Consider the following 1,153,433-nt stretch of genomic DNA (forward strand, 5'->3'; position numbering starts at 1 on the left):
TGCACCCCTCCCAGACAGGGTTTCGCCAGGCTTGGCACTGAGACTGCTCTCCTTGCAGTGAAATAGGAAGCAAGAAGGATTCTAGATCTAGGGGGCACTGCAGCTATTATCCTTCTTGATCTCAGTGCCGCATTCGACACTGTTAACCATATTACTATGCTCCTCAGACTCAAGAATTTGGGAGTGTCCGGTATGGCAATAGAGTGGTTGCAGTCTTTTCTCAGTGACCGTTCTTTTAGGGTCTTTGATGGCAGATGACACTCAGCTCGTAGTGGCACTCAACCACCCCGAGGGATCATCTAGCACCCTAGGCTGTTGCCTAGAGGAGGTCGCCAAATGGATGGAACTCTCATGCCTTAAACTTAATGGGGACAAGACGGAGCTTATGCTCCTAGGCAACTCCCCTGCCTTCAATCCGGTATCTCTTTGGCCAGACTGCCTAGGCCCGGCACCAGCCCCTAAAGATCAAATCAAGAGCCTTGGCATCTGGATTGATCACTCCTTCACGTTCAGTCATCAGGCAGCAAAGCTTTCTGCAACCTGCTTTGGGCTACTAAGGATGCTTCGTAAGGTTCTTCCCCTTCTTCCTTTCCACGCCAGAAAGATCATGGTCCAAGCTTTGATCCTCTCTCGCCTGGATTATGGAAATGCATTACATCTAGGAGCTCCGCAGTATACCATCAATAAGCTCCAAATCCTTCAGAACTGTGCCGCCCACAGAGTTCTTCAGATTCCTTGTCGGCAATCCACTAAACAAGCACTAAAGAGCTTGCACTGGCTGCCAATCAGGGAAAGGATTCAGTTCAAGGCTATGTGTTTGGTCCATAAAGCCTTCTGGAAGCACGGCCCACCCATTCTTCAATCTCTGATCACTCCCTATCAGCCGAAGAGAGACCTTCGGTCATCTGTCTCTTTTCTTGCCCTTCAACCCAGAATAAGGAAGATCAGATGTGGCGGGCGTTCCTTCACATATAAGGGTGCCATTGGTTGGAATCCTCTTCCACTTCAAATGCGGAAAGAGCCCAATCTTCTATCATTTCGCAAGCTTTTAAAAACTTGCCTGTTTTAGTTCTGCATCTTTTTCTACTATTCTTCCCCTGTACTCATCCGCAGCGCTGGGAGGCCTCCGGTTAGCCATCGCGCTTTATAAATGTCATTCCATTATATTACATTCCAATCCTCAGGTCCCCCCCACGGAGGTGGCCGGTGAGGTGGAGACTGGGTGCGGCTTGTGTAGGTTCGGGGGGCCTTCAGGCCAGTGTTAAGCTCCGTATCGTGAAGCTGATTTGCTGTCCGGCTTCTGCCTTCCAGCCTTCAATCTTCAGGTCCCCCCTCCTGCGGAGGCAGCCCAGTGTGGGGGAGACCAGGTTCAGCTTGCGGAGGCTCGGGGGGGCCATCGGAACAAATGCCAAATCAGTGACTGATTTGCTGACAGTGGCAGCGGCAACATGACGGATGGTGAGGGGTCTTGCCTCGCCCCCGCCCCATTCCGGTTTGGCACCCATCAGGATTCCACATAGCGAACCTGCAGTTTACCCTCTTAGCATGGCCCGGAAAAGGGAGAAGTCACGGGCCAGACTGAGGGAAATAAAATAGCCAAAACTGGGAGGATTTGACATTGAGTAGTGAGGAGGAGGGGGCTGGGGGGTTTTAAATGTGAAGGAGCTTTCCTCATGCCCCCAGCTCTCAGTGTGACCCACCACTCTCCCCTCCCAACCTTTGGAGCCCCCCTCATCCCCTGTACCTGCACCTGTACCTGTGCCTTCCAGGGGATCGGTTTGAACAGTCTGAGGTCAGTGTTGACCTATTTTACCTCATACAAATAGCTGGAAGACCTGCTTAACCAGATCGATTGACTGATTTTGATTTTGATTTTTTTTCAAGCATTTTTGTGAGCCCCGACCCTCTACTATACTATCTGGGGGATCCTAACAACATCTGCAATCCAGCCGAGGATTAAAAGTCACCAGTCAAAAGGTCATTATTTGACCAGCTGGCAAGTCAGTTCTAGCAGTCTAAGAGTCAAGGGAAGGCAAAGCAGACGCCAGAAGACAAAGGGAAAAAAAGTGCACCGTAAGACCTGTGAATACACGGTAAGATAGCCAAGAGGTCTGGCCGTCTGCATGGGACAATGCACCAACTATAAACAAAGCAACAGAAAAAGAGATTGGGCAAAAATGGATCGGAGGCATTATGTAGTGGTCCAAGTACATCAATAGGAGAAAGGGCTAACACCACAACAATACCTCTGAACCCCCCCTCAAATGCCTCTGATGGACAATTCCCAAAATGCCATAATGAGGCCCTTCAACCAACCATCGCAGATTATTTAAATCTTTTGGGAAACTAGAGCAATATAGACCCTGGAGTGCAAATAACAATGGCCAAAGCTATAACAACAATATAAACAAGCTATATAAAATCTGACGCAATAATAACCAACTGCACAATTTTCCCAGAGAAAATATAAGCAGGAAATAAGCCTACAATAGCTGGCAAAAACCATAGAAAACCATTTAAAACCTATCATGTAACCTCTACTCTTGAGATGGGCTTTTGCCCACTGGTTGTAAAAGCCCACAAGAACACCCCCCTTGCACCCCAACAACAGTGACAACAACAACTGTAACCCTCCAAGAGGGGTAACTAGTGGGCTAGTGAATGGGAAAATAATTGCCTCTAATAACAGTGACGGTTCTGTGAAAATGTCAGTAACAGATCCCAATACAACACTGGTAATACCACACGGGTAGGTTACAACGCGGACGTTACATCGTCCGCGTTGTTACCATGCATGGCATTACATCGCAAGTCATTTTGACGATTTGCGCTAGATGGCCTGCAACACCAGGGAATGTGGGGTGCCGCTCGTGTAGCGGGAAGAATTGTGGACAGTGTTTTTGGCCGTTCCAGGGGCACTATCAGCAGCGGAGCCCTTTCCAAGACTTTCTGCGTGGCCTGGGAGCATTTCAGCTCGGTCACCTCGGCTGGGGTAGTGCTTCAGACGCCACCTGCATAGGGAGCGGGACTGCGAGGTCCAGAAGTGCTTGCGCCGTCCACCGCGCGCACCTGGTTCCTCTTCCCGCCCCCTTCTCCCTCGGACCTCCCTGGACCTTCCTGGAAGTGTATTAAACTCCGCACGGCCCCAGCTGGCGCGGGTGCCGCTCGTGTAGCGGGAAGAATTGTGGACAGTGTTTTTGGCCGTTCCAGGGGCACTATCAGCAGCGGAGCCCTTTCCAAGACTTTCTGCGTGGCCTGGGAGCATTTCGGCTCGGTCACCTCTGCTGGGGGAGTGCTTCAGACGCCACCTGCATAGGGAGCGGGACTGCGAGGTCCAGAAGTGCTTGCGCCGTCCACCGCGCGCACCTGGTTCCTCTTCCTGCCCCCTTCTCCCTCGGACCTCCCTGGACCTTCCTGGAAGTGTATTAAACTCCGCACGGCCCCCGCTGGCGCGGGTGCCGCTCGTGTAGCGGCAAGAATTGTGGACAGTGTTTTTGGCCGTTCCAGGGGCACTATCAGCAGCGGAGCCCTTTCCAAGACTTTCTGCGTGGCCTGGGAGCATTTCGGCTCGGTCACCTCGGCTGGGGGAGTGCTTCAGACGCCACCTGCATAGGGAGCGGGACTGCGAGGTCCAGAAGTGCTTGCGCCGTCCACCGCGCGCACCTGGTTCCTCTTCCCGCCCCCTTCTCCCTCGGACCTCCCTGGACCTTCCTGGAAGTGTATTAAACTCCGCACGGCCCCCGCTGGCGCGGGAGCCGCTCGTGTAGCGGGAAGAATTGTGGACAGTGTTTTTGGCCGTTCCAGGGGCACTATCAGCAGCGGAGCCCTTTCCAAGACTTTCTGCGTGGCCTGGGAGCATTTCGGCTCGGTCACCTCGGCTGGGGGAGTGCTTCAGACGCCACCTGCATAGGGAGCGGGACTGCGAGGTCCAGAAGTGCTTGCGCCGTCCACCGCGCGCACCTGGTTCCTCTTCCCGCCCCCTTCTCTCCTCCTCTACTTTAACCCCGCCTTGAACGCGTACGCGGGACGCGGGCGGACGAGGAAGCGGGCGAAGACCGGGCAAAGAGCGGGCCGTTTTAGGCCGTTAGAGGCCGGCAGAGACCGGACCGGGCCCCCCCTCTAACGTTGTCCCTGTCTCAAGGCTCTTCTCCATACTCCACCAGCCTGCGGCTTTGACTGTTCCTCTCGCCATGGCTACTAGAGTATCCAGGAGTAAGGCTGCCCAACAGTGCTCTAGCACACTGGAAAAATTCTTTCCGAAGACCAGTGCTGCGGCTAGCAAAGGTCGCACAGTATCAGACACTCTCCTTGAGGTAAACTTAGAAAACGCGTCAGTTTCAGTGGACCCCTCGGACTCTTCTTCCATCGATGTTAGTACTCCAATACCCCTTGACGTCACCCATCTATCTCTCATGGATAGCATTGACCAGACAATCGAGTCAGTCCTCCAACAACTTAGGACCCCGTCTAATCTACTGAGGGATAGCGAGCCTCTGCGTCCCTCGGGGGTGGTGGAGACCACTCCGTATATGAACTGTGCGGAAATGTCTAAGGCGCAGGATGAAGGGCAAGTTGCAGCGCCAACAGATCCCGTAGGCAGTAGAGTGGACCATCCTCCGAAAAGGAAAAGGTCAAGGAAGCTTAGAGGGGCAAAAAGGGCCAAAGTGGATAAAACCAACCCAACATTAGATGTTAGCTCAGACATTTCGGCTTCTCCCGTGGTTACTTCCCCGGGAATTGGGTCTGATCAACCAGACTCGCCATTAGCCACAGTGGTACCTGGGTGTTCTGGGCCGTTCATATTTGGTGGAAATCCTCCTAATGCGGCAGAGGCTCTATTTGGCTCTTTTAGGGACATCCTTAGGAGCCTGTTGGAGCCCCTGTCTGTAAAATTGGACTCCATAGCTGCTAGACTCAGGGCTATAGAAAACACACATAACAGGAATAGTCCTAGCAGGGGGTTGGGTCCAAGTGCACAGACGGCTCCCCGGGAATCTGTAGGGAATAGACCATCTACTGCTGGAGCAAGCATACAGGCCCCGGCTGGGGCACAACACAGTGTTACAGGTAGTCATGCTCCCCCACTGCCCTCTTCACAAATGTCTAGGCCCCCTGTCCCTGCACCTAGAAGATCTAAGCAACCAACACTACCCCTTCCAAAGAGTGGGGGGCGAGTTAACAATGAACATACTGGTCGCCCCACTAGCCCCAACACTAGGTGCAGGGCGGTTAATCTGCCCCCTGAGGCTGTGCCCCACACAGCGATTATGGTGGGAGTTCCTGAGCTCACTGGCGACACCAGAGAGCCACAGGACTCACTCCGTAATAAGGTAATTAGCTGGCTTAATATTAACAGGCCCCTCCCTTCTAACATCAAAGGTGATGTGTTGATGGTCAGAAGGATCCCATGGATCGGAATCACCCCCAAAAACAGGGTAGGGGACTGTATCATAATTAGTTTTAAAAGCCCACTGGTTGCCCCTTACATTTGTAACTGGCTGGTAAGGCCGGATAAGTCCAACATAGAATTAGTGTCCCTCTCACACTTCTACCCAAATGTTTCCAACTTAGTAGTGGGGAGGGAACAGAGTTGGACCAGAGTGGGCTTCGCCGTAGATGGTTCACGGTACAGACCCAAGCACAACACACTGCCCGCCCATGGCAATTTTGTCCATCAGAATAGATTCTCCTGCCTGGACCAAGTAGATTGACCAATAAGGGGGGACACTCCACAACACCCAGTAAATTCTGCCTATGGGTCTACACTCAGGGGGGAAGGTACATCTGTTCCCGTAAATGAAAAAAGGTCCCTGGCCCCTGCAAATGAGGGGGGGACCGCCCTGGGAAGCATCCAAGTTTTAGATGAGGATTCACCGAACACACCAACTGTTCTTACAACGCAATTGGTGGAGCTTGTTGAATTACCCACCAAGTCGCCCATTACTACTGGTTTGGGTGACCTGGGTAATTTTGCACATGACATCCCGTCTGCACCAAGTGAAGCAGGTCCGCAATTTCAAGGTCCAGGCCTGACTATCCTTTCCTGGAATGTAGCTGGCATCTCAAGTAAGGTGGATACCCCGGAGTGGGAAACTTTGGTCAGTAAAAGTGACATCCTCCTCTTCCAGGAGACATGGGCTAGGGCACCACAGCTTAGGAGGGGATATGACATTTTTGAAATCCCGGCAAAGTCGAATGGGAGGGGGAGACCCTCGGGAGGTTTAGCAATCTGGGTGGCGAGCCACATTGGGTGTCAGGTGGAAAGAATGGATACACTTTCACAGGACATTCAGTGTGTGCTCCTCAGATGGCCTGGTAAAAGTACATGGGCTATTGTTAACGTCTACTCTCGACCAGTCGCTGTGGGCAAGGAATCCCCAACCCTAGTTGATCTTTCATCTTTTCTAGGGCAACTGCCAGGTGACTTGAAAATAGTGATGGGAGGAGATTTCAACTGCCACTTTGAACCCCTGGAAGGTCTAATGGAGGGTGCCTTTACTGCCGAGGATGACCACTGGGGAGTCCCACCTTCCTCCTCACCTCACCCCAAAGCTTGGTCTCCGTTGGCGGTACAACTTACCTCTCTCACTCTGAACTTTGCACTGAGGGCGTGTAACGGACGCACCCCCTCTGACACTCCTTCGGTGTGTACTTTCAACAAAAAGGGCCATGAGTCAAGGTTGGACTACATTTTTATAGATATTTCCCTGTGGCCCAAAGTTCAAGATTTTAGAGTGATCCCGAGGACAGACAGTGACCACAATTCCCTTTTGTTGGAGATCCAGCACCCAGCCCCTGCTATAGGGCTGCTAACTACCGATTCTGGAGTCGACCAGGGAGACATACTACTCACTACAAGCAGGCGCCGGGTGAAATGGGGGAAGCTAGTTGATAAAGAAGAAGCTATAAATAACCTCTATGGCATAGCACTCCCCAGGTTCCAGGAGGTGGATGCTCTCATCAATCAACCAAGATCCTCTGACTACAATGAGAGACTATTTGGCATTCACCAGGCCTTAGTGAGGGACCTTGCAGATGTCTTCAATCCGGCCCTGCCCACTAGAAGGAAAAAGACTCGCGCTCCGACTTGGTACACCTCCACCTGAAGGAAAACTAAGTCTGAGCTTCTTTCCGCAATTAAAGAGGGTAGCGATAAGGTGAAGATTGCAGCCCTTAGGAGGGGGTACAAGTTAGCACTGGCCAACGCAAGGACAGAGTGGGATTGGAACCACTGGCATGAACTGACTGAAGCCCTCAAATCCAAAGACTCTAGAAAATTTTGGGCTCTGGTAAACAATGGAACAGGGGATCTGCTATCCGCAGTAGAACCCAATATTGCCCCCTCTATTTGGGAGGCCCACTTTGGGACACTATATCAAGAAACCACTCTCTGGCCGGAAGGGATGGTGGTGGAGTCCCCCTGCCTTCCAGATGTGGCCTTGGAATTTTCCTTGGGGGAGGTGAAGCTAGCACTGGAGCGCCTAGCGCTGGGGAAGGCACCGGGGTTGGATAAGCTACCCGGTGATCTGTTCAGATACCACCCTGACATCTGGGCCCCGTACTTTCTTGTTCTTTTTAATGCTATTTTGGGAGGTATGGCGGTCCCTTCCTCTTGGCTAGGGGCTGAAATAGTTCCGATTTACAAGAAAGGGTCCCCTTTGAGTCCGGCAAACTACAGGCCTATTAGCCTGATAGATGTTCCCCAAAAGCTTTTTGCGCGCCTTATTTTGAACCATCTATTAGACTGGGTGGAGGAAAATGACATCATGAGTCCCCTGCAGGCTGGCTTCAGGAAAAACACGTCGACCATGGACCAGATCTTCCGCCTCGTTCTCCTCTACTGGAAGACGGTGAGGATCGAGGGGGGGAGATTGTACATGGTCTTCGTGGATCTGAGGTCAGCCTTTGACCTAGTCCCGCGCAGGAAACTTTGGGAGGTGCTGGAAAAGTTAGGAATTCCCCCCCAGCTACTTAACATCTTAGCCAGGCTGCATGAGAACAACTATGCTCAAGTCAGGTGTGGGAAAGATGGCAAACTTTCATCCAGGTTTCCTGTCCGTCGAGGTGTGAGGCAGGGTTGTGTCTTGGCACCGACCCTGTTTTGCTTATTCATTAATAACGTCATCTCACACCTGGAAAACGTCAAGGACAACGACGCCCCCTGTTTGGCAGGTAGGAAGGTATCGGCAATCATGTTTGCCGACGACACCCTCCTCCTTTCAAAATCCCCCATGGGGATCCAGAGGATCCTGGATGGATTTGGTCTTTTCTGTCATCAGCATGGGTTGGAGGTGAACACAGAAAAGACCAAGTTCATGATCTTCAATCCACCAACCAAAACTAGGCCCAATCCCACCCTGGGGACCGCCAGCCTTGAGAGGGTGTCCACCTTCATATATCTGGGGGTAACACTGCAGGAAAATTTAGCATGGGACCGACAGATAGTACGATCTGAGGCCAAATTATCCCAACTGTCGGGTGCAATCCTGAAAGTGGCTAATACTTCTTCCTTCAAGCCCATAAGCCCGGCCCTTGAAACTTACAAGACCCAGGCCAAGGCTGCGGCCATGTATGGCAGTGAGCTATGGGGATACAAAGCGGTGAAGGGCTTATCAACAGTGGAAAATAGTTTTTTAAGGCGCCTTCTAGCCCTTTCAAGTGCCACGCCACTTCAGCCTCTGAGAATGGACATGGGTCTCCCCCCTATTGCAGAGGAGCTTGTGTCAAAGCCAGTGAAGTTCTGGCACAGGCTCTGGTCTACGGACGAACTTCATCATTATAGGGAGGATCTCACCCATGTCATGAGTTTAAACTGCAGCGGCAAAATCCCCTGGCTCACCTTTGTGGAAAATGAACTGTCTGCCATCAATCTCCGTGTCCTGTGGGAGGACCCCGCGCGAGGCTGCCAAACTATCTCGCGCAAAGCCCTGGCACAAATCTACAAAGCCAGGTCCCTTGCTCACTTGATGGACGCTCAAAATAGCGGCACCCTAACTTTGCGATTTTTAGAATCCAAAAATTCTTATGTTTTTGAACCTTTTATGGATTTTATCTTTCCCATCCTGGCGAGGAAACTGTATGTTCAATGGAGGCTTAGCACACTACCTATTAATTCATACACCTCCAAGTGGACAAATGGGGGCGATAAAACATGTCCTTGCTGTAACAACCATGTGGAAGATGACCCCCACATCTTGTTTGTGTGCCCTGCATACCAAAGGCCCAGAAAATACTGGATAGCACCGCTCTGGAAGAACCTGGGGTTCAGAGAGTATGCACAGGCATACAGGATTTTGAAAACTAGCACCCTGGGCCACATTATGTTCGCTGTTTCCAAATTTCTTATGGCCATATGGTTGATCAGAAAGAAAAAATCCTCTGAAGCCCCTTGTACTTTCTAATGCAATTTTAAATCACTCCTCGCTGGGAGAGCGGACTCTACTTAAATGTGTTTTAAAATAATGTTTTAATGTTTGTAATGTTTTCATTGCATCTTTTATGGTCTATATGGCCGAAATAAAGAATTTTTGGATTGGATTGGATTGGAGAAATCCAACACATTCCCTGCTGTTGCACTAACTGGAGTAGGAATAGTAATTTATACTATTCCTAAATCCAGCGCGCCATCTAGTGCAAGTTGTAGAAACGACTTGCGATGTAAAGCCATGCATGGTAACAATGCGGACGATGTAATGTCCGCGTTGTAACCTACTGCGGGGTAATGGATGGCGTAGTAATGTCATACATTCATCCCAATGTAGATATAATTTCAGACAGAGTTGAACTGGATCTCAGCTTAAATATTAACAAGATGGTGATTAATCTATCATCTGGCATCGACTCAAATATAAGTGATGAGGTATTTTTGTCGTCCCCCACACTACCACCTAAGTTAGTACTGGTAAATTTCAAGAGTCCAGCAATACCAAAATATGAGACCTGAAGCTTTTTCAAGCTCAAATGATCTGAAAAACAGAACCGATATAGAATAATTCAGCCTAATATCGGAAAAAGGAAGACATAATCCTGACCTAAAACCGACTCCGATCCCGGAGGTAATTGACATTGAGAGTGCACACACCATAAATGGACAAAGTAAGGTAGAGAATGACGACAAATACCCTTAATTCAGCTGACTTGACCCTTCTAGCTAAATATGATGAAAAAATTTCTGTTGGAGCAAGAATAGAAGAGGATCAAACAGAGCCCCAAACAGGAATTTGGGATAGTCTGCTCATCATCATGGACACTATAACTAACACCATTAATTATCATTCAGATACATTAAATATACAGATGGATTTATTGAATACACTTGCCTTCTAGGTAGCTGGGATTGAGTCCAAGTTACTTAATTTAACAAAGCTAGTAGTAAGGGCACAATCTGATAGAGATAACCAAATGATCACCCGCACTTGTGCCCACATTATAGATAAAATCTCAGATTTACTGAGCATAGTTAGATCCCTAGTAACTGAAGTCAAGACAATGTCGGCGCAGAATAAAAAGGACCTAGCAGATATAATAGACCATAATCACTGTGAGTGCCATGATACTAAAGTGCCAATAGTAGAATCACCCAGGCAATCGACAAATGAAACCAAAATAGATATGGCTGGGATAGGAAATGAGGGAGTAAACAATGGACCTCAAAAGTATAAAGAACTGCAAGAGATGAAAACATGATCTATCAAGGAAGGTGATAGAATAAAAATAGCTTGTAGTAAGAGAGTATATCATGTGGCTTACAAGACTCCCCGGATATTTCCAAACAGAATGCAACCACACAAAGAACACCAGCACAAGCTATTAAAGACAAGCAAGTCACTAATATTACAGACTTATGTTCTAATCCAAAATCAGTAGGACTTACCAAAAGAGCAAGGAAAAGACAGAGAAAAGTGTACAACAGAATAAATATAATTAAAAAAACAATTAATACAAGTGTACTCCATAAACCAAAATAAAAATCTCTGACCTTTAAATCATTGGAAATACCTTCTTGTGAAGCAAAAGTAAGGGATAATGGGCTAACCACAACTTTAAGTAGATTAGATGTGCCACTCTCTTCGGAAGATGCAGCCAATAAGTCAATAATAACTCACTCCAGAAAAGCACCAAATTGCCATGTGATTGGACAAGGCCCTAGTCAAGGTCCTCTACTAGTAAGCAAAGATTTATAGATATCTGTGCAGATAAGGATGTAGGAAGTTGAAGTAATATATCAGTCTTTCAGCATAACAAATCAGCAAATATAAAGCCACCTTCAACCTTATCATCTGGAAAAAGTTCAGCACAAAAAGATACCTCAGAAAAACATTTGATTTAAGTCTAACTGCTCCAGCAAAAAAAAAGATACAAGGCTCAACTTCATTACTTCCCAACCATCGCCACATAAAAATACAACAACAATTGACGACAACTGCTCTGCTTCTTATTCAAAATTACTATTTATTCCACAGTACGTCTCAAGGGATTTATACAATATTTTAAATCGTAGTAATATATTGAAGTTACTAGCTTCAATTCAGGAGCTTAATAATCTAACATCTGATGCTTTACAATCAGTACAATTCAACCAAGACCCAGACAATCCCGCACAAGAAGTAACTTGTACCATTTGGTATAGTGAAGAAACCATCAATAAAATCCTAGAAAATGGTCCACAATTTGAGAAATGGGGGATCGAAATAAGGAAATGCAATGATAGTCGATATCCAACTTTATTTCTTTCCAAGCCAGCAGTAAAGAGAAGTGTTCAGACAAACCCCATGACAAGTGGGACACGTGGAGGGTATACTAATGCTCTAAAAGGAGCAATAGGCCCACTATTCAATTCTGTTTTATCTTTTGGCACCAAAATCATGAGCTGCAACTCGGGCAAAGGAATATGTGAAGAAATCCAGAAAAATACAGTTCTAAGCAATGTCTGGCAATGGCTTCTAAAAATACTTACTTACGGGAAATTTGAAGGGAATGAATGATGGTTGAACAGCTCATCCAATGCAAAAAACTCCATTGATATCTGTTCACGGAATATCCATGGCCTCACAAGACTGCTAGATGATCGTGACATAGTAACTTTTATACAGAACTTTAAAGTTTTCATGTCTCAGGAAACTTGGAAAATGTGTAACAAGGCCATTATTGGTTATCAGGAGTAAACGTATTTTGCAACCTGTTCATCTGCCTATGGCCGGGCAAATGGTGGTTATGTACCTATGTGTCGTTGGGCCTAGATACCAAGCATCATGAAATTGATTTCCAACTAACTTGGCAACTATGCATCAAAATAGATTTTGAACTGCCGATCATATTTCTAAATGTATATTTAAGCACAAAGAGATGAATAAAGATGACTCAGCTAACTGTCCTATGGGAAATAATTAAAACCTTAACTTTTCAACATGTTGCCACTAGCCTAATCATTTCGGGTAATTTCAATATGCATCTGTTATCCAAGAACCCTGCAGATAAACCAAGTAGAGCTTTAAATGTGATGTGTTGTGTTGTTCCCAGTTACAAAAATACGAGCTCATGGTGCTACAGGAGGACACTCAACATAATATTTTAAGCGCTCCAACATTTAAAAATTCACGGCAACACTCTACTATTGATTACACCAGTATCTCAAAGGAACTAGGATCAGGCTTCATTGGGTATCAAGTAGGCCTGGGCAAAAATTTCGTTCCGTTCGCGGAAATTGCGATAATTTGACATTTTTGCATTCCGCGGAGAGCGCGAAAATGTCAAAAATTCCGGTTTCCGCAGCTTGGCGATAATTTGTTTCTTGCTCGCGCTGTAAAATGATACATTCTCGCGCGCGCGCGATCGCCTTACCTGAATCCCTGCGTTCGCCGACAAGTTTTCTTGATCCGGTCGCGTTCTCCATGAGATGTTGTATTGTTTTTAGCCATTTGCGCTGTCTCGCGACAGTTCGCGCCCGCAGTGACGTCATGCGTCGCGCGATCACGTCTTTCTTCTCGCGATCATGCACCGCGAGAACAACTCAAAACAAGATGGCCGCGCCCGCAAGCAACCACATGGGTAAGTTGGCGACCCGCAACCATGCAGAAAATCTCGCGAACATGCCGGAAAAAAACTTCCGCATCTTCGCGATATTTCTGCTTGTTTGCGATAATTTTAAACATTCTCGCGATAATTTGCGAAGGTTAATTCCGCAAATTCCGCCCACCCCTAGTATCAAGTGGTCCCAAGAGTGGAAAGCGACCATAACCCCCAAACAATGACATTGTCATTAAGAGTTGACTATGTACCAAAATCTAGAAACCCTTGAATCTGGGCCAATAACCTATAATTTGAAAAGGCTGGCTTGGCACTCAGCAAAATAAATGGAGATCTTGGCCTTCCTAGAACCCACAATAGAATCAGTACTTAGTGAGTGCCGACAAGGGAAACCTTTGGTCGAAATTTGGATCGCTTCTGTTCCTCATTAGTAGATCACTTTTTGGTTAAAACAACAACCAGGAGAAACCCCCATCAGGCCAGCAACAACCAGGTGGTACTCGCACAGCTTACATCTCCTAATGAAGGCACATAATAAAGCTTCACAGGCTATTTAGAAACAACCAAATAGTGCTTTTAAATTCTGAAAAGTGAGCTCACTACAAACCTTGAGAAGAATATATAAAAATTAGATATGGAAGGAAAAAAGGGTACACCATGAAGAAATATGAGAAAATTGCATTTCGCCATTAAAACCAACAACTTGAAAGCATTCTGGGTAACAATTAATGATCTTGAATATGGCAACAGGAGAGCTAATAGTGCCAATATTTCTGAATCAGGTTGGATGTCCTTTATTATTAAAATGTACAGAGCCTCTTCAGTAAATGATTTAGGTATTAACACCAAACAGTACATGCCAGTCCCGCCAAATAACATAGGCAGTGGGAATAAAGGAAACAAATATTTACAAGGAGAACAACCATTAGTAATTGAGTTCTTCAGGAAGAAATGATAAAAATGTCTATGAGCAGGATAAGTTCAAACGGGGCACCAGGCGCCGGGCCCCAATGGGATCCCCAATGCTGTTTTTAAAGCGAAAATAGATCTGTAGTCAAAAATTCTAATATCATTTTTGAAAGATGCTGTAAAAACCAAATTGGTTCCAGCATCCTGGCAAGGAAGCATAATATAGCCAATTTATAAAAGTGGCCCACCATGTAATCCAGCTAATTATCAGCCTATTGCCCTAACAGACATAGATTCGAAAATCTTTGCTACATGTCTGCTTAAAGACCTGGAAGAATGGGCCAAAACACGAAAAATGATACCAATTTTCCAAACTGGATTTCCTAGGGGACAGTCAACGATCACAAACTTGCTGTCTCTCACTCTGTTGGTGGAGAGAGCAAAACATAAAGACAACGGTTATGTATTTGTTCCGTAGACCTCAAAGATGCCTTTGACTCTGTTCCCCGCAACGTACTTTGAGCAAAGCTATCAGCATGTTGTGTACCCAAACAACTAATAGATATGATCGTATTTTTATACTCAAATACATGCGTCCAGGTAAAATTGGGGGATGGCACATGCACTACTCGCAAGGTTGCGTTTTAGCCCCATGTCTTTTTCATCTTTTCATGGCCGATCTACAGTTCCTTCTGCAAAATGTCAATGCTCCCTCTCCAAACATTGTAGGTTATAAAATAAAAATATTTACAATATGCTGACGATACTATATTGCTTAGCCACACTACCATAGGCCTACAACAATTGATAGAATCATTTAATGATTATACTTTAGCCAATGTTCTCCAAATGACTAAAACAAAATCATGATGATAGGATCGACTTAACCAGATATGAAAGTATGGGAAATGAATGTGGTTAATGATTAAAACTGTAAAACTATAGAAGTATCTAGGGATCACTTTTGATGATAGAGTGTTTTTTTAAACATCATTTTACTAACATAAAGCTCAAAGTCACTGCACTTTCTTTTGCTGTAGGAATGATGTGAGATAAGCTGTTATGTCCTAGTTATGAGCATTTACTTTAAGTAATGAAGACAAAGTTGATTCCCTCTCTAGCCTATGGGTCAGTAATTTTTCGAGGTAAAGACTCCAAAATCCTTGCTAATTTACAAATAAAAGTTTTCAAATCAATCTTTAGGGCACAGAGAAACACCAGGCAGGCAAACATCAGATTGGAATTTGGCTTGAAAAGCCAAACCCTGGTGAGACAATCTGCATTTTTTTAAATGTTGATATTAGTTTTTTTCATCTGACCCCGGCACTCTTGCAAACCAGTGCTTGCAGGAAGTAACGAAATGTGAGTATTGCAGTGCTTGGATTTCTTAACTAACGAACAGTCTAAAACCTTTCAAGTCACTGCCTTTTGAACATATGGATAGAAATTAAGCTGCTTTTAAACAGATATGAAATCATTCGGCAAATTTCTTATCAGCTATATTGGATAAGGAGGAGATTGCAAAAAAAGCATGCTTATTCAGTCATTAATTCATTCAATCAAAATGGAATCACAACCATATTTTATCTCCTATTTAAAACTGTTTTTAAGGGATAAATTTCTCATGCTAAGATGTGGATGCTATCCCACAAGGGACGGAACTTCAAGATGGTTACAAAATTGCCCAACCTATAGTTGTAGATTATGTGGTTTTCATAATGAAACATTATTACATATTGTATGCACTTGCCCCCAATTGCATCAGGAGAAGCAAGCATTGTTAAAACCCATCTTTAACGAAAATAGGGTGAGAAGGTGTCTCCAAGCAATCATATGTTGCCTTTCTGGGAACTCTACCGGCCTATCAATCCAATTTGTAATGTTTATTCTCACAGCAGAAAAAAAGTTTAACTAGGAGTGTCTCCCAGATAACAATGGTAAGCAGTCATTACCATAAAATTGAAAAGAAGCATGTTGACAGTTTATTGATCCATTCAATCTATTTGATTCCCACTAATCAATTTTTATTTTTGTATTTCTCATGAAATATTTCTCTTATAAAAGTAGTACAGTTTGAATGAAAAGCACAATGGAACTTTAATAAACAAAATTGCAAAGTGTATTAGGTAATGACTGTCTGTACGGAAGGTTTTACTACTATATAGGGAAGCTTTGTTTTGATAATGAAATAAAATTAAAAAATATGACCTGAAATGTAAACAGCAGAATGAAATGTTATTTTAGTGATGTGTTTTTGTGATATCAATGATCCAGAACAGCATGTTATCCCTAAACTACCTCAATACTAGTAATATATTTGTTCTGAATGTGATGATGGAAGAAATTTACAGTTACTCCAAGTACTTTTTGAATCTATTCATTTAAGAAATCTAGTGCATTTTATATATTCCATGATTGTACTGTTTTTTTATTAATTGGACAAAAAAGATTGACTTACGTATAAATAAATAAACACAATCACTCTCATGATTACCCTGTTATGTTATAGGCAGTAGCGTAACACAGGCCCCCCGCAGCCCCGCGATGCATGGGGCCCCCTCAGCACAGTGCTCTGGCCATGAGTTCCTGATTGATTCTGGAAGGGGGCCCCTTCGCGTACCTTGCATGGGGGGGGGGGGGGGCTCACGGTTCGTTACGCCAGTGGTAATATAGGTGATCCCATGAGTTGTTTTGGGGACCTCTCATCTGCCAAACCCCCACCCCATAACACATTTGTCAAAATGCCACTGTCCGTTGGCCATTTATCACAGTCCTTTTGACACTATTCGAGGTCAAGTCGAGGTTAACTGGTCGGGGGGATTCCAGTGGATGGCCGCCCTGCGCGTGCGTCTTCAGCCTCAGTGCTGAAAAAGCTGACGTCTTCCTCCTCCCAGCCCCGAGGCGAGGACAGCTCTGACGAAATCAGCACAACTACGCTGCAAATTGCTCATATTCTACGTAAAGTAATTGCCACCGAAGAGACACCTCCCCAAACTGTACCACGCACTGTCCAGCCTAAAAAAAAGTTGGAGTATAAGAATGTGTGTAAGAAGGTCAATCTTTGAAAATTCACCTCACTTTGTTTGAGAGGGAAGCCGTGTGTGGCGTCGGCTATCGCCAGAGACGATGGAAAAGGCTCTGTGGATCCTCCTTCTTGGCTTTACCGTGTGTGAATGCCAGCGGCTAATTGGTAAGTGCTCACAGTGCTGCCAACGCGCTCTCAGATTTCACGGGTAGAGCCAGCCTATCATCTGAGATAGGGGCATATTAACAAGCCAGGCGATAAAATTATCGCCACTTTAGCGGCAGAAATCTGCCGCTAAAACGGCGATAATGGGCTTGATAATATGCCCTATGGAGTTCCAATTGAAGCCCATGTTAGACGCCCTTCATATTTAACATGGGCTTCAATTGGAATTCCATAGAGCATATTATCAAGCCCATTATCGCCGTTTTAGCGGCAGTTTACTGCCGCTAAAGCGGCGATAATTTTATCGCCTGGCTTGTTAATATGCCCCATAGTTTTTTATTCTGGGCAAGACAGATGAAGCGCAGATTGTCCACGTGCAGCGCATGTAGCGACAGGTGTAGCGCAGGTGGTGACTGCAGCGTAGGTAGAGACAGGTGTCGCGCAGGTGGTGACAGTGCAGCACAGGACAGGTAGAGACAGGTGTTGTCGGCTGGTGAGTGAGGTAGTTGGAGACCTTGTCAAATGCAGTAGCAGGTGGTACGTAAATAGGGCAGTGAGACGGATATCGGGCAAGCAGGTGAATCTCTGGCGGACAGGTGCCCCTCTCGGGGAGAAAGACGTGCATTTCAGTTAGAGTCAGAGGCATTTCAGGTTAAGTAAAAGTGCAGCGCAGGTAGAAGACAGATGCATCTCAGGGTAAGGCAAGCGCAGGTCAAATGTTCACTGGGGCTGCACGGTTAGTGACGGGATGGAGGTGTGGTGGAAGACGCCGTTTAAACCGTGATAAAAGCAGTGCTGAACTGGAAAGGTGGAGCCCATCGAAGGCAGTGACAAGTTCACTTCTGGTAGTGGTGAGCAGGGAAGAGAGTGGGTCACATTGAGGCGGGAGTCCGAGGGAAGGACAAGAAGAGGGTACTATCATTTAGCACATTAGAAGATACACTCCTGTCATAATCGGACTGCGTCCTAAACTACAGTTGCACTGACCTTAAACAAATCAATGCGCCCTTTAAACACAGCGCACTATGGGGCGAATATGAGTTTGTTGGTGTGGCGGCGTGAACACCCCGCCACCGCACCGCCAAACCCACGTGGAAACCGCCCGCCTTACAATCACTTTTTTTTAGTATTTGCCAAGTGATTCATTTGCTGTTCCTTCGGTGGTGCCTATGGGCACAACAAGGTCAAAAACAGTTCCAGCATCCATGCCATGCTGGAACCTTTGTGCAGAGAAGAGATAGAACAAGCATTTGCAATGCAATAGGTCTCGCATTTGCAAGAGTTTAACCTATTGGCATTGTTAATGACAATGCCTTTTATTTATGTTTTAAAAACCTACACATAAATAAACGGCATTGCCATTTACAATGCCAATAGATCAAACTCTAACAACTGCGAGACCTATTGCATTGCAAATGCTTGTTTTAAGCAAATCAGAGTGACTGGCAGTCTAAAAAGACACTAGGTCGGGGTTAGATCTGGTGCAGGGGTACACGTCTCTCCTTTAAAATTAAAAGGAGAGGGTTCATAGTAAAAGCAAGCATTTGTTACGGAGTGGGAAAGCGGTAGAAGACAGCATATGGCTTACACAGAAATGGAAATCACAAAGAGTATATGCTGCAGAAAGGACAGTCACTTTAAGGGCCACTGACAGTGGCCCAGCATTTCGCCAAGGTGCTTGAGGTGGGAACGAGGGGTTGAGAGAACGAGAGCGACCGAAGCTCTTCAGGACGAAAGAGCTCTCGAGATGCTAGACATGACTAGGTGAAAGGGCTGTCAAAAACGTCATGCACTCACCAAACCGGAACCAGCCTATGCAGGAAATCTGTGCATGCAGACAGACATACACAATGTGCAAAGTTATTTCACCCCCAAGTGCGCATATGCTTTTAAATAAAAAAAAGTGTGTTGGCTTGTTTTGTGGTTACAGGATTTAAAGCAAAGAGCACACATTTGTGCATGCGCCTAACAGTATCACACACATTTAAAAGACTAGAGTAAAGAAGGGGTATACTTCTCTGCACAGCCTCGATCGTCGCAAACAGCTCGTACATCTAGGGTGCCTCGCACGCATTATGAGTGTTTGACGCCAACTCAACTTGTCAGCCCAGTGCAAACTACGGACTGCCAAACACAACAAACTAACATCTGTAAGTTAAAACAGTCCATGTGCTAACTGTAATACTTTTTTTGTGGGCGTGTGTCTGATTGCTGTAACACACAGAACTTTCTCTGGTTCTTTGTCCCGGAGCGCTGTGAGGGGGTGAATTAAAAAGAATTGGCGCCCGCCATGTTAAAAGATGAAGCGCACTGTGTCAACAACAACCAGATGAGAACAAAAGTGAACAAGTATTAGTTAATGCATTTAAACAGCCAGATTCCGATCCGTATTCACCTGGGAACCGCTGCCTTTTTGATTGATTGCAAAATTGCCCTTCAACTGTGACAAAGTGGTTGCGTGAAAATGGCTTAAGTGGCAACTAAAATTTGAAGGCGCCATACAAAACTGAAATATTCCCAGTATTGTGTTAAGCAGCAGTAGCGGCATCGAAGATTAATAATAACCGTGCAATAATAATAAACTGGGTTACTGCCCAAGAGTTTAATGGAAAGGACTCTCCTCCTATCAGCTATTAATGCTTAATTAACAGCTAAGTGCTGACGGTACATTTTATGTTTGTTTCATCGCTTGTATTAACAGTGAGTGATGATTAGGCTGTAAACCCCTGCAGTTCTTCAGTTGTTGTTTCCTAAAATGCCTACCGTTGTGCGAGAGCACAGCATCACGTCCTGTGCATTGCTAAGGAATCGAGTGTGTCCTGATGGGCAGGGGGTGGTCTCCTCTGCGACTTCACGGTTTCTTCTTTCAGCGATGCCGCTAAAAGCTGTCCTTTCTTGTGTAACCAGGACCATCTGCTTTATACAAGATAAAACAAACAAGATAGGGGTGGGGGGCAGACACGAGCGCGACCGAGCTAGGTTAAGCAGTGATGGGGTGGGTGATTGATTAAAGCTGGGTGCCCGTGTTAAAGTAAAACTGGGCGCCCCTGTTGTTAATGAAAGCCGGTGCCCATGTACTGCCTGCAATGAGAGAAACTCAATAAAGAAAAGATATGCTTACAGATTTAAGAAGACATACCTGTAACAACCAAGACGCTGTGCTCTAATTAACAGAGACCAGGGTTCAGCGAGCAGTTGCGTTTAAAAAGGTCCCGTTTCTTGTAACACAAGATTTTCTTTCTTGGCCTCAGAGTGAAGCTTTGCTTTTCGTGCCAGTGCATTCAGACGACCCCCAGAGAGCAAGAGAGCACAAAAGCAAACTGGTGTGAAATAGCAGCAGGGAAGGGGGCGGACAGGGGCTACGAGGGAGAGCGATGTGAAGCCATATGGCTGCTTTGCGCGCGTGCACGCCTCGTGCACTGTAGCTCTATGCCAGGGGAAGCACTTTCAAAAATCCACTTACAAAATGTCTCAAAGAGACAGCTTTCGCTGTCTCAGCGAGACCTAAAAAAACCACAGGAGTGTAACCCGTAGACCAAGCTGAGAGCAGGGTAATAACAATGTAATTGCAACAATATCTCAGCAGGAATTATTGAATTATTTGCAATCGTATGTACAAGACATTACAAACACACAGAGAGAAAAAGAGGCTGCAAATACTTTGATTAATGCGCCCATAGGCGTCGTATATTTAGAGAAGATTAACGAAAGAGTCAACAAATTATAACAGCACTGTTTGGTCTAAATACCAAAACAACCCTAAGGAAAAAAGTGTACAATGTGCTCGTGACATAAGTGTGACGGCGCAAGTGACAACGTGAAGAAAACCATAGCAAGAGGCGCAATATGGTATATACAGAGTAAGTACAGAGTACAGAGTAAGTACAGAGTACAGAGTAAGGGCGCCAAAAGGATTTGGAGCTGATGCCCATCAGCTCCAAATCCTTTTGGCGCCCTTTTGATCTTTTGGTTCCCTCAGAAAAAAACTCTTTGAAAACTTTCAGATGAACAATTGAAATCGTTGCTTGGAACCTTTAATTTGTACTTACTCTGTATATACCATATTGCGCCTCTTGCTATGGTTTTCTTCACGTTGTCACTTGGGCCGTCACACTTATGTCACGAGCACATTGTACACTTTTTTCCTTAGGGTTGTTTTGGTATTTAAACCAAACAGTGCTGTTATAATTTGTTGACTCTTTCGTTAATCTTCTCTAAATATATGACGCCTATGGGCGCATTAATCAAAGTATTTGCAGCCTCTTTTTCTCTCTGTGTGTTTGTAATGTCTTGTACATACGATTGCAAATAATTCAATAATTCCTGCTGAGATATTGTTGCAATTACAAGGAACCTTTGTGCATGCACACATGAGTGCACATGTGTGCCCCCCTGTGTGTCTCCACAGGGCTTGAGGCACAATGGGGCCCTGTATGGCCCCCTTTGTTCCCTCTCACTCAGGGTTTTCTTGGAGGAAGAACCATCATGAAAACGCTGGCGGAGAGGATACTCGTAATATACTTGGTGGGACCATGGCGGTCCCACCAAGCATATGAATGCCTTTGGACCGTCGCGCACTGCCAAGGAACGGCAGTTCCCTGGTGGAGTCAGGGTCCCAGGGTGGCACGACCACCGTGATCGTAATGTGGCAGATGTAAGGCTGCCCCACCGCGAGTCTGGCGGTCCAAGGACTGCACTACTGATAATTAGCCCTATACATCTTTGTTGTGCAGTGTAGTATGTACACTTTGATGTGGCAGCACAGGGAGTGTCAGGTGAGGGCAGTAGTGAGAAGTGCTGCTCAGTTACCACAGGTGTCAGCCGTTGCGCAGGTAGTCACTTTAGACCACGTGCATTTGCGATTTAACCAACAACAATAGCTATTCAGTTTGTTCCCAATTACAAATCGGACGGTTTTTGGCCCAAATGTAACCACCTCCATCCAATATAACCACCATTGGCAGCATCATTTATATTAATTTTAATGTATTTTAAAAGTTGTTTTATAGTGCGAACATCACCCTTGCGGGTATCAGAACGCTTTACAGAATTATAGACAGAGGATCAGTAGAAAACAGCAGTAATACATTCATTGTAAATTCACTCAAAACTCAAAAAAATAAACATAAGAAAGATAATAGAGACTTTGTTAAGAAAGGCATATAGTCATAGTTCATGCCAGTGAATGTACCAGGCAGAGATGAACAGTCGGGTGGCGAAGTCCGTATTGCGCAGAGGGGAGCATTAGGTAGATAGAATAGTTGATTGTGTGGGTGACTGGGGAGATAGGAGACATGTGATCTAGAGAAGAAATTTGCTCATAAGCAATTCTTTGACTTCCTTCTTGAATGAGATGACCGAGGGATTCGATCTGATTTTAGGAGGTAATGAGCTCCAGATTCTTAAGGCAATTCCAGAGAAGGCACGGTTGTAAGTTTTATTCTTGTGGAATCTCTGAGGTTTCAGAAGAAAGGTGGTGGTGCTTCTGGATCCTCTAAAGCCTCTTGAGAGTTTGAGTTTCTGGGCAATATAGTTAGGGGTATTGAGGTGGAGGGCTTTATGTGTGAAGCAGGCAATTTTTAGTTGGATTCTTGCTTCGTAAGGTAGCAACTTAAGGGATGTGAGATTCGGTGTGACGTGGCAGTATCTTTTTGAGCCAGTGATGAGTCTACCAGAAGAGTTGAGCGATGTCTTTAGAGGAGCAAGTTTGGTTCAAGGCAAACAAGATAGCGTTGTGTTTTCATATTCCAATCTGGGGATGACTAAAGCTTGTACAGCATGTTTGAAATTGTTGGGGAGGAGGAATGGTTTTTGTTTCCTTAGAATACTAATTTGGTGGTTTGCTACTTTTGTGAAGGCGCTGATGTGTTTCTTCATGTTGAGATTCTTGTCAAGAGTCACTCCCAGTTACTTAGCAGATCTATGATTTGTGGGATGCAGTTAAGGGCTGTTAGCTGTTTCAGCCATTCTTCGATGATCAGTGCCTGGTTTGGTGGGGAGATTACAAGGAGTTCAGTTTTTTAAGTACTTAGTTTGAGGTGATTAGTTCTTAGCCACTTTTGAGTATTCTTTAGTGTTGTGTTAAGAGAGCTGATGTCATCTGGGGAGGAGGCTTTTAGGTATAGCTGAGTATCATCATCATACATGTCATATTGGATGTTACTTGAGCTTAGAAGTTCAGCTAGGGGTTCCATGAGTACGTTGAAGAGAGTGGGGGAGAGTGAGGATCATTGTGGTACAGCCAGAGAGATCTGTGTGGACTGAGAAAGGGCGAGATTAAGTTTGCCTGTTTGAGGTCTGTTGTGGAAGTAGGATGAAAACCGTTAAAGGACTAGGCTGGGGAGGCCCATGCGGTGTTCCAGAAGGTCTAGGAGATTTTCAAACTTCACTGTGTTGAATGCCGAAGATAGGTCAAGGAGGACTAGAATACAAGTTTGATTCTGGTCCAGCATTTTTAGTGCATCATCTACAATGTGTGTCAAACCTGATTCAGTGCTATATCGAGAAACCCCTAGATAGATCATTATATTTAAAAGTCAGGTTTGGAATACTTCCTGTAAATGTTTTTACCTTTGGGTGGAACCCTAAAGGTAGTCCAACTAAGGCGTGTCCGTGTTGTGCATCCCCCATTGAGTCTGTGGCGCACCTTATGTTTGCTTGTCCGGCTTACAAGGTGCCTAGGAGGATATGGTTAAAACCCTTATGTAAGGGTCTGGGCCTTCGATGCCATGTAATGGCCCTGCGAGTTCTTTGTACTGATACATCCTCTCCCTCATTGGTATGTGGTGTTGCCAAATTTATTGGAAGTGCTTGGGTGATCCGTATGAGGAGACTTAAGCTCCAACTTACCTCGTAAGCTGGAGCGTCGAAATGAAGGATTGGCCCTAGGGCTGGGTTAGTGGCCCCAGATATTTATTTATATAGCAGGGGGTATGTGTAGTTATGTTGTTAATGTGGAGTAAATTTGATGAATTTTAAACGTACCTTTTGTATTGTGATCTATTTGATGCTTATGTTGAACAAATTTTAATGATTCATATTGTATTTTGTAGTGTGTGTTCACACAGGTCATGATTATTGTATACTTACTTTTATGATGAAAATTTTTTATCGAATAAAGTATATGATTGATTGATTGATTCAGTGCTGTGCCCAGCACAGACGCCTGATTGAAATTGGTCTAATAGGTCGAAATGATCGATGTGGTGGCAGAACTGGGTGTGAACACATTTTTCCAGGAGTTTTGCCAGGGTAGGGATATTGGAAATCGGTCAGTAGTTGTGGAGGTCTGTTTAGTTCGCTTGTGGTTTTTTCAGAATGTGGGTAACTTGACCGGACTTGAGGCTGTCAGGGATGGAACCTTGGAGGAGGGAGGCGTTAACAATCCTGTACCAGAGCAGTACTATTGCAGGTATGAGTTCCTTGTTGAATTTTGTGGGAAGAGGGTAAATAAAATGGTTTGACGGTTTCAGTCCGAGTAAGATTTTATAAATGGTGTCTTCGTCAAAGGTTTTAAAAGAGTTCCATGAAGCATTGTTTTGGGGGGAAAGGCTGAGAGAGACAACTGTGATGCAAGAACTAGGGGGGGATGTGTAGGGTTGGGGGAGGATAGGAGGTTGTTCCATGGCCAGCGGAAGGTTATTTCTCATGGTTTCTGCCTTCTGTTGAAAGAAGGAAGTGAATTTCTCACCATTTGGCATCAAATTGGTTCCCATCAGAGAGTGGATGCGCAGTTTGATTGTGCATTTATGAGATCGAATACATTTTTAGATCGGTTACTGGCTTCATCAAGTTGGTTTCTGAAGAAATTTGCTTCATAGGTTCTGATGTTTTTATAGTAGAAGTTCCTTAAAGATCTCAAGTGCTTGAGGTCTTCAATGGACGGGTTAGATCGCCATTGACATTCGGTTAGTCTTAGGTTATTAGTTTGTAATTTTGGTGGGCATTCATTTTAGTTGTAGTGGAGCTACTGAGTTGATAACGTATTCCATGTAGTCCGTAAGTTCGAAGACATTTGAGAGCTCTTCAGGGGGAGTCAAGATGTTGCGGCAGAGAGAAGACAGCTCTTTACTGTCAATGTTGTGCATGTTCCTTTTCCAGGTTTTGGGCTTGGACCGTTGTGCTGCATTGTTTTTTAAGAGATTTAAAATGTGAAAGGTGATGCAATGGTGAATGGTCCAATCACAGGGTAGGATAGATTCCATTTGAATTGAGTTGGGCTTTGCAATGATGAGATCTAATGTAGATCCTTTGTTGTGAGTGGGTTTGTCGCAGAATTGGGTCAGCTTCAGGTCTGCAAGGAAGGTTTTGAAACTTGATTATTGGATTATTCAGTTCCTTCCAATGTAGATTGAAGTCTTCCAGGAAGATTTGAAGGTACTGCTGATCAGCGTTTGTTCCAATGGTTTCTATTTTTGTACAATGAAATCTATGTTGTCACCTGGAGGGTGGTATATTATGTGTAACTTGCAAAGTGGTCTTTTGTTGCTTGTGATATCAAGGCAGAGGTATTCGCAGGAAGGTAAGATGGGAGATTGTGCATGTATGACTGATAGTTTGAGGATGTGTATGCACACAATGCCTCCAACAGGTCTGTGGGGTCGATCAAGTCTAGTAATACCATGGTTAGGGGGGACTAAAGTGCCCATGATAGGAGTAGAGGAGTCATTTAGCCAGGATGTCAATTTCATGTGGAGTTATCAGGTCAGCAATATCTCCTGCATATTTTGAGGCAGATCTGCAGTCGATTAGCATGCATTTCAGTTGGGTTTTGTGTGTAACTGGGTTAGAGTGTGTGAGGTGTATTTGTATAAGGTTATGGTTGTTGACAACTCTGTGGTTGAGACTAGGAGCTCTGTGAGGGTCAGCTGAGATGATCTGGATAGTTCCCTGATTATCTGAGTTCAGAGGGTGAGAGGAGTTGTATGATAATAGTAAGATGTGGAGCTCGCTGTCGGATAAGGGAGCTTTACATCTGGTTTGACGTGATGGTGCATTGGGGTAGGGTTTCATTCTTAGTGACCAGAGTGGAGTCCAGGTGGAGGGAGAGGTTCGGTTGGTGGGGAGGTGCGATCTGGTTGAGGGTGGATAGTTGGTGGGTTTGTCCTGCATGGGGGTATATGTTGTGAGACTCTTAGTAGGCCCTAGGTGATTGGTCTTCATTGCTGTGAAATGGATGAGCCTGTGTAGGTCCTGTGAGAAGGTGGCCTGGTATATGCTGTCCACTAGTTCTAGTGGGCACCTTGTATCAGTCCAAATAACCCCTTATGGTGATAGGTTAAAGACAACCTTTATTGAAAGCTATCCTAGTGGTAGCTATGGAGAGCAGCCTTCAGGCTAAGTCTTGAAGGAATGTAAAGCAGCTTGTGTTGCCAGTCTATAATCTCTTGAATGATCAAATGAAAGGACAACCACACCAGGTATATATTCAAAATATATGTATTTAAGATAGAACACACCCCTCAAGTCTCTTTATGAGACTGGAGTTCAAAGTACTTAAGTTACAAGTGAACAATCATCAGTAATAGCACAAATAGACATTTGGACCCTAGGGGCGTACCAAACCATATACCAAAAAAGTGGTATAAGAACCACGACTGAACTAGACACAAGGCCTAGAGCCTGTAGAATCGCTGGGACCCAAAGGAACCACCCAAGGTAGTGACACAGGGGACCCACGGGGACTGTATGCAGTGTGTGAACACAACCGCGGGTTCCCGTTATCTTCTATGGGCAATGTCGCGGTTGGAAATATATAGATTAGGGACCCTTAGAATCGAGTCAGGACCAAAGCCTTTTGGACTTAAGAAGTTCTAGGGCTAGCACCCATGGGAGCACCGGAGTACTCGAGTTACCTCACCCAGGAAAGCCGGGTGCATAGGTGTCTTTTGGTGTTGGGTCGCGTCATCGATTTCAATGGAAGCCTGCAAAGAACTGCTGCTGCCGTGAAGAGGAGAAGTGTCCGAAGAGATCCAAGCCTGGATCTAGGATAGAAGGAACCTGAAAACAGAGGGGACAGAGTCTGGGTCACTAGCCAGTGACCGAGGTCAGGATGGACCAACGCCCACAGATGTCGGGTGCTTCAGGTGAGTTGATGGGTGTCTTGACTCTTCAGCCGGGAGGTCGAGGAGGCGTTGATGAAGTCCACGAGCTGGAGTCGAGCTGTCCCACGAAGTCTGTCGAGTGCTGTGGTGCCGGCGACCAGATTGGACCCAACAAGCCTTGGCAACGGCTAGTCACTGGAATTCAGTAAAAGGACTGCGGTGCAGACCAGCAAGGCCTGAGGGACTCACCCAGTGAGGGTAAGTCAGGGCACGTCTGGAGCAACCAGGAAAGCCCAAGCAGAAGAGGAGTTACCTTCGTGGGGACCTGCTAGCCAACGGGCTAGTGATCGCGAAGGAGCCTCAAGCGGTCGCACTGGAAACTGGCCCACGGGTCACTCGTGGAGTGGAGGCCAGCAATCTTTGGTGCAGGAGGTGCGCAAGGCTGGGGCTATTTGGAGCCCAAAGCACAACTTCCAGGAAGCCCAGGAAGATGCTGTTGCTGCAAAAGATCACGGTGTCCATGGGTCACGGTTCCACATCACCCACGATAGCCACAGGCCTCAGCTTTGCTATGGACTCAGGGTAGCCTCGAGGAAGTCTGGAAATCCACCTCTGGTGATGCAAAGACTTTGGCATCCGGCGGGAACTTCAGCGATGCAGACCGGTCAGTGCCTGCTAAGCAGGGGAGTCACTCCTTGACCCCAAGGGAGATTTCTTCAGTCTTCTAGTCAGGATAGAACATCGAAGGTCCAGGATATATGTTGCAGAGTTTTGTCCAGGAAAATCTAAAGTCCTAGGAACTGGATTCCTATACTGATACTAAGTTTAGGGGATGGACTAACTCTAAGGCCCCACCTATGGGTGGACTTGGCAAGAGGGGTGGTTACACCCTTTTCCTTTGTCCAGTTTTGCGCCAGAGCAGGGGCAGGTAGCCCCTGCAACCGGTTTGAGCTGGTCTATGCACAGGGACACCAAATGTGCCCCCAGTGCAGGACTTCAAAACACTCAGAGAGTGCTCCCACCCAGCCCCAATACACATAAGCCTGTCTGAGAGGTGGTTACACCTCCCTGTGACATGAAAGCTATTGTCCAGGCCTCCTCTGCCGCCGGAGTTTCGGTCAGCAGCAGGAGGCCAGACCTGTGTCTGTGGCTGCAGCATCCATTTTGTGATTCCAGGGCTCTATTAAGTTTCTACCAGGTATACCAGTGCTGTCATGTCTCTCCTTCTAGGAGGGTGGGTTCATACTCCTACACCAGTTTAAGGGTATGATTCCAAGGTGTTTGACACCAAACACGACATGTTTCCGTGCAGCCAGTCCAAAGTTAGCGTTTACCATTTGGTTATAATGCTCTGAAGAGTATATGGTCAGGCTGCACTACAAACAGCGTCAGAGAAGGGTCTCCGAACACTGCAGAGGGCCTCTGCTCATGCAGGGGCACCCTCTCACATAAGAACCACTCATAAAGAGACTTGGACGGCGTGTTTTGTAATAAATTGATATATTTTATATATATACCTGGTGTGGATATTTTTCATTTAGTGACTCAAGAGATTATAGACTGGTAAAACAAGCTGCTTTACATTCCTTCAAGACTTAGCCTGAAGGCTGCTCTCCATAGCTACCACAAGGATAGCTTTCAATAAAGGTTGTCTCTAACCTATAACCAATAAGGGGTTGTTTGGACTGATACAAGGTGCCCACTATAACTAGTGGACATAATATATCAGGCCAACTTCTCACATTGGTGTGCAGCATGTGGGATTCCAGCTTGCTATTGTTTTACCAGATAATCTCAATTGAGTAACTAACTGAAAACCACTAAAGGTACCCTAGGTACATATAATACAAGCTTTAGAATACAGTAAGTTCTACTGAACTTAGAGTTGTGTGTTAAGGGATAGCACACCCTTTCTACAACTCAAGAGATTTTAGTAGCCCACACTAGAGTAGGTAGTGCAATACACCACACCACACTAGTAATGTCTTCAAGGCCAGGAACCAGTAGGTCCTTGCCAGAAGCCAATGGGCTTCAAGATTCCCAGTATTATAGACTATGTAAAACTAGGAAACTGAAGACAGGCAAAAGTCCAACCACCCAGCATCTCATAGAGGTACTCAGCATGGGGGGTGACCTTAGCAGATCTTTAGGATCTGAGGGGCTAGGCAGAATGGGTGGGACAGCACTTGAGGAAAGGCTTCGGGGTGTAATTCCCCATGACCTGACCTCTTAGGCTGGCCAGGCAGATGACAATGATCTGGACCTGGAAAATCCAGCTCCCCTCGACAGTGATGGAGAGGACCAAAATGGACCCCTCTTTGTCCCTCCTGGGAGAGTTGGTGGTGGGCAAAGAAGGTCAAGATCTCCCTCATTGGAGTCTAACCATTCTAACTCATCGGTAGGGACCTCAATCTCCTCTCATAGGAGGGAAAGAAGGCAGGAAAGTGGGTCAGAACCAGGGTGAGGCAGAAGGTACAGAACCACGGTGGTGAACCCAAGAAGCAGGATCCTAAAATCTCTGCTAATGGTGGGGAGAAGGGTAAAGACCAGAAGTCTTCACAAGGCCCTCAAAAATCTTCTTCAGGTGGGGTATCACAGTCTAACAAGGGAAAAGGCCAAGAAAAACCTTGGTGCACAATCTGTAAACAGAAAACTCACTGGACCAGTGACTGCACCAAGTCCAAAGAATCTACTCCAGCCACCATTGCCCCTAAGGCAACTGTTCCCCCTAGTACAGCTACAGTAGGTGGTGGGACAGTCCAGAATAAGGGTGTAGTAGGGTTAACCCTGGGTTCTGAGATGGACTCTGGCCTAGTCAGAGTTCCAACTCAGGCTGTGTTGGTCTGTGATGGGGGCATGGATATATCCCCCTTTGTGAGACCCAGTAATCTGGGCAAATACAGACAACAGCCTTTAATAAATGGAGTAGAGGCTTGGGCTTGGGCATTCAGGGACACAGGAGCAAGTGTCACAATGGTGACAAAAGATCTTGTGGATCCTGGGCAGATTATACTTGGTGAAACGTACCGTACCACGTGACCAATGCTAGCATGGTCAGAACAGATCATTCTCTGGCAGTTTTTAACTTCTCCTGGAGAGGGGTAACTGGCCTTAAGAATGTTGTGGTAAGTGCAGACCTACCAGTACAGTGCTTGCTTGGCAATGATCTAGAGACTTCAGCTTGGGCTGAAGTGGAACTCAGGACCGAGGCGGAAGCCGGAGGAGAAAACTCGCAGAATTTTTAAAAATTGTTTATTCTTTTGTTGTGCTTTTAACTCACTCGCACTCTCACCTGTGCTTTCTTCTGGGCTGAAGCGCTGACAGGATTTTACAAACCAGCGGATTTAGCGCTGTTTGGGACATCATTCTGTCAGGGACGCCATCGCTGCTCTTGCGAGGCCACGCCCACCTTATAGGCCACGCCCACACCCCCCGCCTATAACTACAGCGCGGAGCATCAGCGCGTTAGTTGAACTTTGACCTCTGAGGCGGAAGCCGGAGGAGAAAACTCGCAGAATTTTTAAAAATTGTTTATTTTTTTGTTGTGCTTTTAACTCACTCGCACTCTCACCTGTGCTTTCTTCTGGGCTGAAGCGCTGACAGGATTTTACAAACCAGCGGATTTAGCGCTGTTTCGGACATCATTCTGTCAGGGACGCCATCGCTGCTCTTGCGAGGCCACGCCCACCTTATAGGCCACACCCACACCCCCTCACTTCAAATGTGCTTTCCACGCAAGCGCAGCGGACGAGCGCAGCGGGAGTGCCGACTGCGCGCCGAAGTCGCGCACAAGTCAAGCCCGTCTGCGCCCGTCCGCGACCAGCCGGGACCCGGGGCCACAAACCCTGGCTCCCACCCTATCCAGAGTAGGACATACAGCTTGGCGGCCTTATACAGCATAGGCAGGACTGCCACTTCCCAGTGTTCCCATATCTATGCTCCCACAGAGCTACCCGCCCGATGTCCGGGGTGCAAACACTCCTTCCGCAAATCCCCGTCGGCCGCGGCACAAAAGTACAGTATGTACGTGCTAAATTGCCGCTCCTTACCAAAACACAGCACACAGATTGCCATGCTGCTTGAGGAGCAAAAGCCAGACGCGATTTTCCTGACTGAAACGTGGCTCACTGTTCATTCTGAGCCAGATGTAGTTCTAGCCCTACCCGTAGGCTACCATATCCTTAGACTGGATAAACAGGTAGGGAGAGGCGGAGGTCTGGCGATCATATTGAAGAACCAATACCGATGCCGCACTACAGCAGAAACTATCTCTGAGTGCGAGAGTGTAGCATTCTGCATAGAGTTCAACGCAAACAGCTCCTTCTCAGGCACCCTGATCTACCGCCCCCCTGAGCCTGTAAAAATGTTTCATAGGTCTCTTCCTGAAATTATAGCGGAAAGAATCCTCTCTTCCGCCAACTACACGATCCTAGGGGACCTTAATCTCCATTTTAACTCCCCCTCAGACCACGTTGCTCAGGAATTACTAGACGATCTGGAAGCTCTCCAACTGTTCCAACTGGTTGCAGCCCCGACCCATGAAAAAGGCAACCTACTTGACCCTATATTCAGTAACTGCCTGGATATAACTGTTGATCAACCCATTCCTCTTCCATGGACAGACCATTTTTTGGTTCCGTTTACTTGGGTCACACTTAAAACCTCCAATGTACCTCCTCAAGTCACCACTAGGAGGAACTGGCCAAAACTCCCTTTGGAAGCCTGGCTGCACAACCTGGACTCCACTCGCCCGGCACCTTGCCTAGACCCTAATGTGGCAAATGTCAACTATGAAAGTTGGATCAACTACTCGCTAGACTCGATCCTCCCGTTTCATAGATCCTCCTCGAAGAGACTACAGAAATCTGCCCCTTGGTTCTCTGACTCTCTAAGACAGTTAAAACGCCGTTGCAGGCAACGAGAGAGAGCCTGGCGTTTAGACTTCCTCCCAGACAAAAAGGCCTCCTACAAAGAGGCGATTAAAGCCTACAGAGAAGGGATCAGAGCGGCCCAGGCAACCCACTACGCTGAGAAAATTTTAGAAGCGAAATCAAAGCCCAAAGAAATTTTCCAAATTATAAAGCAATGTTCCAGTGCCAATACGGCACCCCCTCCTAAAAAAACCCAGGACCAATGCAACGAGCTTGCAGATTTCTTTTACAATAAAGTTTTAAAAATTTACTCTTCCTTTCCAACTACAGCTACAACCCCGGATGTGATTAATCCACCCCCACCCCAGACCATCTTTTCACCCTGACCAGCCTTCTCTCGATCACTTCCCTCCTCTGGACCTCGACACTTTAAGCAAAGTGGCACGACAGGTCAAGTCGGGCTCTCCCTGTGATCCTGCCCCTCCAGAAGTCCTGATGCAGGCTAGCAAAGCCACCCTGCCTGTAATTCTGGATCTTCTAAACTCGTCCATATCTGCCTGCTCTGTCCCCACAGCTTGGAAGCAAGCCATGGTACGGGCGCTGTTGAAGAAACCCAGTCTAGACCCAGATGACCACTCTAGCTACCGCTCCATCTCACTTCTCCCCTGGGCCAGCAAGGTGCTAGAGAAATATATAAATGCACAGCTGGTCCAGTTTCTGGAGGAGCATTCTCTATTACACACATCCCAGACAGGCTTCAGACCAAAGCATGGTACGGAAACCGCCTTGTTAGCGGTCACCGAAGAAACAAGAAGGATATTGGATCAGGGAGGATCAGTGGCAGTGATCCTCCTTGATCTAAGTGCCGCCTTCGATACGGTCAGCTATACCACCTTGCTGGACCGTCTCCATAACATCGGAGTTTCAGGTGATGCTTTAAGGTGGTTTGACTCCTTTCTGTCTGGGAGGTCGTTTCAGATCTTCGACGGTGAGACAATGTCCTCTACCAAACCCCTGAGCTGCGGAGTACCACAGGGCTCCTCCCTAAGCCCGGTTTTGTTTAACGTGTACATGGGGCCGCTGGCGGGTGTTATCGAACCGTATGGCATTAAAATGGTGTCATACGCCGACGACACCCAGCTTGTGGTCTCGCTGGCAACTGGGAATAACAGGCATTCCCCAGCCAATCTGTTAAAATGCCTAGAGGACGTCAAGGGATGGATGACCAACTCCTCCCTTAAACTAAACGGAGAAAAGACGGAGCTCATGCTCCTAGGTCCAACCTCTCCTGTGCCTTTCACCTCCTTGTGGCCCAGTACTCTGGGACCCCCCCCCCCCCTAAGGAAAGTGTTAAAAGCCTGGGAGTGTGGCTGGACAACAAACTCTCCTTCTCCAGCCAGCCCAAAAAACTGTCCACCTCATGTTTTGGTTTACTTAGAATCTTGAGGAAGGTTCTCCCGTTACTTTCCTTAGAGGCAAAAAAGGTGGCTGTACAAGGTCTCATCCAGTCTCGCCTGGACTCGAATAATGCCTTATATGTGGGGGCTCCTGAGATGACCCTCCGAAAATTGCAGGTTGTGCAAAATTGTGCAGCATGTTCTCTGCTGAAAGTCCCGCGCACCCAGTCGGCTAGACCTGCTCTAAAAAGTCTCCACTGGTTGCCAGTTAGGCAGCGAGTGGCCTTTAAGGCACTGTGCTTGTCGCACCGCGCCTTCTGGAAAACGGGCCCAGCCATTAACAACGACCTTGTCATCCCCTACCACCCTAACAGAAACCTTCGGTCGACGGAGGCGTTCCTCGCCGTTGTTCCCAGAGTGAAGCGAGCCAGGTCTGGGGGCAGGCTGTTTTCTTTGAATGCCGCCAGGCTCTGGAATGCTCTCCCCCTTTCACTCCGTTCCAACCCAGACCTTTTCTCATTTCGTAAAAACTTGAAGACACTGCTGTTCGCCAGATCCTGCATACCTTAGCTCCTCTTCCCTTCACCTCTCTGTTCAACTCAGCGCTTGGACGCCTACGGGCAGCAACCGCGCTTAATAAATATTTTTACAATTACAATTACAATTACACATGCAGAAATGTTAGGGATCCCTGCTCATGTCTTTGCTGTGACTAGGTCAGAGGCCAAAATGTCTAAAGCTGGACAGGACCTGAATTCTGGAATACTGGACCAGGTGCCTCCCAAGAGGAGGAGCAGTAGGGTTAAGGCAGTGCCCTCCCACCTGACTCAGAATGCTGATCAGTCTCCTCAGGGAGATGATCTCGAGCCTGAAGAAGGAACTGTCCCAGAGGAGCTTGAACTTGACCAGGTTGAGTTCTTGGGGACAGGGGGCCCTTCCAGGTCTGATCTGAGCCAGGAGCAGAAAACCTGCCCCTCTCTTGAACCCCTCAGAAAGCAAGCTGCTGATGAGGCTGCTGGGAATGCTAGTGGCACCCATAAAGTTTATTGGGATGATGGACTCCTTTACTCAGAGAGTAGAGACCCCAAGCCTAGTACATCCAGGAGGTTGGTTATACCTCTGAAGTTTAGGGGCTTCCTATTGACACTAGCCCACAATTTTCCCCTAGCAGGAAACCTGGGCCAGAACAAGACTTGGGACAGAATTGTCCCTCACTTTCACTGGCCCCACATGTCTGAAGACACTTAGGAGTTTTGTCGCTCCTGTGTGACCTGCAAGCCAGTGGCAAGGCAGGTGGAACCACAAAGGCCCCCCTGATACCACTACCTGTGGTGGGGGTTCCCTTTGAGAGGGTGGGGATTGACATTGTTGGTCCCATGGATCCTCAGACAGCATCTGGGTACTGATTTATACTGGTGGTGGTGGATCATGCCACCAGGTACCCAGAAGCAATTCCCCTAAGGACCACTACAGCACCTGTGGTGGCAAGAGCTCTCTTGAGTGTATTCTCAAAAGTAGGCTTTCCTAAGGAGGTAGTATCTGACAGAGGTGCAAACTTCATGTCTAGTTACTTAACTGCTATGTGGAAGGAGTGTGGAGTGAACTACATGTTCACCACACCCTACCACCCACAATGCAATGGTTTAGTTGAAAGGTTCAACAAAACCTTAAAGGGCATGATTAAAGGACTTCCAGAAAAGCTTAGGCGAAGATGGGACATACTCTTGCCCTGCCTTTTATTTGCATATAGGGAGGTGCCTCAAAAGGGGGTTGGTTACAGCCCTTTTGAACTTTTGTTTGGTCACCCTGTCAGGGGTCCATTGTGTCTGGTTAAGGAAGGATGGGAGTTACCTCTCAAGCCCCCCAAACAGGACATAGTGGACTATGTACTTGGCCTCCGCTCCAAGATGGCTGAGTATATGAAAATGGCAACCAAAAACCTTGAGGCTAGCCAGGAATTACAAAAAGCCTGGCATGATGAAAAGGCTGTACTGACTGTCTACCAGCCAGCACAGAAAGTGTGGGTGCTGGAGCCTGTGGCCCCAGCAGCCCTCCAGGAAAAATGGAGTGGTCCCCATACAATTGTTGAACAGATAGGGGAGGTCACCTGCTTGGTAGACCTTGGAACCCCTAGGAGTCCCCACAGGGTACTTCATGTCAACAGACTAAAACCGTATGTTGACAGGGCAGACATGGGCTTGCTCATGTCTACTGATGAAGGACAGGAAGAAGAGAGTGACCCACTCCCTGACCTGCTTTCTCAGAACCCTGATGATGGGTCAGTTGATGGTGTAGTCTTGGCAGGCAGCCTCACTGCCCAGCAGAAAACTGACTGCAGAAAACTTCTCAGCCAGTTCAGACATTTGTTTTCTCTGACTCCAAGTCAGACCACCTGATGCACTCATGAAGTGGACACTGGGGACAGTCTGCCTATGAAGAATAAGATCTACAGGCAACCTGACCATGTCAGGCACTATATAAGGACAGAAGTCCAAAGGATGTTGGATTTGGGAGTGATTGAACCCTCAGTTAGCCCTTAGGCTAGACCAGTAGTCCTGGTACCTAAACCTTACACCACAGAATTAACTTTTCCTTTTTTATAATTGTATAACACTCTCTGATCTTAAGAAAAGCATTTCTTTTAATTTAAATGTACAGAAGTTTTATTACCAAGAAATTGCGCTTCTTTTTTGTATGATTACCATATGCAATGATTTTAATTAATTATGCATAATAAAAATTACTTACTTACTTACTTACTTACACAGGTGGCAAGAGAGAGATGGGGTTTTGTGTAGACTACAGGGGTCTCAATGCAGTCACTAGGACTGATGCCCATCCCATCCCCAGGGCAGATGAGCTAATAGATACTTTGGCCTCAGCCAAGTTTCTAAGCACATTTGACCTGGCAGCTGGCTACTGGCAGATCAGACTAGCTGATGATGCAAAGCCAAAGACAGCATTTTCTACCCCTAGTGGGCACTATCAATTTGTGGTAATGCCCTTTGGTTTGAAGAATGCACCTGCCACTTTCCAAAGGTTGGTGAATCAAGTCCTTACAGGCCTGGAAGACTATAGTGCAGCATATCTAGATGATATTGCTGTCTTTAGCTCCACCTGGGAGGATCACCTGGTCCCCCTGAGGAATGATTTAGAGGCCCTGCAAAAAGCAGGCCTAACTATCAAGGCTACTAAGTGCCAGATAGGGCAGAGTCAGGTTGTGTACCTGGGCCACCTTGTAGGTGGAGGCCAGGTTCAACCATTACAGAGCAAAATCCAGACCATAATGGACTGGGTTGCTCCCACTACCCAGACTTAGGTGAGAGCCTTCTTAGGCCTGACTGGGTACAATAGAAGATTTGTCAAGGGGTATGGATAAATAGTGACACCCCTGAATGTCTTAACCTGTAAGAAATTGCCCAACAAGGTTAAGTGGACAGCTAGCTGTCAAAAGGCATTTGATGACCTGAAGCAGGCCATGTGCACTGCTCCCATTCTGCAAAGTCCTGACTACTCCAAAAAGTTAATTGTCCAAACAGATGCATCTGAGTTGGGGGTAGGGGCTGTACTGTCACTATTGAATGGTGAAGGTCAGGATCAACCAGTAGCTTTCATGAGCAGAAGGTTGACCCCCAGAGAGAAACGTTGGTCAGCCATTGAGAGGGAGGCCTTTGCTGTGGTTTGGGCTCTGAAGAAGCTGAGGCCATACTTATTTGGTACTCACTTCATTGTTCAGACAGACAATAAGCCCCTCTTATGGCTAAAACAGATGAAGGGTGAAAATCCCAAATTGCTCAGGTGGTCCATTTCCCTACAGGAGATGGACTATACAGTGGAACATAGAACTGGGAGTAACCATGCCAATGCAGATGGACTCTCCAGATATTTCCATTTAGAACATGAAGACTCAACTGGTCAAGGTTAGTTTAATGTCCCTGCGTTTGGGGGGGGGGGATTGTGTAGGTGAGTAGGATCTGCTTCACATGTTTACCCCCACTTTTTTGCTGGTGTTTCACTGTTTTTCGACTTTAGTCTGGCTGGGACCCCACTATTCAGGGCCCCAGCCTAGCTGCTTCCTCTCTAAAATGATTCCATGTACTTTAAGTACATTACAGATTGGATCTGAGGTTTCCTTGTACGACCCTAGTATATAGTACACAGGGCCTAGGTACCCCAGAGGCCTACCAGGGGCTGAAGCATGTATTATGCCACGCCTTGAAAGCCACCCAAAATGACACCACAGGTCTGCTACTGCAGCCTTGGTAAGATGGTGCATGCACCCCTTACTGTGATATAGGTTACCTATATCACTATATATATATACACACATATAAACCTATAAGACACTCCTATGGCAGGCCTTATCAATCCTGAAGGCAGAGTGCTTGGTTCTTATGTGAGAGGGTACCCCTGCATGAGCAGAGCCCGCCTACAGCATTCGGAGACCCTACTCTGATGCTGTTTGTAGTGCAGCCTGACCATATACTCTTAAGTGCATTATAACCAAACGGTAAATGCTAACTTTGGACTGGCTTCACGGAAACATGTCGTGTTTGATGTCAAACACTTTGGAATCATACCCCGCTATGATCCCACCCTTCTAGAGGGAGAGACATGACAGCACTGGTATACCCGGTAGAAATTTAATAGAGCCGTGGCATCACAAAATGGATGCTGCAGCCACAGACACATGTCTGGCCTCCTGCTGCTGACCGAAATTCCGGCAGGGGAGGCCTGGACAATAGGTTTCTTGTCACAGGGGGGTATAACCACCTCCCAGACAGGCTTATGTGTATTGGGGCTGGGTGGGAGCACCCTCTGAGAGCTTTGAAGTCCTGCACTGGGGGCACATTTGGTGTCCCTGTGCATAGTCCAGCTCAAACCGGTTCAGGGGCTTCCAGCCCCTGCTCTGGCACGAAACTTGAAAAAGGAAATGGGTGTAGCCACCCCTCTTTCCAAACCCTCCCATAGGTAGGTCCCCAGAGTATGTCCAAACTCTGAAGCTGAATCCTGGACCTTCTGCGCTATGCTCAAGACCAGAGCACTGAAGAAATCTCCCTTGGGGTCAAGGAGTGACTCCCCTGCTTGGCAGGCACCAATGAAGCAATTTGCCGGTCTGCATCATCGAAGCTCCCGCCGGACTCCGAAGTATTTGCAGCCCAGGAAGAAGATTTCCTGACATCTCAGAGGCCGACCCGAGTCCCCAGCAAAGCTGAGACCGGCAGCCCTCGTGAGTAGCGTGGAACTGGAACTCCTGGTCACCGTGCATTTCTGCAAGTGCATTGACTTCTCGACGTCTCTTGAAGTCGTGCTTTTGCTAACTTGTAGCCCATACCTCGAGCACAGAATCCACCGAAGATTGTCAGCCTGGTCATTCTGAGTGACCCGTGGGCTGCCATTTTGTGTTTCGTCTCGAGGTCCCTTTGCGATCCCTGGTCCGTTGAATGCTGGGTCCCTTTGCATTTCCTTGGGCTTTCCTGGTTGCTCCAGATGTGCCCTGACTGTCCACCAAGTGGTGAGTCCCACAAACCTTGTTGGTCCACACCGAAGCATCTTTAATCTTCCTGCGTGGGTTGCTGTTGGCAAGGCTTGTTGTGTTCAATCCGGGCACCGACACTGCAGCACTCGACATCCTTTGCGGGACAGCCCGAATCCAGCTCCTGGTTGTCCTCGACACCTCCTGGTCCTCATGGCTGAAGAGTCAAGGTTCACCTACTTCACCTGAAATCACCCGTCATCGGTGGGCATCTGCTCATCGCCTTCCTGGTCACTGGCAAGTGACTCCGACTCTGTCCCCTCTGCTTTCAGGTACTTCTCATCCTCGATCCAGGCTTGGATCTCTTCGGACACTTTGCATATTCACGGCAGCAGCACTTCTTCGCCAGCTCCCATTGAAATCGACAACGCGACCGACACCAAAAGACTCCCTGGGTGAGGTAACACTAGTACTCCAGTGCACCCATGGGTGCTAGCCCTAGAACTTCCTAAGTCCAAAAGGGTTTGGTCCTGACTAATTTCTAAGTGTCCCTAATCTTTAAAAATCTAATGCGACTTTCCCCATAGAAGCTAACCGGAGCTCGCGGCTGTGTTCACACACTGCACACGGCCCCCGTGGGTCCCCTGTGTCACTACCCTGTGTCACTACCTTGGGTGGTTCCTTGGGGTCCCAGCGAATCTACAGGCTCTAGGCCTTGTGTCTAGTTAAGTTGTGGTTCTTATACCACTATTTTAGTATATGGTTTGGCTCGCCCCTAGGTCCTGATGTGTATTTGTGCTATTTTACTGTGATTATTGAAGTGTAACTTATGTGTTTTGACCTCTAGTCTCAGAAAGAGACTAGGAGGGTGTGTTTAGTAATAAATACATATATTTGATATATATACCTGGTGTTAATATGTTTCATTTAGTAACTCAAGAGATTATAGACTGGTAAAACAAGCTGCTTTACATTCCTTCAGGACTTAGCCTGAAAGCTGCTCTCCACAGCTACCACTAGGATAGCTTTCAATAAAGGTTGTCTTTAACCTATAACCAATAAGGGGTTGTTTGGACTGATACAAGGTGACCACTATAACTAGTGGATAGCATATATCAGGCCAACTTCTCACAATGCGGCCATGGGCTGTACTTTGAGTATCACTGGTTTAAGGTTTATAATAAATTCTCACAGCCCGTTCAGCCATTGGTTTCTCAGTTGTGGGGGATAGCATGTAGTATAATGAAGTTTTCAGTTTTCAGAGCTCTCATATTTTCCACACCTTTGCATAAGTAACTCATCCAGTTCAGAGTATTTTCTTTGCATTCTGGTATTGCAGGTATTCTGCACAGGAACAGAACTATACTTTGGACCATAGAATATTTGTATGTATGAACTGAGACACCATACCACCTCAGTATCCATGATCCCTAGTCCGTCTAGCTATAGTTCCTCATTTAGTCTCCTAAATTCAACAGAGAAACAAGTAAATTGGCACCCCAGAACATAACACTCTCGACCTACTCAGAGATCGCTGTAGCAGGGCACACCTGTTAGAACTGGGGGTCTCCAGTTGGCAGAGGTAGGTACCTTTGACCAAATAGGGACCCTTGTTTCTTAGTCAGGGAAAGGGGATTACACTACTGGATAACCCCTGCTCATCCCCTTAGTAGCTTGGCACGAGCAGGCAGGTTTATCTCAGAGTCAGTGTGTTAAGCATTTGTGAACACATACAGTAATACAGTGAAAACACTACAGATGGACACCACACAGGTTTTATAAAAATAAGTATTCTTTATATAGACAAATAACACAAGACCACAAATGACAAAAATCCACAATACAGTACTCAAAATTGACTTAAAGATGGTAGAGGTAACTTAGTTCAAGTTGTTGGTAAACCTGACACAATTCTCACAAACGTACCTGGATGAGTGGGGGGGACAAGGGTAAACAGAGGGAGTTCCAGAAAGGGCCCCAAAATAATTCCAAAGGGAACCAAGGGAAGGGTTCCCAGCCTCCCCCTGAGAAGAAGCAAGAGGCCCCGACAGGTAAACCTGTTCAGAGGGTCCCCTACAAGTGCTTTACATGTGGTCAAGTGGGCCACCGTTGGTTTGACGCACAGTGTACCATGAAGGATTCCAGAGTGCCACCACGTGCACCACCCCGTCAGATGGTGGGTGTAGCCCTGGGAGTGGAGGAGAAGGGTGCCCAAGGTGGGTGGGGTCCCGCAGAAATGTCCCTTGTCTCATTATGAGACTTTGAGATGGTCCCTCAAGCTTAGCTGCCTGATAACACTAAGAAATACAGACAGTGGGTGACCATCAATGGCCATAGAGTGGAGGCTCTTAGAGACACAGGAGCCAGTGTGACAGCTGTCAAGTGTCACCTGGTTTCTCAAGAGCAGGTCGTCCCCAATGCCTTTCCCCAGTTTTTGCTGCTGACAACACAGAGAGCCACTGCAAGGTGGCTCAGGTTCCCTTTGAGTGGGGGGGGGGATGTCTCTGGTACTCTTCAAGTAGCTGTGAGGCCAACGATGCCTGTAGAGTGTCTGTTGGACAATGATTTTGAAAGCTCCCCTTGGGCTAAGGTGGAGAAGAAGGCTCATTTGGAGTTGTTGGGTCTGCCTGAGTGGGCGTGTGTTACCACTCGGTCTATGGCAGTCAGTAAGGGTGTTGAAGAGGTCCTGGAGCCTGAAAGTATGGTCCAGGAGCCTGCCTTAAAGAGAAGAGGTAGGGGGCATGGGAAACCAGCCCCCAGTATTCCCACAGTCAAGGAGGAGGCAGACCTTGAGGGGGATGTCCTGGAACTTACAGGGGAGCAAGTTGCTGAACTTGGGGGTCTGCCTGAGCTGACCCATTGGCAGCAAGAAGGAGGACCCTCCAGGGAGGAATTGTGGGCAGAACAGAAGAAGTGCCCTTCTCTTTTGTGTTTGTGGAACAGGCCACAAACTAGGCAGCAGGTGATCAGTCTGGATCACATTGGATCTACTGGGAGAACGACCTCCTGTATACAGAGCCTAAGGTTGCTGAGCCTGGGTCAGCCCGTGTGCAGGTGGTACCCCAGCGCTTCAGAGCCTTCCTACTGGGGTTGGCTCATAATGTACCTTTAGCTCAACATCTGGGGCAGGGCAAGACATTTGAAAGGCTTGTCACCCACTTTTATTGGCCCCAAATGCGGAAGAGTTCAGATACTCATTGTAGGACCTGTCAAACTTGCCAGGCAAGTGGGAAAAGTGGGAGGAAGCAAAAATCTCCTCTCCAACCTTTCCCTGTAGTCAGTACCCCCTTTGAATGGATGGGAATTGACATTGTTGGGCCACTGGACCCTAAGACAGCCATGGGCAACAGGTTTATCCTGGTCTTGGTGGACCATGCTACCCGGAAGCCATCCCGCTCAGGACAGTGACGGCCCCCATGGTGGGACGTGCACTGATGGGGATTTTCTCCTGTGTGGGGTTCCCCAGAGAAGTGGTGTCAGACCGTGATACCAATTTCATATCCAGTTATATGAAGTCCCTGTGGAAGGAGTGTGTTGTTACATACAAGTTCACCACTCCGTACCACCCACAAGGTAATGGGCTGGTTGTCTCTTTGAACTGTTGTATGGACACCCGGTAAGAGGACCTTTGAGTCTGGTCAAGGAAGGCTGGGAGCAATCTCCCAGGAAACCTCCCCAGGATGTATACAGTTACATGCTGGCATTTAGGAACCAGACTCGGTGATTCAGAGAGCTCGCTCAGGCAAATCTGGAAGCCAGCCAGGAAGAGATGAAGAGAATGCCACTCTGATTGAGCTTCAATCTGGACAGAAAGTTTGGGTCATGGCCCCTGTAGAGCCTTGTGCGCTCCAGGACAGGTGGACAGGTCCATTTGAGGTGGTGGAGCGCAAAAGTGATGTCACCTACTTGGTGAATTTGCGGTCTCCTAGGAACCCTTTGCGGGTCCTACATGTTAACTGCCTGAAGCCCCACTTAGAAAGGTCCGAAGTGGGCATGTTCCTAGCAACGGATGATGGAATGGAGGAGGAGACAGAGCCTCTTCCTGACCTTCTGTCTGCAACAGAGCAAGATGGGTCAGTGGATGGTGTCAGCCTCTCTGCCACACTGATCCCTGATCAGCAGCAAGATTGTCACCAACTGTTGGGACAATTCTCTGATTTGTTTTCCTTGGTTCCTGGTGTCACTGAGTGGTGCGTCCATGATGTGGACACTGGAGACAGCCCACCTGTGAAGCACAAGGCTTACAGAGTGACTGACAAGTTCAGGACTTACATCAAGGAGGAAGTCTCCAAGATGTTTGCCTTAGGGGTAATTGAGTCCTCCAACAGTCCTTGGGCCAGCCCAGTGGTCTTGGTCCCAAAGGCTGCCTCGCCTGATGCCACACCTGAACTCATGTTCTGTGTGGACTACCGAGGGCTCAATTCAGTCACCAGGACTGACGCGCACCCCATCCCCAGAGCTGATAAGCTCACTGATCGGGTAGGGGCTGCACCGTACCTCAGCACGTTTGATTTGACGTCGGGTTACTGGCAGATCGCCTTAACTGATGGAGCCAAAGAGAGGTCAGCATTCTCCACACCAGATGGGCACTACCAATTCCGGGTTATGAACTTTGGGATGAAGAATGCCCCTGCCACCTTTCAGAGGTTGGTCAACCAGGTGTTGACTGGACTGGAAGATTTCAGTGCCGCCTACCTGACTCCTGCTAATCAGGACCCAAGTTTAGCTGCTTTTTCTCTGAACTGTTGTGTTCTGTACTTAGGTACCTCCCAGATTGTATACTGGTGTACCCTTGTCAGTCCCTAGTATATGGTACCTATGTACCCAGGGCATAGGTACCCCAGAGGTCTCTCATGGGCTGCAGCATCTATTATGCCACCAATGAGAGACCATTCAAAATGGAACTTCAGGCCTGCCATTGCAGCCTGTGTAAGTTGGTGCATGCACCACTTAATAAAGATATAGGTTTACTATATCTAAGGGCCACTGCACTTAAAACCTATACATCACCCCTATAGCAGGCCTTTACAATCCTGAGGGCAGGTTGCTTGGTTCCAAGAGTGATGGTGTCCCTGCATGAGCAGGCCACCCCTGCTGCCTATGGAGTCTATTCTCCCGAGGGTCAGTGAAGCAGCCGTATACTATATAGAGGGGCACCTCGTAATCATGCGATGACCATCTTGAAAACGGCCGCAACAAATCCTATCATGTTGGGGAACAAACATGTTGGAATCATAGCACAAAATGGTTGCTGCTGACCTGAGACACAATTCCGCCCTCCTGCTACTGAGCCAAGCTCAAGCAAGGGAAGGCAGAACAATAGGGATCCTGTCACAGGGAGGTGTGACCACCTCCCAGACAGGATTTAGTGTATTAAGGCTGGGTGGCTGCGCTTGCCAGTTCCTCAAAGTCTGCATGATTGGCACATTTGGTGTCCCCGTGCATAGTCCAGTTCAAACCAGTCCTGGGAGCCGCTGGCTCCCTCTTACCAAGTTTGAGGCCAGTAGTCCTTGTTTGGGATGCAATAACTGAATCCCTGTGTATTGCATCCCCTTTGCAGTTGCATAGGTTGCTGACATCTTTGCAAGAAGATCTTTGGGCTCTGAGTAGCCCCAACCTCAAACACCTCCAGTGACCAGAATCTTTGGCCACACCGCATCTTGTGCATCGTGGCATGCCTCTTTTGGTGAGCTGCTTGAGGTCTTATCACAACTCCTGTGCCTTTGTCCTGTGGGTCCAATTGAGGGTCACCTTTATTTTCCTTGTGCTCCCCTGATAGCTCTGGGCCTACCCTGACTCCCCTGCCATTGGTGAGTCTCCTGGACACGCTGGTCCCAACTGTGCACCTTCTTGATGTCCTGCATGGGTTGCATTTGCCAAGGCTTGTTGGTGCTCTTGCCGGACACCGACCCCTCAGCCCTCAACACTGTTTGTGGGACACCTCGTATCCAGGTCCTGGTCATCCTCAGCATTGCCTGGTCCTTGCAGCTGCAGAGTCAAGGTCACTGTCATCTTTCCTAAAGCACTCGAAATCGAAGGGCATCCGTCTTCCAAGTCTCATGGTCACCCCTCTGCTAGACACTGTTCCCTGTTCCCTCTGCTAGACACTGTTCCCTCTGCTTTCAGGTACTCCTCATCAAGAATCCATGTTTAGATTCCTCCGGACGCTTTCTCCTCTTCCAGCAGCAACACTTTTCTGTAGTCCTGTAGTGGGTTCGACAGCGGTTTCTAATGCCACTTCACACCTATGCTCCCGGTTCCCCTGGGATAGGTAATTTAGGTACCACAATATCTACAGATGAGGTGGCTCTCCAACCTTCTGTCTTCCACAGGATTTCTTCAGAGTCCACTGGGAAGGATCCTTAATCTTTAAAAATTCAACCATGACTTGCACATAGACTTGTACGGAGCACGATGTCGTGTTCACACCTCACACGCTCTCTTTGGGATCCCTATCTACTTACCTTGGGTGGTTCTGTAGGTCACTATCAATTCTACATCCTCACGACATTGTCCTGACTTGAGTCATGGTTCTTATACCATTTTCTTAGTATATGGTTTGGTCCCCCCCTCCCCGGGGCCCACTGTGTATTAATGCTATTTACTGTGATTTATTTGCTAAAGTATTGTGTGCTTTATGTCTATCTCCATTTAGGAGATAATGTAACGTACTAGATAGTGTTATACAATAAATACTTATTTTTATAAATGCTTTTTGTGGTTCTTTTTAATTTAATCTATACTATAAGATTACATTCTGGATAACTTTCTAAGGTTGTCTTAGACCTCTTAAATCACCATAAGGGTTGTCTTGACTGGTGCAAGGTGCCCACTTACATTGGTTGACAACATATACCAGGCCAGCTTCTCACACCCCCAATGAGCATTATTTCATATCCTTGTTTAACAGCAATGAAGCCCAGTAATGAAAATGAAATAGCTTGTCCCTGGCCCGAGCAAACCGACTTTGGGTGTTGCAACAAAATATCATGGTTGCAGCAGGTCAGGGTCCAAATACGTCTCTATGTTACAAATGTGCTTTAAAAAAAACTGGCAAGAAATGACTGCTGTTCTTTAGAATTTGGTGCTCAAACTAAAGACGCTTTTTCTGTGAACTTTGCAGCAGATCTCGACAGTCATGTGCCCTAGATTCAGCTGCAAAAACAACAAGGTTGTGCAAATAAAGCTTAAATTACTCTCAGCAACTGGAGATCACTCAAGCCCGCATTCCAGTCTATTGTTTTTCACCTACTAGACAATTCTAGGCAGATATCGGCTACAAGGAAATCAGTCTAGGAACAATCCAGGACAAATTGACAGGGATGGCTCCCCCTATTGGAGCGAAGGAGAGTTGCCCTACTTAAATGACCCCAAGATGAAAAATAAAATGGTAATTCATCATTACCATTTTATATTTTATACTGATATCCTCCCGTCCTGAATGAGCATTAGGATGGCTTTGGGGCCGCTGCTGAATGACAGCAGCAGGGACTGGGGGAGGGTGGGTTGTATGTACATTTTGCAAAGTACACATGTTTGTTTGGCCGGCTGTGTTGCAACGGCCAGCCAGACATACGGACTTTGAAACCTCTAACCAAGCTGTCTTAAGACAGCTGAGTGAGAGAAACTGCAGACCTCCAGAGTGCTGTGGATCACTGAGACAGCCCGCTGCCTCCAATCAGGGCGGTACTCTTATGCTCGTGAGAGCAGCGCCATGATTGGTCAAGGGATTTTCCTGGTGGTTGGGCTGCAGCTCAACGAGGTCTGGAGAAGGAGGTCCTGTTGTCTGGTAAGTGTTTTATAAAAAAATATTTGTTAAGTTTATATTTGCATGTGTGCACCCATTTTTAAATTTTTATTTTATTTTATTTGAGTGTGCGTGCGAATGTCCCCCCTTCCTGTTGATGTCAGCAGCTACTGCAACCTGCTAGACCAAGTCCCCTTTAAACATGGGCATTCAAGCACCCCTAGAGTAGTTGCTTCTGGACAGGGATGATGCTCAATGCATTACTGTGGTTACTTAAGAAGGGAAGCAATTGGAGCTTGAAAGATATAAGAGAGTGGTGATTTTTCCCAAATCCTGGAGTTTGAACCTACATCCACCCACTTCTTCATGCTAGAAACTGAGCATCAATTAAAAGGACAGACGTTCTGCCCTCAGAGGTGACGCAGAGTGAGATTCTTTGCAGTGTGCTGCTGCTCAGCTAAATACACAATGTGACTCAAACATTTAACTAAAAAGATGGAAAGAGATTTTCTTCTCTTGCTCGATGCTTCATGTATCAAAGAACTGCAATGTGAAAAGGAAGTTTGAAAATAAAATGCATCCAAACAAGATGGAAAGTGTGACAGTCAAAATGAAGATCTGAGTATTGCTCCTGCCCGCAGGCGGCAGCATTTTGGTCTGCTCTCTGCTGACGGGAGTAATGCTGGTGCCTGCTGGATGTAGGGAGCAGACTGGGGCCATGGGGGCCTTGATGCCTCCCCTCACGGCCCCCAACAAGGATATGGTGGGTGCCCTGAGTGGGTATCAGGCACCCACTCTTTGCTGGCCGACCCTCAGGAATGGTGTCCCCCATAAATATAATGGTGGGCCCTGGGAAATGGAGTCCCCGGGGCCAAATGCAGCCAGGGTAGAGGGGGACCAATGCCTCCTCCTCTAATAAATTTGCCAAGCCCCAGGGGAAGGGATTGCTGGGACAGAAAGAGGCCTGGGGAAAGGGCCCATGGGGTGGCTGCCTTTGGGGGCTTGGCCACAGGGACTGGCAGTTGTTTGGATTAACATATTGTAATGAAAGTAATTACAAGTTCCCTTGGCTCTTGAAGGTCCTTGGGGGCCAACAACCCCTCCTGTTACCTCCAGTAATTCCCACACAGCGGGATTAGTAAGAGGTGTTTGGAGGACACGCCCCCTTTCTCCACTACTTGGCAAACGCAGCTTGTGGTGCACTACTGATTGGGGGATGAAGTCCACTTTACTCTTCAGGGACCTTGGGGGCCAAGAAGCCCTCCTGGTGCTTCCTCCAAGTCCTACACAGTGGGATTCATAAGAGCTGGATGAAGGCCCAGCCCCCTTTCTCTAACACTCTGCAAATGTGACTACTAGTTAAAAAAACATAGAAAATCAGTGAAAAAAGCAAAGGTTTCAGGTAAGTTATAGTTAGGAATTAGCATTCAAAAAACCTTAGAAATTCACTTAAAAGAAATCAAAGGTTACAGGGACGTTATAGTAAGGAAACAGAATTTAAAAAACCTTAGAAATTCACTGAAAAAACTAAAAGCTACAGGGATGTTATAGTTAGGGTCAGATTTCACTAGTAAAAACAGTTATAGTTACCTAGTTATAGTGGAGAAGTGTGGCTCAATGGTTAGAGCGGCAGACCCTCATGCAGAGGTCTGGCCCGGAACAGGGTTCAATTCCCGCCTCTGCGGATCTTGGGCTCAATTTCTCCGGACCCGATAATTCTCGCCTCGGTGCCTATTCTAATCATGGGTCCCACTCTGGGCAATAGCTTGCTTAATCTCAACAACGGCCCCGAAAGCGCTAGGATGCCTGGCTTCACCTTGGGGGTGCTCAGGAGTGGGCACTTCACAGGGAAAGGCCAGGAAGGGTTCCACAGTGGTATGTGCACAGCGCCTGAGAGACCCTTTCGGGGGTGTGCGGAGCGCTATATAAATGCACTACATTTACCTGAGCTAACTATAACTTATGCCCCTGCAATACACTGCTTATGACCTCACATATTACATCACTCATGACGTGGTCAGTGACATCACTGATGATAGCACTGATGACATCTCAAATGGCATCACTGATTACATCATCCACGGAACCACTCACATACCTATTCAGACCCCATACAATCTCTTGTATGCCCACTCACACACCCATACAACTGACATACCCATTCACAGACAAATACCAGTTCTCACACACCCACTCACTCCACCATAGAGCCACTCACACACCCACTCACCCACTCTTACAATCACTCACACAACCATTCAATCACCCATACAGACACTCACTAATACAGCCGGCCACATAACCACACACTTACCTATAGAGCTGCTCACACACCCACTTATTTATCTACAGTCACATACCCACTCACTCACCAATCAGCCTCTCAATACAACCACTCCCTCACCCATAGAAGCACTCATACATTTAGTCACACAACCATTTACAAAACCAAGTCACACATCCATACAAGCACACATGTTTTTGTACTCACACATACAGCCATTCACACAGACACTCACTGTCCAATACAGTCATTCACACACAAAGTCAATTAACAAAACACCTACTCAAACAGCCACTCATTCACCCATACCTCCACTTACACACCCAGTCACCTACTCATACAGCCATTCAGACATCTACTCACTCATCCATACAGTCACTACACACCCACTTACACACTGATCGAGCCACTTCAGGCCTCAAAATCTACTTGCGCACTCGCATTTATGAGCCAAACTTTATCAGGTCAAACTATTTTTAGCATCTACTATTCCCCTCTGGCAAGTGAACTTAAACTGGAAAGGAACAGGTGTTCTGCACATTCAGAAAGTGAATGAGCAATTAAGATGCCATTACATTTTGTTTTTATCTTGACACATTTGCTGTCTGTTCAAGGAAAGAGGCCAAATGTAAATTTGACTTTTTACTAATTTTTGCTTGGAAAATTGAGTTTATTTTTCCTTTCTCTACTACATTTAGAGGTTTTTGTCAAGTGAGCTGTTTGCAGATGTCATTTTTTTTAACAATAACATTTAAATACATAGCCTGTAAATTAATATAACAAATATGTAAAACTATATCAGGAATTACGAAAGCACATTGTTTTTGTGATTAAGAAGTGTGATGCAAACAAAGATTTAAATAGGAGCAAAACAAGTCAAAACACTTTACTATGTGGTGTGCAAATGACACATATTTGCAGAAATTATTTTCCAAACATTGTTTGTACACTATATAGTTTAACAGTAAAACCGCATGTCAGTGGGACATTTCGTGGTCATTTACATGTGAAATCTGCTGATTGCACATGACAATGTGCTACCACATCAGGCTTTAGTTATGTATTTATTCAAAGTGATAGATTATAAACATGATTTGAGAAAACATTCCTGTCCCTGCCCTGATGACAATGTTGTTAATGAACTTAGAGGCTAGTCAGGGGTCATGTGTATCCTATATGTGGTTAAATTTGTATTATTTATGGAGCAAATGTTTAGTCTACTAAATCACGTTTTTTTGTACAGCAGACATGCTGAACTCCCATATTTGAAGGTACTCCCATATGTGATAATGAAGAAAATGGCAGCTCAATGAATGAAAACATTTTCCCACGATCACATCATTTGAAACCAGTTTTCTGGGCAAGAGCATTACAATTAAGTTGAGTAGATTAAGTCACTAGACCTGCACTTCTAGTAACATGTTTATGATTTTTCAAGGCCTGCACTTACACCATCACTCACCCACCCATACATCCACTTGCACACCTACTCACTCACCAATTCAGCCACTCACCTAGCATCTCACTCACCCACACAGCTACTTACACAACGACTTATACAGCCACTCACACACCCATATGCACAAAGATACATAGAGTCACACAGCCGCTCACATGATATATGTTAAAAGTAGTAACACTTATTAGTAGTACACCTAGTATACTATCTTAAATTTTATAGTACATTAGGATATATGTTTAACAGTCATAAACTCTTACAAAATGCTAAAACTCACTGGATGGTTTCATCAGTGATGCCATCAGTTAGATCATTTGAGATGCTATCAGTGATGTCACTGACCATGTCATGAGTGATGCAATATGTGAGGTTATAAGCAGTGCATTGCAGGGGCGTACAATATAGTTAAGGCGCCCTGTTTTCCGTTTTTACTGATTTTTACAGATAAATACAGACAGAAAACCATTTATTTTCTTGTCTCTATTTTTAAATGTGAATAAAAACGGAAATTGTGTGTATTTTGAGTGATTCTAAATACACTTTGCTATGACTGCCAGGCCAATAACTGTGTGGACTGAAGGGTAAGGGGGTTAAAAAAAGGAATTTCAGTAAAGAGGCTTAAACAGCAGTAGATATGCACAAGGCTGATACTGAAATGTGCATATTTTCATATAAGTGCATTGATTTATCTTCTGCAGGTGTTCATATCAATGAAACCTGGCAGGCATTCAAGCATGACTGCATATTTATTGGTTAAATAAATGTGGAAATATGCGAGTTTCAGCGTTATTTTTTTTCACAAAACTCATTACAAATAAGGATAAATACAGATAAAGTTGACAAAAAATAAATATGGATAAATACAGACATAAACGTCAAAAAAAATAAGTGCCATAAAACCGGGAGCCCTAATTATAGTTAGCTCAGGTAACTATAACTGCTGAATTTTACTGGTTTTGTATGAGTGAAATCTAACCCTAACTATAATGTCCCTGTAACCTTAGTTTTTTTCGGTGAAAAAAAAAATATATATATATATATATATCTCCGATTATTCAAATCACCACAGTGAAAAGATGATGACGCCATGTCTTGCTCGATAACACAATTTTAATCGTCAGCTGCTGGACGCGTTTCGCCTGTCCTGCAGGCTTGTTCACCAACAGTCAACAATAAAGTTCATCACCATTTTGAACACTGAAAGGACATGTCACATGACTAAAACTACCACAATAGTGTAATCGAAGACAGACTCGTAGTCTCCACAAAAATAAACGCCTAAATGCATTATGTAGCCGTCTGAAATACTGCAACTTCAATAACATTGCAAATTCAACATGTTATAAATCATACTTAACTCGTTTATATTAATTGGCTATTCTTGTTTTCAAGTGAACATAACAAGAAAGAACGAGGAGAGAGTAGTTAATGCCTCCAACCATGCGTAAATACTCAAAGTTGTAAACTTTGTTCCGCAAATCTCAAAAGGATTATAGATAACATTTAATGTAAAGCCCATGTGGGCTTAGCAATCAGGGTAGATAATTAGCAAACAGATAATTTGTATGTCCCTTCTAATGTGTTCCACCCTATGTGAAAAAACATTTTATTTTACATGATATTCATGTCATGCAAACGCATGCAAAAATAAAAGCAAAAATGGTTAAAACGATAAAGGGAAGAAGCTGGCATCCTCTAAGAAATCTACAAATGTGTATGGAGATCCTCCTCCATATTCAAACCTGCTGGTGCTTTGCAATTTAGTTTGATTATGTATGAGGATTCCATTTTCCTCAATATTTTCTCCCGGTTCCCACCTCTCATGCTGGGTTTCACAGAATCAATGACAAAATATGACAGCCCAATTATGTTTTTCTGGTGGTATCGCTCAAAATGACGAGCTACTGGATAGGACTTGTCGCCATTTTTAATGGCCCTTAAATGCTGAAGCACTCGCTTGTGTACAGGTAATATATATAGGCAACTATAACTCACGCGACCGCAATCCTCTGCTGATGATGTCAGATATTACATCACTGATGACATATGTGTCTTTATGAAAAATAAATATTTGTAATATATGTATAGCTAAAGATTAATGGAAGAAGACATGGGTAAATAAGTGTCTAAATACAGTGATGTAATATCTGACGTCATCAGCAGAGGATTGCGGTCGTGTGAGTTATAGTTGCCTACACTAACTATAATGGGGGAATTTCATTGGTTTTTTACGAGTGAAATGTCCAGCTAACTATAACATGTGTGAAACCTATGGTTTTTTAAGTGAATTTGCAAGGTTTTTTAAATGCTAATTCGTAACTATAACGTGTGTGAAACCTATGGTTTTTTTAGTGAATATATATATATATATATATATATATATATTCTCGTTTCTCTCCATTTGACTCGCTCCTGTTTGGAAAAACGGGCACGGACCACAGCGTTGTGCAAATGAGTTGTAGTTTATTGCTCCAAGACCTCTACAGCCATGACGCGTTTCAGCCCTCCTTGGGCCTTGATCACATGACACGCTCTGTTAGGTGAGCAGTTTTTTTATAGGCATTTTTTTATTTCTTATTTTTCTTATTTTTTTTTTTTTTATTGCATTATTAACAATAACTTTATTCAGTGTCATTACTTAACCAGTGTTTTGAAGAGAAACATGCAAATCAAAATAGAAAACACATACCCACATAGATGGAGAATGTCATAACAGCAAAAAACATTGGACATTGTATAGAGTAAGAGTTATAATGTCACCTTTACCCTCGAGCTTGCATTGCGGCACTCTCCTTGGATGTAATAAGATGGAATAGAGATACACTATATACAAAAATCCCTCAATGCTTTACAACATTAAAATTTGTTATAAGAAATATGAAGAAAATACATGAATTTAAACATGCCTAAAATCATGTAAAATTCGGACATTTTGGTAAAATACCTAATTATATAGTAATCGTGTCCTTAGACTAATGTGCAAATTTAGAAAGTATTGTGCAAAATTACCAGTGCTGTATGTAAACATTCTGTGTTTTAAAAAAGTGCCAGTGTTGTGCAAAAAAGCAAAGTAAAAAATAGTTTTATCCTCTAAAAATATTAAACCCTAAAAAAACATTAAAATAAATATTTTAATCGAATCACCTTATGGGTCTAAATTGGTATGGGAGGCGGCAGTTACACTATTTTGATTTACTTCTCAAAATGCTGCCTGATGTCCTACCGTTTATCAGTTTTTTTATGATAATCATTAGATTGTTTTGGAACTCCAAAATTGAAAATTGAATATTAAATATTAAACAGCTGGCAGATACAATTTGTTAAAGGCAAGTATAAAGTTCTTCAGTGGCATTTAAACCCTTAGGAAATTTGGTATCGAGGTTAATGATGTAATGTGCCTCGAGTAGCCTGAGAGCTCTTTTCCTGTCACCTCCTTTTTTTTTGGGAGTGACTGTGTCTACAAGAAAATATCTTAGACTACTAGGGTCTGCTTGGTGCACTTCACATGTTTTGTGGCCGCAAAAGAAGAATACGACTCTAGGAAAGAGCACCTGCATCACTGAATGGACATGCGTAAATAACTTGCAAAAACAGTGTGTGATTGTCTGTATAGGTGTATGAGTGCATATGATAGTGTTGTATTTATGAGTGACTGCATGTATGAGTGATTAAATGGATGAATGAGTGGATGTGTGTGTAGACCTAGCAATCAGTGAGTGCATATGTAGTAACTGGTATTGGTGTGTTAACTATTTTGAAAATGGTTGTCTGTATTTTACAGTGGGTGTATTAAAGGTTTTATTAGAGTGTGAGGAGATGCATCAGTTTTTCACGTGGATGATGTCATCAGTGATGTAATTTGAGATGTCATCAGTAATGTCATCAGTGATGTCACTGACCATGTCATGAATGATGTAATATGTGACGCCATGAGCAGAGCATTGCGGGTGCGCGAGTTATAGTTAGCTGAACTAACTATAATGGTGGAATTTCTATGGTTTTGTATGAGTGAAATGTCCAGCTAACTATAACATCCCTGAAACCTATGTTTTTTTTTTTAGTGAATATATATGCTGGAGAGGTGGTTCTTGATATATATATATATATATATATATATTATCTACTGGCGGTCGCCAGTAGATAGTTATAGTTAGGACCGTGTTTCCATAGGAAATCCGCAACATTCTATTTGGAATAACTTTGGCGCCGGTTGACGAATCCTCGCGAAATTTTCAAAATAGGTGGGGCGCTCCGCTCCGCTCCTACCCTGAAAGTCTCGGGGGGATTCGTCAAGCAGGGGCTGAGAAAAAAGGGGGGTCCCAAAACGTGTTTTCCCCATGCAATTTTCCATAGGGACCTTTAGCCCAAGGTACAGCCCGAACGGCTGAACAGAATTACTTGAAATTTGGCAGAGAGGTAGTCCTCAGCTCAGGGATGTACCTTTTGCATATATGGAGTCAATCTGTTCAGTAGTTCCTGAGAAAATCAAAAGTAAAATCATATATATATGTGGACGGAGCCTAACCGCACATCTCATCCTGAGATCTGATTGGCTGTCAGCACTTCATCCAAGAAGTGTTGGCAGCCATCTTGGGACCAATATACATGATAGCACCTCATTAAAAAGCATTGCAGTTAATAGAAGGTTTTAAGACTTTAGTTACATTATAAATCATTTGTTGATGGTACCATACTCATTTTAGGAATTGTGGTATGTTCTAAGGTGATTTCACCATGTGAAAAAGCCTTCTGCCGGGATATCATGATTGAGAGAAAAATATTTTCTCATGCTTTTCCCACAGAGGTTTGGAAGGTGATCTATAAGCTAAACTGAGAGCTTATTTTCTGTAAATTCACATTATCTTTCTCAGTCATGTGAGAATGAAGTCTGACATTCTCAGTAAAACATGTACATCCAACAAGGACAGAGACTGTCAGTTGATTCCTTTGTGTTCTACTGCAGCTTCCCAGAGTGTTCCAAAGAACAACTAGAGCGCTAACAGTCCTTCTTATGATAAACGTATGGCACACCTGAAGCCATCTTGCTTGGATTAAAGTGGTAACTCTTAAAACATTTAATTTAAAAAGGAACAAAATGAGGGGGTTCATTTTTCCATAAAAAGTATGATTAGTGCTGCAGAAAGAAAAATTAGGGCACATTTTGAGTGACTTCTCAAATCCTCTTCTATTTCATTAAAAAATTCTGACATGCAGACTGAAACATGCACTTTCAATACCAGCAGCAGTTTTCCCTGGTGAGCAGTAGCTTTACTACAGTGATCTAATGAGCAAAAAGAGTGCTAACATTCTGAATTTATGGCAAATGTGTGACACATCTGAATGCCTTCTTGATGGAATCAAAGTAAAAAACTGAAAGTATTTCCTACTGAGGTGACTGCAGTAAATGAGGAAATTAGGAAACTTCATAACAAATACATCTCCCAAGATGGCCACCAGAGACAATAGAGCCCAAATGTAGCCCAAATATCACCCAGATGTAGCCCAAGTATAGCCCAATGACAGAATGTCCCAGAGTGTTCTTAAAAACAACTAGAGCGCTTACTGTCTTCATTATGACAAAAGTATGGCACACCTGAAGCCATCTTGATTGGAATAAACTGGTAACACTTAAAACATTTAATTTAAAAAGGAACACAATGAGGGGGTTCATTTTGCCATAGAAATTATGATTAATGCTGAAGAAAGAAAATGAGGGCACATTTTGAGTGACTTCTCAAATCCTCTTCTATTTCATTAAAAAATTCTGACATGCAGACTGAAACATGCACATTTAATACCAGGACCAGACTTCCATGGTGAACAGTAGTTTTACTATAGTGATCTAATGAGCAACTAGAGTGCTAACATTCAGAATTTATGGCAAATGTGTGACATATCTGAATACCTTCATGATGGAATCAAAGTAAAAAACTGAAAGCATTTCCTACTGAGGAGACTGCAGTACATGAGGAAATTAGGAAACTTCATAACAAATCAATCTCCCAAGATAGCCACCGGAGACAAAAGAGCCCAAATGTAGCCCAAAATCACCCAGATGTAGCCCAAATATAGCCCAATGAAAGAAGTGTGCAAAACACTTATTATTTTGTGTTTTTGCAGTGTTATATAGTGCAGACTTGTCAGGTATTGGAGTGCTTTACATGAGCATTGGTTACATCACACAAGAACAAATTCATTTTGGTTGTAGACATGGGGAGACTAAGTGATTTGACCAGAATCACAGAATGTCGAGCTGAAGCAGAAACTCCAACCTGGTTCCCCAGTTGCAAAGTCTGCAGTTCTGGAAGTAACACCACATCCTCTCCCCTAAGTGCAACATTTAATCAAGTGGTCAACTGGATAAAAAAAAAAAAGATAACAAATAATTTAAAAGTGCTTTGTCGCTATTTGAAAACTCAGAAAATATGTCCTTATTTTAGTCTTTTAGAGCACTAACCATAATTTTGATGCCAATAAGACCCTCTCATATATATCATTTCTAAAGGAAATGCTCTAGGTATTACAGTTTTGATTACATCAAGATGACGTCAGGCGTTCCACACTTTTGTAATAAATATAGAATGTTAGCAATCTAGTTGTTCATTAGGATACTGTTGAGAGGCAGAGGCCAGGGGCACGGACTCTGAAAATTGAAGGCAGGTAGGAGGGTGCAAAGGCAACAATTTAACCACACTGAGCAGGCAGGAAGGGCCGTGGCAGCACAACAGACTATGGAGGGCAGTGGAAAGGGGGGCAGGGGCAACAAACCAACAATACAGGACTTGCAAGAGAGGCTGTGGCAATGTAATAGACCATTGTGGGCAGAAGAAAGAGGCAATGGTGGTACAACCATACATGCCAACAGACCCGATTCAGCCAGGAAACGTCCAATGTTTTTAAGCTCAAATGGGCTTTATTTGATCAGTCTACTGTCTACAATCTCCTCTTTTTCATTGTAACTCAAAGGGGAAAATCAATACCCCAGTTTTTTTTCAAAATCTCCCTCTTACCAAGTTCAAAATGTTTGCAAGTATGGTACATTGGATCATGGTAGGCAGGAGGAATTGGGGTAGGAACATGGACTCGGATAACAGAGGACAGGAGGGACATGACCCTACAGGGCAGGCATCAGGGTTTGCAGCAGCACAATACACCACACAGCACATGCGGGACGGGAGTGCAGCACAACAATCCATAGAAAACAATAGGGAGGGGACAGGACCATGCACATGGACAACAGAGAACAGAGGGGCAAGAGGCAATGGTAGCTAGCTGACCATACTGGACAGACAGGAGAGAAAGCTGCAGCATAACAGACCATAAAGGGCAGGAGGGACAGATCAGGGGCATTAAAATGGAACAGCCAAGGCAGGAGGGATGGAGTAGGGTCTGCACATGTAAACAGAGGGCTGGGGGCAAGGGGGCAGGGCAGGAGCAGCAAGATAGCCATGGAGGTCAGGCAGGATGGACACTAGAAGCAAGACACACCATGAAGAGCAACAGTGAGACTGTGATGGCATACACACAGACCATGGAGGGAATGTGGGAGGGGGTCAGGGGCAGCTAACTGACCACACAGGGAAGGTGGGAGGGGCCATGGCAGCACAGAAGACCATGCATGGCAAGTGGGAGGGTTAGTGGCAGCACAATGGCTATGATGGGCAAGAAGGAGGGTGCAGCGGCATGCACAAAGGACGATGGAGGATAGAAGGGAGGGTCAGGACCTCAGCACAGACAAGAAAGTTCAGGGGAAGGGGCCTCACAACAGACTGCAGGGGGCAGGCAGGAGGAGCAGTTGCAGCACAACAGACCAGGGAGGGCAGAAGGGTGTGGCAGTACAATGGACCATGTAGGACACGAGGAAGAGGATAGGGGCATGGCATGTGGACAGGCAGGGTGGAGGTGGCAGGGACAGGTTACAGTCATCTGACAATGCTAGGCAGGTGGGAGGGGAGTGGCAGCTCAACAGAACACTCCGAGTAGATAGGAGTGGCAGGTCCATGGAACATGGTGGGCAAAAAGGATGGAGCAGGGACATGCACAAAGACATCGGAGGGCAGGGGGAAGGAGAATAGGAGCAGCAAGCAAGCACAGAGTTTAAGCAGGAGGTCAATGATGGGGCATAGAATTGGGCAATGGAGGGAGGAGGAGTGGACTGGTACATCATACTAAATTGAGGGCAGTGGCAGCACATCAGACCATGCATGGCAGGAGGGAGGAGGCTAGTCCATGGATTCACACAACAGAGGATAGGGAGGAGGGGGATGGGGCAGCAAGCTAACTGTTCAGAGAAGGCGGTTATTAGGAACTTTATTGTTTTTAAAACGTGTGTCTGTGCGAACCACTTAAAATATGAACAAGTATGCAGCATAATCTCACTTTTATTCAGGAAGAAGAGGACGTTTGTGACTGTGACTCCGGGCTCACTTGGCAGAAACACCCCCTGACCCTCCACCCCCTATCGCAAAATGTAATGCCCGTGAAAAGGGTAGGTGAACACAGTGTTATATAGAACATAGTCCTGAGAGCACGATTGAAATTGAAAACTAGATATAGTGTATGGTATAAACTATGCTCCAAAAAGTGTGATATAAGATGAACCGGGGCGTGAAATATAATATGTAATACATTGTGCGCAATGCCAGATTCATTGCAGAGCGCGAGATAGCACAGGCAGTAGCGCGTGCTATGCGATATGCGCCTTGGAGTGTAATATGCACAGGGCAGTGTTGTGTAACCTAACTAGTCTCTAAAGTTGTAATATAAAATATGTGCTGGGGAGTGTAATGTTGCATATGCACTGTGACAAAGATATGGATCCCAGATTGTAATATGTATGGCATAGCGCAGTGCGTTATAACATAGGCATCGAGGAAGGCACGTTAGATGGGGCAATATAACCCGTGCGAAGGCAAGTGTGGCATGACATATTCACGGGGTGGTGTTACAGTGCACATGGGCTAGAGAGTGTCATAGCATACGCACTATCTGGTGGAATACAACACAGAGGTGTGAGGCACTCGGCGGGCACTGGTGGGTGTAACACAGCATTGGGCTCAGCCCGGAGCACGCTGTGACTCTCAAGTGAGGTTTGTCTCCTTTCCAGAGAGTAAAATAAAAAGTATTACACATCCGGCGGTGGATGTGTATTTTATTAAGTGGGGTTTCTTGCATAGTTTGGTCGAATTTTTGTCGAACCCCCTTTGAATGGCTTGGTGTGCGTGTTTATTAAATGTGCCCGTCATTCTATGCATAGTCGCCTTTTAATGAATATCACGCAAATCGTCAAGGCGATAGGTACGTACGGTGTGTCTAGCATGTCCTAGGTGTTTCTATAAATATATTTAAAAAAGTAAAAATAAAAAACAAAGGCCGGCCCCGGGGGATGGGGTCCCCGGGGCCATAAGTGGCCTGAGGAGGGGGGCAACGCAGCCCCCTCCTAAAGAATTTTTTAAAAAGGCCATGACCCGGGGGTTGGGGTCCCTGGGGCCGATTAAGGCCTTGGGAGGGTCAAATTTATTTTTTTCAACCAAAAAAATTAGGGTGCAGGCCCTGGGGGATGGGGTCCCCAGGGCCAGTAAATTAGAAAAAGAAGGGGGGCCACACAGCCCTCCTTCTTAAAAAAATAAAATAAATAAAAGACCGGCATCGCGCCGGAGGCCACGCCCCCTCCTTGCAGCACTCTGCAAACGCGCCCCCTGGCCAGTTGTAAGTTGGGGAATTAATTCCCCTTCAATACTGAGGGCCCCTGAGGGCCAACTAGCCCAACGGGTATCTCCAGTATGCGCCAGGGAGCTGCGTTGCAGACAGGTATTCTGAGGCCACACACATTTTTACACCTCTATGCAACGCAGCTCTGTGGTGCTTACTGGAGGTATCTAGTGGGATAGTTTGACCCTAGGGACCATTAGGATTCAAGGGGAATTAATCTCTCAACTGAGAACGGTCACAGAGCGTGTTTACACAGTGGTGAAGGGAGGGGACGGGGCCTGAGGTGACGTGTGCAAACACACCCTGTGGCCCGTTTTAAGTTGGGGAAATAATTCCCTTTCAATCCTGAGGGACCCTGGGGGCCAACTAGTCCTCCAGGTGCTTCCAGTAAGCGCCACTGCTCTGCGTTGCAGAGAGGTGGTGCAGGCAATGCCCCTTTTTACACCTCTCTGCAATGGCGCTTACTGGATGTACCTAGTGGGCTATTTTACCCCTAGGCACCCTCAGGATTCAAGGGGACTTATTCTCCCATCTTAAAATGGCCACAGAGCGTATTTACACAGTGGTAAAGGGAGGGGATGGGGCCCGAGGTGACGTTTGCAAACACGCCCTGTGGCGCGTTTTAAGTTGGGGAAATAATTCCCCTTCAATCCTGAGGGCCCCTGGGGGCTAACTAGCCCACCAGGTGCTTCCAGTAAGCGCCACTGAGCTGCATTGCAGAGAGGTGGTCCAGGCCGTGCCACTTTTTACACCTCTCTGCAACGCAGCTCTGTGGCGCTTAATGGAGGTACCTAGTGGGCTAGTTGGACCCTAGGGACCCTCAGGATTCAAATGAACTTAATCTCCCAACTAAAAACAGCCACAGGGCGTGTTTACACAGTGGTGAAGGGAGGGGACGGGGCCTGAGTTAACGTGTGCAAACAAGCCCGGTGGCGCGTTTTAATTTGGGGAAATAATACCCCTTCAATCCTGAGGGACTCTGGGGGCCAACTAGCCCACCAGATGCTTCCAGTAAGTGCCACTGCGCTGCGTTGCAGAGAGGTGGTTTAGGCCGTGCCCCTTTTTACATCTCTCTGCAACGCAGCTCTGTGGCGCTTACTGGAGGTACCTAGTGGTCTAGTTGGACCCTAGGGACCTTCAGGATTCAAGGGGACTTAATCTCCCAACTTAAAACGGCCACAGGGCGTGTTTACACAGTGGGGAAGTGAGGAGACGGGGCCTGAGGTGATGTGTGCAAACACGCCCTGTGGCCTGTTTTGAGAGGTAGTTTTAATCCCCCTGCCCTATTATATACTAGGGGCTTACAGAGGAGGTCAGGCTGATCACAGGGGGACCCCAATGCATAGTGTTCCCTAGTGTATGTAGGTGTTTTCACTGTATTCTAAGTGTCTTTTAACATGGCACTGGCTCTAGGACTGGTTAGTCAGACTCAGTTACCGCCAGTATCCGTCTGAAAAGTTGAGGGTACAGGATGATTTTGCAACAAGGCTGCTTTCTGCTCTTCTGTTTGTTCTTCACGTTATCCCTCTTCCTGCACTTTTCTTCGTCTTTGAGGACTTCTGTTGCTTCTTTCTGCATTTCTTTTCTTTCTTTCTGTGCGTTTTTTCTTCTTTCGTCATATGTCCTATCTCTGTAGGCATAGTTAGAAATTAGCATTTAAAAAACCTTTGAAATTCACTGAAAAAACCATAGGTTTCAGGCACGTTATAGTTAGGAATTAGCATTTAAAAAACCTTAGAAATTCACTGAAAAAACCATAGGTTTCAGGGGCGTTATAGTTAGCTGGACTTTTCACTCATACAAAACCATTGAAATTCCCCCGTTATAGTTAGTTCAGCTAACTATAACTCGCGCACCCGCAGTGCACTCATGTAGCTACTAACCAACCCATGCAGCCACTTATACACAAAGTGAGAGACTGATACAGATATTTACATATTTAAACATTACTCACTAAGCCATGCATTCACTAAGATACACTTAATCAGTCAGTTATACAATCAATTTTTCAAAAACAAATCATCCATTTAGACACTTATATACCCATTTATTCTTCCATCGACCTTGAGATATACATATATAAAACATGTAATTTTCAGAAAAACACACATTCACTGGATGATGTCATCAGTGATGTCATCAGTGATGTCATTTGAGATGTCATCAGTGATGTCATGAGTGATGTCACTGACCATGTCATGAGTGATGTAATATGTGACGTCATCAGCAGTCCATTGCGGGCGCGCGAGTTATAGTTAGCTGAACTAACTATAACGGGGGAATTTCAATGGTTTTGTATGAGTGAATAGTCCAGCTAACTATAACGCACCTGATACCTATGGTTTTTTAAGTGAATTTCTAAGGTTTTTTAAATGCTAATTCCTAACTATAAAGTGCCTGAAACCTATGGTTTTTTCAGTGAATATATATATATATATATATACACACACACAGGTTGCCCCAATGAGAACGTCACACCAGCAGGGGTAAATGCACACAGCAACCGGCAGCAGAATCATCCCGTCAGCCCTCCAAGATTCGTACATGAGTGCCAAACGCGTTTCGAGCAGGTAATGCTCTTGTTTACTGGCTCTCTCCAATTAAGCAAGGAAAGCGGTATTAAAGTGGAAGACATCTTTTATTCAAATTATTAGTCCCGTCCACATGGGCGTCAGCAAAACGAGGCATCATGGTCTTAGTAGTATAGCCCATCATTGCTTAGACCAGTTCCATCAAAACCCGGTTGGGCACCGCAAACCAACACTGAAGAGTTCACCTGAAATGTCAACCCCAGTGGGCACGAAAACTGAAAAGGGCTGCTGGTAATCCTGCCAATATGAATCCGGCAGTTAGTCCCCCTGCTCTCCTCACAGTGCTCGAAATCAAACGGCAAGGACCCGCAGGCAGCGGTGGAACATCCTTGCGGTTATGCTTGCTGCTATACAAAAAAACACACAGGTTGCCCCAATGAGAACGTCACCTCAGCAGGGGTAAATGTACACAGCCACCGGCAGCAGAATCATCCCATCAGCCCTCCAAGATTCGTACGTGAGTGCCAAACGCGCTTCGAGCAGGTAATGCTCTTGTTCACTGGCTCTCTCCAATTAAGCAAGGAAAGCGGTATTAAAGTGGAAGACATCTTTTATTCAAATTATTAGTCCCGCCCACATGGGCGTCAGCAAAATGAGGCATCATGGTCTTAGTAGTATAGCCCATCATTGCTTAGACCAGTTCCATCAAAACCCGGTTGGGCACCGCAAACCAAACTGAAGAGTTCACTTGAAATGTCAACCCCAGTGGGCACGAAATATATATGTATATATATGCTCATTGCCCTCTGTGTTCATACATAACACATAACAATGAGCAATGATTCATTATGTGTATTGACATATCTTGAAAAACAAAAGACCAAAGACGATCACAGTATTCATGAGCTAAGTGAACTATTTATTCTATTTACAAAGTATCTACTTTATTTAGTCTGAAGGAGGATGTTTGTTGTTGTGTCAATAATGTTTTACCCTTATTTTCTAAAATATAAGATCATCAGCAGGTCTGAATAACTATTGGGACACAAGTTTTTAAGTGAGAAAGACACCCGCCCAGAGTAGAGACATGGTTTTAAGTATCTCTCTACCCTGAGGAACATCACTCTGAGGGTTTCGTGAGCAAACTAATGCTTCCACTTGGGAAAAGTTTTGCCTGTAATGTGGATCCTCATGCCGGAATCATCCTATTGGCTTTTATTGGGCATATTTGGTGGCTCTTGTGTATCTCATACATAAGTCATTAGTTGTAGAGTACTCATCCAGTTATTTTATATTGGAAAGCAGGAGAATCTGAGTTATTATATTATGCATGAGGCATATTTTGCCCTTTTATCTGCAAAAACCATGCATACAACCAAGGATTTGTTGCAAACTCACTTTGTGCAGAGACATACACAACAAAGCAATGTGCAGAACAGTGTTGCCAACTAACCCTAACATTGGGCAAGGGTAGGAGGGACACACTGCATCTTGACTGTTTTGTAAAAAGTCACTGTATTTAACAGGTATTGGACACTGGGATGTCCATTTCCAGAGCATCTTTTCCAGGTTGCGTATCCAACATCATGATGCAGCATCAAATATTTCCAGCACAGTCTTGAACCGTGATCACCATTGTTAAAAAAGAATACTATGGGGGGCATGGCCAGACTGGGAATGGAGTGAGACACAGATCGTCTGAACTCTGTGTTCCTGTGGGCACATAATGCATCTACAGACTGATTATACAGGGGCTGCCAGCACCTGGTGCCACCTCTACTGCCACAGAGACGGGTCCACCCCTGAAAGCTACCTAAGCCACTGAGGCTCTAACAAAGATACATTTCGGCCTCGGTGTAGCCCTTGGCCGGAGTGGAGGTGCCATCTTGTCCCCTTAATGTGGCACTGCTGGCCGGTCGAACCGAGAGTGAAGCTTTTCCTGCAGCACGTGCATTAATGGGCACGGCTGCAGACAGGATGAGGTGACCCCTGCGTGGAGGCACTAACCCAGGTGAGTTGCTGGTGGGACCCCTTTCAGAGGTGACTCTCTTTGGTGCCGGCCCGGGGAGCCTCGAGGAGGCCCAGACCTGCCTGCACTCATCGTGTGGACAGGGGTCACTCTATAATTGCCTGATATTCCTTGATGACCACCCGAACCTGAAAGATTTTGGGGCCTGCACGATGGGAGGGAGTGAGCACCTGAAATGCTGGTAGGTAGATAGAGCCTGTTGCTATGCAGAGAAGTCTGCCTGAAGCCCAGGTGTGGCTCATCTGCGGGCCTTGGACTGATTAGGTCTGCAGGGATTGCCCACTGAGCCTCCTGTTGAGCAGGGACCCTTGGGGCTGCTATCTGAGTGGGAGTGCCACCTATCTCGGAAGCTTCTGATGGCCTCTATTGTCCTGCCACCACCTGGGTCTTCTACAAAGTGGTGAGTGCCTACCTTTACTTTTATTGGGGTCCGTGGACTGTGCTGAGATCTTGGGGCTGACGGACTGCCATGATCATCCCCCCCTTGCACTCTGGGGCAGGAAGGTGAACTGCTCAGGTCCCTCCATCCTCCGATACACCTTTCGTACACCGTAGTTGACACAGTCCTGGAGCCTTTGCCACTTACTTGCAACTGGAAGGCCCTGATTGCTGGCCTTTGCATGGAGGCCACACTGGACGCTGTTGATTCTCCTACCTGCTCTCTGCTCACCTCATAAAGCCATCAAATGTGTCAGTAAGCTCTGGATAAATGCCAAGTCTCACTCTGATAGTGGCAGTACAACACTAGGGGCCTCTCTTTTCTGGCTGTATTAGGGATTTGTTCCCCCACTTGACCTTTGGGACATTCAAGGGTCTTACTCAACCCAGTGAGGTTCCCACTGGCAAGCAGCCGGGACGGCACCTCAGTTCCATATTCATCGCCACCAGACCCATGACTGGCTTCTCCAGAGAGCGTCTGCCTCCCTCTGGCAACCATATTCACGCTGTGCCCTGACCTCCCATCGGCAGCGACACCTCTGTTTATCCCTTAATAGGGCAAATTGAACTACCAGCCGGGACTACGAGGGACCGAGATAGGTTTGGCAGCGGAGGGACCACCAGGACAAAATCGGTAACTTGGACGAGCAACCCTGCCTACATAGAGAAAATGTAGAGTGTGCATGACTGGTTTGATCGGCCCCAGAGTAATGACCAAATAGTCAGGGCCCACAACAGTGGGAAAGCCACTCCTCCCTGACCAGCCCACCCCGAACCAGGCATACCCTACCCCAACCTGGCATACCCTGACTTCTGTTTTCTCGCAGCTGCTTTCTCCCTGCTCCCGTTCCCGTTGAAGGTCATCAAAAAGGCCATCAACAAACAACTGACCATCTTCCTCGAAGAAAACAACATCCTGAACCCATCTTAGTCAGGGTTCCGCAGCAACCACAGCACTGAAACTGCCCTCATCGCCACCACCGACGACATCAGGATCATGCTTGACAACGGAGAAACCGCGGCCCTGATCCTCCTAGACCTGTCAGTCGCCTTCGACACAGTCTGCCACCGCACACCAAGAGCACGCCTCCACGATGCCGGAATCCAAGAGAAGGCCCTGGACTGGACCACCTCCTTCCTCTCCGGGAGATCCCAGAGCGTCCGCCTGCCCCCCTTCCGCACCAAAGCCACTGAGATCATCTCCGGCGTACCCCAAGGCTCATCTCTCAGCCCAAAGTTATTCAACGTCTACATGGCACCACTCGCCCGCGTCGCCCGACTGCACGACCTAAACATCATCTCCTACGCCGGCTACACCCAGCTGATCCTCTTGCTCACCAAGGACCCCCACACCGCCAAAACCAACCTCCACGAAGGAATGAAAGCCGTCGCCGACTGGATGAGGAACAGCCGCCTGAAGCTGAACTCGGACAAGACGGAGGTCCTCATCCTCGGCTCCACCCCCTCGGCCTGGGATGACTCCTGGTGGCCGACGGCACTAGGAACACCCCCTACACCCACCAACCACGCACGAAGCCTGTCGTGGTTGTTTGCCCTGTGGTGTTGTGCCACTCTCCTTACCTTCTTCGCAGAGTGGGGTCCTGCCACACTCTTCTCCTTCTTCTGACCAGGTTCGTCACTAGGATGTGGCGTCCTGCCACATGTCTCATGTTAGCACCACATGGACATCTCGCTGGTTGTGTCTGGTTCTTAGGACAACCTCTACCTTGCTGCTGACCTTTTGCAGGTCTGTCCTGTTGGTGGGATGTGCTTCTTGTCCTTAAGGACCTCTTGCAGGGCGCTTCCCCTCCTCAGGGTTTTTTTGCGGTGCTGCTCTGCTCTTCACTCAACAGCGTTGTGCTTGCACCTCGAGGCTGCATCATTGTGGCGCTTGCTTTTGCCTCCACTCTGGCATGCTTGGTGGAGTGAGTCACTTTGTGTGACGTGCTCCTTGCTTGCTGTGCAAATGTGGCATCCGGACACGAGTCACGTGTCGTCAGAGCACACGTTTCAGTGGCAACTTGCCACTCTTCTCCTACCTGTCTTGGGTCACTGGCGACTCTATCCTGAGGCAGTTGGTTGGAAGGACACTTGTGCTGTCTGTGGCCCACTTCAGGGCTTTGTAGGAGCACTGGAGCTGTGGATGTTATCCTTGCTGCCTTTTTTTATTGCTTCTTCTACATGGAGATGTCTCTATCTCCCAGGTGCCTGCCCGTGCTTTCAGGTTTTCGAGTCTGGCTCTCTGGCGCTTGGCGTGCCCGCTCACCACTGAGGGCAAGTGGCACAGTTTCCTCACATGCGGTGGCGTCAGAGAGCCACTGGGGGTTGCATGATCTATACACATTCTTTGCGTACATTATGTTATGGTATTGACATTTATAGCGCGCAGATACTCGAAGAGTGTCCCGGCGCAGAACCTAATGGGGACTGAGATCACGGATCATTAGATAAAAAGCAGAGTTTTCAGCCTTTTTCTGAAGAGCTTCGGTTCCTGGATACCACGAAGGTCAAGAGGAAGTGAATTCCAAGCCAACCCTGCCTTGCAAGCCAGATAACTGCCACCAATTCTCGTAAGGCGAAAGCACAGAATCACCGCCAGAAGCTGGGCTGCTGAGCGCAGCTGTCTCATAGGAACATAGAACTTAAAGCGTTTCCTGCGGTATACAGGGCCAAGTCCGTACAGGGCTGAATGAGCTAGGGTGAGGGCTTTAAATGTTACTCTGTCAGCCTTGCTGCAGCATTCTAGACTACCTTCAGTCTCTTCAACTGCTACCCTGCGAGGCCAATGTATAAGTCATTTGCATAGTCAATGCGCTAGAGGATTAAGGCATGAGTGACCATTTACTTGGCTGCCCTAAGGAGGAGGGGGAGAAATTTCCTGAGTGATTTAAGGATGCCAAAACACTGCCCCGTTAGCTTCTTGATCTGTGTAGAGAACCGAAGATGTTTGTCGAACCAAATTCGGAGGTTTTTGGTGGGCTGACCCAAGGAATTGAGGAATGGATAGTCAGCCAGCCAGAGTGATTCCCTAAACTGAGGAGGAAAGTTCCCAAACAAGAGGATCTCATTGCACTTGAGCTGCGCAGAGAGGAGTCATCGAAAAACGTCCATAAGGCATGCTCTAGTTTGAGCGGGGGATGTATCATTTTTGTTCCATCAGAAGAGGAGCTGGGTATCATCAGCATAAGGGATGATCTTGACGCCCAACTCCTCCGCCAGCTGAATTAGAGGGGTAATATATATATTAAAGAGAAGGGGACTGAAGGTGGAGCCCTGAGGCACTCCTGTAGTCACACTTTGGGGGGCAGATGAAGATGGGGGAAGTCAAACTTGCTGCGATCTGTCTTCAAAGAATGATTTTAGCCAGTTCCATGCAGACCCAGAGATACCGATATCTGGGATGCGGGCCAGTAACAAGGAGTGAGGCACAGTATCCAAAGCCTCAGAGAGGTCTAAGAAAATCAGAGCTGCTCTGCTGCCAGCATCCAAACACTCCCGAATTGCTTCAGAGATTTTGTCAAGGTCCGACTCGGTGCTATATGAGGCTCTGAAGCCCGATTGGGCTGAATTGAGTAGGCCAGAACCTTCAACATAGTTGGTGAGCTGTTTATTAGCAGCTTTCTCACAGACTTTCGCCACGGCCGGAAGGAGAGAAATAGGGCGGTAGCTAGCCGGGATAGATGGATCCAAAGAAGGTTTTTTCTGCAGAGGCAACAGTTTGGCCTGTTTCCAAACTAGATGAACTGTAGCGGCCTGTAAGGACATGTTGATCAGACTATTAACCTTCAGGTTTACTACCTCTGCCACTGAAGCCAACAACCTAGCCAGGCAGGGGTCCGACGGGGAGCCCGACTTCAAGGATTTGAATTGAATTGCGAAGCAATGTGTGGAAAGGCTTCCGGTGAAGGTGTTAGAGAAGAGGTGGTGTTGGCACTCTAGGGAATGAGTATACTGCCATAGAGTTGGTGCCAATATTAAAATATATCTGGAGAGCCTGAATCTTATAGATAAAAAATCTAGAAAGTTTCTCACACCAGGCGACCGAGGTGGGAAGAGTGATGATCTCTGCCCTAGGGGCAAGGAAACTCTGCACAATGGAAAAGATTTCCTTGGCATTATTTTTAGAGAGGGTGATACGCTCAGCATAGTAAAGGCTCTTGGCATGCAATATGGACTCGTAGTATGATTTCTGCACTTTCCTTAATGCCAGTTGGCTAATGGGCAATATGTCAATCTCCAGCAGTGCTCTCATTTTTTGCAGTGATGTTTCTGCACTTTATGTAGTGCCTGGTGTCTTCTTGGGCTTTGCTGCTCATGCCTATTTGATGCTTGTCTGGGCTGGTGCAGCTTTGGGCACCTTGGGGCTCTTGCATTGTCTCTGCACCTTGTCTTTGCCAGGGTGCACCTTGGTGAGCAGGTGCCTTGTATGCCTGTACCTTCGCTTGTGGTAGTGGTTGTTCACCACCAGGGGCATTCAGCTATGTCTTCTTGACTGCCGTGGCAGGTGTTTGCTACTTTGCTGCGCTGTCTTCTCTCACCTGGGACATTACTTGTCCACATGTGACCTCTGCTTCCTGGCCAGTACACATGCAGCGTTCTGTGTGCTGTGAATTCAATGTTCTTTGGGTGCTTGAGGCCGCTGTGGGCTACCTAGGGCACTTCGTCTGCAGGGGTTTACAGTCACTCCCTCCAACCGCTAGACAAGAACCAGTGGAGCACTCTCAGGTAGTCCCTCCTTCCTGTGCCAAAGACAAGTTAGTACTTTTCTCTTGTTTACAGCAGCTAGCTGCTTAGTGGTATGCCCTACAGATATCTTCTCTCCCTGATGAAAGACAGGGCACTTTCAGTGTTATGCTAGGTCTGGTGGGAGCAATAGGTGTTTTTTTTTGTTTTTACTCTAGTAAGCAGCCACCACATACAGTGCAGTTCAGCTTTGGCAGCTTCTTTGACAACACTGTGTGCTGTTGCATGCTCTTTGTCAAGTGTGCACAGCGGGGCCTCTATCTAGTGCAACATCGCAGGGGTGCCACAGGCTTTTCTCCATGCAGGCGGCCGGATTGTAGTGGAGAGGTGTGGTGCAGCGGCCAGGGCAGCTGACCTCGGAGCACAGGGCTCACGCTTCCATTCCTGGCTCCCGCGGCAACTCAGCTCAGCTAAGCACCATGTGACTCTTGGCAATAGTTCACTTAATTTCCACAATGGCCCCCAGCGCCTAGAGACCTGTAAGGGTGAGTAGTTCATGCTTTACAAATACGGATTTACATTTTTTACTGCTTTTCTCCCACTGCAGCATGCAGGCGGCTTGCTGATTTGGTCCTTAATATCAGGCTGCCACTAGGTTATTCACTTGCGGGCTATGCAGCTCTTGTGCGCGCATTGAAGCGCTGGGGCATTCAACACATGCAGCCTCAGTACATTCATTGAAGATGCAGGCTCAGTCCCATTATGAGTGGGTGCCACACTCCAACAGTAGCAGGTTGCATGGATGAGCAAGCCACTTACCAGGTCGCCATTTCTTCTTGGCACCTCGTGACGTTTAAGAGGCAGGTGGGGCAAAGCACTTGCAAAAGGGTCATGCCTCAGTGTGTTTTACTGTTTGTGGGCATTTCTGCTGTGCTGCATGCAGTTATGCTATTGTTAGAGGCCGCTTCACAAAAAGTGATGGGAGGGTGCAAGCATGCAACCGCTAGGTGGCGCCACATCCGTCCTTCATTTTTCTGTCTAGGCAAGTAAGGAAGATGCAGTCACGGAGCTTGAAAATGCAGGTGTGTTTCTGGTCCTGTGCTGGACAGCTCACTGACCTCAGAAGTGTTCCTGTGCACCACGCGGTGTTGTATTGGTGGGTAGCAGCTCCATTGTGATGTGGCCACAATCTGAGGCCTGCAGTGTACAAACGGCGTGTCTCTCTCCTGGGGAACCGCTGACTCCATGGCAGCAGATGGGGGGAAAGGAGGGACAGTGCCGTCTCTCTGCACAGACAGTGGTGTAACTAGGGTGGCATTGGGGGCGCCGTCTGGTCACGCTGCACATTCCTTTCTTGTCGGGATGGATGTCGGCCTGGCTGGGGTCCAGTCGTAATAGGCCAGGTCAGGGGAATTGCTTCTTCGGCCTTCTGCCTATAGTGCTATTCTCCCTTCAGAGAACTCTTACCGGGTGATAGCTCTCCCGGAGAGGAGACGGAGGCGCTGCAGTCTCCTTCCTCCCTTCAAGGTACAAAGAGAGTTCCGTTCATCTTGGGGTGATGTGGCCTCTTTCTCAGAGCAGGTGACACCGGTGGTAGAGTGGGATGGCTATCTTCCCATTCCACAGATGGCACCAGGCAGCATGGCTAGGAATTCTGGCCCCTCATCCCCAATGTGGTGTCTTGGTCCCTAGTGTGGTGCTGGATATATTGCCGTTACGCGGCTACAGGGCCTGCGGTGTCCCACAGGCAGGGGAAATGAACACACTGCATGCTTAGAATTGGTGCCGGAAGTAACCCCCGGACGGGCTCTCCCCATTTATTAATCCCCGCAGGCCATGCCTGGTCTGCGGATGACGTTTGTGTGTGTGTGACTGTATCCGGCACGGAGCCAGAAACACAAGAGCGCTGACCGCTACACCCCTTCCCAACTTGGTCTTTTTGAACAATGAACTTACAAACGACCTGACTCGGTATTTCTGAAAAATCTACTTACAACAATTTGTAGAGCAATCGAATATAGTTCGGGATACTTGCGTGTAGTCCTATGGCACCAGCCTCTGTACTGTCAGCACGCAAAGTCTCTGAGCCGTTGGCTCAGGCGAGGATTGGGTCGCAGACTGTACCTCTGGAAAGGACCTCCTTGGCGTGTATCCTCAGGTAGAGCTTTGGCTGGAGATGGGTGAGGGAGCATCAGGGTGGTAGTGTCGGGCTCTGCTGGGCTGTCCTCACCCGCTGGTTCTCCGTCTGCGGCCTCCTGGGCTGGGGCTGTCTGGATGTCTGTTTGGCCACCAGATGACTCACTCGAGGTGTCCGTGGGAACTTCTTTGAACCAGGATATATATCTAGAGACTTCTTCACTGTCCTTCCTGGCCGTTACCATGGTCCTATTGTTAGCAACTACTTTCAATGTGCCGGGCTCATAGGTCGTCCTGAATTTTCCCCCTGGCTGGCGAACTCTGAGGATAACAGTTGCACCTGGCCTGAGAGTCCGTGGTACTGCGTGGCGTCGGATACTGGCTTGTATGTTTCGCCGTTCTCGACAGTCTTGTACTTCTTGCACTTCCAGCGGGTAAAGTGTTCACCCTGGGCAGGTGGGGATGAGGTCTCTCCTTGTGCCTTGTAGTGACCAGGGGCTTCGCTGCGTGGTGCAGTGTGGGGTAGTCCTGTACTCTCTTAGAAACTCGTGGAGCCGCTTCTCCGGGTCCGCCTGCTCTAGTACAGTGATGTGGAACATCTTGTTCAGAGTTCGCATAAATCTCTCAACATCACCATTTGCCTGTAGCCATTGGGGTGTGACACGCCGTTGGTGTATTCCTCGCTGTTTCAGAAAAGCAGTGAACTCCGACCCTTGAAATGGTGGTCCATTGTCGCTTTAGATTTCGTGAGGAAAATTGAACATGGTGAATACTTTCTCCAGGACGGGTCTCACATTTGGGAACGTGGTTGACATCACTGGTTCCACAACTGGGTACTTCGAGAATGCATCGACGATCACCAAGGTAGGCTTCCCTTCGGGGAAGCTCCCAAAGTCAACGCTCACCTTGGACCACGGGGTCATGCATGCCTCTTCGGTGATTATTGGGGTTGGTCTTTCCAGGGTACTGGTCAGTTGACAGGACGAGCAGCGACGGACAAGATCTTCCACCATTTGTTCTAGTGATCCCTTTAGTAGTATTCCGTCACTGGTGGCGCTGAGCTCATTCCTTATATGCTATATTTTTGTCGGGCTGTCTCTGTCTTCTGTGCTCCAGGTGTTTGCGTGTCGCATGTAGCCTGCCCATGATCCTTCTTGGACCGCTTGGAGGGTCCTGGTGTACACTGTATCAGCGGTGGCAGCTTCTTTAATGTCCTCGAGGGTCATGGCCTGAGTGCACGCTGCTGCGGATATCATGTGAACATACTGTTCAACGTCGTCTTCATCTTCCTGTGTCTACTGTGGTACCGGGTGGTGAGACAGGAAATCCGTGGAATTCTTTGCACCAGGCCGGTACACCAGCTCCATCTCGTAGGACTGTAGCTGCACGGCCCATCGTTCGATTTGGGAGGGGGTGAGGAGCAGTTCCTTTGAAGAGAGGCACGAGGGGCTGATGGTCGGTGACCACTGTGAAGGGTTGTCCGGTTCGGAATAGATGAAAATAATTGCAGGCCCACTTTATAGCAAGCGCTACCCGCTGGATTTGGGCGTATCTTGTTTCTGTGGGGATGAGTGATTTGCTGGCGAATGATAGTGCTGCCCATCTACCTGGTTCTTGTTCTTGAGCCAGTACTGCTCCTAGCCCTACCAGGCTGGCACTGACAAGCAGCTCGGTTCGCTTTGTTGGATCAAAGTACGTGAGCGTGGCTTTTTCTAAGAGTACTTCTTTTATCCCTTGGAATGCTTCTTCCTCTCTCTCTCTCCACTGCCACTTGGCGTCTGTTCTGTTTATGGCTCTGAGCGGTTCAGCACGGGTTGCCAGTCCTGGGATGAATCTCCCACAGTATGTCGCCATCCCCAGGAAGCTTCTTACTTCTGTGGGTGTCGTTGGGGCGGGGCGTTCTTGATGGCATGTGACTTTCTGGGATCGACTTGGATGCCATCTTCATTAAACACGTACCCAAAGAATTCGAGGGATGGCTGGAAGAACTGGCACTTGTCTTTGGGAGTGTTGCTCCATGCTCACTCAGGTGTTGCCTGCAGTCGCTGAGTGGATTAGTGTGTCGTTGCTGACATTTAGCACCCCTGGTAGGACTGACAACAGTACTCTTATTGTGTTCTGGAATACCTTTGCTGCCGAGGATATTCCAAAGTTCAGACGTTTGTACCTTCTTAGTCCCAGATGGGTGCTGAATGTCGTGACGTAGTGACTTTCTTCAGATACCGGTAGTCAGTGGTATCCTGCGTTTAAGTCGATTTTAGAGAACCACTTCAACCCGTTGACGTCTGCGATGATGTCGTCCATCATTGGCGGGATGTGCCGCACCCTTTTGATGGCTTTGCTTAGCAGTCACATATCAATGCAGAGGCGTATTGCCCCAGGATGCTTTGGTTTCTCTATGATGACCATCGGGGACAGCAAGGGTGTTGGACCAGAAACGTTTTTGATTACGCCTTGCTTTTCCAACGTTTCCAATTCCTTCTCCACCAGCGGTCTCAGGTGAAATGGCTCTCTTCTGTGGCGTAGGGCAACTAGAGTGACGGTCTTGTCGATTTGTAGTCAGAAGGGGTCACTCTTGATGCAGCCGAGACCTCAGAAGAGTTCTGGAAATTGGTCGAGCAGCTCTTCTACTTGGTGGGTCTGGACACGCCTGGCGAAAGAGACTACACCCTGCTGTGTGGCTTCTCAGCAGCGTGTCCGCCTCTGTGTCAATTATGTGGATGGTCGCAGTTACTTCTTGGTCATCGGCTTTGATGGGGACGGATATCTTTCCCTTTAATGGCAAAGGGGTATCAGCTCCGTATGCGTATATCCTGGTCCGTGATGGGGTGACAGGTGGGCAGGGTGGCAGATGTCTTTTTTGTGGGGGCCCATTACGTTTACTGACGCTCCTGTGTCGATGACAGCTTTAACTTCAGTTCCTGAAATCTGGACGGTGCAGGTAGGCTGTGGACGTCTATGTTGTTTAAGTGCATTCGCAAAAGATACGAGGTATACTTCCCCTTTGTCCTCCTCTGGAGACAAGTCGACTGGAACTTGGTATTTGGGACCAATTTGTGGTGTCTCTTCTGGTGGAGTGGCTGTGGCTAGGGACAGTTGTCGTACTGCCCGTGACAGTGGTTTTTGGCTTCTAGTGTCTCGGCCTCGGGACCGCTGTCGACACAAGGTGGCATAGTGATTCGGGATCCCGCAGTTTGTGCAAATCTTTCCTTGCGCGGGGCAATCTTTGGCAGCATGTGGTTCATACCTGCAGTAACCGCACCGCGACCTGGGTGTGTCAGGTTTTGCACTTTGGTTTGTGTCGGTGTGCGGTCTTGTCCTGAGGGCATCCACCCGCTCTGTCTTGATAGTGTCGGTACGTCCTTGAGGCTTGGAGAGAGCTTGGTCCATTTCGTTGGCCTTGGCTGCGGACAGGTCATGGGATCTCGCTATTATGAGGATGTCATCCAGCGTGATTTCCGGTTGGCGGAGAATGAGTCCGCGTATTGTCTTGTCCCTGCACCCTTGAATGAGCTGCGCCTGGATTTCCTTCGATTGATCGTCTTCAGTGCACATGCTTGCGAGCTCGCGTAAGCGTGCATAAAAGGTGTCCATTGACTCTCCTTCTCTTTGGCGGGCCAGGTGAAGTTTGAAACGTTCAAAATCCGGGTTGAGTTGGGGGTCGAAATGAGCGTTCAAAGCGGCGACTGCCGGACCATAGTCTGTTGCTGCCCCAGTGTTCGGCAGGTGCTTGAAAAGTTTAAAAATCTCATCACCTGCGTAATGGAGGAGGAGGGACCATTTCACCGCCTCGTCGGTTTCTCTGGTGGCAACAAAGTAGTTGTTAAGGCATTCAATCCATATATTCCATCTGGGGGACGCAGTGGCAGAGTCCTCCAATTCACTGAACGGCATCATCCCCCATGGCGTTCCCAGGCAGGTAAAGCACAGTACCCAAAGCTGGAGGCGTAGCTGGCAGGGGTAGAGGGGTGTGGGTGGCCGGAGGCTGTTGCTGGCGAGTGCCTGGCATGCAGAAAGCAAGTAGAAACAGGAGGTCTGACGGCAGTGTGGAGCAGGGGTGGGCGGAATTTGCGGAATTAACCTTCGCAAATTATCGCGAGAATGTTTAAAATTATCGCAAACAAGCAGAAATATCGCAAAGATGCGGAAGTTTTTTTCCGGCATGTTCGCGAGATTTTCTGCATGGTTGCGGGTCGCCAACTTACCCATGTGGTTGCTTGCGGGCGCGGCCATCTTGTTTTGAGTTGTTCTCGCGGTGCATGATCGCGAGAAGAAAGACGTGATCGCGCGACGCATGACGTCACTGCGGGCGCGAACTGTCGCGAGACAGCGCAAATGGCTAAAAACAATACAACATCTCATGGAGAACGCGACCGGATCAAGAAAACTTGTCGGCGAACGCAGGGATTCAGGTAAGGCGATCGCGCGCGCGCGAGAATGTATCATTTTACAGCGCGAGCAAGAAACAAATTATCGCCAAGCTGCGGAAACCGGAATTTTTGACATTTTCGCGCTCTCCGCGGAACGCAAAAATGTCAAATTATCGCAATTTCCGCGAACGGAACGAAATTTTTGCCCAGGCCTAGTGTGGAGCACAGGACTTTGCCCCTCACCCGCGCTGATGTGGCACGTGTTGGGCCCTCCTAGTAGAGGCAAGTTACAGTTGCAGGTGAGGAGGCAGGTAAGTGTGGTCACGTCTGGGCCAGTGATTTCAGCGAGACAGCGCAGGGGCAATGTAGACGGCGGGTGGGGCAGCAGTAGCATGGAACACACACACCCGTGTGACGATGTGGGGCACAAACGCTGGTCTTTGCGCTGTCCGCGAGGTCATCGTGCGGCAGCGCGCACTCACTTGCAGTTAGATGGCGGGCACGAGCATGGCTCTCAGCGCCTTGTGGAGCCGCGGGACACAGTTCGGCCGCGTCGGGCGAAGCAGTAATGAGGGCGAGGATCGCGGCCCCCACCCTCGTTGCCAATGTGGTGCTGGATATATTGCTGTTACGCGGCTACAGGGCCTGCGGTGTCGCACAGGCACAGACAGGGGAAATTAACAAACTGCACGCTTAGCATCGGTGCTGGAAGTAACCCCCGTGGGGGCTCTCCCCATTTATTAATCCCCGCAGGCCACGCCTGGACTGCGGATGATGTGTGTCTGTGTGTGTGTGTGTTTCCGGCGCAGAGCCAGAAACACAAGAGCGATGACCGCTACACCTAGGCTCACATTCTGGGTAAAGGACCACACACACAGCGTAGTTGGGTACTGGAACTGGCACAGGGCACGCTCGTGAGGCCCCTTATATTTGCAGGCTTACCTGACTGGTGATGCCTGTGATGGGTGGGTGTTAAGTGTAGTACATCACACTTTGCAACACTAGAACTTGTCCCACAGGACACTACACACTAGGCCAAAACTGTTGTACTGGATTTGAAATTAGAGATATGAAGGTTTTTAATTAAAACTTGCAGTTACCATCCTAATTGAAAGCAGCTTCTCGAAAGTGCCACTGCTGCTGTTGGAAACTTGTAAACCACTCCTAGGTCTATAGTGACATCTAGTGGTCATTTTTGTCATACGAGGCTACAATGAATGGGCACACCGCTGAACCAGAAAAATGCTGCTACTGAACACGGACCCACATAGAGAGGAATGGAGGGGATCATGTTATCAACTAGAGGCCCGTTGTTATAAAGAAGTGGAATGCATATGAGAGGTGTTTTAAAGAATGAAGGGGCATATTAACAAGGAACGGGGGAAATTAACGCTAAGGGCAATTAGCGTTAATTTTTTTAACGCCTGCTATCGCTGGATAATATCGCCTGGTTATCGCGTTATTAACAACGCTAACCTCCTAGGCGATAAAAAATCCAGCGATAGCAGTATTTTGTAAGTTTATCGCTGGTAATGGTAATGGAAATGATGGGGATTGATGCAGTACTAGTTAATTTCATCCGTCAACTATACTCCCAAGCCACGGCACTTGTATGATATGGTAAAAATGGGGAGTGTACACACCTGTTTCAGATAGCAAGGGGAGTCAGACAACGGTGCATTCTCTCTCCTTTTCTATTCTCGATTTATACAAATGGGGTTGAGGCAGCACTTGCTGGCTCAACACCACGTGTCCCTGTTTTTTATTCCCTTACCCTTCCGACATTGGCCTACACAGATGATGAGGTTCTAACCGCTAGAATGGGGTGGCTCTTCAACACCTAAAAATGGCGTATGTGAACTTTAGGACAACATTAGACCTGAGGGTAAATGAAACCAAGGGGCACATTTATGTTTCCTGGCGCATCCCTGCAAATCAGCAGGGATGCGCCAGGAAGGATGCATCACGCAAGTTTACCCTTGCGCCACCACAGATGTGCCGCATTTACAATGCAGCGCATCGTGGCGCAAGGATGAACAGATGCGTGACGCATCTGATGGCATAAGGGCAGCGCATTGCTGGAGTCATGTCACAAGCACGACGCAACTCCAGCAATGCTCAGGGGCTGCCCATACCTTACATGCTGCGTCATGCCTTACGCCTGCTTCAAGCAGGCGCAGGGTTTTGACGCAGCAGCGTTGGAAAAGTGACTCAGTGAAATCTTGTAGATTTCACTGCGTCACTTTTCCGAGGCTTTTTCCGACGGAACGCCCACCCTGCATACATTAAACCTAATCCAAGTTTAATGTAGCGCAGGGCTTTACAACGTGACGCATCTCCCTAGATGCGTCACTTTGTAAATAAGGCGCAACATGGCGCATGGTTTACGCCGCCGCTGCGTCACAGAAGTGACGCAACGGCGGTGTAAATGTCTCGCAAGGGGCTTGTAAATCTGCCCCCAAATCTTTTGTGTTAACAACAGGGGTACCTCCCTCTAAAAGACTGCCCTCCTTTTACATAGGATCCCGCAGATTATAAGTGGTGGGTACCTTTCCTTATGTATGGGTCGCGTTTGACAAAAATCAGTCCTAGTCAAACATGGTGGATAACAGGGTCCTAGTGATGGAGATAAGTATGGCAGCCATCTTTAGGTTCGCTAAAAGATTGGAGTCAAAACCAGTTCAAACTAATAACAATAATTTGCAATGCAATCGGTCTCGCATTTGGGACCTTATATGCATGTAGCTATGCAGCATATTAGCCTGGGTGCGTAAACATTTACTGTTCTTGCGTAATTCTGTGTGATCTCACTGAAATTTTTGAGTAAATCGGTGTGATCACGCTACACAGAATTACACGAGTTGTGTCCATCTCTAGTTATAACTTATTTCAGTTACAGTGTTCAAGTCAGTGCCAGCGAGCACAGTCTGTAAAAGAATGAGTGCCGGTGCCTAAAACTCTCTTCAGAAGCTATGGCCAGTGCTATTAAGTGTTGACACACTGAACACCAAGGCGGTATAGTCTTAAATCCACATCATGCCTCTTTAATCCACCACCAGGCGCTCCCTCCCCTTTTATCTCCCTCTTGCAGGTTCCTGCTTTCTCTCCTTGTGCAGTTTTTTCTGTGTTTCTTTCCCTCCGTCTTTCCGCTTTTTGTGTTTTTACCCTCGTGCTCTCTGTAAATGTCTGATGTGAAAAAATAAGTGCCAGCCCCCACCAGCTCAAATTAAGCACTGGTGTGTGCTTCCCCCTGTAGGGTCCTGGTTTTCGGTGACTCCAGCAGTGTCCTGGGAGTGCAGTAGGAGTCCAGTAGTGCCCTGAGAGTGCTGCAGGAGTCCAGTAGTGCTCTGAGAGTGCTGTAGGACCCCAGCAGTGCCCTGGGAGTGCTGTAGGAATCCAGTGCCCTGGGAGTGCTGTAGGACTCGGGTAGTGTCCTGAGAGTGCTGTAGGACTGCAGCAGTGTCTTGGGAGTGGTGTAGGGCCCTAGCAGTGCCCTGGGAGTGCTGTAGGACCCCAGCAGTGCCCTGAGAGTGATGTAGGACTCCGACAGCGTCCTGAGAGGGCTGTAGGACTCTGGCAGCGTCCTGAGAGTGCTGTGGGACTCCGGCAGCGTCCCGAGAGTGCTGTAGGACTCCGGCAGTGTCCTGAGAGTGCTGTAGGACTCCGCAGTGTCATGGGAGTACCTACTATAGGCCTCCGGCAGTGTCCTGGGAGAGCTCTAAGACCCCAGCAGTGTCCTGGGAGTGCTGTAAGAACCCAACAGTGAAAGCTTCTGCTTAGCAGTGCCAGTCAGGAGAGGTGGGTGAGACACTGCCACTCGAGCTTGGCTCACGCTTTTTCCAGGGGGTCTTCTTTCAAGTTCCAACCCCGACGTTGCCAGCACTTGGCATGAGTAAGAGAGGAGAAACTGGAGAGTAGGAGAAATAGGCCAAGGAAGGGGGATAGTGGTTAGGATGAGGAGGGCAGAGAGGGACGCAGATGAAAGCCTGGTGAGGGAGAAAGGAGTGAAAATTGCCATGGGGGGCCAGAGTAAAATGGGAGAGAAGAGAAATTACATTGAAAGAGAGCTAATACTGCAACAGGCTGGTGTGAACGGCCGGTGTGCCATATTATAAAATGTGCCTTAGTGGGACTGCCTGGTAGGCAGTGGGTAATTTGAGCACATACTTGCATCGGGGGGCTCACCAGCAGTTGGTTTTCAGGACCAGAACTTAATTTTAATCATCCGACTTTGACCCAGAAAAGCGAGAAAAACATAAATGGGTGAAAAAGGAGGAAGAGAATGAGGGACAAACAATGAGAAAGGATAAATTAAAAATAATCTGCAAGAGTGAAATAAAGGGGCAGGAAGTGTAGAGTGGTGTACGGAAGAGGTATTAAGTGGGATTAACTAGACAGCTTTGATAGTCTGCAACCCCAATATCCTGCAACGCTGGCCAACGGCGTTTAAGTAAAACCTTGGGCACTGGCCCTTATGATGTTACAAATTAAGCAAAAATTAAGCATTGCATTGTCACAGCTTGTCACAGCTTGTCCACGTCCAGCTATAGGTCAGTCTGCCACTATCCTGTTCACTCACCCCAGTTGCACCCCCTCTAGCTTATCTGAATGACAATATTTTTCTGGCTCGGCTCATGTTTTGGTCCTAGAACCAAGCCATATCCATTGCTCAACTCTGTCTCGGCTCTTCCCTTACGTTTTCTACCTTGCCCAATTCTACTCAGCCACATAATTTTCGTCCTGTTAATCTACTAGAAACTCTGCAGTGTAAGCGATCCCCAGAAGTGCCTGCCAGTGCACTAGTAACCCAGCAGTGTGAGCGTCCTCCAGCAGTGCCCTGTCCGTGCTCTCGCGCCCCAAGAGTGTGTCCTTCATCAGTACCCCCTAAGTGCTCCACGGCTTGAGCCGATCCCTTCAGCAGTGCACTGTCAGCATTCTAGCACCTCGAGAGTGCCTGTGGCCTCTCTAGCACGACAGCAGTTGGAGCTTCCCCAGCCGTGACCTCTCGTCTCGGGATCCTAGCGCCTGGCAGTTTACGCTTTGTTCAGCAGCACTCTCGCCTGTGGGCAGTGTGCGCTCCCTCCAGCAATTCCCTGTAAGTGCTCGAGATCTCAATAGTGCCTTGTCCGTGCTCCGGCACCTCAGCAGTGTGAGTGTCCTCCGGTAGACCCATTCAATGTTCTAGCGACTCCACGGAGTGAGCTCCTTTCAGAAGTGCCTGTCAGAATGAAGGGACTCCAGGTGTGTGCAACAAACTTTAAAATGAGAACTTTAAAATATAAGAGCCGAGCAAGCCTTGGGTGCGAGAGTGTGGTGAGAGCAGTGCCAGCCTGTGAAAGGAACGCTGCTTCAAAGAGAAACACGCACTGTAGACATTAGGGACACATTCGGTAGCACCTGGGGAGGAATTGAATGCAAGGCATTGCGGAGACAGGTGCGAATGACTGGAAGACGTTTGCGTTTCTTGTGACTGATAGCAGCAAGTCGAGAGGGTGAGATCTGGGAGTAGGACATTCCATATGGAGGCTGCGTGGGCCGAAAAAGAACTGCCTGAGATCTAGATTGTTTTACAGTTTGTAAGCCCGCCAGTTTCCCTTTCCCAGCAGGTGTCCTGCACAGGCTGCATGTACCTTCCTTCATTCCCCGGGTCTGCAGGCTTAGGCTCCCGCATGCCCTCAGTAAAGCGTACCGCAGGACACGCATTAGCATTACAGCCGGCATGGTGCTGCTGCTGACATTGACCCTTCTCACAGCCGCGCTTCACCTTCTGGGTAACGGAGCCGTGTGATTCACGACACAAACCAGGAACTGCTGCGTAGGACAGGAGCTACAAACAAGACCGCGAACAAAAATAAATTGAAAATCAGAAGGACACTTACTAAACCATTTCCCACAATACAGAACGTAATGCCTTCGAAAACAAAGCCAACAAAAGCCATTAAAAAACATAAGACGAAAAGCAATGCCTTCCAAAACAAAGCAAACCAAATGCATTGAAAAACTTAGAAAAAAATCAATACCTTTGAAAATGAAGCAAATCAAATCCATGGAAAAAGTCGGAGGTAAACAAAATGCATTAAAAGAAAAAAAAGTAAGACAAAATGCAATGCGAAACCAAACCAAAGTCATAAAAAAAGTCAGAGGAAACCATTGTATATTTAGAACAACGAAGTAATACGAGTAAAGGGGCCAACAGCTATAGGCATGAGCAAATCTCCAAGAGGAGGGACTTTAGAACACATTTCACCAACCACAAGTCAGACAGTTTAAGTGGCACACAAAATAACAAATAAAAACTACGGGGAAAAAAAGAGGTGGTTACAAACATTGTATAGTATATACAGCATCTCTCGATGAGACAGAGCATGCGCTGCCTAAGCGAGACCTAAAAAAGGCATATTGTGTAAAGACCATCCCTGCTCCAGCATATGCAGCAGGTTTGTGGGGTACGGCTCCCATAGATTCTCTCCAACATCTAGAAGATAGATTCTTTATGATGGTTGTGTCACTACCTAGTTGTGCTCCAACTACATCTGCCACCTGGAACTGGGATTAACATACGTGACTGATACCATAAGGCCTGCACAAATATTGTTGTGGCATTCAATATGGCAAAGGGATGCGGTTGATTTCACCTAAACTATAATAAAAAACTGTTTGAAACTGGATACCAGTCATAAAATCAGATGGGGGCAGTATATAAGGTCAACTTTGACTGTAGTAGGATTAGCCGAATTATTCATTAACCCCAGCGCGTGCCTGAAGATCACGAAAAAGGAAGGTATATTTGTATCCAGGGCAGAATATGATAGACAGGACAAAAATCATGAAAAATATCAGTACCATTACATCAATTGACCCCGCCCATATTAGTGGGAGAGTATTCATACCTAGAGAGAATTGGAACCTACAGCATAGTTTTTTTCTGCCGAGGTTTCCTTTGAACCTAATACCTTTGATGTTGGGTTTTCCCGCAAGTAGGTTTAGGTTTACTGAACTGGCAACCTGACCATGTGACAACAGCTCAGAGGAGTCAGATCCTCATCTATTTTTATTCTGTGGCCTTTATAAGGAAGAAAGAGGAAGACTTATTTTACCAATTTTAAGATGTCATCATTTTAGCCAATGTTGACTTGCATTGTACTTTTTTAAAAAAAAACTCAACGATCCATTTATATGTTTTTTGATAGCCACTTTCCTTTGGGCATGTGTACGAAGAAGGAAACAGTTGACTTAAAGATTGATTAATTGGCGTAAGAATTAATTGTGTTGCACATTATGGATTATCTGAAAGGAATCTTGCGGGGGCATGTCTACTAACTAAACAAGGGGCATATTAACAAGGGCTTTATCTCCGCTTTTTTGGCTTTAAAAGCCAAAGAAGCGGAGATAAAAATATCGCCCTATCAACAACAGGGTGCTAACATGCAAAATCTCATGTTAGCACCCTTTTTCACTACGCTTCCCTTTGCATCTCTAATGAGATGCAAAGTGGGCGTTCCAGAGCAAAATAATAGGAGAAATGTCGCTAAGCGACATTTATCCTATTATCAAGCTTCACGCTAACCCTGTTAGAGACAAAAAAAGCAGCGCTAACCACGGTTAACGCTGCTTTTTTACGTCTGCTAATTAACAGACTTAGCCATGGAATCCAATGGGAGGTGGATTACATGGCTGAGTCCACCATGGGCTATTAACAAGGATATCCCTATCCTTGTAGTTTTATCGCTGCATTACTAGCGATAACCTCCCAAAATGCCGCTATCGCTGGATTTTTTTATCGCCTAGGCGGTTAGTGTTGTTAATAACGCGATACCCAGGCGATATTATCCAGCGCCCTTAGCGTTAATTTTCCCTGTTCCTTGTTAATATGCCCCCAAATGTTTTAATGATACACTCAGCATTTACTCACAGGGATTCTAAATATAATGGCTGTGTGGATTACATACTATTTCTAAGATATTTTGGCAGTGAATTTTCCCATAATTGATGTATTTATCCTTGCTCTTTGTGAGGCATATTTGTGTGGGTCTGTATGGGACGGATGAGTTTGTGGCAGCGGAGATCCTTCGACGCTCTAAGAGGCTAATTAATCTGTACATTTCATATCTTTTATCTTTGTACCTGGTAATGTGATCTTTTTGTATTGCTAATATTAACTTGTTTTTTACTTTTATGATCTATGTTTTAATTGGATCGACTAAAGTGAATTGATGATGATGAACCAGTACAGCTTCCTCGACCCCTGATAATCTTCTGTCATTTCATAGTTAGCATGCTCTATGAGAGTGAACGTTGGGCATGCTGCAGTCAGGGACATCACATGAATTAGTGGCCTGCCTGAGGAGGTTCTTAGCAGCATTCTCTATAAATGTGTTTTGTACTGGGGTAAGAGACCACACACTTGAGACCATGGCAGAAAATAATGGGAGAACACACAGCATGTTTCTCTAATGCAACTTGAAGACATTGGCTGAGTAGCACATGACACCTGAAATGACATAAACTATTGGGCTTGTGCATTGCACCAAATCTATCAGCAATTTTATATGGATTTTAAAAACAAATGTAATGGAATGCTTTAACAGAAATGTCCTTGCTGTACCACAGAAATATCATAAATATAACACCAAGTAGCTGATTGCTGTCTCTAAGGCCAGCCAGATGTAGCAGTGCTTCTCCACTGCGCCAAATGAACCTTTTAGTTTCCATGCTGTAGAACTGATCACTCCTGGGTAGATTAACAAAACAACACCTGGTCAATCTAATGCTGAGCTAAACTGACAAGGTCATCTTAAGAATTATGGAGGCCCGGGCTAAACCTATATTGGGGGACCCTGGTCCCAAAAACTTTAAATTCTGATCCATTTTCATCTAAATCTCTCCCATTGATCAGACCTTAAAAGTTAAGAAATAATAAAACAAGGAAGAAAAATGATGGGCTCATTTTAAACCAACATTCATGCCTTTTAACATCCCTCATTTTTTTGAGTTGCTCTTGGACTGCCTTGATACACATAGTGTACATAGACTGGCATGGAAGTGGATCATGGGGCCCTGTACGAGACTGTGGTATATTTTCCAAAATTCCATGACCAAAAGAAGTAGAGGTAGTTAATAAAGCATCACTATTCGTAAAAATTAATGAGAAGCCCTCTCCTGACCAAATAACAAGAGGCCACTTTGAAAAGGTACGGCCCTGGGCCAGAGCCCACTTTACCTATGCCTTAAAATGCCCCAGCAAACAGATAACCAACAAGGGTCAGAACAAATTCCCTCTCTCCATTTTGGTTTTATGAACTTTTTGAGAATTTATTAGAACTAGTAAATCAATCAATCAGAGATTTGTAAAGCAGGTCAAATCACCCATAAGGGTCTCAAGGTGCTCGGTTGCTGTTAGCCTTGTGGTGATCCGTTCATCTGAACAGCCAGGTCTTAAGTCTTTTCCTGAATTGCTGTAACGATGGGGTAGACCTGAGGTGCAGGAGAAGGTCATTCAAAGCTCTAGCTGCCAGGTGTGAGAGGTAGCATCCTGCGTTGTTGCTTTGGTGGATCCAGGGGGTGTCTGAGTGGAAGAGGGAGGCGGATAGTAGGGTCAGGATGGTTGGCGGAAGGTCAAGCATTTGTTGATGCAAGCTGGTCCTTCGTTGTGCAGGGCTTTGTATGCGTGGGTCAATATCTTGAACTGGCATTTCTTCTTGATTGGGAGCCAGAGTTGCTTCTTAAGGAGGGGTGTGTTATGAGTTTGTCTGGGGAGGTAAAGGATGAGTCTGGCTGCTGAGTTTTGTATTGTCTGTAATCTCTTCAAGAGGCGTGTGGTGATTCCTACGTAAAGTGTGTTCCTGTAATCCAGACTGCTGGTGATGAGGGCCTGTGTGACGGTCCTTCTGGCATTGACTGGGAGCCACCTGAAGATCTGTGGCGCATGCATAGGGTGTCAAAGCAGGCAGATTAAACTATGCTTACCTGCCTTTTCATGGAAAGCTTGCTATCCAGGACAAATAAATAATAAATCCGTATTTGTAAAGCGTGAACTACTCACCCTTACGGGTCTCAAGGCACTGGGGGCCGTCGTGGAAATTAAGTGAGCTATTGCCCAGAGTCACATGGTTCTGAGCTGAGCTGCCGCCGGAGCCGGGGATCTAACTGTGAACCCTGTGCTCCGAAGTCAGCTGCCCTAGCCGCTGCACCACACCTCTCCACTCAGAGATGATGCAGAGGTTGCAGGTCTGGGCTTTCAGGCCAGGGTATTTATTTATTTATTTTGAAAGTTTAATATAGCGTGGACATGACCACAGAGGGTATCAGAGCGCTTTACAGATTATGCAAAAAGACGTGTACATGGAACACACAAATAATCATCAAATCGACAGGTACATATATTTAGAGTGTCCCACATTATCAAGAACATAGCATCTAGGGCACAGAGCAGCATCAAAAGGTCCGAGAGTCAAGTGTGGAAAGAGGACTGAGGCAGATATCTTTTCATTAAGAGCTCTTTAACTTCTGATTTGAACAGGGCAGAGGAAGGGATTACCCTAACTTCGGGGGGAAGAGAGTTCCAGATCCTTGGCGCCATACCTGAAAATTATTGATTATAGGTCTTTTTTTTCTTGAATTTTTGTGGTTTGAGTAATAGGGAGCTGGCACTTCTAGAGGTTCTTGAACCACATGAGAGCTCCAGTTTCTGAGCGAGGTACATCGATGTCTTGAGGTGGATGGCTTTGTGAGTCATGCATGCAATTATCAGCTGTGTCCGAGCTTCATAGGGGAGCCATTTCAGACCTAGCAGCTCCAGAGAGATGTGTTTGAATTTTTTTGTGCCCGTAACGAGCCTGGCTGCCGCATTGAGGGTCACACTAAGGGGAGCCGTTATCACTCTGGGCAGGCCACACAGCGTAGCACTGCCATAGTCCAGCTTTGCGCTCACCAATGCTTGCACTCCAACCTTTAGGTCATGAGCAGGAAGATAAGGTTTGAGCTTCCTAAGGATGCTGAGTTGGAAGTTCGCTCCTTTGGTGAGGGAACTGATGTGTTTTTGCATGTTAAAACTCTTGTCTAGTATGATACCAAGCGAGGATGCCGAGTCAACGAGGTGAGGTCTGCAGTTAAGAGCCGTAAGCTGATTTAACCATTGTTCAATGACCGGTGATTGCTTATGGGGTGAGATAAGGAGGAATTCTGTTTTTAGAGCATTTAGTTTCAGGTGGTTACGTGTCAACCAGCTTTGCGTTTCCAGTAGGACTGAGTTAACGTACTGAATGTCCTCAGGGAAGGCGATCTTCAGGTATAGTTGAGTAGCATCCGCATACATGTGATAGTGAATGTTGGATGATTTGAACATTTCTGTTAGAGGCTCCATGAACGGATTAAAGAGCGTGGGAGAGAGTGTTGAACCTTGGGGAACCCCCAGCAAAACTGGTGCAGGATGGGACAGGGATTGGTTCACCTTGAAGCGTTTGGATCTATTCAGGAGGAATAGGGCCGAGTTCAGCAGGCCACCAAACGCCTCTCCATGGAGAGGTGTTGTACCCGAAGATGAGGACTTCCGTCTTGTCCGTGCTAAGCTTGAAACAGTTGTCTTTCATCCAGTCGGTATCATTCATCATACATCTGTGGAAGTATCTATGGTGGTGGATCGGTCTTCTGACAGCGAGTGAAGATCCAAAGCATTCTCTTACTTGGCCTAAAAAAGGAATATGCTCTCCTACACTAAAAGTCTGTTGATTGCTAATGGCAAATAGTCAACATTTCTCAGATTACACATCTCCGGTATGGGATGGGAAACAAATTGTTATGCACAGTGTTGCTCACAGCAGTTTTCAAAATGCATTAGACTTTAGTACAAGTGAACAGTGCAAAAAACAAATGCTGATTAAACATTTCTTGCCAAATTACTCACAACTAGTGACTGTTTTACCCCATCATTGATCTCTTCACCACCTTCCCAATGTATGTGGTCTCCAAATAATAAACATTGTAGAAGGGGAATCAGGTGATAAGGCTATTTGGCTAAAAAAAATGGGTTCTTTCTCTTGGAATGTCTCAGTGGGATCAGGGGCTGTCTCATTTGCATCTTCATTGTAGAGTCACAGTATCTGCAAACTCAATTTTAACTAATGAGAGATGGAGAGCAAAGGATAGACTCAGTGGCCCAGCACAATATGATGCACCTAGCCTCTGAGGGTCCTTAAGATTCTAGAATCTCACCTACATACATAGACTGTATTGGACTTGGCCCTTTCTGCAGGGTCACCCCCAAATGTTTTGCCTTCACTCCTCCATTTTTGCTGAATTTGATGCTGTTGAAAGAACAGATGATGGAAAGAATGCTAAATCAAACAAACATTCACCCCCAGTCAGAGATCTGGGGGAAATCCATTGTTGTTTTGCATGCCACACCATTCCAGTTTAGACACAGCTATTTGCAAATCAGTCTTGCCCCTGCTCCACATATGAACAGTCCAGCCCAAACTGCCAGGCAAGGTCTTCCCTGGACCAGAAACAAGAATCCTGGGACCGGTTTCAGGGTTTCACCCCTCATCAGCCAGGCTAGTTTGAATCTGGTGGCATAGAGAGCATGGAGCCCACACCTGGGCATGCCCTTCCCACTTAGGTTGACAAATGCAAAAAAAAGAACGTTTGGACAGAATGCACCTCCAGTCACAGATCTGGGTTCAATCCATAATTTTTGCACGCAATGCCATTCAAGTACAGCGTAGTAAGTGCAGGTAAAAGCAGTGGGGCGGGGGAGCGTGGTGTGGTGTTTGACATACAGCGACGAGGGAAACGTAAGTAAAAAACAATAACAATGGTTTTCTTTTGAAAAAAAAGGTTTTCTGATCATTGTATGTCGAATCCCCCCATCCCAAGCTCTTACCTGCACAGGCCATGCCTGTTTCAGTGTAAACCCAGCCATATGCAAATCAGTCTTGACCCTGATTCGCATGGGAACAGTCCATCCTGAACTGCCAGGTCAGTTACTCCCTTGACCAGAAACAAGCTTCATGGGACTGGTTTTGGAGTTTCACCCCTCATCAGCCAGCCTACCTTAAATCTGGTGGTGTAGCGAGCACTGGACCCACATCTGGGCATACGCGTCTCACTTAGGGTGACAAATGCGAAAAGGACAGATGATTGACGGAATGCTGAATCAATCAAACATTCACCCACCCCCAGTCACAGATCTAGGTTCAAGCCATAGTTTTCTGCAAGCCATGTCATTCCAGTTTAGATCCAGCCATATGCAAATCAGTCTTGACCCTGCACTCCATGGGAACAGTCCAGCCTGAACTGCAAGGCCAGGTCCTCCCTGGACCAGAAACAAGCATCTTGAGATCAGTTTTTATGGTTTCAGCCCTATCATCCAGGCTAGCTTGAATCTGGTGGTGTTGCGAGCATGGGATCCACATCTGGGCATATCCTTCCCACTTAGGGCGAAAAATGCAAAAAGAACAGAAGATGGACACAATGCTAAATCAATCAAACATTCACCCCCAGGCACAGATCTGGGTAAAATCTATCATTTTTTTGCGCGCCAAGCCATCCTAGTTTAGACCCAGCCATATGCAAATCAGTCTTGATCCTGCTCCTCATGGGAACAGTCCAGCCCGAACTGCCAGCCCAGCTCTTCCCTGGATCAGAACTAAGCATCCTGGGAATGGTTTCGGGGTTTCACCCCTCATCAGCCAGGCTAGCTTGAATCTGGTGGAGGAGAACAATTAATTTAACCCAGATCTCTTGACTGGGGCTCAATGTTTGATTCATTCAGCATTTCATCCATCATTTGAAGCCTCAAAATTATTCATTTGTGTTGGCCTTAGGGCTCTATGAGAATATAAAACATGATGGATGGAATGCTTGAATTAATCTAAACCACTGGCAATTACTCACACCCGCATCCAAATCAATCGTTATTTTGCACACAATGCCATCTCAGATTGGACCCAGCTGTATGCAAATCAGTTTTGACCCTGCTCTAATAGGAACAGTCTAGCCTGAACTGTCAAACCAAGTCCTTCCATAGTGGTTGAGATTAATTCAAGTATTCCATCCATCACTGTTTTGTAAACTTATTGTGTCACTCAAAGAGAGATGAGTATGCCAAGACGTGTTCTGTGCACACTATGTCACTGGAACCAAGCAGTATCTGGCTGATGAGCCCATAACTAGGGCAAAACCTGTCCTGGGTTGTTTGTGTTCCAGTTCAGGAGGAATAACTACTCCATTGTACTGGTGGTGAGGTGTGCCTCCTATAGTAGGGCCAGATCTCTCCAGTGTCTTTCCACATTAATCTCTACTTCCTTGCTTGTCTGTCTTGTCTCTGCTATTATCTGAACACATTTCTCGTGTTAAAGTGTATACATCCTTTAGGTTTGCAGACATATGAGTGATGACTTTGCCTATGATTTTAGCCAGGTAACAATAGTTCCCCAAACTCCCCACTGCCAAAACTAGTCTCTCTAACATGCCAGTGAATATTTCCCCACAGATTTCCCTATTCCTTGTTGTCCCTCAAACGACACTAAGAACTAGTATAGCAGAAACCATGTTAGTACTTATTCTCAAGGATTACCCTGGGAGGAGCTCAAGGAGCCAGCCTATAAACACCCACTATGCAGGGGATGTCTGGCAGGGAAGGCTATCTTGGCCCGAGCATAGTGGTAAACTGTGTAAGTGTAGTGTAAGAAAATGGCCTTTTGCGTGGTCACTGCCCCAATTTTTGCTGGGGCTTAGGCTCCCACTGAGGTTCAGTCAGCTGCCATCGATAATTCCCTCTATGGATTCAGCTGGCACTCGATCCGCACACAACTAGAGGTGGGCTATAAACTCTGCTTTACCGGCAGAGTTTTGCTCAATTTGTGCTCTGCTTGGAGCTCGGAGTTCTGGAAAAACTCCACCAACCACCTCATGGTGTAGTTTTTTTCTCATATGGGGCCTGCCAACATTAATAAAATGGAACGCTAGAACACCTCCTGGTAACATTTCTCAATGCGGGCATTCATGGCAAGTTATTGAGAAAGGTACTGCTTGAGTAGAAAATTTACTGGAAAGAAGCAGCGTACTCTGGCACATGCCCTTTATGCTGATTTTATAGCACAGGACAATCTCCCAGTGCTAAAAATCATAGCACCATGCAAAATTCTCCCACTCATGGAACTCGAGTTCTGCCAACCTCTACACACAACCTCATAAACGAGGACAGTTCTCCAGTTAAATGAGTCAAAAGGTAAACATTTCACCAGAAGAACCTGGTCTCTGTATCTAAAACACACTCCATCGCAGTCCACCTTTATTTTTTACTTTGACCTGGTCTAGGGTATCTAAATAGGTGTGATTTGCTCCTTGATCTTTTTGCTGCTAGAAACAGCTAAAACTTTGAAAAACATGTCTCATGTTACCTTCATCAGAATTTTGTCATTTTGGTGTCTATTTGTGCATTAAACTTTTCTCTATTTTTGTAAATTGTAGCACTATATTTATTATGTTGTGTTTTCAATGTTTTACCTGTTTTGGTACTGATAAATTCTTTACCAACTTATCCCAACCTAAGACTTTCTATAGTAAGCAACAGCTACCAGGCGTTGAGCTCAGATTTAAATTATTGAGACCTAACTGGACCTAGTGAGAAATAGTGTCATTATTATTGAAAAGGACTGCCATCCCTTTCAACTAATAATCCATGTTCTCATGGTAAGCGCTCCACTACAGCTAAGAATCTTCGGGGGTAATCAGTGTAAAGTCCTATTGTGGTAAAATCTGATATTTTTAGACATATTATTTTTCATCTTACATGTGAACGTACATACTGAGTCAGCCAACCAAACAAGGGGGCTGGTCCTCAAACGGCAGACTCTAGAATGCAGAATACCTCCCCTTACAAGTTTGTCTCACCTACACATACAATTCACACAAACTGTCAATCTATATCTCTGAGAGCTTCATCTAAAGTGAACAAGCCCCATGAGGAGCTGCACTTGTTCCTGTTGTTGTTGTGGAGAGTTGACTGTAACACTTTGATTTGATGAGTAATTTTCAATCATGCTGGGTATAGCACAGTGTACTGTATGCCAGCTTGTTGCAGTTTATACTGTCATGTGTTACAGTTATGCCTGGGGCGAAACACTGCCACTTTACATATACACAGGTCTTTCCTAAAGTTACCTTCACTTTTACACAAGGACTTTTTACACTCATTTGCATCCATGTCAGTCTGGATCAGTTTCTTTGAAACTATACTTGATTACAGAATCAACTTTGCAACACTATCATGCTACCTTGACAACATGTACAAGGTTTATACATACGCTGTGCAAATGTGCTTGTTGTTTTCGCACATGTGGTGACACAGATAGCTATAACAGACAAACAATGGCAGCCTGATCAAGATCTAGGGCAAGAATGGCTTTTGTTATAAATGAACGAGTGGGGTTTAGGGCATTTGCACTCCTGCTGATTAAGTAACTGTTACGTTCCGAGTACTAATAGTGGATTGTTGCAGCCAGGTAGCCCCTCCTGAGTGCGAGGGTACTGAATTAGTTTGAGATCCGCGTATTATCCTTTGTCGAGGACAACGTCCCCTGGGTGCACTCTTGAAGTGTTATAAATGAAAATCCGTTTCCGGGTGTTGGCAGAGGGGCACTTTGCAGTCATTTGCAAGGTCTCTATAAGCTGTTGCTTCGGCCCAGCAGTCTACTGATATCTCTATGAGTGGTGTCCAGCTTGTGACCATGATGGGGACCTACATTCTTTTCATTCAGGTAGCGGGGATTGCATCATCTAGTATGGGGATTCTTGGCAGAATACACATACACGTCCTAGACACTTACGTTAGGGGACACGTAGTAGGAGCACACTAGATTTCTATATTTTAATATACTTGCATATATACATTTTTCTGCACGATGGTGGAACTATTATTTCTGTTCACTGTCTCAGTACTTCCAAGAACTTCCATTGCTTCTGTCTATTGATCATTGCAGCACATATATTGTACATAAGAATCACATCAGTTCAATAAATATTGAAAACCCCTTTGTGTATTCCTTGTAAATTTCTCTGGGAGAAGGAGAGCACAAGTGACTGGCAAAAGGGTTCTAGATCTGTTACCATTATTCCTGGGAGATCAGGGTTGTCATGTTCAGTGGTTGGCAGAACTAGTTGTGACTAGCATAGGTTTAGAGGGGCTTATGGTGGCACTGTGAGCTAGCTGGCATATAGAATGACATATTCTGAGGGGGTGAATGGAATCAGTCTGGCATCACCCCAAAGGGTATGCTGTCCACAAACGTGCAGTTACTACCGTAGGGTGGAAACTACACAACATGGCGCCACCAACATTGGTTTCGTTCATATTTTAATGGTTCACTTGAGTAGTTAAATCGTGCCTTACCAGAGACCCTACTTACCTCCTAACTGGAGACGCCCATGGTGGTAGGGAAAGTCCTCCTCAGCTGAATAGGTAACTGGCTGTAGGCTGTTCAAGCTTGAACTCTAAAGGATCTAATTCCCAGTGGGTTTACCCACCCTGCAATTCATTTTTAATTATGTCCGGAGACATAATTGGGCATTAAACATTGCAGAGAACTGCAGACATGTGGTTACTCTGAAACTATTTACACTGATGGTCTCACATCCAGGGGTGGAGATGTAATCTTCATGGTTGAGGCACATGAAGCATTTACGACAGAGGTTTTCTATTCTTGGGTTACATTCCCGGCATCAGACTATGTTACACAACTATTTCACACCTACATTGAGGATGAAATACCAGAGAACTTTACTTCATATGAAGAGACTGAGATTCCTCTCACTTTCCAAGAGCACATAACTTTGTTTAAAGGCGCACTCACACACACAACAGCAAAAGTTACACTCGGTCCTCACAACAATGATGGAGCGACATGGTGAGTCTTAGCTGGATATGATCCACATCCTAATGTTGAGCATTTACCAGCAGTAGAGGTGCAAACACTATACAAAGAGTTAGTAACTTTTTACAGAAGTCTTACACAGTTTGTCATGAGAACATCCACACTTAACCCCGCACTGGCTTCTCAAGATGCACAACCACAATTGGCTACCCTAGGCAATTAGCCCACAAACCTCAAATGCAGTCATGGAAAATGTTCCCGTCAGGTGGGAGGAGATTCCATTCTGGATTGCACAAAAAACAAGCCAGCTTGAAGCGATGTTTCCCCATGTGGGCCCACAGGAAAAACACAGAATACAAACAGTTTGCTTGCCAATGTGGATGGCTCTCAATGTTGAAGACTGGGGTGTAGTGTTTGCGCAACAGGAAGCCACTGAAAATCAAGATAATCTAATGTAACCGTGATAATATTAGACCACCTGACAAGTAACTGGATACTGATACACGTTCATCTTGGTCCTTCCAGAGGTCATCCGATAAATGTTCAGAGAGAGGTGGACGTTCAGAGCGCAGATCGGAGGAGTATGTGAAACTGAAGAAGGACTCACTATGCTCATCTGACTACACAATCAAACAGAACAATAAATAGAAACTTTCCAAACTTCAATTCCAAAGGAAGAAGGTAGCCTGACTTATGGTCAGGATTGCCCTGGATATTGAGGATTCTGCTTCTGAGCAGGGAATGGGCATTGATAAAGGTAGACAGCACAGCAGAAGTCACGATAGTTCGCCAGAGCCTGATGGATTGTCTGATAGGTGTAGCGCTGAGTGAGTATATCACAGTAGAACCACCTGATACCCAGGTGAGTGTCCCATATCGTTTATACGAAATACAACTCCAATTGGAGGGGGACGTACCCAGAAACATCAATGCTTTCTTTTGGGAGGACTTAACCTATGGTCACAACATTCTTTTGGCTGAAAAGGATTGGCCACTTGATTTTGCAATGGAGTGCCCAAACGAGGAAATTATAATTTTACTTGCTTTCTCCGACCCTGTTCCAGATCCAGTAAAACGTTCATATGCCAAGGAGTGGACATTAGCACTAGCCCCTGCATTATACTGCAACTATGTGGGGCGGGATGAATATTCCCCTTACCATAAGATCCCATTGAGGAAGACCCAACAACCTCAGCAATATCCAATTAAACAGGAAGCTTAAAAACATGCTAGGGAAATCCTAGAACAACTTGAATACCAAGGTGTAATATAAAGCTGCCCCTCATCTGTGAATAATCCTTTGTTTCCAGTAATAAAACCAGACCATTCATATTGTCTAGTATTAGACTACAAACACTTAAACACAACTATTCGCACCTTTGAAGTACAGAATGTACACAGTGCCTCACTAATGGACAACATCATGCAGAAGAAATACAAAACAACATTTGATATCTCAAATTGATTTTTCTGCCATATAATGCAGCCTGGAAGCAGACATCTGACTGCATTTTCAGCTTTAGGCTCTCAGAGACAATTCTGTTGGTTGCCCCAAGGGTATAGAATAGCCCAGGCTGTTTTCAGCCAGAGTAACAGAGCTACTTCAAAATTTTGATGACCATGCATTGTCCTGTGTCTGACGTATGATGACTACATGGAACACTTGACAAGAGTAGATCTTATGCTCTTGGATTTGCTTACATAGGGTACAAATTAATTTTTAGAAAATCAAAAATTCCCACGTCAATGTCCTTTTGAGGTCGAGCCTAGGCAGCACATGCGCTGTCTGGAAGACCTGGGTTATTCAATTCATTACTTTTATCCCACCTGCTGCCTTCCCATTGGTTCAGCACAGTATCGCTCTGTTTTGCTACCTCCTAGTTGGTTCATGGAGTGATACCTCACTGCTGTTTTCTGCAGAACAGCACCACTCAACTACAATGTCTTTCCTATTCTATTCCTTATGTGTTCTGGTTAGAACTTTTTTTCTAATGGCTGTACCACCGCACGCCAATTTATGCTTTAAATATGGCAGCAGCTACTATATTTAGTTTTACACAACGCACATCTTGGGGGCTCCATATAGTCCTACTTTACGTGGGTAAGTAATATATATGTTGCCGTTTTGCTGTACCGCCGCACGCCACGCATTAGTCTTTGGATGTGGCAGCCGCTACTTGCTTTTATTTTACATGACGCGTATCTTGAAAGTTGTGCTGGTCACCCCCAGTCAGTGACCTCTTTTCTTTATTGCTTGGAATTAGAACCGCTGGTGACACCTCTCTCTGAGGCTGTCACGGGTCGGTCCCCGGGTCATGTTAGGTCCCCATGGAGTGGATACAGTGTTGAGAAGAAGCTGTGTCTGGTCAGGACATTCTGAAATAGGATGTGTTTTTTCAATTCCTCCCCATCAGCTGGGCCCCCAGGCACCCAGGAATTAATTGCAGTTGTGCCCCGCGCATTGCAAGCCCCGAGTTAAACAGGAGTAAGCCGGGGGTCGAGAATCGACCACTGCTCATGTCCTAGTCCAGACCTCAGGTTGTGCTGCTGCGGTTTCCTGTCCAGGTAGTCAGAGCCTGACTTGGGTCCAGCAGTTGTCACACCAATGTGAGACTCATATTTTACAAAATATTATTTTTTATCTGTGGTAAATTAGCATTTCCCCAGGAGACAGGCATCTCTCTGAAACCAAGCTCTCCCGTAACTCGGGGATCGATCTGTTTGCTTTTAGTGTGAGATTGCCTCCTCTTCCAGGTCAAACATTCCTTCCGGGAGACAGCGTTTACAACGCTGGTAATACCACGCAGGTTGATAACAACACGGACGTTACATCGTCTGTGTTGTTACCAAGCATGGCATTGCATCGCAAGTCATTTTAACGACTTGTGCTAGGTGGGGTGCAACACCAGGGAATGTGTTGGATTTTAAATCCAAAACCTTCCGTGCTGTTGCGCTAACTGGAATAGGAATAGTAATTTATACTATTCCTAAGTCCAGCGTGCCCTCTAGTACAAGTCGTTGAAACGACTTGCGATGTAATACCATGCATGGTAACAACGCGGCCGATGTAACGACCGCGTTGTTACCTACCGCGTGGTAACACCACGCGTTGTAACATCACAAATTCATTCCTTCCATATGCGTCCACAAAGAATGCATACATTTTAAGTAAACATTACCACGCAAGTGGGATTGAAAAACTATAAGACAAGACAATTAATCAGGAATATATTTGTAGCAACTACCAATAACAATTTTCCAAGTATTTTACAGGGAAGATTATTTAAATGAAAACATATTCTCCATATTGTTTTTTGAGTTATAGTTAACAAATTGGTCTTCGGTGGTGAAATAAATTAATGTGAAATGCCTTTCAAAGTTCAACTATTAGCAAAGCTCAGACTTTTATCATGCTAATAAAGGAATGCAGTAGGCTCGTTTTACACCTCCTATCAAATCACTGGTCCTTAATTCTTCATTACTTATTCCGGAGTGAGATTGATTGACTTGAGTAGAAAAATAAGTGCCATCTGCATGTATTTCTTAGGACGCTGTCATGGAAGCCAGTCTGTCATCGCGGGGAAACTATGGCAGACTTAACTATTGAGCATTTCTGTAATCAAAACATGCTGTACCATTCGTTTTGAGTTTCCAGAGTCAAAAAGCATTAATTTAACTGCTAACACTGCAAATGTTTTTCTGCTCTGTGATTTTCCCAAATAGGTATACCCATTAAGATTATTTTTGTTGTGCTGTGGCGATGCAATCTCCTGGATAGTATTTAATGATTTATCTATTTATTCATGTATTTATCTGTTTTATATAGTGTAGGTTTAACCCAGAAGCAAGATTAATGTTCCAGCTGGAAAGAGGTCAGGGTTATGTATACTGCCAATTTTGACTCTCACCATAAAGTAGCACAGAGGGTTAATATACATGCTGCAAAGAAAGTCAACCAGCATTTACAGAACTGCATTTTATGTGCATAGTTCAGTGGGTTGCTGCTTTTGTGACAACTTGTGGGTCAGCTGCACCTGGCGTAGAGGTTAAGGTGGAAGGTGCTCATTATTTAGAAATAGTAGGTTCAAAAGCACCTGCTGCAGAGTTCTGTAGAGTTTTTTAGTAGCGGCTCCTGGAGGGAGTGCTGCGGGGCGGGGTGGAGGGGCAGATTGGGGGGTAGTAAACTCCGGCTTAGTCCGACCAGAGTTAAGTACAGAAATAAATAAATAAAACAAATTACATTGCGCGCGCTGCAATGCTATTGTGTAGGGTGTGATCAATGCCTTCTTCTCTGGGCCGTGTGCCACATACTGTATTGTTGGAGCTGCCGTGTTAAGAGTCCAGGGTTGACTCAAAGCTATCTAGCTCCACAAAACTGCATGCTGAGTGGCACTTTGTCTGAGCTCAGATTGTTTTCTACTAGCCTCTGTTCCCAAATTGTGGTCTGCCATACATAGAATGTAGATGGAGATTGTTCTCACAGCAAGGAGCCTCGCAGACAATCTCTCTAGTGCCCCACCCATGTTATGTAGGCCACCAAATACTGCTTGACAGTCCTTAACTGCTCTCTAAATTTGCAATGTTTTCAGTTATAAACTCAGGGGGAAACATACAAATGGCCTCATTCCTTGTGGCCCTTCTTATTTCTAGGAACTCACATGAACTGAGTTGAATCCTTGTAGGAGGCTGGCTTAGTATAAGGTGCTCACTTATGCAAGTGTAGCATCCTGTACTAATCCAGACAACCCTTGTGGTGACTTTAGTGTCTTCAACAACCTTAGAAAGCTCTCTAAGTGGTAGCTGTGGAGAGCAGCCTTCAGGCTTAGTCCAGAAGGAGTGTAAAGCAGCTTGGTTTTACCAGTAGTTAATCTTATGATGCAGGTTAAGTGAAAAAGAACCACACAGAGTAGTTATAAAATAGGTATTTATTATGAACACTCACTAACACATTGAAATATCTCCTACCCGCAGATATAAACACAATACACACAAATACTGTGCAAATAGAACACTTAAGTAGCACAAATACACAGTGGTCTCCAGTGGGAGACCAAACCATATACTAAAATAGTGGAATGCGACCCATGACTTAAGTTAAGAATGGACCCAGAAGACGTAGAACAGTTGGGGACCCAAGGAACCACACAAGGTGAGTATCTTGGACCCCCATGGAGGCCGTGTGCAATGTGGGAACATGAATGCAAGTCAATGGGTAAGTCGCAGTTGCAGTTTCATGGAAGAAGGACCCTTCCCAGACGACCCTGAAGAAACCCCATGTAAGATGGAAGTTGGGGGAGTCACCTCACCCGTGTATACCCCAGAATTCAGGATAACTACCCCACGGAAATCGGGTGCATAGGTGGGAAGTGATGTCGGAAACAACCGTAGACCACAATGGAGGACTTCAGTGAAGATGGATTCAAGAGGAGAGGTTCCTACAAGCAGAGGGGTTAGAGTCTATGCCACTCAGAAGTGACCAGGATGCATGTAAGATGAATGCCCACTGATGTAGGATGCAGGAGAGTTGATGGTGTCCTTGAAGTTGCAGTTGAGCAGACCAGGCGACGCTGTGGAAGACCAGGAACCGTTTACGAGCTGTCCCACATCGGATGTCAAGAACCTAGGGGTCAATGTCTGGCAGGGGCACGAACAAGCCTTGGCAATGGCAACCAACATAGTTGTAGAAAAAGGTGCAGAGTCGGGACCAGCAAGGTTCAAGTGACTCACCACTGATGTCCACTGGCCTGGTGAAGAACCTGTATGGAGCACAGGCACAGACATTGCAGAAGACTGGCAGGAACATGATGCAATGAGCAGCAGGAGTCTTCCTAGTTGAAGTCTCGGTTCGCAAAGTGAAGGCCAGAGAAATCCAAAGTGCCTAGAGGGTTGAATTTGAAGTGGTTTTGGATCTGAATCTTGTCCCACGATGAATCTAGAGACCCACCCACAGGGAAGCCCTTAAGTACCCACATGAAAGGGCCGGGACGATTCAGGGGTCCCTCCCAGAGGAGGGGCTGGACAGTGGGGAGGATACTCCCATGTCCTTTGTCCAGTTTCACGCCAGAGCAGGAGCCAATGGCTCCCTGAACTGATTTCAACTGGAGTATGCAAGGAAGGCACCAAATGTGCCCTTCAGAGCAGTCTAGTGGCACTGACAAGCACTCCCACCCTGTCCCAATTCCTAAGTCCTGACCACCTCCCTGTGACACAAAACCTATTGTCCTGCCTTCCCCTGCTCAAGGTTGGCTCAGCATCTGGAGGGCAGAATCATGTCTCTGGTCGGTAGGGCTATGGTTTGCTGTCCGGGCCTAAAGACTGGTACCATTAGCAATGAGGGCCTCCCGGAGGAGCTTTACAGTGCATGGAATCATAACTCCCAAGTGTGGGGGTATGATTCTAAAATGTTTGATACCAAACACAACAGGGTTCGTTACAGCCAGGTTAGAGATAGCCATCACGTAATGACACATGGCCACTCTTTGTATTGTACTGGATGATGCACTTAAAACCCGGGAGAATGGACTTTGAGGGTCATAGGGGTGTCCTGCTCCCTGTCTTCAGGATTGAAAGGCCTGCCTTAGGGGTGTCTTATAGGTTTTAAGTGCAGTGACCTCATATATCAGGAAGCATATATCTGTTGTAAGTGGTGCTAGCACCAGCTTACATGGGCTGCAATGGCAGGCATGTAGTCACAATTTGAGTGATCTCTCATGGGTGGAATAATACATGCTTCAGCCCATGGAGAACCCCTTGTGTACTTATGCCCTGAGTACCATATACTAGGGACTTACAAGGGTACCCCAGTAACCAATCTGAATTGTACCTAAGTACTCACCATGTCCAATTTAGGAAAGAAACACAGAGACTGTGGTCCTGATTATCAGAATCCCAGTCAGACTAGTCAGCAAAACATCTTGACACCAGCAAAAAGTGGGGGTGACCATGAAAGCAGATCCTACTTTCCTGCACAATCCTACATTTCAATTCTTGATGATTTGAGATTTGTTGCACTGAGGTATGATTCAGATGATCAGTCTCATTTTTCTATAGCTGATAATTAGCCAAGAGAGCTCTCTCTAGATCTGTCCATAATGTGGTAAACCAGTGCCTGGGCAAGGTAGAGCTTGAAGGTGGCTGTAGAAGCACAAGTCACATATAGACTCCCTTGATTCTCCGTCAATCCCATCTACCATCCTGTATTAGTTCTGTCCTGGTGGACTCTTGAGGCTGGCCATGTATGAAAGTAAGCAGGCCGTGACACACAAACTACACGTATATGAGGCAGATTGAGACATATACCTAAGAAGAAGGAAGGTGAATATTCTATGCATATGTTCATGTTGTGAGGGGATAATTAGTCTGAACTCTAGATACTGAAGCTGTCTGCCGGTGAGGGATATTCATTGTGTAGTAACTTTACTTCTGACTATATTATTTCTAACTTCTACAGCCACAAGTCCACCTGTCACCACCAGCGAGTGCAGCACCTGGGGGAATTATAACTTTCAGACATTTGATGGCTCTAAATTCAGTTTTCCTGGAACCTGCACCTATCTGTTTGCCAAAGAATGCACAACAACTCGCAGTGTTTTCAATATTGTGGTCCAGAGGCTCATCAGGGATGAAGCCAATGTCATCTTCTTCTCAGTCACCTTAGATGATGTACTTATTGAGGTGAAAGAAACCGGCATCACCGCTCAAGGAAAAGAGTGAGTACTAGTCCTTCACTAAACTTCATATTAATGATTGTGTTTCTCTCTCCCTCTCCCTTGATCCTTTTATTTTCGGTCATTTTGTTTCTTTCTATTTTTGTCAATTTATTTCATTTGATGCTCATTTTAATGCTGCATGATTCATTTCTGCTATTAAAGGTTGAACATTAATACTTTCCATTTGGTTATAAAAGTAATATTAAAATATTTTTATTGTAATTAGATTATAATGCGAGGACTCAGTATGGCCATGTAAACTGCCCTTCTGAAATTTGAAAATTTGTGTTATGCAAAACCACTGAAACCATCTGTTATACAATTTAGGGGCCGATTCCGATCCGGGTCGGAAGGGCACCGAAGGCGATCCGGCCGAAAAAACTACGAGCCGTACGCGTGTTCTCTGCCCGAATCGTACAGCTGTACTAGCGAGCAAGTACGATGCGAGCTACATGAAATTGATCGACTGAGTCGTTTCCGGGTCCGAACCGCTCTGTACGTCTCGGTCGTAAGCTAACCGTGGCGTGCAATGGATGCGATTTATGACCGAGCCAGTACGATGCACGCATCGGACAGCCTGTGCGAGCCGGACTGTCCGGCTCACAAAACGTCTGGGTGGTTGCCTATGGGGGTCCGCGTCGGACCCCCTGTCACCTGCAGCCCTACGACTCGGACACAGGTGGACACCCAAGGGTCCCCCAACACAGGCATGTATGGTGCGGATGGCACCAACACGTACCCATTGTAGTGGGCGCCCTTGTGCGAGACGTACCTATTCAGTCAATGGGAGCTAATGTACGCGTCGTACGACTGGCTCCCATTTGGCTTCTATGGGACTGCAGGACTCTGGCTCGGTCGGAAAACACTCCGGATCCGGCTCGGTCGAAGTGCTTTCCGACCCGGATCAGAATCGGCACCTTAGTATCATTTTCAGCCTGAAGGAGACTGATTGAAGAAGCAAATGTGTTCTGAGACCTGCTGGTATCTCGCATGACTTTTTATTGCAAGGACTCACATGAAATTTGATACAAGTCACCAGCAAACTGCATTTAGCACCATCGGCATAATTTGTAGCATGTTTTGCAAAATGACACAGTTCTCACACCTCCAGACCGTACCAATTTGGATTTCAGTGCACTCTCAATATCAACGGTGGATCCAGGTTGAGGTACAGTGAATTGTGAGAAGTTGGCCTGGTATATGCTGTCCTCTAGTTATAGTGGGCACCTTGCACCATTCCAAACAACCCCTTATTGATGATAGGTTTAAGACAACCTTATTTGAAAGCTATCCTAGTGGCAGCTGTGGAGAGCAGCCTTCAGGCTAAGTCTTGAAGGAGTGTGAAGCTGTTTGTTTTACCAGTCTATAATCTCTTGAATGCCTAAATGAAAGGAGACCACACCAGGTATATATATATATGAAATATAGGTATTTATTACTAAACACCCCCCACCCCCAGTCTCTTTATGAGGCTAGAGGCAAAAGTACATAAGTTACACGTCAAATATCACAGTAAATTAGCACAATATACGATAGGCCCTGGGGGCCAACCAAACCATATATTAAAAAAGTGGTACAAGAACCACGACTTGACTAGACACAAGGCCTAGAGCCTGTAGAATCACTGGGACCCCAAGGAACCACCCAAGGTAGTGACACAGGGGACCCACGGGGGACGAATGCAGTGTGAGAACACAGCCGCGAGCTCCCGTTGGCTTCTATGGGGAAGTTGCGGTTAGAATTTTAAAGTTTAAGGACACTTAGGAGTGGACTATGAACAAACCCTTTTGGACTTAGATGGTTCTAGGGCCAACACCCACGGGAGCACAGGAGTGCTTGTGTTACCTCACCCAGGGAAGCCGGGTGCATAGGTGTCAAATGGTGTCGGGTCGCATCGTCGTTTTCAATGGCAGCTTGCTGAATAGTGCTGCTGCCGGGAAGATGAGAGGTGTCAGAAGAGATCCAAGCCTGGATCGAAGATGTAAGAACCTGAAAGCAGAGGGGACAGAGTCTGGGTCACTTGCCTGTGACCAGGGGCACGATAGTCGAATGCCCACCGATGTCGGGTGCTTCAGGTGAGAAGAGTGGAAGTTTGACTCTTCAGCCACGAGGACCAGGAGGCGTCGATGATGACTAGGAGCTGGATTCGAGCTGTCCCACGAAGGATGTTGAGTGCTGCAACGTCGGTGCCCGGAGTGGACACAACAAGCCTTGGCAACAGCAACCCACGCAGGAAGAGTAAAGATGCTTCGGTGTGGACCAGCAAGGTCCTGTGGACTCCCAAGCGATGGAGAGTCAGGGCGCGTCTGGAGCAACCAGGGATGCCCAATTAAAGTAAGAGTTGCCTTCACAGGGACCCAGCAGTCAACAGACCTTGGATCGCGAAGGAGCCATAAGCGAACACACAAAGGGCGGGCTCACGGAACACTCGTGGAGTGTAGGCCAGCAATCTTCAGTGAAAAAGGTGCTCGGGGCCTGGGCTGCAAGTAACCCAATGCATAGCCGCAAAGGACGTTGAGAAGCTGATGCACTTGCAAATGTGCACGGTGTCCAGGGGTTCTGGATCCACGGTACCCACGAGGGCTACGGGTCTCAGCTTTGCTCTGGACTCGGGTCAGCCTCTGGAAAGTCTGGGAACCCACCTCCTGTATTGCAAAGTCTTCGGCGTCTGGCGGGAGCTTCGGAGATGCAGACCGGGCAGATGCGTCTTTAGTGCCTGCCAAGCAGGGAAGTAACTCCTTTACTCCAAGGGAGATTCTTCAGTCATCTAGTCATGTAGATCACCGAAGTTCCGGGATTTCTGTAGCAGAGTTTCGTCCAGGTGTAATCTCAAGTCCTGTAGTCAGGGGTTCCTTCCTTATACCCAAGGAGGGGGTTGGACTAACTCTGGGGACCCACCTATGGGAGCGTTTAGATAGAGGTGTGGCTACACCCATTTCCTTTGTCCAGTTTCGCGCCAGAGCAGGGACTGGTAGCCCCTGCAACTGGTTTGAACTGGACTATGCACAGGGACACCAAATATGCCCCCATTGCAGGACGTCAAAGCACTCTTGGAGTGCTCCCACCCAGCCCCAATCCACTAAGGCCTGTCTGGGAGGTGGTAACACCTCCCTGTGACAGGCAACCTATTGTCCAGGCCTCCCCTGCCAGAGTTTCGGTCAGCAGCAGGAGGCCAGACTTGTGTCTGTGGCTGGCAGCATCCATTTTGTGGTGCCAGGGCTCTGTTAGCTGGTACCAGGTATACCGGTGCTGTCATGTCTCTCCCTCTAGCAGGGTGGGATTATACCCCCACACCAGTTACTGGTGTGGGGGGTATGATTCCAAGGTGTTTGACACCAAACACAACATGTTTCCGTGCAGCCATCACAAATTTAGCATTTTCCGTTTGGTTATAATGCACTTAAGAGTATATGGTCAGGCTGCATCACAGACAACCCCGGAGAATAGATTCCGAAGGCTGCAGAGGAGCTCTGCTCATGCATGGGCACCCTCTCACATAAAACCAAGCACCCCGCCTTCAGGATTGATAAGGCCTGCCATAAGGGTGACTGATAGATTTATATGTGCAGTGATAGGGTGAGATATAGCAAACCTATATCGCAGTAAGGGGTGCATGCACCACCTCACTCAGGCTGCTGTAGCAGTTCCGTGGTGTGATTTTGGAAGGCTTCCCAGGGGTGACATAATACATGCTTCAGCCCCTGGTAGGCCTCTGGGGTACCTATGCCCTGGGTACATAGTATACCATATACTAGGGGCTTATAAGGGCACCCCAGAATCCAATCTGTGCTGTACCTAAGGTACAGGCAATCAATTTAGAGAGGAAGCAGCTAGGCTGGGGTCCTGGATAGCAGGGCCCCAGCCAGGCTAAAGTCGAAAAGCAGTGATACATCAGCAAGAAGTGGGGGTAACCATAAGAAGCAGATCCTACTCTCCTACATCAATGTAATTACATTCATGAACATAAAGAAATGTGTAATCATTTACATTATGATGTATTTCAATATTATGGCTGGAGAGGATGTATTGTGGAGTGCACACTGAAGGACTAAGGTATAGGGGAAACTACAACTGTTTGGTGACTCTCTAAACATCTCTGCATCCCTTTCACTCCTTTATCTATTTATAACCCTCCAATCTCCATTTTTTATATTTCTCCTCTTTATTGAAAGAAAAAGTAATACTGCACCTCTGCCCAGACCTATGAAGGCCTTCTAAATCAGAAACTAATGTACACCACGGAAGCCTAACAATACAGTTTTCTGCCAGTTTCCAAAGGGGCACTAATTCTTTACTACTTCACTCCCTAAAAAAACAATGTACTGAACATTGCAGTCAGATTCTTTTACCCTTACTGTTTATTGTCAAAACAATGTCTATTTTTACATCTACCTAGACTCAAACTCCTTATCATTTCCAAATACAGTGAGATCTATAGAGCATAAGTTGTCCAAAATTCACATAGAGGAGGCTTTGATAATAGAGCCCCCCAAATTAAGATCCATCCTAGTATGGAATGTATGAGTAATTACATTTTCTCACACAGACAAACAATCCCAAAAAGGTTGAAGACATTTAATGGCGCAAAAATACACATTTACAGAAATCATTGGGAGCATGCATTATGAGAAATATGAGGCAACATCAGTACTAGATTCTGATACAAAATACATTGTTCTCCATGTCTTTTTGCCTCCTTCTAGGACTGGACAAAGAGTCCCATATGACCAAAACAGAGGAAATATACTTCAAAAGTTAGTGGGAAGTGTCCCATTTGATTTAATTTGACTTCATGAAGGGATACATCCTATAAAACAACCTTTCGGTCCTGACTAAAGCCATCCACCCACAGGGCACAAAGTTGGCTGAAACATGCCGGCCTGGTTCTTCCAGAGATAGATGTGAGAGATACCTAATCCCTCTCTTTTTACATCTCACATTTTTCATCATACCACTACCTTTGATCTTATTAATAAAATATGTATTTTCAAAAGGTAGGAGGTATCTTTTTTAAATGTCCACACATGGTGGATCTCATACAGTCTTAGACTCAAGAGGCAATCACTCCTGGTGGAGGAAAAGACCCAGTGTAACGATCAGTGGCTAAGTATGTCAACGGGAGAGATGCCTTTGGCAGAACAGCATTGTTGAGGGTCTCACAATTTTGGTTTTGCCCTCCCCCACCCCCCTGTCTCAACACAACTCTTCCACTCCACTTGATTTTACATTTTCATTTAAGGAAAGTTGAGTGGAACTTTAACTTCTCCCTCCCACTTTTGACTCTTGAGGTATTTCAATATTCATCATTATATTTTTTTATAAAACATATAAGTTGGGTTTCCTTTAAGTTGCATCTTAGGATAAATTTTCCCCTTAATTACGCACATTACCATAAAATATATTCATACACTTAGGGGGATATTCACAAGGACTTATCGCCGAGTTAGCGGCATTTCATCGCAGCCAAAGTTGCGATAAAATTATCGCCCTATTCACAAGCTGGTGCTAACAATAGATACCACAAGTTTCCCTAGCAGCCGCAAAAAATATCGCCACAGATGACCCCTGCCATTATCGCTAATGAGATGCAGAGTAGGCGTTCCCGTGCCAAAATCCGCAACAACACCACTCCATAACATTCACAACAACCAGACAGAACTGCGATAAGAACACAAAACAGGCGATAATGCACGTCAGCAGCAGGAAAATAACACCTGCTCCGACCTGGCGCAAAGTCGGACAGCAGCTTGCATCACAAAAGGGAGCACAGCCCACAGCCACACCTGAAGAACAACAGATATACCCAGGCGACTGAACATGCAGCCGGGAGGGCAGAAAGAGCAACAACACCCACCACCCCCAGGACCCACCCTCCCCGGCTCCTCCGCCCCAACCAAAGACATGCCACATCAGCTACACCTAAACATGTCCAAAATAATTCACAACTGGTGCCATGCATGTGTCGTCACATAAATGAGCATCACCCATTCACTTTCGAAGCAACAAATGAAACTTTATTAAAAGGAACACTGAAATGAATTGAAGACACATGGCGGCTCCCCTCGGAACAATCCATAGGTCACAGCCTGCAAGACAAAAATCATGATGAGAAGGTGTGTCTTGCGCACATCAAAGGACAGAGAGAGAGCGAAGGAGAAAGAGAGGGAGAGAGAGGGAAAGACGGACAGAGAGGGGGAATGTTAGAAATGGGATCTCTGGTTGGCTAGGGCTTGCGCCAAAGCCAGGCAGAGACTACCACTCTAAGTCAGGGCTGGGGAGTTACACGGCAAAGATAACCCCTGCTCACCCCCTTGGTAGCTTGGCACGAGCAGTCATGCTTATCCCGGAGGCAATGTGTAAAGCGTTTGCGCACGCACACAGCAACAACACCCTAGGCCCACCACAAAAGAAACTCCACACAAGGTTATATAGAAAATAGCCTTTGTATTATAATAAACACATTAGATGATAATCACATAATTTACACGGTGCCAACTGGTACTGGGCAGAAATTTACAGGGGACTATTTACACAAGACAGGGCCACATGGACCACTGTCAGAATTAGCACAAATCACCAATTGTAAATGTAGAACATATACCAACTGTAACACAAATTATAACTGTAGAGCACAACCAATAACTACTGGTGCAATAATGACATCAGCATTATCACAATAGAATCAGGTATCAAACCTAACCTGTATACATCACAGGGGCATAAACACATTATGCAAGTTCTCATAAGTCTAACGCATTAGACCTTACCTCCTAAGTATAATTACACTAGGGGCGTATATCACACAGGGAATTATAATCTCCCTAACATAAACCTAAACAGGTAAAACAACCTCCTATGCAGAAATCATATCTAGAGGTATAAAACACAGGGTGCGCAAAACATACTACACACGGTACATTCCCTAACACCATAAGCATTAACACAGGGTGCGCAAAACATACTATACACGGTACATTTCCTAACACCATAAGCATTAACCCAGGGTGCGCAAAACATACTATACACGGTACATTTCCTAACACCATAAGCATTAAACCACAGTAGTACTTCAACCGCATTTAGGGTCCAGGTTGCACCAGAACCTAAACGTAGCAGCTGCCCACTACTTGCTGGGTAGCTGGGGACAAGAACAGGACCTAAACGCTGCAGCTGGCACTAAGTGCTGCGCAGCTGTGGAAGTCAAATATGAGGAAATCAATGGGCCCCACGTTGGAGCCATCTGGCTCAGAAAACAACCATGTCCCCATGGAGCGCACGGGCTCCTGAAATCAATATGTGCCAGCGTTGGAGCCACAGAGGGCTCGGAAAATAATGAATACCCCATATTGTGGCAGCGGCCCGCAACTGCGGCGCCGCTGGGAAAACCAACACCATGCTGAGGCAAGGAAAATGCTCACGGGCCCCTCCAGCCCTCTTAAACAACAATGTGCCACACGTTAGAGCCTCATGGGGCTTGGTAACTAAGGAATGTAAGACGTTGGAGCCACATAGGCTTTAGAATAATAATGCCCCCTTCGGTGGTGCAGCCCGCTGACAGACGGGGCCGCTCTGACTCTGTGCCTCGCACCGAAAACAAAACCTGCTCCCTTGAGGAGGGGGAGCGACCGGCCCATGTCCCCTGCTCAGCCCTCGGCTCTGGCGCAGGGATTCCTTGGGTCGGGCGGCTGCCATGCTACACCCGGTCCCCCATCTCGAGACCGGGACTTCAGGGATGGAGCCCTCGCGGCTCCTACCAAGAATCCTCTTCACCCGGGCCCCGGGGCTCTCTGAACATCCGCGGGGCTCCCTCAACTCACGGGAGCTCCGCGAGGCAGGCACAGTCTTCCGGGCAGCCTTCTCCAGGTTGGGGGAAATGACGGCGAGGCCCCGCCCCTGTCCCAGGCAGACGTGCCAGGCTTCCGGTTTTCGCCCGGGCAGCAGAAGTGATGTTGAAGGAGAACGCAGGGTGGGCTCCCGCTAAGGCAGCATAAGGCGGGGTGGGCACCCGCCGTTAAAATAACTAAGACTGTGGCAATACCGCGGGGTAGGCACCCGCTAAGGCACACAAACAGCGGGGTGGGCACCCGCAACCGGACACAATGAGGAGGAATCCCTACGCTGGGGATTCCCTCTAAGGAGATCGCAGCCCAGCGCTGCAGGTGGCAGAGAGAGGCCTCAAAGCTCTTCCTAAAATGAAGGGCCAATTAAGTTAAAGTGCTCCCAGGCGCTAGAAGAAGGCAAAGGTCCTGGGGCAAAGAAAATAAATCCCCAAAGGTCCCAGAAGTCCATCAGGCATCCAGGGCCTGGGCAGGGCCCAGGGAAGCAAGCCTTCCCCTGGGCCCCAGCAGCAGCAGGCCCCTGGCAGATTCGAGTCCAAGAACAAGAACATTTTCATGGGGTCACAGCCCCTCTTTTATACACAGAATCCTTTGCCTCCAAAGCTGCAGGAAAGGGACGAACCAGATGCAACTGGTTTCTGAGCACTTTGTTTTGCTCAGCCCCTCTTCCTATTCACAGGACAGGCCAGGGACATCAGACGCACCACAGGGGGTGGAGCCAGCATTGTGGAGTGAAAGCACAGCCCTATTCAGGTCCCAGGTGTACTCCTCCCTGCCATCAACATGCAGATCTCTCCATTCACCACCGGGGCAGACCCATCCTGACTCCTGGAGCCAGACACACCAGCCAATCACAAGCCAGACAGTCACTGCACATTTATTACACAGACATGCCAGCTTCTAGAAGCGGCACTTCTACACTAGACACAGCAACGGCGCACACATCATTGCACAGCATTCAATCTCACGAGTTCGCACATACCAAACTCGACCCTGCACTCCTCTCACATCAGGACTTAACACGGTCACTCAGATCCCCCATGCATTCCTATGGGAGGGCAGGTCAGTCTCTCTAAACCATACACAGAGCACACGCACTTTCCACTGGGACACAGTGTAAAAGCGCCTAGAGGCCTAAAACCACTAGTACAACATAGGAAAAAGGCTAAGATCAAAGCAGCAAGTTCATGGGGTGAACTTTCCAGAAGGGCAAGTCCAACTGGGAAGAGAAGAAGAGACGGGGAGAGAGAGAGAGAGAGAAGAAGAGAGGGGGAGAGAGAGAGAGAGAGAAGGAGAGAGGGGGAGAGGGAGAGAGAAAAGAGAGGGGGAGAGAGAGAGGGAGAGAGAGAAGAAGAGAGGGGGGAGGGAGAGAGAGAAGAAGAGAGGGGGAGAGAAGATAGAGAAGAAGAGGGAGAGAGAGAGAGAGAGAGAGTAAGAGAGAGAGAGAGAGAGTAGAAGAGAGGGGGAGAGAGAGAGAGAGAAGAGGAGAGGGGAGAGAGAGAGAGAAGAAGAAGAGAGAGAGAGAGAGAGAGTGCCCCCCCTGCTCACCCAGGCCACACTGCTCACCTGCTGCCAACGGTGTGTCTCCAACCACTTGCCGGGACATATAGCAGGACACCAGGTCACACATCTGTGACATAGCCGTCATCTGAAACAGAGTCCAGAAACATGATTGGCACAGTACACACACTTGCACAAGACAACATCACCTGCCCGCCCATGCACACCCAAACAGAGGTACCCCAACCCCACCTGCCGGCCATCAGAGCATGCCTGCCAATGCACACCCAGGCCTCACTGCTCACCTTCCGCCACCGGCGTGTAGACAGAAGGTCCCTCCACGTGCCGCTGCAAGCCACAAGCCATGTCCATGCCATGTCCGGGGCCCACGGACATGGCACCCTCCACACCATGCAGCCGCGCTCAGCAGGCCACCAGGACTCACGTTTGGTGCTGGGTCTTGATTACTCCATGGTATAGGACATGCCAGTGCACCCGGCATCATCACAGGCTGCACACCCGCTCAGCCCAATGGGTGCCACTAACTCTGTGATCCCGGAAGCGACGCCACGTGGCGGTAGGCCCGCGCTGCCCGCTGGCTCTGGCCTACACTGCGGTCCAGCAGGGCACACAAAACCTGAGCTGTCCGGACCGCCGGGACGGGGCATAATTGCAGGCTGCACACCCGCTCAGCAGCTTAAGGTTCCACTTACTGAGCGCACCCAAAGTCACCGTCCCATGGCAGGGTGCCTGTGCCAGCCGAAATTCTCCGGGTGCCACTAACTCTGTGCAACCCCAGTCAGCGCCATGTGGTGGTAGGCCCGTGACGGCCGCAAGGCCTCGGGTGCCACTAACCCTGTGCGCAACAACTCATGGGCCATTTATGATTGGGAAGCGTGGAGCACCCGTTATCCAGTCACCACCGGCAGAGGGGAATGTGACGTCGTCGGCCCCTTATGTTGGCGGAGTCACATAGCCTGTGACGCCTCTGCCGGATGGGTGTGGTATGCGTGCAAACCTTCCCTAAGGGAGTGGCTGTGACATGCTGACAACTAGACCAGTGACCTGCACACCACCAGCCGGTACGCTTGCAACAGGTAGCAATGAGGGACCCCCCTCCGAGTGTTAGCGGAGTGGTCTGGCCTGCCATATGCCGGACCAGCGCAGGGCTTGCAACAATGACTCATGGGCTCGGGGCATGGTTCAGTCCATGTACGGACTTGGACGTGACTGATGCATGTGTCCCTGTTGTAGAGTTCACGGGACCCGGTACACAATATGCAATGTAGCACCGTCTGAATGGCATCCCACAGGATGAGCCTCATTCACGCAATGGAAAATCACTGTGCCTACATTTATCCACACATTCATACATGAATGATGACAGACATGACACAGCAGTGCGTCACTGGATGTTTATTGCACATCCGTGCAGTTCTGCAGCTGGAGCGGTACAGGGCAATGCCGAGCATACTACTCAATATGGGCCAGTGGAGGGCCAGTCAGAGTCCATCCGGGCATGACAATTCCTGCGGAAGAGGAAGGGTACAGTCCGCAGTCTGGTCGCCGTGTCATTGGTCATCAGACAGGATATGGCAGTCCATGTCACTGTCCAAGGTGAGTGCATCAGAGTGTATCGGGGGTCAGTGGAAGGTCAAGAGGCCATGTGCGGCACCAAGCAGAAACAGGCCAGGTGGCGGAGTTGAATGCTAGTGCTTCCTGATCACTAACCCATCCACGTCCTCGCCCCCGGATGTGTGCTCTGCCCCACCTGTGGGTGTTGCAGTACCGGCTGCGGCATTGTGTGCCACTGACACATCAGGGGCTGGAGGAGGATTGTTGGCAGTACTTTGTGGCAGGGACACATCAGGTGCCGGAGTGGATACGCCTGCCGCACTGTGAGGCACTGACACACCAGGGGGCAGAGATGTGGATGGTGTGGGGGCAGCAGCATTCATCTGTGCCACGCCTTGTGGCAGCATTTCCATAATGATGGTCTGCAGGGTATGGTAGATCCCAGCTACATTTCGCTGATGTGCAGCGGTGGCTGCCATCCTTTCCACCTCCATTTGCACCATGTCTTCCTCGAGCCTCCGCATGTGTGCCAGCTCACGGCTGCTATCGCTGGTGCCCCTCTGAGCGGTCAGGTGTTCTTGTCTCCATGTCAGGACACCAGCAATGTCAGTCAGGGCACTTTGGAGGCCATGGAGCGGGCCTAGACAGCCATGGATGGCACCCAGTTTGGTGGCCATGAGGTCGAACCCACCCGCACCTGCTTAGCCTTCTCTCTCTGGGCCTCCAGCACACCGCGTTGGAAGGCTGTGTGTTGTTCCTGGGAGTTTCGGGAGACTGCTGTGGCCATAGATGCCTCCTGCTGGGTGGTTTGGGTGGTGGGTGGTGTCTCCTTGATGCAGCTGGTCAGCCCTGATCCTGGAGGTGAGTCGTGGGTGATGTCAATGATGTCTAGGAGGGCTTGGGAGTCGATGCTGGGGTTGTCCTCCTCATCATCAGTGAAGAGTGTCTGGGACTGCTCTGCAGGGGTGTTGACGGGGGCCCTGCAATGTGAAGGGAGATGGTGTATTGCAATGTGTCCACATGTATGTATCTGCATGGTACATGTTGACATTCAGACAGTATGACATTGTACATTGTGACAGTCTGAGGATCTGGGCCATGACCCAGAGTCATTGAGGGTGTGCACTGTGCTCTGCTTTATTGTGCATGTGTGCTATTGTGGCCATCTCCACCCGTCCCCCCAGTACTTGGTGGTTACTCACCCTGTTTTGGTTATGTTGTGTCCTATCGAGCAGTGTCCGGTCCCACGACTCCGGCCACAGTATCCACACTGATGCCTGTCGACACCAGCTCCTCCATGTCCAGCACGAGCTGTGGCGCTGGGTCCCCACCTCCAGTCTGCATTGCTGCCTTCTGGTTGGCTGCAAGTTTTTCCTTGGTCTTGCGCTTGATGTCATTCCATCGCCTCTTGACCTCATCCATTGTCCTCTTGTGCTCTCTGACGGCATTCATCTTGTCCACGATGTCCCGCCATATTCCAGTTTTGGTGCCCAATGACACGTTGGAGGTGACAAACAGTTGTTCATGGTGTTGCATCACCTCCGTGACTATGATCCTGTTCGCCTGCGGACTGAACTTCATCTTCCTCTTCTTGTCCTTGCCCTTCCTTGTCCCAGAGGTCCCGGGCTGGTCGTCCAGGGTGCTTGTGGGGTTACGCTCGTCCTCTGCACCTGCTCTGGCTGCCTCCATGGTGCTTGGGTGTTGGTCAGTTTGTGTTTGTGTTTTTTTACCTACTTTTGTGGTGATTTTTCCTGCCTGCCAGGTGTGTGTTGCAGGCCTGGTGCTGCTTATCGCTGATTTCCTCAACGCGCTTTGGCCCATCGCAGGTTTTTTGGTGTTGTGGTTTGTGTTTTTATCTCCACTGAGGTGGTTGTATCTGCGGCAATGTCTACGGTTTCGGCAGACTATCGCATGGTACCGCCTTGTTGTGAATTCCACATTGACACGGGGTTCTTTTCCCACTATGGGCTGCGATGTTGAGAGTTGTGTTAAGCTACTCTTGCGGTAGTTATCCCACGTTCTTGTGAATAAACCCCTTAGTGGCATACAAAGGTGGTAGAATTGGATATCCTCCAGGTACTTCACCCTTTTTCAGTTTATAAAAAAAGTCAGCAGAAAACCACTTCCACTTTGAGGATTTTATTTTTTTATTTATGACTTCTATTGACAGGGGACAAAATATTCGCAATTTGCTTAGTGTTGAGTTGTTTCCCTGAAATCGATATGTGTTTCATTAAAAGTGGATGTAGATTATATGGAGGAGGCCATAGAGAGCTGCAATTTTTACCTATGTTTCTGAAATGAGCAGAGAATCATACTGTCTTGCTTATCTCTCCAGAGCACCTGGGAAAGACTTCAAAGTACCAGGACACAATGCAAACACTCTTCAAAATAGGGCTCTACACACTTCAGATTACCAAAATCCAAAGTAGACAAAGCTCAACACTCATTTGCAAAGTAAAGGAGAATATTTATTGCAGCAAGTTCCCATATATGAAACGGCAATAATACACAAGAATAAAGGTATAGATAATTAAGTGTATGTACACAAGTAAATAATTAGAATCTGAAATACTTCAGCGGCTGCCTGTTCAGCATCATCTTGCCAGCATGAAGAGGAACCCGTTGATAGTCTCAGGCAGGGGGTCTCAACTGGGCACAGAAGCTCTGGGCAGTGTGCCTACTCACAGGAGAGTTCCTGTCAAAGTGCCAAGAGGGCTCCATCTTTATGCTCTAGACTAACAATGGAACGCGAGTTCTAGAAACTCTCCCTCCCTTCATCTGCACTGTAGGTGCTGGCTGCACTCTCCGCGTCAAGATCACTCATCGGAGCTGGCCAGGCTCTGATGAGAGCTGAGGCAGAATTGTTTACTTTCTCATCCTTGGACACTTTACGCATCCCACACTGTCTGTTCTAGCAGCTTATTTCTCAGCTCGGTGAAGTGAGAAACATAAACAACTCTTTGTGCACATGTAACCTGGGCCTGCCTGCGTTCGCAGCTGAAAGGCAGGGTCAGACAGACACAAGATGAAACAGTGCCAACAAAATGTAGTTAGAGAGTAAAATGGAGTCAATGGTCAATACACGGTCTCACATAATTGCTTTTAGCATTACACTCCATCCCTTAACCATTGATTAATAATTAGCATAACTCATAGGTGTCAAAGTTATAGCGCTAGGATGAAACAAGGATATAAAGTTAGGCATACATTGAATAGATAACACACAGATATCAAAATACAAGTTATAATGAAAATGACTCTTAAAATATAGTGAAGTTGCCCAAAATCAGGCAACCATCCCAATACCTAATCCCACCACCCCTTGTCCATATCTTGCTTCACTCCCTTGACTAATTCATACAATGAATTAAGATATGTATGGATGGGTGTGGAGTGGTCGGATAAATGGAAACAACACAATTCTTCAAAATCTGCACAGCCATAGTTATGTTTTAAAAGTAAATAGCCCATAGTGGCCCTATTTTGTAAAGCAGCTCTTCTTGCTCCTTGAGCATTCAATAGCAATTCAGCTGAAGCAGTAGAAGTTTCATTTAAAATGTTCACCATTAAACATGCAAGCTTGTTATCTTAGTATTATACACAGTTAACCCAAGGCCGCCTACTATGGACATAGTTAGACTAACATGTTAAGTTTTTTTAGAACAAGGTAATTTCATAATCACAGTCTTTAGACAATTGAAATGCTTTTCTAGCATAGCAAGAACATTAAACTGGATGCAAAGGAAACATCACAAGTCCTAATCGTGTTAAGGTACAGGGTCCACTAGTCAGGTTTGTTGGAATATAGGTATTTGATGTACTGCCACTTAAAAAGTGCCAATCACTTGGGTAATTTAACATGCCTAAAGTAACTAGCAACACACACTATCTGCTTGCAAGACATATTGTTATATGCGATAGTACACATACTATCACTCCATCACTGACACAATGTACATTACTCTTCTGGAAATGTTACTTATAGAACCATCAAGTGTTAGCTGCTGACACTTGTTTTTCCTGTTCCTGTTACCTTAGGACAAAATTTACAACTTCGGTCATAAGACTCGGTCTGCTCAGCATAGGAGGAGCGACATGGCACGTCTTAGCGAATTACACTCCACATCCTGAGATAGACACACTCCAAATAGGGGAAGTGCGTACACTTTACAAAGAAGTACTCAGGCTATGCAGACATATTATCCAGTTCGTCATGCAAACACTCACAGTACAACCTGCGAGAGCTGCTCCACATGGCACAGTTCACACTCATTACACACCAATAATTAGCCCACAGACAATAAAGCAATAATGGGTGCTTTCCCAATCAAAAAGGGATCAAGTACCATTCTGGATAGCTCAAACAATAGCAGAGTGTGAAGCTGTATTTCCACATAAGGGTCCACAGGAACAACACCGAATGTTAACAATTTGCTTGCCAATGGGAATGGTTCCCTCACTTGAGGATTGTACCACATGGGGAACAATCTTTGCTGCAGCATACATTAGAATATTCTGTACCTCAACCATATCAGTTATTCCTGAAGTATTGAAACAGATACAGAATGAGCATGGGGCAGGACCTGCCCTGGACTTGAGGATGAAACTGATGGGTAACTTTGACTAAGTCTAAGCCATTATGCTGAGCAACATTAAGGGGGAAGCAGCAGCTGTGACTATATGCCAGCGCTTAAGGGAAAGAGCTCCTACAAATCAGGATCATGCATTATCAAATATTATCCAGGAAACCTATGCTTCACTAGGTAGAGATAGTTTGGGAGCCAAACCAGGGAAACCACAAGTGGCAAGCACCCATTTCTTCGAAAAATAAATGGGATAATAATCAATCCAAAAACAATAATAATAATAAGGGAAACAATGCACGATTAAGGGGTGGGTCTCCCCAACTGGAATCCTCTGAAAAGAGGTATACCCTTAGGAATCATGATAACAATAGGAAACCTGACAGGGGCCCTTGCCTGTCGCGGGTACTTGGGCCTCCCACACGAGTGAGGCACCATTATGTAAATGTAAATGTACAGATAATTATATAGCGCAAATCACCAACCGGTCTCTAAGCGCTTGCTTAGGGAACCCGTCCTGGTATTCCCCTGTGAGATAACCCAGCAGGGCATCCACAAGGTGAAAGCCAGGCATCCCGCCGCGAGGGGCCATTGTGGAGATTAAGCAAGCTATTGCCCAGAGTCGCAGAGTGTGAACCCATGAATCGAGTATGCACTGGAGCGAGAATTATCGAGTCCTTGGACAATTTATGGACTCAAGCCCCAGCCGAGCCGGGAATTGAACCCTGGTCCCGGGCTGACCTCTGCTTCCAGGTCTGCCTACTCTAACCAGTGAGCCACACTTCTCCATCCTGGATTCCCCTGGGTGTCTTTTATTCAACAATGTATAGGTTTGCTAGGTTTCCCTAGGTGCCTGCAGAGCTAGGGTTTAAAAATTACAGCTAGGCACCTCGCAAAAAAAGGGTAATTTTTCACTCTGAAAATGTGGTGTGTTCACCTTGCGTTTTGGGCTGTTTCCTGTTGCAAGAACTAGGCCCACCCACACAAGTGACGTACCATTTTTCTCGGAAGACTTTGGGGAACGAGGGGTGCATGTAATTTTGTGGATCCACACAGATTCCAGAACTTACCACAACAGAAATTTGAGGAACTTTTTTTTACAATTTTTTAGGTTTACAATGGATTCTGGGTAACAGAACCTGGTAAGAGCCAGTCAAGTCTCCCCATCCTGGATTCCTCTGGGTGTCTAGTTTTAAAAAATGTATAGGTTTGCTAGTTTTCCCTTGGTGCCGGCAGAGCTAGGGTTCAAATACTACAGCTAGGCGCTTTGCAAAAAAAGGGTAATTTTTCACTTTGAAAATGTGATGTGTCCACCTTGCGTTTTGGGCCGTTTTCTCACTAGGGCACTAGGCCTACCCACACAAGTGAGATATAATTTTTCTCGGAAGACGATGGGAAACACAGGGTGGGTGTAATTTTGTGGATCCACGCAGATTCCAGAATTTTCTACCACAGAAATGTGAGGAAAATGTATTTTTTTGTACAACTTGTTAGGTTTGCAAGGGATTCTGGCTAACAGAACCTGGTGAGAGCCAGTCAAGTCAACCCATCCTGGATTCCCCTCGGTGTCTAATTTAAAAAAAATTATAGGTTTGCTAGGTTTCCCTAGGTGTTGGCAAAGCTAGGGTTAAAAAATGACAGCTAGGCACTTTGCAAAAAATGGTCAATTTTCACTGTGAAAATGTGGTGTGTCCACGTTGCGTTTTGGGCCGTTTCCTGTTGGGGGCACTAGGCCTACCCACACAAGTGAGGTACGATTTTTCGCGGAAGACTTTGGGGAATGCGGGGTGGTTGAATTTTGTGGATCCATGCAGATTCCAGAACATTCCACTACATAAATGTGAGGAAAATTTGTTTTTTTTTTTACTTTCTTAGATTTTCAAGGGATTCTGGGTAACAGAACCTGGTGAGAGCCAGTTAAGTCACCCCATCCTGGATTCCCCTGAGTGTCTTTTATTCAACATTGTATAGGTTTGCTAGGGATCCCTAGGTGCCTGCAGAGCTAGGGTTTAAAAACTACAGCTAGGCACCTCGCAAAAAAGGGTCATTTTTCACTCTGAAAATGTGGTGTGTCCACCTTGCATTTTGGGCTGTTTCCTGTCGCAAGCACTAGGCCCACCCACACAAGTGACGTACTATTTTTCTCGGAAGACTCTGGGGAACGAGGGGTGCATGTGATTTTGTGGATCCACACAGATTCCAGAACTTACCACAACAGAAATTTGAGGAACTTTTTTTTTACAATTTTTTAGGTTTACAATGGATTCTGGGTAACAGAACCTGGTAAGAGCCAGTCAAGTCACCCCATCCTGGATTCCTCTGGGTGTCTAGATTTCAAAAATGTATAGGTTTGCTAGTTTTCCCTTGGTGCCGGCAGAGCTAGGGTTCAAATACTACAGCTAGGCGCTTTGCAAAAAAATGGTCATTTTTCACTTTGAAAATGTGGTGTGTCCACCTTGCATTTTGAGCCGTTTCCTGTCTAGGGCACTAGACCTACCCACACAAATGAGGTACCATTGTTCTTGGAAGACTTTGGGTAACACGGGGTAGGTGGAATGTTGTGGATCCACGCAGATTCCAGAACTTTCTACCACAGAAATGTGAGGAAAATGTGTTTTTTTGGGCACATTTTTAGGCTTGCAAGGGATTCTGGGTAACAGAACCTGGTGAGAGCCAGTCAAGTCACCCTATCCTAGATTTCCCTGTGTGTATAGTTTTAAAAAATGTATAGGTTTGCTAGGTTTCGCTAGGTGCCAGCAGATCTAGGTTTCAAAAACTAGATCTAGGCTCTTTGCAAAAAAAGGGTCATTTTTCACTTTGAAAATGTGGTGTGTCCACCTTGCGTTTTGGGCCGTTTTCTGTCTAGGGCACTAGGCCTACCCACACAAGTGAGATATCATTTTTCTCGGAAGACGATGGGAAACACAGAGTGGGTGTAATTTTGTGGATCCACGCAGATTCCCGAACATTCTACCACAGAAATGTGAGGAAAATGTGTTTTTTTGGACACATTTTTAGGCTTGCAAGGGATTCTGGGTAACACAACCTGGTGAGAGCCAGTCAAGTCACCCCATCCTGGATTTCCCTGTGTGTTTAGTTTTAAAAAATGTATAGGTTTGCTAGGTTTCCATAGATGTTGGCAGAGCTAGGGTTCAAAAACTACAGCTATGCACTTTGCAAGAAAAGGGTCAATTTTCACTGTGAAAATGTGGTGTGTCCACCTTTGCGTTTTGGGCCGTTTCCTGTCGCAGGCTCTAGGCCTACCTACAGAAGTGAAGTACCATTTTTCTCGGAAGATTTTGGGGAACGCGTGATGAGTAGAGTTTTGTGGATCCATGCAGATTCCAGAACTTTCCACCACAGAAATGTGAGGACAATGTGGCTTTTTGACAATTTTTCAGGTTTGCTAGGGATCCTGGGTAACAGAACCTGGTAAGAGCCAGTCAAGTCACCCCATCCTGGATTCCTCTGTGTGTCTAGTTTAAAAAAATGTACAGGTTTGCTATTTTTCCCTAGGTGCCGGTAGAGCTAGGGTTCAAAAACTACGGCTAGGCACTTTGAAAAAAAGGGTAATTTTTCACTTTGAAAATGTGGTGTGTCCACCTTGCGTTTTGGGCCATTTCCTGTCGCAGGCACTCGGCCTACCCACAGAAGTGAAGTACCATTTTTCTCGAAAGACTTTGGGGAACGCGGAGTGGGTGGAATTTTGTGGATCAATGCAGAATCCAGATCTTTCCACCACAGAAATGTGAGGAAAATGTGTTTTTTTGATAATTTTTCATGTTTGCAAGGGATCCTGGGTAACAGAACCTGGTGAGAGCCAGTCAAGTTAACCCATCCTTGATTCCCCTGGGTGTCTAGTTTCCAAAAATGTATAGGTTTGCTAGGTTTCGCTAGGTGCCGGCAGATCTAGGGATCAAAAACTAGATCTAGGTGCTTTGCAAAAAAAGGGTCATTTTTCACTTTGAAAATGTGATGTGTCCACCTTGCGTTTTGGGCCGTTTTCTGACTAGGGCACTAGGCCTACCCACACAAGTGAGATATCATTTTTCTCGGAAGACGATGGGAAACACAGGGTGGGTGTAATTTTGTGGATCCACGCAGATTCCAGAATTTTCTACCACAGAAATGTGAGGAAAATGTATTTTTTTGTACAACTTTTTAGGTTTGCAAGGGATTCTGGCTAACAGAACCTGGTGAGAGCCAGTCAAGTCAACCCATCCTGGATTCCCCGCGGTGTCTAATTTAAAAAAATGTATAGGTTTGCTAGGTTTCCCTAGGTGTTGGCAGAGCTAGGGTTAAAAAATGACAGCTAGGCACTTTGCAAAAAATGGTCAATTTTCACTGTGAAAATGTGGTGTGTCCGTGTTGCGTTTTGGGCCGTTTCCTGTTGGGGGCACTAGGCCTACCCGCACAAGTGAGGTACGATTTTTCTCGGAAGACTTTGGGGAATGCGGGGTGGGTGTAATTTTGTGGATCCATGCAGATTCCAGAACATTCCACTACATAAATGTGAGGAAAATTTGTTTTTTTTTTTTGCCACTTTTTTAGATTTTCAAGGGATTCTGGGTAACAGAAACTGGTGAGAGCCAGTTAAGTCACCCCATCCTGGATTCCCCTGGGTGTCTTTTATTCAACAATGTATAGGTTTGCTAGGTTTCCCTAGGTGCCTGCAGAGCTAGGGTTTAAAAACTACAGCTAGGCACCTCGCAAAAAAAGGGTAATTTTTCACTCTGAAAATGTGGTGTGTTCACCTTGCGTTTTGGGCTGTTTCCTGTTGCAAGCACTAGGCCCACCTACACAAGTGACGTACCATTTTTCTCGGAAGACTTTGGGGAACGAGGGGTGCATGTAATTTTGTGGATCCACACAGATTCCAGAACTTACCACAACAGAAATATGAGGAACTTTTTTTTACAATTTTTTAGGTTTACAATGGATTCTGGGTAACAGAACCTGGTAAGAGCCAGTCAAGTCTCCCCATCCTGGATTCCTCTGGGTGTCTAGTTTTCAAAAATGTATATGTTTTCTAGTTTTCCCTTGGTGCCGGCAGAGCTAGGGTTCAAATACTACAGCTAGGCGCTTTGCAAAAAAAGGGTAATTTTTCATTTTGAAAATGTGATGTGTCCACCTTGCGTTTTGGGCCGTTTTCTCACTAGGGCACTAGGCCTACCCACACAAGTGAGATATCATTTTTCTCGGAAGACGATGGGAAACACAGGGTGGGTGTAATTTTGTGGATCCACGCAGATTCCAGAATTTTCTACCACAGAAATGTGAGGAAAATTTATTTTTTTGTACAACTTGTTAGGTTTGCAAGGGATTCTGGCTAACAGAACCTGGTGAGAGCCAGTTAAGTCACCCCATCCTGGATTCCCCTGGGTGTCTTTTATTCAACAATGTATAGGTTTGCTAGGTTTCCCTAGGTGCCTGCAGAGCTAGGGTTTAAAAACTACAGCTAGGCACCTCGCAAAAAAAGGGTAATTTTTCACTCTGAAAATGTGGTGTGTCCACCTTGCGTTTTGGGCTGTTTCCTGTCACAAGCACTAGGCCCACCCACACAAGTGACGTACCATTTTTCTCGGAAGACTTTGGGGAACGAGGGGTGCATGTAATTTTGTGGATCCACACAGATTCCAGAACTTACCACAACAGAAATTTGAGGAACTTTTTTTTTTACAATTTTTTAGATTTACAATGGGTTCTGGGTAACAGAACCTGGTAAGAGCCAGTCAAGTCACCCCATCCTGGATTCCTCTCGGTGTCTAGTTTTAAAAAATGTATAGGTTTGCTAGTTTTCCCTTGGTGCCGGCAGAGCTAGGGTTCAAATACTACAGCTAGGCGCTTTGCAAAAAAAGGGTAATTTTTCACTTTGAAAATGTGGTGTGTCCACCTTGCATTTTGAGCCGTTTCCTGTCTAGGGCACTAGGCCTACCCACACAAATGAGGTACCATTTTTCTTGGAAGACTTTGGGTACCACGGGGTAGGTGGAATTTTGTGGATCCACGCAGATTCCAGAACTTTCTACCACAGAAATGTGAGGAAAATGTGTTTTTTTGGACACATTTTTAGGCTTGCAAGGGATTCTGGGTAACAGAACCTGGTGAGAGCCAGTCAAGTCACCCTATCCTGGATTTCCCTGTGTGTCTAGTTTTAAAAAATGTATAGGTTTGCTAGGTTTCACTAGGTGCCGGCAGATCTAGGTTTCAAAAACTAGATCTAGGCTCTTTGCAAAAAAAAGGGTCATTTTTCACTTTGAAAATGTGGTGTGTCCAACTTGCGTTTTGGGCCGTTTTCTGTCTAGGGCACTAGGCCTACCCACACAAGTGAGATATCATTTTTCTCGGAAGACGATGGGAAACACAGGGTGGGTGTAATTTTGTGGATCCACACAGATTCCAGAACATTCTACCACAGAAATGTGAGGAAAATGTGGTTTTTTAGACACATTTTTAGGCTTGCAAGGAATTCTGGATAACACAACCTGGTGAGAGCCAGTCAAGTCACCCCATCCTGGATTTCCCTGTGTGTTTAGTTTTAAAAAATGTATAGGTTTGCTAGGTTTCCATAGATGTTGGCAGACCTAGGGTTCAAAAACTACAGCTATGCACTTTGCAAGAAAAGGGTCAATTTTCACTGTGAAAATGTGGTGTGTCCACCTTTGTGTTTTGGGCCGTTTCCTATTGCAGGCTCTAGGCCTACCTACAGAAGTGAAGTACCATTTTTCTCGGAAGATTTTGGGGAACGCGTGATGAGTAGAGTTTTGTGGATCCATGCAGATTCCAGAACTTTCCACCACAGAAATGTGAGGACAATGTGGCTTTTTGACAATTTTTCAGGTTTGCAAGGGATCCTGGGTAACAGAACCTGGTAAGAGCCAGTCAAGTCACCCCATCCTGGATTCCTCTGTGTGTCTAGTTTTAAAAAATGTACAGGTTTGCTAGTTTTCCCTAGGTGCCGGTAGAGCTAGGGTTCAAAAACTACGGCTAGGCACTTTGAAAAAAAGGGTAATTTTTCACTTTGAAAATGTGGTGTGTCCACCTTGCGATTTGGGCCGTTTCCTGTCGCAGGCACTCGGCCTACCCACAGAAGTGAAGTACCATTTTTCTCAAAAGACTTTGGGGAACGCGGAGTGGGTGGAATTTTGTGGATCAATGCAGAATCCAGATCTTTCCACCACAGAAATGTGAGGAAAATGTGTTTTTTTGATAATTTTTCACGTTTGCAAGGGATTCTGGGTAACAGAACCTGGTGAGAGCCAGTCAAGTTAACCCATCCTTGATTCCCCTGGGTGTCTAGTTTTCAAAAATTTATAGGTTTGCTAGGTTTCGCTAGGTGCCGGCAGATCTAGGGTTCAAAAACTAGATCTAGGCGCTTTGCAAAAAAAGGGTCATTTTTCACTTTGAAAATGTGATGTGTCCACCTTGCGTTTTGGGCCGTTTTCTGACTAGGGCACTAGGCCTACCCACACAAGTGAGATATCATTTTTCTTGGAAGACAATGGGAAACACAGGGTGGGTGTAATTTTGTGGATCCACGCAGATTCCAGAATTTTCTACCACAGAAATGTGAGGAAAATGTATTTTTTTGTACAACTTTTTAGGTTTGCAAGGGATTCTGGCTAACAGAACCTGGTGAGAGCCAGTCAAGTCAACCCATCCTGGATTCCCCTCGGTGTCTAATTTAAAAAAATGTATAGGTTTGCTAGGTTTCCCTAGGTGTTGGCAGAGCTAGGGTTAAAAAATGACAGCTAGGCACTTTGCAAAAAATGGTCAATTTTCACTGTGAAAATGTGGTGTGTCCGTGTTGCGTTTTGGGCCGTTTCCTGTTGGGGGCACCAGGCCTACCCGCACAAGTGAGGTACGATTTTTCTCGGAAGACTTTGGGGAATGCGGGGTGGGTGTAATTTTGTGGATCCATGCAGATTCCAGAACATTCCACTACATAAATGTGAGGAAAATTTGTTTGTTTTTTTTGCCACTTTTTTAGATTTTCAAGGGATTCTGGGTAACAGAAACTGGTGAGAGCCAGTTAAGTCACCCCATCCTGGATTCCCCTGGGTGTCTTTTATTCAACAATGTATAGGTTTGCTAGGTTTCCCTAGGTGCCTGCAGAGCTAGGGTTTAAAAACTACAGCTAGGCACCTCGCAAAAAAAGGGTAATTTTTCACTCTGAAAATGTGGTGTGTTCACCTTGCGTTTTGGGCTGTTTCCTGTTGCAAGCACTAGGCCCACCTACACAAGTGACATACCATTTTTCTCGGAAGACTTTGGGGAACGAGGGGTGCATGTAATTTTGTGGATCCACACAGATTCCAGAACTTACCACAACAGAAATATGAGGAACTTTTTTTTACAATTTTTTAGGTTTACAATGGATTCTGGGTAACAGAACCTGGTAAGAGCCAGTCAAGTCTACCCATCCTGGATTCCTCTGGGTGTCTAGTTTTCAAAAATGTATATGTTTTCTAGTTTTCCCTTGGTGCCGGCAGAGCTAGGGTTCAAATACTACAGCTAGGCGCTTTGCAAAAAAAGGGTAATTTTTCATTTTGAAAATGTGATGTGTCCACCTTGCGTTTTGGGCCGTTTCTCACTAGGGCACTAGGCCTACCCACACAAGTGAGATATCATTTTTCTCGGAAGACGATGGGAAACACAGGGTGGGTGTAATTTTGTGGATCCACGCAGATTCCAGAATTTTCTACCACAGAAATGTGAGGAAAATTTATTTTTTTGTACAACTTGTTAGGTTTGCAAGGGATTCTGGCTAACAGAACCTGGTGAGAGCCAGTCAAGTCAACCCATCCTGGATTCCCCTCGGTGTCTAATTTAAAAAAAGTTATAGGTTTGCTTGGTTTCCCTATGTGTTGGCAGAGCTAGGGTTAAAAAATGACAGCTAGGCACTTTGCAAAAAATGGTCAATTTTCACTGTGAAAATGTGGTGTGTCCACGTTGCGTTTTGGGCCGTTTCCTGTTTGGGGCACTAGGCCTACCCACACAAGTGAGGTACGATTTTTCTCGGAAGACTTTGGGGAATGCGGGGTGTGTGGAATTTTGTGGATCCATGCAGATTCCAGAACATTCCACTACATAAATGTGAGGAAAATTTGGTTTTTTTACACTTTTTTAGATTTTCAAGGGATTCTGGGTAACAGAATCTGGTGAGAGCCAGTTAAGTCACCCCATCCTGGATTCCCCTGGGTGTCTTTTATTCAACAATGTATAGGTTTGCTAGGTTTCCCTAGGTGCCTGCAGAGCTAGGGTTTAAAAACTACAGCTAGGCACCTCGCAAAAAAAGGGTAATTTTTCACTCTGAAAATGTGGTGTGTCCACCTTGCGTTTTGGGCTGTTTCCTGTCACAAGCACTAGGCCCACCCACACAAGTGACGTACCATTTTTCTCGGAAGACTTTGGGGAGCGAGGGGTGCATGTAATTTTGTGGATCCACACAGATTCCAGAACTTACCACAACAGAAATTTGAGGAACTTTTTTTTTTACAATTTTTTAGATTTACAATGGGTTCTGGGTAACAGAACCTGGTAAGAGCCAGTCAAGTCACCCCATCCTGGATTCCTCTCGGTGTCTAGTTTTCAAAAATGTATAGGTTTGCTAGTTTTCCCTTGGTGCCGGCAGAGCTAGGGTTCAAATACTACAGCTAGGCGCTTTGCAAAAAAAGGGTAATTTTTCACTTTGAAAATGTGGTGTGTCCACCTTGCATTTTGAGCCGTTTCCTGTCTAGGGCACTAGGCCTACCCACACAAATGAGGTACCATTTTTCTTGGAAGACTTTGGGTACCACGGGGTAGGTGGAATTTTGTGGATCCACGCAGATTCCAGAACTTTCTACCACAGAAATGTGAGGAAAATGTGTTTTTTTGGACACATTTTTAGGCTTGCAAGGGATTCTGGGTAACAGAACCTGGTGAGAGCCAGTCAAGTCACCCTATCCTGGATTTCCCTGTGTGTCTAGTTTTAAAAAATGTATAGGTTTGCTAGGTTTCACTAGGTGCCGGCAGATCTAGGTTTCAAAAACTAGATCTAGGCTCTTTGCAAAAAAAGGGTCATTTTTCACTTTGAAAATGTGGTGTGTCCAACTTGCGTTTTGGGCCGTTTTCTGTCTAGGGCACTAGGCCTACCCACACAAGTGAGATATCATTTTTCTCGGAAGACGATGGGAAACACAGGGTGGGTGTAATTTTGTGGATCCACACAGATTCCAGAACATTCTACCACAGAAATGTGAGGAAAATGTGGTTTTTTAGACACATTTTTAGGCTTGCAAGGAATTCTGGATAACACAACCTGGTGAGAGCCAGTCAAGTCACCCCATCCTGGATTTCCCTGTGTGTTTAGTTTTAAAAAATGTATAGGTTTGCTAGGTTTCCATAGATGTTGGCAGACCTAGGGTTCAAAAACTACAGCTATGCACTTTGCAAGAAAAGGGTCAATTTTCACTGTGAAAATGTGGTGTGTCCACCTTTGTGTTTTGGGCCGTTTCCTATTGCAGGCTCTAGGCCTACCTACAGAAGTGAAGTACCATTTTTCTCGGAAGATTTTGGGGAACGCGTGATGAGTAGAGTTTTGTGGATCCATGCAGATTCCAGAACTTTCCACCACAGAAATGTGAGGACAATGTGGCTTTTTGACAATTTTTCAGGTTTGCAAGGGATCCTGGGTAACAGAACCTGGTAAGAGCCAGTCAAGTCACCCCATCCTGGATTCCTCTGTGTGTCTAGTTTTAAAAAATGTACAGGTTTGCTAGTTTTCCCTAGGTGCCGGTAGAGCTAGGGTTCAAAAACTACGGCTAGGCACTTTGAAAAAAAGGGTAATTTTTCACTTTGAAAATGTGGTGTGTCCACCTTGCGATTTGGGCCGTTTCCTGTCGCAGGCACTCGGCCTACCCACAGAAGTGAAGTACCATTTTTCTCAAAAGACTTTGGGGAACGCGGAGTGGGTGGAATTTTGTGGATCAATGCAGAATCCAGATCTTTCCACCACAGAAATGTGAGGAAAATGTGTTTTTTTGATAATTTTTCACGTTTGCAAGGGATTCTGGGTAACAGAACCTGGTGAGAGCCAGTCAAGTTAACCCATCCTTGATTCCCCTGGGTGTCTAGTTTTCAAAAATTTATAGGTTTGCTAGGTTTCGCTAGGTGCCGGCAGATCTAGGGTTCAAAAACTAGATCTAGGCGCTTTGCAAAAAAAGGGTCATTTTTCACTTTGAAAATGTGATGTGTCCACCTTGCGTTTTGGGCCGTTTTCTGACTAGGGCACTAGGCCTACCCACACAAGTGAGATATCATTTTTCTTGGAAGACAATGGGAAACACAGGGTGGGTGTAATTTTGTGGATCCACGCAGATTCCAGAATTTTCTACCACAGAAATGTGAGGAAAATGTATTTTTTTGTACAACTTTTTAGGTTTGCAAGGGATTCTGGCTAACAGAACCTGGTGAGAGCCAGTCAAGTCAACCCATCCTGGATTCCCCTCGGTGTCTAATTTAAAAAAATGTATAGGTTTGCTAGGTTTCCCTAGGTGTTGGCAGAGCTAGGGTTAAAAAATGACAGCTAGGCACTTTGCAAAAAATGGTCAATTTTCACTGTGAAAATGTGGTGTGTCCGTGTTGCGTTTTGGGCCGTTTCCTGTTGGGGGCACTAGGCCTACCCGCACAAGTGAGTTACGATTTTTCTCGGAAAACTTTGGGGAATGCGGGGTGGGTGTAATTTTGTGGATCCATGCAGATTCCAGAACATTCCACTACATAAATGTGAGGAAAATTTGTTTGTTTTTTTTGCCACTTTTTTAGATTTTCAAGGGATTCTGGGTAACAGAAACTGGTGAGAGCCAGTTAAGTCACCCCATCCTGGATTCCCCTGGGTGTCTTTTATTCAACAATGTATAGGTTTGCTAGGTTTCCCTAGGTGCCTGCAGAGCTAGGGTTTAAAAACTACAGCTAGGCACCTCGCAAAAAAAGGGTAATTTTTCACTCTGAAAATGTGGTGTGTTCACCTTGCGTTTTGGGCTGTTTCCTGTTGCAAGCACTAGGCCCACCTACACAAGTGACATACCATTTTTCTCGGAAGACTTTGGGGAACGAGGGGTGCATGTAATTTTGTGGATCCACACAGATTCCAGAACTTACCACAACAGAAATATGAGGAACTTTTTTTTACAATTTTTTAGGTTTACAATGGATTCTGGGTAACAGAACCTGGTAAGAGCCAGTCAAGTCTCCCCATCCTGGATTCCTCTGGGTGTCTAGTTTTCAAAAATGTATATGTTTTCTAGTTTTCCCTTGGTGCCGGCAGAGCTAGGGTTCAAATACTACAGCTAGGCGCTTTGCAAAAAAAGGGTAATTTTTCATTTTGAAAATGTGATGTGTCCACCTTGCGTTTTGGGCCGTTTTCTCACTAGGGCACTAGGCCTACCCACACAAGTGAGATATCATTTTTCTCGGAAGACGATGGGAAACACAGGGTGGGTGTAATTTTGTGGATCCACGCAGATTCCAGAATTTTCTACCACAGAAATGTGAGGAAAATTTATTTTTTTGTACAACTTGTTAGGTTTGCAAGGGATTCTGGCTAACAGAACCTGGTGAGAGCCAGTCAAGTCAACCCATCCTGGATTCCCCTCGGTGTCTAATTTAAAAAAAGTTATAGGTTTGCTTGGTTTCCCTATGTGTTGGCAGAGCTAGGGTTAAAAAATGACAGCTAGGCACTTTGCAAAAAATGGTCAATTTTCACTGTGAAAATGTGGTGTGTCCACGTTGCGTTTTGGGCCGTTTCCTGTTGGGGGCACTAGGCCTACCCACACAAGTGAGGTACGATTTTTCTCGGAAGACTTTGGGGAATGCGGGGTGTGTGGAATTTTGTGGATCCATGCAGATTCCAGAACATTCCACTACATAAATGTGAGGAAAATTTGTTTTTTTTTACACTTTTTTAGATTTTCAAGGGATTCTGGGTAACAGAATCTGGTGAGAGCCAGTTAAGTCACCCCATCCTGGATTCCCCTGGGTGTCTTTTATTCAACAATGTATAGGTTTGCTAGGTTTCCCTAGGTGCCTGCAGAGCTAAGGTTTAAACACTACAGCTAGGCACCTCGCAAAAAAAGGGTAATTTTTCACTCTGAAAATGTGGTGTGTCCACCTTGCGTTTTGGGCTGTTTCCTGTCACAAGCACTAGGCCCACCCACACAAGTGACGTACCATTTTTCTCGGAAGACTTTGGGGAACGAGGGGTGCATGTAATTTTGTGGATCCACACAGATTCCAGAACTTACCACAACAGAAATTTGAGGAACTTTTTTTTTTACAATTTTTTAGATTTACAATGGGTTCTGGGTAACAGAACCTGGTAAGAGCCAGTCAAGTCACCCCATCCTGGATTCCTCTCGGTGTCTAGTTTTCAAAAATGTATAGGTTTGCTAGTTTTCCCTTGGTGCCGGCAGAGCTAGGGTTCAAATACTACAGCTAGGCGCATTGCAAAAAAAGGGTAATTTTTCACTTTGAAAATGTGGTGTGTCCACCTTGCATTTTGAGCCGTTTCCTGTCTAGGGCACTAGGCCTACCCACACAAATGAGGTACCATTTTTCTTGGAAGACTTTGGGTACCACGGGGTAGGTGGAATTTTGTGGATCCACGCAGATTCCAGAACTTTCTACCACAGAAATGTGAGGAAAATGTGTTTTTTTGGACACATTTTTAGGCTTGCAAGGGATTCTGGGTAACAGAACCTGGTGAGAGCCAGTCAAGTCACCCTATCCTGGATTTCCCTGTGTGTCTAGTTTTAAAAAATGTATAGGTTTGCTAGGTTTCACTAGGTGCCGGCAGATCTAGGTTTCAAAAACTAGATCTAGGCTCTTTGCAAAAAAAGGGTCATTTTTCACTTTGAAAATGTGGTGTGTCCAACTTGCGTTTTGGGCCGTTTTCTGTCTAGGGCACTAGGCCTACCCACACAAGTGAGATATCATTTTTCTCGGAAGACGATGGGAAACACAGGGTGGGTGTAATTTTGTGGATCCACACAGATTCCAGAACATTCTACCACAGAAATGTGAGGAAAATGTGGTTTTTTAGACACATTTTTAGGCTTGCAAGGAATTCTGGATAACACAACCTGGTGAGAGCCAGTCAAGTCACCCCATCCTGGATTTCCCTGTGTGTTTAGTTTTAAAAAATGTATAGGTTTGCTAGGTTTCCATAGATGTTGGCAGACCTAGGGTTCAAAAACTACAGCTATGCACTTTGCAAGAAAAGGGTCAATTTTCACTGTGAAAATGTGGTGTGTCCACCTTTGTGTTTTGGGCCGTTTCCTATTGCAGGCTCTAGGCCTACCTACAGAAGTGAAGTACCATTTTTCTCGGAAGATTTTGGGGAACGCGTGATGAGTAGAGTTTTGTGGATCCATGCAGATTCCAGAACTTTCCACCACAGAAATGTGAGGACAATGTGGCTTTTTGACAATTTTTCAGGTTTGCAAGGGATCCTGGGTAACAGAACCTGGTAAGAGCCAGTCAAGTCACCCCATCCTGGATTCCTCTGTGTTTCTAGTTTTAAAAAATGTACAGGTTTGCTATTTTTCCCTAGGTGCCGGTAGAGCTAGGGTTCAAAAACTACGGCTAGGCACTTTGAAAAAAAGGGTAATTTTTCACTTTGAAAATGTGGTGTGTCCACCTTGCGATTTGGGCCGTTTCCTGTCGCAGGCACTCGGCCTACCCACAGAAGTGAAGTACCATTTTTCTCAAAAGACTTTGGGGAACGCGGAGTGGGTGGAATTTTGTGGATCAATGCAGAATCCAGATCTTTCCACCACAGAAATGTGAGGAAAATGTGTTTTTTTGATAATTTTTCATGTTTGCAAGGGATTCTGGGTAACAGAACCTGGTGAGAGCCAGTCAAGTTAACCCATCCTTGATTCCCCTGGGTGTCTAGTTTTCAAAAATTTATAGGTTTGCTAGGTTTCGCTAGGTGCCGGCAGATCTAGGGTTCAAAAACTAGATCTAGGCGCTTTGCAAAAAAAGGGTCATTTTTCACTTTGAAAATGTGATGTGTCCACCTTGCGTTTTGGGCCGTTTTCTGACTAGGGCACTAGGCCTACCCACACAAGTGAGATATCATTTTTCTTGGAAGACAATGGGAAACACAGGGTGGGTGTAATTTTGTGGATCCACGCAGATTCCAGAATTTTCTACCACAGAAATGTGAGGAAAATGTATTTTTTTGTACAACTTTTTAGGTTTGCAAGGGATTCTGGCTAACAGAACCTGGCGAGAGCCAGTCAAGTCAACCCATCCTGGATTCCCCTCGGTGTCTAATTTAAAAAAATGTATAGGTTTGCTAGGTTTCCCTAGGTGTTGGCAGAGCTAGGGTTAAAAAATGACAGCTAGGCACTTTGCAAAAAATGGTCAATTTTCACTGTGAAAATGTGGTGTGTCCGTGTTGCGTTTTGGGCCGTTTCCTGTTGGGGGCACTAGGCCTACCTGCACAAGTGAGGTACGATTTTTCTCGGAAGACTTTGGGGAATGCGGGGTGGGTGTAATTTTGTGGATCCATGCAGATTCCAGAACATTCCACTACATAAATGTGAGGAAAATTTGTTTTTTTTTTTTGCCACTTTTTTAGATTTTCAAGGGATTCTGGGTAACAGAAACTGGTGAGAGCCAGTTAAGTCACCCCATCCTGGATTCCCCTGGGTGTCTTTTATTCAACAATGTATAGGTTTGCTAGGTTTCCCTAGGTGCCTGCAGAGCTAGGGTTTAAAAACTACAGCTAGGCACCTCGCAAAAAAAGGGTAATTTTTCACTCTGAAAATGTGGTGTGTTCACCTTGCGTTTTGGGCTGTTTCCTGTTGCAAGCACTAGGCCCACCTACACAAGTGACGTACCATTTTTCTCGGAAGACTTTGGGGAACGAGGGGTGCATGTAATTTTGTGGATCCACACAGATTCCAGAACTTACCACAACAGAAATATGAGGAACTTTTTTTTACAATTTTTTAGGTTTACAATGGATTCTGGGTAACAGAACCTGGTAAGAGCCAGTCAAGTCTCCCCATCCTGGATTCCTCTGGGTGTCTAGTTTTCAAAAATGTATAGGTTTTCTAGTTTTCCCTTGGTGCCGGCAGAGCTAGGGTTCAAATACTACAGCTAGGCGCTTTGAAAAAAAGGGTAATTTTTCACTTTGAAAATGTGGTGTGTCCACCTTGCGATTTGGGCCGTTTCCTGTCGCAGGCACTCGGCCTACCCACAGAAGTGAAGTACCATTTTTCTCAAAAGACTTTGGGGAACGCGGAGTGGGTGGAATTTTGTGGATCAATGCAGAATCCAGATCTTTCCACCACAGAAATGTGAGGAAAATGTGTTTTTTTGATAATTTTTCATGTTTGCAAGGGATTCTGGGTAACAGAACCTGGTGAGAGCCAGTCAAGTTAACCCATCCTTGATTCCCCTGGGTGTCTAGTTTTCAAAAATTTATAGGTTTGCTAGGTTTCGCTAGGTGCCGGCAGATCTAGGGTTCAAAAACTAGATCTAGGCGCTTTGCAAAAAAAGGGTAATTTTTCACTTTGAAAATGTGATGTGTCCACCTTGCGTTTTGGGCCGTTTTCTGACTAGGGCACTAGGCCTACCCACACAAGTGAGATATCATTTTTCTTGGAAGACAATGGGAAACACAGGGTGGGTGTAATTTTGTGGATCCACGCAGATTCCAGAATTTTCTACCACAGAAATGTGAGGAAAATGTATTTTTTTGTACAACTTTTTAGGTTTGCAAGGGATTCTGGCTAACAGAACCTGGTGAGAGCCAGTCAAGTCAACCCATCCTGGATTCCCCTCGGTGTCTAATTTAAAAAAATGTATAGGTTTGCTAGGTTTCCCTAGGTGTTGGCAGAGCTAGGGTTAAAAAATGACAGCTAGGCACTTTGCAAAAAATGGTCAATTTTCACAGTGAAAATGTGGTGTGTCCGTGTTGCGTTTTGGGCCGTTTCCTGTTGGGGGCACTAGGCCTACCTGCACAAGTGAGGTACGATTTTTCTCGGAAGACTTTGGGGAATGCGGGGTGGGTGTAATTTTGTGGATCCATGCAGATTCCAGAACATTCCACTACATAAATGTGAGGAAAATTTGGTTTTTTTTACACTTTTTTAGATTTTCAAGGGATTCTGGGTAACAGAATCTGGTGAGAGCCAGTTAAGTCACCCCATCCTGGATTCCCCTGGGTGTCTTTTATTCAACAATGTATAGGTTTGCTAGGTTTCCCTAGGTGCCTGCAGAGCTAGGGTTTAAAAACTACAGCTAGGCACCTCGCAAAAAAAGGGTAATTTTTCACTCTGAAAATGTGGTGTGTCCACCTTGCGTTTTGGGCTGTTTCCTGTCACAAGCACTAGGCCCACCCACACAAGTGACGTACCATTTTTCTCGGAAGACTTTGGGGAACGAGGGGTGCATGTAATTTTGTGGATCCACACAGATTCCAGAACTTACCACAACAGAAATTTGAGGAACTTTGTTTTTTACAATTTTTTAGATTTACAATGGGTTCTGGGTAACAGAACCTGGTAAGAGCCAGTCAAGTCACCCCATCCTGGATTCCTCTCGGTGTCTAGTTTTCAAAAATGTATAGGTTTGCTAGTTTTCCCTTGGTGCCGGCAGAGCTAGGGTTCAAATACTACAGCTAGGCGCTTTGCAAAAAAAGGGTAATTTTTCACTTTGAAAATGTGGTGTGTCCACCTTGCATTTTGAGCCGTTTCCTGTCTAGGGCACTAGGCCTACCCACACAAATGAGGTACCATTTTTCTTGGAAGACTTTGGGTACCACGGGGTAGGTGGAATTTTGTGGATCCACGCAGATTCCAGAACTTTCTACCACAGAAATGTGAGGAAAATGTGTTTTTTTGGACACATTTTTAGGCTTGCAAGGGATTCTGGGTAACAGAACCTGGTGAGAGCCAGTCAAGTCACCCTATCCTGGATTTCCCTGTGTGTCTAGTTTTAAAAAATGTATAGGTTTGCTAGGTTTCACTAGGTGCCGGCAGATCTAGGTTTCAAAAACTAGATCTAGGCTCTTTGCAAAAAAAGGGTCATTTTTCACTTTGAAAATGTGGTGTGTCCAACTTGCGTTTTGGGCCGTTTTCTGTCTAGGGCACTAGGCCTACCCACACAAGTGAGATATCATTTTTCTCGGAAGACGATGGGAAACACAGGGTGGGTGTAATTTTGTGGATCCACACAGATTCCAGAACATTCTACCACAGAAATGTGAGGAAAATGTGGTTTTTTGGACACATTTTTTGGCTTGCAAGGAATTCTGGATAACACAACCTGGTGAGAGCCAGTCAAGTCAACCCATCCTGGATTTCCCTGTGTGTTTAGTTTTAAAAAATGTATAGGTTTGCTAGGTTTCCATAGATGTTGGCAGACCTAGGGTTCAAAAACTACAGCTATGCACTTTGCAAGAAAAGGGTCAATTTTCACTGTGAAAATGTGGTGTGTCCACCTTTGTGTTTTGGGCCGTTTCCTATTGCAGGCTCTAGGCCTACCTACAGAAGTGAAGTACCATTTTTCTCGGAAGATTTTGGGGAACGCGTGATGAGTAGAGTTTTGTGGATCCATGCAGATTCCAGAACTTTCCACCACAGAAATGTGAGGACAATGTGGCTTTTTGACAATTTTTCAGGTTTGCAAGGGATCCTGGGTAACAGAACCTGGTAAGAGCCAGTCAAGTCACCCATCCTGGATTCCTCTGTGTGTCTAGTTTTAAAAAATGTACAGGTTTGCTAGTTTTCCCTAGGTGCCGGTAGAGCTAGGGTTCAAAAACTACGGCTAGGCACTTTGAAAAAAAGGGTAATTTTTCACTTTGAAAATGTGGTGTGTCCACCTTGCGTTTTGGGCCGTTTCCTGTCGCAGGCACTCGGCCTACCCACAGAAGTGAAGTACCATTTTTCTCAAACGACTTTGGGGAACGCGGAGTGGGTGGAATTTTGTGGATCAATGCAGAATCCAGATCTTTCCACCACAGAAATGTGAGGAAAATGTGTTTTTTTGATAATTTTTCACGTTTGCAAGGGATTCTGGGTAACAGAACCTGGTGAGAGCCAGTCAAGTTAACCCATCCTTGATTCCCCTGGGTGTCTAGTTTTCAAAAATTTATAGGTTTGCTAGGTTTCGCTAGGTGCCGGCAGATCTAGGGTTCAAAAACTAGATCTAGGCGCTTTGCAAAAAAAGGGTAATTTTTCACTTTGAAAATGTGATGTGTCCACCTTGCGTTTTGGGCCGTTTTCTGACTAGGGCACTAGGCCTACCCACACAAGTGAGATATAATTTTTCTTGGAAGACAGTGGGAAACACAGGGTGGGTGTAATTTTGTGGATCCACGCAGATTCCAGAATTTTCTACCACAGAAATGTGAGGAAAATGTATTTTTTTGTACAACTTTTTAGGTTTGCAAGGGATTCTGGGTAACAGAACCTGGTGAGAACCAGTCAAGTCAACCCATACTGGATTCCCCTCGGTGTCTAATTGTAAAAAAACGTATAGGTTTGCTAGGTTTCCCTAGGTGTTGGCAAAGCTAGGCTTAAAAAACAACAGCTAGGCACTTTGCAAAAAATGGTCAATTTTCACTGTGAAAATGTGGTGTGTCCATGTTGCGTTTTGGGCCGTTTCCTGTTGCGGGCACTAGGCCGACCCACACGAGTGAGGTACCATTTTTCTCGGAAGACTTTGGGGAATGCGGGGTGGGTGGAATTTTGTGGATCCACGCAGATTCCAGAACTTTCCACCACATAAATGTGAGGAAAATGTGTTTTTTTGTACAAATGTTTAGGTTTGCAAGGGATTCTGGGTAACAGAACCTCGTGAGAGCCAGTCAAGTCAACCCATCCTGGATTCCCCTGGGTGTCTAATTTTAGAAAATGTATAGGTTTGCTAGGTTTCCCTAGGTGTTGGCAGAGCTAGGGTTAAAAAATGACAGCTAGGCACTTTGCAAAAAAAGGGTAAATTTTCACTGCGAAAATGTGCTGTGTCCACCTTGCGTTTTGGGCCGTTTCCTGTCGCAAGAACTAGGCCCACCCACACAAGTGAGGTACCATTTTCTCGGAAGACGTTGGGGAACGAGGGGTGCATGTAATTTTGTGGATCCACACAGATTCCAGAACTTACCACAACAGAAATGTGAGGACATTTTTCTTTTGACAATGTTTTAGGTTTACAAGGGATTCTGGGTAACAGAACCTGGTGAGAGCCAGTTAAGTCACCCCATCCTGGATTCCCCTTGGTGTCTAAGTTTAAAAAATGTATAGGTTTGCTAGTTTTCCCTAGGTGCCTGCAGAGCTAGGGTTTAAAAACTACAGCTAGGCACCTTGCAAAAAAAGGGTCATTTTTCACTCTGAAAATGTGGAGTGTCCACCTTGTGATTTGTGCTGTTTCCTGTTGCAAGCACTAGGCCCACCCACACAAGTGAGGTACCATTTTTCTCGGAAGACTTTTGGGAATGAGGGGTGCATGTAATTTTGTGGATCCACACAGATTCCAGAACTTACCACAACAGAAATGTGAGGACATTTTTCTTTTGACAATGTTTTAGGTTTACAAGGGATTCTGGAAAACAGAACCTGGTGAGAGCCAGTTAAGTCACCCCATCCTGGATTCCCCTTGGTGTCTAAGTTTAAAAAATGTATAGGTGTGCTAGTTTTCCCTAGGTGCCTGCAGAGCTAGGGTTTAAAAACTACAACTAGGCACCTTGCAAAAAAAGGGTCATTTTTCACTCTGAAAATGTGGTGTGTCCACCTTGCGATTTGTGCTGTTTCCTGTTGCAAGCACTAGACCCACCCACACAAGTGAGGTACCATTTTTCTCGGAAGACTTTGGGTAACACAGGGTAGATGGAATTTTGTGGATCCACGCAGATTCCAGAACTTTCTACCACAGAAATGTGAGGAAAATGTGTGTTTTTGGACAAATGTTTAGGCTTGCAAGGGATTCTGGGTAACAGAACCTGGTGAAAACCAGTCAAGTCACCCCATCCTTGATTTACCTGTGTGTCTAGTATTAAAAAATGTATAGGTTTGCTACGTTTCCCTAGGTGTTGGCAGAGCTAGGGTTCAAAAACTACAGCTAGTCAATTTGCAAGAAAAGTGTCAATTTTCTCTGTGAAAATGTTGTGTGTCCACCTTGTGTTTTGTGCCGTTTCCTGTTGGAGGCACTAGGCCTACCTACAGAAGTGAAGTACCATTTTTCTCGGAAGACTTTGGGGAATGCGTGTTGGGTGGAATTTTGTGGATCCATGCAGATTCCAGGACTTGCTACCACAGAAATGTGAGGAAAATGTGTTTTTTTTGACAATTTTTCAGGTTTGCAAGGGATCCTGGGTAACAGAACCTGGTAAGAGCCATTCAAGTCACCCCTTCCTGGATTCCTCTGTGTGTCTAGTTTTCAAAAAAGTACAGGTTTGCTAGGTTTCCCTAGGTGTTGGCAGAGCTAGGGTTCAAAAACTACAGCTAGTCAATTTGCAAGAAAAGTGTCATTTTTCACTGTGAAAATGTTGTGTGTCCACCTTGCGTTTTGGGCCGTTTCCTGTCGCAGGCATTCGACCTACCCACAGAAGTGAAGTACCATTTTTCTCGACAGACTTTGGGGAACGTGGGGTGAGTGGAAATTTGTGCATCCATGCAGATTCCAGACCCTTCCACCCCAGAAATGTGAGGAAAATGTGTTTTTTTGAGAATGTTTCTTGTTTGCAAGGGATCCTGGGTAACAGAAACTGGTGAGAGCCAGTCAAGTCAACCCATCGTTGATTCCCCTGGGTGTCTAGTTTAAAAAAATGTATAGGTTTGCTAGGTTTCTCTAGGTGCCGGCAGATTTAGGGTTCGAAAACTACATCTAGGCACTTTGCAAAAAAAGGGTCATTTTTCACTTTGAAAATGTGGTGTGTCCACCTTGCATTTTGGGCCGTTTTCTGTCTAGGTCACTAGGCCTACCCACACAAGTGAGGTATCATTTTTCTCGGAAGATGAAGGGAAACACAGGGTGGGTGTAATTTTGTGGATCCACGCAGATTCCAGAACTTTCTACCAAAGAAATGTGAGGAAAATTAATTTTTTTGTATAACTTTTTAGGTTTGCAAGGGATTCTGGGTAACAGAACCTGGTGATAACCAGTCAAGTCAACCCATCCTGGATTCCCCTCGCTGTCTAATTTAAAAAAATGTATAGGTTTGCTAGGTTTCCCTAGGTGTTGGCAGAGCTAGGCTTAAAAAACTACAGCTAGGCACTTTGCAAAAAAAGGGCCATTTTTCATTGTGATAATGTGGTGTGTCCATGTTGCGTTTTGGGCCGTTTCTTGTCACGGCCACTAGGCCTACCCACACAAGTGAGGTACCATTTTTCTTGGAAAAATTTAGGTAACATGGGGTAGGTGGAATTTTGTGGATCCACGCAGATTCCAGAACTTCCCACCACAGAAATGTGAGGAAAATTTGACAATTTTTCAGATTTGCAAGGGGTCCTGGGTAACAGAACCTGGTAAGAGCCAGTCAAGTCAGCCCATCCTGGATTCCTCTGGATGTGTAGTTTTCATAAATGTACAGGTTTGCTAGTTTTCCCTAGGTGCCGGCAGAGCTAGGGTTAAAAAACTACAGCTAGGCACTTTGTTAAAAAGTGTCATTTTTCACTGTGAAAATGTGGTTTGTCCACCTTGCGTTTTGGGCCGTTTCCTGTCGCAGGCACTAGACCTACCTACAGAAGTGAAGTAACATTTTTCTCGAAGTCTTTGGGGAACGCGGGGTCGGTGGAATTTTGTGGATCCATGCAGATTCCAGAACTTTCCACCACAGAAATGTGAGGAAAATGGGTTTGTTTTGACAGTTTTTTAGGTTTTCAAGGGATTCTGGGTAACAGAACCTGGTGAGAGCCAGTCAAGTCAACCCATCCTTGATTCCCCTGGGTGTCTAGTTTTCAAAAATGTATAGGTTTGCTAGGTTTCCCTAGGTGCAGGCAGATCTAAGGTTAAAAAAGTATAGCTCGTCACTTTGCAAAAAAAGGGTCATTTTTCACTTTGAAAATGTGGTGTGTCCACCTTGCGTTTTGGGCCGTTTTCTGTCTAGGGCACTAGGCCTACCCACACAAGTGAGATATCATTTTTCTCGGAAGACGATGGGAAACACAGAGTGGGTGTAATTTTGTGGATCCACGCAGATTCCCGAACATTCTACCACAGAAATGTGAGGAAAATGTGTTTTTTTGGACACATTTTTAGGTTTGCAAGGGATTCTGGGTAACAGAACCTGGTGACAGCCAGTCAAGTCAACCCATCCTGGATTCCCCTAGGTGTCTAGTTTTAATAAATGGATAGGTTTGCTAGGTTTTCCTAGGCGTTGGCAGAGCTAGTGTTCAAAAATTACAGCTAGGCACATTGCAAAAAAAGGGTCAATTTTCACTGTGAAAATGTGGTGTGTCCACGTTGCATTTTGAGCCGTTTCCTGTTGCGGGCACTAGGCCTACCCACACAAGTGAGATCCCATTTCTCTCAGAAGCCATTGGGGAATGCGGGGTGGTTGAAATTGTGTGGATCCACGCAGATTCCAGAACTTTCCACACCAGAAATGTGAGGCAAATGTGTTTTCTTTGTCAATTGTTTAGGTTTTCAAGGGATTCTGGGTAACAGAACCTGGTGAGAGCAAGTTAAGTCACCCCCTCCTGGATTCCCCTGGGTGTCTAGTTTTCAAAAATGTGTATGTTTGCTACGTTTCCCTTGGTGCAGGCAAAGCTAGGGTTAAAAAACTAAAGCTAGGTACTTGCCAAAAAAAGGCTCATTTTTCATTGTGAAAATGTGGTGTGGCAAGTTGTGTTTTGAGCCGTTTCCTGTCGTGGGCAGAAGGTCTACCCACACAAGTGAGGTACCATTTTTATCGGGACACTTAGGGTAATACAAAATTGTAGAGTAACTGTTATTACCTATTGACTTTCTATGCCTTTCTGCCTTCCAAATGAAAGACAATGTGTAAAAAATAAGTAATTTTGAAAAATGAACTATAATTCTCATGCTAGTATGGGCACTCCCAATTTTGAAAATGTGCAAATACCTACTGTTTCTAAACTCTATATTCTGTTCCCATTTCAGAAATACATAGGTGTCTTTCATACCGATTTTTCCATGTATAAATTTTCCCAAAATAATTGCTATATACCCGGTACATAATATAAAACCATTGCAAGATGCTGCTCAGTTATTGGCTCAGGTTCGTCGGGTTCTTGGTGAACCTACAAGTCCTATATATCCCCACAACCAGAAAGGTCCAGCAAATGTAACGGTATATTGCTTTCAAACAGCTGTCATAATTAGAAGAAGTTACAGGTGAAAACGTTGACACAAATGGCTGTTTTTGTTCAACTAATTTTCAATTTTTCCCATATTTAATTGTTAGTTTATATGAAGAAACCTTGAAGGAACTACACAAATGACCCCTGACTGAATTCAGAATTGTGTCTACTTTTCTAAAATGTTTAGCTTTCCAGGATCCATTATTGCTTTCATACCCATTTCTACCATTAACTGGAAGGAGGTTGAAAGCACAAAAAAGAGCAAAAATAGGCTAGGTCCCAGACAAATGCCAAAACTGTGTAAAAAATGGTGGTTTTCTGACAAAGGTCTTCTTGTCCCTGAAAGCTGGGAAGATGGTGATTTCAGCACCACAACCCCTGTTTTGATAATATTTTGCAGGGAAAAAAAACAGACGATTTTATCTGTAGCCATTTTTTCCCATTTTTCCCAAAAAAAGAATCCCCATGATGTTGGAAAAAAAGTACGCAAATTTGGTGTGGATACCTCATGTGGTCAAAAAGTTACAGGGGCCTAAGCGCGAACTACCCCAAATAGCCCAAAATAGGCTTAGGGCAGGGGGGGGGCTAGCAGCAAAGGGGTTAAAATGTACTCCAACTCCACAGAAACAGTACCCTATTAAAAATTAGGTGAATAAACAAGTCAAAGAAATCTTAGACCAACTTGAATACCAAGGTGTGAAATACAAAACAAAACCAGATATCTCGAATGGATTTTTCTGCCAAAATCTAGCTCCTGAAAGCAGATATTTGACAGTATTTTCTTCCCTCAGGACTCAGCGTCAATGTTGTCATCTGCCCCAAGACTATAAGAACAGCCCTGGGTTATTCTCGGCAAGAGTGTCAGAGCTATTACAAACTTGCGATGAAGAGGCAGTGTCCTATGTAGATGATATTTATCTGATGGACGATGAATTACTTGAACACTTGTGCCGGGTGAACAACATAATTGTTGGTTTTGCCAATTTGGGCTACAAATGTAACTTAAAAAAATTGAAAATTGCCCATCTCAGCGTCCTATTTTTGGGATATGAGCTGTCAATTGAAGGTAAAAGCCTTGCTGCAAACTTTTTAGAACAGTGCACATATATCCAGCCTCCAAAAACTCTGAAGGGTTTACATTCCATTTTAGGATTTCTACATTTCGTCAGAACATACATTCAGGACTACGCTGAAAGAGTCAAACCTTTCTACGATCTAATCAGACCAGATTTCCCAGCAAACAAGTGGTTTTAAAACATACAGACACTCTACGTTCAATTCAAGCTGACATGATAGCTTCAAAACACTTCCAGACACGAGTAAACGTCCGCAACCTGGTAATACGGGTCATCCCCGGGTTATCAGGGTATACTTACATCACGTTCAATGAACGGGAGACAGTTCTACTCGCATACAAATCTCATTTGTACACAAATGCTGAAAATCGATTTGCAGCTACAAAAGAAAAATACTGACTGCAGTACTTACTGCTGTAGGAGGAGAAAGAGCTCTAGCACAGGAGAAACTTATCATCGTTGTAACCCTAATACCGACTTTAAAAACGGTAACCAAAGCCAGCATCAGGAATGCACTGCATCCACGATGGATACAATGGGCTAATTCTCTCACTACAACAGTTGCGGAATATAGATACGATCCCACACTAAGAACTCAAGCATTCCTGCAGTACGAACAAAAATACCCTCTCCTGAATGAAATCTTGCCTCTAGATCAGTATGAATACATCATTTATACTGATAGTCCTGTCCAACCAGCTATTGTAAGTAAACAACAATATAGCGCTGCATGTGCTATAGTGAAGGGTCATATACTGGATGACAAGTTCCATCCCAGCAATACGACTACACAATCTCTGGGAGTTGGAACAGCGCAGCTGGCAGAACTGAAAGCCCTGATACTAGCACTACAGTATGCAGATTGGGAATCCCCCACACTGACTGTGTGCAATTCCTTTTACTATGTGCAATCTTACAATGAATATTTTCACTACTGGGGCCAGAATGGGTTTAAAGATGCCATGGGTTGCACGATAAAACATAAACTGTTACGAGAACAAGTGGCAAAGCTGAACGTTTGCCCGCCACAGGCTCAAGGTATTCACACCTTGAGACATCAGCGTGTTGGCATACATGTTGAAGGGAATTTACTGGCTGATGAAGCTGCCAAGGTGACAGTGCAAACTGCTGCCATTGCCACAATCACTCATTCACACACAAGAATAGACAGAGATATATTAGTAGCTATCAATGCCACAAAGAACGACTCTGCTGTCTGGCCAAAAATGTTTTCCACTCAAGTACACCTACAAGTTAAATGCGCATAACACACCGTATGCTCGAATTCCAGGAGGGGGGGATAGAGTTATAAGGCTTTCCCTTCAAGTACTCTACCAAGTTAGATGCGCATAACACACTGTGTGCTCAAATTCCAGGAGTGCCTCGAGTAATGCCAAACAAAGGTCACAGATTAGGTTTAATACTAGCTGCACATGAGGGTCTGGGCTCTGCACACAGAGGAATCACTGCAACAATGTCATTATTTAAGCAGCATTACTGGTGGTCGGGGCTGACAAAACAAACAAAGAACTATGTCCTAAAGTGCGATACTTGCCAGCAGATGAAGGGTTCCACCATTCACAGGCCACCACGAACACCACTGCTGATTTCAGACAGACCTCTTGCATTTGTCTATTTGGACCACTGCGGTGCCTTAAATTCAGATGGGCTTACAAGTACACCTTGGTGGAAGTGGATTCATGCTCTAGATTCCTATTGGTTTGGCCCCAGCGCTCAGATGACACTCAAACTGTTATAAAGGATTAGCGAGTCTTCATAGGGACATACGAAATTGGCACTTTACATTCCGACCGTGGTCCTGCGTTTAGCTCTAGAGCTTACAAGGAAGCCATGGAAAGTATGGGTGTGGCCTTGCAGTACTCCTCCCCCCACCATCCCAAGGGAAATTCAGTGGTTGAGAGGAAAAACCGGGACCTAAAGCAATCCTTAACAGCTAGGGCACTAGGTGCGGGTTGTAGTTGGGTCAATCACCTATACTGGGTCCAAAGGGCACTCAATAATATGGCAAGAAAATCCTTGGGAGGCCGTACCCCTTATGAAATCCTGTTTGGATCTCGATTGTGCCAGCATAGTGGCGTATGAAAAACCATTTAAACTGAATGACCGTTTGGCTGTTTTACAGGAACTGAATGAATTCCAGGCATTACAAAGCAACATGCAAGTCAAACGCACCGCCACTGGAAGTAAAAGCAGTCCTGGCAAGACCTGCCTGGGTCCCGAAGGTTGGGGACCTGGTCAAGGAAAAGATCGTGGACAGAACAGAGTCTGGGCCATCTTACAGATCACCTGTATCTGTTCTGGTGGTAGTGGGAACAAGAACAGTACTTCTTCCGCCTCTTGCCGGCTAAAGAAAAAAAAAGGCTCCATTGATCTGATCAAACCGCATCATGTGGCCGATTGTCAGCAGTAGGTCCCGTGGGGTCCTGAGTAGCCGCAAATCTCCTCTTGCTACTGTACAGGAAGTTCAGCTGGAAAGACTAATGACCTTTTTAAGACTCCACTACACAATGTGAAGGAGTAAAAAATGATGGAGTCCAAATCACACCAGTTGAAATCAAAATAAATCAAGAATGAAAAACAATGCAAGTTGCAATTTGTCCTAGCAATAATGTCTGCATGAATGTGCCTTCTAACAACAGATCTGCCAATTCTACAAAACCTGTGGAGCTACCAAAGATAGATCGAACTGTGTCTGGCTACTTGATCAACTTCGATGATTTTTCTTCAGAACCAAGTGAACCTGATCAAACGCCACCCATTTCAAAGAAAGACTTACTTAGTGTCACCTTGGTTGCATTTTTGGTTTGCAATAGGGGTAGTATACCTGTTAATTTTGATTGGCAAAGTGACTGTCTTTTTTCTGCTTCTGAACAGACATTACCGTCCAGAGCGCTCTGCAGTACAATCTGTGAACTTGGTCCTGAAACCACGTACATCATCACACCGTAAACAAAGAGACTTGTCCCTAGTGAACATCACAGCACTTCCAATACCTGATGGTAAAGTGTGGGATAAAGTTTCAAATGATGTGTATGGTCCTACTGAACATTTGAAAATTCCACATTTGTTTAAAATTTCCTTAAATTATTTCATTTTCCCCAGTACATCCTCTGATGATTGGGACATTGAGACTGTACATACTATGCTCACAGATTTAGAACAGTCTGCTGCATTTTCTTACAGAGAATTTTATGAAGATACAGCCCATTACGATACCATGTTTTGTTACCAGCATTATGGTCATAGATTTTTGCATAGAGCAAGCGTACCACGCGCTGCTAATGTGTACCATCAATGGGAACATTTTCCGACACCACCAAAGGGTAATTCTGCCACATTTGCACGGAAATTTGCATAATTTTCAGGTTTCATTAAATCAGACCCTGAATCATTTTTCTACAAACTTGCACAGACTAATGCAACTGTGAAGAAAATTATGCTAACAAACACAAAGCTGATATATTCAGCACCTTTTATCTCCCAACTGTCTATACAGGGTTTTGACTACGGGAGAGATGCCGTAGACACAAAATCCATCTGGGGAACAAGAGAGTGGCAGGTTCAGATGATTTTCCTGATGAGAACAGTGCAAAAGACTACCTGTTATGGTTTGCAAAAATTAAAGACCTAAAGACCCCGAGCATCCCTTTACCCACACCTATTAAGGGTATCTCAAATAACACACTAACAAGTGAAGGGACACATGGTACAAGTACATACAATTCATCATCTCCTGATTGGAAGGGTTGGTTGTTTTGGCCTGTAGACACAAATATGTATAATGCAAGATTCAAGGGTACACCCGATGGGTTTAGTATCCACAGGCCTGACCCACGCTATGTACACACAGACGACTCAAAGATAGTGACTTCCTATAGTGTCGGAAAGTTGTGCCTAGATCGGCTAAAGTCCTCAACACTTTCACAAGCGAAACACCACTTCTCCCTTCGGTCAGGCAACATGGATCTGAGGGATTTCTTGTTAGGTCACAAGAAACCACGTCGGAAACGCTTCTTATATATCATCTACAATGAAGTCTGGAAAGTCTCCCAACAGGTAGCTGCTGAGAGACTTTGTGAAAGAGATAGAATTAACCTAGAAAGGCCTTAGCTGTGGTAGACAACGGCATGACCACACTCTTGTCTCGTATTTGTTCACTGGGCAACGTTGTGTCCTCAGCTATCAACATAATGGAACAAGATTTGTCTATTCTACAACATGGGCAATCTCAGCTAAAGTGCTATCATGCTTGTAAGCTGGACGCTTCAGTCATTGCGTTCTGGCCACATTCCATGGCGATACATTAAAGACACAAATCTGTTCTCCCCTACAATCTGACCAACAGACAATTGACCATAGCATACAGAGATGCAAAGTACACCATGCTGCTCATTGAAAAACTAGAGAAGTTACCCTTTACTGTAGCAGAGTCACCATCTACGGAATGGTTAATCCATGGCTATATCACACTACCAATCATGACATTCCAATTCCAATACTGCCTGAAATATTATCCAGTAGGCAGGTATGAAGCATTGGGCGAAGGGGACATACGAGAAACATGTGAGTTGCCATTCACATATAAGTGCAGGAATAAGGAGAAGGACGTTTTCTTTGGTGGTTCGAACTGCGAAAAGGCCTGGAGTGGGTCTTTGGTGTGTAAAGAAGTGTCGCTTCACATGGCGTGTAATGAATCAATACCAAACTTGTCCTGCTACCTTAAGGGTTCCCAGCTGCTGTAATTAATCCAGTTTTTTAGTTACTTTCCAAAGGGAGTTATTTGATGCTGAATGACCAAAGCTGCTGTGGTTTGACACCCAGCATTGCTTATCTAGTGACCGTCAACTCCAGGGTTGTTTGTTGTAAGCAAATATTGTTTCCCCCAGCTCGCACAGTTAGGGAGGCACCACTGTGGCCTTCACTGAATGTTTCCAACATAAGGTTTGATTCTCTGAGCAGACTGATAGCCATGTTTTTTCAGCAAAATGTGGCCTTAACTTCAGCCCGAGAGAACTTTGATCTCCAAGTTGCACGGTCCTCTGCAGAGATACAGGCTCTGGTCCATACCAACTTCCTGCTCCGTTTTGGAGAAATGGTCCATCGTATTTTTAACATGTCTGATACGTCGGGGATATTACACTTATTTAAGAGCATTGGATCAGGTCTGTTAACCACCTTTCAAACCATTTTCGGAGTGATTCCATCATTCATACATTCTGTACTTGGAAGCATTTTTGGAGGGCTTCCTTTGGGCCTGCTTTCAGTGGCGGGCATCCTGATTGTAATCTATTGCTTCACAATGGATGTCAACATCATTCTAGACATGGAGAGAACACTGCTGGAGCGATGTTGTTGTGAGTGATTGGTGTTCTTCCTGGGTATACCTCAGCTTCGAGAACTGAGTGAGCATTGGTTCCTGTCTTTCAGACCGGTCTGGCTTGACTGCATTCTGCCAGTATTCTTGCCTCTTTTGCGGATTCGGAAGCGTGTTGGACCTCTGTCTGACACTTCCATCGGTTGCGCCGCCGGACATAGCCATGCGCCTGGTGCCTTTACGGGCCCATGTGCAGAGTTGTCCACAGAATATTTCCATATTGATGATAGCCTCCACAGGACGCTTAAGCTCCTGTTGGAATGGAGATCAGCTCTAACACGGATGTGCAGGCATCAGTCTCAGGCACACAGGCATATAATTCTTCCCTGACAGCTGCCGTGGGAACAAGTGATGACCAACTTTCCTCACTTGATATCATACTGGAGGTGCTAGAAGGACTGCCTCCTGTGGATGACATCTTCAGTGATGTTGAGTATTCAGCGCAGTACTCTTAAACAATCTGGCCTTTCCTGTGCAGGGAAGCGTTTGGACAATTTTTAAACGTACCAAATTGAAGGTCATACTGACTTTGTTTTTCTTCTCTACTCTCTCTGAACATAGTGGCTTTCAAGGTGCTCAGAAAAACAATTACAATATATATCAGACATATAGAGGACCTTTAATGAATACTTTTTTAGGGAAGAATAATTTTGATATGGAAGTGCTTTTTAGGATGTTTTAATATACATGATTTTATGCCCTTTTTAGCATGATCTATCATTTCCTAGTGGACCTTGTTGACCTTTTGATGAGGAGTGGGTGTCATGTGTCATGTTCTTTAGGATAGTCCCATCATGTGCATCCCAATTACATACATTTTGTCCCATCCACACAACATAACGGTCCTAACACAGGTGACCTTTTACCTATTAACTTACTTCTGGCTCTCTGACATCAGGCTCTTGGGACCCTATCTTAATCCCTATACCTGACGTACATAAACATGTCCCCAGGCAAGGCAGATTTATTCTGTATAGGGGTCACTACTTTTTTCATCCATGGCCAACAGCCAGCTGTGCATGATCATTTTTGTTTAAAAAAGGATTAGCAGAGGATTAGTGGGTGTTTTCAAAACATATCAATTCTAGAAGAAACCCTGGAGTGACCACTTTAGTATAAAAGACCATCACTCCCCCTTATATAAAGAGAGGAGAATTCCTTCCAGGCTGGACCGACACTCTGCAGGCTGATCCTTCGACAGGCAGAGACATGACATCCCTTGAGGGGTGCCATCCTCGATGCAGAGACAGGGTCCTTCATTCAGAACCATCAGGTGAGGGGTTAGTACTTCCCTGGGGGATTCTTGGCTTCATTAGGATATATCCTGGCACTAACATATCCTATATCCTAGCACTAACATATCCATGCTCCACCTACATATCTAGGTTATGTATATTTAGGTAGGCTACGCTCGTAGGAGAACGCCAATGCTATTGTTTTATATAATCTGTTTATATTCATCTGATTAGCAGCCTATTTACAATCTGCAAAATGTAAAATCTACATGATCAAACTAAATACCAAGTAGGTGATTAACTAATGTCCCTAATTTTTTGTCCATATGACTTGCAATCATGAGCTCAAGTATGTTGTTTTGTTTTTACTTTCAGGCTAACAGGCTCCTTCAGCGAAAAAAGTGTTCTGGTTGAGCAAGACTGTGTTTACCTAATTATTTCATCTAAACTTGGTGTGGTGCTGAAATGGAACTATAATGACATCTTGTTGGTAAGTGATATACAATTATTAGGAAAATATGTAAAGACATTGGAATCAAGTCAGAATTTGTTGAATTTTACCACATTTGCCCAATCCTAAGGTTTTACATAATCACTAATTCCCTGTTCCAACCTTCCTGCACAGCATTATGGCACATTTGAACATGGTGGATTGAACTGATCCATAGGAAAAACTTTCCTGAGAGTTTCATCCCCACCCTCAACTGACACACCTGATTGATCCCTTCCCACCAGAACTTCAAAGGGGAGATCATCCTGTGTTAGACTCAAGAGATATGGCCTTCAGCCTTTGTGTGTGGTTGGGCTTACCCAGGCCATGTAGAGTGTGAAGAGTTAATTAGACGTGTGTGCTCAACTAGAAAGAGCTGTAGAAGTGAAGGGTGATGCCCTGTATGACGTGCAGTTGTAGAGAGAGAAGTGAGCCTCCACACTCATGATTCATATCAGGATGGAGGTAGGAACAAGCATATCCTATAGGATGCATATAGTTACTTTAATTAACCATCAGACTAATGTGTGAAATGCAGAGATAGCAATTTTCAAACTATTCTTCACTGAGTCATCTCTGTGCATGTGAGGCATAGAATTTTATAGAGATTATTATTATTGAGGTGCAGCTTATACTTCAGCTAATGTTAACTGTTTAATGCTGTGAGACACTGGAGGAAGCGCTCCTTTTATCCAAGAAGGGACTTTATTCTCTAGTTTTGTTCATTGCTGAGTGCTCCACTCTGATTTCTGCATTTACCGATACTTTCAATATTGTGCGCAATGCTTGCTCACTCAATCAATGAGCATTTTGTAAAGCGCAACTACTTACCCATGAGGGTCTCAAGGTGCTGGGTGGAGGTGGAGAGCTGATCTGTCTAAGTACTTGGGTCACTCGAAGAGCCAAGTCTTGAGGTCCTGCCTGAACTAGGGTAGTGTGGGAGATATTCTGAGGTGGAGGGGTAGGGTGTTCTAGGTCTTCGCAGCGAGGAAGGAGAAGGACTTTCGCCCAATTCTGGTCTTGCGGATCCATGGGACGGTGGCAGAGGCATGCTGGTGGAGCAGAGGTGTATTTTGGGTGCATGGAAGGAGAAGCAGCTGTTCAGATATGCTGGCCGGCGTTGTGGAGGGCTTTGCATGCGTGGGTGAGGAGTTTAAAGGTTATTCTTCCGTCTACTGGGAGCCAGTGGAGTTCGCCGAGGTGTTGAGTGATATGGCTCTGCCGGGAAGGTCGAGGACCAGTCTTGCTGTGGTGTTCTGAACATTTTGGAGCTTTCAGAAGTTTTTCTGCATAATGCCAGTCTAGATTGCGTTGCCGTAGTCGAGTCTGCTGCTGATGAGCACATGAGTGACGGTCTTTCTGGATTTGGTGGGGATCCATCTGCGGGTCGTGTCTAGTACGATGCAAAGGTTTCATGCGTAGTTTATCGCGGTGAGGGGAGTTCCTAGGCAGAGGGCTGCGAGGTATCATTCCATCAATCAATCATTATAATTTATAAAGCGCGCTTCATACCCGTGAGGGTTTCAAGGCGCTGGGGGGGGGCGCTACTGATCGAAGAGCCAGGTCTTGAGGAGTCTTCTGAAGGCCAGCAGGTCCTGAGTCTGTCGTAGGTTGGTTGGGAGAGTGTTCCAGGTCTTGGCGGCGAGGTAGGAGAAGGATCTTCTGCCGGCTGTGGTTTTTCAGATCCGAGGGACTGTGGCGAGGGCGAGGTTGGCTGAGCAGAGGTTTCGGGAGGGGGTGTGGAAGCTGAGTCGGTTGTTGAGGTAGGTGGGTCCGGTGTTGTGTAGTGCTTTGTGTGCGTGGATGAGGAGTTTGAAGATGATTCTCTTGTTGACGGGGAGCCAGTGCAGGCCTCTCAGGTGGGGGGTGATGTGGCTGCGGCGGGGGACGTCGAGGATCAGTTGAGCCAAGGCGTTCTGGATTCGTTGTAGTCAACTAAGGAGCTTGTTTGTGGTTTGTGGTGCAGAGAGAGTGGATCCCAGGATGAAGACTTCTGACTTGTCTGAGTTAAGCTAAAGGCAGCTGTTCTTCACCCAGGTGGCGACAGCTTTCATTCCTTCTTGGAAGATGTGCCTGGTGACATTGGATTCGTTGGTGACTCTGACAGAGTCAGTAAAGCATAGAATGCTGATTCAGCATGCAGCATCCTGCCCATTGAGTGAACAGTTAGTAATGGTGAGGGAAAATATAAACGGTGCTCACTATCCCTGCTCGTGCTCTTCGTAGCATGGTTTGCAAAAACAATTTTGTGGCATTTTTGGCAATAACCTTACTGCATGTAAAGTATATACTGGGTAATCAACACAAATGGCCAGTTTTGGATACAGTATTGGCCGTTATTAGTGGAATTATCCACACATGTTTGGCTCAGTTGTTGCCTGCTTACACACAGCCCGGTACAGTTAGGAGACAAGCTTGTTAAACTAAATACATCTTTCCTGAGATCATTTCGAGCCTGGAAGGGACTGTGTTTAGTGTGGATGAAGGCAGGACTTGGAGTGTCATGTAGTTCCTATAAACCTTAATAGAATCTGCACGTTTAGACAACATACACTATAGAATTGGTGTTGGACTGTGTTCACAGTGCCACTAGAAACTCCTCTTACCAAGAAGGAAATAGTTATTGGCAACTATCGAACATGACAACCCTGATCTCTCAGGACAGTGGAAACAGTGTAATACTTTTCGCTCAGTCACTCATGCTCACTTTGTCTCTGAGAGATACTCAGAATAAACGATATGGACGTTTTTCAATAAACATTTATTGAACAGTCTTGATTCCACTGTAAAATAGGTGTGCTGAAACAACCACAAGACAGAAACAGATATAAATGATTAGAAGCACTAGGAAATTACAAGGATGTTAGATTCCCACCATTGTGCTAAAACCATGAATTCAAGCAGGTATATAAAATACAGGATGATAAAATGCGTACTCCTATGATTCAATCCTAACTAGATGGACCCAAGTGTACCTAGCCTGTGTGTATGTGTTAAGCCATGAATCCCTCTAGGATAAGTGAACCCCATTACCTGAAGTGAGAGACTGTGGGACCCCATATTGGTCTCGGGTTGGACTCTCCGCAAGGGATGTTAGACCACTGCGAGCTGGAGTATCTGCATGCAGGAGCCTTAGCATCTTGCGTCAGTGTGTCAGCATGGAAGTCTTAGTTCTCCTCCCTTTGTCTCAGCAAGATGTGATGTTTATATACCCAAAGGTCTCCCCGGGGGTTCTACCTTGCTGTGCCCCTTGACGGACTTAGGATGACGTCAGGAATGAACTTTACATATAGTTATTATGCAGGAGATGGTAGTCCTGCTGAGTTTCCAAGAATCCTCATGCATGAGGCATTTACCAGGGAAAATCCTGCCTTCTGTGTGCTGTTTCGTATCTAGGTAAAAGGTCAGTCCCCAAGAACCGTTATTTGTGTGATGTAGGGGAGAGTATAGGTGAAAGGTTACAATGTTACTTGAGCCTATATTGGGGTACCTATATGGAAAATAACACTCCTCATCCGACTGGACAACATAATTCAATTCTAACGTACTACTAGGCTATCTAGGCACTGGTATGCAAATAAGTACAGTAAAAACAATAATTTTGCCAAAAAATGTTTTAAAACTTAAAAAAATGTTGAAAAAATGTCACTCAAACAATAGCTCTAATGTGTCCCTATATATAGTTTGAACGACTACAAGCATCGGAAAGCCATGCAGGTCATAAAAAGTGCCAATTGTTTTGAAGCACTTATTTGAGTTGTTTTTGAAAAAGGCTGAATTTTTCCCAGCACACAACGAGCCAAAGGCTTATGTGTCCTAGCTGGTAGATGCAACATTGCTGTTGCCTGCCTTCGCAGACGATGATCCCTGTAACACCTAGCAGATTATGTCAATTGAGCACAGATGATCTTCTGTACTGCTAGCAGCCGATGCTGGGGCAGCCTGTGCACCTTCCAAGGCCTGAGTGTTAGTGGAGAAGCCAGTATCCCTGCCAACAAGAGCAGAGACTTCCTGTGGTGGCTCTAAGAATGCCACCATCAACATGGGAACACGCTGGGGACACTGCAGTACATGGGCCATTAATCGGGTCCAGTAAAGCATTGATGGCCGGTTGTGTCAGACAGAGATCCAACATGCATACTTCTTCGCAGAACAGACATTGGAGAAAAGGTAGGACGCAATCCATCCAGACTGGTCTAAATGACAGGAACCAAGAGGCGCTCAATTCCCGTAGGCAAGGTGTGCCCAGATGTTGTACCATGCGATCACAGTATTTATGCTCTAAGAGTGCTTTTTCCATCTCCTTGGTGACTGGGACATCCATTGCAAAGCAGTAATATTACAATCAGGATACCTGCTATTAGTAACAGGATCAGCGGAAGTCCTGCAAAAATGCTTCAGAATACAGAGTGTAAAAGGTTCGGTATAACTCTGAGGACCGTCTGAAAGGTGCTAAACAGTCCCCAACCTATGGTCTTAAATAGGTGGACTATACCCGTCGTATCCAAAACGTTAAAGATACGATTTACTATTTCTCTGAAAAGGAAGGGGCAGTTCGTACATATCTGTAGCTGTATCTCAGCCGAGGACCTTTCTATTTGGACATCAAAAGTCTCCCGGCGGAGGTTAAGGGCATGATTTTGTGAAGAAGCATGGCTTTCATTCTGCTCAGAGTATCAAACCTTATGAAGGAAACATTCAATGAAGGCCATAGCAGCACCTCCCTGACTATGTGTGTCGGTGGAAACAATACTTGCATGCAGCAAGTAACCCTGGATCACATGGTGACTAGATATGCGATGCCCAGAAGCATCTCACAACAACCTTGATAGTTCAGCATCAAGTAACTCCCAATCAAAAGTTGTTTGAATCAGGGGTAATCATTGCTGCTGGGGTACCTTTCAAGTGACAGGATAGGTTCGCCACTGAACCATTATAGGCCCTCTTGCAGTTTGTACCGCTTAGAAACACTTCTAGATCCCCACTCCTGCATCAAAATCTGTACTGTTTTCCCAAGATTCCTTGATGAATTCCCTACCCATTTCCTCATATCTGCCTGCCTGTTGTTGTTCTAGGCAATACTGAAACTGGAAAGTTGTGACCGGTAGTTTTATATGTCCATGGATTAACCACTCTGAGGATGGCGATTCTGCCTCAGTAAAAGGTAACTTGTCCAATTTTTCAATAAGTAGCATTGTATATTTCGATCCTCTTTGTGCCATTGTTATCTTTTTTTGCATCAGATTGTACGCAGAAAACAAAGACGTACTCTTGATGAAACACCAAGGCACCGAACCAGCGCACAGTGTTTGCAGCGTCCAGTTTAGTAGTATAATTGAACGTAGTTGTGATTGCCCGTGCTGTAATATGGACAAATCGTGTTCTAGGACATCAATAGCAGAAGATACAATGCTGCCTAGTGAATAAATCCTGGAAGTTAACATAGTCATACCATTGTCAACTATGGCTAACACCTTCTCTAGGTTAATTCTATCTGTTTCTCAAAGTCTCTCCGCTGCTTCTTGTTGGGAGATTTTCCAGATTTCATTATTGAGTGCATATAAGAAACGCTTCTGACGTGGCTTTCGGGGACCTAATAAAAAGTCCTGTAGGTCCACATCCTCTGTTAGTAAGGATAAGTGCTGTTTCACCTGTGGTAGTGTTGAGGTTTTTAGCCAATCGAGGCATAACTTCCCAACACTGTATGATGTCACCACCCCCGGAAGTTCTATTTTTACATAGCGTGGGTCTGGCCTATGGATACTGAACCCTTCAGTGGTACCCCTGAATCTTCCTTGACATCTGTTTGTGTCTGTGGGCCAAACCAACCATCCCTTCCAATTGGGGTCTGATCTATTGTATTGTAAAATGTCATCTAATGTAGCCCCTTCTTGTGATGTCAAATTTTCCTCGGCATGTGAGGGTGTTGGATCCGAGGTGTGTTCAACTCCTTTTTCTTGGCTATTTCAAGACAGGAAGTCTGTTGCACAGTATCATTCAGAAATATCATCTGCTGAGGAATGAGCCATGCTCTAAATAGCGCTTCTCTTCCCTGTACTTGCCAGTCTCTAGAAATCCAGACTGATTTTAAGTCTATAGTGTCTTTCCATAAGTCGAAACCCTGTTCAGACAGTTGGGTAATGAATGAAGCAGAATATATCTCTTTGGTGTTAGTAATCATATCTTTTCTGTACGGATGAAGGTGCAACCATTTAGTAATACAAGGTAGGGTCTGAAATGTTAAACCCTGAAAAATATGAAAAGTTCTGTGCAAAAGGTCTTGAACTACTTTTTGGTGGTGTAGGGCAATGTTCCCATTGGTGATATGTGAAAACATTCCTAGTGGTACTGAATGTGTGTAGAAAATGATGACCATAATGTTGATAACAATACATGGTGTTAAAGTCTGATGAGTCTTCTAACATTTCATTGCTAGAAAATGCGGCAGATTGTTCCAAATCAGACAACATATTGTTTACAGTTTCAAAATCCCAATCATCTGAAAATGTACTGGAGGTAATAATATCATTTAAGGAAACTTTAAATAAATTAGGTATTTTTAAACGTTCTGTTGAACCAAATATATCATAATCAACCTTGTCCCATCCTATACCATCAGGTATAGGACAAGACTCTTTGGTCACAATGTGATGAAATATGAGGTTTCAGGATCAAGTTCACTTTTGATGCTGCAGAGCTTTGGCACAGATAAGTTCTATTAATAAGTAAGCAGAGAACAGTTACTAAGCCTATCCAGAAAAGAAGGCACAATATACCAGTTATTATCCAAAGTTCTAGGCACGGTGACACCAGATGTGTATTTTTAAGAAAAGTGAAGAAGTCTTTGAATTGCTGTTGACAAGATATTGGGGCTGGCGTTGTTTCATGTTCACTTGGATCCAATGAAAAGGTATCAAAGTCAATGAAATAGCCAGATGCAGTTCGATCTATTTGTGGTATCTCAGCAGGTTTTGTTGAACTTGTAGATGGCTCTTCTTGAGGCATATTGATGTAGAAATCAGTGTTAGGTCGAATTGGAATTTGTCTTTCATTTTGATTTTGAATTTCTGTTTCAAGAGGAACGAGTTCCATTGCATTGTTGCATAGTTCATCATTCCGTACCGGAGATTCTTCAAATGTGATGAGCGTTTCTGTCTGAACTTCCTGTATGGTAGCGAGAGGAGGGCATCGGCTACCCAGGAGTCCACGAGGCCTACTATTCAGCATCGGCCACAGAGTGTGGTTTAATCAGATCAATGGAGACAAATCTCTTCTCCTTTTCTCCGGCAAGAGACGGTAGAAGTACAGTTCTTGTTCCTTCAACGGCCAGGACAAGTACATGCTTTCTGTAGGATGGCCCAAATTCTTTCTCGTCCACTATCTTTTGTCTGACCAGATCCCCGACTTTTGGGACCCAGACAGGTCTTGCCGTGACTGAATAGAATTCTCTAGTGGCGGTCCTTTTCACCTGCACGTTACTTCAAAGTGCTCTGGATTCATTGAGATCCTGTAAAACAGCCAAATGTTTATTGATGTCAGAAGGTTATTCATCCGCCACTGTGCCTTCACAATCAAGATCAGGTAGCCACATTCTCGTCCCAAATAGAACCTCGTGAGGTGTGACTACTCTTAGAGAACTTCTTGGCATGTTGTTAATGACTCGCTGTACTCCATACAAATGATTGACCCAACTGCCACCTGTACCTAATACTCTTGCTGTTAAAGAATGCTTTAAGTCCCAGTTTTTCCTCTCCACAAACGAATTTCCCCTGGGATGGTAGGGAGAGAGGAGTACTGCAATGCAACACCCAAACTTCCCATGGCTTCCTTGTAATCCCTAGAGCAAAACGTGGGGCCACAGTCAGAATATAAAGTGCCAACTGCGTATGTCCCTATGAAGACTCCCAAATCTTTGATAACAGTTAGAGCATCAGCCGAGCGCTGAGGCCATAGCCAGAGGAACCTCGAGCCGGAATCCACTGCAATCATGATGTACTTGTAAGCCCCATCAGATTGTAAGGGGCTGCAGTGGTCCAAATATACACACGCAAGTGGTCTGTCTGATATTAATTAAGGTGTCTGTGTTGGGCGTGCTGCGGTGGACCCCTTCATCTGCTGATAGATGTCACATTTTAAGACATAATCTTTGGTCTGCTTTGTTAACCATGGCCACCAATAGCGTTGTTTCAATAAATAAACTGTTGCAGTAACTCCTGCATGTGCAGAACCCAGACCCTCGTGTGCAGCTAGTATTAATCTCTTCTATGCCCATGACGAGATAGTCTCGTCATGGAGCGCGGTTGCGCTGTGCCCATGACGAGACTATCTCGTCATGGACCCCGCCCGCTAATACAATGCCCGGCACAGGAGGGGGAAAGGGCGGGGCACTGAAGGGGTTAACCCTAATCTGCGATCCATCTTTGGTATTACTCTATCACCCACTCCTGAAATCTGAACAAATGGAACGTTATTTACATTTAACTTGTAGGAGTACTTGAGTGGAAAACCTTTTAGCAATGCCTTATTGTCTTTGCATGAAGCAATGACAGCTTCCATTATCTGTCCATCTATTATTGTTTTTGAATGAGAGATTGCAGCTACGGGAGCAGTTCGTATTGTCCCCTTCGCTGCTTCTTCAGCCAATGAATTCCCTTCAACGTTTACCCCATCACGTCTTGATGACTCAGCGTGTTTTGCACATGAGTTCTTGGTGTTTATTTTATTTTGAAAGTTTTATATAGCGCGAACAAGACCCTTGCGGGTATCAGAGCGCTTTACAAGGTAAGTATCTTAAGAACATAGGGTATGAGGTAAATAACATAAAGTTCAGTGCTAGTCAATGATAGTGTAAACACTCTATCATAGATACATAGGTAGATGGTACATAGCAAAACGTTCCATGTATATCAAGCATAATATAGATACAATATCTAGGATACCTGGATGGACAGTAGACATTATGTAGTTCTATGTAGAACATACGTTGGGTCGCATAATAACAGTAGTCTCTGCTCAAGTGAATTTAGCCATGAGAAGCGATTTCACTTCTTTTTTGAAAGATGCAGTGGAGGGATTAAGTCTAGTTTCTGGGGATAGTGCATTCCAAATTCTGAGCGCCATCCCTGAAAAGGTTTGGTTGTATGTTTTCTTCTTGTTGAATCTTTGTGGTTTCAGTAAAAGGTTTTTAGCACTTCTTGAAGATCTGACCCCACATGAGGGTGCCAGTTTCTGTGCCAGATAGCTGGGTGCGTTGAGATGAATGGCTTTATGTGTCATACATGCTATTTTCAGATGAACTTTGGCTTCAAAAGGTAGCCAATTAAGGGATTTTAGGTCAGGGATATGTGGGAGCTTCTTTTGGAGCCAGTGATAAGTCTCACTGTGGCGTTGATTGAGGCTCTTAGAATGGCCGCTGCAGCTCTGGGCAGGCTGCAGAGAGAGACATTCCCGTATTCCACTCTTGGGATGACTAGAGCTTGTACTGCCAGCTTGAAGTCCTTTTCAGGCAGTAAAGGTTTCAGTTTTCTCAAAGTATTTATCTAAAAGTTTGCTCCTTTTTGCTGCGTTGCTGATGTGTTTCTGCATATTGAGGTTTCTGTCCAGTTTTATTCCCAGGGATTTCGCTGAGTCAACAATGAGAGGTTGGCAGTTGAGTGCAGTAAGGTGTTTGATTCAGTCTTGCATTATGGGTACTTGGGCGAGAGGAGTGATTAGAAGGAATTCGGTTTTGAGGGCATTCAGTTTTAGATGGTTTTCTGCCAGCCAGGTCTGAGTTTTTCCGAAAGTTGTGTTGAGCGATTTGATGTCTTCTAGGGTATGGATATTAAGGTATAGTTGTGTGTCGTCAGCGTGCATGTGATATTGAACGTTAGACGAGTAGAGAATTTCAGTGAGTGGTTCCATAAATGGATTGAACAGTGTAGGAGATAGAGAAGATCCTTGTGGGACTCCTAAGGTGACTGGGACGGGTTTGGACAGGGAGTGGTTGACCTTGAATCGTTGCGATCTGTTTTGGAAGAACGAAGTAAACCAATTTAGAACTGATCCAAATAACCCATTCTGTGTTGCAGAAGGTCTATCAGGTTATCGTGTTTGACGGTATCAAAGGCTGAGGAAAAGTCTAGCAAGATGAGTAAGCAGGCTCCGTTCTGATCTAGGATTTGTAGAGCATCGTCAATTATATTGGTCATGGCTGATTCAGTGCTGTGACCTGCACGGAAACCTGATTGGTATTTGTTGAGTAGGTTGAAATGGTCTATATGTCTTACCAATTGGGGGGCATATTATCAAGAAACTGCGTTAAAATTATCGCCGCTTTAGCGGCAGAAAACTGCCGCTAAAGCGGCGATGATGGGCTTGATAATATGCCCTTGAAAATTCCCATAGAAGCCCATGTTCTGGTGTCAACATGGGCTTCTATGGGAATTGTGTAAACCATGAGTATGCAGTTCCTGACAGAAAGAAAGATGACAGGTAATAACTGTGGTGTAGACACCAGTCTAATGCAGGAGAGTGATCTCCTTTTGGAAAAAGACCCTCACACACCTGACAACAAGGTGTCTTGCTTCATCATCGGGTCTGCTCCTACTCGGGCCGGCGCTGCAATGCCCGATCAGGTGCCCGTGATGGGGCCTAATTAACGGAGATCTTCATTCCGAAGCCGGCAGGTGAAGTGCGAGTAAGGGTCCTGGTGTAGGTGAACGTGAAGTGTAAAGTGAAGTTAAAATAGGAAAAGTAGTCCAATCAAAATAATTTTAATGAAGTTGGCTATTCCCCTAATTAAAATTAAAGAGTCGCGTATAGTCACTCTATGTTGTGCATGTATACGCTAAAAAAATATAATGTGGTCAACATGTTTCTTGCCCTATTATCAATTTGATGGCAATTCCTCAGGACCTAGTTGAAACTAACTACACATATTTTGGTGGTGGACACCCAGCACTTGAAGTGAAAAGTGACCACCCTTACAGCACCCTAAAAAATGTGGGGGTACCTCTGGTGTCAATAAAGATATAAAGAAGTATATAAAGAAGTATTAACCTGTAAGGATAAAAACAGTTAAAAGCAGTCAAAGATAAAGTAATACAATATCATTTCATTCAGAACCAGTACTGTTGATTCAATTGGTGATAGTGCATCACAAGCATGCAGGTGGCCTAATCGGCAGTGAAATGCTCGATGCAACCAAATTGTCTTTAATCAATCGATGAGCATTCAGGTGATGGAAATAATGTAGTGCGTTGTCACACTGGAGATTGCTATGGAAAGTATGACTATTGTAAACAGCGTAAAACTCAGACCACAAGGAAGTCCTTACCCTTCTTGCTTATGGTCCAGGCCATAACAGTACCGGTCACCGTCGACACTGAGTTCTAGTGTCCTGGTATATGGTAAAAAGTTATTAGTTCATCATTAGTTGTTGTAAAAGAGCGGTGTGGACAAATTGTTTCGGGTTGATCAAGGAACATAAGGCTAGAAAAGTAAAGGTCGTAGCCCCGGGCAATAAGGTAAAGACTGGTGCGAGATCAATCAGGTAGACGCACTGGAGGGAGAGGGAGTATTGGGAGGGAGGAGGAGAGGAATAGGATTAAAGGTCTCTCACCACCCCTACGATTGGTTAGGAAGCGGTGGATATCAAGACGACGCTCTGGCAAGGTCATCCATGTATCGTGGTATAAAGCACACAGCACACGGTGTCAAAATTAAAAGATTAAACAGATGCTTACTTGTATGAGAAGTCTATCGCCCAAAGCTGGTGGGGGAAAACCGCTAAGGCCCGAAAGGCGGCAACGCTGATGCGTCTTATCAAGTTTGAGAAAAACACAGTTTCGTTACTCACGGTTCCCTTAGCAGATCCACAGAGTTAGTCCTACCCATAAATACAGCGAAAAGAATAGCAGATGCTTTATTAATCAGAATCCAAGCGGCAGAGGGTGCTATTAAAGTTACAATTCAGCCAGCAGCCTTCAAGAGTAAGTTGTCATCCAGAAATTCTCGACTGAGAAAGTCTACCCCTATCTTAAAGCAGACTATACGAGTTCCGTGACTGGATACTCCTCAGACGACAGCTCCAACACCTCACGGAGAGGTTCCACATCTAGTAATGATTCTAACACTGGGAATTGGAACAATAGAAAGACACGACCTTACCAACCACCCATGTTTCCTTCATACAACGCTCCACCCTACCAGGGTCCACCTTTCTGGCAATATCCAGTATACCCACAAGGCCCACCACTCTTCTACCAAACTGGACCTGCACCTCCTTTTTTAGACAGAGGTAGGGGCAGAGGATCTCCGTTAAGTAGGCCCCATCACGGGCGCCTGATCGGGCATTGCAGCGCCGGCCCGAGTAGGAGCAGACCCGATGATGAAGCAAGACACCTTCTTGTCAGGTGTGTGAGGGTCTTTTTCCAAAAGGAGATCACTCTCCTGCATTAGACTGGTGTCTACACCACAGTTATTACCTGTCATCTTTCTTTCTGTCAGGAACTGCATACTCATGGTTTACACATAGTCTCTTGGGTACGTATGCTGGACCTCATTATAAAAACCCTTGCTACTTCTCCTTCTCGTTTTGATTGCACTTCTATGGGAATTCTCTGCGGCATATTATCAAGTCCATTATCGCCACTTTAGCTGCAGTTTTCTGCAGCTAAAGCAGCGATAATTTTAACACCGTGCTTGATAATATGTAGGCCTGGGCGAAAATTTCGTTCCGTTCGCGGAAATTGCGATAATTTGACATTTACGCGTTCCGCGGAGAGCGCGAAAATGTCAAAAATTCTGGTTTCCGCAGCTTGGCGATAATTTGTTTCTTGCTCGCGCTATAAAATAATACATTCTCGCGCGCGCGCGATCGCCTTACCTGAATCCCTGCCTTCGCCGACAAGTTTTCTTGATCCGGTCGCGTTCTCCATGAGATGTTGTATTGTTTTTAGCCATTTGCGCTGTCTCGCGACAGTTCGCGCCCGCAGTGACGTCATGCGTCGCGCGATCACGTCTTTCTTCTCGCGATCATGCACCGCGAGAAAACTCAAAACTAGATGGCCGCGCCCACAAGCAACCACATGGGTAAGTTGACGACCTGCAACCATGCAGAAAATCTCGCGAACATGCCGGAAAAAAACTTCCGCATCTTCGCGATATTTCCGCTTGTTTGCGATAATTTGCGAAAGTTAATTTCGCAAATTCCGCCCACCCCTAATAATATGCCCCTGGAGGTTGTGGAGGTTGTACACATTTTTCTAAGAGTTTGGCCAGGGTGGGGATGTTGGATATAGGGCGGTAATTGTTTAAGTCCGCAGGGTCAGCCGTAGGTTTCTTTAGAATGGGGGATACCTGCCCGGCTTTGAGGGTGTCAGGGATGCATCCTTGGTGTAAAGAGTTATTTATGATAATGGTAGTTCGTTTTTCACCTCAGCGTCCTGTTCCCATAGCATTTTATGCTTAATTGTGCCACCTTTCGAGTCCTTAAACCCATTTTGTCCCCAATAGTATAGATATTTATTGTTTGACTGGACACAGTAAAAAGAATCACCCACACTTAGTGTGGTGAATTCTCGATCCATATTTATCAGTGCCAGTAATAGAGCTTTTAATTCTGCCAGCTGAGCTGTGCAGTCTCCTGGAGACTGTGTTTTTGTTCAGCTTGGATGGAACTTGCCGTCCTGCATATGACCTTTTAGAATTGCACATGCAGCGCTGTATTGTTTACTTACAATGGCCGGCTGAGCAGATCCATCAGTGTAAATTATGTATTAATACTTATCTAGAGACATTATTTTATTCGGGAGAGGATATTCTTGTTTATATTGCAGAAATGCTTGTGCTTTCAGACGTGGGTCGTGTCTGTATTCTACATCTGTTGCAGTGAGAGAATTAGCCCATTGTATCCATCTCGGATGTAAGGATTTAGCATTTGGAACGCTTGCCTTTGTAGCAGCCTCTAAGGCTGGTACCGGAGCCACAAAAAATATTTGTTTCCCCTGAGCCAGTCCTCTTTCTCTCACGACAGCAGTCTCTACTGCTGTCAGAATTTGTTCGGTGGATGTGAAACACATCTCAGCATTCTAGTATAAGTGTGATTTGTATGCTATAGTTACTGTTTCACCTTCATTGTATGTTAGGTAGGTGTACCCAGATTGACCTGCAACTATACGGATCACCAGGTTGCGGATATTTACCCGTGTCTGTAAGTGTTTAGACGCTATCATGTCAGCTTGTAGGTAACGAAGGATATCTGTGTGTTCCTGGGTCCATTGCCTAACTAAAAAATCAGGTGTTATGAGGTCATAGAAAGATTTAACCCTCTCTGCGTAATCCAAAATGTATGGTCTACCAAAATTCAGGAATCCCAGTAAGGATTGTACATTTTTCAATGATTTTGGAAGTTGGAGCAGCACACACTTTTCTAAAACGTTGGCTGCCAAGCTTTTCTTTTCACTTGGAAGCTCATATCCTAAAAATAGGACATTGAGGTGGGCTATTTTTGACTTTTAAAAGTTGAATTCGTAGCCCTCAGAAGTGAATCCCAAAATGATGGTGCTCACCCTGGTCAAGTGTTCCTCTAGGTCATCATTCGTCAGAAAAATATAATCTACATAGGACAATGCCTCTTCATCCAGATTCTAAAGCCACTCAGTTACCCTAGCTGAGAATAGCCCCGGGCTGTTCTTATACCCCTCTGGGAGTCGACAAAATTGCTTCTGAGAGCCTAGCGCTTAGAATGCTGTCAAATATCTGCTCTCAGGCACAAAATCCATTTGAGATTTCTAGGGTTGTTTTGTACTTTTCCCGCACAATGTTATTCATCAATGCGGCACTGTGTGCATTCTGTTCTGCAAATATTTTTGTTCATGAGTTCAGATGTCTGTAGTCTAAAACTAGATGATATGTATTGTCAGGTCTCATTACGGGAAACAAAGGATTGTTAATTGAAGAGGTGCAAGTTTCAATCACCCCCTGGTATTCAAGTTGATCTACGATCTTCCTGACCTGTTTTTTAGCTTCTTGTTTTATTTGATACTGTCTCTGGACTTTGCATGCTCTTCTTGTCTGTGTTCTGACCGTCCCTCCCTCTCTGAGGTTTATGATGAACCCTGGCAGGAACTAGAGGAATGTGTATCAGTGTCCTGATACCTGTCAGGTTTTCTAATGTTATCTCTATTCCTAAGGTTATACCTCCTTTCTAAGGTCTCCTGTTGAGGAGATCTACCTCTGGATTGAGATCTATTCTCTTTATTCTTTTGTTGTTTGTTATTGTCCAATTTCTTCTTTGAAGAAGCAGGTATTTGCTTGATGTTATCCTTTTCAGGACCATCCATCAGTTGAGGTTTTACTGTTCTAACTCCCAAACTATCACTACTTAATTCTGCATAAGATGTTTCAATAATTTTGGGTAATTTTTGTTCCTGTTGTAAAGGAGTGAACTCCCTCAAGCGGTGGTGTATTGCCACTGCTGCTGCCTCCCCTTTAATGTTTGCTAATATTATAGCTGTCACCTGGGCAAACTGGACAAAATTATCTAATAATTTCATCCATAAGTTTAGAGCAGGTTCTGCTACATACTGGTTCTGTATGCTAATGACGGGATACCTTGAGTCCTAGTATATATGGCAGCGAAGACTGTACCTCAAGTGGTACAACCTTCTATCTGGGGAGTTATCCCCATGGGCAAGCTGATTGTTAACATTCTGTGTTTTTCTTGTGGGCTGGCGTGTGGAAGTACTGCCTCTAGCTGTGTTATTTTTTAACTACCCAGAATGGAATTTGTTCACATTTAGTGGGCATCTTACCCATGACTGTGTGTAACATTCCGGGCATTATTTTACTTGTGAAAGTTTGAATTGATCATGTTGGTATAGCGTGGCTGGCTGAAGTGTGAGTGTTCTCTTCACAAACTGTGTCATGTTTCTGTAAAGTTCTGTTAGTTCTTTATGAAGTGTTTGTACGTCTCCTACTAGCATTGTGTCAATGCCAGGATGTGGTGTATAGGCCACTAGTACTGGCCATGTTGCTCCGACTCTTCCGAGCAGACTGAGTATTACTTTATCTCTTGTATGGGGAAGGGTGCCTTTAAACCAGTTTATATGCTCCTGGTAGGTGAGCGGAACTTCAATGTCCTCATACGGACAGTATTGGTTCAGTATGTCATCCTCCAAATAATAATGGAATGTGTTTGTTGGTGCATCTGCTTGTGGGACTTTAACCCATGAATAGAATACCTCTGTTCTATATGATTCGTGTGCCCCAATCACAAAGGTTACTGGCCCACCCCTAGCTGATAATCCATATGCTGCTAGTTTTAGGGTTTTGGCATTTCTAACATTCTCAGGAATTTGTATTGCATCTGCATCTTCCTCATCTTGGACTGTCATATGTAGTGCACGCACAACATCTTCCTGCTCAGTCATTGTTTTTAGTAATAAGAGTCTTTCAAGGGAACTAAGATAAGGTGTTATGTACAATCGGAACAATGTGTCCTTTAAGCTTGATTAACCAACAGCTAATATATAGTATTTGTTGACTCAGCTGCAGCAGATTTGTGTTCCCTCCTACTCCAGACGTCTCTGGAGAAATGAGAGTAGTGGTCCCTGAGAATAGCGCAACTTCCCTACTACTCAGATTTGACCATTTAATAAGTACCCAACCAACTTTGGCGGTGCCATGTTGTGTAGTTCCTATAAACCTTTATAGGATCTGCACGTTTAAACAACATACACTATAGGATTGTTGTTAACTGATTATAGACACCCTACCGGGTATGTTAGCCTGTATACCAGCTAGCTCACAGTGCCACTAGAAACTCCTCTTACCAAGTAGGAAATAGTTCTTGGCAACTATCGAACATGACAACCCTGATCTCTCAGGACCGTGGAAACAGTGTAATACTTTTTGCTCCATCACTCGTGCTCATTTTGTCTCAGAGAGCTACACAGAATAAACAATATGGATGTTTTTCAATAAACATTTATTGAACAGTCGTCATTCTACTGTAAAATAGTTGTGCTGAAACAACCACTAGCCAGAAACAGATATAAATGATTAGAAGCTCTAGGAAAGTAAAAGGATGGTAGATTTCTACCATTGTGCTAAAACCATGAATTCAGGCAGGTATATAAAATAAATTACAATAAAATGTGCAATGCAATCCTAACTAGATGAACCTAAGTGAAACTAGCATGTGTGTATGTGCTAAGCCAAGAATCTCTCTAGGATAAAAGTCAACCCCATTACCTGAAGTGAGAGACTGTGGGACCCTGTCTTGGTCTCGGGTTGGACACCCCGCAAGGGATGTTAGATCACTGCGAGCTGGAGTATCTGCATGCAGGAGCCTCAGAGGCTCGTGTCAGTGTGTCAGCATGGAAGTCCTAGTTCTCCTCCCTTTGTCTCAGCAAGATGTGATGTTTATATACTCAAAGGTCTCCCGGGGGTTCTACCTTGCTATGCCACTTGTTGGACTTAGGATGACGTCGGGAATGAACTTTATACATAGTTATGATGCAGGAGATTGTAGTCCTGCTGAGTTTCCAAAAATCCTCATGCATAATATAAGAGGCTTTTACCAGGGAAAATACTGCATTCTGTGTGCAGTGTAGTATCTAGGTATCAAGAGCCGTTCTGTGTGTAATGTAGGGGAGAGTATAGGTGAAAGGTTATGATGTTACCTGAGCCTATATTGGGGTACCTATATGGAATATAGCAGGAGCATGGACAGTTTGTCCAGGTGAGATTTTGTATGCAATTAAATCAAAATATTTCTGCTGTAGTCCCTAGGAGTTAAAATGGGAATAGATTTCCAGAGAGAGAAAAAAGGGTACCGCAATGGCACAAGGATTAACCCTGGGCGTAGGACTATGCTATGCTCACGTAGTTTGCACAACTACGCGCTATGCGAATTGCACGTAGCACAGTGCAAAAATGCATAGCATAGCGGGCATTTTTTGCTTGCTCACGGTCTTCAACGTGAAGTTGGCGACCGCAAGCGAGCAAAATAACATCCCGGCGAAACTTTTTCCTCGTTCTCGATCAGCAACATCAAGTTGCCGAGCGTGGAAAATACACCTCCTGGCGAGATTCTCAACGCGGGAAATTCAGGTTTCTCATTGCGAGTGGTCATATATGTTCGCGACCGCTCATGATGAGAAACTACCAGTCTGCATTGAGAAAGCTGCTGCTCGAGTACAAATCTACTCGAGCGGCAAAAAATGACTGCTTGCACTGTGCAAGATGCGGTTTGCAATGATTGCATAGTGCGGGCATGCATCCGGCACTGTGCAATCAGTGCGAACAGAATTTTGCACAGTGCACTACGCAGTTTGCGTAGCTACGCGTAGCTTGCGTAGTGCGAACTGTACTTCGCGTAGCTACGCGTAGCGCTACTACTCAAACTACACCCAGGGTTAACAAGGATTACATTGTCAAATAAAGGAATTCATGAATGGAACAGTGGTAGTAACTCTAGACATGCAATTAAACTTTGTACCTTTAGATAATGCTATGTTGTATTTATGGAATGTATAACATAACACTTCATATTGGGTGTTGTTTTTCTTTTTTTCCATAAGAAGGAAATGTGTTACAATTTGTTATATATAATTATTCTCTCTTTCTAATGTTATTATTTTACAGCATCACTATTATACCCTTTCACATAATGTGGGCACTCCCATAACTCCTGTACCCTTCTTATCCTCTTAACATGGAATGTTCCAGGTATCACTGACAGTTGAAATGTTTGGTCAGTTGAGCCTGTGAGGTGACACTGGAGGTATTATGCTGAATTTTGAATTAAGTAAACTTTACTTTATGATATGCTACTATTTCTTTTAAACACTATTTTAAACGTGCAGTTCAGAAATGCAGACTTAACTACTTAGTGCCATCTAACCAAGTTATCATGGTTTTGGTGTCATTTTGTTAATTATAATATTCTCAATTTTCATAAATTGGCATTGGATTTTATTGTGTTGTATTTTACACTTATTAACTATTTGGCACTTCTAAGAAATTGGGTTACCGGTTGAGGGGGTGAAACTCTACTGAAGTAGCAGCCAGAATCTTGTCGGGGGGAAGTCACAAGCCAACCCTAAATTAAGTAAAATGTAATAAATGAAATGAGACCAAAAATGATCATAAATGAGCACACCTTTGAGTAATTGTCATTCAGAGTTAGACCAGCATCTAGTAGATTCCAAGTTCTCGGACTACGGACACCTTGGTAAGGCAGTTGATACGTGGGTGTGCTCAAGGGTGTCTAAAATGTCCCACAGGATGATTCCAAGAAAAGGGGTTTAGCCCCCCTGAGAGGAAAGAAGGGAGCAATGTAAGTACAAAGACGGAGTTCTCACAAGGGTCCTAAAAGTCTACTTAAGTGTGTGACTGCCATGCCATATCCAAATCCAATTGGAGAGGTTACAAGGGGAACCGTTTGAATCCCTTGAAGGCTGGGGTGCACCTGGATTTTCACAATACAACACACACAAAAGGAGACTTAGGGCCTCATTGAGATCTGGGCGGATGGGTTTCTCCATCCAACAGTGATGGATAGCCTTTCTGCTAAAATATAAATCTCATAGGGTATATTGGATATATATTTCAGCTGACAGAATATCTGTCACTGTTGTGATGGAGTAACCAGTCCGCCGGGATCCTAATCAGGTCCTCAGTCTGTTCCAAGAAGCGAGGTTGCATGTGTAGGAATTGTGCAGAAATTTGACAAGGGGAAACCAGGGGTGTTTTGAAGTCACCTTACTCTCCATAGTTGGGGTCGATGTGCCAAGACTGTCTTACCTCCCAGCATAGTGAAGTGCAGGCAATGGGATACAAGAGCCAGCATGACCACAGATGTAGACTGGCTGGATTGCCCTGAGAAGGTTATCCTTGATGTTCTCTATAAGATAGTAAACACTGACAATGAGGTGAAATTTCATCCCATAGCAATGATCACATTAGAGCCTTTGAGTGAGGAGTGGGTACCGGCCTTGGAGAGGTGTGTCTTGTGGGAAAAAACCTTGAAATCTTTGCTTGGGTTATGATAAAAAATAATATTCATGCAGAAATGTTGAGTCTACCTGAGCATGTGTGTGTGTGTTGTGCAGCCGCAAGGGTCCAGACAGCCCATCAGGGATTTCAAGGGAGCCTGGAGTTTGGAACAATGACTCAGGTTCCCACAACCAACAGAGAGTGTGAGAGGCCTCTGAAACAAGCCTCCAAACTTCCCATGGCCCAGAAGAAACAGGCTACCAGGGAGGGAATGTAAATCCTAAAGAAGAAGAAGACCACCCCTGAGAGACCTGTCAGAACTCTCTGAGCACAAAAGGCAGGAAGACCCTCCAAAACACAAAAAGAGTGCCCAACTCCCAAAGGCCTTCGGCAACAGGCAACATCCAGGAGCAGTGAATACCAGTAGAACCCAGTGGGTCAACTGGGAATAGGTTGACTTACACAGTGAGGCTACGGACCTAAAACCTGAAGTAACCAGGAGAATGGTGCTCCCGCTGCAGAACAGGGTAATTTTCTTGAACCAGGCCCATGATATTAAATTAGCAGGGCATTTGTGACAGACAGAAACATGGGACTGGTTGAGCCAAACACTTTTTTTTGGCCCCAGATGTCTGAGACAGTGGAGGAGTTTCTCGCTCTTGTCCACCTGTTAAGCCAGTGGCAAGACAGGAGGGCATACCCAAGTCTCCCCCAATCCCATTACCTGTAGTGGGGATGACTTTTGAGAGGATGACTACATTGTCTGGGCCCCTAGACCCTAAAACAGCTTCAGGGAACAGGTTCATCTTGGTGGTAGTGACCATGCATAATGTACCCTGAAGCCATACCTCTGAGGGTGGTAACTGTGCCCATGGTGACCTTGGCCCTGCTTCATATCTTTAATAGGAGTGGGTGGAATTGGTCGAACTTCATTTGGTGGAATCACACTGAATTACATTAAAATTCTGAGAGATTCTGCGGAATTCCACTACATGGTGAAGTGGCACTTGGCGCTATTTTCATAAGAGCTAAATGCACCTTCATTGCCAAAAAGATGCAAGGGTGCATTTTGCACTATGAATATAAAGAACCTTCTGCATACAACTTGCCATCTGCCCCATAATCTGCAGTGATTAAAATGCTTATTAACTGCAGAGCATGAAGGGTGCTGTCGAGTGAGATATGCAGTCGTTTCTACAACTTAGATACCACTGCATATGTCACCCTTACAATACTGTGCAGTGATTAAAGGTTAACTGCTGCTGACTATTCATGGGTGCCCAGAAATGTGCAGTGGTTTCTAAACATTAGAAATTACTTCCTACTTTAATTCAACTGACTGAGTGGCGCAATTTAATTAATCAAGTAATTCCACATTACAAGAGAAAAGCGGAAATAATAAAATTCCGTCAGCTCCGCCGGCAGAATTTAAACCTCCACCTGGGCCTAATCTTTAACAGAGTGGGATTCCTCAAAGAGGTCATCTCAGATAGGGGGACAAATATCATGTCTTCTTACTTGAAGGCCTTGTAGGAGGAATGTGGGATGCCTTAAACATTCCCCATCCCTTATCACCCCCACACCTATGGGCGAGTAGAGAGATTCAAAAAGCCGCTAAAATGTATGACTATGGAGTTATCAGAAAAATTCCATAGGAAGTGAGATGTTCTACTCTTATGCCTTTTATTTGTCTATTTCTCAGTTCAGCAGCGTATAGAATTCAAGGCTTTGTGTTTGGTACACAAAGCACTATACGGAGGGGGCTCAATGGACTTTCAGAAACTCTTTTCATGGCACCATCCGTGGAGAGAGCTTAGATCAGCCAACAAAGGATTAGTGCAGGTTTCACAAATTCGAAGACCAGATGGGGTGAAGAGGCCTCTCCTACCGGGCGGCTAGGCTTTGGAACCTGATGCCAGTCGTAATCAGGCTACAATCTATCAGGAAGACCAGGCTATTTCCATCCAAGCCAATCTAAGTAGCCTATTTCTGCAACAGTTCATGTGACACGCTACACATAGCGCCAAGACGCCTCAGCATTAGTGCGATTTATAAATACTTTTTACCTTACCTTACCTCACCATTTAGGGAGGAAACACATTAGGGTGTGGGCTTCAGCCCCTCTGGGCTTTTGTATGGGCACCCTGTCAGAGGTCCCTTAAGTCTTGTTTGAGAAAGGTGGGGAAACCTCTCAAGGAACCTCATCTAACATTGTGGACTACATGCTGGCCCTATGTTACTACATGGCTGAGTCAGTGAAAAGGCCTCGTACTCCCGGAAATCCCCACAGAGTGATGCATGTCAATCTTCTGAAGCCTCACTTTGATTGAGCAGACATAACCATGCTCATGGTCGCTGATGGAGGAGAGGAGGAGCCGAGTGAGTCTCTTCGAGACCTCCTATTTCACAATGCCAAGAATAGTTCATTGGAATGAGTAGTGCACTCACTTACATTGACAGAGCAGCAGCATAGAGATTGTCACCATTTGTTGGAGCAATTTGATGGATTGTTCTCACTACCACCTGGATTGACACCGTGGTGTGTTCATGGCATTGACACTGGTGACAGTCAACCTGTCAAAAACAAAATATACAGGTGGTCAGAAAAAGTAAGGGACAGCATCAAGGAAGAAGGTTTCCAGAATGTTGTCCTTGGGGGTGATTGAGCCCTCTAGAAGACCCTGTTCCAGCCCAGTGGTACTCGAGACCAAGGCCAACCTGGAAGGCATCACCCCAGAACGCAGGTTCTACATGGACTACAGAGGACTGAATGCTATCAACAAGACTGATTTGCATATGGTTGGGTCCAAACTCGGGTGGCATGGTGAGGAAAAGAACAATGGATTAAACACAGATCCTTGTGACTGGGGGTAGATGCTTGCATTGTTCAGCATTATGTCCATCCTTTGTCCTTTTTAGGTCTCGCGAGCCAAAGGCTCGAAAGAGACATTTTATAACTGGGTTTTCAAAGTGCTGCCGTGGCCTAAAGCTACAGTGCACGTGAACGTGCACGCGCGCAGCCGCCAATCACTGCTGCGCGCGCACCACTCGCGTGCTTGCCACACAGCGCTCCCGTCCAAGCGATCGCGATCACTTTCGCTTTGATCGCGATCGCTATTACTTTCGTTTTCCGCCGCGCGGCCGAATGCTTGTTTTGTTTCCGCTCGCCACATTAGAATGGATATTTCTCAGCGGTTTACGCTACAGTTTCCTCATCATTAAGAGAGGGCCATGTTAATACAAGATCCATGAATACTGTTAGTTTATAATATTTTCCTTGTGGACTCCCTATAGGCAGCATTCTGCTGTGGCATAGTGGGACTTGACTCGACACAGCTGTGCTGCCGAGCTGTAAGCCTTAGCAGACACTGCCTGCCACCCAGGAGTCTCCTCCCCCGGATCTCCGCCGCTATCAAGTATCCAGCTTCAGTGCCACGGATGGCACAGGCTGGACCCCTGGAGTCCCACACGAGAAGCCGGGTCCGTGGAGCCATGAGATAGTACAGTAGGGCTCATGCAAGAGCAAAAGGCCAGAGCGGGGCACGAGCCCACCTGGCAGATTCCGCCGTCTCGAGCGCACACAGCTAACAGCAAGGAGAAGCTGCAGTAGTGTTTCTCCCTGTTCACAGCGTTTACACGTGCAGCGCGGAGACAATGGGGCATTTTATGAAGCAATTTTACTTTGTATTATCTTACTGTGTCATATGCCTTTTTTAGAAGAAAAAAAATCGGCAGGACACGAGTAAAAATTATTACCACCATCACTTTCCCAACTATCAAACATGAATGAGTACCGACAGTACCGCCAGTGCCATACCCACCACCATACCAGCATTTGTGAATGCCATTGTTTGCATGCTAGTGTGCATGAAAGCCAGATGATTTGGCTTTGCAAGTGCTTTTCGATTAGCGAGACAAGCCGGCATTATGCCTAACACATAAACCAGGGCAGATCGCCTGCTTGTCTACCCTCAATGTGCACAGACAGGAAACTGTTCCTCTCAAGCTGTTATTAAGGTTGCCCAGCAGACTGCGTGCTGGCTGCAGAGATATATTTGTTATCTCCGGAACAAGGATTTGAGTCTTGCCAGAGGAGATTAAACCTTAATCCTTCCGAGGGGAATAAAATGAGCACGTTTGCGTTGATTTAGACACACCTTCTGTGCAAGTGCCAGGAGACACTTCTATGCGTGATGAGTGCTTTTGCATAAAAGCTCAGAGAAGCTTTTGTATATGCAGGGGACAAACCACGAGGTGCACAGACGGGAATTACGAGAGATTTGCTAGAGGAGGAATAGATTACATATTTAAACTGGGTTACCTTTTAAACTCCTAGGACTCTTGACATTAAGTGGATATAGTTGGTGTAGTCTAGTTCATTTTTGCAATACTGAGCAACATTAATATACGTCATTTTCACCTTACTTTCCGTATACTTCTTTCTCACTGCCACAGGTTTGACCTTTTACCTCACACCACCGTGAAACAAGCATTGGCATAGCCAATAGGTCCATTAGATGCATGAGTTTTTTGGCTCTCTCCCTTGTTTGCTGCTTCTCCCCTCAAAATCCTGCCCCCGTCCTACTTGTGTGCTCTGTGTTGCTGCCTTCTGCCCCCAGCTCATCTATTGCTTCCCTCAACACGGATTTTTTGTTTTTCATTTTTTTTCTCCACCATCTGCTTCAAGCTTCTGCCAATAGGTCTCGCTTTTGGGACCTTATAAGTATTTAGTTATGCAGCACAATATCCTTGATGCAACAACATCAACTGTTGCATGGCCAAACACTTATAAGGTCCCAAAGGCGAGACCTATTGGCTATGCCAATGCTTGTTACTTTTGTCACCCTAAGTGGAAAGGGTATGACCAAACATGGATCCTGTGCTCACTGCACCACCGGATTCAAGCTGGCCTGCATGATGATGGGTGATGCCTGGTAACAGGTCCCAGGATGCTTGTTTCCGATCCAGGGAGAACCTGGCTTGGCGGTTCGGGCTGTACTATTCCCATGAAGAACAGGGTCAAGACTGATTTGAATATGGCTGGGTCCATCTTGGGGTGGTGTGGTGAGCAAAAGAACTATGGATTAAACCCAAATCCTTGTGACTGGGGATGAATGTTTGTATTGTTCAGCATTCTGTCCATCATTTGTTCTTGTTTATGTCGCCCTTAGTGGGAAGTGTATGCCCAAACATGGGTCCTGTGCTTACTGAGCCACTGGTTTCAAACTAGCCTGCCTAATGAGGGGTGATGCCCTGAAACTAGTCCCAGGATGGTTGTTTCTGGTCCAGGGAGGACCTGGCTTGGCAGTTCGGGCTGTACTGTTCCCATAAGAACAGGGTCAAGACTGATTTGCATATGGCTGGGTCCAAACTGGGGTTGCGTGGTGAGCAAAAGAGCAATGGATTAACGTAGATCCTAGTGACTGGGGGTTAATGTTTGCATTGTTCAGACTTCCGACCATCATTTGTTCCTTTTGCTTTTGCTGCCTCAGGGGACGTGGGTCCCGTTCTCACTTCGCCACTGGACTAAAGCTAGCCAGACTGATTAGGGGTGATGCCCCGCAACCTGTACTAGGATGCTTGTTTACGGTCCAGGGAGGACCTGGCTTGGCAGTTCGAGCTGGACTTTTCCCACGAGGAACAGGATCAAGACTGATTTGCATATGGCAGGGTACAAACTGGGGTGGCGTGGTGAGTAAGAGCATGATGGATTAAACCCAAATCCTTATGACCAGGGGTATGTTTGCTTTGTTCAGCATTAAATCCACCATTTGTTACATTTGATTTTATCACCAAGACTGAGGCACACTCCATTCCCAGAGTTGATTAACACATTGATGGGTTATGGGCTGCCAAGTACCTCAGCACATTTGATCTAACTTTTGGGTAGTGTCAAATTACCATGACTGAAGAAGCAAATGAGAGGTCATAAGTGTCTACAACTACTGAGTGCTTCTTCCAATTTAAAGTAATGCCTTTTGGGTTGAGAAATGCCGGTCCCACCTCCCAAAGGTAGGCGAATGAGATACTCTCTGGGTTGGAGACCTTTAGTGCATTAGATTTAGATGTTCTTGTTGTCCTTAGTTACACATGGCAGGAACACCTGCCCCATCTCAGGGAAGTGCTTAGGGTTCTGCAACATGTAAGATTGGCTACCAAGGCCAAAAAGTGCATGATAGGACAGGACTCTGTAGTGGCAAGGACCACCAAATTGGTGGGAGCCATGTACAACCTTTGTAGCCCAAGATCCAGACAATCATGACTTGGGAGCCTCCCAAAACCCAGACTCATGTCATGGGTTTCCTGGGTCTAACTGGTACCTACATAAGATTAGTCAAGGGGTATGGCACCATTGTAGCCCCCCCAACAGAGCTGGCTTCAAAGAAGCAGCCCAAGATGGTCATATGGATTTATAGGTATAGGTCATATTGGGAAGTATCAGAAGGTCTTTGCCACCCTGAAGGGGACACAGTGCACATCATCTTTACTCAAGGCATCTGATTTCAGCAAGGAGTTTGTTGTCCAAAGAGATGCTTAAGAACATGGGATTGAGCAGTGTTATCAGAGCTAAATGATGAGGGCCAGGATCAACCAGTTTACTTTCTTAGCAGATGACCTAGACAAGGTGCATGGTATGGCATCTAAAACTTATCTTTACAGTAATAAGGACCCAAACATAATTTCAATGTAGACATTTGATCTGTTCCATAGGAAGGCAGTGGGATATAAAACTGAAATTAAACGTAAGTTATCTCTGCCTAGGAACCAGCTAAAAAGTTTGTTTGTGGACTTTTTAAAATATTTATTACAAGGCCAGTTTATTCACCATCTGAGCAGTAACCATGAACTTAAATAACTTGAAAGAGGCTTACCCAATCACAGGCAGATGTAGCTAACATCTGGACCTCCCCCCTTCCTTTGCCCCCTTAGTCAGGCACTAATCGCACTGGGAGAGGAGTTGGCCCCAGCTCCAGCTTTAAGTGACTTAGAGAAGGGTTTGCTCATTCCCTTGGCCACAGTTCTAGGGTGGGCACAGATGCTGTAGAGAGGGGAAGGAAGTTGGATTTCGGTAGAGAGAGACTCTGTGGGACTGATTCCAGTATGGCACACAGGAACTGCTAAAAAAGTGGATAGGGTTATTTCACTCTTGAAAAGGTAGGGGCCAATAGTAACAGTCACCCACAAGCTAGTGTGAGGAATAAATATGGCACCACTGGCGCAACCTCCTCAGAAAACTACTGGACCTGTGCAAGACAGAAGAAGGTCTCCAACTGCTGTTAAATTCTGTGAGGAGAATCCTTAGGGCTGTACCTGCTCCCACTTATTCCCAGGTCAAATAAGTATATTGCAAGGGTCAGTTGGCTGACCTCCTCTTAAGCTACAGGAACACAAAAGCTGAAAGACTACCACTTTCCTGGAAGAGCCCAGCTGATCAGTTTCATCTTGACCTGCCCATGACCCTACTAGTGGCTTCTGTTGGAGTGAGTCCTGGAGTAGGTGCAGTCCTTATGCCTCAACATTACACTAGGGACCTATTGCCTTGAGCACAATTGAGTGACCTGCAAGCCAATCTGCAGAGGATGCATCACATGTGGGCCTGACTTTGCTGCAGCTCCATTTATGGCCGTCTCTGCAGCAGCAAATCAGTTTCAGCAGGCCCAATGCCGACCCGCATATAATGATGCCAGTTTCTTTTCAGCTACAGCTTGCAGCCTTGCCCTGCTGATGAAATCTGACTTCCAGAACGCAGTCCAAGTCCGAAGCTTCACATGGCCAAATGCTGAGTAGCATCTGATCGATGTTGATGTCTTCCTGGACGCAAACTCAGAACTTTTAGAACTCCAAGTATCCCCGTCTTCATTGACAACCTCATCGAGACATCGCAGAGACATCATCCTTCATCAACCCATCATCAGCAAACCCGTCTTTGGCTTCAGCCTGCAGCCTTGCCCTACTCTTTAACCGGGAGGACCTGACTTGGGTATCCAACCCACACTACATTGCAGTCAACCTTTAAACTTCCCCATGCCCCTGTCCAGGGTGATCAGTTGCCTTTGGTTGATGTTGTGTGCCTTTTCGCTCTACTTTTATTAAAAATATAAAAAATCATATCTTTCTTTCCCCTAATTGGATTTTTGTCATGCTGGTGTCATTTTGTTTATTTAAATATTCTCTAATTTTATATATTGGAGTGGGATTTTTATTGTGATGCATATTTGACTTTTTAATCAGTTTGTTACTTCTAGGTGTTTTACACATTTTCTTAAATTAAGATTATCTGCCCCGTGCCATTGTTACCTGGGGTTGTTGAGCTTAGGTTTAAATTACTGAAACCTGGCCATAACAAGACTAGTGACATTATTACTTGTGGTGGACTATCATCCACCCTAACTATGAATCTATTTCCCCACAGGGTGTATAACAGTCTTAGAGCTCATCAGACACGTAGCAGTGCAACATATAATTGTTCAGTCCAGTATTTTTTCCATAAAAAAGAAAAGTACTTAATTACACAATAAGATGAAGTACTACAGATTACCACAAAAATGATCGAATACTCAATGTGTGGAAGCAAGGGTAATACAGTTAGGAAGGCTGTTCCCCCCTCGCTCTACCTCATGTACACAACGGTTTTTCCCTGAAAACAGTGTCGATGCATTCCGTCCCCTGTTCAGTTACATATCCTTTTAGAGTTATATTATCATTCAGTCTCTCAGTAGTTCTTTGTGCTGCCTACGGCCATTAACCGGCATCCTACTGCCAGCCCATGTTCACTGTTCACTGGAGGCTTGTAGCCAAGGTAAAGTCACACTGCTGAACTGCTTGAATTAGGCAGACGAAGGCCACACAGCAGTGTCCTCAAGCAGTGGGAGGGACAGCAATATCAGCTGACTTTGGTCAGTGGCCCTCTCTGAACTTGTCAGCTTTTTAAAGCAGGTTGGTCCCACTCTCTTCAGTGAGTCTTGGTGATAGTCACTGGACCCCCCTGAGGTGAGCAGTGATGCATTCTCCTTCCACCCTCAGGTCCCAGGGAGCTTTGAGGTAATTTTGAAGGTCCAATCTGGTGGAGTGAGAATGAGCAAAACTGACAGTTAGCCAGTGCTTCAGCACATGGGTATGTAGTGCCTTGAAGCAGTAGCTTCTTTTTCTGGATGGCATAGTGCATGAATCACATCATTTGCAAGAGCCAGGCCCATGTTTAGTCTGTTCAAGGCACCTTGGGACTTGTGCCATGGTTTTAAAGTGTTGCTATTCAGTGACGTGAATATCTCAGTACCACATGAGAAGTGTCACAGTCATACCAACAGCAGTCATATTGGGAATACAAACCATTGCTGCAGATCATCACCTATTCCTTCTTTAGCCGTGCAGGCCAATCAAAAACATTGGGGCTATTGCAATGACTATGAAGGCATAGATAATGATGGGAATCACTTAGGCACAGTTCAACAGTGTTGCGAGTCTTTCGCTTGCGTTCAGTAACCAGCTGTACGTTGAGAACATACCAATCACTCTTTCATTGAGTTTCTGGAGGATAGATTGTTTTACTATGCTTGTGAAAGGTATATTCTATTATAGGGTGCTGTGACCTGGGGGGAAAAAGATGGCGGCAGGCTCCCTTCTCCTCTCACCGTACAGGCATTAGTGCTTCCCAGGAAAGACCCACTCAATCAAGGTCTATGGAGCTTCAACAGTTTATCATGAGTCTTCAGGCATTGCTGGACTGTTAATTTTTTAACACTTTGAAACTTTCCTGTTAGTATGTGGCCTTGCGTGCATTTTGACCACCAGGAGATGCCGGTGGCTGCTACCCAGTTGACTGCAGAATCCAGAACTGTAGAGCCACAGAGCAGGATACATAGCTGATGCTCATTTTGCTCATTGGCTCTGCTTGGTGTTGCTATTTGGGCTTCAAGCCCTGGATGCTTCATGGCCTCTATCAGCTCATATTGCTTACACCTCGGCTTTGTGTGCTGTGTGGATGGCTCCTTCAAAGAGGATCTTGAGACACTGAGAATGCAACACACAAGGCCCTCACGTGGGAGTACGGGGGTGGTAACTCAAGTAGGTGATGGGTCAGCTCCAGCATGCCACAGCAGCTGTAGTGATATTCCACTAAAGATTGGAAAACCTGTTCTCAAAATCTTAACTAACTTACCTGCTTCAGCGATCAGGGCACATATTTTGATTGCATGCAAATCAGAATCCTCACCTGCCAGTGATGCACTAGACTTTGCCCTTCAAGTGGCAATTCAGGTAATGGAAGCTGTTAAGGAAAGTGAGGGCCTCGGCCTCTGCTCTTCATTTTTCCCTCTTTACCCGAGTCAAAGATTCTGCCTCTTGGGGATAGCGAGACACAAATGGAGACTGTATCTCAAGGCTCAAACTTTGCTGTGGTCAATGCTTCTGGTGGGGGGCTATTCCCTTGGTTGCTCTTGAATCTGACTTGGCCCTGATATCAGATATATAGGAGCACTGACTGTGCTTTTCCTACTGTTGCACTAACTGGAGTGGTAATAATATATTTGACTCCCCTTAAGTCCTACAATTTCTCTACTGTTGCATAAACTCAAATGAGAATAGTGTATCTATTATTCCCATAATGCGATACATTTTCTTATATTGGTAAATATATATATGTTTCATATTTTTTTATATTTCGAATTTTATAGCATTTGTTTATATGTTTATTTCTTTTAAACAATAGATAGATATAAAGATATACAATGCCTCTTTTATAGTAGTAAATTTAAAGAATTAAACTAAAAAATTGTGATCAATATATATTTTAATAATTGGTTCCACCTATATATCTATATCTATATGTATATAAATATACTATATATATATATATATACAGTCATATATGTATATGTTTTTATAAAGTATTACACATTCAATTTATTTAATGTACATTATATTACATATATTAGTAGGCTTACTACTTTATGTATATTAAGAAACTATATTTGTATATGTTTTTTAACGATATTATTATGAAATGATCCATTATAAGGCTAGGTAACCAATATTTTTGAAAATTATATTTATGACACTATGAAGCCCATTAGGATGTAGGGCGGTGGCCTCCGCCCCCCATGGTGGAGGCGATCCGCCCTACATCCTTCCCCGCCTGCCACCCATTTACCCCCCGCCACATTAGTATGGCGGGGGGTACCGCGGCGGACGGGAAGACCATCCGCTGCTTTTCCACCCGTACGACAAGTCGACCGGGCGGAAAAGGGTTTAATATGGTGGCGGTGTTTGCTACACACCCCCATCCATATTAGCATTGTTGCGGAAACATGCCTTTCTGAAAGGCATGTGGAATTCTCTTCCGGGGGCCCATTGTGGGCCCCTAGGGTGTTGGGGCTTGGGGGTGCACAGGGGGGGTACCTGTGGTACCCCACTGCATTGTCATGGACATGGTGGCAGGCACCTCGCGGTGCCTGTCACCTTGTGCATGACAATGCATGCAGTGCATTCCCAGCATTGTGGCGGGCGGTGCTCACAGCACCGCCCGCCACAATGCTGGGAATGAAGGATGCCACCCCCACGCTGGCGGTGGCATCCTAATTGCCGGTGCGGGATAGCCGCACCACTGGCGGCCGGTCCCAGCACCGCTAGGGTTCCGTCCGCCTGCCATCCTAATGGGCCTCCAAATTTCTGTTACACAATATTGTTGATTCCCATATTATGTCAGTGATCCGGAAAGTAGTCCCAAAGAATTCAAGATACTGACTGAGCTGATTAAATGCCGGGGTAGTCTGGATCATTTACACAGAGAGAAAGCTGCCGCTGTCTATGTCAATAGCAGAGTATGAAAAAAAAGTTGGGAAGATCTTGGCCTATAAAATTGTTGAGAGTACATATCAGAATATGGCCAAGTAAATTAAGGATAACCAAGATAAGAAATACTATGACCCTCAGGAAATTCTTGAGCAGTTTAGGCTTTTCTTTCAAGAATTATATACTGGTGATGAATGTACTACCCTGCTTTCCTTGAGACTGCCAGCTGTCTTTGTAAAAGATAATTGTCTTGCTAATGTATGCATACCAATTGAAGAACACTGAATTAAGTAGAAAGAATATTCTCAATGTTGACCTTTGTGCCTTCACTAACTGTAATGCAACAAACATATGTTATGTGGTGGATAACCTTTTGTTAATAAAAATAAACTATATAAAAATAAAATAAATGTTATATACTGAAACTCAGGACCCCTGCATGAGGGCAGTGGAAGATTATATCCTATCAGCCAAAATATCAAGGCTTAGCTGTATCAAGGCTGAAGCATTAAAAGAAAAATAACTATGGAAGAAATTGAAAGGGCTATTACATCACTTTCTTCTGGCAAGGCTGCAGGTGATGATTTTCTATCTATAGAGTTTTATGAAATATTTACAAATGTCATGGCAACAATGTTACTCTCTGTCACTCAATATGCTGCACAGAAAGGCCATATACCTGATTCTTGGAATCATGCTAATATTGTAGTTTTTCTCAAAAAGGGCAAACCTGCAGAAGAGAGAGGATCTCATCACCACTTATCTTGTAATAATACAGACTCCTAAATTTATGCGAAAGTGTTAGCTTCTCAGCTGACCACCTGCATCCAAGAGTTGGTTTCTCCTCAGCAGCATTGCAAAGATACTAATAGTCATAGTGATGCTGCTATAGCATTATTTGATGCCTCTAATACTTTTGGACACAAGATTGGCATGATCCTATTGGACGCTGAGAAGGCATTCGACAGGGTTTAATGGCCACGTATTTAGCTAACTCTACAAACAAAGGAGATTGGGAGTCTGTTCTTATGAAGGATTCAGAACTTTTATTGGAGCCCAATTGCCTTTACAGTACTAGCTGGACATAGCTCTTCTCCATTTAGGATAACTAGTGGCACCCAAAACGGGTGTCCACTGTCCCCACTTATATTTGTTCTCCATCTAGAACCTTATCTACAACATGTAATTCAGGTTGCTCCGATAGTCCTGGTCTCGTGCATGGAAATGATTTTAAAATAAGTGCCTATGCTGATGATGTGGCAGTATATTCAGCTGAACTGCACTATTAAGCTATTTATTATTCAAGCTGAGATATTTGGGGCCTACTCTGAGTATCGTCTCAATATCCCAAAAACTCGAATAATTGTTCATTTCGCAAAGGCTGCGAGGCAGCTGAGTGTGGTTTCAATTTCAACTTATTTGGGTGTCAAGATTACCTCTTCTGTTATAGTATCATTGAGCTTAATTATGAACAGTTGCTTTGTCAATGTGTAGCTAAGATGCAGGTTTTGAGTAAGCAGAAATAAGTATTATTGATGCTGTAATTTTGTCAAGATTAATATTTTGGCCACATTTCTATATCTTTCCCACTCTGTTGCCTATGGTGGGCTGCTTTATATTGGGATTTAAAAGGGCTAGACAGGATATATGCCTGCTGAAATTGCATCCATTTAAAGGCGGCTGGGCGTTACCAGAATTCTGGGCCTATTTTTGGGCTGTATTTGGATTCCACCTCCAGAGTCTCTTCAGATTTCAAGCTAGATTGTAATGCCTTTGCTTATCAGTTTGTGATGGGGAAAGAGGGGAAGTTCATATTGGCCAAACGAACTGACCCTAGCTACTACAGTAGGCTACGTTTTAAATTAGTTACAGATGTTTGTAGAATCTGGGTCAAAATGTAAGCTCTTTTCAAGATCCTATCACTACATTATTATACACCTCTCTTGGGAAACCATATTTTATCAGTTATATTTCATAACACTGTAGTTAAGACATGGTTTCTTAGTGGACTTAGAACAGCTGGTCAATTATTTGACGTCAAGGGTTTTGGTCCTTCTCTGCATACAAAATTGCATATGATCTGTCACATAAGACTTTTTTCAAGTATTTACAGGTACAAGAATATTTTAATCGTAATGTTTCCCATAGAACTACAAATGATGATTCTGAGCTCTTCTTTTCTATACATTGCAGTGATTGTAATTTAACTTTGTGGAACTCCTTCATATAATGAATGAGCATAGGGAAGATGCCCTAAGTCAACTGGAGCTCCAAAATTGGAGCAGTGGTACAGGAGTCTGACATTAAGGATGCTTTTGAAGTTGTCTATTCTGCAGTGAACTTGGTTGATTTGAAATTGTAACAAGTCAAAACTTTCTGTATGTTATACTACACACTGGAGAAAATAGACAAATGGGATGGAGATCGAAGTAGTAATAGGAATAGCAAATACTGCCCTCGATACGGACTACCTGCCGCAGATATTTTTCATATGTTTGCCAGCTGCCCATATCTTGCACAATTCTGAGAAGACATAGCCCTCTCTCTTTCTCAGCATCTACAATGTTATGTGCAATCAAATCGTGGGGATTTTATGCTGGGCCATAAATGAGAAGTTGATAGGCATATCTCTACGATTGTCTCTATTGCTAATATAACTGCTCGATTATGCATTGCGAGAGATTGGGCAAGCTAACGCCCCCACAGGTTATCATTGGTGGGCATTATGTGGCTAGGTAAATGAGAGAGAGGTGGCAATTCTTCATTTTAGGGGGGAATAGGGAGCCAGAATTATATATAAATCAGATATGGGCTCCATTTTTCCCTTGAGGGCCCATATGCTGCATCCCCCCAGCTCCAAAGACACATCCAGGATTGGACTCTTGTCAAAGGCAGGCCTAGGCCTATGAACACATGCCAGATTAGGGAAGGCTGAGGCCTAAATCCAAAAACCAGGATAGCTGATACTCATAGCTGGGTACACAAGGCAAGGGACCGACTGCGCATCATACAGAGGACATTCTAATTCCAAAAATATTGATTTCAAAATGTATGTTATTTCTGTTCACAAATATGGTTTATGTTGAGACAGTTATTTTGTTTACCTTTTTATGGAGTGTCATAAAAGATACTGATAGAAATGTTAATTTATTTTACACAAAATACAGCTATATGCAACAAGATGGAAGAGGTAAATCTCTTGCATGCATTTCACATTGAGCTAAATGCACCCATTGCCTCCATAAGCTACAAATTCTATATAGCACCGACCGATAGAAAATCTTGGTTTTGTTTATGCGTGCCTTTACAACGTACATATTAAGCAAGTAGGGCATAAAACAATAAAAAATTAAAGAAACTAACATCACAAAATGGCCTGATTCACAAAGGGCCTCAATTCTCATGGTGGAGGCCCCGCAGTCATGAGGGAGACTCCGCATTTGGATGGAATTTCCATATTGAGAATTCTCATTATGAAGATTTCGCCACGACTGCAGGGTCTCCACCATGAGAGCGGAGGCCCTTTGTGAATCAGGCCCTTAATGCTTAGGTAGTTGCTTTCACCATTAACTTTATTTGTATTATTCAGTTTTCTTCAATTTTCTAGGTAAAATGGAGGATTCCTAGATATTTAATAACATTTCAATGTCTGAATTTGTATGTCTTCTCAGTCATCCCTTCAATAATACAGAAGTTTATTTTACTCCGTCTGCTGTGTTTGATTTTGCTGGTGTCACCTTTTAGTTGTACCGCAGACGTGATTCAAGACATTTGTATTTCTGACTGTCTTCTTTCATTAAAATATGACCAGAGCAAACTTGATGCCAGAGCAGCTGACCTGGATCATTGCATTAATACCTGTTGTTTGACCCCTCAGCTGGAGCTGGAAGACACTTTCAAGGACAGAACATGCGGGCTGTGTGGAAACTATGACTCCAACAAGGACAATGACTTGACAGTCAATGGTAGGAATTATTTTATCTTCTTGCATGCAGTGGTACCGGTGGGGAACTTTATGACATTTGTTAGCAATATATTCTCTTCTTCCATTCTAACTTGCTTTCATGAATAAACATCAGTGGTATTACACGGAGTCCACATTTCTGTTCAAGGATAACATGCACCACACAAGTGTGTACTGTGGCAAGAACAACAGATCCAGATGGGGCAGATTCATAGCATCCCGACATTCAGAACTTTCATAATCGTATGCTGCATGGCAAGTAACTACAACGTGTCCCATTTGCATGTTTGTTACATGGCTATGTGTGTTATTAAGTGCATTTATTTACTTTGGGAGCCATCTGATGTGGATCTAAGAAAACTATGTACTAAACTCTTAATGAAATCGGTAAAGAACTTGTAGTGTTGTGTGTGCTAGAAATAGCGGAACCTCTCTTGTCCCTGATGGACTCCGTAGAATAGTGACATAAGTGATTGGGTGTGGTTAAGAAACTTCATGATGTAGTACGAGCAGTAAATGTTGACACTCTGAAAAATAAAGATGTGTAATACCGAGCTGCTTGTCTGGTGTGATCATTTACATGTACCTGGGCTGGGAAAGAGGCTACAACTGGTGACGAGATAGGGAATAACGTTAACCCCACAACCAAAGAACCGAGAGTGCTCTCATGGAGAGTGTGCCGTGGTCTAGCAAACTCCTCGTGCTTGCCATGTGTGCCTCAGTCGAAGTGAACAAATCAATGGTTGACGTATGTGGAGTTTAAGTGGCACTCCAGCCAGTGCAAGGCCTTTGAAGGAAGTGAAGGCCTTACAGAAAGTTTTTTGTCATTGGCTAGAAATTTGCTGGTAAAATAGAAATAGTGGTAAATAGCTATCTGACCGACTTTTTGGAAATGCACAATCTCCTGCACCAGACGCAAATGGACTTTCGTCCTGGGTGTAGTACGGAGACAGGCCACTTAAACGGGGAGAAACAGCTGCACTCATTGTTCTTGATTTGAGCGCAGCCTTTGATACAGTCACCAATTGCATTCTCCGACATTGATTAGAGGCGGTAGGTGTCACAGGGAAGGTGCTAAGATGGCTGACCTCGTTTTCAGACAATAGAAGGTCTCAGGTTAGGGAAGGGCCTTGCCTGTCGGAGGCCCATCAGCTCAGGTGCAGAGTGCCCAAGGGCTTATCGTTGAGCCAAACTCTTTTGAATATCTATGTCCGCCCTTTAGCAGACATAATATGTTCAGCTGGTCTCACTATGGTGTTGTATGCTGAAACCTAGATCATTGTTTCCCTATCACCTAACTCAAGCCTAAACTCAGAGTCACTGTCCACCTGACCGGAGCAGGTGAACAATATGATGACAACCAGTTGCTTTAAATTGAACAGCAAAAAACTGAGGTTATGGTTGTTGGAAACAACCCAGCATTGTGGGACTACATTCTCTGGCCTTTGTCCCTTGGTGACAGCCCTTTCTTAAAACGGAGTTTAAGAGCCTGGGGTTTTAAAAGATAATATTCTAACCATGGCATCCCAGGCAGAGAAAGTGGTCTCCAGAGAGCCCTTAGAAAGACATTACAATAGCTCCCTTTGCACCCTGGAAGAGTTGTGGGACAAGGTCTTATGCTTCCATGCCTAAACTTTAATGTAATTCTCTTCATCTAAGCTGGCCTGCTTATGTAATTCAGAAGTTGCAAGTTATTTGAAATAGTGCTGCCCGAATACTGCTAGCCCTGCCTAACACTCAATCACACGTCTGGCTTTGGCAAGCTTTCATAGGCTGCCGGTGAGCAAAATAATTGCATTCAAAGCACTATGAATAGCAAACAAGATAAAATACTCCTGTGGCCTGCATATTCTTAGTCACCTTATCACACCATACTACAACACAAGAGAGTTAAGATTCAACAATCACTCCCTCCTGGTTACTACCAGAATTAGAAGCGTCAAAGGTGGTGGGAGATCATTTGTATACTAGGTGTCTAAACTTTGGAACTCCTTGCCCCGTTACCTCAGAGCCAAAAGAAACTTGTAAATCTTCAGGAAGCAATTAAAGACCCACCTCTTCACCTAACAAACACATTTCTTCCTTGAAATTCATGTCAGCGCTGGGAAGCCCCGCCCTGGGTGGCTATGCACTTTATAAGATAAGTTAACATAACATAGCATAAAATGAGACAAGAGATACTGCACCACAGCCAAAAATAGAGCCATCATTCATACAGTATGACAATGCTAAAGGCAGAAATAACCAGGTACAGAGAAGCATGATGGCGGAATGAATCCCAGTCCAAATACAGTACAAGCTTTGTCATCCACTTTTTCCCCTCAAGATTTAACTATACTCCTATTCCTTCGTATTGCCATCTACTGTTCAAAGTACATACATGACTTTGCCACTGTGAGTGTCCCATTGAGAGACTTAACGAAAAGCTCAATTTCAAAGGTCATGTGAATGTAAACAAAGCTTCAAGAAAATCAAACATGCGATTCAGAATTCCACTGAAATGGCATACTTTGAGCTGAAACTACAAACAGATTGTTGTTGATACCAGCCCAATAGGGTTAGGTTTAATGCTTGCAAAGCACAATGGACATCCTAATGACCCAAGACACACTGTGGCTTATGCTAGCAGGAGTTTGTCACAGGCGGAACATGTTTATTCACAACCTAAAGTAGAAATCCTGACTGCGATGTTAGCTTGTGAGCATTTTCATGTGTTCCTGTATGGAATGCACTTCACAGTTGTCATCGACCATCAAGCATTGCTCACCGTTTTTGACAATCCTAAAGCTAAGATAATCCCACACATTGGGAGGTGGGGTTGTGACTGCAGAAGTATGATTATACTATTGTGCATCGTCCAGGAAAAGATCAAACCCTGCTGACTGTTTCTCAGGTGCACCAATACCATGTCATGGCACCACTTTTAAGCAGCTGATGTTTATGATAACTTCATAATAAAATCTAGTACCCCTGCTGCCGTATCAGTGGAACAAATTATTGTTTCCACGAGCGCTGAAAGAGATTTGTTAATATTCAAAGACATTATTGCACATCAGTCTTGGAGAAAACATACCTGACCTCTTCATGATGACCTTGCCAGAGATTCAGAATTGCCCAAGACGAACTTTCAGTTACCCCTGGAGGAATTATATTATGAGGGTCAAGAATTGTTATGCCTGAAACAACAAGTCAGGCACATGAGGGACAACATGGGGTTTTTCCTACTAAACAAACCCTACAGGACCGAGTGTGGTTCCCTCATCTTGATGAAAGTGTTCAGAAATAGTTATGGGCATGTCTTTTGTGCAACTGCTTGTCATACAAAAGAACCCCAAATCCATTAAACACATCTGATCTTCCAAAGCATACCAGGGAGAAGATTGCAATTTATTTCTTTGGACCACTTGACAATAGACATCACCTACTAGTAGTTGTTGATGAATGCATCTGTTTTCCCCCTGTGGACTGTTGGTCATCAACCACTCACAACAGAGTCATTGAAGGATTAGAATGTATTTTTGCAACATGGGTTGTTGCTTCAATTTTGAAATCTAACAATGGCCCTCCTTTCAATAGTCGAGAATTTAAAGATTTTCCCACTCACCTAAATGTCAAGCATCAGAAAACGGAACCTCTCTGCCCCCAGGCGAATGGTGTTGTCAAGGGATTTATGAGCACCTTCAAGAAGACCGCCCAGTGCACTATACTGGAAACACTAGAACTCAAATCAAGCCGTCACTCCACACTTTATGCTTACAGTTCAACTCCCTATTCTACCACAGGTGAAAGCCCTGCCACCTTAATAATGTTTGAGAGACCACTGGAAACCAAATTGCCACAACAGACCGCTGAAAAATCAATTGACATTGATCAACTTTCCACTACTGATTTGGCTCACAAACGAAAAATGAAGACCTATGTGGACTGATTCTGCTCTGCTCGGAGTACTGTGTTCAAAAGAGAAGACCAAGCTATTGTCAGGCAGAATCGGAAATGCAAGTCTGGTGCTCCTTTTGATGGTGACCTACTGAGGGTTGTGAGTAGCAAAGGACAGATGGTGACTGCTCATTATCCTGGAAAGTCCATCACAAGAGATTCTTCCTATTTCAAATACATGTCTCGAGGTTCGTTGACACTTCAATCTGGTAGTAAAGAGAGCCCAAAGATTGCACCTGCGTCTGTGTCACCTGTGCCTCTCCTGTGTCTCCTCAAACACCAGTAATGAGATCTGGAAGATTGATTCAAGCACCTCGATGACTCATTGAAGAGTTATGGGGTATATGTGTAATTTTGTGTACTTATTTAACAAGGAGAAATATGCAGTGTTGTGTGTGTTAGCGATAGTGGGACCCCTCTGGTCCCTAATGGATTATGAAGAATAGTGAAGTAAGTGATGGATGTGGTTAAGAAAATTCATGACGTGGTATGAGCAGTTAAGCGAAAAACTCTGAAGAATAAAGATGTGTAATACGGATCTCCTTGTATGCCATGATCATTTACATGTACCTGGGTTAGTGATGACGCTGCGTAATTGAGTCAGAAGTCCACTCAGCAAACGCAGCATGATGCGAAATGATGGGGACCTCTGCAGAATTTGATGAGGGCCCCCCCATTTCTCCCGTATTTCTCAGATATTCATTGACCTAATGTGGAATTGATCTCCATTTGAAGGGGTGAGGACCCTTGGAGGGGTGTGGCCCCCTTGCAGCGCAGAGGCCCCCAGGGGCTTGCAATACAGCCCTGTGCAGAAGATACGAACAACAAAAGTGATAGTTCAATGGAAACTGGAACTAAGACTTTCATTCAGCTCCCATGCAGTGCTTAAGAGCCACTGAAGAATTTCGGCCTTCCACCGTGGATAGTTTGAACTAGATTTGACCAAATTGCTTTTAAGATAATCTAACTCTATATCAGTAAAACCTTAACGATATCCTGGTGTTAAAAAATTAAAACCTACTTCACTGGGTGAACAGCCCAGGTACTGTGCAGATTAAAAGTATAAATGTAAAAGTTTAGGGGAACAACGTTTACAACGCAACTTTTACAACCCACTACCATTACAACAAAACTGTTACAACGCAAATGCATTGACTACGCATGCCATTACAACGCAAGTCTTTACATCGACTTGCACTAGATGGCGTGCTAACATTAAAAATAGTGTGGTTTACTATCCAAACACCTTCCCTACTGTTACGTGGACTGGAGTTAGAATAGTAAATTACACTTTTTTAATGTAAGCACGCCATCTAGTGCAAGTCGATGTAAAGACTTGCGTTGTAAAGACTTGCGTTGTCACTGCATTTGCGTTGTAAAAATTTCGTTGTAACAGCATGCGTTGTAAAAGCATTCGTTGTAACATCATACATCCAAAAGTTTAGTCCAATAGGAGATAAAATGGAATATTAAAGATAGAAGAATGAATACAGCCTTTAATAGCCTTTATAGACCTTATCAGTAGCACAATGATAAGACTAGATGTTCATAACCCATTGTGGTAAACACCCCTAGTACTTCATATCAGAAAATACTGGAGAGTTGTGTTAGACAGAACAGAGAATCGTGAATAAAAGACTACATGATTTGAATCTCCTAAGATAATCAATTGTGGTCTAGGTGCCCATCCTTCACCCTTGCTTTCTATGCTGTCTAAGTCATCTATGTTATCTAAGAATCTCTCCGCCATCAGTGTTCTTTGCACTCTGTAGTTCACCTTTACAAGGCAGCAGTGAAAAAATCAAATTTGGTCAAGTCCTATATCACTGTGAAAACATAGAGCTAAAAGTGTTTTTGGTGTGGCTTGCCTTCTTTTTACTGATTCTTCAGACGCTAACTATAGTGACCTAAATACTTGATCATAATTAACTACCTGTTTAATTTCATCATCACCATAATCAATATTGCTTATTTCGGATTACAAATCCATTTAACATACAGTAAAATATAACAAATAGCTCATGGCAGTAATGGCAAATTGCATACGCCATCATTTGAAAACAGTTAAATAAAATTGATTGTTGAAAAGTGTCCACTCCATGCAAAATTAGAAAAACAATTCCTATATTGCTAAAATTTAATTAGTATGTCTTCAGTACAGAGCAAGGCCAGGCTAATTAGATCCTTATAAAACGTTAGAGATTAGCAACTTTCCAGCAAATTTTATTTTATAGTGGCCTGTGTTCTTAACAATCCCTTTCTGATATCATAGAAAATAAATCATAGTAAAAGTGCTATCCAACTGCACGTATCAGAAAGCACAACCTGCAGTTGCATAATCTAATTGACTTTATATGCCTTTTTTCCTAAAACTCATGCAGGCACATAGTTGATCCTCGTAGTCGCTTGCGAATGAGCCAGGCACCTGAAGAAATTTGGCCATGCCAACCATGATAACTTCCTTTTTTTTCAGACTTCAGGATCCTAAAGACTCTGGGGGTGATTGGGATGGCCCGCCACATCCAGCCGTTCGGTGGCGAGCCCTCCGCCATCAGACAGCAATATGCCCCATGCCAAATTAGGATGGCGAGGCGAATCGGACCGTGACCGTGACGGGCGCAAAGAGATCCGCAACAGGCAATCATTCCAATTGCCTGGCGGAGCAGTCTACAGCTGTAAAATGGTGGCGATGCCTAGCAGGCACCACCGGCCAAATTAGGATGCTGGCCTCAGCCAGCCTTTCCATGGCGGTAAAACCACCATCGTAAGGCTGGCGGGGATTGGTTTCGTGGGCCTGTTGCGGGCCCCCCTTATGTTGGGGGAGGGGTATTGAACATAGCTTCATAGAATGGCATGGTCTTAAGATTGAGAAATTGGTCTGACAGGCTGCCTGACTTGCAAATTGTAATCTTTTCGCCACAGAGCTGATCTCTAAACTGGTCCTTGACCAATTGCTGTGGGAACCGAGCAGCCTCTTCTGGGTTATCCCAGAGTGTTTCAAGTTCTAGAGCATAAAATATGCTCTTTAAGTAGGACAACCAAAGAAATATTAAGTAGCTCATTGTTTTTAAGAGCTTTCTCAGTGACTGCTTATAGGATTCTAGTTCAAAAGTTGATCAGATCAAATATACCGCCACCATCCAGGAAAAATTAGTCACTAAATTAGGTGCCCGGGAATGTTGGTAAAGACATGTGTTAATTGTAGTTATTTAAACTTTACTGAGAGTGTCTGGATTGTCCCGGGTGCACATCCTAGCAAAGCTTGTTTTGATAAATCTGAACCAGACAATATCTAGGTAGTTGTCCAGATACATACAATCTGTCAGTACTGGTTTGCAGAAATGTGCCTCTGGGTTGTTCCAAATTCTTACCCAGCGCAACAAGGGCTGCAATTTTAGGTAATCATCTAATAGGCACAGTCGAACTTACTCATGGTAAAAAGATACAGAGGTAGTTTGAGGCACTGCAAAATGCGATGCAGCGCGCGCTACGAAATTCGTTTTGTTTATTTAATTGTTTACTTACCTGCAATTATCCATATTCCGGTTTATAGAACCCCCCACCCTGCCCCTCCCCCGCCCCGCCTTACCGCCCCACGGAACTCCCTCCACGGGCCGCGGCTGTCCACAGACACCAGCACCAAAGAAGATAACTAACAGAATTTTCTTTTTTTTTTTAAATAGAGCAATTCTTTGGTTGGCTTGTGTCCTAACCTTTTTGAAAATCTTAAAACAGCACCTCAAGCCTTTTGAAATGGCATAGCTCTGACATTTAATAAAAGCTTCCAGTTAAAATCCACACCAAAGGCACTCCCAGACGGTGCAGAGACAGAATATCGAGTACAAAATATCGAGTTGCACAAATATCGATTTGTTAATATCGTGGGTCAGAAATATTGACAGAAAGAATATTATGGTCAAGAATATCGACTTAAGAATAGTAATACTGATTTTAAAAATATTGAAGTGTTTGATATCATTTGCAAAAATATAGATGTTAAAAATATAAAGTATATATTTCATATGTATGTGATGTATGTTTTTTTCCATAAGAATTGTTTGTATTTTTAATATATGTGTTACGTTTTTAGTAGTTATTAAGTTTTTTTATTTAAATGTTGTGCTTTTAGTTCCATAGCGGGTTGTGGGTTTACAGGGGAATACGGTGGGCAGTAAGTTCATTATATTAAATTTCTTCTTTTTTTATTTGAATTTTGCGTTTTTAGTTTCATAGCGGGTAGTGGGTATATAGGGAAATAGGGTGGAAATTGATTTAATTATTTTAAATGTATTGATTAATTCATATTTAATAATATTTGTTTAATGGAGATGTTAAAGTGTTAAATGTGTAAGGCAATGTATTATTAATTAATTAATAATTGGTTGGTAATTATTTTCAATTAATTAATTGGTAATTAATTATGGTAATTGTGTAATAAATTTTAGGTATGTGTTGTTGTGTTAATAGGTGTAAAGGGTGGAAAGTAATTTGTTTTTCATTTATGAATTAATGGTTGTTAATTTTGATAAATTAATTGTTTATTAATTTTAGTAATTTTTTAATTAATTTTAGGTGTGTGTTGTGGTGTGTATAGGTGTAAAGGGTAGGAATTAATTGATTTATGAATTAATAATTGGTTGTAAATTGATTGTAATTATTTAATGTGTAATTAATTTTGGTAATCCTGTAGTTAATTTTAGGTGTGCTTTGTGGTTTTTATAGGTGAAAAGGGTGGGAAGTAGTATATTTTAAAATGATGAATTAATGATTGGTTGTTAATTAATTTTGATAAATTAATTGGTATGTATTATGGTAATTGTGTAATTAATTGTATATAGTTGGTAATTAATGTTAATTATTTATTATTTATTCTTGGTAATTGTTTTGTGTGTTGTTTTTACTTTTAAAGGAGTAAAGGGTGGGCATTAAATACATTTTAATTATTTAATTACTAGTTGTTAATATTAATAGTTTTTGATTTTAAAATAAGTTTTAGTTGTCTTTTATTATTTTACAGTTTAAATTAGGTGTGGGTTGTGGATATTGTCGTGTTAAAGTGCGTATAGTCAATTATTGTAGTTTTTTAATCATTAATAATATTTTGTAATTCATTATTAATTATGTGCATTGTGTAAATAAATGTAATTAAAAATGTGGAAGTGTTTTGTTATTGGTGTGGTGTTATAGGGTAAGAAATAAAATAAATAAATTTATATTTTAAGTAAATTTTTTGTTTGTGAATATTTTCTTGTGTAATTTTATTTATTTTTTATTTATGCATTATTTTATTTGATATAATATTTGTAGACTTATGTTGCATCTAATTAGTATTATAATATGTGTTATTTTTATATGTTTCATATATTTTATTTAAATGTTGTTTATTAATTTTATTTTTTTGTTTAATTTTTAATATGGATATATTTTATCTAAGTGTTTGAGTGTGAATAGTAATTTTTCCCTCCGCTATCCGGCAATTTCCCTACTGATGCATTGTCTGGAGTGGGAATAGTAATTTTTACCTCTCCGCTATCCAGCACTTTCCCTACTGTTGCATACACTGGAGTGGGAATAGTAATTTTTAATCCCCCACTATCCTGCACTTTTCCTACTCTTACAATCACTGGAGTTGGAATGGTAATTTTTACCTCTCTGCTATCCAACATTTTCCCTACTGTTGCACTCTCTGGAGTGGAAATAGTAATTTTTACTCCTCCGCTATCCAACACTTTCTCTACTGTTGTACTCACTGGAGTGGGAATAGATTTTTTAACCCCTCCGCCATCCAACACTTTCCCTACTGTTGCACTCACTGGAGTGGGAATAGTAATTTCTTTCCCTTGCTATCTAACACTTTCCCTACTGTTGCTCTCACTGGAGTGTGAATAGTAATTTTTACCGCTCCGCTATCCAACACTTTCTCTACTGTTGCACTGTTTGGAGTGGGAATAGTAATTTTTACCCATCCACTGTCCAACACTTTCCCTACTGTTGCACTCACTGGAGTTGGAATAGTAAATTTAATTATTTTGCTATCCAACACTTTTCCTACTGTTGCACTGATTGCATTGGGCAATTTAAGTTGAAATATTTATTCATATCTTAATGTTTTAATGTATTCTAGATTTTGTTTTAAAATATATTTTAAATTATTTATATATATTAGATTTTCATATAATTTTAAAGTTTTAAAATAAATGAAAGATAATAGTTTATTATCTATTGTAAAGTAAATATATATGTATCAATATTATGGTTGGGTGTTTATTTTTTTTAATTTAGTTTATTTGTAATATTTTGTAAAACTGTATATTACATTTATTTAATTTTGTTAAAGTTAATAATATTTAATATATTTAATATATATTATGTTATTTTCTATATATATTTAAATCAATATTTTTTACATTTATATTTTTTACATTGATACTTATGAATTAATATTTTTGAACTTACCTGTTTAAGTATAGGAGTCGGTATTTTTGTTGTCTATGTTTTTAACTCAATATTTTTTACAGCAATATTTGTTACATCGATGTTGTGCCAGTGAACCCTCCCAGACAAGTAAAATGAGGGATTTTACTGATTTCTTCACCTCCAAGTAAAATGTTTTAGCTATTTTTGGCCAAATGTCATTATAAACGATTTAGCGTGATTAGTCTTAAGTTCTAAATTAATCATAAAGACATTAAAAACATCAAGCAGAGTTTGGAGGCCATTAGCTGTTCACGCTACGAGAACAACATCATCTTCGTCTAATACCACAGGAATTTGGCATGAGTTTGCCCTTGGTATTTACTTCCCAACACTAGACAGATGTTCGCCTAGCCCATTAATATAAAGTAAAAAGAGGCCTGATGACAAGATACACCCTTGTCTGCCCGCAACATCAGAGGGGAAATCTTCTGTTAGGTCACCGTCCCTGCTATAACGGACTCCTGCTGATGTGCGCTCATGGAGCCTACTGAGCAGTGTGATAATCGCTCTTTCATCCCCTAACTGTGCCATAAGTGACCATAATTTGGGACGGTTCACCGTATCAAAGGCACATGTTAAGTCCATAAAGGCTGGATGGATACAGCCTTAGTGTATTTTTGGACTATTAGGAACAGGTTTAAGGACTGCTCTACTGTGTCAAGGCCTGGATGAAACTCCAATTGCAAGTCAGAAAGCGCTTGGGCCTCAGACACCCAAAGCTCTAATTTGGGAAAGATGACCCAGCCCAGGATTTTTACCATGCTATTGAACAGGGAAATAGGGGGGTAACAATGAGGTTGTCTCTCATCCCCCTTTTTTAAGATCGGGACAATAATGGCTTACTGACAGGTCTTTAATAGGGCTTCCACTATTCTGGCTCTTATTATATTAGTTATCAGCAGAGCCCAAAATAGTGGCATGTTTTTACAAGTTTATTGGAATCCTATAAGTTCCCAAAGCTTTCTCTGAGGGGCTGTTCTCTGTGGCTAAAATGATATCTGCTACCTCAATTGAACTACTCAAGGACTGGGCAGCATTCATATCAAAGGGGGCTTCAGGGTCCGAGACCGAGTAAGCGATCTGGGATTTATGGCAATATATTTTTGGGAAATGGTCCACCCAATCCTTAGCTGGTACAATAGTCTCTAATTTAGGCATTTCGTCCCCCAGAAAAGTTGTGGGATTAACGACCTACCAGAAGGCTCGAGAATCTTTCATTGTACATGCAGGTTTTAGGTCTTCTCAGGCCTTCTCATTCAAGTCAATTTTCCTTTTTCTGATAGTTTTTTTTATAGACTTTTCTAGCCTTTGCTACCCCTTCCTCATTCCTCGGGTGCCTACCTAGTGCAGCTTTACAGATCTATGGGCCACGGAGCAGGCACTATTAAACCATTTAGGAGTATCAGATGTTTTCCGAACATTTTTTGTTAGTTTTGACTGCCATGTGTCTATTTAAGGTTGCATAGGTCTGTATAACCTTATACAGATTAGGATCATTTTATAGGGCTACCTCAATTTGTGCCAGATTGTTAACTATAAGATCTCTTGGAAAATCCTCCATATCAATTTTCTCCTACTTAGGTGCCGATTACGATCCGGTAAAAACCGGGTACGAACCGTCGGTCGGAGAGTTTTCTGCGTCCAACTCGTACCCGGTCGGAAAACTTTACAAACATGGAATTACGATTCGCACGGAAACACCATTTCCGTACGAATCGTAAAAAACACCGACCGACGAAAATATACGTACGAATGTGATCCGGGAATGCTGCGACGTGACGTCGGGACGCTTTCAGGCAGCGTTTCACGACCCAGGAAGTACGATTCGAACCGACAGCAGTCCGGACGGCGATATTTTCACGGCACCCAAAAAGTGCCGGAAAAGCGAAGTACGGCGCGAAACGACCAGAGTAGGTGGCCCGGTACGCGCCGTACCCCCCCCGCCCCTGTACGTATGCGCCGACCCCCCCCCCCAGCCCCCGTACGTACGCGCCGACCCCCCCCAACCCCCGTACGTTCGAGTCGTACCCCCCCAGCCCCCGTACGTTCGAGTCGTACCCCACCCGTGTATGTACGGTGCGTACCCCCAGCGCGTACCCTTGTACGTGTTGAACCCCCCGTGTATGTACACCCGTGTACGTGTCGTACCCCCCTGTGTATGTACACCCGTGTACGTGTCGTACCTCCGTGTATGTACACCCGTGTACGTGTCGTACCCCCCGTGTATGTACACCCATGTACGTGTCGTACCCCCGTGTATGTACACCCGTGTACGTGTCGTACCCCCGTGTATGTACACCCATGTACGTGTCGAACCCCCCCGTGTATGTACACCCATGTACGTGTCGTACCCCCCGTGTATGTACACCCGTGTACGTGTCGTACCCCCGTGTATGTACACCCGTGTACGTGTCATACCCCCGTGTATGTACACCCGTGTACGTGTCGAACCCCCCCGTGTATGTACACCCGTGTACGTGTCGTACCCCCCGTGTATGTACACCCGTGTACGTGTCGTACCCCCGTGTATGTACACCCGTGTACGTGTCGTACCCCCGTGTATGTACACCCGTGTACGTGTCGTACCCCCGTGTATGTACACCCGTGTACGCGTCGAACCCCCCCGTGTATGTACACCCGTGTACGTGTCGTACCCCCCAGTGTATGTACACCCATGTACGTGTCATACCCCCGTGTATGTACACCCGTGTACGTGTCTACCCCCGTGTATGTACACCCATGTACGTTCGAGTCGTACCCCCACCCGTGTATGTACGGTGCGTACCCTCAGCGCTACGCGCTGGGGGTACGCACCGTACATACACGGGTGGGGGTACGACTCGAACATACGGGGGCTGGGGGGGTACGACTCGAACGTACGGGGGCTGGGGGGGTCAGCGCGTATGCGGGCACATGTCTCCATGGTTGCTATGGGAGTTCGGTGCGGACGGTGTTTTTTCCATACGCTTGTAACATCGGACGCACGGGATGGATCGTAATTCCGCGGTCGGGCTTCACTTTTCACATTCGTACGGTAAATTTTCCGACCCCAGGACGTGTGGGGAATAATTCCCAATGCGATTCGTATGGACTTTTTCCCATGCGAATCGTAGTTGGCAGTTTGTAAGGCACTTGTACGATTCGTACGGTAAAAACACCGGATACGAGTCGTACGGGGAATTTTTTTTACCGGATCGTAATCGGCACCTTCATATTTACACCCCTGTTCTTATTATACTATGCCCTATGTTGTAGCTTTTTACCTGACTTTCTTCCCAGATTTAGATTTTGGGTCAGTATTTATGAGTTAAGATCATTTATGGAGTTATTCAGCACTTTACACCCTTTTAAAAACTGAGACGTTCTTTAGCAATTAGCGATGATCAAGTTGGAGCCTGCCTTCCCCCGTATGTTCGAATCTGCGTGGAATTGGACGTATCACACTCTTGAGAAAATATGAGGTTTTTTGTAAAGGCAACTCAGTTCAATGAATACCCATAAGGGGTATGCTTGAAGTGTGTGAGGAGCTTACCCACCTCATCACAAATGCCACATAAGGCCAGTATTCTAGGGTCAAACACTTATATATAAATATTTCCTACCCAAATAATTAGAAGTTCCTTTGCATGATCATGTTGGGCTTTACATTCAGCATCCTCCAGCCCATCTATGATCTTATTCACAGTTGGATCAAAAATGTTTTAATAGACATTAAATAACAACAGATCCAAGGACTTCTGTGGGGTAATTAAAAGCAAATGATAATGTGATGAGCTCTCCGACAGTAATGTCCATCGGTGTCACTGAGATGAAGGTAGCCAATCCTCCTTTTGGCTGGCCACACTTTGGAGGACTAAATAGAACAGAAAAAGTTGCATATCCGTCTAAGTGGGATAAGTCTGATAGCCAGGTCTCTTGACAAGAGATTATTGTGTGTTGTTCTACCAGAATTGTCCAGCCCGGGTTTTTAATTTGAAGTGCCGACCCGCCATGTTGTAAGTGATTGCACTTAACCTCTTCTGTGCTCATGACAGAATGGTTTCGCCATGAACACCAGTGCTCCGGTGCTCATGACGGAACCATTCCGTCATGTGCACAGGTGCAAAAAAAAATCCCTCTGCTGCAGACGGCAGTGGAATTTCCCATTTTTATTTTTGCCTCAGGAGGTGGGGAAGAGCTTCCTCAACCTCCCAAGGCTTTTTTTGCTTTTCAATGCAGTGACAATCACGCGCATGTTTTGGTGATTATGGACCTATCTCAGTCCCCGAGCCATGAAACACATCTCCCCTTTCCAATGGTACCCTTCCCTAGTGGATCCCTGCTTGGGGATCAGCCCAAGAGGGCTATCCCTAAGCAGGGATCCACCCACTAGGCCCCAGGGAGGGGAGAGTGGCCCCTTGGGCAAGTGCCTCTGCTCCCCCCATGAAAAGTGGCATATCCAGTCTTTCTGCCCTCCCTAGGGGGCTTATGGGGGCAGTAGCCCCCAATATTCTCCCAACAGGGGGAAAAAGCACCCTAGAAGACAGGAATTAGCCCCCAATCTGCACCCAACAGGGGGAAAAAAGCACCCTAGATGCCAGGAATTATATCTTTTAGGTCAGGCATGGGGGCTGCCCAATATGGGCATGCCAATGCCCCCACCCTTCCCCCCAAAAACGCAAAAGTCTTTATGCCCCCCCAGGAGGCAGATGTGGGCAATAGCCCCTGATACACCCAGTAGGCACCAGGGATTCGTTTTTTTTATTTATTCATAGGGTTGGGGGCTGCCCAGAATAGGCCTGCCAATACCCCCACCCCAAAAATAATTGCCACAGTATTTCTGCTTCCCTCAGGAGGCAGATGGGGCTAAGTGAGGTATCATTTTTATCGAGAGACTTTGGAGAATGCGAGTTGTGTGGAATTTTGTGGATCCACGCACATTCCAGAACTTTCCATTACAAAAATGTGAGGAAAATGTGTTTTTTTGCGACAAAGTTTGAGGTTTGCAAGGGATTCTGGGTAACAGAACCTGGTCAGAGCCACACAAGTCACCCCCTCCTGGATTTCCCTGGGTGTCTAGTTTTCAAAAAAGGATAGCTTTGCTAGGTTTCCCTAGGTAGCGGCAGAGTTAGGGTTCAAAATCCACAGCTAGGCACTTTGAAAAAAAGAGAGTCAGTTTTCACAGTAAAAATTTGGTGTGTCAATGTTGCGCTTTGGTCTGTTTCCTGTCGCGGTCCCTAGGCTACCCACACAAGTGAGGTACCATTTTTATCAGAAGACTTTTTGGAGATGTGGGATGGGTAGAATTTTTTGGATCTGCGCAGATTACAGAACTTACCATCACTTAAATGTGAGGAAAATGTGGTTGTTTTTACAAAGTTCGAGGTTTGCAAGGGATTTGGGGTAACAGAACCTGGTGAGAGCCACTCAAGTCGCCCCATCCTGGATTCCCCTAGGTGTCTTGTTTGCAAAGATATATAGGGTTAATATGTTTCTCTTGGTGCCGGCTGAGCTAGGGTTCAAAATCCACAGCTAGGCACTTTGCAAAAAAAAGGGTCTGTTTTCACTGTAAAAATGTGCTGTGTCCATGTTGCATTTTGGGCTGTTTCCTGTGCGGGCACTAGGCCTACCCAAACAGGTGAGGTACTACTTTTATCTACTATTACCGATTGACTTTCTATGCATTTCTGCCTTTCGAATGTAAGACAATGTGTAAATAAGAAGTCAATTTGAAAAATATCCTATAATTCACATGCTAATATGGCTACCCACAATTTCCAAAATGTGCAAATAGCTACTGCTTCTAAACTCTATATTTTGTTCCCATTTCGGAAATACATAGGTGTCCTTGATAACTATTTTTCACTCTTTATATTTTACCAAATGAATTGCTATATACCCAGTACACAAAGAAAAACCATTGCAAGATGCAGCTCATTTATTGGCTTTGGGTTCATTGGGTTATTGGTGAAACTACAAGTCCTATATATCCCCACAACCACAAGGGCCCAGCAGATGTAACAGTATATTGCTTCATACTTAGAAGAAGTTACAGGTGAAAACGTTGCCACAAATGGCAGTTTATTTCAACTTATTTTCAATGTTTCTTATTTTCAACTGTTAGTTTCTAAAAAAAAACTTGAAGGATCTACACAAAAGACTCCAGGCTGAATTCAGAATTTTGTCTACTTTTCAGTAATGTATAGCTTTCCAGGAACCATAATTGCTTCTATACCCATTTCTACCACTAACTGGAAGGAGGTTGAAAGCACAAAAAGTAGCAAAAATAGGCTATGTCCCAGTAAAATGCCAAAACTGTGTAAAAAAATGTGTTTTCTGATTAAAGTCTGCCAGACCCTGAAAGCTGGGAAGATGGTGATTTCAGCACCACAAACCCTTTGTTGATGCCATTTGCAGGGGGAAAACAACACTGTTTTGCCATTTTTCAAAAACAAAACAAAATTTAGCTGTATTGTGGCTAATTTCTGGGTCCCCTCCAGGGGAATCAACAAACCCTGGGTAACTTTAAAATCTCCATGATGTTGGAAGATAAGGACACAAATTTGGCATGGATAACTTATCTGGACAAAATGTTACAGGGGCCTAAGCGTGGGCTATCCCAAGTAGTTAAAAAAAGTTTCAGCACGGGGAGGCCTAGCAGTGAAAGGGTTAAGGTCGCTTTCTGGATAAGTCCAACATGAGTCGCACATTGGATGGAGGCAGATGATGAGGGAAGTTTATTAAATTAGGCTGTGCTGTCTGCTATCTGTCGCTGTCAGTGTTCCCGAGATGGCAAGATCTCAAATATGTGGAGCAAGATTGAGCTATGATCTTAAGATGGCTCCCCAGACAATCCAGTCTGCCTGAATAGTTTGGACCAAGTTTTCTTGAGTCACAGTCACCTGTGGGGTTCTTCTTGATGTGCTTTCCCCCCCACATTATTCTTTATACTTGGAATAGATTGAGATTGGGTGGGTTTGGCAGGTACAGCTCTGATCGTCTCTTGTCTACTTTTCTTGCAGGGGGGACTGTCCAACTGAGATATGACTTCAAGCATAGTCAAGTCTTGTGAGTCTTTAATGATGCATGGGTTAAGGAAAGGGGAAAAGGTATGGCCAATATTCATAGAGGAAGAGGGTGGTCCACACTATTTAAACCCTCAGTGGAGTCTGAGTGGTAAGCTGTTTCTGAGTGGATTCAGTTAAGTCCAAAGTATTGGTCATAGGTCCAAAGACTGCAGATTTTTTCACAGCCATGGCTTTACCCCATCAATCTCATTTTAAATGGCACCCATAACAGACGACAGGTAACTTTTAATGGAGTTGGACTGGGCCTCTCTTTTTTTTGTGCTTGTGGTTTAATAATTCCTCTTTTGCTTTCCTTAAGGTTCCCAATACAAATTTTAATGCACGAAGGTTACCTAGGCGTTACTTTAGTAAAGCTGAATAATGTGTTTCCTTCCGTACTTCTTCCAAATTCCAAGTCACACCACTAGAGGTTAAAGAGCTGGAGCCAAGAGACCGGGCTCAGTCCAAACTCTTCCAGGCACGCTCCTGGGCATGTCCTTTCCTGTATACGTCCCATGATGAGGGAAGCCGAGATGTAGTGTCCTGAGGCCCCTACCGTTCACGGAGCACGCTGGGGGAAAAAGTCCTGTCCTGACGCATACAGACAACAAGCTAGTTATTTCAAGAGAATCTACTTGATTTAACAAATTAATAGTGCCGGGGCTACCATACCTGCTGTTTCCTTTCTCAACATTAACTGCAGTACAGCTTCTCAAAGTGTTCTACCCAAGTGTGCCTCCACATAATCCTACTTTAAAGCCTTTGTATTGTTTGATAGGACAATCAGGCAAATCGGCTCTAGTTTCAGGGCATTCTGATCACTTTCTCCCCTTTCAATTACTGTCAAATCTTTCATTGATGACCAAATATGCAAGGATAGAAATATATAATCAATTCTACTCATGCAGTTGAAGTGTTTCAAAGTGGGGGCACCATCTTTGTCCGAGATAGATCTGCCATTGCAGGCTCTTAACCCTACCCCTAATGTGATACTCAATATTTGGCACACTAGATTTGAACTTCCGTTTACCTGGGAAATACTACGTTTAGGGATGAGCCATTATGCATCATCCTCATCAGTTAGGGTTAAATCGCCATTAATCAGAGGTTCAAATGTCACATTAAAATCACCTACAGCTACAATTGGAACTTTGGAAGGTAGAGCACTCAACGCAAGAGTGGATGATTCCCTGTTCACACTCAAAGGCCTATTATAAACATTACAGAGGTAAACACAACTATTGCTTTTACACAGTGAAAGGCCAAGGAGGAAAATCTGGGCAGCCTCTTGATTTTCCAGTCTAAGAATTGTTTTACCCAAATGATTAGGCCTCCGCCAGGCCAATGTCTTGCTTGGGCCAAGGCTGGGCTTAAACAAAGTTGAATACCCATATCTAAAACAAAGTTTGATGCATGATGTTTCCTGGAAAACACAAACTTCATGGTTATCAATAAAAGATCCCCTTGAGGATCAGTGAGTTTAGTTTTTAAACCAGCTAGATTCCATGAAAGAACACTCCACGAGTCCTTAATAGGGGCGCTCAAAAGTACATTTTTACTGGCCTTTTCCTTGCACTGATCAAACATAACCACAATATATACATTAATGGGGTCCCAAGTGTTCTGGGAGTTGTCGGTCAGTCAGGCAATTTCCTTAAGCTGAGATTGAAGAAGGACCTTTGTGGTGGCAATGTTAGATAGGATAAGGTGGGCATGACTTCCCTCTCTGATAGGGCCTGCAAGTGGGCACTGTATACAATTAATGTGGCTTGGTGCAGAGCTATTGCATTACTCCAGCTGGAGCTCAGGGTACCGCTCCCAGGAACTACAGAATTCTTTGCGGCCTTGAATATGAGAGCATCCTTTGCCTTTGCATACATTTCCACCACCACTCATTAGCTCTGAGGCTGGTTTAAATTGCACAAGTGTATCCTGGGAGGGAAATAACTGCGCTTCCAAACCTATGAGACCATTCACTATAACCTGGTCTCTTATGGCAAGGTTGAAATTGTCGTAGGGGCATGATTTGCTTGACATGTGTTGAGAAAAAATTATGCCTGAACAAATAAAAGAAAGACAGTTGCGTTTATAGCGGATCCAATGTGTCACCTTATTGATAGGGTTTCTATTGATTCCTATTTGCCAAGCACCTATTTTGCGTGCCTTTCTCATATAAATTATTCCTCCTTGGTAAGACTTAGATGGGGCTGGGAAATGCCTCATTGGGTTTAAAGGAAGCACATTAAAATTAGGATTCCATCTTTTCTCAGCAATTGATGCTGCCGATAACTATCTAGCTGAACGCAATATTAAGAAGTTTACGGTAAAATCAGCAGGTGTTGGGAAATCCTGCTATTTGGTGGCAAACACTGGAGATTGGAGCATGCAAAGCAGATAGTGAGTGGCTATTGGGGTGGACATATCAACTCCACCAGCTGGCCTACAGCGATCAATGCCAACCAATCCTGTAGGAGAACACTGTGAACTTCGATCACCCAAATATGAATAGAATTGAATGGGATTTGATCTTTTGGGCAGGATGGGGGGCTCTAAGGGTACCCTCCTCCGCAGTCCTTCACCCTTACGGGTCACCTACACAGGTGGTAGCTTGCTTGGCCCAATTGACTCCCACGCTGCGCACCTTCGAGAGCCTTTAGTTTATCAGATATTTCCGAGTTCGACTTTTTAAGCTCTTTTACCATAGTGCACAAAGACTGCATGGTCCCCTCCAAAATGTCATAATCTTTTCTGAGGCTTTCAACCCCTCTAGAGGCAGACTCCTGCTCCATTGCTGTGGCCTCAGCTTTCCTTAAGACTTTCCCTTTGCTGTTATCCTCTTCTAAATTGGCAAAGATGATATACAGATTGGAGCAAGCTATATTATGTAAAGGCTCCACTTCTGCTGTTACTTGGCTGAAAGGAATCAGGGAGGAGACAGTTGCTATGGGGGTAAGTGGAGGGGGGCAAGGTTCTGTAGGATGGGGTGAGAGGCAAGTCCAGTAGCAGAGAGCCTGCAAGGTCTTTCCTTTTTAGTGATGGCTTTCTTGATATTAGCTTTAGAATAATGAGTGATTTTATGCCTAGCTGCGCTCCCTCAATCTGAGTTGATTCTTCACCCAGAATACCTTCCACCTCCTCGATTATCCTATCAATTGCATCTAGCATACAGTTTTCTGCAGAGTGTCTTTTGGCTATCTTGCCCTACTTTCCTATGCCTAGCTGTATTATCTATCATCTTCCTCTTGCCCGTTTCAGAATTAGTCAGTAAAAAAGGAGTAATCAAGTAATTAGAGTTTGAGGTGAGGCGTACTTTTTATGAAAGGATCAAGAGTGGTGGACCTCCCTTGACTCTTCCTGGTGCTGTCATGTGGAGGACTGGCCTGCCCTTGGACAGGGCTGTGCCAGGGTGCAGCCTATGCGTGTCCCACGCTGCGGGATATCAGAGAACTTTTGAGAGCAATGAAAGTAGGCCCCACCCCCTGGGAACAAGAGACTGCACCTTCCCCTCCTGGCACATTGGAAGATGGGGAAATGAGTTACCTGGTCTTTTAAAGGTCTGATGGGGTAGTACTCTCCCACAAAGACCTACAAGGTAAGCTGCGTTGCAGGATAGCAGAGAGCTTTTGAGTGTGATTGAAGGATTCCCAACCCTCTGGGAATGAGAGAATATACCTCTGACTCCTGGCACGTTGGAAGATGAGGGAATCAGCCCCCTAGTTTTTTGAAAGTCCAATGTGGTAGTGCACCCCCAAGAAGGTTTCCAATGTAACCTGTGTTGCGGGATTACCGAGCACTTTAGAGTGCAATGGAAGGAGGCCCCGCCCCCTGGGAACAAGAGACTGCACCTGTGCCTCCTGGCATGTTGGAAGGTGGGGGGAGGAGTCCTCTGTTCATTTGAAGGTCCAATTAGGTAGTGCACCCTCAAGAAGGCTTCCAATATAACCCCTGTTTAAGTTTAGCAATCCGATTCACAATGGAATTCTAGACACCACAAGAGGGTATTAAGTTCAACAAGGTCAAGATGGAATAAGAGGGCAACTAATCGTCCTTCAATCATTCTTAGCATTTGGATTTGACAGACAGAATCTAGACTCATTTAATTGTATTTTCACAACATTATGGGCCTCATGTAAAGTGTGGGGGATGAGATACTTAGTCACAAACATTCTTGATTTAGTCTCCGCCGATTTATAAGTGCAGCAGTCTATAATGCACTAATAATATAGTAGATGGGGTATTCACCATGTTTGTGACAGAAAATCCCATCGGCCAAACTCTAAATAATGCCCTGTATCTATGACACTCAACATCCTTGTTGGGCCTGACAATTTTTGCAGCATTTTGCAGGGATGTTTGCCTTCTATTGCTGGATCCGGTTATGTTAGCATTGAGATTCTGCTCTTGTTTCCTGTGAACCAGTGGTAAAGTGGCTGTGCTCTCCCCAAAACATGGTACAGTTGGCAATTACCTGATTGGAACATTTAATTTACTTGTAAGTCCCTAATAAATGATAGTACATGTACCCAGGGCCTGTAAATTAAATGCTAGTAGAGAGCCTATAGCACTAATCGTGCCACACATTAAAAGTAGCCTCATAAACATGTCACAGGCTAGCCACTGCAGCCTGTAGAGCAGTTTTAAAATTGCCATGTTGACCTGGCAAAATAAACCTTTGCCAGGCCAAAACCTTCCTTTTTCATGCATTTTAGTCACTCTTAAGTTTGGCCCTTAAGGCTCATAGGTCAGAATGCATCGTATTTAAAATGTAGGGCATGTGCACTTAAGGTTTACATGTTCTGGAAGTGAAAAAGTTCTACAGTCATTTTTATTATTGTAAGGCCTATCTCTCCAATTAACTAACACTAAGTTACCTTATTACATTTAATCAGCGATAAATTTGGATTGGGAGCAGATAGAGATGCCATTTACTCTTAAATGAATTGTAATTTAAAACCATTTGTAATGATTAAGAAGAATTTTGAGTCACAATTCTGAGAATGCCACTTTTAGAAAGGACCTGAACTGGCAGTTCAGGCTGCACTGTCCCCTTTGGGAACAGGGTCAAGACTCATTAACATATGGTTGGGTCCAACTTGGGGTGGCAAGGTGAGCAAAACAATGGTGAATTAAACCAGATCTGTGACTTTGGGTGAATGTTTGATTTGTTCAGCATTCCATCCATCGTCTGTACTTTTTCCTTTTAGAAAGTTGGCATTTTTTTGTTTCAATCATTTGTGTAGTCTACCAGTGTCCTAAATCACATGATTGTGAATGGCTCCGCTGTTGGGAATTTTACATATCTCAAAGACAGTAACACAAAGAGGGCTTAGAAGTGGACAGGTTGGACCATAAATGCAGGATGACTGGGAGTGACTCTTCCCAGCCCCACTTACATTTCAAAAGACTCTACATCATCACACACACAGGATTATAGCACCAGGCCTGCCTTCCCTTTGTCACCCACAGACAGTTTGGAACCTTGACACGGGGAATGAGGAAGAACTTTCCAGAACCAGTTGTGAAGGTAGTTTATAGAATCTCCCCACATCAAAGGTTGGCACCAAGTATAAATATTGTACCTCCAGAGCCACTCATCAGAACACTCCTGGACCCATTGGCATTATGGAAAAAGGAGTGTCCTGCTGCCAGAGAACTGCCCTGCTGCTTGAGGAATGAATTGCTATCTGAGATGGAAGATTGAACGTGCTTACCTTCATCTAAATCTAACCTGATTGATTCAAGTGTCAGTTGTCTGAGCACCTTTTTGAGCTACAGGGGCATAACAGGTTCCAGATGTCTCCCTGCCACTTCCCAGCTGTCCTACCGCAACTGGAACTGCAACTGGACCTGTCTGAGCTCTCCTGGCGACTGCTGGAGTGAATTCCAGAAAAGGTAAAATGCTGAAGCTTGGGGTCCTCATGACTGCAAACCAGCCCCTTTGCACTTAGGCTGTGCCACCCCTGATGTCCCCCATCACAAAGCTCCAATGAAGACCTTCTCTTGACCCTATAGCGACCACCAGTGATGCACAGTAATGGAAGATCTGCACCAACACTACAACAAAGAACGACCGGCTGTGACTGCCAATGCAAAGATCCATCAATACCCATTAGTGATGGCCGACCATTTTTTTTGTGCTACAGTGATGACAGCCCGCTCTGCGCAGCCTGTTCTTCACGCTACTGTGATGACCATGCGTGATGCTCTCCGCTCTCCTCATGGCCTCCTTCACCATGAATAGAATACTTTTCCCCAGATTTTGAGAGGGTAACTCTTTCAGTGGGACTAGCCTGGTTCCTGTATCTGACCCACACTCCATGACGGTTGACCTGAACTTGTGACTTTCCCTTAGTCAACCAGATGACTGTGAGTGGCATTTTGTGCTTTTAGGCACTATATTTCCTGAAAATCAAAAAATTGAATATCTCCAGTTCTATTGAGTAGATCTTTGTCATTCTGGTATCATTTTATTTTTAAACATGCACTCTATTATTCCAAATGAGTTTGGGATTTCTCTTTTGTTGAGGTTTCACTTTATTACTGTTTGCATGATGCATAAATACTTCACGCAAAGCATCTAATTTAAGCTTGACGGCTCTGTGTCAAGCTACCAGAGGGTTAAGCACAGGTTCATTTACTGCCTTTTTTTGGTTCACCCTAACAATGATTGAGGTTGTTGCCTGAGTGGTTCTTTCACCCCTATCAACCTATAACCCCAATGTCTTACAATCCCCATGATTAATCTTTCAGCATAACACATTTATCCCTGATTGGCAAAGTAGACTTAAAGTATAATTTAATGTATGCATCACATCTAAAGATCTTCAATAGGCTGCACCTATCCTGCATCACCATATCTCTTAATATACTTATCTCAAAAGAGAGAACATCATCAAGGTGAACTGAGCCTGATTATCTTCCTTATTATTTACTTATTTTGCTATGTCTTGTCTTCTTTCTCTCCTCTCACTCCTTCTGTTCGAGTTTTTACCGCATAATTTAGCACAGAAATGAGCTATCTGAAATAACAAGACACTCGTCTGAAAATGCAGGAACTGAGTCAGGAGTGACACTATTTATTGAAATAATTTTAATGTCAAATTACGTCATTAATCAAAAATAACACCATGCATTCTAGCAAGTAACAAGTGTCAAAGAGACACATCGCAGGTCATGAGCAATAACATACAATCTAGTAAGTTTAAAATCACAGCAATCCAAAGAAAAGAAGAGAGAGATCGAGAGAGAAAATGAACATCAAAGTACAATGAAGCATTACAACCTCAATCAAGAGCTAAATCAATCGGTTAACCGGAAGCATCATTGTCGTGAAAAAATACATTGCCTGGGGTGGTCAACGAATGGGCAGGTAAGTGGGCTTTATATGCACTTTTAATGAGGAACCATTGACAACAAGATCTAACAGTAGCAGGTGTTTGACCGCAGAACATAACAAAAAGTTGCATATTTTTTCAAAAACTATTTGCGTCACTTCCCGGAAGCTTTAAGGCGGAAGCTCCTTACAAGGCTATTGATCATTTTAAGCCCTGTCGCTATCCTAGTTTCCAAAGCTGTGGAAAGTTTAAGTTGGGCCCCACTCCTACTCTTAGCCCATCTTGTTTTTCTAGATGGCAGATGCATTGTGTTATTGCTACATCATCTTTTTGTTCAGAAAGATGTATAAGCAGAGGGCAGGGGCTCGGAGACTTGTTCATCAGACAGAGAGTGACCTGACATTATTGGCCTTCATAGAAGAGATACATATGAGGTTACAGGAGGGCTGGGGCCTACTGCCCCTGTAAACACTCAAGGCAGTGTGGACAATTTTATCACAACCCTGTCTATGGGCTGGCAGGGACAATTGAGACTCTCATGCTTTAGATGTGGAAAGAATGGCCTTGGGGCACTATATGGTAAAACTAGACCTCGCTTCATTACCTCCTCTTGTTCAATCTTGAACAAAGCTCTTACAGCATACTTTGCAGGACCTCTTCCTATTTGGGGTATCAAAATGGTGTCATTCACAATAGAACATTGGTGCATTGGAACATTGGCTCTCCTGTGGCTTCCTTAAATCTATATACTCTCCTTTATGTATGTCAACTATGGATATATCTGGTGTCAGTGTATGTAATGGTGGATCTATATTTAAATCCTATGTCAGTTGGTAACAACTAGTAGTGAATTTGGGGCTATTGACCTGGCTCTTGGTAATGATAGTGGGCTGCAGTAAGTGTTGTTCTGGCGTTGTGAGCTCTCAACTTCTAGCAGTACTAAATTATTCCCATTCATTGTTCTATCCTTCTTGTGTATAGGCTTTCTGAATATTCCCTATTCGTACATAATACATCCCTACTAATTTACTAACAGTATTTTTAGCACAATGACACTGTATGGCACAACAGAGGAGCAAGAGCACACCGAAAACCAGTAAATCATTTTTTAGAATGGCAGACAGCACCAAGGCATCCAGTCAAAGTTCAACCAATCAGGTGTTGTGTCTGCTATGGCTCCTCCTTCAGCAATAATTTTCTTTTCTATGTTGTTCAAGTCCTTGATGACCTTGGTGATGGATCCTTTTTCTTCATCGTTGGCAGGCACTTAATGTGCAGCACGACCCCCCTTTCCGGAGGCATACCCTCCTCTTTGTGTTTCGAAGCCAGGGAGCATTCGCCTTGATCTGGATTATCATAATGATCATAATGATGGTTTTGAAAAAAAGAGCTAGACCTTGTTGAATCAGCGGAACTTCTGGGGAATGTCTTTGAAGGCTGTCCACCCAAAGTATTCAGCATACCGCTGATGTTGGTGGAGCAAGGTGACAGAGTCAGTCATCGGATAGGCAAGGGAGTGGGAGATATTGGCTGTAGGAACGACCAGGGAGAGTTTGTACATTGTTCTAGTGAGCACAGGCTGCTCCATTGAGGAGGCAGTTGGAGATAGAGACGTTCTCCACAAGCCCAGTAGAAATCCATTAGGCTGGAGGTGCCATATTGCATGTCCAAATTATAGAAGTTGCTGTTGCATCCAGAGTTGTGCCCAACAGGTATCGTGCCATTTCCAAGAAAACAGAAAAGAGGTGACTTTAGTTTGAAAGCTTTTTTAGGTTTGGACATTTTCTCCCCACCCCAAGTGTACCTTCCAGTCTATCCCATCTACATGTGTGCAAATAGACATAGAGTAGTTCTGTATTGGCATGGGCAACGTAAAGGTGTGCGGTAAAGAGCCATTAGAGTCTGAGGGTGATCATGTTATCATAAACTCATTCTTCCTAACAAAAGTTGCACTAAAGTCGATATCAAGAACTCCTATCTTAAGCATCTTTGTTACCTCCCACTCTTTTCTGGAATTGACAGTGATAACCTCGTACATTATTGGGGTGTGGTCCTATACTTTTGTATTTACGAACCCTTCAGAGATATTGGCCTCAATAATCTGAACTTGCCCCTGTATTCTGTAGAACAACAGGTGTAGGAGAAATTTTACAGTTTGTTGTTGTCCTTTTCTGGGAAAAATCAGTCTATCTGCGCCTACTGCATGGGGAATGTATGAGCACACATAACAGTATTCATTAGTTTTCTGCCTTCCTACTATTGCCATCTGGCTTTACCACATATTGACCTGGAGAGAATCATGGACACTATGCTGCCGGACCAATGGAGCATCCCTACAAAGATGGCACGACTTAGAGGGACACATAACATAACATTGCTTTATTAAAGGTGTCACCACTACTGCTACAAGTGTCAGCAGCTGAAGGGTAAAAAAAGATATGGGATGCACAGTAGTGTAAACAACTTCAACCTTTTGAGGAATATAAGTCTTCTGAGCCAAGCAATAAGAAAGAAAAGCAAACCAGTTGAAACATTGTTGGTGCCACTCCGACAATAAGATAAAGAGATAAAATAAAGCAACATATCTTGTTCTAAGGATCTTATGTGCTGCTAGTGTCGCGGCTGTATCTGTAGACTACAAAATCAATCACATTCTTCTTCTCGGATAGTCAATGGGAACAAGTTGCCCTCCTCCTGTTCATTGTTCAGTGCTGAGGTGGTGCAGGGTTGGCCCTGATGTCGCTCTGATGTATCCATGTTCTTCAGCTGTTGATGAGGAGTCTGTGACTTTAAATGGTCCTTCAAATTTTAGTTTTTTTTCCACCGATGGAGACCTTCCGGACAAAGATCTGTGTTTCAGGAGGGATGAGTAGGAGTTCAATATCAATGTGTCCCTTCTTCTTCCGCTTTGATATCTGAGTAGAAAGAAACTTTGCAGCACTTGTTAACTTATGCAGATACTCGCAGCTTTCATAATTTCAGAAGAACTTTCAGTAGTTGTGGTACTGATACATTTATTGATTGTTCAGTGACAAGCATATGGGGCTTTAGGTGATGGTCAGAACTTGGAATATTTCTGAGTGAAAACAGGGTAATTGGTAGGCAATTAAGCCATTTTGTTTTCTTAATAAATTTTTTCTCAATTGTGGCACTTATCTTGCTTATTTTATTTTTAAGCAGACATTCAGGCATCGCTGGAATCGGCTGCTGCTTTAGTATCACAGTGGACACATGGTCCAGCTTTGACCCAAACGTGTGGGAAAATTTAGCTGGTCTAATTTTGTTGTACTCCCCTCTTTTTTTTAATGTTTACACCTAACCCGCCCATCATACTAAATATGTTGTATACTCCTCGCCAAACATTCTCTGTCTATGACCCATGGCTAGGTGTGAAACAGTAGTTGTGCAATTGTGCAGGCATAATATTCAGCAATAAAAAATTCAAATGCACTGGTGCAACTCCTAACCAGACATGAGGAGGTGGAAACGTGAACATTGAGCATATGTATGCAAACACCACTGAAACAGGAAACCTAGTACACTGCTTAGAGACGAAGGGAAGAGACCAGAAATAATAATGTCTTCAGTGTGCAAAACTTCGAAACATCAATTAACTACGAAAGCGAAAGAAGAACCAAAACATTGAACTATAATTGCTCCCAAGAGATAGGCACATCTTAAGAGTCTCTGTCTCATTAACACAATTGGGAAACAAAAACTCATAGTGGTCGAACTGCAAAATATTTGCAACCACCCCTAAAATATGCACCTATAATCCAAAAGGTATTCTTAAATCTACACAAATTGTATTCTGAAAATATTGCAATACTGAGCATTGCTACTTAATGCATATTGTCCTTCTACATGGAAATACACATTATATTAGCATGTATTATTTATTCTTTGTATTTCCTAGCACAGGGGTATGTGTGAAGTAAGTCGGTGTGGTTGCTATCTTTGGTAATCTATTCCTACGGATCTCTTGTCGCTGTACCATGTTTCGTATGCTGCACAGGGCTGAACAAATCCCCAAACTATTCCTTCCCTCCTGCCACACAGCTGCACTCATTTTGCCCCTGTGTTAGGAAGGCCTCTAATGTGTCACAATTTAGAACAACAGTAAATTAATAAAGAGATGTCCCCATCACGTCCCTTTGACAAGATCCTGACCTGCCGTATTTTGCCACCCTTTGTGATCATAGACTGCAAAATGTGCCACTGTAGGACATGTGCATATTTATATATCCATGTACACTTAACTGCCTTTATTTTAAGCAGTGGTGATGCCGGTGGTATTTCATGTGGTGGCATCATCTTTTATTTCACTTTCCTGCTTCTGCCAAAAACCCCACAAGTTCCTTCACTACCACATTTATTTCGTACTCTAACCTGTCATTTATTCTGGCACTCGTCGAAGATTGCAGAGTGGACCCTATACCTGAATTGTAGCAAGGTCTAATTCACGCACTTAAGATGAGGGAGGTCTGTAAGTAAAGTCCTGATGTGCTGCGCCAGCAGGCTGAATGCTCTTATTCACAAAACTAGCCCATACAGAATCCAGCACAGTGCTTTGAACTGAAGCCAGGCAAAGAGGTGGTCAGGTAGGAGGGTGTCTGTAGAACAGTGGGCATACGGAAGGAAAGCATATATATATATATAATATATATATATATATATATATATATATATATATATATATATATATATATATATATATATATATATATATATATATATATATATATATACATAAACATTTATTTTATTAATGCGAAAATATGAGAAGCTAGCCAGGTAGCCTTTCACAAAGCTATTTATTTTGTCTATCAGCTTTTAACATGTTTAACTCTAGGTCTGCAGAAGCTGAAGATTTCTAATACTTTCAGCACTGAACCTCCCTGACCAGTCACCAGACGTGAACGGACGAACACTTGCAGGAGTTCTGACCCTTTCAGAACCCGTAAGAGCGGAGAGACACACAACAGGATTCCCCTTTTCCTACTTGTACTAATTAAATAGGAGCATGACTCTTTGCATCAGTAACCAAATAAGATACACTGGCAGGTCCTGGGCACATGAGAGATCTGGCTTTTCCTGCCCAAGCTACTCACATGACATGCCCCACGGATGGACGTGAGACAAGCGATCCCTATCTTGTTAGGCAGGCGATGTGAAGAAAAATACACAATATTAAAACTGTGCAAGGGATTGCCAAAAATCACAATCTCAAACATCGAATTTGTACAACAAATCCTGGCTCAGTGCCTGCTCATGTGGTTTATTTTAAAAGAAAGTGTTTTGTTGTGGCAAGACACTAGTCAGCAAAGAACGGCGGCTTAGGCAGCACTACACCTGCAAGCCCTTAACCAACCACAACCCAGACACTACACTGAGGCAAGGCATAAAGCAAAAAACTCTTTGACTTACCTGTGCGTGTCCGGTGGTTCAGTCAGGAAGAGTCAGCAAGGGGCAAACTCCGGCCGCAGGACACCTTCCTTACAGACTGGAAAATCTTATGCACGTCCTTTCCCTGGTTGCCAAATGTTTGAGTGTGGTTTTTACCACATAATTTAGCAAAGAAATGCAATATCAGAAATAACAAAACTCACATGTGAAAATGCAACAATTGAGTTAGGAGTGACACTTTTATTCAAACAATTAAGACAATAAGGGCCACATGTACCTTTTCCCTAGTGAATAATGGTCTTCTTCTCCCTTGGATTGAGTTGGCCTCGGACTTCGGCCTTTCTGGGTGGACATTAGCATTTCTTTAGCGCGGGGACACACCGTTTTGAGTGTAACCAGGCGCTCTATAAGTGGTTTTATTATTATTATGTATCAAGCCTTTTTCCCGTTTGCAAATTGGCAGATTCTCAAAATCTGCCTTTTTGCAAATGGGGAAAAGCCTTTAGGGATATATCATCCAAAAATGCCATCGCAAAATAGAGAATCCCAAAATTTGGGATTTCTCTATTTTGCGAATGCAATTAAGGAATTGCAAATTGCGATTCCTTAAATGTAATTCTGGAAGCACCAGAAATTTTCTATTTGGCCGTCAGGAATTGCAAATTACCACCAACTTCAAGTTGGTGGTAATTTGCGATTTTCTTTAAAAAAGCACTTTTTTAATTTTTTAAAAGTGCCATATGTTACACATACATGCCCTTTTGGCATGTATGTGCACAAAATGTGCACACATGCATATGTCCGGGGTGCAACAGGGTGTCCTTTTGGCACCCTTGCAACCTCGAAATTGCATTCTCAATTTGCGACTCTCTAATTGGTAATCGCAAATTGATAATGTCTTCCCATTCATTGCTATGGGCCTCCTAGCCCATAGGAATGAATGGGAAGGTATTCCGTATTTGCGAATCTCAGTTTGCGATTTGCAAATAAGGAATATGTAGGATTCGCAATTTTTTTAGCAAATCCGACATACATTGCATTTTGCGATTCTCTAATTGCGATTCGCTAAAAATTCCAATTTGAGAATCGCAAATTTCTTTTTTGATACATATGGCCCTAAATGTCAAAAACACGTAATTAAATAAAAATACCACCATGCAATCTAGCAAGTAACAAGTGTCAAAAACATGCAATCTTGTAAGTTTAAAATCACAGCAATCCAAAAAAAAGGAGAGATAGAAAATGAACATCAAAGTACAATGAAGCATTACAACCTCAATCAAAAGTTAAATCAATCGGTTATCCGGGAGCACCATCATCGTGAAAAAATACACTGCATGAGGTGGTCAATGAATGGGCAGATAGGTTGCCCTTTTTGATAGTTTTAATGAGGAACCGTTGACTGCAAGATCTAACTTTATCAGGTGTTTCACCGCAGAACATAACAAAAAGTTGCATATTTTATCAAAAACAGTTTGAGTCACTTCTCAGAAGCTTTAAGGCGGAAGCTCCTTATAAGGCTATTGTTTGTTTTAAGCCCTGTCGCCATCGGAGTTTCCAAAGCTGCAGAAAGTCCCAGTTGGCCCCCACTCCTTCTCTTAGCCCATCTTGTTCTTCTAGATGACAGATGCATCCTGTTATTGCTACATCATCTTGATGTTCAGAAAGATGTACACACAGAGGGGCCCAGAGACTTGTTCATCAGTGATCTGATTTTATTGGCTTTCATAGGAGAGATACATCTGAGGCACTATTTGGTAAAACTAGACCCTGCTTCACTCCTCATCCAACAAGACATATTATATTACAGGAGATTAATCACATTTGAATTCTCACCATGATTTGCCTCTTCTCATGCTCAAGAATTGGTGAAATGAGGTTGGATGAGAAAGGGTGTCCAATTGCTGGGAATTTTCTCTTTCTCGTTTTATTTGTAATTAGGGCTACCGGTTTTCTGTTTAAATGGTTTGTACATATAAATACAGACGTATTTATATTTAAAAATAGGAAAATACTAGCACATTTTGCAGCGCTGCCCTGCTCCAGCAGAGAGTTTCAAAACAAGATGGTATGGTAATTGCTCAAAGAGTAATTTTCGCCTCTGTTATCAGTATTTATGGGGTGAGAAGAAGCCATTCAAGATAATGAGTCTTTTAGTATAGTCGAGTGCAGCTTCTAATTGATGGATGTTCTCGCAAAAAACCAGACTTAATTTTGCACATTTCCACTTGAAAACACCTATTTTACCTTCAAATATCGTAATAGAAAGCTCATAAGCCACGCTAAAGATAGAGTCATCTTAAACATGAAATAGCCATTTCTCAACTATGTTTTAATAATCAAAAACACATTGCATCACACGTACACACACCCACGTACACACACATATGTTTGGGGATTTTCTGTGTTAAAGAATCAGACAAGCAAATTATTACTAATGGGCTTCAGTCACTACAAAAAAGGCAGAATAAAGTCTGAACCTAAGCGCTTTCAAATATACTTTGTCAGACAGAGAGAGATACTTCTGATTGATGCAGAACAAAGGGGCATATGTATCAAGCGAATTTTTAATTGCAAACGCTGCGATTCGCAAAATACAGCATTTGCGATTAAAAATTCGCAAAACGGGATGTATTTGGCAAATTCCCAACGCAAAATTAAGGAATTGCTAATTTAGCGATTTCTTAATTTTGCATAAGCATTTAAGAAATCGCAAATTGCGATTTCTTAAATGACATGTAAAAAGCACCCAAGTTGTGCGAATTATCCTTAAGAAATCGCAAATTACCACCAACTTCCAGTTGGTGGTAATTTGCGATTTCCTTTCAAAAAGCACTTTTTTTAATTTTACAAAGTGCCACGTGGCGCTCATACATGCCCTTAGGGCATGTATGTGCGCCATATGCACACACATGCTAATTTCAGGGGTGCATCAGGGTGTCATCATGACACCCTTGCACCTTTGAAATTATTCTCAAATAGCGATTAGCAAATTGCGATTCGCTATTTGAGAATTACTTCCCATTCATTCCTATGGGTCTCCTGGCCCTTAGAAATGAATGGGCAGGTATTCCTTAATTGCGATTTCGCAATTTGCTAATCGCAATTGAGGAATTTTAAGAAATCGCAAAAAGTTTGCAATTTTTTAAATACATCCCGTTTTGCAATTCTCAAATAGCGATTCTTTAAAAATCGCTATTTGAGAATCGCAAATGGTGATGTTGATACATATGCCCTAAAGAGGCTAAAATTTTACTTTTGCAAAGCACATGAAATGCCCAAAGGAGAGGCAGATCACTTGAACCTATTTAGTTCCAATTCTAAAAGGTACAATATCATCCAAAAACAGTGTCGTTCAGGCCCAAGCGTTAAGAGATTTGAAAACCATTGAATACCACTATACCAGGCTGATCTGATATTGCTACCAGAGCGGATTCTGGTCAGTTTTGATGGGCAGTTGCCTGATCTTCTGGACTTAGAGGTAAGGAACTGATAAGAAAATATAGTAAGCACAGCTGGACTAATGCAATATTGACATTTTGGGTGCAAAAACTGACTATACTGCTTATAAAGGCAAACACTGCTCACGATATGCACCCTGGATATTTATCCTTCTCTTTGACACCTGCTTTTGTTCCTCCTAAATTATGATGTTGAACTATTCAGCATCTTTGGATTATTTTGCGACCCTGCCTCCCACATCCCAGCTTCTCCTCAAAGACTGTGGAATCTCAAACTGGTAGACAGCATTACAATAAAGGCTTCAAGTGCTTTGCACTTAAAACAAAACGTTCATATTTTAGGAGAGAAACCACTAGTATAGTATAGTTTATTAGACTTAATTTAATTCAAAATGCTAAAACGTTATTTGCCTAAAATAATTAGATGGAAACAGCAGTGATTTCAATAGTGAATCTAAATCACCTCAGAGGATGGCAATACAGCCAAACAGCAAGAGTCCTTATGATTGTGCTGAGATAAGACTTACTGCTAAATTAGATTAGAGTCCCTAGTCCATTTGTACCTAATACTTTGAATTGCTGTTAATGTGGAGGCTTGCTTGAATCCTAAAACAACCTCTCAATCTCTGAGATACCAGTCTAACTAGGATCATTTTCATGTCAAGTAAACAATTGAAAATTACCTGATGTGTTTCTCACTGTTCCTTTTGTTTTGGAATTTTGGGTTCTTATATTCTACTGTGAACAGGGTTCAGTCAAACCTGTACTGTTAAAAATGTGTTTTTTTATTCTCTTAGTGCATCCCTTGTCCCTGTGTGTCTGTCCAGAATTGCTGTCAGGATCTTAAGCTGACAATGGCAAAAACTAAAATATTAATAACCACGGAATTATTAGGAAACAGTAAAGTGCAAGCCACACTCACAGTGCAATCAGTGTCAGGTAGGGAATGGAAAATCCCGATATTTTTCCCAATTCAAAAACGATAACATGCAGTTTAGAAAGCAGTGCTGGGCACAGACAGACATGCTTTTTCAGTCAGCATATTACTCTTGTCTAGTGCATAATTTGAATCGAGGTGCTTCCAGGTGTTTATAGTGGGGCACAATTGGGTTGTTGCTGAAGGCAGTGTAAGTTTCTTTCATTGGGGCAGTATGGTGTTCAGTGTGGTAGAGGATGTGGCACTCTGTGCCGATGACAGAAACTGCAAGGCCCTGAGACAAATGGCTTTTGATAGCACTTTTAGGCGTATTTGGGACATTCTGAGAATGGCAAAGTTTTCAGATTAATGTATTGTGTTGACCATTAACAAATGAGTGTATGTGTGCATTGTTAATTTAATAAATGTGGAAAAATATTAGCTGCAGCGTCGTCTTTTCCATGTGGCAAAAATAAATGTGGATAAATACAGGTAAAATGCCCAAAAAACTAAATATGGTTAAATACAGACGGAAATAGCAAAAGAATAAATACCATAAAACCGGGAGCTCTATTTATAATGAACTCAAGATTACATCTTTCCTTGACTAATTATATTAGGCTAGTAAAATGACCCAGCAGTTGGTCAGATGTGTCTCGACTAGCTTCAAAGAAGAAGCTTTGCAACATTGACGGTGAGGTTACCAAATTGTTTTGATAGAACTACACAAGATATTTAACTATAACTACAAGTGTTTAACCAGTATTCTACTTCTGTAGCCTTTTACATTCTTATTGATTAAAATGGCATTACTAAATGGCTCCTCCCTTACAAAATATTGCTAATAAATTTGATAATAGGTGCTTATTAGCTAATATATCTACATTTGCCCATTCTCTTTTGTCATCTTTTTTGGATATTTCAGGTATCCAGCTATCAGCAAGACAGTTTGCAAACCAACAAAAAATCAGCATGCCAACTGAAAGCTGCCCAGATGTGCCTACAGGTGCAGAAAATGGTTCTCCAGGAGTGGATCAGTGTGTGGCACAGGTGAGAATACCCTAAATATACCTTTAGGGTGGATGATTCCAACAAAATACTATTTTAATAATAACATGCTATTTTTTACTGGGAGAAAGGGTCCCTGATAACATGTCTATTGGGTTTAAATATCAATGGGTTTAATCAAGGTATTGCGTGTTCAGCCAATTCAGGCACTCAGCCAAGAATACAAGGTTTGTATACCAATTCTTGCAGAGAAAAGGGCTTAAACTCACGTTTTGACATATCCAATTATCATTAATCATGGTGATGTTCAGCCATGGATAATATTGTTGCTCATCATTATTTAATACATGACACTAAGCCAATACTGGCGACATGGGAACCCACATAGAAACACCATCCTGCTTTGCCATCAGTAGCTTAACCCTTTCTCCCACACAATAGGTCCATGCCGTATAGTTGATTAGAGTGAGAGCCATGGCATTACAACTTCAAGGGACCAGTCTTTGGTACCCTGCACTATAACTATTGTGACCAGGACATTAATGATCCTGCCAATGCCCAGCTAGCAAAGACTTAGGGGTATATTATCAAGGACGGCATTAAACATTATCGCTGGTTTAGCGGCAGAAAACCGCCGCCGAAGCGGCGATAATGGGTTTGATAATATGCCCTTTAGAATTCCAATAGAAGTCCAGGTTCTGGTGTAAACATGGGCTTCTATTGGAATTCTCCAGGGCATATTATCAAGCCCATTATTGCCGCTTTAGCAGCAGTTTTCTGCCGCTAAACCGGTGATAATTTTAACGCCGTCCTTGATAATATGCCCCTAAGGGCCTAATTACAATGTCAGGCAGACTATTGCGGACTGGGAACCGCCTAACCTTAGTTCAGCGGTTCTGCCGCAGTATTTGGATGCAACCGCCCATAGGGCAGTCGGAAACATCAATTTTTTAATGTAAGCTTGTGTGGTGGGCCAAAAAGACCCGCTGCACAAGCTTCTTTTGAAAAATGGATGTTTTCAAACATCCATGCACCATGTGGCAGGCACCTCATGGTGCCTGCCACATGGGCCACACGGTGCAGGGATGTTTAGAAGTGCACCAGCACCATTGCGGAGACCCCAGTGTCACTTTCCGACAGCCTTTCCATGTCGGAAAGACTGACACGTAAAGGCAGTCGGAAACCAACATAATAATCCCAATGGTGAAGCCGCCGCCATTAAGGGATTATGCAGTCTTTTCAATGCAGCGGCAGACTCACCATATCGGAATCCACCCCGCAGGTCTCACTCTGACCGCCATCATCCTAATCAGCAGTCAGATTGTAAACCTACCTACCATGTTGGGTGGAAAGCCTCTGACCACTGGTCGGAGGCTTTTCCGCCCGACATCATAATTAGGCCCAAAGTCTGACATGTCTGTCACATGTATTAACATGCTTAACACAAGTATGAATCAAGCACTCAGTCGCGATTGGAGGGAGAGAGAAGTTCTCTGCAGTGTAATTGTATATATGTTGTTACATATGATTTTTTTTAAAGTACTAGAGAATATTTTCATGTCTACCCATGGTCACCATTTTTGGAAATATGTTGTTGCTTTATTTCTCTTTTATTTAATGTTGAAGTACTACATGTCCCGGAATGCTTCCTTGTTGGCAGGATGGGCCTGAATGTGTATACATATTGAAAATGCAAAATGACTCACTGGCCATGATAAAGACTCTTCTTGAGTCGAAATGCAGAAGTGTTGGTTTAGACATTAAAATTGTGCTAAAGAATGGAGATAGGTGTGCAGCGGTATCCTTTTCGTGCTGCTGTCGAAAATCGGGCAAAGGGCGCCCCAAAGTGCGTGACTGCATTGGAGTTGATATATATACAGTTCCACAAGTTGCCCAAGGCGGGGCGCACTCTCCTCTCGACAAACCATAGGGTCAGGGAAGAACCAGGCACACTCGACGTCAGCAGAGTCCTGACGCGTTTCGGGAAAAGCTCCCTTCCTCAAAGGCTATCTGCTGCACAATAAAAGCCACCAAGCGGATTTCCCAGCGATCTCCCTTATTTTATTCAAATGCAATCCAACATTAAGATCAGGTGAGTAAATGCACAATTGCTTTCTGGGACTGGGAGTCCATAAACAAAAACCCATATGGGCTGCTGGCAGTCTATTGTACCAAATATTTAAAAATCACAGGTGTGTCATCAAAGTCTTCCCCCAATACTGCCTTGTGCCAAAAGGTCCCGCACGCTGAGACACAGTCCAGCACAGGAACCGCTTGAGTCTGCGGCGGTGCGCCCCTCGACCGAGCCGGCCGAATGTATACAGTTCCACAAGTTGCCCAAGGCGGGGCGCACTCTCCTCTCGACAAACCATAGGGTCAGGAAAGAACCAGGCACACTCGACGTCAGCAGAGTCCTGACGCGTTTCGGGAAAAGCTCCCTTCCACAAAGGCTATCTGCTGCACAATAAAAGCCACCAAGCCGATTTCCCAGTGATCTCCCTTATTTTATTCAAATGCAATCCAACATTAAGATCAGGTGAGTAAATGCACCATTGCTTTCTGGGACTGGGAGTCCATAAACAAAAACCCATGTGGGCTGCTGGCAGTCTATTGTACCAAATATTTAAAATTCACGGGTGTGTCATCAAAGTCTTCCCCCAATACTGCCTTGTGCCAAAAGGTCCCGCACGCTGAGACACAGTCCAGCACAGGAACCGCTTGAGTCTGCGGCGGTGAGCCCCTCGACCGAGCCGGCCGAATGTATACAGTTCCACAAGTTGCCCAAGGCGGGGCGCACTCTCCTCTCGACAAACCATAGGGTCAGGAAAGAACCAGGCACACTCGACGTCAGCAGAGTCCTGATGCATTTCGGGAAAAGCTCCCTTCCTCAAAGGCTATCACTGCCTGAACACCACTGCCCAAAACCCTGAAACACCACCCCCAGCACGACCCCCTACACTGCCCGAACACCACTGCTCTGCCCAAAACCCTGAAACACTAGACCCAGTACGACCCCCTACACTGCCAGAACACCACTGCACTGCCCTAAACCCTGAAACACCAGCCCCATCATGACCCCCTACTCTGCCCGAACACCACTGCACTGCCCTAAACACTGAAACACCAGCCAGCACAACCCCTACACTGCCTGAACACCACTGCACTGCCCTAAACCCTGAAACACCAGCCCCAGCAATACCCCCTACACTGCCCGAACACCACTGCCCAAAACCCTGAAACACCACCCCCCCAAGACCCCCTACACTGCCCGAACAACACTGCACTGCCCTGAACCCTGAAACACCACCCCCAGCACGACACCCTACACTGCCCGAACACCACTGCACTGCCATAAACCCTGAAACACCACCCCCAGCACGACCCCCTACACTGCCCGAACACCACTGCTCTGCCCTAAACCCTGAAACACTAGACCCAGTACGACCCCCTACACTGCCAGAACACCACTGCACTGCCCTAAACCCTGAAACACCAGCCCCATCACGACCCCCTACTCTGCCCGAACACCACTGCACTGCCCTAAACACTGAAACACCAGCCAGCACAACCCCTACACTGCCCGAACACCACTGCCCCAAACCCTGAAACACCACCCCCAGCAAGACCCCCTACACTGCCCGAACAACACTGCACTGCCCTGAACCCTGAAACACCACCACCAGCAAGACACCCTACACTGCCCGAACACCACTGCACTGCCCTAAACCTTGAAACACCACCCCCAGCACGACCCCCTACACTGCCCGAACACCACTGCTCTGCCCTAAACCCTGAAAAACCACCCCTAGCATGACCCCTACTCTGCCTGAACACCACAGCTCTGCCCTAAACCCTGAAACACCACCCCAGCACGCCCCCCTACACTGCCCGAACACCACTGCACTGCCCAAAACCCTGAAACACCAGCCCCAGCCCCAGCACGACCCCCTATACTGCCCAAACACTACTGCACTGCCCTAAACCCTGAAACACTAGCCACCGCACGACCCCTTACACTGCCCGAACACCACTGCACTGCCCTAAACCCTGAAACACCTCCCCCAATACGACCCCCTACACTGTCTGAACACCACTGCACTGCCCTAAACCCTGAAACACCACCCCCAGCACGACACCCTACACCGCCCGAACACCACTGCACTGCCCTAACCCCTGAAACATCACCTCCAGCAAGACCCACACACTGCCGGAACACCACTGCCCTAAACCCTGAAATACCAGCCCCAGCAAAACAGCCTACACTGCCCGAACACCACTGCACTGCCCTAAACCCTGAAACACCACCCCCAGCACAACCCCCTACACTGCCCGAACACCACTGCTCTGCCCAAAAACCTGAAACACTAGACCTAGTACGACCCCCTACACTGCCAGAACACCACTGCACTGCCCTAAACCCTGAAACACCAGCCCCATCACGACCCCCTACACTGCCCGAACACCACTGCACTGCCCTAAACCCTGAAACACCAGCCAGCACGACCCCTACACTGCCTGAACACCACTGCACTGCCCTAAACCCAGAAACACCAGCCAGCACGACCCCTACACTGCCTGAACACCACTGCACTGCCCTAAACCCTGAAACACCAGCCCCAGCAATACCGCCTACACTGCCTGAACACCTCTGCCCAAAACCCTGAAACACCACCCCCAGCAAGACCCCCTACACTGCCCGAACAGCACTGCCCTAAACCCTGAAACACCACCCCCAGCAAGACCCCCTACACGGCCCGAACACCACTGCACTGCCCTAACCCTGAAACACCACCCCCAGCACGACCTCCTACACTGCCCGAACACCACTGTTCTGCCCTAAACCCTGAAACACCACCCCAGCACGTCCCCCTACACTGCCCGAACATCACTGCACTGCCCAAAACCCTGAACCACCAGCCCCAGCACGACCACCTATACTGCCCCAACACTACTGCACTGCCCTAAACCCTGAAACACTAGCCACCGCACGACCCCTTACACTGCCCGAACACCACTGCACTGCCCTGAACCCTGAAAGACCAGCCCCAGCAGGACCCCCTACACTGCCCAAACGCCACTGCACTGCCCTGAACCCTGAAACACCAGCCCCACACAACCCCCTAGACTGCCCAAACAACACTGCACTGCCCTGAACCCTGAAACACCAGCCCCCGCACGACCCCCTACACTGCCCGAACACCACTTCACTACCCTAAACCCTGAAACACCATCCCCAGCAAGACCCCCTACACTGCCCGAATACCACTGTCCTAAACCCTGAAACACCACCCCTGCAAGACTCCCTACACTGCCCAAACACAACTGCACCACTGCCCTAAACCCTGAAACACCAGCCCCAGCAAGACCCTCTACACTGCACGTACACCACTGCCCTAAACCCTGAAACACCACCCCCTGCAAGACCCCCTACACTGCCCGAACACCACTGCACTGCCCTAGAACCTGAAACACCAACCCCAGCAAGACCCCCTACACTGCCCGAACACCACTGCCCTAAACCCTGAAACACCACCCCAGCAAGACCCCCAACACTGCCTGAACACCACTGCTCTGCCCTAAACCTTGAAACACCACCCCCTGCACGACCCCTTACACTGCTTGAACACCACTGCACTGCCCCAAACCCTGAAACACCACCCCCAGCATGACAACCTACACTGCCCGAACACCACTGCCCTGCCCTAAACCCTAAAACACCACCCCGCACATCCCCCTACACTTCCCGAACACCACTGCTCTGCCCTAAACCATAAAACCCCAGCCCCAGCACAACCCCATTCACTGCCTGAACACCGCTGCACTGCCCTAAACCCTGAAACACCATCCCCCCGCATGACCCCCTACACTGCCTGAACACCGTTGCACAGTGGAGAAGTGTAGCTCACTGGTTAGAGGAGGCATACCCTGAAGCAGAGGTCAGACCCGGGACCAGGGTTCGATTCCCGACGCGGCAGGGTCTGGAGCCCAATTGTCCACGGACTCGATAATTCTCGCTTCGGTGCCGACTCTAAGCACGAGTTCACACTATGCAGCTCTGGGCAACAAGCTTGCTTAATCTCCACAACGGCCCCCCGCGGCGGGATGCCTGGCTTTCACCTTGGGGATGCCCAGTATGGGTTATCTCACAGGGAAAAACCAGGACGGGTTCCCAATGCAAGCGCCGAGATGCCCAAGGGTAATTTGAGCGCTATATAAGACCGCACATACATACATACATACATACCTCCCTAAACCCTGAAACACCACCGTCCGCACGACCCCCTACACTGTCCGAACACTGCTGCACTGCCCTAAACCCTGAAACACTACCCCCCCACGACCCCCTACACTGCCCGAACACCGCTGCACCACCCTAAACCCTGAAACACCACCCCCGCACAACCCCCTACACTGTCTGAACACCACTGCACCACCCTAAACCCTGAAACACCACCCCCCCAGCAAGACCCCCTACACTGCCCGAACACCACTATACCGCCCTAAACCCTGAAACACCACCCCCGCACGATCCTCTACACTGCCCGAACACCACTGTACCACCCTAAACCCTGAAACACCACCACCAGCATGACCCCTACACTGCCCGAACACCAGTGCACTGCCCTAAACCCTAAAACACCACCCCCAGCACAACCCCTACACTACCCAAACAGCACTGCACTACCCTAAACCCTAAATATACCCCCAGCACGACCCCCTACACTACCCAAACACCACTGCACTACCCTAAACCCTAAATCTACCCCAGCACGAACCCCTACACTACCCAAACATCACTTCACTACCCTAAACCCTAAAACACTACCCCCAGCACGGCCCCCTGCACTACACAAACACCACTGCACAGCCCTAAACCCTAAATCTACCCCAAGCACGACCCCCTACACTCCACAAACATCACTTCACTACCCTAAACCCTAAAACACTACAACCAGCACGACCCCCTACACTACTCAAACACCACTGTACTACCCTAAACCCTAGGAAAGTAACCACCACCCCATGCCCAATCCCCCTTACCTCTCACTCCTCGTGGTTCCTCTCTCCTCATGGTTTCTGCTTCATGTCGTCTCTGAGGGGTGGTGCACGTCATTGTGAGGAAACGGAACAGCCTCTGTTTCCTTACAACGACGTGGATCATCTACATTTTTTAGAACTCATGGCCATTTCCCATACATACCTTTACAACAAAATTCATTGTAAAGGCATGCGTGGTAAATGACCATGCGTTCTAAAAAAATGCGTAGTAATGACTTCTCGATCTACAACGCATGCGTGGTAATGCAACATTGTAATGGTATCGCGAAGTAAAAAATTTGTTGTAACGGCTGTTTACCAATCGAAGCTGGCCCCTGATCTTCAGTGAGTCGGTTTTTTGATAAATAAGGAGGAAGGAATGTGTTTTTTTTACAGAAAAGTGCATTCCCGGTTGTTGTATTGTGAAAGTGTCCGCGTGGCCTGCTTTCACTTCCGGTGAGAGAGTGGAAGAGTCTGTTTGGATCTAAAGCGGTTCTGCTGTTGGACGGGGCCGACGCGACACGTCATCAGAAAACAGAGCTAATGGAAAACGTTGTCCCCAGAGTGTGGAGCAGTGCCATGAGAGGTCAACGAGTGTGCGTCCCACCACAGTATGACCGTACCGTACCGACCCATGTGCCGCCTCCAGTGTACGGAAGGCAGAAGCGGCATCCATTGCAGGTCCTCTTGAAGACCATTGTAGCACTAATTCTACATTTTGGAACTAGGTAATTTTAACCTTGTTGTTCCTGCCAGATACAAAGAGAAGATCCTGTGTTATTCAGTGCCCTTGGTATCTTTTCTGTGGGTAGTGCTGCTTGCCACTTCGCTGCCCAGCCGGTGCACACGACTGGGCTCCCCACCTCATGTGCCATCTGCAGGGCCACTGCACTCGGATCACTGGTTTCGGTTTCTGGAGTGGTAACATAAACAGTTGCTCCCAAAGGCCTAGCCTGAACACTTAGGTGAATATCCCCTGCGCCAGCATTCTGTGGAAATTCTTTCCTAGCTCTCCCACATCGACGACGATGTCATAATAGCACGGCTCCGCTCGCGACACCGTACGATGTCATAGGAGCCATAGGAGGACCCATTTTTTCCATGCCACCGAGGTAAACAGGTGGACCGACACATCTTCACATGTATACATAGCATACTCTATATATATATATATATATATATATATATATATATATATATATATATATATATATATATATATATATATATATATATATATTACCTACTGGCGGTCGCCAGTAGGTAGTTATAGTTAGGACCACGTTTCCATAGGAAATCCGCAACATTCTATTTTGAATAACTTTGGCGCCGGTTGATGAATCCTCGCAAATTTTTCAAAATAGGTTGAGCGCTACGCTCCGCTCCTACCCTGAAAGTCTCGGGGGGATTCGTCAAGCGGGGGCTGAGATAAAAGGGGGGTCCCAAAACGCGTTTTTCCCATGCATTTTTCCATAGGACCTTTAGACACAGCTACAGCCCGAACGGCTGAACAGAATTACTTGAAATTTGGCAGAGAGGTAGTCCTCAGGTCAAGGAAGTGCCTTTTGTAGGTTTGGTGTAAATCTGTTCAGTAGATTCTGAGAAAATAGCCTTTAAATCAATATATATATCTGAGCCAGCTTACGGTGCGCTTACGGTGCGCTTACCGTACGCGTACGGTGGCGTGCGCGAGCGCGATTCTGATTGGCCCTTAGATCTTAGTAAACATTCGAATCGGTCGAAACCAGGAAGCGGCGGCCGCCATTTTCTCTCTCGCACTCTGACAGGGGGTTGAAAAACCAAGTGCAAAAACATGTAAAGGGGCTGTTTACACAGCTTCCAAGCACCTAGCCATGTCGAGGGAGTCCCCAACGACCCCCCAAGTGAAAAAAGGCAATTTAAATTTTTTCGAAAATTTCGCCGATTACGCTTACCGTACGCGTACGGTAAGAAATATTAAAAAAAATTAAAAAAATATCCACATTCTCCCCACCCCGTGTGCAAAAGGTGCCCGAAGGGAACTTTCTGTGCATGGCTTATGAGAGCTTAATCAAAACATATATTTTACCTGTCACAACGATGCTCATCATATGTCCTCCATGTGCGCACGGTGTGCGAAGCGCATCGTGCGTTCATGGCCCATCTAGCGTAACGTGGGCACGCGGTGCGCAAAGCGCACCGCGTGCTCACTGTGCGCGCACGGTGCGCGAAGCGCACCGTGCGCGCACGGAACGAACTGCGTTAAGTGGGCGCGCACGCCACAAATGGCGTTTAGTAACTTAGCATTTAAAAAACCGTACAAATTCACTGAAAAAACCATAGGTTTCACACACGTTATAGTTAGGAATTAGCATTTAAAAAACCTTGCAAATTCACTGAAAAAACCATAGGTTTCACACATGTTATAGTTAGCTGGACATTTTACTGATAAAAAACCAATGAAATTCCCCCGTTATAGTTACTGTAGGCAACTATAACTCACGCGACCGTAATCCTCTGCTGATGACATATGTGTCTTTATGAAAAAAAAATATTTGTAATATATGTATAGCTAAAATTTAATGGAAGAAGACATGGGCAAATAAGTGTCTAAATACAGTATTAGCATCAGCAGAGGATTACGGTCGCGTGAGTTATAGTTGCCTACAGTAACTATAACGGGGGAATTTCATTGGTTTTTTATCAGTAAAATGTCCAGCTAACTATAACATGTGTGAAACCTATGGTTTTTTCAGTGAATATATATATATATATATACACACACAAATGCATAACCAATAAAGGCATCAAGAAATAGCAACAGATCAAGCATTTCTCACTATTAAAACATAAGCATGATTAAGACATTAAAAACATTCATGCCAAACAGTAAAAGCATCTGTTTGGTAGAAACAGGTGGACAACAGGGAGGCGGGTGGGACAGTGAGGAATCCTCAGGCAGATACTGTATTCACCAGAAAAAGCGTTGCCGAAGGTAATTAACTTACTCCTCTGATGGATACTTCTGCCTGTTGATTCTTCACCTTTTGAATAGAATCCTCAAATCGTACCTCACCCGTAGGAGGTTGCCCACCTGACTAGACCCAAAAATCTTGCAAAACAGATTGAGCAAAATGGCTATCCCTCCTAACCTCTGAATCCAATAATAAATGAATAATTTGTATTCAAAATTATATTGAAAATAATACTTTAAAAATACTTTTAATAATACATTTAGACAAACACTTAAAGGAAAACTTTTATTTATAACTGATTTAAAGATATTTCATACTTTACAAATCACGCCGAAGTTGCGACCCCAGTGTGACTTTTCAAAATGGCTACCGGAATGCACGCAGCCATTGTGTAGGGTGTGCGAAGGGTGCGCCACTTCAGTATAATATATTTTTTTTAAAAAGATTGAATATAGTTTTCCTTACTAAAAATTATTCACACTTTTTTAAAATATATATATATATATATCTCAGTGTGGATATAATCCGAGAAATCTCAGTAAATAATCCAGCGGCACACCCAGGACAAAACAATAAGTTTATTATTGTTTCAAACGAACAGAACTACGCGTTTCGGCGAAGCCTTTGTCAAGTTAGTGACCCGTGCCCAAATTCCCCTAGAAATACAGGTCAAGGTAGATGGATAGTGAAGAAATACTGTCGCGATCAAACATTTCATTTGTTTACATTTTCATCATTTTGAACAATCCATGATAACGCATTCTAATAATAATGATAATACAGTTATTTACAAGTCCATCAGACAACGGAAAATAGTCAATTAACATATTCATATGATGTCTCACTGGTAGCACAAATTCATGTACCCCGAGTGCACTAAATAATAGATAGTGAAGAAATACTATCGAGCTCCACCATTTCAATTGTGTATGTTTGCATGATTCAAAACAATCCATGATAATGTCTAAAATATGCTGATGATTATAATGCTATTCATACAATTATTTTTCCAAATTCATCCGACAATGTGAAATTATAATATTGACAAATAACAAATTGATACGATGTCTCACTGATAGCACAAATTCATACATGCACCTGGTAAAGGTACCCAGTGTACACCAATGACGTATTCCCATAGAGACAATTTCTGATACACTATATGGACGTTCATCATAAATCCTAAACATTTAGATTAGGTCAGGACAGGTCACAGTACAGGTTATCTATATTTCAGTGCAATATCTCCTACATGTGACACAACTTATTAATTGTAGTCCTTATACTTAATGAAACATAAGACGGGAAGTCCTAGGGTGCTTGGGTAAGGTACCCACCTGGTACTATGGTGCTCAAATAAATAACGGGTAATGTACCCCGACAATATTTCAGAGACAATTTCATATAATTGTAATTGTAAATTGTGAATATAAGTTGCGGGTAATGTACCCCAACTCTATTCCAAAGATAGTTTCATGTAGTATACCATAGCCTCAACAGCATGTCGGCATTATCTCATAATCGAAATGATATATTCAGATAACCCATGGAGTAGATAGATAGATTATTACAGCGATAACTTCTTCTACCACTTGCCAAAAAAGGGGGAAGAGAAGGGGATATTACGGGGCAGGGCCATCAACTGTTCGTGATAAGGATCGTGAGAAATAAAATCTATTTCAATACCTACACCCAGTGAAGATAGAAAAAAGAAAATTAATGCGATAAAACTAAATGTCACCGGAGGGTTAGGACAACCTATCATTAAGCTAAACCTAGCTATAAATCAACAATGATATATCAACCTAATATCATCTCAGGTCATTCTTATACTGTGCCCTTTACTCCGGTATTAAAAGAAAGGTGTAAAAATGTTATATGAATGTGGGGACACGCTCGAGGAAGAGGTCTAAATCCCTATGTGAGTGGCCAGTTCTTCACCATAATTCATCCCATTAGGAATCTTAGTGTTGAGTTCGATGATATACTTTGACTCAGTAATTCTCAGAAGTTTCTCGCGATCTCCCCCTCTTTGGAGGGGTAAGATCCTGTCAATGCCATAGAACTTGACCAATTTGGCATTACTCTGATGTTTCTCTTGGTAATGCCTCGCAACGGGGTAATTGAGGTCAGTATTGGTCACAGCTCTCATGTGTTGTAGAATGCGGGTCTTAAGCTGTAGTTTCGTGCTGCCCACATAGTTCAAACCGCAGGGGCATTCCAGGACATAGATGGTATAGTCACTGGTGCAGGTTATAAATTTATTGATCTTTTTTCTCTTTTTTCCTGCGATGTAACTGTCACGGTTTTTGCTGTGCTCACATGCTTTGCACGAGCCACATTTCTTAAAGCCCCTGGTACTTCCTAGCGATGTAGTGTTCTCAGGAGTGTTCTGATAGCTGTGGACAAGTTGGTCTTTAAGTGATTTGGATTTTTTATATGTTATCGCTTTCTGCCAAGTCTGGCGTAATTCTGTCGAGCAGTTCGGTCTGTAGTCATGTTCAAAATCCCCTACAGAAATAAAACATTGGAAAAACACTTTGTTTGACCCCCTTATTTTCGGCCGCAGCTTGAAGAATCACCCCGGAACTTTCCATGTACAACAAGAGTCACTTTGGTGCTGTTTTTTGAAACCTTTATAAAGATTCGTAAAGCGATGAAAAATATATAGGCAACTCAAAAAATGCTTTCCCATTGGAAACATGGTTCTAAGTAGAACTAAATACTGCTGACTGCCAGTAGGTAATATACTCGGGTGGGACAGGTACTGGGGGATGTTTGCTAAAGCAAAATTAAAAGATGGAGGCACAGGGGGCCCCCCTCATCCAGCATTTGTTTGCCCCAGGGACCACCACCTCCCTGGGACTTATGTTGTTTAATAGGGGTTGACGGACCCTTGGGCTCGTGGACAGCCACCTGCTCAGGGCTATTTTCTTTGTAATGGGGGTCCACACAGACCTCCCGTGCCCCCGGGACCACTATCTCCCCAAGGCCAAATTCTATTTTTAAAGTGAGAGGGGTGCATGCGGCCCCCTTCCTTGCCCTTCCTCTGCCTCAGGTTTCGCCCTCTCCCCGGGGCATGCCCTACTAAATCAAAGGAGGAGGGCCATGGAGGTTGCCACCGCCCAGTACTGGTTCCTGCTGTCTCGGGGTGCCTACTACCTTATGACATAGCTGTTTGTGGTGGCTTGGTGGGAGCTTTGACAACTCCTGCCAAGTCCCAGCAAACACTCTACTTCCAGCAATAGAGAGCGGGGAAATGCTCTTGCTTGCTGGAAGCAGAGCTTTCATCTGTTTCCCTGCCTGATGTCAAGCAAGCAGAAAAACAGACAAAAGGATTGCTTTCTCACTAAGGGGGCTGCATATTTAGCAGCTTCCTGTGTGTGAAAGCAATGTCAGCTCCCGCAGGAGGCAAGAATCAATAGGGAACACAGGGGCCTTGAAGCTTCCCCGTGGTCCCATAGCACACTGACTAGGTGGCCAGGGGGCATCTAAGACAAATGGCCAGGCCCCAGGGAATGGGATACCTGGGGCTGAAATAGGCTTGGGGGAGGGGGCCACGCTTCCCCCTCCCCTTCTGGTAATGGCTGGGCCTAAGGGGATGGGGCCCAAGGGCCAACATAATCAGCTGTGGAGGGGGGCCGTTAAGACCCCATCTCTTAAAAAAAAAAGTGCCTGATCCTGTGGGATTGGGTCCCTGGGCCCATAATTGGCCTGGGGAGGGGGGGCCACACCTCACCTTCCTTCATTTGTTAATGGCTGGTCCCCAAAGGATGTGATCCCTGGGGCTGAAATTGGCTTGGGGAGGGTGGCTGCATGACCCCCTCCCTCATTTGCGCCACTGTCGAAGCTCCACTTCAGTAAAGTACTAATCATCCTAACATTGTGCGCATGGCCTAGGCAAGTGTGTTTTCTCTGCATTTCTTGAGCGCAATATCTCACGTAGTGTCTGTGGCGAGGGTGTTCTTTCTTGTCATCTGCTGCTGAGAGCAGGAATGAAACCATTAAAGCTAAGAAGTATGCAAACTTTCCAAGAAATCCGACTTGTTTGGCCACGCGGCAAACACCTAAGAGGTATGCAATATCATCTCACCCCTTTCCCAGGATTATTCACAGGTTACTAAAAGGCCACTGAGCATGTATCCCGCTGATTTTTGCCTAGGAATATGATTGCTTCGCCACCAAAAATCAAAGCACTTACTTCTGTAAAGTACAAGTTATCCAAGTGTGATTTCTTTTCAGTTCCACCTTGCAAAGTTATCTAATGAATACACTTGAGGGACAATCACATTGAAAAAGTTACTGGAGAGATTTCTTCAGAATCCTTTACGCAGCTGTAGTGTAAGAAACAAACTATACATTTACCCAACGAGGTAGCACTTACTAGAAAGTACTCCACTTGGGTAGATGTGTTGCACAAAATGGTGGCCTCTTCTTGGATAAATACACAGGGCAGGATTGATTCTGGCATGATGCTCAGTTCACAGAAATGAAACCTCAACAGTAAGCACTTACAGATATAAACAAAGCAGCTGCCCGAGTTGAAGCTCTTTTTCTCTAAAGTATTAACCATCGTGACTTCATGCGCATGGCCAAGGAAAAGCAAGTGTGTTTACTCTGCATTTCCACACAGAAAAGTTATCTGTAATCCAAAATGGAGGTGATTGCATCCTTGCTTTTTTCAAACGTAATATCTCACATACTGACTGTGATGAGGAGGTTCTTCCTTGTCACCTGCTGCTGAGAGCAGAGTCCATGGTTCTCCCATATAAAGGCCCTCAGTAATGCCTAAAATCCATAGCACCACTCCTGAACCCACTCACAAACAGAAGGCACTTACACACCCACTCAAAGATCCACACAGCCACTCACATGCGCACTGACAGAACAATAGCACCACTCACAGACCGAGCCACAGTCCTACATAGGCACTCACACAACCACTCACAGACCCATGCAGGTGCTCACACACCTACTCACAGACCCACACAGGCACACAGACACCCACTTATACACTCACTCACAGGCCCACTTAAGAACTCTTAGACCCACTCAGACACTCACATGCCCACTAACAGACCCACACAGACACTCACACACCCACTCACTGACCCGCACAGGCACTCACACACCCACTCTCAAAGGTTACAGGTTACAGCTAGGAAATACAATTAAAAAAACCTTAGAAAAAACAAAGGTTGCAGGGACGTTATAGTCAGTAAATAGAACATTAAAAGCAACCTCAAAAATTCACTACAAAAACAGAGGTTACCGAGATGTCACAGTTAGGCTCATATTTCCCTCATAGAAAACCAGTGAATTTCAGCAGTTATAGTGGCCTGAGCTAAGTATATCATTCGCCACACAATGCACTGCTTATGACCTCACATAGTACATCACTCATGACATGGTGAGTAACATCACTCATACATCTCAAATGAAATCACTGATGACATTACCCATAGAAAAGCTCACACACACACACTCATACCCCTATTCAACCTCTCACACCCACTCACACACCCACACAACCACTTACATACCAATGCACAGACCCATGCAAGCACTCACACACCCACTCACTCATCTGTAGAGCCACTCAGGCACCCACTTACTCAATCATACAGGCACTCACACAACTACTCATTCACCCATAAACCTATTCATACAACCCTTACCCATACAGCCAATCACAGAGTTACACATTCACCCAAACAGCTACTTACACACCTACTTACTCACCAATACAGCTTCCCAACACAGCCACTCACTCACCCATACAAGCATCCACACATTCACTTGCACCCCACACAACCACTTATATACCCATTCAGACATTCATACAAGCCCTCACACATCCACTCACTCACCCATACATTCATTCACACACATTTACTTCACAATACAGCCACTCACACACCAACTCCAACCAGTCAATTGAACAGCCACTCACTCACCCATACAGCCACATGCAGCGCTAGTCACTCAATCACACAGCCATTCAGAGATACACTCACTCACCCATCCCATCACTTACACACCCACTCACCCACCCATGCAGCCACTCACTCACACAGCCACTCACTCACTCACCCATACAGCCACTGACACCCACTCACTCAGCAACATAGTCACTCGCATAGCCACTCACTTACCCACACAGCTACTCACATACCTACTTATACATTCACTCACACACCCATTCCCACACCCATACAATCCCTCACACATGGACACATACAGTGACATATCTGCTTACATAATATATGTTAGAAATGTGAGCCTAACTATAAAGCCTCTGTCACCTATATTTTTTCAGTGAATATATATTTATATGTGTACGTGTGAGCGTATGTTATATGTATGTATGTATTATAATAGTTCCCACCAGTATAGTAACTGAAATACATAAATAACGGTACTGAGAAGTCATCAACAACATACAGTAACCATTTTTGTATACTTTATTTGTATCTTTCTTTATTCTTGTGATGAGTCAGTTAATACAGCAATACAGCCAACATGTGTTTCACACATATTTGCACTTCTTCATGGCTGTTAAACATAAAAATCATATATCAATGTTCTAAAAACAATCTATAAATAAAAGTGTGTATTGACATAAACTTAGAAACAAAACCCTTTTTCGTTGTACATTTCAATATAATTTATCATTTGTATTCAATTCAGTGATCTGCAATATGTATGATCTTTTGTATATCCAATTCTACAATTCATACTGCAAAACATTGTTTAAGCAATTTTATATTTACAGCAATACAAAACACAAACAAAAACGAGTTAAAAGAGTACGGGTTTTTTAAAATTGTGAACTGATCCTCCGAAGAAAAAGAACCAAAGAGTCATTAAGATTTAAAGCGCACAAGTAAATCTGTGCATATAAAGTCTTTCTTCACTGCTTGGTCATTTGAATGTATTTAAACTTGCCCACTACAGACCCTCACAATGTACATATGATTAAGACCTGCCTTGGACGAAACGCGTAATGCTGAACTTTGATTACCTGCTGGAATAAAAACCTGTTTTATCTCACTCCCGACTGGAAGGCTTATTTTTCACCTCCTGATGTGTGCGTGAAGTTCTTTTGGATATATATACATATATATATTTATATGTATATATATATTCACTTAAAAAACCATAGGTTTCACACATGTTATAGTTAACTGGACATTTCACTCGTGAAAAACCATTGAAATTCCCCCGTTATAGTTAGTGCAGGCAACTATAACTCACGCGACCGCAATCCTCTGCTGATGACGTCAGATATTACATCACTGTATTTAGACACATATTTACCCATGTCTTCTTCCATTAATTTTTAGCTATACATATATTACAAATATTTTTTTTTCAGAAAAACACATATGTCATCAGTGATGTAATATCTGACGTCATCAGCAGAGGATTGCGGTCGCGTGAGTTATAGTTGCCTGCACTAACTATAACGGGGGAATTTCAATGGTTTTTCACGAGTGAAATGTCCAGCTAACTATAACATGTGTGAAACCTATGGTTTTTTAGGTGAATTTGCAAGGTTTTTTAAATGCTAATTCCTAACTATAACGTGTGTGAAACCTATGGTTTTTTCAGTGAATTTGTACGTTTTTTTAAATGCTAAGTTATGTATTTTTTATTATTTTTTTTTAAGGTTTTTCACTGTGCGCGTACCGTAGGCGCATGCTACGCGTACTCCGCGATTTTTTGCAAAAAATTTAAAGGAAATTTTTGCCCTTGGGGGTCCTTCTGGGACCCCCTGACAAAGGCTAGGGTGTCAGGAACTGTCAAGTAATTCTGTTCAGCCGCTCGGGCTGTAGCTTGGACTAAAGGTCCTATGGAAAAATGCATGGGGAAAACGCGTTTTGGGACTCCCCCTTTTTCTCAGCCCCCGCTTGACGAATCCCCCCGAGACTTTCAGGGAAGGAGCGGAGCGGAGCGCCCCACCTATTTTGAAAATTTCGCGAGGATTCGTCAATCGGTGCCAAAGTTATTCCAAATAGAATGTTGCGGGGAAATTTGGCAGAGAGGTAGTCCTCAGGTCAAGGAAGTGCCTTTTGTAGGTTTGGTGTAAATCTGTTCAGTAGATTCTGAGAAAATAGCCTTTAAATCAATATATATATCTGAGCCAGCTTACGGTGCGCTTACGGTGCGCTTACCGTACGCGTACGGTGGCGTGCGCGAGCGCTTTTCTGATTGGCCCTTAGATCTTAGTAAACATTTGAATCGGTCGAAACCAGGAAGCGGCGGCCGCCATTTTCTCTCTCGCACTCTGACAGGGGGTTGAAAAACCAAGTGCAAAAACATGTAAAGGGGCTGTTTACACAGCTCCCAAGCACCTAGCCATGTCGAGGGAGTCCCCAATGATCCCCCAAGTGAAAAAAGGCAATTTTAATTTTTTCGAAAATTTCGCCGATTACGCTTACCGTACGCGTACGGTAAGAAATAATAATAAAAAAAAAAATATCCACATTCTCCCCACCCCGTGTGCAAAAGGTGCCCGAAGGGCACCATTTGTGCATGGCTTAATAGAGCTAAACAAAACATATATTTTACCTGTCACAACGATGCTCATCATATGTCCTCCATGTGCGCACGGTGCGCGAAGCGCATCGTGCGTTCATGGCCCATCTAGCGTAACGTGGGCACGCGGTGTGCGAAGCGCACCGCGTGCTCACTGTGCGCGCACGGTGCGCGAAGCGCACGGTGCGCGCACGGAACGAACTGCGTTAAGTGGGCGCACACGTCACAAATGGCGTAAAGTAACTTAGCATTTAAAAAAACGTACAAATTCACTGAAAAAACCATAGGTTTCACACACGTTATAGTTAGGAATTAGCATTTAAAAAACCTTGCAAATTCACTGAAAAAACCATAGGTTTCACACATGTTATAGTTAGCTGGACATTTTACCGATAAAAAACCAATGAAATTCCCCCGTTATAGTTACTGTAGGCAACTATAACTCACGCAACCGTAATCCTCTGCTGATGACATATGTGTCTTTATGAAAAAAAAATATTTGTAATATATGTATAGCTAAAATTTAATGGAAGAAGACATGGGCAAATAAGTGTCTAAATACAGTATTAGCATCAGCAGAGGATTACGGTCGCGTAAGTTATAGTTGCCTACAGTAACTATAACGGGGGAATTTCATTGGTTTTTTATCAGTAAAATGTCCAGCTAACTATAACATGTGTGAAACCTATGGTTTTTTCAGTGAATATATATATATATAGATATATATATATATATATATATATATATATATATATATATATTCAATGAAAAAACCAAAGGTTTCACACACGTTATAGTTAGCTGGACATTTTACTCGTAAAAAACCATTGAAATTCCCCCGTTATAGTTAGTTAAGCTAACTATAACTCGCGCGCCCGCAATGCACTGCTGATGACGTCACATATTACATCACTCATGACATGGTCAGTGACATCACTCATGACATCACTGATGACATCACTAATGACATCATCCCGTGAATGTGTGTTTTTCTGAAAATTAAATATGTTTTATATATGTATATCTCAAGGTCGATGGAAGAATAAATGGGTATATAAGTGTCTAAATGGATGATTTGTTTTTTAAAAATTGATTGTGTAACTGACTGATTAGGTGTATCATAGTGAATACATGGCTTAGTGAGTAATGTTTAAATATGTATATATCTGTATCAGTCTTTCACTTTGTGTATAAGTGGCTGCATGGGTTGGTGAGCAGCTACATGAGTGTTTATATAGGTTATTAGTTGGTTTTTTGGGTATCAGTATAAGTGTCTGATGTCTGTATGGTTCGATGGGGGGTATTACGTAGTGCATAGGTGCATGAATGAGTGACTCACTGTTTGTATGTGTTGAAGATAGTATGTGTGCAGGACTGCATGGGTGGATGAGTGTGTGTATGGGTGTGTTAGTGAGTGAATGACTGTCTCTACAGTGTTTTTATGAGTAACTACATATGTTTTAAACTAGTATATGTGACTATTGGTGTATATAAGTGAGTATATGTGAGAGTGAGAGATTGAAAGAGTTCCTGTATGAATAAGTATGTGTTTCTATAAGTGATTGTTTAAAAGACTAAGTATGTGTAAGTTTTTGTAGAAGTAAGTGTGGTGGTGTGTGTATAACTGTATATGCAAGTAAATGGATGTTTGATTCTTTATTAGCATGAGTGACTATGTGTGTGAGTAACTCTACGGATGAGTGGCATTGTGTAACAGGATGTATAGGTGTATGAGTACATATGATGAGTGAGTACATGTATGAGTGACTGTATAGGACTGTTGGTGAATGAGTGGATGTGTATGTGGATCTTAGAATTACTGAAGAGGTTGTTGTAACTGGTATTGGTATGTCCATTGTTTTGAAAAGTTTAGTCTCTATTTATAAATGTGTGTATCAAAGGTTATATTAGGGTGAGAGGAGGTCTGCCACTCTATCACAAGGATGATGTCATTAGTGATGTCATCAGTGATGTCATTTGAGATGTCATCAGTGATGTCATGAGTGATGTCACTGACCATGTCATGAGTGATGTAATATGTGACGTCATCAGCAGTGCATTGCGGGCGCGCGAGTTATAGTTAGCTTAACTAACTATAACGGGGGAATTTCAATGGTTTTTTACGAGTAAAATGTCCAGCTAACTATAACGTGTGTGAAACCTTTGGTTTTTTCATTGAATTTCTAAGGTTTTTTAAATGCTAATTCCTAACTATAACGTGTGTGAAACCTATGGTTTTTTCATTGAATATATATCGGATGCAGCCACAGTATGGTACTATACCCAGTAAAGGCTTTCTTAGCATTTGGTACCGAGTATATACAAGGTAAAGTTTTGCCAAGATCTACATCGAAGAAACTAAGAACTTTGTACATGTGAGAGGCATTCTGGGAATTGCAGTCCTAACTTGTAGGGGTACGAGAATGTAAACTTCATATTTGCATATATGGAACTTTCAATTGCAATTTCCTTAGAGACTGTTCATGAATAAATAACAAGGAAAGTATTTTCCATGCATTTAAAAAACGTAAAATGCAAAAATGAACTGCCTCTTTAACAAACAATTGGACACTGGTCCTTCTTCAATGTTGCAGCCACGTTTTTAAATAAGCCAACGAACCCTCCCCTCAATGTTGCATATGATTAAGAGGTTGCTTACCTCGAAACGCGTAATGCTTTGTCTGCCGAGAATAAAGGACTTTAAACAGCACGACGGAGTGGCCTGTTTCACGCAGCTGAATGTTGCGAGTGTTCTTTGGGATTTATAAGGTGTCTGACACACCTAAACGGGCCCCGACTCGAGAGGCTGTGGCGCCTTTCCCTGTCAGAAAATTTCGTCTGGATTTATATGTATGAGCGCCCGCCGGCCGAGTCAATTTACATGGACAAGGATTGAATGGCAGGGCCACACTGAGGGGCCCGCCTCACCTGGGAAATGAACTTTTGAAGTGGCCAGAGTCTGCTGAGGGAATCTATCCCAGAGCACGCCGTGCTGGTAAATTGTTTTTGTTTAATGGCAAGTTACAACGAACAGAAACCGGGGAGGTCGCAGAGATTTCTTGTGTTACTCGGACCATCGGATGCAGCCACAGTATGGTACTATACCCAGTAAAGGCTTTCTTAGCATTTGGTACCGAGTATATACAAGGTAAAGTTTTGCCAAGATCTACATCGAAGAAACTAAGAACTTTGTACATGTGAGAGGCATTCTGGGAATTGCAGTCCTAACTTGTAGGGGTACGAGAATGTAAACTTCATATTTGCATATATGGAACTTTCAATTGCAATTTCCTTAGAGACTGTTCATGAATAAATAACAAGGAAAGTATTTTCCATGCATTTAAAAAACGTAAAATGCAAAAATGAACTGCCTCTTTAACAAACAATTGGACACTGGTCCTTCTTCAATGTTGCAGCCACGTTTTTAAATAAGCCAACGAACCCTCCCCTCAATGTTGCATATGATTAAGAGGTTGCTTACCTCGAAACGCGTAATGCTTTGTCTGCCGAGAATAAAGGACTTTAAACAGCACGACGGAGTGGCCTGTTTCACGCAGCTGAATGTTGCGAGTGTTCTTTGGGATTTATAAGGTGTCTGACACACCTAAACGGGCCCCGACTCGAGAGGCTGTGGCGCCTTTCCCTGTCAGAAAATTTCGTCTGGATTTATATGTATGAGCGCCCGCCGGCCGAGTCAATTTACATGGACAAGGATTGAATGGCAGGGCCACACTGAGGGGCCCGCCTCACCTGGGAAATGAACTTTTGAAGTGGCCAGAGTCTGCTGAGGGAATCTATCCCAGAGCACGCCGTGCTGGTAAATTGTTTTTGTTTAATGGCAAGTTACAACGAACAGAAACCGGGGAGGTCGCAGAGATTTCTTGTGTTACTCGGACCATCGGATGCAGCCACAGTATGGTACTATACCCAGTAAAGGCTTTCTTAGCATTTGGTACCGAGTATATACAAGGTAAAGTTTTGCCAAGATCTACATCGAAGAAACTAAGAACTTTGTACATGTGAGAGGCATTCTGGGAATTGCAGTCCTAACTTGTAGGGGTACGAGAATGTAAACTTCATATTTGCATATATGGAACTTTCAATTGCAATTTCCTTAGAGACTGTTCATGAATAAATAACAAGGAAAGTATTTTCCATGCATTTAAAAAACGTAAAATGCAAAAATGAACTGCCTCTTTAACAAACAATTGGACACTGGTCCTTCTTCAATGTTGCAGCCACGTTTTTAAATAAGCCAACGAACCCTCCCCTCAATGTTGCATATGATTAAGAGGTTGCTTACCTCGAAACGCGTAATGCTTTGTCTGCCGAGAATAAAGGACTTTAAACAGCACGACGGAGTGGCCTGTTTCACGCAGCTGAATGTTGCGAGTGTTCTTTGGGATTTATAAGGTGTCTGACACACCTAAACGGGCCCCGACTCGAGAGGCTGTGGCGCCTTTCCCTGTCAGAAAATTTCGTCTGGATTTATATGTATGAGCGCCCGCCGGCCGAGTCAATTTACATGGACAAGGATTGAATGGCAGGGCCACACTGAGGGGCCCGCCTCACCTGGGAAATGAACTTTTGAAGTGGCCAGAGTCTGCTGAGGGAATCTATCCCAGAGCACGCCGTGCTGGTAAATTGTTTTTGTTTAATGGCAAGTTACAACGAACAGAAACCGGGGAGGTCGCAGAGATTTCTTGTGTTACTCGGACCATCGGATGCAGCCACAGTATGGTACTATACCCAGTAAAGGCTTTCTTAGCATTTGGTACCGAGTATATACAAGGTAAAGTTTTGCCAAGATCTACATCGAAGAAACTAAGAACTTTGTACATGTGAGAGGCATTCTGGGAATTGCAGTCCTAACTTGTAGGGGTACGAGAATGTAAACTTCATATTTGCATATATGGAACTTTCAATTGCAATTTCCTTAGAGACTGTTCATGAATAAATAACAAGGAAAGTATTTTCCATGCATTTAAAAAACGTAAAATGCAAAAATGAACTGCCTCTTTAACAAACAATTGGACACTGGTCCTTCTTCAATGTTGCAGCCACGTTTTTAAATAAGCCAACGAACCCTCCCCTCAATGTTGCATATGATTAAGAGGTTGCTTACCTCGAAACGCGTAATGCTTTGTCTGCCGAGAATAAAGGACTTTAAACAGCACGACGGAGTGGCCTGTTTCACGCAGCTGAATGTTGCGAGTGTTCTTTGGGATATATATTTATATATGCGCCAAGGTGTATTGAAGAATGAGTGGGTGTATAAGTGTATGAATGGATGATTTAGTAGGTGCGTGACTGACTGATTAAGTGAGGGATTAATTGTGTCCTGCTGAATGCATTAATTAGTGACTAAACTGTGTGAATATCAGTATTAGTCTGTCAGTTGGTGTGTAAGCATCTGCATGTAGCTATATGTGTGTGTATATGGGTTATTGATTGGTTGTCTGACAATCTGTATGGGTGCCTGATTGTCTCTATGGGTGGGTGGGGGTGTGTGACTGTGCATAGATGTGTGAGTAGGTGATTCACTGGGTGTATGGGTTTAAGAGTGCATTTCTGAAGGGCTGTATGTATGGGTGAGTGTATGTATGGGTGTGTTGGTGAGTGAATGGATGTCTCAGTGGTACATGTGTGAGTAACTACATATGTGAAAGGCAGTATATGAGAGTGTTGGAATATATAAATGACTATATGTGAGAGTGAGTGATTTTGAGAGTGGCTCTATGGATCAGTGTGTGCTTGTGTCTGTCATTGTAGAAGAGAGTAAGTATGTGTTAGTATCTGTATAAATGAGTGAAGTGGTGTGTGTATAACTGTATAGGTGAGTAAATGGGAGTGTGATTGATTCTTTGCATGACTGACTAGGTGTGTGAGTAACTCTATGGGTGAGTGGCAGTGTGTGAGTGTCTGTATAGGTGTATGAGTGCATATGATGAGTGACTGCATGTATGAGTAACTGTATGGATGAATGAGTGGACATGTATGTAGACCTAGGAATCAGTGAGTGGGTATGTAGTAACTGGTATTGGTGTGTCTATGGTTTCGAAAATGGTAGTCTGCATTTTAGAGTGGGTGTATCAAAAGTTATTTTAGGGTGTGAGGAGGTGCATCAGATTTGCATGTGGATGATGTCATCAGTGATGTCATTTGAGATGTCATCAGTGATGTCTCTGACCATGTCATGAATGATGTAATATGTGACGTCATCAGCAGTGCATTGCGGGGGCGCGAGTTATAGTTAGCTCAACTAACTATAAAGTCGGAATTTCTATGGTTTTGTATGAGTGAAATGTCCAACTAATTATATCGTTCCTGAAACCTATGTTTTTTTCAGTTAATTTCTATGGTTTTTTAAATGCTAATTTCTAACTATAACGTGCCTGAAACCTATGGTTTTTTCAGTGAATTTCTATGTTTTATTAAATGCTAATTTCTAACTCTATCGTACCTAAAACCTATGGATTTTTCAGTGAATTTCAATTGGTTTTTAAGTGCTAATTTCTAACTATAACTTAGCTGTATCCTTTTGTTTTTTCTGTAATGTTCATAGTTTTAAAAAAATGCTAATATGTAACTATAATATGCAAGAAATGTTTTTTTTTACATTTTTTGTTAATTCAATTTGTTTTCTTTGTATAATTAAATTAACCTTTTTTAAAAAAAAAAAGTAAAATCATTTGCGCACCTATCGTACACCTGTCTCAGTCGCTGCGCAAATTCAAGTAATTTGCCGACATATTGGTTAAGTCGTGCCCGTTCTGCATTACTTTAGCGAGTGGTGTGCGGTTTTGGCCCCGCGCTACATCATGTACGTGAGTTGGGATGTCGCTCTGGGTGCGCGAATCGATCGTAACTTTTTAACCTTTAAAAGTATGTTTATACAAGTTTATTATATATATTACATCAAGAGATGTTTTAAGAGAATTATATAAGTTATATATTTGTAACCGCTTTAAAGATATAATATTTTTAAATGTATTTTTGCAGAACAGCGTTGGGTGCGGGAACGTTCCGCACCACTGCACGCGCCCTTCGCGAAGCCCATGTGACTTGAAAAGTTAGTTTATGATTGGTTTACAGGCTTTTTATTCTAGAAGTTGTAGGACCCCACACATTTTTCTTTCATTCTTCCAGGACCATCTTTAGAGATAGACCTCTTCTCTAGTAGGTGTGTTTACATCTTTTTGGTGTTTATTTTTCTTCATCTTAACCCCTTCCACGCTCATGACGGAGCGGTTCCGTTATGAGCGTCGGTTGCGCTGTGCGCATGACGGAACCGCTCCGTCATGGCCCCGCCCATGCAATAGAACCTTCAGCACAGCGCGAAAATCCGCGCTGCGCTGAAGGGGTTAAAATGGCTGCTGCATCTCCACCTGAGCAACTTCCTCCAGAGGAAGAACAAGATTATGAAGAAGATCAGAAAAAGAAATATGAGAGTGTGGTATGGGCATTTTTTACTTTTCCACCAGGACAACAGAAGGTTAATTCAACGAAAGTCACTTGCTCAATTTGTGAACGAGTGATTTCACGTGGATCACAAAAAAAATATTCATGTGGCACATCATCGATGTTAAAACATCTTCAAACAATTAATTAGGGGTGGGCGGAATTTGCGAAAGCGACTTTCGCAAATTATCGCGAAAATGTTTAAAATCTCCGCAAACACGCGGAAATATCGCGAAGATGCGGAAGTTTTTTTCCCGCCCGTTCGCGGTATTTTCTGCGTGTTCGCGGCTCGCCAACTTACCCATGCGGTTGCTTGCGGGCGCGGCCATCTTGTTTTCACTCTTCTCGCGGTGCATGATCGCGAGAAGAAAGACGTGATCGCGCGACGCATGACGTCACTGCGGGCGCGAACTGTCGCGAGACAGCGCAAATGGCTAAAACAATACAACATCTCATGGAGAACGCGACCGGATCGGGAAAACTTGTCGGCGAACGCGGGGATTCAGGTAAGGCGATCGCGCGGGTGCGAGAATGTATTATTTTACAGCGCGAGCAAGAACCAAATTATCGCAAAGCTGCGGAATGCGGAAATTTTGACATTTCCGCGCTCTCCGCGGAACGCGGAAATGCCAAATTATCGCAAATTCCGCGAACGGAACGGAAATTTTGCCCAGGCCTACAATTAATCCAAAATGACTTGCCTGAGAACAACTAAGACGGCAACAGGAGAAAGAAAGACATGATGGGCCCAGTACTTCTTCAAGTGGCACAAACACTGCCACCATTCATCAAGATTTAGCTTGTGTAGAGCAGGTCTGCATTAAAAGCAGAAAGGCACTTGGCGTTGGAGAGCAGTCGATGGATGCAATCCTGATTGCAATCCAGAATCACCATTGTTATTTTTTTTTATTTTCTTTCATGCATTGCTGTTAAATTGCATATTTTTTGCCATGATTTTGTTGTTGGCTCTGTTTTCTTTCAGTTTTTGAATAAAATTAACACCCAAAAAAAGTAAAAAAAATTGTTAAAAAAATACAAAGAAGAAGAACACAACAAAAGAAGAAAATAAATGGGTTTTTTAGAACCGCCTATTTGGTTTATAGAAGAAAACTATTCTGAGTGTTGTATGAATTGATCCGTGATTGATTGAAGGAATAGATGGATAGAATTTGAGTGATTTTCTAAGTGCTTTATTAATGTATGGGTGCTTGTATTAATGCAAGAATAGTACCTCGGTGATCGAAGGACTGTATGGGTAGTACCTAGATGATGGAAGGAGTAAAAGCATAGTGTATACGTAGTGTCTGGATAATTCCAGGAGTGTATCAGTAGTGCATGGGTGAATAGAGTAGTGTCTGCGTGATTTCATGTGTTCATGCATAGTACCAGGGGATTTGAAGGAGCTAATAAGAAGTGTGTAAGTGGTTAGAATACTGCATGAGTAGTACATAGACGATTGCAGCAGTGCATGTGTTTCTAACTAGGTCTTTGCATAAGTACATGGGTACTGAGTAGATGATTAGAGTACTGCAAGGAGACTGTGTGGCGAATTTATAAGTGTTTGGGTATTGGCAGAGTGTTTAGATCACTACATGGTAGTGGCTGGGTGAGTGGAGGAGTGCATGGGAAGTGAGATGGTGATTGCTGGGCTGTAAGAGTAATACTAGGGGATTTGAAGGAGCGATTGAGAAGTGTGTAATGGTTAGAGGACTGTATGAGTAGTGTATAGACGATTGCAGCAGTGCATGTGTTTATGACTGGGTCTTTGCATGAGTACATGGGTACTGAGTAGATGATTAAAGTACTGCAAGGAGAGTTTGTATTGGCAAAGTGATTATATAAGTACATACTGCTAGATGGGTGATTGGAGAAGTGCATGGGGACTGACAGGGGTATTGCTAGACTGCATGGGTACTAACTGAGTAATTACAAGAGTGTATCAATAATATGTACATGGTTACAGGTCTGCATGGATAGTGCATAGAGGACTGTAGCAGTGCTTGTGTTAGTGCCTGGGCCATTGTATGAGTATGTAACCAGTGACTGGATGACTACAGTGCTGTAAAGAGAGTGCATGGTGTATTAATACGTTTTTGAGTATTGGCGGAGTGATTGGATAAGTAGATAGTGCTCAATGGGTAAAGAACTGCATGCTGAGTGACAGGAGAATTGCTAGACTGCATGGGTACTACCAGGGTATTTAGAGGAGTGAATCAGTAGTATGTAGCTGGTTAGAGGTCTGCATGGATACTGCACAGAGAATTGTAGCACTGCTTGTTAGTGTCTGCACCATAGCATAAGTATGTGACTAGTATCTGGATGATTACAGTGCTGTAAAGAGAGTGCATGATGTATTTATAAGTGCTTCGGTATTAGCGAAATAATTGGATAAGTATATCGTGCTAGATAGGTGATTGGAGAAGTGCATGGGCACTGACAGGATGATTGCTAGAGTGCATGGGTACTACCAGGGTATTTAGAGGAGTGAATTAGTAGTATGTAGCTGGTTAGAGGTCTGTGTGGATAGTGTACAAAGAATTGTAACAGTTTTTTTTGTTAGTGCTTGAGCCATTGTATGAGTATGTGAGCAGTGACTGGGTGAGTACAGTACTGCAAGGAGTGTGTATGGTGAATTTATAAGTGCTTTGGTATTAGCTGAGAGATTGGATTAGTATATGGTACTAGCTGGGTGACTGGAGTTGTGCACGGGTAGTGACAGTGTCTTTGATAGACTGCATGAGTAGTACCTGGGTGAATTAATCTTACCTGTTTTCAAGTAGATATGAAATTAATAGTAACATCTTTTCACTTCTTTTTTTTGTAATGTAAATTTAAAATATTTTAAATTTTAGTAGTAGGGTCTGTAAAAGAGAAGAAAAAAATTCTGTTATTACATACAATTTTATCAAATGACAGCGGGCAAAAAATACAATCAATAAGATTGTTAAAAAAACATATTTCTCTTCAAAATATCTACAACAAACTCAACTTTGTATTTACATTTTCACAAATGAACATCCATAGTAACATAGTATATAATACAAAGATCAAATATATGACCACCTTCTTTCAAACACAATTTTCCAAATGCAATATGAAAGAACAGAATCAATAATTGAAACCGTAATTATCAACATCTTCCCAATTGGCCGAATGATGTTTCTGAAAATATTTCCATTGAGTATATCCAACATAAACTTTTGAATTCATATTCACACCTTCCCAATAGGCTGAATGATGTTTCTGAAAACATTTGCAATAAGGATATCCAAGATAGACTTCTAAAATCATATTCACATGTGGAAATATTCAAAATATACTCAGTAATTTATGTTGATATCCTCTCAGAATTTTGCCATCAAAAATATTAAATATGAATTTGGTAATTCATTAGGCAACCGGAATTTGAACTGTAAATGTGCATCATTACAGTGTCCATCCTTTATTGCATTTTAAATACACAGTATAGTGTCCAGATGTTGAAGTAGGTCCATCGTGGAAAACAATAGCCACTGTTTTAAAAGTTCTTCCTGAAATTGACATGACCTGCCACAACATATTTCATTTTGGTTTCCAATTGTGTTCCATCTGCTTTACAACGTTGCAGCTTTAAAATAATATATTGTCCACATCTTTCTATAAATAATGTTGACAACATTTCCGATTTGCACTGAGTACATTCCATATCTTGAGTTGCTGATTTCACTAGATCGTTGAAAGACACTGTTTTTAAATCTGGTATTGTCAAATATATGAATCGATCAGTGTCTATTTTAGTGGTAGATGAAAATGAACAGCTATCACATCTATGATCCCATCAGATTTTCAATTTGTATACCTTCATCTTCTAATACTGCAAGCATAAACATAAGAAATTCCTGAGCATCTTTCTGTACATTCTGTGTAAATTGTGAAGAACCAGAACATATATCCAGAAGATTCCGCACATCACAAGCAGTATGGATTTTCGTTTTATCAGTTTTCAACTTTTCAAAAATATAATGTAACAAAGAACAAAATCTTTTTTCTCGATTTTCCATAATTGCATGCTGTAGATTTTATAAAAAAAAGACAACGTTCACGATTACATTAGCATAGCAGTTGATACCTGAACTATTTTCTAACTGATATTCTACAATATTAGCAACCGTGTTCCCTTCTATTTTCTTTTCAGACTCATCATTCTTTTCCATTCTTTTTTTCTTTTTTCTTTGCAACCTCACTAAAATGTTTATCATATTTTAGTTTTGGACGTATTAAACGTTTTTCATGAATAGGATTTTCACAGAAGCTAGGATCATAGAGTCTTCTTAAATAATTGTACACAATTTACATCTGCACTAACATTTTGCTCATCAAAATCAATCAAATACAATCCGGATAACGTTCTTTCTCGTGACAATGCAACATATGCTATACCCTCTTTAAACACAGAACTTCCAATTCTTACCAAAGCACTGTCTACACTTAAACCTTGGGATTTATGAATGGTCACTGCATATGCTAAACAAACAGGAAACTGTTTTCTACGAACATATAAATCTTTTACAAGCAAGAAATGAACAGAACAACGTACAATCTGTTTCACCTCTTCAATCTGATCAAATTTGATCTTTAAAAATTCAATTCCATCTCTATTTGGATGACTAACAAAGTCAACAACTTCCCCATTGCTCCATTTACTAAACCTTTCTCAACATCTAAATTACGCCGTTATATTACCCGACAGTTTACAGATACATATAAGATCTTTTCCAAACCAGCAGTTTTAGATATTGATTTTTCCAAAGATTCAAATTTTAACTGTAATTTCTCTGACAAAAGAATAGTTACTCCTCTATCAATAGCTACCATTTTCATTATCGGTTCATTTTCCAGCTTCAACAGTTCTTCATTGAATGTAGAGCATTCTTTCAGTGTTGGCATAAAGCAAATTATAGATTTCTTTTCTGCAATTCTTTGGTAGATTGTTTCAGGTGCAACATTTTCTTTTGGAAACAAGTTTCTTAGTAGCCGACTTTCTAAAGCATTTTTTCCATCCTTTGTTAAGACACCAATTCTAATATTTTGATGAATGTTTCCATAATCTTCATCACTTGCTTGTTGCATGTTCTTAATAAGTTCCTTATATTCAAAATAAGTCCAAATGTTCACATTTCCAATACTTCCCAAAGATTTTTTAGTGGCTTCATGAAGAAGGGTTTTAAAAACTGGTTGGCCTTTCACAGGTGTGAGTTGTAGTAGATCACCAAATACAATTACATGTTTTCCTCCAAATAAAACACCGTAATCTGCTGCATCCTCAAATGTACAAACACAAGCATTAAGTTTGAGACCATGCGTACTTCATCAATTACCAGAAGCTTAATTTTCTTCAGTACTCTTGGAACTTTGAAACAAGCTTCTCCAGATAGCTTGTGATATTCCAACCTATTTTCATGTTCTACTGGTAACATACGTAGACGATGTAATGGAATCCCTTTAATGTTGTGTGCTGCTAATCCAGTTGGAGCAGTTACAACACAAGACAAATGTGAATCCGTTGTTTTATGTAGATAACTTGACAAACAGTTAATCAAAAAACTTTTCCCCTTTCCAGCTTGTCCACTGATGTACATAAGAATAGGTACATTGGCAATCATTCTTTTCATGCAGTAATCCATGTTGTATCTGTTGTGTAACTTGGTGATATATTTCTTTCTGTTCTGTATTCAGACGTTCCTCTACATTTTCCAAATTAATATTCTCCTGTAGTGCTTGCTGCATCACTGTTTCCACTTCACTCATTGCTATTGCCCTTCATTTTCAAGTATGGCTTCTCCTAGTGGATCTTGACTTTGTGGAACAGAACTCTGACTATCTTGAGAACTATCTCTAGCTATTTCAGCTGCAATAGTTCTTTCTTGATTAATCTCTTCATTCAACATTTGGAGATAATTTGGAAAAATTGTACATTCAATGCTATCTTTACATGCATTGAAAGAATCTTCATAGCAGTCACAGTCTCCAAGTAATTCCATTTCAGTCCGCCAAGGTTTGAAGAGTTGCAGAAGAGCTAAATAGAAAAACTCCCTTTTATCTGGAGTATCGCAACTTAGTTTCCTGTGATTAATCAGATTTCCTATGGCATGTTTTTCCAAACATACTTCAGATCCAAATACAGCGTATTTTCCTTCAATTATATTTTCCGGAACATTTTTTTTAAACTATAATGTTGCAGTATTTCATACATACATATATTTTCCAGGTATGGACCTCTATTTGCATAGTACGTATCCAACATATTTGTTTTCAGAATATCTGTACTTTCCGGTTCATTCAGTGCCAAGTATTCAATTTCTTGTACAGATTTCAAAACTCAATTTCGTGTTGCAGCAAGACCCTTCTTATCCAGATGATTCCTGTTGACTTTGAATATAAACTTGCAGATGTCAATCAATCTGAACATTCGTAGGATCCAATTTCTCGATGTGAAAGCATCTTCAAGCTGAAGCTGTACAATTTTTTGCCAAGTGTCTTCTCCTGTGAAATTTCTTCCCATATTTCTTTCAATTCTGTCTTCTTAGATTTGGTAATATATGGCGTGACATAGAGAGCAACAGCAATTGAGTAATCTGCAACATATTGTATGTCCATATTTGCATTCCACATCTTCAAAATCACCAGATTGTAATCATTAATGTACTTCGATTCTTCTGTTTTTTTTATATTATAAGTATTTGTTGGTGATTTTCTAGTGATAGTATGCCTCACTGCTGACATAAAACCGTTCACTCTTCCTTAGGAAATTACCAGACGTGGAAAGCCAAATCGACATTTTTTGTAAAATTTATCCTTTGACTTATATTTCTGTCGGCAATATTTTCCACATCGATGACATTGAAACTGTAAATCTTGCTGTCTTAAGAAATGTTCTCCTCCTGTTTTCGTAATCGCACAGGGAAATTAGTCTTCAATAAAAGATAAAACAGTCTCATCCGAATCAGTTCCAAATTTGGGTGCATCCTTGATCCATAAAAGCAGATGTATATGAGGCGCACCTCTAGCTTGGTATTCCTTTCTGCCAAAAAAATCGATAACTTCGCCAATAGGTGGATTTCTTTTATTACAGATGACAGACATCATAGCTTCAAACCTATGATTAAAATATCTGCAAACATTTACAGGATCCAGGGAACACAGTTCTCCAGCTGTCTTCAATTCAATATATATTTGAATTTGCTTCTCGTAAAATATCCAGTAAATCATCCCATGCGTATTCAGCACAGCTAAGTGTAACAAACCACGTAGGGTTTCCTAAGTTTCTTAACATACATTTTAATTCACCATGACGTCGATACCAATATTCATTAGTGCCACGTTGACATGCCATCAAATTATTTAACTTTGATTCTAAATGTTCATCTCTTTCTTCAACTTTGTCCATAAATTCCTTTGCAGAAACATGTGAAAGATGAATTCCTGTTTTTAATATATGGTTGGCTGCATATGAAAGTGCAGACAGATCACGCTCAAATAAAAGATTAAACAAATATGGAATACACTGGCGAAATCTTGGTTCTTCTGAGTATAGTCGTAAAGTACGATATTCTGAAGCTGGAATCTGAACTGGTCATTCATCATATCATCCACCTTTTCCAGTAAGCAACAGCTGTGGAAAACAATGAGCTTCCAAACTTTTTTCCCACACACTCATGGGAGTTCCTTTTGCTTTTTTCATTTGGAACAATTCAATAGTATCTCCTATCAGTTCTTTTGAATGTAGAGGGTGTATGGTATAATGTTCATAAATGTCTTCTTTTCTTGAGTTCTCCACTTTTTCTTTTTGTCCTAAACTGCATAAGTACTAACTGGGTAATTACAGGAGTGTATCAATAGTATGTAGCTGGTTAGAAGTCGACATGGATAGTGCACAGAATATTGTAGCTGTACTTGTGTTAGTGGCTAGGCCATTCCATACGTACATGACTAGTAACTGGAATGATTACAGTCCTGCAAACAGAGTACATGGTGAATTTGTAAGTGCTTAGATATTGGCGGAGTGATAGGTAAGCCTGGGCAAAGCACTACGCTACGCTCGCGTAGTTTGCGAAGTTTGCGCTACTTCGCACTACGCGAACTGCACGTAGCACAGCGCGAACACGCGTAGCGTAGTGTTGCGTAGTGCTGCGGTCAATTTTTGCTTGCTCGCGGTCCTCAACGTCAAGTTGGCGACCGCGAGCAAGCAAAATGACATCCCGGCGAGACTTTTTCCTTGTTCGCGATCAGCAACTGCAAGTTGGCGATCGCGAGCATGGAAAATAAACCTCCCGGCGAGATTCCCAACGCGAGGAGGTCAGGTTTCTCATTGCGAGTGGTCGCGTATGCTCGCGACCGCTCGCGATGAGAAACTACCAGTTCGCGTTGAGAAAGCTGAAGCTCGAGTAAAAATCTACTCGAGCTGCAGAAAACGACAGCTCGCACTGTGCAAGATGCCATTTTCAATGATTGCACAGTGCCGGTTGCTTGTCCGCACTGTGCAATCATTGAAAACGACATCTGGCACAGTGCGAACAAGGTACTACGCAGTTCGCGAAGTGCTACGCGTAGCTCGCGTAGTGCGAACTTCACTTTGCGTAGCTTCGCGAAGTGCTACTTCGCGAACTACGCCCAGGCCTAGTGATAGGATGAGAAGATCGTGCTGGATAGGTGATTGGAGAAGTGCATGGGACTGACAGGAAGATTCCTAGACTGCATGGATACTAACTGGGTATTTAGAGGAGTGTACCAATAGTATGTAGATGGTTAGAGGTCTGCATGGATAGTGCACAGAATATTATAGCTGTACTTGTCTTAGTGGCTAGGCCATTCCATAAGTACATGACTAGTGACTGGAATGATTACAGTGCTGCAAACAGAGTGCATGGTGAATTTATAAGTGATTTGGTATTGGCGGAGTAATAGGATAAGTAGATAGTGCTGGATGGGTGATTGAAGAAGTGGATGGGACTGACAGCAGGATTCCTAGACTGCATGGGTACTAACTGGGTATTTAAAAGAGTGAATAAATAGTATGTAGCTGGTTAGAGGTCTGCATGAATAGTGCACAGAATATTGTAGCTGTACTTGTGTTAGTGGCTAGGCCATTCCATACGTACATGACTAGTAACTGGAATGATTACAGTCCTGCAAACAGAGTACATGGTGAATTTGTAAGTGCTTAGATATTGGCGGAGTGATAGGATGAGTAGATCGTGCTGGATAGGTGATTGGAGAAGTGCATGGGACTGACAGGAAGATTCCTAGACTGCGTGGGTACTAACTGGGTATTTAAAAGAGTGAATCAATAGTATGTAGCTGGTTAGAGGTCTGCATGAATAGTGCACAGAATATTGTAGCTGTACTTATGTTAGTGGCTAGGCCATTCCATAAGTACATGAATAGTAACTTGAATAATTACAGTGCTGCAAACAGAGTGCCTGGTGAATGTATAAGTGCTTAGGTATTGGTGGAGTGATAGGATAAGTATATAGTGCTGGATGGGTGATTGGAGAAGTGTATGGGGCAGACAGGAGGATTCCGAGACTGCATTGGTACTAATTGGGTATTTAGAGGAGTGTATCAATAGTAGGTAGCTGGTTTGAGATCTGCAAGCATAGTGCCCAGAATATTGTGGCTGTACTAGTGTTAGTGGCTAGGCCATTCCATTAGTACATGACTAGTAACTCGAATGAATACAGTGCTGCAAACAGAGTGCATGGTGAATTTATAAGTGCTTAGGTATTAGCGCACTGAATGGAGGAGTGTATGAGTACTGACAGGGCAATGCCTGTTCTGCAAGGACAGTGCTTATGGGATTTAAGTATGCATGAATCTCTGCTGCTACTTTACCTTTTTACAACTACTTTTAATATTACACCTAGCCAAATACAAAGCAGGAACCATTCACATTTATCTGCTCTAAGTCTCACCAATTTACTCAAAAACATAAATTGATGTCTCTCTACCACAACACTATCTACACCTCATAAATCCACAGAACAAACTTCAATTTTAAACCAAGCAGCAAAATTATGTGCATATTTCAGCTGTACCTCTTTAGAGACTTATAAAAACTAGTCTCCTCCCTAATACCTTAACTCAACATATGCATTACCAATTTCAAATCAACACCTAAAATTATGCGGTGTACTACTAATGTACATATCCACACACTGAAACAAACTGCCATAATCAACAATCCCTATTCCAAAACACACATAATATAGCCTTGTAGCCCGCCGTAGTGGGCTATACCGGTTAGTTAAGGCTCGCTTCCGCGTTAAAGGCCCGAGCCGAAGGAGAGGGACTTTAACAAGGCACGGCACTTTACCCAGCTACGAAGGGCTATAAGGCTATGAGACCATTCTGCCACTAGAGGGCAGAATGTTCTAACAAATAAAACAAAGGCTTCTCGAAGCTCGAGGGGATTAAAACCCACTTGAGCTTCGAAAGGCCTTTGAAAAACATTGGAATGTTGCTCTGCGGGCCTTTACCGGCCCGTGGAGCCGCAATGGAGCTCCCAACATTCTAATGTTCTAATATTATATCGAATTTTTATTAAACAACATTTAAATACATTACAAAAAACTGAAATAAACATTTCTTCATTACAAAATATATCTCAAATTTCAAATTTCATGATTTATATTTTATCTTTAAAACCAAATGAACCACATAGTACACCTCACAAATTGAGAACTCACCTTTCAAATTGATTTGTAGATTATGAAGTATCCAATCTCACACCAGATTTTCTTATGGACACAATCAATAAAATGCACTGCTCTTAGCAAAACCCATAATGGCAAACTTTCCCTCTCATTCTCTACACATATAGATGTAAATAACAAATCACATTGCCTCCCAGATTATTTCAAATTCTAAAACACATTCTATTGGTTACACATATCATCCCTTGCCAACTGACTTCTAACTGACCCCAAAATGCTTCTGGTATTTTCTTGACTCGCACCTTCACCGTAAGCGATGGCACCGCGAATCCATACAGGAGTTTATAAATACATTACAAATAATTTTACCACTTTTTTTTAAAACTCTACTTCTAAAGATTGGGAAATCTTACTGCAATAACATATTACTTTAATATTTATAATAAATTCACATTTTAATGTCACAGTTAACTTTCTAACCTGCCCCCATTCTCCTTAATACCTGTTTCCATAGTAACAGTTCATGGAACACTCAACTGAACTGACAGGTCACAAGTTCAGCACACAATGTTGCAAATACAAACAGCAAGTGTGCTTGACATTCCAAAATATGAGCTTATCCTATGTAATGTACCTTTCAAACATTTTTTGCTAACCAATAAGAAACATGCACCCTATTTTTGACTATATAATGTTCTTAAACGGCCAATCATTTCTCTTCTTTTTTTAAAACTGCATCTTGTCCACCATTTTAGATACCTCTCATTCTACCAACTGTCTACTTCAACTACACACATCTTTTCAGTGCATCCAGACTTCCCTTCAAGATGCTTAGAGTGTGGATTGTGGGACACAGTTATGTTTTTTGGTGCAAAAGGTATGCTGAACACAGAGGTATTGACAAAGATCTAGCTTTGCAAAATGTGGATATTAAATGGATTTGGACACTCTCCACCGCAAACCTACCGAACTAACCTTGAGCATCCACAACTCCATTACTGACCTTAAGAACCTCCTGCACCTCACCAAGCTCTCTCTCTCTAATATCAGGTTCTCGCAGAACTCTGTCCCCCACTTCCTCCTCCGAGCCCCTTCTCCACCCATTTCCGCTATCCCTGAGACACTTGCACCCTCGCAGGCAGCCCTGCCACCTCGTAGAGGAAGAAGTACTGTCCCTTCTCCTAACCTACAAACCTACCCCTGCAACAACTAGCCCTCTGGAGCTCTCGCAGGAAGAAATTGTGGACCTCCTCATTAGCTATGAAACCGCATGCCCCTCTGACCCAAGGGAAGAACAACCTATCCGCACAGTTGCAACCAACCCCAACAGATTAGCTACTCTCCGCATCAGAGGGGTAGTCAACAGTAACCTAGCGCTAGTTCCAACCTCTGCCCCTAGTCACGACATGCATCCCGACCCCCCTTTATCCGGTCTCCTTATCAACTGCCGCTCTGCGGTAAAGCATGCCACTGATATCGCTGATCTTATCCTGAACCTAAACGTGGACTTAGCGATCTTGACTGAATCCTGGCTAAATGAATCCTCATCGCCCTGCCTAGACCTTCTAGTCCCGCCCAACTATTACATCGTAAGGCCGGACAGGCAATCAAAAAAAAAAGAGAGAGGCATTGCCTGCATCTACCGCTCCAACCTCTGTGTCACTGAACTTCTGGCCGAACCTACAGACTCCTGCGAATATCTTGCTCTCTCCATCTGCAGCAACATCACTCTACAGTGCAGACTGCACATCTTTTACCACCCCTCAGGCAAGACTTACACTTTCACAGACTACCTCATGGAAATCATCAAGGCCAAGGCCTCCCATAACTCCAATGACATTTTCATTGGCGACTTCAACTTGCACTGGAACGACCATAAGGACCCGCAGGTCAACGCCATCAGAGACTTCTGGGCCGACCAAGCCCTTACCCAAGCCTGCTCTCTCCCTACTCACTCAAAAGGCACCAAACTAGACTGGATCATCTCTAAGGAATCTGCGGTCAAACTCATCTCCATAGATCCCTGCGATCGGTCTGACCACCACGCTATCACCTTCCTTCTGCCTGGCACTCACAAGACATGTACACCACAACCCGTGGTCCCCAAAAGATGGATTAGAGACACCAAGAACATTGACAACGAGAAATTGGCTGCCCGTTGTGAAACTGACTTCCCCCATCTCACCACGGTCGACAACCTCACTGAACATTATTCCACAACTATATCCAACATTCTTGATGACCTTGCTCTGCTAAAACTTAAAAGAACCCAGTTCAAAGACAGGAACCCCTGGTTCAACGGATCCCTCAACAATGAGAGAAGGTCCCTCCGGCAAACAGAACGGAACTGGAAAAAGCCCCGTCAGCAGCCCATCTTAAACTTCCCCGCCAGGCCAGAAACGCCTGCAACAAGAAAATCCTCAACTCTAAAAAAGAATTCTTCAGAACAGAACTGGAGAACGCTAAGAATAGACCTCGCAAGTTATTCCAGTTGGTCAAACACCAATCCAACAACTGGCTAAAACGTCCAAAGAAACCCCTATATCTCTAATCCCATGCGAGCAAAATAGGAATAGACTTCGCAAGTTATTCGAATTGGTCAAACACCAATCCAACAACTGGCTAAAACGTCCAAAGAAACCCCTATATGTCTAATCCCATGCAAGCAATTCTCCTTCTTCTGCGATAAAATCCCTGCCCTAGGAAAGGAACTCATGTCTGCTACCTATCCCCAAACTCCGCCGGCTCTACCTCCTCACTCCGTGCCGCCCTCCCAGACTTCCATAAAAGCAAGCGCACTGGTCCAACTTTAAAGTCTATGATGAACAATCTTCCTCGAAAATTCTATCCTCTTTAAACCCCAACAATCACTTCAATGACCCTCTCCCTTCAAACTGCTTAACCGCTGCCTCTCAGGTTATCATCCCCTCTTGGACTGCAATAATCAACGCCTCCCTCTTACAGGCATCAATACCTGACTCTCTCAAAGTTGAGAGTCCCCATCTTAAGAAAAACCTACGCTAGATCCTGTTTCACCTGACAACTATAGACCTATCTCTAACATCCTACCCCTAGCTAAAGTGCTGGAAAAATGTGTACCACAGCAGTTGAGCCATCACATCACCAACTTCCTCCTACTAGACAACTTTCAATCCGGGTTCATACCTGGGCACAGCACGGACACCACACTCCTCCACATCCTGGATGATGACCTTCAAGCCCTTGACCAAGGCAAAACCTGTCTCCTAATCCTTCTGGACCTATCCTTGGCCTTCAATACGAAATTCTCCTTAATCGCCTCAAACTTAGGATGGGCCTATATGGCACTGTTCTTGCATGGTTTAGGTCCTTCCTCCAGAATCGCCCACAGGGAGTCCTGATCAATGGCAACCTGTCCGCTCCCTCTCCGATCACGGTTGGAGTCCCTCAAGGATCAACCCTTTCTCCTACCCTCTTCAATCTTTACCTTGAACCGCTCTCAGAGGTACCGCGCACCACCAATATCTCCTACCACATATATGCCGACGACACACAGCTCTATATCAAAATCTCTTCTCCAGAGGACATTCACTCCCTGAAGTTGACTGTTCACTGGCTCACATCTAACCAGCTTAAACTCAATGCAAAAAAAACCTGAGTTCCTCTTAATTTCACCACCTAACGACAATACAGACATTCAAGAATGGATCAAGGCTATCACAGTGCTAAACTGCTCTCCTACTATTGTGGACTCTGCTAAATCCCTTGGAATTACCTTAGATCGCAACGTGAACATGCGTGGCCATATCAACTCGATGGCCAAAACTGCCAGATTTCATTTGAACTACCTAAGAAACCTGAAACCATTCCTCGACACCCCAGATCTAAAATCAACAATTCAGGCTCTAGTCATCTCTAGGGTAGAATATGGTTGCTCCACCCTCGCAGGCCTAACCAAGATCTCTCTGGCACCCTTAAAAGCCTGCCTCAACGCCGCCGCCAGACTTCTAACTGGCTCTAAGAAGTTTGACCATATCTCGCCCTACATTAACCCCTTCGCTGCTAGGCCTTTTCCCCTCCTGTGCTAAGCCTTTTTTGGGCTATTTGGGGTAGTGCGCGCTTAGGCCCCTGTAACTTTTTGACCACATTAGGTATCCACGCCAAATTTGCGTCGTTTTCTTCCAACATCATGGGGATTCTAAAGGTACCCAGGGTTTGTGGATTCTCCTAGAGGGTTCCCAGAAATTAGCCAAAATACAGTAAAATTTTGGTTTTTTTGTGAAAAATGGGGAAAAGTGGCTGCAAATGAAAGCGTCTGGGTTTTTCTCTGCAAATGATATCAAAAAAGGGTTTGTGGGGCTGAAATCACAATTTCTCCAGCTTTTAGGGAATTACAGTTTTTTGTCAGAAATCCAACATTTTTTACACAGTTTTGACATTTTTCTGGGACATACCCTATTTTTGCTATTTTTTGTGCTTTGAACCTCCTTCCAGATAATGGTAGAAATGGGTAGAAAAGCAATAATGGATCCTGGAAAGCTATACATTTTTGAAAAGTAGACAAAATTCTGAATTCAGCAAGGGGTCATTTGTGTAGATCCATCAAGGTTTCTTTATAGAAACTTACAGGTAAATATAGGAAAAATTAAAAATTTGTTGAAAAAAGCAGCCTTTTGAGTCAACGTTTTCACCTGTAACTTCTTTGAATTATGACATCTCTTTGAAAGCAATGTACCGTTACATCCGGGGGACCTTCCTGGTTGTGGGGATATATAGGACTTGTAGGTTCACCAAGAGCCCAACGAACCCAGAGTAAAAAATTGAGCAGCATTTTGTGATGTTTTTTTTTTTGTTCCGGGTATATAGCAATTATTGTGGGAAAATGTATACATGGAAAAATCGGTATGAAAGACACCTATGTATTTCTGAAATGGGAACAAATTACAGAGTTTAGAAACAGTGCATATTTGCACATTTTCGAAATTGGGAATACTCATACTTGCATGACAATTATTGGTCATTTTTCAAAATGACTTTTTTTTTACACAATGTCTTTCATTTGGAAGGGAGAAATGCATCAAAAATCAATAGGTAATAACAGTTGCTTTACAAATCTGAACTACCCTAAGTCTCCCGATAAAAATGGTACCTCACTTGTGTGGGTAGGCATAGTGCCCACGACAGGAAGTGGCTCAAAACCTAAGGTGAACGCACCACATTTTCACACTGAAAATTTACACTTTTTTTGCGAAGAGTCTAGCTGTAGTTTTTGAACCCTAGCCCTGCCGGCACCTAAGGAAACCTAGCAAACCTATACATTTTTGTAAACTAGACACCCAGGGGAATCCAGGAGGGGGTGACTTGACTGCCTCCCACCATGGTCTGCTACCCAGAATCCCTTGCAAATGTAAAAAAATGACAAAAAAAACACATTTTCCCCACATTTCTGGGATGGAAAGTTCTGGAATCTGCGTGGATCCACAAATTTCCACCCACCCCGCGTTCCCCAAAGTCCTACGAGAAAAATGGTACCTCACTTGTGCAGGTCGGCCTAGTGCCCGCGACAGGAAACGGTGCAAAACGCAATGTGGTCACACCTCAATTTTGCAGTGAAAAATGACCCCTTTTTGGCAAAGTGACTAGCTGTAGTTTTTGAACCCTAGCCCTGCCGGCACCTAGGGAAACCTAGCAAACCTATACATTTTTGAAAACTAGACACCCAGGGGAATCCAGGATGGGGGGACTTGACTGCCTCCCACCATGGTCTGTTACCCAGAATCCCTTGCAAACGTAAACAAATCACAAAAAAAACACATTTTCCCCACATTTCTGGGATGGAAAGTTCTGGAATCTGCGTGGATCCACAAATTTCCACCCACCCCGCGTTCCCCAAAGTTCTACGAGAAAAATGGTACCTCACTTGTGAGGGTCGGCCTAGTGCCCGCGACAGGAAACGGCGCAAAACGCAACGTGGTCACACCTCAATTTTGCAGTGAAAAATGACCCTTTTTTGACAAAGTGACTAGCTGTAGTTTTTGAACCCTAGAACTGCCGGCACCTAGGAAAACCTAGCAAACCTATACATTTTTGAAAACTAGACACCCAGGGCAATCCAGGATGGGGTGACTTGACTGCCTCCCACCATGGTCTGTTACCCAGAATCCCTTGCAAACTTAAAAAAATGACAAAAAAAACACATTTTCCCCACATTTCTGGGATGGAAAGTTCTGGAATCTGCGTGGATCCACAAATTTCCACCCACCCCGCGTTCCCCAAAGTCCTATGAGAAAAATGGTACCTGACTTGAGGTATGGCTTGCATGGATCCCCCAACGTTTCCTTACCCAGAATCCCCTGCAAACCTCAATTTTTGCTGAAAAAATCACTTTTTTCACACATTTTGGGGTGGGAAAGTTGTGGCATCACCGGGCTCACACAAATTTACCACCACCCAGCGTTCCCCAAGGTCTCCCGGTAAAAATGGTGCCTCACTTGTGTGGGAGGCCCAAGTACCCGCGGCAGGCAAAGGCCCAAAACGTAGTGAGGCAACATCAACATTGCCTATCCCAAATGTCGCCTCACTACGTTTGGGGCCCTTGCCTGCCGCGGGTATTTGGGCCTCCCACACAAGTGAGGCACCATTTTTACCGGGAGACCTGGGGGAACGCTGGGTGGTGGTAAATTTGTGTGAGCCCGGTGATGCCACAACTTTCCCACCCCAAAATGTGTGAAAAAAGTGATTTTTTCAGCAAAAATTGAGGTTTGCAGGGGATTCTGGGTAAGGAAACGTTGGGGGATCCACGCAAGCCATACCTCCCTGGAGGCCGCCGGGTATCTAGTTTTCAGAAATGCGTGGGTTTGGTAGGTTTCCCTATATGGCCGCCGAGCACCGGGTCAAAAACCAAAGTGACCCCCCTTGCAAAACCAGGTGGTTTTGTGATAGGCCATTTTGATGTCGCCTCACTACGTTTTGGGCCCTTGCCTGCCACGGGTACTTGGGCCTCCCACACAAGTGAGGCACCATTTTTACCGGGAGACCTGGGGGAACGCTGGGTGGTGGTAAATTTGTCTGAGCCCGGTGATGCCACAACTTTCCCACCCCAAAATGTGTGAAAAAGTGATTTTTTCAATAAAAATTTAGGTTTGCAGGGGATTCTGGGTAAGGAAACGTTGGGGGATCCACGCAAGCCATACCTCCCTGGAAGCCGCCGGGTGTCTTGTTTTCAGAAATGCGTGGGTTTGGTAGGTTTCCCTAGATGGCCGCCGAGCACCGGGTCAAAAACCAAAGTGACCCCTCTTGCAAAACCAGGTGGTTTTGCGATAGGCCATTTTGATGTCGCCTCACTACGTTTTGGGCCCTTGCCTGCCGCGGGTACTTGAGCCTCCCACACAAGTGAGGCACCATTTTTACCGGCAGACCTGGGGGAACGCTGGGTGGGGGTAAATTATTGTGTGAGCCCGGTGATGCCACAACTTTCCCACCCCAAAATGTGTGAAAACGGTGATTTTTTTCAGCAAAAATTGAGGTTTGCAGGGGATTCTGGGTAAGGAAACGTTGGGGGATCCATGCAAGCCATACCTCCCTGGAAGCCGCCGGGTGTCTAGTTTTCAGAAATGCGTGGGTTTGGTAGGTTTCCCTAGATGGCCGCCGAGCACCGGGTACAAAACCAAAGTGACCTCCCTTGCAAAACCAGGTGGTTTTGCGATAGGCCATTTTGATGTCGCCTCACTACGTTTTGGGCCCTTGCCTGCCGCGGGTACTTGGGCCTCCCACACAAGTGAGGCACCATTTTTACCGGAAGACCTGGGGGAACGCTGGGTGGTGGTAAATTTGTGTGAGCCTGGTGATGCCACAACTTTCCCACCCCAAAATGTGTGAAAAAAGTGATTTTTTCAATAAAAATTGAGGTTTGCAGGGGATTCTGTGTAAGGAAACGTTGGGGGATCCACGCAAGCCATACCTCCCTGGAAGCCACCGGGTGTCTAGTTTTCAGAAATGCATGGGTTTGGTAGGTTTCCCTAGATGGCCGCCGAGCACCGGGTCAAAAACCAAAGCGACCCCCCTTGCAAAACCAGGTGGTTTTGCGATAGGCCATTTTGATGTCGCCTCACTACGTTTTGGGTCCTTGCCTGCCGCGGGTACTTGGGCCTCCCACACAAGTGAGGAACCATTTTTACCGGGAGACCTGGGGGAACGCTGGGTGGTGGTAAATTTGTGTGAGCCCGGTGATGCCACAACTTTCCCACCCCAAAATGTGTGAAAAACGTGATTTTTTCAGCAAAAATTGAGGTTTGCAGGGGATTCTGGGTAAGGAAACGTTGGGAGATCCACGCAAGCCATACCTCCCTGGAAGCCGCCGGGTGTGTAGTTTTCAGAAATGTGTGGGTTTGGTAGGTTTCCATAGATGGCCGCCGAGCACCGGGTCAAAAACCAAAGTGACCCCCCTTGCAAAACCAATTGGTTTTGCGATAGACCATTTTGATGTCGCCTCACTACGTTTGGGGCCCTTGCCTGCCGCGGGTACTTGGGCCTCCCACACAAGTGAGGCACCATTTTTACCGGGAGACCTGGGGGAATGCTGGGTGGTGGTAAATTTGGGTGAGCCCGGTGATGCCACAACTTTCCCACCCCAAAATGTGTGAAAAAAGTGATTTTTTCAGCAAAAATTGAGGTTTGCCGGGGATTCTGGGTAAGGAAACGTTGGGGGATCCACGCAAGCCATACCTCCCTGGAAGCCGCCGGGTGTCTAGTTTTCAGAAATGCGTGGGTTTGGTAGGTTTCCCTAGATGGCCGCCGAGCACCGGGTCAAAAACCAAAGTGACCCCCCTTGCAAAACCAGGTGGTTTTGCAATAGGCCATTTTGATGTCGCCTCACTACGTTTGGGGCCCTTGCCTGCCGCGGGTACTTGGGCCTCCCACACAAGTGAGGCACCATTTTTACCGGGAGACCTGGGGGAACGCTGGGTGGTGGTAAATTTGTGTGAGCCCGGTGATGCCACAACTTTCCCACCCCAAAATGTGTGAAAAAAGTGATTTTTTCAGCAAAAATTGAGGTGTGCAGGGGATTCTGGGTAAGGAAACGTTGGGGGATCCATGCAAGCCATACCTCCCTGGAAGCCGCCGGGTGTCTAGTTTTCAGAAATGCGTGGGTTTGGTAGGTTTCCCTAGATGGCCGCCGAGCACCGGGTAGAAAACCAAAGTGACCCCCCTTGCAAAACCCGGTGGTTTTGCGATAGGCCATTTTGATGTCGCCTCACTACGTTTTGGGCCCTTGCCTGCCGCGGGTACTTGGGCCTCCCACACAAGTGAGGCACCATTTTTACCGGGAGACCTGGGGGAACGCTGGGTGGTGGTAAATTTGTGTGAGCCCGGTGATGCCACAACTTTCCCACCCCAAAATGTGTGAACAAAGTGATTTTTTCAGCAAAAATTGAGGTTTGCAGGGGATTCTGGGTAAGGAAACGTTGGGAGATCCACGCAAGCCATACCTCCCTGGAAGCCGCCGGGTGTCTAGTTTTCAGAAATGCGTGGGTTTGGTAGGTTTCCCTAGATGGCCGCCGAGCACCGGGTAAAAAACCAAAGTGACCCCCCTTGCAAAACCAGGTGGTTTTGCGATAGGCCATTTTGATGTCGCCTCACTACGTTTGGGGCCCTTGCCTGCCGCGGGTACTTGGGCCTCCCACACAAGTGAGGCACCATTTTTACCGGGAGACCTGGGGGAACGCTGGGTGGTGGTAAATTTGTGTGAGCCCGGTGATGCCACAACTTTCCCACCCCAAAATGTGTGAAAAAAGTGATTTTTTTCAGCAAAAATTGAGGTTTGCCGGGGATTCTGGGTAAGGAAACGTTGGGGGATCCACGCAAGCCATACCTCCCTGGAAGCCGCCGGGTGTCTAGTTTTCAGAAATGCGTCGGTTTGGTAGGTTTCCCTAGATGGCTGCCGAGCACCGGGTCAAAAACCAAAGTGACCCCCCTTGCAAAACCAGGTGGTTTTGCAATAGTCCATTTTGATGTCGCCTCACTACGTTTGGGGCCCTTGCCTGCCGCGGGTACTTGGGCCTCCCACACAAGTGAGGCACCATTTTTACCGGGAGACCTGGGGGAACGCTGGGTGGTGGTAAATTTGTGTGAGCCCGGTGATGCCACAACTTTCCCACCCCAAAATGTGTGAAAAAGGTGATTTTTTCAGCAAAAATTGAGGTTTGCAGGGGACTCTGGGTAAGGAAACGGTGGGGGATCCACGCAAGCCATACCTCCCTGGAAGCCGCCGGGTGTCTAGTTTTCAGAAATGCATGGGTTTGGTAGGTTTCCCAAGATGGCCACCGAGCACCGGGTCAAAAACCAAAGTGACCTCCCTTGCAAAACCAGGAGGTTTTGCGATAGGCCATTTTGATGTCGCCTCACTACGTTTTGGGCCCTTGCCTGCCGCGGGTACTTGGGCCTCCCACACAAGTGAGGCACCATTTTTACCGGGAGACCTGGGGAAACGCTGGGTGGTGGTAAATTTGTGTGAGCCCGGTGATGCCACAACTTTCCCACCCCAAAATGTGTGAAAAAAGTGATTTTTTCAATAAAAATTGAGGTTTGCAGGGGATTCTGGGTAAGGAAACGTTGGGAGATCCACGCAAGCCATACCTCCCTGAAAGCCGCCGGGTGTCTAGTTTTCAGAAATGCGTGGGTTTGGTAGGTTTCCCTAGATGGCCGCCGAGCACCGGGTCAAAAACCAAAGCGACCCCCCTTGCAAAACCAGGTGGTTTTGCGATAGGCCATTTTGATGTCGCCTCACTACGTTTTGGGTCCTTGCCTGCCGCGGGTACTTGGGCCTCCCACACAAGTGAGGAACCATTTTTACCGGGAGACCTGGGGGAACGCTGGGTGGTGGTAAATTTGTGTGAGCCCGGTGATGCCACAACTTTCCCACCCCAAAATGTGTGAAAAACGTGATTTTTTCAGCAAAAATTGAGGTTTGCAGGGGATTCTGGGTAAGGAAACGTTGGGAGATCCACGCAAGCCATACCTCCCTGGAAGCCGCCGGGTGTCTAGTTTTCAGAAATGCGTGGGTTTGGTAGGTTTCCCTAGATGGCGGCCGAGCACCGGGTAAAAAACCAAAGTGACCCCCCTTGCAAAACCAGGTGGTTTTGCGATTGGCCATTTTGATGTCGCCTCACTACGTTTGGGGCCCTTGCCTGCCGCGGGTACTTGGGCCTCCCACACAAGTGAGGCACCATTTTTACCGGGAGACCTGGGGGAACGCTGGGTGGTGGTAAATTTGTGTGAGCCCGGTGATGCCACAACTTTCCCACCCCAAAATGTGTGAAAAAAGTGATTTTTTTCAGCAAAAATTGAGGTTTGCCGGGGATTCTGGGTAAGGAAACGTTGGGGGATCCACGCAAGCCATACCTCCCTGGAAGCCGCCGGGTGTCTAGTTTTCAGAAATGCGTCGGTTTGGTAGGTTTCCCTAGATGGCTGCCGAGCACCGGGTCAAAAACCAAAGTGACCCCCCTTGCAAAACCAGGTGGTTTTGCAATAGTCCATTTTGATGTCGCCTCACTACGTTTGGGGCCCTTGCCTGCCGCGGGTACTTGGGCCTCCCACACAAGTGAGGCACCATTTTTACCGGGAGACCTGGGGGAACGCTGGGTGGTGGTAAATTTGTGTGAGCCCGGTGATGCCACAACTTTCCCACCCCAAAATGTGTGAAAAAGGTGATTTTTTCAGCAAAAATTGAGGTTTGCAGGGGACTCTGGGTAAGGAAACGGTGGGGGATCCACGCAAGCCATACCTCCCTGGAAGCCGCCGGGTGTCTAGTTTTCAGAAATGCGTGGGTTTGGTAGGTTTCCCAAGATGGCCACCGAGCACCGGGTCAAAAACCAAAGTGACCTCCCTTGCAAAACCAGGTGGTTTTGCGATAGGCCATTTTGATGTCGCCTCACTACGTTTTGGGCCCTTGCCTGCCGCGGGTACTTGGGCCTCCCACACAAGTGAGGCACCATTTTTACCGGGAGACCTGGGGAAACGCTGGGTGGTGGTAAATTTGTGTGAGCCCGGTGATGCCACAACTTTCCCACCCCAAAATGTGTGAAAAAAGTGATTTTTTCAATAAAAATTGAGGTTTGCAGGGGATTCTGGGTAAGGAAACGTTGGGGGATCCACGCAAGCCATACCTCCCTGGAAGCCGCCGGGTGTCTAGTTTTCAGAAATGCGTGGGTTTGGTAGGTTTCCCTAGATGGCCGCCGAGCACCGGGTCAAAAACCAAAGCGACCCCCCTTGCAAAACCAGGTGGTTTTGCGATAGGCCATTTTGATGTCGCCTCACTACGTTTTGGGCCCTTGCCTGCCGCGGGTACTTGGGCCTCCCACACAAGTGAGGCACCATTTTTACCGGGAGACCTGGGGGAACGCTGGGTGGTGGTAAATTTGTGTGAGCCCGGTGATGCCACAACTTTCCCACCCCAAAATGTGTGAAAAACGTGATTTTTTCAGCAAAAATTGAGGTTTGCAGGGGATTCTGGGTAAGGAAACGTTGGGAGATCCACGCAAGCCATACCTCCCTGGAAGCCGCCGGGTGTCTAGTTTTCAGAAATGCGTGGGTTTGGTAGGTTTCCCTAGATGGCCGCCGAGCACCGGGTCAAAAACCAAAGTGACCCCCCTTGCAAAACCAGGTGGTTTTGCGATAGGCCATTTTGATGTCGCCTCACTACGTTTGGGGCCCTTGCCTGCCGCGGGTACTTGGGCCTCCCACACAAGTGAGGAACCATTTTTACCGGGAGACCTGGGGGAACGCTGGGTGGTGGTAAATTTGTGTGAGCCCGGTGATGCCACAACTTTCCCACCCCAAAATGTGTGAAAAAAGTGATTTTTTTCAGCAAAAATTGAGGTTTGCAGGGGATTCTGGGTAAGGAAACGTTGGGGGATCCACGCAAGCCATACCTCCCTGGAGGCCGCCGGCTATCTAGTTTTCAGAAATGCGTGGGTTTGGTAGGTTTCCCTATATGGCCGCCGAGCACCGGGTCAAAAACCAAAGTGACCCCCCTTGCAAAACCAGGTGGTTTTGTGATAGGCCATTTTGATGTCGCCTCACTACGTTTTGGGCCCTTGCCTGCCGCGGGTACTTGGGCCTCCCACACAAGTGAGGCACCATTTTTACCGGGAGACCTGGGGGAACGCTGGGTGGTGGTAAATTTGTCTGAGCCCGGTGATGCCACAACTTTCCCACCCCAAAATGTGTGAAAAAGTGATTTTTTCAATAAAAATGTAGGTTTGCAGGGGATTCTGGGTAAGGAAACGTTGGGGGATCCACGCAAGCCATACCTCCCTGGAAGCCGCCGGGTGTCTTGTTTTCAGAAATGTGTGGGTTTGGTAGGTTTCCCTAGATGGCCGCCGAGCACCGGGTCAAAAACCAAAGTGACCCCTCTTGCAAAACCAGGTGGTTTTGCGATAGGCCATTTTGATGTCGCCTCACTACGTTTTGGGCCCTTGCCTGCCGCGGGTACTTGAGCCTCCCACACAAGTGAGGCACCATTTTTACCGGGAGACCTGGGGGAACGCTGGGTGGGGGTAAATTATTGTGTGAGCCCGGTGATGCCACAACTTTCCCACCCCAAAATGTGTGAAAAAGGTGATTTTTTCAGCAAAAATTGAGGTTTGCAGGGGATTCTGGGTAAGGAAACGGTGGGGGATCCACGCAAGCCATACCTCCCTGGAAGCCGCCGGGTGTCTAGTTTTCAGAAATGCGTGGGTTTGGTAGGTTTCCCTAGATGGCCGCCGAGCACCGGGTCAAAAACCAAAGTGACCCCCCTTGCAAAACCAGATTAACTATTGTTACTACAGCGTGAGAATTTTGGAATATTATTGCAAAGAAAATGTGGCAGACAATTCGAGGTTTACAGGACATTGGGGATAAAAAATCTTTTTCATTTCACCAGAGAGACATCACCATGAACTCCCATGGGTTTTCGACAATATCTACAGTTGGTGGGTTATTCTTGCATGGAAAGTGTACCTTGGCAGAGAAACTAAAGACAAAGATTCCTGCACAACCATCTATTCCTCAAACACACACACATACTGGTTGGATTTGGCACGAGGGCGAGTCATGGTTCAGTGTATTAAATTTTATTAACAAGAGATTTCACAAAAATGATATGCACTGTCAATAATTAAATTCACAAAAAACCAAACCAATGACTCGCAGTTCGTGAGCTGTAAAGCCACGTCAAGGCACCAACCACTTTACAGGCCATTCACACACCTTTCATACGTGATACAAACAAGACCATTTGCACCACCAGGCACAAAAGCAACACATTTCATAATTCACCAAAAAGGAACAAGGTACACCCTGCTTCAGAAAGACAAATATTACTGCACAGCCATCTAATCCGCAAGCACACACACATACTGGTTGGATTTGGCACGAGGGTGAGTGATGGTTCAGTAGATACAATTGTATTAGCAAGTGATTTCACAGAAATGAAATGCACTGGCAATAATTGAAAGGGCGAGAAACTGAACCATTGACTCACAGCTCGTGAGCTGTATAGCCACGACAAGGCACCTACCTCTTTACAGGCCATTCATACACCTTTCATACGTGTCATACAAAACCATTCACACCGCCAGCCGCGGGCCCATCACATAACAAAACTCACACCAGCACACAGCGCCATTCAAGGGCCCATCACTTTCACACGCCCACAATCCAGACACAGCAACTACACAGGCTGATGGATTGTGTGGAGTGGCACTCAGCTAGCAGTGTGTGTAGTGACCAGCAGAAAGTCACTACTCACACACAGCCAGCCGAGCACCAGTCCACACACACCGCTAGCCAGGTGCCAGTCCACGCACACCGCTAGCCAAGTGCCAGTCCAGGCACACCGCCAGCCAATCGCCAGTCCAGGCACACCGGCAGCCAATCGCCAATCCACCTACACCGCCAGCCAAGCTCCGGTCCACGGACACCACCAGCCAAGCACCAGTCCGCACACACCACCAGTCCACGCACACCGCCAGCCAAGCTCCAGTCCACGCACATTACCAGCCAAGCTCCAGTCCACGGACACCACCAGCCAAACACCAGTCTGCACACACCACCAGTCCACGCACACCGCCAGCCAAGTACGAGTCCACGCATACCGCCAGCCAAGCACCATTCCACGCACACCGCCAGCCAAGCTCCAGTCCACGCACACCACCAGCCACGCACCAGTCCACGCACACCGCCAGTCCATGCACACCGCCAGTCCACGCACACCGCCAGCCAAGCACCATTCCACGCACACCACCAACCAAGTGCCAGTCCAAACACACCAACAGCCAAGCGCAAGCCTACACACACCGCCATCACATTTAGGATTTTTTTAGAAAAAAATAAAAACACAAACAAATTGCAGATAGATACAAATCTTCTAACAGAAAATCAGCAACTAAATACATTGCACTAACACCAACCTTGAAACAGAATCAAATTTTCCAAAGAATACAGACCAGGCAGTTCACTTTACCACTCATGAATGCTCCCAAAAATTCTTTCGCGTGTGGTACGCTCTGAAACAAGCAGGGAGACACAGTGCAGGATGAGAGGGACAGTCGGGGCAGTACATACGACTCTCCTTCCGCGAACCTCTTCGCCAACAGACTCTACATCTCCTACTGGGAAAATCTTTTGCGGGTGTGGGAGGAATGTGATCTGGAAAGTGGCGTTCTTTCAATCCAGCAACATCCTCCACCACTCCAACTCTAGGAACACTTGCCTGTTCCACTACAACAAGGCTGCCTATTACAGACTCCTGAAACTTAGCAAAAGTCATCTTTGACTCAGGGCAAGAATCCTGGAACACAACAAAAGCATTAAACATTGCCAAGTGGAAAAGATGGATAGCCAACTTCTTGTACCAAATGTAAGCCTTACGAAGAGCAGTGTAAGGTTCCAACCTCTGATCTACTCTGTCAACACCACCCATGTGCCTATTATAGTCTAAAATGCACACAGGTTTGCGCGCTTCAGCGACCTGACCCCAAACAGTCACAGGTGCAGTGCTTTCATCATGGATGGTAGTCAGCATGTAGACATCTCTCCTGTCTGTAAACTTCACAGCAACGCAACGCACTGCACTGTCCCCGCACAAGCTTTTGACAAACAAGTTCTTTCGGGAAACCTTTACGGTTAGAGCGGATTGTGCCACAAGCAACAGTGTCCACTTTAGCCAATTCCCTGAACAACCGCACACCAGTGTAGAAGTTATCTACATATAAATGGTGGCCTTTGTTAAAAAATCCTCTACCAAGTTCCCAAACAATTTTCTCAGTCACTCCAAAAGTGGACGGACAACCAGGGAGGTTAAACCTAGATTCCTTACCGGTGTACACCCTGAAATTAGAGACATATCCAGTCCTACTGTCACATAGCATATACAGCTTTATTCCATAGCGTGCCCTTTTACTAGGAATGTATTGCCTAAAAACCAAGCGGCCCTTGAACAACACCAAAGACTCATCCACTGCAATTCCTCTACCAGGGGCATAAATCTCAGAAAATCGATCAACAAAGTGATCAAGGACAGGCCTAATCTTAAAAAGACGGTCACAGTCAGGGTGATCTCGTGGCAACGCTAAACCATTATCAACAAAGTGCATCATCCGAAGCAGAAGCAAATACCTGTCATGACTCATGACTGCCGGAAAAATAGACGTTGCCATCAAGGGACTGCTAGACCAATATGAAGACATTGATGGCTTCCTTAGCAAGCCCATCAAAAAAGTTAAACCCAAGAACTTCTTCATCTCTTCAACATTTGTGGGAGTCCACCGGGTAGCTCTAGAGTGTGGCTTAAGACTGGCACTGTTGTCCCTCAAAAACTGTTCGGCATACAAATTAGTCTGTTCAACAATCTCTGCCAAAAACACATCGTCCATAAACAACTGAAAAAAATTTACCGGCAAAAAGTTTTCAGTATTCACTCTAGACCCTGGAACACCAGTAAACTCTGGCAATGCCGGCTGCACCATGCCAGGGGCAACCCAGAGGTCATCACTTTCAACGGGAAGCCTTGCAGCCCCAGCCTGCAGCCCAAATGCCTCTTGCCACACTACACCAACGGGAAGCCTTGCAGCCGCAGTCTGCAGCCCAGAAGCCTCTTGCCGCACTACACCAACGGGAAACCTTGCAGTCCCAGGCTGCAGCCCAGATGCCTCTTGCCGCACTATCGGCACATCAGTCTCCTCCTCTAACACAGGCACTTCATCCGCACTAAGAGTATCTTCATCATCCGATGACTCCATACGGAGAGACAACTCACTGCCAGAATCGTCCCCTGCCTCCTCTCCCTCAGATGCAGAGTCAGTCTCTGAACCATGGTCAGAGGAAGACTCAAACAGCAAACCAACAACCTGCTGATCAGTAATCCTGCGGCTAGCCATTATACTTACTAAGATAGAAGACTGCACAAACAAGTCAACAACAACCGACAATGTGCAAACCAAGTAAGTAAAGAAATGTGTACCTTTATCACAAAGATCAATGTCCTCAAAAACTATACAATCCAATTACAAGAGACAGCTGCACTCACCAGAAACCAACTCTGCAGTGACACAGCAAAAACCAACGATATCAAACTAGAAAGAAGAAAAAAAAAAAATTACTCACAAGACAACAAAATACACATCGAGCACCAATGCAAAAAGTTTCTGACACTCAAAAAACAAACATACTGCTATTATTACACCATTTGCAAAAAAAATTCATGCAGAGAAATCAAACACATTTACATTGTACAAAAAAGAGTCTCTTACCAAACTACACAAACAGCAGAACCACCAGTAACAACACGGCAAACTGAAAAGAGCAAAAGCCTTCACCTAGAACAAAAAAGTAAAAAAAAACACATTACTATTGCAATTCACAAAAAATATAACAATAAACATTACAACATGCTATGTAACTACCCAAATGGTCAATCGGGTTATGTGCCAGGTGGGGCAGAAAACAGCAGGAAAAAAAAGGCTACTCTGTCCCGGGGCGGGTGGGCCAAATACATATTATGAAAATTGCCCCCTGGAAGCGACACTTGCAAAAGGGGTCACTTCCATTTTTATTTACACTACTTCCCTGGTGTCTAGTGGGCATTTCTGCCCCCCCGGGGCCAGAAACGGACCGAAAGTGGACCGATCTGCCCCCAGAGGGGGCAGAAAAGTCTGTGCAAAAATTATTCCCCAAGGGAAGCGACCCTTGCCCAAGGGGTCGCTTCCCATATCAATATAACGACATCCCTGGTGTCTAGTGGGCTTTTCTGCCCCCCCCCGGGGGCAGAAACGGACCGAAAGTGGACCGATCCCCCAGCAGAAAAGTCTGTGCAAAAATTATCCCCCAGGGAAGCGACCCTTGCCCAAGGGGTCGCTTCCCATATCACAATAAATATATCCCTGGTGGCTAGTGGGCTTTTCTGCCCCCCCTGGGGGCAGAAACGGACCAAAAGTGGACCGATCTGCCCCCAGGGGGGGCAGAAAAGTCTGAGCAAAAAATATCCCCCAGGGAAGCGACCCTTGCCCAAGGGGTCGCTTCCCATACAACAATAAATAAATCCCTGGTGGCTAGTGGGCTTTTCTGCCCCCCCTGGGGGCAGAAACGGACCGAAAGTGGACCGATCTGCCCCCAGGGGGAGCAGAAAAGTCTGAGCAAAAAATATCCCCCAGGGAAGCGACCCTTGCCCAAGGGGTCGCTTCCCATACAACAATAACTAAATCCCTGGTGGCTAGTGGGCTTTTCTGCCCCCCCCGGGGGCAGAAACGGACCGAAAGTGGACAGATCTGCCCCCAGGGGGGGCAGAAAAGTCTGAGCAAAAAATATCCCCCAGGGAAGCGACCCTTGCCCAAGGGGTCGCTTCCCATACAACAATAAATAAATCCCTGGTGGCTAGTGGGCTTTTCTGCCCCCGTGGGGGCAGAAACGGACCGAAAGTGGGCCGATCTGCCCCCAGGGGGGGCAGAAAAGTCTGTTTAATAAATATCGCCCAGGGAAGCGACCCTTGCCCAAGGGGTCGCTTCCCAAATGCCGAAATACAGATCCCTGGCGTCTAGTGGGGCATCCCTGCTCCACGATCGCGACGCTGTGCGCGATCGTGGGACAGGAATGCCCAGCATTGAGACATCAGGGGAGAGGAAATACTCTTTCCTCTCCCCCGATGCCTCAAGGCATTGGAATTCGGCCAGCCCCTGCAACACCGCAAGAAAACACTCACCCTCCCCGTTGGACGCGCTGGAAGAAATGAATTCCAGCGCGTCCAACGCTTCCTGATGACGCCGGCGCGCGCTGTGCGCGCTGACCTCATCAGGAAGCGTGGGGGGGCTCGGGTGTGGCAGCGGAAACTCTTCCGCTGCCATCCCCCTCTGTGGGGGCACGATCGATGCCCCAGGGGGGGAGCGCCAGCGCTTCCCCCAGGGGTTGTGCTCATGACGGAGCGGTTCCGTCATGAGCACAGCTCAGCCGATGCTCATGATGGAACCGCTCCGTCATGAGCATCGAAGGGGTTAAAGCTCTGAACTGGTTTCCTCTTGAGGCCAGAATCCAATTTAGGCTGGCTTGCATCACCCACAGGGCTCTTTACTCCAAGTCCCCTGCATTTCTCGCACAGAAACTCATGATATCCAGAGTAGCCAGAAACTCCCGGTCTGCCAGAGACCTTTTGCTCCAACCCGCATGCTTCAGAAAAAAAAGAACGTGCAATCGGAACTCACTCCCACTCACCATCAGAAGAATATCGTCTCTAGCACACTTCAAAAAGGAGGCCAAAACTTTCCTAATGGGCAAATTCCTCTCCTAACGCTCACATTACAATCACCTCCGTAATCTGGCTTTACCTATCTCTATGGCACTATCCCAGGGCCTTTTCTCCTTATGATACTCACCCGGCACTTCCGAACAAACTTCCTGGGTGTTAAGACTGCTTTCTCTAGCTTAATGTATCGACTTGTTCTTACCCCAAAATGTGTCCAGGTATTATGATTGTTTGTTTTACCAATATATTGTATATACCCTTCCCTATTCCTTTGGCTCTTTCCCCCTCTATGTATGTCCTTGTATCCCACCTGTTACTACTGTAAAGCGCTCTGATACCCTCACGTGTCTGGTTCGCGCTGTATAAAACACTAAATAAATAAATAAATGGGATTCATAAACATAATGTTTGGGAAATGGACTACTCTACAGGGTATTCTATCGCTAAAAGAAGATCAGTAAGAGGAAACCAGGGTCAGTAAGGATTAATGTGATCCTACCACATCATTCCAAATGAGCCCATAGTTCCTCGTCAATGTTAAGACCTAGAGGGGCCATGGTTGGCAGATCAATGATGTGTTTGGATTCTAGAGCCCTCCATACTATCCCCCCCTCTTTTGTTCTTGGGGACCTGATCAATACATAAAAACTGTAATAGGTTACAGTCACTATTGTGCATTTTCTGGAAATGACGAGCCACCGAGTAAGTCAGAACCTTTTTAGTGATGGCTCGCTTATGTTCCAGTATACTTTTTTTGGCTGGATGGATAGTGCTGCCCAGGTATCTCTTGGGGCAGGGCACTCCAAAACATATAGAGTATATTCAGAAGTGCAGTTCAAAAGTCGATTGATGTTTCTTGTTTTCCCTATCGTTGTACCACTTTCCAGAGTGTTATAATCTAGTACTTTCTGGCTATATTTGCACGCCTTGCAATTCAGGCACGGATAGAACCCTCTCACCTTTGTTGTTTGTTGTGCAGTTGACCTAAAATGGCTTTGCACTAGGTGGTCGTCTATAGATTTTCTGTGTCTGTGTGTTATCAATGGATACACTGGAATCACTTTTTTAAGGATGATATCAGTTTGAAGAATATGCCAGTTTTTTAAAAATATTTGGACCACTTCTGAAGATTTAACATTATAACGCGTGATCATTCTGACTGAAGTAACCGTTGGTTAAATTTCAGGTTTAAGGATCTTGGGTATCAGTAGTTGAAGTCTGTCTATTCTGTCAGTTTTATGAGATGCCTGATGTAAAATGTTAGGGGAATAACCTCTGTTCTTAATCCTCTGAAAGGCCTCTTCTCTTGCCTTTTCATACTCTTTAGAGGTTGTACAGTTTCTTTTTAGAGGGAAGAGTTCCCCATAGGGAATATTGTTAATCATACTCCTCGGGTGGGCACACCTAGCATGAAGCACAGTATTTCCCGGTGTGGGTTTTCTATATAGGCGGGTCAGAATTCTAGAGTTCTCTGTATAGACATCAACATCCAGGTAGTAGACATTGGTGTTGCTGATATGGCCACTGAATTTTTAATTGAGGCTGTTGCGATTAAGGAAAGTTACATACTCCTCAGCAGCAGGACGGGTGCCCTTCCACACAATGACCAGGTCATCGATGTAGAGGGCCCATAATACGATGTGATCCATTTATCGTTCGGGTATATCCCTCCAGGCCACATGCTTCTCCCACCAGCCAATGAAAAGATTTGCATAGCTGGGGGTGAAGCACGTGCTCATCACCGTTCCGCGCAGCTATTTGTAAAGTTGACCTGAAAAAATAAAGATGTTGATTTCAAGGCAAAAAGTCAGCATTGCCAAAAGCATCTCATTGTGTTTCATATATTTCAGGGGTCGCTTGTTGAGAAACCATTTAACAGCCTCTACACCATCCTTGTGATTAATGAAAGTGCAGAGGCTGGTGATGTCTAATGTAATGAGAAGCATGTCTTCCTCCCAGCTTACACCCTCAATGATTCTCAAATAATTGCCAGTGTCCTTAATGTAAGAACTGAGATCTCTGACCCACAGTGCCAAAAAGGAGTCTATATAGGTAGAACAATTCCCTGACAGACTGTTAATAGAAGCAACAATAGGTCTCCCTAGTGGTCTACTAGCATTTTTATGAATTTTGGGGAGGTGATAGAAAGTAGGGATTACATGATATTCACAGAGTAAAAAATTGTATTCGTCTGTGTCAATCATCCCCTCCTCTCTCAATGACATTAATAGTTGATGGAAAGTCTTAATGCAATTTGCACAGACAGTTTTATTTGTTGGCAAATAACATTCTTTGTCTTCGAGTTGGTTTAGGGCTTCTGCAACGTAATGCTCAAGAGAAACAAACAACAATGTTTCCACCCTTATCCGAGGGCTTTATTATTAATATATTTTCTCAATGATTGGATAGCCTGCCATTGTTCAAATAGAATGTTGTAGTCCTTGTTCTTTGTGAAGTTATCATTTCTTAACTTCTTCAAGTCAGCAACAACTGCGTCACTGAAGAAATCAATAGCGTCAAAGACTGTTTGAGGCATCCTTCTTGATTTTCTCCCCAGGCAACTTGTGCCACCCGTCCATATAATACCTGCCATTTCTAGGGGGTTTTCATTAGATGGCTGTTGTTAGATATCAGTATTGGATTCCAGGGTCTCTAGTAGTTGCAAACTCAAAAGTGTGTCTAGATCAGAATCAGCGAATAAATCCATTTAGTTGGAAGTGTCGGTATCTTGATTTAGAGTTGTTTGTGGACGTAACAGATGCATTTTTTGCAGCTTCAATTTGGGTGTGTATTTGAACAGGTCCACTCTAGTTTCAACCAAATCAGCAGTGGGGCAGAAAGTTAGTCCCAGTTGTAGTACTTGCATTTCTGCATCGCTAAGGACTCTATCTGAGAGGTTTTGTTGTTCACATCTGCCTCGCTTTCCCTTGCTGCGAGTGACTCTGGGAGATGGTACCTCTTCCCCTTCTTTTCTTGCCCCTTCTTGTTTTTTGGGTTTTTTTTGCTGCTGAACTGGTGGATGTGTTCATTGTGCCGGTCTGTGGCGGTTTTCCCAGATTAGCCTGTACTCTTGAAAATAAATAGACCCTGTAGTTGGATCTCTCTCCTCTAAAGGCGCAGCTTACTCTTTCTATCCCTGATTTGGAACCAGACAGTAACATCGCTACAAATCAAATCTTGAGCTGGAGAAAGGCTGCCGTTAATGAATTGGTCCCTCAAAAAATAGTTACCTCTAGGAGAAGAACCCCTTCCCAACCTTGGTTCTCAGACTCACTAAAAGCTCAAAAACAATATTGCAGAAGGGCTGAGAGGAAATGGAGGGCTAATTATAATCCACAGCTGAAAAATGAATACAAAACCTCCTTGGCCATGTACAAAAAATTAATACTAGAAGAAAAAAGCAAATATTTTATTAAAAAATAGATGAGGCAAAGAACTCTAGCAAAGAACTCTTTGCTACTGTTAAAAAACTGACAAAAATCGACAGTGATAAACAGGTAGTAATCAGCTCTGACTTCTGTAACACTCTGGGCCAATTTTTTATAGATAAAGTATCCTCAGTCTAAGAATCCTTCAAATTGACCGATAAGGTCTCTCCAATACAGTCACACCCAGAACCCAAGGATGAGTCTCGCCCATTAGAGAAGAATTTCTGTTTCCATTTCGTGCCACCTTCAGTGGAACAAATTCTGCAAACAGTTAAAACGACTAAGTCTGATAGCTTAACGGATTCTTGCCCACCTAAGATTATGCATCTATTTCCCGAGTTGGTGAGCGAACAACTAGGCAGACTATTCTCCCAAATAGTAAATTCCAGCCACTTCCCAGACACATGGAAAATTACCTTTGTACTGCCACTTTTAAAAAAACCGAATCTGGACCCGCAGACACCGGGGAATTACAGACCCATTGAGAGAATTCCTTTCGCCGCAAAGGTTCTCGAGAAACTACTGAATAAACAGCTGTCCCTGTTCCTCTCGGATACAAGTGCCCTAGACCACTCGCAATTTGGCTTCCGAGCGGGACACGGAATGGAAATGGCACTGATCACGGCAGTCGAAGAACTAAGGAGTGTCTTGGACGCCGGAGGGAGGGCCGCCTTGATCCTATTGGATCTTTCGGCGGCCTTCGACACTGTAAACCATGACACTCTTCTAAACCGTCTAGCTGAAGCCGGAGTGCATTCGTCGGCCCGATCATTGTTTCAACAGATCCTTTACAGTGGAGCTGGGAGAAGCAAAATCACAGCCTTTCAGCTCTCCTTGTGGGGTGCCTCAGGGGTCCTCTTTGAGCCCCACTCTTTTTAATCTGTATGTAGAGCCCCTGGTTGCAATCATTAGGAACTGTGGGTTTCTACCAATATCTTATGCTGACGACACCCAAATAGTGGTGTCGATCAAAAATAATGTCAAAGAGACGGCAGAAAAATTTCAAAAATGCATGATACGAGTCAATCACTGGATGCAGAGTAACTGTTTAAAACTGAATGGAGACAAAAGTGAAGTCATGCTGCTAGGCACTGACATGGATATCTGGTCCCCGGAGTGGTGGCCACTCAGCCCAGGCCATCGCCCACTGCCAGTAAATAAAGTGAAAAATCTGGGCGTCCTACTAGACAATAAGTTGACTTTTGACGCCCAGTCCAATAAACTGGCATCAACTATTTGGTATATTCTGAAAATTATTAGGAAGCTCCTGCCATTTATCCCCGTAGATTCTCGCAAAACAGTGGTAACAGCCCTGGCCTTATCAAGGCTAGATTACGGAAATGCTCTATATGCTGGGATACAGGCTCAGCACCTAGCAAAACTACAATGCCTGCAAAATGCAGCGGCTAGATTGATTCTGGACATCCTCAGGTCTGAGCCGATTTCACACCAACTAAGATCCCTACACTGGCTTCCAATGGGAAAAAGAATACAATTTAAGTCTGTATGCTTGGCCTATAAGGCCCTGCATGGGAGCGGCTCTCAGTTTTTAAAAACCCATTTACGACTGAATGAGCCATCCAGGAATCTTCGTTCCAGCCAAGCTAAACTAATCCAGATCCCTAGATACAAACAGGTCAGGTGTGGGGGCAGAAGTTTTCTGCTGCTTGCAGCAAGGACCTGGAACCTCCTCCCAATCACAATCAAAAACAGTCCCTCCATGCTGTCATTCAGAAAAGAGGTAAAAACCTGGCTGTTCTCCACCACTCAGACCAAGCCGTGATGTTCCCCGGGTATCTTTGTCTCTATTTAGCGCCAAGACGCCCATGGGCATACGTGCGCTTTATACATTTTTAATTCAAATCAAATCAAATCAATCAAATCTGCGGCTGTTTGTTCTTCTTCAGAAATTTCTACCTCTGACTCCGAGGTGTCTCTGTTGCTTGTTGCCCCTATTTTCTGTTGATTTAATTTTTTCCTAGGGATGTCATACTTGCGGGCAAACGTCAGAACACGCCCAGAGAGATAGTCCTGTTCATCACGTTGAAACTTTGTTTGTTTACGTTTGCGGATACCGCTTTCATAATCCTTGAGCCTCTTCATCATTGCGGCTTTTAAATCATTGCTTTGTTTTGTGTCCTTGTCTTTGTTTATCATTTCCTCTAGCCTTTCACCTCCTCTAGAAGCTTGGCTTGGTCACTCCAGGCATACTTGATCAGGATCCTGACCATTCCTTTAGCAGACTCAGTTGTATGAGCAGACCACTCCTTAAGCAATTCAGGATCTGGATTTTCGCAAGAGGGGACTATGAAAATGCGTAAAACCCTTGGAATGCGGTCGACTTGCAAATATTTTTCCAGGGATGTAGCCTCCAACCAATTCCGGATTTCTTTTTCGTGTGTCTTTTCGAGACTCTGATATAATATTTTCAAATTGGTAGAAGGAGTGGCAGGAGCGTTAAGTTCCCTAGAGTCCCTTCCAGGTCGTCCAGTTCCCTGTTTAAATATATCCATAACTGCCTCTTCACGTTCCGTTACTGAGGACATGATTAGCCTGGAAGGCACGTTGGTGTCAACTAACTTGACAGAGGGGTTAAGCAATGAAAGTCAATTATGCATAACCTTCGAGGCAGACATTGCAAACATATATAACTTGGAGCTGATTAAGGAGAGCAAGGCACTCACCATGTTAATTACCCTCTATAATTGAATTTCTACAGTGTTTGTTGTATAAACTTATAACCCAGGGTGACTATTGGTAAACCTGAGCGTTTTTTTGGTTGACTATTTATTTGAGTCTCCAAGGTTATTCTTATAATCCTGAATATTGTTATCATGATGTCTTAAATCTAATATATGTCTGTGTGTGTGTATACATATATTTATATATATGTATATGTGTTTGTGTATGTATAGAAATATATGTATATGTATATATATGTATATGTGTGTGTGTGTGTACATACAAATACATATATATGCAGACGAATACAGCTTCCGATCCGACCATGTTATTTCATCAAGAAAGCAAAAGACACACAATTGATGGACGGAATGCTGAACAAATCAAAACATTCACCCCCAGTCAAGAGATCTGGGTTAAATCCATCATTCTTTTGCTCACCATGCCACCCCACTTTAGACCTGGCCATATGCAAATCAGTCTTGACCCTGTGCCCCATGGGAACACTCCAGCCCGAACTGCCAAGCAAAGTCCTCCCTGGACCGGACACAAGCATCTTAGGACCGGTTTCAGGGATTCAACCCTCTTCAGCAAGGATAGCTTGATTCCAGTGGCACAGTGAGCCCAGGACCCACGTCTGGGCATACCTGGCGCATTTAGGGCGAGAAAGCAAGAGACACACAATTGATGGACGGAATGCAGAACAAATCAAAACATTCCCCCCCAGTCAAGAGATCTGGGTTAAATCCATCATTCTTTTGCTCACCATGCCACCCCACTTTAGACCTGGCCATATGCAAATCAGTTTTGACCCTGTGCCTCATGGAAACAGTCTAGCCCGAACTGCCAAGCCAAGTCCTCCCTGGACCAGAAAAAAGCATCCTAGGACCGGTTTCGGGGTTTCACCCCTCTTCAGCCAGGATAGCTTGATTCCAGTGGCACAGTGAGCCCAGGACCCATGTCTGGGCATACCTGGCGCACTTACGGTGAGAAAGCAAAAGACACACAATTGATGGACGGAATGCAGAACAAATCAAAAAATTCAACCCCAGTCAAGAGATCTGGGTTAAATCCATCATACTTTTGCTCACCATGCCACCCCCCTTTAGACCTGGCCATATGCAAATCAGTCTTGACCCTGTGTCTCATGGGAACAGTTCAGCCCGAACTGCCAAGCCAGGTCCTCACTGGACCGGAAACAAGCATTCTAGGACTGGTTTCGGGGTTTCACCCCTCTTCAGCCAGGATAGCTTGATTCCAGTGGCACAGTGAGCCCAGGACCCATGTCTGGGCATACCTGGCGCACTTACGGTGAGAAAGCAAAAGACACACAATTGATGGACGGAATGCAGAACAAATCAAAAAATTCAACCCCAGTCAAGAGATCTGGGTTAAATCCATCATACTTTTGCTCACCATGCCACCCCCTTTAGACCTGGCCATATGCAAATCAGTCTTGACCCTGTGTCTCATGGGAACAGTTCAGCCCGAACTGCCAAGCCAGGTCCTCACTGGACCGGAAACAAGCATTCTAGGACTGGTTTCGGGGTTTCACCCCTCTTCACCCAGGATAGCTTGATTCCAGTGGCACAGTGAGCCCAGGACCCATGTCTGGGCATACCTGGCGCACTTAGGGTGAGAAAGCAAAAGACACACAATTGATGGACGGAATGCAGAACAAATGAAAACATTCACCCCAGTCAAGAGATCTGGGTTAAATCCATCATTCTTTTGCTCACCATGCCACCCCACTTTAGACCTGATCAGTTCTCTGTACTGGGGTGAATGTATGACATTGTTCTGCATTCTCTTCATCAATAGTTCTTTTTGCATTTGTCACCCCGAGTGGGACGGGTATGCTCAGACTTGAGTCCCCTGCTCTCCATGCCACTGGAATCAAGCTATCCTGGCCGAAGAGGGGTGAAACCCCGAAACCGATCCGGTCCTAGGATGCTTGTTTCCAGTCCAGGGAGGACCAGGCCTGGCAGTTCGGGCTGGACTGTTCCCATTGGGCAAGACTGATTTGCATATGGCTGGGTTCAAACTGGAATTGCATGATGAGCAAAAAAACGATGGATTTAGGCCGAGATCTCTGTACTGGGTTGAATTTATGACATTGTTCTGCATTCTGTCCATCAATAGTTCTTTTTGCATTTGTCACCCTGAGAGGGACGGGTATGCTCAGACGTGAGACCAGTTTTTTCCATGCCAATGGAATCAAGCTATCCTGGCTGAAGAGGGGTGAAACCACGAAACCGGTCCTAGGATGCTTGTTTCCAGTCCAGGGAGGGCCTGGCCTGGCAGTTCCGGCTGGATTGTGTCCATTGGGCACAGGGTCAAGACTGATTTGCATATGGCTGGGTCCAAACTGGAATGGCATGGTGAGCAAAATAACGATGGATTTAGGCCCAGATCTCTGTACTGGGGTGAATGTATGATATTGTTCTGCATTCTTTCCATCAATAGTTCTTTGTGCATTTGTCACCCCGAGTGGGACGGGTATGCTCAGACGTGAGTCCCGTGCTCTCCATGCCACTGGAATCAAGCTATCCTGGCTGAAGCGGGGTGAAACCCCGAAACCGGTCCTAGGATGGTTGTTTCCAGTCCAGGGAGGACCTGGCCTGGTAGTTCGGGCTGGAGTGTTCCCAATGGGCACAGGGTCAAGACTGATTTGCATATGGCTGGGTCCAAAATGGAGTGGCATGGTGAGCAAAAAAACAATGGATTTTGGCCCAGATCTCTGTACTGGGGTGAATGTATGACATTGTTCTGCATTCTGTCTATCAATAGATCTTTTTGCATTTGTCAGCCCGAGTGGGACGGGTATGCTCAGACGTGAGTCCAGTGCTCTCCATGCCACTGGAATCAAGCTATCCTGGCCGAAGAGGGGTGGAACCCCGAAACCGGTGCTAGGATGCTTGTTTCCAGTCCAGGGAGGACCTGGCCTGGCAGTTCGGGCTGGACTGTTCCCATTGGGAACAGGGTCAAGACTGATTTGCATATGGCTGGGTCCAAACTGGAATGACATGGTGAGCAAAAAAACTAATGATTTAGACCCAGATCTCTGTACTGGGGTGAATGTATGACATTGTACTGCATTCTGTCCATCAATAGTTCTTTTTGCATTTGTCACACCGAGTGGGATGGGTATGCTCAGACGTGAGTCCTGTGCTCTCCATGCCACAGGAATCAAGCTATCCTGGCTGAAGAGGAGTGAAACCCCCAAACCGGTCCTAGGATGCTTGTTTCCAGTACAGGGAGGACCTGGCCTGGCAGTTCGGGCTGGACTGTTCCCATTGGGAACAAGGTCAAGACTGATTTGCATATGGCTGGGTCCAAACTGGAATGACATGGTGAGCAAAAAAAGGATGGATTTAGGCCCAGATCTCTGTACAGGGGTGAATGTATGACATTGTTCTGCATTCTGTCCGTCAATAGTTCTTTTTGCATTTTATTTCATCATCACAAAAAACAAATGGGCCCCTATGTCACTAGCCCAACCTTTGGTCTTTCACATCTTATAGTGCAGGTGTTCCTTCACTGAGGAATGTGTAATGACTAATGGGCCACTATATTCATCCAGTATTATGGACTCGCAGTTGTGCCGAAAAATAGTCGGGATGGCCTCACATACCCCCTGGGTGTCAGGCATCATCATCAGCCATCCCATGTTCGCCAAAGAATCGTCTAATGGCAAACGAGCCCATTCTAATAGTGAACCCAAACGACGGCCTGTCGCCTAAAAGCTAAACCCTTTCCTACTCCCTTGGACTCGGCATTGGTGGCGTCTAGTTTGATTAATATGTTATTTCATCTACATAGAGAGGGTACAGCAAGGTTATTAATGACAGGATCTTAAATATTTAATTGAAATTCACTTTCTTCTCTACAATAATATATCAATGAAACGTAGCTAACATTTTTAATCCTGTGCTATTGTGTGGAAAGTAGAGAGACTTCGATCCTCAACAAATCACAGTAAAAAGAGGAGGGATTCATTTATAATTGGTATTAGAAGATTGAAATGTTGGGAGCTCCATTGAAGACAATGGAGTTCTCCCTGCTTCTACGGGCCAGTAAAGGCCTGCGGAGCAACATTCCAATGTTTTACAAAGGCCTCTCTGAGCTCGAGGGGATTTAAATCCCCTCAACTTCGAGAGGCCTTTATTGTATTTGTTAGAACATTCTGCCCTCTAGTGGCAGAATGTTCTAATATCCTTATAGCCCTTCGTAGCAGGGCTAGACCGGCTATTAAAGTCCCATTCCCTTGTTGAAGTCCCTCGCCTTCGGCTCGGGCCTTTAACGTGGGAGTGGGCCTTTGATAGCCGGTATTGCCAGCTACGGCGGGCTATAAGGCTATATTATTTGAATTTCAGAAGTGAATGATCAGAGAGAGAGATGATGAGTAAAATGAGAAGTAAAATACTGAAGAATGCAGTTTGGATGGGCTATAACAAGAGCGATGGCTTTGTGTCAATGGCAGAGGAAATAAAGAGATTATCTCTTCCAAAGTAGTGAATATCTTTGGAGTTTTGAAGGACTGCTAACATCCCTTTCAGGAAAGTATTCAGGGGATGGCCTAGGAGCAATCAGGTCTTGTGGCCTATAAGTGAGTGAAGCGGTTAGTTTTAAACTAGGACAAGCCAATAATTTAAGTACGCAAGTAAAACACGTAAAACTCACAAATTTCACAATAGGTCACATTTCTCAAAATCAGACATTATGAAATTTGACATAATGTTTTGCCTGCGGGAGGCAGGTTCATGCAGAAAATGTCTTATGAGGAGATACTTTCATTTCAAACTAGAGTTCTGCAAGTGTCTTTTGTTACTTTTGCTATGCATGTTATGCACTCATGTAAAAAGAAGTTGGTTGGGAGTGTTTATCCAACCCCAAGAAAAGTTTTAAAATGGAGCAAAATGGTGCATCACAACACAATCTTCAAAGCTTTAGCAAAAAATGTACAAGGTTTCAGGTTTTTTATAGAGGATCTTTTAGGAAACAACACAGAAAATCATGATATGCATACTGAGCCAAACCTTTCTCAAAGAGTTTGGGGGATTTCTACCCAAGAAAAAAAGGGCTTTGACAGTTTCCACTCTGAGCTTCTATACAAAGTGTTGACACTAGGATGACTGATATATTCTCTCTTAAATGATAGATAACAGCCTTTATTGGGATTAGCAGTATCCCAACCGAAAACTCAAATCACCACTAATTAGCTGTTCCTTAAGTGGGATGGATAAAACACCCTTTTATCCAGGACTCAGGGTGCTGACAATGGACCCATTAATGGTAACACTTTTTGAGAAGTCAAGATGAGCAGAAGCAGTGAGCTGTAATCTCAGAAGATCAGCAAGGATACAAAATGATGTGTGGAGTCAGTGAAAACCAACACACAGAGTTAAAGAGACAAGTAGTGGAAGGGATCAGAGGTGACAAAGAGTGAGAAGAAAGCAACAGATGGAGTGAAGGAGACAAGGAGTGAGAGTAGCTCGAAGGGAGTGGAATAGCCAATGAGTGAGAGGATAGCTCAAAAGAGTGCAGAGGAGATGAAGGGGAGTATAGTCTAGAGGACAACAAGAAGGCAGACACCCCACAGGGGACACACAAAACCCAGCTGGCTATCTTTGATGAATGCTGCGTTCCCCCTAGCCATGGTCTTGGAAGACTGTGGCTAAATGCATGTCAAAGGAAAGTGGTGGGTTTTGCGCAGGAGAAAGTTGCCATATCGAGCTTGCACTGCATCAGAACTGAGAAAGGAAAGAAGTGCATAGAGAGGGAAAAGGAATGTCACTCTGTCTGAAAAGTAAAGAGATGGCGCTGAATGCTGCAGAGATGCTAGTCACTTGATTTACCCTGGGGAAGCAAGGGTTTTTCTTTCAATTAGTTAAGGTACCTAATACTGTATCCAATTGCTTTTAATGGAATCCTTGTCCCCCTTCTTCTGGCACATAACACATTGATACAGGATAGCAAAGAGGAAAAGACTGCTAATGTGACATACCCATAATCATTGACTAGATGCTGCATATTCTCAATAAAAAACACTAAAGCCCTATGGGGTGTCTCTCCCTCTCCCTTTGCAGGGGCCAAACAATGGTTTTACAGAATAATAACTGTTAGATACTGTCTAAAATTACACCTTCGATTGAAATTTGATGCTACCTTCTGTCTTTTTCTCAGCTCCTGGAGCTAATGGGTACACATTGAAACAGCTCCTAAAAACTAAGCCCAGGTGGGTAACTATGCTTCGCCAGCATAGTTTACGTAGTTTTGCCTACTCCGCGCTACGTTGCAAATGCGGAGTTCAGGCAAAACTACGACTTCATGGCGAAGCATAGTTAGCCGGCCCCTCCACACTCCCAAAGTAATTAAAAGTGATTAAAAAGGCACTTACCTGCCATGGCTGCCTCCTCCTCACCATGGCTGCTCTCCTACCTCCTCCTCGCCATCCTTCACTGAAGAAACCCTACATTGTACATCTTGCGAATGCACATGCGCACATGCAAGACGTACAGTGTAGGGGTTATCAGTAAAGAAGTACGGTGAGGAGGAGGCAGGAGAGTGGCCTTGGCGAGGAGGAGAAAGCCATGGCAGGTAAGTGCCTTTTTAATTACTTTTAATTACTTTGGAAGGGGGGGAGGGCGTGGAGCGAAGTTCCATGGAGTTGTTTCCCAACTCTGTGAAACTTCGCTCCGCCCAGGGTTATTCAGATCAAGCATGATTTTCCCAATTGGCCACAATCTATGCACATACATCTGCATGCATGGTTGATCATCTTGGAAAACTTGAAAACCTTTTAAGATGTCTGTCCACCGATACAAAGGCAGCAAGTGATTTAAGCCCTGGGAGGATATGGGTAAGCAGGCACTGAAGGTAGTCAAAATTTATCAAATAAGAAAGCTGGGTTTGGGAAAGGAGAGGGGAGTATTAAGAGACAGGGTGCGAGATAGAAAATAGTACCTTATCCATTGCAACTCAAGGTCTGGCATCAGCAGTGGAAGGATACAAGTCATCCAATCAAAACTTGCTGAAGTCAAACTAATTATTGGATGGGACAAAAACTAAACTTTTGAGGTAAGCCATAGAAGCAAAGTTAGAGAACTGAGACAGACAAGAAAGCCATTGTATTATGTGCGAGTGGTGGATGCAAAGCCCTGTCTCCATCTTGGATACTATAGTGCCTTTGCTGACATAAAGCTAAGGCTGTCTGTAGGCAAGACCTAGCAGTGATAAAAACATGTTATCCAGTACAAGGAGGACAACATGTCAATATAGACCTTAGAACCCAGAGAGAGTAGCGTACCATCAACTCACACATGCCCTCTGATATCGCTGTGCAAATCATAGCAGCAGCCAGTGCAAGAAAAGGAAAAAGTTAACTTAAGGAAGCCTGTGGCACGGTGAAATAAAGGGGCTTAATGTGGAGCAGAGACATAAGCATTATCTTTTATCAACACAAATTTGTATTCTACTGTTACTTGAGTGAGTTAAGGAATTTGTTGCAGAGAATCTTGAGTATCCTGTAGGGCATAAATTCTGTTAAAATAGCTCAGGAGGAACTGTATTTGATGCAAACATCTTCCTGTTACCGGCATGTCACTAGTTTGAATCCTTGCAGAGTTTTATTCAATATTCATTTATTCTAAAGTTATTCTAAAGATAATAAATTTGGATAGTATTTGACATATCAATTTAAAATAAATATTTTTTTGCCTGCAGTACACATGGTTGCTTTTTGTGAAACTGTACACATAAATGAACAACGGTAACAAGCAGCAGGAGCAGTGAGCGCCAGTGAGCGCCAGATGCCAAAAAACAAACACCACCACGAGTGGCTGCTTCCAGCTTGTCATATGGAAGTGTGTGAGGCGCCCCCTCTGTTGAAATGTTGACAGTGCCGGGGGCACCACTTGCGTACTTTGCTCAGCTGGATATGTGAAATGTGATTGGTGTATTACCACAGAGAGAGGGAGTTTATTTACTCCATGTGTGGTGTTTTCCGTGTGTTTTTGGCTCACCACAGCACACATAAAAAACACTTGACTTTTGTGGTCGTGCGACCCATGCTGAATTGTTCTTTTCCTACACAAGTGTCTTAAATCAGGCAAGAGTAGAGGTTGGTGTCCGATAAGCTTGGGGGAAACTGCCTGGGAAGAGTGGATAGATAAGACCTCCTGTCTGTTTTGTGTTCAATGCAACCAGTTCCATCCACAGTGGATGAAATATGTTGCCAGGGAAGCTTCATGTAGGTTTCTGTCTGACAGACTTGTAGAAGTGTGCTTCAAAAATTGATTAAAGAATAGATCAATAACTGATCAGTGCACTGAACTGAATGGATGTATGGTGGGAGAAAGTGGGAGTTTAAATTTAAAATGGAATGGTCAGCGGGACCGACAAAGGAGTATGGCTGTTTTCGGGATGTCATAAAATATTGGCTTCATTCAGGGTTTTATATTTGTTATTTGACCAGTCAGCAGGATGATCGTCTCAAGGTAGACAACAACAAACATAAGAAGGGCTATATGCTCAAGCTACCACATCAAATCGGAAACAAAGAAAGGACACTTTTTTTGGGGCACTAGGATGCTACTTTTTCCTATGAAGAAATACCAGCCTTATGTTCTCATTTTAACACTCTGAAAATGCTTGGTCCAAGATTCCTAAACAGATCTTCATATGAAATAATTGAGATTCATCTTTAACCTGGGATTTCCATTTTTTTAACTATTACCCAGGGATCAATAGGAGAGATGTGGATCACATTTTAAAGTGTATTCTAGACTTGATCTTTTTTTCATCTCTCCTGATCCACACTGCGCATAATCATGACCGTGACACTATCCAACATGCATCACCCTCAAAACACTTTTTAAAATCAGGTTTCAATGCTTTTAAGATTACATACCCTCATAACCTCTCTAAACACTTGAAGAAAAATTTGAAATATAAAATAAATCTTGAGAGATTTCCCGAATCCATTTTTGCAGCTCAATACCACTGCATGCAAAATGAACCATTAGAACAGATCTTCTGCTATTCACACATACCACAACCTTACAAATTATGTTTTATATTTCCTCACTGTCAACCCTACAAACTACACCCCACCTTTCCCTACCTAGTGACCTCATTATATTCATCTTTGATAAAAGGAAAATCATGTTCCAAGTAAACAATAATATCCTGGCCTTGGTGACCTTTCCCACTCTTTCACCCCTTTCAGCTTACTCACATCTGAATGCATTTGGTCTCTCACCCTCCGACCCTACTCTGCCTTTCTCAGCTCCCCTCAGCATTCAATGCTCTGCACCTCTGATTTCTCCACTCATCACACCTTCATCTATCAAGTCCACAATTCATGGTGCCCTCAAGCACCCACCTACTCTCCAACTTCATCAATCCACATGTAAAACACATTAGCTGGCCCCAGACACCTACCCCTACACCCATCAACATGAGTCCACACATCCTCCCACTGATTGTTCAAAGTTCAACCTCCTGACTTCAACTCTCTCTCTGCATCTTTAAGAATTTGTTTGTCAACAACCCCCATGCCATTAACTTGTCTCCCACCCAACAGAAGTAATCATCTACCGAATCCTTCTCACCTCACTCTTAAATTCCATTCACTTCACCCCATCTGCATTTCTTGATAGTTCCTCAACTGGGCAATGCTAAGGTCACAGACAATATTACCTTCTGCATAGGCTTCTTGACCTGGAAAGTCCTACTCATCAAGAGCAAACACAGTAGACCCAAACCGTCCTGACAGTGGCACTCCAAAATCCTCTTTGAAGAAAGGAAAAATAATAGAAAGTTAGAAGAAGACTGGCGTCGAGCACCCTCATCACTAAGTCTCTCAAAGCTCCATGGTGTGAAAAAAAACTACAAAGACCACATCTTTAAAGCCAATGCATCACATATCAGATCCATCCTGGATACTTTAAAAAACAGATCAAAACAACTATTTGAAGTCATTATTCCAGCCAACAACCCTCCCTTCGATCCCCCATTTAAGGCATCAAAGAGCATCCTATGCAATAACTTTGTTGAGTTGCTTGACAAAGAAAATCAAAGACATCATTATGTCCCTTCTGGTCAAACTCAACACCATAACTGAAGAGAAACTGCCTTGCAATGCATTGCAGCCATGGTCCTCTTTCTCCTCAATCTCAGAGGCAGATCTACTCCTAACTATTTCCAAGATGAAACCTTCTAACCATCTTTGAGAAGCAATTCCAAGCTCCATCAGCAAATCCCTACCTTAACTGCATCTCCCCCATTGGGCTACGCTGGTCAACTCAACCCTGGAACAAGGCTTGCTACCAGACTGTCTTAAAAGGAGTAGAATTTCTCCACTCCTAACAAAACAGTCTCTGGACCCTGACAACTTTAACCGCTTCAGTGCTCATGACGAGCTCAGCTCGTCATGAGGCACAGTGGAGCTGTGCTCATGACGAGCTGGGCTCGTCATAACCGTCGCGGCCCGCCCACGCGTGGTTGATTCCCCGCCTGTGTGGGAGAATCAATCAGTGGGCGGGGTTGTGATGAGCTCAGCTCGTCATGAGCACAGCTCCACTATGCCTCATGACGAGATGGGCTCGTCACGAGCACAGCGCCGCCGCCGCGTGGAAGGGGTTAACAATCACTACCCAGTATCTACCCTGCCTCTCCTTGGTAAGGTGATTGAAAGTTGCGAGCTTCTCAACTGTCATCCCAAATCCTGGATGTTGGACTTGGCCCTTTTTGCAGGGTCATCCCTGAACTTTTTGCCTTCCTCCTAGATTTTTTCTGACCTGGTGTTGGCTGTTTTATAACTCTGGGCGCTTTACCACTGCTGATCAGTGCTAAAGTGAATATGCTCTCCCTATTGTAAATTGATGTATGAATTAGTGATTCCATGATTGGCTGGTTTGGTTTACCTGTCAGACCCTAGTACAGTGCACCAGGACTGCTGTTAATCCAAAAGCTGCTGGTGGGCTTGCAGCACTGTTTGTGCCACCCACAGAAGCAGCCTGTAAAAGTGTGTCTAAGGCCTGCCATTGCAGAGCCTGTGTACAGTCTGGTACTGCCATGCTGACTGGGCAAGTGCACCCACTTGCCAGTCCGTAAACCTTCCCTTTTCTTCATATCAGACACCCCTATGGTAGGCCCAAGGGCAGGGTGCATTGTAAGTATAAGGTAGACCAAGCCCTGGTGTGTGTGGCATGTCCTAATAGTGAATTACATCCCTTTTAGTTTTTCACTATTGCAAGGCTATCTGTTCCCCATAGGCCAGAATGGGCAGTTTGATTATTACATCTTATAATCCTTACTGACTCAGAGAACATGGTAGAAATTTGAGTTTAGTATGCCTGAACTCCGAATGATAAAATACATCTTTTATTGAAGTTGGTTTTAACATTCTGTGTTTGAAAACACCACTTTTAGAAAGTAGGTGTTTTTTTGTCTAACCATCCAGGCCTGCCTCTGCTAGGTTGAGTATTCCTTGTCTGGAGTTTGAGTGACAGGGCCTGGGGAATTCCAGGGGGCTGGGGAATTCCCAGAGACAGAGTGAGTCAGCACAGAGCTGAATAGAGAGATCTCCATGTAAATTGGTGGGAGGAGTTGCACCTGGGACCTGAATAGGGCTGTGCTTTCCCTCCACAATGCTGGCTCCACCCCCTGTGGTGCGTCTGATGTCTCTGCCTTGCACTGTGAAAGGAAAGAAGGAGTCATGTCAACAAAGTGCTCCAGGACTGACCAGAACTGGTTTGGACTAGGCAAATACCTCTCTGCCTTCAGAGAACAAAGAGAAACTGTGTATAAAAAGGGGACCCAGACCCCAGAACTTTAGATCACTTTGGGAAACAAGAAACCTTTGCTGAGGAGCAGAACCAGAGAGACTGAGGAGAGACTATCCCCAAGCTGGTTGGGATTGGCCTGCAGTGGTTGCCTGACTGCCAAAGAGAGGAGAAAAGGAACTTTGTGTACTTTATTCAACTTGTGAAGGATCTCCAAGGGCTTGGGAAGAGCTTCCCTCCTGCTGAAGTCTCAGGGACAACAGACGTCAACCATCAGCTCCCCAAGAGTCCTCTGGAAGTGCCTGCAGCTATATTGGACTTTCTGAGGAACTGCATGTTGCAAGGAGCTGGAAGCGCGACTCACGAACAAGAAGCGTGTCGCCGAACTACCGCTGACGTGTCACAACACGAAGCGCCTCACATCACCGGAGAAGAGGATCGACATCGCAGCAGATGCCACCGCATCACCGGGAAGCGTGTCGCAGGGCCTGTCACGGCTCATTGCCGGAGAAGAGGATTGACATCGCAGCTAACGCCGCCGCATCACCGTGAACAGCGTCGCAGGGACTGTCACGGCTCGCATCGTTGTGGAAGCAACTCGCATCGCCAGGGGAGAGGATCGATGTCGCAGCAGACGCCGCCGCATCACTGGGAAGCGTGTCGCAGGGCCTGTCGCTGCTCACATCGTGGTAAGCACCCCGCATCGCCAAAGAAGAGGATCGACGTCGCAGGAGATGCCGCCGAATCCCCCGGAAGTGGGTCGCATCAAGAAGAAAGCGCCATCATTGTTTCTTTGCACCAGATTTTCAATGCATCACCATCCTTGCGTGTAAGGGACTACCGCATCACCTTTCCTGCAACACTTTCGTTGCCTTGCGTTACGCATCTTAAGGTACATTGAACTCAGAGTGTCGCACTTACCATCTTAAGAGAACTAAGCTAATTCTACAATTCTAAGTACAGTATTGTGGATTTTTGTCGTTTGTGGTCTTGTGATAAGTCTATATAAAGAATACTTATTTTTTATATAAAACTTGTGTGGTGTCCATCTGTAGTGTTGTCACTTGATTACTGTATGTGTTCACAAATGCTTTACACACTGCCTCTGAGATAACCCTGTCTGCTCGTGCCAAGCTACCAAGGGGGTGAGCAGGGGTTATTTTAGGAGTGTACCCCCTTACCCTGACTAGATGCAAGGGTCCCTATTTGGTCAAAGGTACCTACCTCTACCAAATAGAGACCCCCAAATCTAACACTGGACAATAACCTCCTTGACTCCCTTCAATCCAGATTGTGTCAGGGCCACAGCACTGAGACAGCAATTCTTTTGATTGTGGTCAATACCCTCACATTTGCAACACTGGCAACCTCTGTCTGCTTGTGCTCCTAAACCTCTGCACTCCATTTGACACAGTAAACCACCAGACTTTGATGGAGACCATGAAGCATTGAATAGGTATTGATGATGCCTTCCTTAAATAGTTCACATCATACCTAACAAACCACTCCCAAATAGTGAAAATTGGGAATGCCGGTCTCAGATCTAGTCAGCATGCAACAAGGGGGCCCCCAAGGATTGAATCTCTGTCCAACACTCTTCAACCCCTACCTCAAACCACTGTTCGTGATCCTCAGGAACTCAGGAGTTCTCTTCCACCTATTATCTGAAAACACCCAAATCTACCTGAGGACTCATGCCCGGAAGACTTCAAAGCTTGGATGGCAAACAACCACCTCAAACTAAACGCAGTGAAAACATCATTTCTTCTCATCTCTCCAAAGGAAACTAACTTTTTGATCCAAGACTGGATGACACTCCTCCCAGGCATCATTGGCCAGTCCCTCTATCAATGAGAATGCAAGATCTCTTGGATTCACCCTCAACAAATACCTTAACCTTCAGAATCATATCTCCTCCATGGCTAATAGTGCCTGGTTCCAGCTAGGACTGCTTTTGGGTACTAGGTACCTCATCTCGAGTGCTTGTGCCCTCCAGACTCAACCAGAGAATTGCATTCCTTTTCTGCCTAGCCAAAGTCCGCCTAGGTCCATTCAGAGCTGTCCCACATGTAGCAGCCTGCTTCATGACAGGACACAAGAAATGTGTTCAAATCTCACCATTCTCGCTACTGGCAGTTGCCTCCCATAGAGGCGAGAGCTCATTTTAAAACTGCTTGCACCACTCACAAAGCTCTTCAGTCCTCTTTACTCTCGTACCTCTCTGAAAAACTGAAAATCTCAGGTGCAGATCGAGATTCAAGAAATTTTCAATTGCTACTCCTTAAACCCTCCACATTTAAGCACAGGATCACTGACATAATATCGACTACAAAAATATAGACTTACAAAAATATCGATGCCAAAATATAGAATGCCAAAATATCGAAGTCCTATCTCCAAACAGGAAATTACAAAAATATCGAATCCAAAATATCGTTGTAAATAATATAGTTAGTCAAAATATCGAATTTTTTTAATGTTTTAAAAGTAATGTTAAATTAATTAAATAATACATATAATTAACTGACACATACTTAAAAAAACTTAAATAACAGTAAACTTAATGAATAATTAAAGTAAGTAAAAAAAAAAATTTAATACATATATCTTAACGTGATATTAATTAAAAACATTCAATATTTTCTGTGTAGGATAGCGGGCGCGTAAAATTTACTATTACCACTCCAGTAAGTGCAATAGTAGGGAAAGCGTTGCATAGCGGGAGGGTAAAAATTACTATTCCCACTCCAGAGAATGCAACAATAGGGAAAGCGTTGGATAGCGGGAGGGTAAAAATTACTATTCCCACTCCAGAGAGTGCAACAGTAGGGAAAGCGTTGGATAGCGGGAGGGTAACATTTACTATTCCCACTCCAGTGAGTGCAACAGTAGGGAAAGCGTTGGATAGCGTAGGGGTAAAAATTACTATTCCCACTCCAGAGAGTGCAACAGTAGGAAAAGCGTTGGATAGCGGGAGGGTAACATTTACTATTCCCACTCCAGTGAGTGCAACAGTAGGAAAAGCGTTGGATAGCGTAGGGGTAAAAATGACTATTCCCACTCCAGAGAGTGCAACAGTAGGGAAAGCGTTGGATAGCGGGAGGGTAAAAATTACTATTCCCACTCCAGAGAGTGCAACAGTAGGGAAAGCGTTGGATAGCGGGAGGGTAACATTTACTATTCCCACTCCAGTGAGTGCAACAGTAGGGAAAGCGTTGGATAGCGTAGGGGTAAAAATTACTATTCCCACTCCAGAGAGTGCAACAGTAGGGAAAGCGTTGGATAGCGGGAGGGTAACATTTACTATTCCCACTCCAGTGAGTGCAACAGTAGGGAAAGCGTTGGATAGCGTAGGGGTAAAAATTACTATTCCCACTCCAGAGAGTGCAACAGTAGGGAAAGCGTTGGATAGCGGGAGTGTCAAATTTACTATTCCCACTCCAGTGACTGCAACAGTAGGGAAAGCGTTGGATAGCGTAGGGGTAAAAATTACTATTCCCACTCAAGTAAGTGCAATAGTAGAGAAAATAATAAATGTATTTTTATTTTTAAATTAATTAATTATTAATACAAAAACAAGTATTACAATTAATTACCAATCACACAAGAATTGATTATTTATTAATACCAATACATTTTTGTTTAATTAATTAACAATTAATAATTAATTAACAAACAATTGTTTTTCAATAACAAACATTAATAAATGCAAATAATACCAATTAATAATTAATTTATAATATATTAATTAAGGATATACACAAATTATTTAAATAATTTTTTTTTTCCAATTATATTACTTCCCACCATATTCACGTATAAACACAATACCCGCTACAAATATTAATTGAATACAATTAACATAATTATCAATTTACCTATTAATACTAATTAATTACCAATTAATACTAATTATTTACCAATTAATAATTAATCAACAACCAATTAATTTGCAATACCAATTAATAATTAACTAATAACAATTAAATTACTTCCCACCCTATTCCCCTATAAACCCACAACCCGCTACAGAAGTAAAATGCAAAATTAAATTAAAGATATATTAATTAACAATATACACAAATAAATTAAATAATTATTTGTTTACAATTATATTACTTGCCACCATATTCCCCTATAAACACACTGCCCGCTACAAATATTAAATGAATACAATTAACATAATTATCAATTAAACAATTAATACAAATTAATTACCAATTAATACTAATTATTTACCAATTAATAATTAATCAACAACCAATTAATTTGCAATACCAATTAATAATTAACTAATAACAATTAAATTACTTCCCACCCTATTCCCCTATAAACCCACTACCCGCTACAGAAGTAAAACGCAAAATTAAATTAAAAATAATTAATAATTCCTATAAATTATTATTTAATAATCTATAATTAAATTACTTCCCACCCTATTCCCCTATAAACCCACAACCCGCTACAGAAGTAAAACGCAAAATTAAATTAAAATTTATTAATAATTCCTATAAATTATTATTTAATGTACTATAATTAAATTACTTCCCACCCTACTCCCCTATAAACCCACAACCCGCTACGGAATTAAATTACAAAAAAATAAAAAAACATAAAATTCAATAATTTAAAAATATTCTAACATACATTCCAATAATAATACATACTTTTAACACATATACTAACACTTAAAACACTATAAAAAATTCGATATTTTTAACAACTATATTATGACTGTCGATATTACTTACTTCTATATTATTGCAATCGATATTTCTTACCTGTTTTTCGATATTCTTCACCACTATATTTTTGCAAGTCGATATTCTGTCCATTCGATATTTAAAACTCGATATTCTGGCTACTCGATATTTTTTTTTCGATATTATGTCTAGTTACCTTAAGCACAAGCTATACATGAACTAATCCTTCTGAAATAATCTGGAATTCCCTCTCACTGAGCTGTGCCTAACCACATGTCATCAAAAGACACACAATTGATGGACGGAATGCAGAACAAATCAAAACATTCTCCCCAGTCAAGAGATCTGGGTTAAATCCATCATTCTTTTGATCACCATGCCAACCCAGTTTAGACCTGGCCATATGCAAATCAGTCCTGACCCTGTGCCTCATGGGAACAGTCCAGCCCGAACTGCCAAGCCAGGTCCTCCTTGGACCGGAAACAAGCATCCTAGGACCGGTTTCGGGGTTTCACCCCTCTTCAGCCAGGATAGCTTGAATCCAGTGCCACAGTGAGCCAGGGACCTACATCTAGGTATACCCAGCGCACTTAGGGCGAGAAAGCAAAAGACACACAATTGATGGACGGAATGCAGAACAAATCAAAACATTCTACCCCAGTCAAGAGATCTGAGTTAAATCCATCATTCTTTTGCTCATCATACCACCCCAGTTTAGATCTGGCCATATGCAAATCAGTGTTGACCCTGTGCCTCATGGGAACAGTCCAGCCCGAACTGCCAAGCCAGGTCCTCCCTGGACCGGAAACAAGCATCCTAGGACCGGTTTCGGGGTTTCACCCCTCTTCAGCCAGGATAGCTTGAATCCAGTGGCATGGAGAGCACGGGACCCACGTCTGGGCATACCCATCCCACTCGGGGTGACAAATGCAAAACAACATGCTGATGGACAGAATGCAGAACAATGTCATACATTCACACGCTGACTCAGCGAGACCTAAAAATTGTGTCAGTAACTCCGTATTTGTAGACATCAGTATAATTTCATATTGAAAGTTACTTCGTATATCGAACTGCATGTTTTTGTTAAGATAACAATGCATAACTCCAGCTACTCATTGACAGTTCTGCTGAAAATACCAACATTTTGTGGCCCTCAAAGACAGTCAACAATTACAAAAACTTGTGTGTATAACAACTTTGTTATTATTCCATTCATAAACTGCCTTATTTGTCCATTGCAGAGAGCCCAATGTGAGGCTATCCTCTACAGCTTTGGGAACTGCAACAGTGTCCTGCCAGTAAATGACTACGTGGACATCTGTACCAACGACATGTGTACCTGTACTAATGACTTACCTGTGGGTTGTGCTTGTGGTACATTGAACCTGTACTCACGGAGATGTGTCCTTGCTGGTGGCAATCCTGGTCAGTGGAGAGGAGCCAACCTCTGCTGTAAGTAATACAATGTATTAAAAGTCAGTGCTTCTTTTGTGGTCATTTGGTAATGAAGCAATGCTCTAGAGGTCAAATCAATTAAACCTAAAAGCAATGCAAAATAAAGCAAATCCATCTATGAGCAGACAATCAAAAAATATCAGAGACAGACCCATTGAGAGGATTTCATCATGAACATTCATTTGTTTATGGAAGTAGGAGATAAAAAGATGCTACAGAAAAAAATAAACTGATGCCCCAGTGGTAAATCGATTCAAACGTGAAGACGTGGGATAAAGAGTAAAAAGTAACGTTTAAAAGTTAGGAGATCAAAAAGGAGTTGATATTAATTCTCAGGGAGATTTCATAAAAGGGGAGGTTGACATCCCAAAAAAGTAAACATGGCTGTAGACCATTTTGTTATTGTTTTTTACATTTTGACCTCTGAAGCGCATTTGAAAGGGCCATCATTAGAACATTTTTACTACAAATAGAAAAAAGTATATGGTTTCAATTGGGAATTGTGGTAGTGATCCAAGGGTCTACAGACCTAGAAATGACTAATTGTTCTATCTAAGAAGACTAACCTATATGTGGGTTATATCACTGAAAAACCACAATACAACAGTAAACAGTAACTAAGAGTATAGGATAGCCACATGCAATATGTTAATCTAAAAGACCAAATTGGGAAAATTCTGAATATATTCAATACAAAGGTAGATTGGTTCTTATATTTTATTATATTATAGTGTTTATTATGTCTATAGCTCTTGATGATCTTCAAACATCGTACAGGAATCTAAAAAATGTGACCAGCCTATGACTGGCACTTACTGGGGATTAAACACTTGTTTTGCCCCCTGCTGCACACGGTTCTGTGGATTTTTGAAGGCTGTGCATATATTCCTGAACGCTATAGGTGAGCGTGCTGTTATAATTATATTGTAACATGTGTGAACAAAACGAAAAATAGAAATTGCATTATTTCAGCGCATTTGTCATACCCACATTGTTAGCAAAAGACACAATGGTTATCATGGGAGGGGATTTTAATTGTTCCTTGTGCCCCAATGAGGATGGAAGGCAGTGTGGTTTAGCATATGAAGAGGGCACTAGTAATACCCATTTTTGTCACTCCGTGTAGGGGGATTTGTATAATGAATTGATTTTCACCTTAGATATAGGTTTTGTGAATGAAATCTGCGATTGACCAGCCCCTTTTGGGTTATACCTTCAATGGAAGAGACCTATATAGCACTAAAGACTAAGTATTTATGACAAATATTCATGCTTCTAAAGTTCGTTCTTTCTCGGTCGGAGATATTTCACTTAGTGACCATTTTCCACTATGCTATTTGGTAACACTGTCAATAAATAAGACAATGAGGCATGATAACACTGACAAGGCAGTAAAGGTAGTGCGTGCACTGCTAGGTTTTCTCCTAAAAGTTGCTAATTTTATCCGTGCTCCTGGGTGTCACTCTCCGAACTAGAGTGCGTTTTAAGTCATTTAAGCTGCGTACCCATATATCATAGGGTATGTCCCCTGGGCACTGGTATGAATCTCAAGCTCTGAGATTTTGTTCAGATTCAATAAAGTTTCAACAACGGAACAACGTTGTTGGCTATTTTTTGTTTTATTTTCCATCAAGAAAATAATGTCCATTTTCATGATGCATTCGTTTTACATCGTTCTATTTTATATATCCCAATGCATTTCGGCATGTGCGCCTTCGTCTTGGGAATATCTAGAACAAATAATATATGAACTGAGCTAAATATACTAGATTGTCATGGTGTTTGTTAAATGATAACTATTGGTTTGTGAAAGCTTTCTGAACCATGCGGTGTTAAGTGAATTAATTGTGCCCCTAACTTGAAGTCGACCTATTCATTCGTGTCGCTTACGATGTTAGTTGCTCTCAAATCAGTATTACGATGTTACAGTGCATGCTAAAAAGTGGTGCGAAGCATTAAGAAAAGAGCGTGTTTGTGGATGTTATTCTAGGCGTGCACAATAATTAACGCGGCGTTTTAGAGTGGTTAATGTTAACGTTACAATGGTTTGCGGGTGCCGCTTATTAAGAAAAATTACTCGCGAATATAAAGATCGCGTTTGCTTCCTCAGTTACTTGTGATGTAGGAGATATGCGTTAGTTGAATTCTTGAGCGCGCTCAGTGTGGAAACGTACTGAAGTTGCTTCCGGCGTGTTAGAGTGAAAGTGGACGCCAGCGTTTAAAAACAGTGTGTGTGGATGTTAGAAATAAAAATAGGACTGACAAACAGTAGCTGACAGTGACGAAAGACTACAGTGTGTTATAAAGTGTGTGCAGTGTGATTAAAAAAATATGTATTGATCTTGTTTTATACAGTTACAATTAAATCACTCAACAAACCTTAACTTCATGTCAATATTGTGAAACATCAAATTAAATGCACAGTATCTGTTTGGGCATATACGGTATTGTTATAATTGAGTCAATCAGAGATAACAAGTATATTCCATGCGATCATTCATCCCATGGGGTTTTATTGAGTTCAATGTGCGTATCCAGTGATTTTCACGATGCAATAGTGTTTTGTGATTGTCTTTGCCTTCGCTTTTTGTTATTGTTTCTAAAACACAAAATTTCAGCTGGCTAATGTTGTGTCCGGCTTCTATGAAATGACTTGTCACTGTAGATTTTACATTTTTTGTTCTAATGTTGCTTTTATGTTCATTGATGCGTGTTTTTATTTTTCTCTCCGTTTGTCCCACGTAGATTTTTCCACATGGACACTTTAGCAAATATATCACATTGGTTGTATTACATGTAGCTGTTACTTTCAATTTGATTTTGTGTCCTTTCATAGGATGTGTTATATAGGGGCCGATAATAATATTGTTGCAATTATTGCAGTTCCAACATGCTACTGTTCCTTTGCACGTTACATTTTTGTCTTGTTGAGTAGGATTTTTGATGATCTCTCCCAAATTCTTAGCTCTGGTGTATGCACCGATAGGTTCTTGTTCGAAAACGTTGTTAAAATCTGGTTCCAGTTTTAATATTGTCCAATGCTTTTTGATGATATCTTTGAAAGCTTTACTCATTGTAGAATATTTTGAGACTACCGTTGTACGATTGTGTGTGGGCTTCTCTTTTGGTAAGCAACGTTGTTTCTCTACTGATGGTTTTGCCTCTGTTTTCTGCTTGGATCAATATGTGTTCTGGGTATCCCCTTGCTTTAAATCGCTTTAACGTGTCATTCATACGTGTTGTCCTTGTCTCTGGGTCGGATACTATTCTTTTCACTCTAAGCACTTGTGTGTAAGGCGTATGGTTTCTTAATGAAGTTTGGTGGAAACTGCCATATAGGTGCATGTAGTTTTGGTCAGTAACTTTTCTATAGAGATCTGTTTGAAATCCTTCAGTGGTTTGTATTATTTTCACGTCCAAAAAGTTAATGGATTGTTCTTGAATTTCGAAGGTAAATTGTATTCTTTGATCTACTTGGTTGAGCTCATTAAGTAGTTTAGTGAGATTCCTTGTGGTTCCATTCCATAAGATGAATATATCATCTATAAACCTTACAAAAAGTTTCAAATGGGTCTGCCATTCTATTTTCGACAGTATGTGTTGTTCTTCAAAGTTCTCCATAAAGATATTTGCGTATGTCGGGGTGGCACAATTGCCCATTGAAGTACCGGTCTTCTGTAAGAACCAACTTGTTTTCCATTTCAAATAACTGTGTTGTAAGGTAAATAGCATGAGTTCCATTAGAAAGACTGGTTGGTCGTTGTTGTATTCGCTTTGTAATAAGGCTCGTTCTACAGCTTCTATGCCCAGTTGATGTGGTATGGATGTGTATAGAGATTTTACATCTACTGTACACATTAAGATTGTCTCATCTTTTGTTTAGGGTTATCTTATGGAATTTGTTCAAAAAGTCTGTGGTATCTTTGATATAGGTTTGCAATTTGGTCACACACGGTTGTAGATACCGGTCCAAGTATTTTCCCACTGGTTCGTGAAGGCTGCCTCTTGTGGACACAATAGGACGAAAAGTCAGGTGCAGTCATAATGAAATATGATAATCAAAGTAAAATCTTGAATAGAAACTACATTTCAATCCGACTAGACCAGCCACAGTAAAAATGGTTGTGAATGCATTGATAGCGCTAATTTAAATAAAATTGGGGTCCATGAAAACATAGTAAATGGAACTTACCTAAAGACTTTCGAGGGAAGCGAAAAGGATCAACTATAAAAGAAAAAAGGGGAGGAAAACAAACATCAGCCTAGGCTGTTTATAGTAAGAGCCAATGTAATTACAAATCAATGGGAGAAAAGACACTCTCAACTTTATCAAATAAATAGAGAGGGAAATTAAGAATCTATTTACAGTGTGGCTGAGGAACATAGCAAGTTCAGATAAGAGCTGCTGTTATTTGTCAGATTTGTCCAGAAAGCCAAGAAAACAAATAGGTGAAGCAGTAGTGAAGGTATGATAAGGTGAACAAAATAAAAGATAACAAAAAACATTTATTTACATCAGAATGTCTTTGAGACCCTCTAAAGTCTCACACATGTTTAGATCCTATTATTATATTTTATTTAGTAGTCACCTAAAAAGAATGAAGACACAGATGTGCACCATTACTTTCTGCAGGAGGACCTCTTGTGTGAACAAGGGTCATATTCGTGCATCATGTTTTTCATCTGTTCAGTGGCCTCCAGCAGATTTCCTCTGCTTTGTGACTAAGGGGCTGATTATGTTGGCGGAAGAACCGCCACAACAGGGCCGGCGGTGGCAACTGCCGGCCTTGCGGTGGCGGTCCTTTCACCATCAAACGGGTATTTCCCACCACCAGATTAGGGTGGCGGTGGGAACATGAATGCATCATTAGTGGACGCAAAGACCATCCGCCGCCAGCAATCGTCCTGATTGCCTGGCGGACGGTCCAGGAAGCCCAAAATGGTGGTGGTGCCTAGCAGGCACCGTCCACCAGATTAGGATGCCAGCTTTAAATGACCTTTCCATGGCGGCTATGCCGCCATGGAAAGGCATACAGTGTTTTGCCACAGGGCCTGTTGCGGGCCCCCGGGGGGTGGGTAGGTGGGTGGCTGCACTTGGGGGGTACCTATGGTACCCCCCTACATTGCCATAATCAAGGTGGCAGGCAATGCAAAACATGGTATTTTATCATTGCAGCCAGCATCACCGTCCGCAATGTTACCCTACCAGGATGCGCCCGCCAGTGTGGGGGCGCATCCTTATACAGCGGGTGGGACCAGCACACCTATGGCGGATGGTCACAGCTAATAGGCCCCTAAATCCTGGGAAATGTTTCACCAGAGGAGTGTTTGGGTTTGCATGGAGATCCCGATGATTATGTTGTGGTTGTGGACTTAATCTTTTTGCGTTGTTTGTCCAATACATATCTTTGGGCATAGGCACCAAATGACATGCACCACAATCATAGAATTATAATTTGCATAGCTTTGTAGTTTGATATGAATAGAACCATGTTTAAATATTTTTGTTGCGAAAGTCCATTTGGAAACACTACATGAACCACATTTGAAATGTACATTACTGGAAGGGAAACCCAACTAGGAAATGAAGATCCATTGATGGGTTGAGATTTCTACTGTGCTCCAACAACAGCATCCCTTATATTTTTACTCATTTAAGTGTGAGCAATGATTTCTGAAGAGAATTGCAACTGCACTGGGGTATATTCCAATGTTTGTGAATGATTTATTGAGGATTTTAGCTAAACACGTTATTCTGGGTTACAAAAGGGAGTCATTCTGGGTTGGAATCCTTGGCTTTACTGGACAGTAGTGTTGCCTGATACTTGATCAGGCATGTTTCCATGTTTCCTTGTTTTCCTCAAGTCTTTTAGGTAACCTCTGTCCAAAAGTTGAAAAATAATGATATTGTGATGGAATAACAGCCACTCATGTGAGACACAGAGGGAAAAGAAAGCACATTTTGTCCTACTCTAGATATTCAACGTAGGGAAATCATGTACTTTGTAGACTGGACACATATTAATGCCATTAAAACACATACTAATAGGTGGAATTTGTACCTGGGAAATGCAGATATAGAGAATGTTAATTTATCTCATCATACATTGCACAGTATTATAATTGCCACACTACATTAAACCAAGATTATATTCTTTAAAAGCAATGTTTTGCATGGATGTATTTTTTCTGTACTTTAACACAGTACACATGAAATTTCCTATTTCATTCTCCAGCACCCTGCATAGGGAAATCACATATTGCATGATCATCCTTAAAATGAGCAAAACGTAGTGGAGATTTACAGGTAAAGATGGTGATTTGAACAAAATATTTATGAATATTGGCAATCTTTCTAAAATCCATTTTAAGTTTTTAATAATTAATAATTCAGTACACCCTCTCTTCTGACTAAAAGAACTCTATCAATGCCTGTCAATGATTGCCTGTAAAAATCCGGCCATTGAACACTTTCTAATATTCAACTTCACCGGGGATCTTAACAGACCTAGGCTGAGCAAATTGTGCTGACTGAAAGAAATGGTCAGTTGAGTTCATATTTAACATATATTCACAATAAGCATAAGATCTATTTGTCAGCGCAAAAACCAGTATCAGATATACCTTCCTCTACATGCTAATGGCTGAACTGGGAGCGGTTGTCCCTATAGGACTTTGGTGCTACCCGCTGGATCCATATCTCCTTTTTTTAAATCTTGCATAAGATTTACACAAGAAACATTTCTGATTAAAGAACTACAGACAAAGTCTAAAGTTTAAAGATTTACTTACAGAATATCAGTTATAGAATGCATATGCTAGGGCATCAATCAGCTAGTTCAATAAGCATACTAATCAATAGTAAGTATAAGAACTTTTAAATAAGCAATCCAGTATAGATCCTCCTTCAAGAGTAGGAAAGGTCTTTCTTTTCACAAGGGAAATTAATCCTGATATAGGACCTTAAACAAAGGATTTCATACATTCACCTCATGGTTCACAGGCTTTTAACCAATAAGAAACAAGTAAAAAGAAACATTTACTACAGAATACATTCAGTGATTCTCTCACCATTGGAATAAATTGATCTTGGAGTTCCCAGAGTTTGCAACAAGATTCATTACATAGGATTTTATTCCGTCTGAGACAGTCAAATTGTCTTTGGAAAAGTACATTTGAATTATTGCAGTTGTGAAAGTGTCAGTCCTTAATAGCAGATCTAAAAATCCTTTATTAGATCCAGCAATAGCTGCATTGGTCACATGGTATACTGCAGTGTCGCATCTAAGAAGGGCGACAGAACAAATGTGTCCTAAGTCCAAGAGCAAGACCACTGACTCTTTGTCAGTGAAATTGGTCTCCCACCCCCGCAGCTTCACCATTGAGTGAGGCCTCACCCAGCCCCTTCACTCTCTAATGTGAGTGTTCGAGGCACTCAACCACCCGCAGGTTTACCGGCGCCTCATCCCTGGTGGTCCAGTAGACCTCTGTCTCCCTCTTTCCGCTCCATTTTTTCACTCTTTTTTACTTGTGTTTTCACTCATTTTTACTCTCTTTCCTAATCTATTTTTCTGCACTTTTCTGCTTTCTGCTGATTTCTCTTTTTCACTCCACCGAAATCTGGGACCTCCTTGACAGCACCAACCCGGACATAGTGTTCTTCACCAAAACCTGGACCAGCACCACCTCGGGACCGGACATCGCCATTGCCATCCCCATCCCCCAAGGACACAAGATCTCCAGGAAGGACGGCCCCACCCACCCGGGAGGAGGAATCATCATCGTCCACAAATCCACCCTCCACCTGAGCACACTCCCAGACAAGCCCACAGAGCAGATGGAACACCTTCACTTCAAGATACTGGCCAGCACCACTGCCACCCTCCAAGGAACCCTCATCTACTGACCCCGCCGGACCCTGCGGACCCATCGCCAACTCCATCACGGGCATCATCTCCCCGCAGGCCATAGCATCCACCAACTACACCCTGCTGGGAGACCTCAACCTCCACCTCGACAACCAACTGGACCCCAACACCACATCCCTTCTGGACAACCTCCACAACATTGGACTCTGCCAGATCATAACAGAGGCAACACACTCAGCAAGACACACCCACTACCCCCTCTTCACTACCTGAAACTCCATCACCTTCAGCCACACCACCAAACTCCCATGGACCAACCATCGTTGTGTCCACTTCACCTTCAGAACACCCACCATCCAGACACCAGCACCTGCTCCCACGAAGAAACTGGATCAAAATCACCGATGACCAGCTCACCTCCTCACTCCACAATTCCACCCCAACCTTTGCGTAAACCGACTAACCCAACACCGCAGCCCGAACCCTGCATAGATGGATTTCGGACAGCGCCAACACCATAGTTCCCCTTAAGAAAAACAACAATACCCGCACCAAGAAAGCCAGATGGTTTACCACCTGGCTGCCAGATGGTGACGCACTTGCCGCCACCTTGAAATGGCCTGGAGGAACGGTAAATCCACGCCCACAACAACTTCAGAGCCACCACCAACTACCACCACCAACTCATCAGAGAAACAAGGAAAAAAGCGATTGAAGACAGAATCTCCACCCACGCCCACAACAGCAGGGAACTCTTCAGCATCATCAAGGAGCTCGCCCAACCTACCAGTGAGTCTACTGACATCCCTCCCTCACAAGACCTCTGCAACAAACTCAGCACCTTTTTCCACCACAAAATCAAGAGCATCTACGACAACTTTGACGAAGACAACCAACACACTGAACCCTCACCAACCACCCCCGACAGCCGGAAACCAGCGATTGACAACTGGACAGCCCTCACCACCAAAGACACACTGAAGACAATTAAGTCAATCCACTCAGGAGCCCCCACGGACCCCTGCCCCCACCGCATCTTCAACAGAGCCGCCAAAACCATCGCACCCATGCTCCACCACACCATCAACCACTCTCTGGTGACCGCATTGTTCCCCGACAACAGTAAACACGTCGAGGTCAACCCCCTCCTAAAGAAACCCTCAGCGGACCCCACTGACCTCAAAAACTACAGACCCATCTCCCTGCTCTCGTTCCCAGCGAAAGTCATCAAGAAAGCCATCAACAGCCAATGCGCCACATTCAATGAAGAACACAACATCCTCGACTCCTCCCAATCCGGCTTCAGAAAAAAACACAGTACGGAAACCGCCCTCCTCGCCGCAACAGACGACATTTGCACCCTACTGGACAAAGGAGAAACAGTAGCCCTCATCCTCCTCGACCTCTCAGCTGCATTTGACACAGTCTTTTACTGCACCCTAATACGCAGACTCTGCAACGCAGGAATCCACGACAATGCTCTCGACTGGATCCGCTCCTTCCTCTCCGGCAGAACACAGCGGGTCAGACTCTCCCCTTTCCTCTCGGACCCTACACCTACTACCTGTGGAGTACCCCAGGGCTCCTCCCTCAGCCCGATGCTCTTCAACGTCTACATGGCTCCACTCGCCCCCATCGTCAGAACCTACGGACTCAACATTGTGTCATACGCAGAGGACACCCAACTCATCCTCTCCCTATCCAACAAACCCAACACTGCCAGACGCCAACTTTCGAGAAGGTATAAAAGCCATTGCCAAATGAATGAAAAACAGCTGCCTACAACTAAACACCAACAAAAAAGAAGTACTCATCATAGGCCCAAACCCCGATGTCTGGAGCTACACCTGGTGACCCCCCGCCTCGGAAACCCGCCAACCCCCACGAACCACGCACGCAACCTGGTAATCATCCTGGACTCCGAGCTCAGAATGGACCACCAGATCAACTCTGTCTCGTCTTCCTGCTTCCACACCCTCCGCCTCCTCAGTAAGACCTTCAAATGGATCCCCCTCGAACACCGAAAGACCCTCACTCATGCCCTGGTCACCAGCAGATTCGACTACGCACTCTACTGCGGAATAAACAAAAACCTCACCCGCAAGCTACAGAACATCCAGAACGCTGCCGCAAGACTGGTCCTCAACCTGCCAAAACACAGCCACATCTCCCAGCACCTGCGCACGCTCCACTGTCTCCCCATCGAGGCGAGAATCACCTTCAAGATATTCACCCAAGCACACAAGGCCCTCCACAGCACCAGACCAGCATACCTGAACAGCCGACTCAAATTCCACACACCCCAAAGGACCCTACGATCAGGCCAGCTCTCCTACGCCATGGTCTCTCACACCAGAAAGACCAGGTCGGGAGGCTGCTCCTTCTCCTTCCTCATGGCCAAATCATGGAACGCCCTTCTGCTCTACCTCAGACAGACAACATCGCTCCCCATCTTCACCAGAAACCTCATAACCTGGCTCCTCAACAGACCCCCTCCTTGATGGAATGGAACCTGCACCTCCCCGCCGCCCTGCCCCCACCCCTAGTGCCTTTAGACCCTTATGGGTGAGTAGTCGCACTTTAACAAACCCCTGATTGATTTATTGAAGTTAGTAAAAACTTGGGGGCAGATTTACAAGAACTGGGGCATCCCTGCATATTAGCAGGGATGCGCCAGTCAATTTGCGTGTCCGGAAAATAGCATTTACAATGTGGTGCACCGTGGCACAAGGATAGACAGATGGTTGGCGTATCTTGTTGGCGTAAGGGCAGCGCATTGCTGGAATCGTGTCGCAAGCACGACTCAACTCCAGCAATGGTTAGGAATGCCTATTCCTAACATGCTCCTTCACTCTTTATGCCTGCGTCAAGCAGACGCAAGGTTTTGACGAAGGGGCGTTGTAAAAGTACTTCTATGAGGCTTTCTTGTGACGGAATGCCCACCCTGCATACATTACCAGGTATAATGTAGCGCAGTGCTTTACAACATGACGCATCTCCCTAAATGTGTTACATTGTAAATATGTTGCATCATGGCGCATTGTTTACGATGGCATAAAGTCGGCGCAAGGAGCTTGTAAATCTGCCCCGTAATTTCCTCTGCATTGTGTACTACAATTTAGAATCAAATCAAGCATGTACTATAAAGGCAGATTAAAATTTTGTTTGTTTTGGACCTCAAAGATATTTGCATAAAAGTATGAGCATTCTTAGATCATGTATACTGAGAATTATTAATAATTGAGAAGCACAGTATTTATAATCCACTTTGAGTCATTGGAAATAAGACCTCTATTTTTCTCTTAAGTATTATTTTTGTATCTTTTTTATTATAGCATAATGCTATCTTAGTCAATTGCTATTAAATTGAAATTTGATATTTGAAAACAATGGCATGCTCCCAGTCATTTTACACAACAGAGTATAAATGTGACCCTACTTATTCTTCAAAAGCATCTCTCACATCCTATTGAAGGACAGTTCAGCCAACGTGCTGCATCCCCAAATTATTAATGATCGTTCTTGATGTTCATTTGGGTAACCCTAATTTTGCTGTGATTGTGTCATTAGACTTTCACCTGTGGGGCAAATCCTTCTGCAAGATCTCCAACTACAATGCTACGGGTGAGAGGCAGAAGTTTGGAGGTCAACTATTGCACGCAATCTAACAAATAAAGATTAAGCTCTTTCACAGTAGTGCAATCGATTTTCTGCACTAGATATATGATGGTTAAAATATAGCAAACAAGCCATTTTAAAAGAGATTACTGATTTGAAAAGCATATCAAATGAAGTATTAAAAGCACTAAAAGCAATATTCTAATGTATTTTTTTCTACAATGAATTCACAAAAATATCTAAAACAGGGACGTTAGAGGGGCTCTAAAATTGTTGATAAAATAAACGTTCATTCCTTTATGTTATTGTTTTCACTTTATCATACTCAGCTGGCAAAAAGCAACATGCCTTGTGTGACACCTCGAGACAGTCCTGGCTTTTTAGCCAAAAGCGCATTGTGTGTTGGAGTTCTTGAGTCCACCCTTACCTTGTTAAATATGTTAATGAATCTACTAGTTCCAAAATGCAATGTATTATTGTCTACAATATCACGACTGGGAGAAGATGGCTTGCAAGGAATGGGGCCACATAGTAGGTTTGAAAATATTTAGTAATTTAAAGATTACAGTTATGTAAAGTTTGGGCGTCTTGGAGATACGGCAAGCAGTAGAGAACTGAGAGAAGACGATGAAGTCAATCCACTCCTGGGCCCCCACGGACCCATGCCCCCACCACATCTTCAACACAGCTCCTGACATCATCGCACCCATGCTTCGCCACACCATCAACCGCTCCCTAGCGAACACCTCCTTCCCAGACGATTGGAAGCACGCTGAGATCAACCCCCTCCTGAAGAAGTCCTTGGCGGACCCCTCCGACCTCGAAAACTAGAGACCCATCTCCCTGCTCCCGTTCCCAGCGAAAGTCATTGATAAAGCCATCAACAGCCAACTCACCACCTTCATTGAAGAGCACAACATCCTCTACTGCTCCCAATCTGGCTTCAGAACAAACCACAGTCCAGAAACCACCCTCCCTGCCTCAACAGATGACATTCGCTCTCTCCTGGACAGAGGAGAAACAATAGCTCTCATCCTCCTTGACCTCTCAGTGGCCTTCGACACAGTCTCTCATCACACCCTAACACGCAGACCTCACGGCACAGGGAACCAGGACAAGGCCCTTGACTAGATCCACTCTTTCCTTTACGGCAGAACGCACCGGGTCAGACTCCCTCCTTTCCTCTTGGGCCCTACACCAACAACCTGCGGATCCCCCGGGGATCCTCCCTCAGCCCCATGTTATTCAACATCTACATGGCTCTGCTTTCCCCCATGTTAGAACCCATGGACTCAACATTGTTTCATATGGAGACGACACCCAACTCATCCTCTCCCTATCCAACGAACCCAATGCAGCCAAACACAACTTTCAAGGAAGGCATGGAAGCAGTCGCCAAATGGATGAAAAGCAGCTGCCTACAACTCAACACAGACAAAACAGAAGTGCTCATCATGGGCCCACACCCCAACAGCTGGAATGACACCTAGTGACCCCCCGCCCTCGGACGCCCGCCCACCCCCACGGACCACGCACGCAACCACAGAATCATCTTTGACTTTGAACTCAAAATGGACCGCCAGACCAACTCCGTCACATCTTCCTGCTTCCACACCCTCCGCCTCCTACGTAAGACCTTTAAATGGATCCCCCTCAAGCACAGAAAGACTGTCACTCACGCCCTTGTCACCAGCAGACTTGACTACGGCAACGCACTCTACACTGGAATAATGGAATAAACAAAAACCTCACCTGCAAGCTACAAAACATCCAGAACGCCGCCGCAAGACTGGTCCTCAACCTGTCAAGACACTACCACATCTCCCAGCACCTGCGCACACTCTACTGGCTCCTCATCGAGGCTAGAATCACCTTCAAGATTCTCACCCACGCACACAAAGCCCTCCAGAACACCAGACCAGAATACCTTAATAGCCGACTCGATTTCCACGCCCCCCAAAGGACCCTACGATCAGCCCAGCTCTCCTATGCAGTGGTCCCCATGCCAGGAAGACCAGATTAGGAGGTCGCTCCTTCTCCTTCCTCGCAGCCAGAGCCTGGAACGCCCTACCACTCCATCTCAGACAGATAACATCACTCCCCATCTTCACAAGAAACCTCAAAACATGTTTCTTTGATAGGCCTCCTCCCTGATGGACTGGAACCTGCACTGCCCCTCCTCCCCAGCGCCTTGAAACCCTTACGGGTGAGTAGTCACACTTAACAAGCACATGATTGATTGATTGATTGATCCTAAAGAGATCACAGCCCAAGTTGAAAAGAGGGTCCATGGGTCTGATTGCTCAAGCAAAGGTCAGAACCCTAATCTAAGTCAGAGATGATGAAAGGGCGGTCCATGGTAGACTGGTTCAATGATTGATATGGCCATATAGAGAGATAGACTGTCAAACCTACCCCTGCCCCCAGTGAAACACTGAAAAGAGAAACACAGCACAGGTGATCCGGTAGGAATGGCTGCAGATGCCGAATGTGAGGACTGGGGCCCAGCAACACCTTTCTCTCAGAAGGTCATCCTCAACAAATTAATTACGTGGGAACTCCTGAACACTGCGAAGGGGAGATTAGCAAGCAGTTCTGCGAAGAGATAATCTTGAAGAAGTGAACCCATAGCAGGGCAGATCAAGTAGGAAAAACCTGAACTAAGAGAACCCACTATGGGGAGAGGGGTTCCAGTCCCTAACCAGGCTCAAACAAAAATTGACATTGTCACAGTTTACATGCAGATAGCAGGCAAATACAGGAAAGAAAATGAAGTGGTGGCACACATCGTGGTGCCCCTGGATGCTACAGAAAGCTATACAATCTTTACACACAGCCTTAGAAAGGTTGGGATTGACATGGTGTTTCTGGGTCAAGACCTACCGACCACCGTAGACACAGAAGGGCACATTTCTGATCTACAAGACTGTGATGACATTGAGGCTGAGGTTGCCTGACTTAACTCCACATCTCGTATCCTTGAAGACCGCCCTGAATATGCAGAAAATCGAGCATGCAGGAACAATCTATGATTCATCAGCTTTCTGGAGTGAGTAGATGGGGCTGCACCTGAAACATTTCTGTGAAATTGGGTTCTGATGTGGGTCCCGAAAGAAAAGCTCTCTGGCTATTTTACCCTATGATAGTTAAAGTGCTAAACTATCGTAATAAAGATGTGATATTGAGGGCAGCCAGGGACAGCAGTGACTTGTGCTTTGAATCTTCCAAGATTCTATTTTTCGAGACTGTACTCACAGAGTCCAACAAAGATGCAAATCATTTTAAGCCATCAAATAGAAGCTGAGCAATATATACACCTTTTCCCGGCCAGGCTTCCCAATTTTTATGAGGCCAAATCCTATTCTTTGGTACACTGGAAGCAGCGTGGGATTGGGCGACAGAACAAATGCTTATGTACTGCCACTCACCTCCAGCATGGAGGAAGCAGAACAGTGGACATTGAGACTGAGAGAAGCTCGGAGTGAGTCCTCGCAGATGTAACAGATATAGACGCTCATGAAGGTAACATGGTTGTTATTGATGGCTCTTGGACTTCTTGGGATCAGATGTGAAATGAATGGGCACCAAACATGTCTAGGAACAGCTAGATTTGGCTAGTGCTATGTGTGTGGGTTGAGATCGAAGAGCTGCTTCATCAGAGCATGGAACCTCGGAACTCAGACTTGAGACTGGATGAAGGACCTAGGCTTTGTGAATCTCCAGGGTGCTTTTCAGGCCACAGACCAATCCCATGATCTTGATTTGCTTGCAACACCAATTCCTAATGATATAGTGCTCAAAATTGGGAGATTGATGGGTATTTTTTTGCCTCAGTTGGAACACTTGCTGGGTGTTATTAATGTTGGGCGCAAAATAAGCTTCTGGGGTGGAAGTCTGGGGTGGAAGAGTTGGGGGGATTTATATGAGTGAGACTTGGCCTAGTTGGACATAATTTGCACCATGGTGCCAGCAGGATTAAAGTTTCCGATTAGCCCCGATTCAATAGCTGCTCGGAGGTGAAGGTCTGCGACTGCTATGATAGGAGGGACAAGACAGTGAAATGTCTGAGGTCACAATTAAGGGTCCCAGTCTGGAGGAGACATGATATTACCCATCTAATGCTCTGTCTCAAGATGATGACATGGAACGTCAACGTGCTGCTTGACTGTATGAATCCTGGGGCTGTCCTTGCCCTGGTGAAAAGACAGGGGCTGGATGTCCTGATGCTGTAGGAGACCTACCCCAAGGACACTTGAGCCCCACTACTGATCAGATATTGCTACAACAGTGTGTTTCACTAAGGGTTTGGTCTGGGCTCAGGAAGAGTGGCCATCCTAATACACAGGCAGAGTATACCCATGGTGGTGACACATATGGAATCAGACTTAAAAGGGAGATATGTGACATTGGAGGGGGCGATATCCAGGCAGATGTATAACTTGCTGAGCATTTGTTTCTCCAAAATTTGTGGGAGAGACACTGAACAAGCTCAAAGACTCATTGATAAAGCTTCCACTTGGGCGCACAATTATGGGGTGGGACTCTAACATGGTGATGGCGTCACAGAAAGATTGCCTGAAGGCACCACCAAGACAACAGGACACAGAGAATGGACCTGCGACCTGCACCTTGGCTATGGAACTCTGTGAAGTGTGGCATATCTGGCAGCCTTAGGAAATGGCATACACATATCTCTGTGACCCAGAGAACAAGGTCACGCATAGATCTTCTTTTCTTGCCAGTCACAGACCTACTCCTTATGATAGGCATTTATATACTCCCCAGGGGGATCTAAGAACACTTGCCAATGGTGGTGTATGTGGGGGGGCAATCCTAAACATAGGCTGGCTTACAGACTCATTGCATGGTGCCTCCTGAACAAAGTGGTAGCCCACCACCTGTCATGTAAATATGAAAGCTCTAAGGAGTTGATTGAGTTTCCTGGCACCCTGTGGGGGAGGGGGCAGCAAGCCATAAATGAGGGGGAAGCACAGCCCCACCTCAGGTCAAAAGACTGAGAAGCTGCGCATCAGATTGCAGACATGGAAGCATGTATAGTTCAACTGGAACTAGGAATTAGGGAAGAGAAGGAGGACTAGCGCTAGTCAGGGTGATATTGAGACAGCTCTGCCTCTAGAAGGCACACCACTGTTGGATTACAGCGCAAAGTAGAAATTGTGAGTTGGGAGATAAGTCCAGTAGACTGATATACTGGTTGGCCACACATGGTACTGCGGAAAGTGTATTTCCAGGCGTCACAGACCAGTGGGGAGGAAGGGCAGAAAGGGCTCTAGGGGAAACATCCATTACAATGCAATCATTACAACGGCCTACCTTTAGAACGCAACTGTTACAATGCAGCTGCCTTTACATCGCATGCCATTAAAATGCATGCCGTTACAACGCATGTCATTACAACGCATGCCATTACAAAGCATGCCATTACAAGGCATTATAAGGTAAGTAATGGAGACTTTTTTAGTATTAGGGTGGGTATGGGCTTTGAGGTACATGGGAATAGTAATTTGTACCCCTACACTATCCAACACTTTCCCTACTGTTGCACTTACTGGAGTGGGAATAGTAATTTTTTCCCATAAATGCATTGTAAAATCATGCAATGTAATGGTAGTTGGATGTAAAGACTGCATTGTAAAAGCATGTGTTGTAGTTGCATGCATTTTAACGTCATATTAGAGATCATAATGGTTTTTGCAGAATATTTTAGGTCCTTGTATATGCAAAATGGGAATGACCTTACAGGAAATCCTTGAATCCCCAAATTGCTGATGTGCTCTACCGGTACTGTCTGTGACAGAGTGGGGGGAGCTGGACCAGCGCTTCACAGTGAAGGAGTTCAGTACTACACTCTCTGAGATGCATACCGAAAAACCTCTTGAGCTCAAATGAGTTTGCGCTTGCCGCTGTTTTTAGATATGTTCAATGAGACCGCAGGAAAATACCTCCTGCCAGGGTAACTAGATCAGGCAACCATAGTAGTGCTTCATAATAAAGTAAGAAACCCGGATCAACATGCCTCATATGGCCCAATCTTACTCATTAATTACAAACTTAAATTCTATGCTAAAATGCTGGCTAACAGGCTACTTCAATTTATTCTCAGCATGATTCATGCAGATCAATGCATCTTTATGCTCCAAAGTAGCACCCAGCACTGCATCTGCAGAGTGCTGATGGCGGTAGAATACGTAGAATATATGGTGAGAGAGAATGCATTCATGCTAATTGATTTTGAAAAAGCGTTAGTCACTTTAGATTGGCACTTCCTGTGAGAGGCACTGAACTGAATAGACTTTGGACCCAAATTTATATAGTATGTGAAGCTCTTATTTAAGAAACCCAAGGCACAATGGATGGGCCAATGGTGCTCTATCATATGCATTCCCTATAAGATGGGGTGCAAACAAGGTTGCCGCTTTTCCCCAGTTATTTGCTGTGGCAATGGAGCTCCTGGTAACATGGGTCAGATGAAATGCACAAGTAGAGGGTTTTCAATGGGGAGACAGGGTAGAAGACCATGAAGCCCTATATGCGGATGATGTGTTGTTCGTATTCTGCCCAGAATCCACAAGTCCACAAATACTTTAAATACTTTTCTTCTTGGGGACAAGTGGATTGGTCCAAATACCAGTTGTTGCCTCTGACAGGCACCATAGACACAACAAACTGGCAGACCCAAATTCCAATTTGCAGACTGAGTTTTAAATATGTAGATATACACCTTGCATTACTACCAGACATACATGGTCCCTGAACGTGGCCCTGTTGAAGGCCAGGATTCAGGCAGATCTGGGGAAATGGCTTTGCCTCTGCCTTTATAACGTCGGCAAAGTGATACTGTTTAAAATGCAATGCTTCATCTACATGAGATGATTTAAGGGACTACAGGCTACAATAGGAACGTTTCAGGTCTCCAAATCTACATGTAATGGGGAGATGGAGGCAGATGTTCAGCTATATTATTGGGTCACAATGTTCATGGTTCAGAAGTACTTTTCTCAGGGGGTGGGATGCCTCAGCTTTCACGACAGAAGTAACAATCATTGGTATCAACAGCAATATGAAAATGCTCAATGGCGACTGATCCCCTTATCCCTCCTGGAATTGACGAGAAGTATATTTCAGGTGTGGAGTTCAGCTCCGAAAAGGGCAAGGTGGGACAAAAATATCATGTTACTGACTCCTCTATGGAAAGGAAGGTGGCTACACCAGGTTATACAATTGAAGTGATTCACCAAGTGGTACCGCTTGGGTATTTCTCAGTTATGGGTTGTCTGGTGAGGTGCGCACACAAAATCATTTCAGGTCTTATAAATGTAATATAATCTAAACCAGTCTCAATTCTACAAATACCTCCGAATCTGGAATGCATTAATGGCTATTGGAAAAGCCTTCAAATTGAACCCATTAGAGGCACACTTATTGAAAGGACCGGTAAGACGGGGGTATTTCCCACATATATAGCTCACAGGTCACTAGCATGCCAGACCTGTTTACCTCAACAAGAGAATTAGGGATCTCCTGCAGGCTCTGCCTGGCCAACTTAACCACCTATATATTTCTTACCTAACCTCAATGAAGCTGTTAAGGGCCCAAAAGCTCCCCTCATCCTCCTGTCTGTGATGTGGAGAAAATGAAGCAGACTTGTTTTGCTGAGTTTGGTCTTGTCTTATTATATCTAGGGGTGGATGATAAATTCTGCTCTGCCAGCGGAGTTTAGGCCACTCCGCATTAGGCATGTAATGCAGAGTTCTAATCAAATACCACCAGCCACCTCATAGTGGAGTTTATTTTCATGCCGGCTTGCCAATGGTAAGTTGGTGAGCACAATGTGGACGGTTGCAGGTTGTAACATGTGGTTGTGGCAATTTGTGAGCAGAAAGCTGCCACTCAAGTAGAAAATCTACTCAAGTGGCAGCAAAACCAATTCGAGAAGCAGCCCCGTGTGGTGTTCAGCATGGTGCCATTTGTACTGATTTATCAGCGTGGAACAAGCTCCCGGCACTTAAAATCAACGTGACTTGCCTAATTCTGCACTTTTGAGGAATTCTACCGAGTGAAACTCCACAAGTTCTGCACAGCCTTAATTATATCCCAGAACTGGAGGTCTATTTTTTGCTTATTGACAGAGGTGTTACAATGGCCAGTGGAGACAACTGCCCATATTTCTCTCTTAGGGCTAATGGAAGACCTTGGGGGGAGCATTAGAGAGAGGCTACTGGTGGGGTGAGAACTTTGATCTTAAAGAGAGACATTGCAAGATTGTAAAACTCAGCCACCTCTCCTGCGGTGACAGCATAGAGCAAAGGAAAGGACGAGGTTGCAAAAATGGAAGAACACTTTTTATGTGGCAACAGGATGTTCACACAAAAACACACCAGTAATCTGGGTCAAATGTTGGGGTTTTTATGTTCTGAACTAAACTGTCTGTTATGGTCATGTATGGTCTGTCAGTATATGCAATACTTGATTGTGAGTGCTGTGCATGTTAATGTTTACCTTTGCAACAAAATCAATTACATTTGCTGTATTAAAAAAAGAAGTCTGTGGACAATTTAAAATGAAGACACATTTTCAAAGTGTCTCCAGTGAGATTACCTGGGCCTAGTCATTCATTGTGGCAGACTTGTGAGTATACACAGACAGAAGTAGTTTAGTGCTGTGTCCATTCACACTTGATGTGCAAGAGAACAAACCTGGATAATGTATTCTAGGTGCTCTCAGTAAGAAATGGACATCTAGGGTTAAAAGGTTGCAGTCTGCTCAAGCCACACTTTGATTAAGGCTAGCTTGAGTTTGCTGGTTCCTTTTTTGTTTTCTCCAAAAAGAAACTTTAACTCATTTGGAGTATGGGGGATTGTCTTCCAATCTTCCAGGACCATGGAGAGATGTTCTCCTTTGACATGATGGAAGACTGTCCACTATACTAAGATATCTCACATAGGCAGTAAGAGATTTGCCCTTGCTGCCATGGCTCCACTGAAGCTTGACAACAACACTACGGGAAACGGGCATATTTTGATTGATTCACTTTATTACTAAAGCCTTACTGATCTGAAGTACCTCTTTCAACAAATAAATTACTTTAGCCTTTTCGCCATTTCATTAGATGTGATCACCACTTTATATCAATTGTTTGTTTTCTAGCAGAGTGTTCACTATGTACACTGATAAATACTGATTCTTTATGTTGAATTTAAATGCTGTGTTTGATCAATATTTACAAATGTCTAATGATGAACATTACTTTATTTTACATTGATTGAATCACCAATACACTGTATGGTATTTATGAAACAAATCATTGACATAATGTCGATGCATGCAATATCGAAATACAAAAAGATTGGAAAATAAATATTGATAACCAGAATTCGAATAGATATACTTATCTAGTAAAGCCACACATATAAAAAACACAAATATCGTTGTTGAAAATATTGATTTTTACTCATATCAAAAACACAAATATCAGAAACAAAAATATTGTCACTTTCAAATAAACATAAAATATGTATAAAATGTCAATTTACACAATATGAACTTCAATGATATCAGCAACCTAATTATAAATTATTAATAAATATAAAAATTGCTTTTGATGTAAAAACAAAATTGAAAAAATCTAAAACATTTTAGGCACATGTTTAAATTAAATATATATGTTACATCACCAAAATATTTACCGTTCACCCCAATAAATAGTATACATAAAATCATAACAACACAGCACCCAAAAAAATTAGCATTAACTACAAACATTTAAACAACATCCTAAAAACAATATATATATGTAAATAAAATTATATTAGAAGCTTTCGAACAATATATCATACTTTATAAATAAAACCTAAATTAGCATTTACCATAGAAGGACATAACTGACAGAAAAAATTCTAACTAAAACTAAACCAACCAATAAAATCAAAATATAAACAAGTTAATCAATAAACATGAAACAATTAAGTCAAGAACATAAAAGGCAGGATCGTGGTACTGGAGGCCGAGGCTACCGGGCAGAAAGCTACAGCGAATAAAGCCAGAATGACTAATGTTCTATGGAAGCTGGAGGATTTTGAAAACCGCCAGCGGCGGAATAACTTGAGGCTGCTTCGAAGAAAATGCTGAAGGGGATGACATTCACTGGTTTGTCATTTGGCTGTTTGAGGTGGCCTTTCCAGAACTGGCACATTGGGACTGGGATTCGGAGGTGCAGAGAGTACACCGATTCCCACTGATGTTAAAGAAGAGAGGGGGGCAGAACGATCAGAATGTGAAACCTAGGGCTATTCTTATCTTTTTTGGCATTTTCCTCCTGTGGCAGGCAGCTTTTGATAAAGCTAGACCTGAAGCCAGGCATTCAGCGGAGGGACACACGTTTTTTGTTAGGCCTGATGGTGGAGTGAAGATGGAGGCTCCGTTAACTGATCACTCCCTTCCAGAAGTTAGGCTGTGTGGTATATATAATGAGCCCTATAGGCTAAAGGTCATCTATAAGGGGACTTCCTCTCCGGCAGAACACAGTGGGTCAGACTCCCCCCTTTCCTCTCGGACCCTACACCTCATACCTGTGGAGTCCCCTAGGGCTCCTCCCTCAGCCCGACGCTCTTCAACGTCTACATGGCTCCACTCGCCACCATCGTCAGAACCGACGGACTCAACATTGTGTCATACGCATACGACACCCAACTCATCCTCTCCCTATCCAACGAACCCAACACTGCCAGACGCAACTTTTGAGAAGGCATGAAAGCCATTGCCAAATGAATGAAAAACAGCTGCATACAACTAAACACCAACAAAATAAAAGTAGTCATCATAGGCCCAAACCCCGACGCCTGGAGCTACACCTGGTGGCCCCCCACCCTCGGAAACCCGCCAACCCCCACGGACCACGCAAGTAACCTGGTAATCATCCTGGACTCCGAGCTCAGAATGGACCACCAGATCAACTCTGTCTCGTCTTCCTGCTTCCACAACCTCCGCCTCCTACGTAAAACCTTCAAATGGATCCCCCTCAAGCACAGAAAGACCGTCACTCACGCCCTTGTCACCAGCAGACTTGACTACGGCAACGCACTTTACACTGGAATAAACAAAAACCTCACCTGCAAGCTACAAAACATCTAGAACGCCGCCGCAAGACTGGTCCTCAACCTGCCAAGAAACTGCCACATCTCCCAGCACCTGCGCACACTCCACTGGCTCCTCATCAAAGCTAGAATCACCTTCAAGATTCTCACCCACGCACACAAAGTCCTCCAGAACACCAGACCAGAATACCTGAATAGCCGACTCGATTTCCACACACCCCAAAGGACCCTACGATCAGCCCAGCTTTCCTATGCAGTGGTCCCCATGCCAGGAAGACCAGATTAGGAGGTCACTCCTCGCTCCTTCCTCGCAGCCAGCGCCTTGAACGCCCTACCACTCCATCTCAGACAGATAACATCACTCACCATCTTCACGAGCAACCTCAAAACATGGTTCTTTGATAGGTCTCCTACCTGATGGACTGGAACCTGCACCGCCCCTCCTCCCGAGCGCCTTGGGACCCTTACGAGTGAGTAGTCGCACTTAACAAGCACATGATTGATTGATTGATTGATCCTAAAGAGATCACAGCCCAAGTTGAAAAGAGGGTCCATGGGTCTGATTGCTCAAGCAAAGGTCAGAACCCTAATCTAAGTCAGAGATGATGAAAGGGCGGTCCATGGTAGACTGGTTCAATGATTGGTATGGCCATATAGAGAGATAGACTGTCAACCCTACTCCTGCCCCCACTGAAACACTGAAAAGAGAAACACAGCACAGGTGATCCGGTAGGAATGGCTGCAGATGCCGAATGTGAGGACTGGGGCCCAGCAACACCTTTCTCTCAGAAGGTCATCCTCAACAAATTAATTACATGGGAACTCCTAAACACTGCGAAGGGGAGATTAGCAAGCAGTTCTACGAAGAGATACTCTTGAAGAAGTGAACCCATAGCAGGGCAGATCAAGTAGGAAAAACCTGGACTAAGAGAACCCACTATGGGGAGAGGGGCTCCAGTCCCTAACCAGGCTCAAACAAAAATTTACATTGTCACAGTTTACATGCAGATGGCAGGCAAATACAGGAAAGAAAATGAAGTGGTGGCAGAGATCTTGGTGCCCCCGGATGCTAGAGAAAGCTATACAATCTTTACACACAGCCTTAGAGACCAAAATTAGAGAGGTTGGGATTGACATGGTGTTTCTGGGTCAAGACCTACCGACCACCGTAGACACAGAAGGGCACATTTCTGATCTACAAGACTGTGATGACATTGAGGCTGAGGTTGCCTGACTTAACTCCACATCTCGTATCCTTGAAGACCGCCCTGAATATGCAGAAAATCGAGCATGCAGGAACAATCTATGATTCATCAGCTTTCTGGAGTGAGTAGAGGGGGCTGCACCTAAAACATTTCTGTGAAATTGGGTTCTGATGTGGGTCCCGAAAGAAAAGCTCTCTGGCTATTTTACCCTATGATAGTTAAAGTGCTAAACTATCGTAATAAAGATGTGATATTGAGGGCAGCCAGGGACAGCAGTGACTTGTGCTTTGAATCTTCCAAGATTCTATTTTTCGAGACTGTACTCACAGAGTCCAACAAAGATGCAAATCATTTTAAGCCATCAAATAGAAGCTGAGCAATATATACACCTTTTCCCGGCCAGGCTTCACAATTTTTATGAGGCCAAATCCTATTTCTTTGGTACACTGGAAGCAGCGTGGGATTGGGCGACAGAACAAATGCTTATGTACTGCCACTCACCTCCAGCTTGGAGGGAGCAGAACAGTGTACATTGAGAGAAGTTCGGAGTGAGTCCTCGCAGATGTAACAGATATAGACACTCATGAAGGTAACATGGTTGTTATTGATGGCTCTTGGACTTCTTGGGATCAGATGTGAAATGAATGGGCACCAAACATGTCTAGGAACAGCTTGATTTGGCTAGTGCTATGTGTGTGGGTTGAGATCGAAGAGCTGCATCATCAGAACATGGAACCTCGGAACTCAGACTTGAGACTGGAGGAAGGACCTAGGTTTGTAAACCTCCAGGGTGCTTTTCAGGCCACAGACCAATCCCATGATCTTGATTTGCTTGCAACACGAAATCCTAATGATATAGTGCTCAAGATTGAGAGATTGATGGGTATTTTTTTTACCTCAGTTGGAACACTTGTTGGGTGTTGTTAATGTTGGGCGCAAAATAAGCTTCTGGGGTGGAAGTCTGGGGTGGAAGAGTTGGGATTTATATGAGGAAGACTTGGCCTAGTTGGCGATAATTTGCACCATGGTGCCAGCAGGATTAAAGTTTCCGATTAGCCCCGATTCAATAGCTGCTCGGAGGTGAAGGTCTGCGACTGCTATGATAGGAGGGACAAGACAGTGGAATGTCTGAGGTCACAATTAACGGTCCCAATCTGTAGGAGACATGATATTACCCATCTAATGCTCTGTCTCAAGACGATGACATGGCACGCCAACGGGCTGCTTGACTGTATGAATCCTGGGGCTGTCCTTGCCCTGTTGAAAAGACAGGGGCTGGATGTCCTGATGCTGTAGGAGACCTACCCCAATGACACTTGAGCCCCACTATTGATCAGATATTGCTACAACAGTGTGTTTCACGAACGGTTTGGCTGGGCAGAGTATACCCATGGTGGTGACACATATGGAATCAGACTTAAAAGGGAGATATGTGACAGTGGAGGGGGCGATATCCAGGCAGATGTATAACTTGCTGAGCATTTGTTTCTCCAAAATTTGTGGGAGGGACACTGAACAAGCTCAAAGACTCATTGAAAAAGCTTCCACTTGGGCCCACAATTATGGGGTGAGACTCTAACATGATGATGGCGTCACAGAAAGATTGCCTGAAGGCACCACCAAGACAACAGGACACAGAGAATGGACCTGCGACCTGCACCTTGGGTATGGAACTCTGTGAAGTGTGGTATATCTGGCACCCTTAGGAAATGGCATACACATATCTCTGTGACCCAGAGAGCAAGGTGACGCATAGATCTTCTTTTCTTGCCAGTCAGAGACCTACTCCTTATGATAGGCATTTATATATTCCCCAGGGGGATCTAAGAACACTCGCCAATGGTGGTGTAGGTGGGGTGGGCAATCCTAAACATAGGCTGACTTACAGACTCATTGCATGGTGCCTCGTGAACAAAGTGGTAGCCCACCACCTGTCATGTAAATATGAAAGCTCCAAGGAGTTGATTGAGTTTCCTGGCCCCCTGTGGGGGAGGGGGCAGCAAGCCATAAATGAGGGGGAAGCACAGCCCCACCTCAGGTCAAAAGACTGAGAAGCTGCGCATCAGATTGCAGACATGGAAGCATGTATAGTTCAACTGGAACTAGGAATTAGGGAAGAGAAGGAAGACTAGTGCTAGTCAGGGTGATATTGAGACAGCTCTGCCTCAAGAAGGCACATCACTGTTGGATTACAGCGCAAAGCAGAAATTGTGAACGGGGAGATAAGTCCAGTAAACTGATATACTGGTTGGCCACACATGGTACTGCGGAAAGTGTATTTTCAGGCGTCACAGACCAGTGGGGAGGAAGGGCAGAAAGGGCTCTAGGGGAAACATCCATTACAATGCAATCATTACAACGGCCTACCGTTACAACGCAACTGTTACAATGCAGCTGCCTTTACATCGCATGCCATTAAAATGCATGCCGTTACAACGCATGTCATTACAACGCATGCCATTACAAAGCATGCCATTACAACGCATTATAAGGTAAGTAATGGAGACTTTTTTAGTATTAGGGTGGGTATGGGCTTTGAGGTACATGGGAATAGTAATTTTTACCCCTACACTATCCAACACTTTCCCTACTGTTGCACTTACTGGAGTGGGAATAGTAATTTTTTTCCCCTAAATGCATTGTAAAATCATGCAATGTAATGGTAGTTGGATGTAAAGACTGCATTGTAAAAGCATGTGTTGTAGTTGCATGCATTTTAACGTCATATTAGAGATCATAATGGTTTTTGCAGAATATTTTAGGTCCTTGTATATGCAAAATGGGAATGACCTTACAGGAAATCCTTGAATCCCCAAATTGCTGATGTGCTCTACCGGTACTGTCTGTGACAGAGTGGGGGGAGCTGGATCAGCCCTTCACAGTGAAGGAGTTCAGTACTACACTCTCTGAGATGCATACCGAAAAACCTCTTGAGCTCAAATGAGTTTGCGCTTGCCGCTGTTTTTAGATATGTTTAATGAGACCGCAGGAAAAGACCTCCTGCCAGGGTAACTAGATCAGGCAACCATAGTAGTGCTTCATAATAAAGTAAGAAACCCGGATCAACATGCCTCATATGGCCCAATCTTACTCATTAATTGCAAACTTAAATTCTATGCTAAAATGCTGGCTAACAGGCTACTTCAATTTATTCTCAGCATGATGCATGCAGATCAATGCATCTTTATGCTCCAAAGTAGCACCCAGCACTGCATCTGCAGCGTGCTGATGGCGGTAGAATAAGTAGAATATATGGTGAGAAAGAATGCATTCCTGATAATTGATTTTGAAAAAGCGTTAGTCACTTTAGATTGGCACTTCCTGTGAGAGGCACTGAACTGAATAGACTTTGGACCCAAATTTATATAGTATGTGAAGCTCTTATTTAAGAAACCCAAGGCACAATGGATGGGCCAATGGTGCTCTATCATATGCATCCCCTATAAGATAGGGTGCAAACAAGGTTGCCGCTTTTCCCCTGTTATTTGCTGTGTCAATGGAACTGCTGGTAACATGGGTCAGATGCGATGCACAAGTAGAGGGTTTTCAATGGGGAGACAGGATAGAAGACCATGAAGCCCTATATGCGGATGATGTGTTGTTCATATTCTGCCCGGAATCCACAAGCCCACGAATACTTTAAATACTTTTCTTCTTGGGGACAAGTGGATTGGTCCAAATACCAGTTGTTGCCTCTGACAGGCACCATAGACACAACAAACTGGCAGACCCAAATTCCAATTTGCAGACTGAGTTTTAAATATGTAGATATACACCTTGCATTACTACCAGACATACATGGTCCCTGAACCTGGCCCTGTTGAAGGCCAGGATTCAGGCAGATCTGGGGAAATGGCTTTTCCTCTGCCTTTATAACGTCGGAACAGTGATACTGTTTAAAATGCCATGCTTCATCTACATGAGATGATTTAAGGGACTACAGGCTACAATGGAAACGTTTCAGGTCACCCAATCTACATTTAATGGGGAGATGGAGGCAGATGTTCAGCTATATTATTGGGCCGCAATGTTCCTGGTTCAGAAGTACTTTGCTCAGGGGGTGGGATGTCTCACCTTTCAAGACAGAAGTAACAATCATTGGTATCGACAGCAATATGAAAATGCTCAATGGTGACTGATCCCCTTATCCCTCCTGGAATTGACGAGAAGTATATTTCAGGTGTGGAGTTAAGCTCCGAAAAGGGCAAGGTGGGACAAAAATATCATGTTACTGACTCCACTATGGAAAGGAAGGTGGCTACACCAGGTTATACAATTGAAGTGATTTACCAAGTGGGACCTCTTAGGTATTTCTCAGCTATGGGTTGTCTGGTGAGGTGCGCACATAAAATCATTTCAGGTCTTATAAATGGAATATAATCGAAATCAGTCTCAATTCTACAAATACCTCCAAATCTGGAATGCGTTAATGGCTATTGGAAAAGCCTTCAAATTGAACCCATTAGAGGCACACTTATTGAAGGGACCGGTAAGACGGGGGTATTTCCCACATATATAGCTCACAGGTCACTAGCATGCCAGACCTGTTTACCTCAACAAGAGAATTAGGGATCTCCTGCAGGCTCTGCCTGGCCAACTAAACTACCTATATATTTCTTACCTAACCTCAATGAATCTGTGAAGGGCCCAAAAGCTCCCCTCATCCTCCTGTCTGTGATGTGGAGAAAATGAAGCAGACTTGTTTTGCTGAGGTTTGGTCGTGTCTTATTATATCTAGGGGTGGATGATAAATTCTGCTCTGCCATCGGAGTTTAGGCCACTCCGCATTAGGCATGTAATGCAGAGTTCTAATCAAATACCACCAGCCACCTCATAGTGGAGTTTATTTTCATGCCGGCTTGCCAATGGTAAGTTGGTGAGCACAATGTGGATGGTTGTGGGTTGTAACGTGTGGTTGTGGGTGGTTGTGGCAATTTGTGAGCAGAAAGCTGCCGCTCAAGTAGAAAATCTACTCAAGTGGCAGCAAAACCAATTCGAGAAGCAGCACTGTGTGGTGTTCAGCATGGTGCCATTTGTACTGATTTATCAGCGTGGAATAAGCTCCCGGCACTTAAAATCAACGTGACTTGCCTAATTCTGCCCTTTTGCGGAATTCTACCGAGTGAAACTCCACAAGTTCTGCACAGCCTTAATTATATCCCAGAACTGGAGGTCTATTTTTTGCTTATTGACAGAGGTGTTACAATGGCCAGTGGAGACAACTGCCCATATTACTCTCTTAGGGCTAATGGAAGACCTTGGGGGGAGCATTAGAGAGAGGCTACTGGTGGGGTGAGAACTGTGATCTTAAAGTGAGACATTGCAAGATTGTGAAACTCAGCCACCTCTCCCGCGGTGACAGCATAGAGCAAAGGAAAGGACTGGGTTGCAAAAATGGAAGAACACTTTTTATGTGGCAACAGGATGTTCACACATAAACACACCAGAAATCTGGGTCAAATGTTGGGGTTTTTATGTTCTGAACTAAACTGTCTGTTATGGTCATGTATGGTCTGTCAGTATATGCAATACTTGATTGTGAGTGCTGTGCATGTTAATGTTTACCTTTGCAACAATATCAATTACATTTGCTGTATTAAAAAAAAAAGTCTGTGGAAAATTTAAAATGAAGACACATTTTCAAAGTGTCTCCAGTGAGATTATCTGGGCCTAGTCATTCATTGTGGCAGACTTGTGAGTATACACAGACAGAAGTAGTTTAGTGCTGTCTCCATTCACACTTGATGTGCAAGAGAACAAACCTGGATAATGTATTCTAGGTGCTCTCAGTAACAAATGGGCATCTAAGGTTAAAAGGTTGTTGTCTGCTCAAGGCACACGTTGATTAAGGCTAGCTTGAGTTTGTTGGTTCCTTTTTTGTTTTCTCCAAAAAGAGACTTTAACTCATTTGGAGTATGGGGGATTGTCTTCCAATCTTCCAGGACCATAGAGAGATGTCCTCCCTTGACATGATGGAAGACTGTCCACTATACTAAGATATCTCACATAGGCAGTAAGAGATTTGCCCTTGCTGCCATGGCTCTACTGAAGCTTGACAAGAACACTACGGGAAAAGGGCATATTTTGATTGATTCACTTTATTACTAAAGCCTTACTGAGTTGAAGTACCTCTTTCAACAAATAAATTACTTTAGCCTTTTCGCCATTTCATTAGATGTGATCACCACTTTACATCAACCGAGAAAGAAGATATAACCCTATTAACACGAAGTGCTCAATTTAAAAAAAAAAAAAACTTTATACTCAAGAAGCTGTCGTGTGTACAGTCTATCTAAGGAAATGCGATTGTTTTTATTCTGATTTTACTTAGAATTGTATTTTTACCATACCTGCTCTTAATTTATTTTGTATAGCAATGGTTTTAAGTAACTATGCTAATAAAATTACTACTACTTACTTACAACTTTACATCAATAGTTTGTTTTCTAGCCGAGTGTTCACTATGTACACTGATAACTATTGATTCTTTATGTTGAATTTAAATGCTGTGTTTGATTAATATTTACAAATGTCTAATGATGAACATTACTTTCTTTTACATTGATTGAATCACCAAGACACTGTATGGTATTTATGAAACAAATCATTGACATAATGTCGATGCATGCAATATCGAAATACGAAAAGATTGGAAAATAAATATCGATAACAAGAATATCGACTTGATATACTTATCTAGTAAAGCCACTTATATAAAAAACACAAATATCGTTGTTGAAAATATTGATTTTTACTCATATCAGAAACACAAATATCAGAAACAAAAATATTGTCACTTTTAAATAAACATAAAATATGTAAAAAATGTCAATTTACACAATATGAACTTCAATGATATCAGCAACATAATTAAATAATTATTAATACATATAAAAATTGCTTTTGATGTAAAAACTAAATTTAAATAAATCTAAAACATTTTAGGCACATGTTTAAATTAAATATAAATATGTTACATCACCAAAATATTTACCGTTCTCCCCAATAAATAGTATACCTAAAATCATTACAACACAACACCCAAAAAAATTAGCATTAACTACAAACATTTAAACAACATCCTAAAAACAATATATATATATATGTAAATAAAATTATATTAGAAGCTTTCAAACAATATATCATACTTTACAAATAAAACCTAAATTAGCATTTACCATAGAAGGACATAACTGACAGCAAAAAATTCAAACTAACACTTAACCAACCAATAAAATCAAAATATAAACAAGTTAATCAATAAACATCAAACAATTAAGTCAACAACATAAAAGGCAGGATCGTGGTACTGGAGGCCGAGGCTGAGGCTACCGGGCAGAAAGCTACAGCGAACAAAGCCAGAATGACTAATGTTCTATGGGAGCTGGAGGATTTTGAAAACCGCCAGCGGCGGAATAACTTGAGGCTGCTTCGAAGAAAATGCTGAAGGGGATGATATTCACTGGTTTGTCCTTCGCCTGTCTGAGGTGGCCTTTCCAGAACTGGCACATTGGGACTGGGATTCGGAGGTGCAGAGAGTACACCTATTCCCACTGATGTTAAAGAAGAGAGGGGGGCAGAACGATCAGAATGTTAAACCTAGGGCTATTCTTATCTTTTTTGGCATTTTCCTCCTGCGGCAGGCAGCTTTTGATAAAGCTAGACCTGAAGCCAGGCATTCAGCAGAGGGACACACGTTTTTTGTTAGGCCTGATGGTGGAGTGAAGATGGAGGCTCCGTTAACTGATCACTCCCTTCCAGACGTTAGGCGGAGTGGTGTATATAATGAGCCCTATAGGCTAAAGGTCATCTATAAGGGGACTTCCAGAGTGTTTTCTTCAGAAATACAGGCCCAAGAGCATCTGCAGGAAATCTCCAGAAGATAGAGAATTGGTAGAGCTTAGGTCCCCTTGAGACAATGTCTAAATGAGAGGGACATCGTCTCCTCCAATTCCTGGTGTTTACGATCTACATATGAGTTTTCCAAGTTTTTTCCTTTTGTATTAAGTTCGGAGGGAGAGCGTCAGGGGACAACAGCAGGATACAGGAGGCATCACAAGGGTATTCAGACCTTCCTACACATAAACGATCATTGGCGTGTTGCTGTTTCCATGTGTGTGCACAAAGCAGAATACATAGAAACAGCACATACTAGGGGAAATAAAGCATTTCTCCACGTTTCACCTGTTTAAGTCCAGGTTTTCCCTGGTCTTAATTTTGGAGCTGCCTCCTATCTACACAACCCTTGTAAATAGGGGACAGCATCAAAATCAATGGGTGCTGCGGTGAAACGGCCATTGCAACACCGATTGCCCTCCTCTTTCACGCTAAGTACAGCGTGAACCGGGGCCTTATTCCAAAGGAGGCATTAAGCCATGTTCAGTGGCTAAACGCTGCCTTGTAAGTAAGGCGAAGCCTCTATTGCCACCACAACGCCACTAAAAGTGACGTTGAGGTGGCAATAGGAGCTTGTAAATATGCCCCTTAGATTCAAACTAAAATGTTCTTGTTAAGAAACTTAAAAATTTTAAATACCAAATAACTAATAAACCATTGTTCAACATATTTCAGTTTATGCAGACTTCCTAAAAGAAAACACTACGACTTGGAAAAGCAATAAACAGCCAAAAACAAAATAACTACCACAAATCAACAAAAAGATTAAACAAAGTTACCATACATAAATTAATAAAAAAAGTATAAACATACCCAAATAGAAAGTAACAATAAACTTGCTGACTTCAATCTCCACAAACTACCAATAAATTAACAGTTAAAATGAAACTAACATTTCTTTTCATCGAAGCAAAAAGAAAGAACCTGCTCCACATTAGAACACCTCCAAGGGAAAAGCTGCAAGACAGTGTGAAACATCTAAACAGAATATACATGTAACTATGCAAAATAGAATTAGTCTTCACACACAAACATTAAATTATTGTATATTTTTTGATTATTATGCTACTTTCAGATACAATGACAGAGACAGCAAAATACATAACATCACAGAAAGGGAAATCAGTTACTAAATCACATACGCAACACCTATGGGCAAACAAGCACATCAACAGAAAATATAAATTTGAAATGTACCACATAATATTCTAAAACATGCTATTGGAGGGCTAGAATGCTTGTTTCCGGTCCAGGGAAGATCTGGCTTTGCAGTTTGGTCTGGACTGTTCCCATGAGGCACAGCGTCAAGACTGCTTTGCATATAGCTGGGTCTGAACTGGGGTGGCGAAGTGAACTAAAGAATGATGATGGATTCAACCCAGATCTGTGACTGGGGGCGAGTGTCTGAAAAGTTTCAGCGCTCCATCCATTATCTCCTTGTATTTGATTTGTTTCGCCCTAAGTTGGCAGGGTATGCCCAGATGTGGGTCCCTTGCTCACTTTGCCACTGGATTCAAGTTAGCCTGGCTTATGAGTGGTGTTACCTCGAAACCCACCCCAGGATGCTTGTTTGTGGTCCAGGAAAGATCTGGCTTGGCAGTTCATTCTCGACTGTTCCCATGAAGCACAGGGTCAAGACTGATTTGCATATGGCTGGGTCTGAACTGTGGTGGCGAAGTGAGCTAAAGAATGATGATGGATTCAACCCAGATCTGTGACTGCAGGTGGGTCTCTGAAAGGTTTCAGCACTCCGTCCATCATCTCCTTGAGTTTGCAATGCAAAATATAGACCTTGCGACTGAGGGGGTGGCGGTCACATCCTATTGCCTACTGCGGGACAGGGTGGCGGGCCGACAAAAGTCAGTCCGCCATCCTAATCAGACCCTAAGTAAAGAACATTCTACAAACAGCCAATTTGTCTGTGAATCTAAAACATGATAGCACTAGTAAATTCTCCTGTCACAAGGATAGCTAACCACTACAATTTGCTAATAGAAAACCCTTTCTACCAACTCAAATTCCAAATACCATTGTGGAATGTCTCTGACAGCACCTTGGCACAGGAAGCCAAAAAACACAACACAGTTATGGATGTCAGAATGCCTTCCATTCCACAATTGGCAGAACCCAGCCAATCTACAAATTTATAGAAGCACAACAAAAAGAGCAAATCTACCGACAACTACAAATGCAGCAATTGCCCCCAATCTCAGGAAACAAAATAAAAAGAATGTACAACATGCTGCAATGTAAAGTCAAAACATTCATAAATAACAAAGGAGTAGATTAATTAAAAAAATAATAGCCAAAAACACACTCTAAAATGTTAGCAACCTACCAAATGTTTAAAAAGCTAGCACTAAATATAAACCAATATGACAAATCATTACTTTTAAAATAATAAATATAATATTACATCAATCTACAAGTTAAATAAAAATCCAATGTTAATGAAGATTGAGATAAGGATACATAAATTAATTAAACAAGATATGTAACCATCACCAACTAAAAGGTAAAACACAAACTCGATTCATCACATAAACTAAGTGCAACACATAAACCCATAGAACACGATAAAAACCAAATAATGTGAAAAAGTGAAAATTGTACAAAATACAATTGTATTTAAATATAATTTTTATTTTTTATTTGATAACAAATCATTGCAATTGTGATATTTCTTTAACTATACATAAATGGTTATTTTTAGGTTGAAATATATATGCTTGAAAATGTAAACATATACATTAATAGGGTTTGAAAACAAAAAATGAGAAAAATTTGTTACACATCTATGTTCCATAAAAATGTAAAGAGTGATATTATTGCCTACAAACATACAACTATTTATTATATTTCTAAACACCATTAATACTAATACAATAGTGCAAACTATTTCTACTACATACAAATAGAATTAAAACAAAACATTTAAGGCTAAAATTATAAAATTAAATGACCATACTCAAACATAAACCATTTTTAAGAAAGTCTTGGACACTAAAGGGATGTTATTGATAATTCCCACTATAATCTAAACCAATTTGCGGACCGTGTTGGACACTAAAGGGGTACCATTTACTATTCCCACTCCAATCTAAACCAATTTAGGGATGGTGTTGGGCACACTAAAAGAGTATGATTTTCTATTGCCATTCAAACCTATAGAAATGTGGGTGTTAAACACTAAAATGGTAGCATTTACTATTCCCACTCTAATCTATTCCAATATGAAGAAGGTGTGGACACTAAAGAGGTGAAAATTCTATTCCCAGTCCCATGTAAACCAATTTGTGAACAGTGTTGATAACTAAAGGGGTAACATTTAAAGTGTTGGACACTAAACGATTGTGATTCACTATTCCCACTCCGACCTATACCAATTTGGGGAAGGTGTTGGACATTAAAAGGGTAACATTTACTATTCCCACTCCAACGTAATACACTTTGAAGAAGGTATTCGATACAAAAGGGGTGAAAAATACTATTCCCACTCCAATTTAAACCAATTTGGGGAAGGTATTGAACACTAAAAGGGTGACATTTACTATTCACACTCCAATTTGACCATATTAGAAGAAGGCATTTGGCACTAAAAAGGTATGATTTACTATTCCACTCGAAACTATAACAATTGAGTGAAGGTGTGGGACACTAAAAGGGTAATGTTAACAATTCCTGCTCCAATCTTACCAGTTTGGGGGAATGTGTTGGACACTAACGTAGCAACATATACTATTTCTACTCCTATAGAAGCATATTGGGGGAATGTGTTGGACAAAAAAAGGGTGAAATTGACTATTTCCACTATAACCTAATCATATTGAGGGAAGGTGTTGGACTCTAAAGGGGTTACATTTACCATTCCAACTCCAACCTAAGCCTATTTGAAGAAGTTGTCGGATGCTAGGTAGGTAAAAATGACTGTTTCCACTGCGATCTTCAATATTTTGTACAAGGTAATACAAATTAAACATTGTATTTACACAATCAATACTCCATACTCACACATATTTTTTTAACTATAAAATACATTAAAATGTAATCTAAAAATACACCAATCAAAATTGTAAACCTACATATTCATATTTAAACATGAACATATAAAATAGTTGTATTTCTATTAATAATTAATATATTTTTAAAAATACCATTCCTAAACTTTAAAACATGTAATAAGCAATGATATAAAGAAACAATTTTTAATTTGAAAAAATAAAATGTATTATAATATAAAATTGTAACTTTAAGTCAACAAAATTACATATTTGCATTATCCAAATGTATATTTCAGGACAAATATTAAATTAAAATCTTTACTATAAAAAAATCAAATTATTTTACTTTATTAATATACACTTTCCCATAATTTTCTTTTTTTGCATATTTTACGAATTAAACATTGTTTAAATATTCCCATAATGAGAACATTAATATATATTTTAATTAGTTATAAATAAAAGTGACAAAAATATTAATGTAACAAAATAATTTTAAAAACTGTAAACATATCATTACAATAATTAGCATGAAATGCACTTTAAAATATATAGCTTAAAAAAATCTCCCCATCCTTGGGCCCTCAATACCCAATATCACGTTACCCCAAAAAATTATAAAGCTAATATACATATATGTTAACACAACTAAAACTACACATTTCAACAATTTCATAACCAATACATTATGGGGTCGATTCCGATCCTGGAGAAATATTCCCCGTACGAATCGTATCCGGATTTCTTTACGTACGAATCGTACAAGTCCCGTACAAACTGGCAAGTACGATTCGTATGTAAGTTCTACGATCCGTCCCGTCCGTCCGAATCCACAACCGTATGGTAAAAACACCGTACGAAGCGGACCTCCACAGCAACCATGGAGACGTCCAAACATGTGCCCGCATACACGCCGAACACCCCCCCATGTCCGTGCCGTCCCCCCAGCACCCCTGTATGTCCACGCCGTAACCCCAGCCCCCACCGTATGTACGGTGCGGACCCCCACCCCACCCCCCGTATGTACGGTGCGGCGGGGTGGGGGTCCGCACAGTACATATGGGGGGTGGGGTGGGGGTCCGCACCGTACATACGGCGGGATAGGGTGGGGGTCCGCACCGTACATACAGGAGTGGGGTGGGGGTCCGCACCGTACATACGGGGTGGGTGGGGGGACGGCGCAGACATACGGGGGGGCTGGAGGGACGGTGCAGACATAGGGGGGGCTGGGGGGACGGCGAGGACATACGGGGTGCTGGGGGGATGGCGCGGACATACGGGGGCTGGGGGGACGTCGCAGACATACGGGCGGCTGGGGGGATGGCGCGGACATACGGGGGGACTGGTGGGACGGCACGGACATACGGAGGGGCTGGGGTACGGCGTGGACATACGGGGGGCTGGGGGGACGGCGCGGACATACGGGGGGGTGGGGGGTGTCCGGCGCGTACCGGTCCCCCTTTTGCTCATGGCATACTTAGCTTTAACAGAACTTTTTGTGTGCCGTAAAAATATAGCCGTCCGGAGTGCTGTTGGTACGAATCTTACTTGCTGGTACGTAAAAAGCTGCCTAACTCCGTCCGCATGTCGCGTACGCACCGTCCCGGATCACATTTGTATGTGTTTTTGTGTCTGTCGGTGTTTTGTACGAATCGTACGGAAATGGTGTTTCCGTACGAATCGTACTTGCATGTTTGTATGGTGTTTTTACCGGGTACGAGTCGGACGGAGAAAACGCTCCGACCGACGGTTTGTACCCGGTTTCTCCAGGATCGGAATCGACCCCTATGTTGTTAAAAACACAAATAAGAATGTAATAAACATATGGAATCAAACATACTACAACGAATTGCATAGTAATTAACACTTAGGAACAATATTACATACAACAATATTTTCTACATTGTTATTACAATAATTTTGAAAGCTAAATTCAAAATTATACTTTTACCTTCAATATTCCTGTTGATGATTTTTTTGACATCACAGTCTTCTTTCTGATGTTTGGTCCAAACCGAATGAATTGTAAACATTGCCTGATATAGTGGTACCTATGTGGACATTGTTGAAAAACACTTCATACCTTTGTCCATTTGGGTCTAGGGGTGTCTCCTGCAGCAGGTATATGGCTCCACTGAAGACACTGAAGATTTGGTGAGCAGAGGCCATGTTTACTGTGCCCATGATTCTGGGTTTTCAAAACTAACTCTGAAAGTGGGAGCTTGTTATTGAAAATCAAAGAAGAAATGTTTATAACTGACTGTGTGTTTCTCTCAGTGGGTCGACCAGCATCTTTGTATTACCATTTTCAATATGCCAGATCATGTAAAATCTTCTTACGTTCCTTATTGTGCCATCCAGACTGAATTTGGAACTCGGTATTTCAGCATCATCTCCAACAACTTCTTCTTGTCTCTAACCCTACCCCAATAATGATATACTATAATCTTTCACATGCATGATGTTTTATGGATTGAGGAGGGGTTGTCTCATGCTCAGCTCCCTTCTTGTTACACAGGGGATTAAACAATTCTTCTTTTTGTAAATATAGTTATGCAATGTTACCCACTGGGGAACACAGGACGTCATTTCTCTTTTTAGCCATAATTCACTTGTCACGTTCATGAACAGAGCGTGCTTCTGAGAATGGGATCAGTTTAAATAAATACAGTTGAGCTCACATTTTTTTCATTCAGACAAATTAGATCATTTTAAAACTTGTATACTTGCACCTCGCAATCCACTATTTTAAATGCACTAATAGTGATCATTTTAGCACACAACCAGGCCCGCATTGTATCTAATATTAGGAATAGATATAGAATCCATTTCATAACATAATCTTATTTGAAAAATGTCAAACCCTCTTTACCGCCCGGATAAACTAGACATCTGCACTCGACCCGAATCACGTGTCATATATATAAAAAATTTTAATTGGAAATTTGCTCCTAATGCACTACTCATTTGTTTAGGAAACATTTGAGACTTTCATAAGTTTTCATATCTCGATTCCAGGAGTACTCAAGGGAATCTATGTGAAGCATAGGTTTTCATAAGCTCTACAATCTATAAACTTTATGCATATGGATTACATCATATATGGAAAATTCAAAGGGGCTTATTTACAAGCCCCTTGTACCAATGATACGTCACTTTTTCCCATTTTAAAAGTGATGCCTGGGCAGTGCAAGGGTCTTGTAAATAAGCCCCAGAATGTCTAAATCTCATTCAACTGTGCATGTGCACTTCTATGATTTTTCCCCAATGGCCAATCTACGTTTCTCAGGGGAGAAATTCTCATTATATTTTGCGGTGTTCTCACTTCACCCTTACATCTGCCATTGACACAAATGTATTTGTGTGTTTATGTGGGGGGAATCTACCTACAAAAGTTGTATAACTTCTCAAAGATTTACAAATTTGTGGGATTTAATTTACTTTTGCCTAATGTAGAAATTACACATTTACTTATAGGATTTCAGTTTTTTAACAAATGCACTTTACCAATGTTTAATTCTCTTTAATGTGATTCTTCTGCACATCAGAAATGGAAGTTACACGTGGTCACCTAAATCGAACTCTGGTGTAAACAATGGTTTATGAATTAAAGCCTTTGAATGGACACTGAAACAGATGCCGTATTAAACATTCTGATGCACATGGGAAACACATAACATTGGCGTTATTAATTTTTAATGTTGTTTAAATTGAATTTATAGATCGACCGTGTCCAGATAACCGGGTGTACATGGAACGTGGAAGCTCCTGCCCTGACACTTGTTCCAACCCTGTGAGAAGCAGTGTTTGTGGTGATCAAATCACAGATGGCTGTTTCTGTCCTTCTGGTAAAGAGTTTTGTTTTCTTGAAGATTCCATCTGTGTGCAATTGAGGGGAGGTGAACTGTACTCAACTTTACACAATTGCATTATGGTCAGAATGAGAATGTTTTTCATCATGATCTGTGGTCTTCATAAATTAGTTGGTTTTTGACAGTCATACTGACCATACAGGTTCTACAATAATTATAAAAGTTCACGTGACTCAGTGCTGATAGCTTCCTGGGCACTAATTTCTTCTGACATACCAGATCATGATTGATGATTTTCTCAGTACAACTATAAAATAGAGAGCAGTAGTAATGTGAACTTTGTTTTCATTTTAAAAGGAAAGGGATAATGTTATATCCTGAGTGTTACATTTATTGTAATCAGCCTAGGTCTTCCTAGCTGCTCAGCCAGAGTGAGAGATGGTAACGGAATGTTGGTGTGACTGTGATGAATGGAATGCCTGGGTGCCTGTGTGGGTGAGTGATGACAGTTGGAGATGGGCTGAGCAGCTAGGCAGGCTGCTCCTGGTGGGGCCGTGATATGGGCTGTTACATGGGCTGACATAGAGGCTGTAACAAGGGCCTAAGATAGGCTAATGATGAAGCTGGTACTTGGCTGAACCTTGTCTGAAGTGATCTGGAACTGGGACTAATAAAGAAGGCTTTGAAACCTACAACATGGCTACAAGTGTCATCCTGTACAGATCACAACATATGTCCTCAGTTGTTAATAGTAAACTTCGCTATGATATCGCCTCTTAATAGCTTCTCTGTCCTAGTACCTGCTTCTGCACATGTGACTACCAGAATTTTGCAATTCCATTTGAGGCACAATTTTTGTGCTAGCAGTTGACATTTTTAACATTCTTTTTAGCAATCACAGAGCTATTCAGGTTTTGCAAATTCATTTTGGTAGATATTAATTATCATTGTGTTAGGTAAGCTTACCTGACAATTATTTGAAACTGTCTCAGCTTTTGAATTGAACAGATAATTCAAATAATATGTGGGCTAACTACTTTATCGAGATGTTTCAACATTTTTATCACAATTTTGGTCTTAGATGATTACAAACCATAATCATAGAAGGTGTTAGTATAGCATTGCAAAAAATGGACATCTACATCCCAGCCCCCACTGATCCAGGAACCCATAACAAGTCAACAAATGGCTGGACCAACTCACCCTTATCAGTGCACAGTATGTTACGCAATTCACTAACAACGTACAAACAAAGAAGAGTTGTGAAATAGGTTAAAATAATGAAAATTCCTTAATGTGGTTAGGTTGGGCTTGTGCAATACCACTATCCACTAGATCTAAACATGAAGTGCTTATATTTTTGTTGTATATAACCTCTATTGGAACCCTTTATTTGTGAACAACTTGATTAAACTCTTTTGCCTCTCCCAGGACTTCACACCCCAAGGGTAGTGGGAGAATACAGGCAATGCTGTTCTTGTGCCATCTACATTATCCCTAGTACCACAGGTCTCTACAGACCCACACTGACAGGAAAAACTATAACATTGCTGTCAGACAGCTCTCAATGCGGTGTTGGCTGTGGTCTTGGAGGGGGGGATTGCACAGAGAATGGTGGGGGTGAGTGGCAGAATGCCAGGTTCTGGGGAGGAAGGACGCAGGTATTTTGGGCCTCATTTATCAAAAGTGTTGCATCGCTGGGGAAATCAGAGATGCAACTCTTTTATTGCATCATCTTTGCGAATGCATGGATGCGCTGTATTTATTGTACAGCACTCCATGTCGCAAGGATTTACAGATACGTCAGTATGACTGACATATCTGTAGCTGCAGTAATGACACATTGCTGGAGTGTGTTGCAAAAGTGATGCTACTTCAGCAATGGCACATTACACATGGGCAAGTCCCATGTTGAAGGTGCCTGTGTTAGTCTTATACCTGCTGTGAGGCAGGCATAAGATTTTGACGCAGTGGCGTCCTAGAAGTTGTGTTGTAAAATCGCAAAGATTTCACTGCACCACTTCTACGACCCTTTTTTGTGGGGGAACGCCCATCCTGCAGACATTAAACCTGAAGCAGGTATAATGTAGTGCAGGGCTTTGCAAAGTAACACATCTACTTAGATGCATCACTTTTTAAATCTGGGTAACGTGGCACATTTTTTATGCCGCTGCTGCATCACAAAAAGTAGCGTGGCGCAAAGGACTCATAATAAGCCCCATCTATTTTTTTCATTTGGAGAAGGGCAGTGGAGTACTTTTTTTGGAGGGTGCTATGGGTTGATGGCAGGAGACCAGGCATTTTAATTTTTTTATTTGGTTGATAGGGAGAGCATATGACTAGGATGGTGAGGTAGGTGGCAAGAGGATTGCTTTTTAAAACAGTTTTTTAATGTTATACGTGGTTCACTATTACTACCCTGCCTCTGCATATGTGTTGGAAGCAGGACAGATGATTGGGTAGTGGCATATACAATATAAAATTATAGATAGCTAAAGTTTGAATAACATGGATAAAATACTACCATTGTTCACAGTTATCGAGATCGGTTTCCTAAAGAGTGTAGCAATAGAAAAGTTCAGAAATCTTACCATTTAGTGAAGTAGGGGAAAATGTCTCCTTCTACATTAAAAGATATGATTACACCATGCCTGAGAGCTCCTACAAAGGGAACTGAACATTTGGGGCCAGGAGAAATTAGGAGGTGACTCCTGAGAAAGGTTCATAGGTCACTCTAGAGCTAACTAATCAGGATCGCTCTTTGTTTCAGGAATGATTCTGGATGATATAATGAATACTGGCTGCATCCCTGTTGGGAACTGCCCTTGCAACTACAAGGGCAAAAACTTTGTCTCAGGAGATTACTATTCTACTCCTTGCCAAATCTGGTAAGAAAATGTATTTTTTTAAGAATCCTTTTATTTGCACAATTTCATAATATGACCACTTTAGATTAAGTTGCTCTACTGATTATTCAAATGGGCCTTTCCAATGTGTGTTCTGTTTTGACATAGCTACTGAATATATATCTACAGAGCACATATATTTCTTGATGAAGCTGTTGTTTGTTGCCCTGTAAGTGGGCCTTTTTACATTTTTCTTTCACTTACTGGTGAGGTTGGTGCGAGAAATTTACCAGGAAAACTTGGGGAGAGAGTGGTCAAAGACATTTTAGGAGTTATGGCTAAACACAAACAAAAATCAAGTTAATGTTGAATCAGACATTTGTACCTCTCCCTTCAGTAGCATTAGCCAGAGAACAAGATTTACTCTGAGTAAATATATCATGCATACCAGGGTACATTAGGAATACATCTAAAGAATATATGGGTCCACCAAGTACATAAAACACAAAGCGAATACATTAACTACCAAACACAATCGTTTCGGAAAACATAATAAAGGAAAGGTGATATGTTGGACTTGGACTTTTTGGCTTCACACTCCTGTTTTCTGGACCAGTTTCTGTTGGCTTTTAGGACTCCATGCACTTTATCACTGCTAACCAGTGCTAGTGTGCTTGTGCTCTCTACTTTAACCATTATACAATTTGCTTACACAAAATTGGCACATTAATTTTGCTTGTAAGTTTAAATTGTTATTTTGACCTGGCAAAATAAATCTTTTGCCGGCCTTAAACCTTCATTTTTAATATATAAACATAACCCCTAGTAGACCCATAGGGCAGGGTGCAGTGTGTTTAAAAAGGTGAACATGCATTTTTAATTTATAAATATCCTGTTAGTGAAAAACTCTTACATTGTTTTTCACTACTGCAAGGTCTACCTATCCCATTGGATAACTTTGGGTTAACTTACTACAATTAATACGTGATAACTTTCCATTGGGGCCAAGTAGGAACAACAAGTTTGGTGTCTAAGGCATTGAAATTTAAAACCTTCTTTAATGTTAAAGTCTGATTTTAAGTTACAGTTCTGAAAATGCCACATTTGGAATCTATAGATTAGATTTGTGTTGAAGAGTGTTGTGACCTGTTTTGTATTTTTCTGGTTACTTGCTCCCTAGCTGCTCAGCCAGTGTGAATGTGATGCATGGAATGTTGGTGTGTGAGTCTTGAATGGAATGTTTGGGTGCCTGGATGCTTGAGTATGTCAGTTGGAGTATGGGCTGAGCAGCAGACAGACTGCTCCTGGTGGGGCTGTAACTCTACAACTCATCTACTTGTAACTAACTCAATAAATCTATCTGAAATACATCACGGGTACCTGGAGTCAGTTACTACAGATTTTTGGCGACGAGGATGGGATGGAAAACTACAGAAACTAAGAAGAAAACCTCCAGTCTGAAGTACAAGGCGTGTCAGCCCCACCAGTGTCCTTTTCACCGGGCAGCCCCAGCCTGCTTGTACTTCTTTGAGATAAAGGATTGCCTATTCCTGCTTCTATGACAGCTTGTGTGATCTTCAGCACTCCACCAGTCTGTGGTAAATAAAATATTACGCTCTCAGACTTTTAAAATATAAATAAGATCATGCATAAAGCAAGAGGCTGAGTCTGTGGTATCAGGTTCATAAAGGGATTTATTCCAATAACTCGAGTCAAAGGGAGAATATTTCCATCACCAAAATTGGATCTGGAAAGGGGCTCAAAAGTATTCTCAATATTCTCAAAACATTATTCACAGAGTACAGTATATATACATTTCTCAATTGTACGTAAGCAAAAGAGCAAGAGAGAATGAGATAAGAGCATGTGGGCGTGTAAGTAGGCGTGAAGGTGGGCGTCCATGTGGGCGTCCACTTGATGATAATGGGTAATTTGTCATGTGTGGGTGGATACCTGGAGGGGGTTGCGTGATCTGCTGGAATTGTACTGGAACTTTGCCTTACTTGTGCTTAACTCGAGCATGACGTGTAACTGACGTGGGGCTAGAGGGAGAAAGGGACTTGACATTTAGCTCTACATGTGGAGACAAAAGTCTGGGGTTATGTCAACCTAATCCCAAATCATATCTAACATCCTATGTTTAAAGAACTATGTTATTCAAAAAGAAAGGTCTCTCGGAGTAGAACCTTATTCTATACTGACTATATTGACTGTGAGTGCGTGTACAAGCGTCTAAGTGTCTACACAATATGCGGGGGCAGAAATCGTCCATAGTAACAGGGCTATGAATTACTTGCATAAAGACAGAGAAGCCGGGCCCTTTGCTCGGTAGCTGGAAGAATGTTTACTTAAACTACTAGACAGGAATGCATTGGATAGGGACGGAGGAGATAATCTTGAAGGTGAAATACAGTTCTTGGCAGGCGACGGGCTGGATCAGGCACCGTTAGCCGCGCAGGGAGTGAGACAAAGTTCATGGTCACAGATGCAGGCTCAGACTGGAGCTTTCAGAGGCAGAAGGCAGGAAAAGGCTTGATGACAGAATCAGGGCCTACTCGCCTGGACTGAAAAATGGGATAAATGAACCATATAAAGCCGGTGGCCTTTCATACTTAGAAATAGAATATCCGGCCCATTCATGGCGGATCTGAAAGAGGACATGTTGACGGTGGACGCACATGTATTTGCGTCTTCATAACTGGAACTGGAGGGAACATACATGTACTTGTGATTTATACATGAAACCGTTGGGGTCCAAGATAGGGGACATAACTGATCATAAAAATCCATATTTCCACATTCCCTCCTTGTCCCCTACTTGCCCGTCAAGAGATATCAATCTTCATCAATCCATTGATCTTTTCATATAGCATCATTTGTTCTTCTTTTTTCTTCTGGGACGAACGAAATCTTGGTGGTGGAATACACGATGTGGCACACAGACCACAAATCGCTGGTCCACATTGTAGGCATAAGCAGCAACTGAATAGTATGAGAAAGCCAATACCTAGGAAGGATAGGACCCTCCATCCAAAGGTAGATAATACACTCCAAAACCAACCGGACCAAGTCCAGGTGCCTGGATTCTGGTGTATCTGGCTTACAATCTTATGAAGGCGAGTTATGGCTTTATATACAGATGGCGAATTTTCTGGTATGAAAAATGCAACAGCTTGATTTGATGACCCTACAAGCTCCGCCCCTATCGGCCAGGATAACGTCAAGGACAAGACTATTTTGAAGCACAACAATCCGCATAGCAGACTGCTCTTCTGTTAAATTGCCTAAGGCGGAAATAGTTTCGTTCACTACTGCTTCAAGGGTTCTGGTTAATCTACGTATCAGCTTACTATTGGTAACTGTACCTATATAGGGAAAGAAACCTTTATTGAAATCTGTGTATTTTTCCCATGCTGTTTCAGTGTAATCGACAATTGGGAGATCTCTCTGCTGTCTATTGTGTACTAAATGAGTATTTCTATGATAATCAGGGGGAGCTAGGAAAACAGGTGGTAGGAGGAATGCTATGTAACAGGTACCATCCCAATCTAGAGGTAGGCGTATATATGCGGTCTGGCCACATATAAAGTAGGAATGACGAGAAGCTCTAAATGTAGACTTGCCTTGATCACTGAATTTTATTACAGTGGTGCATTTACTATGGCCCATGTGTATGGAGCCATTCTTTCTTATACATAATTCCCCTTTTACTGGGAATACGGACATGGCGGGCAAGATTGGTGTAGCTTCAGATTCAACGTTCAGGATCATGAGGTTAAGTGTAAAATTACCTAATACATATACTTCATTTCTTAGATCAGTTCCTGTTCTTTTGGGAAGTCCCTCCTTGTTAGGGTAGCAGACTTTAAGCAAAACTAAGTTCAGGTTTCCCCATACCCAGTTGTCTTGATAAACTGCGGAATTCGAATCTAGGGAATTAATCAAACTAAACCATGCTCCACAGGAGCCATTGTGTGTGAACGGATAGAGAAAGAGGGGCAAAACTCCCTTATAGTTCTGATAGGGGGGGAGTCGGCCACAGACCCAGCAGTCTGTAGCATTGCTAGTCTGATGTGAATGGTGCAGCATCTGAATAAAGGTATTGTTGCGTAAGGCAAGTCGATATGATAGCTCATAGGATGGCAGATCACTAGGGGCCTCATGTAGGTAGCGAAATACCGGTCGGTAACGGCCGATTTTCGGTAAATATGCCGTTACCGACCGGTATTCAGACAAGTGAGATGTAGGAGTCCAAAAACCACTTTTCGGTAAATATGAGGCGGTAAATACCGATTCATAGTTACCGAATTCTAAAATACCGATTCATATTTACCGAATACATTATTAACGAATCGGTAAATATGAAGTGGTAAATATGAAGTGGTAAAAAGGTAAAATGACATGTAGGAGCAGTCGGTAATTAAGAAATCCAGGAAAATCGGTAAATAAGAGTCGGTAATTAACACGGATGGAAAGCAGGTGGTAACCATCAACAATGCACATAAGCAATCCCAAAATGCAACAGCGTGGACAACATGGCCGCCATGTACGTCATTGCAAGGCGCCTACGTCTACAGGCAGCAGGACTGAGGGTGTGGCGACGGGAGGAACAAATCTACAGACAGCGCATCACACTATTCCAGCTGACTGATGCAGAGATACATGAGAGGTACAGGCTACACCCCGAAACCATCATGGACCTGATAAGGGACCTGCACCCACTCCTGGACCAGCCAACAAGAAGGGCGCACGCCATACCACCACATGTGCAGGTGCTCTGCAGCCTACATCTACTGGCATCCGGCAGTTATCAGGTGGTGACAGCTGCGGTGGGTGGTGTATCCCAGAGTTGCCTGTCCCGTTTCTTCAGGAAGTTCCTGGATGCCATGATGCAGAGAATGCACCACTACATAAGCTTCCCAAACACACAGGCTGCACTGCAGAAAACAAAAACAGACTTTTATCACATGGCACAGTTCCCCCATGTCATCGGCTGTATTGATGGTACACACATCCCAATCTGTCCACCAGCTGATACAGAGCACATCTACAGGAACAGGAAGTCCACCCACTCCATCAATGTGCAGGTGATCTGTGATGCAGGGAACATCATCACAGATATTGTTGCAAAGTTTCCTGGGAGCACCCACGACTCTTACATCTTCCAGAATAGTGGGATCTACACACGACTGAGAGCCGGCGAATTCGGAGAGGGATACCTGCTGGGTAAGTAACAGTGACGCCCCTTGAAACCTGCAAATCAGAGTGTATAGAGGCATGTAACTGATGGTTCCCCTTTACTCATCCAGGCGACAGTGCATATGCATGCCGTTCATTCATCCTCACTCCCTACCTACACCCAGCAACCCAGAGTGAGAGACGATACAACGTGGCCCACAAATCTACACGCAATGTGGTGGAGCGCACGTTTGGACTACTGAAGAGCAGGTTCCGCTGCCTCCACAAGAGCGGAGGCGCACGCCAGTACAAACCCATCACCTGCTGCAAGATAATTGCCACTTGTGCAATGCTGCACAACCTTGCCACGAAAAAAGGTACAGATGTGGAACTAACATATTTTGAGGACAACGAGGATGAGTCAGGCCAGCCAGAGGGCAGCGCAGCTAGAGTGCCAACTGCAATCGATGGGAGAGAGAGACGGGCAGAGATCACATGCAACTATTTCTGAGTAAGTGAGGGGACACAGCGAGTTGTGAGAAGTCATGACGTAGTTTAATGTGGCACCACGCCATGAACACATGAACAGGCCAATCTGGCAATATGCCATCTATACAATGAGTATGTCCAGGGTTACGTCACCCAATGGCAAGTGGATAAGCAGGGCCACATCAATGTTTGCGCATACGCGCTGCAGTGGTGGATTGCACGGCCTGTGCATCCTCACTAGAGCCAACCCCAAGCCGCCTGCTGCTCCTGCGTGCTTCGGGGACGGGGGGTGTGATGCTGCTGCTGGTGTCGATGCTCTCCGCAGCATCCCCTGCAGCAGTTGTCGACGCCTGACTAGTCAATAGCACCCCTAGTGCACTTGTCACCTGCACCATCCCCCGAGACAGGTCGCTGCAGCACTGTGTTAGGCCCTCCTGCATCGTCACAGAGCGCCGGCAAAGTAGGGAAGTCGCAGTTGCCAGACGGTTGAGTGCCCTGCTGGTAGTGTCCCTTCTCTGGCGTTCCCGGCGCCGTGCTTCGATGTCAGCATCTAATTTGCTGCACAACTGCTGGATTGACTGGGACATGTCCCGAATGCCCGCAGCCATGCCGCCAATGTTTGTGTCCATGTTGACTAAGCTTGTCTTCATCACCCGCATGTGCCTCTGGACTGACATAACTGCCTTTGATTGCAGGCGCTGTTGCTTCAACATTTGGCCCTCGAGCCCCAAGAAGACACCATGGCCGTCAGTGGGTGCTGGTGGACTCTGGACACGCGACCTGCGGCGCCCTCTTGCTCCCGTCTGTGCTGCCTGTGAGGTGTGGGGCACAGTGGGATGGCTCCCTTCCTGGGGCCCGGTGCGGTCTTCTGGGCCCATGCTGTCGTCTGACGAGGTGTCGAAGGCTCGTAGCCTGGCTGCTGGACGCCTCCTCATTCTCACACCTGCAAGCGGAGATGTGGCCGGTGAATCGAACATGAGTGGCGATGCTGGCTCTGGTGGTGGTGATGCTGGCTCTCGGTGAGGTGATGCTGGCTCTGTGTGCGGCGAGGCTGGCTGCGTAGGTGGTGCGGCTGCAAGTGGGCCTGCTCCCTGGTCTGAACTCGTGCTGGCTAGAGGTGATTTTTGTGGCCGGTGTGCCGTCTCCCCTGCAGCATGCCCTGTACTGCATGATGTCACATCTGTGGACAGAAAAACAACATTGGCTCAGTGTCCCCGAAGGGCTGCATTGCAAGCGTCACAATAAATCATTTCACATTCCAAACTGTCCTCTGTCTCCTTGTGCCTCGAGTGCGTGACATGCCTTGTTGCCCTGTGACATTTACGTCATGGTTAGTGTTGCCCTGACTACATCTCCCGGAATGCATTGCCTGTCTGCACTGACACGTGTGGACTGCAGTGTGATTCTCGTTTCACAATGGGGGATGTGGGATAGGGGTAGGGGAGGCTACATTGCTGTGCTTTCGTCTTACCTTGCTGTGTTGCGGCTCTGGCAGAGCTGTCGGCGTCCCCAAGACCCACGACGCTCTCTTGCTCGAGTGTGGCCGCCACCAGCTCCTCCAGTTCGGTGAGGGCAGGTGCCCTGTTGGTTCCACCTCCGGTCTGGCTGGCCTCCTTCTGGATGTCGCCCATCTTCCTCTTGGTCACAATCCTCAGGTCATACCAGCGCTTTTTGAGGACCTCAATGTCCCTGTGGGTCACTCCCACAGCATAGACCTGCGCCTGGATGGCCAGCCATATGTTGCGCTTTTCGGCCTCAGGCACTTGCAGGGATTGCCTCCCAAACAGCTTCTGGTGCTGCTTCACCACCTCCTCCACCAGCACCTGGAGTTCCTTGGGGCTGAATTTGAGCTTCCTCCTCCTTTCCCCTCCGTCTTTCTGTGTTCTCTGGCTGGACATGCTGTTCGTTTCCCGCTCGCACATGCAACTGCTCCCTGCCTCTCCTCTGCACTCCGAGCCTCTCCAGGGTCGGCTAATTATGTACACCTGCCTGGGTGTGGCCACTTCGGCTAATTGTGTACACCTGCCTGGGTGTGGGCAGTTCCTGGTTGGGTGGGCTGTCGTTGCACAGGATTAGCTGTTTCGTCAAGTCATGTGATGTTATTTACCGAATCCGTACGTACCGATTCGGTATTTTCCGATTCGGTAGATACCACCTCGGTATTTTCCGATTCGGTAGATACCACCTCGGTATTTTCCGAATCGGTAATTATCACCTCGGTATTTACCGAATCGGTGAATTCCGATTCGTATTTACCGAATGTTACCGAATCGGTAACTGTTACCGAATTTTTACCTACATATAACTTACCGATTCTAATTTACCGATTCGGTACGGCTCGGTATTTAAGAACCGGTAAAATTTATTTACCTACATGAGGCCCTAAATGTGTGCTTTATGGTATCATTAGTGGAGGAGTATAAGAGTGAGGCAATAGGAGGAAAAATAGCATGTAGTATTAAGCTGATACATATTATCGTGATGCACATCTTGCTTTTTCTTATCAATATTATTGTCCAAGATCTTATGCAAGCCAGAATACATGTTCAACCGCTTCACCACCTAGTGGACTTAATTGATCAAACGGGTTCTGACTTTTTAGATCTAAGTTTAGCTTTGTGGAAACTGCTGGGGAGTCTCCTCTAGAAAATGGTGTTCAAAATCCAAAATCCAAGTTTAAAGTCTTTTTCCTTTGTAAAAGAGTGGTGAAGGTGCACTTTGACTTTAACGGCCGTCCCCGTGGTCCAGAGCACTGACTTTGGCGCCTTCCATCCAGGAGCGATGGAGTATTCTTTGACCTGGGTGTTGTCAGGGAAGGCGGCAGCAACCTGCGAACAACAAGAGAGTAGTGCAGACATCAAGGAAGCCAGGTAATCTGTCAGCATGTTACTATTAACATCAGTAATCTTTTAGGCATTGGAGTGCCCACATATTTGGTGGTCTACCAAAGACCACTTCATAGGGAGATAAGCCTGTTCTAGAATGAGCTACCATTCGCATGTAAAAGAGGGCAACCGGCAGGGCTACCATCCAATCTACACCTTTGTCTGCGCAAATTTTTAATGTCTGATTATGTCTTTCTACAAGGCCTGCTGCTTCAGGATGTCGCACACAATGGAATTTCCAGGTATACCCTAACAGAAGGGACACCTGCTTCATTAGTACCAGGACATATTTGTAACCTCTACATCTGTTTATTTGGATATAATCCATTTGGAGCACTTCAAAAGGGTGGTCAGGTGGATGGAATCCACCTTGTTCCATCGGAATGCCTTTACCTGGATTGAATTGGCAACAGATCATACATGTTCTGACCTTTTGTTTCGCTGCTGCACGCAGGTGCTTGTTGAACCATATATTCTGTAAGCTATCTATCATTGCTTTCTCTCCTAAGTGTGCAGGACTATGTGCGGTATTTATGATTATTTGTACCATTGAATCAGAAAGAAACCATGGGGATTTGCCCTTTGTCATCCAACCTTGATCAGTCAGTACCCCTCCTTGTTCCGATCATTTCTTTAATTCGTCTACAGTAGCATGTGTCTGTATGTCTTGTACATCCTTGGAAGGATCCCTAACTGTCATGGCTTTGGACACTTATTGAACCTGTAACTTTGTCATGTCTAGTGGGGTCTGAGCTGTCTGTTTAGCTGTTCGGTCTGCCAGATCATTGCCTTGGGAAAATGGTATCTGTGGCTCTAGTATGTGCTTTACATTTTAGGATAGCTATGGCTGTTGGTAAATGTATTGCTTCCAGTAGGGCTTGAATATGGGGGCCATGCTGTATCTTGGCCCCATGAGAGGTCAAGAAACCTCTTTCTCGCCAGAGAATCGGTGTAAATGTTTACTCTCAGGTGCTTAGCTCTTATGCACGCTTGTGTCAGGGCGATGAGCTCTGCTGCTTGTGCTGACAATATGTCTATTCTTTTAGTCTCTATTATTACAGTATCAGTAGTCACTGCATATGCTGCCACTAATTCTCCCGCCCCTGTCCTCATGCATGAGCCGTCAACTTATAGTGTTAGGTCGGGGTCTGGGAGTGCAACGTCTGTCAAGTCTTGTCTTGGTTTAGTCACGGTATGTATTACTTCAACACAGTCGTGTGGTGAAACGCTTTCTGTACTGGAGGGCAAAAGGGTAGCAGGATTCAGTATGTTGCATCGTCTGATCTCTATGTGTGGTTGAAATAACGTTGGCTCATAGCCTGTCAGTCTAGCTACAGTCAGGTGTTGTGTTTGTGTCCGGTTCAAGAGAACCTCTACTGCGTGTGGTACTTGTACTGTCAGAGGGTGGCCCAGCACTATCAAGTCACTTTGTCTTATGGCTAAGGCCGTTGCTGCAACTGATTTTAGGCACGCAGGCAAAGCCTGTGCTACTGGGTCTAATGTACTAGAAAAATAAGCACAGGGCTCGTGTTTTCCTGCATGATCTTGTGTTAGGACAGATAGTGCTGTTCCATCCCGCTCTGTCACAAAAAACATAAACGATTTGTTGTAATCAGGGTTTGCTAAAACTGGTGCTTGACATAAAGCTCTCTTTAATTCTTCAAATGCCACAGTGTGTTCTTGTGTCCAAGGGAGGACTTTAGTAGAAGCTGTATTAGGGGCTTGGACTAATTCCCCTGAAAGATCACAATAAAACATGAGAAAAAGGGGAAAACACCATACCTATTTCCTTGGCTTAATTTCTAAGGGGGCTAATTTCTAAGGGGCTTAATTTCTTAAGGGGCTAGCGGGAAGCGAACCTCCTCAGGGGCCAGCAGAAAGCCAATATTCTCCTCCTTCCCCCCCTTTTTGACAGGAGGAAATCTGAAACAGATTTCACTGCTGTCAAACACTATCAAACCCTGTGTCTTGTCAACACTATTAATCCCTGTGTGTAGCTACTGGGCATAAGCAAAATTATAGGAGATACACAGCGTATTTGAAACGGCGAGAAATCCTTCAAATTAATGTACAAACCTCATTGTGTTAGCTCATAAGCTGGCCAAATGACATCTCATATGCAAATGTCCCTATTACATGAACCTACACCAACCTGAAGTCAATATTAATGCTAGTAGGCCCTAATAGGAATGCTAAATTACCTAAATATTCGGAAAACCAAGTTTAAGAACAGTTGTTAATGTTGATAATTAATAATTTATCTGCTAAAGAAATCAGTCATTTTGCAATAATTTCCACCTATACAATAAATAGCCTAATTTAAAAACAAGTCAACTTTTGGGGCCACCACTTACAAGAATGAGCTTACTAAAGCAAACTTTAAAAAGGAAATCCTGTCAGATATTTTCTCATTACCCTAAATACCGAGCCTCATTTGTCACTCTGTGGTGGCAGTCCTTAGTTAAAACAGGCCTTTCAAGAGTTAAGATGCGAGTGTACAGATCATAATTGTTCCTCAATGTCCAATCTGGAAACATATGACCGAGGCTGCCTGTCTATAAGAGAAAGGCAGTCATGTGAAAAATATTTTAGTCTTGCATAATTTTTCCTTTTATTTCATTCATCTCCAACACCAATTAGACATACACTGATAACGTGTTGTCTGCTATTTTGACAGCATGATAAAGGTAATATCACGTCTGTGAAATTTAGTAATTGTGAACAAGTTCCAGCCAAGCGCTGTGCAAAGATCGCCGTCGTCCCGACTATCTCTGTACTTGCACAGGAGAACTTGGTATTAAACGCTAAACAGACTGGTCAATACAACACAAAAACAAAACATATATAAAATACATATGCCAAGCCATCAGTATACCAAGCACAGAAAGCATAGACAATTGCACTAACATATATAAATGAGCAGCGATGCGCAATTACAGTACCTACAGCTCAGAGGCGAACATTCTGGCCTGCTTAATTTGTCAGGCTTTTAATCAATAATTCATTTACCTGCCCTACACACCCCCATTTAAAACCACCGTGTCAAGTCTGACACACAGAATCAGCAATAATAATCAAAAACGAAGAACACACGAACCTGTTTGTTTTCTTTTATAAAAATGAGCTATGCATCTTCGTCAACACAATGTACCCTAATGTCCCAGACGAAGACGCACCTCTCATCTCTCCTCACAGACTGTTAACCACTGGATCATTTATCCAATGCAACTGGTGGCAGCTTGTGGCCACAATTCAAAAATGTCTGAATTTGAAAATCGTTTTTATATAGGCACATAGCCCTTAAAATTCCAAGCAAGAGCAACATTTTACTTTCTGGCCAGAAGCAATATAGCATTTGCTAAAAAATAAAACAAATCTTCTCCATAGACATGTCCTCGGGGCACTCGTTTTGCACAGAATAGAACAAGGGAATCTTTCTCGACTTACATTTCTCAGCTGCCCTGTCTTATCAGAGAAGTTAAAAATAGCCCCTCAGCGCGGCCTGAGCCTGGGCTGCCAGCCACCTTTTTTTGTTTTTCTTACTCCTTGCCCCCAAGGCTCTCCGCCTGCAGGCATTACACAGATGCGATGTCAGAGAAGCTTTCTAAGCAGTGCCTCTGTTCTGCTCCTCTCACCGGCCCCCACCTACACTGGCTACAAGGTCAGAATCTGTCTCCGATTTCTGTATCACATTCTGCTCTACACAGCCCCCACCTTCTCCTCACTCTGAAGCTGTCAAAGACAAAAAGACTACTCAATTCCATAAAAACTGCAATAATTCGCCCAATTGAAAAATTATTTTTACATACAATTTGCACTCAGGGGGTCATAATCTTACCGACTTGACCCAGCACATTGGCTCACTGGACCACCAAGAACACAAACCTGTATTCTTGAACAATTTGCAAATTCGAAATACCCACAATTTTTTCTCAAGCTAAACCCTTAATGGATCACTAATTATTTTTCGTTAACACTTCGTACATTAGGGGTGTCATCAAATCACAGGTGGTGCTCTTTCTCTAGCTACACCCCTCCCAATTCCCTTTTAACAACGTGAACAAATGTGGGACCATGAAAACACCAGCCATGCGCTGTTCGTTTGGTGGGAGGCTCAAGAACCTTTGGGCTACTATATCATTATTATATGTATCGTGGTACTTGCGGTGGCACTCTAACTGGTCTTTCTACTGGGGCCACTCTTGCTAGGTCCTCTGAAAGGACGGGATAAATACCAGCAACGTCAGTATTTCTTTCTCTGTCAGCCTGCGCTCATTTTACCTACTCCAATTACTCCTATAACATCTGTTCCTTGGCTTTTCCAGACTCCAGTCTACTCCTCTCTGCTTCGTGAAACACTTACTCTGACCTACTATGTGACTCCTTGCGCCAAAACTCAATGGCATCCTTCCAAGCTGGTCTACATTTTCTCTTTCATAAGAGTGTTTCGTTGTCCATCTACTTGTTCTGCTTTTACTCGTATACCTTCCTCAACTAACACGTTTTCTCGGGCTTTGTCTGAATCCTCCCTACTTTTCTCTTCTTTTCTGAGCGCTTACTCTGTGCGTCTATGCTATTCTTTACGCCATAATTCAATGGCATCTGTCTGTTACTGTCTGGCTATCTTTTTCCATAATTCTTCTTCCACTCTCATGATGCAATCTGCATCCCATGTCCCAACTGCGGGCCACCTCTGACTTTCTGGTAAATCCCTGGTGCAGTCCACCCATAAATCAAGAAATAATACGGCATCTAGGCCATGCTTATGATACATAAAGTACCCTGGAGTGTCCCTAGGTGGAATGGGAACAGCTTCTTCGAGTACCCCTTTTCTAGTTTTGATCTGTCTTAATTTTGAAAAGAGCGGCATGTTGAGAACTGATCTGATACTTAATCTTAAACATACTTAATACAATTAAACAAAATAATGAACAATAATGAACAGTCATTCACACCACAATATGTAGAACGTATTTAAAACATTTAACATTTAACATTTAACAAACAACAATGATCATTTGGGAACTAATCACTTAGCATAATACTCGACACTAACTAGATGATTCTGAATTATATACTAGACATACTAGATATACTGCTAAACAGTACAGATACACTGCTGAAACAGTGCAGACCGGATTTGTGTACCCAAACCCGTCTTGACCGGCACAACCTATGTGCACGTCAGAACGCCTCCCCGGCAATGGTACTCACCGGGTAGCTCGGAACGGAAGGCCTCGGAACTGAACTGGACTGGACTGGACCGGACTGGACTGGACTGGTGACCTGGATACTTCGGAACTTCGGAATCTGGTGGGCCTCTGTATACCTCGGACACAGCTCTCTCGCAGGTGGGCTCTGGGTAGGACAATCTGCGTTCCTCACCGCCTCGTATGGATGCCTGGTCGCAGTCTGTCCCCTTCGTTGGCCTGAGGGAGTTGGCGGGAAGACCCGCGACGTGCGCGCTTGAAGTCCATCACGGCTATGGAAGGGGGCAAAACTGGACCTTCATCTCCGGCGTGTGGGGAAAGAGATTAAACTGTTCGGGCGCCATTATGTGGTAAATAAAATATTACGCTCTCAGACTTTTAAAATATAAATAAGATCATGCATAAAGCAAGAGGCTGAGTCTGTGGTATCAGGTTCATAAAGGGATTTATTCCAATAACTCGAGTCAAAGGGAGAATATTTCCATCACCAAAATTGGATCTGGAAAGGGGCTCAAAAGTATTCTCAATATTCTCAAAACATTATTCACAGAGTACAGTATATATACATTTCTCAATTGTACGTAAGCAAAAGAGCAAGAGAGAATGAGATAAGAGCATGTGGGCGTGTAAGTAGGCGTGAAGGTGGGCGTCCATGTGGGCGTCCACTTGATGATAATGGGTAATTTGTCATGTGTGGGTGGATACCTGGAGGGGGTTGCGTGATCTGCTGGAATTGTACTGGAACTTTGCCTTACTTGTGCTTAACTCGAGCATGACGTGTAACTGACGTGGGGCTAGAGGGAGAAAGGGACTTGACATTTAGCTCTACATGTGGAGACAAAAGTCTGGGGTTATGTCAACCTAATCCCAAATCATATCTAACATCCTATGTTTAAAGAACTATGTTATTCAAAAAGAAAGGTCTCTCGGAGTAGAACCTTATTCTATACTGACTATATTGACTGTGAGTGCGTGTACAAGCGTCTAAGTGTCTACACTATATGCGGGGGCAGAAATCGTCCATAGTAACAGGGCTATGAATTACTTGCATAAAGACAGAGAAGCCGGGCCCTTTGCTCGGTAGCTGGAAGAATGTTTACTTAAACTACTAGACAGGAATGCATTGGATAGGGACGGAGGAGATAATCTTGAAGGTGAAATACAGTTCTTGGCAGGCGACGGGCTGGATCAGGCACCGTTAGCCGCGCAGGGAGTGAGACAAAGTTCATGGTCACAGATGCAGGCTCAGACTGGAGCTTTCAGAGGCAGAAGGCAGGAAAAGGCTTGATGACAGAATCAGGGCCTACTCGCCTGGACTGAAAAATGGGATAAATGAACCATATAAAGCCGGTGGCCTTTCATACTTAGAAATAGAATATCCGGCCCATTCATGGCGGATCTGAAAGAGGACATGTTGACGGTGGACGCACATGTATTTGCGTCTTCATAACTGGAACTGGAGGGAACATACATGTACTTGTGATTTATACATGAAACTGTTGGGGTCCAAGATAGGGGACATAACTGATCATAAAAATCCATATTTCCACAAGTCTCAGCCTACAGCCCCTGCCCGGACATGTTTTATTGGTCTGTTAATTGTGACTTTGACTCCAGTTTTGGATAAACTCGATCTCCAGAGGCTTACTATGATAATTTGGATTGCTGAGTATGGGAGATGCTAAGTATTTACAAGTGTCATCTGTGGTGGTAGCCATCACTATGTGATTTACTTTCAAAGCGTGTGCACTGGATTGGGATTTCTCAGCATATTGTGCCAAGAGTCATTTTTTTGGGATAACTAAGAAATGCTTTTTTCCTTGCCTGTGCGTGTGTTCGGGACTGAGATGCTTTTATTCTGCGTGGTTATGAGCACAGAAGTCTCAGGAGTCCTACTGTGCTGGGAACATTTTGATACTTGATTGTTTTTACTCATATGAGACTTGTTGGTATAGGGGCTATTAAACCACCTCTTTGCAGTTTGAAAAAACGTGGCATGAGCTGTGCATAGCGCGCAGTCACTTAGCACGTGTAGACTTTTCAACCAGCATCCTGGCGTTCTGCTATGCTTCAGTGGGATCTTCAGTGACGTTTGTTCTTCTTCCAAGCTCTTGCTGTTATGCAATGCTGTGGAGCACGGTGATGCCAGAGGCCTCCCGGCACAGCGTCACTGATGCGTGCCTCCATCTTGGATCTCTGGCTCAACACAAGCAGCGGGGCTACGAACTTCACCGCCTTTGTCATCTTGTGTCGTTCACTGATTGTCAACTTTAAGCACCGCAAGTATAAAGGATGGACTGATTGTCAACTTTAAGCACCGCAAGTATAAAGGATGGAAGCCTAAGCTGTCTGGTCAAGTCGGAGTTGCACGTTGTTCTGCTGCTCGTCATCTCATCGTTTGACACTGGTTTTGATTTCTTTTTAAAACTGCTCTGTTACTCGAAGTTTTGTCAAGTAACTTACTCGATGGCTTGTAATGTCGGTTAAGTTCTGATGTCTTTATTTTTGCAAACAGCATGCCATATTCTGGATCGGTATTGTGCAAGAATGTCATGTGGTGCTGTTTTTCACGTTGCCATTCCACATTTGTTTCACGCAGCTCCAAACAAATTTGGCCAGCGATGTCTATGTTTTCTCTAAAGTGTGAAGGCGAAGTCTGAGTCCCGGTATGGCTTCACTGTTTCAGTGCACTTGATCTGTACAGCACGTTTCAACTTTTGTAATGTAATGTGGGTCGCTATTTCCTTCCTCTTTTGTTGTTTTTTTTTTCATGCTCTAAGGTTTTGACATGACAGGAGCTTTTTGGACAAGATTTTATAGTGCATTATTCTGTGATGGGTATGCATTATGGTACGTATTTTTTTAAGTAGTCCCCCACATTATTGTTTTTCTCACGCTTCAATCCAAATGACACTTTTCCTTACAAGTGGGGTGTTCTCTCTCTTATCACTACCTCTTTCTAATGGGTACAAGTCCCATGTTTTTGTAGTGGTGTTAGTCCCATCTACATTGTTATAATATGTACAAGTCCCATGTTTTTGTAGTGGGTGTTAGTCCCATCTACGTTGTCTGTAGTGGGTTTTAGTCTCATCTACGTGGTTCTAATGGGTACAACTCCCATGTTTTCTATTGTTCCCTGCACGTTTCTATCCTCCTCACAGGGGTTTTAATGGGTACAAGTCCCATGTGTTTTATAGTTCTTTACCCTTTTCTAACCTTCCTATAAAGGTTCTAATGGGCATGAGTCCCATGTGTATCATTGTATGTGCGTACTTTGTACACACTTGTTGGTTGTCTGCCCCTAGGCCTGATTAGCTGTATGGTTAGCAGTCAACATTTCTTAACCATTTTTTTTTGTTCATGTTTGGTGTCGATGTTGTTTGTTTCTGGTCCATTTTTTTCACCTGTATTTTGGGGAAAGTCAGTTCGGGTGTCCGTCACCCATTTCTAATGTTTTCTTTAAAAATGTATTGGAGGATGATGGGTGGGTAATATATATTTTATGTATATTTATCTTTGCATCTCCTCTACATTGTTTATTTTTATTGCATGTACTTATTGTACATCCCTTGTATATTTTCCTTGAATTTACTTGCCATTTATCTTATACTTCGGACTTAATCATTCATTTCATTTTCTATTTTACTTACTCTTGCAGATCGCCTATGTATTTTCTTCCTTCTTCACGCTTGATTTTTCTTGGCATTTTTGCTTTGATCCCTTCACGTTTGGGTTCACTTTCTTCTTGCCTTTTCTCTACTTTTCCATTTTTCTATTTCATGGGGTTCTCCTTATTTGCACCTTTTTCTTCATTGTGGTTTCCAATTTTGTTTTGTGGAAGAAGGGAAGGTATGTTGTAATCTGTTTTGTATTTTTCTGGTTACTTTCTCCCTAGCTACTCAGCCAGTGTGAATGTGATGCATGGAATGTTGGTATGAGAGTCTTGAATAGAATGTTTGGGTGCCTGGATTCTTGAGTATGTCAGTTGGGGTATGGGCTGAGCAGCATGCAGACTGCTCCTGGTGGGGTTGTAACTACAACTCATCTACTTGTAACTAACTCAATAAATCTATCTGAAATACACCACAGCTACCTGGTGTCAGTTACTACAAAGAGGTGTTGTTCCTATAAAGACTTGCTTGAAATGCATTAACTATAATTAATGAATTGTGATATGAAAACAGAGGTCCAGTTTATTAATCAACTGTTCCTTTAGTAAAAAGCTTTGAATTTAAACCAACCACTGTTGTTACCCTTGTTTGCATGTTGACAGAGGCCCACGGTGGTTGTTGTTAAGGGCCCAACCCTCCAGTATTTCAGGTTGAAGAGCGAGTAACAGGGAATTAGCCAACAGGATATTGGCAGTAGACATAATTGAGCATTTATCTATCAAGGTTGGCCGGCCTGCCTTTAAGATGTCTGAAAGGGACACCCTCTCTTTCTCTGATTTATGTATTAATATTGGTCATTTTCGTTTTCTATGTTACTAGCACTATGCTAAATCACTATCACTTAATTGAACATGATTTCACTGTCATTGGTTTATAGTATAGATTGGATTTCTGTTGAAGAGGAGTTTTTCTTTAGAAGACTTGTTTAAAATGCATTAACCATGAATTGTGATATGAAAACATAGGTCCAGTTTATCAATTATCTGTTCCTTCAATAAAAAGCTTTGAATTTGAACCAACCGCTGTTGTTATATTTGTTTGCACATTTAGAAAGCTGGCATTTTCTTGTCCCAACCATTTGGTGTCTGCTAACTGTTTCCTGGGTCACATGACAGGGTGTAGCTTGCAGTTGGTCTTTATTTATTGCTCCCAGACAGTGAGACAAATGGGCCATAGGGTTTGGCAAGAGGGGCCGTCTCTGACTTGATGAGGTGGAGGAGCTATCACCTACGACACTTGCATATCACAAAGGCTCTGCCTGAACACTCTCACAGAGGGTTTGACAGTAGTCCTTTCTGACCCCTGACAAGCTTGGGCCAGGGTAGGCAGGCAGGACATTCCAAGCATCTCAAGGGGTAAAAGCTCCAGAACCTTCTCCTACTTCAAAGTTGGCACCAGATATACATATCGGGCTCACAGACCCAACTCTTGAGTATACTCCTGGACCTGTGGATACTACAGAAAAAGCACTGCTATACTGCTTTGCTGCCAGAAGGACAGCTGTTTGCTGTCTTGCTTCCTGAGGAGTAAGACTGGATCTGCATCCTTCATCCCAGGATGAAGTTACTCCAAGGGTCAGCTGATTGACCTGCTGTTCTGAGCTACAGGGACATATTGAGCTCCAATGGCTCCTTGCAAGTGTCTAGCTGACCTGCTGCCTGGACCTGCAACTGGACTTGCCTGAGCCCTGATGGCCTCTGCTGGAGTGAATATCTGACTGCTAAGAGGTGCCCCTCACATCCTGGAACCTTGGTGTGGCATCAGTTGAGATCCTCTTCCAAGACATCCTGATGTTTTGGGCTCTTTAGAAATGCAAGGAGAGCTGTTCCTGCCAAGATCTTGCCACCAATGCCGCCTGCCAATGCTCAGCATCATTGAACTGGACTCTCCATGCTACAGCAGCTGGCAGCAACTTCGGGCAATGCGATATCAGCACTTTATGCTACAGCATCGACAGCTCCCTATGACTGCCAACGTGAAGCTCCAGCAATGACCATCCTCGAAGGATCTTCGCGCTACAGCAACGATGATCTGCGACACCCGGCCTGCTCTTCGTGCTACTTTGACGACCATCTTCGATGTTCTTACTGGTCCTCCACCACAAACAAACTCTTTGCAATGGACTTTTGAAGGTAGATATTCCAGAGGGACTAACCTGGTCCCTGTATCTCACCTTGCTCCACCTCAATCGGTTTGAACTTGTGACTTTCATCCAGTCTCCTATGACCAGATAGCCCCTAGTGGCACTTTGTGCTTTTAGGTGCTTTACATACCTGTTTTGGTGTCAAGTAATTTATTGAATTTTACACTGTTTTTTGTAAAAAATTGATGTGATATTGTTCTTGTGTTGTGTTTTCCCTTTATTACTGTTTGAAGCACTGCAGACATATTTTACACATTGCCTCTAAGTTAAGCCTGACTGATTTTGTGCTAAGCTACCAGAGGGTTAATCACAGGTTAATTTGAGGTTTGCTTAGGTTTCATCCTGATGAGATTGTGGTTGCTGCTTGAGTAGGGTATCACCCCCCATACAACAGTAACCCAATTTTCAAAATGATGTATAATGGATTGAGCACTGGTCCATTTCACATTATCCTGGGGCATTTAGTCTACTGCAGATAATTGATACAAGGATGTTAGAAGAGTTGAACAGCTTGTTCCAGCCAATTCTCTGTGTCTATTAGGGAACTACTTTTTTTAGTGGAAAACTTCAGCAAGGTCAGGCTGAACAGGATATGGAATCCATTAATACAGATTGCTGCAACTCACAGAGGAGTGGTTTGCAAGCTTTGAAAATGCTTTGGACATGCAAAGTGTAAGAACAAGTAAGGAAGCCCACAACTTCATTGGAGCAATGCTTGCACTTCACAAGATCACGATCAATGTGTTTTATCACCCAAAGAACTGTGCAGGTAGGATATTGCATATTTAGATCAACAAAATCGGTAGGAACATTTAGGTGTCAATCTGTAACTAGCCCTATACACAATCAGGCACAACAGAAGGAAACCAAAGGTTGAAAAGCCCATGATTTGTTCTATCTGGGTCCCACAATAATGGGGCCGATTACGATGCAGAACGGACCCAAGTCTATCTGGCATCATTCTGGAACTGGAACATACAACCTCCAGTCATCGGTTCCAGCCCAGGAATTAGGATGCGAGCAAACCCTGTTCGGTCACAATCCTATACTTTGCTATGAGAGCATGCATTCTAGAAAAATGCATGCTCACATAGTAAAACGTTAAGGTGCAGTTCATCCCTGCACCCCGAGGCAGGCACCTCAAGTGCAGGGATCAATGGAGGGGGAAACCGTAGGTGCCCCCTAGGCCACCATTCGGCGGCCTTGCACCCATGGGGGCCATCCTGGGGGCCCCCAAAGCTGTTCCCCAATGCCTTTTTGTTCTGGAAAGGCTGGCACAAAAAGGCAGTGGGAAACGGCCATCGTAATCCCTCGGCCGGGAAGAGACGGTCGAGGGATTACTGTGGGCCTTCTGAATGGCGGATGGGCTCTCCGAGCTAATCGTAAGCCATTCGAAAGACAGATTTGGATTCCCTTCCGACCGAGCACATCAAAATGGCTCGTTTGGAAGGGAATCCAAATCTGTTATTAGAATGCGGGCAGAAGGGCTCTGACCCATTATCGGAGCCCTTCCTGCCCGCATCGTAATCGGATCCTTTGTCCAGATCTGACAATCAGGTTTGATGCAACAAAGCTTTTTCTTATCTCCTGAAGCAAGAAAAGTATTCTGGAGCCAGAACTGTTACAATCTTCAGCAAGCCCCACGCAAGGCTCCATAAATAAAAAAAAGGCTGCATCGTCATTGGTGTTAATTTGAAGTCTAAACTGCACCTATGGTAAGACCATAGTAAAATAACCCCACACCCACTTTTACAACACTTTGACTTCAAATTAATCCTGTGAGTTTGTGTCAGATCACTGGTGTCTCCTCTGTCTTTTCCACTAATTCCACAATAAAGAGAGGTTAGCATCTGGACAATAGTACATCTCTTTGGTGCCTAATGTGAGCTAGTAATTGCAGGTCGGGTACTGAGACACTCAGGGCCATATTTATGACCCTTATGGCACAGAGCAGTGCATCAAGTCACCTTGTTTCACTGCCCTGCATCACAGGGAAAGAGCAAGAATGTGCTGTGTTTATCCTGTCTTTTCCATGTGCACTGGCACCATTATGGCAGCCTAGTGCCAATGCAGGCACCCTTGCACCATGGTGCAAGGGTGCCTGTGCTGTAGACAGGATTGTTTTTGTGCATGAAGAGGCATCTTCCTGCAAATAAACAATCCGGAGAGGGATTTTCCTCTTTCTGTATATGCTGGAGCACACATAGAAAGAGGAAAAAAGAGGAGGAATAAAGATATTTCTCTTTGTTATGCCTCACCTGGGGAGGCAAATTCATTTGGTGCAATCCCATGTTTACCAGGTTTGGTAAATCTAGGAATGCATCAAAAACCATGGGAGATGCAGGGGAACACCCACACAACACACATGGAATGCCTCCCTTGCACAGAGTAATGCAATACAGTGATTTGCGTTGCTTTGCATTACTCCATATTTTTTAAGTCATTCAAAGACACACAAAGTGGCTTTGCGTGGCTTCAAAAATATGACTTTAGGTTTATATCGCTCTTGCACCACCGTGCATGATGCAAACCGGGTCATAAATATGGCCCTCATTTTTTTGCCACCACCATTATCAGAACTCCCGTATCAGTGGCAGGAGAGACAGAGGCGCCCAATGGAAGCAGTGTCAACATGTGTACTGCCGTGCGAATTGTGACATGCCCTTCCACCGACCGTTTTGTGGCAGGGACACAGCCATGTGAGAGTCTGCAGAAAGCCAGTAAATGTGCCATAAGAGTGTGCAAAGGATGATTGTGCCCTTGTATGATGTCACTGGTGCACATGGAAAGTGCTCCATTACCTTCAGGTCAGGTTCTCGCTAAACCAAACTGCAGGGAAATAAACAATTACAAACATATGCTTGACTGGCTGGCATCACATTCTGGGTGGGTCTAGTAGTCAGCAATGTGGGCAGCATAGGAATACAGCTCGTTTCTAGCTCGAAACATACCACTGCCATTGCTACACTGCCATTGCTCCACTTCCAGGCCCGCGGGAAACTCATGATTGTGGCAGGCGGCAAGGCCGATTGCTGGGCGGAGTGCTCAGTCCCGCTGCAGTGGTGGGACGGCAGTAAGTCCACATAAACTTGCCCATAGTCCCTGAATCTCTGATGTAGTATTTCTTCTGATGGCTGTCAAGGTTCTTTAGATTTATTTGTAAGGTCAGACAGTGAGCAGAAAGAAAGTGATCAACAGCTAAGAATTAAAATGAACTTGCACAAAAATGGAGCAGATGTATTATCTTCCATCTCTAACGAATATGTTCTTTTGTTGATCTTTTAGCTATTGCTCCGGTGGCAAGTGGGACTGCAAGTCACAACCCTGCTCAGGATTCTGCATGCTTCAAGGTGGCTCCCACATCACCACGTTTGATGGAAAAGATTTTACATTTCATGGGAATTGTCTTTATGTCATCTCAAAGGTAACTAACTGTCCTCTGCACCCCATTCTGTAAGCACCATGGGCAGCTATCTGGGAGTAAAAGGCTAAATGAGCCAAGGTTGGACTAGAGTTCACAGAGTGAGGATTCTACCTGCCCCATTGGGGTTTATTAAGAACTCCTGACACTACCCCAGCATTACAACATTATCTCAGCACACAGAGATTCGTCTATTTGGATATAAGAATTTAGAAGTCGCCGAAGTACTATATGAACCTAAAGATCGCATGGACAAGATCATGCAGACATTTTCAGGTTTGAAATATACAGATGGTTTGTAGGAAAGTAGGATCTGCTTCTATGGTTACCCCCACTTTTTGCTTTATGTAATGATGTTTCTGACTCATCTGACTGGGATCCTGCTAATCAGGACCCCAGTCTCCCAGCGTTCTCCCCTAAATTGTTATTCCAAGTACTTAGGTATACCCCAGATTGGATACTAGGGAACCCTTATATGTCCCCAGTATATGGTACTAAGGTACTCAGGGCAGAGGTACCCCAGAGGTATCCCATAGCCTGAAGCATGTATTATGCCACCTATGGGAGGCCATTCAAACTATCACTGCAGGCCTGCCATTGCAGGCTGTGTATGCTGGTGCTAGAACCACTTACGCAAGATACAGGTTTCCCTATATCTAGGGTCACTGCACTTAAAACCTACAAGTCACCCCTACAGCAGACAGGGGCTTGGATCTAAGTGTGCCCCTGCATGAGGAGGACACTCTTACACCCTTCATAGTCCATTCTCCCGGGTTGTAAGTGAGACAGCCATATAACATATAGAAGAGCACCGCGTCATTATGCAATGACCAGCTCGAAACTGGCTGTAACGAACCGTATCATGTTGGGTATCAAACATGTTGGAATCATACCCCTCCACACCGTAAACACTGTGGGAGGTATGATTCCAAGCACTGTATAGACCCTCCGTTAGGCCCTCAGTGCTCCTGGTACCAGTCTTCTAGACCCGGACAGCACAACATGGCTGCTGCCGACCAGAGACACAATTATGCCCTCCTGCTGCTGAGCCAAGTTAGAGCAGGGGAAGGCAGAACAATAGGCATCCTGTCACAGGGAGGTGTGACCACCTCCCAGACAGGGTTTAGTGCATTGGGGTAGGGTGGGATCACTTGTCAGCGCCACATAGTCTGCGTGCAGGGCGCATTTAGTGCCCTCCATGCATAGTCCAGTTGAAACCAGTTCAGGGAGCCATTGTCTTCTGCTCTGGTGCAAAACTGGGCAAAGGACATGAGAGTATCCTCCCCCTTATCCAGCCCCTCGTTAGGGAGGAACCCCTGAATCGTCCCAGCCCTGTCCTTAGGGTACTTAAGAGGTTACCTGAAGGTGGGTCCCTAGATTCATCGTGGGACATGATTCAATTCAGACACCACTTCAACTTCGACTATCTGGGCACTCTGGACTTCGCTGGACTTTGCTCTAGGTATCAAAGCTGCAACCCGGAAGACTCCTGCTGCTCCTGATCTCTTTGCTCTGCTTGTGTGCTGCAATATCCGTGCCTGTGCTCCATACAGGAAACCTTTCAAGGCATGTGGGCATCCAAGACACCTAAAAGAATCTCCCTTGAAGTGACGGAGTCACTTCCCTGCATCTGCAGGCACTGCAACTAAGCTGACCGGTCTGCTGATCCCGAGCTCCCATGGACTCCAAAGGCTGGGCAACATAGGTGGTGGTTCTTCACATCCCTCGAGGCCTGTCCTGTCCTCTCACCAAGTTTGGGGCCAGTATCCCTCATAGGAGCGGCAGGAACCTAACCCCTGTGCACCGCATCAACTTGAAGTTGCAAAGGCTTGTTAGCTTCCTTCCACCAAAATCTTCAGGCTCCAAGTATCCCCAACCTCCAGCATCAACAGTGACCAAGATTTTTGTCCTGACCGCATCACTTGCTCCGTGGGTCTGCATCTTTGGTGAGCTGCTTGAGGTCCTCTGCAACTCCAGTGCCTCTGGCCTGTGGGTCCTCTCGAGGGTCTCCTTCGAATTCCTTTGGGCTCCCCTGATTGCTTGGGGCCTGCCCTGACTCCCCTGATTGTGGTTAGTCTCCTGGACCTTGCTGGTCCCGACATTGCACCTTTTTTAATTTCCTCGTTGGCTGCAGTTGCCAAGGCTTGTTGGTGTTCCCGACAGAAACTGACCCCTCAACTCTCAACAGCCAATGTGGGACAGCTTGTTAGTGGCTCCTGGTCCTCCACAGCACTGCCTAGTCCACACAGCTGCAGTTCCAAGGTCACAACAGCTCTCCTGCAACATCCGACATCGTGGGCATTTGTCTTTCGTGCCTCCTGGTCACTCCTGAGAGGCATAGACTCTGTTCCCTCTGCTTGCAGGTTCTTAACTTCTTGAATCCACCTTTGGGTTCCACTGGACACTTTCACCCTCTCCAGCAGCGGCATCTTTCTGAAGTCTCCCATTGAGTTTGACAACGGTTTCCGATGCCACTTCACATCTATGCACCTGGATTCCCTGGTGCAGGTATCCTGGTTCCTAAGGTATCCATGGGTGGAGTGGCTCTCCAACCTCTTGTATTCCATGGGGTGTCTTCAAGGAAGGATCCTCTTTCTTTAAAATTGCAACCGCGACATACACGTTGATTTGTATGGAGAATGCTTTCATGTTTCTACACTGCACACAACCTCCGTGGGGCTCCTAGATACTCCTTAGGTTCCTGGCACTTCTAAGTCCTCTGGCTATAGTCTTGACTCGAGTAGTGGTTTGTATACCACTATTTTAGTATCAGGTTTGGTCTCCCCCTAGGGACCACTGTGTATTCTGTGCTACTTACCTGTTTCCATTGCAAAGTATTGTGTCTATTGTGTATATCCCCGGCTAGGAGACATCTGTATTTGTTAGTGAGTGTCTTATAATATATACATATTTTTATAAATACACTGTGTGGTTCTTTTTCCCTTAATCTATACCTATATGATTATGTTCTGGTAAAACAAGCTGCTTTACACTCCTTCTGAACTGAACCTGAAGGCTGCTCTTCACCGCTACCACTTAGAGAGCTTTCTAAGGTTGTCTAAGGCCAATAAAATCACCATAAGGGTTGTCTGGATCAGTGCAAGTTGTCCACTTACATAAGTGTACATCATATACTGAGCCAGCCTCTCACATGGTTTGGAGTACTTTATTTATTGTAATACACTGTATTCTACACCAGGAACCTGACTGGTGTTTTTTCCATGCACTTTGCTTCAAAACCTACCTGCTTTCCTGCTGATCCAAAATGCAAGGCACATCAGGTGTCTTCTTGGTTATCCTGCTCCTTATTTACAAACATAGCAAGTGACTGTTAATCTTTTCCTAAAAGAATCTGGAATCTTTGTACAAAAGGCAGGAAAAAACATGTAACAGTAATTCAGGATGTCAAACTAACAGGGATAATTCTGAAGTGCTTATATTTGAGGCCTGTTATGTTTTCTTAATGGGCCTGATTGCACGTTTTTATTCATTTATTTATTTTATTTTATTGATTTCAACAATACCATGACATACAATCATGAAAAAGTTCTCTTCTATATATGTTGTATCTAGTACATTGAATACAACCATATTCTGGCACATACGTGAACCTGGTATACATACTCTAGTAGGCTCCATTCCACATCAGAGACCTGTCCCGTTATTGATAGAGGATTCCAGCATACAGGTGTTATCAGGTACAATGCACCCAGCCCATTAGTGAGTCACAACCATTAATGTAGTTTATCAGTCCCACACCTTTTCAACTTTCGGTTCCCCGTTTCCTTACAGATAGATGATGCTGTTATAGTCCCCAGAAACCTTTGGGTTGACTCTGAGGGGGCAATAGCTCATTATATAAATCTGATTGTGTATTACTATAAAGTTTATCTGTGACCTACTCATCTATTTTCGGTACTGGTCCTTTCGCCCATTGCATCAGCACTCTACGTTTAGCCAGTAATAGCCCAATCCCTACCAATTTCCTGATGATTTTATCCACCTCCGGATCTTGCCCTAGCAGGGCCAGCAACGGGTTGGGCTCCAGGGTCCGTCCTGTGATCTCGCTCAGTTTTTGAAATATCCTCTCCCAGTATCTCAAAATTCCTGGACAGTGCCATGCAACTTGTACAAATCCAGCTACCTGTTCTGAGCAGTGATGACATGCCGCAGATTCTCACAAACCATATTTGAATAGCTTTTCTGCTACATAATACACTTTATTCATAAATTTAGAATGAATCGATCGATGTCTACGGTTTAGAGATGTGCGTTTGGTGACTGTGCTATCATTTATAAAGTCTAAGCCTTTTTGCCAGTTCTGCTGTACTTTTATTAATTGCAATTTCTTAATGTCCTGAGCTAACCCATATATTCTGGTCACTAACTTTTGGGGGCGTGCTTACTTGTATAAAGTAAGTGAGTATTGGCATCTCTGCCGACTCCTTCAACTCGTTACCCAGTAAATCTTGCCACTGATGTCTAGTCCTAAGATATTGAAATTGGTTTAGTGGGGATGTAATTTTCCCCTCTTTTGGTATATCTTCCCATTTGCGAACCACTCCATTGTTAAAAAAAAAATCACTTAACTTCAATCTGCCCAATTTACACAGTGCCTGGGCTACTTCTTTTTCTCTACCCATTGGGAACAACGTACATCCACCACTCCAGTGGGATAGATGATGAGTATAGCAGCGCACTTGCCTGTTTCTCTAGCAAATTTTTCTATGCATGGGTTGTGGTGTTTAAGGAGTCTAAAAATCCATGTTGCCTTTTAGAAGGGTTAAAGATCACTTACAGCAGAATGTCAGGGTCAGCCGCGACTCTTTCTATGCATCTATGTGGTACTTCCTGTGCGCCATGCATCCTAATATATGCATGATAGGCTTGAGCTACCCTATAGTATAGTTCTAGGTCCAGAGCATTTAAGCCACTCATGGAGTAAGGTAACGTCAACGTTTCCCACTTAACCCTCTCTTGTTTGCCAGCCCATGCCAGCCTAATCATCAAAGATAGCAGTGTAGTTAATATATGACCTGGAAGTGTCATTGGTATATTTAAAAATAGAAAGAGGAATCTAGGCAGAATTACCATTTTCATAATAGAAGCGAGAGAGGCAATTTTATCCATTGGTCTATGTCATCCTTGAGTTTAGAAATAGCCCTTCCAAAAGACTCAGCTAGCACTATGCCAGGGTCTGTGTGAATTTGAACTCCCAGTTAGTACATTGAGTCTGTGGACCATTGCATAGGAAAGTCAAGCTGTATCGAGGTAGGGCACGGGGTTAGAGGATAAACTATGGATCTTGACCAATTAATTCTGAGAACTGACACCTGCCCAAATTGTGTTACTTCTGAGAGAACAGGGCTGAGATTTCTCTCTGGCTCAAGGACATATATCAAAGTGTCATCAGCATATGCTGACACTTTTATTCGAAATCCAGGAAATCGCAATACCCTATGCCCGTGTAATGCACTCAGGAGTGGTTCCGCTACCAGTACGTATATATTAGTGGGAATAGTCAGCACCCCTGGCGGGTTCCTTGTGAGATAATTATAGGGCTCGTGTTGCCTACTCGTAAACTTGCCTGCGGTGCTGTGTATAACACAATGACTACTATCACCTCATGCACCCCCACCCTGTCCAGAACTCCCTCTATGAATGCCCATTCCACTAAATCAAATGCATTTTCGGCATCCAGGAACACTGGCGTGGCTTTGAGTGCTGGGTCCAGCGATTGAAGGGTTCGAATATAGTTTGAAGATTATAAGTAATCTTTTGTCCAGGTACACAGCCAGCCTGCTCCGGTTTTACTACCAGAGGGATTAGGGGGGGATAGGCGATTCGCCAGACTTTTGGTAAAAATCTTGATGTGTACCTTTTATAGCGTTAATGGTCTATATGAAGAGCAGGCATCCAGGGGTTTACCAGGCTTCAAGAGTGTAATGATTAGCACCTCTCTCTTTGAGAGAGGCATCTCCCCTTTCTTGACCATCAACTCATACAGAGACATTAAGTGGAGGATGAGTAATTCCTGCAAGGCTCTGTAAAACCTGTCTGGGAGGCCGTCTATACCAGGTGCCCTACCTGTGCACATTTTTTTTTTCATAGCACCTCCAATTTCGCTAGGATGCAGTAGAGCCATGAGATGTTCCCTATGTGTGCTGGGGTTCACCAACAAAATATCGATGTAAAAATTATCAATAAAAAAATAAAGACTACATAAATATCGACTTCCTATACTTAAACATGTAAGTACAAAAATAACAACTAAAAAACACTGATGTAAAAAACATAGTTGTACAAAATATCGATTTATATATATAAAAAATATATACATTAAATATATTAAATAATACAATTAATTTTAACAAAATACATTTAATTTAATATACATTTTAACAAAATAAACAACATAAACACCAAAACACACACCTAAAATTAATTAAACATTTACCATAATTAATTACCAATTAATTAATGAATTAATATTCATTAACAACCAATTATTATTTAATTGATAATAAATTACTTTAAACAATTAGCACAATAACATAATATTAATAAATAAAAATAATCACTAATTTAATAAGTAAATTACTTCCCACCCTATTCCTCTATAAACCCACAACCCGCTACGGAACTAAAAAACTCAAAATTCTATTAAAATAAAACTAATAACTGCTAAAAATGTATCACATATATTACAAAATATAAACAATTCTTATACGGAAAAAATACATCACAGACATTTAAAATATATACTAAAATACATAACACTAATAACAATTGATATTTTACACAACTATTTTTTTGCAAACGATATTAAACACTTTTGATATTTTTAAAATTGATATTACTTAACTTAATTCGATATTCTTGCTGTCAATATTTCTCACTCGCGATATTTATGACTCGATATTTTTGTCACTCGATATTAAAAACTCAATATTTTGTCTGCACACCCTATGACCTTGTAGGGGTTAGATTGCACTAAAAACATTAAAAATCCTAGTTCTGAGGGGCGTGGCCAGGATGGCGACCTGAGAGGACGCAGGACCTTGGGGCTCCTCGCACCGAACCCATCGCCGGGCCAATTCTGAGCACAACATCCCCGATTGTGTCTCAGATTTTGGTAGAGGACTTTGCAGAGCCGAGGAGCCTCCCCAGAATGCACTATTGAAGAGCGAGGTGCTCCCGAATGACCTTGCAGCAACTTGCAGCTCAAGGCTACGAAATGGAGCCCGGGCCGCTCGGGCACTGAGAAGGACCCCGCAAGACTAAAACTGCGGATGGACTCAGCATTAACTGCACCCCGTTCGTCGCCGCCCCCCGGCCTCACCGTGCTGCAGAGCAGCGGCGGCAGCTGTGTGGCAACGAGACCAGGGGCCCAAGCAGAGCACCAGCAGCACTGCGCAGTGAACCGCTCCCCGACATGAGCGCAAAAATTGAGGCCGGGGCTTCTGGGCCTACGGGGCTGTGACAGGATGCCATCCTCTCCGGCTCTGCTTTGAAGGGCTCGGCGTCAGTCCCCCGAGGACCACCCCGGAGCTGTGGCAACGCGGAGGTGGACCAGACCCCCAGCGGAACAATATACAGGTACCGCCGCGCATCTGCGATGGAGGGGGGCGCGGGAACAAGCGGCAGAGAGACGGCAGAACGGGACCACCTGCAGAACGCACCGAGGTAACAGAGCGGGAAGTGGACTCTGCGAACCAGGGCATTATAAAGCAGATAGCTGAGCGCCAATCGTTCGAGGGCGCCCAGGGAGTGGAGAGAAGGAGGCCCATTACCCATCACTTAGAGGCATAGTGGCGGAGCCTCTGAGGGCGCGGTGTCAGAGTGCAGCCCAGCAGCAGGGCCTTCACCTCCCCTTGCATACGCATTTGGCACCGGACACACCTGGGCCCTGTCAGGTGCTGCTGAGAGTAGAAGCGCAGCACCCGACACTACCAGCAGGGCAGCGCGCACGATGGGCCCAACACATGGATGTCGACTGAGCGGGCAAGGGACCAGGCCACCTAACAGGTGCACATGACGAGGAGAGCGAATGCCCCCACTTACCTCAGGAGCAAAGAAGGAGGTAGACCTGTGGCCCACGTAATAGCGGCTGGGGGTGCGGGTTGCCGGTCCTGTTCATCAAAGAGCAAGCGGGGCCTGGCGACGGCAGATAGTAGCCCTTGTGGGTAGACCTTGACACCAGCACACCTGCGGCCTGAGCCCGAAACTCACACGGGCCCCGTACTACACCAATCGGGGGGAGCCAGGTTCGGCGGCTGGAGCCATATATTGACCCGTGCCCACCCAACCAACATTCGAAAGCAGCGAGCAGGACAAACCTGCACCCCCACACAAGCACGTCTGCCCCTAGCAACCAGGACACACGGTGGGGGCCCCGAACGGCCTGAGCAAATAGGGGGAGAAGAGCTTCGGCGGACGACGCCATACCATGGCCAACACGAGAAAGAAAGGAGAGCGTACACTCATGGACATGCTCCTTAAGGGCCCCCCTTAGGGAGGCAGAGGACCTCCCTCCCTTACAACACCAAAGCAGGAAATGGAACCGGGGGACCGGGAGATGCCTATCACCAGATCTTTCTTGGAAACCCAATTCAACTCCCTGCATGAGTATTTCTACAAGCTCAAACAAGAGGTGGCAGGGGAGGTGAGGGAGAGACGCCGCGATGTGGACGGCCTAGGCGAGCGAGTGGCGTCCCTCGAAGACTCAGACCAAACCAGAAACGAGGAAGTCGAACACCTCCAACAAGAACTTCTCCACCTTAGAGATCAACAAACAAACTTACAGGCACACGCGGAGGACTTAGAAAACAGGTCCAGACGCAATAAAATCCGAGTCAGGGGAGTTCTATCCAAAGAAGAAGGAGCGGACATCACCAAATATTTACAGGGCCTTTTACGGTAGATACTAGGTGAACCCACGGACTTTGCAATTCATATTGATCGGGCACACAGAGTAGGTCTAGTGAGGCGCACACTTGATCCCCCCCCCCCCCGGATATCCTGGCCTTCCTATCAGACTTTCCGCTGACAGAGAGGATTCTTAGAGAGGCGCGTCTGAAGCAACCTCTTCAATATCAAGGGCACTCGGTGGCGCTGTTCCAAGATGTGTCAACTATTACGCTCCAAAAAAGAAAAACGTTCAGAGATGTCACGACGTTCCTGAGAGACAAGGGGATACCATGCTCCTGGAGTCACCCTTTCCGCCTGATTTTCAAATGGAATGGAGCACTGCAACAACTGAGATCCCTCCAGGAAACCTGTGCTCTGCTGGGGCTTGAACACAACGAGATGAATACCTCTCCAGATCACTCCCAGAAACTTTCGAGGGGAGGGTGGCAATGAGTTAGCCGCAGACGCTCACCCATCGCAGAACTGAAACCAGACCAAGCCACTAGGTCACAGGGACGGGCCTCGGCCCTCACTGTAGACACATCGTCTACTGAATGATCTGTTTGCGAGATGAGGACTCAATTGCATTACTACAAAGCTGGTCCGGGGGTGCGGGGGGCCGGGGGGCTCACCGAGGCTACACGCTCAACCAGTTGACTTCACCGCAGGCCTGTGACACGAGTATACAGGCTTGGGACTATGGTAACTTGTTGGGATTTTTTTGTTGGGGTTAGGGCCGGGGAGGAGGGGTCTGGGTCAAGAATTCAGTAAATGTTGGGGTTAGGGCCCGGAGACCAGGGGGGGAGCGGGTTGGGCTTGGGGCAATGGAAGGGGGGAGGGAACCAGTATGCAATGGGGGAACGAGGCTCGAGTGAGGCACCACGCAGGGGTCGTCCCCCCTAGAACCAACCTGTCTCCCGCTCGACATGCAAAATGACGGGGGCCACCCTAAAAGTCCTCACCCTAAATGTGAAAGGGCTCAATAATCCCATTAAAAGACGTGCCATCTTATCATACCTAGAGAACTCTGGTGCATCCATATGCCTGCTACAGGAAACGCACCTTCTAACCAAAGACTGGCACCGGATGAGATCTCGGGCCTTCCCTCAGCAATTCTACTCCTCTACCACTGACAAGAAAGCGGGGGTGGCAATTCTGTTTGCTAAGCACTTTCACGGGCAGGTGGGTGACAGAGTGAGGGAGATCAAGAGCAGGCTCCTAGCTTACAACATGGAGGTGGGCGACGTGTCCTTGATTGTGGGGTCCCTGTATGTCCCTAACTTTGGTCAAGAACCTTTTCTTAAAGGCGACCTCTCAGAGACCTTACGCTCCCAAGAACGATACTTACTCATCGGTGGGGACCTTAATCTGGTCATGGACAGGGAGGCGGATAGATCAGGCCATCGCTTGGGTACCACTGGAGCGCTTTCACCGGACGGAAAGGATTGGATGCATCAAAAGGTTCTGGTGGACTTGTGGCAGGACACGCACCCCCGGAACATACACTACACATTCTATTCCCATGTGCACCATACATATGCCAGGCTAGACCATCTTATAGGCTCCTCGGAGCTCCGCGCGATAGTGGAGGATGTAGACATTATCCCAGTCGCTATCTCGGATCACGACGCCGTGGTGGCAACCATAGGGGTCCCACGCACCAAGGCGACAGGGGTAGGTGAAGACTACGGGAGGCCCTACTACAACGTAAGGAGATAGTCCAACAACTACACAAAAGCATCAATGACTACATCACACTCAATCACCGTCCAGGTACGCCCGTGACTGCCATTTGGGAAGCATTAAAGGCTGTAGTGAGGGGGGAACTGATAGCCATCTCAGCGGCGGAAGTCAAAGAGCGCAAAGACAAACGGGACTCTCTAACGGCCAAGGTGACTGAGAGGTTACATAGCCGCACAGGGACCCCTTGGATCCGGAAACAGCTGAAGGTTGCTAGGGCACAGTTGGCAGGACTAGATATAGCTCGCACCGAATACGCAGCATTAAATCTCCGTCACACATATTACGTGGGAGGCGATAAAACAGGACGGCTCCTCGCAAGCGCGATTAGAGCCAAAGTCCAACGGTCCAAAATCACAACCCTGTATAATGCCTGGGGCGAGAAGCTAGGCGATGACGAGCAAATAGCTGAGTCTTTTAGAGAATATTATGCATCCTTATACAGCGCAGATCCTTTTCTTGACAAAAATGGAGAGGCCTACCTGTGCGGAGCGGCCACAACTGCTCTCAACGCAGAAGGTGCAGCCTCGGTAGACGCGCCTATCAGAATAGAAGAGGTGATCAGCACCAATATCCCGCCTCAGACCCCTAAAATCACCTGGGCCAGACGGCTTCTCCTCCGGTTTTTACAAAGCTTTCTGCCCATTAATAGCACCGTTTCTTACCAGACTTTTCAACTCATTCCAGTTGCCTGGCTCGATCCCCACTGACATGTTAGAGGCCGATATCATTGTACTGCCTAAACCGGGTAAGGACGCTACTCACTGCGCTGCCTATAGACCAATCTCCCTACTCAACCTCAACCTCAAAATCTTCACAGGGGTGCTAGCTTCCAGGCTAGGACCACGACTCCCTGGCATCATAGAGCCAGACCAATCCAGATTCATCCCCGGCAGACAATGCAGTGATAATACAAAACGCATCCTTCACTTAATAGACAAAACCCACTACGTGCAGTCAGACTCCATGCTCCTGTCTATAGACGCCGAGAAGGCATTTGACAAAGTGGACTGTGTTTTTTTTGGAGAAGACCTTGGTACACTTTGGCATTGGGGAACGCTTTAATGCATGGATTGCCAGCTTCTACGATAAACCGCGAGCAAGGATCCGTGTCAACGGCCTGGGCTCACAACCCTTCGACATTTAGCGAGGCACAAGACAGGGTGTCCGCTTTCGCACCTCCTCTTTGCGCTTTATGTAGAATCCCTAGCGCAGAGAATTCGGGACAACCCAAACATCCTTGGCACTACCTTCGGGGGGGAACCCCACCCAATCAGATTATATGCCGACGATATCTTAGCTGCGCTAGATAATCCCACGCACTCAGTGCCTGCCTTCCTGGAAGGGGTAGAAGCCTTTGGGAGGGTGTCGGGCCTCAAAATGAACAGGGGGAAATCAATGCTCCTACCATTAGGCAGCAATTCACGTACCACTCATGAAGTGTCTCTGATCTACGGGGGCCTGCAGGTCCAGACGGAGCTCCCATACATATGGATCGTCCTCACCCCCTCCATAGAGCAAACAGTTACCCTGAACTACACCAACATCACCTGCCAAATTCAAAAGACTGCAAGATGCGGTGCAGCACTTTATATGGGCCAGGAAAAAGCCAAGGATGCGAAGAAGCTTGTCCTATCGGGCACCAGATGAGGGGGGCCTGGGGATCCCTAACCTACAACAATATTTCCAAGCGACACAATTGAGATATTTAGTGGAGTGGGACAGGCCCGAGTCAGAGAAGAGATGGCTCTTCCAACACAGGGCGATGGCGCCATCCTCGCTTTGGAAGATACCTTTCTTAAAACGCGCTAATAGACCTACATACCTTCAGAAATCCCCCATAATGTGCACGGTGCTACGTGTGTGGGACTCAGTGGCAGCTAAAAGAGGGCTTACTACTTTCCCATCGCCACTTACACCACTGTTCGATAACCCCGACTTCACCCCAGGGATGGACGCGAACACGTTCCAGCAGTGGCAGAGGTCAGATTGCAGATCTGTGGGTCATCTTTTCGACCTCGAGGGGTTCATACAGTTCATCGAGCTACCACAGCTCTACAACATCACTGCCCCACAATGATTTCAATACTTTCAAATCCGACATTGGCTAACACATCCTGATATACGCGCCCTAGTCGATAGGATAATGACGACATTTGAAAAATGGCTAGTTACCAAAGAGTCAGACCGCAAACTTATCACAGACTTATATAAGATGACCTGCCCGCCCCCAGATGAGCACCGATCAGCAGGCCAGCAGCGCTGGGAAGAGGAGTTGGGGAGAACCCTCACAAACAAGGAATGGCAGACTATATTGTAATAATCTTACTGGTGTTGTCATGGCACTGAGAATGTTCTACAGGCTCCTTGGTAATGGAATGTTTGTGTTTGTAACACAGACTCATTCCCTGGAGGCTGTTGATGAGATGAGCAACAATAAATACGCCTTCTACCATTGACTGGTTGTGGCTGTGGTCACTTCAATTGGCGACGATTTATGGGATTTTCTGCTCATCTCTAGTTCGTACCCACGTGTGCGTGCGTGGAGCTGTGCTGTTTACTACCATTTTTTTTTATTCATCCTACAACCGATGGGATAATCTGTCTCGGTTTTTGGACTCATCCTAACTTAATGGTACAAGTCTAACAACTGACAACGTGTTGGAATGTAATGAGGCGCTGGTCTGATCTCCACTGTATCTCTACATCTTGACCATCTACCTACAAGACCCCTCTGAGGTATTTGTAAAAACGAGTGTCTCCTGGAATATGCTTGCGCATGTCGTCGTGCATGTACAGCGATCGCATGTGAGCAGCGCTAAGGGGGCCCGACAATGAACGGAGTTTTGGTGATCATCAGGATGTGGTGCAGGCACGGGGATCGTATTTCTTTCTGAAAAGGGCCGTAGCGGTTTGACAGCGAATGAATGCTCGGTGATTTTATGAACAAATTTTTTTTGAAAGCTCGAGGTGTCAGCAACATTTTTGAGCATTTTCAATTACATTTGTTTATTTTTGGTATGGCTCGCGTACTCACGGCCGTTGCTGAGTAGCGTGTTGTATTCACCATCAGCATTCCAAAGCGTTTGTTCTTCTCTTCGCCCGCCCTCGACGCAGAGCTGCAGGTGCGTGCCTTAAACCACACGGCATGCGTCTTGGAGCGCACTGACGTCAGCATCACCACTTAATAAGAGGTTTTGTCTCTTGACACAAAGAACGAAGTTTTTTCCTGAACAGACTTTCAAGCGGACAAGTCACCGACGTTTGGCAGTTGTGCAAAGGGTATTTCTTACACATGAAGTCAAAACTGTAAAAGTTCAACCCTCGAACAATTCTCTTCATTTTTGTTTTGTCCTGGACATAATCGTTGTCATTGTTTTAGTACTCTAGCACCATCTAGTGGTGTTCTATTTTGTTCCAGCCCATTACATATAGCATTTTGGACAATTAACTTATACATATTCAGGCACACACTTAGATTTTAAACAGCAGTAACATTATTGTATGTTTTAGACAGTCAGGGAGGAAGGGGAAATTTACATTGCTGGTGTAGTTTGTGTGGGTTGATTTGTTTATTGGTTCATTAGCTTTTTCATCCTAATCTACATCATGCAAAATGTACAAGCACCTTCTCCATTTTTACAGCTTCCAGGGGATCCACCGGTAGAGTGGAAGGTATGGTACAGAGCCTTCACAAAGTACCTAGGGGCCATAGGGGGTCTCAGATTTAGTGCAGAACGTAAAAGATTTATGCTTGAACATAACTTGGGTTTTGAGGGCCAGGCTGTACTGGAGCATTTACCTTTGCCGGAGTTAGCAGAGGGTGCTGAACCACTCAATGAGTTTGACCAAGCAATTCAAATGCTAGAAAAGCAATTTGATGTGGAAAAGAGCTTAGTAGTAGCTAGACATAAGTTCTTCACGAGAGAACAACAAATCTCAGAGAGCATTGTATCGTATGTTGCTTCTCTACGTATTCTAGCATCTGACTGCGAGTTTGAGACATTCACCTCTCAACTCATAAGAGATCAAATTGTGGTACGGTGTAGAGACAAAAAAGTGCAACAAAAGTTACTTACATTGAAAAATCCATCTCTGGAAGAAACTATCTCAATTGTCAAAAGCATAGAGTTATCGCAGTCATCGTCCAATGAGTTGAGATCTGATAAAGCTACTATTGGGGTTGTAAATGAAAGCAAAAGTAGTGCAGACAAGAATAGTTCGTCTGACAAGAATTCTAGTGAAAAAAATAGCAATGAAGTCAAAGGGAAATCACAAGTTGTAAAACAAGATAAGAAACAATTCTATGCTCAGAAAAAGAATGTGTGTTCAAAATGTGGTTATACTGCACATTTTCCTAATTCACGAATTTGTCCAGCTCGTAATGCTTTGTGCAGGAACTGTGGTAAAATGGGTCACTTTGCAAAAGTTTGTAATTCCAGAAGGAATGTCAATGTAGTATGGGAAGAGAGTGACAGTCTAGAAAGTAACACAGAAGTTGTGAGTTCAATGAGAGATCTCATGTTAGTAGTAAAGGACGACTGTGACATGTTAGTAGTAAAGGATGACTGTGAAGATTGTGCTGACCCGATTGTAGATATAGTTGTGGATGGCAAAGTTTTAAAATTACTTGTGGATTCAGGGGCACGGATGACAATGATTACGGAAGAGTTGTTTGAATCCGTATGGGGTGACAGACATTTAGAACCTCCTGATAGAAATCCTGTGTCTTATGAAGGGAGAAAGATTCAACTTAAAGGTTTCTTTGAAGGGACTTTAATGTTCAGAGGGAAAACCATCACGGGGAAGATTTATGTAGCCATCAAAGGACTAGATATTTTAGGGTGGTATCATCAGGCTTTGTTCAAAATGACTCTAAGGCCAGGCACCAAAGAACCAGTTTCTATTGTGAATGAGTCTATAGGTGGAACAGAATGTTCCGGTTGGGGAAGCAGTTTTCCCAAAGTTTTTTCTGAATCTCTAGGCCTAATCAAAGGTTTTAAACATCTCATCAAGGTGAAGGACGGTGCCATCCCTTGCAAGCATAAACTACGAAATGTACCGTTGAGTGTTCGAGATGATTTAGCAAAAGAGTTGGAAAAAATGTGTGAAACAGGGGTGATTGAACCAGTTGAGTCGTCTCTTTGGTTAAGTCCGTTGGTCGTTGCACGAAAAAAAAATGGCAACCTCAGAGTCTGCATTGACTTGCGCAGCCTCAACAAAAACATCTGGGTGGACTCACACCCTCTTCCACGTATTGATGATATTGTGTCTAAGTTTCAAGGTTTCAAATGGTTCTCTAAGATAGATCTGTCTTCTGCATACCATCAGGTGGAGTTAGATGCATCATCAAAACACCTTACCGCTTTTGTTTCTCCATCTGGGACTTTTCAGTTTAAACGAATGCCTTTTGGCTTAGCCTCTGCTGCTTCTGTTTTCCAGCGTGTCATGGAAAAGGTTTTGTCGGGTGTGCAGAACACAGTGGTTTTTCAGGATGACATTTTGGTAGCGGGCATTTGCAGATCTTCACATGATAAGAGCTTAGCTGAGGTGTTGAATAGACTACAAAACAAGGGCATTGTAGGGAACTTAAGCAAATGTGTTTTCGGAGTACAGTCTATAGAGTATCTGGGGCATTGTATTTCTGGGGAGGGAATTCTTCCTAGGGCTGGGTTGATTGAAGCTATTGTTAAAGTTCCGTCCCCTAAATCCAAAGAGCAGGTTTCATCTTTTCTTGGAATGTGTGAATTTTATGCCAAATTCATTTCTAATTTTTCATCTAAGACTGCACATCTTCGTGAGCTTTTGAAGAGGGGTACTGTGTTTCTGTGGGATCAGGAATGTCAAGATGATTTTGAGAAAATCAAGAATGAGTTGAATCACTGTAATATTTTGACTCCATATGATTCTTCTTTAGAGTCTATTGTGTCTGTTGATGCTAGTTTGGATGGTCTGGGAGGCATGTTGACTCAAATTAAAAGTGGATCAGAACACACAGTTGGATTTATATCTAGATCATTGCGTCCCAGTAAAAGGAATTATTCTGTGATTGAGAGGGAGCTTTTGGCTTGTTGTTGGGCAGTGGAGAGGTTCAAAGGTTTCCTTTGGGGCAGATCCTTCAAACTTATGACGGATCATAAACCTCTTGTTCCGATACTTAATGGGGTGTTGGTAAAAGATCACACGCCCAGGATTGCTCGGCTGAGCTCCAAGCTCCTTCAGTACAATTTTACGGTTGAACACATTCCTGGAGGAAAGAACATTAGACCAGATTGTCTTTCTAGGTTGCCGTTGCCCGAAGTACAGGGTGTATGTGATGCAGAGGATGATGAGGAATGTTTGATTGCAAGCATTGATGTTTGTAAGGAGGGGTGTTTCAAGGAGGTTGAATGGTTTGATGCGTTAAAAGCAGATTCAGTTCTCAAGGAGGTTAAAAGGTGCATCATTCAAGGGTGGCCAAAAGAGAAACATCTAGATCCTGATTTACAACCTTTCGCTAAAGTAGCTGATGAATTGACCTTGGAGGAAGGTGAAATGATCTTACGTGGTGACAAATTTGTACCTCCAACCAGTTTGAGAGATCTCATAATTAAAGCTGGGCACGAAGGTCATTTAGGACAGACGTGTACTAAGCGCAGAGTTCGTTCCATGTATTGGTGGCCCTCAATGGATCGGCATATTGAGAACATGGTTGAAAATTGTTACACGTGTTGTTCTAGTGACAAAGTAATCCAAACAGTGACTCCTCCTAAAGTGAGTGTTGAATTACCTTCAGGGCCTTGGATGAAGTTGGCTTTGGATTTTATTGGTCCTTTCAATGTTTTATCCAACAAATATAGATTCGCTTTGGTGGTAGCAGATTATTATAGTAAATGGTGGGAAGTGTGTTTCATGACTGAACCTAATACCACAAAAGTTATCAAGTTTTTGGAGAGTTTGTTTGCCAGGGAAGGTTTTCCTAAAGAACTAGTGTCAGACAATGGAGTGCAATTTGTCTCCAAGGAAATGTCTTGTTTTTTAAGTCAATCCGGTATTCTCCATAAACGTGTAGCTCTCTATCACCCACAAGGAAACGGTTTCATTGAGCGCATGAATCGTATTTTAATGGATTGCGTGCAATGGGCTGTTTCTGGTAATATAGACATCGGAGGAGCTGTCCAGAGCATGCTATGGGCACATCGAACTACACCACGTGTGGAGTTTGGGAAAAGTCCATTTGAATTATTGAGAGGGAGGATTGCCACATTCAACATGTGTCCGGCATGGATGAGACAGTGGGGATGTATGTCGGGTTCGGGTTTGTCATCTTCACAAGTGTATCATAAAGGTCGTGTTAATGAGATTACCTCTGATTCTTTTGCTAGGAGTTCTTCTATAGCGGGGTGGTCTCACAACATCAAAGTGGGGGATTGGATTAAGATTAAAATTCCGCATAATGTTCCCAAAGGTTTTTCCAAGTTCAGTCAACCCCAGTGTGTTGATTTAGTCTCGCGGCATGCTGTGAGGGTCAAGGGGAAAAATTGGTGGAATGTGTCTAGGGTTTATAGAATCCCTGATAAGGTTGTGGTTCAAATGGGTTTGAGGAACAACAATATTGTACCAGGCTTTGGTTTTTCTGTCCCAGAGGGTGGTCCTGTTAAACCTAACAGGGTTGGTCAGTCCTGCAATGAGTCATCTGGAGACTCGTCTCCAGAGGGAACTTCTGTTTCAGTTAGGAGGAGTACACGCCATAGAGTTGTTCCTAAACGCATGGATTTGTAATTTGTTACTTCTTGTTAGATTGTATTAAGTTTATTCTGTATTATCAATGATTTTATTTCTTCTTTATTCATCTCTTATTTTTATGTATTTATTTTTATGTTGCTATCTGTGTATTTTCATTTGTTGTTTCTATTTATGCAAAGAAGGGAGATATTGTAATAATCTTACTGGTGTTGTCATGGCACTGAGAATGTTCTACAGGCTCCTTGGTAATGGAATGTTTGTGTTTGTAACACAGACTCATTCCCTGGAGGCTGTTGATGAGATGAGCAACAATAAATATGCCTTCTACCATTGACTGGTTGTGGCTGTGGTCACTTCATATATATTACAGGGCCCACCATACAGCCAGGAATACAGCCAGTAGGGAATTAGCGGTGAAACTTGTGACATACTGGTACCTGGCTCCGGTATGGTTACATAGAGGTAACCCTAATCGCAGCCCGACCTGCTGGAGAGGGTGTGACGAAGAAGGCACACTAACACATCTCCTTTGGGATTGCAGGGAGGTCGCAGCCTACTGGACAACAGTCCTTAACGACATTGACAGTCACTTCGATACCGAAATTCCTCGGTTCCCCGCCTACACACTACTGGGGCTTCCTAACGCACTTACATTCCCACTGAAATCAGTCAGAGGGCGACAAATGGGTCTGGTCATGAGCGCAGCTGTTCAGCACATCTTATCTCTCTGGGGTACACGTCCTCGGCCCACTCACACAGGCTGCCTACATAAATTATGGTACACGCTGGGTATGGAACGCATCCAAGCCACTCTTACGCAATCCACCACATCCTTTCATACGGTTTAGCAACCTATTTTGTCACTCCTATCGACGGAATTTAACAAAACAACCTGCCCAAAGTATCTCAGCCTCTTGCGACTTACTGATGCACAGCCCCCTAAACCTACTTCTGGAACATAGACACCTAGCTGCTCTCACGCGCAACAACACATGGAGGTAAAGGCTTGACACACTGGTTGGCGTGGGGGGAGTTTCAAGGGAGGGGGGAGGGTTTTGCTCTTGTTGGGGGTTCCATGGACGAGCATAAGACCGGAAGCAGGAGCTTCGATCCAGACAGCACCCAACGACACCCGCTATCTAAACAAACTTCTGTGGAGCTGCGTTATCAAGCAGGGGTCGAGCGGGTACCAAGACTCATATTCATTGTATTTCTTGGGGCATATATGGAAAATGTATTGTGTTTGCCTTAAGCTAAAATCAATAAAACAAAGTTAAACAAAAAATTCTAGTTCTACTTCTAGTTTGTAACTTGGTGTCAAATAATTCATTACATTTCTTTCTATTTTTACAAATTAGGGGACGATTCCGATCTCGCTGGGAAAAGGCTCCGTCCGACTCGGATCCAGAGGGTTTTCCAACCGATTCGTGCTCCGGGGCTCCGAGCGCCCGAGTACGATGCGAACAAGAGCTGACGGACACGGGTCATTTGGAGCCCCATTGAAGTCAATGGGAGCCTGTTGTACGACGCGTACATAGACTCCCATTGATGAAAAAGGTACTTTGCGCACAAAGGCACCCCCTGTAGTGGGGACGCGTCTCTGCCACCCGCACCGTACATGCATGTGTAGGGGGGTCCCTTGGGTGCCCCCGTGATCGACTCGTAAGGCTACGGGTGAAGGGAGGTCGGGCGCGGACCCCCGAAGACTGCTTCCCGGAGTGTTTACGTGTCAGAAGGTCCGACTCGATCCGGCTGTCCGAATCGTGCATCGTACTGGCTCGGTCGTAAATCGCCACCATTGCACGGCACGGTTTGCTTACGGACGGGACGTACGGAGCGGTTTGGACCCGGAAACGATTCAGTCGGCGAATTTTGCGTTGCTCGCATCGTACTTGCGCACTCGTACAGCTGTACGAGTCGGACGGAAAACACGTGTACGGCTCGTACTTTTTCCGGCCGGATCGCGTTTGGAGCCCTTCCAAGTGAGATCAGAATCAGCCCCTGGTGTGAGATTTTTCGTATGCTTTGTTTTCACTTTATTACTGTTTAAATGCTGCATAAATACCTTACACAATGACTCCAAGTTAAGCCTGGCTGCTTTTGTGCCAAGCTACCAGAGACTTAAGCGTAGGTTAATTGAGTGACGTGTAGTGGTTCACTGTGCCAAAGATTGCGGCTGTTGCTTGAGAAGTACCCACACACCCCTCAACCAACAACTAAATTTCTCACACTCCCCTTCAATTATCAGGAAACAATGGGTCCTAATTTCTATCTGAAATTTCTGGGTTTGTGTGTGTCTTTCTGGGTGTGCGTGTTTATATTTGTGAGTGCCTCTTTAAGGTGGACAGAACTTATTTTGGGACTCTAAATGAGGCAATTTCTCACTGGTCACCTGGCCAAATCCCCAGTTGACACAGATCCACCTGCCAATGTACATATCACCTGCAGGATGCAGATGGTAAATAACAGCAATAAGCACCTTAGAATTAGGGAAAGTGTTTCTTAAAGGACTCGCTAATTCTGGGTTTAGCTGGTTTTTCATCATTCCTGGGAGTGTATCTCATAATCCTTGTTAATTCACAGAGATTTACCTACCGAAATCATTAATTTCAGCCCTGTATCTCCCCGTAGTGTTAATGGAGAACACAGAATGGTGCCTTACATGTATGTATCAAAATATGCAATATTCAAAGTCCTGGAGAATAGGTTTTTTTGTATTTCTAATTTTGTTTTGAAAGCTCCATTCTATTGTGTCAACTTACAATGCACCTCTGATGGCCCTGGTAGAGCCTGGATATAAAAATGAACAGTGTCTTCTATAATGTCCGATGCAGCAAAGCTTAAAATACTGTGACGTCTGCAGTAAGGATTTTTCACCAGCGAGACATAGTCAGTTGTGACGTCAGCAGTAAATTGACCTGTCGTGTTATTCCTTCAGAAGACGGGTGATCTCTGATGTTGGCAGCGAGGTAGGTTTTCTATTACGCCAAATGTGTTGTGTGATGTCAACAGTAAGGCAGGTGCTTCCGTGAAGGTATCGCAGTGAAACTGTGTTCTCTAAAATGTCCTACACAGTCATGCTGCATGCGCTCTGATATTAACCGGGAGAGAGTTTGTCCCTTCTTGGACTGCCACGGCACTTTCATGACGGCGCCGGGAGTAAGGCAAGGTGTTTTATGGAGTTATTAGCAGTGAGGCCACTTTCTGACGTCACATGAAGCGAGAATGTGGTAACAAGGTTTAGGTTTCGGCCTTACCAGCACTGAGATTACTTTTCTATAGGGTTATGGGTGGTTTGATATGGAGCCAGCAATGAACGGACTTAAATGTAACTGAATGCTTCCTCACGGTATTAAGCGGCTTGCCTTGTTCATATTTCGACACACTGATCATCCTCAGCAAAGCGCAGATGTTTTTAAGGCATGTGCAAATTGCGCAATTGCCCATGGGGCCCCCTAAGAAAATGAACCTTCTCTCAATTCCCCCCTTTCCCTATGCCAGTTTCTCCTCTGTGCTGCCTAGCTTTACCTTTCTCTCTCTCTCTCCCTCTCCCTCTCTTTACCCATTGTTATCTTAAGGGTTTGTGAGCTCCAAGCAAAATATAATTTAAATGTTTTTGAGCAACCTGTTACTGAAAATTTGACGTTTCTAAGTATTGTTTGGCACTGAAGATAGGTAATAAAAATGTAAAGTTGTTCATTATACGGGCCCCCAAAATATGTTTTGCTTAGGGCACCCAAAATCCTTAAAATGACAATGCAGTAAATGTCACTAAAATCCACCACTAATCCATGTTTGGGTTCTGGAGTAGTGCACTGCTCGCTAAAAATGCACGTCATTTATAAATTGTTATAGGGAGTGGTGGGAGTGGTCGACGCGAGTCCGTTAGTTGTATAAATAGGATAAAGTATAGACGAGGGAAGAGTTTAGAAGTGATTATTTGGGAGTGCATTGTCAGGGGTAGTAAGCGCCATATAATACAATTAATATTCTCTGTGTTTTCCATCTCTTTCACTCTACAATTACTAACAGTTCAATGCATTTCAGTGCGGAGATGAATAACACTTTTGGTCTGTGAGTTAAATTTCGTGTTAGCTTGAGGGAAACAAGAAACGGATTGGTCCTGGATTTGTAATTTATATATAAAGTACGTTGTAACTATCAAAGCCTTTTTTGTGATCAAATGGGCAGGGCAAAATGCCATTAAAATGAACCTTAGAAGTTGGATGGTATTAAAAAAATCACCAGGACCATACACAGGACTTTGTCCCCAGGTGATGTATGTGGTTTCATACCTATTGTCTGCCCTCACCTTGTTACACCTAGTGCCTTTGCTAAAGGTACCGATCCATTAGAAAGAAACAGTGCTAGCCATAGAGCAAGGAAATATTAGGAAGCCACCAAGGGCACCCACAGCAATCAGAGCTGATGAATTGATAAAATGAGCTAAAATGGCAGCCTTAGGGCACCAGGTATTGGTGGTGACAGATTAATAAGTAAGAATAAAACACATATCTATTTTCAGTTTATTGGGACAATTCTGGGATGAAAAAGGCTTGAATTCTCAAAATTCCTCCATGTTGTCAGCTGCAAATTGGCACCAATGTTGCCAGGCGTACTTCATATTTGTTCTAAATCCTAGAAAAAGGGGAATTAAACCGATATTTCATCATCATCATCAGCTTTATTTCGACACAGTAGTCATAAAAGCACATACATGTAACAAAAACAGTAAAAGACGAATTATAAAATATTACAATGAAAAGGCAAACATGTGCAAAGGATATTTCATTACCAAAGCATAAATGGGAGAAATATCTGATAGCACATAGATTATATTAAACATAGGACCAGCAAAATAGGATCAAATAGCGGGCACATTTAGTCTTCTTATCCTCCACATTGATGCAAGAAATGAGGATACTGCAAACACTATTTGTCTAGATAAATCAGTCTTAAGGACTCTGTAAGCTTCCCTACAGTGTATGAATCCAAGATTCCTACAAATAGGTATAATCCAGTATTTCCTGCTATTCTTATAAGCCGGACAGAAAAACAATATATGTAGATCAGACTCTGATGCAGCATCGCAGCTAGGACAATTTTCCAAAGTGGAGACAGACCAATTGGCTGTGTATGCTCTTACAGGAAGTGTGCCAAATCTCCACTGGATAAATAATTTCCTATTAAGATGGGGTCTAATCTCACTGAGTGCCTCTTCAAAGTGAAAATCATCTTTTGAGGTTAAAAATGTTTTGGCTAAAGTAGAAGATTGAGATTTTGTAATAGCATTAGCTAATTTAGCCGCATAGTAAATAAAAGTCAATTTTTTAGCGGAAATAGTGAAACAGACTGTCGCTGGAGTTGTCCAGAGATCAGAAAGTCCAAGAGCATCAAATTGGGTCCTAATATACTGAAGCCAGGGAAATTTGCCTGCACTCGGGAAACTCAATATTTCCGCTAATTCATTCCTATAAGGCTGTAACTCCGGGGTTGTCCACATCCTTTTCCAGAAGATCAAGGGTTTCAGACCGAGGACTTCATCTATAGGACGTACACCTAAATCAAGTCTTAAAGGAAGTAAAGGAGTGCTTTGAGGAAGTAATAAAAGGTGTCTTAAAAACTTACATTCCGCACGTACAATCTCTGGGCAACATTTGGATCCCCAAAGTTCAGCGCCGTAAGAAATACGACCACGTGCTTGAAGCTTATATATTTCGAGTGGGGGCGCTAGTGGTTTTGCAGAAGAAGAGTTATAAAACTTCATAATCCCACCAATTGACTGGGCTAGCTTTAAACGGGCCTTGGTTTGATGAAGGGCCCAAGAGAATCCTTCATTTAGAGTGAGACCGAGATAGTCGAAGGTATTAACTCTCTCCAAAATTGTACCACCTATAGAGGGGTTTGGACGTGTTTTAGAAGGTGGGTTGAAAATCATGAATTTAGTTTTCAATGTGTTGATTTCCAGCCCATGGTCCAAACAAAATAATTCGAACGCGTCCAATATCCTCTGTAAACCAAAGGGGGATTTCGAAAGCAGAAGGGTATCATCAGCGAACATTATCGCCGGAACCCTGCTGCTGGCTAACTTGGGAGCATCGCTGTCTATAACCGTATCTAGGTAGGTGAAGGCTCCATTAACGTAGAGACAAAATAAGGTAGGGGCCAGGACACATCCTTGCCTGACTCCTTTCTCTACAGCAAATCTTGGAGTAAGTGTTCCAAACTTCCCATACCTGACTTGAGCAAAATTCGCTTGATGTAAGCGAATTAAGATATTCAACAGCGGGGCAGGTACACCCAAGTTAGCTAAGACAGTCCATAACTTTGATCTTGGAACAAGATCAAAAGCCGCCCGCAGGTCGACAAAGACGGTATACAATGATCCCAGCTCGACATGTACAGTTTTCCAATGTAAAAGCATAAGCCGAAAAATTTGATCTGTCGTAGAGACATTCTTCCGAAAACCAGCTTGATAGGGACTAAGGATGGAACACTCTTCCATCCAGTCTTGGAGACGATTTAAGATCAAGCGGGCGAAACATTTTTGAGGTACATCTATCAGACTAATCGGCCTGTAATTTACTGGAAGTAGAGGAGAGCCTTTTTTAAAAATGGGAACTATCTCAGCTCCAAACCACGTGGTAGGAATTGCCATGCCATTTAAAATGGCATTAAATAGTGCCGTTAGATAGGGAGCCCATATTAACGGTTCGTTTTTAAAAAGGTCACCAGGGAGCTTATCTAGTCCCGGGGCTTTCCCGGTGGGGAGAGTGTTCAAAATATCAACAACTTCATGAACCCCGAACTCTTCCAAGGACTGGAGTGCAACGGGCAGCTCTAAACTAGCCTCTGCACTCACTCCGTCAGAGGGAGGAGCGCAAGCATAGAGCGCTGAAAAATAGGCCTCCCAGACTCCTGCAGCTATGTTGGAAACAACTGCTGGTGTGGGGGCAGACGAACCCGTGTTAACAATTTGCCAAAAAGTTCGCGGGTCATTGCATTTAAGTGCCTGCGTTAGTTTATCCCAATTGTCAGTATCCCAATCTACTTTAGCATGTGCAATTAGTGTTTTGTATTTCCAACGTCTCTGCTTTATTAACGATTTATTATTGGTGGATTTCAGTGCACTCAGGAGTTGGATCTTTGCCTGCCTGCATTGTGCGTTATACCACTTTGGTGGAGTAGAGCTTTTACTTTCCTTAGTTGTTACAGGATTGAACACGCTAGCTAGTATGGTGTTTAACTCAAGGTTCAAATTCTCAAATTTTTTGAGTGTATCCTTGGTGGGATATTGGAGAGGAAGGTGTCCTACTGCTTCCAATGACGGAATTACCTTAGAGTACAAATCCTGAATTGCACCAGGGATGTTAGACAATTTCTCCCATCTCACCCTTCTTCTATTACTAGATAGGATAAGGCCTGTATCAGAAGTGTTCAAATAATTTCCGTTATCAAGGGTTGTGACAACCTCCTGTAAGGAGAACCATAAAAACAAGGGGTTATGGTCACTATCGGTCCTATGAAGGACCTTAAAATCAAGTACCTTGTCCCAGGAGCGTGTCTCAACAAATATGTAATCCAAAAAGGATTCTTGGCTGGGCTTATTAAAAGTACACTTAGCTGGGGCGTCAGAATTAGAACGTCCATTACAAGCCCTAAGAGAAAGTTGAAATGTTAGGGCCGTAATCTGGAGTACTAACGGAGACCAAGCCCTCGGAGGCTTGCCCATTATAGGAGGTATTTTCCAATAATCATCCTCCTCTTGGATGTCAGCATCTATTATTCCCGGAAGCGGCTCAAAGTGACAGTTAAAGTCGCCTCCTATTAACAGGTTAGAAAACTCGGCAAGAGTATTCAGCCAAGACAAAAGCTGGGCAATAGTTTTTGACTCCGCGGTCGGATTCACTGGTCTCGAGTAAACGTTAACCAAAGTAAGGGCAACGTCATTCGGCCAGGTCAAGATCACACACTGAATATCTGGAGATTCTGTATTCACCTCGGTCGCAATGCATCCAAGGTGCGTACGAACCCAGATAGTCAATCCCCCCGATGGTCTGCCCCGTCCGTGCCACTGTGCTGGAATTGAAAAAGAGGCAAAGCCGCTACGGGAATATATTTCCCTTGCCCATGTTTCTTGGAAGAGGCAGATGTCCATGGAGTCAACAAAGTTGCCCCAGTCCGGGCAGCCCAATTTGTTGGGCAAACCCGCTACATTCCAAGATATTATCCTTAATTTAAGAGGGATGGATAATGAATCTGAAATGACCGTTTGGACATCGCCTCGAGTTGCAAGATCAATAACGCACTGATCAATCGAATTTTCTCCGATGAGAGAGTCTGGTAAAGGGTTCACATGGAGAGAATTGTTGTTTGGAATTGTGAACAACTCAACCATTGGGGGCCTATTAGTTGTTTTAGGTGAGATTGGATGCTGGTTAATGCTTACTGGGATTGGCAAAAAGGTTTTAGCCAGTCCCAGTCTGGTTGCGCATGGGCATAGTGTATTACTATGGTTTGATTTAAATAATGAAATTTGACTATTATCTACAAGTAAGTCAGTGTAAGAGTCCGTAGGTTTTAGTCAGTCAATCTCACTTAGACATCTGAACCGATTACAGTCCCCAAAATACGATAAAGAACCCCCGAAGTCATTATTAATTGGGTTGTTAGTAGCAAAGCCTCTTCGTCCAACCCGTGTCCAGCCTTGATGAGAATCTAAATCCATATTTCTTAGAGTAGGAGGATAAAAGAAAGCTAGTGGAAAAGTCCTAATAGTGGCTGGTAGTTCCCTATGAGGGGAATTTAATATAAAAGAAACAGCACCCCTGTCCCTCATATTTATAATCACACAGTCCCCATTAATACCTTTCTTTGTTGGTCCCACCCACTGAACCCTTCGGACCATAAGCATTTCACCCCTATATTTTGATGGGAGTGGTCTATGTTTTGTAAGCCAACATACCACTTTATTCTTAAGTGATGCGAAAGATTCCTTTGCGCCCTCTGGAAGTTTGGGAACTCCTGCGAGGACAACAACCAAGGGTGCTGCCTCCGGGGGAAGACTTAAGGTTTGGAATTCTCCCGTGGGTTGAAGGACTATGTTAGTATCCGGGTGCTGTTCTATCTCTACCCTAGTAGATGTATTAGGTATTGCCCCTGAAAAGGAGGTAGAAATACGAGGGTTAGTGGGAAGAGTGGATGCCTGGTGATGAGGAAGAGAAAGTTCAGGTAAAGATGGTAAGGAACTGGTACCGGGTCGTTCATTATTTAGAGCAATATTTAACTGACCCCTTCCTGCTAAAGATTGAGTAGGGCAAAAATTCAACTCAATAGCCCTTTCCAAATTTGCCAATCGATCTTGTAGGAGATCAATTTTAGTACAAAGGGGATTCAATGCAGATTTAAAGAGGGCCTCTATATCCTGGAAATGAAAATCCGTCATTGTGCCCATATTAACAGTATTAGTTGTGCTATTAGAATATTGCACAGGGGGTACCTGATCAGAATGAATAGCCACTATAGACTCAGGTTCGTTAACAACAACAGGAGACCCCATCGGGTTTACACTGGTCTTACAAGGAGAAACTGAGTGTGTAGTAAAAACAGGTGCCCTATGGACTCTGTTCCTCTTTGGTGGAGGGCCCTTTTTCCTCTTTTGAATTGCCCTCTCCCTAGCGTCTCTAGGGCGCTTCTGGCCAGCCTTAGAATGTTGACTTGAGACAGAGGTAGGGATTGGGCCATTTGCGGGAGATGTCACAGAAAGAATAGAATCAGGAAAGGACTCATTATCTGAATTAAACCGATATTTCGAATAGGAGCCTATTTTAGGTGAACACTCCCTGAAGTGGTGGGAATGGTTTCATACAGTCTGCCTTGGGGACTGAAAGGTGTTTACTTTTGCCATGCTAGGTGCATGAGAGCTGAGCATACTCAATAAATTTAAAGGACATTAAATGCATATTTTCATATTTTTATTTTCTCTGATGACTTAGAGCACCGACCTTGCAGAATCCTATGCAGTTCTTGGAGAACTTTACCAGTGTGGAGCGTCAAGCACCCTGACCTGTTTGAAAAATGTTTTCTTGGTGTTAAAATATAAGGTGAGGACGCTGTAGCCAAAATCGAAGTGTGAGAAGCAGGTAAGTTGTGGGAACACTTGTATTCATCACTTTTTCTTCGCATGTGCGCATTATGTTCAATGATGCTGGTGACATCGCTATTCTATGAGTTAAAATAATTAATCTAAGTTATTTATTGACAGTAGGGAATGGAGGCAAGATCCTGTTGTCATATGTCAGAATGTAGAATCAACTTACATCACACATGTCTTGCTGATCCCAGACACCGGAACATTGGGGACATTTGTAGAATTGAACCTGCAGCATGGTGTCCTCAAAGAGAACAGAATCAGGAAGTAAGAAGTAAAAGTTTGGATCAGATTTTATGCGGTTTGTCCACTGAGTGGAATAAAAACTATGTCATGACCGTACCAAACAGTGTTGAGAAAGCTGTTCATTTACACATTTAGAAGGCAGCAATCTATGCTTTTCATGGGCCATTAATACTCTAGTCAATGTTTTTTCAGACAAAAGTAAAGGAAGATTTTGACACTTTCTTAACCAGTAATCCAACATCGCCCACGTCCCCATCAGAGAGTAGTTTGCGATCCTCACCTGCCGTTTTTGATGAGTTTTCATCGATCAGTATACAACAGGTATTTAACCTCATGAAATCTACTTAATCAGGATCCCCATTAGACCCTTGCCCCCCCCCAAAACTGTGCATCTTGTTCTAGAAATCCTAAGCATTTATCTGAAATCGATCCTTAAATAAATAATGAACACTGATAATTTCCTCTTTGAGTGGAAGAAGGCTTCCATCTACCTTTGCTAAAAAAAAAACACATCTGGATCCACAAGAGCCTAGTAGTTATTGGCCAATTTCTAAGCTTTCTTTTCCTGCTAAGCAAGTGGAGAAGGCCATGAATAGACACCAAGAGCTTGCTGGACGGTACACAATATGGATTCAGAAGGTCGCACAGCACACACATCGAAGTAGGTGAAGTTCATTTTAGATCGAGGTGGCAAGGCTGCACTATTATGAACCTCTCAGCGGCCTCTGATACAGTCAATCACACCATCTTGATTGACCAGCTTGCTGAGCTGGGAATTGGTGAAATTGCTCTCAGCTTGATAAAATACTTCCTAATGGAAAGAGTGCACCATGTTGCCATGGGTGAATTCATTTCTGACCAATTCGGTAATGCCATTTGGGATTCACAGGGCTCCTTGCCGAGCCTTACTCTTTTCAACTTTTTGTCGCCCCATTGGCCATACTTATAAAATCATGTGGATTCTTGGTGGTGTCATATGCTGACAATACCCAAATAAGGGTATCAGTACACAGAAAGTGAGAAGACACTGCCTCAAGATTCAGCTCCTGCATGTCCCAGATATGTAGCTGGATGGAGCTAAACTGTCTAAAGCTTAATTCTGGGAAAACTGATATATTTTTCCTAGGCAAAGACAACACATTGTGGTAACCAAGTTGGTTAAATCAGGAAATGGGGGCACTTTAAATGAGTGCGGAAAGTAAAGAATTTGGGGATTGTTCTTGACTCCAACGTCAATTATGAAGATCAGGTAAACACTCTGGTTTTATCAGTATTATTTGCCTTTAATGTATTTTTGGGAATGTTGTCCTTTCGTTCCCTTGGACATCCAAAAAACAGTGGTTACTAACCTTGCCCTTACCTGACTGGACTATGGCAATGCCCTATTCATGGGCACCCAGAAAAGACTTTTCCACAAACTTTAAATGCTACAAAACGCATCGACCTGGCTTGTGCTTGGACTACCAAAATATCAGTCTGTGAGAAGGCTTTGATTAAGGTACACTGGCTACCAGTTGCTATGAGAATAGAATTTAAGGCTCTCTGTATAGCTTTCAAAGCACTGCATAAGATCGGCCTGGGCTATATTCATGACAGATTTATCTGGTACACCCCTTCTCGGAAACTCAGATCACCAGAAGCCAAGCGCCTAGTGCTGCCCAGGGCCAAACAAGCATCTTGGGGAGGTATTTTCTTTCTCAGTACAGCCAAATTGTGGAACTCTCCCAAATTGTGGAACTCTCTTTCCATGAATCTAAAGAACTGTCCCGACCTATTGACCTTTGGGAAATCTCTTAAGACCTGGCTCTTTAGTCACTAGTATAGCTTTATTCTTTATTTACCCACTCCAGCTACAGAAGCAACAGCACCAAGGCATCCCAGGGCATTCAAGAGTTTTCTAAAATTAAAAATCAAATAATTAATGGAAGTACCTTGCACAAACATAAAAGATGCAGTGTTTTACACCTTCAGAGACAACACAGAGTAACTCACATCTAGGGTTCCCATTATATTTCAGGCCAAATGGTATCCCTGAGTAAGATACTGCTCCACCTGATCACGACTGGCCTGATGTACACACACACCCTGCCCGTTTTCCCTGGGAGATGGAATACCGCATCCAAATTTACTAGTCTGTAATTTCAGCCAGTAAAATGGCATGAGGCTTTGACTGCAACAGCAGCCAAGCCTCTGACCCCATCTCTGCCTGAGCATTTCTTTATCTACTTGTGCCAACATGCTAAGAGTAAAAGTCAGCAGTCCTTAATGTCTGTAGTCTTTGAATGGTTCTATATAATGAGGCATCACTCTACATGCCTTTTCACCTATTCTACTATGGGAGCCATCTGTTATTCCGTAAATAACAATAATGTAATGCAAGCTGCCCCAGGGAAGCGTTCAGTAGGTGGGGCATGGGTGTTTCCACGCATCTACCCATGGATTTTGGCACATCCCGAGATTTACCATTACTGGATGACCTGGGAATGCGTCACAATGCAACACCTCCCCAGGTGAGGCATAATGAGGAGAAATATCTTTATTTCTGCTCGTTGCTTCAATCAATCAAGCGATCGGTCAGTATTTCTATAATGCAGCTTATCATCCCAGGGGTTATGGAGAGCCTTAGTCAAAGAGCCCGGTCCTGCATTCTACATAATACATAAAAAGAGCAAAATGACTCATGGCATTGTTTTTGTGCAGGGAGGTGTCTCTTCTTGCACAAAAACAATCTTGCTTACAACACAGGCAACTTTGCATCACGGAGCATTGGATGAGAAAGGAGGGGTATGGATGACATTTGTTCTGTTTTACATGTAGAATGAGATCCAGTCAAGAGCAATCCCCTTTGTGGAGTCTTTGTGTTAGAGTGGCATTGTCTACTGTGCCAAAGGCAGCTGAGAGGTCCAAGAAAAGCAGTGCAGCAACCCCGTTCCCTGAAACTGTGTTTTTAAGGTCATTCCAGATGGCAATGAGAACATATTCTGTGCCTCTTACTAGACAGAATCCTATTTGGAAGTATGGAATTATCTTCAATTAATTGTGCCATCTGGGAAATATTCTGGAACTATTCCCATAGTTAAGGACATGTTGATGATTCTTCTTACTAGTGTGGCTACAGAGGTAGTTAGAAGAATTTTCTTAAAGAATTGTGGTGGACATTGGTCAGAAGAGCTGCTGGCAGACTTGCTTCTTTTGACCAGATCCATTATTCATGTGATATTTGTTGAAAGGGATGCAGAGGGTGGGCTAGCCTACTCTTAGAGGTTCTTATGGAAAATTGTCAGTGCTGATGGTTTTCCTTTTTTTTAAATACGAGTCTAACATGTCTGCTTTGGTTGTGTAATGATTTGCCAGTTTGTCTGTGAATTCTTGAGTAATGGAATGAGTTCCTTCTAAGCAATTTGGTTTATGGATTTCAGTGAAAGTTTTATAGAATTCTTTATTTGCAAATTTAGCATTTTGAATTCTGTCAGAATAGTATCTTTTTTTTTAGCTTTTTTGATTGTTGGCTTGTAGAATCTGAGGTGAGGTTGGTTTTGATTGATGTGTGTTTTGAGCCCGATGTGCTGCAACTTTCTAATTTGCTGTTTTATCTCTGTATTTATCCAAGGTGCCTGTTTTCTTTTGTCCTGTTTTGTTGTCCTTAGTGGTATTAGGATATCAAAAGCTTCCTGTAGCCAGTCAAATAGTTTTAAACAAAAATTGTTGTGCATAGATCTGTTTTGGATATTAGTTGCGCGTCTCAGTCTTCAAAATTGAGTTTGTTCCACGGTTGATGAGTTGATGCATGTAAGGTGGTTTAGGTGTGTTACTTTGTGTTGAAAAGTAAGTAAATGGTGGTCTGACCATGTTACAGGCGTCATCGTCTGAAAGGCCACTAGTTCTGTATTTGCAAAGATGACATCTAGGATGTGTCCAGCGATATGTGGGGTTGTGGACGATCTGATATAGGTTTAGTGCATCTAGGCAAGTGACAATTGTTTTCTGATGGGGCATATTGGGTTTGTCAAACCAAATATTTAAGTCACCAAGAATAAATAGGTTGGAATGTAGTGTTATGAGGTTTGAAATCATGTCTAGAAGTGTGTCTGAAAATCTTGCATTGCTAGGTGGAGGTCTGTTAAGGAGTAGGAAGTTACAGGAGGAAGATGGTGTTGGGTTGCATCTGGTAAAAAGGGCCTCAAAACCTTGTATGGAGACTGTGTCAGCTTTAGTGATATTTAATGTTTGCTTGAGTACAACAGCTAGGCCACCTCCTCTTCTTCCCATACAATATTATAGTCTAGAGGAACAGCTTCATGCAATACTGAAGCCATGCCATCTCCCAACTATGATTTAGCTATTGGAGAGAAATTCAGGTTGTGTGTCAGTGAGAAGGTCATATATGTGATGCTAGTTTTTAGAGAGTTATTGAGCATGTATTAGTAGGCAGTTTATAGAATGTATTTTGTGATGGTGTGACTGCTTTGTAGAAGACTGAGCAGTATTTGGTAAACTTATAGCAGGTGCGTCCTTAGTGCTGGTATTAGCTGTATGAGGATAGCAAAAGAGTAGCTTTTCTGTATTGTATTCCTCATCCAGTTGACTAAGCAGATATTTTTTGGGGTCCGCGTATGAAGGTGGTAGAGATGGTGGTTGGAAGTAAGTGGGTGAGCTGTGTTGTTTTTATAGTGTAGCCTGTTATGCAGTAGATATGGAGATGAGAAGTTGTGAAGAGTGGCATGTTGTTAATTTTGTTTTTCGTCTGTCTAGGGTGGAAGGTGTATGAGTTAGGGGTGGTGGTGCAGAATGTGGGTCATGTTGCAAAGATCTAAATTGTCAAATGGATGAGAGGCAATTGAAAGAGAGTTGCTGTGTTGTATATTTGGTATGTGTGGGGGAAGTGAGAAAGCTTGGCAGTAGAGTTGGTTTAGGGTGTCTATTATTTGTGTAGCCAGGAGGGTGGGTGTGGGTGTATGTAAACAGACACGAGTAGAAAAAAACGGTTGTTTTAAAGAGTAAAAACACAGTACAGGATCAATCCACACATTTCTGATCCTTGTCGACCCCGCAGTTAGGCCCAAATCTAATTCATTTAAATACTGCTTTTCACTCATTTGAAAAAATGCCATTTCCTTCCCAAAAATGAGTGTTACATACACTTTCCAAACACAGTTTTAAACCTGGAAGCAGATTTAGCAGTCTCATAAAACACACTCGGCTTTTTCTCTCAGGGTGAAGTTGGCATTTTTTACTTTTAAAGACTAAAAAGGGGGGCTAGGGGTGGCTGACTCTGCCCACTTAAGCAAAGTACAGTGTAAAGAAGGACAGGTTTTAAACAGTCTCTGGTAGAAAAAGCAGCAATTTAAAACATTCCCAGATTCTCACAAACCAAGAGTTTAATTCAAGCAATCACAAGGAAAAACCACAGTTTTTAACTGTATAGATTGCACACAGGACAAGAGATTCATTTTAAACAGTCATAAGTAGAACAAAACAGCAGTTTCAAGTTTGTATTCTTACCACCTTCTTTGTCATTTTGCTCATGACTTTGAATTGAACTTTTGGTTTCTGTGAATTTTGCACTGTTTTAAACTGCTGTTTATCCACCCATGACTGTTTGAAAATCAGTCCTAGTTTCCCTTGTATTGTGCTTAGGAGTGCAGAGGCCCCCCAACCCCCTTGTAAGCCTTTATAAGTTAAAAGAGCATACTTCACCCTCAGTGGGTAAGCAGAGTGTGGTTTATGAGACTGCTGAATCTGCTTTCAGGTTTAAAATTGTGTTTGGAAAGTGTATGTAGCCCTCGTTTTTTAATAGAAAAAAAAGATTTTTTGAAATGCTTGAAAAGCAGCATTAAATGGCTTAGGTTTGGGCCTAACAGCAGGGTGAACCAGGACCAGCAAAGTGTGGATTGAGACCGTCTCTATCCAATGTGATTCTGTTCTTCAGGAGCAGCTCACTGCCTCTAGCCATCAGCCTGGGCCTTTCCTGGTTGACCCTCTAGCTCCCAAACAACCCTGAGTCCACTCCCTAGTTGCAGTATACTTTAACGTTTGTGCAGGGCACTCCAAGACACCACCTCCATCACTTTAGTGTAAGCCTCTCTGTGCCTTCCAGGGCCCAGCGAACAAACAATAGAAAGGGTGGTGAGGGTCCATGAGCTGCACCAGAAGAACAGAATGCCCTTGGATACAGAAAGGCTCAATCCACACTTTGCTTGTTCTGATTCAGCCTGCAGGTAAGCCCATATCGGAGTTACAGAAATACAGCTTTTCATGCACTTCAATTAATCTCTTTTTCTAGCCTATTAAACAGTATAGTAAATTTAATTATTGTTAACCGTATGATTACTTAAAATCTTTACAAATTAAAACACATGAGGAGCTTCCCTTCACCCATCCCCCCTCCCCCATGGAGTTCCCCAGCATTGAAGATTAAAATGCACAATGCCTGCAGGTGCCTTAATGCTACTTTGTGTCATTTTAAACTCACACAATAATTATTAAAAAATTAATTAAAATATGAAATCAGCTCCTTTGATCTGATAATTCACTCCAATTATTTTCTTAGTCCGGTTAAAAATTCAGTAGTGCTTGTGGAGCTAAGGCGCCAACTGATTCAGTTAGTGAATGGTGGCATCCCTGGGTTCTGCTGCCTGTTCCTGGATGTCAAGTGCAATTCTAATTTGGTGAGTAAACTTGCCTACTCTGGCAAGTAGGCAGGTGGTTGTTTCTGAAAAGCACCAGTCCGAGGCATCCTTACAAGTTCTAAAGCCCTTGTCCTTTAAGATGGGGCGTATCAAACGATTGCGATCGTTGGCTGGGGTGGGACGGCAGCACAGGAGATGTAACCAGGATTCTCTATGGTAGTTACATAACCAGGAGGTGACTCTGTTGTCTTTTCGTGCCCATGATGGGTTAAGTCCAGGATTTTATGGGCTATTAAGTGCATAAACGTAATTTTCCTTCTGGCTTGGTCTGAGAATGCATCTCACAGGTAAGGTTGAGCTTTCCCAGAGATGTATGAGCTATCAAGTGCTAGTGTATGGGAGTTGTACCGGAGTGAGGCACGATCCAGTTCGAACAAGATGGATGGGACCTGGTGCTTTACTGCCTTAGTCCAGCAGTGTGTGGGATTTCATGTAGGGGCATACTTTCTGCCTCTATTTTCAGTACTCCTATTGATTGGTCCAGCTTAGTGTGCTATGGGGATCCTTCAGCACTAAAAAGTGTATTCAGGAAATGTTTGAGGGAAGTGTCGGGCTTTAAGCACCCTGATATAAAATGTTATTAAGTCCCCTGTAGTGCCAGATCTGGTCTGTTTAGACCTATTTCTAGCCTTAGCCTGGTGTTTCTGGCTTGTCTAGGCGCCTTCAGCATGGTTTTGTAAGCTTTTGACTGGGTTCCAGTGATGGATTTCTCTAGTGCACCCGGAAAGGCAATGTGGCCATAGTTAATTACTGGAATTAATTTTGCCCTGAGTACTGCCAGCATGGGCTCTGTAGATAGACTTGCTAGGCGATGACTTAGGCATCTGAGTGAGAGTATTATTTTGTTGATTTTCGGAATTTGCTCCTTTATGTGTTTGGCTGCTGTGGCCCTCTCTATTAGCCATACCCCCAGGTAATTACAGGATGTTGTGGTCCTGATTCAGTGTTCACCCAATATCCAGGATGCTTGCTTTTATGGATATATTTGCCAAAAGATTACTATGTTTGTCTTAGTCTTCTTTACTTGCAGGCTGTTTTATTTGTTATATATAAACCAAATAGACACAAGGCGACGGACCAAACGGTTTGCACCTCACTTTCTTACTGCTGCCTTATCAGGCTTGTTGTGCACAATACTCCGGCACCTGTCACCTTTTGGAGCCTCTGGTTACAGATTTTCACAAAGGTATAAACAAATGGAGGTGCATCAAACATAATGAAGAAAGTCCAAATTAGTTTCTTTTCTGTTCATCTTTTATTTCAGAATCAATAATGGTGCACAAAAATAGCCAACGCGTTTCATTCTTTGAAACTCAACAGTTCATGGGACTTAATCAGGGCTTTAATAAAATGGTGAGAAAAAGTCTATGTATCTCACTTAATGATGAAAAAAGTTCGAAATTCGTCTCCAGACACTTTGTGATAACAGTCCTAACTGGTCATCAAATCAATCAAATAGTTAGAGATTGCTGATATGAGTCACTCACGAATAGGATTTAACCCAAACTTCGGCAGTATCAATGCCCTAAACCTTTAATAGTACAAGGCCAGGTAAGGATACAGTTAATCCATGTTTAGAACTTGTTCCGTAGGTTAGGTTTATTTTCCAATGTCAAAAGATGCGACGCCAGTGCAGTTTTCTTTGTTATAAATTGCTAGGCTCTTTAGAATTCTTTGGAGCCCCACCCTGGTGTGATCCATGACCACTGTGTTGTCTGCATACTGAAGGGTTATGAGGGTAATCCTACCCATTCTTGGTGGTACTAGGCTGGCATCTTTCAGAGCTCGCTCCATGTCTGCAGTATACAGGTTGAATAATAGTGGAGCCAAAATACAACCCTGCTTTAGCCCGCTGTTTGTTTTCTACTCTTGAGGTTGCGGTTGTAGGACTTAGTTTGACCTGGATCCAGGTTCTCTTGAAGAGGGCTTTTATCGCTTTTAAAAGTGTAGCACAGGGATACCCCAGGGTTCAAGTTTTGCCAATAGCCTTCCTCGATTGACTCTGTTGAATGCTGTAGTATAGTCTATAAAACAGCAAAACAGGGGCAGATTGTTTCTCTTTACTGCTTGCTTCGAGAGGTAGGACAGTGCCAAGATGTTATCCATTGTGGAGCAATTTGCCCTGAAGCCTGTCTGATATGACCAGAGGATACCGTTGTTGTCCACCCAATCCTCTAGGTCTCTTAGTAGTAGGCGGGCATAGACCTTTGCTTCGATGTCGAGCAGCCTGTAGCTGGTGGGGGTCATGTGGTCTCCTTTTTAGTGTATAGAAAACAGGATTGAGCCTTTCAAGATTGTTGTAATAATGCTGTGGGGCATGAGTAGTTGTATAACGGAGTGAGCATAGATGCAAAGAATAACTGGGTGGATTTAAAAACTTGGGCTGGAAATCTTGTTAGCGGCCCCGTAGCTTCTTCTTGCCCTTTTTCTAGACAAAAACGAAGTTTACATATACACAGTCCAAAGACAGTTTAAAACCTTAAAGCAGATTCAGCAATGTCAAAAATACAATATGCTTAGTCTCTGAGGTTGCAGTTTGCTTCTTTAATTTTTTTCAACTCAAAGTAGAAGGGGTTGTGGGTTTGCCACCGTAAGTATCGATTGCACACAGGTAAAGAGATTCAATTTAAACAGTCATGAGAAGAAAAGAAAACAGTTTTAAAGATTAAAAAACAGCACACGTCTGAGCGGCTGAGGATGCAAGATATAGGTGACTGTCTTGGGGTGTTCTGCACACACTTTAAGAGATACTGCAGGTGGGAGGTGAGCCCAGGGTTGCTTGGGGGCTAGTGGGCCAATCAGGAAATGCCTTGGCTGATGCGTAGGGGGGAGCGAGCGTCTCCTTAAGAACAGAATCTCCTTTGATAAAGACAGGCTCAATCCACACTTTGCTGCTCCTGGTTAACCTTGCAGGTAAGCCCAAATCTCAGCCACTTAAATATTGCTTTTCACACACATCTACTAATCCCTTTTACTATTAAAAAATGAGGGTGACATACACAAACACAGTTTTAAACCTTAAAGCAGATTTAACAGTCTCATAAACTCACTCTGCTTAGTCTTGGAGGGGTGCAGGTTGTCTTCTTACTTTTTAAAGACTAAAAAGGGGAAGGGAAGTTGCCCCTCCACGCCTCAGCAGATTACATGGGTAACTAGGACAGATATTGTTGAGTACAGCACAGTCCTGCTCATTCTTTATCATGCTGCACCGCATGATTACTAGCTAAATATGCCCAACCAAGATACTTGTCATTTTTTTGCTCTGATCATTTTTCTCTCTTCTCTTTATTTATCTTACTACAGGTTGTAAAGGTTTGTAACTGTGGAACTGTGTATATCAATGATGCCATTGTGACGTTGCCTTTTTTTGATGGTGAGTTTATTTTCACTTGTGGTTTCATTTATTTATTTTCAGCCTTGTTTTCTGTGTGGGTTTCAAAGTCATTTTCACGATAAATCTTGTAATCCTCACATGTTCATGTCCTATCAGGTTCCGGACTTTCTGAAAGTAAGAAAGATAATTTTCAAAAGCAGAGGTCTCAGCCAAGGTTCATCAAGCAGCAGCTAGAGCGGTGCTACAGCTTCCAAAGTGGAGCTCCGCATTGGCCACCCTAAAAGAACAACACTAGTTGCCCCTACCCAAAAGAGTCCGATTCATGACCTTGCTGCTAGTCTTCAGAGCATTCAAGTCTACTAGCCATAAATATCTCACACAGACTCTGTCATTATAAGGCCCTGAAAACACTGAGATCATCAAATACAAACCTGCTGAGGCCTCTTTCCTTTAGACTAAACACTTGAGATGGAAAGTCCTTCACGGTGTTGGGCACCAAAGCCTAGACCCAACTGCCAACCTAAAAAATCTTTAAAGACCACTCTCCTATTTAAATCAGTCCATCTGGTTTTACATTAGGATTCACAGTGACCATAGCATAGTGCCAGGATGCTCAATTACGAGTGATAGAGCACTTTAGCTTTGCAACATTAGTTCATTCATCCATTTATTCATTCATACAATGTGAAAGACACTTCCATAGTAGAATAGTAGAAATAAATTTAAGGAGTGACCGTTTAAGATATTTGCAAATCACTGAAAAACCGTCATCCAGAGGCTTTTAAAGGTTTCCATCTTCATTTTCAGTCTGGCTGCAGACAGCTTCAGGTGTGTTGTGAGAGATGAGAGGTTTAAAACACCACATTAGCTGTAACTTTCTGGTATTTTTCATTGTTTGCTATTGGTCAGGTGAGATGTTTCTCAGCATCATGGCATATTAAAATGCAGAGCTGACATAACTGAAAGGTTGAATTCACACCAGGGGGTTAAGGGAGATTTAAGGGCCAGCGTGAGCTACCTCCCCACTTTTAAATCAAATCACTGAAAAAAGCCACGGGACCCGTGGCTTTTTTCAGTGATATGATAACTGAAAGGTTGTCATTAATATATTTTTTTGTTTGTTTGGTTATTTATCTTTGAGCAACAAGAAAATGTTTCCAGAACTAAGGTACATAGCATCAACAGTGGCATCTAGGGACTTTTAATTTGGGTTGTGTACACAGTAGATTCAAAAGGCAATTAGCTTGTGAAAGATGATTCAAAGGTACAACTTTGATTGGTGAAGACAAAGAAGTGTAACCTAACACTAGTTAAAGAGGTAGAGCACATATGCATGACATTCGGTGCTGATACCTACAGGAGAATGAGGCATTAGGCATTTACTATTTTATTTTCCAGCAAATTAATATTTAGTGATGTTCTAACTTCCTCAAGTGAGATGGTGCCATTGACATTAGATTTCAAGGAGTTCTAATGAAAAGATTCTAACTGATAGAAGGTTCGGAACATAGAAGTGGCAGGTGCTTGTATAGGTGTAGCCAGAGGATGTTGGTCTGTGGATTGGAAATTGTAGGTTGTGTATCGTGGCAGGAAGTCAGCAAGGTAACTAGAAGCGAGGTTGTTCATTGATTTGATCAAAAATGTTAGGAGTATATAAAGGTCCGTTATCTTGGTAATAAGCCAACCAAACTGGTGTCGGTATGTTATGGTGGGGTGTATCTGAGTCGATTGAATAGTATCCTGATGCCTAAGAAGTGAAAATTGACTAGAGGCACAAAGGAGTAGTTCAGTAGGTCAGGAGGCTGTTACTCCAATCAGGTCTGCTGAAAACCAGGAGTTGTTGAGTGTTTGGTTACATTAAATGTAAGAGAGAACACATCCTCGTATATTGGGCAGCTGAAGTTATGCTGTGTTTCTGTAGAAGATAATTCAGATTTAACATTTGTTATTCCACTTGTTAAGTTAATGGCATTTCTATTGCTGATATATGTTCTTTTTTCCTTTGTATTTGCCGCTTTGTGTGCAGGTTGTTCTTGATGTATCCAAAATACATTTTTGAATCTCTGTGTTTGTTGATGTGTTTTAAAGAAAGCCTTTGGCTATTTTTCTGGATGTGTCACATTTAATGGCATCACAGTCTGGAAGAATGGTGTGCTGTGTTCACAACCAATATAAAAAATCAACCAAGGCAATCCCATGTCTCTACTTTCATAAATTGCTAATAGCTTTATTTATTATGCCAAAAGAAATTAAAAGAATGCCATACAAATTAGTACACAGTAGTGTTAATGAAATTTGATTAAAAAAAATGAAGGGTATGCTATTATAATAGTTACGTTACTACATTGTCCTGCTTGCTGCTACATGAGCAACAATGACATTAAATGTCATAGAATTAAATCAGCACATATTCCCATGCCTGCATATGTACTAAGAGAAATAATGTTTTTTTATTGAAGCATAGGAAGTAAAATAACAAGTCTAAGTATGGACCATTAACTATAAAAATGCCGTGTATTAATTATATATCAAACCCTGAATACATTTTGCTTAAAAGAAACGTTGACCTAGTTTCTTATATTATTGAATGACATTGAAATATTTGTAAATTTGGTTCATGAACATTAAAAAACAAACAGTCAAGTTGAATGGGGTTTCTATTAAACAAAACGTTTCAAATTTAACTGAAAAAAAGAAATCTTTCTTTTTGTCCTGGTGGGTAGATTACATACCATTAAAATTATTTTTGTGCTGATAGACTTGTATCCAATTTTTATATTGCCCGCTAATGTCCTTCGTATTTCTTTGATAGCATAGACTTATTAGTTAAATTCCCATGGAACTCAAAGAAATCTAGGATTTCAATTGCGTATTTGAAATTACCCAAGGATCGTGGAGATGTAAAGTTCCTCGATTTCTTTGCGTATCATGCATAATCTTTCTTAAAACAAGTTGGATATTGTCAATTAAAGCCACAAAATGTTCAGTTATCGATTAGGATTGGTATTGAGAGAGCCCTATTTCTCTTTTTCATTTATACAACGTATATTTATGATTCAAACACCAATTCTAACTTTTTTCCGATTTTTGTAAATATTTGCGGACTATGGTATAATTTCTTGTTTGATCACTTTCAAAGGAATCCTTTCTTCCCTCCTCGATCTTGTATAAAGTATAGCAGCATTAATCATATCATATTTGAAGCAAGAAAAGGAAAGATGCATTATTTGCACTCACCAGCTTCTTTTTTGAAAATATCTTTCAAAGGTGTCTCATCTCCTACATCATTCCCCATTCATTTTATGCATAACATGAGAAACTTTAACTTGTAGCGAGAGGTGTATCCAAATTTATTTCACACAATATTTGGTCTAATTTTTATAATATCTTGGGCGACATATGCAACATTTCAGTGCACAAGGCTTCAAAATGACATTAATCCTTTACTGAGCCAACATTTCTATTAGTAAAAATAAGCACATGGAACGATTTACAACCAGACACAATCTCTACTACCACACATGGGAAATATACATGCCAACACTCATTACTACACAAATGGGTATAGATACACACTGTGCATCCTCCATAAAAAAATGCATACATTCTCCCAAGGGGCAACATTTGAAACACATATTTGTAAATAATCACAATTATTACCCACTTGCATAAATAAATTAAAATATAATGACACAGTCTCATAGTCATTGACCCACTCGTACAAAAATACACTTGAACATACACATAGGGAACTAATAACATGGAAGGAAATATCTTCCTAGACAAAAATAAGGATTTCTATTTGCTTCAGTTACAATAAAATATCAAACGCAACCCGATAGAACAACAAGCTTCCACTATGTAAATTCTGTCCATAAAATGGTGACGACAAATAAAATAAACAAATTATTAGAACAATATTTCCTTACTCGTTTTCTTCATTTTGCCAGGAAGTGTATATTAGTTTAGATTTGGTGAAAGAGCCTATCCATTGTTTGCAATCGCTGATCTAAATAGAGATAAGGCACTGATAAGCTGGCAAGGCTGGACTTAAACCGTTCGTATAACAGTCCACTTTTCAACATGGCTAAATGCACAATCAGCATTTCAGAGATTTCACACAGAGTACATAGAAATTAATACCACATTTGAACATTTGAAAGTTATTTTATAGTATAGAGGCTGCATTCTCCCACAAAAGCAGTAAATACCTCGAATGACGGTACAGTACATAAAACAAGCTTATTGTGTAAAATTCATCAGATACCTTTTTTTGACTGCTACTGTGCATTTTCTATGTTTACACTCTGAGTAGCTGAATTTTCCTGTTGCTCATGAACATAACTAAATACAGCTGGCAGCCTTCTTATTTCCTTTACATTTGATAATGAACATAAAGTTGTTCAGAGATCAGTGGAGGACATCAACGGAAATCCTTTAACTCTTACAATATTGTATGTGGCATAAAAATAGTTGTTATGGTTGTTAGAAATGTGTCTCAGGTTGGCAGAGATATGCACTCTGCCTAAGTATAGACCGCAATTATAGTCTGGGCCAGCCAGATTCAAGGGTCCATTACTTATACCCAGTTTTGCCTTTCAAGTAGGGGACACTTCAAAGGGAGGTTTTGTAGTGCACATAGTCTGTGCTCTTCCTGCTCTGGCTCTAAACTTGCAACCCGTGGGAACAGGCACAGTCCATTCAAGTGCAAGTGTCAGTTCCTCCCTCCCATCCTGCCCAGGAAGACCCATCAGGGTGTTAATGGCCTATGAGGGTGTAGATGGCCCATCCGGCACACCTTAGCTCCCTTTGTGTGTTGCTGTCTAGAGGGATTGTACAAAGCCCAGATGTCACTCACACCAGACATGTATTCAAAGATGAACAGAGGCTAAGAATTGTTAAAGTAAGAAAATGCCATCTTTCTAAAAGTGCATTTTCAAGCTTGCAACTTAAAATCCAACTTTACCATAAGTTGTGATTTTAAATTGTCAATCAAGAGACACCAAACCTGAAATAGCTATATTTTCCCAATTGAAAATTACACTTACAAAATGAAATAAGGTGATCGAAATGTTAAGTTATGGGAGAGATAGGCCTTGCAGTAGTAAAAAATGAATGTAATAGTTTTTCACTACCTGAACATGTAAAACTTAAAAGTACATGTCCTACTTTTTAAATATGGTGTGCCCTGCCCAGAGGGCTGTTTAGGGGTGACTTTTATGTATTAAAAAGGAAAGCTTTGGCCTGGAAAGTGGGTTGACTTGCCAGGTCAACATGGCAGTAGAAGCTGCACACACAGGCTTTGGAGTGGCAGGCCTGAGACATGTTTAAAGGAATTGTTTGACACAATCAGTGTAGCAGGCCTACTAGTAGCATTTAATTTACAGGTCCTTGGCCCTTTACTAGTGGCTTGTAAAAAAACAAAATATACAATTGTGAATAAGCCAATGTTACCATGTTTTAGGGAAAGCGCAATGCACTTTAGCATAAGTCCTAAAGCCAGCAAAATGAAGTAAGCAAAACAGGATGTAAAAAGGCAAAATGTTAGGGTAAACCATGCAAAGGATGCCAGGTCTAACAATAGCGAAAGATGTTCTTTTAAAAAACTCCCCATCTGTAAAAGCAAAAAATGTCACAGACTATAGATTTGGATTAAATATGTTATCACAGGCAAACACATGCATGTACATAAACACATCTTATTTGTGCTGTGTTTTTGCAGCCTTCCTCTCTCTCTGCATCCCACATTAAATTCTCAGAGAATAAAAAAAACACATCTGCACCTTAAACTTGGGTGATTGAACTAGAGCAACAAAATCGGAGGTACACAGAGAGAAGTTACACAGAGAAATATTTCCCATTACATGCAAGTTGTTTGAATGAATATGTCATCATATTTACGTGAGATCACATTGAGGTGCTAAGTCACTGTTTGTGTAACATGAGTGAGGTAAACAGTTAGGAGCACAAACCACATTTAGCTGTGAAAATGTGAATTATTTTTCTTCAATCAGTTGTAGAAGGGGGCAGACCCACAGCCCATTTCTGTACAGTTTTGTTTTTGTGTTGCTGGCATGTGTTATGGTAAACAAATAAATCTGTCTGTAATCAGACCTACGAAGTACTCCTGCTGATCGTGACCATCGGTATGAATACAAGAAGCTGATGCTGTACTATACATCATTAATGTTTATTCATTCCGATGTCGTTAATCCTCCTTAAGGTATGGAGGCATTTACTCTAGGTTTTCTAACAAAACAATGACATTTGAATACTTCCTGTGCAAGTAAACCTCACATGAGAGCAAGTTCACAATGTAAGGTAGTCAATTAACCTCAACTCTGACAGCCTATTCAATCATTATAAGGTCACACATAACATTATATCCATCTATAATATGACTGATGTGGACACAATCCCATTTCTAAATGGATATAATATAGAAAACCATCATTCCATATTCAAAGAGTAATATTACTCTTTTTTTAAAATGAAAATTTAACAACGTAGGGTGACACATCATTGTCATACCAACAAACCTTCACATAATGTCTTCAATGTTGCAGTCTTTCATTAAATGACAGTTCATGAAAAATATAAAATATTAAGTGTGACATTATGACCAAATAAAAGCCGTAAAAAACTCTTACTCATAATGCAAAAAAACACTTATTTACAATTCAGAAAAATAAAACTCTCTGACACTTGAGCGCCATCTTCAAGTGTCCGATTACAACGCTAGTCTTCCTTAAGCTCCCTTCTCTTCAAAATACTCCACTTACATCTAGTACTTTCAACAGCATTCATGCACACAGCCCACATCTGACAGCTACCTCTCTACTGACTTATCTACCACACTACGTATATATTTCCTGTCCTACTGCAATCACCCCTCTACATTGTAGTTATCAATCACACAATAAATGTTACACTTTCCATCCATCAGGGCCACTTACTTTGCCCAACCAGTGAATGTGTTCTCCATCATATTCTTTCCAATACATCTGTAATCATAAAATGTACCAGGGAGAAGTTGATGATTTTGTATTTTCTCTCCAATCCATACTATGAAGTTAACATATATGCTCTACATGATTTTTCAAACTTTTCATTAAAATCTATTTAAATCTCATTGTGTCTAGTATGGAATATATAGAAACTGTAAAATAATGAAAATAAACATAAATTCAATTAATTTCTTAATCCACCAATGTGTTGGCTCAAAGTCTTACATACTCAGTGGTACACTCACTAAGGCTCTCATTACGATGGAGGTCCGGTAAGCATCTGACCGCCATTGTTTAGGACTCGAGACCGTCCGACAAGGAGTCAGCAGGCTCAACAGGCCCATGTAGGCGGTTGTAAACATTCCTTTTTTACTGCCGCGTGTGCTGCGGGTCAGAAAAGTGCTGCAGCAAAAGCCACAATAGAAAAATTGATGTTTTTGAGTATCTGGTGCATGGATGTTTGGGGAGCACCACATGTGCCCGCCAAACTACATAGTGGAGGACTGTGGGGGCCCTGCTAGGGGCCCCCAAAGTCCCTTTTGGGATAGCCTTTCCATGGCAGTAGGACCGCCATGAAATGGCTGTTGGAAAGGGACATCGTAATCCCTACGGCGGTGCTTGAGCAGGCCCCTCCCCTTTTGTAGGGATTACGATCCGATTGACAATCCAATGGCCTACTTGAAGCTGTTGGAGGTGTTGGTCAGTCCCTCCCACCGCTGCTGTCCGACGACCGCCTCATAATGCGGAAGTCAGACTGCTATCCTGGCTGTTGGGCAGACTGCCACCGACAACGTATCAGTGGCAGATTGCCTAACTTCCTAATTAGGCCCTAAGCCACTTAATGCTGACATGTTTGGAATTCAAGTCTTTTCATTGAAAAAAAATATTTGACTGATAATAACTTTGGACTTGTTTGATAAATCCTCTGAAAAAACCCAATATCCCTAAGACGAATACTTTTTAAAGTTTGTACAGCTGGCTCACATAGAGAGGAGAATAAAGTTATCGGAAAAAGGGTGACCTTAAGGGTTGCAGTTGCCATTTATAGAAATGTATGCTCAAGTACATACAAATATTAATAGACATATTACCACCAAATTCATAAAAAGATACATAGGGCCCCATTACGATGGCGTGCGGACTTTGTCCACCCGCAACCGGAACGGAAAATGGGACCAACCGCCAGAGGTGCGGTGTTCCCACGAGGCTAATTAGGATGCACCAGCCACACTGGCGGGCGCATTCTTGCCTTTAACATTGCGGCGGGCGGTGCTGTAAACAGCACTTGCTGCAATGTTAAAGAGGCACGTTGTGCATTGCCATGCACAACGTGACAGGCACCGCATGGTGCCTGCCATCTTGTGTATGGCAATGGAGGGGGGTACCATAGGTACCCCCCAAGTGCAGCCCCTCTCTCCCCCAGGGCCCATAACGGGCCCCCAAGCATCGCTGCCATGGAAAGGCCTTGAAAAATGCACATCATAATATGGATGGCGGTTTGCCATATTGTGCCCCAGATCCGCACAGCAGGCAATCGTAACGATTGCCTGCCGGTGGAAAAACGGCAGACGGTCTTTCCGTCCACCGCGGTACTCCAGCCATACGAATATGGTGGGGGTAAATCAGGTACAGATGGCGGGCGGATCGCCACCACCAGGACAGCGGTGGCGATCCGCCCGCCCTCATAATAGGCCCCATAATGTTTCTCCAATTCAATTGCCAGAACCCGTTTGATAAATATGAAATATGTACTTTATTAAAGATATTTTGCCTATATGTTTTCAGAACCAATTCATAAAGAAAACCTTTAAATTAAAAATGGAATGCAGTTAAGCTTTTTGAAATAAAAAACAACAATCTTTGGATCAATCTTCAGCAATCAAATAGCGTCAGTTCATCTTTCTATATTTACCTCTCCCACACATGCCAACATTTTAGAAGAGGAAAGTGGTACGGTAGATGTAAAAAGATATTAGAGAGAATGTATTTCCTCCATTAACTTCTATTGAGGCGGAGGCAATTGCAAGCGGGAGGCAGCTAAAATAAAGCAATGTGTTTCTTTAAAAATTGTGAGTCTCACTCCTGAATCAGGTTTATCAGTATATATGCTCTTTTGCAATGCAAATCTACTTCTGTCCAAATCATGGAGGAGTTGCTATGGCTGGTCATCAAACAACTTTTTAGAGCTTTGAAAAGCCTAATGAATGGAATAATCCATCTTACATTCGCAATGAATACCATTTTCATATTCATCTGGACTTGACCCTCATACTGTTAATCGCTTCAACATTTTAACTCTGTTGAAGAAACCACTGAGCGACCATACAATCCTGTCAAATTACTCTAAGATTGGCAACCCACCCTACTTGGGAATAATGCTCCTTGACTTCTCTGCAGCTTATGATACAGTGGCTATGCCATACTACTTGCAAGCTCTGATCCTATATCTCCAGATGCCTCAAACAAAAATGAATAAGGTCAGTGATGTTGATCTCCCACATGGTGTATGCAGATGGTGCCAGGGGTCAATTCTCTGTTGTTCTATGTATCAACATTGGCACACATGCCTGAACATTATGAGTGGACTTCCAAAAACACATTGAAGACATCCAAATCCACTTCAAGTTGTAAAATGAACTGTGGATTTCATATATCATCACCTCATATTTCTGCAACATATTACAGTGGCCGCTGGATGGCCGAACCCTTGGTTTCAGGATTTTACTGACTTTACGGATGGCGCAAGAAGCAAGGGGTGAAGCGAAGTTAGGCAAAACGAAAGGCTAGCTCAAGTTCCCTGCTCCACTCGTAGCCTGTATCCCATGACCTGCAGCACGCGACTTGTAGTGCCACCATAGTAAACTCGGAAGAGAATAGCTCTGAGGAACGTTCAGCAAGCCAAGTCCCATACCAAACCTTTGACTGGTCTTGGCCTCCTGGGCGTACTGCTTTCTGCTCCACACAAAAAAGTATGCAAATGACAGAAAAATTACTCGCTAACCCATCAAAAAGAGAATAACGTTGCTGTTTATGCATGGAATATTGAGGGACTTTCTGGGAAGAAGGATGATAAGAATTTTTTAACCTTTATCATAAAATTTCACATAGTGCTCCTGAAAGAGACATGGGCACAAGAAGAAATTGATCTCCCAGCATATTTATGCTACAGCAAACCAGCAATCGAAACTAAAAGAATGGGGCGTGCTGCTGGGGGTCTGGTGCTGTAAGAACTTAACATCAGAACAGAAGAAGTGAATATAGACTATCCTAACATACAGGCGATAAAGGTTTGGGCCAACCACCCATTCAACATGTCACCCCTGTTGATTATAAATGTTTATATTCATCCCACCCAATAAAAAAAATAGAATCTAATTATATTGAATTTCCAGGTTAAGCCTAGGGATCAAATAATGGATATTACTGACCATATTTGGCAAATTCCACCTACTCAAGACTTTAAACAACGGTATGACACAACGGGGAAGGAAGTGGCGAGCAACCTGGAGCATTTGGGCCTACCAGTATTGAATGGCCGGGTGTTTTCAGACATTCCGGCACAGCCATCACATCACTCAGTAAAATCCCATACAGTTATAGACTACTCCTCAGTATCTCTCCCTTTATATCATGTGGTCACAAGCTATGGACTGGGTAGCACTGGTCAAGAGACCGGCGGGATGCTCACACATGTCACTGCTAGTGCATTCTTACTGGTCACGCCCCCCTGAAGTAAAAGTGGGGGTTCGGAGCTCAATGGCAGCCGATCCAGTGGCAAAGAAAATTAACTGGATCACGAAAGCCTGGGGTTTGGCACAAAGCACGGGAATAAAGCTTAGTTCAGAGCGGATCCTCGCAGCAGCAGCTTATGTTGGGCGGCAGCGGCATTTCAGGAGAGATTACCATGGCCGCATGAAAGCCAAGAGCGGAAGATCTTAAAGCGGGAGTTTATCAGTGCCGGCAGGTGAAGGTAAGAATGCAAAAGCACAGTAAGCTGTGTTTTGCGAAATCCTTGTCCCTCACTCTTTAAAAAGCCCAGCCAATTCTCGATCCTGAGATATTAATAAGCAGCTAAATACATTCTTGCGACAGGGCCACAGCAAGTAAATGAAGGTGCATTGGAAGTGTCTATATAGGTCAATCAGCCATCAGCAAAAGTTTTATAGCGCCGTTTTTCTGAAAGCACTGAAGAATACGTTTAATGTAAAACAAGGTGTAATTTCCCTAAACAAATCAGAGACTATTATAAGCAATTTTGACTCTGACCAGTGGGAAAAAGAGGAAGGAGAAAGAATCCTTCTCCACTCCTGCTTGCTGTAAGCAATTCCCTCTGTTTTCGAAATCACATTTTGCAACAATAGCAACAGTTACTTCTACCCAGCCATTAGAATCAACATTAAGCCAGGTTTTCATACCTACCAATAGTGATGGGGATACCATCCAGGAATGGGAAATGGAAAATAATCCGATCCAATGGTTCAAATATGTTTAAATTGATCTTGTCAGAGATTAAAGAACTACGGGCAATGCAAACACAGGAAATTGCTTCACTGCATTAAAGGCTATCACAAATCGAGGATAGTATGAGGAAAATTCCAGAACACCTAAGCAGAAGATCGTGTATCAAGTCTTGAGGATAAGGAAAATTCAAGCTACAGGACTTGGAAAATTATAATATACGGTCAATTCTACGGTTAGTAGGTGTTCCAGAATTAGTCAAAGGAGCTCAGGTGCACTAATGAGTTGAATCTCCATTGAGGAAAGCAATGCCAGAAATAGAAGGGGATTTATCGATTACCAGACCCCGTAGAGTACCTCTCCAGCGCCCAGAAAAAGTAAAATATCCTTGTACCATCTTAGTGAACTTTGCTGACTTTCGAGTAAAAGGCAATTGAAAAAAGGACATTGACAACACAAGAAGTACCACATTTCAAAATCTTTTCAGACATGTCCGCAGTGGCAGCAAAGAAGCGTTGAGAGTTCGTGCGAATGTTTTAAATCAAAGGGAGCACAGGTAACCATTGTTTGGCAATCAAAGCTAAAGGTTCTGGCAAATGGCAAATTTTATTTGCTGGACAGTGTTGTCAAAGCACAAGCACTACTACAGCAGATTCTGAGTCCGTTGTAGTGCTATAAAAATGTATGACAACAATCTGTGATGTATGAAGAACGTCAGTGTGGATTGAGATATACTTATATAGTTATATTAAAGGGAAGGAGAAAGAAGTAAGAAAGATAGCATAAGGGGAGGGAAAAGGACAGGAACAGAAGGAAGGGGGAGAAGGAAAGGGAAAGAAGGGATAGGAAAGGAAGGAAACCCCCCCTTTTTTGGGGGGGACATGATGTCAATGAAGTTATGCAAGAATACATTAGCCATCCTGGGAAAAAGGGTCCAGGGGGCCGGGAGGTAATGTATCCTCCGGTAGACGAAACACACAGGAGGGTGTGCAAATTCATGGCACCCAGAGTTTCGGTGGGGGATGGGAGGAGATGTGGGCCATTCTCCCACAGGTACGGAAAGTGGGTGGGTGGAAGTCCAAATGCAGGGAGGTTTGGTTCACGGGTTGGGCACGGGTTAACTGCAGAGGAAACAATTGAAAGGTTTGTCAAAATATCTATATAAAAATATTTATGTTAAAGATTTGAGCCCACATGGGTCAAGAAAGGTTTGGTCCACTGGTAAGAAAGAGTTCCAGGTTTTTCAATTTCAGCGATATGCACAGGGCACTTTTCTTTGTATATGCAAGCTGCTGTGATGTTTTGTTATGCATGGTCACCTTTCATATTTGCATTTTTCATATTTGCACTTATTATGTTTTCTCATAAGCCATCTAAGTACTGTACAACAAATATTAATAGGTATTCTCAAGTTGTGGATTATATCTTGATGTGCACCGATATTTCCATCAACGCATGCACAGGCACTTTATAAATGTCCAGTAAATGTCCAGTATTTGTAAAGCGTGAACAAATACCCGAAGGTGTCAAGGCGCTGGGGGCCCTCAGGAAGATTAAGCGAGCTATTGCCCAGAGTCACATGGTGCTGGGCTGATCTGCCACTGGTACTGGGGATCAAACCGTGAGCCCACGGGTTCCGGTGTCGGTTGCCCTGGCCGCTGCGCCACACCTCTTCCTCTCTATGACTCTATGTACTGTAGGTGCCTAAAGTGTATTCATATGCAGGCACATCACACTTTATCTATCACTTTCCGTAGTCGATGTCTTTTGACAAACAAATCTTCAAGGGTCCAATTTGCATTCTATCCTTGAATGCTAATGGCCTAAATATTAAGATTAACGCTTGCGTCGTAAAAAAATGGTTAAAAGGACTCGCCCCGACATAATGCTGGTTCAGGAAACACATTTTGCGGACAGGGGAAAAAAATCTGCCTATCCTCTGTTTAGGCAGTGGGCAGGTAGTAGATTCCTCTCATCCACAAATGCGGCTCATAGAGGAATAGCAATATTTTTAAATAAATTCCTTCCCTTTCAGATCTCATATTCCCAAATTGATAAAGAAGGGAGGTGGGGATTGGTGAGTGGTCTAATTAACAACAATAGGTTAACCATTGCTACTAGTTATGCACCTATCGAGGATAACACCACACCTCTGTCAGATGTGTATCACGCACTTTTGCTAATTTCTGGTTTCGTAATAGTGGGGGGCGATTTTAACTTAGTCCAGGATCCGGCACTGGACTCATCTTCAGCGTTGCGGAAATTAACCAAACCTCGTATGAAGAAAGAGTGAGTTTTCAGGTACATTTTTAGCCTGGGAAATAAAAGATAGATTGGCAGAGAATAAAATTACTGCCTTGGTCGAGAAAACTACAAAACTCTGGATTTTAAATGAAGAACAAATACAATAGGAGCTTTTAATTATGAAGGGATTTATTCAGTTAGTCAAGACAAGCTATGGACTGGGTAATAGGTTGGAAAGTGGCCATCAGCCACAAATGATCAGTTTCAATTTAAATATATTGCATTACACTGTTATATTACACGAAAAATCTACCTCAGAAATTGGCCATGCTATGGTGCTAAACTACAAAAAAACGACAGTGGTCGGTAGCCTGCATTGAGAAAGTTGAACATCAAGCTAGAGATCTATGGGAAAACTACATGATGCAAACCAAAATTGTTTGGACCATTGGGAAAAATTCTCAATGCTGCTATAAGAGAAAATTGCTGGCCGACAAACAGCCAGAACAACAATAGCAAATCCCTTTCCAAGGAAAATTTCAGGGCAGCTTATAATAGCTAAAAAGAAATTGAATCATGCTCTGAGAGTATTGAGAAACAGCCGACCTCAAGCTTACGAGAGTGAGATTTTACCAAAACTAAGCACGGTATACAAAAAAGGGGTAAGGTCCCAAACAAAAAACAAATTTGACAAGTACTGGTGTAAAATTCTCCATGCCTCCAAACGCAAAGATTCAAGAGAATTCTGGAAGCTAGTTGACCAATCTACCTGTTGGAAATTCCAATTCTCTACATCAAATATCTCAGAAGAAGCTCGGAGTTAACCCCTATGAGCAGGAATCGGATCTTTAAAAACAGGCAGCCTAAATAATATCAGGGAAGCCCTGCCTAGGGTAATCCACTCTAGAACGGTGGAAAGAATCATCAGCAATAGCCGTTGGGATGGGGCCCGGGCCCGAATTGCTTCCCTCAAGCTCTTCATAAATAGAACCTGCAATTCTTTGCAGAGAACCGGACAACTTTATTTAATCACATCTTGGTGAGTCAAGAAATTCCTGATAATTGGAGTGAATCAATACTTGCCCCCTATTTACAAAGCCGAACAATCTTCGGACCCCACCAATTATCAGTTGATAGCTCTTATGCATTGTGAGGCCAAGATTTTTGCCACATGCCTGCTGGCAGATCTCACGGCCTGGGCGCCCAGAAATCAGACTGGGTTTATTAAAGTTCTTGGTACATCTATCAACATTCAAATGCTGGCTCTTATAATTGAACAAGTAAGGCATCGCTCAATGAACCCCCACTTTTGTTTTGTTGACTTTCGAACTGCTGTTGATGCGGTGTAGACAAACATCCTCTGGGTTAAACTATTAAATTGGGGAATTTCTTTTAATCTTCTCAGAGCAATCCAATTATTGTACACAGATACATGGACAAGAGTTAGGTTGGGCCAAGGCACAACAATTTAAGGAAAAATACCTACAATGAATGGCCTTAAACAAGGTTGTGTCTTGGCCCCTCTCTTATTCAACTTGTATCTCGCTGATAGTTCTCCTGGTCTGAATAACACTAACTCGCATTCTCTATCTATGTCAAGCTTTAAAGTTTCTCATCTTCTGTACGTGGACAACATTGTCCCCCTAAGCTACACAAAGGTGGGGCTTCAGCGGTTAATCAGTAAAACTGCTCACTATGGCTCATCCCACGGGTTAAAATGTAACTTAAGTTAAAAAGAAACCATGGTAGTGACAAAGGGTATAGTACCTAGACCAAAATTTTGTACAGAAGGGATCGAGCTAGAGTCAGTACAAGAGTTCAAATATTTGGGGTAATGTTTGATACGAGAGGTTCATTTAAGAACCAGTGTGCTGCGATACAAAGGAGCAATAAGTCTTTAATCACAGCATTTGCCTCCTTAATGAACACCATAAAAAGCCTGTCCCTCAATCCTTTACTGCAGGGTATGGCAGCCAAACATTTTCCATCTTTGACAAATGGTGTGGATATCCTGAGAGGTAAGACCTATAAAACTATAGATAACCTCGTGGTAGGGATCTGTCGTCACCTGTTTATTCCCCACAACACTTAGTCTGGGGGAATATTTGAAACTAAGAAATGATAATAATTCCACTCATATATCAATCATTTGGGAGGCCATAAGCGACCCTAGAAATTCTGCTGCTCTTGAGTATTTTAATTTGGCCATATCCACTTTTAGTGCAGATCAATTATGGACTCTAATGGGATTTGTAAAAAAGTGTCAGCACTGTTGGATAGAGAGGCACCAGCGAAAAGGTCTCACACGTGGATAGTAATTGGAACATGTGGCCAATTAAAACCCCAGAATGATTTAGGGGGCCTGAATGGATTAAGAGCAACGCTAAATCTTATGAGACCTACCAGCTTGAATAAAAGATTGAGTAATATAATGTCATGTCGGCTCTGCAATTAGCCACCCATGAGCCTCAAAATCCTGGATTCTTACGACACCTTAGTTCTCAAAGAATTGAAAGAACTTCACAAAAAACCCAACTCAAAAGTCTCGAACCTCACTACCAAGGAAATCCAAGTTATCAGAAGTATAGCCAACAATCCTAACATAACCTGTTGTAAAGTGGACAAGGGGGGAGCTCTTGTCATCATGGACACTACCTTTTATAAACAAAAGTTGATGAACATGTACACGACTAATCCATTTACATGAAACTACCCAACAATCCCATAGAGGAGTTCAAAAGAATTCTGAGCACCATTGTCGGGAAAGCTTGTGACATGGGAACTATCACGGACCTTCTGTTAGAAAATCTAAAAAGTCCAAGCTTATATATGCTTCCCAAGGTACATAAACATCTACAAAATCCTCCATTCTGACCAATTTTGTCCACCAGTAACACCATTCACGAACCTATGGGAAAATACTTAGATAAATATTTACAACCACTGGTCCAAAACATGTCCACTTATCTACGAGACACCACTGACTTTTTGATGAAAATCAACAACATCGTCTTTGAGGAAGATAGTGTCATCACCATGTGCACCATTGACGTATGTGCGTTATACACTTCCATTCCGCATCAACTTGGTATTGACGCGGTGGAAACTTTTCTTCTCAACCACTCTATCGACGAAGACCTGAAAGTGTTCCTCTTGGAACTTTTACAATTTACACTGTTCCACAGTTACTTTTGTTGGGAAAATGAATACTATCAACAACTGGGCAATTGCGTAGAGCCTTGCTAAGCGAATCTCTACATGCACAGATTTGAAATTGACAACATTTTATCTAACCCCAACTGGAGCAGCAACCTACTTGCCTACTGGAGGTATATTGATGACATTTTTGTTATATGGAGGGGACAACAATCAGGATTACTACAGTTTCTGGATTACTTGAACAGCATTTACGACAGAATCAAATTCACGAACACAATTGACCCGAATCAAATATAATTCCTGGATGTATTAATTACTAGACAGGATAAAAAATTGGAAACGGATATCTACATCAAGAGCACAGGCAGGAACAATACTTTACACTTTAACAGCTGTCACCAAATTTCCCTGAAAAAACACTTGCCTTATTCACAGATCTTAAGAGCCAAAAGAATTTCATCGAACAATGAGATTAAAAAAAATAAAAAAAAAATAGAATGATTACCAAATTTAAGGAAAGAAAATATCCCACTCAAGTGTTAGAAAACGCCATAAAAAGAGCGGAAAACATCGACAGGAACCAACTGTTGACCAGTCAAAAAAGAACGGACACAAGCAATAGACCTGTTTTTGTATCAAAGTTTTCCTGAAAAAGCTATCAAATCAAAAGAATTCTGTTAAAACATTGGCCTATGATCAGAAATGAGAGCAAATTCAAAGGGATCTTTAATGTACAACCATTATTTGCGTATCAACGCACGAAAAATTTGAAAGAACTGATCTCTAAACCAGTTAAACATGACAAAAGCAACTTTAAAAGCGCAATCCCCTGCCTTAACTGTGGACACTGTAGCAACATCATCAAGGGGTCACACATGATGCACCCAACCACGGGTACCCGAATTCAACTGCGAACAACAGCCTCATGTGACTCAAAAAACCTTATTTACCTATGGAAGTGCCCCTGTGGATTAGCATACGTAGGAAAAACAGAACGAAAAATTATGGTTCGGCTGACCAAACATAAGAGCAACATTAGAAATCATTCACAAAAATCACCGATAGCAATTCATTTCACCAACCTCAGCACAACATAAGCCAATTGCGATTCTTGGTACTTGAAGTGGTCCCTCTGCTTGAAGGAGTTGACAACAAAAAGAGATTTCTGCAAAGAGAATTGTCATGGATAGAAAGCTGGACTCATGCCAGCCCAAAGGTCTTAATGAACATATTGAATACAGTTGTTTCCTGTAAGATATAACCTTTGAACTTCATTAGCACTGTATTTAACTATTGTGTATCATGTTAAACATTATTTGCCTTTTTTTATCATAGAATTCATGTAAGCATTTTTTCGTTTAAATTTATCTAGATTGTCATCTTGAAAATCTTGACAATTATACAACTTCATCGTGAATTTAATTTTATTCAGGTTATTGATCCTACACCTTTATCGTGTAGTTTTTCTACTTCACTGTCACCCTTCTAAGATGGCCACCTCTAACATTTTTTGGCTCACTTACCCGCTCCTCCTATGGCGACCATTCCCCAGCGCACCGTCCTATTTTCATTTTTACTTCTTTTGTCCTAAATAACGCGCACACTTTAAAATTCATGATACGCAGCCGCAACACTCATACACCGGGACACAGTAGAGAGGAAGATGGTTTTTACCCCTGATAACGCGTATTACGATCGAATAGGTAAGCCGAGTGACTTTACCCACAGCGTTTCTGCTGTGTTCAGGTACACTTTGAATATTAAGCTGTACGCTACTCTATTTACAGACTTTCTCACCGGAAAGCTGAGGCGATGTTTCAATTCCCCTTAGAGCCATGGCATCATGTAGGTATGTGCCCGACTTTCCGTTAATTCATAACGTGCTTGTGTACACAGGACGGGCGCCGTTAATTCGATAACGCGAATACATGGGTTTCAACTATATAGGGCTATAAGGTCTGTCACCTGTTTTTACACTGCTGCACACTAAGTTTGTGTATCACCCTAATGCGCGCACTGCGTACTTTAAATTTCAATTTTATCGGGCTAGCCGCTCTGCATTAATGGTTACCGCTACCGTAGCGGTGGCTTTCTTTTCACTTTTGCTTTTCTTCACTTTTTGACTTTATTAGTATCACTGCGTTAACACTCATTTTCACTTGTAAACGTGTACAGTGAACTTTTAATCACACCATATTTCTCATAAACGGGAACTGTGAACTCTCGGCCATATCTTTATCACTCTTTTTAACTGGGACACATGCATGTGCTTGAAGACCACTGTTCAAAGTTTATCTTACACCAAGGTAGGATCCGAATTCTTGAATTTAGATTTTTTTATTCTTTATTTCCAGAAAAATATTCCCCTGATAAAGAGTCTGGTACCCGAAATGCATTGGGACAATTGACATGCCATACATTGCAATGCCTCAATTTTGAATTCCTTTGAGAAAAATCATATGATATAAACTCTGATGTGAAAACCAACATCGTGATTCTTTAAGTAGCTAATAAAAAAAAGAAAGAAACTTCTTTGGAAGAAAACAAAAAGAAACTGTTTGTGAATTTAATTTAGCTTTAGAATAAGGGTTTTAAAAAGAATCCCTGGAGTGCAACGCGGGGACACTAAGTAAGGATTACCTAGTGCAGTTTGTGATTGTGGCTCTGCAATTACAACAGAGTAGACATTTGTAATATAGTCTGCAGTTGCCCAGTTTTAACGGTTGAACATAGAAGCTTGCTAAGACAGGATTTCAACCAATATGCTATTCGTATTCACCGTCAAGCAGTAATAGCTAGTTTGCAGGGAGAAGCTTTACCATTTACTGGAAGATTCCTAAAGTTTATTGATATTGCAGATGGTAAATTAGCTAAATGAGCACAATGAAGGGTTTTTGCTTCCTACTATTTTATCCATTAGGAACAAACCACTAAGAGCAAGCTATAATTATAGTGAGGGTCTTGCTGGCACATAATCATATGAGCGCTCTGAATGATGTGCAAAAATAAGGGCTTTTGAAACTGTAAAGTTTTGAGATGATTTTACAAAAAGGTATATTGCACTTTAAACTCTTATATGATGAAAGCTTACTTCATCTAGTGTCAGGGCCCAATAAAAAGCTTGTGAAACCCTCTTGCAGGACAAACCAAACCCAACTTATTTTGTTTCTCCGCTGAATGAGACTACTTGTAGTATGTAGTATGATTAATAAGGGAATAGGGCGATCTTGGTACTCTTGGCACAGTGGAATTAGTAAGTACAACATGTCCCTTGCAAATGCACTTTGTCAGAATGTTTTTTTAGATGGTTTTAAACCATGAATTATTTGTTTTAAATATGGGAATAACCTTTTAAAAATGTGTACTTTTATGAAGTTGTTATTCTTTGATATTATGTATCAAATGGGCAAAATGTGTTATATTGTAAATTTTTATTAACTGAACAATAAAAGACTTCTTCTTTTTCTTCGGTCAAAGAGAGATTACTTTACATCAGGGGTCTCCAACCTTTTCTGTAACAAGAGCTACTTATGTTGAATGAAAATCATCCCGTGCTACTAATTCTAGTGATGTAAACATGACTGTCAGCATTTATCACATCGGTGCATTTGAAAGTGTTTCCAGCAGTATTGTAAATAAGGATTTGACAATTTGAACTGAAATATTTCATGGGTAGGACATACAAACCATAGGTGCAATCCCCCTGGCACCAAGGTATAAATAGGAGTAAGAAATCTGTCCATTTGAAAGTGTTTCCAGCAGTAATGACAATTTGAACTGAACTATTTCATTCCAACTCAAATATTAGCTTTAAGCACATTTTGAATATTCAATTATTTTTCTACAGACATCAGCTTATGAGTTGTGAAAATAGACAGATTTTTGTCTTGAATACATGCTTTTTAATTTTGATATACATATAATAATTGAACCAAGCAAAAGCTTAGATAGTCATGGGCTGGACTGCACACAGGAGAGCTAGAGGTAGTCTCAGGTAGCTAGAGAGCTAGTGGTAGCTCACCGACTACTTGTTGGAGACACTCGCTTTACATAAATAATGCCATGATTGATTTAGGGGGAAATGACAGTACAATGATATGTATTTGTTTGACGTTCCAATTTAGGACCACCTCCAACAATAGGAATTGATGATACCACATTCTCTGCTCCAAATTCTTTGGAGATTTATGTGGAGATTCATAGTTGAAGGAATTGCAGGGCTCCCAGCCCCCATTGTTCCAAAATTAATTTGTTACGGGCCATCACAATCTGTCCCAAGAGGATCCTTAAGGTAATCAATGTTATTATCCAAATCAATAGAATACCAGAACTCTGTTACAGGAAAACATTTAAGAAGGCCATCATGACAATCCAGAATGTTGTTGACCTACATTAGATGTGCAAGCAGCAACAAATACTATTCAGAGGAATATTTTGTTGGCTATCTTAAATGAACTTAGGGGAACATTTACAAGCCCCTTGCGCCTCCTTGCACTGCTATTGCTTCACTTTTTATGACGCAATGGCGGCACAAACAATGCAGCCAATTTACAACATGACGCATCTAGGGAGATGCGTCACGTTGTAAATTGGCCTGCATCACATTATGTATGTGTCAGGTACAATGTATGCAGGGTAATTCCCACACAAAAAGCAATGTAAAACGGACGCAGTAAAATTTTCAACATTTCACTGCATCACTCTACGCCTTCACTGCATCAAAACCCCTACTCCTGCTCAGACCAGGCGTAAGGAATGACGGGGGGCTTTTTGAATGAGACTCAGCTATCTGTTGTGGCACAGTGCTGGAGTTGCGACACTTTCATGAGCAACTTCAGCACTGCTTTACTTTTGGGCCAACAGATGCATTAGAATTTCTGACACGTCTGTTAATTCTAGTACCATGGAGAACTGTGTTGTAAATACAGCGCATCCACGGCGGTTTAAGGGACATTTGGCGCTGGTGCAAGGAACTGACGCAGTTCCTTGTAAATCGGCCCTTAGGTAGCTTGTAGGAATCCAGCTGTGTATATGGCATACCACTATGTTGTTATATCATGCACAAAGTCTGGTGATTACTCCAGAAGTGTACAGGGGTCAATGCAGACCCAAAGTGCTCTATTTTTGGTTGTGTGGGCGAGCATCCTTAGGCCTAACACAGAGGAGGGTAAGACGTTTGTTGTGCACACATTGAGCGATAAATGACACATGACTCAAAAAGGAGATCCACACTCATTTTTATAAAAATAAGCTTTTCTTAAGATTTATTTTAATACCAAGATCTTTTCAAAAGGGTAAGTACTTTTTAAATAGAAATACTTTTCAGTTTCAAAAGTGGACACTGCAATTTTCATTCTTTGCAATGTTAACCTATGGAGGAAAACAATAATGCTGTTTTACAGGTAAGTGTGCAACTTTCAATTCCAGTCATCAGGTATAGGGGCAGCAGTGGGCTAGGGTCAGGTAACCACAGACACTGCACCACCAACGGCAGAAGGGCAGCCAGGTGCAGAGGTCAAATCTGTAAATCATGCCCAATGTTACCCAATGGAGACGGGGGGTGCTTGAAGGCATGCTGCTTGCAGGTCAGTAAAGTGGCTGCTGGGCTCAAGCTTTAGAGGTTTAGGCAAGCACAGGGGGCCCACAAGGCAGCACCAAACATGCACCACCAGCAGAACAGGGGCGGCCGGGTGTTTAATGCAAATATGGTGTCTGACTCCCAATTCAAGCAAATGGAGGAAGTTGGTTTCCAGAGTAGACTGCAGGCGTCAGACCAGAGGCTTCACAAGAACAGCAGCAGAGGTAAGTTGAGATGCTGTAGGTCACAGGGACACCCTCAGTTAAGCTCCTCAAGGACCAGGGGCTTCTGGTGCAGGAATGACATTCAGTGTCTCCTACTGTAGCCGGTTGTGGTCAGTGGAGCCTTTGTATTCACACTGCAGGCTTCTTCGTGGAGTCCAGGAGGGGTCAGCCAGTGCTGGACTTGGACCTAGGATCGCTGGGGAACCAATTCTGGATTGGTGGGCCACTTAGACACAGGCAGGAGGCATTGAGTTCCGAGTGGTCTGGAATCATGGTTCCTTTGTGTTGATTTCTTGTGGACAGAGCTGCTGTCCTCAAGAGTTATGGTCTTTTTCAAAGGCAGGCAGTCCTCCCAGGGGTTGTGGAGGTCTCTGGCTGCAGGACAAGCATTGTTCTCATCCCAGGGTTTTTGAAGTTCCTGACAGGCCGTAGGGCTGTAGTCAAATCATTGGGTGCAGTCTTATTCATCCTTTTTCTTCTTAGGTCGGCAGGAACTAGTTTCAGGGTCTGGGGGAGCCACCTAAATACTATATTTAAGACAGTTTACAGGGGCAGTTACAGGGGAGTAGCAGGTAGGAACCAATGGGTTCCTTACCTGTGGTGTCTACACCCCCTATTATTCCAACCCTAGCCCTGGTAGGATAAGTTGCACCATCTTCAAGATGATGGGCACTGACAATGTGCTTTACTTCTCCTCCTCCACCTAAGGGGTGGAGTTGGTGACGGAGGGCACACTATTCTGACTAAGTTTTCTCACCAGTTCTCCCACCCAAAGTAGGGTTCGTGCCAGGGGCTGCCACCTGATGCTAGCAGCTAAGGTTGGGGGTTGCATTACAAAGGCGGCAGGGCTTTGATGCTCCCCTCTCAAGCACTGTGCCCATCCTGGGGGAAGAGGTGTGACACCGCTGACGAGGATGTGCTTTGTTTCTGGTCCCAGAGAGCAGGGTCTCTCGACCCAGGGGTCCAGAAACATGTCTAGTGGTGGCAGGCTGCCTAAAGCCAGTCAGTGACCACACTAGTATTGGTAGGTTTTTCAGGGGGAACCTCTGAGGTGACCTCTGAGTACATGTTTCAATACATCACACACTGGCATCAGTGTGAGTTTATTGAGAGGATTAGTTTGGTACCAAACACTCCTGTTTACTGAGAAGACATGATGGTGCTGTGGAACTTGAGTTGTCAAGTTTACCGTGCAGGTACTTTTTATGGATTCCCTGGCACTTACAATATTAGGGAATAGACCTAAATATAGTAGAGGCATATCTGCTCATTCAGATATGCCCACACCAGGGCTTGTAAGGCCTGCTAGACAGGTGACTTACCTGTACCTTAGGCAGTGCTGGTCGGCATGGCAAAGAGATAGTGCGCCATGTCGACTTTGTCATTTTTGTCTGTGCCAGGGCATGCATGATGCAATGGCAGTCTGCATGGCCTAGGTGAGGAGTCCCTAGGGGGCCGACTTCAGTCCCAATGCCTTAATTACCCAGGAACCATTTACTAGGGACTTACAGGGGGCCTGACGGGCCAATTGTGGAACAGTTTTAGGGATAAAGCACTGGCACTGGGGACCAGGTTGGCAGGGACCCTGTGCAAGACAATCAAAACTACAACATTCTCCTGGTAAAAAGTGGGGCGGGGCTAAGCATGGCAAAAGAGGCACTTTCTCACATATCTTAAAAGAGACCTTTAAATTATCTAATGTTGTTGTACAGGTTTAACAGTGCCTTTGTCAGATTTATCAATAGCGGAGAAGAAACATGGGAGCATATTCTCAGGGACCTATCGCCGAGTTATCGGCATGTTATCGGTGCCAAAGTCCACACCACACCACACCACACCATTCTCAACGACCAGCCAGATTGGCGATAAGATCACAAAACATGCGATAAGGCGCGTTAGCAGCAGGAAATTAACACCTGCTCTGGTGCAAAGTCGGATAACAACCGGCACCAGACAAGGGAGCACAGCCCACAGCCACAACTGAAGACCAACAGATGCCATGGAGAAACTGATCATGCAGCTCGGAGCCCCAACAGGGCCACAACACCCACCGCCACCACACCCAGGACTGCCACCCCCACCTGTACTCCCTCCGGACCACCACAGAGGCAGCGCAGACCAAGACAGCGGACCTTCAGAAAACGCACCAACCTCACAGACCCAACACTAGAGAATGTCATTGCCCACTACAGGCTCAAAAGGACAACCATCCTACGCATCCTGACCACCATTGCCCACAGGCTGACGGTACCAACACAGCAGACAACCAACATCCCTCCTCAGACAAAGCTGCTGGCTGTGCTGCACATGTTGACCTCAGGGACCTTCCAACCAACAACCACCAGAGTCGGAGGAGTCTCACAACCAGCCCTATCAAAGTTCATCACAACTGTCTTGGAGGCCATCATAAGCTTGGTATCCAGTACCTATACTCCCCCCACACTGCGTAGGAACAGCTGAGAACAAGCAAGGTGTCTACACCATAGCTGGCTTCCCGCATGTGTTAGGGGGTAATTGACTGCACATATGTCCTACTTGTGCCCTCTGGTGACACTGCACACAATTACTGCAGCAGAAAGCACACACATTCCATCAATGTGCAGGCAACAGTGGACCACCTGGGAATCACCACCAATGTCGTTGCCAACTACCCAGGCAGTGTGCATGATTCCTACTTCTACCGACAGTCCATCATCAACAGGAATGAGAAGGTACACAATGCCAAGTGTGGTGGAGATGTGCTGGACAGACTGCAGTATGCAGACCACAGACATATCCATGTCCACATGCACTGCTGGTATATGGAGTGTAGTGGACAGTGGACGCAACCATGTCACCCCAGTCAGTGGGGTAGATCCTGGAAAATGTAGCTTGTGACGTCCCACCATGTAAAGCGCGAGCGGAGTGGGCCAGCCCAGCGTACACCAGGCCAGCGTAGGTGTGTGAATAAAAAGCATGTAGCTCTGGGTGTGGTTCTCTTCTGGAATGCCCAATGTCTCTGCCAGGGGGGCGCCTCCCAGCCTGCCACGAGGCCGACACCATCACCGTGGGCGGTGTTGCCCTTGATCCTGTGCGCCTCCTGCACCCCGGGCCGCTGTTCCCCAAACCCGTCTTGCCCGCCCCTGTGCAGCCAGGCCTCACTGCTCACCTGCCGACACTGGCATGTGTCAAGGAGGGCCCGCCATGTTCTGGCGCAAGCCCCAAGCCCAAGGCCCCCAAGCTTAGCAGCCTCCTCAGAAAATCACGGACTCTGCGGCACAGGCCCGCAGTACTCCTTTCTCATTGACATACTCCACCGGCCTACACAGCTGCTAAGTCGGTCACACATTTGGAACTGAGTCTTGATTACACGATGGCACACTTTATGGCAGAGTTTATAACACTGTACTCCCTTCGATGTGGTGCCACCAACTCTGTGCATAGCATCCTCATGACACCTGTCTGTGGTCCCTTACTGACTACTGCCTTTCGACCTACACTGCGGTCGAGTAGGTCACAGTTGGAACTGAGTCTTGATTTGTGTATGGCAGAGTTCATATCATTGAACACACGGAGAAGAGTAAGAGGAAGACGTGGTGCAGTCCAGAGGAAAAAAGGATCCTCGTTACGGAGGTGATCGAACACTGCCAACAAATGCTCTAGTGTCACTAACTCTGTGCATCGCGAGCCAACGACATGTGACTGTGGGCTCCTGCTGACCGCTGCCTTGGGTCTACACTGAGGTCGAGTAGGTCACACATTGGGAACTCAGTCTTGGTTTATTTATCGCAGCTTTTATATCATTGTACTGGGGTCATCGCAGACTGCATACCCCTTCAGCTCCAGTGCCACTAAGTCTGTTCCCCGACAGCCATGGACACTTTCTGGTTGAACTTTGGTGGCGACTGAGTCTATGGACTTGGGGTTGTGTTCATCATCATGTCGGTGATACTGATTTTTTTGGCGAAAACTAGGCTGTTGCATTCCACTCCTAAATTTGCCACTTCTGGATGGCTTCTACCCTCTGCATCATGCCCTGGAGGACACCTTCCACTGTCCCCGCAACCCTCCGCCACATTCACCTTGGACATTAAAGAGGACCCGCTCAGCTCGCGTAGCCTATCTCACTGCACCGCAAGTCACCGTCCCGTGGCGGTGTGCCTGTGCCAGCCACAGTGCATCCAGGGCCACTAACTATGTGCAGCTCAAGTCAGGGACCCTTTCCAGTGAGATATTGGATGGCCTCAGAGACGGCCTTGGGGTCATCAATGCCATGTGTCTATGGCCCTGCGCTGTCCCCTGCCTCCGGCCTCACCTGCAGTGCACCAGGGCTCACACATCAAATCGAGTTCTGACCGGCCCGGATGTTGCATCACCACAGGAGGCAATGGCCACCACTGCCAGAACCACCTCCAAACGCCAACTGTCAGAGTCGAAACAGCAGTACTGGCAGACTAACGGAGTTGCTCACACCTGTCGTGGATGCCATCATCTGCCTGATACCCTGCTCAGCTCTCCAGGTGCCACTAACTCAGTGCACCACGACTCATGGACTATTTCTGAATGAGTTGTGTGCTGTGGTGAGCTCATGCAGGAATGTCACCTCAGGAAGTGTGGGAGACCTGGGACGATGATGATGAAGATGATGCATGTGTGACACACCCCACTGCAGCTGCATCAAGACTAACCTGAAGGGACACAATCCTAGACATTTTCTTCACATGAGCACGCTCAGCTCTAGTGCCCCAACCTCATTGCACTGCAACTCACAGGCACTTCAGTTTGCAGATTGGGTGACCTCTGTACTTTCTCCGGCTATAACCATGATGCTCCGCAGTTGTCTCTGTAATGCTGGTGTCTTCTGTTTCTGTTTTAATGGTGTTTACTGTTCAAGTTGTTGCCAGAACCAACCACATGTGCGGGCTGGCTTACACTCACTCCACACTCATCCAGCACCGGCGTCACTGTACATGTGACCCTGCCAATAAAGGGGCCGGTTCCACAAACTATCTGCATGTGTCCGTGTGGTCATGATTAATGCACGAGGGCCCCGGGCCTACATCATTACATTGTGCTGTGTACAGCGGATGCAACCATGTCACTGCTGGCAGCGGGAAAGACCTTGGACATGTAGCTTTGTCATCACCCACTCAATACGTAAGAGGAGTAGACTGGGCCATCGTACGGAGGTCCAGCGTGGGGGTGTGAATGATGATGCCGAGGCTCTGGGTGTGGTTCATTGCAGGAAATGTGAAAATGCATGTGTCTCTGTCGCGGTGTGGGTCTCCTTTGTGGGGTGTAGGTGGTCCCTGATGGGATTGAACACCCACGTATGTGGTCTACTTCTGCTGCAGCTCTGACCCCACCTGCACCTGTTCAGCCACCTCCTTTTGGCATTCTGACACCTGGCATTGGAATGCGATGTGTGCCCAGATGAAATGTTGGGAGCCAGCCGTGGTGGTGGGTGCTTCCTGCTGTGTGGTCTGTGCAGGGGCTGGGGTCTCTTATATGTAGCTTGGCTGTCCTGCTACTGGGGGTGGGTTGTCTGAGATGTTCATGGGCTGTTGTAGGGCGTAGGTGTCGAGGGTGTGGTGGTCCTCTCCAGCATCACTGATGAGTAGGCTGATCTGCTCTGCTTGAGGTGTTGTTTGTCCCCTTGTGAAGGGGAGATGCATGTTGACATTGTATTGACATGTATGTTGGCGCATTGTTCTAATTTACATGCAGACTGTATGACAATGTACATTGTGACTGTTTGGGAGGTGCTGTATATTTTATGCGGGACAGTGGACATTTGGACTACATGACGGGTGTGTGGTTGTACACGTGCATTTCCATCTCACAGTTTTCTGCTATGTTGGATGTGAACGGCCTGTTTCTGCGCATGAGTGGACCCAGTTGTGTCCTCTGTTCTGTAGTGTCGGTGTTGCACTTTGTGCCACATTGTCGTCGGATGTGCTGTTATTGCTATGTGTGTGCTGCAGTGTGCTAGGGGGATCAGGACATGGTCCAGGGTCATTGTGGGTGTGCGGTGTTCTACACATCGTTGTGCATGTGTGCCATTGTACCCATCTCCCCCTGTCCCCCCAGTCCCTGGTCATTACTCACTCTGTTAATGTTGTGTTAGGTCCTATCGAGCTGTGTCCAGACTCCCCACTCCTTGTGCCTTCTCCACCCTGATGACTGTGGCCTCCAGCTCCTCCTGTGGCGCAGGACTCCCACCTCCAGTCGTCGTTGCTGCCTTCCTGTTGGCAGCGGGTTTGTGCTTGGTTTGGCTTTTCACATCATGCCAGTGCCTCTTGTCCTCCTCCATAGACCTCCTCGACACTCCGACTGAATTCACGTTTGTCATATTGACGTTCAGTGGATTGTAGTGTTCTGTCACCTCAGTGACGCTGATCTGGTTTTCCTGCGGACTGCACCCCGTCTGCCTCTTTCTCTTCTCCTTGACCTTCCCCGACCACAAGGTTCCTTGCTGGTGGTCAGTGGGGCTTGTGAGGTTCGCGTTGGCCTCTGCACTCGGTCCGGGTGCATCCATGGTGCTACGCAGTTTCTTTTTTTCTCCCTTTTTTTTGTGTTGCTTTTATAGTGCATTTTCCCGCATGACGAGAGGGAATTGCAGGGCTTTTCGCTGATTTTTGTATCGCGATTGGACTCATCGCAGCTTTTTTTGCGTACGTGTTTCTCTTTTTTGCGGCGTCACATCGACTTTATCGGGGACATTTGACGCGTTATTGTGAGCCTATTGCATGGTACCGCTGGCTTGAGAATACCACGTTACCACTGTGTTATCTTCACGTGATAGACTGCGATGTGCAAAGTTGCGTTAAGCTAATTTGGCAATGATTATCACACGTTCTTGAGAATATCCCCATGATCATTTGTTATGGTCAAGGTCTAAGACAAAGCTGTTATTTTGTAAATGAATTCAATCTGTGCCAGTCTAGCCAAAAAGGGCCAGATGTTTGAAATATTGATACTCTTAGAATTATAGTTCTCTTATCTGCAGATGACACAGTATTGAGTTTAAACACAGGAAATGCATGTAACAGTTATTAGAACATTGGAATGTGGAGCACTCCATTGAGTACAATGGAGTGCTCCGTGATTCTACGGGCCGGTAAAAGCCCGCAGAGCAACATTCTAATGTTGTTTGAACAAAGGCCTCTCAGAGCCCTAGGGGATTTCAATCCCCTCGGGCTCTGAGATGCCTTTATTTTATTTGTTAGAACATTCTGCCCTCTAGTGGCAGAATGTTCTAATAGCCTGATAGCCCTTCGTAGCTGGGCTATGCCGCCCTTGATAAAACGCTGGAGCGGGCCTTTAATGGCCAGTATAGCTGCTAGGGCGGACTATAAGGCTACATTAAATACCTTTTAATAGGTCTGCAAGGTTTGCGGACATTTGTTAAATCGGTGAGTAAATGTCTAATAATCACAAGTAACGGGAGTCAGACATATGTGTCTCAGTCTGTGAAGTGGCCTACTTTTAGGTATGTATTGAAAAAGTTAACATAGATGACTAATTGAGGGTATTACATTAACAAAGAAGAATTAGGTGGTAAGATGTGTCTCACTCTATTGTAGTCAAATGGTGCTGAAATTTGTTTGAAAAATGTGTACCTGTTCTGTTAGATCCCCTATCATGGTTTATACTTACAACCCTATGGTTAAGGGGACCTATGGAGTGGGAGTGTGAGGCTGTTAGTGTTTCATGAAGGAAATAATTTTTAAAAGGATATTGGTGGTACCACAGGCAATTTATTTATTGCTTTGGCAGTCGGATTTGGCTTCTTATCTGAAGCTTTTGAAATTAAGCTAGTTTTCTAGTGGGCTGATTTTAGACCAGAAGAGCATCACATGTAATATTTGTGCTTTCTGAAGACCTTTTATAGTTCACAAGTCTGTTCTGTGTGAAGGTTTCTGGATTTATGATAATTGGGTAAATGTTTTAAAACTTGGTTGTTATTTATAGTGTATTGCTATTTCAATGCTCAATGAATCACTTAAGACCTTTAAGGTAAAACAAAAATAGTTGATTTTTAATGCAACTCTTCAATTGAAAATAAGATTCCCTATCTCACTTTAATTACTATGTGTCACTATTTTGAACTTATTTTAAATGCTTCTGTAATTTTCTTAATTGCAAGATGGCGATTGAATGAATTGGCTGAGCATATTGCTTGCTATTGAGGTTTGATACTTACTTTTGATAAGAAACATGATGCAAACAATACAAGAATACTATGGTGTTCCTTTTGTCAGCCAAGTACCCTGAAGTTTTAAACTTGGAAGGTACTTGAAATGTAACCTTGGAACAGGAAGAGCATTATCACCATCCTATAATTTCAGGGTGTTTTGTTAAGGTTTCTTTTTTGTTAGATTGAAGTTGTTGGCTTTACAGGAATGGATTGTGGGTAAGAATGCAAGTTACTATAACACAAACCATAAACATGCATGATTTTACCATGCAAGCACATCTAATACACATACAACACATTTTCATCAACATTTATGATTAAAACCCAAACTACAACTGCTCATTATATCATATGCATAATATATTCAGAGTGGCGGTAGCCACTGTGTAGTTCTAATTAAGGTTACGACAGAGATAGGAATTTTTCGGGTTTTTGTACCTTAAAATCTGTTGACCAATTTAGCAAATGTCTGCAAACCTTGCAGACTTCTGTTTTAGATGTAGCACAAAAATCGTTAGTTGGCTTTTGATTAAATTTGGCAGGATTGAAGTTTATGGTGAGCAGATGATCTCTTTTGTGGTTGCATATAAAAAGGTAAGGATTTTTAGAGTTGTTTGCATTTTTAACTTAGTGATATCTGTCGCCACAATAATTTCATGAAATTTCATGAAACACTGCAGTGCATATCAATGACAAGTCATTATCTTATTGTATAATGACTGCCTTTACAAAAATTCAAAGCAGCCAGTGTTCTGGCTTAGTGACCTAAATATAGGTAAATGTTAGGTTGTATGATATAAATATAAGTCTCTATTATATTTAAAAAGAAATATTGCAAGGTTCCATGGTACTACATAGGTAGTACTGCAGTACCTTAAAAAAATAAAAAATAAATATATGTATAAACATTGAAAAAATACTGTAATATACTATATTTCAAAAGTATACTGTAGTAAAGAGCGTTGCCAAGTTTATATTTAATTATGTCCATAAACATTTATCCATTGCTGCAGTAATATCTAAATTACAGTGTTGCCTACATAAATTTCAAAAGGGGTATTTTGTAGAAAAAGATTGTAAATGCTACGCACTACCACAGTACTGTGTAACTGGTTAAATAAAAACATATATATATAATTATAAATACATGTCCATACCTATTACTACTTTAGCAAAATGGTAACAAAGATAAAACCTACTACTTACCTATGTTTAAGACCCTAAGCCACAATATACTAAAAGGGTACTAAAATGATAATGGCTGCCTTTTAAATTTGTAGAGGCAGACATTATCCAATTATACACTGGCTTGTTACTGGCAAGTGCCATGGTATACCACTAACCTACTGGGGTATACCATGGCATAACATCACTTGGGGACAAATTTAGGATTCTATTGTGTTACACATGTGTTACACATAGTGTTGCAAGAGAAACGCAAAGTTTACGTAAGATTTTCCACCATATGTCGTCCGGCTTGTCTTGGTACATCTACAAAAACACAATGCATTACTCCGCACACCATAATCTACAGTCCTTCAAAGTTTCAACTGCATCTATTCCCCACTACACTGCACGGCACTACACTATGCACCATTCCACTCAATTCTATTTCACTCTACACCACTCCAGTGTACACTACTCCACTGTACACAACTCTAATGTACTTGACTCCACTATACGCTATTTCACTATATGCCACTCCACTCTATGACACTCAACTCTATGCTATCAAGATTACAAGATTACAATATGTTATGTATTATGATTTGGAACTCAAAGAGTCCATATAAAATATAGTTAAACATTTTTACAAAGCAATACATACAATATACAGTACATGGAGCTCTGGAGTAGAAAATAGAAACCAATCAACTCCCAACTATACCTTTAGGCCAAATACACAGAAAAGGTGTAAATACACAAGCAATTCATTTACATTATAACACAATACTAGACTGACCTATTAAGTAAAACAAACAAGTAATGTGCAATGTTTTAAAGTGCAACACTAATACAGTACTTCTAATTTTCTCATTACATCCATCATTGTAAACAGAGAATTAATACAATTAATCTATTTTATGCTGTGAAAAAGTGTTTGAAACCTAAAATACCAAATTCCTCAAATTTATGAGGGAGTGCAATTACTATAAAATTTACAAAAACTATTTTTTTAAATGCTCATTAGCATAATTTCCCAACTCAGATAGACACCTCTGTTGCCCTATCGAAGTTGAATCCAGCATAACAACGTTGTCAGCATAGAGTAAACATCAAATACTCATTACTCCTATTTTAAGCGGACCCCCCTCGCACTGTCTGACTCTGCGAGGAAGACCATGCATGTAGGGGAAGAAAAGAAGGAGCGCAAGTAAGCACCCCTGCTTCAAACTATTGAATGTCTCTACTTTGCTCGAGAGACCCTGATTCCCTTCCATCAGAACCTGGGACCAAGTTGAAAAATGCAGAGCAACTATCAACCTAAGCAGGTGTGCGGGGATCCCTAATGCCACCAATTTCCTTCACAGCATCCCACGGTCATCCCTATCAAATGCTGTGGAGAAATCAATAAAGGCAGAATATAAGGTCATTCTCTTCCCTTATCTATCAGTGTTTGAAGGGCCATAATATTATCTAAAGTTCCATAGTTCTTCCGAAAGCCAGTTTGCTCCGCAGATACAAGATTATTACCAAAAGCCCAATCCTGGAGGAGAAGGAGAATCTTCTTGGCAAACAATTTGCCAATCGTGTCCAACAATGCAATCTGCCTGAAACTAGAAGGAGAGGTTTTCAGATCCTTTTTATATAGGGGCACAACTACAATATCTTTCCAGGATGGTAGAATAACCCCTTGTTGATAACAATATTGGAGCACTGGACACAGCAGCAAGACCCATGCAGAGACCTCTTGTTTGATGACAGATATCGGGATTTCAGCTGGTCCCATCGCCCCAGAAAATCTCATACCTTTAATAAAGCCATTTATCTCCTCACAGGAAGGCGGGTAATAATCATCCGAAGAAGATATCTAATCCCTCGACTCCAACAACATCCCACAATTGGAATTGATGTCATATAGCTGTGAAATATAGTGGGACCATTCTGTATTGGAAATTGGAATGGTCTCAGCTTTAATTCTAGTGTCATAGGGCCATATGTAGAAAGCAAAATTGCGATCGCAAACGCCGAAATTCGCCGAATTTTGGCGTTTGCGATCGCAATTTTGCTAAGTGGGATGTAGGAAGGAAAATCTGCATGCAAACTAAGGAATCGCAAAATTTGCGATTCCTTATTTTGCACATGCATTTAAGGAATCCCAAATAGCGATTCCTTAAATGCAATGTAGAAAGCATCCAAGTTGTGCTATTTTGGCTTAAGGAATCGCAAATTACCACCAACTTCAGGTTGATGGTAATTTGCGATTTCTTTCAATAATGCAGTTTTTTGCATTATTCAAAGTGCCATGTGGCACACATACATGCCCTTAGGGCATGTATGTGCGCCACATGTGCACCCATGCTCATTACAGGGGTGCAAAAGGGTGTCATGTTGACACCCTTGCACCCTTGAAATTGCATTCTCAATTTGCGATTCTCTAATTGAGAATCGCAAATTGAGAATGTCTTCCTATTCATTCCTATGGGCCTTTTAGCCCATAGGAATGAATGGCAAGGTATTCCTTATTTGCGATTCTCAATTAGAGAATGGCAAATAAGGAATAGGTGGGATTCGCAAACAAAATTGCTAATCCTACCTACATAGCGTTTTGCTATTCTCTAATTGCGATTCCCTAAAAATTGCAATTAGAGAATCGCAAAACACAGCCTACCTACATATGGCCCATAGTATTCTGCTATCAATAACCAGTATTTCCATGAGTCACCAGAGAAAGAAGCTTCTATGAACTTGATCCATTTCTGGTTGTCCTCCCTCCTTTGTTCAGATACCTTCAGTCTAGTTCTCACTCTCTTCAATCGATTAATTTCCCTTTGCCTCAATGGCAACGCCTGCTTTCATTTCTTTTTACTAGTAAATTTATATCACGGTTTACCCTCTTTAGCTCCCAAGAGATAGCTATAGGGGATTTAACACTAGCAGTAATTTCTTTCCTCCGACAGGATCGAAACAGGGACAGCTGCTTTTTGAACCAAACAATAGAGTTCTCAAAGAAAATAATGCAGGGGGCTGAAGTAGCTCTTTTAACATAAGCAGCCAGATTTATCATATTATTTTCTAATCAAAAAGTACAATCATTGGTTTTCCAGTAGACAATGTTGTTGTTTTTTTAATTCCACCTCTCAAATACCTTAAGCTCTTGATCGAAACCTCCCGGGTAAATATATACATTTACCAAAAGAAAAGACATATAAAGTCTTACAGTCATATTACACAAAGCTAACTTTAAGGAAATGCACAATTTTGAGGGATGAATAAACACCTTTGTATTCCAATTTATACTACTACTAAGTAAATTGGATATGCCTCGACTAACGTGCCCTCTTATCATAGATTCGGCTGTACAAGAATAAACAAAATAATTATGAGAATTAAAATAGGAGTACATCCAGGTTTCCTGTAGACAAATTATCGATGGGTAGAACTGCATAAAGAAATTTAACTTGGACCTTGAATGTCTCAGGCCTGCCATGATTCAGCAACTAATTTTACCTGGAGTGCTACCTCTGAACAGTCAAAGTTTTATATTGTTTGAAGCACTTAGTGTACCTGCTACCCAGATCCATGGTGCTACCTCATCCCCATTCCCAAATTCCTTAACATGCCTCTCCTCATATCCCGCAATGTTTACCACTCTCCTCCCCATATCTTCACCAAATGAGATTGCAATATCATTCAGACTTACAGCCCCCCTACTAGTACTTACATATTGGGAGAGCTCCTTGATGACCCATCCAGGATCATCCTGATTGGGAGGTTATTTTGAGTGGTACAACATTAATACCTTTTCTCTGAAAATGGTCCACATTAGCCAAGATTAACATAACAACTAGGCCTGGGCAGTGAACTCCGCTCCTTTCGTGGAGTTTGGGGAGTTTTTTGCACTCTGTTCTCTGTTGAGCTCTTAGAGTTCTAAATACTCTGCTCTGTGAAGTTTTTTCCTCGCTCACCAACTGTAACTTGGCATGCGAGGAAAATCCAATATTAGACCACTTCCCAGCAAGATTTCTCAAAGCGGGCGGTCGCAAATGGTCACTACCACTCACGTTGAGAAACGTTCCGTTTGCATTGAGGGAGCTGCAGCTCGAGTAGAACTAGTACTCAAGCGGGTGAAAGAAGCTGTGCCCTCTTGCCCTGCACATGATGCAGTTGACGTTACAGCGCAGGGCAAACACCTGATGCAAAAAATCTGTGCAAATGGCACGAGGTAATGTGCTCCGCCACTCCCGGAACTCTGCGGAGCTTTACAGAGATTTTTCATCACTTTGCGAACTCCGCCCAGGCCTAATTGCAACAATCCTAGAGCTAAATGTGACTCTAGAACTTGGGAGAGTAGTAAGGAGACCTGCATACACCCAATTAATATCCCTGCTTGACACAATGGTCTAGCACACAAAATTTGATCTTCCCAGATAACAAATCAATAGTCGGTGCAAGTTGATTGTCGTCAAAGAATCCTATTATTCTTTTATTTCTCAAATCTTTTTCATAACAACACTTGGCGCTTTGGACAAGGCTGCTGACGCATTTCATCCCCCTTGGGACTTCTACAGGGTTAACAACAGAATTAAATGAACCATACAGAATATTGTGCACATGATCATATGTTATCAAGAAAGAAGAACATGGGAAGATATCCAGCTTACAACTATAGATGCTTATACGTGAAATAGGAGACACCAATCAAACATTATTAAAAGGAGGAAATATTAATCTCAATTCTAATAGTTTGTAGACACAAATGGCTAACATACATACATCATCTTTGTTATTCAGTCATTATTGGGGTTCTGTGCACCTAGGTTAGCTCATAATATTGTAGCCACTGCATGTCACTATAACTGGTACTGGATTATGTTGCCTTGACCTTTTTTCTTTGTTCTAATATCCATGCTTGACACCAAACCCAGATCCTCAATCTCTAGTAGCAGTTGCACAATGTAACTTTTATTTAGTGGGCCCAATTCTCCATCAAACAAGGACATGGAATTCAGTGTATTAGATAAGTTGTCAAAGCTAAATCCTTTACAAGGATTATTTTTACACCTTGACTCTGCCCTTTCATTAAGTGGCTGTACTAATGGAATGAAAGGAGGAGCCTTCCCATTAAGAGGCCTCACAGGTTTGGGCACTGAATCCAAGAGAGAAGGTGCTTCACTAAGGGAGGCTGAAGAAAGTCTTTTGAAATCCCGGTCCACCTCTTGAGGGACTCCACATCCTTCTTCGGCAGTTCTCACTAGTTCAGTAAGCTCATCCCGACATCATCCTTCACTATGCAGCCATTCACTGCACCCCTATTAGTATGAAAATTGCTCCCATATCTTCCCTTTCCCAACTGTTGATAGTCTTAGATTGGTACTTCTGATAGATGAGAAGTGGTGGGTGTACTGATTACTTCTAAAAATCAAGCTCCGGACCTGGATGAACAACATCATTCTCTAGACTTTCTGCTTTTTGACACTTAGCAATAGAAGCGGGATCTTCTAAAACATTAGAGAACCTGAGTTTTTTTTTACTTACATTTCATAATATGCCAACTCTTTTATTGCAACCCTGGGGGTCCCACTTCCCAGGACAGTCAGCATCGTGGTGGACCCTTAATGAATTAGCACTAGAAGGGTGAGCATCTTGCAAAACTACAACCCCTGAGGTACTATGAGTCCCTTTTCTAAAAATTTGAAAAACTGGAAGAGGATTTTAAATTCATGCTATGTTTGCACTTTGGGCTCAATTTCATTACAAGACCGGAGGCTACATTATGCATTAATCCTTTAATGCGTCACACAGACAGCCGCACTACATCACAAAGGAAGAAACAGTTCTAGAATGTAGTGGTCAGGATACAAATGGCATGAGACGTAAACAGACTGCCTCTTTTAAATGCGGCTCACAGACAGATAAGTAACATTTCTACATCTCTCTTATTGCTATGGTCCTTAAGACTTTGTTTACACTTAAAGAAGGGGAAAAGCAAAGATCTATCTTTCATTTTGTTTGCGCTTCGTTTTCAATGCTGAATATTGTGCCAATTTCTTCGTTTTTTATGTTTGTCAAAAAATCAACTGCCCCGCCACATGCGCAACTGACTAGGGGCTCTACCCCCCCCTTTCCCCTAACACCCCTCTCATCGACTTCCTATTGAGGTTGTTGTCCCCCCCTTCACCTACAATTTTACCTCTTATTTTAGTAATTAGGCCTCCGTTTCTCTGTTACCTTGCGAGACCTTCCCTTTATCCGCTGCAACGCCCTCGATCCCAAAGGGAACAGCTTTGGATATTTTCTCCCATTTTTTGTCCGGAGCTCGATGAGACGACGCGCTCGCGCGCACCCAAGCGAGCGCGTCGCTGCCTTGAGGAATGCACCTTAAGAACGGTGCACGCTCACAAGCCTGTATCTTAGGCTCTTTCCTCAAATCCCCACGTCTCCCTGACAACAACAGCTGATCTCGAGCGAGAGGTTCAGTTACTCCGCTCGGATCAGCTGCTGCCAAAAACGCTCTTTAACCAACTCAAGGAAATACTCGCAATTACGAACAAAACAAGGAAATCAATTCCAGGAATAATAATTAACAAATTACTTCTCAAACCTTGCCATCTCATATAAAAAAAAAAATTAAAAAAAGGGGAGATTTAATATTATTCTATTATTTAACTAAAATAGATAACCAATAAATAATTATAATTTATTTAGTTTTTTAACTTACCTCCAGCAAAATGTCAGACCTTTAATCGGACGATGCTACTGCTAGTTCACCCCTCCACAATAATGATTCCTGAAAACAATTCCTACAAAAAGAAATGCGATACTGCATGCTATCTACCTTTAAAGAAGTGATGTCTTCCAAAAGACCTCTCCCCTCTGGTCATGATGACCCTACCTATGACACCATAACTCATGGAAAAAAGAATAAAAAATCAAAATACTGCGAACATCCTGATGATTACAGCACAAGAGGTCGTAGCACCTCAGTCGACCTGGTAGGTCCTAGCACCTCATCTATGTTGGGAGGCCCTCGCGCCTCAAATGAGAACGGTGCCCCTCGCGGCATAAATTTGATGGGTGCCCCTAGCGGCACAACCCGTTATGACGGGAAGGATGATGCAGACTCTGATTCAGAGGAAGAAAATTTCCACAACCCCTACGATGAATTCGTTTTGGATCTTGACGACCCAAACCAAGATCTAGATAATTTTGGCAAAGAAGAATCCCCCTCTTCCTCCGATAACATTATACTCAATCCGTTAGGAGAAGAAATGTTCTCCCCCCTAAGTATTTCCCACCCTAACAGCTCAAAGTGGTTCCCCCAAGAACACGTCTCTAAATTCATTAGGAGATGCCTAAGGAACTCTCTGGAAAGAGAAACTAGAAATACTCTCAGATCAGAGTGCCCGAGACCCACAATTCACGACAAGGTCTCTCAAACCCCCAACCTCGACCCGACCTAATAAAATTCCTATTTAAACTGGGAAAAGACCCTAGAAGAGGTCTGGAGAGAGCACTCAAGGGCTGCCAAGACCACCTCCTTGACGTGCTCGGCCCTCTCACCAGGATCCTAGACCTAGCAGAGGAGTCTCACATTTCAAATACAACCTCATTCGCGGATGGAACCAAAGAGCTATTGTTCTCCTCGGTAACGCGAACTCGAGTCTGAACACCGAAAGGAGGAGAACTATCCTGACAAAGATCAACCCCAAACTCAGCGACCTGGCAGAAAAAGAACCTTCTGACAACCCTAAGGGTCTTCTCTTCGGTCAAGACATGATCAAGTCAATCGGGCAATATGTCGCCACCTTTACCGCCCTGGATAGGGCTCAATCAAATATGAAGCGTGTCTTCAGCACAAACCTTTTTGGACAGGCCGGAAGAAGGGGCCGTTTTTCCGGCCGCAATTCCCAGCGGCCCTTCTCGTCCTTCAGAGGTTCTGGTAGAGGCTTCTACCCCTCAAATCAACAATTCTACACCCGTAGAGCCAGAGGAGGACCTCGTAATAGAGGCTACAGATCCCGTGGAAATCCAAACTTCTCCAGTCCCGCAAGTAAGTCTTCCTCTTCTTCCCCCTTCTTCCCAAGTAGGGGGCAGACTAAAACTATTCTACCACATTTGGGAGTCCCTAACTCAAGATCCTTGGGTTCTAGAGACCGTTCCGGGTTTCAAAATAGACTTTTTAGAAATCCCCTTTCAATCTCATCCCCCGAATCCTTGAACCCTTTCAGTAGACCACCAGAAAATCGTCGCAGAGGAAATCTCTTCAATGCTCAAAAAAGGAGCTATCATTCAGGTTCCCTGGTCCTCCAAAACATTTATCAGCACCCTTTTCTTAGTTCAAAAAAAGGAAAAAGGATGGAGACCAGTGATAAACCTTCGAGAGGTGAACAAATATTTAACCTACAGACATTTCAAAATGGAAGGTATTCACCTCATCAGGGACCTTCTTTTGAAAGGAGACTGGTTGGTGAAACTAGACCTCAAGGACGCCTACTTTACCATTCCGATGGCACTAGAACACCAGCCCTTTCTCCAGTTTACTTGGAAAGAACGTCTGTACCAATTCAAAGCTCTCCCCTTCGGTCTCTCATCCGCTCCCTGGTGCTTTACCAAAATGATGAGAACTATCGTCTCGATTCTGAGAGAGAGGGGTATCCGTCTCATCATTTACCTAGACGACATTCTGATCATGTCTCAAATCTATTCCCAAATTCAAAAAGACCTCAATACCTCCATCCACCTTATCGAAAGTCTCGGTTTCATTATAAACAGAGAGAAATCTATCCTTACTCCTTCCAAATCCTTAGAATTCCTCAGTTTCACTGTAGATACCTCAAACTGTCTCCTCCTTCTCCCTACCAAGAAGATCGCGAAAATTCGCAAGGAAATCAGGTATGTCCTAAAAAAAGACTCTATAACCCTACGAGAGTTAGCCCGCCTCCTAGGTCTCCTCTCATCCAGCATCCAAGCCATCTTTCCTGGGCCACTGAACTACCGCGCCCTTCAGAGAATAAAGGTGAAAGCTCTCAAATCTGGTCTCTGGTACGAGAACTCTGTGACTCTCGACCAAGAAGGGAAATTGGAACTCTCATGGTGGCTAGAGAACCTGGATGCCTGGAATGGCAAAGCAATCTTCGGCTCTGTCCCGGAATTCGTCTTGGAATCAGATGCGAGCCTCCACGGCTGGGGCGCTCGCTTCCTTGATCAAAACACTGGTGGCGCTTGGTCCTCTGCGGAATCTTCCCACCACATAAACTTCTTAGAACTTACAGCCGGACTATATGCTCTAATGAGCTTCCGACATTCTCTCCAAGGCAGATCTGTCCTTCTCAAGATGGACAACATCTCTGCAGTATCGTATATCAACCGTCTTGGCGGTACCAAATCAGCAGATTTATCCGCTTTAGCGAAAAAACTCTGGATGTTCTGTCTAGAACACAAGATTTCCCTGAAGGCAGAATATCTTCCAGGGAAGTCAAATCTCTCTGCAGATTGGAACTCGAGATTCCTCTCAGATCGTACGGATTGGAAACTCAATGTGAAGGTTTTCAATACCCTCTCTCTCTTTTGGGGTCCTCTAGACGTGGATTTATTTGCAAGCAGATTAACTTTCCAACTCCCAAAATATTTCAGCTGGATGCCAGACCCGGGAGCTCTAACGGTGAATGCCTTTCTTCAATCCTGGTCAACCCTCCGAGGTTACGCCTTCCCTCCCTTTGCCATGATACAAAGGGTCCTTCAGAAAGTCAGAATAGACCAGTGTTGCTTGGTCCTGATAACCCCCTTTTGGCCCTCTCAGGCTTGGTTCCCCACCACACTCAAACTTTCTTGCGACATCCCCTTCCTCATTCCAGCGAACCAAGGTCTGGTCACCAACGCAGACGGACAAGATCACCACCTAATCTCTTCAGGGAATTTGAACCTTCTTGCTTGGAAAGTGTCAGGCAATCCAACGAACTGTCTGGCCTTTCGTCATCAGCTCTTTCCCTTCTCAGAGAATCATGGGCACCGGGAACTCATTATAGATACAACAACATTTGGAAAAAATGGGTTTGTTGGTGCATGGAGAGGAACTTGGATCCCTTGGAGGCTGCTATCGTCTATATAGTTAACTTCCTCGTCGAACAGTTTGACAGGGGTTTATCTTATAAATCTATTAATTGCTATAGATCTGCAATCTCCGCCCGACACTCCCTAGTCAATGGTAAAACGGTAGGTAAGAACAATATTATTTGTAGAGTGATGAAAAGTATGAGACTAAAAAGACCTCCCAGACCCAAATACCAATCCATGTGGGATGTTAAAGCTATCCTGGACCTTTTCTGTTCCTGGCCAGATAACGCTTACCTCAACAGGAAATACCTTTCTTTTAAACTTGCTACTCTCCTATGCCTTATCTCTTGTCGTAGAGTTTCAGATGTGAAATGCCTGGATATTTCTCATAGATCTTACGATATGTTTGGAGTTAAATTTGATATATTTAGAAGAACTAAAACCATGTCAGACTCTATTTTTTATCCTCGTTTTGACCTTTGCAAGAAATTGTGCGTCTTAGACTGTATGAGAGAATATGACTTGAGAACGAAAGACCTTCGCCCTCCAGATGCCAAACAACTCCTTATCTCTTTTGTTAAACCCTTTAAACCAGTTGCTTCCTCCTCCATCTCTAGATGGGTCAAATGTGTAATGAATTTAGCTGGAATTGATCTTTCTAAGTTCCAAGCTCATTCTCTCAGAGGTGCTATGGCAAGCAAATCCTTCTGGTCCGGTGGAAAGTTAGATGATATTCTTAAAGCGGCTGATTGGTCTAATGCCTCAACTTTCGCTCACCATTACTGTAAACCTATTGAACACATGTCGGATGTAGTACTTCATGGCTACCAACATGCATAATGTAGCCTCCGGTCTTGTAATGAAATTGCGATTCTCCTATTAACATGACCAGAGAATCTAGATTTCATTAAAGACACGGAGGCTATCATTATCCCACCCTTTTGCTCCACTCCCTTGGTTGGTATATTTCCTGAACTATGTACTTGAGGCTATGCTATGCTATGTACCTTTATAATATGTATATATTTGAAACCTTGTACTTTGATGTTGTTTACTTGTAGTCCACACCAAGATATGTCCTTACTATTAAATTACCTTTTTATATACCTTCATTCCCCTTCTCCTTTCAGATAATTCTACATGATCATCTATCCTTCATCCTACTTCTCTTCGGACTCGTCACTACCTTCAATTTCAAGACCAAGTTGGACATTACTTCTGAACTTTATTTACTTCTTGCATTTAAAAGAGGCAGTCTGTTTACGTCTCATGCCATTTGTATCCTGACCACTACATTCTAGAACTGTTTCTTCCTTTGTGATGTAGTGCGGCTGTCTGTGTGATGCATTAAAGGATTAATGCATAATGATAGCCTCCGTGTCTTTAATGAAATCTAGATTCTCTGGTCATGTTAATAGGAGAATCGCAATTACACTGTATCTCAGAAGAATGATTTAACGTGGGAGAAATTGGCATATTGTTAGACTCCTTTGCAACCTCCCAATTACCAGTAGATTTCCCACAAGAAGCGGCCACAAGGTTACCATTATCACCCCCCTGAATTCCAATTTCTGCCATCCCGTTTTTTTTACCAGTGTACTCTCTGGGAGGATTGAGATTTCATTTCAATACCCCTTTCTTCCTTTCTTGGAGATAAGCCAAGCGAGCTTAAGTGCTGCACTCTGATTGAAATTGGGGACAAAACATCCAACACATAATCCGAGTTAGCCACCAATCTATCCAGTAAAGCCAAATTTGATGCTAAGACCTTCTCCATACTTAATGGAAGGTTGGAGTGGGCCCTTTCTCCTCTTAGCCTGTCCCCTTCCAGGTTAAATGACTGCACACGTCCTTGATGCTCTGTGGACAAAGATAAATCACAATTCAAAGAGGCATTCATTGAGCCCATTAAATAAGCCTGCATAGAAGAGGTACTACTATACAAGATAAGTAATGTTGGAGGACTGGGTAATCAGTCTAGATGTGAAGTCAAGACCAAGTCATAGGTAGTAGATGAATTTAACTTCACCTCCCTAATCTGATTCTTCTCTTTGAGGGCAGCTATATCCGGCATAGAGTAGTCCTCCAACGTGCTAAAATCACCATCATATAACTCAGCACCTAACCACCCATAAGTTACTCCATGTGCCTTCACAGGTGACAACATAACCATCCCTGGAACCACATTTTAACCACCAGATAGAGTCACTGATGGGGCTATGGTGGTTTTGGAACTAGACTCAAAAATCAAATTGATGACAGTAGTTCTATCAGCATCCATCTTGGGAGTAGCCTCAGTGTCCATTTCCTCCATTATTTCTGACCAAGTACTACATTTTATGGCAGGCTTAAGAGGTCAACCAAAACTGGGCTGTTAGTAGATCAATTAATCTGATACAAAGCAGTACCCTGGGGCAACACCATAACTAATCTTAAGACATTTTCACCTGGCATCTTCAGCCCCCTGTTTCCTAGTTCCTCCCCTCCATAAAGAAAAGAGAAAACACTGAGGTATTAGACTTCAGGAGAGACAGGTAGGATTGGGTAAACTGATGGTCCAGAAGTACACATTGTACGGCTTGAGCACAGACACCTTGATCTGGAAGGATGCACAAACTCCCCAGAGACCAACTCCTGTGCAGGGAGAAGAGCCCTCCTATCAGCAGCACAAGCCTTACCAGCCTAATGCTAGCCGCATTCGCAACACAGTGGGGGCCTGCAGCCTAGGCCTCCCCTGTGCCCTGCCTCTAGGAGCCTCCAAAGAAAAAAGGAGAGAAAATATGAAATATATAGTAAAATGTTCCCATTTGCACAATGATTCTCCTGGAGATAAGACAATAAAGATGAAAGCGGGCAAGCAGATTAGGTTCTGTGCATAAAAACACTAGAGCAGATTTACAAGCCCCTTGTGCCTCATTTACGCCACCGTTGCATCACTTTTGTGACGCAGCAGCGGCGCAAGTCCTGTGCCATGGTGCGGGGTACTTACAACGTGACGCATCTGGGAGATGCGTCACGTTGTAAAGCCCTGCGCCAGAAGTAGGCGTTCCTGCGCAGGGGGGGCGCTCCGTCGCAGGAATGCCTCCTAAAAGTGGCTGAGTGAAATCTACAAGATTTCAATCAGTCACTTTTAGGCCCATGCTGCGTCAAAACCCTGCGCCTGCCTGAAGCAGGCATAAGGATTGACGCAGCATTCACAAGATAGGGCCCCCCAGAGCATTGCTGGAGCTGCGTCGCTCTTGCGATGCAACTCCAGCAATGCGCCACTTTTACAGCACAGATGCGTAACGCATCAGTGCCGTTTTTGCCCCATGGTGCGCCGCATTGTAAATGCGGCGCATCCATGGTGGTGGAGCTGTGGTGCACAATAACTGGCGCATCCCTGCTGATATGCAGTGATGCGCCAGTTATTGTAAATATGCCCCACTGTTTTTAAAAATATGAGAAAATCCAATAGAAAAATAAAATAATCAGGTGAGAGCTCCCCCACCCCTCACCGATTACCAACAGAAATCAGGGTGCTCCTCAGGGGAGGCTCACTCGCACCAGCTCTTCTCAGTATGTTTTCGGCTTTAATCCATCTTCCGTTGCCTTGTGAGACCCCCAGCTGCCAGTTTGCCCAATCACTGAGGTCACGGACCACACAGACCACACGCAATGCGTGCATTGCCTCACCACCTCACTCCCCTTAAGGCAACTCCACAATAAGCACCTCGTTTGAGGCCAAGGTGACCTGTCCACTATCTCACCTCTCTCCACACTCCGCACTGCTGGGGCCACTGAAGAGCTGCCAGGGGTGGGGCCAGGAAGCAGGAGTCCACACCCTGCTCCACTCCGACTCAGGTTTCAGATTCATCCCCATGCCAGCCCCACTCACTGCATGGCACTGGTATGACATGGAAGATACATGTGTCAGGAAGATGGGGGCCAACAAAGGCCTCAGCACCACAGCAGCACCCTTGAAATCTGCAATACACTCCACTCTATGCTATTTCACTGTGTGGCACTTCAATGACCCTATTCCATTTTGCGCCTCTTCACTCTACGCCACTCCACTGTATGCCATTCCATTCTACACTTTTCTCTTGCACGCAACTCCATTATCCACTATTTGCTATTTCACTCTACCCCACTCCACTGTATGCAACTGCAGTATTCACCGCTCCACTGTAAGCAACTCCACTGTACGCACTACACTGGACACTAAACCAGTCTACGCCACTCCACTATTCCCAACTCCACTGTATGCTACTCAACTATATGTTGCTCCACTGTATGCCACTCCACTGTATACCACACCATGCCACTCTGCACTATTCCACTGTATGGCACTCCAGTGTACCCCTCTCAAATCTACGCCAAACCACTCTAGCACACTCCATTCTATACTGTTCCATTGGCTGCCTCTCCACTGTACGCCACTCCACTGTATAGTACTCCAGTTTAGTATGCTGAGTTGGACAGACTTAAGGGAACCCACCTAAACTTAGATCAAAAAATGTTGGTTGTCTACCCTATGCTGACAATGTCGCTTTATAGGATTTAACCTCAATAGAATTACCGAGGCGTCTCTCTGAGCTGGCTGGGAAACTATGCTGATGAACACTTTCTAAAAATAAACAAAGTTATGGCTTTTAGGTTTTGGGAGTGCAGAGTTAGGAAGGATTTACATTGATTCTTGGGGAACAATAAGTTGAAAGTGTTGAAGATGTATCCTTATCTTGGTAGAATGTGTTCCAGTAATTATTTAAATAAGCATATCAGTCAGTGTAGAAGTAAGGCATTATCTCAAGCCAAGGTTTTAGCAGTCTATAAGATTAAAACTTTGCCTTTACTGAGTTGTGCCTGTGAAGTAATGGAGGAGCAGTTTTGGTCCTTTTTTAAAAGGTTTAAGGATGTATTTGGTGTCAAATCTGTAATTTGATTCTTTCAGCTGCTCCTTCTGCCCTCTGGCTTGAATTTGGGCTCCTCTCTACAAATGTGTTTGGTATGGCAGCTGCTTTAAGATGGAGGAACAAAATACTGAATATTGACTCGGGCTCCATACATGCTGCACTAAAATACGTGATATTTTATAACTTGAAGGGAAGAAGTGCCCTCTTTTCAAACTATAGCGAAACTCTTGATGTGTTTCAAAATTGGTTAGAATGAGGTGGGACTCTTCCCCAAGTTCATTTAAAAAAAAAAGTGATCAAAAAATCTATTTATGTAGTTAGCCAGAAAAGAGACCTAGTACTTTGTGCTCAGTATGCCCGGAATGAAATTGTGGATGAGAGCAGCAGTTTTAAAAACCTCAATCGTATGTTCAGTAGAACCTTCCCCATAGTGTGCGTAGAACTATCTTACTACTAAGGTTGAACTTGCTTCAATTATAAATTGTCACTGGATCATGGGAAGGTATTCCTAGTGATGAGAGTCTCCATGACCTCAGTTTGATATAAATCATGTGATAGTGGTATGTCCTCTCCTACCTTCAGTGCGATGTCAATTGTGAAGACCATCTTCATAAAGTTTAATATAACTTTGGCAGCAGAGGCTCATCATGTCTCTTTTCCCTGCAATCAGAAATAGACTGGACAAAATGTTTAAATTTATTAAACATTTTCAAAATATCTTTTAAATATGTTTAAATATTGTCATTTTATATTAACTGTATTCAGCTTTGCACTTGTGGAATAGGGCATCGTAGGTCTCTCAAAGACCATGTATTGCATAATATCAGCATTGTGTTATTATTGTTCTGTAAAGTTGAATGACATTCATTTTTCCTTTGTTTAAGTTTACTTTTTCATATTTTGCACGGTTTATCTACTGTACTGTACTAAGAAAGTATAGTTTTCTGTATTGTCCAATAATTGCATTATAATGCTTAACTGATTTAATTCTGCATTTGCACTTTTTCTGACCGTTTTCTTTTATTAGAGTATGGGTGTAGGCCGAATTGCTTTCTTTTGTATTTTTGTTATTCTGAATATTTTATGTTGTATGTATAGCTCCTTGCATAACTTCTGCTCATATTTATTTGGACCTCTTTGATTTCCAGATCATAATAAAATACTTGACTTGACTCAACTTGACACTGTACTGAACGCCTATCCACTCTAAACCACTCTACTGTATGCCATTCCACTGTACACTACTACACTGTACGCTAATCCAACGTATGCCACACCACTGTACCCCACTACACTGTATGCTATTCCACTGCATGGCACTCCACTCTACAACACTCCAGTGTATGCTATTCCACTCTGTGGCAATCCATTCTTTTACCATGCACTTTACAATAGTAGACTGCATGGTGTTCCACTGTACGCTATTCCACTTCCCACTGTTCATCTGCATGGTCCTCCACTTCACACCAAAACAGTGTTTGTCACTGCACTATACGTGGCTCCACTATATGACACTCTCTTCCACTATTTTGAACTGCAATCTGTAAAGCTATACTGCACTTCATGTCACTCTATGAGACTCTCCTTTCCTCTATATTCCTACACTCCACTGCCTAACTCTACAGACCATTCTGTGCCTGTACACTCGATTATATAACACTCTATTTCACAGAATAACATTTTTCAGTGCTCTTTTTTACAGCACTCCACTCTGCTGTATTAGATGCCACTCCAATTTATAAGAGTTTAATCAAATATATGCTACTCAACTACACTATGATCCACTGTACACCAATCTACTCTATCTCACGTTATTACACTGTATTATACCTTACTCCACACTAAGGGGGTGATTAGTATAGCGGGCGGATCGCACCCCCGTGTGGCGGTGGTGATCCACCCGCCAAAAGTCACCGCCCGCATCACATTTCCCCCCACCATCGTGGTGGGCGAGACCCCGGCGGACGGGAAGACCATCTGCCGGTTTTCTGCCAGTAGGCAATCCACCCGATTGCCTACCAGGTGGAAAAGCACAGCAATTTGGTGGCGGTTATCCATATTACTATAATGGCGGAGAAGGGCTTTCCCATGGCAGAGACTCCGCCATGGAAAGGCATGCGGTTCTTTCTTTGGGGGCCTGTTTCAGGCCCCCAGGGTGTTGGGGGGGTGGGGGTGCACATGGTCGTTTCTTTGGTACCCCCCCTGCATTTGCATGCACAATGTGGCAGGCACCGCACGGTACCTGCCACGTTGTACATGCAAATGCGCGACATGCATATATTGCATTGTGGCGGGTGCTGCTTCCAGCACCGCCCACCACAATGCAATGTATGCGGCATGCCACCGTGGCGGTGGCATCCTAATTGCTGGTGCAGGACCACCGCACCACTGGCGGGCGTCCCAGCACCGCTTACGTCCGCTCACCATCCTAATCGGCCCCTAAGATATTAAAATCCACTGAACTCTATTCCATGCTACTCCACTGTATGAGACTTTACCTTACTGTCCGTCACTTTCCAACCATCCACTCTACACAGCTCCACTGTACAACACCTTACTGTGCCCTATGCAGATTCACTTTAAACCACTCTACTACTCGGTTTGCAACTCTACTCACTACATTCTTCTACAGTTCACTCAATTTCACTATACAACACTTCACTCAGCTGATCCTCTCCCTCATCAATGAACCCACAGTAGCCAAGAACAACTTCCATAATAAGATGAAGGCTGCCACCTGGATTGAGAACAGCTGCATCAAGCTAACCTCAGAGAAGACCAAAGTCCTCATACTGGGCTCTAACCCCTCCTCTAGAGACGACTCCTGTTGGCCCACAGATCTTGGATCCCCATCACACCCAAGGACCACAAACAAAATCTCGGCATCATCTTGGACTCCATGAACCAGATCAACGGTGTCTCATCATCCTGCTTCCACACTCTACGCCTGCTCCAAAAGATCTTCAAGTAGATCCCCAGGAGTCCAGAAAGATGGCCACCCACGTACTCATCAGCAGCAGACTCGACTAAAGCAACACACTCTATGCCAGAATCACCTAGAAACTCCTCAAGAAACTGTAAAGCATCCAGAATGCCTCTACTAGATTCATCCTCAATATCCCCTGTAGCAACCACATCATCAGGCACCTGAAAGACATCCACTGGCTTCCAGTCAACAAAAGAATCACCTTTAAACTCCTCACACATGCCTACAAAGCACTACACGATGCAGGATCTGCATACCTCAACCACTGCTTCGTATTCCACGCACCCACCCGAGACCTCCTCTTTACCCAACTGGCCCTGGCCTCCATCTCACATATCTGAAAGACCATGGCCGGGGGAAGATCCTTCTCCTACCTTGCTGCAAAGACCTCAAACACCTAAGGCAATCACTGTCACTGCCCCAATTCAGGAAGGACCTCAAGACCTGGCTCTTCAACTAGACCACAGTGCCTGCGACAGATCAACAGTCCTCCCCCCATCAGTGCCTTGAGACCCTTACAGGTGAGTAGTCGCACTTTACAAACCACTTGATTGATTGACTCCACGACAATGACTGTACAACAATCTCTTTCATTTTAGTGTATGACATTCCAATTAACAACAAGTTAAGAAATAACACATAATACTACGATTTAAAAAGCATTTTCATTAAAAATATAAAAACCATTTAAATTTCATGAAAAACCCAACAGTTAGAGGTAAGTTAGGAACAGGAAAACTTGATTGATTCTTTATATACAAAATATACTTAAACTACCCAAACATTAGAAATTCTAAAGTTATAGTTATAACTTATATTTTGAATTTACACACCACTTTCAAATTACTATAAGATGCTCACCATAGCCAATCACAACGCTGCAAAACAGGGTTGTGATTCGTCTGAGCGCCGTGGTTCCTTGGCATGTTCTCCACCCAGGCTGTAATGCAGCCTGGGTGGAGAACATGCAAAGTGCGCATGAATGTTCGCACGGCCCAAGAGGGCAGCCCAAACATTTATGCGAACTTACATAGTGCCCACCACTCCTCCCCCTGCTCTAAGAGCAGACCAGATCCGTCCCACCCCGCCAAGTCGCCGCAACAGAAACAGATAAAATGATGATAAAGTCGAGTTACTGTTATTATATTGTTCCTTTTTCTCTCACTATGAAGAGGAAAGGAAAGGCCACCCGCCACCGATCAACTAACAATTAGGAAACAGATCAGGAGGGGAAGAAAGGAAGGAGCGCCGGGCCCGAATGGTGTTCCACCAGCAGTGTTTAAAGAAAGGCCGGAAGATTGGGCAGACATATTCCATCCAGTATTCCTGGAAGTAAGACGACTGGGCATAATCCCAGACTCGTGGAAAGGTTCAACGATCCTTCCAATTCATAAAAGCGGTAGTAAGCTCCTGCCAGTCAATTATCGGTTAGTTGCACTGATTGATAATGAGGCCAAATACTTTGCGGGAACACTGCTGGTGGAACTGACAACTTGGGCTGAAAATAATGAAATAATTCCGCTAAACCAGACAGGATTCCGAAAAAACTCCGGCACGATATCCAATATCATGGCAATATCATTAATAACAGATGCGACAAAACTGAGGAAAACACAGCTGCATGTCTGTTTCATCGACTTCAGTGCCGCATTCGACAACGTGATGAGGTCCAAATTGCGGACCAAGCTAGCCAGATGGGGAATTCCAAACACCCTTTTATCAATGATAATGCTTTTACATACCGATACGTGGGTACAGGTTAAATTAGGCTCAGGGTCCCACCTCTCAAGAAAAGTTAAGACTACGAAAAGGCTGAAACAGGACTGCGTGCTGGCCCCCGTCCTATTCAATTTATTCATGGCAGATTTAACACAGACATTGAACACCTGTAATTCTCACGCGCCTAGAATAGGGGGCACTGCATTGTGTAATCTACTTTACACGGAAGACGTAGTCCTACTTAGCCATACGGCAGTTGGCTTGCAAAATCTTCTCAATGGTCTGCAGGTCTACGTAGAAGAGAACAGCCTTTCAATAAACCTAAACAAAACTAGAACCATGACAATCAACAGCAACAACGAAAAAGAGCCACCTATGGTACCTGGGTGACAAACACATTGAACCAGCGGAGGCTTACAAGTACTTGGGAGTCTATTTTGACAAAGAAGGATCATTCACGCGTCAAAAGGAAGAGATCAAAAGGAAAGGGATGATCCTTGCTCTAACCATGAAAGGCTTATCAGCCAAACTACTGGGCCCTACGCTGAGTCCTTTCTTGGTGGTAGCACGGGCCAAAATCCTTCCTACTATTACCTATGGTAGTGAAGTTTTGCACGGGAGAGATACCAATCTTTTGGACAAAACGCTTGTAAAAGCATACAGAACTATGTTCAGCCTCCCGACCTATACCTCTCCGGCACAAATCCGATTGGAGTTTGGCCTTATAAAGCAAACTTGAGCCAGCTACGGAGCATATATCAACTGTTGGAATAAAATCAGAACATCAAACCCTAAAACCTTAAACCACCTGCTGTGGCAAGAACTACAACAGAGGGAGGCTCTGGCAAACACAGCCTTATTGCCCCTATGGGATACACACTGTCACCACTCAGTATTCAAAAAATGTGTGTGGAAGGTGCTGAAATTACAGTCATTGGTGGAGGACAAAGCTGCCTTCTCTGCCAGAGCGCATGCTTGGATGACTTTGAACTCGTATAGGACTCTAGCCCCGCAACAATATTTTAATTTGGGCTATTCAAAAGCACTGAAACTAAAATTCTTAAAGTTACGACTTGGAGTGATGCCATGCACACAGCATCTCCCCCCATGGAAAAGAGACCCGACCTTTACAGTATGCAGTCTATGTAAAAAAGGCCAGGGGGACATTATCCATACCATCTGTTCTTGCACGGAGATGCTTCAAGAAAGGAGACAACTGTTAAAAATTCCCTTTAATCAAAGGGGGATTCGGTCAAGGAGGCAGGCAGTATTGGCCTGCTTTGACCCAGCATCACCACAATTGAACATTAGATTAGTTAAACTTCTTGAAGTGGCCCGGGCAAAAATGCCAAACTGACACTAAAACCTTTGGGCACCGGAGCCTTAGGCCTAATAGCTTTTGCTGGGGGTTATCCAATTGATGTAGGCGTCTGCGACACTTGCATAGGTGGCTACTGTATGTTTAAATTTGTATTTTAACTTGTAAGGTTACAGAAGTGTTTTATATTAACAGTATGATGATATTTTATTACGGAGGCCGAATATTTTATATATGGTTTTACTTTTGCATGTACTGCATTGGTTTTAAGTAACTTTGCAAATAAACAAACTTCAAACTTCACTATGAAAAGCAGTGGGGCGATGCTTCTCCGCCTTGGCAGAGGAGCCACCACTGTAATTGTTGCTATGAATGCTATGATTTCACATGGCATCATATGCAATGGTAGTGGACTGAAAAGATGCAGGTTATAGTTAATGTAGCATGTCGAGAGAGGTGAAAACGCTGTTTATGGAGGTGTGTGAATTATAGCAATTTGAAGGTGGTGTGTTCAGATAGAATTTAGGTATAAGCAACACTGTGTACATAGGTACATGACTTATAGTAATTTAAAGGTGGTATTTAAATTCTAAATGTTAGTTATAATTATAACTTTTATGGAACATGTGTGTTTGTGTGTGTCTGTTTGTGTAGTATATATCATGGGCACCTCCTTTGCCCCCACCTATGCAAATTTGTTCATGGGGTTGTGGGAGAAGGAGGTGGCCGGGCTGAGAGTAACGACATCTACATGGAGAAGGTTTTATTTTGATAGGACAGATAAAGATCACAGTTGGAGGAATTCATTGATAAGTTGAAATGTAATAATGTGAACATCCAGTTAACCTCAACAGTCAGTAGCTCACATTGTGAATTTGTTGATGTACTTTTGGCTGTTAGGAATAAAGGATTGGTTACCACAATTCATAGAAAGGCTACAGCCACTAATTCCATTCTACACACCAACAGTGGACATCTAGTGGTCCTAAATAGAGCATCCCCTAAAGCCAGATGTTGCAAGCAAAAAGAATCCACTCTACAGACGATGAATTTGAAATTAAAATGACTAAAATGATTGAAAGGTTTATATCTAGGGGGTACCCCATGAATGTGTTTCAAGATGCAAAGGAGAGGCCCAGAAATAAAACCAGGGAACAGAAGAAGGATGAAACAGAAAGAAGGGAATTGTTGAAAAAGGTTCTAAGATAACTTCAAAGAAAACAAAGTCATTGGGAGACATCCTTACACAGAGCTTTGTAAAACCCATAAAAGAAGGAAATTGGTTAGCAAGCATGTCGGGTGGCTTTGTAAAAAGTGACTCATGTAAGGCCTGTCAATATGCCCTAAATCAAAAGACATATCAAAAGTTTTTGAGGGCTGTATTATCTCTATACAGGATAGAATAAAATGTAACACAGATCATGTTGTATGTACACTACAGTGCGATTGTAACAAACTATATGTTGGTAGCACCATTAGCAAACTAAAGATGAAGGTGTTGCAGCATATACGAGCGATAAAGAATGGCGATAAAAATGACCCAATGGCTGGCCACTTTGAAAGACAACATAATTGTTCTCTAGCTGGGTTCAAGTTTATTGGATTAAAACACCTAAAAAACATGCACGAGGAGGCGGCAGGGAAAAAGAGCTAAGGAGGGAAGAATTTAAACTCATGATGTTGGGTACAGAGACCCCCTGGGGCCATAATACAGATGCTGAACTATAAGTACACTATATTGAGGTAGACAAAGAAGACATCTAGGTAAAAACTGTGATTCATTACTGTCGCCTATACCCATAGCATGAAGGATTCGACCCGGACCTATGACCTTGCGTGATGAGAACCGACAATAAACACCATGGTGCACATGCATCAAAGAAGTCAATAGCAATTCTTTAATTGTGATTCCTTACAAATTGCAATCAAAGAATCGCTATTGCCCAAGTATGTAGGAATCGCAAATAAAATTGCGATTCCTACAAATTCCTTAATTGCGACTCTCAAATTGCGAGTCGCAATTAAGGAATTCCATCCCATTCATTCCAGTGGGCCTGGATGCCCACAGGAATGAATGGAAATTGCATGTGCAATTTGCGAGTACCCAATAGCTACTTGCAAATTGCGCATGTAGTTTCAAGGGTGCAAGGGTGCCAAAAGGACACCCTGTTCCACCCTTGAAATTGTAATGTGAACACATGCTGCGCATGTGTATGTAACCAGGAACTCTGAAAAATGCACTTTAGTACATTTTTCAAAGTTTTTGCAAATTACCGTCAAGTTTCATTTGACGGTAATTTGCGTCCCCTAATAGCGAAATCGCTATTTTCATTGGCATCATGCATTGCATTTGAGGCATCTCACATTTTGCGATTCCTTAAATTGCGATTTTTTTATTTGGGATGATACATCCCAAATGCAAAAATACAGGTCGCATAGTGGCACGTTCTGAGAATCTGCCCGTTTGCGACCATTTTTTCTTTTGATGCATGTGGTAACAAGTTTTTCTAACTGCTGTTCTTCTTGACATTTAGATCAGGTTTTAAACTGAAATAATAAATGTGAATTTATCTAATCAATTGTGAAGATATTGTACCACACTTTAATATCCCATGGTGCCATTGCACTGCCCATTGCACTGCACTGTAAAAATAGTTTAGCTATTACCTTAGGATTTATATATGATGAGTGGACACTATGGTGCCGATTACGATCCGGTAAAAAATTCCCCCGTGCGACTCGTATCGGGTCTTTTTACCGTACGAATCGTACAAGTGCCGTACGAACTGGCAATCACGATTCGCATGGTAAAAAGTCCATACGAACCGCACCGGGAATCATTCCCCACACGTCCTCGGGTCGGAAAATGTGTCCGACACGTCCTCGGACGATTTACCTTACAAACGTAAAAATCCAAGTCCGACCGAGGAATCACGATCCATCCCGTGCGTCCGAGCCTACAACCGTATGGAAAAAACACCGTCCGCACCGAACACCAATAGCAACCATGGAGACATGTGCCCGCATACGCGCCCAACACTCCCCCCAGCCCCCGTACGTCCGACACGTACCCCCCGTATATGTATACCCCCACCCGTCTATGTACACCCCAGTACGTTCCAGTCGTACCCCCACCCCAGTACGTGTCGTACCACCGTCAATGTAAACCCCCCCACCCCTGTACGTGTCGCACCACCGTTTATGTACACCCCAGTACGTTCCAGTCGCACCCCCACCCCAGTACGTGTCGTACCCCCCGTGTACCTACACCCCAGTACGTTCGAGCCACACCCCCACCCCAGTACGTGTCACAGCCCCGTCTACCTACACCCCAGTACGTTCCAGTCGTACCCCCACCCCAGTACGTGTCGTACCACCGTCAATGTACACCCCCCCACCCCTGTACGTGTCGTACCACCGTCAATGTACACCCCCCCACCCCTGTACGTGTCGTACCACCGTCAATGTACACCCCCCACCCCTGTACGTGTCGTACCACCGTCTATGTACACCCCCCCACCCCTGTACGTGTCGTACCACCGTCAATGTACACCCCCCCACCCCTGTACGTGTCGTACCACCGTCTATGTACACCCCAGTACGTTCCAGTCGTACCCCCACCCCAGTACGTGTCGTACCACCGTCAATGTACACCCCCCCACCCCTGTACGTGTCGTACCACCGTCAATGTACACCCCCCACCCCTGTACGTGTCGTACCACCGTCTATGTACACCCCCCCACCCCTGTACGTGTCGTACCACCGTCCATGTACACCCCAGTACGTTCCAGTCGCACCCCCACCCCAGTACGTGTCGTACCACCGTCAATGTACACCCCCCCACCCCTGTACGTGTCGTACCACCGTCTATGTACACCCCCCCACCCCTGTACGTGTCGTACCACCGTCCATGTACACCCCAGTACGTTCCAGTCGCACCCCCACCCCAGTACGTGTCGTACCACCGTCAATGTACACCCCCCCACCCCTGTACGTGTCGTACCACCGTCCATGTACACCCCCCCACCCCTGTACGTGTCGTACCACCGTCCATGTACACCCCAGTACGTTCCAGTCGTACCCCCACCCCAGTACGTGTCGTACCACCGTCAATGTACACCCCCCCACCCCTGTACGTGTCGTACCACCGTCAATGTACACCCCCCCACCCCTGTACGTGTCGTACCACCGTCAATGTACACCCCCCCACCCCTGTACGTGTCGTACCACCGTCAATGTACACCCCCCCACCCCTGTACGTGTCGTACCACCGTCAATGTACACCCCCCACCCCTGTACGTGTCGTACCACCGTCTATGTACACCCCCCCACCCCTGTACGTGTCGTACCACCGTCTATGTACACCCCAGTACGTTCCAGTCGTACCCCCACCCCAGTACGTTCCTGGCGCACCCCCAACACAACCTCCTAAGTACGGAGCGCACCCCATGCCCCAACATCACAACCGCATGTACGAGTCGTACAAAGCCACACACAAGGACCAAATCGTACAACCAAATGGCCCATGTACACACCGTACACACGCTCAAAACGCACGTACACAACAAGGACAAAACAAAACAACTCAACAATACACCATTCGAAAGGCACACAGCCACTAAACATGGCCAACAACCACTAAAAGAACACAATCACTGACCTGCAACTGTCAAAAACAAACAGAGGCCCAATACACCACCACTCCTTATAACACACCCACCCAAAATTCAAACACTGCCACACCCACCCATGGACCAATAAAAAGGGCCCACACACACAAACCATGAGCCTTTGCAACAGACCCACTGCTGCCAGACACCACAGAACCAGACTACAAGCGACACCACATCTTACACTTGCACACCTTCACACGACCACCCTCACAAACACCCTCTCATCACATTCACACACACACACAACCATCCACACCCCCCCCCAACATCCACACACCCCCCACACCCACACCATCCCCACCCACACCCCTCACCATGCCCACTACCAAGAATCCAAAGTTCAGTCACCGAGAGTTGGAGGTCCTTGTTGATCAAATCCTCAGAGTCGAGCCACAGATCTTTGGAACATTGGTCAGAAGCACCAGCCAGGCAGCCAAAACAGCCATGTGGCAGACCATCGTCGATGCTGTGAATGCTGTTGCGGACACCAGGAGGACCAAGCAGGATTGCCAGAACAGGTGGTACGATCTGCGGAGGAGGGTCAGAGCCAAGAGACAGGAGGAACACGACCAGGCCAACGCCACCGGAGGAGGGCCCTCCCGCAGACCCGTACAGTACCATCCCTGGGAGGAGAGGGTGATGGCCATACTGCCGGTGGAGGCAGTTGAAGGAGTAGAAGGACTCCGAGACCCGGGTGAGTACACAAACAACGCACCTCACATGGGGGGAACTGCAACCACAACCAAAATTAATAACAGGCACGCAAACACCACAAGCCATCGCATTACTCAACCACACTCCATGAGCAGGCACATGCCACTGCTGCCACCATGCCCCATGCACCCAGCTGGACAATGTCAAGTCACAGGCCACAGAAGACAACAACACATGACACGGTAACCCGGATGGCGGGAGTGTGGGCACCAAGAATCACATAGTGCGACTCCAAAGCAGACAACAATGCCCTCTGCCCATATGGCCTAGGTCACAGCCAGACAAACACTGTGTCCCAACACAGGAATGACTTGCCAGCAAATGGCGGATGCCTTGCATCAACACATGGGGGTGAAGGCACTGTTTTGCACATGCCAGCAGCTAATGAACAGCCAACAGTGTGAAAGAGTGGCAGCACACACCACCACAGCAGCAGCGCACAGACACACAGCAGACAAAATGGGTGCCTGGAGATCAGAAACAAACTCACATCAACAGGCCAAGGGCCACTCAAAGATCTGCTAACAGTGTGTGCCCAGGAAGCTGGGCCAAGGTGACAGAGGGTGACACACGGAGGGAGGGAGAGGGGGACACAGAGGGAGGGAGAGGGGGACTGAGAGGGAGGGAGACACAGGAAGATGGACAGAGGGAGGAGGCTGACACACAGAGGGAGGGAGAGGGGGACAGAGAGGGAGGGAGAGGGGGACAGAGAGGGAGGGAGACACAGGAAGATGTACAGAGGGAGGAGGCTGACACACAGAGGGAGGGAGAGGGGGACACAGAGGGAGGGAGACACAGGAAGATGGACAGAGGGAGGAGGCTGACACACAGAGGGGAGGGAGGGAGAGGGGGACACAGAGGGAGGGAGAGGGGGACACAGAGGGAGGGAGAGGGGGACACAGAGGGAGGGAGAGGGGGACAGAGAGGGAGGGAGAGGGGGACAGAGAGGGAGGGAGAGGGGGACAGAGAGGGAGGGAGACACAGGAAGATGGACAGAGGGAGGAGGCTGACACACAGAGGGAGGGAGAGGGGGACACAGAGGGAGGGAGACACAGGAAGATGGACAGAGGGAGGAGGCTGACACACAGAGGGAGGGAGAGGGGGACACAGAGGGAGGGAGAGGGGGACACAGAGGGAGGGAGAGGGGGACACAGAGGGAGGGAGAGGGGGACAGAGAGGGAGGGAGAGGGGGACAGAGAGGGAGGGAGAGGGGGACAGAGAGGGAGGGAGACACAGGAAGATGGACAGAGGGAGGAGGCTGACACACAGAGGGAGGGAGAGGGGGACAGAGAGGGAGGGAGAGGGGGACAGAGAGGGAGGGAGAGGGGGACAGAGAAGGAGGGAGACACAGGGAGAGCAAATCAGTCCTTTGGTGTGTGGGAATGTCTGCTCGTCAGCAGGTGGACTGCGTGCATGTAGACAAGGGTGCCCAGTGCCAGAACCCCCCCTCTTCATCATGGCAAAACGCAGGGCCATGTTACAACCTGTACACGAGCACAAGGACAGCCACCTGCATCATATGAGTGTGTGGATCCACTCCATGTGCACATGTACAGTGCTACAAGGAAGGCGCAAACGCATAGCTCGGCACACATGCACACTCCACTGCTGACTGCAGTCACACTTGACGCAGCAAGTAAGACTGTGCCACACATAGTTAAAGGGGCCAAATTGGTGCCCAAGGGACACACACATGCACAAGTGCACTGTGAGTGGAATGCAAGACAGATCCTAATTCCAAGAGGAAATGTGCCAACTTTGTAACGGATGCAACATGGATGTTGCATGGATCAAAAGTAACATTGTCTCTCTCACACACAGGTCAACGTCGTGCTGCACCCCCCAACACTGGGGGGGAACACTCACAGGACCCGGATCTGCAGGAGACCGATCCCACCGGCAGCGACCACTCTCACCACTCTGCGGACGACCCCGACCGACCTGGCCCCTCTGGTGTCCAACCACCTGCAGCACCTGCGTCAGGTACAACCGTGCCAACCACCACCCCCACTCCTGCCACATCCCAGGAGACACCCAGGATCCCTGCCCCAACACCACAATGCAGCCAGGCTCGCCAGGAGGGACACGGTGTCCCGGGCACCCAGGAGGAGGCAGGCGACAACGCCAATGCCACCCCTCAGGGGTCCCGGAGACCCCATGTGCCCACAAGTGCAGGCCAGACGCAAGTGGGCAGGGGTGGTGGGAGTGGAGAGCGGCGGAGGCGCGAGCCTGACCAGTTGGCTGGGGATCCGGTATTTTCCCATGTCCGTAACATCCTGGACTCATACCGGCAGGACACCACGGGCATGGCCCAGGTTGTGTCCGTCCTCGAGGGGATCAAGGTCCAGCAGGCCCAGCAACATGCGGAGCTAATAGCCTGTCTACAGCTACACCAACGGAGGATGGAGGACAGACAGGCTGAGCAAGTGACGGCGTCCCAGGGGATTCACGCTGAACTCCGTCGGATGGCCGACACCATGGCCGACCCTCCCTGTGCCAGAAGGCGGAGAACATCACCACCCACAGGGAGGGATCATGAGGAGGAGGAGGAAACATCCGACGGAGCATCCCAGACGTCGTCACGGCCTGCTGCTGAGGTTCCCCGCAGGAAGCCGGGTCGTCCACGGAAAGGACCGTGAGGGTGGCTGCCACATCACCATCTCCCAGGACACCTGGCCTGGCACCTGGCCCACTGGAGCAACAGCATCACAGCATCAAGAGACATTCTCTGCCACATGGCCCTGCTGGTCACTGGCTGACCAATGTTGACAAAGACTGTGGCATGGACTCTGAGGATTTCCAATGGCAAGGACACCAACTCCCCTACTGAACTTTGGATTCCCTAATCCCGGAAAGGCCCTCACTTGGCCCCCCCCCCCCCCCAATAATAAATCACACTATTAAGAGTAGATGCCTGCTGGTAGCATTATTACCTAACATGTGTCTTGTACAGTCTAAACATGCCTGAGTCATCTGTTCACTTCAACCATCCACACCCTGGGGCCTGAGTCTGGCACAGGACACATGGGTCACAGTTTTCTAGGCAAGACAGACATGGAGCACCATACACACCCGTGATGGTCAGAACCAGCTGAGGGGGTGGCCGAACAACCGTGCTGACAGACACATTGAGTACAGCAACAGTCATGCGCAGAGGTCAGGGATCCTGGCCCGTGTCCTGGGGGGCACCCAGGTACGTGTAGACAGGTGGCAGAACCATGTCCTGCAAGCTTGAGTCCGGTGGATGCAGAGAATGGGGTCATGGACAACGTTGGATGCATGGGGATGGCACATGTCACAATACCCACACAGTCATGGACATCATGCCCATTACACAGTCTCAGCACACACACACAGCTTGCATCTTGCCACTCGACACATTGACACATAGCCACAATCAGGGAATACCATGCCAGACATGCAGGATGCACCGTGCCAACACACCAGCATTGACTGAGAAGAGGCACCTTGGAGGCATAGGGACACCTTTAATAGTCATGTGTTTGGGATTGCAGAGGCAACTTGAAGTACACATGAACACATCATGTGGAGTAACATGTGGCTCCAACACTGGCACCCCCCTTCTGCAGCACAAATGCGTGATAGCCATGGAACTGGCACACAAGTGTCGGATAATAGCTAAATACCCACAGCTGCTCACGGAGAGCCTGCCATACACCATACATCCGCTGATGTGGAAGTCCCACGCCATGTCAAGACAATGTTAACCGTATGTGTCCGAGGGCAGTGTCACACACATTGATGCCTTCATCACAATCCACCATCCCATCACTGATGACTGACAACCAGGCAGGCCATCTATTCAGGTGTACCCAGCTGCATGTCGTGTCCCATGGGGATGCCACATGTCTGCAGAGGACCCAAACCCCGACCGGGGCAGTGTGCACACATCGTGAACAACTGCCACACCCAATACACCCCAGATGCATCCCTTACCCCATGGAGACTTCCAAACGTGTCCGTGCCTGTAACGCTGAGTCAGCCCACGATGCCATGTCCATGAGGAATAGCAGTGCCACAACAATGCAACCAGCAAACGGCATGTGCAGGTACCTGGGGAAGAGAGACACACAAGAAGTCAGCCACAAGAAGCACAGCCACTTGCATGTGCATGTACTCGACACATGTATGTATGACAACATGCTAGGTCACAATTATGTCTGGGGAAATACTACCATCACTGCCACCATCACTCCAGTGACACACCCACACACACCTCTGACCCACGTGCCATACATGCAGGTGGAGACACACATCACAACGCATGCCACACGGGGACCAATGCGTGCACACTCAGACCCTGGTACTCACCACTAAGCAAAGAAGTCGCGTATGAGCCGAGTCCGGATGTCCTCTTGCGGCTCCACATCCTCCACATCACTAGCCCCATTGCCAAGCCCTTCGTCCTCCACGGGTGGATGGTCCTCGTCATCTTGATCCAGGATGAGGGGCACAGCTCTTTCAACTGCCATGTTGTGCAGCATGCAGCAGACCATGAAGATCTTGCAGACCTTCGCCGGGGCATATGGGAGTGCGCCGCCGGTCTTGTGGAGGCACCGGAATCGGCTCTTCAGCATGCCAAACGTCCTCTCTATCACTCGCCTTGTCCGGCCATGGGCGGTGTTGTAGCGGAGCTGGGCCGGCGTGATGGGGTTGCGGAGAGGTGTCAGCAGCCAAGGCATGTTGGGATAGCCAGCGTCCCCTAAATGGAAAGCACATGGATATCGTTAGAACAGGCGAAGCGGTAGTGCTGCTCGGCCAAACAGAATACAGGACAGACAGACTGTACCCACCAACAACACATGCACGTTCGTTGCGCAGCTGCATCATCATATCAGGCATCCCGCTACGCCTCATGATGTAGGCATCGTGTGCTGATCCTGGAAAACGAGCACAGACATGTGAAATCACCATGTTGGACAGACACACCACAAGGGCATTGATGGAGTGGTAGTGCTTCCGATTGCGGTACGCCACCTCCCGTGCGTGTGGTGGTACCAAACCTACATGTGTCCCATCTATGGACCCAATGACATGGGGCATCCCTCCCAGGGCATAGAAACCACGTTTGACCTCAGTCATCTGTTCAGGGGTTGGGAACTTGATGAAGTCATCCAGGTGAATCAACATGGCCTCCAAGAAATCATGCAGCACACCGCTGAACATGCTCTGGGACATGCCACCAACATGAGCTATGGTATATTGGAAGGTACCCGTGGCAAGGAAATGTAGGGCAGCCATTACCTTCAGCTGGGGTGTCAGTGCCGTAGGATACCTGTGCTGCGGTTGCAGGTGTGGTGCCAGTCTCGCCGTCAGCTCCAGAATCAACGGTTGGGTGAAGCGGTAGAGCCGGATCCTGTCATTCTCCTGCATGGTGGCCAAGTCTGGAATTCTTCGGGCAACAGGAGGCGCTCTGCAGTAATTTGGAAGTGACAAGGAAGAGTGAGTGCACTACGAGAACAACTCATGTCTACTGAGCACATGTAAATCTGCCAATACACACATGCCACATAGGGAGTCAGGCATGTGCTACATGCCCAGGACACGTATGGATGCAAGGTGACACTCCTTCCAAGACCCAGCTAAACACGGTGATTGAGAACCTCCCCATGCCACGCCATGGGAATAGCTGTGTCCCAGTGCAAGTGAACAGCCCGACGCAAGACAGAAGTGACATACACCCACACATCAGCAGAAGTAGGATGCCGATTGTAGAGACTGGTAGCGGAACACCGGAGCCACAGGTCACATGACATTACACTAGGCCTGCCCACACACCTTGCCATGAAGGTGCACATGTCATGACTCACCACACATTCCTTGTGAGGATGCTGACATGGCCTTGTCACGCTACTCCGTGTCCCATGCATACATGTGCACCTCACATCAGATACCACATGTGGCATGGTGTGCGGAACAGTGTGCAATGACAATCTACACACAGACACATGTTGGTTGCTGCAACGGCTGCAGCTTTTGAGGGTGCTACAACATCAACCTGATGTAAATCCCGGACACATAAATGACATAGTCACATTGTGCACTGTGGGTAGTGACAAGTCAGGTGTCATGACCCCTGTACCGGGCATCATGGGACACTTCCGTGTGTTGGTGTCCGTGCCATGCCAGTGACGCTCACCCCAAGTGCGCAGTACGACATGCACACATGTCAAAGGAGTCAAGGGCATGCCTGGCACACATTGCACCCTCACACAGTACACCTGTACACATCTCATCATACATCTGGTGCCTCCTCCACTCAGGAGGCATGTTCCACATCACAGCCTGTCACACCTGTGCCCCACACATGTAGTAATGCACTGACGATGCCTTGATGTCCATTCCTGGACAAGTATGTCCATCCATGGACAAGTATGTCCGCCCTATTCCTACCTGTGTGTCGACTATCACCACAGTGATGTGTACAAACCGGCGTACTACTGCTAAGAGGGCCTGTGTATGTTCCCCAATCACTGTGGGAGTGCTGCCGTATGTGTACCCATCGTGATGGCGAGCGTACAGGCATTTGTACGGTCCGTACCACAACGAGTACGCATACGCGTGCAGACCCATAGTGATAGTGAGCGTACATGCGAGTGTACGGCCCTCTCACTATGGGTCTGCACGCGTATGCGTACACGTAGTGGTACGGACCGTACAAATGCCTGTACGCTCACTATCACTATGGTTCTGCACGCGTATGCGTACACGTAGTGGTACGGACCGTACACTCGCATCTACGCTCACTATCACTATGGTTCTGCACGCGTATGCGTACACGTAGTGGTACGGACCGTACACTCGCATCTACGCTCACTATCACTATGGTTCTGCACGCGTATGCGTACACGTAGTGGTACGGACCGTACACTCGCATGTACGCTCACTATCACTACGGGTACACAGACCCATAGTGATAGTGAGCGTACAGGCATTTGTACGGTCCGTACCACAACGAGTACGCATACGCGTGCAGACCCATAGTGATAGTGAGCGTACAGGCATTTGTACGGTCCGTACCACAACGAGTACGCATACGCGTGCAGACCCATAGTGAGAGGGCCGTACACTCGCATGTACGCTCACTATCACTATGGTTCTGCACGCGTATGCGTACACGTAGTGGTACGGACCGTACAAATGCCTGTACGCTCACTATCACTATGGTTCTGCACGCGTATGCGTACACGTAGTGGTACGGACCGTACACTCGCATCTACGCTCACTATCACTATGGTTCTGCACGCGTATGCGTACACGTAGTGGTACGGACCGTACACTCGCATCTACGCTCACTATCACTATGGTTCTGCACGCGTATGCGTACACGTAGTGGTACGGACCGTACACTCGCATCTACGCTCACTATCACTATGGTTCTGCACGCGTATGCGTACACGTAGTGGTACGGACCGTACACTCGCATGTACGCTCACTATCACTACGGGTACACAGACCCATAGTGATAGTGAGCGTACAGGCATTTGTACGGTCCGTACCACAACGAGTACGCATACGCGTGCAGAACCATAGTGATTTTGAACGTAGGCATGCATGTACGGGCCGTTGCCATGCATTTGGGGTGCCCTAGGGCCCGGAAACGCACCGTACCTGTGTGTGATTCTCCTAATTACATAGGGGACAAGTATTAAGGCCTACATGCATGCTGGTTGTCATGGCGACCAGGTTCAAATTTCGATTTTGTTCTGGAAGGTGCACAGCAGAAGTCAGTTGGAATTCTTCTACTTTGTTGCAATGTGTTTGTGGGGCTGACATCATGCAGGAGAATGAAACCGATAGAGAACCCACAGACTGCTAGGTTTGAAGGGATTGGTGGAAACATAGGATGCAAATGTGAGTGACCAATCACTCTGTACTCCTGTGCATGAGACTGGGCAGAAGGCCACATATAAGGCAGCCAGGTCCCATGAGGGATTACTTGCCTGCACATCTTTGCATTTGTCGACCAAGCTGCTGCTACTGATTCCCTGGAACCATGTCAAGGGCTGTGGAGAGGACACAGCCATTCACCCTGGAGGAGAACATGGCTCTGCTGGATGTGATCCTCCCACAGTACCCCATGCTGTATGGGCGACCAGGGTATCAGGTGAGTGCATAGGCCACTGCCACAGACTGTCCCTATGTTGTGACTGTGTCTTCAGGCATTGTGACCCGGTGTGACACACATGCCATGTACTGTCGGGGGGGTACCAGGGGGGGGGTGCCTGATGTCTCCCAGCAGTGCCCTGAGACAGGAGGGGTGTGTGCAGAGTCCTCCCAGCAGTGCCCTGAGACAGGAGGTGTGTGTGCAGAGTCCTCCCAGCAGTGCCCTGAGACAGGAGGTGTGGGTGTGATGCACAGTGTGAGCCTTGATCATTGATTGTGACATTGCCATCATTCCACCTGAGTACCCACTATGGCACGTACTGCCTTTTCCCTCACCAGAGGATGATGTCCCTATGACAGAGGTGCAATGCGTTGGCTGCATTACATGCCATGTAGTAACCAGCTATTATGTTCACATATGTCTCTCTGTGACATGTGGCTGGTGTATTGATGTGGTGTCACTTGTACTTCCTCACAGGTAGGCGCCTCTGCCAAGGAGCAGATCTGGCTGACCGCCGTCAGTGCCGTGAGGCGTGTGGATGGTCGGAGGCGGAGCCTGTCCCAGGTGAGGAAACGCTGGCAGGATATCCGGTGCTGGACGCGGAGGATTGCACGGCTCCTGCTGGGGGACTCACCTGAGAGCCACAAGAACCGCGGCCGCCGCCGTCTGACCCACCTCCACAGGCGTGTGCTGCCGGTGGTCTTTCCAGACCTGGAGAGGCGCTTACAGGCGATGCAGCAGGCGGAAGGGGGTAGGTACATGTGCGTTTGTTGTGTGTCACCGGCATTTGTAAGGGCACAGTGGCATTAATTCACTGGCAGGGTTTAAAGGTGCTGTGCCCATCCAGTTTGCCCAAGTGTAGCGCAGCGCCCCTGCCACCCTTCCCCTCCTTGCAATGTGTTCCCTGGTCTGTGTGTAGTCACTCCTTCACAAGGTAATGTAGGCTGGCGCTTTGTCCACGAGAACAATGACTGTAGCATCATGGGTGGTGGTGGTGGGTAACAGGTTGTGGGACCTTGCCTGTGAACTGTCAAGTTCACTGCATGTGGGTTCCATGTCAGTTGGCACTGATGCTGACTCCAGACATGGGAGTTGGTCTCTCATGTGTCATGCCTTACAGCGCGCATGTCCTATGTAGTGGCCTGTGACATGATGTGCATGAGTGTGCGCTACGCATAGTGCAGGGATGGTGACGTGTGTAGCAGTCATTCCCATTCAGTAGCATGTAGTTGCGTGCCCAATACTGTCCCCTGGGGCACCTTATCCTCAGTGTTGTTTGTGTCATCATCAACGTGGACACTCTCACTGTCTACAGCGTAGGTTGTGCTCTGTGCCATTGTCCCCTGTCACCATGTATATAGACGTGCTATTATGTACAGGTGTCCACTGTGCAGCCTGACCTGATTGTCCCTCTTCATACTCACAGTTGCCAGTGCCTGTGTGTCTTGTTATACTCTTCTGAGGATGGGCACTGGTACCTCATTATTTGTACAGGCGCACCTTTGCTGTTTTGCGTCCAATCTTGCCTTGTGCCTGCCACTGTGTTTATCACCCAGACTATGAGATGTTGGTGCCACCTGGGTCTCAGCAATTAGCATCGTGTGGGGGTTGCTTGGGGCGGGCAATGCCTATGTGTCAAATCCTGATTCCTAATTGCTGGGTCTGGACAGTGTGTGATGTTACTGGACACACACGCAAGGTGCAGTGACCGAGTTATGTTGGGCATGTTTGCAGCATTACCTATGCAGCATGTGTCTCAAGTTCATGGATATTGTCCCTGGTCATAGGTATTTTCACAAACGCTGTGTGGTGCAGAGGCAGTGCAGGATTGTCCCCAGGGCCTGGGTGCTATGTCAGACTCCGTTTCCTGTCATCAGCTATTGTCTCATGCTCTCCATGGTATTTCAGTGGCATGGTGGCTCAACCAACTGTGTTTCATGCCCTACATCGGTACCTTGTTTTGCAGATGTTAGGGATCTGCCTCTTCAGGCTATGCAATGTTGACTATGTAGATTGGACTCATGTGACAGATGTGTACAGGTGTCTGATTAATTTCTGTCTCTCCACCCTGCCCACAGCATCGTCGGGGGACACAGAGGGAGACATGGACACGGACCAGGCGGAGGGACCGAGCACCAGTGGCAGCCGTGACATCGGGGCTGGCACATCGAGTGGGACAGAGGCGGAGGATAGTGTGGCCGAGGACCTGTCGACTGGCACATCAGACTACGAAGCTGACAGGTCCGAGGAGGATGTCTCAGGGTTGGCGGAGGCTGCACCAGCAGCTGACAGTGGAACAACACCTGCCACCGCCCCCTCAGTTCCCACCAACCGCCTCCCACTTGCTCGTGTCCCTTCCCAGCGTGCCCGGTCACCGCATGTCTCCTTCCTGCCAGGCACCGCACCCCCTGCCCCTGTCTCCACTGCTGCCGCCAATGCTGAGTCTATGGACATCCAGCGGCAAATGCAGGTTGGTCAGGCTGCGATCCTGAATGTCCTCCATTCCCACGGGAAAACCCTCACCAACATCGAGGCATTCTTGGAGGGCATTCATTCTTTGCAGGCTGACCAACGCAACTTGCTGAGGTCCCTAGACTCCACACTGACTGCAGCAGTGGGTCTCCTGCAGCGCGACCTCCCCCCACCTACCCCTGCCCCATCCACACTTCCCACTTCCATGCCTGTCCCACGTACACCCAGACGTCGGCATGCACCCACCACAACAGACACAGGCACCACACCAGCAGGGAAGGTCCACCGCACTCCTCCTGACACGCACACACAGGGTGAGATAGGCACACCCACTGGGTCGGGGGGCAAACGTGTGACACGCAGCCAGAGTGGGAGTCCGCATTCCACACAATCCACTCCCTCCAAATCCCCTCCCCTCAGCTCTCCTGGCCACATCTCCCCCAAGGACTCCTTCATGGCCGCTCTGTCCCTGAGCCCCACAGTTACGCCACCACGCAAGCGGTCAAGGAAGTCCTCGGTCAGGGTGGTTGAGTCTCCCCCCCTGTCTCCACCCTCCCCCGGTGGCGCTGCAACCCATCCCTCTGAAGCCCCCCCCCTCCTTGGGGCCTGAGGTCACTTCGGGTGCAGGGGACTCCCTGGAGGACCTTGCTAAGGTGTGTAGTGCCATCCTGGCCTCCGCCTTTGGCCATGACACACCCCCTGTGGTTGAGTCCTCCATCCCTGCACCCACAACGCCGCCCCTTTGCCCTGATGTCCCTGCGGTGCCTGTTGCTTCCCCCCCCCCTGATGCCCTCACCAGTATGGAAGACGATGGCATTTGACTGTGCAGGCAAGGTAGGGGACACACATCCCACTGTGTCCCCCATGCAGCTGGGAATAATTGACTGCCCTATGGCCTTTGTTGACTTTGAACTGCCGTTGATCCACGGACATTGTGCTCATGCTGATTAAAGCTTATTTTTTTTTTCATTATCACACTCCTGCTATGGTGGTATTGGTGTTGGTGGGGCTGCTACATTGTTTTGGGTGGTGTTTAAGGCTTTGGGTGTGTGGGATTTGTAGTAGTGTTCTGCTCTTTGGGGCCACCCTAGGATCTGTGTGCCATCACAAGGTGTTGGCTAACTTCCTTAGGTCATGTCAGCAGTTACTGCATGGTTCAATTGTCCCAGGGTGTATTCCTTACTCTGTGTACCCAGTTTCTTCCCTGCAGGGTGTTCCCAATGTTTAGCGCAGAGCTGTGTGTACATGAGCTGTGTGTGTGACGGAGCCCTTCTACTTTGGCCATGCATGCATGGCCATGTCTCCACCTGCAACAATCGTGGCATCCTTGGTGATCACTGTACTTGTGTGTGGAGTCAGTTGACATGAGTTCATGGGGACATGTTCCCTTGTAGGCAGTATGGATGTGGGTAATTGTGGCATCACACACATGTGTTACACCCCTCCTGGGTGTGGACACTGCTGGGAGGACTCTGCACCCACCCCTCCTGGGTCTGGACACTGCTGGGAGGACTCTGCACACACCCCTCCTGGGTCTGGACACTGCTGGGAGGACTCTGCACACACCCCTCCTGTCTCTGGGCACTGCTGGGAGGACTCACCACCCACCCCTCCTGGGTCTGGACACTGCTGGGAGGACTCTGCACCCACCCCTCCTGTCTCTGGGCACTGCTGGGAGGACTCACCACCCACCCCTCCTGTCTCAGGGCACTGCTGGGAGGTCTCTGCACCCACCCCTCCTGGGTCTGGACACTGCTGGGAGGACTCTGCACACACCCCTCCTGTCTCTGGGCACTGCTGGGAGGACTCCACACCCACCCCTCCTGTCTCAGGGCACTGCTGGGAGGTCTCTGCACCCACCCCTCCTGGGTCTGGACACTGCTGGGAGGACTCCACACCCACCCCTCCTGTGTCTGGGCACTGCTGGGAGGACTCTGCACACACCCCTCCTGTCTCTGGGCACTGCTGGGAGGTCTCTGCACCCACCCCTCCTGGGTCTGGACACTGCTGGGAGGACTCTGCACACACCCCTCCTGTCTCTGGGCACTGCTGGGAGGACTCCACACCCACCCCTCCTGTCTCAGGGCACTGCTGGGAGGACTCCACACCCACCCCTCCTGTGTCTGGGCACTGCTGGGAGGACTCTGCACACACCCCTCCTGTCTCTGGGCACTGCTGGGAGTGATGGGCACCCACCCCTCCTGTCTCAGGGTACTGCTGGGAGGACTCTGCACCCACCCCTCCTGTGTCAGGGCACTGCTGGGAGGACTCTGCACACACCCCTCCTGTCTCTGGGCACTGCTGGGAGGACTCACCACCCACCCCTCCTGTCTCTGGGCACTGCTGGGAGGACTCACCACCCACCCCTCCTGTCTCAGGGCACTGCTGGGAGGTCTCTGCACCCACCCCTCCTGGGTCTGGACACTGCTGGGAGGACTCTGCACACACCCCTCCTGTCTCAGGGCACTGCTGGGAGGACTCCACACCCACCACTCCTGTCTCAGGGCACTGCTGGGTGGACTCTGCACACACACCTCCGATTACTGGATATGTGCGCTTGGCACATACACGGTGGGGTTACGCACACTGCATTAGAGGTGAGGGTACGTGTCTACTGACACTGGTGTGGTGGGGGTACGCTCCGTACGTCCGCGGGTGTGGGTACGGGTCGTACTTACACTGTTGGGCAGGGGGGTACGCTCCTTGCATTCGCGGGTGGGGGTACGGGTCGTACTTACACTGTTGGGCTGGGGGGTACGCTCCTTGCATTCGTGGGTGGGGGTTCGAGTCGTACTTACACTGTTGGCATGGGGGGTACGCTCCATGCATACGCGGGTGGGGGTACGGGTCGTACTTACACTGTTGGGCAGGGGGGTACGCTCCTTGCATTCGCGGGTGGGGGTACGGGTCGTACTTACACTGTTGGGCAGGGGGGTACGCTCCTTGCATTCGCGGGTGGGGGTACGGGTCGTACTTACACTGTTGGGCTGGGGGTACGCTCCGTACGTCCGCGGGTGGGGGTACGGGTCGTACTTACACTGTTGGGCTGGGGGTACGCTCCGTACGTCCGCGGGTGTGGGTACGGGTCGTACTTACACTGTTGGGCAGGGGGGTACGCTCCTTGCATTCGTGGGTGGGGGTTCGAGTCGTACTTACACTGTTGGCATGGGGGGTACGCTCCATGCATACGCGGGTGGGGGTACGGGTCGTACTTACACTGTTGGGCTGGGGGTACGCTCCGTACGTCCGCGGGTGGGGGTACGGGTCGTACTTACACTGTTGGGCTGGGGGTACGCTCCGTACGTCCGCGGGTGGGGGTACGGGTCGTACTTACACTGTTGGGCTGGGGGTACGCTCCGTACGTCCGCGGGTGTGGGTACGGGTCGTACTTACACTGTTGGGCAGGGGGGTACGCTCCTTGCATTCGTGGGTGGGGGTTCGAGTCGTACTTACACTGTTGGCATGGGGGGTACGCTCCATGCATACGCGGGTGGGGGTACGGGTCGTACTTACACTGTTGGGCAGGGGGGTACGCTCCTTGCATTCGCGGGTGGGGGTACGGGTCGTACTTACACTGTTGGGCAGGGGGGTCCGCTCCTTGCATTCGCGGGTGGGGGTACGGGTCGTACTTACACTGTTGGGCTGGGGGTACGCTCCGTACGTCCGCGGGTGTGGGTACGGGTCGTACTTACACTGTTGGGCAGGGGGGTACGCTCCTTGCATTCGTGGGTGGGGGTTCGAGTCGTACTTACACTGTTGGCATGGGGGGTACGCTCCATGCATACGCGGGTGGGGGTACGGGTCGTACTTACACTGTTGGGCAGGGGGGTACGCTCCTTGCATTCGCGGGTGGGGGTACGGGTCGTACTTACACTGTTGGGCTGGGGGTACGCTCCGTACGTCCGCGGGTGTGGGTACGGGTCGTACTTACACTGTTGGGCAGGGGGGTACGCTCCTTGCATACGGGGTGGGGGTAGGGTCCGTACATATCCGTCCCCACGCTATGTGATGTTTGTGCGGCCCGTACCCAGGCCTTTGCCACGTGGGTGCGATCCGTCCCGCCATTGTTGGGGTGACGTGTGTGGGCGTGGTCCGACTCGTACCCACGCTCTTCAGGCGTGGGTACGGGACGTACCTGTCTGGTTGTGTTGCCGGTTCGCGTGGTGACGGACTTCCGTTGTGGCGGTCGCTGGATTATCAGGACACGCCCCCACCCCCTCGTGGTGACCAGGGCATGGGAGTCAGGTATGTCCAGGACATGTGTAGTGTGTCACTCATGTGGTTGTTTTGTGGCCTGCCCTGGTCGTGCCACCCCCACCCCACCCCACTTTCCCCCCTCCCTTAGTTATTCTGACCTTCTGCGGCGTCTGCGTCGTAACCTGTAGAGGAGGTGTACTGCTATGAGGGCAGGGATGACTCGTAGGTTCGGGTCCATGTCTGTCCGTCGCGTACTGGTACTCCTTGCTCGCGTCGTCCTGTCGCGTACGGGTCCTCCTTGATCGCGTCGTCCTGTCGCGTACGGGTCCTCCTGGGTGGCGTCGTCCTGTGTGTCCGTCACGTACTGGTCCTCCTTGTTCGCGTCGCCGTCTGTCCGTCGCGTACTGGTGGTCCTTGTTCGCGTCGTCCTGATTTCCCGGCAGTTTTTGGCTGCCGCAAAATATTCACCGTGCGGGGTGACGTCGGTGCGAATCGTGATTCCTGGGTCGTGAATGGCTGGCTGCGTGCGTCCCGACGTCAGGTCGGCGCTTTCCCGGATCGCATTGGTAGGTGTTTTTTGTTCGGTCGGTCTTTTTTACGATTCGTACGGTAATGGTGTACCCGTGCGAATCGTAATTCCATGTTTGTATATTTTGACGACCGGGTACGCGTCGGACGGAGAATATGCTCCGTCCGACGGTTCGTACCCGGTTTTTGCCGGATCGTGATCGGCACCTATATGTCCCAGTACAAATTAGATAACAGACTCTTCCAGGAATGTTTTAGTCTGATAGGTGACCTAATTTGTAGCTGCACTTCCCTATTGATAGCTCATTGCCATCTACGGGGTAAATAACTTGATGGTTAAGTCATAAAATAGCACTAAATACCACTTGACTTTATTAGGATTAAGGAATTATTAGATCAAAAATATCCATCAAATTGGGTAAGGCTCTAATGTGCTAGCACATGCATGATGTTATACATGTTATAGCTAGATATCAGATCATACTTGAGCATATGCCACTTTACTCGTACGAAATCAACATGGATAAAACTTTAGGGAAAAGTGGACCCCATTTTGAATTGAAGTGATGGAGAGAGGAGATTTGTTAGGACAAGACCAATTGATGCACATGTCACTTTATGGATGCCAATAAAGTCCAAGAGGGAGCATTGAGTGAAGCAGAAACCCTTTATGGAAGTACTGCAATATTTGGCACTTTAGCATTCGTCACTTTATGGCATTCAAAGGAGTAAAACAAAAGCAAATACGCTTGTTTATATTTTCATTGCTAATAAAACTCAGAATTATTACTGTAATGATGATAACATTGAAATGAAGTTCATAACTCTGTTGATTCTTAAACAGGGGGAAGATACCAAGTTATTGTACTGTAGCACACACCACACTAATAACATTTTAATTGCCTTATATCGCGTGTTAAGTCATATGTTTATTTCGCCTATGGAGTGACAAAATTACCAGCATCTCGAAACATTTGTAGTGAAAATCATATCGGATGATGCTCATGAGGGTGTTTACCCGCAATTGGTGGTATTACATATGGTTACATTGTATGCATGACGTGTAAAGTTATATGAAACAATAATATGTAAACAATAGAAAGGTTAAATATTCCGATAGTGGAAACAAAAAAAAATGAAATGGGCAAATTCCCATAAATGTAAAGGATGCACCTATACAAAAGAAAAAAGATGTGGTGAAAATAATACTGACAGTGCTTTAAAATCATGAAATATGTACAACAAAATGAAGAAATTGAATTAATGTATATGTATACCCAAGGCTGCACAATTGTGCAAACGATAAAGATCGATAGTGCAATCCGCATTGGCAGTTGAAACGGCCCATGATGGTAGATTTAACATTCTTGTGTTCAACTGGGCAACGAGATGAAGGATGGACAAATAAAAGTGAACAATCTTCGCTATTTTCATGTTATAGGTAGGCCTGGGTGGATTTCAGCAAGCAGCGGAGTGTGGCGCAAACTGCCATTTGCACTGATCTTCCTGCCACTCGGGTTAAAATTCTACCCGAGCAGCAGCTCTCCTCTCGCCAACTTACAAGCGATCGCAAGCAGGGAAGCTGATCTTCCTGCCGCTCAGTAGAAATTCAAAGCAAGCGGCAGCTTGCGCTTGCCAACTTACCATTGGCGATTGGAGGTATTGGTGAAGGATGTTGAGAGAACCCATTAGTGGGAATACCGAACCATGTTGCTTATTATTCTCTGTATGCACTATACAGTTATCCAAAAAAACCTACATACAACCCATTCCAGAAGTCAGAAATGTCTTACTACTCCTTAGCATTACACATCCCTGAACCCTAAAAACGCCATACTACCCGCGAACACCATCGACCCCTGGATACTAAAAGCGCCTCACTACCATTTAACATTCCCCTTCACTGAACTATAAAAACTCCTTGATACACCTTAGTACTGAACTCTAAGATCTTAGCATCCCACCTCCATACCCTTCCCTGAAACTTGAAATTTTATTAACGTTAACTCCTTCATAACGTGTTGTAAATAGAATGTGTTGTACCTTACCATGCTACAGTTTACCACATCGTAGATGCATTGTAAAATATGTGTTGTAATTGTTACATCATTGATTGGATATTGTTAAGAGAAATGTAGTTCCATTTATTTGGTGCTATTCCGAACCAGTAATGAGAATTGATTTTTTAAGAACGTACGTTTTTAGTTTTTTTAGTGTTAAAACTAAATAAGCTATAACGCATGAAGTTCTCTTTTCCAGATATGTTAGCTGATAGTGTAAATACAATCTACTGTCCATGTCTGTATGCCTGTCTGCTGCCATGCTCTATGCTAAGAACCAGTGTCACAGGCTTTCCCAGAATTACTGGACTAGGTATTCTTAGTTTATTGAGCCTTTCAGGCTCGTGGCACAGTTGGGTCAAGACCACTTACAACTTTATATGAAATAGTATTTTGATTGATAATGACACCAGTGACGTGGTGTGTGATGTCACAAGTTATATCATTGTTCAAATCATTTCTGCTGCCCTCTGTCACATCATGTCTGGCACCACAGGCAATAGAATGGTTTTTATTTTGCGTCCATATATATGAGTCTGTCGTAAGGAGAGAGAAGCATAATTTTTATGACATGCACTACATTAAATCGATATCAGGACTGAGCCCATGTGGTCACCCATTAGCAGACTAATGCATCTCAATAAATGTTCTAGTCACTATTCATAATTTCCATTGAAGAATCTTTGACAAAAAGCTAAACAAATCTCTTATTCGGCAGGCTAGCTTTACTTCTATGATGCCTTTTGGTCAGGATGCATGCCCATCAAGACTTGAGTATTTAAAAAAACTGATTAAATAAATTACTTTATTGTGCATGACTTCCACCGTACACTTTAATACATCATTTTAGATTTGAAACCTGTCTTTGTTTACTCTTGTGACAGAACAGTTAGCTTCATTTGAATTTTTACTTCTCATATATCAAGTGTGATGTTGTGGCAAATGCTGATCCATGCTATCTCCCAGGTTTCCCTACACCCAAGGGGATGGTGTTGGAATGGTTGATGATGATGTCCTACCCCTTTTTCTCATCTGTGGGATGGTACAGATTTCAGTGATGCTGACGTGGCTCAGACAGAGCTGATGTCAGCATGGAGCTGGCTCTCTGATTTCATATTGAAGTCAGAGAGCTCCAATCCGGGTGGGGATGAATAAAGGCTAGGAGAGCGAAGTGGAAATCTACTTTAAATACTTGGAAGAGTGGGGGTTTGGTAGGATGGTAAGATGGTGTGTTTTTACTGTGTGGAAGTAGGGAGCTGCTGACAGTGGTAGGATGTAGGGTGAGGAAGGGAAGTGGTGGAAGAAGTGTTTCTTCTTCTCCTGAACAGCTTCTCTATGGCATCAGACTGAAAAAAAAAATTATGAGATTGTACATACAATGTAGAAAATAGAGGGGTAATGATCTATAAAATGGGGTTTCTCACCTGGAAACACCAAGTACACCATATTCTACCGAGGGTGCTTCTCTTGTCACATGGCACCCCTCTGTGGAAAACAACCTTATTATCGGTAGGTACTTATCTATATGTCTAGCTATTGTTACCTGTGCATATTCTTTTATAATTTTGCCTACTTCAAACTTCACAAAGTTAGCAAAATTAAAATAGATATGTGAATAGCCATGGATCATATGATTATGACTAACTCTGTGCAAAACTTAAGTTGAGTAGTGAACTCCGTACACTCATAATTGTTTTTTTTAAATGTTGACTCAAACTCCCTACTTATAAAACCTTTTCCCCCATTACCCAAAATATTCTTGCACCACACTTTGTTGGGAGGTAATATGACGTTACAAATGTGTTTTCTTTTCTAAAATGTTTGTTTTCAATTTGTTTATTAAGCGGAGATCATCGTCTTTAAGACTTCCACTGACTACATCACCGTTCAGTCCACATTGCAAATACAATTGGACATACAACTGAAACCAGCGATGCAGCTTTTTGTTTCTGTGGAATCCAGCTACCAAGAACAGTTATCTGGTATGGTGTCTTACTTTTTTCTGAGTGCAAATTAAAAAGGGAAAATAAACAGGAGCAAAAAAAATGGTTTCAAATTGTGACTGGTAGTGCTAGGATTACTAACTAATAAAGTTTATTACCTCACTTTAAATTATTGTTTTCCTCTTCACAGACACTACCGTTTGAAGTGAGCCCATACAAGTCTTCATGTGCTACCAATAAGGCACTCTTTTCATTAATTAGTTATTTCCCACTTAGACCTTTTACTATTACCCAGCTTGGTTGGCTTTCTAAACCACGCGTATCTTTCAATAAATCATGATCATATGAAGCACAGGATGTTGTTAATATCTGTGGGAGATTGGAGGAATGTGATGAGGAAGACCCTAATAAGTCAAAATGAATATTACTGATAAATAAAATAATATATCTGTTGCTCCAAGATTGTTGTTGGGTATCCTCTTGTTCAGGCTTACCCTCTTGGCCAAAGTTTGCTTCCATAGTGCAAACACTACATGGTCGCAGCCTCCCCATAAGGGATGCTCCATTTAAGGGATTAGAGTGGACACTGTTCACATGCAGGATGCTTTTACTTGCAGTTGATTTCCTATACATTGTGCTGCATAGTTCCCAATCTTTTAGGTAAAGTGACATCAAAGTAATCAATATTTCTGCAACTTGTAGTGTTGGTCAGTTTGATGTCACATTGATTGTCTTTTAAGTAATCAATAATGAATTCCAAAGCTGCTTCATCACATCCCAGAAGGGAAAAAAAGGTAATCTATGAATCTTGTCCAGAGAACAACGTGCTTTAGTTTGTCCTGATTGGCATCCCACTAGGCAATTGGCTTCTCACCACAATCTCATAAAGAGTTTTGCATATGTGGGTGCAATTGATGTCCCCTGCTCTTTTAAATACACTGCATCATTGAAAGTAAAGTTCTTATGTGCCAAGATGTTATGAATTCCAGTATTTCCAGCATCATCCGAGCATGCTGTAGGTTGCTGATTGATTGTTTTCTTAACAAGTATTTGCATAACCCTATGGCTTGTTTATCTTGTATTGAGATTTACAAATAGACACTGTCCAGAGTCACCATGATGTAAGAGTCTTTCCTAAAGGATGTTATTAATTTTTAGTAGAAAATCAGAGGAGTATCTCAGGTATGATGGTAAAGTTATGAGCAATTCCATCAAAAATAAGTCTGGATAACAGAATGTGTTTTCAAACAGAGATCCAATTGAACTAACAATTGGCCTACCTGGAGAGTTACCAAGGTTTTTCTGGACTCTCGTGGGAAAGTATATGGTCGGAGTGATGGGATGTTCCATTTTTAAGTACATATACTTTTTCTATTCCAATTTTCCCTTGGTGAACGAATTATGCTGTAGTGATTGATAGTCCATGGGATTAGTGTCCAGTGCCATCTAGTGTTCTTTCAGGTCAAGTTGCCTCCCAGCTTCCTTAATGTAAGAGGCTGTATCCATGATCACAATGATTCCACCCTTATATTAGGCTTTTCCTATGATTGTGCTATCATCCATAAATAAAGTTACAGGGAGATTCTGTCCCTGTCGCTGAGGGCTCCCGTTGACAGAAGAATGTTTTAGATTTAACTAGGGGGTCATGACCTTCTTGCCTCTACAAGCTGGAAGAGGATTGAACCTAAAAGTGAGTGATTTTTGAAGCAAGAAAGGAAGAAGGGAGAGGTATTCACCACTTCCTGGAAATTCTGGATTTATGCACGTTTGCAATAAAAGATTTGGAATGTGGCAGCTGGTCAGAAAATGAGGTCGGTGAATAAATGCTGTCAATAATGAATTTTAAACTGCATGTGACACTTTATTTTTACATTGAAGCAAGATGAAAATGAAAAGACCTTGTAGTTCTAAAATAACTCTATGAAGCAAAAGTGGAATGGATGCCACAACACAGCAAGTTTCTCGTGGCAGTAATAATGCTTTGTTGGACTTGAAGGCACTAAGTGAAGTCACGTGGGGACATGGACATAAAAGCACCTGTGTCTGGTTACCTCTTTACCTATGATTAAGGCATTCTGCCGAAATGCGTCAGGTTTGTGTACTTGCAGCCACACCATGCATTAAAATAAACGCTGCTAAAGCCCCGTATATATATATATATATATATATATATATATATATATATATATATATATATATCTGCAATTTTCCTCGTAAAGCAGGAACTGACGAAGCCGTGTACTGGCCAGAAAGAGTTTATTCAGTCAGCTGGTAGGACACGTTTCGCCTGTCCAGCAGGCTTGTTCACCAACAACTTTACCGTTTCAGATCGGCCATTTTAAACAAAGTGTTGCATAGCGTGTCACCTGATATGACTACTCAAACAGTGCATTGAACAACAGACTAGTAGTTTTTGCATACTGCTCTTTGAAGAAAACGCATTTCAATTTCAAATTCATGTTTCAATATACATTTAAATTGTCAACAGAATTATATTAAACCAGTTAGCAACTAAACTAAATGTAAGGTGAATTCATTATTACAATAACCAATTTCTGAAAGATTTTCGGTTTAACAAACCTTCTGGTGTAAACTGCCCGTCCCACGATCCTCTGTCAATGAGTTTTGTTATTTACGGGGCTAATTTATATCATGCAGTGTTGCTCATTATCTATGTACTTTTCTGCTATTATTTGCAGTATACGCTACACGGATATTCGTGATGCCATTGATTGTGACCCAATTGGGTATTTTACAGGTTCTAATCGAATGTTTTCACCCCAGTTACGAAATGTTAGTGTAGTAAAACGTAAAATATCCAAGCTTGGAGGAAAGAAGATATATATTGTCCAACAAAGTGCCCTGAAGCATTTGGGAGAGCACTCAACAGCGTTCTGCCATCCAGCCTCGTATTTCAGCCTTCATGTTCAAACAAACATTTGAACTTACTTCAAGTTAATTTCATGCTCGCATTGGGGACTCTGTGTCCCGTCAGGCATTGAGAATACAGCGCACTGAGCACAAGCCCACTGGGGGCAGAATTGTAAATAAAATGTGCCGGAAGTAAAAATACATCCCTTTTTTACACATGTTTACAGTAGTAATATGCAGCAGATAAGTGAGGTGCAAAGTGTAGTTTCTAAAGGCAAATCTCACCCTTTCAGGTTGTCTAGATGTGTCCTACTTGTTGGGCGGTTTGTGAAGGCTGTGTCCACCGGATTCCCCATATGTTTAGTTCTAATTTCCTCCTCAGCATATAAGAGAAGAAAGCAAAGATGTATGTAGATTTAATTTATTTAGCTGGCTGAAACCCAACTCTATGTTTAGGCCCTGTGCCCAACTCACTGAAGACAGGCTGTCCCCCTGTGTGCACTTCCTTTGACTCCCCATTACATGGACGGCCAACCACTCTCTAACGACATTGTTTAGTCATGCACAACAAGGGGTTGCCAACAGGTCCTGGCCTGCACCCAAACCCATAAAAACAGTCAGCCTCCCCATTGTGAACAGCCTTTACCTGTGTGCAGCATTGCACTGGCTGTAGTTTTGCTCCCTGATCAGGCCATGTGCCCAACTCTCCCACACCCATCCTACTTCACAGTGGGTGCAGCTGGATATGGTCTCTGGGCCTCGCCTCTGGACAGACCAAGCACTAAAACCCCCATACTTACCAGACCCTCTGGCCAGGCCTGGTACCCAAACCCCCATACTCATCCAACCTTGCAGATGGCCAACCCCCTGCAGACTACTGCAGGAAGCCAACACCCTGCTGCACATGGCTTTTGACTGTGTGCAGGAGGACATTGGCTGCAGGGCCTAGCCCTTGGCCAGGTTCAAAACCCAAACCCCTGTTACCAGCCAACCACTCACTACGTAAGCTTTCAGCACACAACTCCCCACAACCATCCCACCCGCAAACTGATTCTTACTATTCTTACTATTATGAATGATATTTCTAATTAATTCTTTTTTTAATAAACATTTTTTGGTACTGCAGTACTCCGACAGTAGTTGCCAAAATACCTATTTCATCCATATTTACTGGAGTAGTTCTGTTCCAAGTACCAAAGTACTCATTTTATTTAGAAAAATGTACCCTATCCCTCCTCATGCTGATAAAGTGCCATCCACAGCTATCAACAGTGAGGGAGTTGGGGACAAGGTGGAACCTGCATCCAACCACCATGGATCACCCCCACAAAGGGCCAACCCTCTTCAGTGCTATCCACAACCCCTCTGCGGATGGCCGACCCAATTAGCACACGGTGTTTGGCCATGTGCAGTTGTGAGCTGACCATAGGGCCTAATCTCTCACATAGCCTTGTGACCACACCCACATGCCTACACCACCTGAGGGTGGCCATACCCATGCTGCTTACAGTCTTTAGCCTTGCACTGAAGCAGTTTGGACACAGGGCCTGGTCTACAGCTTGGCCCTGCGCCCAACTCTGTGTGCCCACCACACCCCCTGGTGAATGACCAACCGAAGCCATTTGCAACAGTGGATTGACTGAAGGGCCTGGTTAGAAGCGAGGCCCTGTGCCTTACTCTACACGGACACTCCTCCCAGCCTGGATGCCCAACCTCTAATGTTGATCCACCTTAAATATATTATTTGGTTTCTTTCTTTTACATTTTCATGGATACCACAGGAGTACCTCAAGGCAGCTTTTGGTACAGCACCACCCGCAAAATGCTTCTTTAAAATAATGTTGTGCCCTTGAGTAGTCCATCTGAAGCCCCCTGCCCTCCCACAAGTTCTATGGTACCAGGCTGTCTTTACCCTGCCCCCTTATACAATATTTGACATATTTTTACCTATTTCTTGCACACAGGTGCCAAGTCCCTGAGTCCTGCCATAGAGGCTGTAACATTTTTCTTTGAGTTGCAGCCAGCCAATCAGATCAATCAGTACAATTGGCACCCGGACTAATACAGAGGTGCCTTAAGGCACGACGGGAGCAAAAGCTCCCTCGGGCAATCAGGGGGCCCAATTTCTACTTTAAAGTACCACAATAGTGCTGTGGGACAAACTGGGCAGATATACTTACATTTGTAACCCAATCAAGCTCAATCTGAGAACATACTTAAATGCAAAGTTGTTGAAAATGGTTAAATGGATTTACACCAAATTACAAAATGCACACTTTTTGAGTAAAGTTCAAAACCTTATACAAATTTGGGGGCATATCAACAAGCGGCAGCGATAATTATCGTTGGCCGCCCTTAGCGTGAGGAATTTTATCGCCGGCTAACGCAGATAATTATCACCATGCTAGTGCTGTATTACCAACGCATAGCGCAATGGCGATAATTATTCCTGTGATAGCAAGTTTTCCAAGGAACATCGCTGGTTTTCCAGCGATGTTCCATGGAAAACGGCGATATCCTTGTTGATAGGGCTGGGTGGTCTCAGCCCTATAATCCACCACCCATTGGCTAACATTGTGTAGTCAAAGGAAAAGCAGGCGTAAGGAAATTAGCGATAACCAAGGTTAGCGCTACTTTTCTTATCACTAAGCTTGTTAGCGTGCCCATTGATAATTGGAGAAATGTCGGTTAGCGACATCTCTCCAGTTATTTTGGGACGGAACGCTCACTTTGCATCTCATTAGAGATGCAAAGGTGGGCGTTACGGGAAAGGGCGTTAAGGCAAGGATTCACGCGATAGCGTGACCTTGCTGATACAGCGATAAAATTATCGCCACTTTTTGTCCAAAAACGGACGCAAAAGGGCGATAATTTTTTATCGCCGCCTTGTTGATATGCCCCATGATATTTCTGTCCAGCCCTTTTTTTCTGTCAATCAATGTTTTGGTGACCCCCCTTTTTCTTGGCTCTGCTAAATAAATCAGCACAATGAAAAAACTCTCACAAGAAGTGAATGATTTTTTTCTTTTGGAAGGTTTTGTGCAGATTCCTGAAATGGCACAAAAGTTATTAGCGAAACAACAAATGCTCTTCTTTTAGAAACTCTAATGTGTCTATCACTACACAGCGACTGGGTTGCCACTGGGTATTTATAGTTTACTCCAGTATTGGAATGTTCATAGATTCGGTGATGAGACAGAATATCGAATGAAAAATATTGAGTGGCAGAAACATTGAGTCACAAATATCACGAGTGAGAAATATCGACAGCAAGAATATTGTGGTCAAGAATATCGACTTAAGGTAAGTACTACTGATTTAAAAAATATCAAAGTGTTTAATATCGTTTGTAAAAATATTGATTTTAATTGTTGATAATTGTTTTAGAATATCTTTTATATGTATGTGATTTTTATATAAGAATTGTTTGGATTTTTTAATATATGTGTTCAATTTGTAGTAGTCATTATTTTTTTATTTCAATTAATTATGGTAATTGTGTAATTAATTTTAGGTGTGTGTTTTGGGGTTTATAGCAGTAAAGGGTGGGAAGTAATTATTTTTTCTAATAATAATTATTTGTTAATTTTTATTCATTAATGCAATTTAAAACGTATGTGTTAATTGTTATTAATTAATTTGATCAAATATGAATTATGGTAATTGTGTAATTAATTTTAGGTGTGCTTTGTGGTGTTTATAGGGGTAAAGGTTGGGAAGTAATTTGTGTTTAATTAATTGATATATAGTAGATTAATGCTAAGTATTGGATATTTATTTTGGGTAATTGTTTATTTTTTTATGTGTTATTTTTACTTTTGAAGGGGTAAAGGGTGGGTATTAAATACATTTTATTTACTTTATAAGTATTTGTTCAATAGTAATAGTCTGTAATTTTAAAATAAGTTTTAATTGTGTAATTTATTATTTTACAATTTAATTCAGGTGTGTGTTGTGAGAATTATAGGGTTAAAGTGTGGGCAGTTCATACATTTTTAGTAGTTTTTTTATTAATAATATTTTCTTTAATTGGTAATTAATTATGTTAATTATGGAAGTATATTCTTTTTTTAAAAAAAATAAGTTTTTGATTTGTGTGGTGTTATAGGGTAGGAAATACAATATATAAATGTTTGTAATAATTAATGACTATGTTTGTAAATATTTTCTAGTTTAAAATATTTAATTTTTGGGAGTTTATTTTTCTATTTTATTTCATATAATGTTTGTAGTTGGTCGACGGCATGCCGGAGAACCACGCCTCCGGATAGCCGTAGGTGACCGCTGCCCCACCCCCAACATGGCGATCTGTACCTGGCGTGCTGCAGCTGCTGGCCGGCATCACTAGTGATTTCTACCGCAAATGTTTTCGGGAATCGGCGGTGAAAAGCGAAGCAGGCTTTTCGGGTCCCAGACGTCAGGCGCAAGGGCTGAGTATTGTACGGAGCCTTCTGTGAGATGGTCGGCTTGATGCTCAAAACTGCGGGGGAGTAGTGCCCTCGGAGGTAAGGAGACGACGGCGCTTTTTTCAACGGCCACTGAAGAGAGAGTTAACGTTTGAGTGAAGGTGAGGAGGGAAGTGTTTTCCCTAAAATGACCGCGGTGATTGCCATGAGATGCAGGAACTTAAAGAGGCACTAAAGGGGGAATAATAAAAGAAGAAAGCATTATTTGGATATTGGATATTGGACATTGTAGACTTTGGGAGGTCCTTTTACGAAAATAAAGGAGAGGAGAATTCAGAAGGGACTAGGGCAAACAGAGATTTTTTTTTTTTTTTTTTTTTTTTAGAGTAACAATGGGCAAACCCCAGAAGGATGCAAGTATTGCGAATAAATTAAGTAAATCTGAAGTTGCTGCTCGTCTTAAAGCCAAAACACGCCAAGCCCTGGCAAAAAAAGCCACGCTTCAGGCTAATAAGGAAAGGGATAAGGGAAATAATTCCAGCTCCCCTGGCCTCAATAGCACTCCTGAGAACTCTGAGGACGAGCCCCCCTCCATTATTGTTTCTCCACAACGGAAGGGGTTGCCTGAATTAACAGCTAAACAGGCGTATGTCACACCGGAACCAACTGATGCTGCCATCGTACTAACAATGTCACCACAAGGCAGCCCAGCACAGGACGGTTTGAGGAAAAGTGGAAAAAGTGGAAAAGGAACGAAGGATTTTCCGTTGTTTGCAAAGAAAACCATCCCACAGTCCTCTTCACCAACCTCAAATACAGTTTTTAAATCGAGTGCTTCATCACCAGGGATAGGATTGGTCCCATTAGGATTTTCATAAGAACTGATTTCCAAGGATAAGAATCAGGCTATAACTCGACGAAATCCTGAAAGTGATCTTTCAGAAGCTGAGTGTCAACAGCAAGATCTCACTCTCATTCTCACACAAGATTCGGCGGCACCCCCTATGCTTTCAAGCTCCACGAATATAGTGGGAAAAAATATACCCAGGTTAAATCCCATTCTGGCTCAAGACGTGGCAGATGAAGACAGAAAGTTCACGAGGGATACCTCGGTTACCCTGATGTCACTCCAGCCTCAGCCACAGTCTCAACCTCAATTGAGACCTCAAGGGCAAGCCCTGCCGGAAGTTGTGCCAGCTCAGGCAGTTTTAAAGGTGGGAAGCACGAGTATTGGAACAGATGGCCTGCCAAGTAATCTCAGTCAGAATACGGAGACCAGGGGTTCCTCCAGTTAGACATTAGGGACATGCTGAATTTAATTTTGGAAGAGATCCGCGAAATGAAAAAAACACAGCAAATGGAAATCGCTGCCTTGCATCAGAGACTGGGGAAAATCGAAGAAGCGATGACCGGATTCCCCATCAGATTGCAGGAAGCGGAGACTAGAATATCTGCATTGGAGGATCAAATGAATATGGCTATGGGAGAGGCAAAAGAGGCAGCTAAAAGAAAGAAGTACCTTGAGAATAAGCTGTAGGAGCTTGAAAATCACTCTTGGAGGTCCAACCTCTGGATCGTTGGGGTCCTGGAAGGGATAGAAGACTCCCAGCCCCTCCCTTGGGTAAGCTCATTTATTAAACAGCATGTCCTGCCCGAGTTTGAGGGCGACCTCACCATTACAAGAGCCCACCGTGTCCCAGCGCAACCTTTCCCAAGCTCTACAATACCAAGAACTATCTTGCTGAACTTTGCAGACTTCCGTATAAAGGAGAGGATTTTAACAAAAGCTATTCAGCAGAGACAGTTTTTTGTGAACAAGACTAATAAGTGCCGCATATTCTCGAATATGACTGCCGCTGCTGCAAGCAGGAGAAAAGAATTTGTTAAAATTTTGCATTTGTTTAAAGTTCATGGTGCACACGCATCAATTGCTCAGCAGTCCAAACTGAGAGTTTTAGTCAAAGGAAAGTTCTTTATGTTTTCAGACCTCGAAGAGGCCCAGGCTTTGTTAAAAGAGATTTTAGCAGGGTCTAGCGGTTGAATATTGAATATGTGTATATAGATAGAGCTACTAGCAGCAATGGCAACATTAAGGGTGCCCTCTCTAGAGATATAGCCGGTTTGGCTAGGAAATGTTTTTACTGATAGGCCACTCTCAATTGTAATTGAGAGTGTTGTTGACATTGGTCTTTGTCTAGATTAACTTTTCAGTAAATGGAAAAAAAGGGGGTCCCCTATATTTAGAATATAGAATTTGGCACACACTTACATCAGGCTTTTTTTTTTATATTGTTGGGTTTGGGGTTAGCAGGGTCACTCAGTGTAATTTCATGACACCCAGGAAGTTAGATGGGAGGGGCGAAATGTGGGTAGTGTGCGTGGCAGGGCTTTTCCCACATTTGAAGGGGTGGGTATTTTTTCTTTGGGTTGGGATGGGGGACATAGTGGGGAAAAGAACTAACAATTGGCCTACCTGGAGAGTTACCAAGGTTTTTCTGGACTCTCGTGGGAAAGTATATGGTCGGAGTGATGGGATGTTCCATTTTTAAGTACATATACTTTTTCTATTCCAATTTTCCCTTGGTGAACGAATTATGCTGTAGTGATTGATAGTCCATGGGATTAGTGTCCAGTGCCATCTAGTGTTCTTTCAGGTCAAGTTGCCTCCCAGCTTCCTTAATGTAAGAGGCTGTATCCATGATCACAATGATTCCACCCTTATATTAGGCTTTTCCTATGATTGTGCTATCATCCATAAATAAAGTTACAGGGAGATTCTGTCCCTGTCGCTGAGGGCTCCCGTTGACAGAAGAATGTTTTAGATTTAACTAGGGGGTCATGACCTTCTTGCCTCTACAAGCTGGAAGAGGATTGAACCTAAAAGTGAGTGATTTTTGAAGCAAGAAAGGAAGAAGGGAGAGGTATTCACCACTTCCTGGAAATTCTGGACTTATGCACGTTTGCAATAAAATATTTGGAATGTGGCAGCTGGTCAGAAAATGAGGTCGGTGAATAAATGCAGTCAATAATGAATTTTAAACTGCATGTGACACTTTATTTTTACATTGAAGCAAGATGAAAATGAAAAGACCTTGTAGTTCTAAAATAACTCTATGAAGCAAAAATGGAATGGATGCCACAACACAGCAAGTTTCTCGTGGCAGTAATAATGCTTTGTTGGACTTGAAGGCACTAAGTGAAGTCACGTGGGGACATGGACATAAAAGCACCTGTGTCTGGTTACCTCTTTACCTATGATTAAGGCATTCTGCCGAAATGCGTCAGGTTTGTGTACTTGCAGCCACACCATGCATTAAAATAAACGCTGCTAAAGCCCCGTATATATATATATATATATATATATATATATATATATATATATATATATATATATCTGCAATTTTCCTCGTAAAGCAGGAACTGACGAAGCCGTGTACTGGCCAGAAAGAGTTTATTCAGTCAGCTGGTAGGACACGTTTCGCCTGTCCAGCAGGCTTGTTCACCAACAACTTTACCGTTTCAGATCGGCCATTTTAAACAAAGTGTTGCATAGCGTGTCACCTGATATGACTACTCAAACAGTGCATTGAACAACAGACTAGTAGTTTTTGCATACTGCTCTTTGAAGAAAACGCATTTCAATTTCAAATTCATGTTTCAATATACATTTAAATTGTCAACAGAATTATATTAAACCAGTTAGCAACTAAACTAAATGTAAGGTGAATTCATTATTACAATAACCAATTTCTGAAAGATTTTCGGTTTAACAAACCTTCTGGTGTAAACTGCCCGTCCCACGATCCTCTGTCAATGAGTTTTGTTATTTACGGGGCTAATTTATATCATGCAGTGTTGCTCATTATCTATGTACTTTTCTGCTATTATTTGCAGTATACGCTACACGGATATTCGTGATGCCATTGATTGTGACCTAATTGGGTATTTTACAGGTTCTAATCGAATGTTTTCACCCCAGTTACGAAATGTTAGTGTAGTAAAACGTAAAATATCCAAGCTTGGAGGAAAGAAGATATATATTGTCCAGTAAAGTGCCCTGAAGCATTTGGGAGAGCACTCAACAGCGTTCTGCCATCCAGCCTCGTATTTCAGCCTTCATGTTCAAACAAACATTTGAACTTACTTCAAGTTAATTTCATGCTCGCATTGGGGACTCTGTGTCCCGTCAGGCATTGAGAATACAGCGCACTGAGCACAAGCCCACTGGGGGCAGAATTGTAAATAAAATGTGCCGGAAATAAAAATACATCCCTTTTTTACACATGTTTACAGTAGTAATATGCAGCAGATAAGTGAGGTGCAAAGTGTAGTTTCTAAAGGCAAATCTCACCCTTTCAGGTTGTCTAGATGTGTCCTACTTGTTGGGCGGTTTGTGAAGGCTGTGTCCACCGGATTCCCCATATGTTTAGTTCTAATTTCCTCCTCAGCATATAAGAGAAGAAAGCAAAGATGTATGTAGATTTAATTTATTTAGCTGGCTGAAACCCAACTCTATGTTTAGGCCCTGTGCCCAACTCACTGAAGACAGGCTGTCCCCCTGTGTGCACTTCCTTTGACTCCCCATTACATGGACGGCCAACCACTCTCTAACGACATTGTTTAGTCATGCACAACAAGGGGTTGCCAACAGGTCCTGGCCTGCACCCAAACCCATAAAAACAGTCAGCCTCCCCATTGTGAACAGCCTTTACCTGTGTGCAGCATTGCACTGGCTGTAGTTTTGCTCCCTGATCAGGCCATGTGCCCAACTCTCCCACACCCATCCTACTTCACAGTGGGTGCAGCTGGATATGGTCTCTGGGCCTCGCCTCTGGACAGACCAAGCACTAAACCCCCATACTTACCAGACCCTCTGGCCAGGCCTGGTACCCAAACCCCCATACTCATCCAACCTTGCAGATGGCCAACCCCCTGCAGACTACTGCAGGAAGCCAACACCCTGCTGCACATGGCTTTTGACTGTGTGCAGGAGGACATTGGCTGCAGGGCCTAGCCCTTGGCCAGGTTCAAAACCCAAACCCCTGTTACCAGCCAACCACTCACTACGTAAGCTTTCAGCACACAACTCCCCACAACCATCCCACCCGCAAACTGATTCTTACTATTCTTACTATTATGAATGATATTTCTAATTAATTCTTTTTTTAATAAACATTTTTTGGTACTGCAGTACTCCGACAGTAGTTGCCAAAATACCTATTTCATCCATATTTACTGGAGTAGTTCTGTTCCAAGTACCAAAGTACTCATTTTATTTAGAAAAATGTACCCTATCCCTCCTCATGCTGATAAAGTGCCATCCACAGCTATCAACAGTGAGGGAGTTGGGGACAAGGTGGAACCTGCATCCAACCACCATGGATCACCCCCACAAAGGGCCAACCCTCTTCAGTGCTATCCACAACCCCTCTGCGGATGGCCGACCCCATTAGCACACGGTGTTTGGCCATGTGCAGTTGTGAGCTGACCATAGGGCCTAATCTCTCACATAGCCTTGTGACCACACCCACATGCCTACACCACCTGAGGGTGGCCATACCCATGCTGCTTACAGTCTTTAGCCTTGCACTGAAGCAGTTTGGACACAGGGCCTGGTCTACAGCTTGGCCCTGCGCCCAACTCTGTGTGCCCACCACACCCCCTGGTGAATGACCAACCGAAGCCATTTGCAACAGTGGATTGACTGAAGGGCCTGGTTAGAAGCGAGGCCCTGTGCCTTACTCTACACGGACACTCCTCCCAGCCTGGATGCCCAACCTCTAATGTTGATCCACCTTAAATATATTATTTGGTTTCTTTCTTTTACATTTTCATGGATACCACAGGAGTACCTCAAGGCAGCTTTTGGTACAGCACCACCCGCAAAATGCTTCTTTAAAATAATGTTGTGCCCTTGAGTAGTCCATCTGAAGCCCCCTGCCCTCCCACAAGTTCTATGGTACCAGGCTGTCTTTACCCTGCCCCCTTATACAATATTTGACATATTTTTACCTATTTCTTGCACACAGGTGCCAAGTCCCTGAGTCCTGCCATAGAGGCTGTAACATTTTTCTTTGAGTTGCAGCCAGCCAATCAGATCAATCAGTACAATTGGCACCCGGACTAATACAGAGGTGCCTTAAGGCACGACGGGAGCAAAAGCTCCCTCGGGCAATCAGGGGGCCCAATTTCTACTTTAAAGTACCACAATAGTGCTGTGGGACAAACTGGGCAGATATACTTACATTTGTAACCCAATCAAGCTCAATCTGAGAACATACTTAAATGCAAAGTTGTTGAAAATGGTTAAATGGATTTACACCAAATTACAAAATGCACACTTTTTGAGTAAAGTTCAAAACCTTATACAAATTTGGGGGCATATCAACAAGCGGCAGCGATAATTATCGTTGGCCGCCCTTAGCGTGAGGAATTTTATCGCCGGCTAACGCAGATAATTATCACCATGCTAGTGCTGTATTACCAACGCATAGCGCAATGGCGATAATTATTCCTGTGATAGCAAGTTTTCCAAGGAACATCGCTGGTTTTCCAGCGATGTTCCATGGAAAACGGCGATATCCTTGTTGATAGGGCTGGGTGGTCTCAGCCCTATAATCCACCACCCATTGGCTAACATTGTGTAGTCAAAGGAAAAGCAGGCGTAAGGAAATTAGTGATAACCAAGGTTAGCGCTACTTTTCTTATCACTAAGCTTGTTAGCGTGCCCATTGATAATTGGAGAAATGTCGGTTAGCGACATCTCTCCAGTTATTTTGGGACGGAACGCTCACTTTGCATCTCATTAGAGATGCAAAGGTGGGCGTTACGGGAAAGGGCGTTAAGGCAAGGATTCACGCGATAGCGTGACCTTGCTGATACAGCGATAAAATTATCGCCACTTTTTGTCCAAAAACGGACGCAAAAGGGCGATAATTTTTTATCGCCGCCTTGTTGATATGCCCCATGATATTTCTGTCCAGCCCTTTTTTTCTGTCAATCAATGTTTTGGTGACCCCCCTTTTTCTTGGCTCTGCTAAATAAATCAGCACAATGAAAAAACTCTCACAAGAAGTGAATGATTTTTTTCTTTTGGAAGGTTTTGTGCAGATTCCTGAAATGGCACAAAAGTTATTAGCGAAACAACAAATGCTCTTCTTTTAGAAACTCTAATGTGTCTATCACTACACAGCGACTGGGTTGCCACTGGGTATTTATAGTTTACTCCAGTATTGGAATGTTCATAGATTCGGTGATGAGACAGAATATCGAATGAAAAATATTGAGTGGCAGAAACATTGAGTCACAAATATCACGAGTGAGAAATATCGACAGCAAGAATATTGTGGTCAAGAATATCGACTTAAGGTAAGTACTACTGATTTAAAAAATATCAAAGTGTTTAATATCGTTTGTAAAAATATTGATTTTAATTGTTGATAATTGTTTTAGAATATCTTTTATATGTATGTGATTTTTATATAAGAATTGTTTGGATTTTTTAATATATGTGTTCAATTTGTAGTAGTCATTATTTTTTTATTTCAATTAATTATGGTAATTGTGTAATTAATTTTAGGTGTGTGTTTTGGGGTTTATAGCAGTAAAGGGTGGGAAGTAATTATTTTTTCTAATAATAATTATTTGTTAATTTTTATTCATTAATGCAATTTAAAACGTATGTGTTAATTGTTATTAATTAATTTGATCAAATATGAATTATGGTAATTGTGTAATTAATTTTAGGTGTGCTTTGTGGTGTTTATAGGGGTAAAGGTTGGGAAGTAATTTGTGTTTAATTAATTGATATATAGTAGATTAATGCTAAGTATTGGATATTTATTTTGGGTAATTGTTTATTTTTTATGTGTTATTTTTACTTTTGAAGGGGTAAAGGGTGGGTATTAAATACATTTTATTTACTTTATAAGTATTTGTTCAATAGTAATAGTCTGTAATTTTAAAATAAGTTTTAATTGTGTAATTTATTATTTTACAATTTAATTCAGGTGTGTGTTGTGAGAATTATAGGGTTAAAGTGTGGGCAGTTCATACATTTTTAGTAGTTTTTTTATTAATAATATTTTCTTTAATTGGTAATAATTATGTTAATTATGGAAGTATATTCTTTTTTTAAAAAAAAATAAGTTTTTGATTTGTGTGGTGTTATAGGGTAGGAAATACAATATATAAATGTTTGTAATAATTAATGTTTTTGTTTGTAAATATTTTCTAGTTTAAAATATTTAATTTTTGGGAGTTTATTTTTCTATTTTATTTCATATAATGTTTGTAGTTGGTCGACGGCATGCCGGAGAACCACGCCTCCGGATAGCCGTAGGTGACCGCTGCCCCACCCCCAACATGGCGATCTGTACCTGGCGTGCTGCAGCTGCTGGCCGGCATCGCTAGTGATTTCTACCGCAAATGTTTCCGGGAATCGGCGGTGAAAAGCGAAGCAGGCTTTTCGGGTCCCAGACGTCAGGCGCAAGGGCTGAGTATTGTACGGAGCCTTCTGTGAGATGGTCGGCTTGATGCTCAAAACTGCGGGGGAGTAGTGCCCTCGGAGGTAAGGAGACGACGGCGCTTTTTTCAACGGCCACTGAAGAGAGAGTTAACGTCTGAGTGAAGGTGAGGAGGGAAGTGTTTTCCCTAAAATGACCGCGGTGATTGCCATGAGATGCAGGAACTTAAAGAGGCACTAAAGGGGGAATAATAAAAGAAGAAAGCATTATTTGGATATTGGATATTGGACATTGTAGACTTTGGGAGGTCCTTTTACGAAAATAAAGGAGAGGAGAATTCAGAAGGGACTAGGGCAAACAGAGATTTTTTTTTTTTTTTTTTTTTTAGAGTAACAATGGGCAAACCCCAGAAGGATGCAAGTATTGCGAATAAATTAAGTAAATCTGAAGTTGCTGCTCGTCTTAAAGCCAAAACACGCCAAGCCCTGGCAAAAAAAGCCACGCTTCAGGCTAATAAGGAAAGGGATAAGGGAAATAATTCCAGCTCCCCTGGCCTCAATAGCACTCCTGAGAACTCTGAGGACGAGCCCCCCTCCATTATTGTTTCTCCACAACGGAAGGGGTTGCCTGAATTAACAGCTAAACAGGCGTATGTCACACCGGAACCAACTGATGCTGCCATCGTACTAACAATGTCACCACAAGGCAGCCCAGCACAGGACGGTTTGAGGAAAAGTGGAAAAAGTGGAAAAGGAACGAAGGATTTTCCGTTGTTTGCAAAGAAAACCATCCCACAGTCCTCTTCACCAACCTCAAATACAGTTTTTAAATCGAGTGCTTCATCGCCAGGGATAGGATTGGTCCCATTAGGATTTTCATAAGAACTGATTTCCAAGGATAAGAATCAGGCTATAACTCGACGAAATCCTGAAAGTGATCTTTCAGAAGCTGAGTGTCAACAGCAAGATCTCACTCTCATTCTCACACAAGATTCGGCGGCACCCCCTATACTTTCAAGCTCCACGAATATAGCGGGAAAAAATATACCCAGGTTAAATCCCATTCTGGCTCAAGACGTGGCAGATGAAGACAGAAAGTTCACGAGGGACACCTCGGTTACCCTGATGTCACTCCAGCCTCAGCCACAGTCTCAACCTCAATTGAGACCTCAAGGGCAAGCCCTGCCGGAAGTTGTGCCAGCTCAGGCAGTTTTAAAGGTGGGAAGCACGAGTATTGGAACAGATGGCCTGCCAAGTAATCTCAGTCAGAATACGGAGACCAGGGGTTCCTCCAGTTAGACATTAGGGACATGCTGAATTTAATTTTGGAAGAGATCCGCGAAATGAAAAAAACACAGCAAATGGAAATCGCTGCCTTGCATCAGAGACTGGGGAAAATCGAAGAAGCGATGACCGGATTCCCCAACAGATTGCAGGAAGCGGAGACTAGAATATCTGCATTGGAGGATCAAATGAATATGGCTATGGGAGAGGCAAAAGAGGCAGCTAAAAGAAAGAAGTACCTTGAGAATAAGCTGTAGGAGCTTGAAAATCACTCTTGGAGGTCCAACCTCTGGATCGTTGGGGTCCTGGAAGGGATAGAAGACTCCCAGCCCCTCCCTTGGGTAAACTCATTTATTAAACAGCATGTCCTGCCCGAGTTTGAGGGCGACCTCACCATTACAAGAGCCCACCGTGTCCCAGCGCAACCTTTCCCAAGCTCTACAATACCAAGAACTATCTTGCTGAACTTTGCAGACTTCCGTATAAAGGAGAGGATTTTAACAAAAGCTATTCAGCAGAGACAGTTTTTTGTGAACAAGACTAATAAGTGCCGCATATTCTCGAATATGACTGCCGCTGCTGCAAGCAGGAGAAAAGAATTTGTTAAAATTTTGCATTTGTTTAAAGTTCATGGTGCACACGCATCAATTGCTCAGCAGTCCAAACTGAGAGTTTTAGTCAAAGGAAAGTTCTTTATGTTTTCAGACCTCGAAGAGGCCCAGGCTTTGTTAAAAGAGATTTTAGCAGGGTCTAGCGGTTGAATATTGAATATGTGTATATAGATAGAGCTACTAGCAGCAATGGCAACATTAAGGGTGCCCTCTCTAGAGATATAGCCGGTTTGGCTAGGAAATGTTTTTACTGATAGGCCACTCTCAACTGTAATTGAGAGTGTTTTGAATTGAAGCTAAGCCGTTAGCAGCTGATTGCCTTGACGGGCTGGACGTGTTAGTGAGCGGCTCCGGAGTGTATTCCCCCATCCCTGGGAATCGGTGGCCAGCAGGACGGAAAAAGACGGCGGAGATGAAAACCGGAGAGAAGCAAAAGTCAAGAGACTAATGGGACTAATGTAACGAATCTACGATACGGGAAGACGCGGAGAAACGCGAAAAACGGAGGGGCAGCTAAACGCCTCGGGAGTATTTCGCGCAATTACTTGTGGTGCACACCTGTGGAGCTCGAGGAGGAGCAGCAGTGCCGGCCGCGGTGTCGGCGTACAGTTCGCGAAGAGCGCAAACCAAATTCAATGGATTAGCGATATGGGAAGACGTGGAAAGCGCGGTAGTTAAACGCCTCAGGAGTGATTGGCGTAACTACCTGTGGTGCACACCTGTGCAGCTCGAGGAGGAGCAGCAGTGTCGGCCGTTGCGGCGGCGGCGTGAAGCCCGTGTGGTGCGTAGACCAAAGGCAGAGCACTGATTGTAGAGATTACCGCAAGCGTTTGAATACTTCAGCTTCAGCTTCCAGAAGTGTTGAAGGACTTTAGTACATTCCTGTGTCCACAACCCTGCTGCTGGAGACTGTTCAACCCGGCTGCTGTTTGAGGGCCCCTGGCTCACGCCCTTGACTCGCCTGTCTCCTACACGCCGCCGCGTGTATCATCTTCACGGCCGCGTATCGAAGCGGGACTACGTCTCCCAGCACCACCTGGGGCACCTGGGGCGGAAGCTCACGCCCATTGACACCTGGAGGCGCAATTAAAGGAAGGACACTCCCCGCGTTGCGGGACCGCGCGCAGGCTGAGGCAGGAAGAAGCAGAGCAGGGCCACATCTCTTGCCTTTGGTGTTTGAGGTACCGTTTCTTGTTATCAGACACGTTCTGTAGCTGACATATGTCTGTGTGACAGCAGTCACGACTCCACTCTATTATTCATCAGGACTTCGACCGAGAGCTATCTGATTCGAGAGTCTGCAACTGACATCATTATTTCACCCCGATTATACGGGCTCATATGGGAATTGTTATTTTTTCTGTTTAGTCATTCTTTGTTATTTCTGTTTGATCACGGTTTGTGGTTGGCTGCAGCACTCGCCTCCAGGCCATCTAAATTCTATTATCTCACAGTACACTGTTATTGTTTTTCTTTGTATATACACAGAAATACCATGACTACCCGTGCAAGTAAAGGTAGGAAATCCGTGGTGGGAGGATCTGTCAGGGGCACTTTAGACCATTTCATTACCAGGGCTGCCACCGTTTTGGAGCACGAGATAGCTATCGCTGAACGACGTCTGTCCCTAGAACCTTTGTTTCAAAAACGCTCTTCATTGGGACATATTGTGGATGTACTTTCTCCTCCTACCACCTCTATCTCTAACCCTGCTGAACCCTGTGTATCCGATTTGGATTTTATCCCCCAGACCCCTGCCGCTACGGACACATCAATCGTGCCAAATAAAAACAATGGGTATACCTCTGATATCTCCCATCTTACTGATAATTCAACAACGAAACTGATTCCCACTAAAACCCTCAAGAAAGTAAAGAAAAATACCTTTAGGAATAAACCCACGAGCACTAAAATCACTAAACGTAAGAAAAATATCAAAGTCCCTCCTCCTAAATCAACCCTTTCAGTTGTCCAGACCACAACATCTGTAGAATCTGTGCAGGATGATATTCAGATAAATCCACCTTATTCTCCTAAACTGTTAATAGATATTGAGCATCTGGTGAAATCTTTACTCTCCCCTTTAGTGGAAAGAATGAAAAATCTTACCGTCCAGCTAACATCCCTGGAAACAACTGTTAGTTTGCTTACCACATCCATCAGGGATTCAAATTTCAGTTCCCAAAAAAATCCCATTGACTCATCACACGTTGGTCATACCTTACCAGATCAAAAACTAACCCAGGTCGTACCACCACCTAGATTGGCAACCTTACCTTTAGCAATGCCTACACAGGAAAACAGTGCCCTAGTCAGTAAGTCACCTACAGCCACCCTAAAGCATAACCCGATAGATCTCAATAAAGGCAATCCCAATTCACAGCTGCTTTTGCTTGGCCCGGAGCGAATGATCGATCATATTGACCTGCCGCCAGAAGCAGCTCCATATGTGGTGATTCTTGCCGGTGTTCCGGTACTTACCAGGGACAAACAAGAGACCTATCAGGAACTTAAAAATAAGGTTGTACACTGGCTCACTAAAAATAGGACCCTCCACAGTGACATCACTGGGGAAATATTACATGTAAGAAGGTTGGAATGGGTTGGTTCTAGGCCAAAGGATATCAAGGGAGATGTAATTATTATAAACTTTAGAGACCGTAGGGTTTTGCGCCACATAGTTGACTGGTATACCCCTACTAGTGGCCCAGGTATTTCGACACATGCCCTAAGTTATTTTTACCCACGTTCTCTTCTGTTAAATCCGCAAAATTCACACATCTTATCCAGACCCATCGCCCAACCTTTTTACCCATCTCTTCCCACCTCAAATAGATTTGCCATCCTCTCGAGCCTGGACGACCTAGATTGACTTTTTCAGCTAAACAACGAGCCGAGTAACAATAACATCCAAAGTACTCTTCAACCCTCTTTAGAGGCAGATGGTTACTACCTTAAGATTAATACCGTGAGCCCAGGCAACCTTGAAACCAATATAGCGACACCCATCAATGCCTATAGCTTGAACTCTGAGCATAGTCCCCAATGTGATGGCTTAAATACATCACTGAATCAATTCCAGTCTGAAGTTACGGTATGTCCGTTAGATCTATCTGCTCCCTGCCAGTTAAATGACACTCCTGAGCATTTCAAAGGCGCCACGGTTAGCAACATCGATATTAACAATAAACCTATGGCCGTAAGGCTCTTGTCATGGAATGTGGCAGGTCTCCTCGATAAATTGTCGAACCCTTCATGGATCCAATCTGTCTCCACTTCTTGTATCATTTGTTTACAGGAAACATGGTCCATTGATGAACTCCATCTTTTAGGTTATAAGACCTTACACACCCCAGCGTTGCTGAGCCCGCATGGTAGGAGTAGAGGCGGATTAGTGACTTACATATCTGTAGAGTCAGGTATATCATCCACTAACTTTTTTGGGACTGAAAATTACCAGATTATCTCTTTAAAAGGTAATCGTCTTAATAACATTACCTTGGTCAACTTTTATAATAACATACCTAGTTCCCGTTATGAAACGGTTCTAAACGGTTTAAAGGCAGATTTAATTAAAGTGGAGTCCCATCTTCAAACAGATATGTTGCTAATATGGGCAGGGGACTTCAACTGCTCCCTGTGTCCACTGAGTACGGGTGGCACCTGTGGTCTAGACTCTATTAGAAGCGATACCACTTCTCACTTTCGGCATTCAACATTAGGCGACCTTCTGAATGGATTAATATCGCATTTTAATGTGTCATATGCGAATGAATTATGTAGTCCTCCGAAAGATTTTAAACCAACTTATAATGGGAGAGGTTGCCACTCCACAATCGACTATATCTTGATATCCTCAAGGTACACAGAGCTCATTACCAACTGGGAGACACTGGACTGTGCCATCAGTGACCACTACCCATTAACGGCATCTATTAGAACAGTCACCACATCAAAGGATGATTTAAGGGTAAACCCGTCCCACACCCCGCCCATCACTTTGGGTTGCACGATGGGACTTTACCTTAATTGGGACAAAGTGGTCCCTCCTGTGTTCCTTAACACTCTGATTAATAATACACATGAGCATATCCAGACATGTCTGTCCACCTCAGAAAGCCCACAGGCAATTAGAAATGCTTTCTCCATTATATCAAGGGAGATTAAGAATTTACTCTCTAGGGCACCTAAGAAATTTTCACAGAGCAGTATTGGCTGGTTTGATCGATCATGCACCAAGGCCTTGAAACGTTTAAAAATAACCCTGCAAAATAAACCCCGTAACCTATCGGAAATTAGAGACGCTAGACAAAAATATCGTGCAGCACGGGTGTTAAGAACTAAACAGTTAAAAACAGAGGCATGGCAAGCGTTACAGGAAGCTGCAAACAATAGGGATAACACCGCCTTCTGGAAAGCTGTTAATGCACCTTTTCTGAAGGGTATTCGAGATGTTAAACTCGAGATGGCTATACCCGCTGATATCTGGGTTGACCACTTTGGCACACTATACGATATAAGTGACGCTATGGTCCCTACAGCTTGTCTGGATCCCCACCATAACCAAGACAAAGAGCTGAATGCTCCCTCTCTTTTTCCCTTAGACCTTATTTTTGATTGTACTGAGGTCCTTATGGCATTGACTGAAAGCCCCTCTGGGAAGGCCCCCGGCCCTGACTGTGTTCCTATTGACGTTTTTAAAGCACAGCTGGACTTATGGGCCCCCCTGTTAACAAACGTCCTAAATTCCCTGAATCAAACAGGTTTTATAGACACATGGCCCGAAGCGGTCGTTGTCCCGATTTTTAAAAAGGGTGATAGGAACAATCCCTCTAACTACCGCCCTATCTCTTTGCTCGACTCTCTCATGAAAGTCGCAGGGCGCATTATTTTAAATCGGATGCATGACTGGTTGGGTGAACATGACATTATTTCAAATTTACAATATGGTTTTAGACAGGGCAGAGGTACTATTGAGCAAGGTCTGAATTTGACCCTTATTATTGCAAAATATACTCAGGCAAGAAAGGGGAACCTGTTCGTGACCTTTGTAGACCTCAGTTCTGCATTTGACTAAGTTAACCATGAGATGCTTTGGGAATCCCTGGCCGAGATTGGCATTGAGCTCCCCATTCTCGCCTTTATTAAAGAGCTATATAGGGGTGCATCAGCTCGTGTCAGATATGGCAGACAAGGAGAGTGCTCGGATAGGTTTTACATTAAAAGAGGTGTAAGGCAGGGCTGTATTTTAGCTCCCTTACTGTTCACTCTCTACATAAATTCAGTAGGCCAGTATCTTAACAGAAATTATCACGATTACCCCACTATAAATGGGAAACCCATACCCATATTACTTTACGCGGATGACGCCGCAATTATGTCACAGACCCGCATGGGCCTCCAACGTGCAGTAAATGATTTTACAGAATTCATGTCACACCGAGGCCTAAAAATTAATGCATCAAAGACTTTTACCATGTCTTGCGGCCTGGGAATAGGGAAAATAAAATGCTCCATTTTCATTAACGGTAGCAAGCTTGAAAGTGTTGATAGGTTCCCCTATTTGGGCATTACCTTCGAGAAGAAGGGCTCCTGGCGGGCTGCTGCCCAAGCTAGAGGAGTTGCCTTTTCTAAAGCCATAGGGGCACTTATAAATTTCTCGAAAAAACTAGGGGGACGGCCGATCATCCCCTTATCACAGATCTACCGTGCCAAGTGCGTTTCCACATGCACATATGGATCAGGGATTTGGGGTATTGACCAGGCAGACCCCATACAACGCTCTGAGAACCGTTTTCTAAGATACCTTTTGGCAACACCACCCGGCACTTCTGTTTTTGTTTTGCATAAAGAACTTGGTTTTACATATATTATGGACATGATAAAATCTGCACCCGTTATATTATGGCATAAAATGTGGACTACCCCTGAAACACACCTCAACAGGGAAATTATTATGGACTGTCTCAGCCTGAGCAATGTGCATAGTTTAAAATGGCTGAACTATGTCAGAAAGATGCTACACGACATGGGACACCCAGAATTTTTCACTGATCCAGCCACCCTAAATAACATCCCTAGAGTGACTCTAAAATGCTTGGCCATTAGCCACCTGGCAAATCGACGCTGGATCACTGAAAACACCAAGTATACTGTACAGGAACATCAACTCTGCACTACTGTGGAAGGGATGCAACACTATCTTTCTGTAATTCCTTCTCCTTTCTCCCGCATGCTCGTGACCCGGCTCCGCACTGACACTTTTTTCAGACTGTTGACATTCCCTAATCAGAACTGTTGGTCGAGAAACTTGGAGAAATGCCCATGTGATGGCCTGTCATCTCAGTCCAACATTCACTGCATCCTTTTTTGTAAATTTTACCAACTGCCAAGGGTTGCCTATCTGAAACCGCTGCTCAAATCCTGGGGACTTCGTTCGTGCAGGGCAGCCTATCTTAAAATGAAAGCTTTAGACAGCCCTCTAGCTATCGCAGTGATTTCTTTTTATTTAAAAAAGATTTTAATGACTAGGGCTTCTATGCACCCATAAAAGAACACATTGCTTTTTGCTCATTTATTGAATTTGATATGTCTACTATCACTCTTTTAAACTTTTATTTTATTTCATGATGTGATAATGTGATTTTATTGTACTTTTATGATAATGCCTTTGCATGTCGAATAAAGAATTTTGACTTGACTTGACTTGACTTGAGTGTTGTTGACATTGGTCTTTGTCTAGATTAACTTTTCAGTAAATGGAAAAAAAGGGGGTCCCCTATATTTAGAATATAGAATTTGGCACACACTTACATCAGGCTTTTTTTTTTATATTGTTGGGTTTGGGGTTAGCAGGGTCACTCAGTGTAATTTCATGACACCCAGGAAGTTAGATGGGAGGGGCGAAATGTGGGTAGTGTGCGTGGCAGGGCTTTTCCCACATTTGAAGGGGTGGGTATTTTTTCTTTGGGGTGGGATGGGGGACATAGTGGGGAAAAGAGCACGAGCAGAAGGCTCTGAAGGTTTAGGTAAGACACAAGAAAGGGCTAATAATGGAAACCAGTAAATGCAAGATCCTATCAATCAATACTAATGGCATACTAAACAAAATGAAATATGGCGCTCTTATTAGATGGTTATCTTCATTAAATCCCCAAGTTTTGTTTCTACAGGAGACTCACTTGAAATATAATTCTCCAAAACTTTTTATACCTAAGACTTTTTCTAAAGTTTTTTTTGCATCTTCGGGTTTTTCGGTTAGAGGGGTAGCAATCTACTTTTCTAGTAAACTTCCCTGGGAAATTATACAAGTACATAGGGATATACATGGAAGATGGTTATGGATAGTAGCTAAGTTACAGGGGAAAATGCTAAATTTTATAAATTACTATGGTCTAGTCTTAGATGACATTGTACCTTTAACTGAAATTAATGATTTGTTGTTAGGATCCCCTGGACAGGTGGTATTTGGTGGGGACTTCAATTATATACAGGATATAAGGAAAGATACCTCGAATAAAAACAAAAAACAACTAAAACCAAATACAAAAAAAATTATAGGAACCATTATACAAGAATATCAATTGGTGGACCCAATTTATATAAGCCAATTTATATAAGGAATTTTACACCTGTTACTCACATCGTTTTCGGACGGCATCTCGAATAGATTTTTTTCTTACCTCCAGATCCCTTCAGATTCAAGATGCTGGTTTAGGCTGTAACCCTTTTTCAGACCATACCTATGTTGGGATAGAAATGGTACTTGGGGGAAAAAGCAGGGAACGTCCCAGGTGGCAGCTGGATCGTCTCCTCTTGAAAATGAGGATTGGGTTCAGGGATTTAGAAAATGGATTTTGGAATATTTCCAGATTAATGAGAATACAGCTGCCCCCTTTTCAGTGTGGGGTGGGTTTAAGGCAGCAGACCGTGGACAGATAATGGACAGATAATAGCCTATACGGCCGCCCAGTCCAATACCCGCAGGATTAAAATTGCAAACTGAAGTGCATCGGGAATATTCTCTCCAACTTCAGCTTCTTCCAAACCTATATGAACAGGCAAAAACCGCACTGATGGAGTTTTTTATTTTGGAAGAGGTCTGCAACTGAAGAAAGTCAGTTAATTGGCAAATTCTTGGCAAACTCCACCAGGAAAAAACAAGAATCGGCCACAATAATCAGAATTTTAGATCCTCAAACTGGTCAAGAAATAGTTAAAAATAGCAATATTTTACAGACTTTTCTAGCCACTTTCATCAGCTGTACTCTACTGAGTATTCAGTGGAGGAGGAGCAAATTCAGGAATATTTCATAAATACGAATGTCCCCAAGCTATCAGATAGCTGGATAGGCGAATTGGAAAGGGAAGTAGATGTTGCCGAAATATTAGCAGCTATTAAATCAACGGCCGGGGCAAAAGCCTGTGGGCAGAATCGCTTCCCTATCGAGTTTTATAAAGTATTTTTAAAAGAACTTGCTACCCCATTGAAAAACCTATTTAACTTTGTTAAAAAGGGTGGCGAAGTCCCAGATGTTTTTAAAGAAGCAATAATTGTTTCTTTTGTTAGTCTGTTGAATTCTGACTATAAAATCTTGATGAAGGTATGGGCAGAACGCTTTCTACCCCCTGCGCAAGAAATAATCCATAGAGATCAAACCGGTTTCATAGGCGGTAGATCAATGGCGACCAACACCCAGTTTTTAATACATGCGCTGGATTATTTTAATACAAATTCCATCCCGGCTAGTATTGTAATGGTTGATGCGCAGAAAGCATTCGACTTTGTGAATTGGAAAACCTTGTTTTTTACTTTGGATCGGTTTGGGTTCCCTGCACAAGTAGTTAATATGTTACAAAACATTTATCAGGGGGCCACTGCTCGGTTCATAGTTAACTCAAATTGTGCAGGAACCATAAATATAAACCATGGAACCAGGCAGGGCTGCCTGCTTTCGCCATTACTTTTTACTTTTTTTATAGAACCTCTAGTTTTAAAGGTACGAAACAATGCTTCTATCCAACCCCCGATACCTGGTATGGCTAAATTAAAACATTTTGCTGATGACATTATTTTATATCTGACTCCCGATAGAGAGAACCTCTAAACAGCTCTGAGGGAATTTTCGGAGTTTGAGCAAATAGGCGGGTACAAAATAAATGCCAATAAAACTGAGGTTCTCTCCCTTAATGCTGAATTGAACTCTTTTCCACCTTGTTTATAGATACAAGCAGCAAAAACTGATCTTATAAGATATCTCGGGATATATGTATCTAATCTGTATCATCAGTTATTTGAGATGAACTATTTAAAAATGAAGGGCAAGATTAAGAAGTTGCTGGAACAATGGGCATTACTCCCTCTTTCGATAGTGGGTAGAGTATCATTGATCAAAATGTCCATACTCCCACTGCTCATTTTTTTATTCTCTAATGTCCCGATTAAAATAAATCAGTCATACTTTAATGAAATTGATATCCTTTTTAGGGAATTCATTTGGGGTAAGAAAGCTCCATGGGTTAAATTGAACGTGATCCAACTACCCACAGTACAAGGGGGCTTAGCATTGCCTCACATGAGAACTTATTATGAGGCCGCCTTCCTAGATTTAGTGGCTGGCTTGATGGGATCTAACCTTACTAGTGACAGCTTTTTTATGGATAAAATGACACAAGAAATTGGATTGCTAACCCCAGTTTTTCTAAAAACTTCTAAACTTCCAAAAAAGACGCGTTATAAGACTTTAAAAGATTATTTTTTTAGACTTCAGTCCTTTTTTAAAAAGATGGGCTCATCTGGTCTCCAGTATTTAAAATTAAGAAAATGTGCGCGAATCGGCCTCCAGTTACAATCTAGGCATATAAGTACTTGGGAAGGCTGTGGACTCTCCGAGTTAAGGCATTTTATAATTCAAAATAGGCCGATCTCCTGGCAAGAAATAACAGCACGGGCGGAAGGACATCGGAGGCCGACCTTTCTTGAACATTTACGTGTTGTTCATTTGTTAACAAATACCAGTGGTATTTTGAACACCCCTAATCAATTTGTGGTAGCCCTTCATGGGGCCAAAGTCAAAGGGGTGGGAAATTGGTATTGGCTGCTACACAAGCAGGGACAGGCTTCCGTGATAGAGACTCACTTGGATAAAATAACTCTGGAGACCGGATGTAGGCTGGATGGGAAGGAGTGGGAATCTATGTGCCATCTAGGGAGTAAATCTTTGCGTGCCGCTAATTTTAAAAGGATGGCCTTTCTATCACGGTGGCTTTCTTATTTAACTCCGGCTGCTTTAAAAAAAAGATTTCCAGGCACAGAAAATAGGTGCTTTCGCTGCCAAATAGATGGGGAGGGCGTGTGGTATCATACTTTTTTTGCATGTTCAGGACTTAGGCTCTTTTGGGAGGCAATTTTCTCGGATATTGGGCAAGCAATCGGTAAGAATATTATGCTCGAGGCCGCAGCTGCCTTGCTTGGTATCAGTAAACATGAAAAGATACTATCTGAACATGAAAAAGCCTTCGTATTCATTTCGTGTATAGTGGCTCACTCCCTAATTTTGAAGAATTGCAAATCTAGGGAAGCACCTTCCCATCTGAAATGGTTCAACAACATGAAAAGAACCCCAAAATTTGAGGAAGCCTATGCTAAGAGGGTAGGAGCTATTAAAAAATTGGAAGTTTTTTCATGAACTTGAAAAATTTAAAGAGAGATTACAGTACTAGGGTTGGTAAACTAATGTAGCAGCTTTTTATTAAAATGCATTAGCACTTTTTTGTATTGCACTTTAGCAACACTAGCACTTTAGGAGTTTTAGCACTTTTTAGAATGAGTTTTTGCATTTTGGTTAATGACGTGAAGAACTGCTATAGCCACAAATCCTTGTTGTATTTATGTTGGCTTTAGGCGACAAGACAGCACTAGCACTATATTGACATTGCACTTTAGATGCATTAAGAATTTTCCTTATTGTTGCTTGTGTTCTAAGATAAATTTGCATTCTGCTTTATGAATGAGTGTATAATTAGCTGCTTTAGCTAGAGCTCATTGTCATTTTCTGTATGTATTGTTTGGCTGTCACTTAGATTTGTTTTTTTTTCTTTTCTTTTTTTGTAGAAACTGGTTTAAATGAAATTTTTTTTTAGTATATCATGTAATTCTTGAACCGTAATGCTCTGCTCTATAAAAATATATATACGCGCTGGGGGTCCGCACCGTACCTACGGGGGTGGGGGTACGCTTCATACCTACGGGGGGGGTACGCTCCATACCTACAGGGTGGGGTGGGGGTACGCTCCATACCTACGGGGGTGGGGGTACGCTCTGTACCTACACGGGGTGGGGGTACGCTCCGTACCTACAGGGTGGGGGTACGCTCCGTGCCTACGGGGGTGGGGTGGGGGTACGGCGCGTACATGGGGGGCTGGGGGTACGGCGCGTACTTGGGGGGGTGGGCTGGGGGGGTGTTCGGCGCATATGCGGGCACATGTTTGGACGTCTCCATGGTTGCTATGGGAGTTCGCTCCGTACGGTGTTTTTTCCATACGGTTGTGCATTCGGACGGATGGGACGGATCGTACTTGCGCGCTCGGACTTCAGTTTACCGATTCGTACGTAAAACTGTCCGGGGACGTGCCGGACACTTTTTCTGACCCGATGACGTGTCGGGGAATTTTCCCAATGCGATTCGTATGGATTTTTTAACATACGAATCGTACTTGCCAGTTTGTACGGGACTTGTACGATTCGTACGTACAAAAATCCGGATACGATTCGTACGGGGAATATTTTGAACGGATCGGAATCGGCACCATAATGTTTGTAGTTATTTGTTGTATGTAATTCATATATAATATGTTTTCTTTTCATATATTAAATATATTGGTATTTTAATTTTTAATATATTTATAAATGTATTTATTTTAAATTTTTATAGTAATATATTTTTATTTTTATTTTTTAACTGACTGGACAGTGAATAGCAACTTTATCCATTCGCTATCCAACACTTTCCCTACTGTTGCACTTATTGGAGTGGGAATAGTAATTTTTACCCCTCCGCTATCCAACACTTTAGCTATTGTTGCACTCATCGGAGTGGGAAAAGTAGTTTTTACCCCTTTGCTATCCAACACTTTCTATACTTTTGCAGTCTCTGGAGTTGGAATACTAAATGTAATCCCTCTGCTATCCAACACTTACCCTACTGTTGCACTCACTTGAGTGGGAATAGTAATTTTTACCCCTTCACTATCAAACACTTCCCCTATTGTTGTACTCATTGGAGTTGGAAAAGTAATTTTTACCGCTTTGCTATCCAACACTTTCCGTACTATTGCACTCACTGGAGTGGGATTAGAAATTTTTACCCCTCCCCTAACCAACAATTTCCCTACTGTTGCACTCACTGAAGTGGGAATAGTACATGTTATCCCTCTGCTATCTAACACTTTCCCTACTGGAGTTGGAGTAGTAAATTTAATCCCGCTGTTATCCAACACTTACCCGACTGTTGCACTCCCTGGGGTACAAATAGTAATTTTTACCCCTTCACTATTAAATACTTTCCCTACTGTTGTACTCGTTGGAGTTGGAATAGTAATTTTACCCCTACACTATCCAACACTTTCCCTACTGTTGCACTCACTGGAGTTGGAATAGCAATTTTTACCCCTCCACTATCCAAAAATGTCCCCTCTGTTGCACTCACTAGTGTAGGAATAGTACATTTTACTCCTCCGCTATCCAAGACTTTCCCTGCTGTTGCAAAGACTGGAGCTGGGATAGTAAATGTAATCCCTCCGCTATCCAACATTTGCCCTACTGTTGCACTTGTTGGAGTTGGAATAGTAATTGTTACCCTTTCACTAACCAACACATTCCCTACTTTTGTAGTTATTGGAGTGAGAATAATAATTTTTAACCCTCTAAGATCCAAAATGTTCCCTACTGATGCACTCACTGGAGTGGGAATAGTAAATGTTACCCTCCGCTATCCAACAATTATCCTACTTTTGCACTGACTGTATAAGGAAATTTAAATTTAAATATTTTTTAACTGTTTAATGTTTTAAAGTATTATAGACTGTTATTTTTCTTATTTTTTAATTATTGTTATGTATTGTTTATTTTTATATAATTTTAAAGTTTAGAAAAGATAAAAAATAATAGTTTTATTAATTGTTTTAAAGTAAATATATATATATATGTATAATTATTATGTTTTTGTATTTATCTATTTTTTATTAAGATTATTTGTTGTATTTTGTTAAAATGTATGTTAAATGTAATTTATTTTGTTAAAATAATTTCCATATTTATTATAAATAATATATTATTTTATCATATATATATAAATCAATATCTTGTACATCTATATTTTTTACATCAATATTTCTTTAATCAATATTTTTGTACTTACCTTTTTAAGTATAGGATTCAATATTTGTGTAATCGATATTGTCTGTGAACCCATAGATTCACATGCTTGCATCATTTCCCGTTGTTATGATGGGAGTCCCACGTATTTTAAAATAGTAATAATAGTAGTAGTAGACTGATAGGTATACACTAGAAAAGGCCTAGGCCTCTTAGTTTAATAATCTATCATAGTCATTATTAAAAAAGAGACCAAAGTTTGCCTTAACTAATCTCTCTAGAACACCCCAGATGTTCTACTGCACATTGTGCTAGTGAGTCTCCTCTGAGCTCTGCTCAGCTTTTCACACATAAAGATTTCTGGACTTCCTCCTTCAGAGAAGTGACTTTATTGATTTATATTTCAAGCAGGTGTATATATTTTACCCTTTATATCTGTTGTTTTGCCACTAGCTCTGACAGAGTCATGTCAGACAAGACATGAAAGGCTCTCTTCAGAGAGTGTGCCACCTGTTTAAAGAAGAGCCTATATGTGGAAGACCCTCATAAAGAGTGCCTTTACTTTTTATATCCAGCCCATAAGGTGTTAGACTGCAAAATTTGTTGCACCTTTTAAAACAAAACTCTCAGAGACGGTGAAGGACAACTTCTCATTTGGCTCCAGAAGATGAAAACCAGGTCTGATCCTCTGCTACTCAACTGCTTGATATTCTGATTGAAACGTGTGAATCTAGGAAAGTTCCAATACTGTAATTATAGTTCTCCAGTATTGGAAGCTTTCATAGATTCACATGCGACCCACCCTCCTCCCTGGGGCAAGCTCACCATTGTGTAATTCGGCATATTAGCATATTGACCTGCTAGTGCTCGAACATCTGAGGTACTGAGCTTCTCGCTGGAGTGTTCTAGAGGTTGATTCTTGCTGATTGGTTAAGACAAAATTTGGTCTCTTTTTTAATAATGACTATGATAGGTTATTAAACAAAGAGGCCTAGGCCTTTTCTAGTCTACACCTATCAGTCTACTACTTGTACGACTACCACTATTTTAAAGTACCGGGGACTCCCATCATGATGACAGGGAATGATTCAAGCATGTGAATCTATGAAAGCTTCCAATACTGGAGAACTACAGTTACAGGTAAATTACTTATTTCTTCCATATATTTTTTTGTTTACTTACAACCTTTGTGCCATTTGATGAATATTCAAGAAACAAATACAGTAATCCACCTCAGCTCCTTCCAGGCAAGTTTTGGGGTGATTGATCAAACAGGGTGCGAGAGAAAGGCGGGGTCACAAAACACATTCTCCCCATTCAATTTTCGGTACAAGAATTAGAAAGAAGTACACCAAATTTGTCCGAAGTCTAGTTCCTTACACAGATTTTGGGGTTCTTGTAATTTAGTGTAAATCCATTCAGTAGTTTTACAAACAATTTAAGTTTAAAATGAATGTATATTTCATGCCACTGAGAATCCACGGACCCTACAGCTCAAAGATAATGATCTGATTGGATGCCACAACATCAACAAAGTCATTGCAGCAGCCATTTTAGGGTTCTGGACTTTGTCCCGAGTCCTGAAATACTGTAAAGTAAAAAATATAAGAGGACAGGGTAGGGCAACCCTGATCCGCTAGGCCTGGTGGGTAGGTCCCAGGGAGACTTCCCTGGGGCCAATACTACTTTTTTAAATGTATTGCAGAAGAATATGTGACGTTACAATGCATGCCATTACATCGCATGCCATTGCAACGCAAACCTTTAATCTGACTTTCTGTCTGGGGGAGCGCTGGAAGTTGAAATAGAATAATTTTCTATTCCAACTCCAGTGTGTGCAACCGTAGGGAAGGTGTTGTAGTTAAATCCAACACCTTGTACCCACTGCTGCACACCTTTTGTGTTGCAATGACAAGCGATGTAATGGCATGCATTGTAATAGTTGCATTGTGAAGGTTGTTTCCCACTGCAGAACTGCCAAGGATCCATGGAACTAGTAAAAATAAAAATGGTCTCCCACCCCTTTTTAAAATATAGGCTCCACAGGGTTTATTTAATTTTTATGGAGGGGCCGTGCGGTCACCTACTTGAGCCATTGGTTCAGTATCGTTTTGTGCCTTATTGAATGAGGAAGCAGAAGTTGACAAATCTCCTAGATAAGGCACTGTATCATTTCATTCTACTTGTTATAATGCCGTTAAATAAATCTTTGACAAGGTCCAGTGACCGGACGACATACCAAATGGCTTGAGAGGGATTTGGTAATAATGATCCTCTCAAGGTGCGAAACAAAAAAAAACTTTTCCCCTCACATGTAATGGCATGCCATCGGTGAACAAGAAAAAGTCGTGCCTGCAAATATACACTCTCAAATAATGTTGTTGATACAAATTGGTTCAGTCATTTCAAGTCCATAACTCATGTCACATTTCCTGAACATTTTGGATCTACAAACTCATGAACTCCTGAACCTTTACTACTATTCCTCTGCCAACACTAATCCTGCATCTGGTCTTTTCCCTGGGTGTCAAGAACATCTGATGTCTTTTCCCCAAGTGGTCTCTCTTGAAACTTGGCATCGGCAAGCTTTTGAAGGCTGAGACATAAAAGAAGTTGCAGATAGTAGACATTTTTCAACATATGTGGCATCCATTTCTCATCACCATCCAATTAAAGGGGTATTTTGTAAAAATGTGTTACATAAACTGTGACTGTTGATTATGTCACTGGGCCAGGAAGGAAGGGGATCTTGCAGAAGTTATTCTAAAAGTTTTTAGTATTTTTTGTCCGTGTGATCAACTTGAGAACCAAATAAAACTATGAAATGTAAAACTGACCCACTAGTGATTGTGCTAGGGGCTACCACTCTTCTGATCATGTTATGGAGTTCTTTATGGGCTAAATTCCATTCTTTAAGTATCATTCATTTGTATAATTGCTTAACTTTCTTCAGTCACCCTACATCTACTTCTTTGTTCAGATTCTGATGCATCCTCTCAATATTCCTAGGGGTTTCCTCAATATAGTTTTTTATTATACTAGTTGTCTAGCATTAAAATTTGCTTTTTTTAATACAGATGTTTCTTTTTCAATACTGCTTTAGTGTATGTGTTTAATTACATTATGTCTAATTTAATTAGCAACAGATTTATAATTACCTCACACAATACATTCCAAAGCAATTAAACTTTGAGTTGAAGAGGCTCAATATCTGAGAATTTAAACGTTTTATTTCCAAGTTAATTTTGACCTCATTACCTTCTACATTTCCAATTGCTTTCACAACAGAAGACCAATAATCTGCTAAACACCGGTGTTGTATTCAATTGAACTCGGAATATTGTAAAAAATAGGTCAGAATATATTAACCAGTTTCAATTACGTCACATGGTCTATGGAAGAGAAAAGAATTTATCAAAAAGTGTCTAAATTATTTTAAAAATTACCATATATATGGCAAGCTCATTGTAGGCAGTGAACCAGGAACCCAGATTTAGACCATTGGTACCACTCAGGTTTTCGTGTTCTAACATGATTTTTTTGCAAGGTGTGGATGTGTAGAGATGGAAAATATGTGATAGCAAGTCATTGCTCCTTGCCTTTTGTCTAATAATATTGGATCAGCAATCATAGCCAGAAACAAATAATGGTTTTCATATTTTTTTAGCATCCGAATCCAACAAAATATGTGGAAAAATAAACCTAATTTCACCAGATTGTTTAAATGTAATTTTATCTGAAAATATTTATGTTTATTAATTGTAATAATGACCCAACATTGGGGCTCACTACAGTGGCGGAGGGCACGCCAATGCCAGCCGTTTGGTGACGGGCCCTCCACCTTCGTACTGCTGTTTTCCCCCCACCATATTATGATGGTGGGTAATCGATGGTTAAGTGCGGCGGTCGTAAAGACCGCCCGACCACGGTTTCGACAGGCAGTCCTTTTCTGACTACCTGTCAGAACAAACACATTGGCGAATATTGCGGCGGTGCCTTGCAAGGACTGTCGTAAGGATTACGATATTCCTTTCCTCCGTTCTTTTTTCTGCAGACAACCCGCCACAAAACGAATTTTGCACCCTTTATTTTGCATTGTGGTGGGGGCTGCTGACCGCATCCCTGGCACAATGCAAAATATAGGTGATGCAACCAGCGTGGTGGTGGTTGCATCGTGATTAGGATTGTGGGGAGGCCGCCTCATAGGTGGCCGGTCGCAAATCTGTATCAATGGCAGACGGACTAAAGTCCATCCGCCATCGTAATGAGGCCCATTTTCCTTAAAATATTAACAATAAAACTTTATTGTATGCCTAATGGTTTAGTGACAGAATATGGTCCTCAAAAATATAGATGAAAAAATATTTAGGTAAAAATATAGAATGCAGGAATATCGAATCCCTATACTTAAACAGTTGGGTACGAAAATGGAAAAAAATTATCGATGTCAAAATATAGTTGTACAAATATCGATTTATGTATATATATAAAATAAATAATTAATATTAAATATATAAAATAAAATGTATTTAAAAAAAATTGATTTAATATACATTTTAACAAATATAACAAATAAACTTAATTTTAAAAGTTAAACACACATACATAATAATTAATATATATAGATATAGATATATATATGCATTAAAATAATGACTACACTATTAATGTTAATGTATTTTATAATTTTACAATTATATAAAAAATTACAAATAAATCTATATATTCATATAGCTACATATCAATAAAATCAAATCTAAATAGCAACAGTAATTGCAAGAGTAATTTCTCTATGCAACAGTAGAGAAAGTGTTAGATATTGGAGGGTTAAAATGTACTATTCCCACTCTAGTCAGTGCAATATTAGGGAAAGTGTTGGATAGCTGAGGTGTAAACATTACAATTCCCACTCCAATGAGTGCAACAGTAGGAAAAGTGTTGAATAGCAGAGGAATAAACATTACTATTCCCTATCCAATAGGTGCATCAGTAGAGAAAGTGTTGGATATCGAAGAGGTAAAAATTACTATTTCCACTCCAGTGAGTGCAGCATTAAGGAAAGTGTTGGATAACTAAGGAATAAAATGTACTATTCCCAACCCAATGAATGCAACAGTAGGGAAAGTGTTGGATAGCAGAGTTGTAAAACTGAGTATTCCCACTCCAATACGTGCAACAGTAGGAAAAGTGTTGACTATCGAAGGGGTAAACTTTACTAGTCCCACTCCAGTAAGTGAAATCGTAGGGAAAGTGTTGGATAGCAGAGGAATAAAATGTACTATTCCCACTCCAGTGAGTGCAACAGTAAATATAGGATAGAGGAGTGGTAAAAATTACTATTCCCACTCCAATAAGTGTAACAGTAGGGAAAGTGTTGGATAGTGAAGGGGTAAAAATGACTTTTCCCTCTCAAATGAGTATAACCATATGGAAAGTGCTGGATAGAGGAGGGCTAAAAATTGCTATTTCCACTCCAGTGAGTGCAACAGCAGGGAAAATTTTGGAAAGTGGTGGGATAAAATTTACTGTTCCCACTCCTATCAGTGCAACAGTAGGGAAAGTGTTGTATTACAGAGGGGTAACAATTATTATTCCCACTCCAGTCAGTTCAAAATTAAAAGCAAACAAAATACTAACAAAAACAACAAAGTATTTAAAAAGCAAATGAATAAAAAACATAAATATTTTAAAAATTGAAATACAAATATATTTAATATCATAACTTTTTAAAATAAAAACATATTATAATGTTAAATACATATGACAAAATCCTACAAGTATTATATTAAATAAAGTAAAAAATAATTTTCAAACAAATAAATATTTGTAATTAGAAAATATTTAAAAATGAAAACATTAATTATTTCCTACCCTATAACACCACACAATGCACAACCCACATCTACATTTTTTTTAAATGTACTTCCATAATTAACATAAATAATTTCCAATTGAAAACATATTATTAATTAAAAAACAACTTAAAACTCATAAAAATGTATTAACTTCCCACACATTACCACTATAATCCCCAAGACTCTCACCTAAAATGAAACTGTAAAAAATGAATTACACAATCAAAACTTATTTTTAATTAGAAAACTAATAGTATTTAACAACTAATTATAAAGTAAGTAAAATCCCCACCCTTTACCCCTATAAAAGTGAAACCCGCTCACACAAAAATAAACAATTACCCTAATTAAATAACAAATAATTAATTAATAATAATGATTGACTAATTGTTAATTAATTAAACATAAATTACTTCTCACCCTTAACAACTATAATTAATTACCCAATTTCCATATTTAATTTTCAATTAATGAGTATTAACAACTATTTCTTACTTAATTAAACATAAATTAATTCCCACCCTTTACCTCTATAAACCCTACAAAACGCACCTGAAACTAATTACACAATTTCCATAATCAATTTTCAATCAATTAATATCAATGAACAACTAATTATTAATTATTCAAAAATATATTACTTCCCACCCATTACCCCTACAAACCCCACAACCCACACCTACAATTAATGATGCAATTTCCATATTTATTTTCAATTAGTTAATTAATCTTAATTAACAACTTATTAATAATTAATTACAAATAAATTACATCTCACCCTTTAACCCTACAAACCCCACAACCCACTCCAAAAAAAGTACACTATTACCATAATTAATTACCAATAAATTAATTAATACTAATTAACAACCACTTAACATGTAATTAATATTGAATTACTTCCCATTATTATCACTATAAAATCTCAATGAAATAAATATTAATAAATAATACATTTTCATTAATGTATTATAATTGAATTACTTCCCACCCTATTCCCTCTATGAACCCACAACCCGATATGGAACTAAAACAAAAACCGAAATGAAATTGATAACTACTAAAAATGTAACCAATATATTAAAAAAACTAAACAATTCTTATACAAAAAAAATACATCACATACATTTAAAATGTATACTAAAGTACATAACATCAATTAAAAAAAAATATTTTAAAGAACTATATTTTCGCAAACTATATTAATGACCTATATTTTTTTTAATGATATTTCTTACCTTAAAATCGATATTCTTGACCACTATATTCTTGCTGTCGATATTTCTGACTCACGATATTTAGTTCTCGATTTTTCTGTAGTTCGACAATTCCAACTGGATATTTTGTCTGCAAGCCATTCCTCATATATTTATATGAATTATATGTATAATTATCAACAATTCCAAAGAATAATAATTGGTACATCTTAGATAAGCAATGTATGTCATGAGTAAACATAAACACAATTTTATCATTCACATTTATCGTCATTATCTTCTGAATAGGTGTCATCATTCTCTTCATCTGTGTGTTTGATTTTCACAGGCATGAAGTCTGTACATGTTATTGCACTTGAGGTAATTTAGTCAGCAGACACATGTTGGCAATTCCTAATGCAGTTGCAAACTACTAGATCGAACACAGCCTGGGGTGCTGGCTGCCCCTCCATCTAGTCCACTACCAGTTGCTCTGCTCTGTCACATTTTTCCAACTTCCACCATCTCCCAATTGGACTAGGTGTCTAAGGGGGTCATTAGGATGGCGGGCAGACTTTGTCCGCCCGCCATCCTCTTGGGGAATATGACCGCCCGCCAACGGTGCGGGGGTCCCGTTGGTGGTATTACTTGACATTGCGGCGGGCGGTGCTCTCAGCACCACCCACCACAATGCCAAGAAGGCATGTCATGCACTTCCATGCACAACGTGGCAGTCACCGCGCGGTGCCTGCCATGTTGTGCATGGAACTGCAGGGGGGTACCATAGGTACCCCCCATGTGCACCCCCATCCCCCAGAATCCCTGGGGGCCCGCTATGGGCCCCCAATGGCAAAAACCGTCTGCCATGGCAAAAACTGCCTGCCTTTCCGTGGCGGCAACGGCACATCCCCGCCTGCACATTGATATGGATGGCGGTGTCTACCAGACATGCCACCATATAAACTGCTTTTCCACCCGGATTGCCTTCCGGCGGAAAACCAGCAGACGGTCTTCCCGTCCGCCGGGGTCCCCCCCGTCATGGTAATGTGGCAGGGGAAATTTGTACCGGGCGGAGGTTTTTTGGAGGGCGGATCGCCACCGCCATATGGGCGGTGCCGATCCGCCCATTATCCTAATGATCCCCTTAGTATCATTCAAAAGATATCTCTTTCTTATAGTGGCTTGATAATTTGCATGTTTCTTCAGACAGTCCCTGCAAGGTGGAAGTTGATGATTGTCTATCTCCCTCTTCTTTGTGAAGAATAGGTGCTATCTCAAGGCATTCATTTGATGAACTGAAGATTTTAGTGCATACAGCAAGCACGAGAATTGCTCCAATTAGTCCATTAGTTCTTCAGAGATATCCCATTTGTCACCAAGCTGCGAGATGTTTCCTGTGTATGTCTGTTGGCAGACAGGATTTGGAATGCACTTCCTTTTTCCACAAATGTGCTTACTGTGTCACATCCTGTAAACATGTGGAGACCTATCATAGCTCGACAAACATTTTCACCAAGAGTTGAAGCTATTTTCCCAATGTCAAGGACTCACATGTGTATTTTAGTACTACATATCAGAAACAATTTAGCCATGATTCTGTCACGGAATCCCAAATGCATAATAAACACATCTATGTCATCTGAGCTTATCAACGTCTGATGAATGATATGGCCATGGTGCTGATGTTAAGTTTATTTTAATCATTGTTCTTATGTGCAATGATGTTTTATCAATTATATTGTTCATGCCTGTTGCCTCAACCTTTAAAACTGATGATTCTCTTTTCAAACTCTGTTTTTCTCTTACAACATACTGTAGCATGACTTTATCAGGTTGGGTGAATAATTCTCCTTTGCTCTCAGGGAAAATGTGGAGGTTGTCTGAAAATATGTGGAGGCTGTCACTGAACTCAGAGTCCAATTTTCTTCTAATAAGCTTTTTGGTTGATTTGTCTATTCTCTGCATTCCTCTGCATTTCATGAAGGTTTCAAGCCTTTCAGTGAGAGTGTTCACACGTATTATTTCCTTGTTAGGAATATCACAGTTCTAATGTATTGAAATTGTTCATCATATGCTTCATCTCTCATATTTTTATAGTGGTCATCGGTATGAATGCTAGATGCATGATCTTCCTCCTTTGCTTTAGCCCCTGTATATTTCCTATAACAAGATGCATGATAATGGGCTTTTTCAGCCACTATGTCCCTACTACAAACTGCTAAGATCTTTGAATCACATCAATGTTTGTACACTCTTGGAGCCTTTGGTCAACTATAACCTATGTGGGCCTTGATTAATTTCTCATGCATTGATGTTCGCTTTTAGCATTTTATCTCTCCACAAAATATACATTGTTCAGCATGCACATTTGACTTTAATGATGTTCTTCTGTTAAAAGCATATACTCGTGCACTCCCTCATTCCAGCGTCATCAATGACACTTGTTTCAGCTTTTCGCTTAATAGTCTGTATATCTCTCTAGATACTAAACAGGGAGAGGGTTAGGATCAGCTTGTTTCAGTCTTCTTCGTGATACAGCACATTCATTCACCACAAGCTCTGGAAAAATAAATAAATTAAAACATTTCCGAATTTTACTTTGTGTACCTGATATATAATCATAACTGCTATTATACTTATCAATGTCTATAATCACATTTACTGTAATTGTATTTTTTAATAATAACATTCGCAATATTAAAAATTATGAAACATTTACATTTATATCAATGTATCTTGGGAGCGAGGGGGTTACACCCAAATGGCAAGGGGTTATGATTTGCTATAACATATTTTCCATCTCTAGGCATCCATATCTTGCCAATAACTCATATTGGAACACATCTTTCCAAATGGCAACCATAACATGGTTGGCTCAAGGCCTATTGCTCATTTCATAACTCTCTGAGATGTGTAGTACCACAGTAGAGCAGGTATTGAGAGAAGTAGAAGGAATTTGGACTGGAGGTTGGCATATTATTTATCTTTCTAATAGGTATTTTGTTAGTGCGGATCGCTCTATTGTTCTATGACAAGTTAAAGGCAATCATTTCCATTTATTTTGGAAGGTCTTTGTGGAAACTTCAATAATCAACAGGCAGATGACTTGCTTACGGCCACTGGAGTCGTGGAGGACTCAGCCGCTGCCTTTGCGAACTCCTGGAAGACTCAGGCTAGCTGTCCAGATTCAACAGACACCTTTCTTGACCCTTGCAGTACAAGCTCTGCCAAAGGTAAGCAAAGTAATGTGTACAGATTATAAAAATAGATGTGATCATGTGATTTACACAAGGTGCTTTGTGAGTAATGCAAGCCTCAACATTCAAGTTGCAAAATGTTGAGGGTCATATTTATCAAAGAGTTGTGTCACATTTGCACCACACAATGGGGGTGTTCTCTCGCAAAACCCATGGATTTTGACGCATTTCCAGATTTACCATAAGTGGTAATCCTAGGAATGTGCAGAAACTGCTATGCATCCCCGGGGGATGTGTAACCAGGAAAAATATCTTTACATCGCCTCGTTTTTAACTCTTTCTAATTGTGCTGCATTCTGCAGCACACATAGAAAGAGGAAAGTGACTCACAGGGTCATTTTTGTGCAGGAAGGTGTCCCTTTCTACGCATAAACAATACTGCTTGCAATGCAGGCATCCTTTCACCATGGCGCAGTCCCTGCATTGGCTCTAGGCAGCGCATTGTGCACAAGCGCTAGGAAAAGGCAGGAATGCACTGTGTTATGATAAATAGAGCACATTCCTGTCCTTTCCCTGTCACACAGCCTAGACCAGCAAGGTGACTTGATGCACTGCTCTGTGTGACTTCCTAATAGATATGCCCCTGAGTATTTTAACCCCACACCCATACAATTGCCTGTCTCTTGCTACATTATCAGAAAAATATGGATCATTCTCAGCAGGTTATAAAGGTAGCACAAATTTGAATTAAGGGCCTATACCCGGGGTGCAAACAAACTGTTCAGTCAAGGAATGTGGCAAAACGTAGGAGATCATTTCTGGAAATAATGTGAAAAAATAGAATCGGTAGGATAAAAAAAACCTGCTGAACTCTGTAGCTGAACACCTCAACAAAAAAGAGGTTCTGTGTGAAAATTCTAATCAGCAATATTAATGCCTCAGTCAAAACTCATTGGCTATGATGTTGTCACTGTGCTTCAAAACATTTTCTCATTGTTTGTTTTATATATTGGTTGTTATAATCAGTTTTATATTGTCTGCATTAGAAAAGCATATAGATCAATAGATCTGTGACAAGTATAATAAATTGCCTAGGGATATACAATGCACTTGATTTGTTGTCACTGTGCACACCATATATAGATGATAACAAAGTGTCTTTCTCTATCTTGCCCAACAAGAAGAAACACACAGCCATCCTTCACATCCTTGTATGAAAAAAAGAAGTGATTGTGTAAATGTTAGGGTTGAGAAGCTGTGTAGGGAATGTCCCCTGCTTGGAGAAACAAGCATGTGCCACTGACCTGAATGATTGACTGCATGTGGATATGGTAACCTAACTAATATTTCAGCAAAGGCATCATTCTAATTTAGGATCAGTGCAGAGGCCAAGGGCTGTCCCTGAAAATGTGATGTCCAGGACTTGTCCTATGTCCTGGAGAAGCACACCAAGCGTGCCTTAATAGAAGACAATGGACTGCTGTCCATGTTTTTAAGATGAATCATATAAGGTGGGGATGGTAGCATATCATGGTTTATGATTATAATGTGACTATACCTTTTTTATTGGTGTCAGTGAGAGTATGGTCTACTGGCCCCTCTTATGTAAAGTTCCACTGTTATGTGAAGACCCAGAAACCTTGCACTGATATCCAGTGTTCTTGATGAGTGATGAGTGTATACATTGAGCAGGTGATATCTGTCTGGTAGCAGGACCCTGTGCATGTGAGTCTATATCCTGAAGTTAGTAAGGCCAATTTTGAAGTTTAACATTGCGCTAGATGGAGAATGAGGACAGCTTCCCTAGACGGTGGAAGTGTATTGTCTGCATTCATATGGCTGGATGGTGGAGATTGTGACACTGACACTATAGTGTGGAGGATAAAGATGTGGGTGCAAAAGAAAGTCCATGAAGACTTTTTTAGCAAGACGTTCTTGATGAGTTTTTCCTGAACACTGCCATATGTTGGATGGTATTGTTAGGGGTGGACAGCAGTTTGTGTTGCTCAAAGCAAGGACGTTTCTAGTGCATGCCTTCTCTTTTGACTGTCCCTGATTACTGCTTCAGGAATACTGATGACAGCCAGGCACAGAGATTTCACACTTCATTGCTTAGAGTCAGCCTCAATGCTACCTGCTGTGCGAATCAGCACTTAACACAAAGGCTGTATCTGTAGAGTAGCAGGAGAAGGACAACTGAAAGAGAGCTACCTCAAACCAGTTCTAAAATTAGAGACAGTGGTTCACAACCCATGTCTCAAAAGTGTGTGTACAAGTAGGATCCAAGCCAGCCCACTTGTTTCAGTTGCTTATGGAGTGCTCTATAGAGTACTTTAAGAGCAGCTGTGTAACCATGACTTCTGTTGGCCTGATAGTCTGTCTCCCGGGGGTGATGTAACATTCCTGAAGTCTGCAATTTCTACTGGAGGAGCTCAGAGTGTTACTAGTCTCTAGAAGCCTGTCTACTTGGTGCGAGAGGGAAGGCACTGAGAGAGAAGAGCTGGCCCAGGAAGAGAAGTATAGCATATTCTTGGCCCAGAGAAAGCAGACTGCATTAGAAAGCGAAAACAGGAGTGACCTCTAACATGAGTGAGTCTCATGATCTCCTACCACTGTTCATGCTTAGATCTGCCCCAAAGACTTCCCCAAATCAATTGCAGATACTTTCTCTGACTATGGCTGTGGGCCACAAGCTGGTGCTGCTACTGCTGAAAGAAGAAAAGAAGACATATCATCACTATGTGAAACTCGATCAGCCTAGGATGCTGCAACTTTACGTTGTCGCTGAGTGGAGCCGGGTTTGTCTGGGAGGCCGCACATGCTGAAAAGTTGTGCCTTGACATCCGGACCTGCCCTGCTGTAATTGACCCTGGTGCTGAAAAGCTGCCATGAGGACAGCATACCTTTCACATTACAGATCTGTGAGACTGTTAGACCTGGTATCCTTGGCATGGTTTCCCCTGACATTTTGCCTCCTGACCTAATGTTTCGCCGACTTTTGCTGGCTTTAGGACTCTTGGCTCTCTACCACTCACTCTAAATATGGCAACATAGGCTTATCCACAATTGGCATATTTAATTTACTTGTAAGTCCCTAGTAATGTGCACTATACGTGCCCAGGGTCTGTACATTAAGTGCTTTTACTGGGCCTGCAGCACTGATTGTGCCACCCACTTCAGTAGCCCTTAAACATGGCTCAGACCTGCCACTGCAGACCCTTTATGTACAGGTTTAAACTGCAATTTCAACCTGGCAAGTTAATCTACTTGTGAGGTCCAAACCATCCCTTTCATTACTTATATGTCACCCTTAAGGTAGGCTCTAGGCAGGCCTATGGACAGGGTGCTGTATATATAAAATATAGGTCATGTACTTTTGAGCTTTAGATGCCCTGGTAGTGAAAAACTGCTAGTTTCTCACTACTGCAAGGCTAATCTCTCATAGGTTAACATTGAGATTACTTTACAACATCTTTTAAATGTAATTTCCAATTGGGAAAAGATAGAGATTTGGAGTTTGGTGTCTCTGGACCCACAATTTAAAATCGTAGCATATTAAATTGTAAGTCTGAAAAGGCCACTGTTTCGAAAGTCGACATTTTCTCATGGTAACCATTCTGTGCCTCTGACTGTCTCTGAAAATACATCTTGGTTGGGTGACAGCTGGTCTTTGTGCATTCCATCTAGATAGTCACACAAAGGAAGCTGGGTGTGAAATTTGCATCCTGATGACCCAACACCAGGCTGATGGGCTTTCCTGAGGTAGATTGAGAGGGAGGAGCTGACACTTGCAATTGAATAGGGTTGTAACTGTCCCCACACACCTGTAGTGAGAGTCTGGAGCCAGTTCAGGAGCGGCAGGGTGCTTGTGATCTTCAAAAGCGTCTTTGAAGTCTCCCCCACCTCAAAGGTACGTTGGGTATAAGTACTTGGCCCCTGACACCACCAAATCGGAACTGTGCTGGAACCAAGGACATTCTGCCTGGAAGGAGAGCTGCTGAGCCACTTTGCTAACCACATTACTGTGTTGGCCTGCTGATTGCTGTGCTGTATGAGGGATTGCTACTTTGCCATATGCTATGTTGTGTTGGCATGCTGCCTGCTGCTTCTTGCCTGGGAATGAGAAGGACTGGACATGCTCTCTACATCCCTGAAGCCAAATTTCTCCAAGGGCTTGCTGGTTTGCCTCTTATTCTCTGAAGTCTCAGGGTCACAAAAGACTTTTTGCAAATCTGCTAGTTCTGCTGGCTGCTGCCATCTGTAAATTCTACCCTAGCCTGAGTGACCTCTCCAGTCCTGGGCCTCAGAATTGGGCTCTTCCACTGTTTTCTGCAAAAATCGACGCAGTAACCTCTTTGCACCGATCAGAACCAACACAATGCCCTCTGATGCAGTGCTGATACGATGACGACGACAGTCTTGACTGCGAGGTTCCACAATGATGCAGCCCTGATCTGCAGACGCCACTGCGAGGCTTGACTTCGCTGCAGTGCAGATCCTTTGACACCGATTGCAAGGCACGACTCTGACTCATCGAGCTGACTGCGTGAATCAGAATTGAGACATTGAGTCGATGTCGACACTTGCTCTATACAAAGAAAGGTACTTTTTCAGCTGGCCTTGCATGGGTGTTTTAGCCAGCCTACCCTCCTTCACGGTGGACCTGAAACTTTGGATTTGCCCCAGTCCAGTGCTACCTCAAGTAACCTTTTAGCGCTATTGACTTCTAAGCACTGTTTTTGGATTTAATATTTAAAATTTCATACTTCGACTTCAAATAATTACATTTTTGTTGTTTTGGTCTTCTTTTACTCATATACATTTTCTCTATTTTTCTAAACTGGTGTGCAGTATTTTTGTGGTATTTTCACTGTGTTACTGTAATTGAAGTGTTGCACATACTTTATACATTGCCTCTTAAGGTAAGCATGACTGCGCTGTGCCAAGCTATCAGAGCATAAGCACGGGGTTATTTAGACTGTGTATGTAACTTACCATGACTAGGACTGTGGCTCCTGCATGGACAGGGTGTATACTCTGCCAACTGGAAACCTCAATTTCTAACAGAAACTCTCAAACCGGTGGCAGAAGGCTTCACCTGCGACTAGGACTAGGATGTACTCAAAGGATCTCAAGCATGAGGACTTGAGACATTCTGCATGAACTAAACCTAGGATAAGAATTAATTAACTGAGTCACACAACTAAACCCAAGAAGATAAAACTGACATAGTTGCACATGTGGCGTAATCAGGCCTCTGTCACAAATTAATGGGGGCTCTTGCTAAGAGGGTCACCCAAGTTGGGAGAAAATACTGGAATATGTGGGAGGTGTAGTGATTTATTAGATTGCAATCAGGAATACAACTCTTTGGGCCAGATGTAGGATCCTTCCATTTTGTGAGTCGCAAATTGCATCGATTTGTGACTTGCAATTTGTGACTCACAATATGGAATGTATAACAGTGTCTCACACACTGTTTGCTATTCCTAATGGCATACGGCAGGACACAATTTGCAACCAATTGGGAATGGCTAGCACTCCCAGGGATGGTGGCCTGCTGGGGTCAGCAGACCACCATGTCTGTGACTGCTTTTTAAATAAAGCAGTTATTTTGTTTTAAATTCAGCCTGTTTTCTTTAAAGGAAAATGGATTCATTTAAAGAAGAAAAAAATAAACGTTTCTGTTTCATTTCTCAAGAGCAGGCAGTGGTCCTTGGGACCATTGCCAGCTATTAAAAAATATTTTCACTGCCAGTCACAAGGAACAAAAGGAAGCAGATCCTGTCCGCCTTATTTGGGAACCATGGTTAAAAGGAGCTCTTGAACCATTGCTTGTGGGCTCGGTTGTTTGCCTCTGATGTCCCATCTCCCCCCTACTATAATTCCGCAGACTGGGCCATGTACAACCCTTTAACACCTGGTTCTCAGGCTTGACTCATTTTGCTAGAAATTCCTAGGCTGAGGTATGGATTAGGTTTTTTATCATATTTATGCCAGCTACTGGAAAATGTAGTCTATACTCACTTTGTGAAAATGGCTTTTTAAATATTTATTTATTGTAAGAAATTGGGTTACAGGTTGTGGGGGGTGAAACCCTTCTCAAGTAGCAGCCACAATTATTCTCAGTATGAAGTCACAAGCAAACCCTAAATTAACCTGAGCTAAACCTGAGGTAGCTTGGTGCAGGACAGTCAGGCTTAACTAATAGGCAATGTGTGAAGTATCTGTGTAACAATTCAAACCGTAACACAAGGAAAACACACCACAGAAGGATCCCACAACAGAGTTAAACTAATAGAGTGATTTGCAATGAATAAAACAAGACAAACAACAAAAATCTAATCTCTAGAACCAGAGATATTACATTTTAAAGATTCTAGCAAACACAGTACCAAAAGGCATTCAGCACCAACTGCGGCTATCTTGTCGAGCCGGACCAGGGACAAAGTCACAAGTTCATGCTTATTGTGATGGAGCTATTGGGACCCAGTTAGGCCCACTCAACAAAGTACCCTAAATCCTGGTTTGCGGAGCAATGCTTGGATCCCCGTCAAGGATGTCTTGCAGCTAAAACAATGCGTCAGTTCCAAGATGTAGCGAGGCTGCAGCGCAAGGCCCTGCTGACTCATCATTGAAGATTCCCAGATGAGGGCTTGCAATACGAAGCCCGGAGTCAAGGATGCATTGCGCAGTCGGGCGATGCATCAGTTCTGAGGTGCTGCAAGCTGCGATGTGGAGTCCGGCATCATTGTCAAGACTGCCGTGAATGAGGGATGAGAGGGCCTGTGTCAAGGATGCATTGTGCAGCAGCGCATCTGATGTGGTGCCAAGCTGCCATGCTATGCATGTCTTTGCGGCAGTTCTGATCCATGAGGCAGTGGTGATGTGTTGGCTCTGTTTAAGGATGTGCAGCAAAAGAGATGTGTTGGTTCTGCTGGATCCACAGAGGCTGACAGAGCACCTTTGGCCCACTGCCAAAGCCCAGGACTGGGGTGGCGCCAATTGGTAGGGTAGACTCAGAGATGGGAGACGCGAGCTACAGGAGCATGGTTGTTGGAGTCTTTGGTCTCTGAAGCTCGAGTCCGTAGGACAACCAACTATCTCTCTGAGTCAATCTGAGGTTCTGGGTTTAGGAGATGCAGGTCCAGTGCTTCTCATCCAGGCAAAGGGTCAGCAGGTCAGCACAGCAAGGCAGAAGCACAGCAAGGCAGCAGTCCATCAGGGCAGCAGTCCAGCAGGGCAGCAGTCCAGCAGAGTAGCAGTCCATCAGCATCACAGCAGTTTTTTTCCTGGCAGTGTACCCACAGGTCCAGGACAGTACTGAAGTTGTAATGTCTGTGGTCTAGTATCTATATCCAGTTGTACCTTTGAAGTGGGGTAAACTTCTAGAGATTTCTCTTTAATGTCCCCAGACATCCTGCCTTTCCTCTCATGGTTTCAGACTAAATATAGGGGGTATTCAGCCCTTCGTGTGAAGGCAGGACAAAGTCTATTCAAGTGTAAGTGGGGCTGTACTGAGCTCCTCCCTCCCATCAATCAATCAACCAAACAACATTTGTAGAGCACACTACATACCCGTGAGGGTCTCAAGGTGCTTGGGGGGGAAAGGGAGGCCGCTACTGATCGAACAGCCAGGTCTTGAGTAGCCTCCTGAAGGTCAGCAGGTCTTGGGTCTGTCGTAGGTTCAGTAGGAGGGTGTTCCAGGTCTTGGCGGTGAGGTGGGAGAAGGACCTCCCGCCGGTGGTTGTTCTTCGGATGCGCAGGACGGTGGCGAGTGCGAGGTCAGCGGAGCGGAGCAGGCGGTTGGGGGTGTAGAAGGAAAGTCGTTTGTTGAGGTAGGCTGGGCCAGTCTTGTGGAGTGCCTTGTGTGCATGGGTGAGGAGCTTGTAGGTGATCCTCTTGTTGACAGGCAGCCAGTGCAGGTTTCTCAGGTGGGGGGTGATGTGGCTGTGGCGTGGTTCGTCGAGGATCAGTCGTGCCGAGGCGTTTTGGATGCGTTGCAGTCGTTTGATGAGGTTGGTCGGGGCTCCTGCGTAGAGGGAGTTTCCGTAGTCGAGTCTGCTGCTGACGAGGGCCTAGGTGACTGTTTTTCTTGTATCTGTTGGGATCCACCTGTAGATCTTGCGGAGCATGCGGAGGGTGTTGAAGCCGGAGGAGGAGATGGCGTTGACTTGCTTGGTCATGGAGAGCGTTGAGTCGAGGATGATTCCCAGGTTGCATGCGTGGTCGGTGGGTGTCGAGGCTGTCCCCAGTGCCGTCGGCCACCAGGAGTCGTCCCAGGCTGAAAGGTTGGAGCCGAGGATGAGGACCTCCGTTTTGTCCGTGTTCAGCTTCAGTCGGCTGGTCTTCATCCAGTCGGCGACGGCCTTCATTCCTTTGTGGAGGTTGGCTTTGGCGGTGATGGGGTCCTTGGTGAGGGAGAGGATCAGTTGAGTGTCGTCAACGTAGGAGATTATGTTGAGGTCGTGCTGTCGGGCGACGTGTGTGAGCGGGGCCATGTAAATGTTGAATAGTGTCGGGCTGAGGGAGGAACCCTGGGGTACGCCGCAGATGATCTCGGAGGCTTCGGATCGGAATGGGGGGAGGCGGACGCTCTGGGTTCTGCCGGAGAGGAAGGAGGTGGTCCATTCCAGGGCTTTGTCTCGGATCCCTACGGCGTGGAGGCATGCGCATAGTGTGCGGTGGCAGATGGTGTTGAAGGGGGCGGAGAGGTCCAGGAGGATGAGGGCTGCGGTCTCACCGTTGTCCAGTAGTATCCGGATGTCGTCGGTGGCGGCGATGAGGGCGGTCTCGGTGCTGTGGTTGCTGCAGAACCCTGACTGGGAAGGGTCCAGCATTCTGTTTGCTTAGAGGTATCGGGTTAGCTGTCTGTTGATGATCTTCTCGATGACCTTGACCGGGAACGGGAGCAGAGAGATGGGCCGGAAGTTCTTGAGGTCTCTAGGGTCTGCCTTGTATTTTGAGTAGGGCGTTGATCTCGGCGTGTTTCCAGGTCTCTGGGAAGGTCGCGGTCTCGAGGGAGAGATTGATGATGTTGCGCAGGTGGAGTGTGATGGAGCTGCTGGCTTTGTTGAAGATGTGGTGTGGGAATGGGTCTGACGGGGAGCCGGAGTGGCTTGTGCACATGGTCTTGATGGTGTCATCGATGCTCACGCTGGTCCAGGCTAGCAAGGGGTCGTGGTCAATGGTGTGCAGAGAGACTGTTGTGTTGCTGTCTGTTGGTGCTGTCTGAGTGTTGAAGCTGTCATGGAAGTCTGCTATCTTGCGGTGGAAGAAAGTGGCGAGGGAGTCGCACAGGGCTTGCGACGGCGGGATGTCGTTGGTGTTGGAGCTGGGATTGGAGAGCTCCTTCACGATGTTGAAGATCTCCTTGCTATTTTGTGCGTTGTTGTCGAGGCGGTCTTTGAAGGAGGTCCTCTTGGCAGTCCTGCTAGTGATGGCCCATCCAGGCACACCTAAGCTCCCTACTGTGTGTGACTGTATAGGAGGAATACACAAAGTTCAACTGCCAGCTACATCCAGTCATGTGAACCAAGTACAAACTACAGGCACTAATGGCTAAGGCAGGAAAATGCCAACTTTTAAACTTGTAATTTGAAATCTGACTTCAGTATAAATTAGGATTGTTCATTACAATTTCAAAGACACCAAGCATGAACTGGTAGTGCTTACCTGCTCCCAATTGAAAGTGAATCTGACACTGAGATATTCTTCTCTTTCAGAGCAGTATGCTAAACACTGGTGCTCTCTACTGAATCAGGATGTCTTTGCCCCCTGCAGTCTGATTGTGGATGCCACACCATATTACAAGGTAGGTGTTCAACAGTCTGAGTAAAAGCTCCATGGTCCTGGAATGCGGAAGCGGTCCCCATGTGATGGGGATGGAACAACACACTTCACATTGAGATCTTGTGGGCTGGTGGCAACAGACATAGATTTAGTGATGTTGAGGCCAAGCAGCTAAGTGTGTCATCACTCTACCTATGCTTGCACTGAAGGGACGATCCATCAATCCAAGTATGGCAAGATGTCTACAAGTGGCTACCCATCTAGGCACAAAGTGGAAGCCACTATTGCAATGCTGTAGGAGGCAGGAAGGCGACAGTTCAACAGTGCAGGAATACCCACAGCACCAGCAGGTACAAGTAGGCACAGAATGTAGACCAAGCTTTCACAGAATGGATTCATACGGGTCCTCTGTGCAATATAAAGCCCACCTGCTACTTTTTACCCTAACATTAATGACAACGCTTGTTAAAATCAGGTTGGGTAGGTAATATTTAGATAAATGCAACGGCAAGAGGATAATGATCAGCCACGGCCTGTCCATACAGGTGAAGAGCCTTCACCCTCTCACTTTTTTGCAGAGAAGAAGAGTGTCTGCCAGGCTAAGTGAAGGTCAGCCTGACAGATACTTTTTTTGTTCAGGTTAGGCAGTGGTTATCATCTCTTTTAAAAACAAATCTTTTTATTAAACATGTATTTGATCCACCATTACAAAAAGATCATCAAGTAGATGTATTTTTGGCAACATCCGGAACCTGAGATACAATATTGCATACATTTGGGAACAATCACAGACTTAGCACTTGATACAGCATACGATTATTTCGCTATCACTCCCTCACTTTTGTCCCCAACACAGCTAGGTCCTATATTTCTCCCATGGATTCTAAATTTTATCTAATTTTTTGAGGCAACCTCTACTTTTATGTACTTTCTGCCAATCAGCACCAGTCCAGGTCCTGTTTCTAACTGGAAAGCTTTGGTGGATCCTATGCACCTCACAGCCTTGCTATATTTTGCTTTGCCACCCCTGAGGCCAACATGAGCCAGATTTTCGTATGTGTTGTGCCACCTGGTCTCCCCTGTGACTCCCAGTAAATATCAGCATGAGTCTAGGTGTATGTGTAGGCCCAGCACTTCGGACATCACCCCGGCTACCCCTGCCCAGTAGCACTGAATTTTGGGAAACTCTCAGATAATGTGAAAGAAGGTGCCTGCCTCCCCACATCCCCTAGCACAGTGGTCTGTGTCTGATCTACCTTATGGCAGCCTCCCTGAGGCTCTGGATCACTTCCTCCCAGTCATCGTTTTCCAGCAGTCCAAAATCTGATTCCCAAGCTGCTCTCAATGGGCCCAAGGGGTCAGGGAGATTATTCATTAGCTTCCAGTATGTGGGAGAGACCCCTTTGTCAATCATGGGGTCGAGTGGCAGTCGATTCTCAAGGGGGAGTAGTCGGGCAATGATTCCCCTTCTGGCATGTGTCCTTTTAGGGCATGTCTCAGTTCTAAATAATGAAACTGTTCTCCGTCATTCATTAGATATTCTGTCTGGAGTTCCTTAAAGGCGATCATGTTTAGGCCTGGGCGGTGAACTCTGCTCTGTTTGCAGAGTTTGCAGAGTTTTCTGCACTCCTCTCTTCATGGAACTCACGAAGTGCAGAAAACGCATTGTGCAGCCGAGTTTTTTCCCAGCTCACGCACGGTAAGTTCGCGAGGGCGAGCTGCCGCTTGGGAATAATTTGCACCCGAGCAGCAGGAAAACCATCGCGAACGGCAGTTTGCACTGCACTCCGCCACTTGCAGAACTCCGCAGAGCTTTATTGTGACTTTGTGGAGTTTCGCATAGCGAAACTCCACGAACTACGGCCAGGCCTGATCATGTTCCTACTCTGCCATATATCCCCAATGGTGTCTATGCCAATGAGGCTCCATCTACAGAATCCCTTCAGGCGTCCCACATCCTTCAGTACGTCGCTTTCCCATATTGACATTTGCTGAGTCAGTCTGGATTCCCATCCCAGTGGTTTAGGGGCTACATGCAATACTCGTATCTCCGCTTCTGTATGCCCGGGTAGAGACTTCTCCCTGCTTCCGCAAAACAGGGCCACAGGATGCCCTCTGTTTCCCATTGCATTCGATCTACTCGGTATGCTGGCTCAGAGTGGGGTGCGAAGGCCGAGCCATTGACATGAATGAGTTGGGCTGCTAGGTAGTAACTCCCGATGTCTAGGACCTCGTAGAGCTATGCGTGGTTTGCCACCCTCCCACAGGAGGTTGCCTTGTTCCTCCCAATGGCCTAGAAATAGGTATCTTGGATCTTGTACGGGGTGTTCTGCAGGGCGAAGAGTAGGCACGTGAGGGCCATCATTTTAAACAGTACTGCTCTACCCATGAGGTATATTGTTAGTCGCCGCCAGTATGATACGTCTCCATGCAGCTTCGCCAGTTGGGAATGTATGTTTAGGAATTCCTCAGCTGATTTCGCGATCCATTTGCCTAGATATTTAAACCTTTCATGCTGTACCTGGGCCACGCAGTCTGTTGTGAGCTCAAAACAGAGATTGAAAATGAGGAATTTGGCCCAGTTTATCTGATATCCCGAGTAGGTGCCGAAGAGTCGGATTATGTTGATGAGTCTGTGAAACGTTTGTCTAAGTCTGTATGCATAATATCAGCATACAATGAAATATGCTCTTCTCACCCCTCAACATCTATTCCTTGGATTAGGTGGTCTTTAACCCATGCCGCGAGTGGTTCAAGCACCACTGCGAAGATTACTCAAGAGAGTGGGCACCCCTGATGCATACCTCTGTGGAGTGCGAACGACCTAGAGACTGACCCATTCACTCGCACGTGGGCTTTTGGGTCACAGTAGAGGAGGCGGACTCAAGTGCAAAAGTTCAGAACAAAACCTAGCCTGAGAAGGACCGCTTGTAGATAGGGCAATTCAATACTATCTAATGCCCTATGGGCACCCAGTGATAGTCCTGCAGCAGGTTCATTTGGATTCACCGCCGTAGCGTTCACTACACCATATAGGCACCTGAGGTTCAGTCTAGTGCTTCTCTGAGGCATGAATCCTGATTGAGCTGGGTTGATTATGGTGGAAATGATGGCAGCGAGTCGGCTTGATAATACCTTTTCCACAACTTTAGTTTCAAAATTAAGTAGGCAGATGGGCCGGTAGGAGCTGCACAGCTCCATGGGCTTGCCTTTCTTTGGAATGACTGCGATTGTGGCTAGGCTCAAGTCCTCAGGTAGGCACCCACCTTCACCCATCTTGCAATGTGGTATGGAACATGTCTCACATCGGTTATGTCACCTCTGTTGCCACCCATTTAAAGAGTTCTGCGGGAAGCCTGTTCAGGTCTGCAGCCTTCCCGGATTGTAGGTCCCGGATTGCCCCTTCTACCTCCTCCTTTATCAAATCCTGGTCAATGGTTTCCCTATCGTCCTTTGAAACAGTTGCAAAGAGGTATCTCTGAGCAATTCAACTCTCCTGTCTTCTGTCCTAGCTGTTGCTGCTTGATATAGCGGCTCATAATAGGATGCAAAGGCCTCAGCTATGTCTGCTCCAGACCTTCGTGTCATTCCGTCATTCATTTGAATTTCCGTGACCCAGCTTCGCTCTCTATCTCTCTTCTCCAACCATGCGATAAGCTTGTTTATCCTTGTCCCCTAGGTCGTATAGCTTGCTCTGCATGGCTAAAGTGTGTTGCTGCGCTGCATCTTCCTCCAGATCTCTAAGCTCCCTTTGCTTAACACATACCCTGTGCCTCAGATCGGGGTCGTCTGACTCGTTTTGTCATAATGTTCCTTCCAGGGTGTCAATCAAATTTTCTAATTTGTCACTCCTGGAGCACTTCTCTTTCCTCAGTCCCCTGTCACTTCCTGTATATAGCCCCTGGCCACCACTCTGTATGCCTCCCATAAAGTGCAATGCGAGTCAACAAACCCTGTGTTTTCTTCAAAATAACGCAGCATTCGCTCTCTGAACTTATCTTGAAATTCCTTATACTTAAAGTGCCAGGGAGCTATATGTGGTGGAAGGGTATGGTGTCTGATTGGTCCTTGAAACAGGATTTCAACAGGTGAGTGATTAGATATGTCCCTCGCCTTGTGATGTGCCCTGAGAAAGTGCCCCACGTGTATACATTGTGTAAAGAGTACTGCCTACTGGTTGGGTTGTGTTGCCTCCATAATTTGTAGAGGCCCATCACCTTCACCAATACCCGCAGGGGTTCTGCCCCCCACCCAGGCAGGCGCCACCATCCTGTCAAGTTCATGTGACATTGCAGCATTCATGTCCCCTCCCAGTGTGAGCACACTGGGGCGCATATCTTGTAGTGTTTTGCTTAGCTCAGGGAAAGTCACCGCGTGTAGCATTGGTGGAATGCTACACGCCATGATCCAGACACACCGCTGGTCCCTGCTCTTCAGGGTCAGGTGATGGATTGCCGGGCGTCGGCTGGGTCGAAGGGCTGCCGCAAAGCCCCACTATCACACGGCCATCCCACCCGGGGGGGGCCTCAGGGGCAGGCCCTGCCGTCCAGTTTAATTTATTTTGCGTGGACCCCCGCAAGCAGCAGCCGATGCAGAGGCCCACAGTCCCTCACAGCCGGTGGCAATGGGACCCTGGGAGCATCATCTGCAGCCCCGTCCCAATCCCAAATGTCTGCCACAGCCAGAGCGGACACCCCAGTGATCCCTGCAGTTCAGAATCAGACAGATGATTGATAGATTTCCGTCAAGGATGGGAAAGGCTGCCGCTGAGCTCTCTTACTACGCAGCCATCTTGGCTGGTGCCAAGCCACGCCCTCACCATTTGTCATCTCTATCTTACTCAATCAGGGTTGAGCCCTGCTTGGTACTTGTTGTTGCTTCTATGCGACAGACTTCTGTCATTGAGAAGATGAGGAACTAAACATTACGAAAGTCATAATCACAGATCTACTTCTAAGTTTGGTCAATAAAGAGAGTTTGAATTAGTTTTTAAAGGTTTTATTTTCATTAAGAGTTTAGTAAGTTCTCTTTTTATTCAGTTTGTCATACATATCAGTCAACTAACAGAATTGATATTAAAAATATGGTTAGATCAAATCAGAACAACAATGCATCAAGCACATTCCATACAGGAAAAGTCCCTATTCTTGGAATGGAGCAAAAATGGTTTTAGCGGTAATCCAAAGGAGTTCAAGAGATAAGAGTGTGCTAGACCATGAAGCCAATTCAATCAATCAATATCAGCAGAACTTCCCATAAGGAAAGGTTCATGAAACTCAGTAAAGCCTCAAGCAATAAGGCAAAAATGATCATCCGATAGCAAACTGCAATCAGCAATAGGTTCTGCAACGAGTGGCAAATCAGCGTTCAGACTTCAACTTTAAGCCGTTTTCAGCTTCAGAGTGGAATGGTTAATAGCATAACAAAAAAATGGAAAGCGAATGGGGTAAGTGTGTCAACCTACTTTAGGAGAATGCACTAATATAAACAGTTGAAAAGAATGTTGCAATCCAAGTTGTATCTTCTTCTTTTATTGTCCAATCAGCTTTTGTAATCTTCTGTGAACAGACGGTCCTCTTCCTTTCCCACACTTTGTACAATAGACTACTGAAAGTTATCATGAAATGTAAAACATAAAAATTGTTTTTGCATATGAGGCCCTTTGATTTCCAGACCTTCTATTTCCATGAGCATGACTACATTTCTAAACTTTTAGTAAAATAAATTGTATTTTAGATAAACATTGGACTATGTGAAATAGAAACATTAGCTGCAATTGAAAACATTTTTACCATCACATTTTTTCATTATAAAATAAGAAAAACATGTTAAAAGAGTCAGCATTTCTGTTCATCCATTGTATTTTGTGTGAAATTCATTTTCAATTCATCTAACAACAAAGAATTTCTAGAAAACATTTTTAAATTGTTAAAATTAATCAGAAACATTCTGCAATTTTATGTAAAACTTAGATTAAAAACATGTCAGGGTAAGGTCAACGTTTAAGTGTTTTGCACTTCTTAGCACATTTGGTTAAGCCACTTGTAAAATGAAGTTTGCTTTAGGAATTTCTGAGGCCTAGGACTTGAATTGCATGTGAACATTGCACACTTGACTTTAACTATTGTTTTTTTGTATTTATAATAAAACTCTCTTCCAGCAACCAGGGGCTAGAAATTAACCCTGGGCGTAGTTCGCGAAGTAGCACTTCGCGAAGCTACGCAAAGTGCAGTTCGCACTACGCGAGCTACGCGTAGCACTTCGCGAACTGCGTAGTACCTTGTTCGTTCTGTGCCAGATGTCGTTTTCAATGATTGCACAGTGCGGACAAGCAACCGGCACTGTGCAATCATTGAAAATGGCATCTTGCCCAGTGCGAGCTGTAGTTTTCTGCAGCTCGAGTAGATTTTTACTCGAGCGGCAGCTTTCTCAACGCGAACTGGTAGTTTCTCATCGCGAGCAGTCGCGAGCATACACGACCACTCGCAATGAGAAACCTGACCTCCTTGCGTTGGGAATCTCGCCGGGAGGTTTATTTTCCATGCTCGCGATCACCAACTTGATATTGCTGATCGCGAACAATGAAAAAGTCTCGCCAGGATGTCATTTTGCTTGCTCGCGGTCGCCAACTTGACGTTGAGGACCGCGAGCAAGCAAAAAATGACCGCAGCACTACGCAACACTACGCTACGTGTGTTCGCACTGTGCTACGAGCAATTCGCGTAGTGCGAAGTAGCGCAAACTTCGCAAACTACGCGAGCGTAGCGTAGTGCTTTGCCCAGGATTACTAGAAATACACTAACTGCGTAGGCCCCTGCTGGCTGCCTGAGCTGAACTTTGCCAGACTGAGCATTTCACAGCTCTGGGGGCAAGACCTCCTCAGTCACGGCAAAAGTGCCTCAAGGCTCTCCTTCTCGGGATGAGAGGGAGACTCACTGATTTTTTTAAACTTGGGCGCTTCAGTTTTAATCCCTTAAGTGCCCAAGGGCGAATATCAAACAGTGATAGCTCATCATAGAGTACGGTGTGGTCAGCAGTCTCACCTAATCCCACTCAGTGACGAGTAAGAGATGGCTGCCTTCCCTCATTGGCTGACCAGACGCCAGCCAATGAGGGAAGGCAACAGTCCCAACCCTCCTGGAGCCTCCTAAGCTTTCATCTCCTGGAGCTGCAAGGCAGGTAAGTTTAATGTATTCTAATGTTTGGTGCATGCATGTGTGTATGTATCCATGTATGAATTTGTTGTACGTGAGTGTTTTGAATGGGGGTGTGTATGCATATTAGTGAATGCATGGGTGTGAGTGAGTGAGTGCATATATGTAGTATATCTGCCACCCTCCATGCCAACATTTCCAGGCACCACTGTTATCGAATGGGCATGTTGTGGATGTTATGGAAGTTAAGTCTGACAGGAGGGGGCATTGGAGACTTAGGAGGGAGATTGTGATAGAGGAGGAGGTATGGGGTTAGAGTATCTTTCAACAGGATAATGTTAGGGCAATTAAATTGTGATCAGGAGAAGCGCGCTCGTTTAAAGAAGTAAGCAGCCCACACATTGGGCATAAATATACAACAACAATGTTGACAGAACAATGCTTTTGACACGTAGTGATTGAATAAGAATCTGACTGTCATTTACATTACCTGGTGACGAACACACGATCGTACCCATACGTATACCTTTCAGCGACTTGGAAAGGTCATACTCCTTTTTACATGAATTTTTATATCTATTGGAAACCGATCCCTTTGAGTTTCGTGAAGTCCGTTTCTTAAAGTATCCATGCCCTGACGAAGTTCTCTAAGAACGAAACGCGTTGGCTGAGTTTGACTGTCCTTGGATTTGAATAAGAATAAAGAAACAATCTTTGGGATATTTGAAAAGACTTTTCCTTGAGTGCACCGTCCCTTTGTCAAATGCAATTAAATTGTGTGGCTAAGCCAAAGGATGTGATATATTGCAACCTCAGCCTGGTTCCAAATAAAGCAGCCTTTTTCACAAACAGAAGACATGTTGGTGGTCATTTTGGGCACAGCTATTTCACTCCTTTAGTACAGTACATTGTTCTTTTTCTCTCCTAGAATTGCATGTATGACACCTGCAACTCACAAAGCAGTGAAGATGCTCTCATTGCCACCCTATCTGCATACACCAAACGATGCACTGACCAGGGAGTGGTCCTGCCAGAATGGAGGAGTTTGGTCTCAGGTATGTAGTCTGGCACTGAAGAAGTGCTCAATTATAATAGACACAAACACCCTAGCCTTAATGTCATCAACTAAGAGTGATCAGCTCCCGCCAAAATGCACCCACAACCTCTCTGCATATTCACCTCTTGTACCTGTAAAGAGATGTAATAATTCACCACATTTGCAGAAGTCATCCTCACAAAATCTAGGTGAGTTCTGAAGTTAACAACTGTGCATATTTATAGTTGAGGAAGTTCCCATGAAGGAAAACATAAGGTTATTCTATTGTGACCTCAGATTCTACCTCAAAATAAAATAAATTGTTGCCACTCTGCAGAGTGATTGTAGTATATTAGAAAAGCCCCTTTCCAAGTACTCCATCCCAGTAAGACTACATGCACATTACAAGACAGCTGGCCAGGGGGGGAGCCAGGGTGGACAAGAAAGTGGACGCTCATTTATAAGCTTCCGCCCGGCACCCAGGACCTTGAAGCCATACGAGGTCCTGGCAAGCCATAATGACCTTGCATATCTGGGAAGGTGATATCAGGCCACAGAAGGCAAAGCTGAGAGGCCGTAAGTATGGTGCCGACATTAAGATAGCGTCTGGAGTCGTGCACTGACTCTTGACTGCACAAAAAGCAGTGGACCTCCCTCCCAACACCCCCAGAGCTACAGTGGCCTGTGTGTGCCTGGCACAGTTGGGCCGGTGCCCTCCTCAAATGTTGCCCCACGGTCTCCTGCATGGCCAAAAGAGGTGTGGGTCAGCTTAATGAGCCTGAGTAGGGCCTGAAGGCCTGAGGTCAAGCAGTACCTTCGCTGCAATGCCTGCGGGTCTCACGCTGAACCATACAGGGGGCTCACACTGAGGCTTGGTGGAGGCATGCAGGACCCCCACAGCTGCTCCCCTTTGTACTCACCTAACACCCTGGTCTCCTTTCCCCTTCCCCACTCACTCTCAACTTGGGGGGAGGTCCTGCTGTGACAGAGACTGACCTGATCAGATGCAGAGGACAAGAGACAGAAGCACTCAGGCCTGGTCACCTCAGGACCCCTTGGGTTACCCAGATTTAAGTGGACTTCTATGCGGTGAGTAGTCACTAGGGCTGACTGCTGCCTTGGGAGGGTCCTCTAGGAGATACAGAAACCAAAATAGGATGCAATAAACACCTGTTTCCCTAGCCCAGACCAAGATAGATAAGTTCACTGGGAAACAGTGGTTACAATGCTGTTGTTACCACGCAGGTAGGTAACAAGGCGGTCGTTACAACGATCGGGTTGTTACTATGCATGGCTTTACATCGCAAGTCGTTTCTACGACTTACACTAGGTGGCGTGCAACACCAGGGAATGTAGAAATAGTAATTTGTACTATTCCTAAGTCCAGCGCGCCATCTAGCACAAGTTGTAGAAACGACTTGCGATGTAAAGCCACACGTGGTAACAACGCAGTTGTTGTAACAACCGCGTTATTACCTACTGCGTGGTAACACCACGCTTTGTATCGTCATACATTCAAGTTCACAGCCCTGACTGGTGATCAAAACGGGGCAATTGGAGGGAAACCGCAGAGCTACCATAAATATGGACGAGGAGAAACCACACTAATTTTGCAGGTGATACAAGACTCACCGTCAGGCCTCAATCAAACATAGGAGAGGTGTGGAAGGATGTCGCCCTTTTTCAGCAGGACCTCCTTAACTACAAATATAGAGTCTCTGAGGCAGAGAGCTGTATCTCTGAGCTGAAAGAGACAACCTGTGACCTTAAAATGGAGGTATCCCACCTGTCCATCACGACTAGACCCTCACAGACTGGCCAGAGGATGAATAAAATAGAGCCCGCAGTGGCACGATCTGTTTTCAGGTTCCCCGATGGTGTGGAGGGATGAATACCCAAACTGAAGCAATGGATTACCTCATGGATAGACCCTGCTCTACTATCTTCATGCATCATCGTTGAACAAGCACACGGGCTGTCACCACAAAAACCTTTTCCACGGGCCCACCCTGCCCGATAATTGTCAAAATGTTCCACTGCCGGAACAAAGATTCCATCCTGTGGGGGGGGAAGGGGGGAGGGGTGAAGGAGCACCTCTCCTTCCAAACCGTATGTGTGAAGATCTTCCCAGATTATACTCGAAAAGTCTAACTGCAGCAGAAATCATAAAGCTATGTAAAATAAAATCTATGGGTCTACAATATATGTTCCTAACTCCAGCGAAACTGAGAGAGACCCAAGAGGGTAGATCGCACTTCTTCAAGAGTCCAAAGGAGGCATGAGACTGGCTGACGGAACAGCAACCTCTTCAGACGACTCACCCACCCACTGTTGTGGCCTGACCATAATGGGCCTGGTGTTGTGGCGTCCCCAAAAGGGGTGAGCAGAAGGGTCTGAGATGTCAGAAGAGGTCCCAGAGGGGGCTTAAGAAATTGCAAGAAGCCCCAAATTCATCAGACTCAGAGAAAGAAGACAAAGGAACCCGGTGTACTGGGAGACACTTCACCCCTCAGAGACACAGAACACTGATTGTACAAAGAGGGTATTATTTGTTTGACTTCGCAAACTACAGCATGCCAGTACTAATGTATTCTTTATACAGCCCTTACAGGCCAGGGTGGATCGGGCAGAGGGCAGGGGAGGGTTACTGTAACCACCTAGTTCAAGAGTTTGGTAGTTGATTTTGGGCAACAGATGTTTCTACTTGGGTGGAGTATAGGGAGGGAGAGTTGGGGAAGGCAAATCAATTGGGTTGCTATGGTGGTATTTTGCTTTTATTTCACAAGGCAAGGGACAACGCATGGACTTTCTTAACCTCCAGGGACAAAAGTCCCAGCCCTGTAAGACCAGAGATAAAGGAACCACCAGAGCAACTCACTGGGTCCTTGGTAAATCACTTTACAACTTTTACACCTTCGCTCCCCACCCTATATAAACCATCATGAACGACTGCACGGTAATCATGTTGATTGTGAATGGTCACCTGGACAACATCAAACATGGTTCAGTATTGCAATTTTTGCACCACTGTACCTCAATGATAGTGATACTTCAGGAGACCCACCTCCTAGGGGCCAACTGTACTTTTCTGGTGAGATATGGCTATGATAGGGTATATCACCCAGGTTTGCTTGTGGCTCCAGGGGGTAGCTATGTTGCTCTACAGGTCCCTGCCACTTGCGGTCTCTCGGATTTCCTGTGATTCCCTGGAGAGATATGTGTTGATAGTCAGCTCGATGGAAGGAGCCTAATGCAATCTTCTGATATCCCTTACATAAATATAGGCAGGAGCGGCCCATGCAGGTAAGAGGGGTGAGGCGGTGGAGCAGGGTGGGGGGAACTTGACGGATGATGACTAGGGAAAATTAAATAAATAATGTATTTACCCTCGTCATTTGTCGGGTCACCCCCCCCACCCTTCCCCATCGCCACACTGCTCTTACCTGCACAGGACACTCCTGACTTATCTTGCATTTAGCCTAAGTTGGGACAAACATACAGGGTATTTTAATGACATCCTGGCCTCACAGGACCTCCTCTAGACCCCAGAGATTTGATCTAGGACAGGGATGGGGCTAATCAACTGGGTCCTGGGCTTGGGCTAATGAGACACCTTGAGGGCATGGAGCTTAGGGACCAGAGCATACAAGCATGCTTCAGCAGCCCACAGGTCGCTATCCTGCATTGACCTCTTGCTGCTCCCAGACCCTGACCTTCTGCACACACACGGTTCACATATTTTACAACGGGGTGTTTCAGACTGTGCTCCGGTATTGTCCACATCGGAGTCAAGAGAGTGGGGGGGAGACAGCTGAAGCGCCTTAACACTTGGTTAATTCAGATGGGCAACTTCTCCCCATTCTCTTTACTCAATTGAAGGCCTTCCTACAAATCAATTACAGTGGACTCACCTGGGACCCTTTGGGAGGTCCATAAGGCCACCCTGAGGGGTCTGGCTTGCTCCTACATCAGAGGCAAATCCTGTGAGACATACGCCTGAATTTCATGTTTTGAGACAGCTATCTCTCTTTCTCTAATGGTACCTCCCAAAGAGAGTGCATTTACCACAGTGGAATTTCTTTCTTTTTCTCTCGATCTCTTTCTGTGCCTCTCTATATGTCTCTCTCGTGGAGTCCCACAGTGGATGTTTATTCAGCACAGTAGTCTCTCTCTATATCTAGCTCTATCTTTATCTCTATCGCTATCTCTCATGGTGTGTGTTTCTATCCCTTTAGTCCAGTTTTATTTTAGTGTTTTTACGCAATGTCTAATACAGACAGGAGATCAACTTATGAGTTACAATATTAAAACAATTAAAAATGCTGAAATTGTTTTATCTGATACAAGCTCTCCCTCACTTCCAGGGAGTCAGTTGTCCCCGGGGAAAACGTGTGAGTTCTGCAGTAATACTTCGGAGCCCATGATTCCAGATGTGGCCAGTGAAGAGTCCCACTGTAAATACTGCTGTATATAGGGTGCGAGTAGTTTTTTAATCTTTGCTTATTCTTTAATTAAATGGTAGATATATACTAGTTTCAGACTTGTATCTCCACCCATAACTATGATGTTTGGAATGGGTATTGGAGAATAATATGCAGAACTGGGAACACTGGGTCCTTTATGGTCAGATTTTACCGCAGGAATTTTCCATCTGCTTGTAACAGGTGTAAATGTAATCGGTCTTTCGGCTGGTGTTACCTAGTAAAATTGGCCTGGTGTTCTCGGACTTGCTATTTTTGGTTGTAGGAACACTGATCCAGTAAGAACTGGATGGGTGCTAACCCCCCGGTGGATACCTCCTCAAACAAATCATAAAGAGTCTAAATTTTAACTTTCACACAAAAATATTTTTTTATAGATTGCTGTCAGTTTTCCTCTTTCCTATCACTAGAAATATGTGTTCCTGCAGTATTACTTTGACCCAACTTAATTACGTTCAGTTTATCATCCTTTGAAGAATACAATGCAGAATAATTTGTAAGACTTTTTTCAAACTGTGACCCATGCTTAACAGACACATCTTAATGTGAGCGCTCAACTCTCTGAGATGTCTTATAGTCTTAAAGGCTAATGCCCTTTAAAAATAATATTGCAATTTTTATTTGTAACCTAAACATATTTATCATATTGTTGGTAGTTGTAAATTCAAAAATGTAGTTACTCGCTGTAAGAAATTGGGTTGTTGGTTGACTGGGGTGTAAGCCCTGGTCAAGCACCAACCAAAATCCTTGCCAGGGTAAAGCACAAGAAAACCCCAAATTAACCTGTGCTCACCCCCTTGGCACAGAGCAGTCAGGCTTAACTTAGAGTCAATGTGTAAAGTATTTGTGCAACACTTCAAACAGTGCAACAGTGAAAACACAGCACAAAAGGAGACCACATAAGATTTCGAAAAATAGAGTAATTTTTAGTAAGTAAAACAAGACCAAAACGACGAAAATCCAAATAGTAGAATCAGAGATATTGAATTTTTAGTGAAGATAACACCAAAGAGCACAAAGCACCAACTGGAAATATCTGGTCACACCTGACCAGGACAAAGTCACAAGTTCAGACCAACTGTGATGAGATGCAGGCTGGCTACAGGGACCCAGTTAGGCCCGCTGAACAAAGTACCTTAAATCCTGGTTGTGAAATGTTGTGTGGATCCATGTTTATGCGCTACACAGCTGAAGCGTTGTTTCCCAGATGCTGTGTGGCTGTATTGTGAGGTCCTGTTGCATTGTCGTCGAGTATCCCGTCGACGGGGCTTGTGATGTGAAGTTCGGCACGGGGATGCGGCATGAAGCAGGTGACACATTGGTTCCAAGGAGGTGGCCACTGAGATGCGGAGGCTGCCATCACCAAGAGGTATAAAGACCTGGGCTGTGGATGCATCGCGCCATTGGGGCAATGTGTCGATTTAGAGGACTACAGAGCCAATGTGGGTCTTTGGGAAGGTTCCAATGAATGCAGCAATGGCAATGCATCTGTTCTGCTTGGGATGCGTCACTCAGCCAAGGAGATGCGTCGCTCAGCAGAGAAGTTGCTTTAGTCCCACTTGCAAGCAGCTTAGGCACACTTCCAAGGGTCGAGGAGTGGGGTGGCACTACTTGGCAGGGTAGAGCCCAGGTGCTGGTGCAAGGTTATTGAAAACGTGTTATGCCCCAGAATCTTCAGATGAGGAGGCTAACCAGCTATCCCTTGGAGTCACTCTGGGTTCTGGGTTCAAGAGATGCAAATCCAGTCCTTCTCACCCAGGCAATAGGGAAGAAGGCAGCTGGTCAGCACAGCAGAGCAGCAGATCCATCAGAGCACCAGTCCAGTGGAGTGGCAGTCCTTCAGCAGCACAGCAGTCCTTCTTCCTGACAGAGAATCCACAGGTCCAGGAGTGTTCTGAAGAGCTGGTGTCTGAGGTACCATTTTTTTTATACCTTGGTACCTGGGTTCTGGAAAGTGGTAGAAGCATCTAGACAGTGTCTATGAAGTGCATGGAATTCCATAATTCCCCTGCCCTGGCTGTAAACTGGCTGAGGGGACAATGCAGGGTTATTAGATCCTTTGTGTGAAGAGAGTACATCGCCTATTCAAGTGTAAGCGGGGCTGAGTCCAGCTACTCCCTTTTATACTGCCTGAGATGGCAATGCTTGCATTAGATAAAAAGATCTTGGGCAAAAGGGTCATTTTTCCAGCAGCTATTCGCGTGACCAGGAGAAAGGTCCTACGTGCCCATATTGAATGAGCGAGTGCACCATGGCCAATAGAGTGGCATAGTTTTGCGATAAAGATTTGTCGATGGTAGAGAGTAGCTGGATGCTTAAGTACAAAATACCCTGCGTGGCCCATGAGAAGGGACATTTGTTGGCTAGGTATGTCTGTATGTCTCACGGGATGATGAGGCTGAGGGCCTGAGATTTGGTGGCGTTCATCTTAAACCCAGACGCTTTCTCAAATGCCGCCAGTTCCTCAAGTAACGGGGCAACGACTGGCGTGGTTTAGTTATTGTGAGAAGCACGTCATCAGCGTATAATGCTATTTTATGTGCCTGGCCACCCATCTTCACCTCAAGGAAGCCCACGACTCCGCTCTGCCAGCGGCTCCATATAGAGAGCCAACAGGATGGGGGAGAGGCGGCACCCCTGTCACGTTCCTTCCAATATTGGGAATACGGGGGATAGAGTGTTGTTGACACGGACCATGGCTTTGGGGTCTGTATAGCTAGCCCATATCCTCTGGTGAAAGCGAGGGCCTAGACCTACGGCTTCCAACACTTTGCGCAGGCAGGGCCAATGCACCCGATCAAACGCTTTTTCGGCGTCTATTGATAAACGTTGTGCGGGCACCTGTGACCGGTTGCTTTTATCGATAAGATGGAATATCCCATTCATATTCTCCCAGCATGTGCGTTTCGGAAGGAAGCCTGATTGGTCTGGGTCAATCAGCTTTGGCATATACTTTCCCAGTCTGTTAGCTAGGATCCCTGTAAATAGCTTAGCATCTACATTTAGGAGGGATATGAAGCTATAGGAGGCGCATTGCTGTGGGTCTTTTCCGGGCTTTGGTATGACTGTGATTGTGGCCATTCACATGGTCTCCGTGAGGCCACCCGTGGAGCTAAAGGAATTATACAGCTGGGCTAACAAGGGGGACCGTTGTTCCTCAAACATTTTATGAAAGGCAACTGTAAAGCCATCTTGTCCTGGGGCTTTGTGTACTTGAAGTCTTCCTATTGCATCGAGGACCTCTTGTGTGGTTATATCTGATTCTAAGGGTGCAGCTACAGGTTCCGTCAGCTTTGTTAGGGGAGCCTGTTCAATATAGATGTGGTGTGTAGGCTGCAGATTCTCTTTTGTATAGAGTTGTGCATAGAACCGCCCAAATTCCTCTGTAATATCGGCATCCCTTATCAGGGAGCGTTGGTATTGGTCCGTTAAAGCTTGTACCTGGCGGGCTGGATTTGGGTGTGCAGTCTATGTGCAAGCAGCCTGTCCTCTTTGTTTCCCCAGCATAGTAGCTCTGCCTTGTGCGGAGTAAAGCGTGCTCCCTTATGTCCATGTCTAAGGCCTTGAGTTATTTTCTGGCAGTAGTCAATTGTCGCAGTATGTTGTGAGACCCCTTCTGTCTATGTGTTTCCTCCAATTCTTTTATCCCCCCTCTAGCTCCGCGCGCTTGGCCCTGCGCTCCCTGTTGTGCCCTGCTGCTATAGCTATGTAGGTTCCCCACACAACCGCTTTAAGTGCATCACATAGTGTCGAGATAGGTATGCGTGGTGCGTCGTTGGTGGCAAAATAATCCAGAATTACCCACCAGACCTCCTTGACATTGGATTCATATGAGAGCAAGTTAGGATTGAGGCACCACATTTTGGAATTCCTGGTTGCTATGGGGCAGGCGCAGCGCTAGAGATATGGGTGAATGATCAGAGAGTGAGGCGACTTCAATGTCAGGCTTCGTCACTGACTGCAACAGAGAGGTGGAGACAAGGAAAAAGTCAATTCTAGCGTTGACTGCTGTGCGGCAGAGAAGCGTGTGTACAATTTTGTAGTGGGATGTTGATCGCTCCAAACGTAAACCAGCCCATGTCTGAAAGTCATTGGAGCCCCTGCGGGGTGAGTGCTCCTGCTCGCCTACTCTCTGAGGAGTCTGGTCCATTGAAGCATCTCGTACTATATTGAAGTCCTCCCAACTAGAATATTGGCATCTGGTGTAGTGTGGATTGACCCAATTACCTGGCAGATAAAAGATTCCTGGTGGTCGTTAGGTGAATAAAGGCTTGTAATCATGATGGTGCATTGGGGGAGGGCGATCTGCAGGGTTATCTGGCAGGCCGTGATCTCTGAATGCGTTTGTGTGACCCAGGCTGAAGAATGTGTTGCGAGTAGTATAGCTACCTCTGCCCTTTTACTCGGTCCAGTCGACCAGAATTGGCGATCAAACCACTTTGAACGCATATGACTCCAGTCCTTTTTACCAAGTTGGGTCTCCGGCAGGAGGCATATATCGCACTGTGTTGCCTTTAATTGTGAGAAGAGTGCTATTCTCTTTGCCGAAGAGTTTAGGCCCCTCACATTGAGACTAACCACCCGTACCATGACAAGGTTTTAATGTGAAGCATAGTAGTGGCTCCAGAAAGTGACACTGTGCTTCCGCTCTGATGGTGGATCGGGACATATGTAGGTGTGAGTGGTGCATGGGCTTGAGTTAAAGAAAACAGACAGTGAAAGGAAAATAGCAAAGTCACCAAATGTTGAAAAAACGGTGAATACATAGTAGGGGTCCTTGTCGTCGGCTCGCCTTGCTGTTTGTCTAGGATACTGACAGTTAATTGAGTCCTCCACCGATGCGTGCTTATATCAAGACTCAACCCTGGAGCAGATCCCAGTGCCAGGCTTGCATCTTCCATAGTCTGTGCCCGACTGAGGCCTTCTGTTATTTCGCCCAAGTCAGTCTATTCCATGGTGACAGATTTAATAGTTTAGCTCCTGTCTCTAAGACCTTCATTCGTCCTCTTAATCAGGTGTGGGGTCTTGCTTGGTAAGGTGTTGAAGCAAAGCCGATTGTTTCCTGATGCTTTCGGTTGTGAGCTGTTTGCTCACGATTTTTGCGAATTGTTTTTTGGGACGCCTCTGCAGGCCAGATCCCAGAGAGGGTGAGGGGGAGCCCATGCTTCCAGTTCAATCGCCCTGCTCCAAATCTAGTCCCAGAATTGCTACTGCCTCTAGAGAGGTGCGGGTCTAGCACACTCCATTCCATATGAAAACAAGGTGGAAAGGGTGACCCCATTTGTAATGCACTCCTTTATCCCTCAAATAGCTTGTAATTGGTTTCATACTGCGGAGACGCTGCAGAGTGATGGGAGAGAGGTATTGGAATAGGCTCACCTTGATCCCTTCAAACGTGATGTGGCTTTGCTTGTGTACCGCATTCATTATATGTTCTTTCTGGCGGTAGTTGTGTAGAGATGTAAGAATGTCCTGAGGGGTTCCTGGAGATTGAGATGGACGACCCGCTCTGTGCGTGCAATCCAGGAGGAATCTCAGTGTCTTTCAGTTCTGGGACAATCTGACGGAAGACTCGTGTAACAAAGTCCTCTAGGCGACTTCCAACCTCCTGAAGCGGAACCCGCTTGATTCTTATATTGGATCTCTGGGACCTGTTTTTCAGGTCTTCTAAGTAGCAGTTGAGGTCTGCATTGTGTTCTTTGAGTTCCAGTATTTCGCTATGGCACAGTTTCAGTTCCTCTTCTCTAGTGTTGCCCGACCTCTCCACGGTGTCCACCCGCTGTTCCAGTTCACCAACTTCACAGGGCAGTTCCTTCATATCATTGGCCATCTCTGTTTTCAGTGTCGCAATTTCGTCCCTCATTATACTAAAGAGTGACTCCAGGAAGCTACATGTGATTGGGCCTTCCTTGTACCTGTGCGGATCCCATTGACTTGAGTCCCAGTAAGATCACCACGGGAGCCTGCCCCGTATGCTTTGAGGGGGTTTTATGAAGAGGTCCTTGATTAAGGGGTCATTTTTGGTCTTGGTGTTCTCCATTTTCTGCCCCCTGGTGGTGTTGAGTGTGTGTGCGCTCTTGTTCCAACTGACTTTGTTTCTCTGTGCTTGAGCTGTTCCTCCAGGCGTTGATTCTATGTTCTGGATGTCCGCACAACAATCGGTGCAGCTTTAGTGACTCTCCAGGGGAGCCCGGGCACCAGATGCACCTGGGTCCTTGGCGTGGTTGCTACTTCCTCCCAGTTCACTTGTCTTGACCTGGAGGTCCAGGTCCAGGTCCTGCCATGCATTACGGGCCCCTCCTGCCCTGGTCAATAGTCTCCTCTGGCGCTGCACCGTTCCCTGTGGATGCACTGATTTTACGCCACTATGGGTGCAAATGGTCAGGCAAAAGTAGGGCCCCCAGCTTGGAACCAGCTTTTTGTTCAGTCCTTTTATTATAGCCCTATGGCACCGTAGGTCTGTCTCAAGAGCAGGTCCTGGGGTGTGTCTCCCTAAAGTCCGCTATCTTGCTGGGCCTCTCCCTGTCGCAGATTTCATTGGGCCCCTCTATCATTGTGGCTGCCAGCAGTTCCTTCTCCACCCAATATCTTCCTGTGCCCCACGCTGGTGTCATTGCATGGTGCAGCTGCTCCCTGGCTGCGTGGGGTGGGGATCTGCAAATGTCGGTTCTTTTCCCTAGTCTAGGGTGGCCGGGCTGCGTGCTGTATCTTGGCTTGACGGGTGGTTGCACGTACTTCAGGGCAGGAGTTGGTGCCAGTGTTGGCGGACGTATGTGTTGTTCTGTGTGAAAAGGGTATTCCTGTAGCGCTAGAGGGTTGGCACAGTCGTCTTGCCCACGCAATTCTGGGGTCGCTAGTGCAGGGAGGACATGCAGTGCTGGTACAGGGCTCTGTTTCACGCTCATGCAACTTGCATTCACTTTATGCTACCTTTTGGTTGTCTTCAGCGGGGCTGCTTTGGCTACTTTTCCATTGGGCCTCAGCCTGTCGTTGTGCCTCTAATTGGTGCTTCCACGTGTTTCCTACTCACCAGTCCTCTTACCCACCCCTTGGTCTTTTGCTGGCCACTCCGTTTCGTTTCACCTTTACTGCTTCCTCTCCGGCAGGCGGAGTCCTGTAACAGGCATCAGAGTCATGCTGTGGGGTGTTTCACTTAGTGGCAGTGGCGACACTTCGTCCATCTGCTGAGTGCCTTCTTCATCTGCTACACCATGCTATACCTGGGGCTCAGATTCACCCAGTGTGCAGCTGATTGCTACACACAGTCGCTGGTGGAGGTGCCCTGGCCTCGGCTGCGCTCCCACCTCAGACTGGATTTTCAGGTTGCAGGCGGTCAACATGCTGCAGTCAAGGTGTAGGCCGGGGGGTTGAGAGCCGCTGGTCCGCAGTTTATTATAGTGGTGGGGGAGAGGAAAAATGTGTTTTCCCACCGTCCACCCTCTTTTCCAAAGTCCGTGCACCAACCAGCTAGGACTCCTCTAACTCAGTCTCGGTGTCCGCACTGACTTGAGGACTCCGCAAATGGGTGCTGTGCACCACAGCGGCTCTGGTGATTAGGAGCTACCGCTACCGTCGGCTCCGCACCACTCTTGCACCTTCTTCAATCGATCGGTGGGGCTGGCTGCACCCCCGATCATTGTGGCTCTTCACCCGGGCTCAGATCCGATAAGGGTCCCGGGAATCTGCTGTCTGGCGCGGTGGAGCTCCAAGGAAACGCTCCTACATGGGCTTCATCTTGGACACGCCCCCCATGTCCTGCTTTTTAAATGCATTACACTCTGTCCGCTGGCTAGCCAGGGCCTACCCTAGGGGTGACTTATATGCATCTAAAAGGGAATATTGGCCCAGGCTAAATGTTTATTTTACCAGGTTGAAATGGCAGTTCAAACTACACACACAGGTTCTACAATTGAAGCCTAAGACATGTTTAAAGGGTTACTTAAGTGGGTGGCACAATCAGTGCTGCAGAACCACTAGTAGCATTTAAAATACTGGCCCTGCGCACATGCAGTGCACTGTACTAAGGACTTCTCAGTAAATTAACTATGCCAATTAGGTAAGAGCCAATATTACTATGTTTGGTGGAGAGAGCATATGCACTTTAGCACTGGTTAGCAGTGGTAAAGTGATCAGAGCCCTAGGACCAGCACAAACAAGGTAAAAATAAAATGGTGGAGGAAGGCAAAATGTTGTGTGGAAGGCCACCCTGAGTTGCGGATTTTGTTTAAAGAGGAGTGCAATTAATCATCTCTATTTCTCTTTGGGCAGTTTAGCATCCGAAAAGAAGTGTAATATTATTTATGAACCTATTTTAAAGGTTCCAAATGAGTCCTTGGCAGGGAGTTGATGTTCTTTCGATACTTTAGAAGGGCTTGCCTACCAACCAATAGAAATTGTCAGAAATGTGTGTTGCAGTTGGATTTGTGGAGTTAAAGGCAAAGCCTGTCATAGGTGTTAATAATTTTGTTTGCTTACAAATGGCATTGGAAGAAGTCGCATTTTTCCACTGCACTGTTAAAGGTTGCTCATTGTCATATAGCTACGGAAAATAATTCCTTACATAGACAGCCTTGTCTGTAGTAGATGTGACTTTTTCTACCAGCATGATGTGCGCAAGATGGCAATGATTTCGATGTAAACAGTTGTGCCTGAGGGCTGGAAGTATGCTTAGAGCCATCAGACCTCTGTTATTTCACTTCTGAAAGTAAAATAATTTCTAGGGATATTTTATGGTCACATTGATACGTGAGTCAGTTTAAATTTTCACAAGCTTTACATTTGATGCACATTTATTCGAAAACCTAATTGTCAAATAGTATGACTTTCAAATTGTCTTTTTCTTGTTACTCATTTCACTATTGTAAACGTGGTCTAATGTCTGAAGCAACCTCTTATCTAGTAATTTCTGTGTTGTCAAACAACAAAGGCCGTGTTAGAGCCTTTAAAACTACTGCACTCCTTTCTGGTCTGTAGTTTAAGTGGACAGGGTTATTTGGAGCCTGGATCGCTAGTTCTCATTAAAGGATATATTGTGCATATGTTTTGGCTTTGCTGCTTTATGGCGGGAAACATCCTTTACCACGATGGCGTTACAACGAGGAACGTTTACCACGCAACACTTACCTCGTAGACGTCTTCACCACGCGTTCTTCTTCAACGGACATTTTTACCACGCAAGTCTTCTTCCGCCTTCCTCGTCTGCTACGTCCTACGTCATTAGTGTAGTCCTTTTTTACTGTCTAAGGTGTTGAAGACGCGAGTTAAAGGAAAAAATTAGAAAAAAAAGGGGGCTTGGGGGGTCTCCCCCCAAAAAATAAAAAGTAAAAAATAAGAAAAAAAAGGGGGGTGGGGGGTCCCCCCCCCAAATAAATAAATAAAAATAACGTGGGGAAGGACAGGAAATCGATGTCGTTTTATGAGAAAGGAAATGACCATTCAAATTTAAGACGTATAACGTAAATCAGGAAGGAAGAACGAAGAGACGACGTGAAGAGGTAAGGGAAATATAAATTTAAAATACATATATATATATATATTGAGGGTAACGGGAAGGGAAAATTAAAAAAAGTATTGGGGGAAGGGGGATCACGTAAGGGTACAGGGGAGGGGTATAACCTTTACTAAGAGTATTCCATTACCATGCAAGTATGCGTGGTAAAGGAATATTAGTGGTAAAGATTATGCGAGGAAAAATCATTCCGTTGTAACGCATGCGTGGTAAAGGCATGCGTTGCAACGGAATTCGTTGTAACGACATATATTCCTTTATGGCATATATCGTTGATTCCAAGAAGTGTGGGACTAATTACCGAGCTGAATGTAAATGACATTAACCATAGGATTTGTGCTGTAGCAGTGTTCAGTCAGTGGGTTTCAAAACATTCTGTTTTTTGTTTCCTATCTCTTAATTATTTTTCAAGGTGTACTGGTGTGATTCAATCATTTTCGCAAAGGCAAAACTCTTCATATTTTGCTAGCATGTGTTCCCCACCCATTCTTCACCCATTCTCTGAAACAGACCCATTTAACTAAACTAGTGTTAGGCCAATATTATTGTGCGAGAATCAGGTCTGTAATTATTAAAAATGTGTTAATCTGACATTGCAAAAAGATCCACTCTAGACCTGTAGGAGTGCTGCTTGTACCTTCTTCTAGTTTGTAGTGCAATATGGTATGCCACATTGTGCCGAGGGGCAACAGCAGACTGAACAAGCACTTGTCTCTGCAGAAGATGTAAAGCGGTGTTCCGCAAAGCTGCTCCTGTTCCTGCCATTTTGATAAATATCTATTTAATGATAAAATACACAAATGACAAAGATATAACTAGTTTCTCTAGATGCAATTACCACAATCCTTGACAGTGAAGTAAAATGAAGTTGCTAACTCCAGCTTCTCCTGTAAGGAAAATACCTCCAAAAATAACACTAGAAAACTGTAGGTAAGTGGGATCAAAGTCAGCTCAATAACAACTCATTTGGGGAAAAAACCAACAGCAGAGGTAACTATGGAAGGATCTCCAGATTTTGGAGATAAACTGTAATTTCATCCATTTTTTGGGGAGTATAGCATGCAAATACCGATTCTGGAGAAAATACTTCAGTCTCCAACAATGAATTTTACTCCACCTTAGAACATTGGAATGTGGAGCACTCCATTGAATACAATGGAGTGCTCCGAGCTTCTTCGGGCTGGTAAAAGCCCGCAAAGCAACATTCCACTGTGGTTTTACAAAGACCTCTCAGAGCCCGAGGGGATTTAAACCCCCTACGGCTCCTTCGGCTCGAGTCTTTGACGCTGGAGCGTGCCTTTAATGGCTGGTAAAGGTCGCTACGGCGGGCTATAAGGCTATATTAACACACATATCAAAATCAGCACCTACGACTGACAGGTCTAATACTGACTAAACTAAAGTACCTGTTTGCTACTGAGAAGTGTCAGTATTCTTCTGTTTGATGTATAGTATTTCTGCTGAGAACTGCAGGTACTCCTCATTTCAATTTAAAGAAGTGCAGGTATTCAATACCTGTGAGTACCTGCCCATTTAAAGCACTGCATATCTTGTTTTAAAATATAATCACCAGTTAAGCCCATTCCAAACAAAACTATTTACATAGGAATGACGTGAGGATTTCCAGCCCGCCAGTCGAGCCTTCTTGATACACCAAAAAGCCTTCTTGATACACCAAAAAGGGCAGTTTTTCTGACTGTATGTACAACTTCAGCACAACCCCACGGTATCTCATTAAGACTAATGTGCCTTTTCTCACCCCATTGAATCTCAAGTCCCGCGTGCATGTGCTCATCTGCTACAGAGAGTTAATAAATCCCATTCATCAGTTTCATTTTCATAATCCTCCGGAAGAGAGAAAGAAAAGACAGTGTGTGAACAGTTTCGAAGGGGGTGCAGAGTAAAACGTTATATCACAAATGCACCTTACAGGTGCCTTTAGGTGCCTATGCTATTTCACCTCAGACATTGCTTTACCACTTCCGTGTTTGACAAACACTTTGACACAATGCTTGTAATTGCAAAATTGTAAAACTATGCCCTTATATGCAGTATCAAAGCAAATTGATATTTGGGTTTCTAATACTGTACATTGAAGGTTTGTTGGTGAGATAGTTGTTTATTGTTATTGTTCACTACTGTTGTGGTTCTTGTTTTAGATCCTTCGGCTAACTGTCCCAAATCCATGGTGTTCAGCAATGCTGTGAGGTACTGTAATACCACTTGCCTCTCGCTGACTCAGTGGGATTCCCTATGTGATGTGGTCAAGAATCCGGTGCAGGGCTGCGGTTGCCCAGAAGGCACCTTCCTGGACAGCTATGACATGTGTGTCTCTGCAGAACGCTGCACCTGCCAGTACAAGAATGACATAATCTCTGCTGGGGCCACTTTCAAAGATGGCTCACTTACATGGTAAGGATCATGGGACTTTTAATCATGCTGGTGTTCAGCCCCTCTGATGGGCTGCCGCGCAATACTGTGCAAGTGCATCTGTAGAGTGGTTTATGGCTTGACAATGCCTCCCAGACACAAGAACGAGCTGCTATGTTCTAGTCAATAGCATGGCTGAAAAAGAAGGGACTGATTTACAATCTGCACTTTTTAATACATTTTTAGAGTTACAAAAAGTATTACAAATTGCGTGCAGATTGTTAAACCTCTGCATTGCCTATATTACAGAGTTCTCCACCCCAACTGTGGAGTCTCAGCACATTCAAGTATTCATCTTAGTAGCAAATGTCTGAGGGACTGGAGAGAGTGGGTGTGCAAAGGGGCCTATTTACTACAACAGGGGATGGAAATTGTGAGGGGTGAGAAGTTTTTAAGGAAATTCAGTGATGGGTTTACGGAGGGGCATTACCCACCCACACAAGAGGAAGCATTACTTTGGGGGTGAAGAGATTTTCCAGCAAGTTTACAATCAGAGTTTGTGAATACCGAAAGTCGTACATTTATTCCAAAGTGTAAACTTTCTCAAGAGTGTAAGTTACCCTTGGGAATCAGACCCATAGTATATAATCAAAAATGTATACTATTAATGTGTAGGAAATGTGCTTGATGAGCTATGGGAGAGAGAGTTTGTACTCCTGATGTGAACTGTGGCTAAACTCTCACAAGGTTAAGAAAATATAGTCCCTCAAATGTGGACTGAATTGTATGAATAATCCTGGACATACCAATACCACTTAGCTCAAGCCGCAAAACCTTCCTAGGACGAAATTGCATGCAGTATATGAAAAGCAACTCTAAACCAACAAACAGATAAGAAATACAAAAGCAAAAAATACCGAATCCAATTTAGATTAAAATATAGATATTTAATGATCAAAATGAAAAAAGAAGGAATCAGGGTGACAAAAAGAAATTGGTTTTCTCTTTGAACCAAATGCATACTTTGGAAGTAAAAATCAAGCAGACCAGTAAACTGGCTGTAATCAGATGAACTTCTGTTATTACTGAAAGTCCCCGATTGAATCAATGTAAAGTTTCTGCCCTTTCTCCACCTTCGTTTTACAGTGTTGTGACCCAGTTTATTTGCTACTGAGGTGCTTCAAAGCAGACACAATGCCAGGGTGTCTACAATTTCCAATTAGTGCAGGTCAAAACCATTTTGTGTTTGCAAACGGTAAGAATCTCAAAATTCAACTGTTCGCGAATGCAAAATGGCCTTTCCCCATGTATGAAAGGCTTTGGTATATCGCAATTTAGGTAATCACAGTTTTTTGCAATTACCTAAATTGCAAACGCAAATAGGGAATCGCAATTTGCAACCCCTATTGCGCATGTAAGAAGCCTTTCCTAAATGCAAACTTTGCATTTAGAAAGTGCTAATTACCATCAACATCAAGTTGATGGTAACCATGTGCAAACTTTGGAAAATGCACAAAATGGTCTGTTTTTAAAGTGTCATGTAGTGCACAGTTGCCCCTAGGGCATGTGTGTGCTTTACATGTGCACACTTTGTTTTTTTGGGGTGCTTCAGGGGGGGCTCAGGCCCCTGGGCACCCTTGGCTTTGCATTCTCTAATTTGCGATTACCAATTGGGTAATTGCAAATTAGGTAATGCAATACCATTCGCACCTATGGGCCTGTAGGCCCATAGAAATGAATGGAGTCATATTACCTAACAGTGATTTGCTATTTACCGGATCGGTATTAGGTAATATTAAGGAATCAGAAACTATTTTGCGATTCCTACATACACAGCAGTTTGCGTTTCAGAAATAGTGTTTCAGTAAAAATCGTTATTTTAGAATCGCAAAATGCTATGTAAATACATCTAGCCCTAGGTTTCGTGAATGATTATTCTGCTTTATTGCCCACCTCCACACAAAGTAGCTTGTTGTGGTCTCCAGAGGATCAAAGAAATGTCTCGCCAAATCCAGACACATCTGCATCTACCCTTTGTGATCACATGCTCCTCTAGGTCTTCTATGCCTTCCTTTTAAAAGGAAAGAAGTGTCATGGTTTCTACTGACAAGCAGATAGGAATTTGGAATAGTTTGCAGTGACAGGAAGGCCATTGATCAGACAATGCTTAAAGCAGATCATTATAACACTTTGCTCAGAAGAGGAATAGGTGGGAAAATTAGCAATTACCCTAAATACCACCAGACTCCCTGAGAAAAAAAGTTAGGCTGACATTTCAGGTTGCGCTAGCTTTTAAGAAGTCTAGATCAAAATTGAATGCATTTATTACTTTTGCCCTTCCCTACTTAAATGCTTATAGAGTGGTGTTTTTATCTTAAGAAAAACGGATTTTACCTAACAGTATAACCCATTAAATTGCCACATGCACATAAATGGTTCTAAGTCATATTGTTTTAAGGTTACAAGTAGGGCAAATAGTTTACTCTCCCGATTTACCTTCAAAGCAGTTACAAAAAACTGTTAGTGCACATTTAAGGTAGATTTAACACGGGTCTAGCCTGTGGTGCCACATGGATGTGCTTGAGTCAATGTTAGATTTTAAATAATGTGCAGCTTGTGAATCTTGACATATTTTACAGCTGTGTTACAAACAAATAAATGATGCCAGTTTTATTTAAAAACAGTTTTCCAGTCCTTGCAGGAATTTCATAGCTATCCTTATAGCATGGAAACGACATGATAAACTAGAATGCACATGGCTGTTCGAGGCAGTTGGGTTTTTCATACTTTTAGAAATATGTCCTCTAGTCAAATCAGATCAAATCAAAACCAACTTTCTTTATTGGTGATTCAGCACTCAGGATTTAATAATTACATCAAATAGGATGTATTTATTTTACAACATGTGATTTTGTCCTTTACACAACATAAGTGTTCATAACAACTGAATATTATGCATGTAACAAATGTATATCAAGAAAGTTTCTTTGTTCAATGATTCTTTATTCATTTTCTTCATTAAATATCACACCAACAGACAGTACCCACAGTAGTCAATGCGTTTCGTCCTACAAGGACTTCTTCAGGGCTATGAATTGTATGTGAACAATGTTGGTTCTTCGAAGTGTTATTGTATAGAGATGTTCAAGGATTCTGACATCCAGTAAGAGCATAAGAATTGGAGTACATGTGCCCCTCGATGAAAAAGTATACACATGTTTCACCAATTGATCTATTTTTCCTTCCCTTTCCTTTCTTTTCTTTCCTTACCTTTCCTATTTCATGTTTTCACAAAGATCTATTTGGGGATCACCCAAAAAATGAGGGGATCCTATTTGCTGTATTCGTGGTTAAAATTAAGTTCTGAATGAAGTTTTTAGCATATTCATGTACATGTGTTCATAATTGCTAGACCTGACAGCCTTAGGGTGGTCTTCCCCAAAACGTTTTGCCTGCTTACCACCTCTTTTTGCTGATTCTTTTTGTTGGCCTTAGGCCCCTGAGCACTTTACCACTACTGACCAGCACCAAAGTGCACGTGCTTCTCCCCTAAAGGATGGTAACATTGTTTTATCCACAATTGGCATGTTTAATGTATTTGTAAGTCCCTTGTAGAGTGTACTACCTGTACCCAGGGCCTGTAAATTAAATACTACTAGTGGGCAGCCTCAAAAAGAACAATTGATGGGCAGAATGTTGAACAATGTCAAACACTCACCCCAGTGAAAAGATCTGGCCCTAAATCAAATGTCTTTTTGCGATCCATGCCATTCTAGTTTAAACCCAGCCATAGGCAAATCAGTCTTGACCCTGCTCCCCATGGAAACAGTTCTGCCCAAACTGCTAGGCCAGGTCTTCCCTGGACTGGAAACAAGCCACTTGGGACTGATTTCAATGTTTTACTTGTCATCAGCCAGGTTAGCTTGACTCCAGTGGCAGGGAGAGCACAAGACCCAAGTCTTTCCATACCCATCCCACTTGGGGTGACAAAAGCAAAAAGAGCAATTGATGGTCAGAATGTCGAACAATGACAAACATTTATCCCAGTACAGAGATCTGGGCCTAAATCCATCATTTTTTTGCTCCCATGCCATTTCCGTTTAAACCCAGCCGCATGCAAATCAGTCTTGATCATGCTTCCCATGGGAACAGTCCAGCCCCAACTGCCAGACCAGGTCCTTCATGGACTGGAAACAAGCATCCTGGGACTGGTTTAGGGGTTTCGCCCCTCATCAGCCATGCTAGCTTGACTCCAGGGGCATGGAGATCACGGGACCCACATCTGGGCATACCTATCCCACTAAGGGTGACAAATACAAAAATAACTTTGGCCTGCAGCATAGCTTGTGCCACCCACACATGTAGCCCTTTAAATATGTCTTAGGCCTTCTACTGCAGAGCCTGTGTGTGCAATTTTACTGCTTTGTAGACTGAGAATTTAACATCCCTTGCCAGGCCTTAAACTCACCTTTTATTACACCTAAGTCATCCCTAAGGTAGGCACTAGGAAGCCCATAGGGCAGGGTGCTATGTAAGTAAAATGTAGGACATGCACTTTTAAGTCTTGTATGTTCTGGTAGTGAAACACCCCTAAATTGGCTTTTTACTACAGTGAGGCCTACTCTTCTTATTGTTTAATATTGGGAATTCCTTATTACACTTTTAAGTTGTAATTCTGATTGAGAAGGAGTAGCTGTGTCATGTTTCATATGATTGGAATGTTATTGATAAATCCTCTTTACTATTAAAGTTGGTTTTAACATTACCAGTTTATGAAAGCCACTTTTAGGAAGCTGGCTTTTCTCTTCTCTTATAGCTCAATGTGCCTGCAGCCTGTCTCCAATACACATCTGGGATGGCTGACGGCTTGACTTTGTGCATTCCTCTAGACAGATACACACAAAAGAAGGGTTGGTGTGTCCGAGAGCCCCTCTGCATCCCTATGACTCATTCTGAACAGGATGTGAGGGAGTGGCTGACACTCACACCTGAATGGGCAGTGTCCTGCCTCCACACGAAGGACTGATTGCCCCCCTTTAGTGAGTTTGGAGCCAGGGCTATAAGGAAAGAACCGTTCTGCACTTCAGTGACCCTTATTAAAGTCAAGCCGACTTCAAAGGCACAATTGGGTATAAGTACTGGGTCTCATTAATCAATCATACACTTCTGGACTTATAAAGAACCCCTGTCAGAAGAACTGCTGTGCTGCTACAAGGACTGTCACTCTGCTGGACCACTGCTCTGGAATAACCTCTTTTCTGCTGTACTGCCCAGCTGCCTGCTGCTCTCTGACCCTGCTGACGGTGAGCTGGACTCAGAATGATCTTCAATGGATTGTTGGCTTGCCTCCTGTTTCTGAAGTCTCAGGGATATCAAAGACTTCACCCTGCAACCTGTAACCAGCACCTGCACTCGGTCTGCTGTGTGTCCTGCTCTGCCAAATGGCTCCAATTCAGTCCTGGGCCCTTGGAAGTGAGTTTTAAGTGCTGCATCTGTGACATCCCATGCATTGACGCCACTGCATTGACGCTGCTGTAGGACCGTGATGCTCGCATCGCCTCAAGGTCTCGCTGCACCTTTGACGTTGCTGGAATCTGCATCAACACATCACTTTCAACCGAGCAGTTCAACTTCAATGCATCGCTTTGGTGCTTGTCACCATCAACAATCCTTTGATGCAATGCAGTTCGGAACTGACGTCTTGCCTTTCCTCACAAGGATCAAAAATGATGCCTTGCCTCTGCATCTCCCTGCATCGTCCTCAGTTTTGAAGCATCCAAGCTATTGTTTCAGGAGGCAAAGGCTGGTCCCTGTATTCAACCTTAGCTCCATCATGGTCTGCCTGAACTTTTGGGTGTGACCCAGTCAAGCGCAACCCAGTTGCCCTGGTTAGCGCTACTTGTATCTAGGCTCTACAAAATAGTTTATTCTTTAACAATTCATATCTATTCTCAACTTCTGCCTATTGTTTTTTTAGTTTTGGTCTTACTTTACTCATAACATTTTTCTCTATTTTTCATAATTGGTGTTGTCTTTTTGTGGTGTTTACTTTAATTTATAGATTTCCTCTTAAGCTAAGCCTGCCTGCTCTGGGCCAAACTATCAGAGGGTGAGCACAAGTCAATTTAAAGTGTGTACCTGACTTACCCAGGCTAGGATTGTAGTTCCAGCTAGGAAAGGATGAATAACTCCCCTAACCAGATACCCAATTTCTAACAGGGAAGTATTAGAATATGGTAGCAGTTTAAAGGGTGATGTTTTACTATTACAAGAAATGATAAACAAAATAGAAGTGACTTTTATGATGCAGTAAACAAAAATAATGGATTGGTTAGCATACAAGCGAAAAAACGATCTCAAAGTAATAGATTCAGGTAATAATATAGAAGGGAGGTTGGTATATTCTAATCTGAGTGATAGCAGGGAGGTGATGATTATTTTTAACATTTATAGTCCCACTAGAGACTCTCCAGAATTTTTAAACTTAATAAAACAGAAAGTATATTCGTTTCTAGAGCACCACATCCTGTTGTAGAGGTTACTTTCAATTTCATTTTAGATAATCTACTAGATAAGCAAAGTAGGTTCAAAGGCGGACCACCAAGAATGTATAAGTATATCTGAAGGTTTCAAAATAGAAGTTATGTAAATTTCCAATATTGTTTCATTTGATGTAAGTTCCTCAACTAATATAGTGAAAAATATGGCATGGAGTTTAAATGATAAGTTACTACTTAATCAAATCACTTATAAAAAACTCAAAACACCAACACCTCATATTTCCAAGAAAATAAAGGAAGACTGTATCACGTAGTACAATTTGGGACTCAATGAAGTAGCTATATTGAGACAGGGTTGTATAATCATTTCTGCTTTAGAGAATAGAAAGTTGAAGGAATCATTGTTCAAACTGGAATGGGAGATAAATAGTATCGAGAAGTTGTGCATATCATTCAGAAATGATTACATTTTCTTAAAATGAAAACCCTGAAATAATAATATACTAACATTTGTTCAAGAATAGTGGGATATATAGTCCACTGAAAAAGACAAAATCACTATGCAGAGCAGACAGAACCAGAAAACTTGATGCCTCCTACATGAAGTTTAAAAGATTAAAGAATCACAAAACAGCTCTGAAAGACTGGATTTGTAATGTCAAAAATAAAAATGTTGGTATGATATAAGGGATAAAGTCCCCTAGCTGTACATTATAAGGATATTGAAAGTCACTGAGGATTTCCTTTACAAGGTTATGAAACTTCGAGGTGACTTGCAATATCCTCATCATGTAAGCAAGGGGGTACTTCAACCCATATAATACATGATCACACCATCACCTTTCCCACAAACCAGATGAAAGGGCAAGCATGTTTGCAAACATGTAGAATAAAAATAAAATCTCCAGCGAAAAATTAAACAGATCAAAAACCTGTTAGCTATTTGTTGCAAAAAGATATTAGGTGTCATTTTTCAAAACAAAAAAAGCTGCAGTAGCTCAGAAAGTGTAGACACATACAGAAAGATTCTTGCATTTTTATCTTAGGGGTATAAACCATAAACATATTCTCTGTGCTTGTCATTGTAAGCTATTATAGCCTTAGAGCAAAGGTAGCGGGCTCTACTGGCCATTAAAGGCCTGCTCCAGCATTAAAGGCCAAAGCCGAAGACGAGGGCCTTTAACAAGGGAATTGGCCGGTAAAGCCCACTACAGTGGGCTCTAAGGCTATTAGAACATTCGACCTTTAGAGGGCAGAATGTTCTTATTTGTAAAACAAAGGCATCACAGAGCCCGAGGGGGTTGAAATCACCTCAGGCTCCATGAGACCTTTGTTCACAGCAACAGCTGTGAACAAACAATGGAATGTTGATGCTTCAGGCTTTTACCAGCGGTTAATTGCCCAGAGTAGTCCATTGTCTTCAACTGAGTACTCAACATTGCAATCTTCTAATGAAATAGAGCAGAAGTAAGAAAAGCAAAGTTCTTTTTTTTCTTTAAACACCTCCGTGAGCTGACCTGCCTTTCACCTAAACTGCTTGCTCTGGCAGGAGTATTTGTGATGTCAGAACTAGTCTGTGATTACCCTACAATAGTCGAGTTCTGACGTTCTTTCTTTATAATCGGTGACTTGGGGTGTCACAAGTCGCTGATTATAAATAAATTAGTGACTGCTGTTTGTACTGGGATTGGAAAAACCCATGTATTGTTGAAAAGATTTCTATGAAACTTTATATTCTCCCATCTTGATGGTGGATACTGACAAGAGCGAGGGATACTTTAAACAAATGAACTTTACTCTGATAAATAATGAAGACAGAGATTACCTAGGTAGGGCCTTTACCATCAACAAAAATAAAACAATTATTAGTGAACTACCTTTTGGAAAAGCTCCAGGCCCAGATGGGTTGACTAGTCTGCGCTATCAAAAACGAAGGGCCTTATTTACAAGGAATTAACGCAGCGTGATGCCGCAAGCCATTTGGCAGCACCGCTCTGCGTTAATTCTGAAGCAAAGGGATGCATCATATCTTCAATGATCCCCTGCACTGACGCACAATTAGCTGCCATGCGCTGACACAGGCAGCCTTGCACCATGATGCAAGGTTTGCTGCGTCATGGAGATGATGGTTTTTGCGCAGAAAGGGACATCTTCCTGCACAAAAACAATCACAAGAGGTGATTTCCTTTGCCTATGTGTGTTGCAGCATGCATAGAAAGAGGAAAACAATGAGGAGAAATTAAAACATTTCTCCTTGTTAGGCCTCCTTCTGACGCATTTCCAGGTTTGCAATTTCTTGTAAATCTGAAAATGCGGCAGAAGCCATGGGTGTTGCGTGGGAACACCCACCTCAACACCCATGGCATACCCCTTTCACACAAAGTGTTGCGTGGAAAGCGTCCATATTTACAAGGACACGAAAAACTACACAGGGTGGCTTTACGTGTTCTTGTAAATATGGGGCAGCAGGTTGGGTTGCACAGCTGGTACATCACCGGTGTCTTGAAAATAAGCCCTAATTCTAGTCTTACTCTTTTCACAACCATGGGTAAAGTGTGTGGGTAAAGTGTGTGAGTATTTCATAGATAACAGATCTAGTAATAACACTGGCTCCACTGACCAATCAGAATGCAGAATGTTTTCCGTGCAGTCTGTAATGCACTTGGAGTGGACAAATCTCTCCTCCCCTGCCCTGAGAGCAGAGAGGCCCACTCGTGCACCAGCCAGAAAAGCAGACTAGAACAGAAATAACATTCTTATTATCGTTTTATGTTTCCTTGATTTGCACTGCTTAAAAGCAGTGGGAGGATGCTCCTCCACCTTACCGGAGGAGCTGCCACTGCAGCAGCTGCTGATATTACTGCATTGTCAAAAGAGGGTAAGGACCGATTAGAACCAGATAGTTATCATCCAATTTCCCTAAAATAAGCATCTAATATTGCACCCTCACACTGACATACAGAATATGGTAAAGCATTGATCAATGGCTATACTTTCATGGCTTCATATCTGTACTCACTTTCAGGCACTTTCATGACCAGTAAAACTACATACTGCTTTAAAAATGGATCCCTATCAGACTTATATTAACCTTATGCAGTTCTAAGAAAATATTGATTTTTGCTAAAACATTAGCCCATAAACATGTCACAGGCATTTTGCAAACATGTCTGAGGATTGTGCTTGTTCTTGTCCACACCTAAAACACTTCCAATTCCTATGCTTCTGTCAATTAAAAAGTTTCACATGCATATCATTCAATGGGAATAATGTATTGTAATGTTGAAGTTCATGATTAGAAGAAGTCAGAACGTAGATCATCAGTGCTAAAGCATCTTCACGTTGGACCCTTTCACCATAATTCCCACTTGTGATTAATAGGAAAACTCCCAAACTCACCTTTACTCATCTGAGTCACAGGTATTTTCAGGAATTTGAAAATCCCCATGATACTAAGTTAAAATTCTCCATTTATAATATTTTGGGATATCTTAAAAGAACATCTGTTTTAAACGGTCCAATCCAGCAAAGTACCAATGTACCATGTAGCATTCTAATGTGGTGTTGTCCCGAAATGAGTTGTCAACATTGGTTCTTTGTGTCCTTAACTGTATCCAAACATTCGTTAAATGCAATGACTTCTGTCTTGAAATGCACCTGTTAAATATTAAGGATAGCTGAACAAAATTAGGAAATTATGCCTTGTTCTTCCCAAAATGACATTAAAAAGAGGGAAGATTAGGATCTTTATACAAATTGGAAGCTATAAGCAATTTCCTCTAGAAACTCAGAGATACATTTTATGCTCTGGGAAAAGCCAATCTCCTTTTAGAAGAATACTTTATTAGATCTTTTGGAGTGGAGGTGGTGAATTACGTGGATGATACCCAGCTCGTGTTTTCCTTGGAAGGGAATTATTTCATTTCCTTGGAAAGATTTCACGAGTGTATGACTAGCACCACGAAGTGGCTTGAGAAGAACTGGTTACAATTTAACAGCTCTAAAATGGAAGTGGTCCTGTGTTCTTCCAGAAGATCTGATCAGCCAGTTTTACCCATCTTTCAGCTGTACCCTACTGGCGCACCTATAACCCCTCCTAGCACAGTACGCAATCTGGGGGTGATGGTGGATCAGGACCTCCAACTGAATTCTCAGGTTAACAAAACGGTTGGCACTTGCTTCTCGCTAATCCGAGTGCTGAGAAAGATCCTCCCTTTTTTGCCTAACTCTGCTAGAACGCAGGTTGTGAGATGCGTAATTCTCAGCAGACTTGATTACTGCAACTCTCTATATCTGGGTGCGCCTAACACTCTTATCGGGAAGCTGTACAAAATACAGGCCATTGCTGCGAAACTCGCTTTAAATAGGCAGCGAGGGACCTCAACCACATTAGCCTTGCGAGATTTGCATTGGCTGCTGATCCACCAGCGAATTCAATTCAAAGCTCTATGCACTGTCTTTAGGGCAGCTCATGGAATGGGCCCTAAGAACCTGCAAAGAAAATTCAGCTGGTATTCTCCAACTAGAAACCTTTGTTCTGCTTCTGCATTCCTGATGAATGTAGTCAGGTTCAGGCGGTCCAGAACAGGTGGCAGATCCTTCTCTGCCGTTGCTTCTCGGCTATGGAACACTCTACCTTTGGATCTACGTCAGGTCCAAAGTCTTATGGATTTCAGGAAAAAGTTGAAAATGTTTTTATTCCCTAGGCTGGAGCAATTTTTCCTTCTGATATTATCTCTCTTTTCCTCCCTTCCTGTGTTACACCTCAGCTGCCCCTATTAACTTCTGTTGGGGACTCTCATTTTTAAGTGCCAGTATACCCGTTGGGTGATAGAGCGCTAAATAAGCACCTCATTACATTACATTACATTACACCCCTACACGAGTGTCTGTTGTGTATTTCATCATACAACTAAACGTATTCTAAAACAATACATCCAGGCAAGGCTGACTAAGGGATCTAAAAAATGCAGAAAGGGTGAGAGGAGCACCCTATTAATAACATTCAATCATTCGACAATCAAGAGTACTAGTGAGTGCCATTCCTGCATTTCACTAATACACACTTTAAAGAACATCATTTGATACTGTATGTTGAGGATATTGGTTCAGTTTTATCCCCAGGTAGGAAACTTTCTCTTTCACTCTTCCTTTACTCAAAAATACTTATGCTCACTGGAGTGCTTTTATATCCTTGTAACGTCCATGATTTGCCTCCTTCTGTTACTATATCAGACCACGTTCCTGACAGTTTAAAGAAAAAGTGGCATGTTCAGCAGTGAAGGCTGAAACTTTAATTCTACTGGATTTATACAGCACCAAAAGGACATCAATACCAAAACATATTTAAACCAGAATGGTCTAAAAAAACAAACCGACTTGAGAGAATGCCTACTAATGCCAGGTTTGAACTTTGTCAAGCCAATCCTTCCCACACCCGGGAGATTTTCCTTACCCCCCCCAAGCAATTAAAGTATTCCAGCATTCCATTTAAAGGGAAAATGCCAGGAACTGACATATGTGCCGAGATAACGTATGTTTTTCAGGATACCTCTTACTGTTTCCTGGTGCCAGCACACACACAAGACAAAAGCCGAGGTAGGATTAACAGTAAGGATGTGCTAAGTGGTGTACAGGATGAGGTATGCTCATAAACAACGAAGCCAAACAAATCATTGCCAATTGTGAAATAATTTGGTTTAAATGAACATTGATAGGGAAGCGTTTAAAGACTATTTGAAATGTTTCAATTAATGTGAATAGCTTTTGTAGTGCAAGGTAAAAACGTGATTAGAGGAGGTTGGTGAAGTTGATGAGTAAGAGGAGAATACTGGAAGGTGAAGAAGATACCAGGTTTGGAGAATGGGTGCATGCAGTGAGAGGAGGTTTAGTGGTTTGGGAAGTGTGAGCAATTTGGAGGAATGATGTGAGTGAATCATTGTATCTACCACAGAAAGACAGCGGCCCTCATTTAGAGTTTGACGAAAGGATACTCTGTCCTAAGCACTTGTAATAGGGGAGGGCAGATGGAGTAACCATCCAGAAAATTCCAAATCAGGCCCAGAGATCTAGAGGGGGTGCTATATGATGCAAATATTAAAATACATGTGTATTTGTTATTCCTTTTATTTGCTGTGCTTTATTAGTAACGAAAGGGCGTGTGTTATGTTGGTGTTTCTTTTGCATAAGTCCCCCTCTTTTTGGCAGTCTTGTGGAACCACAGTTAGCTCAGCTCTGACGCTAGATGACAGAATAATGTGAAGAGAGAGGTCACCTGTCGTACAGCCTTGAAGATGGAGGTTTTGGTGGCGCGGTTTCTGTGAATACACCTTTCCATCATGCTGACGCTTCATTGTCATTTGTCGAAGATTCAGGCGGCCTCGTGCATTCCTCTCTTCTTATTTCATCTAAGCCTCCATGTGTCACTCGTTCTCACCAGTCTAACTAGCATCTTCTTTTTATGTGCATCTTATGCTCATTGCCTATCTAGTCATTTGACTGAACTAATGTCACCGCTTTCTTATTTTCATGCCCCCCTGTCTGCAGTGCTTAATTTGAGCCGGAGCTTTCCGGTGCTAGGCACCTGCACTTAATTGGTTTCCGGTGCTCGACGCCGTCACCTAATTGTCAACCCCACACTTAGGGCAGTCTGCCACAAGGTGGCGCTGCTCATGTAATTTAGAGAGTAGAAGTATAACAGCTGTTTAGGAAAACAAAATACATTACAAAATTACTAATACCTGCCTCCCCAGACATTCCTTTAGCTTTGGGGACCTGGAATAATCTGAACTGTCGCATTTACATGCGAGAGAGATGGTTAGGGGATGTTTTGGCAGCGATGACAAGGGCGATGGGTGGTGCAAGCTGCAGTGGCCTCCTGGTCAGAGCCCTGGCACTTCATATATTACAAATTAAGCACTGCCTGTCTGCCTACCTCTTCGCCCTCTGCTTCTCTGCCTGTTCTCTTGCATGTGTGAATGTCTGCCTCTGGAGCCATAATTACTTAAAGAACAAAGGGATTCTAGCAAGGAACACAGAGTAAGCACCAAAAACAGAGATGGTCACTCATTCTTGCTACAACCAAAAAGCCGCCATTTTTGTTATAAAAAGAGGAGACTTCTGAACGAATAAACAACGGTGTAACGGTGTAACACTGCATGTTTTTTTGTGAGTTTAATAGAAGTGTCTAATTATTCAACTTTAAAAATTCGATATCTCCGGTTCCTCTCTTTGGATTTTTTTCCTTTTGGTCTTATTTAATTTATTAAAAAGTGTTATATTTTTCTATTTCGGTTGTGTTTTCAATGTGTTACTGTTTGAAGTGTTGCACAAATACTTTACACATTGCCTTTGAGTTAAGCCTGACTGTTCTGTGCAAGCTACCAGAGGGTTGACCACAGGTTATTTTAGGGTTTGTGTGTCACTTCACCCAGCGAAGAATTATGATTGCTGCTTGAGAAGGGTTTTATCGCTTCAACAGGTAATCCAATTTCTTACAGCGTTGATGCGCAGGTTTCCTGCAGGATGCAATATTGTCCATAACGGGCATGCTTGAGCTCCCTTCACCCTTGTCTACTTCCACTCTTTTATTCTAAACCACACTATGTTAACTTTTTCTCCCTAGACATCACAAACTGAAAATACTATTTGAATAGACCATCTAACAAATTTTATTTATAGTGAAGTTTGGATACTTTTATTTGTGGTCAGGTTTGGATTGTTTGAAGTCACTCCCTGGTATTTTATGTAAATAGTTTACATGAATTGCTCATTGAGAAGAGAGTTACCCTTTTTGATGAATTGTTTTTCTGGGTCACCAGTTTTGCAAACCTATCCACATTACGTTCTTGTCTTCTTGAGACAGCATGCCTTTTCTAATATATGCCTATGTATAATAAATGCTATGTTTACTTTTCAGCAATTGCATCAGAGGGAAGATAGAATGCATTGGAAACCCCAGCCCGATAGGTATTTATTGTCTTTTAAAATTAAATAAGAAGTATAAAAAAAACGCAAACCCATGTGATGATAAAGTCAGAGGAGAATTATGTGTGCTGCTGGTTTGTGGTTTAGCGCATGATTGATATTCTGGGACATTGGCTGCAGGGCTTTAAGTGAGCACCGGCAGTTTTTTAAAGGCGGCCACGAAACGGGTCTCTATCGGGCTCTGTTTTGTGCCTTGGCACAGGCGGTCCTTTTTTTCTGGACTGCAGGGACAGCAAGCACAGCGAAGTGCATGTGCTCGCACTGCTCACTTCTTACTAGTGGAGAAGTTACGGCATGACGTCATGCCAGGTGAGCGTTGTAGGGGAAAGGAAATCCTTTAAATAGAGTCATTGTCGCTCCTGATTTGCCTTCTCTTTTTTAAACTCAGGAGCAGCAACAGGGTCTGGTGTCACCAGGACTTTAAGTGGAAGCTTTTTGAAATATTATATACAAGCCATAGTTGCTGCTTATTTATTTTATGCAACTAACAACCATTGGCAAAGGCAATAGTCCTGACGTGTTGTATGTATAATGTTAGTTGTTGTATCATATATCTGGATGCAATGACAGATACAGCAAAATACAAGTCAGGCGGCACTCTATGCTGAGCACAGATTTTTAGCTTACGTGTATTAAGCCACGCCCTTAATTACATTGACCATGCCCCTTTGAGAGACCCTCCCTCCCCAGTTTTTTCATCCCTCTTAAAGCCCTGATTGGCTGTTCAAACTGTGGGGGAAACTAGCTTATTGTTGCCGGAGTCCACAGAGGGAGCTGAAACTTGGAAGCGATTTACAAGGAAATTAAATGTTTAATCGAGAAAATGGAATGGAAAAATCACAATGGAAGTCTCAGACCAAAAACTCAACGAAAATTGAAATGCTCGAGATCCCAAGTAAAATCTAGCAAAAATATTTAAAGTAAATCCAAAAATCAAAAAACGTTCCAAAGTAAATATTCAAAAAAATAATGGTCTGAAAGATATCAAATGCCCTTCCATCAATCCACACATGGAGTTGTCATAGCTCACCTGTGTTGGGGGTAGAATTAATGCCCATCCAACTCCAATTCTGTTGTTATGGTGGCCTGCTTCACACTTTCTGGCACAGAAAAGTATCTTTGTGTGTAATGAACTTGCGCTATCTAATGGGTTGGACACACATGAGTAGGAAGAACAATGTGGTATGGGCTTGCTAAAAACAGTGCTGCAGGTCGTTATCCTCCTGACATGTTGTTGACTTTTTTCCTGTTCTGAGGCCTACAATTGGCGATATTTGGAGAAGGAGCATGTCTGGGTGAGCACAATGTCCCCATATGAGGTCTCTTCCTGCCGCTCTTCCCCTTTGGGGATGCTAGTTGGAGATAACCACGCAATTAATGTCCTTTGTTATTTCTCAGGTCATTTTGCTCCCAGTCTGTCCCTGTGCTGCCCCCTGCAATGGTAGAGGAAATCACAACAGTCTTTTGATATGCATATTTAGGTGTAACAAAAATAACATTGTGAATGGCCAACTTGAAGAGTGGATCATGCACTTTTTAAAGTTAAATATCCATGAACATCATCAGTGATGTCATTTGAAATGTCATCAGTGATGTCACTGACCATGTCATGAATGATGTAATATGTGACGTCATCAGCAGTGCATTGCGGGGGCGCGAGTTATAGTTAGCTCAACTAACTATAACAGGGGAATTTCTATGGTTTTGTATGAGTGAAATGTCCAACTAACTATAGCGTCCCTGAAACCTATGGTTTTTCAGTGAATTTCTAAGGTTTTTTAAATGCTAATTTCTAACTATAACGTGCCTGAAACCTATAGTTTTTTCAGAGAATTTCAATGGTTTTTTAAATGCTAATTTCTAACTATAACGTGCCTGAAACCTATGGTTTTATCAGTGAATTTCTAAGATTTTTTAAATGCTAATTTCTAATTATAATGTTTATTAAACTCATCTTTTTTTTCTGTGTTTTTAAATTATCATCCCATTCTCAACCTGGTCAAAACTGTAAATCTCACCACTTTTCCATCGATACATCCACCCACAAAATCGCCACAAAAGAGAGCTGCAACTAACTCTGATGATATGCAAAGTAGGCGTTCCCGTGAAAAAAAAACTAAAACACCACTTCCCCATATTTTCAACGACCAGCCAAATCTGCAATGCGATCCAAAAAGCAGGCGATAAGCTGAGTTAGCAGTAAGAAATTAACATCAGCCTTTAACTGGTGTAAGGAGGTCGACTAGGTACAGCGTGAATTGAACCTAACTCACAGCCACATCTAAAGACCAACACGTGGTACAGCTGCTGACCATGCAGCTCCAACACCCAACAAGGCCACAACACCCACTGCCACAACCACCAGCTGCTCCCCCACGGACACCCCCCTTACTACCACGAGGCAGCGCAAAATAGGACAACGGACCTTCCAAAAATGCCATGACCCCTCAGCCGCACAATAGCTGAATGTTGGGAGATGTGGGAACCAAGTATGTGTGAAGGAGGCAAGTCACCCAACAATAATAATGCACACAATACTAAGTGTAGCGGTGATGCTGGACAGACCTCACTATGCAAAGCAGAAACCTCTCCATGTGGACATATACTACTGATACTTGTAGTGTTGTGCACAGTGGACGCAACCATTTTACCTCAGGCAATGGGGAAGATCTTGGTCATGTAGCTGTGTTGTTCCCCCCCTAGAAGCGTAAGCGGAGTGGGCTGGTCTAACGTGCGGCACTCCTGCTTAGGAGTATGGGGCTGGGACTCTGGGTGCTGTTCATTTGTGGAAAGGCCAAAGCATCTGCCAGTGCGGCGGCCTTCACAATGTCACATGACTGCCGTCATGACCGCGGGCCTCCTCGACACAGGCCCCCTGCGAACCCAGTGGCACAGCACCGCAGACTTATGTCTGTACAGACTACTGCCTTCGATCTACACTGCGGACAGCAAGGCACACAATTCAGATGGAGTGGCGATTGCAGATGACGCAGTCCAGTATGCAAGACACATTGCTGCCACTGCGGCCCGCCAAGACCACGCATGATCGCAGGCTGCGTACACACTGAGCGCCAAAGGTACTACTAACACAGTGCACCATAAGTCATCGCAAGGAATAGTGAACAGTTTTATGTCAGCAGTTAGGCATACTATCACTCAAAAATCGATATAAACACAATAGAAAGAGGGCAGAGGCTATAAAAATCCGCACCCAACAAATGACAGGTGTCTTTGAGTCCACACAATAGCGCAACGAACCAAGGAGTACTCCCCTCTATACTCCTTATTTAGGAACAAGTCCTATCATAAGCACAAAAAACACAAAGGGTTCAGCGCTATAAAATGTACATATGTTATTCCAGATTCATGTTTCCAATCATAGAATAAAGTATTCAAGAGTCTTCATTTCTTGATAAAATAAATTTCTTCTTTATTTCTCTTTAAAAAGTTTTCTTTATTTTCAAGAAGCCAGAGATCATAGCCAACGCGTTTCGTCTCACATCGAGACTTCTTCAGGGCTATTCAGATTAAAATGAAAGAAATACATTACAAATCCAAAATTTGAAATTTTACATCTTTCACATATACAAAGCACAAATGCAACACAATCAGGATCACAAACAGTACAATTTCACAACATAAGGATCATGATTAACTAATTTCCACTTAAGACATTCATGACCTGTAGAATCCATTGTAACAGTTTTTCAAAGACAAGAATTAAAAATTGTTTTTAAACTCAATTATAATAAAAAGATTTTTTTATCAAAGAACAGGAATTAAGAAAATGTATGTGCAAATGGTCATAAGCATACCTTGGCAGTAAAATATTGCGTGATCCCATCAATATATAATCGTTTCATGTGTTCTGGACTTCATCAAAGATTCAGAAGCTCTATACAGTACACAGTATCTATAATAATAGATATATATAAGCAAATTAGGAGTTTCTGTCAGTTATTTATATATATATTTTATGAGCAAGAGAAACCATCACATATTTCTAATGTCTATATTGTAATACCAGTAAAATATCATCTCTGTGTCAACAAACATAGTCTCAAGCAGTAGGTAACGAGGCAAAGAACAGGAGAAAATCAACATTAACCAGATGTCTCTATTTGGAAAAGCAGAAAAAACCGAGAAACCCAAGTTAGAGAAACAATTAGAAATCATTTCCTAGTATTCCAGTACCATTGTACTCAATATATTACGATAACCAATTTTTTATGCGTCGTTTGTAAGTCAACATAATAAGAACTGTTAAATATCTAGATAGCAGTCAACATTGTAGAATAGCATTGTAGTTAAACAAAAGTATTGTCGTCACTCATATAAGTGCTTTAGTCACAATTAAAAAAGACTACTGCAACATCACTTTATATTCATTGAATTGCAAATGCTTTTCACTAGAATGATAGTTTGACCTTTTAATATACATCAATATCATGCGTCAATGTGGTTTAGCACATAAATTAGAAGGACAAATCACGACATGTTGCTTATAATATGTCCAATGTCTAAGGCATTTCACTATATCACTTCTATATTAGATGTTATTACATGTCTGTCTATCATTGTACACTGTCTGGTCTGGGTGTGAGCAGCGTCGTGCCTCTAACATACAGTTGGTCAAAAAGAGAAAAAGTAGTAACTGATGTAGTGCCAAGCTATATTGAATCTGCGGCAAACATCTATCCGTAACGCCAGTAAGGAGCACAGTAGAATAAATCATAATACGTATTCAATATGAAACCACACCGATAAAGTCCCATATTACGTCTAAGCTGAGGCGGACATCTTTGAGTTCCTCCACCTAGGTCACGACACACTAGGTCATGCGAATACCAGTGACCACATTATGTATAGGCATTTAGCATCGTCTGCATTTAAATACAACATTTTTTTCAAAAAACACAGACCGTCAGAAAACCGAAGTTTATGAAGTCAGCAAACATTGAAAAACATTAGAGAACAAAACAAAACAAAACAACCTCGAAAACTTTTGTCCGTTGCGAGACATACTAACAATCACACATGAATTTAGACTCACCCCGAATGGCACGGTAGCCCACGATGTATATCCTTCGTGTTGTAGATGTAAAGACGAGCAATTGCAGCCGCGTCTTATTTTAAAATAACCACCCGGAAGTGTCAATTAACAAAAGTTTAGAAAACGGACAAAACTTAAAATTGAAGTCAGGCAACATCGCAAGACGATCCTAGTATCGCGGCCATTTTTGACTTGGTAACGCGCTCAAAGAACGTGTGTCAAAATTTATATATTCGCCAAATTATGCTTCCCGTTAGGTCTGAAGATTACTAATTTTAGTTACTGTTCTCGATCTACATGTTTCTTGATTTAATTGCATAAGTTTTACAATAACGGCAATTTATTTTTTTGTTTTTTTGTCGCGGTGATGCTTGTTTATTACTGCTGACCAACCATAATATGATTTATAAAAAATGCCTAATAAGGATAAATCAATGTGCCATGAGTATATCGACATCATTATTCATACGGTGTTTTCAATACTGAAGTATATACAATTGAAAACACGTCGTGTGTATCAAGAGCAAATCTCGTTCAAAACGGCAGCCATCTTTAAGTATGTAAATAAAGAGTTTTTAACCTGAGAGAGCCCAAACAGTTTCAGGGCTTTAATATGTCCTTATCATGACAGTTTTTCACAATTATTCAAGTTTAACATAGGCAACATGTATTTTTTAAAAAAAACATTTTAATGCGCGATTTTCAGTGCAAAATTAAAAGCATTTGAAAGCGCGCCACATGTGACTTGATTTATTTTGGTTCAAAACGGCGGCCATGTTTAAATAGATATATAAGGAATATTTTTGCCTAGAAAAACCTGAATGCTTTCAAGGCTTTGAATATCATTACCGTGTCAGTTTGCTATAATTATCAAAAGATTGTGCAGTGATCATTACGAACACAAATATTAGTTTATGAAGGAGAATGAATGAAGAGGGCATATTGCGCTTTATTCCAAAAATCATAGTATAAACAACGCCCCGAGGGACAAATGTATATAGGAACAAGCACATAGATCTTATCACTAGGTGTTCTCATGTTCACCTAGGCTATATAGGTAGTGAAAAGTAGTGAAATGGGATTTCAGACTTACAACAATTACAGAGATAGATGTGAACATAAGTAAAAGTCACTATAGCGTTCAACAGAGAGTGCAACTAATCCATATCTACAGGAAATGATGCAGCTCAGTGTTAACATTCAGGCCAAATTTAACGGTCCTAAGACGGCAAATCCAAGATGCTTCACGTTGCCTGAGAATCATCTCCCTGTCACCTCCCCGTTCTGGTACCTTAACATGGTCAATGCCAAAAAAAGTGAAGTTCTTATCCTCAGGATGTTCACAATGTATATGCATAGCTATTGGATACTTCGCATCAATATTTCTTATTGCCCTGGCATGCTCTTGTATCCGCAATTTGAGGCTGCGGATACTGCTGCCGATATATTTCTTTTTGCAGGCGCATATGACCATATATACTGTAAATGTCGTGTTACAGTTAATAAAATGATTAATAGAGAATTCCCTAGATTGGCTACCCATGAACTTTTTGATTTTATTGACACCATATCTACAGACACAACAACTCCCACATGTGTGAAAGCCCAAGGGTTTGTTGGGCAACCATGTGGTGGAGGGAGTCTCGATTTTTTTGACATAACTTGGACTTAGTATATCCTTCAGTGTCTTACTCCTTCGATATACTACTTTAGGTTTTTTAGATATGGCGTTGCCTAGAGAACCTTCTTTCTCTAGGATATGCCAGTTTTTCCTCAGAATGTTATAGATATGGCTGCTGAATACATTATATTCTGTAATGAATAAAGCCATGGATTCCTGTATCTCATTATTTGGCTTATTTCGTGATTTCAGTATCAATGTTTCCTGCCTCTTTAGGGACATAGCTCTCTTTTCGGCCTTGTTAAGACAGGTTTGATTATAACCCCTTTTGGTGAAGTTGTTTTTGATTTTTTTGATGTTAGTAACAAAATCTTCGTCTAGGCTGCAATTTCGTCTTGCGCGGACCATTTCACCATATGGAATGGCAGCAATGGTCGGTGGAGGGTGCGCACTAGAAGCATGCAAATAGCTATTGCATGAGGTCTTTTTTTTGAAAATATCACTGTGTATAAAGTTATCTTTTACAAACAGTTTCAGGTCCAAAAATTCAATACTTTTGTCAGAATATTGGATGGTTAGTTTCACATTGAAATTGTTGCTGTTCAAATAATGATGATAAGAGTTAAGTTGATCCACTGTTCCATGCCAGATCATGACAATGTCATCGATGTAACGTCCGTAAAAAATCACATTGTCACTCCAAGGATGTGCCCCAGGACCCCAGACATGCTCCACCTCATACAACCCCATAAAAAGGTTTGCATAAGATGGAGCAAACCTGGAGCCCATGGCCGTGCCCTGCTTCTGCAGGAACCATGTGTCATTGTGTAAGAATGCATTCTGTGTCAGGATCATCTCAGCCATAGTTAGAAGCATATCAGTGTGTTCCAGATGTTGTGCTCCCCTCTTAAAAAGAAAGTGTTTGAGAGCTCTCATGCCGTCCTGGATGTGAATACAAGTGTATAAACTTTCAACATCCATAGACACAAATAATAAGTTGTCATGATCCCAGTTAAAGTCCTCTAGTTTGCACAACAGATCAGAGCTATCCCTAAGATGCGATGGCAGATTTTTTACAATTGGCTGTAGAAATTTGTCAACATATTGTGCAATATGTTCTGTTGGACCACCATTCCCAGAAATAATGGGGCGCCCAGGTGGAAAAGGACCCCCCTTATGAATTTTTGGCAAGATGTAAATGCATGGAGATCGGGAATGGTGGGCCTGTAGAAATTTATACTCTTGGTCTGATAATAGACAAGACTCGTGCCAATCCCAGAGTTTAGAGTTGATATTTGTCTCTATTTGTGAAGTAGGATTGTTCCCCAGTTTCTCATAGCATTGAGTGTCACTCAGTTGCCTGTCAATCTCATGCAAATAATCGTCCAGATTCATAAGGACAATATTGCCGCCTTTGTCGGCCTCCTTAATCACCAAATTTGGGTCATCTTTTAATAGTTGTAGCAGATTATATTCCTCATCACTGAGATTCTTACTATGTACGCAGCCACGTTTTTTAAAATGTTGGTCTTCCAAAGTGTGTAAATCAGTAGTGACTTTTTTGTAAAACTCATCTATAGCTGTTTCTTGTGTTGTTGGTGGCATAAATTTTGAGGTACAACGTAAACCGCTATCAATTGTGTAATCTTGGGAGATGCCTAGATTTATCGCCAATTGCATGGTATCTCCTATTTCATCCTCATCATATAATGAGGCAAGTAGATGAGTATTGTGTATATCTGCAATAGATGGTGTTGAATTGGCATCACTGCTGGACAAAGGGACCCGTGGTACAATAGGGTGGTCTTCAAAATATTTCTTTATTTTTAATTTTCGAATGAATTTAAATAGATCTGTATGGACATCCACAAAGTCACATTTATTAGTTGGACAGTAGTTCAAACCTTTACTTAAGACATTCTCTTCTTGTGGTGAAAGCATTCTGGAGGACAAATTGACAATTGTGAGAGCATTATCAACTACATTATCAATCTCATTAGGGCATGAGTCTTTTACTTCTTGTTGTTCCCATTCTGTTCTCTGGCCTTTATTCCTGACCTGGTTTTTTTTGCCACCCCTCCTCCCACGTCTTCATTTTGCATTTTTGTACGGTTCCCTAGTCGATATCTCCTCACCTCCTGTAAAAAAACCGACGGTGGATCTCTAGGAGATGCATTGCTGGTCTATCACTCAAAAATCGAATTGAGGCAGAATTCAATAGACAAAAGACATTGGTCCGAGTGCAACCCCCCCAGACCACGCATCATTACAGGGTACGTACACGCTCAGCGCCAAAGGTACTTCTAACTCACTGCACCACAAGTCATCGCCACGTGGCCTTATTGAGGCAGAATTCAATGCAAGACGCAACATATGGTGCCACTAACCCTGTTCAACACAAGCCGGCGACACGTGGTGCCACTAACCCTGTTCAACCCAAGCTGCGACACATGGTGCCACTAACCCTGTTCAACACAAGACGCGAAACGTGGTGCCACTAACCCTGTTCAACAGAAGCCGGCGACATGTGGTGCCACTAACCCTGTTCAACACAAGCCAATCCCACGTGTGGAACTGTATCCTGAGTCCTGAATGGCAGTGACCCCAAGTCCGTGGCAGCGACCACAGCACCAGACTCCCTTTGATCAGTTTGGCATATTTGCATATGCAAGGCCGGCGACATGTGGTGTCACTAACCCTGTACAACACAAGGCATGACACGTGGTGCCACTAACCCTGTTCAACACAAGCCGATCCCACATGTGGAACTGTGTCCTGAGTCCTGAATGGCAGTGACCTCAAGTCCGTGGCAGCGACCACAGCACCAGACTCCCTTCGATCAGTGAGGCATATTTCCATATGCAAGGCCGGCGACACATGGTGCCACTAACCCTGTTAAACACAAGCAGGCGACACGTGGTGCCGTGCCACGAACCCTGTTCAACACAAGCCAATCCCACACGTGGAACTGTGTCCTGAGTCCTGAATGGCAGTGACCCCAACTTCGTGGCAGAGACCACAGCACCAGACTCCCTTCAGTTTTATTTGTTGTTGTTTTCTTTAAATAAAATGTTTTATATGTAAATCTATACATGACTAAGATTCTTGTTTGTCCAACCGCACAGGGACACTACCGGGCCCAAGAAGGTTGTTGGGGGTATGTTGGTAATGTGGGAAGAGGGTGCATTACCTGCTGATGTGGGGAGAGGCAGCTTGAAAGGGGTATCTCTCACAGAAAGAACTCCGATATATTTTCAGAAATGCCTCGGACAGATGCCAGCTGACGGACTGAATCACAAAATGGTTTTTCAATGCTTATGTAGTGTGAGTTATGAACAGTTCGCACCCAGGCTCACAGAGGGACAACTGTGGCCCGTCCGCTCGCCTCACAGATGCAGTACTACGCGCTGTCCGCTCAAAAAGGAACAGCAGCGTAGTAGCTCGCAGAGGTACAGGCACAGTAGCGTACTAGCTCGCAAAGGTAGAGAGCTGCGAGCCGATGGACTGGCTTCTAACGGCATAGCTGCGGAGTGGTGATGTTGGGCAGAGGGAGCGTGTGAAATAAGTAGCAGTAGTTGTCTTCTTTAGTTCAACAGTTTATTTCAGTATTCTTCCACCCGACACATGGAGCGTCCTCTCAGCCAGCCGTCCGGATAGCAACTGAGTGATGCTACCCGGACCCTACACCGACAGACGCTCCATGCGAGAGTCAGAACCACATTTAAAAGAACACAATGAAGCTATCATGATAAAACAAGTATTGCGCGCTGACCGCATGGAAGACACCATCAGTGCGTGATGTACATAAACATCATCAACAACAGTATTATAACTATTACATCACCTTCCACCTTAAAAGAAAACAAAATAGGCAATTAACAAAGCGTGAAAGAGTTATCTCGCAGAAACAGAGCTCCGGTATATTAAATTGCCCACAAAACCTTTCTTTTATATTTTCACTCGATGTGCGAAAGCACGCTTTCTGGATCAAGAACTTTCTCCCTGCCAAATTTGGTGTCATTCCATTCAGCAGTTTGACCTGTAGCCTTGTCTAAAGTTTCCTATGCAAAATCCATTGAGAAAACACGTTTTCACACCCCCCCATATAGCTACCTGTCGCAGGCGTATTCGCTGTTGGTGTGCAGGTCAGTGGTCTAGCTGTCAACATGTCACGGCCACTCCCTGAGGGCAGGTTTGCACACACAACACACCCATCCAGCACATGCGTCATAGGTCATGTGACCACGCAAATATAATGGATTGACAATGTCACTTCCTTTATTGCCGGTGGTGACTGGATGGCAGATGCTCCAATCATAAAGAGTCCATGAAAAGTTGAGCGGAGGGTTAGTCGCACCCTGAGCTGTATGGCCGTCAGGGGCCTACTACCACGTGGCACGGACTTGAGTTCCACAGGGTTACTGCCACCCGAAGCTGATGAGGCCATCAGGGGTCTACCACCACGTGGCACGGACTTGAGTTGCACAGGGTTAGTGCCACCCAAAGCTGCTTTTGGCCGTCAGGGGCCTACCACCACGTGGCTCAGACTTGAGTTGCAAAGGGTTAGTCGCACCCTAAGGTGTATGGCTGTCAGCGGCCTACCACCACGTAGCGCTGACTTGCGTTGCACCAAAAGCTGATGTGGTCTCCGCCATTGATGACTCAGGACTCAGTGACATGTGTGAGATCTGCCGAGCCGCAGAGAAGCTGATGTGGTCTCTGCCATTCATGACTCAGGACTCAGCGACATCTGTGAGATTTACTTGGCCGTGGAGCTTTGACGGGCACGTGAAGTGCCCACTGGTAGACACTCCGGTGGCAGCAGGTAATTATTTGGTCATGGAGTATCTCTCTCTCTCTCTCACTTCACTCTCTTCACTCTCTCTCTCACTCTCTTCCTTCCTTTCCTTCTCTTTTTCTATCTCCCTTTTCCCTTTCTCACTCCCTTTCTTTCCTTCCCTCTTTTTTTCTCTCTAGCTTTTTTTTCCTTCTTTGCGTCTCACTCCTTGGATATGCGCATTACACACGTGCTTATTTTGTGCTTTATTTTCCAGGCTGTGTCGTTGACATTCATGGTCCGACAGGAGTCTTCCGCCTAGTTGTTTTGTGTTCAGTTTGTTAAAATTTAGTTTATCCTTTATATATAAGGGAAGAGGTGTGGCGCCGCGGCCAGGGCGACTGACTCCGGAATCTTGGGATCACTGTTTGATCCCCAGCGCCGGAGGCAGATTAGCCCAGCACCATGTTACTCTGGGCAATAGCTTGCTTAATCTTCCTGACGACCCCCAGCGCCTAGAGACCCTTATGGGTGATTGTTCGCACTGTACAAATGTGGATTATTTTTATTATCATTATATGTTTATGAAAAAATAAAGTTTGAAAAAAAAATCAATAAAGTTTTGGGTTGTTAATTAAGTGCTGTGTGACTCTTTCTCGTTCTTATTACTGTTATTTCGTGGTGTCCACCATGGTGTTACATTTTGGGACAGTTATCACCGGAATACTGGTGATGTCTGCAGTTTGCACCAACTTCTGAATAGTGTGTTAGATTTATCTCAACTTTAGTTGCATTAAAGTGCTGATAATAAAATGCAGAGTAGGCGTGAACCCGCCCATGTATATATATATATCCCCAATAATCCAAATCACCACAGTGAAAAGATGACGACGCCATGTCTTGTTGAAATATCAAATTTGACGATTATATTTTGATATTTCAGCAAGACATGGCGTCGTCATCTTTTTACTGTGGTGATTTGGATTATTGGAGATGTTAACGGATCCTGCCTGGTTGATCCGTACGGACGACGCGCCCTTCTTTCAGGAGCAGCGGCAGTTGGAGCTAGGCATTCAAACCGTGCTCAAATATATATATATGTATATATATGTGTATATTTATATGTGTATATATATATATGTATTACCTACTGGCAGTCGCCAGTAGGTATTTATAGTTAGGACCTATTTTCCATAGGAAATCCGCAACATTCTATCGTCGCGCGCTGCACCGCCGCTGAGATGCGGGTCCGTTGCTTGTGATTTCACGACGCTACACGGAACAGGAGGAGATCGTTGTCACTGGGGGGAGACCCGGTCTGTGAACTGGAACGTTTTTGCAAAACCCTGCATTCTGGCAGCAACCCACTGGGGTTTCAATTGTTAACGGACTTCCAGTCCCATAATACCCTGCATAGATGTGCTCACCTGAGCGTGCTTGTGTTGATAAATAAAGCGCCAAGAATCTGGAAATCCTTAATGCTGCTGGTTTTGTGCGGGGCACCTTTGAAAAAGAGCGCATGCTCGAAACGCGTCAAGACTGTTTACAGACGCTATCAGCACAGCCTACCTCTCTCTAATCTTCACTTACCTGCTGTGAGTGCGGCTCACCTGGGGGCACCCTCTTTCTTTCCATTAATGCGGCCTGCCCAGTCGCGAGCTGCACCGCCGCTGAGATGCGGGTCTGTTGCTTGTGATTTCACGACGCTACACGGAACAGGAGGAGATCGTTGTCACTGGGGGGAGACCCGGTCTGTGAACTGGAACGTTTTCGCAAAACCCTGCATTCTGGCAGCAACCCACTGGGGTTTCAATTGTTAACGGACTTCCAGTCCCATAATACCCTGCATAGATGTGCTCACCTGAGCGTGCTTGTGTTGATAAATAAAGCGGGAAGAATCTGGAAATCCTTAATGCTGCTGGTTTTGTGCGGGGCACCTTTGAAAAAGAGCACATGCTCGAAATGCGTCAGGACTGTTTGCAGACGCTATCAGCACAGCCTACCTCTCTCTAATCTTCACTTACCTGCTGTGAGTGCGGCTCACCTGGGGGCACCCTCTTTCTTTCCATTAATGCGGCCTGCCCGGTCGCGAGCTGCACCGTCGCTGAGATGCGGGTCCGTTGCTTGTGATTTCACGACGCTACACGGAACAGGAGGAGATCGTTGTCACTGGGGGGAGACTTGGTCTGTGAACTGGAACGTTTTCGCAAAACCCTGCATTCTGGCAGCAACCCACTGGGGTTTCAATTGTTAACGGACTTCCAGTCCCATAATACCCTGCATAGATGTGCTCACCTGAGCGTGCTTGTGTTGATAAATAAAGCGGGAAGAATCTGGAAATCCTTAATGCTGCTGGTTTTGTGCGCGGCACCTTTGAAAAAGAGCGCATGCTCGAAACGCGTCAGGACTGTTTGCAGACGCTATCAGCACAGCCTACCTCTCTCTAATCTTCACTTACCTGCTGTGAGTGCGGCTCACCTGGGGGCACCCTCTTTCTTTCCATTAATGCGGCCTGCCCGGTCGCGAGCTGCACCGCTGCTGAGATGCGGGTCCGTTGCTTGTGATTTCACGACGCTACACGGAACAGGAGGAGATCGTTGTCACTGGGGGGAGACCCGGTCTGTGAACTGGAACGTTTTCGCAAAACCCTGCATTCTGGCAGCAACCCACTGGGGTTTCAATTGTTAATGGACTTCCAGTCCCATAATACCCTGCATAGCTGTGCTCACCTGAGCGTGCTTGTGTTGATAAATAAAGCGGGAAGAATCTGGAAATCCTTAATGCTGCTGGTTTTGTGCGGGGCACCTTTGAAAAAGAGCGCATGCTCGAAACGCGTCAGGACTGTTTGCAGACACTATCAGCACAGCCTACCTCTCTCTAATCTTCACTTACCTGCTGTGAGTGCGGCTCACCTGGGGGCACCCTCTTTCTTTCCATATATATATATATATATATATATATATATATATATATATATATATATATATATATATATATATATATTATCTACTGGCGGTCGCCAGTAGATAGTTATAGTTAGGATCGTATATCCATCGGAAATCCGCAACATTCTATTTGGAATAACTTTGGCGCCGACTGACGAATCCTCGCGAAATTTTCAAAATAGGTGGGGCGCTCCGCTCCGCTCCTTCCCTGAAAGTCTTGGGGGGATTCGTCAAGCGGAGGCTGAGAAAAAGGGGGGGTCCCAAAACGCGTTTTCCCTATGCATTTTTCCATAGGACCTTTAGTCCAAGCTACAGCCCGAACGGCTGAACAGAATTACTTGAAATTTGGCAGAGAGGTAGTCCTCAGGTCAGGGATGTGCCTTTTGCAGGTCTGGTGTAAATCTGTTCAGTATTTCCTGAGAAAACAGCATTTAAAAGCATATATATATCTATAGGCGCGCTAATATCTGACGTCATCAGCAGAGGATTGCGGTCGCGTGAGTTATAGTTGCCTGCACTAAATATAACGGGGGAATTTCAATGGTTTTTCACGAGTGAAATGTCCAGCTAACTATAACATGTGTGAAACCTATGGTTTTTAAGTGAATTTGCAAGGTTTTTTAAATGCTAATTCCTAACTATAACGTGTGTGAAACCTATGGTTTTTTCAGTGAATATATATATATATATATATATATATATATATATATATATATATATATATATATATATATATATATATATATATATATATATTTATATTTTTTAAGGTCCTACAGGTACCACCTGCTGTGTCTTATTTCATCATTGGACCCTCACTCATGCACCTGTGTGTATTAGTGGGCTCAACGCATTTGTAAGTGGAGCTCTTATGACTGGAAGTACATGGAGTATAAGTGAGTGAAAAATGCCTCTAAATCCTCTATTGATGGGTTTTATTCTGTAGGGTCTAGGGCAAGATTAAAAACAGTCCGATGTCATTTGGATTCTGTGTTGCAGAACACCTGCAAGGTTGACATGTTTCAGCCGTATTTTTACCCACATAGGGTCAATTTGGCTTTCCTCTGGACCTAATATTACTCTGCATTTTTCGGCTAAGTATCTACATTTAGTGTGAAATGATTATAAAACATGCACGCAAAATACCAACCATACTTGTAGGATTTTTTTTGGTATAGTCTTGGTTGAAAAAGAGAAAGGTTTGTATTACTCTAATACTCCTCATTGGGCGTCTTTTTGGGAGTACAACAACTCTTAAAAATGCAGGGAAAACATTCTAAACACATGGCATAACCCCAGACATTGTTTGTTTGACACAGTGTAACACAGTATGGGTACATATATTCACACACACAGGGCACATGCAGTGCAAAACAAAATAAAAAGAGAAGACATAGACCCACAGAAAACATAGTGCTCGATTTGGTCTACCTACATAGCTTTTTCAAATAACATCAAAAGACATCACAGGGTACTGCGGGCACAGATTGTCCCTGTAGTCAAACATTGAAAGAGAAAGTTGTTGTCACACCTCTAATTTAGTTTAGGGTGTGAAAATTTGAGAGCCGAACAGAAGACAAAACATACCGTCCCGAGCCGCTAACATCAGCAGATTTCCCTGCTTTTTCTGTAGTGGAGGTTTGGTGCTGGACAGCCAATTGAGCAATGCTGGTCTTTGGAGCTTCATCGCCCAGGGAGCTAGTTCCGTGAGATTACTATTTGAAAGCCATCTCATTTGTCATTGGAGTTGCACCTTAATATAATAATGCTCATTTTAGGGTGCTCCCAGACCCCCCTCTGGGAGAGGGAAGTATAATTTCTGGAGAGCTACTCTAGCCGTAGCACCCCCCACATCAATAATACCAGGAGTGATTCCAGGTCCTGAAATAATTTGAGCAAGAGTTTGTTGGGGATGGTTGCAAAGAAAAATAGAGTCTGGGGAGTAATAACATCTTCCCATTGGAGATAAAGGCATCCCAGTCCAGCATTGCAGCATGGAACGAGAGTTGGCATGCACTTTGACTAAATGGCCCTCTATTAAATCTGTCTGAGAGTGATAGATTTGGACTCTTAAGTATTTGAAAGAATCAAAAGCCCATGTGAGTGGTGTAATGGGCAGGAGTGCCCTCTGTTTTGCAGTCAGGTGTTTCATCTGGAACACTACTGAATTGGACCAATTCACTTTCAGACTGGATATTTGGGCGTGCTCATCCAGTAACTTCATTAAGTCCTGGAGGATCTCACTTTTACCACCCAGATAGACCAGCGCATCGTCCGCTTTGAGAGTAACAATGTGCCATTGGGTGTATGCCTGAATGCCCCAATCCAGGACATGACTGCGAAGCACGCTCGCTAAGTGTTCCATGGCCAGCATGAAAATAATGGGCGATAGAAGGCACCCCTGTCTTGTACCATGTTCTATATTGAAGGAAGGGGAGATAATATGTCCTGTTTTTACCCTGGCTTGCGGGTTAGTATATAGTATTAGTACCCAACGGAGAAAGTTAGAGCACAAGCCAAACATTGAGGGGACCTCCATTAAGTAACCCCTAGCCCAATGTATTGAATGCTTTTTCAATATCTAAAGAGGCAATTCAAGGTGTTTCTGTATCCGACAGTGCCCACTCCAGTAATTTAAGAGCTGGCATAAGTTCAGTCCAGTATTCCCTTGTATTAACCCATTTTGATCGCCGTGGACTGAGAGCTGTACCGTAATGTGAGTATGTGCACTTCATGGGATGCTTGCTACGCCACACTTCACTGTCCCTGGCCCAAACCTTCACATGTTGTGCCAGCCCTATAGATTGTGCACCTGGTATTGGTGGACGTGACCTTTCTAATTCTAAATTAAGTACACAGTTGTAGTCGTCTCCCCAGGACATTGGAGCCCATGGATTGCACAATAAGGATAGGGTCAGGGTTTGCAAAAACGTGGCCTGTCCTCGGTTCAGTGCATATAGAGAAACACATGTTTAATGGGGAGCCATCGAAGAGTCCCTCCAGAATCACATAAAGAGCTTGTGGGTCTACCTGAGTGTGTAATGGCTGCAAGGGAGTCTCAGGTACCACCCATATCAAAGTACCCCTAGCATAGTTTCACAGGCCCCCTAGCCCGGTGGGTTCGTTTCTTCAGGCCTGCGGTGATGCTTTAATTCCCAGGGCTGTGAGATTCTCCCACTTCATTGTCCGAGGTGCTCTTAATGGCCATCTCGATCAGGCTGATATTAAGGGCTCGCGCGATTTCCTGGATATCTTACACCTGGCCCAACTTGATCATTGGGTTAGCCTCCCCACACATCAGGCTGGTCATATACTGGACCCAATCTGCACCAACTTTCCCATTTTGTTAAGAGATCCGTACCCGGTTTCATGGTCTGACCACTTCTTAACATATTTCTTGTGGAAAGTGTCTAACACTGAGCCTTTAACACGGTCATACTGCAAGCCAGCTTTTGGTAAAATTGCGCAACTTGCGCTCAACCAGGCCCTGGAAGCTTCTAGGCCTATCCTCTTGGGTGATCTTAAGGGCCGCCTTGTTGGATTTACCAGCTGGGTCTCTAATGCAGTAGACACACTGGTCCCATACCGCTCACCTAGCCTGTCCAGGGAATCTCCCTCTAAACCTTGGTTCAGGACTGACCTAAAAGCACTCAAACATGAATGCAAGACTCTTGAGCGTGCATGGCGGCTTAGCAAATATTGCCCTGCAGCTAAGGGGAAGTGTTGGAAACGGCCCTTTTTGCAGGGTTATCCCCAAACTTTTTGCTTCTTCCTCTTTTATTTTTCCTGACCCGTGGTTGTTGGCAATAGGACTCTGGGCACTTTACCACTGCTGATCAGTGCTAAAGTGCATATGCTCTCTGTATAAATTGTTATATTGATTGGTTATCCATGATTGGTATATTTGTTTCACCTGTTAGCCCCTAGTAAAGTGCACTGAGTGTGCCAGGGCTGGTGATTCAAATGCTACTAGTGGGCTGCAGCACTGATTGTGCCACCCACAGGAGTAGCGCTAAAATGATGTCTTAGGCCTGCTTGCAGTGCCTATGTGCAGTCCAGGACTGCCATGTCGACCTGGCCAGTGCACCCACTGACCAGGCCTTATCCTTCCCTTTCTGTACATGTCAGGCATCCCTATGGTGGCCCTAGGTACCCCCCTGGGCTGGGTGCAGTGTATCTGAAAGGTAGGGCATGTACTGAGGTGTGTAACATGCCCTGGTAGTGAATTACAGCCATTTTCGTTTTTCACTGCTGAGAGGCTATCTTGCCCATAGGATAGAATGGGGAAGGCTGTTTACATGCCTATCTTCCCATAAGGGCAAGATAGAAAATCCAAGTTTGGTATCTCTGTGTTCAGAATTTAATTATACATCTTTTTAGCAAGATGGTTTTTAAATTCACTGTGTGAGAATAGCACTTTTTAGAAAGTAGCTATTCTCCTGTTTAACCTTCCTGTGTGCCTGTGTGCTGGTTGGCTGAAGGGTGTCATGTGATGGGCCAGGTGGCTCCAGGAGCCTGGATGAGTCAGCAGCAGGGTGAATAGGGAGATCTGCTTTAGATGGGTGGGAGGAGTAGTCCCTGGGTTTGAATAGGGCTGTCCCTGCCAAACACAGAGCTGGCTCCACCCCCTGCTGGCCAGGCTGAGGACTCTGCCTCTGCTGGCACAAAGAAGGCTCCACCTCCTGCTGAGCGTCTAACGACCCTGCCCCTCACTCTGAAAGGAACCAGGTGCTCCAGAGCAGAGCACACCCAGGAACCGGTTTGAGCAGGGGAATCCCCCCACTGGAACAAAGAGAGACAAAGGCTTGGAGGGGTATAAGAAGAGGACCCCAGACACCTAAAACTTTAGATCACTTTGGAACTAAGAAGAAACCTCTGCCAAGGAGAAAGCTGGAAGAAACTGAAGAGGAGAAGACTGCCTGCTTGCTGTTTTGCTTTGCTGCCAAGGAGAGGGGAAGGACTTTGCTGTGTCCCCTTCTTTTGATTCTGATCTCCAAGGGCCTGAGAAGAGCTGGCTCTCTGTTAAGAAGTCCCAGGAACAAAAGGACTTCACCACCAGCTCCCCTGGAACTCTGCTGAGAGAGTTCTGACCTGCCTTGGAGTGCTTGCCCAGTCTTGGGGCTTCAGGAGGTCGTTTTGCTGTGTTGAGGGAGCTGGGAAGCAGAAGCGTGAACAAGAGTGACTGGTACCCAGCGCATCATCCGATTGCGTGTCGCAAGACGAGAGTGCGTGGAAAATTTCATCGCGGCACCATCGCAACACGCAGGGTCTCCGCATCGCCGAGTGCGTCGAGCATCGTCCCGAAGCGTGAAGCTTCCTGCCATTGCGAGGGTTGTCGCAGAACCAGTTTGCGGGCCGCACCACTGCCGGTGCGTGAAAAGTCTCCAATCGCTGCGTGCGTCGACGCAGAGTCCCGTTCCGTGGCGCATCGAGAGTTGCGGCGCCGGAAGGCAACGCTGCGCCACGCATCGCACCACATCGAAGAGTGTCGCATCGAACCTGTGCGTGAAGCTTCCCCCTAAGAAACCTACGCAACGAAAGCCAAAGGTATCGCATCCTCCCCCTACAGATCGGAGCCGGCGCATCCACCTCTGCTGCGTGAAGCAGGGCTGCTGCAAAGCCTCCCCAGCATCTCAGGAGCATCGCATCGCCTTTGCCATCTTCCTTGTTATAGCTTTTGGGAACCTTATCGCAACTACAGGTACTGTTGGGCACGAGAGTGTCGCATTTTGTGCATTGAGAGTCGCATTGTGCAGGACACTGACTTTGACATCCTGGAGTACTTTCTGCAAACTCTTGAACTATCTTTAAAGTAACCTTTTTGAATTATATGTTGGTTTGTCTGTAGTATTTGGTCTTGTGAAGTTTTTAGTAAAGATACATTATTTTTCTAAAACTGGTGTGGAGTAAATCTGTGGTGTTTTCACTGGGTTACTGTGAGTGTTGGTACAAATACTTTACACATTGCCTTTGATAGCCTAGACTGCTCAGGCCAAGCTACCTAGAGGGTGAGCAGGGGTTATCTTAACAGTGTATCCCCCTTTCCCTGACTAGAAGCAAGGGTCCCTACTTGGACAGTGGTACCCACCCTGCCAACTAGAGACCCCCAGATCTAACATTGGTGGCAGCGGTGGGATTGAACTTGTATTTGTACTTGACCCACAGTAATTGGTGTACATCACTAGTTTAAGTGCAGACCAATAGACAACCACATGCTGTATGTTTGATTCTATTTTGGAGTAACTCTTCAAGAGCATCATGTCTCAGGTGGCAACAAGTGAGAGGGCAGAATTGGAGTTTTCCATGGAGGATCTGTATTCGTACAAGGTTGAGGAGCTCAAGCAATTCTGCAAAGACCTTGGTTGCCCTGTGAAAAGCGGATCTAGAAGGGATGTGCTACAAAGAGTCTTGAAGGCCTGGTGGGAGGCCCAAGAAGAGGATGATGCAGATGAAGAGGATGGTTTTGTTTCCCAAGCTCTGCCCGTGGTCGGACCAGTCTCAAGGGCTGGCAGCTCCCATTCCAGTAGGAGTCTCACTCCAGAGGAGTTGGAGGAGAATCAAAGGGCTAGAGATCATGAGTTAGAAGTCATGAGGCTTGAGTTGAAGCTGATGGAAATGGAAACCCAAAACAAAATAGAAGAGAGCAAGAAGATGTATGCCTTGGAAGAATTGAAATTGACCTTGGCACATGAATTAAGAATGAGGGAGCTTGATATGGAGCTCGAGAGGCTTGAGGCCATGAGTGTCTCAGCTGAAGAAGAAAGGTTAGCTCAGGAAGTGAGCTTTGCTGAGTTGGAGGTGGAGTCCAGCTCAGATGGTGGCAGCAAGATTGTAGTTTCTAGTGCTGAGAGAAAGGTACAAACACCCAGAGATGTGGCGCCTAACTTGAGGGAGGGGGTTGACATACACCAGGGAGTTCAGGTTTATGATGTAGTTCCAGTGGAGTGCAGTATCCCTGAAGTGGATTGGGGAACTGGCACAGGGGACCATATTCCTAGTGGTGGGAGGGACACTCTACTGACCCTAGATGAGAGGTACAGGGAGAGGGGTTCCCCCATGGTAGAAACCTTGGTGTGTGAGTGTGGAGACCGCCCAGAAGAGTGTGAGTTGTGTGACAGAGACAGTCAGATACTGTCTTGCCAATCTCAGGAGAGTGGTGTGGGGTACGTGTGTGAGGCACTGGAGGGTGAGGCAAACGGTAGCTTGGTTAACAACTGTGGGGGGCTGTGTGATTCATTTGTTGGAGAGCATATTTTAAGTCCCTGTTTTCCCGAGCTATGCCAACACCCGGTGGAGAGTGAGTTCTCTGGTTCCAGGGAGCTTGCGTTGGAGGCAGACCTTTGGTTGGATACCAAAAGGGCTGGAGAGGCATTGGGGAGTGATCCCAAAAGGAGTGGCACAGATATCTTCCAGACCTGTGAGGTGGAAGAGGTTCGGTGTAGCTCGGTTAGGTCCCAGTGTAGTGGGAGGGGTGTAGGGGCTCACGTCCTGTCTCAGTGGAGAAGGGGTGAGTGTGGGACTGTGGGTCCAAAGGTGCCCGAAACCCAGTCTCAGGGCCTGGCGGGTTCCTTAAGGGAACACCAGGTTGGGGGTGTAGACAGTGCTAGTAGGCCATTTGAGGAGGATCTCCTAGTGTCAGGAGAACCTGGAGCCTCTGTAAACAGAGCTCCAGTGGTTCTGGTGTCTGGCGGTACCGCTCCAGTTGGGAGGGTGCAGAAGTCCAGACTGAGGGGTGAGAGGGGGATGTGTTCCCCAGTGGGAGAACCAGTGGGTCAGGGACCAGCCAGAAGGGCTGAGTCCCCTAGGAGTGACCATGGTGCCACCACTTCTGTCCTGGGGGATCTTCGCGCACTGTCAGGTGGACAGGGGCCGGGAGATCTGCGCCAGGCAGACTGTCACGAGACACATGAGTCATGTGTCACCCTCTGGGAGATACTGTGTGAGTCCCCAGAAGTCCTGGCATGCCAGGCAGGTGTGCAACCGCAGGGTTTAGTCCCTGGGTTGGGAGACCAGGTTCAGGATCTGCCTGACCTGGGGGGAAGGACATCTGTAAGCTGTGTCCTGACCGGTTTGGCTTCCAGGGGTACCACTCCAGTGGGGAGGGTGCAGCACTCTGGAAGGGGGTGCAGAGGGAGAGAGTCCTCGCCTCTGACCCCGGTGCAACCTGAGGGTTTAGACCCTAGGTTGGGAGACCAGTTGCTGGAGAGAGGTCCTGAACTGGAGGGAGGGACATCTGTAAGCAGTGTCTCTACCAGTTTGTCTTTGAGGTGTACCGCTCTGAGTAGGAGGGTGCAGAACTCTGGAAGGGGGTGCAGAGGGAGGGAGTCCTCGCCTCTGACCCCGGTTCACCTGGAGGGTTTAGACCCTAGGTTGGAGGGCCAGGTCCGGGGTGTCCCCCCTGACCTGGAGTCCCAGTTGCAGGATAGAACCCCTGAACTGGTGGGCGAATGGTGCAGGACACCTACCACAGGTGCCCTGACTATTCTAGAAGGGGGTACCGCTCCAGGTGGGAGGGTACAGATCCCCAAGGAAGAGGAGGACTGGGTATGGAAAAGCCTACCCCAGCCTCCTGTCCAGCCACCGGATACAGGCCCGGAGCTGGTCGGTCAGTGCCAGGTTGTCAGACCCGACCTGACAGGGAAGGGAGTGGACAAAGGGTGCCAAGCACCTGGGGCTACCGCCCCCCACCCTCTGATGCCACAGGGGTTTGAGGGCCCTGAGAGGAATAAGTCCTGGGTCTCATCCCTGACCACTGTCAGTGGTCACTGTGGCTTGCTGTCTGTCTGTTGGGACACATCTGTGAGCAAGTTAAGGCTAGGTGCTGCACAGGTGGTGTCCACAGGTGAGGAGAAGGGTTCCACATGGGTTGGCGTGGTGGACCCTGAGAGTATGGATGGAGAGATCCAACCGGGTTCAGGAAGGCGTAGAACAGGAATAGTGCCCTGCTGTTTGGGCCAGTTTCCGTGTTCTATCGCCCTAAGCAGGGAATCCCATCGAGGTATCGCTTGGTCTACCCTGGCTTTAGGCTGGAAGGGGGTTGTGTTGGAAACGGCCCTTTTTGCAGGGTTATCCCCAAACTTTTTGCTTCTTCCTCTTTTATTTTTCCTGACCCGTGGTTGTTGGCAATAGGACTCTGGGCACTTTACCACTGCTGATCAGTGCTAAAGTGCATATGCTCTCTGTATAAATTGTTATATTGATTGGTTATCCATGATTGGTATATTTGTTTCACCTGTTAGCCCCTAGTAAAGTGCACTGAGTGTGCCAGGGCTGGTGATTCAAATGCTACTAGTGGGCTGCAGCACTGATTGTGCCACCCACAGGAGTAGCGCTAAAATGATGTCTTAGGCCTGCTTGCAGTGCCTATGTGCAGTCCAGGACTGCCATGTCGACCTGGCCAGTGCACCCACTGACCAGGCCTTATCCTTCCCTTTCTGTACATGTCAGGCATCCCTATGGTGGCCCTAGGTACCCCCCTGGGCTGGGTGCAGTGTATCTGAAATGTAGGGCATGTACTGAGGTGTGTAACATGCCCTGGTAGTGAATTACAGCCATTTTCGTTTTTCACTGCTGAGAGGCTATCTTGCCCATAGGATAGAATGGGGAAGGCTGTTTACATGCCTATCTTCCCATAAGGGCAAGATAGAAAATCCAAGTTTGGTATCTCTGTGTTCAGAATTTAATTATACATCTTTTTAGCAAGATGGTTTTTAAATTCACTGTGTGAGAATAGCACTTTTTAGAAAGTAGCTATTCTCCTGTTTAACCTTCCTGTGTGCCTGTGTGCTGGTTGGCTGAAGGGTGTCATGTGATGGGCCAGGTGGCTCCAGGAGCCTGGATGAGTCAGCAGCAGGGTGAATAGGGAGATCTGCTTTAGATGGGTGGGAGGAGTAGTCCCTGGGTTTGAATAGGGCTGTCCCTGCCAAACACAAAGCTGGCTCCACCCCCTGCTGACCAGGCTGAGGACTCTGCCTCTGCTGGCACAAAGAAGGCTCCACCTCCTGCTGAGCGTCTAACGACCCTGCCCCTCACTCTGAAAGGAACCAGGTGCTCCAGAGCAGAGCACACCCAGGAACCGGTTTGAGCAGGGGAATCCCCCCACTGGAACAAAGAGAGACAAAGGCTTGGAGGGGTATAAGAAGAGGACCCCAGACACCTAAAACTTTAGATCACTTTGGAACTAAGAAGAAACCTCTGCCAAGGAGAAAGCTGGAAGAAACTGAAGAGGAGAAGACTGCCTGCTTGCTGTTTTGCTTTGCTGCCAAGGAGAGGGGAAGGACTTTGCTGTGTCCCCTTCTTTTGATTCTGATCTCCAAGGGCCTGAGAAGAGCTGGCTCCCTGTTAAGAAGTCCCAGGAACAAAAGGACTTCACCACCAGCTCCCCTGGAACTCTGCTGAGAGAGTTCTGACCTGCCTTGGAGTGCTTGCCCAGTCTTGGGGCTTCAGGAGGTCGTTTTGCTGTGTTGAGGGAGCTGGGAAGCAGAAGCGTGAACAAGAGTGACTGGTACCCAGCGCATCATCCGATTGCGTGTCGCAAGACGAGAGTGCGTGGAAAATTTCATCGCGGCACCATCGCAACACGCAGGGTCTCCGCATCGCCGAGTGCGTCGAGCATCGTCCCGAAGCGTGAAGCTTCCTGCCATTGCGAGGGTTGTCGCAGAACCAGTTTGCGGGCCGCACCACTGCCGGTGCGTGAAAAGTCTCCAATCGCTGCGTGCGTCGACGCAGAGTCCCGTTCCGTGGCGCATCGAGAGTTGCGGCGCCGGAAGGCAACGCTCCGCCACGCATCGCACCACATCGAAGAGTGTCGCATCGAACCTGTGCGTGAAGCTTCCCCCTAAGAAACCTACGCAACGAAAGCCAAAGGTATCGCATCCTCCCCCTACAGATCGGAGCCGGCGCATCCACCTCTGCTGCGTGAAGCAGGGCTGCTGCAAAGCCTCCCCAGGATCTCAGGAGCATCGCATCGCCTTTGCCATCTTCCTTGTTATAGCTTTTGGGAACCTTATCGCAACTACAGGTACTGTTGGGCACGAGAGTGTCGCATTTTGTGCATTGAGAGTCGCATTGTGCAGGACACTGACTTTGACATCCTGGAGTACTTTCTGCAAACTCTTGAACTATCTTTAAAGTAACCTTTTTGAATTATATGTTGGTTTGTCTGTAGTATTTGGTCTTGTGAAGTTTTTAGTAAAGATACATTATTTTTCTAAAACTGGTGTGGAGTAAATCTGTGGTGTTTTCACTGGGTTACTGTGAGTGTTGGTACAAATACTTTACACATTGCCTTTGATAGCCTAGACTGCTCAGGCCAAGCTACCTAGAGGGTGAGCAGGGGTTATCTTAACAGTGTATCCCCCTTTCCCTGACTAGAAGCAAGGGTCCCTACTTGGACAGTGGTACCCACCCTGCCAACTAGAGACCCCCAGATCTAACTTAGACTTAAGCAACAAATTTATTATGAGGCCATAACTCTGGCCAAAAGTCAATTTTATTCAGCCCGTATTGACTCTGCTTAAAACAATGTTAAAGACATTTTCGTCATTGTTCAGTGCTTTACGTCCCCGTCGGCGCAAGCTACCGCCTCTCCATCCCTAGTCACCTTGTGCGATAATCTTTCAAACTTCTTTATGGATAAGATTCACACTATTCAGGCGGCTTTTTCTTCCTGTGACAACAGTACTGGGGCAATCTCTGTGTTTCCACCTGTTGTCCCTGACCATTCCTTGCATGCATTTAGGCCTGTGGACATGCCGGATTCCCTTAAACTTCTTAAGGGTTTAAAATCTGGCTCGCCCTCGGAACCTTGCCCTGCTAGACTACTGACTGCAGCAGCAGAGACTATTAACGCGGAAGTGAACAGCATTATCAACATGTCCCTTCAGGAAGCCGGTGTCCCTAAGGCCTGGAAGCAGGGCAAGATCTTGCCTCTTTTAAAAAAGCTGTCGCTGATCCCCTCCGTCCAGCGAACTACCGTCCCATTTCCCTCTTACCTGGTCTGGCCAAGGTGTGTGAGAAGGTGGTGAATAAACAACTCACTGAGTTTGTTGCGTGGGAGGGCCTTCTGCATCTGGGCCAGTCAGGGTTTCGGGCTTCCCATAGTACTGAATCAGCCGTGGTTGAGGTCTCGGAGGCCATCCGGGAGTGTTTGGATGCCGACAGGAGGGCAGCATTAATTTTGCTTGACCTCTCAGCGGCATTCAACACGGTCAAGCATTCATTACTCCCTGCATGACTTGCCAGGATTGGTGTGTCGGGCACTGCCTGGGGCTGGCTCAGGTCCTTCTTGGAAGGACAGGTCCAGCAGATCTGGCTTCCACCGTCCTCTTCCTCTCCCAAGTCAGTGACAATGGGTGTCCCCCAGGGGTCCTCCCTTAGTCTCCTTCTCTTTAACATTTATGTCACACCTCTAGTATACCTGGCTGAGGACCTGGGGTCCAAGGTGATGGCTAAGGCCGATGACACCCAGCTGCTCTTCACCTGGGACAAAAATGCAGACTCAGTTTCCTCTGTTCAATATTGTCTCTTCTCCATTTTTAAATGGCTGGCAGCTGAGCAACTCAAGTGTAATGAAGAGAAGTCTGAGATTCTCCTCTTTGGAAAATTTCCTCCTAACTTCCGTGAATCTCTCTGGCCACCTGAGTTCCCCCTGCCCACTTCTACAGGGAAGCCCGCCAAGAATCTGGGGGTGTGGTTTTATGAGAACCTTTCCTTCTCGACTCATATCAAGAAGCTGGCCGGCAACTGTTTTGGTCTTCTCAAAACCCTAAGCAAGTTCTTTCCTTTCCTAGCCCAGGCGGCGAGGGAAACGGTTACCTGTGCACTTATTTTGTCTCGGCTGGACTATGCCAATGTTGTTTATAGTGGCGTCCCGGGCTATCTGTTGAAAAAGCTGCAGGTAGTCCAAATGCGGCAGCCAGACACCTGCTGGGCATTTCCGCCAGGAATAGTGTACAACATCACTTGCGTTCACTACACTGGCTTCCCGTGGTCCAAAGGGTCAAATTTAAATTGTTGCTTATGGACCATTGTGCTTTGCATGGCCTTGGCCCTTCTTACTTGCAAAAACGTTTCTCCTTTTATGCTCCCCCCAGACATCTGCGATCTATGTCCCTACGTATTGCCCAGGTCCCTTGCTTCAAATACCAGAGACTAGGAGGCAGCTCTTTCGCTCGGAACGCTGCTGTTGCTTGGAATGCCCTTCCCCTTGTCTTATGAAATATTCAGGACCCATTGGTTTTCAAGAAAAACCTGAAAACACAACTTTTTGTTTAAAGACCACACTTCCACCCCTCTTGGTTCCGTGCCGGGACACTCGTGAGTATTCGTGCACGCTACAAATAAAAGTAACATAACATAGCCTGAGTATGTGGTCCCTATCACCATACCCCTCCAATGATGCGTACTGATGCGAGGGTTTGCTGGGTGAGGTGCGTTTCCTGGTGCAGCGCCATTGTGATTTTATGCCTGTATAGATACTGGTATACCTTGTGCCGCTTGGCACAGCCAGCCAATCTCCGCACGTTCCAGGTGAGCTGGAGATAACCATGACTTGACATTTGTTTCTTATGGGTAGCAAATAGCAGGGAGATATTTCCCATACAACAAGGCCCATAAATATCGGATCCCCTCCCTGGCAGGTGTATCTGAAATATGCCTTGGTAATGCAATACACATTAAATACGGTGTGTGTCAATACTGGATGGACAGTTGCAAATAACATTTACAATTCCCAACTCCCCTTCCCAGGCAAGGTCATCTGCACTGAAATGCAAACTTACTAAATATCAAATAACAAACTAAATATTGAGACAAAGGATAGTCAAGAAAATATTTTAGTGAGAAAAAGAATAAAGGAGCGGAGAGAAAAAAGAAAACCATAACAGTGCTGTATCGGCTACTCATCATCTACGTGAGGGCGTAGTAGAGCTGCATGGTTATCCTCAGAGTAGCCGCCATATCAGTGTGTTTCTGTCATTTTCCATAGTGGCAGTGCATGCTTGTTGTATTAAAAGTCTCTTGTGGTGAGGCGGGCTGCAGTAAGAAAGGTCCCTCTGATGCTGCCTTCCTTGAGAGATGCATGGAGGGATCATCCTAGTTCCTCCACCATTTGCGGTGTGATTGCAGTTCCTCCCCCATCAATGCTGAGTGTTGCGACTCCGTTAATTGGTACGCTTGGTCTGGGACACTATCTGTGTGAGATCCTGATCTGGAGCGCTAGTCTAGGTCGCCGTGCTGTTCTGCCTGCTTAATAGCTTTCTCCTTTTCTCTTGCTACCTGATCTTTAGTAGGCGAGGCACTAGCGAAGCCGTTCTGCTCCACCCAGGACCAGGCTTCTTCAGGGGAATGACAGAGGGTGGTTCTGTGTTTTTGTTGGATTCGCAATGTGACAGGGTATTGCAGTGCTTTGTAATTTGTGAGTTCATAGGCATCATTTAACATCCATATAAGAGGATATGCGCCAGTGTAATGAGGGTAGATATGTACAATATCCATTTCTATTTGGCCTGGACCGTGGGCTCGTGTAACCTGCAAGATGTGGTCTCTGTCCTGGTAGGTGAACAAACGCGCAACCACCAGCCTTAGGTGGTTGCCCATCTGAGTGGACCACCTGGCACCCTATATGTACATTCGATCGATAAAAAGTTCAAGTGTTTGCCATTGAGAATGTCCGTTGTGAACCATGTCTCCAAGTATAGCTCCATACTTTGTCCCTTGATTTGCTCTGGCAACCCTACTATATGCATGTTATTCCGACAGGATCTGCCTTCCTGATCATCTACCCTGTTCTTTAGGAATTCCACTTCTTTTTTCAGCAATTTAATCTTTTCTGTTGGCAATACCACCGCAGGGCGTAAGCAGGCCAGCGTCATTTCTGTCTCTTCCGCTCAGCCTTTTCATTTCTTGTGGTCTACCCACAGAAATCCTATATCCACACAGAGTGTATCTATTTTAGGGCCCAGTATGGTTTTAATGTCTAGTACTGCCGCCATTAGCTCATCGAACTGATGGGAAAGGTCTGCGTGGTCTGCGGGTTTAGGAGCTGCCATTTGTGCATCCCTGTCCACAGGAGAGGTCTGGGTGACTGTGTCCCCTAGTTGGTTTTGTGCCCTATTGACTCTGGGCTTACCCATTATAATAGTGCGACTGATTGAGGTGCTGTGTGTTTGGCCTGTATCACTTATAATGGCAGTCTGTCTGAGAAACTGACCTCCTCTCATCACTGATGGGCTGACCACAGCGAGTGCCGGTGTGGGGTATTTTTTCCAGTTGTCTGTGTGTACACAAGAAGGTGTTCTTATCTCTCACTCTGTAGTAGAGACAAAGGGCCAGATGTATGTGGCCAAATACCGAGCGGTATTTGGCTGAGTGCAATGTAGGTGAGTTGAAACCTACTTGCAAAATAAGGAATCGCAAAATGGCGATTCCTTATTTTCTCTTGCATTTAAGGAATCGGAAATACTGATTCCTTAAATGCAATGTACGTAGCACTTAAAATAGTGCACTTCAGCCTTAAGGAATCGCTAATTACCACCAACTTCAAGTTGGTGGTAAGTACCGATTTCCTTTGCAAAAGCATTTTTTTGCTTTTTTTAAATGTGCCATGTGGCACACATTCATGCCCTTAGGGAATGTATGTGCGCCACATGTGCACAAATGCACATTTCAGGGGTACAACAGGGTGCCCTTTGGACACCCTGGCACCCTTTAAATAGCTCCCACTATTAGTGATTCTGTAATACCGAATCGCTAATAGTGAATATTTTCCCATTCATTCCTATGGGCCTCCTACCCCATAGGAATGAATGGGTAGGTATTCCTTAGTAAAGAATCTCAATTACCGATTCGTTATTAAGGAATGTTATGGAATCGCTAATATTTTAGCGATCCCTACCTACATTCCATTTAGCGAGTCCTTAATAGCGATTCGGTAAAAATCGCTATTACGAACTCGCCAAATTGAAGTTACCTACATCTTGCCCAAAGTGTCCAGTTCATGGATCAATAAATACTGTTAATTGGTGACCATTTAAAGCCTGAGTGGGGGCCCTACGATGTTTATCAGAGTAATGTATTAAGTGCCTTATCCAATTAAGTCGAGAGATTACTATGATGTGGGTCCGAGGGTGAGAGGGTGGTCAAGTGAATGTTCGGCATACATAAACCCCATACAAGGTTGTGATGTTCTTTTAATGTATGTATTGCCTGGGGAATACTTCTTACCAGGCTTGGTAGTCCTCAAAGGTCGTTTAGAGGTGCCTGCATCCCTGCCGTTGCATTGATCGCGACATAGGAATTCTTAATTTAGGCTGCCTGGGTTGCAGCGGGTCCGCTCAGCCATGTCACCTCGCTCACTAGAGCACATCAACGACAGGCGGGCTACATACGCTGTAGATGTTCCGTGGTGGTAGATACGGAGAAGGGATGGAGCCTGCACTTGATGTTTTCAGGGCCCACTGTGTAGCCCAATACAATTGGGACCCAAGGTGAGCAGACAATGCGCGGCGCTCTTATAAGTGACCAGGCGGCAACTCTCATAAGCGACGGTCATTTATGTATGTTGTTCCTATAGCATAAGTCCAGTAAATCCTTGATCACAGCTCATAGCCCCACAGTTCAGAATCGCGCAATTCAGTTACTAGGCCACCTCGGAGTCAAGTTGAAGCTTACCGAACATGACTGCACATTTACAGGTGTGCGCCTTTCCACAGCATGGCTCACTCGGTAGTGGTGCCTGGTTCACACGGGGGTCACTGAGTTCTTTTATGCCGGTGAAGGAAAAGGAGACGATCGAGCCGCCAAGTGGCGACTCCGTCGTACACAGCAATCACAGGGCCCACTGTGTGGGCCAGTAGAGAGAGGCCCGGGGTAGTTGTCCCATGGGAGGTGCGTGGCTAGCAGCTGAACGTCAGAAAGCATTGCACCGGTCTTCTACAAGGGTCAGACATCAGCTGCAATCCGTTAGGTGGTTGTCTCTGCACTTTGTCTCTGGAGCAGAATGGCTGTGCCAATGCCCCCAGCCGGGATGGCAAGACTGTCTTGCAACTAACAGGGCCATGTTGCGTTGAATCGTTGCTCATTCAGCTCCGCTTGCCAAGCGCCAGAGTGGTTAATTGTGTGCTGTGGGAAGCCTCTGTGCTGCCTGGCAGTGCCACACCACAATTATTCAAACATGCGGCCATCAAACAACCTAGTATTTATCAGGATGTTGGGGCGGCCTGTTGTGGAGCTTTGCACTACACGCATGCTCTTGCTGCCACCTTGACCATGCCCCTCATATAGGGTTACCCCTCTCTGAGTTTATGAAGTACATTGTCACCTGAAGACAAAAAGAGCACCCCACCCCCTGTGGGCCAGTGCCTCTCACAATCAGCTGTTTGAAGTGTATCATACTTGGGGTGTTTCGTAGCCCCCATGTGGTAAAAGTGTAGTTCATGAACTCCACCTCCCTTCGAATTTGAGGGTTTCCTTTACACCTGATGTGCACTTTAGAGGATTTTACCCTGTGAGAAACCGGCCAAAGTATATTTTCATTCTATTTTCTAAGCAGCGTGCCATCGTATATGTTATTGCATTTTTTTTGGGTGTAATGGAGGCAACTTTATGCATCACGTTCTGTTTGTTGCTATTTGTCATTCTCTATTTGCTGTTATGAGTCCTGTGGTTCCAGTTTCACTGTGTTTTATTTGTTTATTGTTTATATTTTCTTGATTATTTGTGCATATGTGTGTGTATCTTGCTCCTATTGAAGGGGTCTGTAGCCTATTGATCCATTTCCCTTTTTTAGGTAGAGCATTCAAGATCTCTTGTATGTACTTTAGTATATTCTTATATGTGTATGTACTTTCTGGGCTCTGGAGTGCTGCCTTAGGACTTGCCTGCTTCCGCTTAGGGACTGTTTTTTTCTATTTAACTGCCTCTATTTAACTGTCTTGCTAGAAAACGACCAGTAGAGGTCAGTAAAATACCAGAATTGCTTTCTGCTGGTTCAACTACCTCTAATTAACTGTTTTAATAGAAAACGACCAGTAGAGGTCAGTAAAATACCAGAATTGCTTTCTGCTGTGGGACTTTCTTTCTTATTTTTTTCTGCCAACTGCCTCTAATTAACCTTCTTGATAGAAAACGACCCGCAGAGGTCAATAAAATACCAGAATCACTTTAGTATCTTCTAAATTCCAATCCATAGAAATACTCTTCCACAAGCACCCGTAGATAATACTATTTTTTCAAATCTTGTATTTTCAGTGATATGACCACCGAAGGCCCTGATTTTGTATAAAAAACAGAGCTTTGGATTATACCATTTCTCGCTGAAAGGCAATATTTGTCTCCATGTGTTTCCATACCTGGCATGTCACATAGTTGGTGCTTACTTTCCCTCTTGTTTTGACATGCAGTGATTCTTGAGTAGATGTGGGTATACCTTTTTTAAATTATGCCTCACTTGCACTTTATAGATGTGTTTATGTATTGCCTAATCCTCCGTATGCGCCTCCTTGGTTTTCTGCTACCGCCTCCCATTTCAGAGGAGAGATTCACCACTTCTGGCTCTAGCAGATGCCACTCCCTCATGTGCACCTCAGTAGTAAGTTTACATGTGTGCATTATTCCAAACACACAGCTTGTAATTTCAAATAAAAGAGAAAGTAGGGCCTGATTTGTCCATTTATGAACGTACTTTTTGGTTAATGGTATATATAAGTATTGGAATAGTACTTCAGGATATCAATTCCTCATATTTGTAAATATCTTAAAGAGAAAGTCCTGAGAATGGTTAATGATGGTAAATGTACAGAAGGCAGAAGGAATGTGTTTGTTAGTCTCTGTACAGTTGTATTTGAGTAGTTGGCTTTTAATTTCAGAATAGATTTGAAAAGTTTGCACCTTCTCATAAAAGCAACAACTACAATAATAATTACAAAAATAACGATAATAATAATAATGATAACAATAATAGTAGTAATAATAATAATAATAATAATATGATTCCACATCCTGGAACTACTGTTCAACTGAGAAAAAGATTTCTTTCAGGATTTATTTTTTCCAGAACCGCTAGCGAACAATACACTCGCCATTACAAATGCTGCCTGAAAACTGTGCCTGTGCATATTTTATCATTTTCAAACATTTGTTTGAATGATATCATGTTGGTCAACGAAAAGTACAATAATCATCAATGAATAAAAGCAGAACAGAATGCTTGATTGATCACTTAAATGGACAATACCTGATTCAATGTGGAAGTGTGATATTTAGGCCTCATTCGTTTACTGAGGTATGCTCATTATTGCTGTTGATGAGATGGTTAGGGAATAGTTTTATTGACTCATTATTCTCTTCATAATTGTGGTTTGACTAATTCATGCATTGATTTCTGGATTGATTGTTATAACACCGACTTGGCACATTATCATGCTTTGCTCTTTAACGACTCTGGGTGTATGATTTGCTAGTTTTATTTAATTATTTTATTTGTTTGATATGAGCTTCCCAAATTGAAATGTCATACATAAGGGCAGGAACGAAACATAGCATGAATTGTTACTGATGGTAGTGAACATAAAGCAGAGATTAATGCATTTGTAAACAGATGCTGATTTGCGAATGATGATAAGCGAAACGAAACATCAAAAGGACAGGTTTATGGTACATCCCCAAAAATCACTAGTTACACATTGATATGATGTGCTTCTTTCTGTTGAATTCTTTCTCTCCAATTTCTTTATCCTGGTTTTTAAAGTCGTCAGCAACTGAATTCTGGTTAGCGGCTCATTTGTGTGTTCCTTTTATGTGACCCTTACTCTGCGTAAATTATTAAAGATAGGTAGATGACTGGCACGTGTGGGATATTCTGTTTGCCAGAATGAAACGTTCTTTTTTGTGCATGCCTTTGTTAATCTTAGAAACCTATGTTGTATAATTTCTCCAACAGTGTGCAATTACCCAATGCAGTTCTATGACTGTGCTTCTGAAGGTTCTAATGCTGTTGGAACAGAATGTCAAAAGAGTTGCACCACTCAAAATGCAAAATGTGTAAGTAGTAGGACTATTCTGGGCTCTGTGCTTAACCTGGTGACATTTTCGTGACATACTATATTCTAACAATATTTTTCAATGACCTTTTCTAAACACCTTTTGCTGTAAACCATTTACACCCTTTCATTCTGCCTATTCAGTACTGTGAGGCACTGCTTATATGATAATGCTTACGCTGTAACAGTTTGGATTTACTCTGCTGATCCTCGGCTTTATGGAAATAATTGCTTCTGCTGGCACTCATATATTTTAGGGGTATCTCTAGTCTATTAAAGGCAGAGGTTCAAATCCTACGTACTAGAAAAGGAAATTGAATTACCTGCAGAGTAGACCTCTGGTCCAGCATTTATAGTCTTAGATTCACCACTTTAACAAATGTCTGCATCATCAAGCAGTGGCTTGAGAAACATTTTTCATCAGTTCCCTCAAGATTTGTCTGGATCTCTCAGTCACTCTTACACTACGAAAAAGTGGAGATGTCGGGGCATATTATCAACCGAATGCGATAATAATTGCAAATCGCGCTTAGCGTGTTTTCTTTTATCGCCGTCTATCACTGGTTGACATCGCCGTGTAAGCGGTGATTTAGCAACGCTTTGATCAGAGGCGATGTCAAATCCAGTGATAGACGGCGACAAGCACCAATAGCATGAGAGATCAAGCGATAATTAGTAAGCCCTAATGAAAAGCTTACTAATAGGTAAGTGTGAACTTAACCACACAATCCACCTCCAATACAAAAGATGGTTAAGTCAACTTTGAAACAGGTGTTAAATTCCTGCGATAACCGCGGTTAGCGCGGCTTTTTCAATCGCTTTGCGGGTCCGGTGCCCCATTTGTTAATAGTGCGACTGTTTTCATGTAGTATTAGTGAGGAATGCCTACTTTGCATGTCATTAGCAATAAATAATGCTGACATGCAAAGCAAAAAAAAAAACAGCAGCTATCTCAAGAAAACAAGCACTAAAGCATGTTAGCATGTTCTTGTTGATAGTGCGATGAAAAATCGCCACTTTTTTCGCTAAAGTGGCGAAAGATTTCTTGATAACATGCCCCGTCCTCTTTTATTTAGAGTCTGTAGGGCCTCTGTGCACTCTGGAGAGGGCAGACGTGACATTCCCACAGTTTGGTAGATATCACAAATCTGTCAAAGTTTAAATAAGGACATTATTTTCTCTTGTATTCTCTTAAGCCATTAAGTGGATGGTTATTGTTCATCGTAGACATCAGTAAGACCTCAGAGATGCTGAGGGTGGTGCATTGCTGCTACTAAAAACCTATTCTAATGTTTGAACAGGAAACATTTTACTGAGAAACTTAAATCGTTTGCTGTTCCTGATTATAACCCACCTAACCTATCATCAACAAATTTGGCAAAATCATCCAGAATGACCCAGGTGTTTGGAACCTGTTAGTGCAGATTAGCTAAGAGAAGAAAACATTATGCGTTGCCGAAATATTCTTCATCATAGGAGTTTCACTGCAACCTTATCTTGGTAGTCTCTGTTGTCACTTTGCTAATATATTAAGAAACATAGCTGTCAGAAACTTGCATATTTATGACATTTGGGAGTCTCGATCACAATCAATTATCATGGCTTCAGCCGATACATATATATTTTCAAAACTTTTGAATGTTTTTTCAAATGAACCACTAGATGGCATGAAGATACAAATGGGTCAATCTTGCAAAGATCATTGCTGTTTAGAGATCAACCTGAGTTTTAAAACTTGATGCTTAGCAACAAAAGGGAATTTGTCAAGGTCAAAAACAAAGATAGCGTCTCTGTTATCAAGGCAGTCAGTTTCTTCTTGATATTGTGAGAGTTTCAAGTCAAAATCCAAAAGCTGAAAAAGGCATCCAATGAGAGGGGGCTCACTATAATGAGGTACCTTGTCTATTATCTTGGGTAATAAAGCACAACCCAGATTTGGGGATTGACCAGAGCAGTGCTTTTTCTCCATCTGCCCGGTTTTGAAAGGAGTCTCCCTCAGTCTGAAACGTCTTTGGAGTCAGCTTCCACCTCTGTCAATGATTATGAAACAGATAATAAACCTCATGGTTGAATAGACCAGTCATTGCACTACAAGGATGCATCCATGCTGATTAGCTTCCCAAGCACCACTAGTGCCCTGAAATCTCCTAATCACTGAGGTCCTCAGAGTGTTATAGCATAAATCGCTACACTCATCTATAGATTAGATGGCTCACAGACAGATCTAAAGTCTATTCATCCCAATAGACCATCCACACCTCTGACGACAACCTCAGGATCATGAAGAGCATCCACTCCCTGAGCTCTGCTGGACAATCAACTGCTCCATCGAGACTGCCACCTTCCCAGAAGACTGGAAACACGCAGAGATCAAACCACCCGCTGAAGAAACCCTCTGCCGACCCAACGGACCTCAAGAAATACAGACCCATCTCTCTGCTTCCCTTACCTGCTAAAGTGATCGAGAAAGCCATCAATGCCCAACTCTCTGAATTCATTGAAACAAGCCACATCCTGGACTCCTCCCAGTCCGGCTTCAAAAGTAACCACAGCACAGAGACCACTCTCCTCGCCGCTACAGACGACATCTACACCCTTCTCGATCAAGGTGAGACTGCAGCCCTCATTCTCCTCGACTTCTCAGCCGCCTTCGAAACTGTCTCTGACTTAACCCTCTGCACAAGACTTTATGACGCTGGCACCCATGACAACGTCCTAGATTGGACCTGCTCCTTTCTCATCGGGCAAATGCAGAGAGTCAGACTTAACCCATTCTACACAGAACACATTCTTCAACATCTACATGGCCCCGCTTACAGCCATTATCAGAAGCCATGGACTCAACATCAACTCCTAGGCCGACGACACTTAGCTGATTCTCTATCTCACATACAAACCCAGAGTCATCGAGAGAAACTTCCACAACCGTATGAAGGTAGTAACCACTTGGTTGAAGGACAGCTGCCTCAAGCTCATCCTCTTCCTGGGCTTCTTACCCACTGCTTGGGATGACTCCTGGTGGCCTGTAGTGCTTGGAATCCCCCTTTCACTCACAGCTCACCCCCATCCTGAACTCCACTCTCTCTAAGAACCACCAAATCAACGCTGTCTAGGCCTCCTGTTTCCGCACGCTCCACCTGCGTCAGAAGATCTTCAGGGGATCCCCACAGAGTCCGGGAAAATGGTACCCTGTGTGCTTGTCAGCAGCAGAGTTGAGTACAGTAATGCACTCTACACCGGCACCATTCACAAACTCCAGACTCATCCTAAACATTCCCCACCATGCCACATCCACGGTCAATGGAGAAACTTTCCCTAGCTAACTAACAACAAAAGAACTACCTTCAAGCTCCTCCTGCACAGGGACAAAGCCCACTACAATGCTGGGCCTGCATACCTCAACCACCACCTTACCTTCTACACTCCCACCAGATACCAGATATCTCCGCTCCGCCCAACTCGCCTAGCCACCGTCCTACAGATCCATAAGACCATGGCTAGAGGAAGATCCTTCTCTCACCTCACTGAGAAGACCTGGAACTCCCTGCCTCTAAATATCAGTCAATCACCATTGCTGTCTCAATTCAGAAGGACTGTAAGACCTGGCTCCCCTGCCCCCTCAGGGCCTTGAGACCCTCAAGGATGAGTAGTCGCACTTCACAAGAACCACGACTGATTGATTGATTGATTGATCCAGTAGAGATGGTATAATCGAAGACAAAATTATTTTGGTCTTCATACAAATTTGCTTATGCATACAAACATTAAAACTGCACCGCTGAAAACCGGTAGGACAATTGACTTTGACATGACGGTGAAATCCAGTTAATGACACATATGATAGATATTTCATTTCCCATTTTTAAGTTTTTCTCTCTCTTGTTCTGTCTAAAAATCTGATGAGGAAAAGTAACTACCAGCCAACAAAAAGGATTGCTGTTGGACCCGACATGATAATGCATAGGCAAACACCTAAGAATTGAATGACAGCATCGGTAATGTTTAACGGCCGATTGGATGTTGTGATTTAAAGGAAGAACCTTGGAAAATATATTTCATTTAAAAGGTATTTTTACACTAGGAGTCATAATATGAACATGGTGCACTCTCCCTATTTGAAACATTGCACACCTTTCCAAAGGTGTGCTGGTGGAAAAAGACACAATGCAGTGTATTACAAAGTATGTGCTCTCATGCTGCCCCCAGGGCAGAGCTTGCAACTGAAATACAGAGCAGCTGTTTAGAAGGTGCTCTGTGTTTCACAGTGTAGGTGTCAACCAACCTGTACTTTTAAAAGGGGTTAGCATTCCCCTTGCAGGTGGGTGCAGTAAGTGACCGCACCTGTCTGCAGATGGATGTCTGGGCAGTGCATGGGACCCCATTTCTGCCCTTCAGAGGACTGCCTTCAGGAGGCACACTAGAAGAGTGCCCATTTTTGTGGCACACTTTTAGCAAGCTTCTTTTGCTTCTGCACCCATGTTCATAATAGAAGCTCAGTGCAGAGGCAGAGTGATTCTCTCTGCCCTCTTGTGATTCACAACAAGTGTGCCTGTGCTATCATTATTGCACAAGAGGATACACAAGTGTCTGCGTCCCCTCCGTAATACCATTGTGCCCCAGGGGCACACACTGCAAGAGCACACACCAGTTGCACCCCTGGGTTACAATTTGGAATGATAGTAAGCAGAAAAGCATTAATGCTCGAAAAGTGGTGTGCATTTCAATATTGCAATACTGATTCCAAATCTATGCATATACTATCCAGCTCCACATCTGACAAGATAACAACCTGAAGACGCAGCAAATAAATCACAAGCTACAAACGACGCACTGGATGAAACTGAGTTGGTTGTACTTGAATAACACAGCGACCAGCATAGTTGTGCTCCGGGGACTCAAGGATGAGGAATCGTTTACTTGACCATAGAGACTGAAATCTATCTGCTCTAGCCTTAAAATACCTTACAATGTGGTTTAACCCAGAACTGAACTTTGTTAAGCAGATCTCAGCGTCTTCATGAACATCAACTATCAATTTAAGATGCTGAGAATGTCCTCCTGTCAGTCACAGGAAAGACTGCATTACACTAAAAGGGCCTTCATGCTGTTTCTGACTGAACTGTTCTAAATAAATATATGGATTACTCCAAGGAAAGCTACCCAAGAAGAACAGCAAATCCAGCAGTTAGGCTCAGATGGAACCTGAAGATATCATCTCACATCCTGGCCGGCTTGCAAAAACCTGAACTGGCTCATAGAAGCAGATACGAAGCACATTTGAAACACTTGCCAGAGTCTTAAAAGATTTTATGATCATAGCTTCAAATGTTTTAAATAATAAACACTCCTATACTCCCAAATCAGAGTCAACTGGATGTGACCAGTTGGCAGAGGAATGTAAATAATACAGACAGAATCTAATGGAATCTTTAAGCCCAGACCTGAAGCACCATGTCTATTTAATAACGTATTAAAACAAACTTCTTTAATCAGGCATTATTCGTGCAGCACGTAGGACATCCCATCTACTGAAGAAGAGACTAGCCACAGCTGCTAGCCCACTCTGGGCGCACCTAAATTGGACTAGAAGGGCCTCTCTGCTGTAGACCTGCATCACCATCTGTATAAAATGTGGGACCGAAGTGGGCACTCTCTGCAACATCTATCCAGTACTGCAGAATGAGTAACAGGGATGAAAGCTGATATTCTGCAAAGTAAATAAATGCCTAGTTAAAATTAAGTAATGCATTAATTTATAGTGGTGTTCAGGTGTCTTTTGAGGTAGTGGAAGAAATGTTTTTAAGACTCTGAAACGGAGTCGGTACACATACAGGAAACTCTCAATTTTAAAGAATGCATAGATTTTATGAATTCGTTGATTTGGTTACAATTGCATTATTCCTGAGATGCCTAATGCATTTTCCCTCCCATCTTGCAATGTAAAACTGACCTTCTTTCCACCGATGCAGTACAGCAAACAATGCGTCTCTGGCTGTGTTTGTCCGGATGGCCTCCTGAGTGACGGCAATGGCGGCTGCATCACCGAGGACCAGTGCCCGTGCATGCGTAACGGAAAGGCCTACCAGCCTGGAGAAAACATCACCGTCGGCTGCAACACGTGGTATGGTGCATTACACAACAAGTGAAGGCTTTAGAGGAAGGGGGGATTTACTTTAGCTTCAACATCTTTCTTTGCTGGTAGCTGTTTGTTGCATACCTAGAGTAGTAACGGTTTCTGTTGGTTATATTAAAGTAAATAGAGTGTGATACTGCGCAATAGAGGCATATGTGTAATGATCTCTTTTTAGACTGACAGACAGTCTTTCAGCTGCATATTGCATAATTCAGATGAGTTTCATGTGATGTTCAAGTTGGGCCTGAAAGTAGGACATTGGCATTATCTAATATTACAATTCGCCATTGTGCCCATTACAGGAAGGTGCAACCTTTTGCCTCGGTTCCTCTGCTTGTGCAGATGCGACAAAAAATAAATAATATGTGCTAGAGCTGATCTGTGACTTCATGACTCGGTCAGTGTCTAAAAGGTCAACAAGGTTTTTTACTGATTTAGCAAATATTGAAGGGTGTCCAAAAAGGGTAGTGGCGCTAGTGATATTGAAGCTAAATCAAATTATTGGGTTAAAGAATCATCACCTCCGTTTTGAAGATATTGAGTTGTTCTCTGTTGAAATTCTCTCAGGTCTTCAATAGTAGTAAAGAAGTCTTGAAGTCAAGAAGAATAGAGGTAGATGTGAGTGTTATCTTCACTGGAGTGTAACACGGGTTGTCCACATGGTGCAGACTAGTGGGAGGATAGCAGTGGAATCTCGAGAAGTGAATTCAATCAATCAATCAGGGGGTTTATATGGCGCGCTACTCACCCTTGAGGGTTTCAAGGTGCAGAGGAGGGGGGGACGGCTCCGGATCAGTCAAAGAGCCAGGTCTTGAGATCCTTCCTGAACATGTTCAGGGTCGGGGAGCATCTGATGTTCACAGGGAGCTCGTTCCAGGTTTTGGCTGCGATGTAGGAGAAGGCTCTCCTGCTGGTTCTGTTGTTGCGGATGCAAGGGACCTCAGCCAGGGCAAGGTCTGCGGAGCGGAGTTTCCTCTTGGGTACGTGGAAGGATACTCTCTCGTTGAGGTATTTGGGTCCGATGTTGTGGAGGGATTTGTAGGCGTGGGTGAGGAGTTTCAAGGTGACCCTCTTCTCGACGGGGAGCCAGTGGAGGCCTCGTAGGTGTTGGGTCATGTGTTCATGGCGCGGTGTCCCAAGGACGAGTCTGGCTGCTGTGTTCTGGATGGTCTGGAGTCTGTGCAGAAGAGTTTATTTGATTCCGGCATAGAGGGCGTTGCTGTAGTCAAGTCTGCTGGTAATGAGTGCGTGGGTGAAGGTCCTTCTGCAGTTGGGGGGATCCACTTGAAAATCTTACGGAGGATGCAAAGGCAGTTGAAGCTAGTGGAGGCGACGGCGTTGATCAGGCGGTTCATGGATAGGGAGGAGTCCAGGATGATGCCGAGGTTCTGAGCGTGGTCTGTAGGGTGGGTGGGCTCCCGAGGGCGGTGAGCCACCAGGTGTTGTCCCAGGTGGGGGGTGCAGGGACCGAGGATGAGGACCTTGGTCTTCTCTGAGTTTAGCTACAGGCAGCTGTCCTTCATCCAGGCTGCCACGTTCTTCATACCTTCCTGGAAACAGAGTCTGGTGTCTTCGATATTCTTTGTGAGCGAGAGGATGAGCTGGGTGTCGTCAGCGTAGAAAACGATGCTGAGCCCATGCTGTCTGACGATGGCTGCGAGGGGGGTCATGTAGAGGTTGAAGAGCGTGTGGCTGAGTGATGATTCCTGGGGTACTCCACAGTTGATTTCCATTGGTTTGGCGAGGAAGGGAGGGAGTCGGATCCTCTGGGTTCTGTCGGAGAAGAAGGATTGGATCCATTCGAGGGTGGCTCCTTGTATTCCCACGTCATTCAGTCTGGCTGTGAGAGTGCGATGTGAAACGGTGTCAAAGGCTGCAGAGAGGTCTAGGAGGATAAGGGCCATGGTGTGTCCCTGGTCAAGTAGCATGCGGATGTCCTCAGTGGCGGTGAGCAGGGCAGTCTCGTTGCTGTGGTTACTGCAGAATCCAGACTGGGAGGCGTCCAGGATGGAGTTCTTTTCTATGAATGCGGCCAGCTGGGCGCTTACGAGTCTTTCGGTGACTTTGGCTGCAAAAGGGAGGAGAGAGATGGGCCGTTAGTTTTTCAGGTCCGTTGGGTCGGCTGATGATTTCTTGAGGAGGGTTCTACCTCCGCCCATTTCCAGACGTCTGGGCAGATGCCTGATCTGAGGGAGGCGTTGATGGTGCGTCCTAGTTCGTGTGCGATGATGGTGGCGGCTCTCTGGAAGATGTGTGGTGGTCAGGGGTCCGTTGGGGCTCCAGGAGTGGGTTTTCTTCATGGTCGCTGTGATGAGTTCGACAGTAGCGGGATCCCAGGCTGTGATGGTTGGTTTATCGGCGGCAGTGGGTACGGGGGTGCTGTTCGTCGTCAGTTTGCTGAAGTCGTTGTAGAGGGCCTTGATCTTAAGATGGAAGTAGGAGCTGAGCTTGTCGCAGAGTTCCTTGGAGGGTGTGACATCCGTGGCTTCGCAGGTGGGTTTTGCGAACTGCTGTATGATGTTGAACAGTTCCTTGGCATTGGTCACGTTAGCCTGGACTTTGTTTCTCATGACGGTCCGTTTGGTGTCTCTTATACGCTGGTGGTATTCCTTCAGGGCGCTCTTATAGTCGTTCCGTGCTTCTGTGTTTTTCAGGTTTCACCAGGTTTTCTCTAGGCGTCTGCAGGATTGTAATAGGGATCACAAATGACAATCATGGAGTTTGTGCACATGTGTCCATAGACGTATTTGGGATGCGATACTGCAAAAACTGCTAAACTAAATAACACTAAATTTGGTCTAAAGTTAGATCTTGGAGAAGAAAGCATGTTTTTCATGATTTCATATAAGTTCCTTCAGTATTTTTGAAATATATTTCTACATTTGTAGAGCGCCTGGTTACACCCACTGGTGTGTCCCCGCTAAGGTTAAAAAATACTTGTCTATCAGGTTGGTAGATTGAGGTACTCTTGCTAGACTCCTGCAAGTACAACTTCAAAAAGTAGAGGCTTCTAATTGATCTGGGGGCTTTTTTCCCTTGGATCTTCTCACTTTGGGAGTACACTCCCAAGGGAGTGAACACTCTGATTGGCTGGCTGTAACATGAGAATAAATTTCAAAGGCAATTTGAAAAAAAAAAACATCCAGCAAGCCTCCCACAGGCTTGCGGCAAAACAAAATAAAAAATCCCAACTCCAGCTGAGGTTGTTTTTTATTTTAATTTTTAATAACCCCAGGGTAGGTCAGGTCCCGGGGGCATATTTTCAAAATATTTGAGGAAGGGCGCAAGAGTGTGTCTCCTCTCTCCAAAACATTCTTGGGCCCCGGGAACTCCATCCCTCAGGGGCAAATGCAAATTAGGGGAGAGGGGAGCATGCAGCCCTGGTGACCCCATCCCCTGTGGCTGAAAACAAATTAAAGGGTGTGGGGCATTTGACCCCCTACTCTGCCTCCAGCGGACCCCAGGGAACACATTCCCAGTGGCCAAAAACTAAATAAAGGGGAGAGAGGCATGCAGCCCTTCTCCTCAAGCCACTTTTGGACCCCGGGAGCCCATACCTGGGGCCAATTTCTAAATTAAAAATGGGGACATTTTGGAAACAAAATGGGGAGGGAGCTGCGCGCCCTCTTCCCCATGCCAGTATTCACTTTGGGGATCCAATTCTCTGGGGCACATTACACAGTGCCCCTGATAGCCTATAATCGGAAATAGGTTCTCGGTGTAGGAGAGTGCAGGCATACCATGCCCACACTTTTTGAAGTGAGAAACTCAGGCTTGCTCCCACCTGGAGGGAGCAGTAAATAAATACTGTAGCAAAGGATAGGTGCCAGTATGGTGCTGACTGGGGAGGCGGCTGGAGCTGCAGAGTCCTTAAATCTTCCCCCACAGCCTTAAACAACCCCTGCATTGTGGGTACCCCGTGTGGGGGCAGGGTCACCCACCAACAAAAATAAATTGCTGGCATGTGCAAGGGGAGCCAGCTGGTGCTGCGGTGTTCCTGGGGCTCCCCCCACCCTCAACAGAATTTAATTCTGGCTGCCCTGGTGGGTACTCAACTACAAAAACAGTGGCTGGCTCATGCATTGGGAGTCAGCTGGGAATGTGGGGCCCTGGAGTTTCTCACCGCAGCCCCAAACAGAGTATCATAGTGCCCGAGTGAGCACTAGTGCACTCACCACCAAAAAGAGTGGCTTGCTCCCTCACGGGGATCTGGATGGGGCTGTGCAGTTCCACCTTCAGCCCCCAACAACCCATGCAGTGTGGGCGCCCCCCAGGGTGAACACCAAAGCACTGACTTAATAAAAACAATATGGGCTCCCTCTGGCATTCACAATGTGTGATAGCTGGGGAGCCACTAGCGCTTTGGGGCCCCTGGGGCTCCCCCAGGCGTCCCCAAACAATAATTACACATATGAGTGTCTAGGGTGGGCATCGGAGTACCTACATGAATATATAGTCTTCAAAAATAGTGAATATTAAATGAGCAGCAAGAGCAGCTCATTTATTATTAACTGCTCCTTGAAGGAGCCTCCCCACAATGCCCTACAAGGGCTATTTATATATTTTTTCTTTTTAGATTGGGGTTGTCCCTAGAAGGGGCATGGGCACTACCAAGAAGTTTTTGTAATATTGGGGGGTGGGGGAGCTGCAGGATGTACAGCAACCCCCTAGCACCAGAAAAAAAACTGTAAGTCTCATGTGTCGATAAATCCATGACCGCAGGAGAACATATTATATTTTCTTTGATTCACTCTTAGTTGGATCTCTATGCCCTTTAGCTAGAGTGTGAAGCTTTCTTGTGGTTGTTTTTAATGACTGCAGTTTGTGGGTTGAAAAATGTTAAAAGACAGACTCAGAAACATTGTTAGTTTTATTTAATGAAAAAAAAGCAATACAATCCTTTCAATTAACATTTTCCAGCCCACAAAAAGCAATATTAAGCACTACCGTAAAAGAAAGGCTCACAGTGATTTTTTTAATTGAAACTCTATTAAACATTTTGGGCCTCATTTATGAAAAGTGACGCATCACTGCGTGAAAACAGTGATGCGTCACTTTTCACTGCGCCCTCCCTGCGACTCCAATGATGCGTCATATTTACAGTATGACGCATCATGTCGCAAGGAGTCACAGATACGTCAGTATTTCTGACGTATCTGTAGGCGCAAAAGTGACGCATTGCTGGAGTGCGTCACAAAAGTGACGTAACTCCAGCAATGTGTCCTTTCACATGGGGCAAGCCCCATGTGAAAGGGCCTGCGTCAGTCTTACGCCTGCTGTGAGGCAGGCGTAAGATATTGACGCATTTGCACCCTAGAAGTGGCGCAGTGAAATCTCGTCGATTTCACTGCGTCACTTCTACTATGCTTACTTACGTGGGAACGCCCACCCTGCATACATTATACCTGACGCAGGTATAATGTAGCGCAGGGGTTTACAAAGTGACGCATCTAGGTAGATGAGTCACTTTGTAAATATGGCGCATCATGTCGCATGTTTTACGCCATTGGTGCGTCACAAAAAGTGACGCACCGGTGGCGCAAAAGTGACGCAGGGGCTCATAAATGAGCCCCTACAATATTAAAATCTGCTATTAAAAATTCCATTGTGTGACTTCCTTAACTAAACATTACAATACAAATATTAGTGATTTTTGGAAAAAGATGAAAGATTTGCTTTACATATGTTGATATGTTCACCCCTTCAGAAAGCCAATAGGCCTACTTTTTATATGTTGTTGTTGATGTTGTGACTCTTTGACAAAGGCCGTATGTCTGCCTGAGTGTGGCTAGGATCTGGGAGACCAACCACATGCTGCACATGCCAGAAGGTCACTTAAACATTTACTGAAAAAAAACAAAGGTTAAAGTAGTGTTTTAGTTAGATGAAAATTTCAGTGACAACATAAAGTTTAAACAAAAAAAAGCACTGACACTCACTATTTATAATTATTTATCGTAACTATAGCTTATGCCCTAAAGTAACTATACCTCGTGCCATCACCATGAACTGCTAATTACCTCCCATACTACATCACTAATGACAAGTTGTATGACACCTTTGATGACATAACTACAATATCTGAAATGATATCACTGATGACAACACTGTGTATGGCAGGGACAAATTATAATTACTTTAGAACATGAGGTATAGGCACTAGAGATGTCTGTAACTGGGGAATATCTGTGATTTTTAAAGATGAACACCGTACATTGTTACTGATTGCATTCCACCTACCCATACTGTTAAATTAACATTAATTTTTTTCAGTGTTATTTCTATCTATTTATATGAAAATGATGTTCCAGTGTCACAAGCGCCACATAAATAAGACCCTTTGTTTCTTTCACACTTCTGAATTATAAAATAATGTGTTTCATTTGGACTTTCCCAAATGCTGATATAGTATGAAATATTTGAACAGAATTCATTTGTAGGATTTTTAAATTTTGTTGTTTTGGAAAAAAAAATTGCATCATGCAGCCTTCTCTTTTAAACTCCCTATAAACTAGTGAGAATGGCACAGTTCACTTTATAAAATCCTTTAACTTTGCAAAATCCTCTCACTTTGCAGTCAAAGAGAGAAAAGTGAACACCAATCCACATGTTAAAAGAATAAGAAGCAACTTGTCAGAAGACAGAGTCTGACATTTGACCTCTGTCTCTGAAACGCAGGAAATGTGACAAAATAAGATCAGTCTTTAAAGGTATCTTTATTGACCATTCACCTTCTTATCTCCAGCATGACTACATTGGGGGTGTTCTTCAGCATCCCATGCATCCCTACTCCCAGCACCTAAGAAGGGGGATTAGAGCCCATTGCCGTAATCGTCAATAAATTATCTCCTACATGCTGTGAGTCATACACATCTTTTAGTAATAAAAGCACATCACCGCTACAGAAGGGACAACCTGAATCAACCAATCCACCTGAAATCTTGACATGTCTTCCTTCACCTTCTATGATCTGGAACCCCCGTCAAGATTCCATGTTTGACTGCGAGGATATTAGACCCATCCATTGATTACTTTTGGTTGGATTGATTGTCACTCTCATTACCTTGCTTTTCATTTGATTGGTTTCCCGTACAATTTGTGTTTGCCCCTCCCCAGAACCAAAAGCATAGTCTAATCATACATTCCAACAATTCCAAATAGAAAAGAAAGAGAAAGCAAAAAGAATCGAGGAAATAATTTTTTCATTGATTATCAATGAAACAGAGGCAATTTCAGGTGGGGGACAGCTAAAATATTGGAATTATTGGCTTTAAAAATCAGTGGACTCCTGCCTGAATCGGGTCTGTTTGCATGTGTGCCTTATAACCATCCTCTTGACAGACTGACTTGTGTTCTTCCAGTTCTCACTTTAAAGGAGCTTATTCTTTCTTGTTTTCTTTTTGTTTAAGCACTCTTTCAGGGTGCTTGTGTTTTCCGGCTTTTGCCCTGTTTTGCATGATTGATATATACATATACACGTTTCAGCGGTACGCCTTTCTCAGTGTTGGCGGCCGCCACGTTCGCGCCGCTTTTTATTCAAATCAAAGCATCACTTTCAATAGTAGGTCAGGCAAATGAAGGCCGCAAATGAAGGTCGCACCATATTGGAGTGATAAAGTACCTTCACAGGCAGAGTTACCCATTATATGCCCCCGCAGTGCGGAAGAATTACAATATTCACAACCACAAATTTCCCATTATTACTAAGCAGAAGTACACTTTACATGCATAAATGTGACATCTCAAAGGATACTCTCAACACCATGATGGACATATTAGAGCCCTGAGCGGGCTTTTTACATCGTTTGGTGCATTAATACATTCCTCACCTATTGGGCAAACTCTGCCTGTGCAGCGCACATACTTGAGCCCTGGATAGGCCATGTCATTCTGCACTATTGTATTTCACTCCCCATCCTCTCATATTACAGGATCATATCCATTACTATATATATATTTTGGTGGGCCAGGGAGCAATGCTTTAGTGCACCTACAATATATATTTTTAATTGATTGACTGTTCCAAGTAGTGCTAACTAGGTTAAATTGGTCAATAAAAAATTAAACAATGTGGCACCTGTGTCACTATGTAGGCATGCACATGCTGTGTGCATGCCTACAGCTACCGCATCATCATTTTGACAATGCTACACAACAACAGCAAACGCATTGTGCTTTTTTCTAGTCCTATTCAGAATCGTCAAAAAACTTTGGCAGAAATATTAGGTCCCTAAGGTGAGATCTAGTTATCATTCCAGTGCTTGCTAAACCTGTCTTTAATACTGTTTCAGCAAGATGTATACAGAAGTTCAAAAACTGGGTTTAACTGACACTCAAAATAACTGTCCCCACACAGCCTGCTTAAACCACTACAATGTGACTTCAGACAGGTACACACCATTGAAACACTCCACACGTGTACGCTATTGTCTCCTCTCTGATATTTATTTTCCTGTTGTCACTACATTACTGACCTCCCACTGCTTCTCCAGCAGGACACCTTAAATCCCTCTCCTAAAGCCACATGTCTTTAGGGCATAGTTAAATTTCAAGATACATCCTGAGTCCTATGCTTCCACTATTTCCTCAACCTCAGCTTCCTTCTACTTAAGAACATAACAGAAATATTGATTCTCACTTCTCCATGTGACCACTACTTCACTAATCAACACTTGATGAGTGAAAGTGATGTATGAATTCCCACACTATTCCTCCTCTTGAGGAACGCGTTCCAGTTAGTTCAAGAACAATATTCAAACTCACTTAGCACACACCAACTCATTAGACACTAACCAGGCTAGCTCTCTTAACCAAGTCGAAGGTAAAATACAAAAAAAATTACAACCCCATTCCAAATCCTATTTAGAATGTTTTCCTCCCATTTCTCTCAGTGTAAGCAAATGCCCATTTTATATGGTCACCCTCAGTTTTTTCTGACTGAAGCTTCTGGTTTTTCAACCCTGTGAGCTCACTGAGGCCTGCTAACTAGACCTCAGTGCCAATGCCTGACCCCATAATATGTATGTTACAATGGCTATACCTAGTTGGCATTGGCTAAGTTACCTGTAAGTCCCTAGTATGTGGTACCCAGGGCCACTAAGTTAGAGTCTGCCATTTCAGACTGGAAGGGCAGTTTCAAACTGCTAGTCTGACTTTGCCATTTAAAAGCCATGGCAAAGTCAACTGTCCCCTTGAAACAAGTGTAAGTCACCCATATGGCTGGCATACTAAGCCCCAAGGCAGGGTGCAGCATATTGCATGATCAGAACATGTCATTTACAAGTTCTGTCAGTATAAACATGAAACTATTGTTTTTACAGTGGAAAGACTTGTTGGGGAGAACAGGGTTACACGCTGACCCCTCGACTGTGCTCACGCCTGAACGGTGCAACCAATGCTCGTACTCTAAGATATCAAACAACTTGTTACATTACGTCTAACTTGGTTCTCATGTCAGAATTATTTTAACAAGTTAGAGTGAGCACCTTTTGCAAAATTATGACTTTGTTGACTTCAGTCTCCTGTGTCCCTAACGATTCTGCAACACACATAGAAAGAGGAGCACGCCTCAATGGATTGCTTCTGTGCAGGAACACAGACACCCTTGCAACATGGTGCAAGGGTGTCTGCATTGGCGCTAGGCTGCCGAAACACTACCAGTGCATGGGGAAAGTACAGGAATTAACCATATTGGATAAATATGAGGCATTACTACACTTTCACTTTGATGTAGGGCAGCCTAACAAGGTGACTTGCTACACTGCCCTATGCAAAATCCCCTTAAATGAGTCCCTTAATTTCTAGATAATCATCCTCCTAACAAGTGTTCTTATGTACCATTCACCATACAATCAAACCAGATCTTCAAAATAAAAAAGTCGGTTGTTAATCTGTGGAAGAGAGAAGCCATAGTCTTGATGTGAGATGTGCGGTAGCTCCAAGAGTGCCCCAATACTCTGATACAACAAAGGAAAAATGGCTTTTGGGGGAAATATTTAACTTACACTCAGTAACTTTCCTCAAACAGTAATGCCTTCTACAAATACAATGTAGACGGTGTAAATCATGACACAATTAGCCACAACAAAAATACACAAAAAGAATAAAGATGTTGAAATGTCCAAACCACGTCAGGTAATAAGAGGAATATTTAACAAGATAAATATTGTAAAAATCAAGAAAACTGGATAATGGAATCAAAAGTTAAAAACAGATTAACTGCCCCAAGGAAAAAAGGCTGTTAAAGTTATCCTAGAGGAAATGCGAAAATGTTTAATGAGTCTGAAGTGACTTTCCTGCTTTGACCCCAGGAATAGACCTCTTCATTATCATTGGTCGACTTGAGTAAATTTGCAGCACAAAAGCTGGAGACAGTCCTGCAGAATGTTTTCACCTTTGGAGTCAGAAACCTTTCAAAGAACTTATTTTGGACTGGGTGTGCTAGACCTGCAAACATCCTGACAAAAAGATCTGTGCAGAAACACATGAAGAGATGAAGCTTTTGAATATGTCATATTTGGATAGGGTTGGCACCTTGTGTTTTCACTCAAAAAAGTGACACTTTTCTAGGTCCCAATGCTGATGAAAATAATCCTATAGCGTAAATACCTTCTCACCAAACCTATATGTGGTTTCTGACTTCACCAGACGTCTCATAACTCAAAATATCAGGCCCAGATCAAAATGTCTATGTCCTCCAGATCTCTCCAAAGTCAACAAATTCCTCTGTCCAAAACCTGTTGCACCTTCTAGTCACAGAAGAGAATTTCAACAGGAGCAAGCAGGAGAGGTTTTCCTTTGTAGCTATTTCACTGGAACTCTTCCAGGTGGGTAGCAGCTTCCTCTGTCCCAGGACTTTGGGCATCTTCTAACCACAGCAGGGAAGTTTCATAGGGACATGCAAGAATTATTAACAGTACCTGAGTCAGCAGGAGGATGACACTCTTGCCATGGAAACAGTTTCCTCCACTCCTAATGGGGGAAGGCAGCAAATCATCAGTGTAGTCTCTGTCAAGAGAGTCTTGTATTTTCTTTATCCCAAGTGGAGTCTTCTCCTGAAGTGGGTTAAGTGGGGCAATGTGAAGGGTTGACCAGTCATTCATTGTTGATGAACCCTGCCCAGATGTTAAACAATTCCCATTCTAGGGAGGCCGGAGACAGCTGATATAGAAGAGTGGACTGAATCCATCTCCAATCAGCTATCACCTGCCATCAATAAGCTAGCACCAGCTAAGAAAATTAAAATAGAAAACAAGGGGAAGGGCGCCCCATGATTCACAGAAGAGCTAAGGCCTCTGAAACGTACGCTCCACCTCCATGAAAGATTGTTGCGTAAAGCCTATGAGCCGCAAGCACTTCTAGATTAGAGGGCAAAAGTTTCCTTCTATAAAAAAACGCTTCTTAGTAGGAAAGCAAAATACTATGAACACAGAATCTTGGAGGCAGCCAATAAACAAAAAGAAACATTTAAAATATTCAAGGAACTGAGTCAAAAACAGACCCATGAAGCGCCGTCCAGCCAGGAACAATGTAATAAATTCCTGTCCTTCTTTTCCGACAAAGTACAAGATATCCTGGCAGACATTGATAACTCCTCCTTTAAACAACTTATTAAAGAAGGGGTTGAGCCATGTGGAAATAGGGTAGAGTTGATCACTTCCTTCCTCTCAACCTGGAGACCTTGTGACGTATCGCAACCAGAATAAAATCAGGTTCACCCGCAGATCCTTGTCCTCCTAGGATCTTTAAACTAGCATTTCCAGCGATGGAGGGAGAAATCCTCGCCATGATGAACCTCTCGCTGGAAACAGGGAATGTCCCCAGGAAATTTAAGTAACCTAGAGTAATCCCCTTGCTCAAAAGACAGGAGCTGACATCTCTAACATGAAAAACTACAGACCTATTTCTCAACTCCCCTTTTTAGCCAAAATCATGGAACAATATGTCCTGCAAATTCTGTCTAGGTTCATGGATGATCACCAACTTCTTGGAGACTGGCAGGCAGGCTTCAGGGCCCACCACAGCACAGAATTGGTGATGTTGCCAGTACTAGATGAAATCAGGATCTTAGCTGACAGCAAAAAAACGTGCGTCCTAGTCCTCCTCAACCTGTCGACAACGTTTGACACAGTCAACCACTCCCAACTCCTGGAAAGAATCCAGGACATTGGAATTGGAGCGGCAATCCTACAATGGAACACATCATTCCTCACGGACCGTACCCAAAAAATCCAGATGGGTTATTGGGTGTCAGAGAGGGTGTCCATTACCTGTGGAGTCCTGCAAGGCTCGGCATTATCCCCACTTCTATTCAATATATACCTCAGACCACTAGTGAGGGACCCAGCCCTGATGGACTGCCAGGTATTTCACTACGCAGACGACACGCAAATCATTCTACAAATTGAAAACAACCCACAAGCCCACACACGGGTGAAAGATATACTGCGATTTGTGGTAAACTGGATGACAGCCAATTCTCTCAAGATCAATCCGGATAAAACAGAGGTATTGGCTGTCACTACGGACAGCAACCCTTGGAACCCCCAGTACTGGCCACACGAGCTGGGAGACTCTCCGTCTCCAGCTCTGGTGGTAAAATGTTTGGGCATTAAAATAAATGCCAAACTCTCACTGGCCAATCAAGTTTCCACCGTGTTCGGGACATATGTGGGCCTACTCATACAGCTGAGGAAACTATCCCCCATCCTCTCCTTCTCAACCATGTGGACGGTGGTGGCCGCCCTGATCTTGGCTCGTCTTGACTACGGGAACTCACTCTATATCGGACTACCCGGCACATTGCTGGACAAACTCCAGGTGGTGATGAACGATGCTGCAAGGCTAGTTTTCAAGTTGCCTAGATGCTCTCGGGCCTCACCTCTACTACAACAACTGCACTGGCTTCCCATTAAGCAGAGGGCTAAATTCAAAGGACTCTGTATCACACATAAGGCCTTATATGGGCAGGCACCCAAATATATTAAAGAACGCCTGGTGAAATACGTCCCCGGCCATACCCTTAGGTCCTCCTCGGAGGGCCTACTAAAATGTCCACGGTTCAACTACACCACTAAAGGTTGCCGAGCCTTCTCGGTCCTCATCCCGCAGTTATGGAACAGGCTACCTGGTCAGCTTCGCTCCGAAAGTGCCCTCCTTCCGTTCAGGAAGAAATTGAAGACATTATTATTCACGGAAGCCTGGGCATAGCACTCCCCTCTGAAAGACAACACTCACTCTGGGACTATCGCCGATCTTCTCGCATCGCTTAGAGACCTGCAGGTATTAAGCGCTCTATAAGCCACAATTAACATTAACAATACCAATTCTTATCAATTCCAGTTCATCACTTTATCTCACTTCCAATTTCTTGGTTCTTCCCTACAGCAGCTCTCTGGCCTTTTCAGTCCCTACCTGTCTATTCCCAGCACATTTCTAGGAAGTGAAAGACGCAAAATTGATGGATGGAATGCGGAACAAATCAAAACATTCACCCCCAGTCAAGAGATCTGGGTTAAATCCAACATTCTTTTGCTCACCATGCCACCACAGTTTAGACCTGGCCATATACTAATCAGTCTTGACCCTGTGCCTCATGAGACCAGTCCAGCCCGAACTGCCAAGCCAGGCCCTCCCTGGACCGGAAACAAGCATCCTAGGACCGGTTTCGGGGTTTCACCCCTTATCAGCAAGGATAGCTTGAATCCAGTGGCACGGTGATCCCAGGCCACACGTCTGGGCATACCCGGTGAACTTAGGACAAGAAGCAAAAGAAACACAATTTATGGACGGAATGCAGAACAAATTAAATCATTCACACCCAGCCAAGAGATCTGGGTTAAATCCATCATTCTTTTGCTCACCATGCCACCCCAGTTTAGATCTTGCTATTTACAAATCAATCTTGACCCTGAGCCTCATGGGAACAGTCCAGCCCGAACTGCCAAGCCAGGTCCTCCCTGGACCGGAAACAAGCATCCCAGGACCGGTTTCGGGGTTTCACCCCTTATCAGCAAGGATAGCTTGAATCCAGTGGCACAGTGATCCCAGGCCCCACGTCTGGGCCGAAAGACACACAATTGATGGACGGAATGCAGAAAAAATTAAAACATTTACACCCAGTCACGAGATATGGGTTAAATCCATCATTCTTTTGCTTAACATCCCACCCCAGTTTAGACCCGGCCATATACAAATCAGTCTTGACCCTGTGCCTCATGGGAACAGTCCAGCCCGAACTGTCAAGTCAGGTCCTCCCTGGACCGGAAACAAGCATCCTAGGACCGGTATCGGGCTTTCACCCCTCTTCAGCCAGGATAGCTTGATTCCAGTGGCACAGTGAGCACAGGGCCCACGTCTGGGCATACCTGGGGCACTTGAAGCGAGAAAGCAAAAGACACACAACTGATGGACGGAATGCAGAACAAATCAAAACATTTACCCCCAGTCACGAGATATGGGTTAAATCCATCATTCTTTTGCTTACCATCCCACCCCAGTTTAGACCTGGCATATATAAATCAGTCTTGACCCTGTGCCTCATGGGAACAGTCCAGCCCGAACTGCTTAGCCAGGTCCTCCCTGGACCGGAAACAAGCATCAGATGTGAGGTTGAACTTTCCAGAAGGTGATGAAGAAATTTGATCCTAGAGTGAAGTGTCTATGTCTTTCACATACAACGTATCTGAGCGCAGTCAGAATATATTTCATATTCTCATACTAATAGGAGGGTAATAGGTACAAAGAATAGTTAACAAAAATCAAATAGTGTTTTTTCAGACCCTATTACCCATGCAATGCAACAATAAATTACTATCAAAGGTTACATATTTATAAATGATAATGGTTGTCATTTTAATTAGAGTGCAGGTGGTGGAGTCTGTTTAGCTTAACTCTGCCCTAAATAGGTCGAAAAAAGAAAAGTCCAGCGCAAAAGGCACAGCGAAAAACTGCAAATGTATTTCCTTACATTAAATAAATTCACATCTTACGCTAAAACATTTAATTTTGAAAAATGTGTTATAAATTGTAATTCCCTTCGAACCATAAATCTAATCGGTGCCTCGTTATGATATCTAAACCATTACAGTGGAATATATAAAAGTCAGGCGTACATTTCCTAAATCTTGCAATACGAACTGCCACTGTTCAATAGACATGCATTTTATATATTCAAAAAAGAAATAAAAGTTGGAAAAAGGTTGGATACAAATAATTAATAAAATCTTAGCAATCTGCCATCGATATATAATAGATTGAATGTACCTACAAACTTTGTTTGCATTCTCGTTCTTCAGCACTTGTATGAACAGAAGGTGGACGTGCACAGACAATCCGTGTACGGGGAGCTGTTCAGTGTATGGAAGTGGACACTTCCTCAGCTTTGATGGGGGCAAGTTTGACTTCACGAGCAACTGTGATTACATTCTGACCCAGGTACTGTGACCATAACTTGAGTATTTTTTTCTTAATCGCTCATTCTGTCTGTAATTGTTTTTAAAAGAACGCATTTCTTGATAGTAATATGTATACCTTCAGTTTATGGTCCACCAGTATTCAAACCTGAATTTTAAAAATAGAACAACGAAGAATGCAAAAAAGCCTTAGAAAATATTGACGCTGTTTGGCTGATTCAAATGTACAAAATACTAAGAAGAAACATGAAAACTACAGGAGAAAATAAGTAATTGCAATGCTCTGTGTAAAACTGTGAATGAAATATAGCGGATAGCTAGACTGTCCCACAATTCTCAGGCACCCTAACAATGTCAACATTTTTGTTTCTGGATAAAGTGCTCCAAATAGTTTGTACTCAGGGAAACACATATTTATCTTTCACCTGTGCGCCCTTCGGCATAAGGCTGTTGTTACCGATGTCTAGTCGTATGTATGCAAAGAAATGCAACTTCTGAAACTTCCATTACCATTCCAAATTTTGTGTACATGGCATATGAATACACCATCTTGATGGTTATAGGTAAAATCTCTTCTGTTCTTTGCCTCATTCTATGTATCACCTAAGTGTAGTATAGAAGACGAGGGAAACACAAATTGCAATGTATTTATCTACTCAAGATTTTGTATGTAAGTTATTCTCACCGTAAACAGCAAAAATATATCAAGACATGTATCCTTGAAGTAAACACTGCTGCTCACTCGAAATGGAACCTCCTTGTAAATAGAAGCCGGACAACAAAATATTTTAGATGAGCACGATTACAATATCTTGTTCTTAGTAAGGTAGAGCTTGGTGCAAACACCTTTTACTACTGTGTCATGAAAACAGAAATGAGGAGGTAGTCATGCGTGACAAGAATATGAGTACATATTTTTTGTGCCATATTTTCTTGAAGTAGTGAGGTGTTGCTTTTTTGTGCTATACAGTTTTTGTGTTATTTCACATTGTTATTTTCCTGTTGCTCTGTAATTGTTGTGTTGCATTCGTTTTTTCTCAGTTTTAATGTGCCATGTTACTTTTTTTCTGTTATTTTATTTTGTGTTATTGTGTTGTGTTTGAGTGTGCTCTTTCATTTCCCAAAGATATCAACACATTCTGCTACATTTACTCCCAGAAGCAGCATATCCCTTTAAGGTTACAGTAACAAACAACCATTTACCACTGTCTATGATGGTAGAATACTGCTGCTACTACAACTATTTAGGACATCAATCGGCCCAAAACTGTGGCAGAAACGATATTTAGATTAGCACTTGTAGGCCCAAATTCACTACCAATCCCACACTACGCAGCTCAGAACCCACATTTCCTGTGCTGTATTGCGTGAGAGTGAGAGAGCAGGAAAGCATCATATTTACAGATATGGCACTAGCCTGCTCTCTCCCTAGTGCCAACACACAGGCAGGCTGCTGAGCACCACACACAGACCTTTGTAACATAGTGCAAAGGGGCCTGCATGAGTCTAGCATAGGTTTTGTACTGGAAGGGTACCGTTCCAGTACAAAATACTATTCTTAGTCTGACTTTAAAACTTTTCCTTCCTTGGATGTGTGTTGTACAGTGCAGCAGACACTGCAAAGTGGGAAAAGTTAGGAGAAATAAAAGCATTTCTCCTTTTTAACAGCTGCTTTACAGTGGCGTAATTTTTGACACAAAACCCTGTGTACTATTGTTAGTATATAGGGTTTTGCATCAAAAACCATGCGTGGTTGCATGGAACCCCCATGGACCAGCCATGGAACACCCTCTTCACATAGAATAACACAAAGCAGTGCTTTGCGCTGGTTTGCTTTACTTTTTCCTACAAACCAATTCAAATACTAATTAGTGTTGATTTGTAAACCCCCAAAAAGACTTTGAGTCGGGTCTTCATTAAAAAAGTAATGCACACCTTACTCAAAACCTTTGCAAATCTGGACCAAAGTGCTTATTTGGGCCATATCATATAAAGTGAGCACCGGAAGTGCTTATTTATGACAGGATTCGAACACAAGTTTGGGCTGACGTGTCTTAATTATCTGAAGATTAGGTGCAGTGCTATCGTACCATCTAAGAGGCTTTTTTATGATTTGGTGGGCGGAGGTAAGTTCATCAGGGATATGGAGTCATTTACTCTCTCACTCTGATGACGACCCCACTCACCAAACTTAGAAAAGACCCCCAAGCTGCCTGTCATTCCTGAAGTATTGTCAGGAACCACCGCCCTAGTGGTTAAGATCAATCCCTTTTTGAGTTTGAAGCATCTCTCTGTCAAGATGATGGTGCCGGACGTCAAACTTATTATTATTTTTTTTTTCAAGAATCAAATCCTGAAGTGGGATTTTGTTTTTAAAAATAAAAAGAGGGCCAGGGGAGCATTAGATAGTTTTCACTGCACCTTACTGCTAGGTCTTTCCTGGCAGCGACAGGCAGTGAAAACCAACCTGCATGTCCACCCATCCATAAGGTGCAGGAACTGCCCAAACGGAAGGTGGTCCCTAAGAGCCTTTGGATGATGGCTCCCATATACTGTGCCATGGATGCCTCAAACAAAAGTGACAAACCGGCGGTGCAATGGCCTTGTAAATCAGGCCCTCAGTTTCTAGTAATGCTTTTCTAATGATACAACTCTCTCTCTTTCTTTATATATAAAACACAGTCATGCTGTCGTCCTTTTTTAATAAAACCACTCGAACAGCTAGAAGATTTCTTGTTACCCATTTTTGCAGTTTGTTTGATGTTGGGAGTAGTCAGGTCCATTGCACTATATATTTTCATTAAAAAGGGGAGTGTGGGCCAGCATTAACCAGATTCAATATGTATTTAACTTTTCTTACAGAAATTCATGCCCAATCCTTTTTTAATGTTCACTCGTTATTGAGGTGCAACATTGCTGTGCCTCAATACATAGAAATGCAAAAGATGGCACATACATTGTGAACTAATACTTTCTTTAAAAAGGAGGTTAGAGGGTTACAAATACATAGGAGGAATACGTATAAAGTGTATATGTGAATGTTGCAGAAAACTAACACAGAGAACTGTTTTTCGAAATTAATTGTACTTACACCTTAAGAAATAGTCATTCTATGAATTGATTGTGATGAAATGGTAAATGGCATTCATCTTGTACATTTTCGTTGAGCAGTGTAAGCGGAATGGCCTCTCAGTCATGGTATTCCATGAAATGAACTTTCTGTGAAATTGCATACAGCCATGTGTATGTGCCTATCGCTTGGTTCTTCCATGAATACAAGTGTACATTTTCCTTATGGTGTGTACTGTTTTCTGTCTTAAATAACCAAGATAAACTGTCATTATATTACGTGACTTATTGAACAGAAACTTTTCCAACTGTTGTTAAACACTTTCTTCCTGTTTTATTTTAGGACTTTTGCCCCAACAATCCAAATGGGGGCACCTTCCGAATCATAAGTGAGGTCACCAGCTGTGGTAGTACAACAGCAATCTGCTCCATGACGGTCAGAATTAAAATAGAGGTTAGTCTCCCCCCGGAGTCATGTCTGTGCCATATTTTACATTTTACAGTTTGAAGAGAAAGTTTATTAAGAGTAAGTGAAAACAAAGGTAAGTAATGCAATACAATGAGAAGTAAACATACAATGAAATTGCAAGGATGGATTCATTAGCTGAAGAAAGAGGGGATATACAGTAAGCCTGGGCGGTAAATTTCGTTCCGCTCGCAGAATTTGCGGAATTTGGGTAATTTCGCGTTCCGCGGAGAACGCGGAATTGGCCAAAATTCTGCGTTCCGCGTAATTTTTTGCTTGTTCGCGTTGTCAAAATGCGTGTTCGCGAGATATTTCCCCCCAAGCATGCAAACAGCTGTTGCGAACAGGAAAAAGGCATCGTGAACAAGCAATCCCTCATGTTCGTGGAATTTCTGCTTGCTCATGGAGATTTTTTACCGTTTTCCGGAGCTTTGCGTAGTGCGACTATGCAAATTCCGCCCACCCCTAATATACAGGGGAGGATACAAACAGTCTGGTGTATACATAAATCAGTCAATACAATATACATAAAAATTATAACATTATTAACAATAGGACATCTATTAAACCTGTTTTTTTGAATAAGGGGCAAGTCAAAAAGGTTGAAGAACTTCTTGTTGAGCAGGTGTTCGTGTAAAAGACTGCTTTGTGTGGTTATCTAAAAACCTGGTATCTGGAAACCATAATATTAAAACATTTCCCAGCAAGGTACATGGTGCACATATGCATTATCAAATCTATGATTTGGGTAAACAGCATACCACGATGCTTGAAAAGATAATGCAACTGTTGATAATAAATCCAATATTCTTACATTAAATGAATGAGCATTTCAAATATCAGATCAACTGCCTAAGAATATGTTAATAATTGAAAAAGGTGTGGTGGAACCTGCTTCCAAAAATTATGAATGAAGGGACAGGTGGAAAGTAAGTATTGTCTGAGGAGCATGTCCAACATATATCAGGAAGCTCTGGGTGCATTTTATATAATGGCATAGGAGAAAGGAGAGGCATGTAAATACGAAGAAAAGTGTTTGTGTAATATTGGCTGCCCTAGAGGATTTCCTAATCTTGATGCAAATTTTCTCCCAGAAGAAAGTAGACCATTCTATGCCTAAATCATATTCCCTAGATAACTCTGTGCTAGATTTACCACTATCTGAAGTGGAGGAATGCAATTAAGAATCAATAGTAGATGCTTTGGGATTGGTGAGCAAAAGGGTATGCAGTCTATTAGCGAGGGCTGAAGCAGAGAAAAGGGTAGACTGAAAGTGAGTGTAAGCAGTGGAAAAACCCTGGTGTAAGAGTTGAAACTTATGTTGAAAAGAAAAGGGAAGGTCAAAAAGAAGATGGGCCCGTGAAAGCTGTATGAGAACATTACATTAAAAAAGCTGATGAAGCCCCTTCTCCTCCTGGATTTCCAAATAAATGTGTTTAATATTAATTAGTATGGATTTATTATGCCAGATGGTGGAATGAAGAAAAGTGCTTAGATCTATGAGAACAGAAGAAGATATAGACTCCAACAACGTATATGAGTGTTTAAGTATAAGCGTGGAAAGTGTTTGTGGCTTACGTGTAAAAGATAAGTATTCATGAAAAGTAAAAGGCAAAGGAAAATATTCTTCACGGTCGACCCACGTTGAACACTCTATTAGAGAATCTGAAAGCCAATAAAAAGCTTAGAGGAGAAAAAAAGCCTTATGGTACCTATACAAATCAAGGAAATTTGCCATGCCTTCCAATTTTGGATGAGTTCGTTTTAACAGTGACATACAAGGTTTTTTGATTATTCCAAAGGAACAAAGAAAGCACAGAATTGATGTTTTTGAAAGATTTGAGAGGTATATGTAGTGGGATCTTAGAGAGGGTATATAATCTAATGGGAACCAACATAATTTTAACAGTATTAAGGCATCCCCACCAAGAGGGGTGTAAGGGGTGGCATCTATTAACTAGAGTAGTTAGCTTATAAAGACATTTTCTATTTTCAAGGAGAATGGATTTTTAGGTGAATGTGTAAATCATAAACCAAGATATTTTATACGATGAGGACTCCACAAATATTTGCAGCTAAAAAATCATTTAAAAAAGTATATTTAGTCAAGGGTAATATCTCACATTTATTAATATTCAGCTTGTATACAGATACTGACCTGGTATCCGTATACAAGGCTGCAAAATAAATAATAAAACATCATCAACATACACTGCTAGTTTAATTTGATGATTGTTAAAGGCAAATCCATGAATATCTTCATTTTGACATATTTTAGACGAAAAAGGTTCCAACGCTAAATTAAAAAGAAAAGGCGACAGAGGACATCCCTGATGAACACCTTCCCTAAAGTAAAATATGAAGAGATAAGGCCATTAGCAATAATGGCTGCTTGAGGGGATAAATAGAGAAGAGAAATGAGAGAAATTATTTTTGGTCCAAATCCAAACCATTTAAGCATAAGAAAAATAAAAGTCCAATAAACTCGATCAAAGGCTTTCTCTGCTTCTAGGGCAATAGCTGCAAGAGACTCGGAGAAATGTGCAGATTTTGCTAGGATGTTTAAAATAGGGTATTATTTGAAATATATCTTCCCTTAACAAAGACTGTTTGTTCCTTACCAAGTAATTTAGAGAGATATGATTCCAAGCATGAAGCCAGAGCTTTTCTTTCAGTAATGAGGATCCTTTCGTTTCGTGGATGTAAGGCAAATTAGAGCATCCATAAAAGAAACAGTAGGAATCCATGAATGTAAAAAAGAGGTTGTAAGAGCATGTAATTTAGGGAGAAGTAACTGAGCAAAATGTGTAAAAAATTCAACTGTAAATCCATCAGGACCCCGGGCCTTATCTTTTTTTAAGTATGTTCAGTGCAGCTTGAAGTTCTAGTTGTGTCACATCAGACAGACTCTAATATCACAAAATCAAGCTGAGTATCAGAAGGTTGTGAGATAGCAGAGAGATAGTGAATGATGTTAGAATCATAAGTTAAATCAATCATTCATAAAACTGGACAAACTCATCTAAGATATCGGAGTCTCTGTATTCCAGATACTGCTTCGTAGCCATGATTGAGTCAATTTTGAATTTATTACTTCTGATCTTAAGATAATTTGCCAACAAGCTGCCCGATTTGTTTTGGCCACCATAAATATTAGCACTGTATTTTTATAGATAAATTAACGCATTGCCTGTCAACAGTTTATTAAATGGAAGTTTAGTACTGATAAGTTCAGGACAAACACTTTCTTGAGGGTCAGAAAAGGGAACATTAGTCAGGTCTACCCGTCCTTTCGTCTCTTCTTCTATCCGGAAGATACAATCATGTATGTCAATCTCATCATTATAAGAAGGGAGGGGTATTAATGTGGCTGGGTTTAGAGTGGCACATCATTTAATCGTAATAAGTTTAGTGAAAAGCATTAGCTCATAACCTGTAAGACGTGCACTGGTGAGGTGCTGTGTCTTTGTCTTATACAAAAGTGTATCCACAGCATGGGGTACCATAACTGGTAGGTCAGTATGAAGTACAAGTCCAGCCGATTGTCTTATCGAGACAGCCACAGCCGCGACCGCCCTTAGACAGTTCCGGAGGGCTCGTGCAACAGGTTTAAGCACAGCAGAGAACTAAGCACACGGCCAATGGTTATCTCCAAATTTTTGTTTTAGAACAGAAAGCGCACAACCAGCCTTCTCATGGACGTAAAATACAAATGGCTTGCTGTAGTTAGGCGTGTCAAGCACTGGAGCCAAGCAAAGCATACTTTTTAATTGCTCAAAAGACTGCTGACATTCAGGCGTCCAAGGCAAGGGCTCATGCACATCTTTAGTAGTCCGTGCAAGCAGGGGTTTGGTTAGTAGGGAATAATTTGGAATCCACTGGCGACAGTAGGAAGTAATGCCAATAAAAGCGTGCACATCTTTTTGAGTTTGTGGAATGGGCATTTTAACAATGTTACTGATGCGCTCAGGGGTCAATCTCCTACCCTCCTTTGACAGTAGGTGACCTAAGTAGGTGACCTCCTGTCGGCAATACTGATATTTGGAAAGGGATAATTTATGGCCATGTTGAGCTAAATGTAACAACAATTAAACAGTACTGCCTCTGCAACCCTATTCTGTATCCGAGGCGATGAGCAAGTCACCAGCATACTGAAGCAATACATTACCTGTTGGGAGTGACAAGGAATCAAGCTGACCTTCCAATGCCTGACTATAGATACTCGGACTCTCTGTATAGCCTTAAGGAGCGCAACAGAATCTAAAGTGTCTACCAGCTAGGGTGAACCCAAACAGATACCTGCTGTCAGGATGAATGGGGATACTGAAGAATGCGTTTTTCAAGTCGATAACAGAAAAGTATGTAGCAGAAGAAGGAATTATTGTCAAAAGAGTCGTAATGTCAGGAACCACCAGAAACTGGGGAATCGCTATTTTATTAACTGCATGCAAATCAATCACAAAGCGATAAATATCTGCATCATCATCAGAGGAACCCGAAGGTGTCCTTTTGAGAATGGGAAGACTTGGGCTATTACAAACATAAGCATTTGTCTCCTCAACCACTCCTTTCTCAATCAAGTCCTGTACGATTTGTAATAAAGCTCACTCACCTGCCTGCGGTATTTTATACTGAGAGATGCGAGGCAAAATGGCATTTTCTTTAACTCGGATCGAAAATGGCAGTATCTGTAACAATCTCACATCTGTGTCGCCTGTCGCCCAAAGAGTTGGTGGCACATCTTTAAACTCTGCAGGAAGAGGTGGATCTTTGGATAAAAACTGCGTACCGAGCACGACATCCGGACCCATTGTCATGTAAACACCTGCCGGAGAGCAATAAATCGTAACATGCAATTTCTTCAACAAGTCCAAGCCCATCAAATTTTCCACACAATTAGACATCAGCAAGAATGACTAATCCTCAGTGAAAGAACCAATGGTCAACGCAAGAGGTTTGGAAATGGGGCTTACAACCGGTACACCAGAAAAACCTACCAAAACATTATTATGGCCAGACAGAGCCACCTCGGGGACCAAGGAATGAGAAATAGAACTGTTTGTCGCACCTGTATCTGACTTTTGACCAAGTTGATCTTCAGATATCAGAACTGGTCCCTCACTCTGTCCCTGGCTGTCCTAGCTGTAAGACATCCCTGTTACCTCATCCGTGTCAAAATCATCATGAAAAAACTGTCCTCCCCAGGGATCAGCGAAATAATTCTGGTCAGATTGACCCTGCGAGTCCACAGAATTCTGAGCCCTGTCCTGGCACCAGCTCCTCGACCTCATCCACGAGAGCCTCATGCTCTCGGGACCGCCACTTTCTGCAAAAGCACCGGACACTCAGTACGCCAGTGTCCCTTCTCTTTACAATACACGCACTGATCCGGCCCTAAAGGTGTAGTATTTTGCGGCCTGCTGGTGTGTGGAAGCTGTCGGGCAGAACCACCACATCCTCTACCATCCCCCCTAGAAGCCTGCTGCAGCAACACCTTTGTCTTCAAATCCTTGTGCTTCTTCTCCGACCTCTCCTCATTCTCATTTTCCCTGTGGTCATAGTACTGCGCCATATTCAGAATGACAGAAGGGGAAGATGTGGACCAGGTACTCTCAGAAGCCTGCAATCGGGTCGCAATCTCAGGAAGCAAATTGGAAACAAACCTGTTAACAAACAGTCACACAGCCCCTTCGATCGACAAATCCTGACCACTATAATCCAGAAACACACCTTCAAACCGAGTAAAAAAATGAGCCACACTCTCATCTTTCTTCTGATGGCAAGCATGTCCCAATCGACTTTTCTCGGAGGGATAAGAGAATGCATATACGTAATGATACGGCCTGGCAAAGCTAGTATCTCTGCTCTAGGCTTATCACCTAGCCTCTGTTCCTGATCCCATACCCTAATTTGGTGCTATGTGTCACCCAATTCTGCAACATGATCCTGTGTGTGCACTTGTCTCCAAATATCCACCGGGACCAGCAACCCAAAGAACATTTCAATATTAGCAAGTGTCATCACTGTGGAAGAGGCTGCCTCAGTCAATTCTTTATAATATGCAGTAGGATTTTTCCTAGGGTCAAGTAACTGAGTCGTAAGGGACAAAACCTCATTCCTTTTCCATGGAGTATAAACCCACTGTTCTTGGAAACAGGGCGCTACACTTGTAACGTTATCATGCTGATCCCTTAGCTCTGGGATTTCAGGATGATAGATAGGATGAACCTCTTGCATCGGAAACTGGAATACCGGGGTGGGACTCTTCTCAAGCAGTATACCCCCATAAGCAACCACTGTCGCAACATTACTAAAAACTTGACTAGGCGCCATATCAGTAACATATACATGATCTTTAATATCATATGGAATTCGCGGTGCTGCATCGTTAAAAAACACTGCTTCCAAAGACCGATCAAAGAAGCCTACATCTGCTTCAGGGCATGCTGTTGTACAAAAGGCTCATAATCTTTCATCACACTCCACTCATTTTCCACACCATAAATGGGATTTTGGGTCCACTGCGCAGCCTGATTAGCCACTACCTTTTACTCTGCATCCCCCATCTCCGATCGCACATACGGACCCATTCACTCTTTAAACTTCATCCAATCTCTATCCTCAAATCCACGTACCATTGTCCCACTACTCTGTAATGTCGGGGAATGGAAGAACACAGTGGGAGCAGAAACAGAAGTATCAGGCACTAACGTCACTGCTGGCTGCGTTGCTGGTGTAAGAGCTGGCGAAAGAGATGCCAAAGCAACAGGTGTGGCAGGAGTACTAACAGTCACAGTTGCCAAAGACGGCTAGGACAAGGAAAGGATGGGAGGTGCTGTGGCCAAGACAGTCTGATCAACAGTAACAGAAGCAGAAACAGCAGAGACAGAAGAACTGGGTAGCTAGGCCTGTGAGGGAAGAGCAGGATATATCCTCTGCAGGGCATATGGGGTTGGGGTTGAGTATCTAGCAATTGTTCCACAAACGTATCATTTTCTTCTTGGGTCACATAAGATTTATCAATCTGTAATCGAAACCTTCTATCTTCACTTTCAATCCCTATCTCTTGTTTCTCTCTATCATGTGCTAATGCTCTCTAGGCCAATGTTTTAATTCTCACCTTCCAGGCCTCTTTCTCTGCTTTCATTTGTTTCTGTTTAGCCTTCTTTTGCCACGTTCGAAGAATATAGGCTGTCTACTTGCAAACAACTTCTCCTGTAAAAACCCAATTTTGTCAGTAGTGGCATCACCACATTACTACCAGTAGTCTCCAGTAGATTTATAATATGTCCACAAATATCAGATAAATATGAACATATAACAAACAAGTTCTTGTTCATAATTGATGGAGGTGTTTCCTCATTTTGTGTATAAACAAGTCCACCAAGTGATTGTTTGTCCACTCCCTCAAAACCGACCCATCCGGGTACCAGAATCTTGCCGCTAAGGTTCATAGTCACAAAATGTCCTAAAAGTTAAATTACCATCAATCAGTAGAGGAGCTCCATAAAAAAAAATTTCTGACACATTTTGACCCCTTCCTCTGGTGTTCCTCAGGACTTGATAACAAGGACGTTGAGCACATGTAACTTAAACTGGAATGTCACAGGGCAAGCGGGCATAAAATGTTTTTAATATTGCACCAATTGTTCAAAAGAATAGTGCACAAAGTTGCTCATTAGTTGGAATTAATCCAAGGACCTTTATAATGTGTAATATCTGTACCACTCTTCCGCTATGCCTCTCCTGGCCATGTCTGTGACACCGGCTGCGGAGCACATGCACTGTGTATGTTGCTCAAGTGTGCAGGCAAGGCATGATGTATGGACAATTCATGCTGTTTAAAAGCATCATGGACCTTTGCATTTTCCTCAGGGACAGTACAACTTTTTCTCCCTATCAGTCACTTGACTTGGTTAATCTCTTTAATTTCAGAATGAGAAATGTAACTTCTGAAATATTTCTCTATAAAATCTAAACTCATTGCCTCACATATTGGAGAGCAAAATACACAGATTGAGGTGACGTCACAACCCTTTAAATGGCTCATCATCATGACTGCTTCATTATCATTGATTCTTTTACTCTTGAAGCCAAATACTAGGGAAAAATGCTTTGATATTTTATGCTGTAATCGATATTGCTACTGAAAGCTGAACTTCACAATGTGACTATCATGGTTTCCACCATCACTTGTGAATAATGTAATGCAATTTCCTTGGAAAGATTCAGCAAAACTGAGATGTTTATTTTTCCTGAATATTCTAGTAGCCAAGGTATACAAGACTAATGTGAATGGAATTGTGGTTGATTGTGAAAACTGTGAAAACTAATGAAGATCATTTTACTCAAAATGCTTGGTTGTGGTCACAGGCAGGAATTATTATGAGACTTGGTTGGCTGTGGTCCAACCTCGTGGGCTAAATTTAAGATTTCCTGCTGCAACAAGCAATGTTATTTTGCTACTTCCATCTGAATCTTTTATGCCCCTGTTGTAACCTTGAAGGTGATGCCACCCTTTGATCTTTTTTTCCTCCCTATACTCCGTAAGCCTCACCAACTTCTATGGACAACATTTCAACATTGTTTGTTCCAGACATATTAGAGAATCTGCTGCTGCCAGCTTAGAGATATTTTGTGTGTATACGCCAGCATCTAGAGTACTGTTTTAAACATTCTGCCACCACTTAGATTATGATATATGTGAGCAGTGCTATGACTACTGGCAGGCTAATCCTGGCTACTGAGACAGTGATCGACAAAGCAATACTGTCAGCAGTAGTGGCATTTAAAGCAGCACCCACATCTGGTTTGATCTCAGACTTAAATGCCTTATAATTATATGAACATCCAGATGCCAACCTGATTCCATAGCATCTTCCATGTCTTCTCAAACATTCCACAATTACTTTTATTCTCGTTGCCAATCTTGTGCTTGCTGATGCAAACAGATGTACATGTGAACAAAATTAGCCCAGCAAAGTTTGCTGTTGTACCAGTGATGTTCTGAATCTCCAAGCCTTAAAGTAAGCTTCCTCTCCACAAATATTGGAATAGTGATTCTGTCAATTGGCACTCTTGTAAAGCGTGTCTGGATGCCTTTGGGAATTAAACCACTTCTGGTGAAGAAAAAGTGAATAGCACCAAAAACGACCTAAGTGGAACTCCAGAAGGGCAGGACTCAGTAGAGAGGACCCAAAAACACCTGGACAGAAACACTGCGGAATACTGGTTAGAATAGAATAGGGTAAAACTAAGAGCGTGCACAGAATCAAGAAGCAAGTGTGATAAAACTTTCCTCTATTCCTCCTCCCCGTAAATACCCTTATTTGGACCTCGAAGTAAAAGGGCTGTCACAGAAAGGTATTGCTGCCATGATGGTGTCGGCAGTCAAGGAAAAACAGTATTGACAGGACTCCATTTTGGATTGGGAGATATTAAATCTTCCAAGATGACGCCTGCCAGCTCGGAACATCATGGAAGCAAGCAGTAGAAAGCAGAACTCATACTTCGCCCAACCACCAACTTCCTAAATGTACACAGCAGTCCCGAATGCCCCTAAGCAAGACCGCCGCCTCTACTCGATAGGATCCACATCCTGCACGCTGCATGGAGGTGAAAATGAAGAAGCAGTGAATGTGAGCTGAAAAGCTCCCAACAGATTAATTCTATTCAAATCCTTATTCAGGATCATTTATGTGCATTATCATGTAAGAAAAGAGTGATTCCCTGTCACCAGAGGCGTGTTCTGGATCATTTCTAAACACCAACTTGTGTGCGGGGACTGAATCCTTTCCACCAGAACCATATTCTGAATCGTCACTGCAAACCAGAATATACGTAAAGAGTGATTTCTTTCCATTTGAGACTGATCCTAGATGATCCTTGCATGCCATTATGTATGCAAAGAGTGATTCTTTTCCGCCAGAAAATTATTCTGGATCATCTCTGCACACCATGATGTATACAAAGAGTGATTCCTTTCCACAAGAGACATATTCTGGATCATCTCTTCACACCATGATGTATGCAAAGAGTGATTCCTCACAACAAGACATTTATTTTGGATCATCCCTCCACACTGTGATGTATGCAAAAAGTTATTCTTTTCCACCGGATACTTATTGTGGCTCATCCCTTCACTTCATAATGTATGAAAAGACTCATGATTTACTTTTCACAGAGACTTGTTTTGGATCATCCACACACATCATAATGTAAGCAAAGTGTTATGATTTATTTCTATCAGGGAGCGATTCTGGGTCATCGCTGCAAAAGATGGTGTATGCAGAATTTCTCCTTTGTATTAGAGACTTATGGTAGATCAACCCTGCACACCACAATGTGTGCAAAGAACGATTCATTCATTCCAGAGAAATTATTCGAATCATCCCTGCACACCATGAATTAAAGCGGTGTCAAAACTCAGGCAAGTTTTTCTGTTACAATGAAGAAAGTTCGGACCTACATGTCTTATCTTAACTTAGAAAATCCTGCTTGCTAGAAAGGACATTTTCAGTGGAGCATGAAGTTTGAAGTTTTTTCTCTGGAGCCACATAGGAGCAGGGGGAGGTGCTTGTAAGGTATCTTGTAGTCTCAATTGTTTCCTGAGACACAGGCTCTGAACAGTTGATGCCTTTTTAAAAACAAGCATTACAAATGCAATAGGTCTCGCCTTTGATTAAGTTAAAGCCATTTGCTTTGCTAATGGTATTGTATAGCAAAGCAAATGGCTTTAACTTAATGAAAGGCGAGACCTATTGCATTCTAAATGCTTGTTTGTATAGCGCTTTACACCGCCATAAGAACGCTGACAGCACTAAAGGGAACAAGCCATACAGGAATGAAAGCGGAGTCTTTTTGTCAGAGTTGCCGACTTTAGAAGTCGGGACACCTAGGTTCTAGTCTCAGCGTCGGTTCAACGTTCCATGCTTCAGTAAAATCACTTAGGGCCTCATGTAGGTGGGCTTGTATTTACCACTTCATAAATACAGACTCATACCGAATCGGTATTTATGAAGTGGTAAATGCTATGTAGGTAATGAGTCGGTAATAATTACTGAATCGGTAAAATTCGGTAATTACCGAATCGGTATTTACCGATTCGGTAATGAGGCATACCTTCCCATTGATGGGAAGGTATGCCTCATTACCGAATCGGTAAATACCGATTCGGTAATGGGGGGAACACATGCAAGGGTGGCAGGGTGTCACATTGACACCCTGTTGCACCCCTGATTCGGCCATGTGTGCACATGTGGCACACATACATGCCCTAAGGGCATGTATGTCTGCCACATTGCACACTTCTAAGCGCTTTAAAATGCTTAAACACATCCATTCATTATTTACCACCAACTATTAGTTGGTGGTAAATACCGACTCCAAACAACACCCACACACTCCCCCTACATCTCATTTCTGTATTCGGAATTTACCGAATCGGTAAAATTACCGATTCGGTAATTTTACCGATTCGATAAATTACCGAATACAGAAATTCACCCCCTACATACCAAAAGCCAAAATACCGGTCGGTAACGGTATAATTACCGAAAATCGGCCGTTACCGACCGGTATTTGGCTACCTACATGAGGCCCTTAATATCAATGTGCCCAAAATATTTTTTTTTTAAACGGTAAGTTGAATAAGAATGAGCGGTAGTGTGGGTGAATGAACGGTAGGGTGGGAGAATGAGCTGTAGGGAGAATGAGCGATAGGGTGGGAGAATGAGCGGTAGGGTGGGTGAATGAGCAGTCAGGTTGGAGAATGAGCGGTAGGGAGAATGAGTGATAGGGTGTTAGAATGAGCAGTAGGGTGGGATAAGGAGCAGTAGGAAGGGAGAATAAGCATTAGGGCGAACGAATGAGAAGTAGGGTGGGAGAATGAGTGATAGAGCAGGAAAAGGAGCAGGAGGGTGGGAGAATGAGCGGTAGGGTGGAAGATTGAGGGGGTAGGAGAAACAGGGGTAGGAAGAATGAGTGGTAGGGCGGGAGAATGAGCGGTAGCGAGAATGAGCAGCAGGGTGGGGGAATGAGGGTGGGAGAATGAGCTGTATGGTAGGAAAATTAGTGGTAAGGTGGAATAATATGCAGGAGGGTGGGAGACTGAGTGGTAGGGAGAATGAGCGGGAGGAAGAATGAGTGATAGGGTGAGGGAAAGAGGGTGGGAGAATGAGCGGTGAGGTGGGAGAATGAGCAGTAGGGTGGGAGAATGAGTGGTAGGGAGAATGAGTGGTAGGGTGGGAGAATGATTGGTAGGGAGAATGAGTGGTTGGGGAGAATGAGCGATAGGGCAGGAGAATGAGCAGTAGGGTGGGAGAATGAACGGACGAGTGGGAGAATGGGCGGAAGGGAGAATTAGCTGTAGGGTGGGAGGATGAGCGGTAAGGTGGGGGAATGACCGGTAGGAAGAATGAGCAGAAGAGAGAATGAGTTGTAGGGAGAATGAGCTGTAGGGTGGGAGAATGAGCGGAAGGGTAGGAGAATGAGCGGAAGGGAGAATGAGCTGTGGGGTGGGAGAATGATTGGTAGGGAGAATGAGTGGTTGGGGAGAATGAGTGATAGGGCAGGAGAATCAGCTGTAGGGTGGGAGAATGAGCGGAAGAGTGGGAGAATGAGCGGAAGGGAGAATTAGCTGTAGGGTGGGAGGATGAGCGGTAAGGTGGGGGAATGACCGGTAGGGAGAATGAGCAGAAGAGAGAATGAGTTGTAGGGAGAATGAGCTGTAGGGTGGGAGAATGAGCGGAAGGGTAGGAGAATGAGCGGAAGGGAGAATGAGCTATGGGGTGGGAGAATGAGCGGAAGGGAGAATGAGCGGTAGGGAGAATGAGCTGTAGGGTGGGAGAATGAGAGGTTGGGTGGCAGTGAAACTGGGCGAGAATGAGGTGAGAGTGAGATAGTAGAGATACAGTTTACCAAAGGAGAGTGGGAGGTAAGCAGAATATTGGAAGAGATGGAGTGAACTAATGAGAGACTGAGGTGCAAAGAATGCTAGGAGAAATGGAGGAGAGAGTAAAGTTGTCAGAACAAGTAGCAGAGGTGTGAGGGAACATGGCAGAGGCGAGAGAACAGGAGACATAAGTTTGAGTGTGAAAAGGAAACTCAAAGAAATGGATGAAACCAGAGGACAGAAGTGGAGTTAAAATGAGAACTGGGAGAGAGAGGAGAGCAGCATGAGGGAGTGAGGAAAAGTGGGAGAGAGATGAGAGCAGCATGGGGGAGTGAGGAAAACTGTGAGAGAGAGGAGAACAGGATGGGGAGTGAGGAAATATGTGAGAGAGAGGAGTAAAGGGTGGAGAAGCAAGGAAAACTGGTAGAGAGAGGAGAGCAGTATGGGAGAGTGAGGAAAACTGTGAGAGAGCGGAGATCAGGATGGGGAAGCGAGGAAAACTTGGATAGAGAGGAGACCAGGGTGGGGGAGAGAGGATAACTGGGTGAGAGAATAGGGTGAGGAGCAGGGGAAACTGTGAGAGAGAGGAGAACAGGGTGGGGGAGTGAGGAAAACTGGGAGAGAGAGAGCAGGGTGGTGGAGCGAGGGAAACTGTGAGAGAGAGGAGAACAGGGTGGGGGACTGAGGAAAACTGGGAGAGGAGAGCAGCATGGGGAGTGAGGAAAGCTGTGAGAGAGAGGAGAACAGAATGGGGAAGCGAGGAAAACTGTGGGAGAGAGCAGGGTGGGGAAGGGGGAAAACCATGAAAAACAGAAATAAGAGTGACAGAGGTAAAGGCCAGCAGCGCCAGTGACAGGGGGGCTTCAGTATATTGACGAGGAGCAGCAGTGCTGGAAGAAAGATTGGCTGGGTGATGTGGGGAAAGCTGGAAAGGTGATGAAAGAGTCAGGCTAAAGATGGGCAGCAGACTTGGAAAGATGGGATGGAGAAAAGTGAAGGATAAAAATGACCAGTAAGAAGGGCCATTGGTGCTGTACAAAAAAAGCATATTTAACAGCACAGAGGCCCCACCTCTGCATGCCATGTCTGCTGTGCTCGCAGCCTCGTGACTGTGCCCTGGGGCCCACGCACCGAGCACTCCTTGGCCCCAGTTTGTAAATCACTGACGCCAAATATTTCTTGATAAGCCCGGATGGGGGGGTGATAGGATACGGGGGCCCTTGACAGTACACTCCTAGGGGCCCCTACGGTTTTGCTCTGCCACTAATATTGACATATTTACAACAAATTCATCCTTGTAACTTATTTGTGTGATAATGCTAACAGGCACTGTGAAAGCCAATAGTTCTGGCTTATTTTAGGCGCCTCTTGGTAGTTGTGTTATTTATTTATTTGAGGAGTATTCTATAGCTCGAACATGACCCCTACGGGGTTCAGAGCGCTGTGTAAAAAGCATACATGTTAAATAGCATCACACGAAAACAATTCGCGGAGAGGCTGAGAGAGCTGCTGAAGGCGCCAGCAGTGTAAAGTGCGGGACGGTTATCCACAGCTCTGTAAAGCGTCTGGTTTGTGTGCTTTAAGCCATGAGGCTGGTGGGGGCTTTATAAAACGATGTCAATAAAATGTCCAGCCTATCTGCCGCTCCAGGTATCACCATCTAGTAGCGAGAGGCAGTGAGGGAGGCTGGGGCAGACAGTGTAGGATATATGTGCCTTCAGGCTCTGCTGCAAAGGGCGGGGGAGTTCAGAGCGATGAATCACCCCAGACTGGGGTTCAAGGGAGGTAAGGAGGGGGGGCTCCGGAGATGGAAGAGACAGGCGGAGGGGGGCTGACGGAAGACATATGGGGGAGAGGAGGCACAGAGAGGGCGCCGGTGAAGGGAGAGATGGATGGAGAGAGAGGGCCCGTGGTATGAGGTAGGAGGGATGTAGAGAGGGGGGTGGAGGGCACCTTCGCATCCTGCCTTCTCAGCTCTAATTAGGAGAGAGCTCATGGCGTGAGTTGCGAGGGATTAATGCAGCGCGTGCGCAGCTTTCCAAAAACAATGGGTCCTGGAGACGGGCCCCGCATGACAGCTGCCCCACCCCCACATTACTCCCCCTGCCATGCAGGACCCTCAGCCTAAAGTCCCCACATTGCCACAGCATACAACCCCCCCTCATTACATCCCCTCAATCATACAACTTTCGCAGCCCCACCATACAGGACCGCTACAGTGCCCCATTAGAGCAAACTTGCCATATAGTAAACAAGCGCTGTCCCGAAAGTGAAAGAGGACCGCGCTGCAGCCAAAGCATGGGGATCTCTTGTCTTTATGGGGCCATGTGTTTAAACACATGGCCCCATAAAGATAAGAAAGTGCTTCACGACAGCAGTGAAGCAGGCGACCCAGTCCGGATTGCAAGCCAAAGGGTGGCAACCAAAAACCCTCATTTATAATGGCAGGCCACCGTTTAGCATAAACAGTGACGCCGGACAATGGAAATGAGGGGCGGGGCTTCAAGCCCTCTACTGGAACTCCTCATTAGCAATGAATCTCGCCTAACGAGCTACGCATGTGCGCAGCAACGCTGGGCAAGACCTAAAAAGCTATAGATCAGCCGGAGACTAGAGGACCTGTCAGGCCATGTCATCCTTGCTCTGAAGGATTATCTGCTTTATTCCAAGCTATTACTGCATGTTTTGCTATGTATATCTGCTCTTGCATTTTGCCCATGTAATGATATGCAGCCCATTGTGAGAGTGTGGTCTAGCACATTACTGTTAGGAGAACTTTAGTCACTTTCTAAATGTCTTCGCTTATAGTAGAATTGGCGTGAGTAGAATTCTACATTTGAGGTTACGGTCACTATTTCAAGAAATATGTTTTAGTTTTAATGTTCATTATCCGTTGTTAGTGTTATACTTGTGCTTGCTTTTTGAGCTTGTCCCCATACAAAAACATTTTATGATGGTGATAATTACTTTTAAATCTTCTTTTTAAGGTCAAATTATAAATTGGTTTTAGCACTAGTGCAGTATTACTTCACACGATATTACCAGTGCTGCATGGATTGCTATTTCTGGTGTACAATCATAACATGGCGTTACTCACAATTTGGAGTGTGCAATATTCTTGTAACTTGCTTTTGCATAATTATGTGAAATTCTTAAACAAATATGCAAAATTACCCACAGTGGTATTAGTGCTATATTTTGCAAAGATGTCTATTTTAGATATAAGCCCATATTTTGTGCAAAAAATGGAGCAAATAAAACTCAAATGCCACGAACAACAGCTGCTCCTGTTATGGCTGTTCACGTTGTACTTGGTATCTGCACTCAAATTTTGCATCACAGGATGTAACAATATAGTTTTGTGAATTTTGTTTAACAAGCGTAACTCTTAAACCATGAGATTGTGCCTGTGTAATTGAGATTTTCTCCAGACATGCTCAATCCTCTATAGATGTATGTGGAATGGGTAATAACTTGTAGAAGTTCTTTATGCTATTTCTGAATCCCTGATTTTTTGCAAGCACAATTTTTAGCCGGTGTGTCGACTTAGAATTTAGCACTGTGTCACCCATGGTAGTATGGTGATATAGCATGCGAGCTTACCGGATGCTTTATAATGCTGATTTGTGCACAAGTCAGTATTAAGGCCCCACTTGTAATTGCGTTTAGGTCCCTGACTACCGCTTCCGTAGACTATCATTGGCACTTATTGCTTATTTTGCCTATTTCCGCTCAAAACTTTAAAAAAACATATCTCCAATTTCCCTTGCTGGTCTTTTGTTGTTTTAATGTCATTTAGCTTATCAAATCATTTTCTCTTTTTAAAACATATAGTAAAATGTTTATTGTGTTGTATTTCTGACTTTTTATTATTTTGTTTCATTGAAATGCTTTACACATTTTCATTTAATTACGCCTGGCCTCTCTGTGCCTTAGCTACCAGTGGTTGAGCTCAGGTTTAGATTTGTGTATTAGCACATTAAAGCCTGACAAACTTGCTTTATCAATGCTTGTGCTTCATGAGAGTTGTTGATTACTCCTTCTAGACAACTGAAATTCGTCTTCTTGAAGGCCGGATTCAGATGGTGCGTACCAGTCAGAATTCAACTGTCGTGCCATATAAGTTGTCGGTCAGGGGCATCTATTTAGTGATCACAATGTCCAACGGAGTGACTGTCATGTGGGATCAGAGGACAACCTTGCAAGTAAAGCTGGAAGCCTCCTTCATAGTAAGTATACTGAAGTTAGAATCAATTGAAACATGTATAAAGTCATCAATCATAGGTTCTGGAACCAGCACCACTTGTAAGTCAATCTTCAGTTGGGTACAAAAACATGGCAAGCCTCAAGGGTCAGAGGTTTATAGAGGTCCGGGAAGATTGCACCTATGTTCCTGTGACTACTTGAGAAGAATGTGACCCTGGGAATGTTTCTTCTAATATGCTTCAGTTTTCCAGCGTTTTTTGGTACATTTCTTCATGGCGCTTCATATCTACTGCCACTTCAAGATGTTGAGTGACTATCGCTTTTATTGCTTTGCATTCAGAGAGGAATTTTACTGGCTGATATGCAAAACGTAGAAGAATATTATTGGATACAAAAGATGGGTTCCAATCAATTGTTTCTAATAAAAAATATTTATTTAAAACTGTACCGGGGAAGATGTTTAAATAGGTTTCCAATAAATAATATAGTTCCTATGTGAACATGTAATATATCTATTTACATTATTTAAAACTTTTATTCCATCCTTAGCCATTTTGAATTTCACATAAATACCAGTGGAGTAGCAAGGGGGGGAGAAATGCCCCGGGCGACAACAGTTTCGGGGATGGCAGTCTCCCCCCACCCTCTCACTCGTACCAGGGGATGTTGTGGGGCTGCAGCCATACGGAAATTGCACAAGCACCCTTCCGGCCATTGTGGGGATCCGTCAGCACCATACCCTTCCAGCTCTTAATGCTGCCATGGGCGACAAACGCCTGGGCGGACAATAGTCTAGCTATGCCACTGATAAGTACATTTAACTAACTATGGGGCATATTTACAAGCTGGCGATCAAAAATTATCGTTGCTTTTGCGGCCGTTTTCGGCCAAAAAGCAGCGATAATTGTATCGCCTAATTAGCAAGGCCACGCTAACGCGTGAAACCTTGCTTTAGCGTGGGGATTCCTAGCGCCCAGCTTTGCATCTCTAATGAGATGCAAAGTGGGCGTTCCTGACCTAACATGACAGGAGAAATGTCGCTAAGCGACATTTCTCCTATCATCAAGCCCCACGCTATGAAGCATAGCGGCAGGAAAAGTAGCGATAACCTCTGTTATCGCTACTTTCCTTACGCCTGCTTCAGGACTGACTTAGCCATGATATCCTATGGAAGGTGGATACCATGGCTAAGTTTGTGAGTCCCTATCAGCAAGCTAACGCCACACTACATGAGATTATCACTGGGTTTCCAGTAATAATCTCACGTTAGGCAGTTAGCGCTAGGATTTTTATTGCTGAGGAAATAAGCGTTGCTAATAGCACGCTATCTCAGCGATAAAAATCCACGTGTAAAAAGGGCCAGATGTATGAATTCCAGAAACCCTGTATTCTATTAATCCATCAGGGCAAAGTGATAAAGTGTTTGTATGGAAGTGGTATATTAGTAGTGATAAGTAGGGACCTACCACTAGTGATAAGGTCCGAACAAAATAAAGGGTTTGATCAATATCTCAATAAATTATTCTCTTGTGTGTAAAGCACATAAACACCAAAACATTAAATAAGTAAAACACAATAAACAATAAAAATCCAACTTCAATTTGAAACATAGATTATATTTTTATGAACAAATACACACCAAAACGTCAAAATTCCAATGTCCGGAACCAAAGATATTAGTTTTTAAAGATTAAAAGTAGCACTTGGAAGCAAATAGCACTCAAAGGGTTAAAAAAAATATATAACACTTTAACACTTAGTTCCAGAAGTGTTTCTTGATGCAGGAAAATGGTCCACAGCACCAGTCAAGGGTTCAGATGCTTTGGTTTGCCTCTTGGGGTCTGGGACTACTACTTCCACATAACACCAGATCAATTTATGGAGCATTTTACAAAAGTTGCTCCAAACTTCTTCAAACTTCTGGAACTTCTTCCAGAAAGTCTCTATAAGGGTTCAAAGTGTCCACAACACTAATCCACTGGTCAAGCATCTATGAAATGGTCCTTGGGATGTTGGGGCTACAATTCTTGGTGGAGATGGTGCAGGTGAGCTCTGTTAACCTTTTGCTTTCAGGAAGTCTACCCCTTAATCCTTGTGAAGCCAGGCAAAAGTCCTTCAGGTGCAGTCCTTCAGAGTGCAATTCTTTCGGTGCAGGTCAGGGTTACAGCAGGGCAGTCCTTCTTCTCCTTGCAGTTTTTCAGAGGGATCTGAGTTATTTGGTAACTCTGCCATATTTATTCAGAGATTCTGGGTGTCAAGCAGTGGTGCACCCCTGACCATTGGGGTGCAGTCTATCATCCAGATGTATGACCACTTCCTCCAAAGTGTGGCATATTGTTGCCCCAGAAAGCATTCTTCTTCCAAAATCCAAGATGGAGACAAATTCTACTGAAGGGTTAGAGCAGACTAAGCCATCCCACTAGCATGGCTACATTTCACTAACACACCCCTTCTACCCCCTCACTAATCTAATTACTGGGGCACCTGTTTGGCTGGGGGTGCCGAATGTGGGTGTGAAGTTGTGTACTGTCCAAACTGTCCTACTCATATTCAAATGAGGGAATCCCTTTGTCTTACAGATGTGGGCACAGAAGCAAAGAAGTTGTCAAGAGTCACACTGTCATTGTGCCCTCTAATAGCAGCCCTCTGGAGGGGGGGAAGGGTTACCATGGATCCCCACAGACATACCCTTGCAGGCGTGTGCAGTCACTCACTCTAAACCCCCTCCAAAGTGCAGTTGGGTTGCCGCCAGCACAGTGAAAAATTGAGAAACTTCAAAGCAGCTGCTCTATTTTTCACCTGATTGTAATGTCTCCAGGGCAGCGCCAGTTTGGGGCTGGCCTGGGGGCAGTGCATTCACTATACTACGGCGCATTGTCCTGGTTAGTGTTGGGTGCACCTTTTGAAAGATGCACCCAGTGCTCTAATAGATAAATACGTCCATACCATAATACGACCCTTGGTGTTTTGAAATCTCGCAACAACCGCCTAACCACTTCAGTTTATTCTTGGGAATAACTATGAGTAAACTTAAACACTTTATTCAAGCCGTGGTGTGGAGGGTGCATAGCTCTTTTCTCTGTTTCTTTGAGGGTATCCGGATGGAAGAGTTCACTTGATAAGTAAAACAACAGTGAATTCACCAGAATTTTCAAATTTTTATAATGTTTCTGTAGACATTAAAATTGTGGCTAACACATTATTCTGAAATTAAATAATTTATCATTAGATTACATGTACTTGAAAATGAATGACTGGGATTGGGGATGAGACATCGAGCGGCACAGATGTTGAGGCTCTCAGCTATGGAGTTTCTCTAAGCCAAGATGCTTGATGCTAGTCACTCCCCTTTAAATCATGCCGTGGTCCCAGATGTTGCCTGTTCAAAGAAGGAATAGAAAGCAGCTGCGGTCATTTTCACATTCGTTTCAATTTCTTTTCATTTTAATGCAAGGTCAGTAGTGCCACTGTGAGGTAAGGTGTTTCGAGGTCAACTCACTCAACAGAAATATCAGGATGTGGCCACTAGATAGTAAATTCCGCTGCTTTTCTCACCTGGGAGACTAATGGCCTAATGAGTCGAGGAGCTGAGTTATTCTGTGCCACTTCAGTGGTCCCGTCAGCAAAGGAGGGCGCTAGTGGGTCCTGCCAAAGAGGCTGCATTGCTGTTTCCTGTGTTTGTGCCTGCTCTGTGCACCTGCTCACAAGTTGAAAGACGAGTCCTGTGCAGGAAACAGGTGACACCAGAAAGGACTAGGGTGTGGAGTTCGAACTACCTTTTCCAGAATCTCAGGTTCACTGGAGAGGTGAGGTGTTAGATTCGACACGGAAAAATAAGAAAACATTTAAGGAAAATGCAAATCCATGCAGTGTGAGAAGCAATCGCTTTTAGAAATGTATCATTCTGTTAGCAAGGCCTGCTCACCTGCTCCCTGCCTAGCCTCCATGTTTCAACTTCTTTAAAATGGTCTGATAATCGAAATGCCACATCCACGTGCTAAGTATTTTTCCTTTTTATTAAAACAAATCTTACTCTTTTCCAAGGGCATCGTCTGTGGTCTTTGTGGCAACTTCGATGGCAGTGCCAGCAATGACTTCACAACACTTGGCCAGTCGTTAGAGTCCAATGCCCAAAACTTTGGCAACAGCTGGAAGGTTTTGAACAGCTGTCCGAATGCGGTGGTATCCAGTCCCTGCTCCAGTAACCCCTACAGAGAGGTGTGGGCTCAGCGCCACTGCTCCATCCTAAGGAGCGACGTCTTCCAAGCCTGCCACGTCATGGTGAGTGCGTCGGCTTCCGTTCTGGCTTGGGAATATAGTAAAATGGTGACAGTAAAATGTTATTTTGGGCTATGAGCAGGACCTTACTGACTGCGCAGATATCCTAGGTTGGCGCCTGGGGGAAATGGGAACTTCAAACCCATCCTGTTTGACAAAATTGCTGCACACATAGTTTAAGCAAATTACGCAGGAGTTGTTTTCTCAGCCAGTAATATTAGCTTAATGTGTCCTGTAATCTGTCATGAGAGTACAAAGGTCCAACAAGTGTGCAGCATCCAGGCCTCTGGCAGCGCTTCAGCAGCTTTGTTTTAAATCTGCCCGCCGAGCTGCTGCTTACTGCGTTTGCTGTTGAGGACCTGGCACTGTTCAACCCCCTCCCACCCCAGGCTGGACGCATTTGATAAACATAAATGAGTATAAAAATAGGATAATTAATTTTAAATTTCTAGCCTGCAGTGAATGGCAGCATTAGGGGCTGAAGGAATGCACTGTAATCTCATTTAAGTATTATAAATATGCAGATTATTACATCACGAGGCACGGGGAGGGCGGGGCCAGGGGATACTGCTCTTGCATATTACATAATAAATTTCATCAAACTCTGCTTTGGTTTCAGAAGAAATTTGTGATTTGACTTTCACTTGTATTTCTCCCTGTAAAGATGGCAGGCTTTCAGTGCAAGTCATTCATTTTAACTGTACCTCCATGTATTGGTTGAGCAAGCAATAGGTCCGAGCAACACGCATGCACAAGATTCCTTCTTCACAGTATCCTATAATACATTTTTAGCTTTGGGCCAAACTCAATGCTACAATTAACAAATGACTTTATTTAATATTGACCTTAGTATGCTAGAAGAATACTGCAAGTCATAGGCAAGATCTCTTACTGTAAACATGTGGGGCACAGTATTTTATTGCGCTCAATGATCTACGTCACCCCTTTGCCTTTAGAGTGTCTGGAGCCATGTGCCTCTCTGTGGACCACGAGATCTTTCAGGTGTTGGTGTCCAGCATATATTTAGCACTTTGAGAGTAGTTGAATTTTGGTTATTAGTCATTTCTTGCGGGTCAGGCTCCACACAATCAGACAGATGGCGTTCACAATGCGAACCACAAACTCAACAGTCACATGCAGGTAAAGCATAGGCATGCATGCTTTAATACCTGCTCTTAATTGCCCACCTAATTCCCTTAAACTCCTTCAAAGCATCTGTGCAAATTGCTCACACCTCATTTCCTACACCACAACCTCAAATTGTTTGAAACAATAGCCCTGGAACCTAACAATACCTAATCTCCTCTAGCCTATCTATTCACACAAACCATCCATTTGCAAGAATTTATATAGCCCCCACTAATGATCACAACTAACTCCTGTTAATCTTATCTACCATGAAGGAACTGGAGCAGAAACATGGAATAGGTTCCTTGGGAGCAAAAGATCTATCGCTATAACCCACAATCATCAGTAACCACTAGATTAACCTCTTGAGTGCCCATGACAAGCTGGTCTCGTCATGGGCCGCGGTTGCGCTGTGCCCATGACGAGACCAGCTCGTCATAAACCCCGCCCGCTAATGAAACGCCCGGCACAGGGCGGGGAAAGGGGCGGGCACTCAAGGGGTTAACCACTAACTTTGGGTTCCAGAGTAGTGTGCTACTTGCTGTAAAGCACTTCAATGCCTCGTCATGGGTAGCAAGCACTACATCAATCCAGTTACACAGCAATGCAATACAATGATGTATTTAGCCCATCATGTATTCCAATTTGTTAAAAGAGGTTGGTGAGTATGCACTCTGTGCTTAATCTCAGTGGGTGTTTACAGGTAGTGAACACTGGCAGTCATTTGTTGGGAATTGAGTTGTTATTTAGTGTTGAAAAAAAGGAGGGATAGAACGTAATAACAGAATAGCATGAGAAAGCAATGAAAACAATTGCAAAGACAGAAAGAGGGGATGAAAAATAACCCATAAAATTGAGATAACATGCAGAGTAAGTGTAGGGTGGTGGATGAAAGAGACATGAGGTGAAGCAAAACTAGTCAGCCTTGGTTTTAGAAAACCCAAAATTCAGCAATGTTGGTGGCGGGGCCATAAGAATATGTTTGGGACCCTCATTTTTTTTTGACAAAGTAAGAACTTTTACTCCTTGCTCCTTGGCTCTTTAGCACTAGTGAAATATGAATTGTGAATTCGCAGCAAAAAGCCACCGATACATCTGAATATAATTTCAAGTGGTATTTGTTCTCAGTAAAATGCTTAGCATTAGAGATTTGGCAGTGGGCCATGGGATATCAGAAAAAGTGTAAAATGGTAAATCAAGTTACAGTAATTCGCATCTCCAAGACTTGCCCTATGTCGTGAAGACGAGAAGTTGCACAAATCTATTTTAATATAAATCTTTTCTCATTCGTACATCTCTTCTGATTGATTTCCCCCTCTGTGTGGTGGATTTTCCCAATTTACAAACTTTGCATGCAAATCCTTAATGTGTATTTTTTACAGGTGAATCCTGTGCAGTACTATGACTCGTGTGTCTCAGACTCCTGTTCATGTGACAGTGGAGGAGACTGTGAGTGTTTCTGCACGGCAGTCTCCGCTTATGCCCAGGCCTGCAGCCAAGTTGGCGTGTGTGTTGATTGGCGCACGCCAGATATATGCCGTAAGTATGACAGAGGACTCTCCCATTTTCAAGGGTGCTCTGTAAAATTAGTATGCATTCATTAATATTTATTATTATTTTCTTTATTGCACTTTGCCAGCACCAAACACGTAATTTATGGCTAATTATACTGGAGGAAGATGGGTGTTTCATTTGCAAGTATACTGAAACAAATCAGGTGCAATAAGTCAGCATAAATCCAAGGTTTCCTACATCAGGTCAAGCACGAAAAGACCTGTAGGAACAGACACTAGATTTCTCTAAACTGGTACGTATCTCTGAAAGGTGGGTGGAGTGGAGAGCCAATCACACGCCATGCTTGTCTCACGCCTTAGCTGCAGTTAAGCAGCAACAGCCTGTCGGAAAACATCCTGCATTCTAGGCCTGGGCTAAATTTCCGTTCCGCTCGCGGAAATTGCGATAATTTGACATTTTCGCGCTCCGCGGAGAGCGCGAAAATGTCAAAATTTCCGCATTCCGCAGCTTAGCGATAATTTGTTTCTTGCTCGTGCTGTAAAATAATACATTCTCGAGCGCGATCGCCTTACCTGAATCCCCGCGTTCGCCGACAAGTTTTCCCGATCCGGTCGCGTTCTCCACGAGATGTTGGATTGTTGGTAGCCATATGCGCTGTCTCGCGACAGTTCGCGCCCGCAGTAATGTCATTGGTCGCGCGATCACGTCTTTCTTCTCGCAATCATGCACCGCGAGAAGAGTGAAAACAAGATGGCCGCGCTCGCGAGCAACCGCATGGGTAAGTTGGCGAGCCGCGACCACGCAGAAAATATCGCGAACAGGCGGGGAAGAAACGTCTGCATCTTCGCGATATTTCCGCGTGTTTGCGGAGATTTTTAACATTTGCGCGATAATTTGCGAAAGTCACTTTCGCAAATTCCGCCCACCCCTACTGCATTCCCTACAGCCCAGACAAGTCTCATACTGCTATGGATGTGTTTCGTTCTGGTTTAGGGCATAGAATTATATGGCTTGTGCAATGTATAGCCTTCTACTTCGGGTACGCAAACGAAATCTTAGACTCACAAAACTATAAATGATAGAGGAAACCAATAATTCACTTAGCAGGCAATGATAATTTAAGTTCCCCTGGCGGATACGTTCCTTTGTGTTTTTTATAGAGTACAGGAAACTCGAAAGATATATTATTAACAGCCCCTAGTGTTTAAATAACAGAATCATACCGAAAAGACTTTCAATATTAAAAACTTTGGATTTAGTTGAAGTGACCAGTGGTTCTTGAATTGACCTTCCTAATATCCATGCCCTGCATATTGATGCCTATCAACCCACAAATGTGGGACTGCTTTAACTTTGAGGAGGGTTCAAATCCTAGAATGTTTGAAAATCCATGATTAACAATGAGATAAAAAGCTTTTTGCAATTTTATAGAGCTCACATGAATTTTTGGTGAGGGAAAGTGTGCAAGACCAACTTGAAAATTCCCTTACTGATTTTTCTCCTAATTCTATGTTTCAGATGTATATTGGTCTTATTTTGCTTGCTTAACTGTGGTACTCCAACAAATGATAAGTATGTCGAGTGCAAAGTTTGTACCAGGACTGTGATTTAAAAATCATCCTTTCCTCTTCAAGTAGTTCTAGGTTGGTTGAACCCTATAATACATTAACACACATAACTTAGATGGTAACACATGCACTTCGAAGGAAGACTAACAAGCATATTCCAGAATTGTTACGAAATATGTAGAGTAACAGAACCTACATTGTTTTTGATAAATTGCTAATTGTCCGATTTACGGTGTTATAAGATGGAACATAATAGGTATCACTGTTACTTTTCCGAATAGTGTTCATTTTCCCATTAGGAAAAGTAATTATAAATAGGCTCTGTCAGGGATCAAAACGGTGATTTGGAAGCTTTATGCATCTTTCATAGTAATGGAATGAAGAAGGACTTGGTAGCTAGTCACATGGGATAAGCTAAAATGACAAATAAAACAGTGAAGCAGTAACTGAGGTAACCACCAGCATAAATAATCTTTGTGAGAAATCAGGACTTGTTTGCAGTGTTCCCAACTTTTTGCTGCCATTTTGACTATGAAATGCTGGTTTTCTGATACTGAAAGCGCTCTGGCCTCTGCTGACTGGGTCTGTGCTCTTATTAAAAGTATATGGTAATTAGATTCAATTACAATTGTTACTATAAACGTACCTGTCAGTCCCTAGTATATGGTAGGGCATGTAGGTCTAGAGGCCCAGTAGACTAAATGGATCTACATGCTGTGGTGCCTGCTGCCATTTTAAAAGCCAGCCTGCCTTGCAGCTGCTTTTAAGTTAGAATTATATGAAAATTTGACATTGGAATTAAAGGTACTTCCAAAGTCTCAAACTACTTTATGTTTAGATTTAGGTCACTCCTCAGGTCTCCCCTAGGTGCCCCAGGGGCAGGGTGCATTGTACCTATAAGCATGGACATTATAAAATATGTTTTATAAGCCCTAGTGAAGGAAAAACTGGCAATTTCATTTCCCCCCATTGTCGACTAATAGCTTCATAAGGCTAACATGGAAATATTTGTTTTAAGTATAAAAATTGACAGGAAGAGACAACATATAATTAAAGGATTTAAAAGAATAGTTATGCCACATCCAACAACAGATTTGTTATAACTATTACAGAAAATAAGTTATAGATTATTCTTTTCTGGTAGCCAAAGTCCAGCCTTCCATCTGTCATCTCCTCATTGGCCAGACTCTGCTAGGCTGATTAATGAGGTGTGAAGTGGTCTGCTACAGAGACAAATGATTTCATGTGAGAGGAGACCTGAAACTGCAGAAGCAAAAGGCAGGATGAGGTTGGGGTGGACAGACTAGTCTTCCAAGGGAGAATAACACTTTAGGAGAGGGACATTTTACCGCCACATCCTGCGCCCCCAGCCACACAGGAGCACCAGTAATTAGATTAGTGAAGGGGTTGGAAGAGGAGGGTTAGAGAATCTTAGCCACACCAATGGACTGGCTTAGCCTCATCCAGCACTACAGGAGATATTTTCTCCATTTTGAGAGTACAGTGCTTTCTGGGACAAGAATAAGCCACACTTTCGAGGAAGTTGTCATAGCCATGAGTGGCACCCTGCTTCCCATTGGTCAGTGGTGCCCCCTGCTTGACACCCAGAAACCTCTAGATAAATATGGCAGAGTTGCCAAGCAACTCAGATCCCTGCCTGATACTACAAGGAGAAGAAGGACTGCCCAACTGAAACCCTGATCTTCATCCAAAGGATTACACTGCAAAGGACTACACCTTTATGCAATGTCTTTAGGGCTGTAATCTGGAATTACAGCCCTAAAGACATTGCCTGTCACACCAAGGTTTAAGTAGTGGACTCCTTGACATCAACAAGTTAATAAAGCTCACCTGCACCATTTCCACCAAGACATCCCCTTCCTGGAGTCCATCCAGTGGACCTTTAAGGATTTAGCCAGGTGCATTGTGGGAATTATAGTCCCAATAATCCCAGGACCACTCCAGAGATTCCAGATCCCAGAATCGGTGTTGTGGACACCTTTGAACACTCATATAGACATTGTGGAAGACGATCCAGGAGTTTGGAGAAGTTTGGGGCAACTCTGGAAAAAAGCTTTATAAGCTAACCAGGTAAATTATGGGAGTTGTTGTCCCAGACCCCAAGAGGCAAATCTGAGCATCTGACCCCTTGGCTGGTGATGTGGACCACTTTTCTGCACCAAGAAACACTTCTGAATGCAAGTGTAAAGAACACTTGACTTTGTCTGATCCAGCATGACTTTTTTTAACCCCTTGAGCACAATTTGCTTCAAAGCACTTATTCTTTATAAATTCATATCTCTGGTTCCCTACATTGGATTTGTGTCACTTTTTTGATGCCTATTTGTTCATAAAAATATAATCATTGTTACTAAATTGGAGTTGGATTTTTATTGTGTTTTATGTCTTACTTATTCAATGTATTGGTGTTTTAAATGCTTTACACACCTGTTTCCCAAGTTAAACCTGCCTGCTCACGGCCAGCTACCAAGCGTTGACCAAGGGAATAATTTATTGAGACCTTTACTGAGCCTTTTATTCTGTTTATAACCTTATTACTAGTGGTAGGTCCATACTTATCAATACTAATAAACCACTTTTCAGCAGTCTGTGCTTTAGCACATTTGATATGTGAAGGCTGAAGCAGATGTGGCTTGGGGTCATATCCTGAGGCACACAGATGCACAAATCACCTCCAGCTGAGTGCTTACAAAACTGAAATAGTGCCCTGAGGTGATTGGGAAAAAGATGACTCTATATCTTCCTGGCCAGATGAACTGGGAACCCCACCACAAATAGGTGAAAGATGTTACTCTACTTTTTCAATAGATATAGCCTGCCCTAATTAACGTTCTACACAGTGAAAATACATATTTCTATCTTTTGATATCTTGGATTTCCTCAAAAGGTCGAGACAATATCACTCAACCTCTCAAAACTTGGCATTGCTAGAAGGCCATACCACAGCATTACATTCTCAACTATCACAAGGCTACAAAGAATCAAGAACTCAGAAGTAAGGCTACTTCTAAATGTAAATATAAGAACCCACATTTCTTTAGTTCTGAAGGCTCGACCATGCCTCTCACTATGAAGGAGATCCTGTTTCAAACTAGTGTGCATCACTCACAGAGCTATTAATAAGAAAGGACTGACATTCATCAAACAAATCTCATAAAACATTCCCAACTCAGAAACCTGCATTTCATATTTGCACCACGCTTAATGATTTCTATCTGTAGGAATAAAAATATTGGTGGCCCTACTTTGTCAATTCAAGCACCAACACTATGCATTTCCCTACTTTCAAAGACCAGAGCCACTGAAAATCAGTTCAGAAGGAAGATTAATATCTTGTTATTCCCGATGGGCTTCAACAAACAATCCACACATTACCATTCCTGCCTACAAACAGATGTCCTTCAAGACCCTGTAATATCAAGAAAGTGTTAAATCAGTCAAATCCTTTAACAAGCAACCCTTAATACTGGAGAGAACAACATTCCCTTACAAACCCAACACCCCTACCTCTTCCTAAAAGAAAACAAATAAATAATGGTATGATCAATGCAAACCCCGATAATTGCCCACTCAACAAAATCACAACATACAAACCTAAGCAACTCTTTATCCAGATATACCACATCAATCAATATACCATATTAAAAAAAGCATGAAGTTAAACAATTTCAACAATTTTTTTATCTATGTATAAAACAGACTGTATCATCACCATTAACAACAAACCTAATACAGAACTACATATATATCACCTGCCCACAGATAATCAACTTTCAGCCTTTATTTCTACTGTATGCACTTCCTCAGATTGCATTCTACCTCAACATTCCACAATCTCTGTGTTTGACCTTTAATTCTTAGGGTGGTCTTTCCCCAGACTTTTTTCCTTTTACCTACTGTTTATGCTGATTCTTTTTTTTGATCTTAGGACTCTGAGCACTTTACCACTATTAACCCTTGGTAAAGTGCATTTGCTTCTCCACTGCACATGATGATATCGGTGTATACCTGATTGGCATATTTGATTTGCTAGTAAGTCCCTTGTACAGTGGTATAACAAATACCCAGGGCCTGAAAGTCAAATGCTACTGGTGGTCTTACAGCACTGATTGCATCCCCCCGCCCCCACATAAGTAGCATTTCAAACCTGTCTTAGGCCTTCTATTGCAGGGCTTGTATGTGAAGTTTACTGCCACTTTGACTTGACATGTAACACTACTTGCAAAGCCCCAATCTCCCCTTTTATTGCCTAGAAATCACCCCTAAAGTAAGCCCTAAATAATCCTAAGGGTGGGGTGCCATGTAAGCAAAAGGAAGGCCATGTCTGTTTAGTCTTTACATGTCCCAGTAGTGACAAATCCCCAAATTCGTTTTTGACTACTGTGAGTCCTACACCACTCATAGGCTATCATTGAAAATTCCTTAATATACTTTTAAGTTGTAATTCCTAATCAGAAAGGAGTAGCTTTTTCATGTTTCATATCTTTGTAATATTAAGGATAAATCCCCGGCACTGGTGAAGTTGGGTTTAACATTTCTGTTTTAGAAATGTCACTTTTAGAAAGTGGACATTTCTCTGCATTTAATGCTATGTGTACCTGACAGCCTGTCTCCAATACAGGTCTGAGGTGGGTGACAGCTACACGCTGTGCATTCCCTCTAGACAATCACAACACAGGAAGGATAGGTGTGTCTGAGTACCCATCTGCATACACCTGCATTCTGATGGCCTTACCTGGGCAGGATGGAAGCGAGGGGCTAACACTTCACCTCAATAGGCAGCATCCTGTCCCCACACAAAAACTGATTTCACCCCACAGATACCTGGTAGACTGGACTGTCTTGAAAGAGATACTTCTGCACTTCAGAGAGCTGCTTTGAAGTCAGCCCCACATGAAAGGCATTTTTGAGTATACTTACTGGGTGTCTGAACCCCTAAAATGAGACACGACTGGACTTGTAACGGAAGCTCTGCCAGAAGAACTGCTGTGCTGCTTAAAGCACTCAACTAGACTGCTGATCTAGAATGCCTGATTTTCTGTTTGCTGCCCTGCTGCCTGCTGCTCTCTGACTCTACTGAAGGAGAGCTGGACACTTCACACACTCGGAGTGATCTCTAAGGCCTTGTTGGCTTGGCCCCTGTTGCTTGAGACTCTGTGATGTCAAAGTCTCTACCTCTGTTCCTGTGCCTGGCTCACTGCAAGGGGCCCAGATGCTTGCTACATGAATCTTTATACATCTCCTGTCTGCTTGTAGCAGAACCAGCACATCGACCTAGTTGCGGGAGTAAATCGACGAATTGCATTGGAACCAGCGCTTTGCTTCCAGAGATCAATGCTTTGGACAGCGTATCGCCAATGCTGCATCTTGGTGAGATCGACGCATCCCTTCGACTCCAAGGAAGAATTCAGCTTAGCCCATGACACCTCTTGACTCTGGCACTCATCTTCGGAACTACGTGGAGAAGATCGATGCATCCTGTGGGCCTCAACATCGACGCATTTTACTGTTTGCTACCAAGAATAGTACTTTGTTTTCAGGGGCCTGTGTGGGTCCTGTCACTGGCTGGCACTCCATCACGGTCAGCCCAATCTTTAACTTTTCCCCCGTCCAGCATGACCTAAAGTAACCTTTTTAGCGCTACTTATTTCTAAGTGCTGTGCTTCATTTATTCCTTTAAAATTCGATATCTCAACTGCTATATATTAGGTTTTTGTTGTTTTGGTCTTGCTTTTTTCATATTATAGTAATCTCTTTGTGATATATTGATTGTGTTACTGCACACGTGTGTGTATTGAACAAATACTTTACACATTGCCTCTTTAGATAAGGCTGACTGCTCTGTGCCAAGCTACGAGAGGGGGAGCACAGGTTATCTTTTAGTGTCTAACTAGCTTATCATGACAAGAGTGGTGGTTTCTGTCTGACCTTGGTGCATACTTCAGCCATCCAGGAACCCCATTTCCAACACCCTGCTTACAAATTACCTGATTTGTAACCAGAGTGTATTCTCTCTATTGCCTTTCTATTTGAATGATATATTCCTTACACTCTGTTCTCTACATGCCTTAGTGCCTCTGAATTTAACTTATCCTTTCACATGCATACTGCTTTAATCTTTACTGTACTTTAGTAAAAAAAACATGTTTTATTAACATTTTTCCATAGCATCAGTCTTACATATAAATATTCCGCACCATTTATGGCGCAATAGATTGACAATATCTCACAACAACTCAACATTAAAACAACTGATCAGTGCTTAAGGTGAGTCCACATGGACCTATTTACATTTCCAGCAGTAAAAAAAAAAGATCTTATAAATCATTCACATAGTTCCTTTTACACAGTTCATTATAGCATATTTAGCATTGGAGAACATCATACCCACAGACATTTAGAGGCGAACAATCGTATAATTCATTTATGATATAGTGTCAATAGGGAGGCTATGCTCTGCTCCGTCCTCTGTAGCACTATTACAGAACCACGCCAGCAGTGGCTCCTAAATGTCCTTTGGTCTAGAGGCAACCAGCATTTGCTCCCAAAATAATGACAATTGAGTGTGACAAAAGTTAATATAGTCACCCCAGGTGGAGACCCAGGGCTGCCCCCCTTGTCTTCCTCGTCTTCCTCGCTGTCTGGGTAATCCTTTGAGAAAACTGCGCATGCGCGGGTGATTTTATTTGGTTGATGAATAATGGGCTAAACCCTAGCCTAGTCAGGATTGTGAAAAGGAAGGTCCACTCCAGGCAGTCAAAAGCCCTGAGAATCCACTCATGTAAGATAGGTGAAAAGACTGTATAATAAGATCTGGAAAAGGGATGTGTATCCTACAATGGTGGGATGCACATTGTGTACTTTAAATATCCCTCACACACCAAAAGGGCCCTTCGTGTCATGCTTCATCATAGGGGTCTTCGCGTACCTCTACAGAACACGGCGTGCTACTACCAGCGAAACACGGGAGCACTGATGTGATCGCTATGTTTGGTGTGTGACGGTAGTGAAAGGTAGGGTCAGAAGTGAATGGTAAGTGAGTGTTAAAAAATACCTGGCATGTGAGGGCTACAAAGAATTTTAATATACCTCCGTGCTGGTATTGTTAGAAAAGGTGTGGTGGAGGTATTGTGTAATTAATGTACATAACCTCCTGGGTGCGTCAACATGTTTCGAAGCCTAAAGCTTCTTCTTCAGGATGGGTGCACAGATCCCTACCCTACTCACATGTTACAGTGTAATACTGCTCAAACATAAATATTATTTATGTGTAGAATAAAGCCTAGTGTGCCTACTATGGTACTTGGCCTGGTGTGAGGTGATAATTTCAAATTCAATCTGTAAAAAGAACACAAAAAATACAAAAGGAAATTCAAGGCGGCACTCATGAATGGAGATCGTGACCTGCAAAAGGTGACTCATATAGTGTCAAGACACAATTATCAACCTATCAGGGTAGTGTCTGTGCCCTGTAAAAAAGAAAGACAAATACTGGACACAACAAACATATAACATAAATCACACACTCTATTTAGGTCCACAGAGGTATATTAAAATTCTTTGTAGCCCTCACATACCAGGTATTTTTTAACACTCACTTAACATTCACTTCTGACCCTACCTTTCACTACCCTCACACCCCACACATAGCGATCATATCAGTGCTCCCGCCTATTCGCTGGTTAGTAGCACGCTGCGTTACGTAGAGGGACACGAAGACCCCCTATGATGAAGCATGACACCAAGGGCCCTTTTGGTGTGTGAGGGGTATTTAAAGAACACTATGTGCATCCCACCATTGTAGGAGACACATCCCTTTCCAGACCTTATTATACAGTCTTTTCACCTATCTTACATGGGTGGATTCTCTTTGTTTATGAACTGTAACTGGGGAGATTGAATCCGCCCCGTGTGTCTGTGTAGACACGTTCCCTCTCCACTCCCTCTTTTGATATATATAGTCAAAAGCCTTGGTCAAATCTAAGAGAGCCATTAAGGATTTGTAATTAGGGTCTAGATAATGGAAAATGGTAAAAAAGGTGCGTAGATTATGGGCAGTAGACCTCCCTGGTATAAATCCAGACTGGTCAGAGTGCGCAATCAGGGGTAACAGGGGCTGCACCCGAGAAGCAAGGAGCTTGCATATATTTTTGTATCAGTATTGATCAACGATAATGGTCTATAGGAGTCCATTTCGCTAAGGAGAGTCAGAATTAGGGCCTCTCTCATTGTGGGGGGAAAACACCTATCTCCAGCGCCTTCTGATATAGCAATTGTAATTGGGGTACCAGCAGTTCGGTGTAGCATATATAGAATGACGCCATGAGTCCGTCAGAGCCAGGTACCTTCCCGAAGGGTAGGGCATTAATTACTTGAGTTAAGTCCTCCTTATTGAAGGGCTCATCTAAAAATTCTCTATGTGCCCTGCCCAACCAGAGCAACTTGAGAGAGTCAAGATACACCTGAAGTCCCTCCGAGGATGTGCTTGAGGTGGATGTGTATAGTGAAGCATTAAAGTTGGTGAACTGCTCCATAATACTCTGGATTCCCTGTACTGGCTCCAGATTGGCATCATGTATTTCTGTAATTTATGTATCCCTGCTAGGTGGGCGTAGGAGGTTAGCAAGTGTCCTTCCCGGCCTGTCACCTTCCCCATATTTCTTAGCTTGAGTATATTTCCCTAGGAATTTAACTTCTCTCTGCACCTCCTCTTCAAACTCAGACATCTTAGCCCAGATGTCCCCCAACAATCTGGAATCTTCCGATTCAAACTATTCAAGCTCAAGGTCTCTGATGTCCCACTCGAGCCTACCCAGAGAGCCTCTTATAGACTTTAGCACCCCGGCCTGTTTGACTGTACATTTCCCATGTATCACTACCGTGAAGGCCTCCCACAGTGTAGCTTGTGACTTGACGAAGACCGTGTTTGTATCAAAATAATCAGTTATGTCACCCCTTATCTCCTCTCGGAACACGGCATCAGTAGGAGCATGTATGGGTAGCCTCCAGCTAAACATGCGTCTGGGGCCGTCTTGCATATTTAATCAAAGGAGTACTGGTGCATGCTCTGAAAGTTTTCTAGGTAAGTGTTTCACCTCTGTAGTCCAGGCCACAATGTCACGAGATTCTAAATGTGACCAGGTGTTATGCTGAGTTGTTATGCAGGTGCCCTCAGACCTGTCCGGGTGCCATTCCCTCCAGATGTCTACTAAGTTACCCTCTAGGGCAATAGTGTTAAGTGCTGCATTTGCCTTAGGATGTAGCTTTTGAGAACCACCCTTGCTGTCTAAGTCTTCATTCATTAGGGCATTGAAGTCTCCCCCCATAACAAGGTTTCGTAACCCACAGTAGCGATCCTAGCCCATATCCTATGGAAAAAGTTGGGCGTATCTACATTCGATCAATAGATTGCCACCAAATTAACACTAACAGCGCAAAGCTTCCCCGCCAAGATTATATACTTGCCTTCTGGGTCCACAATTGACTCGTTAGTGGTCCAACCAATACCTTTTTTAATCAATATCGATACCCTTCATGGCATAATTAGAATAAATAGAGGAGTAGATCGGGTCCCAACGTTTGTTATGAAGCTTAGCATTTGAAGTTGTGTTTAAATGAGTTCCTGAAGGAAATAAATATCAATACTGTGCCTATCTAGATATGAGTGTAGGAGTCTGGTCTTGCGATAATTATTCAGCCCCCTTATGTTCCAAGTAAGTACATTATAGGAGGTCATTTAGGGATGTTGTATTGATTGAAATAGCGAAAAAATGAATGGGAACCTGTTTGTCACATACGGGCCTTGACTTGTCAGGGCACGGAAGCCTCCATGGTTTACATGTACCATATCTCCAAAACAAACAACAAACTGTGCTCGAGGTACTGATTGCTGCATCAAACCTGTACTTCATAACACTGACCTGCATAGCAACTTGAACAATCCCAATCCACCCCCCGCCCACACCAAACCCAGAACAGGTTGTGCATTAATCTCTCCCAATGGAAACACCCACATAATTAGACCCAGGACTTTTGCGTGGAGATCGGAAATGGGAGCTCTCCCTGGGGGCAAGCAACAGGGTGGCCGCATTGGAGTGAGCAAGCCAAAAATATAGTCATCTATAGGACAAACTGCAACATATTAGACTGTCTATGCAAGTAGAACAGTCCGCAAATTGTTTTGAAAATAAATAGAGCATGCTTTACACAAAAACGATGTATAAGCATGATCCACTTTTTTAACAGAAATATCACATAATGAACCAGCAGATCTATTCTATATCACTCAGTCTGGCATCTGACTGGGATCCCGCAGCTCCCTTCCCTTGATTTTTTTTTTCTTCCTACATGTTAGCAAACTTCATTGCTGATTTAATGTCTGTGAAGTAGTGGGTTGTGCCCTCAAGCGACACCTTCAATTTGGCAGGATATGATAGTGCATAGGGAACTTCTGCCAGTCTGAGAATACGTTTAACCGGCACAAACTCGCGCCTGGCCACTTGGACCATCGGGGTAAAATCTGGGAACATGGAGATATTGTTTCCCTTGTAGTTGATAGACCCTCTGCCTCTGGCGAGCTTCAAAATGGTGTCCCTGTCTCGGTAATTTAATATTTGTGCAAGTATTGGTCTAGGCATTGACCCCACCAGAGGCCTGGGGCCCAGCGTGCGGTGAGCTCTTTCTACAATGAACATTGCAGACAGTTCGGGACCGAATAACTCGTGCAGCAACTCTTCTATGAAGGTTTCCATTTTATTTATGGATGTGGTTTCGGGAATGCCCGTAATGCGAAGGTTGTTCCTTCTGGACCTGGCTTCCAAATCATCATTCTTGGCCCTTATAAGGTTCAAAAGCTTATTCATTTGGAGCAGCTGCTCTTTGGTGTCTATTTGAAATTTGTGCATTTCAGTGGAACGGTTATCAAGTTGGTCCAGCCGAGTCTCATGAGTGTCCACTTGCTTTTTCACTTGATCGAGCTGCGAGGTAAAGATGTCTAATTTGGTGTCTATAGTTTTGAAGCTAGCCTTCATGTCAAGAAGCCCAAAGGTCATTTCCTACTCCCAACGCATGTGACAAATTTAGAATCCATGTCCCCTTCATTTTCAGTGTGCCTGGTTTGGCGCTTGCTCTCTAATTGTAGTTCAGATTGCTTTGCATCAGACTTGCCCATCTTGACTTTCCCTGAGCATGCAACAGCGTAATGGGATGATTACAAGGGTTAGGTATGTGGCCAACTCAAGTTCCCGTAGTCAGTCAGGTACTTCTGCCTAATTGTAGACCTGCTGCACTTATTTGATAGGAAATATGAGGATTTGAAGACTGTGCCCTGGCAAGCCTTAATTGTTGAGAACAACCAGTGGAATGCAACCCTGAGATTTGCTGTAAAAAGCGCAATTTTCTTGACTGCCAGGCGACCACTTTACTGTTCCAGAGTCTCAGGCACACAGTGCAACACACCCTAACTCCAACGGCCTTCAAATAACTCGGTGAAGCATGGCACACATGAATAGTACGGTACGGACCAGGCCGAGGTAGTCCTACTCAAGCTCAGGGCCTCCAGGGGGGGAACGCAATGCAGAGCACCAAACACGCACGCGATGTCCTGTCTCCTGACATATGCAGCAACACACTTGTGTCCAAAGCAATCACAATTTTATTGAATCGGGCAGATGGGCAAATGTTCCTAATTTGTGACTTTTTGCAGCACACCTTTGGATATCACATTCAAAGTTCATGCTGCTTCTGCTGCGCCACTAGTATCAGCAGCCTTCCCAGTTACTCCACGCAGATCAGCTCAGTCAGAGATTACAGGTTCTCAGTATCCAAACCCTGGGGGTGTAGGCAGCGCCACTCGTGGCAATAGTCGTCACAGATGATTTGGGGCGAGAGCCTCTACATCATGTATCAGAAGAACAGAACCCAGGTTTTTGGTAGATGCACAATGCTGTGCCAGTTTGAGTACGTAATCTGGGCCTTTGCCCTAGTATGCTTAATGTTTGGTGCAGAGAATTGTTAAACATGACATCCTTAAAATGGTTGTCTCCAAATATTTGCCTTCCAGCCTCCTGTTTTTGCAGGCTACGTTTTTGCTGGCTTAAGGACTCTGCACACTTTATCACTGTTAACCACTGCTAAAGTGATTGTACTCTCTCCTTGAAACATGGTAACATTGCCTTACACTCAATTGGCATGTTTATTTTACTTGTAAGTCACTAGTAAAGTGGTATTGCATGTATCCATGGCCAGTAAATTAAATGCTACAAGTGGGCCTGCAGCACTGATTGTGCCATCCACTTAAGTTGCATTTTAAACATGCCCAGGCCTGCCCATGCAGCCTGTTTCTGCAGTTTCAACTGCCATTATGGCCAGGCAAAGAAAAGCTTTTGCCAGGTCTAAACCTTCACTTTTTAATACATATAAATCACCCCTAAGGTAGACCCTAAAGAGCCCATATGGTAGGCTGTTGTGTATTTAAAATGTTGGACATGTACTTTAAACATTTACATGTACTGGCAGTGAAAAAGATGCGTTTTCCACAACTGAAAGGCCTACCTGTTCCATAGGATAACATTGGGTTACCTTTTTACATTTACATTTAGTAAGTGATAACTTTCAGTTTGGAGCAGGTAAAGAGGTCGGATTTACTTTCTAAAGAATTAAAAGCCCTCTTTAAAGTAAGATTTTCAGTCACAATTCTGAAAATGCCACCATTTAATGCCTGGCGCCTGTCCCTGGGTCACATAATTAGGTATTGCCGACAGTTGTGGATTACTCCTAGATAGTGAGACAAAGGGAAGAGAGAAGTTTGTAGAATGGGCCACTCTGACTTAATGTGGAGGAGGAGCTGTGACCTACCATACTTGCACATCACAATGACTTTCCAGAACCTTCTCCTACTTGAGCACCAGGTATAGATATTTGACTCTTTAGTACACTCCTCAACATGTGGATTCTACAGAAGAAGAACTGATGTGCTGCTTTGCAGCCAGAAGAAATGCCACTCTGCTGCTCTGCTACTCTTCAGCTTTGCTGCCTGCTGCCCTGCATGCTGAGAAGGAAGACTGGACCTGTACCCTTCATTCAAGTCTGAATTGACTCCAAGGGTCAGCCAGCTGACCTCCTGTCTTAAGGTACAGGGACATAAAAAACTCTAGAGGCTCCCTGCGACATCCAAGATGACTTGCTGCTTGGACCTGCCCGAGCCCTACTGGCCTTTGCAGGAGTGAGTTCCTGACCCTCAAGTTGTGCCCATGAGGTCCTGGACCCTAGGTGTGGTCTCAGTTGAGCTCTCCTGATTGTTTGGGCTCTTCGCTAACACAAACAGGCCTGTTCACAACAAGATATTGCTGTCCGTGCCACCTGCCAGGGTGCAGTTCCGGTGAACCCGACTCTTTGGGCCACAGCAACCGCAACTACACCTGGCAATGCAAGATCTGCACTTTGCACTACAGCATCAGTAGCACGCAGTGACTGCCAATGCAAAGCTCCAGCAATGACCATCTGTGATCCTCAACAGGATCTTCTCGCTACAGCATCGACAGTCCGCGAAGCCGGTCTGTCCTTCATGCTACATCGATGATCAATCATGATGCTGTCTCTGCTCCTTGCGACCCCTTCAACTGCGAATCGAATTCTTTACACTGGACTTTGAGGTTAACTCTTCCAGCATGACTACCCTGGTCCCGGTAGCTCCATCTCACTTAGTATGAACTTGTGACTTTCACCTGTCGCACTCAACTAGATAACCGTGAGTGGTGCTCTGTGCTTTTAGACATTTTACTTATCTGTAAACTTTAAAATTGCATATCTCTGGTTCTACTGATTATAGTTTTGTCATTCTGGCTTCAAATAATGTATTACATTAACTCTATTTTTTTAAAAATTTGAATGGCTTTTTCTTATGTTGTGTTATTACTTTATTACTGATTGAAGTGCTGCATAAATACTTCACACATTGCCTCTAAGTTAAGCCTGCCTGCTTTTGTGCCAATCTACAAGAGAGTTAAGGACAGGTTACTTTGAGGTTTGCTTGTGTTTCACTCTGACAGAGATTGTGGTTGATATTCAAGTGGGGTTTCACCCTTCACAACCAGTAACCCAATTTCCAGCAAGAACCCTGAATGTAAGCCATGGTATCCATGGTCAAATAGAGTAGTACTTTCAGAGCAACAGTCATGTGGCTGTGCTTGGAGAGGTTAGGCACGATTTGGCAGCCTGGTTGTGGATCCGTGGAAGCTGAATGATTTGTTTCCTGGAGAGTCCTGTATAAATTGTGTGACAATTGTCTTGATGTGTCATGAGAAGGTGACAAGATTTTTCACAGTAAAGAAAGTTAGAGATTGACAGGTATAACTTATGCATTGACCTAAGGAATATCCAGTGGCGTAGCAAGAGGGGAGAGGCCCAAGTTTTGCAGGTGTGGGCCTTCCCCTTTCCTCCCTGCGACCATCACGGGAATCGCCAGCATCCTCCCGCTCTTACCTGCAGCCGGAGCATGAATTGCCAGCACTACCATCCCTGCTCAACATCACGGGTTGGCCATGGTACAGGGAATATCCATAGATTTCTAACTTTCAGAAGAATGCTTGCGGGGTCCTGTGGCCAGTAGAAAGGCTCAGTTGCTCCAAAGACTACCATCACAGTTTTGGCCCCATTCATGCAGAGAAAATACATTCATCCACAAACGCACATGGTCCAAACATGAAGTGACGAAGGTGGAACTGTAAGTTCTATCTTTTAGCTGGAGGAGAATTTGTTTATCATCTGTATTGGAGGTTTACGCTGGATGGAAAAAGAGGGAGGGGATCCTAAATGAATGTCACCTAAGAAGTTTCGCTAAGAAACCTTTTAAAGAGGTGTGGCCTATGTAAGTAAAGTTGCAGTCTAACGTGAAATAGTAGCATGTGCTTGATACAGTTCATTTGTAGAGCCTCACTTGACAAACTATAAACTAAATGAGAAGTATAATTTATTGAAAACTTATATAACCCCAAATCACGGGCCACAAGCTAACACTCATCATGGTGAATTTAAAAGTTTGAGCCGATAACATGGGTATTTACTTATTGGAATGAATTAATACCTCTGGCCCAAGGCACCAGTTGTAAAAAACAGTATTTCCTATGTCACTTGATTCCTTCCAATGACATTGTGGTGCAGCGTCAATGTGTCACAGGCAGACAGGTACCATTTTTTGGTCAGTTCTCAAAGGACAGAAATATAAGGCCCTTTAGAGCCCTGAATCAGCATCCATTTTTTTCCTTTGCTAGGGCCCAACCTTGGCAGATTCTGGCCCACTTAGAGCTCTGATTGGCCTACATTTGGAAATAAACTTGATGCAGGAAGAATTTAAACATTAAATACTTTACAATGGACTGTGTTTGTTGAGCCTTCTTGTTCCTATTATCTTTGCAATATGTCAACATTAACATGTAGCTAACAGGCATCTCTCTTGTTACAGCAACTTTTTGTGATTACTACAACCCAGAAGGAGAGTGTTCCTGGCACTACAAACCCTGTGGTTCTCCTTGCCTTAAGACGTGCACGAACCCAAAAGAACTGTGCACTGACAGCACATACACTCTTGAAGGTATACTTTGACATTCATTCACAGCTTTGTGTGAAGTGGCCAAGTTGTGCCATATGGCTCGATTGCTATTGTTGTCTCTGTATCTTCTAGTTAAACTAACTCGAGAACCATATAAGATTTAGATGTCAGGAGTGTCAGGAGTTTATATGCAGTGGGTAGTACAGCAGTGTAATAGTAGTGATTGCAAAATATTTTTTGACTGTGTTTTTTTTTTAAATAAACAATTATTAGTCAAGTAACATCACTGGACTTTGACCTATCATTTGAAAAGACTTAGGCTTAGGGTATCACTACCAGGCTTGGTGTTGACATCGGGTTTTCCTGCAGCAAATTATTAGGGAGAATAGCATGGGTGTGATATTTATCACGCACCCTGAAATTTTGATCCCCGTGGAAACTTTAATTTGTACATGAATTGGAATCCGAGTTACTTCAGGCTTGTAATAAGGACCTTTGACATTTTTTGTACTTTCTAACTTTTTTGTAGCCTAATTGTTTATTTTTGTATATTTTCGTTACTCTATTTATAAGCTTTTATAGCAAACTGATATTTAAATTAACAAGATGTATAAATGAAAAAGACCCAGGGCCAGATGCACTAATATTTGGTTACAACATATTGATCACAACGTGCAGCAAGTGTCTTTGTGACCAGTAAAGATTTGTCATAACTGACATACGTCCTAATAGGTCAGTTCTTTAAAAATCTAAATTGCAGTGGGTTGAAATCCGACCTACCTTATGCGGTACCTAATGAGGTAAGTCACAAAATGCTATTGAAGGCATCACAGGAATGTTAGCCTGCATGGGGCAGCAGACCACCATATCAGTGACTGCTTTTTACTAAAGCATTTATTTTTAATTCAGGCCGTTTTCCTTAAAAGAAACGGGAATTCATTTAAAAAGAAAAGTGTATTTTTTGGGTTTGTTTAAGGGGAGGCTGACCATTGCCTCTTGTGAAACCAATTATATTTTTACATTCATATTGTGTAAATGGGTTACCACCTCCTTTGAGGTGTCATTAAATTATCAATGTTTTGATTTAGGTCGCAAAAATGATAAATGTCATTTAGATACCAATTGGTGATTTGGAAGGGGCACCTACGACACGACCCCTTCTGATACTGACTGAGTATTTTTTGGAATCTTTTTTAAGGAGTTGAAAAGACTTTTTCAACACCATAAACAAGAATAGTACACCAGATAAAGCATTTTATGCGTTGCAAATGCACATTCATGCTTAGTATATCTGACCCTCAGACTCAGAAGGTCTGCTTATCTCACCAAAAATCTCGGAGTTTGGAAATAGTGCAATAAGCTATAAGTAGCTGGTGAGGAATACAACTCACTGCGTAGGCTCAGACGGGGCTCACCAGAAGATATTAGACTTTTGGCTTCCATTTTAGGAATGCTGTGCTTTTGAAGATTGAACTGCTATGCCAAGAGAGAGACATTAGCAGTGCACAGTTATGTATGCAATTGACCTTTCTAAACCGTATGGGCCTGTTTCACAAAGGTAAACTTTGACCAAAAGTCTAAGTTTAGACCTGAAGTCTAAGTTTAGACCTAAAGTCTAACTTTACTACTAGTAAAGTTAGACTTTTGGTCTAAGTTTAGACCAAAAGTCTAACTTAGACCAAAAGTCTAACTTTACTACTACTAAAGTTAGACTTATGGTCTAAGTTAGACTTTTGGTCCAAACTTAGACCAAAAGTCTAACTTTACTAGTAGTAAAGTTAGACTTTAGGTCTAAACTTAGACTTTTGATCTAAGTTTACTTTTGTGAATCAGGCCCTCTGTATTTAACTTGGAATGTCGTCAAGTCAGTGAGTATGCTGCAGACTGCACGGCTCGAAATCATGGTGGGACAAACACTGCTCTCAGTTTTCGAGCTGTGCTGTCTGCAGACTATGCACTAACATGGAGAAAAAGTTAAATGTGTGGTCTTAGTTGTGACTACGGTGTTATAAAAAGAGGAGCATAGATATACCTTGCACAACTGCACAGCTTCATGATATATCCCCAGCTCTTGATATTATAAATGGTGTGTTTAGCGCGGTCCTCGTCTTTGAGGTGCATAGTGTTGGGCTAGGCCATAGGGCAATCAGGCAGCGCCAGAAGGGCTGGTTTGACAAGTCGGAGTGCGGACCTGTCATAAAGTGTGTTGGGTTGTTTTTACTGTTGATTTCCCTGATATTGCCAAAGCATTGTCTGATGCAAGCACAGATGCATGCAGTCTCCCATACCTTGCCAAACACCTACACAGCGTGTCTTTACAAGGTAAATGATTTGCAATTGTGGGCCACTTTTTTGAGCTTTACGAGCCGGATCCACGTATTATTTTGGTGCCTGGACTTATTTTCTGTCCCAATCCGATCACAGAGAGGAGTAGATATAATGTATTTGGTTCCAATACTGAACTTTTAGTACCTTCCACATCATGTGGTGATTGGTCATTTAGTGTAATGATAACTTCAATGACGGGGGGTTTGTGCATGAGTCAGAGGTAGTTCCTTTTTGCAAAATGAGTTCACTTACACTGCATTTTAAAATGTTTTAAAATGTATACTATTCTAATTTGAAGATACTTTTCAGTTCACTAAAATGTGCTCCTATAATAGAATATAAGCGAAAATCCTTCATTCATGGTACTTCAGCAAAAAGTCGAATCATATGCACCGATATTATAAATTGTTAAAGGGATGATTCATATTTTCACGTGATGATTATTATGCTTTTCGTTCTGCCTCAGGATGTTATCCAGAATGCCCCGGAAACAAACCTTACTTTGACGAAGATCTGATGACCTGTGTTTCGGTAATGAACTGCACATCATGGTACGTTTTAGGTACAGGTACCTGTGATGAAAGTCTGACTACAAGCCTAAATTTACGATTCGACAAAAAATGCCTGTATTAGATTTTAAATACACATTAATATGTGAACTCTTGAATTGCCTTCTTATATGGCCCTAAACCTGATTTGTAACCTTTCTCATCTGTCACGAAGGACACGGGCTATGAGCTTCTTCATCAAAGTGTGGGTGCACAACAGCACATGTAAAGTACAGCTAAAACCAATCTCGTAAACAGGATCGGGTATTCACCAGTAATATCTACACAAAGTCCAGGGGTTCAGAAGTATATAAGTACCACATGGATCATGGAACTGTGTTTCGAAGACAATCAGTGGGAGGAGTGCTGGAAGGCATATATGCGGCATCAGTTTCGCTGAAAGGCACAAGAATACCCAGGCGGTATATAGACAGTATATGGCTGCCACTTTTCTAATATGTGCGGCATATATGTAAGTGTTAAGTGTGTGTCTATGTCATATACATCATAGAAGTGTGTACAAAGCTAAATGACTACTATGCAGCAGTACAGATGATACACAGGGAGCCTGTATAAAGTTCAAGCCCTGCACTAAACCCTCAAGCACACGGTGTTGTGCTCACATGGAGGCCTGATACAGGCCATGCAGGTCATCTACTCAAATTCTACTGCACAGGGCTGCACGCCATGCACACTGCGCTACAAAAGTACTCTGTGCAGGGTCAACAACTTCTCCCAAATCTGAGGACAAAGAGGGTGGTACAAAGCCTGCTCAAAGCCAGGCACTGTGCTCAGTCCTCACTGAATAAAGCGGAAGAATGTGTGCAATTTGTAATGTCCACGTAGGGGGTGGGAACAGGGTTTGGCTAAACTGACGGACTTTTATTTTCTAAAGTGCATAGTTAATTAAAACCATTACACCATCAATGCCTCGAGACAATAAAAACATTGAGGAAATACAGTAAAAAAATTACGGATATATTGAATGATCATGATCAGTGCTTTATAACTGCACAATCATTTAAATTAAAACCATAAAATACATTTTAAAATGCAACAAATGCTATTCGAGCAGAGGCTGCTCCTCCACTATGGGGGAGGAGTGTCGCCCCACTGCTTTTAAGCAGTGCACTGCAAAGGAAACATAAAATGATAATAACTTTGAGTTATTATCATTTTATGAATCCTGTTGCTTTGCGGGTGGACGGGTTTGCTCTGCTGTCAGAGCAGGGCAGGGGTGAAGTGGTTTGACCACTCCTAAGTGCACAATGACTGTTTGGTCTGCCCTCTTGGGCTGCTCAAACCAGTCATGCCCACTTTTCCCGTTCTCCATGCAGGCTGCATTACATCCTGCTTGGAGAACAAGCCCAGGCCCCATTCCTTGGTTGAGCATCGAACCAGGTTGCTGAAAAGCAATCACAACACCACATTGCAGTGTTGTGATTGGTCAGAGGAGCCTGGGTGCTAACCAATGCATTGCAGTCTTGTGGTTGGTCAGGGGAGCCTTTTCTGTGCTTCCTGTGCATCGGAAAGCAGGAGCAGGAACGCCAGACTGGAGTGGCAAGGTAAGTGTTTCTTTTTTTTTTAACCGTTCCCCCCACCCTCATGGTGACCCCCAGTCCCTTGTGCTAAGTCATGAGTTTATCTATAAAAAATAATGTCATGGGCTTGAATGGGCGGGCTCTATTTCCCCATGATGTCCCTTATTCTAGGCTCAAATATTTCTAAAAAAGGTTTCCATCCGTAAATTGAGGTGTGTGAATTCTGGGTTTAGAGAATATATAAGGACTGCATGCTCGAACAGCTCCCTGGTTAAAGGCGTCCTGTAGCATCCTTCTGTGGTCTGGTAGCATTGCGAGTCAGATACAGAGGGTATGCATTGATGGTTAGCTATGCATGTCCTTTCCTTGCCAATGTTTTTTTTATATTTGAGGATGGAAAGAAAACTGGTTATTTTGTTTAGGAGTTTTTTTAACTCTCCGATCGAGGCCCTAGCGGACCATCGGTCAGTGTCTCGCAGTGACTGCAGGGCTTGGCTAACGACCTAATGGGTTATGTCCATGCAAGGGCTCAGAATGGGCAATGTAGACTCTGATATGTGTTGCCAAATGCCATGCTCAATGAGTTATGCGCACACAGCAACTTCATATAGGTACTCACTTGGAGGAGATACAAAAATCACAGATTGGTAGCCATTATTCGCTTTTAAATTAATCATCAGGATTGAAGTTTTATTGAATCATTATTTCTAATATGGCCTTATAGTGATATGCTCCAAAGGGGCACACTGGTTGTAAAGGCCCTGAACCTGATTTATAGCGTTTAACAACAGGTATAGCCCGAAGCAAAAGGGCTATAAGTTTATTAGAGCATTGCACCCACTAAGAGTAGAATATTCTAAATTAAAACATTGTAATGTTGAGCGCTTCTTTGAAGACAATGGAGTGCTTCTAATGGCCAGTAGGACCCCAGAGCTCCAACATTCCAATGTTTGTTCCCAGCTGCTGCTGTGAACAAAAGGACTCACGGAGCCTGAGAGGATTGAAATCCCCAGGGGTTACAAGAGGCCTTTGTTTAACAAATTAGAACACTGCCCTCTAGGGGCAGAATGTTCTAATAGCCGTAGAGCCCTTCGTATTGGGCTCAGCAGATCATTAAAGGGCTGCTCCCTTGTGAAAGGCATGAGCCAAATGCTGGAACAGGCCTTTAATGGTCAGTAGGGCCTGCGACGGCGGGCTGTATGACTATAATAAAAAGAGAGAAAGAGTAAAAAAAAATATAGGAATGTTGGAGCTCCAAGCTTATACCAGCCATTATAAGCTTGAAGCTACTCCATTGCATTAACTGGAGCTCTCAACATTCCAATGCTGAAATGCTTGATATAAAAAAAATTCTCACTAGTTTAAGATTTAATACCCTTCATTTTTCAGTGGCATTCCCAATGCAGTGATTTTGTTTTTATAAGTCTTCCTAGTTTCCCCTCTGACAATTTCTCTAAGCAAAGCCGAGTCCACTTTATGCTTTTTTGCACTCTGTATACCTTGCATCTGAAACGGTTTTTAGCCCCAAATCCAGAGCAAACAAATATTAAACAATACAAATTATATTTAATCTTTCTGCACCAGCTAGGCTCACTGCACGCTTGCCTTGTGGTAACTAATTATATTAGATGCTCATGGATTACGAGGAAGAAGTGTATACCATCCGTTTGCATGTAAATGTTTTTATCGCTGTAAGTGAGTTAAATTGCTTCAAATACTATTTAATAACGCCTGGAATCGGTATTTATGTGCTTTTTTATAATCGTATTTATGTAGTTTAAGGCTTCTCTAGCCGAATAAAGATAAACTGACTGACTGGTCATTTGCCAATTGGTTTATTCGGAGGTCGCTCTCGTAAAAATCATATTCCTATCGCTGGAGCACCGAAATAACGCAAACATACAGAATGTGGATACTTCTTGTTTGCTGCACTTATGCATTTGTGCTATTTCTTTTAGAATGAAGTGTGCCCTTGTGTACAAAATGGAAGTGAGGATCTACTTTACATTCACATATAGCACAGAATTTCAGATTTGTGATGTGCATATTTTAAAAGAATATTTACGTAATTAGGCAGAAGCAATTATGCAAATTGGCACCCCCCCCCCTAAATAACAAGGCCCTTTTGGAGAAGCTACGTCTGGCAGTTTGGGAATGGCTGTTTCCATGAAGAGCAGGGTCAGTACTGCTTTTTATGAGATGGACCAATGTCACAGTGGGCAAAAACAATGGATTAGAATGCTACCAGGAGTGATTGCCATTATTTCAAAATGTTTGCAAGCATACCAACCTGTTTTGTGTTTAATTTAAGGCCCTAAGTGGCTGGGGATATGCCCAGAGGTGGGTCCCTTGCTCGCTGTGAATCCAAGTATATCTCACGGACAAGGCACAGCAAGGCCACCAAGGCTTGAACGGCTCTGGGGGATTGTTTGTGTTCCCTTCTGGAGCGGGTGATGCCTAACAGTTCAAGGTCGATTAACCTCATGAGACCACTACAGATTTGCACAAGATTGCTTTCTGTCTAGTTTGGAACAGTGGTGAACTATGGTTTGATTACTAGTGTGTCAACGTTCAAGAAAGAGGTCATCTTTAATTGTGATCAAGTAAAATGATGGTTTTCCTGCCTGGGCCTAATGTGGCCACACGACACAGTATTTTAGACTGTTTGCAAGATAGCCTCTTTTCCTTAGTGTGTTTGAGAGTTTGAGAGTTTGGCAAGGGTAATTGATCCGTTTAATGACTTTTCTTAGTATCCAATAGTGGTAGAGGTTACAATTCAACACTTGAAAACTATTTTACACCCACCAATCATCAATGTTCAGAGACTAAAGCTGAAAATCTAAAACAACCAAGGTCAAGAAATAAACATCATTTACATAGGTGTAGAATTGGGAATTCATAAAGAAATGATGCCTGCAATCAGGCAAACTTAATGTTAAAAAAAAGAAGCTAAAATAAGTGCATTACAGAGCAAGAGGATAATTATTGAGGAGAAAGTTGGCAGAGGGGCACATTGAGCCTCTAAAATGTGAATTCAGCCCAACAAACGGCAGGTGTCTGAAACTCACTTCTACAAGGCAAGACAACAGGCAGTGGCAGCTGGCACGGATCAGGGGTGACGAGCAGGGGGGAATGTAAAAAAATAAAAACGTACCTTATTGCCGCGTCTCTAGGTCTATTCTCTGCATTGGACTCTGGCTGAAATAGAAAGCACCCAGGTTCCCCTGACCAATCACAATGCTGCAATGCATTCGGTGCTCAGCCAGAGACTGGGGGTCTGGGCGTGCTCTCCACCCAGGCTGTAATGAAGCCTGCGTGGAGAACATGCAAAGTGCGCAAGACAGTTTGGCCGGCCCAAGAGTGTCATGTGCACTTGGAGTGGGCAAACCACACCTCCCCGTTCCTGCTCTGAGAGCAGGAACAAATAAAATGATAATAACTTTGAGTTATTATCCTCTTATTTTTCCTTTAGGTACACTGCTTAAAAGCAGTGGGGGGATGCTCCGCCGCCTTAGCGAAGGAGCCGCCACTAACAACAAGAGATTAAATACTACCAACAGGTATATGAGACTCCAGCACACTCCAGTCGCTGGCACTATTGATTGTCTGCCAGATTGTTTTCTCCCAAAATAATATCAATAAGTGACTATTTTGTAAAAAAAATCCTGTGCAGAAGCCTAATGATTTTCTCTTTACCCTGCCCCCACTGCTGCCGAATGTCACAGCAGATGAATACCAAGACCCTAGTGTTCATTACACCTCCGGCCTCTTTCTGCCATAATCCTACATTTCCTGTCACTTCAGCTCACTCTTTCAGGTTCTTTTTCATCCATGCTTTTCTCATTTGTCACCATTTTTCAATTCTTTCTCATCCTCCTTCTTTCTCAAAGTCTGATGATGAATATAAGTCCTGATCCTCAAAAAGGAATGCATTTGCCCAAACCATACAACCGTAGGCACCAACTCAGCACTGGTAGCAATGAATCAGTACCAAAATCAGCTTGATCGAGTTGGAGTCAAACATCATCTCTCATAAAGTGCTGCAACTGAAATGTCTTTGCTTTTCAACCAGTTAATACAAATATAGAAAATTGGAGATCAAGCGGAAACATCTATAGGCCATTTGATTAGCTGGAACTGGTGTGTTTTTAGATGAGCTGAGACCTTTGCACTTTTAAATATATCTAGAAAGCAAACAGTTTTGAAAGAAGCGCTAATCAGATTTTGAATAATTGGGGGCATGGCATGAGCTTTTTCTTTTGGGTTTTTCCAAGCCAAACTTAATGGGCAATAATGACTGAACCAAAGCTATAAAGTCATGGATCTTCTCAAACTGAGGGATATAAAACAGTCCTGAACTGAAAGGATAGAGTACAAGGGAATGCCCAAATGGACATCATGTCTTGTATTGTATTTTCTTATATTGTAATTGCATGCGTATATCGCTTACCACTCCTGATGACTCGTTGAAGTGCTTTCATTGACAGAAAACCCTGCAGGTTCCAGAATATGATGGATTGTGTGTCTGTTGTAACTCAGCTCCCTACCCCTGCTTTTAAGGCTACACTTACTGTATACGGTCTCCTGACCCAGAAGCAATGGAACCCCATCTGGCTTCCCTATTGGCTGCTTCTGCAGCTGCCATGACACAGTACGAAAGCAGCAAATATGCTGTGGCTCATGCTAATGTGTGTGTACTGAGCAGCATGCTAGGCCTGCATTTGAAGGCACCAGGAACTGGAATTTATTGGGTGTCTACTGTAACTCCTCTCAAAAAACTTATAAATCCTGGCCATAGAAGACGGAAAAGTCTATCAGGGAATCTCCAAGTATCTTGGATCACTAGTATCTTGGCTCCTACATTTGCTCATGCAACAAGAATGAATCAGTAAATAAATCCAAGAAGGTTTTTTTCTGCAGATTGCGTGGGAGACATTTGTAAAGATTTATTTTACAGTTGGATGATGTGAGATACTACAAAAAAAATTGGCAGATGTCCTGTATTTCCTATTTAGATTGTATAGCCTTTTAAATACTTCAAACAGGACAGGCAGGGCATCTTTCCATTTTTGGTGTGACATACATTTTAAATAGAGTGGAAGGGACATCTGCCAATTTTTGGTGGAAACCTGGCATCCTTGGCGAGGTTTCCCCCTAACATTTTGCCTTCAGAATTCCAGTTTTTGCTGACTTCGTTTTTGATGGCCTTAGGACTCTGCACACTTTACCAATGCTAACCAGTGCTAAAGTGCTTGTTCTCTCAGCTCAAAACATGGTAACATTGGCTAATATCCAATGGGCATATTTAATTTACTTGTAAGTCCCTAGTAAAGTCACTAAATATGCCCAGGGCCTGTAAATTAAATACTACTAGTGAGCCTGCATCACGGATTATGCCGCCCATTTAAGTGACACTTTTAACATGTCTCAGGGCTGCCATTGCAGAATCTGTGTGTGCAGTTTTAACCTGCCATTTCAACCTGGCAAAATACAACTTTTGCCAGGGCCAAAACTTCCTTTTTAATATATATGTCACCCCTGAGGTAGGCTCTCGCCAACCCCAGGGGTAGAGTGCAGTGTCTGTAAACATTTGGACAGGTACTTTTAAGTTTTACATGTCCTGTTAGTGAAAAATTCTTACATTCATTTTTCACTACTGCAAGGCCTATCTCTCCCATGGGATAACATTGGAGTTGCCTTATTACATTTTGTAAGTGCAATTTCCAAATGGGAAGAGATAATGGGTTCATGTTTGGTGTTTCTGGAATCTGAATTTGAAATCCTAACTCATGGTGAATTTGGATTTTAAATAACAATTTTGAAAATGGCGCTTCTAAAAAGTTGACATTTTCTTCCTTTAGCCATTTGTTGCCTGTGCACTGTCTTTGGTCACATGCCTTGGTGTAGTTGGCAGCTGGGCTTTGTGTATTCCTCCTAGATAGCCCACACAATGGGAGCTTAGGTGTGACTGAATGGACCATTAGTGGCAGGATGGGAGGGAGGAGCTGGGACCAGCCTCACTTATACCTGAATAGGCAGTGTCCTGTCTCCACACAAACGGCTGCATATGCCCTGTAGGTATTCTGGCGCTAGAGCCAGGTAGGCAGGGCATCTGTACACTTCAAAAGCATGATTCTAGAAGTTTCTCCCCACTTCAAAGGCACAACTATGTATAAAGGAAGAACCTCAGTCACCACCATATACTTCTGGACCTGTGGATACTCTGCCAGGAAGAAGGACCACTGTGCTGCTGAAGGACTGCCACTCAGCTGTATGGCATTCTGATGGACTCCTGCTTTGCTGTGCTGACCTGTTTCCTGCTGCCTTCTTACCTGGGTGACAAGGACTGGACCTACATCTCTTGAACCCAGAACCCAGAGTGACTCCAAGTGAATTTGGCCAGCCTCCTAATCTGAAGCCTCTGGGGCTTAACAGGCTTCCGACAACCTTGCATCTGCATGTGGACTCACTTGTGGTTGAAGCTTGATGATGGCTCACATCCCACTCAACTAGTAACCCAGTTTCTGCCAAATATCTCTCATTTGCTTAATTCTAAATATCATCTTTATTATTTTGAGATATAAAGATTTATCTCTCAGGACCTATATGGCAAGAAATTACCCTGCTGTGCATGGGTACGTTCTATGTTCAGTCAGGTTAGGCATGCAGATGACTGGGCAACAGAGAAGTCCTGCTGGTAGGAGCACAAGATTGAGAATGACACAAGTTTACTCGTCACTAGCACACTTGCCAGGTTTATGGTGGAGTTGAGTCTTAAAGTAATACAGCGATATTTACAGCTACTAAAATATGTTTGCGTCAGTTATCAGGGAATTGAATACTAATGTCTTTTTTCACCTCAGAAAATATTTTTATAAAATGTATATTTACAAAATATTTTTAACATTGATGTTTCTTTTGTTTGCAGCACTTCTGGTGACATTTTATGCACTGATGATCTACAAGGTATTCTTCTCGGAATTTTTGATTGACTTAATGGGTTGGTAACTAAAAACGTGGCCAAAATTGGGAACTAACTAATGGTTACTAACAACGTGATTATAATCCAAATTTTAGGTAGATTTCTATTCAAGTATTTCATTTCCAGTAGACTTATCTGATTTAATGATATCCCTTCAGAGAAAATAATGAATATAATTTAAACAATGTCCTAATTAAGAGTAACACAGTTGACGTGCAAAATTCTCATTATGCAAATGTAACAGAAATGCAAAACTGACGTAGAGGTTTGTAATCCAATAAAAAAAAGTGACTCTAGAGGAGGTTACTTAATCTCACCTGAAATTTACAGTGAGTCTATTTGTTTTGTAAATGTATTTAATTTGGGAAACATTTTGTAAGATATACACATAGACTGATCCTTTTAGAATCATACAATGTCAGTCTAACAAGAACAGAAAATAGGTGATGAGCTAGGCAAAGGATAGTTTGAAAAGACAGGTTTTTTCCATAGGTCAAGATGGCAAGAGGTCAGGAGTGAATATCAAAAAATACTCCCTTGCACTAGGATTTTGCTAGGTCAATTTACATGTTTTACCTTGGCAGTCAGTAACTGGTGGATGACCTGCATTTCATTATCTTTTGGAGGTGGCAGAATATGTACTGGCATGAAAGCAGAGGTATAGCCTTTGGCAGGAAACAAGGATAGATACATACAGCCCCATCAAAGGAAAATTTCATTTGATATAATTCGATTTGGTCTTTCAGCCAGAGAGGAGTTTTTTTTGCTGTCTATGCCAGTGAATGTCGGAATCACAGCATGGGGTTATTTGTTTTAGCTTGTGACAAAGATAGCTATAATGTAATAGTTCACTCTGCAGCTCAAACTCACCCCCAGGAGAGTTTAGGAAAGAGATGAACATGAGGGTGTGAACGGCCATGGAATAATAACCAAATACTGCTTTTCGTTATCGTGGACCAGTTTTGAGTTTTGCACAAATTCTTCCAGATCCCTCTTGAAGAGTGATTATGTCTCATGATAAACTTTCTACTGTCTTCTTCTCAGACTGCCTATGCTGCTATGGTGGAAAAACATACACACTTCATGAAGAAATCTACCACACTGGAGATGGCATAAACTGCTTGACAGCCACTTGTGGGCCACATGGCCAAATTAAAAGGGACTACTTTTTCTGTGGCGAAACTCTTCCAGCTACTACAGGTCAGATCATGCTTCTCTTGACAATTGTAGATTATCGGTCTGCAGTATGCCTATTAGGATGTGTGTTCGTATGCAAATGTTTTTATGTGAAAGCCCCTTTCTGAATGTTCTACATGTGAGTTACAGAAATCATATAAAGCAGCAGGGTTTCACAATGTTATGTTTAACATATTTCCAGAGCAGGCCATACAGTCAGGAACGCTTGATATACATATACAGACATTCCTTCACTCACAACATTTAAAAAGTAACAAATGAGTTTAGGGAAAAACATTATTTAACATCATTAGCTGGCGTTCTCTTGCCCTGATGAGAGAAGTCAAGTGGATTCAGGGACGGTTGAGAAAGGGGGCTGCAGAGAGAAGCAGGGAATTTTTAATTCTGGAGAGCCCACTTGCTTCCCTGCAATAATCTTCTTCGTATCACTAATGTCAGTTTCACGCTTCATGACTTAACAGTCAGCATGGATGGGATCCAACCCCTTTTTTTGTAATCAGTTGATGAGCATCATATCATCCGGACCAAAAAAAGTAACTTGCACTCGTTTTTTGTCATAAGATATATATATATATATATATATATATATATATATATATATATATATATATATATATATATATATATATATATATATATATAATCATTGAGAAATCCACAAGTTTCAGGGACGTTATGGTTAGGAATTGGCATATAAAAAACATTTAAAATACCTTAGAAATTTAAGGAAAAAGATAAAGGTTACAGGCATGTTATAGTTAGGTTGACATCTCCCTCGTACATAACCAGAGAAATTCAGCTGTTATAGTTGGAGGATGAAGTCCCTTTCACTGCTGAGGGTCCTTAAGGGCCAACTACCCTACCTGTTACCTCCAGTAAGCCCCACACAGTGGCTTGCTGAGAGGTGGTCGCAGGCCACACACCCTTTCTCCACCACTCCGCAAACCCTCCTCCTGGCAGGCTCTTGGTTGGGGAATGAAATCCCCTTGCCTCTTGAGGGTCCCTGGGGACCAACTAGCTGTACTGTTACCTCTAGTAGGCCCCACACAGCTGGATTGCTGAGAGGTGGTCATAGGCCACTAACCCTTTCTCCAGCCCCTCACACTTTTTAAAATAGTCCAGTGAGGTGGTGGTTCCTGGGGCACTGGGGGGGCACGTGGCCCCCGCACTTTTTGAATACTAGCCCTGGGAAGGTAGCGGTCACTGGGGCTGTGTGGGGGGGGGCTGCAGCACCTCACACATCTTTGTAAATATAGCCCCAGGGAAGTGGGGGTCCTTGTGCTGCATGGGGGGCTGGAGAGCCCCACCGCCTTTTTAAGTGTAGCCCCCTCTGAGGTGGCAGTCCCCGGAGCTGCAAGGGGGCCGGGTGGCCTCCACTTAAAAAAAAATAGCCCCGGGGAGGTGGCAATCTATGGTGCTGCATGGGGTGATTGGAGCACCCCGCGTATTATAATGATAATAAAGCCCCAGGTAGGTGGCAGTCCCAGGTTATGTGGGGGGCAGTGTGACCCCTGTACTTTAAACTATAATCCCTGGGGAGGTGATGGTCCCAGGACAGCGGGGGCCCCTGCATCCAAATGTCTAATTGCCCCAGGGACCTGGCTCACCCGCGGACCGGAGCTTCGTTTTAGAAAACAAATGTGGCCAGATCCGCGGATCTACCTGAAGTGACTGCTCAATTAGTTTTGAAAATTTTGCTAAGATTCGTAAAATGGCACCGAAGTTATTAGCAAATCAAAAAACGCACTTTTCCTATGAAACTAGGTCCTAACTATAGCTACCTACTGGCTACCACCATATACGTATATAAATCATCAGTGAGTCATGAGTGATGTCACTGACCATGTCATGAATGATGTAATATGTGAGGTCCTAAGCAGTACATTACAGGGCGTAAGTAATAGTTAGCTCAGGTAACTATAACTGCTGAATTTCTATGGTTTCATACAAGTGAAATCTGAGCCTAACTATGACGTCCCTGTAACCTTCGCCTTTTCAGTGAATTTCTAAGGCTTTTTTATTTTGTTTCTTAACTATAACGTCCCTTTAACCTTTGTTTTTTGCAGTGAAAGCCTAAGGTTTATTATTGTGAATTCTTAACTATAACGTCCCTATAACCTTTGTTTTTTAAGTGAATTTCGAAGTTTAAAAAAAAAATCCTAACTGTAACCTGTACCCTTTGTGAATGTGTGTTTGTGAGTGGCTGTATAGGTCAATGAGTGCGTGTGTGAGTAGCTGTATGGGTCTGTGACTGGGTGAGTGAGTGGTTTTGGGAGTGTGATTCGCTTTATGGGTCTGTGACTAGATGTCTGAGTGGCTATGTGGGTCTCTAAGTGGGTGCGTGAGTGACTGAGTGGGTCAGTGAGTTGATACATGAGTGTCAGACTGGGTATCTTAGTTAGTGCCTAAGTGTCTGAGTGGATAAATGAGTGACTGACTGAGTGAGTCTGTGAGTGGCTGTGAGAGTGTCTGAGTGTGTCCATGAGTGGATGCATGAGTGCCTGAGTGGCTGTGAGAGAGTCTGAGCATGTCCATGAGTGGATGCATGAGTTCTGTGAGTGTGTGCAGGAGTGTCTGAGTGGTTCTATGGGTGCTTGTGAGAGTTTCTGAGTAGAACTGTTAGTGGGTCTGTTAGTGGGTGTGTGAGTGTCTGAGTGGGTCTGTAAGTGGGTGTATCAGTGTCTGAGTGGGTTTGTCAGTTGGTGTCTGACTATGTGGGTGGGTGTCTAAGTATCTGTGTGAGCATGTCAGTAGCTGTGTGAGTAACTGGGCCACAATGAAACTGCACCTGCCCCATTAACCACAGAGTCCACAGATTTGCACAAAATATCTACTCAACTGGAGTACTTTCTTCTGGTCAATAAGTAACTGCTACCTCATTGGGTAAATGTCCAGTGTGTAGACTACACTACATCTGTGCAATGGACGACAAGGAAATGTCTCCACTGGCCTTGTGTGCATTTCAGCAATGTGATTGTTCCTTCAGCATCCTTATCCAGAAATCTGTGATAACATGAATCTTCCTATTGAGAGGACAACAAGACTAAAGTAAATCTCCACCAAACAAGGGTAATTTCTCTTAGCTATATGAAGTAAGTTCTTCCTTGTTTGGTAAAAATGTCCTTATATTTATCCAGAGCTAGAGGGTCGGAGTATTTGTACCTTAACCCCTTTTCTATTTTCCTGCATTTTTATGGGACTCGGCTGAATCCAAGTCCCAAGATGACTGCCAACACTTCCTGATTGAAGTGTTAGCAGTCAATCAGAGCTCTGCACGAGCTCTCATTAGTCGCAAAGTCATCGCGATGGCCTCACAGTACTAGATATAGATGTGGATTTCTTTTAATTTCTCAAAAACTACTAATCGGGTTTACACCAAATAACAAAAAGTGCAATCTGAAGAACAAAACCTATTTTTTGCCAAATTTGGAATAATTCCGTTCAGCATTTTGGGCTGCAGTTGTGTTCAAAACTCCTATGGGAATTAATATAGGAAATGTACTCTTTTTGACCCCCCCCCCTTTTCTCACCAACCCCTTGCACTTAATGGGTCACTCTGAAACTTCCCATGCACAACTAGAATCACCTGTGCACTTGTTTGGGACAATTTCATGAAGATTTATCAAATGATGCCAAAGATATAGGCAAGTCAAAAAACGCTTTTCCTATGGAAACATGGTATACATATATATAGATATAAATATATATATATGACCAATTATACCATACTGGTGGATGCCAGTAGTTAGTCATAGTTAGGACCTGGTTTCCAGAGAAAGAGCATTTTTTAATTTGTCAGTACGTTTGGCATCATTTGACAAACCCTTGTGAAATTTTCAAAACGAGTGTGAAGCTCAATCTAGCTGCTGCCTTGAAAGTTTCGTGGTCATCCCTCAAACGGGGGCCGAGAAAAAGGGGGAGAATCCTAAAATACGTTTTCCCCATGGTAAATGCCATAGAGATTTTAGACACGACTACAGACCTAACTGCTGAATCGAATTACACCAAATTTGGCAGAATGGTAACTGTTGATCGTGAAACTGACCTTTTTGAAAATTGGTGTAAATTTGTCCAGTAGTTTTTGAAATAGTGAGGAAAATCCAATTTTGTATATATAGGGACACAAAGGCCGTGTGAACCCATCCTGATCTCATGCTGAGATCTGATTGGGTGCCAGCACTTCAAACCAGGAAGTGTTGGCTGCCATCTTGCTACTCAGCTTTAGCCAAGTCCCCCAAAAAATAAAAAAATAAAAGGGGGCAGGGTAAGAATTAACCCTGGGCAAAGCACTACGCTACGCTCGCGTAGTTTGCGCTACTTCGCACTACGTGAATTGCACATAGCACAGTGCAAACACGTGTAGCGTAGCGTAGTGCAGTGGTCATTTTTTTCTTGCTCCCGGTCCTCAACGTCAAGTTGGCGACCGCGAGCAAGCAAAATGACATTCCGACGAGACTTTTTCCTCATTCGCCATCAGCAACATCAACTTGCCGATCGCGAGCGTGGAAAACAAACCTCAGGTTTCTCATTGCGCGTGGTCGCGTATGCTCACGACCGCTGGCGATGAGAAACTACCAGTCCGCGTTGAGAAAGCTGCTGCTCGAGTAAAAATCTACTTGAGCGGCAGAAAACTACAGCTCGCACTGTGCAAGATGCCGTTTTCAATGATTGCACAGTGCCGGATGCTTGTCCGCACTGTGCAATCATTGAAAACGGCATCTTACACAGTGCGAACAGGGTACTACGCAGTTCGCGAAGTACTACGTGTAGCTCGCGTAGTGCGAAGTGCACTTTGCGTATCTACGCGTAGTGCTACTTCGCGAACTACGCCCAGGGTTAGTAAGAATACACTGACCCACAGGGCCTCTTTTGGGGGGTTCCAGAGGACCCGGGCAGGGCAAAAAACATCTTTTGAAAAAGAATGTTGGCATAGGCCATGCTGGAGCTGCAACTCCTGCACTTCTTCAGTAATAGGCCCGTGGGTGGGCCAGGTCCTGGGAGCATGTGGAACTTAAAGGAGGGGGGCACATAGGCCCCCTCTCCTAGGGCTCATAAATCTGTGGGGGGCTACCACTTCCTCAGGGCTTACAGGTTTTTAAAGGGAGGGCCACTCAGATGCCCCGGGGGATTACCACCTCACTGGGGCCACATTGTTAAAGATAAATTGGGGGCTTCATGGACCCCCCCCCATGGCCCGGGTACCACCACCTCCCCAAGGTGGGCCCTACTACAACATAGGAGGGGTCACAGACCCCTCCTGGAGCCCCCAGGGCTGGATCATGCTATGTCTTGGGGTGCCCACCCCCGGGACATAGCTGTTTGCTGTAGCTTCGTGGGAGCTCTAACCGCTCCTGTCAAGTGATAGAAAGCTCTCCACTTTCAGCAAGTGAGAGCTGTGGAAATGCTCTTGCTTGCTGAAAGTGGAGCATTTGTCTGTTTCTCTGCCTGCTGTAAAGCGAGTAGGGAAACAGACAAATTGATTTCAGACACAGGAAGCAGCATGTTTAGAATCTCCCTATGTCTGAATGTAATGCCGGCTTTGGCTTAGTGTTGTATAACTAGGTACGCTGACCAGCACCTTTAAGGGGACTACTTCTGACCAATCAACATAAATAAATAGATTGATTAACAAATTCATACTACCACCTCTCTCACCCTGCTTTAGCAATAGCTCCTGAATTATTTAGATTGGGAAATAAGCAACCAGATGGAGTTAAAAATGCACAGAGCTCTTTATTACCACAAGACATAGTAATTGACCATTACAATATTACAACATAGCACCACTGGTAGTACGACAACATACTTCAGGAGTAAAATATCTAGTGTTATAAGCTTCAAAATCATTGACTGGTGATCAGAAAGTGGGGTAGGACCATAGGCATTACATTCTAGATTAAGTATTTGTCATAAGGTCTAATGTTTCTATTTTTCTATATTTTTCATCAGAATCTACAACTGTATCTCCTTCTAAAAATACACAACCTATTGTTTCCACAACTCATGCCAGCAGTCAAAGCATTTCAACCACAAGTCACAGTGGTGGAAGCATTTCAACCACAAGTCACAGTGGCAACAACATGTCATCTACTAATGGAATAAATAAGAATACCTCAGCTACTTCCAGCAACAGCGGGAACCTTCTAACTTCTCAAAGGAGCACTGAGAGCAGCACAGCATCTCTAAGCAGTCGTATGTCTACTACTAGCATCCAGCAATCCACTTCCACTACGGCTGGTACGTTACAGTTTAACATTTTGAAACCCATAAACACTATGGTCAGATTTAATAGTGCTTTTTTTCCAGAAAGTCTCATCTTTCTAGTTACCATTGAGGGAGTTGAATCTGTTTGAAGAACTTGATTAAAAAAAAGTGTTCCTTGAGTTACGCAATTAATAATCATTGAGCGGACTGGCACAGTGATGTATGACAGCGATGCAGAAAGTGGTTGTTTGTTGAAATACGTGACACAATAAAAGGCTCTTGATTAAAGGCTTTTGATGAGTTACCTTGGCTGAGAGTTTGAATATTTCTCTTAAGACACCCATCCATCTCCAATGACATTTAGCCTTACCCTACACCTGGTTAACTTGACCAAAAGCACACAAAGCATGTACTTTGGCTATACCCAGCATTCCCCTGTGACAGTGTGTGGCCTTTGCTGATGTCATGAACCAATTCCCGTATTTTTATTTATTCATTTCTTGTTTTGTGAAGCAAAAATCTGGTCCCCTGGGATATTGAATTCTTTTCAGATAAAAGTTAAAATATAGTAGGTATATACAGTTGAAGGAAAAAAACTGCTATATCAAAGTATATACACAAAAAGACAATGATAGAAACACATATATTTGACATTGTTAATTGGGCATAAAATAGTATAATGTTCAGCGAGTGAGGTGGTTCTGAAAGAGAAGGGTTGTGAGATGTCTCTTGAAAGCATTGTACGCCGTATTAGCACTGAGTAGGGGAAATGGAATGGAGTTCCAGACTGTAGGACCACTTCCAAAGAAGGGTTGGTGAAGTGCTTTTGTCTTGACAGCTAGTGCTTCCGAGAGGGGCGAGAGGTAACAGAAATTGTCAGTTCTGTTGAAAGACAATACGGGGCTTTCCATAAATAGATATGTGTACTGTTTGTGTGTACGGTAAACAAATGTATACATTTTAATATGCTCCTTGCCACAATGGAGAGCCAGTTGAATTCCCAAGGATTTGGGTGTAGTAGTCAGATCTTCTTGTGCTGATGATTAGGTGAGCCCCAGAGTTTCGAGCAGTTATTAAAAGAACAAAATTAGATTTTCGGAAACTGACTAGAAGGGAGATTCCATAGTTCAGGCTATAGAGGACTAGGTTTTAGACAATCATTTGAAGCTTATGAACAGAATAAAGGACGTAATTACTCATTGGAGGCTGTTTGGCACTGAGAATTTTTGACTAGGACACTAATGAGGAGCAGAAATTTTAGGGTTTTGTCTACTATGAAGCCCAACGGCTTAGTGCTGTCAATAAAGGCTGGTTTTGAATTACCCTAGAAGTGAGGGTACAAGCCAGCACAAAACGAAGAGTGGAGTATTTTTGAGGGGAGGAGAATAGGAAGAACTCTGTCTTCAGGGAAGAATGGTTTCAGTGGTGTAAAGACTTCAAGGCTTGCAAGGTATTGAGGATGTTCAATAGGTTGCCAATGTCCTCTAGGGAGGACATTTTTATGTACATTTGTGTCATCAGCCTAAAGGTGGAAGGATATGCTTGAGTTTCTCAGCAAGAATCAGAGTGACTCATGTACCGACTGAAGAGCTTAGGAGGAAAAATGTACCCTTCGGGGATGCCTAAGATTATGTATATTTGTAAAGAGCACTATCACCCACAATTGTATCCTGGCGCTGAGCAGGTGTTTGTGCCTAGCCCTGCCTATGGTAGGCTGATTATTTAAAAAGCCAGGTATTCAGCTTCTTGCATAGTTCAAAAAGACATGAGGAGGCTCTGATGTGTCGTAGGTTGCCTTTCCATGCTTTAGGAGCGATGTAAGAGAATGCCTGTCTTTGTGATCTGGTTCTGTGTATGTGTGGGATGTGTGCAAGTAGGAATCCTGTGGAGCGGAGGTGCCTGGGTGGAAGGAGATGTGCCTGTTCATGTAGATGGGGCTTGAGTTGTGCATTGCTTTGAATGTTTGTGTGAGGAGTTTGAAATGAGTTTGCTTGTGGATCGGGAGCCAGTGGATCTCCTCAAGGTGTGGTGTGATGTGAGTTCTGTGTGGGAGGTTGAGGTTGATTCTGACTGCTGAGTTCCGAATGATCCCAGCAAAGAGGGTGCTGCCATGGTCCGACTTTCTGGTATTTAGAGTGTGAGTGACAAATTACTTTTGGTGCTTGGGAGCCATTTGAAGATTATCCTCAGCATCTTCAGGGTGTGGAAGCAGGATGCAGTGAGGGCATTGACTTGTGCGGGAATATCCAGGTTGCTGATGATGAATTATTGTAAGGATCCTGGTGTGTGTTCAAGGTGTGGATCCAAGTTCAGTCGGCCACCAGTTGGAGTTCCATGGTGAGGTGTTCTTCCCAAAGATCGCTATTTCTTTCTTGTTGGTGTTGATCTTAAGACCGTTTGCTTCCATCCAGTTAGCAGCTTCAATCATGCAGGAGGTGAACTTTCTTGTGTTGGGGATTTTGTCCGAGAGGGAGACTATAAGTTGTGTGTCATTTTTAATGGAGAGTGCTAGGTTTATTTGCTGTGAGTGATTAGTTAGATAAGAGTAGTACCATTTCAGGACAGTGCCTCTAAGCCCCAACACTAGTTTAGGAATGTTTAAAAGGTTGTATGGTTAACAAGGTGAAATGTTGCTGGCATGTTGAGGGGGATAGTAATGGAAGAGTCACTATTGACTACTATGTATAATTTGGCTTCAAATATGTTAAGAATATCTTATTCCGTGCTACATCCTTTTCTGAAACCTGATTGCAGAAATTACATTAAATTTGTTTTCCTTGCGGTGGAGTGCTAGTTGTTTGTTACTATAGATCTCTAGGATCTTCACTAGAAATGGAAGATTGGTTAACGGTCAAAAACTGTTAAGGTACTCCAGGTTATCTCCTTGTTTCTTTTGGTAAAAGGGTGACTTGGTCAATATTCAGAAAGTCAGGAACTATGCCTTGACTCACAGAGGAGTTGATCACTTAGGTTAACAATGGGATGATTTAGTTATGAATATCTTTTAGAACTTTGGCTGGAACTGGATCAAAGAAGCAAGAGAAGTTATTAATATATGAGATACAAACACGTTGTTGTGTATTTACTTGATAAATCATCAATTGGCATTTGAGAAAGGTCGGAAGGGAGAGAACAATATAATCTTTGTATTTTGTCATGGAGAAAGAAGAAGAGAATTTCTTACAGTTTCTTATAGGATAGGATTGAGGGGGATCACTGCCAGAATATCGACAGTCAGAATATCTAGTGACAAAAATATCAATGCAAAAATATTGATGTCCAGAATATCGAAGTCCTATCTACATAATGGTAAGTACAAAAATATCGAGAACAAAAATATCGTTGTTAAAAATATAACTTCAAGTTAGCCACCGCGAGCAAGCAAAATGACATTCCGACGAGACTTTTTCCTCGTTCGCCATCAGCAACATCAAGTTGCCGATCGCGAGCGTGGAAAACAAACCTCAGGTTTCTCATTGCGAGTGGTCGCGTATCCTCGCGACCGCTGGCGAGGAGAAACTACCAGTCCGCGTTGAGAAAGCTGCTGCTCGAGTAAAAATCTACTTGAGCGGCAGAAAACTACAGCTCGCACTGTGCAAGATGCCGTTTTCAATGATTGCACAGTACCTGATGCTTGTCCGCACTGTGCAATCATTGAAAACGGCATCTTGCACAGTGCGAACAGGGTACTGCGCAGTTCGCGAAGTGCTACGTGTAGCCCGCGTAGTGCGCAGTGCACTTTGCGTATCTACGCGTAGCGCTACTTCGCGAACTACGCCCAGGGTTAGTAAGAATACACTGACCCACAGGGCCTCTTTGGGGGGTTCCCGAGGACCCGGGCCGGGCAAAAAACTTCTTTTGAATTAGAATGTTGGCATAGGCCATGCTGGTGCTGCAACTCCTGCACTTCTTCAGTAATAGGCCCGTGGGTGGGCTAGGTCCCGGGAGCATGTGGCACTTACAGGAGGGGGGCACACAGGCACCCTCTCCTAGGGCTCATAAATATCTGGGGGGCTACCACTTCCCCAGGGCTTACAGGTTTTTTAAGGGAGGGCCACTCAGATGCCCCGGGGATTACCACCTCACTGGAGCCACATTGTTAAAGATAAATTGGGGGCTTCATGGACCCCCCCATGTCCCGGGTACCTCCACCTCCCCAAGGTGGGCCCTACTACAACATTGGAGGGGGTGACAGACCCCTCCTGGAGCCTGCAGGGCTGGATCATGCTATGTCTCGGGGTGCCCACCCCCGGGACATAGCTGATTGCTGTAGCTTCGTGGGAGCTTTAACCCCTCCTGTCAAGCCATAGAAAGCGCTCCACTTTCAGCAAGTGAGAGCTGTGGAAATGTTCTTGCTTGCTGAAAGTGGAGCATTTGTCTGTTTCTCTGCCTGCTGTGAAGTGAGTAGGGAAACTGACAAATTGATTACAGACACAGGAAGCAGCATGTTTAGAATCTCCCTATGTCTGAATGCAATGCCGGCTTTGGCTTAGTGTTGTATAACTAGGTACGCTGACCAGCACCTTTAAGGGGACTTCTTCTGACCAATCAACATACATATATAGATTGATTAACAAATTCATACTACCACCTCTCTCACCCTGCTTTAGCAATAGGTCCTGCATTATTTAGTTTGGGAAATAAGCAACCACATGGTGTTAAAAATGCTCAGAGCTCTTTATTACCACATGACATAGTAATTGACCATTACAATATTACAACATAGCACCACTGGTAGTACAACAACACACTTCAGGAGTAAAATATCTATTGTTATAAGCTTCAAAATCATTGACTGGTGATCAGAAAGTGGGGTAGGACCATAGGCATTACATTCTAGATCAAGTATTTGTCATAAGGTCTAATGTTTCTATTTTTCTAAATTTTTCATCAGAATCTACAACTGTATCTCCTTCTAAAAATACACAAGCTATTGTTTCCACAACTCTTGCCAGCAGTGGAAGCATGTCAACCACAAGTCACAGTGGTGGAAGCATTTCAACCACAAGTCACAGCGGCAACAACATGTCATCTACTAATGGAATAAATAAGAATACGTCCACTACTTCCAGCAACAGCGGGAACCTTCTAACTTCTCAAAGGAGCACTGAGAGCAGCACAGCATCTCCAAGCAGTCGTATGTCTACTACTAGCATCCAGCAATCCACTTCCTCTACGGCCGGTACGTTATAGTTTAACAATAAAAACATTTTGAAACCCATAAACACTATGGTCAGATTTAATAGTGCTTTTTTACAGAAAGTCTCATCTTTCTAGTTACCATTGAGGGAGTTGAGTCTGTTTGAAGAACTTGAGAAAAAAAAGTGTTCCTTGAGTTACGCAATTAATAATCATTGAGCGGCCTGGCACAGTGATGTATGACAGCGATGCAGAAGGTGGTTGTTTGCTGAAATACATGACACAATTAAAGGCTCTTGATTAAAGGCTTTTGATGAGTTACCTGGGCTGAGAGTTTGAATATTTCTCTTAAGACACCCATCCATCTCCAATGACATTTAGCCTTACCCTACACCTGGTTAACTTGACCAAAAGCACACAAAGCATGTACCTTGGCTATACCCAGCATTCCCCTGTGACAGTGTGTGGCCTTTGCTGATGTCATGAACCAATTCCCGTATTTTTATTTATTCATTTGTTGTTTTGAAAAGCAAAAATCTGGCCCCCTGGGATATTGAATTCTTTTCAGATAAAAGTTAAAATATAGTAGGTATATACAGTTGAAGGAAAAAAACTGCTATATCAAAGTATATACACAAAAAGACAATGATAGAAACACATATATTTGACATTGTTAATTGGGCATAAAATAGTATAATGTTCAGCGAGTGAGGTGGTTCTGAAAGAGTAGGGTTGTGAGATGTCTCTTGAAAGCATTGTACGCGGCATTAGTACTGAGTAGGGGAAATGGAATGGAGTTCCAGACTGTAGGACCACTTCCAAAGAAGGGTTGGTAAAGTTCTTTTGTCTTGACAGCTAGTGCTTCCTAGAGGGGCGAGAGGTAACAGAAATTGTCAGTTCTGTTGAAAGACAATACGGGGCTTTCCATAAACAGATATGTGTACTGTTTGTGTGTACGGTAAACAAATGTATCAATTTTAATATGCTCCTTGCCACAATGGAGAGCCAGTTGAATTCCCAAGGATTTGGGTGTAGTAGTCAGATCTTCTTGTGCTGATGTTTAGGTGAGCCCCAGAGTTTCGAGCAGTTATTAAAAGAACAAAATTAGATTTTCGGAAACTGACTAGAAGGGAGATTCCATTGTTCAGGCTATAGAGGACTAGGTTTTAGACAATCATTTGACGCTTATGGACAGAATAAAGGACGTAATTACTCATTGGAGGCTGTTTGGCACTGAGCATTTTTGACAAGGACACTAATGAGGAGCAGACATTTTAGGGTTTTGTCTACTATGAAGCCCAACGGCTTAGTGCTGTCGATGAAGGCTGGTTTTGAATGACATAGAAGTGAGGGTACAAGCCAGCACAAAATGAAGAGTGGAGTATTTTTGAGGGGAGGAGAATAGGAAGAACTCTGTCTTCAGGGAAGAATGTTTTCAGTGGTGTAAAGACTTCAAGGCTTGCAAGGTATTAAGGATGTTCAATAGGTTGCCAATGTCCTCTAGGGAGGACATTTTTATGTACATTTGTGTCATCAGCCTAAAGGTGGAAGGATATGCTTGAGTTTCTCAGCAAGAATCAGAGTGACTCATGTACCGACTGAAGAGCTTAGGTGGAAAAATGTACCCTTCGGGGATGCCTAAGGTTATGTATATTTGTAAAGAGCACTATCACCCACAATTGTATCCTGTCGCTGAGCAGGTGTTTGTGCCTAGCTCTGCCTATGGTAGGCTGATTATTTAAAAAGCCAGGTCTTCAGCTTCTTGCATAGTTCAAAAAGACATGAGGAGTCTCTGATGTGTCGTAGGTTGCCTTTCCATGCTTTAGGAGCGATGTAAAAGAATGCCTGTCTTTGTGTATGTGTGGGATGTATGCAAGTAGGAGTCCTGTGGAGCGGAGGTGCCTGGGTGGAAGGAGATGCAACTGTTCATGTAGATGGGGCTTGAGTTGTGCTTTGCTTTAAATGTTTGTGTGAGGAGTTTGAAATGAGTTTGTTTGTGGATCGGGAGCCAGTGGATCTCCTCAAGGTGTGGTGTGATGTGAGTTCTGTGTGGGAGGTTGAGGTTGATTCTGACTGCTGAGTTCTGAATGATCCCAGCAAAGAGGGTGCTGCCATGGTCCAACTTTCTGGTATTTAGAGTGTGAGTGACAAATTACTTTTGGTGCTTGGGAGCCATTTGAAGATTATCCTCAGCATCTTCAGGGTGTGGAAGCAGGATGCAGTGAGGGCATTGACTTGTGCGGGAATATCCAGGTTGCTGATGATGAATTATTGTAAGGATCCTGGTGTGTGTTCAAGGTGTGGGTCCAAGTTCAGTCGGCCACCAGTTGAAGTCCCATGGTGAGGTGTTTTTCCCGAAAATCGCTATTTCTTTCTTGTTAGTGTTGATCTTAAGACCGTTTGCTTCCATCCAGTTAGCAGCTTCAATCATGCAGGAGGTGAACTTTCATGTGTTGGGGATTTTGTCCGAGAGGGAGAATATAAGTTGTGTGTTATTTTTAATGGAGAGGGCTAGGTTTATTTGCTGTGAGTGATTGGTTAGATAAGAATAGTACCATTTCAGGACAGTGCCTCTAAGCCCCAACACTAGTTTAGGAATGTTTAAAAGGTTGTATGGTTAACAAGGTGAAATGTTGATGGCATGTTGAGGGGGATAAGAATGGAAGAGTCACTATTGACTACTATGTATAATTTGGCTTCAAATATGTTAAGAATATCTTATTCCGTGCTACATCCTTTTCTGAAACCTGATTGCAGAAATTACATTAAATTTGTTTTCCTTGCGGTGGAGTGCTAGTTGTTTGTTACTATAGATCTCTAGGATCTTCACTAGAAATGGAAGATTGGTTAACGGTCAAAAACTGTTAAGGTGCTCCAGGTTATCTCCTTGTTTCTTTTGGTAAAAGGGTGACTTGGTCAATATTCAGAAAGTCAGGAACTATGCCTTGACTCACAGAGGAGTTGATCACTCAGGTTAACAATGGGATGATTTAGTTATGAATATCTTTTAGAACTTTGGCTGGAACTGGATCAAAGAAGCGAGAGAAGTTATTAATATATGAGATACAAACACGTTGTTGTGTATTTACTTGATAAATCATCAATTGGCATTTGAGAAAGGTCTGAAGGGAGAGAACAATATAATCTTTGTATTTTGTCATGGAGAAAGAAGAAGAGAACTTCTTACAGTTTCTTATAGGATAGGATTGAGGGGGATCACTGACAGAATATCGACAGTCAGAATATCTAGGTACAAAAATATTGATGCAAAAATATCGATGTCCAGAATATCGAATTCCTATCTACATAATGGTAAGTACAAAAATATCGAGAACAAAAATATCGTTGTTAAAAATATAATTTTTTTAATGTTTAAACAATAATGTAAAATAAAATAAATAATACATTTAATTAAAAAAACAGTTAAAATTATTAAATTATTTTTTAAAATTATAAGTAATACATATAGGTGCCGATTCCGATCCTATAAAACCCGGGTACGAATGGTCGTACGGAGCGTATTCTCCGTACGACTCGTACCCGGGAAATCCATCTTACAAACCAGCAAGTACGATTCGTACAGACATACCATTTCCGTACGAATCGTAAAAAACACTGGGGCAGATTTATGAGGCCCTTGCGCCTCATTTACGCCGCCGTTGCGTCACTTTTGTGACGCAGCGGCGGCGCAAATCCTGCGCCATGCTGCGGGGTATTTACAACGTGACGCATCTGGGAGATGCGTCACGTTGTAAAGCCCTGCGCCAGCAGTAGGCGTACCTGTGCAGGGGGGGGCGTTCCATCGCAGGAATGCCTCCGAAAAGTGGCTGAGTGAAATCTACAAGATTTCACTCAGTCACTTTTCAGCCCATGCTGCGTCAAAACCCTGCACCCGCTTGAAGCAGGCGTAAGGATTGACGCAGCATTGTGAAGATAGGTCCCCCCAAAACATTGCTGGAGCTGCGTCGCGCTTGCGACGCAACTCCAGCAATGCGCCACTTTTACGGCACTGATGCGTCACGCATCTGTGCCGTTTTTGCCCCATGGTGCGCCGCATTGTAAATGCGGCGCATCCATGGTGGCGGAGCTGTGGCGCACAATAACTGGCGCATCCCTGCTGATATGCAGGGATGCGCCAGTTATTATAAATCTGCCCCACTGTATGGCTAAAATATACCTACTATTCTGATCCTGGGCAGCGCGTACGCGACGTCCGCACGGAGTCAGGCAGTGTTTTACGGACCAGCAAGTACGATTCGTACCTACAGCACTCCGCAAAAAGTGCCGGAAAAGCTAAGTACGCTGCGATGCACGACGAAAAGGGGGCCCGGTATGCGACGTACATGCCATCAACCACATCGTACGTGTCATCATGTACAGTGCGTACCCCAACATTGCATATGTACGGTGCGTACATACGCGCTGTTGGGTTACGCACCGTAGATAGGCCAACAGTGCGTATGTACGGTGTGTATTTCCGCACCACACCCCTCCACCCGCATATGTCCGCACCGTACCTCAGGTGTACCCCAATCCTCACGTATGTACGGTTTGTACATACGCGAGGATTGGGGTACACCTGGGGTACGTTGCGATCATACGCGGGTGGGGGGTACAGTGCGGACATACGCGGGTGGGGGTGTACGGTGCGGACATACGCGGGTGGGGGGGAGGCTGGGGGGGCCGTGCGACTCATACCCCGGGCACAAGTGTACCCGGGGTAGGGGTCGTACAAAGTTCGCTCCGTACAGGACGTTTTCCATACACTTGTGTATTCGGAACGCCGGTATGGATCGGACTTGTGCGCTCGGACTTCAGTTTTACGACTCGTACGTAAAACTGTCCGGGGGCGTCTCATAGACCTTTTCCCGATACGATTCATATGTATTTCTTAACGTACAAATCGTACTTCACCGGTTGTACGGGACTTGTACGATTCGTACGTAAAAAAATACAGATACTAGTCGTACGGTAATATTTTTTAACGGATCGGAATCGGCACCATAATGTAAAAATAAATTAAACATATATATGTTTAAAATATAATATATACTTACTCAATAATATTTATAAATAATTATTTTATATATACACATACACCAATAATATACATTTAAAATGTAAAATATATAGAACAAATTCAAATATTACAATATTTTTAATCATTTTAAATACATTTTACACTACATTAACTAAAACAGTAGAGAAAATATTGGATAGCGGAGGGAATACAATTACTATTCCTACTCCAGAGAGTGCAACAGTAGGGAAGTGTTGGATAGCGTAGGGGTAAAAATTACTAATTCCACGCTAGTGAGTGCAAGAGTAGGGAAAGTGTTGGATAGCGTAGGGGTAAAAATTACTATTCCTACTCCAGAGACGGCAAGAGTAGGGAAAGAGTTGGATAGCTTAGGAATAAAAATTACTATTCCCACTCCAGAGAGTGCAAGAGTAGGGAAAGTGTTGGATAGCGGAGGGGTAAAAATTACTATTCCCTCTCCAGTGAGTGCAACAGTAGGGAAAGTGTTGGATAGAGGAGGGGTAAAAATTACTGTTCCCACTCCAGTGAGTGCAACAGTAGGGAAAGTGTTGGATAACGTAGAGGTAACAATTACTATTACCACTCCAGAGAGTGCAAGAGTAGGGAAAGTGTTGGATATCGTTGGGGTAAAAATTAGTATTCCCACTCCAGAGAGTGCAACAGTAGGGAGTACGATGGCAGTTTTTCACTGCCTTTTCGTGCCGGTTTTTCCGGCACGAAAAGGCAGTCGGAAACTGTCTTTGGGGGCCCCCAGTAGGGCCCCTATGGGTGGGAGGCTGCCGAAGGGTGGCCTGGAGGCACCTATGGTGCCCCTCTGTGGATCACTGCACCCGGTGGCAGGCACCTTGGGGTGCTGGCCACAGGGTGCAGGGATAAACTGCACCCCTGCTTTTCACAATGCAACCATGCATTCCACTCGGAATGCATGCTTGCATTGTGAAGTATATGAGTGCGACCGAACCCTGTTCGGTCGCATCGTACTTGCAGGGCCGTAAACGGCGACAGATGGTGGGTCGGTTACGGCTCCTGACCGATGTCGGATGGACCTGAGTCCGTCCGACCGACATCAGAATCAGCCCCTGAGGCCCCCGCATCGTACTTGCAGGGCCGTAACCGATGACAGAAGGTCAGTCGGTTATGGCTCCTGACCGATGTCGGACAGACCTGAGTCCGTCCGACATCTCAATCAGCCCTTGAGGGGCTGATTCTGATGTCGGACGGGCTCAGATCCGTCCGACATTGGTCAGGAGCCGTAACCAACCGACCTTCTGTCATCGGTTACGGCCCTGCAAGTACGATGCGACCGAACAGGGTTCGGTCGCACTTGTATACTTCACAATGCAAACATTTATTCCGAGTGGAATGCTTGCTTGCATTGTGAAAAGCAGGGGTGCAGTTCATCCCTGCACCTTGTGGCCGGCACCCCAAGGTGCCTGCCACCGGGTGTAGGGATCCAGAGAGAGACACCATAGGTGCCCCCAGGCCGCCATTCGGCAGCCTCCCACCCATGAGGGACCTACTGGGGGCCCCCAAAGACAGTTTCCGACTGCCTTTTCATGCTGGAAAGACCGGCACGAAAAGGCAGTGAAAAACTGCCATCGTACTCCCTTGGTCGCAAGAGGCGGCCGGGGGAGTACTGAGGGATTTCCGGATGGCGGACGGGCTCTCTGAGCCTCTTGTCCGCAATCCGGAAATCCGAGTCGGATTCCTTTCCGACCGAGCCCCTCAGAATGGCTCGGTCGGAAAGGAATCCGTCCGACACGTTCCGATTCGGTCGGAAGGGCTCCGACCATCGTTCGGAGCCCTTCTGACCGAAATCAGAATTGGCTCCTTAATAGTGTATTGTGCTTGTTCCGGCGGAATGTGCAGAAAGTAAACGGTGCTTGTGAATACACTTTTATTACCTTCTTAATTGCAGTGGTGGCTGTTGATCTTTAAAAGTAGTGCGGTATAATACTTGCCCTGAATTGTAGTGAATGTGTAAGGGGTGAGCCCAACCTCATTAAGTGAGGGGTCTTGGGTAATTCCCCTGACCACTGAGATTATTTTTTTTTTAAACTGGGTCAAATAATGCATTTTAGAGCACAATTTAAACATACATTTGCCGACAAGTCATTTGCTGTGAAAATGTACTCATTAAATATTAAATTCTGTCATGGTGTTCCCCCTGGGTTGGTCACAGGTGCTGGCCATGCTAAAAATGACATTCAGTATGCCAGTGCCTAAATTTTCCCATGAGTTTCTGTATACGCTGGGAATTTCCTTCAGAATGCCAGGGTCAACGCTCAGACTAGCAAACATACCACTACATTATCAATCAGGCAAACATACATTGATTTACTCACGCTCATTCTAACTCAGACTCATTCATTCTCATTCACTTGCACTTATTTATTCAATGTTCTTGCACTCACTCTTTCTCTCATTCACCAGGGGATTAATTATGATTCTGGCAGTCCACGGACCGCCAGACTCATGGGGGGCCCGACAACAGCGGTCTCCAGACCACCCCTATTTCGATTAGGTGGTTGGACTACCATTGTCCCGCCGCAGCGCCAGGGAACCACTTACCCTGGTTGTGTTGCAACAGTCGGGAGGCGGTAATATGCTTGGCGAGACCGCCGCAGTCCTGCCAAGCATATTACGAGTGTCATCTCCTCTGGCGGTGTCATGGAGATTCCTACTCCATAACCACTATGGTGGAGAAGAAAGAAAGGGCGCCCTATGCCTTGTCCGCATGGGGATGCATGCAAGGGGAAACAACTTATGCCCCCATATGCATGAACCCCAGTTCCTGCACGTCATGGACTTATCAGTCCATGCAGTGCAAGAACTGTTTTTGGCGTTTCAATTGTGATGCTCATTTTCAGGGCACCGCCTTGAGAACATCCAAAAAAAAGCCCGCCAGACAGAAGAAAATTCATAATATGGTGGGCGATCTGACCAAGGCTTTGACATTGCAGGCAGCTGGACGGACCCTGCACCGCACCGCAAAAGTCATAATCAAGACCTAAGCGTCACTCATTTACACTCTTACTCACACTTACTCTGACACACTCATATTTTTATGCTCACTCACATTCACTTGCCCTCACTTTTACTCTTGACCATTCATTCTCACTTATTTTCTAATCTGGGGTCGATTCCGATCCGGGTCGGAAAGCACTCCAACCGAGCTGGATCCGGAGTGTTTTCTGACCGAGCCGGAGTCCTGCAGTCCGACCGAGCGAGTACGATGTGGCCGTATGCTGCGGGACTCGGTTCAGTCGGACTCCCATAGAAGTCAATGGGAGCCGGTCGAGCGACGCGCACATGGGCTCCCATTGACTGAATGGGTACGTCGCGGAAAAGTGCGCCACCTACAGTGGGTACGTGTCAGTGCCATCCGCACCATACATGCCTGTGTTGGGGAGACCCATTGGTCTCCCCCAGTGTCTGAGTCGTAGGGCTGCGGGTGACAGGGAGTCCGACGCGGACCCCCAAAGGCAACCACCCGGACAATTTGCAAGCCGGACACTTCGGCTTGCACAGGCTGTCCGACGCGTACATCGTACTGGCTCGGTTGTGAATCGCATCCATTGCACGCCTCGGTTAGCTTACGACCGAGACGTACGGAGCGGTTCGGACCCAGAAACGACTCAGTCGGTGAATTTCATGTAGCTCGCATCGTACTTGCTCACTCGTACAGCTGTACGAGTCGGCTGGAAAAAAAGCGTACGGCTCATAGTTTTTCCAGCCAGATCGCGTTCGGTGCCCTGCCGACCCGGATCGGATCGGCCCCTCTAAGTCATTCGTTCTCACTCCTTCGCCTGCACTCACTTATGTATTTTTATTCACTCACCTACACTTCCTCTCACTCATTCATTCTCAAATAGGCCCCGATTTGCAAAACAGTCACGGAACGCTGCACAGCAGCCAAAAATGCTGTGCTGCATGACACAGAGGGAGCAGGAAAGTGCCATATCTAGAGAGACATGGCTCTCTCTTCCACCATCCCTAGCACAGGTGCAGATTTTAGCTACCATGACCTGGCACACACCTTAGCGCCATAGTGCTAGAATGAATGTGTGAGTCTACGATAGGTTTAGTGCTGAGCACACTTAAAAAATGTTCCTACCTTGTATGTGTTCTGCACAGTGCAGCAAGCATTCAAAGTCAGAAAAGAAAGGAGAAATAAAATCTTTTCTCCTCTTAATGCCTCCTTTTAAATGGCATTCATTTTTGGCTCCAAACCTTGTTTACTATTGTTTGTAGAGTGGGTTTTGTGTCAAAAGGCATGAGTGGTTGCATGGGAATGCCCATATACCACATATGGAAAACCCCCTTGCTGCTAAGTAATGCAAAGCAGTGCGTTGTGCTGCTTTGCGTTACGTTTAGGTCACTTTCCAGCACAAAACACATTTTGCACTAGAAAGTAAATTAGGAAAACAATATTTTGTGCTGGTTAGCAACACTTTTGTGATGCTAATCCAGTACAAAATGTTTGTAAATCTACTCCTTAATATTACTTACTGTACCTCACTCATTATCAGTCACATACTCACAACATACATATAAAAGCATTTAATTTTACTTATCTCAGCTGCTAGAGAAGGTCTAGCTCCTGTTGATTTATTTTTTATTACACTAACAATGAATAATAAAAAAATACTCAAAAATTGGTATAATAGAAAATGGGCAGAAAGCAAGATGAATGGAGCATCCATGCCCATAGGGTTTGGCAGCTCCCTGTTCCTGGCACTGATTATGTCATCTTTGACATCAAAGTCACAAAAACAGTGGCAAGTGTCACAAGGGGCAACAAAAGCAAAAAGAACAGATAATGGCTGGAATGCTGAACAATGCAAATATTCACCCCCAGTCAACAGATCCGGGCTTAATCCATTGTATTTTCCCACCACACCACCCCAGTTTGGACCCCCCCATAGGTTAATCAGTCTTGACCCTGTTCCTCATATGAACAGCCAAGCCTGAACTGCCAGGCCAGGTCCTCCCAGGACCAGAAACAAGCATCCTGGGGCCAGTTTTGGGGTATCAGCTTCAGGGCTGATTTGCATATGGTTGGGTCCAAACAGGAAAGATGTGGTGAACAAAATAACAATGAATTAAACCCAGATCTGTGACTGGGTGTGAATGTTTCACAATGTTTGGCATTCTGTCCATCATTTATTTGTGTCAGAAGGGGCGAGCCAGGTTTTGCAACTGAGGTCACTGGTGCTTCCTCAATGAGATCAATGCTTGGAGACAACCCTGATCTATCATAGCTTGCAGCTTGAAACCTAGCTTTTTAAGAGAAAGCCATTTTACAACTTTTTTGATGCTGATGCTTTCATTGGTGCAGATATTAGAGAATTAAAAAGGAGAATTAAAAAGGCAGAGTAACACAAAATAAAGACAAAAGATGTCAAAAAGCGAAAAAATGCAACCTGTTGTCTTGGAGATGGAGGAAGTGTATGGTTACGTTTAGGTTACATTTAAGAGCTAGGGTCAGTGTTAGAGAGGCTAGAGATTGTTGAAAATGGCCCTTTCTGCAGGGCCACCCACAAGATTTTTGCCATCCTCCTCTTTTTGTTGAATTAGGTTTTGTTGGCTTTAGGACTCTGGGCACTTTAGCATTTCCAACCAGAGCTAAAGTGCATATGCATATCATCCCTAAGGTAAGCCTTAGGCAGTCCTATGGGCAGAGTGCAATGTATTTAAAAGGTAGGACACATACCTTTGAGTTCTGCATGTCCTCGTAGTGAAAAACTGCTAAAATAGTTTTTCACTGCTCCTATGCCAATCTATCTCATAGTTTATCAGTGGGATTGCCTTAAAACTTCTTTTAAGTGTAATCTCCAATTGGGAGAAATAGGGATTTGGAGTTTGGTATCTCCGAACTCACAATTTAAAATTACAACTTATGGTGAAGACGGATTTAAATTGTAAGTCTGATAAAGCCACTTTTAGAAAGTTGGCATTTCCTTACTTTAACCACTCTATGCCTCTGCCTGTCTCTAAACACATAGATGGGTCTGGTGACAGCTTAGCTTTGTGCATTCCCTCTATACAGTTACACAAAGGGTGCTGGGGTGTGACATTTGCATCCTTCCTGAGGTAGATTGAAAAGGAGGAGTTGACACTTACACCTGAATAGGTCTGTGCCTGTCTCCACAAAAAGGGCTGCATACTCCCCCACCTGTAGTGAGTCTGGAGCCAGGGCAGGGAATTCAGGAACCAATGTAGTCTACAAAGGTCTTTTTGAAATCCCCCCCACTTCAAAGGCACATTTGGGTATAAGTACTGAACTCCTGTCACCATCAAATCCGAACTTTGCTGGAACCAAGGATACTCTGCCTGAAGGAAGAGTTGCTGTGTTGTTGGAGATACTGCCACTTTGTTACCTGCTCTGTGTGTGGGTCTGCTGACTGCTGCTTTTTGCCTGGGAGTGAGAAGGACTGACCCTGTTCTCTACATCCTTAAACCCAAGTTTCTCCAAGGGCTTAATGGCTCGCCTCCTGTTCCCTGAATTCCCAGGGCCACAAAAGATTCTTGCAACTCTGCTGGGGCTGCTAGACTCTGCCATCCGTGAGTACTACTCTTGCTTGAGGTGCCCCTTCAGTCTTGTGCCTCAGAAGTGGGTTCTACAGCTGTTTTCTGCACAATTCGAGCAGTGGCTCTTTTGAGCTGCTTGGGACTGATGCAGTGCCCTCCGATGGTAATGCAGTGATGATTTGATGACGACTTGCGTGCTGACTGTGAGGTTTGACATTGACCATCACTAAGCCGAAGACTTCGCTGCGAGGCTCGACTTTGACAGAGCACTGATTTTTTTATACCTACTGCGAAGCTCGACCTTGAAGCAGTGCTGATCTCCCAACACCAACTGTGAGGCTCAACTTCAATGCATCGACCTGACTGCATGATTCGGAACCAATACAGGGAGTCCTTGAACGTACAATGTACAATTCTAGCGGGCCCTGCGTGGGTCCTGTAGCTGGCCTGCCCTCCATAGTGGTTGGCAAGAGCTTCGGATTTACCCCAGTCTAACGCGATCTCAAGTAACCTTTAGGCGCTATTGACTTCTACGCACTGCTTTTAGATTTAGGTGCCAATTACGATCCGGTAAAAAAATTCCCCGTGCGACTCGTATCCGGTCTTTTTACCGTACGAATCGTACAAGTGCCGTACGAACTGGCAATCACGATTCGCATGGGAAAAAGACCATACGAATCGCATTGGGAATAATTCCCCACACGTCCTCGGGTCGGAAAAAGTGTCCGACACGTCCTCGGACGATTTACCGTACAAACGTGAAAAGCGAAGTCCGACCGGGGAATCAGGATCCGTCCCGGGCGTCCGAATGTACAACCGTATGGTTAAAAGACCGTCCGCACCGAACCCCTATAACAACCATGGAGACGTCCAAACAGGTGCCCGGCGTAGCGCTGGGGGTACGCACCGTACATACACGGGTGGGGGTACGACTCGAACGTACTCGGGTGTACATACACGGGGGTTCGACACGTACAGTTCGACACGTACTCGGGTGTACATACACGGGGGGTTCGACACGTACTCGGGTGTACATACACGGGGGGTTCGACACGTACTCGGGTGTACATACACGGGGGGGTTCGATACGTACTCGGGTGTACATACACGGGGGTTCGACACGTACAGTTCGACACGTACTCGGGTGTACATACACGGGGGGTTCGACACGTACTCGGGTGTACATACACGGGGGGTTCGACACGTACATGCGGGGGCTGGGGTGGGTACGGCGCGTACATGCGGGGGCTGGGGGGGTACGGCGCGTACATGCGGGGGCTGGGGGGGGTACGGCGTGTACATGCGGGGGCTGGGGGGGGTTCGACGCGTACATGCGGGGGCAGGGGGGGGTACGGCGCATACATGCGGGGGCTGGGGGGGGTACGGCGCTTACCGGGCCACCTACTCTGGTCGTTTCGCGCCGTACTTCGCATTTCCGGCACTTTTTGGGTGCCGTAAAAATATTGCCGTCCGGACTGCTGTCGGTTCGAATCGTAATTCCTGGGTCGTGAAACGCTGCCTGGAAGCGTCCCGACGTCACGTCGCAGCATTCCCGGATCACATTCGTATGCATATTTTCGTCGGTCGGTGTTTTTTACGATTCGTACGGAAATGGTGATTCCGTGCGAATCGTAATTCCATGTTTGTAATGTTTTACAACCGGGTACGAGTTGGACGGAGAATACGCTCCGACCGACGGTACGTACCCGGTTTTTACCGGATCGTAATCGGCACCTTAATCTTTAAAAATTAATGTCTCAAGTTCTACTTATTGGATTTTTTGGGTTTTGGTCCTGTTTTACTCGAATAAAGTTTCCTAAACTGGTGTGGAGTTTTTTTGTGGTGTTTTCACTGAGTTACTATAATTTAAGTGTGCACACATACTTTACACATTGCCTCTTAAGCTAAGCCTGACTGCTCTCTGCCAAGCTACCAGAGGGTGAGCACAGGTGTTTTTTTAGGTTGTGTTTTTGACTTACCCTGGCTAGTATTGTTGCTCCTGCTTTGACAGGATGTATACTCTGCCAACCGGAAGCCTCAATTTCTAACAGGTATGTTTTAAGGCAAGGTTTATGGGTTAGGTATAGTGTAGGGGTATGTGTTAGAATTCAGATTGGGGTAATAGTTAGGCATGGGATATCTTAACTTTAGGGCTTACGGTATATTTATGTTTATTGAAGATATATGGGAACTTGTAAGGCGAAATGTTGGGATTAGGTTTAGAGTAAGGTTAGTGTTAGTGTAAGTGGAGAGTTAAGTTTAGATTAGTTTTAGGGCTTGGGTTAGGGTTAGCATCAGTGTAACTGAAGGTGTAAAGGATGGTGTTAGAAGAAGGTGTGAGGAACATTGTCCCAGAAGATGGTCCAAGTGTAAGAGAATATCCCCCATAAAATTGCACATAACATGGTGTAAGAGAAGAATGGTTCGCTGCTCAACAATAACAGAGGTCCCTGTCCACTAAATCGCAGTACTTTGAAGTGGCACGTGGAGTGTTGGTGTTCATTCAGCATGCCTGGTGTGCTTCCCAGTGGGTCCTAGGGTACTTCTAATTGATAACCCACATGGAGCTATTGTCTGTGGCTGCTTCAGTACGATTGTATATTGAGCACATGAAGCTTTCTAAGTAACTAAAGGCAACATTTTGTTTCAGGTATTTCCAAAGCGCCATGTTTTTGCCTCATGCCGAATGGAACCCAGATATCTCAAGGTTAGTCAACAACAATCTTTCATATCCTTTCCCTTATACCGGTTGCCACTACTGGGAATGCATTGCCGTGTGATTTATCTAGAAACGTAGAAGCTTGCCTATGTAACGCATTTTAATTCCTTCCAATTTACGTGGTGTGGTAGAAGACCTGCATAGGACATTTCTTTACGATTTGTTCAAGCAATCAGATTTTTAAGTGTTCTAGGTTGACGTAAGTACATTTATAAATTACCAAGAATCTAAAAAACAATATATTGTTATTTGGAGCCATGTATATTTTTGTTCATAATGGAAAATACACAAATAATGTAAGGAAACTAATGTATGATGAGGCCTTCTAGACATTGTTGCCCTGCATGCCTGTGGTAACATTAACAATTTCATTCTGACAGACAAGACAACCACATTTGACTAACTGTTATATTTAATAATTATTATAGGCTTTAGCTTTTATTTATTGAATGTAGCATCATGAGACAATTTTGTTACATAATCAGTGGGCAGTTATATTTTCTTTCATAAGGAGTATGCTTTACATTGTTAGGATACGATACCAGTAAGAGAAGAGCAGAGTGCAGATAAGTAACAATTTCCATTAGATCTAGTAACATTTTGTGTGATTAGCTCGGTGTTTTAAAAACAAAATTTTTTTCTTGTATTAGTCGTTTTGTATAGAACTTAGACAGATACTAAATTCTTTGTAGAACGGTAATCATCTGAGATGAAAAACAAATTGCATAGGGAGGACAAAGTCTGTATGTAAGCGGAGGAGCGTGTTTATGGCTGATAGAAAGAGCTGAGATATTTATAATACGTTTGAGTGGCATGTGGTCATTGTAATTGTGCCAAAGTTATTTCTGTGGAAGGAGAACATCTCTTGGCAAAAGTAGCCGCATTACTCCTTTTTAGGTCGAGCATTCGAGACCTCTTGTATATACTTTACTATATACTTATATGTGGATGTACTTTGTGAGCTCTGGAGATCAGCCCTAGGACTTGTCTGCTTCCACTTAGGGACTTTTTTCTGATCAAACCTCGAAGGCCCTGATTTTATATTAAAAACAGAGCCTTAGACTTTACCATTTTCCACTGACAGGCAATATTTCTCTCCATGTGTTCCCACACCTGGCGTGTCAGGCAGTTTGGTGCTTATTTTCCCTCCATGTTAAAGAACAGTAGAGGTTTCAGAACCCAGGCTAATGTACTGCATAGCTAAATACATATAAGGTCCCAAAGGCGAGACTGATTGCATTGCAAATGCTTGTTCTGATAGGTGTGTCTTTGCTTGATGTAGAGGAGCTATGCCTTTTCTCTGCTGAGATGGGTGCTTTTGATATTTGGACACAATCCTTGAAATGTATTTTGGCGCACGACCCGCTCTTCCAAATAATCCTATGCCTCGTATAGCCTACCTCTTCCTATAGACACATAAAAAAAATCTGCCCTCATCAACTCCACGTCGTTCATTATTCCCTTCCGTGGAAACATCTTTAAATGTGCTTCCTTTAACTGACCTCTCAGACATTCTGCTGCATTTCTTCTACATTGTCACATGCTTAACCTTTTTTGCCTTCTTAATCACTCCCTTTACTTGTCTGTTTGATTTTTTAAAAGTGGGGGCAGATTTACAAGAAAGTGACTCAGTGCATGCCCTAAGCCATTTGGCTGCTCCGCTCTGAGCCACTTTCAAAGCACAGGAATGCGGCATATTTACAACAAAATTTCGCAACGCTATGCTTCCCCCTGCGCTGGCACATAAACTGCTGCCATGCTGGCACAGGCACCCTTGCACCATGGTGCAAGGATGCCTGTGTCGTGGGGAGATTGTTTTTGTGTAGGAAGGGAACCCTTCCTGAACAAAAACAATCTGGAATTCTGTTTTTCAACTTCTATGTGTGATGCATTAGCACAAATAGAAGTTGAAAAACAGCATTGTTTCAATGATTGTTTATGTGAAGGAAGGGAACCCTTCCTGAACAAAAACAATCATTAGAGGTGATTTCCTCTATCTATGCGTGCTGCAGTATGCAGCATGCATAGAAAGAGGAAAACAAACGAGGAGAAATTAATACATTTCTCCTCATTGCTCCTCCATACGCCTGCCGTGGGGAGGCGTAGCATTCACATGCATTTCCAGATTTACGATTCCTCATAAATCTGGAAATGTGTCAGGTTCCATGGGTGTTGTGTGGGAACACCTACAACAACTCCCATGGAACACCCCATTCACACAAAGTGCTAGGTGTAAAGGTGCCAATCTTATAAGGACAGGAAAAGTCACGCAGAGTGGCTTTTCCTGTCCTTGTAAATATAGAGCAGTAGAATGTGCCACTGGTACGTCACAAAAAGTGACGCACCGGTGGCGCAAGTGTCTTGTAAATCTGTCCCTTGATATTTAGCCCAACAGTAATCATGTTGTGTGGTGTTTGGAGTACTGAATATGCTAAATGTATTATGAGTTACAATAAAAAGCTTGCAGAAATTGAAGTTACGTTAATGAGCTGCAACTAATCCTCATTTATTCTCATTAAGGCTCAATCATCAATCACTTTGTGGATGCTGAAAACTGGTGTTTTACGTCCATCTGCAATACATCTTGTAAAACAGAAACGACTAACGGACCGTGCCCGACTGTCACCACCACCCAAACTTCAATGAGTGTTTCCACCACATCAGCTCCAAAGGTTCCAGCTAGTACTGCACCCGTAACGAAATCACCACCAGATTCTGGAAACGGTGCTACCTCACCTCCGGGGGGTACACCTACAAACCCTTCGACCACACAAACTAGACCATCTTCTGGAGACTGCAGTGATCTTTCTCCACCAAGGCGGGTATGTGATGGCAGCGTATTACAAATACCCCTCCAATAGACACCTTTCTGAGTGACTTCAAACCACTGTAAGCAGCTAAATTCCTAATTTACCACAAGGGCAATCATTAAGGTCTTATGGCTGTGTGATATACCAACCATACATCTAAAACACACAGCTTTGTGTTGCCAACTTCCTTTCTTGGTCAACCATTATGTATCAGTCTCATTATGGCCTGTAACCAAGTCCATTAATTAGACGGAAAACAATCTTCTAATTTTCAGTAGTATTTTCAGTACTTTTTTACCCTTATGTTTATCCCCGATTTGTCCAGCTATCTCTTCTTTTAGTACATACAGATTGTGCTTTATTTCACTATCTTACAGGGAGAACTACAGGTTGGTGTACTCTACCATAGTGCTGTAGCAGAATTAGCCCTGTCCTCCCTGACAGGCTTTGATTTGCCAACTGTCACTAACTGCAGTTTTTCAAAAAGCTTCGTCCTGTCATTGATTCACACAACAGTTTGGAAGTCGTTGCCACAACTTAAAAAGAGCATTTTTCTCCAGAAATGAATTCCAATTACATCTTTGATACAAGGCATTCATGAAAGTCATGTAAAGCCCATTATTTGGGCAACAAGGCTCGTTAATTTTTATTTTCCAACACATTTGTTTTTTTCAGCAAAAAACATCTTTTTGATCATATTGGGTTGAATCTAAATCAAACATAAACAATGAGAGGGTGTTAGACTTGACATCTTTTGGCCTGTTTTTGCTGGTTTAGTGTCTTTGCGCACTTTCTCACTGCTGTTCAGTGATAAAGTGCAAGTGCTCCTGTTGTAAATTGTTATTATGGATTGGTGTTTCCATGATTGGCTGATTTGATTTACTAATCAGTCCCTAGTACAGTGCACCATGTGCGCCCAGGGCCTGTAAATCAAATGCTGCTAGTGGGCTTGCAGCCCTGGTTGTGCCACCCACACACACAGGCTGTAAATGTAACTCTGGCCTGCCATTTCAGAGCCTTAGTGCAGTCTGGTACTGCCATGTCGACTTGGCAAGTGTACCCACTTGCCAGGCCCTAACCTTCCCTTTTCTTACATATCAGTCACCCCTAAGGTAGGCCCAAGGTACCCCTGAGCGCAGGGTGCAGTGTATGTGGTAGGTAGGACATGCCCTGGTGTGTTTGGCATGTCCTGACAGTGAACTACTGACAATTTTGCTTTTCACTATTGCAAAGCTACCTGTTGCCCTAGGACAGAATGGGGAGTTTGTTTATAACATCTTATAAATATAACTACCCCTGGGAACAAGGTAGAAAAATAAAGTTTAGAATATCTGAGCTCAGAATCTTAAGATCCATCTTTTAGTAAAGGTGATTTTTACATTCTGTGTTTGAAAATACCACTTTTAGAAAGTAGGTATTTTCTTGCTTAGCCATCCAGGGTGCCTCTGCTGGGTTTGTGGATTGACTTTCTGGCTTTGAATGACAGGGGCTGGGGAGGAGCAGTGGCTCTAGAAAGTCTTGATGGGTCAGGGATGGGCTGAATAGACCTGGGCTGCATTTAAAGTAGAGAGAGGAGATTTCCTATCGCCTGAATGGGCCTAGTTTGCCTCTGACAATGCTGTCTCCACCCCCTGCCAGGAAGCTGCACCAGAGAGGACAAAACTGGTTCTGGCTGGGCACAGACACTATTTGCCCCCAGAGAACAAAGGAGTTTGGCCTATAAAAAGTGGGGGGTCCAAACCCCTAAACTTTAGAACTCTTTTGGAACCAAGAAGACTACCAAGAAGAAGAGCTGGAGAAGCTGTGAGGAGGGACTACCACTTTGCTGTGAGCTTTGCTGGGTTGGCCTGCAGTGGCTGCTTCTGTCTTGGGCCGTGAAAGGACTGGACTGAACTTTCTGTCACTTCCTTTTTGTGAGTTTCTCCAAGGGCTTGAGGTAGATCTTGCTCCCTGTTCAAGAAGTCTCATTAACAGCAAAGACTTCAAGTTCTTCTGCCCTCAGCACCGGGGACTGTGTGTTTTGTGCTGCAACCGAAGAAAAAGCAACCTGACGCCTGCTACAATGCCGCTGCCGACTCTGTGTCCTGAAGGCAGTGCAGAGGGCACTGCCGAAATGCCGCACCACAACCCTGCTCTCACCAACGATGCCACTTGATGCTGCCACTGAGCCTCTGCTTGCACCACGACCTGTGGGCAATGCACTCCACACCGCCTTGCTTCATGCCGTTGCCCTAGTATCCTAGACGACACCGCTCCACGCCGACATCGACGCAGCTGCTTGCACCATGGTTCGAGGGCACCACTCTTAAGTTACACAATGCACCATTCTCATCCAGCACTGCAGTTGTGGCTTACAGACGCTGGCGCCATCGACTTCAGTTCATCAGCCGACGACAGCGCTTCAGCAACGACGCCACCGCTGCTTGCACCGTGACCTGCCAGCACCACAACGAGCACCTCATCACTTCACACCGCAGCCCTGGTCTTAACGACGCCGCTGGACAACCGTCACCGATCGCTGCCTGCACCATGACATTAGGACACCGCATGCTGCACCGCTACACTTTGCACCGCAGCACTCAACTCCTGCCGACGCTCCTGACTTCAACCGCGAGGAGTTCGATCTGCAACGCATGTGACTCTAGGGGCCCGATGACTCCTGCACCGACCTCCGGAACCGATGCCTGTGGACACCGTGCCTTTGGAGCTCATTGAGAGGTCACCAACGCCCTGAAATTCTTAAGGTACTGTTTTGAGGTCTTCCCGACACCATAGCTGGCCCGCGATGCCATGGTCAGCCAGAAGTGTTTGTATTTGTTGTTCTCGACGCTGTGATAGCCCCAGACGGAGCTATCAACTTCAAGGAACTTTATTTCAAATGTATTTTTATAACTGAAGATTACTGAGTACTGTATTGTGGATTTTTTGTATTGTTTTTGATCTTGTCTTAAGTACATAAAAATGTTGGATATTTTTCTAAACTATGGTGATGTCCTTTTGTAGTGCTTACACTGTGTTACTATTGGTTATGTGCAAATGCTTTACACACTGCCTCTAAGATAAGCCTGACTGCCCGTGCCGTTTTAGGAGTGTAACTCCCTTATCCTGACTAGGAAGAAGGGTCCCTACTTGGACAAAGGTACCTACCTCTGCCAACTAGTGGCCCCCGTTTCTAACAGAGGGCCTCATATCAGGGACATTTTTGCTAAGTTAAACCAGTTTCAATAGGGAGGATTCTGTGATATCCTATGCTCATTAGCCCCTGCATGAGTGAGTGGTGTTTGGACAGAATATTGGATAAAAAATATTGTGTGGACAAAGTAATGTGTCAATAACATCGTGGACAAAAATATTGTCAAGGTAAGTTTCTTTTGGTAAGCAAAGTTAAACTATACTTAACTCCACATATATGTGACTTGTCTACATATATATCTTCAAGGTACGTAGATGTGGAGTTAAGAATAGTAAATCCATGCTTATCTAACTGCACTTACCTTCTCGATATTTTGGTCCACGATATGTTTGACACGATAATCTGTAAGCACTATATAGGTTTCATCGATATTCTGTCCGACAGCCCCTGATTCCATGAAGTAAATTGTCAAACAAGACGCTTGTCACAACTCCCGTTAACTTGCAATGTACAGTCCCACTTTTCAAATGAAAACCTGTATGTTTTGTGCAAGTCATGTTATCACCCTGTACTCTTTTTTTCCCTGCTGCCTATTGAAAAAAAAAACAGTTGAAATGGTTTTGAAACGTCTTCAAAGACTATTGTATTTCATCATAAAGCAAACGTCCCTAACTGGTTCTGCCATACTTGGATGCTTTTCATGCGCCACTCCTAAAAAGAAGCGCACACCGCTTGGTGGGATTACCAGCTGCACACCATGTTGCTTATAATTCTAGGACTATTTTACACTGTGCTGCGACGGAGGTGGCTTTTAATTGTCTTCTTTGTGTTTTCAACAGTTTTTAGAATCATGGGATTATGGGAACTGCATAACTGCCGTCTGCTTGGGTGACCGAAACCGCATCAAGTTGATATTCCCAGAATGTGTTGATCAGAGCCCAGCGCCCTGCCCGAGCAACATTTCAGCCGTTCGAATTTACCAAGAGGATAGCTGTTGTTACTCCTACGTGTGTCAGAGTAAGTAGGACTACCTGCCATAGAGTGAGGCAGCGGACACGTGCTGGGTAGCGGCCATGTCTTAGCGTTTGTGCACCACCGTCATCATTCGTCACTCACGCCCTTGGAGCCTCACTATCCCTTCATCCCTCTCAATCTCCCTTCTCTCCAGCTCTCTCTGCTTCCGAGTAAGCCCGCTTTGTAGTCTTCTACTGCTCCCTCTTTCTTTCTTTACCATTGGTTTTCCTCTAAGTACTTTTAATTTATAAACATTTTAAAATAATATTACAGGTGAGGTCTTCGAACAGCAATAGAGAAGCTTCTGCCAGCCGAGCTGGAGGCCTAACAGAAGTCGTCCATGTGCCATGAAAAACATTTTATGAGGTTTCATTTTTGAAAGAGAAGCTTTATTTAATAGTCCAAAGTCTCTACGCAGACAGTGACAACAGATTTAAGTGCAGCCTATAAGCTAGTTTATTAATTCCGTCTTTTAATTACATCTGCTATTTAGTATTCAATCAGAGTTTCATCTAAAAAAGTGAACCCTGCATCAAGGTGTTGTCTTAGAAATAAGCACTAATTCGTTCAATAGTTTCCTTTGTGGTAGAATGTTGACTTTGCTGTAACTCAGGGTGATAGTGCAGGGTCCATGCTGAGTCTAGTCCATAAGAAAGAACCTCGTGAACAGACACGCTGCTGCAGTCCATGTAAGAGGGATAGAAGGCCTGCGAGGTGGGCCTATTGGTGGCCTAGTGAATATATGTAAAAACTTGAATTTGAGAAAGTCCACATCATGATGCTTTAGAGGTCTCCACTTACCTTTCAACTATTCTGTCTTGCAGGCTGTGTCACACTCAATGGGACAATGAGAGCGGTAAGCATTTCCCCCCCCCCATCTACTCGTTTTTTGTTTCTATTTCATCTACTTTTTATTCCACATCCCACCCTACGGATAAACTGCACTCACTCGTTACACACTATACAACTTTATTGCTGCTCATCCCACTGTGCTCCCTCCGATTTCTCTCCCTATATTTGCTCTCCTCCTCCATGTCTTCCAATCTTTAGTTCCATACATTCTGCCATTCCCCTCCTCTGCCTCTCTCCTACTTCAAGTCTCTCCCCTGTGCCCCCTACTACCATTTCATCTTTATTTTACTTTCTGCACCTCCTTCCCTTTCTTTCACTTCCATTCGCTTTTGCTGTCGACTTTCTTAGCTTCCCCATTGATCTCACTACAATTCACTTCCACTCTCATCTTAAACCCTCCTTCTAATCTCTTCCATCCTCCTTGATTTCTTACAAGTCGAAGAAAATTGACAGATTACCATGTACAAAACAATAAACAAATATGTTTATTAAAATATTTTTTATATATATTTTATATTTTCATTTATTTTTCCTCTTCAACAATTGAACTTACTTCTTGCATAAACTGGTCGCCAGTGGAGTGCATTCCAGGCGGATGTGAGAAGATCCCACTTAAGCAGATAATGCAAATCCTGCCTGCCTGCTTGTCTGATTTTTTATGGTCTTTAGATATTGACAATGAGTGCTTTGGTGTGGCCTGAGTGGTGCAGTCCTACCAGACATGCTTGCATGAGTTCCACCTGATGATCAGTTTGCAGAAAAGGGAGTATTTTTGAGGCAGGGAAAGTTTAAAAAAAATCCATTTGACCGTGGATAGAGTGGAAAAAGATTGGATCATCAAAAAAACAGCCTGCAGTGCCCCCTATCCCTGCTTTTTTTAATGTGTGACTGACAGTGTGGCATTGACAAGGTGAGGAATATGAAGGCAGTTTCCTTGACTTAGTCTGTTGAACGGAGGAGTTTCTTCATTATGTTGCCTAAGGCTGTCTCGGTGTCTTTGGCAGGTACGCTGAACCCAGACGGGTGGTCGTGCAAGAGATGCATTCATTCTTCATTCTATTGAAGCTGACTTGCTGCTTCTTTTTCCAATATCTTGTTGAGGAAAAGGAGGTTATTTATGGAACTGTAGATAGCCTAATCTTGAGATCGGCATTTGACTTTTTGGTTCAGAGGTGATAATGGCATGTTTAGAGTAACAGAAAAAACTCATAATCAAAGGGATGCTTTTCTCATGAGTGGAATAGTACGCAGCTGCCTAAGACATGCAGCTGAAGACTGGCCAGTGTGAGAGTTAGAGACTTTTATTTTGGTAGTCAATGTATACATCTCTTCAGATTTGATGGATTTGAAGGATAAGATTATCGGTATCAAGCGAGGTGGCAAGAGACTGGTGTGAGTGGTTGAGGGTGTTTGGGGATGTAGTCAGATATTGTAGAGATAATGGATTTAAATGTACATTTTTGCAGTCTTGCAGTGATATGGATGGGACGGGCTTTAGGGCTTGGGGATTGGCCAGCTCATGGGAGATGTTAAAGTTCTCATATAATTTGTTCAGTGCCTAAATAACGTGCTTTGAGAAGTAGACATGTGTGCCTCTCCTGGCTGCACCATGGTAAACTCTCCTATGTATTTTATAACAAGTAATGATTTGGGTGATTGGCTTTGCAGGGTACAATTAACATACGTCAGTTTGGCAACTTCTTCATTGAACCTCCCATTGTTTGCTTTAATATCTTGCTTGAATGTAAGGAATTTGACATGAGCAAGTATAGTAGGAGCATCAGCGAAGTTGAGCTGTTTGTTCTTCAGCAGAAAAGTAGAGCTGGAAATGTGAGGTAGGGAGGTTTTACATTCAATGCATGTTGTCATAAAAACAACTATAGGAATGTCTTTGTAGCGTCTGTACATACTTAGGTAGTGATTTGAACTGTACATGGTAGGTGTGTAAATAAGATTTGTCTGGTTAGTGGTGATGAAGGAGTGGCCTTATCATGACTGTGTCTGTATAATAAGGGTAAATGTTTCAAGATTGTAAAGGAAGCTGAGGCCCAGTGAGTGCCCAGCTGTGTGTGTTAGGCCTAAAACTATCTGTACTAAGCCCAGTCCATGTATGTTCTTCATGACAGCTGCTACAGATTTTAAATCTGCCCTGTGAACCTATATGATGCAATTGCCTATGACTTCAATCTTGTTGATCTTATTCCGCAAGGGGAGTGTCCTGCAGCAATAGATTACAGCTGCAATACAAGATCAGTTGGCATTGGTCGAGAGGCAGGTAGCTGCATATTCAAATGATGAATATGGGGTTTCCGGTATGACAGTAAAGTAAAGATAAATTTGCCCCTCTGGGAGAAGATCATAAAGCAAGGTGGTGAAGCTTTCACAAAACCATATCTCAGTTAGACCGACTATGAGGTATGTGTGTTGTCTGGGAGACCGTGTGAGTCTTGCGTGTGTTTCAGCAGCTAGAAGGATGCAAATATATGGCTAATTTCTTTCAAATATGCTCATCGTAGCCAAATAATGTATCCTGGAGATGTCCTGGGCCGGTGATATGCAGCGTCTTGAAAGCTCTGCAGAGAGCCTTAGATTATATCCTCTTTGCCACTGGAAGTGAGTGTAGCTTAATCAAGGTCTGAGATACGGTCTGATATTTTGAAGTTTCTGAAGGAGTCTTTTCTGGATGCCCATAAATAGGGCGTTACCATAGTACAATTTGGATAGGGCAGCGTGGTAACCACCGTTTTCTGAAGGTCTGAGGGTATGAAGGGGCACATTTTTCTGACTATTCTTACTGTAAAGTGGGTTATTGGTCTCGGCTTGTTGCACCTTGATGGTGAGATTGGACAGCAGTGGCATAATGTGGTGAACTGGGGGCAGCAAAAGTCATAACAGTGTGGGGCATGAGAGCAGGTGCCAGCAGGGCGACAGTATGTGTCAGCGGGTGGGCCAGTGGTGGTTTAACTAAACCCCAATCATTGCAATTGTAGCAGCTCTTTTTCATGGTGCGTGTTTCATAGATTTGTTTTACCCGAAATAAACATATTTATAGATAGATTGATTATTAATTGTAACAGATCCTCAAAGTAATAGCTACTCTGCCACCACCTTGGAGCTACTTCCCTCCAGCCCTCTTTAAAGGGCTGTTAAGCATACTTGTGGAGTAACCACTGTAAAGATCTCAGCACCTGCGAAATGTCTCTTGTTCGAAAACCAGAAACCAACTGAACAGCAGCATTTTTCAACACTTGGAGATGTTTTAGGTGTTCCTACACCAGATAGAACGAGCTGGCATGAACAGGTCTGGAGTATATCCGAGCATTGTTGACAGAATCCTTTTTGAACTATTGCACTGGATTTTGGGATTTAGTAAGGGGAGTTTTCAAGCATACAAGCTATTTCAGTCCACCTACATTAAAAAAATATTTAGCTAAAAAAACAAAACAAATCCACATGGATTTGAAATATGAGTTTGACATTGGCTTGGCCTCTAAACAAATTCTATTTATAGAAAGCACCGGTAAAGCCAAGAGGTCTCGCCTTCGGGACCTTCTGAGTTTGCCAATGGCTTTAGCCATGCTGTACAGTATCCCGATATTGTGCAGCATGGCTTTTGGACAGCCTCTGACCTCAAAAGGGGTGCTCCTAAGACTGTGGGCGTGTCCCTCAGCAATTGATAATTTCGGCTCCTTGCCTTCTACTCCACTTCTCACTTTATTAGCACCCGTTAAAAGTCAAGGAGGAGAGTTAATGGAAACAATATAAGAAGAGTTTGGCAACTAATAAATAAATAAATAAGTCCTGTGTGTGCTGGTATTACCAAACTCACTTCGTTCTGGCTTGAGTCCTCACATGTCTGAGGAGCTGGGAAGGCACCAATCCCCAATCAGCATGAGGAATGCTACAGCAATTTGCTGAACTAAGATGGGTAGGCTCTGTACCCATGCTCAGAGTGATGTAGAAACAAATACCGGGCTTGCCAGCTTCACATCTTTATTCGCACTGCTTTTTGAAATGTACATTTATTGACAGCCAGAGCTGTTAATATGCAGTAAAGGAATATGTTACGTAGCCCGATTTAAAGTACAGGTCTCAGGGAAGGTTGTCTTTGCAAATCCACCGAAAACCAAAACAAGCACGAGCCTCCTTTAAAACAACAACGGGGCTACAATGGGGTAGGGAGACCGGGCAAGCAATTACGGAGGAGGTATGGACACGGGGGGAGGATGGGTGGAGCAGCAATATGGGATGGCGTGGGATGCAGGAGACTAACCCCTCCCAGGGGTGAGTCACCCTCCTTCCCCCATTGCCCAATCAACTGCGTCCCTTTACCTTCAATTCCACCTTTAACAACGTGATTTGTTGACTTAAAAGGTTGCAGTTTATTAAACATATATATAACATGGCTGTACATTTCGCAATTAACTTGGTCATTCATAAGCACCCATGTTATTACATGCTTTATTGTTTTTGACATTGTCTTTGTACTAACATAACTTGTGGTCATTTGTTTCCAGGCAGTGTCTTTTTTGTAGGGTGCCCCTTTGTCCGGGCTTCTGCGTTAGCGGTTCCAGACTTCAACTTGCTAGCAAGATTTGGTGGGTGTCCGTCCAGATGTGCCCGGGCCGGTCCGCTTGCCCTGGATCCTTTGTTGGCTCCTCGCCTGCTCCTCAGGGGCCCTGCCATGTGGCACCCCAAGGTCCCTTCTGTGTGCAGTCCATCTGCCTGTGACTGTTTCCTGTCATTTAGCTCCCTCAGTGCCCCTGCCTTGAGGCATCCCAAGGACACTGTGAGAGCGTTCCATCTAGCTCTAGTAATTTTATCTCTTTAGTCTATCTTTCCTGGGTTTCTTCCACCCCATCTCCACTCTGCGGCTGCGACGCCTGCGTCCTTTGGTGTGGGTGGGTGGGTGGGATTCGGCTACTCCTGCCAGAGGGGGGGAGGTAATTTGCTTAGGACCCAGTGCCCTATTTAACCCTTCCTGCCACTTACCAACCCTGCCCCTGATTGAAGGAGGCAGTCAACTACCTGGGGGTGACCAATCCTGGTCGTCCCCCTTTACACAGGTTTCACGGCGGGGGTGGAGGGCTTCCTGCCTCTGGGTGGCGTTTGTCCCGGGCTTCCATCTGGTCCGGCTGTGCCTTCCCCAGCCCGGTCTTCAACCTCTCCCAGGGGCGAGTCACCCTCCTCCCCCCAGAACCCAATCAACTGTGTCCCTGTGCCTTAAATTCCACCATTGACAACATGATTTGGTGCCTTAAAAGGTCGCAGTTTGTTAAACAAATATATAACATGGCTGTACATTTCGCAATTAACTTTGTCATGCATGAGCATCCATGTTATTACATCCTTTATTTTTTTTGCTATTGTCTTTGTACCCACACTACCTGTGGTCATGTGTTTCCAGGCAGTGTCTTTTTTGTGGGGTGCCCCTTTGTCTGGGCTTCTGCGTTAGCGGTTCCAAGCTTCAACTTGCTACCGAGATTTGATGGCTGCTTGCCCAGACGTGCCCGGGCTGCAAGTGCCGTTCCGCCTGCTCAGGATCCTTTGTTGGCCCCTCGCCTGCTACTGAGGGGCCCTGCCGTGTAGCATCTCCAAGGCCCCTTCTGTGAGCATTTTATCTACCTGCCTGTGGCTGTTTCCTGTCATTTGCTCCCTCAGTAACGTCTGCCGTGAGGCATCCCAAGGGCCCTGGGGGAGCGTCACATCTACTCTGTCTGTGGCTGCGTGTCATCCTTAGCTCCCTTAGTGCACCTGCTGTGAGGCTTCCCAAGGACACTGTGTGAGCCTTCCATCTACCTCTAGTAATTTCATCTCTTTAGTCAATCTTTCCTGGTTTTTTTTTGCCACGCTTCCTACGGTTCCACGATTGTAGGTAGCTCCCCCTGCTATTCCCCTCCTTTCTTCCTCACAAGAAACCCATTTGCTCTAGAACCCCTACGACGATTAACAGGAACATGTCCATCCTGACCCATGTTAAGTGTAGGGACAAAAAGTATGCTCCTTTGAGCTTACCCTTTCCCTGGCAGCCACCATGTGAGTTGTGAACCCCTCCATGTCTTGGAATCCCACTCAATCACTGGCTATGTTTGCATTTTTTCTCTGAAGCCCTCGTCATTTTAACCATGCCTCCCCATGGTATTTTTGTTGTGCGTCGTGCACCCTCTGCTCATATAAGGTCATTGCTGCTGGGCTCTGGGGGAGCTTCTCAATGAATACATATGCGAGGGTCCTGAAAGCCCTTAGCCAATTATCAAATGATCTCTCCACCCTGGGCTTGCATTTGTCCCTCGTAATTGTTATCATCTTTATTGTCTTGCGTTGTTAGGTCCAGGCCTGCCTGGCACACCTCCAATAGTCTGAAAATATCTATATTTTCCTTCCTCCATATCTTTTCTTTTACCATCAGTGGGATGAGGTTGGCCAGCCCCAAGAGTTTTGTAGTTTGGGGGGTTCTCCTGGGGAGGGGCATGGGTATTCGCTGGACGGTTTCCTCCTTGGGTCAGGGCCCTGTCCTGTTCCACTCTTTCCGGTACTGCCCTCTGGAGATGCCCCCCCTTTGTAACCTCTGCGGTCCTGGCCACCTTGTCCTGCTTTTCTTGGTGGGGAATCTCCCGTCCTTAGCCAGCGGCCCCTTTGGGGTCCCTAGCTTTCCTCGTTCTCTGTTCTGGCTCCCGGTTCACCCCGCTATTGTCGGTGTTCCACTGTGGGCCCATCCCAAAGAGAAAGCCTACCCCAGGCCATGGCCACCAAGGCACCCATGCTGCCGGGTGAGCTAGACACTGACTCCAGGCTTCGCTTGAAATCCTTGCTGGTCCCTTCTTTGCCCTGCCCACCATGGTGGTTGGATAGGCCATGACCCCCGCAGTGCTAGGTTGTTTTTCCCTAGTTGCGCCCCCCATGTCGCCATTTGCCCGGGTCCCTCACTAGCCGTACCATTGCATTGCCCCCCTTTGCGCCTTCCCCTTGCACTCTTTGTATGGTGCTTACCCGTGTCATCTGTCGTGCTATCTCGCCATGCTCGTGCTTCCCTAGGGGCCGCCATGCTGGCCATAGACACCTCATTGAAGCTGTTCTCCTCGGAGTTCGAGCTGGTCAAGACCTCAGGGGGGGCACCGCTCTCTCTATAGCCCAGGCTCTGTTCTTGCCCCCAGTGCCCCTCGCCCTTCCACCAGTAGCACTGTTTCCTCCTGACTTGGCCATCTTTTTGGGGCCGCCATTTTGGCTGCTAGCCCCCCCCACCCTTGGCTGCTTGGGGGGTGGTGCCGAAGGGCTTGCCCGCCTTGGTTCCTTTCCCTTCCTGTGGGGGGTGGCACCGGAGGGCTTGCCTGCCTTGGTTTCTTTCCCTTCCTGTTGGGGCCTTCCCAATGTTTTGGTCCATCCAGGACCTCCCCTTCAGGGATACCAACACCCTGCTTTAGCCAGCATCGCTTGCAGGCCTGCGTCTACGTCAGGTACCGCATCAGTTCTCGGCCTCTTCTGTGCTTTCTGAGGGTGCTCCGTGCCTCCTTGGAAGTACTTGAAGCGTGCCTACCTCCGTGTCTCCCTCCCAGTTGTGCCGCACTTCCCTGCCATGTTGTTTGTTGAGGCCCTCCTACTCTCAAGTTCAAAAAAGGCGCGTGTTTCCCTTAATCCTTTTGTTCCTTTGTCCACACAAAATGGGTTTTTTCACGTTTTTTCCCCTCTTTTGTTGCTCATTTCCTCTTAAAACATTCGCTGAAAAGGACAGGGGTTGTGGCTGCCGGTCCTTTTGTATTTTGCTTAGCTTCGTTTTTTTTGCCCCCAAAATCTGCTGTTGTGCTATTCTTTTTGCCCCAGTCCTTAAAAATGTGCCCTCTGTCCTTTCACCAATATTAAATCCTAGGGTCACTGTGATTGGGGGCTGTTTGCCTACTTCCTCACTGTAGTGCTGCTTTCTTTATTCTTTAAACTCGTACAGGCGGAGGGGGAGGCAGCTTTTTGAGCTGGCTCTTGTCTCCTTCCTTCCCGCCTTCGCAGCTGCAGGTTGCCGAGCGCCCCGCCCATCCAGGCCCTTCAAGGCAGCCATCTTCGGTCGCTCCGGCAGACCCGCCAGCCACCCCTTCCGGGTTCCTGGCCTCTGCCCTCGCCGCACTGCCTGAGGCGCTGTTCCCTGGCAAAGTCAGCAATGGTGGAGGAGCTTGAATGCCGTCCCTGCCAGTTCAGTCCGCCGATGCCGGGCTGCTCCTCACACCACGCTTCCAGCGAGGCTGGTCACCGCTGGCTTTCTCTGGTTCCCAGCACCACTGCCGAATGGATAGGGTCAGTTTCAGCCTTTCCGGCACCGCACTCCATCGGTCCTCGAGGTCCTCGAGGGTGCAGGAATCCGCCTTTTGCCTTCGCCGCTGCAATCTGCTGGTTGACACTTCCATGGTGAGTCACACAGCTTCTGTCATCATCTTCTTCAAGTCGGATTGCACTACTGGCAGGAGGGGGGTGATTTGCTTAGGGCCCAGTGCCCTATTTAACCCCCCCTGCCGCTTACCAACCATCCCCCTGATTGGGGGAGGCAATCGGCTACCTGGGGGCAACCAATCCTGGTCGCCCCCTGTAATGAGTTGAATTTATTGTTATGATTTGTATTCATTGTATGTCTTTAAAAGTTTGAAACGTACTGATTTACAGGTTCCATGATCTAGAATGTGGGTTCTACTGTTGTTCATTTTACTCTTGAAACCTATATGAGGATGTCGTGGGTCTAACTGCTTATGGAATAAAGCACACTTTTAATTTCTTCACTTGACTTCACTCTTCTTTCATTCCGAAGAGTTTACTACATATTTTGGCGACGATTTAGCTTTTGACTTTTGTGAAGACATTTCTTGAGATCCACCGACTTTCTGGTGCTATGCACAAGCATCGTGTCAACTATTTCTACAAGCATCGTTTCATTTGTTTCTTCTCAGCACCCGGGAATTTAATCAGCCGGGAAACTACGATATTGAACTTCAACATTCATTCAACTGATTGATTTGGTGTTCGTAATTTCCGGATGGCTGTTTGTTTTCGAGTTCAATTGCCCAATTAGAGTAAGGTACTGGTTTTTTTACATAATCTTATCGTGCGCAAGTGTGCTGTGGACTAATTGCATATTTTGGAGTTTCGTCTGGATACATTTCATAACTGTTATTATCTCAAATACGGTTGGCTGTTCCCACCTGCTTGGATTTGAATCTTCATCCCCGTTCTGCTACACGCGCAGTCCGCGCACAGTCCAGTGTCCTCTTTGACGTCGACATCTTATGATCTAATACGTAAAACATCATCACGGAGTATACGTGTCAACGCGTGTGAGTCATCACATTTCTTCACGTCACGGCGGCCATCTTGGTTTTGCATTTACTTCCTGCTTTCTCACATCAAAGTGTCTGTCGATCCCTGTGCTTTCTGTCCGTGACAAGCACACATTACCGGATGATCTTCATGGCCAAATGATGTTTGATGGGTGACTGACATTTATTATTTTATTTTTGTTTCAATGTAAAATATTGTCACTCATAGTATTTAATAGAGATGTTCACAATATACATTGTATGACAAGACATTCATTTTAATGCACTGTCTTTCTCATTACTCAGTAGCAGAACTATTACTGATTACTGATTCATAACATCTTGCTTTACACCATTGTATTTACATTTAATTGAACTATGTCTTCTTCCACAAATAATGTAATGCAACCGCCACCATTTTTACCAAATCCTGGTAAACCACTTATGCCGTGGCATAGATGGTATCGCATTTTTGAAAATTATTTAGAAGCCATTGACGCCACTGTATATTCGGCGTCAAGAAAAAACGCTCTCCTATTCAACCATCTGGGTAATGCAGGACAAGATGTTTTTGATAATTTACCTGTCGTTCCAGCACCACCTAGTGATGAAAGGTGGAATGTATATTCTGAGGCTTTAGCCAGATTGGGTAAAAATTACATTGATGAACCATCTGTAATGGTAGAACGTCATCTATTTTTTAAACGTAAACAAACACAGGATGAATCAATTGAGGATTATTTGGCAAGTTTGCGTGTTTTAGCAGCTAAGTGTCAATTTGATGCTCAATTAGATACATACTTGCGTAACCAGTTAGTGTTCAATTGCTATAATAAGAAAATACAAGAACGTAATTTAACTTGTAAGAATCCTTCTCTGGACGAAGTTATGGACATTGCTTGAAGCATTGAAAGATCCGTAGTTTCCTCAAAAATCTTAACACAAGATTCTGCCAATAAATCATCTACAAGCTTAGACGTTATGCAGGTTGATCCCAGTACCCCTAATGAAACAAACGTAAATGTTGTTTCCACTAAACTGAAAGCGAATGCTTTAATTGAAAAAAAAGGTTCATGCTATAGATGTGGGTCTAAGTATCATATGGGTAATTACGTAAATTGTCCAGCCCAAGCAAAACGGTGCAACACATGCAAGAAAATTGGTCATTTTTATACGGTTTGCAAATCGACCAGATTTAAGAGTAAACTTAATTGTATCAATGTTGAACAAAATGAACTTTGTAATGCTATGAATAATATGATATCCACGATTGAAATCAATACTTTAAGCGGACACAGGAAAAGGTGCAAGGGTCCTTTGTGCAGTGTTTTAATTGGTCCTATTGGGATTAATGTCATGGCCGATTCAGGGTCTCCTATTACAATTTTAGATGAAAAAACCTTCAATAAATTTTGGTGTAAAGTTTTTCTCAAAACCTCTGATGTCAACCCTAAAGCCTTTGGTGAATTTGATATCACAATGCGTGGATATTGTTTGGATTCTATAACATTTAAAGGTAGGGAGATTTACACAAAAATTTATGTTGCACTCAATGGGCGTGACATTTTAGGTTCGCAGGATCAGGCAGATCTTGGGATTGTCTTGAGGCCTGGTCATACTGAGCCTGTGGTTTTAGGGGATTTACCTATATCTTCAATTGTACATAACCCGGATAAGGTCGTTGAAAAGCATTATGACCCTGACTTAACAAATTTATTGCCCAAATATTCAAAGGTGTTCTCTGACAAGATTGGCTTTGTGAAGGATTTTCAACATACTATCAAACCCAAAAAGGATGCAGTGCCTGTCGTTCAAAAATGTAGACCTGTCCCTTTGTCTGCTAGAGAGGATCTGAAAAAAACACTTGATGATCTATGCTCACAAGATATCATAACACCTATAGAATCCTCAGAATCGGTTTCCGCAGCGGTTGTTGCTCGCAAAAGTTCAGGTGAGATTCGTCTATGTGCGGATTTAAGAATTCTGAATCGTAATATTGTGGTGGACTGCCATCCTCTACCCAGAATTCAAGACCTGTTGGCAAATCTGGGTGGTAGCAAATATTTCACCACAATTGATTTAAAATCTGCGTATCATCAGATTTCACTTTCCAAGGAGTCTCAGATGTTAACCACTTTTGTTACTCCTTTTGGTGTATTTATGTACAAACGCATGCCTTTCGGGTTAGCATCCGCTGCTAGTATGTTTCAACATCTAATGGACAAGTTATTTTCCAACATAGAGGGAATCTAAGCTTTTCAGGATGATATCCTAATTCACACTGCTACCCTAGAGTCACATTACTCCCTACTCAATAAAGTTTTACAAATACTTGAAACAGTTGGTATGACTATTAACAAAAACAAATGTAAATTTGTCACTCAAGAAGTGGACTACTTAGGGCATAATATTTCAGTTGATGGTATAAGACCCAAATTATCTTTAATCAAAGCCATTAAAGATGCTCCTAGACCTCATGATAAAGATGCGTTGAGAGCCTATTTAGGACTTAGTGAATACTATGCTCGCTTTGTTCAGAGTTATGCGATTATAGTCCAACCTTTCAGAAATATGTTTAAAAAAATGCGAAATATATTTGGTCCGAAGAGGCTCAGTTGTATTTTGACTAAGTTAAAAAATTAATTTTGGAGGCACCAGCCATAAGACCATTTTCTCATGGTAAAACTTGTGTTGTAACAGTGGATGCCAGCTCAAAAGGTCTAGGTGCAGTGTTAAGCCAGATTATTGATGATAATGAGTATACCATAGCATTTGCATCTAGAACTCTTAGCAGTGCTGAATTGAATTATAGCACAATAGAGCGAGAAGCTTTGGCCTGTTCCTGGGCTGTTGAAAAGTTTAAAATGTACATTACGGGGTTCGAGATTTCAGCTTTTTACAGACCATAAACCTTTAGTGTACATGTTAGGTGACAGTTGTTCAAACAAAGCTTCCTCTAGGTTGATCAGACTGTTAGCTAGACTGCAAGAGTTTAACTTTGAAATTAAATACATTCCTGGTGGCAAGAATGTCAGGGCAGACTGTTTGTCTCAGATTCCTTTGGAAGAGATTACTTCTGAGCCTTGTGAGAATCTGGATTCGGATGTGGTATTCACTATTAATGATTTGTCACAGATTAGTAGTTTATCTGAGAATGAATGGATTGAATGTGGACAGAAGGATCTTTGTCTGGAAAGGGTGATGATATTTCTAGTCCAGAGTTGGCCGGGTGATAGAAGCTTATCTATGCAAGACAAATATTTTTTGCAAGTTGCGTCAGAACTATCAATAGTTAATGACATTTTACTTAGAGATAATAAAATTGTACCACCTGAGAGTTTAAGAAGCAAAATCATTGTTCTTGCTCATGAGGGTCATTTAGGCATTTCAAGTGCTGCCCGGAAAATTAAGGATGTGTACTGGTGGCCAGGTATAGATGGTCAAGGTAAATCTTATATTGATAAATGTCCTGAATGTTTATGCTCTGATAAACATTGGCGAACTTCGACCTCCCTTTATGCCCAGTTGAGTGGCCTAGTGGTCCGTGGCAGAAGTTAGGACTTGACTTTGCTGGTCCTTTTAATTTGCTTCAAGGCAAAAATAAGTGTTTAATTGTTGTAATTGACTACTTTTCTAAGTGGTTGTATTTTTCTTTTGTAAAAAAATCAGATTCAAAGTCAGTCATTTCATTTTTACAACGTCTTTTCTTAATTGAAGGTCTCCCTTCTGAGATTGTTACGGATAATGGGTCCCATTTTATATCTGGTGAATTTGAAAATTTCATGAGTGAAGTTTCCATTAAGCATATTTTAGTACCTTTGTATAGCCCCTCTTCCAATGGGTTGGTAGAAAGAGCTAACAGGTTATTGAAAGAAGGAGTACAAACAGCTATAGCTAATAAGTTGGATGTGTACAGGTATATCAGTGACAAGGTCTGGAGTTACAATATTACTCCACATTCTACTAACATTTCTCCTTACATGGTTTTGAGAGGGAGGAAACCAGTTTCTCTTTTTAGTCCAGCATGGTTGAAAGGGAAATTAGGAAACAGTAATTCTCATGAAATTGCTTTGCAGAGGGTCAGGGAACGTGTGAAAGAAAGACAACAAACTTATAAAAATTATTATGATGTGAAGAAACATGTTAAAGTTACCTCTCTCACTCCAGGTGATTGGCTTCTAATAAAGAAACCTAAAAAGGTTTGCAGAGGTCAATAAAACATTTCTGAGCCAGCTAAGATAGTCAAGGTTTCAAAAATGGCTGTAATGTTACAGGATCGTGGTTGGTGGAATCGGAATGCAGTGATTAAAATCACAGAGGAACAGGCTAAAATAATTAGGGAGAAAGTGAAATCTCATGTGGGAACCCAATCTGTTTCTGATTGGTTCAATTTTGGTAATTTAAGCCATAGACATGATGAGCTTAGTAATTCATCTGACTGCTATTGTCGTTCTTCAAATAGGGAAGAGGGTGACAACATTGCTGTGTCTCCCCTTCCTAGTTTGTTGTGTGACAATGATACTTCAAATAATACTATGGGATCTGGTGACAGTAGGTGTGTGAGGAGTAGTACTAGAGTCAGGGTTTCACCTTTTCGTCATGAAGATTTTATTTACTATTGATATCAGTTTTATAGATATATTTTATGAAGACTGTATTTACTGCAGATGTTGATTACATGTATATATATATGATTTGTTTATTTATCCATAGGAAGGGGGGGGGTGTAATGAGTTGAATTTATTGTTATGATTTGTATTCATTGTATGCCTTTAAAAGTTTGGAACGTACTGATTTACAGGTTCTATGATCTAGAATGTGGGTTCTACTGTTGTTCATTTTACTCTTGAAACCTGTATGAGGATGTCGTGGGTCTAACTGCTTATGGAATAAAGCACACTTTTAATTTCTTCACTTGACTTCACTCTTGTTTCATTCCGAAGAGTTTACTACGCCCCCATTTTTGTGGGCCTAGCGACAAGGGGTGGAGGGTTTCCCGCCTCCGGGCGGCGTTTGTCCCGGGGCCCCATCGCATCCAGCTGTGCCTTCCCCGGCCCGGTCTTCATCGTTTTAATGTGAATAACATGTAAACAAGGAAGGAGAGGGGGTTGCAGTGACCTACGTGGGCTTTGAGCAATCAGGCTACTGTAGCTGCACAGCTCTATTACAGGCTGAAAATAGCTGCAGTTTACTCTCATGAGATTTCTGACTCCCGGTTTTACAACTCTATGGCTAATGGTGCTGCATTCACATTTGTAATGAGACCACACACATACTCTAGCATGGGAAGAAAGACTGGAATATGTTCAGCTGCTGTGATATAAAGTATGGGTCTCAAGGAAAGTTGTCAAGACAAGCACAGAGCCTTCTTTAAAAACAACAGTGACAGAGCTACAATGGGGTAGGGAGACGGAGCAAGCAATGATGGGGAAGGGAGAAGGGATGGACGGGGAGAGGAGGATGGGTGAAGCATCAACAAGGGGGGGGCGGGGGATGCAGGAGATAATAATTTTGATGTGGATAATATGTAAAGAAGGAAGGAGAGGGGTGAAGCAGCAGCAAGGGAGGGTGTGGGATACAGGAGTTAATAATTTTAATGTGGATAATATGTAAACAAGGAAGGAGAGGGGTGATTGCAGCAACCTGCCTAGGCGTTGAGTAATTGGCCTATAGTAGCTGCACAAATCTATTATAGGCAAATAGCTTCAGCTTACTTTAATGAGATTTCTGCCTCCTAGGTGGAGAGAAAGCTCAATAAGCAAGCGGCCCTACTCATAACTCAATTATTAATGGGCGGGTTCTATTTGACACATGCCAATTCTGCACATATTCACTCGAAACACTTAGCCCAGCGGGATGAGCCCGGGGTTTGAGTGGCAGTGGAGAGACACTTTGATGTGTGAGACATTTCTCTGAATATTACATTAAATCATGCACAAGAATTAAAAGGGCACAAAATCCCAAACCATGGGCAAGGCTGAAAGCAAGAAAAACACACACTTAGCTCGAGCTGGACTGAAAACAACGTAAAAATTGTGCTTATACACAAACAAAAATAGGCAAAAGTGAAAGGATGCAATTAATAGACTACTGCTCCGTGGGAGGGAGCAAGACACCAAAACAAGGGACAAAAAAAACGAATTACCCACATACATGCAAGCTTTTGGAAAGGACACGCAAACAACCAAATCAAAAGTGATGAGTGGGTTGTAAGCCCACAGAGGAGATACAGCATTGTCTTGGTCTGCATGGTCTGCCTTTAGGAGAGACCTAAAAAGGATGTTTAATTACGTATTACAGGCAAGTCAAATGTATATTTTAATAAACCATTCTGATATGAAGTAAAGCCTTAGACCCAAGGGTAATTGGGTATCATACGTATTTGCTGAAAATTGTAAAGAAATCTCACTACCCGTACTCTGTGGGCCAACACAACGATCTATCGTCCTAATGAATCTATACCTTCTGTAGCCTGGGGAGACTTGGCGAGAAGACTGCCGGGATTACACCTGCAACAGTGACTCTCTGGATATCAGCAGCGTGCCTCACCCATGTCCTCCATCACCCCCCGTTGACTGTAAAGAAGAGGGGCAAGTGCCAAAGATCCAGCAGCTCTCAACTGATCCCTGCTGCACAGAGACAGTGTGTGGTGAGTTAAGCTTGACAATGCTATAAAAACATAATGATGGTGGAAATAACAAATGGCAGAGTTTACATGTTTACATGTGGATCTCCTACTAGTAAGACTGCCATGGTGCAAGAAAAATACCTCTTCAAATTCAGACTAAATGTAGAATTCCTGTTTGATAGCCTGACAGTCTGCTTATGGTTGCCTTAACTAAAAAGATAATTCCCGAGTGAGGTGCCATAAATTAGTTGAGATGAGAAGTAAGTTGTAAAAAATGGTAAATCTCAAATGGGAACCTACTGAAATGCATCTTTTCATTGGCAATTAATGAGTGAGTAACAAGGAGAAATAAAGATATTTCTTCTCATTACGGCTCCTCTAAGAAGGCGTATCTTTTTGGCGCATTCCTAGGTCCACCACTTTTGATAAATCAGGTAATGTGTCAAAAACCATGGGAGTTGTGAGGGATTAGCCATGCAACGCCTTCCCACAGAAGAGTAAAGCAACGCAGCGATTTGTAATGTGTTGCGTTACTCCAGATTTATGAAGCCACTCAGGGCCACACAAGGTGGCCATGCGTGGCTTCATAAATCACATTTTAGGCTTGCGTCGCGCTTGCACCACATTGTGCAGTGCAAGCGTGACCTAACAAACTGAATATCTCTGGTTACTTTTCATTGACAGGAAAATGTGTGGTCTTGTAGGATGTGTTTTGTCCCACTCTGATATTTGTAAAAACAAAAATACAGCCGCTTCAAACTGTGCCTCTCTTTGATGTTTCGTGTGCAGCTGACTCGATGTGCTCAGAGAGATCAAGACCACTGTGAAAATACCATTGAATGGTTGTAGGCGTGTATTTTTCAACTTTCATAGCTAGTTTCAGTAAAATCGTGTGGACCAGTGCTTACTGGGAAATTGATGTTTAGTTGTTTACTGACGAACTAGTATAGTGTTTGCTGCATTGTTGATGTAGTTGGTCGTGATCGTTGGAAGGTTAATTGGATTATCAGGTATCTGACTTACTTAATCAGAGTGAGGTATGTGGTGGACCGCTGTCATGTGAAGCAAGGAAGGTGTAATGTGGTGAGATGGGTTACTTGACTACAACCTTCTCTACCTTCTGGACATTGAGGCATGATCGGATGTAGGAACTCCAGCATTTCCTTACTTGTATACATAACCTGATACGACTATGCTGTATTCACCAGTCCCCTACCTATTCATGAGAACCAGGTCTGAGAGTCATCTTTCTCTAGCTAAAATGTAAAGTTTTGATTGTTTGGTGCCGACCATCAATGATAAATTCTAAATAGCACGGGGAAAATCCCTGACTTTTTGGAGTAATGTATATGCCATTATTCCCTGGGGCGGCTTCTAAGCTAAGGTGGAGGAGCATTGCTCCACTGCTGGCAGAGCAGAAAACAAATACAAATAAAATGATAATAACCTCGTTTTTATAATTTATTTTTCTTTGCTACGGGCCTAGGTTATGACGTGCCTGAGGTCACAGGGGGGGAGTGGTTTACATGCTCCATGTGTGCATGACTGCTTAGCCAGCCGTCTCAGGCCACCCAAACAGTCATGCGCACCTTGCATATTCCTCACCAGGCTGTAATGCACAGCCTGGTGAGGAACATGCACAGGCTCCCTGTCCCCGTCTGAGTCCTGAACCACAGCGCTTAGACCAACCACACTTCTGCATTGCAGTGTTGTGATTGGCTATGGGGAGGCTGAGTGCTTCCTGGTTCAGACCTCAAGAAGAGCGGCAACACGACGGAGAGACAGCTGCCGTTTTAACGGTAAGTGTTATTTTTGGGGGTTTTTTCAAAGCCCCCCTACCGCGCCACCCACATTCTTGGCCAGCCGCTACTGTTTATTGCGAGTCTGTAAGGAATGCTTTCTTGTTCATCATTTGCTGTATGCCATCATCATGAAAGGTGCTTTGGATAACATTTTGGTTGAAAGAGATCCATATTGATACAACCACCCCTGATCAATGAAGTACCACCATAAAGAAAACCATAAAATAAATCATCTAGAACAAAATACCCATTTAACTTTACTTGGCCTGCATAACTATTCATGCTACATCAAATGCCACTATAGTGCATTCACACGTCCCTCCAGTTACACTTTCTGGATCTGTAGTTTACTCTTAACCCTTTTTTTAAACCTTATTCCTACCTTTTGGCCTAACAATAAACGTAGCCCTTAACTATAACCCTAACTGTGTCACTATTACTAAATCTAACACCAGCCTTGTACCTCAAGCTATTTCTAATCCTGGTGCATACACTTACCCTTTCTAGATGTAACATTTATTTTGATGAATTTTTAAAATATTGACTTAAATAACATTTTTTATTTATTGGAGAACTAAAATGCAAATTTGCTGTTTCAAATTGTATTTGTAATACTATCGTAGCTGGGGTTTTCTTTTTTCCAGTTTCTCAGTAGTGACATAATCTCAGTGTAAAGAGTGAATTCAGCAGTGGGGTCTACTAAAATCAGGGTTGCTAATTTCACATGCCCCTCACAACAAGCCCTAGCCTGTATCCATAATCGGATGATAGTTGTCTCTTGTGTGCTTTTTCGGGAATTGTGAATAGCCTTTAAAGAGCCAAGGTTACTAATGAATGGATGTGGTGTGTAATCATCGATTTTAGTACTTTTGTGTAGGGATGCAGTTTTCTTTGTTCATAGATGTGATGAAAACTATGAATAATCCTCATGATTTCTCAAAATGCGGCCAAACATTCAACCTTTACACCTAGAAACAAATCTAAAACTTTTTTTGTGACAAAACAATTTGAAGCTTATAGTGTCCATGGTACTTTTCCCACAGGGACTCTGAAGCAGCTTCTCCTGGTATATAGAGCACCTTACCAAGAACAAATAAATAAATAAGATTGTTTAATCTTTGCTCAGACACTGCAACTAATTGTGTTTTATGTTACTTTCGTTCAGTCACTGCAAATACTTGTTGTAAATATGTTGTAAAGCAATTTCCAGTAGCAATCTTTAAGTTATGGCGAAAGCCAGTATTAGGCATTCAACTCTAAATATGATATCAAGTCAGATTCTGGCTTTACTGATGCGCTAATGCTGTTGAACATTTTCCAATATAATATAACACCAAAACTGCTAATACTGCAACTATTCTTCTATCTCATCTTTTTTGAGAACACATTTTGAGATGAAACAAAAAGTGTAGAAGACCTTCGTTTTCTGTGGTCCTAATTGAAAAAATTCGATTGTTTTGTTCATCAACTAATTACAGGATATATTATTTTAGAATGTGTCAGGAATGCATGTGTATGAAGATATTGCAGGAATGAATGTGATGCTTGACAAGTATGTGTGATGTGTTTTCAATGAATGGTGTGGTGAAATTTCTCAAAACTAGCCATTAACAGATGGTTTAAGTTTCAAATCATTCTCATAGATGGAAGTCTAAATAAATGCAAAAATAAAATAAATTCATTGATTAATTCAAAGAAAACGAAGGTCTTCTACACTTTTTGTTTGATCTCAAAATGTGTTCTCAAAAAAGATGAGATAGAAGAATAGTTCCGGTATTAGCAGTTTTGTTGTTATATTTGCTTAGCGGCCTAGCTTTAGTGCTTTCGGCCCACCTCCAGTGTTGGTATTGGTTGAACATTTTCCATCATCGGTCATTGGCTCTTAGTCTAATTTCCTGCAGGAATGGTTGAGTGCAAATCCGATGTGGACGCTGATCATTGATAATCAGTACAGAGCCATTATAGGCATTCACTACTGCTAATCAGCGGACAATCAATTGCAGGAATTAATTGGTGACCACTAAGACTTACTAAGTACCACAGCAGTGATGTGAGCCAAAACAAAAACAAAAAACTGTGCAATATCTTTTGTACACGGTATAAGGCTGACTTTTTGCACTGAATTACAACTTTCTTTGGTGGTTTTAAATGAGGAATAACATGCAAAAACAGACATGTACTGCAATACTCTGTGTAATTTCATTCAAGGAAGACCTGGAAGAAATGTATCATACAAAACTCGGAGTGCGAGTGCAATCTACACTAATCCCATAATGGGTCCCAAAGGAAAAACAGACTCAAAAAATAGTTGCGCCCGACTGGCCACTTTGTGTAACACTTGGAATGAAGCCTTCTTTGTGAATCTGTTTTAAGCACTGCTCATTCAGCAATAAAGCAATCGGTTTCAGCCGTGCAACAACTACTATTACTGCAAACGCATTGCTGGCAATGCTGCTTGCATTCAGGAACAATCTTAGATTGTACTAAAATAAAGGGTACTTGGGCGTTTCTGCTTGAGGCACCAGAACATAAGTAAGAAACTAATAAAATGTGCTCCCTACATTTAAAAGTAGGAATGTAATCTCATTTTTGGCTCATATCTACTTATGGTCATTGTGTGCATTTCTTTTAATATCATATGTCATACTGGAGACCAGTGTGCTTTATCCAGAACGGAGGTTCACTGTCACTTAGACATGTCTGCTTGGGTACTCGTTTCAAGATTATGCTGCTGGTAAAGGCATGGAGCTTGAAAGGTTAAATTGACTTTGGTACGTCTCATATTCGATCGAAAAAGCGTGTGTTGGCTTCCTGTATAAAACTTGTTTTTCTCTCTTTTTAGTGTGTGACATAGAACAGTGCAGCACCGATATTCTGGTCTGTAACCTGGGATTCAAGCTGAGAGTCACGTTTGTCCCTCACTCCTGCTGTCCGAATTACACCTGCGGTAGGTACACTCTTCAACCAGCCACCGAGTCTCAGCATTCAGCCATGTTTAAGGCCTTCCTCCATCACTTCCGTAAAAGCACGTCACATACGGGAGTTCGTTGGACTGTGTAAACAGCAGGGTCCAGATTTACCAAACGCTGGCACTGTTAGCTTGACTGAGAGCTTGACTAAGGGGAAGGTAAACGCTTTGCCTGCACGTCTTCTTCCCAGACTTTTGTGTTTCACTTTGAAGGGTTCACACGCTCATGATCGGGAACCTCAATTTAAAATAAATAAATAAAACACCCCTGCAGAAAAGCCAGGTCCTTTGGGATACGGTAAGGCCCTGTCATGGTGGCAGAAAGACTAGCACCATAGAGACAGAGTCGCACCCACTCATGGCGGCAGAAGTTGGGAGAAGGACATTCAGCTACCGTAGGCTTGGGTTGTTTCCTAGGGTCTATTTGTAAAGTTGAATATTACAACAGTTCTGCCTGTAAGAGATGGTTTTTCGCCCTGCCTAAGTACACCCCGTCCCCCCATGGGACCCATTTAGAGATAACTAGTTAGCCAGCAGCCACAATCTTGATGACTGTATGGTTAAGATTGACCCTATAGAGCGCTCCACTGCCTTTTAATTAGGTTCACACTACCACACACAAATACCATGCATATATACATATCACCTGTGTTTAAGAGGTATTTGCATATCCCTACCACAGATGACATTTTAGACAGTGGTGACCCTATCTTGCATGGTTCTATTAGCACAGAACAAATATACACTGACTCCAAATGTATCGTAGTGTTACCTTCTTCTGGTTGTTTCCTATCACCCCCCCCTCCTCGCCCCCCATGTATCCAGATCCTTCGTATTCTCCTATAATAAAACGGAAAAGCATATGCATAAAGCAGCAGGGGCCTAGTGGGGGTTGGGAAGAAGATGAGACTATCACAATTAGGAGCACTTTCTACATGGTGACTACTACCATCTGCAGTCATTGCAGTGCTGCAGAAAGGAAGGTGGCGACAATGTATCTGACTTTATTTAATAGATTAAGGTACATTGACTTGTCACATATCTCAATACATGTAGAGCTTTTTGTGTAAGCAGGTCCTCAGTGGTGGCTAGCGAATGCTGTAGTTAATGTGTGCCACCCACGTCAAGGGTAGTTCTGGTTCTACTAAAAATGCAAGACATTCCTCCTCTCTGTGTAATCCAACCGTGCACCAGTATGCATGCCCTATCCTCTCTTATCAATCTTGGGCTAAGTTTAACCGTCTAAATAGTCTCCCAAACTGTGTAAGTTTATGTAAAAGACTTTATCTTTGAAACGAAATGGGTGCCTCAACATGGGTGCAACTTGTAAGATCATGTAATGTGTCAAAAATGAGCTTTAACGTGCCTCAAGACAATCATGTTGTTAAACCCTTAAGTAAATACGAGAAACACTGTTGTTGTTCAAAGCGATATCTGACCCTTTTATTATAGCTTTCTTTTCATTTTCCTCAATACAGTGCCCAAAGGTGTATGTGTTTCATTTGGCATGGAATACCAGGTGAGGAAAGGAGCTGGTGTCTCACACCCCTTACTTCCACTGTCTATACTTCATCATCTCCTTTTCTTCTTCTTCTCCTTCTTCTTCTTCATCTTCTTCTTCGTCTTTTTCTTCTTCTACTTTTTCTTCTTCTTCTTCTCCTTCATCTTCTTCTTCTTCTATAATAATAATAACAACAATAACAATAAGAATAACAAAAATACTACTACTAATAATAATAATAATACCACTACTACTAATGTTAATGGTATTAACAATACAGCCAACCCAACAATAATAATAATAATAATAATAAAAATAATAATATACACCTGTTTACAGTTGTGCTCAATGCCTCAAACTTGTAAATGTTCTCAGACCACCCAGATTATTTGGTGCTCATTTTATCAACTTTAGAAGGATGAAAGGCTGAGTAACATGTAAAACTGTCCTACCTGACAGGGTTACAGATGAACAGAGCAACATCACAGGTTCATTGAGTTCATTCAATTGACTTTCAGGATTATGGAAAACTATGACACACATTTGAAAGCCACTCTGCTTATATTTCTGGAGGCCTAGAAGATGTTGGAAGCATGAAGGTTTCCTATCCCCTTGATCCTACATATAGCATAGTAATCACATATTATTCAAGCCTTCCATCCATCACTTTTTTGAATACTTTAGTGTGCTGCCCTGCGGGGGACGGGTATGTCCAGACGAGGGTCTAGTGAACAGTGTCACTGGAACCAAGCTATTCCTGGCTGATGAGCCCTAACTAGGGCAAACCGCTACTGGGTTGTTTGTGTTGCCGTTCAGGGATTACATGGCCCGGCAGTTCAGGCTGGACTGTTCCTATATGACGAGGGTCAAGAATGATTTGCATATGGCTAGATCCCAACCAAAAGTGGCATGGTGTGCAAAATAACAATGGACTGGGATGTGGCCCTGGGTAAGTACCTGCGGCTGAGATTAATTCAAGCTTTCCATCCATCACTTTTTGTATGCTTTAGTACATGGGTACTCACAAACTTTCTCTCGGGGCCAAATTTACAGTGTGGTTTGTGGTGGAGGGCAGCACCGGTGAGGGTGTGGTCAGTGGGGGAGCGGGCGGGGCTAGAGCAAAAAAAATAACTGTGACCATGAGGTTGAACACAGGCCCCTGCAGCGGATGCCTTCATCCACTGAGCCACCAGACCCAACATACACACATCTTTCTCTTTTTATCTCTCTGTCTCCCTCCCTCTCTCTATTTCTCCCTCCCTCTCTGTGTGTGTCTCTCTCTCTCTCTCTCTCTCTCCATCCTCTCTCTCTCTCTGTTTCCCTCTGTCACCCTCTGTCTCCCTCCCTCTCTCTCCCTCTGTCTCCCTCCCTCTCTCTCCCTCTGTCTCCGTCTGTCTCCGTCTGTCTCCCTCTGTCTACCTCCCTCTGTCTCTCTCTCTATCTGTCTTGCTCCCTCTGTCTCCCTCCATCTGTCGACCCCCTCCCTTTGTCTGTCTCCCTCTGTCTGTCTCACTCCCTCTGTCTGTCTCCCTCTGTCTGTCGCCCTCTGTCTGCCGCCCTCTGTCTCCCTCTTTCTGTCTCCCTCTGTCTCCGTCCCTTTGTCTCCCTCCATCTATCTCCCTCTCTCTCTCTGTCTCCCTCTGTCTGACTCCCTCTGTCTCCCTCCCTCTGTCTCCCCCTGTCCCTCTCTCTCACTCTGTCTCCCTCTCTCTGTCTTCCTCTCTCTCATCCCTCTGTCTCCCTCCCTCTGTCTCCCTCTGTCTCCCTCTCCCTCCCTCTGACTCCCCCTGACTCCCTCCCTCTCTCTATCTCCCCCTGACACCCTCCCTCTGTCTCCCTCTCTCTCTGTCTCCCTCTGTCCCCCTCTATCTGTCCCCCTCGATGTGTCTCCCTCCCTCTGTCTGTCTCCCTCTGTCTGTCTCCCTCTGTCTTTCGCCCTCTGTCTTCCTCTCTCTGTCTCTCTCTGTCTCCGTCCCTCTGTCTCCGTCCCTCTGTCTCCCTCTCTCTCTCTGTCTCCCTCTGTCTGCCTCCCTCTGTCTGCCTCCCTCTGTCTGTCTCCCTCTGTCTCCCTGCCCCTGTCTCCCTCCCTCTGTTTCCCTCCCTCTGTCTCTCCCTCTCAGTCTGTCTCCCTCTGTCTGTCTCCCTCGCTCTCTGTCTGCCTCTGTCTCCCTCCGTCTCCCTCTCCGTCTCCCTCTCTGTCTCTCTGCCTCTTTATCTCTGTCTGTGTCTGTCTATGCCTCTATCTGTCTGTCCCGGTCTCTGTCTCTATCTGTCTGTCTGTCCCTGTCTCCCTCCCTCTATCTCCCTCTCTGTCTCTGTCTTTCTCTGCCTCTATCTGTCTGCGCCTGTCCCTGTCTCTGCCTCTATCTGTCTCTGTCTGTCCCTGTCTCTATCTCGGTCTGTCTCCCTCTGTCTGTCTGTCTCCCTCTATCTGTATCCCTCCCTCTGTCTGTCTCCATCTGTCACCCTCTGTCTGTCTCCCTCCCTCTGTCTCCTTCCCTCTGTCTCCCTCTATCTGTCTCCCTCTATCTGTCTCCCTCCCTCTGTCGCCCTCCTCCCTCTGACTGTCTCCCTCTGTCTCCCTCTGTCTGTCTCCCCCTGACTACCTCCCTCTGTCTCCCTCCCACTGTCTCCCTCTTTCTCTGTCCCCCTCACTGTGTCTCCCTCTGTCTCCCTCTCCCTCAGTCTCCCGCTCTCTCTGTCGCCCTCCCTCTCCCTCCCTCTGTCTCCTTTGTTTGTCTCCGTCTGTCTCCCTCCCTCTGTCTCCCTCTATCTGCCTCCCTCCCTCTGTCTGTCTCCCTCTGTCTGTCGCCCTCTGTCTCCGTCTCTGTCTCCCTCTGTCCCTCTGGCTCCCTCCCTCTCTCCCTCCGTTTGCCTCCCTCCGTCTGTCTCCCTCCGTCTGTCTCCTCTGTCTGTCACCCTCTGTCTGTCACCGTCTGTCACCTCACCCCACACGTGTGGCAGCCTGGGCTGAGACAGCTTCCCAGGCACACACACAGCCACACCCGAGTACTTCACAGGTCCTTAAAAGACCATTTACTTGTTAATGAGGCTTTGTTGTATTTCTCCTCTTAGTGCCCCTGCATCTCCACTCTGCTGGAATCGCCCGGGCCCCATAGAGCAGAGTGTCTCGGAGTCCGTGCAGATGCGGCGGTGTTTGCTGACACTCTTTACATTTTTCTTTTTTAAAAACACAGGTACAATGTCTGCAAGGTCCGCTGGCTGCCAAGGAAGGCTTGCCGGGCCACTGGCGGCCCGCGGGCCGTATTATGAGTACCCGTGCTTTAGTATTTCACCCTAGGTTGGACAGGTATGCCCAGAAGTGAGTCCCCGGCACACTGTGTCACTGAAGCCAAGGTATCACCCGGCGAATGAGACCCAATTAGAATGAAATCGGTCCAGGGTTGCTTTTGTTGCAGATCAGGAAGGACCTGGCCTGGCAGTTGGTGTTGGACTGTTCCCTTTGGAGCAGAGTCTAAACTGATTTGCATATGGCTAGGTCCTAACTGAGGTGGAATTGTGTACGAAGTAACGATAGCCTGGGATGCGGCCCCACAGAAATCTTCCATCCATCACTTTTTGTACAGATATGTAGAAGGGGAAAAGCCGTATTACATGAGTGTGACCCCACCCCACTAGTCAGCAGCTCAATTTAATAAGTGGACAGTTCTCAGCCTCACAAAGTACACCTTCCCCTGGATCGGTTGCTTCATTAGGGCTCGCGGCTCCAGCAAATTCCACTGCCCACACCACTATCTCCGTATGGCTCCACACATGCAAAGATCTTGGAAATGGCCTGCCTGTGTTCTGTTCTGTATGCTATATTTTATACCATGAGTTTCTTGATAACGATATTTTTACTCTGAAAGAAAAGTGTATAACCCAAATAAACTATCCAGACATACAGCATCAACATATTAAAGGAAACCAGTACTACTTCATTACTTTTTAAACAAGCATTTACAATGCAATGGTCTCGGCATTGTTAAAGTTAGAGCTATGGGCTTGCTCATGACATTATTTTTGTTTATGTTTTTGTTTTTAAAACATTTAAAGAAACGGCATTGTTATTTACAATGTCAATAGCTTAATCTCTCTCAAATGCGAGACCTATTGCATTTGCACCCACACACAGAGCCACACACACAAAGCCACCCACACACACAGAGCCACACACACAGAGCCACCTACACAGAGCTATTCACATAGATCAACCCACACACAAATAGAGCCACCCACACAGAGCCACCTACACACACACAGAGTTACCCACACACAGACAGAGCCACCCACACATAGAGCCACCTACACAAAAAGCCACCCACACAGAGCCACACACACAGAGGCCCACACATACACACACACACACACATAGAGCCTCCCACACACACACAGAGCCACCCACACTTACACAGAGCCACACACACACACAGACATGCTGCTGACTTTAAACATTGCATTCTATTTATGTTCTTACCGTCTATTCTGTAATTCCCTGCTGAGGAGCACTGTCATTCTGTGTACTCAGGTGAGGTAAAATTGTAGTCCTTCTGCTATTTTTTAAAGATGTCCCGGTTTTTGGCTTTAAAATGCTGGTCACCCTACCATAGGTAGTCTTTCGATCGCAGTTGGGTATGTATTTTTTGGGTAGTTTTATAGCGCGATCTCGCAACACACAAGTTCACAATCCTATTTTTAGGCAGGGGCAGATTCAATGATTTGTCCTGAATCACAGGATGTGGTCCGTCGGCTGCGCTGCCGCCTCTGGTGCAGGAAACCAGGGTTCCAACCTCGAGGTCGGGAACACATCCATGTGGCTGAATGGGTTTAAAATAGTTCAGCCACCGACATAGTCTCTCCCAGGATGTCCTTAGAAAGCTTTCTTTCTTTCCGACTCACACGTCCCGTAGCTTGTTGAAAAGTGATTCTTGCACGGGGATCGCCGGATGGCGCACTGGCGCGCACTGTCTTTGCAGCGTGGATTCACACTTCTTTCGAGGGATGTGGGTGGGTGGGAGTGCTGTGGCAGATGACAGCTCCAAGGGGGGCAGCCCGAGAACTACCTTTCGGTGACACTTTTGATGGAAGCTGAACAGAGCACGAGAACAGTTTTGAGGAGTCGAGAACCAGAAATATGTTGTATTTTAATGCCGCTTGCACTGTGCTTACAGCATAGTCACATAATGGGCGCTCGGTGTCGCATTTCTTAAGCTTCTGAACCTTTGGGTAAAATTCAGTCCATGCCAAACTCTGCAGCGCGCCCGTAACTCACTAGCTGAAAACACCAACACTCCTTCTTCCTGTGACTTCTCAAAAGAAACCAATGGGCTATTCAGAGACTAAAGGGATGGCCGTTGCCGAGTCTGTGATGTTACCATTGACGTCAAAGGATGCATGATGTCACTTCCTACTTCCCTGAAGGGAAGACAACATCAACCATTCTTCAAGCAAGTACAGAAAGACGCTTTTAATTTGTTTTCAGAATGGAAAATGTTCTGACAAGAAAAAAGAAGGCATTTGGAATCTGTATTTTTACAGACGGCTTCCTATATTCTTCTAATCATAAGCAGTCCTTTTCTGTTTTTTCTGTTCCTTTTACCATGTCACGTATATGCAATTGTTTTTTTTTCACGTTGCAGTTGCCAGAGACAGTGTATTAATGAAGATAGTTTATGAAGGGAACCTGTGTCTTAATTTCACAGTGTAGTTCAGTGATAGTTCATACTCATAAGAGCTAGTGGGTCGCAGCTGAAGCTTTGTGCTGTTCTTGTTGTAACTGCAGGAGTTTCCGCTCGACCACAGCGTGCAGCTCCAAGCTGCTGCAGGCTGATGCAAGCCCGTGCCACATTTGTGTGAGTGACTCAGCAGCGCCAGGCTGAGGTGTCTTTACCTAATTGGTGTGACATAATCTGATTGGTCAGTGTGTGCGTGCAACCCAGATGGAGAAAATAGCCTGACGTATGCGAGCTTCAGCACTGGGCCTCGTATGATTGGGCCTCATATGAGACTCTTTTCTCTTTAACCAACCAGGTCCTGCTCACCATCGAGACCGTTCCTCGTTAAAGATAACAGAGGTGGTTGCCTCAGAAACCCCAAGTTTTACTTCGGCAGCTCAGCGCCTTCACTCCAGTTGATCTAGCAGTTAGAGATACCACCCTCTTGCTTTGTCCACATCCAATTAGCAGAGTATTAAACAATACGATCAATAGTGACTGGGGCAAATCAATACGTTAATTCTAGGTCAGAAATATATTTAAAGGCTTATTTCAGGAAATCTCAAAAGGCACTATGCAGCGCGCCCGTAGCTCACTAGCTGGAGCGCTTATTTACCTTCTTCGTTTCCCCTCCTCTCCCTGGAGACTCGGCTCGGCATCTGTGCAATGGGACTCCCTCTCAGCTGTGAAGAGCCCGAGCAGAGAACAAAGGAGGCTGCGGGAATTGGGAGCTGAGGCTGCATTCCGTCCCATCGCGCCTGCCTTCCTCGAAATCCAGCAGCAAGCGCGTGGGGACTCCATCTCAGCTGTGGGTGTGAGGGCGAAGCGTCGACTCCTCGGGAAGAGCCCGAGCAGAGAACAAAGGAGGCTGCGGGAATTGGGAGCCGAGGCTGCATTCCGCCCCATCGCGCCTGCCTTCCTCCCCGGCTCACATAAAATAAACACGAGAACGTCCCTGTAAAAAAACAAAAATACAAACACGCCCACCAGTGTAAAAGGGGCGGGGCTTCAAAAAGAGAAAGAAGCGAAAAAACATGCCCCTGAATCCGAAAAAGACGGGGCTTGTTTCGACAGACAAAGCTCTTCTCCAATGGCTGACCAGCATTTAAGAGGCCAGCCAATGGAGAAGAGGGGCGGGTTCAAGCCCCACTACTGAAAAACATGAAATCTCACAAGCGAGACTGCGCAAGCGCAGCCTTCGCTAGCCGAGACCTAAAAAGGGCTCAGTACTGAACAAGTATTTATTTATTCATTTGATTTCTAAGACAGGCATACACATAATTGAGTTTTGTAGACAGACCTTTCCAAGGGTGATGAAATGAAAATTGTGAAGTGTGGCATTTTTGCAAAACTTTAATTGCAGATGAAAATCCTCCTCCCTCCCTCAGTGGTGTTTGTTTGTGTAAACCAATTTCCATAGAAATTTTCTCCCAACAAGATTGCGTAATTTATGTTTATTTTCCTCCAAAACCACCTAATTCGGTATTTTGTTCAACATCTTATGTTTCCAAAAAGCTTTGCAATGCGGGTAAACTTTACATAGGAAGCAAAGTTGTACAAAAAATAACTTCACACGGTTTGTGAAGTTGCATCATCCCAAATGTGCAGCTTTATTTTATATGGCACGTTGTATCCTGCCAAACACAAACTAACAATAAAGTGTATCAGCTGTCATTCTCCCTCCGTTGGTCCCATCTACCATGACACACACACAGCCACTGCCGCTGCTCACACGTGTCCATCAAACTAGCATGCGGAGGGCTCCATTATTCAGCATGTCTGTAATCTCGGCTGCAATAAGGAAACCCATTGCAACGTCTGTCTGTTGCTGCTCCCCTGCATGCCCAAGTAGAGAGAGAGAGGATGATGCATCAACATCAGGGAGAAAAGGCCAGCATGATGAGCGTCGATTCACCATAATGCACGTGGTAGTTGAAGTGACATCACATACCCCTTGACCTTATTGACATCACAGGAAGTGGCATAATATTACCCCTCAGACCTAACTACCTTCTTTCCAATGGAGTGAGCATATCACAGTGTACACCAAACCCAGGAACGTCGCCTCGGCCTATGTTGGCAAAACTCCTGCACATTTGCGATCAGGACGCTATCCTGTGTGCTGCTTGCTTGAAGTACCCCCTACTATTGGAGGACAAACACGTAATGATATTCCCATATTATACAATTGCGGTACAATGTTAATGCACCACGTTTCTTGAGGTCAAGAAGCATCCTAGCCAGTTGAGGGTTCAGTATTCTCTGCTATATCGTGCAAAACTCAAAATCATGCTTTGAGGCGAGACTCACTTTTTTACTGATCCCAAAGACATACGGGAATGGCTAGACAAAAACTTTGATGCTTCCTTACTACGTTCAATTGCTGGGACCTCTGGGTCCCCCCAGACCGCAACAGAAATGAAGAACCCACACACGGAGTGAACCCATCTCCCTCAGCCCCAAAGTCGCTCTCATTGACAGCTCCAGACCTGGAGCAAATCACTGAAAATCCATGGCAGGCCCTGGTGGCAGCCACACACCTGGGTGTGGAAGCTGCTCTTTCAGACATGGGCAGTGGTCCTCACATCCTCTCTACGGATGGAAGTTCGGACTCCTCCCAGGTCAATGCTCAGACCACTCCTGTTCTCCCTTTGGTGACACCTCAGACTTCAGAAACTATAATCTGATTCTCATTATCCTCGTTTTTATCATTGCTTGTCAATTTACATGCGGCTATATTGCGCCATTGCTGTCACTGTGCTCTATCGACCTTGTGGCACTGCTTACTACATGCAAGAGCGTGAGACAGGGCCACACCTCCCGCAAATTGCTGCATCTGCATTGCATTGCTGGGCTCCATCACATTTCATTAATGTTTATAGGGTGGCTTGCTATGCCCACTCTTATCTTCCACCACAATCACCCCCACTCAACACAACCTGTTCTTACCAACACCTGGTTTAGGCAATCTACTTGTTGATAGTGACTCTTTTTTTTTTTTTTTAGATTTGGGTAGAGACATCATTTTTATTTATCCAAAACATAGCATCAGAGAAAAGTATAGCCTTAACATCAAGCATTCTACATGAGCCAGAGAAAGATAAACAGCTGTCTTCACATTATCATACTCAGAAATTGTAGCACATCTCTAAGACAGTATGAGCGAACAGTTGCATCCTGCTAAAATTACCAGAGAATATCTAATTACAATTTCTCACTGCAGGATACTTTACATAGCACTCAGGCCCACAATTTACAATTCTACTCGGACCACCATCATCCCTGAACGATGGTCCTCGACCTCCATATTCCTGCTGACGCGAAACCTGATCCTGCCCAGCACCAGATATAACAAACATTTTTAAAATGATTTTTACACAGAGTTTGCAATAGCATTTACAATGGATGTCACATTCAAGCTTGTCTGTGAAGCGATACAACAGTTACATATCTCTGAGCAGTGCCCAATACCCTCACTAGGTCTAATGCACAGGTTGCCTACCAAGATAGGCAAATAATGTAGCTCGATGATGGCTTCCAGATCTTACCCCTCATCCATTAGTCGCAACCATTCGACTCAAAGAAACATAACAGTGACCATGTAACATGAAGAGGGAGGGGGTGGTCCTAAGGGAGGCGGAGGCAGGGATTGGAGCGCACTTTAAGGTCAAAACGATCTGATGAAGGGTCTCGATTTGTACAGCCCGAATAGGGATGCAGTGTGCTGAGCATTGCGTCTATCACTGGGGCGAAGAGGGGGTGGTCACATCTGTCATTTGTGCAGCAATGTATTGTTGTAGGGGTCCCCCTATGTTCTCAGGTTTGGAATCAGTGGGCATCAGGTCCCAGAACGCAGCAAGCTGTTCCTGGCAAAGTTGATAGAGGCTCTTCATGTTTCTAGTTACATGTTCTTCCCGATTGCACAAACGTGACTTCGCATCAGCAAGAGCATGTTCTGGGGAAGCACATCAGGGTGCGCACCACACATGCATGGCTTGTTCTTCACCTTATTTCAATACTCATGCACCAGGGGTACATTGATATGGATTCGCTCAGGGACACCCTTCCAGGTAACAGAAACTTTAATAGAAAAGGAGGGGCGATATGTTCTTTGTGAGGGATGCCTCAATGGTATCCCCATCTTACTCGGTAGCATATGCGCTTCCAACGCTGACTAAGACACGTTCTGGGTGATGCTTTTCCGTTTCCTATAACAGAAGACTTACTTCCCTTGGATCCTGGGAGGAGACTACAACTGCATCCTCAATATACAATTAAATCGCTCCCATCCACCCCTTTCATGCTCCCTTCACCTTATGCCTAAGCAAGCTGGTTCACAGATTGGGTGGGGAACTGGGTGCTAGTGGACGCTTGTAGAGCCCTCAGCCCTTAACCCTACGACTGGGATATCCTCCTTCTATTCATCTGATTGGATCATTTAATGTGTTCCCACACACTGCCATCCTCCTTACACACTGCAAATTACCTAGGCAGGGTAGTGTCTAAGATGCTCACACCGTAGATATGAAATGGGGTTCTCCTGATCCCCTCACTCCCACCTGGCACCTACCTGTGAGTGCCTAGAAGACACAATATTCTAAGAATCTCAGAACTCACATATTCGTAACTTCTTTACTGAAACCAACAGCATTGCCTCTAATAAGCTGCTTGAATGGGATGACTTCAAGGTTGTCATGCGCTGCATTTGCATTCAGGAGGTAATCAGAGTCTGCCGTACGCTAGACAAAGAAATAGCTGAGGCAAAGTAACGCCTGACTTTGCTGGAGCGTCAAGATGAACAAAACCCCTTCCGTCACTCTGTTCTGGAGGAGGCTAAATGTGAACATACTTCTATTCAGGAGCGCCTATGTTGATTCATCCTTACCGCATATGCAGGCAAAACACACATGGAAGGTAATAAATCAGGGCACCTCCTTGCCTGACTGATCTGTCATGAACACTGGGGTATCCCATCATTGAACAGTGCTCCCCTTAGGGTGTTGCGCTATATACACAACAAAACAACATTACAGCGTTCTACAATTGCTCCTCCCATTTGTACAAATCCTCAGGGGTAGATCATGGGGACGCCGATGACTCACTCCTTGACAACCTGCCCATTCCTAGCATCAACACGATGGCCCAGACTGCCTTAGATGCAATTATACCTTTGGCAGATGTCAAGCAAGCAATTCAGGACCTAGCCATGAATAAAACCCCTGATGTTGATGTTCTACCTGTAGAATATTACAGTGCACATGCCAAAGCCCTTCCACCTCCTCTAGCTACACTATACAATGAGGCACTCCTGCTGGGTTAACTACCGTTCTCCCTCCAGGAATCTTTGTTGGTTTCTATTTCCAAGCTCCAACAGTATCCTACCAATGTGTCATCCTACTGTCTCATTGTTATCATGGGGTCATACTACAATATGCCGGTAAAGGTTTTATCTGCCCGATATGCCCAAATATTGCCAGATCTCATCCCCCTGTTAAAAATGTCTGGACTTTGAATACTTCCAGAATCGACTACGGCAACATCTTCCACTTTGGGCTCCTGGAATATCTGCCGGCCAGGCTTCAAGTGGTCCAAAATAGGGCAACCTGCCTTATGGTAAATATACAATGAGAACACGGATTGCTCCCTACCTGCGGTCCCTAGGCTGGCTGCCCATCAGGAAGATAGTTAAAGTAAGGCTCTTGTGCTAGTGCATGGTGCAGGTATCAATCTGGTGCTTCTTATCTCGGAGCCAGATTTGGATTCTATAATCCTACCAGAAAGCTGAGATCTACCACCAAACATCTGGCAGTGATTCCCAGAATTCAGCACGTAAGAATGGGTGGAAGGTCCCTCAAGTATATGGGCTTAGTTGCTTGGATCAGATACTGTAGGAAAGTGCCCCTTTTTAAATGGTTACCCCCACCTTTTGGCTGGTATCTTGTACAATTTCGACTGAAAGTGTGCCGGGTTCCTGCTAACCAGATCTTCAGCACCAGTTTTCTTTCCCTAAACTGTAGTATTGTTCCACAATTGGCACCCCGTTAGGATCCCTGTAAGTCCCTATTAAGTGGCAACCCTGTTACCTAGGGCATTGGACCTAAAGAGGTTTCCTAAGGGCTGCAGCATGAATTCTGCCACCCTAAGGGCCCCCTCACCAAACTCATACAATCTGTCATTGCAGCCTGTGTGTCTTCGTGCAAAGTCGACATGGCACCAATCACTGTGGGCCATTCCTGCCAGCACTACATGTGGTATAGGTGAATCACCCCTATGGCAGGCCTTACAGCCCCAAAGCAGGGTGCACCCATGTGATGGCATATCTGCGAGAGTGGAAATGTCCCATTGATATCTAAGTTCACCCTTAAATATTACCAGTGCATGCATAATGAGTACATGGACTGGACACTCGTCATTACGAGTTCCCCAGCTACATGATGGCTTCACTGTATCCTAAGGTGGGTGGTACCAAACACCTCATCTTAATAAACCCACACTGACGCCAGTGCTAGATTGATTAATAAATGCACCCAGAGGGCACCTTAGAGGTTTCCCCTGAAAACCTACTGACTATTAGTGTGTTGAATGACTGGCCTCGACCAGCCATCCACCATAGACAAGTTTCTGACCTTCTGAGGTGAGAGCCATCACTCTCAGAGGACATGAACAAAACTTGCTCCTGGGCAGAGGCTTTCACATCTCCACCAAGCAGGATGGGCATTCCAGGGTGGGAAGCTCCAACGGCCTTCTGCCTTTGTGATGTGACCCTGGGCATCACCAGATAGTGGAGTTGCCACCCCCTGTCCTGACCCCACTTTTTGGCAGCAAAACTGGTGGGAAATGTAGTTAGATTAGGAGGTGTGCCCACTTTAAGTCAGCACCCAGGCTAGGGTGGGCCAGCTGTTGTGGGACCCATGTTGCAAATTCCTTCATGTTATTTTGGATGGAATTTGTATTCTAGGGACAGGGATATGCCCACTTTCCAAAGGAAGTGGTCATATAAAGGGTGTAGACAATTGGCTACTTCCTGTCACTCCCAACACCCTAATTTTATCATTTAGGTGGCACCTCTGAACCCAAGATTCAGATTTGACGGATCAATAGAAGAAGTACGTATAAGAGTTACTGCGTCACGAGAACTGCAGCAGAACTTTGGACTTTGGCCAAAACCTGACTTCCTCAGCCCTCCCTCAACAATTGCAACAGAGAAACTCATCCTGTGAGCTGAAGGACTACCAAAGCCCTGGGTAGCCTGCTAGCACTTCAACAAACACTAAAAGTCTCCTTTGGAGTAGAGGAGTTGCTTGCCTGCAGTCTGCAGGCACCAGCAAGTTGAGTCTGGTCCACCTCTTAACAACTCCCTGGCTCAAATGACGCCGCAGACGACCAGGAGAAGGTGATCTTGCTCTGGGAGGTCAGATCTGTCTCCTCATCAACTATGAAGACACAAGGATAAACAGGAGCCATGCATCACCAACCACTGAGGTACTGGACGCCCTGCCCAAAAACACTGACCGTGAGTGTCCAGTCCATATCCTCACTACACATAGTGGTACTCTGGCTGTAAAGCAGCTCTGCTGACCTGGTTCTCTGGCTGCATTATTTTGACACTTCTATAGCATGTGTAGGCACACATAGCATTTATAACAATTTAAGGGACCATCTGCCGATCCTTTACACCTCACTCCCGGTGAATCCCCTGGCTACTGCCTCGGTGTCGGCCCCTATCCTGAAAGAGTGGGTCCCAAAACTGCCCAGGTGTAAACCTGCCTTCTGCATGTCTAGGCTCAAGACCCTCTTGAACTGGAATATAGTGAGGGGAGTCCCATCTGCATGCACCAGTAGTGTACCCCGCGCCCTCTGGTCATTGTGCCAGAAATTTCTCTAGATTAGCAATGGGGCAGCAAGTACTCCCTTCCGCCCCACGCAATACCACTCCTTCACCCCTGCCTCCCTGATCAGTTTTGGACCAAGGTATAGATATCAATAGGGAGTCACCCTGAAGCAGCACGTGGGCCAACTGGAGCCCCCCTGACGATCCATTTTGTTTTTGCTACTAATTCCCCTATCCTGAAAGCGCCATAGAACGCTAGACAGAAAGCTGTCTGGAACAAAAGTGTCTCCCCAGCTGAAGTGCACACCTGATGTAAAGCATCCATCAGCGTGGTCAAAGTTTGAATAACTATTGGTCACCTCACGTCAGGCTGTCCCCCCTGTAGGTGTTGCCATCCTGTTAAGGCTTTCCTCACTATGAAAGTGCTAGTCGGATCCCTTCTCTCCCTAGTTTTTGCAAAGAAGGAAATGGCTGCCATATGCCGCCTTGCTGATGCCACTGAGCACCCCTCCTCTCTCATGGCCCTCAAATAAGAAATGACATACTCAGTGTCGTGCCATTTTTCTGGCCAATTGTCGCCAAAAAAATAGCAGTATGCCCTAAACGCCCCTTCGTATGCCTTCCTGGTCCTGGGTGCTAGGCTACCAGCCACAAGGTCCGATAACTTAGGGGCACCAAGTTGCCAAAGTTGTTCTGGGAAAGGAGATGGGTTTTCCTCCGCCTCTGGGTGATGAGACCTGAATACTTGCATCTTAAAGCGAGAGAGAGCATCAGCAGCGTGGTTTAGGACTCCTGGCACATGTTTGGCTCTAAACAACAAATTCATTCTCATGCACAACAGTATTATTTCCTTCAGTAAACACAGGATCATTTTACATTTTGCATTTTGATTATTTATGCATTCCACCACAGCCATGTTATCGGACCAGAAAACCACTGATTTTTCCTCAGTTGTTCTGGCCAGAATGTCAATGCAACCAGGATGGGAGAAAGCTCCAGGAAGCTTATGTTTGTTGTGAGCCCACTGTCCGCCCACCATGCAGGCCAGCATTGTGCAACCCATGCTGTACCTAGAAGGGCACCAAAACCCTCGCTACTTGCTGAGTCAGTCGTCAGACCCATCTCCGGGCTGGACCTGGGGGGAGCGGGCCACACAACCCTACCATTGAAATCTCGCAGAAATGCTTGCCAGATCTGCATGTCCTGCTTGACCTCACTGGACAGTCTGGTGTGATGAAGTTGAAGTTGAAGTTAAAAGTATTTGTAGAGCGCACTGTGACCAAGCGGTTTCCTGGCGCTAAAAGATTACAAGGGGCAGAGGGAATAGCAAGGGTGGTCAGTGAGGGGGAAACGCTTGGGCAAACAAGTGAGTCTTGAGTGCCTTCCTGAAATGTGGATAGGTGGCAATAGATCTAATGGAGAATGGAAGATCGTTCCAAAAATGAGGGGCGAGGACGGAGAACCTAGTGCTGCCGGCTCTAGACTTACGAAAGTGGGGAACAGTGAGAAGAGCCTGGCTGGAGGAGCGTAGATTGCGACTGGGGATGTAGTGAGTGACCATCGAGTTGATAAAGAGAGGGGCTGTACGAGCGCCAGCCATGAAAACTATGCATCCCATTTTGAAAAGGGTGCGATACAGAATGGGAAGCCAGTGAAGGGATTTCAGAAGAGGGTAGGTGTGGTGAAATTTGGGGAGCTGGTGGATAAGGCGAGCCACCTGATTCTGGATGGTCTGGAGGCGACGCAGCTCATAGGCGGGGACACCCACATATAGACAGTTGCCATAATCCAAGTGAGAAAGAACCATTGCTAAAATGATAATTTTAAGGGCATCAAGGGAAAAGAAACGGGAGATTTTACGGATAATCCGGAGAGATAGAAAACAAGAAGAGACAACGGAGCTGATCTGAGGGCGCATTGAAAGGTCCTGGCTGATTTTAATGCCGAGGGTTCTGACTGAGGCAGAGGGGGCCGGGGGGGAGCCAAGACTGGAAGGCTAGAAGGCAGAAGACCAAGGGCTAGACGTCCCACCAGTCAGGATCAACTCCGTTTTATCCGGATTGAGTTTGAGGTGGTTTAAACTCATCCAGTCAGAGACAAAGACAAGTGTAGATTGAAATTTAAAAAGGGAATTAGTGGAAGAATAAAGATCAAATATTAACTGAAGGTCGTCCGCGTAATTATAAATGTAGACCTCCATATTGAGCAGAGAAACAATGAGAGGGTAAATATAGAGGTTAAAAAGGAGAGGGGAAAGAGAGGAACCCTGAGGGACCCCACAAGACACTGTGCGCGGCGGGGCAGAGAAACCAGCGAGCTGAACAGCCTGCGACCGGCCTTGGAGGAATGACGCGAGCCAAGAGAAGGCAGTGCCCTGGTTGCCCGCCGCCCTGACACGGTCGAGAAGGATGGAATGGTCGACCGTGTCAAAGGCGGCGGACAAGTCAAGAAGCAACAAGGCCTTGTTGCGATGCAGCCTACTATCCTGTCCACCGTGTCGCAGCAGGATTGGGAGTGTGTGACTTTTGGGAGTGTGGCAGAGCGACCGCGGGGAGCAGTGCTGGGGTACGGCGACCTCCTTGAGGCCCTTGGTGCCCTTCATTTCTCCTTGGCTCGTGGCATCGAGGTCTTGGGGAGTAAGATCGACGGTGTGGCATCAGCGTTGGGACAATGGCGGCATGTTGGTCCACAGTTACACGGGGACTTCCTACACTGCACACAGGAGGATAATGTCGCGGCCATCCCTGCGATTAGTGCGCAGCCGGACACTCCGGACAGTATGCTACCGTATGATCGGCTGACTGAGGGTTTGATCTGTTCCGGAGGTAGTGGTTCCGAGTGGAAGGTGGTGGCCCCGTCCCGTGCACGACCTCCGGTGACCCAGGGACTTTACCAGCAATGTCTGTCTACTTTGGATGATTCAGCCTTCCCGGACCTTGTGTGCAGTGCAGATCCTGGGGCAGCACTGGGAAAGACGTCCCTCCGAGATGCGGACTGTGTTGGCGTTCTGAGACCTCCACCCCACCTGTGTGCGTCGCTTCCCAGTTGTTTTGGGACATCCCTTCACCTTGGAACATCGGACATGGCGCTGGGTCGAGGGGTAGGCATGGGCGGCATCGCCAGGAGTGGTCAGGGATGAGGCTGATCCCTCGGGGTGGTCATCTGGTAGACGGGCGGACTCATGGTTGTGTACTCCCAGGACATAGCTCCTAGCATATTCGGTGCGCAATGCTCCCCATTCCCCCTTTTGTGATGGTCGATTTGGTGCTACTTATTGTTTGCTGTTGGGATACCTTACTGTGCGGGAGGGAGAAGCCGGGGGTATGTTCTGAAGGCCCTCCTCCAGTTTATTATATTTTCTCCACCCCCCCGCCTGGTGGGGTTCTTTCTTATTCCTTTTTCCTTGTTTCTTCTATATTTCGGGTCTAGTTCCAGGGCGACAGGCATACTGCTGGGGGGAGGGGCCATACTCATTTGCAGAGGTGCAGGGTGGGGGGTTGGGGGGGTGACTCTTTTCTTTCTCAGTCTTCCTCTCTTTTTCCATGGCCTCCTTTTTCTTCTCCGTTTCTTCTTGTTTCTTCTTGTCTGGGATCAGCGTGGTATGCCTCTTTTGCTGTGAACCGTTGCCTCTCCGTGTGTGCCACAGTTTCCTGGGGTTCTCTGGGCGTTAGGTATGGGGGCCTGCAGGCGCAACTGTTTTTGATATTCTTCCCCATCATTTCCTGTGTCTGCGCCATGGATTCGATGGATTGCTGTTTATTGCTAACGTCTATCATGCGGCCTGCCCTTTATTGCTGTTGGGAAATTGTTTGGCACCTGATCCTACTGTTTTGTTTCATTATAAAATGAAAAACCCCCTTTTCTCCTGGTGTCCTACCGGTGCGGCTCCCGGGCCGAACTATCTTAGTATGAAGATTTTGCTACCGAGGTGCCGCATGTGCTTATATTTGACCTTATTGCTCTGATTGCTTAGCGGCCGGCCCTGGGGGGTTGTAGGCCCATACTTGTCAATGATCGAAATGTCAATAAAGGTTTTTCAAAAAAAAAAAAATAATAATAAATAAATAAATAAATAAAAGAAGCAACAAGGCTTGGGGGCAGTTGGAATCCGCCTTGCTCTTGAGCTCGTCCAGGACAGAGAGGACCACCGTTTCGGTCGAATGGACCGGGCGGAAGCCAGCTTGATGGGAAGCCAAAAGATGGTTGTCCTCGATATATGTCGACAGGCAGGAGGTAATATGGCTCTCAAGGATCTTGCCTAAATACGGGAGCAAGGAGATAGGCCTAAAATTAGCAGGGAGGGTAGGGTCAGACCCAGGTTTTTTTTAGGATAGGGATAACCGTGGCTGATTTGAATTGAGACGGCACTGTTCCCTGAGAGATAGATGAATTCAGAAGAGACAAAGGGGGATCGGGGCAACCAGCAAATAGCTCCCTTAAGATGCGGGCCGGTCCACAGTCGGCAGGGGAGCCCGATTTGACCTTCATGAGCAAAGTCAGGAAGGATTCTTTCGAGATGGGGGGAAGTGGGTGAGAGAAGAGGACAAAGGGGGAAAGGAAAAGGGAGGAAGGTGAGAAGATGAAGGGGGGATGTTAAGTTTGATATTAGTGATATTCTCAAAGAAATAATCATTGAGAGAAAGACAGAGAGTATGTGAAGGAATGGGATTGGGATTGACTCTATCGGATACGGCCAGGTTATGGACATTAGAGAAAATCTCCTTAGGTTTGTTAACCGCTAATAAGATTTTGCCAGAGAAATAATCTGATTTGGCTGAAAGAATGGCTCTCTTGTAGTTGTTTAAGCAAGACCGATATTGATCCCTCAGGGCGGGACAGTAGTTGCGCCTCCACTGGCGCTCTGACTGATGGAGAATCAGTTTAAGAGTTTTGAGATCGCTAGAAAACCATTTGTTGGCTTCGTGGAGGCGACAGGCCTTAACCGTCCTGAGCGGAGCAATCCGATCACAAGAGGTGGAGAGCCAGGTGTTAATGGCGTCCACTTGAAAATCGAGGGGAAGGGCCGATTGGTCCCGGGAAGATGTTGTCAGAGAGGAATGGAGGGAATTGAAATCAACCCGATTCCAATTCCGAGCAAGGACGTTCTTGGGCAAGGGGGACTTGTCAATAACTGCTAAATCAATGGAAAAGGAAATGAGCGAATGGTCAGACCAGGTACAAGGAATAATAGTGGTCGGAGAGAGGACCCGATTGGCCGACCAAATCTGGTCAAGGATATGACCATGAACATGAGTGGGGGCGTGAATATGGGGAATAAAATTGAGACAGCAGAGAGTGTCAGAAAATTCTTTGGAAGCATGGTGCTTCTCCCTGAACCCTGACATGGCCTGTGCGATGGTGTGCGAGAAAGGTCGTGCCATGGGAATTATTCTCAAAGCAAAATTCAATTGTCCCTCTACCTGTTGTTACTGATGCAGCGTGACCTTATCGTTTACCAAGCACTACTGCAAAGTACCCTTAAAAACCGCTATTTTTGCCTGTGGTAGACGTGACACTCCCTGCACTGAATCCAACTCAATCCCTAGGAACTCAATTTCCGTGCTTGGTCCCACAGTCTTGCCTTGTGCTAAAGGCACGCCGAAGTCTCGCATGAGTGCACAGAACTTCTGCAATGCCCTCCCGCACTCCTGTGAATCTGGGGCCTCCCAAGAAGTGGAAGTCGTCCAGGTAATGCAGTACCCACTGTTGCCCAGTTGCTCTCCGAAGAGCCCATTCCAAAAAGGAGCTGAATTTCTCAAAGTATGAGCAAGACACTGAACAACCCATAGTTATACATTTATCCACGTAATACTTCCCCCTGAATTGAACGCCCAGTAGGTGAAAATCAAGTGGGTGCACTGGTAATAGGTGGAACGCTGACTAGATATCTGTTTTCGCCAACTAAGCACCCCGCCCAAAACCTTTGAGTATCTCGACCGCCTGATCAAAAGAAGCGTACTTAACACTGCATAGATCGTCATCAATGGCGTCATTTAGTGACACACTTCTGGGGGCCCAAAGCTTGTGAATGAATCAGAATTCCCCTTGCTCTTTTTTGGGCTCTACCCCCAACGGGGAAAAGACAAAATCCTGCATTGGGGGTGGGGGGGGGGACTCAAATGGACCAGCTACTCTGCCTAACCAAACTTCTTTCTCAATTTTTGCAGCCGCCACCTCTTCATTAGTCCTGACTGACAACTGATTCTTGCAGTGTGACACCCCTACATCCCCAGGCACGGGGATCCTGAAATCTTCTAAGAGAGTTCTCGCAGATTTGGGGCAATTGTAGCTGTTCAGCCATGGTATCAAAGTGCTGGTTAAAATGGGAGATCTGGCCTTACTGTGGGTTCATACTCTCAGTCATGTTTTTTGCCTCCTGTCCTTTGTTTTCTTAAAACACTTTGGGGCAGATTTACAAGCCCTGTGCGCCACTTTTGTGCCACCGTTGCATCACTTCTGTGACGCAGCGGCGGCATAAAGCTAGCGTCATGCTGCGGGGGATTTGCAAAGTGTCGCATCTAGGGAGATGCGTCACGTTGTAAAGCCCAGCGCCACATGAAACCTGCGGCAGGTTTCATGTGGGCATTCCGAACCAGGGGGGGCGTTCCGGTGCAGGAACGCCTCGGGAAAGTGCCTGAGTGAAATCTACAAGATTTCACTCAGTCACTTATCCGACCCCGCTGCGACAAAACCTTGCACCTGCTTGAAGCAGGCGTAAGGTGTGACGCACCATGTGCAAGATAGGCCGGGTTGGCACAGTGCTGGAGTTGCATCGCGCCCGCGACACAACTCCAGCCCTGTGCCAACGTTACGATGGCAGATGCGACACGCATCTGCATTTCCTTGCGCCATGTTGCGCTGCATTGTAAATGCGGCGCATCCGTGGTGGCGCAAGGATTGTGATGTGTGTCGCAAGTTTCCTGGTGCATCCCTGCTGATTTGCAGGGATGCGCCAGGAATTGTAAATCTGCCCTTACGACTCTGGATGTGAGGAGTTCCCACAGAAAGAACATGCGTGTTTGAATTTACATGTGCCCACTGCCCTGTTACATGAGCGCCTGTTAAAGTCCCAGCAGGCCCCCTTACATTTTCCTCCGCCCCCTGAGCCACTTGGGTGGCCTGAGAGAAATGGCTGACTCCTGAAAGTGTCCTCTGCCGGACCCTGGGTGGCATCATGTGGGCCCCCTCTTAAATGCGTCAGGTATATTATCATATCAATCTGGTTCCAGCACAGAGCCGGGTCAGATGCTTTAGCCCTTGTAAACTCCTTATCATAATCTTTCCTCCCACTGCCACCATAAGTATCATGCGCACAAGCTATCCTATTTTGAGAACAGGGTATTTCTGAAGCCAGGCCTAGGAAACGCTCCCCCATTATTGATGTGAATAACTTTAAACCTTTGATCCAATTTACCAATGTTTCCTCAACCCTAAACTTCAACAACATGCTCACCCATTTTCTTGGGTGTGTCCATTCTTTATTCTTTTTAGCCTCCTCCCTTTCTGACTCATTCAGCAAAAGGAAAAACATGTTCACATATGAGCTCTTCCAAATCTTTTCTTTAGTCTCTTGAGACACCTGTCGGCCTAGGTGCTCCCTACCGGAGCGGACTTCGCCTAAACCCAAAGGTGGCAGTTTTTGTGGTATACCTGTTGTTGCTGCCGCTGCTGGCTTTGCTGCTCCTTCATCCGTTGGTGTGATGACCATGGCGGGGACTCCGTTGTTTGGCCCTGTGTTCGCCCCGCCGCGCATACTGCTGGTACAGCCACCCTACCCACAGGCTGAACCCCATCTAATTGTGACATTATCTGTCTGACTTTCTCCAATGCATCCTCCCCACTAGCTGATACCCCTGCTGCCGGGGACCAGTTTCCCACCCTACCCAGCCTAGGAAGCACTGCTGCTAGATTAGCTACTAAATATGGCTGGACTGGCTCGCTCACGGATGGGCCTCCAGTCATTGGGACCAGCGATGCCTGTGGGCTGCATCCCACTGGTGTGCTTGGCTGACCCTCGACCGGCATTCTTGCCCCCTCGCTGCTAGGCCAATCACCCCCAACACTGTTAGGTTGAGAGTTGGTATGTGGGACTGGAAGGGGGTCCACCACCCTGGGTACCAAACCCTCGGGAATTGTTGCTGGGACACCTCTGTCCCCTCCCCCTCACTAGTTCGCGGTGCCCCGCCTTTCTTAGTTCTACTCCTTTTAGGGACTGGGGAAAAGGCAGACTTGGGTGCTACCCCCAACCGTTTGGGCCTGTCCTCTGCCCCCTCTTGGCCTTCAACCCTGTCTGTCAGAGCCGCTAATGCTTGCCCCATTTCATCCACTTTTTTCACCATGGAGTCCACTGTCCCCATTTTTCTCATCATTGTAGCCATAAAAATATCCATCTGCAAACGCTGGTCATCCCGCTTCACCTTCGGGCCATTATTATAGGCAAAAGCCAATTGCACTGTAGTCTGGCAGCAAGTCCCCTATAAATGTAGTGTACAAAAATTAATACTAGTTGCCACAGGGCACAAAACAACCCTTTAGATGACAAACCTCTCACCAAAGGCACACGCACCAACACACTCCTGTGACCAGGTCTGAGACACTGCCCAAACCCTTACCTTGTAGTAGTAGCACCCACCAGCCAGCCACCGCACCCACGCAACCAGAGCCACGCCCACCAGCTAGTCTAGTGGGTCAGGTGAGTAACTCAAACTCGCGTGGCTCCCAGAAGCGATGGAAATGCAGGCCTGCGGTGCTGCCTTACCCTGGAAGATCCTGAGCGACTTGCTGGGCTGGCTGCCTCACCACTTGCTGCTGACGTGTTCCACCACACTGTATTTCCTGCTTCAGCAAACTGTATGGGAAACACAAAACAAAAAAAAGAGAAACAATAAAAAATAGGAGTGAGGGAAGAGGGGGGTGGTTGTAAACCTCCTAATGTGCCGCTATTTGCGCTAGTAGAATGTCTGTAATATGTGACCTTTGGTCACCACAATCCCTCACACGCACTCCTCCTGTTGCTGTTTTAGCAGCTAATAGACACCAGAAGTACCTCAAAGAAATGCCCCCAGCACTTAGACCCCAAAGTACACGATGGGCATGCTTTGGTTTATTGCCTGCTACCCCTTAATAGCCAGGTATCCTAAATCCTTAAAGGCTGCGTCTCCCCGGTCGCGCTGCCCACACTGATTCAGCCCTGCTAACCTGGAGCACCAAAAGTGGCCATGCCTGCTCAATAAAGCCCCCAGCCGCACTCTACCTGCTTGCGCAAATCTCAGATGTAACGCGCTCAAGCAGCAAACAGCTGACTCGCTCCCTCGCTGATTGCCCTGAAAACAGCTGACTCACTCCCTCGCCGATTAAACGGGCCGCCGCTCCACACCACAGCTGCTCGCCGCCGAAGGTTGGAAAACGCCGCTTGCTGCTTGTCGCTAACTGCAGGGGGACAAGGAAACAGAAGAACACACTCTTCCTCCTCCGTCGCGTCTCCGGGTGCAAAGAACCTAGACAAAAGGGGAAAAATGAACAAAGCTTCGTTGGGGCCTCAGCCTGAGGCCCTGCCCATGTGTATGCAGCGGCTGGGGAGATGTGAACAGAGACTGTTCGCTCTGCTCCCCAGCCTTTTAAACCTTTGGTGCCAGGCAAGCCGGTTCCGACCGTCTTGCCCGACATTGCACCAAGGCTTGAACCGGAAGCACTTGAAAGTGCTTCCGGTTCACGCCCCTGGTACCCAATCAGGTGTGGTTAACAGGGGAAGCAGGGTGCCACGTCTGCGTGGAGCTCCCTGCCCTCCCCTGTGTACGGGGCCCTGACGCGACCGCCATAATGGCTGTGTGCCCGAGTTTGGCCCGCCTTCCAAGGATACCAGGAATGTCCCGGAAGTAGTGCTCCTCGCCCCCGTCTTCCCATGAAATGTACACATGCCACACACAGGTTACAGCATCAGCCACGGAATCAAGCTATCCTGGCTGAAGAGGGGCGAAACCCCGAGACCGGTCCTTGGATGCTTGGTTCCAGTCCAGGGAGAACCTGGCTTGGCAGTTCGGGCTGGACTGTTCCCATAAGGCACAGGGTCATGACTAATTTGCATATGGCTGGGTTCAAACTGGAATGGCATGGTGAGCAAAAAAAACGATGGATTTAGGCCCAGATCTCTGTACTGGGGTGAATGTATGACATTGTTCTGCATTCTGTCCATCAACTGTTGTTTTTGCATTTGTCACCCCGAGTGGGACGGGTATGCTCAGACGTGAGTCCCGTGCTCTCCATGCCACTGGAATCAAGCTATCCTGGCTGAAGAGGGGTGAAACCCCGAAACCGGTCCTAGGATGCTTGGTTCCAGTCCAGGGAGAACCTGGCTTGGTAGTTCGGGCTGGACTGTTCCCAGGACGCACAGGGTCAAGACTGATTTGCATATGGCTGGGTTCAAACTGGAATGGCATGGTGAACAAAAAAACGATGGATTTAGGCCCAGATCTCTATACTGGGGTGAATGTATGACATTGTTCTGCATTCTGTCCATCAACTGTTGTTTTTGCATTTGTCACCCTGAGTGGGACGAGTATGCTCAGACGTGAGTCCCGTGCTCTCAATGCCACTGGAATCAAGCTATCCTGGCTGAAGAGGGGCGAAACCCCGAAACCGGTCCTAGGATGCTTGGTTCCAGTCCAGGGAGAACCTGGCTTGGCAGTTCAGCCTGGACTGTTGCCATGAGGCACAGGATCAAGACTGATTTGCATATGGCTGGGTTTAAACTGGAATGGCATGGTGAGCAAAAAAACGATGGATTTAGGCCCAGATCTCTGTACTGGGGTGAATGTATGACATTGTTCTGCATTCTGCCCTTCAACTGTTGTTTTTGTTTTTAGAAAGTTGGCAGTTTCCTGCTCTTAGCCCTGCATGCCTGCAGACTGTCTATGATTCCATGTCTAGGTTAGGTGACAGCTGGGCTTTGTGTATTCCACCTAGACAGCCACACAAAATGGGAGCTTAGGTGTGACTTTAGGGGCCTTGGTGGTCCGTCCTTTTAGAATGGGAGGAAGGAGCTGGGCACAGAGTTACACTTACTTCTAAATAGGCTGTGTCCTGTCCACACACAAATGACTGCATACCCCCATGTAGTAAGTCTGGATCCAGGGCAGGAAGGGAGAACCTCTGAGCACTTCAAAGGCACCATTGGGTATAAGAACTGTACCTCAGACCATACCACTTCAGTACACTTCTGGACCTGAGGATACTCTTCCAGGAAGAAGGACTGCTGGGCTGCTGAAGGACTGCCACTCTGCTGGACTGCTGCTCTGGAAAAACTGCTTTCTTGCTGTGCTGACCTACTTTTTTCTACTGTCCTCCTGGTCTGGGTGAGAAGGACTGGACCTGCATCACTTGGCCCCCAGTACCCAGAGCGATTAAAAGGGCAAGTTGGCTTTCCTCCTGATCTGAGGTCTCAGGGACATAAAAGACTTCCAATGATCCTAGTTTTGTACCTGGACTCTGCCATCTGTGAGTCGGCCCTGCCAAGTGGTGCCACCCCATGCCTTGACCCCTGGAAGTGGGCCTCAGATCCTTGTTCAGTCAAAATCCATGCAGCCTGTCTAGAACCATCGCACCAATGCCATTGCGTGGATCCGAACTGGTGCATCGATCATGTTGCATTACCAGAACCATAGCATTGCCTCAGCTGCGACATCAATATCGGCGCATCACCTTTCAAACCAGCACTGCACAACACTCATTCCAGCTTGAGATCTTCATATCTCTGTCAACAGCACCCTCGATAATGGCGACATGCCTGTGCTCATCCGAGCTGACGCTTTGCCACTGCTGCACAGAGCAGGACCAGCACATCACCGCCACTGCAAGGCTTTGTCCTGGTCCAGGGTGACCAGATGTCCCTTGTTGGCGCTTAGTACTTTTTGGCACTATATTCAATTAATTCTTTAAAATTCAATGTATCTGGTTGTACTCATTGTATTCTTGTAATTTTGCTCTTGTTTTATTTATTAAATTAGGAGCTATTTTTCACTTGTTGAATGTTTTTGTGTGGTGTTTTTACGGTTTTACTGTTTGAAATGTCGCACAAATACATTACACATTGCCTCTTAGGTTAAACCTGACAAGCTAGCAGGGGGTGAACACAGGTTAATTTAGGGTGTATGAGTGACTTACCCTGATTAGGATTGCGATTCCTGCTTGGACAGGGTTCCCACCTCTGCCAACCAGAAACCCAGGGGCTGGTGCGAACCCGGGCTTCTATTGGAGTTCACAAGGGCATATTTTCAAGCCCATTATCGCCACTTCAGCGGCAGTTTCCTGCCGCTAAAGCAGCGATAATTTTAACGCCTTTCTTGATAATATGCCCCCCAATTTCTAACAGTTACAAAAAAGAAGGACGTGTCCATGGTGGATACTTTCCTTTGCTTGATTTGACCCCCTTCCTTAGGTACTACTGCTTCTAATTTGAGACTAACCTCACACAGCTAATCCTTGCCCAATTTTCATTATAACAAACATTAGAAAGCTGACATCAAAATTGCATGGCAAACTTGAACCCTGATTTTAATTTACAGGTAAAGTGCAATTTCATAAAGCTGTTAGAAGGTAAAATGTGTTTCACTGACCTCTCCTTTAAAAAGTACTTTGGGAGACAAAGATTCTCACCTGCTAAATATTGTTTGAGAGTTTGAAATATGTAATGCTTACTATTCAGGGGGCTAGTTATGGAGTTTGAATCAAGTATCCAAAAGAGCAGAATATCGCTTTACAAAAGTGAGACAATATGCTATCTGACTGTTTTTTGCATGTGCAGCGTTGATCTTTCACCAGTCCTGGTTTGCCACATCTTAAACTCAAAGGTCAAAAATTAAAAGCATCTAGAAGATTTTATCTAACAAGCTGCTTCTGACTTATACTCCAAATCTGGTAAATATATCAATTGCTCACTGAAGGCTTCTCTTTGCTGAGAGATATCTTTCCTCTAACTGGGTAAAATAAGCAGCTCTGGACTGACACTGACACACCTCGCATCTATTTAGTCGTTCCATCATGGCCAAGCACCGGTCAATCTAGGAAGAAAGATTTGACTGACAAGAAATGAGATAGGTTTTTATGCCTTGATTTGCAATCCACTGGATGATAATTCTTTTAAATGTATGCCAAATCTCATCTGTTTGACAGAATAATGTGTGCATCCTTTACTTATTCTATTTCAAGCCAGGAGCAGTGGTTCCCAGCAGCACTTGTGAGGAATGCAAGTGTACTAACACACCGGACCCTTTGCTGAAAACAAATCAAATATTGTGCAACCCGATGGTTTGCCTTAAGGACTGTGAACCGGTGAGTGAAGTCTTTCAACTGATTAATCTTCTAGTGTAGATGTGCAAGATATTTTGGCATTGCACAAAATGTAGCCATTTGTGGCAGTGGCATAATGAATTGCAGAGTTAAAGCGTGCTTAGACACAATTGTGTAGGTTTTATTTTTGTAAAAGTGGTGCATTGTAAGTTTCTGGTAAGTGTCATCCACCACAGCAAGTTAAACTCACAGCCAAAGAAAGTGAGTTTGTAGCTGGTGAATAAGACATTATTTGGGATTCTACTCTTTGAATACTGAATTATTGACTCTCCGTTAGAAGTCAAAGTGGAGTTTGCATTGTTACTGTGAACAGTCTGTTGTCATAAGCATCTAATTCTACAATTACCTCATCAGCGCACAGAGATTCTCTTCCCCTATACATTTAACCTCTAAGGATAATGTATCCCCACATAGCGAAAAATGCTTAATAATGAATCAGTCTGAGTTTCAAGTCTAATACCTATACAGATGCACAGAGAGAAATGGTACATTGTAAATATTGACTGCAATTTTCTACCAGGTTTTGTAGCAGCAAGATAATCAGGGTTTCAAAATGTAAAATAGGTAGGCTTGAATTGATAATTTCCAAATCAAGCAATTTACAACAGTTCAAGCCAGTTCCTCTTGGTGGTAGGAATAACTGATTGTATTCAACATGGGTTGACTCAAATGCCCATATAAGACACTGACTAGAAGCAACTGGAAGGAATGGGTTTAGGCCTTCTTCCAAATAAACTAACTGCATTTTATTTATTTTACTAAAAGAGGATTGGATTCTAATGCTAGATGGAAGAGATGTTTAGACCAATCTTGCATCCTGCGAGAAGTACGAAGGTCTGAGCCTGGGGGGCCTCAGTCCTCAGGACATTCAGGCTTTGTACATTTATTTTAACTGTGGAGATAAGCGGTAGCTCAGCAAGGTAGGGAGGGTTTTTCCTGATATATTTTCTTTTAGGCAATGCAACATAGATTGTGATCTAAGAATTTTGTGGAAGCAGAAAAAGCTTCCTGAGAATAGGGGAGATGTGGATTTTTTGGACTGAGGTACTCACCATGGCTGCATAGCATACGATGGCCTTGGGTTGAAGATATTGAGGAGTCTTAGGTAGATATCGCTGCCAAACCAGAATCTTGGTATTTCAAATGTGTCCAGAGGTGTTTCTATGTTGCTCTTTAGAGAGGAAATGCTTGACATTGTTTTAGGAAATTGTCAGTGCAGACCACTTTAATAATATATGACATGAGTGACAGGGGTGAATGCAGAGTTAAGCCTTCGACTTTCAAACATGTTGAGAGTAGGAGAAAGAAAGCTTCAAGTTCCAGGGGCATCAAGAGAGTGGGATACAGTCTGCATTTGTGAGAGGAAAAAGGAGAAACTGGGTATGTTTTCAGCCATCCACTTATACTGTGCATAAGCATGAATGATAGACTTGTATGTCCACCATCAAAGTTGTATAAATGTAAATTTGCATACCATTAGAATATTGGTGAAAGGACATTCCCTCTATCCTCTTGACCAGACCTAATAGCCCCCAATACTAGTTGAAAGACCTCACAATATTGTATCTCACAAACTCTGCCCATTTCCAAGAAGCGAAATCCAGCACAGAAGCCACTTTTGTGAAATCCTGATGTTCATTTCCTACTTGCTTGCTTACTTTAACCTCATTCCTGTGGCATCCCCTATATCAATAGTGTAATATTGTTTTACAATCCCCTGTTTCATATCATACTGTTTTGAAAACATCCCAAAGTCAGTTTACTGAAAATGTTGGCAAAAAACTAAACATCACTCCTGCTGTACTCCTTTATTCTTTAGGCTAAAATGACTTTTCTTTCTCTGCAGCTTGACTATGAATTATGTGGGAACATTTTGAGATAATCCTGATATGAAAGCATCAATTCCCTGCCCATCGGGCACTGCTAGATGCACTGTATTCTGTAGCCCTCCTCTACTGCTCTAGCTCATGTGTAGTAATCAACATGGCAATCTTCCAAGATGACACTATTAATCTTAATTTTTTTTCCCTTGGTCACTATTAGTAAGTTGTATATTAAGGACACTGAATTATTTATTTAACCACCATCTCATTTATCAACTGTTTAGATCATGGTATTTGACATTAGAGCGCCTCATGCTGTTAAACAAAGCTATTGACACTACCAGATATAAGTGTTAGGATTTTTTTATACCTCCTCCCCAAGATCTGAAGCACACTATCACTGGCACAGAGAGGTCTCATGGATCACAAAACACTCCTTAAGGGCTTGAAAACATGGATTTCACCTATTCATTTTCTTCTAGCTCTCTATACACTGCCGGTTTTGTTCACTTACTCTTAAACACCTCGATTCATCTTGTGTAGCTGTCACTCTTTGCAACTTCATTTTCATTGCTTGCCAAGTAAGTGAAAGACACAATACAATTTATGTACTGGAATTAAGCTCACAGTTTCACAGTTTTACAGCTCACCTTGTTTTCATCACAGCAGGGCCAAAGGCCTCTGGATCAAAGACGGAAGGCCCAAGTCGCTCTTGCATGTCCATCTGACAAGATTAAGAGGGAACTTAGCTAAGCTTCTGTTAGTCCTTCCTTTCAACCAAAGTTAGGCTGGAAGATACTAGTCCAGATTTATTGGCCCAGATAAGGAAGTGCCCCATATGATTTTGAAAACAAGAACCTGCAAGCATTTCGCCATAGATTTCATTGATGTTTGAGCTACCTAACTACTGAAGCAATGCTCAGTCTGATCACTTTCAGCAGAAAGAGAAAAAAGCTTAAGCAACACATTTATGGTGGGAAAAAGATAATAAGAGTCTGTGGTAGGTTTCTCAAAACAGATATGTGTGCTCATTTCATCTGGAGATGACAGAAATCTTTCCAAATAGAGTTTTTCAATATATATGTTATTGATTTCCATCTCCTGTATATGTCAATGGACGGACTTGGCAGGCATTCAAAAAGCCCCTGACTTGAGAGCTTTGTTCTCATGATGCCACAGATTGTAAAGGTCTTCTAGGTATTAGAAATGAAATTAACATTTAATTTTTAGTACAGTTAGCATGGTCAATCGATGAATGTGTTTCGTAAACAATTGTTTAAGCTGAGGATTTTCTATCTATTAAGATAGGCTTGAAAAGTCCTTGAAAGATATCACATGTCAAAACAGAGAATTTAAGAATAGCTTCCCTCACCTAAGTTGCTAATTAGTGAAGAAAGCAAAGGAACAGTTTTTTCATGAATGTAGAAACATGAAACACTTCACAAGTTGCACACCTTCTGCACGCCCAAATCTTATTCTTCTTGGTATATGCATCATCACACATACATTCTTCTGCATTCCCCATTACTATCTCTTTTCATGGCTTTTAATTGCACAGATGTATACCTTCTGCCACTACCTCCTTGTTGGTAGGATGCAGGACTGACATACATATTCTACTTACACTAATTGCCCATGCCCATGCATTGTTTTCCCTTATACTAATTCTCGATAATCAGGAGTGTACCAAGGAACATTATTCTCCATTCCCATAGAAGATTATTCAGATTTAATTCTCCAATTGACTTAAAGGATGTCTTTCAGCTCCCTTTACATTGCACATCAGGAGCTCTATATCAAGGAGCTAATATTTTGACACTCTAGAATCAGGCGTACAATGGAAGTAGACTCTTAGATCTAGTATGCACCTCTCTTGGCAACTCACATATGTGACAGCTGCTTCTTGATACAGACTTCCAAGCATGCAGGCTCTGGAATACCATCCCAAGGCCATCAACAATCAGAGAATTCAGAACAGAAATGAGGACCTAGCTTTTCACACATGTAGGACTCCAAGAACACCTACCTCACAATCATTGATTGATTTGTAGATGATTCATATGAGAGTATCGTTACATTTCAGTCCTTACAGCCACATGTGGAAGCCAAGCAAACATGCTGCCATCCCAAGTCTGGTGTACGTTCCCCATTCTTCACACATGACCAGAATTGAAGGCAAATGCAAGTGCATTCCAACAGCCTCCTCTCCCATCTTTGTACGTTTAACGTGTGGTTTTTCACAAATATTGGACTTAACTGAACCTATGTCACAACCACTGTCTTATTTGTATATGACACCGGAAATCGTATACACACATTCCGTTGCTTACAAACACAGGTGTCAGTCACATGTTGCTGTGCTAGGTATAGTGCATACTCTCTGTGCCTCAGTAAAGACACCACAATTCAACTCTAATTGATGTGATCTCTACCAGCACCCTTCTACCATCCATGCACTGCAGGCAGAGTAACTCACCAGGTGTCTTGCTTTCTCTCCAGAACACCTGAGCACGACTTCAAAATACCAGAACACAACGTGAGCGCTCTTCAAAATAGGACTCTAGACACTTTACAATACCTCTCAGCACTCATTTGACAAGTAAATGGGAATACTTATTGCAGGATGTTACCATTTATCAAATAGCAATAATGTACTTAAAATAAATGCATATAGTGAATGTATATACACAAGAATAAATGCATAGAAAGATAACTGCATGTACACAAGAAAAATATTGCATAGAAAGATAACTGCAAGTACACAAGAATAGGTTAATTCGAACTTGGAATACATCACCGGCTGTCTGTTTAGCGTCATCTTGCCAGCAAGACTGGGGAACCCGTTGGCAGTCTCAGGCTGGAGAGTCTCAACCAGGCACAATAGCCCTGGGCAGCACGTCCACTCCCAGGAGAGTTCCTGTCAAAGCTCCAAGAGGTCTCCAACTTTATACTATTTACTAACACAGTCAGAGACTTCTAGAAGCTCCCCTTCCCTTTATCTGCACTGTAGGTGCTGCCTACACCCTCTACATCAAGGCCAATCGAAGGAGCTGGCCAGGCTCCAATGAGAGCTGAGACAGAATTCTTCACTTTCTTACCTCCTTCACTGTCCCTTCTGTTTATCTCTCTCACTCAGTGAAGTGAGAAAACATAAACAATTCAGTGTGTGTGCAAGTAACTTGGCCCTGCCTGCATTCACAGCTGAAAGGCAGGATCAGACAGACATAAGATGAAACTGTGCTCACTAATGTCAGTTAAAGCAGAATGGAGTCAATGGTCAATACATGATCTCACAATGTATAATTGCCTATAGCATTACACCTGGCCATTTGAGAATATGCTTTGGAGCCTCAACAAGAGATAGAAAAGACACAAAAAAATAAGTTTACAATTTGTGGTAAAATTAAATTAGCTTTATTGTCATAAAATACGTTCCTACAATAGAGAGAGCTGCCAGGTTGCACCCAGCATATCTGCTGCTCCTGGCCAACTGTCATTACAAGACTTTTCCCCAGCGTTAACATTCCAAACCTACATTCTGCCCCACATAGATTCATTCCATTCCTAACATTCTTATGTCCCACACACCTTACCCACAATAACAGTAACAACACAACAAAATTCTATAGATACATATTACATGCTCATAAATAAAGATATAAAATGCACATAATATCATCATAACTACTTAATATGAGTAGGACATTTTTCTGACTTGAAAATTGATGACTTGGTAAGTTTCATCCCATCAAAAAGTCCTCAAGATGACCCAGTAATTGTTTCTCCCTCGCACTTCAACATACTGGTAACTCCGGATCTCTTTGAACTCCACCTCCATCCAAAACACAATTCTCAATCTTCTCACTTAGAGGCCTATTAGGATGGCGGTTCTCCCCGACCACCATGGTAGCGGGAAACACCGCCCGCAAGGACCACGGCATAACTGCCGGTCCAATTAGAATGCTCCGCAGTCGAAATCCGACCGCGGCGGTCAGCGGATTCTGGCGATTAATATTGCGGCGGTTGCTGCTGCCAGCAGCACTGCTGCAGTGTGAAAAGGAGCATGTCATGCATGTCACTGCGCTGCGATCAGTGCCTGCCACCTGGTAAAGTGACATGTAAGGGGGTACCAGGGGTACCCCCAGTGCACCCACACACCCCCAACACATTGGGGGCCCGCAATGGGCCCCCGGAGACATTCTTCGCATGCCTTTCCATGGTGATTCCACCGCCGCGGAAAGGTTGGCTACCGCCGGCATCATAATTATGCCGGCGGAGCCTAGCCCTGCACCAGCATCATTGTTGCGGTTCAGTTCCGCCTGCTAGGCATGCGTGCGGACTGGTACTGGCGGACATGTGGTGGGCGGAGATTCTCACTGCCGCGGTCGTCACAGCTATGCTAATGGGACTGGCGGTTTTCAGGGTTGCGATCGCGGGCGGATGCCCGCCGCCGGTCCGGCGGGGCTGCAGCCATCCGTCCGCCATCCTAATAGACCCCTTAGTTTGGAATTAGGTTTCAAGTATCCACTTAAATCATCATGCACCCCACACTTATGTTCACTGCCTGTAGTAACACCATTGCACAAACTCACATGTAGAAAATTCCACACTCTTCCATCCTCAAGTTTGACTGCACCTCCAAACACCTTCACAATCCTCAGTGGATCCGACAAACGAGATTCTCCCTTCTCCACAAAGCTTGGCTTTCTCACACAAATATAATGACCAAAAGATATTTCAGGCATCTTCTTTCCATTCTTAAACCTGTTCGTAACCTGAATTGCGTCTGATAACCTTCCACCTTTTTCCTCATCTGGAATTTAATCTCTATCCTGCGCCTTACTTCCTCAACCAGCATGGTACAAGTTTTGAAGAGGGCTTCATTTCCCTTAACACTTCAAATGGCACTCTGCCACTTACTAAACGAGGGGTAATTCTGTATGAAGAGTTTTTTTCCACAGCAACTTAGTCTTTAATCCCAAATGTATTGCCTCCTTGATGACTCTATTGAAGCGCTCAACATGGTCATTTCCTTCAGGATGTTATAAACACACCCTCACATGGTTGATGCCACACATTTTTTTTAAAGACTGCATCTTACTAGATACAAGCAGCACCCTGTTGTCTGAAACAAATGTTTCTGGAACACCTCCTCTGAAAAAAACATTCTCCAAGAAGTCAATAGCCACCTCTGTAGTAATACTACTAACCATATGTACTTCCGGCCAGTTGGAATAAATGTCTTTGAGCACAATCGCATATGCCTAATTGGATGGAAATGTAGGAAAAGGCCCCATGAAACCAATAGCCAATTTGCACCATCTGCTCATAACTACACCTCGCATACGATAAGCGTCCTCCCTCGCATCCTCAGCAACAAAATGTACTTTCCTCCCAATACTCTTACATACCTGACTAAAGAGCCCTTTTTTCTTACATGTGCTGCATACCTTGATTACCAAACCAACGAGATGTTGGACGGAGCACTGAAACAGACCCTATGAATTTTATTAAAGGGGTTTGTCATGGTTGCATTTTAGCCCCTTTTTTGTTTACTCTTTAATGGGTTGGCTGATTACTTACTTAAATATGGAAAGGATCTTCCACTTGTTGATAGATGTCCTATTCCAGTGCTGCTGTATGCAGACAACACAGTTCTGCTCGCTAGAACTGCAAAAAAGGTCTTCAGGATCGTTTGAATACATTTTCAATTTTTATGAATAATTTGGACCTCAAAGTTTATCTCACAAAGACCTTTACAAACATTTGCGGCCCAAAGAATACTAAAACTCGCTGACACCTAATAGAGGACTCAGCACTGGGGCAAATGTTGCTTATGTAGGCATTCCTTTTAGTTTATCACTCACCTGGCCCATTCGATTAATGTTATATCTCAACAGTTAGAAGGATTGGTGGAGTCAATTTTTAAATTCACACAGAAACGTGGCCATAAACTTGTGAGAGAAATACCTCCCTTGCATAGAAGTAAAGGCCTGTCCATTATTACATATGGTGCCAGTTTATAGGGATTTTTAAGACGCAGTTTTATCTTCTTATTGATTTTTACCCCATGCCGAATGTATTGGTTGTTTCTTTTTAACCTGTATTGTATCTGTTTTTCCCATTGTTGTTGGAAACAATCAATATACTTTTATGGCTGCTATTTTAAGCCAAATAAAGTTATTTTGAGTGACTTTTATCCATTTTTGATTAGAAATAAGAAGGCTTACTTTCCTTTAAACAAGCATTTTTTCTTTTTCATAAGCAAATTTATTAGACCTCAATCTGTGATACTAAATGTGGAATCTTTCGAGTGGGTTCAGGCGCAATGGAAATTTCATAATGGTCATACTTCTATGGTTAGACTCAAACATGTCAATCCATGCAATGCACTGCCGTGTGGAAGATTACAATTTACTTTAATGGAAAGATTGTTCAGAATTTTTCAGGACTTGTTGATATAAGTTACCTGAATTCTATTGACAAAAATCATTACTAGTAAATCCGTCCGATGTTTAAATATTAAACAACAAGACAATGAACAAGGTTGATAAAAATCAGTTTCTTCATTGTTTAATATTTTGCTAATAATTTCTTTATTTAAAATGCAAATATTAGGCCCCAATAGGAACAAGTATTGTTTCATATCAATATTTGAAAGTGAACCAGGTTGATAAATATCAGTTTCTTCATTGTTTAATATTTTGCTAATAATTTCTTTATTTAAAATGCAAATATTAGGCCCCAATAGGAACAAGTATTGTTTCATATCAATATTTTTTGTCATTAGTTCAATTTGACTGAACTGAATCAATTTGCATCCTTTTTCTCCTAGGGCTACACATATGTGGATGCTGTAGGGCAATGTTGTGGCGTGTGCAAGCAAACAGCATGTGCGGTCTCCTTCCAATCTGGTTTGATCATGATTCCGGTAATGTTATTAGTGTTTATAAAGTCATCTCCTTATAAGCAAATTTTGGTAGATTTACATGTTCTTACATCTAGTAAATAAAAATTGATGATAATTCTAAGTGATATGCTGTTATCATTTAAAGGTATGTGACTGCACAGTAAGTTTCTCAATATCATCAATTGCTTCATGTCACTGAAGCTTCATAATACTGAGTACGACTCTGGAACTTCTAACATCTACTTCCTATAAGCAACAGAATAGATATAATACTTCTCCATGTATAATTATAGCCTTCATTATTCCAGAGCTCAAGAGCCACAAAACAGAATTGTTGCTAGGTTTTTCAAGGCATTGCATCGTCGCTGCACCTTATTCCAGTGCCCGACATGCTTCATGTGGAGGATATGAGAAAAGGCTAAATTATGGGGCACTTCAGCCATGAACCCCTCTGACAACGAAAACATAAGAAGCATTGAATAGCAATGCTGCTCTACCATTTACTAAGCCCTACTATCTGGTGTCATTTTGCTTACATATACAGTATCAGTAGTTACTAACAGGTGGCATGAACTACAGATTGAGAGCCCTTATTGACAACGAGGTGAAGTACGATGTGGGCATTCTGTTGGAGCAGCTTCTTGATTAGGCCAATACAAACTCAAGGTTCTATGTTGGAACCACGAATTCCCTAACCACGACAGCCTTAACCGCGAGGTCCTAATAAAGACCCCATCTTAAACACACATATCTGTACCATGAATGCCGTTACAATGAATTCAGTTGTAATGGCATAATTGGTAAAATCACATGCGTGGTTAAGATTATGTCCTAACACCTGCCCTGAGTCCTAACACCCAGTCACCTGCCCGGAGTTCTACCCCGACCTCAGCCCTAAAAATAGCCCAACACCCCGCCCTAAATCCTAAAAGCAGACCCCAGCCCTAAAAATAAATCCTACTCCAGCAAAAAAACATCCCAGCTCCCCTGTGCCCTGAGCTCCGAAACCCCAACCTGAACCCTAAACCCCGAGCCCTAAATATTTGAGCCCATGTTTTAAAAACATCCCAGCCCCCTGCCCTGAGCCCTAAACTACCAGGACCCACCCACCAGCCATAGAAAACTATCCTGACCCTCGCCACTCCAGAAAACGACCCCGACCCCCCAGCCACATACCCTAAAAACAAAGCCCAGAAAACTACCCCGACCTACCCCCTGCCCAAAAAACTAACCTCCTGTCCTAAATCCTAAAACCATGATTTTAAATAAAAAAACATCCCAGCCCCCAACCCTGACCCCCCACCCTACAAAACTACCTCCAACACCCCTTGCCCTTCACCCTAAAAATAAAGCCCAGAAAACTACTTGTGACTCACTCCAGCATAACAACTACCCGACGCACCCCAAACCACAAAACTACCCCGACTCACCCCAGCCCAAAAAACTAATCCGCTGCCCTAAACCATAAAACCTTGACCCCGTATTAAAAAAACATCCCAGCCCCTGTCCTGAGCCCTAAACTACCCAGACCCACCCCCCAGCCCTGAAAACTACCCCGACTCACCCCAGCCCACAAAACTACCCCGATACCCCCATTCCTGCTCCCTAAAAACAAAGCCACCCGACACACCCACAGCCCACAAAACTATCCACCCCCGAGTCACCCACCCTAAAAACAAAGGTACTCACCAGCTCACTTCCGACCCTCTGCTCAGCTCACTTCCGACCTGCAGACTGCAGATTAGAGCGCTAATTACCACGGATGTCTGAACCACGCATATGCATGGTAAAGGCATTTGCGTGGTTTAGACGTCCGTGGTTACACCTGTGGTGTTCAACCACGCATAGTACAGACTAAATGGTTTAGGCTGTTTCCCCAAACTCAATCATCCGAATTAACAAGATGCGGTCCACTAAAAAAACAGAACCTCGACAAATATCATGTCACTAATGCTCTACTCCTCTTAAGCCACCAAACTGCCTCTCTACGTCCTCTACATGAACTACAAAGCCACCGTCAATTTTGTCAACCGAAAAAGGTTTTGGAGCAAACTAAAAAACTGGTCAGTACCACAAGCGCTGTTATTAGTGATTAAAAACCTACATTGTAAAACCCTTGTAAAAATCAAGCTTGGCAATGCGGCCAACCTTTCTTGGGCTATTCCAACAACTTGTGATCTCAAACAGGGGTGCTTCTTGGCCCCCATTCTCTTTAATCTTTTTCTGGCAGACCGTCCTTCAATCTTGTCTTCCGTCACTATTACACCCGAAAGCTTGGCTCCATACTCCTTTCAAATGTCCTTTACTTCGAAAATGTTGTGCTGATTAGTCAAACAAAGGTTGAACTGCAACATCTTCTGAATGCCGCCCAAGAATACTCTTCAGAAGCCCCCCTGACAATCAATACCAAGAAAACCAAAATCATGAACTGTTCATGAAGAACAAGTGATAAAATCGGCTGGTTTCTCAAACCCACCAAGGTAGACGAAGTCAGCTAATACAAGTATCTCAGCTTAATATTTTATGACAAGGGAAATTTTAAGCCACAAAAAGAGGAAATAAAAAGGAAAGGGTTTGCACTGGCAGCAGTGTTAAAGGAGCTGTTTAGAAACCTGAACGGGCTGTCGTACAGCCCCATCTTAGAAATAGCAAGGGCATAAGTGGTGTCAACTCAAGCACACATTTGCGGGCCCTATGGAGCAGGGACTCAAATCCCTGGACATAACCATTGTAAGAATCTACAGGGCACTCTTTAAACTCCCCACTCAAGTTAGGTTGGAAGTCGGTCTAGTAAAGCAGTCGGTCGCCAGGTGTGCCGCTTATACCAACATGCTACAGGATCAAGTCCACCAACAAGAATGCTATAAGTCATAAGGTCTGGCTGGAAATTAACAATAAATCCCATTCAACAGCCAGAGACTACCTATAGAGATCGAACAGCTTGTGTGGACTAGCCCTACTGTGGTCTGCATTGCTCTGCTCCGAAATATTCAAAAGAGTCATCAATAAAACATCAAAATTAACATCATCTGTAGAAGACAGTGCATCCCTCGAGAAACATGCCCACGTCTGGATGGTGTTAAACAGCTACATCTCCCTAATGCCACCACAGTACCTAGGTGAGGCCTTTAACTTCAGGATAAAAGGCAACTTCTTGAAACACCGCTTGGGCATCCTCCCATCAAACACACACAGCTCCAAGGCTGAAGGAGCGGTGTGGCTCACTGGTTAGAGGCGGCAGACCCGTAAGCAGAGAATCGGCCAGGGACCAGGGTTCAATTCCCGACGCGGCAGGGTCGTGGACCAGGGTCAAAACGGACTCCATAATTCTCGCCTCGGTACCTACTCTAACCAGGAACACACTCGGCAACTCTGGGCATTAAGCTTGCCTCATCTCTACAACGGCCCCCCACAGACGCCGGGGATGCCTGGTTTCACCTTGGAGATACCAAGAAAGGGACCATCTCACAGGGATAGTCAGGACGGGTTCCCCAGCGGTCTACAGCGCCGGGACGCCCCGTTGCTGGGGCAGCTGTGCGCTTTACAAGTCTACAACATTTACAAGGCAGAAGGAGAGGTGCATTGCAAGCTGTTCGGTCACCCAAAGGAAGATGCACTTCACATCATCTGTGTATGCAGGTCAACTTTAAGCCTCCACCTCCATTGGCTTCTAGAACCAGGCAAGGGTGTGCCTCTGCAGGCAAGTCATACTAGCCTGCCCAAACTCTGGAGACCTGTGAGTAATATTCAGACCAATAAAATACCTCCAGGTAGTCGACAGGGCTCTAAGGAAGGCACTCGACCAGCCAGACCAAAACCGCCAGGCCAAAACACATGCCCTTCCAGAAGAAGTGGGCGAGCAACTCCTTACAATCCAAACACACTTCATAAATACCTCTAGCTGGAATCTTGGAAATCACTGGAGCCAAATCCCCCACATGAAATCCTGCTTTAACAACACAAATGGGATTCCTTGTTTCTTGCACAAAACCGGCTACACCAGCCAAAGCATTTAAGCAAAGCAACCACTTTCATTTGCTGCATTAAATTAGCCCTTTTGCACAAGCCCACTTCCTGCACAAGCACTCGGCTCTAATCAAGGACAAGACCACAAGTCAGGACTACACTGACACTATCCCTACTTGGGCCAGAATTAAAAAAGTTCTCAAGACAAATTCATCATCTGCTTGCACTATGACTGCAGTAATGCAACTACTTCTAAATGCTGCTCTCAAACAGCCATTCCATGAGTTCCCTTCTTGCACAAGCACTTTCTTCTTAGACTAGCTCATGGCCTCAAGCGGTGACAATGGCAGCTTATTTCACACGGCTGCTAAGTCACTTATTTGTAAATTGCATGAGAAGGATTCTAACATTCTAGCTGACAGCCCAAGAAACCAGTCATTCCCACTTCTCTTTTACCCGGCTATTCCCACTTCTCTTTTACCCGGCTAGAAAGATTTTTAATCATGATTTTATAAAGTATTCTATTGAATATTATTCTTACAGTCTTTATTTATTTGGCATTCTTCTGTAATGGTTTTAACTAATTGAACCATAAAGTTTACTTCACTTGACGTGAACAGGTGGCATAAATATTCAATTTCTATTGCTTCCTCCATTCTTAGCAGTGTAAGCCTGAAAAAAGGAAATGTCTTTTGCAACAAATATTTCACAGGATTGCTCTGATAATTCTGGAAACCACATAGGAACCATCCTTCACACAGAAATAGCTTGTAATGGAAAGCATCAAAGTGTTGGTAGCAGATTGGCCTACATCTGTCATATATTTTACTTTGTTAAAATCACTAGGCTAATCATGGACTTTTAAGTCAAGTAGGGCAAGTCCTGATCTCACTTGCGACATTATATTAAGTCTGATTTTACAAAAGCGCCATAGCCCCATTCCCCGTTTCAGTTCAACAACCTCTCTCACAATGTTTTGATCAAAGCCCTTTTTTGGAACGTAGCTTTCATTTTAAGTCTAAGGCTCGAACACTTGCAGTTGGCAATTATTTTTCTCTAGTCTTTTAGCTCTGTTTGCGATATCTGAAAATTGGTTTCCTATGCTCAGTTCCACTACTGAGGGAATCGACTGATTCTGACATAATGCCATTTCAAACACCGCTCTACATAATCCTGAGGAAAACACATCCTAAGTGCACCCTGGGTCCTATGCACTTCCCCAAAATCACACAAAAGCGCACTTGCCAATTGATCATGGAGTGGGTAGATTGCACAAGACTGCTTAAGCAAACACCCACAGATAGAGCAATTTACATGATGTCCACAATCATTCCATTGAAAACAAGAATCAAGAATGTGTATTGAATGGAACACTGAAGAAAAAAAAGACAATGCTGAAATACATTGAGGGAAATCATTGTGGCATACAACATAATGACACACATTTGTTATTTTGTGATGGACAACAACCTTTGTGCCCCAAAATAATCCATGCTCAGCTTCTCACTCTACAAATTCATCCACTTGATGCAGCAGACCTCAATAAGATTTCTCACAGTAGCCAGCTGCCCACAATGTAGGCATAATTAGTTGGCATTGTATGAATCCCCTGGCACTGCTCACACTTTATTTCTCTAAATCGTACCCTAATAAACAAAACCATATGATCAGGGGCAATCCCCCAGTTGTAAAATACCATGTGTATCTCTGAGAGGATAGCAAAACACACAAGATGATGGACGGAATGTTGCACATTGGCAAAACATTCACCCCCTGTCACAGATCTGGGTTTAATCATCGTTATTTTGCTCATCACGCCACCCACCCCAGTTCAGACATGGACATATGCAAATCAGTCTTGACCCTGTGCCTCATGGGAACAGTCCAGCCTGAACTGCCAAGCCATGTCTTCCCTGGACCGGAATTAAGCATCCTAGGACCGGTTTCGGGGTTTCACCCCTCTTCAGCCAGGATAGCTTGACTCCAGTGGCGTAGTCAGCACGGGACCCACATCTGGGCATACCCTTCCCACATAGGGCGAACAGCAAAACACACAAGATGATGGACGGAATGTTGCACATTGGCAAAATATTCACCCCCAGTCACAGATCTGGGTTTAATCCATCGTTATTTTGCTCACCACGCCACGCCAGTTCAGACATGGCCATATGCAAATCAGTCTTGACCCTGTGCCTCATGGGAACAGTCCAGCCCGAACTGCCAAGCCATGTCTTCCCTGGACCGGAATCAAGCATCCTAGCACCGATTTCGGGGTTTCGACCCTCTTCAGCCTGGATAGCTTGACTCCAGTGTCGTAGTGAGCACGGGACTCACGTCTGGGCATACTCTTCCCACATAGGTCGAACAGCAAAACACACAAGATGATGGACGGAATGTTGCACATTGGCAAAACATTCACCCCCAGTCACAGATCTGGGTTTAATCCATCGTTAATTTGCTCACCACGCCACCCCAGTTCAGACATGACCATATGGAAATCAGTCTTGACCCTGTGCCTCATGGGGACAGTCCAGCCTGAACTGCCAAGCCATGTCTTCCTGGACCGGAATCAAGCATCCTAGGACCGGTTTTGGGGTTTCACCCCTCTTCAGCCAGGATAGCTTGACTCCAGTGGCGTAGTGAGCAGGATAACAGTCATGTAGCCGCAGGAAACAGAATTAACACTACATAGCATGCTTAGATACTGAATGTAAAAGTGTGTTCTGTACCATTCAGCCTGGACCAGTGAAATGGGCAAAATAATATATTTAAGTCTGGCCTGTGAGAACTTTAGCTCTATAATAAATCTAATACATCCTCAAGGTCCTGAGAAGAAGTAGAGGAAAGCATATCTGGCTTTTCTTCAGTCCACTGCATTAGGGTTGTCTGAAACAAATATGCAGTATTCAACATGTGTCTTTAGGAGCCACCTTGTTATTAGGAATGACACACTGTTTACATAGACAACGGAGTACTCTTGCACTGATTTGGCTTGTCACCTCTGCCTAAGAAAAAGCAAGATAACAAATCCCGTAGAGTCAGAAGGAAAGTGTCTTTTTCCATTTCCATATATTTCATTCACCACAAAAATACTCAAGTATGTGTGGGACATAATTGGCATAAATAATCCTTGGGTAAAGGGAGTGTTAAAACAACTTTGAGCGTATGTGACGTTACACAAAACATTTACTCACAAATCAACACTTAACTACTATGAAACATATGATGTTATTAAAAAGTCATAAACAAGAAACATACACAACAAGAGTAACTATCAATATTCACTTCAACAAACAAAAGCAGCAATCACAGGCCAACAACTATGAAAACATGCCACACTACCATTCATCAGTGCAACAAAAACAAAATACATAATACCACATGGCAAACATACACAACTTTCAAGATTAGTGACACAATAAAGTGGTAAAAAATATAGTTGTCAAAAATATCGCTTACCACAATATCATGATGCTGTAATTATAATGGTGAGTATCAGAAAAAAATCTAGTTGACACTAACTGAAGATATTTTTTTTACTGTAAATAGAGTTTAAAGTAGGAGATGTTAAATATTTGAATATATAATTTTAATATAATATAAATGAGATATACTTCACTGATATTTAATACACTATAGGAAATCTTTTTGATGATGACAATTCCTCGAGTGATAGTCTCTTTCTGTGTGGGATGATAGACACAGAAGATGACAATTTTTAAAGTGGGTCTTGCTCCCACTACTCTGCACCGGCTCCGTAAGGTGTATGAGGTCACAGGTTAGCAAGATAGCAGCATTTTCATAACATGAACCTTCATGATTGTGATACCTCAATTTTTTTCTACAATCACAAATCATAGTATTGTAGATTATTTTACAACACCCTCCTTATACCAGTGTAACTACCTATTTGCCGAACTAAAACCACAGAAAAACATTTATTCTGTCTATATCACATGTATGAGGGCTCCCTTTTATGTCATACAACTGCATCTTTGATATTTTGAGATTCCTTTTAGGGAAAAGACTGTAGTCAATATTAAGAACACAAGTTGTAATGTCTATTGGGATAGAGCTATCTATCTTTCTATAGTAATCATATTTCCATACCTCTAGTTCGTAATTCTTCAAACAAAGGCACTGTGCTGGTGCTTGTGTCATTCGTAGTGTGTCTATTCCCTTGCCGATGTCGGTATTTATTAATTCCTAAAAGAAAGTTAAAAAAACATCTTATATTACATTTTTTAGAGATCAGAGTTTATATTTGATTATCAAACAGAAAGGCGCAATGGAAATTTCATAATGGTCATACTTCTATGGTTAGACTCAAACATGTCAATCCATGCAATGCACTGCCGTGTGGAAGATTACAATTTACTTTAATGGAAAGATTGTTCAGAATTTTTCAGGACTTGTTGATATAAGTTACCTGAATTCTATTGACAAACATCATTACTAGTAAATCCGTCCGATGTTTAAATATTAAACAACAAGACAACGAAAACAAAACAACACCATGCAACTCATCTTGACCTTTTACGTGACAGATGAGTTTTGAATTAGTTATTTTGGCACATCATGAGAGGAAGGTTAGTATAGCTACATTACTGTGAATATGCAGCCTCACTATGCCCTGTTATCAAGCAAAACCCAAAGGGTGCTTCCTGAACTGGTTTAAAATGAACCCAATTCAAGCATGGGAAGAAATATAAATAATTTGAATTCAAAGAATTAAAAGCATTGAAGCTCAAGGTTGTTAGATCAAGTTATAGAAAAAGCAAGTTCATTACCTCAGCCCTCTTCTGTATAAAACTATTATATATTTACATTTGTTAGAAAAAATAGATATATAATACACACACACACACACACATATATATATATATAAAACATACCTAAACAATAAAACCAAAGAAAATATAAAATAATTAAGTAGATAAATTATATTAATTAATTTACAAAAAATTTAATATTTAAAAATCCAAAAACCACTTACGAAAAATACTATCAACATTAAAATACATTTTCAAATAAAAGCAAATCATGTTAAATATTAAAAATTAAAACAATTAATGCTATAAACTCTATTTAACTGACATTTTAAAAACTTTGGAGTGTAATATTATTAAATATACTATTCCCACTGAAGTTTCCGACCAACATATTACGATGTTGGATTCAGGCAGCCTTTCCGAATCGGTTGTTCTGACACGGATCGGCTGTTGGAATCGAACTTTGGGGGCCCATGCAGTCCCCTCTTCACCCAGAGCCTTCCGAATGGGGCCTGTGGGGTACCCATGGGATCCCTCTTCAATGCCATGCACAGTGTGGCAGTCACCATGGGTGCCCGCCACAGGGTGCACGATTTTCCCCACCCACCCCTTTCTTCAATGGGAGCTTCTGTATTCGGTCAAAACACAGGCTCCCATTGAAGTCAATGAGAGTCCAACGGAACAGCATTCGGAAGCACCGTAATCGCTCAGTTGAACTCCATGAATCCAAGTCGGCCACAAACCATTCCAAAAACGATTTGGTCAGAATGCTTTCTGACCAACATCGTAATGTGGCCCTAAATATACAACATATTAATTAACATAAATATATACATGTGTGTGTGTGTATATATATATATAAAATTAAAAAAATGAAAAAAACAATAATCAATTTACATAATTACTATTCATTAAAATACTTAATGATAAATTAAAAAATAATTGTTATTCAATTATTAATTAGCTTCAGATCCCATACTCCTACAAACCTAGCAGCCTGCACCTAAAATATAATATAATTTGACAAATAAATATTCCATAGCTTAGATATTTGAAATCAATTAAATAAATAACTATTAATAATTGATTTATTAATTATTAATTAATTAATTTCCCAGCCTAGACCCCTAAAAACCTAGCCACCCACTACTTAAATACATTTCAAATAATTACATTTTCCATAATTAAAATATTTAAAATTCAAATAAATCATTATTTTTCAAATGATAATTAATACTACATTAATACTTGCTTAAATAACTTCCTACCCGATACCCCTACAAACCTAGCATCCAGCAACTAAATCACTAGTACAAATATCAGAAGGATTTAAGACAGGGTAATGATTTTCGGAAACAAACGCTCCCAATGGGACGCATAATGGTGGCCCTCAGAGCTCTGACCTACCCCCACACCCTCTGACCACGCTCAGAACTTAGGCATCATTCTGGACAAAAAGTTAATCATGATGACTCAGTCCGCCATCTCCTCCTCTTGCTTCTTCATCCTCCATATACTTTTTACCCCAAAGCTCAAGACTCACCATCCCACAGGCCCTTATAGCCAGCTGAATGGACTACAGCAAGGCTCTCTATGCAGGGATCACAGACCACCGCTCTCCAACTACTACAAACCATACAGAAAGCCCCAGACAGCTTCGTCCTGGATATCCCTAGATGAACCCACATCACCCTCTGTCTCAGGGAACTCCAATGGCTCCTTTTACAGAAAGGATGCCAGTTCAAGCTCCTGACACATGCATACAAGGCCCCACACAACTGTGGACCCACCTACTTGAACTACCGCCTGAACTTCCATCAGCCCCCCAGACACCTCTGCTCTGCATCGCTTTTTCTAACCCTCATTCCTTCTCCTACCTAGCAGCAAAGACATGGGACAAGTTACCCCTTCATCAAAAGGCCTCCCCATCACATTCAGAGTTCCACAGGTCCCTGAAGACCACGCTATCCAGCTAATCAACTGGAACTTGCCAGCGCCTGGATACCTTTATGGGAGACAAGAAGCACTTTAAAAATCTACTGATTGTTTGATAGTACATATTTTATATATTTAAACATTATTTAAATACATAATTAGATCAATAATACATTTTTTTTAACTTCCCCCCTTAGCTTACCCCCTTAACTTCCCCTGTAACTTCCCCCCCTTAAGCCTCAACAAACGTAGGAGCTACAATTAAAGTTTAAGTAAAATAAATAAACATTCCATAAATTACATAATTAAATCAGATAAATAATTAAATAATACACAATTTACATAATAAATATCAAATCAAATAATTCAATAAAATGCATTAAATAATTCAGAATTATTATTAACTAATGAACGTCCAATCCTAACCCTCTATAAACCCAACAACCCCCTTTAACACTATAAAATACTATAAAACAATGAAACATAACATTCTACATCACTTAACATTGTAAGCTATATTTAAAATAAATAACATTTACATAAACAATATTAACACATACAATTAATAGATCTACTAAAACACATTCAAATACTTAAAAAAACAATCTTTTCTGCCACTATATTATTGGAAATGACAATGAAAGCATCTGCCTCCCGATATTTTCAATCTGATATTTTGTCCATGCACACAACTTTCAACTATATGAGAACTACAAAAACAATGTACTGAGAAAAGTTATTCAGACACACAACTACTACAAATAGAAATTACAGATCTCATGGGTAAGGATACAGAAAGTCAGAAAAAATGGAAAGGGAGCAATGTAATTGCTGAACAAATACTGAAGAAGCAAAAGAAACAGAATACTGCCAAGTATAACAATATTAGCCTCTTAAAGAAGTATACTTAGGGAGAAAAACTGAAAGAGAGGCCTACAATATATTATGCGTGTTGTGTCATCAGTTTAACATAAGTACAACTATACAACTGATAAAGCTGCACCTGGGAGAATTTTGTGAAAATGTGTATGAAAACAGCCTGGAAATAAGTAATATAAACTCCTATAAATTTCATTTAAAGAACAGATGATTTTTGACAGTGATTTCAGTGATCTCTCCAGCAGAGTTTTGTTAAACTTTTTTTCTTCTCTCCCCCTCTAGCCTAATGGTGTCTATCAAGAACCAGGCAACAACTGCACACTTTACAAATGTATCCCCAGCAATGGCCAGCTGGCCACCACTACCGTAGAGGTGTCATGTCCTGACTTCAATCCCGACAACTGCCTCCCAGTGAGTACTACTGACATATTTGATGTAACTAGACAATGCTAAGTCCAGTCTCCAAAATAGGAGGTTCACAAGTCTAAGGGCCTCATTAGTAGTTTGGTGCTATGGGAGCGGGACCCCACATCCTCAAACACGTTGTTGAACCTCCAGCCAGATTAGGGGTTTTCTCATGTTTGGCTAGTGGCGCTTTAGTGTTCCCACGGCAATGCCTATGAAATAGGCACTGCAATGAGAACGTCAAAATCAGAACCTGCATGGCATGGACTGCTGCAGTCCATGTCGTTCAGGTACTTGGGTGCATGCACACAGGGGGGCACAACATGTGCCCCATGCATGCTCACCATGGTGCAGAGACACAAGGGGGCCCTGTAGGGCCCCTATGTTTCCTCACTGCCACACTTTTCATGACGGGTGCTATGCCATGAAAAGTGTGGTGGTGAGGAAACTCTTAAAATGCTTGACGTGGCCACAGCGGCTCCGCCAAGCATAATGCGGAACCAAGACCCCCGCGCCACCGCCAGAGATATCTGGTCCCCGGCAGTTGCGGTGGTCTTATTAGGGTGGTCAAAAGACTGCCACTGCCGCGCCCCTGTAAGTTGACTCATAATGAGGTCCTAAGACATCTTCTAGAAGGAAGTGTTCCCAAGTACTATTCCTAAGATTTCCTTATACAACCATTGAATTCACATTGATAAAATAACCAGACTCTGATGAAACAGTATCTATCACTGTCCTTCAGCCCCCCACAGCATGCCCCCCGAATCTGTTCACTCACAAAGGAGAAATGTTCAGCCTAATCTTTGTCATCCTAGGTAAAGAAGATATATTTTGTTACCACTTGGGTTCCACCCCATCACATGTAACTCCCCTCATGTGCCCTACCCCTAGTTTGTTTGGTAGGTTTTGGGTTGTGGATTTGGGTCAGGTTTTAGCGAAAAAGGTCCTGAAACTAAAATCGAACCTTAAAGTCTGTCACGGACATGCAGGGATGTTACAATCTTGCTGTCCATCATTGTTCATAAATTGTACTGAGGAGGTTGAGAGAACACCCTAGACTCTGTACCTATCCAATCTTTCACTTCTCTTCTGAGAGTGCCATCCATCTATGGGATCAAATGGAATTACAGCCTATGTGTCCATTCAATCATTCGTCTCCCTGCAAATAGGAGGTCAAACAATTAGAACAGTAGATGTGTATCCATGTTATTTGCCAATTCGCTTTGTTGTCATTCTTTTTTAGACAGTCACATCTCCGTAGGAGGCAGAGGAGAAGTATTGATTGTGGCCTATGAGTTGAGGGAACAAATATGCCATTTGGGTACAAAAAGAGACCCAGGTCTCTGTGTCTTGCATTTTTATTTTTCTCCGTTAAGTGGCTAGTGAAACCATTAGAGGATGACAAGTTAGGGGATACCAACTCTGGGTCTGATTCACAAAGGGCCTTCGCACTCGTGCAGAAGTCCCCACATTTGGGGTGGAATCTCCTCAATGAGAATTCTCATTGGGGAGATTCTGCCTGAGGGTGGATACTGCTCCATGACTGCAGGGCGTCTGCCACAAGTGTGGAGGCCCTTTGTGAATCAGGTCCTCAGTGTCCATTCAATCAGTGGTCTCTCTTTTGAGATGGGTCACATCTATTGGGGGGGGGAGTTAAGTCCTGACTTTCTGTCCAGTGAAACCCTAGCCTCTCTCTAGCTATGGGTCACCCACCTAAGATTACAAAGTGGGCTACAGGCTTCGGCCACTGTCAAATCTGTTGAGAGGCATACGAATAAGTTATTATTAGGATGTTCAGCTTCAGTGTAGTTTAATTTGTGTTTGTACTTCTGAGAGATCATCACTCTAAGAGATCAGCGGTCTGTGTTCACTGGCCATTAAATCAGTATCTTCTATGTTGAGGTATTTACCCCTCTAAAGGATCAGTGGGAGGTCAGAACTCTGCCTACTGCTCACTTAGGACCTGATTATGAGTTTGGCAGTCCATAGGACTGTCAAACTCATAGGGGAGAGATTTGACTGCCGTATTACAAGTACCTTCCGAAAACCGCCTCAGCCCCCAAAATTAAGACCAGGGAAAACTTGGTCTTAAGTTGGTGAAATGAGAGAAATGCATTATTTCTCCTCGTTTTTGCTTTTTCCATGTGTGCTGCCTTGTGCAGCACACATGGAAAAAGTAAAATGCCATGGATTGTTTATGTACAGGAAGTTCCCCTTCCTGTACATAAAAAATCTTTAATAAAAAACATTTTGTGACTTTCATGTGTGCTGCATTAAGCAGCACACATGAAAGTGATAAAATGGCATTTCAGGATTGTTTATGTGCAAGAAGGGGCACCTTCCGACACATAAACTATCCTCCCCTGCACTATGGTGCAAGGGTGCCTGCATTGGCGCTACACTACTAAGTGTAGCGCCATCGCAGGGGAAAAAGCAATGCTGCACCATATCATTGTATATATGGTGCAGCCTTGTGTTTCAGAAGTGGCAGAGATAGGCCTTAAGCCAGGAAGACTAACGCCTCTCTCCTCCACTTCCTTGTAAATATCCCCCTGAGTGTTCCTCAGCTAGCTTGTGTTAATGTATTAATAACATGTCTTTTAAAATAATAGAATGGTTATCAACACAATATATCTTAGGCAGATTGAATTGTCGTCGTGCTCTCCACACACGCAAGGGGGAATGATGAGTAGAAGACATGATCATGGAGTCCATTACCCACAATGGCCAAAGCTTATGATCGTGTGAATCGAAATATACTTTCTAGTGCTCGCGCACGTCAGTATGATGATGGCACACTTTGATACTCACAGTCACTACATGATCATAAACAGATGTAATGGCCACGTTGTCTGACACGCCAAAAAAACACCTTGGTTTACAAGCTGCCCAAACTGCGATCAAACAGTCACGGTCTGGTTTAGTGGCAATAGAGCACAGTCTGCTCAGATTAGGTGATTAGCAGGCATGCAATACATTGTACTTTGATGGTGAGGACTTGCACTACATATTTTTTCCTTGTTTATCCACCAGGTAAGCGGTGAAAAGACAATTTCAGACACTGTATGTGGTTTGAAATCACTATTGTGTGTAAGCTGAGTGACCAGCATGGGTAGGGCTACAGAACCTACAAAAAGGGTGCTTTTTTGATAAATATGTTATGAAAGAAATAAGAAACATACACTCTATGAGGCCTATTAGAATGGCGGGCAGACCTGATTCCGCCCGCCATCCTTGCGGTGTTGGGACCGGCTGCCAGACGTGTGGTCCCGCACCGCTAATTAGGATGCGACCGCCACCCTGGCGGTCGCATTCCGAATTTTTGACATTTCCAAAGTGCCATGGTGTGCATTTCCATGCACAGCGTGGCAGGCACCGTGCGGTGCCTGCCACCTTGTGCATGGAAATGGAGCCAAGTGCACCCCCACCTACCCCTCCCTGCAACAGGCCCCCTAAGCACATCCCCACCAGCCTTTCCACCGCAATCATCATAATATGGATGGCGGTGTCTGCTAGGCACCGCCACCATATTGTGGCCCAAGTCCACCCAGCCGGCTATCGGAACAATGGCCGACTGGCGGAAAAGCGACGTACACACTTTGCGTATGCCACAATACCCCCCCCCCCGCCATTATAATAAGGAAGGGGGAAAAATCAGGTTACAATGGCGGCGGATCACCACCGCCGGGCCGGTGGTCGCGATCCGACCGCCATCGTAATCAGCCCCTTTGTGTCCGACGAATTGTTTCTATCTCTTATACAGTACACAAACGAACCCTAGGGGTGTAGGTGTAGGACAGTTACTGAAGAATGTCTGCGAACCTTTGGGCATAATAAATATATTAGGCAGGAAAGATCCTAATACCCTTTTCCTTTAGATTTGTAATCTTGTCGCAGTAAGGTATATCAAAATAAAACCATTGGGCATCCCTGCTACTCACAATTTTAACGTCAAAAATCCCAATCAAGAGTGGACAGTGTGCCAACCTAGCAACATCTCCTTGATGCCAAGTAACAACCACTAGGAAGAGACATATGTCACCTACTGAGGGTGAAGGGTTTACATCCTATTTTGAATGGAAGTCATTCACAGAATCCAAAAGTATAGTTTGTAATAGCTTCTTACCTCTATAATCTTTAGTAAAAGTACCTTTTTATGTTCACATACTTTACTACAAACCATTCAAATATGGCTGCCCACGTATGCACATGCAAGCACACACATAGTCATGAAAGGGAAGCCATCTTGGAATGCATTTCTTATACTTTACAAAAACATAATTTACTGGAATGAAGCACTGACATACCGTATAGCTTGGCAGCCAAAGCAAGGCATATTAGCATTTTAAATGTTTATCCCTTCTTGGGCTCTCTGACCTACTATGCCCATCTCCACTCCCTCCCTTGAAAGCAACTGAATCTGTACATGCACATATTTTCCAATGTGACTACCCAATTTAGGCTGTTGATAATGATATGCACTGACTGTGACAGGAGTCCCAGGCAGATGTCTGTACAGGTTCAGCCACCTGCCTAGTGTCCCACTACCCTGAAACTGTTTGCACAATGCGCCAAGTTTACTCTGTTGCAAAACATTCTGTTGCCTTCCAAGTTGCCCGCAGTCATGCTTTCTGTGTCCAAGCATGTGCAAACCTTGCAGCATGCATGTGCCTACTTTGCACCGTCAAGGTCCTGCCAGTGTGCTGCAAGTATATATCCATAGCACATATCCAATTTCCTCTTGCAATTACATTACCCCTTCAGCTGGTTCTTTCCCAGTGTCGTTGTCTGACTTTTACTCCTACTCCTCAAATCTCTAGTCCTCACCTAAGATATTTTGCATCAATTGAAAAGCTGATCAAATATGTTTTTGCTGTTTCTTGGCACTGTTTGCTTTGCTATTTCTCTTCACGCTTGGCACACAATGATCACCCACATTACACCTCAGACTGCTGCCATTCCAATTCCTCTGGAGTCTCCAGTTTCGTCCGGCCTAGGCCATCCCCTGTAATCCTATTCATCCAAGCTCCAGTCCTCACTCTTCATGTCCCGCATGTATCCATTTCCTGACCAGATTTAAAACTGCTTGTGTCGTGTAGTTTGCCATCAGCCGCGGCCCATATAGGTAAGAGTGGTAGGATGGAGTAGCTGGGATGGGAGGGGGGGGTTGGGGGAGTTTGACAGGCTACCTCGAGGGAAAATTAAATAAATAATTAATTTTCTCTCACCGCCGTCTGTCGAAATACCCCCAAACCCGGCCCCACAGCTCTTACCTTCACGGCCCGTGGCTGTTCGCTATTTCTCCTAGCACACTTTACACATATTTAGCTCACATCCAAAACACAGCATGCACACAACCAACTGACACTTTTACACTATCCCTCTCCATGCAGCCTCTTTCCAAAGTAGAACTGGCCCTTTTTAGGTCTAGCCTAGGAAGTGCATGGGCTGTCTGGAGAACCTGTAATCACTATACAGAGTGTAATCCCACCTAATCCTGCCTACTGCTTTCCATTGGTTCACTCCCATGTTGAACGTTTTTTCCTGGCTTCTTATTGGCTGGTGCTCCGAGTCATCATTTCCGTTTTATACCAAAGAGCACCGGTCAACTACAGTTTACTTGCTCGTTAGGTAATTATGTGTTCATTTCCGGACTACTTATTTCATATCCTGCTTGTGATTCATCAAGGCGACCGCTTAATTAGATTTGTCCTGTTCACTCTGATGATTTAAACAAATCTTTCTTGAGTACCACTTTGAGCACTCAAAAGACGACATTGTTCCGTCTCAAAATGTTTGCGTGCACCTAATCGCCATGTTGGAGTTCATGATTTAAACAAATGTTCCTTAAGTTCCATGTTCGGCATTTGCATGTGAAACAGGTCTGAGATGCCGATTTTTGTTCAGTCTCAAATTCTTTGGCGTGCGACTAATCGCCATGTTGGAAATTCTATAGAATACAATGTGCACCGGGTGTCAATACTAAAGCACGTATTTTCGTGCTCCAATATTATTGAAAAGGGCTTTTTTATTTCTATAAAAGCAGCACTTTTATTTACATTCATTTTAGCAGAAATCACCTAAACTGACTGCACTGTACTATATGTTGTTCTTCTTTTATATCTACGCATCCCTTTCGAGAAACCGACATTGGCAGGCACTGAGTGGGGAATTTGGGGCCAGCTTCGGATTTTCGGAACTCCAGCAGCATTGTTTGTGGAAGTCTGTTAAGCCTCTCTATATTTAATAATCTGTGTGTTGGCTGACGCTGCCCACCTGCGCTCCTCCACCTATGGCCTCTGAGCTTCCCCGATTGTTCATATCTGGCTTGTGAGCTCTGTGTTTCTTTGAAACACCATGCCTGGAGTGGTGCCAGCCAGTGTGCCTCCCCTTGCCAAAAACGAAAACCCCGCTAAGAAGAGCCACCTATCCCCCAAAGTTCGTGCAAAACAAGGACCCCAAGACAGCCTTAGATTTAGCTGATTATGCATCAATAAAAGTTATCTCGTCCATCATCCGCACCAATACTAAAAGTTATGTCGGAAAAATTAATGCCCACACTTCATTTTGGTACACCATCTTTGTTTTTTCAGGCTAGTAGAACATTTTCTTCTTTAGTGCCTTGGATAGTGAACACTTTTCTTTCTCAGACAGCAGTGTGCAGGAGTAAATAAGATTAGAATGTAACTTCTATAAATATCTTAGAATCCATCAGATTTCTAAGTTACATTTCTGTCATTAATTGTAAATAGCTTCTGAGAGCATTTTCAAAATTCTTATTTGACAACACATTAATAAAACTGACATCCCATACACATCTGTTACTATGGAGCAGAATATTATCTTCACGTTTTCTGTATCTGGCACGGTCCTACAGTGTCCCCGTAAAACCAATTTAAAAATGATTTTTAATTGTATGTCCATTAAGAATTCAATCAATGCAATAATGTCATGCTCTAATACCATAGACCCATTGGTTAGTCTGTGTTTTATTAAATTCATGGATAAAGTACAGCTTAGCCCAGCTTTAACAGTTCAATATGCTAATTTCAATACAAGGGTCAACTACTCTGATTAGGACATCCAGTCTGTAGTATTTTTTTTCATTTTACTGCCACAACTGAATGGATTTTAGTAATCTCACAATAACGTGTATGTGTATAAAGACGTGAACACAAGGTTGTCTGATTACTTGACTCTCGATTTTTTTTCTGTGAAACAATCTAAACAGGTAAATTAGTTCCTTATGAAGAGCTTCTGGTTTCTGTTTACATTTCACATGCTTTATTTAATCTTCCATTACCTATAAATGTTTGCTTTTTCAAGGATTTTGTTGCTTTTTTTCGGCAGCATATCACTCTTGTCTTCCCTCCCTCATAACCTATTTCCAGGTTCTACAGCGCCACAAAGCCATTCAAATGGCAATAGTGCTATGCAAATATAATCACTCTACAGCAAATAAAATGACAAAAGTTAAAGACATAGTCATTTTCAACACCAAGAGCTCTAACTTTCACTAGAGCGAGACCTATAGTATTGCAAATCCTTTTAATTTCCAGTTTACACCTCTTGAAAGTAGCCATCCCCTTTTTAGGTCCACCCTAGGCAGGGCGTATGCGCTGTCTGTAAGACCATTTGTTATCTCCTCTATCGGCTTTTGGCATGCCCATGAAACGCCATTTGTTTGTTGTTGTGCCATTTAGAAATGCGGGCTTTTTATTTGTGCATTTGGTCTGATTATCACTCCTTCGCGTGCTTGGGACACGCCCAGGCGATTTCACTCATTGTTTTCTTGCATTGGCCATCCCAATACATCTGCGGTTCCTCCTGGTCATCCTGATCTGCCTTTTTATTTTGTAGGCTATCAACATCGTTTTAGGCTTTCAGGCCGTTTCACGGAGCAATGCTCTGTTCGGCAAAGTGGCAATTTCTGTCTGGTAGCTGTTGAGCTATGCCAATAGCACTAACTCAAATAAATGCGAGACCTATTGCATTTCTAATGTTTGTTTCAGGATTCCTTCTGAGAAGAAATTCTGGACAGGTCCTGGGAAGGAGCTTCACACCCTTTGCAGCTTCTTGGGAGGTTGGGATCACTTGCCTGCTAGTGTTGTGGTGTGTTTTGGCATTGATTGTTGCTGCAGAGGATGTCAGTGAAGCATGTAAAACGTTTACCTCTGATGTAAGAGCAAAATGAAACCTTTTTATCTTCAACTGCTTCCTTCTGCACTAGCCAGCAGGGATGTGCTCCATGCGACGTGTTGCATAAAGGCCTCGGTATGCACAGCGCATTGGCAATAGATTTGGGAGGCTTCCTCTCTACCCAGGTGGAAGCTCGTAAGGTTTTTGATCTCAATAGTTTCATTTGTGAGTTCAATGAATCTGTACCATTCATCCTGTAAATGTGCATCACTAAATGGAGAATGGATTTGGAGATACTCAGAGTATTGTGGGGGAGAGGAAATTCAAAGCGGTGCTGCAATTGTACGTGATTCTCCTTTTCCCAAATTGTTTTATGCTAAAGATGTTTTTTTCTCTTTCAGGGAACAATTGGAATATCTTCGGACGGATGTTGCAACACATGTAATATGATTAATATTTCATTTAATAATTGTTTACATTACATTTGAAGTAGTAGATTAATGCTTTCTTTTGTATTAATGAATACCTTATGCACACAATATGTGTACCTTAGAGCACACTATCACCCTCACTGGTAATAGTTCGCTCTCCACATCTACAAAACATAACACCATAATAAAGGGCCACACAAACATTTAAAAGGAAAAGAGCAGTGAATGATTAATTAAATCAATAGAAAAATGCTAAGATACTGTAAGGTTGAGTGGACTAAGCAGAGAGGTAGGGGACAAAAGAGGGGGGCCCTAAAGAGACAACTATCAAATGTTGACGTTGTGTATCCTCCAATTGTAATTTAACAGAACTTCCTCTGGAATCTCAAAGTTTACAATTATCTCTATTTAATCAATGCTTTGTAATTCCAATACTTTTTTAACTCAGACCTTTAACTCTAAGCTAATTATCTAAATATGTTTTATGTTTCTGTTGCCTTGTCTACACTAATATTTAGAATTCAATAAAACCAGCATCAAAGGTGCAGAAGACTTGATATACTATACTCGCTGTGTGCAAATTGCACACTGAGGGCCTGATTCAAAAAGGTAAACGTACACTTTTATGTACGTATACAACATTTTGGTATTCACAAACAACAGGTTTAGGACTCCTCACACCCTATACTTATGTGTGCGTAGTTCTCCGCACCCTGAGACTCCACAATCGGGTGGCAAACTTGTGCTCACATAGCTTAGTCACACATCCTCCAACTGCGTTGCCCCACTGGCTCAGCCAGCAGCCTAAAAATAAAACAATATTGTTTTATTTTTTGGCTGGTGGCTGAGCCAGTGTGTGTGGGGATGGCGGGGTGGGGCGGGCTGGGACATTAGAGGGGGGTGGAGTGATGTGCATTACTAACTGTGCATGTCTGTTTGGCCGGAAATCTTAGTTTAGTTTATTAAATTAAATTAGCACAGTTAATTAAAACCATTGCAATAAAATGTCACCGTAGCATTTTTACCACACTAAAAGCAAAGCGAAGCAAACCATCAAATTCGTACACATACTTCTAACAAGGCAATCTTGTGATTACTGTTGTGATCATATTACAGGCTTCAAAATTAAGGATAAAATAATTTGGTGCAGAGACACTAGGTCAAAGTACAAAAATAGTCTGTGATGAGTTTGTGGGAAGGAGGGACCGGTTGTGAAGTGGCAGAAGAGGGAGAGAGCAGGTTGTCCAATAGTCTCACATATTTTCCGGGCCTTGCAAGCGTTTGCATATCTGAAGAAGTAAAACAGAGAGCAGATGCCTCCCAACATGTGCTGATGCCCCTTTTTAGATATAAAGGTTTTAGGAGAAATCTTCTAGGAGCGTCAAGGGCGGGACAACAGCAAAGAAGATGCAGCCATGATTCAGACCTGTAGTTACACAGTAAACAAGCCACCACCTCATTAGTTGGAGCCTATCAGTTGAAGGCAGTGGAGTGCAGACCTAGAAGACGCATAAACATTATATTTTTGCGGGCCACTGCGTTCAGGCTATCAAGAAGGTAAAGTTTGGTGCCCCAAGGAGGTATGAATCATTCAAGGGGAGCAGGAGAGTTGATGTTTTTAACACCCGAGTGTCCATCTGGTAGGAAATTTGTCTAACCTGCTTGTTGATAACTCTTTTCCAGACTGGGTATGGAATAGAGTCTGCAGTTAGTGATATTTCCTCAATATTTAGCGTTCTTATGGCTTTTACAATTTGACGGTTCCATTGATTCCCTGGTCTGGCAAGAGTTTCTTTTAACTGGGCTTTAAGGGTATTATCTGCGGCTTTTAGTGCCCTCATATAGTACTTCAGGGTGTCAGCCTCACAGGAGATCGATTGTCTTTGCAGGCCCAGCTCTAGTCGTAGTCTTGCCCTGTGAATGTAATTTAGGAGACAATAGATATTTTTTTTAATGGTTACCTGGGCATGGTCGAGACTGACCGAGCATGCACCAGGAAAGGCCTGGTGCTCGTAGCTTAAGGCAGGAAGAAGGGTTGCTTTGATCACCTTCAGTATGGGGTCGGCAGAAGGACTACTCAGGGACTGGTTAAGTCGAGTCAGGCTGTACGTTGTTGCTCCAGCTCTCTTTTTCAAGGCACCTAAGTAGACTGATGGTCTGGAGGACTCACTAAACCAAACCCCCAGGTAGTTGTATTTTGATGTTATTTTATTCTTTGAGGGCCCAATGTCCCACGTTAAACTTTTCTTTTTCCTGCAACGGCCAAAAATCAAGACCTTGGTCTTATCCTGGTTAATTTTAAGAGCATTAGCTGTGTTGAATTCATGGAGCATACACAAGGCTCTTTGGAGGCCAGACTTGGCCTGGTCCATTATGACAATATCGTCAGCATATTGCAGAATGTGCTAGTTCGTTTTTGCGAGGCCCAGTTCTCCTAGCATTCTTGCAGAGACTGTTGTGGGGCCAGTTCTGACTTGCACCTGTGTGTCCTTTTGCAAGGAGATAAGGGCTCTGAGCAGGCTCAGTGGGATCCCCCACTTATCTAATTTCCTCCATAAAGTATTGCGAGACACTTTATCGAAGGCGGCACTGTAGTCTGTAAAGCAGCAATAGAGGGGGAGTTGATTTTGTTGCGGCCATCTTAGGTTAGGTTTCTCCAGGTTAGGTTTCTCCAACCTGGCTGTATTGTACAGCCAGGTTGTAGAAACAGCACAGACTCCCTGTCCTGAACAGAGCGTCAAAGCAGCCAATTCAGGCCAATCCCTGTGCTGCTCTCATGCAGCATGAGAGCAGCACGGGGATTGGATGGGTAGTCTGTGGCTCTCCCAGTGTCTGCTGTGACCAGGAAGAAGAGGAGCTCCGAGGCGGCAGAAGCAGCATGAGGTAAGTTTTATTTGCATTTTAATTTTTTTCTCCCCCGTGCCTCAACCGCGCTCCCCTCTGCACCCCCTCTACCCGTCCACCTCTGTCAATATGCATCGGCCACCACTGCTCTAAGTAACTGTCTCTCCGACACATACCAATATGCATAGCACTTAGAGAAGTAGTGCTAAATCGGTAGAAACCAGAAGGTTCGAATCAAAAGAGTTAATTTGCACTGAAGGCACATTAACCCAAAGGTGTTGATATCAAAGATCCTCATTTGGAGTTCGGTGCAGAGGGAACTTGCTGTTAATTCCTAACTCAGGCCTACCAAATTCACTCCCCTGCTTCATTCACATTTTCAGGAACTGCTGCGTTCAGACAGTGGCACCTCAGCTGCTCAGCTGTCACAGGCTCATTGTATTGGAATGGCCACCCTAATAAGCAATGATGTTTCAAAGAAGGATTTTGCTGCCCGGGACTGCCATGCCCCCACAATAGAAAGACAACTCCCTCTGTGTCAAGGCCATAGGTTTTGTGTTTCTTGAACACCACCACCACAAGTAGTGTATCATAGTATGCACTACATGGAGGGAAGTGCATTGTCTCGTCCTCACTGGATGGAGTACAGACCAGCCACAGGTGCCTGGATGACCCTCAAATTCTATTTCACAAGAAAAGTTCTTAGAATAAAAAACACACCAACTCAGAAACACAGCCGTCACAGAGTTACTGATACCAGAGGCAGAGTCACTAGGTATTTTTGGTGGGAGCATAGGGGTCACCTTATAAATTAGGTGTTACCAATGAAAACAATTAATTCTGCACCCAGGTCCCTGATAATTCTCATTTCTCCCTAGTATTTCACCCGGAGACTCCTACAGCTTTTAGCCAATGGAGTCTTTCAGTGAAAGACAGCAGATCTGTGGAGTTACCATAGATGTCGTAATTACACTGGGGAAAATACCTGACCTGAAGAAACTCATAGAAAATATATGGCAACTCGTAATGAAGCATTAAGAGTGCAAAACATTATGTATACTGTATTCTGGAAAGTTATTCCCCATTCAAACATAGAAAGTGCTATACCGTCATTAATACTGTGCATTCTGGGTATAGTTGTTTAAGTACTGCATTTATAATATTACCATGGATTGAGCAGGCTACCTTAACAATGGTCCTAAGTCTGCAGCTTCTTTTTGTATCTAGTCCCAAAAATTCTGGGGCCTGGTCACAAACTGCATTTTGTAGAACCTTTAGTGGTACTACAGTAGTACTACTAAAGTATTCCAAAATTCCAAAAGTATTCCAAAATACTCTACACAAACATAAAAGTGTAAATCTCCACCTCCAACTCTTCGTTCATGTCTAGGGTGAAAACTTCACACATGTAGGTTTACTACTTAATAGACTTGAAGCCCCATCCATCATTTTCATTGGGTCGCGTCAGCGTTTATGCTAAACGCTGGCTTTCCATTAAAAATTATGCTTTTTGGCCACTGCCCTTTCTCACTTTCGTCCGGCCCATCCAGAGTGGCTCATCTGCTTCACGGCTGTCGTGAAGAAATTTCTTATCTCAACATCAGCCACGTGTTTATTTTTGCATCGCGCTTTCCCTTAAAGTGAAAGTGAAAGCGCAATGCAAATATAAACAAGCGGCTGCCTTCCCGCAATGGCAAGCACTTGTTACAAATAGAACTGCTTTATTTGGTAACGATGGCTGAGGCATGAGTCCCTTCAGGAGTGTTTATCTGGGATGCTGCTGGGTTACCACCTACGACGCGACATTCAATTGCAAGAAGGTGCAATAAGTAGGCACAGGTCCAACGCTTCCAGCAGCGGATGGCAGAGATTCACCCTTGCAAAAGTGCAGTTTCTTTGGAGCAGTTGACTGAAGTGGCGCTCTTTGAAGATTAATTGTTAATTGCTTCTCCTCATTGGCATGCCTATCACAGAAGTCTTCCGCCTGAAGTAAAATTCATCTGGGACGTCAAAAATCCAAGCGCTAATGGGTCCCCATCAATGAGAATGACAAATGTACATGCAGGTCTCCTTGAGGGCAATCTTGCACAGTGTTTATTCAGAAGTTTATGGTAATCTGAAATACTTCAAGGTATGCGACGCTGCACAATGCTGCAGCGGTATGAAGGCTGTCGACGCTCGCGAGTGCTCCCTTTAATTGGCCTTATTTGCTTCTCTTGTGTAACAGATGCTTTTCCGGATTATATCAACACAAAGTGCTTATGTACTTGGTGTGAAAAAGATTTCTGAAGGCGTCTCAGCTGTGAACAGATTGCGCGCCTTGGAGCTAGCACGGCATATATTGATATATATTGAAGCTGCTTCCATTCTCTGGCATTAGGTCTTTAGGTAGGACACAATCTCGCCTCACAACGAAGCCTGCTTTAGGAAGATACACTAAATGGATTATCCAAAGTGCTGGTATGCCTTGAGTGATGACGTCTGTAGTTGGTAGCAGAATTGGGGTGCACTTTCTGCTTCGGCTGGTTTGAATTGGTCATAAACATAGGGACAAATGAGATGCCTACCTCCTCTCATTGGACACCTCCATCAGAAGATTTAGCCTTCTGTTCTGTACATATCTGGTTAAATATTTGGGTAGCGTAAGTTTTGTTAGGTTTCGCCTGCACACCGCACATGATGTGTTCCTTAGGGACAAGTGAGTTGCTGCATACTCCCCTGTTTCTGGGTATCGGGTGGTTCTGTGCCCTTGCCACTTGCTGCCTGTGACATTACTATGTGTTGATCTGCACCCGGTAGGGCTTGGGAGTCTCGTACCCAGGAAATGTGGGTGCAAGAACCATGGGCTGCTCGTAAACTGGTGGAGTGGTATGCACTGGGACAGCATTAGAATAATGAAAATAGCCACACAAGTGATATTCACAGAATGTAAAAACCAAGAGAAATGTCTTAAATAGTTGTATTGTATGACAAAGTTATTTGAAGACAATTTATAGTAATCATGTTTGTGAAATATAATTGATTGATTTCCCATATGAGCTCATTTTTTGAAGAAATCAAAAGAATGTGTGTTTTTATCAGCGTGAATAAATGGGTTATAAGTTAGTGAGCTTGATGGGTTTGCGTGGGGTGCAGTTGTTTTATATAAATGTTTGTGGTGAAACCTGCGGAGTACTAGTACATATAAAATGCAATTATTCTCTAAATGTGACTGATCTTTAGCTGAATGAAGAATATAATTTGCATGTCTGTATTAGCAAAGTAAATAACATATTGAATAAAAGTACTCAATAAATTGTTATTTAAAGACCATTAAAGGTTTATTTGTAGGTATTGAATGGTAGGACGTGTTTTTTTTTAGTTTATTTTTTGGTGTTATCTTTCGATAGCACTCCTACAGATTCGTAACAAGGTCCCTGGGGTCTGAAGTTGCTTTTATGTCATATGGTCATATACATTTGTTCGTTTGTTCGAAAGAAGTATAACCTTCAAACTCCTAACCCACCCATACACAGCCCTTCACAATACCGGACCAGTATACCTGAACATCTGCCGCTTCTTCCAAGCACCCAAAAGACACCACATATCATCCCAGCTCTCACTGGTCACCGTCCCACATATCAGCAAGACTATAACGAGAGGAAAGTCCTTCTCCTACCTCACAGTCAAAGCCTGGAACACCCTCCTCCTCCACCTCTGGCAATCTCCAACATTACCCCTCTGAATGTTTTCTCCATCCAATGCTTGAGAGCCGGTGGAGTGTGCGGGGAACTCTATTACAGATTTTGCTCATAGTCCACTTGGTGATGAATTCAATCTGGCATTGATTAAATGTAACCTAGAGTTTGCCTTTGCCTCCTGGACATCAATCCCTGCTGTGACTTGTGGTTTTAGCCACATTTATTTTATCTTATTTTAAGAGAATCTTAGGTATTGGGCACTGGACAATAGGTGATTCTCCTCTTAGTGACCATAGACTATTGGCCCTATCAATTCAGGTTTCATTTTTTGCCAAGATGCACTTTAAGAATAACACCCTCCCATCATCGTTTTCTGAGAACAAAGGGGTGACCAAGAGTTGGTCTAAGGTGGGCTCTTCACTCTCTGACTTTCTGATATGTTCAGACAAAACTGTAAACCAGGGGATGGGCCTGAGCTGCTCAATAGTTTTGATAGAATATTCATTTCATCACATGACATGCTCAGGGTTCAAATTAAATCTGGCAGTAGGAAGCATGTTAAGTGGTTTGATATCAACTTTATCAAGGCTCATAATCAGTTACTGGCAGCCCTCAAAGAGGTTTCTAGGGATCAGGAGGTGTGCGTAGCAGTAGGGCATTGTACAAAAACACCCTAAGGATCCGGAAGGGAACAATTATGGATGAAGCTTATTCTTCCCTAGTGCAGGCCAGTGACTGAAAAGACAGTAAAGCCTTCTGTACAATGGTAAATTGTAATTACTTTGAGAATATTAAGGAATCTGGCCTTGACACAGTGATTCCCCCTGAGGCCTGGACTCACGTTACCCACCTTTATTGTGACCCTTTTTGTAGAGATGCCCTTTCTCCGGTTGAGGCTGTTCACAGCTCACCCCGCCTGCCTCCAGGCTCACCTGTACCTATCCAGCCCTGGGTTATGTGATCTGTTGGCCTGGAGACCGAGCTGAGTGAGGTTTTATCAGCAGTAGCTAGCTGCCCAGCTGGGAAAGGTCTAGGCCCAACAGGATTCCATCCAATCTTTTTAAGTCCAGTACACCATTGTGGGCTCCCCTTCTGAACAATGTCCTCAACATTATGTTAGCAACAAGTCCACCAAAGGCTTGGTCCCATGCAACCAGTATTCCTATTTTTATTAAAAGGCTCCAAAGGAGATTCACAATGCTATCACACAATCTCATTGGTTAATTCAACTGCTTATATAATGGGGAGAATACTGCTGGAGTGTCTGCAATCTTGGGATTGAAAATACAATGTGCTCTTGGAGCTTCAATTTGGGTTCTGTCCTGGCTTGGGGACAGTTGAGCAGTCCCTCAATTTCTATCTTTTAATAAGCAAATTTACTGTGGCTAAGAAGGGGAAGTTGCACCTGGCGCTTATGGACCTAAGCTCTACTTTGGATTCTGTAAACAGATCCAATCTGTGGAGCATTATGTCAGGCATGGGGGTAGACCAGAATATCATTAAGTTCCTAAGACAACTCCACAATGAAGTAACTGCCAGTGTGAGGTATGGCCCTGCGGGAAGACACATGCAGAGGTGTATGCCAGGGCTGTGTCCTGGCCACCTTCCTCTTCTCGCTATGTGTAAATGGTCTACAAGAACAACTGTTGGAGCTCGGTGTGGACTGTCCACCTATCAATGAATCAATCAACATTTGTAGAGTGCACACTGTCACCCCTAGGGCATCTGGGCTCTGTGGCACCATGACTCCGTCGAATAGCCAGGTCTTGAGCTTCTTTCTGAACACCGTCAGAGAGGGAATTGTTCGGAGGGGTAGGACGTTCCAGGCCTATGGCGGTGATGTAGGAGAAGAAGCAGCCTCCACTACAGTGGATGGGGGGGGTGTGCGAGGGTGAGTGAGGTGGAGTGAAGGTGTCTTGCGGGCAGGTGGAAGTTCAGTCGATGGTTGATGTAGGATGGTCCTTGGTTGTGTAGCCCTTTGTAGGCATGCATGAGGATTTTGAACTGGCATCTCTTCCGGATGGGGAGCCAGTGGAGGTCACTTTGGTGGGTGGTGTTGTGGGTCCATTTGGGGAGGTCAAGGATGAGTCTGGCTGCAGTGTTCTGTATGGTCTGGAGTCTTTTGAGGAGTTGGGTGGTGATTCCGGCATAGAGAGCATTGCCATAGTCCAGGCGGTTGGTGATAAGGGCCTGTGTGACAGTCTTTCTGGTGTTGATAGGGATCCATTTGAAGATTCTGTGGAGCATGTGGAGGGTGCGGAAACATGAGGAGGTGACCGCATTGACTTGTCGTTTCATTGGCAGTTGGTTGTTGAGGATGATGCTGAGGTTATGTGCCATGTCTGTCGGTGTGGATGTTGGGCCGAGTTTTGCAGGCCAACAGCTATGGTCCCATGTGGAGGTGTTCTTCCCAAAGGTCAGTACTTCTGTTTTGTTGGAGTTGAGCTTGAGGCAGCCGTCTCTTATCCATTTAGTGACGTCTGCCATGGCACTTCAGAAGTTGGTTTTGGCGTTAGTGGGGTCCTCGGTGAGTGAGAGGAGGAGTTGAGTGCCCTCGGCATAGGAGATTATGTTGGGGCTATGGGATCTGACGATGTCCGTGGGGGGGGGAGGTCATCTTAATGTAGAAAAGGGTGGGGCTGGGGGATAGTCCTTGGAGTATGCCGCAGGTGATGTCCTTATGTGCTGAGGAGTAGGGAGGCAATCAGATACGCTGTATGCATCCTGAGAGGACAGAGGTGATCCATTTGAGGGCATTTTGCTGTATGCCGGCGGTGTGGAGTCTGTAGATGAGGGTATGGTGGGAGACGATGTTAAATGCAGCAAAGAGGTCAAGGATTATCTGGGCCACAGTTTCTCTGCCCTCAAGGAGAGATCTGATGTCTGTGGTGGCGATCAGCGTGGTCTCTGTGCTGTGGTTGATATGGAATTTAGATTATGAGGCATTGAGTAGTAGGTTGAGTTCCAGGCATTCAGTTGATATAGGCGATCGCTATGTCCCTGCTCTGACCTACACCGACAGCACAGTCCTAATAGCCAGGACGGAAATCAGTTTGCAGGGTTTGCAAAATAACATTTGTAGTTTCGTGATGAGTCTTGACCTGAGGGTTAATCAGGCTAAAACCCATGTTATGGTTTTTGGTTTGAGGAAGAAGGAATGTACTGTTTTCATTGTTAACAACAATAGTACATTCCCACGTTTTTTTATCTTGCAATTCCTTTTGACAAGAACCTCACCTGGGGCTCACTGAAAATCAGTAGAGCTGCAGCCTTCTCAAAAGCCCTCAAGGCTCTCCTCAATTTCACTTGTAGGCTAGGCATAAAGCCCATTAGGGATTTCATGGCGATTTATAAAGCCAAAGCTGTGCAATTGATAGCTATAGGTCAGGGGTTTGGGGCTTCAGTGACCAGGCAGGGCTGGAAAGGATTGAGAATGGCTTTATTAATAGGCTATTAGCTGTCCCCGAATCAACTAGCTCTTTTATCTGTCATTCTGAGGTTGAGTTTGGGTTTGCCAGTGATGACATAAAGATGCAACCCCTCCGTCCGTGATTCAGGATCTGGACAAGGAGTCAAACCTCCTTTAACCGGGTGGTTCTCACTGACTGAAGCAGAAATAATCCTTAAAAATCCCCTGGATCAGGTACATTCGTAACACCTGTTCTAGCTTGGCCAGGAAGATCTTTTTAGGTCCCCTGGTAGCCTGCATGCTGGTTTCCTAAGCATCTATAAAAAATGTTTTTCGCCAAATACCCAGATGATAGAGTGTGGGGGGGAAGGCGAGAAGTCAACTGTCCAGGCATTTGCTGAGATTTGCACAGGTAAAAGTATAGAGACGTACTTAACATGGGTTAACAATCAGCACCATAGGATCCTGCTAGTGAGACTTAGGGCATGTTTTAGATCTCAGCGGATGGGTTACTCCATCACAACGGTGACGGATATCTCGGCTGCCGAAATATAAATCCCTTAGGATATAATGGGAGTTATATTTCGGTGGATGGGATATCCGTCACCATTGTGACTGAGTAACCCATCCGCCAAGATCCAAATCAGGCCCTTAGATTGAGCACAGTGCACCTTTCAGTCTCCTTCCCTCAGCAGGGTTCTTATTCTGCCCCTCTGCTGGTTGTTCTGCACACAGCACGTTACACTTTATGTGTTTCTACAAACATTACGCATTACTGCGAAAGCGGTATCTTCTATAGGCTAATATCCGATACAGTAGAGCCGCTTTTACTTTTCTGCATTCATTGTCAACTGTGAGGATTTGTTTATCAACTGCTGTTTACATTCAACGTGCTCTAAGACAAAGGGCATCTGCTGCTATCTATTGTGTTTTAATTTTTTAACTTGCATTTTATTCTGAATGTTTTATGGTTTTATGATTTTTTTTATGATCATTTATTGATCGAATAATGATTGTTGAGAGAGTGTTGATTATTAAACAAATTAACTCTTTTTAGCAGCTTAAGAATAAAATCATAAAAGATTGAGAAAAAAAGAAGTGCGTTTTGGAACGTGTACCTTGCAGTTGCCAGGCAGCTCACTGGTGCCAGTTTATAACTCAGCAAGCTTCAATTGGGGTAACAAAGGAATCGCTTTAACAGAAACAGCGAACTACTGGGCTGCCTACATGAAATACCAATTTGTTGTATATCATTTTATGATCAGTCAAACATGCAATCAGGCTGCACGCAGATCTGTCCAGCAAATGCATTAAAAACAGTTATCCATCACTCTTGCACCCTGGAATAAACGGGATAACCAAACAGCTCCTCAGAAAGTGCCTTAATCCCATGAGAAATTTAAATGTCATGTGTAATTTCATTTCCAGCACTGACCGCATTTTAACAATATTTTCTCTGGGGCCATAAAACTCTCTAGGACAATTAAATCATACTCACTTTACTCACTTACTTGGTGCAAATTATGCTTGGTATTACACCACGCCTCTGTCAGTCTTCAAAGACTGTTCACAGCCGCTGTTTATGTCATCCTCTTGTGTTGAATGCTCAACAGCTGCAGTCAACCATGGTGCTTTTTGAAGAGCTCTTGTCCCCACTCTCCCCATGCACAAAACCTTCCTCTGCCTCTGAGGTGCATCAAAAAAGGAATGGTTATCATGAAGATATTAGTGTTTGTTCATACGGGTTTTGTAATCGGGTACTTTTTGGAGACGCTCCTTAAAACTTTAAACATCTTCATTTATGTACTATACCTTATATACTGTAGAAATACGGAACCCATCCCTTAACACTGTCTGGCGCATCCCATTTGAAAATATGTACAAAGCATGCATGATTGAAATTGAGGATGTACAGTACATGTCCTATACTTAGATCAATCCCAAATCCAAGCGACTATTATGTAAAGTTTAACACGACATTGAAGTAAATGTAAAAAGTAACTATCTCAAGTATAACATGCCCATGTTGTTTTGAAGGTTTGTCGACGTCACAAGGCTGCCGAATGACGAAGGAATTAATGAACATCACCAATGATGGCTGTGTTACTTTACAACCAATTGAAGTCCGTTCCTGTGAAGGAGCCTGCTTCTCTACTTACAAGTAAGCAACTAACAACGTGACAATGTTTTACTTACCTGAAACAGACGACTAAGGGGCATATGATCAAGCACGGTGTTAACATTATCGCCGCTTTAGCGGCAGTTTTCTGCCACTTAAGCGGCGATAATGTTAACGCCGTTTCTTGATAATATGCCCCTGAGTTTCTTGCTTCATTGATGCCACGAGGACTTTAATCTCGGCTTGAAATACCGGTACTTAAACCAGTCAATTATGTGCAAAGTTCCAAAAACTGTGTTGCACAACTTCCTATCAATTTGTGTTACTCTTCTCCAGCATCACAAAATGGAAAAAAGTTGGCAAATTTTCGAAAAAAGGGAGAAATTAATCTTTGCCGCCACTCTGCGCCCTGAGCGGGAGGGGATTATGCATGCATTGCATGTCTGTTAGGGTAGAAGACCCACTTTATATAAGTTAGCACTTTTGATTTTGGCAAATGTTCACTGCCACTAAGTGATAAGGGCAGCCCTAAGTGTTACTGTGCAAATCACTCCTGCTAGCGCATCAAACCTTTTCCCTCAGTGCACAGCTAAACCCGCACTTGGACCTCTTGCCTCAGCCATAGGCCCCACACTTTCTTAGCAGGGCCTCTTCCTGCAGGAAATCATTGCCTGGAAAGAGCTGTGGGGTGGGTGATTAATCAATGAGCTGGATACTCTTAAAGTACCTATAAGCATGCATTAATCACCTACAAAGCTTTACACATGAACATTGAATTACTCATAAACACCCCATTTACTTGACTTCCAAAATGACCCTAGTTGGAGGGATGAGGGGGCATATTATCAAGCCAGGCGATGAAATTATCGCCGCTTTAGCGGCAGAAAACTGCCGATAAAACGGCGATAATGGGCTTGATAATATGCTCTATGAAATTCCAATTGAAGCCCATGTTAGATGTGAAGGACATCTAACATGGGCTTCCATTGGAATTCCATAGAGCATATTATCAAGCCCATTATCGCCGTTTTAGCGGCGGTTTTCTGCCGCCAAAGCGGCGATAATTTTATCGCCTGGCTTAATAATATGCCCCCAAGAACGTAGGGGCATATCAACAACAACCGGCGATAATTATCGCTAAGCGCACTTAGCGCTAGGATAATTATCGCCGGCTAGCGTTGATTTTTATCGCTGAGATAGCGTGCTATTAGCAACGCTTATCTCAATAGCGATAAAAATCCTCACGCTAAATGGCTAACGTGAGATTATCGCTGGAAACCCAGCGATAATCTCACGTTAGCTTGTTGATAGGGACAGACAAACTTAGCCATGATATCCTCCTTCCATAGGATATCATGGCTAAGTCAGAAAAATATCAGACGTAAAAAAGCAGCGTTAACCGCGGTTAGCGCTGCTTTTTTTGTCTCTAACTGGGTTAGCGATATTCTTGATAATAGGAGAAATGTCTCTTAGCGACATTTCTCCTATTATTTTACTCTGGAACGCCCCCTTTGCATCTCATTAGAGATGCAAGGGGAAGCGTAGAGTAAAAGGGTGCTAACATGCAAATTTGCATGTTAGCACCCTGTTGTTGATAGGGTGCTAGTTTTATCTCTGCTTTTTTGGCTTTTAAAGCCAAAAAAGCAGAGATAAAGCCCTTGTTGATATGCCCCAATATAAGCAAATGCTCCTCTTGGGTTCAAACCTTCCAGTATATAAATAAAAAACCTTCATGTGTGCATTTTTAGTCAATGTATCATTTTTTTGTAACTCCTTTAAAATACAGATATAAATGGCTTCCTCACTCACTCTGAACTAACCTGAAGAAAGACCGACTAGCACGATCTTGCTCCCATTCTGCGTGAACTTGACCTATCCGCGACTATAACCATTCTAGAGGATTTAACAACCTTTGTGTGTTTTTAACTTCTAACAGGTTACCACCACCACCCAATACATTGTCATAAAGCTCTGTCAAACCTATGATATCAAATATACCCACCTGATGTATACTCTAAGATGTTTAAACGTTGTAGAGTTGTTAAAATTGTTTTCCTACCATTTTTGTTGCACTTTTCGACCCTCTTTATTAAGGAAGAAAATGAAAAAATCGAGTGGGCTGAAACTAGGAGGCTCTCACCTTCGTGAAAGCTGAAGTTTGCCTGCTTTGCCTGTTTCGGAGAGACCATTTACGAAGACCTGCAGTATAGTTAGGAGTGAAGATATCATAGGAAGTTTTTCACATCTAGATTGTATTGCATTGCACTGTAAGTGCATTTATATAGAACGTCATACTCCATTTTGGCGCAAGGGATCGTATTATTAGAATGCTAGGCTATGCCTATATGGGATGCTAAGTTACACGGGTATAAAATTTTGAGACACTGTGTAAAGTCTTTTTTGTGATTTGTGTGTAACTAGAATTTTGGGTCACGATCCTTAGTAGTGTGATGAAGGAAGAATAACTTTGAGATAAGGGACGCTCAGGGTACATGTCTGAATGTTATAATTTACTCTGCATGTCGTCCATATCGATTTTATGGTGATTGCTGAATAATTTTCAAACCATATCTTGTGCTGTGAACAGCAACTGGGACACCAGTTCATAAGTCACGTGGATCTAGATTGGGAAGTAAAAGGTTAGAGGGAGGACAAAGAAAACAGACAACAGTCATCCCTTGTACTGATCAAAGATGACATCTGAATGTGACTCATTTACACATATATTAAATACATGGGGGGATATTATCAAGAAGTGGTGATAATTATTGCTAACCGCCGTTAGCGTGACTTTTTTTTTTTGTTGCCGTCTACCGTGGGAAATTATCGCCGTGTTAGCGGCATATTAACAACGCGCCGCTAACAGGCGATAGTTTCTCTAACCGGCTGAAATGTCTGGCGATAAAATTAGCAGGACGGCGATAAAAATCCTTGCGCTAACGTTAAAAAAGAGGCGATAAGCCCATTAGCGATAAAAAAATGCACGTTAGTCAGCCCAACATGAGTGATTTTTCCCTCTAACTTAAAAATAGCCTAACAGCCCATAGAAAAGATGCCCCCAAAAAAAGTTTAATGCAGATTGGAGCAGCCATGGCCAAGTGCAGCACACATCAACACCCCACTCAACATCCAGGATGACCAGGATGAGAGCCTGGATGACCCGCTGGACCTGTGTCTTGAGCCTGGATGCCTCCCTGGACCTGCGTCTGCAGCCTGGATGCCTCAGTGGACCTGCGCCTGGAGCCTGTAAGCCCCGCTGGACCTGAGTCATGATCCTGGATGCCTCACTGGACCTGCGTCTTGAGCCTGGATGCCTCCCGGGACCTGCTCCTGGTGCCTGGATGCCCCGCTGGACCTGCATCTGGAGCCTGGATGCCTCGCTAGACCTGCGTCGTGAGCCTGGATGCCTCCCTGGACCTGCATCTGGAGCCTGGGTGCCCCGCTGGACCTGCGTCTTGAGCCTGGATGCCCCGCTGGACCTGCGTCTTGAGCCTGGATACCTCGCTGGACCTGTGTCTGGAGCCTGGAGTGGGATGTGGAGGAGCTGTGGAGTCGTGGCGGGAGACATTGATGCACGTCGATCGGCAGTACCTGGTGGTGAAGTCTGGCAGGACGCATGGAGCCACATAGCTGACCTGTGTGAGAAGATCGCCTTGCGACCCTTGGAGCAGTTAATGGTAGAGGCGCTCCTGCGAACCAACGTAGTGAGGTCCGCATCGCATACTACAATCCACCACTTCATCGGGGTGCACGGAGGAGATTACCAACAGTGTGTGCCGTCTCCCTGCATCACAGGCCGGATGATGTTGGGCTGGCCGTAGGCTGTGGAGGCTGAGGCCCCTGTGCTACAGTGAACTTGTGTGCAAAAAGAACTATTGATGGACAGAATGCAGAACAATGTCATACATTCACCCCAGTACAGAGATCTGGGCCTAAAGCCATCGTTTTTTTGCTCATCATGCCATTCCAGTTTGGACCCAGCCATATGCAAATCAGTCTTGACCCTGTGCACTATGGAAACAGACCAGCCCGAACTGCCAGGCCAGGTCCTCCCTGGACTGAAAACAAGCATCCTAGGACCGGTTTCGGGGTTTCACCCCTCTTCAGCCAGGATAGCTTGATTCCAGTGGCATGGAGAACACGGGACTCACGTCTGAGCATACCCGCCCCACTCGGGGTGACAAATACAAAAAGAACTACTGATGGACAGAATGCAGAACAATGTCATACATTCACCCCAGTACAGAGATATGGGCCTAAATCCATCGTTTTTTTGGCTCACCATGCCATTCCAGTTTGGATCCAGCCATATGCAAATCAGTCTTGACCCTGTGCCCAATGGGAACAGTCCAGCCCGAACTGCCAGGACAGGTCCTCCCTGGAATGAAAACAAACATCCTAGGACTGGTTTCGGGGTTTCACCCCTCTTCAGCCAGGATAGCTTGATTCCAGTGGCATGGAGAGCACGGGACTAACGTCTGAGCATACCCGTCGCACTCGGGGTGACAAATACAAAAAGAACTACTGATGGACAGAATGCAGAACAATGTCATACATTCACCCCAGTACAGAGATCTGGGCCTACATCCATCGTTTTTTTGGCTCACCATGCCATTCCAGTTTGGATCCAGCCATATGCAAATCAGTCTTGACCCTGTGCCCAATGGGAACAGTCCAGCCCGAATGCCAGGCCAGGTCCTCCCTGGACTGAAAACAAGCATCCTAGGACCGGTTTCGGGGTTTCACCCCTCTTCAGCCAGGATAGCTTGATTCCAGTGGCATGGAGAGCACAGGAATCACGTCTGAGCATACCCGTCCCACTCGGGGTGACAAATGCAAAAAGAACTATTGATGGACAGGATGCAGAACAATGTCATACATTCACCCCAGTACAGAGATCTGGGCCTAAATCCATCGGTTTTTTGCTCACCATGCCATTCCAGTTTGAACCCAGACATATGCAAATCAGTCTTGACCCTGTGCCCCATGGGAACAGTCCAGCCCGAACTGTTTTTACAGTGAACTTGTGTGGCCTGAGCACTGCGCCTTCACGGCTAGGGGGACCCTGCTGCATCAACTGCATCGGGAGGCCCACCAGCGTACTAGGCGGCGACTGCTGTACCCAGCTAAGTGAAATCACACCTGGCTGAGGCTCCTGCTGGCCGAGTCACAGATTTGGAGAGAGTGCAGTGGATTGCGCCACGGTGTCAATGTCTAGGTAAGAAGAAGGTGGGATGCGTAGCGCACGAGGGCTGGGGGGTGAGTCGCTCATGCCTAACACACGTAGATGACACCCCCCCCCAGTGGCGGCTCTTCCGCTATGGCGGAAGAGCGTTGCCTCACCACCGCAAGCAGTGCAGAAGAGGAACAATCATCACATGATGATAACTCAATCAATTAATCAATCAGGGGAATTGTAAGTGCGCTACTCGCCCGTGAGGGTGTCAAGGCGCTGGGGGGGGGTGCAGAATTGTTAGCCGAAGAGAGAGGTCTTGAGGGTCTTCCTGAAGGTGTTCAGGGAGGGGGTGCGTCTGATGTGTGCCGGCAGCTCATTCCAGGTCTTGGTTGCAATGTGGGAGAATGATCTGCCACCTGCTCTGGCTCAGTGGATGCACGGGGTTTCGGCCAGTGCGAGTTTGGAAGATCGGTTGTCTCTTTTGGGTACTTGGAAGTTGATTCTGTTGTTGAGGTATTTGGGTCCATTGTTGTGTAGGCCTTTGTTGGCGTGAGTGAGGATTTTGAAGGTGACTCTTTTCTCCACTTGGAGCCAGTGGAGTCTACGTAGGTGTTGACTGATGTGTTCGTGCCGGGGAATGCCGAGGATAAGTCTGGCGGCGGTGTTCTGTAATGTCTGGAGTTAGCGGAGTAGGCTCTTGTAAATGCCGGCACAGTATGCGTTTCATTAGTCCAGTCTGCTGATGATGAGTGCATGGGTGACTGTCTTCCTTGACTTCGGGGGTCTCCATTTGAAGGTATTGCGGTGGATGCGGAGGGTGTTGAAGCAGCTGGAGGTGACGGTGTAGACCTGTTGGTTCATGTTGAGGGATGAGTCGAGTACGATGCCGAGGTTTTTGGCTAGGTCCGAGGGGGTAGGTGGGCTTCCGAGGGCAGCGGACACCAATTGTTGTCCCATACTGAAGGGGTGGTTCCAAGGACGAGGACAACTGTCTTCTCGGCGTTGAGCTACAGGCAGCTGTTGGTCATCCAGACATCGACATCATGCATTCCTTTCTGGAAGTTGAGTCTGGCGGTGGTGGGGTCTTTGGTGAGGGAGAGGATGAGCTGGGTGTCATCAGTGTTGGATACGAAGTTGAGGCCGTGTTGTCGGACGATGGCGGAGACGGGGGCCATGTAGATGTTGAAGAGGGTCGGGCTCAGAGATGACCCCTGTGGGACTCCACAGGTGATTTACGTGGGATCGGAGAGGAAGGGTGGCAGTCTGATCCTTTGGCTTCTTCTGGTGAGGAATGATCGGATCCAGTCTAGGGCTGTTCCTTGTATGCCGGCATTGTGTATTCTTGCGACTAGTGTGCGGTGGGAGATGGTGTCAAAGGCCGCTGAAAGGTTGAGTAGGATGAGGGCTGCAGAGTGGCCTTGGTCCAGGAGGGTGCAGATGTCGTCTGTGGCGGCGAGTAGAGCGATCTCGGTGCAGTGGTAGATGTGAGGAGGGCAGGGTTCAGTGGGGGCCCCCGAGTGGATGCCTTTCATGGTCGAAGCAGTGTATTCGGTTGTGACCGGCATTCAGGTGGAGATGGTGGGCTGGCTGGAGTGTCCGGGGGGCAGGTGGCCGGCTGTGGCATCTGGTGGATGGTCGGCGAAGTTGTAGAGTTTCTAGATCTTGAGGTGAAGTAGGTTCCACGCTTATTGCAGAGGTCTTGGGACGGGGTGATGTCTGTGGCTTTGCTGCATGGTTTGGTGAATTCATGAATGACCTTGAAGAGTTGCTTGTAGTTGGTAGAGTTGTTGAGAATTTGGTTGTGGTAGTCCGTCATGGCGTCCTTATAGGTGGTGTAGATTCCGGGTGTCTTGGAGTTTCTCCAGTTCTTCTCCAGGCATCTACAGGTGCGTCTTGCTTCTTGGAGATCGGTGGTGAACCAGGCAGCTTTCCTGAGCCGCTGTGTGTCGGACTTGCGTAGCGGGGCGAGCTTATATGCACAGTTGGAGATCCATGTGTGGAGTTCTCTGGCTGCTACGCTGGCGTCGGATGTGTTGGAGGCTGGGGTGGTGGTTAAGGTCTGGCGGCAGTGTAGGCAGGAGAACTGGCCGTGGGTCGTGTTTGGCGAGGTCTGTTGTCAGTCTCTGAGTTTTCCGTGGTTGAGTGCGTGGAGGGTGGCTGAGCTGTAACAGTGGCCAGCTCGAGATACAGGGTTCCTGGCGCTGGTCGCGGTCATGTCATGGACGGACGCAGATGGGCTTGGCTTAGGTGCGCCCTCTGCGCGCCAGCAGCGCATGTCCACTGCGCAACCACACAGCGTCCACCATTTAAGAAGGGGGAGGAACGATCAGCTTGGAGGCGGCAATGGGCGAGGACAGGGGTGCGGTGCCACAGGGGCAGCAGAGGCAGCAAGCGGGAAGTGCAGGTTCCGAGAAGCCAAAAAAACAGATCACAAATTAAAAACAAGGGATATCTAACTGATGTAATCATGCTATGCATCCTAAGGGGGTGGGAGGGTGTTTAGGATGGCTCCAAACGCAGAGCAGGGCATGGGGGGATTGGCATGCCCACTCAAGTGCGCAATGACTGTTTGGTCGGCCCACTCAGGCCGTCCAGAGCAGTCATGCGCACTTCCCTGTTCGCAATGTAGGCGGCATTACAGCCTGCATGGAGAACATGGCTACCTCTCCGGCCCCTGGCTGCATGACTTGTCCTGTTGTCAATTACCAATCCCACCGGTGCATCGCAGCATTGTGATTGACTCAGGGGAGGGAGCCTGGCTGCCTACTTCCTTTTCCTGGAAGCAGACGCAAAAGAGCAGGAGCTACAGAGACACGGGACCTAGCTTCAAGGTAAGACTTCCCTCAATACAGTTTTAACAACACATGCTCACACACACATCTCTACGTCTACGCACCATCCAGTGTTATTTCCAGTGTTTACTACCTCACAGCTGTTCAGCACACCCCGCACTTCTCAATGGTGGCCGCTGTGCGCCCATGCACAGCGGGCGTACCACTTGTGTGCCAAAGGCACATATACGTAGTTGCGATGCATGCCATCACCTCGCATTCCATTCCAATGCATACTAATACTAGGCACATTGCAACAGTAGAGTGGGTGTTGCATAGCGGAGACATAAAGATCACTGTTCCCACTTCAGTGTGTGCAACCCAAAACTAACCTTTGTACCACAAACCCAACCGTGAACCCAATTCACACACAAAAATCACATTTGAGACAAATCCACACCCCGTTTTTCATATTTTACCCTAACAAACACCCATCTTTTCATATTTTACCCCCAAAACACCCCATTTTTCATATTTTACTCCCCAAAACACCCCTTTTTTTATATTTTACCCCAACAAACACCCAATTTTTCATATTTTAAACCAAAAAACACCTGATTTTTCATATATTACCCCAGAAAACACACAATTTTTTATATTTTACCCCAACAAACACCCACTTTTTCACATTTTACCTAAGAAAAACGTACATTTTCAAATTTTACCCCAAAACCCTTACACACCTGAGAAACTTTAAATTACCCCATTACTGACCTCACAATGTGTTGTGATCAAATGCGATGTTAAGGCACCTGCGTTGTCGGAGTTGTGTTGTTAACGATGTACTGCCGGCGTTGTAATGGTTTTCTCCCGTGCCAAAGGCAACCCATAGGCTATGCCATTTGCATCCGTCTGCCCCTGGACCTCGCTCAGCACCAAGGAGCATTCCTCTTGGACACTCCACCGCTACGACACCAGTGCCCTCCTCGCCATCAACCCTGGACGCCACCTCGCCCGACAGGACCAACCTCTGTTCCATGCCGGACATCGCCTTTGCCATCACTAACGGCTGCAGCATCACCTGCAAGGAGCACCCTGACCGTCAAGGAGGAGGCATTGATGTCACCTACAGAGGCACACTCCGACTGACAATGCACTCTAATGTGCTAAGGATGACCATGGACCATGTCAACTCCCAGATTCGGACCAGCCCATGAAGATCCTCTGCGGCACCCTCATGTGGTGGTCCCCCGGGTAATGGCCCCCCATTCTCAAATATCATTATAGATCCATTGCACCCCAGGGCCCCCCATCCACCGACAACATCCAACTCGGTGAACTCAAGTTCCACCTGGACAACCCCAGTGACCAGAGCTCCACCCATTCCTGGGGAGGGTCACCGACATCAGACAGGCCACATAGCAGACACACAGTCGAGCACGTCACCTCCGCCAGCGGATACTTCAACTACAGCCACAACACCGGACTCTCCTGGACCGACCATCATTGGTAACATCACGTCTTCACCTTGCCCACCGGACGCCACCACCATCATCGCACCCCCTCACAGCTGGATCAAGGCCAGCGAAGAACATCTCGTCAACACCCTCCGCACCAACACTCCACCAATGCTTCCAAACGATGACACCGCAGCGCTCAACTACCACCGATGGATCTCCAACAGCGCCGACATTCGGGCACCCCTCATGAACAGCACTGCGTCAGTACCTTCCGCCTGCCTGATGGCAGGCATGAGGGTGAGGCAGTGCCACGAGGATAGGCTGGCCCCATGCATTGCTGGAGTTGAGTCATGGTTATGACACGACTGCAGCAATGCATGCCTTTAGCACAGGCAGATACGTCTGGATTCCTGACATATCTTTCATTACTTGCGTCATGGAGCGCTGTCCAGTGATTACAGCGCATCCATGCCATCGCAAGAAGGGCGTAGTGAGAAGTGTTGCAACGCTGTCTTGTCGCAGCGCAGCAACACTTTTCATGACTGTGATCTTATTGATCGTGTGCATTCCTGCACTGTAGTTTTGTCACACGGCAGTGCTGCAACATTGCTTGCAGCGCTGGCCAGCGCCAAAACCTGCAGAGATATGGGCCCAAGGGGCATATCATCAAGGGCAATATCGGCGCTTTAGCGGAATTTTTTTCCGCTAAAGCGGCCATATTTTCATCGCCCTATCAGCAAGCTGTCGCTAACAGCTGTTAGCGACAGTTTTCTGACAATAGCACCCGTTTTTTGCCGCTTTGCATGTCAGCGATATTTATCGCTAATGACATGCAAAGTAGGCGTTCCCCACTAACATGTAATGAATAATGCCGCTAACACACCATTGCTCTATTATCAATGCGGTGCCATATCCGCGAAGCGATGAATAAAGGTGCGCTAAGCACCGTTCATCGCAACTATTTAACGCCTGAAAAATTGTTTACTTAACCACCTTTAACATGAGAGGTGGATTGTTATGTTAAGTCCACGCTCGCCTATTAGCAAGCTTTTCAGTATCGCACTCGCATTATCGCAGGATTTCTCTCGCTAATCCCCGCTATCACTGGATTTCACATCGCATCTTAGCAAAGCGTTGATAATATGCTGCTAAGAGTGCGATGTGATCCTACGACAGACGACAATAAAATAAAACGCCTATGCGCGTTTTGTGATATTTATCGCATTTGCTTGCTAATATGGCCCCAAGTTTTATCCCCATTTTTAAGACCAGCTATTTTCTGGTCTTAAGTAACTGGCTCTAACTGCAGTTAGAGCCAGTTTTTTGGCTCTTCAGAATTTCAAGGAGCCCCTTGATAATATGGAGATGGGGTGTTTGCATGTCTTTTTGCATGGGAACGCCTACTTTACATGTCATTAGCGATAAATATCGCTAACATTCTTTGAGATCAAGAAAACGGGCCGCTATCGCCCAAAAACTCGCGCAAAGACCCATTAGCTGCAGCTTGCTAATAGGACGATAAAATTATAGCCGCTTTAGCGGCAAAAAAGTGCCACTAAAGCGGCGATAGGACCTTGACAATATGCCCCCATGGTCTCTTTGGTAAAGAATAGCATGTTTTAAAAAGATTGATTATGAATCTCTGACAGTGTAAATGTGTCCTATGGGAATCCTGGCCTGTTCTACTGCTCTCCAGCGGGTCTAGAGGAGTTTCATAAGGGTCGCTGAGAACTTAACTGCCATCAGGCCTGCCCTAATTAAAGTTCACCGAGTTCAGTTGTGGTGACTTCAGTGCCATTTGGGCGTTCCTGTCATCCAGTGTGTACTGATTACAGCTGGTCATGGCCATGTCTGATTGTGGTGTTCTTGTGAATATCGGGCATTGTCAGTCATGTTTGTCATCCAGCCTGCACTGATTACTGCCATAGCAGGGTATAGTTGTGGTGTTTCTGTGAGCGTTTGGCACTCTTGGCCAGAGTCTCCTGTTCAGGTCTCGGATGATGCCTGCTTGTTATCAGAGGTCATATGTTGTCTCCATGTTTATCTCACAGAGGGCTAGGTTTTTACTTCATTCTTGGACTTTCGATCATCTTGCATATTTTTGGCAATGAGTTCCAAATATTTATGGTCTGTACTCAGAATGCTGTTCTTTTAATTGTCTTTTTCTTTTGGAAGGAAAGATGAGTCGAAGTCCAATTTTGAGCATAGTGCCCTGCTCTGGGAGTACGGTTGGGATTTTACTAGTAGGTACCATGGACCTTTCCCTTGGATTCCTAATTGAATTATGCAAAGTCCCTTAAAAGCGGTACATCTGATTATCTGCAGCCAGTATTATGCTTGAAACACCAATGAATTATGCTCTCTTGGGCAGAGGTTTTTGATCCTTTGATCCTTTGAAGGCTTTTTTACTAGGGAGCAGGGGGGTCCTAGATGGAGGCATTTGTGTTATGTACATTAAATGCCTTCACTCAAGGCATGAAACAAAATTCATATCTGTAAATGGTACTATGCAACCCAAATCAGCTGATAAGTATAATTCTCATATACAAATGTAAAATGCAATCTTTTTTGTGCAGTCTCGCTACTTTAGCTTTGTAATTTAGATTTGGGTCTCCCCCTTGCTCATGATTGGACAGCTTTTGTCTATTTAAATCCCAAGCTCCTGATTTGATGGCTTTTTTCCTTAGTCCTGTCTTTGTCCCACCTCCTGAACATTTAGATTTCACCTGTGTTTTTGACTGGTTGAGTGTAGACCATACGTCAATATTAGTGGACGGAGGTGCGACTCCTAGGATATGGACGCTCTCTTGGGCAGAATGATTTGACCATGTCTTCTGTACTGCCAGTGAGCAGATCAGGTGTTTTTGTGGAGGATCTGTATCTGAGGGTCAGCGGCAGTGGGGAAAACATCACTAGACATTGAACAGGGGGATGCCCACCAACATATGGTCACTTTTACATGGGTACAAAGATTTTGGCCTTGGTTTCCACACCTCTATGAGGCAGATTGGTCATTTACTGGGGCTGATCACACCCCAGGGGTTGGATACGCCACTGCAACATCAAGGTGTTTACATTGTAAATGAAGAGTAGCCCCCTGGCATATTGCCGCTCCCCCATTATGAGAGCATTTAGAGGAGAAAAATTCCAAGCAAGCTCCTCAGTGAACCCGCCTTCCATTGCCTAAACCTACCTTCAACAAACTCATTTGGAAGATGAGACTCCTGATTTAAATCAGATGTGCATAGGGCTACATGGTGATCTGGCCAGTTGGCACTGAAAAGAACCATAACAACCAGTGCTAGTGACTAATTGTGATGGCCGTAGCTATTACCTCTCCCAGTTCCGCTGTCAATCAGTAAAACAGTAAAGCCCCGCACATTGGACTGCAGCCAGAATGAAAATAAGTCTTTCCTGAGGCTGACAAGAGGTTGCAGTGAACGGAGTTTGCCCTATGCAGTGGTGGTGCATGATTGCAACTCCTGGGGGCCTACGCTGTAAGACACCTGAAGGCCAAATGGAGTAAGAGTATCAACATAGATAGAGGACTGGAGATAAGCCACCATATTGGAAGACCCGTATTAGACCTGGCATCCTTGGTGTTGTTTTCCCCCTAAATCTTTGCTTTCAACCCTCTTGTTTGCTGACTTTGTTTTTTCTGGATTTAGGATTCCGTGCTCTGGGCCACTCCTAACCAGTGTCAAAATGCTTATGTTCTCTCCTGGTGGAATTGGCTTACAAACAATTGGAATCCTTGAATTACTAGTCAGTTCCTAGTAAAGTGGACCTACCTGTGTGCAGGGCTTGTAAATTAAATGCTAGTAGTGGTCCTGCAAGGCTGATTGTTAACCCAATTAAAAAGCACTTTAAACATGTCTCATGCCTGCTGTTGCAGCCTCTGTGTGCAGTTTTTAACTGCCATCGCAGGGCAAAATAAACCTTTTGCCAGGCATAAACCTTCATTTTTAATACATACAAGTCACCTCTAGAGTATTCCTAAAGAACCCGGAGGGCAGGGTGTTTTGTATTTAAAAAGTTGGACATGTACTTCTAAGTTTTACATGTCCTGGTAGTGAAAAACCCTTAAATTAGTTTTTCACTATTGTAAGGCCCATCTCTACACTAGGATAACATTAGGGTTACTTTAAATCATTTAGTAACCTGTAACTTCCAAATGGGAACAGGTCACTCATTCATGTTTGTGTCTTTGGAGTTGTACTGAAAAATTCGCACTCATTGTGAAGTCATATTTTAAATTACAGTTTTGATAATGCCGCTTTTAGAAAGCAAACATTTTCCTGCCTTAACCATTTGGTGCCTGCAGCCTTTCTCTGGGTCACATGACGGGCAATAGTTGACATCTGGGATTTGTGTATTCCTCCTAGACAGCCACACAAAAGGGAACTTAGGTGTGCCTGGATGGGCTATCACTGGCAGGATGGAAGGGAGGAGCTGGGCACAGACCCACTTACACTTGAATACTCTGTATCCTACCTTCACACAAAGGGATGCATACTATCGTATTTAGTCTGGAGCAAGGGCAAGGATGGAAGGACACCTGTGCACGTCAAAGGCATGCCACTAGAAGGCAGAAAATTGTATAAATGTAGGACATCAGACACCAACTCCTCTTCAGCTCACTTCTGGGCCTCTAGACACTCTACCAGGAACAAGGACTGTTGTGCTGCTGAAAGGATTGCCACTCTGCTGGACTGCTACCCTGCTATACTGACCCACTATTTATGGCCCTCTTGACTGGGTGAGAAGGACTGAACTCAGGACCCCAGAGTGACTCCAAAGGCTAGTTGGCTGGCATCCTGACTTGAGCCTCATGGACAGAAGGCTCAAGTCAGGATGCGATGTCCAGAATGCAAAATGGTGCCACCCTAATCCTGGTCCCATGGAAGTGGGCCTATTTTGCTCTTCCAGCCTCTGTGGATCTAGCAGAAGAGACACATCTCATCTTCTGCACAGCGCAACACCGAGCAGAACTGATGCATCGCTGATGCTGTGTTGGTCTCCTCCCTCACAAAGACCCATATCACATTGCTGCCCCCTGCCTCCTCGGAACCGCTGCAGCCCAGCTTATCCTCAGCACAGGCCCTTGCATCCACCATTGCCTTCAGCGTCAATGACCACTCCGGACTCCACATCGCAAGCTTGCTTCGACTGTATGACACATCCTTGACGCGGGACTTTGCATCACAAACACTCGCCAATGGGATCCTCATGACGATGAAGGCCCTTGCATCACAGCCTCAGCGCACCTCAAAACTAATGCACTGCTTCAGCATTTTTGACACAGACCCTTACAACGCTCTGCAAACCATGATTTAAGGTACTTTGTTTAGTGAGCCTAACTGGGTCGCTTTGTGGTTAGCCTGAACTTGTGACTTTGCCCCGCTCTTGCACAACCAGATATCCACAGTTGGTGCTTTGTGCTTTTTGACTCTATTCTCTCTAAAATCTTTAAAGTTTAACATCTCAGGTTCTACTGATTGAATTTTTGTTGTTTTGGTCTTGTTATATGAATTAAAAATGACTTCTATCCGTGTCTGGGATCCTTTGTTTGTGGTGTTTTGCAGTTTATTACTGTTTGGAGTGTTGCTCAAATGCTTTACACTTTGCCTCTAAGTTAAGTCTTTCTGCTCTGTGCCAAGTACCAGAGGGTTGAGCACAGGTCAATTTAGGGTTGGTTTATTCCTCAACCTGATAAGCATTGTGGTTGCTGCTTGACCAGGGCTCTCACCTCAGTCAACCAGCACTCCAGTTTCTTTCACCTGCTTGTCTTCTTAGAGCACATGCACATAGCAAAACAGTTGCCTGTGGAGAAAGAAGAGCCAGGATTTGCAGATACAAAAAAATACAGCATACTCTTCTTCTGGCTCATCACCTTCTACTAAGGGAGGCACAGTGGGACACACACCTCCACTAAGGGTTTACAAGCAGGAATCTCAAATTGCGATTCCTTAAATGCAATCGCAATTTAAGAAATCACAATAAATTGCAATTTCTTAAATTGCGAGTGCCTAACACTTTAATGCACTTTAAAAAGACCTTTTTGCGGGCGCAAACAGACGATTTTTGCGAATCGCACCATTTGCGCACGCAGAAAACGTTGATGCATGTGCCTGTATGTGCATTGGGAATACAAAAACAAGTTGAATGTGCTGGGACAAAATTAGCAATAATATTCTGGTGAGCCATAAATAAAATATCCAAATCATTGTTAATTCTAACAATCACAGCTTAGTCCATTGTTTAGTTTACATGAGCTAATATGCCATGATGGGCCTAAAGAAACATAAGCTTGAAGTCAGCATATTCTTAAGCGAGATGCTGGTGCTAGGCAAAATGCTCTAAACAAATGTTTATTATGCTGTGGGCAAGAGTTTGAAAGTAAAGGCTGTTGGGCTTACTAAAGTGGCACATTTAAGAATGATAGCCTAGTACAAATTGTTTTCTCAATATTCTCAATATTAGTTCAATTATATTTAAGCAATACACATTTTTATTACGTGTTATTAATTGAATTATTTGTGACAATAATAATGCATTTGAAAATGATTCTTTCACATTATGAAGCCAGCACATTTTTCCTACTTGTCGTTTTCTATGGGAAAACATTTCTGATGCAGTTTAACCCCTTCAGCGCGGCGCGGATTTCCGCGCCACGCTGAAGGTTCTGAGCGCGGGCGGGGCCATGACGGAACGGTCCCATCATAAGCACAGCCCAACCGACGTGCATGACGGAACTGTTCCGTCATCGGCGTCGAAGGGGTTAATTGCATTCTAAGGTGTGATTCTGACATGGTTTGCAAGTCAAAATTTGATTTTCAAAAGTATTTCCTGCATCTTCAAAGCTCTCATCATTATGAAGGTACATCACAATGCTTAGCTACTGTCTAACAAATCCAGAAAATACACTGGAAAAGGTTGAAAACACCATTGCTGGGAGCAAGACCACTGGCATGTGCACGCAAAAATCATGGATCTAGAGGATTGGAATAGGATAAACAACCTCTGCTTCTCTGGGTTCCCAGGTGACTTTAGAACATGAGTGTGATCACTTCCCTGAAGATTTTCTCCCGGAACATACAGGTTTAAAATTTAACAAGCTGTTAGAATTTCAGGATGCTATTAAACAGCCTGCTTTTTTAGGATCCAACAAGGGAGGCCAATACACAAAGGTGAAATGCAAAGAAAAATTCCAATTCAAATAAGCTAAAATCTATGCATCACTAGACTTTTCTAAAAGACATTGCAAAAACGGAAATGATTCCTAGCACTCCAGTTATGGCTTAAACACTTGTAAATCAGATACGAGCTCTTAGAACCTGCATGATGTTGATAACATACAAGGGACACACTACAGAGTTCACAGACCTGGGGACCCTGGAGAAATACCTAAATGATAGACATCCCTTGAGCATGGAAGTCTCACTGCCACGGTCAGATCTCTCTCTTTACACTGACTGCAAAGAAACTGAATCAGGAGACACAGAAAAAGGAAAGAGACAGCCTTGAAGAAGTCATGTGCCATTGGACTTCCAGTGACAAACTTAAACACAACCAGCTTTGTCCTCAAAAAAGGAATCAATCTAGATTGCAGCTCAAGCCAGCATCAGAAACAGATACAATGGAACCACAGTGCTGAAACTAACTGACTTAAAGTAGCACTGCAGTTTGTGACTTTTGAAGACTCCTGCCATCAGGAGACAATTAATAGAACTGCCATTTCCAATTAAAAGAGATTGTTGTGGACCCTCAACAGTAATGTTATGATACTGAGGGCACAGGGTGAAGGGAAGTACATTTTCTACAAAGAGTTACTACTTATTGGAATAACGTAAAGCCATGTACATCATTACCACATCCATAAAATTGTCAGCTGATTCACTCATGACTTCCAACACAAAGCCGGAGTCCATCCCTATTGTTGTGAGTCCCAGGGCCCATTGGGCCCAGTCACTACTGTAATCCCATAGTCAGAATTCCAACTTCCTATTTTCACTCCCACAACTACACCAAAGAGAGGCACAACAGGCCCTTCACATGACCTGTAATATCCTTCCGTTGGTCTCAGATTGTCAAGTGCAGGAAGATTCATCCATTCAGTTCCCCAAGAAAACATCCAACCACAACTTCACTCTGGTAATCCCTCCCCTATAAAAGAGAAGTCTTCCCAGCTACACTACTTCCTGCGAGTTGTGTTCTGAACCTTAAACACCTCTGTCCACCTTTCGATACTCATGCTTAAAAGCACTCCTCACCACATTTCCTCACCGACATTCATATATACAGGAATATAAAGGATGAACAATCAACTTGACAAAATCACAGCCTTATAGTGTACTTTTTTTAGCAGCTGAGACCACCCCGTGACTTACTGTGGGTGACTACTTCTGGGAGCATTGCACTACCTATGGATAAGAATTACCATATCCATAGCCTTACCTGCCACTGGGACCTGGGAAGCTGATTAGTTTATTGAAGACAACCTTGAGCAATATGCACAAATTATGAATTTATAATGTTGTCCATTTTGTAGAAATATATAGCTTTCTGAAATCACTCATACATATCTACCCTTTTTCCACCACCAACTGTGGTTGGTAGAAACTGCACAAAGTAGGAAATATAGACGACTACTTAGAAAATTGCAGAAACTGAGATAAAAATGATTTTTTTTACAACTCGGTATGTTCCTGAAAACTAAGACAGGGGTGATATTAGTATAGCAACCCTTTTTAAAAAAAATCTCCTGCAGAGCACTTTTTTCCAAATATATGACGTTACAACGCAAACAATTACAACGTATTCTTTTATAGCGTGGTTTTTACATCGCAACTACCATTACATTGCATGATTTTACAACGCATGCCATTACAACGCATTTTTAACGAACTACAATTACAACTCATTCCATGACAATGCATACCATTACAACGCATACCATTACAATGCATAATACTTTTAGTGCAAGAGTAGGGTCAGTGTTGCATAGCGTAGGGATAAAAATTACTATTCCCCCTCCAGTGAGTGCAACAGTAGGGAAAGTGTTGGATAGTGTAGGGGTAAAAATTACTATTCCCACTCCAGTGAGTGCAACAGTAGGGAAAGTGCTGGATAGCGTAAGGGAAACAATTACCATTCCTAACTTCCCTAAAACCCATGCCCACCCTAAAACTTAAAATTCTCAATTACTTACCTTATAATGCGTTGTAATGGCATGCGTTGTAATGGCATGCATTGTAATGGCATGCGGTCTAATGGTATGCGATGTAAAGACAGTTTGCGTTGTAACAGTTGCGTTGTAAAAGCAGTGCGATGTAATGACTGCGTTGTAATGGATGTTTCCCCTATTTTCCACACACCACCACCCTTACTCCCCCAAAAATGTTACTACAGTTTGGCTCACATTCTTACATGCAAACTGCCTTGAACATCCAACATATCTCTCAGCACCATGAGAACACCCGAGCAGTCAAGGGGGTTAAGTAAGGATGATGTCTGCAGCGGCAGCTCCTCTACCAAGGCGGAGGACCATAGCCCCACTGTTCAATAGGAAAAATCAAATGATTATAACTTAACGTTATTATCATTTTATTTTCCCTACTGCAGTGGTTCAGTTTTATGCGGGGCAGGGCTAGCCAGAGCAGGGGGGAGGAGTGGCGGCACTCTCTAAGTGCGCATGAAGGTTTTGCCGGCCGTCTTGGGCCGGCCAAACAGTCATGCACACTTTGCATGTTCCCCATCAGGCTGTAATGCACATCCTGGTGGGGAACATGCACAGCCTCCCAGTCCCTGTCTAAGCACCAAACCATTGCGCTCAGACCAATCACAATGCTGCTGTCATGGTGACAGCAGCGTTGTGATTGGCTTCGGAGAGTCTGGGAGCCAGGGTGCTTCCTTCAGGACAGGACAGGAAGAAGATGAAGAGGATAGAGGAGAGGTGGCAGCCGGCTGTAGCCAGGTACGGGCTTTTTTTTCATTCCCTGCCTCCCTCCCCACCCCACGACCCAAGTCCGGTAGCAGCCGCTTCTGGATAACTGATTTAGTAGCAAAGACCAAGAGTTGAAAGCGTACAGGTGCTGAGTAGGAGTGGTTTAGCCCTTAACTTATACTGTACAGTGCTAGAGAGGTTGGGTGTATCAAAGATTTCAGAGCTGGTTTACAGCATGTGTACCTATTTATCATTAATACAGAGGTAAAAGTGTTGTGTAGAAGGACTTATGTGCTGGAGAACCTGTCTCCCATTCACTATGAAAAGAGATGATGGATCCTCATTGGCACCTCCACTGCTCATATTCACAGTATGCAAGGCTGCATGAGGGACATCCAACCTAGGCTTCTAGAGGCATTGTGTCTGCTCCTTTTGCAGTGCAAATATCACAGCTCCTCATCAAAACCTTCGCTCAAAAATGTGCAACTGGAATCGTACCTGATAGTCTCAGCTCAGTCTACAGTGGTTGGATGTGGGTTACAACCAAACTTTGTCATTGAACTAGCACTCCATAATTGCCTCATTAATGCCCTTGTTTATTCTGATGCTTTAATTCTTTGGTTTGTATTTGATATAAGTTCTACTTTCCCTGAAGGCCTAAGATATTTTTAGATTTGAAGTCTCATGAGCTGTATTCTCTTCTTTCTCATCTATGTTGCAGGTTCTCTCAAGAGAATGGTCAAACGACTCTCAAATGCAGCTGCTGTCACGATCTGCAGTCTCATTTCGAAGAGATCACACTCTTCTGTGCTGACACTAACAAAACCACGCCATACAAGTACACGTTCATTGACCAGTGCGGATGTACACGATCCCCATGTGACTATTGATGACGTGCCAGGCAACGTGACAAAGTAGAACCTTCAAACCCGGCAAAACAGCTTTACTGATGGAAGAATTTGTGTACTTCTATTAAATGTCTAACCTCTTCCAGTTTGGTAAAATGCATTCTCTTAATGGGAAAAGGGGAGATCATGTTATAATGGAACAAGGCAATCGTTGATCATTGTATGCCTAGAATGTTACATTTATAATACTGCAAACATACCCATTTTGTAATAATTGTACTACACTTTTAGCTGCTGAGGCATTTTCATGAAGATATGATTTTTGCTAGAAACATTATTGCACATTAAACCTGTGAGTGGTTCATTTGTACTATTCAAAGATACTTTTGTGACAAGTTTCACGACTAAGTATGTTCTTGGCTTTGGCATTTTGTGTGACAGATTTACGGGGATGCCTTTCAGTTGGTTTTGCATGTTGGTAATCATCAACCCTAGCGGGTGGTAGATGACATAGAAACACTTCCACCAAGGACAACACTCTTCCAACCACACACCCACATAGTGTAGTGTGCTACCCATGTGGACTAGCACTTCAGTACCCCACATAGGGGTAATAAGTGCAATACAAAAATTATAATACAATGCAAGATAATATTGTGGGTAATCTGATTGAAATAGGATGGAATTAGTACTTCATTCCATCTCTTGAGATCATACTGTGATTGCCAGTCAGGTCCAGACCCTCACTGGAGTGCCAGCTGTATTAAGTACACTAAAGACCTTATTTAGACATTGTAACTGTGGTTGCACCTCCCCACTGGGAAGTGTCCCTCAATATGCACTGCCGGAGGTCCAAAAGTAGCAAATTTGCCCAAATAATCCAAAATAATCCAAGGTTATAATCAGTACATTCTTTAATGTGATTTACGATGGTATATGCTCATTAATTTAATGAGCGGTTACATGATTTTTATAGATCCATTAACCATTATCCATAATGCTTTGAGCACATTAGTGTTGGCCCCAATGCATTTCGGGCAGACACTCCGCCCTTCTTCAGGGGGTAAATTCCTGAGTTTTGCTCGTGTCGTTTGTGGAACTCAAACGACTGATTAGTAATTTTGGATTATTTGAGTGAACTTGCCACTTTTGGACCTCCGGCAGTGCACTTGAGGGACACTTCCCAGTGGGGAAGTGCAACCACATTTATTTTCATACTCCCAGGTTTAGGGGATGATACCTCAGTGCATGCCCTCAAACTTGATTAAAAATCAAATCATACTTGTGTAACTTGAATAACACGGAGAGCGTGATTCAATAACTTTTGATACTTATTTAGAGATTGACAGATGAGCAGATGTGCCATCCACGAGTTCAAGGATGTAATGCCATGACTATCAGAAGAGATATTGTAAGCCCGGTGCCCACAATGACATCACTGATAGCTACTTAATTTGACCATTGATGTATGTCTGGAAGTGAAGCTGTATGGATTTTGACCCTTGTAATATCACAGGAAGTACATCCCAAAGTTATATACTCTACAATTAGGTCAAAGTTATTAACCTAGGGATACCATTTAGATCTTTATCAAACCGCCCAATGTCTTTTTCATTTACAGTGTCTACCTCTCTGCCTCAGTATCTCTTGCACCTTCACAGTTAATTTCTTCTTATCACACTCATTCTTCATCTTCCTCTAAACTTCAGCTTTTCATGTTATATTCATAACTATAAAATGTTTTTGCCTCACCCTGCGATGCACTCTCCTCTTTCCCAATTTACATCTTAACCACACCTCTGTAATTGTGTTACTTCCAACTATTTCTTATTCAGACAGGTCTATCATATGTTCCCCCCACTGCCTCCTCTTATTACTCACTACTATTGATCACATATTTCCCATCACATCCACCTCCCATTTTCTCCCTCCATATATGAACATTTCTCTCTCCTCTTTCTCCTGAGATTCTTTGCACATCCTTCACTCTCATTTGGGTCCAGAATTTGCCTAATCTCCAACCTCACTACAGTGGATCACTAATCTTTCTCTCCACATGTCTGAAGTTCATCTGCATCTTTCCCAGTTTTCCTCCCAATTCTACCAATCTTAACCACTATCTTTGACAACTGATTGTCACTATTTCTTTTGTTCCCCCTTCCGCAATCGTCTTACCTCCAAATTTCCCACAACATCCTACTTACCTTATGCCTACCTAACAACTTCTCTGACATCAATTTTCCATATTGCATCTTCCTCTCTCAGGCTGGTTCTTCAGTAACTTCCTTCTTACATCTAACTTTCTCAGCTTTCATCTCAGCTCACTCTTGTGCCTATTCACATGCTCCACACCTGCCCCACATCGCCTTCTCACTCCCTTTGCCATCCCACCTCTCCACTCAGCATACTTTATCTTTTTAGTTTTTTTTGTTTTTTTGCAACCCCTCTCACCTCCCGCCTCACCCATGGGAACCCTCCTTGACTACCTATTGGCAAGTACCAATTTGAACCGCATCCTGCTAACCCCCAGGAAATCAAAAAAAGAATACTTTCCGTACCACTATAACTGAACTCCATTCATACATTAAATAAATGCCTCAACTAGCTGAAGGTTTATTATGTGCCAGAAAACTGTCCACTTCCTATAGAAATTGGAAATTGTACATCTTATTAGCTAACATCACTTTCAAGAAGGCAGGAAACCTTAACTGCACTTGAGCACCTAATTCTTTCAGATTGTCCATCCGCTTACCCTGCTCCCACCTTCTATCCTCTGTTACACGAGAGATGTCTGACCTTATTCTGAAAGATGTATCTTGTACCTGAATGTTATGTTTAAGGGCTCCCCTAGTAGTTGTTCCGTAAGAAGAAATGATTGAATAAATACCAAGATTCTCCTAGGTGCCTTCCGGCTGGGGTTAAGTTTGAAAGGGTCCCGATGAACCCATTGAATCTCAGCTTCCCAAACAGACTCAGAAGCAACTTGTGGGAAATCTTTAGTCAGGACATCTATGAAAAAGGTTTTAATATTGTCCGCTTACAGTCCTTCTCTTAGATCGAGAATCCTAATATTGTTTCTTCTAGAGTTGTTTTCAAGCCTCTCCAATCTATCCAATAGATCCCTCTCCCTTTCCTTCAGCCTGGCCACTTCCTGGGTATTATCTCTCACATCTAACCTCAACTCCCTCACTTTGTTCTCCAGTTCCTCCATGCGATGTGCTAGTACTGACAGATTTTCCTCTAAACTGGTGCATGTATCTTGGATTTTCTTTTGATTAATTACTGAGATTGAAAAGCGCTCCTTGATCTCCAGTGACAACTGGCTCAACATCCCTTGTATTGGGTCCATGCCTGGAGCAACCACGGGAGCCGTCTCTATCGGTGTAATTCCTGTCAGATCTCCTTCCTTCAATCCACTTTCTCCGGGAACCAAAACCGGGTCACTTAAGGCTGTGAATCTATTTGAAGTAGGAATGGGAGGGATAATGATGGAGAGTCTCCTGGCAAAGGTACTACCTGCGTTATGGATTCCATACCACCCTGCAAGTTTAATTTAAAATAAGATCTAAGTGAAGGGGTCACCTTAGTTGGTGCTGGAGCAGGTTTTTTCTTTTTCCCCTTTACCGGGGTAACTTTCCCTGCCTTGGCTAAGAGATTCCTGTGTTTATGTTTGTTTAATGACACCCCCAAAGATTGACTGGGCTGTATATCTCGTTGGGGGGGCAGGTTCTCTCCCAAGAAATGTACTAGATCTCAATTTGTACCTTTTACCTAATAGTGTTTCACTGTCAGGAATACAGTTAGTGGGTAAGGAAGAGAGGGGCATATTATCAAGCATGGAGTTAAAATTATCGCCGCTTTAGCCGCAGAAAACTGCCGCTAAAGCTGCGATAATGGGCTTGATAATATGCACTTGAGAATTCCAATAGAAGCCCATATTGTCACCAAAACATGGGCTTCTATGGGAATCCTCAAGGGCATATTATTAAGCCCATTATTGCCGCTTTAGCGGCAGTTTTCTGCTGCTAAAGCGGCGACAATTTTAACTCTGTTTCTTGATAATATGCCCCAGAGTGTTTTATGTTGTACTGGAAGCTCACTCCCCTTAAGAATCTGTTATTTCCCCCTGCAATGCTGGAATACTAGCTCCATAAACCTGGAGTCCGTAACTACCCTTAAATTGTCCCCCTTTACCTGATTTGAATACTTAGCATGGCAGGCTACTGAAAAGCCTTCTTCCTGAATCCCCAGGCAGAGAAAACAACTCCACTAGTGTCCAACCAGCACCCTGGGGTCTCTCCAGCAAACAACGTGTGCTGGCTCTACCTGAGCCGACCTAATGACAAGGGGTCAGCTCATAAGATCGAAACAGGGCACAGCATGCTGCCCGGGACTCATCGACAAGATCGGCAGCCCTGAAAAACGCCAAACCTGATCCCACGCACATCCAGGTGAGCAAAACAAAAGAACAAGCCAGAAAGGACGTACGTGCCTATGCACCGCCTAAATTAGTCGAGAGATAGAAATCTCCTCCCTTAGTCACAATGGCGGCTCCCCCACTGTAGCTTTACGTAACTCAGGCTGGGGAGGCAGGCACCGAGCTGAGGATCAAAAAGGTGAGCTGAGATCCCTAGGCACACGGGTATGAAACGCGCTCGCAACGCACCTCGTGACCTCACTGCCCGAGAATAGAACCGGAAAGCACAGAGGGATGCCACTGGTAGGAATCCAACCACCAGACTGCCCGTGAAGATACACTGAGCAATGTGTGCACAAAAGCGCTAGCCTCGCAGCGCTCTGCAACCGCAGCGATAAGGCGGCTGCAGTCACAGAGAAAACGGGCATAGCAACATCATGGCAAAAGTCCCCCACGCAAAGCATGAATGCCCGCAAATAAATACACACCACACAAGTTTATACTTGGGAAAACACTGCTGCAGGTTTATTACATACAACGTTATGTAATCTTGTGGGTTAGCCTATGGGCGAACCAAGGACAGGCAGCCTTCTCGCCACCTGCCCGCCTGATGGGCCTAGCAGCACCGTGGCGAACCACTTTGTACTGCACCTTCTGGTGATCCCCTTCCCGGATCACCTGACCACCCTAGGTCCATTATACTCACGCCCATTCTGGGCGGAGCGTAGCTAGGCAAGCCCCCGGTTGCTCTGGCCCACAACCGCCCGAAGGACTAACAGGGCGCCAACATAGATTCCGTGAAGCTCCCATGAGGCTCCTGGGGTTCGGCTCTGGCACCCCTGTGTGCCGCGCAGAGGTACCATTCTGTAGCCGTATGCTTCCAGATCACCCTGTAACTCTGCCACAGCCCTGGAGGCAGCCAACCGTCGCCGCCGGGGCCCCCCACCAACCGCTCTAGTCTATTACCTGCAACCCTTTTGTGCTATCATCACCTCCAAGTCTAACAAGAACAAGTCCATCCCCACTGGAGTGAGGTGTACCCCGTCAGCCTCGAAGTATCCTTTGACCCTTTCCTGAATAATTTTGTGTCTGATGAATCGCAGGCCCCTCTGCTGCGTGAACTTGTGCATGGAGCTGTTCACCCATCTCCTGGACCGCTCCACCGCCTCGCCCTGACCTAAGCGCTTGCTCAGTTCCCCCAAGTCAGTCTTCATGGCATTCAGGAGCTAGGTCCTCCCAGAGGCAGTCAGGTCATTGCCCCCCGGGTGGATCACCGAAAAAATAAGGCGGGGCACCCTGCGCTGCTAGCTAGTGCTCCAGTCTGTTCACGAGGCTGCTCCATCTCATCCCTGGAAAACCCAACCACTCAAACTTTGTCTGTGAGAATCGACGCATCCAGTTCCTGATCGATGCCCAACGGGCCAAACGGGAGATGGCAGAGTACCCAATGACCCACACACGTGACCCTGATGAAACAAGGGACACGTTTCAACTCAAAAAGTGTATCAATAAGTACCCAGGTGCTACTGGGTGACATGAGACGTATTCCCGGACCTTGGCAACCGGGAAGTATCTGGGGTCTCCTAAAGGCAATAACTCCACCTCCACCCCCTTCCCTTTCTGGTCTGTCTTTGACCTCCTGAGGTGGATTTTCAACTTACCCTCCAACCGAATATCCACTATGCCCAGAGCGTCTCCTGACCTATCTGTTTTGGACCGGGCCACTAACTCGCTGATACGGAATGCTCCATAAAATGCTAAGCAGAAAGCAGCAGAAAAGAGGGACGCCTCGTAGGGCGAGTGGGTGACTCCTCCCAGGACGTCCAGCATGGCCTGCAGGATGGGGGTGGTGGTGGGGGACCTTTTGTCTGGAACCTGGGGCTCGACCCTGGCCCACCCCTTCAGTGCCGCACTGATGACAAAGGACTTGGTTGGGTCCTGTCCTCCCCTTAGCTTGACATCGTGGCTGACCGCTGCTAAATGACCACAAACACATGAGTGGTTCTTCACTTGTTTTTTGGCCCATACCACAAATGCCTATACCTTGCCCTCCATGGGTTTCCCAGACAGGCCCAAGGTATCAGCCACATTGTTGAAGGAGGTCATGTGTGCCAGGTACCGTTTCCTGGTACTGGGGGCCAAGGCCCGTTCCTCCATGGCTCTCAACTGTTGTTCCACTCCAAGATCCTCCAGAGGGTTGCTGAGAAGGGGGTCATCTCTGCTCTTGCCTGCGGCCAGGCCTCCCGGAAACGGAGCCACTGAAAACGAGAGAGAGCGTCAGCTGCCACATTCTTGACCCCCTCAATGTGTCTAGCCCTACACTCAAAGTTGCAGCGCAGGCTCCCTCTGGCTAGCTCCCTGAGCAAGCAGAGCACCAGCAGGCACTTGGCAGTCTGCCCGTTGATGGCCTGTACGACCGCCATGTCGTCCGACCAGAAAAGGACCTTTCTGTCCGACAAGATCGCGGGCCACAGGTGGAGGGATATGACAATGGGGAAAAGTTCCAAAACTGTGATTTTAGCAGTGATGCCGCGCTTGCGCCAGGCTTTGGGCCATTGTTGTGCGCACCACTCCTCACCCAGGATTGCCCCAAAGCCCTCCCTCCCAGATGCATCCGTGAACAGGCTGAGCTCGGGACTGTCTGACCAGGGAGCCCTCAAGATGACCTTCCCATTGAAATGCAACAGGAACTCCCCCCACATGACCAAGTCCTTCTTCAAGCCTGCCCCCAACTTGACCAGGTGGTGTTTTTTAGACACATTAGCTGTGGCCCTGGCTAATCTCCTGGCGAACACTCGCCCCACCGGGATGACTCTGGCTGCAAAGTTGAACTTGCCCAAGAGGCTTTGGATGACACACAAAGGAGCCTTGTCTTTCCCCAGCAGTGACTGGATGTCCCGTCGCAAAGCCTGGACCTTCTCTGCAGGGAGCCTAGACATGCCCATTGCCGTGTCGAGCTCAATGCCCAAAAAGGTGAGAACCTGCGCAGGACCCTGCGTCTTACCAGGTGCTAACGGCACCCCAAGGTGTCTTGCCAATTCCTGAAAGCATTGTAGTCCCCTGCTGCACTCCTGCGTACCTGCACCCTCAATGAACGAAAAATTGTCCAGGTAGTGGGTCACCCCTTCTACGTTAAATCTCCCTGAGAGAGCCCACTGCAGGAATGAACTGAAGGCTTCAAAGTAGGCACACGACACCGCACACCCCATTGGCATGCACCTGTCGTAGAAGAATTCCCCTTGAATCCAAGGAGGTGCTGGCTCTCAGGGTGGACAGGGAGAAGGCGGAAAGCGGACTCAATGTCAGCCTTGGCTAACCATGCTTTCCTGCCCGCCCTCCTGACCATGTCCACTGCCATGTCGAGTGAACAGTAAGAGACCTAGCAAGAACCCTCCTCCAGCCAGTGGTTCGCTGAATCCCCCTCCGGGTATGACATGTGTTGGATCAGCCTGAAAGCCCCTGGCTCCTTTTTAGGGACCAGTTCCAAGGGAGAGACCACAAATTTTGGGAGCGGGGGTTGTAGGAAGGGGCCCGCCACCCTCCCGAGGGCCGCTTCCTTCTTGATCTTGGCCCCTCCGACTTCGGGATGGTCCCTAGCCGACCTGAGGTTCTCAGCATCCCTGTTGACCAGTGGCCCCTGATAGGGAATTCTGAAGCCTTCCTAGAACCCATGGGCTAGAGACATTCTATCCTTAGCATTGGGGTACTCCCTTAATAGTGGTAGCAGGTTGGTGGTGACAATGGGGGACAGACCTTTGCCCCGGCGGTCCCGGGAGGGGGCACCACAGGGGGTGCAAATTGGGCTGACCTGGGGTGAAAGGGGGGCAGGACCTGGCCAGGGAAGGCAGGCCCTTGGGCCTACTTGTCGTGTCTGGCCAGCATGGAGGCGTGCTCGCGCTTGTCGCAAGAGGTGGCCGAGTGTGGAGAACCGCAGTTGCTGCAGGTGTGGGAAAATCAACAGGCCTTGCCCCAGGAGCATGCCCCTGCATTGAACAGCCTGCATGTTCCACTGAAAACTCTCCTAGGTCCCTGCTTCTGGCCCGCACCATGGCCTCCCCGAAAGGGCTGCTTAAACTGACCCACCCTGCCCTGCCTCTGGCCCTTGCTCGGCTCCCCCTTCTTCACGTTGGTGCTAGGCTTCTCGTCGACCTCAACCCTGCCCTTGCTCATGTGCTGGACCCAGAGACGCACCGCCAACTGGTCCCACCCCAGTTCCGGACACATGGCCATCTTTTTACTGAACTCGCAGTCATACCTGTACCAGCCCATCCCACCGTTGGTCTCCGCCTCATTGGTAATGATGCCGGCGTATTGGAACAACCCCGGCCCTTGTTCTGGGTATCACTCCATGACCACCACTGCCAGGATAGCGAAGGCCTTCCCCATCTCATAATTGTTTTATCAGGCCATGCTTGGAAGCGAACCTTCTTGTCCTACTCCTTGTCACCCATTTTCCTGGTATCAACCCCTTCTGCCCCGTGCATCAGAAGTGTAAAAATGTCAATGAATTCCCTCCTCCATATTCCTTCCTTGGCCGCGAGTGGCACCTCCCATGCTAGTGAGCACTGGCAAGACAGCAGGGGGGCCAATGTGACTAGTGGCACAGGTGCCAGGAGCACGGGCGGCATCGCAGTGGGGGGGAGGGAGTGCCTGCTGCTGGGGACCTGGGCGGAGGTGTCGCGGTGGCGGCAGGAACGGCGGGGGGTGCGCACGTGGCTGCAGGCGGGAGGGCTGGCTCTGCCCGTTGCTGGCCGCCTAGCTCAAGTGAGGTCCTCCCTGTCGCGCCGGCTCCCATAGGAGTGTGGTGTGTGCTCAATTGCCCCGGGCTCAGGCAGTGGCGCTGAGACCCCTTGCTGCAGGCTGCTCTGTGGCAACTCTGCTCGGTGCCTGCCTCCCCACCTCCACCCCAAACATTCGTGACTGAAGGGGCACCTAGTGCCTGCGCGGGTGGTGCTGGTCTAGCTACCCCCACGTCACTGTTCGCTATGTTGACCACGCTGGGGTTGTTAACCGGCAGGAGGCCAGCTCTGACCTCCGTCATGAAGTTCGTTAATGTGTCCGTGAGCTTACCCAGGTCGTCACGTGTGGCAAAGTTTGGTGGCGGCGTTGCGTTGACCAGGGGGGCCACTGGTTTGGCTGCGGGGGGCAGTGGTGCATCAGCCACCGGCAAGGCCACAGTCCGCACAATGCCCGTGGTACGGCTCTTAGATTGCAGCAGATCTGCTGGGAAGTCCTTAACTGTGGGTCTGCAAACCCTCTTGGATCTTGTGGGACCGTTCTCCTTGGTGGGTTCCTGATCCGTGCATGGGGCCGGCATGGTGATACCAGAGTCGTCTGGGCTGTGCGCCATCAACAGCTCAGTGGCCAAAGCCACTCCTTTAGCCCTGACCATCTCCATAACGGCCGACAACTACGTATCTTGGGAGGTTCCTGGCTGTTAATTCTCTACCTGAGACATCAGCGAAAAAAGCGGAGGGGATCCCTGGCTATTCATCCGGATGGATCTGCGACGGCCCACCTGGAAGAGAAATTGAACTGTGAGCCAAAACCTAGCTGCTGGTGCCGGGTTGGCATTCCTGTCCTCGCCTTCGACGCTCGGTCCCGAACCCTCAACCCCTTACTTACTTCCTGTAGTTGCTACACTCTTCCAGACGATGCTCGTGTTGTCGTGTTGCCTGGGGAGGATCATGATGAACCCTTTGTGCGGATGATGGGAAAAAGGTTGACCATTGGACACTAATGGTCTGCCGGCCGCTTGCACGGCTCCCAATCCCTGGCTGCCCATCATGTCTCCTTTCCCCCCTGAGCTGGTGTTGTTCTTGCGTACCCCCCAACCTTGCCCCCCTCGGCTGTGCTCCCCCATGTGTTACCTCTGAGAACACCTCTGCGAGAGGGCTGGTGCTCCACCCTGCACCTCGGCGATCTTCCGGGGGCACGAGACGTAGCTGGAAAACAAAACAGCGTGGCATAAGATGAAGGTGGTGACTTCCACCACCTGACTATGGTCACCCTGGGAGGCCGCTTAGGTTAACCTGGCCATGTGGCACGCGCCCCCTGGCCTGTTGAGAGGACACACTCGCCCAGCGCTGCACAGGTGGGCGTCTAAATGCTCTTTGTGCTACCTTGCTCCTAGCGGCTCTTACCCTTTACCTGTGCGGTCCTAGCGAATCCTTAGGAAGGGTGGGGGGGCTGGCATCAATCCCTTCCTGCATAAACAAACAAATCACGTTAATACATTCACACAGGCCGTAGCTGTCACAAACAAGGCAATAACGGCAGCCATCCGCCGGTGCACTGTGCAGGGCCGACCTTACACCCGCGCCCCCCAAGATGGCAGAAGCCCAGCCTGGGCTGTAGTCCCCTGAATATGCATGCGTGCAGCGACCACGGCTCAGGAGGGGTGGCACCGTCACAGGCAGCTGGAAGGGGAGGGTGACGCAGGCACGTGGCGTTGGGGCACCGGGGGGGTGGTGTAAGGTCACTGGGGAAGGAGGCCGTGAGGTGCCTGGACGAAACCCCAGGGCCTCAACACCTGGAGCATACGCACTACTATTGAGCTCCTACCCTCGTATGGCATACGTAAAATTAATAATTTTTTTATTTTTTTTTATTTATTCACAGTGTCTGGCCCGGAGTCTGCCCGAGGAAAATATCACCCGCTGACTGGGGGAACTACAGTTGCCTCCACTTTTATTGAAAAGCAATCCTTCAGAACAGGCACATTGGGAATTGAACTCTTAACCTTGAGAGAAAGCATCTCAGACCTTAACCATGGGGCTACAGTGGCTCTGGCTGAGCGAGCGGAGACCTTGAAAGACCGGGGTAGGAGCATCTAATTGCAAAAGTATTGGAGTGCTTTGCACGAGCACCGTATTTACATTACGCATTCAGGCCCGGGGAGATTAAGTGATTACCCAGAAACACAGAATGTGAACGCGACCCCGTGGCTCGAACCCTGGTTTTCACCGCCAAAGTCAGCAATCTAGCCGACAGACCACATGATGCCGGAGTGGAGTCTAAGGCCTACCATTGGCCCGGGTGACTCAGGAGGGGGAGGGGCGCACTGCGCGTGCCCCGACCTGGAGCGCACGCTCAGCGTGGGGAGTCACCTAGCATGCGAGCAATGCTGGCGCGAGGCCGAGACCCGGCATCCCGGCATCCCGCCCGGCTCGGCAGACCCCGCCAGGACCCGCTCATCCCCCCGGTGCTGCTCTGACGGGGGGGCGCATGATCCTGCAGCACAGCCACGGGAGCACCATAGGGATTCTGCGGCGAAGGCGGAACCCGCGGTGCTGGGGCGCACCACGCGAGCCCCGCCTCCCGACTGCCAAACAAACCAAGAAACATCACCACCATAGCGTTGCAGGACGTGGGCGCAGCCACGAGGCACGTGCCCCATACACCCGCCCCCTGGCCGCCCGCCAGCGCCGGAACGCGACTCATCGCAGACTTCAGAGCCCCCGCCGGCCACCAGATGCCGTGGATCACCGGGGAAGGCAGGAGACAGGTAGCGCGAGGGCCGAGCTGTGGCTCGCAAGCAGGGCCCCACCGTGCTCCCGGAAGCACCCGACGCCACCCCGCACCGGCTGCGGAAGGCCGGAGAGTGTTGAGCCCAGGGCAGCGGCAAATGACCCCGCCATTGATGAGTCTCCGCACAAACATGGGCCGCGGTGCTTGGGGGATGCATCAGGTAGCTGCGTGGTCGGGAGGGCCCAGGAGGGAGGGGGGTGGCACACAGGCTGCTGGCCAAGCCCGTCGTGGTCTCGTGCTCGCTCACAACCCACGGGCCCAGCTACGTCCCCCGAGGCGAGAAGGAGGGCAGGCGGGGGTGCCGTGCGGAAGAGTACGATGGGCCCCAATGCACAAGGACGGGGCATTGCTGCTATCGGAAACAGCATCCCCACCGCAGACGGGCCCGCAGGGTGGGCGACCGGCTGCGTGCCCCGGCGGACCCCCACACCCACCCCCGGAGCTGCACCCTGCTCCCCCCATCCCTGGCAGCCTTCAGCCTAGGCTGGACCGCCCGCCCTAAATCCCCCACATGGGGAGATCTGGCTTGGAGAGGGTGGGGGGGACATGGCCTGCACTCACCGCGTTAAATCGGGTCAGCTCCAGAGCGTGTGAGAAGCGTGGTGTCCGCGGCGCATCCGGTGCACAAAGAGGCAGAAAAGGGGGTGGGGGACCTATGTACCCCTCACCCTGCCCCGCGCACCGGACGTGATGCGGGACACCCACGACCTAATGGGGACTCATCCCCTGGCCAAACCCCCCCTGGAGAAAAGGGGGGGAGAAAGGTGGGGAGGTGGGAAGCCCGATGCCACTACAGGGCCGCCCTCTTGAGTGGCCCCCTGTGGTGGCCTCGGGCAGCTGCAGAAAGATCCGGCGCCAACAGCTTTCCGATGTCAATGGGAGTCCATGCTAAAGGGGTTAGCAGAGAGCAGCTCACGACCGGCTACCTAGCTGGCCGCCATGTTCCCCATGCCGTCCCAGAAATCAAGCATACTACATCTTGATTCAACTTCTAAATGTCTTATCTGTCATGCACTGGATAGCTACAAAACTCTCTTTTTAGCAGCCTTCTCTATCCTGAATTCTCTTTTTTGTCCTCACACTTAGTATCCTCCTCATGTTGTTTCTCTCACGTTTCCTACCTGCTCTTACCCAGGCTATTCTTTCTGCTCCTCTTTCCATAGCCTTTCCATTAACTCTTGCTCAGACAGTTTATTGAATTCTAAGAAATTACAAGACTGAAGTCCACGGAAGACGCTGTGTATTGGGGAAAGAGGTCAGATAAGATGCCATATGATCTCATTGAAGGGGAAGAGGTGTGCCAGGGCGGCCAGGGCGGCCAGGGCGACTGACTCTGGAATCTGGGGATCACGGTTCAATCCCCGGCGCCATGCGACTCTGGGCAATAGCTTGCTTAATCTTCCCGATGGCCCCCAGTGCCTAGAGACCCTTATGGGTGATTGTTCATGCTTTACAAATGTGGATTATTATTGACACACTGCTGCAGGATCTGTGCTTTTGCACATCATGTGCAACCCCCCCCCGACCTGTCTGAAGCAAGCCATAGTCTCAAAGCATTATGAAAATAGCTCACTCCACCCAAGGATTACTGATACCTGCGGCATGGCTAACTGTCGGGAATTAGAATAACTAGACATTACAAGGGTTAAACTGAGGATAACTTGACAAATGATGAATTACCCAGAAAGTCTGGAGTTTTGCATCAGAGACCCATAGAAATTCCCAATTTCTCCCTAAAATGTCATGCTATCATTCCAGCCAAAATCAGTGGTCAACATTTGGTATCACTGACAGAATATCTGAAACAAAAATATCATGTGAACAGAATATCATGTAAAAAATATTGAGGCCCAATGAGTAAGTATAGATTACTCCTGTCCATAGAGCCTGCTTTTGGGCAGTGCAACTAGTGCAGCCACACCTGGTGCTGACCTCAGGGGTTAATGTGTTTAGTGTTTAAAAATAACTTATGGGTTTAAAAATGCCTGCTGCAGAGTTCATTGTGTGTCTAGCAGTTTTCAGGCAACCATAAAAATGTCAAGATAAGTCTGGTGATTAATGTTGCTGCTGGAGAGGGACCAGAGTTGTGTCTAGTGATAGTTTTAACTCATCATAAAGAAGCACAGATTGTTAATGCACCTTCTCCAAAGACAAGTACCATGTCAATCACAGAAATATATTTTATGTAGATAGCGTCATGGGTTACTGCTTTTGTCATAGAGATCTGATTGTTACTTGCAGTTCATAGATTACAATCCTTATATAGCACAGTGACCTATGAACTGACATCAAAGAGCTGAAAGCAAACTGCATGGTGTTGGTTAGAAGGTTATTTCTCCCCATTCTTTCATCATTCGGATGTTGCTAAACAGAATTAAGCTGTGTCTAGTGGCTCAGTGGATAATGCATCCACTGCTGGGCACAGTGGGTCTTAATAAACATCTGTTGTTCAGCGCCAAGATGCCTTTGTGGAACTTGCGCTTTACAAATACACACATTTTATGTTATGGTAGAAATATATTCTTATAGGCAAAGCCAACTACAACCGCTATGGTATGTTTTGAATCCTGAGTTTGTGCTTCTCCAGATCAAATAATCTTATAATATACTGCCCACTAGTATGGATGACATGTGATTTTTCTGCACAGCAAACCTCATTGTTTTATGTAATATTTCCAATACAATGATTTATACATGGATGATTCATTATCTCTGTATAATGCATGTGTTATGTAAGGTACTCTGATGCCCTACACTGGTATGAGCAGCACTATAAAGCAAATCAAATGTATCTGAGAGGCTATGGAGAGAAGAGGGGCATGGTTGCAGGCTGGTAGGGATGGAATCAGTAGAGAAGGAGGTTATGGGAGAGGGGAGCTAAAAAAGATTGCCGCTCCGGGCCCACCAGTGCTAAAGCAGGCCCTGCCTGTTTTCCTGCAGCAGGCTAAGATAAATCAATAAAGTAATTTTTCTTCTGAACATCTTACTTGCTTTTGTAGCAATAGGGACATTTTTAAACAGCAGAACCCTGCAGTTTGGGTGCAGCTGCAGAGATGTTTGTTACATCTGTGTATGACAACATTTTATATTGATTAATATGTGTATTCTGCTTCAGATTGTCTATTCTCCAAAAGAAATACCTTTTGAGGTGTGTTACACAGTCAAACAAATAATTGTTCCAGTGAGGGTAGAGCAATAGCAAGTTAACAGGACTCCTTGGCACCGCTTTTTCATCTCGGGTTACAAGGAAAGTACCAGTCGTCACAATGGGCAAGGTAGGGGTAGAAGCTGCTGCCACTGGTGAACCCTAAACAACATCCATGAAAAGTCTACCTCACCTCACCAGTAGTCTTCCATACTGTTTTGGCATCTCTGATTTGGGCTCTCAGTTTAGGCCCTGATTCACAAAGGTAAACAATTTTTTCTGAGTTTACGATTGTTTCTTATTCACAAAGGGATTTACAAGTAGTATCCTTAAGATTGCGGAGTTCCGCACATAAAAAGAAAGGACTGTCCTATTTTTTTTTGTGTGGAGACTCTGCACTCTTAAAGATATTACTCGTAAATACCTTTGTGAATAGCAAAGAATCATGAACTTACACAAAAGTGTACGTTTACCTTTGTGAAACAGGCCCAGGTGTTTAATATTAAAAAAGAAATTTTAAGAGGGTAAAATAAATCCTAATCAAAGGCACCTCATTGAGTAATCCCAGCCACTAGAAGTCATACTTAAGGGCCTCAGAAGCATTTAGTCAGCATCATTAAGGCTTAGGACGTATCATTTGTTTATATAAATACTCAACTCACTCAAGAGTGTGTGGCAATAGAACACTGCTGGCTGCCTCAGAAGCCACAAAAATATCTCTGCTATTGCGAAGGTTATCTTTTTCTTCCCCTTTCCTTTTTTCAAATACTCCTTACCAGCTTTTCAATTTATGAAGCTAACACAGTTTTAAGAACAATCCCATGAAGCTGCCAAATCCTCTTCCTCACAATCCCCCATGCTAAGTGATTAAATGTCCAAGGGCGTAGCTTGGGAGGTGTTTTGGGTGTTACATCCCCCTTATAAATGTATTTTCTGATGAATGGTTTGGTACAGGTGCTTTCATTCAGGTATGGTGGCGTGTTTGTCGGATTTCACAAGGAGTTTTAACATACACAGAGACAAAACGCACATATACTGTCTCCCTCTCCATTTTGAAAGTCCTTGAAAATGTTGGTTATTTTTCAAAATATTTAGCTTTCTCTTGCTTAGTACTCCTACCAAACCGAATTATTGTGTGGACATCCTCACCACTGAATCATGATTATGTTGTTGTTCTTGAGTCTGGATTTACCATGTGCTGGAACAACCGGACATATTTAACCAGCTTGGAACTCCAGATGGTAAACATTGTGGGGCATATTATCAAGCAGGGCGTTAAAATTATCGCCGCTTTAGCGGCAGAAAACAGCAGCTAAAGCGTTGATAATGGGCTTAATAATATGCCGCAGAGAATTCCAATAGAAGCCCATGTTGACACCAGAACATGGGCTTCTATGGGAATCCTCAAGGGCATATTATCAAGCCCATTATCGGCGCTTTAGCGGCAATTTTCTGCCGCTAAAGCGGCGATAATGTTAACGTCGTTTCTTGATAATATGCCCCTGTATAAGTAAGGACTAGATTGCAGACATGCCCCATTTTCCAGCTACTGTCTGATCTTTGAGAAAGGTGCAGATAGAAACTATAATGGTCTTCTTATCAGCAACACCTTCCTTTTCCCTTCCCACCCTTCCCAACATCCCCAACCTCACACAGAACCCATGCACACATTTCTCAATATCTCAGAACAGGTACTAAATGTGTGTTAAACCTGTCAGAATAGGAATTACTATGCGAGAATCTGCCTAGTAATTCTTGGTCTGCACAGTTAGTTCCCCATTCCAAGGGTTTTAACATATAATTGCACAGTACTTGTGGGTTGTTACCTCAGGATACAGGTAATTATGGGAGTTTGCACCCTGCCAGACTCTCGGAATTGGATCTAAAGTGTCATAAATAAGACATTGAAATATAGCACATATGCACAATTAAGCAACCTGAGATGCTGGCAGCTATGTAAACCTGTGCATACATAAGTAAACATTGTTTTGAATGCAAAAAGTTAAATTAAGTCAATTACTCTGACTGCAATGATGGGATGGCTGGCAGGTTGCAAAAGCGCTTCATTCTGGAACAGTGTAGGTCACGTACAAGAAGAAAACTTAGGGTCCAGCAACAATGAGAACCAGGATGAGCCTTGTCCAGAAACATACCAAAGTCAAGAGCCTGTGGCCAAGCATACTCATGCTAAGTGGAGACGGGGAAATGGTGGCATAAGGTAGGATTTTACTAGTTAACAATGTAGCTGTTCAGATAAATTGAAACAGTTAATGTTTCAACTGAGCTCTTTGTCCAGCAGCTTAAATGAGTGGCTATTATGAGGAGAGAGAAATGGAAAATACTCCATTCCTCTATTCTTGTTATTTCCCTAGCAACTATTGAGGTCATAGGTCACAAAGAAAGTGACAGGGGACGCAAGATGTAACCAATGGTCACAGCTATGACCGCTGGTGACCCCTAATTGATGCTCATGACCATATTACACATATTATAGGCTATTGGTCTTGTAATACGGCAGACAGAATATCTGTGATGTTTTGACTAGGGTTGGGTATAACTAGCGCAATTCACTCTAGTGTAATTTTCTCTAGAGTCATTACTTGTGATTATTGCTAATTTACTCAAAATTTTGTGAGAAGCCTAATCCAGAATTTAGCAATATTTCGTTAGAGCAAAATGCACCGTTGAGTCCAAAATGGGCCCTAGGATGCATTTTGCATTCAGAAAATAGCACTAAGTGATGCAGGCCATGAACAGCAGTATCCAGCAGCCACTCGCTCTCTGTTAGTTTATTGTTTCTGTACTCATGCAGTAGGATTCTGCCCCAAATTACTCTTAATCACTCAAGCTGACAAAATCACATAATTATTGTAATTTTGCATTACAAGAGTAATGATTAACCCTGAAATTACTCTGATAACTCAAGCGTAGTTAAAATCTCACCAAGGCCTAGCTTTGACCCAGTATCCCGCCTACCATACTCTAAATGTGGGCCTAAATTGTGGCCATATTTCAGTATGAGATCCAGGGCACACCATATTGTTGGGGGTCTTGTACATTGCCCTGGTGGCCAAGGCACCCACAGTGGGCTCTACGGAGGATACAGAGGTAGGAGTTCCAGCTGTGTTCATCGCTGGATCATCTAGAGATTCCAGTAACTGCTTCAGGAGGGAAGGTTTGGCCTATTTGCAGGTGACACAATTGTGCGTATACGTATGCACTCTGGACCGAAAAGGCCATAGCATATTCCTTTGGCCTTAAGTTGTGGTAGAAACACCAGGTGCTGCCTGCAAAGAAGTGTAGTTTTAGTAGAGTAGTCTGCACGGCTGTAATACACTGTCCATTGTAGAGTGAGGGACCATTCCAACGGAACAGTTGAAAGATGCCACATGCTTGTTCATGATGTAAAATCAGGCTATAAATGGACACGGGTTATCCAAGGTGGGTTCTCACCATATTTGAACTCCTTGGAACTCCAGGTGTGGACCAAAGGTAGTGTTGAAGTGTTAGACAGGTAGTCGGAATTGCTAGGTGTCAGGACCTTCAACATTCTTTCCCCTGAAAATACAGATATTGTGGTCGTCCAGGTTTGGCACACCCTGTTGCAGGTTCAGAACTCCAGGTTTTGATTCAGCTTCGCCTCTAGATCCAACACCCTCTCATCAGTTCTGGCTAGTTGAGCTTGAAAAGACGTGAATTCTGAGCGTAGGCTTTTAAGGCCTATATGCACCATCTCTGTGGTCTGTTTGTTGGTCACCATGTAAGTCTAAATGGACTTTAGCTCTGTCAGAATTGTGTCTAGTGCACTCAAGTCCATGGGGAGGAAAGGTGGGCTCTGACAACTAGCGATGGCCAGTCACTGCTTCCAAGAAGGGAGCTGTTGTATGGCCTTAGCAACGGGATTTGGCATAGCAGGAAGGCGGGAAAAAGTGACTGTGTCACCTTTACTGGTGCATTAGTAGACAATAACATAACGCGTATTTGTAAAGCACATGTTCATCCATAGGCATCTTGGCGCTGAATAACAAATGTTTTTTGTTACCCAACTCAATGGTACTCATTTTATCAACCCCAGAAGGATGAAAAGCTGAGTGGACCTGCCTGGATTTTAACCTGTTACGATGAGGTCGAACAAAGGCCCCTGCAGTGGACATATTAGTCCACTGAGCCACCAGACCCAGCTACAATGCAGCTGGGTTGTATGGGCTGGATGGTGGGGTGGTGAAGGCCCGGTCAAACAGGTGGCCCACTGCAAAGTCCAAGGCATTAGCTCCAAACCTGAACAGGCATAGATGAAGGGACCCCCTTGCAGAATAGAAAGTCAGTGTGGCCACAGTAGTAGCAGGCTGTGAGACAGGCAGGACTTCCACGTGGTAGCTGGGGAAAAAGGATTGTAAGTCCGTAGATACAGAAATAATGATCTGGGATACTTGTCTCATTCAAAATGGCCACCAAGATTGATAAGAGGTGTCTTTGAGCACTCATGGAGTAAACAGTAGGAAATGTGTTGAGGCCAGCAGGCAGCTTACCAGGGGCAAGCTCACCCACCAGCAGCACCAGCACCTGGAGGCCTCTGATGCAGAGACAAACGTCAAGTGAAATTGGAGAGAGCAGAAGCTGGCCCTGTTAGGGGCTAGGCCTCAGGAGGTACCAGGAATATTTCCTGAATGCCATATCCTGTTAAGTGGGGGCACAACATGCGACTTGCAAAGGTGGTCTTCTGACAGCAACACCAGCAAATGTCCATTGCAACAGTGTAAAGCACTAAAACATAAAATGTATGTACCTACTTCAACAATCTAATGTCTCCATACAGATTCTCCTAAATCATGGCAGGATGCCCACCATGTCCATGCTGAACCTATCTATAAGTAGTAATTAGTTGGAAGTGTGAGGCAATGAAATTAACTAGCGGTGGGCAGAACTTGTGGAATTTGACTCTGGAATTCTTTGGAGTTACATTAAAACTCCACGAGATTCCGCAGAATTCAGCCAACAGGTGGAAATAGGTATGTTGTTCTGCTCATGCTGTGATTTAGCACCAGGACCATGTTCTGCACTGAAAAATCAGCACAAACAACACCATGCAGCATGCAAGAGGGCACAGCTACTCTAGTTGATTTTGCTGCCGCTAGATTTTCTACTTGAGTGGCAGGCTTCTGACCATGAATGGTCAGTGGCGGATGGTGACATTTGAAAGTGGTAGGCGTAAAATAATTGTCATACTGCACCGTGGTGAGCGAGCGTAGAAAGCAAGCCCGAACAACCTAAGAGGGATTTGGGGGGGTTCTCCCCCCGAGAAAATTTTGAAAAGAGAATTGAAAAATAGTGCATTTTCGAGCAAATTTGAGAAAGCAGGAAGGTTAACAAAGCAATTGTGAAAGTGCAGTTATTACATTAATAAAGAGATGTCATTTAACATAGGTAGCTGCTTATTCAGTATAACCACAGAGCTACATAACAGACTTCGAGATACAATGCATTTCTGAGTACCTCACAGATGTTTTTTATTTAACAAACAACTAAACAGATCGCAAACTAGCAGCATTCAACATATTGTTTACTTTTTGTATGTAAAATCAGCACGTCTGTCTTTAAGAGCAGCAAACTTTTCAATAACTTGAACGTTAAAGTCTGAGATTCTTTTCACTAGGTCGCTCTCTATAGAGAGCATTGCCAAAGCATTCAGTCTTTCCTCAAGCATGGTGTTCCTCAGGAATGTCTTAATCCTGTTTAAGGTGGAAAAACATTGTCTGACTCTGCTATTGTCATTGGAGTGGTAATGACAATTTTTAGTAAAGCCACTGTCTCTGTAAGTGGCTTTTCCATATTAAGTTTATGAATTAAAGCTAGCAAACAAATGGCACCAGTGGCCTTCCGGTATACACTCTTTCCGTACAGTACAGTCAACTCAGTTTTCAGGTCCTCTTTGTTGAGCATAGCATAAGCTTCCACAGCCTCATACAGAGCATGCTCAGGGAAGGATTCATCATATTTTGCAAAGTGTTCACCTTGCAATAATGCGGCACTCACCAAATGTTTTGTAAAAGAAAAACTTTCTTGTGCATGGCACAATTACAGTGTCACATATCTCCTTTGCAATTCGAACCAGACTGGTGATGTTTTTCCTGTGGTTTGAAAAAGTAGAATCCTTTGGAAGATTGCTGTCTAAATTGTCAACCTCATCTCTCACTTTGCTTATGCTTTCGACAAACATAGTGGTATATCTTTGCACAGAGACGGTATCTATCTCTCGTGCTTGTAACTGCTTGTATAATATGTCGACAGATCACATTATCTCATGAAATAAAAACAGAGGGAACTGAAACTCTTTGTATTGTAGTGTCCTAGCAAAGCCACGGGCTTCACTCTGACTTTTGTAATCAAAGTCAGCATTGGCTTCTATGGCGTCAAAACATTTCTCAAGGTCCTATCTATGTTGATATATTAGTTTGACTGTACATATGTTAAAGTTCCAACGAGTTGAGGATCCCCTTGGAACCCTTTTGTCCACAATCTCCTGCAGTGCTTCTGTTCTTTTGGGGGAACGTGAGAAGAATGCTGCCATGCCTCCTAGATACTGAATTTGTGTCTCGGAGATCTTTGATACTGCCTGTTGCATAATAAGATTAAGTTGGTGGGCGTAACAGTGCACATAATGAGCATTAGGGTACACATCTCTAATTATTTTCTGTACTCCACCAAGGCTTCCACTCATTACGGACGCACCATCATATCTTTGTGCGATACGTTTTTTTTTTAGGCAGCTCTGGAAAAATTATGCTCAGTTGACGCAGTATAGCTGCACCAATTGTTTCTGCACTAGAGTCTCTTAAATGTGTGAAACCATAGAACCTCTCCACAACTTTATTGTCATTGTCAAGGTACCGAAAGACTAATACGGACTGTGTTTTTGTGGCCACATCAGTGGTGTCGTGAGACTGAATAGCCACAAAGTCTGTGTTTTGCACCTCTTGGACAATATGGCTTCTCATAATTTCTAGCATACACTCAAGAAGTTCATTTTGTATCGTTTTAGAGGTGCTCTTAAAGACTGTAGCACTTGCTAAATGTGTTTCCATTTCCTTGTCTATGTTTGCTATTAAATCCAGAAGGCCTCTGAATATTCCAGGATTTGAGGAACTTTCTGATTCATCATGGCCTCGCAATGCCAGTTCGAAAGCACCACAGAAACTAATGCAATCAATTATTTTTGATAGTATGTGTTTATGCCTATCAACTGCTTCATTGTGTTTCTGTATTGTTTTGTGGAATGCATTGTTTATGTGCCCCAGGCTCATGCCTCAGGCCAACGCTGTTCAACATCTACATGGCACCGCTCGCCCACGTCGCCCGACTGCACGACCTCAACATCATCTCTTACACCGATGACACCCTTCTGATCCTCTCCCTCACCAAGGACCCCCACACTGCCAAAACTAACCTCCACGAAGGAATGAAAGCCGTCGCCGAGTGGATGAAGAGCAGCTGACTGAAGCTGAACTCGGACAAGACGGAGGTCCTCATCCTCGGATCCACCCCCTCGGCCTGGGATGACTCTTGGTGGCCGACCGCACTGGGAACAGCTCCAACACCCACCAACCACGCACGCAACCTAGGGGTCATCCTCGACTCCACCCTCTCCATGACAAAGCAGGTCAACGCCGTCTATTCCTTCTGCTTCAACACCCTCCGCATGCTCGGCAAGGTCTACAAGTGGATCCCCACCGAAATGAGAAGAACGGTCACCCAGGCCCTCGTCAGCAGTAGGTTGGACTACGGAAATGCCCTCTATGCAGGAGCCTTGGTCAAACTCCTGAAACAACTCCAACGCATTCAGAACGCCTCTGCATGCCTGATCCTCAACATCCCTCGCCGCAGCCACATCACACCCCACCTGAGAGACCTGCACTGGCTCCCCCTCAACAAGAGGATAACCTTCAAGCTCCTCACCCACGCACACAAGGCACTCCACAACACAGGACCAGCGTACTTCAACAGATGACTCAGCTTCTACACCCCCACCCGCCAGCTTCGCTCCGCCGACATTGCCCTCGCCACAGTCCCCTGCATCCGAAGAGCAACCTCCGACAGAAGATCGTTCTCCCACATCGCCTCCAAGACCTGGAACACCCTCCCATCCACCTACGGCAGACCCAAGACCTGTTGACCTTCAGAAGACTCCTCAAGACCTGGCTCTTTGAGCAGTATCAGCATCCCCCCCCCACCCCACCAGCGCCTTGAGACCCTCATGGGTAAGTAGTGCGCTTTACAAATGTTCTGATTGATTGATTCATTGTGCTGCTCTATCGTCGTGTCTCCCAACATTCCCAGTCTCGTCAGGTTTTCCATATGCTTTCTTGTGTGTGCATGCTTCTTTATTTTGTCAGATAAATGCTTCAAGTCTGTTACTCCTTGTCTTGTCCAAGAAAAGTCACCATTAAACAGTAAGCAGGGGAAGCAGAACAGAGATTTTCTTGACGGGCACCCTGTAAGCCAATCAGCTTTTGTGTACCAGGTGTTTGAGAATGTACATTTGCAAGATTTTCCTCTGTCCTGGGTAACTTGTTGTAGTTGTAGGTCAGGCCGATCAGGTCCTAATTGCTTTATATGTAATTTCTCTTCTAGTGGTGGTGCATGGAATGACATTGTAATTAGCTGCTCTACTGTATTCTGTAATCTGGCTCTCATGAAAACAACGCTGCATTCGGCAGCCAGAATGATCACCGGTATCAAGAAATTCGACCACATTTCTCCTGCACTCAGGGAACTTAAGTGGCTTCCAGTCGAAATGCGGATTAGCTTCAGAACAGCCTGCCTCACACATAAAGCCCTACACACCGGCAAACCTGAATATCTGGCAAAAAAACTCAAAAAAGCCGGTTAGGCCAGGAATCTCAGAAGCTCAAACTCCCTCCTACTCATCCCACCAAAAACTGAAAAACAAAAAACTACGGATCGGTCCTTCGCCGGTAGCGCTCCCAAAATCTGGAACTCTATTCCCCCTCACATCAGAACCATTCCCTCCTTTGTAAAATTCAAAAGCCAACTCAAAATCCTGTTCCTCAACCGCTCCCTAGGGAGTGGATAGGATCAATCGGAGCAGCTAGCTGACACTGCGCACTGCTCCAACGCTAAGACTTCGAAGGACTCCGAAGACTAAGACTGTCCTGCACTGTTAATGTGTCGCTCTTCTGTTTTGTGTTTTGTGAATCACTGCAATATTTCTCCTGTAAAGCGCTCCGATACCCTAGGGTCAGGCCAGCGCTATATAAAACTTCTTAAATAAATAAAATAAAATCAATAAATATTCATCATGCCGATGCTGACCTTACCAATATTAAAGAAGACCTGTCAATAATCAAAGTACAACGTATAAAGATTGGTGCAATAATATCAAATTTCAGTATAAATACATATATCTTGTGCATTATCGCAATAAATCTCCAACAGATGCCCTTTGGACAACATGACTGCTAAAAATACAGCCTTACAGCCTGCTGCCTCTGTGTGCCATAGTGGTTGCTGAAGGCACTGAAACAGACACTGCTTGAGGGCCTTAAACAAGGCAAGGTATAGATAGTACCTTTACCAACCGTTATTGCCCAAAGCACAGGGCTAAGGTTATTAGTAAATTCCATCCACTGAGGGTACAATGTTCAGAATGTGCACCCACCCCAACCACCATGTAGAGTGACCACACACATAGCCCTAACTCCAATTTAAAAAAATATAGCATCAGTTTCCTTACCTTTAACATTGGTGTTTGCTGGGTCGTAGCCGGGGTGAAAGAGCAGCAAAGTAGGTTGGGGCCTCTTGTTCTTCGTCGAAAAATTGCCCAAAAATTAGGTAATGGTTGTCAGGCTTTACCAGGTGCTGAAAATAAAAATATAACAATTTATTTTTGAAACATTAGGGTAATGAAACAAACACTGGGGGGAAAAAAACATAACACTCCAATTTTTACCTTGCAGTTTGCATGCAGCTCTTAGATGACAGTTAATAGCTCACTGTTCTATGTTAGGATTTTAACTTACAAACTGCAAGTAACAAAAGGATCTCTCTCACAAAAGCAGAGACCCACTACACTACATCATGTGCATTTTTTGTGATCTGCATTAGGTACATGTTATTTGCAGCATGCACATTAACCTTCTGCACTACCTTTCCATGAGTCAAACTTTCCACTGGACAAAACACAAAACTCGGATCTCTCGCTCAGAAAAACATTAACCATCAGCATTATCATGACATTTTTATTGTCTCTCGTCAGGAGGTCGCTTGCTAAAGCGCTTTGAGAAAAAGTAGGGCCATCATAACTTAATGGAAAGCTTGAGTGTGCAAGGATGACATGCTGAGTGGACATTAGTTAATGCCTCCATGTAGGAAGGTGGATATCTGACTATGGTTACCCCCAAATTTTTGCCTAGTGTCTAGCTGGTTTTTCGACTTAGTTGGCCTGAGATCCTGCTATTCAGGATCTCAGCCTGGCTGTTCTCTCTTTAAAATGGACTCCATGTACCCTAGGTACATACCCAATTGGTTGGATCACCCTGTCAGCCCCTGTACCAGTGTACACTAGGTACCCAGGGCATTGGTGTACCCAAGGCCTGCCAGGGGCTGAAGCATGCATTATGCCACCCCAGGCTTGGCCTAACAATTTGACACAACTGGCTGATCACTCAGCTGGGGTAAGTTGGTGTAATCACCTCTTACTTAGGTGTAGTATACCTATACCTAACCTTAAATGGGACACCTGGTAACCTATAAGTCACTCCTATGGCAGGCCTTAACAATCCTGAAGGCAGAGTGCTTGGTTCCATGTGAGATGGTGCTCTGGCATGAGCTGAGCCTGTCTGCAGTGGTCGGAACAACTTCCTTCTACTGTTTCCAGATATAGTCATACCATATACTCTTAAGTGCATTATGAACCTCGCGGTTAAATGCTATCTTTGGTTTGGCTTTATCAAAACATGTCGAGTAAGGTGTCATACGAATTGGAATACTAACCCCTCGCCAATTCTGGCGACGGGGTTAGCATTCCACCCTTCTAGAAGGACACGACATGTACAGTACCTGAAACCCGGGTAAAATCAGACATAGCCTCAGCTCCACAAAATGGATGCTGCCACCACAGACACAAGTCTGCCCTCCTGCTGCTGGGAGTCCTTCCAGCTTGGGAGGTGTGGACAAAGGGTTTCCTGCCAGGGGAGGTGCGTGCACCACCCCAGACAGGATTTTGTGTATTGGTCAGGTAGGGCTTGAAAGAAACCAGACATGCCTGTGGCTCACAAGGAGCCTCGGTGCATATGCCAGTTCAAACCGGTCCTGGGGCACACCAGTCCCGGGCCTGGGGCGAGCTGGACAAAGGATTGGGGGTGTAACCACCCCCCTTCCTGGTCCCACCCATAGGGAGGGACCTAGCAGGTAGTCCGGCCCCTAGAATCCGCTTAAAGGTAGGAGCTGTGTCCTAAGACTTCAGACATCCTGGAATCAACTTAACACTAAGAAGAAGACGGGAACTTCGACGCTCTGCTGCACAGAGGACTGAAGCCAATCTCCCCTGTGGTCAGGGAGTGACCACCTTGCTAACGCAAGCACCATCCAGCGAATCAACGTCTGCTTTGCCGCCGCCTCCCGCCGGAGCCCGAGCCCAGAGACTGACAAGACCTGGACCTCCAGACCTCTCACCGCCCGATCCACAGTCCCTGAAAAGAAGAGACCCGTGGAGGCACCGAGACACGTGGAGCCAGCCATCTTGGAACGACTACAACAAGCTGACAAGTGCAACAACCGAGGCTCCCTCCAAGTTGTGCTTTGGGATCTGAGAAGCCCAACACCCGAGCAGCATCTGCACCAAAGGTGAGCCCTCCAGCATCTCCACGATCTGCGTGGGGCCCTTCTGCATTTTGCCACTCGACGCGCCTAACCGGTTGCTGGCCCGCTGGCTAGTAGCCATCTTGGCGACGAACTCTACAAAATACACCGCTGGTCTGGTTGCTCCAGACTGGCCCTTGCTCCCCTCCAAAGGAGCAGTCCTTCTGACCTTGCTGGTCAGAACCATCAGCTTATTTCATCTCCTACAACAATTGCTTTTGCCAAGGCTTGTTTGCTTCGATCAAGTCGCCGACACCGCCGACAGCGAGAGCCTGCGTGGGACAGCTCGTGAACCGACTCCTGGACGTCGTTGACCTCCAGGGACCACGTGGCTGCATAGACAAGCTACACCTTTCTTCCTGTTTGCACCCGACATTGCCTGGTACCCACCTGGTGCCACGCTGGTCACTGGCTAGTGACTGTGAACACTGTCCCCTCTGCTTACAGGTCTTCAACATCTCCGATCCACTCTGGGATCCACTGCATCTCTCCCGGACCGACCGCCTGCAGCATCTTTGTCTTCAAGCTCCACGGAACAGATAGAAGAAACCCGACGCACTTCGAGGCCTATGCACCCGCTTCCTGTGGGTGAGGTAAAGCTGGCACACCTGTGCCCAAGTGTAGTATTACATCTCTAGTGCCTGTGTTCCAAATCTTGAGTTCCTAGTCCATCCGGAAGATCCTCTTTGCAGTAACTTTGTACTTTTTACGCACCCATTGAAACCTATGGGAGCACGCGTGTGACTATTTGCGCTGCACACGCCACCCGTGGACCTCCTGGTCACTAACTGACGTTAGCTCCTTGTAGGCCCAGCGATTCTAGAGGCCCTAGGCCTTTTCCCTTTTCTGTTCGTGGTACTTATACCACTATTTTAGTATATGGTTCGAGTGGCCACCAGGGCCTATCCATATAAAGTGCAACTTCTGTGTATTCTGTGATAATCTTGTTTGACGATTTGTGCTCCTGTGCTCATAAAGAGACTAGGGGTTACTTTGAGAAATAAATACATATATATTTTGAATATATATCTGTGTGGTGTCCTTTCATTGGTATAAAAGGGGGTTGCATTTGGTAAAACAGCTGGCTTAACACGTTTCACGAGTTTAGCCTCAAAGACTGCTTAGCCTACGCTACCACTAGGGCAGCTAGTCCGAAAAGGTTGACTTACAACCACACCATAAGGGTTGATTGGCATGGTACAAGGTGATCACTTTAACTAGTGAGCATCATATACCAGGCCAACTTCTCACATTGGTGAGCAGCGGTTGGATTTGAGCTTGCTGTGTTTTACCATTGTAATCTCTTGGTTACCAATTGAAAGATCACATAGGTACCTATAGGTACATATAAAACAAGATTAGATATACATAAGTTCTACTGAACTTAGTTGTTGTAGAGCAAAGGGAGTAGCACACCCTGACTACAACTACTAGATAGGTTTAGTAGGTAAACCCAAGTGTAGGTAGATTGCAACACATCCACCCACACTTAAGAGCAATGGCCGGGGCAGAGGGGTCCACTGTACCCATCTCTGTTGAGAGTGACCCCCAGAGGGCACCATCCAGCTTTGCTACCCTTAACCAGAATGAGCTCAGGCATTTGGCAACTCTTAGAGGCCTTAAACAGCCCAAGAACCCTACCTCTGCAGAGCTCAGAGAACTCTTACAGAATGATGAGAATCAGAGAGAACTCAAGAAAGCTTCCCAGTTAGCCCCCTTAGGGTCAGGAACAGGAGGCCCCCCTTCTGAAGATGCCACAGAGGTACCCCCTTCCAATAGCCATCCCTTAGATGAGCACCATACTACAGAGGAGGAAAGTGATGGGGATACAGAAAGTGGTGAGGATGAAGGGAGAACTAGCCCAGTGCCAAGTGTTATACTTGGCCCAGCTAAACTAAGGCTATTGGGGATTGACAGTGGGTTTACCCCATTGGATCTCCCCAGTGGACTTAACACAGGGCTTGGGAGGCAAAGGAATCGCTCAGGTGACTCCAATGCTTCTCATGGCTCTAGAGGCTCTCAAGGTCACTCCAGGAAAAGGATGACCACCCCTCAGAGGAGGGAACATGAGGCCAGAATGCAGGAAGCCCAGCTGAGGATCAGGAAGCAGGAGCTAGAAGTAGCCCTGATGGAGGAAAAACTGAGGAAGGCTAGGCAACCTAGAGAGAGTGGGTCTATACCCACTGGTGGCAGCATTGTCCCTAAGGACAAAGATAGGGTCTTTGATAATAGGAACCTGTCTAAGGTTGTGCCCCCCTACAAAAGTGGGGATGATATCCACAAATGGATAACTGCTCTTGAGAGAGCCTGCAAAGTACAGCAGGTTCCTGAAGACCAGTGGGCAGCAATCCTCTGGCTCTCCTTTGAAGGAAGAGGCAGAGACAGACTCCTCACTGTTAGGGAGGAGGATGTCAGAAACTACAGAGTCCTGAAGAGTGTCCTAGTTGATGGGTTAGGCTTAACCACTGAACAGTACAGGTTAATGTTCAGAGACACCCAGAAGACACAGACTCAGGACTGGTCTGAATATGTTGAATGTGCCACTAAGGCTTTGGAGGGTTGGTTGCTGGGAAGTAAGGTATCTGATTATACAGGATTGTACAATTTGATGATGAGAGAACAGATTTTAAGTAACTGTCAAAACCAGCTCCTCCATCAACACCTGGTAGACTCAGATCTGACCTCTCCCCAAGAATTGGGAAAGAGGGCAGATAAATGGGTCAGGACCAGGATCAGGCCTAAGAATCAGGGTGGTGACCAAAAGAAAGATACCACCAAACCTCAAGAGAAGGGTGGGGATAAAACAAAAGAGAAATCTTCCTCAGGGCCCCAAAACTCCACACAGGGTGGTGGGTCCCAAGCTCCCTCCTCTACCACAGGTAAAAAGCCCTACTGCCATGAGTGTAAAACTCCTGGGCATTGGAAAACTGACAGCAGTTGCCCAAGGGCTACAAACAAAACTGTTCCTCCAATTACTCCTGTCACACCACCTATTACTGTCAGCAGTAATCCCCCAGGTGGTGGGAGTGCCCCCAAGAATTTGGGTGGGTTTACTTGGGGAACACAGGGGGACCCTGGCTTAGCCAATTCCCCTGCAGCAGATACTCTTGTCTGTGATGGTGGCATGGGGTTTGCCAACTTCACTGCCTGTCCCAACACTTTGGGTAGGTACAGACAGGAGCCCTACATCAATGGTACAAAAGCTGAGGCCTACAGAGACACTGGAGCTAGCATCACAATGGTGGCCCATTGGCTAGTTCCCTCTGAGCAGCTTTTGCCTGGTTTCTCCTACCAGGTGACCAACATTGATGGCAAACAGAACAGTCATCCCATGGCAGAGGTATGTCTCAGCTGGGGAGGTGTCACTGGCCCTAAAAGGGTGGCAGTGTCCCCAACCTTGCCTGTAGACTGCTTACTGGGGAATGACTTAGAACTCTCAGCTTGGGCTGGAGTTGAACAAAACACCCATTCTAAAATGGTAGGCCTTTCACAAAAGTGTAGTGGGGTTGTGCCATTCACAACCCCTGTCCAAATAGATTTCCTCCCTGGAAAGGTTGGAAGGGCAGTGGTAGCCACAGCCCAGGCACAGACAGACTTCCCTGTAGAGACTGGCAGAGCTGTGACAGTCACAGCTCAAACACAAACTGAGTGCCCCCCTGAAAAGGTTGGCAAGGCTGTAATGGTCTCAGCCTATACTCAGACTGACATAGGTGTAGTGAAGCCTGAAACTATGGATCACTCCACACAAACAGAGAGTAGTGGGGAGGAAGAAAAGTCTCCCTCTCCCCAGACATTAGGAAAAAGTCAGCCTCCTCAGGGAGCTGACCTCACCCCTTGTGAAGGAACTGCCCCAGAGGTAGCCAGGCCTGGCCTGGCAGAGCCTCTGATGTCAGTGGCCCCTTCCAAGGTGGGACCCAGTCTGGTGCAGGTAGCCTGCCTCTCTCTACCCTGCCTCAGTCAGCCCAGGGCTGCAGAGGTCAGGGAGGCCAGTGGACCCCAAGAGGGCCCCTGTCCACAAGAACCCCCCCATCAAAAGAATGAGGATTGCCTGGCTAGTAGCCCTAGTCAGGTGATGGGTAAACACAGTCCTGAGGGATCTCCTTTACAGGTAGTTAGGGACCTCCCCCAGAGGGATTCTGTTGGGTACAGGCAAACATGGGACCTTAGGGCCCCAGACCTGACCTGTCCCTCCAGTAAGCCCACAAAAGGGACCCAGCCTCCAGCTTTAGGTAGCCAGAGGCTGACCCTGAGAGCACAGTGCAACTCAGTTAAGGAAAGAAAGGCATCCATGGTGGAGGGGGATTGGAGGAAGCTGAGGCCTCACTTTGAGGACACTCACTTCAGTACTCCATCTCAACACCAGCCTTTTACTTTGCCAAGACACACCAAAGGTAGAGATTCCCTATGGTGGAGACCCTCTGATACCCTTAGGGTGAGGGATTGCTTAGTGGACCATGAGACAGGGGGTAACCATGCCAGTGCTGGTTCCTCCTTATATGGCCACTTGGGCAATATAGGCTTACCTGGACAAGGTCAGCCTTATCTCCCTTCGTTTGGGGGGGGTTGTGTAGGAAGGTGGATATCTGACTATGGTTACCCCCAAATTTTTGCCTAGTGTCTAGCTGGTTTTTCGACTTAGTTGGCCTGAGATCCTGCTATTCAGGATCTCAGCCTGGCTGTTCTCTCTTTAAAATGGACTCCATGTACCCTAGGTACATACCCAATTGGTTGGATCACCCTGTCAGCCCCTGTACCAGTGTACACTAGGTACCCAGGGCATTGGTGTACCCAAGGCCTGCCAGGGGCTGAAGCATGCATTATGCCACCCCAGGCTTGGCCTAACAATTTGACACAACTGGCTGATCACTCAGCTGGGGTAAGTTGGTGTAATCACCTCTTACTTAGGTGTAGTATACCTATACCTAACCTTAAATGGGACACCTGGTAACCTATAAGTCACTCCTATGGCAGGCCTTAACAATCCTGAAGGCAGAGTGCTTGGTTCCATGTGAGATGGTGCTCTGGCATGAGCTGAGCCTGTCTGCAGTGGTCGGAACAACTTCCTTCTACTGTTTCCAGATATCGTCATACCATATACTCTTAAGTGCATTATGAACCTCGCGGTTAAATGCTATCTTTGGTTTGGCTTTATCAAAACATGTCGAGTAAGGTGTCATACGAATTGGAATACTAACCCCTCGCCAATTCTGGCGACGGGGTTAGCATTCCACCCTTCTAGAAGGACACGACATGTACAGTACCTGAAACCCGGGTAAAATCAGACATAGCCTCAGCTCCACAAAATGGATGCTGCCACCACAGACACAAGTCTGCCCTCCTGCTGCTGGGAGTCCTTCCAGCTTGGGAGGTGTGGACAAAGGGTTTCCTGCCAGGGGAGGTGCGTGCACCACCCCAGACAGGATTTTGTGTATTGGTCAGGTAGGGCTTGAAAGAAACCAGACATGCCTGTGGCTCACAAGGAGCCTCGGTGCATATGCCAGTTCAAACCGGTCCTGGGGCACACCAGTCCCGGGCCTGGGGCGAGCTGGACAAAGGATTGGGGGTGTAACCACCCCCCTTCCTGGTCCCACCCATAGGGAGGGACCTAGCAGGTAGTCCGGCCCCTAGAATCCGCTTAAAGGTAGGAGCTGTGTCCTAAGACTTCAGACATCCTGGAATCAACTTAACACTAAGAAGAAGACGGGAACTTCGATGCTCTGCTGCACAGAGGACTGAAGCCAATCTCCCCTGTGGTCAGGGAGTGACCACCTTGCTAACGCAAGCACCATCCAGCGAATCAACGTCTGCTTTGCCGCCGCCTCCCGCCGGAGCCCGAGCCCAGAGACTGACAAGACCTGGACCTCCAGACCTCTCACCGCCCGATCCACAGTCCCTGAAAAGAAGAGACCCGTGGAGGCACCGAGACACGTGGAGCCAGCCATCTTGGAACGACTACGACAAGCTGACAAGTGCAACAACCGAGGCTCCCTCCAAGTTGTGCTTTGGGATCTGAGAAGCCCAACACCCGAGCAGCATCTGCACCAAAGGTGAGCCCTCCAGCATCTCCACGATCTGCGTGGGGCCCTTCTGCATTTTGCCACTCGACGCGCCTAACCGGTTGCTGGCCCGCTGGCTAGTAGCCATCTTGGCGACGAACTCTACGAAATACACCGCTGGTCTAGTTGCTCCAGACTGGCCCTTGCTCCCCTCCAAAGGAGCAGTCCTTCTGACCTTGCTGGTCAGAACCATCAGCTTATTTCATCTCCTACAACAATTGCTTTTGCCAAGGCTTGTTTGCTTCGATCAAGTCGCCGACACCGCCGACAGCGAGAGCCTGCGTGGGACAGCTCGTGAACCGACTCCTGGACGTCGTCGACCTCCAGGGACCACGTGGCTGCAGAGACAAGCTACACCTTTCTTCCTGTTTGCACCCGACATTGCCTGGTACCCACCTGGTGCCACGCTGGTCACTGGCTAGTGACTGTGAACACTGTCCCCTCTGCTTACAGGTCTTCAACATCTCCGATCCACTCTGGGATCCACTGCATCTCTCCCGGACCGACCGCCTGCAGCATCTTTGTCTTCAAGCTCCACGGAACAGATAGAAGAAACCCGACGCACTTCGAGGCCTATGCACCCGCTTCCTGTGGGTGAGGTAAAGCTGGCACACCTGTGCCCAAGTGTAGTATTACATCTCTAGTGCCTGTGTTCCAAATCTTGAGTTCCTAGTCCATCCGGAAGATCCTCTTTGCAGTAACTTTGTACTTTTTACGCACCCATTGAAACCTATGGGAGCACGCGTGTGACTATTTGCGCTGCACACGCCACCCGTGGACCTCCTGGTCACTAACTGACGTTAGCTCCTTGTAGGCCCAGCGATTCTAGAGGCCCTAGGCCTTTTCCCTTTTCTGTTCGTGGTACTTATACCACTATTTTAGTATATGGTTCGAGTGGCCACCAGGGCCTATCCATATAAAGTGCAACTTCTGTGTATTCTGTGATAATCTTGTTTGACGATTTGTGCTCCTGTGCTCATAAAGAGACTAGGGGTTACTTTGAGAAATAAATACATATATATTTTGAATATATATCTGTGTGGTGTCCTTTCATTGGTATAAAAGGGGGTTGCATTTGGTAAAACAGCTGGCTTAACACGTTTCACGAGTTGAGCCTCAAAGACTGCTTAGCCTACGCTACCACTAGGGCAGCTAGTCCGAAAAGGTTGACTTACAACCACACCATAAGGGTTGCTTGGCATGGTACAAGGTGATCACTTTAACTAGTGAGCATCATATACCAGGCCAACTTCTCACACTCCAGTTACCCCAGGTTGTTTCCAGTCAATAACTTAAGTTGAGGAAGTGCTTCCGAGCTGAGTACTTCCCTGCGCCCACACAGGGTTGTAACTTGCACTACATGTTTTCTGAGAAGGTGCCAGGGCACACGGAACAGAGCTGCATGTATTTTAAATGTTATAATTATGCTGAGCTCTTCCTTTAATTGGCCTATCCGGTTAATTGGCCCACCTCAGTGGCGAATGCTCATCTTCGGTATTGTCTGAAGTGATAGTAATGCCACTGCGCCACTGTGCCATTGCCATTTTGTCTGTAATTAAATTAGCCAACAGGTGCTTCTGTAAAGGGCAAACGGAAGGCCTCAGACCTTTCACAGGGCATTGGCAAACATCCAAAAAGCACCAGTAAAGCTGAGGAAGTGGAGACACTTATTCGTCCAGACACATTATCTCCGGGGAAAGATAGACCCGATTCAAACAACACCTGTGTAGTCCCCCCCATTATTCTAAGTGATGATCCTACAGTCTAAGGTGAAAAACCCATGGGCACAGGGTTACGGGAAAAAATGTACAACTCCGAGCTGGAGAAGAAAAGTGAAGGGTGCACCCAGTGTCTGTTCACCTCACACTGCCTCTTCACTGCACCCAGTGTCTGTCCACAAATCACAACGCTCCTGCATGCTCACTATTTCCACTCCATAAAGTCACTGTGCTTCGCGTGCACTGCCAGTTCACGGCACTCGCTCCACTACTCCAGCACGTCCTGCCCACGTTTCATCTCAGGGGGTGAATGAATGAAGCCCGGATTCTGCAGTAGTATGAATGAAGCCCCGGTTCTGCAGTTGTGTGAATGACTGGAGCCCGAACCTGCAGTAGTGTAAATGAATAAAGCCCCTGTCCGGCAGTAGTGTTAGGAATGAATTCAACCCCGATCCTCCATTAATGTAAATGAATAAAGAGCCGGTTCTGCAATGGTGTGAATGAAGGAATCCCGACTCTGCTGTAGTATGAAACAGTGAAGACCCGGCCCTGCAGTAGTGTGAATGAATGAATGAAGCCCCTGTCCTGCGGTAGTGTGAATGGATGAAGATCCGGTCCTGCAATAGTATGAAAGAATGAAGCCCCGGGCCTGCAGCAGTATGAATGTATGATGCTCCGGTCCGGCAGTAGTGTGAATGAATGAATGAAGCCCCCGTCCTGCGGTAGTGTGAATGAATGAAGAGTACGTCCTGCAATAGCGTGAATGAATGAAACCCCGACTCTGGACCCAGGCCCCAGCCTGGCTGATCCTGACTGCGCAGGCCTGCGCCCAGTCCGTGCTTGCTTAGCCAAACCTGATCATCGACGATTATCTAACCAATGTGTCATTAAGACTTAAAGACTATTTGGATCAGCAACAGACACAATGGGATCCAATCACTGGAACTGAACATTTGTAAGTAAACACAGCAATTGCTGTGAGAAGGAGGCTTGTTTCACGGGTGGAGCACGCCTATTTTACTGGGAGGAGCTACTCTCCCTTCACGTAGACGACACTCCTGGTGTCAGCACTGCACTCACCGCCCTCTCCATGACTACAGGTCACATCACATTTTTGGCGACGTATCACTTACAAACAAGCTTTGCAGGTACAAAATTCCAATAGTTACTTTGACTGACTGACTTAGGGGCATATTTACAAGGGGGCGATAGAAAATGATCGCCGCTTTTGCGTCTGTTTTCGGCCGAAAAGCTGCCATAATTTTATCGCCTAATTAGCAAGGTCACGCTAACGCGTGAAACCTTGCATTAGCGCACCTATTCTTAACGCCCAGCTTTGCATCTCTAATGAGATGCAAAGTAGGCGTTCATGACCTGACATGACAGGAGAAATGTTGCTAAGCGACATTTCTCCTATCATCAAGCCCCACGCTATGAAGCATAGCGGCAGGAAAAGTAGCGATAACCCCTGTTATCGCTACTTTCCTTACGCCTGCTTCAGGACTGACTTAGCCATGATATCCTATGGAAGGTGGATATCATGGCTAAGTTTGTGAGTCCCAATCAACAAGCTAACGCCACATTTCGTGAGATTATCGCTGGGTTTCCAGCGATAATCTCACGTTAGGCAGTTAGCGCTAGGATTTTTATCGCTTTTGAGATAAGCGTTGCTAATAGCATGCTATCTCAGCGATAAAAATCCACGTTAGCCGGCGATAATTATCCTAGCGCTAAGTGCGCTTTGCGATAATTATCACCGGTTGTTGCTGATATGCCCCTTAATTACTATGAAAAGCAGCGAGGCAGCCAGGATGCAACATAACCGGTTAGCCGGATCGCCGCAACAAAGCAGAAACTCCTGTCCCTCACACACCACCAATACGTCTGAATGCCTGTCCAGGGGGAGGGGTGCTCTCGAGTAAAGAGAAGAACTCTCTTTTGCACCCCAATTATCTGCTTTTGAGTGCAGGAAGCCTACCAGACCCAACAATGGTCAAATGCTGTTTATTGATAGTTGTTTTGTTTAGAACTAAAACAGGTGAGACCTGTAGTGCCATGAGATAAGTCTTTGATGAGGGATGTAAGCTTACTCTTTTTTTTTTAATATGGCCTGGTACTCCCTAAGTCCCCTTTTTACCTTTTGTACCCACAGCCCTTGTCCGGATGGGGTCTCCCTCCCTCCTTCAAGGCAAGTATAAAGACCACACCATTTTTGGACTAGGTGGTGTAACCCCCCGGCCGTATTTATTCCAAAATGAAAAAACATTGGTTATTAACATTATGTACAATTACGCAGAAAGTCCAGATTCGTTGTTAGACAGATGATGTCACATGGCTAACCTTTACCCTAATACACACGACACTCCTACCGTAAATCTAACAATGCATATATTCACTTTCTGCGTGTCCCCTCTAGAGCCTATGGCAAGGTCAATGACTGGCAGCCTCCAGATCCCAGCAAACTACGAGAAATTACTCTGCCGGAGTAGGCTTGCGCTGGGCGTACGCTTATCGGATGGATACCTTCCCCCGGACCCCCCTACGCCCTGTGCCTTAAACTCCATAACGGGGGCTGCAGAAATTCGGCATACTTGCGGCCTGATGCGCATAGGCCCACTGGAAAGAATGACTCCCCCGGCCCCCATACCCCGACAGCCTACCTACCGGCTGTCACTGCCCCTGGAGTTACATGGTTCTGAACGCTAAGGACCGAAGACTATGCTTACCAATCATGACCTTACCGCCACAGTACATCAAAGTTGCCCGACTATCTTCCTACCCCTCAGCCCAGTAGGAAGGTCATGCCCTGTAACTTGCCTGCCCCTGGACTCAACTAAAACCCTTCGTCCCAGGCGAGCCGGGTCGTTACCCCCTAGGAGCAGGATCCGGATTGCTGGTGGTCCCTTTCTTTCTTTTTAAAGCATGCCTCACCAGGTCCCTGCATTGCCCCACGCACAGTCTGCCCCGTCCATGAAACTCTATTCTTGTTCCCAACTTACGCCCCATGGCCTCATGAAACTGCATGCAAACATGAAAATAGAACATCCATCAGTGTATTGCTCTACTGACAGGCTAAAACCGACACTACTGCACATGATACTATGTAACAGTGTACTGATGCAAAATTCTCCCTGAGTCACAGGATAAAGAAACTTGCAATTCATATGAAACAGAACCGATGGGCTACAGCAAGTCAGCCAAATCCAACCCGGCGTCGTGGATGGCGAAACCCATGACTCTTGAACTGGAAGATAGTAAGGCGTGACACATCGCCATGTAGCAGAAGTGGCCCTGACAGCTCGCTGTCATTGCGGTGTGGGTCACCTCACAGGTGTCACCTTCATGGATCCACCATACATAAAGGAACATAAAACACAGATGATTAGTTCTCCTAGCCTTTGGGTAAAAGATGCGGTTTGCATGCCAGGCCCATCGACTATCCCATAGTATCTAGCGCGAAAAGTGTAAAAAACACAGGGTGCGTAGGTATTGTCTGATACGACCTGGTCATCTAATGCCGGAATGCGCCCAAGCATAGGTACCGTGACACAAGCATGGATATCCATTGCATAAGTGTTCAGGCACCAGGGCGCTGAGGTACTGTGTGGCACAATGCATTAATAGTATAAGTGTACGAGCACAAAGGGGATGACGAAACCCAGGCATGTAAAGCTTGATTGCACAAGCACAAAGGGTGCATAGGTACCGTGTGACACGACACAGACATCCCAATGCCTCAGCGTTCAGGCACAAGGGTAGCGAGATATTGTGTGATACAATACATAACTCATCATAAGTATATGAGCACAAAGGGTGCATAGGTACTGTGTGACAATCCACAGGCATAACTTGCGTACGTGTACCAGCACACAGGTGCAGAGCTATAGGGTGACATAACCAGCTTCCAATGCATATGTGTACCTGCGGTGGGTGCATAGATGCTACTTGACAACAGACTCCTAATTCATATTCATATTTGTAACAGCACCCGCGTGCCTATGGGTACTTGACAACAGACTCCTAATTCATATTCGTAACAGCACCCACTTGCCTATGGCACTCTCGAAGGTGTGACCACGAGGCCTGGAATGTAGTAACATCATATGTAATCATAATGTATGTAAATGACCACACAGAGGCAGGTGCCTCTTGAGACTGACATCACCCCGGTTTGAAATGCTTTGATGTAATGCCCATAGTAAGCAGTCATGCTTCTACCATTCCATTATTAAAGCGAGCTAACCAAGCTGTCTTTACGCTTTAACAAGCAGAGATATGTTCACATTCGCAAGGCTTTATTTGTGGAACTACCAGAATAACAGGTAATATACCGTATATATACCTTGCTGGCTGACCTGAAGCAGGGCTTTTAAAACTTTACATTGACATCAGACTTTCAATTCTGACCGCTTAGCATAGCCTCAGTTCCATTACATAAGGAACATTGCATGTGACTTTCAATGAGAGCGCCTAGCATTGCGCCATTTGCATTAAGTGAAGGAACATTGAAAATCATATTACTAATTAAGAGCACCTAGCATAGCACCCGTTGCATTTACATGAAGAACACTGAAATCTGACTTTCAATTCTGACCGCTTAGCATAGCCTGCATAGCGCCAATTGCATTACGTGAGGCACATTGAAAATCATATTACAATTAAGAGCGCCTAGCAGAGCACGAGTTGCATTTAGTGAGGAACATTGAAATCGGACTTTAAATTCTGACCGCTTAGCATAGCCTACAAAGGGAACATTGCATGTGATTTTTAATATGGGCGCCTAGCATAGCGCCATCTGCATCAAATGAGGAACATTGAAAATCATATTACCAATTAAGAGCGCCTAGTATAGCCCCAGTTGCATTTACCTGAGGAACATTTGAAATCGGACTTTCAATTATGACCGCTTAGCATAGCCTACATAGGGAACATTGCATGTGACCTCCAATGAGAGCATCTGGCACACACTCTGCACTTTTCTAAGTTTTGACAGTAGATCCCATATGCCACTGTTGCAGCGTGGAACATCAAATTCTGCCTTCGTCACAGACCAAATATCACAATAGCAAATTCATTCAAATACATTCATTGGTGGGGCCCATAACACCAACACTCATACTTCATTGATCAGCTTCCCTAGAGGAATAGGCTTCCAAACGCTGACATGAAAGGAATATCTTTACCTAAAACCCTAAATGCATTTAATACTATTAACTCCAACCTTGTGATATTCCCCTCATTAGGAGATGAATCATTTAGTTGTTTTGTAGTTTAGTGGAACCATTCAGCTATCTATACTCTACTCTTTATCCTAGTTTCTTTTCAAATAATTGACACAACACATTTATCAACTAATCAAATATCATTTATCTAAGAAAATTGCAAATTGTTAGAAATCAAATCATCATCCAATCCATAGAACATTATATTTACCTAATCTTGCTAAAAGTCATCCTCTAAGTCCGTCAAGTCGGGGAAAAACCTTTAAATTCATCAAAGTCAGGCCGCAATTCAATCTCTCAAAGATTCAGGATAACAGCTGTCCAGCAGTGTCACTGTCCTCTCCATCAGCATAACGTCAGGATATCGAGTTCGTCAAAGAAGAAGAGTTTTTTAGTTAACTTTCCTACCTACTTTTATAATGAAATTAATGTCAGAATGTATCAATATTGGGGTTTTGGAAAGTTCTGATTGGAGGACTTGGGGTCGTCCGGTAAAGTTCTCACATAGTCCGCAAAATGAAGTAATCGCACTTGCTGGTTCCGGTTTTAAGACAGTTCTTTGTATTGTCGTTGGTGAAGCTCCCAGAGTGTCCTTGACTTGACCATCATCTCCTGGCGTCAGGACTAGGCCATTGTTGCTGCTGGTGACGCATGCGCACTTCACCCAGAACCTCGTGTTGTCAGGAGCAGTCACGTTAAGCGTCTCGTTCAGCCATTTTGGATTAGGCCGAAATGGTCAACTTAAGCAAAACAAACACAAAAACGTAATTAAAACATGGAAATGGCTAATAAAATGTTAAACCCTCACTAATTCCCTTATGTGTAAGTAATCATCTTGCAGAATAGCAACATTCAAAGCGTTTATACTCACTCAATGAAGCACAACTCACAATTACATCACAAAAGCAACATATATCATGCAATATTCTAATTTTCTACTATTTGTATGCGTACATATGTTAATTTACAATTAGTTTAGCCATGCAAAGTGCAATACCCACGTGTAATTCTTTTGTTAATATAGTTGATAAGTCTTTCACTGCAAACAAATTAATAAAATTACTATTAGTTATTTATTCAGATTAATATAAACATGCAGAAGGGGGGGTTATACACAATTTTGTACTACCTGCTCCATCAATCCCCCCTTTGGTGATTATATCACCACACCAACAAAATTTTGGAATCCCCTTTTTTCGGAATTTCAAAGTGATTTCTTGTTTCATTCATATTTCAGTTTCCCCTGTTTCTTCTCTTTTTGCTGTTTTATACATACTCTCCTTGATTTCTTCTAATTCTATTTCTTCAAATTCTCTCTCTTATTTCTTATCTCTTCTCCTTACATTTTCTCTTCTTAACCTTTTCTGATTTTTATCTTTTCTACGAAAAATACATCCTAGTCTAATTATTAATACTAAGAAAATCACACGTTAATGGAAATAATATCTTACCTAAAAATGTACTACCTAGTTTGACTACAAAATCTTTAATAGCTTTTTTTTTCTTTCCAATCTTTTCCCAAACACCTTCAACCTCCAGTGGTGCAATTTCATCATGCAATTCTGTAATATTCTTAATATAAATTTTCAAATCTCTACTTTTGTCAGGAATGTAAGTACAACAATGTTGAACTTTCAGCATTCCACAGACTCCACCCTCTTTTGCCAATAAAATATCAAGGGCAAGTCTATTTTGCATTACCATAGCACGCATGGCAACCATTTCAGTATTTACCAATAAGAATCCTCCAGCGGTGCTTGTTGACAAGCGATCCACTACTGTTGAAAGTCTTCTAATTTTGTTTGCATTCAGATATATTCCCACTGCGGGAATCAGTGCTCCAAAAATGTCACCCACAATTTCAGTCCAAGATTCTCTCTTACTACGTGCTAAATAACTACCTAAACTATGTACACCATCTTCTCCTCTATCCATATGAAAAATCTTTGGAAAAACCAGGCCAACATAACATGTGCCATACCAATGGTCTGGCAAGCGATAATATATCCTGTTCCCACAAATGAAATACAGTCCTGGAAAGACTGGATCTCTTCTTCCACCTTTAAATCCCCATCCTCCCATGATCCGGTATGTATCATGGCACTCACTATTCCCTACAAAATAATTATCATACGCTGTTTGATTCCTTCTTATACACAATTTCCCTTTCTGAGGCCAATCTAAAGCCAAAGTTGGACTCGTTTCCCCTTTCAAGTGTTTCTCAATTTCTGCATCCGAAACAGTTTTCTCCACTTTCCCTTCTGAAGCCTTTCTTTGCATTTTCAATCTCCTTTCTTCAACCATATCTAAAAATGTCTTCTCTTCTTTCTTTAAACTACAAGTCAAGTTATTTCTAAATATTTATTCTGATGTTAATTCTTTAGTTTCTAAGAAAAATTCACCTAATACCTTTGCAGGTTTTACCTTGTTTAGTATGTTAATTGCCGGTACTTGTGAAAGTATAGTATCTACATCTAAAAATAATATTCTAATGTACCTGTTTGATAAAATAAACTAGCTATTACACTACACGTTATTCCATATGCTACTGGAAGGTGATGATAAGTCACTCCTTCAGATACAGATGCAGGTAACTGCATACATACGTAGCAATCCCTTACGTCCATTGTTTTTACATATTCATACAACAGTTTTGAAAACACATTATTAGAAAAATTTGTAAGAGACCTATCTTTATGCAAATAATTTTTATCTATTCTAGTCGGAACAACCTTTTGAATCTTCCCTATATTAGTTATGTTATCACTATGTCCTTTCAAGGTATCTATAGTAACTTTAAATGAAATTAGTAGAGCAAGTATTCTCCAAAGAAGCATTAATAATCCTGTACAACAACAACACATTTTACACCATCTTTTAAAGAATGTACCTCTACCTTTGCTACTATCTATGTTTGCCATCTTCGCTAAAATGGACCGTGTCTTTTGACTTAGCCTCTTCTACTTTACAACTAGTTTTCTAACCCAAGGCTCTAAGCACCTACGTGGTTCTACCAGTTTTTGTTTTTTTCAGTATTTTATTGTCTTTCCATCAGTAGTTTTCTTGTCTCATTCAGTTTGGCATCTCATCATCTTTCACTTTTCCTTCGTTTTCAGTATACAGAATGTCCTGAACATCCGCTTCTTCTCCAATATCGAACAAGATGACTCTCAGGATTTCCGATTCTTCGTCTTCCTCAAACACTTCCGGTACAACCACCCCTGAATATCCTTGGCTATCCGCCTCATCTTTTACTTCAGGCAGGGCCACATATGTCCATTCCGGTGATTTATACTTCTGGTTAGGTTTCCTTGTTCTTTTGCTTTCTTTAACCACAATTGTTTCTTCTTCTTTCGATTTCTCCTGACTCGTCACTTCATTCACCTGTTCAGCCCTTGGCGAATTTACTCGTGTCAGTCGATATCTCAATCTTTTTATTTTATTCGGCCAAACGTCATCTTTTGCCGCTCTCTTCAGTTTTCTCCCTTTATTGTTCTTTTTAGTCCTCCAAGCTCTCTTTCTCAGAACTCGGCCTTCTGGTACTTCATCTTCGCTTTCCTCTGACTCTGTTTCAACTTACTTTTTACTCTCAACAGATTCTTTTTCCACCACTTCTTTTGTTTTCTCTACTTCTGTCCCTCCTCGAAACTCCGGCACGCAATCTTCCTGCTGACTACTTGTCCCTGCTTCTAACTGGATGTTGGAGTTCCCTACACCTCCTCGGGGGTCTTCCGCAATAATCTTTCCCTCTCTCTCTGTATCTGGCACCTGTTCATCTAAGTGTGTTACTTCAGGTGGAATTTCTCTCAAACTTTCATCTGGCACTTCTTTTTCATGAATCTCTTTTATTGTCTCTCCACTGTCCTTTTCTTTGTTCTTCCCTTGCATTTTCCTGGAAGAATGTGCTCTTTGTTCTATCTCTGAGTCTGAACTGGTATCAGAAATCTGTAACCTTCTCCTCAGGGAATTACTTCTGGAGACCAAAGTTAAACTCAGCCCTGTTTTCCCCCTTTCAGGATTTTCTTTGTCTTTTGGCTCTCCGTCATCCGACTCAGTACTGGATTCTGATTCGTCAAAATACTCCTTTTCTTTGCTGTCGATTGGATTTGGAATTCTCAACGTATGGCTTGCATGGATCCAGTTCTTCAATCCAGCACACTTCACAGCTGTCGTTGTGGTCAAGATAACTTGTCTTGGTTTTCCTCACCTGGGAACCAAACAGTTTCTTCTTCTGTGGACTTTTATCCTTACACAGTCCCCTGGGCTTAGATCATGGGCTGGCTTCTTTTCAAGGGTGGTGGCATCCGCTCCAACCTGATGAAACACAGAATGAACTGCGTCAGCCAGGCTTTTACAGTATTCCAACACCATGTCATCAGTTATAGTCATCAGCTTGTTGACTGGTATAAAAACATGACGCATGGCTTGTCCCATGATGATTTCATGTGGACTCAACCCTGTAGTTCTGTCTGGAATTGATCTAATTGTCATGAGTACTAGAGGCAAGACATCAGGCCATTTCATACCTGTGGATAAACACATTTTCCCTATTCTGTTTTTGATTGTAGCCTTCATTTGTTCTACTACACCAGAAGCCTCTGGTCGATAGGCACAATGTAGTTTTTGTCGTACATGCAATGCTTCACAAATCAGTTTTATGATCTCATTATGAAAATATCCTCCTCGGTCTGATTCAATTGTCACTGGGAACCCAAATCTAGGGATAAATTCCCTCAAAAGTAATATTGCCTCTGTCATCCCATTATTTCTTCTTGTTGGGAACGCCTCTACCCACCTGGAAAAAAAACATACCATAACCAAAACATACCTCAACCTGTTACAGGGAGGCATTTCAATGAAATCCACTTGCATTCTGGTAAAAGGCCCTCCTTCTCGACCTATTGTTCCTAGACTCACTACTGTTTTTCTTCCTGGATTGTATTGCTGACAAATTAGACCTCTCTGACAAAGACTTTCGGCTAACAGTCTGAATTTTGCATTATACCAAGTCTGTTTAAAGGACCTAATCATAGCGTCTCTCCCTATATGTCCCTGTCCATGATACATCCGTGCCATGGCAGACATCATGCTATCAGGCATAACTGGTCTTCCATCTCGATAGACCCACAAGTGATCCTTTTTTTCTTGGTGCACATCCTGCTTTTACCCACTGTTTTATTTCTTCCTCTCCTACTTCTTCCTGCAACTGCCTTACTTCTTCCCATGTTCCCACAGTGTTAGTAAACATTGGGAAACAAGAAATCAACTCCTTTTCCTTTGCCCGATTGATCGAATTCTGATTTTGTGCACAGTATTGCGCCATGTCATTTGCGAATTTGTTACCAGTGGCAATGTAATCACCACTGCGACTATGGGCAGCACATTTTACAACAGCCAATTGCCTAGGCAGCTGTATCGCCCCAAGCAACTTTCCAACCACTTCAGCTTTCTTAATGGGAGTTCCACTCGAGGTTAGGAAACCTCTCTGCAGCCATATTTGGCCGAAGTCATGGACTACCCCATAGCCATACTGGCTATCAGTTATCACAGTCACTCTCACACTTTTCCCAATCTTGCATGCTCTTGTCAAGGCAACAAGTTCAGCTACTTGGGCTGACCTTACCCCTTTCAAATAAGATGCTTCCATCACTGCTGCAACTGTACATACTGCATATGCTGCACTAAGTACTCCATCATCTGTCCTCAAACAAGATCCATCAACGAACATGACATAATCACTTTCTGGTAAGGGTTCATCTTTTTTATCAGGTCGTGGTTTTGTACAGAAATCAAGTACATCCAATCAGTCATGATCTGCGTCATCTCTTACTTCCACATTCTCTGCATCTTGCAAAAGTGTTGAAGGATTCACATTCACACATCTCACAAGACTCACATATGTTGCACCCAATATGACTTTTTCATACTTAGTCAGCCGACTGTGTGTCATATACTGAGTACGACTCCTTGTTAAAAGGATCGCCACATCATGAGGTACAAACACTTTCACAGGATATCCCATCACAATTCCCTCACTCTGTTCCAAACTTCGACATGTAGCAGCTACTGCTTTCAAACACCCAGGAAGGGCTACAGCTACTGGGTCCAACATGGATGAAAAATATGCAATTGGTTTCCTCAGTTTTCCATGCTTCTGTACTAGAACAGAGAGTGCACATCCATTTCTCTCACTGCAATACAACTCGAACTCCTTCTCATAATCAGGCATTCCTAATGCAGGTTCTTCACACAATCCTTATGTCAATCTTTTGAATGCTGTCAATTCCACTTTGTTCAAATCAATTGGATCTCTCACATCACTTCTTGTCAGTCGTACCAAAGGTTTTGAAATCAATGAGAAATTGCTAATCCACTGACGACAATATCCAACCATTCCCAGAAACATTCTCACTTCTCTTTGGGTCATTGGTGGACTCATTCTCTTTATGATCCTGATTCTGTCTATGGTTATTCTTCTCTGTCCTTTTTTCAATGCTATGTCCTAAATATTGTACTTCCTTCTTACAAAATTGTAATTTTGATGGTGACACTTTTAGTCCTCCATCTGCCAAATGATTCAGCAATGCTACCGTGTCTACCTCACAAGCTTCACGGGTTTTCGATGCCACAAGCAGGTCATCGATGTATTGAACCAATGCAGAATTTTCGGGCATTTCTAGACTTTCCAAAGACTTTTTCAATAACTGATTAAATATTGAGGGGCTTTCTGTATACCCCTGTGGAATTCGGCACCGTACCAAAATACGCTCACCGAAACGAAATGCAAAAATTTGCTGACTGTCATGATGCAAAGGGATGGAAAAGAAAGCATGGCATAGATCAATCACTGTATATCATTCTGCGTCCTGAGGGATCTGATATAAAATCACAGATGGATTTGGTACAATGGGACAACATGGTACAACAATTTTGTTTATCTTTCTCAGATCTTGCACTATCCTGAACTTCCCACTAGGCTTTTCAGTCCCATTATTGGTGAATTACATGGGCTACTCATTATTTCTCACAAAATTCCTTGTTTTATCATTTTCTCAATCACAGGAGTAACTCCTTCGATTATTTCAGGTGTCAATTAATATTGTGGGACATTTGGGTAACTTACTCCTTCTTTTACAGTTATTTTTACTGGGTCTACATTTCTCATCAATCCAACGTCTTCTCCAGTGAAATCCCAAACTTCTGCCTTTACAGATTGTTTTAATTCTTTTGGTAATTCGTCAGGGTTAAATACAGCATAGGTTACTGTAACCTCTTTTTCCCTGTTTGCCATTGTCATTTTATACAGCACATCATCATCTGGTGTTAAGGCTATTCCATCGGGAGTAGCAAAATATAGTGCAGTTCATCTTGCACAATAAATCTCTACCTAACAAGTTCACAGGACTGGTGTCGCACCCGACAAACCGGTGCATTTCAGAGAATTTCCCTATACTAACTTTCACTGGTTCTGTAAGGTAAGTTTTAATCTTTCTGTTGGATACACCAACTACTTGGATCGTTTCATCCGAGAGAGGAAGATTCTTGACATCAGCTGATCTAACAGTTGATCGAGTAGCACCAGTATCAACTAGGAAAGTAATATTTTCATTATTAACTTTTCCATCTACAAATGGGCCTGTCTGGTCTACTTCTAGAGTTGCACCAAGTACGCACTCTTCTTCCTCCCTTCAGAACCGTCAATAACCCTCTTCTGAATCGCTTTCATCGCGTTGCAGCCAATACTGCGAAGCAGCGCTAGCGCGTGGCGGCTTATTTACCTGTTCTTCGTTGTAGAATCCGTTCTCTTTACTATACTTCTGTCAATTTTTGTTCTGTGGAAAAGGTGGTTTTGGCACCTGATTCTGTTGTGTTACAACCTGCTGTTGTCGTTGCTGTTGACCACTCACCTCATTCTGCAACTGTGAATTCAATGATGCATTTTCATCGTTAGTACTGGGAGGAGATTTACACTCGGATTTCCAATGCCCTATACTACTGCAATTATGACATGGAAATTTCTTTTTAGCTTCCTCGATATTCCCTTTACCTTTCCCAGGATTACATTTTTGTCTTGCCCCTGCTTGTTCTGCTAATTGAGCTTCCTGTCTCTCTGCTACCTTTACTTGTGCCCACATAGCCTTTTCTTTCAATTTTCGCTGTTTTGCTTCAATTTCATCACTGAAATATATAGCATGTCTCAATACTTCATCTATTTTCTTATTTTGCCAGTCTACGGTATGCTGTTTTATCATTTCACTAATTTCTGGACGAAGACCATATACAAAATGACTCAAATCCTTTTCACTTAGATTTTCATCTCCACTGAATTGTTTAAATTGGATCACTGACAGAATATCGATTACCAAAATATAGACCTACCAAAATATCGATGACAAAATATAGAATGCAAAAATATCGAATTCCTATCTACAAACAGGTAAGTACAAAAATATCGAATCCAAAATATCGTTGTAAAAACAATATAGTTAGTCAAAATATCGAATTTTTTTAGATGTCATTAAAAGTAATGTAAAAATAATAAAATAATAAATATAATTAACTAAAACATATTTAAAAATACCTAAATAACCTTAAAAATAATAAATAATTAATGTAAGTAAAAATAAAACTAATATTTTTATTTTTTAATAGATATATATTAACGTAATATTAATAAAAAATAATCAATATTTTTACCGTAGGATAGCGGCAGGGTAAAATGTACCATTACCACTCCAGTGAGTGCAACAGTAGGGAAAGCGTCAGATAGCGTAGGGGTAAAAATTACTATTCCCACTCCAAAGAGTGCAACAGTAGGGAAAGAGTTGGATAGCGTAGTGGTAAAAATTACTATTCCCACTCCAGAGAGTGCAACAGTAGGGAAAGCTTTGGATAGCGGGAGGGTAAAATGTACTATTCCCACTCCAATGAGTGCAACAGTAGGGAAAACGTCAGATAGCGTAGGGGTAAACATTACTATTCCCACTCCAAAGAGTGCAACAGTAGGGAAAACGTTGGATAGCGTAGGGGTAAAAATTACAATTCCCACTCCAAAGTGTGCAACAGTAGGGAAAATGTTGGATAGCGGGAGGGTAAAATTTACTATTCCCACTCCAGTGAGTGCAACAATAGGGAAAGCGTTGGATAGCGTAGGGGTAAAAATTACTATTCCCACTCCAAAGAGTGCAACAGTAGGGAAAGGGTTGGATAGCGGGAGGGTAAAATTTACTATTCCCACTCCAGTGAGTGCAACAATAGGGAAAACGTTGGATAGCGTAGTGGTAAAAATTACTATTCCCACTCTAAAGAGTGCAACAGTAGGGAAAGCGTTGGATAGTGGGAGGGTAACATTTACTATTCCCACTCCAGTGAGTGCAACAATAGGGAAAGCGCTGGAAAGCGTATGGGTAAAAATTACTATTCTCACTCCAAAGAGTGCAACAGTAAGGATAGCGTTGGATAGCGTAGGGGTAAAAATTACTATTCCCACTCCAAAGAGTGCAACAGTAGGGAAAACGTTGGATAGCGGGAGGGTAAAATTTACTATTCCCACTCCAGTGAGTGCAACAATAGGGAAAGCGTTGGATAGCGTATGGGTAAAAATTACTATTCTCACTCCAAAGAGTGCAACAGTAAGGATAGCGTTGGATAGCGTAAGGGTAAAAATTACTATTCCCACTCCAAAGAGTGCAACAGTAGGGAAACCGTTGGATAGCGGGAGTTTAACATTTACTATTCCCACTCCAGTGAGTGCAACAATAGGGAAAACGTTGGATAGCGTAGGGGTAAAAATTACTATTCCCACTCTAAAGAGTGCAACAGTAGGGAAAGCGTTGGATAGTGGGAGGGTAACATTTACTATTCCCACTCCAGTGAGTGCAACAATAGGGAAAGCGCTGGAAAGCGTATGGGTAAAAATTACTATTCTCACTCCAAAGAGTGCAACAGTAAGGATAGCGTTGGATAGCGTAGGGGTAAAAATTACTATTCCCACTCCAAAGAGTGCAACAGTAGGGAAAACGTTGGATAGCGGGAGGGTAAAATTTACTATTCCCACTCCAGTGAGTGCAACAATAGGGAAAGCGTTGGATAGCGTATGGGTAAAAATTACTATTCTCACTCCAAAGAGTGCAACAGTAAGGATAGCGTTGGATAGCGTAAGGGTAAGAATTACTATTCCCACTCCAAAGAGTGCAACAGTAGGGAAACCGTTGGATAGCGGGAGGGTAACATTTACTATTCCCACTCCAGTGAGTGCAACAATAGGGAAAACGTTGGATAGCGTAGGGGTAAAAATTACTATTCCCACTCCAAACAGTGCAACAGTAGGTAAAGCGTTGGATAGAGTAGGGGCAAAAATTAATATTCCCACTCCAATGAGTGCAGTAGTAGGGAAAATAATAATCTATTTTTTTTAAAAATAATTTAATTATTAATACCAATACAAAAATTATTAAAATTACCAATCACAAAATATTTAATAATCAATTAATTATAAATACCAATAAATATTGTTTTTTAATGAATTACCTATTACTAATTAATTAACAACCAATTAATTTTCAATACCAAAAATGAATAAATACAAATAATACCAATTAATAATTAATTAATAGTAAATTAATTATCAATATACAAAAATAAATTCAATAATTAATTATTTACAATTAAATTACTTCCCACCATATTTCCCTATAAACCCACAACCCACTACAAATAATAAATTAAAACAATTAACATAATTATCAATTAAACAATTAATAAAAATGTATTACCAATTAATACAAATTAATTACCAATTAATAATTAATCAACAACTAATTAATTTTCAATACCAAAAATTGATAAATATTAAAAAAATAGCAATCAATAATTAATTAACAGTGAATTAATTATCAATACACAAAAATATTTTCAGTAATTAATTAATTACAATTAAATTACTACCCACCATATTCCCCAATGAACCTACAACCCACTACAAATTATAAATTAATACAATTAGCATAATTATCAATTAATAATTTAATACCATTGAATTACCAATTAATAATTAATTAATATATTAATTATCAATACCAATAAATAAAAATAAATATTTACTTAATTACTATTAAATTACTTCCCACCCTATTCCCCTATAAGTATAAACCCACAACCCGCTACGGAATTAAATTACGCAAAAATTTAATAACATAAAATTCGATATTTTTTAATGCCTATATTATGTACGTCGATATTACATACCTGCAATTCTAAATTTTTACAACTATATTATGTCCATTCAATAATATGTCCATTCTATATTTTAGACTCAATATTATGTCATTCGATATTTTTTTTTACGATATTAAGACTGTTCACCGTTTAAATTAACCTCTCATAATAGGCATGTACTGACTCTTTGCTTTCCTGATGTTTTCTGTCAATTTTTACCCAGTCTGTCTCTTTAGGAGGTACTTTGTTTTTCAAAAATGCCATAACCTGTTCGTTTTTCTTCATGACCTCGGGGTCTGGAGCTCCTGTTTTTGGATCCCTTGGGTATTCCTGCGTCGGCCAATCTATCATTATTTTACACTCTGTCCATAGATCTGCTGGTACTATTATGTCAAATAAGCTATTTAGGTCAATCCACAATACTTTAGATAATTTTACAAATCTGTCCACCTGTCTGTACCACTTGACGAGTTTTTCACGTAGTCGAGGGAAATCATTCGTAAATGACAAAATATCCTGTCTAGTCCATGGGACATGTACATATCCTCCTCCTGGAATCACTCTCATAGGGCATTCGGTCACAACCTTCTCTTTTTCTCTAACAGGGAAAGCCGAAAAGGTTTTGTCTGAAATTTCATCTCGTTTTCGATACCATCTACTTTTCCATTTGTCCACATCTCCAAATTTCCTCAACAAAATAATTATCTCTTTAATCTGACCTATTCGTCCTGTGGTATTCATGTTTTCAATGTCTTTTTCTGTGAAATCTACTCGATAGGGTTTCTGTAGTGCTTTTACCTTTTCAATATCAATACCCATTTCATTTGCTACTTCTTCTAACCTTTCATGGAGACTTTTTGCTCTCCATGTTATGCTTTTACACAGAAATAACAACTCCTCATATTGGTAAGTTTTTAATTTTTCCATAGGGATAGTTCCTACTATTAATTCTTCCAGTACCATTTGTAGCTTAGCCACATCTATTGGCTGAGATTCTTTGTCTTTCTTCTGCAAGCTTCTCAACCATTCACTCAATTCCTCAGTAGATGGTCCTACTGGCTTCTCTACATATCCTTGTCCAAAATCTTTTTGTGTTTCTGATATTGACTCCACTATTGTCATACGCCTTTCTGCACAGTTTTGGCCTACAAACGGGTTATTTGAAAAATTCGGTCCAATCATACTCATAGTCTGTCTCCATGGATTCTCATTCTGACTTATTCTTGGTTTTTCAACCGGTTTATTACTTTTATAAGGGACCGTCAAACAATGTTCGCTATCTTTTTGTTTATCAAACATAGGCATTACTGGACCTATCGTTACTGGAACTGTTACCACTTCCAGATTTTTAGTCAATTCTCTTATTTTCTCTGTCAATTCTAGGGTCGTTTTTTCTAGTTCTGCTGAATTTTCATCGTTTCTTTTACCTCCGGACTTCTTCTCTACCTCTCTAATGGAATTGTTTTTCCCAAATCTTGGAACTCTGGTTCCGATTTTATGATTCGTACAGTTTCTTTCATTGGGGCACTTAGGGTAAATATTTCTGGTTCTGGTCGATATGGGGGTGGATTTTTATAGAACGTGTCATCAAGAACATCATCCTCTGATTCATTCACTCCATGTCCTATTGATTCCACATTATGCCTTTTTTCTACACACTTTCTGCCTTCATTCTCTCCTGCAGTTCTTACGGCAAACAAACCCTCAGTCATACTCGCATTCTGCCACCTTCTCATTCGATCATCATGCGTCTCATGTCCGTATGACCTGCCAAACATATATCTATATCCTCTACCATTTCTCTGTCTTTCTCGGTCATGCATCTCGTCTTCCCACTCCGTCAATGCTTATAATTGTGTCGGTCTGGATCTTGGTTCTAAATTCATCATTTTTTCTCTCAAATTTCTTAAAACTGCCAAATTAAATGAATAGGGGTGGGCGGAATTTGCGGAATTAACCTTCGCAAATTATCGCGAGAATGTTTAAAATTATCGCAAACAAGCAGAAATATCGCGAAGATGCGGAAGTTTTTTTCCGGCATGTTCGCGAGATTTTCTGCATGGTTGCGGGTCGCCAACTTACCCATGTGGTTGCTTGCGGGCGCGGCCATCTTGTTTTGAGTTGTTCTCGCGGTGCATGATCGCGAGAAGAAAGACGTGATCGCGCGACGCATGACGTCACTGCGGGCGTGAACTGTCGCGAGACAGCGCAAATGGCTAAAAACAATACAACATCTCATGGAGAACGCGACCGGATCAAGAAAACTTGTCGGCGAACGCAGGGATTCAGGTAAGGCGATCGCGCGCGCGCGAGAATGTATCATTTTACAGCGCGAGCAAGAAACAAATTATCGCCAAGCTGCGGAAACCGGAATTTTTGACATTTTCGCGCTCTCCGCGGAACGCAAAAATGTCAAATTATCGCAATTTCCGCGAACGGAACGAAATTTTTGCCCAGGCCTATAAATGAACCATGTTCTGGAAAAGCCAACACTCCGTCCTTTTTGGTATACTTGACCCAATTATCTAACCAAATACAGGTGTGATATCCATATTTCGCAACCATAAAGGATGCAGGGGTTTTCGGTGGAGGAAGTAACTTTCCTTCCCTAGTTACGATCGGTTTGTCCTTCTTAAACCACTTTTTAATTCTACCAAACCAAGACTTTTTCTCCTTTTCTGGTGGATCATAATACATTTTCCTTGTCTTCCGTGTATCACTAGTTTCTTCTTACAACTGTACCGCTATTCTGTCCAATCACAGTGCGACTCACACTAACGCACCAATACAGAGCGTCTATGTAACTTTTACAATTCTCCAATCCCAGCGCGACACTCACTAACGCACCAATACAGAGCGTCTACGTCACCCTGTACTTCTCCACCCCTAGCGTGGCGCACACCAATGCACCAATCCGGAGCGTTTTACGTTTCTGATCGACTGTCCAATCCCAGCGCGGTCGTTCTGACGTCAGCAGCCACTGCCACAGCTTCTGCTCCTGTCTACCCCTCCTTTACAAAATCCACTCGGTAAGTTTTGTTTCGAAATTTACAATTCTGTTAGTAGCAGCATAAAAACACCACCATTGTCTGCTTCGCTAACCAAGGAATAGCAATAGACCTTTGTCACTAGAATTCCGTCTTTCCCGAAAACAGCGCTTACCTCTGCCCTACTACGGAACCGTTACTTCCGTTGATAAAAAAGCACATCCCTCTACCTTACCCTTCTAACAAGCATTAGCTAACCGTTTCTCCAGAATTAAGACACATTGGTGCCGATTCTGATCCGTTTAAAATTTTCCCCGTACGAATCGTATCCGGATTTTTTTACGTACGAATCGTACAAGTCCCGTACAAAATGGCAAGTACGATTCGTATGTAAAAAACTCCATACGAATCGCATTGGGAAAATTCCCCAACACGTCCTCGGGTCGGAAAAAGTGTCCGACACGTCCCCGGACAGTTTTACGTACGGATCGGGAAACCGAAGTCCGAACGCGCAAGTACGATCCGTCCTGTCCGTCCGAATGCACAACCGTATGGTAAAAACACCGTACGGAGCGAACCACTATAGCAACCATGGAAACGTCCAAACATGTGCCCGCATACGCGCCGGACCTCCAGCCCCCCCACGGACGGATGTGCCGGAACCCCAGCCCCCCCACGAATGGACGCGCCGGACCCCCAGCCCCCCCGCACCCCCAACCCCCCGCGGACGGATGCGCCAGACCCCCAGCCCCCCCGTGGATGGACGCGCCAGACCCCCAGCCACCCCCGTATGTACGGTGCGGACCCCCACCCCACCTGTGTATGTACGGAGCGTACCCCCACCCATGTATGTACGGTGCGTACCCCCACCCCTGTATGTACGGTGCGTACCCCCACCCCACCCGTGTATGTACGGTGCATATCCCCACCCCCGTATGTACGGTGCGGACCCCCACCCCACCCGTGTATGTACGGTGCGTACCCCCACCCCACCCGTGTATGTACAGTGCGTACCCCCACCCCCGTATGTACGTGCATACCTCCACCCCACCCCACCCGTGTATACGGTGTGTACCCCCACCCCCGTATGTACGGTGCGGATCCCCACCCCACCCCCGTATGTACAGTGCGTACCCCTACCCCCGTATGTACGGTGCGGACCCCCACCCCACCCCCGTATGCACGGTGCGTACCCCCACCCCTGTATGTACGGTGCGGACCACCACCCCACCCGTGTATGTACGGTGCGTACTCCCACCCCAACCGTTTATGTACGGTGCGTACCCCCACCCCCGTATGTACATGCTGGGGGTACGCTCCGTACATACGGGGTGGGGGTACGCACCGTACATACGGGGGTGGGGTGGGGGTCCGCACCGTACATACGGGGGTGGGGGTATGCACCGTACATACATGGATGGGGTGGGGTTAAGCACCGTACATACACGGGTGGGGTGGGGGTCCTGCGCGTCCGTCCGCGGGGGGGCTGGGGGTCCGGCGCATACTTACGGGGGGGCTGGGGGGGTGTTCAGAGCGTATCGGGCCCCCTTTTCCTCACGCTTCGCGGCGTACTTAGCTTTTCTGGCACTTTTTGGGTGCCGTACAAATATTGCCGTCCGGAGTGCTGTCGGTACGAATCGTACTTGCTGGTACGTAAAAAGCTGCCAAACTCCGTCCGCATGTCGCGTATGCGCCGTCCCGGATCACATTTGTATGTATTTTTGTGTCGGTCGGTGTTGTGTACGATTCGTACGGAAATGGTGTTTCCGTACGAATCGTACTTGCATGTTTGTATGGTGTTTTTACCGGGTATGAGTCGGACGGAGAAAACGCTCCGACCGACGGTTCGTACCCGGTTTCTCCAGGATCGGAATCGACACCATAGTTGGAGACCCAATGCTCCTGAGAAATAAAACTAGAGTTTCACAATTAACCCGAATGCCTTTACATTAAGCCTGGGCAAAGCACTACGCTACGCTCGCGTAGTTTGCGAAGCTCGCTCTACTTCACACTACGCGAATTGCACGTAGCACAGTGCGAACACGCGTAGCGTAGTGTTGCGTAGTGCTGCGGTCATTTTTTGCTTGCTCGCGGTACTCAACGTCAAGTTGGCGACCGTGAGCAAGCAAAATGACATCCCGGCGAGACTTTTTCCTTGTTCGCGATCAGCAACATCAAGTTGGCGATCGCGAGCATGGAAAATAAACCTCCCGGCGAGATTTCCAATGCGAGGTCAGGTTTCTCATTGCGAGTGGTCGCGTATGCTCGCGACCGCTCGCGATGAGAAACTACCAGTTTGCGTTGAGAAAGCTGGCGCTCGAGTAAAAATCTACTCGAGCAGCAGAAAACTACAGCTCGCACTGTGCAAGATGCCATTTTCAATGATTGCACAGTGCCGGTTGCTTGTCCGCACTGTGCAATCATTGAAAACGACATCTGGCACAGTGCGAACAAGGTACTACGCAGTTTGCGAAGTGCTACGCGTAGCTCACGTAGTGCGAAGTGCACTTTGCGTAGCTTCACGAAGTGCTACTTCGCGAACTACGCCCCACGCACTTTCACACGAGAAAAATGTAGTACATTCACACAGAATTCTGTCTTTCCCGAGAACAGCGAACAGTCTGTCCTAATACAGAATTATAACATACGTTAACAAAGCAACGCTTCCCTCTGCTTTGTCCTTCTAGCAAGCTCAGGGAACACCTGTTACCTTTCCAGTGATAAGCGTTATCGGAATGCCATTTTGGACTCCTGGTACCTAAGACCAAAATTTCACAGGTGACCTTCGCTATCATACACACTTCTTTCACACAGAAAATGTCTCTAATGGCAACACACGACGATGTCACCGAATCGAACCCAGACAATGCGTCGTGCAACTTCAATCGTTACATGTTTCTCCCTGTGTACCTACAGGGCAACCACAATTCCGTCTTTCCCGAGAGCAGCGCTCATCTCTGCTCTACTACGGAACCGTTACAATCTTCCGACTCCCTACATCCCAGAAGCTGTGCAAACAACATGAAACTCGACGGGACTCAGCATAGAGTATTAGTACATAAACCAATATCAATAACCAATAATCAATAAGCTATTCACAAGCAATAATCACCAAACCAAAACAATAAAAACCATAACTCTGCTACCAGAAAAACTGTTGCAGCATGGAACATCAAATTCCCCCTTCGTCACAGACCAAATATCACAATAGCAAATTCACTCAAATACATTCATTGGTGGGGCCCATAACACCAACACTCATACTTCATTGATCTGCTTCCCTAGAGGAATAGTTTTCCAAACGCTGACATGAAAGGAATATCCATCTTTACCTAAAACCCTAAATGCATTTAATACTATTAACTCCAACCTTGTGATATTCCCCTCATTAGGAGATGAATCATTTAGTTGTTTTGTAGTTTAGTGGAACCATTTAGCTATTTATACCCTACCCTTTATCCTAGTTTCTTTTCAAATAATTGACTCAACACATTTATCAATTAATCAAATATCATTTATCTAAGAAAATTGCAAATTGTTAGAAATCATCATCCAATCCATAGAACATTATATTTACCTAATCTGGCTAAAAGTCGTCCTCTAAGTCAGTCAAGTCGGGGAAAAACCTTTAAATTCATCAAAGTCATGCCGCAATTCAGTCTCTCAAAGATTCAGGATAACAGCTGTCCAGCAGTGTCACCGTCCTCTCCGTCAGCATAACATCAGGAAATCGAGTTCATCAAAGAAGAAGAGTTTTTTAGTTCACTTTCCTACCTACTTTTATAATGAAATTAATGTCAGAATGTAACAAGATTGGGGTTTTGGAAAGTTCTGATTGGAGAACTTGGGGTCGTCCCGTAAAGTTCTCACATAGTCCGCAAAAGGAAGTCATCGCACTTGCTGGTTCCGTTTTTAAGACAGTTCTTTGTATTGTCGTTGGCGAAGCTCCCAGAGTGTCCTTGACTAAAACATCATCTCCTGGGGTCAGGACTAGGCCATTGTTGCTGGCGGTGCCGCATGCGCACTTCATCCAGAACCTCGTGTTGTCAGGAGCAGTCACGTTAAGCGTCTCGTTCAGCCATTTTGGATTAGGCCGAAATGGTCAACTTAAGCAAAACAAACTCCAAAACGTAATTAAAACATGGAAATGGCTAATAAAATGTTAAACCCTAACTAATTGCCTTATGTGTAAGTAATTATCTAGCAAAATCGCAACATTCAAGGCGTTTATACTCACTCAATTAAGCACACCTCACAATTACATCACAAAAGCAACATATATCATGCAATATTCTAATTTTCTACTATTAGTATGCGTACATATGTTAACTTACAATTAGTTTAGACATGCAAAGTGCAATTACCACGTGTAATTATTTTGTTAATATAGTTGATAAGTCTTTCACTGCAAACAAATCAATAAAATTACTATTAGTTATTTATTCAGATTAATATAAACATGGAGAATGGGGGGTATACAACATTTTGTACTACCCGCTCCATCACCACCCATGGTGAAACCAATCCCTGTCATCAGATAGAGAGCATATGGCCTATCGGCGCTGCTCAGTAGTGCCCCTGAATCTAAAGGCCTCTTGCCTCTGCCCATGATGTTGCTTTACATTGAAAACACAGATAGTCAGGCACTGTGGTGTAGAAAAGTTCCTTTTACTCACAGTATTATCTGTGTTAAATTCAATTGCTTCCCGTAGAGTTTTGCTGAGCTCACGTTCACCAAGGGCATCTTGGAGCTGAATCACAGATGTTTATTGTTACCCAACTCGATGCTTTCAGTTTATCAACCTCAGAAGGACAAAGGCTGAATGAACCCACCGAGATTTGAACCTGGGACCATGAGGTCAAACACAGTCCCCTAAAGTGGACACATTAGTCCCTTAAGCCCCCAGGCCCAACTCAATATTGAAGACAGCTGCAGATCATTAATAGTGCTGCCAAAATTACCCTCTGAGACCCCTCCCGTTTCTTTTATATGACGTCCTGATTTTGATCTAAAAGAAACTTTTATAAATGTTGCAAGAAGAACCACATTTCTCTGCAGCATGTTCATACTGGGCTCTTGCAAGGCACCCACAGGAGATAAAAGGAACATAGCCTTTAAACCATCAGTTTGTCAGTTATTCACAGACATCGGGGTGAGAGAAAGCAGACCCAACATTAGTCTGCATTAGAAACACATCCGCCTGACTTATATGATGTGTGTTCTGCATAGATTCAACAATATTTTAAAAAGGGGTGGTGTATGTGGTGGCCAACAATATCACCGTATGTCCCCGGCCCAACCACTGTTAGACTATTAATAGGCTGACCTTATTGCTTGTTGATACATTTCTTATTTCAAAAGCACTCCCACCGAATGTTGCACAAAAAATTCACTGACCACCCACACTGGCCTGTATCGTTGGGCGTGACATAGGTGTACAAACAATCAGCCATGCGTGTTTTCATAAACCGCTGTATAGTCTGCCTCACCACAAGGTAGCGCGCTAGCTTGATGGTAAATGGGATGACTCCAATATGTTCTTAACAAAGTGAATAGTTGCTTACTCATGTTATGTGCTACAAAGGCAGCCTCCGGTGCGTGCGGAGAACACTGCCATTACGAATGTCATCCATACTTGTATGTGCGTGAAATGGTGCCGCACTTCTCGAACATTCTACCCAGATCACCCCGCTTGATATGATACTGTGCATGGCGCCTCATCCAAATGCCAAGCGTTACCAGTGTGCGCATCAAGGTTACATCAAGCTTACATCGTGCTACACTTACTGTCCGATGTGAATAGTAATTTCACACACATTCAATTTTTTTTAAACATCTTTCCAATCTATTGGGAAACCCTCTAAACAATAAATAACTTCTCAACATTGCTTGCCAAACGCGGACATGCGTAGGTTTAACTGGGCGATATAAAGAGGCTTGACAAGTATTCAGAGTTTTTAAAAAACACATGCCCCTTGAAAAACCAGAGACACGAACCCTTAACCATTAGAATTGGAGTATAGGACCTTAACCAGTAAGCCACACAAGACTCTGAACACACACATGGATGCACTGTGCCTCCTGTGCTATATTATGAAAATCTTATTGTGGTGCACTAGCTTCAACATCTTGGGGTTTCAAAAGCACTATACATAATGTGTGCTCATATCACCCCGCTGTGCTCTAATCTACCCACGTGAGAAGGTTTAAAATGTTGCCTGAAGACTGCACAAAGGTCTCCGGAGCCGGCACGATAACCCACTGAGTCACCTCGCCCCTGTATCTAGCTAAAGATAAGGATATTCAAACCATTTTTTTTCGGTAGATTGTGGCGCGCGTTCCTTAATTATCCACTTGTTTCCAGGACGACATTATGTCATAGACCATAAGATATTTTAACAAGGCTGATTTTGGATGTATTAATCCTCCGCATTGCACTGCACCAGCTTATTTTCCGCGGAGATGAGATATTTCTCGGAAGCCGCGTACATATTAAAAAAGGGGGCCACAGACAGAACCCTCGGGGTAGCATAACCAAGGGCAGATGTAAAACTAGCACATTTCTCTCAGATCTCTGACGTCGACCCGACACAGAATTTAGCTTTCTGGCCTAAAAAGGTCTGTCCGTATCAACAAAAGTCATTTGTTATTCATAAGATATAGCAGCACTTCTCATTCTAATTCAGACTTTGAGTCAGTTTCGATAGGATAGTGTTGAAAACCAGGAAATGCTTGCAGGAGCTGAAGAACAGGCGCATACCATATGCATGAGAAAAAGTAGGTGTCAGCTGTTTACCATGTGTCCGCAGCGCCTCAGCTAAAGCCCAAACAATTTCTGGCGTAGGACAATACTTTGAACCTTTCTATAAAGAACTGCTTCAAAGCCGATGGGCAGATGTGAGAACAGATGTGCTATTCTTGTTACACCTCCAACATGCAATCAATTAAATCACATCGGCATGCTGCTGAGGGCAATGCCTACTCTGAGCATGTGCCCACTGTGGGCCTTCGTGCTTGCTTATGGAAGATGAACCCAGCCGGAATCATGTTGACAATGGCAGAGGCATCTGGGGTTTCACAACGAGAACCATAAGCTGGACTTTACGAGACATCACTAATGGAATTTGGGTGACTTTTTTGAATAACTCTGCAAAACGTGTAGTTCCTCTCACACTGCACTAAAAAAACCTAGAAAAGTGCTATAAGTGCCAGCCAGCTGAGAGCACACGCGCCAACTCCCGCGGTATAAAGCCCTCCTCACTCGCTTCCTCGCTGGCTGATCGGAAGGCGCAACCCACAAACAGCTGTGCTATCCAGCGTGATCGCTCCCCACCCGGGCACTCCCAGCCACTTAACTTAACTGAAACATTGCTTCTGCTGCTCTCCCGGGCTCCGCAGCTCCAAACCGGTACCCAACAGCTCGGACAATTGCACCACAACCTCGTACGGCAACCTGAGTCCACCGCTCCACGAGGAATCATCACGGCGCCTGAAAAACAAAAACTGGTGGCCTGGGTGCTGTGCCCGTGGGGAGTGAAGGAGCAAGAGACTGTTCTGCGTCCGTGTGTCTTGTTTTCGCCTGTCAGATTCCATCTGACAGCGGTGAGTTTTTGGATACCGAGGCGATAGCCTCATTACTCCACATTCATTTTGAGTTTTTTAGTCGCTGTGACAAAGCGTCACACATCAATAAGACAACCTTATTGATGTGTGATGCTTTGTCACAGTTGAGGTTGGATCACAAGGTCAGCGCTGTGAAAGGCCGCAGGTTGCGGTCAATATAGTTTGCGGAAGTGTCAGCAAGTTTAGTCGCAGAGTCTTGTATTCGTCTGCCAAATGTCTTCTGGCGGTGATGAGCTTTTGATGGCTGCCGCGGCGGTTGCCTTCTAACAGTGATGAGTTTTGGGTACCTGCCAGGGCGATTTGCCCTCAGGCAGTGATGGGTTTTTGGATGCTGTGTTGCTGTTTCAGTTTCACAAGTTTAGCGCTTCGATGGGCCTCGGGTAGCGGTCAAATGGGTTTGTAGAAATGTCTGCAAGTTTCCTGATCAGTGGGTTATCTTTTTGATCCAGTCCTTTGTAGAATGTCCTGTTGAGTTTGCGGAGATGGTCGTCCAACATCTCAACGCCTAGGTCTCTGTGGAGGTCTGCTGTTCTTGTGAAGAGTGGAGCACCTGCTGCAATCCGTAAGGCCCTGCTCTGTAGTCTCTGCAGGTCTTTCCGAAGCTGCGGGCGGCAGCCACTCCAAACTGGTGCAGCGTACGTCATGGTTGGCCGAATTATTGCGGTGATTACTCGCACATTGCTCTGCAAGGGCATCGACTTGGTCTTCAGGAGTGGGTATAGTGCAGACAGTTTTGTTGCTGCTTTCTGGCAGGTCTTCTCTATGTGGTTTCTCCATGTGAGTTTAGAGTCCAGAGTCACCCCCAGGTAGGAGCTGCTGTTTTCCCATTTGATCCCATCCCCATTGAGGAGGATCGCTGGGTGTTTTCTGTTCAGCTTCCTGGTGAATAGTGTTGCTGTGGTTTTGCTAGTGTTCAGGGTGATCTGCCAGTCGCTGTACCATTCGGAGAGTCTGCTGAGTGATGACTCAAGGTTCTTAGCCACTTCCTGTTCGCTGAAGGATTGGGAGATGACTGCTGCATCATCGGCGTAAAGAGCCAGATCAGTCTTTTATAGGTCCGTGGGGATGTCGTTTGTGAATATGTTAAAGAGGAATGGTCCTAGGATTGATCCCTGGGGCACTCCAGCAAGGATTGGGCGTGGCGTTGAGCATTCGTCTCGTACCGCCACGTGAAAGGTCCGTTTTGACAGGTAGCTAGACAGCAGTTTAATCAGATAGCTTTGAAACTTGAGCTTGATAAGTTTGCAAAGCAGTCCCTCATGCCATACTCGGTCGAATGCTCAACTAGGAGACAAACCCAGAACATGTACTACAGAATGCTTTGGCTACATCCAGAAAGACTACTCCAGTGGACTTGTTGATGTTGAATCCATGGCTGATGATGTCCACAACTCTGAGGAGTTGGTGATTTGTCAAGTAGTCTTTCCGGAACCCAAACTGTTCTTTGGCGAGGAGGTTTTCGCTTGTCACAAAGTCCACAAGGTGGGCAAGGATAACTTTTTCGAAGAGCTTTGATAGGCCAGATAGCAGACTTATAGGGCATTTTGCAGGATCTCGTAGTGGTTTCCCAGCCTTGGGGAATACAATGACTCTTGCTTCTTTCCAGGCATTAGGGAAAATACTGGTGCTGCATGCAGGCATTGAATATATCAGAGACTGTTCTGCCCCCCACACCCCCTTTTAAGGGGGGGCACGGTCCCAGCTGGTCTAAACCGGTCAGACCCCCACGCTTGGACACCCGTGCGAACCGGAAGCACTAAAGTGCTTCCGGTTCACGCCCCGCCGACTGCCGCCTATTGGACTATCATGGGGGAGGTGGGAGTGCTCCCACCTCTTCCTCCCCCCCCCCGGGGACAAGTCCGACCGCCATAATGGCGGTGTGCACTATTTTAGCGCTCTGCCTTGCCCAATACATATATTTTTGTCTGGATGAGCAAGCCATGTTTTGTTTTTCATAAAGATCTGGGGTCAAGGAGGCTCAAACCGATGACATATTAATTTTACTCTTCCAACAAACAGAGGGGTGTGTTTGAGTATTAAAACAGTGCCCATCTTGGTGGAAAGGGAGGACGCCACATCTTTCCCCTAAAGTTACCCGAGCAGGTTTTCTTCTTCACAGTTCGGTTTTAAACCAAATAAAATGTGATCTGCCTATATTCTCACTCTGCATGACCACTTCCACAAGGTAGGAGTGGTAGTAATGTGCCTTCACACCTACTGCATGGACATGGGGTGGGGTCATGTGTGTAAGAGTGAACAAGGGCTGTGATGGGAAGCTAAGGTGAGCCCTGGAAGCAGGCACATTTAATGAACCAAGGCTGTGAGAAAGAAAAGCTCCTAGTTGGCAATTCAACCAAAGACCAGCTAGTCGCACGGCTGTTGAAAAGGCAGTTTTACCTTTCTCTTATAGATAATCGTCGATGATCAGGTTGGGCTAAGCAAGCACGGACCGGGCGCAGGCCTGCGCAGTTTCGCCTATGGCGATCACGCGCAGCCCAAAATTCAACACCTCCAGTCCTGCTGCTAGGCCTGTAACTTGGGAACCAGACTGTGCTCCAAGACGCTGACCGTTGAGTGAGCTCCGAGGGCCCCATGGCCGACCCTCTGCCCTGGTGGAGGGGAGATTACTGTGGTAGTCTCGTTGGTGCATCTGGATGAACGTTAACGTGTACAGCCTTGAATTAGAGGGCCCTTCTCCCCCAGCTCAGGTGTAGGCCTTCCCTGCATCTGTTTATCGTCCCAATATTCCACAAAAGGCAACGGGTCTACGAAAACGCACGAGTTCTGCCCCGGTGAGGAAGCATACTTGATGCTGCTCAAAACGTTCATAGGGCATCCCAACCCAGGAACCATAAGAGATCCTAATTTAAACCCTGCGGTAAAGAGGGGGTGTACAAAATGGGACCAAAGAGTGAATGGCATGGAAAGAAACTGCACCGTTTCTTGGAAGCTTCGGAAGCCTATACATCACATATCAGAAATCCCCCAAATCAGTGATGGTGAACACACAGTGATGAACACTACCCAGTGCCTAGGGTGTACGCTACACTAAATTGTCGCAGGCACGTAGCAGTAAACATACAGCTCATTTCAAATTTCTTTTCAGGAGGGAGCATACTCTGAAGCAGCATTCCTGTGGATTGTCGTAACTATCTGCTCCCCAGAATTACCAGATCTGCAGTGTGCCATCTTGAAATCTGAGCTCCCAGCCGTCACGTCTGTGGGTCCTGGGCAGTACTGTATAGGTGCGCAGGCCCGCGGCACAAGGGTCAGGGATTTGCCAATCGCCCTGGCCTACACAAGGAAAACTGAAACTGAGGGTCCACCCACACCCAGCTGAGCGGCGGACTCTGACTAATGTTGAGTAGTTGACTGACTCTTACTTTTCAACACAGAGATGATGGAGGAATCAATGTGATTACTGTGTGATCTGAAGTACATCACTCTCACTACCTCTACGACGAGCACGAGGACACCAGTAGCACGACGAGGTCTGTGGTATCATGTAGCACTGGAGCAGGGACAGATTGACTGCAGTGCGCTACGAGTCACGTCACTAACGAAATGGCCAATCACTGTCTGCATAAGCCACAGTGATTGGCCATACGTCTTTAACCAAGTGCGGCAGTGCCACCACCCAAGCCTAGCACCCAATGCTTTTATGCCTCCAGGCTGCGTGATGCCTCAGCCAATTCAGACGCTGCATTAGCAGCGCCAGAATTAGCTAGAGCAGGGATACGGCCTGCCCATTAGGAGAAGGAACCCTCGGCCTCTCTGGTGACGGACGGTCCCCCCTCGCTCTCCTACTGGGAAGACAGTAGGTGGCTGCAGTGCGCATGTTTGGGCTGGTCATAAAAATGACCAGCCTAAAATCAAGCAAGCACACTATTGCAGCTGCGCTTAGTGCACACCGCTGTCACTCAAACCCTTGACTGCTGCCGCAGCCCCGCACCCATCCCCTTCAGGGGCCGATTGCTTCGGGCGTGTCCCGGTATACATTAGCGTTTCAACCGTTCAGCGAGAGACAGCCTGAGCCCTGCGAGAGTTATTAATTATACTGGAATGGAGCAACGCCCCAGTGCCCCCAATGGACGCACCACCACTGTGAATGGTCATGACTGCTGCGACCAGCCATTTTAGAAAAATGTTACTGGATGTTCTCCTAGCAACAAGAAATTGTGCTAGCGGTGCCAAATCTTGCTTGCCCATTTACCATACTGGAGTCGCATGCAAGAAAAAATTTAATCACGTGGCGATTGGCAGAATTTGTCCAGAACTCCATATTACTAGAGTAACATGGAGTTGCCAAAATGTGTGCAATTCTGCTGGTGGAACGGAATAGTTTGCCCACCCCTAAAATTGTCCGGATCCTCCCTTTTCCTGGTACTATCAACGTTTTGTGCATCAGAACAAGTGCTAGCAGTGAAAAAAAATTAAATCAGTTTTGCTTTCCAGTATTCATCGAACAAGTTGACCTCATTTTCCTGTCGTACTCCAACAGTGCCATTTCACTCACTCTTACAAGAAGATTCAGTATGCAACCTAGCCAACAGCCAGCCCCCAAAATAGGAGCTGCTAACAGTTATTACCTGAAGGTTAACCATTTAGCATTCCTCTTGGTAAAAAATGAATTCTAATTTTGTTTTAAGGTAAAAGAATTATTAGTTCAGTCCGTCTCCCGTAGAAAAATGCCACAGTTATTTTCTTCCCTGACTACGTCATGTGGGTGCAGAGGGGCTCATCTCTGGTGATGAAGCAATGCCTCCGAGAGTTGGGCATCAATTACTCCCTCCCCTACACGTAAAGGCTGTGAGTGATGTTGACATGCAAATCATTGACGCAGCTTAACAGATCTGGTCCTGGCTGCAATCTACTGGTCACCAGTGGCTGACAAGTATACCACTGGTATTCATTTGACTGCCTGATTAAGGCATATTGTTAAAATACTACTGACCAGCAGGCATATGTATTAGAAAAAACAATATTCCACTGATTAGAGTGACGTAGGGATCGTCTTTGGTCCTGAGGAAGTAAGCCATGGGGGATGGCTTCTGAAACATGTCAACCTTGTAGAGAGTGACTCATTATAGTACACCATCTACACCTCCCCAAGCTTTTCCAGCTAGGGAAGGCAATAAAGTTATTTTTTCCACTAGCCAGGAAATTTTTAATTTGTTTCACATATTTTTCACGACCCTACCATCCATGCACTACACATAATCCTGATCACGGAAAAAAGTGCTCCCGCATCTACGTAGGTCGTAGCACGCCCCGTCCCGTAGAGGGACGGAAAGACCCCAATGATGATGCATGACACTGAATCAGGTTTCAGTGTGTGAGGGGTATTTTACAATTTCAAAAGGATTGCCCTTCCAACATCAATGAGAGGTGCTTGATTTTCCACACCATCCCCTTTTTTGATTAGAACCGTTAAGGTACTAATGCATCTAGTAGAGCAACGGTAGAATCTTTGTGTTGAACAACTACCAGGGAACCTCCTCACAAAGGGGCATCTGTGGGCAGTTCAGGCTCCTCAATGATGTGAAGTGGGAGGGCTAAGGTCAGTATTGGGAGGGGTTGTATCAATTATGGGAGGGAGGCAGTGGCTGTGGCATAGGAAATGGTAAGAGAAAAATTAGGGATTTCCATGGGAGCCTGGGTTGGTGGGATGACAAGGTGTGGGCTTTGGGAGGTAGAGGGAGTGATTTTCTCTGTCATGGCTGTTGATGCATGCCCTGTGGATATGTGTGTGGGGGTGCTGGTAATGGTGGTGAGGGTCTGTTCAGCGGCTGCAAGTTTGTTTTTTTGCTGCTTTTGGAAGGTGATGTGGTGCATGTGGATGTTGGTGCATGTGTTTGCTTATGTTTGCATTTGCTTGGGGAAAGGTTTAGGTAAAGGGATTTGGGTTAGGGAATAGGCAGGAGGTGGGATAGAAGGCTGGGTTGGGGGAAGGCTGCCATCAGGGAGAAGGCCAGAGACTGAAAAACACCTCTGTAGGGCAGACATACTACTGTGAATACCTTCCAGGAACTCGAGCGTCTGTGCTGTCACTCTGGACTGCCTCTGGATGGTATTCAGCAGTGCACTCTGCCCTCACAGAGAGCTATCTCAGGAAGTTAATAGCCTCCTCACTCAGGGCAGCTGGGGTCACGTGGGCAGGGGATGAGGTGCCTGGACCAAAGGAGAAGGTCTGTTCCTTACAGGAGTGGACCCGGACTAATTGGTGGGAATCAGCAGGGAGGGTAGAGATGGAAGGGGAGGTGGCAGAAAATGTTGGTGTGGACACAGGTCCTGGGGGATCTGCCACCACCACAGAGCTGCCATTGGAGGCTGACTCAGAAGATGAAGATGTAGCATCTTGCTCCACCAGGGTATGCTCCTCACCCTTCGGGCCACTGACTCTGTTGGTGTCAGTCTCCTCACTGGAGCCACTGTGGCCACCTGCATCCCCAATGTCGTCAGCACCATCTCCTCTGGCTGCCTCAGTTGATGCTGAAAAGAAGTGGAAATAGGTGTAAGACATCTTCTGTAACTCAATGTCCAAGCAAATCTCAGCAATAACATAATCAAATGGGCACATATCATTCCACCGACAAGGTCACCTATAACGTCCATGGAGAGAAGGGGACCTAAGTTTACTGTCAGCAGCAGCACAGATCTCCATGGTACCAGACACCACCTATGGAGAGGGACATACCCACTCCACATTGGTCGTGGTGAGAACACCATCCTCAGGTTGCATGTCTACAACTGCATTGAAATTTGAAATGCTAAAGAGGTTCAGCTAAGCTCCAGTCCATGATAATGATCTGTCACCTGTGTCCAAAAGGGAAGTCACATGACACTACCTAAAATGGTTACAACAAACACTTCGCAAACACAAGGAGATGATGGACGGAGTGCTGAAACTTTTCAGACACTCACCCCCAGTCACAGAGCTGGGTTCAATCCATCATCGTTCTTTAGCTCATTTCACCACCCCAGTTCAGACTCAGCCATATGCAAATCAGTCTTGACCCTGTTCCTCCTGGGAACAGTGCAGCCCGAACTGCCAAGCCAGGTCTTCCCTGGACCGGAAACAAGCATCCACAGATTGGTTTCGGGGTAACACACATCATCAGCAAGGCTAGCTTGAATCTGGTGGCAAAGTGAGGAAGTGACCCACGTCTGGGCATACCCAGCCAACTTAGGGCAAAGCAAACATAAGGAGGTGATCGACAGAGTGCTGAAGCTTTTCAGAAACTCACCCCTAGTCACAGATCTGGGTTGAGTCCATCATTGTTCTTTAGCTCACTTCACCACCCCAGTTCAGACCCAGCCTTATTCAAATCAGTCTTGACCCTGTTCCTCATGGGAACAGTCGAGCCAGAACTGCCAAGCCAGGTCTTCCCTGAACCAGTAACAAGCAATCTGGGACTGGTTTCGGGGTAACACCCTTCATTAGCCAGACTAGCTTGAATCCAGTGGCAAAGTGAGTAAGGGACCCACATATGGGCATACCCAGGGGCGAACAAAGCAAACACAAGGAGATGATGAATGGAGCGCTGAAACTTTTCAGATGCTCACCCCCAGTCACAGATCTGGGTTTGCTTTGTTTGCCCTAAGTTGGCAGGGTATGTAACGCCAAACCGGTCCCAGGATGCTTGTCGCCGGTCCAGGAAAGACCTGACTTTGCAGTTTTGGGACCGGGGGTGAGTGTCTGAAAAGGTTCGGTGCTCCGTCCATCATCTCTTTTTGTTTACTTTTCACACACACGCATACCATGGTATCACACACAGTGTTCAAACACCCACACATGACCACACCAATTTAGCATGTCACTCCCTGAGGCATGACCTCAGTCGGTGAAAACACCTTCAACAATTGACCTGGGTAGTCGAGATTACTCCACACCTCACATCAATGATAGCGAGGAAATATTTGTGAGACACAACTCTAAGTGGACGTACCATCATAAACAAAGAGTCGACATCAGGAAATGACTAATTAGATAGACCATTGCCTCTATGTATGTCTAACAAACCCTCCCATGTCTTTACACACCTGTCTGTGTATACATATTACCTGCATACCCAGCATGAATGAACATTTACCTTTACACACTGGCCAAAACATACAAATGTGGAGGACCCTCAGGCTTAACCTATGTACACCCTTATATCACGGGTCATGTTTTTTTTGTAGATTATATCACCATAAATAACTACCTACACGTACCATCATGTATGCATAATTACAGAGGAGACCACTGTTGTTTGTCATCTCACATTGCTGTACATAACCTACTTACCAAGGCCTAGTATGGCTCATTCTCTGCATCCTTTGTGCACTGTATGTTACATGTAACAGACCCCCAAGACAAGATACACGGTATTGGGAGAGCATCACTCCTTGTGTGGGGCAGCTGACACACACAACATCAAATATGTGTAGCTGAAAAGCCACATTACTCTGCCATGATAAAGATTGGGATATGACTTCACTGCATCCACACCAATAATCCTTAGGACATTACTCACCTACACAATTGATGGGACAACTACTGCTTGTAACAGAAGAAATATGTTAATGCACAATGTCAGACGAGGCACAGTATTCAGCTCCTTGTAGGTGCTGTTGGGTCCTCAACTGCCCATCAATCTTGGGGTAGGCCACTGCCAGGATGTGGACCGTTATAGAAGTCAGGATCGGGCGCGCAGCCCTATGACCTGGGGAGGACTTCCCCAGCTGGACTTCTGCAATGGTCCTGGTTCAGCGCCTCAGGTCCTCTCACCTCTTTCTGCAGTGGATGCAGAGCCGGTTTGCAGACTCCCAGGGTGCGCACTTTCCAGGCGATGTCTTTACACAATCCCTGCTTCTGATGGGCATTGACCTGTATTGATGCAAGAGATGAAGCAATATATTGGAACTGATAGCAAATGGGTCCATGTGGGGCTGTCACACATTTATTAGACGTATAGCACAAGAAAGTATCACATCTCAGTACGCTACACTTGTACTCCTCACATGCTAAGCACCACTTATAAGGCTATACACAATTTAGTAGTCATCAGCGGACTATCCTCTATCCTGGTAGAGTAGTACACTGACCAACATAGACCTCTAACACCATGTAGGGCAGGGCCATCACAAATGTAGTCTACTGATAGCAACAGTGGCACATACCACACCAATCTGACCGTCTGAAAGTAAAGCCACTTGGGCATTTATGTACACATCCGGGGTCCTCCAGGCCCTTTCACAACATGATTACGCCACAAACAACCAGACACAAGGGTACACAGTGACACCAATCACAAAGCTCACAATGAAAGGGCTTGCAGGTGTCATACTGACAGATTCCAATCTGGTATGCTCTGGCCATGTGGACTACAGAGAGGGATAACATGAAATGTGTGTCCGTTTTGGGTGGTTGCTACTACCATCACAGGCCATACCTCCTGTCACATGTGACACTGACACATGGATGGCATTAACAAAATGTAGTATACCCAGTTATATATGTTGTCTTATAACAAGCTACTGAACCACAAAAGTCCATTGTCTTACACATGATTAACTTCCAGGACAGGCAAATTGCCACATGAGCATTAGGCCTCTTCAATGAAACAATATGGAGAGTCACAACACACCAGCGGGACCCATTTAAATCACACACATCCACAGTGTGGGCCAACCAACAGAAGTCTCCGGTCAGGGGCTGACCTCTGACAACATACAGAAAGTACAACATGCACAGTCAATCAGGAAGAAGTCGTGGAGGAAGGGGACTCATTTTGTGATATTTCAAGGATCAGCTGGACGACAGTGAGTTAAAGCTGTGACTCACATGGCCAGCCTAAAGTAGCATTGCCTCTGAGCCTACGCCATGGCCAATGATGGGCACAATTCTGCATATACTCTTGTCCTGTGCAGCTAGTGTAGACTCAAATAAAATTTACAACACTTACACAGCACTTCAATTCAGATTGTACATCTTTGAGTCATTCTATATGTGACATCAGCTTTCTATGGCACTCTGAGGGGGCCATTGCGGTACTGCTATCTCCAAAAGCATACTCTGAAGACTACAGATGTGGCCTGCATCAGTTAATTGACTGCACAAATGCCTTACTTCATCCATACCTGCTCATTAGAGGACACATACATAGCACAGACTCTGAGCCTACAGATCTCCAGGATTTGGTAACACGTGTATTATGGCACCAACAACAGAACATACACACTAAAATGTGAATTCAACCCAGGAATGTTATGTGCCTAAACTACCTTCACAATGATGATGTGAAGTATGCAGAGTCAAGTGCTTCATTATACATTACATGGATGTGTAATGTAGGGACACCAAAATTCCACAGATTCTACATCATATGACACACTAGACACCCAAGCACAATCTTAGCTTGGGAGACAGGAAGCAATGCAGTCCTACAGAGTGGAGTAAGCATGTGAGGAACTTACCTGCTCCTCTGGTGAGCCATACAAATGTCCATACAGGGTAGGACCTCTTGCATCAGCTTCTCAAGCTCCTCTGGATAGAATGCTTGGGCCCTCAACCATTTTGCACAGGACATGATAGCTCCCAGAGACGGCAAACAGCAGCTGAAGTCGAGGCGGTATTGATCTCAGTAGTATCAGTAGGCAAGTGTAGAGTTCAGCCCACAACAGCATTAATGTATGCCACATAGACAGTCTTCAGCTTGCACAGACAGAGCCATTGGACCGCGTCATTCAAATTCTACAATATAACCCAATAGTTGCATCTGTCTTAGTCGACACCGTCTACCGTGCATTAAACTTCCGCCGGAGCTAGCATCCGCTATAGCTATAGCTATCGTCCGCTATGCGATGTAAGGCAAACGCCATATTGCCGTTTGTAAGTGGAGTATACCTCATGTAATTGACAACGTCACAATGTTATGTTATGTTATGTTATTGCTATTTATAGAGCGCGCTATTACCCAAGGGTGTCCTGGCGCTATGTGAAGTCATAAGGAGGCCATGCGAAGGAGACATATACAGAGATCACGCAGAGAAAAGCCAGGTTTTTAAGGCCTTCCTAAAAGAGAGTAGATTTGTTGTGGATCTAAGGTATTGCGGAAGACTATTCTGGGTCTTAGCTGCGCATGTTACAAAACTTCTGCCTCCCCAGCTAGCTTTGTGGACTCTGGGTACCGAAATCAGCTTTGCCTCTGACGAGCGCAGATCTCTTTTTGGCAGGTACCAGGTGAATTGTTGCTTAAGAAACTCGGGGCCTTCTCCATGTAAAGCTTTGTGGACCAGGCATAGAGCTTAAAATTGAGTCCTTTTCCTTAAAGGCAGCCAGTGAAGCTTTTTCAACTCCGCTGAGATAGATGCATATTTTGGTGTATTATTAATCAACCGTGCTGCTGCATTCTGGAGGATCTGCAGTGTATGCATGAGTCCTTCTTGCAGCGTGAGGTAAAGACCATTACAGTAGTCCAATTTGGACAGGGCTAGGGTGGTGATGACTGTTTGAATGCTATCTTTGGGGAGGTAAGGCATTATTTTTCTACACGCTCTAAGCGTAAAGGAGGTAGAGGATACAACGGCATTTATCTTTATCAATAACTACAAGCATGTGATAACATGTCTACAGGAGGTGTTGACCAAATCTCTGGAATTACCTGTTCACAAACTGGAATCAACAGCATTCCATTTGATGTCCACACCATTTCAGCCGTTAGTGTGACCACGGCAATCACGATTATAACGATGTGCAAAGATACAGATATAGGCCCAGCGGTTGTACATGAAACAATAGGAGTATGTCTAATGAGTACCTTGCCAAAATGCCCACATGTGGAGGCCAGAAAGATCATTTAATTGGATTCAAATATGTCTGTCAATAAATAAGTGGAATGATGTGTCGTGCTTACATATCCAGAACTGTCTGCATATGATGAAAATTGATTGCTGCCTTATAGATATCACTGTGGACACTTTGATCCTTGTCTAATTATGTGTACATCACATTTATGCAACATTTTGGGCATTAGGTATATGCTAAGTCTCACTGTCCCTACCATTTCGAGAACTTGAATCCATGGAAGTAAGAGATGTCAGCAAATAGTACACCACTTAAAGTAAGTCCCCATACATAACAGCACTCATTCCACCACATGGGTACCTGACAGCCTGGGTGACAGTCAACATTGCACACGACTCAAAATCCCTATGTGCATAGTAGCTGTGGCTTGATTGTTAACCGAGGATCAACATTATCACGACCAACAGTCATTTTTTTTTTTTCATATTTATTATTGAAATTGAATGGTGTCATACATATACAGAATACAGAAAAACAGACCATTAAGTACTTTCTCATATAGTATACCCCGCTTTCGACAAAATGTTTACAAATTAATCAAAGAAAGCCCCCCACAATTTTTCAAATTTTCTTCCCCCCCAGTCCTCAAGGCATAGCTTCGCTCACTTATCTTTACTCTACGCATTTTAAATAACCATTCATACATAGATGAAGTCTGATTTGTACGCCAGTTTTGAAGTAACAATGATCTGGCAACTGCCATGCAAATATAAACTAATTTAGCAAAGGATTCAGATAAATTAAGATGCGGATCGAAACCGTAGAGCATTAGTTTGACATTTGAAGGTATCTGAATATGAAAATGAGCGGTCAAAAAAACAAAAATGTCATCCCAGAATGCTTTTACCATACAACAATCGGCTATTACATGAGTCCAATTAGCAGGGGGGAAATTTAAGCATCGAAAACAATTCGGAGGATGGTTGCTATACATTTTGGCAATTACCGCCGGAGTACGATACAAAAGCCATTTTCCAAAAAATAACATTCTGCGCCAGTTAGACAATGTCAATACATGATTTTCTTGTTCCCACCATTTTTTTATAATTTTAGCGCCCAGATCCCTTTGTCTAGACTGAGCAAGGCAACGCTTCCACTCTCCGGGTTTCCTTATCAAAGTATTATTAAAAAAAAGATCGTTGTTAAGAGTGGAAATCTGAGTAAACGAAATGGGAGCATGTTGCAACAAGAATTGATAAATGTAAATGTAAGATCCGGCTCACAAAAAATTTCTTGCAATTAATAATCGCATCTTCGGCGGAATTATCCACCTTGTATGGTCCAAAAAATCACCCACTAAATCCAGCATTCGTCCACTGACCCATTAAATCAGAGCCAAACCCATGGCCATAAAATGAGAATAAATTAATCAATAAAGAGGAAGAATTAAACAGAGAAAAAGAATATCTTCTAAGCATAGCCGTACGCTTCCTAAAGAACCAGGCAATTGTCTTATACCTAACCAGCTTGGGAGATTTAGGAACTTGAAGGGGGGGAGAAATTTGACTTTCCGAAAAAATTAAATCAAAGAAAAAACTAATAAATACGTTAGAATTGGATGTTGGAGATTTAAATCGAGTCAGATACTGAGCAAAGAAGGCATTGTAATAATCTCTAATATTCGGTAGTGCAAGTCCATTATCTAATTCCTCATATAAAATATTCAGTGCAATGCGAGGCGTTTTATGTGCCCACAAAAAGCGTGAAAACATGGATTCAATTTGAGTTAAAAAAATACCCGGAAGAAAATAGGGAATCGTGGAGAACAAAAAATTTAACAATGGTAAAATTGACATTTTAATCAAAGCAACTCGGCCCAAAATTGATAGTGGTAATTTATTCCAGCGGGTGAGCATTGAGCCGACTTTCCGAAGGAGGGGATCAAAATTAAGACTGTAGAGATCTTGAACTGAAGCTGTAAAAAAAACCCTGAGATATCTTTTGGGTTTATTATTAATACAGCCCCTTAAATCCGGATGTAATTCGGGTTTAGGATTGCCACAGACCAATATTTCTGTTTTTGTTTTGTTAATACGATAGCCTCCGAAAGTCTCAAATTCCTCAAAAAGCTGGAATACGCGAACTTGTGACTGCAAATCGGATTTGATAAGAAGCATAATATCATCAGCGTATAGTTTTATCTTTGACATTAATGGAATCGGGGGCGAAATCTCTACACACTGCCGAATTGCGATTGCAAGGGGTTCGATAAAAAAAGCAAAAAGAATCGGTGATAAGGGACAGCCCTGACGTGTACCCCGATTGACTAACACTGATCCTACTGTTAGTGAATTAATAATAATATTTGCTTTGGCACCCGTGTAAAGATCACGAATGAAATTAATAATAATTAATGGAATATGAAAATATTGCAAAATAATAAAAAGTGTCTCCCAGACCACCAAATCAAAAGCTTTTTCTGCATCAAATAACATAATTAAGGCTGGGATCCTCAGTGTGTGAAAGTAATCCAGGGCTTCCGAAAGATAATGGGTATTAGTCATCAGTTGTCTGCCGGCAATAAAACCGTTTTGATCTTCATGAATCAAATCTGGAGCGATATGATTAAATCGAATAGCAAGTAAATTAGTAACAATCTTATAGTCCGAATTTAAAAGGGTAATGGGACAATATGAATTAGGATCCCTGGCATCCTTCCCCTTCTTCAGAAAGCTAACCACAGTGCCCTCGCAAAAAGAGTCAGGGATGGAGGCTCCAATGAGCATGGAGTTAAAAAATATCAGAAAAGGCAGAAAAAAAAACTTTAAAAAATTCCGCGGGTAATCCATCTGGGCCGGAGGCTTTCCCTGATGGAAGTTCTTGCACTACCCATTGTACCTCTTCTAAGGAGAATTCACTTACCATATTTAATTGCTCGGATTCGGAGAGGGAAGGGATCGCATCCCTTCTCAGAAAAGCATTTAATTTTAGCTGATCTATTTCATACTGATGGCTATATATTTTTTCATAGTGGGAATGCATTATCTTACCTATCCCATCCGAGTCAGTTGATTGGTAATGGGACAAATTAAACCCCGAATTAAATTAGAGGCAACTTGCTCTTTAGCCTGCCAAGCCAGAAATCTACCCGTAAAATTACTTTCTTCGTAGACTTTCTGATATTGACTACGAAAAAACGCCTCTCCTTGCTCAAATAAATATGTGCTAAATTCACGTTTAGCTGCATTCAGTTGATCTTTAATATTTCTAGAGGGATTTTGTTGTCTTAAAGCACTAAGAACCTGTATACGATGTTCAAAGGAGTTTTTTTAAGCCCTAACAGCAATAGATGTGGCAGCATCTTTCCCAATAATAATTCCACGAATAAACGCCTTTAGGGCATCACAGATAATACTAAGAGGGGCGGTGCCAGTATTGCGAATTATAAATTCTCTAATTATGATTTTGAATTCAGAGACCCATATTTCGTCGGTTAGATATGATTTATTGAAGACCCATCTTTTAGGAGACCTTCTACTTTCCCCAAAAATAAACTCCCGAATAAGCATAGCGTGGTCAGAAAATACATTATGCACCGTATTGTGATAACCTAACCTGAGATTGCGTGAGGCAAGAAAAAAATCAATGCGGGATGAAGACTTAAATCTACTCGACCAGCAAGTATATTCTTTTTTAGAGGGATTTTCTAGACGCCAATGATCAGAGAGATCCAATCGTCTTTTATAATTGGAAATAGTTTGGAAAACTTTAGGTTTGAGTTGGTTTTTTGATTGGAACGATGAGTCCAATTTAGGATCCATCAAGACATTAAAGTCACCCGCCATCACAATATCCCCTGACACCGTCAATAGGGATTGGAACATATATTCAAACATATTAGAATCATCATTTGATGGGCCATAGCAGCTAATAAAGGTAAGAGGTCTCTGTCTATTTTTAACTCTACATGAGACCCAGCACCAACGCCCTGATCCTCCTTCTTCTGAGTGAATAATTGTCCGCATGTATGTTCTTATTTAAAAATATCGCCACCCCTCGCTTAGATTCGTTACATGATGCGAGACACCGAAACGAAGCCCAAGATTTAAACATCGAAAACTGATATATCTTAAGAGAGGTAATATGAGTCTCCTGTAATAGAATTACAGAAGGAGTTTTTTGCCGTGATCCAGATTTCCACAGCTCGCCTTTTGTTGATATTATTCAAACCGTTAACGTTGAGAGAAAAAAATGTCAATCTCTCCTTGCTTGACAAAGACATCTTGATTTATCTAATTGTAAGCAGACATCATCAGGCCTCACCTTCTTTACTGTAGACATTCTGATATTTTGAAATGACACAAACTTGCAAAAAAAAAACCACCTGGCACCATCAACTTCGTTTTTTGTTATAACCCACCCATCACCACCCTGACCCACCTCCCTCAGAACTCTCCCCCCCATCACCACCCTCACCACCCTCGCCCCCCCAAACCCTCCCCACCAATGGCCCGACTTCCCCTTCCCACGCTGACCATCGGAACCTACCCCACACCATTAGGGTGACCTGTCGCACCCCCTGGGCCCCCTGGATTTGACACTCCATCCTGTTCTACTGACCCCCTCCACCCAACCCCTCCATACAGTCGGCACCCAAAAAAAAGAAAAAAATCAAAACTCATCACATCTATAAACACAAAAAAAAAAAAAAAAGCTCTACACAGATTCCTCCAAATTTAACCTGATGAAGAGTTCGAGATCTCCCAGAGCAAGTCCTGTGCTGCTGCAATATCGGATAACATAAAGAATTTGCCTTTCACTAAAACTTTAAGCTTGGACTGTTGCGCTATCGTGGCTTGGGCCCCTTTAGCTTTAAATGATTGTAACATTTGGACAAACTCTTTTCTTCTCCGAGCAGCAGAAGCGGACATGTCTGAAAAAATGCGACATTTCACAGTTTCATTAACAAAGAATTGTCTTTTCTGAATTGCCGTCGAGAGAATAGTCTCTTTAATCCGTGTATCGGAAAATTTTTATAGAATTGTTCGAGGGAGGGAGGAATTTGGAAAAGGTTGAGCGGGGACTCGATGTGCTCGCGTAATGGTTAGGTCCCCCTCGTGATTGGGAATCACTTTGGATTTTAAAAAAGAGGTAACCCACTGCAGCGTGCTAGAGCCTTCAAGACCCTCGGGGACCCCCACTATACGAAGGTTAGATCGATGATTATAGTTCTCTAAATCATCCAATTTGGATTCAAGTAAACGTGAAGTAAGGGAAAGCTGATTTGCGTCTTTTTTGACCTCGATCATTTGATCCTCCAGATTAGAGATGCGAGTTTCGGCTTCTTGGAGCCGAGCAGGGAATGTAGAGAAGAGCTCCTCCATTTTGTCCAGGCGCTGATGAATCAAAGCGAGCTCAGATTTCTGAAACCTCTTCAACTCTCGGACCTCATCGAGAATTAGATTTAACATATCTTTAACTGACATCTTGATCTCCCCAACGGTCACAGTGTCTAAATCTAACAAAGGACTGAGGTGACTGACGTTAGAAACAGAGTTACCTGGGGTAATTGAAAGCTTGTCAGTAGGTGATTCCGCTATAACCGTACTTCCCAAAATCAATGCATCTTTCTGAGTATCATCCGTAATTTTCAAAGAGTGTACCAAAGAGTTATCTTTAAGTGAAGGTGTAGAAAGTATAGACGGGGCCGCAAGGTTAGACTTATGCAGGAAATTTGGAGGTTGAATAATTGAGGAAGAGGAAGAAGGACAGACTTGGGCGGAGGGGCTTTGACAAGGTACAGCACTTTTCTTATCAAAAAGAGGGAATGGTTTAGCGCCCTTGAGCACCTCCATTAAGCTGTCCTGCGTGGAAGTAAAATCCTGAATGAGTGAAGTGCGTGCTGCTTCTACACAATGAGAAGCCTCTAAATCTGGAGTCGGAGTCTCCCCAAAAGATTCCTCCAGCTCTTCAGAGCTTCCCGCACTGTCACTTTTGTCCTTCACATCGCCTTTATCACCAGTAGCATCTTTATTTAATAATTTGGCTGCATTCCTCGCTTCTTTAACCTGAATGCGTAGAGCCTTTGCTTTACGAGTATTCATTAATTTCCCCATATTTAGAGGAAACCAGTAGTAATGGTAGCTCCCTTACCTTTTAGTCCCAGTTTAGTCCTGGTACCTCTAGGTCTCTTGGGTCCAATAACCCAGAGTGAAAGAAACAGAGCAGCAACAGTGGCAAAAAAAAATAATAATAATAATTTTTTGTTTTCCGCTACCTGAGCGCCAAGTAGGACTTCAAACTGCCAATCCACGTCGCCGATTACTGTTCATCCGTATAGGCACGATCACCGAGTCTCAGGTCTCAGGTAAGCTAACAGCTGCTGCAGCTTCTCCAGCGCCACACCGCGCTGCAGGCGAAACTGAAATGAGAGGAGGTAGTCCGCTCCGATAAGGAAAGGCACTCTGCTAAGCGAATTCAACCTTTTTTAGAATGCCGCCACCAGCCGCCTTTCGCCTTCCACCTCTGCCTCAACCACGGAGCTCCAGGCACAAAGCAGATACAGCGTGAGGCAGGGAACTGAAGACTAGGGATGCCGAAGAACACAAATAAATTTGGAGACGGAAAGAACTGCTCCACTCCGACGGAAAGAACCGCTATGCTCCCGTCGAAACTCAGGCTTCAGGCTTCAGGGGACAAGGAATCCACCCGATAAGGAAAACGCCGCCTGCCAGCCGCCATCAGTCTCTGCTGGAACCACACAACCTCGAGGAGGAGGGGAGGAGTCAGGAACCGGGAATCCTCAGGTGCGCATGGAGGCGTGGATCTCCATCACGCTGGCCAACAGTCATGATAAAAATTGAATTGTGGAAGTGCTACTAAGCTCAGCATTCACAGCAGTTTGTGAATGTGTGTGACTGGAACAAGCTTTATTTGAAAGGGCAACACACATATGTGGTCATATGCCTGTTACAACACATACCACATGAGGCATGCATATACATGCATGTGTGGTGACTCAAGTCAGTCACTAAAAAACATCCAACACATATTACAAGAAGTTTATGCCAAATATGGCTGACACTGTCCAAAAGTATTCGAGATACCCTCCATATGACCTCTCACCTCATTCCATGTCATCCAACATGTCCATCATTGGAACTGTTGGCCATCTCCTATGGTATACCATCAATGGCGAAAGTCACTGGAGCACTAATATCTCAGATAATGGTACATCAAATTTCATGTAGGAGACCTAAATGTAGTGACACTTCACACACACAATGACTACTTCACATTCAGATCAGAAACAGAGGCAAGGCTCATGTGTATGAAACTAATAGTTACATTTTATTTTGAACACATAGTTTTATTTCTATACTTATCAGGCCATTGGCCAGTCCACAACTTTGTTGGTGGCAGGTGTCCAATTGGTCTGGCACCTATCTTGCCTGCAAAACACTGCCAGAGGAACCTCCCCAGGAAGGAGCATCTGGATGAGATGCCAGGCACCTCGAAGATCGCATTTGGAAGGGGAGCTTGTGCTGAGGAGAGAGGAGCTTGGGCTTGGGAGGGGTGGACTTTGCCCTGGGAGTGGTTTTCCGTGGTCTGAGATAGGTTTTTGCTCTTCTCCTCCTTCGGCTGATAGATTTGGGAGGGGTCGTATGTGAGGTGGAAGGGATGAGGATGGGGATGGAAAAAGGGGGCCTGAGTTGGGAGGAGGGAGCTGGTCAACAGGGCAATGTCTAAGAGAAAGTAAATATTGGTCACTGGTAGAGGGTGTGTGGTGATCATAGGTCGGGTCAGGTTGGGAGGTAGAGGGAGCGGATTCGTCTGTTGTAGGTGGCTCTGATATGGGTGCAGGTCTGCTTTCTTGACTTATGATGGATGGTGTAGATGGGTGTGAGGGTACAGGACTACTGTCTTGACTAATGGTGGGTGGTGTAGATAGGTGTGTGGGTACAGGTGTGCGGTCTTGACTGATGCTGGGTGGTATGGATGGGTGTGTGGGTGTAAGTGTGCAGTCTTTACTGATGGTGGGTGCTGTTGATGGGTGTATACTGCATGTGTTGGATTGGGGGTGCATGCACAGGTGTGTGTGTGCGTGCTTCGGGCAGGCAGAGGAATAGGGTCTGGGGATGGGATGGGATAGAGGAAGGAGGTGGGGTGGAAGAATAGCATGGATTTCAGTCTGCCATTAATGAGGAGGCCAGAGCCTGAAACGATCCCTGTAGGGCAGACATATCTCTGTGAATGCCACACAGGTAGTCAACCATCTGAGCCCATTGGCTGCCCACACCTTGGATGGCATTCAGTCTGCCCTACAGAGATCTGTTTCAGGAGGTCAATAGCTTCCTAACCAAGGGCAGATGTGGGTACAGGGGCAGCAGCTGAGGTGCCTGAAGCAGAGGAGATGGCTCCCTTCTTAGAGGAGCAGGCCTGAACAACTGCATGGGGTGCAGCAGGGAGCACAGTGGGGGAATGGGGGTGGCAGAAAATGATATAATAGCCCCAGGAGGGGTGGGATCCACCAACACCAAGGAGTGGCCCCTGGTGTCCCACTCTGTAGATGTTGGAAGGGTCCTATGTGGCACTTCCCTCTCCCTCTCGGACAGCGGATCCATCTGTATCAGTGTTCCGACTGGACCCACTTGGCCTAGCTGCTAACCCAACATCCTGGACCGTGTTTCCTCCGCTTTCCTGGGTAGATGCTGAAAGAACAATTCAGCTTGGTCAAATTCAACAGCGTTGACCCACGGGAGGAACTGCTAAGTACTCATAGCACAACTATTTTGCTGTTATCACACCACTTACCAGGATGGCTAAATTGACCAAAACCTTAATAGTAGCACATACATGTATGCAGCATGAGTCTGAAACAGTTGCACACAATGATGTATGGGCCACAGTCAGCCAATATTGCATGAGTCTCCTCGGCACGACTCAATCTTCATGTGTGTTGCAGTGTATGACTTCACCCTGTATACTGTGCCCCTTTTCACATACTACAGTGATAATGTGACATCACCTAGCATGTCTATGCTTACAGCAGTCATACCCATTCCACACAAGGACCTGCTACAGTCACTAATCATTTTTGAAACCCACTACCCTGTGCACCGATGTGAGACTGATACAGGTATCTCAGAGCAATATGTGTAGTATCAAGGAGAATGTCTCAAAGCAAATGCCAGTCCACACTGCTCACATGACCTTTTTCACACATCTTCATACATCCTCTGTCACCGCACCTCAATATTTTGAATGAAAGGCTAGGAATATTTATGTATCATGTGTCACACACCAAAGTATCCTGGAGACAATGTGACTCAACTTTGGTTGAGGTGTCATCACATACATCTATATGACCTGACACTACCTAGGCCTAGGTACATTCCCACTCCAGTTTGCTTTGCTCACCACAACCATTTACCCATAACATATTGTAAACCTGTTACATTAGGTAAGAGTGATGAGACAAAGGGAATGTTCTGTCCATGGAGTGTATTTTACACTTGTAGACAATAGGGAAGGGACATCACAGCACCTAAAGGTTTCAACATACAACAATTCCAATATGTTGCTGAAAATGCACACTCACAAATAACTCAAACAAGTCAGATTGACAACACCTGCTGCATGTCAGCAGGCATTTACAGTTCCTCCACAATTCCACATGTGCATGTTAGATAAATGTCTACTGACACCTAACCAGCATGGTACTTCACATTGTGAGACAGTCCTCATACCATGTATGTAATTGCATCAACATTAGCATCAGATGTTTTTCACATAATCATGTAAATGGAGATGTGTGACAAAGGCACCCATGTCCACACACCCCTGCCTGCAATGAGACATTATGTATGTACATCACCAGACACAAAAGTCATTGACAACTTGACTAACACATTCAATTGTGATGGACACAGATGTCAGACTATGTAGAGCCATCGATCTTGTAGTAAACACTTTTGCATATGATAGTACAACACAGTTATGTTACCAATGCAAACAAGGCCTACACATGCAATTACTCTTCTATATGGTTCAACATTAGTAAAGCTCCAGGTTGATGTGGTTGCAGGTGCCTGCAATAATAAAGAGATGTTTCAACAATACTTGGATTAGACAGCACAATACTCACACCCTTGCAGCTGCTGTTGGGCCCTCAACTGCCCATCAAGCATGAGTCACATTGGCACAACTCAATCTTCATGTATGCTGCAGGGTATGAAAACCACTAGGATGCAGGCCATTAGGGTACTCAGGGTCTGGCGTGCACCTCTACAAACGAGGGAGGACTTTCCCAGCTGGACTTCTGCACTGTTCCTGGTCAAGCATCTCAGGTTCTCCCACCTCTTCCTGAAGTGGACGCTGTCCCGGTGATAGACACTCAGGATCCGCACTTTCCAGGTGACGGCTTTACAATGTCTTTGTTTGAAATCGGCGTTGACCTGGATGGATAAAAAGATGAAGAGATTGAGTGGACATGCAAGACATAGGTCATCTGTGTAGCAGATCAAGAAGTTGTAGACACCTAGCATGTCCAAGTAGAACTTGACAAGACCACAAATGTGTGGGCTCCCATGATGCCCATGCACTCTGACATGAAGAAATGTACACTGATCATCAGACGACTGTACAAAACTCTGGCTGTTTTGTTTACGCCCTATCACAGCCTAACTACAACACTAAGGCCAGGGCCACAACACCAGTTATGCTGATTTTGGCAGGATGTACCACTACACAACATTGGGAGCATGTGACAGCTGAGGAAAATCTGAATGACTGTACAGATACTTTAACAGAACAGACCTGTGACTCTTTACATGCTGTTCACATAAAGACTGTCAGCACACACTATAACATGGATGGTCTGGCATGTGTCACACATTTTTGCTCACAACCTGCAAACTAGTCGTTATGTGTACAACTCCATGTAAAATTGTTGTATGACTCATTGAGCCTGTGGTCAATGTCCTGACAGCAAAGCCAAGCCATTTAGTACTTGCTGCCACTGTCACAGTGAAAACATCAACACGCGAATTGTGTAAACGGTCTGTTAGCTTCACGGGACACACCTGGTGATGCAGTGATGGATTTGACTTCTGTACTCACCAACTATGTGCACAGTATGTGTCAAGAGAACAGATACTCTTCCTAATGAGAGCACAAATCATGGGCCTGTTCAACACACTTGTGGTAATGATGGGCCAGTCCTAAAGCAGTGTAACACATTGACAATGAGGATAAATGGCAAGTACACTCAGGTATGTGGCCCCTGTCAGGGCTCATCTCACAGGTGGCTTTACTAATATATCTTAGGTCCACCAGTGCCACAGATATCTCAGCTAAATCTTGGGCCAGAGTGGATAGGAATCATTGGCAGCTTTAGCTTTCTGCATGTTTGCCATAGTGAACCCAGATTAACATCATATTTGCAAGTTGTTGATAGGTTGGTGTAAATTTAATGGTCATGCAATACAAGACAATAACGTTGTATTGGTCACTGATCATGTTTGTGACGTTCCATCACTCCCAAACAAGATGTTGGTTCGGAATTAAATCTCCATGTGAAGGCCATATTAGTCCACATCATACTCTGCTGTTTGTGCAAGGCACAGGGCTAGGATGTAGTGTGACTCCAACATTATTATGGATAGTGTTTGCAGGCAATGTACAGAGCACCACCATGCAACACATTTCTGACCTAAATAATGAGAATACACTCTAAGAAATATGTCTGTGCTTTCACTCAGGAACTCTTAGACACATAATAGAACGTGCACTTGTTACGGTTGAGACGTCAGTATCCTTTATACAACATGCAGAACTTACCTGCACCTCTGGTGAGCCAGAGGTCTGCGAATACAAGGGAAGGACCTCTCCAACCAGTGTCTCCAGCTTTTTTGATGTGAAGGCCGGGACCCTCTCACCTGTTTGGTCTGGCATCATTGCTCCCAGAGGTAGCACACAACAGCTGACGGTGAGTAGGTGTTAATGGCAGCAGTGTCAGTAGGCATGTGAGATTTTTTTCAAACCGCTGCGTATATGTATGTTGCTTACGTGGTCGTGAGGATAGATACACACAGCGACTGGCCCGTCAAGGTCATATTCCCCAATATTAGCGTATGGCAGAGACAGCTGTGCAAGTAACCGCCGAACCCACGATCAATCACTGCAACATACCACAAAACAGGTCTGAGGATGCTTGTTTCCTGTCCAGGGAGGACCTGGCTTGGCAGTTCGTTCTGGACTGTTTTCATGAGGCACAGGGTCAAGACTGATTGGAATATGGCTGGGTATAAACTGGGGTGGCGTAGTGGGTGAAAGAACAATGGATTTAACCCAGATCTCTTGACTGGGGGAGAATGTTTGAATCATTCAGCATTCTGTCCATCATTTGTTGCAGTTACACTTTTTGCCCTAAGTGGGATGGGTATGCCCAGACATGGGTCCCTTGCTCACTGTGCTACTGGATTCAAGCTGGCCTGGCTGATGAAGGGTGACATACCCCGAAACCGGTCCCAGGATGTTTGTTTCCGGTCCAGGGAGGACCTGGCTTGGCAGTTCGGTATGGACTGTTCCCATGAGGTACAGGGTCAAGACTGATTTGCATATGGCTGGGTCCAAACTAGGGTGGCATAGTGGGCAAAAGAACTATGGATTTAACCCAGATCCCCTGACTGGGGGAGAATGTTTGAAACATTCCGCATTCCGTGCATCATTTGTTGCAGTTACACTTTACCCCCTAAGTGGGATAGGCATGCCCAGACGTGGGTCTCTTGCTCGCTGTACCACTGGATTCAAGCTAGCGTGGCTGATGAAGGGTGATATAACCTAAAACCGATCCCAGGATGCTTGTTTCCAGTCAAGGGAGGATCAGGCTTGGCAGTTCGGTCTGGACTGTTCCCATGAGGCACAAGGTCAAGACTGATTTGCAAATGGCTGGGTCCAAACTGGGGTGGCATAGTGGGCAAAAGAACAATGGATTTAACCCAGATCTCTTGACTGGGGGAGAATGCTTGAATAATTCAGCATTCCGTCCATCATTTGTTGCAGTTACACTTTTCGTCCTAAGTGGGATGGGTATGCCCAGACGTGGATCCCTTGCTCACTGTGCCACTGGATTCAAGCTAGCCTGGCTGATGAAGGGTGACATACCCCGAAACCGGTCCCAGGATGTTTGTTTCCGGTCCAGGGAGGACATGGCTTGGCAGTTCGGTCTGGACTGTTGCCATGAGGCATAGGGTCCAGACTGATTTGCATATGGCTAGTTCCAAACTGGGGTGGCGTAGTGGGCGAAAGAATAACGGATTTAACCCAAATCTCTTGACTGGGGGAGAATGTTTGAATCATTCAGCATTCCGTCCATCATTTGCTGCAGTTACAAGATCACAATATAAGGCAGAATAAGAAAAGCAAATCAAAAGAGTATTATTTGAAAATATCCTTCTAGTTAATAGTTCATGGGTACTGTGGTACTGGTGATGAATATGTGTTATTAAAAAGGTTCGCAAATTGATGTTAGTCCTCATCAGAGGCCGTCTCGAAATCTTCCAGTTCACACACAGTATATACGTGATTATTGTAGAGTCCTGATAATGCATGCTCATTGTTGCGACCCTGCACAATAGATGGGCCAGCAATTGGTTGCTTGTCTAAGGCACTTGGTGGTGATGGTGGCTCCTCTTTGGGATGCTCACAGAACATCACTGAATCAAGTCATACATCAAGAGCTTCATCGAAAAGTTCCACTAGTGATATTGCTCTTTCACAGTTTTCAACCTGTAGAAGGGACAGATACATTGCTCGGTATGGTCTCAGGTGATCATGTAATGGTTGAAGGATTGCTTCCATAGCAATATAAGTCACTGGGGGGCTGCTCTATCTGTAAATCCAAAATGATTTCAGTCAGATATTTTAAGCACCAGAATGCAAGTTTGACTTGTGTGTTGTCCATTTTGGGAAATTATTGCATCCAGTCCTCACTGAGTTCAGATAGCCAAACAGGTCCCATATAAGGTGCCAGATTCTCTCTGTATCTTTGTTCAGCTGGATACATGCACTTCATGTTGTTGATTTCCTTGTCGGAAGAGGAAAAAGTTGATGATACTACAGCCAATTAGCAGTATTTTGATTGGAAATCCTCCAAAGAGGCTGGAGAACAAAGAGTGAAAAAATAACAGAATCAGTTTAAATATGGTTTTAAGTCCAGCCACCAAATTCATCAACAATGAATTAAATATTGTTTGCACGATGTTAGCAAAGCATGGGGCATATTATCGAGACAGGCAATAAAATTATCGCCACTTTAGCGGCAGAAAACTGCCGCTAAAACATCGATAATGGGCTTGATAATATGCTCTATGGAATTCCAATTGAAGCTCAGGTAGATGTCCTTCACATCTAACATGGGCTTCAATTGGAATTTCATAGAGCATATTATCAAGCCCATTATCACCGTTATAGCGGCAGTTTTCTGCCGCTAAAGCGGCGATAATTTTATCGCCTGTCTTGATAATATGCCCCTAAGTTGGGTATGTCGTGTGTTACAGTCTCTGAACTTCTGAAGCAGTTCTGGCTGTCTGCACATTATATGTTTGAGCCGTTGAAGTCAATGGGACTTCTTTTCGTAAAAAAGTGAACAATAGCTTGTATAGATCATCAAAAAGCATGGATTTCATGTCTATATTAGGCAGGGGACATTTCTAATTATATTTCGAGGTGGCAGGTGCAAGGTCCTACTGATGCAGCGTGGAATTTCAAATCCTCCCTTCGTCACAGATCAAATATCACACTAGCACATTCATTCAATACATTCATTGGTGGGGCCCATAACATCAACTACGTACACATTTCTGATCTGCTCTTTACGAGAGGGATACGTTTTCCAAACGCTGACATGAAAGAAATACCTTTTTACCTAAATGAACATATTTACATATACATACATTGAATACCTTTATTAAACTCTGCTCTTCGAGATATTCCCTCCATTTAGTCGATAGATCAGTTAGTTGTTTTGGGTAATGTTAACGCAATCCTCTTATCTTGTACTTAATCTTAACCTATTCTCTATCAATAAACAGCCCAACACATTTGTTTGTTAAATAATAATTTTGTTTATCTAATTAATCGCAAATTATAAGAAATCATTAATCAACCATTGAACATCATATTTACCTAATCTGGCTATTAGTCGTCCTCTAAGTCAATCAATTCGTTAAAGTCTTTAATTCATCGAAAATCAGGCAGCAATTCAGTCTGTCAAAGATTCAGGGAAACAGCTGTCCTGCAGTGTCACCGTCCTCTCCGTCAGCGTCAGCATTCCTCTTTAACTCACTATTCTACCATCTTTTAGAATAAAATTCATGTCAAGATGTAACAAAATCAGTTTTAGGCAGTCCTGATTGGTGGGTTTGGGGTCGTTTGGTGAAGTTCTCACATAGTCTATTTGGTTAGGTCATCACACTTGCTGGTTCCAGTTTAAAAGACAGTCTTTTGTTTAATAGTCTTGGCAATTCTCCCAGTACGACCTTGATGGGCACATCTTGCATGGGGTCAGGACGAGGCCACTGTTGCTTGCGGTGGCGCAGGCGCACTTCACCCGAAACCTCGTGGAACGGTGACTGGTGCCGTCAAGTCAAAAGTCAGCCATCTTAACGTAGGCCCAATCGGTCAACTTAAGCAAAACAAACACAAAAAAATAATTAAACATGGAAATAACAAATAAAATGTTTAACGCTCACTAATTCCCCTATGTATGTGTAATTATCTAGCATAGTAGCAACATTCAAAATGTTTATATTCACCCAACGATGTCATCTGGTGCAACTCACAATTACGTCACAAAAGCAACATTTATCATGCAATATTCTATTTTTCTAGTATTAGTAAGCGTACATATATTAATATACAAATTATTTTAGCCATGCAAATGCAAATCCCACGTGTAACTCTTTCATTAATATGATTGATTAGATATCACTTCAAACAGATTAATATTATTATAATTAATAGATTACTTGGATTAATATGAACATGCAGAAATGGGGGGGGTATACAAATTTTGTACTACCCGCTCCATCAATCCCCCCTTTGGTGATTATATCACCACACCATCAAAATTTTGGTATCTTTTCTACGGAATTTCAAAGTGATTTCTTACTTTTATTCATAATTCAGTTTCCCCTGTCTCCTCTCTTTTTGCTGACTTATACATACTCTCCTTAACTTCTTCTAATTCTATCGCTTCAAATTCTCTCTCTTGTTTCTTGTCTTTTCTCCTTAAATTTTCTCTTTTTGAAACTTTTTCTGATTTTTGTTCTTTTTACGACAAATACATGCTAATTTTATTACTACTAATATGAAAATCACACATGTTAACGGAAATAATATTTAACCTAAAAAGGTACTACCTAAGTTTACTAAGAAATATTTAATAGCTTATATTTCAACCTCCAGTGGTGCAATTTCATCATGCAGTTCAGTAATATTTTTAATATAAATTTTCAAATCTTTACTTTCGTCAGGAATGTAAGTACAACAGTGTTGAACTTTCAGCATTCCACAGACTCCACCCTCTTTTGCCAATAATATATCAAGGGCAAGTCGATTTTGCATTACCATAGCACGCATGGCAACCATTTCAGTGTTTACCAATAAAAATCCTCCAACGGTGCTTGTTGACAAGCGATCCACTACTGTTGAAAGTCTTCTAATTCTGTTTGCATTCAGAGATATTCCCACTGCTGGTATCAATGCTCCAAAAATGTCACCCACAATTTCTGACCAAGATTCTCTCTTACTACGTGCTAAATAACTACCTAAACTATGTACATTGTCTTCTCCTCTATCCATATGAAAAATCTTTGGAAAGACCAGGTCTACATAACATGTGCCATACCAATGGTCTGGCAAATGATAATATGCCCTGTTCCCACAAATGAAATATGACCCAGGAAAGACTGGATCTTTTCCACCTTTAAATCCCCATCCACCGATGATTCGGTATGTATCATGGCACTCGCTATTCCCTACAAAATAGTTATCATATGCAGTTTGATTCCTTCTAATACACAATTTTCCTTTCTGAGGCCAATCTAAAGCCATAGTTGGACTAGTTTCCCCTTTCAAGTGTTTTTCCATTTCTACATCCCATACTGTTTTCTCCACCTTTCCTTCAGATGCCTTTCTTTGCATTTTCAGTCTTCTCTCTTCAACCATATCTAAAAACATCTTTTCCTCTTTCTTTAAACTGCAAGTCAAATTGTTTTCAAATATGTATTCTAATGTTAGTTCTTTAGTCTCTAAGAAAAATTCACCTAATACCTTTGCAGGTTTTACCTTGTTTAGCTTGTTAACTGATGGTACTTGTGAAAATATGCTATTTACATCTGAAAAATAGTATTCTAATTTTCCCATTTGGTAAAATAAACTAGCTATTACACTACATGTTATTCCATAAGTTACTGGAAGGTGGTGCTAAGTCACTCCCTCTGATACAGAGGCAGGTAACTGCATACAGACATAGAAGTCCCTTACATCCACGGTCTTTACATATTCATACAACAATTTCGAAAACACATTATTAGAAAAATTGGTTATAGACCTGTCTTTATGTAAATAGTTTTTATCTATTTGAGTCGGAACTACCTTTTCAATCTTTCCTATATTAGTTTTGTTTTCACTATGTCCTTCTATTGTATCTATAGTAACTTTAAATGAGCTCAGGAGAGCAAGTATACTCCACGAAAGCATTAGTAATCCTGTACAACAACAACACATTTTACACCATCTTTTCAAGAGCGTACATATACCTTTTCTACTATCTGTGTTCGCCATTTCTGCTAAAATGGACAGTGTCTTTTGACTTAGCCTCTTCTACTTCACAACTAGTTTTCTAGCCCAAGGCTCTAAGCACCTACTTGGTTCTACCAGTTTTTGTCTTTTTCCGTATTTTAATTGTCTTTCCATCAGTAGTTTTCTTATCTCATTCGGTTTGGCATTTCATCATCTTTCACTTTTCCTTCGTGATCTGTATACAGAATGTCCTGAACATCTGCTTCTTCTCAAATATCGGACAAGATAACTCTCCGGATTTCCGGTTCTTCGTCTTCCTCAACCACTTCTGGTACAATCACCTCTGGATTTCCTTGGCTATCCACCTCTTCTTCTACTTCAGGCAGGGCCACATACGTCCATTCTGGTGATGTATACTTCTGGTTAGGTTTTCTTGTTCTTTGGCTCTATTTAATTACAATGCTTTCTTCGTCTTTTGATTTCTCCTGACTCGTGACTTCATTCACCTATTCAGCGCTCGGTGAATTTACTCGTGTCAATCGATATCTCAATCGTTTTATTTTATTCGGCCAAACATCGTCTTTTGCTTCTCTTTTCAATTGACTTCCTTTATTATTCTTTTCAGTTCTCCAAGCTCACTTTCTCAGAACTCGACCTTCAGGTATTTCATCTTCGCTTTCCTCTGACTCTGTTTCAACTTGCTTTTTACTCTCAACAGTCTCTCTTTCCACCACTTCTTTTGTTTTCCCTATTTCTGTCTCTCCTCGAATCTCCGACATGCAATCTTCCTGCTGACTACTTGTCCCTGCTTCTAACTGGATGTTGGAGTTCCCTACACCTCCTCGGGTTTCTTCCACAATAATCTTTCCCTCTCTCGCTGTATCTGGCACCTGTCCATCTAAATGTTTTGTTTCAGGTGGAATTTCTCTCAATCTTTCATCTGGCACTTTCTTTACATACATTTCTTTTATTGTCTCTTCACTGTCTTTTTCTTTGGTCCTCCCTTGTTTTTCCCTAGAACATTGCGCTCCTTGTTCGGTCTCTGAGTCTGAACTGGTATCAAAAATCTGTAACCTTCTTCTCAGGGAAATACTTCTGGGAACAAATGTTAGATGTTGTTGTGTTTCCCCCCTTTCAGGATTTTCTTTTGTTTTTGGCTCTCCGTCATCCGACTCAGTACTAGATTTTGATTCATCAAAATACTCTTTTTCTTTGCTGTCCACTGGATTTGGAATTCTCAATATATGGTTTGCATGGATCCAGGTTTTCAATCCAGCACACTTTACAGCTGTTGTTGTGGTCAAGATGACTTGTATTGGTTTTCTCCACCTTGGAACCAAACAGTTTCTTCTTCTGTGAACTTTTATCCTCACCCAGTCCCCTGGGCTTAGATCATGGGCTGGCTTCTTTTCAAGGGTGGTGGCATCCGCTCCAACCTGATGAAACACAGAATGAACTGCGTCAGCCAGGCTTTTACAGTATTCCAACACCATGTCATCAGTTATAGTCATCAGCTTGTTGACTGGTAAAAACACGTGCCGCATGGCTCGTCCCATGATGATTTCATGGGGGCTTAACCCTGTAGTTCTGTCTGGAATTGATCTAATAGTCATGAACACCAGAGGCAAGACATCAGGCCATTTCACACCTGTGGCTAAACACATTTTCCCTATCCTGTTTTTGATAGTACCATTCATCTGTTCTACCACACCAGAAGCCTCTGGTCGGTAGGCACAATGTAGTTTTTGTAGTACATTCAATGCTTCACAAATCAGTTTTATGATCTCATTATGGAACTGTCCTCCTCGGTCTGATTCAGTTGTCACTGGGAACCCAAATCTAAGGATAAATTCCCTCAAAAGTAATTTTGCCACTGTCATCCCATCATTTCTTCTTGTTGGGAATGCCTCTACCCATCTGGAAAACAGACAGACCATAACCAAAACATACCTCAGTCTGTTACAGGGAGGCATCTCAATGAAATCCACTTGCATTCTGGTAAAAGGCCCTCCTTCTCGAGCTATTGTTCCTAGACTCAATTCTGTCTTTCTTCCCGGATTGTATTGCTGACATATCAGGCATCTCTGACAAAGACTTTCTGCTACAAGTCTGAACTTTGCATTGTACCAGGTTTGTTTAAATTACCTGATCATGGCATCTCTCCCTATGTGTCCCTGACCATGATACATCCGTGCCATGGAAGACATCATGCTATCAGGCATAACTGGTCTTCCATCCCGATAGACCCACACATGATCCTTCTCTCTTGGTGCACATCCTGCTTTTACCCACTGCTTCATTTCCTCATCTCCTGCTTCTTCCTGTAATTGTCTCACTTCTTCCCAGGTACCCACAATATTAGTAAACATCAAGGAGCAAGAAATCACCTCCCTTTCCTTAGCCCGATTAATGGAATTCTGATTTCGTGCACAGTATTGTGCCATGTCATTTGCGTATTTATTGCCAGTGGCGACATAATCACCACTTTGACTATGGGCAGCGCACTTCACAACAGCCAATTGCCTAGGCAGCTGTATCGCCTCAAGTAATTTTCCAACGACTTCAGCATTCTTAATGGGAGTTCCACTTGATGTCAAAAATCCTCTCTGCAGCCATATTTGATCGAAGCCATGTACGACTCCGAATCCGTACTGGCTGTCAGTTATCACAGTCACTCTCACACTCTTCCCAATCTTGCATGCTCTAGTCAAAGTAACAAGTTCAGCTACTTGTGCCGATTTTACTCCTTTCAGATATGATGCTTCCATTACTGCTGCAACCGTACATACTGCATATGCTGCACTTAACACTCCATCATCTGTTCTCAAACAGGAGCCATCTACGAACATGACAAAATCACTTTCTGGTAAGGGTACATCTTTTATGGCAGATCGTGGTTTTGGATAGAAATTTAGTACATCCAGACAATCATGATCTGCTTCATCTCTGACTTCCATATTCTCAGCATCAGGCAGTAATGTTGAAGGATTCACATTTAAACATCTCACTAGACTTACATTTGTTGCACCTAGTATAACTTTCTCATACTTAGTCAGCCGACTATGTGTCATATACTGAGTACGACTTCTTGTTAAAAGGATTGCCGCATCATGAGGTACAAACACTTTCACAGGATATCCCATCACAATTCCCTCACACTGTTCCAAACTTTGGCATGTAGCAGCTACTGCTTTCAAACACCCAGGTAGGGCCACAGCTACTGGGTCCAACATTGATGAAAAATATGCAATTGGTCTCCTCAGTTTTCCATGCTTCTGTATTAGCACTGAGAGCGCACATCCATTTCTCTCACTGCAGTACAACTCAAACTCTTTCTCGTAGTCAGGCATACCTAGTGCAGGTGCTTCACACAGCCCATCTCTCAATCGTTTAAATGCTGCCAATTCTTTCTTATTCAAATCAATGGGATCTTTCACATCGCTTCTCGTCAGTCGTACCAGAGGTTTTGCGATCAACGAAAAGTTGCTGATCCATTGACGACAATATCCAACCATTCCCAGAAACATTCTCACCTCACTTTGGGTCATGGGTGCTCGCATTCTTTTTATGATCCTGATTCTATCTATCGTTATTTTTCTCAGGCCTTTTTCAATGTGATGTCCTAAATATTGTACTTCTTTCTTGCAAAATTTTAATTTTGATGGTGACACTTTAAGTCCTCCATCTGCCAAATGATTCAGCAAGGCTATAGTGTCTAGTTCACAAGCCTCACAGGTTTTCGACGCCACAAGAAGGTCGTCGATATACTGAACTAACACTGAATTTTCGGGCATTTCTAGACTTTCCAAATACTTCTTCAATAGCTGATTAGATATTGAGGAGCTTTCTGTATACCCCTGTGGAATTCGGCACCAAGCCAAAATACACTTGCCGAAACTAAACGCAAAAATTTGCTGACTGTCATGGTGCAATGGGATGGAAAAGAAAGCATGGCATAGATCAATTACTGTATACCATTCTGCGTCATTGGGAATCTGATATAAAATCACAGATGGATTTGGTACAATGGGACAGCATGACACAACAATTTTGTTTATCTTTCTCAGATCTTGTACAATCCGGAAGTTCCCACTTGGCCTTTTCAGGCCCATTATTGGGGAATTACATGGACTACTCATTATTTCTCTCAAAATACCTTGTTTTATCATTTTCTCAATTACAGGAGTTACTCCTTCAATTATTTCAGGTGTCAGTTTATATTGAGGAACATTTGGATAGCTTAGTCCTTCTTTTACTGTTATTTTTACTAGATCTATATTTCTCATTAATCCCACATCTTCTCCTGTGAAATCCCAAACTTCTGCTTTTACAGACTGTTTTAATTCTTTAGGTAATTCATCAGGGTTAAATACAGCATAGGTTTCAATAACCTCATTTTCCCTGTTTGTCATTGTCATTTTATACAGCACATCTTCATCCGGGGTTTCAAATGCTATCCCATCCGGGGTACAGAATATAGTGCAGTTCATTTTACACAACAAATCTCTACATAACAGATTCACAGGACTGGTATCGCACACGACAAAGCGGTGCATTTCCGAAAATTTCGCTATGCTAACTTTCACCAGCACTGTAAGGTAAGTTTTAATTTGCCTGTTGGATACACCAACTACTTGGATCGCTTCATCCGAGAGAGGAAGGTTCTTAACATCAGCTGATCTGATAGTTGATCGAGTAGCACCAGTATCAACTAGGAAAGTAATACTTTCATCATTAATCTTTCTATCTACAAATGGGCCTATCTGGTCTACTTCTAGAGTTGCACCAAGTACGCACTCTTCTTCCTCCCTTCGGCACCATCAATAACCTTCTTCTGAATCACTCTCATCGCGTTGCAGCCAATACTGCGAAACAGCGCTAGCGCGTGGCAGCTTATTTACCTGTTCTTCATTGTAGAATCCCGTTGCGCTACTATACTTCTGGGAGTTTTTGCTCTGTGGAAAAGGTGTTTTTTTTTTTTTAGGTTTCAAAAACCTTTATTCAACAGATAGCGTCGGTACACGGCTCAGTGCCTACAACCTCGTCGGGCCGGCAGCGTAGCATGTTAGTCAGACGAGTGAAGTTGTACACAGCGGTTCGCCAACAACCCGAAAGGGCCGGCCGCGTCAAGTGCATAAGTGTTACATTTCCTTGGTGTGTGCGAGGTCACTATAATGGAACATTTTCACAGCGTACATTGTGCAGCAGAGGAGGGAGGAGCAAAGCAAAAACAAATGGGTAGTCTGTCTCCGACATCGCGAACATTAGGGACCAATCAAAGAGGTGAAGCAATAATTGCTCAAAAACGAGGCAACAAGGAAGTACCCGGCGAGTGGGACCACTCCGCTCTCCATCCGTCCGTCCACCCCACTCTCTTTCTCATGCATACAGGAATCGCTTAGCACGGGGGGGAGACACATCTATCCTCAACAGTCAGCAGCCTGGCGGGCTTTCCCGTAGGTTAATGCGAGGGGGGGGGCGGCCAGCACCATGCAATTCACCCTACTCCGGTGCCCCATCAGGTGCATCAGGCGTTGTAGCCGCTAGGTAGCACCGCAGCGGAGCCCATATGTCCGCGGGACGGGACGTTGTTGGCAACAGTTCAGAATAAGTGCTAATCTGCTCTTGACAGTAGGCAAGGTCGCGAATCCAGTCCTTGAACTTCGGGGCTCTACCCCTACCCCATCGACAAGCAACCCGTCTTTTAGCAATGAGGAAGGCAAGCGCGACAAACCTGCGGTACCCCGCGCGTATGGGCTCCACATACCCCAGCAGGGCAAGGAGTGGGGAGGGCTCCACCACGGAGTCAACCATTTTGGAAAGTGCTTCACATACTTGACACCAGAAACGGTGTACTGCTGCACATTCCCATGCAAGGTGCAAAAAATCCGCCCCGGGGGCCTGGCATCTGTCACATCGGTCATTATCCCGAAGCTGAAAGCGGCAAAGTCGCGCCGGGGTACAATACAGTCTGTGGACATATTTGTAATGTATTATCCTGACTGCTAGCGGAGATGCGTTCCGTCTGCAACAGACAGAATTCCCACTGTTTGTCCGTGAGCGGGGCCGGTAGCTCTTGGTCCCATTTAACACGTGCTGCCAGTGAAGGTGCCGGCATGGAGGAGTGCACCGAACGGTATATTTTAGAAACGAGTTTGGTCGGGACGTCATCGCGCAGGATGCGGTTCAACGGTTCCATGGGCGAAGGCTCCTGTGGAAAGTCAGGCATCAGCGCCCTCATCCCATGTTGGAGCCGGAGGTACAGGAAGACGTCAAGTGGAGAGGGCTGTATGCCTGCATACAAATCATCCATTGATCGAAAGGTGCCATTATGGAACAGCTCCCCCCATGTCGAGACGTGAATGTTGCGCAGTAATTTGTGGAAACCCGCCTCCTGCAGTAAGGACATACTGGGGTGATAAGCCAGGGGCAAGAGTGGCGCGTATAGGAAATCCAGTCCCACCTTAGCGGTCAGGTGCGTCCACGCGGACACCGTACTGAGCAAAGCCGAAGGCGTTTTATCTCTACTTGTCACCGGGATAAACAATGCGCCCTCTATGGGGACCGGGTGTGCCAGCCAGTGTTCATCCGCAAGTTGGGGCATATATCTGGGCTGTCTTATCCAGAAGAAAGCGAAATGCGCCTGAGCTGCATAATAGTACAGTTCAAAGTCGGGGATGCCAAAACCTCCCTGATTGTATGGCTTTATTAGAGTCTCCCATCGCAGCCGAGGCGCCCTGCCACCCCACACGAGTCTAATCAGCTCCGTTCGCAATTGCCGAAAAAAAAAGGCGCCCGGATGAAAGGGAATATTCAGGAATAGATACAGCAATTGTGGCAGTATCACCATTTTGACCAAGGACGATCTGCCCGCCATAGAAAGAGGAAGGGAGTTCCAGCGCGTCACATGCTCCGCAATGCGCACAATCGCCGTACTGTAATTAGCCCGCATGAGTTCCTCCCTGCTTTTTTCAACGCGTATGCCCAGGTATTTAAAGTCGCCCTCACACCAGGTGAGGGGGAAATCCATTTCGAAACGCTCGGTAGAAGGCGTTAAAGGGAACAGACAAGACTTGCCCCAATTTATCTTGACTCCAGATATCTCACCAAAACGGATGAACTCCCTGAGGATCGTATTGAGATTGCCCACAGGGTCCCGTATATAGAGGGTGATATCGTCGGCATACATAGACACCAATATCTGTCTCTGAAAGCATCGTAACCCCTTGTCTTTATGGTGTTGCCGCAATCTTGCTGCCAGAGGTTCCATAGCAAGAGCAAACAACAGAGGCGGTAGCGGGCACCCCTGCCTGGTGCCTCTGGATATGGAAAAAGGAGCAGATAGCCGACCATTCACCAACACCTTGGCTTTAGGGCCAGTGTATAGTAGTTTAATCCAGGAAATGAATATACTGGGGAACCCCATTCGCTCTAGAACTTGGAACGTATAGTCCCATTCCAGGGAGTCGAAGGCCTTGGTGGCATCAAGGAAGACCGCAGCCATAGGAAGGTCATCATGCACCGAGTTCAGAATGGAAAAGAACGTGCGCAGGTTATGGGACGTCGCCCGGCCGGGCACAAAGCCAGCTTGGTCAGGTAAGATCAAGTTGGGGAGCAAGAGGTTAATGCGAGTTGCTATGAGCTTAGCTAGTATTTTCACGTCACAATTTAGCAGAGAGAGAGGCCGGTAAGAATCAACGTCATCAGCCGCTTTGCCTGGTTTAAGCAGGGACGTGATGAGGGCCATACGCATGGATGGGGGCAGGGAGCCGACCTCCAGAGCATCTTCATAAACCTCTCTCAGGACAGGCGCCATAAAGTCGATATAGGTCTTATAAAATTCAATAGGTATCCCGTCAAGCCCTGCAGTCTTACCTGACCGCATGTGCATGATAGCCTCCCGCACCTCGTCTAGTTGGAAAGGGGTGCTAAGAAACTCCTGTTGCGTAGGGCTGAGCCAGCCAAGCGAGACATCCCCCAAGTATTCCTGCAAGTGGAGATCTCTGGCTCGGGCAGACGAGTAAAGCCGGTGGTAGTGCGCGACGAACCTATTAAGGATCTGAGTGGTGTCTCTGTACAGCACGCCATCCTCCCCCAAGAGCTCCACGATGGTATTAGAAGGCCGCATCAGTCGCACCGTTGCCGCCAAAGCCTTACCCGGCCTCTCACCTTCGCCATAGCGGCGAGCAACCCACTGCTTGCCTCTGAATTTCACCTCTCTAGCGGCTTCATCCGCGTACTCAGTAATCTTCTCGCGGATGCTCGCGAGCGTGGCATCATCGGGGTTGGCCGCCAGCGATGTCTCGAGCGTCCCCAAGTCCGCCTCCAAGAGGCGAAGACGCGCCAGCAAGCTCTTCAGTACACCCGACCCTTTGGCTATGCACATGCCCCGTAGTGTTACCTTAAATGCATCCCAGATGATTGCAACATCTGCCACCGAATCTTTGTTGCGACGGAAAAAGTCAAGACATTCTTCGCGCAGTTCTTCCTGAAACAGTTCGTCCAACAGCATCGTGGGCTGTAGACGCCAGGCCGTCCTTGGAGGGTCAAGGTCAGGAGCCCACAGAGTGACCCTGACCGGCACGTGGTCAGAGAAGGTGCGGGGGAGGTGAGCTGCCCGGTCGAGTGCCGCGAGAAAACGAGGGGTCAAGAGGATATAGTCAAGCCGCGCCCACGATTTCGCCTGAGCCGTGGTGTGCGTACCCTCCCGTGAAGTAGCGTGGAGGTGCCGCCATGCATCAATCAAGTGGTGTTCAGCAAGTATCCCCAGGAGCGCTCTGCGGGATTTGGGGAAGTGATGGGGAGCAGGGTGGGATCTATCCATCTGCGGATCAAAAGTGGTGTTGAAATCCCCCCCCATATGAGGTGCTGCGGGCCGGTACCTATTATGGACGCCTCAAGGTCTGTGAAAAATTGCGGATCATCTATATTGGGGCCATAACAGCAGACTAGGGTCACCGCCAGCTGGCCAAGCCTGCCCCACATCAGACTGTACCTGCCCTGGGTGTCACTCTTACAGCCAGCCAGAACGAAGGGGGTACCTTTTTTCACTAATATCGCTACGCCTCGTGAGTAGGAGGAGTAGGAGGAAAATGCCGTGTACTTAGCCCATCGGCAAGCGAAAGTCGGAGCAGACTGGGTGCTAAAGTGAGTCTCCTGTAGGAACGCTATGTGGACGGTATGGCGGTCTAGGTAGGAGAGGATCTGTCTACGTTTCCTCGGGTCCCCCAAGCCTCTAACGTTCCAAGTCAGTATGTTCAGGTCAGTGTCCCCCATTAGAAGTTGGGTGAGAAGAAGGAACAAGGCGCAGTGGCCAAGGAGCCAGTGCCCGGAAAGCTACCCAAGGAACACATGACAATTTCACACACCTCACAGCACCGCCAGCAGTGTAGTATGCCTCATGCCGCACAAATGCACCTAAATACAGTCCTCGGAGGTAACAGCACCACCATTCCGTGAATGGCAACATCCTGACATCATCTGTGCACCAAAACGTACCAACATAACAAAAAAGAGCAACACCCCCACCCCTCCCAACCCGCAGCCCAACCCTGGATCCGTAACATATCGCAATTATGGTCTCAGCTGTCGACAGAGACGTAGATAGCACATAGTTTAAGAATCGGGAAGAAGTGAGAAAAGGAGACAAGCCACTATACATCCAAACAAATACAAACCCTATAACCCCCTCCCCCACCCACTGAAGCAGCCCCAACTTGCCAGAAAGTACATCCCACCCCCCACCCCAGATTGCCACTACACAGCTCAACAGGAGCAACATAGTCAGTTTGTCCATAGGGGAACACCCTTCGGGGGCCAGCCAGAGGACACGCGTAGCCACCCTTCGCGCCAAGCTCCCCAGCACAGACAGAGGAACGAGGGAGGGTGGTGCCTGGATTATCTTACCAACTGACAGCCATCAGCCATCCATTACAGCGTAATGCCGCCGTGAAGATACCATCCAAGTGGGCATGTGTGAAGGACTTCCATAAAAGCGTCTTACAGCCTTTCCCTGGGCCCCGCTGCGAGCCCCAGAAGGCAGAGGGAGAGCCAGTCACCGTTCGTCATCGTGCTCAGTACTATCCTCCCCACGCTGCCCATTACGTGCATGTTTCAGGGTTCTCAGAAAATCGTCCACTTGCTGCGGGCTTGTAAAGAAATGTTGCTTCGCCTGATGGGTGATTCTGAGCTTCGCCGGGTATAGCAACGCATAGTCAATTTGAAGGGCCCTAAGTTTCTTCTTCACATCGATGAACTTGCGCCGCTGCTCCTGAACGACAGGAGTGAAGTCCGGATAGAGGGTGAAGTTGACGCCATCACAGGTGAGGTGCTGATTTTGGCGCGCAGCCCGCAGCGCCGTGTCGCGGTCCCTATAATTCAGTAGCCTCGCAATAATGGGCCGAGGTGGAGCCCCAGGTTTGGGACGCGGCCCAAGCGAACGATGCGCTCTCTCGACTATGAACTGCTTGGAGAGTGCCTCAGAGCCCACGGTGGCCAGGAGAATTTTCTCCACATAATCTTCCATGCGCCCTGTGTTGGTGGACTCCGGAACCCCCACCACGCGAATGTTATTACGTCGGCCGCGAGCCTCCAACTCCTCGTTTTTAGCTGCGATGACTCTCAGCACATTATCCATTCTGGAGAGTTGCGAGGTATGTGAAGCAGTGACGTCATCATTGTCGGAGATCCGTCTTCCAGCCTCGGCGATACGTTCTTCATGAACGTCCAGTTTTTGCGCAAAAGCATCCATTCGGGAAGAGATGCGATCTACTTTGTCGACCACAGTAGCGAAGCCCTGTCTCATCTCCTGCATCAGCTGCTGCATGTCCGGCGGCGGCGAGCCCGGCCCGGCGGCAGTCGCTGGGGGGTCGGCCGTGCCCCGAGAGTCAGGCGTGCCCCGCAGTCCCTTCTTGGCCGCCAGGGCCTCGAATGAGAGCTTAGGTTGTTTGCTGTCCTGTTTCCCCATTACTGGTCCTCCGGGTAGGGGCGACGTAGAGCCGAAGAAGGGGGGGGGGAGACGCGGAGCACACCGGACAGTCACAGTCCGCCAGCAAGCACCTCTCGATACTCAGCCGACTGTTGCACAGCTACAAGGCCCAGCCAGATCGCCAAGGCAAGGACCGGCAGGTAGATAGCACCTCAAGGCCACCGAAACGGACAGCCGCTGTCCTCAACTCCCAACAACAGCGAGAGAGCAGTCGCCGCCGCAGTCCACAGTCACTTCGTCGCTGTATAGGCAAGGGACTGACACAGGTATTATGACGCCCCACGCGGTAGGAACCTCACGGTCGTATCGCCCAGGGCTCGCCCACCTGCCTATACCACTCGACAAGCTTTTCGCGAAGTTGAGGGAAATCATTTGTAAAGGACAAAATATCCTGCCTTGTCCATGGGACATGCACATATCCTCCTCCTGGAATCTCTCTCATGTGGCATTCTGTTACTACTTTTTCTTTTTCTCTTACAGGGAATGCTGCAAACGTTTTATCTGGGGCATCAGCTCGTTTTCGGTACCACCTGCTTCTCCATTTATCCACATCTCCCCATTTTCTTAATAAGATAATTATTTTCTTAATCTGACTTAGCCGTCCTGTGGTGTTCAACTTTTCAATATCCTTTTCAGTGAAATCAATTCGATATGGTTTTTGCAAAGCCTTTACCTTTTCAATATCTATGCCCATTTCATTTGCTTCTTCTTCTAGTCGTTCATGTAGATTTTTCGCTCTCCATGTCACACTTTTGCACAAAAATAATAATTCCTCATCTTGGTAAGTCTTTAATTTCTCTTTAGGGATAGTTCCTACTATTAACTCTTCCAGTACCATTCGTAATTTGGCCACATCTATTGACTGAGATTCTTTGTCTTTTCTCTGCAAGCTTCTCAACCATTCACTTAATGCTCCTGTAGATGGTCCTACTGACTTTTCTATATTACCTGGTTCTGAATCCTTTTGTGTTTCTAATATTAACTCCACTGTTGTTATATGTCTTTCTGAAAAAGTCTGGCCTATAAACGGATTATTTGAAACATTTGGTTCAATCATACTTATTGTCTGTCTCCATGGATTTTCATTTTGACTCCGTTTTGGCTGCTCAACGGGTTTATTGCTTTTATAAGGGACCATTAAACAATGTTTTCTATCTTTCTGTTTATCAAAAATAGGCATTACTGGACCTATCGTTACTGGAACTGTTACAGCTTCCAGATTTTTAGTCAATTCTCTTATTTTCTCTGTTAATTCTAAGGTTGCCTTTGCTAATTCTGCTGAAATTTCACCATCTATTCTACTTTCTGACTTCCTCTCTACCTCTCTAATGGAATTATTTTTCTCTAAATCAGGGGACTCTGGTTCTGATTTTATGATTCATAAAGTTTCTTTCATTGGGGCACTTGGTGTTAATATTTCTGGTTCTGGCCGATATGGAGGTGGATTTTTATAGAACATGTCATCAAGAACATCATCCTCTGATTCATTCACTCCATATCCTCTCGATTCCACATTATGTCTTTTTTCTGCGCATTTTCTTCCTCCATTTTCTTCTGCGCTTCTTACGGGAAACGAACCCTCAGTCATACTCACATTCCGCCACCTTCTCATTCGATCATCATGATTCTCATGTCCGTATGATCTACCAAACAAGTACCTATACCTTCCGCCACTCTCCTGTCTTTCTCGGTCATGCATCTCATCTTGCCATTCTGTCAATGCTTCAAATTGTGTCGGTCTAGGTCTCGGTTCTAGATACATAATTGTCTCTGTTAAATTTCTCAAAACTGCTAAATTAAATGAACCATGTTCTGGAAAAGCCAAGACTCCGTCATCTCTAGTGTTCTTTACCCAATTGTCTAACCAAATACAGGTGTGATATCCATATTTCGCAACCATAAAGGATGCAGGGGTTTTTGGTGGGGGAAGCAACTGTCCTTCCCTAGTCACAATCGGTTTGTCCTTTTTAAACCACTTCTTGATTTTTCCAAACCAGGACTTTTTCTCCTTTTCAGGTGGATCGTAATACATCGTTTTGTCTTTTCGTGTATCACTAGTCTCTCCTTTGTGACTATTCTATTATTTTAGCCAATCGTAGCACGACTCACACTAACGCACCAATCCGGAGCGTCTACTTCACTCTGTAATTCTCCACTCCTAGCGCGACTCACACTAACGCACCAATCCGGAGCGTTTATGTTCTAGCTGACTAGCCAATCCCAGTGCGGTCTTTCTGATGTCAGCAGCCGCTGCTCTTACTCCGGCTTCTACTGACCCCTCCTTTACAAAATTTTCTCGGTAAGCTCTTTTCGCTTTTTCTAATTTACAAATCTGTTAGTAACAACATAAAAACACCACCATTGTCCGCTTCGCTAGCCAAGGAATAGCAATAGACCTTTCTCACAAGAATTCCGTCTTTCCCGAGAGCAGCGCTTACCTCTGCCCTACTACGAAATCGTTACTTCCGTTGATAAAGTAGCACATCCCTCTACCTTACCCTTGTAACAAGCATTAGCTAACTGTTTCTCCAGAATTAAGACACTTAGTTGGAGACCCGATGCTCCTGAGAAATAAAACCAGAGTTTCACAATTAACCTGAATGTCTTTACATTCACGCACTTTCACACGAGGAAATGTAGTACATTCACACAGAATTCTGTCTTTCCCGAGAACAGCGAACAGTCTGTCCTACTACAGAATTATGACATACGTTAATAAAGTAGTACTTCCCTCTACTTTATCCTTCTAACAAGCTTAGTGAACACCTATTACCTTTCCAGTGATAAGCGTTATCAGAGCACCTTTTGGGCTCCTGGTACCTAAGACCAAAATTTCACAGGTGACCTTTGCTACCATACACTCCTCTCATACAAGAAATATTTCTAATGGCAGCACGCGACGATATCACCGAATCGAACCCAGACAATGTGTCATGCAACTTCACTCGTTACACGTTTCCCCTGTGTACCTACAGGGCAACAACAATTCCGTTTTTCCCGAGAGCAGCGCTTACCTCTGCTCTACTACGGAACTGTTACAAACTTCCGACTTCCTACATTCCAGAAGCCGCGCAAACAACATAGAACTCTACGCAACTCAACATAGAGTGTTAGTACATAACCCAATATCAATCAATAACCAATAATCAATAAGAAATTTACAAGCAATAGTCACTTAACCAAAACAATAACAACCATCATCCTGCTACCAGAAAAACTGATGCAGCGTGGAATTTCAAATCCTCCCTTCGTCGCAGATCAAATGTCACACTAGCACATTCACTCAATACATTAATTGGTGGGGCCCATAACACCAACTACTTACACATTTCTGATCTGCTCTTTACGAGAGGGATACGTTTTCCAAACGCTGACATGAAAGGAATACCTTTTTACCTAAATGAACATATTTACATATACATACATTGAATACCTTTATGAAACTCTGCTCTTCGAAATATACCCACAATTTAATTGATAGATCAGATAGTTGTTTTTGGTAATAGTAACACAATCCTCTTATCTTGTACTTAATCTTAACCTGGTTCCGGTTTTAAAGACAGTCTTTGGTTTATTAGTCTTGGCAATTCTCCCAGTACGACCTTGATGGGTACATCTTGCATGGGGTCAGGACGAGGCCACTGTTCCTTGCGGTGGCTGTTCTGCTTGGGTTTTCGGATCAGATAGAACCCGCTCAGCAGAGCCTCTCTAACCCAAACCAGAACGTTACCCCCTCCCTAGGGCCTATTTACACCTAAATAACCACATATATGTACCACCTAAGGACAGGGAATTCCTACTATATATACCAAGACCTACAAGTCACAGCCTCGCGGTCCCAAACGGACCCAGAACTTCCTGCCCAGACGGCAGCCACAGCCTCGCGGTCCCAAACGGACCCAGGACTTCCTGCCCAGACGGCAGCCACAGCCTCGCGGTCCCAAACGGACCCAGGACTTCCTGCCCAGACGGCAGCCACAGCCTCGCGGTCCCAAACGGACCCAGGACTTCCTGCCCAGACGGCAGCCACAGCCTCGCGGTCCCAAACGGACCCAGGACTTCCTGCCCAGACGGCAGCCACAGCCTCGCGGTCCCAAACGGACCCAGGACTTCCTGCCCAGACGGCAGCCACAGCCTCGCGGTCCCAAAGGGACCCAGGACTTCCTGCCCAGACGGCAGCCTTAGCACGAGTTCATCCTATAATTACCACGACATACAACAAGGAAATCAGTGTTACTATATATCAGATCACACAAAGACAGCTAGTTGAGCACAACTTGTTCCCCAGTTCGAGGGGCTCCTTTCTCCCTTATTCAGTTACCACCTACCTGATCAGGATTAACATCTGTTCATGTCAAGTCACAGCTGACTAGAAGAATAGGTTACCCTCTTACACAAGAACACGTAGCACATATTGCTTTACTACAAACTGAATACTTTATTTAGTTATTACATGCACACTCACGGAACATAATACATATCACATAACCTGCAAAGAAAAGTGAAAGATTAAGTTGTACACTCTAATAGTAAGGGGTTGACATCACCTTGGTCGTATGTAGCCTGCACTCAATGGTCATCTAGGTTCCCTTCTCGTCTGCGCCTCGGCTTCGCCTGGAAGTCACACCTCCGCAATCACGGGTTTACTCCCGTCTCCCTCTCCGAGTCACTGGGACCTCTTCCTCATCGGCTACTCTCTTCTCTTTGGAATATCTATTTCTCGGTTTTTCTCCACCTCCAAGTTTGTCATCTGTCTTCCCTGGAATAAGTAGCAGCTTTACTACTAACGGCCAGGTGCCGCCTATGGACTAGAAGCAAGTGCCAGTATCTGCCTCAAACTTTTACTAATATAGATGTGCATTTCCTCATGGAAAATTCCAGCCCGTAACCTGCCGCCCACCAAATTCTTGTACCTCCCCGTGCCAAGGACACGTTCCCAGCCGGCCGGCCTGATGTAGTGTCTTCGGCATGAAGAAAAATACAATCCTTCGATAAGGGCCGGCCTGAACCGGTTCTCTCCAAGCGAATAACACCTCCTAACTAAAACACTGCCTATGACCTAGAAACATCCCAAGCTGCCAGAGCAGGAGGAAAGATGGAGTCTCTCCCGTTTAAGGCCTACCAGGCCTGAATTCAGCACGGCTCCATGAAATACCCTCACTACAGAACAGATTACCCCTAATGCTAACGAATCTATCCCCTAGGATATGTATGCAAACCCTGATCTATGGGGAAGAACACAGGATCATGTCGAAGTGCCTAATAAATAGGCTCTATACACTACTCTAACCCTTAGACTTGAATGGAAAGAGACTGAAGTCACCTAAATCACCCTTCAACACAATAAGACCGGAAAAATCGAGCAGTACATTTCACCCTTGACTTCAGTCTATTATACATTCATTAAATGGAGCTAACATCTGTGGAAGAATAATATGAAACAAAGCTAACTGATCTATGTCTAGTACCAAGTGTGCAGAATTGAAATAATGAAGGAATACACTGAATAAAGCAACAGATAGAAATCAAAACAGCAACAGCAATCAAAATACCACCTAATATTTGGCGTAGCATGTGTATATCAGGTAACCAATTAAAGAGCCAGTCAAACCAGCCCTGGTCAATGTGTTTTCTAACTTCTTCTGTTAAGTCACGCAACTTGTCAGTGTGAGCACGAATGGATTGTGTATGGTCAGACAAGTTAAAACAACAGAGACCTTCGAAGTCCGAGCAATCATGTCCATGTTTAAGCAAAAGATAATCAATGGCTGCTCTATTTTGCAAAATGGCCCTACGTTCACCCTGGGCGTCTAATAGCATATCAGACAAAATTGTAGAAGTATGATTAATAGATTTCACCATCCAGCAGGCCATTTTCCCAATAGATTTGGCATTATAAACCGCCAAAGCAGGAACACCAATAATTGAAACAGCTAAGCTAAGGTATTCAGACTTGGAATATAAATGCAAAGATGGGTCACAATCCTCCTGTAACATTACAGTATCTCGAAGCACACGGGAGTTGGCATTCGGATGTGATGCGAACATCAACAAACTGAGTCTCGTAATGGCACAAGGGCCTCCGGAAATGTTTTCTGGGACAAATGGCCAGGAATTATTACCACATGAGAAAAGCCATCCGGCAGGTAGGAACATCGTGCGATAGTGACTGGGGGTAACTACCAAACTATTACAAGTCATATTGTTCTGAACTGAAACACATGTGGTCGGTGTCCTTTGAAAGCACAAAGTCCGTTCGTGAGCTGTAAACGAAGTGGCGCCTTTTAGTTTTAGGCGCAGACATTCAGAGATCGCACTAGGATTACACGTAAGAAAGAAGCACAAATCACCTTGTGTGATATTATAAGTAAGTATTTGGGACTGGATGGGGGTCTGCTCGTTCGGCAATTCAATACATAGGGGGCAATATACATGGGTAGCAAAATCACCCAGGAGAATATTGGGACGGGCCTTCGAGACATTAAAAATATGAACTAAAGTTTCCAATGAGGCGGGGACAGCAACCAGACAGGTCGCCAGGATGTCATGTACAGATCTCATCGGTGTCAAACAGAAGTGAGGGGCGTCAGTCACCCTCTTAGCTAGTGCGGTCCAAAAGTTCGATGATGAATCCCATGCAGCGAAGGAACGCAACACTCGGGTTCCCAGTTCATCCCGGGTTGATAGGATCCCTCCTTTCTCGTCGTACCAGTCCAAAAACAGTCCGGCTCCGACACATCCTGCAGCAACAATCCAAAGAATGATCTGAAAGAGAACCAAATACAGGCATTAATCATTCTCGTAAATAACATTTATCAGCCGGGACCGCTTCCCAGCTATCTTTCCCTGGTCTCATAACCAAAATGGTATTATCCTGACCGGTGGCAATGACCTCTGCTTGTTCAGGGGGATTCTTAGGCGACTGCACCCAAACTCTGGCCCCAGGATTATCCGTGGAGCCAAAACCTTTCTGGCCACGTACAGTTAGCAACGTTGGAGCAGTGCCTTTCATTAATACACCACTGAAAACAGGCATTATGAGTAATTGAGCCACTCGGTCAGTGCGATGTATCAGTAAGTCAACCTCACTGCTATTCAGCAGGAGCACCTTAATCTCTCCCTGATAATCACTGTCGATAATTCCTCCAAGCACCTGAATGCCTTTTACAGCCAGCCCCGATCTAGGGGCGATCAATCCGAAATTTCCAGGTGGTATCTGAACACCAACACCTGTCTCTATGATGACTCGATCTCTACTTTTTATAACAATGTCATCCATAGCATGCAAGTCTAAACCTGCCGACCCTGGGGTCGCTCTACATGGAGCCAAAGCTCCGGGAGTAATTTCCCAATACATCACAGTTTCTCTGATTTCATTAGGCATAGCCTCAACATTCGGGGGAAACAAACGCATAAGTGGAGATTCAGCATTTAAAAAAGGACGATTATTCAAAATCAATAGTGCTTGGGGCAAAAAGTCTCGCCAATTTTTATACTTGTCACCTGTTAACTTACGCAGCTGGTCCTTTAGCAGGCCATTCAATCTCTCCACCAGGCCCGAGGCCTGTGGGTAGTAGGGGATATGGAACATCCATTCAATATTGTTTTCCGCACAGAATTCCTGTACCAATCTTCCACGAAAATGGGATGCATTATCAGATTGAATTTGGAATGGCACACCATAGTACATCATAATTAATTCTAATGTTTTAATGGTATTCAATTGGGTAGCTTGCTTACAGGGAAGGGCTACCAGCAGGCCACTGTATGTATCAACAATAGTGCAAACATATTGACAATTCCTACTCATGGGAAGTGGACCAATGTAATCGATCTGCCAAATTTGAGCGGGCAGTTTGCCGCGATGTAAATGACCTTTAACAATTTGGGGCACCTTACGCCGTCTGATATGCTGACAAACGGGGCAGTGTAAAATAACATTTTTGATTAAATCTAAGGGAATATAAATTCCTCGATCAGCAGCCCACCTGCTAGTGGCCTTCTCTCCAAAATGTCCTGCCTTCTGGTGTGCCCATTTCGCCAATCCCGCAATATCAGAATCTTGCCTGTCCACCACTGCCTCAGCAATTTTAGACTTCTCATCTGCAATGTTATGAAAAAATTTGTCAAGAGAATCTATCGGGGTGTGAGCGTCCACATGGAAGATTGTAACAGTACTCTGTGGGAGCATCTCCCAAATTTCTTGCCATAACTCTTTTCCCCATAATTCTTTGGAATGTAACTTCCAATTATGGGAATGCCAAGTTGGCAACCAAACAGCCAGTCCATTGGCAGTAGACCAAGAATCAGTGAAAATATGACATGTACCAGGTAACTCTTGTTTCAAAACTTGGTAAACAGCGTAAAGCTCGGCAAATTGGCTGCTTTTACCTTCACCAGTTGTGCTCAACAATTTCTGTGTGATCGAATTATAGGACACCGCCTTCCAGTGCCGTGTCATCCCTATAAACCTCGCTGAACCATCAGTGAACCAAACATGGTTTCTTTCCGCTGCGGACAAATCATCAAAAGGCTTACCCCACTTGACAGGAGACTCCTGTGCTAAAGGTACGGAACATTCACTCTCAGTCTCAGTCGATGGCGCTCGCGCCACCTGCTCATGTAAAGAAGCAACTCCTTTCGGGCCCACACGTGCCCTGTCTTGTATGTACCATTTCCATTTAATCACACTCGCCTCTTGAGCGTGTCCAATTCGGTGAGTTTTCGGCGAACTCAGAACCCACTGCATGATAGGAATTTCCGGACGCAGAACTATATCATGTTCCAAAGTCAATTGCTCGGTATCCACCAGAGCCCAATAACAAGCAAGTAACTGTTTCTCAAAGGGTGTGTAACGCTCACCAGCATCAGGTAACTTTTTGGTCCAAAAACCTAACGGTACTTTACTCCTGCCTTGTTTCTGCCACAAACTCCAATTTGCATAAAGGCCCTGTACAGACACATTCAAATCCACGTCACCATCACGTACAGGCCATAAATCCAGAGCATGTTGAATTGCCTCTTTTGCCAGACTAAACGCATCTTGCTGTGGTTTATCCCATTCAAATGCATTCTTTTTACGCGTGACCCGGTACAAGGGGGCCAATATTTGACTCAAATGAGGAATATGCTGGCGCCAAAAGCCAAACAGACCAATGAAGCTCTGGGCTTCTTTCCTATTTCTAGGAACTGCAAAATCAAGAATCTTCTGTTTAACCTGAGGGATCACTTCACGGTGCCCTTCATGCCAATTAATACCCAAAAATTTTACAGCCTGGGACGGACCTTGCAATTTATCTGGGTTGATTTCCCAACCTTTCTCACGCAGGCACTCAATGACTCTGTCTAATTGGGTCTGAACTTCCTCTTGTGTTTCGCCTTGGATCAAAACATCATCAATATAATGACATATCTGAATTTGGGGATGAACCGGTACCTCAGCCAAATGCTCTGCCACCAGCCGGTGACATATCGTAGGACTATGCACATAGCCCTGGGGAAGACTTCTAAACGTCATCTGACGCCCGTTCCACGTAAAACTGAATTGTTCCTGACACTCTGGGGCAATCGGAATTGAAAAGAAAGCATTAGCAATATCAATGGACGCGTACCATGTACCTGGATGCTTTTGGATTCTCTCAATTAGTGTAATAACATCCGGTACTGCAACAGTCAAAGAGGGTGTGTGCTTGTTCAATTCTCGATAATCAACGGTCATGCGCCAAGAGTTATCACTCTTACGCACCGGCCAAACAGGATTATTCCAAGCAGAAGTAACTGGGGTTATGACTCCTGCATCCACTAACTCCTGAATAGTGGTACTAATCTCCTCATGACCACCTGGAATACGATACTGCTTCTGACAAACCACTTTTGTCGCATGGGGAACTTGTATGGGGGGCATTCTTAAACGACCAACCCGTATAGGTCTGGACGATATATAATGCGTTGTTCCAAATTGGTAACATCCGTCATCTAGATGCAAAGTCATTCCTCTCAAAATATCAATCCCAATTATGAATTCTAGAAGTGGCACTACTAGTACAGAATACTCTTTTCTAGGAATTCTACCTATTCTCATTTCAAGCAAAGTTTGAACTGCAGGGGTTTCTTTTCCACCTAATCCGGTAATAGTAAAAGGCTGACCTGTAAACTTCTTCAATTTTCCATGAATAAGAGTGGCCTCCGCTCCTGTATCTACCAATGCTCGGGCCCTTTGGATATTACGATGTCTCCAATAAATGTCAATATCTACATAGGGTCTATTATCTTTGTGAGCCCATCTGTGTACCGGAGCTTGACCTCTTTCCTAATCATTCTTACTGCATTCTGTATACCAGGATAAATCAGGATAAAGACTCTCACGCTTCTTAGGTATCGGTACCTCCTGTTCATATCCATTCCCAGTACGGAACGGATTCGTATCTTCTGCATTGTACTGCGGGTTACGATCGACCAAACTGTGACGATCCTCTCTCCTCCTCAACTCAGGGGATTGATCCCTATCATCTCTACGTCTGCTGTAAACATAGTCAGTTCTCCCCCTTTCTCTTTCCCCCTCTCTCTCCCTGTCTCTCTCTCGATGGGGGGACACATCACGTGCAGAACGTCGATCATCACGACGAACAGAGCGCCCACGGCGGTCGTCATCACCGCTACCGTCAGAACCACCACGATCACACTCAGTGGTCCGAACACGCCGGGCACCCTCCTTTCGATCCAAGCCACGTTTGCGAAACAACTCCCACAAACGAGCGGTAGTCTCACCATCAATGTCCTCCCTCCGCACACCATCAGCCAGAAGACCAGAAAAAATATCACGTCTAGTAAGTTTATTTTCACCAGGAGTACGGGTGTCAGGCCGGGACTGACGTTCAGGTTTAAACCACTCACCCAACTCACCGAGTTGGCGCACCGATTCCAAAACCGTAGATAACACGTTACCAGTCTGATTAATCAATAAAGTCATCATGACCTGCTTATAGGCAACAGGGGAAGATCGAATGATACGGTTCCGCACAGAAGATGTCAACGAACCATCAAGCAACCTGTCAGCAGTACCCAGAAAAATTGCCGTTTTCATCACCTCCTCTTTGAGACGTTGAGCAGCATCACGCAAAGTATACCACGGCTTGTCATTCACAGGCCAGTCAGATTCAGTAGGATATTTTTGATTACAACCCTCAGTCGCCAATTGGAGTAAAGAAATCTGACCAACACCATTATAGTTACGAAAATGATCCTGCACAGTAGAATCCAAACTCAAGGAACAGAACTTTAAGCAATCGCCAGTATCCAACATAATACCAGCAGCGCCCAGTTCATAAAGGCGCACCATCTATGTGAGCAAGGACTCACCAGCTCGCTGCCGAAATCGCTGCAAAATATCACTAATTTCCTGCTGAGTAAAGTCTTCTAAACAGTCCAAAGAAATACCCTGCGGAGCATTGGGAGACTGCTGCAACTTCCGACGGAAAACTGGATGCGCAGAAACCACGGGACGAGCATCACAAGGAGCCCGATCAGTACTCGTAGAGGGACAATCAGTGTAAGAAGCATTGATCCCACTCGAAGAACGAGCGTAATCACGGGGTGCACCATCAAAGGTGCGAGAAGCAGACTTACAATCATGGCGGGAGCGAGAAGACTCGCGCTTGGCAGACTCCTCACCCGAGGAACAAGAATCAGTCGAGTTCCAGATATTACCATCCCATTCATCAGGATTCCAATCCAGCCCGGCTGTCGCCACGACCAGACGCACCTTTCGCGTCGAAACCCGACCGCGCCTGTTCTTGTATTTATAACGAGCAATTCGCACAGCCGCCCGTTCGGCAATAGTTTGGTAAGTCTCAAGTTTATCAGCAAGCAACTTATTTTGACACCGCAACAAAGTATGAGAATTCTGAATCTCAACAAAGTGCGCTTCCACATCTTTAAGAGATATCTGTAACTTCAACAATCTCTCATGCAGAATCCTGTATGCAGACAAAAGAATCCAACCTCTGCGCCCCAAAATGGGAATCTCCTCACCCTTCGATACGGGTGCCTTCTGCAAACAAGCAATCACATTAGCCGGCTCTGCCAGCTCCAAAGAAGAATTCCAATTCTCACTCAAACCAGTAGAATCAGCCCACTCACGGGCCAAGGCTTCATAAGGTGTTGAATCCCATCCGGGAATATCAACGGGCAACTTAAAAGTAGATTTAGACCTTCTAGAAAACATCGTGAAAAAGGAAAAAGAAGAAAAGAAGAAAAAGAAAAGAAGGAAGAAAAATAAAAACTATACACACAAATATACAAAAATAAAATGCAAACAAAACCACGCACGCTCCGAAAGCAAACACAAGACAACCACAACGCACACAGGTTTCGTAAACGGTTCGTGACGCCAAATGTTCTGCTTGGGTTTTCGGATCAGATAGAACCCGCTCAGCAGAGCCTCTCTAACCCAAACCAGAACGTTACCCCCTCCCTAGGGCCTATTTACACCTAAATAACCACATATATGTACCACCTAAGGACAGGGAATTCCTACTATATATACCAAGACCTACAAGTCACAGCCTCGCGGTCCCAAACGGACCCAGGACTTCCTGCCCAGACGGCAGCCACAGCCTCGCGGTCCCAAACGGACCCAGGACTTCCTGCCCAGACGGCAGCCACAGCCTCGCGGTCCCAAACGGACCCAGGACTTCCTGCCCAGACGGCAGCCACAGCCTCGCGGTCCCAAACGGACCCAGGACTTCCTGCCCAGACGGCAGCCACAGCCTCGCGGTCCCAAACGGACCCAGGACTTCCTGCCCAGACGGCAGCCACAGCCTCGCGGTCCCAAACGGACCCAGGACTTCCTGCCCAGATGGCAGCCTTAGCACGAGTTCATCCTATAATTACCACGACATACAACAAGGGAATCAGTGTTACTATATATCAGATCACACAAAGACAGCTAGTTGAGCACAACTTGTTCCCCAGTTCGAGGGGCTCCTTTCTCCCTTATTCAGTTACCACCTACCTGATCAGGATTAACATCTGTTCATGTCAAGTCACAGCTGACTAGAAGAATAGGTTACCCTCTTACACAAGAACACGTAGCACATATTGCTTTACTACAAATTGAATACTTTATTTAGTTATTACATGCACACTCACGGAACATAATACATATCACATAACCTGCAAAGAAAAGTGAAAGATTAAGTTGTACACTCTAATAGTAAGGGGTTGACATCACCTTGGTCGTATGTAGCCTGCACTCAATGGTCATCTAGGTTCCCTTCTCGTCTGCGCCTCGGCTTCGCCTGGAAGTCACACCTCCGCAATCACGGGTTTACTCCCGTCTCCCTCTCCGAGTCACTGGGACCTCTTCCTCATCGGCTACTCTCTTCTCTTTGGAATATCTATTTCTCGGTTTTTCTCCACCTCCAAGTTTGTCATCTGTCTTCCCTGGAATAAGTAGCAGCTTTACTACTAACGGCCAGGTGCCGCCTATGGACTAGAAGCAAGTGCCAGTATCTGCCTCAAACTTTTACTAATATAGATGTGCATTTCCTCATGGAAAATTCCAGCCCGTAACCTGCCACCCACCAAATTCTTGTACCTCCCCGTGCCAAGGACACGTTCCCAGCCGGCCGGCCTGATGTAGTGTCTTCGGCATGAAGAAAAATACAATCCTTCGATAAGGGCCGGCCTGAACCGGTTCTCTCCAAGCGAATAACACCTCCTAACTAAAACACTGCCTATGACCTAGAAACATCCCAAGCTGCCAGAGCAGGAGGAAAGATGGAGTCTCTCCCGTTTAAGGCCTACCAGGCCTGAATTCAGCACGGCTCCATGAAATACCCTCACTACAGAACAGATTACCCCTAATGCTAACGAATCTATCCCCTAGGATATGTATGCAAACCCTGATCTATGGGGAAGAACACAGGATCATGTCGAAGTGCCTAATAAATAGGCTCTATACACTACTCTAACCCTTAGACTTGAATGGAAAGAGACTGAAGTCACCTAAATCACCCTTCAACACAATAAGACCGGAAAAATCGAGCAGTACAGTGGCGCAGGCGCACTTCACTCGAAACCTCGTGGAACGGTGACTGGTGCCGTCAAGTCAAAAGTCAGCCATCTTAACGTAGGCCCAATCGGTCAACTTAAGCAAAACAAACACAAAAAAATAATTAAACATGGAAATAACGAATACAATGTTTAACCCTCACTAATTCCCCTATGTGTATGTAATTATCTAGCATAGTAGCAACATTCAAAGCGTTTATATTCACCCAACGATGTCATCTGGTGCGACTTACAATTACGTCACAAAAGCAACATTTATCAACCAATATTCTATTTTTCTAGTATTAGTATGTGTACATATATTAATATACAAATTATTTTAGCCATGCAAATGCAAATCCCACGTGTAACTCTTTCAATAATATGATTGATTAGATATCACTTCAAACAGATTAATATTATTATAATTATTAGATTACTCGGAACAATATGAACATGCAGAAATGGGGGGTATACAAATTTTGTACTACCCGCTCCATCAATCCCTCCTTTGGTGATTATATCACCACACCATCAAAATTTTGGTAAATCTTCTACGGAATTTCAAAGTGATTTCTTGCTTTTATTCATAATTCAGTTTCCCCTGTCTCTTCTCTTTTTGCTGACTTATACATACTCTCCTTAACTTCTTCTACTTCTATCTCTTCAAATTCTCTCTCTTGTTTCTTGTCTTTTCTCCTTAAATTTTCTCTTTTTAACTTTTATTGATTTTGACTCTTTTCACGACAAATACATGCTATTTTTATTATTAATACTATGAAAATCACACATGTTAATGGAAATAATATTTTACCTTAAAAGGTACTACGTAAGTTTACTAAGAAATCTTTAATAGCTGATATTTTCTTTCCAATCTTTTCCCAAACACCTTCAACCTCCAGTGGTGCAATTTCATCATGCAGTTCTGTAATATTTTTAATATAAATTTTCAAATCTTTACTTTCGTCAGGAATGTAAGTATAACAGTGTTGAACTTTCAGCATTCCACAGACTCCACTCTCTTTTGCCAATAATATGTCAAGGGCAAGTCGATTTTGCATTACCATAGCACGCATGGCAACCATTTCAGTGTTTACCAATAAAAATCCTCCAACGGTGCTTGTTGACAAGCGATCCACTACTGTTGAAAGTCTTCTAATTCTGTTTGCATTCAGAGATATTCCCAATGCTGGTATCAATGCTCCAAAAATGTCACCCACAATTTCTGACCAAGATTCTCTCTTACTATGTGCTAAATAACTACCTAAACTATGTACATTATCTTCTCCTCTAGCCATATGAAAAATCTTTGGAAAGACCAGGCCTACATAACATGTGCCATACCAATGGTCTGGCAAACGATAATATGCCCTGTTCCCACAAATGAAATATAACCCAGGAAAAACTGGATCTTTTCCACCTTTAAATCCCCATCCACCCATGATTTGGTATGTATCATGGCACTCGCTATTCCCTGCAAAATAGTTATCATATGCAGTTTGATTCCTTCTAATACACAATTTTCCTTTCTGAGGCCAATCTAAAGCCATAGTTGGACTAGTTTCCCCTTTCAAGTGTTTTTCCATTTCTACATCCCATACTGTTTTCTCCACCTTTCCTTCAGATGTCTTTCTTTGCATTTTCAGTCTTCTCTCTTCAACCATATCTAAAAACATCTTTTTCTCTTTCTTTAAACTGCAAGTCAAATTGTTTTCAAATATGTATTCTTATGTTAGTTCTTTAGTCTCTAAGTAAAATTCACCTAATACCTTTGCAGGTTTTACCTTGTTTAGCTTGTTAACTGATGGTGCTTGTGAAAATATGCTATCTACATCTGAAAAATAGTATTCTAATTTTCCCATTTGGTAAAATAAACTAGCTATTACACTACATGTTATTCCATAAGTTACTGGAAGGTGGTGATAAGTCACTCCCTCTGATACAGAGGCAGGTAACTGCATACAGACATAGCAGTCCCTTACATCCATGGTCTTTACATATTCATACAATAATTTCGAAAACACATTATTAGAAAAATTGGTTATAGACCTGTCTTTATGTAAATAGTTTTTATTTATTCTAGTCGGAACTACCTTTTGAATCTTTCCTATATTAGTTTTGTTTTCGCTATCTCGTTCTATTGTATCTATAGTAACTTTAAATGAGATCAGGAGAGCAAGTATACTCCACGAAAGCATTAGTAATCCTGTACAACAACAACACATTTTACACCATCTTTTCAAGAGCGTACATATACCTTTTCTACTATCTGTGTTTGCCATTTCTGCTCAAATGGACAGTGTCTTTTGACTTAGCCTCTTCTACTTCACAACTAGTTTTCTAGCCCAAGGCTCTAAGCACCTACTTGGTTCTACCAGTTTTTGTATTTTTCTGTATTTTATTGTCTTTCCATCAGTAGTTTTCTTATCTCATTCAGTTTGGCATTTCATCATCTTTCACTTTTCCTTCGTGATCTGTATACAGAATGTCCTGAACATCCGCTTCTTCTCAAATATCGGACAAGATAACTCTCAGGATTTCCAATTCTTCGTCTTCCTCAACCACTTCTGGTACAATCACCTCTGGATTTCCTTGGCTATCCACCTCTTCTTCTAGTTCAGGCTGGGCCACATACGCTCATTCTGGTGATTTATACTTCTGGTTAGGTTTTCTTGTTCTTTTGCTCTCCTTAATTATAATGGTTTCTTCGTCTTTTGATTTCTCCTGACTCGTCACTTCATTCACCTGTTCAGCCCTTGGTGAATTTACTTGTGTCAGTCGATATCTCAATCTTTTTATTTTATTCGGCCAAACGTCGTCTTTTGCTGCTCTTTTCAATTTACTTCCTTTATCATTCTTTTCAGTTCTCCAAGCTCTCTTTCTTAGAACTCGAACTTCAGGTATTTCATCTTTGCTTTCCTCTGACTCTGTTTCAACTTGTTTTTTACTCTCCACAGTCTCTCTTTCCACCACTTCTTTTGTTTTCCCTATTTCTGTCCCTCCTCGAATCTCCGACACGCAATCTTCCTGCTGACTACTTGTCCCTGCTTCTAACTGGATGTTGGAGTTCCCTACACCTCCTCGGGGTTCTTCCGCAATAATCTTTCCCTCTCTCTCTGTATCTGGCACCTGTCCATCTAAATGTTTTGTTTCAGGTGGAATTTCTCTCAATCTTTCATCTGGCACTTCCTTTTCATGAATTTCCTTTATTGTCTCTTCACTGTCTTTTTCTTTGGTCCTCCCTTGTTTTTCCCTAGAACATTGCGCTCCTTGTTCGGTCTCTGAGTCTGAACTGGTATCAGAAATCTGTAACCTTCTTCTCAGGGAAATACGTCTGGGAACAAATGTTAGACTTTGTTGTGTTTCCCCCCCTTTCAGGATTTTCTTTTGTTTTTGGCTCTCCGTCATCCGACTCAGTACTAGATTCTGATTCATCAAAATACTCTTTTTCTGTGCTGTCCACTGGATTTGGAATTCTCAATGTATGGCTTGCATGGATCCAGTTTTTCAATCCAGCACACTTTACAGCTGTTGTTGTGGTCAAGGTGACTTGTCTTGGTTTTCCCCACATTGGAACCAAACAGTTTCTTCTTCTGTGAACTTTTATCCTCACCCAGTCCCCTGGGCTTAGATCATGGGCTGGCTTCTTTTCAAGGGTGGTGGCATCCGCTCCAACCTGATGAAATACAGAATGAACTGCGTCAGCCAGGCTTTTACAGTATTCCAACACCACGTCATCAGTTATAGTCATCAGCTTGTTGACTGGTATAAACACGTGCAGCATGGCTCGTTCCATGATGATTTCATGGGGGCTTAACCCTGTAGTTCTTTCTGGAATTGATCTAATAGTCATGAGTACCAGAGGCAAGACATCAGGCCATTTCATACCTGTGGCTAGACACATTTTCCCTATCCTGTTTTTGATAGTACCATTCATCTGTTCCACCACACCAGAAGCCTCTGGTCAGTAGGCCTCGGTCTGATTCAATTGTCACTGGGAACCCAAATCTAGGGATAAATTCCCTCAAAAGTAATTTTGACACTGTCATCCCATCATTTCTTCTGGTTAGGAATGCCTCTACCCATCTGGAAAACAGACAGACCATAACCAAAACATACCTCAGTCTGTTACAGGGACGTATCTCAATGAAATCCACTTGCATTCTGGTTAAAGGCCCTCCTTCTCTACCTATTGTTCCTAGACTCGCTGCTGTCTTTCTTCCCGGATTGTATTGCTGACATATTAGGCATCTCTGACAAAGACTTTCTGCTACAAGTCTGAACTTTGCATTGTACCATGTTTGTTTAAATGACCTGATCATGGCATCTCTCCCTATGTGTCCCTGACCATGATACATCCGTGCCATGGCAGACATCAGGCTATCAGGCATAACTGGTCTTCCATCCTGATAGACCCACACATGATCCTTCTCTCTTGGTGCACACCCTTTTACCCACTGCTTCATTTCCTCATCTCCTGCTTCTTCCTGTAATTGTCTCACTTCTTCCCAGGTACCCACAATATTAGTAAACATCAAGGAGGAAGAAATCACCTCTCTTTCCTTAGCCCGATTAATGGAATTCTGATTTTGTGCACAGTATTGTGCCATGTCATTTGCGTATTTATTGCCAGTGGTGACATAATCACCACTTTGACTATGGACAGCGCACTTCACAACAGCCAATTGCCTAGGTAGCTGTATCGCCTCAAGCAATTTTCCAACCACTTCAGCATTCTTAATGGGAGTTCCACTTGATGTCAAAAATCCTCTCTGCAGCCATATTTGACCGAAGTCATGTATGACTCCGAATCCGTACTGGCTGTCAGTTATCACAGTCACTCTCACACTCTTCCCAATCTTGCATGCTCTAGTCAAAGTAACAAGTTCAGCTACTTGTGCCGATTTTACTCCTTTCAGATATGATGCTTCAATTACTGCTGCAACCGTACATGCCGCATATGCTACACTTAACACTCCATCATCTGTTCTCAAACAGGACCCATCTATGAACATGACAAAATCACTTTCTGGTAAGGGTACATCTTTTATGTCAGATCGTGGTTTTGTACAGAAATCAAGTACATCCAGACAATCATGATCTGCTTCATCCCACATCTTCTCCTGTGAAATCCCAAACTTCTGCTTTTACAAACTGTTTTAATTTTTTAGGTAATTCATCAGGCTTAAATACAGCATAGGTTTCAATAACCTAATTTTCCCTGTTTGTCATTGTCATTTTATACTGCACATCTTCATCCGGGGTTTCAAATGCTATCCCATCCGGGGTACAGAATATAGTACAGTTCATTTTACACAGCAAATCTCTACCTAACAGATTCACAGGACTGGTATCGCACACGACAAAGGGGTGCATTAAGAAAATTTCCCTATGCTAACTTTCACCGGCTCTCTAAGGTAAATTTTAATCTGCCTGTTGGATACACCAACTACTTGGATCATTTCATCCGAGAGAGGAAGGTTCTTAAATTAACATTAGCTGATCTGACAGTTGATCGAGTAGCACCAGTATCAACTAGGAAAGATATACTTTCATCATTAATCTTTCCATCTACAAATGGGCCTGTCTGGTCTACTTCTAGAGTTGCGCCAAGTGCGCACTCTTCTTCCTTCCTTCGGCACCGTCAATAACCTTCTTCTGAATCACTCTCATAGCGTTGCAGCCAATACTGCAAAACGGCGCTAGAGCGTGGCAGCTTATTTACCTGTTCTTCGTTGTAGAATCCCGTTTCGCTACTATACTTCTGTGAGTTTTTGCTCTGTGGAAAAGGTGGTTTTGGCACCTGATTCTGTTGGGTAACAACCTGCTGCTGTTGCTGCAGTTGACCACTCACCTCATTCTGCACCTGTGGATTCAAAGATGCATTTTCATTGTTAGTACTTGGGGGGAATTTACACTCGGATTTCCAATGCCCTATTCTACCGCAATTATGACATGGGAATTTCTTCTTAGCTTCCTCTATATTTCCTTTACCTTTCCTAGGACTGAATTTTTGTCTTGATCCTGTATTATTTGCTTGTTTTGTTAATTGAGCTTCCTGTCTCTCTGCTACCTTCACTTGTGCCCACATAGCCTTTTCTTTCAATTTTCGCTGTTTAGCTTCAATCTCATCACTGAAATATTTAGCATGCCTCAATACTTCGTCTGTTTTCTTATTCTGCCAATCTACAGTATGTTGTTTTATCATCTCACTAATTTCTGGACGTAGACCATATACAAACCTGTATACAAAATGACTTAGATCCTTTTCACTCAGATTTTCATCTCCACTAAACTGTTTAAAGGCCAAGATCACCCTCTCATAATATGCATGTATTGACTCTTTGCTTTCCTGATGTGTTCTATCAAATTTCACCCAATCTGTCTCTTTAGGTGGAACCTTATCCTTCAGAAAGGCAATAACCTGTTCGTATTTCTTCATTACCTCAGGGTCTGGAGCCCCTGTTTTTGGATCCCTTAGGTATTCTTGTGTTGGCCAATTTATCATGAGTTTGCACTCTGTCCATAGATCCGCTGGTACTATTATATCAAATAGGCTATTCAAGTCAATCCATAATACTTTAGACAACTTCACAAATCTGTCCACCTGCCTATACCACTCGACAGGCTTTTTGCGTAGTCGAGGAAAATCATTTGTAAAGGACAAAATATCCTGCCTTCTCCATGGGACATGCACATATCCTCCTCCTGGAATCTCTCTCATAGGGCATTCTGTCACTACCTTTTATTTTTCTCTTACAGGGAATGCTGCAAACGTTTTATCTGGGGCATCATCTCGTTTTCGGTACCACCTGCTTCTCCATTTATCCACATCTCCCCATTTTCTTAATAAGATAATTAATTCCTTAATCTGACTTATCCGTCCTGTGGTGTTCAAGTTTTCAATATCCTTTTCAGTGAAATCAATTCAATAGGGTTTTTGCAAAGCCTTTACCTTTTCAATATATATACCCATTTCATTTGCTACTTCTTCTAGTCGTTCATGTAGATTCTTCGCTCTCCATGTCACACTTTTGCACAAAAATAATAATTCCTCATCTTGGTAAGTCTTTAATTTCTCTGTAGGGATTGTTCCTACAATTAACTCTTCCAGTACCATTCGTAATTTGGCCACATCTATTGACTGAGATTCTTTGTCTTTTCTCTGCAAGCTTCTCAACCATTCACTTAATTCTTCTGTAGATGGTCCTACTGACTTTTCTTTATTACCTGGTTCTGAATCCTTTTGTGTTTCTAATTTTGACTCCACTGTTGTTATACGTCTTTCTCCAAATTTCTGGCCTATAAACGGATTATTTGAAACATTTGGTTCAATCATACTTATTGTCTGTCTCCATGGATTTTCATTTTGACTCGGTTTTGGCTGCTCAACCGGTTTATTGCTTTTATATGGAACCGTTAAACAATGTTCGCTATCTTTCTGTTTATCAAAAATAGACATTACTGGACCTATCGTTACGGGAACTGTTACAGCTTCCAGATTTTTAGTCAATTCTCTTATTTTCTCTGTTAATTTTAAGGCTGTCTTTGCTAATTCTGCTGAATTTTCACCATCTATTCTACTTTCTGACTTCCTCTCTACCTCTCTAATGGAATTATTTTTCTCTAAATCTGTGGGCTAGGTCAGGTGGTACTTAGGCTTAGTTAGTATTCTGGAATCAGAATGGAACACTGGATTAGTGTTCATAAATAATAAATAGATGGTACGCGAATCCCGCAATACTAGTCAATCAGATTAGATAGGTTAATTTCATTGCAATTGTTTTTTCCATAAATGTTTTTTTTAGCTTCTTTATATTTGTTTCACACCAATCATCCATGTTTGTCTCTTTCTTTCTTACATCTTCCACATCCTCCATGATCAGCACCCAGGGGCAAGAAGACGGGGTCGTCGGAGTCGGCGGGAGCAACTGATGGCCAGGACCACTCCTCTACCGAGGGCTCTGCTGCTGGCCCAAGTAAGTACTCCTGTTGTTAAAATTAATCATTATACTTCCCTAACTTCTACTGCACCTTATTTTTTCCAAACTATTATTTCAGTTTCCTAATTCTATTTTTTACAAAATCTTCTTAGATCTAGACTATCTGTTTCTAAATTCTTGTTATCCCTGCCTCTAACTGCCTCTGCTATGACTCTCTGTAGTACTACTATTAGTCTGTCTGTAGATAAGCTTGCCCAGTTGGCCACTCTTTATTTAAAAGGTTTTAAATAAAACTCAGATTCGCCATTAGCTCTAGCCACAGAGTCCAGTCCTTTGGGTTGTCCTCTTCTAGTCTTCTTAATCTTGAGGCTTATCGACAATTCCCACCAACAAAATGCGCAACCAGATATTTTACTATTTGTGATAGGATAGAACATACTATTACTGTTGTAGGGTTTCTGCACACACAGAACTATGCACAAGAAAACAGGACATTGGTGATAGGAGGTTGGACCATACTCACACCTCAGAACCCACAATCCCCTGATTGACTAGCTATAGTGTCTCATTAGCTCCCCAAACCCCCAAAGATACCCAATGATTAGACAACCCAGAACATAACACTCCCGACCTCTCAGAGTCACGGAAGCAATGCACACCCTTTCGCTCACTCACTTTTGTAAGTCCACACCAAATACCACAGAGTCTTTGTAAGTTCAAAAGGTTTATTTTCAACTAACAAGCTCTGTACGTTGTTCTGTAATGCAGTATACGAGCCAGCACCAACAGCAAAATGCATAAGATTAAAACAATAAACATTGTTACAACTACAAGTCTATAGAAGACAAAAGAGGAAATCATGATAACTGAACAGTGTGGAAGAAACCCCTCCCCTTGGTAGGAATATAGGTTATATTTATGAAGATCTCTGAACGAATTCTGGGGGACCCCTCACCTTAGAACCTAGAAGTACTGGTTATATCACAAGCTCTGCAAAGCTCTAGTTCGTAGGAGGGAATCTTCCGTCTGTTGTGAGAAAAATGGTGCGTGTTAGTATAATGCAAGCATTTCTCAGTCGTGCCAAACAGTGCAGCATGTTATGGCTAAGCAATACAGACTGACCAGAACTCCATAACAAAGTGGCTTGTTTTTCGACCTTGTATGCAGCGCTCAGACAGTAGCAGTATGAGCTCATGTGGGCTCAAAGGCATCTTACACAACAATCCGCGTGGTAATGTGCGCAAATATAAAAGACACAAAGCTAAAATGGTTGCATGGCTCAGGCTAACTTAGCAAAGACTAGAATGACCCTAGGGACCATATACCACTACTAGTGTCTACTCTACTCTAGTACCCGATTTGTACTAGTGATGTATGTTGTATATGTATGTTCCCAAAACACATATATCCATCTATGACGTAAGTCTTGATTGTGGTTTCTTAATTTGTCCTTTATTATAAACCAATTATCCTCTTTTCAATAAAATCACCATACAATTGCTTTGCCAACGCGTTTCATCCCCTTGGGACTTCTTCAGGGCTCATCAGCGTGTAGCATCTCTTGTTACTAATTTGCAAGGCTCCAGGACAATTCTTAATCACAGCACAGATGACACGCTGTATATCTTGTCATTCCATTATAATCATCCAACCACAATGTCCAAGATAATATTAAGAACCCAAGTAATGGAGCAATAGTAAAGTCCATCTTCTTCCTTCCGATGTCATCAGGATGCAGGTGCACAAGTTGCAGAGTCCTCTCTGGTCACAAGTGGACGTGACGTGGTGCGCAGCAGGACTTCTGACTGGCAGTACAACGGGTGATGATGACACCTCCTCCTCTGTCATTTTGTGCACCTAAAAGCAAAGAAGCCAGGAGAAGAACATCAGTTAAATGTTGCATTTGTTGTTGAGGTTCAATTATTACTAGTACAAACAAACAAATATAATATATAACTTAGGGCCATATGTAGGTAGCCTAATACCGGTCGGTAACGGCCGATTTTTGGTAAATATACCGTTACCGACCTGTATTTAGGCTTCTGCTATGTAGGGGGAACATTTCAGGATTCGGTAATTTACCGAATCGGTAAAATTACCGAATCGGTAATTTTACCGATTCGGTAAATACCGAATCCTGAAATGAGATGTAGGTGACACTCAAATGAGTGATGTGTAGGGAAAATAATTCGGTATTTAGCACCAAATATATGTTGGTGCTAAATACCGAATTCATTGCAAAAAGCAATATTTTGCTGGACTACCAGTGCCATGTGGCAGACATACATGCCCTTAGGGCATGTATGTGCGCCACATGTGCACACATGCAGGAATCAGGGGTGCAACAGGGTGTCAATGTGACACCCTGCCACCCTTGAATGTGCTCCCCCCATTACCGAATCGGTATTTACCGATTCGGTAATGAGGCATACCTTCCCATTGATTCAATCAATGGGAAGGTATGCCTCATTACCGAATCGGTAAATACCGATTCGGTAATTACCGAATTTCTCCGATTCGGTAATATTTACCGAATGATTACCTACATATGAGTTACCACTTCTTAAATACCGAATCGGTAAAGTTTGGCATTTAAGAAGTGGTAACTTGTATGCTACCTACATATGGCCCTCAGTGTGTGGTGGTCACACTTGTTAGTGTAATAATTTATTACATTTTATTAACCCCTTCGATGCTCATGACGGAGCGGTTCCGTCATGAGCATCGGTTGGGCTGTGCTCATGACTGAACCGCTCCGTCATGAGCACAGCCCCTGGGGGAAGCGCTGGCGCTTCCCCTCTGGGGCATCGATCGTGCCCCCACAGAGGGGGATGGCAGCGGAAGAGTTTCCGCTGCCACCCCCGAGCCCCCCCCACGCTTCCCCATGACATCAGCACGCACAGCGCGCGCCGACGTCATCAGGAAGCGTTCGACGTGCTGGAATCCATTTCTTCCAGCGCGTCCAAGGGAGCAGAGGTACGTTTCCTTGTCCGGTGGGGGCCGCGGGGGTGATTTCTTTAGTATTGAGGCATCGGGGAGAGGAAAGAGTATTTCTTCTCCCCTGATGTCTCAATACAGGGCATTCCTGCTCCACGATCGCGCACAGCGTCGCGATCGTGGAGCAGGGATGCCCCACTAGACACCAGGGATGTGTGTTTTGTTATTTGGGAAGCGACCCCTTGGGCAAGGGTCGCTTCCTAGGCGGGCAAAATTATTCGAAGACTTTTCTGCCCCCCCCTGGGGGCAGATCGGTCGTCTTTCTGCCCGTTTCTGCCGCCAGGGGGGCAGAAAAGCCCACTAGACACCAGGGATGTCATTTTCGTTATTTTGTTTATGTAGGAAGTGACCCCTTGGGCAAGGGTCGCTTCCTTTGGGGCCTAATTATTTAGAAGACTTTTCTGCCAGATCGGTCGTCTTTCTGCCCGTTTCTGCCCCCAGGGGGGGCAGAAAAGCCCACTAGACACCAGGGATGTCTTTTTTTTTATTTAGGAAGTGACCCCTTGGGCAAGGGTCGCTTCCTTGGCGGCCTAATTTTTTTGAAGACTTTTCTTTCCCCCCTGGGGGCAGATCGGTCGTCTTTCTGCCCGTTTCTGCCCCCAGGGGGGGCAGAAAAGCCCACTAGACACCAGGGATGTATTTTTCTGCATGAGGAAGCGACCCCTTGGCAAAAACTGTTTGCATTTGTGCTCGATGTGTATTTTGTTGTCTTGTGAGTAATTTGTTTTTTTTTTCTTCTTTCTAGTTGGATATCGTTGGTTTTTGCTGTGTCACTGCAAAGTAGGTTCTGGTGAGTGTAGCTGTGTCTTGTAATTGAATTCTATAGTTTTTGAGTACATTGATCATTGTGATAAAGGTACACATTTCTTTACTTACTTGGTTTGCACATTGTTGGTTGTTGTTGACTTGTTTGTGCAGTCTTCAATCTTAGTAAGTATAATGGCTAGCCGCAGGATTACTGCTCAGCAGGTTGTTGGTTTGCTGTTTGAGTCTTCCTCTGATATTGGTTCAGAGACTGACTCTGCATCTGAGGGAGAGGAGGCAGGGGACGATTCTGGCAGTGAATTTTCTCTCCGTATGGAGTCATCGGATGATGAAGATACTCTTAGTGCGGATGAAGTGCCTGTGTTAGAGGAGGAGACTGATGTGCCGATAGTGCGGCAAGAGGCATCTGGGCTGCAGCCTGGGGCTGCAAGGCTTCCCGTTGGTGTAGTGCGGCAAGAGGCTTCTGGGCTGCAGCCTGCGGCTGCAAGGCTTCCCGTTGGTGTAGTGCGGCAAGAGGCATCTGGGCTGCAGGCTGGGGCTGCAAGGCTTCCCTTTGAAAGTGATGACCTCTGGGTTGCCCCTGGCATGGTGCAGCCGGTATTGCCTGGTGTTCCAGGGTCTAGAGCGAATACTGAAAACTTTTTGCCGGTAAATTTTTTTCAGTTGTTTATGGACGATGTGTTTTTGGCAGAGATTGTTGAGCAGACTAATTTGTATGCCGAACAGTTTTTGAGGGACAACAGTGCCAGACTTAGGCCCTACTCTAGAGCTACCCGGTGGACTCCCACGAATGTTGAAGAGATAAAGAAGTTCTTGGGTTTAACTTTTTTGATGGGCTTGCTAAGGAAGCCATCAATGTCTTCATATTGGTCTAGCAGTCCCTTGATGGCAACGTCTATTTTTCCGGCAGTCATGAGTCGTGACAGGTATTTGCTTCTGCTTCGGATGATGCATTTTGTTGATAATGGTTTAGCGTTGCCACGAGATCACCCTGATTGTGACTGTCTTTTTAAGATTAGGCCTGTCCTTGATCACTTTGTTGATCAATTTTCTGAGATTTATGCCTCTGGGAAAGAAATTGCAGTGGATGAGTCTTTGGTGTTGTTCAAGGGCCGCTTGGTTTTTAGGCAATACATTCCTCGTAAGAGGGCACGCTATGGAATAAAGCTGTATATGCTGTGTGACAGTAGGACTGGATATGTGTCTAATTTCAGGGTGTACACCGGTAAGGAATCTAGGATGAACCTCCCTGGTTGTCCGTCCACTTTTGGAATGACTGAGAAAATTGTTTGGGAACTTGGTAGAGGATTTTTTAACAAAGGCCACCATTTATATGTAGATAACTTCTACACTGGTGTGCGGTTGTTCAGGGAATTGGCCAAAGTGGACACTGTTGCTTGTGGCACAATCCGCTCTAACCATAAAGGTTTCCCGAAAGAACTTGTTTGTCAAAAGCTTGTGCGGGGACAGTGCGTTGCGTTGCGTTGCCAGGAGCTTCTTGCTGTGAAGTTTTCAGACAGGAGAGATGTCTACATGCTGACTACCATCCATGATGAAAGCACTGCACCTGTGACTGTTTGGGGTCAGGTCGCTGAAGCGCGCAAACCTGTGTGCATTTTAGACTATAATAGGCACATGGGTGGTGTTGACAGAGTAGATCAGAGGTTGGAACCTTACACTGCTCTTCGTAAGGCTTACATTTGGTACAAGAAGTTGGCTATCCATCTTTTCCACTTGGCAATGTTTAATGCTTTTGTTGTGTTCCAGGATTCTTGCCCTGAGTCAAAGATGACTTTTGCTAAGTTTCAGGAGTCTGTAATAGGCAGCCTTGTTGTAGTGGAACAGGCAAGTGTTCCTAGAGTTGGAGTGGTGGAGGATGTTGTTAGATTGAAAGATCGCCACTTTCCAGATCACATTCCTCCCACACCCTCAAAAGATTTTCCCAGTAGGAGATGTAGAGTCTGTTGGCGAAGAGGTTCGCTGAAGGAGAGTCGTATGTACTGCCCGACTGTCCTTCTCATCCTGCACTGTGTCTCCCTGCTTGTTTTAGAGCGTACCACACGCGAAAGAATTATTGGGAGCATTCATGAGTGGTAAAGTGAACTGCCTGGTCTGTATTCTTTGGATAATTTGATTCTGTTTCAAGGTTGGTGTTAGTGCAATGTATTTAGTTGCTGATTTTCTGTTAGAAGATTTGTATCTATTTGCGATTTTTTTTTTTTCTAAAAAAATCCTAAATGTGATGGCGGTGTGTGTAGGCTTGCGCTTGGCTGTTGGTGTGTGTGGACTGGCACTTGGTTGGTGGTGTGCGTGGAATGGTGCTTGGCTGGCGGTGAGCGTGGACTGGTGGTGTGCATGGACTGGCGGTGTGCGTGGACTGGTGCGTGGCTGGTGGTGTGCGTGGACTGGAGCTTGGCTGGCGGTGTGCGTGGAATGGTGCTTGGCTGGCGGTATGCGTGGACTGGTACTTGGCTGGCGGTGTGCGTGGACTGGTGGTGTGTGTGGACTGGTGCTTGGCTGGTGCTGTCCGTGGACTGGAGCTTGGCTGGTGGTGTGCGTGGACTGGAGCTTGGCAGGCGGTGTGCGTGGAATGGTGCTGGGCTGGTGGTGTGCGTGGACTGGTACTTGGCTGGCGGTGTGCGTGGACTGGTGGTGTGTGCGGACTGGTGCTTGGCTGGAGGTGTCCGTGGACTGGAGATTGGCTGGCGGTGTGCGTGGATTGGCGATTGGCTGGCGGTGTGCCTGGACTGGCGCTTGGCTAGCGGTGTGCGTGGACTGGCGCTCTGCTAGCGGTGTGTGTGGACTGGCGCTCTGCTAGCGGTGTGTGTGGACTGGAACTCAGCTGGCTGTGTGTGAGTAGTGACTTTCTGCTGGTCACTACACACACTGCTAGCTGAGTGCCACTCCACGCAATCCATCAGCATGTGTAGTTGCTGTGTCTGGATTGTGGGCGTGTGAAAGTGATGGGCCCTTGAATGGCGCTGTGTGATGGTGTGAGTTTTGTTATGTGATGGGCCCGCGGCTGGCGGTGTGAATGGTTTTGTATGTCTCACACGTATGAAAGGTGTATGAATGGCCTGTAAAGAGGTTGGTGCCTTGTCGTGGCTTTACAGCTCATGAGCTGTGAGTCAATGGTTCAGTTTCTCGCCCTTTCAATTATTACCAGTGCATTTCATGTTTTGTGAAATCACTTGCTAATACAATTGTATTTACTGAACCATCACTCACCCTCGTGCCAAATCCAACCAGTATGTGTGTGTGCTTGCGGATTAGATGGCTGTGCAGTAATATTTGTCTTTCTGAAGCAGGGTGTACCTTGTCTTTTTTTGGTGAATTTTGTACTGTGTTGCTTTTGTACCTGGTGGTGCGAATGGTCTTGTTTGTATCACGTATGAAAGGTGTGTGAATGGCCTGTAAAGTGGTTGGTGCCTTGACGTGGCTTTACAGCTCACGAGCTGCGAGTCATTGGTTTGGTTTTTTGTGAATTTAATTATTGACAGTGCATTTCATTTTTGTGAAATCTCTAGTTAATAAAATTTAATACACTGAACCATGACTCGCCCTCATGCCAAATCCAACCAGTATGTGTGTGTGTTTGAGGAATAGATGGTTGTGCAGCAATCTTTGTCTTTAGTTTCACTGCCAAGGTACACTTTCCATGTAAGAATAACCCACCAACTGTAGATATTGTCGAAAACCCATGGGAGTTCATGGTGATGTCTCTCTTGTGAATTCAAAACGTTTTTTTTATCCCCAATGTCCTGCAAACCTCAAAATGTCTGCCACATTTTCTTTGCAATTTTACTCCAAAATTCTCACGCTGTAGGAACAATAGTTAATCTGGTTTTGCAAGGGGGGTCACTTTGGTTTTTGACCCGTTGCTCGGCGGCCATCTAGGGAAACCTACCAAACCCACACATTTCTGAAAACTAGACACCCGGCGGCTTCCAGGGAGGTATGGCTTGCGTGGATCCCCCAACGTTTCCTTACCCAGAATCCCCTGCAAACCTCAATTTTAGCTGAAAAAATCACTTTTTTCACACATTTTGGGGTGGGAAAGTTGTGGCATAACCAGGCTCACACAAATTTACCACCATCCAGCGTTCCCCCAGGTCTCCCAGTAAAAATGGTGCCTCACTTGTGTGGGAGGCCCAAGTACCCGTGGCAGGCAAAGGCCCAAAACATAGTGAGGTGACATCAAAATGGCCTATCGCAAAACCACCTGGTTTTGCAAGGGGGATTACTTTGGTTTTTGACCCGGTGCTCGGCGGCCATCTAGGAAAACCTCCCAACCCACACATTTCTGAAAACTAGACACCCGGCGGCTTCCAGGGAGGTATGGCTTGCGTGGATCCCCCAAGGTTTCCTTACCCAGAATCCCCTGCAAACCTCAATTTTAGTTGAAAAAATCCCTTTTTTCACACATTTTGGGGTGGGAAAGTTGTGGCATCACCGGGCTCACACAAATTTACCACCACCCAGCGTTCCCCCAGGTCTCCCGGTAAAAATGGTGCCTCACTTGTGTGGGAGGCCCAAGTACCCACGGCAGGCAAGGGCCCAAAACGTAGTGAGGTGACATCAAAATGGCCTATCGCAAAACCACCTGGTTTTGCAAGGGGGGACACTTTGGTTTTTGACCCGGTGCTCGGCGGCCATCTAGGGAAACCTACCAAACCCACACCTTTCTGAAAACTAGACACCCGGCGGCTTCCAGGGAGGTATGGCTTGCGTGGATCCCCCAACGTTTCCTTACCCAGAATCCCCTGCAAACCTCAATTTTAGCTGAAAAAATCACTTTTTTCACACATTTTGGGGTAGGAAAGTTGTGGCATCACCGGGCTCACACAAATTTACCACCACCCAGCGTTCCCCCAGGTCTCCCGGTAAAAATGGTGCCTCACTTGTGTGGGAGGCCCAAGTACCCGCGGCAGGCAAGGGCCCAAAACGTAGTGAGGTGACATCAAAATGGCCTATCGCAAAACCACCTGGTTTTGCAAGGGGGGTCACTTTGGTTTTTGACCCGGTGCTCGGCGGCCATCTAGGGAAACCTACCAAAGCCACACATTTCTGAAAACTAGACACCCGGCGGCTTCCAGGGAGGTATGGCTTGCGTGGATCCCCCAACGTTTCCTTACCCAGAATCCCCTGCAAACCTCAATTTTAGCTGAAAAAATCACTTTTTTCACACATTTTGGGGTGGGAAAGTTGTGGCATCACCGGGCTCACACAAATTTACCACCACCCAGCGTTCCCCCAGGTCTCCCGGTAAAAATGGTGCCTCACTTGTGTGGGAGGCTCAAGTACCCGCGGCAGGCAAGGGCCCAAAACGTAGTGAGGTGACATCAAAATGGCCTATCGCAAAACCACCTGGTTTTGCAGGGGGGGGTCACTTTGGTTTTTGACCCGGTGCTCGGCGGCCATCTAGGGAAACCTACCAAAGCCACACATTTCTGAAAACTAGACACCCGGCGGCTTCCAGGGAGGTATGGCTTGCGTGGATCCCCCAACGTTTCCTTACCCAGAATCCCCTGCAAACCTCAATTTTAGCTGAAAAAATCACTTTTTTCACACATTTTGGGGTGGGAAAGTTGTGGCATCACCGGGCTCACACAAATTTAACACCACCCAGCGTTCCCCCAGGTCTCCCCGTAAAAATGGTGCCTCACTTGTGTGGGAGGCTCAAGTACCCGCGGCAGGCAAGGGCCCAAAACGTAGTGAGGTGACATCAAAATGGCCTATCGCAAAACCACCTGGTTTTGCAGGGGGGGGTCACTTTGGTTTTTGACCCGGTGCTTGGCGGCCATCTAGGGAAACCTACCAAACCCACACATTTCTGGAAACTAGACACCCGGCGGCTTCCATGGAGGTATGGCTTGCGTGGATCCCCCAACGTTTCCTTACCCAGAATCCCGTGCAAACCTCAATTTTAGCTGAAAAAATCACTTTTTCACACATTTTGGGGTGGGAAAGTTGTGGCATCACCGGGCTCACACAAATTTACCACCACCCAGCGTTCCCCCAGGTCTCCCGGTAAAAATGGTGCCTCATTTGTGTGGGAGGCCCAAGTACCCGCGGCAGGCAAGGGCCCAAAACGTAGTGAGGTGACATCAAAATGGCCTATCGCAAAACCACCTGGTTTTGCAAGGGGGGTCACTTTGGTTTTTGACCCGGTGCTCGGCGGCCATCTAGGGAAACCTACCAAACCCACACATTTCTGAAAACTAGACACCTTGCGGCTTCCAGGGAGGTATGGCTTGCGTGGATCGGGAGACTTAGGGTAGTTCAGATTTGTAAAGCAACTGTTATTACCCATTGATTTTTGATGCATTTCTCCCTTCCAAATGAAAGACATTGTGTAAAAAAAAAGTCATTTTGAAAAATGACCAATAATTGTCATGCAAGTATGAGTATTCCCAATTTCGAAAATGTCCAAATATGCACTGTTTCTAAACTCTGTAATTTGTTCCCATTTCAGAAATACATAGGTGTCTTTCATACCGATTTTTCCATGTATACATTTTCCCACAATAATTGCTATATACCCGGAACAAAAAAAAAAACATTACAAAATGCTGCTCAGTTTTTTACTCTGGGTTCGTTGGGCTCTTGGTGAACCTACAAGTCCTATATATCCCCACAACCAGGAAGGTCCACCGGATGTAACGGTACATTGCTTTCAAAGAGATGTCATAATTCGAAGAAGTTACAGGTGAAAACGTTGACTCAAACGGCTTCTTTTTTCAACAAATTTTTAATTTTTCCTATATTTACCTGTTAGTATCTATAAAGAAACCTTGATAGATCTACACAAATGACCCCTTGCTGAATTCAAAATTTTGTCTACTTTTCAAAAATGTATAGCTTTCCAGGATCCCTTATTGCTTTTCTACCCATTTTTACCATTATCTGGAAGGAGGTTGAAAGCACAAAAAATAGCAAGAATAGGGTATGTCCCAGAAAAATGTCAAAACTGTGTAAAACATGTTGGATTTCTGCCAAAAATCTGTCATTCCCTAAAAGCTGGAGAAATTGTGATTTCAGCCCCACAAACCCTTTTTTGATATCATTTGCAGAGAAAAACCCAGACGCTTTCATTTGCAGCCACTTTTCCCCATTTTTCACAAAAAAAACAAAATTTTGCTGTATTTTGACTAATTTCTGGGAACCCTCTAGGAGAATCCACAAACCCTGGGTACCTTTAGAATCCCCATGATGTTGGAAGAAAAGGACGCAAATTTGGCGTGGATACCTAATGTGGTTAAAAAGTTACAGGGGCCTAAGCGCGCACTACCCCAAATAGCCCAAAAAAGGCTTAGCACAGGAGGGGAAAAGGCCTAGCAGCGAAGGGGTAAACTCAGTTTAAGTTATAAAAAAAAATAACAGTGTAGCCATTTGTGAGACTTTGACAACAAGGGCTTTCATGGTATACTTACTGTGTACACTCAGGAAGGATAGGAAAGAAGAAGAACAAAACAAAAATACAAATGTAATAGAAGTGGAACATGTTTGGCATTAATTTGCTCATCACGTCATTCAGGGAGCTGCAGCTGGCAAAGGGGATGGAATCAGTAAGCCAAGAGGAACAAAGCACAGACATGCAGGCCTTTATGGCAAAATCAGCACACTACTAAACTACCACCACGAAATGGGCACCAGCCACATGGTCAATCACAATCACAACAAGCAGGATGCCTGGAAAACAATGAACTCATGCAGGCCTATATGGCCAGGCAAAGGAGGCATGCTAAACAACACAGCTTTAATGCAAAAACGAAAATCCACAGGGCTAAACAAGGTTTGCAAGTTACACAACAACCACACCACACACACATCCAACAAAGGCATTTATTTAACACACACCAAAAAAGTGAAATACCCCCAACAATACACATTTTGCAATTCAATCCAATGCTATCCATGCCCTATATGAAGTTTAAATTCACCAGACACCACAGAAACAGTTGTTTCATTTCGTGAACCCATGACTAGCTCTGGGCCTACTGGATGATGAAAGGCCTATTGTCAGACTAGGCCACAAGCTTGCAGGCCCAAAAGCACACTGGCTGCCTCCACAAAATGGCCGCCAACCACATGGCCAGGCCACCCACAGCAACAAGAAAGGGAAGACAGACAATGCAGACCTATGGCAAAAGCACACTGCCTGGCTTCATAATGACCACCAGCCACATGGCCAGGCCCACAACAACAAGAAAGGGAAGACAGACAATGCAGGCCTATGGAAAAAAGCACACTGCCTGGCTTCAAAATGGCTGCAAGCCACATGGCCAGGCCCACAACAACAAGAAAGGGAAGACAGACAATGCAGACCTATGGCAAAAGCACACTGCCTGGCTTCAAAATGGTCACCATCCACATGGCCAGGCCCACAACAAGAAGCCTAGGCCAAAAAGAACAAAGGAAACACATGCAGGCCTATATGGCAAAAGCAGCACACTTCTAAACTACCACCACAAAATGGCCGCCAGACACATGGTCACTCACAGTCACAACAAGCAGGAGGCCTGGAAAACAATGAACTGAAAGAGGCCTATAATGGCCAGGCAAAGGAGGCGTGCCAAACAACACAGCTTTAATGCAATAAAATGCAAAAATGAAAATCAACAGGGCTAAACAAGGTATGCAAGTTACACAACAACCACACCACATACACACACACACACACAACACAGGCATTTGTTTAACCCACACCAAAAAAGTGAAATACCCCAAAAAATACACATTTTTCAATTCAATCCAATGCCATCCATGCCCTAAATGATGTTTAAATTTAACAGACACCACAGAAACAGTTGTTTTTATGCACCCACCATGACAAGCTCTGGGCCTACTGGCTACCCACAATATATATATATTTTTAAATGATGAAAAGCACAAAAATTGTAGTTGCAGCACCTGCAATGCCCCAATCAAACAAACAACACCACCTTACTTGTAAAATCTCAAATCCAAAAGTCCTCAAATCCAAAGTCCTCAAATCCAAAAGTCCTCAAATCCAATGATATATGATGCAGCAGACACAATGGGTGATCCTTCCGGCTCCAAATCCAAATGAAAAGTGAACAGGACATGGACAAAGCACTGGGAGGAGCCTGCTGGACAGGAACAGGAAGTTGGAGACTCTGGGGCACTTCCTTCCTCTCCAAAAGTAAAGTAAAAAAAGACAAGCATTGGCATGGCCAATAGGTCTCGTCTTTGGGACCTTCTTAGTGTTTGGCGAGAGCTATTGGCTTTGCCAATGTGTTTAATGTATGTTGTAGAGCAACTAGTTGGAGTCAAAGAAAAGGAAAACTGATAGGGTATAAAAATATAAGCTGCCTTTAACTGAATTGTACTCTAAATGTTGCCCTTTGAAACAAAAATAGGACGAAAAGCTAAAATAAACAATGGAATCCAAACGAGAGGCAAGCAAGAACTAAACTCTGAGCAATAACCACTGTAGTTGCAGAATATAACCACCTAGAGGAAAGCCTCCTTCCAAATATTGTATGAACATCTGGACTCCATCTGGTAGGATGTGGCCATAGAGTAGATACTGCAGCTCTCACAGAGCAGCGTCCTCGGGGAGGATAAAGGCATTTTCGGAGCTGGAAAATGAAAGGATTTCAGACTTGTGTTGCAATATGAACAATGAAAATAGGCATTTGTGTCTGAAGGAAAGGTGCATCTGGGTTACTTGAGGGCACTAGGGAATAATAATGACATAATTAAACAACAACCAACATCAACTGCGGCAACCAGAAGCTGGCTGAACAAAACGTGCACACACAGGCTAAACCGCATGCCTCGGTTTTAAACCCTTACTGTCTGCAGGTTATCTGTATGCACCAACAGCCTGTGTCACTGCCAGCAGGCTTGTTATCACTTGGTAATTGTCTCCCGATTTTGGTGTAGGGTAGGCCATGACAGAGTGGGGCCTTTCATGGTTTTAAATCACAGTTAGTGGGATGGGTGCAGCTTGTTCAGTTACCACAGAAATAAAAGGACAACGACCCATAAGGGCAGTGCAGGGACCGTTACGAGGACCTTGTTCAAGCAGAAACAGTGCTGTGAGGAAATGCTTGTGGCATGCAGCGCTTTAAAAAAATGCGAAGAGACCTGTTTTGCAAGCCCCACTCTTTCAAGCATGTTGTGGTAGGTGGGTGTAAGGAAACGGCAAAACACTGTGTGTACTAAAAGCACGCTATACAAAGAGTCCTTAAAAGACACCCAGAAGAGCAGAGCAGGTGCTTCACTGCCCTTAGATAGGCAACACTGTCTCTTAGGCTAGGCTAGGCTAGTTTTACAAATGGTCTGTGTCAAATTTATACCTATATTGCGCTCCCTAATGCCTATCCCAAACACCGACCATTAACCAATCAGTGTCAACATTAAAGTTATTATGCATATGGCCACAAATCTTGCTTTCAGTACACGAATACTACTCTAGGACTTCTGGATGTTGCTGAAGAAACAAAACAGCAAGACCCTAACTGGTATGAAGTGAAACCGTATTGCTGCGGCTGCCATTGAAACCCCATTATCCATGAAAATAAGACATTATGGAAGTAAGGGAAAAGACAGGGAAAGCAGTGTTGGGGGGCGCATTCAGACGAGAGTGAGGAAGAGAGGGCTAGAAAAGAAAGAGTGTAAAAATAGGTGCGCGAGACAGGTGAGGAAGTATAAAAAGTAGGGGAATGAGTGAAGGAGGTGCTGAGAAGGGAAGAGAGGGAGGGTGAGAGAAAGAGGAGAAGTGAGAAATGTGAATGCAGGGGAGAGCACAAGAGAAAATTAAAAGAAATGGATCGAGAGGGAAGGATTCTGAAATGAAAAACCACTTGCTCTATAACCAATTCGCACTCTTCACGACTAAGGGGAACGCTTTCGCAGAGTGCTTCCAAATAAACTGTGTTACATAGTGGGCAGGACCTGCACCAGCCTCTACCGTCCTCTGGCTGGGCGTCTCATGGGGTAAACACCCGGGCCTGGTCCATGCTGCGTGTCACGGTGGCACATGCAACATGTCGTGGTTGTACAGTCTTTCACAGGCTGTTCCCTGATCACACTCTCCACGATCACTAGCAACGCTGCAGCGGGGCGCTTCAAATTGGATGAAACATCACATAGTGCGCTTGCGTATAGTTACACGCATGCGCACTAAAACGGTAACACGGAGCTCAAAGATACATGTAATTTGACAAAGTGCACGTGTGTGTGTGTGTGTGTGATACGTATGCGCACACGCGCTGGAAACGACGGAACACCTGAGCACAGAACAGTAAGGCGGTGCTTTCCCACTAGTGGGAGACTTTGCTCTTTAAACTTGTTCAGACTTCTGTAACTTTTCAAAGGAAATTTGATACAGTATTCTGAGACCAACAACTAATTCTTAGAAGCTGACTCATAAAACAGAATCTGTTCGCTGTTGTAGCTTATTAAAAGGGAGCTCGAAGCTTACGTTGCAGAGGCTTTATTCGTTACCTTGCTCTTAGCGCTCGTGTTCAGTCCCCAGTTTCATTTTTGCACGTGTTGCGGTAACTGTGAACTTAACTGTTTATGTCTGCCGGATGCATTTTGTAAGCATTATGCTTCAAATGTGCTTTCTTGGAGCAGTAGCTTGTGGGAAGGTGCTGGTCTGGCCGGCTGAAGCCAGTCACTGGATCAACACAAGCATTGGCCGCATGGCCACGTTAGAAATGAGGGGGCTCTGGTTGACGCAGGTGTGAACCCACAACAAGCAGGGACCCTTTACTTCTTGTCAGGGCGAAGGATGACTCCCCAGAATAACCCCTGCTCACCCTCTAGGTGCGTGGCGCGAGCAGTCTAGGCTAAGTCTCAGGCGTACACGGTTAAGCAAATGCAATTACACATACAGTAAACCCCTTGCATGCACCACAAACGGACACCAATCAGGAAGTATATAAAAATAAGCTTTTATGTAGATTCAGCAGATTCAAATACAAGGCCCAGTAACGTTGAACTGATGGGGCCACAATTCTTGGAAATACGGTAAAGTTCTCTTTAGGCGGGCACAAGGTAACTGTAGGCCTCAGCGTACTTTGTGCTGAGGCAGCGCCCCGGAAGCACACAGCAGATGACAGGGAAATAAGAATGTTGCGGACCCTGGATCCGATGCGAGCTCGCGGTCGAGTTCGTAAGTACAGTACCTTGTTTCTTGACGCAAAGGCGGGTGCGGGATTTCAGCGGCCCTTCGACAGAAGGGCGAGGCGGCGTCCGAGGCTCCCACACTTCACGATGGAGGTCTGATCTTCAGGCTCACGACAAGAGCGGGGTGTTGCAGGTGGCGGGTGAACAAAGCGGGGCAGCCGGGCACGCAGATACGTCCGGGCCGTCCGAGGCTTGGAGATGCTCACAAACGCCGATTCCGGCGGGAGGGTGAAGGTGCACAGCGAGCCTCCAACGAGCGAGGTGACGGGGCAGCCCAGCACAGCGTAGGGGGAGCGGCTCCGATCGAGCGAGGCTCTTCCCAAGGCGGGGGCGGCTAAGCAGTCCTGGTCACGGCTCAGGGAGGGACTGGGCACGAGGGTCACAGCTCCGGCGAGGGAAAGGACACCACAGTCCAGCAGCGGGCGAGTGAAGATCAGGTAGAGCCCAATGGTCCTGGGGCTCAGTTCAGGGGGCCAGCTCAGTTCCAAGCCCTTGGAGATCGTTTTGGAAAAGCACAAGTCTTGAAAGTAAAAGTAAAGTAAAAGTCTTCAGCAACAGTTTCTCTTCTCTCCTTTGGCAGCAAGGTCACCACTGCAGGCCAATCCCCCAGGATAGGGACAGTCTTCCTCCTACAGCTTTCCCGGTGCCTCCTCCTCAGGCAGAGATTCTTCTTGGTCAAAAGCGGATCTAGTTTCTTAGGAGCAGGGCTCCTCCATTTATACTACAAATCTTTTGTTCTCCCAGGCCAGGGGGGCCCTTGCCTAGTTCAGTCCGGTTTCTGAGCACTTTGTTTACGTGATGCAGGCTTCTTCTTTCAGAGTGCAGGGCAGAGTCATCAGACGCTCCACAGGGGGTGGAGCCGGCATCGAGGTAGCGGAGCACTGTCCTATTCAGAACCTAGGAGCACTCCTCCCACCCATCTACCTGTCGATCGTCCTATTCATACCAGGCTACCTAGCCCTGCCCATCTGGGTTCCCCCAGCCCTGTCACTCACACCAGCCAGACATCAGATACACATCACGCAGAGGCGGCTGAAATGTTTAGGCAAGCAAAGGCCGACTTTCTAAAAGCGGCATTTGCAAACCCGGAATATTAAAATAAACCTTGCGAAAAGATGTACCTTATTATTCCGAGTTCAGGCATACTAAACTCGATCTTCTACCATGTTCCCTGGGTCGGTTAGGATCATAGGGTGTAATAATCCAGGCCGCCCCTACTGGCCTATGAGAACAGGGTAGCCTTGCAGTAGTGAACAACAAGATGGCGGTAATTCACTACTAGGACATGCCACGCATCCGGGCTTGTCCTACCTTAGGCTTACAACGCACCCTGCCCGGGGGCCTACCAGAGGGGTGACTAACATGCAGCTAAGGGAAGGTTTTAGGGACTAGCAAGCGTGGGCACTTGTCGGTCGGCGTGTCAGTACCAGACTGCACGCAGGTTCTGCGATGGCAGACCTTAGACGTATTTTACCGGCCGCTTCTGTGGGTGGCACAACCCGTGCTGCAAGCCCACCAGCGGTGTTCGTATTTACATGCCCTGGCGCCCCTGGCGCACTTTACTGGGGTCTGATAGTAAACCAAACAATCCAATCATGGAATCCAACCAACATATACAATTTACATAGGGAGCACTCGCACCGCGACACTGGTTGGCAGTGGCACAGCGCGCTGAGCGGCCAACACCATAAAAACACATGAGGCACAGTGACAAAAAGAGGGAGGGAGACTCACGCCAAGGTGCCAGGTCTAACACGTGTCCCCTCCAGCTGAAAAGTGGGGAGAACTACCCTACCCCAGGGAGTTCCTCATCACTAAGGCGGAAAAATCTGGACAGACCGTCAGCATTGGCGTGATCTGTACCAGGGCGATGTTCCACCGTGAAATCCATACCCTGTAGGGAAATGGACCACCTCAACAGCTTTGGATTCTCACCCCTCATATGCATCAACCATCTGAGGGGCCTGTGGTCCGTCTGAACCCGGAAGTGAGACCCAAACAAGTAGGGTCTTAGCTTCTTCAGCGCCCAGACCACAGCAAATGCCTCACGCTCAATAGCACTCCACCTTTGTTCCCGTGGAAGTAACCTCCTGCTAAGAAAGGCTACGGGTTGATCTAGGCCCTCCTCATTAATCTGTGAAAGAACAGCCCCCACACCATGCTCTGAAGCGTCTGTCTGAACGATAAACTCTTTGGAGAAGTTGGGAGCCAAGAGCACGGGCGCCGTGCACATAGCAGTTTTCAAGGCCTCAAAAGCTTTCTGACAGGTGTCAGTCCAGATCACTTTCCTGGGCTGCTTCTTCGAAGTCAGCGCTGTCAAGGGGGCAACCATGTTGCCATACCCCTTGACAAACCTCCTGTAGTACCCGGTGAGACCTAGGAAGGCTCTCACCTCCGTCTGGGTTTTGGGCGCCTCCCAATTCAGGATGGTTTCTATCTTGGGCTGAAGGGGTGCCACCTGGCCACTCCCAACTTGGTGTCCCAAGTACACCACGGAACCCTGCCCGATCTGGCACTTACTCGCCTTGATCGTGAGGCCTGCCTTGCGCAGCGCCATCAACACTTCCCAGAGGTGACGCAAGTGTTCCTCCCAAGTGGAGCTGAACACGACGATGTCATCCAGGTAGGCTGCACTGAACGAATCCAGCCCAGCCAACACCTGGTTGACCAATCTCTGGAAGGTGGCAGGGGCATTCTTCATCCCAAATGGCATAACCCGGAACTGGTAGTGCCCATCTGGGGTGGAAAATGCTGACCTCTCTTTGGCCCCCTTGGTCAAGGCGATCTGCCAATACCCAGACGTTAAATCAAACGTGCTGAGGTAGTTGGCAGCCCCTAGCCGATCGATGAGCTCATCAGCTCTGGGGATGGGGTGTGCGTCGGTCCTAGTGACCGAATTGAGTCCTCTGTAGTCCACACAGAACCGGAGTTCGGGTGTGGCTCCCGGCGCTGCAGCCTTTGGGCCCAAGACCACGGGGCTGGCCCAAGGACTGCTAGAAGACTCAATTACCCCGAGTGCAAACATCTTGGAGACCTCCTCCTTGATGCATGTCCTCACCCTGTCAGTCACCCTGTAGGCCTTGTGCCGCACAGGTGGACTATCCCCAGTGTCCACATCATGGACGCACCAATCAGTGACACCAGGGACCAGGGAAAACAGGTCAGAAAACTGTCCCAGCAACTGGCGACAATCATTCTGTTGCTCAGGGGTCAGGGTGGAAGAGAGGATGACACCATCCACTGACCCATCTTGCTCCTTGGCTGACAGGAGGTCAGGAAGAGGTTCTGTCTCCTCTTCCATTCCAGCATCTGTTGCCAAGAGCATGCCCACTTGGGACCTCTCCAAGTGGGGCTTGAGGCGGTTGACATGTAGGACCCTTAAGGGGTTCCTAGGAGACTTCAGGTCCACCACGTAGGTAACAGGACTCTTGCGCTCCACCACCTCAAAGGGACCGGTCCACTTATCCTGGAGCGCACACGGCTCCACGGGGGCCAAGACCCATACTTTCTGTCCAGGCTGAAGCTCTACCAGAGTGGCATTCTGGTCGTACCACCGCTTCATCTCCTCCTGGCTGGCTTCCAGATTCGCCTCAGCAAGTTGCCTGAATCGCCTAGTCTGATTCCTGAAGGCCAGCATGTAACTATATACATTCTGGGGAGGCTTCCTGGGAGATTGCTCCCAGCCTTCTTTGACCAGACTTAGAGGTCCTCTGACTGGGTGACCATACAGAAGCTCAAAGGGACTGAACCCCAGAGACTTCTGTGGCACCTCACGGTAAGCGAAGAGAAGGCATGGTAAGAGGACGTCCCACTTACGCCTCATGGCCCCTTCTAGGCCCATTATCATGCCTTTGAGGGTTCGGTTGAATCTCTCAACCAACCCGTTTCCTTGGGGGTGGTAAGGGGTGGTGAACTTGTAGGTTACACCACACTCTTGCCAAAGAGATTTCATGTACTTGGACATGAAATTGGTACCTCGGTCAGACACCACTTCTAGAGGGAATCCCACTCGGGAGAAAATTCCCATCAGTGCCCGTCCCACCACGGGGGCCGTCACTGTCCTTAGAGGAATGGCTTCCGGGTACCGGGTGGCATGGTCCACCAGGACCAGGATGAACCTATTGCCCATCGCTGTCCTGGGGTCCAGGGGCCCTACAATGTCAATCCCCACTCGCTGGAATGGGGTACCGACCACAGGGAATGGCTGGAGTGGAGCCTTCTGCTTCCTTCCACTCTTTCCACTTGCCTGGCAAGTCTGGCATGTCCTGCAGTGAGTATCTGAACTCCTGCGCATTTGAGGCCAATAAAAGTGGGTGACAAGCCTTTCAAAGGTCTTGTCCTGCCCCAAATGCCCTGCCAATGGCACATCGTGAGCCAGCCCCAGTAGGAAGGCTCTGAAGTCCTGGGGTACCACCAGCGCACGGGCTGACCCAGGCTCAGCAACCTTAGGCTCTGTATATAGGAGGTCGTTCTCCCAGTAAACGAAATGTGATCCTGACTGATCACCTGCGGCCTGGTCTGCAGCCTGCTGCCGCATACCCACGAGAGAAGGGCACTCCTTCTGTGCCTTGCAAAAGTCCTCCCTGGTGGGACCCCCTTCCTGCTGCCAATGGGTCAGCTCCGGCAGGTCTCCCAGTTCAGCTATCTGCTCCCCTGTAGGCTCCAGGGCATCCCCCTCAAGGTCTGCTTCCCCCTGGACCGTGGGAACTTCAGGGGCCAGCTTCCCGCGCCCCTTGCTCCTTCTCTCTGAGGCCGGTTCCTGGGCCTCCCTCTCAGGCTCCAGGACCTCTTGAGTACCTCTACTGGCTGCCATGGACCGTGTGGTGACACACGCCCAATCCGGCATACCCAACATCTCCAGGTGAGCACTCCGCTCCACCTTAGCCCTAGGTGAGCTCTCCAAATCGTTCCCTAACAAACAGTCTACAGGCATGGCGGGCCTCACAGCTACCTGAAGAGTACCAGAGACCCCCCCCCACTCAAAGGGAACCTGAGCCACCTTGCAGTGTCTCTCTGTGTTGTCAGCGGCAACAACGGGATAGAATGCATTGGGGACCACCTGCTCCTGAGACACCAGGTGACACCTGACAGCTGTCACACTGGCTCCTGTATCTCTAAGAGCTTCCACTCTATGGCCATTTATGGTCACCCACTGCCTGTACTTCTTAGTGTTCTCAGGCAGCTGGGTTGGAGGGACCACTTCACGGTCTCCTAGCGAGACCAGGGACATCTCTGCGGGACCCCACCCACCTTGGACATCCCTCTCCTCCCCCAAGGCTACACTAGTCACCTGCCGGGGTGGAGCACCAGTGGGTGCTGGTTTACCAAACAATGGACACTTTACATCAGAGGCAAAATGCCCCAAATTGTTACACCTGTAACATCTTACGGGCCCCTTTGGAACAGGAGGACCTGTCGGGGCCCCGGTCGGTTTCTGGGGTGGGGGAGGCTGAGAACCCTTCCCTTGGTTCCCTTGGGGACTATTTTGGGGCCCTTTTTGGAACTGCTTCTGTTTACCCCTGTCCCCCCCACTCTTCTGCTGGGGACCCTGCCCACCTTTGGCGGAATCTCCCACGGTACCCTTGTGGACCCTGGTACTGACCCAGCGGTCCGCCTCCTCAGCAAGCTTCCTCGGGTTAGTCAGCTTACTATCTATCAGGTGCTGGCGTAGCTCAGGAAAACAATTACTGGACAAGTGCTCCCATGCCATTAGATCAAGAAGCCCTTGATAATCGTTCACCTTACTACCCTTCACCCAACCATCCAGCGCTCTGCAAAAGAAAGTCACATACTCCACATACGTACTATTGGGAATCTTAGTGCAACCCCTGAACCTCTGTCTATATAACTCAGGGGTCAACCCATACCTAGCCATCAATGCTTCCTTCATATGGGCATAAGAATTACGAACATCAACAGGTAAATCTAACAGTGTGTCCCGCCCTTCACTCAGGAACCTTCCCCACAACCCCGCTCCCCAATCTTTCTCAGGGACCCGGTGGGAAGACATGGCTACCTCGTAGGCTCTGAACCACTGCCCGATGTCGTCATTCCTGAAGAACTCCTTCACTACATCCTTGGGAATATAAACTCTTGGTTCCGCCGGTACTGGCGGTGTGCTGCCACCAGAGGGATTAAGCTCCAAACTTTTTGCTTTCAGCTCCAGCTCCCTCAGCTTCATGTCATGCTCTAATTGTAGTTTCTTTTCTTCCATGGCTAATCTTTGTTTTTCCATATCCATCTGCCCATGAAGTTTTGCCATTTCCACCTCGTGTGCCCGGGTTGCTGCCCTGTCTGCCAATTCTTCTGGCGACAGGCCTCTGCCAAACTCAAGGACACTTTCTGGTGGAACCACTTCCACCTGATTCTCTGGTGCCTTTGACTCATACCAGGCCCTCAGCGCCTTCACAAATTGTTCCTTCTTTTTCAATCCAGTTTGGGCAATCCTGAACTTGGAGCAAAGACCTTTCAAGTCTTCATTGGTACGATTCAGAAGCGCGTCTTCTTCCCAATCTACGTCTTCAAATCCAGAGATTATGGAAGCCGCCCTTCCGGCTGAAAGTGAACCAGGCATGGCTCTAGCAACGGAGACTCTTGGCAAAACAAAAACAGATGCTAGCCTTGTGGCTGTGTTACTGGTCTGCTCTCACTACGTGGTGATCAGTGATTCACTATACACAAACCACAAATGCAAATCCGTAAATCCCACCGCTGCCACCAATGTTAGAAATGAGGGGGCTCTGGTTGACGCAGGTGTGAACCCACAACAAGCAGGGACCCTTTACTTCTTGTCAGGGCGAAGGATGACTCCCCAGAATAACCCCTGCTCACCCTCTAGGTGCGTGGCGCGAGCAGTCTAGGCTAAGTCTCAGGCGTACACGGTTAAGCAAATGCAATTACACATACAGTAAACCCCTTGCATGCACCACAAACGGACACCAATCAGGAAGTATATAAAAATAAGCTTTTATGTAGATTCAGCAGATTCAAATACAAGGCCCAGTAACGTTGAACTGATGGGGCCACAATTCTTGGAAATACGGTAAAGTTCTCTTTAGGCGGGCACAAGGTAACTGTAGGCCTCAGCGTACTTTGTGCTGAGGCAGCGCCCCGGAAGCACACAGCAGATGACAGGGAAATAAGAACGTTGCGGACCCTGGATCCGATGCGAGCTCGCGGTCGAGTTCGTAAGTACAGTACCTTGTTTCTTGACGCAAAGGCGGGTGCGGGATTTCAGCGGCCCTTCGACAGAAGGGCGAGGCGGCGTCCGAGGCTCCCACACTTCACGATGGAGGTCTGATCTTCAGGCTTACGACAAGAGCGGGGTGTTGCAGGTGGCGGGTGAACAAAGCGGGGCAGCCGGGCACGCAGATACGTCCGGGCCGTCCGAGGCTTGGAGATGCTCACAAACGCCGATTCCGGCGGGAGGGTGAAGGTGCACAGCGAGCCTCTAATGAGCGAGGTGACGGGGCAGCCCAGCACAGCGTAGGGGGAGCGGCTCAGATCGAGCGAGGCTCTTCCCAAGGCGGGGGCGGCTAAGCAGTCCTGGTCACGGCTCAGGGAGGGACTGGGCACGAGGGTCACAGCTCCGGCGAGGGAAAGGACACCACAGTCCAGCAGCGGGCGAGTGAAGATCAGGTAGAGCCCAATGGTCCTGGGGCTCAGTTCAGGGGGCCAGCTCAGTTCCAAGCCCTTGGAGATCGTTTTGGAAAAGCACAAGTCTTGAAAGTAAAAGTAAAGTAAAAGTCTTCAGCAACAGTTTCTCTTCTCTCCTTTGGCAGCAAGGTCACCACTGCAGGCCAATCCCCCAGGATAGGGACAGTCTTCCTCCTACAGCTTTCCCGGTGCCTCCTCCTCAGGCAGAGATTCTTCTTGGTCAAAAGCGGATCTAGTTTCTTAGGAGCAGGGCTCCTCCATTTATACTACAAATCTTTTGTTCTCCCAGGCCAGGGGGGCCCTTGCCTAGTTCAGTCCGGTTTCTGAGCACTTTGTTTACGTGATGCAGGCTTCTTCTTTCAGAGTGCAGGGCAGAGTCATCAGACGCTCCACAGGGGGTGGAGCCGGCATCGAGGTAGCGGAGCACTGTCCTATTCAGAACCTAGGAGCACTCCTCCCACCCATCTACCTGTCGATCGTCCTATTCATACCAGGCTACCTAGCCCTGCCCATCTGGGTTCCCCCAGCCCTGTCACTCACACCAGCCAGACATCAGATACACATCACGCAGAGGCGGCTGAAATGTTTAGGCAAGCAAAGGCCGACTTTCTAAAAGCGGCATTTGCAAACCCGGAATATTAAAATAAACCTTGCGAAAAGATGTACCTTATTATTCCGAGTTCAGGCATACTAAACTCGATCTTCTACCATGTTCCCTGGGTCGGTTAGGATCATAGGGTGTAATAATCCAGGCCGCCCCTACTGGCCTATGAGAACAGGGTAGCCTTGCAGTAGTGAACAACAAGATGGCGGTAATTCACTACTAGGACATGCCACGCATCCGGGCTTGTCCTACCTTAGGCTTACAACGCACCCTGCCCGGGGGCCTACCAGAGGGGTGACTAACATGCAGCTAAGGGAAGGTTTTAGGGACTGGCAAGCGTGGGCACTTGTCGGTCGGCGTGTCAGTACCAGACTGCACGCAGGTTCTGCGATGGCAGACCTTAGACGTATTTTACCGGCCGCTTCTGTGGGTGGCACAACCCGTGCTGCAAGCCCACCAGCGGTGTTCGTATTTACATGCCCTGGCGCCCCTGGCGCACTTTACTGGGGTCTGATAGTAAACCAAACAATCCAATCATGGAATCCAACCAACATATACAATTTACATAGGGAGCACTCGCACCGCGACACTGGTTGGCAGTGGCACAGCGCGCTGAGCGGCCAACACCATAAAAACACATGAGGCACAGTGACAAAAAGAGGGAGGGAGACTCACGCCAAGGTGCCAGGTCTAACACGTGTCCCCTCCAGCTGAAAAGTGGGGAGAACTACCCTACCCCAGGGAGTTCCTCATCACTAAGGCGGAAAAATCTGGACAGACCGTCAGCATTGGCGTGATCTGTACCAGGGCGATGTTCCACCGTGAAATCCATACCCTGTAGGGAAATGGACCACCTCAACAGCTTTGGATTCTCACCCCTCATATGCATCAACCATCTGAGGGGCCTGTGGTCCGTCTGAACCCGGAAGTGAGACCCAAACAAGTAGGGTCTTAGCTTCTTCAGCGCCCAGAACACAGCAAATGCCTTACGCTCAATAGCACTCCACCTTTGTTCCCGTGGAAGTAACCTCCTGCTAAGAAAGGCTACGGGTTGATCTAGGCCCTCCTCATTAATCTGTGAAAGAACAGCCCCCACACCATGCTCTGAAGCGTCTGTCTGAACGATAAACTCTTTGGAGAAGTTGGGAGCCAAGAGCACGGGCGCCGTGCACATAGCAGTTTTCAAGGCCTCAAAAGCTTTCTGACAGGTGTCAGTCCAGATCACTTTCCTGGGCTGCTTCTTCGAAGTCAGCGCTGTCAAGGGGGCAACCATGTTGCCATACCCCTTGACAAACCTCCTGTAGTACCCGGTGAGACCTAGGAAGGCTCTCACCTCCGTCTGGGTTTTGGGCGCCTCCCAATTCAGGATGGTTTCTATCTTGGGCTGAAGGGGTGCCACCTGGCCACTCCCAACTTGGTGTCCCAAGTACACCACGGAACCCTGCCCGATCTGGCACTTACTCGCCTTGATCGTGAGGCCTGCCTTGCGCAGCGCCATCAACACTTCCCAGAGGTGACGCAAGTGTTCCTCCCAAGTGGAGCTGAACACGACGATGTCATCCAGGTAGGCTGCACTGAACGAATCCAGCCCAGCCAACACCTGGTTGACCAATCTCTGGAAGGTGGCAGGGGCATTCTTCATCCCAAATGGCATAACCCGGAACTGGTAGTGCCCATCTGGGGTGGAAAATGCTGACCTCTCTTTGGCCCCCTTGGTCAAGGCGATCTGCCAATACCCAGACGTTAAATCAAACGTGCTGAGGTAGTTGGCAGCCCCTAGCCGATCGATGAGCTCATCAGCTCTGGGGATGGGGTGTGCGTCGGTCCTAGTGACCGAATTGAGTCCTCTGTAGTCCACACAGAACCGGAGTTCGGGTGTGGCTCCCGGCGCTGCAGCCTTTGGGCCCACGACCACGGGGCTGGCCCAAGGACTGCTAGAAGACTCAATTACCCCGAGTGCAAACATCTTGGAGACCTCCTCCTTGATGCATGTCCTCACCCTGTCAGTCACCCTGTAGGCCTTGTGCCGCACAGGTGGACTATCCCCAGTGTCCACATCATGGACGCACCAATCAGTGACACCAGGGACCAGGGAAAACAGGTCAGAAAACTGTCCCAGCAACTGGCGACAATCATTCTGTTGCTCAGGGGTCAGGGTGGAAGAGAGAATGACACCATCCACTGACCCATCTTGCTCCTTGGCTGACAGGAGGTCAGGAAGAGGTTCTGTCTCCTCTTCCATTCCAGCATCTGTTGCCAAGAGCATGCCCACTTGGGACCTCTCCAAGTGGGGCTTGAGGCGGTTGACATGTAGGACCCTTAAGGGGTTCCTAGGAGACTTCAGGTCCACCACGTAGGTAACAGGACTCTTGCGCTCCACCACCTCAAAGGGACCGGTCCACTTATCCTGGAGCGCACACGGCTCCACGGGGGCCAAGACCCATACTTTCTGTCCAGGCTGAAGCTCTACCAGAGTGGCATTCTGGTCGTACCACCGCTTCATCTCCTCCTGGCTGGCTTCCAGATTCGCCTCAGCAAGTTGCCTGAATCGCCTAGTCTGATTCCTGAAGGCCAGCATGTAACTATATACATTCTGGGGAGGCTTCCTGGGAGATTGCTCCCAGCCTTCTTTGACCAGACTTAGAGGTCCTCTGACTGGGTGACCATACAGAAGCTCAAAGGGACTGAACCCCAGAGACTTCTGTGGCACCTCACGGTAAGCGAAGAGAAGGCATGGTAAGAGGACGTCCCACTTACGCCTCATGGCCCCTTCTAGGCCCATTATCATGCCTTTGAGGGTTCGGTTGAATCTCTCAACCAACCCGTTTCCTTGGGGGTGGTAAGGGGTGGTGAACTTGTAGGTTACACCACACTCTTGCCAAAGAGATTTCATGTACTTGGACATGAAATTGGTACCTCGGTCAGACACCACTTCTAGAGGGAATCCCACTCGGGAGAAAATTCCCATCAGTGCCCGTCCCACCACGGGGGCCATCACTGTCCTTAGAGGAATGGCTTCCGGGTACCGGGTGGCATGGTCCACCAGGACCAGGATGAACCTATTGCCCATCGCTGTCCAGGGGTCCAGGGGCCCTACAATGTCAATCCCCACTCGCTGGAATGGGGTACCGACCACAGGGAATGGCTGGAGTGGAGCCTTCTGCTTCCTTCCACTCTTTCCACTTGCCTGGCAAGTCTGGCATGTCCTGCAGTGAGTATCTGAACTCCTGCGCATTTGAGGCCAATAAAAGTGGGTGACAAGCCTTTCAAAGGTCTTGTCCTGCCCCAAATGCCCTGCCAATGGCACATCGTGAGCCAGCCCCAGTAGGAAGGCTCTGAAGTCCTGGGGTACCACCAGCGCACGGGCTGACCCAGGCTCAGCAACCTTAGGCTCTGTATATAGGAGGTCGTTCTCCCAGTAAACGAAATGTGATCCTGACTGATCACCTGCGGCCTGGTCTGCAGCCTGCTGCCGCATACCCACGAGAGAAGGGCACTCCTTCTGTGCCTTGCAAAAGTCCTCCCTGGTGGGACCCCCTTCCTGCTGCCAATGGGTCAGCTCCGGCAGGTCTCCCAGTTCAGCTATCTGCTCCCCTGTAGGCTCCAGGGCATCCCCCTCAAGGTCTGCTTCCCCCTGGACCGTGGGAACTTCAGGGGCCAGCTTCCCGCGCCCCTTGCTCCTTCTCTCTGAGGCCGGTTCCTGGGCCTCCCTCTCAGGCTCCAGGACCTCTTGAGTACCTCTACTGGCTGCCATGGACCGTGTGGTGACACACGCCCAATCCGGCATACCCAACATCTCCAGGTGAGCACTCCGCTCCACCTTAGCCCTAGGTGAGCTCTCCAAATCGTTCCCTAACAAACAGTCTACAGGCATGGCGGGCCTCACAGCTACCTGAAGAGTACCAGAGACCCCCCCCCACTCAAAGGGAACCTGAGCCACCTTGCAGTGTCTCTCTGTGTTGTCAGCGGCAACAACGGGATAGAATGCATTGGGGACCACCTGCTCCTGAGACACCAGGTGACACCTGACAGCTGTCACACTGGCTCCTGTATCTCTAAGAGCTTCCACTCTATGGCCATTTATGGTCACCCACTGCCTGTACTTCTTAGTGTTCTCAGGCAGCTGGGTTGGAGGGACCACTTCACGGTCTCCTAGCGAGACCAGGGACATCTCTGCGGGACCCCACCCACCTTGGACATCCCTCTCCTCCCCCAAGGCTACACTAGTCACCTGCCGGGGTGGAGCACCAGTGGGTGCTGGTTTACCAAACAATGGACACTTTACATCAGAGGCAAAATGCCCCAAATTGTTACACCTGTAACATCTTACGGGCCCCTTTGGAACAGGAGGACCTGTCGGGGCCCCGGTCGGTTTCTGGGGTGGGGGAGGCTGAGAACCCTTCCCTTGGTTCCCTTGGGGACTATTTTGGGGCCCTTTTTGGAACTGCTTCTGTTTACCCCTGTCCCCCCCACTCTTCTGCTGGGGACCCTGCCCACCTTTGGCGGAATCTCCCACGGTACCCTTGTGGACCCTGGTACTGACCCAGCGGTCCGCCTCCTCAGCAAGCTTCCTCGGGTTAGTCAGCTTACTATCTATCAGGTGCTGGCGTAGCTCAGGAAAACAATTACTGGACAAGTGCTCCCATGCCATTAGATCAAGAAGCCCTTGATAATCGTTCACCTTACTACCCTTCACCCAACCATCCAGCGCTCTGCAAAAGAAAGTCACATACTCCACATACGTACTATTGGGAATCTTAGTGCAACCCCTGAACCTCTGTCTATATAACTCAGGGGTCAACCCATACCTAGCCATCAATGCTTCCTTCATATGGGCATAAGAATTACGAACATCAACAGGTAAATCTAACAGTGTGTCCCGCCCTTCACTCAGGAACCTTCCCCACAACCCCGCTCCCCAATCTTTCTCAGGGACCCGGTGGGAAGACATGGCTACCTCGTAGGCTCTGAACCACTGCCCGATGTCGTCATTCCTGAAGAACTCCTTCACTACATCCTTGGGAATATAAACTCTTGGTTCCGCCGGTACTGGCGGTGTGCTGCCACCAGAGGGATTAAGCTCCAAACTTTTTGCTTTCAGCTCCAGCTCCCTCAGCTTCATGTCATGCTCTAATTGTAGTTTCTTTTCTTCCATGGCTAATCTTTGTTTTTCCATATCCATCTGCCCATGAAGTTTTGCCATTTCCACCTCGTGTGCCCGGGTTGCTGCCCTGTCTGCCAATTCTTCTGGCGACAGGCCTCTGCCAAACTCAAGGACACTTTCTGGTGGAACCACTTCCACCTGATTCTCTGGTGCCTTTGACTCATACCAGGCCCTCAGCGCCTTCACAAATTGTTCCTTCTTTTTCAATCCAGTTTGGGCAATCCTGAACTTGGAGCAAAGACCTTTCAAGTCTTCATTGGTACGATTCAGAAGCGCGTCTTCTTCCCAATCTACGTCTTCAAATCCAGAGATTATGGAAGCCGCCCTTCCGGCTGAAAGTGAACCAGGCATGGCTCTAGCAACGGAGACTCTTGGCAAAACAAAAACAGATGCTAGCCTTGTGGCTGTGTTACTGGTCTGCTCTCACTACGTGGTGATCAGTGATTCACTATACACAAACCACAAATGCAAATCCGTAAATCCCACCGCTGCCACCAATGTTAGAAATGAGGGGGCTCTGGTTGACGCAGGTGTGAACCCACAACAAGCAGGGACCCTTTACTTCTTGTCAGGGCGAAGGATGACTCCCCAGAATAACCCCTGCTCACCCTCTAGGTGCGTGGCGCGAGCAGTCTAGGCTAAGTCTCAGGCGTACACGGTTAAGCAAATGCAATTACACATACAGTAAACCCCTTGCATGCACCACAAACGGACACCAATCAGGAAGTATATAAAAATAAGCTTTTATGTAGATTCAGCAGATTCAAATACAAGGCCCAGTAACGTTGAACTGATGGGGCCACAATTCTTGGAAATACGGTAAAGTTCTCTTTAGGCGGGCACAAGGTAACTGTAGGCCTCAGCGTACTTTGTGCTGAGGCAGCGCCCCGGAAGCACACAGCAGATGACAGGGAAATAAGAACGTTGCGGACCCTGGATCCGATGCGAGCTCGCGGTCGAGTTCGTAAGTACAGTACCTTGTTTCTTGACGCAAAGGCGGGTGCGGGATTTCAGCGGCCCTTCGACAGAAGGGCGAGGCGGCGTCCGAGGCTCCCACACTTCACGATGGAGGTCTGATCTTCAGGCTTACGACAAGAGCGGGGTGTTGCAGGTGGCGGGTGAAAAAAGCGGGGCAGCCGGGCACGCAGATACGTCCGGGCCGTCCGAGGCTTGGAGATGCTCACAAACGCCGATTCCGGCGGGAGGGTGAAGGTGCACAGCGAGCCTCTAATGAGCGAGGTGACGGGGCAGCCCAGCACAGCGTAGGGGGAGCGGCTCCGATCGAGCGAGGCTCTTCCCAAGGCGGGGGCGGCTAAGCAGTCCTGGTCACGGCTCAGGGAGGGACTGGGCACGAGGGTCACAGCTCCGGCGAGGGAAAGGACACCACAGTCCAGCAGCGGGCGAGTGAAGATCAGGTAGAGCCCAATGGTCCTGGGGCTCAGTTCAGGGGGCCAGCTCAGTTCCAAGCCCTTGGAGATCGTTTTGGAAAAGCACAAGTCTTGAAAGTAAAAGTAAAGTAAAAGTCTTCAGCAACAGTTTCTCTTCTCTCCTTTGGCAGCAAGGTCACCACTGCAGGCCAATCCCCCAGGATAGGGACAGTCTTCCTCCTACAGCTTTCCCGGTGCCTCCTCCTCAGGCAGAGATTCTTCTTGGTCAAAAGCGGATCTAGTTTCTTAGGAGCAGGGCTCCTCCATTTATACTACAAATCTTTTGTTCTCCCAGGCCAGGGGGGCCCTTGCCTAGTTCAGTCCGGTTTCTGAGCACTTTGTTTACGTGATGCAGGCTTCTTCTTTCAGAGTGCAGGGCAGAGTCATCAGACGCTCCACAGGGGGTGGAGCCGGCATCGAGGTAGCGGAGCACTGTCCTATTCAGAACCTAGGAGCACTCCTCCCACCCATCTACCTGTCGATCGTCCTATTCATACCAGGCTACCTAGCCCTGCCCATCTGGGTTCCCCCAGCCCTGTCACTCACACCAGCCAGACATCAGATACACATCACGCAGAGGCGGCTGAAATGTTTAGGCAAGCAAAGGCCGACTTTCTAAAAGCGGCATTTGCAAACCCGGAATATTAAAATAAACCTTGCGAAAAGATGTACCTTATTATTCCGAGTTCAGGCATACTAAACTCGATCTTCTACCATGTTCCCTGGGTCGGTTAGGATCATAGGGTGTAATAATCCAGGCCGCCCCTACTGGCCTATGAGAACAGGGTAGCCTTGCAGTAGTGAACAACAAGATGGCGGTAATTCACTACTAGGACATGCCACGCATCCGGGCTTGTCCTACCTTAGGCTTACAACGCACCCTGCCCGGGGGCCTACCAGAGGGGTGACTAACATGCAGCTAAGGGAAGGTTTTAGGGACTGGCAAGCGTGGGCACTTGTCGGTCGGCGTGTCAGTACCAGACTGCACGCAGGTTCTGCGAAGGCGGACCTTAGACGTATTTTACCGGCCGCTTCTGTGGGTGGCACAACCCGTGCTGCAAGCCCACCAGCGGTGTTCGTATTTACATGCCCTGGCGCCCCTGGCGCACTTTACTGGGGTCTGATAGTAAACCAAACAATCCAATCATGGAATCCAACCAACATATACAATTTACATAGGGAGCACTCGCACCGCGACACTGGTTGGCAGTGGCACAGCGCGCTGAGCGGCCAACACCATAAAAACACATGAGGCACAGTGACAAAAAGAGGGAGGGAGACTCACGCCAAGGTGCCAGGTCTAACAGGCCATAACCGTAACGCCGCGCGGCCGCGAAATGAAATAATAAAAAATGCAGGAAATGCGTAAGCTGAGTCAAATGCAGTTCAGTTTTAAGAATAAATCAAAGCAGTAAGTCAGAGGACAGACGGAGAGTGTCGCTTCCTAAACAAGCATTGAAAGCGTGCGTCATCGCGATCGCTCTGATAGCGAAAGTGATCGTGCAGGAGTTTTCAAAGTGCTGCTGAAGACTAGTGGTTTGTGCGTGCACGGTCACGTGAACGCAAGCGCTAGGCCAGCCAGCAGCACTTTGAAATCTCACATACAAAATGTCTCTCCGAGCCAGCACATGCGCTGGGCTAAGCGAGACCTAAAAAAGGGCTCCTTGCACAAAAAAGTACAGCCAAATGTCAATCTGAGGAGTTTTTTCCATCCAAATCATCATTTTCGAGAATGTTTTATGCTGCTCGAGAGATATTCTTCGCCAGATTACATAACTTTGCGTGTTCGGCATCGCGAGCTTCACTAAACTTCTGCTGAATGTCCGATGGTGCGTCTGAATGACGTGTTCGCGATCGCACACTTTCGCGGGATCGTGCGGCCGGCTACCAAAATCACGTGGCGCATGCGAACGGATAGGAAAACTCATCGGCGAACGCAGGGATCCCGGTAAGTCGCTACAGCACGCGTGAAAACGCATTTTTAAAGCGCGAACAAGGGAAAAACTCAGCTCTGCCGCGGATCGCAGAGTTTTTGGTAACTCCGCGTTCTACGCGGAACACAGAGTTGCCAAAAATCTGCAAACTCCGCGAGCGGAGTGGAATTTACCTCCCAGGCTTATGATAACTAGCCTTTTGTAGGTAATAATGTGCATAGTAATGGCAGCAATACATTTCTTTGTAATTTGTTGTATTCAAATAAGGAGCTTCAGTATTCAAAGTAACATATGCCTTTAGATCAGAAATCATTGTTTTATCTGTCTCAATGTCTAAGGCATATGAAACAGAACTAGGTATTACCATGTCATTTATTGAAAATTTTATCACATATGGTAATTGTAATGTCTCAGAACTTCCCATAATCTTGTATGGAACTTTCTCCCATGCTATGCTCTCAGGCACAGACTAAGCCATGATGTTTGCAGCGCAGAGACCTCCACGGGGTCTGTGGGATGAAGAATGCGGTCCAAGCTCCCTAACCAAAGGTAAGGAATTGTTCTTGCATGCATGAAATGTCCATTAGGCAGCATTAGAAAGATGAGTAGTATATGATGAAAAATAAAAAGTTCCCAAAATGATCCAGATGTAGGAACATAGAAGAAACAGGTTCGAACAGGTCACAAAAATGTTGATAAGTGCCAAGCAGCCTCTGATGGCGTGTGACAGTAGATTGTGTTGAAAAGTCCCCTGTAAAATATCCAGGGGCATATGTACAAGCTCCTATCGCCACCACAACGTCACTTTTACCGACGTTGTGGTGGCGATAGGGGCTGTGCCTTATGTACAAGACAGCGTTAAGCCACTTAACGTGGCTTAATGCTGCCATGTACATAAGGCCCCCTTTCACGCTATGGTTAGCGTGAAAGGGGTGGGCAGTGGGTGTTGTGGTGGGGGTTCCACCGCAACAACCATTCTTTTAGATGCTGTGGCCTATGTACAAGTGTGGCATATGTAGGAGGCAGTGCTAAAATTAAGACCAGGTAAATCCTGGTCTTCAGTTGGCAAAATGAGGAGAAATGCATTATTTCTCCTCAGTTTTGCTTTTTGCCTTGTGCAGGAAAACCTGCAGGAGGTTTCCCACATTGCTTGGTTGAAATTATGGCTCATAAGATATCTATGTTGATCTTTGTTTGAGATCTAGTTACGACTGCTACTCTAAAAATCTGAATTACAGCCTTAGCAGCTAAATGAGCTGCACAGTTCCATTTAGCATGAACACCGTCATGCTTATAGCCCAAAGTGTGCCTCACTTGCACCAGGGGAAGGTGATCTTGTAAGACAGCTACCTTTCCCCAAAACTGTTTGAATCCTTGAATCCTTTCAAATACCAATTTTGCAAGTCAACACTGTAACCATGCACACAGGTACGTTTTACATATGTTGGTAGTGAAGAACTCCTACATTTGTTTTTCATTACCACTCCCATAGGATAACATTGGAATACCTTATTACATTTAATAAGGGATATAATTTCATAGGGAAAAGGTAGAAATGTCATGTTTGGTCTCAAAAGAAATGTAATTTAAAGTAGTCTTTAATGTCAACGTCAGATTTTAAGTCACACTTCTGAAAATGCTACTTTTGGAAAGTTGACAGAACTAATAAGACAATGGTCTTAGACAAGAGGCGCACTACTCAAATCAACTCAAAATGAGTGTGTTAAGTTCAAATTGAAAAACAATATTCAAACATCAAACATGAAAATCTTATACATTGTTAAACCATAATAATCAGTGAGTCCATTGATGTATCACTTGAAATCATGAACCATGCATATTGTCTTCTAATCCATCTTCATAATGCTTTATTCAGCGACTTCAACATAGTCGAGACAATTCTTAAAATGTAAACTGTTCCCGTACAAGGAGATTCATCACTCCCATTGCATTTCGGATGAATGTACACCCTTCATCAGGGGAAATCTACAAACAAATATATGTGTGTCAAATAAACACTGTCACTGATTTTATACACAAAGTAATCTTAAGCTATGGATAAACCATCCAGGATTGTCACGGTCTCTTGTGAAAATCAACAGTTAATATGCCTGTAATATGATCTTATATGCTGTAACCTTCAATGCTCTCAGCTTAAGTAGGGGAAAGATATAGTATAGCGTAACAGACCCAACCACCATCTGGTGTCGCTGGCCTACAAAAACCATGTAGCAATATTAACGTGAAACACCTGTGTCTATTATAATCAATGTTAGGAAATCAAAAGTGACTGAATTAATTGAGTTACCTCCAATATCTGGTGTAGGGTCAAAAAGGACAGCTGTCTAAACAGCAATACACGCGCTGATCTTATGTTGTCTGCCTGTAATATACCAAAGTGCAAGGGTATGTGACAAAACATTAGCGAGTATTAATACTTGGACCAGTGTGGCCCGTATGTTCCAAAGGTCAAAGCTTACCACTAAAGCACGATGGTATCTCCCTCGTATGTTTTGCCCAAAAATCGATCAGAACTGGTTGATTCAGCTTTACCACATCACACTAAAATGATAAGGCAATTGCGTCTTACTCAATATCTGAATCATACTTGCAAATCTCGAGTGGGCAGACTAAACCAAGTTAAACACTCACCGAGTATGCGCAGATGCGTCGAAGCACAATGTTATTCTCTATCTGACGATTGTTAAAAACCCTTCACGATGATACACGTATCTCTCTAGGAAAATGAATGTGAAATAATCAGGCTTCTGGAATTCCGCCCTAAATTATAAAAATCTCAGTAACACGACCCTTCCGGGGAAACTCACCCACAACTTTAAGGAGCCACGCGTAAACTCGAAGCCTAGCGACCTGTTCTCTGGGCTGTCCGACATCAACTGAATACTGAAAAGTTTGCCGCTTTACGTGCTCTTCAGAGACAATGAAAATAAAGATAGGACTACGGAAGACCCCTTAAAAAGCCTCATGCGTGGCAGAGTGCCGTGTTAGTAAAGAAAGTGATGAATGTATTTCAACATGACTTTGTCAAATATTATACAATAAAACATGGTCTACTGTCTTTGCTAGGCCCATGATTGTACCGCACAGCACCCGCACAGACACCTTCTCCATTCTGTACGAAACATTGGCTCCCAGGTGATACAAACGAGTTTTAGTTTGACTTGGGATCTGGGTGGGAGGTTGTTCAATTGTCTTCGTTTTGTCATCTTTTCTTACTGTACATGTTAAGTGATGAGTGAGAGGCCCTGGAATCCAAACAAGGGTTCAAGTATAACACTTAAAATAATAAAAAATCACAAAGCGACCAACCCTAAGGAAAATTATATAAAATGAAAAAAGGGAGAAGAAAAGAAAAGAAAAAGCCCACTACTATTTGGGCACAGGATACCAATATACAGACTATTACATTTAAATAGGAAATTTATTACCAAAAACAATCATAAGACAATGGTGGCACTCATGGGATTGTACACACAATACAGAAAATACAAATGATACCATGTGTAGTCACACAGACAAAGTGGCTGAGGAACAATATACAGAGACGGGGTTCAGAAAAAACAGAAACAAACACAGCAAAAAATGCGTCCTCTCCATTTAGGGCCACATTTAGGTGTTGACGGCATTTCGACCAAAAATGAACTTAGAAAGTCATCATCAGGACAAAGCAATAAACATAGGAGCGTCAAAGGAATTTTCAATAGAACATGTTAATCAAGAGTCATCAATAGAGTGAACAACAGGTGTCGAAATTCACTCCGCAAAGATGAATTCAACCCTTGGTGAGAACTCAGGGAACTAATAAAGACGAACGCGGGGAATCAAAATCCATACAGCTTCATGTCAACCGTTCCATCAATTAGATTTAAAGACCCCATAGAAATGTAACGATTCAAGGGGCCAGTAATGATGAGATAATCAAAGGGCCTTCAAGGGATTATTCAAGAAGACAGACATGAGTGAACAGTTCTCCGGGTGAACTGAATTATATAGAATACACATTGAGTGTTAAGCTGTGTGAAACCAACACCTGCAGTACATTAAGGTGCCGATTACAATCCTGTAAAAAAATTCCCCGTACGACTCGTATCCGGTCTTTTTACCGTACGAATCGTACAAGTGCCGTACAAACTGCCAACTACGATTCGCATGGGAAAAAGTCCATACGAATCGCATTGGGAATAATTCCCCACACGTCCTCGGGTCGGAAAATGTGCCCGACACGTCTCCGGACGAATTACCGTACAAATGTGAAAAGTGAAGTCCGACCGCGGAAGTACGATCCATCCCGTGCGTCCGATGTTACAACCGGATGGGAAAAGCACCGTCCGCACCGAACTCCCATAGCAACCATGGAGACATGTGCCCGCATACGCGCCCAACACTCCCCCAGCCCCCGTATGTACGTGCCCAACCACACCCCCAGCCCTCCTATGTACGAGTCGAACCCCCACCCGTGTATGTACATCCATGTATGTACGAGTCGAACCCCCACCCGTGTTTGTACACCCGTGTACGTACGAGTCGAACCCCCACCCATGTATGTACACCCATGTATGTACGAGTCGAACCCCCACCCGTGTATGTACACCCATGTACGTACGAGTCGAACCCCCACCCATGTATGTACACCCGTGTACGTACGAGTTGAACCCCCACCCGTGTATGTACACCCATGTACGTTCGAGTCGAGCCCCCACCTGTGTATGTACACCCATGTACGTACGAGTCAAACCCCCACCCGTGTATGTACACCCGTGTATGTACGAGTCGAACCCCCACCCGTGTATGTACACCCGTGTACGTACGAGTCGAACCCCCACCCGTGTATGTACACCTGTGTACGTACGAGTCGAACCCCCACCCGTGTATGTACACCCGTGTATGTACGAGACGTACCCCCACCCGTGAATGTACACCTGTGTATGTACACCCATGTATGTACACCCGTGTATGTACGAGACATACCCCCACCCGTGTATGTACACCCCCGTACGTATGGCCCATACCCCCACCCGCGTATGTATGGAGCGTACCCCCACCCCAACCGTGTATGTACGGCCCGTACCCTCACCCGCGTATGTATGGAGCGTACCCCAACCCCAACCATGTATGTACGGCCCGTACCCTCACCCGCGTATGTATGGAGCGTACCCCCACCCCAACCATGTATGTATGGCCCGTACCCTCACCCGCATATGTATGGAGCGTACCCCCACCCCAACCGTGTATGTACGGCCCGTGCCCTTACCCCCGTATGTATGGAGCATACCCCCCACCCCAACAGTGTACGTACGGACCGTACCCCCACCCACGTATGCATGGAGCGTACCCCCACCCCAACAGTGTACGTACAGACCGTAACACCACCCCCGTATGCATGGAGCGTACCCCCACCCCAACCATGTATGTACGTCCCATACCCTCACCCGCGTATGTATGGAGCGTACCCCCACCCCAACCGTGTATGTACGGCCCGTACCCTCACCCGTGTATGTATGGAGCGTACCCCCACCCCAACCATGTATGTACGGCCCGTACCCTCACCCGCGTATGTATGGAGCGTACCCCCCACCCCAACAGTGTACGTACGGACCGTACCCCCACCCGCGTATGCATGGACCGTACCCCCACCCCAACAGTGTACGTATGGACCGTAACACCACGCCCGTATGCATGGAGCGTACCCCCACCCCAACCGTGTATGTACGGCCCGTACCCTCACCTGCGTATGTATGGAGCGTACCCCCACCCCAACCGTGTATGTACAGCCCATACCCTCACCCGCGTATGTATGGAGCATACCCCCACCCCAACCGTGTATGTACGGCCCGTACCCTCACCCGCGTATGTATGGAGCGTACCCCCACCCCAACCGTGTATGTACGGCCAGTACCCTCACCCCCATATGTATGGAGCGTACCCCCCACCCCAACAGTGTACGTACAGACCGTACCCCCACCCGCGTATGCATGGAGCGTACCCCCACCCCAACAGTGTACGTACGGACCGTAACACCACCCCCATATGCATGGAGCATACCCCCACCCCAACCGTGTATGTACAGCCCGTACCCTCACCCGCGTATGTATTGAGCGTACCCCAACCCCAACAGTCTAAGTACGGAGCGCACCCCAGGCCCCAACACCAGCACCTTCACCCAACATAGCGCATATACGAGTCGTACCAAGCCAGAGACAAGGACAGCACTGTACAACAAAATGGCCGATGTACACACCGTACACACGCTAAAAACACATGTACACAACCAGGACTAAGCAAAACAACACAAGAATACTCTATTCGAATCGCACAAAGCCACAAAACATGTCCAACAAGCACAAATACAACACATTCACTGACCTGCAAATGCCAAACTCCCAAACAGAGGCCCAAAACACAACCACTCCTTATAACACACCCACCCAAAGTTCAAACACAGCCACACCCACCAATGGACCAATAAAAAGGGCCCACAGACACAAACCATGAGCCTTTGCAACAGACTCACTGCTGCCAGACCCCACAGACAACCCACAGCACCATACTTGAACCTTTACTACACCTTACACTTGCACACCTTCACACAACCACCTTCACAAACACCCCCTCATCACATTCACACACACACCTGCACAACCACACCCACACACCCACAACCATCCACACCCACACCCCCCACAACCATCCACACCCACACCCCTCACCATGCCCACTAACAAGAATCCAAAGTTCACTAGCCAAGAGTTGGAGGTCCTTGTCGACGAAATCCTCAGAGTCGAGCCACACCTCTTTGGAACATTGGTCAGACTGACCAGCATTTCCGAAAAAACAGCCATGTGGCAGACGATTGTCGATGCTGTGAATGCTGTTGCGTCCACCAGAAGGACCAGGCATGAATGCCAAGCCAGGTGGTACGATCTGCGGAGGAGGGTCCGAGCCAAAATGACCGACGACCACAACCAGGCCAACATCACTGGAGGAGGGCCGGCCCGCAGACGCGTACAATACCATCCCTGGGAGGAGAGGGTGATGGCCATACTGCCGGTGGTGGCAGTGGACGGAGTAGAAGGACACCGAGAGCCTGGTGAGTACACAAACAACTCACCTCACATGGGGGGAACGTCATCCACAACCAAACTCACAATCATGCACGCAACCACCCCAAGCTATCGCATGACTCAACCACACTCCATAAACACACACATGCCACTAGCGCCACCATGCCCCATGCACCCAGCTGGACAATCCCAAGTCACAGGCCACAGAAAACACCAACACAAGACACGGTAACCCGGATGGCGGGAGTGTGGGCCTCAAAAATCACATAGTGCAACTCAGAAGCAGACAACAATGCCCTCTGCCCATATGGCCTAGGTCACAGCCAGACAAACAGTGTGTCCCCACACAGGAAAGACTTGCCAGCAAATGGCGGACGCCTTGCATTAAGACATGGGGGTGAAGGCACTTTTTGCACATGACAGCAGCTAATGAACAGCCAACACTGTGAAAGAGTGGCAGCACACACCACCACAGCAGCAGCGCAGACACAGACACTACACCCAATGGGTGCCTGGAGATCAGAAACAAACTCACATGAACAAGCCAAGGGCCATTCAAAGATCTGCAAAAAGTGTGTGCCTAGGAAGCTGGGCTGAGGTGACAGAGGGTGACACACAGAGGGAGGGAGAGGGGGAGAGAGAGGGAGGGAGACACAGGGAGACGGACAGAGGGAGGAGGCTGACACAGGGAGGGAGGGAGAGGGGGACAGAGAGGGAGTGAGAAAGGGAGACACAGGGAGACCAATTCAGCCTTGGGTGGTGTGGGAATGTCTGCTCGTCAGCAGGTGGACTGCGTGCATGTAGACAAGGGTGGCCAGTGCCTGAATCCCCCTCTCTTCTCCATGGCAAAACACTGGGCCATGTCACAACCTGTGCACGAGCACAACGACAGCTACCTGCATTATATAAGTGTGTGGAACAACTCCATGTGCCCATGTACAGTGCAACACGGAAGGCGCCAATGCATGGCTCGCCACACCTGCTCACTCCACTGCTGACTGCAGTCACAATTGACGCAGCAAGTAAGACTGTGTCACACATAGGTAAAGTCTCAAAAGCTGTGGCCAAGGGACATACCCATGCACAAGTGCACTGTGAGTGGAATGCAAGACATATCCAAATACCCAGAGGAAATGTGCCAACTTTGAAACAAATGAAACATGGATGTTGCATGGAACAAAAATAACATTGTCTCTCTCACACACAGGTCAACGTCGTGGATCACCCCCCAACACTGGGGGGGAAGACTCATAGGACCCGGCTCTGCGGGATGATGATCCCACCGGCAGCAACGACTCTCACCACTCTGTGGACGACCCCGACCAACCTGGCCCCTCTGGTGTCCAACCACCTGCAGCACCTGCGTCAGGTACAACTGGGCCAACCACCACCCCCACTCCTGCCACATCCCAGGAGACACCCAGGATCCTTCCCCCACCACCACAACGCACCCAGGCTGACCAGGAGGGACACGGTGTACCGGGCACCCAGGAGGAGGCAGGCGACAACGCTAATGCCACCCCTCAGGGGTCCCGGAGACCCGATGTGCCCACAAGGGCAGGTCAGGTGCAAGTGGGCAGGGGTGGTGGGAGTGGAGGACGGTGGAGGCGCGAGCCTGACCAGTTGGCTGCGGAACCGGTATATTCCCATGTGAGAAACATCCTGGACACATAACGGCAGGACACCACCGGCATGAGCCAGGTTGTGTCCACCCTCAACGAGATGAAGGGGACCCTCGAGGAGATCAAGACCCAGCAGGCCCAGCAACATGCGGAGCAACATGCCTGTCAACTGCAACACCAAGTGATGGAGGACAGACAGGCTGAGCTCGTGACGGTGTTCACGGGAATTCACCGTACACTCCGTCGGATAGCCGACAACATGGGCAACCCTCCCTGTGCCACCAGGCCAAGAACATCACCACCCACAGGGAGGGATCAGGAGGAGGAGGAGACATCCAACGGAGCATCCCAAACATCGTCACGGCCTGCTTCTGAGGGTTCCCGCAGGAGGGCGGGTCGTCCACGGAAAAGACCGTGAGGGTCGGCGCAACAGCACCATCTCCCAGGACACCTGGCCTGGCACCTGGCCCACTGGACCAACAGCAGCACATCAGCAAAAGACATTCTCTGCCACATGGACTTGCTGGTCACTGTCTGACCAATGTTGACAAAGACTGTGGCATGGACTCTGATGATTTCCAATGGCAAGGACACCAACTCCCCCAGTGAACTTTGGATTCCACACACCCGGAAAGCCCCTCTTGTCATACCCCCCCCCAACACGTACCCCAACACAAATAAAAAGTTACACGATAAAGAGATGATGCCTACATTTTGCATTATTACCGTACATGTGTCTTGTAAAGTCTAACCATGCCTGAGTTCTCATATGACTTCATCCATCCATACCCTGGGGCCTGAGTCTGGCACAGGACACACATGGGTCGCAATGTATTAGGCAAGACAGACATGGAGCACCATACACACCCGTGATGGGCCCAACCAGCTGAGGGGGTGGCCGAACAACATTGCCGACAAACATATTGAATACAGCAACAGTCATGCGCAGAGGTCAGGGATCATGTGGAGTGTCCTGGGGGGCACCCAGGTATGTGTAGACAGGTGGCAGAACCATGTCCTGCAAGCTTGAGTCAGGTGGATGCAGAGAATGGTGGCCTGGCCACCGTTGGATGCATGGGGATGGCACATGTCACAATACCCACACAGTCATGGACATCATGCACAATACAGAGTCTAATCCCACACAAACAGCTTGCATCTTGCTACTCTACAAATAGACACATAGCCACTATCACGGAAAACCATGCCAGACATGCCGTATGCACCGTGGCAACACACCAGCATTGACTGAGAAGAGGCACCTTGGAGGCATAGGGACACCTTTATTAGTCATGTATTCCGGAATGCAGAGGCAACTCGGAGTACACATACACAGGTCATGTGGAGTAACATGTGGGTCCAACACTGGAACCCCCCTTCTGCAGCACAAATGCGTGATAGCCATGGAACTGGCACACAAGTGTCGGGTAACAGCTAAACACCCCCTGCTGCTCACGGAGAGGTTGCCATACACCATTGATCCTCTGATGTGGAAGTCCCACACCATGTCAAGCCAATGCAAACCGTATGTGTCCGAGGGCAGTGTTACACACATTGATGCCATCATCACAATCCACTATCCCATCACAGATGACTGTCAACAAGTCTGACCATCTATTCAGGTGTATCCAGCTACATGTCATGTGTCCCATGGTGATGCGACATGTCTGCAGAGGAACCAAACATCGACAGGGGCAGTGTGCACACATCGTAAACAACTGCCACACCCAATACACCCCTGATGCATCCCTTACCCTAAGGAGACTTCCAAACTTGTCCGTGCGTGTAACGCTGAGTCAGCACACGATGACGTGTCCATGAGGAATAGCAGTGCCACAACAATGCAACCAGCAGACGGCATGCGCAAGTACCTGGGGATGAGAGACACACAAGAAGTCAGCCACAAAAAGCACAGCCACTTGCATGTGCATGTACTCGACACATGTAAGGATGAAAACATGCTAGGTCACAATTATGACTGGGGAAATACACTCATCACTGGCACCATCACTCGAGTGACACATCCACACACACCTCTGACTCACGTGGCATACATGCAGATGGACACACACATCGCAACACATGCCACACGGGGACCAATGCGTGCACACTCAGACACTGGTACTCACCACTAAGCAAAGAAGTCGCGTATGAGCCGACTCCGGATGTCCTCTTGCGGAACCACATCCTCCACATCACTAGCCCCATTGCCAAGCCCTTCGTCCTCCACGGGTGGATGGTCCTGATCATCTTGATCCAGGATGAGTGGCACAGCTTTCTCAACTGCCATGTTGTGCAGCATGCAGCAGACCATGAAGATTTTGTAGACCTTCGCCGGGGCATATGGGAGGGCGCCGCCGGTCTTGTGGAGGCACCTGAATCGGCTCTTCAGGAGGCCAAATGTCCTCTCTATCACTCGCCTTGTCCGGCCATGGGCGGTGTTGTAGCGGAGCTGGGCCGGCGTGCCGGGGTTGCGGAGAGGTGTGATCAGTCATGGCATGTTGGGATAGCCAGCGTCCCCTACAGGGAAACCACATGGACATAAGTAGGACAGGAGAAGCGGTCGTGCTGGAAGTCTATGCAAAATACAGGACAGACAGAGTGTACCCACCAACAACACATGCTCGTTCGTTGCGCAGCTGCGTCATCATTTCAGGCACCCTGCTACGCCTCATGATGTAGGCATCGTGTGCTGATCCTGGAAAACGAGCACAGACATGTGAAATCACCATGTTGGACAGACACACCACAAGGGCATTGATGGAGTGGTAGTGTTTGCGATTCCTGTATGCTACCTCCTGTGCCTGTGGTGGTACCAAAGCCACATGTGTCCCATCTATGGACCCAATGACATGGGGCATCCCTCCCAGGGCAGAGAATCCACGCTTGACCCCAGTCAACTGTTCAGGAGTTGGGAAATGGATGAACTCATCCAGGTGAAGCAACATGGCCTCTAAGAAATCATGCAGCACACGGCTGAACATGCTCTGGGACATGCCACCAACATGAGCTATGGTATATTGAAAGGTACCCGTGGCAAGAAAATGTAGGGCTGCCATTACCTTCAGCTTGGGTGTCAGTGCCGTAGGATACCTGTGCAGCGGTTGCAGGTGTGGTGCCTGCCTTGCCGTCAACTCCTCAACCAACGGTTGTTGGAAGCGGTAGCAGCGTATACAGTCATTCTCCCGCATGTCAGCCAAGTCCGGAATTGGTCGGGGAAGAGGCGGCGCTCTGCAGTAATTTGGAAGTGACAAGGAAGAGTGAGTGCACTACAAAACAATTTATATGTACTGAGCACATGTTAATCTGTCAATACACATATGCTACATAGGGAGTCAGGTATGTGCTACATGCCCTGGACACGTATGGCTGCCAGGTGACACTCCTACCAAGACCCAGCTACACACGGAGATTGTGAACCTCCACATCCCATGGCATGGGACTAGCTGTGTCCCAGTGTAAGTGAACAGCCAGACGCAACACAGGAGTGACATACATCAACACATCAGCAGAAGTAGGATGTCGATTGCAGAGACAGGTAGCGGAACACTAGAGCCACAGGTCACATGACATTACACTAGGACAGCCCACACACCTTGCCATTAAGGTGTACATGTCATGACTCACCACACATACATTGAGAGGATGCAGACAGGTCCTTGTTACGCTACTCCGTGTCCCATGCATACATACACACCTTACATCCGATACCACATGTGGCCTGGTGTGCGTAACAGTGTGCCATGGCCATCTACACACAGACACATGTTGGTTGCTGCAACAGCAGATGCTTTTGAGGGAACAACAACATCAAGCTAATGGGAACACACCACACATACATGACATAGACACATCGTGCACCGTGGGTAGTCACATGTCTGGTGTGGTAACCCCTGTAGCGGGCATCAGGGAACACTTGCGTGTGTTGTTGACTGTGCCATGCCAGTAACGCTCATCCCAAGTGTGCAGTACGACATGCACACATGTCAAAGGAGTAAAGGGCATGTCTGGCACATATTGCACCGTCACACATAACATCTGTACACATCTCATCATACATCTATTGCCTTCTCAACTCAGGAGTAATGTGCCACATCACAGCCTTTCACACCTGTGCCCCACACATGTAGTACTGCCCAGACAATGCCTTGATGTCCATCCATGGACAAGTATGTCAGCTCTATTCCTTCCTGTGTGCTGCCTGTTGTGGAAATATGGATTTTTATGATCAGTTATGTCCCCTATCTTGGACCCCAACGGTTTCATGTATAAATCACAAGTACATGTATGATCCCTCCAGTTCCAGTTATGAAGACGCAAACACTTGTGCATCCACCGTCAACATGTCCTCTTTCAGATCCGCCATGAATGGGCCGGATATTCTATTTCTAAGTATGAAAGGCCACCGGCTTTATATGGTTCATTTATCCCATTTTTCAGTCCAGGCGAGTAGGCCCTGATTCTGTCATCAAGCCTTTTCCTGCCTTCTGCCTCTGAAAGCTCCAGTCTGAGCCTGCATCTGTGACCATGAACTTTGTCTCACTCCCTGCGCGGCTAACGGTGCCTGATCCAGCCCGTCGCCTGCCAAAAACTGTATTTCACCTTCGAGATTATCTGCTCCGCTCCCTACCCAATGCATTCCTGTCTAGTAGTTTAAGTAAACATTCTTCCAGCTATCGAGCAAAGGGCCCGGCTTCTCTGTCTTTATGCAAGTAATTCATAGCCCTGTTACTATGGAAGATTTCTGCCCTCGCATCTAGTGTAGACACTTAGACGCTTGTACACGCACTCACAGTCAGTATAGAATAGATTTTGTTCGAGAGACCTTTCTTTTTGGATAACATAGTTCTTTAAACATAGGATGTTAGATATGATTTGGGATTAGGTTGACATAACCCCAGACTTTTGTCTCCACATGTAGAGCTAAATGTCAAGTCCCTTTCTCCCTCTAGTTGCACGTCAATCACACGTCATGCGACTGTGCACGCATCTCTGCCAAATATTTCTGCTGACATTGCAGGATTCTCCAGGTATCCACCCACACATGACAAATTACCCATTATCATCAAGTGGACGCCCACATGGACGCCCACCTTCACGCCTACTTACACGCCCACATGCTCTTATCTCATTCTCTCTTGCTCTTTTGCTTACGTACAATTGAGAAATGTATATATACTGTACTCTGTGAATAATGTTTTGAGAATATTGAGAATACTTTTGAGCCCCTTTCCAGATCCAATTTTGGTGATGGAAATATTCTCCCTTTGACTCGAGTTATTGGAATAAATCCCTTTATGAACCTGATACCACAGACTCAGCCTCTTGCTTTATGCATGATCTTATTGATATTCTGAAATACATAGAGCGTAATATTTTATTTACCACATAATGGCGCCCGAACAGTTTAATCTCTTTCCCCACACGCCGGAGATGAAGGTCCAGTTTTGCCCCCTTCCATAGCAGTGACGGACTTCAAGCGCGCACGTCGCGGGTCTTCCCGCCAACTCCCTCAGGCCAACGAAGGGGACAGACTGCGACCAGGCATCCATACGAGGCGGTGAGGAACGCAGATTGTCCTACCCAGAGCCCACCTGCGAGAGAGCTGTGTCCGAGGTATACAGAGGCCCACCAGATTCCGAAGTTCCGAAGTTCCGAAGTTCCGCGTCGAGTCCAGTCCGGTCCAGTCCAGTCCAGTTCAGTTCCGAGGCCTTCCGTTCCGAGCTACCCGGTGAGTACCATTGCCGGGGAGGCGTTCTGACGTGCACATAGGTTGTGCCGGTCAAGACGGGTTTGGGTACACAAATCCGGTCTGCACTGTTTCAGCAGTGTATCTGTACTGTTTAGCAGTATATCTAGTATGTCTAGTATATAATTCAGAATCACCTAGTTAGTGTCGAGTATTATGCTAAGTGATTAGTTCCCTAATGGCCATTGTTGTTCGTTAAATGTTAAATGTTAAATGTTTTAAATACGTTCTACATATTGTGGTGTGAATGACTGTTCATTATTGTGTTTATTGTATTAAGTGTGTTCAAGTAATAAGGTCTAAAAATGCCGCTCTTTTCAGAATTAAGACAGATCAAAACTAGAAAAGGGGTACTCGAAGAAGCTGTTCCCATTCCACCTAGGGACACTCCAGGGTACTTTATGTATCATAAGCATGGCCTAGATGCCGTATTATTTCTTGATTTATGGGTGGACTACACCAAGGATTTACCGGAAAGTCAGAGGTGGCTCGCAGTTGGGACATGGGATGCAGATTGCATCATGAGAGTAGAAGAAGAATTATGGAAAAAGATAGCCAGACAGTAACAGAAAGATGCCATTGAATTATGGCGTAAAGAATAAAAAGAAATTAGCCCCCTTAGAAATTAAGTCGAGGAAATAGGTATGGTGCTTTCCCCTTTTTCCCATGTTTTATTGTGATCTTTCAGGGGAATTAGTCCAAGCCCCTAAGACAGCTTCTACTAAAGTCCTCCCTTGGACACAAGAACACACTGTGGCATTTGAAGAATTAAAGAGAGCTTTATGTCAAGCACCAGTTTTAGCAAACCCTGATTACAACAAATCGTTTATGTTTTTTGTGACAGAGCGGGATGGAACAGCACTATCTGTCCTAACACAAGATCATGCAGGAAAACACGAGCCCTGTGCTTATTTTTCTAGTACATTAGACCCAGTAGCACAGGCTTTGCCTGCGTGCCTAAAATCAGTTGCAGCAACGGCCTTAGCCATAAGACAAAGTGACTTGATAGTGCTGGGCCACCCTCTGACAGTACAAGTACCACACGCAGTAGAGGTTCTCTTGAACCGGACACAAACACAACACCTGACTGTAGCTAGACTGACAGGCTATGAGCCAACGTTATTTCAACCACACATAGAGATCAGACGATGCAACATACTGAATCCTGCTACCCTTTTGCCCTCCAGTACAGAAAGCGTTTCACCACACGACTGTGTTGAAGTAATACATACCGTGACTAAACCAAGACAAGACTTGACAGACGTTGCACTCCCAGACCCCGACCTAACACTATAAGTTGACGGCTCATGCATGAGGACAGGGGCGGGAGAATTAGTGGCAGCATATGCAGTGACTACTGATACTGTAATAATAGAGACTAAAAGAATAGACATATTGTCAGCACAAGCAGCAGAGCTCATCGCCCTGACACAAGCGTGCATAAGAGCTAAGCACCTGAGAGTAAACATTTACACCGATTCTCTGGCGAGAAAGAGGTTTCTTGACCTCTCATGGGGCCAAGATACAGCATGGCCCCCATATTCAAGCCCTACTGGAAGCAATACATTTACCAACAGCCATAGCTATCCTAAAATGTAAAGCACATACTAGAGCCACAGATACCATTTCCCAAGGCAATGATCTGGCAGACCGAACAGCTAAACAGACAGCTCAGACCCCACTAGACATGACAAAGTTACAGGTTCAATAAGTGTCCAAAGCCATGACAGTTAGGGATCCTTCCATGGATGTACAAGACATACAGACACATGCTACTATGGACGAATTAAAGAAATGGTCGGAACAAGGAGGGGTACTGACTGATCAGGGTTGGATGAATAAGGGCAAATCCACATGGTTTCTTCCTGATTCAATGGTACAAATAATCATAAATACCGCACATAGTCCTGCACACTTAGGAGAGAAAGCAATGATAGATAGCTTACAGAATATATGGTTCAACAAGCACCTGCGTGCAGCAGCGAAACAAAAGGTCAGAACATGTATGATCTGTTGCCAATTCAATCCAGGTAAAGGCATTCCGATGGAACAAGGTGGATTCCATCCACCTGACCACCCTTTTGAAGTGCTCCAAATGGATTATATCCAAATAAACAGATGTAGAGGTTACAAATATGTCCTGGTACTAATGAAGCAGGTGTCCCTTCTGTTAGGGTATACCTGGAAATTCCATTGTGTGCGACATCCTGAAGCAGCAGGCCTTGTAGAAAGACATAATCAGACATTAAAAATTTGCGCAGACAAAGGTGTAGATTGGATGGTAGCCCTGCCGGTTGCCCTCTTTTACATGCAAATGGTAGCTCATTCTAGAACAGGCTTATCTCCCTATGAAGTGGTCTTTGGTAGACCACCAAATATGTGGGGCACTCCAATGCCTAAAAGATTACTGATGTTGATAATAACATGCTGACAGATTACCTGGCTTCCTTGATGTCTGCACTACTCTCTTGTTGTTCGCAGGTTGCTGCCGCCTTCCCTGACAACACCCAGGTCAAAGAATACTCCATCGCTCCTGGATGGAAGGCGCCAAAGTCAGTGCTCTGGACCACGGGGACGGCCGTTAAAGTCAAAGTGCACCTTCACCACTCTTTTACAAAGGAAAAAGACTTTGAACTTGGATTTTGGATTTTGAACACCATTTTCTAGAGGAGACTCCCCAGAAGTTTCCACAAAGCTAAACTTTGATCTAAGAAGTCAGAACCCGTTTGATCAATTAAGTCCACTAGGTGGTGAAGCGGTTGAACATGTATTCTGGCTTGCATAAGATCTTGGACAATAATATTGATAAAAAAAGAGCAAGATGTGCATCACGATAATATGTATCAGCTTAATACTACATGCTATTTTTCCTCCTATTGCCTCACTTTTACACTCCTCCACTAATGATACCATAAAGCACACATTTAGTGATCTGCCATCCTATGAGCTATCATATCGACTTGCCTTACGCAACAATACCTTTATTCAGATGCTGCACCATTCACATCAGACTAGCAATGCTACAGACTGCTGGGTCTGTGGCCGACTCCCCCCCTATCAGAACTATAAGGGAGTTTTGCCCCTCTTTCTCTATCCGTTCACACACAATGGCTCCCGTGGAGCATGGTTTAGTTTGATTAATTCCCTAGATTCGAATTCCGCAGTTTATCAAGACAACTGGGTATGGGGAAACCTGAACTTAGTTTTGCTTAAAGTCTGCTACCCTAACAAGGAGGGACTTCCCAAAAGAACAGGAACTGATCTAGAAAATGAAGTATATGGATTAGGTAATTTTACACTTAACCTCATGATCCTGAACGTTGAATCTGAAGCTACACCAATCTTGCCCGCCATGTCCGTATTCCCAGTAAAAGGGGAATTATGTATAAGAAAGAATGGCTCCATACACATGGGCCATAGTAAATGCACCACTGTAATAAAATTCAGTGATCAAGGCAAGTCTACATTTAGAGTTTCTCGTCATTCCTACTTTATATGTGGCCAGACCGCATATATACGCCTACCTCTAGATTGGGATGGTACCTGTTACATAGCATTCCTCCTACCACCTGTTTTCCTAGCTCCTCCTGATTATCATAGAAATACTCATTTAGTACACAATAGACAGCAGAGAGATCTCCCAATAGTCGATTACACTGAGACAGCATGGGAAAAATACACAGATTTCAATAAAGGTCTCTTTCCCTATATAGGTACAGTTACCAATAGTAAGCTGATACGTAGATTAACCAGAACCCTTGAAGCAGTAGTGAACGAAACTATTTCCGCCTTAGGCAATTTAACAGAAGAGCAGTCTGCTATGCGGATTGTTGTGCTTCAAAATCGTCTTGTCCTTGACGTTATCCTGGCCGATAGGGGCGGAGCTTGTAGGGTCATCGGATCAAGCTGTTGCATTTTCATACCAGAAAATTCGCCATCTGTATATAAAGCCATAACTCGCCTTCATAAGATTGTAAGCCAGATACACCAGAATCCAGGCACCTGGACTTGGTCCGGTTGGTTTTGGAGTGTATTATCTACCTTTGGATGGAGGGTCCTATCCTTCCTAGGTATTGGCTTTCTCATACTATTCAGTTGCTGCTTATGTCTACAATGTGGACCAGCGATTTGTGGTCTGTGTGCCACATCGTGTATTCCACCACCAAAATTTCATTCATCCCGGAAAAAAAAAAAGAAGAACAAATGATGTTATATGAACAGATCAACGGATTGATGAAGATTGATATCTCTTAAGGGCAAGTAGGGGACAAGGAGGGAATGTGGAAATATGGATTTTTATGATCAGTTATGTCCCCTATCTTGGACCCCAACGGTTTCATGTATAAATCACAAGTACATGTATGATCCCTCCAGTTCCAGTTATGAAGACGCAAACACTTGTGCGTCCACCATCAACATGTCCTCTTTCAGATCCGCCATGAATGGGCCGGATATTCTATTTCTAAGTATGAAAGGCCACCGGCTTTATATGGTTCATTTATCCCATTTTTCAGTCCAGGCGAGTAGGCCCTGATTCTGTCATCAAGCCTTTTCCTGCCTTCTGCCTCTGAAAGCTCCAGTCTGAGCCTGCATCTGTGACCATGAACTTTGTCTCACTCCCTGCGCGGCTAACGGTGCCTGATCCAGCCCGTCGCCTGCCAAAAACTGTATTTCACCTTCGAGATTATCTGCTCCGCTCCCTACCCAATGCATTCCTGTCTAGTAGTTTAAGTAAACATTCTTCCAGCTATCGAGCAAAGGGCCCGGCTTCTCTGTCTTTATGCAAGTAATTCATAGCCCTGTTACTATGGAAGATTTCTGCCCTCGCATCTAGTGTAGACACTTAGACGCTTGTACACGCACTCACAGTCAGTATAGAATAGATTTTGTTCGAGAGACCTTTCTTTTTGGATAACATAGTTCTTTAAACATAGGATGTTAGATATGATTTGGGATTAGGTTGACATAACCCCAGACTTTTGTCTCCACATGTAGAGCTAAATGTCAAGTCCCTTTCTCCCTCTAGTTGCACGTCAATCACACGTCATGCGACTGTGCACGCATCTCTGCCAAATATTTCTGCTGACATTGCAGGATTCTCCAGGTATCCACCCACACATGACAAATTACCCATTATCATCAAGTGGACGTCCACATGGACGCCCACCTTCACGCCTACTTACACGCCCACATGCTCTTATCTCATTCTCTCTTGCTCTTTTGCTTACGTACAATTGAGAAATGTATATATACTGTACTCTGTGAATAATGTTTTGAGAATATTGAGAATACTTTTGAGCCCCTTTCCAGATCCAATTTTGGTGATGGAAATATTCTCCCTTTGACTCGAGTTATTGGAATAAATCCCTTTATGAACCTGATACCACAGACTCAGCCTCTTGCTTTATGCATGATCTTATTGATATTCTGAAATACATAGAGCGTAATATTTTATTTGCCACACTGTCACCACTGTGATGTGTGAAAGGCACCGTACATTCGCTCTGAGGGCCTGTGTACGTTCCCTATCACTATGGGAGTGCTGCCGTAGGCCTACCCATAGTGATAGTGAGCGTACAGGCGTGTGTATGGTCCGTATCACTATGGGTACGCATACGCGAGCACACCCATAGTGATAGTGAGCGTACGCGCGTGTGTACGGTCCGTATCACTATGGGTACGCATACGCGAGCACTCCCATAGTGATAGTGAGCGTACGCGTGTGTGTACGGTCCGTATCACTATGGGTACGCATACGCGAGCACACCCATAGTGATAGTGAGTGTACGCGCGCATGTACGGTCCGTATCACTATGGGTATGCATATTCGAGCACACCCATAGTGATAGTGAGCGTACGCGCGCGTGTACGGTCCGTATCACCATGGGTACGCATACGCGAGCACACCCATAGTGATAGTGAGCGTACGCGCGCGTGTACGGTCCGTATCACTATGGGTACGCATACGCGAGCACACCCATAGTGATAGTGAGCGTACGCGCGCGTGTTGGGTCCGTATCACTATGGGTACGCATACGCGAGCACACCCATAGTGATAGTGAGCGTACGCACGTGTGTACGGTCCGTATCACTATGGGTACGCATACGCGAGCACAGCCATAGTGATACGGACCGTACACATGCGCGTACGCTCACTATCACTATGGGTGTGCTCGCGTATGCGTACCCATAGTGATATGGACCGTACACACGTCTGTACGGGCCGTTGCTATGCATTTGGGGTGCCCTAGGGCCCCGGAACGCACCGTATCTGTGTGTGAATCTCCAAATTACATAGGGGACACATGAGGGACAAGTATAAAGGCCTACATGCATGCTGGTTGTCATGGAGACCAAGTTTAAAGTATGAATTTTTTTCTGCAGGTGCACAGCAAAAGTCAGTTTGAATGAATCTACTTTGTTGCAAAGTGGTTGTGGAGTTGACATCATGCTCAAGAAAAAAAACAATAAAAACCCACTGACTGTGCTAGGTTTAAAGGGATTGGAGGAAACATAGGATGCAAATGTGAGTGACCAATCACTCTGTACTCCTGTGCATGAAACAGGCCAGCAAGACAGATATAAGGCAGCCAGGTCCCATGAGAGAGCACTTGCCTGCACATCTTTGGATTCTACGACCCAGCTGCTGCTCGTGATTCCCTGGAACCATGTCAAGGTCTGTGGAGAGGGCCCAGCCTTTCACCCTGGAGGAGAACCTGGCATTGCTGGATGTGATCCTCCCACAGTACCCCCTTCTGTATGGGCGACCAGGGTATCAGGTGAGTGCAGAGTCCACTAGCACAGACTGTGTCCCTTTTTTGTGACTGTGACTTCTGGCATTGTGTCCAGGTGTGACACACATGCAATGTACTGTAGGGGGGTCCCAGGGGGGGGGAATGCCTGATGTCTCCCAGCCAGAGCATGCTGTGGTGCATGTCTGCCGTCCTCACTTGCATTGTGTTTACTGTGACAATCACTGCACGGTGCATGCCACATTCTGCCTGTCTTATCCTCCTGGGAATGTAGCCTCTACAGTCCTCATGTGATTATGTGGTCAGCCCAGTGTGACAGGTGACTGTACCCACAGATGTGTGTTAGTTCTGTGTACCTGTGCTGAGAGTGTCCACATGATGCGTTCGTACCCTGGACATCGGTGTGTGTGTAAGTCCCCTGTCATGTGGGTGGGTGCATATGTGGAGTGTAGCACCCAAGCTGCATGAGGGATGGATATACCCTGCCCATCTGATGTGAGCAGGGAGCAGTGCTGTGTGTCTGACGTGCAGAGCCAGCCCCACACCTGTGAGCCCCCCCCCCTGTCTAGTGGCACATGTGCAGTGAGGTTTGTAGCTGCATTTGGCAATGGCAGGTGAATGTCCTGTGACTGTGTGTGTCTGTGTACTCTGCTGAGGTAGCGTCAGTGGCCTGTGGCATGTGACTGCTTTGAGGTGCTGCACATAATCCTGGTGAAGCTTGTGATGCACAGTGTGAGCCTGGATCATTGATTGTGTCGTTGCCCTCATTCCATCTGTGTACTTTCAGTGGCACGTTCTGCTTTTGCCCTTCCCCAGAGGATAATGTCCCTATGACAAAGGTGCAATGCGTTGGATGCATACTATGCCTTGTTGTAACCAGCAAACTTGTTCTAATATGTGTCTCTGTGACATGTGCCAGGTGTATTGATGTAGTGTCACTTGTTCATCCTCACAGGTAGGCGCCTCTGCCAAGAAGCAGATCTGGATGAACGCCGTCAGTGCCGTGAGGAGGACGGATGGTCGCAAGCGGCGCCTGGCCCAGGTGAGAAAACGCTGGCAGGATATCCTGTGCTGGACGCGGAGGATCGCACGGGTCCTGCTGGGGGACTCACCTGAGACCCATAAGAACCGTGGGCGCCGCAGTCTGACCCACATCCACAAGCGTGTGCTGGCGGTGGTCTTTCCAGACTTGGACAGGCGCTTACAGGAGAAGCAGCAGAAGGAAGGGGGTAGGTACATGTGTGTTTGTTGTGTGTCACCAGCATTTGTAAGTGCGCAGTTGCATGGATACACTGCTAGGGTTTAAAGGTGCTGTGCAGATCCTGTTACCCACAGTATAGCGGTGCTCTCCTGCCTCCCTTCCCCTCCTTGCAATGTGTTCCCTGGTCTGTGTGTAGTCACTCCTTCACAAGGTTATCTAGGCTGGCAGTTTATCCACGTGAACAATGCCTGTAGCATCATGTATGGGGGTGGTGTGTAACAGGTTTTGGGACCTTGCCTGTGCCCTGTCCAGTTTAGTACTTATGGGTTCCATGTCAGTTGGCACTGATGCTGAGTCCAGACATGGGAGTTAGTCTCTCAAGTGTCATGCCTTACAGCACGCATGTCCTATGTTGTGGCCTGTTACATGATGTGCATGAGTGTGCGATACACATAGTGCAGGGATGGTGGCGTGTGTTGCAGTCATTCCCATTCAGGACCATGGAGTTGTGTGGCCACTACTGTCCCCTGGGGCATATTTTCCTAGGTGTCATGTGTGTCATCACAAAATGTGGACACTCTCAGTGTCTACAGCATAGGTTGTGCTCTGTGCCATTGTCCCCTGACACCATGTATATTGACGTAAAATGTAGTACAAGTGTCCACTGTACAGCCTGACCTGATTATCCTTGTTCATACTCACGGTGGCCAGTGCCTGTGTGTCTTGTTACAATCATCTGATGATGCCCATTTGTACATGATTATTTGGACAGGCGCACCTTGGGTATTTTGTGTCCAATCTTGCATTTTTCCAGCCCATGTGTATTTCACCCAGACTAAGAGATGTAAGTGCTTCCTGTGTCTCAACAAATTGTGTCATGTAGGGGGTGGTTGGTGCGGGAAAAGCCTACATGTCAAAACCTGAAATCTCCTTGCTAGGTCTGGCCAGTGTGTGATGTTTGTCTGGACATACACTCAAGGTGCAGTGAGCCAGTCATGGTGGGCATGTTTTCAGTATTACCTATGCAGCATGTGCCTAAAGTTCATGGATATGGTCCCTGCTCATCCCTATTTTCGGCACCGCTGTGTGGTGCAGATGCAGTGCTGGATTGTCCCCAGAGCCTGGCTCCTCTGTCAAAATCCATTTCATGTCATTTGCTATTGTGTCATGCTCTCCATAGTTTTTCAGTGGCATGGTGGGTCAACCAACTGTGTGTTGCAGGGCCTACATATGTACCTTGTTTTGTAGATATTACTCATCTTTCTCTTCAGGCTATGCACTGTAACATATGTAGATTGGACTCATGTGACATATGTATACAGGTGTATGATTAATTCCTGTCTCTTCACCTTGCCCACAGCATCGTCGGGGGACACGGATGGAGACATCAGCACAGACCAAGCGGAGGGACCGAGCACCAGTGCCAGCGGTGACATCTTGGCTGGCACATCGAGTGGAACTGAGGTGGAGGGGAGTGAGGCGGAGGACCTGTCCACTGCCACCACAGAATATGAAGCTGACGGGTCCGAGGCTGAGCTCTCCGAGTGGGCGGAGGCTGCACCACCAGCTGACAGCGGCACAACATCTCTCCCCGCCCCCTCCATTGCCATCAGCCACCTCCCACTTGCTCGTGTCCCTTCCCAGCGTGCCCGGTCACCACATGTCTCCTTCCTGCCAGGCACCGCACCCCCTGCCCCTGTCTCCACTGCTGCCGCCAATGCCGAGTGTGTTGACATCCAGCGGCAGTTGCAGGTTGGTCAGGCTGCGATGCTTAATGTCCTCCATGGCCACAGCCAAGTGCTGCACAACATGGAGGCATACTTGGAGGGCATTTTCTCATCGCAGGCTGACCAACGCAACTTGCTGAGGTCCATTGACTCGACACTGACTGCAGCAGTGGGTCTCCTGCAGCGCTTCGTCCAACCCCCTACCCCCTACCCCTGACCCATCCACACTTCCCACTCCCATGCCTGTCCCATGTACACCCAGACGTCAGCATGCACCCACCACAACAGACACAGGCACCACACCAGCAGGGAAGGTCAAACGCACACCTCCTGGAACGCACACACAGGGTGAAGTAGGCACACCCACTGGGTCGGGGGGCAAACGTAAGACACGCAGCCAGAGTGGGAGTCCGCATTCCACAAAATCCACTCCCTCCAAATCCCCTCCCCTCAGCTCTCCTGGCCAAAAGTCGGATACAGGGTCAGTCCTGCCCAGTCTGTCCATCAGCCCCAGTGTGGCACCACCCCGCAAGCGGTGGAGGCAGGACACCGGCAGGGGAGTTGAGTCCCCCCCCTGTCCACACCCTCCCCCAGTGGCGCTGCGACCCATCCCTCCGACCCACCCCCCTCCTTGGGGCCTGTGGTTCCTTCGGGTGCAGGGGAGTCGCTGGAGGACCTTGCTAAGGTGTGCAGTGCCATCCTGACCTCCGCCTTTGGCGCTGCCCCACCCCCTGTGGTGGAGTCCTCCGTCCCTGCACCCACGATGCCTACCCTTCGCCCTCATGTCCCTGCGGTGCCTGGTCCTTCCCCCCCACATGATGCCCCCCCCTCTGGAAGACAAAGGAGTCTGACTGTGCAGGCAAGCTAGGGGACACGCGTCCCACTGTGTCCCCCACATGGATTTGAACTTTGGATTGCCCTATGGGCATTGTACATTTTGAACTTTCAAGGGACAAACAGATTTTTGGATGCTGAATAAAGCAATTTCTTTTTCCTTAGTACACTACTGTCTATCTGGTATTGCTGTTGGTGGACCTGCCCCATTATTTTGGGTGGTGATAATGTGTTGGGTGTGTGGGAATTGTCGTCTTGTGCTGGTCATAGGGTGGACCCTGGTATCTGTGTGCCATCACAAGCTGTTGGCTACATAACTTTGTTCATGTAAGCAGTTACTGCATGGTGACATCGTCCCAAGGTGTGTTTCTTCCTCTGTGTAACCTGACATCTTCCCTGCAGGGTCATTCCAATATGTGGTGCTGAGCTGTGTCTACATTGGCTGGGTGTGTGACGGACTCGTTAGACTTTGGCCATGCATGCTGAGCGATGTCTCCACCTGCATCATTCGTGGCGTCCTTGGTGGTCACTGTACTTGTGTATGTAGACTGTTGACATGACTTCATGTGGACATGTTTTCTTTTCGGCGCTATGCATGTGTATACTCCCAGCCTCGCACACATGTGGTACATGTACTGTAGGATCTTTGTGCACCTGACTGACATTTGTGGGCATTGGATCTGTGGGTACTCCACCCTTTTCTTTGCAGGGGCACTGCTGTGAGTGTTGGGCACCCACCCCTCCTGTGTCTGGGCACTGCTGTGAGTGTTAGGCACCCACCCCTCCTGTGTCTGGGCACTGCTGGGAGGACTCTGCACACACCCCTCTTACGTCTGGGCACTGCTGTGAGTGTTAGGCACCCACCCCTCCTGTGTCTGGGCACTGCTGTGAGTGTTAGGCACCCACCCCTCCTGTGTCTGGGCACTGCTGGGAGGACTCTGCACACACCCCTCTTATGTCTGGGCACTGCTTTGAGTGTTAGGCACCCACCCCTCCTGTGTCTGAGCACTGCTGTGAGTGTTAGGCACCCACCCCTCCTGTGTCTGGGCACTGCTGTGAGTGTCAGGCACCCACCCCTCCTGTGTCTGGGCACTGCTGGGAGGACTCTGCACACACCCCTCTTATGTCTGGGCACTGCTGTGAGTGTTAGGAACCCACCCCTCCTGTGTCTGGGCACTGCTGTGAGTGTTAGGCACCTACCCCTCCTGTGTCTGGGCACTGCTGGGAGGACTCTGCACCCAACCCTCCTATATCAGGATATGTACGCTTAGAACATACACGGGTGTGGGTTTGCTCCATGCATACGCGGGTGGTGTTACGGTCCGTACGTACACTGTTGGGGTGGGGGTATGCTCCATGCTTACGCGGGTGGGGGTACGGTCCGTACGTACACTGTTGGGGTGGGGGTACGCTCCATACATACGGAGGTGAGGGTACGGGCCGTACATACACTGTTGGGGTGGGGGTACGCTCCATGCATATGCGGGTGGTGTTATGGTCCGTACGTACACTGTTGGGGGGGTACGCTCCATGCATACGGGGGTGGTGTTACGGTCCGTGCGTACACTGTTGGGGTGGGGGTACGCTCCATGCATACGCGGGTGGGGGTACGGTCCGTACGTACACTGTTGGGGTGGGGGTATGCTCCATACATACGGGGGTGAGGGTACGGGCCGTACATACACTGTTGGGGTGGGGGTACGCTCCATGCATACGCGGGTGGTGTTACAGTCCGTACGTACACTGTTGGGGGGGTACGCTCCATGCATACGGGGGTGGTGTTACGGTCCGTACGTACACTGTTGGGGTGGGGGTACGCTCCATGCATACGCGGTGGGGGTACGGTCCGTACGTACACTGTTGGGGTGGGGGGTACGCTCCATGCATACGGGGGTGGTGTTACGGTCCGTGCGTACACTGTTGGGGTGGGGGTACGCTCCATGCATACACGGGTGGGGGTACGGTCCGTACGTACACTGTTGGGGTGGGGGGTATGCTCCATACATACGGGGGTGAGGGTACGGGCCGTACATACACTGTTGGGGTGGGGGTACGCTCCATGCATACGCGGGTGGTGTTACGGTCCGTACGTACACTGTTGGGGGGGTACGCTCCATGCATACGGGGGTGGTGTTACGGTCCGTACGTACACTGTTGGGGTGGGGGTACGCTCCATGCATACGCGGTGGGGGTACGGTCCGTACGTACACTGTTGGGGTGGGGGTACGCTCCATGCATACGCGGGTGGGGGTATGGTCCACACATACACTGGCTCCCCTCTGGACCCCTGCCCGGCCAGAGTGTTTAAACTCCTAGCTCCTCTTCTTAACGATTCCTTGAATTCTCTGTGGAACTCTTCCTTGGAGACGGGTATCGTTCCTTCGGAATGGAAAAAGGCACTGGTTCGACCAATTCTTAAGAAAGAAGGTGCTGACCCTTCGGAGCTTAAACATTTCAGGCCCATCTCACTATTGCCAGCTCCTGCTAAAATCCTTGAAAAAGAAGTCCAGAGACAACTCTCGGACTTCCTTGAATCTAATAATCACCTTCATGATTCACAATCAGGGTTTAGGGCAGGTTATAGCACAGAAACCGCCCTACTGGAAGTCACCGAGTCGATCCGTGAAACCTTGGATCAAGGCAGAAGTTCTATGCTGGTTTTGTTGGACCTATCTGCTGCGTTCGACACGGTTTCCCATGAGATTCTCCTACATAGATTACACCGAATTGGAGTGACGGGGACCGTGTTGAATTGGTTTCAGTCTTTCTTGGAGGGGAGGTCACAACAGGTTGCTATGCACCCTCATGTTTCCAGCCCTAGATCTTTGGCGCAGGGGGTGCCACAGGGCTCGGCATTGAGTCCAACGCTCTTCAATGTCTATCTCGCACCCCTTGCGGCCACTATTGAGAAATGGGGGGTGCGAGTTGTCTCGTATGCAGACGACACGCAGTTGATCTTCTCCTTTAAGGAAAATAGTGATACTGCCTTTATCAACTTTAAGCAATGCCTTTCTAACATCTCTTCCTGGATGACGGAAAATTGTCTTAAGCTAAATGCTGATAAGACGGAGGTGCTATTCTTCAACCAATCCGCTCCTCCCCGGGCGGAGCTGTGGTGGCCTGAAGAACTGAATCCGCCCCCAACACCGGTAACGGCGGCGAGGAATCTAGGGGTCAGGTTTGACTCGCAACTGTCTGGCAAGGCTCAAGTCATGCATATCTCCTCTCAATGCTTTTGGAGATTGAAGACACTTAGAAGATTCCTGCGCTTCCTTCCTATGAACTGTAGGAAGGCAGTGGTGCATGCCCTTATCACGTCCCAACTCGACTACGCCAACAGTTTGTATATTGGCCTTCCGGATTACCTGATGGGTAGGCTGCAACGTATTCAAAACGCAGCAGCCAGGCTGTTGAGGAATGTGCCGTTACGGTACCATATCTCGCCTCATCTGCACAGCCTGCACTGGCTGCCGGTAAGGAAAAGAGTGCAGTTTAAGGCCCTTGTCTTGGCTCACAAAGCAACGAGAGGGGTTGGCCCCCACTATCTGAGACAGAGACTTCAGAAATATCTTCCTGCAAGAACTCTCAGATCCTGCAACCAAAATCTTTTAATCATTCCAAGGTTTAGGAAGGCTAGGACCGGTGGGCGTGCCTTCACAGTGAAAACCACAATGTTATGGAACACCCTACCCAATGACATCAGACAGCTGGACAAGGAACTGCCATTCAGAAAGGCACTTAAGACCTGGTTGTTCAGAATGCCCTAGAGACCGTCGCTATCCTCTCCCTGCTCTATCCCTTGCACCTGTAGGACGCTAGCGCCGGGACACTTCCGTTGGAAGTAGCTGTCGCGCTCTATAAATACTTAAATAAATAAATACACTGTTGGGGTGGGGGTACGCTCCATACATACGGGGGTGGTGTTACGGTCCGTACGTACACTGTTGGGGGGGTACGCTCCATACATACGGGGGTGGTGTTACGGTCCGTACGTACACTGTTGGGGGGGTATGCTCCATGCATACGGGGGTGGTGTTACGGTCCGTACGTACACTGTTGGGGTGGGGGTACGCTCCATGCATATGCGGGTGGGGGTACAGTCCGTACGTACACTGTTGGGGTGGGGGGTATGCTCCATACATACGGGGGTGAGGGTACTGGCCGTACATACACGGTTGGGGTGGGGGTACGCTCCATGCATACGCGGGTGGGGGTACGGTCCGTACGTACACTGTTGGGGTGGGGGGTAGGCTCCATACATATGGGGGTGAGGGTACGGGCCGTACATACACAGTTGGGGTGGGGGTACGCTCCATACATACGCGGGTGAGGGTACGGGCCGTACATACACGGTTGGGGTGGGGGTACGCTCCATACATACGCGGGTGAGGGTACGGGCCGTACGTACACTGTTGTGGTGGGGGTACGCTCCATGCATACGGGGGTGGTGTTACGGTCCGTACGTACACTGTTGGGGTGGGGGGTACGCTCCATGTATACGGGGGTGGGGGTACGGTCCGTACGTACACTGTTGGGATGGGGGTACGCTCCATGCATACGGGGGTGGGGGTACGGTCCGTACGTACACTGTTGGGATGGGGTACGCTCCATGCATACGCGGGTGGGGGTACGGTCCGTACATATCCTTACCCACGCTGTGGAATGCTTGTGCGGGCCGTACCCAGGCCTTTGCCACGTGGGTACGAGCCGTCCCGCCATTGTTGGGGTGACGTAGGTGTGGGCGTGGTACAACTCGTACCCACGCTCTTAAGGCATGGGTACGGGACGTACCTGTATTGTTGTGTTACCGGTTCGCGTCGTCAACCACTTCCGTTGTGGCGGACGCTGGCTTTGCTGGACACGCCCCCACCCCCTCGTAGTGACCAGGGCCTGGGGGTCAGGTATGTCCAGGGCATTGTGGTAAATATTTCATTACCGGTACTATTTTTTATGCGGTAAAGTCTAGTAAGAATAACTCAGTAAATATAAGAGGCAGAATCCGTGGTATTAGAGGTTCTAAAAAGGCTTTATTCCTATACAAAGGAATACAATTCGAATTGCAGGCTTTCTATTCCATCACCACGAAAGTTCAGGAAGGAAGGGCATACATTATTGACAGATAAGCAGTTTTATAGAAAATGCATTACAGTGAAACAGATGCAGGAGGCGTAACAGCTGATAATACAGATAAAATGTGCATACGTAACTAATAGAGGCGGACATATGGGCGTAATTTAATAAACGTCATTATACATGATGTCACAAGTGGGTGGATCCATAAAAGAATCCTGCAATGTCAGCAGAAATATTTGGCAGAGATGCGCGCGCAGCCGCATGACGTATGATTGACGTGCAACTAGAGGGTGAAGGAGACTTGACATTTAGCTCTACATGTGGAGACAGAAGTCTGGGGGTCATGTCAACCTAATCCCAAATCATATCTAATATCCCATGTTTAAAGAACTGTGTTATCCAAAAGGAAAGGTCTCTAGGATAGAATCTATTCTATACTGACTGTTAGTGCGTGTACAAGCGTCTAAGTGTCTACATGAGATGCGAGGGGGTAGGAATATTCCATGGTAACAGGGGCTATGAATTACTTGCATGAGGACAGCGAGGCCTGGCCCTTTGCACGGTAGCTGGAGGAATGTTTACCTAAACTACTAGACAGGAATGCATCGGATGAGGAGCGGAGTAGATAATCTTGAAGGTGAAATACAGTTTTTGGCAGGCAACAGGCTGGATCAGGCACCGTTAGCCGCGCAGGGAGTAGGACAAAGTTCATGGATACAGATGCGGGCTCAGACTGGAGCTTTCAGAGGCAGAAGACAGGAAAAGGCTTGATGACAGAATTCAGGGCCTACTCGCCTGAATCTGTAAAATGTGGAAAGTTGAACCACATAAAGTCGGTGGCCTTTCATACTTAGGAGTGGAATATCTGACCCATTCATGGCGGATCTGAAAGAGGACATGTTGACGGTGGACGCACATGTATTTGCGTCTTCAAAACTGGAACTGGAGGGAACATACATGTACTTATAGCATGCACATGGAGCCGTTGGGGTCTACGATAGGGGACATAACTGATCACAAAATTCATATTTCCTCATTCCCTCCTTGTCCCCTACGGACCCTCAGGAGATATCGATCTTCATCAATCCATCGATCTGTTCATATAGGATCATTTGTTCTTCTTTCTTCTTCCGGGATCTTGAACGAAAACTTGGATGTGGGATACACGATGTGGCACACAGACCACAAATCGCTGGCCCACATTGTAGACATAAGCAGCAACTGAATAGTATGAGAAAGCCAATACCTAGGAAGGATAGGATTCTCCATCCCCAGGCTGACAACACGCCCCAGAACCAACCGGACCAAGTCCAGGTGCCTGGACTCTGGTGTATCTGGCTTATAATCTTATGAAGGCGGGTTATGGCTTTATATACTGACGGCGAATTTTCTGGTATGAAAATGCAGCAACTTGATCCGATGACCCTACAAGCTCCGCCCCTATCGGCCAGGATGACGTCAAGGACAAGACGATTTTGAAGCACAACAATCCGCATAGCAGACTGCTCTTCTGTTAAATTGCCTAAGGCGGAAGTAGTCTCGTTCACTACTGCTTCAAGGGTTCTAGTTAATCTACGTATCAGCTTACTATTAGTGACTGTACCTATATAGGGAAAGAAACCTTTATTGAAATCTGTGTATTGCTCCCATGCTGTTTCAGTGTAATCGACAATTGGGAGATCTCTCTGCTGTCTATTGTGTACTAAATGGGTATTTCTGTGATAATCAGGAGGGGCTAAGAAAACTGGTGGCAGAAGGAATGCTATGTAACAGGTACCATCCCAATCTAGAGGTAGACATATATATGCGGTCTGGCCACATATGAAGTAGGAATGACGGGAAGCTCTAAATGTAGACTTGCCTTGATCACTGAATTTTATTACAGTGGTGCATTTACTATGGCCCATGTGTATGGAACCATTCTTTCTTACACATAATTCCCCTTTTACTGGGAATACTGACATGGCGGGCAAGATTGGTGTAGCTTCAGATTCAACGTTCAGGATCATGAGGTTAAGTGTAAAATTACCTAATCCATATACTTCATTTTCTAGATCAGTTCCTGTTCTTTTGGGGAGTCCCTCCTTGTTAGGGTAGCAGACTTTAAGCAAAACTAGGTTCAGGTTTCCCCATACCCAGTTGTCTTGATAAACTGCGGAATTTGAATCTAGGGAATTAATCAAACTAAACCATGCTCCACAGGAGCCATTGTGTGTGAACGGATAGGGAAAGAGGGGCAAAACTCCCTTATAGTTCTGATAGGGAGGGAGTCGGCCACATATCCAACAATTGGTGGCATTGCTGGTCTGATGGGAATGATGTAACATACTAATGAATGTGTTGTTGCGCAGCGCAAATCTATAGGACAATTCATGCGGAGGTAATTCGCTAAAAGAATGTTCTGCAGTTACATTGTAAGCACGCTTAAGAATAGGGTAATACATGTGCAATAGTATGCTGAAAATGATGATCAGAAGACTTAGAAAAAACAAAATTAATAATGTTACTGTGCAGTGACTACGAAGTGATTTACAATACACATGCTTTTTAAGCTGCATCTGTTGATTCCTTTCTCTATTCCGGTCTAGAGGATACATGTCAGAGACAAATTCAACCGATTCACCTTGGAGAGGACTTAAACAATCAAATTGTCTGACTTGCTAGACCTTAACTTCAGTTTATAAAGTTCAGGGTTTGTTAGTTCAACCAAGGGGAGTTTTGAGTCTGTCTGTGAGGGAATGCAGGGCTGAGTATTCACACTGGATGGTAGTCCATAAAATTTCTTGATGTGACTCGAGTGCAACCACCCTTTACGTCCCTCGATCTTCACGGCTGTCCTTGTAGTTAGTAGAACAAGCTTCGGCGACTTCCACCTAGGCTCCAGTTGGGTCTTCCGGTCGAAATTCCGGACCAGAACCAGGTCACCAGGAACCACGTCATGGGGCTTCACCTCAGTATTATCGGGAAAAGCTGCGGCTACCTGTGAACGACAAGATTGTAGTGCAGACATCAAGGAAGCCAGGTAATCTGTCAGCATATTACAGTCAACATCAGTGATTTTGCGAGGTATAGGCGTCCCCCACATATTTGGTGGTCTACCGAAGATCACCTCGTACGGGGATAGCCCTGTTCGAGAATGTGCTACCATTCTCATGTAAAAGAGCGCAACTGGTAAGGCTACTATCCAATCGACACCTTTTTCCCTACATATTTTGGACAATCTAATTTTCAGAGGTTGATTATGGCGTTCCACGAGACCTGCTGCCTCGGGATGTCGGACACAGTGGAATTTCCATTGGTAGCCTAACAAAAGGGAAACGTGTTTTATTAGTTCGGATGAGAACGGCTGGCCGTTATCTGAGTAGACAACACGTGGTAAACCGTATCGTGGGAAGAATTCTCGAACTAACTGTTTGGCAGTAGTCGGGGCAGTGTAATCTGAAACCGGGTAGGCTTCTGTCCAACGGGAAAGAGCACAGACAACTACGAGAACATATTTGAATCCTCGACATCGTTCCATCTGGATATAATCCATCTGGAGGACTTCAAAAGCATGATCGGGAGGTTGAAATCCACCCTGCTCTACGGGGATGCTTTTACCTGGATTAAACTGACAACATATCATACAGGTACGAACTTTTTGTTTAGCTGCTGCTCGCAAGTGTTTGTTGAACCAAATGTGTTGAATGCTGTCTAGCATAGCTTTTTCTCCTAGGTGCGCTGGACTATGTATTGTGTTAATGATGACTTGAACCATGGAGTCGGGAAGAAACCATATAGATTTTTCCTTCGTCATCCATCCTTGATCCGTTTGGATCCCTCCTAATTCAGTCCATTTCTTTTTTTCTTCTGGTGTAGCATGTGTCTGTATGTCAATTACATCAAGGGCGGGATCCTTAACTGTCATGCAATGTGTTGGTGTCGGAACTATTGTCTTTGTCATGTCAGTTGTGTGAGTCTGATTCTGAGCAGTCTGTTTAGCTGTTCTGTCAGCTAGGTCATTACCCTGAGAAATGATATCGGTAACTTTTGTATGGGCTTTGCATTTCATAATCGATATTGCAGTAGGTAGATGAATCGCGTCTAATAGGGCTTGAATGAGGGGTCCGTGTTGGATGTGGGCACCGTGAGAAGTTAAATAACCTCTCTCTCGCCACAGTACGCCGAAGTCATGGACGACTCCGAATGCATAACGTGAATCTGTGTATATGTTGACTTTCTTATTTTTGGCTTGAATACAGGCTTGTGTCAGAGCGATGAGCTCTGCTGCTTGAGCTGACAAAGTGTTAATACAATTTGTTTCAATGACTTCAGTGTCTGTTGTGACTGCGTAAGCGGCCACTAACTCTCCTGTACTTGTTCTCATACATGACCCATCTACATACAATGTCAAGTCTGGATCTGACAAAGGGATATCTGTCAAGTCTTGTCTAGGTTTCGTCGTGATAGTAATGATTTCGACACAATCATGTGCCAATGGATCTGTTCCACCTACTGGTAACAGTGTGGCAGGATTTAACGTATTACAACGTCTGATTTCTATGTGTGGCTGAAACAATGTTAATTCGTAACCAGTGAGTCTCGCTATAGTCAAGTGTTGTGTTTGTGTGCGGTTCAAGAGGACCTCTACTGCGTGTGGTACTTGTACTGTCAATTGGTGTCCTAACACTATGGCATCGCTTTGTCTGATTGCTAAAGCTGTTGCTGCCACCGATTTCAGGCACGCAGGAAGAGCCTGAGCTACTGGATCTAATGTATTAGAGAAATAAGCACATGGTTTGTGTGATCCTGCTTGTTCCTGAGTGAGTACTGACAAGGCAGTACCTTTGCGTTCTGTAACAAAGAGTGTAAACTGTTTACTGTAACATGGTGTTGCTAAAACAGGTGCTTGGCATAAAGCTTTCTTTAAGCTTTCAAAGGCATGTGTATGTTCTGGAAACCAAGGGAGGACAGTCGATGTGGCTGCCTCCTGTGTTGTCAACTGGATGAGTGGTTTTGCTAGAAATGCATATTGAGGGATCCACTGCCTACAGTATGAAGTGAGGCCTATAAAAGCCCGCACCTCCTTTTGTGTCTTGGGTGCTGACATGTTAGCAATTAACTGGATGCGGTCGGGTGTAAGCTGCCTTCCCTCCTTGGACAGCGAGTGCCCAAGGTAAACAACTCGCTGGACACAGAATTGCAGCTTAGAAGGGGACACCTTGTGCCCCTTGTCAGCCAGAAATTTTAAAACCGTCAGTGACGCTGTTTCACATTCAGGTTCGCTTCGGGCGGTGATCAGCAGATCGTCGACATATTGAAGCAAGGCAGTGTTAACTGGCATGTGGATACTGTCAAGTTCTCGTTTCAGTGCTTGGCTATAGATGCTGGGGCTTTCTGTAAATCCTTGAGGTGCGCGTGTGAATTTAAAACTTCGTCCATTTAAACTGAATCCGAACAGATATTGACTTTCCGGATCGATTGGGACGCTAAAGAAAGCATTCTTGAGATCAATTACAGTGAAAAACGTTGCTTCTGAGTCAATAGCTGTGAGTAATGAAGAGATATCTGGGACCACAGGGTATTGTGGTACAATACATTTATTCAGTTCACGCAGATCAATAACTAATCGATATACTGGTGGTGCTTTTGGATCCGTTCTTTTAAGAATCGGAATTATCGGGGAATTACATACATTGGAGTCGGTTTCGACAACCACTCCTTGTGCAATAAGCTCGTCAATTATTTGTAGCAAAGCCACAACAGCATCTGGTGGTAACTTGTATTGTCGCATTCGTGGTAGTACTACTCCTGTTTTCAGTGTGACTCGATATGGTGTAATGTTCATGCAACCAACATCAGTGGGGCCTTGTGCCCATAAATGTGTAGGTAAATTCTGCAACCGGTGATCCATGTCTCTAGACACGTAGTGACCTTTAAAGTCACGCAAAAATAGTCGTACTCCTTCCGGAGAACAACATATTATGGCTCCTAGAGCTTTCAATGTTTTTATACCTAACAAGTTTTCTGGACATGATTTAGTAAGCAATAAATCTGTAGTACGTGTCAATGGACCGACCGTAAGTGGAAGAGGTTGTGTTACTTCATTAATGATAGGTTTTCCTGAGAATCCAAGGGAAATATTCTGTGAGCCTGAGAGGGGTGCCCCTGGAACTTCACTGCGTCTTATAGTTGTTCTGCTTGCCCCTGTATCAAGTAAAAACTTTCTGTCTTCCCCTAATAGTTCACTATGTACATAAGGTCCCTCTTGGTCTACAGGAACCTCAATAAGGGGTAAGCCAACTTCCCTCTCTAGGCTATTTCATGTGTATCGCTGATAATCGGGATAATCTGCTTGTGCATACTGATACATCTGTTGTGTCGTTGCTTGTGTTGCAGCAATAGGCTGCGTTTGTGGTGGTGCTATGGTCTGTTGTGGAGCTCCCTGTTGCGGAGCTAGTTGTTGCGGAGCTAACCTAGGTTGTGTATGCTGAGGGATTTGTTGTTGATTCTGATCCTGTCTAGGGGGACGTGGTCTTTCCTGGGTTCTACCTGTTGCAATATTATGTTTCAGGACTGGACAATCGTGTATATAATGACCTTGTTGTTTACAATAGTTGCATGTCCCTTTCGCAGGACCTGCGGAATCACCCTTTAGATGACCATCAGCTGGAACTGACTGAGCAACAAGCATTTTCATTTTTGTATCTTTCATACGTCTTTGTTCGTGTTCTTGTTCTTCTCTAATTCTATTGTGGTGATATTGTAACATCTGTAACATCTGTGACGGGGTGTTACCTTGCCAGGTACTTTCGAATTTCAATACTCTATTCTTGACTTGCAGCAGAGAATTTTCAACTAATTTTGTCACAAACAGATGTGGATATGACTCGCTACTTGCTTTTATGCCACTATTTATACCAAAACATTTTTCAAATCGGGAATAGAAATCACTAGTGTCTTCATCTGGTTTTTGTTTACAGGCTGATATTGCACCCCAGTCTTCCTTTTTCGTAGTTAATAAACGTGGCAGTACCTGCACTAGTAATCCTGGTAGTGCTGTAGTCTTTTCCCCAAGCCCTGCTCCTGCAGCTCGGGCCCTTTCTTCGTTTTCTAATGCTGTCCAATCTATCTTTTGGTCTCCCACCTCCCATTCCTTTTCTTTGAGTTTCTCGTAAACACCGGCGGGTAATAGGACTTTTAATATTTTCATAATGTCGGGGTAGGTATACTCTCCCATGAGTAACATGTCTTTTATCTCACGGTGGAAACCTGCTGGATCTTTGTCATGGCTGGGTACTACTTTCTTCATTTCTAATAATTCCATTTTAGTTATAGGCGTGTACACAAACACGCGTGTAAAGTTATTACCTTCACCTCTGATTGGGTGTACTTCGCGTAACGGATTCTGTCTATCTATGTGATACATTTTTCTTCCCATGACGGGAACTGGAACGTGTTCTGGGCATACGAAAGTTAAATATTGGTTTCGAAATTCTAGAATTTCTTTAATCAAATCAGTACCTGACCCTCTCCATATATTCGTGAGTAGTTCTGTCAATATGTCAGGTAAGGGTCCTGGATCGGAGTGTTGGCTTTTATATAATATAAGGAGGTGTTGAATCATGTATATACTAGCTAAACGCTGTTCGTATGGGTCAAGATTCAGAAACGTGTGTGCGAGTACATCATCATTGTATTCGCTGGGACTGTCAGCCCATTGTACTGCTGACCTGGCTAATTCTTGTTCGTCCATGGAATCGAGCATGTGGTACCCCCTTCGATCTCGGAGTAATTTATCAACGGCTTGGAATAGGTGTTCAGGGGATCTTGTATTTAACATAGGGGTTGGAAAATGTCTATTATATTCTGGACGTATTGGACGTATCGGGTCATTAGAACCTCTGGTATTTTTATGGGGTCTTCCTCTACCTACATAAGCTATCGTTTCTAATTGTTCTGATTCTTGCTCCTCCTCTTCTTCTGATTCTACTCTGTCTGTTTCTCGTCTTTCTTTATGTATTCGTTCTACTTCCTTGCGGATCTTTCGACACATGGCGATTATACACGCCTGTCTATCATGTTTCTCTTCTGATATGTTCTGACCCCATTTGGCAAGTCTTTGCATGGTATCATGATCTGCCCCAGGTCTGTCTTGATTCCTAATTACGCAATTTATGAAAAAACGTAGTAGTTGTCTTTGGACATCCACTTTCTGGTATTCCATAGCTTCGTTAATACTTTCTGGACCTCGCCCTGTTTGGACAAAGCGATATATATTGTCTAGGTGTTCAACCATTCCTGGTATCGTCATTAAATATAATGTAGCTCGTCGTATACGTAGTGATGATATGAGCAATTTGTCCTGTCTACCTGGCACTGGATCGTATCTACAATCCACAAGCTGTTCTTTAAACATGTCGGATGTCGCTAATTGGGGTGTACGTTGGAGTGCTAAATCTCTAAGGGTCTGTTTATTTCGCGGCGGGGTAGCAAACATGTCTGTCGTACCTCCTGTAGCACCATCTGAGGTGCTGGGCACGAAAGGATTCGTTGGACGTAGGATAGAGATTGTAGATGCGGGAAAAACTGTAGAAACGGACGGACCTGTGGGAACTTGTGTAGGAGTTTGTAGTTGCGGGGATACAGACGGATGCTCTTGGTGTTGAACACCATCGGCAAGCGGTGTGTGTGGTATGGCATTAGCATACTCGGGAGCTACGTCATCTAAATAGGAAGAAAGGAAAACGTCCTTTGCTGTTTTGGGATGTGTTTTGGGATGTGCTTTTATCGGAAGCAATGGAGGAGTTAAGTCTTTTGGTATTTCCGGGGTAGCCTTAGGTAACCCTTCGGCCAGAAGAGGATACATACCATTCATAAGAGTGTTTCTTTGTCTATCTACCTGTTCTGATTTTACTCGGGTACCTTCCTCAATTAATAGATTTTCTCGGGTTTTATTTGAATTCTCTCTACCTTTCTCTTCCTGTCTGAGCGCTTTTTCTGTACGTCTATATGATTCTTTACGCCATAATTCAATGGCATCTTTCTGTGACTGTCTGGCTTTCTTTTTCCATAATTCTTCTTCTACTCTCATGATGCAATCTGCATCCCAGGTCCCCGCTGCGGGCCATCTCTGATTTTCTGGCAAATCCTTGGTGTAGTCCACCCATAAATCAAGAAATAATACGGCATCTAGGCCATGTTTATGATACATAAAGTACCCTGGAGTGTCCCTAGGTGGAATGGGAACGGCTTCTTCGAGTACCCCTTTTCTGGTTTTGATCTGTCTTAGTTTCGAAAAGAGCGGCATTTTTAGATCTTATTACTAGAACATACTTTATACAAGGAACACAATAATGAACAGTCATTCACACCACAATATATAGAACGTATTAAAACATTTAACACTTAACAGTTTTAACGAACGATGATAACTAATAGAAAACTAGTTACTGACATATTACTGACATTAGATAATACTTATTTATATGCAAGACATACTATATATACTGCTAAACAGTACAGATACACTGCTGAAACAGTGCAGACCGGATTTGTGTACCCAAACCCGTCTTGACCGGCACAGACTATGTGCACGTAAAATGCCTCCCCGGTAATGGTACTCACCGGGTAGCTCGGAACGGAAGGCCTCGGAACGGAACTGAAACTGGACCGGACTGGACTCGACTTGATTGGACTCGGAACTTCGGAACCTGGTGGGCCTCTGTATACCTCGGATCTTGCTCTCTCAGCTAGGCTCTGGTCGGGATACTTCGCACTTCTCACCGCCTCGTCTGGGTGTTGATCGCAGCCTCAGTCGCCCCCGCTTGGCCGGAGGGAGATACAGGAAATCCTGCAGGTACGCGTTTTTGTCCGTTCAGCTGTGGCAGGAGACCGGCCTGCAACGCACCGCCGGCGCGTGAGATGAGAAAGTGTCCCTGTTCGGGCGCCAATTTATGTGGTAAATATTTCATTACCGGTACTATTTTTTATGCGGTAAAGTCTAGTAAGAATAACTCAGTAAATATAAGAGGCAGAATCCGTGGTATTAGAGGTTCTAAAAAGGCTTTATTCCTATACAAAGGAATACAATTCGAATTGCAGGCTTTCTATTCCATCACCACGAAAGTTCAGGAAGGAAGGGCATACATTATTGACAGATAAGCAGTTTTATAGAAAATGCATTACAGTGAAACAGATGCAGGAGGCGTAACAGCTGATAATACAGATAAAATGTGCATACGTAACTAATAGAGGCGGACATATGGGCGTAATTTAATAAACGTCATTATACATGATGTCACAAGTGGGTGGATCCATAAAAGAATCCTGCAATGTCAGCAGAAATATTTGGCAGAGATGCGCGCGCAGCCGCATGACGTATGATTGACGTGCAACTAGAGGGTGAAGGAGACTTGACATTTAGCTCTACATGTGGAGACAGAAGTCTGGGGGTCATGTCAACCTAATCCCAAATCATATCTAATATCCCATGTTTAAAGAACTGTGTTATCCAAAAGGAAAGGTCTCTAGGATAGAATCTATTCTATACTGACTGTTAGTGCGTGTACAAGCGTCTAAGTGTCTACATGAGATGCGAGGGGGTAGGAATATTCCATGGTGACAGGGGCTATGAATTACTTGCATGAGGACAGCGAGGCCTGGCCCTTTGCACGGTAGCTGGAGGAATGTTTACCTAAACTACTAGACAGGAATGCATCGGATGAGGAGCGGAGTAGATAATCTTGAAGGTGAAATACAGTTTTTGGCAGGCAACAGGCTGGATCAGGCACCGTTAGCCGCGCAGGGAGTAGGACAAAGTTCATGGATACAGATGCGGGCTCAGACTGGAGCTTTCAGAGGCAGAAGACAGGAAAAGGCTTGATGACAGAATTCAGGGCCTACTCGCCTGAATCTGTAAAATGTGGAAAGTTGAACCACATAAAGTCGGTGGCCTTTCATACTTAGGAGTGGAATATCTGACCCATTCATGGCGGATCTGAAAGAGGACATGTTGACGGTGGACGCACATGTATTTGCGTCTTCAAAACTGGAACTGGAGGGAACATACATGTACTTATAGCATGCACATGGAGCCGTTGGGGTCTACGATAGGGGGCATAACTGATCACAAAATTCATATTTCCTCAGCATGTGTGCTGTGTGACTTGGGTGGGGGTTTTGTGGCCTACCCCTGCTCCTGCCCCCCCCTTTCCCCCCTCCCTTTGTTGTTCTGACCTTCTGCGGCGTCTGCGTCGGAACCTGTAGAGGAGGTCGACTGCTATGAGGGCCGGGATGACACGTAGGTTCGGGTCCATGTCTGTCCGTTGCGTGCAGGTACTCCTTGTTCGCGTCGTCCTGATTTCCCGGCAGTTTTTGGCTGCCGGAAAATATTCTCCGTGCGGGATGACGTCGGTGCGAATCGTACTTCCTGGTTCGTGAAAGGCAGGCTGCGTGCGTCCCGACGTCACGTCGGCGCTTTCCCGGATCACATTTGTATGTATATTTTCGTCGGTCGGTGTTTTGTACGAATCGTATGGAAATAGTATTTCCGTGCGAATCGTACTTCCATGTTTGTATATTTTTCCGACTGGGTACGCGTCGGACGGAGAATATGCTCTGTCCGATGGTTCGTACCTGGTTTTTACAGGATCGTAATCGGCACCTATATGTGTTAGTGACTGTACTGTATGGTATACATTCACGTGATGAACGCCATTCTCCTATATTGCTGACTGTCATGAAGAAAAATGCTATAAAGTTTGTATTAAAGAAAAAAAATCTGCAACTGGACTTGCCTGAGTTCTGAAGACATTTGCCGTGAGATCCTGGTCCCTAAGAGGTATGGTACTGCCTGGACTTGCTACTGGACCTGCCTGATCCCTGATGTACTCTTCTGGAGTGAGTTCCTGATCCCTAAGAGGTGCCTCCCCAGGTCCCAGACCCTTGACTGCTGTCGGGTGAGCTCCTCCTGTGAAATTCTGAAGTTTTGAACTCTGTGTGCTGGACTTTGAGATGGTAACTTTTTCAGCAGGATGCACTCTATTGTGGTTGGCCTGAACTTGTCACTTTGTCCCGGTTTAGTGTGACCAGATACCCACAATTAGTGCTTTCTGCTTCTGGGAGCTATTTTTAGTTAAACTTTTAAATTTGCATATCTCTAGTTTTACTGATTGGATTGGATTTTTTCCATTTTGGTCTTATTTATAACATTTTACTCGATATTTCTAAATTGGTGTGTGATATCTCTTGCATTATGTTTTCACTTTATTACTGTTTTAGTCCTGCATAAATCCTTAACAAAGTGCCTCTGAGTGAAGGCTTACTGCCTTAGTGCTAAGCTACCAGAGTGTTAAGCACAGATTAATTTTGAGGCTTTTGTAATTTACCCTGACAAGTACTGTGGTTGTTCCCTGGGAAGGTTTTTCAACCCCCTCACCCCTTAACCAAAAACCCAATTTCTCACAGTATACTTTTGTCAGTCATTACCAGTTAGACATGGAAAACGAAAAGAAGATCAATTTTGGTTATTGTGTGTTCAAAGTTATGAAAGCATTCAGAATATGCGAAAATATACTAATGAAGTGTGATAGCTTTTCATAGACCAGTGTATGCTGCTGTCAGAAAATAGAGCTTCTACGTGTGCTCATGCAGTTAGAAGTGGGACTGTGAAGACACACACAGAGTAATATGTCCTTACTTAATGGTAATCTTCATTTCTTTCTTACCTTTACGTAAACTTTGAAGCATATCTGTCAGAGGGCGGGTCCACCTCATACAGTTCGGAAGATTTGGACTTAGAGTCATAAATACTACCGGCAAGTAAAGCTACGTTGCTTTCCAGCTATGTTGTTAATTTTTTTTCTTTTTTTCCTCACTTTGAATATAAGTTTTTTTATTGTTTTATAAATTGGTGGTTTTCTCATAATCAATTAACAATACTATGTTATGTGTTCTATTCCCTGTTTACTGCAGTAGCCCTTTCTTACTGAAGGATAAACACCACATGTTTTTAATTTGCTTTCTTTTGTGAATAGCTCTATGATCGCAATTAAATGTGAGGGAAATAAGAAGACAGCCCTTTGAAAATATTTCAGAAGGATTCCAGCTAGTCACTTTCTGTGAAGTTTGTGAATTTAGAATAATTTATCCAATTAAAAATTTCGTTTAATTTGTCATATGTTCACGATGTTGAGAACATTTCTGAAAATATACATTGCAACCACAAAAGAAATAGTACTTTGACTTTTGGTTTAACTTAAAAATGGCAGTACAAAAATATACCCGACCAATAAAATGCACCTCAAAGAGAAAAACACTAGATGTCTACCAAATTTGGTGGACTTCCACTCAGCAATATTGAAGTTCTTTTGTGTCTAGAATTACCTATCAGAATACACATCATAAATCAAATAAAATGTGCTTGAGGAGTCCCTTTTAAAGCCACCCACTCTTTCTGGACCTGGTTTGGCAGCATGAAATCCCGAGATTTGCACTGTCTTTTTCAAAAACGCAGGTGCAAATTAGTCAAGTGGGGTTAAATTACTACCTATTTGTTTTCCTGTGGAGCGATGCGTTAGCTTTAAGTAGAGAAGTGGTAATGCTACATTTCAAATTTCTAAGGTGTATTCCGTTACAACGTTGCGCCCAAATAAAGATGATGCCTTCATTTCTATAGTGGCAAACTGCTTCCTTCCCAGGATGGAGCAGCCCTCCCCAGCAGGCATCATGCATGTCAGCACAATGGCAACTCAGGTTGCATAATAAAAGCCAGTGCATATCTAACTGTGTGAATGTGACCAAATATTGTACACATGTGGGCACATATTGTTTAGCAATTGTATGTTTTTCTGTGATTTGATGCAGGAGAGATAATAGGCTAATTATGTGGCAGTCAGGTCCAGAAAGGACCATGACCCAAAACTCGTACATGGGATTAGCATCCCTCGAGTTTCCCTACTTTTCTAGATTAGTCTGTTAGTCTACTCCAAGCTTTCAGACAGGCAGAACAAGAGAAGCAGTGTTAGAAAATGGTTGCTCAGGTGGAGCGCGCGACACGACCCAAGATGGCTGCCTGAATACAGAGCTCTGCACCAATTCGGAAATCGCCGATGTGATTACGGTGGTTCCAGTGCCATTTTCTTCTTGCAATGGGCGTTTCCCAGGATATAAATACCTACTCCAGATGAGGCTGTTGTCAGTGTTCAAAATGCTCCTTGCTAGACCCTAATTTCTTCAGGTGACTCTACAGGTTCCCTAGTGGCTGCCATCTTGTATTTCTAGTTCATACGAATTTCTCCTCAGAACTTAGCTTGCCTTGTTCAGGAGCACTATTTTTTACATTTTTTATGTCTCCTTCTCATTTTTTACAACTGAATTGTACTTTTCTACGGGGAGGAACATTCGTTTAGAGGGATTCTGCTGCCTGCTAAGTGATTTACGCTCATTATTAATTTGTGCCACACAACCCATTCTTGGTTTTTACCATGTTGGTTCATGTGCAGGAGCAAGAAATTACTGCACTCTATCATGAGACATTCCTTCAGCGAACCCCTCTCTAGCTCTACCTATACTGTACCCTCCATCAATTTGTTGCATCCTTCTGGGGAAATGACTTAATCTGTGTCTTCTCGACCTGGGACTTCACCTATCTCTGCATCTAAAGTACAGCAACCTTCTTCTACCAACAAAAGGATCAAACAGGACCTCCCTCTCCACCCAAGTCTATGTCTCCTGTATCCTTTAATTGAGGAAACTAACACTTGTCTACAGACTCTGGACAATAAATGGTCATCCATGGATTCTTGTTTATCCTTGGTGGAACAACAGATCAGTGGTGTACAGGATTCATCTACCAGAATTACATACTTGGAGAGAGAGGTTTTGCTACTAAAAAAGTCAACTGAGGACCTTGAAAATAGAAATTGGCATAATAACATTCGCTTATATGGCCTTCCTAAAGGCCTTGAAGGAGATGACCCTGTTACTTATTTCCCAACCTTTCTCCCACTGCTTCTGGACCTTCCTACGACGGACAAGTTAAATATTCAATGTGTGCACAGACTGGTTCGCGCCTATCTTTCTCATCTGCTCCCTCAGAACCTCACGGAGTGATTCTTTTATTTTTGAAATTCACTGACCTTTCATGAATCCTAAATGCAGAAAAAGCTCAAGAAACAACTACTCTGGTCCGGCGCAAGACTGTTTATTTATCAAGATGTCTCTACATCCACTGCTAAATGAAGGAAGGAATTCCTGGACCTTTACCCTACTCTTTTTACTCTTGGTGCTCGCCATGGCGTATTCCATCCTTGCTTGTTTAAGGTCACCTTTCAGAACAAGTCTTCTTCATTTGAGGATCCTGCAGATCTCAGGAAATTCAGTCACTCTCATTCTACATGATCGACGGAAATTGTTGGTCCTTCTGCCAACATTTGACTTTAATAGTTCTCTTGTAACGCTCGATCGTTTCTTTTTATACTGAAGTTTGTTGTTCTTGTCATCTGCTTTTTTGATCACATTGATTCCCTATGCTATTGCAGGTTCCTTGGAATTCACTGTGCACCCACTTCCTGCTCCTGTTCCTATTTGTGTTGAATGGTGTCCCAGTGTGGTGCATTGCCCCCTGTTGAGTGTGCTGTCTTTGTATGACCGTCGCCACTCCCTATTTTCTTTCTGTTCCTTTGTGAACGTACGTATTACAGTCGTCAGGTTCTGACATGTACTCAGGGGTGTGGAATTTAATACAATATCTACTTGTCCATGGGACAGGTAGCTTCATAAATCTACTTGTCCTGTAACAAAATCCACTTGTCCCTTTGGTGCCATGTAGTGCACCGTCAAATAATAGCAGCACTCTCATTATAGAAGAGCTCAGATAATAGCCTCTCTGTTTATGTCAAGCTCATAGTATAAAAGGATTTGAATACTAGTGATTTCCTTATTTTGCCTCTTTTCTGCAGATCAACCCATTCATCCTTTCATTCACCCACTGATATCTCGCATTTCACCTTTACATTGGCATCCATTCATTCTTTCATCGGCCTTTCACCATTCTGTTTTTCCATCCATCCATCCCCCATCCATATCCAAACCTACATATCCATCCCCAAACATATCCATCCATCCCAGCCATCCGTACATCCTTTCGCTCACCCATCCTTCCACTCATCCATCAATTTACCCTTTCACTCATCCATCCTTCTGCTCATCCATCAATTTACCCTTTCACTCATCCATCCTTTTGCTTACTAATCCCTCCACCCTGCAACCCATCTATATTTTCACCCTTTCCTTCATCAAACATCCATCATCTATTCACCATCCCATCACTCATCTATCCTTTCACTCATTCATCCATCTAGCAAGCCACACTTATACTCACTCATCTATCCACCCTTTCACCCACACATCCATCCATCCACTCACTCACCCTTACAGGTTAATTATGGGCCTTTGTCTGCCGAGCTGTAGACAGAAGGCCCATCAAGAGCTCCACCCCCGCTGTAGCTGCAGAAGAGATGGGTTCACAATGCCCCTGTCCAAACCTATCCTTTCAGCTCCAAATCTATCATTCAAACTCATCCATCCCTCCTTCCTTTCACTCATCCATCCATCCATCCTTTTGCTCATCCATTCATCCACTTTCACCCCTCCATCCTCCTTTTCACTCATATACATCCACCCTTTCACTCATCCCTCCATCCATCCTTTTGCTCTTCTATCTTTCACCCCATCCATCCTTCTTTTCACTCATATCCATTCACCCATTCACCCTTTCACTCATCCCTCCATCCACTGTTTCACTCAACTACCCACCCATCAATCTATTCATCCTTCTACCCATCAATCTATCCATCCTTTCACCCAGCCATCCATCTATCTACCCACCCACCTTCCCACCCAGCCAGCCATCCATTCATCCAGCCACCCACCCACCCACCCAGCCATCCATCCACCCACTCCACCATCCATTCAGCCACTCTTTCTCTCATCCATCATTTCACCTTTTCACTCAACCATCCATCCTTTCACTCATCCATCCACTTTCAGCCCATCCATTCATTCCCCCTTGCACTCATCCATCCATTCTTTCACTCATCCACCCTTGAATCCATCCTTTCACTCATTCAGTTGTGTATATATCCATCCACACTTTCACCTTAATTATGAACCTTTGTCTGGACCTGCAGAAAGAAGAGGCCCATCAAGTACTCCACAGCTGCTTTAGCTGCTACAGCGGCGTGTTCAGATGCCCCTTGTACATGCACAAAGTGAGACGAGAGGTCCAGTGCAAGGACAGAAATTAGGGTGGGCCTGAGGATTGCATGAATTCCCCATGGGGAAACTAATGAGCTTTAATGTAAGCCCTGGATGAAGTAAGATATGAGAGGCCAAGGGAAGCGGGTCAGGGCAGTCAGAGGGGGCAGCAGAGGGGGGTGGGGTGGGGTGGGGTTAGCAAGTACAGGCATCGGGTGAAACATAAGGTGTACAGGAAAGGCAAAGTGCAAAGGAGGGTTGTGCAGGAGCTGCATGAGATGGGAAGCATGGCGCTTTACTGTAGGCCCCCGTAGTCGAGGGTGAGGAGCGATCTTGGAGCCGATTGAAGCCCAAGGTTGAAGCGCAGAATAAAAGGCAGGGGGTCACAAGGTTCAAGTCAGAGCAGGAGCCAAGAGGCTGATAAGGCAGCCTCTTACATTCCAGTGATGTGAGTGTTCTGGATCTGCAGTAGCTCTGTGTTCATCTCGTGCTCAAAGAAAATGAAAGCCACATAAGAGCCTCGGGGAGAAAGCAAAAAGACTCTTACCTGACAGTGCTGTGAATGTTTTATACGGAGCTGCAACTTTGAGCTCAGCTCCATCATGTTGTTCTTCTGCTCTGGGGAAATTAATGTGCAGGCCCCAGCTTTTGCATTGACCCTTTCACTGCCAATAAACTGCTCAGAGATACTTATTAACTGGCTGTGACCAACAGGGTTGAACAGCTGTATATCGGATTACCATAAGACTGTCTACTTGTCCTTTGGACAAAATAGAAATTAAAACCTCTTGCACTTGTAAGAAACATAGAAGTCTCGGGTGTCGGGAGATAGGAATTCCCACCCCTGTGTACTACCTTTTCTTGTTGTCTCTTTTCTTCCCCTCCTCCCTCTCCCTTCGTAATGTTTTTATCTCCTTCTCCATTTGCTGACACTACTGCAATATTTCCTTGTTTTACCTTTTTCTTCCCCAATGTATGTTTTTCATTACGTCACTGTGGATCTTATCGTTCTACATGTCTTCTTGGTGTATTTCATTCCTTTATTCCTTTCCCTTTTAATGATACTATTGCAGTATTTCTCTTTCTCATTTTCTTCTTTTCCTATTCACTCTCTTCGCTACTTCATTGTTGAACGTGTTGCTCTCTATATAGTTTTGGTATTCTACATTCAGAGTTATTTCTTGGAATGTGAAAGGTTTTATCAATCCTATCAAAAGACAAAGAATTTTATCTCATCTTGCTTCCTATAACCCAGATTTGGTTTTCTTGCAAGAAACACATCTCAAGGAGGAAGAAGTATAAATATAGAAAAGGGGTTGGGTTGGTTCCGTTTTAGTTTCCCCTTCTTCCACCAAGAGAAATGGAGTAATTATTTTATGTCATAAAAATTTGAAATCTAAACTTTTATCCCAAGAAACTGAGTGGAGATGGCTGATAGCTAAACTGCTCGTTAATAATATTTGCAAAAGATAGTTCCAGATGGTAGTCTGGGCTGCAAGAGCCACCTTGATAAGGGCCGATGTGTGCTAAGTCTGGTATTGAGGCTGAGAGAAGAGCTGTCCGCTTGTCAAGCACATCGGCCCTTATCAAGGTGGCCCTTGCAGCCCGGACTGCCATCCGACACTATCGTTTTCCCCAACCAGGAGTTGATACGCATGCCCTGAAGAAGTTCATTCTCATGAACGAAACGCGTTGGCTGACATTTTTGAAAAATAAAGAATTATTCCAGCCTTTTCAATCACAAGACTCATGGACTAATTAACTACCGCCCGTCTTAAACATAGAGTGGTGCACCATTCCACAAATCCGACTTTCTCGTTAATAATATTTATTTGGCGGTATTGAATCTTTATGGCCCAACCCAACTGGACTATTCAGTTTGGCCTACTGTTGCAAAAACATTTACTCAATTTAGGGCTAAGTTTTTATTTTAGGAGGTGATTGCAATCAGATTGTTGACCCTTTCATTGACCACCAATCCCAGGTTTGCTTTATTCCACATAAATCCCATAAAAAATTTCTTAATTCCATTTCTTAGTCACAACTTGTGCATTCATGGAGACTATGTCACCCAGATGCTATTGACTTTTCTGTTTTTCTCTTCACCTCATGGCTTCCTTTCTAGATTTTACAATATCTTTCTTTCTCAACCGTTAACTCAAAATCTTGACTCTGCCTCTGTTGAACCTATTGTCATTTGTGATCACGCTCCAGTTGTTTCGGATTTTGACATGCTCCCTGCGCAACTCAGGTCTTCTTGATGGCGCTTTAACATTTCTCTTTTACAGGACCTGAAGAACCAGAACCTTTTGGGTCTGGCGGCGCAGGGTACGCCCTCTGTCCCCGGAGTTCACCTGCTTCGCTACACAGAGACACGGGACACTCTGTCGGCGTTAGAAGATTGGATTTATTTAGCTGCAGCTAGTACAGTTATCCTAGAAGTACACAAAGTAGGTTCTCAGGAGACTGCCACTTCACTCTGTGGCGCATCAGATTAAATACTATATAATACATAATTATTAACGAGACACACTCCCCAAGCATAGAAGAAAAGAGCCAATAGGGTAAGTGGAAAAACAAAGTGGAACCAATAAGAAAGGTTCAAAAACAGAAATATCAGATGACTCGAAGAGACCTCTCCTCCAACTGTGTTTGTCATCCCACCCCCGAACTAATTCATTAACAGATTATAACTAACTTGCAGGTGGTGCGATACGCTTGTGTGTGTTAGAGGACAGTTGTGACACGAGAGAATGCTAGCAGGAGACAGTGAAGGCCAGTTGATAAGATATGATCAGGAAAGAATAGTGTGAGCTTACAGATAGTTGAAACAGGGATTAGGAAAGCCGGACAAGGATTAGTGTACTCGGCTAGTCCAAACACCAGCTTCGCAAATAAGGCCGAGGACGTATTTCGACACCAAGCTACGGGAAAAGCAGAATAGACTTCGTTCGCCGTGCTGCCTGAGTGATGGCAACACAAAATGGCGGCGGGTCACAAAATGGCGGGTCGATTCGATCGTGATCGAAAATCGAAGTTCCTCAGACCCTCCTTTTACCAGAACTCAGGCAAGATAGACTCACGTTAATCTGAGTCCACGTCAATAGCCATGAGATCATCGAGCTGTTGCTGTAACATCATTCTTATGTTTTCCGTTACTGGTGGTTTGGGTTTTGGGATGCACAGAGTAGCACAAAGATCACAGATAGCGGGACCACAGTGCATACAGAGGCAGCAAGAAAATACAATGGTCAAGATTATTCCAAGGAATGTCAATGCTTTCCAACCCCATTTGGACAGTAGTCCCCAAAACCATTCCGTTAAAGACCAATCTCCTTCGTCCTGATGAATAGACTCGGAGATTATGTGCAACTTGGAGATAGCTTGGTATACTGTCGGAGCGTCATTAGGAATGAAAATACAGCAGCTTGACCCGATCAATTTACATACTCCACCACGATCGGCAAGAATAAAGTCTAAGGCAACTCGATTTTGCAAGGTCATAAGACGATCCGCCTGTAGTTCTGCCGTGATATTACTTAAGGTTCCTACAGTGATGTCTATTGTAGTCTCTACGACACGGACCAGTTGCCTTATATTTCTGCTGTTGGCCATTGGACCCCAGAAGGGAAGGAAACCTTTAAGGAAATCTCCTCCCTTTTGTCCCGCGGTGTCTTTAGCATCAATAATTCCTCTACTGAAACGGGTTCGGTGATAATTGGCAGAAGCAGTGTAAGTAGGAGGAAGAAGGAAGGCTATATAGCAAGTACCAGAGAAACCCGTTGGTAACCAAGTATAAGCTCTATCATAGCAAATGAAATAGGTGCCTTGAGACGGTACTAGAGGAGGTGAGTTTTGAGAGGAATAAATGTACGTGTAGGAACAGTTACTCTTTTGTGTAGTGTCAGAAGAGCGATAGTTTATTTTTAAACAGAAGTTACCTTGATGCGGTATAGTCCAGATTGTCGAGGATTTTCCCTTTCCCACTTTATTGTTAAGACTCGACATGTATTGGGTGACGTTCCAATTGGTGTATGCTTTCCTTTCGTCAATGGAAATTTTGCTGTTCTCCATGATTTTAGCCATAACTACCAGACCCTTAATCAAGGAACTATGACTAAAATCCGGATAATTAATTTGTGAAGTAACAGACTGTCTGAATTTGCTTTGATAAGCATTGGAGAAAATGACGAAGAATGCCCAAGCAGAACCCTCATAAGAAAAAGGAAGAACTAGATATGGCATTCCTTTCTCGGTGGTATGTGGCATAAGACCACATACCCAACAATCAGTTGTGTTAACCACTAATTGATGCTGGTGTAATAGTTGGACAAAGGAATTGTTGTAATACTCGGTTCTTCGGACAAGTTCATGTGAAGGAAAAGTATGAAAGAGGTGTGGAGAGATAGTAGAAGAAGGCAAAGAGGAAGAAGGGGAGGTATTTCTTGGCTGCAAAACATAAACTATCCAACCAATAATCGCCAAAGCAATACATAATGATATAAAAACACATAAAGTTATACTAAAATGACTGTACATTATTTTACAAGATGCTTTCTTCACTCCATCTCTTCTCTCTTTATTACTTGGTGTAGTTTCCATTTTTACTAGTGGATGCTCACGGCAATCTTCCTCAATCACTGAAGTCACGATGCTCTACCGTCCTATGACACTGAGGATCCTGCAGACCTATTGTCACTACTCAGGTCGTGACCTAGACTCCTACCGTGACCCTGCAACCTAAACAGAACACTACACAAGGGAGAAGAAAGTTTCAATTGTTCTTTTGTCTGGGCCTAAGGTTATAACGTTCCTTCCCCGGAACACTCTGATCTCGAAACAATGTTCTTGGTTCAGTCGTGTTCAAGCGACGATACGATGGAATTGCTTCTTGTAAAATGTCGTCGTCCTCTTTCTCAGACAATGTCCCATTCAGGTGTGCATCGCTAAAGGGTACAAATCGTGGAACTGTTTCGCCTTCACAGTCACCAACCCCTCTACGAACCCACTGATCAAAAGGCAAAGGCAAAGGTACTTTCTTGCAATGCACACCATGAATCCAGTTCTTTTTTCCTTCAACTTTGACGGCTGTTCTTGTGGTCATTAACACCACTCGAGGCTCACGCCACCTGGGCTGCAGATTATTCGACTTTTGAAAATTCTTCACACAGACCCAGTCACCTGGTCGGATGGAATGACTTGGGTCTGTGGAGGCCTCCGGCAGAGCACTCTGAACCTGTTGATAAAGAACACGCAATTTAGTTGTAAGGTCATACAGATAATCAATCAACATTGGATAGGGCAAGTCGGAGAATTTCTTAGGGCGAGGTCTTCCCCATACGTTGGCCGGACGGCCAAATACCACTTCATAAGTCCCAAACGAAAGTGTACTGCAGTTCTGGTGGATAGCAGAGCTAACGGCAAAGCATCAGTCAGGCCAATTAAGTCCCGTACTTGCTTGAATCTTTGCCAATTTCAACTTCAAAGTTCCATTGTAACATGCTACTAAACCCGCTGATTGTGGATGATTTGCCGCGTGGAACTTTTGCTTGATTCCAAGACCTGCACAAACTTTCTGCATGACTTGGCCAACAAATTCTCTCCCATTGTCACTCCAGACAATGCGCGGCAAACCAAACCTGGGAAAGAACTCTTTTAGTAGGATTTTAGCTGTGGATAAAGCTGTATTATCTTTCAAAGGGTATGCTTCTATCCATCTCGAAAAGGCACATACTACCACCAGAACATATTTGAGGTTGTTGCATCGATCCATATGAATGTAATCGATTTGCAACACTTCAAATGGGTATGTCGGAGGAGCAAAGTGACCTGCTGGAGTTGGCGTTCCCTTTCCCGGATTGTACATTAGACAAACAATACAATGCTTTACTACATTGTCTGCACATTTTGGGATATTCTCGTTTAGCCATACTGGAGCCAAAAGTTTACAAATGCCTTTTGCACTTTGGTGAGCTGGACCATGAGCCATAGTAACCACTGGAAGTACATAAGCATCTGGTAACAACCAATGTTGATGTTCGGATAATTCTATCCAACAACCCATCTCATCCAACATTCCCGTACTTTCTTTCCACTTGCTCAACTCTCTTTCTGAAGCCTCTTTCTGAATCGTTTTCACGCTTTCCACTGTAGTCTCACACATTCCTCTCTCTCTGACCCAATTCGCAGGACCTGCCATATACATTCGACTCGTTGAATCTCTCGCTGTTTTCTTTGCTGTTTCATCAGCAAATGCATTTCCTCGTCCAACATCATCCGTAATCTTCTTGTGTGCACTACACTTCACTATCGCTATTTGGATGGGTAAAGCAAGTGACTCAAGGAGATCACTCACTAACTGACCATGCTGTATTTTGGTGCCATGTGAAGTTAGAAATCGCCTTTCCTTCCAGAGACGCCTAAAACTGAACGCTACACCAAAGGCATACTGACTGTCAGTGTACACGTTCACTCTTTTCCCTTTTGATAATACACAAGCTCTCGTCAGTGCTATCAACTCTGCTGCTTGCGCTGAATTGTGTCTAATGCGTGCAGTTTCCACAATCGTATGTAAGGTATTTACAGCATAGGCTGAAACCGTATCTACATTAGGCATTTTGAAACAAGAACCATCTACCCATAGAATCCCATTTGGATTCTCTAGAGGTGTCTCTTTCAAATCAATTCTCCCTTTTGTCTCTTCCTCAGTACGGAAGAAACAATCATGCTGATCCTCAACATTCTCCTCATTTGGAAGGGGCAACAAAGTAGCTGGATTTAGGGTATTACATCGTTTGATGTGTACGTGACTAGCCAAAAGCGTCAGCTCGTAACCAGTTAAACGTGCACTCGTAAGATGCTGTGTTTTCGTTCTGTTTAGCAAAGTATCCACTGCATGTGGCACCATGACAATGAGAGTGTTATCTAACACCATTCCAGCAGACTGTCGGATAGAAATTGCTGTGGCTGCTCTGGCTTTGAGACAACTGGGCAATGCTTTAGCTACGGGATCTAATGTAGCCGAAAAATAGGCACATGGCCGCTGTCTGTCTCCAAATTGCTCTGTCAAGACTGACAACGCACAACCTTCTCTCTCGTGAACATACAGCGTAAAAGGCTTAGTGTAATCTGGGGTGCCTAGTACAGGAGCAGAACAGAGAGCAGTGCGTAAATCAGTGAAACTCTTTTGGCACTCATCAGTCCAAGGAAGGGGCTGAGGCGTATCTTTTAAAGTGAGTGCTAACATAGGTTTGGCGATCAAAGAGAAGTTAGGGATCCACTGTCTACAATAAGAAGTGATACCCAGAAAGGCACGTACTTCCCTTTGTGTGGATGGTACAGACATTCGTGCAATCGCTTGAATTCGTTCTGGTGTCAATCGTCGTCCCTCCTTTGATAGGAGATGACCCAAGTAGGTATCCTCTCGACAAACATACTGTAGTTTGGAAGGTGATACCTTGTGATTCAGCTTAAACAAGTGGTGTAACAGTGCAACAGTGACATCTTTGCAGATATCTTTTGTATCGGCGGCGACTAACAAGTCGTCCATGTATTGAATAAGAGCAGCACCAATCGGCAAGTGAAAAGTATCAAGATGACATTTCAAAGCTTGGCTATAAATGGAGGGACTTTCAAAATAGCCTTGGGGTGCGCGCTTAAATCGGAAGCTTCGGCCTCCAAGAGAGAAACCAAAAATGTCCCTACTCTCTTCTGCAATGGGAATACTGAAGAAGGCATTCTTTAGATCGATAACAGAAAACAAAGTCGCTGTGGAAGGTATCATTGTCAACAAAGCAGTGATATCTGGAACAACAGGAAATTGTGGAATCACAATTTTGTTTACTTCTCGCAGATCAATCACAAACTGGTACACAGGAGGCTGAGAAGGATCAGTACGTTTAAGAACAGGAAGAATAGGACTATTGCATGTGTTACCTCTCGTTTCTTCAACCACATCCTTCCGAATTAGGTCATGAATGATTTCCAAAAGCGCTTTTTCACCTTCAGCAGAAATTCTATATTGTGGGATACGTGGTAATTCGACATTGGGCTTGAGAGTGACAACATAAGGCGGTATCTGAAGAAAACCCACATCGTTCGGACCCGTAGCCCAAAGTGCTGTTGGAAGAGAAAGCAACTCAGGAGGAAACTGATCTTTGGACAGATACATTGGGGAGATCAACTTCTGACCTAGAGTGAGATGTACACCAGAAGGAGAACAATATATTGTAGCATGCATTCTTTTCAATAGGTCTAGACCCAACAGATTCTCACCGCAACCATTCGTCAACAAAAGTGGAGCTTCCAAATCATAAGGACCAACTGAAATAGGCAAAGGCCAAGAAACCGGATTGCGAACAGGGGCGCCAGAGAATCCTACAGAAACATTCGTTAAGCCAGACAAAGGTGCCCCAGGGAGTTTAGAATGAATGATAGAACTTCTCATTGCTCCAGTATCCCAAAAAAATGGCTCTGATACACCCATTGTAGTGACGTTAACATAAGGACCATTTTGATCTACTGGGATTGTCACAACTCCCCTACTTTGTCCATGGCTGTCCTAGTTGGCATGAAGACTCTCATTCTCGCCTTCAACATAATGGTCTTCATTATAATACTGAGTAGATCTCACATTCTGCTGATCAAAGTAGTTCATGGAATTGGGAGAAGGAACGCTGTTCTTGAGTTAACACACCTCAACCTCTACCTCTGTTTGCTGACTGGAGGCCAGCACGACCTCGTGGAGCAGATAACGCTCCATTGCGCTGCAATAAAACCGGACAACTACTCTTAAAATGACCTTCCTCTCTACAACAGGCACATTGATTAGGACCTAACAAAGGTCGCGGAATGTATGGCTCAGGTTTCTGATACAACCTCTGAAACTGCGGTGGCTGCTGAGTCTGAGGCAGAACATAACGTGGAGGATAAGCTTGCTGCAAGAGAACCTTCGTCTTTAGATCTTTCGTCTTTTTCTCTTGCTTTTCTTTTTCTTCTTTATCCCTATTCTCATAATATTGTGCAGTAGCCAATATCTGAGCAGAAGAAGAAACAGCCCAAGAACTTTCTGAATCTTTTAAGTTGTGTGACAGCTCAGGAAGCAAATTGAATACAAATTTATCCACGAATAATCGCTGTCCACCCTCGGTAGCCATGTCCTGACCACTGTGATCGATAAATGTCTCCGCGAAATGAGTAAAGAAGTCAGAGACACTTTCATCTTTCTTTTGCTTGCATGCTGCTAGCTTATCCCAATTAACTCTCAGTTCAGGCATCATAGTTTTCATTAACGTAATGATTCTACCAGGAAGTTCCGAGATCAAAGCGTCAGGCTTTGCGCCACCCACTTGGTCTCTATCTGTATCAGCTATAACATTCCAAGTAGCACCTAGTTCCTGTGCGTGATCCTCTCTACGAATCTTAGCCCATATTGTCTGTGGGACGACATTACCCATCAACATATCGATATCTGCTAGATTCATAATGCAAGCATCGATTGTCTACGATAATTCTTTGTAATAACCTGCAGGGTTCTTAAGAGGATCTGGTAGAGTCTGCTTAAGAGCCAAAACTTCAGATCTCTTCCATGGCACATGTACCCATATACGCTGAAAATGAGCAGGAATAGCTGGATTAGCACCTACTCCCGCAACCTCTTCCTTCCATACTGGAGGAACCTCTCTCATAGGGTAATTTTTCGACGTCAGTTTAACCGACGGATCGGAATCAAGAAAAATCTGAGAAAACAATAAGGATCTATAAGAGATAAGTGTCCTTACAGCTTCCTCGACTTTGGAACCTACAATAAGTCCTTTTTCAAAATCAGCTTGAACATCTAACAGATCTTGTGAGATCGGACTCGAACTCACATCTTCCCATTCTTTAATGAGAATGTCGCACATTACATTAAAAACATATCTCTGCGTAGGCGCATTCCATTGCAAAAAGGTAGGCAAAATATCAGGCACACTGTATTTTGGACCCTTCTTGATCCATCTTCGTGCAAGAGAGTCTAGCTTCTCTCGTTCCTCAAAATCTGGAAACTGACTACGAGATTGTCTTCGAGCAAAAGCCGGAGACACATTAAAAGCTCCAAAGAAAGGAGATAGAATACTAGTGACAGAATCTGTGAGACGCTTACACACAGACGGTGAATTAGACATTAGAACTGGAGACAGAGTATTAAGAGAACTAACAGGAGAAGAACTGGAGATTGCAGGAGGAGCAGAAGGCAAAGGAGAGCTAAGATCAGGAGATGAAGGCAAAGAAGTTGAGACTAGTGGTAAAACCGACAAGGGCGGTAGTACTGGAGGAGGCAAATGCTGAAGAGCCGGAACCGGCGGAGGTACTACCAGCAGCTGGGCAGGCTGTAACGGCTGAGGTACATTGGCATTTTGCGCATAGGGTGGAGGCAACCTTAATAAATGAGACATTAGGGGATCCTCTTCTATATCTTTCTTATTATCAGAAGGAGAAACAGGCAACACCGGATAGCATTTATCTATCGCCATACGATGTTGTCTTTCTGAAATTTCAGTCATATTATCAATTTCATCATTTTTGAACTGTTGGGCAGCCTGTATAATTGTCATACCCTGTGCTTTCCTATCTCGTTTTGCTTGTTTAATTTCTTTCTGTTTGGCTTCCTTACGCCAAAGGCGGAAAGAGTCAAACATTGCCGGCCGGGCTTTTCTTTTGAATAATACTGCTTCCAAATTGTCTAGCACATCAGAGTCAAAACTACAGTTTTCTGGCCATTTCAGAACACCATCTTTCTTCGTGTATCGAGTCCATGTCTCGTTAAAGGCAATGGGGCCGATACCATGTTTCGAATAGAGCTCATATGTGGGAGTTCCAACCGAAGGAATCGGACAAGAGTCCTCCAGTCGGGAGTCCCTATTACAACCAAGACAACAAATTCTTCCAAACTTAGTCAGACCAGGCATCTCGAGATGTCTCTGGACTGTTCACAAACTTCAAGGGAGTAAAACTCAGTTTACGCAGCACAAATGCACTTACCCTCGGTTTTAGCCTTTGCAAATGCTAAATCTAAGACACCTAAGGATATCAAACAAAGAATCAAATTGTGGGTGCGACCCACGAAAATACTTAACTAAGGACGTCTTCTTCCACCAACAGAGGCCCGTCTATCGTCTCGCCTTACCATATATCATCAAAGGAAAGGGCCAAAGCAGGGCGGCAGTCAGGGCAGCGGTCGTCAGTAGCCGTCAGGAAGGAGTAACCGCGCTGCAAAAGACCTTCGGACCACTTTCGGCATACAGGGGTCGCTTAGTGTGGCTCGCGAACCCTCCGGAATTTTCTTGCGGGGTTCCTCACGACCTTCGAGCAGAACCGGTACCACTGAAGCCGCCCCACGTGGGCGCCAAATGAAGAACCAGAACCTTTTGGGTCTGGCGGCGCAGGGTACGCCCTCTGTCCCCGGAGTTCACCTGCTTCACTACACAGAGACACAGGACACTCTGTGGGCGTTAGAAGATTGGATTTATTTAGCTGCAGCTAGTACATTTATCCTAGAAGTACACAAAGTAGGTTCTCAGGAGACTGCCACTTCACTCTGTGGCGCATCAGATTAAATACTATACAATACATAATTATTAACGAGACACACTCCCCAAGCATAGAAGAAAAGAGCCAATAGGGTAAGTGGAAAAACAAAGTGGAACCAATAAGAAAGGTTTGAAAACAGAAATATCAGATGACTCAAAGAGACCTCTCCTCCAACTGTGTTTGTCATCCCACCCCGAACTAATTCATTAACAGATTATAACTAACTTGCAGGTGGTGAGATATGCTTGTGTGTGTTAGAGGACAGTTGTGACACGAGAGAATGCTAGCAGGAGACAGTGAAGGCCAGTTGATAAGATATGATCAGGAAAGAATAGTGTGAGCCTACAGATAGTTGAAACAGGGATTAGGAAAGCCAGACAAGGATTAGTGTACTCGGCTAGTCCAAACACCAGCTTCGCAAATAAGGCCGAGGACGTATTTCGACACCAAGCTACGGGAAAAGCAGAATAGACTTTGTTCGCCATGGTGCCTGAGGGATGGCAACACAAAATGGCGGCGGGTCACAAAATGGCGGGTCGATTCGATCGTGATCGAAAATCGAAGTTCCTCAGACCCACTTGTCTCCTCTTCATTTATATCTTTTACTGAGGAAAATTTTGTATTAAACAATGATCTCAATCTCTCTCCTCATGTATTGTGGGACTATTGTAAAGCCACTACTTCTGATTTTATTATAGAATATGTCTCTAAAAAAAGAAGTGATTTCTTCAACAGCATCGATCTATATTAGCTCATATCAAGGCCCTGAAACACAAATGCTTCACTTCGTCGTCTGTTTCTATTATGCAAGAGCTTGTACATGTGAAGTTGAATTTTAATAAAGCAACTACTGATAATACAACATCTATACCACTCCACAGTAGCGCTCGCTACTATGGTGGACGTAACAAAGTTGATAAGTTTCTAGCTAATTACATAACATTTCGGAAAGATTGAATATTAATTGACTCCATACACTCTTCAGATGGGAAGCTTTTAAATAAGGATCAAGATATTCTAGATAAATTCATGAAATTCTAAAATGATTTATATACTCCAGAATCTCCTCCTACTATCTCCTTCATTCAATCCTATCTTAATAACATTCCTTCCCCTGATAATGGTCACCTCAATTTCCCTGCGCTTGAGTCTGATCTATCACTTGAGGAAATTTCTATTGTCTTAAGAGTACTCAAAAAAGGTAAAACTCCAGGTCCGGTTGGTTTTACAGTTGAACTTTATCTACATTTTTCTAACTTATTACTTCCTAAACTTCGACACCTTTTTCAATCCTTCTTTCTCTCTTGTAAAATGGAAGGTACTTTTCAAGAAGCCACTGTTTGATTCATAAAGAGGGTCATGATCCTATGTTTTGTAAGAATCATCGCCCCATCTCCTTGGTGAATGTGGACTATAAAGTGTTTCCTCAATTACTTGCTCTAAGGTTGGAACCCCTTATTCCTCACTTGATTGGTAAAGAACAATGTGGCTTTGTTAAGGGTAGACTGACCTCGGATAACTCCAGATTATTCCTCAATGTTCTAAATAAGGTGCATTCCCTAGCAGCAATTTCCATTGATGCAGAACAAGCATTCGATAGGGTGGACTGGTCCTTTTTATTTAAGACCTTTATTAGGCATGGTTTCAGACCTAAAATAATCTCTCTTATTTCTTTGCTATATTCTGTCTCTAGAGCATCGGTATTAGTCAACGGTTGAACGTCTACCTACTTTCCTCTACAGCGGGGGTTCGCCAAGGATGTCCTCTCCCCCCCTTCTCTTTATCCTAGCTCTTGAACACATTTTATCTTCTATTTGTAATAATGATTCTATTTCTAGATTTCCCTATGGTGATCATCATATGAAACTTTCTGCCTATGCGGATTACATTTTACTTTTTATTTCCAACCCGAAGTATCTATTCCCTTCCTATTATAAGAAATCTCTTCATTTTCTCGTTTCAGGCTATAAGATTAACTCGGATAAAACAGAAATTCTCCCTCTCACCAAATTGTGCGCCCCACTTTCCTATTCTTCTACTGGGTTTCTGTGGAGCAGATCTGAAATTAAGTATTTAGGAATATGGTTCACTAACTTCTTTTCAGCTTCAGTCAAACTTAATATGGTAGAAGCTCTATCTTGTATTGACAAGCTCCTTTATTCTTGGAAGCCTCTATTTCTCTCTTTGTGGAGATGTCTAGGTTCCATTAAAATGATGATCACTCCTATTCTATTATACATTTTCTCTATGCTTCCCATTCTTATCCCGTCTATTTATTTTACGAAAATAGATTCTCTCCTTTCCAAATTTCTGTGGAAAAATAAAAAAGTCTAGAATAACCTCATCACACCTCTGGAAACCAAAATCTTATGGGGATGTTAATTTTACTGACTTTCAAATTTATCATAAGTCTTTTTGCCTCCGTAAAGCTTCTAATTGGCTTCTTTCAGAATCCACTCCTTCATGGCTTACTATTGAGCACTCCCTGCTTGCGCCTTTCTCTTCAAACGTGGTACTAGTCTTCTCATCCAAGACTGTTCAAAATACTCTCCCATTACTCAAGCATACCTGCTCCGTGTTGAGACCGCTAACCCAACCGAAGATTACTTCAAGAGAATCCTTTTTGCATTTGCCAATATGGCATAATCGCCTTATTACCATTAATAATAGACCCTTCTTTTGGAAATCCTAGAGATTGCGGGGGATAACATGGGTCCATTACCTATTTGATGGTACATCTCCTTGTTCATTCCCTCACTTTCAAATCCCTTTTAAATGTCCTCATTCATTCAGGTACAAATTTTCCATTTTAATGTCAGCCATTATAGATACATTTTTTACTCCCTCCCTTTAGTTCCTTCTTCATCTGAAGAAAATTCTCTCCTTAAAAAATGTACTGTTCTCCCTAAGGCTTCCTTAATTTACAAACACGCCTTATCTCCTCATCCTGTTCGTGTCAAGAGTAATGTGAAACTTGCCTGGGAAGCGGATTCGGGTTGTTTTCGGAGCACCAGTTTCTGGGACAAGATTTGGAGTCGATCACTCAAAATCTCTAGATCTGCATCTGTCACTCAATCTATGTTCTTTCTATAGAATAGATTGTAATTCACACCTATGTCTATAGCTACCTTCTCTCTCACACACAACTGACATGAACTGTTGGACCTGTTGATCTCCTGCAGCTGACTTAATGCATCTTCTTTTTATTTGCTCTCATGCTGCCTCATTTTGGGGAAAAGTTTGGTCCTACATTTCTCTTATATTTAATATACATGCTCCCCACTCTAATGTTAGTCTTTTCACAGGAAGTTTATTAGACACTCTGGTTCTGACTACACATGATCATGGTTTATATTGACCTTATGCTGGCTTTAGCCTTCCAACAAATTGCACTCAATTGGAAAAATTCAACTAACCTTTCCGTTCAGCATTGGTGGAATAATTTGTGTCATTATGATCGATTGGATATTACTTTTGCTTCCTCCTGTAAGCCATCTGTCATAGAGACTTATACTGGTTACCACTAACATTATATCTAGATAAGATTGCAAAATAAAAAATTCTCGTTTATGTTCTGAGAATTTTAAACCTCCAGGAATGTTCCGATATCTCTGTTCTTTTCATTTCTAATGTCTTATTAGTAAGCTGGTTTCTTCAATTGTTATGGTACTTTTTTCAAGGTTATTCACTATTATGCAATATTACTCATTCTTCAGCTTTAAAAGTATTCCCTTCCTTCCTTTTCTTCCCCTCCCCCTGTTGCTGTATGAAATGTAAATAGCTTTGTCCTCTGTTTTTTAATGCTGGCTTGTTTTTGTAGTTTTTGCATGCATTTATTTGCTATGTTTACCGCTGGCTCTTTGTGACATATTTTATTATTAATAAAGCTTATTAAACACACAAAAAAAAGACAATGGTTGCTCAGACGTTGGTTGGATACCATATCCTGAGATGTTGTTAAATCATCTTTTAACCAGCTTCCTGTAGTTACATGTTTTAAAACCAGGCAAATAAGAAGAAGTTTTCTAGGCCCTGTCAAGAAATGACATTTGGGAAAAGCTTTACATTATTCTGTGAAAGACAAATATTAAAATCTCAAACAATCATATGGCAATTTAAAGTTAAAACGCCCAAAAGCTATTTTAATAATTGTTTTAAGAAACAGGTGGAAGAAACAAGAATAACTTACAGATTTCTCTAGTGCAGTTTTCATTCTTGTAGGATTTGTAGCAAGACTCTATGAATGTTGGGGCATATTTACAACAAGCTGGCAGAGATCCATGTTACGCCACAATTAGTAACTCTGCGCATGGTCAGTTTAAAAACTTAGGGATGCGTCATATTTGAAAAAATACGTCACAACCCTGCATTTCCCCTAGGCCTGGCACAAAAAAGGTGCCTAGCAACAACTTAGAAACCATAGTGCCATTTTGCTTGGGGGCCTGCGCCTCAGCAGCGATTGTTTATGTGCAGGAAGGCACACATTCCTGTACATAAACAATCTTCGCGGGCGATCTTCTCTATTCATGTGTGCTGCAGAATGCAGCACATGTGGAAAGTGCACAATACGAGGAGAATAAAACATTTCTCCTCGTGTTGCCTGTTTAAGACCAGGCAATAAAATGTAGTAACCTTAGATTAAACTAAATGATGCTGTGCATGACTCCTCCACGTGCTTTGGATCCCATTTCTCATGACATAGTAAACTTCTCATGTGAGTGTCGCAGTCAGTGCTTAACTAACTGCTTACCAGGGCAAATAGCGGGCAAGCAACTCTGCTTTTTTGACATAACCATTAGCACTGCCAGGAGGAAAAACTGCAAGGCGTGTGGCACAGCAGAGTATGTTGGGCTTGCACACCACTATTTACTGGATGCCTCTGGGGGAGGAGATGTGGCCCAACAGTCTAGGCTGCCGACCTGGAAAGCCTCGGCTCAACATCCTGTGATTCTGGACAACTGACTAAGATCTCACAGCGCCTAAAAATGTGTGACAGGATATGGTTCTCATCAAAAACACTCAAATGCCTTAGAGTCAAGTTTGTGCTCCATACAATTACCCCCCAAAAAACCTTCTCACACCCTTCTAACACTACATGTTTGGCATGTACAGCTGATTCATTACATATGTAACAGTTGATTCCTTGTGTGTGTAACCAGATCTAGTACATATATTTTACTTTCTCAAGTAAATTAAAGGGGGAGATTTATTAAGATTTCGCGCTGCGTTTGCATCACAAAAGTGATGCAAAATGGTGCAAAATCTTTTTTTCCTAATTTACTTTCAAGCGCTAAACTTTGCATTACTTTGGACCAGGGGGTGTGACAAGGGTGGTGCATGAGCATTCCCATGCAACCTCCCAAGGTTTCTCACGCTAATCCCAATTTACCAAATACAGTAGATTGGGTTTACCGTGAGAAAACTGCTCCCTTTTAAATTAGGCGCAAGGAAGGAGAAATGCTTTAATTTTTCCGTCTTTTTGTGACTTTGCATGTGTGCTGCACTGTGCAACACGCATACAAAGTGGGAAAAGCTTTCCCTCATGTGTAGGCATAGTATTTTGTACAGGCAGGGTATCCTTCCTGTGCAAAACCTATGCTGGACTCACACACACCCCAGCGCTATGGTGCTAAGGTGTGTGGGTGGTGCAGGGAAGCTGTAATCAGTGCCAGTGAAATTGAAAGTGGAGGAGAGAGCCATATCTTTGAAAATATGGCGCTCTCCTGCTCCGTCCCTGTCACGCAACGCAGTGTAGCCTCACGGGGCTGCGCTACATTGCTTGGAGATTTGGTAAATCTCCCCTCAAGTTTTTTATGTTTTTGTAATTGTATGCAACACCTCCAGAGCAAATGGGAATAAACTCATAAAATAATTGAAAATAAGTTGTGCAGCATGGACCAGCCATCTTCCTGCACCTCCATTTCTGAGTACTGCACTAATTATTGTTACCGTGTGCATGCGTTAAACAGGACCGGTCCCTTTAGCTCACTTTATTCACCTTCCACCGAATGTTTACTGTTCAACTTCCACAGAAACTCAATGCTTCCTGCTTGTGTGCAATTCATAACTGCAAGAATTTGGCAGAAATAAATTTGATGCAATTTCGTTTGTATCATATATCTTGCCCTGAAGAAGTATGTGTTTATGGGCGAAATGCTTTGGCTGCGCATGTTGCTTGAATAAAAAGAAATTTGCATATGAAAGAAAAAAAAATGATATTTGTACTGGAGACTGTGGACTGAAACTATTGGATCTCTAATATCTAGGACTGCTAATGGCCTTCAATGTCTGATAGGCAACTTCACACATTTCATGACAGGAAAGGATCTAAAATTAAATTTGAGTAACACTCTAGTCATGACCTGTCGGAAAAGTAAAGCCAAGAGTAGAAATCATCATGTGGAAGGGATACATATTGAAAGGACAACATCATTCTCATATTTGGGACTACTTTTTAATGGAAATAGTTCCTGGAGTACACATATTGATCTATGTAAGTTAAAGTGTATACGATCAAGCAAGACCATTTTTAGATTCTCTCAAAAAATAGGTAATAAGCCTATGCATGAAATTCTTATGTTATATAGGAGTAAGTGTATCACAGGTGAGTGCTATGGAGGAACATTAGGGGGAAGGGCAAATATTTTGTTACTACAAACCCTCTAAAATAAATTCTTAAGGAGGGTGCTAGCAGTTCTAAATACAACTGCTTCATATTATGCTCATAAGGAGACAGGTGTGCCCTATATCAGCGATTTCATTAGCATGGCTGCCATTACACTTTGGCATAGAATCTGAACTAAAGATGAGACACAGTTTGCCAAAGATATAATAATGGATTGCCTCAAACTTGACTATTGTAGAAAAATACCTTTGCTCCAGTATATTTACAAAATGATACAAACGGTTCTGTCGGGTAAACACTATTACTTCTAGAAAAAACCTTCATTTGTTTGCTTATACGAACACACATAGAGACCATAAATAGTTTTCAAAACGGCTTTATGAATTGCATCATTCATAGATAACCATTTACAATGGCTGTCGAAAATTAAATGTGAAACATATTTGTGACAAAGTGACATATAGTGCTCAGTGCTGTGGTGAAAAGTGCGTAATATATACAGTGTGACTTATGGAGGTATTGATAATTTACAGAGGCCAGTTAAGCGAATATTTGAAACCGTCTGCAGATGGATTGAATGAGTCTTTTATGCAGAGTATTTCCAACTGATCCTTGAACAAATGTCGACGTTTCAACCCAAGGTAGCGTTATTCGCTAGTCAATACGGGTCTTCATCAGGACAGGGAGTGACAGCCTATGAAATAGTAAGGAATATGGTCAGGTGCGTTCGAGAAACTGAGTGCCGTGTAAATTGGTGCATGCGAGGTGAAGACTCACCAAAAGGAGGCCCAATGTAACTTGTGGGGCGGTGTGCAAAGATAGGCAAACAGGAGCAGTTGTATCCTGTACGGCCTGGCTAGGAATCTATTCGAGAGAATGAGACTTTGTAAGACATGGCCCTGAAATGGCTGTCAAAATGATCGCATTAACGAAGATAAACTGATAAACTCACTTGATAGGTGGATAAATTCTTTCTCAAAAACGGTTCAAATCAAATCGAAACCGTGCCATATCAAGGGGTTTGATAGATGAGTTGAACACACCCGCATAAGGGATTAGTCCAGGGCGGCAAGTGTGCGAGGATAGACAAAGTTTTATCCTCAGGAGGAACGAATCACTGTGGAAATAAATAAATAAAGGGAACTTAGTCTAGATTAAAATTAAAGCGGGCGAGGTGTCTAAATCAGGTGGGGCAGGGTTTAAAGCTCATGAAGATCTCAGCTCACCTTCAAAATCGGCCCGGCAAGGAGCAATTACTTCATACTCGATAGCGCGCAGGCAAGCGTCCTGTCTCTCGCGGAGTCTGTCGGCGAGTGTGTGACAGACGCTGTCAATTAAATAAAGGAATGGGGCGCGTGTAAGTGGCGCGTGCAGCCGCGTCATGCATTGGTTGCTAGGGGACGCTCGTTACGCGGAAAACTGACATCAGATGACTGATTACTGATTGGCTGTGGTGAGAGTTCCTGATTGGATAAAGTGTACGTTGCTTGAGCAACAACGTCAAGCGTTCGTTGCTAGGGGCCCTAGTGTATGCAAACCAACTAAGACGTGAGCGATTGGCTAGGGCAACGACGTCAAGCTTTCGTTACTAGGAGATGTCAAAACAGCGCGGACCACCTGAGTGGGCGTTTAATTAACACGAATTCCTGAACAGCTAAGTGTTGAGGGGGGTCTCGTGATGGCTCGCACGGTCTTAAATAATCGAAGGCTTTGTGATGTGATTGTGATGTTTGGCTCAACAGAATAGGGCAGTGTGTTCTCCCGCAGTGTCAACTATCCATACAAGGATGCATTTGGTGTTGATTATACTTGGAGTTAATTAAACGCATAATGGTTCTGTCGCATGTGTCTTGTGTCAGCAAGTGCCACGGAAATGGAATCTCAGTAATTTGGATTGGTATTAAAAATGAAAATTGCGTGTTAGCACGGCAAGGACTTTTCTGCAAGCATTTTAATCATGCACACAAATCATGTATTAGAGGCATTTGCAAAATAGATATATTAAAGAATTTAAAAACTTTATCTATTAATATGACAAAGACCTTTCAGCAAGCATTTTAGTATCATGCATACAATTCATGTATTAAAACATTATAAATAAATGTATTGTGTTTATGTGCATTAATTCAGAAGTGACAAGTCAACAAATTGCGGATGATTTCTAACACAGGAGTCTTTACAACTTGGTCTGAGACATATCTACCTTGAACTGATCAACTCAGTCTTTTAAAATTGCACAGCCTGGTCTCTGCCACAGTATGGCACAGCCTGGTCTGTGTCCGAATGAGCATGCAAGAGCATGCATGAAGAAATCATGTAGCAGTTGCTTAAGGTTCTCAATCCCTATGCTGCAGATCATGTAGCGGAATACCACTGGAGGTTAACAAGCTAAAGTTGCCCCATCTGTCTTGCAGTCTCCTCGATTTCGTTCAACCCGGTCTGTACCGAGTTGAGCAAATGGATCCATCTACATTCTTTGTAGTTTAAGGCCCCAGAAATTGAACCTCCTCTAACATTAGGGCTAACCTTCTCTAGGATCCACCATTTGATGCTGTCTGGAGGGTGATTGTGTGTCACAAAATGCTCGACCATGGGCGCACCTTGCACTTTGCACCTTATCCTGCTTGTATGCTGGAGAATTCTGGCCTTTGCTTTTTGGATGGTTTGTCCTACATAGATAAGGCCGCAGGGACAAAGAATGGCATAGATAACCTGCGAGCTATTGCAATTAGTGAAGTGGGGCAATTTGTATGTTTTGTTTTCATATGTAAAGCTGTTCCCCTCACGGCAGAGGTCGCATGCCTTGCATTGCCCACATTTATGGTGTCCCGACACAGGTGGTAGTCCAAAGTAGTTCCTCAAATCAGGTTGTTTCGGTGGTTCAAGAAACGCTCGTACTATAGAGTCCTTGATATTTTTTCCCCGCTTGAATGCAAAGATGGGGTCCTGCTGGGTCATCAGTTCACTTGCTACCAGGTTCCAGTATTTCTTCACGATTTTTTTGATGTCATTGCTTTTGGTATTGAATGTCGTGACACAGACGATGTTGTTGTTTTTGGTGTCTTTAGTTTTGACCTCCAACAGCTGTTCTCGTGGACAATACCAAGCACGTTTTTTTGCTCTTTTGAGCAGACCCGTGGGGTAACCTCTTTCCCTCAAACGGTTCGTGAGGACATCAGATTCTTTAAAGTAGTCCACTCTACGAGTACAGTTTCTTCTAAGTCTTAGGTATTGTCCGTAGGGCAAATTGTCTCTCAGATTACGGGGATGGTGTGAGTTGTATCTTAGTAGTGTATTTCTTTCCATGGGCTTGCGATAAAGATCACAGTATAAGAGCCCTTCCTCCACTCGAAAAGTGAGATCCAGGAAATCTATTGACTCTTTGTTACTAGTCATAGTAAACTGAATGTCGTTGGACCTGTCATTGAGCCACTCGTGAAAGTTATTCAGCTCCATGCTGTCGCCGGACCACACCATGATGACGTCGTCAATATAACGTTTCCATACTGCAATCTGGTTGAGAAATGGATTTTGGTGACTGTATAGATGTTCCTCTTCGTAGTTGTCCATAAAGATATTCGCCAAGCTCGGCGCATATGTGGCTCCCATCGCCACTCCTTTACACTGGTAGTAGAAATGTTTCTGAAAAATAAAGTAATTCTTTTTCATTGCGATCTCTAAGAGTGTAATCAAGAAATCGGTTGGGATCCAGTGGGGTCTCTCTCGGTCATCCAAGGTGGTTCTAATAACTTCCAATGCTTTGTCTTGAGGGATTGAGGTATATAGTGAAGAGACATCCAGTGTAACGAGCAGTTGTGTTTGTAGATCGAATTCTTGCCCCTCCAAAAGTTGAATAATGTGCATAGTGTCTCTCACAAAAGATTTTGTCTTGGGGACCCAAGGTTGCAAGAAATGGTCAATAAATTTATTCAGTGGTTCCAAGATTGACCCACAACCAGAGACAATTGGTCTGCCTGGTGGTTTCACTAGTCGCTTGTGCACCTTAGGTAACGTGTAGATTGTAGGGATACGAGGTTCTTTGTTATTTAAGAAATCATGTTCATGTTTGCTCAGGAAACCACAGTCCAATCCGTATTTAGTCATCTGTTGAATCAATGATTGTATTTTAGGTGTTGGATCTTTTCTGATTAGTTGGTAACTTTCTGAATCTCCCAGTTGGAGTTCGATTTCATCCACATAATCCTTGGTGTTCTGTAATACCACAGCTCCACCCTTGTCTGCCGCTTTGATAACGATTGAGTCGTTACAGCTCAGGGAGCGCAGTGCCAGCTTTTCTTCCTTGTCGATGTTATATTGTATGTATTTTCTCTCATCCAAAAGTTGCATGGTCTCATGGAGAACAATCTTTTCAAATGCTAGGATCTTCTCACTCATTTGGTAAGCATTTGGGGTAAAGGTGGAAGCAGGCCTAAAATTCGCCGCCGATGGTACTGGGTTGAAAGAATTTTTGCTAAAATAGTATTTCAGCCTGATCTTGCGAAAGAATTGTTGGAGCTCCAGTTTTACTTGAAATGAGTCAGGTATAACAGTAGGCACAAAGGACAATCCTTTAATGAGAATATTTCTCTCAGCATCAGTCAAGTTATGTGTTGACAAGTTAATTATTGGTTCTCTGTGGTCAGTTGTAATGATCTTATTTGTACCTTCAATCCGATCTATTGTGCCAGTAGTGTCAGATATAGCTCTCAGAGGTGCTACGGTGTCTTCAGTATCCGTATTGCCAGCTATACCTGTCTGTGATACTCCGATGTCAATGCTCTGTTCAGTGGCAATACTCATCGTATTCTGATGTGTCCTTTCATTCTGTGTTCTCAGATTGATATTGTGAGAATTGGATAGCACAGCTTCGTTGTTCATATTGTCAATGTTGGTCAAGACACTCTGTGTCTGAATGTTAGCACTGTTTCTCTGGTTTTCAATGTTGGTCAAAGCACTCTGTATCTGGATGTTGGCACTAATTCTCTGGTTTTCTACCACCTGTAGGTTTGTCTCCGGGTGGAGATTTCTCCGTGTGTTTCTGGTTGGTAGAAGCGGACACGCGATGTTCCTTGTTGTGTATTCCTGCCTCTGTTCCAACTCCTTGGTCTTTCCCAGTTCTGTGCTCTGCCCCCACCCCTGTTGGTTTGGCGGTAGCCCTCCCCTAAAAAATTGGGGCCCTGATTAGCTTGGTTACCTTGATAACTAGTGGAGGGTCTGTCTAAGTCCGTGTCTGAGCCACTACCAAAAGAAGAATCTGAGAATGTTTTGAATCTCCTAGGGCCCTGTCTGCTTTTATTCGAGAAAAAACCTTGACTGTCTTGCTGGTAATAGTCGTCCGATAAATAGGGATATGTGTTGTTCTTATCGTAACTCCTTATATCCTTAGCTAATTTATCCAACTTCCTATTCAGTGTAACTGTATTAAATTCTGCCAATGTTTTTTCTGCCCGCTCAAGAGCTTCTCTGGCATTAGAAAGAGCTCTATCCTCAAGGATCTCCTTCTTTAAGTCAGAGATTTCTTGCGTGAGTTTTTTAACGTACTCAATCGCAGTCTCCACACCGAGAACCATCCAGTGTCTGGAGCAGTTATTGGCTACGTAGCTGAATCCTTCCCTGAACTTGGGGATATCTATGAAAATAGCCGGTTCATTGCGTACTTGCAATCCCTTGGGAATTATATTAGATGACAAGTACTTGGTTAGTACGTGCCCGTGAAGGCGAGCTCTAATCAGTTTCTTTTCTAGTCTTTCAATTTTAGCTAGTTTCTCGTTAAGACCTGAGTCAACTGATACTCTGTCTGAGCCTAGAAGAAAACTAGAAGCACCTTGATCTTGTATTAGCTTAGCTATATAATCTTCCGTATATGACAGAGTTTCCTTTTCAGACATACTACAAAAGTAAAAACACAGTACAACGAACAAATTATTACAAAACAATGAATGAGAGTTAGAAACCCTCGCAGGTGTGAACCTGCACTCAACTTAATAATATCACAATGGGGTAACCCAATATCCCTCAGAACCTGGGCAGATTATCAAAATGATACAAACGGTTCTGTCGGGTAAACACTATTACTTCTAGAAAAAACCTTCATTTGTTTGCTTATACGAACACACATAGAGACCATAAATAGTTTTCAAAACGGCTTTATGAATTGCATCATTCATAGATAACCATTTACAATGGCTGTCGAAAATTAAATGTGAAACATATTTGTGACAAAGTGACATATAGTGCTCAGTGCTGTGGTGAAAAGTGCGTAATATATACAGTGTGACTTATGGAGGTATTGATAATTTACAGAGGCCAGTTAAGCGAATATTTGAAACCGTCTGCAGATGGATTGAATGAGTCTTTTATGCAGAGTATTTCCAACTGATCCTTGAACAAATGTCGACGTTTCAACCCAAGGTAGCGTTATTCGCTAGTCAATACGGGTCTTCATCAGGACAGGGAGTGACAGCCTATGAAATAGTAAGGAATATGGTCAGGTGCGTTCGAGAAACTGAGTGCCGTATAAATTGGTGCATGCGAGGTGAAGACTCACCAAAAGGAGGCCCAATGTAACTTGTGGGGCGGTGTGCAAAGATAGGCAAACAGGAGCAGTTGTATCCTGTACGGCCTGGCTAGGAATCTATTCGAGAGAATGAGACTTTGTAAGACATGGCCCTGAAATGGCTGTCAAAATGATCGCATTAACGAAGATAAACTGATAAACTCACTTGATAGGTGGATAAATTCTTTCTCAAAAACGGTTCAAATCAAATCGAAACCGTGCCATATCAAGGGCTTTGATAGATGAGTTGAACACACCCGCATAAGGGATTAGTCCAGGGCGGCAAGTGTGCGAGGATAGACAAAGTTTTATCCTCAGGAGGAACGAATCACTGTGGAAATAAATAAATAAAGGGAACTTAGTCTAGATTAAAATTAAAGCGGGCGAGGTGTCTAAATCAGGTGGGGCAGGGTTTAAAGCTCATGAAGATCTCAGCTCACCTTCAAAATCGGCCTGGCAAGGAGCAATTACTTCATACTCGATAGCGCGCAGGCAAGCGTCCTGTCTCTCGCGGAGTCTGTCGGCGAGTGTGTGACAGACGCTGTCAATTAAATAAAGGAATGGGGCGCGTGTAAGTGGCACGTGCAGCCGCGTCATGCATTGGTTGCTAGGGGACGCTCGTTACGCGGAAAACTGACATCAGATGACTGATTACTGATTGGCTGTGGTGAGAGATCCTGATTGGATAAAGTGTACGTTGCTTGAGCAACAACGTCAAGCGTTCGTTGCTAGGGGCCCTAGTGTATGCAAACCAACTAAGACGTGAGCGATTGGCTAGGGCAACGACGTCAAGCTTTCGTTACTAGGAGATGTCAAAACAGCGCGGACCACCTGAGTGGGCGTTTAATTAACACGAATTCCTGAACAGCTAAGTGTTGAGGGCGGTCTCGTGATGGCTCGCACGGTCCTAAATAATCGAAGGCTTTGTGATGTGATTGTGATGTTTGGCTCAACAGAATAGGGCAGTGTGTTCTCCCGCAGTGTCAACTATCCATACAAGGATGCATTTGGTGTTGATTATACTTGGAGTTAATTAAACGCATAATGGTTCTGTCGCATTTGTCTTGTGTCAACAAGTGCCACGGAAATGGAATCTCAGTAATTTGGATTGGTATTAAAAATGAAAATTGCGTGTTAGCACGGCAAGGACTTTTCTGCAAGCATTTTAATCATGCACACAAATCATGTATTAGAGGCATTTGCAAAATAGATATATTAAAGAATTTAAAAACTTTATCTATTAATATGACAAAGACCTTTCAGCAAGCATTTTAGTATCATGCATACAATTCATGTATTAAAACATTATAAATAAATGTATTGTGTTTATGTGCATTAATTCAGAAGTGACAAGTCAACAAATTGCGGATGATTTCTAACACAGGAGTCTTTACAACTTGGTCTGAGACATATCTACCTTGAACTGATCAACTCAGTCTTTTAAAATTGCACAGCCTGGTCTCTGCCACAGTATGGCACAGCCTGGTCTGTGTCCGAATGAGCATGCAAGAGCATGCATGAAGAAATCATGTAGCAGTTGCTTAGGGTTCTCAATCCCTATGCTGCAGATCATGTAGCGGAATACCACTGGAGGTTAACAAGCTAAAGTTGCCCCATCTGTCTTGCAGTCTCCTCGATTTCGTTCAACCCGGTCTGTACCGAGTTGAGCAAATGGATCCATCTACATTCTTTGTAGTTTAAGGCCCCAGAAATTGAACCTCCTCTAACATTAGGGCTAACCTTCTCTAGGATCCACCATTTGATGCTGTCTGGAGGGTGATTGTGTGTCACAAAATGCTCAACCATGAGCGCACCTTGCACTTTGCACCTTATCCTGCTTGTATGCTGGAGAATTCTGGCCTTTGCTTTTTGGATGGTTTGTCCTACATAGATAAGGCCGCAGGGACAAAGAATGGCATAGATAACCTGCGAGCTATTGCAATTAGTGAAGTGGGGCAATTTGTATGTTTTGTTTTCATATGTAAAGCTGTTCCCCTCACGGCAGAGGTCGCATGCCTTGCATTGCCCACATTTATGGTGTCCCGACACAGGTGGTAGTCCAAAGTAGTTCCTCAAATCAGGTTGTTTCGGTGGTTCAAGAAACGCTCGTACTATAGAGTCCTTGATATTTTTTCCCCGCTTGAATGCAAAGATGGGGTCCTGCTGGGTCATCAGTTCACTTGCTACCAGGTTCCAGTATTTCTTCACGATTTTTTTGATGTCATTGCTTTTGGTATTGAATGTCGTGACACAGACGATGTTGTTGTTTTTGGTGTCTTTAGTTTTGACCTCCAACAGCTGTTCTCGTGGACAATACCAAGCACGTTTTTTTGCTCTTTTGAGCAGACCCGTGGGGTAACCTCTTTCCCTCAAACGGTTCGTGAGGACATCAGATTCTTTAAAGTAGTCCACTCTATGAGTACAGTTTCTTCTAAGTCTTAGGTATTGTCCGTAGGGCAAATTGTCTCTCAGATTACGGGGATGGTGTGAGTTGTATCTTAGTAGTGTATTTCTTTCCATGGGCTTGCGATAAAGATCACAGTATAAGAGCCCTTCCTCCACTCGAAAAGTGAGATCCAGGAAATCTATTGACTCTTTGTTACTAGTCATAGTAAACTGAATGTCGTTGGACCTGGCATTGAGCCACTCGTGAAAGTTATTCAGCTCCATGCTGTCGCCGGACCACACCATGATGACGTCGTCAATATAACGTTTCCATACTGCAATCTGGTTGAGAAATGGATTTTGGTGACTGTATAGATGTTCCTCTTCGTAGTTGTCCATAAAGATATTCGCCAAGCTCGGCGCATATGTGGCTCCCATCGCCACTCCTTTACACTGGTAGTAGAAATGTTTCTGAAAAATAAAGTAATTCTTTTTCATTGCGATCTCTAAGAGTGTAATCAAGAAATCGGTTGGGATCCAGTGGGGTCTCTCTCGGTCATCCAAGGTGGTTCTAATAACTTCCAATGCTTTGTCTTGAGGGATTGAGGTATATAGTGAAGAGACATCCAGTGTAACGAGCAGTTGTGTTTGTAGATCGAATTCTTGCCCCTCCAAAAGTTGAATAATGTGCATAGTGTCTCTCACAAAAGATTTTGTCTTGGGGACCCAAGGTTGCAAGAAATGGTCAATAAATTTATTCAGTGGTTCCAAGATTGACCCGCAACCAGAGACAATTGGTCTGCCTGGTGGTTTCACTAGTCGCTTGTGCACCTTAGGTAACGTGTAGATTGTAGGGATACGAGGTTCTTTGTTATTTAAGAAATCATGTTCATGTTTGCTCAGGAAACCACAGTCCAATCCGTATTTAGTCACCTGTTGAATCAATGATTGTATTGTAGGTGTTGGATCTGTTCTGATTAGTTGGTAACTTTCTGAATCTCCCAGTTGGAGTTCGATTTCATCCACATAATCCTTGGTGTTCTGTAATACCACAGCTCCACCCTTGTCTTGCGCTTTGATAACGATTGAGTCGTTACAGCTCAGGGAGCGCAGTGCCAGCTTTTCTTCCTTGTCGATGTTATATTGTATGTATTTTCTCTCATCCAAAAGTTGCATGGTCTCATGGAGAACAATCTTTTCAAATGCTAGGATCTTCTCACTCATTTGGTAAGCATTTGGGGTAAAGGTGGAAGCAGGCCTAAAATTCGTCGCCGATGGTACTGGGTTGAAAGAATTTTTGCTAAAATAGTATTTCAGCCTGATCTTGCGAAAGAATTGTTGGAGCTCCAGTTTTACTTGAAATGAGTCAGGTATAACAGTAGGCACAAAGGACAATCCTTTAATGAGAATATTTCTCTCAGCATCAGTCAAGTTATGTGTTGACAAGTTAATTATTGGTTCTCTGTGGTCAGTTGTAATGATCTTATTTGTACCTTCAATCCGATCTATTGTGCCAGTAGTGTCAGATATAGCTCTAAGAGGTGCTACGGTGTCTTCAGTATCCGTATTGCCAGCTATAACTGTCTGTGATACTCCGATGTCAATGCTCTGTTCAGTGGCAATACTCATCGTATTCTGATGTGTCCTTTCATTCTGTGTTCAAACAAATGAAGGTTTTTTCTAGAAGTAATAGTTTTTACCCGACAGAACCGTTTGTATCATTTTGATAATCTGCCCAGGTTCTGAGGGATACTGGGTTACCCCATTGTGATATTATTAAGTTGAGTGCAGGTTCACACCTGCGAGGGTTTCTAACTCTCATTCATTGTTTTGTAATAATTTGTTCGTTGTACTGTGTTTTTACTTTTGTAGTATGTCTGAAAAGGAAACTCTGTCATATACGGAAGATTATATAGCTAAACTAATACAAGATCAAGGTGCTTCTAGTTTTCTTCTAGGCTCAGACAGAGTATCAGTTGACTCAGGTCTTAACGAGAAACTAGCTAAAATTGAAAGACTAGAAAAGAAACTGATTAGAGCTCGCCTTCACGGGCACGTACTAACCAAGTACTTGTCATCTAATATAATTCCCAAGGGATTGCAAGTACGCAATGAACCGGCTATTTTCATAGATATCCCCAAGTTCAGGGAAGGATTCAGCTACGTAGCCAATAACTGCTCCAGACACTGGATGGTTCTCGGTGTGGAGACTGCGATTGAGTACGTTAAAAAACTCACGCAAGATATCTCTGACTTAAAGAAGGAGATCCTTGAGGATAGAGCTCTTTCTAATGCCAGAGAAGCTCTTGAGCGGGCAGAAAAAACATTGGCAGAATTTAATACAGTTACACTGAATAGGAAGTTGGATAAATTAGCTAAGGATATAAGGAGTTACGATAAGAACAACACATATCCCTATTTATCGGACGACTATTACCAGCAAGACAGTCAAGGTTTTTTCTCGAATAAAAGCAGACAGGGCCCTAGGAGATTCAAAACATTCTCAGATTCTTCTTTTGGTAGTGGCTCAGACACGGACTTAGACAGACCCTCCACTAGTTATCAAGGTAACCAAGCTAATCAGGGCCCCAATTTTTTAGGGGAGGGCTACCGCCAAACCAACAAGGGTGGGGGCAGAGCACAGAACTGGGAAAGACCAAGGAGTTGGAACAGAGGCAGGAATACACAACAAGGAACATCGCGTGTCCGCTTCTACCAACCAGAAACACACGGAGAAATCTCCACCCGGAGACAAACCTACAGGTGGTAGAAAACCAGAGAATTAGTGCCAACATCCAGATACAGAGTGCTTTGACCAACATTGAAAACCAGAGAAACAGTGCTAACATTCAGACACAGAGTGTCTTGACCAACATTGACAATATGAACAACGAAGCTGTGTGTCACGATCCGGCTGGATATCTGCACGAGTGGCGATCCCGCCAGAAACCTGGAAGAACTACAAGTCCAAGGCACCCCGGCAGTCCACGAGTCACGTTGTGGGTGTGCCCCGAGAGCATAAATACACGTCCTTTCCTTCACGTCCTGGCCGATTATTCCCGGACGTATCCTGAAGAGCTACGACAGGAAGAGTTCACGGCGAACCCGTACTGTCACCCGTCTACAGAGATACGACCTCTCGACCCCTGTTGAATCTCCGCCTTTCCCGGCGACCGCCAACATCCCTCGGAACCGGCCGGGGAAAGGTTTCCTGTTCCTGGCTCCCGTCTCCCCTGAGAGACCGGAGTGGAGGCACCTCCCTACGGTGCCCTTCGTCACCAGTGGAGTACCGGAACGGGTACTTCCGCCTTGGCTCTCCACGCCTCTCGGATCCTCCGAGAGAAGAGGCATAGCGCCAAGAGACCACCACGCCCAAGGATTTCCGGCGAAGCAGCCAAAGAGGTAATTCTTGTTCGCAGACCTGCCCAAGGATTTCCGGGCTTTCACGGTCGGTAGGTGTTGCGCTCCTCGGCTCAAGTATTCGGAGCTTGGCAGTAGTAGCGCCTTCACCTACCTTCACATCTCACCGCGCCAATTGGGCGTCGTTCAGTGAGCTGGAAGAAAGGCTCTTGGGAACTACCAGAGGCCTCTTGGTCCAGCTCACCTCACTCACCGAGCACTCATCCCCCCTGGGGTTTGTCCCCGCTAAGCGGAACTTACCGGACTCCAGTATTGGAGATACTTAGCCTAAACAAACGCCCAGTCACTTCACCGCCCCGCACCTCAGTAGGTGGGAGGAGACAGCAGGTAAGCGACTCACACTTAGGGGGAAACACGGTAAGGGGAGTTCGAGTCAGTCGACTATCACTCATTGTGTGTTTGTTTCCTTTTAGGTTTCCGTCCCCACCGTTCCTGTCTCACTTCCCTCACTCACCTGCCTCCTCCGTCCGCGTGTGTAACACGTCCTCCGGACGAGGGGCAGATGGGAGGTGGAACCCATATAGCATCAGCGTCATTCCGAGGAGAGGAAACCCGCGGGTACGCGACACTGTGCTATCCAATTCTCACAATATCAATCTGAGAACACAGAATGAAAGGACACATCAGAATACGATGAGTATTGCCACTGAACAGAGCATTGACATCGGAGTATCACAGACAGTTATAGCTGGCAATACGGATACTGAAGACACCGTAGCACCTCTGAGAGCTATATCTGACACTACTGGCACAATAGATTGGATTGAAGGTACAAATAAGATCATTACAACTGACCACAGAGAACCAATAATTAACTTGTCAACACATAACTTGACTGATGCTGAGAGAAATATTCTCATTAAAGGATTGTCCTTTGTGCCTACTGTTATACCTGACTCATTTCAAGTAAAACTGGAGCTCCAACAATTCTTTCGCAAGATCAGGCTGAAATACTATTTTAGCAAAAATTCTTTCAACCCAGTACCATCGGCGACGAATTTTAGGCCTGCTTCCACCTTTACCCCAAATGCTTACCAAATGAGTGAGAAGATCCTAGCATTTGAAAAGATTGTTCTCCATGAGACCATGCAACTTTTGGATGAGAGAAAATACATACAATATAACATCGACAAGGAAGAAAAGCTGGCACTGCGCTCCCTGAGCTGTAACGACTCAATCGTTATCAAAGCGGCAGACAAGGGTGGAGCTGTGGTATTACAGAACACCAAGGATTATGTGGATGAAATCGAACTCCAACTGGGAGATTCAGAAAGTTACCAACTAATCAGAAAAGATCCAACACCTACAATACAATCATTGATTCAACAGGTGACTAAATACGGATTGGACTGTGGTTTCCTGAGCAAACATGAACATGATTTCTTAAATAACAAAGAACCTTGTATCCCTACAATCTACACGTTACCTAAGGTGCACAAGCGACTAGTGAAACCACCAGGCAGACCAATTGTCTCTGGTTGCGGGTCAATCTTGGAACCACTGAATACATTTATTGACCATTTCTTGCAACCTTGGGTCCCCAAGACAAAATCTTTTGTGAGAGACACTATGCACATTATTCAACTTTTGGAGGGGCAAGAATTCGATCTACAAACACAACTGCTCGTTACACTGGATGTCTCTTCACTATATACCTCAATCCCTCAAGACAAAGCATTGGAAGTTATTAGAACCACCTTGGATGACCGAGAGAGACCCCACTGGATCCCAACCGATTTCTTGATTACACTCTTAGAGATCGCAATGAAAAAGAATTACTTTATTTTTCAGAAACATTACTACTACCAGTGTAAAGGAGTGGCGATGGGAGCCACATATGCGCCGAGCTTGGCGAATATCTTTATGGACAACTACGAAGAGGAACATCTATACAGTCACCAAAATCCATTTCTCAACCAGATTGCAGTATGGAAACGTTATATTGACGACGTCATCATGGTGTGGTCCGGCGACAGCATGGAGCTGAATAACTTTCACGAGTGGCTCAATGCCAGGTCCAACGACATTCAGTTTACTATGACTAGTAACAAAGAGTCAATAGATTTCCTGGATCTCACTTTTCGAGTGGAGGAAGGGCTCTTATACTGTGATCTTTATCGCAAGCCCATGGAAAGAAATACACTACTAAGATACAACTCACACCATCCCCGTAATCTGAGAGACAATTTGCCCTACGGACAATACCTAAGACTTAGAAGAAACTGTACTCGTAGAGTGGACTACTTTAAAGAATCTGATGTCCTCACGAACCGTTTGAGGGAAAGAGGTTACCCCACGGGTCTGCTCAAAAGAGCAAAAAAACGTGCTTGGTATTGTCCACGAGAACAGCTGTTGGAGGTCAAAACTAAAGACACCAAAAACAACAACATCGTCTGTGTCACGACATTCAATACCAAAAGCAATGACATCAAAAAAATCGTGAAGAAATACTGGAACCTGGTAGCAAGTGAACTGATGACCCAGCAGGACCCCATCTTTGCATTCAAGCGGGGAAAAAATATCAAGGACTCTATAGTACGAGCGTTTCTTGAACCACCGAAACAACCTGATTTGAGGAACTACTTTGGACTACCACCTGTGTCGGGACACCATAAATGTGGGCAATGCAAGGCATGCGACCTCTGCCGTGAGGGGAACAGCTTTACATATGAAAACAAAACATACAAATTGCCCCACTTCACTAATTGCAATAGCTCGCAGGTTATCTATGCCATTCTTTGTCCCTGCGGCCTTATCTATGTAGGACAAACCATCCAAAAAGCAAAGGCCAGAATTCTCCAGCATACAAGCAGGATAAGGTGCAAAGTGCAAGGGGCGCCCATGGTCGAGCATTTTGTGACACACAATCACCCTCCAGACAGCATCAAATGGTGGATCCTAGAGAAGGTTAGCCCTAATGTTAGAGGAGGTTCAATTTCTGGGGCCTTAAACTACAAAGAATGTAGATGGATCCATTTGCTCAACTCGGTACAGACCGGGTTGAACGAAATCGAGGAGACTGCAAGACAGATGGGGCAACTTTAGCTTGTTAACCTCCAGTGGTATTCCGCTACATGATCTGCAGCATAGGGATTGAGAACCTTAAGCAACTGCTACATGATTTCTTCATGCATGCTCTTGCATGCTCATTCGGACACAGACCAGGCTGTGCCATACTGTGGCAGAGACCAGGCTGTGCAATTTTAAAAGACTGAGTTGATCAGTTCAAGGTAGATATGTCTCAGACCAAGTTGTAAAGACTCCTGTGTTAGAAATCATCCGCAATTTGTTGACTTGTCACTTCTGAATTAATGCACATAAACACAATACATTTATTTATAATGTTTTAATACATGAATTGTATGCATGATACTAAAATGCTTGCTGAAAGGTCTTTGTCATATTAATAGATAAAGTTTTTAAATTCTTTAATATATCTATTTTGCAAATGCCTCTAATACATGATTTGTGTCCATGATTAAAATGCTTGCAGAAAAGTCCTTGCCGTGCTAACACGCAATTTTCATTTTTAATACCAATCCAAATTACTGAGATTCCATTTCCGTGGCACTTGTTGACACAAGACACATGCGACGGAACCATTATGCGTTTAATTAACTCCAAGTATAATCGACACCAAATGCATCCTTGTATGGATAGTTGACACTGCGGGAGAACACACTGCCCTATTCTGTTGAGCCAAACATCACAATCACATCACAAAGCCTTCGATTATTTAAGACCGTGCGAGCCATCACGAGACCGCCCTCAACACTTAGCTGTTCAGGAATTCGTGTTAATTAAACGCCCACTCAGGTGGTCCGCGCTGTTTTGACATCTCCTAGTAACGAAAGCTTGACGTCGTTGCCCTAGCCAATCGCTCACGTCTTAGTTGGTTTGCATACACTAGGGCCCCTAGCAACGAACGCTTGACGTTGTTGCTCAAGCAACGTACACTTTATCCAATCAGGATCTCTCACCACAGCCAATCAGTAATCAGTCATCTGATGTCAGTTTTCCGCGTAACGAGCGTCCCCTAGCAACCAATGCATGACGCGGCTGCACGCGCCACTTACACGCGCCCCATTCCTTTATTTAATTGACAGCGTCTGTCACACACTCGCCGACAGACTCCGCGAGAGACAGGACGCTTGCCTGCGCGCTATCGAGTATGAAGTAATTGCTCCTTGCCAGGCCGATTTTGAAGGTGAGCTGAGATCTTCATGAGCTTTAAACCCTGCCCCACCTGATTTAGACACCTCGCCCGCTTTAATTTTAATCTAGACTAAGTTCCCTTTATTTATTTATTTCCACAGTGATTCGTTCCTCCTGAGGATAAAACTTTGTCTATCCTCGCACACTTGCCGCCCTGGACTAATCCCTTATGCGGGTGTGTTCAACTCATCTATCAAACCCCTTGATATGGCACGGTTTCGATTTGATTTGAACCGTTTTTGAGAAAGAATTTATCCACCTATCAAGTGAGTTTATCAGTTTATCTTCGTTAATGCGATCATTTTGACAGCCATTTCAGGGCCATGTCTTACAAAGTCTCATTCTCTCGAATAGATTCCTAGCCAGGCCGTACAGGATACAACTGCTCCTGTTTGCCTATCTTTGCACACCGCCCCACAAGTTACATTGGGCCTCCTTTTGGTGAGTCTTCACCTCGCATGCACCAATTTATACGGCACTCAGTTTCTCGAACGCACCTGACCATATTCCTTACTATTTCATAGGCTGTCACTCCCTGTCCTGATGAAGACCCGTATTGACTAGCGAATAACGCTACCTTGGGTTGAAACGTCGACATTTGTTCAAGGATCAGTTGGAAATACTCTGCATAAAAGACTCATTCAATCCATCTGCAGACGGTTTCAAATATTCGCTTAACTGGCCTCTGTAAATTATCAATACCTCCATAAGTCACACTGTATATATTACGCACTTTTCACCACAGCACTGAGCACTATATGTCACTTTGTCACAAATATGTTTCACATTTAATTTTCGACAGCCATTGTAAATGGTTATCTATGAATGATGCAATTCATAAAGCCGTTTTGAAAACTATTTATGGTCTCTATGTGTGTTCGTATAAGCAAACAAATGAAGGTTTTTTCTAGAAGTAATAGTGTTTACCCGACAGAACCGTTTGTATCATTTTGATAATCTGCCCAGGTTCTGAGGGATACTGGGTTACCCCATTGTGATATTATTAAGTTGAGTGCAGGTTCACACCTGCGAGGGTTTCTAACTCTCATTCATTGTTTTGTAAAAATTTGTTCGTTGTACTGTGTTTTTACTTTTGTAGTATGTCTGAAAAGGAAACTCTGTCATATACGGAAGATTATATAGCTAAGCTAATACAAGATCAAGGTGCTTCTAGTTTTCTTCTAGGCTCAGACAGAGTATCAGTTGACTCAGGTCTTAACGAGAAACTAGCTAAAGTTGAAAGACTAGAAAAGAAACTGATTAGAGCTCGCCTTCACGGGCACGTACTAACCAAGTACTTGTCATCTAATATAATTCCCAAGGGATTGCAAGTACGCAATGAACCGGCTATTTTCATAGATATCCCCAAGTTCAGGGAAGGATTCAGCTACGTAGCCAATAACTGCTCCAGACACTGGATGGTTCTCGGTGTGGAGACTGCGATTGAGTACGTTAAAAAACTCACGCAAGAAATCTCTGACTTAAAGAAGGAGATCCTTGAGGATAGAGCTCTTTCTAATGCCAGAGAAGCTCTTGAGCGGGCAGAAAAAACATTGGCAGAATTTAATACAGTTACACTGAATAGGAAGTTGGATAAATTAGCTAAGGATATAAGGAGTTACGATAAGAACAACACATATCCCTATTTATCGGACGACTATTACCAGCAAGACAGTCAAGGTTTTTTCTCGAATAAAAGCAGACAGGGCCCTAGGAGATTCAAAACATTCTCAGATTCTTCTTTTGGTAGTGGCTCAGACACGGACTTAGACAGACCCTCCACTAGTTATCAAGGTAACCAAGCTAATCAGGGCCCCAATTTTTTAGGGGAGGGCTACCGCCAAACCAACAGGGGTGGGGGCAGAGCACAGAACTGGGAAAGACCAAGGAGTTGGAACAGAGGCAGGAATACACAACAAGGAACATCGCGTGTCCGCTTCTACCAACCAGAAACACACGGAGAAATCTCCACCCGGAGACAAACCTACAGGTGGTAGAAAACCAGAGAATTAGTGCCAACATCCAGATACAGAGTGCTTTGACCAACATTGAAAACCAGAGAAACAGTGCTAACATTCAGACACAGAGTGTCTTGACCAACATTGACAATATGAACAACGAAGCTGTGCTATCCAATTCTCACAATATCAATCTGAGAACACAGAATGAAAGGACACATCAGAATACAATGAGTATTGCCACTGAACAGAGCATTGACATCGGAGTATCACAGACAGTTATAGCTGGCAATACGGATACTGAAGACACCGTAGCACCTCTGAGAGCTATATCTGACACTACTGGCACAATAGATCGGATTGAAGGTACAAATAAGATCATTACAACTGACCACAGAGAACCAATAATTAACTTGTCAACACATAACTTGACTGATGCTGAGAGAAATATTCTCATTAAAGGATTGTCCTTTGTGCCTACTGTTATACCTGACTCATTTCAAGTAAAACTGGAGCTCCAACAATTCTTTCGCAAGATCAGGCTGAAATACTATTTTAGCAAAAATTCTTTCAACCCAGTACCATCGGCGACGAATTTTAGGCCTGCTTCCACCTTTACCCCAAATGCTTACCAAATGAGTGAGAAGATCCTAGCATTTGAAAAGATTGTTCTCCATGAGACCATGCAACTTTTGGATGAGAGAAAATACATACAATATAACATCGACAAGGAAGAAAAGCTGGCACTGCGCTCCCTGAGCTGTAACGACTCAATCGTTATCAAAGCGGCAGACAAGGGTGGAGCTGTGGTATTACAGAACACCAAGGATTATGTGGATGAAATCGAACTCCAACTGGGAGATTCAGAAAGTTACCAACTAATCAGAAAAGATCCAACACCTACAATACAATCATTGATTCAACAGGTGACTAAATACGGATTGGACTGTGGTTTCCTGAGCAAACATGAACATGATTTCTTAAATAACAAAGAACCTCGTATCCCTACAATCTACACGTTACCTAAGGTGCACAAGCGACTAGTGAAACCACCAGGCAGACCAATTGTCTCTGGTTGCGGGTCAATCTTGGAACCACTGAATAAATTTATTGACCATTTCTTGCAACCTTGGGTCCCCAAGACAAAATCTTTTGTGAGAGACACTATGCACATTATTCAACTTTTGGAGGGGCAAGAATTCGATCTACAAACACAACTGCTCGTTACACTGGATGTCTCTTCACTATATACCTCAATCCCTCAAGACAAAGCATTGGAAGTTATTAGAACCACCTTGGATGACCGAGAGAGACCCCACTGGATCCCAACCGATTTCTTGATTACACTCTTAGAGATCGCAATGAAAAAGAATTACTTTATTTTTCAGAAACATTTCTACTACCAGTGTAAAGGAGTGGCGATGGGAGCCACATATGCGCCGAGCTTGGCGAATATCTTTATGGACAACTACGAAGAGGAACATCTATACAGTCACCAAAATCCATTTCTCAACTAGATTGCAGTATGGAAACGTTATATTGACGACGTCATCATGGTGTGGTCCGGCGACAGCATGGAGCTGAATAACTTTCACGAGTGGCTCAATGCCAGGTCCAACGACATTCAGTTTACTATGACTAGTAACAAAGAGTCAATAGATTTCCTGGATCTCACTTTTCGAGTGGAGGAAGGGCTCTTATACTGTGATCTTTATCGCAAGCCCATGGAAAGAAATACACTACTAAGATACAACTCACACCATCCCCGTAATCTGAGAGACAATTTGCCCTACGGACAATACCTAAGACTTAGAAGAAACTGTACTCGTAGAGTGGACTACTTTAAATAATCTGATGTCCTCACGAACCGTTTGAGGGAAAGAGGTTACCCCACGGGTCTGCTCAAAAGAGCAAAAAAACGTGCTTGGTATTGTCCACGAGAACAGCTGTTGGAGGTCAAAACTAAAGACACCAAAAACAACAACATCGTCTGTGTCACGACATTCAATACCAAAAGCAATGACATCAAAAAAATCGTGAAGAAATACTGGAACCTGGTAGCAAGTGAACTGATGACCCAGCAGGACCCCATCTTTGCATTCAAGCGGGGAAAAAATATCAAGGACTCTATAGTACGAGTGTTTCTTGAACCACCGAAACAACCTGATTTGAGGAACTACTTTGGACTACCACCTGTGTCGGGACACCATAAATGTGGGCAATGCAAGGCATGCGACCTCTGCCGTGAGGGGAACAGCTTTACATATGAAAACAAAACATACAAATTGCCCCACTTCACTAATTGCAATAGCTCGCAGGTTATCTATGCCATTCTTTGTCCCTGCGGCCTTATCTATGTAGGACAAACCATCCAAAAAGCAAAGGCCAGAATTCTCCAGCATACAAGCAGGATAAGGTGCAAAGTGCAAGGGGCGCCCATGGTCGAGCATTTTGTGACACACAATCACCCTCCAGACAGCATCAAATGGTGGATCCTAGAGAAGGTTAGCCCTAATGTTAGAGGAGGTTCAATTTCTGGGGCCTTAAACTACAAAGAATGTAGATGGATCCATTTGCTCAACTCGGTACAGACCGGGTTGAACGAAATCGAGGAGACTGCAAGACAGATGGGGCAACTTTAGCTTGTTAACCTCCAGTGGTATTCCGCTACATGATCTGCAGCATAGGGATTGAGAACCTTAAGCAACTGCTACATGATTTCTTCATGCATGCTCTTGCATGCTCATTCGGACACAGACCAGGCTGTGCCATACTGTGGCAGAGACCAGGCTGTGCAATTTTAAAAGATTGAGTTGATCAGTTCAAGGTAGATATGTCTCAGACCAAGTTGTAAAGACTCCTGTGTTAGAAATCATCCGCAATTTGTTGACTTGTCACTTCTGAATTAATGCACATAAACACAATACATTTATTTATAATGTTTTAATACATGAATTGTATGCATGATACTAAAATGCTTGCTGAAAGGTCTTTGTCATATTAATAGATAAAGTTTTTAAATTCTTTAATATATCTATTTTGCAAATGCCTCTAATACATGATTTGTGTGCATGATTAAAATGCTTGCAGAAAAGTCCTTGCCGTGCAAACACGCAATTTTCATTTTTAATACCAATCCAAATTACTGAGATTCCATTTCCGTGGCACTTGTTGACACAAGACACATGCGACGGAACCATTATGCGTTTAATTAACTCCAAGTATAATCGACACCAAATGCATCCTTGTATGGATAGTTGACACTGCGGGAGAACACACTGCCCTATTCTGTTGAGCCAAACATCACAATCACATCACAAAGCCTTCGATTATTTAAGACCGTGCGAGCCATCACGAGACCGCCCTCAACACTTAGCTGTTCAGGAATTCGTGTTAATTAAACGCCCACTCAGGTGGTCCGCGCTGTTTTGACATCTCCTAGTAACGAAAGCTTGACATCGTTGCCCTAGCCAATCGCTCACGTCTTAGTTGGTTTGCATACACTAGGGCCCCTAGCAACGAACGCTTGACGTTGTTGCTCAAGCAACGTACACTTTATCCAATCAGGATCTCTCACCACAGCCAATCAGTAATCAGTCATCTGATGTCAGTTTTCCGCGTAATGAGCGTCCCCTAGCAACCAATGCATGACGCGGCTGCACGCGCCACTTACACGCGCCCCATTCCTTTATTTAATTGACAGCGTCTGTCACACACTCGCCGACAGACTCCGCGAGAGACAGGACGCTTGCCTGCGCGCTATCGAGTATGAAGTAATTGCTCCTTGCCAGGCCGATTTTGAAGGTGAGCTGAGATCTTCATGAGCTTTAAACCCTGCCCCACCTGATTTAGACACCTCGCCCGCTTTAATTTTAATCTAGACTAAGTTCCCTTTATTTATTTATTTCCACAGTGATTCGTTCCTCCTGAGGATAAAACTTTGTCTATCCTCGCACACTTGCCGCCCTGGACTAATCCCTTATGCGGGTGTGTTCAACTCATCTATCAAACCCCTTGATATAGCACGGTTTCGATTTGATTTGAACCGTTTTTGAGAAAGAATTTATCCACCTATCAAGTGAGTTTATCAGTTTATCTTCGTTAATGCGATCATTTTGACAGCCATTTCAGGGCCATGTCTTACAAAGTCTCATTCTCTCGAATAGATTCCTAGCCAGGCCGTACAGGATACAACTGCTCCTGTTTGCCTATCTTTGCACACCGCCCCACAAGTTACATTGGGCCTCCTTTTGGTGAGTCTTCACCTCGCATGCACCAATTTATACGGCACTCAGTTTCTCGAACGCACCTGACCATATTCCTTACTATTTCATAGGCTGTCACTCCCTGTCCTGATGAAGACCCGTATTGACTAGCGAATAACGCTACCTTGGGTTGAAACGTCGACTTTTGTTCAAGGATCAGTTGGAAATACTCTGCATAAAAGACTCATTCAATCCATCTGCAGACGGTTTCAAATATTCGCTTAACTGGCCTCTGTAAATTATCAATACCTCCATAAGTCACACTGTATATATTACGCACTTTTCACCACAGCACTGAGCACTATATGTCACTTTGTCACAAATATGTTTCACATTTAATTTTCGACAGCCATTGTAAATGGTTATCTATGAATGATGCAATTCATAAAGCCGTTTTGAAAACTATTTATGGTCTCTATGTGTGTTCGTATAAGCAAACAAATGAAGGTTTTTTCTAGAAGTAATAGTGTTTACCCGACAGAACCGTTTGTATCATTTTGATAATCTGCCCAGGTTCTGAGGGATACTGGGTTACCCCATTGTGATATTATTAAGTTGAGTGCAGGTTCACACCTGCGAGGGTTTCTAACTCTCATTCATTGTTTTGTAATAATTTGTTCGTTGTACTGTGTTTTTACTTTTGTAGTATGTCTGAAAAGGAAACTCTGTCATATACGGAAGATTATATAGCTAAGCTAATACAAGATCAAGGTGCTTCTAGTTTTCTTCTAGGCTCAGACAGAGTATCAGTTGACTCAGGTCTTAACGAGAAACTAGCTAAAATTGAAAGACTAGAAAAGAAACTGATTAGAGCTCGCCTTCACGGGCACGTACTAACCAAGTACTTGTCATCTAATATAATTCCCAAGGGATTGCAAGTACGCAATGAACCGGCTATTTTCATAGATATCCCCAAGTTCAGGGAAGGATTCAGCTACGTAGCCAATAACTGCTCCAGACACTGGATGGTTCTCGGTGTGGAGACTGCGATTGAGTACGTTAAAAAACTCACGCAAGAAATCTCTGACTTAAAGAAGGAGATCCTTGAGGATAGAGCTCTTTCTAATGCCAGAGAAGCTCTTGAGCGGGCAGAAAAAACATTGGCAGAATTTAATACAGTTACACTGAATAGGAAGTTGGATAAATTAGCTAAGGATATAAGGAGTTACGATAAGAACAACACATATCCCTATTTATCGGACGACTATTACCAGCAAGACAGTCAAGGTTTTTTCTCGAATAAAAGCAGACAGGGCCCTAGGAGATTCAAAACATTCTCAGATTCTTCTTTTGGTAGTGGCTCAGACACGGACTTAGACAGACCCTCCACTAGTTATCAAGGTAACCAAGCTAATCAGGGCCCCAATTTTTTAGGGGAGGGCTACCGCCAAACCAACAGGGGTGGGGGCAAAGCACAGAACTGGGAAAGACCAAGGAGTTGGAACAGAGGCAGGAATACACAACAAGGAACATCGCGTGTCCGCTTCTACCAACCAGAAACACACGGAGAAATCTCCACCCGGAGACAAACCTACAGGTGGTAGAAAACCAGAGAATTAGTGCCAACATCCAGATACAGAGTGCTTTGACCAACATTGAAAACCAGAGAAACAGTGCTAACATTCAGACACAGAGTGTCTTGACCAACATTGACAATATGAACAACGAAGCTGTGCTATCCAATTCTCACAATATCAATCTGAGAACACAGAATGAAAGGACACATCAGAATACGATGAGTATTGCCACTGAACAGAGCATTGACATCGGAGTATCACAGACAGTTATAGCTGGCAATACGGATACTGAAGACACCGTAGCACCTCTGAGAGCTATATCTGACACTACTGGCACAATAGATCGGATTGAAGGTACAAATAAGATCATTACAACTGACCACAGAGAACCAATAATTAACTTGTCAACACATAACTTGACTGATGCTGAGAGAAATATTCTCATTAAAGGATTGTCCTTTGTGCCTACTGTTATACCTGACTCATTTCAAGTAAAACTGGAGCTCCAACAATTCTTTCGCAAGATCAGGCTGAAATACTATTTTAGCAAAAATTCTTTCAACCCAGTACCATCGGCGACGAATTTTAGGCCTGCTTCCACCTTTACCCCAAATGCTTACCAAATGAGTGAGAAGATCCTAGCATTTGAAAAGATTGTTCTCCATGAGACCATGCAACTTTTGGATGAGAGAAAATACATACAATATAACATCGACAAGGAAGAAAAGCTGGCACTGCGCTCCCTGAGCTGTAACGACTCAATCGTTATCAAAGCGGCAGACAAGGGTGGAGCTGTGGTATTACAGAACACCAAGGATTATGTGGATGAAATCGAACTCCAACTGGGAGATTCAGAAAGTTACCAACTAATCAGAAAAGATCCAACACCTACAATACAATCATTGATTCAACAGGTGACTAAATACGGATTGGACTGTGGTTTCCTGAGCAAACATGAACATGATTTCTTAAATAACAAAGAACCTCGTATCCCTACAATCTACACGTTACCTAAGGTGCACAAGCGACTAGTGAAACCACCAGGCAGACCAATTGTCTCTGGTTGCGGGTCAATCTTGGAACCACTGAATACATTTATTGACCATTTCTTGCAACCTTGGGTCCCCAAGACAAAATCTTTTGTGAGAGACACTATGCACATTATTCAACTTTTGAAGGGGCAAGAATTCGATCTACAAACACAACTGCTCGTTACACTGGATGTCTCTTCACTATATACCTCAATCCCTCAAGACAAAGCATTGGAAGTTATTAGAACCACCTTGGATGACCGAGAGAGACCCCACTGGATCCCAACCGATTTCTTGATTACACTCTTAGAGATCGCAATGAAAAAGAATTACTTTATTTTTCAGAAACATTTCTACTACCAGTGTAAAGGAGTGGCGATGGGAGCCACATATGCGCCGAGCTTTGCGAATATCTTTATGGACAACTACGAAGAGGAACATCTATACAGTCACCAAAATCCATTTCTCAACCAGATTGCAGTATGGAAACGTTATATTGACGACGTCATCATGGTGTGGTCCGGCGACAGCATGGAGCTGAATAACTTTCACGAGTGGCTCAATGCCAGGTCCAACGACATTCAGTTTACTATGACTAGTAACAAAGAGTCAATAGATTTCCTGGATCTCACTTTTCGAGTGGAGGAAGGGCTCTTATACTGTGATCTTTATCGCAAGCCCATGGAAAGAAATACACTGCTAAGATACAACTTACACCATCCCCGTAATCTGAGAGACAATTTGCCCTACGGACAATACCTAAGACTTAGAAGAAACTGTACTCGTAGAGTGGACTACTTTAAAGAATCTGATGTCCTCACGAACCGTTTGAGGGAAAGAGGTTACCCCACGGGTCTGCTCAAAAGAGCAAAAAAACGTGCTTGGTATTGTCCACGAGAACAGCTGTTGGAGGTCAAAACTAAAGACACCAAAAACAACAACATCGTCTGTGTCACGACATTCAATACCAAAAGCAATGACATCAAAAAAATCGTGAAGAAATACTGGAACCTGGTAGCAAGTGAACTGATGACCCAGCAGGACCCCATCTTTGCATTCAAGCGGGGAAAAAATATCAAGAACTCTATAGTACGAGCGTTTCTTGAACCACCGAAACAACCTGATTTGAGGAACTACTTTGGACTACCACCTGTGTCGGGACACCATAAATGTGGGCAATGCAAGGCATGCGACCTCTGCCGTGAGGGGAACAGCTTTACATATGAAAACAAAACATACAAATTGCCCCACTTCACTAATTGCAATAGCTCGCAGGTTATCTATGCCATTCTTTGTCCCTGCGGCCTTATCTATGTAGGACAAACCATCCAAAAAGCAAAGGCCAGAATTCTCCAGCATACAAGCAGGATAAGGTGCAAAGTGCAAGGTGCGCCCATGGTCGAGCATTTTGTGACACACAATCACCCTCCAGACAGCATCAAATGGTGGATCCTAGAGAAGGTTAGCCCTAATGTTAGAGGAGGTTCAATTTCTGGGGCCTTAAACTACAAAGAATGTAGATGGATCCATTTGCTCAACTCGGTACAGACCGGGTTGAACGAAATCGAGGAGACTGCAAGACAGATGAGGCAACTTTAGCTTGTTAACCTCCAGTGGTATTCCGCTACATGATCTGCAGCATAGGGATTGAGAACCTTAAGCAACTGCTACATGATTTCTTCATGCATGCTCTTGCATGCTCATTCGGACACAGACCAGGCTGTGCCATACTGTGGCAGAGACCAGGCTGTGCAATTTTAAAAGACTGAGTTGATCAGTTCAAGGTAGATATGTCTCAGACCAAGTTGTAAAGACTCCTGTGTTAGAAATCATCCGCAATTTGTTGACTTGTCACTTCTGAATTAATGCACATAAACACAATACATTTATTTATAATGTTTTAATACATGAATTGTATGCATGATACTAAAATGCTTGCTGAAAGGTCTTTGTCATATTAATAGATAAAGTTTTTAAATTCTTTAATATATCTATTTTGCAAATGCCTCTAATACATGATTTGTGTGCATGATTAAAATGCTTGCAGAAAAGTCCTTGCCGTGCTAACACGCAATTTTCATTTTTAATACCAATCCAAATTACTGAGATTCCATTTCCGTGGCACTTGTTGACACAAGACACATGCGACGGAACCATTATGCGTTTAATTAACTCCAAGTATAATCGACACCAAATGCATCCTTGTATGGATAGTTGACACTGCGGGAGAACACACTGCCCTATTCTGTTGAGCCAAACATCACAATCACATCACAAAGCCTTCGATTATTTAAGACCGTGCGAGCCATCACGAGACCGCCCTCAACACTTAGCTGTTCAGGAATTCGTGTTAATTAAACGCCCACTCAGGTGGTCCGCGCTGTTTTGACATCTCCTAGTAACGAAAGCTTGACGTCGTTGCCCTAGCCAATCGCTCACGTCTTAGTTGGTTTGCATACACTAGGGCCCCTAGCAACGAACGCTTGACGTTGTTGCTCAAGCAACGTACACTTTATCCAATCAGGATCTCTCACCACAGCCAATCAGTAATCAGTCATCTGATGTCAGTTTTCCGCGTAACAAGCGTCCCCTAGCAACCAATGCATGACGCGGCTGCACGCGCCACTTACACGCGCCCCATTCCTTTATTTAATTGACAGCGTCTGTCACACACTCGCCGACAGACTCCGCGAGAGACAGGACGCTTGCCTGCGCGCTATCGAGTATGAAGTAATTGCTCCTTGCCGGGCCGATTTTGAAGGTGAGCTGAGATCTTCATGAGCTTTAAACCCTGCCCCACCTGATTTAGACACCTCGCCCGCTTTAATTTTAATCTAGACTAAGTTCCCTTTATTTATTTATTTCCACAGTGATTCGTTCCTCCTGAGGATAAAACTTTGTCTATCCTCGCACACTTGCCGCCCTGGACTATTACCTTATGCGGGTGTGTTCAACTCATCTATCAAACCCCTTGATATGGCACGGTTTCGATTTGATTTGAACCGTTTTTGAGAAAGAATTTATCCACCTATCAAGTGAGTTTATCAGTTTATCTTCGTTAATGCGATCATTTTGACAGCCATTTCAGGGCCATGTCTTACAAAGTCTCATTCTCTCGAATAGATTCCTAGCCAGGCCGTACAGGATACAACTGCTCCTGTTTGCCTATCTTTGCACACCGCCCCACAAGTTACATTGGGCCTCCTTTTGGTGAGTCTTCACCTCGCATGCACCAATTTATACGGCACTCAGTTTCTCGAACGCACCTGACCATATTCCTTACTATTTCATAGGCTGTCACTCCCTGTCCTGATGAAGACCCGTATTGACTAGCGAATAACGCTACCTTGGGTTGAAACGTCGACATTTGTTCAAGGATCAGTTGGAAATACTCTGCATAAAAGACTCATTCAATCCATCTGCAGACGGTTTCAAATATTCGCTTAACTGGCCTCTGTAAATTATCAATACCTCCATAAGTCACACTGTATATATTACGCACTTTTCACCACAGCACTGAGCACTATATGTCACTTTGTCACAAATATGTTTCACATTCAATTTTCGACAGCCATTGTAAATGGTTATCTATGAATGATGCAATTCATAAAGCCGTTTTGAAAACTATTTATGGTCTCTATGTGTGTTCGTATAAGCAAACAAATGAAGGTTTTTTCTAGAAGTAATAGTGTTTACCCGACAGAACCGTTTGTATCATTTTGATAATCTGCCCAGGTTCTGAGGGATACTGGGTTACCCCATTGTGATATTATCCAGTATATTTACAGTCTTTTAACTGAGTGCAATGTGGCAATTGATTTTTATGATCCCAAGTCTATTCAGGCCTACAACGAAGGGGGGCTAAAAATGAGAGTAAGAAACTCTAGGGAATCTATAAGCACAAAACTGAGTGTCAGATCATTTTGCGAAGGTACACTCTCACTGGGTGTCCAGCCGTACCTTGTTTTTACAAGAAATGTGCCTCACAGATTTTATTTAACAAGGTTAAATATGGGCACCCTGCATTACTACATCGCATTCCCTAGCATGGGTAAGTGGATTTTTAATCTACCCATTTGCCCTTGTGATGGAAAATCCCACCAGACTACATTGCATTTTGCCTCTTTTGTAATTTTTATCGGGACATCAGGAAATCAATTTGACGATCTTTATTTATTGATAATAGATTGTATACCTATAAAGCTGCATTTTATCATATTTGTAATTTAGAAAATGTAACAACATGTAATGCAGTTATTCTTTTTATCCAAATGGCAATTAAGAGAAGAAAGAAACATACACATTTGGAAATACTAAGATATGAAATTGAATACGTCCTTACCTTTGTTGATTAGTCTACTGTATTTTTATCACTCTAATACACCTGTCGAGTGATTGAGATAGAACTATAAAAAGCAGTAATCAGTGATTCAATTTACCATGAACTGTATTTATGTATTTTATTCTTTAGTGTTTTTTGTGAGCTTATGTCTATATAATCATTGTCTCTTTAGGTTGAGACATTTCTAAGCACTCATCAAATTTTAAATGTTTTTTAGAAACTGTCTGTAGTGAAGCCCTTTGTGTGGGAAACTCCAGTTTGGAATGTTAATTTATATCAAATAATTTTGAAAGCAGTTTTATTACGGAGAAATGTTTTTGTATAGAATGCTTTTATGGTTATATACTATATACCGAATAAAGCTTGATTTGAATTTGAATACTGGATCTCAAATTGTTCGTTGTATGTGATTGTGTTGCATCTCATCCTATTGTTATAACTGGTGAGATTACATTTACTATCATCTAGTCACTTCTGAAGGTCACATGTGCAGATTGATAAAGGTAGCTTTGAGATACTCGATGGATGAATGATCAAAGTCGTGAAATGTGTAAACCACAATTCATACTGTGTGATGAAAAGCTCAAAAATCTATGCAAGTATTCAAGAGTGAAAAGAAAGTGTTTTGGAAAAATATTTTATATTTCTCTAATGAATTAACAGTAAAAGGAAGAGTTCTTCGTGATCTATTGAAATTGATATTAAATGGGGTGAAGGGAATGGTCACAAAAAACTGGAAAATATGCTTTCGCAGAAGGAGTGATTAGATGGAACAAATAACCATCCATAGTGGAAATGGCAGAAAACTCTAAATGAACTCGGAAGGGCCCACTACAGACATAGGGTAGCAATAGAACTGATTAATAAATCAATACAAGGCCCCTGGCAACATTGAAATTACGCTGATATAATTTGTGTAATGTCAGAATTTACACTTACACTTGTTCCGTTAAAATTCTCAAAACTATTTCATTATGCCACATTGCATAATTTCACCACCATTCATGGCTAAATTATAGCGAAGACCAAAGTGAAGAACCTGTGAGCAGCTGTTTTTTCATGGCAATTGTGTTTTTCAGGCTAAAGTATAGGGCTCAGAGATTTGCATTTCGTGTAATTTGCAGTAGCGGCCTGTCCCCTGTCAAAGTGGTGGATGGGCCAGCTGCATTGCGCTCTTGTAGGCTTCTTCTTCTGAGCACACGCACCCAGACTGCACTGCGACCAATCATGATGCTCCATGAAAGCAGCATCGGGAATGGCCTGATAGCTGGAAACATGCGCTCCCAGGAAGACTGGGAGCCTTTGCCTGCTCTCTCCAGCCACAGCAACACAGCAGGGGCTGGAGAGAGCTTCAATGTGCATGAGGGTTCGGTCGGCCTGAGACAGACAGCCAAACCCATGTGCAGTGAAAGGAGTGCCCACCAGTCCCCCAGCAGCAGTGTCATACCCTGGACCTGGCCCCAAGACTCATCAGAGTCCTGGGGGCAGGACCAGAAGATTACAATAAAGCCATAATAAAACGGGTTAAAAACCCATTTTATTATTGTTTTATTTGCTGGTGGTGGGGGGGGGGCTGCGCTCCTTCACCCCAATGGAGTGCCGATGCTAATAATTTGATGTCATTTTCCCAAAATGTTTCAATTAAGTTAAAGCTAATTATGCGTATTCAGCACATCTCAACAATTGCTGGAGACCATGTAGGACCTTTGTGATCCGAGTAGGCAGTAAAACTAACATACTGAAATGTCCGGTGTTGCACAAAAGCCATCATAATTTTCAATGGGTACACTCTCGGAATCAAGGCCTTCTTTTAGGAAAATGCCTGTTGATACAATTCAAGGAACTTACGGCTGTGGAGCCCCCAGTTTCTAATATATCCTAGGAGCTTGATAAGGACACTCTTCCACCCCATTGTTTCATTCCATTTATTTTCCAGGTGGATGGTATTTATGGTGATGGATGACACTAATGGCAGGTGACACTTTTGGTGTGCTGGGACTTTACCTGCTTCCTAACCATTGTTCTTCCTGGAGAGTGTTGAGAAGCTCAGTGAGTTTTTGGATTCAGCCCCAACCCAAGAAATCCCTCATTATACCTGGTGTCTTAGCATCAAAATATGGGAGACTAAAAGCTTAAGAATAATTGAAACTTGCATTTAGAGAGCTATAAGGTCACATGTATCATGAATTAAGCCGGTCACAAACGGCCCGGTTCACAGGACCGGGACGTTTGCAACCGGTAAAATGCATTTTAGTATGTACTAATTCCAATTTACGATTCTGTAACATGTTACTGAATCGCAATTTGGAATTGCGAATTCATACCGTTTTGGTATTAGGAACGGGGCATGTTTAATGTGTCCCTCCTAATACTGAATTGCAGCAGTATATAAGAATGTTTTGTGACAGAAATGCGGTTCCAAAACATTTTCATTTTACCACCTACTTCAGATAGATGGTAACCAGTTCACAAACAGGAAGGGATCCCCAAGCCAACCCTTCCCCTTTGTGAACGTTCATAAAAATGTTTTTTAAGAGCAGGCAGTCGTCCTATGGAGCACTAAAATGAAAAGAAATGTTTTAATTTGTCTTTTTTAAACATATTCTGTTTTTCTTTAAGGAAAAAGGGCTGCATTTAAAAAATAAATGATTGCTTTATTTAAAAGCAATCACAGACATGGTGGTCTGCTGACCCCAGCGGACCACCATCCCTGTGAATTTAGCAATTCCTAAAGTGTCACAAATTGCGACCTGCCTCATTAACATTAATGAGGTAGGTCAGTTTGCGTCCCATTAGGAAACGCTAAATGAAGCTTATGGAGTTTCATGCATTCAAATAGCGATTACCAAATTGCGATTCACGGAGAATCGAGATTTCGGCAATCGCCATTTGAAATAATGATACATGTGGCCCATAGTAGGAGCGATAATGAGAGATTGAAACTTTACATTTATTGACATATTTACCTATTGATACTTACACTGCATTTATTACTCTGGATATGTATAAGAAATAATCTAAATGTTCACTGTACAGTGAGGCTTCTTGAACAGAATTACAGTATAAAACAGCATTGATTTATCGCAAAAACCCAATAAAAATCATTGGAAACTTCAAGATTTTCAATGTAATGCTTCCGACTAGATTATGCTTTGCTATTAAAAGTCATTGTAAAATTGTTTTGAAAATTAATGCAGTTTCTGTCAGGTGAAACCTGCCTTGAAATTAGTTAATGTACCCTCTCGAGTAGGAGACTGGTGGGATGAAGTGTTTCTGACACTAAAAAGTTGAACGTGGGGGAAGCAACTGTACATGGAATCTCACTCGAGATGGTATGTGAAATGCATGCCTTGAAACACTGAATCAAGTGGTCATTCTGCCTACCATTACCTCCTGATGGTAAAGATATTATGGGGCCTATTCAGAAAGGGTAAATTTACATGTGTAGATTGACATACATATGTAAATCTATGTCTGAATCTACTTTTGCACTTTGGTGTAAAGCTACACTTTTTCTTTCACCATTTCCAAGTGTAGATTTACACTGAATTGTAGTCTTACATGTCTCCACCTCCTTAGTTCAAGGGTGTGAGACATATACTGAATTTATGAGTGAAACGTTTGTACTAGTGACTTTTCACACATAGGTAGAGATGTCTGCCACCGTGGCAGAGATCTCCCTAAGGGATTTTATTGGACAAATGAATAAAGTTTGTTCATAAAACAAAAACATCTTTTGATGTAAAATATGAATATAAAATTAATTCAAATAATTATTTTTTACCTACAACTAATAAAATTAAAGCACATTACATCTTTAAAATAAATTTTTATGAAATAATTAACTAGTTTAAATATATTCATTTATAATAAATCCACCTTCATTGTATTTTGTATAATTTTCAAGTCCAACTAATTTCATTATTTTATCATTATCTCCTATGGGGTGTTGTATGAAGCCTGCATTATTTTCAATGGGAGCATGTTGCAGTACCTGACAGTGGCCATTTGATGACAGAGTTACTCCAAGGCTGGGCTAAATTACATTTTTTTTTATTTACGGTCTGCAATATCTTTACAAGTGTAGTTTGTGAATACCAATTATCTTACTGCTTTGCATGTACCTCATTAATCTGCTCTTTCCCCTCCTTAAACCCATGTTTGCCCCTACCTTAACCACCCTACCACCCACATTTAGTAGTAAATAGTCCCAATTTTCCAGCCACTTCCCTATGTCTCTCCCACATTTACTAAAGTAATGTATATCTAAGCGTGCAGAGATCTCTGCCACTTTGGCAAAGATTTCTGCACAAAATAGGTCGAGTTCTCCACACGTTGCTTTGCGAATAGTATTTTGTAGGACATAGTGCTACTGTAGTACTACTTACTTTACGTACTACAAAATACACAAAAATAGTTTGTAAATAGGCCTGTTTTTCTTTACAGAAAAAAATAGTCTTAGGATGCAAAACAGTTTGGAAATCACTGCCTGGCTATAGTTCTGTAAAAACTGAAAATAACAGGAAGGGTGTCCTTTTACCTCTGTTTATCCATCTATAAGATTTATGACTAGTTTTCAAGCTTGAGTGTTCCCAATCCGCCATGAAAGTTGAATTAAAGGGTGTACGCTCCCTTTTTTCTCTTTCTTTCCATGCGGTGAATGTACTGAAAGCTGGCAGGCTGCCCACTTGGAGCCGACCGACAGGTGAGAAAATGTCATGGCCGGCCCTCTCTTGCGCGCAGAATTGAGCCCTTTCAGAGAGGCAGCAAGCCACTTCTGCTTGTCTGCTTCACTGCTTTTGTGTAAAAAACAATGAGAAAGTAATCCTAGAGTAAAGCGATCTGCCTCATGTTTATACAGGATACAGAGCAATGCGTTTGCTGAACAATGTTAGCACTTCATCTAAGCTTAAAGAGCCTCGTTGAGTATTACTTATGGGACTGTATCAAATAAAGTGAGCACTGTAACTGCTAATTTAAGACATTGAGCCAGATAATAAAACCTTTTCGACCAGCGCTAATGCCTGTCCTTGATGGTAATTGATGGGCGCAACTACCTTTTACCACTGTATTTTGAAATCAGATTTGTTCAGGTGGTAATGTGCGACTTCAGTTTTCTGTGTTGCATTTTTGTGAACCATTGTTCTGTGTTTTTTGTGACCCCTGCTACATTGAAGACTCAAAATCAGGAGTCATTCCATCACAGGCATTACATCAGGAAGCACTGCATCACAGGTAATGCTTCTATATTTACATCACAGTGATATATGTATGTATAGATACATATATTCACTGAAAACAATGAGGGTTATGGGAACGTTAGTTAGGCTCGGATTCCACTTGTACAAAACCGGTGAAATTCAGCAGTTATAGTCCCCTGAGCAAACTAAAACTACGCCCCTACAATGCACTGCTTATGACCTCACATATTACATCACTCATGACATGGTCAGTGACATCAATTATGACATCATTGATGATATCAATGCTAGAAATAGGGACCCCCTGCAGGGACTAACAAAAGACTCCTAGGGCAGGGTAAATAACATTATGAATTCAAACACCTAGGCAGTCTAAATATAAGCAACTCAATTGTACAATAAGAAAACACTAATATTGTAGAAGGAGACACAATGTACATGAGTACATCTCGGCCTCAGCCACTTCTGTAGTTTTATATTTGTATCCTGTGATTTTTTGTATTGTATGGTTGATTCAGCTCATTATTTGCCATGTATTGTCTATATTGTTTGACACCTCTTGAATTGTATCCCTAAATATTGAATTGTCCATTATCAATTTACTATCATTTTTGTGCAATTTATACATAATAAATTTTGTATTTGGTTTTACTAATATTATGTACATTGTGTCTCTTTCTACAATATTAGTGTTTTCTTATTGTACAATTGAGTTGCTTATATTTAGACTGCCTAGGTGTTTGAATTCATAATATCATTGATGATATCATCCAGTGAGTGTTATTGCTTTGTAAATATTTCTCAGACCTAAAGACACATACTAAGCTACTACAGAGTACAATTACTATACTTTGTGTACTGCTAATAAGTGATACTACTTCTAACATATTATGTGAGTTTCTGTGTATCCATGTGTATGTATGTAAATGGCTGTCTGAGAGGCTGTATGGGTGTTTAGTGGGTGTGTGAGTAGTTGTGTGGGTGTGTTAGTGGGTGTATGAGTGATTGTGTGGGGGTGGGGTTGGGGTGGTTCTATCAGTCTGTAACTGGGTGTGTGAGTAGTTGTATGGGTGAGTGAGTAGCTGTGTTAATGGCTGTATGCGTGGGAGAGTGAGTGTGAGTGACTATATGGCTGAGTGAGTGGCTGTGTGAGTGGCTGTTTGAGACACATAAAACCCCTTAAAAAAATAGAAGACCACAGAGGCAGTACAAGCTATTACCACTAGACTTGATTGTGTTTTTCAGAATCTGGAATATTAGGGGTTTCATTTAACAAACTAAAAGCCATAAACTGATGAGGGTCATAATGCAGGAATCACCAGATAGTCAAGAAACTCACTTGACCTTAAGGCATACGAGATTGATGCCCACAGGTCCTACACAATTCTTTGCCATAGGCCAGGAAAAGCAAAGTAGGTTGATTAGTGATCACAATACAGAAAACGTTACATTTTGAGGCAACTGAGATTATTGTTGAGAAAGAAGAGGGTAGATATATTATCATATTGATGAAATTAGAGCCTTAGAGAAATTACAATGATAGCCCCCTACATACTCAACAGATTGAAGGAAACACACCTACTTACTATGATATAGCTGCTTGAAGATAAAGTAATAGGCTAATTTGTATGTGTAGGTGACTTAACATTGGTACACATTCCATCTGTGGATAGACACCAGCTCAATAGGTACACAAGTGGAGGGACATTTCAATTAATCTTGAGGAAATTTCTCAGAACTAGGCTTACAGGACATCTGGTGAGGGGTACACCCAATAGATTAAGGGCCTGATTCACAAAGTTACATCAACACTTAGGGGCTGATTCCGATCCCATCCTGAAGGCCTCCGAATCGGGTTCGGCAGTAGCGGATCCGATTTGGAGGCTTATTTCCCGACCGAGTCATACACAGGTCCAGACGTCCAAGTGCGATGCGAATGAACGCATAAGCGCCGACTGACCCGTATCCGACCGACCCATATCTGGTTCTGAACCGCTTTGTATGACCAGTACGAACACGAATCGTACCGCGCAATGGAGACATTTCACGACCGAGTGAGTATGATGCACGAGTCGGACAGCCGGATCGAGCCGCAAACTCCGACTCGCAACACATCCAGGAAGCTTCCTTTGCGGGGCTGTACACGGTCCCCCTACAACCGTAACCTTACGATTCGGTCATAGGGGGAGACCCAAGGGTCCCCCCCTACACATGCATGTATGGTGCAGATGGCACAAACTCGTACACACTACAGGGGGCGTCCTTGTTCGCAACTTACCCATTCAGTCAATGGCAGCCCGTGTACGCGTTGTACAACTGGCTCCCATTGACTTGAATTGAAGTCCGAGCGACCCGAGTCCGTCAGCATACGGCTGCATCATACTCGCTCGGTCGGACTCCAGGGGCACGGCACGGTCGTAAAACCCTCCGGATCCGACTCGGACGGTGGGCTTTCCCAACGAGATCGGAATTGGCCTCTTAATAGTAAGTTTACTACTTTCTCAGGACTCACAAACTACGTACGGCGTTTTATGACTCCGCACTCACTATACTTATGTGTACAGAGTTTTCCACACCCGTAGACTCTGCAGTGGGAGCGAAGGACTCTGCACCCTTAGGTATAGGGAGTGCAGAGTCATAAATCTCCACATATAGTTTGTAAATTTAATTTTGTAGTACATTTTTACTACTAAAAACATAATGCAAAGTGCAGTTTGTGAAACAGACCAAGGGAATTAATGTTTTTCTCACATCCACAACACATACTTGAGGTTAGACTTAATATTGGGTGTAGACAGAATATTACAAGCTAGACAACACTGAGATTAAACTGATAGCAGTCTAGGACCATGCCTCTGTGATATAGGACAACTCATGGGGGGACATGCTCAGAAGGACAGGAACATGGACATTCAACCTGTCCAGTCTGAAAGACAGATTATATGAGTTTGAATTGAGTAATCAGATAATGTATACTTCATTTGAATGTAGCAAGGGATATCCAGATGCACACTATCTGGTAATAGGCTGTTGTAAAAGGAAAGGCTATGGCTGTGGAGGCCTATCAATGGTGTAACCGGGCATTGATGAGGGAAATGTTAGAGAAGTGCTGAAAGAACAGAACAACAATACAGGGAATAGAAAACACTAGCACTACTCATGGAAGTGACTAAATTGAGGAGATAGATTGATTAACTTCTCACAGAGCATTCAGAGAGAGCCTTCCAAAGGATCAAACAAAGACTTATGAAAAGGCTAATAAGGCAGACACATTACTGGGAACCAGACTGTGACACACATAGGATCGTACAAGGATCTCCTACGTCAGGCACATGAGCGGTACTATAACAAACACATGGGGAGAGTAAAGGGAAGCCTTAATGTCAAATTTTTAGGAAATATACCATAGAAGCATTCTAAATGATCAAAACATAAACAGATTCCTACATGACACATGACATATCTCTGCAGGTTTAATCTACTCCTGTAGTATCTGTTGTTTTAATCCTGACCCAGTGGTGCAAGAATAAAGGTGTATGCACACCCAGGAGCCAGTTCTAACCATCACTTTTAGCACGCTCTGCTTACCTCACTACCCTTTAGCTCATTGTAGGGTACCTACCATACCTCTTAAAACATTTGTTGAGTTCCTCTTTCTCAGTGAAGAGATGTAGCCAGCACTGTGGCTAGGTATCACGTTGTGAGGAGGTTCCAGATGGTGAAGCATGCTACCTTTGATAGATGAAGGAAATTGTCCTTAAAAAGGAATACTCTATCCCAGTTAAGTTACCCTTGTTTCTTATATAGTTTTCTTATTTAGACCCAGGTGTTCATTAAAATCCTAATTCACCATTAGAGAGAGTTGAAACCAAACTCAATATTCCCATCTGCTCCCAAATGAAAAATATCACTTAATAAATATTAAAAGGTGACCCAATGTTATCCTATGGGACAGGCAGGCCTTGCAGTATTGAAAAGCAAATGTAAGAGTTTTTCACTACCAGGACATGAATTTTTTTAAAGTTTATTTTCAACTTTGTAAAAACATTGCCCTCTGCCCTACGGGCTGTTTAGGGCCTAGCTTAGGGGTGACTAATATGTCTTAAAAAGGAAGGTTTAGGTCTGCCAAAAGGTTGATTTTGCCAGGTTGAAATGGCAGTTTTAAACTGCACACACAAGCTGCACACAATGGCAGGCCTGATATATGTTTAAAGAGACTAATAAGTGAGTGAGACAAGTAGTCTGAAGGCCGACTAGTAGCATTTAATTTATAGGCCCTGGGTACAAGTAGTACAACTTTATTAGGGACTTACTAGTAAAGTAAATCTACAGATTAGGTGTAAACCAGTTTTACCATGTTTAAAGGATAGAGCAAAAGCTATATAGCACTTAGCAGTCCTAAAAGCCGACAAAAGCAGGTTCAGAAAACAGGAGTCTGAAGGCAAAAAGTTTGGGTATGACCCTGCAGGGAGGGCCACGTCCAACACCACGTCTTAAAAATGAGTGTCTGAAGGGCATTTCTAAAGAGCACTAATAAGAAGGAAGTCTTGTAAATACAACAAAACAGCCCAACTGAAAAGCATGTTCGAGTCATCACTTGGGTTGACAGAAAAACATTGGCCCCAATTGAAAATGGCATTGTCGTGCAGACTTACGCTTGCTCACTATACAACATCGAACTGGGGTCGGCATGTGTATCTGAAATTAAATTACTGCTTATGGGGGCTTGGGAAATATGATCAATAAGCAAGTGTATCACATCTTTCTTATTGTCAGTCACTTTACTACACAACAACCCAGAATTCACCCCAGGGTTGGAAGAGACCCTGGGGCATGTTTATCAAGGTTTTGCATTGTCCTGATGCAATTCAAAGGAGATGCAGGTGCGATGCATATCCTAAATGAGGTTTATCAAGCCACGCAAGGCCACTTTGCATGGCCTTGAGTGGCTTGATATATCAAGAGTAGCACAAGGTAGCACAAATTGCTGCTTTGTGTTACTTTGTCCCAGGGACGCGTGCACAGGGTGGAACGTGGGAGTTTCCACATATCTATCCATGAATTCTGCCACATTACCAAATTTACCAACATTGGTAGACCTGAGAATGTGTCCGAATCGTACGCCTCCTGCCAGAGATGGAATGAGGAGAAATATCTTTATTTCTCCTTGTTGTTTCCTCTTTCTACTTGTGCTGCATACTGCATTCTTCAGCACACATAGAAAGAGGAAAATGGGTCTGAAGATTGTTTTTGTGTGGGACGGCATCCCATCCTGCACAAAAGAAATCCTCCATTCAGGTCAGGCACCCTTGCAACGTAATGCTGTGTTGACGCTTGGCAGCCAAACAATAACCAGTGCTATGAACGGACAGGAATGGGCTGTATAATGGTAAATATGGTGCATTCCTGGCCTTGCTGTTTCAAGCAGCACAGAACAGAAAGATGGGGTGCTGGGTTGCATGAATTATTGATAAATATAGCCCTCGGTGTGTCATTTGGGAGACTGGGTTCTCTAGAACATTAAGAGAACACTTTCACCAACTGAAAATTAAAACCTTTGAGATGTGTAAAAGAAACTTTAGGACAACTGAAAGACAAAGTCTCAGGTACCTCCAACTGCACCACTGGGCTCTCCATGCCACTCAATAAGGCAGTTAGCGCAAGAGAGGTGACAGCCTTTGGAAAGATATTTATAAACTATAGGCCAGATATATCAAGGTTTTGCATTGCCCTTACAACACTCAAGGGGGTGCAAGGGTAATGTAAACCTAAGCGAGATTTATCAAGCCACATAAGGTCACCCTGCGTGGCCTTGCATGGCTTGATAAATCTAGAGTAATTGCGTTACTCTGTGACTGGGAGGCGTTCCATTGGTGGAGTGTAGGCATTCCCACGCAACTACTCATGGATTTTGGTGCATTCCCAGATGTACTATTAGTGATAGACCTGGGAATGCGTCAAAATGCTACACCTCCCCAGTTGAAGTGTAACACCTTGCGTTTTTTACCCTTTACATGTGCTGCATTCTGCAAAGCAAACACAAGGAGATGATGAATAGAGAGCTGAAACTTTTCAGACACTCACCCCCAGTCACAGATCTGGGTTGAATCAATGATCGTTCTTTAGCTCACTTTACCACCCCAGTTCAGACATAGCTATATGCAAATCAGTCTTGACACTGTGCCTCATGGGAACAGTCCAGCCCTAACTGCCAAGCCATATTTTCCCTGGACCGGGAACAAGCATCCTGGGACCGGTTTCGGGCTAACAGCCCAACACACATAGAAAGAGGAAAATACCACTCAGGATTATTTTTGTGCAGGAAGGTACACCTTCCTGAGAGAAAAACAATCCTGCCTACAACCCCGGAACCCTTTCACCATGAAGCAAGGGTGCCTGTGTTGGCACTAGGCAGCCAACATTGAGCCAGCACTAAGAAAGGATGGGAATGCGCAGTATAATTTCAAATATAGCACATTCCTTCCCTGTTTCTTTCGTGCAGTGCGGTAAAGTGGCTAGTTGCCTTACACCATGTGAAAGAATGATAAATCTACCCTTTATTCTGTTATGTTATGAATCCACAAAAGTAATAAACACAAAGAAATACACTGTCCATGCACCATGCGCTGTGCAGAGTATTCAAAGCAGGAAAACTTGGTATAGAAAAAGGTATAACTGCTCAATGGCCTCACACACAGAAGGGATATGCTGGAGTAGGATGAAGGAGTGGGGTGAAGAAGAATGTGTTATGCACAAGGTGGCCATGCCGTGAACCTGAGCTAGACATGAAGGAGGAGCCTATGGGCTCCTAAATCCAATTGTAAATCCTTTCTTGAGTAGTGATGCTCCGCCCTAGCCTGGTTACTTTTTCAACCAAGGTTTGATCACCACCAGTTTAACTGTAGTGTTGGTTATTACCAAAGACTCCTCTTCCAGCTCCCCTTCCCTGCCCTGGAAACAGGCTCTAGCCCAGAGGCCACTGAAGAATTGAACAACTGGATACTCACCATTACACTTCGAGCAATCATATCGACAGCGCATGGGGACAGGCAGCATACTCCTCTAATATAAATTCAAGCATGCCCCAACCACCCTACTCTTTGTCTGCACCCCAACCCGAATAATACACTTGGAATTGCATCTCGATCTCCCTGTGCCAGGCCTGGTCCATATCATCAATTGTAGCTCTCATTATCTTACTCGCCCCAAGATTTCGATCGGTCTAACCCCCTCCTGACTGTGAACTCCGCATTACACCAGGGCTACGCTAGGTGACATCCAAATGTTTTAGGCGAGCTCCACTGCTTTATCTAATACTTTTTGCAAATAAAACTAACGTAAATGTAAACACCATCATCCACGTATGGTGAGTACTCTAGTATGTTTCACTTGCTCCCTTTGCTCCATCTTTGACCCCTCTTTGCACAGTATCTCTCTGTAATAGTTAAAACATGTAGACGTTTTTAGTGGTACATATCTTTTCTTTCATACCCATCAGTAAATGCCCCTAAGCAGTGCCATAACACCCATATAAAGCAGTTTTGCTGTTGGTATAGCGATTGGCATATTAGGGACAGTACTGTTGTTCTTACCCTTACCTGCCTCCTACTTTAGAGTTATCCCCTTGACACTTAGGAGCATATGTACAAGCCCCTATCGGCACGGGAACGTCACTTTTTGTGTGGTTCCTGTGGCGATAGGGCCTTGCCTTTTGTACAAGGCAGCGTTAAGCCGCTTAACTTGGGTTAATGCTGCCTTGTAAATAAGGCACCCTTTCCCTCTATGTTTAGCATGAAAGGGGCATGCAGTGGGTGTTGTGGTGGGCGTTCCACCGCTACACCCATTGAATTTACCGCTGCCCCCAATGTACAAGGGTGGCGTACATAGGAGGCAGTGCCAAATTTAAAGACCGGGAAAATCCTGGCCTTAAGTTGGAGAAACGAGGAGAAATGCATTATTTCTCCTTGTTTTTGCTTTTTCCATGTGTGCTGCTTTGTGCAGCACACATAGAAAAAGAAAATGCAATGGCTAATTTATGTGCAGGAAGGTGTCCCTTCCTGTACATAAACAAACCGTGTGAGGTCTCGCCTACGCAGCGCGCAAGCGTTGCTTTGGAGTGACCTTTTGGAATCACTCCGTACTTTTTGGGAAACTCGTGCATGTGCTGCACTGTTTCCAATGGGCCCTCGTGCATGTACGGCGTTTACCTTGCGGGAGCGAGCAGCGGCTTCATCTGTTTGCAATTATCGCGCCAGCCGCTGCTCGCTCACGTAAGGTAAACGCTGTAGATGGGGCCGCACTTGTCTTTCAGTGCTTGTTTGTTAGGCACGCAATTAAAGTTTACTAGTCAAAAGTTGGCTTCTCTTTCTCACAGGGAAGAATGTGGCTTTGTTTCACCACTGACAATAATAATCGGTAAGGAAGTTTACATCTCGCTGTGATAATATATTCCTGTGTCTTGGTAACACAACAAAAGGCATGCTTACAAACAGTGACGTGCTGTCTATAAAACAGAAACATGGAACTTTCTAAAGCGACCTGTAATCGAAGATGCAAGAGACACTGGCGGGTCTGCCGAGATGACCTGACACTTGTTTCTCCGCAGTGAGGACAAAATGTCATCAGTGGGCCTTCCTACCTTAGGGCGACTGCATTTCATTTAAAATTGTATTTTAACCACTGCGCTGTACGACTGTTATTCGATCCAAACTCGGCCACCGTCTGTTGGAACGGCCTGTTCTCTGCACTTCTGGTGCGTACCTGTCTGTGGTGGTCCGAGCCCGCCCTCGCTACAGGAAACTCGTATAAGAAGGCAGCGGGGAGCCATTCCTCGGCTCTTCAAGGCATCCGATTAGAAGTCGCTTCGAGAGACATTTTTTAATTCTTCCGAAAGTCAGCAGTAAAAAACTAAGTGTCTGCCAAATCTCTCCAATATGTTCTGCTTGTCCTCTTAATTCTTTGCTCTTGGCATCGTCACTTTGAATGCCGAGACGCGGTGCGAAACAAAAGGGTAAAGGCTTACTTGCGGCGTCATCGTGTCACCAGTTTTCAGATCAGCAAGCCTGGAGCGCATCGTTATGTGGCCCGTCGGTGCCCATACCTGTCTAGGCCATGTTTCAGACATTCCTGTTTGATAGGGAGCACGATCCTCGACTGTTCTCAAAACCTCCCTTTGGCGCCCAACCCAACCGTGCCCTTTCAACAGTACTCAAAATTAACATTGAAGTGTGATTGCACCTTGATGCCACAGGCAGCACTGGTCATTAAGACCCTCATTACGAGTGCCCCATTGAACCAGACAGGGTGGCTACCAGACGTTACCGGCACCACCGGGTCTGTAAGATCCGCTGGAACACCTTGAATGCACAGTTTTTCACCTGGCACTAAGCCTTGTCCGGGTGCAACCTTTTTTTCATTTAGGATAACTTGGAGATCGGATTTAGAACACTTCGGGGCTCACGTTTAAAGTTACATATGCCCAGAGACCCAGAAACTTCCAGGCTTAAATTTGTGCTTCAATGTGTGACATTTTTTAGAATAAATATATGTCCAGTGCTTAATCTGATGCGGTGTAAAGGTACCAGAGCGCTTTACATGAGCACCAGTTGCTTTACAGATGGACACATAATTTTTTATTGTTTTAGGCACGTGGAGATTTACCCAGAAACACCGGATGTTGAGCGTCGAACCCAGTTCCCCAACATCGAGGTCGACGCTTTAGCTGTTAGGTCATGGCCAATCCTTGAATGGAAATGGTGAACACGTGTGGTAATCGGTGCAGAAACGTACCTTTCAGTATATGTGCTCTCCCTTCCAAGTTGTGCACCAGTGTAAAGGAGCTCGGGTGTGCCTGTGGCATAAGTGATTCAGGTGACTGATGGGCAAATGTGTTTCAACGTCAGTCACTGCTCTGAGGTAATCCGCAGTAGAAATCACAGCAGGAGCAAGATGACAGAGGATGACCTGGATAAGGTAAGTGGCAGTGAAGGTCCAAGAAAGTAGCCCTTCCCTAATTCTCCATGACGCACAGCGGTATCGCCCCTTATGTACCTCCAGGTACATGGCACTGGTGGACAGCTTTTGGCTCTGTATCATAGCAAGGGAAGAGGTGCACGTACTTAACACAGTGATAAGCATAATGGCATCGACAGTCATGCTAGCAACAGTAAATATTTGTCATGTTTATGTAACAGGGTGTCAGGCAGAACAAGAATAGTGCAGCAACTGTACTAATGTCTATTAAGTAGTAGTTTCTAAGATACACAGCACTTTGAAATGGCAGGGTGGGAGCAGAGGGGAGGAGGAGGACCGCGAAGGATGCCAAGTTTGGTTTCGCTCAGGGCCCTATCCAATCAAAGGCCGCACCTGAGTCCCCAATAACCTGTTATTTACCCATCTAATCATTTCTGTTCCCTGCAAGTAATAGGGGTCACTGAGACGAATAGAATGCTGTTTTAAATTCACAACGTTAGTTTGAACTAAATAGCAACACTGCTATTGGGGGTAACCATGATTCCAGAAGCCATCAAAGAGCACGCCTATTAGTAATCAATAAATAACGTTTTCCCTGCTGGGATTTTGAAGCTTGCTTGGCGTTTAAATGAGAGGATTTTCAGGGCAGGGCCAGCAGAGGGCTCTGCCTATGGCTCCCTGCAGCTTAACTGTAAATAGAGATGTTTACCCACTAGGCGCAAACCTAGCCAAATGGCACCTAAAGGCTGTACAGGGTCAAAGACAACAGGTACAGTGTATGAAAGATTTGATTGGATAGACTAGTTCTCATGCTTTTGGAATTAAATGCTAAGCCCAGTGGCAGTCACAGGCGGACAGCAAACAGCATCTGCCCGTAGCTGTGGTCCTTTGCTGCTCAGCGAATGAGAGAATTGAAAATGCAGGAAAGGCAAGGAGGAGTAGCCTGAAACCCAGCGATGCCAGAGCATGCTCTGGAAGTCACGGGTCTGTCTTAATCCGATGACCCAGAGGGGTGGGACTGGAAGACAATATTGACCGAGAATGTGTTGCACATATATATTTTGGATGCATAATTTCGGCCTCTATGTTGCATTCTCGTACTAACCCTGACAATGAATGGTAAAGCTCTCTAGACTGGTTTGGGCCGGTCAATAGAATGATGAAAGCTATATGTCACAGAGAACCGTGAAATATTTTCCACAGGTTCTGGTTACTTGAGGTGGGCATGTGTTGTTTGTGTAAAAAAGTTCTCAAACTGGGGAAATGGTCTAAGCTGGTGCCCCAAGAAGAAACTTTCAGCTCCTTTGTCCCCAAAACCTACCTTCGCCGCTTAAAAAAGACCCTTATAAGATGCAGGTTAGAGTGTAGGAAGGCCTCGTGAGGCGAGGATGGTGTGTTGCGACATTAACCAGCTTTCCATAAAAGGCATGGAGAGAAACTATAGCCCTGAAGAGCATTGTCACTTCCCCCGTCCGAGGGCACCAATTTTGGGGGCATATTATCAAGCACGGCGTTAAAATTATCGCCGCTTTAGCTTCAGAAAACTGCCGCTAGAGCGGCGATAATGAGCTTGATAATATGCCCTCGAGAATTCCCATAGAGGCCCATGTTTACACCAGAACATGGGCTTCTATGGGCATTCTCAAGGGCATATTTTCAAGCCCATTATCGCCGCTTTAGCAGCAGTTTTCTGCCGCTAAAGCGGCGATAATTTTAACGCCGTTTCTTGATAATATGCCCCTTGATGTCTTCACCATGGGGTATTTTCTCAACCCCATTCCAGTTGCCACTGTGTGCAGACCAAAGCGATCTCCTCAGTCGTTTAATGGGGAATGAATGCTTCCATTCTGTACTTGAACATTTCTCATACTTGCCAACTTGAAGAACCACTGTGTGAGGATGAAGGCGGGGCCTTGAAGAGGGCGGGGCCTCCTGCCGAGAAGTACCTATGAGGCACTTTTGAACCCCACCCGCCCCCAAACCCCCTCCTTCCAAATATAAAAATTGGGAAATTGATGCCAATGTAAATGTCAAGTTGAAAATCTTTGGTGCGCACTTTTTCCACGCTGACGTGCATCTCCTTGTTGTGCTTTCATTTTGTCCATACTCGTCTTCAATTTCAAAAGTGTCTTCATCTCTTTGGGTGTTCTGTGCAGCATGGCTTATAGATATTAGGAAATTCAATTGGTCCCATAAGCAAAACTCACTGACTTTGCCAATGCTTTTCTTCAGTATCGTGTATGAGAGCACCTTGAAATAATGAGTGCAGGATGTGTTTGATTTAATAGACTGTAATGTTGTTACACATACAGTAAGAATCTAGGCTACCTATAGGGCGCACACAATAGCTGCCTTACCTCTTAGTTTGCCAATGGCATTGTCATCAGGGCGGAGGGAGACATGATTGTTTCAAAGTTCCTGTTTAAAAACTAACCCTTTAAATAAATGCCTCTCAAAGCAGTGATTTAATCAGATATACCGAGGTGAAACTCTTCTGCATTAAAAAATTACACGTTTCTGAATTCTGATGAGATTTTGTCATATTTTTATGTAATGTTTATGCACAAATTTACATGCCAAACCATTTTATTATTCGGCTCGTGCATAAGAGCTCGGCTCTCCCTGTTAATTTGCTGGCTTGCCTAGCTGTACAAAGGTCCTTTAAAAATACTCCTTCTATCTTTTTGCGATGCCTCATCGGCTACTTCAGCATCAAGCCTGGCACTTTTGTTGAGGCCCTTTTCACAACAGTGATCTTTGGTTTTCTCAGTAAAAGTGCTACTGCAGGGTCTGCTATCTGCATCTCTTTGCAGTGTATATCTTTTACCTATTCTAAAACATTTTTGTGGAAGAGAAGTGTTCCCATTTGGCTTTGCAATATGGTCACTAAATTGTAGTGCAGGCATATATTTGAAAATATGGCTGAAATGCGAATAAATAGATCTTTCCACTGAAACCACTAGCTGCAGCACACCCTTAAACATGTGCACTCGACACACACCAGGACAGTGCTCCTGAATACCAAAAACAAGCATTGGCATAGCCAATAGGTCTAGCCTTTGGGACATTATAAGTGTTTAGCCAAGCAACAGTTGATGTTGTACCAAGGATATTGTGCGGCATAATTAAATACTTATAAGGTCCCAAAGGCGAGACCTATTGGCTATGCCAATGTGTGTTTAAAAATGCCATTTTGTAACTTTCATGTGTGCTGCATGAAGCAGCACACATGAAAGTTACAAAATGGCATTTTAGGGTTGTTTATGTGCAGGAAGGGACACCTTCCGACACATAACCAATCCTCCCCTGCACACAGACACCCTTGCACTCTGGTGCAAGGGTGCCTGTGTTGACGCTAACTTGTCAAACTTAGCGCCATCGCAGGGGGAAATGCAAGGCTGCACCACATTCTTGTAAATATGTTGCAGCCTTGCGTTTCCGAAATGGCGGAGCGTGCCGTTAAGCCCAGGAGGCTAACAACACCCTCCGCCAGTTCATTGTACATATCCCCCTTAGTACTTCATACTCATTTCCACCTTGTTTTTGGCCTCATATTACAGGTTGTTCTTGGTGTAACTCTTTCACTGCACTGTCGCCCTAATCACTTTGCTTACTGTTCTTTCAATTGCCACGCCCACCTTCCCAGGTGTGTTTGTCCATGCTTTTTCCTCTTTTCCAGGAACGTAAGCCAAGAACCTCACCAAGTCTTTTGGAACGTCTCAAACTAAAAATCCCACATGATAGTCACCTCCTGCCCTTTCCTGTTACACCTACCATTGTGCCCTCCCTTTCTGAAGTCCTGCCCTCATACAGTTCACTGCTGCCCTCCATACTCATGCTAAGGACCACCCTCTTTGGTGCCTGTGGTCATGGCCTATATAGGCTTAATCTCCTTACTCTCCCTTTTCTCTTGCACCCTTCCTTGTGGCAGCTGTTGTTTTCCCGCATTTGACTATCCCTCTGGTTCTCAGATGTCTCCTTATGACTTTCTTATTTCATTCTCTGAGAGACTAACAATTTGGATGCCGCACCCCATCTGTCTCATTCAGCCCTGTTTATAGAACCGGTTGGGCACACCTGGCCCTTGCACCCAAGTCTGTGACCCATCTAATTAATTTTCACTTCCGCAGGACTAGTGTCTCACCTCCTAATCCTGTGCCATGCCTGCCTGACCCATCACCGTGCTCCATCTTGCTGTTTGTGGACTCAAAAAACAATTTCCTTGAGGCAAGGGGTGCTCTGACCATCCCTGCCCTCTCTTCCCCTGCACGACTGCCGTATTTTGCTTCCCATCTTTTCCTGATATGTTTCAAACTGATGTCCGGTATAGCTGCTTCTCTATACTGAGATCCTGGATCAAAAATAGATAAACTTGGGGGCGTGGTTACGCGCGGCAGCGTGATGGTCGCTTTTTAGAGTAGCTCCAGACCTGTCATCTGAAACCCACCGTTCTGCCTTATTTATCCGTGTCCCACAAAGGGGGACTGTTACCGGAGGTGCCCAGGACCCAGTTGAGCAAACTCTTTCGCCAGCCGGGCTCGGACCTTCTGATCGCTGTCTTCCGGAACTTGGGGTCTGCCTGCAGATTGAGGCTGTGACCTTGAGTGAATCCTGAGCCGCGGAGGCCACACCGACGTGGGCGTGAGGAGTAAATTTACACCGCGTCTTGCAGCCTGGTCCATGAGGTGCTGATCCGCCAGAAACTGCTGCGGGGGTGCTCTCTCTTCCCCTGAGGACCCGCGGTGCTTGAACCTGCAGCGGTGAGTCCGTCCGCACTGGGGGGGGGTGCGCTGGACCGCATCGTGCCTCCCTGCAGCTCTGTGGCCTGCTCCCCTCCCTCTAAATAACAGTATTGGCAGCAGGAGACGGTGGGCTTTGAGGGGGCAGGCGCCAGCATCTTACCAGTGCCCTGCCGGGTGCGTCCACTTCTGCGGTGGTGTGACCGGATGCTGCCACGGCTAGTGTGGGCCCCCGCCCCCTTTGGAAAGAGCTGGACACATTGTACGATAGCCGGTGGGGCCCCGGGGGTGGAGAGAGACACAAGGCGGCCCTTTCCTGCACAGTGGAGCGCGATGTCGGGGGCAAAGGTCCAAAGGCAATGCAGCAAAGCAAGCTCGGCAGGTACACCTGCCCCAGGGCTCCTATCCCGGAGCGCCACTCGCGAGGGGGGGTCTGCAAGTGGGTCAGAGGGTGATCCCCCCGAACTTTTCCTTAAAGACGTGATGGAGGCAATCGCTGGGGTGTGGGCTTCAATGGAGCAGCGTACTGAAGCCATCACAGTGGAAATGACACTGATCTCACCAAAACGCACAAAAAGGTCAAGCAACTGGAAGTAACCACCAAGAGCCTTGTAGACAACGTCTCCCAGCTCCAAAATTAGGTTCAAGTACTACAAATCTTCAGGAAATTTGCCGAAGACAAGCTGGACGACTACAAAGGGTGCTCCCGGCGCAACAACGTCTGCATCATTGGTGTACCGGAGAAGTCGGAGGGGGAGGCACCGGACCTGTTTGTTGAGGATCTCATACTCAACCACCTTAAGCCTAAGGGCCTCTCAAAATTCTTTGTGGTGGAGAGGGCCCACAGAGTCCCGGGAGGGTGTCCGAAGCCCGGGGTCCCTCCCCGTCCTATGATGGCCAGACTCCTGAACTTCAGGGACCGGGATGTGATTTTGCAGAGTGCCAGAAGCGCGCCACCACTTAAATATGAAAACTCCACTGTCTCTTTCTTCCTGGATTTCACGCAGGCTGTACAGAGGCAGAGAAGGTCCTTCCTAGCCGTTAAAAAGACTCTGCGAGACAAAGGGCTGAAGTACGCCATGCTCTTTTCCGCCTGACTGCGGGTCAAGGCAAATGGAAAGGCCAGGTTTTTTTAACACCCCGAGGCGGTGGCGGACTGGCTTGAGGGTTGGAGAGATGCCAGGGAGCATAACCCACGCTGACTCTCTTCCTGCCTGGTCTCCCGTACAACGTCTGTTTCTTACTTTGACTGGCTCTAGCTTTGAACTCTGTCCACACTGATAGTTGAGGTTGAAAACTAGATGGTGCTGCTTTTGTGCGGATCTGTGCACATTGGGACCAGCGATCCATTTCTCCTGTTTGTAAAACCACTGGTGACTGCCCCACTTGGGAAATTATTTCTTTTTCAGGGGGTGGGTGGGGGGCGGGGGATTGGTGCTTCTTTCCCCGCATTTAGCTACTGCTAGTGCCTTTTTTGGGGCAACAGGCACTCTGCCCAGTTCATTTCATGGGCTGGTTTATGCCCAGAGTGCAGGGGGGCAGGGAGGGGGGATTTGGGGTTGGGGTTGGGGAGGACTGTTTGTTTGTTGTTGTTCAATCGGCATCAATGAGTAATATGGCTCTGGGAGGAGGACTCCCGCTTGATTCACTGTTATGGGAACACACTGGAACAAAAGTTTTACTTTAATGTTGGAATGTGAATGGGCTTGGGGATAAAGTGAAACGTACCCTTGTCCTGCAATACCTAATGCGCCACTCTCCAGATGTGGTCTTCCTTCAGGAATCGCATCTTGTTGGTAACACGTGTAAAGCCATGAACAGATGGGGGTATAGGCTCATGGCCCACTTCAGTTTCACTTCTGGGTCTAGGGACGTTGGAATCATGATCAAAAATTCATTCCCCTTCTCAGTCCAATCGTCGCACTCCGATGGGCGGGGGGGAGGTATGTTGCAATTACTGGTCAGTGGGAGGGTTACACGCTAACCTTAATGTCACTATATGTCCCACCCAGGCTGCAAAGCCAAGCATTCACGGACCTGGGTACCCAACTGCTCTCCCTCCCGGAGGGCCTCCTACTGGTGGGAGGCGACTTTAACGCTGCGGCATCCGGTTCACGGGACAGTAACCCCCCCTCCCCCGTGCAGTGGGCCCTTCGAGTCATTGGCTCCCTGATTTTATGGAGGCCTTTGGTCTTTCGGATGCCTGGAGGGCACTTCACCCTGGGGACACGCAATTCACCTTTTTCTCAGGCGCGCACCGTAGCTTCTCATGCATTGACTACCTACTCACGCCTGTCTCCCAGCTCGCACACGAGGTTCGTCACCTGGTACGTGACATCTCTGACCACTCCCCCATGTGGGCCCAGCTGGTTCTGGGGGACCAGCAGGTTGGAACGGTAGCGCCTATCAATCCTTGGTACTTGCGAAGCCCAACTGTTCGCAAAGACCTTTCGAAAGCCATCGATTGCTACTTTCAGGAGAACCTGGGCTCCGTTGACTCCCCCCAAATACTCTGGGAAGTGTTTAAATCGATTATTAGAGGGACAGCCCTCTCGCTTATAGCAGGGGTCAGGAAAGAAAAATGTAAAGAGCTTGAGACGGTTGAGGGTGAGATTCTTCGACTGGAACAGAACTTGGTACGGGGGGTCCTCCAGAAACACTGCATCTCTTGCAATTGAAGAACGATGAATATAAGGGCATTGCCACAGACCGGGCCAAATCTTGGGGGAGAGAAAGAGACAGTAGAGTGTACGAATGGGGTGACATAGCCGGGAAGTTACTCGTCTGGTTAGACAAGAAGGAAAGGGCCAACAGACTTGTTCCCGAACTGACAGTTGACATGGGTGCAAAGATCACGGATCCCACTCAAGTTGCTAGATAGTCCACTGTGCACTATAACGCTGTGTACCAAACACAATCATCCCTCCTTGAAACTGAATCTGCTAACCTCCTGCGCGATATCCAACTCACGGTCCTCTCTGAGGACGATAGGATCTTTTTGGACAGCAACATCACCAATGACGAGATCACGCAGGTGATCAGAAATCTCCGACCGGGAAAGGCGCTGGGTCCCAATGGGCTACCAATCGAGCTCTACAAACTACATCCCGATAAACTCGCCCGCATCAGAGGGCTATGTTAGAAGAGAGTAGAAGAGTGGGAGTGCTTCCGCCTGACCAACGTCTGGCTTCAATAGTGCTCATCCCCAAAGAGGGAAAGCAGAGCGATAGATGCACCTCCTTCCGATCCATCTCCCTGCTTAATGCAGAGCCGAAAATCCTTGCAAAACCTTTGGCCACTCGTCTGTCGGGGTTAATCAGTACCCTGGTACACCCAGACCAGTCAGGCTTTATGACCCAGTGCAATATGGCCCTGAATCTGCAACGAGTGCATGGAGTACTGGGAAGGGCAGACACCATTCGGGAGGCTGCTGTGATCTTGTCTCTGGATGCCTCCATGGCGTTTGATACTATTGAATGGCCTTATCTCTTTGCCGTCCTTGCCAAGCTGGAGTTTGGACCGGAATTCGTATCATGGGTCAGACTTCTTTATTCGGAGCCTCTGGCTCAGTTGAAAGTTAACAGCAAACGGTCTGACTGCTTCGGTTTAAGTCGGGGTACCAGGCAGGGGTGTCCGCTGTCACCCTTGCTACTCTCCCTTTCACTGGAGCCCCTTGCGGCCTTGGACCCAGGCATACGCGGTCTGGTGTGGTCAGTGGAGTGGGAGGATAGCATTTCGCTTTACACAGATGTAATTCTCCTTTATTTGGCCTTCCCCAGGATGTCTCTCAGATGTGTCTTGGACATCTTCACATCCTTTGGCAGATTTTCTGGCTACTCTATAAATTGGAATAAATCTCTCCTCTACACACTGGGTGTGGATGCTCCGGCTCTCCCCAGAGATTGTCCGGTACAAGTGGTGAAGGTTGGGTTTTGCTACCCAGTGATCTTTGTCACCACTGACCCCAGGCTCCGCTACGAGAAAAACCTGCTCCCGCCCTTGCAGCGCCTGCGGCGTGATGTTGCTAACTGGAGGGCACTCCCTCTCTCGCTGCTCGGCCGTGCTGCTCTTTTTAAAATGATGTCCCTGCCCCGCTTCCTATATGCCCTACAAAACTATCCCGCCCCAGCCCCCGCGAGGTATTTTAAGGAAATTGAAGGCTTACAGAGGGAGTTGTTATGGGATGGGAGACCTAGAATAGCACTCAACAAATTAGTTCTCAACTGGTATGATGGTGGAATATCCCTGACATTAAGAAATATCATTGGGCTGCCCATCTTGCCGCCATTAATCACATATCGCTCACCGGGTGACCCGGGCTTTGCCATGGACAGGTGACTGCTGGCGGATGGGAAGTACAGCAGAGCTCTGTATGCGAACCCCAGGAACCTCCCTTAACTGGTCCCACCCAGCACTCTGTCTATATTTGCCATATGGTAAACAGGAGTCTGGGTTGGGACCAGAGACTGTCGCTGGCGACCCCCTTATGGGACTCGGTGCAGCTCGGGAGTTTACATTCCTCTAAGGGTTTTGACAAATGGGACCTTACCAGTATCTCTCGGATAGGTGACCTCTGGGTGAAGGGGGATATGCTCAGCTTTGACAAACTACAACAGCAGTTTGAGCTCACACACACAGAGCTCTTCCCCTACCTGCAGGTCCACCACGCACTGATCACGACACTGAAGAAGAGTTCCTCCCTCCCGAGTCCTCCCCACTAGAGGACAGGTTATTGGATGGGTTGCTTCCACAGAAGGCCATATCACTAACTTACAAAAAGTTGATTAATAACACACCGGATCCCCTTGATAAGCTACATGAGACTTGGGGTAGGGACGGATTAGAACTTGACGACGAAGAGTGGCGTGAAGCGGTGGCATCCCCCGTGAGGTGGCAATCTCCGCGCAGCTGCGCCTGTTTCAATTGAAAATCCTGCACAGAATTTACGTCACTGGGCCTCAGCTGGTCCGCATGGGGAGCGGAGAGGGGAACGCTTGCAGAAGACAGTGTGGCCAGGTGGGCACCTTTATGCATATTCCTTGTGAGTGTGAGCGGGTCCAGATGTATTGGAGGGGAATACATGCGGTCATAAACAAAGAGGTCAAGAGGTGTTTGCTTAACCTTTGAGAACCCACTGACTTGACAGGGGCTGAGAAACTTTGGGCCACCCTGGGAGCTATGGTTGCCAAGTGAGAGATAGCTCAGCAATTGGGGGGTGCGGGGGTGTCAGCCCCTACACTCGATACATGGAAAAAAAATCTCGACTGGTGTATGATCAGGGAGAAGATGGTTTATGTAGCAAGAGGTTGCCCCAAAAAAAGGTCCCATGTGTGGGCCAAATGGAACACTTACAGGGGGGATATATGTGTTCCACCTACAGCCTCCATTGAAGACGACCCTGTGTCCCCTTGATGCACATTCCAAACTCTGTGATGTATTCTTGAAATTGCCTAGGTTCCTATGAATGATTGCCATATTAACCAGATCTTTTGTGTCTTTACATGTGATATGCCTAGTTTTCCCTGTTTATGTCATCAACGAAACTAATAAAAAGATTTGAAAAAATATATATAAAGTTAAACTTACTTTAAAAGGGTAACCGCCCTACCATCCTTTTTCTCCCTTCATTGGGTGGCTGCTTGCCCAGAAGTCTGATTCGTCTGTTCCAGTCTCAGCTACTACTCTTTCTATATTCACTCTGAGCGTCACTGGTTCCCACTGCCCCAGTCTTGCACTGTACTTACATACTCTATCACCCTTTGCTGACTCTGGAGGGCCAGTCATCATGGCCCTTATGAGCGCCTTGCTCTTCTTTTCACAGGGAGAATAACGAGAAACCTTCTGCCTATGTGCAGCATAGGGATGATGCTGTGTCTGCCAGCATCTGGCTCCAATGTGCAGAAGGCAGTTCTCTTTCCTCTTTGCATCGCCTGGTTTCTTGAGGGGAACTAATGAGAAATATTCTCATACTTAGACATTGGCACAACATCCTGAAATACTTTTTTCTACCATATTATGTTGTGATAATAATGCATGTCTGTGAAAAGTAAGCACAATGTGGGTATTGTTTGTTATGAGACACATTAATCTTATCTCATCCATCAGCCACTCTGCCTGGAAACAGGACACAATTGGAGCAGGCTGAAGGGTTGGGCAGATGGAGGTCTAGGTGTGTTTGAGGTTATTTAAGTCCAAGGAATGCGCCTGGGACATCGGAGTGTTAATGATTTTCTTCTTTGACTGGGTAGGGAGCGTTAGGGCTCCAAAGGAAAGACATATTTATTTGCGGCTACTCCATCATACAGAGGGCAGAAGAGCATGCATAGAGACAATCCGATGCTCAGCAGATGGGCCTAGATGAAGATGAAGGGTCTATACTCTAGTAAGGGACAGGCGGTATGTGCTGGGGCCAATTATTGCACATGCTGTGGGAGTTGAATGGGGATCAGTCTAGGCTGCACTTGATATTGATTCATCAGGGTGAAAGTGATCTGGAACAGTTCATAGATTGACAGCTTTAGAAGATATAAAGAGGGACTTCAAAATGGTGCACACAGGGAAGAATACACCGACATTTTTTAAACCGCCTACTGCCCTGGAGGGTTTGAGGGGGAGCACCTCAGTTGGGGGGCAATAACAAGGTGAGGAAGGAAGAGAACTGGGATTTGGGTTTCTGTAAGAAAAGGAGCATATGGAACGTGAGCCATTTAGATACTAGGTACGAATGGCCAATGTTCTTTAGTCAGGATGAAGGGCCTCTTTGCTGGGGAGCGTGATGTACTTACTGAAAGCAATGGACATTTCTGAAAATTAATGGGGAAAGATAAGCTTCAGGTAGGGACAGAAAGATCACTTCAGGGCAGGAATGAGAGAACGTAAGTTAAGCTCGGGGGACAGCAGAAAAAGTCGAAACGAAAGCTAGGGGAAAGAATTTAACAGTTTGCGAAATATGAGTCAGCATGTGGCCTAGTGACAGCTGGCTGGACAGGAATTCAGAGGGGATTCAGGCGTAAAGAGTAGAATAGTAGATATTTTGTAAGTGATTGATGTTTAATGGAAAGAGAAGGTGGCTTTAGAGCCGTAAGGGGTGAGTAATGTTTATGGGATAGTGACTATTGTTAGGATGCTGGTAGAATATTAAGGGTGTGCAGCTGAGCAGACTGACAGTGTTGATAACTGTTTTCCCCCAAGATGAACACTGCTCAGAAGGGAGAAAAACACCCTCTCTGTGCGAGGACAATGTAGGTGTAACAGTGTACATATCGATTATTCTTTACACAATATACATACTGGATTTGACGCTGAAATTATAATAAGCACTTAACACATGTTGACTAAAACATCACAGAAACAGACAACAAGCATTGGCATAGCCAATAGGTCTCGCATTTGGGACCTTATAAGTTTTTAACTATGCAATAGTTGATGTTATTGCACCAAGTATATTGTGCTGCATAACTAAATACTTATAAGGTCCCAAAAGCGAGACCTATTGGCTATGCCAATGCATGTTTTTGTATGGCCACCTTCACTATCCTCACTGTGTGCCCACACCGAGCGCATATCTTTTCCCATTATTTATTACTGATGAAATGTTTACACGGTGGTTTGGAATATTTGTTTATATGAACCCAATTCTTGAATAAATGTCATACTTTTCGTGTTTTCCTCGGTTTGCATTTGTCGTGTTTATAATGTACTGAAGGTATTTTATAAATATTCGGTTTTTCTATATTCATTCCCTCATGCACATTATTGATGCCAGATGTTAGTAGCCCCGTCCATTGGGGTCTGCGGGGTGCTCCTGTGGCATCTTGTAGTTTTGGAGATTATTGATGGAGGTATGGGGTACACCATCCGTGCGAGGGCCCTCATGTCTCACCCTGAGGGATGAACCCTCATCCTCTGACTTGAATGTACCTCGAAGCCTCTCACTTGCTTCAGTGATACACGGATGCGTTCTCATTAATAAGACGAGGCTTCATATTGTGTTCCTGTGTCCTGCTCTTTGCTGTGGTGTTCGGTGCTCGGGGTGGGTGTGGTGCAGTTTCACGCAGGGACTTGTGATCATATGATTGCACACCTTTTGCACAGATCACACCGCTGTACAGTGTAACCTCAGCTGTACTTATGTTCCAGCCGTTCAGCTACTTGTGAAAAAACCTTCTTCTGGTAATGGTGGGACACCGCCCACCTGATGCAAGTACTGTCCAATGCAGGTGTTACTGAAAAGTAAAGTGCAAAATCAATCTTCAACAGTATCTAGCATTATTTATTACGATTTCTTTCAAATATACTAGGGGTATTTCAGACACGGTGGATGTGAGGCTGTGGTTCAACACCTGTGTCCCGGAATAGTTGCTTGCTTCAGATTGCACAGAACGTGACAGGAGCACACTGGGCGTCAGTCATATGATAGGTTTGTCCCCCGTGGTGAATGCGATGCTTCCCGAATCTTGCACAGCTGGTGAGATGACTCAAGATCACACAGCGCGTTAGGAATGTGAAACCAGATTTGTAGTTCACTGCTGAAGGGCCACCAGTGTGGTGACCCCCGGGGTAATGACGTGACAGCGGACGTTAAATCTGAACAGTTTGTGATAGAAGGTGAACCCGGCTACGAGCGGAAATGCATAAGGTGAAAAACAGCAAAGAGCTTTGAAAGTCACCGAGTTAAAGAACCTGCGTAGGAAAGAAAAGTCAAGATATTGGAAGTTTATAGTCCGCCTTCAGTGGGGAGGGCGCGTGCTTGGAGTGGGTCCTGCAAGCAGGTTTAAGGGCATCGCTGTGTGGTATTTTTTAGTTCCATGTGTTTAGCCGGTCTGCCTTTCCTTGGGATTGTCTAGCCGAAAATAAAATTGAATAAATATTGTTTGCGATGAGTTGGGCTTGTAGGATTTCTCTTGTAGAGGTCCATATAGAAATCCTGAAAGCAACAGTTTTAGCTACCTCTCGTGAGCGCTTTATCCATTACTGTCTCTATCTTCTAGTATGAAGCTTTTTGCCTGTCACGCTCTGAGGAAGTTGGCCAGGAGTGTTTGGTTTGTTACTAAAACGCCAAGGGAGGGGGTGGCAAATGGTGAGCACTTTCACGGCCGCTTTGATGTTCTCAGTGGCCGCGCGGCTCACTGAGAACATCAAAGCGGCCTCGAAAGTGAATCGGCAAGCTGACAAATGGTGCGCGCGCCCGGTGCACATGCACTGTATTTGGAGGCCTGAAAAGCACTTGTTTGCACTTCCAAATCCCCCGTTTACTAAAGCTCTCGCCAGAGCAGCGCTAAAGCGCTGGCTCAGGCGAAACCTAAAAACGTTGTATTATCAGGACTGTAAAAGCATGCTTCATTAGCTGAAAGCAGTAGGATTCATCAAATAACAAAAATAAGCTGAGTAGTAACTATTTACCTTATAATAATACCAAAGCTGTCACGAAAACTAATGAAAAGTTTAGCATTTCTGTTGATTTCAATTGCAGACGGTTCCAATAAACTCGTTATTGGTGCAAATCAATGTTGATAAGGGTTACATGTTTGAAACTTTCAGTTAACTTAACATCCTAAAGAACATATATTAATGAAAACGATTTTGTTTTAATGGTTTTTAGAAATAGTTTATATGCTGCTACTTTTTAAAAATGTGTATGAGCAGACCATATTTAGTATCGTTCGTTTTTAATATAATAATTACAGACAAAACTATTATTATTTCTTAATATCTAACATTTGATTACTTTCTTATGTTTTGAATAAATATTAATGAGTTGGTTCACTAAAATAAGATGAATTTAATGCATTGAAATTCTCTGGCTTAGGCTGCATTATATCATGGCCTTGTGAAATGAACATTAACATGTTTCCTTCAAATATTGTTTTAACTGTCCCTGCCTCCTGTAACAATTCAACAATGAATGAAGCCTTATTCCTTGTGTGGTTGAATTGGTAGGAACCGATCCTTGGACTGTACCCATGAAGGAGCTACAAATCCATTTTTCTCTTTGTAAGTGACCTGCAAGGATGACAAAGACTGTAGTTTCTCATGACTAGCTTTGGAAACAAAGCTGGAGAAGCAAATTGCACCTGACAAATGAAAAATGACTGCACAAAGGACAGGCCGCTGTGGTCCGATAACTGTTGTCACAACTGCATCATCTATACTATAAAGACAGATATCCCAAAGGAGGGGCAGAAAGAGAGAGACGCTGATGCAGAGGAGAAGAGCTTTTACCTTTTTAAGGTTTTTTTTTGCTCGATAAATTTGGAATGTCGATTCTAACTCCTTTCTTTGCCAACAACCTAAACTTGATGCTCTTGATTTTTCTTTTGCAATGAACTTGCTTACTGAACTCTTTTGGACTGTCTGGTGAGAAACCGTATCTGAACTTTCCTGATTTTTCTAAATTTTCCCCCATATTCATTTTGAATTTGCTTAGTGGACTTTAACTTGACCCCTTATCCCTTTACTGAATGAATTGTTCCTTTTAAACCATCCTCCTGCCTGCATTGGTAGTGAGAATCCGAAATGTTTAAAACATCTTCTTTGAAAATCTTTGATTAATGTGTGGTTTTATACTACATGTTATTGGCATTTTAACTGAGCTACTGAAGATGTTGCTTGTATGGATTGATTTTGAATCATTAATAAAATAACTACTTTTCTAAATTGTCTGAGTCTGGGATTGTGTCCTGATGTTCTTTCTTTACACTGTGCTATAGTTTGATTCTAAATGCGTAATAAAGATAGTCATAGATTATTTTCAGAACATCAAGTCCTGTTGCTTTTATTTTGCATAGTGACAGCAGAGCTATTGGTTTGTATCCTTTTGGTCAGACTAAACTTCTTCAGTTGGTTGGGTCTTCCAATTGCAATACGTTATTTAATAGTATGGTTTTGAGAATAGTTTATTTAAACCTCATTTCTAACTTGTGAGATTTCGCCACTAATTAATGGTCCTCTTTGGGTGGCTAACTGTGTTTTGGACATCCAGAAGTATCACCCCTCCCCCCCCCCCATATGACAGAAAAAGATTGATCAGAGGACCAATGCCTCTGTGGGTGTAGAATATATTTGTGATCTGTAGAAAAGATAGTTTTATTATGGGCCCAATGCATAGGCCAAAGGAAGGGAATTGAGAGGAGAAAAAAGGCTTCCGCTGCATCAGGGGTAAAACAGACACTGCATTGATTTTAGACTCTGGTAGCCTTTTAGCCTTTGCATCATCATTATGCCTCGCTTTCTCCAAAGGGATTTTATTATTCCATCTGTTTAATTAAGAGCCCACCTCCCACCCTGGTAGTATTGCAATACCTTTGGAAGCAGGATTGGCAGGGTGCTTTAGGGTGCATTACTTTGTTATCTCTGGCAATAAGCGGAATGAGAGAGGTCAGGTTAAGGCATGAGCAAGTATGAAATATTAATAACAAAAGTGGAGAAGAACCTAAGAGTGGGAGAAATACGAAGCTGCGTTGCCTAGATTTAACAGCCTGGATAGGAAATCACAAGCGGATTCAGGCAGAAGTATGAACTAAAATACTTCAATGGGTAGATTTATCGTAGGGACAGGGTTGGTGCTTTAGAGCAGTAAGGGATGGGTATTGTTTAGGTTAGGAGGGTTGAGAGAGTCATTATTGCTAGGGTGCTGATAGGGACTTTTAGAGAGTGTAGTTAAGTGGAAAAATTACTTTAAAAACAAACAAATATAGATATATATATATATATATTCACCACCACGCTTACACTATGTAGTAAGCAACGAGCCACGCCGATCCTTGAAGGTGCTTCAATTTCGATTTATTGTATGGGCACAAAAAAGACGCATTTCGAGCTGTGGTATATATATGTGAGTTAATGCCCCATTTTGCTTGGTCACCCCATTTTATTCCTGGCTATTAGAATCTGTACATTGTGGTACTGCTATCTAGTGGCCACTGTGTATGCTGTGACTCCTATTACATGTAGATATTCCCTAAACCCAGGGTGGATGGTATTGACGAGTAGGACATGTAAAGGTTTAATGTTAAACATGTCCCTATAGTGAAAAAGCTCAAAGAGGTGTCTTCACTGTAGCTAGGTTATCTGCACCATAGGAAATCATGGGGATACAATACTAAATGTAGCATTTTTGGTGCTGTTTTGAACCTTAAACTTAAAACATTAATGACTTTGATTCTACCTATTGTATTTTAGTTGTTTTATTTATTAAAAAGTACTCTATTTTTCTAAATAGTTTTGGGATTTTTTCTTGTGGTATGTTTTGACTGTATTACTGTTTGAGTACTGCATTAATACTTTACATATTGCCTCTAAAATGATCCTGTCTTCGCTATGCCATAGCTACCAGTGGGTTGAGCTTAGGTCAATTTACTTACAGTGAGGTTTCAACCTGACACGACAAGGATCATGGTAATTTTTTGATATGCCATTTTAACCTGGCAAAAAAAAATGTTTTATAATGTCAAACCTTGCTTTTAAATGCATATTAGTCAACCCTAGGTTAGGCCCTGGACAGCCCGGAGGTCAGGGTGCAAAGTGTTGAAAACTAGTACATGCAACTTTAGGTTTTTACATGTCCTGGTAATTTTTCAAATGGCAAGAGATAACCAGTTCATGTTTGGAGTCTCTGGAACCACAATTTAAAATCCTAACATATGGTGAAGCCAGATTTTAAATTGCAATTGCATCTTCGGAACCGTCATTGAGCTATGCATCCTCGGCGCAGGCTCTCACATCTCTTGCTGACAGCAGCCTCGACTATGCTGACAGACTCTGCATCGCAGCCTCGTAGCTTTTCAGGACTGACGCATCACTGCAACTGGGCGCCGAATCCTCGATGCTCGACTTCAGAATGCAAGCCCCATTGACAGGACCTTTGACAATGATGCATGACCTCGCACTGCAACCTCATTGCATCTCAGAACCGATGCGTCCCTTTGGCTGCATGATTCATCTTCAATGCGGATCCACGTAAACCACAGCATGCCAGGATTTAAGTTACTCTGTTCAGTGGGCCAAACTGGGTCCCTGTAGCTGGCATGCGTTCCATCATGGAAAGCTTGAACTTGTGACTTTGTCTCAATCGACGCAACCAAATATCCACAGTTGGCGCTTTATGTCTTTTGATGCTATTTTCACTAAAGACTTTTAAATTCAGTATCTACTGTCTACTAATTGGATTTTTGTCACTTTCGGATTGTATTATTCATTACAATTACTCTATCTGTTGTGGGCTCCTTTTTTTGTGCATTTTCATCGTGTTACCGTTTGAAGTGTTGCACAAAATACTTTACACATTGCCTCTGAGGTAAGCCTGACTGCTCTGTGCCAAGCTTCCTGAGGGTTGAGCATAGGTTAATTTAGGGTTGCTTGTATCTTTACCCTGAGAACAATTGTAGTTGCTGCCTGAGACGGGTTTCACTCTCCTCAAGCAGTAATCCCATTTTTTTACAGTAGTGTTTCAGTAGACATTCTTCCCCAACTGCTTGTAAAACCTATGGTATATTACTCAATTATTTAGGAAAAACATACTGTAAAATGTGCCAAGCGCTGCTTTCAGTTCCAGTCTAGCATTGATGCTTATTTGGAGTTTAACTTCTTGCAGCATTGATTACTGGGAAAAAAATGGGATGGAAAACATAAGAATATTAGAATCAAATGTTTATGTAAAGCAGAATAGCAGAGAAGCAGGAAAGCATAAGTATAGAAGCACAGTCCAAGGGAGAAAGTGATCATAACTTTTTTATGAGAAAGCACTTTCTGATGGCCATCTCATGCTTCCTTGGTACAACCAAATATAGAATGTGAGGGCAATTGAATAAAAGTGTTCAATGAACAAAGTGATTTGGTGTCTCATATATGGCTAGTGCCTAGCCAACCTCATACTCATAGGCCAGTTGAAGGCCTAACAGAGCTTTATGGAGTATATTTATGAAGAACATTATCAGCAATTTCTGCCATTGTTAACTTACAGGAGTGTCGCCCAGTGAAAAAGGGGCGGGAGGGCTGAATGGCTTCTGAAGCACCAACATTCCCCACAGGGTCTCCTTTGACTGACAGATGGTCTGAACCAAAAGTAATATCTGGGGTAAATGTTCTGCAAGGGATGAAATATCATTTGGATTATCTACTAATGATGGACAGAAAAGATGGGAATCTGCATTAACTATTCTGTGGCAGCCAACCTAAAGGCTCCCCATAAAAAGGATTTTAAGTAACTCACTGAGTACGTATCAGTACTATAGATGCTTCTAAAAACCCTAATACACATTTTACACTTCTGCTCATGCTAATTGGAATAAGTAGAGAAGTCAAATGACTCCTTTATGGCACTCAATCTTGGGCTATGAGAAAAGGAGATCCCATTTATCAACGTGTGCGGCAAAAATTGAAGTGCGGTCAAATAATATAAATATTCGTCTTGGAAGATGAGGCCTTCCCCATTTCACTGCACTACAGAAGGTGCAAAATGCTGAGTAAAATGATAGTATGCTGGAAGATGTAAAATGATACTATGCTCGAAGATGAAAGAATGTACTCGCAGACACTAAAAAGACGACAGGACAGTGAGGAGACACAAAGAGATCAGCATGTGAAAGAATTACATCTTAGTACTCTAGTAGGCTTCGGGTTGTATATGCTCACTCCTTCATAGGTGCAGAAGCAGCAAGGGATTAAGTGGTTCTTAGAATGGAAAACTGACTTAGCACTTGACAGCCTGAGAGTAGCATAGTGGTTGCGGAGCATTGTGGATGTTTAAAGAGATTCCCGGTTTCTAGGTGCTGAGCGACAAAACCTGTGAGAAAAGTGAAGAGGACATTCAGAATCTCATAGAACTAAGTGATAGGCTGCCTCTGGTCTAAGGACACCTGCACTCATTTGCAGGACCTCCACTTGTGGAGGAGAAGCTTTGTGCTGTGATAACATTGGAGGCTCTTATCCTGTAGCATCACTTTGCCGGCTCCAGCACCTAAAATAACAGCACTTTTGGTTGCTGAAGTGGTTGAGCTTATGGTACCCATCAGCAGCCAAGAATAAAAAAAATATGTGCCTGACAATGCAGTGAACAGTCCTAATAGAAAAATGTGAGAGAAGGGAATCATAAAAAACAATGCACACGTTTATCAGATGCTAACCTGATTGGAAAGGGAAGTGGCCACCTAGGCATTCTGAATACCAGGACTGAGGGACATTGATAACATCCATTAATTTCAAATGTATTCTGTTTTAAGTAAGAAGTAGTCATAACCCACCCAAGCGAGAGAGTCTATTTTGTTTCACAGTCAGCTGTGAGGAGTGTACAAGAATTACACAGGTTGCCAAAAAATTAAAATAAACAGAAGTAGATTCAGTTCAAGACACACCAATTGGCTGATAAGGCAAAGTAGAGATGGAAAAGCAAAAACAACTTCAAACCAGGAGTCACAGATGAGGTTCCTTTCCTTATCTAAGCTACATCTCAGTTACTGCACAGTGCAGAGGGTTGAGTGCCAACAGAAGGGCATAGCCTGTGTGCAAGCAGTGGTGCAAGCAGCGGTGCAAGACCGTGGAAGGCATAGGCTCTCTGAAATAGTCAAAGGTCGGGAAAACTGTGTTATCTTGAGGCCACGGCCCTTGGCCCCAGGCCCGCACCAACTGAAGCCGGGAGGGGCAGCTGCCAACTCACAGGAGGCCTGGTGGCAGCGGCCCTAGTGATCCTGAAAATACTGGCCCTTCCAAGCCCAAGGAAGCGGTCCAGGTGCGTGTTCCTGGGCCAGCGCCTCCTTCGCCTTTCCTAGCAGTAGCTGCAGCTCAAAAGTGTGCTATCCCCAAATGCAGGTCTGCTGGTGGTGCCCTCCTCTCTTGTCGTGTAGGCGAGGTTTGTTGAGGGGTGTCCTTGTAGTGGGGGAGACAGGAAATAGTTGGTTGATTTGGGTGAGGGGGCAGTTAGCAGGCTCGGCCTGGATCTGCTGTGGACAGCGTATCGCTGTGGGAGCGGGTTATGGGCTGGGTTGTGCTGTGGCTGGTCAGATGGCAGCCTGGGTGTGGCTTGTAGGCAGGGAGTTGGCCCTCACAAGGAAGTGAGATAAGTCACCAAGACACCCGGAGGTGACAAAATGTGTGTTTAGGTGGTCAGGAGAATTGGGCTTTGTCAGTGACAGTGCGGTATCAGGCCTCATAAGCCAGGAGAGTGTTTGGAGGACTCATAAGCTGAGAAAGTGTTTGGGGGGCATATCCAGGGAACCTCTGACCAGCCAATTCTGGGCATTGGGCTAACCTACCCTTCCAATTTCAGTTTTGGTTATTCTAGGTGTTTTTTCCACCAGGGTTGCCGACTCGTGGAAGAGTAGGCTTAAGATCCTCTTTATTGGCTTGTTCCACCAGCTCAACCCCTACTTTACCATCTGGAGCCCAAACAACCACAAAATCTGACAGCTAAAATCTTTACATCAGGTCGTATACTAACCACCAGACAGAGCCAAAAGACCAAAGCTAACCCGCTGAAGAATAGAGCTCCCCATTTATGTATACTCAAAGGTGCTGGTGAAATACTAGCTTTCTTTAAAAAAATTCTTGATGATAGTCGACTCCATTGGGGGAGATCATTCTCCCCTAATGTACAGGTGGTAGATCAGTTGGCTGCTCCCTTCTCGCCACATTCTCAAACACAAAGTGTCGTCTTTGGCCAGGACAGTTTGTTGTCCTCTAGGGTTGAAGACCACCATATCCTCATTGTCAGTGGGAAACAATATTGAAGTTTCACCCTTTCCCTTAGCCTCTCAGCTCTCATTAAGTTTGGACTATACTTTACCTGTGATCTCACCAATAAAACTGGTGTCCCTGGTCTCAGATAGGAGGGTGGAATCGCCGACTGATACTCCAAAGCAGCAGAAACAATCTATGACCCTGTTCTCGAGTACACCCAGTCTTACAATCTCGGAGCAGGATAATCTTTCTGCCACACCGGATTTATTGCTGAACCCTCCAATGAATACCTCAGCAGATTATGTATGCTTCTCCAGTTCCTTGCAGAGTCTTGAGTGTATTTTGGCATCCATTTTGTTCTTATTGGGAAAGAATACTGACAACTCAGACCCCATTTTAGACATGTTATAGGTTATACTGAAGGAACTACCTGTAATCTTAAACAGAGAAGAGAATAAGCCCAATGTAAAGAGCTTCATAACCAGTACAGCGGATATGAGTACACAGGCGGGCAATCCTAGGATCCTTCCATATAGTCATTACTTTTTTGGGATAAAATCTTGGTCCCAAGTACTCTTGAAGCCCTCTTTATGGAGGAAGGGCTATCAGCCTATGAGGGTACAGATAATGGGCTAGTCCTCCCTGGCCCCACCTAGGCCTCAGGTGCATCAGCTAAAGTATTTCCTATCTTCAACAAAATCAATAGGATTAAGCTGGAAGTCACCACCCAAGAGCCAGGTCTTTTATGTTTCTTTTGCTAAAACTAGAAAGCTGCAGGTTTGTCGTATTAGTGTTCTAGTGAGGATAATTCTGCCATGTAATAATATGCCGGTATGATGGGCTTTGGCAAAATGCCTTTCCGTTGTAATCGAAAAGCTAGCTACTATGACCTCGCTTAAAAAATGATGCTATATGCTGTTTGCACAATACTGTTGCCCGTGGGTATATATGCGTTTTATTCTGTCAATATTTTTTTTTATTCCCGAGCATGAATGTTTTTACAGTTTTGCAAACTTTGGGCCTTATTACGATGTCGAGCGAACTTGGGCTTGCCCGACACCGTTTCGGTGTTTGAAAAGACCGACCATAGGTCGACGGTTTCGACTGCCAAATTACAATGGGACCGCACATGGTGCGGTTGCAAACTCCCATTTCTCTATGGGAGCTTGTGCTGCTGGTTATTTCCGCTCGCAGCACAACTCCCATAGAGTGATGGGAGTTTGTGTGAATCCCTGCGCGATGACGTGTCCTGCCTGGTACAGACTGGATTGGATTGGCGTGAGGCCTGCTGGACCGCAGTGTAGGCCGACAGCGTAGTCATCAAGGGCCCACAGACATGTGTGGTTGGGATGCCAGGCACAGACTTGTTGTCACCACATCAAAGGGAGTACAGTGATGTAAATGCTGCATTAATGTGTGTACTCGGACAATGTGTAATCAAGACTCAATCCCAAATTTGTGACCTACTTGTCCGCTGTGCATGCAGGTGGAGTACGTCAACGAGAAGGGAGTACTGAGGGCCTGTGCCGTGTAGGCCGTGATGTTCTGAGGAGGCTGCCAGATTCGCGGGCACTCGGGCTTGGAGCTTGCACCGGCACATGGAGGGCCCTCTTCGAGACGAGCCATTGTTGGCAGGTGTGCATTGAGGTCTGGGTGCGCAGGACCTGGCAGGACTGGTACGGGGACCTACAGCCCGGGGTGCAGCTGGCGCACAGGAATGCAGGCAACACCGCTCACGGTGATGGCGACGGCGTAGGCGTCATGGCGGGGTGAGGGGCGCCTCCCTGGCAGAGACGTTGGGCATTTCGGAAGAGGACCACGCCCAGAGCTATGTGCTTTTTATTCACACCCCTACGCTGGCCTGGCGTACACCGGGCCAGCCCACTCCACCCACGCTTACAGGGGGGGATGTAACAAGCTACATTTCCGGGATCTTCCCCATTGGCTGGGGTGACATGGTTGCGTCCACTGTCCACTGCACTCCATAAACCAGTGGTGTATGTCAACATGGATATGTGTGCAGTCTGGCCATCGCTTCCACGCCACACTTGGAATTGTGTACATTCTCATTCATGGGTCACTTGCCTCCTTCACACAAGCCAGGTCCCCACCTCTTCCCACAATCTGCTATCGTGTGGCTGAGCTGCCATGCAGTTGATGGCTTATGTGCATGGCTGGCCAGGTTGCCAGAGTAAGTTGTGCTGTCATGTCTGGTGGGTGGGCATGTTGTTTGGCATGTTGTATGTGAGTTTGAGATGTGTGCATTCCCAGTGTTGTGAGTTGCATGATTGTGGAGTTGAGATGTGTGATGTGTTCATTTGGTACTTGCCAACGTGCAGCGCATTTCCATAGGTGCCAGCCAGGAAGCGCCGGGTGATGAAGGACTGTCGGAAGATGTAGGACTCATGCACTCGGAATGGGTGGTTGGCGTCGACGTTGGTGGAGATTCACAGGTGGTCCACTATTGCCTGCAGAGTGATGGTATGCGTGTGCTTTCAGTAGCGGATATTGTGTGCAGTGTCACCAGGGGACACAAGTAGGACATGTGTGCATTCAATTGCCCCCTGACGCGTAAGTGAAGCCAGCTATGGCGTTGAAACCTTGCTTGGTCTCCAGCTGTTCCTGCGCAGTGTGGGGGAAGGATAGGTAGTGTGGTACCAAGCTGATGATGGCATCCAAGACAGTTGTGGGGGGCTTGGATTGGGCTGGCTGTGAGACTCCTACGACTCTGGCGGTTGTTGGTTGGCAGGTCCCAGAGGCCAACAGGTGCAGCACAGCCAGAAGCTTTGTCTGCAGAGAGATGTTGGTTGTCCGCTGTGTTGGTACCATCATCCTGTGGGCAATGGTGGTCAGGATGCGTAGGATGGTTGTCCTTTTTAGCCTGTGGTGGGCAATGACATTCCCTGGTGTTGGGTCAGCAGGTCGATGTCTTTGTCTGTGCTGCCTCAGTGTTGGTCCGAGCAGGGGGCAGGGGGTCAAGAGTGGGGTCCTGGGGGTGGTGGCGGTGGGTGTTGTTGCCCTATTGGGGCTCCGGGCTGCATGTTCAGTTGCCCGGGGGTATCTGTTGTTCTTCATGTTCGGCTATGGGCTGTGCTCCCTTGTCTGGTGCCAATTGTTGTCCGACTTTACACCAGGTCAGAGCAGGTGTTAATTTCCTGCTGCTAACGCGCCTTATCGCATGTTTTGTGATCTTATCGCCTATCTGGCTGGCCGTTGAAAATGTTGTGGAGTGGTGTTGTCACGGCTTTCTGCACGGGAACGCTTACTCTGCATCTCATTAGCGATAGTTGCCGGTGTCATCACGGGCAAAGTTTTTTGAGGATGCTATCGCCGGAAATATGGGCTCCTTGAGAATATGCCCCTATGTTTGCCTGACCGTTGCCCGTTTGTGAAGAAGGTTGTTTCTCATCTTCTAGTTCTTATACAATATGTTAGGAACAAAACTTGAGTTTGTTTTCTCTCTTGGTTTCATAGGAACTTAAATAGAGGTTTAAGGGGAAGTGATCAAAATGTGCCATATTTTTTAAGACAGGGTCTACCAGGAGTCTCTGAAGGCTTTGGTTTGAATACTTGCACGAACGAGGCTGTCTGGACAGCAACATATTGCTTTTGTGTAATCATGTGATTAAGGAGCCTCAAACAAGTACTGAAGGGTTGGCCCACCGCAACACAGGGTTTATTTCAACATCACTGCTTCTCACACCACCTTCGCTCTACTCTCATCACTCGTTCTCTGCCCCTTCCTTCACTTGAATTGGTGGATCATATTTGTTAGGTGCATTGCCCAGGGAAGACTGAACGTTTTTCCAGTTGCTAACACTGTTGCCAAGCCCATGATGGTTCCCTAACTGGCTCTTCAGAGAAATGACTGCCTAGCCTCTATCAATAGAATCGACATGCAGTGCTTAATTTGAGCCTGGGGTTTCCGGTGCTCAGACCCAGCACTCAATTGTCAACACAGGCACTTATGACAGCTGTCACATTGTGGCACAGTTTGTGTAATTTAAAGATGAGCGGAAAATCACTTGTTATTAGCTCAATCACATTAAAAACAACCAAAACATGCCGCTCTTATAGCTTTGGGCGCCTCGAGCAGTTTGAAGTGTGACACTTGCACACTTGCAGCAGTGTAATGGCTGGTAGTTCTGTAAGTACTGTCATTGGCAGCGCTGGCAGTGGTAAAGGGTGGTGCAAGCTGCAGTGGCCTCCTGACTAGGACCCTGCCACTTATTTTTTCATTAATTAAATACTGCCCATTGCCAGTGTTCTCTCTGTGTAAGCGCCTTCTGGAATGAGTCAGAGGGTGTATTGGTTCTCCGTGAGCAGGGGCGTAGGTTCGGGGGGGGGGGGAGGCTGTTTGGAGTGTTACACCCCCCAAAATACATGTATTATTTAATAAATAGTATGGTACAGGAACTTTCAGTCGGGTTTATTAAGATGTCTGTTCAACTTCACCTGGGTTGTTTAAATACTCACTCAGACAAAAACACATACACACATTCTCGTCTCTGTTTTGAAGGTCTTAAAACATGGGTACTTTGGTACTTTTTTGCATTTTGAGGCGTGTAACTAGCTTTTAATATGCATAATCAGGAGGAAAGATGTGGCCCTACCCGTTCGTCCTCTGGCACTCCGCTGCCTGCTCACCCAAGAGCAAATTGTCTTTTACTGCATCAACCATCCTCCCAACCTATCATGGTGCAGCAACCCCCCAAAGGCCACAAAGTACTTTTCCCTCTTATTAATCGGCCTGCACCACTATCAAAAGATAATAGAATCTGGTGTCTGCACCCAGTTTTCCAGTCCATGGCGCCAAGGTGCCATTGGGAACCGTAAGCCACCCTGGCAAAATATTCAAACTAGACCCACTTCCTTCTTACTCTTTCTCCTTTTTTCTCTCTCGCCTAAACCCCCTCTGCATTTACTGTAATTAACCTGGGGGCCCGGAGAAGTGTCAGAGATGCCAGTAATTGTCCTCTGCTCCAAAGGCTCCAACACCCTCTCCCCCACTTCCCCTGCACTGTGAAAATGCCTGATGGAATAAACGGGCAGTCCGGCCCAGCAGGGCACTGGACCGCAGGCAGCCTTCGCCACAATCACTCTGCAGAGCCTTCAAGTCGTCAGTCAAGTGCAAGGTTTATTTAAGTTTATTTAAGTGAGCCATAGTTTTGAGGCCTGCAATGAATTGTGATGCACATGGTGTTTCCCAGTATAATCATACCAAAAAAGCGTAACTCTGCAGTAAATCCAACAGACTTTGTGCCCTCTTTCAATGATAATGGAGTGAGTTTTCCTTCTACTGCGAGTGAGAAAAAAGTCCTGATGTACTAGGCCTCATAATTGAGTGTACTGCCTTGAATGGGGAAAAAAGATTGCACTTTCGCATTTTACTTCCCTCGCCTTGATACACACGAGAAAACAATGTGGTATTTACTTTATGGGATTTTCTAGCATTTGCGGACGATAAGTACACATAAGGGGTGGTTGAGAAAACCATAAAACCGGATGCAAGAGGTGGAACACATTTGGTTTCTTTGATTCACTAAAGTATCTTTACCCAAGGCAAGCAAACCCATTCGTACTGGGTGGAAAGAGCATACACGCTCACACCTTCTAAACCCTAACTCCTTTTACCACTGTCACCAACATCGCACGCTCCTGAGAGGGTTACATTTGTGCAAGCTCGCTCTCTTGCACATGGCCATTGCCACTGCAGAGGCGTTCCTATAACTGCATGTTTAGTAGAAAGAAGAGGGCTCTTACACCAAACAGGCAAATGACAGAGCCACTACAACCATTTTTAAGACATAGCGCCATGAATTAAGGCCAGGCTGCCTTGACATCATTTCCTGAAACAAAGCAATTTCCATGACATCCTCAAAATACAACTGGTCACCCCTTTACTCAACAATCCAGCAGCAAACGCACAACATTCACTGGTGTCCAACCACCCACCCGCAAACCTTAGAAACGACTATTGCGAGTGTTGTTGTCAGACTGCTCAGCAAACATATCAAGAAGAACAATCTGAATGAAGAATGTGAATCAGTTTTCAGGCTCGTCTACAACACCAAAACTACCAGCTGCAAGTTCTTCTGAAGGGCGCACCATTATGAACAAAGGAGAAACGTGTATAATAAACCTTCCCAGCTTCTCTGCTTCTTCTCATCAATAGGATGATTCACTGCATGAGGATAGATGACACTTTTTCAAATGGTTCTTCTGCTGGCATAAAGAGTAAGTGAACATTGAACACTCGATATTGCCACAGAATCTAGCACCACATGGGGTTCAAGGCTCGATCACCCATTTACAGCTGTATGACTGATCCATGCATGCCTTTCCAACCCATGCTTTTACATCGAGTCAATTACAATGAATGTGTCTTTATCAACAGCAACAGTTTTTAGGTCGAGCTTTAGCAACAGGGCACATGCGCTGCACGCTCTGGAAGACTACGGTAGTAGAGTATGGGAGACAAGCTGCTATACTCTCTGTCCATATTTTTCATTGGCTTCTGTCTTTCTCCGTCGTAAATGCGGGCTTGTGATTCCATAATAGGCTTGTTAGTTCCGCCTTAGTACGGCCATGACATAATTGGCATCCTCCCATGGTTACTGGCCCCTTTACTTCATTGTTACACAGTGCGTGTACTTAATTTTCTTTATCCTGCTGATTTCCGGGTCCATGCTTGGGTTGTGGGGTGCACTTGATTTGTTATATAACCGCTATGGACAGCAGTGCTCGAGTCCAGCACCACCGCAGCCTGGACTACCCGCCACCGCAGCTCCAGAGGAGGTAGGGAGAAATTGCTGCGGCATGCAGAGAGTGGCCACGACACTATGAAGTCAGCTGATGCATTGCACTGTGGCCCGTGGAGTTCAAGGTGCGAGAAGTATGTCGGATGCTAGGTGGGTCTCAAACCATGTATAGGGTGGCCGAGCCAGCCGTGCATTTGTGGCCCTGAATGGGCCGTGTGGGGGCGAGAACACCTGGAGCATCAGGGCAGCCTCAGGACTTGGAGTGGGAGTGCTTTGTATCCTCAGTGATTACAGGGTGAGGCGCACAGCACCAGGAAAGCTGCTGGGGTCCGTGCTGGGAATAGCGCTGCCCACCACCTAGCGGCCGTATGGTGACGCCGCACTAGGTGATTACAAGGTGGTAAGACCGACATGAAGGTGAATGGCAAACGTCCTAAGAGTAAGGGACAGGCAAAGTCCTCACCTCGCTCTGCTGGACAGTGGCTCTGAATGAGTTGTCAGGAGAAAAGTTGCTGGGGCCTCGAAATAGAGTTGCAGTGCTACTTAATGGCCATAGATTGTCACTGCACCTCATCCAAGAGAATAGCTTATTGAGGCTTGGCCTGCAGATCTGAGAGGGGGTGTGGGGCCAAGAGTTGAAGAGGTGAAAGCACCCCAGAGACATGAACTGTGAAGGGGGAGTGAGAGGATATATGTCCTCATGTGAGAACCCCTGTAAATGCAGCCAGAGATTGGTATTTGTCCTGAGAGTCTTTGCAATGTGCATTTGGACAGAGTGCAGAAGACACACATCAGCAAGTAAAGTTCCAATTTAAAAAGACAGGCCCTAGTAGTGAACACGCTCTAAGGCAGAGTGGAAGCATGGTAGTCAAGGCGCCAGTGGTAGGAGGCCCAAGAAGAAGAACTGTGAGAGGCGGACAAAGAGACCTATGAGAGGTTGACTAAGAGACCTGTGAGAGGTCGATGGAGAGACTGGTGAGAGGTTGATGAAGAGACCGGTGCGACGTCGAAGAAGAGACCTGGGAGAGATCGATGAAGATAAGGCCTGTGAGAAGCCCAAGAAGACGACCTGTGAGAGGTAGTGAAGAAGAAGTTCCCAACGAGAGGTCTGGTTAGTAGATGAGAAGAAGGATCAGCCTAGGGGTAGGACATGGCCAGGGAGACCCATGTGAAGTACACGTCACATTGAGAGGCCTGGTCAAAAGAAAGATGAGTAAGGCACGATGGCACCAGACCGTGTCGTGAAGAAGGAGAAGATGAATGGGAAGAAGTGTGATACAAGGCCACAGCACTAGAGAACAAAGAAAGAAGAATCGAATGATGTGTAGTAGACATCTGGCACACTGCAAAGTACAGAATATGACTGTGAGTGTAATTGCAATCAAGTGCATTCCTAAGAACATCTAAGGAGTCTTGGACAGCTACAGTGGAGTACTGTACCTACGAAACACCAAGACGTCAGCGAGGCATCTTTGGTGCTGTGAGGCTGGTCAACCAGAAATCTTCGGTTAGACCATGTGAACCTGAAGCCTGAGGAAGAAAGCATGCTGGACCATTTGTACCATCCACCTTTGGGGTTGCATGTGTGGTTATGGTCCTGTTCGGACGTCCTGAGTGACTACAGAAGTGGAGCCTAAAAGAGGATCCGAGCAATCCACACTGGCCCGTAGCCATCCAGGGGCAAGGGCCTCAGGGATTTCTAGTGATAGAAAAATCCTGACATGAAAGATGAGACTGGAGCAGCTCCCCAGCAGGTATAAGCAACACGAAGATCTCAGTCGAAGTCTGGCTACCCCAAAGACTGCCCTGTATCTGCTGGAGCACCAGAGTCAGGATGGCAGGAGTGACCCAACCTGAAAATAACCACCCGTGAGGCAAAGCGAGTGACTTGAAGGTGGGACTCATAGCAATTGCTCCATGGGCCTATAGTATGGCATTGTAGAGACACGGTGCAGTCCACACAGTCCTGTGGAAGCCTGGTGAAGAGGACCTCAGGGGACTCTTGTGTGAGGGAAATCCTGGTAAGAGAGGACAATCCTGGTGAGAGAAGAAAGTCAGAGGTTGCTCCACCATCAGGCAGCTGGAAGCACTGAAGCATCTGAGGAAGACTTGTCAACAGTAACCAGGATGTCATCAGTCTTTAGAAGCTTGCTATCCATGGAGCCAGTGCTTATTTGAACATGTATCAGCCACAGACTTCCCTTTTGCTCCACAAGCACCCCCAGATCAGTCATTGTATATAGACTTCCATGCAGTGAGTCCAGCTGGGACAGGACCCACAGTGCTCAGGTGAACTGTGACAATCTGAATTGGTGAACGAGAAATCCAGACTTCATCTACACTGCCATTCGTGCCCAGAGCAGTCTTGTCAAAATGGCAGAGGCGTATCGTAATGGCTGGTGCTCCCAGCTGCACCTGTCCACGTATCCTGTCCTGCCAGCAACTTGAATGGACTCAGTAGAGTTTTTGTTTTGTTATTTTGTTTTCTAACACAGGTTGTACATGTTGCCCCATTTTCTATAAAGGTTGGGAGGAATATAGTGACTGGCTAGTCACGTTCCAGTGGTTATAAGTGATGTGATTCAATCAGCCTCTCCCAGACGGCTAGTTTCCACAATCACCCCACACGGTGACTGCCTTTTAATCTTATTTTAACTATTTTTAAATGTGGGAATTGTGAACTGGGGGGCATTTATGAAAGTATTTGATTTGCACTTTGCACTTTGCATCTTAGAGCACCAATCCCGGGCTCAGTTAGGGGCAACCACTTCCGCTTAGGTTAGCGGTCCAGTGTTTTCCCTGGGCGGACCTACTTAGCAGGCACGCTGACGCACACACGCAGCGGGCGCGCGCAGCGGGCGCACCGCCGGTGCGCCGAAGGGGCGCCTAAGGCAAGCCCATCTGCGCCCGTACGCGCTCGGGCCGGACGCAGGGCTCGTTCCCCTGGATGTTTTACCTCTAATAGATTGCGTTACATAAGTAGGGAATTACACTTGATTAATCAGAGAGATAGGCTTCCTCAATGTCCCAGGCTGTCTTTGGACAATTGCCACGATAACATTGAGGGCTCTTTGTGTACCAGCTGTCAGCTACCTCTCCCGGCTGTGTTGAATTTGCCAGTTAATAGCCGGAAAACTACATTGGACAACAAGATGGGCTATGGAAGCGGAGTTCCTCTGAAATGCATTCTATTTAATGCTTTATCCTTAGAGAAACACTCTACGGAATGTGCCCTCCTGCTTGAGGATAATAATGTAAAACTGGCTTTTATCACGGAGACATGGTCCGATAGTTCCTCTGGCCCAGATCTGGTTAGGCAACACCGCCTGGTTTTCACTGTTATACACTTGATCGGTCACAGAAAAAAGGGGGAGGGCTTGCGGTGATTTATCACGAGTCACTCACCCCAAATTTTGTTCCAGTTACTAATCAGGTGTGTGAGGATTTAACTTTTAATATATATTCTGCACTATATAAACCCTTTAAAAGTATTTTAATTTACCGTCCACCCGGTTCCAAAGTGGTTTTTTAGACTCTCTGAGTTCGTTGTTAGAAGAAGGGCTGTGTTTACAGTCCTTCACGATGCTAGGAGACCTTAATTTCCATTTGGAAAAACTTAGTGATCCTGACACATCTAGACTAGAAGAAATTATGGCTATAGGAGGCCTTAAACAATTGGTGATTCCTCCTAAACACGTAAAAGGTCATACCCTAGATGGTATATATTCTAACAATATTGATTTAGTTGATGTTTCAGTTCTTCCAATCGCATGGTCTGATCACTCTGCGATCAAGTTTGAACTAAACAGTTCCCCTGCTCATTCCTCTGGTCACAGACAGATCAAAGAGATCATGACTAGAGCTTGGGGCAAATTGGATGTCAATTGTCTGGAATTCACTCGTACAAATTCAATGTATCAGCTTCCGCTGGACATTGAGGAGGCAACGACTCTTTACAATAGATGGCCTGCCAAGGCATGTGAACAAATAGTTCAGCCTAAAAGTGGACCCCTAAACGAACCTCTCCCACTGCTCCTTGGTACTCAGGAAAGCTGAAGGCGAAGAAATTAGTATGTAAACACGCTGAAAGGAAATGGCGTAAACACTATGCAGAATCTGATAAAGCAGAGCTCAATTTCGCTATCTCCAACTACAAGCAATCTCTTGTGGCGGCAAAGAAAGAGTATTTCTCTTTAGAAATAACTAAGGCCGAATCCAACTCTAAAGAACGTTTTAAAACTGTTATTAAATTGTCTAGTCCCAATATGCCCAAGAATCATGATGCTCCTGATTTCTGCAATAAAATTGCTGAATTTTTTAATTAAAAAATTGAGACGATATTTTCATCTCTGACGGGTTTGATTAACAAAAACCAGACCGATATGAATACAAAAATATTGGAAAGCCCATGTCCTTCAGACATGATATGTGATCATTTCACACCCCTGGAGAGGTTAGATACTTTGAAACTGTTGAACTGCATCAAATCTGGTGCTCCCAGTGACCCTTGACCTGCGTGGATTATTAAGTAAACCCCTGATATTATTTGCACCGCACTTACTCCCTTGCTTAATGCTGTCTTCTCATCTGGAATGTTTCCAAAATTATGGCAAAAAGCCTCCGTTCTTCCATTATTGAAGAAACAGTCACTGGATCCCAAGGACCCTAACAACTATTGACCAATCTCTAGACTCCCCCTGCCAGCCAAACTGTTGGAAAAAGCAAGGAACAGCCAACTCAGTGATTTCCTTCTCCTTAATAATTCTTTGGATCCATCGCAATATGGGTTCAGAGCTTTTCATAGCACTGAGTTGGCTTTGTTAAAATTGACCGAGGAAATCAGAGAGGCCGTGGATAGAGGAGGGAATGCGATGTTGATCCTATTAGACCTATCCGCGGCCTTTGATATGGTTCACCACATGGTACTGCTTAACCGGCCATCTGAAACAGGGATAAGCGGTTCGGCCTGGAAACTGTTAAAATCGTTCTTGACGGATAGGTCACAAACGGTAGACCTAGATGGTAACATCTCTGAACCCTTTTCATTGCCATGTGGGGTGCCACAGGGCTCTGCACTTAGCCCCACGCTTTTTAACATCTATGTGGCACCCCTGGCTGGCATCATTAGGTCCTTTGGGTTCCAGCTCACCTCCTATGCTGACGACACACAAATTGTGTTGTCGCTGACGGAGGGGAAAAGGAAGCAGGCGATCGCTTCCATAATTGTATGAGATCCATTTCAACCTGGATGTCCGCCAACAATTTAAAGCTTAACTCAGCTAAGACCGAGGTTTTAAAATTTGGCAACAATCCACGGGTGTGGACACCAGAGTGGTGGCCAGAGGAGTTGGGCTTGTGTCCTGTACCATCAACAAAAGCCAAGAATCTTGGTATTGTGGTGGATAATAAACTCACCATGGGGGACCAAGTGAGCATGGTGACGTCTTCATGCTTCATGGTCCTGAGAATAATAAAGAAAATTAGGTTCTTCCTGTCTGAGAGGAGCCTGAGGACTGTGGTGACGGTGGTGCAGATCAGAGCTTCCGAATCCCCTCTACTTCCACGGACGGAATGATTTCACAGTCACGCACACATACACACATCACACGCTGGTGGGGCCCATTACACCAACATTCATCCTAAATCACTCTATCCGTGCCCTGTAAAGGAGAAACACCTTTCACATGAACTCTATCCAATCTGCCTGTACTTTGAGGTCAATGCGACCAGCTAGTTGCTTGTAGATCTAACGAGAACATTTCATAGATTACACAAATAATATTCAATAAACATGACAAGAAATAACCACCCGAGACAGGAATTCAAACAGATTGTTCATTTATCTAAAATTGTAGGAAAAGCCAATTAAATGCAAAATTCATTTCTCTCATATTTACCTATTCTGTCTAAATGTCAGATCCTAAGTCAGAACCGGTCCTCTGTAGAAGAATTAGAGTTTTCTGCCGTCATGTAGAGTCATCGTCCTCTCCGTCAGCATGGGGACCTCGGATCATCAGCTCGGGAAGAAGTGGCGCTAGACCTCTCTAGTCTTCTATTATTTATACTAAAATTTACATTCTATAAAGTTACATTTCTTTGTTCAGAATGGATGAATGGCGGAAAAAATGTCGTCTTGGTACTTTTTCGATATTATGCGAGATTTTCTCACGCATAGATTGTCCCAAATAATGAATAGCAGAATTGAACGTCCATGACTAATTCGATACTTTTACGGATGTCTCTACTAGGTGAATTTGTTTCAATAGTGGGTTCATAACAAGTTTGTGTAGTCAATATTTCAACTTTTGCAACTTTTCCGTCTTCCAGGGGCTCTTGGCAGATGTCCCGGACTTGTCATCATGCTTATGGCTTTTCAGTTCATCGGAGGTGCAAGGTCACAGGCAGAGCGAAGCCTTTTTGTAAATTTCCATTTACTCGAGTGCAGGCTGTAGATGGCAGCCATTTTCGGCTAGGCCACATTGGACAACTTAAGCAAAAATAAACATAAAACAGAATTACTGCACGGAAATGATTATACAGTGTTATTCCCCTGCTAATACCCTTATGTGTGTGTATTTATCTAGCCATTTGCGACATCAAAAGCCATTAATGCATATTAATTTAAAGCGCAAACACCATAACATCACATAAGCAACATTGATTTCTGTCAGTTTGCTCACCAACTTAGTTAATTTATTTATTTATTTATTTCGCGATTTTTATTGCGCAAACAAATACCCGAAGGTGTCTCGGCGCATGTGACAAAAACGAGAGACCAAGCCGCAGGATTACTGATTGAACAGCCATGTCTTTAAGAGCCTACGAAATCTTATCAAATTGGGGGCAGTTTTTATGGTGAGTGGCAAAAGGTTCCAGAGTTCAGGTGTGGCAACCAGGAAGCGCCTGTCTCCCCAGGTTGCCGTTCTGGTGCGAGGTAACGGAAGCAGGCAGGAGTTGGCGGATCTCAGCTGTCTCTTGGGGCTATACAACTGGAATGCTTCAATCAGAAACTTTGGACCGACGCCATGCACTGCCTTATAGGCAATGCAGAGGGCCTTGAATTTAATGCGGCCCTCTACTCTTAGCCAATGCAGGTGACGAATGGCTGGAGTAGTTGGCTGGCGGCGGGGGATGTCAAGAAGAATTCTTGCAGCAGCATTTTGTATGGACTGCAACTTAGATAGAACGAGTTTCTGAGTATTAAGGAAGAGGGCGTTCCCATAATCGATTTTAGAAAACACTAGGGTAGAGACCAGGGTCTTCCCAGCTGAGGTGGGAAGGTAAGGCAGTATTTTCCTAATTTTCTTTAAAATAAAGAACGCAGATGACAAAACCTTGTTGACATGAAGGTTGAATGACAGCTTGCTGTCAAAAATGACTCCCAGGTTTCTGGCCTTATCAACTGGGACAGGAGGAGGGCCCAGCTGGTCAGGCCACCAGGCAGAAGACCAAACCGGGGAGAGATTACCAAAGGTCATGACCTCAGTTTTGTCCGAGTTAAGCCTCAGACAGTTGGAGGACATCCAGGTACTGACAGCAAGCATGGCGCTTTGGAAATTAGCTGCCACCGCTGGGCCGTCCTTGTGTATTGCCAGAACCAGTTGGGTGTCATCTGCGTAGGATGTAATTCGCAGCCCATGGGCCTTTATTACCCTCGCTAAGTCTGCTACATAGATATTAAATAGCGTTGGACTTAGCGAGGAGCCCTGTGGGACTCCACAGGGGAGTGCAGAGACAGGAGAATAGAAGTTACCCAACTTCACTGTCTGGGTACGGTAGGCAAGAAAAGATGAAATGAGATTTCTAGCCATACCGTTTATCCCCAGGGCTGTGACACGGTCGACCAGAATATCATGGTCGACCGTGTCAAAGGCTGCGGACAAATCCAGCAGAATCAGGACAGCCGCACCTCCCTGGTCCATAATGGCTCTAATCTCATCTGAAGCTTTTATTAAAGTTCACTTATTATTGTAGCCATGCAATTGCATTCCCACGTGTAATTCTCTTGTTAATAAGGTTGATTAGACAACATTTGACAAACTTTTAATACTTAATAATTAATCAGTAGTATTTTTAGTTAAACATGCGAAAATGAAACAGTTAATCGGTTTTAAAGTAAAAACCCTGCTCCATCAATCCCCCCTTTGGTGATATATAATCACCACAAAAATCAAAACCCCAAAAATCTATTTAGTTTCCCCTTTTGGAAGAATTTGAAATCTCTTCTTGTTCATGTTTTAATCCCTTGTTTCCATCTCATCTTCCTTTTTAGTTTCTATATACATGCTTTCTCTTAGCTCTTCTAGTTCTATTTCTTGTGGATCTCTTTCTGGTTTCTTTTGTCTCCTTTTAACATTTTCTTTTGTGATTTTCTTTTTATTTCTTCTATATCTACAACACATACATCCTAATCTAAGGATCAATAATGCAACAATTACACATGTTAATGGAAATAATATTTTACCAAATATGGTACTACCTATCTTAGCTACAACGTTTTTAATAGCAATCATCTTATTAGCCATTTTAGTCCAGATACTTTCAGCTTCCAGTGGTACTAATTCTTCATGCAAATCAGTAATATTTTTGATATAGACTTTTAGATCTTTACTTTCGTCTGGAATGTAAGTGCAACAATGTTGAACTTTCAGCATTCCACAGACTCCACCCTCTTTTGCCAAAAGAATGTCAAGGGCAAGTCGATTTTGCATCGCCATAGCACGCAAAGCAACCATTTCTGTATTAACCAAAAGAAAGCCTCCAGCGGTGCTTGTTGACAAGCGATCCACCACTGTTGACAGCTTCCGAATGCCAAATGCATTCAAGGAAATTCCCACTGCTGGAATTAAAGCTCCAAAAATATCTCCTACAATTTCTGTCCATGTTTCTCTTTTATAACGTGTTAATGTGTTAGAATGTTCAGCATCATCTACTCTATCCATGTGAAAATCTTTGGAAAGACCAGGCCTACATAACATGTACCAAACCAATGGTCAGGCAAATGGTAATAAGCCTTGTTCCCACAAATATAATACACTCCCGGGAAAACTGGATCTTCTCCTCCTCTAAATCCCCATCCGGTTGCAATAAAGTATGTATCATGGCACTCACTAGTCCCTATGAAATAATAATCATATTGGGATCTCTTCCTGGTAGTGCACAGTTTTCCTTTCTGTGGGGCATCTATAGCCATAGTTTGACTGGCTCCATCTTTCAACTCCTTTTCTTTTTCAATATCCCACATTGTTTCACTCATTTTATGCCCTTCTGCTTTCTTGTGCATATTCAACCTTCTTCTCTCAACCATGTCTAGAAAATTCTTCTCTTCTCCTTTTAAACTGCAAGTTAAATTATTTCTAAAAACATATTCTAAGGTTAATTCTTTGGTTTCTAGAAAAATCTCACCTAAAGTGTTAGCATCCTTTGCAGGATTCAGTGCTTTATTCATAGGCAACTGCTGAAGAATATTATCTATATTAGACATATTGTAATCTAATTTCCCTAACTGATAAAATATACTAATCAACACACTACAGGAAATTCCATATGTAGCCGGAAGATGATGATAAGTCACTCCTTCCGAAACAGAGGCAGGTAACTGCATGCAAACGTAGCAATCCCTTACTTCCATTGTCTTTATGTATTCGTACAACAATTTAGAAAAAACATTGCTAGAAAAATCATTAATTGACCTATCTTTATGTATATGTACATTACTAGTTCTAGTTGGAACTACCTTTAATGGACTCTTCCCTATATTAGTCTTGTTCTCAGTATGACCTTCTAAAGTGTCTATAGTGACTCTAAATGAAATCAGTAGAGCAAGCACGCTCCAAAGCAGCATTAATAAACCTGTACAGCAACAGCACATTTTGCACCATCTTTTCAGAAAGGTACATCTACTTTTATTCTCAGTGTTAGCCATTTTGATAATTTGACCGTGTCTTTTGACTTAGCCTCTTCTACTCCTCTACTGAACTTTTAAGGGCAGCAAGTACCCAACAGATTATTACAATCTACTAATTTTTAATATTTCTTCTTCTTCTCTTCTCCAAGTGAATTTTCCTTGGATTTACTCAATTTGGATTTTCATCACTTTTCACTGTCTCTTCATCATCATCAAACTGTATCAGGTCCTGAACATCCGTCTCTTCTCCAATGTCGGACAAGATAACTCTCAGGATTCCCACAGCTTCTTCTTCAGCAACCTCCTTCAGTAAAGCCTCCTCTGGACTTCCTTGGCTGTCCGCCTCTTCTCCTTGTTCAGGCAGTGCCCCATACGTCCATTCCGGTGACTTGTACCTCTGGTTTGGTTTCCTTATTCTTTTAGTTCTCTCAGGTATATTTGCTTCTTCTTCTTTGGTTGGGTTTTGACTTGACACTTCGTTCACCTGTTCAGCTTTCGAAGAGTTAACTCGTGTCAGTCTGTACCTTAGTCTCTTTATCTTATTTGGCCAAAGATCTCCTTTAGCATTTCTCTTTTGCTTTCCTTCTTTATTGTTTCTTTCTCCAAGCCAAGTTCTCTTTCTCAGAACTCGTCCTACATGTATCTCATTGTCACTTTCATCAGACTCTGTTTAAGTTGCTTCTGGTTCGTTAACAGCTTTCTTTTCTCCAATAACTTCATTTTCTCCAACAGTCTCTTTTTCCACCAATTGAGATTTCCCTACTTCTGTCCCTCCTCGGGTCTCCGACACGCAATCTTCTTGCTGTCTACTTGTCCCTTCACCTAGCTTGTTGTTGATGTTCCCCACACCTCCTCGGGGTTTTTCCGCAATCTGTCCCTCTCTGTCTTTGTCTGTCCCTTTTTCTTCAATATTTATCTCAGGTGGAACTTGTCCAATTTCCTCATGTGATTCAGATGTATCTTCTGTTGGAATGTTCTTTTCTTTTATTTCTTTCTTTTTGTGTTGGTCACTGTCAATTGGAACCTCAGGCAATTCTTCTGAGTCTGAACTTGCTTCTGCAGTTTGCACTGTTCTCTTCAGAACCTCTTCTGGTGGGATGAAAATTTCTCTCGACCCACTTTCAGGATTCTTTTTCCTTCTTACTGCCTCACTGTCTGCATCATCACTGGAATCTGATTCTTCAAAGTATTCCTTTCCAGTACCATCTCTTGGATTTGGAACTCTCAGTGTGTGGCTTGCATGTATCCAATTTTTCACACCAGCGCACTTCACAGCAGTCGTTGTGGTCAAGATGATTTGTCTTGGCCTTCCCCACCTTGGAACCAGGCAATTCCTTCTTCTGTGGACTTTTATTCTTACCCAGTCCCCTGGGCTTAGATCATGGGCTGGTTTCTTCTCAAGTGTGGGGGCGTCTTCTCCAACCTGGTGAAACACAGAATGAACTGCTTCAGCCAGGCCTTTGCAATATTCCAAAATCATGTCATCAGTTATAGTCATCAGCTTGTTCACTGGTACATATGCATGCTTCATAGCACGTCCCATGATAATTTCATGTGGACTCAAACCTGTTGTTCTGTCTGGAGTAGACCTAATGGTCATTAGGACTAGAGGCAAGACATCGGGCCATTTCATTCCTGTGGCTATGCACATTTTGCCAATTCTGTTTTTGATGGTACCATTCATCTGCTCAACTACACCAGAAGCCTCTGGTCTGTAAGCACAATGTAGCTTCTGCTGTACACTCAATGCTTCACAAATTAGACCCATGATTTCATTATAAAAATGTCCTCCTCTGTCTGATTCAATGCTTACTGGGAACCCGTACCTTGGGATGAACTCTCTTAACAGTAATTTGGCCACTGTTATCCCATCATTTCTTCTTGTTCGGTACGCCTCCACCCACCTTGAGAACAAACAGACCACCACCAGGACATACCTCAATCTGTTGACTGGGGGCATTTCAATGAAGTCTATTTGCATTCTTGTGAAGGGTCCTCCCTCCCTGCCTATTGTTCCTAGGCTCACCACTGTTTTCTTTCCAGGATTGAATTGCTGACATATCAGACATCTCTGGCAGAGACTTTCTGCTATCAGTCTAAACTTTGGACTGTACCAGGTTTGCTTAAAGGCTCTTATCATAGCATCCCTCCCCAGGTGTCCTTGGCCATGAGACATCCTTGCCATTGTTGATAGCATGCTGTTTGGCATGACTGGTCTTCCATCCCTATAGACCCACACATGATCTTTTTCTCTAGGCGCACAACCTGCTTTCACCCAATCTCTCATTTCCTCATCTCCTGCCTCATCCTGCAGCTGTTTTACTTCCTCCCATGTTCCCACTTCATTAGTAAACATTAAGGAACAAGAAGACATTTCCCGTTCTTTACTCCTGTTAATTGAGTGATTGTTTCTTGCACAATATTGTGCTATGTCATTGGCAAACTTGTTACCCACTGTTACAAAATCATCACCATTACCATGAGCAGCACATTTTACAACTGCTAGTTCTTTAGGCAGCTGTATCGCCTCTAGCAGTTTTCCAACCACTTCAGCATTCGTTATGGGAGTTCCACTTGAGGTCAGGAAACCTCTTTGTAGCCATAGCTGGCCAAAATCATGGACAACTCTGAAGCCATACTGGCTGTCAGTCATCACAGTCACTCTCACACTTCTCCCAATCTTGCATGCTTTTGTCAGTGCCACCAATTCTGCCACCTGAGCGGATTTGACTCCTTTCAAAGGTGATGCTTCCACAACTTCCGAGACTTTGCACACGGCATATGCAGCACTCAACACTCCTTCATCTGTTCTCAGACAAGATCCATCCACAAACAACACATGATCACTTTCAGGCAGTGGCAGATCTCTTATGTCTGGCCTTGGCTTTGTACAGTAATCAAGTACATCCAGGCAATCATGATCAACATCATTTCTCACTCCCACACATTCAGCATCAGGCAACAGTGTCGCTGGATTCACATTCACACATCTCTCCAGGCTTACATTGGTTGCACCAAGAACGACTTTCTCATATTTAGTCAGCCGACTATGAGACATGAACTGTGTCCGGCTCCTTGTTAAAAGGATTGCCACATCATGAGGTACGAATACCCGTACAGGGTATCCCATTATGATTCCCTCACTTTGTTCCAGACTTTTACAGGTAGCAGCTACTGCTTTTAGGCAACCTGGCAAACCCACAGCTACTGGGTCAAGAGTTGCTGAGAAATAGGCAATTGGCCTCCTCAGACGTCCATGTTTCTGGATTAACACTGAAAGTGCACATCCATTTCTCTCACTACAGTACAGCTCAAATTCCTTTTCATAATCAGGCATTCCTAGGGCAGGAGCTTCACAAAGTCTGTCTTTTAACTCTCTGAATGCAGCCATTTCTTCTGGGTTTAGTTCTAATGGGTCTTTTACCTCACTTTTGGTCAATTTGATCAATGGTTTGGCAATCAGGGAAAAGTTACTTATCCACTGACGACAGTAACCCACCATTCCCAGGATCATTCTCACCTCTCTTTGTGTCATTGGGGCTCTCATTCCCCTAATGATTTTGATTCTGTCAATAGTCACTTTTCTCAGGCCTTTCTCAATATTGTGTCCCAGATACTGGACTTTTTTCTTACAGAACTGCAATTTGGCTGGAGATACTTTTAGTCCTCCATCTGCCAAGTGATTCAGTAATGCAATGGTGTCTACTTCACAAGCTTCACGTGTTTTTGATGCCACAAGTAGGTCATCAATATATTGGACCAAGCCTGAATTTTCAGGCATTGTCAGACTTTCCAGAGATTTCTTTAGCAATTGAATAAATATTGAGGGGCTCTCTGTATACCCCTGTGGAATTCAGCACCATGCCAAAATCCGTTCTCCAAATCTAAAAGAAAATATTGGCTGGCTGTCATGATGCAATGGGATTGAAAAGAAAGCATGACACAAATCAATTACCGTATACCATTCTGCATCATGGGGAATCTGATACAAAATCACTGATGGATTTGGCACAATAGGACAACATGGCACAACAATCTTGTTAATTTTTCTCAAATCCTGTACTATTCTGAACTTTCCATTAGGTTTCTTCAGTCCCATTATCGGTGAATTACATGGGCTGCTCAATATTTCTCTTAACACCCCTTGCTGGATCATTTTTTCAATTAAGGGTGTTATTCCTTCAATTATTTCAGGTGTCAATCTGTATTGCGGTATGTTTGGGTAAACCACTCCCTCTTTTACAGTAATCTTTACTGGATCTACATTTCTCATCAGGCCCACGTCTTCTCCAGTAAAATCCCAAACTGCTGCTTTCACTGTCTGTTTCAGCTCTGGGGGTAATGCATCTGGATTAAATATTGTATATGTTCCCAAAGCCTCACATTCTCTGTTATCCATGGTCATTCTCTATAGAACATCCTCATCAGGTGTCTCAAAGGTTATTCCATCTGGAGTACAGAAAATAGTGCAATTCATCTTGCACAGCAGATCTCTGCCTAGCAAGTTCACAGGACTTGTGTCACACACCACGAATCGGTGCATATCTGAAAATTTCCCTATTCTAACCCTTACTGGTTCAGTAAGTAGTGTTTTGATCTGTGTGTTAGACACACCAACCACTTGGATTGCTTCGTCCGAGAGAGGAAGATTCTTTATATCAGCTGACCTGACAGTTGATCTCGTGGCCCCAGTGTCAACTAGGAAAGTGACACTTTCACCATTAATTTTCCCATCTACAAAAGGCCCTGCCTGGTCTATTTCTAGAGTTGCGCCAGGTACGCACTCCTCCTCCTCTCTTCGGCACCGTCAGAAGTCTCCCTCAGAGTCACTTCCCTCATTTTTCAGCCAGTACTGTGAAACAGCGCTTGCGCGTTTTGGTTTGATTACCTGCTCTTCATCGTAGAACCCCGATTCTTGGCTGTACTTCTGGGATCCTTTTCTCTGTGGCAAGGATGGTTTTGGCACCTGATTCTGCTGCTTATCAGCTTTCTGCTGTTGCCGATGCTGACCACACCCCTCACTCTGCACCTGTGAATTCAATGATGAATTATCGTCATTAGTAGACGGTGGATTCTTACACTCGGATTTCCAGTGCCCCAATTTTCCACAGTTGTGGCATGGGAACTTTTTCTTAGCTTCCTCGATATTCCCCTTTCCTTTTCCTGGACCAAACCTGGGCTTATTTATTGGGTTATTTGCCTGTTCAACCAGCTGAGCTTCCTGTCTTTCTGCAACTTTCACCTGTGCTCACATTGCCTTTTCTTTTAGTTTTCTCTGCTTTGCCTCAATCTCATCACTGAAGTATTTTGCATGTCTCAGAATCTCATCAAGCTTCTTACTCTGCCAGTCTACGTTGTGCTGCCGTATCATTTCACTGATTTCAGGCCACAAACCATACACAAATCTATATACAAAATGACTCAGATCCTTGTCACCCAGGTGTTCATCTCCACTGAACTGCTTAAAAGCTAGTATCAGTCTTTCATAGTAGGCATGTACCGATTCTTTCAATTCCTGATGTGTTCGATCTATTTTAACCCAGTCTTTCTCCTTGGGGGGTACTTTATTTTTCAAAAACGCCATAACCTGCTCGTACTTCTTCAAGACCTCCGAGTCTGGAGCTCCTGTTTTTGGATCTCTTGGGTATTCCTTAGTGGGCCAGTCTATGACTATTTTACATTCTGCCCACAGGTCTGCTGGTACAATTATATCAAACAGACTATTCAGGTCAATCCACAGTACTTTTGACAGCTTTACAAATCTGTCGACTTGTCTATACCACTCAACTGGCTTTTCCCTTAGTCGAGGAAAATCATTCGTAAATGATAAAATATCCTGTCTGGTCCATGGGACATGTACATACCCACCTCCTGGAATCTCTCTCATGGGGTAAGCTGTCACTGCCTTCTCTTTTTCTTTTAGGGGAAATGCTGAGTAAGTTCTATCTGCCCCATCCTCTCGCTTTCGATACCATCTGTCTTTCCATTTCTCTACATCTCCCCATTTCTTCAGCAAAGCAATCATTTCCTTAATCTGTCCTGTTCGGCCTGCATTGTTTAGATTCTCAATATCCTTGTCTGAAAAATCCACTCGGTAAGGCTTTTGTAAAGCTTTCACCTTGTCCATGTCAATTCCCAATTCACTGGCTATTCCTTTCAACCTGTCATGTATGTTCTTTGCTCTCCATGTGACACTCTTGCAAAGGAAAAGAATCTCCCCTTCCTGATAATTCTTCAGCGTTTCTGTAGGGAGTGTACCTACAATCATCTCTTCCATTTCCATATGTAGCCTAGCTACATCAATTCCCTGTGATTCTCTTTCTTTCTTCTGCAAGGTCTTCAGCCAATCATTCAAATCTTCAGCAGTTATCACAGATTTTTCTGCACCCCCTGATTCTGTCACTCTTTGTGGTTCTAAAATTGATCCTCTGTTCCCTTCCACACATCCAGAATTCAAACTTGAGTTAGTCTGCACACTCAATTCCCCTCCACATATGGTATGTCTCCACTGATTTTCTCCTGTTCTCCACTGTGTTTCTCCCGCTCTCATTTCTGCCTGCTCCGGAGGTACAATCAATCTATTGCCCACATATGGTACCGTCAAACCACTCTCACCCGTCCTCTGCTTGTCAAAAATCGGCATAACCGGGCCTATTGTCACAGGTACTGTAACAGCCTCAAGATTTTTAGTCAGTTCCCTGATTTTCTCTGTCAGTTCAAAAGTAGTTCTTGCTAGTTCTCTGGTCTTTTCATCTTCAAGTTCCTTTTCTCTTTCTATCTCTCTTTCTCTCTCTCTTTCTCTCTCTTTTTCTCTCTCTCTCTCTCTATTTCTCTCTCTCTTTCTCTATCTCTCTCTCTCTCTCTATCTCTCTCTCTTTCTCTTTCCGCCAGAGAACAACTGCTTTTCAACTCAGGGGCTGTAGCCTCTGTCTTTATAATCCGCAGGGTGTTTCTCATTGGGGTAACTGCTGTTCCTACCTCCGGTTCTCGTCTATACGGGGGTGGTCTTTTGTAGAGCATGTCCTCTAAGACATCATCATCAGACTCATTTGCCCCATATCTCCTGGTCTCTACATTATGTTCTTTCTCTGTACACTTTCTCCCTCCTGATTCCTCTACCGTTCTTACAGGATATAATCCCTCGGTCATACTGGCATCACGCCACCTTCTCATCCGGTCATGATGGGTTTCGCGATCATACTTTCGCCCAAACATGTACCTGTAGCTACCTCCACTCCTCTGCTTTTCTCGTTCATGCATTTCGTCTTCCCATTCAGTCAACGCCTCAAACTGCGTTGGCCTAGGCCGAGGCTCTAGATTCATCATCTGTTCCCGTAGGTTCCTCAGTATGGCCAGATTAAATGAACCATGTTCTGGGAACGCTAACACTCCATCATCTTTAGTGTACTTCACCCAGTTATCTAACCAAATACAGGTATGATACCCATATTTTGCAACCATGAAGGATGCCGGGGTTCTTATCAGGGGCAATAACTGTCCTTCTCTTGTCACTATGTCTTTATCCTTGTCGAACCAATTCTTCATTTTACTAAGCAAGGATTTTTTCTTCTTTTCCTCAGCGTGGTAATACATTTTTCTTGTTTTCCACTAGCTGTTTACCCTTTCTACAACTATACGATCTCTTGTCCAATTGCAGCGCGACTTACAACAACGCACCAATCCTGGAGCGTCTACGTCACTTACTCAGTCCGCGAATCCCAGCGCAACTCACACTAACGCACCAATCCTGGAGCATCTACGTCACCCTGTATGTCTCCCAATCCTAGCGCGGCGTACACTAGCACACCAATCACCGTGCTTCCACTGTTCCAACCCACTGTCCAATCACAGCGCGGTCTCCCTGACGTCAGCAGTCGCTGCAGTCGCTTCTGTTCCTGTCTCCTGTCTATTTCGTCTACCCCTCCTTTACAAGACTACTTGGTAGACTTTGTTTCAATTTCTACGAGTCCGTTAGTTACAACATACAAACATCTCCATTGTCTGCTTCGCTAGCCATAGAACAGCAAAAGACCTTTCCCATGAGAATTCTGCCTTTCCCGAGAGCAGCGCTTACCTCTGCCCTACTACAGAATCGTTACTTCCGTTGATAAAGTAGCACATCCCTCTACTTTACCCTTCTAACAAGCATCAATTAACTGTTTCCCTCCGGAATGTTCCTAAGAGTTTCACAATTAAACAGAATGCCTTCTAATACACGCACTTACACACCAGAAAATGTAGTACATTCACACAGAATTCTGTCTTTCCCGAGAACAGCGAACAGTCTGTCCTACTACAGAATTATATCACACGTTAACAAAGCAGCGCTTACCTCTGCCCTGTCCGTCTAACAAGCTCCGAGAATACCTATTACTTCTCCAGCGGTAAGTTTTAATGGAATACCTTACGGATCCCTGGGACTTAAGACCAGAGTTTCACAGATAACCTTTGCTATCATATACACTTCTCTCACACAGAAATACGTTTCTAATGGCAACACACGGCGATGCTACCTTATCGAACCCAGACAATGCGACGCGCAACTTTAATTGTCACACGTTTTCCCCTGTCTGCATACAGGGCCAACAATCCCGCCTTTTTCCGAGAGCAACACTCCCTCTGCTCTAGTACGGAACTGTCACCGACTCCCTACATCCCAGAAGCCGTTCACAATACATAGAACTCAACACGACTTCAACATATAGTGTTAGTACAAATATCAATCAATAATCAACAAGCCTATATACACGCAATTTCGCCAGATCAAGACAATAGCTAACCATCATTCTGCTACCAAGAAACTGGTGCAGATCAGAGCTTCCGAATCCCCTCTACTTTCACGGACGGAATTATTTCACAGTCACGCACACATACACACATCACACGCTGGTGGAGCCTATTACACCAACATTCATCCTAAATCACTCTATCCGTGCCCTGTAAAGGAGAAACACCTTTCACATGAACTCTATCCAATCTGCCTGTACTTTGAGGTCAATGCGACCAGCTAGTTGCTTGTAGATCTAATGAGAACATTTCATAGCTTACACAAATAATATTCAATAAACATGACAAGAAATAACCACCCGAGACAGGAATTCAAACAGATTGTTCATTTATCTAAAATTGTAGGAAAAGCCAATTAAATGCAAAATTAATTTCTCTCATATTTACCTATTCTGTCTAAATGTCAGATCCTAAGTCAGAACCGGTCCTCTGTAGAAGAATTAGAGTTTTCTGCCGTCATGTAGAGTCATCGTCCTCTCCGTCAGCATGGGGACCTCAGATCATCAGCTCGGGAAGAAGTGGCGCTAGACCTCTCTAGTCTACTATTATTTATACTAAAATTTACATTCTATGAAGTTACATTTCTTTGTTCAGAACGGATGAATGGCGGAAATAATGTCATCTTGGTACTTTTTCGATATTATGCAAGATTTTCTCACGCATAGATTGCCCCAAATAATGAATAGCAGAATTGAACGTCCATGACTAATTCGATACTTTTACGGATGTCTCTACTAGGTGAATTTGTTTCAATAGTGGGTTCATAACAAGTTCGTGTAGTCAATATTTCAACTTTTGCAACTTTTCCGTCTTCCAGGGGCTCTTGGCAGATGTCCCGGACTTGTCATCATGCTTATGGCTTTACAGTTCATCGGAGGTGCAAGGTCACAGGCAGAGCGAAGCCTTTTTGTAAATTTCCATTTACTCGAGTGCAGGCTGTAGATGGCAGCCATTTTCGGGTAGGCCACATTGGACAACTTAAGCAAAAATAAACATAAAACAGAATTACTGCACGGAAATGATTATACAGTGTTATTCCCCTGCTAATACCCTTATGTGTGTGTATTTATCTAGCCATTTGCGACATCAAAAGCCATTAATGCATATTAATTTAAAGCGCAAACACCATAACATCACATAAGCAACATTGATTTCTGTCAGTTTGCTCACCAACTTAGTTCACTTATTATTGTAGCCATGCAATAGCATTCCCACGTGTAATTCTCTTGTTTATAAGGTTGATTAGACAACATTTGACAAACTTTTAATACTTAATAATTAATCAGTAGTATTTTTAGTTAAACATGCGAAAATGAAACAGGTAATCGGTTTTAAAGTAAAAACCCTGCTCCATCAGTACGGCACTCATAATGTTGCGTCTCGACTACTGCAACAGTTTATATCTTAATGTTCAAAAACAACATCTGAACAGGTTGCAAGTGGTCCAGGTTCGTCTCAGTTAAGGGAGAACTCAAGAAATTGCACTGGCTTCCAGTTCTTTTGAGACCTCGCTTTAAAGTGCTTTGTATTGTCTTTAAAGCTGTGAATGAAACAGGTCCTGAGTTCCTTAAATCCAAGTTTTCATGGTATATCCCAAACAGAACACTAAGGTCAACTGGCTCCAAACAAGTAAAAATGCCCTCTTTTAAGAAAAGAAACTGGGGAGGCAGAAGTTTTGTTCATTGTGCCTCTAAAGCTTGGAATTAACTGCCTTTCCAATTGAGAAATGCTCCAGATCTCTTTTCTTTTCGGAAAGGCTTGAAGACATGGGGGCATATTATCAAGAAAGGGTGTTAAAATTATCGCCGCTTTAGCGGTAGAAAACTGCCGCTAAAGCGGCGATAATGGACTTGATAAAATGCCGCAGAGAATTCCCATAGAAGCCCATGTTCTGGTGTCAACATGGGCTTCTATGGGAATTCTCTGCAGCATATTATCAAGCCCATTATCACCACTTTAGCGGCCGTTTTCTGCCCTCTAAATCGGCGATAATTTTAACGTCTTGCTTGATAATATGCCCCATGGTTCTTTTCCCATTTTTTGGCCTACGCTCCTCAGGTAATCAGTGCTTAGCGCCAGGTCACCCTGGGGTAATCGAGCGCTCTATAAGCATAAATAACATAACACACCCATCCATCACAGGTGTCACAGGTCATGTGACCCTGTCAATAAAAGGGACCAAGCACACGTACCCTGAGCCAGTTCTATATACTATACTACTGTGTGTGGGTCATTGCTTTTGTGCATGGGGGCCTAGGGTTCTGACCCATTACAGGCACCACCAATAAGCAGCAGACCTAAAGCCGTCCCGGACCCTCGCTACTCCTATGACACTACAAAGGCATGATGTAAACATAACCCAGAACACTTTCCCTCCTCTGATTAGCTTCACGGCTACAGAAGACCAACCATATCACCCCCACAATGATGATGATGGAAAAGTGAGAAGCTGGGAACCACAGTAGTTTGAAACGAAAAAAAACCAGTGGTATTGCAAATATATATGCTGTGAAGAACTATCAATGACAGTACAAGGGATATGGTGCCCTGGATGCGTCGGCGTGATTCATTGTGGTGGGAGTGCCGAGATGCTGGGAGAGGGTAGGCCCTCCTCTCACGTCTCTCCCCTGCAGGAAGATGAGCTTAGTTTAACATTAGAGCCTACCAGATCTGGGCTTCACAGCCACAGACGCAGGAGCTCACCAACATCTAACTAAACACCCTGCCAGATGCTGCCTGCCAGCTCATTTCGTTGCCTCTTCATGGAGGTGATAGGCTGGTATATTAACCATCAGAAAGATCTTTAAAATGTGTCCTGCCCTCAGGGCTCCTGAATATTATACTGCATGGTCCCTGTGTGATGCATACTCTTGTTTCTCATGTGTCCCTGCGCTGTACACTGGCTGCAGGACACACTTTGGTCTTTTCATACTTGTATATTTTCTCAAAATCACATCGGGTGCGGTCTCCTTGCGCACTAGATGCACGATTGCCATGTGACCATAAAAAAAGCACTTCATTAGTTCATAACATTTCCTATTGTAACAGTTTGAAAACGCCACCCATTTTAGTCAATCTCTGTACTGCATTTGATGAGACACATCTCTTCTGCGTAGAGAGCTTTTTTCTAAACTTTTTGCAATGTACACATATCTTACACTACACACAACATGCAACCATCATCTTCATCAATATTCATGGTCTGTAAAGTAGCCTTCCACCTGTGATAGCCATACACCTACAAGTTACATAACCAAAGTTTTCCCCACTACCAGAGGTAACATAGTTACATACACTGTCCACAGCACATGGTAATATCATACGGCCCAGGGGCACTATCATGCATAGGTAATGAACACACGGACACAGATAGATAGTGAAAGTGGGTGTGAGCACATGCGCTCGACACCTTTTTATTACCAGGGTCACATATCCAGTATCGTCTGTGGTGGATGCGTGTGGAGTCAGTGTAAACCATTCCTCAAGGAATAGTTGCTGCTATCATCTACTACAACAGTAATCATTGGATCACACACAGACATTCAATAATAAAAGAATCAATAGTTTGTACTGCAGTAAGGTAGGGACAGTAGATATGAAGTAATACAGAAAAATATTCTATCGTAAAAGAAACACAACTTATGGTATACTGAGACACAATTAATAGATCAGAAATAATACACAAAAAGATTTTATCATAAAGGGTCCATCAGGTTTAGTGCACTCAGTAAGCCACATCAAAATCATTCAGCATGTCAACAACCAGCAATGATTTGTGCTGTAGACGGGCAGGCTGTACTTGGAGTAATATCTGTTGCCATCAACAGAACATCATCAGCAATAGCAACTCAATCTAAATTGTGAACACTGCTGTCTACAGTGTAGGCCAGAGAGATCGGTCAGCAAGGGCCCACAGCTACGTAAGGTGGAATTCAGCTACACAGTTTGTCACACGCGAAGCAACAAAAGCGTGTGTAGAGCCAGTAATAATACGCATTCATGGTGTAGGCAGAGCGCACTGGAGCAATGTCTTTTCCTACAGAACTGCGTCATCTACAAGACCAACTCGATCTGAATTGTGAACACTGCTATCTGCAGTGTTAATTGTAAACAGTACTCACACAGACATTCATGAATACTTTCTCTCACTTCCTCTTAACAAAAGACAACATAAATAGCAGAAAAAGCTGCAATAAATAAAACAAAACAATTCAAATACCATTTCTGCTGTCTACAGTGTAGACCATTCAGTGTTCCTTTGCACTTGCAAATTAAATTTGGTCATTGTACTAAACCTATAAGTAATTTCAAAAAATGTCTTCAAAGAAGTGTACTAAAAACATAATATGAATATTCCAATAGACGTTGTAGTTACTTGACTACTGGATTCTATAATTAAACAATCAGCACTCGATCTGAATTGTGAACACTTCTGTCTGCATTGTAGGCCAGACTCACTATTCATTAACACCTGACAGCCATGTACCGTTCAATTCGAAAGCATGGACTTGCTTGCAGCAGATCAGAAGGGGTACACAGAAATAATATCAAAATTCAACTTCTGACATCCTCAATCATACAATCAAGACCCCATTTCACTGTTCGGACCTGCTGTACAACAGTGTACTCCACCGACTAGTGTCAACCAAGCACAATAATAATGTGCAACAGTTAGCTACGGAAACACCAAGTCTGATGCACCTCAACGGAGGGAGTTCTATGAAAACCAAGCAACAAGTAATATCGGACATCTTCCATTGTGGAATCAAGACACCGTTCTACTGTTGGGACCTACAGTTGCTTGCACCTGGTCGAAGGGAGTACCTTCATCTCCACTCTCAGATGAAGTTCTAACATCCTCCATTGTCAGATCAACATACCGTTCCACTGTTGGGACCTAGAGTTTGATGCACCTCATCGGAGGAGGTACCACAAATCATCACAAACTTTAACTTCTGACATCCTCAATCATAGAATCAAGACCCCGTTCTGCTGTTCGGACCTGCTGTACCGTGGTGTACTCCACCAACTACAGTCAACCAAGGCCATTAATCATGTGCAGCAGTTAACTACGGAACCACAAAGTCTGATGCACCTCAACAGAAGGACCTCTGAAAATTCACCTGCATGTTATATCGGACATCGTCCATTGTGGGATCAAGACACCGTTCCACTGTTGGGACCTAGAGTTGGTTGCACCTGGTCAAAAGGAGTACCTTCATCTCCACTCTCAGATGCAGTTCTAACATCATCCATTGTGGGATCAAGACACCGTTCCACTGTTGGTACCTAGAGTTTGATGCACCTCATCAGAGGTAGTACACAGAAATCATCACAAACTTTAACTTCTGACATCGTCAATCATAGAATCAAGTCCCCGTTTCACTGTTCGGACCTGCTATACCATGGTCTATTCCGGCGACAGCACTCAACCAAGCCCAATAATCATGTGCAGCAGTTAACTACAGAATCACAAAGTGTGATGCACCTCAACACAGATAGTTCTGTGAAAACCCAGCAAAAGGTTATATCGGACATCGTTCATTCTAGGATCAAGACACCATTCCACTGTGAGGACCTAGAGTTGGTTGCACCTGGTCGAACAAAGTACCTTCATCTCCACTCTGAGATGCAGTTCTAACATCCTCCATTGTGGGATCAAAAGACCGTTCCACTGTTAGAACCTCCAGTTCGTTGCACCTGATCAGAGGGGGTACACAAAAATCATCACACATTTTAACTTCTCACATCCTTAATCACAGAATCAAGACCCCGTTTCACTGTTCGGACCTGCTGTGCCACGGTGTACTCCACTGACTGGTGTCAACGAAGCACAATAATCATGTGCAACAGTTAACTACGGAAGCACAGTGTCTGATGCACCTCAACGGAGGAAGTTCTATGAAAACCAGGCAACAAGTAATATTGGACATCTTCCATTCTGGGATCAAGACACCGTTCCACTATTAGGACTTAGAGCTGGTTGCACCTGGTCGAAGGTGGTACACATAAATAAACTCAGACTTTAATTTCTGACATCCTCAATAATAGAATCAAGACCCTGTTTCAGTATTCGGACCTGCTGTACAGCGGTGTGCACCAGTGACTACACTCAACCAACCCCAATAATCTTGTACAGCAGTTAGCTATGGAAGCACAGAGTCTGATGCACCTCAACAGAGTGAGTTCTGCGAAAGACAAGCATCAGGTAATATCGGACATCATCCATGGTGGAATCAAGACACCGTTCCACTGTTGGGACCTAGAGTTAGTTGCACCTGGTCGAAGGGAGTACCTTCATCTCCACTCTCAGATGCAGTTGTAACATCGTCCATTGTGGGATCAAGACACCATTCCACTGTTGGGACCTAGAGTTGATTGCACCTGGTCAGAGGGGGTACACAGAAATGATCACAGACTTTAACTTCTGACATCCTCGATCATAGAATCAAGACCCCGTTTCACTGTTCGGACCTGCTGTAACCGCATTGCAATTTCAACTTCATGCATAGCAATGGCTGCTTCATTTTCCAGTATTGCTCGTCCAAGAAGATCGTGACTACATGGACCACTAGTTTCACTATCTTGAGAACTTTCATTACTAATTTCAGCTGTAATAGTCTTTTTCTGTTCAACTTCATCATTCAACATTTTTAAATATATAGCAAAAATTGTACATGCAATGCTACTTTTACATGTATTACAAGAATCTTCATAACAGTCAAAGTCTCCAAATAATTCACTTTTACTACACCATGGCTTAAACAGTTGCAGAAGTGCTAAATAGTAAAATGCTCCCTTATCTAAACTTTCACTAATAACTTTCTTGTGGTTTATGAGATTACTCTTGGCATGTTTTACTAAACAACCATGAAATCCAACTACTGCATATTTTCCTTCTTTTACATTCTCTTTAACATTTCAAGCTGTAATGTTGAAGTACTTCATACAGACATAGCTGTTCCAGATGTTGACTCATTTTCGGTTAGTACGTGTCCCACATTTTCGTTTTAAGATTGTCTGTACTGTCTGCTTAATTTACTGCTAATTCTTCAATTTCTTCAAATCATTTCAAGATTCCATTTTGTTTGCAGGCAAGACCTAAACTTACCCAAATGATTCCTCGAGATTTTGAATTTAAACTTGAAGAGCACAATCAGTCTGAACATCCATACAATCCAATTTCTCGGTGGGAAAGCATTTTCAAAGTAAAGCTGTACAATTCTTTACTAAGGCTTTTCTCTTGTGTAATTTCTTCCCACAGTTCTTTCATCTCTATTTTTTCTGATTTTGTTATGTACGATGTAACGTAACATGCAACAGCAATTGAGTTATCTGCAACATACTTGTTCGCATTCCACATTTTAAAAATGACTGTATTGTAATCATTGATATACTTTGACACTTCTCTTCTTTTTAACTTGTAGTTATTCTTTTGAGATTTCCAATTTATTGTGTGCCTTACAGAAGAAAAAAAATTAATTTACTCGTCCTTTACAAATGACTGGACAGGAGAAACCAAACCGACATCTGGTGTAAAATTTTCCTTTAAAGTAGTAGTTTCTTCTGCAATACTTTCAACAACTGTGACTTTGGAAACGTAAAACTTGCTATCTGAAGCTTCTATCTCCTTCTTCTCTTGGTATCTCACATGTCACATACTATTCAATGAAAGACAATACTGTTTCATCAGAATCATTTCCAAATTTAGGTTCATCCTTGATCCATAGTAGCATATGTATATGAGGTGCACCTCTTGCTTGATACTCCTTTCTCCAAAAGAAATCGGTAACCTCTCCAAGAGCTGTATTCTTTTTATTGCAGATAAAAGACATTATAGTTTGAAACTTTTCATTACAATATCTGTACACATATACAGGATCCAATGAACACAGTTCACCACAAGTCTTTATTGCAACATTTTTTTTATTGGAATCCGCTTCTCTTAGAAAGTCAAGCAAATCTTCCCATGCATACTCTGCACAGCTAAGTGAGACAAACCATGTTCTTGTACCTACGTTCCGTAACATACACTTGAGTTCTTCATGACGACAATACCAATACTCATTTGTTCCACGTTGACATGCCATCAAATTGATTAAGTGTCCTTCTAAATTTTCATCTCTTTCTTGAAGTTTCTCCACAAATTCTTTCGCAGAAAGATCTTATTGATGAACTTTAGTTTTAAGTATG

The 1,153,433-nt window shown here is 44.6% G+C and overlaps 1 protein-coding gene across 1 annotated transcript; it reads left to right on the forward strand.

The window, feature by feature from the left end:
* Positions 1-16,968: 16,968 nt before the first annotated feature.
* LOC146860906 (mucin-5B-like) lies at positions 16,969-831,329 on the forward strand. The gene is made up of 43 exons (XM_085644901.1): positions 16,969-17,125; positions 101,624-101,882; positions 149,780-149,894; positions 185,548-185,635; positions 221,136-221,260; positions 301,503-301,713; positions 341,141-341,266; positions 344,001-344,118; positions 366,938-367,076; positions 395,444-395,551; positions 405,837-405,906; positions 483,468-483,605; positions 524,697-524,861; positions 534,551-534,639; positions 542,700-542,826; positions 558,956-559,208; positions 573,585-573,634; positions 607,988-608,088; positions 614,057-614,208; positions 629,517-629,655; positions 633,046-633,156; positions 650,107-650,289; positions 654,311-654,547; positions 657,055-657,211; positions 674,237-674,365; positions 677,118-677,202; positions 685,669-685,706; positions 686,767-686,922; positions 692,869-693,156; positions 698,018-698,305; positions 712,488-712,544; positions 715,077-715,378; positions 719,339-719,516; positions 720,338-720,369; positions 736,127-736,304; positions 740,928-741,032; positions 742,532-742,572; positions 769,303-769,425; positions 778,102-778,197; positions 790,011-790,139; positions 798,674-798,713; positions 810,674-810,797; positions 830,830-831,329. Exons 1-43 carry the CDS (start codon positions 17,062-17,064, stop codon positions 830,996-830,998), a joined length of 5,883 nt encoding a protein of 1,960 aa, XP_085501027.1. The 5' UTR covers positions 16,969-17,061; the 3' UTR covers positions 830,999-831,329.
* The last annotated feature ends 322,104 nt before the right edge of the window (positions 831,330-1,153,433 follow it).

The sequence above is a fragment of the Triturus cristatus genome, chromosome 3_1 (genome assembly GCF_964204655.1).
Source record: "Triturus cristatus chromosome 3_1, aTriCri1.1, whole genome shotgun sequence".
Lineage (NCBI taxonomy): Eukaryota > Metazoa > Chordata > Amphibia > Caudata > Salamandridae > Triturus > Triturus cristatus.

What these genes read in the sequence shown, in the direction of transcription:
- LOC146860906 (XM_085644901.1), top strand. Translation starts at nt 17,062, where the DNA reads ATGGAAAAGGCTCTGTGGATCCTCCTTCTTGGCTTTACCGTGTGTGAA. An exon ending in TCCAAGCCTGCCACGTCATG is followed by an intron (nt 654,548 to 657,054) that starts GTGAGTGCGTCG and finishes TATTTTTTACAG; the next exon opens with GTGAATCCTGTGCAGTACTA. An exon ending in GCCTTAAGGACTGTGAACCG is followed by an intron (nt 769,426 to 778,101) that starts GTGAGTGAAGTC and finishes TTTTTCTCCTAG; the next exon opens with GGCTACACATATGTGGATGC.